We start from the raw sequence: 1,152,320 nt of genomic DNA, 5'->3' as shown, positions 1-1,152,320 counted from the left end.
TATGCATAAGGAGGGGGTATGGTCATTATGCATAAGGAGGGGATACGGTCATTATGCATAAGGAGGGGGTACGGTCATTATACATAAGGAGGGGATACGGTCATTATACATAAGGAGGGGGTACGGTCATTATACATAAGGAGGGGGTACGGTCATTATACATAAGGAGGGGGTACGGTCATTATACATAAGGAGGGGATACGGTCATTATACATAAGGAGGCGATACGGTCATTATACATAAGGAGGGGATACGGTCATTATACATAAGTAGGGGGTACGGTCATTATACATAAGGAGGGGGTACGGTCATTATACATAAGGAGGGGATACGGTCATTATGCATAAGGAGGGGGTACGGTCATTATGCATAAGGAGGGGGTACGGTCATTATGCATAAGGAGGGGATACGGTCATTATGCATAAGGAGGGGGTACGGTCATTATGCATAAGGAGGGGGTACGGTCATTATGCATAAGGAGGGGGTACGGTCATTATGCATAAGGAGGGGGTACGGTCATTATACATAAGGAGGGGATACGGTCATTATACATAAGGAGGGGGTACGTCATTATACATAAGGAGGGGGTACGGTCATTATACATAAGGAGGGGATACGGTCATTATACATAAGGAGGGGATACGGTCATTATACATAAGGAGGCGATACGGTCATTATACATAAGGAGGGGATACGGTCATTATACATAAGTAGGGGGTACGGTCATTATACATAAGGAGGGGGTACGGTCATTATACATAAGGAGGGGATACGGTCATTATGCATAAGGAGGGGATACGGTCATTATGCATAAGGAGGGGGTACGGTCATTATGCATAAGGAGGGGATACGGTCATTATGCATAAGGAGGGGGTACGGTCATTATGCATAAGGAGGGGGTACGGTCATTATGCATAAGGAGGGGGTACGGTCATTATGCATAAGGAGGGGGTACGGTCATTATGCATAAGGAGGGGGTACGGTCATTATACATAAGGAGGGGGTACGGTCATTATACATAAGGAGGGGGTACGGTCATTATAAATAAGGAGGGGGTACGGTCATTATACATAAGGAGGGGGTACGGTCATTATACATAAGGAGGGGGTACGGTCATTATACATAAGGAGGGGGTACGGTCATTATACATAAGGAGGGGGTACGGTCATTATACATAAGGAGGGGGTACGGTCATTATACATAAGGAGGGGGTACGGTCATTATACATAAGGAGGGGGTACGGTCATTATACATAAGGAGGGGATACGGTCATTATGCATAAGGAGGGGATACGGTCATTATGCATAAGGAGGGGATACGGTCATTATGCATAAGGAGGGGATACGGTCATTATGCATAAGGAGGGGGTACGGTCATTATGCATAAGGAGGGGATACGGTCATTATGCATAAGGAGGGGATACGGTCATTATGCATAAGGAGGGGATACGGTCATTATGCATAAGGAGGGGGTACGGTCATTATACATAAGGAGGGGGTACGGTCATTATACATAAGGAGGGGGTACGGTCATTATACATAAGGAGGGGGTACGGTCATTATACATAAGGAGGGGGTACGGTCATTATACATAAGGAGGGGATACGGTCATTATACATAAGGAGGGGATACGGTCATTATACATAAGGAGGGGATACGGTCATTATACATAAGGAGGGGGTACGGTCATTATACATAAGGAGGGGGTACGGTCATTATGCATAAGGAGGGGATACGGTCATTATACATAAGGAGGGGGTACGGTCATTATACATAAGTAGGGCATACGGTCATTATACATAAGGAGGGGGTACGGTCATTATACATAAGGAGGGGGTACGGTCATTATACATAAGGAGGGGATACGGTCATTATACATAAGGAGGGGGTACGGTCATTATAAATAAGGAGGGGGTACGGTCATTATACATAAGGAGGGGGTACGGTCATTATACATAAGGAGGGGGTACGGTCATTATACATAAGGAGGGGGTACGGTCATTATACATAAGGAGGGGGTACGGTCATTATGCATAAGGAGGGGGTACGGTCATTATACATAAGTAGGGCGTACGGTCATTATACATAAGGAGGGGGTACGGTCATTATACATAAGGAGGGGGTACGGTCATTATACATAAGGAGGGGATACGGTCATTATACATAAGGAGGGGGTACGGTCATTATAAATAAGGAGGGGGTACGGTCATTATACATAAGGAGGGGGTACGGTCATTATACATAAGGAGGGGGTACGGTCATTATACATAAGGAGGGGGTACGGTCATTATACATAAGGAGGGGGTACGGTCATTATACATAAGGAGGGGGTACGGTCATTATACATAAGGAGGGGGTACGGTCATTATACATAAGGAGGGGGTACGGTCATTATACATAAGGAGGGGGTACGGTCATTATACATAAGGAGGGGATACGGTCATTATACATAAGGAGGGGATACGGTCATTATGCATAAGGAGGGGATACGGTCATTATGCATAAGGAGGGGATACGGTCATTATGCATAAGGAGGGGGTACGGTCATTATGCATAAGGAGGGGATACGGTCATTATGCATAAGGAGGGGATACGGTCATTATGCATAAGGAGGGGATACGGTCATTATGCATAAGGAGGGGATACGGTCATTATACATAAGGAGGGGGTACGGTCATTATACATAAGGAGGGGGTACGGTCATTATACATAAGGAGGGGGTACGGTCATTATACATAAGGAGGGGGTACGGTCATTATACATAAGGAGGGGGTACGGTCATTATACATAAGGAGGGGATACGGTCATTATACATAAGGAGGGGATACGGTCATTATACATAAGGAGGGGATACGGTCATTATACATAAGGAGGGGGTACGGTCATTATACATAAGGAGGGGGTACGGTCATTATGCATAAGTAGGGCATACGGTCATTATACATAAGGAGGGGGTACGGTCATTATACATAAGTAGGGCATACGGTCATTATACATAAGGAGGGGGTACGGTCATTATACATAAGGAGGGGGTACGGTCATTATACATAAGGAGGGGATACGGTCATTATACATAAGGAGGGGGTACGGTCATTATACATAAGGAGGGGGTACGGTCATTATACATAAGGAGGGGGTACGGTCATTATACATAAGGAGGGGGTACGGTCATTATACATAAGGAGGGGGTACGGTCATTATACATAAGGAGGGGGTACGGTCATTATACATAAGGAGGGGGTACGGTCATTATACATAAGGAGGGGGTACGGTCATTATACATAAGGAGGGGATACGGTCATTATACATAAGGAGGGGATACGGTCATTATACATAAGGAGGGGATACGATCATTATACATAAGGAGGGGATACGGTCATTATACATAAGGAGGGGATACGGTCATTATACATAAGGAGGGGATACGGTCATTATACATAAGGAGGGGGTACGGTCATTATACATAAGGAGGGGGTACGGTCATTATACATAAGGAGGGGGTACGGTCATTATGCATAAGGAGGGGGTACGGTCATTATGCATAAGGAGGGGGTACGGTCATTATACATAAGGAGGGGATACGGTCATTATACATAAGGAGGGGATACTGTCATTATACATAAGGAGGGGGTACGGTCATTATGCATAAGGAGGGGGTACGGTCATTATGCATAAGGAGGGGGTACGGTCATTATGCATAAGGAGGGGGTACGGTCATTATGCAATAAGGAGGGGATACGGTCATTATGCATAAGGAGGGGATACGGTCATTATGCATAAGGAGGGGATACGGTCATTATGCATAAGGAGGGGATACGGTCATTATGCATAAGGAGGGGATACGGTCATTATACATAAGGAGGGGGTACGGTCATTATACATAAGGAGGGGATACGGTCATTATACATAAGGAGGGGGTACGGTCATTATACATAAGGAGGGGATACGGTCATTATACATAAGGAGGGGATAAGGTCATTATACATAAGGAGGGGATACGGTCATTATGCATAAGGAGGGGATACGGTCATTATGCATAAGGAGGGGATACGGTCATTATACATAAGGAGGGGATACGGTCATTATGCATAAGGAGAAGATACGGTTATTATACATAAGGAGGGGATACGGTCATTATACATAAGGAGGGGATACGGTCATTATACATAAGGAGGGGATACGGTCATTATACATAAGGAGGGCATACGGTCATTATACATAAGGAGAAGATACGGTCATTATACATAAGGAGGGGATTTGTTATTAGGTTGACCCTAGTTACAGATGCAGCACCTCCCAGTCAGCCTCAATCATCAGATCCCCTGAGCTGGCGCATGCTGGCGGCTTGGGGCTCCATCTGACGAGGACGCGCAAGCTTCTCACACGCTCACGTGTCCCCATCAGCACGGTGGCATGGAGAGGATTCCTTGCCCGTCTCCACTTCAGGGAGACGGGCAGGGTTAGTTGGGGCTGCCGGCGTTGACAGGGGAGCAGTGGTGAGCTGGTGGAGGGCAGTGGAGGGCTCTAACGAGACGGTGAGCTTGCCCCCTTCCATCAGCTGGTGGCAGCTGATAAATGGCGATTATATCAACCACTGCAGGTTGACAGTAAAAGGTTGACATGCGTTTTTCACTTGCCCTACACCACAGCAAGGAGGGAGAATAAAATAGTGTCACGAGGCACCGTGTCTGAAGCGCAGCGAGCGCAGCCGTCTCCATGGGCCTTATTTTGGTTCATTCTTTCTGACAAAATCCTTCTTAGATGGACAAAACCCTGTGCACTGCAGGGGGGCAGATGTAACATGTGCAGAGAGAATTAGATTTGGGTGAGTTATTTTGTTTCTGTGCAGGGAAAATACTGACTGCTTTATTTTTACACTGCAATATAGATCTCACTTTGAAGTAAAACCCCACCCAAATCTAATTCTCTCTGCACAAGTTACACCTGCCCCACCTGCAGTGCACATGGTTTTGCCCATCTAAGAAGGATTTTGTCAGAAAGAATGAACCAAAATAAGGCCCCATGTCCAGTATGTCGACATTCAGGACAAAAAACTTTAAACACTTATATCGACCTTGTGACTGTGGACCTTCACATTGTCGACCTAATGCTTGTTTCAGCCTTCCAACCCTGCTGACCTTAGCCATGTCAACATATTTCGTGTGTCGACCTAAGTCATGTCAACATATTTCATGTGTCGACCTATCCCATGTCGACCTTCAGTGGTCGACCCAATGCATGTTGATCTATAATGGGTCCCCCCAATGACCCCTACCCATAAGAACACAGACGAAGCATCAGGCGAGGTGCGCATTAGCTTCCCCGCCTCTGATAAATGGCTTCTCAATATGTCACACTAAGCAGTTCAGGGATAATTGCCGCATTCTCCTGTAATGGAATGATCCATATCAGCATTTTCTGCAATCTTGGTGGAATATATAACACTAGCTGCCAGCTGTCAACATGACGGAACAATATAAGAGTCATGTCAGCACCTGTGGCTGCGCGCTCCCAAACACAGCAACATCTGAATTGCTCTGTCTGACGTCACCTAGTGGCCATCACCCAGCACAACACTTCAATTCACATCTGGTAGGTGAGGAGCAGCATTCGCCTTTTATTCTATAGGATTGTACTGCAACAGATGTAGAAAATTAAGATATACTTGGTGCCTGCTTTTGAGTAGAGATTTAAAACGAGGAAGGGAAGGTATTGCCTAACTGCAGATGGAGCCCCTCATTCAGCTCCAGCGCTCGCCAGAATGTCCCCGCTGCCGAAGGCTGGCTGAGAGGGACTCCTACTGACTGGGGCCTTCCAGCGTCTCACAGGCATGTGGGGATCGGAAACCCTGCCCATCGCCACTTCAGGGTGATGGGAAGGGTTAGGGGGGTGCGGGGAGGCGGCGGCGACCGATGGGGGGGAGCTCCATCGGAATGGGGTCCTGGAATGTCTTGTGCGTTTGCGCCTCTGTCCGTCCTGGAATGGATCATGTATAAACCAGGCTAGTTATGAGACACTCTCTAAAGCAGTGGTTTCCAACATTGCATACTTACCTACCCTCCCGGAACGGCTGGGAGGGTCCCAAAAAATTGGGTTCCCCTCCCACATTTAGCAGGGCCCCAGCATCAGCCCCCGCACCATCCTGTAAAGTCAGCCCCCCCCCCACACACACACACACATTGGCGCATGCAGGCAGATAGGCAACATCTCTACCATACCCCCCAACATTGTGTTATGGCTAAGTGGGGCACCCAGGAAAGGGTCTCATCTGAATGCCACATGCACAAGCCACTTCTGTCGTTTACATTATTGCGGGGGGCATCCCCAGCATTCTGTGAGCTGCTGGCCATGCCCCAGACCCTCAGTCTCCTGTTCAAAGCTGTTACATTAGTAACAATATCCATTTACCGCAGAGTGAATGATAGGAAGCCTCCCAACCCCCCCCCCCCCCCCCCTCTCTGACCTGTGGGTGGGCCAGAGGGACAGTCCCCAATAAACAGGACCGTCCGGTGAAACTGGGGATAGTCTGGAGGTACGCTCTGTATAACACAATGTCTGCTTTTATGCTGTACTAGTCACCTTTCCATACACTGCATATATTCTGTCACTGTATTACACAACCTGGCTCTGCAGCTCTGCGTAGTAGAGAATGTCCCTGGAAATACCGCAAGCAGAACAACAGAATATGTCTGGTTAAGCCGCTTATACTTTTTTTATCAGCTTAAACAGGACCTATTTTTACATGTTAAATACAAGGATAATAGTAATAAAGAAGCATAGTGCTTTAATAATGCAAAATATAATAATATCCATTTGTACGAAATGAAAAACTCACAGGCACTGACTCCTGGTTAACAGTCTGCAGAGAATATGCAATTCTATGTTGTGTTACATGGATAAAACTAATATGTGTAACTATATACAGTATATACAGTGTGTGTGTGTGTGTGTGTGTGTGTGTGTGTGCGCACCGGCCACTTTTTTCGCGTTTTGGGTTTTGAGTTCTGATTACCTTCAAGTTTTGGGTTCTACTGGGTTTTGCCAAAACACCCCCTCAACGTTTTGGGTTTTTGGTTCTGATTTTTTTTTTTTTAAAGCATAAAAACACTAAAATCACAGAATTTAGGGTTTTTTTTTTTTTTGCTCTCTCTAGATCTCTCGATAAATCCTATTTGATCCAATGAGATCCTGGTCGCTAATATAGTAACATGACCACAATGAATGTGCGGTTAATGATAAATGGGCCCCTAAGGTGTTATACAATAATGATTCCTATGTGTCTTTAATCAAGCATGGTATAAAGGAGCTAATTCAGGCCTGTTTGAAAGGTCCGAATTTATCCCCGTCCCCGATGGTGGGGTGATTGCGCGATGATGTGCAGACCCCCGCAGCGAGTGGCTTCGGCAAATTTTTCATTCGCCGGGGTGCTCGCTGCCAGATTGGCAGGCGGGGGAATTTCAGAGTGAGGCATTTCATGGCCAATGCCACAAAAACGGTGGGCACACCCGTAGAAATGCTGGGCAGACACACCAAAAGCAGGCGTACCCCTACTTGTGACATGATGTCAGCCCCCGCCCCAAATTTGTCAGAAAGCTAGCCTACTTTTCACAATGAACAAAGGAAAAATCATTTGATGGTGAGTAACCATCAAATGAATTGTCCTCTGTGTGGGCGCATGCGGGCGGATGTGTAAACTTTAAATAGTTTTGAAACTAAAATGGGGGAGGATGAATTAAGCCATTTTCTTTTATTGGCTACATATCTGATTACAAACAAGTTGTGATATGTTTTGATTCTCGTTTTTATTACCACATAATGAGAATATGGGGTAACACTCAGCGGTGGCGCCTAGCTTTTGAGTAGGACGAGGGCTGCCACTGACCATGCTGACGTGTTCTGGAGGAGAGCTGCTGCCGCTGGCTGGGTACCGGGACCATATTCTCAAACTCCTGGCTTCTATGGACTGCATGGGATGCAGCCCATAGAAGCCGATTGGAGCTGACAATCAGGCAGGTACTGGCTTCCTACAGGAAGTCAACTGTCTGCTAATCGCAGCCTGGTCTGGCAGTCCCGGAGTACAGAAACACCTTTCAGTGGGACTGATGTTTCTGAGGGTGAAGAGGAAAGGAAGTATTTCCAAGTCACAGTATCACCAGTGCAAACACAGACTGAAACTGGCTCACTCCCACAATGGTGGATTTTACTTGGGGGCTGCAGTCCATAGGTAAAATCCACCACTGGTCACAATGGTGATCTTCAGAAATATGTACATTTCTGCTCACTGAGATGGGAGTTCTATTTCACATAGGATGTTGCTATGGGTAACCAATCAGAGTCTAATTCCTTTTAATTTAGCACCTTCTAGAAGATAATAGATAGTATCTGATTGGTTGCCCATAGCAACATCCCATGTGAAATAGATCTCCCATCTTAGTAAGTAAATTTCCCCCAGAGAATCAGCCTTCCAGCTCTCTTCTCCTGCCTTCTGCCTGCCTCCTGGCTGGCCCACAGATAGCTGTGTAGTGCCAGGAATCGTGTAATGCCCATGAGGTCCTGATTTGTGGCATGCCCAGGAGCTGTTGCCATTACCCCCTTGTTATGCGCATATGCGCTCATGGAACATGTGTACACTGGACTTTCCTGGGCTGTGAACCAGATTGTCCCTGTACTCAAGTAAACTTGGATAAACAGCAGTCCTGAAGGCCTTTGGATTGGACAATTTTATAAAATGGACACAATTACTGTATACCAACCCAACAGCTCGAGTATCAGTGAACGGCTGGACATCACCGGCGTTCGCGTTAGCCAGGGGGATGAAGCAGGTTTGCCCCCTATCCCCTGCCTTGTTTGCACTGGCAATCGAGCCCCTGACCTGTATCCTAAGATCACATCCGAATATCACGGGCTTCAAAGTAGGGGTTGCTAGAGATATAGTATCCCTGTATTCGGACGATCTATTAATATACTTATCGGACTACGTGACAACCTTACCTTTAGTCTTAAAAATAATCAATGAATTTGGCAAATATTCAGGTGTGAAAATAATCTGGAATAAATCCCATATCCTTTCGGCTAACGAGATAGTGTGCTCCTTCACTCCATCCACTCCCCTTAAAATTGGCGCCCATTTTCAAACACCTGGGAATTTGGATTTCTAAGAATCCAAAGGAGTTTATTCCACTAAATATCCAGCCTCTGATGGAGTATCTGGATAAAAAACTTAAAACCTGGAGTAAATTACCATTAACAGCGATGGGACGCATAAATCTGTTGGAAATGGTTATACTCCCAAAATTCCTATATGAAATTCAGCAATCTCCAATTTTTCTCCCCAATTCACTATTTAGGAAAATTAATAGTGTTCTATCATCCTTTATTTGGAACAATGCAAGACCCAAGGTCCAGCTTACAGCCCTTATGCGGGAAAGGGAAGAGGCGGGACTGGGGATGCCCGACTTCATAATGTACTATACCTCAACTCAATTAGCACAGACAAGGGCCTGGCTGGTCGAGGAACAGCCGCCTTGGTGAGCACATCGACCCCTGGTGTCAATCCACTATGTAGAATCTTACAGGGACACTAGCCTGAGACCCCCCTATAGTAGCACAGGCAATTAAAATATGGAAAGAAGCTAATAAAAACATTAAACATGAATTTATAGACCCTGACAATCCAATAGAGGATAGATGGATGTTAGAGGAGCTAAAGGGATTACAGCTGAGAGAGGTATGGGGGCCGTACTCTATTAATAATCTAAGCAAAGTATACATGGAGGGTAGACTTAAGTCATTTCTTCAATTAATGGAAGAATTTAACCTGCCACAGACACACTTTTTCCGCTATCTTCAGCTGAGAAGTGCCCTTGAAGAGCGGTTCTATAGCTCCCCCCACGATTCGGCGAATCCTGATAAAAAAAAAATGATAAAAATGGCTGATTAGAGAAGATTAGCCTCCAGGATTTATAATCCACCAGGAGGGCGAAACCTAGTGATTATTTAAGAAAACTAAAGGCAAGATGGGAGGAGGATGCGAGGACCCTGAGTGATGAGGAATGGCAGGTCGCCATGGTATCAATGGCCAAGGCCACAAATGCCATACGAGTACAGCAAGTGCAATTGTTTATCCTCCATAGAGTGTATCTTTCAACAAATAGGATGGTAAAAATTTGGTGAGCCACCGAGCCCGAAGTGTGGCGAGCGCAGCGAGCCCCACAAGGGGAGGTGGATACCTTCACAGGTATCCGCCTCCCCTCGCGGGCTTCACAGGTGTCTGCGTCCCCTCGCAGGGCTCCCTGCGCTCGCCACGCTTCGGGCTCAGTGGCTCGCTGCGCTCGCCACACTTTCTATTCTCAACTCCACGCCGACGTGGATAGTGGGGGTATGAAAAGGTCATAGGACACATACCGCCGCCCAGGGGCGGATTCAGGATAAAATGACAGGGGGGGCACCATGATAAAAAAGGGTTTGGGTGGGGGAGGGGCGGTGTTAATGGTGCCAGTGTACATGTTAAGAGAGCGGCAGGAGAGGGTTGGAATGGAATTAAAAATAGGCCCTGGCATTTAAAGTACGGAGGCCCACCATGGCGACAAAAGTGAAGGATGTAGTTGTGCGCGCGCCAAAGGCGCGCTCCAGAAAAGGGTGTGTGGCCACTCAACAGGGGGCGTGTCAACACCATATACAACTTCTACACATTATGCAACAAAATACTAGACCCCATTATACTTGCCCCTTACACATGATGCCAAATGGAATGAGTCAAAATTGACATAATGCCACATGGATTGAGCCAAAATTCAAATAATGCCACATGGATTGTGTCAAAATTCACATAAATTCTTATAATGCCACATGGGTTGAGCCAAAATTCACATAATGCCACACGGATTGAGACAAAATTCACATAATGCCACATGGATTGAGCCAGAATTCACATAATGCCACACAGATTAAGCCAAAATTCACAATACACTTCATAAACAGGGACATTGTCCACCAAAGGCGCTTATTAAACATTTACACCATAATGTCCATTACACGTTAAGTTACACGCCATTATGTCCATTATGTGTTATGCCAAACACCATAATGCCTATTAAAAATTATGCTACATAAGTGCTGCTTCTCTACATGCTCATTGCCAAGGGTTCCATGCTCATTGCCAGAGGTTCCATGCTCGTTGCCATGTGGGATTACATGCTCATTGCCAAGGGGGAATACATGCTCGTGGTAAATGGGGGACAGCCGCCGCCAGGCAGAAGTGATAGCCACTGACAGTGGCAGAGCCTGGCTGTATTCAGAGCACTGCAGGTCCCGGCTATTTGAAATAATACCCCTTTCACACCAGAAAATGCATTCCCAGGTTGGCCCCTTTTACACCAGCCTAGTCCTTGCATTTTCTGGTGTGAGGGGGAGAGAAAACCACCCCTCCCCCCTTTAACCAGTTATCTCATTTAACCGGCTATATCTTTGGAACCAACTGACCCATTTACATGAGACAAGTATTATATTGAAGAACTTTTGAGTTGGCTTTGAATGATTTTGGTCCAGTGAAACTGGAACGTTTGGTTCCAGAGTAATCTGCCCTCAAAATCATGAACAGCCATGAAATTACATTTCAAAAATAAAAAATTCGGTTTACACGCATTATCTCTGGAGCCGATTGACCGATTTGGACCAGCCTGGTATCATATTGAAGGCCCAGCGATTTGAATTGAATGATATCAACCACAAGCTTCTGAGATGCCAGGACGGGAACTGGCAGCCGTCGGAACCGGGTGGGGGTTGGAATTGACGGGTCCCATATTATCCTATAGGGAAAAAACGTTACAGGTTTGCGAGGCAATATCTCCGGTTCCCGGGGGACTAGAGACACGGGGCTGGGCTCGTTGGAAAGCCCTGGTCCTCAGATACAAAATAAATGACAGAGGGGGCACGTGCCCGGGTGCCCCCCCCTGAATCCGCCACTGCCGCCGCCGCTCGCCACGCTTCGGGTTGGCGTGGATAGTGGGTTTTACAAGGTCGACAGCTGTTGCGTCGACTAGTGCCACTGTGGACAGGTTATAATAGTGTACCCCTAGATCCAGCTAAATTTAGATGCTTTAGCGTCTAAATTTAGATGTACCCCTAGTCCCAACTAAATTCAGAGGCTTTAGCGTCTAAGTCCAGAAACCCTGGCTTCTTAGCGGCTAGCAGGTAGTCCGGTTTTCATATGCTAAAGCGTGTAAGTTTTAGCGTCTGCATGGGGGACACGACCCCTTCGTAGCGGCAGGCAGGTAGTCAGGTTTTCAGACGCTTTTGCGTCTAAATTTAGCGTCTGCTTGGGGGACTCCCCCTTTGGTAGCAGTTTAGAAGCCCCGGCACGTCAGCGGTGTGCTCGTGGTGTCCACTTTTACATGCCCCCATTGTCAGCGGTGCGCAGGGCTGCCTATTTCACTGTGGAACTACAAGTACCACAGTGTCCTGTCAGCGCCTGGGCAGTGCGCTCCTGCTCGGCGCTACGCTGATAACGTAGCTGACAATACGTAGCTGACATAGCTAGAGCGGCACGGGCACAGACAGAGCTAGAGCGGCGCGCGCACAGTTAAACAGAGCATCTGGCAGGCTGCCAAGTTTCAGAGACAGAGTGTGCGCGCGGTGGAGCCGTGAAACTACACAAGTACCAAAAAATCATAGTTATAATGACCGAAACCGATATACCCAGAGAAATACGCACCATGAAAAGATGTATTCTTAATATAGCGAGAGATAGGAGAATCAAAACGGATGTTAAAATGTACAGTATATGGTAGGATTATGCTCATTGGCCAAGGTTATAATAGCGAGAACCTGGATAGCAAAAACGGGTCCGGATGTCCACTGCTGGATAGCTTTAGTCAATTATACGGTTGAGCAGGAGAAATGTATACACCTAAGCAGAATCACGATAAGCAAATATGAGGAAATATGGGACAGGTGGAAAGCCTCAAATTACTGGAACCGTTCAGGCACTTCGGGGGAAGGTTAATAAATTGAGAGATAAAAATAAATAAATACAAATAAATAAATAAAAGCACTCAGCCCTTTGGCCGCATTTATAAAGTAACTAAATACATAACAACACAGACATGATAAATTAAATGTATTTAATATCACAACATCTTTATTCTTTTCAACAAATTAACTAAACACAGGTTAGAAATAAACGATAACGTTCTCCTTTTCCTCCCTTTTCTCGACATGGAGCTCTTCGGTAGTGGACAAGCTTGACTAAAAACAAGACCCGCCATTAACAGGAGGTTAAAAATCGCTAGGTGTCCCACATGATATAATCACAGGGTAGACTACTCATACCTAGTGGGGGGACCCGGGAGGGCGCCACTGCAGACTAATGGCTTCTGTGTATATGTGTTTGTCTAAACGGAAACGCAGTCCGCATATGTTACCCTTGCAATACAACATGTTGTTGGGTGGATTGTCGGACCAGTATGTTTTATGTTTGAAAAAGTATTTAAGGAAAAGTTTAATAAAGGTCAATAAAAAAAAAAAACTTGGATAAACAGCAGAAAACAAAAGATCATTGTGGGATCGGAAATGTAGTTGAATGCAACTTGGCCGTAATTGCTCTTACATATAATCGGGTGTAGTGTATGTATAGCTGTAACACATTAAGATTGCTCCATGACCCAGCTTCAACTAGGCGTTGACCCAACTATCTTTTATAAGAGTCCATTGGCATTACGGATGGTGTAATGGTTAGCATTCCTGCCTCACAGTGCTGAGGTCATGGGTTCTATCCCCACCATGTGTTATATATACGGGGCAGTACGGATGGTGTAATGGTTAGCATTACTGCCTCATAGCACTGAGGTCATGGGTTCTATTCCCACCATGTGTTATATATACGGGGCAGTACGGACGGTGTAATGGTTACATTACTGCCTCACAGTACTGAGGTCATGGGCTCTATCCCCACCATGTGTTATATATACAGGGCAGTATGGATGGTGTAATGGTTATAGCATTCCTGCCTCACAGTGCTGAGGTCATGGGTTCTATCCCCACCATGTGTTATATATACGGGGCAGTATGGATGGTTTAATGGTTAGCATTACTGCCTCACAGTGCTGAGGTCATGGGTTCTATCCTCACCATGTGTTATATATACGGGGCAGTACGGATGGTGTAATGGTTACCATTACTGCCTCATAGCACTGAGGTCATGGGTTCTATCCCCACCATGTGTTATATATACGGGGCAGCACGGATGGTGTAATGGTTAGCATTACTGCCTCACAGCACTGAGGTCATGGGTTCTATCCCCACCATGTGTTATATATACGGGGCAGTACGGATGGTGTAATGGTTAGCATTACTGCCTCACAGCACTGAGGTCATGGGTTCTATCCCCACCATGTGTTATATATACGGGGCAGTACGGATGGTGTTATGGTTACATTACTGCCTCACAGCGCTGAGGTCATGGGTTCTATTCCCACCATGTGTTATATATACGGGGCAGCATGAACGGTGTAATGGTTAGCATTACTGCCTCACAGCGCTGAGGTCAAGGGTTCTATCCCCACCATGTGTTATATATACGGGGCAGTATGGATGGTGTAATGGTTAGCATTACTGCCTCACAGCGCTGAGGTCATGGGTTCTATTCCCACCATGTGTTATATATACAGGGCAGTACGGATGGTGTTATGGTTACATTACTGCCTCACTGCGCTGAGGTCATGGGTTCTATTCCCACCATGGCCCTAACTGTGCGGAGTTTGTATATTCTCCTCGTGCTTGTGTGGGTTTCCTCCAGGTGCTCTGGTTTCCTCCCACAATCCAAAAATATACTGATAGGTTGTTTGGCTCCCAACAAATGAACCCTAGAATGTCTGTGTGTGCGTGTACATGTGGTAGGGAATATAGATTGTAAGCTCCACTGGGGCAGGGACTGATGTGAATGTTCAAATTTTCTCTGTAGAGCGCTGCGGAATATGTGTGCGCTATATAAATAACTGATAATAATATTCACTGTAAAGCGCTGCAGAATATGTATGCGCTATATAACAAACTGTTAATAAATAATACTGTATGAGAACTTAATAGAAAGGAAATGTACTTTACTGTATCAAGAAATGCAAATGACGAACTGTTGATCATAAGAACAGATCCATTCTAACTATTATTTAAGGAATATACTTGATGACGCTTTTGTACTTCAAAGTTGATTGGTTGCACACACTATTATATTACTACCATAACTAAGTGATTCTTTCATTTGATGCTATGGGTTACATCACTTAATTCTTGCGCATTAAATGATTGATTTACTCTACTGGGTTACCGTAGGTTACTACCAAACACGTCCTCTGTTTCTAGTATACATTGTATCCTTTGTGTCAGTTGCATAAGATGTATGTTTTACAGAATGTTAATATCAAGCATCTTTGTGGCAAGTGAACTCTCAATAAGATTAACTGGCAAGCGGCATAAATTGTGACCTTCAGCAGTAATAACGCTTGTTATACAGTGTGTGTTACTTGTTCCCCAGCTGCAAGGAACCAATTCCAATCTTCAATGTTACAGCCAGGAAGATCCCAGTGGAATACAATGGTATTTCCACAGCAGAGAACAGTTCACTATGTTACACAGTACTGTGCTGGCTTGTTGTCAATGTTCATGTTAGTGGCATTTTGCACATGTGAGGCTTGATATGTAGTTGAACAAAGATGAGTTTACTACGCACCTGTGTTCCCATGCCTACATGGCTGCAGGTTAAGCCCCACACATAGACCCTCATTTTGATGGCGTGTTTGCATCGAGGACCGATGTTTTAGCGCTGCACATTCTCATATTCACATGTGTAGACATGCTGTGCGGGCGCCTTCAGGGACTTGCTTAGTCTCTGTGGAGCTCGCACAGTGGGGCGGGATGGAGGGGGCCAGAGGACATTTGCATGTGAATGCTCTGCGTTTCCTGGATGTACCCACAAAAACACTGGGGATCCCCATGCAAACATAAGCAGTAACATGTCTGCCGGGGCGGGCGATGGCATACCCTCCAACTGCACCGATTTTGCCGGTACAGTACCGGTTTTTAACGGTCTGTACCGGCTAAAAGAAAGCGTACCGATTGTACCGCTTTCTTGTGGTTTCAGGCAGCTGGGTAGAGAATGGTGCGCCGCAGACCCTTCCACATTCCGGCATGCTCATTTGAAGTTTGCAAACGCTGCCGCCGGTGCCTTTGTATGTGCAGCTCCCCCCTCAGCCGGTGACTTTGGGGCCTGGCAGAGGCTGCTGATGCGGTGAGGCGGGAGATGGGAGGACACGCTGAACAGGAGATTAAGGAACAGCCTGTACCGGTAAGTGATCGGGCCCTGAGGCTTGCCGCCACTCCCCTTATTCTAGCAGCCTCCTCATTTCCCCTCTTGCAGCCTTCTCTCCCTAGCCTGTCCCCATAGTGTAGTGGATAGTAAAGGGGGGCATTGGCCACTCCCCCTTTAAACGTGACCACGCCCTCTATGGCACACACACCTGTACCGGTTTTTTACTCTGAGATGTTGGAGGGTATGCGATGGACGTCCCCGGACGTCTGTGCCCTGCTCAGTTCTCGGAGCAGGACACCACAAGTCTAATGCTGTGTACACACTTGTACAATCTGCATAAGATCCAGATGCGATTACAATTTACACTATCTGCATTCAATTTAGACTATATAGTGCAGATCTGCACTATATAGACAGGGCAGCCAAGACTTTCTGGCTGAGATATGGGAGCACGTATCTTGAACACATCTGGATCGCTTGGGATAAAACCCATACAATCTGCATGAGATCTAGATGAGATTTTGACTATATAGTCAAAATCTCATCTGGATCTTATGCAGATTGTATCAGTGTGTACACAGTGGTCGGCGACCATGCAATGTTATCGGGCGTGCATGCTAGCCTGCAAATGGATGTATATGCAAATCATCCGTTCACAGTACGGTGTGTATATTCGCTGGGGGGCGATACAAGGCCGCTAGCAGTGAGCTACCGCTGCATAGCCTGCCAACCAGAATCAGGGCCCTAACGTAGTAAGTGCAGCCTATAATCTACTGTAGAAATGTGTCCAGAGCAAGGTTACGACATACATGTAGGATGATGCCAACAGTCAGAACTTTGTCAAACCTCAAAGAAAACAGAAGAGAGAAAAAAACTTTCCTGGCTTTAATAGATTGCATCGGATCAGTGGTGTAAGTTTGTCATGGTTGCCTGGAGGCAAGATAAATAGTGGTGCCCCCCCCCCTCCATACAAACACACCACCTTATATAAATATATGTATGTTTGTCTGTATGTATGATATATATATATATATATATATATATATATATATATATATATATATATATTGTTTAAAATAAAGAGTGTGTGACATCTATGGTCCTGCTAGGAGGTGGAGTCAGCCACAGAAGTGCTAATGACGGCTTTCAATTAACTGATTCAAACTTGCAGGGGAGGAGAGGTGCCCCCTTGGGAGCTGGAGACCAGCGGCAGATGACTCCATTGCCTCCCAGAGTTACACCTCTACATAGAATTGTGGCCGCTGATTACATTTCCCTCAGCAGCACAAAAGGGAATAGATTCTATGACCTGAGGTGATGATCTGGGGAATTCAGGTCTGGTTAGACCAAGAAAATGGCCGGGGTAGATCAAGGTAATAACTGCTGGGACAGAAGCGCTGATCATTCCGGCACTCTGTACAGAAAGGGCTACTACTGTACATATACATATATACACATATATTACACAGAGCAGCACTTTAATACTCTGTCACAACAATCATTCCATGTTACACTATGGTTACCAACCTTGTGGCTTTATAAAAATGGTAATCGCCTACAGTACCAATCTCACCTCCTTCCTCTTCATTCATTACCCATATAATCCCCCACTGCACACATTAGGATTTAAATTGAATATGGGATTATTATATTCCTATCCCTGGTGATGATCAGAACTAATCTATGCTGGGTACACATCTATCTATCTATCTATCTATCTATCTATCTATCTATCTATCTATCTATCTATCTATCTATCTATCTATCTATCATCTTCTATCTATCTGTCTGTCTGTCTGTGTCTATCTACAGTATTATCTATCTATCTATCTATCTATCTATCTATCTATCCATCATCTATCTATCTATCTATCTATCTATCTATCTATCTATCTATCTATCTATCTATCTATCTATCTATCTGTCTGTCTGTCTGTGTCTATCTACAGTATTATCTATCTATCTATCTATCTATCTATCTATCTATCTATCTATCTATCTATCTATCTATCTATCTATCTATCTATCATCTTCTATCTGTCTGTCTGTGTCTATCTACAGTATCTATCTATCTATCTATCTATCTATCTATCTATCATCTATCTATCTATCTATCTATCTATCTATCTATCTATCTATCTATCTATCTATCTATCTATCATCTTCTATCTGTCTGTCTGTGTCTATCTACAGTATTATCTATCTATCTATCTATCTATCTATCTATCTATCTATCTATCTATCTATCTACCATTTATCTATCTATCTATCTATCTATCTATCTATCTATCTATCTATCTATCTATCATCTATCTCTCCATCTATCTATCTTACTTTACACCTACATTTAATAGATGAAGGTGGAATGAGAGATCATTCACGCTGCCCAAGTCCAGTAAATGCACTGTATAACATTATTTGGTACTTATGTAGTATCTGGGCTGCCGATTTTTTGATTGTATGCCTTAAGTTAAGGCATACAATCAGATGCGATGCGATGCGATGCGATGACCCGATTTTTCCATAGGATTCAATGTTAAAATGGACTGAGTCCATTTTAACATGGAATTCAATGGGAAAAAGGGGTCCTTTTCATACCCCTACTATCCAAGTGGGCATGGAGTTGGATATAAACCTGTGGCGAGCGTAGCGAGCCACCGAGCCCGAAGCGCGGCGAGCGAAGCGAGCCCCGCGAGGGGACGGTATTCTGCGTCCCCTCGCGGGGCTCGCTACGCTCGCCACGCTTCGGGCTCGGTGGCTCGCTACGCTCGCCACAGGTTTATATCCAACTCCATGCCCACTTGGATAGTAGGGGTATGAAAAGGACCCCTTTTTCCCATTGAATTCCATGTTAAAATGGACTCAGTCCATTTTAACATTGAATCCTATGGAAAAATCGGGTCCATCGCATCGCATCGCATCGCATGCGATATGGTCGGGTGCGATGCGATGCGATGGACCCGATTTCAAAATCGGCAGCCCAGTTACTACATAAGTACCCATTATTTGAATATGAAATGCCTCCGTTTTATTTTTGGACATTTAGGTTCCCCAAAGGAACCTGCTGCGGTGGCCTAGTTTAGCTGCCGGATGACACTGTAGAGGGTAATCAGCGGATGTACACATGTATGAGTGAATGTAGTACAGGAGTAATTGTCACTTTACATTTCTGTTCACGGGGATATGCTGAATAGACTTTGCAATCATCCCTCCATCTGTATATTCTCCCCTCGCACCTCATACAATGTGACAGCTATCCTCTGTTCTTGTCATTGGACATGATTGTTGGTATTTTTACTTCTTTCAATGCTGGGCGCTGCTTAATATGTATAATTAAAGCATAATAAATATATATACAGAATTGTACAATCCCGATCTAGATGGTGGCAGACAGATGGGCCCTGTTCTAAGACCTAATTCTACTATCTGTTCTCTGGTATCCAGATGATAGATCAACACTGCCCCAGGAAACCCCTCCACTCAAGGAGTTAAAACTCAGAGAGAGAGAGAGAGAAAATGTAGAGAGATAAAGTACCGACCAATCAGCTTCTGTCTGTTATTTTTCAAGCTCAGCCCATAAAATGGCAATTAGAAGCTGATTTGGATTGACTTTAGCTATCTCCAAGATTTGACGGATCTCCCTACATCACTGGCTGGGACACTGGCCTTTGGTGTGGATCCCGTATTTGGACACTGCTGCAGTCCCACTGGAGCCGCCACTGCTCACTAAAATATCTGACTATTTGAATTTTTCGAAATACAATGGTAATGTTTTCCCATTGCCCCTAATTCTAATGTGCACCATTATGAACTTTTGGTACTTATGTAGTATCTGGGCTGCCGATTTTGTGATTGTATGCCTTACCTCAAGGCATACAATCAGATGCGATGCGATGCGATGCGATGCGATTTTGCATAGGATTCAATGTTAAGAAGGTCCTGTTCATTTCCCCACTATCTAAGTGGGCATAGAGTTGATTTTATATAGCGTGGCGAGCGCAGCGAGCCACCGAGCCCGAAGCGTGGCGTGCGAAGCGAGCCCTGCGAGGGGACGCATATTTCTTAAAAAGTATTCTGTGTCCCCTCGCGGGGCTCGCTACGCTCGCCACGCTTCGGGCTCGGTGGCTCGCTACGCTCGCCACAGGTTTATATCCAACTCCATGCCCACTTGGATAGTAGGGGTATGAAAAGGACCCTTTTTCCCATTAAATTCCATGTTAAAATGGACTCAGACCATTTTAACATTGAATCCTATGGAAAAATCTTGACCATCGCATCGCATACGATTTGGTCGCATGCGATGCGATGCGATCCGATGCGATCCGATTTCTAAATCGGACGCCCAGATACTACATAAGTACCGAACTTTTCGCTACAGTCTCCAAAATGCTAAATATACCTTACTGAGTTTATTTACACTTAATGGTTCAAATTGTTCCAATGAAATGCAAAAGGCAAATTTTACCAAATGGTAATGTTTTACATCTAGGAAATACTGTATATAATAATAGCAGTGTTGGGGCAGATCTGATGGACTGTGTAATCTAGTAGGATATATTACATCCCACAGACTGCCAGTTATTAACTTTATCAATCAGAGATCCAGTTACGTTCCACTAGTATAATATAGTCATTTAATGAATCATTTAGATTATGTAGTAATCCTGTCTCCAAATACTGGGAAAGGACCTATAGCAAATGTTCACAAAATCAATGTTTTATAGCGGAGCATGCAGTCCAGCGATTGGCCGAGCATCAGACGTAAGATGCGCATCTCAGCAACAGCTGAATATTGCCTATTCCATTTATAAAGCTGTTACACAGGCACATTGGGCAAAATTTGTTTTCAAAATGGGCAAAACCATGTGCATTGCAGGTGGGGCAGATGTAACATGTGAAGAGAGAGTTGTGGGGCATACACATGGGGCCATTACAGCCCTATATCTGATCGATCTGTCTAAATCACTTAGAAATGAAGCACAAATCTCTCCGTGTGTATGTCCCTGGTGACGGTGATGCACGGTACCGTGTGTCACCAGGGCCGTCAATAGGTATGCCGGGGCCTGGTAAAATTTAGGAGGTGCGGCCTAATAATGGGAGGTGTGGCCACCCCCCCCCACCGATTAGGCCACACCCCCAAAAATGTTTAGGAGGGGGTGAAAATACACTCTAAAGTTGAGGGAGGAGTGTTACTGTCGTCACCCCCCCCCCCCCCTCAGCAGTGGCACACACCTACAGCATGTGCTGTGCTGATAGCAGGCTCAGCATGACCTCTCACACTGTCAGTAAGACGCTAATGCTGATCCTGCTGTCAGCACAGCACATGCTGTAGGTGTGTGCTGCTGCTGCCAGGAGGGACGGAGGGGGGAATCGGGGTACCCGGGCCCCTCCAGCAAGCCCAGGCAATTAATACCCCCCCCCCCCCTCTCGGCGGCCCTGTGTGTCGCTATTGCCTGACTAGATTTATACTGCATGCAGTATAAATCTAGTCATCGCCATTGCTTTCTCAATTGGGAACGCTGGCCGTGACAGATCGCTCAGCACACTGCGCTGGTGCAGCGCTTTGTGCTGAGCGATCTGATCGATACTAGATCGCTCAGCACAGAGGCTCAACTCGTTCCGTGTGTACAGGGCATTAGGTGATTCAGGTTCACTAGCAAACCACATTTGGATTGTTAATGGACAAAACCAGATGTAACATGTGCAGAGAGAGTTAGATTTGGGTGGGGTGTGGTCAAACTGAAATCTAAATTGCAGTGTAAAATAAAGCAGCCAGTATTCACCCTGCACAGAAACAAAATAACTCCCCCAAATCTAACTCTCTCTGCACATGTTACATCTGCCCCACCTGCAGTGCACATGGTTTTGTCCATTAGCAAACCAAATGTGCATTGCGAGTGAACCTGAATAAGGCCCTAGATTTGTATCGGGTGTGTTGAAACTGAAATCTAAATTTCCATGTAAAAAAAAGCAGCCAGTATTTACCCTGCACAGAAACAATATAACCCACCCAAATCTTACTCTCTCTGCACATGTTACCTCTGCCCCACCTGCAGTGGACATGGCTTTGCCCATTTCGAGAACAAATTTGTCCTTGATCAGGTCTAAATTAGGCTCATTGTCCCTGTACCAACGTTATAATCAATGGCCCCTCTAATACAATTCTGTGTGGGCTGCCTATTGATCAAAGCGCTAATAGACATCACAATAACCGATTGTCTGTAAGGGCCTTATTTTGGTTCATTCTTTCTGACAAAATCCTTCTTAGATGGACAAAACCATGTGCACTGCAGGGGGGCAGATGTAACATGTGCAGAGAGAATTAGATTTGGGTGAGTAATTTTGTTTCTGTGCAGGGAAAATACTGACTGGTTTATTTTTACACTGCAATATAGATCTCACTTTGAAGTAAAACCCCACCCAAATCTAATTCTCTCTGCACAAGTAACATCTGCCCCAACTGCAGTGCACATGGTTTTGCCCATCTAAGAAGGATTTTGTCAGAAAGAATGAACCAAAATAAGGCCCTAAGAGAGAGATCTATTCATCCAACACAGTAATTACTATGCAGACCTTTAACCACATAACTGCTGATTCTGTTTCTAATTTGTTCCCATGAATGAGGGATAGGGGCCCACCACATGCTTTACCCATAGTATACAATGCAGCTAATTAGTGAATTCGGCTAGGAACATGTATTTAGACTTATCTAAAATGATTTTAGAAACAAATTAAATAATCATAATGTGTTAAAAACAAACAATCCGAAATAAAATACTTTGGGTTTCAAACATCGAGACATCGGATTGCCTTCACCGGATCATTGGTAACATTAGTGACTTCTTGACGATCTGTAATTTAAATTTCCTAGTGACTGCTGATCTGAGCAGCCAGCAGGTCCATACTAGGGGACTGAGGTGCGATGTAGTTGCAATTCCTCAGCGGCTGCTAATGTCTGCAGCTGCTGGGTGCTGGCTCCGGTTCTGCTGACCCATTAGCAGCCTGGCAAACACGGGGCTTTATTCTGGTTCACTCAAGAGGCAAATTCTTTCCCAAATGGACAAAACCATGTGCACTGCAGGTGGGGCAGATGTAACATGTACAGAGAGAATTAGATTTGGGTGGGGTTTTACTTTAAAGTGAGATCTATATTTCAGTGTAGAAATAAAGCAGTCAGTATTTTCCATGCACAGAAACAAAATAACTCACCAAATCTAAAAAATTCTAAGAGTGAACCAGAATAAGTTCCATGGAGAGGAGTTCCCTCAGAGAGAGTCACTTGGGGGAAGAATGACTATGCTATTTATCAACCTAGCAATAGCACATGATCTACAAACGTTTTGTCCCAATATCTTTCACAATAAATATGTTTAGATCTATAAATGCATTAAATGCCCCTTTAGGGTTAACCAATCCCAAAATCGTGATCTGCGGGATCTCAGGATTTGGCCTAAAAAACGCATTGATTTGAATCCCGGGATTGGAGTTTACAATCCCAGGATTTCAGGATTAGCGTGTGCATGTGGAAATCTAATGAGCACCCACTCAGACGCTGCCCGGCTCTGCGGCAGTGCACACTGTGACATGATGTCAGAGGTCAGGTCCTGCTGCTCCGCTCCCACCTGCTGCACTGACCAGCTCCAGTCCAGCTCTTGCCCAACACTGCGGCATACCCAGTTTAAGGGGAGAGGGGGTGGGGGGATTACAGTTGATTATTGCAATGACAAACTCAATCCCTGGTATCCTGAAAATCCTAGGATTGAGCATTTTTCAACCCCGAATTCTGGTATTAAAAAATGCCCCGGGATTGGCATTCCCATGTTCCCTGTTGTCTCAGAACTACATTTTATCGCGGAAGTCACACCGATGGTGGCATGTCCCCAACATACAGCTGTTTTGGTATTTTTAATCCAGAGCTTAATATATTATGATGAACCAATGAAATATTCTATTTTTTAAAGTCTGACAATTCTTCCAGTTGTTCCCTCATTTTATTTTTATACAAAATAAATGGATATATTTATACTATAGTTTATCAATTAATTTATTTCCACAATAAATATTGTGAGGCATGCCTGTGGTAGAGTCTCTTGACCTCATTGTATTATTTAAAGATGAGTATTAAGCCAGGCCTAATGTACACCAATAACAGTGTGACCCTAGAGATGTGGTGGAACAATGTAACAATACCCCTAGGTGTGCCTTAGGGTTACCCCTGCTCACGGACTGGCCGCCATATAATAATAATAATAATAATAATAATAATAATAATAATAATAATAATAATAATAATTGTTACTGACAATAGTGAACACCAACCATGCCGACATACAGTAATACCCCAATTAATAGACATGGAGGGGGGTGGGGGGGTGGGGGGGTTGGTGTATGAAAGCATAGAGAGATTTAAAGTACCAACCAATCAGCCTCTATCTGTCATTTTGAAGCACAGCTTGAAAATTACATTTAGCAGCTTATTAGTCAGCACTTGATATCTCCCTCCCAGCTTTTAACGTATCCCTTCTGGGTACAGCAGCCAGGCTATGGGGGAAGATTTGTTTGTTTTTTTGACCCATGCAGGGTCGTAACTAGAACTTTGTGGCCGCATTGCAAATCTTGATGTCTCACTACAATGCCCCGTAATGAGCTGAAGAGAGGGGGAAGTGAGATAGAAAGAGGGAGAGGAGGGAGTTACAGAGAGAGATAAAGAGTGAGACAGTGTCAGATAGAGAAAAAGAGGAGAGACAGTGTCAGGGAGAGGGAAAAAGAGGAGAGAGAGAGTGTCAGGGAGACAGAAAACGAGGAGAGGAGGCGAGATGTACTTAACCTTGAGAAGTGATAAAATGGAGAGAGAACCACGAATGCTGATTAAGCACTGAGTGAGCATAAACCCCTGATGGTTCCCCAGGTTACGCTGGAAGGTCAGCTGATATGATAATAGGATGGGCACAAGGCCTATCAGAGCTGTGGGAGGAGTATAGGCAGGGAGAAAAGGATCATACTCACAGGAAGTCTTCCTCTGTCTGAAAAAAGCTGCTGCAGGATCAGGCAAGGCTGCTCTGCAGCACTACATATACTGTCCATTCGTAACAAGTGTATCGCTAACAACTATATCTATTTTCTCTCTACTTTAGATCTGTCCCTCTCTCTTTAGATCTGTCCCTGTTTCTAATCTGTCCTCTTCTTCATTACTGTGGCTGAGATGGCTTACAGACCGCGTAGGTCCACCCGCCCGCCTGCCCGCCTCGCCGATTATGCGGAGGCTGCTGGGGAGGCTGCGGGGCCTAGCGGCGTGATCCCTGGTGGTCCTAGTGGCCGGAGGGGGTCGCGGCGGGGTCCGGCGGCTCCCTGGCCGCCCGCGCGGCATGACGCGATGGTCGCGGCGCCGGCTGATGACGCGGCCCGGCGCCGGACCTCGCGTACCGCCAGTACAGGCCGCGGCGCGAGCGGGGACTGCCGCATCACCCGGGGGGGGTCGGGCAGGGGTAGAGCCCGTGCCGCAATTAATCGTGTGAGAGGGCTAGGCCCCCGCGCGCAGGCACAGGAGACCGCCAGGCCTGGATCGCGGCCTTCTGCCCGGTCCAGCGCCAGACGCGGTAGGCCCCAAGCCAGGCAACCCCCCACTAACTACCAGGACATAGCTGGGCAGCCATACATGGCGCGCCCCTCATCCATCCCCATCCTGGCCTCAAGGCTATCCCAGAGGGGTTCCCCCTCCGGGGCTCCCCCTCCCACAAGTAATAGAAGGGGTAGGGGCCGCAGAGGGGCCAGGGGTGGGAGTCAAGGGCCAAATAGGGCTCAGATGGTGACACCAGCCCTTATGGACACGCCTAGGGTAGTGAGGCCCCTGGGTATGAGATCCTCACTGCATATGGCAAGGAGGCAGCTCCTTAGAAGGGCCAGATTACTTCCTGTGCGCAGTGCTCAGGCCCCTGTGCCTGCTGCGCAGGCCCCCGTGGCCCCCACACTACCTGCGGCTGCAGATGGGGGGGTACAGCAGTTTCTGTCACTACTATCTGATTTTATGAGACAGTCACCTGCCTCAGGGGGGGTGGCCCCAACCCACAGTCAGGACCCTTCGGCCTTATCAGGGACCCCTGTCCCGGCCCCGACAGTTAGGGCCCCCCTGGCTACAACAGCAACACCTACGGCCCCCCTCAGTTCAAGGGATATCGTCGCTTCTGGAACCCCCCCAGTGGGTTTGGTGGAGGATCCCTCACAGATGAGCCTCGTGCCAGTGGAGGGTACTGCAGGTGGGTCCAAGCGCAAGCGACGCAAACGTAGGGCCGCGCATACCTCCTCTTCCTCCGGTGGATCCGACTCGGGATCGTCAGAGGAGGATGGGGGCCGAAAATCCCGCAGGCGGCGCAGGCATAGGCGCCGTAGGCACTCTAGTTCCAGCGGCAGCTCAGGGTCTCCATTGTTCCCTAGGGGACAAGTTGTCCAGTGCGAGAACACAGCAGTGCTCAGAGGGCTTAGGCGCAGCGTCCAGGAACGCATAAAGGACGGTAAATACGTCAGCTTCTTCACCATGACGGCGCAGGCGGAGAAAGAATATCGCGCGGCGAAGAGGCGAGGGGGTATAGGGGAGGAGGCCTACTGCACCTATCACCGGTGGCAGGCGGGCATGTTCATGTTCGCGGCCTGTTACCTAGAAACAAGACCTCAGGAGCACATGAACATGGTGCGTTACATGCACATGATTCATCAGATGTTCCTGTCTGAGGCCGACTCCTCATGGCGCTCATATGATGAGAATTTTCGCCGCAAGCAGTCAGGGCTGGCCATTATGGCTTTAGGGTGCAAAGACGTGGAGATCTGGATGGGGCCTAAGCCGGCGGCTGCTCCGGCAGTTGCTGCTGTGGCCACGCCAGCCCCCAGCCCCGCCCCTCGCAAGCAACAACAACCCTTTCGCGGTAGGGCGGGGGGGGCCCCCGCCGGGCGTTGCTTCGCATTTAACGGGGCCGGCTGCGCCCTGGGAGCCTCGTGCAAGTTCAAGCACGCATGCTCAAAATGCTGGGGCAATCACCCTTTTAGAGACTGCAGGAAGGGCAAGCAGGGAGGCACCTCCCAGGCTTCCACAGCCGGGGGCACACCTCAGTAAGGCCCCTTCTCCTGTGCGGGTTGACCGCTTGGCCGGCTGGCTGGGACAGTACCCGTGTAGGGAGGAGGCAAAATTCCTAGAGGAAGGCTTCCTCATGGGCTTCCGCTTACCAATCCAAGGGGAGGTGGTTGCACGTGCCCCCCGTAATTTGAAGTCCGCAATACAGATGCCCGGGATAGTGTTGGAAAAGGTAGACAAAGAAGTGAGCTTGGGGAGAATGGTGGGCCCTTTTCCATCACCCCCTATAGAGAACCTGGTTCTCTCCCCGGTGGGGGTAGTCCCCAAAAAAGCTAGCGGCAAGTTTAGGCTTATCCAACACTTGTCCCACCCACCTGGCGGCTCTGTTAATGACGCCATCCCTGAACACTTGTGTCGCGTGCGATACCAGTCGTTTGAACAGGCCCTTGATATAGTGCGCAGCCACGGACACGGGGCCCTGCTGGCCAAGGTGGACATTGAGTCAGCCTTTCGCCTTCTCCCTCTACATCCGGAATCGTTCCGGTTCATGGGTTTTCGCCTGCCCACGGGTTTTTACGTGGACAGGTGCTTACCGATGGGCTGCTCGATTTCCTGCGCCTACTTCGAGAGGTTTAGCAGTTTCTTGCATTGGTGCGTAGAAGAGGGTTCAGGAGAAACTAGTGTGGCCCACTACTTGGATGACTTCCTGTGTGTGGGCCCTGCCGACTCCCAGCGATGCAAGCTTCTGCTGACTTACCTGCAGAATCTGTTCAGGGAGTTTGGGGTCCCCATTGCGGAGGACAAAACGGAGGGCCCAGTGCAGCGCCTGTCCTTCTTGGGGATAGAAATTGACACAATGGCGGCCTGTTGCCGCCTCCCACAGGACAAGCTGTCTCGGCTACGCGGAGCCATTAGCCTGGCATTGGCCACGGGCAAGCTTCAGTTGCGCCAGCTTCAGTCTCTCCTTGGGCTGCTTCACTTTGCTTGCAGGGTCATACCCATGGGTAGAGTTTTTTGTAGGAAGTTGGAAAGATCCATGTCAGGCGTCAGGCACCCACTCCACTACGTACGTCTCTCGGCAGAGATAAAGAGGGATTTACGCACTTGGCTCTCCTTCCTGGAGCAGTTCAACGGGGTCCTGATTTGGCCTGCCAGCCCGCGCACCAATGCGCAGTTGCAATTGTATACTGACGCAGCGGGCGGGGTGGGTTTCGGAGCCTTCCTGCACGGGTCATGGTGCGCTGCGCCTTGGCCAGTGGAATGGGTAGCGGAAGGACTTACAAAAAACTTACTGCTGTTGGAGCTGTTCCCCATTGTGGTGGCGCTAGAGCTATGGGCAGACAGGCTACGCGACTCCAGCATCATATTTTGGTGCGATAATTTGGGAGTGGTGCACTCTATCAACAGGCAAGGCTCAGCTTCCATGCCTGTAGTTCGCCTGCTTGCGCGGTTGGTGCTGCGATGCCTGCTGTTCAACATACAGTTTGTGGCACAACATGTTCCCGGAGCAGAGAACTCTGTGGCAGATGCATTGTCCAGGGCCGATTGGGAGAAATTTCGGGCCCTGGCTCCTGATGCATCGATTGTTGGTGAATGCTGTCCCTCTTATATTTGGCAGATGATCAGGCCGGAATGGAGGGGCTAGCCATGCAGGCTATCGCACCACGGACGCTCCACTGCTATCAGGTGGGATGGCAGGAGTGGGAGCAGTTCAGACTGTCTGCTCCTCAAGCAGGTAAGACACCTGAAGAGGCCATGGTGGCTTTTGTTTGGAGTGCATACTCCATTGGTCGCTCTGTCGCCTCCGTGCGCAGGGTCTTGGCAGGGGTGTCGTTTTTCTCCGCATTGCAGGGTAGGGCGGACCCGTCCCGGTCATTTCTGGTGTCTAGGGCGCTGCGTGGTTGGCGGCGGGCTACACCTGCCCCCACGGACTGTAGGCGTCCCATTGACATGTCGTTGCTTCCAGCACTGCTGGACGCCCTGGGGGACATCTGCTGGCCTCACTATGAGGTACTCTTGTTCCGCACGGCGTACGTGATGGCATACCACGGGGCCTTCAGGATTGGGGAGCTGGTGGCACCGTCAAAACGAGCGCCCTCGCCTTTGACTGTGGACGACCTGGTGGTCCAAGCTGACTCGGTGCTATGTCACCTGCGACGATCCAAGACGGACCAGGCTGGGAGGGGGCGGTGGCTGTCCTTGCTGCCGTGCACGGTGGAAAGGGCGTGCCCTGTGACGTTGGTCTCGGCCTTCGCCCAGGTGCGCCCGGACCTTCCAGGTGCATGGTTGATGCACGAGGATGGGTCACCGCTCACTAAATACCAGTTTTGTCATGTCTTGGGACGGGCGCTGGAGGCCACGGGTCTCGATCCTAAGGAATTTGGGTCTCATTCCTTTCGGATTGGGGCTGCTACCTCGGCGGCTGCGGAGGGCCGCTCCGACGCAGAGATTCAATCTCTGGGTCGATGGCGCTCGGCAGCTTTCCGGAGGTACATTCGGCCAGCCTTATCTGTCACTTTCAACCTTGGTCAACTGGACGCATAAGCGCTCGCCAACTTCCAGTGGGGGCCTTGAGGTGTGTTTTCACATCCGTCTGGGGGCACAATTCGGCTATAATTACAATCTGGCATGGCGTACTTGTTAGTTTACTCCAGACGGTGTGTTTTGTGCCTCAAGAGCTGGTCGGCCTCGGTCCTTCTCATTCCTCTCTCTAACAAGTGTGGTGGATGCTTGGTATGCAAGTTTGTCGACAGCCTTCTAACCTCTTTATAAATATTTCAGGTCGACAGGACGTTAAGTCCATTTGGATGATTGGACATTCGTTTGTCTATTGGGCTTCCAGGGCAAGCATAGCATCTGATGCCAGATTACTTCCTGTGCGCAGTGCTCAGGCCCCTGTGCCTGCTGCGCAGGCCCCCGTGGCCCCCACACTACCTGCGGCTGCAGATGGGGGGGTACAGCAGTTTCTGTCACTACTATCTGATTTTATGAGACAGTCACCTGCCTCAGGGGGGGTGGCCCCAACCCACAGTCAGGACCCTTCGGCCTTATCAGGGACCCCTGTCCCGGCCCCGACAGTTAGGGCCCCCCTGGCTACAACAGCAACACCTACGGCCCCCCTCAGTTCAAGGGATATCGTCGCTTCTGGAACCCCCCCAGTGGGTTTGGTGGAGGATCCCTCACAGATGAGCCTCGTGCCAGTGGAGGGTACTGCAGGTGGGTCCAAGCGCAAGCGACGCAAACGTAGGGCCGCGCATACCTCCTCTTCCTCCGGTGGATCCGACTCGGGATCGTCAGAGGAGGATGGGGGCCGAATATCCCGCAGGCGGCGCAGGCATAGGTGCCGTAGGCACTCTAGTTCCAGCGGCAGCTCAGGGTCTCCATTGTTCCCTAGGGGACAAGTTGTCCAGTGCGAGAACACAGCAGTGCTCAGAGGGCTTAGGCGCAGCGTCCAGGAACGCATAAAGGACGGTAAATACGTCAGCTTCTTCACCATGACGGCGCAGGCGGAGAAAGAATATCGCGCGGCGAAGAGGCGAGGGGGTATAGGGGAGGAGGCCTACTGCACCTATCACCGGTGGCAGGCGGGCATGTTCATGTTCGCGGCCTGTTACCTAGAAACAAGACCTCAGGAGCACATGAACATGGTGCGTTACATGCACATGATTCATCAGATGTTCCTGTCTGAGGCCGACTCCTCATGGCGCTCATATGATGAGAATTTTCGCCGCAAGCAGTCAGGGCTGGCCATTATGGCTTTAGGGTGCAAAGACGTGGAGATCTGGATGGGGCCTAAGCCGGCGGCTGCTCCGGCAGTTGCTGCTGTGGCCACGCCAGCCCCCAGCCCCGCCCCTCGCAAGCAACAACAACCCTTTCGCGGTAGGGCGGGGGGGGCCCCCGCCGGGCGTTGCTTCGCATTTAACGGGGCCGGCTGCGCCCTGGGAGCCTCGTGCAAGTTCAAGCACGCATGCTCAAAATGCTGGGGCAATCACCCTTTTAGAGACTGCAGGAAGGGCAAGCAGGGAGGCACCTCCCAGGCTTCCACAGCCGGGGGCACACCTCAGTAAGGCCCCTTCTCCTGTGCGGGTTGACCGCTTGGCCGGCTGGCTGGGACGGTACCCGTGTAGGGAGGAGGCAAAATTCCTAGAGGAAGGCTTCCTCATGGGCTTCCGCTTACCAATCCAAGGGGAGGTGGTTGCACGTGCCCCCCGTAATTTGAAGTCCGCAATACAGATGCCCGGGATAGTGTTGGAAAAGGTAGACAAAGAAGTGAGCTTGGGGAGAATGGTGGGCCCTTTTCCATCACCCCCTATAGAGAACCTGGTTCTCTCCCCGGTGGGGGTAGTCCCCAAAAAAGCTAGCGGCAAGTTTAGGCTTATCCAACACTTGTCCCACCCACCTGGCGGCTCTGTTAATGACGCCATCCCTGAACACTTGTGTCGCGTGCGATACCAGTCGTTTGAACAGGCCCTTGATATAGTGCGCAGCCACGGACACGGGGCCCTGCTGGCCAAGGTGGACATTGAGTCAGCCTTTCGCCTTCTCCCTCTACATCCGGAATCGTTCCGGTTCATGGGTTTTCGCCTGCCCACGGGTTTTTACGTGGACAGGTGCTTACCGATGGGCTGCTCGATTTCCTGCGCCTACTTCGAGAGGTTTAGCAGTTTCTTGCATTGGTGCGTAGAAGAGGGTTCAGGAGAAACTAGTGTGGCCCACTACTTGGATGACTTCCTGTGTGTGGGCCCTGCCGACTCCCAGCGATGCAAGCTTCTGCTGACTTACCTGCAGAATCTGTTCAGGGAGTTTGGGGTCCCCATTGCGGAGGACAAAACGGAGGGCCCAGTGCAGCGCCTGTCCTTCTTGGGGATAGAAATTGACACAATGGCGGCCTGTTGCCGCCTCCCACAGGACAAGCTGTCTCGGCTACGCGGAGCCATTAGCCTGGCATTGGCCACGGGCAAGCTTCAGTTGCGCCAGCTTCAGTCTCTCCTGGGGCTGCTTCACTTTGCTTGCAGGGTCATACCCATGGGTAGAGTTTTTTGTAGGAAGTTGGAAAGATCCATGTCAGGCGTCAGGCACCCACTCCACTACGTACGTCTCTCGGCAGAGATAAAGAGGGATTTAGGCACTTGGCTCTCCTTCCTGGAGCAGTTCAACGGGGTCCTGATTTGGCCTGCCAGCCCGCGCACCAATGCGCAGTTGCAATTGTATACTGACGCAGCGGGCGGGGTGGGTTTCAGAGCCTTCCTGCACGGGTCATGGTGCGCTGCGTCTTGGCCAGTGGAATGGGTAGCGGAAGGACTTACAAAAAACTTACTGCTGTTGGAGCTGTTCCCCATTGTGGTGGCGCTAGAGCTATGGGCAGACAGGCTACGCAACTCCAGCATCATATTTTGGTGCGATAATTTGGGAGTGGTGCACTCTATCAACAGGCAAGGCTCAGCTTCCATGCCTGTAGTTCGCCTGCTTGCGCGGTTGGTGCTGCGATGCCTGCTGTTCAACATACAGTTTGTGGCACAACATGTTCCCGGAGCAGAGAACTCTGTGGCAGATGCATTGTCCAGGGCCGATTGGGAGAAATTTCGGGCCCTGGCTCCTGATGCATCGATTGTTGGTGAATGCTGTCCCTCTTATATTTGGCAGATGATCAGGCCGGAATGGAGGGGCTAGCCATGCAGGCTATCGCACCACGGACGCTCCACTGCTATCAGGCGGGATGGCAGGAGTGGGAGCAGTTCAGACTGTCTGCTCCTCAAGCAGGTAAGACACCTGAAGAGGCCATGGTGGCTTTTGTTTGGAGTGCATACTCCATTGGTCGCTCTGTCGCCTCCGTGCGCAGGGTCTTGGCAGGGGTGTCGTTTTTCTCCGCATTGCAGGGTAGGGCGGACCCGTCCCGGTCATTTCTGGTGTCTAGGGCGCTGCGTGGTTGGCGGCGGGCTACACCTGCCCCCACGGACTGTAGGCGTCCCATTGACATGTCGTTGCTTCCAGCACTGCTGGACGCCCTGGGGGACATCTGCTGGCCTCACTATGAGGTACTCTTGTTCCGCACGGCGTACGTGATGGCATACCACGGGGCCTTCAGGATTGGGGAGCTGGTGGCACCGTCAAAACGAGCGCCCTCGCCTTTGACTGTGGACGACCTGGTGGTCCAAGCTGACTCGGTGCTATGTCACCTGCGACGATCCAAGACGGACCAGGCTGGGAGGGGGCGGTGGCTGTCCTTGCTGCCGTGCACGGTGGAAAGGGCGTGCCCTGTGACGTTGGTCTCGGCCTTCGCCCAGGTGCGCCCGGACCTTCCAGGTGCATGGTTGATGCACGAGGATGGGTCACCGCTCACTAAATACCAGTTTTGTCACGTCTTGGGACGGGCGCTGGAGGCCACGGGTCTCGATCCTAAGGAATTTGGGTCTCATTCCTTTCGGATTGGGGCTGCTACCTCGGCGGCTGCGGAGGGCCGCTCCGACGCAGAGATTCAATCTCTGGGTCGATGGCGCTCGGCAGCTTTCCGGAGGTACATTCGGCCAGCCTTATCTGTCACTTTCAACCTTGGTCAACTGGACGCATAAGCGCTCGCCAACTTCCAGTGGGGGCCTTGAGGTGTGTTTTCACATCCGTCTGGGGGCACAATTCGGCTATAATTACAATCTGGCATGGCGTACTTGTTAGTTTACTCCAGACGGTGTGTTTTGTGCCTCAAGAGCTGGTCGGCCTCGGTCCTTCTCATTCCTCTCTCTAACAAGTGTGGTGGATGCTTGGTATGCAAGTTTGTCGACAGCCTTCTAACCTCTTTATAAATATTTCAGGTCGACAGGACGTTAAGTCCATTTGGATGATTGGACATTCGTTTGTCTATTGGGCTTCCAGGGCAAGCATAGCATCTGATGTACGCGTGTTTAGTCGAGCTGGGGAGGTTAGGTGGCTGGGTGAGAGAGGTATGCTGTGGAAAGGGCTGCAGGCTGGGCTGATTCGAGCCCTGAGAAATTTTGGGGTCCCGAGGGTCATTATTTTCCACCTGGGTGGTAATGATTTAGGGCGGGTGACCGCTCTCGAGCTACGCTCGGTGATTGTGCGGGACCTCTATTTTATTTCTCTGTATTTGCCTGCATGTAAGTTGGTGTGGTCCTCCATTACATCACGGATAGTGTGGAGAAATACGATATCCTGCCCCCGCCTGGAGCGTTCACGGAAGACGGTGAACGCTGCAGTTGAGAAATATCTGCTGACCAATGGCGGGGGTGTTATTCGCCATGACGCCATCAGCTTTCAGCGGAGTGCGCTGTATAGGAGCGATGGTGTTCATCTGAGCCCGGAGGGCGTGGCTCTGTTTTTGGGCGATGTCTTTAGTTGGTTAGATACACAGTGCTGAGCGTTTTTTCCTACCTGGTGGCGGTGCTGCGGCTTAGGGCCTAGCTTTGGCGGTAAAGAACGGTCATCCTTGTAAGATCTTGATGTGTGTGTGTAGATAGTGGGGTGTCGCTCTCCCCTGACATCGATGGTCATCGGCCATGCTCCCGCCCGGGGTGGTGGTCACCACTAGCACGAGTGGATGACCGGGGAGAGCGATCACCAGCGATGGTGTGTATGGTAACATCTTTAACCCCACTTTCCTATAATGACCGTTCTTTGGTGCCGCCACCATTATATATATATATATATAGTTAGTTTAATTGTCAAAATAAATTGACATTCATTTTGAAACGCCAGCACTTGTGTCTGTGTCTTTTTTATTATATAAGTTAGTGTTAAGGTTTAGGTTAAGTTTATGGTGAGATGGAAAGGTGTGGACCTGGGGATACCTGATGGGGAGTTTATTATAAAACACCCAAACAATCAGCTCCCTTCTTTTATTTTTCAAACACAGTCTGTGACGGCAGTTAGGAGCTGATAGGCTAGCTGTTTATGACTCTCCATTTTATCACATTTCAAGCTTAGAACATCTGGCCAGAGAGAAAAAGAGGAGAGAGAGAGAGAAAGAGAGAGAGAGAGAGAGAGAGAGAGAGAGAGAGAGAGAGTGTCAGGGAGAGAGAACAAGAGGAGAGAGAGAGTGTTAGGTAGAGAAAGGGAGAAGAAGAGGGCAGGAGAGACTCTACTTTATAACAGGACAGGGGTGGAGGCATAGAAGGACAGATGAGCAGGTGGGGGATATGGAAATTTGGGGGCTTGAGGAGAAAGATGGATGGACAGAACACTCTGTGGGGCATAGACAGACGTTGGCGGCATTGATTGACACACAGAGCACCAAGAAGGGGCATAGACAGATAGACAGATTAAAGTGGGCATAAATTGACAGATGCATGAACAATAGGGGGTAAAGATGGACAGATGGGTAGAAGAGATGGGGCATAGATGGGAGGGGCATAGGACAGACAGGAGCGGCATAGATGAATGGATGGGAGAGGGCATAGATGGACAGACAAAAGAGCGCAACATATGCTGGTATAGATGGATGGACGAGAACATAGATGGACAAACAGATGGGAGGTGGCATAGATGGACAGACTGATGGGTGGGTGTATAGACGGACGGATGGGTGGGGGCTTGGACAGATGATGGGTTGGGGCCTAGGTGGAGGGATGAGTGGGGGGTTGGACAGATGGTGGGTACATAGATGGACATACATTAGGGGACATAGACGGATTACGACTGGTAGAGAATCTGGAAGTTAACAGCGGTACTACTAGCCTCCAGATTCTGAACAATAAAGCTATTCAATTTTAGACAAAATGGACTCAAAAATTGTCCTTATTTCCCAAAATGTAAATAGGTCTCATAACCTTTAATCAATAAAAAAAAATTTTTTTTTGGATACCTACTGTATAAGTCATGTTAGAGTATCATCAACTTATTGTTCAAGTAAAAAGAAATAAGCCACACAGTAAAAGTATATACAGTATTTGATTGTGGTCTTCCACCTTGGTGCTATTTTTAATAGAAGATCGCCATCTTCTGGTCATAATGCAAAATAACTTGTTATAGAAGAATGGACATTGCCCCTATTTTGCTATTAACTCTTATTTGATATTTAATTTATTAAACATCTATAGCTTTGTCTATTTTTTAATAAAACAATGTAGCAGATTTTTGGAGCATAAGGAGGTAAAATTGTAGTAATAAGAGAATTAAAAGCAGTCAGTTGCCAAATACTTTTTATTTGCAAGTTAGAATAAAACTTTCGTTCCCCGCTACATTCTTACACACTTGTGAGTCACATGCATTGCCAATTTGATAATTAGGGTAATAAGAACCCGCTTCTGTCCCCTATTGACACCACTGTGTATATGCAGAATATAACTTTTACAGGGTTTAAAAAAAGAACTCCGTTTTCTAGTTGCCATTTTAGCATTATATTCAAGATTGTCATAATTACGCTAACACAGTGTGCAAAGAAATAAAATGCAGGCATACACTCAGGTGTGGACCATTACGTCCACCTGTCGACAAGGTCAAGAGGTTGACCTTGAAAAGGTAGCCACCTAAAAAGGTTGACACAGTTAAAAGGCTGACATACACGGAGACACAAAAAGGTTGACTACCAGCGAGTCCTAGTTATGAATCACTGGCAGTGAGTGTGGATCCCCTATTTGAATTTTGGACTGTGCTGTTGCCCCACCTCTAGAGCCGCCACTGCAGTTAGTTTACCTCTTTGCACGCCATGCTTCGAAGGGCCCGGGCAGCTCATTTTGCCCACTGCAACCCCCCTCCCGACTGACATAGAATAACCCCCAATGTTTTTTGTGGTGACCAAATAATTTTCCAATATTAATGTGGGAATTGAATAGACGGTTATAACAAACATACACAGTGTTGGTGTAATGAAATTGGTCCCTCACATGTTTATGGTATTTAGCATATTCTTTGTCATCACCGACTTCCTAAATGTTAGACGCTTCCTCTCTAGATAATATGTTTACATTACTGGTATGTGAGATCTGTCATCTGTTACTGTGTAACGGGAAGGACAAAGTTCCATTAGGAGCAGACATGTTTGCACCCTGCCCTGGGATTAATGATGGCATATACATTAAGCTCTGCAGAGTTTTCCACACTTAGCCTAAAGGGAGTCGAATAATACTTGTAAGATTTCACACAACAACTTCTATTTAATAGCTTATATTTTTTTATATTTTTTTTTATTAAATATATATTCATGTGCTTACAGCACATGAATAAAAATAGCATACCCCTTCACAGAATAAAATTCCTGATTTTTTTACACCAAATCTAAAATAAACAAAACACTTTATTTTAAAAGTTCACATTCCACTTCACCATAAAAAGATAGCGATTGCTACTCGGTGAATCATGGAGATAAAAACCTCGAAATGTATTCGCCATCTGGTCATTGAATAGATTGATTCACCGTTTTAGTCAGAAATTCGCCTTACAGCACAAAATCGCCATAAAAACCTGGCGAATCAGCCTCATTGAATACTGCACATAGGGGCAGATTTATTAAGCTTGGAGAAGAGATAAACTGGAGATAAAGCGGAGAAAAGGTAAAAGGAGATAAAGCACCAGCCAATCAGCTGTGTTTGAAAAAGACAGTTGGGAGCTGATTGGCTGGTGCTTTATCTCCTTTTACCTTTTCTCCGCTTTATCTCCAGTTTATCTCTTCTCCAAGCTTAATAAATCTGCCCCTATTGTATAACTGCCATTGTGACGAGATACAGAATGCATTCAAATACTGACGTGTTTACATGGTGGTAACTCAGTAACCCTAAGACTTTTAGTAAATCACTGCGCTGTGCAATGGCCTTTATGTACTGTACACTATTTAGAAAATGTTCTATCTATGAAAGTGTAACAATAAAAGACATAGAATAGTCGAGGTCACATTTTTAGGAAATCTAAAAACTCATCAAACACAAGTTTTGTAAGTGAGGTCAGAAGCATGTCAGGGATATACAGTATTTTATGATACTTGCTGTAAAAACAAGTTGCAATATTTGGAATTCACAGTTGACCAAACTTAAAGGAGAGTAGAACAATCTGCTTCTGTAATTTGCATGTAGTTCTCAGAGTACCGTATATACTCGAGTATAAGCCGACTTTTTCAGCACATTTTTTATGCTGGAAAAGCCCCCTCGGCTTATACTCGAGTGAGAGTCCCACTTACCTGTTCTCCGGTGCAGTGCGGGTGTGATCCGGTCTCTCCCGCTCATCTGCGGGTGCCTCTGCCTCTGTGGGTGGTCCGATGACTGCTGATATCACCGCCAGCAGCCTCTGTGGGTGGTCCGCTGACTGCTGATATCACAGCCAGCAGCCTCTGTGGGTGGTCCGATGACAGCTGATATCACTGCCAGCAGCCTCTGTGGCTGGTCCGCTGACTGCTGATATCACAGCCAGCAGCCTCTGTGGGTGGTCCGATGACTGCTGATATCACTGCCAGCAGCCTCTGTGGCTGGTCCGATGACTGCTGATATCACCGCCAGCAGCCTCTGTGGCTGGTCCGATGACTGCTGATATCACTGCCAGCAGCCTCTGTGGGTGGTCCGATGACTGCTGATATCACTGCCAGCAGCCTCTGTGGCTGGTCCGCTGACTGCTGATATCACCACCAGCAGCCTCTGTGGGTGGTCCAATGACTGCTTATATCACCGCTCTTCTTTTCTCCTGCCCACCGGCAGCCACTGTGTTGTCTGTGCTGTACTGGGCAAGAACCTGTTCGCTTGTGTGTGCAACCTACTATTTTTATTTTTTACATTTACCAGTAGCTGCTGCATTTCTCACCCTAGGCTTGTAGTCGAGTCAATAATTTTCCCCAGTTTTTTTTGTGGTAAAATTAGGTGCCTCGGCTATATTCGGGTCGGCATATACTAGACCTGGGGTAGCCAACCCTAGTCCTCGAGAGCTACCAACAGTGCATGTTTTGCAGGTCTCCTCACAGAATCACAAGTGAGCTAATTAGCTCCATCTGTGGATCTTTTAAAATGTGTCAGTGATTAATGAGTGCAGCTGTGCAGCAGCTAGGTTGTCTGGAATATGTGAACTGTTTGTAGCTCTCGAGGGCTAGGGTTGGCTACCACTGTACTAGAGTATATACGCAGGGTTGGCTCTACCATTAGTCATCTGCCTAGGGTGCTGGGATCTGGGGGGGGGGGCACCAAGTCTGCCTATCATTAAATCAAGGCTGTCTGTGAGGATTCTAGTTCTTAATGCAGGTGACTGCTGTGGAATGTTTAAGACCTCACTCCCATACTTTCCCTTGTGGCATACTACCCTACTTTTTTGCTCCCTCCTCCTTGTACTCTGTTGTAGGTGGCAAAGGGAGGCCTCCAGGAAAAGCAGGGGACCCCCTGATTTGTTGAGCCTCCCTGCCATTCTGGAATGTTATGCAAGAATGCCTAAAGGGGTTGGAAAGTGGGTATTGGCGGTATGGCAGGGGGTGGGGTGGTGGCAGTAGGTTGAAGTTTTGCCGAGGGTGCTGAGAAGCCATACACCTGCCCTGTATGTACGCTATGTAAGGAAAGGTAAAGAGCATGTGACTGAATGGCTTACACATCATAGAATTACATATCATAGTGCTTCGTTTGCTGTTATCTATGTGTTTTAAAACTTTTAACGTACATAAATAAGTTATTTATGGCCCATACACACAGGGCGACTTCAGGGCCCTGCTGAGCGATGTAGCTTAGCACAGTTCGATCAGCACACATCACTGACGCACATGCTATGCACCAGCAGTGTGTGCTGAGCATCTGTGCTGACCAGTGTTCCCTGGTGAGAACACTTGCAATTTGCAATATGCAGTGAAGATCTAGTGAGGCAATGGCGACGCGCGAGTCCATGCTTCGCTATTTCTCAGATACATACATATGGATCCGTGTGTAATTTCTAAGCAATCTAGACAGAACACTGAGAAAACAGCCCAAAATCCTATGGATAAGTCGGACCAAATTCCCCTTGAGCTCCCTCGGAAGCTCCCCGGGAGGGCTCACTTACGATTTGGCATTTTTACATGCGATAAATTGCATGCAAGTTATTTCATATAAAGACTCCCTGGGCGCTGCATTAGCGGTAGTGGGGGGCAGGAGAATTAAAAAATAAACTGTCAAAAGACTGGCTGCCCACTGATTGGCTGAGAGATCTCTGCGGTCTGCGCAGAGGCCTGCGATCAGATAACCGCCACCGCCCGCCAGCGTGAATTCCCTAACTGTGAAAGCCATCGAATGGCTGGCAAAAAAATCACAGATCTGTGAATAAATGCAAATCCATTCGCAACTCACTCACCTGAATAACCCCCATAGTTTGGCCACAGTAACTATTTACCAAACTAGCTATGTCATTTATCATAATTGTACTCTAGATCTCTTGTTATTTCTTGTCACTTTCACCAAACTCTGTGTCCAACCTTTATTATGACAAGTTGGGCGCCAGAATTCTGCTCTGGAGAGCCCTGGAGATGAATGGAGAGTCTCACTGTCATTTTCTATAAACACATTCTTTTAGCCCATTTTATCATTTGAATTGTTCTTTAAAGTATATCCTTTAGCTGGCTCTCAGTCCAGGCTTCCCCTACTTGATCCCAAATCACAGCAGCTATAATACCAGTGACACCATGTCACTCTGCTACATAACTTAAGGGGCATACACACGTAGAGATCTGTGCTAAGCAATTTTGCTGTTGTCAAGATCTTCCATGGAGAGCACATACACACGATGATTTGTGCAAAGCAATTTTGCTAAGCAATTTTGCTTAAGCAAAAAATATCCGATGAGATGAGTATCTCTTTCTATACACATAAAAAGATTTGCAGTAGCAATCTTAGATTTGCTAAGCAATCTAACTAGATTTTGACTGCATGCACTGACTTAGTTAGCAAGAGATATTTAATCTCTCGGAGCATACACACGGAGAGATCTGTGCTTACTTTCTAAGCAATCTAGTCAGATTGCTTAGAAAATAGCACAAATTTGCACCTTGTGTACACCCCTTTACATTCACATACAGATGTGTGTGAACTACGTTTGTATCCAGTCCCTATATTGTTAGAAACACAAAGCATATTGTTTGTATCCTTCCAGCAAACTACGAGAGCATTGTCCGGAGAATAACTTCTAATTAAGTGGTTAATGTTCTTAAACAGAATTTAAAAGGAAATGGGGAATAAGCCAAATATATTCTCTTCAGTTTGTCCATTGTTAATGTTAAGATCCTTTATACGTTTTCTGTAATTTAAAAAGCAGACTCTTTGAAGTGGTTTTGTCATAATGCTCTTCACGGTTATTAAACAATTAGCTAATTAGTAATGGAATATTTTAGGAAATTACATCCTTATTGTGCTTTATATTCATCATACAGTATTTATGTGCACGGTACTAACCAAAACTTTGTGGGCCCCTTGGCATCTAATTGAAGGGCCTCCCCCCAATGCTCCAGACAGACTCTTCTGTCCGCATCTGTCTGTTGCGTTCGCTATGCCATTAAAGTCAATGGGAGCAAGCTGCAATGTGGAGGAGTGCTATAGTAAGCTGCTGCAGCATCAATGTGGAGGAGCGCTATAGTAAGCTGCTACGGTATATGCAGCAGCAATGTGGAGGAGCGCTATAGTAAGCTGCTACAGTATATGCAGCAACAATGACGCAGGACAGATGTAATAGTTCCCTAGGTTACATGATGTCACATTGTAGGGCTGCCAGTACATACAATGATACACACAGTATCCCCAATTCACATCAGGACATACAGTGTCCCCAGTTCATATTATGACACATTACACTGTCAACTGTTCATACTGTGCCACATTAGAGTACAGCTTCACATTGTTTACACGTTTTCAATCATTCCCTTAGATCAATAAGGTGGGGATTATAGACTATCCAAGTGCGGCAGGATAGTTGGTGGGGGTTCGTGGGTGACTGAATTTCTCAGATTACTCAGTAAAAGGGAGTTGGAATGGTGGATGTGTGTGTGTGTGTGTGTGTATGTGTGATGGTGGTGGGGGAGGGGGGGCAGAGAGCTCATTCCCCTCAAACCCAAGAGAGGTGCCAGAACTGCCAAATGCTGCTGCACTGCCCGCTGTGTAATGTAATAGGAGCAGTGCCTCCTTCATGCTATTATCGGCCACCTACATATTCTCCACCCCCTTCCCCCCACCTCATCTTCTGCAGTGTTTGAGCTCTACAGAGACATGTAGCCAGTAATAACAGAGGTAAGCAGCATAGGGGGATGGGAAGGGAAGAGAGGAATGAGGAGGAGGAGACACTCTAGCAGGTATAATGTGTACAAGGGGCTCTACCAGACATAATATGTACGAGGGGTTCTACCTGGCATAATGTGTAATAGTGGCTCTATCTGGCGTAATTTGAGTAATAGGGAAAAAAAGAAAAGAACCACAGGCATGGCCAAAGCTGCTGTACAGGGACTGTGTAATTCTCCCAATTATATAAAAGCAAAAGAAATAGGTGGGTGTACAGCGCTAGGTTTAAATCTGAAAAAGTATACACTACCACATGTGAATATTCTTATAACATTTATTATTACAAAAAATATAATTTAATGAGAGCTCTCATAATAAACCATAAACAATAAAAGTGTATATTAAAAACAATTAATATAATAGGACAGAGGCTCTCTGATGTAAATGAGCTCCACAATACAGTATATTGCACCAGCACGTAATATTTACCAGAGGGAGACTGGAAGATATTGGAATGTCTCCTTAATGATATAGCTGCATAGGTTGTGTCCTAATGCGGATAAATGCCCAGTGGGTCCAGGTAATCAAAGCAGGTTTGTTGGAGGCAGTCCTTTTGGTATATGCATACCTTGCATGACACTGCTAGTAACAGCTGAACTGTTTCGACTGTTTTGACGCTGGCTCGCATCTTCATCAGGAGCTTGATGATCACCCCAAGCTCCTGATGAAGACGCGAGCTAGCGTCGAAACACGTTGAGCAACATCCAGCATCTCTCCACCGCACCTAATTGCCAGGACTGCACTATACTCTGCACTTTACTCCGGACCAGTTTTACCATTGCTCCCAGGACTTCTCCATTTCAGCAGTTACTAGCAGTGTCATGCAAGGCAGTGGCGTAACTATAGCACCGCAGCCCCCTCGGGTCTTGGGGGGGGCGCTGTGCATATGGGGGCGCCGGGGGGGCTGTGGTGCTATAGTAATCCCCCTGCCCCCCATGCCCCGCATGCTTACCTGTCCGCGCGTCCCGGCACCCCTCCTGGCTTCAATCAATGCTATGGAGACGGACCACGATAAAATGGCCGCCCCATAAAGCAGACTCTGAAACTGCCTGCGGTATGGGGGCGGCCATTTTATCATGGTCCGTCTGCATAGAATTTATTGAAGCCAGGAGGGGAGCCGGGACGCGCGGACAGGTAAGCATGCGGCAATGGGGGGAGGGGGGCCGGCCGGCCGGAAGGGCGGGCGGGGAGGGGGCGGGGCGCCCACCCATTAACGGCGGGGGGCGCCCCAAACAAAGCTATGCCGCTGATGCAAGGTATGCATCACGCGAGCGTCTCACATGCACATGCTTCCTAGTCAGGGAGACTGGCTTGATTGGGGGGGGGGGTTTGCGGGTAGGCAGCAACGACTGCCGGTTACCGGCGGGGGGGGGGGCGCAGAGCCCGATGGGGAGCTCCATTGGAACAGGGCATGCGAACATCTCGTGCGCGCGCCGCCTTCCGGCTGCTGGCGGCTGACGTTACCATTGCCAGCCCCAGCCTGAATGTCGGGCTCCATCTGTACTTGAAAGACAACTTTTTTATAAAGTTTTCATGTTGTGGAACATAGACAACTTAAGGTTCACACACATTGGGCAATTTTGCCCAGCGTGTATGGATAACAATGATGGGGATAATCGCTGGGCTTACAAATGCTCATTGCATACACACTGATCATTTTTTGCCCATTTCAGCAATTTTCCCCAGAAGAGTAGAAAGACCCCCCCCCCCTCGCTCATCTGCTGGTAACACCGCATCACCACTCACCGATCATCGCTGCCCTGTACACACTGGGAGGCTTTCAGGCTGAAAGTCCCTCAGTGTATAATATTGGGCTTTAACCTTAATGTACACATAGAAAAATAAAATCTATTACATTATCTATCTTGTCACATGACAGCAGCAGCCTCTTTACTGCTCATATTGGAACAGGAATCAGGAGAGCTAGTGATCCACTGCACCCTCAACACCCCCTGGCTACAGTACCTATTGCCTGCCCACCTATATTTTGGAACCCTTTGCAACGTGCATGCTCAGGAAAATGTGGAACTGTGCAGCTTGAACAAAGTCAGATGCATCTTTATAAACATTCTTTGGATACTTTATCCATCACACACAACTCACTCACAAGTAGGTACGCAATGGAGGCTACTCCTTGTTAGAGGCATCTATAATAAAGAAGCAAAAGGCCAGAACTAGGGTTGAGCATTATCTTTTCCCACACAGTGTTATAATAATCTGGGGTGAACTCGGGGTTAACCCTTGCTCTGACTGGCAGGTCAAGATGTTGATTACAGCCTGATTTGTGCTTCTGTGGCCAAGGCGGTAAAGCCACAGCAGCACCAGAGCCTGACCCCGACTCTATTACTAAACCCCAAATTGTCTGGCACCTGCACAGGTGTTAGACCAATAATAGCCGCCTTTCCAGGGCAGACTAGCTCCACCCTGTACTCGGGTGCCACCTGGTCTTCTGCGGTGACACAGTCCCAACGAGTCAGGGTACTAGTGAGAGGATAAACTGACTAGACAACACAAAGATAAATGAACATGGACTAGAATATGGAACCTCACAGATCAGGACTGAACACAGGATTAGCGGCTTTTACCGCCATAATGTGAATCCGTCGCAATAACCAAAACAACTATAACCAAGGCATTTCGGATAGGTTTGCAGCCGAACCGCCTAAGCGGCACTGTTGCCAGGCTAGACCAATGCCGCTGGTATCTGCCGTGAGACAAGAAAACAAGAAACATGCACAAGACAAGTCGGTATGTGATTAGGACACTATCTGTGGCTCCAGCTGGCGCTGTGAGATTACCAGCAGCAGATTGTAATGAAAGGTGCGACGTCCACCACAATCCACTCACAGAAGCTGGACACAGACAAGACCTCACACACTGGAAGCAGGGGTTCGCTGACACAGGCAAGATCTAACAGGACACCTGGCAGGAGTGCTTGCTGGAATACTTAGACACAGGCAGGATCTAACAGGACACCTGGCAGGAGTGCTTGCTGGAATACTTAGACACAGGCAGGATCTAACAGGACACATGGCAGGAGTGCTTGCTGCAATACTTAGACACAGGCAGGATCTAACAGAACACCTGGCAGGAGTGCTTGCTGGAATACTTAGACACAGGCAGGATCTAACAGGACACCTGGCAGGAGTGCTTCCTGGAATACTTAGACACAGGCAGGATCTAACAGGACACCTGGCAGGAGTGCTTGCTGGAATACTTAGACACAGGCAGGATCTAACAGGACACCTGGCAGGAGTGCTTGCTGGAATACTTAGACACAGGCAGGATCTAACAGGACACCTGGCAGGAGTGCTTGCTGGAATACTTAGACGCAGACACGATCTATCAAGACACCTGGCAGGAATTCTTGCTGCAATACTTAGACAGAGGCAGGATCTAACAGAACACCTGGCAGGAGTGCTTGCTGGAATACTTAGACACAGGCAGGATCTAACAGGACACCTGGCAGGAGTGCTTGCTGGAATACTTAGACACAGGCAGGATCTAACAGGACACCTGGCAGGAGTGCTTGCTGGAATACTTAGACACAGGCATGATCTAAAAGGACGGATTCAGTTCAAAATCCCGACGCCGGAATCCCGACCGCCGAAATTCCGACAAGGGGGGGACGTGGATCGCCCCCCCCCCCCCTTGCGGGCTCGCTGCGCTCGCCACGCAGCGGGCCCGGTGCCTCGCTACGCTCGGCACGCTAATTTTTTCTCCCTCCAGGGGTGTTGTGGACACCCACGGAGGGAGAAAGTGTTGGGATTTCAGCGGTCGGGATTCCGACCGCCGGGATTTTAACTGCATCCCAAAAGGACACCTGGCAGGAGTGCTTGCTGGAATACTTAGACACAGGCAAGATCTAACAGGACACCTGGCTGGAGTGCTTGCTGGAATACTTAGACACAGGCAAGATCTAACAGGACACCTGGCAGGAGTGCTTGCTGGAATACTTAGACACAGGCAAGATCTAACAGGACACCTGGCAGGAGTGCTTGCTGGAATACTTAGACACAGGCAAGATCTAACAGGACACCTGGCAGGAGTGCTTGCTGGAATACTTAGACACAGGCTGGAATAAACTGAACTCCGGAGTAATCTCAGACAGGAGTTAGCTAGGAACCTCTGAGAATCTCTGGGAACATAGAAATCACCAGGAACAAAGAATATAATAAGAGTATCACAGGAATATAACCGTCAGGCTCTGAATGCTGAAAGCATACTGTATGTACCTATATATACCAAGTGGCTTATGAGGCAGCCACACCCAAAAAATGAGGTATGCATGGAAACAAGGCAAGATGGATCAGCCAAAACCTGGAGCAATGATCGAGAAGCACAAAACCCACACGGAGCATGAACAACAGTGACTGCCCATGACACACAGTGCACAAGACCACAGGGGTGGCACAGTCACTGCCCCAATAGCATCTTGGTGGGACTGCCATGCTATTACTGGTGCCTGTCCTTGTGTTTCCCTCCTATATCCCTATAGATTTTAAACTTGCAGCAGGGCCCTCCTACCTCCAAGTCTGTCTGTTGTTACCCAGTTACCCTAACGAAGGGGGGGTGACCAAAACTTAGCTATGCCACTGACTGTAACGGAATCTGCTGCGCTATATAAGACACTGTAACGGAATCTGCTGCGCTATATAAGACACTGTAACGGAATCTGCTGCGCTATATAAGACACTGTAACGGAATCTGCTGTGCTATATAAGACGCTGTAACAGAATCTGCTGCGCTATATAAAACACTGTAACGGAATCTGCTGCGCTATATAAGACACTGTAACGGAATCTGCTGCGCTATATAAGACACTGTAACGGAATCTGCTGTGCTATATAAGACGCTGTAACGGAATCTGCTGCGCTATATAAGATACTGTAACGGAATATGCTGTGCTATATAAGATGCTGTACCGGAATCTGCTGCTCTATATAAGACACTGTAATGGAATATGCTGCGCTATATAAGACACTGTAACAGAATCTGCTGCGCTATATAAGACACTGTAACAGAATCTGCTGCGCTATATAAGACACTGTAACGGAATCTGCTGCACTATATAAGACACTGTAACGGAATCTGCTGCGCTATATAAGACACTGTAACGGAATCTGCTGCGCTATATAAGACACTGTAACAGAATCTGCTGCGCTATATAAGACACTGTAACGGAATCTGCTGCACTATATAAGACACTGTAACGGAATCTGCTGCGCTATATAAGACACTGTAACAGAATCTGCTGCGCTATATAAGACACTGTAACGGAATCTGCTGCGCTATATAAGACGCTGTAACGGAACATGCTGCGCTATATAAGACACTGTAACGGAATCTGCTGCGCTATATAAGACGCTGTAACGGAATCTGCTGCGCTATATAAGACGCTGTAACGGAATATGCTGCGCTATATAAGACACTGTAACGGAATCTGCTGCGCTATATAAGACGCTGTAACGGAATATGCTGCGCTATATAAGACACTGTAACGGAATCTGCTGCGCTATATAAGACACTGTAACGAAATCTGCTGCGCTATATAAGACACTGTAATGGAATCTGCTGCGCTTTATAAAATACACTGTAACGTAATCTGCTGCGCTATATAAGACACTGTAACGGAATCTGCTGCGCTATATAAGACGCTGTAACGGAATATGCTGCGCTATATAAGACACTGTAACGGAATCTGCTGCGCTATATAAGACGCTGTAACGGAATATGCTGCGCTATATAAGACGCTGTAACGGAATCTGCTGCGCTATATAAGACACTGTAACGGAATCTGCTGCGCTATATAAGACACTGTAATGGAATCTGCTGCGCTTTATAAAATACACTGTAACGTAATCTGCTGCGCTATATAAGACACTGTAACGGAATCTGCTGCGCTATATAAGACATTGTAACGGAATCTGCTGCGCTATATAAGACCCTGTAACGGAATCTGCTGCGCTATATAAGACACTGTAACGGAATCTGCTGCGCTATATAAGACACTGTAACGGAATCTGCTGCGCTTTATAAAAGACACTGTAACGTAATCTGCTGCGCTATATAAGTCCCTGTAACAGAATCTGCTGCGCTATATAAGAAGCTGTAATGGAATCTTCTGCGCTATATAAGACACTGTAACGGAATCTGCTGCGCTATATAAGTCCCTGTAACAGAATCTGCTGCGCTATATAAGAAGCTGTAATGGAATCTTCTGCGCTATATAAGACACTGTAAATAAATAATAAATAAATAAATCTTTATTTGCTTGTTAGGTACCAGGAATGGCACATTGGCCCTATGTGTCATTAGGAAGTGTCAGAGACATTCCGCTTCTCATCCTAAACTCGTCTGTGACACCTGACCATGACCTAACGTGCAGGTGGTGGTAGTGGTGGTGGTGGTGGTGGGGGGGCAGAGGGGTAGGCTCATGGTACACAAGTTGCATATACTAATATCAGGGAGAATCCATTGTTTTGTACAATGACACAACGCGACACTTCTTTATTTCTTTATATCTCTTGATATTGGCATCAATGAACAAGAGATGATCACAAACACAAGCTAAATTGGCTTATCAGACACAACCGATGATTGAGACATATGTTTGATGGTTTTATTTGAGTGATTTTGTCGCCTCTAGAAGAACATCCACACATGGCAGGTAATCAATATCTGTCATCCTGACAGAATCATCTGTGATAATAACACAATTTATGTTCAAACAGAGATTCCTTTGTCCCTCATCAGATAACCAGACATGTGTCGCTGGTAGACCCTAGGGGGTACATTGTCAAAAAGCAAGGCTACATTACGCCGCGCATCTATACCTTCACTCACAGCGGCTTTTATATCAGAGAAAACCAGATAGAAGATGCCCTGACTGTGCGTGTGATGTGTGGAAGAATAGAACGCTGCAATGCATCAACCGCACAAATGAAAATGTTACACCTACAGATGAGTCCTCATCAATGTTTCCTTTGTGCACCATATGGTGTGAGATGGAGAGTTGGACCTAGATGCTCCGCCACAGGTAGCCCACAGGTAACCCACAGGTAGCCCACAGGTAGCCCACAGGTAGCCCACAGGTAGCCCATATTTTCATCCTTTTTACTGAATTTTTTATTTTATGCTACATACAATGGTATTGGTTATTCTGGTTGATTATTGGTTATTCTGGTTGATTCACAAGGGCGCCACCCATTCACAAGGGCAATTAGTTCGCAGGGCCTGTGAATGGATGTCACATAGTAACATCCATTCGCAGCCTTGTGGGATCCGCCCACATCATTCGATGGTCGGTGACCATCGAATGATGGCGAAGGTGGACGCAAATAAAAGTGACTCTGAAGCATATATATGCGGGGACGCTCCGGGGAAGTGGGCGGGCAGCTGACACCCGGTGATGTCAGCTGCCTGCCCCCCCGCACCCACGTCATGGCCTCATTAGCATAAGAAAGCCCAGCGTTCTCATGGGAATGCCCATGAAATGCTTTGGAGTTCCCATATGCTAATGGCACCACACACCGCCCCACGCCCCTCTCCGCCCTCCTTGCTTTCCTGGGTGCATGCACCAGTCAAAGTCTGTTCACTGAGGGGTGCACACACCCTTCGTATACACATGCTCAGAATGGAAACTTCGGTCTGCATGCGAATGCAGCCCTACTGCGAATCATCCAGAATGACCCCTACAGTGTGCTTGACATTCAGTAAGTTCTTGTGTTGCAGCCAAGTTTCAATATGGTTGACTATGAACCTCCACAGGTCTGTTTTGGAATAAAAGAATCCATTGCTCTTTCTATAATTACAGCAAAAAATTGAGTAGGGTTCTCCTGTATCAAAGGAACCAGCGTTGGACTCTTGGACTCGTCCTGTTTCCAGGAACATTAGTGTTATATAAAATTGGGACTATTTTCTGGGAACTGTCCCTGTTATTAAGAATAAGGAGACAATTTTTTTCTTGTAAGCTATTCCCCCCCTAACCATCAGTGGTGCAATATTCCCATGCCCTAGGCCACTGCAGCTCTAGAGAAGCACACCCCTGCTCCCACTGGAAATGGTCACCCTATAACAGGCCCTCCAGCTGTTGGGAAACTACAAGTCCCATCATGCCTTGCCACAGTTTTGCAGTTTTTTTAGGGAATGCTAAAACTATGGCAAGGCATGCTGGGTTGTGTAGTTTCACAACAGCTGGGAGGCCACAGTTTGGACATGCTTGCCCTATAGGAATTTCCAAACCAAGAACTTTGAATGAACACAGAGCTCATTACAAATCTACCAATAAAAGCTGCAACTGGCCAGTATCTGGAATTGTATGTGCACAAAAAATTCTGCAGGTTGTTCAGAACTGGAACGTCACAATGACAGACAAAGACAGGTATGAGTTTCTTCAGAACAGCGGGTGTCCAATACATGATAATCCCGCATTTCTGCCAGCTGGTGGACACGGGTGACCTTAGTGCAGGAACACTCTTCTATATGGACAAACGCCAACAGCACGGATCATCTACAGTATATACTATGTTCAGTAACTCTAAATATGGATCTTTATGATTTACTCGTCTACAGTACATAGAAAAGTCATACTATTGTACCTTGGAACACTGACAGGTCTGCACAGTGGGCCTCTAGGCATCTGTCTCATTGCAGACACTATTAAAATGGGATACGGTTAATTTGCCGGCGGTCGGGATCCCGGCGGTCGGAATCCCGACACTGGAATCCCGACCGCCGAAATCCCGAAACTTTCTCCCTCCGTGGGTGTCCACGACACCCATAGAGGGAGAATAAAATAGTGTGCCGAGCGTAGCGAGGCACCGGGCCCGCTGCGTGGCGAGCGCAGCGAGCCCGCAAGGGGGGGCGATCCATGTCCCCCCCTTGTCGGGATTCCAGTGTCGGGATTCCGACCGCCGGGATCCCGACCGCCGGGAAATCGTATCGGATCCATTAAAATAGCTCCTGCTGGTTCCTGTTGGAGAGAGAAGGCTCCACCGCAGTCTATGCATTTCCTACCTACCGCCTGGACTTTTCCACTCAGGCAGTGTGATAACCATTGACAGTACAATTCAAGCAGGTGCGGTGAGGACAATGCTGAGTCGGACAGGTGTGTCCAAGATGATAGGGGATGTCTTTATATTTATTTTTGAAGGTACAAATAATTATCTGGACGAAAAAATGCTATAATTTGATCATGAAAATTAGGATATAACAGGGCTGCCATCAGAAATGTTGGGGCCCGGGACTTATTTCCAGTCCCACCTCACTTGACTGCCCGTAACCCACCTCCTGCTGCCATATCTCCTCTTCCACTGAGCTGCAGCATGGAGTTCCCGGAGTGCAGGCTTCTTCAACTCAGAATGCTGGCGGACAAATAAAATACAGCACCGGCTGGTAAGCCAATCAGAGCTCATGTAGCGGCAACTGCTCTGATTGGCTGCCGGTATACGAGATCTGATTGACTCAAAAGCCGGTGCAGCATTTTAATTGGGTTGTATAAGCCTGCGCTCCTGGACCTGCTTTGTTCAGTGCAATTAGCGCAGTGGAGGCAGTCCGGGGGGGGGGGGGGTGGGTTGGCGGACATCACAGAACAACAGCCGCCTGTCCCGGCTTCGACCCGGCAGCCATATATTGTCAGTTGAGACTGACTCTTATTTGAAAAGGCAGGAGAAATAATTTGATGGTGCGCTGCTTAGCAAATCAATCAGAATCACCCCTTTTAGGGACTGCCGTGATTCATTACATATTTTAATGTACAGCACTGAGATATATAAATTTCACTATAGAATTATGAGAATAATGGAATCTATTTAATAACAGCCGTATTCCAGAATACAGACAGTATGTGATATTGTACTGCAGAAATAATCCACTAGAGGGTCCCACTGAACTGTTATATCAATATAGCCAATCGTCTGCAATCAGATACAATGTTCATCAACGTTCATGACGTTATAAATAGCTGTTATGGTAACTGACAATTGTCATGTTACAACTTTTATTATTTTTCATCTTTTAAATCAGCATTTCATAAAACTAGTTACAATTGTGTTAATGTTACCAATAAAATAAACAGGAAAATTCAAAGTGTCTGGAGAAAAATAGAAAATATATCATTAGACATAAAAATATTATGACTGGGTTACCAACAGGCAGACTAACATGCTTATACACATAAAAGCCATCGACCATTGCAACAGATTCATTCAGATCCGATCTGACAATGGCATCCAATGTGTGACATTTGCTTAATAAACGAGGGTCCACCTCTTCTCTTTAATTACCCATGCAAAAGTTGCCTCTTTGCCACCTGTAGGGACTTCCTAGCAGTGGCAGTGACTTCCCATTGGAAGCACTCTATGCTAATCACATTTAGACAGTCCATGCTGGGGGAGGTGTTTTTGCCTCCTGGGACTTCCAAGCTGCCTGTTAAAGCAGAGAGCACTTCCTTACGTAAACCCCTCCCTTATTAACACGACAGCCCTCCCTCCCATCCATTCTACAGGCTGCAGCTGATGCAGTCCGTAAACGCCAGGTTGTTTCCTAGCTGTGCCAGATTTAAGCCTCACTCCACTAATGAAGTCATTTATCATTCATTGGTAGAACAGGTACGTTTCCAATTGCTTAATTAGTCAGTAATTTCTCACCTTCCAAACCGTTGACTTCTTGTCCCAATGCCGAGTGCCGGTTTTCAGCCGCAGCGGTGAGAATATGGGGGAAATTTACTAATATGGATTCGTATTAAAATTCGTATTCGTATTTGTATGTTGATGTGTTACGCATGTGTACGCATGCTGTTTTCGTAGACGTATTCGTATTCCGGAATGGAATTTACTATTATGTCGTATTTAGAAAAGTCGTATTTTCCGATGTCGTAGCCATTCGTATGTTGTTTTACGTATGTAAAACAACATACGTACGTTGTTGTTTTACGTGCGTGAAAATCGTACATTGAATTACGAATGGCGTAACAAGTTTAGTTTGAAACCTTAGTTATTTTACGAATTTTCGTAGATTACATTACGAAAAGTCGTAAACAGTTTTACATACGTGAAGACGTAAACGGAAGCTGACCTGTGATTGGTGTATTGTGTTTACACATGGGAGGGCTCACACAGGCCTATATAAGTCCTGTTTGACCCACTAATGCTTGTGGGTGTAGGTTGGAGTGTGGAGAGAGGAGCAGAGGTGGCTTGTTAGGTGTGGTGAGTATTTGGATCAGTGTGAATTCTGACTGTGTATTGTTGCTGAAAGGTGTCTTGTGTTATTGTTTGTCTTTGTATTGTCAAAGTTTTGTATTTATTTTTTGTTGTTTAAGTGGGTGTTGTGTGTGTGTGTGTGTGTGTGTGTTAGAGTGAAGGAGCTGGAGTGTGTTTAGTGTGTTTAGTGTTGTTTGTGTTTATATTTCTGTGTGTTTGGCTTTTGAATTTAGCATCATGTCTGAGAGTGGGGATAGCATAATGGATTTGGGTGAGGTAGAGGAGGTGTTGGTGGGTGATGATTTGCTTGAGGAGGAGGAGGAGGAATATATGCCAGAGTAAGGTGTGGATGATGATGATGATGTGTCTGATGCCACCCCTGCTGCCTCAAAAAAGGGCAACAAAAACCCTGCCAAGAAGATGCCTATGTTCACGGCTGGTGAAAGCACTGCCCTTGTGAACACTATAATGAAATACAAGGCACCCCTGTTTCTGCAAGCAGTTTCTGCTGGACGAAAGGCAGCTATATGGAGGAAGGTAGTAGAAGTGGTCAATGCCCACGGGTCTATTCAGCGTGACTTTGCCAGCTGTAAGAAGCGCTTCTATGACATTCGCCGCCGTGTAAAGGCTAAGATGACCAAGGAGGAGAAACATGTGCGCAAGTATGGGGCCAATGTGCCCTCCCGCATTGAGTGGAAGACCTATGAGCGGGCAATGGCGACTCTGATACCCAAGGTAGTCATCAGTCCACCAGGTGTCATTGATTCTGATGCCCGTCATGCTGGTGAGTATAACTTTTGGGGAAGGGATTCATATTGCTGTGTATTTTTCTGTGCAGAGTTATTTAGCTGACATAGTTTAATCAGCAATGAGGCACCCTCAATAATTAGTGTAATTGTGCAGGTCACATGATACATGGCGCACATGTTTTTTCTGATTGCCAGTAATTTTGTATGGACACATTCCGTCAACACAACCACTATGTTGACATGTGTTTGTAAGGCCATGTAATGGGGACATGTATAGTGTGTGTTGTTGTTGTATTGCTCACCGTTTTAGCACTGCTTTGGTTATTGTCATTTTCAGGAAACATCAGTACCGTGTGCCTTATTTAATTCCATGTATGGTACTTTTCATTTAACTGTTCTCTTTTAGATGTTTCAAACTTGCATGTGTACATGTTGTATATTTGTAGTAAAAATTACAGCATACAAATGTGTGTGCTTTGTTTGTGTTGTGGGCCCATTGTGGTAGAAACTTCAAAATGTACATATGGTTTATGTATTGTATTGTATTACTGAGTTGCCACTCTGCCAAGCCCTACACACACCAATATAGTATGAGGTTGAGTGTCCCCCAGAATAACGCATTATTTTTGTGTAGTTCTGTTGTGTTATGCATGTGTCACCGACTGCTGAGATGGTTGGGTTAAATCAAGTTACTTGGTTTTTCTGGTATATTTTGTGTAGTACACGCCACTGTTTTGTCGTTTATATTGTGTAAATGTGATGTTGTTATTTGTTGTTCTTTGTGCATGTAATCACAGCTGCCCGTGCTAAAAAAGACCGCACCTCATCCCCCTCTGGATCTTCTGTGTCCGGACACAAACATGGGTCTAGCCAAAAGCAACACCATCGTGGTCCCCACACTACTGGTGTGTCTAGTCGTCATGCTGCAAGACTTCAAAAGGCACACTGTGGTTCAGTTGCATTGCAAGATGTGCAATTTTCAGATGATGACACAGGTGTGTATTGTTATAAAGTGCGTCCTCAAAATATTATATGAGTCCACAATCATAGAAGCGCCTAAGTGACACCATGGGGATTGACCAACAGGAAGGCCCTCTGCAGCTGTGACTGAGACTGTGGTGTGTACATTACAGCCATGCAGAGATTGTCTGTGTCCTTTTGTTTGATATTTTTTGTGGCAAATTACACTCATTATGCACACTTTTCTCTCTCTCTCTCTCTCTCTCTCTCTCTCTCTCTCTCTCTCTCTCTCTTTTAGTAGTGTTGGCTAAGTTTCCTTTGTTGTGTCTTCTCCATACAGCATCCCAGGTGCCATCACGGTCGGTTCCGGCACAGTCACGCAGGACATCTGCAGCATCCTCCACTGAGCAGGGGCAAGGCGGGTTGTTTGATGTGGAGACTGGTATGTGTTTTCTCACTAATACAAACACACCATGTAGTCTTTCTTTCTGTATGGCTCTCTCTCTCTCTCTCTCTCTCTCTCTCTCTCTCTCTCTCTCTCTCTCTCTCTCTCTTTTAGTAGTGTTGGCTAAGTTTCCTTTGTTGTGTCTTCTCCATACAGCATCCCAGGTGCCATCACGGTCGGTTCCGGCACAGTCACGCAGGACATCTGCAGCATCCTCCACTGAGCAGGGGCAAGGCGGGTTGTTTGATGTGGAGACTGGTATGTGTTTTCTCACTAATACAAACACACCATGTAGTCTTTCTTTCTGTATGGCTCTCTCTCTCTCTCTCTCTCTCTCTCTCTCTCTCTCTCTCTCTCTCTCTCTCTGTATGGTTTGTTAAATTTAATACTCACTTCTCTCTACCATACAGCATTGTGCACAGCAGCACACACTGTCCCATCAAGGCCACACAGGTCATCAGCAGCATCATCCACTGACCCTGCCCATGGCCATTCTGATGTCGGGAGAGGTTAATATGTCTTCACAGCGTCAGCTGCAGCATAAACTCTGTCTGTATGTGTTTCCCATTCTCTCTGTTTGGCTTACATTTTGAATTTCTACCTTTACACATCCATACAGCCCCCCGTCCTGCAACGCACACTGACCCCTCAAGGGCACACAGGACAACAGGCTCATTCCCAATTGACCATGGCCAAGGGGATGTATCGGATGGTGGGAGAGGTGTGTTACAATTTATCCTCATCCTTGCCTGTGTGTGTGTGTATCTGTATGGTGTTGTGGGAATAATATTTTATGTTCCTATCTCCATACAGTAATACGTCCTGCACCGGCCTATGTCCACACAAGGAGCCATGGCACACCACTCTCCAGTGTGTACAATGTTCCCCTTGGGGACTTTTTCGATATAGAAATGGGTAATCCTATGTTTCAATGTATGTTTGTTTTTTTTTTTTTGTTTTTTTTTTTTATTTGGTGTGTCTCTCTCTCTCTCTCTCTCACTCTCTCACTCTCACACTCTCTTTCTCTCTCCTTTTTTGCCATGGCCAATAATGAATGGTTTTGTGGTTTTTGGTGTACAAATCGTAGTACCAGTATATTGTTTGCAGTATGTACATAAATGTTCCCATGTAGGTTTTTTTCAACGGCTAAATATGTTTCCAGGGGTTGGGATCATTTGGTCTATTGCATTATGGTCGAAAGTCATTAGGTCAAATCCATTAGGTCGACATGCTAAAAGGTCGACATGACTCTAGGTCGACATTGACAAGGTCGACATTGGGTTTTTCACTGTTTTTTTACCTGAATGTCAACACAGTTGACATGGACACAGTTTAAAGCTACGCTCGGCACACTATTTTATTCTCCCACCACGCCCTAGTGGATGGTAGGGCATGAAATACCGCCTGTCGGCACATGTTGGCTCCAAAAACAATTAAAAACTCCATGTTGACCTTGTGAATGTCGACATAGACAATGTCGAGCTAATGCCCTTGTCGAACTAATGACCTTTTGAACTAGAATCATGTCGACCTTTTCCCATGTCGACCTTGAGTCATGTCGACCTTTTAGCATGTCGACCTAATGGATTCGACCTAATGACTGTCGACCATAATGCAGTAGACCAAATGACCGCATCCCGTTTCCAGATATGTACCTTTGTTGACTGAAGTGTTGTTGGTACTGTGCTTATATATTGTTGTGTTAACTGCAGCGCCAAGCCCTTCTGCTGGTCCAGCTCGTGTGCGCAAGTCAGCCCCTACAGCAACGGTCTCGGTGGCCCCTCAAGCCACTGATGATGACCTTGATATAGGTAAATTGTTCCCACATTCTATTGTCAGGTTTTGAGTAAAGCAATTTCCAGGATGTTCATCATCTACATTTGATCCTGCATTTATTTCACAATTGGTGCAAAGCATGCTGGTACATGTCTGTGATCCACATCAGGTGTAGCACAATGTGTCATTGTGAAATTTGTGTGCACAGTATTGCCATGAACCTTGAAGGTTTAATTTTGATTGTTGACACTTGTCATTTATCTCAGTTTTTTCAGCACAAGATTCGCAAACAGAAACTTCCCAACCACTTGGACCAATGGTGATTCTACCACCTGTGCTTACCCCACAACGCCACACCACTCAGCAGCAACAAACAGACAACCGTAAGTTATGATCATGTGACACATAACACACACCATGACCATAACCAGGTGCAATGGACACCCTCATCCCTGTAGTGTACATAAATGTACGTTTACACCTGTGCTTATGTGCAAAATATCTGCTCATGCTCATCAGCACAGGTGTGGTTAATCAGAGTTCAATCGATGTGTCAATGAGCCAATAATTAGCACACTCCTGTAGTTGCTAATGTTATTTTGTGTGTGGTGAGTTTGTTTAGTAGGGCTAATCTACCCCAAATAACACTGATCCACCACACACACAGAAATTAAAAAGAGCTGTATGTTGTGCAAATGTACATTGACACGGACATGAAATTTGGGATACTAGATTAGTCAGAACAAACGCCTAATGCAAGACACACATCAGACCAACTTCCCTCCAAACAAGTAGTTGTTTGGGGAAAAATAAAAACCTGGTACTGGATGGGTGCAAAGTCCAATCAGAAAAGAGTTTTAAAACCCATGATATTGCTCTAAATAATGCTGACAAAATAATTAAATGTAACCGGTTCAACTAGAGTACCATGTTTGCATGTCAGTTTTTGTTGTTGTTAAGATGTAGCCCACATAAAAACCACATTAAAAAAAACATTAGCTCCCATCCAGTACCACCTTTTAAACAATCCAAACAACCAGATGGCTGGTTGATTGGAAGTTGGTGTGATGTCTGCCCAGCAGAACAGAGGTCAGATGGAAATTAGTGCACACTATGGCATATTTCAAAGCCACAGCATCCGTGAGCCTGAGTGTGTCCTTCTTACAACCAGAATAAGTGGATTGTGGGCCTAACCAAATTAAACATCTAACTCATAAAATGCCTTACCTAACTCACTCATCATCTTTGTTAATGGTTTGGGTGTGTTGGACTGCAAACATTTCCATGCCAATTTCACTAACACACTTCCCAGACAATCAAACTAATTAATGTGGAGATGCAACTAATTAAACACAACCTTTTTTGGTCAGATCATCAGTGCAGCAGCTGACACCAATGTTTCAGTTTACATCACATACTCTACATTAGAGTGAAGCTGCTTGCAATTAGGCAACACACATTATTTGCCAGTAACCTTTAACACCTTAAAGCTATATTTCGCATTCCATTACATGTGGTTAGCAAACAGTATTGTGGCTGTGGAAGAGTTAAGCCTTTCATGGTGACAGCACCAATAATGATTGTGTGATTGCATTAGCTGCATTTATTAGGCTCCAGCCTTATTAGTCATTACACAGGGGAATTGACCAGGAATCACAGTACTATGTTAATGTGCACATACAGCAGTTAACAAACACATGGTATAGTGCAGCCATCCTCTACATTTGGCCCTCCAGCTGTTGTGAAACTACAAGTCCCATCATGGGCTGCCAGAGTTTGGCTACTACCACATGCTAAAACTTGGCCAAGTCACGCTGGGATGTGTAGTGTCACAACAGCTGGTTTGAGGATGAGGATGCCTGGTATAGTGCCAATTCTGTTCAACAAATGGTTATAGTTGTATGAACATTTGTCAGGTTAGATGCATTTCTAAGCTAACGCACATCATGTGTTTGCAACCATACCAACGCTTCCAACAAGCACACACAGAATAATGTTCAGCAGCCTCTACAGTGTCCATACTGTCATTGTAATCAGTGGTATGAAAGTATAATACCCATATAGGCATGTTCATTTCAGGAAAAGATGACTGAGCAATAATAACATAATGCTTGGTAGATATGTTTTTATTTACATCATATGGTCACTTTCCATTGTCACATATCTAACAGAAGTACTCACTTGCAAAACTAATTCTGTTGTGTCAAATTAAGCAATAAGGCAATGTTAGTGTGATAGCATAAATAGTATGACAAAATATTCATCATAACCTTTCATTAGGTGGAACGAGGGCTGTATAAGCCCAAGTGTATTTAAGAGACTGCGAATTTGGGCTTAATAAAGTTTATTGAAAGTGACCAGGCAGAGAAGGAGGGGTTAATGCAGGGCGGGAAGCCCCCGCCAATGGGTAGCCAGGGGGTAGCACCATAGGTCAGGGGTATATAACTGAGGTCATAGGGGTTGCTCTGCCTCTTTGAGTTTTTGATCTCCAGGGATCAGTGTCATTGAGATAAGTGCAGCGCTGCGCATTTAGTGTCTTACCTTATAAGCCATTATGTCCAGCAGGCCCAGGAGGAATGCTCCACCGCCGCGCTGGCTGGCGGACGCCGCGCGCCCACTCAGCCATGTCCCTGGTCGCGGGGATGTGATCTCTGGGCGGTCCGTGGTGATGGTAGCTGAAGGCGGCGGGTCGCGGCCTGCATCTCCCACCGCTCATGGCAGCGGCGAGGCAGGCGGGCGGGCCCCCCCTCCCGCCCCCACTGTGTGCGCCGACAGGGTACCCGGACCTGGGGAGGCTGCGGCGGCGGGGGGCGGCGAACGCGGCTCGGCTGGGCCTTCTGGTGCGCCACCGAGGGGCGGGGAGCCAGGCGGCGCGCATTCCCCACTAGCGCTCACTCCCGGCCTAGTTAATACGCTGGGGGAAGATGGCGGCGGTCCGGCAGTGTCCCCCGCTCAGTTCAATGCAGCAGGGGTGCAGACGTCACTAACGGACAGAGACCGCGCGGCTCCCTGCGCGGTCTCTGGATCACAGCCGGGAGGCGGGGGGACGGCAGCGCCCCCTGCTGACTCCCAAGAGCAATTACAAGGCAGGGGAGCCGATGCGCCATCTGCTGGCGAGGCCAGGCAGACGGCGCAGGCTCTGGCTCAGGGAATGGAGGCTGTAGATATGGGGAGCGCAGGTTTAGGCTCCCCAGGTGGCAGCAACGGGCAGGGAATAATTGATGGGAGAGAGGGCCGCCCGGGCAGAAGGACGAGCCCCATGATGGTCATCACGGGGGGCCCAGCGACAGGGCAAGATATGGAAGGGGGGGCTCGCCTATGGCGCATGCAACCCCCGGTAGCGGGAGGGCCCTATGGGCATGGGGCAGCTCGCCCCCCGGCTGGGGAGCGAGTTTATGAAGACCACGGGCTGGGCGCTGGGGGTCAGCCACCTCAGGGAATTTTTGCACCTGGGGCACAAGGGTATGGGCCCCAACCCCAACACAGCTATGCACCAGGCCCACAATTTATTCGGACACCTGGGGGCTCGACACATCACCTCCCCCAACAGTACGTATTAGGGCAACAGGGGCTCGGTCAGTGGCCCAATCAGTATCAGGCATTTGGGGGTTACGGCGGGCCTCAGTTCCCGTACTGGGGTTCTGGGCCCGGCCACTCCTTTAATTTCGGCATGCCGACATACAACCCCTTCATCCAGCAAGGCGGGTATGGTTTCCCTGGCTATCAGATGCAACCATATGGGGGCTGGGCGGCGCCGCCAAGAGGCCATTTTACGGCGGGCCCCGACCTTCACCTCAGGCAAAGCGAAGCAGTGGTAGACAGGCCTAGACCTAGCTCTCGCGCGGCGACCTTGCAAGCAGAACTAGGAGGCGCTGAAGTTGGCGAACTTGCACCGGCTTCGGCCAGTCGTTCAATTATTGACGCTCCTTCTATTGCAGCCCCAGAACCGCGATCAGCTACACCGGTGCCTTCGTTGGAGTCGGTGTCTCGGGAGAGGTCGGCAGCTGCACCAACACCGCGGTCGACGCAAGGGGAGAGCGCATCAGCTGTCCAGCCATCCAAGAAGGTGGGAGAGACTTCGGCCGCGAAGGAAGGCCCCGTGCAAGAGGCGGTGGAAGAAGCTGACGAAAATGCGTCGCAAGAGGGAGATGGCGAAGAGGAGGCATCTTCTTCGGGTGAGTCAGGGTCGTCAGCATCTTCAGATGATAGCGGGGAGTCAGGTGCTGCGAAGCGTCCGCGCAAGCTGGCGAAGCTAGTTGCTAAACAAGTGGCGAAAGCAGTGCGGGGGAAAAAGCGCAAGAGGCACTCTAGCCCGGTAGTAGCAGCTGCAGTTGCAGGGGACGCATCACACTGCTCAAACACGGCGGTAGCTAGGGGACTCAGGAAGGGAGTCAGGGAGAAAATTAAGAAAGGGAAATTCATTGACATGTTTACAATTACAACCGAAATGAAGAAGGATTTTGAGAAGGCTAAGAAAGCTTCACCCAACGGTGAGGCTGCCTTCAAGGGTTTTCACAATTGGCTGAGGGGTTTCTTAGCATTTTCATCGTGCTACCTGTCACTCAGACCTACTGAATATTTAAATGTTCTTAGGTACTTACACCTCATTAATGAGACATTTATAAACTATAAAGGGCCTGCGTGGAGGGAGTACGATGAAAAATTTCGCCTTTGCCATGAGGGTTCCCCCACCATGCCTATGGGGTCTAAGCATGTTGAAATTTGGTGGGAAGTCATAGGGAGAAGCCAGCCCATGACAGAGGCCGCCGGTAAGAAGTCCTTTCAGGGGGGCAAGGCATCGGGGAAGTCAGGGGGGAAAGGGCGATGTTTCGCCTACAATGACGGCAAATGCGACAGGGGTGCAAAGTGCCGTTTTAAGCACGAATGTAAATTGTGCGGGGCTGGCCACCCGGCCAAATCCTGCAAAGGGGGCAGCAAATCAGGAGAAGCAGGAGAGGGCACTGCTAGCTCCAAATAAAGCTGAATCCCCCATAGTTGTACAGCAGTTGGCTCGTTATTTGAAAGGGTACCCCAATAGGTTAGATGCTGAGTTTTTGTTAGAGGGTTTTTCTCATGGTTTTCGCCTACCCATTCCCCCGGATTTTTACACTTCAACGAACAAGAACCTAAAGTCAGCCAGGGAGTTGCCGGACGTTGTTAAGACTAAGGTGTTAAATGAGGTCAAGTTGGGCAGGATGGAGGGACCTTTCGAGGTGGTGCCTATACCAGGTCTGTGTATATCACCGCTAGGAGTTGTGCCCAAAAAAACGCCAGGCAAATTCCGCCTGATACAGCACCTGTCTTATCCGCCCGGCAATTCCGTTAACGATGCCATTCCTGAGGAGTTGGCAAGCGTGCGTTACCAGTTGTTCGATGAAGTTTTGAGTTTGGTTAAGAGTTTCGGTCCAGGGGCGCTTATGGCCAAATTGGACATAGAATCGGCCTTCAGGTTACTTCCACTACACCCCGAGTCTTTTAGGTTTATGGGTTTTAAGTTAGAAGGGGCGTTTTACATAGACAAGTGTCTCCCCATGGGTTGTTCGATTTCCTGTTCGTTTTTTGAAAGGTTTAGCACATTTCTCCAGTGGTGCATTCAAAAGGAAGCAGACTCCAGGGGAGTAGCCCACTATCTCGATGACTTCCTTATAGTGGGTCCGGAGGGTCGGGCGACATGTGGGGAGACACTGATAGCCGCGTTGCGGGTGTTCAAGATTTTAGGAGTTCCCATAGCCCACGATAAAACGGAAGGACCGGTAACTGTCCTTTCGTACTTGGGTATTGAAATCGATACTGGGGAAGGTTGCTGTAGGCTGCCAGCGGACAAGGTGCACAGGCTGCAGGGACTTATTCACGATTGCATAGCAAGAAAACGGGTTCAGCTAAGGACCATCCAGTCCTTGCTGGGTTCTTTCAATTTTGCTTGTAGGGTAATACCCATGGGCAGGGTTTTTTGTAGGAAACTAGAAAGGGCCACTGCCGGGGTTAAAGATCCGCACCATACAATCCGTTTGGGGAAGGAAATCAAGGATGATTTAAGGACATGGTCCGAATTCTTGATTCATTTTAATCGTAGTCTCATATGGCAAGCCGAGGCAGCATCAAACATGGAACTTCAGCTGTTCACAGACGCCGCGGGGTCCTTGGGTTTTGGCGCTTTCTTTCAAGGGGAATGGTGTTGCGGGAAGTGGCCGCAATCCTGGATTGACAGAGGGTTCACAGTTAACATGTTGCTTCTAGAACTTTTCCCCATCATAGTTGCAGTGGAGATTTGGGCGGGGCAGTTAGCAAACAGAAATATAGTCTTCTGGTGCGACAATCTAGGGGTTGTTCACGCTGTTAATAACCAAAGGGCGACATCACCAGAAGCATTGAGATTGCTGAGGCATCTGGTCCTTATTTGCTTAAAAAACAATATCACCTTCAGGGCTAAACACGTACCAGGCGTGGAGAACGAGATCGCAGACGCTTTGTCGAGATTTCAGTTTGATAGATTCCGTGAACTGGCGCCGGCAGCAGCGGGGACCGGCCTAAGTTGTCCAAAATCTGTCTGGCAGGTAGTAGAGCTGGCATGACAGAATTGGCATTTCGGTCTCTGGCGCCAGCTACCCGTAGGGCATATGGAAAAGCCTGGGAGGACTGGAATAGATATCAGCAGCAGCCGGAGTCCAGGGGTAAGTCCATAGACGACTGCCTCTTGGCTTTTGTATGGGGCAATTATAATAGTGGCCGGTCCAAGTCGGCTATGGCGGCGACATTGGCGGGAATAGCTTTTCACTGCAGGCTATTAGGCATCGCGGATCCGACTAAGTCTTTCATTCTTAGCAAAGCAATGAGGGGTTGGTCGCGTGTTCAGCCGGGGCAACCGGATTCTAGGCGCCCAATAGACGAAGCTAGGTTGGGTGAGCTCTTGCAGGTATTGGTATCAGTGGCGGATAATAGCTCGGAACTAGCGCTTTTTAGAGTCGCTTTCGCATGGGCTTTTCACGGCGCCTTTAGAGTTAGCGAGCTAACAGCGCGCAATAAAAGGGTTAACTCGGGCATCCTTTGGGAAGACGTGGTGGTTGGCAGGGAGCAGGTGCTATGCAGGCTGAGGAGGTCTAAAACGGACCAGCAAGGCAGGGGCGCCTGGATCACGCTCAAACCACACACTAACAAGAGCATTTGCCCAGTTAAGCTGACTTGCGATTATGTAGCATTAAGGCATTGCGCGGCTGCGCAATTTCTTGTGCATGGGGACGGGTCTCCACTAACCAAATTTCAGTTTGCTGCGGTCATGAAGAAGGGAGTAGCGGCTTTAGGGCTTAGGCCCGAGGACTTCGGAACGCATTCGTTCCGGATTGGCGCAGCTACTTCAGCGGCGGCGGCAGGCTTGCCACAGAGCGCAATAAAAGCAAAGGGGAGGTGGAAATCCGATAGTTTTAAGAAATACGTTAGAATTGACATGATTTAAGTGTATTGCTAAGTATAAGTTAGAATTAGTTAAGTATAGTATGCGCCTGTTGCGCGGGTCCAAAAACATTATGTTTACAAACGGTTGTGCAACGATTAGCGTTCCGCAATCGTCGGTGTGGAGCGAATTTTTTAATTTTCCTCTTAGAGGTGCTTAATTCAATCTGGCCCCACACTCAGAAGCCCTCTCGAGGTTTTTAAGTTTTTCACCTCCACTTGGATCCTAGTCAAATTACCATAATTGTTACCTTAGAGCATAAGTAGAGATACTAACGAATAGGTTTTGCTTCCTTTTCAGCCCCTCCCCCTCCCGTTGGCCCCACAGGGGTGGTTTGGTTTGTAGGTCATTCCTACGTTTTTTGGGCGGAAAGGCACAATTTAGCTAGAAACTCGCCCGTGCTGGCAAGCGCAAGATCAGTGCGATGGTTAGGGGTTAGGGGCATGTTGTGGAAGGACCTTCTTGGATTTTTAGAAAAGAAGGCTTGTGGATTTGGCAGGCCAGATATACTGGTCATACACCTGGGTGGAAACGACTTGGCTAAGTCGACAGGCATAGCCTTAAGGATTAAAATGGAGAAAGATCTGGTGGCTTTGTTACATAGATGGAGCGGATTGAGGCTGGTGTGGTCAGACATCGTCCCGCGTTTTTGTTGGAGAGGCGCTAAAAACGTAGAGGCAATTGAGAGGGCTAGGAGGAAGTTGAACCACGCCTTAACCAGGTTCGTGGTGAAGCAAGGGGGAGTGACCGTTAGACACCCAGAGATTGCGAGGGAGAACCCAGGCATGTACAGGCCAGATGGGGTGCACCTCTCAGAGGAGGGCATGGAGGTGTTTCTAAGGGATATTTTTAAACATTTAGCTTAGTTTTAGGTTGGTTCAGTTTTTTAGGGGATGGCGGGGCATTGGTACTAGGTGTCCATGACAGCCGAGGGTACCATTGCTGTGGCGGGACAGCACCCTCGACCAGGATTCTAGAAGGTTGTCAGGTGGTCCCTGCGTGGTATTACCCCTCTCCTTGCCAGGAGGGCGGACGGGCCTCGACTCAGCGCGGTGGGGCGACGAACATTTAGGCGGATATGTTCGCGTCAGGCCTTAGAGGCGGGGGGATGTCCACGCAGGGCGGGCTGTGCCTTGGTAAGGGGTGTTTAGGAGATTGGGAACGACCTGGTCGTTGCCCTGGGCAACACCCCTGAACGGTCTCTGGTCTCAGGTGCCTGGTCTTTGCCATCCCCTTTTACCAGGGGTCATACCAGTTCTTAAATAAATAAGTATGACAGTTTAAACTAAGCTATCGGTGTCGCGTCTTCATTTTAGATAAGTGTGTCCGTGTGAGTTTATTTCTAGGCCGGTTTATTAGAGAATCATAGTGACAAGCAACATAATTCGCTAGGCTGCTTAGGTGGAACGAGGGCTGTATAAGCCCAAGTGTATTTAAGAGACTGCGAATTTGGGCTTAATAAAGTTTATTGAAAGTGACCAGGCAGAGAAGGAGGGGTTAATGCAGGGCGGGAAGCCCCCGCCAATGGGTAGCCAGGGGGTAGCACCATAGGTCAGGGGTATATAACTGAGGTCATAGGGGTTGCTCTGCCTCTTTGAGTTTTTGATCCCCACCCTCCCTTTCCCTTCTCCATTAAGGCTCTCGCCTTATTTCAAATTCGATACAATTGGCTATATTTTAATTGGCGGGACAGCACCCTCGACCAGGATTCTAGAAGGTTGTCAGGTGGTCCCTGCGTGGTATTACCCCTCTCCTTGCCAGGAGGGCGGACGGGCCTCGACTCAGCGCGGTGGGGCGACGAACATTTAGGCGGATATGTTCGCGTCAGGCCTTAGAGGCGGGGGGATGTCCACGCAGGGCGGGCTGTGCCTTGGTAAGGGGTGTTTAGGAGATTGGGAACGACCTGGTCGTTGCCCTGGGCAACACCCCTGAACGGTCTCTGGTCTCAGGTGCCTGGTCTTTGCCATCCCCTTTTACCAGGGGTCATACCAGTTCTTAAATAAATAAGTATGACAGTTTAAACTAAGCTATCGGTGTCGCGTCTTCATTTTAGATAAGTGTGTCCGTGTGAGTTTATTTCTAGGCCGGTTTATTAGAGAATCATAGTGACAAGCAACATAATTCGCTAGGCTGCTTATAACAGGTGTGGAGATACCAGAGGACAATGCACCTGCAGCAGCAGAACAGAAGGATGACTACTTGGCCCATTTCAGCGACACAAACCCATCACCTCCACCCAGACAAATTCCACAGCGGCCACAATTGCCAATATGTCCACCACAGGAAGCTTGTGGTCCAGGTGCGGAATTCACATCATCCTGGGCAGCACAACAAGAGCGTGGCGAAGCCGCATTGCAGCGACAAGCCCAGAACATGGACAAAATCCATTTGGAGATTTCGCGCATTGGGAAAACCCTCACTCTCCTGCACAAGGACAACCGGACCCTTTTAAAGTGCATGACAGAGATGCGTGTAGAAAATATCACCTTCCAAAATCGCATGCTAACAATTATGGAATCCCTTATCCAGCAGCAGAGTACACACAGCAGGCTGTTGGAAGATATTTCTGTGTCGTTTAAGGAACGAAATCTGCTGGCAGCCGCACACAGCCCAGCCTCCCAGAGCAGCAGTGGCACGGGTCAAACACCACCACTCCCATCCCCCACACGCCGCACAACCAGACACACGCAAAAAGACACACAACCTGCAAAGGGGTCTAGGGCGTCAAAGCGTGGGGGTAAATGAATATTGCTTAATAAAAATGTGTCCAAGGCAATGATGTTATGTTGCCACTGATGTGCTTAGTAAAGTAATGTTTGAACAACACATTTGTGTCGTCACTTTCCATTGATGCAACAACACAGCACTGATGCTATTAGAATGTCACTTTCAAAGCAAAAACACACCTGTGGTAAGTGGGTTTAAATGTCTACCTGACAGAACGGAGTTATGTGACAGGCAAAATACACAGGCCACACACGCACAGTACAGAATATTGAAAATGTAGAATGTTGTCCAAAATAGGAAGTATATGGTGATTGATTAGTCCAACTCCAGCATTGGTGAACATCACATATCTGCAAAGAAAAATATGATTAGGCAACTTGGACAACACATACATACACCTATAAAGAGAGGGACCACTTACTTACACACAGTACAGAGGCAGGCAATACATCTCAATATCAACCACACAATGAAGTATCTGTGCATTGTCCACACACATCTGTACCAGCAGCACTGTTTGAGAGCAGAAAACACAGGTTGGTGTTACATGCTGCATACTTCATAGCTTTACACACACATAAGGGGCGCAACATTATGGATATGATGTGACCCTTGCAAAACCCCCTGCACTAACACATTCCCTAAACCATTCACATAGATGAATGACATCTTGAAGACCTTGTAAACCCATGAGACTCACCATGCAGATTGGCAAAAGGGGCAACTTAGACACACATCAACCATGGCAAGGGCAGCACACACAACAACACCTGAGAAAGGTGTATGAGGAAGGGCTGGTGGCTGCATGAGAGAAACAGGTTTTCAGTGTAAAATTTGTACACCAATTATTACGTGCACAATCCCAAACATTTAACTAACTCGACCACAAATTATAAAAATAACTAAAACACTTACAGACCATCGACAGCCCAACCACAGACATCCAGGTACAAGACCGCACAGGTGTTCAAGGCCCACACACATCTGTGCATATTGCACACACATTCAGCCTACAAAGGCAAATGTGTAAAGTTATGGTAGTCATTTTACATTTAAGATGAATGTAGCCTTTTTGTCATTTTGACCATTTTTAATGCAAAACCAGTTAATGCAATCATGTTAAGCATTGTATCCAAGGGACAGCAGACTTAAGGTGCCCATACACGTTACAATTATTGTATACAATATTGTATACAATATCACTTCTCATAGCATATTGGTTTTGCAATGAGATGAGATCTAGTACAAAAAGTATGTGCTACACGTACTTTTTGTACTAGATCTCATCTCATCTGAACTCATTGCAAAACCGAGATGCGATGAGATGCCATATTGTATACAATAATTGTAACGTGTATGGCCACCTTTAGCCGTCAGAACCGTACAATGGTTACCTACAAAATCATAATGGTGCACAGGTGATGGTACATTTAAGTGGCAGACACCCAGACACATGTAGCAAGACCACAGCCATATAGCATGGACGGTATGAACAACACATAACATAGATACTCACCACTAAAGTATGCCTCAATCAGTTCCTGCCGAATCTGCCGCCCAGACACTGAGCTCCATCTATCACCAGATGTATCATTCTCCAAATCAGCCTCGCTGTCTTCTCCGCCCTCAATGACTGGTAGATCTTGATCCAGACAGAGGTTGTGAAGAAAACAGCAAGCCATCACAATTTTCGAAACCTTTTCGGGGCTGTACAGCAACAAACCACCAGACTTGTCCAGACAGCGGAAGCGAGATTTTAACACTCCGAAACATCTCTCTATCACACATCTGGTGGCCTGATGCGCACGTTGAAAATTGTGATCTGATTCAGAAAGGGGGGAAGACAGTGGAGTCAGGAGCCAGGATAAACAGGGGAACCCCCTATCCCCTGCAAAACAGTAATATAAACACAAGAGCAACACGTGAGTAAATGTTTGGGAACAAACACACATTAGGACATGTATAGAGGCAAACAACTGATATTGTAGACACATTTGAGACTGAAAATGATGAGGAGATTTTCACTCACCCAGCAGCCAGCCCTCTGGCATTAATCCGGCTTGAAATTCATCAAAGAGGACTGACTGAGCGAGGATATAGGAGTCATGACATGAGCCAGGGTAGCCTGCAAACACACTCATGATCTTAAGATTTGCATCACAGACCACCTGCACGTTGGTACTTGTGCTTCCATGACGATTGTAATAGGAACGGGCAGTATCCCGAGGTGGTCTCAGCTGAATGTGGGTGCAGTCAATTGCACCAAGCACATTTGGCATGCGTGCAATCCGATGGAATGCTACCCTAACATCATGCCACTCTGTCTCCTGGCTTGGGAAGCAGATTGAGGCATCTATATGTGGCTGAAGGGCTTGAAGCACCTGGGTCAGGTACCTGGACAGTGTGGGCTGAGATATTCCAATGCCATGACCAGTGACATGCTGAAAACTGCCAGACGCAAGAAAGTACAACACAGCCAGCAGTTTATGCAGGCCTGAGACAGCGCAAGAGCGTCCTGTCACAGGATCTAGCTCCAGTCTAATGAGGCCATACAGACGGAGAATGTTTGCACGATTAAGCCGGAACATCTGTATAACGACATCATCCGGCAATGCGTCCAAACTTAAACGCGGTCTAAATAAACGCGGCCTACGCAGCCTCTGGGATACCTGCTGAAACTGCTGAACATGCTCAATTTCATGATGCTGGCGTCTTCTGCGCTGGCACTGCCAAGACATTAGCGCTCTGCAAGCCCACACTGAAGCAGTACTATACATATAAAAGTCTGCCATGGTCAGAGTCAGGTAGTGTTTGTAGGTGGTGTTGAGGCTTTTATAAGGCACCAATTATTCATTAGAAATGTCTGTGAGTTATTAAGCTAATGATAACAGATGTGTCCCATTGGTGCTGAACAAACATACTTCAAAATACACCTTCCTAAGGCAGGTCTATTTTGAAATACGATTCCAAACACGAATATTACAACTTCACGCATACGACTTTACGCATTCACGAATACGACTTGTAAGTAAATTTGTGAATACGCATAGCACATTGAAAAAACAGGCGTATTCTTTCGATGGTGTAGTCTTTTCGTAGACATGCGTAGTCGTATTTGCAAATACGACTACGACCTCAATATGACAGGATTACGACAAAACACATTTCACGATTCTACGATTTTTGCACTTGATAAATGACCATTTCACGAATACGACATAATTTCACTACGACATAATTTTTTTCACTACGAATACGACTTTTTTCTACTTTAAAATACGAATCCATATTAGTAAATTTCCCCCTATGTGTGTGTAAATGTGTATGAGTGTCTGCTAGTGATGCCCGCTAAGATTGAATAACCCTTAGTAACCCCCTGGAGCTGGTTGCTGGGAGAACTACATCTTCCAGCAGCACCTGGGACTCCCAGCATCCCGCTCCTCATTCACAAACCCCTGCAATTTCAAAATTGTAAGCGAAGTAAGGAAGGTTTTTTTTTTTTACCTTGTTACCTTCACTCCCAATCGAATCTCTCTCTCTTGGTGTATTAAAGTACTTCCCAAGGAAATAATACACCTGACATACCCAATTCTTGTACCATGTGCGATTCTTCCCTCCACAAACACTGCAGTCTCAGATTATGAGCAGATTCATGGTTCATTTGTTGTATCGGAATTTCTGGCATCCATAAGGGTTTAATGTGTTACTCAGAGGGTTATTGTGTTTCTGAGCACTACTGTACTGCACTGTACTGTACTGTACTGTACTTTAGTTTAATCAATTAATAGCTGTAACAAATACTTACAACACATTAACCTTGATATATTATACAGTACAAATATCGTTCACAACACAAGTGGTCGGAGCTGCAGATTCTTTCCTGCTTATATATCTGCATTATTTCCCCTACTCATATTGTAGGAGTAAACGTTCTCGCTGAACAATAGCACTTGTTTCTCCCCAGAGATTTCTGCAGGCAACGCTACTGAAATGACATTGGGAAAGTTACTTAGGACCTTATTCTGGTTGACTCTCAAGGCTGCAAATTGTGCAGCCTTGTGAGTCCCCCAGACCCTGCCCGCACAGCAGAACCCCCCTGTCCCCTTCACATGCTGCGATCCTCCTCAGGCACGCGAATGCATGATTTGCAGAATAATCTATTTGCAGCAGTGGGTTCGGGGGAGAAATCATGTGATAGTCGGCGACCATGGAATGATATCTCCAGGTCTCGCAGATCTGAGATACCTCTGTGGTGTCTCAGATCTCCAAGTGCCCCGTGTGGGAAGCGGGCAGCAGCTGACATCCGCTGACACCCTGAAACGCTGGGTATTCCCATGGGCTGCCCCCACCCCCACCCACGCTACTAGTTGCGAGCGGTACAGCAAACATGCAGTCCGTGGTGCTCGCTCAAACCAAGAGTCTGCACATGGGCATGCACAGATGCTAAATATCGGTCCCCCCCCCCCGTTTCATGATTTAGACCTAGACCATTTTTGGCTCTTGAAATTTTATATTACACAGTAAAATAGGTTTCTCATGCATTTTAGAGTCTATGAACACAAGCCGTAAAAATGCAATTGTAGCTTAAAGCTGTGTTTTATAAGTACACAAAGGGGGTATTCAATATGGTCGAAATTTCCCGACAAGGGAAAAATCTGCACACACCTGTTCAATGTTGCCATTAACAACAGCATTGAAGGCTTTTTTAAAGTCGGATATGATTTGTCGGAAACGACCGCGGATTGTTGAATTTGTGGCAGTTTTTTGACAATCCGCATCCTTTTTCACCGATCCATGAACTTTCCGACACTAGACAAACGGAACATTGAAGTCCAGCTGTTGAGTTACTGTCAGATCAGATGAAAATGGCGCAGGATTCCGACTGTCGGGATGTTCCCACAGCCGGAATCCCATAATGAATACCCCTGCTAAATGTTTATGTGAATAGGTTATTGCATTGGTTGTTTTTAATGCAGACTGATAAATACTTAGGGGTACATTTACTAAGATGGGATGTAGTTAATTTCAAACAATCAGATTATAGGGGTATGCAATCCCGGATCACCACTGTTGGTTCGTCCTGAGAGCCGTTATCCTAACTCATTTGTGTATTGCTTGACAGCAAGTAGGCAGATGGGTTTCAATGTCCCACATGCCGATTGGCGTATAAGGGGCATATACCATGTGTCTTTCCCATTTCACCAACCTACAGTATTGTTAAGAACTTCATATGTTAATGGAAAATATTTTAAATGTCAACAATAATAAAAACAGTGTCTGTAATCTATCTGCATCAGACACCTACTCTATCTAAGATCTGTCCATTTCTGCTACCTGAGGCTATGTACAGTATTAGAACAATGTCTTCACTCCTTAAACAGCTGCACCTACTAGTACTGTGTGTGGAATCTGCTGTGTGAGCCACCCCCCCGGCTTAATGAGTATACGCATAGGCAAACGCAAGGGGGGGGGGGTCTGGTTGCCCGGAAACCCCCCTCCTCTTGGTAAGTGCCTTAAATTATGACAGCAATAGCACTGGTATATAATATGATCAGATGAGCTGCCACCACATCATGCAGTGTAAGGGACAGAGCGGAGCTGCTGCACATGCCCAGTGTACCAGCTTCTTCTTGCACATTTACTGTATGTGTGGATCTGAGCCCTCAAACATCGCAATGGACCAGAGAGCAGCTGCCAAGAGGAAGAGACAGGAGCCACAACATGAGGTGGGAGAATGTGAGCTTAGAGCTTGCAGTACTGGGTCTATTATGTTTGTTTGTTTATTTATTATGATAGGTTTAAGCTTTTCCTGACCACTTATCTTATTTAAATGTTTGAAAGAGCCTATACTATAGACCAGGCATGTCCAAACTATGGCATTCCAGCTGTTGTGAAACTACACATCCCAGCATGCCTTGCCATAGTTTTAGCATTCCCAAATAGCAAAACTGTGGCAAGGCATGATGGGACTTGTAGTTTCACAACAGCTGGAGGGCCATAGTTTGGACATGCCTGGTCTATAGTATAGGCTCTTTCAAACATGTAAATAGACCATCTGCACTGTTAAATGGTAATACTGTGTCCAGTGTATAAAAAGAGCAATTTTCAGGGATGTTATGCTCTCCCAGACTCCTGTACTTACACCAATGTGCTGCAAAGTGGGAGATTTTAGATTACATTGGGAAATCCCCTCTAAATTTCCTGCGTTTGCCACTGGGAGGCCTAGTCCGGCCACCCGGGGACAGTGAGTGACACACTGTCTCTCACTTTTAGAATGGCACCTGTGGCATAAAGGACTGGGTAGTGACTGCTGTGAGGTCCTGTGACTTGAGAAGAGGACATGATAGGAGTCCAACTCGGGAGGAACGGGAGTCACTTCAGTCCTACCTGCTGCTGTCTGTCTCCTGGATGCTAAGAAAATATGTGTTCTGTTCTTCCATCTGGAAAACTCTGACGGAGGATGAGTCAAGTGAATGTTTATATTCTCATTATCTTAGGAAAATAATAGAATAACATTTTTATTGATCAACTCAATCCCAGGTATCCCGGGAATCCAGAGATTGCAAAAAATGAATCGAGATTGCCTCCTTAATTTTGAACAAATAAGACATTCAGTACTACCACAATAGTGTCATTCAATAAGACATTCAGCCCTGGTCTATTTGTCATAAACAAAATTCACTTTTTTTGGCCTCGAGAGGTAGAGTCTTGCAGAAAGAGCTGCAGATATCAGAGGTCTCACCAGACACACCGGCGGTTCGAGATGGGAGGTGGAACTGCCTATTGTGTATTTCTCGGGTCCCACAATTTCTGATGGCAGCACTGCTCCTCGGGCATCATTGCTCCTCCTCATCTGCACTCATCTGAACATGTATACTTACATAAATCCAGGCATGACAATGGGATCACAATCTTTGTATCAGACTTGCCTATTTTTGGTCTAGTTGCAAGAGATCCAAGTTGTAAGTGAATGGGGAAAGGCATTGGATAATCATGGCCTTGCAACCCTTATGCATAGTGTTAATTGTCAGCACTAACAGATCATTCCTGACAATGGCAATTAGCATGACTATAAAATATATCGCATTAACAGTCATAAGAGATCTGGAACGTAGAACTCACATACTGTGGACAGGCATGACTTTGAAGTATTCACATTTGTAGAAGTAATACACTCAGCTGCATTTCAGAGTTCAAACAGGGTGAACAACAGTCTTTAAAGAAAAGTATATCAATAAAGATGTTTTACCAATACCCCCCCCCCCCCAGTGTATGCCAATGGATGATTCTTCAATGGTACTGTCAGAGAAATCTGAAGCACTGTACCACATTACCCATTTTAAAATGCATTGAAGCTTGTCAAGTCTCCAGACTACTGATTTGTCATTGCTGCCTGTAGAGTCAGCCGGTAGTCATCTTCCAACTTGCCGGATTAATAGGCAATGGACTTTTACAATTAAACTACTTTACTTATACCCCTTTTCCATTAGCAAAAATATGTGCAGGGACATGCATCGACCCAGGTTTTTTGTTAGTGGAAAACGCGTTCCAAAGAAAAATCCTGGGTTGACTGCCCTGACAAACTAGGGTAATTACTTGGGTTGGACTCGGTATACTCCCTGGTCCAGCGGCAGTGGAAACGGGTATTCCAGGTCAATGCAACCCGGATTCCATTCATTGCAATGTAAATGCTGCCCGGCCCCACCTCCTAATGATGTCACCCGCCTGGCATTGGGAAAGGGTTTGCAAGCTGCGTCGTACCCAATATTTAGGATGTGACCCGGCTTATCTAGTGGAAAAGGGATATAAGTGGATTTTTTTTTCTACCGCTACTCTTTGCAATTTAGGTGTAACAATTAACATCTCCTCCAGTCATATATGACACTCAAATACAGTTTAAAATGATGACATGATCTATGTCAAACAATAACTTAACCAATAAGATTCAGCCATATATATCTAGCCTATAAATAAAAAATCTGACTGGTTGCAGAACAAACTTTGCATCAATTGTATGAATAGTCTAATTGTTAATGTGCCGTTGATGCTGCATTATAATTGCCAAACATCTACTGTACAATTTATATAATCTTGAAAGAATAACAAGCAATTTTAGAATTCATTTAAACTTGCATATGTAAACAATGGGTAATCTTGTTAATTAATTGACTGAATCCTGAAATGGTAGATTTCTGAAATAGTCAACATGCATTACAATATTTAGGGGATCATAAATCATCAGATCAATATTGTACTAGGAAATATGTGCAAGTACATTAATCTATAATCCAATTAGCAAACTAATGGATTTTTTGGCCTAATCAGTAAATCGATCATAAAATGTATGTCCATAACTGTCTATTTAACACCACAATTTATTGTTGGTATTTGAGTCTACTGCACAAACATTTACATTGCAGTGTCTGAGGACAGTTGACTTATAAGGGTCATATCCAATTAGCCGCAGGATCTTTGAAGCGTAATGAACACAATCATTACTGTACGTCCAATTTCTGATAACCGCAGTTATGTGCGTTCACTATTCCCCCGGTTTCCGATTGGTAAAAATTGGTTGTGATCTTTTTCTCTGCCAAAGCCCATGTTAAATGTTTAAGATGATGATGATACTAATAATAATAATAATAATAATAATAATAATAATAATAATAATAATATTTATAATAATAATAATAATAATAATAATAATAATAATAATAATAATAATAATAATAAGGTCAAATCAGCCTGCACCCTAAAAAACAGGCAAACTAAAATTAGTTAACATTACAGATATATATTACTGTCCCATAACAAAATGTTTGGTGGTTTAAATAATTTTAAATGGCTGATTTTTAATAAAATAAAATAAAAAAAAACAAGTGATAAATATGTTAAACAATGACCAAATTGTATCTTATTTAAAGGGTGCATACCAATACACGTTAGCTGCGTTTTATAGTCATTTAACCCTTTGAGTGCCGAGTGAATTTGTCAAACTAGGTGTGAAAATTGCCAAGCAAACTTTTTTATTCATCATAACGACCTGTAATGTTTAACTTATACAGGAAATATAATCTTTTTTTTACACAATATTTTTTATTTGAATTTATATAACAAATGTGAGTGACACTGGCATTTTCAGCAGATGTACATCCCTCAAAGAGATGATGGCACTCAAAACGGTTAAAGCAACTTAACATTTTTTATTGAGATAAACACCTGTAACTTCCAGCACTGTAAATAAAACCTTCCCACCCATAAAACACCCTCATTTACCAGCCTCACATCTTTTAAACCTTTTTCTGCTTTTTGTTGAATTTCACCCCAATAATGACATGTAATTATGACATAAATGAAGCTATATAATACTTCTAATTGCCTAATCATTAGAAGGGGGAAGCAGAGTACTAGGGTTTTGAAATAAGAAAAACCTCAGGGTTGCTTCTCCTCATGTCCCAAACTCTGAGGAACGCTCCTGCTGGGATATATCTGATTCTGACAATGGGTATGGATTGTTTCATCGACGTAAAGATGGTCAACAGTCATTAGGTTTATACCACTGGGTCGACATACTGCATGGTCCTCAGGGGTCTAGGTCGACAGTCAAAAGGTCGATATAGGGTTTTTCAATGTTTTTGACCCGAATGTCGACACTGTCGACATGGACACAGTTTTAAGTGCACTGTGTCTCCTCACATGGCTCGCTGTGCTCGGCACATTATTTTATTCTCCCACCATGCCCTAGTGGATGGTAGGGCATGAAATACCGGCTGTCCGCACAAGTTGGTTAAAAAAACAGTGAAAAAACCCCTTTCGAGTGAAGGTGGCACACATACGTTGTCCATGTCAACTAATGTCGTCATAGACAACAAAAACATGAAAAAATCATGTAGACCTTTTCACCATGTTGACCTAATGCAAGTCGAACTTTTTCATCTCAACCTTTTGATTGTTGACCAATAGTGGTCGACCTATTGACTGTCAACCTAATTACTGTTGACCTTGTGACCCATACCCGAGAAAATCTGTTATAGTTGTGGGAGATGTCTTGAGTTAAAGGACGCTCACTGTTGGCTTCTGTGACCTGCTGCTGCGTCTGTAGACAGCGGCGGATCATTTGCATGACCATCGGATTTCCCGCAGGAGCCATTCAATCTGCATTGGAAAAAACTCTGGTCATGGCACCCCTCCAGACATGGGGCTGACCTGTACATGTTCTGTAAATGGCTCCCCATCACTGCTTCACCCCTGCATCACCCAGTTTGCCAATCAGATGGCAGCACCCCAGGAAAAATTAAATGTACACGTCTACAAAAATCTAAATCTACAAGTCTACATGGCATCTGTGCATGTTCTGATATGAAGCCATCGGAGATGTGCACCAACATAGAGTTAACGTAAATCTCTGAATCAGGCCCAAAGTCGAATGCTGCCATGACCTCATCTACCTAGTCACTTAAGGCAGTGGTTGCAAACCTGAGGTACCCATACCCCTAGGGGTACTCTGCAGACTAGTTTGGGGTACTTGAAAATATTATTAGTAATGGTGGAAGAAGAATAAGAAGTCCCCTGATGGCGTGAGAAAGCTTTCATAGCCTTGGAGATGAACCATGTTGGGTCAATTCCAGTTCTATCTGCAGCATCATCAGCATCACCTTGTGCTTTTTCCTGACCAGTAATCCACTAGACTTGGATTGCGCTGACCACAGACATCAGCGGTCATCTGCTCCTTGCTGACACGGGTGGAGGAAGCAGCGGCATTAATCCTACAGGCAGAGACAGTACACAGCCAGCGGCCAGAAACAGTGGTACCCGATTCCTGACTACACTACGCCTCTGATGCTCCTCAATAAAAAGGACATGCATAAAACACGCAGACCGATTACTTCCACTCTACTCGGAAGTACTGTCAATATTTCAAACTGAGAGGAGGCGGTACTCATAAATGAAAAGCCTAATCAAGGGGTACAGGAGAGCAAAAGGTTGGGAACTGCTGACTTAAGGAAACAGATTCCTCCTTCATCCAAAAAACAAATCTGATTACACGTACTGTAGAAAAGCATTAGATGAATAATCAATACAATAGGTCATTTAAACTAACCTTATTTGTATAGAAAATTGTTGTTTGAGCTATTTTGGATGATAGAATTTTAAATAGGTCTTTTGGCAGCTTCTCCAGTTTTGTAATTGTTGCCAGAAATTGTTATGCGATTGTATTCCATGTAATTTGGTGTAATTGTGAACGTCTATACAACTGTACCATTTGGTTAATAAAAACACAACAAAATTGTAATTAACTATAATTTTAAAAATGTAAATGTGATTTGTAAATGTATTTTAAAAATGTAAATTTATGTGTATAAATAGTTTAGACAACTGTCTCGCTGTGGAAGCGGGGCTTGGTAAACATCTGTGAGGCTTGTGGTGGAGAAGGCTGAATCGGTTCTCCCCTCCACCCAAATTAGCATGACAAAAATTGCCTTGTGAATTTGTCATTCAAATAATCTGCAGTGAACAAAATGTTGCAAAATTCATGGTTTATGTATAACGTAAATGCAAGAATTTTGATTGAGTAGAGTATGTCATCTATTTTTGGATAGGATTCACTTGTGATTGAGTAGAGTATGTCATCTATTTTTGGATAGGATTCACTTGTGAGACGTGACATCTGTGTAGCTTGAAGGCATTTTAATTTCTAAATTTGTCTTTATTTAATTGTGTGTAATACAGAAAAACAGTTTGATGAAATACTGCACTGCAGACTGTGAAACTCGGGATTGTCAACACTTGGGCTGCTTTTTATTTAATTGTATAAGCTTGGAAACTACATTTTTACCTCTACTCAACAATCAATCTTTTCTGTTTTTGGCATCCAATCTAGAAGATCCCACAGTAATGAGGCCTACACATGGGGCAATTTCATAGCATTTTCTAAGCAATCTCACTAGATCCATACAGTGATGGATCTAGTGAGATTGCTTAGACTTGTATTTGGCAAAGTTGAGAACAATTACCATATATCCTCGAGTATAAGCCTACTTTCTCAGAACATTTTTTATGCTGAAAAAGCCCCCCCTCGGCTTATACTCGAGTGAGGGTCCCACTTGAGTCAATACGTTTTCCCAGTTTGTTTGTCGTAAAATTAGGTGCCTCGGCTTAAATTCGGGTCGACTTATACTCGAGTATATATGGCAGGGCTATTTTTCAGCAGGCTCCAGCAGAAACTGAGGCCCTTATTCTAGTTCACTCTTCCTGACAAAATATTTCTTAGATGGACAAAACCATGTGCACTGCAGGTGAGGCAGGTGTTACTTGTGCAGAGATAATTAGATTTGGGTGGGGTTTTACACCTGCCTCACCTGCAGTGCACATGGGCCCTTATTCTGATTGACGCGTACTTCACCGCATACTTTTGGATGGCGTCTTTACGGCGTCTGCGCATGCGTGGAGAACGCAACGCGCATGTGCCAGGCCTTGACTCCGTACCAGTTCGGCCAAATCCCGTCCCAAACTGTTCCCCGCAATCAGTCGGGAAATATGGGCGTATTATGGGCGTCATGCGGAATGACACATGGGCGTAGTTTCAAAGTGGGCAAAACGGGGCGGAAACATGGGCGGACACGGGGGAGTACACTTATGTTGGGGGGCGTACATTCGGATACCACTCTGAATGCACGCGATCAAAAAGGGAAGAAATGTGCGGTGTCCACAAGTGTACTATTGCTTTGCGGACACCACTCGTTCATGCGGTAGGCGAACGTACGCCTAATGACTACAAGCATTAACACCTGAACCCAATAGAATCGACTCCTTTACTCATTACTCACTAATAGGACGCTTGTCAGTGCTTTAATAGAAACCATTGCACTTCAATTGCTGTAAGGGTTAATGTGTGCAATGCATGTGTTAGGCATGCTTGTAAGGATATATTGGCATCTAATTGATTCCAATTCCAAATAAGAAGTTTTTTATGAGGATAGGTAATTGAATAAGTGGGTCATGTGATGTATTGCAGAAGATACATAATAGTGGGTTGTTTGGCGTAAATACTCCGCTTACGGGCGGTAGCACCGCTTGGCTCCCGTTCGGATGCGGTATTCCCGAGCATAATCTGTAATACTCTGTAATACCGTGCAGAATCTGAGTGTTTCTCCCGCACACGCATGGTTTGTATGTCGTCCGTAAACACGCCCTGTTCTTAAAGAGTGAGTCCGTCCGAATGCGGAGGACCCGTGGGCGTTTCTACGGACGATGGCCGCACGCGGCAGAACACCGTGGCGTGCGGACCGCTCCGTAAGAATGCGGGAATATCCGCACCGATCAGAATAAGGGCCATGGTTATGTCCATCTAAGAAATATTTTGTCAGAAAGCGTGAACTAGAATAAGGGCCTCAGTTCCTGCTGGAGCCTGCTGAAAAATAGCCCTGATATACGGTATTTATTTTATATTTGTAGCAATGATCACTTTTTTTTTTAATTAAAGATTTAGCGAAAATATATCAAATACTGTATCTATTAGAAACAGAATACATAAACGTAAAAATATACTAACGTTTTTTTACCTGACCTTCATCTGTTTCACAGTTTAGGAGTTTTTTCTATAACATGCGGTTCCTTGGGACGGAGATGGTAAAAGCAGATAATTTTACGGAGTAATCGTCTAAGTTGTATAAAGAATGGGGAAGTAAAATTTATGAGATATCTGTCCGGTTTATGTAACGTATAAATGTTAGCGCTTGTCTACATAAACTATACACAAGCTCACTGTTTATTTAACAGACCTTAAACCTGGGCCACTTTCTACTTGGAGATCTACCGCTGCCAGGAAATGAGGAGACTGAAAATGTAGCTGATTTACATGTTTGGCTGAAGTTCACCGTCAAAAGTGAAATCATATAATAAAGAATTGCGCAAACGGATTTATGTGTTTGTGCGACTATACGGATTTTGCGGGTCCGCTGTGAGGGGGCGGGGCTAAAATGATGCAAATAGCGTAATTTCACATCATTTTAGCCTTTCCCCATCCGTGGACCCATACTTTGCAGCGTTTGACTGGCATGGGGGTGGGGCTCGGTGATGACAGTCTCCTCCTCACCCCCCTGACATGTAGTATCTGGTCTCCACAAGTAGGCAAGTATGCATACCAATAACTCAGAATTCAGACCTGTACGGCTGCAAATTCGCTCAACGGCTGATTATCTCTACATTACGCATTTCACAGGATGCATGTGCATGGCTGTCCTGGGATAAACTCCTGCAACTAGTCTGGTTTGCTGGGCGTTCGCAAGGTGATTGAAAGTGAGCGGGTGTGTGGGGGTGGAAAATGCAGGAGTGGTTTGCGGGTTTGTGAAGTCAGCGCGGATGTGCCTGTTTTTTATCGCAGTTCCGAGTAAGTCTGAGGCTACACGGCACCTGCAATGACTTGTGCCCTATGTAAAAATCATTTGATGCTGAGCCTGTTACGAAGGATTTCGGACATATTCGCATGGTACATACTTATGCGTACCCATACAACTCCATTCGCACAGCGAGCACATTACTAAACAAGGCGGGATTTCATTGGGGTAGGGCAGTGGTTTAACTGATTGCTGAATTACCTCCATAATTAGCAAAATTGTGAAAGGGAAAAACTGTGTAGAGTGGGCAATCAGAGGTAAATCTATGAAAGTTGCTAAAAATGAAATGAGGTGATGTTAGATTCTGTCTAACTTTTTTTTAGGATACACTAGAGAAATGATAGACAGATCTGATAGGTTGCTATTGGCAACGTCGCCGTCACCGTGGTAGTAAAATAACCTAAGAAATATAAGATAAATATTCCCGTAGTTAATTCTCAACTGTTTAGTTTAACCTCCTCATGCAGTAACAGAATGTTCTTTCTACCCCCCAACATCGCAGTTCATGTTTAGTACAGAGTCATCCTGTTATTCCACTAGATCTTCACCTTGATACGGTTACTGGATACATTTTGTGTCAATCAATTTGCTTTCATTAGGGCGTCCATAATGTTATTGCGATAAATGTTTAAACTATAATATACTTTAAACTAACGGTACTTCCTCATCTTTGCTTATGCTGCGGAACTTATGTGCTGTACGGCGAGCCGCAAGGGTTATTTTTGGCGAGGATCACCGAAAAAAAGCAATTACAGTGTGTCACCCTGGGTCCATGCCCCCACCCTGGGTCCACACCACCCTCCTGTGTCCACGCCACCATCTATTACCTTTAGTAAAGTTGTGGCGAGCGTAGCGGGGCGTAGTGAGCCACCAAGCCCGAAGCGTGGCGAGTAAAGCAAGCCCGCGAGTGGACAATGGTGCTGCTAAGCTTCATCGTCCCCACGCAGGCTCGCAGCCCATCCAAACATCCATTTGAAGCCCATCCAAACAGCGTTAAACAACTCATGTGCATGGTACGCTGTGCGCATTCGCACGGTCCCCACTGCATACAGACTTTGTGAAGGGTAGCCTTTGCTGGCCAGGCGGGGACGGTCCAGGGTGGACCCCTAGTGTCTCATGGGCATGCCCACAAAAGCGGTGTGGGGGTTGGTGCTTTAGGCGGGCTGGCGTTGGCAGTGAATACGGTATAAGCAGCCTAGCGAGTAGGTTTGAATTGGGTCCTAAGTTCAAACTAATACAGACAGCTTTAAAAATCAATTGAGTATCTGCTTTGTTACCATGTGCCAAGGGGGTGATTCAGGTTGGTTTGCAAAAGCAAGCTCCATCTTTAATTGACAAAACCGTGGGCACTGCAGGTGGGGCAGATGTAACATGTGCAGAGAAAGTTAGATTTGGGTGAGTTATTTAGTTCCTGTGCAGGGTAAATACTGGCTGTTTTATTCTTACACTACAATTTTAGTTTTCAGTTTGAACACATCCCAGCCAGGAGGAGGCCAGAGAGTACTGAGCGGGAATCTGCACAGTTTTCATGTTAACTGGATTGTGGGAAGGAAGTAGAGGGGAGGAGCTAGTACACCCCGTCAAAGAGCTTCTATGTGCCTGTCTCCTGCGGATGCCTCTCTTCTCACATACGTTCTGACGAATCCCCAAAATCCCATACGGACTCCAAGAAAAGGATTTACCGTGGCAGAGGCAGACCGGAAGCAATGGGAGGATGTTATTCCATCTGAGCAGAAGCCTTTTTCTACTTCCAACTTCATCCACATGGCGGACACCGCACCCTGGACCACCTTGGTGGCTACAGTCCAACATAGACCAGCAAAGTAAAAGGATACCCCTTACTGCGGAAGCCTACCTCTCTTTTCCTCCAATGGTAAATACAGTGCCGTAACAACTAGTGAGGACTACCATCTTCCCAGTGGCGTAGCTTGGTTTGGGGCGCCCCCCGCCGTAAATGGGGGCGCTTCCCCCCCTCCCCACCGGCCTCCCCCCCACGGCCGCCGGTGCCCCCCATCGCCGCAGGCTTACCTGTCTGCACGTCCAGGCTCCCCTCCTGGCTTCACTTAATAATTCTATGCAGACGGACCACAATAAAATGGCCGCCCCCATACCGCAGACAGTTTCAGCGAACTGTCTGCTTTATGGGGCGGCCATTTTTCCGTGGTCCGTCTCCATAGAATTGATTGAAGCCAGGAGGTGAGCCGGGACGTGCAGACAGGTAAGCCTGTAGGGGATGGGGGGCGGGGGCATTACTATAGCACCGCTGCCCCCCGGCGCCCCCACATGCACGGCGCCCCCCCCCCCCGCGCGACCGCGGGGGGCTGCGGTGCTATAATTACGCCCCTGCATCTTCCCTATTAAGTGGAACTCATTGAACCACAAGGTCACCTACTAAAACCGGTAAAGTGCTCTTACCTGTGACCCATTGTCTCTCTTACCATTCTCTCCCCCTTGGGCCCTCCACACTCCATCCACCATCCTGTGGCGTGATTATTATTATTAATATCAATGTTTTTATTTATTGTGTATTTTCATTGTAATTGTTTCCACATTTTTTTTTTATTGATTTTTTTTATTGCTATTTTGTACCAAACACTTGCTATTTTCTTTTAGCGCTGCTCACATGCCTTGTGAGTGATTGGTGTTGTGTGCTTTTCTTCATGTGGGATTGACCACCCCCCTATTTTGAGCAGCTACTTCCATCTAGAATTACAGCTACTGTCATAGCTCCTGATTTTTCCTTGTGAATTTTCCTTTCCCCACCCAAATATAACTCTCTCTGCACATGTTACCTCTACCCCACCTGCAGTGCAGCATGGCTTTGTCCATTAAAAAAGGAGCTTGCTTTTGCAAACCAACAAGCATCCCCCCCCCCCAAGTACACATATAATTAAAAAGTGTAAATATATCGCAGACCCAACTTAATAATAGTGGGAAAATTCCAGATCTATATTTTTTTTTTTAGAATAGATTCTAATAATAACATGGTATTTCTTAGGAAGCGTGATGCTTAAAAGGGTTTCCTTTATACATGCCTTTTCTGTAATCTTTTATTTAGCTCTCTGGGTATCCAAAACTGAACACGACTTTAAACAAAGGATGCCAGTTGTTTACATAAAAAGAACAGAGACAAACTACGTTCCATTACTCTTATGTTCCCTATTGCATCCTCCAATGCATATTCTCTAGGGAACCCTCTACCTGAAGTCCCGTCACTGATTCTCGTAAACAGTTGTTTGTCTACTATTGTCTTATGTGTTTTCCTTTCATGTGTTTTTCTATCTTACATCCCATGGTTCGGAAATGTGCATTAGTTCCCCATTGATTGCTTAGTATTATTATTTTTCTGGTAAATAAAAAACATAAACATAAATACATTTTCTTTTTGCCGATGATCTGTTCAAAATGGAGATCATTTACAAAGATTAGCAATAATTACAGTGCAGCGGACTTTTTATGAATAAATTGCCTTATTTTTGTAATTGGACATTTAGGGGGGTATGCAATCCATCGCCGCTATTCCCGACAAAGGAAATAGCGGCAGGGCCCTATTCAATGCTGTCTTTCATGACAGCATTAAACAGGGATCTCGGCAGAAAGGACCCGACTTTAGAAGCAGTCCGGCCCGTTTTGCTGAGAACGCCTGTGGATTGTCGATCTCCCGGCCACAGCTTGGCTATCTTGGCTATCTTGCGGCCACGCCCCCTTTTCGGCATTCGGCAGATGGGACATTGAATCCCTCCCGGCCGAGAAAGAGACAGGGTCGCCCCTGTCAGGCCACCCTGACAGTCGTCACCTGGGATTGAATATCCCCCTAAGGGGGAAATTTACTAAGATTCTATTTCAGATGGGGTGTTGCTACTGTATGTGCAACCAATACTATCATATACTGTTCTCAAAATGGGTAAAACCATGGTTCACTGCAGGTGGGGCAGATGTAACTTGTGCCCCCAAATGCCGGCTTCCTGTCAATGAACTTGCAAACGGCCAACGAAAAAATGTAGGATTTTGTTGCAGGACAGCCTCCTGCATGAGTACTACAGGATGTATGCATGTGCACTCTAACGATAATCACCCGGCTTGCAGGTCTGAATTAGACCCTATGTAAAGTGACAATAACTATTTTGTAAGGTATATGTCGGGATCCCAGAGCTTGGGATGGTGGCAGTCAGAAGCCCAACAGAGGCATCCCATGGTTTTTTATGGTTAGGATCCTAACACCTAACTCGGTACTTGTGTATTTTGGCGGCGCCCCCGATCTCCATCGCGCAATGTTTTAATCGCATCGCATGCCATGCACCCGATGCCATGCGATGCGATGCAAAGCGATTTTTGCCCCCTATGCGATGAAAGATTGTATAAGCACCCTAAAGGGTGCTTTTAAGCACCCTAATGGGTGCTTACAATGTTAAATGCACCCCCACGCCACCCCCCCACTATAAATGTGAGCCCGAAGCATGGCGAGCGCAGCGCACCCGCGAGGGGCGGCGATACACGTCCTCCAACCTTTTCATACCCCCACTATCCACGTCGGCGTGGAGTTGAGAATAGAAAGTGTGTCGAGCGCAGCGAGCCACCGAGCCCGAAGCGTGGCGAGCGCACGCGGATACCTTCACAGGTATCGGAGTCCCCTCGCGGCCTTCACAGGTATCCGCGTCCCCTCGTGGGGCTCGCCACGCTTCGGGCTCGGTGGCTCGCTGCGCTCACCACACTTTCTATTCTCAACTCCACGCCGACGTGGATAGTGGGGGTATGAAAAGGTCGGAGGACGCGTACCGCCACCCCTCGCGGGCTCGCTGCGCTCGTCACGCTTCGGGTTCACGTTTATAGTGGGGGGGTGGCGGGGGGGTGCATTTAACATTGTAAGCACCCATTAGGGTTCTCATACAATGTTTAATCGCATCGCATTGTATGGCATTGTATGCCATATACAATGTCATACAATTTTTAAATTGTATGGCATTGTACAATATCGCGCGATATCGCGTCGCATCGTATACCATCGTATGCCTTATGGTATGCGATGCGATGGGCGCCGCCAAACTACACAAGTACCCCTAACTCTAACTACCGGCATCCCGATTGCCTGTATGCTAAGCGGACCACACATGTGTGATGTAATGTCACATTTATCACCACTGCACATCGCACACAAAATATTTCTTGTTGTATCAGAATTCTTTGTAAAAATACACTTTATTTTTTATTCCTAAATTTGCTGCCTCATACATTGAAACTTTTCGTTTTTTAATAAAACTTTTAATGGCTCAGTAAAGAGTATATGCTTTGTTTTCCTGAAAGCGCTGAACACTATTTATAGCATAATAAATACAAGCATAGAACTATAAAGCATTAAACACAAAATCAATTACAGTTAAACCAGATAGTGAATTCTAAATGAACAATACTGTCTGAAGTACAGATATGTTGATAATTGTGCGACGAACATTTCATTGGATCATATATAATGGTATTTTATAGATAAAATCTAAGGCTTTTTACTACTGTATAGATTTTTTTTTTTGTTCATCTGAATGTTTGTAGAAACCGATTAAGGTGACTTGAAATCTCTATTACTTTATACTGCATTAAATACATGTTGTAAATGCAATATCGGCTTTGGAGTGCAGTTCATTGTACTACTATACTGTTTATTGGCTTTGCACTCTTCTATTATATAGTTATAATAATACATGATATTTACATTGTTACCAAAGTTTTATAGATGATCACAGATAAACTGTCATCCAGATGGCTACAAGACAGAGCCTGATTCAGGACTGCTTGCTAGGCTGCGTATATCCACTGCCTAAGTAAATGCATACAGTACCTGCCTACTCTTTATAACTCCTCTCAGGGAGAAGCCCGGAGAAGAGTGAAAGGGGGACGAGACGAGGCTGATGTCACCAAGCCCCGCCTCCAAGACTGCGTTAAATCACTGGTCCGCGGATAGGGGGAGGGGCTAGGATGACAATAAATTACGCAATTTGTGTCATTTTAGCCCCGCCCTCTAACCACTGAATTTTATACAGCAGGGAAGGGGGAAACGGGGGCTGCGGCGTTGATGTGGGAGACCAGATTTTGGGGGGGACCCTCCCGGCCGCTCTGGGAGGGTAAGCAAGTATGGGTAAACGCTGCCTCACATACTGCACGTCCCTCCGACGGTCAATCACCACCAAATGATTGTCCTCTGTTTAGTATGAATACTTTTCATATTTCCACTTTCCACCAAATTGGGGGTGGGCGCTGATGTCAACGTTTCTATGGGCACGCCCACTGTTTTTGTGGGTGGACCCCTGAGACCACCCCTTGCCTGTCCACTGTGTGAACAGCCCGGCAACTGTGAAACTCGTAGAAGACGTTCACTCCGGGGGTTTGCAAATGCTTATGAGCAGACCCCCACCATCGGGGACGGGCCGAATTTGTACGTGTGCGAACAAGTCTGAATGAGCCCCACAATGTCTAGGTCAATAGTCAATAGGTCAACTATGATCAACATACATTTGGCTGACTTAGTCAAAATGTCGACATATGTAATTTGTTGACATGGCAATTGTTGACATCTAGTCGACTTGAGTTTTTCAAGATTTATTTTCAATTTTTGACTTTTTCAGACATCACCATTCTTTACTATTAATGGGAATAATAATGTGGCCTGAAGCATGCAGAGCGAAGCGGACATGGCACACTAATCCGCGATCTCAGGTGCCGACACAGTCCGTGTGCTCAGGTGCCGTCACAGACACCAAAAAAGGATGAAAAACTCATGTCACCATTTCATGGGTTGACCTTTTCTGTGTCAACCTTTTGCTTTGTGACAATATTTTTCCAATGTCACCCTCGTGCATGTCCACCTTTGGGGGTGGACCGATTGACTTGACCAATGTGTTCTCTGTGTGCTATTCCACACAAATTTACCTACAGTATACAGTAGCTCCAGTTGACCAATAGTTTGATTAAACACATATTTGTTTCTAGTATTCTTTTTATCTGTGTTAAATGAATTAGGCTTCAATCTATTATATTTTCATGTGATTACATATTTCTTACTATGTCAAACCCCCTTCTTGGATAGCATATTTATTATCAGTATTTAAAGGGAATTGCGACTTCAATCCCCTGGCTTGCTGTCATCGCTTTTTCGCAGACCGGATACGCCAATCGGCATGCAGCAAGGAGTGATCCATTGGAGGATTGGGATATTTATGCATGTTTAATATCCCCTATGCCCCAGGAGAACAGACATGAAATTTACCCGAGGCACGGTAGGGTAGGGTTGGCGGGCGGTGTGGTCCGGGAGCAGGGCAGGCTCATGCGCAGTCTAATCCTAAAATCCCTGGATTGAAAACGCCAATGCCGGGATTGAAATACTGGCAATTTTGGGGCCAAAACCTGGGATCCCGCTGATCCCAGGACTGGTCACCCTAATGCCAACTCACTGTGATACATCTGCATCAGCTGAGGTTCTGATCCCTATCTGCCTTAACTCTTCAGGTTTAAGTTTTTCTATGCTTTGTACAGGTATATAGGGGCAGATGTATTAAGCTTTAACAAGAGATAAATCCAAGGGTGATAAGGAGAGATAAACGTCCAGCCAATCACCTGCTAACTGCCATGTTACAGCCTGTGTGTGAAAAAAGTCAGTAAGGAGCTGATTGGCTGGACATTTATCTCTCCTTATCACCCTTGCATTTATCTCTTGTTACGGCTTAATACATCTCCCCATTACTTCTAATGCAATGATGCATTCTGCATCCTGGTGGCATCCTAAGTGCTGCTGTTTACACCTAACAATAAGAGAATAAAGGGTGTTTTTGACAGGCAGAAGGCCTAGGGGTCTTACACAATTGTACTGTAGTTCCCTAACATTAAGTCTATGTACAATAATTAGAACAATTCTGTATTAATACAAATATCATGATTCCAAGTCATTTACTTATAGGATAAAAAGTTTAATTGGTACTTGTGTATTAACACGGCGCCCATCACATCGCATCGCATACCACTAATTAAGGCATGCGATGGCATGCGATGGACCCGATTTCAGTCTTTTCCCGGGCTGAGTATACAATTTAAAAATCGGGTCACATCGTATGTCATTACAATGGCATGCGATGCGATGCGATTTCACATTGAGTCCCATGTTAAATGGCATCCCCAGACCAGATTTTTAATTGTATACCCACCCTGATGGGTAATAAATATGTAAAATGCCCCCACATTTTTAAAAGCCCCCCACTATCAACGCCAACACAAAGCGTGGCGAATCAGCAAGCCCGCGAGGGGCGGCGGTACGCGTCCTCCGACCTTTTCATACCCCTACTATCCACGTTGGCGTGGAGTTGACTTCATAAAGTGTGGCGAGCGCAGCGAGCCACCGAGCCCCAAGAATTGCGAGCGCAGCGAGCCCCGTGATGGGACGCGCATTACTTTACAGGTATACGCGTCCCCTCGCGGGGATCGCTGGACTCGCTACGCTTCGAGCGCGGTGGCTCGCTGCGCTCGCCACACTTTATAAAATCAACTCCACGCCGACATGGATAGTGGGGGTATCAAAAGGTCGGAGGACGCGTACCACCGCCCCCCGCGGGCTCGCTGCGCTCGCCACGCTTCGGGTTGGCGTTCATAGTGGAGTGGCGTTAACAATGGGGGGGGGGGGGGGGGGGGGCATTTCACATACTCATGACCCATGAGGGTTGGTATACAATTAAAAATTGGGTCTGGGGGAGCATTTAAAATGGTAATAAGGCATCTGGGTGCCTGCACAATTAAAAATTGGGTAAAAACGCATCAAATCGCATCGCATGCGATCATATCGCATGCGATGCTATGTGACGCGATTTTTCATCGTACAATGCCCTGCGATGGAAATCCGGTGCGCTGTGATAATACACAAGTACCGTTTAATTCTTAGAGAGAGATTATACACTGTGTTATTACCATGGTACAGTAGTAAGAAACACTATAATAATAATAATAACAACAACATCATCTAGGCTACTAATACCCCTTTCACATCGCACTTTTAAAACGGTAAATTGCCGATTTTTTGTCATTTTAAAACGTTTAAGCCTGCACTGTGAATGCACCAGAGCCGATTTACTGTTTAAAGTTAACTGGTATTTCGAACCGTGTAAAAAGCAGAGTCCTACACGGATCCTTGCCGTTTTTTGAGCAATGTGAATGTGTACAATGTGTCTGAAACGGTATTTCAGGCAAACAACACAAGCTACAGAGCAGTGATAGGCTGTCCCCTTTAAAATGACAGCCAATGTTGACACTCTGGCTTGAAACGTGTTCGGGTTGAAACGGTTTGACTGCTATGTTGAATGAGACTTAACCGGTATTTAAAACGGTAATCTGCGGCAATGTTAAGGCTCTGACCCGTTTTAATTACCGTTTTAAAATACTGGTTTTTAAAACGTGTCGGCGATGTGAAAGGGGTAATAGAGACACATAAGTCCAAGTAAGGTTCCTGTTTTCTGCTATATGACTGACAGCAATAAAGTCTGTTTTCAGTGGCGTAACTACCTAATTTTCGCCCCCCTACCGCAAATTTTTCAGCGCCCCCCTCCATACTTGCCTACTTTTGAAAACTAGTTTCAGGGAGATTATAGTTGGTAATACAATTTTGCACTGTGCCCTATGGAGGGGGCGTGTCATGCTCCTCTCAAAGGGCGTGTCTAGTTCCATAAATGGAGAGAATGTGAAAAGAGATTGTGAACGTGGCACCTAGAAGCATGGGTGGGTGCTGCTACATCTGAGAGGAATCTTTTAAAATTACTTATATCCAGGGCCGGCACCACCACTAGGCAAATCTAGTATTTCGCCCCCCCTTGCCGCCCGGGTACCTGTCCTGTGGCGTATATGTGCGTAAAAGCTGGCGGCGGGGTCCCTGCAGTCAATAAGAAATAACGAGCGCTATCCGCCGGGCTATGCGGAAGCACTTCTGTTTTGGAAACACTGGCCACACGCTGATGGCTGAGATTCAGCGTGCGCCGTGCGGCCAGTGTTTTCAAAACAGAAGCGCTTCCGCATAGCTCGGCGGATAGCGCTCGTTATTTCTTATTGACTGCAGGGAACCCCGCTGCCACCACCGCCTCCAGCTTTACAGCACCGCAGGACAGGTACCCGGGCGGCAGACACCGGGGCGCCCCCACCCTGATTTGCCTGGGGCGCTCTGGTGCCTTGCACCGGCCCTGCTTATATCCAAATGTAGATGATCCCCAAAGCAGTTACTAATAGTTACTATACTTGGTACAGTGCTGGGAAATGGTGCAGATGATTCAATGTAAATGTACCTGTCTCTCATTCCTTTTTCCCCAAAAAATGTAACAGTGTAATGTGGGCTAGGTGACATGAGGGAGATTGGTAGACTAATGAGGGAGAGAGGGAGAGGGAGTCTCCTGCAAAATGCAGGAGGGTAGGCAGCTATGCCCCCCTCCCCTATACTCGGTGCCCCCCCCCCCCCTTCATGCCCGTACCTGCCCAGCCACATCTGCAGTCCCGATCCCATCTCTCCCGGCGCCGGCTCCTGCTGCTATAATAAAAACTGACTCTTAGAAAATGGCAGCCATTTTCTAAGTGTCAGTTTTCATTATAGCAGCAGGAGCCGGCGCCGGGAGAGACGGGACCGTGACGGCAGGCCACCAGACAGCAACGGGTAAGTGACAACTATAGCCCCGCAGACCCCCGGCGCCCACATGTTCTATGCACCTCACCGCCACCACAGGGGCTGCGGAGCTATAGCTACGCCACTGTCTGTTTTATATGTCACCACGAAAACCATCATTATTATCTTACTTTCCAAAGAGGGGTAAATCCAATTAAAGAAAGACAAAACTAGAAGAGAAATATTGCCAATTAACTTAATGACTGCATTCATTTTGGTAGCACCCAGCACAAGAAAAACTACAACGTAATTGCATAGATGCTGGAGGAATGGACATATCTATATGAAAAATTAATTATACAAACCAGTGATCAGCTTAATGGAACAATAGGGAAAAAAATGTGACCAAGTGTCCAGACAAATGAATAAAATGTGAGAAATGGGGAAATATCTGCACTCTCTGTGCTGTGTAATGTACCTCTGTTTACATCTGCAATAAGCATCTCAATAGAATACATCTGCAGGTTCAGGTCTAATCTCCCCCATAGCAAATTTAAAAAAATAATATATTTTTTAAACTGGTCATGTTGAGCTCATCTATAAATTGAATTAAAAAAAATGATAGTCGCATTTCTTATTGAATTTGTTTTTGTGATACTACACACAAACATTTTATTTTCTACTACGACACAGCATAATAAAATACTGTAAAGGAGCCCATACACAGGTCTGATTTGTACTAAGGACAAATCGGACCAGTTTGCCCTTGAGAGCCCCCTGGCAGCTTCCCGGGAGTTAACATGCAATCTGGTGGGCATCTCATAGTGGCGGGCAGTGGGGTCCTTCCGAGCAGCAGCGGCAGCTGGGAGCTGCTTTGTAGTGGCATTTTGCCGGGCTTCCCAGTGGGATGCGGCTGACATAGGCGAATCTAGGGGGTGGCCCGGGGGTGCACAGGACCACCCATTAGCCCCCTGGGAACCGGAGATACTGCCAGGCAAAACTGGAACATTTTCCCTATAGGATAACATGGGACCCGCTAATTCCGACCCCCACCCAGTTCAACGGCTGCCAGTTCCCCCTTTGGCATCACTGAAGCTCAAGGTTGATCTCAGTTGAACCCAAATCGCTGGGCCTTCAATCTGATACCAGGCTGGATCCATATGGGTTAATTGGTTCCAGGGATATTGAGGTTAAACCGTTTTTTTTTTTTCATTTCTTAAATGTAATTTCATCTGTTTATGTTCTTTGAGGGCAGATTTATCTGGAACCAAACAGCCCAGTTTCGCGGGACCAAAATCATTTGAAGCCAACTCAAAAGTTCTTCAATATGATACTGGTCTCATGTAAATGGGTCAGTTGGTTCCGAAGATATAGCTGGTTGGTTAAAGTGGGGTAGGGAGAGTGGTTGTCTCTCCCCCTCACACCAGAAAATGCAGGGACTAGGCTGGTGTATAAGAGGTCAGCCTGGGAATGTCCCTGCATGATCCTGGGATAATATTCCCGGGTAAATCCCTGCATTTTCTGTTGTGAAAGGGGTATTATTTCAAACAGCCGTGACCTGCAGTGCTCTGAATATAGCCAGGCAGCCTCCTGCTCTCTGCCCAGCTGTCAATGACTGTCACCCCTGCAGCTTCCGCTCCAATTCTTCTCCCCGCTTTCACCTCAGCCCGCCCCCCCTTTTAATCATGTGGTGCCAGCGCCCGGCGTGCTCCCCCGACGTCACGCACAACAACAGCGCGCACAATATTTCAAATGTCCACTCGGTTAGAGGGGACTCCAGGAGGGGAGTGGGAGCATGCTCTGCGCTTCGCTCTGCTCCTCTCCCCATAGAAGCAGCTGCACCGCTCTCCATCTCTCCCTGCAGCAGCAGCGAAGGCTCATATAAAAATTTACAGTAAGTGGCACTTTTGGGGGCATTGCTTAAGGAACGCTACAAGTGGCGGTATGTGGGGGCATTACGGATAATGTGTGGCTTAATGTGTAAGGGGCATTACAGTGTGCAGCATTATGTGTGCAACATCATGTGTAAGGGACATTGGGCCTTATTCTGATCGTAGCGGCCAAACGTGCGTACGTTCGCTATTAACGTACGCTATCCGTACGCGGCCGTTGGGGTTAAGTCCACCCACAACTCAGCCGCATTCGTACGGCCAGAAACATCGGCAAAGGGGAGTGGCGTACAATTGAGCGTACGCCAACGTACACGGACGGGCCAGCCCTTACACTCCGACAACTGGCGTACAATTGAGCGTACACCACCGTTTACGGACGTCTCTCGGCCGTCTTCCCACCGACTTCTTGCGGCTATCTGAGCGTACGCCAGCTTGCACGGACGGGTCCCTATTGTTTTCAATAGAAAATTCAGCTTATGTCACCGCTCGTGAGAGTGAGCGTACGTCCGTGTACGCTGACATACCCTTCACATATATGGACCTGCAAATCTTGCCTTTCAACTATAATTATGAAAATTAATTAATTGATTGAATTAATTAATGTGCAAAATAGTGGCCATGGGCTTAAAACATTGCTGAAACATCCGTTGTAGGTGTTAGATGTGGTTTATGTTATTGTATCATAAATACAAAACCTATGTTTGTATTAGAGTGAACACGTTGACACATGTCGACTTGTGTAGATTGAGTGTGCTACTGTGTAAAGTCTATGAAAGCACGTAGTGAATGTGTCTAACTGTTTAACAAATACCTACCTTAGCATATATAAGCATGTCTTACAAAGATTCTTACCTTAAATTAAACAAACCTTTAAATGTCGAGAAGTATAGAAAGATAAGCTTCCAATGTGTTTGAGTGATGTGTGTGGCTTGCAGGTAGTGAAATCATGGTTTGGACTTAATAGACGGCAGCATTGGTTATTACATTCAGGTGTATGTGTTTGGTAGTAATCAGCGTAAATTAGCTAACCCAGGCGCACGCTGGCATGCGGTATCTGTAGGGGTGGTTTGAGATGGCGGTTGGCGGACGCCTGTTTTGTGTCCGAAATGAACGGTGCCTTAGTCGATCGTGCGGTAGTAGCACCGCTCATTTTTGGTGCACACCCCCGTGTACGCCCATATTTACGCCCATTTTCCCTCATTATTTCGGCCGCTCCCCTCTTCACGCCCCTATGCCGCCCCCAATGCCCGTACACTCGCGTATAGGTTTTTTCGCACGTAGAGGCCCGTCCGTAAGCGTTTTGGAGTGCTCGCGCCTGCGCATTAGCGAATGTACGCATGCGCAGATCATAAAAAATCCCGGGACGTACGCGTACGGCCCGGCCGCTCCAACCAGAATAAGGCCCATTATGTGTGCAGCATCATGTGTAATGTGTACTATGGTGTGCGGCATCATGTGTAATGGGTACTATGGTGTGCGGCATCGTGTGTAATGGGTACTATGGTGTGCGGCATCATGTGTAATGGGTACTATGGTGCCATCAAGCAAGAACCCCCTAGCAATGAGCACGTAGGTAAGCAGCACTTATGTGGCAAATATGTAATGGGCATTATGGTTTGTTATATAGTATGTAATGGGCATCATGATGTGAGGCACAATTTGTAATTGGCATTACGGCGTGTGGCTTTATGTGTAATGGGTATTACGGAGTTTGCTGAAATGTGTAATGGGCATTACTGTGTATGGTCTAAAGTGTAATACCACACCCCTTTTTGTGATGCCACGCCTCCTCCCATGAGGCCACACCCCCTTTTTGCAGCGCGGCTATGCCTCGCAAAGGTCCCCCTACTATTGTGTCTAGATCTGGGACCACCCATTACCATAATTCTAGATTAGCCTATGGCAGCTGATGAATATTTTTAATTGACTGGCCGGATGTCAATTGGCTGAGAGAACTCTCTAAGCCAATTAACGTCCAACCAGTCAATTCAAAATATTCAACAGCCGGATTCCGCTCCTAAGTCAGCCAAAATGGCGCTACAAGGCAGCTCCCAGCCGCCACTGCTTGGATGGTCACGGACCCCGTTGCCCGCCACTAGGAACTGCCTGTCCAAGGTGGCTCACTGCCTGCCCCCGCTGCACAGACCCGCTGCTGGCTGTACATAGATGTGTGCCAGCAGTGCTTCACCACTTCACCACAGCTAAAAAGCACCCGCAATGTGCCACTGATGGGTCCGATTGCAATACTGATGTCCCACAGATGTGACCACAGGGTCCGGTCCGGATCTGGCCATGAAATCAGACCAAATCGTCTGTGCGTGACAAGCCATCAGGTCCGATGCGCGTTCCCGCATGCATCGGACTTGATGACTTGTCACGCACAGCCGTTTTGGTCCGATTTCACGGCCAGATCCATCGGAATTGGCCGAAATCGGACCAAATTGGCTTAGCATATGGGCACCTCAAGACTTAGGGCTTCATTCAGCAAGGCTCACTAAGGAGCGGTTGTTTGCTAGTTATCAAGCCCCAAAACTCCCCCGGCCAAACGTTCACCCCCCTCCTGCCACCAAATCCCCTCTGTAACATGCGAGGGAATGTACACAAACACATCCCCTCGCATGCATCCAGAGTGGAGAGAAATCATTTGATGGTCGGGAGAGTCTAAACTGACTTTTATTTCCCTCGGAGTCCGTCGAAGGGAGGTCGGGTGATGACGTCATGTGACATCAGCCGCCCATCCCCGACAGTCATCTGCGTTCCCAGGGGAACACCCAACATATTCATGGGGCCGCTGGCAGTTCCCGTGCTTCAGCCCCGTTTACGCCCCCATCCGCACCAGGCACCCCTTCCCTGCAATGAACAGCCCGACGAGTGTGTAACTCAGCAAATACATTTGGTGCCGAGGTTTGCACATGTTGGGGCCTAATTTGGATCGCTACAAGTGATCCTGAATCACCCCCTTAATTATTAAAATTCTGATGTGCTTATCTGTAACCCATAACAACCAATAACATTTTTTGTGCTAAAATATTCTATCACCATTTAGTTTTCTAGCACAGTTTAGAAAATTAAAAAAAAAATGTGATTAGAAGGATTGGTGCCCCCCCCCCCCCAAAAAAAAAAAAAAAGCTCAACTGCTAAATACATGTCATAGACAATCTCTTATTAAATGGAATAAAAACAGAGATGAAGTCGGGAACAGAGTGTACACCATTTACAAGATAGATTTATAAAGATAAAAGAGAATTCCACTTAGATAAATCATTTGCAGAACACTATAAAAGAAGCCGCAACAGTATCCAAAGCAATTCGTCTTATATCCCTTTCACACAGAAAAGCAAATTATCGGGTTAAACGTTTCTACCCGTTAATTTGATGTTCAACATGTGTCCTTTTCTTGTGTGAAAGGGTCAACCCGGGTCGTAATTCACCCAAATACGAGCAGGGCTGCCGAGCGGTATGCTAGGCCCCGGTAAAATTTTGTGAGTATTGCCTAATCGTGGGAGGCGATTAGGCCAAGCCCCCAAAATGTTTAGGGGGTTTAAAAAAACCTCTTAAGTCGAGGGAGAGTGTTGTTGTCATCGTCCCCCTCCCCTCAGCAGCAGCACACACCTACAGCATGTGCTGTGCTGACAGCAGGCTCAGCCTGACCTCTCACGCTGTCAGTGAGACTCTCACGCTGAGCCTGCTGTCAGCACAGCACATGCTGTAGGTGTGTGCTGCCACTGCCACCCTGGAGGGATAGAGGGGGAAGGGGGGGCAGAGGGGGGTTGGACCAGGTGCCCCCACTGGGCCCCTCCAGCAAGCCCGTGCCTGGGTAATTAGTATCCGCTCTCCCCTTTCCCAGTGACCCTGAATGCCAGGTAATTGCTGGGATTTAGGGACAGTTCTGTCTGAAAGTGGTATTAGATAAAATCATGCACAGTTCCACTCTAACCATAATATTACAATACGCCATATTGCTCCTTGGATTTCCTGCTTTGCCTTCTTGCGGTAAAGGCAGAACTACTGCCATCATGGACGCAGTGGTGTAGCAATACCACTGCAGACCAAGGGGTGGCTTGGGGGTGCAGGAGCCTGTTTTATGTTGTTCACATTGAATCTGCTGAAACTGGCCCTCCAAACATGTCCGCTGCCTAGGAGATTGATGCTAGTGGTCCCACTGCAAGTGCAGCACATATAGCGTTACCCTGAAGTGCTGGACTCTGGGAAAGTAGCATGTTGGAGAGCATGAAACCTCTGACAATATGCAATAAACTTCTGGAGGTGACCATGAAACCCTTGGCCACAAGCAAGAAACCCCTGGCAATGAGCATGTAGGTAAAAATGATAATGAATGTATGGGGGAGGAGGGGGGCTCCAAATTTTCCGGCTCAGATTCTGACCATCGGGATGCCACTGTCTGACCACAAGCATTCTGACTGTTGGTATCCCGTACCCAACCCATCTCAACATGCTTAAGAGGCAGATTTATTAAGCTTGGAGAAGAGATAAACTGGAGATAAAGCGGAGATAAGGTAAAAGGAGATAAATCACTAGCCATTCAGCTCCCAACTGTCTTTTTCAAACACAGCTGATTGGCTGGTGCTTTATCTCCTTTTACCTTTTCTCCGCTTTATCTCCAGTTTATCTCTTCTCCAAGCTTAATAAATCTGCCCCTATATGTTAAATTGCCATTTCTGTATATTTCATCTGTTGCTGGTGTAAATAGTGGTGGTATCCGAGCATATTGTATATTCAATTCGATATAGATTCTTCAATCAACTGTTACTGAAAACCCAATAAACAGTAGCGAAGAGTTGACAAGCGAATATTATGTTACCGAATCCTTGCTTTTCTCATTTACCAAATTAAATTCCAGTTCAAAAGACCATGCAAGGATGAGTTTACAAAACAAAATGGTATATGGACAATGGGGGGGGGAATTTACTAAGGGGTTGTTCTATTTCAGATGGGATGGGCAACCAATCAGATACTATCTATTATCTTCTAGACCTGGGGTAGCCAACTCCAGTCCTCAAGATCTACCAACAGTTAAAGTTTTCCAGATCTCCTGACAGAATCACAAGTGAAGTAATTACCTCCACCTGTGGATCTTTTAACATGTGTCGGTGCACCCGTGTACCTGTGAGGTGAGCTGTCAACATGAACTGTTGGTAACTTTCGAGGACTGGAGTTGGCTACAACTGTTTTAGAAGGTGCTAAATAAATAATAAATTCTGATTGTTTGCCCCTAAGCAACTTCCCATATGAAATAGAACTCCCATCTTAGTAAATTTCCCCCAATGACTAGGTCACCAATCAATAGGTCGGCGCAGGGCCGGTGCAAGGCACCGGAGCGCCCCAGGCAAGACGGGGTGGGGGCGCCCCGGTGTCTGCCGCCCAGGTACCTGTCCTGCTGCGCTGTGCGTATATAAAGCTGGCAGCGGCGGCGGCAGCGAGGGGTCCCTGCAGTCAATAAGAAATAACGAGCGCTATCCGCCGGGCTATGCAGAAGTGCTTCTGTTTTGGAAACACTTGCCGCACGGCGCACGCTGATTGGCTGAATCTCAGCAAATCAGTGTGCGGCCAGTGTTTCCAAAACAGCAGCGCTTCCGCATAGCCCGGCGGATAGCGCTCGTTATTTCTAATTGACTGCAGGGACCCCCCGCTGCCACCGCTGCCAGCTTTATACACGCACAGCGCAGCAGGACAGGTACCCGGGCGGCAAGGGGGGGGGGGGGGGCGAAATACCGCCCTCCAGTGGCCGGCGCCCTAGGCAAATGCCTAGATTTGCCTAGTGGTGGCGCCGGCTCTGGGTCGGCGCCATATGGTCAACATATATAGGGCCGATATGATTAAGTAGTTGAGACACAAGCAATAGGTCGACATGACATGGCAATGGTCCACACATAACAAGACTGACATGAGTTTTTATCAATTTTTTTAATTTTTTCATACTTTAACATCCATCGCCCGAAGCCTGACGAGGTGATGCAGAACAATAATTCGGGGTCCATGTGCTCAGGTGTCAACACTGACACCCAAAAATCGTGAAAACTTTATTTCATCCTTTTCACGACCTTCTCCGTGTTGTTTTTTTGGGGTCAACTTAATTACTGTCAACCTAGACATTGCCTGTGAGCTAGACCATACAACTTTGTATATAATATCTAGAAATATGCTGCAAAGTAAACATTGTGCGCATCAGCTTTATGTTTTGTTTGTGTTATTTTGTTTGTTTCCCAAAGTCCACGCTGTCTTTTTGTGATTTATTTTTGATGTTTTATTTTTGTATATCCTTTTTGATTGATCTAGAATTAATCCCCCCAAGGCAAGGTGCAGTACTGCTATGAAATTAACTTTAGAAAACCAGAGAGGATACGTACTATGCACAGTCTATGCCGGGAATAAAACAATATATTTGTAGATGAAAGCTGAGGCTGTTTATAAATCATCCTCGTGTCTTTGGCCCACCCCTACACTGGGTGACCTTGTGGAGCAACGTCTTGCCAATTAATGATTGCTGTAACGCGGTGGTGCATAATGCATGAAGCTATAGTATGTTGTTAGCGTTCTATGATCAATCAGACATTATTAAATGATCACTCATCTGCTGGTTGCTGAATTGTAATGCCATGCATGTCATTAATTGCAAAGCCGCTAGAATACAAGGTGATGAGATCTACCGTAGCTCCTGTTTTGTCTGTTCAATTTATCAATATAAATTATATTTATTTTTCTTTCTTTCTTCAACCTGTTGTGTTGGCATGGTTGGACATGTCAACATAACAGTATGTGGTTAACATTCCAGCCATCGGGATGTTGGCAGTCAGAATCCCAATGCCAGAATCTTGACTCATCGTAATCTGGACAACGGAGGCCGGCATTGGAATCCTGTCAACAATGGTGATGCCAATGCCAGAAACCCAATGGATGGCATCTTGACTGTAAATATTCGGGGAAGGTTAGAGTGAGGCTGGGGAGCGGGATTCCAGCATCGGTAATCTGACTGCCAGCATCCTGTCCACCAGGCATCCATATGTTTTCCAATGTAACACCCCCACACCCCATGGTGCAATGATATATAGAGGAACTGGGGCCATGAATATACGATTCACTGTGAACTGTCGCTTTACTACCTCATTATGTGACGTCTGCTAATTGGAAAGCAAAATCACAGACTTATTTTTTAAAGGCGCCCAAATATTCAACATTAGTCATTTTTCTCCATTAAGTGTAAGCTTTGGGTCTTTAACAAAATAATGTCAAAGCAAAAACATCCATAAATGTGGATTCATACATCAAAGGAACACCTTATCTATAATAGTGGGGGTTGCACACCTGCAAAGACTTATCCAGGAAAGATTACAGGCAGGCTGGTTGATCTCCGAAGTTTTTTTTTTTTTTTAAGTATGAAATTGTCCAGCATCCCGCATGACCAGCGATCTTCAATTGCATTATATCCCGCCTTATATCTTTTGAAAATGTACTTCATTAAACTGTTATTGGTTGAGATCTGGAAGATTTAGGGTTTTCATTTCAATTACATTTCTCTTTGCACCCCCTACTTTACTATATACAGTATATGTAGTGTAAATATTCATTTAGCAGTAGCTCACTAGAGCTGAGGCCTCTCCTCCATTCATAGCCCCTGAGTGGTGGCAAGAGACAGATGGAGGGAAGTATCAGGAAGCCCGGGATTCACAGCTTATCCTGCCAATGCTGTTAAATATACAGAAGTGTATCCTCTTATCTGAAAGAGAGAAGGATGGTAAGGGGTAAGGGGGACAAAGATGAGAGAGACCGAGATGAAACAGAGGAAGGGTGGACTGAGAGATACAGAGGGAGTGTTGTAATATATGTGGGTATAGAAAGGAATCTAGGACACAATTTTAGATTAGAAGAAAAAAAGATTTTGTTCATCTAGAAGAAAAAAATTATTTACGGTCAGAGCAGTCAAACTTTGGAACTCTCTTCCTGGAGAAGTGGTGGCAGTAGACACAATAAATACTTTCAAATAAGATTGGAAAAGCATTTATTGGTTAAAAACATCCATGGGTACACCTAAGAAACATAATCAGAACATAATATACAACCAGGGATAAACTATTATTAATCTAGGTTGAACTAGACGGACGCAAGTCTTTATTTATCCTCACCTACTATGTAACTATGTAACTGTACATGGCAGTGGTATGGTGGGGTGTATGTACAAAGCAGCAGATGTCCTGAGACAATGAGCAGCCCAGTACTTAACCAGTGGGGGCATTTATTTGGACAGTATAGCCTTGCTTACAGTTATAACACAGACTGGACGTGGATCAAATCTTGAAAAGAGTGTGGTACAAAGCCTTCTAGTCAGACAGCATGAGGGTAATGGGTACAGGTGCAGTGTCAGAATTAGAAAGCTTATAGGTGACATCAGAGATGTCTACTGCCATCGCTAGTATGTCACAGTACATCTTGAGGATACTTTTCACAAAAATGTGTCTGTTTTCAAGGGATTAATCCAAAAATGACTTTTAACCAGGAAGACAATGAAGTAAAAAGGTCCCTATGGTATAATCTGCAGATATGCAAATCTGATGGGAATATAGGAGAGGTCCATCTTAATGTATGGGCTCAATGGGCAGCTGCCAAAGAGCCCCCAAATTCTATGGGCCTTTGAGCTGGGGCAGATTGGGTTGTGGGCACCTGCCTCCTGAGCTTCTTGGGAGGCAGGAGAGAATGCTGCCTGGTCTCTCTGATTGTCAATCACACACAGACAGAGTGACCAGGCAGCATTCTGTTACTGCTTCTCATCCGGCAGCCAGACAGTGAATGGCTGTCATCATGCTGATTGGTGGATGGCTGAAGCTATCCACCAATCAGATCCAGCATTCTCTACCTGCCTCCCAACTGCAGTCAAAAAGTGAATGACTGTCAGCATGCTGATTGGCTGGAGCCATCCACCAATCATAGTGCTGACAATCATTCACTGTATGGAAGCAAGTGAAGAGATGGCACGGGGCCACAGGAGGGGCCTGTTATTATTTGTATTTGTTTAAATTTTTTTCTCAAAAATGAGTTGGGGGGGAGGGCAAATGCGTTTCTTTGCACAGGGCCTACAATGCTGTTAAGACGGCCTTGATATAGGATGGTTTATGGTATGTCGTGTCTAATGGGCATACAAGGGGCATATAGAGTTGGGTGTGATGGGTATGCAAATGGCATGTATCAGTCTGATGGGCATGTAGGTGGGTCTGATGGGCATGAAAAAGGCTTTGAGGAGGTGTGATGCCAAACATGGGATGATGGGCATTTAAAGGACACGTAGTGTGGTCTGAATCCTTAATTCAGCTCTTCTCACATTATATATTGTCCAGTGTATACTATCTATATGGAAATTAGATTCTACCTGCAGCAGCATATTAAGTAGTTGTCTGTTATTCAGATAATATCAGAATTATGCAGCTGTCATAATTATGTTAAACCTACAGCCTAGATGTATATTTCTCAGATGTTACCCACTATCATTTTCTCCTGCTTCATGGTCATAGACCAGCATGATAAACGACTACAAAATAACTCTTTGCAGTTAAGCTGCTACAGGTTTTATTAATGTTATAAATTCATTTAAAGTGTTTGATTAACTTTCACAGTATTCGTGTTAATTATCAGGCAAATCACAGAACAAAGGTCTCTTAGCAAACAATCTTCTGTTCAATAATGAAGGTCACAAATTTTTAGAACACTTTTGTCCACTCAGTATTCTAATAACAGACTTATACCGAGAGAGGGTCCCGGCTTTGGGTGATATTCTGTATGGACAGGTATGTACAGCATTTATTGCCTATTAATCAGTGTTGAGAGATGACACATAGAATCATAGAGTTTGATAACAGGTAAGAACCACTTGGCCCTTCTAGTCTGCCCATGTACACAGTTGGGTTCATTTCTGGGTGCATTAAAAACTGTCATCAGCCGTGGCTTGCCAGCCGCCAGATCGGGGCGTGCATGCACGAGATGCTCGCATGCCTCGTTCTGATGGAGCCCACCGCCACCCTCCACCACCTCCCTGCTGCTGCCCAAACCCCCCTCACCCTGTCCATCTCCCTGAAGAGGATACGGGCAGGGAGCCCGCCATCTGCCACCAAGTCAAGGCGGCACTCTGATATACTCTGATATACTGTATAATTTTGTAATCCTCATAATAAATGAACAGAAGCGAACTGGACGCAGTGTAAGTAATGTTCCACAATTCAGTTTTTAAAGTAGCATATAATGCGGTTACCACTTGCTGTTATATGGTGTTGCGTTAGTTGGATCGCAATCAGGCGCTTGTGCCGTTGTGGTGCCTGGACACAACACCCACACCCAGGGCCCTGCTCGAAGATGTGCTCACCCACCAAGACTCATAGATGGAGGTAGGTACCTGCAGCATAGCCTGCTCTGGATTGGACTCACTTAAAGCAGCAAAAAGATGTTGCAAATGGCTCTGGGGGCATGAGATGGCTTGGGTGTGCTGGCAACTGGTATCAGACGTTAAATGAACTGAAGTGCCTCTAAGTAAGAATCCTCTAACTGGTTTCCCTCTCTGTGATTATGCTAATTGTTGGTGTGCCGCTCCATGCACCTAGATATAGCAGTAGGTACCCTCAATGCTCAGAGAAGCCTCGATGGATTGCTTGGGGCTTCCCCATATATTTATAACCTAGATCTCCGGATCCTAATATGATATGATATCATTAAGTGCCACGACGACTATGCCAGTCACCCGCACCGAAGATCTGCACATGCGGATATGCTATTATGCACATGAGCAGTGTTTTTACATCGGTCTTTGCAGCGCCGGATTAACAATGGGCCTGATGGAGCTGCAGCTCCAGGCCCATTCTCCAACCGGCTGCCAGTTCCCCATCCGGCATCACAGAAGTTTGAGGTTAATCTCGAACCCAAATCGCTGGGCCTTCAATCTGATACACTGGTCCTTATGGGTTAATTGGTTCCATAGATATTGTGGGTAAACCGATTATTACGTTTCTGAAATGTAATTTCATGGCTGTTTATGCTGTTTGAGGGCAGATTACTCTGGAACCAAATGGCCCAGTTTCACAGGACCAAAATCATTCACAGCCCACTCAAAATTTCTTCAATATGATATTTGTCTCATGTAAATGGGTCTGTTGGTTCCAAAGATATAGCTGGTTAAAGGGGGCAGAGGGGTGGGTTTCTCTCCCCCCTCACACCAGAAAATGCAGGGACTAGGCTGGTATAAAAGGGGCCAGCCCGGGAATGTCGCTGCATGATCCCCTGCATTTTCTGGTGTGAAAGGGGTAATATTTCAAATAGCCGGGACCTGCAGTGAACCAGGCTCTCTGACCGGCTGTCAATGGTTGTCACTTCTGCCCGGCGGTAGCTGTCCCCCAGTTACCATGACACCATGGCAATGAGCATGTAAACCCACATGGCAATGAGCATGGAACCCCTGGAAATGCGCATGGAACCCCTAGCAATGAGCATGTAGGTAAGCAGCACTAATGTAGCATAATCTTTAATACTTTAATAGCTTTCAGTATTTTTTTTATGACTGGAGTGCCACCACACCACACAAGTATCTTAGGATATGGGCATCCTGTGGGTGCTCCTTTGGGCACCCGGCAATATATCTCCCTGCATCCTGTGAGTGTCGGAATAAATATAAATAAATATATATATATATATAGGCGGGGGTGTAGTGCGGCACTCAGGACGGCGTTAGAATAGACAACAGGAGCCAAACTTGACGTTGACGTTTCAGCCTTGCGGCTTTTATCAAAACAGCTAAAAGCCGCAAGGCTGAAACATCAACGTCAAGTTTGGCTCCTGTTGTCTATTCTAACGCCGTCCTGAGTGCCGCGCTACACCCCCGCCTGTATCCAGCGTCCAGCGCAGCTGCCCGCATAGTGAAGGCACCAGGCATTTACCACCGATAGAGGACTGGAGTGTCGGCATCCCTCTGTACATATATGAAAGAATTATTTGATCTTATTATTGATTTTATTATATGGACATTGCTAGAATAGGGCGCTGAAGACACTATTGTTTGGTATAGTGAATATATATATATACATATATATATATTAATATATATATAAATTATGCATTAAACTGCATCAGCACTTTTTCCCTCTTTTGTGTGCCAGGCCCTTGCATATGCCAACCTCTTTGCCATTTTTCACCCTTTACTAAACCCTTTCCTTTTCCAGGCATATATAATTAGTTAAAAGTATTTACACATATAGAGACACACCCATGAGCACGCCACCCAACCACAACACTGGTCCCGTGCCCCACATTATTAGGTGCTGGCCACAACCCCTATTATTGCGCATAATAGGCCCTTGATATTTTTCAGCTCCAGGCCCATTTACATCTTAATCTGGCACTGGGTCTTTGTTGCGAAATCGCTGGGGACCGAGCCAACTAGAATGAGGGCCATTGTATCAGACTGTACCAAGCTTAAGGCACTGGTGCAAGAACCACTGTGTATGAAGACGTAGTCTCTGGCTTTAGTTCGCCGGTTAACATTATGCCACACAGATGTAGCTGTATGTGGGGCCAACCAGTATGTGATGGCTCTGGCTACCCAGTTGTTAATCCAGTTTTGAAACACATCCATACCAGGCCCCTCTCCCTTTGTCCCTGACCTGCTTATAAGGTGTATACGCATGGTACAATATTGATTCAATATCGGCATCTGCCAGAAACCCGGCAGGGTGCTGCGACAGCTGGCAGGGAGGTAAGGATGGTGGGGGGAGAGCGATGGCCATGCTGCATTGAACAGCATGACTCTCCTTTCAATATAGCGCAAATAGACTTGCCTGCACAGTCTGTTTCTGCTTTCAATTTTGATGCTGTGGGGCAGATTGAATGCAGCTTAATACTGTGCAATTATGACTTATTTTCTATTTGATTTTGACTATATAGTAGAGAGTCAGAATCACACCATGTGTACGCAACAATGGCTCTACAGCTGCAATGTAATAGTACGGGGGTCCCCTGAAAGAAGGGTCCCATTACCTCAGTGCTTGCACCTTACCTAGTCTAGCTTTGAAACATCCTAGATATCCTATGTTGGCAATGAAGTGGCACATACTATGATTGTGTAATACATTTGCCTTTAGGAATAATAAAAAATTAGAGGAACCTCACCAATACATAGACAAGTTCAGGGAGCGAATACTGTGCTTACACCCCTGCTAAAAGGATATTCTCTCTGCATATATACCACTCAATATAATGTTTCATGCATTATATACCACTCAATAGAGTGTCCTCTGCATTGTTTTCCACTCAATAGAGTGTTCTCTGCATTGTATACCACTCAATAGAGTGTCCTCTGCATTGTATACCACTCAATAGACTTACATAGTTACATATTTACATAGTAGGTAAGGCTGAAAAAAGACTTGCGTCCATCTAGTTCAACCTGGTATAGATATCTATTGCTGATTTGGTAGGTTCTGGTATTTTACAGACAGATTATATTTCTTATTTGTACCCATGGATGTTTTTCTCCAGTAAATGTTTGTCCAACTTTGCCTTGAACGCATTTAATGAGCCAGCCGTTACCACCTCTCTGGGAAGAGAGTTCCAGAGTTTGACTGTTCTGACCGTAAAGAAATTCTTTCTACTAGCTGAATGAAATCTTTTTTCTTCTAATCTATACTCATGCCCTCGCGTCCTAGATTCCTTTCTAGTAGAAAATAGGGTGTGTGACAGTTCCTTGTATTGGCCCTTGATATACTTGTACATGTTGAGCATGTCCCCCCTTAAACGTCTCTTTTCTAATGTAAATAGTCTCAAATTGCTTAATCTCTCCCCGTAGCTTAAATTCTCCATTCCCCTAATAAGCTTTGTTGCTTGCCTTTGGACTTTTTCTAATTCTATGATGTCCTTTTTATAGTGTGGGGCCCAGAACTGTACTCCGTACTCTAGGTGAGGTCTCACCAATGCTTTATATAGTGGCATAATTACCCTTGAGTCCCTAGTTTCCATTCCCCTCTTCATACATGCCAGAATTTTGTTGGCCTTTTTTGTAGCTACATTACAATGGGCACTACATCCTAGTTTCCTGTCTATTTGGACTCCTAGATCCTTTTCAAGTATGGAATTACCCAGATCATCTCCACTAAGGTTGTAACTTGCACACTGGTTGTGTCTCCCAAGGTGCATAACCTTACATTTATCTACATTGAACCTCATCTTCCATTTTTTTGCCCACTCATCTAGAATTGCAAGATCATTTTGATGCATGGTGACATCTTTAGATGATTTGATGACTTTGCTAAGTTTTGTATCGTCCGCAAAGATGGATACATTGCTGAGTAACCCTATCCCAATATCGTTAATAAAAATGTTAAACAAAATGGGCCCCAAAACCGAACCCTGGGGCACTCCACTTAGTACCGGTATCATATCTGATACGGCACCATTCACAACCACTCTTTGTTTTCTATTACATAGCCAATTCCCTACCCATCTGCAAATATTTTCACCCAATCCTAGGTTCTCCATTTTATTAATCAATCTCTTGTGTGGGACAGTATCAAATGCTTTAGCGAAATCTAGGAAAATCACATCTACAGCATTTCCATTATCGAGGTTTTTGCTGACCTCTTCATAGAACCCTAGTAGATTAGTTTGGCATGAACGATTTTTCACGAACCCATGTTGGTTAGTACTGAGTAGACGGTGATGATCTAAATATTCCTGGATACCATCCCTTAAAAATCCTTCAAATAGTTTACCCACAATTGATGTTAAACTAACGGGTCTGTAATTAGCGGGATCTTCCTTTATTCCTTTTTTGAATATTGGCACTACCTCTGCTATTCTCCAATCTTTTGGTACTATACCTGACGATAGTGACTTGCTAAAGATATAATGTAGGGGGGTAGCTAGTTCATCCCTTAATTCCATTAATACCCTCGGATGAATCCCATCTGGCCCTGGTGATTTATTTGGTTTGAGTTTGCTTAGCCTCAGTATTATTTCCTTCGGCGTAAAATCCACAATGAGATCTGGCTTATTTGTCCCGTTTGTGGTAAATGTTCGTTCCACAGTCTGCTCTCCCTTAGTAAATACTGATGAGAAGAACTCATTTAACAGTTTTGCTTTTCCCTTGTCCTCAGTAACACTTTTTTCACTAGTATCAGTTAGTGGGCCTATGTTTTCCTTAATTAAACGTTTACTATTTATGAATTGAATATCACTCGCTAGAATGGGATTTACAAGAAAAGAACTAAACAGATAATACGACTGATTTCTAATAGGTCCCTACTACTGAATGTTTCAATGTTTTTTTTTTATTTTATTTATCACATATAGGGTGACATTCTATGGGATGTGATAAATGCGCATGTTATTTTAGCGCACCACATCGCCGCTATTCGCCCTTTTTTAAATCGCACTTTTTAGTAATAATTCACATATTTAATGTGATGCGCTTTGGAGGCTGAAAAGTGCGAAGTGGTGCGAGTTGCGGCAAAGTGGTGCGATTTTAAGTAACAAAAAAGTGCGAATTCTTCCGCCGGTCATGTGCGAGTTTTGGACCAACCGGAGTGCGATTTACAAAACTGTCTCCGCATGACTAAGAACCCCCCAACCTATTGGCCCACCTCTCTCCCCTCCATTATGCATCACACCCCCTATATAAAGGGGCACTGGCGCCATTTCACTCTTTGATAGGAAGTAAGGAGCATGGAGAGGAGCAGTGGCAGTGTGAGTAGAGGAAGAGGTGTTGGTGGCAGAGTGAGGAGTGGCAGAGGGAGCAGTGGCAGAGTGAGGAGTGGCAGAGGAAGCAGTGGCAGAGGGAGCAGTGGCAGAGGGAGCAGTGGCAGCAGCCAGCCAAGTGGGAGAGCCAGCAGTGTGGCAGGCAGCATGGCCACAGCAAGGCCAGCCCCAGACCAGGCCCTGGGCATCCAGCCCCAGCAGGAGGAGGTGGAGGATCCGCTGGCATCCCCATCCTATAGCCAAGACCTTGACCATACCCCACAGCAGCTGCAGGAGGGCCACATGTCAGAGGTGGAGGAAGATGGAGGTGAGGAGGAGGAAGACACTGGCATGGAGGAGGAGGGGTACATGGCTGGAGTAGAAAATGAGGAGAAGGAGGTGGAAGCTGGCCGCACAAAAAGTGGCCGAAAGGTCAGATTCTCCTATGAGGAAAATGCTGCACTTGTCCGGGCTATCATGCCTGTGTTTGACCGGTTACTTGGCAAATCTCACCACAAGACCACTGCACAGCGCAAAAGGGCTATGTGGAAGGACATCACCCAGGCGGTGAACGCTATCAGTCAGCACAAGCGCCTGGTCAGAAGTGTCAAGAAGAGGTTCAATGACATCAAAAGGCAGTTGAAAAGTAAAATGGCCATGGAGTTGGTGGAGGCCCCCAAGAATGGAGGAGGAAGCCCCACCACTGTGTGCTACACGTCCTATGAGGTGAAGTTGAAGCGCATCATACTCCCTCCCCCTGAGGTCCTGCCTGGTATGCACGTGGCGGATACCGATAGGCCGCAAACGCCATCCAGAGCTGGTAAGTGTGACCACATGCAATCTTAAATAAACATGGCAATGCTTTCTAACTGTATTCTTCACTTGAATTGTTATGCTAAGTAAAGTGCTGCTGTGGAACTACATAGCCCAGCAAGGTCATGCACAAGAAATTGCCTGCTCCTACTTTCAAATTGCTCATAATGCTGGGCCTTGTAGTTCCACAACTGCTCATATTGATCAACACTGTAACATTCTTTCTAGCAGCCTAACATGTATGTGGCCAAAAACACATTATAATTATTTAATCAACTCAGTGCGCTCTCTTAAATTATCAATATTTTGTTTTCCTTGTTGAATTTGATCATTCTTGTGGGAGCAGCCCAACATTAAATTAAAACTGTGGCTAATCCATAATTATATTAATTAATTTATTCTTTACATTATACATATATTCTTATATTTATCTGAGCCCGATATCCTTTTTTTGTCTTTGTAATCAGCCTGGATTGAGATAAAATCAGACACTATCTATTATCTTCTAGAAGGTGTTAAATAAATAAGAGGTAGATTTTGATTGGTTGCCCATAGAACTCCCATCTTGGTAAATTTTGGCCAAAGTACCAGACAATCTGCTCCTAAACTGTATGTTGTAGGCTTTGTATGAAAAACGACATACTTTATCTCTGTCCAATTTATCCATATCCAAGGCTTAGTAAATATGCATACAGGGCATACAGATCTAGGGGTGGGATGTTCAAACATACGCAGCCAAGCTTCACCCCCCTTTGCTGCCCATTGCATACATAATTATCGCATATGCTCTAACATATGCGATAATTATAGCAAAGGACAGGTCTTGCGTTAAGAACTGTCCTTTGTGGTGAGAGGCAGCGGGTCCCGGCAGGTCCCGGCGGCCCCCACCTCCCTGACTTACCCGGCACCGCTGCTGCGCCGGACTCTCTTCCTCCCTGCACCTGGAAGAGGATCATAGTGCAGGGAGGAGGATGTCACAGGTCCGGACAGCACAGCTCTGTGCTGCCCGGCAACAGGTGAGGGGCGGGGGGGAGGCTGCGGGGCAGCGGGGGTCGGTGCAAAGCGGCGGCGGTGGGTCGCGGTAGAAGCCCATAGGCTTCTATGGGGCATCGCCAGATTTTTAAGCCCCCCATCGCGGTATCCTGGCAGGGGATGCTTAGAGCATCCCAAAATGCAGTAAAACCCCCGATAACGAGGTTTTTACCGCATATTTAGTTTAGAAAATCTCCCCCTAAATCTGATGCTGTTTCCCTATAGTGATGGCACATAAACAGACTGCATCTTAGACTGTCAGACTGGGACATGAAGTGATAGGGGCCCTGTTTAGGGGTGTGGCTAATTTCCAGAGGGGGTGTGACAAGCTGCCACAGAGGTTTGACTAACCCTTAGAGAGTGCAATATCAATGTGTATATACAGATGGAGCACCTGTCATTCTTGTGGGTCCTGGCGATTCTATTGCCAACCACCAGTACCTGACATCAGACGGAAGGGGGTGCACGCACACAAAACGCTCACTGCCCTGTTCTGTCTGAGCCCACCGCTGCCGTCTCCCCGCAGCTCCCCCATCACTGCCCGCAACCCCCTGAACCCTGCCCGTCTCCCTGAAGCAGAGACGGGCGGGGATTCGGCTCCCCGCCGCTGAGTGATGGGGATGCGTGAGCATGTGAGACGCTCGTGTGTCCCCGTCAGATGGACGCCTCTCCGCCAGCTCTTGGTGATTCCCAGCGCCGACTGAGAGGCGCTACATCTGTATAGTAATTACTGCTAGTGGCTGCATGATAATGTACCACAGGCATTCCCAACCACGGTCCTCAAGGCACACCAACAGTGCAGGTTTTGTAGATATCCAGGCTTCAGCACAGGTGACTTAATTAGTACCTGAGGGATTCTGATTAAACCATCTGTGCTGAAGCCTGGATATCACTAAAACCTGCACTGTTGGTGTGCCTTGAGGACTGTGGTTTGGAATGCCTGATGTACCAGATTAATAATGGCAATGCACTGTAGAAAATGCACCATAGCCCTAAGGAGAAGTAGGGCCCACAGGCAGTGGGGCCCACAGTGGGTTTCCCATGTACGCCTGTGGGCCAGTCCACTTAGATGTCACATTTTTAAAGTATACACAAAATATTATTTTAAATGTAATTGACTGCAATTCTTACAGGACTTTTTCAGGAAAAGTTTTTAGAAGTTGACCACAACTTGTTGATGATCCAATATTGATTATTCTGAATATCAAACTAAACCATTGTTTATATTTACTCTGAGCACCGACAGTATTTGAAATGTTTCAAACCTTGAGAAGAGACTATCAACCAATCAGCTTCGGCCATTTACAGGCCGTGTTTAAAATACAACAGTAGCTGATTGGTAATTTGTTTCTCTCCATTTTGTCTGTCTCCAAGGTTGATACATCTCTCCCTAGAAGACTACTTTATGAATATCACAAACACTTCCTGGAACCATCTGTGCAAGGAAGCTTAAATGTAACCTACTTTAAAGCTTATACATAAGGTACAGAAAGAGACATTTTTTTTTTGTATATATACAAGTTGGATATACAGTAAGACCATTTTAGTATTATTTCTGTCTTAGAATCATACTTGCCTAACCTCCTGCATTCTACAGGAGACTCCCTGACATAGCAGCGATCTCCCTCTCTCCCTCATTAGTCTAGCAATCTTCCTCATCTCACCTAGCCCACATTACACTGTTACATCATAGTTACTCCCCTCCTGCATTCTGCAGGAGACTCCCTGACATAGCAGCAATCTCCCTCTCTTCCTCATTAGTCTAGCAATCTCTCTCATGTCACCTAGCCCACATTACACTGTTACATCATAGTTACCTCCCCTCCTGCATTCTGCAGGAGACTTCCTTACATAGCAGCAATCTCCCTCTCTCCCTCATTAGTTTAGCAATCTCCCTCATGTCACCTAGCCCACATTACACTGTTACATCATAGTTACCTCCCCTCCTGCATTCTGCAGGAGACTCCCTGACATAGCAGCAATCTCCCTCTCTCCCTCATTAGTCTAGCAATCTCCCTCATGTCACCTAGCCCACATTACACTGTTACTTTTTTGGGGGAAAAAAGGAATAAGAGATAGATACATTTACATTGAATCATCTGCACCATTTCCCAGCACTTTACCAAGTATAGTATCTCTTACTAACTGCTTTGGGCTCATCTACATTTTCATATAAGTAATTTTAAATGATTCCTTAACAGATGTAGCAGTGCACACCCACGCTTCTAGGTGCCACGTTCACATTCTATTTTCACAATATCTCCATATATGGAACTAGACACGCCCTTTGGGTGGAGCATGACACGCCCCCTCAATGGGGCACTGTGCAAAATTCTTTTACCAACTATAATCTCCTTCAAACTAGTTTTCAAAAGTAGGCAAGTATGCTTACAATAAGCCTGTGCACATGTATTCTTGACACTCATCTGCTGATTTTATAATGTATCCGATGGCGCAGTTAATTATCCCTCACTCGCCTACTCATTTTATGTATACACAAAGAGATAATGCATAGTGGCATACTGTATATAGATGCTCATTAAGGGCCTTATTTTGGTTCATTCTTTCTGACAAAATCCTTCTTAGATGGACAAAACCATGTGCAGTGCAGGGGGGCAGATGTAACATGTGCAGAGAGAGTTAGATTTGGGTGAGTAATTTTGTTTCTGTGCAGGGAAAATACTGACTGCATGATTTTACACTGCAATATAGATCTCACTTTGAAGTAAAACCCCACCCAAATCTAATTCTCTCTGCACAAGTTACATCTGCCCCACCTGCAGTTCACATGGTTTTGCCCATCTAAGAAGGATTTTGTCAGAAAGAATGAACCAGAATAAGGCCCTAAATTATATTCACTTCACATTAGCGATAAATGGGATGTTGTTGAAGCACTTTTTGCCATATATGTTTGATAAATATACATTTTCTTTTTTTTTCAATACAAAGCCTCAAGCGGTTATCAAATGCTATTTAGAAACTCCTGTGGAAATCAGTAGCTGTTGAGCATGTGATTATCAAGCTAGAACTGTCTATGAAGATATATAATCCATTATTCCCTGGAGCGGCAGCCTTGTACACATCCCCTTCCCCACAGAATTTAGGCCCTTATTCTGATTGACGCGGACTTTACCGCATACTTTCGGATCGCGTCTTTACGCCGTCTGCGCATGCGTGGAGAACGCAACGCGCATGTGCCAGGCCTTGACTCCGTACCAGTTCGGCCAAATCCCGTCCCAAACTGTTCCCCGCAATCAGTCGGGAAATATGGGCGTATTATGGGCGTCATGCGGAATGACACATGGGCGTAGTTTCAAAGTGGGCAAAACGGGGCGGAAACATGGGCGGACACGGGGGAGTACACTTATGTTGGGGGGCGTACATTCGGATAGCACTCCGAATGCACGCGATCAAAAAGGGAAGAAATGTGCGGTGTCCACAAGTGTACTATTGCTTTGCGGACACCACTCGTTCATGCGGTAGGCGAACGTACGCCTAATGACTACAAGCATTAACACCTGAACCCAATAGAATCGACTCCTTTACTCATTACTCACTAATAGGACGCTTGTCAGTGCTTTAATTGAAACCATTGCACTTCAATTGCTGTAAGGGTTAATGTGTGCAATGCATGTGTTAGGCATGCTTGTAAGGATATATTGGCATCTAATTGATTCCAATTCCAAATAAGCAGTTTTTTATGAGGATAGGTAATTGAATAAGTGGGTCATGTGATGTATTGCAGAAGATACTTAATAGTGGGTTGTTTGGCGTAAATACTCCGCTTACGGGCGGTAGCACCGCTTGGCTCCCGGTCGGATGCGGTATTTCCGAGCATACTCTGTAATACTCTGTAATACCGTGCAGAATCGGAGTGTTTCTCCCGCACACGCATGGTTTGTATGTCGTCCGTAAACACGCCCTGTTCTTAAAGAGTGAGTCCGTCCGAATGCGGAGGACACGTGGGCGTTTCTACGGACGATGGCCGCATGCGGCAAAACACCGTGGCGTGCGGACCGCTCCGTAAGAATGCGGGAATATCCGCACCGATCAGAATAAGGGCCATAGTTATTAATTCATTACAACCATTAACGGTATTGTTGCTGTCAGAGATTATTACTGATTATATAACTACAGCTGTATTCATGTCTGATGTTCACCACAGGCATCCCCGCACGTACATGTAGAGAAGACTTTATTGAAATATGAAGCCCACACTTTCCAACTGGAGAGCGAGTTACTCCACTTTTGCCAATGAGATGAATGGTTGTAGATGTACAAAAAATAGACCTTTGACCTTTTGGAAGCAAAGTGAGATCCTAAAACATAGTATTATTGGTCACCCTGACAGAGGATAGGGCCCGGGCCCACCCCTGGGACTTCGGAAGAAGATTCTGAAGGCTGCCGTGCATAGGTGCCGATTTACGTGTTTGCTGGTGGGGGCTAAAGCCAAAAATATAGAGGAGTGTCTTCATGGGGAATGGGTGTGGCCACAAAATACTACCAATTTATATTATGGAGCACAGTTGTCTCCAATATACTAATTACGGCAACAGAGTTCCACATACATAAATGGCCCCACAGTGCAGGTACATAAATAACCCCACAGTGCAGGTACATAAATGCCCCCACAGTGCAGGTACTGTACATAAATGCCCCCACAGTGCAGGTACATAAATGCCCCCACAGTGCAGGTACATAAATGCCCCCACAGTGCATGTACATAAATGCCCCCACAGTGCAGGCACAAGTACATAAATGCCCCCACAGTGCAGGTACATAAATGTTCCCACAGTGCAGGTACATAAATGCCCCCATAGTGCAGGTACATAAATGCCCCCAGAGTGCAGGTACATAAACGCCCCCACAGTGCAGGTACATAAATGCCCCCGCAGTGCAGGTACATAAATGCCCCCCACAGTGCAGGTATATAAATGCCCCACAGTGCAGGTACATAAATGGCCCCACAGTGCAGGTACATAAATAACCCCACAGTGCAGGTACATAAATGCCCCCACAGTGCAGGTATATAAATGCCCCCACAGTGCAGGTACTGTACATAAATGCCCCCACAGTGCAGGTACATAAATGCCCCCACAGTGCAGGTACATAAATGCCCCCACAGTGCATGTACATAAATGCCCCCACAGTGCAGGCACAAGTACATAAATGCCCCCACAGTGCAGGTACATAAATGTTCCCACAGTGCAGGTACATAAATGCCCCCATAGTGCAGGTACATAAATGCCCCCAGAGTGCAGGTACATAAACGCCCCCACAGTGCAGGTACATAAATGCCCCCGCAGTGCAGGTACATAAATGCCCCCACAGTGCAGGTATATAAATGCCACCACAGTGCAGGTACTCCGCGGACAGAATACACTCTTCCCGGCATACTGTTTCCCAGGTGGTGGGTCTGGCGATGTGGGTGCTGCAGGCGCAAATTAGCAAAGTAATATGGCGGCCCAGCAGCGGGACTCAGGCCCGTGGGTGCTCATCAATTTCCGTGGGTGCTCGGGCCCTTGAGCACCCACAGAATTGGCACCTATGCTGCCGTGGACGCCAGGGGACGCCGTGGACGCCAGGGGGACCATGTAAGTATGTTAAAACAATATCCAAAAACCAGAAAAATTCCTTAGCCAAAATGCTTGTGGTCCCGGGGATACTCTACCTGTACTATAATATCTTATTGCGAAAACTAATAAAATATAAACATTCCTGTAACTATAGTAAACTGAATGCTGGGAGAGAATTCCCTTTCAATCTTCATTACTGTTATTTTTTGTTAGGAGAATTTGGAACCAAAGACGATGTTATATGATCCTGAATCATGAATAGTGAGCCCAGGAGACGGCAATAGTGAGCCCAGGAGACGGCAGTGCTGGGAATCTGACAGGGGGACAGGAACAATTTATCAGCACTTTTAAATAAAAGCAATTATTTGGCTCTTATGATCCCAATAGCAGAAATATCACTTTGTGAGCTTCATAGTTGGTCATTATATTCATGGAATATACTGCAGCCAAATCCATTCTGGGGGTGATTCTAATGATTCTGCGTGTGCGCAGAGGAGCAATGGAGAGTAACTGCGCATGCATGTATGCTTTTATGCGCCTGTGCAGCCGCTTGGTGCGAGGGGGCGTGGCAAACTGCTTGTTCGACATCCCGTTCACACCTAGCAGTGCAGTGCGTCGGCGATGGGCTGCACTAATAGGAACGCCCAGCATGTTAATGGATCGGTAATGCGGGTGTGGGGAGCGGGCAGCTGCCCTTCCTGTACGGGATCCACGGATGTAAGACACCAGATAGGTCAGCGGCATAACTACATTTTGGGCGCCCCCCCGACGTTAAAGGGAGGGCGCCCAGTCACTTACCCGCCCCTGCGCCCGCCGCCCGCCGCACCAACCCCCACAGTCTTACCTAGGTTCAGTACGCGCTGGTCCCGGCTCCCTTCTTCTGCTATGAGGACCACCACAAAATGTCCGCCCCCATACAGCAGACAGTTTCAGAGAACTGTGTGCTATATAGGGGCGGCCATTTTGTGGTGGTCCTCAGCAGAAGAAGGGAGCCGGGACCAGCGCATACTGAACACAGGTAAAGACTGGTGATGGGGGGGTTTGCGGGGGTTGGTGCACCGGGCGGCGGGCGGCGGGGTGTAACGTATCTATAGCACTGCAGCCCCCGGCGCCCGCACATGCATAGCGCCCCCCCCCCGCGGTTGCGGGCGCTGCGGTGCTATAGTTATGCCACTGAGATAGGTGTCTTACAGCTGCGAGCGCCTGTGAAATCATTCGATGGTCATTAACCATCAAATGATTCTGTCCCTGCAGACAAGGCTGCGAATGAATGTTTCTGCTAAACATCCAATCACAAGCGTGTAGGTATATCGGGGTGCCTGGTGGGGGAAGGCTGTTTGCGCGGGCGGTGGGTGGCATTTAAACGACACGCAGACCTGTGAATTTCACAGCTTTGCATGTGAATCAGGTTCTCTGTGAATTGCGGAGAGGAAGTCTGCTAAATTATCGTTCATTCTGCTTTCTTTAAAAATAAAATGTTCACATTTGCATAAATTTGATTTCCTTGAATAATAACTATTCAGTAAAGATGAATCACACAATGTAACAAAGGACCAGGCAAGCACTGACAAAATAACAAAGCCTAGTGGAATTGTCTGATCCATTGACCTTAACGTTCTAGTGATGAGAATATTTACTGCTCTTCTGAAGATGTAAAGGAACCGGGAGGAAATTACTATTTACAGGTAAACGGCAGCAATGAGATTAAATCAAGGAATAGAAAACATTTCATTTAGGGAAATATGTGTTATTTGGTATTTAAGAAACTTAGGGGCAGATGTATTAAGCCTTAACAAGAGATAAATGCAAGGGTGATAAGGAGAGATAAACATCCAGCCAATCAGCTCCTTACTGACTTTTTTCAAAAACAGCCTGTAACACCTGTCCCACTCAGAGTTTACTGGTTGTATGCCTAGAAATTCGGCTAACCTCATAAATATCACATGCCTCCCACCACACTCCAAACAACTTAAATGTGCCCTATTGAATGCACGCTCGGTTTGCAATAAATTAACAACCATCCATGACCTCTTTATCTCTAACAAATTCAACCTGCTGGCAGTTACAGAAACCTGGCTCACACAATCAGACACGGCCTCGCCTGCCGCACTGTCACATGGTGGTTTCCACTTCACTCACACCCCCAGGCCTGGTAACTGTAAAGGAGGTGGGGTTGGTATATTACTGTCACAAGACTTCACATACTCAGTTCTACCACCAGTTCCTTCACTAACATTTACATCATTTGAAGTTCACTCTATTAGAGTTTTTTCCCCTTTCTCTCTGCGTGTTGCTGCTATCTATCGCCCACCTGGGCTTCCCAAAACTCAATTTCTAGAAGATTTCTCTGCTTGGCTCCCCCATTTCTTATCCCCTGACATCTCCACTGTCATCCTGGGTGACTTCAATATTGCTATTGACAGTCCACCATCTTTGCATGCTTCCAAACTCCTCTCTCTAACCTCCTCTCTCGGCCTCTCCCAGTGGTCTGACTCCTCTACTCATGAGGAAGGCCACTACCTTGACCTTGTTTTCACCAGGCTGTGCTCAGTCTCTGATTTTACTAACACTCCCTTCCCTCTCTCTGATCACAATCTCATTACCCTCTCACTCTCTTCCATTACCCCAAGCTCACTGACACTGAAATCATGCAAGCCTACTCTAACCCGCAGAAATACTAATGCAATTAATTTTCCACAACTTACCACCTCCCTGCAATAACAGCTCTCACTAATTTCTACATTTACCTCTCCTGACTCTGCTGTTTCCCACCTCTACCAGACCCTTGAAACAGCCCTTGATGACGTGGCTCCAGCTACCCATTACACCCCACGTAGGCTTAGATGCCAACCGTGGCACACCAAAACAACAAGACAACTACGAAATCAGTCACGTAAAGTAGAACGCCAATGGTGCAAATCTCGTAGTACGACTGATTTCCTCGCATATAAAACTAGCTACTACTCCTACAGCAATGCTTTGGACACTGCCAAACAAACATACTACCAATCTCTCATCTCTTCTCATGCCACCAACCCTAAGTGACTTTTTAACACCTTTAAGTCTCTTCTGTACCCTCTCCCTCCTCCCCCACCGGCTACCATCAGTGCACAAGAACTAGCCTCCTACTTTAAGGACAAGATTGATAACATCCAAGATGAAATGGTATGCTCTTCCACAACCTCTAACCCTCTTTCTTTACCACCTGAACCCTCTGGCACTTTCTCTTCATTTGAGCCCACAAATGAAAAGGAAGTATCCGCACTCTTCTTATCCTCTTACTCTACTACCTCTCCTCTCGATCCTATACCTGCGCAAGTCATTAAAAATCTATCTCCTGTGATTATTCCAACCTTAACTAAAATCTGCAATCTCTCTCTTACTACTGGTACTTTTCCTTCTCTGCTCAAACATGCAGTGATAACTCCTATTCTAAAAAAACAGAATTCTGACCCTAACTCTCTCTCTAACTATCGTCCTATATCTCAGCTCCCATGCCTCTCCAAGCTACTGGAGAGACTTGTCTACTCTCGCCTCACAAACTTTCTTAACTCTAACACCCTATTAGACCCACTTCAGTCAGGTTTTCACTCTCAACACTCCACTGAGACAGCACTGACTAAAGTGGTGAATGATCTGGTAACGGCTAAGTCTAAAGGCCATTACTCACTACTTATTCTTCTTGATCTTTCTGCTGCATTTGACACCGTCGATCACTCTCTTCTCTTACAAACACTACACTCCCTAGGTCTTAATGATACAGCCCTTTCCTGGTTCACATCTTACCTATCTGATCGCTCTTTCAGTGTTCGCTTCTCTAACTCTACTTCCTCTTCATTACCTCTGTCAGTCGGAGTTCCGCAAGGTTCAGTCTTAGGTCCTCTGCTCTTCTCAATCTATACCTCCTCTCTTGGCAAACTAATCAGCTCTTTCGGATTTCAGTATCACTTGTATGCTGATGATACTCAAATCTATCTATCAACCCCAGAGTTGTCACCAGTGGTTTTGGGTCGAATTTCTGATTGTCTCTCTGCCATCTCATCTTGGATGTCTTGTCGCCAACTCAAACTCAATATTTCCAAAAGGAATTACTTATATTACCGCCAACTAAGAACAGTTACCATCCTGACATCTCCATCGCTGTTGACAACTCGATAATCTACCCTACTCCACAAGCTCGTTGCTTAGGGGTCATCCTCGACTCTGAACTGTCCTTTCTTCCCCACATTCAATCTGTCTCCAAATCATGTTACATGCATCTAAAAAACATATCCAAAATACGACCCTATCTCACACAAGACACTACCAAATCTCTTATCCATGCACTCATTATATCCCGCATTGATTATTGCAATAGTCTCCTAACTGGTCTTCCCAAGAACAGACTCTCACCACTGCAATCAATTTTAAATGCTGCTGCTAGGCTGATCTTCCTTGCAAGACGCTCATCGTCTGCTGATCCGCTCTGCCAGTCCCTCCATTGGTTGCCTGTATATTACCGTATTCAATATAAAACACTTCTACTTGCTTATAAAGCAATTAAGCATACTGCACCAGCATATATCCCTGCACTTATCACAAAATATCTCCCATCTCGACCACTACGCTTTACACAAGATCTGTGTCTTTCTTCTGCACGGATCACTAGCTCCCATTCATTATTACAGGACTTTTATCGGGCTGCTCCCATCCTATGGAATGCCCTTCCACGCACATTAAGACTCTCCACCAGTCTCCAAACTTTCAAGCGTTCCCTGAAAACTCACCTCTTCAGGCAAGCCTATCATATTTAAGTTCTACATGCATAACCCTCCGAGGCACTTACAATATGTATTATATAGCTTCCCTTCTGGACTTGTAACAACTATGCTATTACTAGTGCCTGTCCTTATGTTTCCCCCCTATATCCCTATAGATTGTAAGCTTGCAGCAGGGCCCTCCTACCTTCAAGTCTGTCTGTTGTTACCCAGTTTGTCTTATCACTGTCTACTATTGTAAAGCGCAACGGAATCTGCTGCGCTATATAAGAAACTGTAAATAAATAAATAAATAAATGATAGTTAGCAGGTGATTGGCTGGACATTTATCTCTCCTTATCACCCTTATATTTATCTCTTGTTAAGGCTTAATACATCCTACCAATGGGAGATATTTACTAAGGTGGGAGTTCTATTTCAGATGGGATGTTGCGATGGGTAACTAATCAGGTACTATCTATTATCATCTAGAAGATGCTAAATAAATAAGACGTAGATTCTGATTGGTTACCCAACAATTGGTTCTGTGAAACAGAACTCCCATCTTATTACATTTCCTTGCTTAGGGTCTGATTCACATCACATGGGATGTTGCTACGGGCAACCAATCAAAATCTACTACTTACCTATTTAGCACCCTCTAGAATATAATAGAAAGGATATGATTGGTTGCCTATAGCAACATCACGTGTGAAATATAACTCCCATCTTAGTAAATTTCCGCCTGTGTTTGAAAAACTGTAGAGGGTTTACAGCAGGTATCGCCAATATTTGCAGTGCTCCGCCCATTTTTTATATGCAAATATATCGTCATTGGTTACTTTCTTTGGCCATGTTCCAAGCTTCAATAATCAATTAATCTGCAGCTGTCGCTGCAAACTTCCAATATGTCAAAATCAAGCCTCAATTCTCCCACACAATTCTGCCAAAGACAAAATGATGTATTTTTGAGATTGATAGCAGATATGTACAGTGTGGCTGATTTAGATTAAAGACAGCAAACTAGACAAATATCAGGCTAGGAAAAAAACATTTTGTATCCCAATTGCACACTGAGTGAGAAATATCTACATAATAATCAGATAATACAGAGATCTTGGCTGCATATATCTGCAGATATAGGGCTAAGCCCCCAGGCCGTCGTCAAGGCATCTCTGTCACTGTGGGTCCCTAATACTGGTATGGGTCTGGGGTGTGGGCCCCCAACATGCCGGCACAGGCCGACCACTCCAGCTCAGTCTCTGATTTTACTAACACTCCCTTCCCTCTCTCTGATCACAATCTCATTACCCTCTCACTCTCTTCCATTACCCCAAGCTCACTGACACTGAAATCATGCAAGCCTACTCTAACCCGCAGAAATACTAATGCAATTAATTTTCCACAACTTACCACCTCCCTGCAATAACAGCTCTCACTAATTTCTACATTTACCTCTCCTGACTCTGCTGTTTCCCACCTCTACCAGACCCTTGAAACAGCCCTTGATGACGTGGCTCCAGCTACCCATTACACCCCACGTAGGCTTAGATGCCAACCGTGGCACACCAAAACAACAAGACAACTACGAAATCAGTCACGTAAAGTAGAACGCCAATGGTGCAAATCTCGTAGTACGACTGATTTCCTCGCATATAAAACTAGCTACTACTCCTACAGCAATGCTTTGGACACTGCCAAACAAACATACTACCAATCTCTCATCTCTTCTCATGCCACCAACCCTAAGTGACTTTTTAACACCTTTAAGTCTCTTCTGTACCCTCTCCCTCCTCCCCCACCGGCTACCATCAGTGCACAAGAACTAGCCTCCTACTTTAAGGACAAGATTGATAACATCCAAGATGAAATGGTATGCTCTTCCACAACCTCTAACCCTCTTTCTTTACCACCTGAACCCTCTGGCACTTTCTCTTCATTTGAGCCCACAAATGAAAAGGAAGTATCCGCACTCTTCTTATCCTCTTACTCTACTACCTCTCCTCTCGATCCTATACCTGCGCAAGTCATTAAAAATCTATCTCCTGTGATTATTCCAACCTTAACTAAAATCTGCAATCTCTCTCTTACTACTGGTACTTTTCCTTCTCTGCTCAAACATGCAGTGATAACTCCTATTCTAAAAAAACAGAATTCTGACCCTAACTCTCTCTCTAACTATCGTCCTATATCTCAGCTCCCATGCCTCTCCAAGCTACTGGAGAGACTTGTCTACTCTCGCCTCACAAACTTTCTTAACTCTAACACCCTATTAGACCCACTTCAGTCAGGTTTTCACTCTCAACACTCCACTGAGACAGCACTGACTAAAGTGGTGAATGATCTGGTAACGGCTAAGTCTAAAGGCCATTACTCACTACTTATTCTTCTTGATCTTTCTGCTGCATTTGACACCGTCGATCACTCTCTTCTCTTACAAACACTACACTCCCTAGGTCTTAATGATACAGCCCTTTCCTGGTTCACATCTTACCTATCTGATCGCTCTTTCAGTGTTCGCTTCTCTAACTCTACTTCCTCTTCATTACCTCTGTCAGTCGGAGTTCCGCAAGGTTCAGTCTTAGGTCCTCTGCTCTTCTCAATCTATACCTCCTCTCTTGGCAAACTAATCAGCTCTTTCGGATTTCAGTATCACTTGTATGCTGATGATACTCAAATCTATCTATCAACCCCAGAGTTGTCACCAGTGGTTTTGGGTCGAATTTCTGATTGTCTCTCTGCCATCTCATCTTGGATGTCTTGTCGCCAACTCAAACTCAATATTTCCAAAAGGAATTACTTATATTACCGCCAACTAAGAACAGTTACCATCCTGACATCTCCATCGCTGTTGACAACTCGATAATCTACCCTACTCCACAAGCTCGTTGCTTAGGGGTCATCCTCGACTCTGAACTGTCCTTTCTTCCCCACATTCAATCTGTCTCCAAATCATGTTACATGCATCTAAAAAACATATCCAAAATACGACCCTATCTCACACAAGACACTACCAAATCTCTTATCCATGCACTCATTATATCCCGCATTGATTATTGCAATAGTCTCCTAACTGGTCTTCCCAAGAACAGACTCTCACCACTGCAATCAATTTTAAATGCTGCTGCTAGGCTGATCTTCCTTGCAAGACGCTCATCGTCTGCTGATCCGCTCTGCCAGTCCCTCCATTGGTTGCCTGTATATTACCGTATTCAATATAAAACACTTCTACTTGCTTATAAAGCAATTAAGCATACTGCACCAGCATATATCCCTGCACTTATCACAAAATATCTCCCATCTCGACCACTACGCTTTACACAAGATCTGTGTCTTTCTTCTGCACGGATCACTAGCTCCCATTCATTATTACAGGACTTTTATCGGGCTGCTCCCATCCTATGGAATGCCCTTCCACGCACATTAAGACTCTCCACCAGTCTCCAAACTTTCAAGCGTTCCCTGAAAACTCACCTCTTCAGGCAAGCCTATCATATTTAAGTTCTACATGCATAACCCTCCGAGGCACTTACAATATGTATTATATAGCTTCCCTTCTGGACTTGTAACAACTATGCTATTACTAGTGCCTGTCCTTATGTTTCCCCCCTATATCCCTATAGATTGTAAGCTTGCAGCAGGGCCCTCCTACCTTCAAGTCTGTCTGTTGTTACCCAGTTTGTCTTATCACTGTCTACTATTGTAAAGCGCAACGGAATCTGCTGCGCTATATAAGAAACTGTAAATAAATAAATAAATAAATGATAGTTAGCAGGTGATTGGCTGGACATTTATCTCTCCTTATCACCCTTATATTTATCTCTTGTTAAGGCTTAATACATCCTACCAATGGGAGATATTTACTAAGGTGGGAGTTCTATTTCAGATGGGATGTTGCGATGGGTAACTAATCAGGTACTATCTATTATCATCTAGAAGATGCTAAATAAATAAGACGTAGATTCTGATTGGTTACCCAACAATTGGTTCTGTGAAACAGAACTCCCATCTTATTACATTTCCTTGCTTAGGGTCTGATTCACATCACATGGGATGTTGCTACGGGCAACCAATCAAAATCTACTACTTACCTATTTAGCACCCTCTAGAATATAATAGAAAGGATATGATTGGTTGCCTATAGCAACATCACGTGTGAAATATAACTCCCATCTTAGTAAATTTCCGCCTGTGTTTGAAAAACTGTAGAGGGTTTACAGCAGGTATCGCCAATATTTGCAGTGCTCCGCCCATTTTTTATATGCAAATATATCGTCATTGGTTACTTTCTTTGGCCATGTTCCAAGCTTCAATAATCAATTAATCTGCAGCTGTCGCTGCAAACTTCCAATATGTCAAAATCAAGCCTCAATTCTCCCACACAATTCTGCCAAAGACAAAATGATGTATTTTTGAGATTGATAGCAGATATGTACAGTGTGGCTGATTTAGATTAAAGACAGCAAACTAGACAAATATCAGGCTAGGAAAAAAACATTTTGTATCCCAATTGCACACTGAGTGAGAAATATCTACATAATAATCAGATAATACAGAGATCTTGGCTGCATATATCTGCAGATATAGGGCTAAGCCCCCAGGCCGTCGTCAAGGCATCTCTGTCACTGTGGGTCCCTAATACTGGTATGGGTCTGGGGTGTGGGCCCCCAACATGCCGGCACAGGCCGACCACTCCAGGGCAGCACACAAATAAAAGTTAGCAAGGGTTAAAAAGAAGCACATAGGTGTTATGTAAGGGAGTGAAGGTGTGATTAAAATAATACATACAATGTGATAGGGAAAAACATAAGTGTTAATAAAAAGGTAGGGTGTGCTGACCTGGAGCAGCCCAGTCACACCAACACAGGGGTAGCACACCCCCAAACCCATCCCATAAACAGTAACAAGTATGTCTGGGTCTGATAGCCCAATGTAGACAAATATCAGACCTGACAGCTCACATGATTATTAAAATGGTATTGATGATTTTCAGCTGAAATCTCCAGCGCACAAGTAGAATCTCCAGCGCACAAGTAGAATCTCCAGCGCACAAGTAGAATCTCCAGCACACAAGTAGAATCTCCAGCTCACAAGTAGAATCTCCAGCGCACAAGGAGAATCTCCAGCGCACAAGTAGAATCTCCAGCTCACAAGTAGAATCTCCAGCTAACAAGTAGAATCTCCAGCGCACAAGTACAATCTCCAGCTCACAAGTAAAATCTCCAGCGCACAAGTAGAATCTCCAGCGCACAAGTAGAATCTCCAGCTCACAAGTAGAATCTCCAGCGCACAAATAGAATCTCCAGCGCACAAGTACAATCTCCAGCTCACAAGTAGAATCTCCAGCGCACAAGTAGAATCTCCAGCGCACAAGTAGAATCTCCAGCGCACAAGTAGAATCTCCATCGCACAAGTAGAATCTCCAGCGCACAAGTAGAATCTCCAGCGCACAAGGAGAATCTCCAGCGCACAAGTAGAATCTCCAGCGCACAAGTAGAATCTCCAGCTCACAAGTAGAATCTACAGCGCACAAGTAGAATCTCCAGCACACAAGTAGAATCTCCAGCGCACAAGTACAATCTCCAGCTCACAAGTACAATCTCCAGCTCACAAGTAGAATCTCCAGCGCACAAGTAGAATCTCCAGCGCACAACTAGAATCTCCAGTGCACAAGTAGAATCTCCAGCTAACAAGTAGAATCTCCAGCGCACAAGTAGAATCTCCAGCGCACAAGTAGAATCTCCAGCGCACAAGTAGAATCTCCAGCGCACAAGGAGAATCTCCAGCGCACAAGTAGAATCTCCAGCGCACAAGTAGAATCTCCAGCTCACAAGTAGAATCTCCAGCGCACAAGTAGAATCTCCAGCACACAAGTAGAATCTCCAGCGCACAAGTACAATCTCCAGCTCACAAGTACAATCTCCAGCTCACAAGTAGAATCTCCAGCGCACAAGTAGAATCTCCAGCGCACAAGTAGAATCTCCAGCACACAAGTAGAATCTCCAGCTCACAAGTAGAATCTCCAGCGCACAAGTAGAATCTCCAGCGCACAAGTAGAATCTCCAGCTAACAAGTAGAATCTCCAGCGCACAAGTAGAATCTCCAGCTCACAAGTACAATCTCCAGCTCACAAGTAGAATCTCCAGCGCACAAGTAGAATCTCCAGCTCACAAGGAGAATATCCAGCGCACAAGTAGACAAGGAGAATAGTAATCTCTGCTATTATTATAGTTTTGAATGTTGAAGAGCAGTAATACTTTGACATGGTTTATTTTATTCCCGTCGTCCTTACAAGAATCACCTGCAGGTAACTTGCACTGTTCCCCTGGGAAATCTAGATGCCGGCAGAGCAGACACTGCACTGTTTGCATGCTGGGATGCGTTTGGTAATACAGTTTGATAGACCCATGAGCAGGTGCAAGTCCCATATGACTAACTTATAGTACATGCCACCAGGGCCGCCGATAGGGGGGTGCTGTGGGTACAGCTGCCCCAGGCCCAGGCCTCTGGAAGGGCCCGGGTGGCTCTTTTTGTCCACTGCAAACCCCCTCCCCCGCAGCCAATTATAATGTTGCACTGGCTCTTGAGCCAATCAGAGCTTGTGTACCGTTAGTCAATCAGAGTGGCTGCCGGAACACGAGCTCTGATTGGCTCACAAGACAGTGCTGCATTTTAATTGGCCGCAGGCGTCCTGCATTGGAGAAGCCTGTGCTTTGGGACCTGCTGCGCTCAACAGGAGGGGATGATGGAGCAGGAGTCGGGTGGTAAGTGAAGGAGGGGGGGGCGATGATGGGGGGATCAGAGGGGCGTGAACTGGAAATCAGTCCCAGGCCCCAAAATTCTTAGTGGCAGCCCTGCATGCCACATCCCAAGCATTAGACATGGAAAAACAAAGGAAGTCGGTACTGGGTCTGTATCATCACTGAGGCCATAGGGAAACTTCGATCAATTTGAGCTATCTATTTCATACATTTTTTGGGATATCTAGATGTAGAACTGTAAAAAAATGTAAAACAATAAATGTGGATTATTTACCGCAAAACAAATTACACTTGTTCAATAGAAAACAAAAATCTAATAAGGCTACAACATTAGCGCCCCCCCCCCCCCCCCATACTGCAGCGATTGGAAATCCACGATTTGATGTTTTTGCAATTTTATCCATGATTATACAAATTCCTATTCTTACTTTGTCCGTATACTACAGCTATTTACCAGTCATTTCAGATTTTTGGGGATTTTCCCATTGGATCTTCAAATCTAGAAATACCCATACACTACACAAGCTAATTGTAATCCCTAAAGGTGCCCACACACTAGGAATATCAGTGAACCTTCAAATCTTTTGTCCGCCCTGGAAAAACGATTTCAGGCAAGTGCACATTTTCACCAAAGATTTTTCTTAAGATCCAATGTGCATTCCTATTGATCTTTTGCTAAATCTTTTGATCGTTCATGCAGCTTTTAAGAAGAGAACATTCAACAAAAGATCATGATTGGCAGATAAGCAAAACAAATTGTTCAAGTTTGTGGGCACCTTTAAGCAGTGATTGACAGCAGTGAAAGAATGGTATGATTGTCAAATCAATCAGACTTAAGATCAATTGCCACAATACATTAGCAGTCACAGATTGTCCAACATGATCACAATCATCAACTGGAGAAGCTTATGCATCAATGATGCTTTCAGGCAATCATCAGAGAATTGTGAAATTCCTGCAAACTTTAGCTGATGAATGTGCAGATTATACCTCCTGCTACCATATTGGTGGGCTCTTAAGATGCTTTGAATATCTTAATGTGTTCACTACTTTCCTCAGCTCAACAATGAATCTGAAGCTGGTCATTCACTGTAAGATTATCTGTGCAACCATCCAACTAGTTGGAAGGTTGGAATGAAAATATGGCAGTGTATTGGAGAAAATGACAGTTGACCATTCACTCTCAAAGACCAGAAGACAGGCAACATTTTATCAAATCAGATTGTCCAATTTGTCTGGACAATTGTTCTCGTCCATTTTTCAGTGTTTGGGACCAGATTTTTGTTCCAACCAAGCAACTAGTTGGATGATTGGGCAAATAATCTTAAAATACGTGTGCAGATATTTTGTCAGGTTTCAAGAGGTTTTGTAAATTACAATACAGTATGTATAGAATGGCTGGTGAAGAGGAACAGTTACTGTAGCAGCTGAATGGAATAGCAAAATAAAAGGCATTTAGTAATAGTATGTTAAGGTTCTAGCTAGGTAGGATAAAGTAATAAATAAAAGTTTTTTTTTTTCACCATGACCTCCAGTATTGCTGCCTCGTATCCTCCTATAAAGACATCCAAAGCCCTCATAGGGATATAAAATGAAAAGACAAATGAAAAAAAATAGCACTGCTGAGAAAAGTCTAAAAAAATGGAGATGGATCACTTTAATTGGCAACGTTCTCTTGATCATGGAAATGTACAAAGGAAACAATTGGGTAATTCAGACCTGGTCACTATGCTGCGAGCAGGTAAACGCCACCCCACTAAACGCACACACACCAGCACCACGATGTGAGCGGATTTTGGAAAATATTCCAAATCCATAAAAATCCCTTGTCCGAATTGCTCGTGGTCCCGAGCATTTCGGATAAGGAATACACAACCTGTATATATATTATTAATAATAAAAATAATAATAAATAATAATAATAATAACAACAGTTATAATAACACATAAAAAGATAACTATTCTAATTAAAAGCAACCTGATAACTCCATGATATTGCATAAATATACATAATCTGTTTAAATGTCCTTCTAGTTCACTACACAATACATCAACAACATTCTCTATTGGAAATCGTATTCTACCCCTAGGCAACCATTAATATAATTTGTTTCATATAACAAATGTTTTGACATTGTTGTCACACGTTTCTCGTCTAGAATGCTTATGAATATGAAAGAGAAAAAAACAATTCACCATAACTACGGATATCAGAAGTTTTGAGATGAAAAGACCTTAAGCCTTGGATCCAGTTCTCTTACAAACATAACTACTAATACCATATATACCATTATATGCGTTACCCTGTCAGTAGGTCAATTTATCAGTCTGTCCCAATAAGGCTAATCAAAACAATTAGTGCATTTTTGACTTTGCGGCATTGGATGAAAGCGGTAAGGCTTATGTTTTACGGGATACAGTATGCAGAACCGTTAGTAGGGTCACACAGTGTGACTCACACTGCATGTAGACACAGCAATTTAGACAACCACACAGCTCCACCGGTCCTGATCTTTGGAACTGTTGGAGATGTGTGGTTTTCCAATTTTCTGTGTCTTGACAAAGGACATCTGATTGGCCGAAATGTTGACTACAGATGGAGCACCTTTCGTTCAGCGCCGGGAATCACCAGAATTTCCCTGCTGGCGATCGCCAGAGGAGATGCGCTCCATCTGACTGGGACGCGTGTGCATCTCACACACATTTGCGTCCCAGTTTTTCAGCGGTGGGGGGCGGAAACCATGCCCGCCTCCGCTTCAGGGAGATGGCCAGGGTTAGGGGTTTTATATACTGTAGCAAGATGTATAACTAATAAATATTCAACACATCATCTTTATATACATATATATATATATATATATATATATATATATATATATATATAGTCTGGGGTGTATCCACACCTGCTGCGGTGTGGAAAGTCAGGCACTCGCCTAATAATAAAGTCCAATGGTCAGATAAAGAGTCCAAAGTTTAGTGCAGTTTAATTTCAACTATTACATATAGTCATGGTTTTTTCATACTGTGCCCCGACGTTTCGGTCCAAGTGGACCTTTTTCAAGGAGCCTATAACATTTGTAATAAAGCATTTCAGTAAACAATATAGGACAGCACTAATTAACAAAAGAATCAAATGGAAACATATGGTCAAAAAATCGTCTTACTTTGTAATGAAAGAGACTTGCTGTCAGCGAAGATTAGGGTAGAAAAACGCCCATGGTGCCTGGAGCTGCTGCTGAATAGCACTGCCCGGGCCCGGCTATTTATCCCCCCTGAGATTGAATTAATCAGAGCGTGGGAGTCGCATCCACGCACTGACAGCGCAGCTTCCGGCATTACCGGAGGTGCGGCGCCGGAAGTAGCGTCTATTTGACACGCAGGTGGAACGCAGGGCACTAGCCCTGCGTGCGCATCTTTACTGGAGACACGGAGCTGCGCATAGCAGGTTCCGTGTATTCTAAGTACACATCCTAAATGCTCAAGCGGTAATTTCGCTATTGAAAGGAGGGGAAGCCGGGGTATCAGTATTGGCGGCCAGTAGCATCTAACATTACCTGAAAAAGGTCTACTGGATGCAACCTAAATGCGCACGCATTGCTGCGATGCGTTAGATGTATTAATATTTAATGTATTAATGTATACGATGAAGTTACTTATAGGCTGGCCGTTAATTAATTATGGATCTCAAAGTGGGTGGAGAATTAAAGCTAAAAATTATATAAAAGATGCGTGTGCATGCTAATCATTATGCCAATTCATAAGGAATTTTTTATAGAAAAAAAGGGTATTAATTGGAAAAGTTTTGTAAATGGTCGACACCCTTAGTAGATGTCTATCCAAAGCTCGTCGTAACATATCAAGGAAGCAAGCTGGTTCCACTCCTGCAGCGACACGGCCAAAAACAACTCCAAGGATGATCTATATCAACACATTCAACCATGCTTCGACCGAAATCCAGAAAAGCATTAAAAGACACTGGCCTATTGTAGCCTCTGACCACGCGTTAAAACTACAGAGAACTGGACCACCAATGATGGCGTATAAGAAAGGGCCAAATTTGAAAAAAATCTTGATGAGACCCATGGCAACACCAAACGTTGAACAAAACACCACCTGGTTGCACTCCAGGAGACCAGGTTGCTTTCGGTGCACGGGGTGCACAACGTGTAATGGTCTGATCCAAGGGTCCACCTTCCCACACCCCCACTCAGGCAAGGCGATCAAAATAAGACACCGGCTCCACTGCCAGATGGATCATGTGATCTATTTATTAGTCTGCCCATGCGGTCTTGCTTATGTAGGGATGACCTCCCGCAAATTCCGGGAGCGCATGGCTAACCACAGAAACTCGGTCAGAGTCGCCCTGGAAACAGGAAAAGCAGAACTTCCAATTCCTCGCCATTTTCTACTAGCAGGCCATCAAGTATCATCCCTTCGATGCCGCTTGATAGATTGGATCCCCCCACCCACACGGGGAGGAGACCGGGGACTACTACTAAAAAAGAGGGAAAGCAGGTGGATTCACCAATTAGGAACCTTGGCCCCGAGAGGCCTAAATGAAAACAACCCATATAATATCTTTTTGAAATAAGAACTTTCACCCAATTGGACTCATTTATATACTGCCATCCGGATGTCTTGCAACTTTCTATAAGTGTTTGATAATTCTGTATAACTGCTTATATATTGTCTTGTATATTGCTTTGTCTAGAAAGGAAACATATGGAAGGATTCCATGTTCCATGTTTTGAAAAAATTCCTTTTCTCATATATATGAAATTTTGCTAGATTTATATTTTTATATATACATATACTAATCGGCCCCTTTTTTCCTTAAACCTTATACCTAATATCTAATATGCATAATACCTAGCACCTTTGAGTAATGTGGTGACTCTCATCCTATAAACCAAAAACCTCTGAAGCAAATCTAACACTAAAAAAATCACTTCCCATTCATTAAAACACAGGCATCCCTCTATTCATCTTTTATTACCATTTCATTATTTCATTATCAAACTTCTCTTTTCACGGATAATACCAGTGATTAATTGCACTCCCCTTTATTACTATAATAATAAATATAATAAAAATAGTATAAAATAATCAAGAAAAACCCTAAAAAATTATTGCCGATAAAAGTCGACACAAATGTCGACCATTTACAAAACTTTTCCAATTAATACCCTTTTTTTCTATAAAAAATTCCTTATGAATTGGCATAATGATTAGCATGCACACGCATCTTTTATATAATTTTTAGCTTTAATTCTCCACCCACTTTGAGATCCATAATTAATTAACGGCCAGCCTATAAGTAACTTCATCATATACATTAATACATTAAATATTAATACATCTAACGCATCGCAGCAATGCGTGCGCATTTAGGTTGTATCCAGTAGACCTTTTTCAGGTAATGTTAGATGCTACTGGCCGCCAATACTGATACCCCGGCTTCCCCTCCTTTCAATAGCGAAATTACCGCTTGAGCATTTAGGATGTGTACTTAGAATACACGGAACCTGCTATGCGCAGCTCCGTGTCTCCAGTAAAGATGCGCACGCAGGGCTAGTGCCCTGCGTTCCACCTGCGTGTCAAATAGACGCTACTTCCGGCGCCGCACCTCCGGTAATGCCGGAAGCTGCGCTGTCAGAGCGTGGATGCGACTCCCACGCTCTGATTAATTCAATCTCAGGGGGGATAAATAGCCGGGCCCGGGCAGTGCTATTCAGCAGCAGCTCCAGGCACCATGGGCGTTTTTCTACCCTAATCTTCGCTGATAGCAAGTCTCTTTCATTACAAAGTAAGACGATTTTTTGACCATATGTTTCCATTTGATTCTTTTGTTAATTAGTGCTGTCCTATATTGTTTACTGAAATGCTTTATTACAAATGTTATAGGCTCCTTGAAAAAGGTCCACTTGGACCGAAACGTCGGGGCACAGTATGAAAAAACCATGACTATATGTAATAGTTGAAATTAAACTGCACTAAACTTTGGACTCTTTGGGGGACATTTACCAAAATGGATTCGTAGAAAAAAGGTGTATTCGTAGGGAGAAATACACCTTTTTTTTACGAATTTGTATTTTCGGGATTTACAATCCCAAAAATACAACAATTCGTAGTCCTAAAGATGGAACATTCGTATTTGTAGTTACAAATACGAATGTCTACACCATCGATAGGATACGACAGAAATCACCATTCAAAAGAATGGTGGTTTCTGATTTACTAAGCAGCCGTACTGACAATACGGCTGCTTAGTGGTGTGAAACACCCACGCAAATACGACAGGAAAATAGAACACCATTTTCCTGTTCTATTTGCGTTTTAGCCTGCACGGATCAGTCAGATCCGTGCAGGCTTCAGTGTAAAAAAATAGAAAAAATAAATAAATTAAAAAAAAAAACGGCGTGGGGTCCCCCCCACAGCCGAAACCAGCACCAGGCTGAAGGAGCCGGGGCCGGTAATTAAAAATCAGGGAACCCGACAAATAGGGGTTCCCCGATTTTTAACAACCAGCCCCAGGCTCCAGGTCCGGGGCTGGTTCCCAAAATACGGGGGACAAAATGAGTAGGGGTCCCCCGTATTTTAAGAACCAGCCCCAGGCACAACCAGCCGGCAGGGTAATGTCACAGCCGGGGGACACTTATAATATAAGGTCCCGCGGCCAAAACATTCTCCCTACCGACCAGTCAGCCTGGGCAGGGGCCCTGGGGGAGTGGGGACCCCCCCAATAAAGGGGTCCCCCCCCTCCAGGACTTACCTGACCAGGCTGAAGCCTGGTGCTGTCCCCGGTGACCCTGGAGCGGTGGTCACCGGGCTGATGGTATTGTGTAAAAAATAGATAAACCATTGTTTTTTACTGTGGCACTACAAGTGCCAGCAAGCCTCCCCAGCAAGCTGGGACTTGGAGAACCACAAGTCCCAGCCTGCTGGGCATTAAAGGGCCCGCTGGCACTTGTAGTTCTACAGTTAAAAAAATAGTGCACAAAACACACTGACACACTTTTAAAATAAAACTTTATTACACACAAAGCCCACACATACTAATACTTACCTATCTTCTTTCCGTAGGTAGCCCTGGTCCTGATGTCCTGTGTCGTCTTCGGGATCCATGTCGACGTCCTTCTTCATGTCGACGTCGCTGTCGGCGATGGTGTCCCCGTCCGGATCCGAAGAAATCCATTTGGGAAGCTGTGGAAGGAAACCATACTCACCTGTCCCAGCGCGACGTAGTCCAGGTAAGGGTCTTTGCAAAAAAATAAACCGAAAACCCCGAAACCAAACCGGACTCTGACGGAGACGCACGTGTGTTTATTTACATCGTGCGGCTCCGCCTCCCGAATGCCGCTATTGGCCGCCTTGCGGCCTAGCGGCTCCTGATTGGCCGCTAGGCCGCAAGGCGGCCAATAGCGGCATTCGGGAGGCGGAGCCGCACGATGTAAACACACCGTGTGTCTCCGTCGTGTCCGGTTTGGTTTCGGGGCTGTCGGTTTGTTTTTTTGCAAAGACCCTTACCTGGACTACGTCGCGCTGGGACAGGTGAGTATGGTTTCCTTCCACAGCTTCCCAAATGGATTTCTTCGGATCCGGACGGGGACACCATCGCCGACAGCGACGTCGACATGAAGAAGGACGTCGACATGGATCCCGAAGACGACACAGGACATCAGGGCGACCTATGGGAAGAAGATAGGTAAGTATCAGTATGTGTGGGCTTTGTGTGTAATAAAGTTTTATTTTAAAAGTGTGTCAGTGTGTTTTGTGCACTATTTTTTTAACTGTAGAACTACAAGTGCCAGCGGGCCCTTTAATGCCCAGCAGGCTGGGACTTGTGGTTCTCCAAGTCCCAGCTTGCTGGGGAGGCTTGCTGGCACTTGTAGTGCCACAGTAAAAAACAATGGTTTATCTATTTTTTACACAATACCATCAGCCCGGTGACCACCGCTCCAGGGTCACCGGGGACAGCACCAGGCTTCAGCCTGGTCAGGTAAGTCCTGGAGGGGGGGGACCCCTTTATTGGGGGGGTCCCCACTCCCCCAGGGCCCCTGGCCAGGCTGACTGGTCGGTAGGGAGAATGTTTTGGCCGCGGGACCTTATATTATAAGTGTCCCCCGGCTGTGACATTACCCTGCCGGCTGGTTGTGCCTGGGGCTGGTTCTTAAAATACGGGGGACCCCTACTCATTTTGTCCCCCGTATTTTGGGAACCAGCCCCGGACCTGGAGCCTGGGGCTGGTTGTTAAAAATCGGGGAACCCCTATTTGTCGGGTTCCCTGATTTTTAATTACCGGCCCCGGCTCCTTCAGCCTGGTGCTGGTTTCGGCTGTGGGGGGGACCCCACGCCGTTTTTTTTTTTATTTATTTATTTTTCTATTTTTTTTTACACCTTGCAGCCTGCACGGATCTGACTTGATCCGTGCAGACTGCTAGAAATAATTCGTATTAGCGGCCGTATATACGGCCGCTAATACGAATCATTACACCATCGGAGGGTTACAAAGCAGTCGTATCTGACTGCTTTGTAAATCCCCCTCCGGAACACGACTTTGCATACGACTTAAACAGTCGTATGCAGTCGTAGGGAAACAACCAATACGAAAAACTAGGTTTTTCATATTGGTAAATTTCCCCCTTTATCTGACCATTGGACTTTATTATTAGGCGAGTGCCTGACTTTCCACACCGCAGCAGGTGTGGATACACCCCAGACTATTATTGGGATATCCGCTCACCCCGTTTATCCTCTGTCTGGCACCCCGCAGTTACAAATAAATAAGTGCGAGTGCGGTCCATACACGTACCTATATATATATATATATATATATATATATGAAGCAAATGATGCCCGGCTTAACTGGCTCCCCCTCGGGGATACGGTGCTCTGGTGCCCTCCCGAGGAAATGAATCCATACAGACGGCGAGAATGAATGGGCGTCACTCAGAGGCTTGTAATCGAAGAAACAGTGTATTCGGTACACAAAGTTACATCTACGTTTCGGGGACGTGCTCCCCTTCATCAGGATCCTGACGAAGGGGAGCACGTCCCCGAAACGTAGATGTAACTTTGTGTACCAAATACACTGTTTCTTTGATTACAAGCCTCTGAGTGACGCCCATTCATTTTCGCCGTCTATATATATATATATATATATATATATATATATATATATATATATCTGTCTAGTGTCTGCGAAACACTGCCAACTGTTAGCAGCGAGTAAAACTACATCCCTTTCTATCTCACACATGCACAAACACAGAGGCAATCACAAGGTAGCAGACTAGTTTTCAACGCATTTGCTTCGAGCCGGCTTACTAGTTTCATAATAATTAGTAAATTATGCATCACATATTAATGAACATTTCTTATTTATACTTTAAAAAAACTATGAAGCCTCATTATCAGTATATCGTGAATATATACATTTCACATATATACCTCAATCAATCATTACAAAGTTATTCTTAACATGATTACTGTATATATCCCATTGGACCCAGAGAATAAGAATTGAGGCTTACCAGGGGGATTACAGCTTGAAGACATATATTCAGGTTCACAGTAATCGACATCTGCTTCACCGGTGTTAGCAACAATAAAATTGGATTTGAAGTCATTCTTACACTCAATTTCTCCTAAAGAAAGATTATCCAGTTCGACTCTCACCGCTGACATGGTAGAAATGTTGTAATATTACACTTTTCAAAAAAATAAAATAAAATGCCACTTTTCAAGGCTGTGCAGTGCGCCAAGTGGTAAAGCGCAGCTGTCTGTCAACCACTTTTTTTCTGCACTTCAATCAGATTTTCTTTAATTCCAAATAGATATTTTAGAACTTTTCTAAAAGCGCAGACACCTCATTTCTTTAATTATTAATTCTCCTGCTACACTTCAAGCAGTTGTCTTGGAAAGTGCAGGATCTTGTCTCAGATAATGTCGTTTCTGCTCCAGCCTTGGATATCTGAAGAGTTTCTGAGTAAGTTTCCCTGACAAGTTTGTTAAAGCAATACAATGGGCTAGCTGGGTGGGGCCTTATATGTCAGTCTGGACCACAGATACCTCCACAACGAGCACAGTCCTTGCAGGCATAGTTATTTTATGTTATTAATAGAAGTTTATTACAGTATGTTCACAAGGTTACTGTACTCATGAGACAGAAAGGTTTTTAGTTGCAAATTAAAACATTCATGTGTAACATTAATACAAAAATATTAACAGCATTTTTTTTACATGTAACTCAACTGTTAATATAGTATCTCTAAAGAAAACTGTGTTTCGTCACAGTACAATATTTGCAAAATCAAATGAATTTAGGTAAAATAAAAGAAAAAATAAACGAATGCACTGCAGAGAACTCATAAAAAAAAAAAAAAACTGTACTTGTTTGCAGTTATTGGAGTGCCCCCAAGTGGTTATATTTTAAATTAAATATGACACAAAATTGTTGTGCAGTTCCATGCCTTCTCATTTTACCTAACTATGGCGGTTATTCAGACCTGACACGGACACGAATTCGAAGTACGGGTGATAATTGATAGACTGCGCATGGCTGGTAGTAGGAGGCTGAAGCCGTCCTTCAATAAAATCCTGCTACTTATTTTATCACTGGCTGTATGCAAGTTGACTGATAAAAAGCCGGCGTTTGTGGGTGGTACCTGACCGTTTTCTGGGTGTTTGAGGGGAAGGGGTGTGTCGGCTCCGCCCCCAATCAGCCTGTTTCTATTGCAGGTGCCGAGTGAATCCTGGGCTGCACAAAGAATGCACACACTAAAAAAAAAAAAATTTGATGGTGAGCAGCCATCTTGGGCGCACCACATAATATTACTCTGGGTGGAATAGGTTACGCCTAGAAGAGATGATACAAATGGGGTGATTGCAGCTTCCTAGCACTCAGTGTAGGGTCCCAACAAAAAACTCAGGTCCATGTGTTTTTCATCCCATCCATTTCTATTGGATACTTTTTAACTCATACCCCTTTCACATCGCACTTTTAAAACGGTATATTGCCGTTTTTTTTTTTCCATTTTAAAACGTTTAAGGCTGCAGTGTGAAAGTGACAGAGTTGATTTACCGGTTAAAGTTAACCGGTATTTCAACACGGTTAAAAAGCACAGTCCTACACGTTTTAAAGCCGTTTTTTTTGGCAGTTTGAACTGCTCTATTTCAATGGCTTGAAACGTGTCCCTTGGGGGTTAAACGGGTTGAATGTTTGAATGGTATTAAATGATTTTAAATGAATGGTCCCAAGGCTCAGACCCGTTTTAAAGTCCGATTTAAGAATACCGTGTCATTACCTGTTTCTGCAATGTGAAAGCAGTATTATTTAGCTAAAGTTTGTTTATTTACTAGTTACAGAGCCGGCCTTAGGCATAGGCCAACTAGGCAATTGCCTAGGGCATTTGGAATGCCTGGGGGCAGCAGCAGCTTCTGCTGATTAAAATGATATGCAGCATGCCTATATTCTGTGTGTGAGTGAGGCTGTATCTGCATATGAAATAGTGTATTCATGGAAATCACTGTAACATAGCATTCTGTATGCAGGTACAGCCACAGTCGCTCACAGAATATAGGCATGCCACATATTATTTTAATCATTGGAAGCTCCTTGTGTGTGCTGGTCATAATAATGCAAATAAGACAAATTTTCAGCAAAAAAGGCACCCAACGTTAGCAGAACTGGCCAGGAGCTGCATGGCCTATTGAGGCAAGATGTATGAGGAAACATCTGTATCCAAGCAGAGGTCACAGTGTTAGCGGCTGTGCGAGTGCTGTCTGCGGGTGGGTTGGTTATGCAATAGTGTTCGGCATATGTGTAAGAGGCATTATGTGTGTCATGTATAAATGCGTTAATAATGTGCGACATTTGTAACAGGCATTATGTGTGTCATGTGTATAAGGGCATTAATAATGTGCAGCATATGTGTACGGGGCATTATGTGTGTCATTATGTGTATGAAGGGCATTAATAAAGTTTGGCATAATGTGTAAGGGCATTATTTTTATATGGACATTAATAATGTGTGTCATGTGTAAGGGGCATTACTGTGTGGTATTATCAGGGGTGCCGAGAGAAAGGGGTAGGGGGTACAAATTACCCAGGCCAAAGTCTGATGGAAGGGCCCAGTGGGGGCCTCGGGCCTCCTCCCCTAAGGGTATAATGTGAATAATGTGACGAGTAATGTATATAAGGTAAAGTGGTACTACTGTGTGATGTAACGTGAATAAGGGACACCATCGCATGATATAATGTGAATAAAGTTGCACTACTGCATGGCATAATTTGAATTGGGGGTACTATTGTGTGGCCATGCCCCTTCCCAGCAAGAACACACCCCTGTTTGGGCTGCGCACCGAATGTGTGCACTGTTTCTATTTAAAATATTGTGGGTAGGAGCACCAAAATGATGACTGCTATGATGAGGATTGATGGTGCTGGGAAAGGGGAGCAGGGTCAGAGGTGGAACTAGTGGCGGTGCTAGGGGGTACCAGCCAAAATCTTGCCTAGGGCATCAGTTAGGCTAGGGCCGGCTCTGACTAGTTACCAGCCTGTCAAAATGACGGAACAATATAACTGTGGTGTCAGTGCCGAAGTGCGCAACACTTGAATACCCCCATTGCCCTGTATTTGTTTGCTGTTTGAAGTTAAGCTAAATTAAAAAAAAAGCGATAAAGCAAAGGAGCTAAAGTAGTGTCCATATAAGTAACAAGAACTCAAAGAAAGAGGTGTAATGAGAGACGATTTTAGTGTCCAGGAAAGTTTGCTCAAAGTCAGATGTTAGAATGTCCGACTTTTCCACCCCAACTTGGCCAATCTAATGTCGCGCATCTTGATCGCTTTAAAGGGAATTCGCATTTCACATCTGACGTAATTTTTAAAGCAGAAAGCATCTGATTTTTTTTAAGACCAACCAGCTATGTTTTTTTTTATTAAGTCTTTATTTATAATTTCATAACATTCAACATACAAAAATATCATATAATTCAGTATATATAACATACACTTTTATCTACACAACACAAGACACAACATACACGTTCCTGCAATTCCTCCCTCCCATCCCTAACCATGCCCATTATCCCAAGACTAGTTCCTCTGTCAATTCTCACCCCTATATTACCCCTATCATAATTTACCCTATATTTAACCCATCTTTATACTGATTATATATGCCATTTATTACTAGTAGGACAATAAACTACAGCTCTCATTTTTTTTATAAAAATTAATATAATTCCTTGTATAGCCTTATATACTGTGTACATCTGCATACTGTGCTAGAAAAAAGAAAAAATATACATTATTCTATAGTGTATCCAGCGTTATTAAATATAGTGCTACTTTTAACACTTGTGATTTATTTAAAGTGTTGCATGTTATTTAAAGTTTTACCAACATCTGTATATATTCCAATCAAATTAATTATACAATCCATAATTACGTGAATTTTTTAAAATATAATTGATATAGTTTTCTTTATAGAATTATATACTGTGTACATCTGCATGCCGTGCAAAAACATAAAATAAGTAGATTTTTTTTACCCGACTCTTATTCTAAACAGTGAATATAGGGCCTTATTCTGGTCTGTGCGTACTTTCCCGCACTCTTTCGGATGGCGTTTTTTAGCCATCTGCGCATGCGTGGGCAATGCTATGCGCATGTGCCACGCAAGGTATCTGTGCTTGTTCTCACTAATACCGTACAGAAATGTGCACCTCATTCACTCGGGAAATATGGGCGTAATATGGGCGTCATTCGGAAGTACACAGGGGCGTAGTTTCAAAGTGGGCTAAACTGGGTGTAAACATGGGCGTACACGAGGGAGTGCACTAATTCTGGTACGCGTACATTCGGACAGCACACCGAATGCACACTAACAAAAAGGCAGGAAACTTGCGGTCTTCATAAGCAAGTATTGCTTTGCGGACACCACTCGGTCATGCGCTAGGCATTCGGAACGCCCAATCAGTACGGGGGCGCACCTGAACCAATGTCAGCTGAACACAATACAATCCACTCCTTTACTCATTAATTACACTCTTGTCATTGCTTCAATTGGAACCATTGCAGCTTAAATGGACCATTACTAAACACACAAATATATGCTCAAAGCACGGCTGCATTTTTGACACACATTTACACTGCAAGCAATGGACAGAACTTCCTATCACTAATATAAATATACATGTCACTTGTAATCAGGGCTATTTTTGTGCAGGCTCTAGCAGGAACTGTGGCCCTTATTCTAGCTCACTCTTTCTGACAAAATATTTCTTAGATGGACAAAACCATGTGCACTGCACGTGAGGCAGGTGTAAAACCCCACCCAAATCTAATTATCTCTGCACAAGTAGCACCTGCCTCACCTGCAGTGCTCATGGTTTTGTCCATCTAAGAAATATTTTGTCAGAAAGAGTGAGCTAGAATAAGGGCCACAGTTCCTGCTGGAGCCTGCACAAAAATAGCCCTGCGTGTAATATAATAGAGTCAGATAATAGTGGTGATTTGTGCGGAAATACACCGCATCGGTGCGTACGGGCAGGTTCCCGTCCGTTCTGACGCGGAAAGACCGTGCATACGCTGTAAGGCCGTGCAGAATATGTGTGTGTCCACCGCACACGCAAAGGTTTGGATGTCGTCCGTAAACACGCCCTCTTCTTAAAGAGTGAGTCCGTCCGAATGCGGAGGACCGGTGGGCGTTTTTTCGTACGATGTCCGCACAGCGTGGCGTGCGGACCTCTCCGAAATAAATCGGAAATATACGCACCAACCAGAATAAGGGCCATAATGTTGCTCACAACGTGATTCTAGCTTATCACTATATTTTTTTTATATATATTGCCCCCCATTTATACTTCTTATACTTAATTACCATTCGTCACCTTATAGTAAATTGAGCTGTGCCAATATCCCCATATGTTTTGAAATTTATGTAGATTCCCCCGTGAGGCATATACAAATTTTTCATGATCATGTGTAGAGTTTACTAGGTTAGCCATTCTGCAACCTCTGGTCCTTTAGCTGCCATCCAATATCTAGCAGTAATTACTTTTGCTAAGGTGGATAAGTTCCGAGCCATTTGCGTCATGTCACCTGGCATATTACCCTCCCTCCATACCCCCAACAGTGCATTGATTTCACTTAATTGACTCCTGGGAATTTCTATCCAAACCATGATTTTAATTACCTTATCCCAAAATCTGGCCACCACATGACACCTCCATAGTAGGTGCCAAAATGTAGCCTCTCCTTCCCCACACTTGGGGCACTTATCGGATTTTGCCCCATTGAATCTTTTTAGCTTTACTGGGGTAATATATATCCTATGCAGAATATTGAACTGTATCTGCTGTACCCGCATTGAATTGGTGGCCGATTTATGAACGGATAAGGCCACTCTCCAGCTTAACTCATCCAGCTGAGGAATATCTTCCACCCATTTAGCCCGTACAGACCCCAGTACCTCAGCTTGCATATGTGAATGCAGGAAATTATAAAGTTTGGATAATCGCTTACCCTGTCCCAATTGTTTAAGGAGGTTTTTACATGGAGACTCTTCAATACACACCGGTTCGCCCCTACCATATTGGTTCAGGGCACTCCGTATTTGAAGGTACTGTACCTAAAGAACATTTCTCTTGGAACCTCGTACTCAGTTTGTAGCTGGAGAAAGGATTTCAACGCCCCACCCTGATATAACTGTCCCATTGTTTCTATCCCATAGGTACTCCAGACCCTCCCCCCTGTTGTTCTTTAATGGCCTTTACTGTCTGTATCGAAAGAATAGGAGTGTCTGGATCTAGTCCCTCAAAATTGGTAATTTTACTAGCCCATTTCCATACTTTAACGGCCTGTACTATAATTGGTGGGAGCTTGCGGTGAAGACCTTTCACCATCAGTCTCTGCAAGGGTGTCGACTCCGGGTCCACGGTCTCAATTAGATGTGTCAGTTCCATTGTCGCTTCCTCATGCCGGATCCAAGAGCACAAATGGGCAATCTGTGCAGCCATATAGTATATCCTGAAATCCGGCAGAGCGAGCCTGTCTTTGTCTCTATCCCTGCAGAGAGCCTCCAACCTAACTCTGGGCCTCTTATCTCGCCATATTAGGGACGAAACTAAGCTATTTATTTTCCTAAAATAGTCGTCCCTTATTTACACTGGAGCAGTGGTGCAAGTAGTATTTTTTTCTTGGTGGTACTGATAGCCTCCACCAAAAATGGGCGTGACCATGTGTCATGAGGGGTCGTGGTCACACAAAGCTAGAGGAGTGACTAAATGACAATAGTGGTGTGGCATCAGGAGACAGGGAATAAGAAACAGGGAAGCTGCCCGGCTCTCCCCCAAGCTCTTGCTTGGGGGAGAGCCAGGCAGCTTGTACTTACAATTGTGGAGCCTGCTCTTCATACTTTCAGCACCGCTGATACCTGTCAGTGTGACAGGCTAAATCAGCAGTAGCCGGTAGCTGCATACAGCATCAATCATAATGCAGATGCATTATATTTAGACTTAAAATAAAAATATAATTGACAGTGGGTCAGGGTGTAAGTGGTACTGCGTACCTGCAACATATTTCTTACAGGTACTCCGTACCACGCCGTACCCCCTTACTTGCAACACTGCACTGGAAACTGTTGAATTATGTAAGTGTACTTGGGCAGAATAACCATTTTTACCAGACTAACTCGCCCCATTTGGGAGATGGGCAGCCTAATCCAACAGCGACATTTAGCCCTTAGTTCTTCCATAAATGGTACAATATTATCCTGAATAAAGTCCAATGGCGCTCTAGCAACCCAGATCCCTAGATATTTAAACTTGTCCACTTTCTGCAACTGTACATTATCATAAAGTGCAGCTTGAACATTGTTACCTATTTGCAGAAGGTGGGACTTTGTCCAATTCATAATTAGACCTGAATATTTCCCATACACTCGTATAATCTCAGTTACTACTGGGAGGTTTTTCTGAGGATCTACCAACCCAACCAGGAGATCGTCTGCATACAGTGATACTAAATTGTTCCCCATACCCCCTTCCGAATCTCTCCCAGCCAAGGCATATCTCAGCATACACGCCAGGGGTTCCATCGCCACTGCAAACAGCAGAGGGGAAAGAGGACACCCCTGCCGTGTACCTCTGGTTAGGAGGAATGGGGAAGATGTAAACCCGTTAATAGACATCCGAGCATTCGGATTTTGATATAACCGGGAAACTAGATTAATAAACCCATCTCCTACCCCAAATGCTTTCAATGCACTCCATAAAAACTTCCATTCCACTGAATCAAATGCTTTATGCGCATCGAATGAGGCTATCACTGCATCCATTTTCTTCTGCTCTATGCATTGAATATATGTGAAGACCCTGCGCAGGTTGATCATGGTGGACTTACCCTCCATAAAGCCCGTCTGGTCGGGATGGACAATCTGGCTGATCACCCTGCTCAATCTATTCGCAAGGATCTTCGCATATATTTTTGCATCCGTTGTTATGAGCGAGATTGGTCTAAAAGAATCAACCCGGGTTTGATCTTTACCGCATTTTGGAATCATGATTATTGAAGCCTCTGTCATTGAGGGGGGCATTAACCCTGCTACCGTCATGTCCTGAAAAACCTCCAACAGTTGTGGTCCTAGTGTTTTTATATATTTCTGATAGACTTCTCCAGGGATCCCATCCAACCCTGGCACTTTGCAACCCCTAAGTGTCTTTATAGCTAAGTCCACTTCCTCCTGGACTATAGGTGAATCTAAATACTCCCTTGCTTCTAGGGACATCCGCGGCATATCTATTTTACCCAGGTATTCCTCTATTTCCTCATCCCTACATCTTAATTTAGATTGACACATTTCCTTAAAATATGTCACGAATTCTGCCACTATTTTTGGGGTTTCTGTCAGCGTTTCCCCAGATTCAAGCCTAATTATGGGAATAATATTAGAGGGCTTATCCTGCTTAATTAGGTAGGACATAAATTTCCCCGCCCGGTCGGCTTCTGAATACCATTTATGGGCCCCAATTGCCATCTTGCGGCAGGTCACATCCTGCAGATATTCCACCCATTCGCTTTGTGACGTTAACCATTCAGTCCTAGCATCATCTGATTTACTCGCAAGGAAAACGTTTTCTAGTGCTATCATCCTTCCCTCCAACTCTGACGCCCTCGCTCTATGTGTTTTTTTTTCAAAAAGGCGATCTTTTTTATAAAGACCCCTCGTATGTAAGCTTTACAGGCATCCCAGACATACCCTGCTTTTGTCGAACCCTTGTTATCTTTCATAAAACCTTCTATCATTTTTTTTCCAGCTCTTTCTGTTCTCCCATCTGTGCCAGCCAGAAGGGCTGAAGTTTCCAGTACCGGAAACCTACCGGAGCTACCAGGTCTAATTGGATAACAAGGGGGGAATGATCTGAAATCCCGCGGGGTTTATATTCAACATGGATAATTTTATTGAGAAGTCCATCAGAGACAAGAACCATATCTATTCTGGACAATACTTTGTGTGCAGATGAATAGCAAGATAATTGTTGGAGATCCGGGTTTCTAAGCCGCCAAGGATCCTTCCATCCTACCTCCCTCATAAATTCTGCAAATCTGTTTCCCTCCCTGGAAATATCTTCTTCAGATCTATTCCACCTATCTAATCTAGGTACCAACACTATTAAAATCTCCTAGACATATTACCATATTATCAGGGTACTGTGCCGCAAACTCTACGACCGCTTTTATCAGTTCATAAGAAAATGGGGGGGGGGGGGGGGATATATACAGCCAATAGACATCTACGAGTGTGTTCTATACTACATTACATGAAGATATATCTACCCCCTGTGTCTATCTTAACCATTCCACATTCGAATATCAGAGATCTCTTGACCAAAATTGATACCCCTCTTGAATTTGAGGAGAAGGGAGCATGATATGAGGGACCAGTCCATGGTCCCCCAACCAGCTATGTTTAGTATAAAAGTTGCTGACCAGGAAGTAATAGGAGCAGAGTCAGCAATAAGCATTCAGCAATGATAAACACACAATTACAGCACATTAGTAACAAATAAACGTAAAAATAATTTCTAACATTAAAAATGAATAGTATACATTTATTTGAAAAAATAGTGTACATGGAATATTTCCCCTATATCCCCAATATATACAGCATGCCTATATTTTTTATGTAATTGAGACTGTATCTGTTTCAAAATTGTTCTGCTACAGGGTTTTTCAGTCAAACAGTGTAACCTTATTTATTATGAATATATAGTTGCAAAAATATGGGGCTTGTCTATATTTTGTTTGCAATTGCAACTGTATGCGCATAATAAATAATATATACCACCAAACAAACCAGCTCTAATAATGTCTGATGAGCTGTTTTGTGTCTGACTGTACTGTAGGCCCTTTATGCCCATACTTACAAGAGGTAAGATGGGCTGACAGGGCGTGGCATCCCAATTATGACATTGTCTCCACCCCTGATATACAGCGCTGAATAAGAAGGCACTGTATAGCAAGGCTCCAACCATAGGTGCCGATTTATGTTTTTGCAGGTGGGTGCTCAAGCCAAAAATATTGGGGAGTGGCTTCATGGGAAAGGGGCGTGGCCACAAAATAATACTGATTTATATAACACAGCACAGTTTTCTCCAATATTCAAATTATGGCAACAGTGCCAAATACATAAATGCCCACACAGTACCTGTGTCAAGCACCCACAGAATTGGCACCTATGGCTCCAATGACGCTATTTAGTACAAATCATGTCATTGGGTCCCAATCAGACTGCTTTCTTGTACTCAATTGTGGGTGGCAGAGGAGAGGACCTGGTGGGGAAAGTCAGATACTTCTCGACCTTTTCCCCGATGCCAGGAGTGTCACACTATTTTCTGGCCATTTCCTGGAGGGTAGACAAGTATGTTTATGCCCCAGTCCGGAACGTCCACCTTATTAATGTTAGAGTGAAATATACCTAAAACTGTAGGAATAAAATAAATCCCATATTTTAACTAAACATTTTTCAAACCCCTTACATTCATTCTGATGTAGTTATCGTAAGTAAATCTCAAAGACATTTTGTTTTTGATACATTGTCATCTGTCTACCTAGTTTAAGCCAATTAAAATATATGCCATTTGCTGTGGATGTTGAATTTGTCTTACTAATTAAACAACTTACTGTATTCCAAATAAAAGTGTTGTCAGCTGCAATTGGTAAGAAAAAAACTAAAGAAAAACCCCAAACTGCACAGCTGACCATATTCCATAGGGTGCGTGGGTTTCTTACATTAATATTGTTTATTTGAGGACATTCTGTTCTTTAACAGTAAGAAAATGACACATTCAGCTTAATTTTACTTTAGTTGTGTACTTCTTAGGTAAATATACAGTACACTGCAAGTCATGGTTTAAACAGATTGCAAAGATTTTTAGGTACTTGTGTATTTTATGCGGCGCCCATCGCATCGCATACCATAACGCATGCGATGGTATGCGACGCGATTTCGGTGGTTAGTGTACGATGGCATACAATTTTGAAATTGTTAGCCATTGTACATGGCATACAATGCCATACGATGCGATGCGATTAAACATTGTATAAGCACCCTAATGGGTGCTTATACAATGTTAAGCACCCTAATGGGTGCTTACAATGTTAAATGCACAACCACACCACCCCCCCACTGTAAACGTGAACCCGAAGCGTGGCGAGCGCAGCGAGCCCACGAGGGGCGGCGGTACGCCTCCTACGACCTTTTCATACCCCCACTATCCACGTCGGCGTGGAGTTGAGAATAGATTAGTGTGGCGAGCGCAGCGAGCCACCGAGCCCGAAGCGTGGCGAGCGCAGCGAGCCCCGCGAGGGGACACGGATACCTTCACAGGTAAACGCGTCCCTTCGCGGGCTTCACAGGTATCCGCATCCCCTCGCGGGGCTCGCTGCGCTCGCCACGCTTCGGGCTCGGTGAAGGTGAGGTGAGGCCTGAGGTGAAGGAGCAGCAGCAGGCAGCATTCCTCTCCTGGCCTTGCATCAAGTATGTAACTCTCCCTGGCAATGAGCATGTAAACCCCTGGCAACGAGCATTTAACCCCCCTGGGATGGAGCATGTAACCCCCTAGCAATGAGCATGTAACCGCCTGGCAATGAGCATTTGACCCCAAGCAACAAGCATGTAATCCCCTGTGGCAATGAGCATGCAATTCCTGTCAAGGAGCATGTAACCCCTGACATTGAACAAGAAACTCCTGACAACAAGCTTGTAGGTGAGGGCCACTTAAATTGTGTAATATGTAATAGGCATTATGGTGTGTGGCACAATGTGTAATAGGCATTATGGTGTGTGGCACAATGTGTAATAGGCATTACAGTGTTTGGCACAATGTGTAATAGGCATTACAGTGTGTGGCATAATGTGTAATGAGTATTACGGGTGCGGGGGGCAGGGAGCTGACATCAGCAGATGTCAGCTGCCCACCCTTTTCCCATACAGAGACGCCACAGATCTAAAACACCAGAGCGATGTCTTAGATCTGCGAGCTCGATGGCTGGCGACCATTGAATGTTTTTGCACCCGCACGCAAGGCTGCGAACAAGCATGCAGAGAATCAGCAATCAAGGGGTTGTTCGGCATTCGTGCGGGCACCAGGCAGCATTTATTGGACCCATAAAGCTGCAAATTTGGCAGCTTTGCAGGTCATCCAGAATCACCCCCAATATATGTATGTTTTGGTTTAATTATGACAATAAGTGGATTCATGACTAAGATAGTGCTAGAATAACACTCTGGGTGGGATGTATTAAAATAAATCGACGCCCTTCACCGCCATGCCAGCGCATATGTACTAACATATGTGGCTAACATTGCGGTGCGGTGACGGAGAACCCCCGCGATACCTGTACTGTGTGGTGTGGGGGGGTCTCCATCAACTCCCTGCCACCTGCTTCTCCCCTTACGCCGGGAACAGCTTAGCAGGATGTCCCCAGCGCCTCCTCCTCCCCTTGCAGCCAGAAGGACGTTCGGCTACCTTGCTAGGGGGAAAAGGGGTTTACCTTCCGGGGTCCAGGAGGACCTGAACTAAGTTAAGCCAGAGGGAGGGGGGCAGGGGGGTCGGCGGGTTTGCGGCGGAGGTGTCGGGCGGTGAAATGAAGACCATAGGCTTCTATTGGGTATCGCCACCCAAAGGTGGCGATACCCTACAATGCGGTATTGTGGCGGCGGCGTTTTAATACATAGGAAAATGCGGTAAAATGGGGGTTTTCCCCTTAGTGCATCCCGCCCTCTCATGGTTCTAGACACCCCCACACACAGCTAGAAATGTAAAAAGCTGTGTATGCCTATGTTCAGGGCCGTAACTAGGGGGGGGGGGGGCTGGGGGGTCATGTGCACCGGGCGCTGCATGTGGGGGGCGCTGTCGAGCCGGGCAGCGGGGGTCCGAGAACAGGCAGCGGGCATCCGGGCTATTTGCCTAGGGCGCCAGCACCTGGAGGGCGGCAGTTCGCCCCTCACCCCCAGCATGGAGGGTTAGCGAACTGTGTAAAAAACTTGCGGCGCCGGCATCCCTGCAGTGCTGGAGCGGACAGGGGTGTCCGTACAGCGGGGGTCCCTGCGGCGCTGTCATTGTGTATAAAGCTGGCGGCGGCCGGCGGGGTCCCTGCAGTGAATAGAAAATAACTAGCGCTATGCGCGCTGCGGCGCGGGAAGCGCTAGTTATTTTCTATTCACTGCAAGGACCCAGCCGGCCGCCACCAGCTTTATACACAATGACAGCGCCGCAGGGACCCCCGCGGCACGGACACCCCTGCCCGCTCCAGCACTGCAGGTACCACCCCCTCCCTCCCCACCCCGACTCGCTTGGGGCGCTCCGGTGCCTTGCACCGGCCCTGCCGATAATCAGTACTTTGTGACACACAGAGCCACTCTACCTACATTTGAATAAGCCCCATACTGTACAGTTAATACTAGTACCATTGCACTGATCAGTAAGGACTTTGGGACTGATTCATACAATGATCGTACAACTGTTCATTTGCAAGCCAGGTGATAAGTCATAGACTGCATGCGTGAGATGAAATCCTGCTACATTTTATAATCGCTGGCCGTTTCCATGGTGATAAGCCATAGACTGCATGCGTGAGGGCATCTTGCGATGGAATCCCGTTACATTTTATAATCGCTGGCCGTTTACATGGTGATAAGCCATAGACTGCATGCGTAAGGGCATCTTGCGATGGAATCCTGTTACATTTTATAATCGCTGGCCGTTTACATGGTGATAAGCCATAGACTGCATGCGTAAGGGCATCTTGCGATGAAATCCTGCTACATTTTATAATCGCTGCCCGTTTCCATGGTGATAAGCCATAGACTGCATGCGTGAGGGCATCTTGCGATGGAATCCTGTTACATTTTATAATCGCTGGCCGTTTCCATGGTGATAAGCCATAGACTGCATGCGTGAGGCCATCTTGTGATGAAATCCTGCTACATTTTATAATTGCTGCCCGTTTCCATTGTGATTAACAGAAAGACGGCACATTGGAAAAATCATTTGATGGTGCAAAGGTATTAGCAGGTGAATCCCCATTCCAGCTACTGTTCACTAAGCCATTTTCAGGCTTGTCCGGGGCAAGGTTTTACTCTGGCAGGGAGGCCTATACCTGATCTCTGGGACCCGAAAATTAGCAGCCGTGAGATCAGGTCTGAATCAGACCCTTTGTGAATATGTTGATAAGACTATGAGGTCTCTGAGCAAAAAGAGTTTCAGCACAGGCAGTGGCGTAACTAAAATTTGTGCGCCCCCCCGCCCCCAAAAAGTTCAACGACTCCCCCTCTAGCTGCTAATGGGACCACTGCCATTGCCAGGAAGATCTGCTGGTCCGGCAGGGTCCGGCAGCGGAACAGTAAAACAACTAGGCGGCGGCGGTCCAATTAGCGGACCATGGGGACCCCCTGCGCCCAAACTTACCAAGCGCCTTCATACCATTGCGGGGTCTGCGGAGCTTTTGTTTCGCCACTGAGCACAGGATAAAAGTCACCATGGATATCATTGGAAAACAAAATAACTGAAGGCTGCAGAGAATACAAGTCAATGTAAAGTTTAAAAAGGATTTACCAAATTTTTACCTAATTGTTTCATATTTATATATATTTGTAGTGAATATACTGTAAAGTATATTGCAAGCTTCATTTACATTACCTCTTATAGTACATGGCTTCATTCTAGCTTTCCTTAGCAGTTATATGGTTTTTCATTCATCCCAGTAAAGCTGTAAGGGGATCAGCAAAGCTCTGTGCTATAACTCAGCTGGACCCAACCTCTGAACTTGCCGGGAGGCTGAACATGGAAGGTCATAGGCACTGCTAGTAATATACAGTATTTACCTCTGTTATGTAGTGAATTAGATAACGCTTGCTAGTAATATACAGTATGTACCTCTGTTATGTAGTGAATTAGATAATGCTTGCTAGTAATATACAGTATGTACCTCTGTTATGTAGTGAATTAGATAACGCTTGCTAGTATTTTTACAGTTTCTCCTCTATTGACCACTTGAAGGGGAGATACAGAAAGCCATTGTTTGAGGACAGAATTACCAAATCAAATAATTTGGGCACTGACCTCTTGTCACACCAGGGGTCTGAGTCGACGAGACAGAGACCTCTGGTGGGGACCTGGACCGGTACCTGAACCGGGGAGGTTGGAGAGGACCCTTGCGCATGGGATGCGCGACAGTGCACCCAAAGCCAATAAATAGTCAGTGGTAAAATACAACCGAGTTTATTTAGCAGATGGTTGTATATATAAACAGGCAGTAAAGTATGCAGGAGATGTTATACAGTCTGTACAGATAGCAATACTTTACAGATGGATGATGTGGAATCGATGGTGGAACATCGGATACGGAATGGTAGACTGTGGGTCCGGGATGACGGACGGGAACTGGAGGATGGAGATCCGGAGTATCGGACTTATGGACGATGATGGAACATCGATGGTGAACGATGATGGAACATCGGATAGGAGACTGTGGGTCCGGAATGACGGACGGAAGCTTGGAAGCAGGAGATCCGGAGTATCGGATTTACAGATGATGTCGGAGCATCGATGGTGGGCGATGTTGGAACATCGGAAGGACCAGAGTCCCGGAGCTAGGCTTGATCGCTGGGATGTCGAAGCAGGAACACAGGTGATGGAATAACCTGGACTTCACAGGAGATGGAATGCCTGGAATACACTGCAGCAGAGAAGACAACACCAGCAGGAAATACACTTGCACGGAGACAAGGACAGCTGACCATACACTGGAGACAACTGAAGCACTAGCAATGGTTCTGAGAGCTCCCAGCATACTTATCCCCACTGGGTGGCCAGGATTGGCCGAGGAAGTATGACAGGGAGATCAGAACCAACAGGATTGGACAGCACAGACATGTGACTGGAAAGAACATGGCAGCCCCCATGTCTGCTATGGCGGGAAAGTGTGTTTGTGCACACCATGCTGGATACTGGGAGCAATGGCGGCGGACAGGTGGATTGCCGTGCACTGGGGACTGTCACTGGGAGACAGGAGGCCGGCAGAGATGACGTCTGGACCGCAAGCTGAACCTGTGGAGGCACTTAGCCGGTAAGAAAGTCTGTCTGAGAGCTCGGATCGTGACACCTCTTCAATGTAATGCCACCAAATGTGGCATTAAACCCAGGAGGTGGGGCTATGGTGACCTGATTCGCTAAGATTTATTTTAACCTATTGAGTGTTGGGTTTTTCTGGGGCAGGGCAAACCAATCAGGGCAGGTTTGTGCTGCCCCAGAAAAACCCACCACAGAACTTAGGGGCAGTCCCTCCCCTGTCACCTACCCCTCCCCGCCTGTTCTCACTGCCATCCAGTGCCTCGTTCCCACTCCGGATTGCGTTTTTTTTTCCAGCTGCTGCCCCCGGCGCCATTCACAGCAGTGACTAGGCGGCAGGCTCGGGGATGTTTGGGGTGGCTTGATGGGACTTGGGTGGCCGAACTCCTGAGCACACCCGAGCAGCCCGAACTTTCCCGAGAAGGGCCTGCCGCCGTTGCCTGCTGCTCACTGCTGCATCAGCATGGGAGCCCCAGCGTATGATCGCTGTGGTGGAAGGAGTCAGGACTGGCTGGGGGAGTGCAAGGGGAGTGGGGGAGCGACAGGGGGTGAGGGTGCTCCTAGAGGGTTTTTTTTACTTACATTTGCATAATAACCATATCGGCACACCACTGAAGTGGTTAATCAGGACCAGAATAAGGGCCTAATGGGCCTGGAACTGGTAAGGCCAATGTCATGAAGGCACGTAAAACCCATCAGCTATACGATCCAATGTCTTACTAAATATATAACAGTACAGAAGGAGCCCCTCTCTGCACGGCGCTCACCATGGTGTCCCCACCGGCGACGGGGCACAAGATCGTCTCACGCTCACGCTCATTCCAGTCTCTCAATAGTGGTCAACCTATTAACTTTCAACCTTTTTAGTGCCCCCCCCCCCTGCACCTTTTCAATTCCTTCTATTAAAGCTGTCAGTTGATAATGTTTATAGTCTTCCTCTCATATTAAGTCTCCACAGGTGCCTAGGGGCCCGATTCAGACCTGCAAAGCATTGTATATTTTATATTTGCTGCCTAGTGAGCTGGTAAATGCTGCCCCACTGAATGCATCCCCCCCCCCCCCCCCCGCCGAGCTTATCCCAACACTAGCTTCAAATGATTTTTTTCAGCTTTTGCTCTACCGCTATCCGCCAAATTGGGTGCTGATGTCTTGTGACGTCAACCACCAGCCCCGAAGACACCTGGGCACGCCTACTATCTGCCCATCATTAAGCGAACTTCCCTGCCAGTGGGTAACTCACCAAAGGCATTCACTCGCCCCTAGGAGGAACGTATTTGTATGTATCCAAATCTCTATTACTTTGGTAGCTATCTAGTCTCACTGAAGCCGCTGATCTACCCTTGAAACAATGACGGCATTCGTCACCTATGTCATTATTTAAGGGAGGCAATTGGCTGACAATTTTATGGGCATTGGTTCTAGATGTGAAGTTAGATTACATGTGCATTATGTGAGCTCTAAAACCCATTAAAGCTTTCTATACATTATATACAACGCAGGCATGGAACGGCATTGCTCTTACAATTGTGTTTCTAAATGTAAAACTGAAAGTAGAAAGAGTTATAAACAGTACAGATCGCTCTCCATTATTTATGGCTGGCATGTCAAACATCTGACACAGCAGCGTACATTGGCCTCTATGCCAAATAAAAGTTCTCATTTTCTCTGAGCCGAAGCAATAACAGAAAATTATTTCAATTCCTTCCTGACATTCAGCAGTTTCCCTTGGATTGAAACCATCCTGTGCGTTTGTGTGATGTTATCTCAGGGGTATCTTCAGCATGAATACCACAATTCACTCCTTTGCTGCAGAAATTATCCACAAACACAAGGGGAATGTGGGATAAAGTGATTTCTAAACAACACTGATAGCACAGAGTCGCTCTTGCATGCGACAATCAATTATTTGGACTTAGGCAAAACACGGAAAGATAGCGGGGGGGGGGGGGGCTGCTTGCCTCTCTGGTAACTGTGCGGCGCAGGCAAGGCTATAAAATATGTAAGACACACCATAGCAATTGGGGGGGAGGCTGTGAAATGACTGAGCAATCTCGGTTTTGCTAATTAATTTGAGCTACTGTCTTAACTCTATTTATTTTTGCAAATCATTTGCTAAAATGTTTTTCTGCCACAGCCATAAGGTTACATATACTGTAGCCAGGGCCGGTGCAAGGCACCGGAGCGCCCCAGGCGAGTCGGGGTGTGGACGCCCCGGTGCCGGGGGGGGGGTGTACCTGTCCTGCGGCTGTGTATATAAAGCGGGTCTCTGCAGTCAAGAAATAACGAGCGCTATCCGCCTGGCTACGCGGAAGCGCTTCTGTTGTGAAAACACTGGCCGCACGGCGCACGCTGATTGGCTGAATCTCAGTCAATCAGCGTGCGGCCAGTGTTTCCACAACAGAAGCGCTTCCGCGTAGCCAGGCGGATAGCGCTCGTTATTTCTTGACTGCAGGGACCCGCCGCTGCCGCCGCCGCAAGCTTTATATACACAGCCGCAGGACAGGTACCCCCTCCTGTGGCCGGCGCCCTAGGCAAATGCCTAGATTTGCCTAGTGGTGGCGCCGGCCCTGACTGTAGCTTCCCGCTTCAGATTATTCTTCACATGATCATGATTTCTTGACATTATGTACAATTTCCCATGTATAAATCTGACATGCAGGAACGGTGAATACATCAGGTGTATTCTATAAGCATTTTGTGTCCATTCTCCATGAGAAGCCTAGAAAGGAGACGATCTGCTGCATTTCTGGGGACGGGTAGGAAGAGTCTGGCATCTTTAAGCCCCTCCCCCATTATAGTAAACGGTGGGACTAAAATGGTGTGATTTGCGTCATTGAAGCCCTGCCCCCTCCCCAAAGAGCTCAAATGCTGGAAATTGACCTTCAGAGGAGGGGACTGCAGGGGCTGATGCGCAGGTCCAGCAAAGCATTTTTCCTGGGAGGGGGTGGGGGGTAAAATCCACAAATGTTTGCTACTTTTTAAGTGGATGAATTACATGTTTCTGTGAGGCTGGCTACACCCCATAACCACTGCATTCCATTAATGGTCATGGGGTGCAGCCAGCCAAAAACAATTACCTAGATTCAAGAGGTGTAAAGATGCGTCCTCAGCAGAGGCGACTGCAGCATCGGCAGGGTGAAATCGCAGAGCACATATTTAAATGTTGTCATGCATGTAAAATACATGCTGGGGATCGCCATCGCTACCCGCGAGTCAGCAAAAGCTATTACACTGTTAAGCCCACTCCCCAGCCAATAGGAGTCGGGGGGGGAGGGGCTTAACACTACACTGGTTTCTGCTGATTCCCGGGTGCCATAAGGTGCTCGAAGCAATCAGTGCTGGTGATCCAAAATAACATGCATGTATATACTGTATGTGCTCTGTGATCCCCTCCCCACACTCCATGGTCATCGCTGCAGCTGCCTCTGATTACAAGCATGATAACATGCATGTATATACTGTATGTGCTCTGTGATCCCCTCCCCACACTGCAAGGTCATCGCTGCAGCTGCCTCTGATTACACGCATGATAACATGCATGTATATACTGTATGTGCTCTGTTAGCCAGGACCTGATTAAAGGTACCAGGTGCCCTAGGCTAATACACATGTAACTCCCCTTGTTGCACAGATAAACACACGTGTATGGGTGATCGGGGACTCGTCAGTCATACTACCCATTTGCATGTATGATTTAATGCTTGTGGTTTAGGCTGCCCAGCTGGCACTGTAGCACAATGTACATAAAGTAATGGTTCCATCAGTAAGTTACATTGGTACAGCCATCTGGCAGTGACCTTAAGAACTTTACCCCCCACAATACATCGGGACGGGTGATAGCTAACAAGCATGAGATAAATTAGGCCTTCATTTTATTCCTTGGCTGTCACCTGCAAGTTGAACCCCCCATTCCTGGCACCATAGGCTGCAGCCTAATCAGCCTAAAGTATTTGTTAGTCAGGCACTGCTGTTACCTCCACCGGTCTCCGTGGTTGGTGCTGCAGCCACCTCTGGTCCTCAGTCATCCTTGCTGGGATGTGTTCACATGTGCACACACATCACGGCGACTATTCGCAGTAAAATATATATAGTAATAGGTAAGTATACACAATGCATTCCCTATGAGGTAAGTATACACAATGCATTCCCTATAAGGTAGGTATACACAATGTACTCCCTATGAGGTAAGTATACACAATGCATTCCCTATGAGGTAGGTATACACAATGCATTCCCTATGAGGTAAGTATACACAATGCATTCCCTATGATGTAAGTATACACAATGCCTTCCCAATGAGGTAGGTATACACAATGCATTCCCTATGAGGTAAGTATACACAAGGCATTCCCTATGAGGTAAGTATACACAATGCATTCCCTATGAGGTAAGTATACACAATGCATTCCCTATGAGGTAGGTATACACAATGCATTCCCTATGAGGTAAGTATACACAATGCCTTCCCTATGAGGTAGGTATACACAATGCATTCCCTATGAGGTAAGTATACACAAGGCATTCCCTATGAGGTAAGTATACACAATGCATTCCCTATGAGGTAAGTATACACAATGCATTCCCTATTAGTTGGTAGGTATACACAATGCATTCCCTATGAGGTAAGTATACACAAGGCATTCCCTATGAGGTAAGTATACACAATGCATTCCCTATGAGGTAAGTATACACAATGCCTTTCCTATGAGGTAGGTATACACAATGCATTCCCTATGAGGTAAGTATACACAAGGCATTCCCTATGAGGTAAGTATACACAATGCATTCCCTATAAGGTAAGTATACACAATATATTCCCTATGAGGTAGGTATACACAATGCATTCCCTATGAGGTAAGTATACACAATGCATTCCCTATGATGTAAGTATACATAATGCATTCCCTATGAGGTAAGTATACACAATGCATTCCCTATGAGGTAAGTATACACAATGCATTCCCTATGAGGTAAGTATACACAGTGCATTCCCTATGAGGTAGGTATACACAATGCATTCCCTATGAGGTAAGTATACACAAGGCACTCCCTATGAGGTAAGTATACACAATGCATTCCCTATGAGGTAAGTATACACAATGCCTTCCCTATGAGGTAGGAATACACAATGCATTCCCTATGAGGTAAGTATACACAAGGCATTCCCTATGAGGTAAGTATACACAATGCATTCCCTATAAGGTAAGTATACACAATATATTCCCTATGAGGTAGGTATACACAATGCATTCCCTATGAGGTAAGTATACACAATGCATTCCCTATGATGTAAGTATACACAATGCATTCCCTATGAGGTAAGTATACACAATGCATTCCCTATGAGGTAAGTATACACAATGCATTCCCTATGAGGTAAGTATACACAGTGCATTCCCTATGAGGTAGGTATACACAATGCATTCCCTATGAGGTAGGTATACACAATGCATTCCCTATGAGGTAAGTATACACAATGCATTCCCTATGATGTAAGTATACACAATGCATTCCCTATGAGGTAAGTATACACAATGCATTCCCTATGGAGTGCTCTTGTGTACGCAGCACATATGCCCATTTGCGGGCACACTTATCATGAACACATTGCTGCAAATTGCTTCAAGGATGGGGCCGGACACATCTGTAAGTGTGCTATGATATGTGGATCATTTATATACATTTATAGAAATGTGTAAGTGTTCAAATAGCCAACAGGCAAAGTCTACATTCAGTATTCAGTCACATTACCTTCTACAGAATAATTGTACTTTTGTAAGCAAATTTAACTGAAGTCATGAAAGAAAAGTAGGAATTCATTAAATGTAGGATGCTGAGGCCTCCGAGCGACTTGGAGATGCTAATTGATATGTATTTCCAAGGCTTGGCAAGGGAGATTCTTTCAGTAATTACAGTAGACTAGAACACAAATAGAGTGGAAAGGTCATCGATAGTGGCTGCATTAGTGATAGAAGGATGTAGGACAGAAGAGAAGCGCTGGCCAATCAGTAACATGGTAGAAAGGTTCAGGGGTGACCCAAGGTCGCAGGTCATGACTTTACAGTATTCAATGTCTATAATTCTTATCTGTGAAATTGCTAAGAAAATATAATGTAACTGAAAATATTGCTGGTTTTTATTATAATATAATAATAATAATAATAATAATAATAATAATAATAATAATAAGTATTATTATTATTATTATTATTATTATTATTATTATTATTATTATTATTTGTTTATATTATATTAACTGATATCTCCTGTACAATACTGTAATATATAAGCAAATTCGAATGGAAATTGAACACATTTGATTGATCCAGATGCGCGGCATCTAAATCAAATAGAGAAATAGACTGTGCAGGCAAGACTATATCCAGGTTGAGTATCCAAGATGCATTGCATGAGTTTACAGGAGTGCACCCGCGCAATGCACTCCTGGGACCGCTGGAGATGCTAAGAAGATCCTGAAGGCCGCCGTGACAGTATGTATGAAAAAAGGGGCAGAGGGGAAAAAAATCCGAAATATTCTAAAAAAACACGTTTTTTTAAATATTTTGGATAAGAGATCTCCTGGTACAGGAGACTCGACCTGTAGTACAGAACTGTACTATATAGTCTAAATAGAATGTGTACATTGAAAAAAAAACATACTTACAGTATATCTAAGTATTTGTATAACCCTTAAATATAATGGCAAATTCTGAAATAATGGGACGCCAACACAAACTTGTAAAATAAATGACCATGCTTTACTTTAAAAATAGCTTGATTATATGTATTTGCAAATGCAGACTAAGGCCAGTAATCAATGAGAAAAATTTGCCGTGTTTTATGGCGAGTTTGTGCTATTTTCGCGTTGGAAGGGGCATTTTGCTCTCCAAAAGTGAACCACCCTATTCAATGTGATATTTTCGCCGTCTTTTTAAGTGATTTTCGCCGTGTCTCTCCGTGTAGCAATTCTCCATCTTTTCATGGAGAACTGGAATGTGAACTTTTAAACTAAAAGGTTTTTATTTTTTTATTTTTTTTGGTGTCAAAAAATCTGGATTTTTTTTTCTGTGAAGGGGCATGTTATTTTTATTCATGTGCTTATAGCACATGAATATATATTTAATTTAAAAAAAAACTATTTTTTTTTTTTTTTACACAGAGCAGCCAGCAGGGGGCCGGAGCTCTCGAGCCGCTCATTAGATATTCATATATTCACTGCATCCGATCATTACATATGCACGATCGGGTGCAGTGAATACTGGGTCCCCCGCTGGCTATAGGGGGGGGGCAGCTTGTGCTGCCTGGGTCCCGGGGAGCCCACCTCCCCTCCACATATGTTCTGGGGCAGCCAGGGAGACTTTAATCTCCCTGGCTGCTACCGTCCCCCGGCTCCCTGCCAGCTCCCTGCCGCGGACGCTCGTCCGCTGCAGGGGTTAAGACTCGCCACGAGTGGCAGCGAGTCTTAACCACATTGAATAGTGGGAGCAGGAGTGGCAGCGAGCCCTCCGGAACAGGGCGAGTGCATGGCGAGAGAAAAAATCTCTCGCCATGCACGGAGAATTATTCTCGTCGAATACTGCCCTAAGACAGGAAACATAAAACTGATTGGCTAATACTTTAACAATAATTCTAAATCAAAATGGTAACCAGCCAAAAACCTTGTCCATAAATTATCCAGCACCTCCAGCCCCTTCTCCGTGTATTTGTCTCTTCTTCCTCAACTGCCTAACACTCCCTCTTTCTCTGGAATATTTATACCTTTATTCAATTTTATTATTCAATTCATCTTTTGTATAACATTTTATTGAACAGTTCTGCCTTCAATAATGATGCTGTCATTAATTCCCCAATTACCCATCTTCCTATTGCCAGTGAAGAATAGAGTGGCATAAATGGCCCCGTGGCCCTGGGGTCTCCACATACATACCCCTGTTATCTAGTTGTGTCAGACTAGCTGGCTGCTCTGGTCACTGTAAAGGCCCCCATACACTAGCCGATTTTGGTCAGATTTCGGCCAGATCAGTCGGATCTGGCCGAAATCGGACCAAAATCGGCTAGTTTTGATGTCCCCTCAGATCCGATGCGCGGTCCCGTGCGCATCGGATCTGCGTCGGGTGGTCGGACCTGCTGCACGTCCGACCACCCGACTTGGGACCTAGTGGGGCGGCGCGGCGGTGGAGGGAGCAGGGGGGGCTGGGGACGCTGCGAGGGACACAGGCGGCATAGAGCCGGGCAGGGGGAGCCGGGAGCTGTGTCAGTACTGAATAAAAAAAAAAAGCCCATACAATAAATGGGCGGCCTGTGATTGGCTGAGCGCTCTCTCAGCCAGTCAGCAATTGGCAGAGAGAGCGCTCAGCCAATCATAGGCTGCCCATTCATTGTATAGGCTTTTTTTCTAGCACTGACAGCTCCCGGCTCCCTCTGCCCGGCTCTATGCCGCCTGTGTCCCCCGCAGCGTCCCCAGCCCCCCCTGCTCCCACCAGCATCCCTGCTCTGTAGCCCCCCCCCCCCCTGCTCCCCAGGTTTTTTACATGTGATAAATCGAGACGATTTATCACATGTAAAAAATGGCACATCAAGTGCCAATCTAATCAAGCTCCCCCGGGGAGCAGCCGGGGAAGCTCAGGGGGATGTCGGGGGCGACTTGTCCTAAGGACAATTTGCCCTAGTGTATGGGGGCCTTAACTTCAATATCACATTCCTAAACTTATCAAACTAAAAACAACTTGTATTGGACATTCAGCTATTACAGTAATATTTCAAAGCTTATGCCATTTTAAGTTCATTTTAACTTAGTCATGGTGAAACAAAATGGATTCTGCATAAGATAAACCTTTAGTGAGGGGCCTGTACAACAAGCATTGTCTTCTCCAGTATTAGGATATTAAGGAAACAAATATAGTATAACATAGATTTATTGATGGGTTGCTGGATAAATATTTCTTCAGAAATATTTCTGTTTTATCAACATGGCACCCTGTGTTTCGATCCTGATTCGGTCAGGATCGAATTGGGATTGAATACAAAGTACATTGCACTGTGTGTACACCATTCTAATCTCTACATATAAAGGGGCCTTTAAACCACATTTTATGGTGCGAACAACAGTTAATATTTTTCGAATCAGTTTGAAAAGTTGCCAGTTATGAAAAGTATAATTATTTACCTCTCCTACTAGTAAAGTATCCAAGGGAAATATATATGTAATATATAATCAGGCGCAAGTGGTTAATTAAATAATTAATATAAGAAACAATATATTAAATGGCAGCTCCCAATGGATTCCCAGCAGGGGATCCAATGAAACAAAATCTAGGGGATATAATTATTCTAATCTAATAATTATAGAGAGCGCACTGAATTAAGCACAAATATTTATTAAAAAACAATAATAATAGATGAAAAGCTCATATAAACGATCACAATTATTTAATAAAATATAACAATAAAATCAATATGATATAAAATAGTTATAGACCACTGGGCAATCACTGATGCCCCACACAATGCTATATGAATAATGTCCAGTTGCTCTTACCCACTAAGGATGATGTTATGTCCAATAGCGGGGAACTTGTAATTGAGTTTGATGAGATATGAGAAGACAAAGTCCATCCAGTAAGTTTATGGAAATATGTGATGTTTGAATGGGGGGGAAAAAAATGGAGGGGGATTTGTAGAGATGAAAAGGTGACTCGCAGAGCAGCCTCGCTGTTGGAAATAGATGTAACTGTGCTACAACCGGCAGATGATGGTAATGAGCCGGGAGCACTCCATAGTGAACCAGTGGCGCGGCTAGGTGTATGTTGGAGAAGTCTGTCTCATCTACCACCGTGACGTTCTGGGGAAGAGAGCCAACGGTGGGAGTGACGGGGTACCTGCCGCACTTGGTCTCGGGGTCTGGAGCGAGTCACACCTCTCGGGGGAGCCTGTGGATGGTAAAGTCCGGGATCGCCGCAGGTCACCCTTCTGCTCACAGGTATCGGCCCCGAGGATAGGAAATAAATCTGGTGATTTGAAGCAAAGTGGTGGGTAAAGGTGAGTGTCGGGTGGTCCTCCCGGTCTTAACGCGTTTCTCCGTCGTGGGATCAGACGGTTTCCTCAGAAGATATGTAAAGTATCCAACTATAACCTGGGAATTCCTCATTGGTTTAAGAGAAATATTTAGGTGCATATTCCGGGCAACATCCCATCTATTGAAGATGGGATGTTGCCCGGAACAACCCGTTAGAGTCTACTTCTTATTTGTTTAGCACCTTATAGAAGATTATAGATCAAATAATATGATTGGTTGCTTTGGGCAACATTCTATCTTCCATAGAACTCCCATTTTATTAAATTTACCTCTTGGAATCTGTTCACATATAATAGTAGTACTCTGATTCAGTAAAAGACAACTAACTATCAAGCTTCTATTGGATGGTTCAAGGTCTGAAGACGTCAATCCCTATTCCAGATTCCATGTTCTTTCAAGCGGCGCAATCCCATTTTCCTTAGCCCCTTGGCGATTAATCTAAATCAGCCATGTCAAACTCTCGGACCGCTATTTTTGTGGCCTACAGGCTCATGGGCTTGAATGGCAAAGACCCTATCTGAACGCTGAAGCCAGGAGAGGCTTGAGAAGAAAATGTGCAGCAATACAGCCCATTGTCTTCTGAAGCCTCTTCTGGCTTCAGCGATCCCAGTAGTGCATTGCGCCAGGGCATGGGTGACGTCATCACACACCCGCGCAGTGCAGGGCGGAGGTGCTTGGCGGCGGAGACGGGAAGGCAGGGTAGCAAAAGCATGAAGGCAGGTTAGCTGAGGCGAGCGGCTGCAGTGAGAGGGGCAGAGTGGCCTGCAGTGAGAGGGGCAGAATGGCCTGCAGTGAGAGGGGCAGAATGGCCTGCAGTGAGAGGGGCAGAATGACCTGCAGTGAGAGAGGCAGAGGGGCCTGCAGTGAGAGGGGCAGAGCGGCCTGCAGTGAGTGGGTCAAAATGGCCTGTAGTGAGAGGGGAGAGGGGCCTGCAGTGAGAGGGGCAGAGGGGCCTGCAGTGAGAGGGGCAGAGCGGCCTGCAGTGAGAGGGGCTGAGCGGCCTGCAGTGAGAGGGGCAGAGGGGCCTGCAGTGAGAGGGGCAGAGGGGCTGCAGTGAGAGGGGCAGAGCGGCCTGCAGTGAGAGGGGCAGAGCGGCCTGCAGTGAGAGGGGCTGAGCGACCTGCAGTGAGAGGGGCTGAGCGGCCTGCAGTGAGAGGGGCAGAGCGGCCTGCAGTGAGAGGGGCAGAGGGGCTGCAGTGAGAGGGGCAGAGCGGCCTGCAGTGAGAGGGGCAGAGCGGCCTGCAGTGAGAGGGGCTGAGCGACCTGCAGTGAGAGGGGCTGAGCGGCCTACAGTGAGAGGGGCAGAGCGGCCTGCAGTAAGAGGGTCAGCGAGGTCTGCAGTGGGAGGGTCAGAGCGGCCTGCAGTGAGAGGGGCAGAGCGGCCTGCAGTGAGAGGGGCAGAGCGGCCTGCAGTTTTAAGCCTTATTGTATCCCAACAATCTCCCCTAAAGGGGATTATTTAAAATAAAAATAATTTAATATACTGTAGGGAATGTATTCCAGGTATCTCTTTAAAGAGGTTTAAATGACAGTACAGATGGAGCCGGCCTCTTCTGTCCAGAGGCTGGTGTGCGGATCAACAACCGTCAGTCCTCACCATCCGCCGGAAGGAGACACGCGCGCATCCCCTTCTTACAGAGCCCCCCCCCCGTGTCCCCGCTGCCTCGCCGCTGGCCCCGACTCAAACAGTATGGATGGCCAATGAGGTCATGGTCCATTCTATCAAACATAAATAAAAATGTTTGGTCTTCAAAGGCGTGCTTGAACCTAGTACTGATCTCTCTGACCATATTGGGTACAATACCTGTAGCTAATGGCTATCCCAATCTAAATGACCTCAAATTCCATCAATATACTGGAGGAAGTTTACTAAGATGGGAGTTCTATTTCACATGAGATGTTCCTATGGGAAACCAATCAGATCCTCTGTATTATTATTCTAGAGCAGGCATGTCCAAACTGTGGCCCTCCAGCTGTTGTGAAATTACACATCCCAGCATGCCTTTCCATAGTTTTAGCATTCCCTAATAGCAAAACTGTGGCAAGGCATGTTGGGACTTTTAGTTTCACAACAGCTGGAGGGCCATAGTTTGACATGCCTGTTCTAGAGGGTGCTAAATAAATAAGTCGATTCTGATTGGTTGTCCAGAACTCTCATCTTAGTAAACTTCCCCATCTGTATTTTACAAAGTCTAGTGGTAATAATAAAAGAGTTAAAAAGCTTCTCTACGTGGAGCCTATATTTTCCATCTCCCGAGATTGAATTTGAAGAGTATGTTTTAAGCCTCTCTTTGACAGAGACTGCAAACAACTCACATGGAAAGATTTATCTTGACTTTTTCCCGTTACAAATAGATAGAACACCCTACTGTTTGAGGTTCCGTAATGCTTCTTTCATGTAACTCGCTTTGGTTTTAGTGAACACAAATACATTATCAAATAGATTTCCAAGTCTTATCTTGCAGTATCCCGGTTCTCTTCTGTAACTTTGCAAATATCTGACAGTGGTTGCCTGTTTTCTCAGAAGTTGGTTTTATCTGTATTTGGTAATACTTTAAAATCCCCCTAGAGACTTCGCTTTGTTCCCTAGGTGACAGGAATCATCCAAAATCTTCTGTGTACACTGATTTGATGACCTGCTGCTGTTGAGGTAAAGCGAATAGATGAAATGTGCTGTATCTGAATGAAGCTACACTGAAAATAGCTTTCAAACGTCCAACAATATTTCTATATACGGTATATTGTTGGAGACGATGCATGTGCAGGTGTATGGCAGAAATACTCAATTAATGCAAATTATCAACAGCCCAGTTGCTTTACAGTTATTGACATATAACAGGTACAGCCGTACTCACTGTTACATGTACACTCGTGATGGAGCCGAGTGGAGTTTCATACAGCTCACAAGACAGTCAACGCAGGAACATATTTATAGGTAGTTTATAGCCATTGCTCTGATAGTAGCGAAGTAGAAGATTTTATCTCCCACCATGTCACTCTACACTGTACTGATGGCAAGATGGCACCTGCACATGCTCAGTACTGATCATGATCGCCATCTTGGTATAAAGCATGAAGCCTCCCTGGATAACAGAATAACTGACATCCCTACAGTAGCACAACATATCCAGCATGTCCCCCATTGTTCTAGAGTATTTAGCATCCCAATGTATTATGGGCCAATCAATCACTCACAGGAAAAGATGATCAAAATTGGGGCAAACATCCTACAACACAATCTGATCTATAAAATTCTGCACTATTTATATATGTTACAGGTTTGTACAGACCGGGCCAATTTCTGCTTCCCATTTCCAATGGATGGACAAATTAATTATCCCCCCCTTCGGCCACATGCGAGTGAATGTGTACACATCCCCATGCATGCTAGCAAGGGGATGTAAGCTGTAGGGGGGGCGTGTCTCTCTAACGGCAGCGGCGCTGACCTGTTTGCTAGGCTGCAAATGTACGCTGCTTAGCAAACAGTTCTGAATTAGGCCATTAAGGCCACTTATAATATTTTCTTACCAAATGCAGAAAAGGAAAATTATTTTGCTAAACAAATTTGAAAATATTGATTGTCTATACCCAAAGAGCTGACAGTCAAAAAGCAGTTCTGAGACCCATCAGCAGTTCTGAGATAATCATCCCAGCAATTCGTTGGACAATTTATAATAAACTATACAGCCACTCATTTGTGTAATGTGCAATATACGGTAAAACACCATATGTGTGTGTGGGAATAAACATAAACTTCTAGCTGTTGTTTTATTGAATACACTAAAAAATGTAATCATATTACAGTTGCAGTATAAACTCAACTGCACACAAAGAAAATGCCCTAATGTCTCAATCTATCGATGTATACTTGTGTTTTTTCTCATGCAGTAACAGAACTGGAATTTGAACATGCAATATACATTTAGCACCATGAGATGGCAGTAGAGAGCCTTTTTCCTTATTTCTTACAAAATAACGCAGTAACTTAGTGATCCTGGAGGACAATGCGATCTTTTATTTTTACTACAATGAGTGTTGCAGCAGGCTGATAGTAAACAATGAGAAAGTAACTCAAGTCAGACACAATGCAAGTTAGGTCCGTCAGTTAACAATCAGGTACTCTGTATGCAGCATAGACAAGTATCCTGTCCGGCTTTTTTGTACTGTACAGATGGAACTGCTTCCAGCCTTGCCGCCAGCTCGCCATGGCGATGTTTCTGGTGGAGCTGGCGGCATGGCGGGATGTACGAGCATCTCACTCGCTCGCGCATCCCACTCAGCAAGGCGGCGGGGACAGGGTGCTTTCCTGCCCATCTCCACTTCAGGGAGACAGGCGGGGAGCGGGCAGAGTGAGCAGTGAGCAGGGGTGACGGGCAGGGAGCGGCAGATGGCTGCACGGCTTCGGGAGAATGGGGCACGCGAGTGTCTTGTGCGTGTGTGCCCCATTCTGTCGGACTATGGAGAATTGCCAGGAGCCAATCTAATGACAGCGTCTCCATCTTTATATACAGTAATTGCCTTGAAAGTTGCATCTGGTTGATTAAAGATATTGGCCTTGATTACAACATCGATGATGACTTATCGATAGACATTCATGTGTCATGGCCGAGTCATTGACAAGGAGAGGAAATTGTGGGGAGGTAACAGATTATACAGTGCAGTCTACTATCTGACAGGTGATCGTCCTACTGTCTGGGGGCATTTTCTAGGGAAAACTTATGTCAACCTTTTAAATGTCAACTTTTCCATCGTCAACCTAACACCTTCCAACCCTGTCGGCCTTAGCTATGTCAACCTATTTCATGTGTCGAACTAAGCCCTGTGGACTGTCAGTGGTCGACCCAAAGCAACCTGAAATGACCCATTTTGTCTATGGCATCTACAGTAACTGTGTAGAAATTTTAAACAAGGACTCTACCATTACTGCCCCTAGAGTATTTTGGTGCTAGCCCACCTACATGACATTGGCATGGGTAAAATTAGACACTTCATCAGGAAACATCCAAGGTACCAGTAGAATCCGGCCTGGGACTCTATGGTCTGGGACTCTATGATCTGGGACTCTATGATCTAGGACTCTATGATCTAGGACTCTGGGATTGTTGCTACTAGTAGGTGACTATCTAGTAATGCCTTGTGCCAGATCCTGCTCCAGGTAAGTAGATAGAACTTCATCACTGTATTCCACATGGTGGAAGATCCCTGGTACTAAGTAGAACCACATCAGTGACAGAAGAGCACACGGCTACTGGTCAGGCATTAATCACTAAGAACTCTGCTGTAAACTAACAAGTTAATAGGACAATGGCTACATGGGCATTTGTATAAGGACTTCCATCTATAAAAGGCTAACTATTCATCACCTCTATGAGATGAAGTACCACCAGTGACCACTAGAGGCAAATTACTCCTGTGTGTGCTAAAAGATATCATAACCAGAACGTGAATACAATATTTGCAGGGACACTGATCTGTTTAAACTTCGCTGGATATGGAGAGAGGGAGCTGTAAAGACAGATTGGAGGTAGGAGCAGATAGGGACTGGGGGTGGGGTGGAGAGTTTTTGGGCTAAAAACTGTCCCAGCGCAAAGTGAAAGACAAGTACATTGCAGAAGCCGTCAATTTCACAGACTTTTAACTAGTCATCACAGAATGAAGCTGTGACAGTTATACTGAACCTGGTAACATGTTAGGTTAGATGCACAATGGTACTAAAATAAAAATATTCAAGTACTCAGACTCAAAGTGGCACCATTAGACGGGTGTGGTATAGAGGTCTAACAATAGGGATACAGACAGTCAGTATAACCACATCGGAATCCCGACAAAGAAGACCCTTGCAGGCTCATTGGCTCGCTTCGCTCACCACAGGCTCTATTCTCCCTTTATGGAGGCAGTGGACCCCCACAAGGGAGAATAGACCCTGTCAGTCGGGAGCCTGACTGTTGGGCATTTAAACAGTCGGGATTCTGATATCTCAGTACTGACCGTCGGAATCCCGACTGTCAGCTATTCAGCCGGCACCCTCAGTAGACACCAGCAGTATACTGAGCCATTGAGCTCACTGTAAATGCGGGTTAGCTTTCCCATTGCTATACATCAACTGGGTATAAAATATAGTCTTATTGGGGATGAGACTACCCAGCTGCAATGAATGAATCACATGGGTTTTGTTGTACTGATCCAGACTATCTCCTAAACCGTGCAGGTGACGTTTCTCACTGTCATCAATCAGCTTGAAGGCAAGTTAATAAAGGAGGTTGCACAGGGAATTGAACCAGGGTCTCCACCATGTACCGGCAGAGAAAAGCATAGCTAACAGCCCAATGAGGTAGAAGATACCCAGAGACCAGCAATGAATGGTATTGAAGATAAAAAGCCAAAGAAGGTGCCTCCTAGTGCAATATGTCAGCATAACACCAAGTGGTGCATTCATGTTCCAAATCAATGAAAATGTATCTGAATTTACTAAACCTTCCCTGGACAGTGCTGTAATAAATATACCATGGAAGTGTACCAGTATAATATATCATCTGGGCTATTGGCTGCTGTCCTTATGGATTCAGATAAGCACTTATTCACTTTTTATAATGTGTGCTTAATAAGGTCACGTGGGGCTAGATAAACAATGGTGTGGGTGAATCTGCAGCTCCATGCCTTTACATGAAAATGATTCATCACCATGGCAGCAGAATGATGACCAGCCGCCAGACTGGCCCTATGGTCGGCCATGAATCTTATGCAGGAAAACGGTATTTTCATTTTCCCCACAAATTGATGCAATTCGACTTTCACATATTTAGGAAGACATTGGGGCTGATAGAGGAGTGTAAATGTCCACGTCACTGGTCAGGCCCACACAGCAGAGGTGCTGCATGTACAGTAGCGTAGGATGGGGCTCATCTCCATGGCGACTGCACCTGGCATGATGTATTATGTCTGACACCTTGCATGGCACTACAGTGCATGTGATTATATGGGAAGATCAGCTGCTAAAAGGGTCAGGATACAGAAGCATAACTTATATTGTAAGCCAGGGGTAGCCAAACAGTCCTCGAGATCTACCAGCGGTCCAGGCTTTCCAAATCCCCTAGCTGGTGCACAGATGCAGTAATTACTAACGGTCACATTCCCAGAATCCCCTAGCTGGTGCACAGCTGGAGTAATTACTAACGGTAACATTCCCCGAATCCCCTAGCTGATGCACAGCTGCAGTAATTACTAACTGTCACATTCCCCAAATCCCCTAGCTGGTGCACAGCTGTAGTCATTACTGTTACATTCCCCAAATCCCCTAGCTGGTGCACAGCTGTAGTCATTACTAACTGTCACATTCCCCAAGTCCCCTAGCTGGTGCACAGCTGCAGTAATTACTCAGGCAATTCACTGAGCTGCCTGAGAGGCGCTTTATCTTTAGATCATATTTTGATGCAGAATCTGCCTCTAGAATGGCATTGGTGCAATGGTTGCACTAATTTTCACACCTAAAGACACTGAAAGGGGCTGTGTTAGTCCTTAGACGTGTGGATGCACAGATGTACTGTACGCCAGAGAAGGGAATGCTGCAGGATTAACATACAGTCACATGCGCTACATGGAGAAAAAATGCACACACAGATGCAGTAGCCTTTGTATCCTTAGTGCTAAGACCACCCTTTGTAATGTGATGCACAAGTTTAATATAGGTAAGACCAAATACAAAATTGAATACTCCTAACAGAAAATTCTACTGCTGTACTATTGAGCCTGACAGATGACAGTGATTTATATTTTATATCTGTAATCAACAACTGTCCCATTGTTTTAAACAAACTGTCTTTCAATTATGCGGCAGATTTAAAAATGTCAGAATTTGAATTCAACTGAGGATAGAGCAGGCAGCTGGCTACAGTCACTTTAGTGAGACACTATTTCCTAAAATTATCTTTGGAATTTAGATTGAATTACAGTCAACTGCTTTATTTGCTTCTCTGAGCTTGCACCAGGATGCGACCAACCTACAGTACAGTGCAAGTTGGGTTAAAGGGAAGCAAAGGCAAACTTTAAGCTTCCAGGATATAAAAACATCTCACAAAGGCCCTTATTCTGGTCTGTGCGGCCGGAGCCGAATATGCTGCCAGCACCGTGCGTCCTAAACCCCGCCTTCCAAACGGATCGCCAACTCCGTCCGTACGCGGTAAGAAGCTGTCCGAACGGACCGCACGTGTATTTCTCATGAATACACCTCCTCCATCTCAGGGTACCTCCCCCATCATTCGATGGTCGCAGGCCATCGAATGCAGGACCGAGTGGCCAGGCAGCTCCCGCAACCTCAGACCACACGGGCATTTCTCCGTGCAAAAGCAGGGATCTGGACGGGCAGCTGACATCCGGCAATGTCATATGTCCGCCCCCTACACGTGCGTCACGGCCGCATTACCATACGTACGCCCAGCGTTTGCATGGGAACGCCCATGAAACGCGGGGTGTAAACATATGGTAATGAGCCCAAACAGCCCTTCACGGCCCTCTCCACCCCCTGTTCGTAGTGTACACATTTCATGCGGAATGTGGCCGTGCGTCCCGCTCGCACATGCGCAGAGACGCCTCTGCACATGCGCAGACACAGAACATCGGCGGCACGAACGCACGCGGATATTACCGCACCAACCAGAATAAGGGCCAAAGTATTTACAAAAATAGTCACATTTCTCCCCGTCAGTAAGCAATATGCAGAGAGACATCAAACTTTGTTCTGTTGATACTACAATGTTTTGATGCATTTTATGATAACATTAAAATTGCCTCAGTAGTCATAATAGTAAATCGTAGCGTATTTATATCTTTCTTTATTGATGCATGCACAGAGCCATAGAAAGCTGTAACAAGACCATTTGATGTCTTCAGAAAATATTTCCATATTAATGGTTAGTTCTTTTGTACTGCCGAAATAAATAATGATAAAAAAAGGTATTATTCTGTCTCAGAAGGAGGTCCAATGTGTGATTCTGCTTTTCCGAAAACTAATACAAATGTGGGAAGATGATGAAGCCAGGTGTAGCCTATCACCACTGCACTTACTGCTGGTGTCTGATGTTCAGGGCAGGTGGAAGCCTACAAGGTTCCTTAAGCCTCAGTAGGTTTTGGTGCCACAACGTCCTCTTCTTATTTGTATTTTAAGTACCTTTGTAAGCGCCTAAAACACCCCTTGTAGGTGTCTGCTGTAGATCTCACCGAATGGTCATGTTGGGCTTGACTCTATTGCTCTTTCCCAAGTCCCACACAGGAAATGGCTATTTTAAATGGGCAACAAAAAGACAAAGGTCTTATATAAAGTTGCATAAGGCAGGGTCATTTTTCAATAAGATACCTAAATATCTCCAAATAGCCTATATTTATAATGTAGGACTACTATACTGTATACTTTACTTCCTTATCATGTCAATAAGCACATGCTAAATAGCACAAACTATCGCTTTTATAATTGTGGGGTGTCCAGCATTTTTGAATGTTGGAATCCATATTTTCTAGACTTAATTAAATAAGCGTCATTCTTTGAAATATACAGAGAGCTGAATCCAAGTCCCAGGCACCAAACTGTACCAGCGTCATATTCTTATAGTCCATGGCAGAGGCTGCTTGCAGTATTCCTTCTACTGTCTTGCAGCTTATAGAAACATGTATTGGTGCAATGACCTGAGTTCCGCATTATCAGTGCTTTTGCAGCTTGTCGAGTACGCCAAATTCTGTTCCTAGCATTAGCATCACTTTAATCTGTTTAAATTATTATTACAGTATTATTATTATGTGCAGCTGTCGGTACTTGTTTAGTTTCACGGTGGAAGCGTCTCAGTCGCAGCAGCGTCTGTGTCCCCATGCTCGTCAACTCCATGCCAACGTGGATAGTGGGGGTATGAACTATTCACGTTGGCATGGACTTTATTTTAGAAAGTTTGCCGAGTGCCGAACCCGGAAGTAGCAGCCGGCCATGCTGCCGCCGTGACACTAAACAAGTACCTAGCTGTCTCATCTGCCGGAAGGGGGTGGGGGGTATCAATCACACTAAACCCGCCTCTCCTACTCGATCTGACCTTGGCTGAGTAGTGTTTAATGCACCCCCTCACCAGGGCATGCTCAAATAACTGCAGTGACTCAAAGAATACTTTCTAATGTTATTTTTTGAATAGGGGCATGGACAATGGACACACCTCTTTCATAAGACCGCACCCGCTGTCATTAACGGTGCCTGGGTAAGTTTATTATGGCCCTGCCTATAACATCATTTTACTTTTAGTTGGACTATATATTAATTGAATGCCCCTAAGTACAGTATCAGCGCAAGACCACCTAGATCAATTTCTCACCCTTTGAGTGCCAAGGGAATTTCTCAGGGTTGCCGACCCTCCCGGAATTACCGGGAGTCTCCCGAAAATCGGGTCCCCCCTCCACTGAGCCCCCCGATCGCGGCATTTAAATGCCGCAATCCATGGGTCTCAGAGGAGGGGGCGGAGCTAAAACGACACACTCGTGTCATTTTAGCCCCGCCCCCTCCGAGGAGATCAGCAATTTCGGGTATGTTCCGAAATGGGGGCGGGGCTTAATGACGTCACAGTCAAGCCCCGCCCCCCGAACGGGTAATGAAAGTCTCCTCTTCGGGCTTTTCCCGGAGAGGAGCATTTCAAAGTCGGCAACCCTGGAATTTCTATACTCTTTCAGTGCCAACATTGTTGTGAGAGATCCTCAAAATTCTTGCAGCGACAGTTCTTTTTTTGGCTGCAATATTTAATTAAACTCAATTAATTGACTTGGCTGTTTGTGTATTTATTTATACTAATAGAGCAGTCGCTGTGAGTGGCGCTGGCATGTTTACCGGATATTTTTAGAATCGCTCACAGTAACGTTGGCACTCAAAGAGTTCATTTTAAGTTCAATTTATAATCATAACCATTGATCATCTAAGCCAAATGTTCTAAGGTGAAGAAAGAATCGAAGTGACGGTTATAGGAATGACTTTACTTCAATCTTTACACTGGAGGAGGTTAGTGCATCCTCTTACACGGCCTGTGCAGCACATAATGGTACTGTACAAAAATATACTAGACTCACCAAAGTCAATATAATACACTATTATTTTTTTCTTATTATGATGACAGTGACGTTAAAGTGAATTGAGAAAAGTTTTTTTCCTGAGATGATTGACCTAATATACAGATGGAGTAGGTCCCATTCTTGCCGCCAGGCCGCCATGGCGGAGGTTCTGGCGCTCCGATATTCTTCTTGCGCCGGCGTCCGCCAAGGGGCGTGGGTGCACGCCATGCAATACAATCCGCCACCACTGGGTGGCTAATGCTCCATCAAGCTAGAGTCGGAGTGGTATACTGCAATGTGCCAATAGAAACCCACCATTCGCCGCACGGAGCGCTCTTACAGTATGAGACGCTCGTACGCGATGAGACGCTCATAGGAAATGAGACGCTTGTGCAAATGAGTCGCTCGTGAACATCGGAGCGCGCAAAAGGGCTGTGTAGTGTCATGATCCTATACAAGCATTTACCTTCACGTTCGCCGATGCTGAATATTTTGAACTGTTGGTACTGTGCATAATGTGTATGCAGCTGAAGTCAATCGCCTCCTCCCTTTCCAGGGTTGTAGGGGGTCGACTTGACCTGAAATACGGTACAGTACATTACATCACATTACAGCGCTAATTCATTAATGGACCTATCAGACGCTGCCGGGACTCTGCCGGGGCTCGTCTGTGTTGCGTAGTGTAGTGGGGAGCTGCGCGCGTCTTCATACACTACGCAACACAGTGATGTGAATGGTCGGTAGAGTGCTGATATAATAATCTGTGGCATCCGCAGCCCCAGTGGCGAAACCCGAGTCCCGGCAGCATCTGAGACGGCCCGCCCCTTGGCGAAACCAGCGTCTGAGACGGCCCGCCCCTTCGTGGATTAGCGCTGCAGGAGATGGTGTAGTGTAATATCCTGGAATGTATTTCAGGTCAGTTCAACCCCCCTCCACCCCTGGGGGGAGGGGAGGAGGCGGTTGACTTCAGCTGTATACACATTACTCCCTGGAAGAGACAATAGTGCAATGGTACTGTACTGTAGCCAAATCAAGTCCTCTTACTCTACAGTACCAACACTTCATGAACACCTACAGTAGCTGGGGCACAGGTGTACTCATTACTGACTGACACATTATAAATGATCCACAGGTGGAGCTAATTACTTCCCTTACAGTATGATTCTGTGAGGAGACCTGTAAAACATTAACTGTTTTATTTGTCTAGTTTTGTTAAAACTGTTACATTTTGGGGGAGGGGTTAAAGATGCAAGTCATGTCATTTAGCCCCGCCCCCACCTTAAAGACCTGCAAATTGCAGGATTTGCCATACTTGGGGGCGGGGCTCGATGATGTCTGCATCAGGCCCAGCCCCCCAAAGTGCAGCTGACAGTCACCTCTCCTGGCTTCTACCGGAGAGGAGACTTTAAAAGTAGGCAACCCTGATATAGGTTATGCATTTAACATGTCGTGAGTATTGACAAGGGTCTGTAGAGCTGATAAATCCAGAAATATAAGCTCATGCACCTAATTCACCATAGAAATTTTATGGAACATTGTAAAATACAGAAATAGTTTGATGGACAAGCACATTTGGAACTAATGAAAAGTCTCAGATTAACTAAGGTACTTACGGAAAGTTTCTAGATTTTTTTTTTTTTTTAATGAGTAATGGCAAGATTCTTTGTTCGATACATCCATATTTAATATCACTAATCATTGTAATATTAACAATTATTCTAAGTACAAAAAAAGCCTTTGAGTGCTAGAAACTTGACATTTTTCTACTGTTAATTGTCACATTTTTCTGAGAGGCGCATAAAACACTAACTTCACTGATCTAGAAAAAGAAGAAATGATCTGTAATAGAATAGATTGTCCATTATATTGAGTCAATTTATACGAAGTTGATTTTTTTTTTATATATAAAGTCAGACAGATTCTTGGTTTTATCTATTGTGTTTCATATTTTTCTGGAAGGGGATCAATATGAGGTACGGCCGCATTCCGGAGTTTGGCAATGGCCGCTAATTCTGAAGATGGTCTTCGCTCATTGCGGCTTTGGGCTACATTTGGCAAAAAATAATGAAACCTGCAATTGATCCATGCAGCCTTATTCATATTCATCGAAGGCAGGGCTGGAAAAAAAATGGGGTGGGGGGTTGGGGACTAAGTCCATCCCCTATATGTACTGTATGTTTGTTGAGAACGAGGTGAGCTGGCACTCAATCCCAGAGATGTAGTAGTGCCTCGGTGCCTTCCTTAGGCTGGAGACCTGGCTAATATGGCGTTCAGTTGAAGGCGGCACTCAGCAGGACTTAACTGATTTGGGTAGAGATTCTCTAAAATTCTCCGCCCCCTTCGCCACCCATCGCAATTATAATTATCGCATATGTTCTAACATATGTGATAATTATAGCAGAGGACAGCTCTTGCGTTAAGAGCTGTCCTTTGCGGTGAGAGTCACTGGGTCCCAGCAAGTCCCGGCGGCTCCCCCCTCCCTCCCACACCCGGCGCTGCTGCGCCGGGCTCTCCTCCTCCCTGCACCCGGAAGAGGATCAGTGCAGGGAGGAGGTCACAGGTCTGGGCAGCACAGCTCTGTGCTGCCCGGACACAGGTGAGGGGGGAGGGGGCGATGCGGGGTGGCGGGGGTCCGTGCGGGGCGGCGGGGGTCCGTGCGGGGCGGCGGTGGGTTCCTGTTAGAAGCCCATTGGCTTCTATGGGGCGATAACGGGGTTTTTACCGCATTTTCACCTTAGAGAATCTCCCCCAAGATCTGTAATCACAGGCGACAGGCACCTTTAGTGAGTCAAAATTTCAGTTTATTGAGCAAAACGTTAGTCAGGACAAAGATGTCACTCACCCATCCAGCAGGCCGACCCTTCTCTCACCAGTGTGTCGGGATATCTCTATAAAAGTATCCGCTTGTTTGTTTGTTCATTATGCAGAGCCAGGGCCAGTGGTAGGGGTAATCAACATCAACAAATTGTAATGCTTTTCTGTTAGAACTGCTGTGCAGGGCCAAGGTGGAGGTTGTCCTAGTTCCACGTGGCCATTAGAGGTGGCGGAACTCAGTTCCACCCTGTTGCCCCCCACTTTAACCACTGAGTAACCCCCGATGCCCGTTGACTCAGCTCATACCTGAAAAGCCTTATTTATCTGCGCACATTGTGATCAACTGGGAACTGTACGAACCTACAGTACACAACAATGGTTAAAATTTCTTCTACGCACGAACTGTCTGCAAAACCCACAATTTTCAACCATGAATCCACAAAAGTCAATATCAGCTCCAAAACTACCCACTATTAAGAAAAAAACAGCATACTGTATTTCCACAGCAGCCCTCCAAGATTGTATAGTAACAAAATTCAGACAAATCTAGGTCTGTATAATATTAAATCGAGTTTTCAGTTTGTGGATGCACATGCCAAACCACATAATTATAACGGGCATGTACGTTGAGTAATTTGGACATTAACTGGGCATGTTGTAAAACTGATTTATCTGTTTTGCCTCCAAAGAAAAATTGAAAAGGTTGTAACATCACAACATAACCGCACAGATATAATATTATTTTAACTGAAATGTCATTAATCATGAAGCATTTTGCATCACTATTGTTTTCTCATTGTAAATACTGGCTCAAAAATGTGATTAGAATATTTTGTATGGAACGGTAAAAAATGCACATCACACTTTTATTGGATAACACACATAACGGCAATAATAAATTATCATCCGCGCATCCCTTGCTTCTGCACACTGCTGCCTAGTAGAAGCAGCCAGGGAATTATCTTAGTCTTGGGAGCTATATATTTCTTCATATACTCAAAGCTGAACCTAATTACATTTTAAATAGCACTGAACAAGCTTACTGATAAGGGATTTCTGACCTTAACTACTTCTTGTTTCATCACAGAAATTAATTATACCGAAGAGGTAATACACCTTAGGGGAAATAAGGCATATGTTACCTATAGATATATTTTAAAATGAGTTCTATTTTTTACAAAGAGTCGGTTGCATTAGCATTAATGTTTAATTTATTGCCATTGGTACAGTGCCCCCCCCCAACCCCCCCCCCCCCCCCCCCCCCCCGAAAAATATCTGTTTTTTTGGGGGGGAGGGGGGGGTGATATCCTTCAAATAATAATTGATTATTAAGAATTTTTATTTGATAATATGTGCAATAGCTATATAACAGCCAATAGCGTCTTAGAAGAGATTGCTCTTCATTTTCAGAAAGTGTTTCAGTTATCTGCACCACTTATACCCCTTTCACATCGTAAATGCCTTGTTGAACCCAGTATTTGGACACAAGTCCATCCCACAAGCAACCTGGCATTCGGGAGGTGAAGCTCCCCTCAGCAACCCCTCAACAAGTTGGGTCGCTATCACACTGGAACTCGGCAGAGCGTCATTGGGATGCGGGGGAGAAGGCAATGCCTTGATTTGCAGATTTTGCCAGGATGAATGTGATATTCACCCTGGCAAAATCTGAAAAGGCAAAACTTCTTCTGATTATTTCCCTTTTCCCATGCCAAAGTTAAAAGAAAGTTAAAACATGTGAATTAAGTTTCCTGTCTGTTGATTATGTTAAAACGAGCTGAAAATAAACCCCAAACATTTTTTAGAAGATTACACACAATTATATGAAATTGCTTTGCATTACCCACACCAAATAAACATGTCCTCTGCAAATATTACTATTTTATGCAAACACACATCATCTCCCACCTTATCCTTTCTCGCTGTTTATAAATTTGACGGAGAATAGCACTTAGCAGTAATCTCTTATTTAATTTCCAGCAGTTTCACAAGAAACTATTTAAGCATACTGCCATGTAAGATGTACCATAATTAGAATTGATGTCCTTGTTTATATAGGTAAACTTATCAATCGTGTTGCTGAAGCTTCAATAACTAAAATATCTTAGTGACAGTCTATGTAATGGGCTGATTCAGAGTTGCCATTACAGTTGTTATTTTATATATGTAAATGTAGCAAATACCAGGATTTGTTGTACGATACCACTGGAGGCTACTGAGATCTTCTGCTTTTGTATGAATACACAACCATTTGATGCCCATTGGTTGATAATTGGCATGAGTAACCTTTTTCATGCAGAGCCATCACATGGCATGCAGAGATATCTACTCATGAGCAGCCAGGAAGAGGAGCAGAAGAACACGAGGACATGGACTGACACTAGGGGGAGGAAGGTACAGGTGGGAGACATTCTTAACAGGAAGAGGAGCAGCACGAGGACATGCACTGACACTAAGGGGAGGAAGGTACAGGTGGGGGACATTCTTCACAGGAAGAGGAGCAGCACGAGGATATGCACTGACACTAGGGGGAGTAAGGTACAGGTGGGAGACATTCTTCACAGGAAGAGGAGCAGCAGAACACGAGGACATGCACTGACACTAGGGGGAGAGAGGTACAGGTGGGAGACATTCTTCACAGGAAGAGGAGCAGCACGAGGACATGCACTGACACTAGGGGAGAGAGGTACAGGTGGGAGACATTCTTCACAGGAAGAGGAGCAGAAGAACACGAGGACATGGACTGACACTAGGGGGAGGAAGGTACAGGTGGGAGACATTCTTCACAGGAAGAGGAGCAGCACGAGGACATGCACTGACACTAGGGGGAGGAAGGTACCGGTGGGAGACATTCTTCACAGGAAGAGGAGCAGCACGAGGACATGCACTGACACTAGGGGGAGAGAGGTACAGGTGGGAGACATTCTTCACAGGAAGAGGAGCAGAAGAACACGAGGACATGGACTGACACTAGGGGGAGGAAGGTACAGGTGGGAGACATTCTTCACAGGAAGAGGAGCAGCACGATGACATGCACTGACACTAGGGGGAGAGAGGTACAGGTGGGAGACATTCTTCACAGGAAGAGGAGCAGCAGAACACAAGGACATGGACTGACACTAGAGGGAGGAAGGTACAGGTGGGAGACATCCTTCACAGGAAGAGGAGCAGCAGAACACGAGGACATGCACTGACACTAGGGGGCGGAAGGTACAGGTGGGAGACATCCTTCACAGGTAGAGGAGCAGCAGAACACGAGGACATGGACTGACACTAGGGGGCGGAAGGTACAGGTGGGAGACATCCTTCACAGGAAGAGGAGCAGCAGAACACGAGGACATGGACTGACACTAGGGGGTGGAAGGTACAGGTGGGAGACATCCTTCAAAGGAAAAGGAGCAGCAGAACACGAGGACATGGACTGACACTAGGGGGTGGAAGGTACAGGTGGGAGACATCCTTCACAGGAAGAGGAGCAGCAGAACACGAGGACATGGGCTGACACTAGGGGGCGGAAGGTACAGGTGGGAGACATCCTTCACAGGAAGAGGAGTAGCAGAACACGAGGACTTGGACTGACACTAGGGGGTGGAAGGTACAGGTGGGAGACATCCTTCACAGGAAGAGGAGCAGCAGAACACGAGGACATGCACTGACAGGGGGCGGAAGACTCAAGGGAATGTGAGGAAGAATTACTTCACAGAAAGAGTAGTAGATAAGTGGAATAGCCTCCCATCAGAAGTGGTAGCGGCAAATACCGTAGTACAATTTAAACATGCTTGGGATAGGCATATTGATATCCTTACATAGAAATAAGGATCAAATATGGTTTGAGGTAACATGTTTAAAAAGGGGCAGACTAGATGGGCCAAGTGGTTCTTATCAGCTGTCACATTCTATGTTTCTATGTTAGCTGAAAGCATGCTCATTGGTGGATGACTGGAGCTATCCACCAATCGCAGGGCTGGCAGTAGGGACATGTTATATCTTTAGTTATTTGTTACCGTGAAGGTGTGTAGTAGACCCAGTGCATTTTTTGTCCATGGCCTACAATGCTTTTAAGTCCTGATAGCATGGTCGTTTACGTAAGATGTCAGAACTACTGTATGTTTACTGCATATAAGTTCACAGTCAGAAGATGTGACGTGCCCCTGAAATGGTCCTGAGATATACCTACATTTGAGTTGTCACTCCCGTTACCTCCCACAAATGCTCTCTTACTGTCAATCACTGTCTGTGACCGCCACCACAAGATCATCGCGGCAAATGAGCAGCGCAGATGGACAGTGCATGTTAAGTTGCCCATCATTTTTTTTCCATCTGATTAGCAAATATCCATTTAAAGACACAGTTCAACTCTGCAGTATTTCAAACATCTTACGATGTGCTCATCACTTAATGGAAGTGGTCCCATTGTGGGAAGATTGGGCTGGCTATGGGGCTTATTTACTAAGATGGGAGTTCTTTTGAAGATGTGATGTTGCTATGGGCAACCAATCAGAATCTATTTCTTATTTATTTAGCACCTTCTAGAAGAAAACTGATTGGTTGTCAATAGAAACATCTCATGTTCAAAATAAATCCCACCTTAGTAAATAAACCCCTACATATCCAGTCCACAAATTGGCCCTTATTCTGATTGAGTTGGATGGCTCCGAGTGCGGACGGACAGCCGATTGTTGGTGTTTGCGCATGTGCAGATGAGTTTCTGCGCATGTGTGAATGTCTCGCACATCCAAACACGGCGTGAATTCCGTGCAGAAAAGGATCATACGGACCCATCCAAGCAGGGGGTGGAGAGGGGCGTGAAGGCCTTTTTGGGCTCATTACCATATGCATACGCCCGGGGTTTCATGGGCGTTCCCATGAAAACTACAAAAGTCAGAAGCAAAGTAGCCTCTGACTGAAGAGCGCTTTGATGTGTTTTGCTTACTTATAGCAGCTGCTTAGATGGGGTGGGTCAATCCCCAAGAAAGTCGAGACAAAAAGAAAAAAAGTGTGGTAAGCAGCGCTTAAAATTAATGATGGGTGAATCAAATGGTTAAAAGTAAACACATTTAATAAAATACAAATGAATAAAATAATGGCAATGGTTATAATGTTAAAAACAGTTTGAAATAGTTAATCCAGATCTCACGTGGTTATAAGTCCGCAGTCATAGTCTGTGTAACCTGTGCTGTCCCCACAGTCAGTGATGACAATAAGGGACTCAGTCCAAGATTGGCGACCCTTAGAGGGTAAGTGTGGTGGTTGAGGGAGTGGCTGATGTGGGTGAGGTGGTGCTCATTTATTCTCCAGATCCGTGGTTTATTGGACTTCATCTATACACCTGTCCAAATGCAAGACTTTCCTGTTCTGGACTTCCACAACCCAATCAAAATTGGATACAAATGGCGGTGAGGTAGAAGTTGGGCTCCCACATCAGCCACTCCCTCAACCACCACACTTACCCTCTAAGGGTCGCCAATCTTGAACCGAGTCCCTTATTGTCATCACTGACTGTGGGGACAGCACAGGTTACACAGACTTTGACTGCGGACTTATAACCACGTGAGATCTGGATTAACTATTTCAAACTGTTTTTAACATTATAACCATTGCCATTATTTTATTCATTTGTATTTTATTAAATGTGTTTACTTTTAACCATTTGATTCACCCATCATTAATTTTAAGCGCTGCTTACCACACTTTTTTTCTTTTCGTTCCCATGAAAACACTGGGCGTACGCATGGTAATGTGGCTGTGACGCACGTGTGGGGGGCGGACGGCTAACATAGCCAGATGTCAGCTGCCCGCCCATATGCCTGCTTTCATACGGAAAAATGTCTGAGTGGTCTGGAGCACTCAGTGCTGCCTGACCGCTCGATCCATCATTCGATGGTCGGCAACCATTGGAGGATGGGGGAGGTTCCCTGAGATGGAGGAGGTGTTCAAATGAAACATCCGTACGGTGTGAGCGATCCGTACGGTAAGCGGGGCTAAGAACACTCGGTTTCTGTCTGAAATATGCATCCGGGAGTTTGTGAAAAAAGCGCAAAAAAATGGTTTAAAAAAAATAAAGATAAAGGTGAACGTTATCAATATACTATGTGGAGTGGTACCTGTAAAAAAAAAAAATCAGTGTTAGTGGTAATGTTTACACCCTATTGGGGAAGAATTGTATGGATGGAATGATACTGGTACTGTCCCTGTACTACCCTTACGTGGTTCTGGTGGTGGTAGTGTCTCCATGTGGCAGGGCGCAGTGTCAGAACTGCCGCTTGATGTTTTTGCGGCTGTGTCACTATGCATCCATGACTGCCGGTAGTCGGGAGATTGCCGGAAGTTCGCCGCAGCCGCCGGGCAGAGTTTCAGGGCGGGTGTGGGATCAAGTGCCAGTGTCCTCCTCCTGGGTCCCAGTCACGGACGCGCGCAGTGACACAGCCGCAAAAACATCAAGCGGCAGTTCTGACACTGCGCCCTGCCACACGGAGACACCACCACCACCGGAACCACGTAAGGGTAGTACAGGGACAGTACCAGTATAATTCCATCAATACAATTCTTCCCCAAAAGGGTGTAAACATTACCACCAACACTGAATTTTTTTTTTTGCGCTTTTTTCACAAACTCCCGCATCAACTTATTATAAAAAGCTGCTTAGGTACCATAGCGCAGACCCAATAAACCAAATCTAAATACGCATCCGTCCGATTCAACTAGAATAAGGGCCCTTGTTTTTTTCTTTTTTGCATGTGGGTGGCTGGTACAATTACAATGTAAAATCCATAAGTGTTTTCATTTTATAGATGAATGTTATAAAACAACAAAGAAATTTAACTTTCTATTAGAAATTGCAATTGACTTTCATTAAAAACATTGGGGGGTATATACTAAGAAAGGACTTCTATTACAGATAGGACCTGATTGGTTGCTCATAGCAACATCCCATCTATTATCTTCTAGAAGGTGCTAAATAAATAATAATTAGATTCTGATTGGTTGCCCAAAGCAACATCCCATTTGAAATAGAACTCTCATTCCCCCATTATTTCTCAACGTTCTAGTGCTTTTATATATATATATTTTAGTTTCTTATATATTGATTTTTTTATGATATATTCCTTATTTTTCTATACATACCTGACCTGTTACCATGCTGTACATGTCTTCAGTGGGCTTCATTTACTACTACTTTTACAGAGCAGCATCTGCTCAATAAACATAAGGCTGTATGTACTGTATACACAAAGGAGGTTGTTCCAGCTATAAGACTGTACGACTGACAGATGTTGAAGGCTTCCACTACAGCATGTAAGCCCTACCATACAGTATGTTCTCCTCAGCTATAAATGACCTATTGTCTGTTATATGTGAGCACACCTGGCCAGTACTAGTTAAACAACTTAAACAATATATATAATAATATAAAGATAGAGGCATAAATATGGGGGCAAATGATCAGCTTTATTTTGAAATTAAATAATAAACAAACTAATTAAATAACTGGACATGAAGAAGACATTGATAGCTAAAATATGGTGGTACGGAAAGAATGGCCCAACTAAGCAAGATCACATCTGCACCAGCTTCACATGGATGGAAAATCAACTTCCAACCCATCTTCAGTAACTCAAGGTGTCCACCACCAACTCCAATGGTACAACTAAAAGGTCCATTTAGACCGGTGGAGATACTGAACCTAGTAAAGTAGAATCAGCTTAATCCATGTATTGAGGGGGAGATCAAGATCAAGACAAATAGCAACTGCTACCATTCTTTTCCACCACAGATAAAGCCAACACCGAGGGACATTTAACCAAAAGGAAGGTTGAGAATGTTATATTTCTTTGGACTCCCAGGTTAGTGCAATAACCACTGCAATAGCTTGGGGAGGTATGATGCATTTTTTGGGGAGAATCACTTCATCATAACTACCCGCTATTGCACACTTCTGCAAATCACAGAATTCTGCAGAGGGTGATGAGGCATCATAACAAATTTTACAACACAACTCTTACTGCCCTCTTGATCCTTGAAAGTAGAACTGCAGTGAGAAGTAGGCAAGTACTGTATAATTTAAAAACTGTTTCAGGCTGGACTGCCTCATCTTGGTGTTTCTATGTGGAGGTACTTTTTCTACCAAAGAGGTTCCAAGCAGCATTACGAAATTGGTGGGGCACTTACAGATCCCCTTAACAATATGTTTTTCTAAGCAAGATTGGAATTGGATTATTGAAATAGGGGTGTATTACATATAAATAGACCTTTATAAGAAAAAAGACCCCTCTCCATACTACAAAATGTCAATGTATATAGCCTTAAGATAAATCCAGTTGAGGTGCTCTGGTGACGAGTTGACCTTTCTGACCACCAGAAGATTACGCACTATTGTGGACACTGTTTCAGCATTCAAGAATGTTTGTGGCGAGCAATATTGGAATTACTGATACATGTTAATGGAATTTTCTGTCTGGCAGGATAAGATGCACCTTTAGAGTTCTTACTGTACTGTACTGTATGTTATTTTTATAATCTGTTATTATGAAGTGTCTGCTTCTTAATGTATATTTATTTTGTAGGTGTTTTTTTCATTATTGCTTTTACCAAACTCTTCCATTATAGTCCATGTTTTAAGGATATCCATACTTGAGCACAGAAGACTTAATACCTCATTCAATTTGATTTAATTAACTGAATTCAAGCATAGATATCTTTAAAACTTGGACTGTACCAGTGGAGTCTGAAAAACTTAACACATTTTGCTTACAGAAGGATAATGTCCAATACTAGATGCACTTTCTCGCCCGTTCTTGACTCCTTTATCATACATAGAACACAGAGAAGATAGAACTGCGCACCCAATGTGGAGTTAATACATAATATAATTTAATAAAATACAATTAATAATATTTATCTATTTATTTATTTATTTACAGTGTCTTATATAGTGCAGCAGATTCCGTTGCGCTTTACAATTGGATACAACAGTGATTAAACAAACTTTGTAGATACATTGATACAATAAAAAATATAAAGAAAAAAGAAATAAAAAGGAAAAAAAAAATCTATATACAACCGGTTGTATATAGAAGATTATATATAAAAAACTACATTATTCCTATAACGATGATAGGGTACTTATGTAATGTCTGGGCTCCCGTTTTTCTTAGGAGACCGCGTCCCCTCGCGGGGCTCGCCACGCTTCGGGCACGGTGGCTCGCTGCACTCGCCACACTATATAAAATCAACTCCATGCGTAGTTGGATAGTAGGGGTATGAAAAAATGGGGTGCATTTAACATGGGAGCCCAGATAATACATAAGTACCGATGATAGTTATGCAATTCTTATGGCATCTGTAGTTTAAGCAAGCAATATTAGAAGCAGCTCCTACACATTACCCGGATTAGTTGTTATTAAATGTCTCAGTTTTCTATATCCCGATAGTACTTTATTGTCCTTTTTTTAATGCCTGGCCAGACAGTTATAAATGGTACCTTACAGTTGATCACAGGCTTCTGTGTCCCTGGTCTCCCAGTTGCTGGAGCCGATTAGCCAGATATGCAACTTTATCCGGAGTGATCTCAGGAGAACTGGTTGTGTCAGCTGAGATGGTATAAAGCAAGGCCTCTGCCTCATGCAATGCCAATAGGAAGGATCTCTTACGCGTTTCTCCGCCTGCTCCTGGCTGTCAGCGGCTTCCTCAGAGAGTTTTGTGTAGCACAAAAGATTTCTTGCGTAAGAGATCCTTCCTTATTTAATAAATTACATTACCTATTAACTCACATTGGGTGCGCAGTTCTATCTTCTCTGTGTTCTATGTCTTTTGGTCTGGGATACTGAGCAATCCCAAATAGAACAGCAGCACCAAAATAGCGAGGTCTGTCTGGCTAAAAAATAAATATTCTTGGTCCAGTAATTTACACTGTCTATTAGGAAATTATAAATACTGTATTTGATCGACTTGGTGTACTGCAGGACTTACAGTATAGTGTTTTTTACTGTATCATACATGATTGGATGGAACTAATTCAAGAGCCTCTTACGGGGCTGATTACAATTATTTAGTGTTTGAAGAGCCTTTATTACAAGTGAATAAAGTATTAGCATGCGAGCAAAGAAAGAGTCTGCTTCATATCGAAATAAGGTGATTATGAATATATTTTAATTCGGATTTTTATTTTATATTCGTATTCTAACTACAAAGAGGGGAACTATATATACACCTTTTTATGAGTTAGTGTGTTGGTGGCAGGTACGGATTAAACCCTGCATAGTCCCCTAGGGTGTCATGATCTCTGCCCCCACAGTGGTATGGCATACCGACACTTTTTTTTAGGAACCCGGAAGTGCTTTATTTCCCCATTTAAATATTGTGCAGAGGCAGTGCTGTGCAGCAGGCAGGGAGAATGGCCAGCCTGCTTGATGCTGCTTTGCTGTGGGGTGACGCTGAAGTCTGCTGGGAAACACCATGAGGTGCACCAGGATTACATTACTGCTGCCGCTGGAGCTCCCGCCTGGCGCAAACATGGAGAGCCACTGCTGGAGCCCCTGTGCACCCGGCTCTCATCCTCTCCACCACTGGAGATCTGCCGGGCATCACTGCTGATCCCCTGGTAGTTTTTTGTCCCTGCATCTACCCCTCTTGTCCCTGTATCCCCACATATCCCCCCCACACACATTAATTACATCCAAAAAGAAAAAAAAAAAATATTGAAACCAGATATGACTGTAACCGGTTTATTTTTAATCTTGCCAGTTTATCCACATCCTGAAATACTAAGGGGTAAATTTTACTATAGCTTCTGGTCCCTGCATCTCCCCGGTCCCTTTGTCCCCCCACCCCACCACCATAGTCCCTGTGCCCCCCCCCCCGGTCCCTGCCCCTGTGTGATCCCCCAGGTCCCTGTGTCCACCCCGGTCCCTGTCCATGTGTCACCCCCCATGCTGTGTTCTCTCATTGCGCCCCCATGGTTTGCACACTGTATCTTGGTAATGTATTTGTGATACCCAAATAGGTTTATACAGTAGGCCTATACATGTATATAAATATTATACTTGTCTTTTACATATGTTTTATATATATATATATATATATATATATATATATATATATATAATAAGTTGAAGAGTGTGTGTGCGTGCGTGCGTGCGCGTGTGTGTGCGTGTCCGTTGCATTGCGGACACACCGTGGCACTCAGAGCCACCAAATTCAGCAACAAGATACCTCTGGTGTGCACCTCGAAGCCGTTTTTGGGAAATTTCACTTAGAAATTTAAAAAACACCAAGTTTTAATTTGCCTTCATTGATGATCTGGGAAAAAGATCGACGATCTGGGAAACCGTTGCGAAGGAAAAACTCCACAACAGATTTCATTGCTGTCATTGAGTATGATTGACACATTCTAACATTATGGTGGAGACTTTAAACAATTAGGAATAATTGAGGATATACATAGACCAAGCATTACACAGAAACGTACACATTGTACACGCGCACACATACAGTACACCATATACGCACACATAGTACACAACACACACATATATACGTAGCGAACCTCACACACTTACACTTTGGACAGATACACACAACAAAACACACACATAACACACCACATGCAGTACATCACAAACCCATATACACTACAACACACACCCAAAAACAGTACAACAAACACACAGAACACACATACTTAAACATTGTGCAGATACAGAAACACACAGAACACACACAAACATTGCCAGGATAGGCACAGCACACTACATACACAAAATCCCATCAAATGAGGACCCTCTGTAGGTGTACCAAACACCAATTATGCCCACAATATCCATACCCCCCTCCACCTATAGATTTGTTTCGCAACCCACCCCCATCCAAACAATTATCAGTTTGAATCAAAACTTATTTTTTAATCCTACTTTCATTTCTTGATTGTACTTCTATGTACACTTATATTTTTTCACGATTTATTGATTAAATTGTACACTTTAACATGGAAAATCTTTATCTCAGTCTTATTCTTCAACTTCTTACACTCCAAACCTTATCAATGCACCCATTGATGATTGCAATGGATTGGCCCGGCGGGTGTAGGGAAGAATTCGGCCCATTGCACCCGTTCCCAGTGGTGCATTGCATTGGTGCGGGTAGCCTGCGTCGCGTTATGACGTCATGTGTCCAGGCCGCAGACCTGCTCCCACACTCAGGGGCTGCCCCACTTCTAGAGATGCCCGGTGCATGTGCTTTACAGATCTCCAGACCTCAGAGACTGCTGCAGGCAGGATTGGTGAGGGGAGCGGGAGTGGCAGGGAGCGTTGAATTTTTAATTAATTATGGTGCTTTAAGTAACGCCCACCCCGGTCTCCACGCACTAAGCGCCTGTATTTACACATCCTAGAAACTGTACCATTGAAAGTATAGAAATGGAGGTGTGGCCACATCCCTTTCTGATTTTGTACCGATTTCTGACACTCAGATGTTGGAGGGTATGTCATGGGTGCTAAATCTCAGGAGTGGATGTAGAATTCATCAACACATACAAGTTGTCAACTCAGGATCGTTGTGTTTCAAACAACAACACCACACCTGAATTCATTGCCGTCATTGAGTATCAATACAAACACATTCTAACATTATGGTGGAATCTACAACAAATTACAATCTTAGGTCTTTGGCACAGCATACTGTAAGATTACATTTTTCAGCAATTTTGGAAATAAAAAAAACCCAAGGTTTTCCCGGGCAACGCCGGGCGGGTCAGCTAGTATATTATATATATATAATGTTAATACATGGATCTACCCTGTGTCCCCCCGGCCTCTGCATCCCCCTAGATCCCTGTGTCATGTCCCCCCGGTTGTCCCCCTGGTCCCTGGGCCCCCCCTGTCCCTGCCTCCCCGCAGTCCCTGTGTCCCCAAATCATATATAAAGTTTGTCTCAATCCGTGTGGCAAAATGTGAATTTATTTCTCAATCCATGTGGCGTAACATGAATTTTGGCTCAGTTCGGGTGGCATGATGTGAATTTTGCCTCAGTCCGGGTGGCATGACGTGAATTTTGGCTCAGTCTTGGTGGCATGATGTGAATTTTGCCTCAGTCCGGGTGGCATGACGTGAATTTTGGCTCATTGCTTGTCGCATAATGTTTAAGGGGCAAGTATAAGGGGATCTACTATTGTGTTTCATAATGTGTATAAGAGGTATATGGCGTGGCACACTACACTCAAGGGAACACCCCCTTTTAAGTGACCACACCCCTTTTAAGTGGCCACGCCCCATCTTTTGTGTTGACACTCTTTTCTCGGGAGTGCGCGCCATAGCAACAACCTTCACTTTTCCAAACCCCCACTATGAAATTTTCACTTCGACCACTGACTTGGAATATATGAATAAAGGAATTAACATAATATCAGTTGTAAGTGCATGATTGTATATATATAGTAAAAAAAAATCAATAAATGAAGATTAAGATCAAAGAAGAAGTAAAACTAAAATGCGTGAAGCGGGATTAGAGGTAGAAAAATAAGAAGAGCATGAATTAGAGGGAAATAGTAGGGTAAGGGTGGAATGAGAAGGAGGGGAGGGAGTATGGATCCGGGGTGCTGGATCAGACTCGAGAAAATAGTCAAAATCATGAGTAGCCAAAGTAAAATGCAAGGGTATAATCACCCTTTGCTCAAGATTATTTTTGAGGTAGGGTTAGGACCGTATTTATCTGGTTTGAAATATCTGAGGGTTGTGTGTTTATGTACCTGTTCATTTGACAATAAATGAGTGTGTCTTCCTTTTAGTAGAGATGCTTGTATCCACTCCATTTTGAAAAAATGAAAAAGTTTTTGTTTAAAGAGATGAATGGACGGGGTTGAGGAGATAACCAGTGTTGTAAGTTACCTTTACACGTTAACCCGGACAAGATGGACATAAGCTCTTTTTCATGTGTGTATAAGTGTGTAAATTGTCTGACTATTCCCAATGTAGCCCATTCAGGAGATAGCTGAAAGGAGAAATTTACAAAAGTTTTTATATAATTAATCATTAGAGACCAAAAGTGTTGAATTTTGGGACAATCCCAAAATGTAATGGGTAAACAAGCTTGAGTTGAATTACATTTGTAACATGTGTCTGAATCTTTTATCCCAATAGCATGGGCTCCTGAAGTAGAGATGTAGCCTCTATAAAATATTTTGTAAGTCATTTCTCTGAAGGATCTAGCTGATCAAGTCTTTATATTGTAATTGTGGGTATTGCAATTTCCAGGTGGTGATTCCTGTATGGAATTTATGAGAAAATGTTGGAGTGTATAACAGTAAAAGAGAGAAAGTATTTTGGGGGGGTGGTTAGGAAGGAGAAGGATTGAATCCATAGGATTAGAAAAGTCTATTTTGGATACAGTTTTAATGACCTGGTTAGCATAGTGTTGTGCTTGGAGTAATGCGAACAGATTATTGGCTGTGAAGTCAAAGTTGCTGGATGTGGGTTCAACTTGACATATGGAATACAGCTTATATGTGTTCAATTCAACCAGCTACCTGATATAGGAAATGCCCTGTTTTGACCATGTACGAAAGGGAAAGTTAGAATCGCCATTTTGGAATTGTGGATTTAGCCAAAGGGGTAAATATAAAGATTGCAGTTGGTTTAGTTTTAAGGATAACTTCACCTTTTTTTTAGCCGACATGTGCCGACAGGCAGTATTTCATGCCTACCATCCACTAGGGCGTGGTGGGGAAAAAAATAGTGTGCCGAGAATAGCGATGCCGTGCTACGTTTCAGTGTTCATGTCGACTGTGTCAACATTCAGGACAAAAAAAGTGAAAACCCCCATTTTGACCTTTTGACTGTTGACCTTCCCCATGTTGACCTTATGATTGTGTTGACCTAATAACCCCATCGACCTAACCCATGTGGACCTTCAGTCATGTCAACCTTCCTGCACGCCGACCTAGTGGTGTTGACCTAGTTTATGTCTATCCAATGATCCATACCCGTTTGTAAGTATAGGTCTTTTTTGTGCATACTGAAATGTATTGCACACTTCTGGTATTAACATATGATTACTATTTAAATATACCTCGATATGAATTACATGTCATGATTATACTGTACCTCATTTGTGTGAGTCTGATATATAGAAATGTACTTACTGTACAGTATACACTACATGTATGAATGAGCTGATACAATCCATTACAATTATTTTTATTTTACGTTTGATGCCGCAGGTTAATTTTTCTAATGTTGGAAAGAATTAGTTCCTTAATAATCAGAATCCTAGAACTTTTGAAATGACAAAATCTAGTAGCCCCTGAAGAGTACATACTTGGCGAGTAAAACGTGGAATCTCTGAGAACATTTATCTCTGCACATACTAAGTTCTTTACACATTAAAGTACAAATTGTAAGTGAATTTTAGAAAATGATTTCTTCTATCGAAGAGAATTATGTTACAATTTTCTTTATAGTTTCGAAAATTGCTTAACTGCAATTGTTGCCTGCATAAGGATATTGAATCAATTTAGCACTCTCTAGTAAGATAATAGGTAAAATCACTGTAACATTGCTATCATTTAAAGCTACTGTTTGATTTGCCAGTCAGACGGAAAGGCAAAGTCTGTATTCCATAATGATGAGATGATTTAAATACTACTCTTTCAAAAGCGTTGTATAATAAAAATGCTGCTGAAGCATTTAATATCACTAATTGAAATTATAATAAGGCACCATTAATGTCAGAGCTGAAAGGCTAAAATGCATTCACCTAGGGCTTCATGCCATTTGCAAGTATAATGGAATATTTCTGCATAAAATGTAACTTGAAACCAGGTATTTAACTACATTGTCTACTTCATGTACTGTTTTTTGTACTTTAGTATTGTGCAGTGGCAAACGCAGGATTTTTAGAGGGGGGTTTCCAGATGTAATCCAAAATCTCCCACTCTCCAGCGCATTGGTGTGAGTAAAGCAGTCTGGGGGAGCGGTAACAGCCCTGAAAATTGGTCTTTTTATGCGCTGGATATTGAATGGAATACAGTATTACAATGTAAAAGTACGGATAGTATAGCCTGTTTCAAATATTTAAATTAGAGATGAGAAGTTCGGATTCCACTGCATCCGAACCACTCTGAGCACTGCCTGCCCGACGATGTTCGGAAACCCGAGCGTGGCCAAACGTGGGAAGCTGGCGTTGGATTCTTGCAAGATGTCGAGTCTATAAAAGCTCGGTGCCATTTCACAGTCACGCTTCCTCCTGCGCACAGTTCTGCTGTTCGTGGCAGTGGTGGGCTTCTGGGGCATTGTGCACTGGGGTGTTGTAAACTTTAACTGATGGGTGCTGTGCAGTGCAGAGTCAGACAGAGGTGGTTGTGTGCAGTGCAGAGTCAGACTGCAGAGGGGTTTGGCACTGGGGTGTTTCACTTGAACTTGTCATCATCATCAATCACTCAGAGTCATCATCATTAGTGTGCAGAGGGGTGCTGTGCAGTGCAGATAGAGGGGTGTTGTGCAGTGCAGACAGAGGCGTGTTGTGTGCAGTTCATGCAGACTGCAGAGGGGTTTGGCACTGGGGTGTTTAACTTAAACTTGTACTTGTTGTCATCAATCACTCAGTCATCATTACATTAGTGTGCAGAGGGGTGTTGTGCAGATTGCAGAGGGGGGCTGTGCAGTGCCGACAGAGGGGTGCTGTGCAGTGCCGACAGAGGGGTGCTGTGCAGTGCCGACAGAGGGGTGCTGTGAACTTGTGCAGTGCAGACTATACACCATATATACTGTCAGAAGAAGCAGAACAAGTTCACTGTGTGATTGTTCTGCCTCCACAGTCCATGCAGTGTTATACAAGGGCCGTCCATAAAAAGAAATACAATATAAAAATACATTTTGCTGTTCTTTATTTTTTTGCTGTATACTGCCCCCCAATAGTACAGTATACTCCACAAGTTGGGTGTGTGATTGTTCTGCATCCACAGTCCACGCAGTGTTATCCAAGGGCCATCTATAAAAAAAAAATACAATATAAAAATAAATATTGCCGTTCTTTATTTTTTTTGCTGTATACTGCACCTCATAGTATACACCACAAGTTGCGTGTGTGATTGTTCCGCCTCCACGGTCCACATAGTGTTATCCAAGGCCCATCCATGAAAAAGAAAAACAATATAAAAATAAATTGTGCTGTTCTTTTATTTTTTTTGCTGTATACTGCACCCCAATAGTACCACAAGTTGCATGTATAATTGTTCTGTGTCCAAGCAGCGTCATACAAGCTGCTCATTAAAAAACAATTACATTTTAAAAATCCTAATACATTTTTCTCCTCTTTAATTATTCATTCTTTGTGTGTAGGGCACCCATAGTATATACTGTCAGAAGGTGGGTGTGTGATTGTTCGGCCTCCAAGCAGTGTTGTCCAAGCTGTGCATTATAAAACACATTCAAAAAATCCTAATCAAATTTTCTCATCTTTAATTATTCATTCTTTGTGTGTAGGGCACCCATAGTATATACTGTCAGAAGGTGGGTGTGTGATTGTTCGGCCTCCAAGCAGCATTGTCCAAGCTGTGCATTATAAAACACATTCAAAAAATCCTAATCAATTTTTCTTGTCTTTCTTCATTCTTTGTGTGTAGTGCACCAATAGTATATACTGTCAGGAGGTGGCTGTGTGATTGTTCGGCCTCCAAACAGCGTTGTCCAAGCTACATCCTCAAAAACAAGAAAAAATAAATAAACTGATGCTTTTTGGTGCCTAGTTTTTCAAACTGTCATCCTGTCTGCCGCTGCAGTGCCACTCCTAGATGAGCCACATCTTTGTGCCGCAAACTTGTGTGGCTTAGCATAGTTATCCAGCTACCACAGTGCAACCTTTTGCCCTAAAAACAATATTGTGAGGTGTAAAGTGATCAAAATTGTCTGGATAGGGCTGGAAAAGCTTTTCACCGCCGTTGGACAAAGCCAAATCCAAATCTCGCAGATGAATCCAAATCCAAATCTTCAGCCCCGGCGTTCATCCCTTAATTAAATAGGATAAGTGGTCAGGAAAAGGTTAAACATATAATAAACAAATAAATACACTAACTTAATAGAACCAGTGCAGCACTTTCTAAGCTCACCATCTCCCACTTCATGGTAAGGCTCCTGTCTCTTCCTCCTGGCAGCTGCTCTCTGGTCCATTGTGATGTTTGAGGGCTCAGATCCACACATACAGTAAATGTGGTAGAAGAAGCTGGTACACTGGGAATGTGCAGCAGCTCTGCTCTGTCCCATACACTGCATGATGTGGTGGCAGCTTTATTGATCATATTATATACCAGTGATATTGTCATAATTTAAGGCACTTGCCAAGAGGAGGGGGGTTTCCAGGCAACCAGAAACTCATCCCCCCTGCATTTGTCTATGTTGTGAGACCAAAATTGTATACTGTATTCAAATTCTCAATGTTAATATTGATAGTTATTGTTATTGCACACAAATGTTACACAGTAAATTATAACCTATAGTCCTTTACAGATGGACAATACACACGACAGATATTTATTTTGTATTTACATAGTAGTAAACTGGAGAACTTGGAGCAAACCCAATAGAAACACATGATGAACATACAAGCTCTACACAGGGGGAACCATGGATGGGTTCATGGCCATGATCTCAGTGCTCATATGTGCCGATTCTGTGGGTGCTCAAGGGCCCAAGCACCCACGGAAATTGATGAGCACCCACGGGCCCGAGTCCCACTGCTGGGCCGCCATATTAAGTGTATTCTGTCTGCAGAGTACCTGCACTGTGGGGGCATTTATGTATGTGGAACTCTGTTGCCGTAATTTGAATATTGGAGACAACTGTGCTCCGTAATATAAATTGGTATTATTTTGTGGCCACACCCCTTCCCCATGAAGCCACTCCTCTATATTTTTGGCTTGAGCACCCACCAGCAAATACATAAATCGGCACCTATGTCAGTGCTCATAGGAATATTAATATTCACTGCACCCTGCAGCCAGTAGAACTGCTACAAAGCAGCCCATAGTGTCCACAGAACACTAAATGCATGGCTACTACAGTATATTCTGTATAGTTGCCCTGAATGACCTTAGGATGCTCCAGGCCCATTGGTGTAATTATAAAATGTGCACCTCCCCACACACAAACATTATGGGTGTGGCCCCATAGTTCCTGCTCATTGTTAGCGGACCTTCCATAGAAGTGTATGGGCGGGAACCGGTGGTTCACCTGCTGAGGTGGAGTGGTGGGTGAGGAAGATAAGTCTCACTGCAAAGTTGAGAATAGTTGGAAGATGGGACTGTAGGAGGTCAGTAAGTTGCAATAGTTGAGCTGTGAGATAATCATTGAGTGCATAATACATTTATGCACACTCTATGAGAAGAATGGCCTAATGCAAGTGATGCTGCATAGCTGGAACTGACAGGATTGAGCCAGAGATAGGACATGGTGGGTGAAAGAGATGGAGGAGTCAAAAGTGACACTCAATCAGTGGAGTTGAGGAATAAGGGAGATGATGGTGTGGCCAACAGTGTTAGAGACATTAGGGGGCGATGGACTATAAATGAAGAAAAGATGATGAGTTTTCTTTTGTTCATGTTGACCTTCAGAGAGCTCAGACTTCTAGTAGGATTTGGCAGAGAGGCAGCTGCATACCCGAGTGAGGACAGATGGGGAGAGGTCACGAGAGGAGAGGTATAGTTGCCTATCGATGGCATAGAGGTGGTATTGATGCCTGTCCCCCATCATGATGCTAATACACAGTGGCAAGATCACAATGCAAATGTTCAGATACACTATCGGTGGCCATCTTGTTAAGGGAGTGAAGCATCCCTCTGCCATTTTGTTGGAGATTGCACAGTAAGACTTTCCCCCTTTTTAACCCATGCATGAAATGCCCATGTTCTTATATTTGTATGCAATGCAGGTATTAAAATGTCTGACTTGCATTCAAGTCCCCATGTTTGTTTGTTTTTTGATACAATCTAAAGATAACTAATTAGCACAAAAACATGTTTACTGCATTCTTATTAGTCTAGGTCTATTTATGTTTTATAATAGTTATCAGTCTCAATGAGGTCATTTTGTTTTTGACTCAAAGCTAGATATTTATCCATTAACAAAAATCAATATAATGCTTAGTCGTTCTTGTGATCTTTGCAGGGTTTGGTCTGACATACCCATTTCACGATTCCAAACATCGGCTCGCCCCACGTATTGCAATTGCAAGCTGCAGAATCTGACTGAATCTGCTCACGGAATCAATTTTAATCCACTTACTTCAGATTTAGCGCTGCTTTTTTCTCACTAGAATATAATTGCACCCATAAGGTTTTTCAGCTTAATAATGATGTGACAAAAAGCCCCTACTCTGAAGAAAAGGCAATCATACATCTTGGATATTAGGCAGACTGCGAGTATTAATAAATTACAAGATTGATTGAATTTTTGAAGTGAGAGCTTAGAACACAGACTGCATTTAAAAGGGCTTTTGTGTTTTTATTGCTATAGGCGAGCTCGGCTGGGAAGAATTTTTCATCACTGAGCTGTTTTTTGCCCGCGTGTTGTTGCAGAGGACAAAGGGAAGATGTACTAGATAATTCAGTTTGTGCAAAACTAAATATTGACAAGATGCTTTCATGTGAGTTTGTTGATTCTGTCTATGAATTAAGCCGCCTGAAGAAGGGTTAACTTCTGGCGGCTGCTTTTTTTTTTCAAAGCGAAAGATTCTTTTTAGAAAAACAAGATACGCAGCTCATATCAGACCAGAGATCAGAAAAAGAAAATAAAACAGTATGCTTCTAAAGATTTTTTTAACAACTGAAGTATAGGGTAGGTTCTTGTTAAAAAAAAAATAATAATGTGGGGGCTGAAGTGGGTTGCACTCCAAATCCTGCTGTTTTCTTTCTGGAACTTTCTGTACAAATTTTAAAATTCTGAATTTTGGTAAAAGGAAAAATGAGCGTTATTTTTAGAGATAAGAATTTTTTCAGTGAGTTTAGTGTGGTTTATTTAACAACTATGAACAAAAGCATATGGCACTCAAGGCATTCAATAAAATCAGCCAGACGCTAGTGGAGACTTCAACATATATATATATATATATATATATATATATATATATATATATATATATATATATATATATATATAAATAAATATACAAAAACAAATACAACCGGCAATCACTGGTTCATATGGGGTGTTGTTATTAGCGGGCGTCACTCCAGGGCTTAGTTAAACATGGTAGTGTTACCTGATGCCTACAATGTTTTGGGCCTGGGGTCCATCTTCAGGACACACAATGTGAAATTAAAAGTTTCATTTTCACATTGTGTGTCTTGAAGACGGGCCCCAGGCCCGAAACTACATGTTTTCATCACAATGGGGGCATGGCTATAGCAATATGCACCACAGACCCCTAGCGACCACAAGCCACCTAGCGCACCCAAGCCCCTGCAAGGTCTGCAGTGGCTCTTACTGCACCAATGGCTGAGATCACATTCATACTCACTCCCAATAGTTGTTCAGTTGTACTGTAAACTGCAGGAGTGATGTAGTGGATGGTCCTAATACAAAAAATCCCTTTACTCCAGTCTATGAGAATAAACTTGTGTTTTCTTATTAATATTACACCTTTGTCAAACATGAGATCACCATCACACCCAATGGTATTGTCCTTACTAGAAGTAAACTGATAATATAATTATATCACATCTACAGTTCTCTCACATTATCTCATCTGGAATGTCAAAGACCACGTGGGACAGTGAAGAATACCGAAGCCCATGTGGGACAGTGAAGAATACCGAAGACCATGTGGGACAGTGAAGAATGCCAAAGACCATGTGGGACAGTGGAGAATGCCGAACACCATGTGGGACAGTGAAGAATGCCAAAAACCATGTAGGACAGTGGAGAATGCCGAAGACCATGAAGGACAGTGAAAAATGCCAAAATCATGTGGGAGAGTGAAGAATGCCTACGACCATGTGGAACAGTGGAGAATGGCAAAGATCATGTGGGAGAGTGAAGAATGCCAAAGACCATGTGGGACAGTGGAGAATGGCAAAGACTACTGTATGTAGGATTAATTTTGTTTTCATTGTACATATACCATACTTAAAAATGATAGAAAAGGCACTTCTCAGTAAACCTGATGTCCAGACTTTTTGTAGACAGTATTAAGGTCAATGGATCGACCACTATTGGTGAAAATGGGTCCAGTATGAAAAGCCGGCGGTCGGAATGTCGGCAAGAACCGGCAAGAATCCCAACCGCCGCAATGCCGACAAGAGGGGGTGCTGGATCACACCCCCCCCCTTGCGGGCTCACTGCGCTTGCCACGCAGCAGGCCCAGTGCCTCGTTACGCTCGGCACACTATTTTATTCTCCCTCTATGGGTGTCATGGACACCCATAGAGGGACAAAGTGCCTCTACATGTCAACCTTTTGGGGTCATCCTAGACACTATAGTCATTTTCACTGTTGACCTTATAAACTACATCCATATAACCTTAAGACTCAATAAACACAGTAGCAATGGTTACAACATTTAATTTTTTTACTATTTATCCCAAAAATCCTGGAAAAAGGAAAATTTTATTTTAAGCCCAAAACCCGCTAGTAATACCAAGCTTTCTGCATGAACATTTCATGAGTTTGACGACCATTCAAGGTTTTGGTGTTTGATTGTTCCCATAAAATTAATAACACTCACATACATTATATAATGATATCTTTTTTTTTTTTTTTTAAACTACAGTAGGTACTGTAGATGTATCTAATAGGCCTTTACATCTCATTTCTGTGCCCCACCACATTTTAATTACAGTAGATAGGCTTTAAGTTAATTCTCATTAGATACTGAATATCCCTATCCCTGTTCCTGAGTAATGAATGTAGCCTCTATCTTTTGCTTGATAGTCTCCAGTGCCCTTTGATGTAAAATTCTCTTAAATCACATCAACGGTTATTCTCAATCCTTAAAAGAAATCTTAATTTGAATCATATTTAATGACTTTTTTCTGTAAATTGGAACCAAATCAGGAAACGTGCAGAGACCACACAATATTAGAGGGTAAAGTGGTTGCTGTCTGTACTGAATGATGAACTTAGTCACCGCGGCAGAGGTAAAGTAATTGCATACCTCCAACTGTCCTGCTTTCCAGGGGAACGTCCCGGTTTTTGGGGGCATGTAATTGATACAGAATAGCTTGCTGCAGTTTCATATTCAAAATGTTAAAATTTCTTGTTTGAATACATTGTCCTAATGTTAATGTCTAAAAACAAGGTAGACCTGAGTTCAGGGGTCGACTCAATGAAGGTTGACAAACATTCGGTTGACCACTGAAGGTCGACAGGGCTTATGTTAACACCTGAAATACTGTAGGTCGACATGGCTAAGGTTGACAGGTTCAGGTCGGCACAATCATTAGGTCGACAATGGGAAGGTCAAAAGGTCGACATGAGTTTTTCAAAATTTTTGGTCCCAAATGTCGAGATAGTCAACATGGACATGTCTAAGTGTACCGCGTCCACTCGCCATGCTCTCGGCACACTATTATATACTCCGACCACGCCGTAGTGGATGGAAGCGGATTAAATACTGCAAAGTCAACGAAAAAAACTGTGAAAAGCTCTGTTTGACTGTTTGACCAAATGCTTGTTTCGGCCTTCCCACCCTGTTGACCTTAACCATATTGACCTATTTCAGGTGTCAACCTAGGTGGTTGACCTAATCTCGATTTGCTTTTCATTTCTGTGGTAAAGTACTGAGGGGGAGATGTGGGGGAGATGTACAGTACAAAACCCTGTAGAGTGATGAAGCGGAAAGAGATCAAATAGTAACCGATCAGCTCCTGTCATCTTACATGACGTGTTTTAATAAATTAATATTATATGGAAGTACAGTAGCTTTTCTTGTTGAAGCTCTTACACCTAACATGGGGATGATGCCATAATTCGATTTAGACCTCATGGGCAAGACGTCAGTTTGATGCCTCACTCCTTCAAATAATCCATAGCACTATATTTTTGCCACTGATTGCAGGTGGTGTTGATAGAGTACCTTGGAGTGTGCAAAGTTTACCACCTTGGGGGCATTATTCCAGAATCTTACTTCCAGCAGGGCCAAACCTAGGATTTCCGTCAGCCGGGGCAAGGCAGTAAGTTTTCTCTGCTCTGTTTCCACACTTTCCCTCTGCATACACGTATGGGTATCCCATCCAACATCCAAGGCAAGCAACCTCCTAGCCCCCCCCTTAGTTTTGGCCCTGCTGCCGTATACATTAACTCACATAAGGTGATGCCTCAATGTTTTGATTTACTGTAATATGTTGCTCCAGCTTCTGAATGGTGCGTCTTATATTCTTATTTTATTCTTCATTTAACCTATCAAATGTTGATACCTCATGTGAACCTGATGAATCCCTTTAACAGATATGAAATTCCATCATTATAAAAACTTTAATAGAACGTATTTATAATATCCTATACAGATGGAGCACCTGTCATTCAGCGCCAGCTCTCGCCAGATCCCCTCTGCTGGCCAGAGCCGGTGGACAGGCACTCCATCTGCCGGGGATGCGCGAGCATCTCACACGCATGCGCGTCCCTGTCGCTCGGCGGTGGGTGGCTGAATCCCTGCCTGTCTCCGCTTCAGGGAGACAGGCAGGGTTAGAGAGGGGGTGCGGGGAGTTGCGGGGACAGGCGGAGAGCTCCGTTGGAACAGGGGACCTGAGCATCTCCTGCACACGCACACCCCTTTCCGGGGGCAGGCGGCTGCCGGTTATATCGCCAGCCCCCGGCTGAATGAGCTGCGCGCCATCTGTACTTCTACATAGATATGCATCTTTATTACACGTTTATGCTATTTTTACTGCATACGTCCTTAGTACATTCCTATCAGACAATCATAGTGCTTATTTAAAGTATTTGTAAAGTATCCTGCACACTTGACTGATCCTATTATGCACAACTTTCCATCAATAACTTGAACTTTAGTTAGGTTTAACTGTAGACTAGTCATCCGCAAGTATGTGATTTTGTTCAAATTATGTTTCTATCGTTTATTAATGTTGAGCTAATTAGGTGTAAACATGTCTATGGAAAGCAGTGCATGCTGCGTAACTTATCAGAGACAAAGAAGTACAAGACCATTGTGTTACATTACAAAAAGATGGATGCATTTGAATCCATAGGCCCATATTAAATCCCGGCCCAAATTTTCGCCAGGCAAAAAATGGCCGTATTTTGACCATTTTGGGAGGCAAATTCAATTTGCCTATTCAATACCAGCGCTAATTTCTTTCCTGGGTGAAGAAGCATCAGCGAAATTGCGGCAAATTCACATGGTTTTTTAGCAAATTTGCTACCGCTTTCGCCTGTTTTTCGCCAGTTTCACCCATGCCATTTCGCTCCAACCCCAAAAAAGTGAAAAGGCATGGGTGAAAATGTACTCAACGACCAATGAAAATGCCCGTGACTGAATACTTTACAGGTAAATCTTTGCAGTTTTTTCACCTGGCGAAAATTTCAGCTGGTATTGAATACAGGCCTTAATATACTATCAAATTGTATGGTATAAAATGGTACATATACATATTTGTAGCACAAAAAGAGCATGACTTACAGTGAGTTCAGTATGATGTGGGCATATACAGTACAGTATGATGATTGACATTTGACTAATTATCTTAAGGAAAAAGAACACAAAATGTATCAGCCTAATGTGTAAATAAAGTTTTTTGAATAATCGCAGCTAGCCATTTAGAGCAGCTTTCTCAAGATCTGACTAGGGTGGCCAATCCTGGGATCTGGTTTGGCAGCATCCCGGGATTTAGATTGGAGTTTCCAATCCCAGGATTTCTGGATAGACTGCGCATGCTCAGTGTAATGCCGGGCAGCGTCTGAGCACCTGCTCAGATGCGGCCCGGCTGTTCCCGATGCTCCGCCTGTGGCTCTCAGCAGTGTGACGGTCAGAGGTCACACTGCACAGGCTGAACAATCACTCTGCCTGCCCACAGCTGCACCATACATCTCTCCCCAGCCAAACACCAGCGGCCCGTCCGGCACTCAGATGCGCCTCCAGCAGCACATCATCTCTCCCTGGCCCTTCTCCCAGCCTACCTCACTGCCATCCACCCGCACCCAGCCATGAAGGTAAATATGCATTTTTTTATTAGGAAAGCCAAGACTAAGGGCAGTATTCAATGTGAAATTTCGCCGTGTGCAGCGAATCCTGTTTAGGATTCGCTGCACGCTCGCTGTGTTACGGAGGGCTGGCTGCCACTCGCTCTCTCCGTATTCAATGTCGGAGGGGCGAGTTGCCCCTCGCGGCGAATCTTAACCCCTGCAGCGGACGAGCATCCGTGGCAGGGAGCCGTGGGAAGGTGGCAGGCAAGGAGATTGAAGTCTCCCTGCATGCCCCAGAACGTATGTGGGGGGGAGGTGGGCTCCTCGGGACCCAGGCAGCACAAGCTGCCCCCCCCCCCCCCGAGCCAGCAGGGGACCGGGTATATTCACTGCTCCCGATCATGCATATGTAATGATCGGGTGCAGTGAATATATGAATATCTAATGAGCGGCTCGGCTCCCTGCCCCCTGCTGGCTGCTATGTGTAAAAAAAAAAATAAAAAAAAATATTTTTTAAAAAATTTAAATATATATTCATGTGCTATAAGCACATGAATTAAAATAGCATGCCCCTTCTCAGAATAAAATTCCAGATTTTTTGACACCAAAATTAAAACAAAAAAACTTTTATTTTAATAGTTCACATTCCACTTCTCCATGAAGAGATGGAGAATTGCTACACGGAGAGACACAGCGAAAATCACTTAGAAAGACGGCGAGAAGTGCACATTGAATAGGGTTGCTCGCTTTTTGAGAGCAAAAGTCTCTGTCCAACGTGAGAAAAGCACAAACTCGCCATAAAACACGGCAAATTTTTCTCACTGAATACTGCCCTAAAACCGGGATCCCAGGAATTCCGGGATTGAGAAAATGTCCCGGGATTGGCTTTCCTAGATCTGACGTTCACATTGGGACTCCTCAAGGAGTATTTGTTTTAGGTATGGATGTGTTTTTTCTTTATTATTTCCTTTGAAATTAGACATTTAAGGTGATGACTGAAGATGAGTGGAGTTTTGTTGTAAAGAAAGGATTTTGTGGTACAATAAGCTCAGGAGGCTTCTAGTTTTTGCTGGTGATTCTAGTTTCCTGTGGAAGCCTTCGGTACTAAATAGAATCTTAGTATTTATATATTTCATGTATAATATATTTACAGTTTGTATTTTCTAATAATGGGTCACATTTTTATAATTGGTAATGTACCTGTAAAAAATAGGTGGCAAACTTAAAATAAACCCAGCGTTTGTGTTGCAGCTTTTCCCATATGATGACTCCACACAGCATTAATCTGCTCACCACATCCAAGCTGCTGTCAAGCTGTTCCTTGCTTACAGCCACTCACGTCCCGTACCCAACAGCTCCTGCTAGCTAACGACGGTACTGTTGTGTACGGGGAGCGGCTGGACAGCAGCTTCTCATGAGAAGTGTCATTGATCATGTCTTTGACAAGTGTCTGGGATTATTGTGATTTTTAAATGTTTCAATATTTTTTTTTATTAAAATGTCCATTTAGCCGTTTCTTTGTACTTTGTTGTGTCGTATTGAGGTTTAACCAAGTCTAGCACAATTCACTGACATACATAGTGTATGTGCCTCATTTAGTTGTGAAAGAGATTGATAATGTTCTTTTTATTATCTATATATCTATCTATCTACAGTATATATATATATATAGCAACCAACAGGGGAGGATTGTCCACAGACTTCACAGGAAAGATTCCCGATACGTGAACTTCCTGTGGTCATTTTTGCATATAAAGCAATCTTATTTATTTATTTACAGTGTCTTATATAGCGTAGCAGATTCCGTTACAGTGTCTTATATAGCGCAGCAGATTCCGTTACAGTATCTTATATAGCGCAGCAAATTCCGTTACAGTGTCTTAGATAGCGCAGCAGATTCCGTTAAAGTGTCTTATATAGCGCGGCAGATTCCGTTACAGTGTCTTATATAGCGCGGCAGATTCCGTTACAGTGTCTTATATAGCGCAGCAGATTACGTTACAGTATCTTATATAGCGCAGCAGATTCCGTTACAGTGTCTTAGATAGCGCAGCAGATTCCGTTACAGTGTCTTAGATAGCGCAGCAGATTCCGTTACAGTGTCTTATATAGCGCAGCAGATTCCGTTACAGTGTCTTATATAGCACAGCAGATTCCGTTACAGTGTCTTAGATAGCGCAGCAGATTCCGTTACAGTGTCTTAGCGCAGCAGATTCCGTTACAGTGTCTTATATAGCGCAGCAGATTCCGTTACAGTGTCTTATATAGCACAGCAGATTCCGTTACAGTGTCTTAGATAGCGCAGCAGATTCCGTTACAGTGTCTTATTTAGCGCAGCAGATTCCGTTACAGTGTCTTATATAGCGCAGCAGATTTCGTTACAGTGTCTTATATAGCGCAGCAGATTCCATTACAGTGTCTTATATAGCGCAGCAGATTCCGTTACAGTGTCTTATATAGCACGGCAGATTCCGTTACAGTGTCTTATATAGTGCGGCAGATTCCGTTACAGTGTCTTGTATAACGCAGCAGATTCCGTTACAGTGTCTTACATAGCGCAGCAGATTCCGCTACAGTGTCTTATATAGCGCAGCAGATTCCGTTACAGTGTCTTATATAGCGCAGCAGATTCCGTTACAGCGTCTTATATAGCGCAGCAGATTCCGTTACAGCATCTTATACAGCGCAGCAGATTCCGTTACAGTGTCTTATATAGCGCAGCAGATTCCGTTACAGTGTGTTATATAGCACAGCAGATTCCGTTACAGTGTCTTACATAGCGCAGCAGATTCCGTTACAGTGTCTTATATAGCGCAGCAGATCCCGTTACAGTGTCTTATATAGCGCAACAGATCCCGTTACAGTGTCTTATATAGAGCAGCAGATTACGTTACAGCGTCTTATATAGCGCAGCAGATTCCGTTACAGCATCTTATATAGAGCAGCAGATCCCGTTACAATGTCTTATATAGAGCAGCAGATTACGTTACAGCGTCTTATATAGCGCAGCATATTCCGTTGCGTTTTACAATTGGAAACAATAGGGATTAAACAAACTGGGTAGATACAAACTGACATGGGGGTATGCTCGCAAGCTTACAATCGATAGGGATAATAGGAGGGATACATAAGGATAGGATTCCATAGCATGGCAGTCCCACCAGATTACAGGACAGTCCTGATGGGATGCAGAAACCATCTCATATAGAGGTAGGAGGGCCCTGCTCACAGGCTTACAATATATAGGGATAATAGGAGGGATACATAAGGATAGAATTCCATAGCATGGCAGTCCCATCAGATTACAGACAGTCTACTGGAGGTTATGTGGGGGCTCTGGAATATGATAAGCATCAGGGCCGTCTAGGGGCACTTGAGTCCCATACATTATTGTAATTCCTACACTGGAACCCAACACAATACTGCCATACACATTTTTCCATAGCACCCATAGCCCCCCCCCCCCCCAAAAAAAAAGCAGTAGATTGTGTTTATATATGCTTCTCAGGTTCAGTTGTGTGTTAAAGGGTATGATTTGCTTCTGATTGTACACACATTTTTTGATTGGCAGCCACCAGCACTGGTTTTGTCCAAAGTTAATTGATCATAAATAATTTGAATTGGTCCTAGACCACCAACCCGTGGCACATCTGCAAGTGCGCCGAGGGATTCACTGCCCTACATACTTTGTGAAGCCACACAGTAGTGATATCCACACCCTTCAACTACACTTACACATAAGAGGTAGATAATATTAGTAAACACCCATTAGCGCTATCTCCAGTTTCATACACAAATACACCATACAATCAATCAAGTTTATTCAATGGGGATGGTTGGCAATAAAAACAAAACAATTGGTGCAGTACTTCTTGGAGAAAGTCACAGAATTTATTTAGTAAAATGCACTCACAAATAAGTGATGAATATTGAGCATACAGTATATAAAAACTATATGGCAGTACATCTGGGCTAATCAGATGACTTCAGAGATCCATAAGTAATGATTTGGGTACTTGTTTCCTAGCACGGCACCCAGATTTAATACGTACGCACGCGCACTGAAATCGCATTGCATTGCATCACGTATAGTAGTAGCATGCGATGCGATTTCAGTAAATTAGTTGATAGTTAACACATGTAGTCATTACTGTGTCAGCTGTATGAATTTGAATGTGTGAATGTGTTCCTAAAACACCACCACTATCCACGCTACCCCGAATCGTGGCGAGCAGCGGCAGAACGCGTACTCCGACCTTTTCATACCCCCACTATGCACGTCGGAGTGGAGTTGATTTTATATAGTGTGGTGAGCGCACCGAGCCATGGAGCCCGAAGCGTGGCGAGGGGACGCGGATTACTTTACAGGTATTCCGTGTCCCCTCGCAGGGCTTGCTTTGCTCGCCACGCTTCGGACTCCGTGGCTCGCTGCACTCGCCACACTATATAAAATAAACTCCACACCGACGTGGATAGTGGTGATATGAAAATGTCGGAGGACGTGTTCCGCCACCGCTCGCCACGCTTTGGGGTGGTATTGATACAGGGGTTGACGCTAAACAATGGCATAGGTGCAGGTGCTTATAATTGTGAGCACCCATCGCCTCTCATACTATGCACACATCACATGTCATACCATCACATCTCATTGTAAGCACCCATCACATATCGTGCCATGGGTGCTTGTACAATGAAATATCGCATCGCTTTTGGTGCACTGAGATCGGATTAGATATTTCAGTGTATAAGCACTCCTGATCACTTTATATGGACATCGCATCACATTGCATGCTACTATAATGCGGCATACAATGCGATCAGAGGCGTAGCGAGGGCGGTGCCGGTGGAGCACCAGCTTCAGGCGCAGGAAGCTCTCATGGCGCCGGAGCCGTGCCGGCACCGCCATCACGCCCGCTCAGGTGCCCAAGTCAGTGCGGCTCCCCCGCCGGCTGCCCGCTGCCCGCTGCCCCCAGGAGACGTGGTATATTTAAAAGTCACTCACATCTCCCGCTGGACCGCGCTAGCCAATAGGCGCTCGCGGTCCAGTAGCCACCAGTTGATTGGCTGCTGGACCGCAAGCGCCTATTGGCTAGCGCGGTCCAGCGGGAGATGTGAGTGACTTTTGAATAGCAGCACTGTGCACAGCAGGGAGCCGGGAGCGGGCAAGCCCGGCGACAGGGGGGTGGGGGTGCGCGGAAAGCACCGCTGCTGCTTTGCCGACTGTGGGTGGGGTGGGGTGCACTAATCTCTGCACTATCCTCCAACACCCACCCACCCATGCACTATCCTCACCCACCCACCCTGCTGTGCACTATCCTCACCCACCCACCCACCCACCTGTGCACTATCCTCACCCACCTACCCTGCTGTGTACTATCCTCACTCACCCTGCTGTGCACTATCCTCACCCACCCACCTGTGCACTATCCTCACCCACCCACCCTGCTGTGCACTATCCTCACCCACCCACCCACCCACCTGTGCACTATCCTCACCCACCTACCCTGCTGTGTACTATCCTCACTCACCCTGCTGTGCACTAATCTCACCCACCCACCCTGCTGTGCACTATCCTCACCCACCCACCCACCCTGCTGTGCACTATCCTCACTCACTCACCCACCCACCCACCCTTCTGTGCACTATCACTCCCACCCTCCCTGCTCTGCACTATCATTTACTCACACCTTCCCGCCCTGCGAGCAAATTTCAGTCCCCCTTGGCAACGAGCAATTTCAGTCCCCCTTGGCATCGAGCATGAAGCCCATGGCATCGAGCATGAAGCCCCTGGCATCGAGCATGTAGGTAAGTGGCACTTATGTGTTAAATGTGTAATGGACATTACGATTTGTTAAATAGTGTGCGATGGGCATTGCGGTGTGTTAGTATGCGACGGGCATTACGGTGTGTTCTATAGTATGCAATTGGCATCATGTGTGGCCTTATGTGTAATTTTCATTATGGCATGTGGCTTTATGTGTAATTGGTATTACAAAGTTTGCTTAAATGTGCAAGTGGTATAATGTTGGGCCGTGCCCACTTTTCACGGAGCAGGAGCCTCACCTACTACAAATTGGGGGGGGGGGGCGCAAAACATGCCCTTGCTCCGGGCACCGTGGCACCTAGCTACACCACTGAATGCGATGTAATTTCACTACAGAGAATAGCCCAGTACGCTAAATGCTTACTGGGTGCCGTGCTAGTAACAAGTACCATGATTTGTTAGACCTGAAAATACACAAGATCTCCAAGGCACCCACGAACCTAAGTTTTTAATTTGGGTGTGTTAGAGATCAAAAATGGAAGAACAATTGGTGCAATACTTCCAAATAAGCCACAGGTATTTATTTCTTTTTTTTTTTTTTTTTTTTTAACTTTTTAAATATCTTTATTACAAAATTTTTCATATCAATACAAATCAAACAATGCAAATAATATACATTTAACACATACACTTGACATACATATATATCACAATCGATAGGCACAATCTATAATTACAGTACATTGTATATTTTCGTAGAGATTTTACCCCTTTTTTTTTACATTCATTTTCCTTACTCCAGCTTATCTTATTTTCCCCTCTCTGAGTCCGATATATATATCTATAAAATATAATATATATATAATATTAAATATTATCACTTCCACCCTGGTTATATTAGTTTGACCCTCCGTTCTCCTGCACACCTCTAAAAGTTTCAATGATCCTTTCCTGGAGTGATTGTTCCAGTGTTACTATATAATATGACCATGTCTTAAGAAATTTCTCTCCCTTTCCTTTTTTCTCTAATAGTGCAGTTTGTTTATCAAAATACATAATTTTCATCAACATCAAGTTCAGATTCTCCACCCTTGGTGGTCTGTGGTTTGTCCAATCGTTCAAAATCAGCTTCTTGGCTATAGTTACTACAATAGTAAGAAGTGGAATAATCCCTGTTTGATTCGGCTCAAAAGCCCAATTAGAGAAATCTGCGAAGAGACAAGCTTTCACATCGATTATAGCTTGAATTTTAAACTTTGCTTTAATATAGTTCATCGTCTTATGCCAGAAGCGTTGAATTTTTGGACAATCCCAGAGATTGTGTTTTAAGAGTGCTTTCTGTGCTTTACATTTAGGGCAACTACCCGATTCTTCCTGGACATAGTGCTTTCGTTGACCCTGCGCAATATATGCTCTGTGTATAGTGCGATAGTGCACTTCTTGAAGCATTGCAGACGGCAAAAACTTCATCGTTTTACTCATGTGCTCCAGTGTTTGGGTTACAATATTTTGATTTACCTGATCTTTTTCCCATGTGGTAAAAAGTGAAGACCATATTTTATTATTTTGTGGGGCCATTAATAACCAATAAAGATGTTTTAATTTATATTGTTTTTTTTTTGTGTTCTCTAGTAACGTGCATATAGTTAAATCTTCTCCATATTTTTTTAAAAAGGGATTAATTTCTTGTGCATAGTGTCTTAATTGAAGATACATAAAAAAATGTGTATTATCTACTTTAAATTTATCCACCAGTGTAGAAAACATGTATATATTGCCTCCAGGGTCATAAATGTCTTTAATATCCAGGATTCCCCTTGTCTGCCATTGTTGGAATCGTATATTTGTTAAGGCCGGCAGGAACATTGGGTTGCCACCAATGGAGATATATTTTGATTTAGTGTATGAGGTTTTAAATCTTTTATGTATTTTAATCCATGAGAGATAAGTATGCATAAACCATTTATTGGCTTGGATTTTTGGCGGAATTAATTTCTTTGGAGTATGAAGGAGAGCTCTCAGTGTATATGGGCTAACAAGATCTTCCTCCAATCCAAGGTTGGAGTATATAGAGCACTGATGAAGCCAGTCTCTTATATGTCTAAAGGCTATAGCAAGGGTGTAATTTTCCAAGTTTGGTATTGCTAATCCCCCCTCATTACGTTGGAGTGATAATTTATTTAGGGAGATCCTTGTTTTTTTACCCCTCCAGAGGAATTTTGATGTGGCTCTCTTAAATTTAAGAAGATCCCCTTTTGTTATTGCTATAGGTATCATTTGCAGCGTATAGAGTATACCAGGAATTATCACACTTTTTAAGACTGTTGCCCGCCCTAATAGAGATAATGGAAGATTTTCCCATTCCTTTAGTTTATTTATGGCATGTTTAATCACATTAGCAATATTAAGATTGTATAGATCCTGCGATTTGGGTGTAAATTTTATCCCCAAATATTTCATTGGGCCTGTTAAAATTGGGAACCCTGATATTTTCCCCTGTGTGTTCTGTAATGGATTTTCTTGTCTTAACACAATTATCTCCGATTTTGTCTGATTGACTCTATACCCTGCAAACGACTCAAATTGCTCCAAGACCTTAACAAGGTGGGGAAGAGATAAGTCTGGATTTGAAATGAATAGCAGCGCATCGTCTGCAAACAATGAAATCTTTATCTCTCTTGACCCAATTTGAATACCTTGAATTTTTGTATCCTGTCTAATTGCTATTGCCAATGGTTCTAAAGCAAGGGCAAACAGTAATGGGGAAATCGGGCAACCTTGCCGCGTTCCTCTTTCAATTTTGATATGATCTGATAAGCAACCATTAGCTAAAACTTGCGACGTAGAGTCAGCATATAGGGCTTTTAGTGTGTTTATAAATTTCTCTGGGAATCCAAAATTCCTCAAAGTCTCTGTCAAATGGTCCCATGATAGGATGTCAAAAGCTTTTTCCGCATCTATCCCCAATAAGATTGCGGGTGGTCCTTTTCTTTCCTGTTCTATTTCTTGGATTACCGCTAGGATTTTCCTCATATTGCAAGTGGAATGTCTGCCTTTTATAAATCCTGTCTGGTCGTCTTTCACTAATTCGGGAATTGATTTTTCTATTCTATTCGCTAGAATTTTTGTCATGATTTTATAATCGACATTCAAGAGCGAAATTGGACGGTATGACCCTGGTACTGATGGGTCTTTACCCTTTTTTGCTATTACTCTAATTAGAGCAGCATTAAAGTATCGGGGGATTTTTTGAGTGCTTATGATCGTATTGAGCACTGCTGTGAAAGTTTCTAGAATTAGTGGTAATAGTATCTTGTAAAATTCCCCTGTGAACCCATCAGGGCCAGGGGCTTTGTTGGGTTTTAACTCCAATATCGCTCTTCTAACCTCCAGTGTTGATATTGGCTCATTTATTGTCTCTAAGTGTACTGCTGAAATTTTGGGAATCGGTATTTTTTCCCAGAAGGATTTTTTGATTATTAAATCAGGATTTTCACTTGTATAGATCTTTTCATAATATTCTCTCAATGTTTCCACTATTTGTAAGCTATCTTGCGTATTTTGTCCGTCGGATTTAACCATATTAGTTATCATATTTGCTGGTTGGGAGGACCTAAGGAGATTTGAGAGAATACGACCCGTACGGTTACCCATTTTGTGAAATCGATATTCTTTTTGGTATGTGTATCTATCGCCAATTGACTGTAGAATGTCTTCAAATTGTTGTTTAGCCAATAAATATTTATTTTTGTTATGTAATATTGGATTTTTCTTAAACAATTGGAATAAGGTAGATAATTTTTGTTGCGCTATTTTGAATTTCTCTAGTTTTGTTTTTTTCTTTAGTGACTCATATGCAATGAGTTCTCCCCTTATAACCGCCTTCGCGGTTTGCCAAAAATTTTGTATGTTATCTCCTTTTTCATTTTTATTGGACTGCTCAAAATCATTCCAACTTTGTTTCAATTTTTCCCTAAAAACTGTAGAGCTTGAAAGATATGTTGGGAACCTCCATTGTCTAAAATTACCTCTATCTTGTTTTAGAGCTATTTTTGCCCATACTAGGGCATGATCTGAGACTGTTATAGGCTCTATCTGAGTTGCTATTATTCTGGGGAGGATCATCTCCGAGAAAAGGAGGTAATCCAACCTAGAAAAGGACTTGTGGACCCCTGAATAATAGGTAAATTCTCTTTCCAGTGGGTGGTTAGACCTCCATATATCTGCGGTTTTCAATTGTTCACACATCCATTCTATGCCATATTTTGGGGCCACCACTTGCGCACCATATTTAGAGCTTCTGTCATAGAATCTAGAAGACACTAAGTTGAAATCACCTCCCATCAATAGTATATTGGCGGATGCTGGTCTGAGCATATTCAACAGTTTTAAAAAAAATTTCCTACTATACACATTGGGGGCATATATATTCGCTATCACGTACCTCCTTTTATTTATAAATACGTCTACGATCACATATCTTCCATGTTTATCTATTATTGTAGAATTAACCTCATATTCCATCTGAGATGAGATAAGGATAGCGACCCCTCTGGCCTTCGAATTGAAAGAAGCTGAAGCCATTACTCGCCTGCCCATCATGTTTAGCTTCAGAATCTCTTTTTCGGTCAGGTGAGTTTCCTGAATTAGTGCCAGATCTATACGCAATTTGTTGAGGTATGTAAGAACTTTCTTTCTCTTTGTTGGGGAATTTATCCCTCCGACATTCCATGTCGCAATTTTAATGTTCCTCATACCTCCTCAAATTTGGCCTGTTGGGGGGATGTCTTATCACTAAAACTTATGGATAATCCCAGCGTAGGGGTAATTTAGCCAGTTTAAGAACAGTTAGGGATTGGACTAAAGAAAGCCTAAAGGTAAGTCTCACTTTATGTTTTCTACATCGAATATTGTGCCACTTTCGAAACCTAAACCATCTCACATAAAACAACAAAAACACCACACCCACATACATACCCACATTAACAAAAAATACATATATATGGAACCCTTTGGGCGATGTAAAGGCCCAGGGGGCTCCATATCTTATCATCTCCTTATCACTCTGTGTTTCCTAGGTGTGTAGAGGGATTGGGCGCAGTTCCACAAGCAGGGATTAAATTACCATCAATTCCATTGCATGAGGGGGCGATGGTCTATCGTCCCCTCTGTTATTCACTTTTCCCCTTGCTGGAAGCCCTCCCACCCGCCACACTTTGGAGTTAAAGCTCCTAACCCACCCCTTTTTCCATGTGTTAGTTACTTGTCGGTTTATTCCTGAGCAGGATCTGTTTTTGCGCAGTACACTTTAAATCATTTCACTTCAATCTTGACCATTTTTACTGTACTTTTTCACCATAGATATATTTATAGCCCTATTAATATAATGATAAGGCCATATTTTGCCTTCAATAGCCGAAATAGGATTTAGCTGCGCTTATATCGGTGAAATCTTTGACTGAGTCATTTTCAAAAATCCTCAACCGCGCTGGGAACAATAAAGCAAACTTTTTCCCATCTTTTATCAGTGCAGTACAGATAGGGGTAAATTCTCTCCTGGCTCTTGAGACCTCTTCAGAATAATCCTGAAATATTAAGATTTTATTTCCTTCCCAGGTTATTTCTCTGATCTTCCTTGATGCTTTCCATATTGCTTCTTTATGCAAGAAGTTTAAGCACTTGAAAATAACCGGTCTTGGGCGAATAGAAATTTTACCCTCAGTGTCTCTCATTCTACCCAGCCTATGGGCTCTCTCTATTATTAAGTCTGAACAACTTTCTTGAATATTTAAGAGGGCCGGTAATGAGCTCCGTAGGAAGAGAGTCAGATCAGTCCCTTTAACTGCCTCCGGGAGGCCCACCACTCTCAAGTTATTTCTCCTTGATCTATTTTCGATTTCATCAATTTTTGATCGCATCTGTTGTTGGTTTTTCTGTAATTCAGCAACTTGGGTTTTTAAGGCACCATTCTCTTGGAAGATCGTACCCACTTTTTGTTCAAGGTCTAGGGCCCTATCAGAGATCTGTTTTATTTGGCCCTTTATTTCTTCCACTGCTTGTTTCATGACCTCAGCTTGGTCTTTTAGCAAGGGTTCTAATGTCTGTTTAATTATCTGGGTCATTATTAGCATATCGACCGATGCCCTTGATTTAGAGGGTGAGTTACTTCCTTCCTCCTCTGAAGTACTGATATTTGGGGGAATGTCTGATTTTCTGGAAGGTTTACCCAAGTTTGTCGTGTTTGCTAAGGTGCTACTTGCTGCCCGATCCCGATCTGTCTTTTCCTTTTCTTTTTGAGCTTTTTCTTTCTGGGCTTTGGGAGGCATTGTTGGGGAGAGAAATTTCTCCATATACTGGAGTTGATTCTGCGAAGATTTAATTAGCACAGTCTGTAGACACGTATCTTGTACCCCTGGTCAGGATGATGTTAATCTTTCACAGTGTCTCCTCAATATCTTATCAGGATTACTTATGAGGGCCCTTATCACTCTTCTCCAACCTTATTTTAAGTTCACAGACCCTGTTAATGCGTGGCTTTCTATGGAGAGGGGACAAAGCTTCCCTGCAGCAACTCTTTAAGTGATAGCAAATTACAACCCGCTATCAGGTATAGGTACCTTAATTCTGCTTGCTTCTTCTCCACGGGTAATCCCAGGGTGATAGGGTCGGTGTATCTCCTGACCGATTCTCTCTCCGGGTACTGCCGGCCTTAGGCACGATATGAGGTACGGTACGGCAACCATCCACCTTAGCACGGTCCGCTGGGCGTGTATCTCCGTATTCCCCCGGTGCACACCTCAGGGCACTGTGTATACTACATCTCCTCGCTGAGACCTCTGAAACTCAGTGCTGGGGGGACTGGAGGGGTATACCGATTCGCTGGTCTAGCGCACAGCGAGTTTTTCCACCCCCGCTGCTACACACTCGGCAGATATGTCTTGCGGGATGTTGCAATGTGTTACGGTGGGTGGCACTCCTCCGGGTACAACTTTCACTTGTTTTACAGGGGTCCCGCCTCGCCTCCGCTCTCGTCTGCCTCCGTCACCGGTCCGGTCGGAATCGCGCTGCTGTGAGGAGAGTAACTCCTGCCGGTGTACTCCGCCACACAGTATCTCCCACAGCTTCCGCTCTCTTCGCACTCGGCAGCAGCGTCCCACGAAGCAGTGCAACGGGGAAGTCTCTTCCGGGTGGAACTCTTCCTTGTGTATCAAGGGTTCCGCTTCACCTCTCCTCCCTTCTACCTCCGTCTCTGGTACGGGCACCCCCGCGCTGCTGAGGTGTTCTGGCTTTGCTTGGCTCTGGTAGGTTTTTCCACAAGCGTTCTTTTTTTTTTTTTTTTATTCAGCTTTAGGCATTGTGCTTCATTTATCTGTCTGCTCTTTCATGATACTCTCGGGGTTGGGTAACGGAGCTTGCTCTACCTGCAACCTACTCCATGTTGCAGGAACCGGCAGGTATTTATTTCTTAATTGGTGCAACATAATTACACATAAGAGGTTAAACTTCCTTCCAATCATATTTTAACTATTCATTTTAAAACTAAGCCTGTAACATGGCAGTTAGGAGCTGATTGGCTGATACTTTATAGTCTACAATGTAGTGTAATTTTTGTATATTGATGTACACAGTTCACTAAGACCCTTTTCACATGGAAGCCCTGGCTCCAACCCATGTTCGACCCAGGTTACTGAACTTGGGTTGGAGCCATTGCTTCAGATATACTTTTTCCTTCACACCACCTTGTCATCCCCATGGACCTGTGTCATCGCCACTCACATAGGACATTTGGAGATTACATTATCCCCTAGCACTTCTAAACCAGCCAATTGGAAGCCTTTTAGGCATGTACCAAATCTGCGTTTCATACTGCAGCCAACCTGGGTTGGACCCGGGAATAACCTTGAACTCTGGTTGCAACCCAAGATGTGGACTCGTTTTGGAACTAGAATGCAAGACCCAGGTTGACCCTTTCACACAGAGCTGGGAAATAGATCATGGCGGCTTGTCCTAGCAACAGGGCCGGTGCAAGCCTCCCCCCGCCCCAGGCAAATCCTCCGCCCGCCGCCCGATGCACCCCCCAGCGCGCGCGCTCCGGGGGGGGGGTTGCGGGCGATACTGCGGCGGGCGCACGGAACTGTTTGGCGGGAGATACCGCAGCGGGCACCCGCACTTCGGGGGGGGGGGGGGGGTGTGTGCGGGCGGATACTGCAGTGTCGATACCGTGTCCAGGGGGGAGGAGGGCAGCGTTCATTGATGGGCGGGATGGGGGGGGGGAGAGGGAAGCCCACTGTATTACTGCTCCTTTCACCCAGATTTCCATGGTACCTCTATGGTACTTCTCCTCAGCGGCTCATTACCGCCCTCCAGTGGCCAGCGCCCTAGGCAAATGCCTAGACCTGCCTAGTGGTGGCGCCGGCCCTGCCTAGCAATAACCCAAGTTCCCAGCTCTGTTTAAAAGGTATAAGACACTCAGGCAGAAGCCGCTTTGGCCTCTATGTAAACGTTTTTTTCCTTTTGAATTTTAAAAAGTGTTTTGTGCAAAATTTCCCCGATCATAAATTTTCTCCTCGGAATTCAGCCCCATCAGAGAACGAACTGACTGTTATTTTGCCAACTCAATTTATAAACTGTAAATTCTGGGAAGTGAAGATTTATAGAGTGTGAAATGGCTTCAGAAGAGCAGAGCAAATACGAGACTTAAAGATTGTATCTGTACCCAGGCGTAGGAACGTTCTGCCACGAAATGTGTTTTACAGAAAAGCAAAATTCACTCATCTCCATAAAATAGCCCTAAATATTAAATTGGTTCCAGTTGTTAGGCCGAAAGTCGATGGGTTGACAGGCAAAAGGTTGACATGGTCAAAAGTTCAACAAGCACTAGGTCGGAATTGAGAAAAGGTCAACACAAGCAATAGGTTGACCTGGCAATGGTGGACATGTGAAGAGGTTGACATGATTTTTAAAAATAAAAAAATATTCAGATAACTTGTTCATACTTCACAATCCACATGGACTACAATTGGAAATGATAAATTGCTCGAAGCATAGCGAGAAAAGCGATCCAACTGTCGACACACACATCAAAACCATTGAAACACACATGTTGACTTTTTCCTATGCCAACCATTCCCATGTTGACCTAATGCTTGTCTTGACCTTTAGTTCATGTTGACATAGTGGGGCAGATGTATTAAGCTTTAAAAAGAGATAAATGCAAGGGTGATAAGGAGAGATAAACGTCCAGCCAATCACCTGTTAACTGCCATGTTACAGGCTGTGTTTGAAAAAAGTCAGTAAGGAGCTGATTGGCTGGACGTTTATCTCTCCTTATCACCCTTGCATTTATCAATTGTTAGGGCTTAATATATCTGCCCCAGTGCCTGTTAACCTGATTCATGAATCGACCTGTTCACTGTCGAGCATTCATGGTCAACTTGACCAACTTGACAAAAAAAAAAAAAAATCAAAATGAAGTACGAACACATTATAATTATAATAAATAGTCATGTACAGAACTTTAACACTTGTTATAATTTCCTAACATTCTGCACGGAACATTAATTTGCTGAAGTCTACAAACTGACACCACAAAAACATGTCAACCTTTTCATATGTTGACCACTGACATTTGTTTGTGTCGATATTTGGTCTAGACACTGTCAACCCTTTATACCATAACGACTGTAGCGTGGATTTCTGTCATTGATGCTATGGAGTAAAGATAAACAGAATGGTTCATGTTCTTGTTCACCTCATGTGCAGACTCCGGGCAAGCCCCCTCCTCTCCACACCTGTGCAGGTCTCCAGAAACATGGCACCCGCCATGTTCCGGAGACATATTTCCCTACTGCACAAGATCGGCGGCCATTTTGGCTGCAATTTTCGTTGGATATGCAACAGTACTACAAAAAGGTGAGGGTTAAAACATGGCTGCAGTTTGTGCAATGTGGGGCCCCCTGGATCCATGTGCACTGCCCAAAAAACACCCATCATAGAAATGCTTAACGCCTATTAGTAAGAACACTGCATGATGGGTGTTAGATACAAGTCTATAAATGTGGATCCTGTTGTTGTGGTATTAAAAATCTCTGGAATAAATAAATTGGTGACAAATGATACAACAGTATATGACTTTATTTTTTAGATTTCAGAGCAGTATATTTATTAATAAAGGCCTGATAATTATAATATTCTTTCCTTGCAAGGTGTGAAAATTTATTATTGGGGCGATGTATTGAAAAACACCTGTTCGCGAACTGTAAATAGTGATAGCATATTCAATTGATTTACATTCCGGTTCAGACCTCGCGCTCTTCTGCACCAGCGCAGAAGGATTCAGTATGAAATCCCAGCGGTTGGGATCCCGGCGTTCAAAATCCCGATGCCGGAATCCCGACCGCCGAGATCCCGACAAGGGGAGGACGTGGCTCCCCCCCCCCCCCCCCCTTGCGGGCTCGCTGCACTCGCCACGCAGCGGGCCCGGTGCCTCCCTACGCTCGGCATGCTAATTTATTCTCCCTCCAGGGGTGTCGTGGACACCCACGTAGGAAGAAAGTGTCGGGATTTCGGCGGTCGGGATTCCAGCGTCGGGATTCTGAACGCCGGGATCCCGACCGCCGGGATTTAAACTGCATCCCGCGCAGACCACGTACCTCACAAATGTCTGTCCCAGGGAACAGAGAAGTATAATTCTGATCCCTCTCCGAAGAACCTTTGCAGAGCAGGGGTTCTCAAACTGGGTCCTCAGGACCCCACACAGTTCATGTTTTCCAGGTCACCTGACAGGTGCACTCACTACTGACTGACACATTTTAATACACAGGTGGAGATAATTATGTCACTTGGGCCCTTATTCTGGTCGGTGCGGATATATCCGCGTGCGTTCGGCCCGCCGATGTATTGTGTCTGCGCATGTGCAGAGGCGTCTCTGCGCATGTGCGAGCGGGGCATACGGCCAAATCCCGCATGATATGTGAACACTACGAACAGGGGGTGGAGAGGGGCATGAAGGGCTATTTGGGCTCATTACCATATGCATACGCCCCGCGTTTCATGGGCGTTCCCATGCAAACGCTGGGCGTACGTATGGTAATGCGGCCGTGACGCACGTGTAGGGGGCGGACATATGACATCGCCGGATGTCAGCTGCCCGCCCAGATCCCTGCTTTTGCACGGAAAAATGTCCGTGTGGTCTGAGGTTGCGGGAGCTGGTGGAGCACTCGGTCCTGCATTTGATGGTCTGCGACCATCGAATGATGGGGGAGGTTCCCTGAGATGGAGGAGGCGTATTCCGTGAAAAATACACGTGCGGTCCGTTCGGCCAGCTTCTTACCGCGTACGGACGGAGTTGGCGATCCGTATGGAAGGCGGGGTTTCGCACGCACGGTCCTGGCCGCATAATCGGAACCGGCCGCACCGATCAGAATAAGGGCCCTGATTCTGTGAGGAGGCCTGCAAAACATGCACTGTGTGGGATCCTGAGGACCGACTTTGAGAACCTGTGATGTAGAGCTTATGGGTCCTACACATGGAGCAATTTGAGGGCATTTTCTAAGCGATCTCACTAGATAATTTAGAAAATGCCCCTACATCGCTCTGTGTGTAGGGGGCAATAGCGATAGTGATGTGTGGCCTCGCGCATCGCTATCGCCCAGTGATTAATATGCAGCATACTGGATAAATCTGACACATCAATGTGCACTGAGTGATCTAGCATCGCTCAGAACACTTCAGCATTTCCCCATGTGTAGGCCCCTATATAAACAACAATCACAAGTTGCTCCAATCCAGGTGGAGCACCTGTCAGCCAGCCTGAAGAATCGCAAGACCTCCTGAGCTGGAGGACAGGAGCTCCATCTGACTGGGACACGCAAGCGTCTCACACACTCATGGTCCCAGTCAGTACAGCGGCGGGGAGCGGATTCCCTGCCCATCTCCGCTTCAGGGCAGGGCAGATGAACAGGGCGAGTGGGGGCTGAGAGGTGCTACGGGGAAGATGGGGGAGCAGCAGGGAGCCGGCAGGCTTCGAAAGAACAGTGGTGCCCTACGAGCATCTCGTATGCGCGCACTCCCTTCTATCGGAGGGGGCAGAGCGGCGATTGGCAATTCTATCGCCAGAAACAGCTCCATTGAGAGCTGCTCCATCTGTATTAGTCAGGTGCTTGCTAGGAAGGGGCTAAGTCTAGACAAGACACAACACAGAATTCCCCCAGCACAATATTGGGTCAGCGAATGATAATTACATCCTACTGTAGATCTTTCATCGCCCTGGGCATTTAATATCTGGAGTGTTCTAGACTGCAGATTTCATCCCTTTCATAGTAAAACATATTGCAACAATTCTTATAGCACTTGCACACATTACTTTTCAGAAAGGTAATTAAGACTAGGGGCAGGATGTTCTAACATCCGCGGCCCAGCTCCGCCCCCCTTCGCAGCCCATTGCATACATAATTATCGCATATGCAGTGCACTAACATATGCGATAATTATGGCAAAGGACCGCTCTTGCATTAAAAGCTGTCCTTTGCAGTGAGTCAGCGGGTCCCAGCAGGTCCCGGCGGCTCCCCACTCCCTCCCTTACCCGGCGCTGCTGCTGCTGCTGCACCGGGTTCTCCTCCTCCTTGCACCCGGAAGAGGATCATAGTTCAGGGAGGAGGAGGTCACAGGTCCAGGCAGCACAGAGCTGAGGGGGGGGGGGGTCGGTGCGGGGTGGCGGTGTGCCGGTGCAGGGTGGTGGTGGGTCGTGGTGGAAGCCCATAGGCTTCTATGGGGCATCGCCTGATTTTTCTGGCGATGCCCCCTTTCGCGGTAACCCCATATTGCAACAATAACACATTTCACATTTAACACCAAACAAATTTAAGTTTGCCTAAAGTCCCAGGGGCTTCACTAGATGCCACAACCTGACACGTCAGTGTTACATAAATATATAGAGCACCTCACCAGGCAATAACTGAAACGCACAGCTTGATATAATACATTTTATATGCCTCTTAAGGGATCTGATTTAATGCATTGTTTTCCTACAGTTTATGAATAGCATCCCATGTATCAAGTTGATTTTATTATTAAAAAGATATATAAAACAATATAATACAATATTTCCCACAGTGGACGTAAGTTTTTCTGAACATTATTGTTTTGTATCTATTTACAGGCAGTGTTTGTATTTCTAAGTAACTGCTTTTCATAATTAGTTTAGACTTTGATTTATCTCCACCTTAATATCAACAGCCACTTAATTTATACGTAATCCCTTTGCATTAACAAACAATCGAATTGAATTGCAACCAGGCTCACCTTGTATTTCTGAATTTCGTAGTACTAATGATATATACCCCTATAAAGAATGACCTCCCGATAGCCGGATTCCGACAGTCATTAGTCCAACGTTGACACTCGGCAGGCTGCGGGCTCATTGGCTCACTGTATTTGCCACCTACAGATGGAGGCAGCCTAGTTCTTGCAGGGGCTGGCGAAAGTATCGCCAGCCCTCGCCAGCGGCCAGCTCCTGCCAGGGGCGTGCACATATGCGATGCTCACGTGCCCAGTGGCAATGGAGCTTGCCCCTGGTCCCCGTCACCTCCCCCGCCGACGCCTCTGGTCCCCCTTGCCACCCCGACCCCCCACCCGAACCCTGCCTGTCTACCTGAAGTGGGGACGGGCAGGGAGATGCTGCCCAGTCGCTCTGATACTGGGACGCGTCCAAGTCCCTATAGCTGGTGCTCGCCAAAGGAGAGGATCTAGGGGGCAACGGCAATGAACAACGTCGGCTCTATCTGTATTATATTCTCCCTCTATGGGGGTCGTGGACCCCCATCAGGGAGAATAGCCCAAGGATCCCAACTGTCAGGGTTTTAACAGGTGGGATTTTAATGTCATGTAATGACTGTTGGAATACCGACTACAAAGGGATCCCACTTCATTCAGGCTGGGGCTGGCGATCGAATCGCCAGCTGCCAGCCTCTGTCATATGCCGCCAGGGGGCGCATGCTCATGTTCCAATGGAGTTCCCCGTCAGTCCCCGCCGCCTCCCCACCAGTCACCAGTGGGGTGCCTCCAACCTAAAATATGCCAAATTAAATAATGAGTACACAAACACACGGTACCCCAAAACAAGCATATTCCCACTACCATGGGCCTCTCCACACCTGGAAGAGCTGGACCAAAGGAACTTCAGACAATACTGAACAACAAAGGATTATGGCAGCTAGTCAGAACTTTATAAACAAACAAAGAATAAAACCAGGCTCCACTGGAGCACTTATGTGACCTGGAACAGCCACAGCAGGACCACGGGTCATTGAGCAGCTCAGGATGGTAAAAAGCTGGCTGGGACAGACTGGAGCAGACAGACAGGATTCTGCAGCTGAATGTAAGCAGGCTGGAACTGCCAAAGCCCAGGAAGGCTGCACTGGGCTAAGAGCAGGGAGAAATGGACAAATTACCAGCAGACGGCTGGTAAGCTCCAAACAGAGCAGTATCCAGACAGGTGACCAGCTGTGGACTGGAAATTGCAGCTACCTGCAAAGGGAACAAGAAACTAGAAACTAGGAACCAGGAACTAGAAACTATCACTGGCAGGGCAGTGCTGGAGAGAATGCCCTATAAAGAGCTCAAGTGATTATTCACCTGGGAGAGATCCAGATATCTCCCAAACTGTGATAACAAGCTCCTTACCTCTCAGCCTTGTGCAAAAATCAACTCCCAGAATATTGAGCTGTAAATGCACAGAATCACCACCGGAGGCCACCAGAGAGTCCAATACCAGAAACAGACTGTAATCATCTCACAGAAGAGACATGACAGGACTGAGCCATGAAGCATGGCTCCTGATAACGAGCAGGGTTTCCGATCCGCTCCGCCAAGTAACTGGGACGCGCGTACATGTGAGATGCTCGCGCATCACATTCAGATGGAGTGCCTCTCAGCCTGCACTCACCAGCGGGAACCCTGGAGCTGAATGAGAGGGGCTCCATCTGTAAGTCTAAAGATGAGCAAAACTATTTGGCACTTTTCTGGATGTCCTAACTTTTTGGGTCTGTGCACACATGTGTTATTTAAATCATCCTCTCTCATTTGTTCACATTGATGGTAAGATCTACTAAACCCTAAAATAAAGTGAAGTGGAATTTTCAGGGTTTTTACCATATTTACCATATGTACCAAGCATTAGAATGCAATGCATTCTGGAGCTTGGTCCCCTTGGGTAATAACATCTTTCAGTGTGGGCTTTTATTCACATTTCCATCTGAGATGGATCCAAACAGGTCCCTCCCTGCACCATCTGCAGCATTCACGTACGCCCGAACATGCACAGTTAGAATTCAGAGTCCTATGGCTGGAAGGCAATTTATCGCATAGTACAGCTCTCATAAGGAAGGCTGTCCTTTGTAAATGTATGGTACATACTAACGTTGTTTATGTTAGTATGTACCCAATAAGTGGCGTGATGTACCACATTTTGGATGCAATGTTCAGTCTATCCCGTCCACAATCTTGGAAAATCTGATTGGTAATTTGAGAATAGGCATGGCAGAAGTCCTGGCCTTCCAACAGTGGTATATTAAGAAAGTATGCTCATGTGTGGTCTCTTTCTAGGCTTACTCTTAAATCTATGTCCATTGCACAAAATCTGGACAGAAAATAACTTTTACAAAGAAAAAATATAAAAATATAAAAATTCACCAGATTCAGATATTTTAAATGGTCTTTTTTCACAGATTTACTATACAACATAGCAACGTGAAGGCTATTTTGAAAAAAAAACATTGGTCAATTTTGAGGAAAGATCCAGTGATTGGGAATTCATCACCAGATCTACCAAAGTGCATTTTTAGGAGAGCACCAAATTTCAAATCTAAACGAACTAAAAGGTTATGCCCAAGCTCACCTAAAAGGGATGCTATTTTAACAAAAGTTTTTTTTAGATGTGGGTCCTGTGTAGGATGCAAGTGCATCACAAACAAATTTGGGGCTAAATTAACTGAATTATTAATAAATGGGCAAAAGTGTAATATTAAGGATTTTTTAACATGCCATTTTGTTAATATAATATATGTTATTGAGTGCACATGCGGAAAATTCTACATCGGTCGCACAAGTAGATCATTAAAAAAAGAGTAGGAGAACATCTACGCAACATTAAAAAAGGTTTAGACACACACATGCACTTTCTATGCACTTTAAACAGGAGCATGACTGTGATCCTAAACATATAAAAAAAATTGCAATATTGGAGAGAGAGGCGGTAGCATTTTTACAAAACTGGCTAAAAGTAAAATGAGTATGATTTACCAATACAAAACATTATTACCAAGTGTTTTATATAGAAATTATTTTTATATAAGGATCATTTTTTCATTTCCTCTCTTAAACTACCTTTTTAATTATCCGTTGGTATTTTTTATCTTAAATAGTTTTTATCTAAATTTATCTGTTATTGAATATGTATGCATATAAGTATTTATTTATTAAATATTTTGCCACTGGATGGCATATTAGTTATTGTATTTTACATATTTTATATGTATATGACTTTATTTTTTAGATTTCAGAGCAGTATATTTATTAATAAAGGCCTGATAATTATAATATTCTTTCCTTGCAAGGTGTGAAAATTTATTATTGGGGCGATGTATTGAAAAACACCTGTTCGCGAACTGTAAATAGTGATAGCATATTCAATTGATTTACATTCCGGTTCAGACCTCGCGCTCTTCTGCACCAGCGCAGAAGGATTCAGTATGAAATCCCAGCGGTTGGGATCCCGGCGTTCAAAATCCCGATGCCGGAATCCCGACCGCCGAGATCCCGACAAGGGGAGGACGTGGATCCCCCCCCCCCCCTTGCGGGCTCGCTGCACTCGCCACGCAGCGGGCCCGGTGCCTCCCTACGCTCGGCACGCTAATTTATTCTCCCTCCAGGGGTGTCGTGGACACCCACGTAGGAAGAAAGTGTCGGGATTTCGGCGGTCGGGATTCCAGCGTCGGGATTCTGAACGCCGGGATTCCGACCGCCGGGATTTAAACTGCATCCCGCGCAGACCACGTACCTCACAAATGTCTGTCCCAGGGAACAGAGAAGTATAATTCTGATCCCTCTCCGAAGAACCTTTGCAGAGCAGGGGTTCTCAAACTGGGTCCTCAGGACCCCACACAGTTCATGTTTTCCAGGTCACCTGACAGGTGCACTCACTACTGACTGACACATTTTAATACACAGGTGGAGATAATTATGTCACTTGGGCCCTTATTCTGGTCGGTGCGGATATATCCGCGTGCGTTCGGCCCGCCGATGTATTGTGTCTGCGCATGTGCAGAGGCGTCTCTGCGCATGTGCGAGCGGGGCATACGGCCAAATCCCGCATGATATGTGAACACTACGAACAGGGGGTGGAGAGGGGCATGAAGGGCTATTTGGGCTCATTACCATATGCATACGCCCCGCGTTTCATGGGCGTTCCCATGCAAACGCTGGGCGTACGTATGGTAATGCGGCCGTGACGCACGTGTAGGGGGCGGACATATGACATCGCCGGATGTCAGCTGCCCGCCCAGATCCCTGCTTTTGCACGGAAAAATGTCCGTGTGGTCTGAGGTTGCGGGAGCTGGTGGAGCACTCGGTCCTGCATTTGATGGTCTGCGACCATCGAATGATGGGGGAGGTTCCCTGAGATGGAGGAGGCGTATTCCGTGAAAAATACACGTGCGGTCCGTTCGGCCAGCTTCTTACCGCGTACGGACGGAGTTGGCGATCCGTATGGAAGGCGGGGTTTCGCACGCACGGTCCTGGCCGCATAATCGGAACCGGCCGCACCGATCAGAATAAGGGCCCTGATTCTGTGAGGAGGCCTGCAAAACATGCACTGTGTGGGATCCTGAGGACCGACTTTGAGAACCTGTGATGTAGAGCTTATGGGTCCTACACATGGAGCAATTTGAGGGCATTTTCTAAGCGATCTCACTAGATAATTTAGAAAATGCCCCTACATCGCTCTGTGTGTAGGGGGCAATAGCGATAGTGATGTGTGGCCTCGCGCATCGCTATCGCCCAGTGATTAATATGCAGCATACTGGATAAATCTGACACATCAATGTGCACTGAGTGATCTAGCATCGCTCAGAACACTTCAGCATTTCCCCATGTGTAGGCCCCTATATAAACAACAATCACAAGTTGCTCCAATCCAGGTGGAGCACCTGTCAGCCAGCCTGAAGAATCGCAAGACCTCCTGAGCTGGAGGACAGGAGCTCCATCTGACTGGGACACGCAAGCGTCTCACACACTCATGGTCCCAGTCAGTACAGCGGCGGGGAGCGGATTCCCTGCCCATCTCCGCTTCAGGGCAGGGCAGATGAACAGGGCGAGTGGGGGCTGAGGGGGGCTACGGGGGAGATGCGGGAGCAGCGGGGAGACGGCAGGCTTCGTCAGAACAGTGGGCACGAGCCTCTCGTATGCGCGCACTCCCTTCTATCGGAGGGGGGCAGAGCGGCAATTGGCAATTCTATCGCCAGGAGCAGCTCCCTTGAGAGCTGCTCCATCTGTATTAGTCAGGTGCTTGCTAGGAAGGGGCTAAGTCTAGACAAGACACAACACAGGATTCCCCCAGCACAATATTGGGTCAGCGAATGATAATTACATCCTACTGTAGATCTTTCATCGCCCTGGGCATTTAATATCTGGAGTGTTCTAGACTGCAGAATTCATCCGTTTCATAGTAAAACATATTGCAACAATTCTTATAGCACTTGCACACATTACTTTTCAGAAAGGTAATTAAGACTAGGGGCAGGATGTTCTAACATCCGCGGCCCAGCTCCGCCCCCCTTCGCAGCCCATTGCATACATAATTATCGCATATGCAGTGCACTAACATATGCGATAATTATGGCAAAGGACAGCTCTTGCATTAAAAGCTGTCCTTTGCAGTGAGTCAGCGGGTCCCGGCGGCTCCCTACTCCCTCCCTTACCCGGCGCTGCTGCTGCTGCACCGGGTTCTCCTCCTCCTTGCACCCGGAAGAAGATCATAGTACAGGGAGGAGGAGGTCACAGGTCCAGGCAGCACAGAGCTGAGGGCGGGGGGGGTGGTCGGTGCGGGGTGGCGGTGTTCCGGTACAGGGTGGTGGTGGGTCGTGGTGGAAGCCCATAGGCTTCTATGGGGCATCGCCTGATTTTTCTGGCGATGCCCCCTTTCGCGGTAACCAGGTGGGGGATGCTTAGAGCATCCCAAAATGCAGTAAAAACCCAGATCTCCCCCATTTACTGTGAACTTCACAAATGGCCAATAGTGATAGGTTACGTTTGGTTCAGGGTGGGAATGGGAGGGGCCCACACCGTGCATTTTTCAAATACTTATCCTCCGGAGTCCAGTGGCGATGGCAAGACTGGTGCCGTATGCACAGTAGGGTCTGAGCACGCTAGTCTATACCCTACTGCTCCCGGGGCTCCCTTCACTGCTCCCGGAATACAGGGGGTGTGGCCTGGAGAGGCTGCACACAGGCCTATGGGAGGGGCTGGAAGATGAGAATAATGTTAGGAAAAAGAACTGGGTCATAAATCATCTGCAGTTTATACCCAGTGTATATAATCTATATAATCTAATAAAGGTGTCCTCAAACTTTTTTGCTTTGGGACCACATCAGACAATAAAAATAATGACAGAGCAAGTTAATGCAGAAGGTCATCACATCACATGTGTAGTCAGCAGATGGCACATACAGGGCAGCATTGTGGGGGTACAGAGTGATGGGAGGAGTCTGATATACCATAACCCATCACTTCACACGTGTAGTCAGCACACAGCACATACATGGCAGCATTGTGGGGGCACAGAGTGATGGGAGGAGTCTAATATACCATAACCCATCACATAACAGGTGTAGTCAGCAGACAGCACATACATGGCAGCATTGTGGGGGAACAGAGTGATGGGAGGAGTCTAATATACCATAACCTATCACATCACAGGTGTAGTCAGCAGACAGCACATACATGGCAGCATTGTGGAGGCACAGAGTGATGGGAGGAGTCTAATATAACAGACAATTCAACAGATTTTTTCAGACTCCTTGAATCACTGACTAAGAAAAGTCATCAGCCTGATGGTCAGCAACATGGAGTCATGCTGAGAAGGTCGAGACCCAATTTGGGGTCAGGACCCACAGTTTAAGAACCACTGATCTATTACATCAATTGATGAGTAATGCTTAGCATTACTGCCTCACAGCACTGAGGTCATGGGGGAAATTTACTAAATTTTACTAAAGGAATTTTGTAAAAAAATAGGTGTATTTGTATCCAGAAATACCCTTATTTTTGATATTTACTATCCCGAAAATACGGCAATTCGTATTCGTATTGATGTGCTATCAATACGAATAAAAATTGCCGTATTTTCGGGATATTAAATGTCAAAAATAACTGTATTTCTGGATACAAATACACCTATTTTTTACAAATTTCCTTTAGTAAATTTCCCCCCATGGGTCAATTTCCCATCTCGGCTCTAACTGTGCTGAGTTTGTATATTCTCCCTGTGCTTGCGTGGGTTTACTCTGGGTAGTCCGGTTTCCTCCCACAATCTAAAAATATACTGGTAGGCTAATTGGCTCCCAACAAATTAACCCTAGAATGTCTGTGTGTGTGTGTGTGTGTGTGTGTGTGTGTGTGTGTGTGTGTGTGTGTGTGTGTGTGTGTAGGGAATATATATTGTAAGATCCACTGGGGCAGGGACTAATGTGAATGTTAAAATATTCTCTCTGTACAGCGCTGCGGAATATGTGTGCGCTATATAAAAAACTGTTCATAAATAAATAGTCAATTAAGATCTTTGTTTTACATACATACAAATATGCAAATGTACAAACATAAAATAAAAAATAACTGTCCGTGGGACGTGGGTTAAGATAACATCTCAAGCATCACTGAGATTCTTTTATCTCAGCCCCCACAGTATAAACTGTTAAAAATAATAGGAGCTGGTCCATTAAACTACAGATACTGCAATCAGTAATTACTGTACAAAAACAATTAACATCTTTCAGTAATTGCGATAAATCTACAACAGTTATGAAAAAAAAGTGATTATGACAAATATTACATAAACTTAAACTATTTCATTAAAATGAACTAATCTATCTATCTATCTATCTATCTATCTATCTATCTATCTATCTATCTATCTATCTATCTATCTATCTATCGGGTTGAACAGCTATTTTGGTGCATGTTTGTACATATATGTTGCGTTTTGTTGTGAAAACAATAACAGTTATAATGCCAGTGGCGATTCTAAACGTTTCATCTACACCGCTCTCTCCTGAGCTGTTTGTTTCGTTTATCTATTTCCCCATATTGCAACAATAACACATTTAACACCAAACAAATTTTAGTTTGCCTAAAGTCCCAGTGGGCTTCACTAGATGCCACAACCTGACACGTCAGTGTTACATAAATATATAGAGCACCTCACCAGGCAATAACTGAAACGCACAGCTTGATATAATACATTTTATATGCCTCTTAAGGGATCTGATTTAATGCATTGTTTTCCTACAGTTTATGAATAGCATCCCATGTATCAAGTTGATTTTATTATTAAAAAGATATATAAAACAATATAATACAATATTTCCCACAGTGGACGTACGTTTTTCTGAACATTATTGTTTTGTATCTATTTACAAAAGGCAGTGTTTGTATTTCTAAGTAACTGCTTTTCCTAATTAGTTTAGACTTTGATTTATCTCCACCTTAATATCAACAGCCACTTAATTTATACGTAATCCCTTTGCATTAACAAACAATCGAATTGAATTGCAACCAGGCTCACCTTGTATTTCTCAATTTCGTAGTACTAATGATATATACCCCTATAAAGAATGACCTCCCTATAGCCGGGATTCCGACAGTCATTAGTCCAACGTCGACAAGCACTCTCTGCACTCGGCAGGCTGCGGGCTCATTGGCTCACTGTATTTGCCACCTACAGATGGAGGCAGCCTAGTTGTTGCAGGGGCTGGCGAAAGTATCGCCAGCCCTCGCCAGCGGCCAGCTCCTGCCAGGTGCACGCACGTATACGTTGCTCACGTGCCCAGTGGCAATGGAGCTTGCCCCTGGTCCCCGTCACCTCCCCCGCTGACGCCTCTGGTCCCCCTTGCCACCCCGACCCCCCACCCGAACCCTGCCTGTCTACCTGAAGTGGGGACGGGCAGGGAGATGCTGCCCAGCCGCTCTGATACTGGGACGCGTCCAAGTCCCTATAGCTGGTGCTCGCCAAAGGAGAGGATCTGGGGGGCAACGGCAATGAACAACGTCAGCTCTATCTGTATTATATTCTCCCTCTATGGGGGTCGTGGACACCCATCAGGGAGAATAGCCCCAGGATCCCAACTGTCAGGGTTTTAACAGGTGGGATTTTAATGTCATGTAATGACTGTTGGAATACCGACTATCCAGCATTCATCTGACACCCCTGCAGTTGATGCAAATCTACAGAGGGAGCCCACTTCATTCAGGCTGGGGCTGGCGATCGAATCGCCAGCTGCCAGCCTCTGCCATATGCCGCCAGGGGGCGCATGCTCATGTTCCAATGGAGTTCCCCATCAGTCCCCGCTGCCTCCCCACCAGTCACCAGTGGGGTGCCTCCAACCTAAAACATGCCAAATTAAATAATGAGTACAAAAACACACGGTACCCCAAAACAAGCATATTCCCACTACCATTGGCCTCTCCACACCTGGAAGAGCTGGACCAAAGGAACTTCAGACAATACTGAACAACAAAGGATTATGGCAGCTTGTCAGAACTTTATAAACAAACAAAGAATAAAACCAGGCTCCACTGGAGCACTTATGTGACCTGGAACAGCCACAGCAGGACCACGGGTCATTGAGCAGCTCAGGATGGTAAAGAGCATGCTGGGACAGACTGGATCAGACAGACAGGATTCTGCAACTGAATGTAAGCAGGCTGGAACTGCCAAAGCCCAGGAAGGCTGCACTGGGCTAAGAGCAGGGGGAAATGGACAAATTACCAGCAGACGGCTGGTAAGCTCCAAACAGAGCAGTATCCAGACAGGTGACAAGCTGTAGACTGGAAATTGCAGCTACCTGCAAAGGGAACAAGAAACTAGAAACTATCACTGGCAGGGCAGTGCTGGAGAGAATGCCCTATAAAGAGCTCAAGTGATTATTCACCTGGGAGAGATCCAGATATCTCCCAAACTGTGATAACAAGCTCCTTACCTCTCAGCCTTGTGCATAAATCAAATCCCAGAATATTGAGCTGTAAATGCACAGAATCACCACTGGAGGCCACCAGAGAGTCCAATACCAGAAACAGACTGTAATCATCTCACAGAAGAGACATGACAGGACTGAGCCATGAAGCATGGTTTCTGATAATGAGCAGGGTTTCCGATCCCCTCCGCCGAGTAACTGGGACGCGCGTACATGTGAGATGCTCGCGCATCACATTCAGATGGAGTGCCTCTCAGCCTGCACTCACCAGCATGAACCCTGGAGCTGAATGAGAGGGGCTCCATCTGTAAGTCTAAAGATGAGCAAAACTATTTGGCACTTTTCTGGATGTCCTAACTTTTTGGGTCTGTGCACACATGTGTTATTTAAATCATCCTCTCTCATTTGTTCACATTGATGGTAAGATGTACTAAACCCTAAAATATAGTGAAGTGGAATTTTCAGGGTTTTTACCATATTTTCCATATGTACCAAGCATTAGAATGCAATGCATTCTGAAGCTTCGTCCCCTTGGGTAATAACATCTTTCAGTGTGGGTTTTTATTCACATTTCCATCTGAGATGGATCCAAACAGGTCCCTCCCTGCACCATCTGCGGCATTCACGTACGTCCGAACATGCACAGTTAGAATTCAGAGTCCTATGGCTGGAAGGCAATTTGTCGCATAGTACAGCTCTCATAAGGAAGGCTGTCCTTTGTAAATGTATGGTATATACTAATGTTGTTTATGTTAATATGTACCCAATAAGTGGCGTGATGTACCACATTTTGGATGCAATGTTCAGTCTATCCCATCCACAATCTTGGAAAATCTGATTAGTAATTTGAGAATAGGCATGGCAGAAGTCCTGGCCTTCCAACAGTGGTATATTAAGAAAGTATGCTCATGTGTGGTCTCTTTCTAGGCTTACTCTTCTCTGGCTCCCACTAGTAGAATGTTAGTGATGTGAGTTCTTGTAGACTCTCACGCTGTGTCTAGTGAGCATGTACAGGGAAAATGGTACTGTGCCTATTATCCTGACGATATTTCTGTTGCACATTTGCATTTTCCTGGTGATTGTAATTATCAAAGAAATGGGTGCAAAGTATATGGGGCCTAATTCAGACATAACTTGTGGGCACTGCACACATGTATGCAGTGGAGCCCAAGGGGGAAGGGGCAGGGGGAGCGGTTACTTTTTACCCGGGCCTGTGTCTGATGGAAGGGCCGGGAATCGCTACCCCCTCCCCCATTGCAGATAGTCGGGCAGTTGGAGAGAGAGAGGAGATCCAACAAAAAAGATGACCCTAGCCATGAAGAACATACTGGATAAATTTCATAATAAAGGCACTTTATCAGATAAGTAATTCAAGTTTTTAAATATTGAGGACCCCATTATTTCCACAATTTACGTACTACCTAAAGTGCACAAGAATGCAACTAAGCGGCCAGGAAGACCCATTATTTCGGGGTGGGGGGAATCATTGACAGCCAATTTATCTTTATTCATAGACTCCTTCCTCCAACCCCTGGTAGGCAACAATTGTTCACATCTGAAGGACACCACAGAGGTTTTACAGTTTTAAGAAGAATTAACTTGTGTGAAGACTTATTTATTGACTGCTGATGTTAGTTTGCTCTATACTATTATAGAACATAATCAAGGTATAGAAACCACCAAAAAAGCACTATCTACAGTACCTCAAATTTGGATACTCATTTGCAAGAATTTTTAATTGAAGGAATCCGGTTCATTTTAAATAATATTTATTTGTTTTTAAAGGTGAATTTTTTATTCAGAAGAGGGGCACCGCTATGGGCACCGGATTCACCCCAAGCTATGCAAATCTTTTAATGGGAGTGTAGGATGAGGAGTTCATATACAATAATAACCCATTTGGGGCGGGCCTGGTGTCATGGTATTGCTACATAGATGATATTTTATTTATTTGGAAGGGCGACAAAAATATTTTAAATACATTTTGTACATATTTGAATGTCAAAAATCATAACATCATCTTTACATATGAAATCAATGCACAAAGCATCAGCTTTCTTGATCTGGAGATTTATATAGAGGAGGGCAAAGTAAAAATGAAAAATTTTATCAAACCCACTTACTCCAGATCCTATATTAACAGAGACAGCTGTCATCAGGACAACTGGTTAAACGAAATACCCATGGGACAATTCAAAAAAATTAAAAGGAATTGTACAGAGCCAGAGATTTTCAAAATACAGGCGGAAGAGATGAAAAAGAGTTTTCTTTTCAAGCGGCTATGACAACCAAAAATTAGAAAAATCTATGTCCATTGCACAAAATCTGGACAGAAAATAACTTTTACAAAGAAAAAATATAAAAATTCACCCGATTCAGATGTTTTAAATGGTCTTGTTTCACAGATTTTACTATACAACTTAGCAACGTGAAGGCTATTTAAAAAAAAAAAAAAAAAACATTGGTCTATTTTGAGGAAAGATCCAGTGATTGGGAATTCAATACCAGATCTACCCAAGTGCATTTTTAGGAGAGCACCAAATTTTAAATCTAAACGAACTAAAAGGTTATGCCCAAGCTCACCTAAAAGGGATGTTATTTTAACAAAAGTTTTTTTTAGATGTGGGTCCTGTGTAGGATGCAAGTGCATCACAAACAAATTTGGGGCTAAATTAACTGAATTATTAATAAATGGGCACAAGTGTAATATTAAGGATTTTTTAACATGCCATTCTGTTAATATAATATATGTTATTGAGTGCACATGCAGAAAATTCTACATTGGTCGCACAAGTAGATCATTAAAAAAAGAGTAGGAGAACATCTACGCAACATTAAAAAAGGTTTAGACACACACATGCACTTTCTATGCACTTTAAGCAGGAGCATGACTGTGATCCTAAACATATAAAAAAAAATTGCAATATTAGAGAGAGGCTGTAGCATTTTTACAAAACTGGCTAAAAGTAAAATGAGTATGATTTACCAATACAAAACATTATTACCAAGTGTTTTATATAGAAATTATTTTTATATAAGGATCATTTTTTCATTTCCTCTCTTAAACTACCTTTTTAATTATCCCAGAAAAGAAAAAAAGCAGTGGGGCTGCGCTTTGCAAAATAGTACACAATTTATTAAAACATAAAATAAATATAAAACTTTTATGATACAATTAATGTTGGGTGGCCACTGTGACAGACAAGACAGACACACATATAACAAAAAATGCTCTTTTTCAACATTTGTTAGTATTGATATTATTCTGTATCTATCTTGTTAGTCCATTAGTGAACCGGTTAGTATATTCTCGATTGCTTCACAGCTGTTAAAATATGAATGTCCCCCACTCATGTGCACATGTTTAGTGGTTTATAACTCACTCTCATTGGGAATTAGGTAGCTGACACGTGGGGATCCGGCTCTGGTACCTGGGAGTTGTAGCGACCAGTTTTTCAGCAGTTCACTGCGGTCATTTGTAACGTGCTGTACTCCCCTCAGGCTTGTCTCCAGTCACCACCAGATGTCCCTGTCGCCCTCTACGCGTTTCTCCGCCTTCTCGCATCAGCGGCTTCCTCATGAGAAGGCGGAGAAACGCGTATTCATGTTATTGAATATGTATGCATATAAGTATTTATTTATTAAATATTTTGCCACTGGATGGCATATTAGTAATTGTATTTTACATATTTTCAGTTACATGATGTCATTTGGAGAGAGATTGGACTAATATAAACTGGATCTGCAGGAAAAAAAAGGCACACATTTCTTCCCACATCCACCGCCGCCGGGAAAATGGTGGTGGAACGCAAAGGACTTCCGTCCGGGAGGCAATGGAACGCATGCCACTTCCGGTATTGGACTTCCGGGAGGGGAGACGGCACCACAATTGAGCGGCACCTGAGGAGGGGGCCAGAATTTTCTAAGGACTGGAAACAGAATCCGGTCTCTGCTTGTATTATGTGAAGAATTTTAGTGGTTAGACATCTATGTCTGGAATTAGGCAATACTTTGGGGAATTATCAAAGGGGTATATATTCCCAATATGGGAATGAGTCTCTATGCCTTGATAAAGGACATATTGGTTGAAATGCATTGGCAGAAGGGACTTCTGCCAATGCATGAGCAGTGGATGAATCACCGGGTGGAACATCTATAACAGCATCCAGGGACACCTGAGGTTTTCTATCACACGCTGTTTGTGTCTACATTTCTTGTGGACATTAAATTCCAGTGAGAGTCCATTGTTTACACCCATTTTAAGAATTTCACTGTATTTTAATTTGAATAAAACGTTATTTCACCATTGGAGGCATATCCTTGTTTCACTCCACATGTGGGGAAATTTTTAAGGGGAAAAGGACCGTCTTTTGGAAATCCATTTCTCCCTCCTGATTGAGCCATTGATGTCTACTAATAATTTAGGGTATGGTTCCCATGTTTATAAATGTGTCAGAATAGAATGTGACGGTATTACACCATATATAGTCTCTTCTCTTTTCTTTTTATGTGTACATTAAGAGGTACCAGTGAACCTTTTAAGACTTGATATTGGACATAGAGACAATCAGAAATTTAGGAGCACTTGAAGACTGTCAGTATCCTCCATTTTAGTTGGAGAGAGAGGACAGGCTGTCACTGCAGCACAGCTTCTCCCCCCAACCCAGCACAAGCTAGAGAGAGAGGGAGCTGTATCGGCAACCGGTCCTCTATCTCTGCAGTGGTGGTGTGCTTTCCTCCCCACACCCTCACCGGTGCCTGCCCACACTCATAAACGTAGGTTCTTTCCCACAGGGGTGTGGCCATGCCCCTCCTGTGGCCATGCCCTACAGGATGCCATGCTCCTTCATTTTACCAGGGTTTGGACGACCTGTCGGCTCCCCTGCAAGTATGCCAATGCCCTTCTAATGTACTGGTATTTCGATAGTTGACACAATGTAATACTTTAGAACAAAAAGTTATCAATACAAATTCATGAAAAAATAATGCTGGAGATTGTACAGTAAATAAATACTGCAACACTGTCAGACAGCTATGTAAAAACATTAATACAGAAGCATTCTAGATCATGTATGGACAACTACAGAAGATACCTCCCCGGGTCCCCTATGCTGTCAGCTTGCATTTGTGTGCTTAGGCAACCACACCTGCACAAGAGCACGTCTGACCCCAGATACGGAAAGCAAAGAGAAAACATTAGCGATCCACAAGATGCAACTTTCTACAATATGGACCTTATTCAGGTCTGTTCGCAAGTGCCGCTCCTTCGCATGGGGACCAATGTTTTTTTTATTGTGCATTTCTGCACATGTGCATGTGCTTGTTGCATGTGGCCACAGCAAACAGATTGCTCACTGGGTGTGCGCAAGCAACCTTGCGGTGCAGGTAGCGGAGAGGGGTGGCAGACTGCCCCATTCCCATATGGGAATGCCCAGCGTTTCACGGGCATTCCCATGAGTACGATGGGCGTTCTCATGCTAATGAGGAATGACGGACATGCAGCGGGCAGCTGACATGCCCAGCTGCCCGCCAACTCCCCCCCCCCCCAGCAGACACGTATCTGTAAAGTTGCTCTGAGGCAACCTTACATATGCGTGAGCCTTCGCCATCATTCAATGATCGGCGACCATCAAATGATGGGGGGAGGATCCCACCAGGCTGTGAATGGATGTTACTGTGCATGCAGGCCCTGCATGTGAATTTGCCTTGCAAATGGATGTCCGACAGCCACCATTCACAAGGTGGGGTTTGGTGGACTCACAAGGCTGTGAATTTACAGCCTTGCAAATCAACCAGGATTCCCCATTATGCGTCTAATCAGCTAGATTTAAAGTTAAAATTGCTGAGAGCAAGGGAAAGTGTTTTCCAAAATGTTTTTATTTTTTTATATTTTTTTTTTGTTTAAATCTGCTCTTTTATTTTTAAGGTGATCTAACTGATTTAACAATATTTAATATATTGCCAACACAAGACTCTGATGGGATTTAGGACACCACCTACTGCCCAATGACAGCCAATCAATCATACCGGCAGTCACTCTTGCCATCACCAACTGCTCCAAAGTTCCAGACTGGCTGCACTTCTGCTCCATCAAACTGCTCAGACAAACTATAAATATAATTCTTATATGTCTGTGTTATAAGTTAGACCAATGTAAGAAGATTAGTGATATCTGTGTTTCAGATACAGCACTGAACACATGCTGGGACAATACAGGCCTGACATTACTAGGTTTGTTCCCTGATGGCTTTTATTGACTGTACATGGTTCGTACATGACAGAAAGATCCAAGGCACTTTCATGTTTGACAGCTTAAAGTATCGCTGCTAAACACAGAACACAACAGTTGTGCCCAATCCCACATCCTCAGGTGCAAAACTGTTCCCATCAGTTCAGGAACAAATTCCAAGCTGAAAATGTCCCTGAGACTCTGGCTCTATCAATGATGTCTCACCTTAATGACTTGTTCTAGAAGGGTCTTAAAGTATGTACATGAAGAAAGGTGGTATGTTTGTGGCAGTGTCATATTCAGTTACTGTTGATAATGGAATATTTCACATCAGTGGTGACTTTTATTTTGTTTGTAGTCATCAATCATGAAGGAGTCATGTCTGCATCATGTCTGATTACAAGTTTGCTGGCATACAGATGTGTCCTCACCTAGCGTTTTTGTGCCACATGAATTTTGCATTGTCGCTGCATACAAAGTAACTTAGAGGAACCAAGGAGACTCCTTCAGTACTTTTGTTAAAAGATACTGGTGCAAAGTCACGTTAAGCATAAAAACCATGGTGCGGGTAATGGAGCTCTGCCTTTTGATTCAGCGTTACAAATAGAGGGCCTGATTCAGCAAAAATCACTGCTTACTGACAACTGAAACACCCCCCAACAAAATATGCAAGATACCGTTAAGGTGCCACCAATCGGGACAGCAGCAGTCAAAATACCAGCACGGGAATCGCCGACCACAACTCCGGCCAGGGAATCCTGACCGCCGGTCACAACACCGGCTAGGGAATCCCGACTTCAGTGGATGCACCCAAAGACTTGACATTTCAATTGTAAGTTGAATTGTTGTGTACTGTTATAGTTGGAGCTTTGTGCTCCCAAGCGAGGTGTAATTGTGTCTACTTGGTGCACTAGCTACATCTACATTAAACTCCAGGCCATGACACTTTTTTTTACTTTCCCAGCTCCTCTCTCATCACCCCTGGATACTGCCACATATATTTTGATAACACAAGACTACACCTAGAACCTGTATGGATAAATAAAAGTTAAATTTTAGTATAAATTGCAATATTTTTGGTTGACTGTTTCAAATGTGCTGCACAAGTTGTCCTGTCCATAAAGCAAGCTGACCAGGTATAACAGTAATATTTAGCAATTATGAGGTGCTCATGTAATAATTCTAATCGGCTGTTATACTGTAGAATATTTCCTTGAGAAGAATGAGATGCAGACATTACAACATGTATGTCCTCCTCATAGGGATAGTATATAACTCTTAAGCTAGAATTCTAATAAAAGTGATATATAAAAATACTCTACATATTGGATGCAACATGCAGAAGTTTACCTGCAATATATAAATTACAAGGTTAGCAATGTATGTACCCGAGTTAATGAGAGTCATAAAATGTGATCCAATGAGACCTTTAGTCATCCACCAGTGTCTACTCTTCCATCCAAGGCTACATATGCATGTACTGTACGACTATGTGATCAAAATGAACAATTAAAAGGAATGCTACAACCTACAGTATGTTCAGGTAGTGAATAATTCCATAACAGTGGAGGCAGAGGAAACAGGAGAATAATTATAGTTTACAGTTATACACTATTGGCATCAGGGAATGATGTGGACCAGCCATCTGTTCGCTTTAAAAAACAAGAGTCATGTTCTTGTTAATTAGAGACCCAGCAATAAAGCTTTTAATTGTAATATGAGATGTCTGGATGGAAATTAAATAAATAAAGTTATGTTCTTCAAGGTGTATATTAAAGTTAAAGCAGAGATAGAAACGAATACCCTTTTTTAGCATATGCTGGTTACTCCTATATGTCCCAGCTCTGGAAAGCGATACATTCTGGAGACTGGATCTAGTGGGAAATGTCATCATTAGATGGTATTATCCAATAGCGGTCTATGAGTGTTCTCTCTAAGATGGATCCAATTGGATCATTCACAGCATATTTTCAGCATACGCTAGGTATGTACTATTATGTACAGCGTAATAAGAGTCTTAAACTCCACACAAAAAAATCAATAGCGCCACTTGACCGCTAGCACAATCATAATTAGAGATTTGCAGTTCAGTTTTCTTAAAATATGAACACACCTGAACTTAAGAGAGCTGAGTCAAACCGAGTGCCAACTTTAGGGTTCCGAGTGGCACCATGTCCTGGCTTACAATAAGTCTAGTTATAGTTTGAAATTCATATTTTAAAAGTGAAGACATAGTTTTAACTGTTTTATCAATTCTTATCTTGTTGATTGAGTTTAAAGGGATTCAAACCCGCATCAAATAACTTGAGAGTGGTTTTGCCAAAATCAAAACCAAATTCAAAATACTGTAAGGTGAAGAATTACACAGGTTCTGCACATCTCTAATCATAATTCACTTAGACTTAAACTAACATATGTAAAATAAAAACACAGACAACAGATTGTGGCATTTAAAACTGGTTGCCAATCTTCTCTTCTCCGCCTCCGAACTGGGGGTGCAGTATTCAGAACTCTCCACACCACTTTTTTTGGATCCTTTCTTCCTCCTGAACTGGTCTCGCTTCCCAAGTATGGATAACGTGAGTTGCAACAGGGAAAAAAACACTGTCTTCCTGCTGCTGCCAGGCTGAGGCTCTCCATTCACCTCAGCCTGGAAGCAGCAGGAAGATGGAGGAGAGAGACCAAAGGTGCCCAGGAGAGGCTGAAACGCATTGGAAGGGGGCCAGGGACCTAAATAACATTGGATGAATATTCCATTAAGACCTGGGAGTCAAGGGAGTTGTACCGGAACCTGCTGTGACTGCCTTCATACCGATTGCGATTTCTGAGAGCTGCTTAGTCACAGTTCTCCATCAAAAAGGGTAATTGTCCATCTACCCTCCATGTACTACCTGGCATTACTGCACTGTTTTTATTTGTTGTTTTGAGAATGTCAAATTAAAAAACACTACACTATACACGGAACCATTTGTGTTTCTTTTCTTGTTGCAACTCATATTATCCATATGTGGGAAGCGAGCCCGACGTATGGATAACTATCTATAACTACCACATTCATTGACGTGTGGGGATCCGTCCATAGGCTGCTACATTACATTTGCACAATCATCTGGGAAACTCTGACTTTTTCCTATTTGGTTGCCAATCTTATTTAAAGTTATCATAAATAAACTATAGAAATGTTGGAGACAGATAGACCCTTTTTCAATGGTAAATACATAGGTCTCCAACTCCCCTACCAAATACACTACCAGAAGGGTTAGAAAACTGTCCCCAGTAGGTAATCCACCTAAAAAGAGGATGACATAACAGGGAAAACAAGGAATAAAGGAGGAGAATTCACTGAAAAGATAGAACAATTCCTGGAAATAGAACAAAAGGAATAAGTCCCACCCTCATATAACACCCATAAACCAAAACCATTGGTAAACAGTAAAAGTACAATTAACCCCTTAACAACCTTGCATTAGAAACTCAATGAGTCCCTAGAATAGGGGTTTAGGATGTCCATTCTCATTAAGTTTAGTCATTAATTTACTGATAACATTACTATGATTACTAGGAGAAAGTGATGCGAACAATTGATACTATATGCACTTTATTTGCACGGCCTGAAGAAAAGACCTTTGGGTCTTGAAATGTTGACGATCTATTATGATTATAGAAAGGCACATCAGAATCCTGACACCAGAATGCTGACTGCATCCCAATAATATGGGGACCTCCATTGTCTGAATATGTTGGTCAATAAATCCTGAAAGTAGGAGAGTATATCATTATTCATATGATATTTCTGATCTGATACTCTTCCTGCCACCAGTAGGCAAAATAAAAAAGTGACAAAGAGAGTTGGCAGGGAGGGGGTATCTCCAAGATGAGGCAAACAAGAACAGAGACCTACAGTAATATAGAAAGCCTACATTGCTAACCTACAATTGTAAGGAAAAAGTCAATTGTCTGACATATGTTTAGACCTCAAGCCCCCATCAGTCCGACTGTCCTGCGGTCAGCCATTTACATGTGCCAGCGACCAGACACTCCACAGTAATAAAAGATTTTGTTGTGTAGAGCATCATGGTATTCCTGAATCTAAATATGTCTGAGTAAAGGTGCCCATATGCTTGTCCAATTTGGGCAGATTTAACCTGATCCCAGCAGATTGGCCAGAATCAGAGGTGTTTGAGGTCCCTATCGGGTCTGATGCGCGGTTCCGCACAGTGGACTTGAGCCAGAGGCCAGACCTGCTGCCTATCTGACCTCCGACTTGGCACCCCTCTGGTGGCTGGACCTTCCCGGGCGGCAGGATTGCATGCAACTCCACTATCCGCCACCGGAGGGGGCCAAATCAGAGTTTAGATAGGCAGCAGGTGCTTCATGTCCCCCTTGGGTCCCATGCACGGTCTCGTGCACATCGGACGTGAGCCAGAGGTTGGACCTGCTGCCCATCCAACCTCCGATGCACCCACCCTTCGGAGGTGGATAGCAAACTCGCATGCGATCCTGCCGCCTGGGAATGTCTGGGCCACCTCAAGGGAGTCAGATGGGCACTAGTGTATGGGCACATTTACAGTTTATTGTCACCCATTCTTTCTCTCTCATTCCCTCTCTCCATTTCCTACTTGAACAAGCTCTGCAAGGACACCCACAGTGTTACCTTTCAGCCTTAGCGTCTTGTTGTATAATTATAATGTAGCTAGCTGATATACCATTTATTATAATTTAGCATTCTGTAGAGGTTGGTCCATTTATACTGTATCTGTGATATGTAATTTCTGTCCTCTTTTACAGAACAACTAGCCATTATCTCCACTCTAAAATGCCCTTTCCTTTATTTTCTTTGCTGCCATTAAATGTCATTCAGCTGTTAGCTGTACTGATCCAATAAGTATAGTACAGATTAGAGAGATTATTTATTACAGCTTGTGATCAATTGGTCCAATTTCGCTGCTAGAACAAATCACACCACACTACTGACGAGCTCACCAACTTTCACGGACAACTTTCAAAGTTTCCTGATTAAAGTTTTCGGGAGACTCTAAAATCTTTACAGAGCAATCCGACTTTATTTATTTGCCTATAACTACATGGCTCTCATGCAGAACAGACAGTTAAGGGTATAGAGTTTGGCTTCTTAGAGGAATCATTTTGCACCTTGAATTTAATCTTTATTCAGTGCGACAGTGCCAGCTGGAGTTGACAGAGGATGCAGAGGGAGACAATGCACTTTTGGAAAACACTATAGATTAAAATACAGACATATTTTTAAAGTCACAGAACATTGCTATATATTGCTAGTAACTATATATATATATTTCCAAACAATGGATTATACTGTACAGTGTTACTAAATCAGTTTTTGCTCAAGAGAAAACTATTTTATCTAGACTGACTTAAAAAGCATGTAATGTACAGTAAGTGTTACTATTTGTACATGGTTGTAAGTGACATTAGCAAAATGATTCTTAAAGTTACCATACATTAGTTTGAGAATAATATTATACAATGCAATGCAACAGTGGTGTTGATTCTTTTAGAATATGGTAATTATCCATTGTAACAATCAATTAGATGTATTTATACTATAACACTATAGTGGAAGAGGTGAGACGTGATTATAATACCTCCCTCCCTCCTTCTTTTTGTTTTCCTTGCCCGGCTCTAGTGCTGATTGGTGCCACTGTGCCTTTAGTCTGGTGAACGCAAGCAGTAGCCACACCCTTTGACAAAGTCTTCTGATGAAACGCGTTAGGGCGTGGTATGCGGCGCTCAAAGCTGTCCTCCTGCACCCGGCATCTCCTCCGATACTGTTCTCCCACACGAGTGAGCGCATTCCAGCGAGTACATGTCTCCAGGACCCGTGGTAGGAGTACACTGTTCCGGTGTTGCTGCTATTGCCTAGGTGTTTTTAAAACACGCCTTGTGTTAACCAGCCCACAGTGTCTGTCACTTTCGTACAAGCAATTTTAGTTTGTACTTTTATTCCAATACAAAAATCTCCATTTAATGCACCACGAAGCACTCTTCATTGGCAGTATAAGTTGAAGAAACCAGGCGGCACTCCACAGGCTCATAAATGTGCAAAAATTGGTGATTTATTATAACATATCAACGTTTCAAGGTCTCTAAAACCTTTTTATCAGGATAACAATCAAACCAAATAAGAAACCAGTGCTTACTTATATAGTGCAAAACATCAAGTCATTTGATGCATCTGTCCAAGCAGCTGAATGCTGGAGAGGTAGGTAATTTGCATGGAACCCATAGTACAAAATGCATTGCCCAATACCAATGCCTTGAAAGCAATGACACCTTAGAGAATCAGGCCTAGTGAGGAGTAGGTGGTTCTGATTGTTCTAGAGGCTGGCTGGCAACTTTCAGCCCGGGGGGGGGCAGACACAAGAAAGTGGCCCAGCTATTTTACTAGCAACTAGGCATGGCTAGGGCCGGTGCTAGGGTGTCCGGAACCCTCCTGCAAACCATACATTTTGCGCCCTTTCACATTGCAATTGCAAGAAGGTGCAGCCCGATTGTGGGAGCGTATGCAACATGCGATCCTATGAAGGATCTCGGGTACATGTACATATATGCATACACCATCTCAGTGCTGTGTCCGCAAAATGTTGCAGGCACTAAAGGTGCCTATACACGTTGCGAGAATCGCATACGTTATGGGCTAGATCGCATCGCACGGCATGCATGCAATGTGTGTATGATGCGATCCGAAAGCAGTACAAAAAGTATGTGCAGCACTCGTGACTGAGGGGGAAAGGAGGGGAGAGAAGGAGGATATAGAAGGGGCGGAGTGTTGAGGACTGGCAGTGGCACTGGCACAGCACACTGAGAAGAGGGAAGGAAGGGGAGGCGGCGCTGCTGCCTGTTCGTCATTTGATTGACAGCTGACAGGGGCAGGGAGCAATGGGTAGGGGGCGGAACCGGACATGACATATCATCCAGGCATTTACAGACAGTGCTACATGCCTCAGCGCAAGTGTCCGTGATGAAGAAGGGTCAGGTTGCAGGAGGAGGACAGTGTGTGCGCGGTGCAGGGAGCTGCTCAGCCTCTCCATACTGCCGCCCGCTGTCAGACAGGCGCTGTGGGCAGCGTGCAGGAGGCAGTGACAGTGAGGGCTGATGCAGCTTTAGCAGAGCAGGGAGGGAGACAGCGCCTTTTCAGCATGGCGCTCCCTGCTTTGCAGGAGCTGCTGAGTGGGTAGCGCTGGCCCTGGGCATGGCAATGTCGGAGACATGATTCGCTAGGCTGCATGCAATCACAGCCTAGGTAACAGGTAAACGGCGACTCTACAAACAGAAAATACAAAAACAAAGTGGCAAACGCATGGAGCTGCTAGGCCACATACCATTTTGTGGGTCCAAATTCAGATATATTTTGGAAGGAACACACACACACATACACTATAATTATATAGCTATAACAAAAAACACTATATCGTATTCTGGCTTGCCACATGTATCTATTAAATAAAAATACACACTGATATTTATATAGGAACATAAAAATGAATGGCAGATAATAAACATTTAACCCATGTAGTCTGTCTTAAGTACGCGCACACACTTACACACTTACACACTATGGTAAATGTTTTGCTGGGAGCCAATAAATCTCGCTGCCTGTCAGACACAAACACCAACGAGAACCACAGCACAGAAACGAAAATTGGCAGACATAGGAGAGGATGTAGAGGAGGGCAACACAACAAGAACCAAAAACATCACGACAAACAAGTAGAACAACCACATAATCCCAATGACAATAAAGGCATTTTTAATTTGAGCAGCACAGAACTTACGACACCAGCCAAAAAAGCCCTTCAAAAAGGCCTAAAATTTGCACCAAACCACAAACTAGACAAATTTGAAACATACCTTGACATTAAAGCTTTTACTAGGAAGCTGACACTCAAGAAATACTTTGCTAGAGAAACAGTACAATACACACCCAGAAACACTGAAGACATTTACAAACACACGACTCTCAAAAAACCTTCCAAATTCAATCCAACACACATAAGGGGGCACCTCATCAATACATTCGAGACAATGGTAATTAATGACATGGAAAAAATAGACACCACCAACAAAAATAGAACCAAAATCAACCTCACAAAAGCAGAGAGAGAGGCCATCACAGCATTAAGAGACAATAAAAATCTGACACTGAAACCGGCAGACAAAGGGGGAGGGTTAGTCATCATGGACACAGCTAAATACACAGAGGAGTCACTCAGACTGCTAGGGGACCAGACAACTTACCGCATACTCAAAGAAGACCCAACTTCGAAATACAAATAAGAACTACAATCACTACTCATCAAGGGACACAGTTTAAACATACTGAACAAAAAAGAATTTGAGTACATCAACCCCACCAATCCAGTGATACCTGTTTTCTATCAACTACCCAAAATACATAAAGACACAGTAAACCCACCAGGGAGACCTATAATTTCCGGCATTGATTCCATAACAGCTAATTTATCAAGATACATAGATACATTCTTACAGAAACACGTCAGTACACAAAGATCATACCTTAGGGACACCACTCATACACTGCAAACACTTTCAGAGGTTGAATGGAAGGAGGGAATGTGGCTAGCAACCAGCGATGTCACTTCCCTCTACACCATAATAGAACACACACACGGAATAGAAGCAGCAAAACACTTCCTAGAATCAGACACCACCATACCACAGGAACAAACCACCTTCATCCTTGACTCAATCCACTACATACTCAATCATAATTACACCTGGTTTGACAATCAATTCTACCTACAGACCAAGGGTACTGCGATGGGGACGAGGTTTGCCCCGAGCTATGCCAATCTCTTTATGAGTAAGTGGGAGGAGGAAAACATATGGAGTGGGCATGGCTTCGGGGGAAACCTCGTCCTCTGGCGCAGATTCATCGACGATGTACTTTTCATATGGGAGGGAACAGAAGCAGAATTACTTGAATTTACTAAACACATCAACAACAATAACCTAAATCTCCATTTCACTACACAGTACAGTCAGTCAAAAGTAGAATTCTTGGATCTCGAGATATACATTCACAACAACATCATAGCCACTAAAACATTCCATAAACCAGTAGACGTGAACAGCTACATCCTCTCCACCAGCAGCCATCATCCAAACTGGATAAACAGCATACCCACAGGGCAATTCACACGCATCAGAAGGAATTGCTCCAGATTGGAGGAGTACAAACAACAAGGACAGGAACTCAAACAGAAATTCATTGAAAAAAAGTACAACCCACAGACAGTTGAGGAGGCATACACCAGAGCGCTTACAATAGACAGGTCAACACTAATCAATAAGATTCACACAACAAAGAACCGAAACCAATGAAGGCCCATACTTCATTACTCAATACAATGACTCGGCCAAACAAATAAAACAAATAATAAATAAACACTGGTACATTTTGAAGCAAGATGATACACTAGCAGAAAACTTAACTGAAAAACCAAAGATAGTATACCGCAAAGCACCTGATCTCAAAAAACAATTAATACACAACCACATACCACCCAAAAACCTTACACAGAGCAGACTGGACGGATCAACACACGCACTGGGATTTCACTATTGTGGTACGTGCGCAGCATGTAAAATAACAGACAGGAAAGGACAAAGGAAAGTGACAGATTTTATCTCACACACCACAGGACAGACATACAAAATCAAACAAGAGATGACGTGTCATACCAAAGGGGTGATATACCTTATATCATGCCCATGCAATAAACAATATGTAGGGAGAACCATCAGACCCATAAAAACCAGAATGTATGAACACATTCACAACATCAGAAAGGGATTTGAACAACACAGTCTATCACAACATTTCAATGAGACACACAATAGAGACCCCAAAGGGATGACATTCACCGCCATTTCACTAGTACCACACAACTGGAGAGGGGGTGACTATATCAAGAAAATAAATAAGGAAGAACTTAGGTGGATCTATAAATTACAGACAATGCAACCCAAAGGGCACAATGTCGACTTCAACATAAGCGACATAGTATAGACATGACACACCTTCACCCCCATTCATTTAGGGGTCTTGAAAACAGCCACATCTACAGGTGTCACATCTACACCACATACTGTGCCCAGTACAGGTTTAGCTTATTTTAATCCATTATTTTAATCGAGTTTATACCTTCATCATTTATTTTGCCATAACTTAATTGAAATTAAATCCAGTGCATTTCAAGAGACCCTGATTCCATCTCAATACAATCTAACCTCTCAGCACCATTTTTGCGGTACAGACACCCCAAACCCACACCCCCATGCTCCCACAAACGGAGAAGTTTGACAGCAAAAATACTCAAACTGTAACAATCATAAACTTTGGTGCTTAAACAATAGTAACTCTACACAAATAGCACCCAATCAGTATGTATATGCAAGCCACCTTGCCTGTCAAGCAAAAAAGTTGACATGGTCAACACACATAGATGTGTCTACACATCAAACCAAACAGCCCACAGTCACAAGCTATGTAACGCATATCAGCTTGATGGCACCACTGACAGGCCACAACCCCGCTCACTACAGAACCAACAACCAATGACTGAGCTCCTGGGCGGGTAGAAATACAGGTAGACAAGAGACAGCACTGCATCCTTGATAAAGGCACACTTGTGCCGAAACGCGTTGGACACCAGGACACAAGCCCTGCACCCATACAGCCACCCCAAAGTCTCCTCCGCAAGGAGTCGAGCGCGCGCCGCTGCAGGACCTCCGTCACCCCGGGTAACGCCGTCCAGCCGAACCCGGAAGTGACGCGAACGACTGCATCAGCGGTGCGGACCAGACTGTCGGCTATCGCACCAAGTGAGGACGCCGGTGAAGACTCGTGGAAAGACGCGGCAAGCTCTCCCTGCAAGCAACGGAATCAGGTATCGGGTAAGTGAACGGTGCACCACCGGAGGGTAAGGGACGCCAGCCCACCGGTACCACCGGACACTTTCCTTGACCATCAAAACTTTTGATCAAACAGGAAACTTCCGCTGCCACTCAGCCTTCAAGTGCCCATTCACAGCTGCAAGCAGCCCCCCCCACCACTGTACCCCACCCAGCCCCAATGATTATTCAAACCCTGTGCATTGCCAAAACACAGAGGTTTCTGCCCAAACACAATACCGCAACCCAATCTGCAGAAGACACACAGTGAGATCTGCAAGATTGGAGGTCCTTGTGACTTACCCAATCCCAAACTTACCCAGCTTATTTTCTCCCCTTTTTTTGACAACCACCCAATGTTCAAATGTCAAAATAAAGCATTTTGTTTATTAATTACAAAAGCGTGCATTACATCATTTCCACAAGTTTTGTATAATCACAACTACAACATAAGAGGTCCAACACAGGTATCTACACAGCGAGTGCGCAATTCACTACAATTGCATAAGCCAATAAATCTACCAGTATATTTTTGAAGGAGGAACCCACACGGATATAGACATTCCACACAAATAATGCCACGGTGGGAATCAATCCCAAGACCTCAGTTACACCAGGGGTGGTCAGACTTTGGAGTCAGTCACCTATAACCTACTGTAGCATACTTGCAGAAAAGTGGTGTAACAAAAAAAGATGTGGTAAGAAAAAAAGGAGGGGGGGGGGGGAATCACACATTGCCCCCACAGGGAAAACACACACACACAGTGGCCCTTATTCTGGTGCATTCCTTCTCAAATGGACAAAACCATGAGCACTGCAGGGCGGGGGGGGGGGGGCAGATGTAACATGTGCAGAGAGATTTAGATTTGGGTGAGTTATTTTGTTTCTGTGCAGGTAAAATACTGACTGCTTTATTTTTACACTGCAATATAGATCTCACTTTGATGTAAAACCCCACCCAAATCTAATTCTTTCTGCACATGGTACATCTGCCCCCCTGCAGTGCACATGATTTTGTCAGTTTAAAAATATTTTGCCTTTGCGAGTGAACCAGAATAAGGGCTATTGTGTAGCATTCTCCACCAATACCCAGTGCAGAATCCTCCCATGCAGTGGACTTGCCCGTAAAGTTTGTATATCTCACACTGACATACTGTATATTGTGTAAGAGATAGAGTGAGATAGGGCGGGATGTACTAAAGGGAAAATGCGGTAAAAACACCCGTTTTACCGCATTTTCCTATGTATCAATACCCGTCCACCCCTCTGGGTGGCGATACCCTATAGAAGCCTATCAGGATTCTAAACATTGGGCATTGGGATGGTGCTACTGGCATTCTGACTGCCAGGATTCCAACTACCGGACATTGCTCTTATAGTAAACCCATCTTACTTGTAGCTCGGTCCTTTCAGAATCACCCAACCTGACCTTGCATGCCCCAAACCAATTTACACCCCCCCCCCCCACATAAAAGTAGATGGCATTCTTGGATCCAGTGTGCAGTAAAAAGCACACTAAACAAATGATACCACCTTAGAGATTAAGGATTACAGTAATTTGGGAAGTTAGGTGGTGTCTGATTCGCTGATCCCTCGTTGTATTTCTACTTGTACAGTCTCTTACTACAGCCGAACAAAATAGGCACATCTTTTTTATGTTTCTATAGGCCTGGATGTGCTAATATTTATTTACTCTCAGATAGCACATGATGTAAAATTGAGGGTCCTCATTAAATTTCTTACAAAGTGATTACTGTATGTTGGGGCAAATAATTGGTAATTATGCCTAGGAAAATGATTAATTCATATATTACGTATTTCTAAAACTATAATTAAGGTGTAAATTGACATGGAACATTAAACATAATCTTGATTATAAATCATGTAGAGATTGTAATTTAGAAATAAATCAAACATAAATCAACAGGGTTTTTATAATAAATTCTATAAATTCTGAGTGATAGTATTGTATTCACAATTAGTAATGCTAAGATACAAGAAGTACAAGAAGAAGAACATTGATCATTGATCATTGTGTTGAAACTTATCATCAATTGACTTGTATGTTTTATTCAATGGATGTAAGACCATTGGCACATCGATAATTATTGTTTTGGGCTTTTGTCAATGTAGTTAAATCAGCCAGATGTATGTACAGAATCTGATAGAGCCATCCTCATGTAGCCCTTTAATAGGATTAAGTGAGCCAGAGCTGTTGGACTTAATCCTATGCTAATCCCCTACTGTATTGTTCTATGTTCTGTATTGCAGCTGAGAACAATAGGCCTTGGTGAGCCATGGCTATCCAGAGAAGGCTAGCTGAGGAAGGTTCCATCTGTATTATAACAGTTTTATAACAGGGGCTGGTCCCTTAGTTTATATATCCTGTACTGAGTAGTATTAAGTATCATCAGGACAAAATCACTGCCTTTAAATATTTATTGAACAGATTTATTTTCATATCGCAATCCGATGGTGGCCCCTCCATTGTAACTTCAATCAGTAGCCATGGGGCCCTTCTCCTTCTGACTGCGATAAGCGATAAGTTCAAGTGTTTCTTTTTGTGTGAAGCAATTTCATTAGAAGAAACAAATTGTAACTAGGGATGTGCACCGGCCACTTTTCGGGTTTTGGGTTCTGATTACCTTGAGTTTTGGGTTCTAATGGGTTATGGCAAAACACCTCCTAAGTGTTTTGTGTTCGGATTTTTTGGGTTTTGGGTTCAGATTTTTTTGTTAAAAAAGCATAAAAACTGCTAAAATCGCAGAACTATTTTTTTTTTTTGCTCCTGCGCTATATTAACCTCAATAACATTAGTTTCCACTCATTTCCAGTCTATTCTGAACACCTCACACCTCACAATATTGTTTTTAGGGCAAAAGGTTGCACCGAGGTAGCTGGATAACTGTGCTAAGCCACACAAGTGTGCGGCACAAACACGTGGCTCATGTAAGAGTGGCACTGCAGCGGTAGATACGGCAGTACTAGGCACCAGACAGGTAGATATGGCAGTACTAGGCACCAGACAGGTAGATACGGCAGTATTAGGCAGTGAGCGCCAGACCAGACAGGTAGATATGGCAGTATTAGGCAGTGAGCCCCAGACCAGACGGTAGATACGCCAGTATTAGGCAGTGAGCCCCAAAACAGACGGTAGATACGGCAGTATTAGGCAGTAAGCCCCAGACCAGACAGGTAGATATGCCAGTATTAGGCAGTGAGCCCCAGACCAGACGGTAGATACAGCAGTACTCAGCACCAGACAGGTAGATAAGACAGTACTAGGCACAAGACAGGTAGATATGTCAGCAATACTAGTATTGTGCACCAGCAGAATTTATAATAATTAATTTTATTATTAGGTACTGCTTGGCAGTGGCACTCAGTGACACACGTGCACTAGCAGGATGGAATTATTTTTTACAGTCCCACACAGCACAAGTATTATTTTTTAATTAAATTAGATATAGCAGCCTAGTATGTAGTTGTACTACTAGGTAGGTACACTTAGGCAGTAACACTGCCAGTGGCAACAGTGGACTGAGTAAATAATACTGGCAACCTCTATTCACAGTATTAAGTGCAGGCAGCACCAGTGGACTATATATAATTCAATTAATTAAGTATTAATAATATAGCAGCCTAGTAGGTAGAAAAAATAAAATACTAGGTAGGTAGGCAGGCAGGCAGTAGCACTGCCAGTGGTCACCACAAAAGGTAGTTATATTACACACCACCAGTAGCTTTATGCAGTGCACCAGCAGAATTTATAATAATTGATTTTAATATTCTAATAAAACGTCACTTTTATTAAATTCATTTAAAATAGTTGCGAATATAAAAGGAAAATTGACAAGACATGAGACAACATATAGTGAATTAAAAAAGGAAAAGAATTTCCTTCACCTAGTGGCAGCCCCACTGCCTATTATCCCAATTATGCTTCAAATACTTTGCTGTATGGCTCAAAAAATATTGAGGTTATGTTACCGATTCATGTGGTGTAAATCAAACAGGGTTATTACTGTTAAATATATAATGTTTCAAAATAATCCTGAGGCTCTTTCCAGCAGCCGCTAGCAAGCGCCTGAACACGGATAAAGTACCGCTTCAGCGCTGCTGCTGGCTTGCTGGAGCCAGTAGTACCTCGACCTGCGTTCTCCCACAGAGCTGCGTCTGAGGTGTGCCTGCGTGCACTTCCTCGCTCTGGTGGATTGAGAACAAGCAGGAACACACACGGTTCTGGCGCCAGAGACCGTGCAAATGTGTAGTGTTGGGGACCGTGTCCAACGGAATCCCCAATGCAGCCAACAGATCAAAAAATACAATTTGTAAGTGGGGAGGGGAGAGTGGGGTTTTAGACACACTAGGTGAGCCATACAGCAAAGTATTTGAAGCATAATTGGGATAATAGGCAGTGGGGCTGCCACTAGGTGAAGGAAATTCTTTTCCTTTTTTAATTCACTATATGTTGTCTCATGTCTTGTCAATTTTCCTTTTATATTCGCAACTATTTTAAATGAATTTAATAAAAGTGACGTTTTATTAGAATATTACTCTCCAGGTGCACCAAAAAAAGACACTCTTTTCTTTCCAATAAATATGTCCTTTTCGTGTCTGTGGTAGCACACCCTCACACTCTACTATAATAAATTGATGATAGTATACAAGGAGGGTCCACCCTTGCATAAAAAACAATTTATTTCTGTGCGACTGGCCATACCCTCTTCAAATTCTCTAATAATTGATTTTATTTTTAGGTACTGCTTGGCAGTGATACTCAGTGGCACACGTCAGTGCACCAGCAGCATGGAATTATTTTTTACAGTCCCACACAGCACAAGTATTATTTTTGAATTAAATTAGATATACCTGTAGCAGCCTAGTATGTACTAGGTAGGTACACTAGGTAGGCAGTAGCACTGTCAGTGGCAACAGTGGACTGAGTAACTAAATAATACTGGCAGATTCAGTGCAGGCAGCACCAGTGGACTATATATATATTTATTTATTTAATATAATTAATAAATTATTAATAATATATAATAAATGGCACAGCACAGCACCAGAGGTAGGCCCCAGCACAGAGGAGACAGTAGTACTACAGGCAGGTACACAGTTAAACTGTTCTCCTAAGCAGAGGAGAACATAGTACACAGCAGCACTGAGGGAGACAGCCCCAGCAAATAAAATAATCAATTACAGGCAGCACAGCACACCAGAGGTAGACCGCACAGAGGAGACAGTAGTACTACAAGTACACAGTTAGACTACTACACAGCAGCACTGAAAGACAGCACCAGCGATTGCAAAAGCTCAAGGTCAAGCTCAAGTTTAAGCCCCAGCAGCAGCACCAACACACCCTCTCCCAACCCACTACTTGACTGGAGTGAAGATGGCGGGCGCGGCAGCCGCTTATAAAGCCTTGCGAAATCCGACGCCGGGAGATGACGTTCTAATCACGCGGACGGACCGAGTCAGGCGGAATCTCCGAGCGCTGCTCGGAATCGGGCTCGGAATGATGACGTCCGTGGGGGCTCGGATCTCTGAAATTCGAGCCCGCACATCTCTAATTGTAACACGAGTGCTACTGTATTTTCCTTATCTCCCTTTGTGGGGGCGAAAGAGGCATCAAAACTTGGAGAGAGATAAAGGGGGTGCTTCAGGTTTCGAATTCATTGCCGTTCCGATGGTGGGGAGGGGGTCCGCGCATGCACATATTTGTGCATGTGCAGATCTCCCTGTGCCGAGGAGTCCTCGGGGTGGGGGCGGGTTTGGTTGGCATGGGGTTGGCCAGGGGTCGGCACCAGGGATTAATGGGCAGCCCAATAAAAATGCTTGGCGATAACCACTGAATTAATTACCTCCCCTTCGGCCGGATGCAAGGGAATGTGTTCTTGGACACATTCCCTCGCATAAAAAAAACAGAGGTTGTAAATTGGACCGACCAATTCACATTCCTGGCGCTCCAATATTTAGAATGTTGGACAGTAAATAAGTGATTAAGGTGCTTTGTGATATACACCAATTAAATATATACCCAGCTGCTGCACGTGCTGGATGAGCTAGCCCAGCTCATAAAGGGTAAACAAGGTGTAAAGGGATTTCAACACAATTGCGCTGCTGGGTATAATATAAAGAAAACTCTGAGTTCAGTTAGGTTCGACCAAAAAGGAATGACACTGGACACGCTTATTAATTTGTATTATTTTATAAATGTAAAAAAAGTTAGCACATATACATACACAATAAAACTATAACATGAATATATAAAAACATATAGGGTTAAATCCCAAATAGTAAGGAGTGTATCCAAGGTTAGATGTATAAATCCCACTGATGGGAGTAACTCAGTTCAGATCCTGGTGTCGCCAGAATATATTATTTATAATGAGGTGGATTGGGATAACCTGCAATAGGGTGTTATTAATGCCAGTTTAGCATGTAGGCAAACATGCGCTAGATGGAAGGCAGTTCAAACAGTTAAAATAGGGTAGTTAGATTTTCTCACCCATATGTTGAAGATAACGGGGAGCTTAGTAGATGTTGTTTAGCTCGACCCTGTGGTAGATTTTTATCCCAATAGCAGGTTCAAACAGCCAGGTAATACTGTGGGAATGGAGGTGGTATGATGGGCGCTGGTAGCGCTACAGCAAGTGTCCCCAATATGGTGATCCGGGGGACCGGCCGTATGCTGATGGAGTTCTCCCTTGCCGGAGTAGCAGTGTGTCCCGCCGGCGCCGTGGGAGATGGTGTTGTAGCGGCGGGCACAGAGATTAGCCGGTGGCTGCGTGGAGAGCCGATGTCGGGAGTGCGGCTAACAAAGAGCCGTGCTGTAAGCTGAAGGCGGGACCTTGGAGACACGTCTAGAGGTTTGGATAATTGCGTCAACGCGTTTCGTACCCTCTGTGATTGGGAACTTTTTCAAGACAAAGAAAAAGTTCCCAATCACATATCAAACTTTCTGGAAGGACAATTTTGTTCTGGAATACCTGCTTGTGGCTTCTTCAGATTTGCACACAAATGGAATCAGGCCCATACACTGCCTGGCTGCCTGGATGACAGCCAAGCAGTGATTGCCCCTTTTAAAAAAAAAAAGTCTAATTTCGGCCGAAAACCTTCAGGACCACTAAACTCACCCACTGTTGCATCAGATGAAAATATTATTTCTTTAATTATGTATGTGTGTGTGTGACACTGAACATTTTGTGGACTTTCACCTTCCTTGACATATTGGCCCTTATTCTGATTGAGTCGGATAGCTCCGAGTGCAGACGGACAGCTGATGGTTGGTGTTTGCGCATAAGCAGAGGCGTATCTGCGCATGTGTGAACGTCTCACACGCACAAACACGGAGTGAGGTCCATGCGGAAAATGACCGTACAGAAACATCCAAGCAGGGGGTGGAGAGCGGCGTGAATGCTGTTTGGGCTCATTACCATATGCGTATGCCCTGCGTTTCATGGGCGTTCCCATGGAAACGCTGGGCGTATGTATGGTAATGCGGCCGTGACGCACGTGTGGGGGGCGGACATATGACATAGCCAGATGTCAGCTGCCCGCCCAGATCCCTGCTTTCATACGGAAAAATGTCAGAGGGTTCTGGAGCACTCGGCGCTGTCTGACCGCTCGGTCCATCATTCTATGGTCAGTGACCATCGGAGGATGGGGGAGGTTCCCACAGATGGAGGAGGTGTTCACATGAAACATCCACTCACGGTCCGTTCGGTAGGTGTTTTACCGCATTCAGACGGTGTGAGCGATCCGTACGATAGGCGGGGCTAAGAACACTCGGTGGCCGTCCGAAATACGCATCCATCCGAATCAACGAGAATAAGGGCCATTGTGCAGTTTACTTTGGTGGGGATTCAGCTTCCCGAGCGGTTATATGCCACCTGCTGAGCGTGTGAATGCCCAGCCCCCTGCGCAGAGAGAATGCCTGCAGTCGCTGACATCTATTCGGCTGCGGCCATAAAGGCGAATCCTTCAATGTCGCCAACCATCAAATGATTTTCAGTCTGATCTGACTTCATCTGGCCTTGAGATGGCCGAGCAGTCAGTAGGCCCTGACATCAGCCGCCGGCCCCATGCAGCCTTTGCCACGCCTGCGTTTGTATGGGGATGCCCAGCATTTTTCTGGGCAAACCCACCGTTTTTGTGGGCATACCCAAGAAATGCTGGGTGTCCCCATGAGCCATTCCCCTGCCCATGAGCCTCCGTATGGTGACTGCAATAGTCGCCGAAGGCATTCGTACAGCTGTCCTGCACATGTGCATATTCGCTTATACGCATGGACAGAGCTGACCATCACTCCCTGTCGTGAATATGCTGACGACTAAACCTTACTGAATCAGGCCCTTCGTTTTGTGCTCAGTGCTTCATCTCTACTTTACTTAAAACAGTGTTGCCTCAGTTCAGGGTTGCCTACTTTTAAAGTCTCCTCTTCGGTAGAAGGCCGGAGGAGACTGTCAGCAGCCCTTCGGGGGGCGGGGCCTGATGTAGACATCATTAAGCCCCGCCCCCAGTACTGCAACTCCCACAATTTGCAGGTCTTCATGGAGGGAGCTGGGCTAAATAATGCGATTCGCGTCTTTAGCACCACCCGCTCCCCCAAAAACCTGTGAATCGTGGTCATTTACCACTGCGACCAGGGAGATTCTGGGAGTGCCACTGGTATCAGGGAGATTTGCACACCTTTCCAGGGGCTGGGGGGGACGACCCAATTTTCAGGAGCCTCCTGCCCATTCCGGGAGGGTAGGTAACCCTGCTTCAGTTGTACAGTATATTTACTGTATATACAGTTATTTATTGTACACACTTCTTCCACAGCTCATTACAGAGAACATTTCACTATTCACAGCAGATGGAACGGACAATTTTTAAATGTATTTTCATAAATAGGTCTGTTTGAGATTTTTTCTTCCAATCAGGCCCTTCCAAAGTACTTGCTCACACCACACCCTTACTGTGAAAGTGGTCACTTATGCAGACCCAGTGCCAATAAGCTCATGCTAGCCCCTGTCCTATAGGGGAGATTTATCAAAGCTCGGAAAGAGATAAAATCAGCTCTTAACTGTCATTTTATAGGCTGTGTTTGGAAAAGGACAGTTAGATGCTAATTTATTGGTACTTTATCTATCTTCACCCATCTTATTAAGGTTTATAAATTAGTTTTAGCTATTTAGAACTCGTTATGTGTGATAAATTGTGATACAGCCATTCAGATCCTGTCATTTTATAGTCTGTCTTTGGAAAATGGCAGTTAGGAGCCACTGGCTGGTACTTTATCTTATCTCGTTAAGGTCTCATTTATCAATACGTTTTAGCTATTAAAAACGCATTGTGTATGATAAATGGAGATCCAGCCAATCAGTTCCTAAATATTTTATAGACTGTGTTTGAAAAATGACAGCTAGGAGCTGATTAATTGGTTCTCAATCTTTATTTTATCTCATTTAGGGGTCCATTTATCAATGAGTTTTAGCTATTATTAACTCATTACGTATGAAAATTGCTCTAGCAAATCAGCTCCTAGCGCCTGTCATGTGTTTGAAAAATTATATTTGGGATCTGATTGATTTAAATACCATTTATCATATGCAATGAGTTTTAAATAGCAAAATCTGGTTGATTGATGGGCCCAGAAATCTCTAGTGGGGAGACTGGCACTGTATAAACAAGTTAAATTGATCCCACAGCTTTTTTCATGCATTAGCACAATATGCAGTCACAGCTCATTGGATAGAAAAAGTCTTGCAGAAAGCAAACCTCAGCAGTTCTTAGGACCAGGAAGCAAACATTGTACAGTATAGCATGCATCATAGGATATGAATTGGCTTATACACAATACATAAAACGCACTGGCTGCTCTCCAATGGAATTCTCATTACAATTCTCTCATCCACACAATACATAACCTTTAAACATTCCACCTAAGCCTACCAACACACACTAATCACGTACATTAATACAATCAATTGTGTTTCTACATTTTCCATATACTGTAGATAAAATACATAATGTTCTACTGTTTTTCACTATTTACCTCCATACACCACTCCTATAATAACATAAGTTTATTATCTATGAATTTACCGGAATCGGTACATCTGTCAGACCAGACTTAGGTCCACAGTCATTAGGTCGACCCCGGAAGGTCGACTGGTCCCAAGGTAGACAGGGTTAAAGGTCGACATGGGTCAAGGTCGACATGACTTAAGGTCGCCATGGGCCAAGGTCGACATGGGTTTAGGTTGACAGTTATTAGGTCAACATAAGTTTTTCACTTTTTTTTTACCCGAATGTTGACACAGTGTGGACATGGAGTTGAACTGCAGCCCCTCGCATCGCTCGCTTCGCTCGCAATGCGTCGGGCACACTATTTTATTCTCCCACCACGCATTAGTGGATGGTAGGGCATGAAATACCGCCTGTCGGCACATGTCGGCTCAAAAAACAGTGAAAAACTCATGTCGACCTAATGACTGTCGACCTAAACCCATGTCGACCTTGGCCCATGCCGACCTTAAGTCATGTCGATCTTGACCCAAGTCGACCTTTAACCCTGTCGACCTTGGGGCCAGTTGACCTTCCGGGGTCGACCTAATGACTGTCGACCTAAGTGTGGTCTGACAGGTGACCGTTTCCCGAATTTACCATAATAGCTACCTCCCCACTACTAGATTCAGATTAGTCCTCTGCATCTGACAAAGTCTGGCTTTAGCACCATTGGCGAAAATTGATGCACATGCGTGTAGGCGGCAATGCGCATTTGCGACACCCACCAGCCAATGAAATCCTGCAACATTTACCATTTAGCGCTTTAATAATACGTGTGATACAGAGAAAAAACACAATTTATTATTCAATAAATTTTTTTGATCAAAACACAATAAAGCGGACATCGCAACGAGCAGCTGTTCATCGCCACCACTATCCTTTGGCACCTTGATCCAAAGATGTATGTTAGTGCTTTGAACATTTTATCCCACACCAGTGGGTGGCGGTTTAACTGGGACTGTTTGCAATCAATTTACAGTATTGAAAGGCCTATAAGGAATTATTGAAAGTGGGACTTATCTACGGGCTTACTGACATCTATTGACCGATACGATTACACACACACACACACACCCCGCCAGATACATCAGATATATGCTCAAGAAGATCTCACTTTGTTATTGAACTGACATAACCGATACTTGGAATATCATTAAGTTGCATATTATCTTTTTAAACTTATAAAATGATGCTGATTTAATTTATGTCTGTACCTATTTGTTCTGTCCCTTATTGTGTTTTGATTAATATTTTTTTATTGAATAATAAATTGTGTGTTTTTTACTGTCACTGCTTCACACGTATTATTAAAGCACCGCAGTTTCTTTGTTCTATTCTTGTATTGTGGAGGGTGGCATTCTCCCACTGTGGGGGCAGCTGAGAGACACAGCACACAATCGCGTTGCCTACAGCTGTAGACAGGGCCGGTGAAAGGCACCGGAGCGCCCCAGGCGAGTCGGGGTGGGGTCGCCCCGGTGCCCGGGGGGGGGGGGGGGGTGGTACCTTTGGTGGACGCTGTCGGCGTCCCTGCAGTGCTGGAGGGGGCAGGGGTGTCCGTGCCACGGGGGTATCTGCGGCGCTGTCACTGTATAAAGCTGCTGGCGGCAGCAGGGTCCCTGCAGTGAATAGAGAATAACTAGCGCTATGCTTCTGATTTTGAAAACACTTGCCGCACGCTGATTGGCTGAATCTCACACAGCCGAGCACACAGCGTCGTCCACACGCTGTCAGTGCTGCGGCTGAGGATTACTACAAGAACGCCGCGGGACCTCCGTGCTTCAGAACACAGGTGAGTGGTGCACTGCGGGGGGACGGGACGCCAGCCCCCTGCACCACCCCCTGTGCTTCACTTATCCACTAACTCTCATCTCCCCCTGTCTGCACTTGTGGACGTACTTACCAAGCATCACCTTAACAGCACAGACACCGGTGCTGCCATCACCCCCTCCCTCATCCCCCTTCCCCCTCAGTGACTCATCCCCACAGCAGTGGGATCAGGACTTGCACTCACACTTTATTATCTCCATTATTATTTTTATCAATCAATAAAGCAACGGTGCTTTCTCAAACACTGCCTCCTGACCCATCATTACTCGGTCACTACCCTCCATTACATTAAGCCGACAGCTGTCAGCACGTAGTGTTACACTTGTATACCACGGGGCAGACTTCTGCACACAGGCAGAATTCTGTCAGAAGGAGAGCGCATAGTATATTTTATTTGCTACTATTTCTCTGTGGGTCTTGACAACTCATTACTGTGCAGCCCCTTCGCTCAACAGGTAACTGAGCGCTGGCAAACCCCCTTTCTACACAGCTGAACTTACCCGGTCCTCCGGCATGAAGGCGCCATGTCCGGATTCCGGAAGTGCGTTCCTCCTCTCTGCCTTCCCCCCGGCAACTGAGACCGTCGATCACAGTCCCGGCCGCCCGGAAGTAGCATGTACTGGCAGCAGTGCTGGACTGGGACCAGAAATCGGCCCTGGCATTTTGAGCACACAGGCCCACTTGCAGAAGGTGGGACCCTTATGCGGCAAAGCCACGCTTCGAAAAGGGGGCATGGCCGCATGGAAAGGAGGCATGGCATCAAAAAAAGGAGGCATTACACATTATGGAACACACCGTAACGCCAATTACACATTATGGAACACACCATTATGCTCATTCAAGGCTCTCCATCTACAGATAAAGAATTAAGTTTCTCTATCAATGCCATGCAGGATGAATCTCCACCCTGTGTAATCAACAACTGGGCAAGTGGGTGCAGACTGTAGTGGCTGTCAGGAGCAGCAGGCTGATGAATATACATCTGCATGGATTCTAGTCTGTGTATCCAGCGGCAAAGCCAGTATCACCACAATCAGCCTGTGGGTTTGGGTGAAAGTGCAGCTGCCCAACGTCCTGTCCCCGGCCGCAGCAATGTATACACACTATAGTAGCAGATGGAGACGGTATGTGGGCTTAATAGCAGGCTTTCTGGGTGCTGTCATTATTAATATTGAGTCCACCGGCGGGTCCCGGGACGGAGCACAGGGTAGTCCTGACAAACTCTCTTCTGTACTTGTAAAGGCAGCAGCAGGATGCAGAGTGTGGAGCCGCTAGCATTGCCGGGCACAGCTCATTTTCCAGCGAGCAGGACTCCTCGCGTCCTTACATACTACATGGGATGCAGCTCGCGAGGGGTTACGGGGTGCTGCTGATGACGCTGGAGAGACCAGACATCCTCCACACCCATGCACAAAATTGTCCCACAAGGCCATCGGCCCTTCTGGCATTTGCCAGAAGTGCCAGATGGCCAGTCCGGCCCTGACTGGCAGTAAACACCTCCGTTTTGCAAATGCCTATTAGGCTATCTTGTCATTATGCGCAGTATGTAGTAGTAATGCTGATTATTGTGGGGGCGGATTCTGCTTTGTCTATAAATGTAAATGTGTATCAGTGTAACTTTGTATATCCTTGAAAACGGGTGTCAGCCCGAAACGCCGTCGGATAATAAAGGCTTTTTATTTGCATCAAACAAGACTGAAGAGTGCCGCCCTCATTCCCACGCTACATATTGGACCGAATATCCTGGGGAAGGCACCGCAGCACCACTCCTGTGAGAAAGTGAGTGCCGGACCATATAACCGGATATATATATATATATATATATATATATATATATATTTAGGTACCCTTACAAACTTTTGCTACGGGCCTACAAAAATCTAGTTACGCGTTTGTGTGCAATAATGTCAGAGGAACTGCTGGGTGGCCAGAACACTGAACCGCGAGTAAGCAAGCTTTTGGGACAAAAATACCCAATGAAATATTTTGTTTGTGTAGAATTCTCCTATAATCATGTGTTACAGTCTATCATATGCTTACAGTATGTGCCTATGCACATCCTTGCTGGCGGGTCGCCAGAACGTACGCGCTGGCGACCCGCCAGCAGCCTCGCCAGCGAGGAGACTGAGACGCGCGTGCGTCTCACGCGCACGCGCGTCTCAGTCTCCGTCGCTAGCGTGGCGGAAACCCTGTCCGTCTCCGCCTCAGGGAGACGGACGGGGTTAGGGGGGGGTTAGGGGGGATGCGGGCAGGCGGCGGGGACCCCGGGTTACCGCCGGCAAGCCGGCGGGGACCCGGGGAAACGTTTGGAAGCGCCGTCGGAAGGGGGCGCGCGCGCCTCTCGTGCGCGCGCGTCCCCTTCTCACGATCGCCATGGCGCTGGCGGATGATGGCGGCTGGCGACGCCAGCGCCATCCCCTGCAAAGATGGACCCTGACCCATCTGTATATTCTTCATTTTAAACCTGAAGAATGCTCTGTTTCTTATGTTCAATGGGTTAACAGCAAACACCAATTCCCGCCGTAAGGCTCAGGTTTCTGAATCCTCCCGGTAGAGAAATGGCAGCACTATTTCCAATTATGGGACTTCCTGACTATGAATGATATTGCAATTAGAGAAGTGGGACAGGAATCTATGGATGTGTAATTATTCTGACACAATAGCTTTTCCCAAGATGAATGATGTTACGAAATGAAGATGAAAAATATTAGATCTCTAAGAAAACAGACCTGCAGTACAGGTGGCATGACGGCATATTCCTGCGTACGGTGCAGTTGGATATGGGTCTGGATCGGCAATGACTATGGTGATCAACAGTGGTCAACATACAATACGTCAACACATGAAAATGGTTGACATGGTTAAATGGATGACACAGGAAAAGGTCAACATCTGTACTTGGACCGGTGCTTTTTAATATCTTTATTGGTGATATTGCAAATGAAATTGAGGGTAAAATGTGGCTATTTGCAGATGACACAAAGCTATGCAACAGGGTAGACACACCAGGAGGGTGATGACAAATGATTGAGGATCTAGGTTGATTAGAGGAATGGTCAAGAGCATGGCAACTACAGTTTAATGCCAAAAAATGCAAAATCATGCACTTGGGTCTCAGAAATCCAAAGACTAAATATAGTATAAATGGCACTATAATGGAAACTACTGAGGAAGAGAGGGATCTAGGTGTCACTATTTCAGGGGACTTAAAGGCAGGTAGGCAATGTAACAAAGCAATGAAGAAGGCAAGTCAGATGCTTGGTTGCATAGGGAGAGGTATCAGCAGTAGAAAGAAAGAAGTAATAATGCCACTGTATAGGTCATTGGTACGACCTCACAGTGGGCCTTATTCTGGTTGGAGCGTCCGGGCCGTACGCGTACGTCCCGGGGTTTTTTACGATCTGCGCATGTGCAGATACGCTAATGCGCCGGCGCGAACACTCCACAACGCTTACGGCCGGTGTCACAACGTGCGAAAAAACCTGTACGCGAGCGTACGGGTAATGGGGCGGCATAGGGGCGTGTTGATGGGAGCGGCCGAAATAATGAGGGAAAATGGGCGTAAATATGGGCGTACACGGGGGTGTGCACCCAAAATGAGCGGTGCTACTACCGCACGATCGACTAAGGCACCGTTCGTTTCGGACACCAAACAGGCGGCCGCCAACCGCCAGCTAAAACCACCCCTACAGATACCGCTTGCCAGCGTGCGCCTGAGTTGGCTAATTAACGCTGATTACTACTCAAACACATACACCTGAATGTAATAAGCAATGCTGCAGTCTATTAACTCCAAACCATGATTTCACTGCCTGCAAGCCACACATGCAGCACGCAAACACATTGGAAGCTTATGTTTCTATACTTCTCCACATTTAAAGGTTTGTTTAATTTAAGGTAAGAATCTTTTTATACGCTAAGGTAGGTATTTGCTAAACAGACACATTCACTACCTGCTTTCATAGACTTTACGCAGTAGCACACTCAATATAAACAAGTCGACATGTGTCAACGTGTTCACTCTAATACTAACATAGGTTTTGTATTTAGGATACAATAACATAAACCACATCTAACACCTACAAAGGATGTTTCAGCAATGTTTGAAGCCCATGACCACTATTTTCCACACAATCTTTGTATAGTACCCAAAATTATGACCTGTACCACTATCTCATCTGCTATGATTTGGATTTCATTACACTCTGGATGTAAGATGCCACCAATCACATTATTGCACTCTCATCTCTCTAACAAAGGATTCCTACATCTGCTTATGACACTGTCAAATCATATATATTTTAAAAGTTATGCATGTTTGTTCACAAGCTAATTTATCATGTTTGGCCCATTCACACATCTTTTTTTAGGGAGGACACATATGCATTCCTACACAAATGTACCTTTTCACCCTTGTTTGTCTGCCTCACCCACTCCATGAGGAAAGCATTGTTCTGGACCTGCTTTTACCTACTACTGACACTGTTGACCACCCTCTCCTGCTCAACACCCTCCGCTCCTTTGGCATCACTGGCACGGTCTTCTCCTGGTTCACCTCATACCTCTCCGATCGCTCCTTCTCCGTCTCCACTCCGAGCTCCTCCTCTCCTACTACCCCCCAGCCAGTCGGTGTTCCCCAAGGGTCAGTCCTTGGCCCTCTCCTCTTCTCCCTCTACACCACCTCTCTGGGCACCCTCATCAGCTCCTATGGTTTTCATTACCACCTTTATGCTGATGATACCCTAATCTATCTCTCCTCCCCCGACTTATCCCCATCACTCCTGTCCAAGGTCTCCGAATGCCTCACGGCCATCTCAGCCTGGATGACCCAACGCTTCCTGAAACTAAACATGGCTAAAACTGAACTTCTAATCTTCCATCCCCCGAACATCCCCTCTTCTCCCACTATCTCCATCAGCATTGGTGAAACCGAGATCACCTCCACCGACCAAACGCGCTGCCTCGGTGTCATCATTGACTCCTCCCTCTCTTTCACCCCCCACATTCGTGCTCTCTCACAGTCTTGCCGCTTTTACCTACGCAACATCTCACGCATCAGACCATTCCTCTCCACTGACGCGACCAAAATTCTCATTCACTCTCTTGTCATCTCCCGCCTTGACTACTGCAACATCCTTCTCTCTGGGCTACCTCTCACCCGCCTCGCACCTCTCCAATCCATTCTTAACGCTGCTGCTAGGCTCATCTTCCTCTCCCGCCGCTCTACCTCCGCCTCCCCCCTCTGTTTATCTCTTCACTGGCTCCCCATTCCTTTCAGAGTTCTCTTTAAACTCCTCACCACCACCTACAAGGCTCTCTCCTCCTCCACCGCTCCTTACCTCTCTTCACTGATCTCTATCCACACTCCCTCCCGTCCTCTTCGCTCCATCGCTGACCGCCGACTGACCTCTCACCTAATCACCTCCTCCCACTCCCGTGTCCAAGACTTCTCTCGCGCTGCCCCCCTGCACTGGAACAACCTCCCGCCACCCATCAGGCTATCTGATTCCCTTACCTCCTTCAAGCGCTCCCTCAAAACCCACTTTTTTCGACTAGCCTATCCCTCCTCCTAACCTCTTTTGATCCTCCTATCCTGCCTCCGTTCCCCTCCGTTCCTACTTGTCCTATTGTATTTCGTTCGTCCACCCACCTATTTTTAGTATGTTAACTCTTATGAGCAGGGCCCTCCTTCCTCACGTACTCACCCTACCTCATTACCTCACCTGTGCTCCTGTCCTGTTCTTCCCTTCCTCTACTTCATCTTCAGTCTCCTCGACAATTTTGACACCTACTTCTGAACTGATGCTGATTTTAGTTCGACCAGCTATAACCCTATTTATACTGTATCTTTCAACACACCCTGTACGTTACCTTGTAATTTGTTTTTTTTTGTTTGCTATGTACGGCGCTGCGGACACTTTGCGGCGCCTTATAAATAAACGTACTACTACTACTACTACTACTGTAGGAGCTACCTCACCTGCACACAAACTGCTTTCTCACCTATTAAGTTGCTCTGCACATGTGCTGACACAAACTAATTAGCAGGGAAAAGTTGGATAGGAACATGGGAATGGCCATGGAGAGGGTTACACATGGGAAACTTCCACCACACTTCCACAAATGTTCAAAAATACCCTGGTCAGTAAGTACACATAAATCTAGTATTTGTTTCACACAAGAAATTACACATACCACAATTTTGTTTTAATTTGTAAAATAAATTTATTTGCTGTTCAGCATCACAGCTTGACACTTTAATGTGACAAATCAAATAAACAAATAAAATAGACACACAAATAATAAAACAGCCAGAACAAGAGGTTACATTTCTCCAAACATGTGTTACCCTGCAAATGCAATGGTGAAAGAAATGGGGACACCAGAATACGTACTGCAACAACCAGGGTGAATACTAAGCAAGATACACACCACCAAAAAAAAAAATCCTGCATTTGTAGAGGTCAAAATACGAACTTTCATGCCCATGGCACGCAAATGGATCGATGGGCAACTCAGGAAGCGGATGTCCAGTGCAATTTAAACCTTTGGCCTCCAATCACAGAGGAAGTGAACCAGGTCTCATTTGGGCCCTTTTTTGCCCCTTTTAGATGGGGCCTTGGGGACAGGGGCCTTTGGCTCAGCTGGCTTTCGGCGTCTTCCCCTAGTCGACACAGGAGGGTCAGCCGAGGTGGAAGGTTGGGGAGCAGCTTGGGGTGGGGCAGCAGATGGGGGATTGTCCCTTAGGGACCTGGCGGTGGACAGCTGCTCCGCAATAAGTTCATTCTGGCGGCTGAGGTGTTGGCCAATGCTTAGCATGCCAGCCGCCAGAGTTTCATTAATGCGGTTCAACGCCTCAACCTGCAGCTGGTTTGTGGCCTTCCACTCCGCCAGAAAATCCCCCACCTGCTGCTGACGGATCGCAGCATCCACCCCTTGCTGCTCGATCCTGTCCAGCGTCACCAACAGGCTCTCACTCAATGTCTCCTGTGGCTGGGGCTGGGGGCGACGTCTTGGTGGAGGCTGGACCACCTGCTCCACCTGTGGCTCTGCAGAGGAAGATGCTGCCGGTACATCCTGACTTTCTGCTTCTGCTAGGATAAGAATTGAAAACAATGTCACCATCACATACGCAATAAAAAATATCTTTCTAAATACAATGCATTACTGTGACTTACCATCAAAAGCAGCAGCAAAGACCTCCGCCGGGAGCTCACTGTCCATATTGGAGATCCCCCTGATCTCCCCCACATCGATGACATCACAGGAGTCCAGCTCCAGGAGGGTATACTCCAAATGGTCAGGCATAGGACCGCTCCCGGTGGACATGCTGTGGTTGTACCGGTCAGTCATCTTCCTCTTCAGGGCACTTTTGAAGTCAGTCCACCTACAAGTTTAAAAATACAAATATCACCATGAGATATGTGCACCACTGTGCTACGTGTAGGGTTACCACCTAGTCCCTTTAATTCCGGACACATGTTACTTACACAGGTTCTGTGGCAGTTTAAAATTAGGTGAAGTGGAGTCTTGAAGTCAGCCAGCCACAGAACCTGTGTAATTAATATGTGTCCGGAATTAAAGGGACTAGGTGGTACCCCTAGCTACGTGACATTTCCTAGTGTGGGTGATCTTATGTTTTTTTGCCATGTGTGGCCAAATAATTCTTTGATGGACAAAACCATGTGCACTGCAGGTGAGGCAGGTGTAAAACCCCACCCAAATCGGATTATCTCTGCACAAGTAACACCTGCCTCACCTGCAGTGCACATGGTTTTGTCCATCTAAGAAATATTTGGGCAGAAAGAGTGAACTAGAATAAGGGCCTCAGTTCCTGCTGGAGACTGCTGAAAAATTGCCCTGACAAACACACTAACCTTTTCTTCACCGCGTCCCAAGTTCTGACCACTGGTGACACCTGGTTCACTTCCTCTGTGATCTTGTCCCAAAGGTTTCTCCTTGCACTGGCACCCGGTTTCCTGGTTGCCAATTCAATCCATTCGCGTGCCCTGGGCACTAGAATTCGCATTTCGGCCTCTACAAATGCAGGGTTTCTCCTTCTGGTGGTGGTATCCTGCTCAGTCATCACCCTAGATGTTGCAGCACGTTTTCTGGTGGCCCCAGCTCTCTCACCATGCACCTGCTGGGTCACACCTGTTTGGAGAGATGCAACCTCTTGTTCTGGCTGGTTGCTTGGCCCTTGTGGAGCTGGTGGAGGTTCACCAGGGCCTGTTACTGAGGGGCCCGCTTGATCTTGCAGGCGACTCCTCTCTTGGGCCCTCCTTCTCCGCTCCTGTTCCCTCTTCTGTAATGCTTCAAGCAGGGATTCGGCTTGTGCTCTCTGCAGAGCGTCCTCTGCTGCTGAATCGTCAGAGTCAGACATGTTTGCAGCAATTGTGGGCTGCATCTGACTGAATATTTATATGTTAATCTCCCGCCACGAACAAGGGGGCGTATATTTTTCCCCGCAAGGTAGATGCAAATTTACGCCGATATTTCCCGCCGATAATTGCCGCTTAAATTACGCAGGTCTCAATGCACCTGATCAATCACCCGTATATGTATATACACAGGTTGTGGAGCATTGTGGGCTACATCGTGAAATGTGTGCACCTGTCATTCCAATGATGAGTGTTGTCAGCTGGTATCTGTTGGAGTTCGTGTATGCTTTGTGAGTCACATTTCAAAACATCACGTTATAATGCTTTCCTTACATATGTAATGTGTATGAAATTGTCATACAGCAACATGTTGCATTGTGGCCCTTTAGGCAGCGTAGTTATAAGTAGAGGGTTGCGTGTATTATTTTCCGCCTACTGTATATACAGTACTCCTCTCCATGCATATCGGTGTATCGTGCCCCCTTTAAGCAGCGTAGTTATAAGTAGAGGGTTGCGTGTATTATTTTCCGCCTACTGTATATACAGTACTCCTCTCCATGCATATCGGTGTATCGTGCCCCCTTTAAGCAGCGTAGTTATAAGTAGAGGGTTGCGTTTATTATTTTCCGCACACTGTAAATACAGTACTTCTCTCTTCATTGAATGCATGCTGTTGGTTGTGGTGTGTGTATATCGGAACGGTCCGCGTAAGTTTCTATTCGCATCCAGTTTGTTAATGTAAGAAGGATTAATAAAGTTAATACCAAACAAACAATTTTTTCGACCAATCAGCAAGCACCAAAAGTGATATATGTACCTGCAATTAATAACTGCGCCATTGCCAATATGACTTGTCCAAGAGCTAGGCCCTTTTCCACCTCAGAGCTTTTGGCCCTGGTGGAAGTGATGGACCGTCACCTGGGGCCCAGGGGCCCATATGTCAGTAATGCCGACAAGCGGCGGGCGTATACTGCTGCCCGCCGCCTCATCTTCTCTACGACCGGCGTCCGCAGAAGCCTTGGGGCAGGTTGAGCGGCGCTGGTCAGACCTGCGCCGGCGGCAGCCGGTTTTACTCAGCAGCCTTCGCCGCCATATTGCCCGATGTAAGTTTTGATTACTAGTATGTCAGCGTTTTTTAGCAATGTTTTGTGTACTTTTTATAAATAAGTTCCTGAGTATGGGGATGTATATGGGGTGTATATGGGGGGTATATGGGTGTATATGGGTGTATATGGGGGTATATGGGTGTATATGGGGGGTATATGGGTGTATATGGGTGTATATGGGGGGTATATGGGTATATGGGGGTATATGGGTGTATATGGGTGTATATGGGGGTATATGGGTGTATATGGGGGGTATATGGGTGTATATGGGTGTATATGGGGGGTATATGGGTATATGTGGGTATATGGGTGTATATGGGTGTATATGGGGGGTATATGGGTGTATATGGGGGTATATGGGTGTATATGGGTGTATATGGGGGGTATATGGGTGTATATGGGGGGTATATGGGTATATGGGGGTATATGGGTGTATATGGGTGTATATGGGGGGTATATGGGTGTATATGGGGGGTATATGGGTATATGGGGGTATATGGGTGTATATGGGTGTATATGGGGGGTATATGGGTGTATATGGGGGGTATATGGGTGTATATGGGGGGTATATGGGTATATGGGTGTATATGGGTGTATATGGGTGTATATGGGGGGTATATGGGTGTATATGGGGGGTATATGGGTATATGGGGGTATATGGGTGTATAGGGGGTATATAGGGGGTGTATAGGGGGTGTATAGGGGGGGTTTAAGTAGTTGATCAGTTTTTGGGTGTAGGATATCAAATAGTTTGCATGATAAATGTCTGAAATATCACAGCAATGATAATTTTGAAGGTTATGAGCATGACTAATGTGAATTTTTCTTTCCCCTTTTTTTATGAAACCCAATCTTCGATTTCTATGCCATCAACATGAACATTTCAGCACGGGCAAGGGCACGTATGGAAGCCCGGGAGCAGGCAGCCCGGGACCAGGCAGCCCGGGAACAGGCAGCCCTGGAGGAGGAAGAGGAGGAGGAGGAAGAAGAGGAGGAGGAAGAGGAGGAGGAGGAGGAGAAGAAAGAGGAGGAGGAAGAGGAGGAGGAGGAAGAAGAGGAGGAGGAAGAGGAGGAGGAGGAGAAGAAAGAGGAGGAGGAAGAGGAGGAGGAGGAAGAAGAGGAGGAGGAAGAAGAAGAGTAGGAGGAAGAAGAGGAGACACTGGGTGCAGTTTGGACCCACACCATTTCCCCATCCCCTTCCCCCTCCACAACCCCCACCCCCTCCACAACCCCCACCCCCTCCACAACCCCCACCCCCCCCCCCTCCCCACCCCATTTCCTACCCCCCTACACCTCTCCACCACCCACCCCCAAACCTCTCCACTCCCCACTCACACCCACTACCTCGGGCCAAACTACAGGACCATCCACCTTGCTCCTGCCCCCCCCAACCACTGCACAGCCAACCAGCGGCGCCCAGGATGGCTCAAGTAGCCGTAAGTAAATAATGTGTCTAATGTTGACCTACACATTTCTACACATAAACAATCACAACAACCACATATGTGTATCCAACATCAACATTAGTTGCAACATATCACTGCAGGCCGACCATGAGGTGTGTCCTGTCCTTCTCCAGGAACAAGGCTCCCCTTGGTGGTTTTTTTGAGTGTGGCCATGCCTCACCCCTTGAATAATTGACATAACAGTACATCCAATGAGATATCCGACATTAGTGGTGTGGTAGTTATGTGGCTCCAGGTGTTTGGTAACTCCAGTTCCCAGCATGATGTGCAACACAGGGCCGGATTATAATGGAGGCGCAAGGGGTCAGTGCCCCTGGGCCCCCCTCTAGCTAGGGGCCCCCTGTGGTTGTCATGTATTTTTTAAAAATAAAATGTTTAAGTTATGTTTTGTTTTTTTTAGCTTAATGTTTTGTGCATGGGTGGGGTAGTGCTGCAGCTTGACCTATCTGCCAATGTGACAATGATTTATGGTGCTGAGCATCGGGAGCCAAGGCACACTGATTGCACAAGTGTGCAGTGCATTTCTGGGAGTTGACTAAGTCCCATGACACTTTGCACCAGAGGATAGAGGCTGAGAAGTTTGTGCTGAGCTCTGATTGGTGGAGCTCATTACATGCTTCTCAGGTCCATGGAGAACAGCAGCAGCAGCTTAGTCATAGGAGGGTTTTTAATCAGAGGCAGCACTAGGACTGTGAGGTCTCCTCCAGAGTAAGGGGCAGAGGGACAAACACAGGCTTTTCATGTGGTGTGTGTATATATATATATATATATATATATATATATATGGGGTCTATTATTATTCCGAGTGCCGCCAACCCCCTGTCTATATATATATATATATATATATATATATATATATATATATATATATATATATATATATATATATATATATCCCCTGCAGGTAACCATTGACCAAGTTTATTCTGCCTTTACTCTATGTTTTGACAGTATAATATTCGCCCATGCAGTGTGCGGCCAGTAATGACAAGTGCAAGGGGGCCCCCCGCTCTAAAGTACCCCGGGCCCCCCAAAGGCTTAATCTGCCACTGGTGCAACTTAAATGTAGAGATTGTTTTGGTAATAGTGTGTGAGGCCATGCGGATGCATGCTTTACAAACATAGCTGTAGGCCTATAATTTGTACAGCAATGTCCTAAATTTAAAATAGTAAGGAGTGCTTAAGCCACAACAATGTCATAACCCTTAAATAGCACAGGCTAATTGTGAGGTTAGAGGACAGTCCCCCAAAAACAAAGTACCAATTGGGATACAGCATACATTCATTGATGAAGGAGTAATTGAATTAATGTTATTTACTATGTACAGTATGTGTGTGTTAACATATTTTTTTTTAGTACTGTGTTTACAGCAGACCCATCTTCAATGTAGTTTCTAAATGTATGTGGCCTTCACACATAACTCTGAACTTTTTATTATGTACAAATACAACAAACATTTGTGTATGTTATATATTAATTTTTTGTTTTATCCCTTCATTACAGACACTGAACAGCAGCAGGAGGAGGTGGCAGCAATAATGAGGGAAATAATGCTGACCCTTGTCTACCTCCAGCTCCTTTTTGGGCTTCTGGAGGCCCGCCTTTAATTTTTTATTTATCCCCCCCCCCCTTTTTATTTTTGTATCCAATAAAAGTTTGATTACAGTTCGAAATTGCCTGTGTTTTTACTAATAAATATGTTAGAGGGCGTGTAAGGGTAGGTACATACAGATGTGTACTGTAAGTTATACTTGTAATTTGAGGTGAGGGGTAATGATTGATGTGTGAATGTGTGTGTTTTTGAGTAAAATAACACATAGTGAAAATGCATGAATGTTTAATGTTGTTCGATTAAAACATCACACATAACATCAGGGTAGGTATACATGTTACACATTTTGGACAAAGTAATTACGTACATAATTTAGTACATACACAGAAACACCAACATAACTTGATTTAAAAGTAACAGCAATATGGGGACACATAGATAGTGATTAAAATGCCACATTAGAACATAACAAATATACATGTAATGTGGGTTAAAATGTAGTTTTATTAGGTCTTTATTAAGGTAGACAATTGAGTTAATAGAAAACAATAAGTGAATAACAAATAGATTAATTAATCAATTGTCAGATTAGTAGTTGAGAGGCAAGATTTGCAGGTCCATATATGTGAAGGGTATGCCAGCGTGCACGGACGTACGCTCACTCTCACGAGCGGTGACATAAGCTGAGTTTTCCATTGAAAACTATAGGGACCCGTCCGTGCAAACTGGCGTACGCTCAGATCTCCGCAAGAAGGCGGTGGGGAGACGGAGGAAAGACGGCCGTAGACGGCGCCGTACGCTCAGTTGTACGCCTGTTGTCGGAGTGCAAGGGCTGGCCCGTCCGCGTACGTTGCCGTACGCTCATTTGTACGCCACTCCCCTTCTACGGTATTTCTGGCCGTACGTAAGCGGCTGATTTGTGGGTGGACTTAACCCTAACGGCCGCGTACGGCTAGCGTGCGGTAATGGCGAACGTACGCACGTTTGGCCGCTCCGATCAGAATAACCTCCCTAGAGTATTGTGTTCAGTTATGGAGGCCATATCTTCAGAAGGATATAAATACATTAGAGACTGTACAAAGAAGAGCAACTAAAATGGTGCATGGCCTACATCACAAAACGTACCAGGAAAGACTAAAAGATCTTAATATGTATACTTTAGAGCAGAGAAGGGAAATGGGGGACATGATAGAAACTTTCACATATATCAAGGGCTATAACAAGGTACAGATGGGAGACATTCTTCACAGGAAGAGGAGCAGCAGAACACGAGGACATGCACTGAAACTAGAGGGAGGAAGATTCAGGGGAAATTTGAGGAAGAATTACTTCACAGAAAGAGTAGTAGATAAGTGGAATAGCCTCCCATCAGAGGTGGTAGATGCAAATACAGTAGTACAATGTAAACATGCTTGGGATAAGCATATTGATATCCTTACAAAAAAAAATAAGGATCAAATATGGTTTGAGGTAACATGTTTAAAAAAGGCGCAGACTAGATGGGCCAAGTGGTTCTTATCTGCCGTCAAATTCTAACACAAGTTTTTTCCTTTTTCATGCTAATGTCTACGTATATCGACATAGACCCAATATTAGTGTACCGTGCTCATCGTGCTTCAATGCCTTGCTGTGCTTGGCACACTGTTATATTCTCCCATTATGCCCACTGGGATCATGAAGTAAGTTGGTTTAAAAATAAATAAACTTGTGTCAACCTTTTTCTGTGTCCACCTTTTTATTGTGTTGACCTTTTGTCAATGTCGATCAAGACCATGTCAACTGTTTTTTTTAAGCTATTGCCTGTTGACCAATAGTGGTCGACCTAGACACTGTTGACCAATCGACCGGATACCATTGGGTATAATTGAATGATTTGGAGAATATTACATGAGATTGGCCACTGTTCCCCAAGTGATACATTGTGATATTGCAGAAAACTATGTGATGAACTAATTGATGAGCACATATTCTGGCGTCTTTTTACTAAGACTTGGATGGAGTTGTTATGAAACTCTCTCCCTGGAGAGGTGGTGTCGGCAGACACAATAAATACATTTGAAATAAAGCTGGATAAACATCTATTGGGTAAAAACATCCATGGGTACAACCAGCAATCAGAATTAGTTCAAAGTTAAACCAAGATAGCGATATAAGAAATAGACCAGACCCTATAACCTACGTTTGAACTTGATGGACGTATGTCTTTTTCAGCCTATATTACAATGTAACAATGTGTAAATTTCTCACAAAAGTAAAGCCGCGGGCCCATAGGCTGGTGCCTAATCTGACAAAGGTCGGTGCTTTCACAATTCCTGCTATTCTAACTTCAGAGCCCTGAATTAGATAATATAATGTAAATTCTACTGGAGAGTGGATTAAATATTATATCTGTGAACAATGGGCCTGATTCTGGTTCATTTGCAAAAGCAAATTCTCTCTCTAATGGATAAAACCATGTGCAATGCAGGTGGGGCAGATGTAACATGTGCAGAGAGCATTGGATTTGGGTGAGTTATTTTGTTTCTGTGCATGGAAAATGCTGACTGCTTTATTTTTACACTGCAATGTAGATATCAGTTTGAAGTAAGAACCCACCAAAATCTAACTCTCTCTGCACTGATCGAATCTGCCCCACCTGCAGTGGAACATCATTCTAAAGGCTGACACAGTATGGGATAGTTAAATAACAAGAAGGTGACTAGCGCTCAGGCTATAAGGATCCTATTGAGGTTAGCTGCCACACTCTTTGGACAAGAGGCAGTGACTGAACAGGAGAGTGAGAGTGGGCGCTCTACCTCGGTTGCCGGCTGCTAAGTCTGGTTTGTCCAAACCCAGGGTAAGTTAAATAACAAGAAGGTGACTAGCGCTCAGGCTACAGCATGGGATAGTACATAGTCAGATGATCAGACCCCGTGATGTCAGTACTCCAGATAGGCTTTGAAGTGGAGAGAGGCCTAGTAGGCCGTAAAACACTGAAGCCTAACTCCTAACATGCACAGGGAATGCTGGCTTTCAGATCCGGATACTAAGTGCTGATTTGCAGAGGTAATCAAGGGCTGCACCAATGTTGTAGTAATTACTCATAGAGGAATTCAATGAGAGTTCAGATGGAGAAATGTTGAACTACTGCTAGCAGGGAGCTAAGGGGTTACAGCTGTCAGAACACTGGGCTAGAGTCTCACAGGTGTGTCATTAGGAAAAGCTTACCATAGGCTCACACACAGTGATTGCAGTCTAGGTGCAGGCTGAATGAATCCTGGCAGAACATACTGAAATACCATGTAGAAACTGAGGAACAGAAGAAAAAACTCCCAGGTTTGTGACAGGCTTCTATCGCACCTCCCTGCTTTCAGCAAATGCTGTAATGCATGCGGAAAGTGGCGCGATTCATTACAAGCAAATTGTGACGCTTGCTACATCCCACCAAAAATGATTCAAGTATTTAAAAAGTTGATGTGTGGGTTCTGCAAAGTGCTGCTTGGTGCATGATGATTTTGCAGAATTTCCATTATTTTCATGTATATAATCAGATATACATTTTTAGAATAGTAGTTTGATTATTAAGTCCCACAGTTTACAAACTGAACAACATTTAGTTTGTCACCATAAGACAGTGAAATACATTTTGTGTCTGCTCTCACCTCCTGTTTCCTCGATCATCTCTAATACAAGTGCTTTCATTCAACCTGCCAATTTGCAAGTAATATGATTATAGATGTTAATTATAATATCCAATATCTAGACCAATTTCTTCTTTAGCTCATCCTAGACTCCCAATGGGTATGTCAATCTAGAAGCAATGGATACATATTAAATGTTGCTTCCTAGATCTACTAAACCTATATAGTTAATCTTTAAAACTGTTGAATATTTGGAAGCTAGACAAGGTACAGTGTGTACAGTGTGCTCAAACCCTTCCTATCTCCTACTCCTACGTATGTACGGTGCGCTCAAACCCTTCCTATCTCCTACTCCTACGTATGTACGGTGCGCTCAAACCCTTCCTATCTCCTACGTATGTACGGTGCGCTCAAACCCTTCCTATCTCCTACTCCTACGTTTGTACGGTGCGCTCAAACCCTTCCTATCTCCTACTCCTACGTATGTACGGTGTGCTCAAACCCTTCCTATCTCCTACTCCTACGTATGTACGGTGTGCTCAAACCCTTCCTATCTCCTACTCCTACGTATGTACAGTGTGCTCAAACCCTTCCTATCTCCTACTCCTACGTATGTACGGTGTGCTCAAACCCTTCCTATCTCCTACTCCTACGTATGTACAGTGTGCTCAAACCCTTCCTATCTCCTACTCCTACGTATCTATAAGACATATTGGGGGGGGGAGTTCTATTTCACATGGGATGTTGCTATGGGCAACCAATCAGAATCTACTTATTTATTTAGCACTTTCTAGAAGATAATAGATAGTATCTGATTGGTTGCCCATAGCAACAGCCATCTTCAATAGATGCCTTGCTGTGCTTGGCACACTGTTATATTCTCCCATTATGCCCACTGGGATCATGAAGTAAGTTGGTTTAAAAATAAATAAACTTGTGTCGACCTTTTTCTGTGTCCACCTTTTTATTGTGTTTACCTTTTGTCAATGTCGATCAAGACCATGTCAACTGTTTTTTTTTAGCTATTGCCTGTTGACCAATAGTGGTCGACCTAGACACTGTTGACCAATCGACCGAATACTGTTGGGTATAACTGAATGATTTGGAGAATATTACATGGGATTGGCCACTGTTCCCCAAGTGATACATTGTGATATTGCAGAAAACTATGTGATGAACTAATTGATGACCACATATCCTGGCGTCTTTTTACTAAGACTTGGATGGAGTTGTTATGAAACTCTCTCCCTGGAGAGGTGGTGTCGGCAGACACAATAAATACATTTGAAATAAAGCTGGATAAACATCTATTGGGTAAAAACATCCATGGGTACAACCAGCAATCAGAATTAGTACAAAGTTAAACCAAGATAGCGATATAAGAAATAGACCAGACCCTATAACCTACGTTTGAACTTGATGGACGTATGTCTTTTTCAGCCTATATTACAATGTAACAATATACAATGTCAATGAGGAAAGTCCTGATGCACCACACTATGGGGGCACCTTTCCTCCTACTAGAGAGGACCATTCACCTGTGCGCTCATCAGTCACTGAGCCTTGAGAAGTGGCCATTCCCTTGTATCCATAAGAGACATAGATGTCTAAAGCTGTGTGCATACGGGGGAGATTTCAGCACATATCACTGCAAAAATATTGTCGCTAAGCGATCATATTGCCAGTGATTTCATGTACTGCTAGGAGCGCGCTCCCGCTGCCAGCCCTTCATGGTCGTTGGTCACAGGAGCATGCTCCTCCGAATTATGGCTAAAACTCGCTGGTTGCTGGTGCACAATGCACTGTCATCACCTGACTACACCTGTGCACTACCTGACTACACCTGTGCACCACCTGACTACACCTGTGCACCAGCGACCAGTGATTTCTAGTCAAAATGAGGTAGAGACAGAAAGAGACAGAATAGCTTGCAATTTTCAGCCAAAATCGCTGGTCGCTGATGTAAACAGTACACTGAGCAATATATTGCTGAGTGATTCTAAGCCAAAATCGCTCAGCGACCAAATTGCACCGTGTTTACACAGCTTTAGAATGATGTTCCATTGCTATGAAGAGGTCCCAAGAAGAAGAGTTGTGTCGTGCATTGCCTATTAAGTTTATTATTGAAAACAGTAACGGAATTTGTGGGTGGTGGGACAAGGTGCAAAAATGTAATTTTGGCCCCCCACTTCCCCCACAACAATATGCAACACGGCAGTGGGTGACAGGGAGAGGCAGAGGGTGACAGGGTGAGACAGGGAGGCAGAGTATAACAAGGAAAAACAGTGATTGACTGGAAAAGGGAAACAGGGGCAGCAGTGGGCCCCTTAGTCCTCAGTGGCCCCATGGAATTCACTTGCTGCACCAATGGTAGTTCTGCGTCTGACTGAAACCAATATTAAAATATGTGGTGTGCAGTGGCGGCTCAAGAGGTCAGGATGTAGCACAGTTCAAATTCAAAGGGTAGCCACACCAACTGTCATTCAAAACTGACACACTGACAGTGCGTGTGGCTTCCATATTTTAATATTGGACTGTGCTGCAGCCCCACCCCTGGAGCCACCAATGCTGGTGTACGGTATGTGTGTATGGAGTGGAAAAGTTGTTAATCCATCAACTAGTTTTAAGGATGCTTGTTGATTCTTACAAGGAATGTAATTTGCATGTTATAAATTAAAAGTGTGCTCCATATATTCACCAATGTATTGCATTGCGGGGCTTGGATGTGGTGGGCAATGTCATCTTCAGATCGGCACTGCAATAAAGAAGCCTATGGGCTTTGTCATGGCTATGAGATCTGTGAACCTGGCATATGTGCGAGATCTGTGCGAGTAGGTGGACACAGAGAGGGGAAGAGACAGATCCCGGGCTTCAGCAGAGAGAGACGTATCCTGACTGCTGGAACACCAGGGAGTTGGTTGATAGCAGAATGATGAATGTAGGACTGAACTGTACTGGTTGTCGGTGTTGTATGGACAAGACTGGATATTAAGTAGAACTGGTTCAGACTGGATACTGGATACAACGGAACCGGGCTGAATGCTGGATATGAATAGGACTGGACCAGTTGGATACTGGACCGGACTGGATACAATTGGACCGGGCTGGATATGAACAGGACTAGACCAGACTGGACGTGAACAGGACTGGAAACTGGACTGGGCTGGATGCAAGATAACAGCTCGGAGCTGCTGGATAACAGGAGCAGAGGTTTGTATGAACCAGGTTAGTCCGTATGCCTCACACAGTAGACTCAGACACTAAGCTGTGTGACTTGAGGAACTGACAGCCTTGGAGTCCAAGGACCCTCTATTTATACCTAGTTGATGAATGACTGGAGACAGGTGATTCATAAAGACTCAGGCTGACACAGTATTGGATAGTTCATAGTCAGATGATCAGACCCTGTGATGTCAGTACTCCAGATAGGCTTTGAAGTGGAGAGAGGCCTAGTAGGCCGTAAAACACTGAAGACTAACTCCTAACATGCACAGGGAATGCTGGCTTTCAGATCCAGATACTAAGTGCTGATTTGCAGAGGTAATCAAGGGCTGCACCAATGTTGTAGTAATTACTCATAGAGGAATTCAATGAGAGTTCAGATGGAGAAATGTTGAACTACTGCTAGCAGGGAGCTAAGGGGTTACAGCTGTCAGAACACTGGGCTAGAGTCTCAGGTGTCTAATTAGGAAAAGCTTACCATAGGCTCACACACAGTGATTGCAGTCTAGGTGCCGGCTGAATGAATCCTGGCAGAACATACTGAAATACCATGTAGAAACCGAGGAACAGAAGAAAAAACTCCCAGGTTTGTGACAGTCTTCTATCGCACCTCCCTGTTCTCAGCAAATGCTGTAATGCATGCGGAAAGTGGCGCGATTCATCACAAGCAAATTGTGACGCTTGCTATATCCCACCAAAAATGATTCAAGCATTTAAAAAGTTGATGTGTGGGTTCTGCAAAGTGCTGCTTGGTGCATGATGATTTTGCAGAATTTCCATTATTTTCATGTATATAATCAGATCTACATTTTTAAAATAGTATAGTTTGATTATTAAGTCTCACAGTTTACAAACTGAACAACATTTAGTTTGTCACCATAAGACAGTGGAATACATTTTGTGTCTGCTCTCACCTCCTGTTTCCTCGATCATCTCTAATACAAGTGCTTTCATTCAACCTGCCAATTTGCAAGTAATATGATTATAGATGTTAATTATAATATCCAATATCTAGACCAATTTCTTCTTTAGCTCATCCTAGACTCCCAATGGGTATGTCAATTTAGAAGCAATGAATACATATTAAATGTTGCTTCCTAGATCTACTAAACCTATTTAGTTAATCTTTAAAACTGTTGAATATTTGGAAGCTAGACAAGGTACAGTATGTGCTTAAACCCTTCCTATCTCCTACTCCTACGTATGTATAAGACATTTTGGGGGAAATTGGGGGGGGGGGGGGGAGTTCTATTTCACATGGGATGTTGCTATGGGCAACCAATCAGAATCTACTTATTTATTTAACACTTTCTAGAAGATAATAGATAGTATCTGATTGGTTGCCCATAGCAACAGCCATCTTCAATAGAACTCCTACAGATGGAGCCGGGCTCCCTCTTGCTGGCGAATCACCAGAACGTCACCGCCAGCAGCCCGGCTCTCATCTGACTCAGAGTCCGTGCTTCGCGGCGACGGGGCCATGTCCGTCTCCGCTTCAGGGAGACGGACAGGGTTAGGGGGGGTGTGGGGAGGCGATGGGGACCCCGGCTGACCGCCGACAAGCCGGCGAGGACCCGGGGGAAGACGTCGGAAGGGGACGTGCGTGCATCTCGTGCACGTGCGTCCCCTCTCGCAAATACAGATGGCAGGTGGCGAGGAATGGCGGATGGCATCGCCATCCCCATCCCCTGCAAAGAAGAGCCCGGAAATTTCCCCCTTTCTCCTCACATGTACGAGATCATTTACTGCTCAAAAAACCCTGTTTGGTGATGATCAAAATTGTAGCAAAATTTCCCTCCAATTGAATTCCGAGGTAAAACGTTTAAGGGGGTGAAATATTTTTGCCACACAAATTCCCAGTCAGCCCATCTTCAATGTAGTGTGTATGCAAAACTACGTGTATCACAAAATATGTTTTATCAATGAAGCTTAGACATTGATGGCCAATTCATTCTGGTATCCATAAATGGGACAGGAAGTGATGCAAGGTAGGACAGGGAACACAGGGCCAAATGTAATAGAGTGCAAGAATCAGAAAGTGAGAGATGTTGGGAGAGTTTTCCCGCTTTTTTAAAAGTGGCAATCATTTACACTTAAAAAACTGTTTGATTTTAGCATGTAACTGCGCTTTAAAAAAAAAAAGTGAAAACTCTCCCAAAATTTTTCACTTTCTGATTCTTACACCCTGTAACATTTGGTCTTTAATATCAAAATCCACAGGTGCAGAAGGAGAAGTAACTTGTGTCCTATTGGAAAAAGAGTGCTAATTTATTATTATTATTATTATTATTATTATTATTATTATTATCATCACATTTGTAACAACTGTTTCCGGCATCGTGCAATTGGGGCACCAATATCAGATAAGAGTTTCCTTAGGAGTTCAACTCTAGTCTTGTGCAATTAGCGGTAAGGAAGATATCTCCTATCCATAAATGGGACAGGCAGTGATGCAATAATAGGGTATAGATGTCTCCAGTGGCAGCTCCAGGGGTGGGGTTGAAGCGTAGTTCAAAATTCAAATAAAGGAGCCCCACCAACTGCCAGTGAGTCGATCCCCCTCTGGAGCCACCACTGGGTGTCTCTGTAAAGAGGTGTACACATGGTGCAATTGCCTCTCTATTCGATTGGGATTGAATTGCATAGCAAGGCAAATGCATTCAATTTGGAATATATAGTACATATTTGTACTATATAGTCTTGCCTGCACAATCTATTTGTGGGGCCACGCATCAGGATCGAATCAAAATTTTATATAAAAATAGACCACATCGAAACGTGGGTATGGGGCATAAGGCAGGTATTGTAGGCTTTCTGTTAATATCAGCAATGCAGAAAAATGATGCACAAGTGGATTCAAAAAAGATATCCACAAGTCTATTTTAAGCCATATCACCGCCATGTGCAGAGCAGTAGCAGGTGTCCCCGAAATGGTGAAGCCAGGGACCTCTGGTGAAATGGTGAAGCCAGGGACCTCTGGTGAAATGGGGAAACCAGGGACCTCTGGTGAAATGGTGAAACCAGGGACCTCTGGTGAAATGGTGAAACCAGGGACCTCTGGTGAAATGGTGAAACCAGGGACCTCTGGTGAATTGGTGAAACCAGGGACCTCTAGTGAAATGGTGAAACCAGTGACCTCTGGTGAAATGGTGAAGCTAGGGACCTCTGGTGAAATGGTGAAACCAGGGACCTCTGGTGAAATGGTGAAACCAGGGACCTCTGGTGAAATGGTGAAACCAGGGACCTCTGGTGAAATGGTGAAGCCAGGGACCTCTGGTGAAATGGTGAAACCAGGGACCTCTGGTGTAATGGTGAAACCAGGGACCTCTGGTGAAATGGTGAAACCAGGGACCTCTGGTGAAATGGTGAAACCAGGGACCTCTAGTGTAATGGTGAAACCAGGGACCTCTGGTCAAATGGTGAAACCAGGGACCTCTGGTCAAATGGTGAAACCAGGTTCCAGCTACTGGCACATTCCAATTACCATATATACTCGAGTATAAGCCTACTTTTTCAGAACATTTTTTATGCTGAAAAAGCCCCCCTCGGCTTATACTCAAGTGAGGGTCCCGCTTAAGTCAATACGTTTTCCCAGTTATTTTGTTGCTTATATTCGGGTCGACTTATACTCAAGTATATACGGTATGCTGCTGCTCATAGACCAATTTCTCTATGCTTACTTACTGCCTAACCTTGGTCTCATTAGGCTATAAAACAGTTTGCCTTATTGAATGTTTAGAGTTATTTGTACATATTCAATATCTATTACAGAGACTAGAAGTACCATAGACCAAGTCATTAATATGTTTACATTTACACTAAGTTAACACTTACTTGAAAGGTTGAGCTTATTAAGATTAAAGGATTCTAATTACCAGAAACTGAGCTACTGTAGTACTGTGTGGTTGTAAATCTGGCTATACAAGAGAAGGACCTGCATACGATACAGATAATCGATCGAACGAGTGATCATATGTGCTATAAAACACATACTATCTGATTACGACCGCAAGCCATTTCCGACTGATCATACGTGCAGCGTGTATGATCAGTTGAGCGACTTCTCAACCAACATACCTCACAATATGCACAATAAACAACTCATTATAATTGTACATTCGGGCCTGGTATCGTTCTGATGTATGGCCAGCTTACGTCGACCCGGGATTTTGCCTTGGGATGCGTTTCCACTAACAAAACAACCCGGGACAATGCACGTTCCCGGGCAAAATCCTGGGTTGTTTTTGCTAGTGGAAAAGGGGCAAAGCAAAAAGCAAGCAAAAGGGAAAATCATTACTGCATTGCAGGTGGGGCAGATGTAAAGTGCAGAGAGATTTAGATTTAAGAGTTACATTTGTGTGTAAACTAAAATCTAAATTGCAGTGTAAAAATAAAGCTAACATTTGTGGGCTACATGCAAGAGCAGGCAGTATTTACCCTGCACAGAAACAATATAAAGTAAAATGATTGTGTCCCCTGACATGACAACAATTATTTGACAACAATGATACAAAATTATTTGCTTTTTTGCTTTAGTGAAATTAACATTAATATATTATATGATGTATTTTAATCACCACTGAACAGTGACTTCATAGACCTCCTGGACCACTCACTCATCCAAATTTAAATACATGATTCTCCAACCTCAGTTTTGGAAGACCTGTTGACCTTTGGAATGCTTTGAAAACTCTCTAAGTATATATATCCCTGTCCTTACGTGTCTAGGGTAGTATATGTACTTCTTATTGACTTGTATAACCCTTTTTTATATTAAATGGAATATGACTGTTGTTTACATAAAATGATAGGACAAATGTAAAAAGTTGTAAATAAAAACACATTTATTTCTGTAGGAGACATTCTTTTGTTTCCTTAAAAATGCATGATTCAGCTGCAAAAAAACATCTCCATGAAGGCGAATCATTTCAGATTTTATTTTGCCTTTAAAATGACCTTGTAACCAACTAAATGTAAGTAAAGAAGAAATAAACATTGTTTTAGAGGGGGGGGGGGGGGGGGGAGGGAAAGTAAAAATACTATAAATAAAATCGATTGGGCAATAATAAAATGAGGTGAAAAATAAAAAGTACTATAAAAACTACAATACAATTCATTGGTTTTATACGTGTGCACACCTATCACTAATGCTTTGTAGTCACACATTTGTTTTATTATTTATATTTATTTTAGTATAATATAGTAACAATTTGAATAAATCTCTAGCAAATTTGAATGCTTGTCCATTGTAATTCTATCAATGCACACTAGGCGATATTGTTCACAATTGCAGCTTTCTGAGTAATATTATTTACAAAATCACCTAGAGTGGGATGTATTAAAATACATTGCCACTCCTCGCCGCACCACTGCAGCTATGATTGAGCATATGTACTAACATATGCAGTGAAGAATGCCCCCGTGATACCTGGGATGTGGTGTGTAGGGGGTCTTTATCACCTCCATGGGCTTCATCAACTTGTGGCTGTCCCCGACACCTCCTCCTCCCCCCTGCTGCCGGAAGGACCTCCGTCTGTGACCTGTAAAATATGTCCGTTTGGAGAAAAGTGCTGTATAAAAAAACTATTTATTAATTAAGTTACTCCACAGGTTTACAGTCTGGTCGAGATCCAATCACGGACTGAACCTATCTCATTCAGACGGGGCTGGCGATAGAATCACCAGCAGCCAGCCTCCACCAGTGCCTACCATCCACTGGAAGGGGGCTGTGCACGCATGAGATGCTTGTGCTCCCCATTTCGACAGAGCTCTCCATTAACTCCACGTCATTCTCCGCCAGTCCCTGCCACCTCCCCGCAACCCCCCAACCCTGCCCATCTTCCTAAAGGGGAGATGGGCAGGGATTCCACCACCCACCGCCTAGCGATGGGGACACGCGTGCGTGTGAGTTGCTTGTGCATCCCAATCAGATGGAGTGCTCTCCGCCAGCTCTCGCCAGCAGAGGGAATCTGGCAAAGGCTGGGGCTGTATGAGAGGTGCTCCATTATTTTAAGCAGTATAGGTCATAGGGTCTACAGTAAACAAGTTGATAGGCAATAGGTCAAAAACTATTGGTCAACAGGCCTTAAGTCGACATATGAAAAATATCAACATGCCTTAGGTAAATGGGGTCCAAAAGTCAACACAAGCAATAGGTAGACATGAAAAGGTTATACTATTTACTTATTCATCTAGTGTGAATACACCTGTGCACAGGCCACCCCCAAGCATTATAGTCAGGTAGTTGTAGTTCCTGCCAGAAATTCCTGTAACTACTTTGATATTGCCTATAGTAGATCATTTATTACTGACTTCAAAGTTTAGCACATCCCAGGAGGTGTTTAGAGAGGAGAAGAAGGTGGGTGGGGACAGGAGACATGGTCAGGCTATTTGCATCATTAGCCCCCCATTGTGGGAGAAATGACTGATTGGACCAAATTTGCCGGTGCTTAAATGACACGATTAGCATAGAAATGCGTCCCTCCACCGGATTGCAGGTTTCCTCCCCATTCTGCCCAATTCACTAGGAAGTGGGCACAATACAGGAGGGGTGTCCACACTTCCTGGGGGTAGGGGGCTACCCAAAAATCAGGAGTCTCCTGCAGGGTCTGGGAGTTAGTAAGTATGGATCTTTCCCTGGATGAGTTTTCTCTTTGTCTTGTTATCGACTGTGCAGAAACATTCCAATCTTGGCAATGTCCATTTGTGTCAGATTTTCTCCACTTATTATAATAGTCTCTTTGCAGTGTTCCCTAAAACAAGTAACACAACTGACTGTCATCTGACACCTCGTACTAGTGTACCTGGTACTTTGCGCGAAATCACATTGACCTGGGAACTTATCCTGGATGCCTATGTCATCATGGAGGAAAAAATATGGCACATAAAAATCCATAAGATTATACTTAGGCTGTGATAAATTGAATGACGGACACACTGTTTAGTTTAGTAAAGTTTATAGGAAAATATAGAAATATTAAAACATATGACATTACATATACAATACATTTAATTACATTTAATAAAATAATCAATTCGTCTTGAGAAAGTTCCCAGCTGACTCCGGGTACGAAACGCGTTGACGTTGTTTCATTGCATGCTGCTGACTGGAAGCCCGCCTCAGACCGACCACACAGCTGAAGTGCAGCGTCTTACATCTAACGCTGCCGGCCATCAGCGCCATTACCACCCGACCCTTCTCACTCTGCAGCTTGGACCTACAATCCAGCCCCCTGTCGAACACAGTCATTTAATCTGCCGCCGAGAGTTCAGAGCGCCGCTGTGGTCAGGACGGTGACTCCGTCACTGACTACACACGGACCGGACCGCGTGAATTACATCACCGCTGAAGCAGGCTACTAACAAAGGTGGAGATAAGCTTCTTTGCTACCAAACAACCAACATATGTTCACAAGGATTACCGCTGCAAAAGGGTGAGCATTACATCTGAGTGTGTGGGCACACAATAGAAATGCACCATTGACTGAGTCGGTATACAATATAGTTCTGAGCCGGACTAATACATTATTGTCCTCCTTCCATTGTCTTAATTAACGGACTCCAATTGGAATATATTTCCAAAAGTATTGCAAAAATCTTATTAAGAAATTGGGATCCCAGTTCAGCAGTTTAATTGATTATTTTATTAAATGTAATTAAATGTATTGTATATGTAATGTCATATGTTTTAATATTTCTATATTTTCCTATAAACTTTACTAAACTAAACAGTGTGTCCGTCATTCAATTTATCACAGCCTAAGTATAATCTCATTCATTACCATTTTTTTAAATTGCTACAAATTAATCAGCAGCGCATTACACCTTTTCCCCTGTCTCAGGGTTTTTTTTGTATTGTATTTTGTTCATTGTGGTCTGGACAGACTCATTAAGGTGTTTGCTGCAGCTGTTTATTAGTTAATTATTTTTATTACCAAGCGCCAGGCACTATAGCCCGGAGAGGCCCCCAAAAAAACCTACTCCGGACTATAAATCCATACCTCCTTGTCACATAAAAATCCATGATAATGCCTCCCCCGGATTCAATAACCCATGGTAAATTATATCAACCAACTGAATAACCCCCCATAAAATCTAACACTAATATTCACATTTATCAAAATGTAATATGTTCTAATAAATTTTGAATATCCAAATAACATATTTTGATTTCCACTTTAATCTCAATTCAATGTTACAAGAGACAGTATCCGCAATTCCAAATCTTATGTCAATCAGTTATTTTAGATGCAGATTTTCTTTAACTGTAGCAAATGTTTTCTAACATGAGACAAATCCTTTTGCACACGAATCCACTCCCAAGGACTGTAATTAAATAATTAGCTTCAGCTAGACTGATTGATTGATTATACATACATGTCCCTTAATGTATGAAGCAATTTAACAATGAATTGATTTGATTTGCATTCAGTACTCTTACTGATTACTAAACAGGGAATGGAAATTAAATTAAGAAACCTGCTCCGCAAAGTTGAGGACGTTTGTATCAATTCTAAACATTACTTATTCTGCTCCTAAACAACAATCACCTTTATTTAAATTATATATATAATCCTGGAAATTGTTCATAAAACATTTATAAATTATAATAGCAGAAATTCACATTAGTTAAGGTTTATTTATGTCATCTTTTACACTAAAAACCATGGTTTCATATGTTATTACGATTTTACGAGTTGAACTATTATTGAAATGTTAAGATAGAAAAAGTCAATAAATTTTTTTTGGGTGGAACTTTTTAGGATTTGCTGTATAATTAGTGTTGCTGTATAAATGAACTATAATGAGAAGATTCATTTTCTACAAACATTTTTTGAAGATTTTGCTCTTAACTACTAGTGGCGGATTCTGAGATGGGAGAAAAGCATAAAAAAAGAACAAAAGTAACGGTACACCTGGATAAATCAGGGTAAATTTACTAAGATGGGAGTTTTATTGAAGATAGGATGTTGCCCATAGCAACCAATCAGTTCCTATCTATTATCTTTTACAAGGTGCTAAATATATAAGAAGTAGAATCTGGTTGCTATGGGCAACATCCCATCTTCAATAGAACTCCCATCTTAGTATTTTAACCCAACCATGATGCAATGCAAGTGGGGCAAATACATACATTGTTTTGCATGCAGGGTAAATACTGGTTGCGTTATCATGTAACTCACAGATGCTGGCCAATTTAGATTTGAGTTTAGGCACATCCCTCCCCAGGGCCGGTGTAAGGCTTCTCTGAACCCTAGGCAAACCTATACCCCCCCATGCCCCAAACCCACACTGCCACCAATACCCACAATCAAGCCCCTCAAGAAGTTCCACGGCCACCACCTGCATTAAGTACAACAAGGATTTCTTCATAGACATACTACATTTTGTGATAGGCAAACACAATGGTGCCCTTCCCCCAGATACTGGCACACTAAGCAGCTGTGGGGCAGTTGTGATTTTTGGAACTGTCCCGCTGCCCCACCCTTGTTTGGAGGGGCAGATGGAAGTCCCCCTGTCACTCGCTGCTCAGCCTAGCAGGTCCATTATGAATTTGGCACTGTGCTATGCAGAGGTTCATGGCCAGCAGCTCCCAGAGCATTGGCCATGCCCACATAACGATGACAGGGAGAGGCATGGCTTGCAGGAGCAACTTTGCCATAAATCCATGCCCACTTTTGACGAGGTCATGCCCCCTTTCTAGTGCAGGCAAGGATTTGCTGCGCAAGGGTCCGCCACCAATAGGTCAGATGTTGTGTGGTATGCTAACGCTGTCTAATGATAGAAGTGGCCCTGCCGCTCTCATATATGCACATTTCACACCTACCACTCCCTGCAGTGCAACATGGCTTTGTCAATGTACTTACTCTTTTTGTTTCTGCTTCCCCGATCAGAATCAAGCCCCTAGACTCCACAGCATATTCTACAATCCATACTGGCAGTGAAAGGATTAATAGCTGCTTCTTGATATTTCAGTGCCTTGTATAAGTCAAAATACCCTGGCTAAATACCTTTTAGAGGAGACAGGATTAAGCATCTTAACAGTCCTAACATTCAACCGAACTGCAAAGTGTTTGTCTACAGCTGGGATTTCACATCAAGTACTTAATAATTCCAAAAGATTTTTTTTCTTTGTCAAGAAGACACATTGAGATTCTTCACAGATGTCCCTTAAGAAAAACTGTCTGTTGTTTTATAGTCATGTACAGGTCTAGAATCCTATCCAGACATTAGTATTCTCCTGTAGTACTGACCTCTTGTTAGCCAATTTGCATCCTAAACCTGTTTATCCATAAGCACATAGTGAAACTTTGCAATAGCTTTCACAGTGAAGCCGGCAAACTATTCAGCTCCCACAATTACTAGACATAAAGATGCCAAATGGATTTACTTGATGAGAAAACGAGGTAGATGAGCACAGTCTCTCGATCTCCCATATTAAGCTTGTTTGTTCCTCCTTCACCGACACAAGAATACAGAAATCTCCTTATCTTCAAATATATATTAATCATTGCATGTATTTATGTGCATGGATGCATTAATTAAATATTTCTGAAGTACTATATATACTCGAGTATAAGCCTACTTTTTCAGACCATTTTTTATGCTGAAAAATGCCCCCTCGGCTTATACTCGAGTGAGGGTCCCACTTGAGTCAATACGTTTTCCCAGTTTTTTCTTGTAAAATTAGGTGCCTCGGCTTATATTCGGATCGACTTATACTCGAGTATATACGGTAAGTAATTTTAACATTGTGGGCAACACCGTGCCAAGCTATATATCACATAGCGCTTGCATAATCGTATTATGATGTTTTTTAACTTTTCAATATGAGATCTGGAAACAAATGGTGACATAAGTCTCTATGTCAATCAATTCAAGACAAAGGTAAAATACTGCAAATATGTATTTCACCTAAATCATTGTACTTTCCATAACTTAGATCCTGCTAGAGCAGGGGTGGCCAAACCTGTCCTCAAGATCAACCAACAGTTCATATTTTTCAGGCAACCTGTGGCTCTATAGTAGGAATGAATGCAGCATATTTGAAAATGTGACAGTAATGGCTACAGCTATGCACCAGCTAGGTGATTTGAATTACTGTATGTGGGCCATTGGTATAACTCTAGGATTGGTTTGGCCACCCTTGCGCTAGATTTTGAAGGGCCTATTTGGGAGCTGGACACTGGAGCACCCCCGTGAACCTCTTTTGCTGGTATTGCTCCTGCGACTTCTTGCAAATGCCATTGAGGAACATAAGATGCAACAACCGGCCTTGCACCAGCCTCTTTCTGTCCGCCAGAGTTTGGCCTGTAATGCCTCCACTTAATCTGCTCCATCACATGTTTCTGGGACCATGTGTCTTATTCTCCACTGTGACTCAGATGATGCATAGACTCTAAATGTGTGCACAATGTGTCTTAGACAAGACATCACTCAACTATGTCAACATTAACAGTATGTCCGACTCAGAAAATCAGGTTAAACGTCAAGGGAATTTCTTGAGTGATTGAGGGGATCTAGCAAGTGAAAATTAGTATGAATCATAAACACATTGTGGCCAGAGCCGGACTGACGGGAACCTAGCATTTGGGGGTGGATATTTGCCATTTCTGGGTGTGTCTAAAAACAGGCATTGTTTGAGGAGGTTCTCTGACATCAGCGCTGAACACTTCCAGCCTGTCTCAGTTGCAGAATGGTGGAAGCCTCAGAACTAGTCATATTTGCAAAGATGCCAAAACTCTACAATGGTTTGGGAATTGTGCATGGATTTGTGAGAGGATTGCAATTAGCGATCCATCTGCAATTCTCTCACAAAAGGCCTAAAATATTTATGTCTATTTTTACTAATCCAAAAAAAGTTACTTGATTTTAACAGTATAAAATATTAAGCACTGTATTTATTATTCCTTAAGTAATACAAAAGTAGGGGGAAAAAACTTTGTGTTGGACACGAGAGCTGGGTGGTGGGATCTGATTGGATCCCTCGTCATAACTTCCTATAAGAAGGAGTGGGGGAAAAGGGTAACAAATGCTATCTGGAGATGGAGATATTGGCTGTTGTCAAGCTACGAAAATGTAATATTTTCAGAGCGTGTTGTATTTTGGTCCCTATGCAATAGTATGTGGACAGAAGTCCCAGTCTCTACAATGTATAATAAAAAAACAGTTATATTGTTACTAGTGATATTAACTTATTTTCATTTTTAATAGGAATTGACACAAATTGTTTCCTTTACAAATTATATTAACTACTTTGTGTCATGATCAATGAGACTCATCACAATACAACTTAGAGCACAGCTGAAATACAGTAATATACAGTATCAGGAAGAGAAATATGTATTGAATAACATTCTGAGATGAAGATGACACACTAAAGCTAAGAGGCATTACTGGAATATATTTCAATCAAATTCTATGTCTCAGTGGAACACCTGGTGATACAATGTTGAAGTTCCATCTTCCCTTTCGATTCGGCAGAAGAGCAATTTCCACTATATTTGCACTTTTCATTTTGCAGACTTTGCTTATTGCATGAATGTAGCTGGAAAGAGGGATGAGTAGCAAATTAATTATAGTGTTTGGGGTAGGATTGGGAACCATTTCCAAGCATCGCCTTGAAAAACATGATACATTTTGTTAAGGAATTAGGCACAAACCTTGTCAAACAGTGTTGAATTTTTTTTTTTACAATATATTTAATATTTTCATTGAGATACTGTATGAGGGAATTTATGAAATCTTGGAGAGAGACAAACATGAAAGATATATATATAAGATATCATTGGCCAGAGGTCGACAGATTCACGTGGAGAGCACTTTGAATACGCGTGACTTTAAACTGTCGTGCTTGTCTAACGCGAGCGAGGTAAACAAAAATTACTTGGCTCAAAAAATCGAGCAAAGTTGACTTACATTGAATACTCCATAAAGTACCAACCAAACAAGTAATAACAATTTTAGAGGATATGCTTAACAGCAAGGAGACAAGTGCATGGTAGTTCAACACTTTCCACTGTATATATCTTCAAACTTTGATAAAACACCTCCTACATTCTTTATAGTCCAACAGTAACAACAATTAGATGCATTCTGTTCTACTTTCTTCAGTCTATATTATATTTCAAGATCTTATCCAAGCTATAAACTCTAAATATAAAAGTTCTAATTATGAATTGGGAGAAGAGAAATAAAAAATAATATTGTACCCTGGCAAAGCCAAGGTCCCACAGTTTGCAAATTAGGAATTGATTGAATTGGCTGAAACAAACATGTCCTCATCAAAAGTATATAATCTAGAAAGTCTCTACTTGATAAAATGAATACCCTTGTCGTTAATTATAGCACCCACTGTGAAACATTAGGAGACTGTAATTACGGTTGTGCTTTTCCAGGAAGAACAATTTGTGCTAGAAGTTCTCTGTGAATTGAGCCTTTGATTGTCAGTCTACAAAAGACCATAATAATGATTGAATTAATTAGCCCTTCTTTATTTAATTTAGTTTCTTTATGTATTTTCATGTTTTATTTTACTTTGCATATTTTATGTGAGTAGTATGCCATTTTAGTCAATTTGTAATATGAAAGTGGGTATTGAGTATTCTTAAATATATTTGACTATAATCATTAGTGTACATCGTAATTACTCTAGTGAGCTAATTTTTTTTCATAAAGTTCCATTTTTTTTAACTTCTTTGATACATTTGGTTCAAATTAGTGCATTTTAGAAGTTTGTAATCTAGAAATAGTGTAGTTGGGTGTGAAGTTTTAGGTTGACAGTATCTAGATCAACCGGCAATGGGTCGCCACATGGAAAAGTCATCATGGTCTAGGTCAACAATGACAAAAGGTTGATGCAGGCAAAATGTTGGCATGAAAATGGTCGACACAGCAAAAGGTTGACTTTTTGGGTGTTTTGGTGTCTATGGTGACTTTTGTCGACATTGACACCATATTAGTGTAGCGTGTCCCCTCCCTGTACTCCCCATTCTGTGCTTGGCACATTATTATATTCTCCATTATGCCCACTTGGGCCGTGGAGTAAGTCAGTTAAAAAAAAAATCATGAAAAACTCATGTCAACCTTTTTCATGAGTCAACCATTGACATTTGTACCTTTTGCTTGTATCAACATTTTTTCAATGTAGACCTAGACTATGTTGACTTTTTTCATGCATAGACATTTTGCATGTTGATCAATAGTGGTCAACTTATTGACTTTCACTAAGCACTGTTGACCTATCGTCCGGATACCAGTGTAGTTCATGGAACAAAAGAATGATTTATTTGATAATTGCTTACATGGTTTATTCTAGCCACCATATAAACTTTAATGATGGCATCGTATCCTATATAGTTTGTTTTATTAGCTTTGCTGTGTTTTAGGACTAGGGACTGTGGCTGAGAATGGAACCCACTGCTTCTACAGTTGGTAAATAGTCATGGTGGCTACTGGTGGTGGAGATGAAAAATACAACCATAAAGACTATGCAAAACAGAGAGGGCTAATGTTGGGTTGTGAAAATTGCTCCCTGTATAGCAAGATATAAAAATAGAGAAAATTAACTACATCTGTATTTATAATTAATAGCTACTGTAGTGACTATTCATACAATTTTGAGGTTGATGAGACAAAAGTACTGAACTGTGATCATCGTCAACCGGGGGACTTGAGCTTTCATATGTCCTCTAATCCCAGGTACAGGAACAAAATGATACAAATAGAATCCTAAAAGTCATAAACTTAAACAAATTGAAAGAAAATGAAACATGTGACTTATGTTTATTGCAGAACCTTTATAATGTATAATTATATTACATTGAATGTTTTTTTTTTTTTTTTTTTTTTAAAAACATCTTGCACCATTGTATCAAGCCATGATGCTGGAGATTATCAAAATTGGATTCCATTCAGAAGGAATTTGATAAATTGAAAAATGTGATCTACCCCCACTGCATTGGAGATCAACAGCTCCACACATATTTTTTCTTTCTTTTATTAAAAGTATATTCTACAGTATATATAAAATAATGTTTTATTGCTTAAAAATATGGAAAAAGCAATATTACAAGAATGAAAAGTCACTTTATCAAATGCAATAGAGCACACCAGCCTTGTGTGCTATTCAATTTATATATAAAGCTATTTGCTGCTTTTTATTACATCCTAAACTAAATTCATGAGCGGTGAAAAAAAAGCCTAAATTTGAGTAAGCGAAACAGAAGACAATGCCAGCTACAAAGCAAAAATGACCAGATGGTAACAGCAGTCACTGTATAAGCCTGAATATACTGTAGCAGACTCTGCAGGTTTGATCAACTAAGGTAATTTAATCTTTTTATATACAGTAAATTAAAAATAAATTAAGCTTTTGTCTTTGCTATCTAGATATATTAAATCAGTATTTCGATCTTTGCGTATTGTATCATAAACACATAAATGCAAGTTTTATAAAGTATATTTTATTTACAAAATCATGTGGAAGTTAAGGTGCCCATACGCTAGTGAAGTTTTGGCCAATTTCATCCGATTTCTACCCATGGGGCTAATAAATCTGGTGAAAAGTGGCAAATCACATGTTTTTTACCCCCAGATCCGATCCAATGCGCTGTCCTGTCCCTTGAATATCAGATTAGATCCAGAGATCATATGGCCTGTATTATAGAATTGTCAGGTTCCAGTACACCTTGCAAAAGGACTGCTTAAGATACATATATAGCATGCAATACAGCCGCCGGAGAGCTGCCTGGTTATGTGTTGGGATATTGAATGCGATGCTAGCATACAATTCCTAGCACGAGTGTATGGGAGGCCTTTACCGGTGCTGTTGAGTTGTCCGCAGTGCCTCTAACTACTAATGGTTTCTTTGCATTTAAAACAATGGTGTGAATGTAAATAATGTTTAATGAATGGAAGAGCAATAACTAAAACTAATTAAATATTTTCAATTGTTTAAAAAAAAAACACACAGAAAACAAAATACAATCATAATTATGATCTAAATTGAAATTAGTGAACGTACAGTTTTTCCTTTATGTGATCTTAGATGGTTAATTAGTGCATGGAGGGATGGACAATTAACTCTAAGAAGGTATGACATTTGATGTATGCACCATTAGGTGGGTGAAGTTTGTTAATATACTGTAGTCATTGATTATAAACTGAAGGCTGCAAAACTAAGATTGAGACTATACTATAGGCAATTTTTGAAGCAATAATATGAATGGCATTCCATGTGTTGTTTGTAGATGGCAAGACCGAGACTAGGCTTCAGGTGTAAATGAGGGTAAGACCTATCCTAGGCAATAGGAGCAAACATTTTGTAATTTTGTTGACAGAAGGCTGAAAGTATATTGAAGTCTGTTTTTTTATTTTTTATTTGATATGAATTGTGCATCTATTTACTTTGTAAATGATTAATAAACAGGATTTTTTAAAAATTTAAATTAGCAGCAAGAGCTTCATTTAAACCTGTGAGAGCCAACGCTGCTATCAGAGATATGCAAAATCTCTGCTAAAAATGCCAGCCTCGCTCACAGTGACTGTTTTTTTATTATTATTTTTTTAGGGGAGGGTGCAATATTTAACTAAACTTCAATTAAATGACTTCAGATCATTTGCCAGCAATAACTAAAGTGATTCCTACAGTATTCCTCAACTACGGCCCTGCCATTTTTTTGCCATCTCTCACAGCATCGTTGGCACTCAAAGGGTTTATAAAACTTTTCGTTTACAGCATTCTCTTGCAACTTTAAAAAAAAAATGATTTCTGTCTTATTCTTCATGGTCGATAAGTCGACAGTGTCTAAGTCAACATTCAACAGGTCAACAGCTAATTGACAATATTGACAAGGTAAACACAGACAAAAGGAAATGGTAGACAGAATCAAACTGGTTGCTATTGGCAACATCGCCTCTTTTCATTTTGTAGAAGCTTTAGTAAATTTACTCCTAAATGTTTGGAGTTTGGCAAATTGGAAAAATAGGTTGAGATGACCGTACTAGACTTTAATATTGGTATTCGACATGACTAATAAATGGCTATGTCAGAGGTTCCCAAACTGTGTGCCTAGGCACCCTGGGGTGCCTCAGCACACTTGCAGGGGTGCCTTGGGTTGGTGGACCAGGATCAATTCATATTTGTTATGGTCAATGTACCAGGCAGAACCAGTTCTTGTGGCTGCCAATCATATCATATGTGGACAAACAGAAACAAATCCTGTCCCTCACCAGATAACTGTGACATATAAACACAATGCACTTACTTTAATATTTTTTTCCTGAATTTCTCTATAAGAAGCATTTGGCCTAGGGGTGCCTTGAAAATATTTTGATGCTCTAGGGCGCCATGATTCAAAAAAGTTTGGGAACCCCTGGGCTACGTAGATGTATGGTTGCATTGCTGTTCTACAGAGAATAGACGATACTGGGAGTTGTAAGCATCAATAATCCAAATGGCACTTTATTGCAGTACTGACATGACATAGGAGATGCCTACAAAATAAATAAGCCTCCAGTGAGTCCTTTAGCTTTCTTACAAAAACTAATTATGTGTATTCTGCTGTAATATTGTTAATCCCATCTGTGCAATATAGTAAAAAGGAAGTGGTGTTCCACTATGAGACACACACACACACACACACACACACACACACACACACTGATTTCAAACATGCAAATCAATTTTAAAACAACAATGAAGGATATTTTATGGTTACACCTGTTTAGTTTAAAATTCATTCTCCCGGAATAATTTAAGGGAGAAGGTCAATAGGTTGACTCAAGGTCGACAAGCATTGGGTAGACCACTGAAGGTCCACAGGGCTTAGATTGACACCTGAAATAGGAGAACATGGCTAAGGTCGACAGGGTTGGAAGATTGACTGAAGCATCAGGTCAAATATGGGAAGGTTGACGGTCAAAAGTTTGAAATAATTTTTTTCAATTTTATTTGAGCTGACATGAGCCGACAGGTGGTGTCCCCACTATGGCATGGAGGGAGAATGTAATGGTGTGTTAAGTGCAGAGAGGCACCATACCCCATGCATGGTATGCAGTACACATAGATGGTGTCCATGTCAACTATGTCAACATTCAACACAAAAAGTGATAAACTCATGTTGACCTTTTGAATGTCGGACTTCCAATTGTTGACCTAATGCTTGTGTCAACCTTACAACCTTGTCAACCTGTCTACCTATATCAGGTGTCAACCTAAGCCCTGTCAACCTTCTGTGGTTGACCCAATGTATGTTGACCTTCATTGAGTTGACCATATGACCCATACCCAAATTTAAGACTTACGAAGTGTTTAAACTTTTTTTAATATTTAAAATCATCATACATTTCCCAAAATGGTATATCGTACATTGTTATAATTAAATTATAAAAAATAAGATATTGGCATTCGCCCTACAGTGTAATGTCGCTTGTACTGTATCATAGATGTTTTCTTTCAAAACAAAACTTTCAATGAAGCAAACAGCAATTCAAACAGTACTTGAAAAGAGATTATCGATCTTTATGAGGAGCGAAAGGGCCATTCACATGGATCTTCAATGCAGCAAGAGGGGAACATCAGACAGAGCATAACTGAAAACACACTGTACAAGATAATTATATGTTCTGTCCTACATTCTCTTTGTCTGTCCTATAAATACATGTGAGTAGCTTTTACGATCCTCATAAGAATCAATTTCTTTTGATGTCTTTTTGAGCATCTATTCAGTGTTATGAAGGAACAGAACTCATAATAATAGAACGCAACATGGGGGTGGGGGCAGTGGCAAATGCAGGATTTATAGAATGGGTTTCCAAATGCAGATCAAAATCTCTCACTCTGCAGAACATTGGAGCAAGTGCAGGAGTCTGGGGGAGCATTAGAAGAACCTAGTAGTGATCCTGGGCACTAACGTAAACATTGGACCACACACTGCAAACTTTGCAGAAGAAGCTGCTACCACTGAGCATGAGTATGTGTGGTGACTCATAAAATTTAGTTCTGACAGTGAATGTTGCAGTGCAGTGAATGTGGTGGGGATGGATATGAGAGTTCAGACTCTCATCTTTGTACACTTCAATGTGCAAGTTAGCATAGAATCAGGGCTGTAGAGAGCCGGCCAGGACCCAGATGTTCCTCAAGGGGCATAGCTTAATCACAGGAGGTGTGGTCATACCCCCTAGCTTACAGTAGCATGTGCTGGGTTGAGGAGAAGAGCTGCTTCATTTCCTGCTTACATGTAATGGGTGGAGGACCAGGGTCTCCACTGGGCCCCTCCATCACACCTGGACCCGCATAATTATTACCCCCCTTGGTGCCCCTGGATAGAAATTACCTTATGGTATTAGTAGTTAAACTTCCAGGTATCCAGATGATAGGTCGGCAGTCAAAAGGTCAACAATCAATGGATCGCCCCCATATGGTCAACATTCTTAAGGTTGACATGTATAAAATACCATTTTGCTCAAATGGTCCAAAATGTACATGCTGACAGCTCAACATGGCTATAGTCTATACACATATAGTTGACATCAGTTTTACTTTGAACTTTTTCATCACTTGCCATCCACGTTGACTAGTAACCTGTGCTGTACTGTACCTGGGCGCAGTGGTAGTGGAGCGAGCCATCTCGCCAAAGTGTGGCAAGTTAAGATTTTCACTCATTTGTTTTTTCCATGGCTCAAAATACAAAATAACACCCAAAAATAAAATAATACGATTTTGACAATTTTTCCGTCGATCATGTCCATATTGACCTTCTTTATTGTGCTAACTTTTTGTACATGTTGAACATTTTCCTTTTTACATGACCTGATGACCTTTGACCCTGTTAATCCCATGCATGTTGACCATATGGGGTCGGTTTAATAACTGTCAACTTAGTTGACCTAATAAGCCACACCCAATTCTTCAGTGGGCAGCAAAAACATTCTTAGCAACATTTAAGGTTCCATTTAAATACATGTATAGGGTTGTACAGTACATATACCCAAAGTTGTGTATAGGTGTGGTACTGGCATGCTGTTTACTAGCAACTAAACATTGGAAAAACACATTGAAATATAGTAAAATAAATGTATTACAGCAAATAAAAGGAAAAATGGACTACAGTACTCCAAAAACATAGAAACATTACAGGACTTTCTAATGGTTTACTATGTTGCCATCAGCCACGCAATCTTTCAACTGATTTTGGAACAGTATGGGGTTCAATTACTAAGATGGGAGTTCTATCGAAGATGGGATGTTGCCCATAGCAACCAATCAGTTTCTTCTCCTTATTTATTTAGCACTTTCTAGAAGAGTAGATAAAATCTGATTGGTTGCCCATAGCAACATCCAATCATCAATAGTAAATGGCCTATGACTGCTATGAGGGGAAACAGTGGTCTACCTGCTCTGGCCTGACAGGAAATTAGAATTAAATTATAGAGCATTTCACATGAGGTCTTGTTGCATTACTCATTAAACCACCCTCATATACTGGATCTCCAACAAATATGCCTTCTTACATTTTAAGTATACACATGGTTAACACGACATTTACAAATTTAAAATGAATAGACAAAGATTAATCTCCTAAGTGATTACATGAATAGCAAACAGATCGGACTGTAAATCATTTATCCATAATCTCTGTGTCAACGCCATGTAATTCTTGCCCTTATACAATACCCTATTAATACAATATGATGTATGAGATGATCAGGGGACCATTACTATTTGACTCATTGTCTCTTTGACATTAGAACACCTTGCAAAATGTTAGACTCCATAATTTAGAGATTTCAAAGAGCTGGGTAACCTTTAGTACAGAGGCACTATTCATCCTCATGCAGATGACAATTCAATTTTATTTTTTTGTAGTTGATACAGGCAAGCCATTCAAATGTGATTAACAATTAATAAAGGGGATTCATACAACACATAGCCAATTATACTGGGAAATTAAAGAAGCAGTTTCAAGACACAATTTAACTTATCGGAAAAGGAAATAATCAAGGTTAGGGCATGTTGCACATTTTATCAACTGTCCTACCATGATTCAGATCTTATGGGAGATGGAATTTATATCATGAAAGTTGCCACCCAACAGTCAAAATACTGAAAGATCCCGGTAAGTATTTTACGCCTTACCTTTATTCTACCCTAACCCACTGCTTCCAGGGCTTAACCCAACCCACCCCTCCTGTAGCCTAACCATCTCCTACAACAGCCAAACCCTAACCTCTTTTCCCCTCCTGTCTAACCCTAACCCTACTCCTAGTGACGAAGCCTAACCGTATACCTATTTCTCATATCTCTAATTACTCCAAGGGGTGTAGACTACTTACCAGAAGTAACTTTCAGTGGTCTGGAGAATACTATCCTCGATGTCACAGACGCATTGTAATTATTAAGTCATGTGTATTGTATGTAATATGCATTTAATACATGCCTCTCAGGGCAGATGTTCTGTCTGTCTTCTTATGGTCCTCAGGCCGTGTTCATGGTTATACGATCTCACAAGTTTTCGCTGATGAGTGATTATCAGCTGACTGTTCAACCGTAAAACAAAAATAACCTACCAGAGTCGACATCAATAATGATTAACTCCTATGCTTGTAATGATAGAAAATAAAATCAGATTTATTTTTGTACTACACCAGAGGTTTGGAAAACTTTTTCTTTATTCTAATCACGGCACCCTAAGATATCAGAAATGTTATTGTGGCACCCCAAGGGCAAAAGTTTCTTATTGGGTAATTTAGGGAAAAAATTTTTTTTTAGTCAATTCTGTTTATATTTAATTTTTAGGTTCAGTTATGTGATGAGGGACAGGATTCACTGCTGCTTGTCCACATACAGTTGTGCTCATAAGTTTACATACCCTAGCAAAATGTGTGATTTTCTGGCAATTTGTCAGAGAATATGAATGATAACTCACAAACTTTTCTTTCACTGATGGTTAGTGGTTGGGTGAAGCCATTTATTGTAAAACAACGGTGTTTATTCTTTTGACTCTCATCACAACGGAGCCACGCCGATGGTAGCATACCATCTGACAACACGGCAGAGGTTGCTCCCGGCGCCAGCACTCATTACAACAGAGCCACACCGGTAGCGCCCCAGACCTGCTACCTGCTACAAACCTTACTCCTGTCTGGCCTATGTGACCGGTTCTCCTACATCTGCCACCTACTACCGTCCTCCTAATTGTGGTGCAATCTACTTTCCATCGGGGATACTTGAAACCTGCTACAATTGTTGCAATATAACTCCAAACAACCCAACAATTTGGAAACTAAATAAGTCCATTGGGGATACTTGGATCTGGGACTTAATTGCTAATAACAATCCAACTGTGACAACTATTCATCAGAGACTCCCCATACCAATAATCTAATACATATACGACTCAAGTGGGTAAAAACATGGGGGATTACAATATGTATCTGATAATGTTATGCTAATCCAGACAGGTATGATATTTAGTATGAATTTGTACTGTGTATTTTTCAAATGATCTAATTTTAATTGTGTTTTTTATCTTTAATAATAAAAACCATGTATAGACATATCTAGTGCGCTCTCATCTATATTTTATTTTGTTTAGTTTGTTCTCATTTTTTGGGAGCAGCACATTAGCATTTTATATGCTGTAGTATATTAATTAAAACTCAAATAGCGATTTAAGATTTTTTGTTGCGTCCGATATACCTTTGGTATATTGCTGGTTCTTGGCAAAAAGTCTCCAGTTTCTGTAAATTATTGGGCTGTCTTGCATGAACTGCACGTTTGAGATCTCCCCAGAGTGGCTCAACGATATTGAGGTCTGGAGACTGAGATGGCCACTTCAGAGCCTTCACTTTATTCTACTGTAACCAATGACAGGTCGACTTGGCCTTGTGTTTTGGATCATTGTCATGTTGGAACATCTAAGTACGTCCCATGCGCAGCTTCCAGGCTGATGAGTGCAAATTTTCCTCCAGTATTTTTTGATAACATGCTGCATTCATCTTGCCATCAATTTTGACCAAGTTTCCAGTGCCTTTGAACTGTAGCTCACACATCCCCAAAACATCAGCGATCCACCTCCGTGTTTCACAGTAGGAATGGTGTACCTTTCATCATAGGCCTTGTTGACTCCTCTCCAAATGTAACATTGAAGGTTGTGGCCAAAAAGTTCAATTTTGGTCTCATCACTCCAGATTACTTTGTTCCAGAAGTTTTTAGGCTTGTCTCTGTGCTGTTTGTAAGTGGGATGCTTTTTGGCATTTGCGTAGTAATGGCTTTCTTCTGGTGACTTGACCATGCAGCCCATTGTTCTTCAAATGCCTCCTTATTGTGCATCTTGAAGCAACCACACCACTTTTTTTTAGAAAGTCCTATATTTCAGCTGAAGTTATTTGTGGATTTTTCTTTGCATCTCGACAATTTTCCTGGCAGTTGTGGATGAAATTTTTGTTGGACTACCTGACCGTGATTTGGTTTCCACAGAATTCCTCATTTACCACTTCTTAATTAGAATTTGAACACAGCTGATTGGCATACTCAATTGCTTGGAAATCTTTTTATATCCCTTTTATGTTTTAAACAGTTCAATTACCTTTTCCCGCAGATCCTTTGACAATTATTTTGCTTTCCCCATGACTCAGAATCCAGACACGTCAGTGCAGCACTGTATGAAATATGCAAGTGTCTTTCCGGAGATGCACAAATTTCCAACAATCACTGATTAGCGAGCTTCTGCAATTAACATGGCCTAATGAATTTGCTATTTACTATGGGCGGAATGTAATAGGGTGTGAGAATCAAAATCTAGAGATTTGGGGAGTGTTTTCCCAATTTTTTAAAGCGGCAATCATTTACACTGCAAAATCAGGGTCATTTTGCCATGTACCATAGATGATTGCCGCTTTTAAAAATATGAAAACTATCCAAAAATCTCTCCTTTTCTCAAACTCTATTACATTTGGCCCTATAAGTTAAATTTACCACCAAACGTATATTTTTGTAAATGTAGCCTTTAAAAGCTATCCAGAAATAAGAGTAAATTTAGCTCAATGAAGAAAAGAGGTAGCATATTTAGGAACAATATATCAAAATAATGGTATTTACCCTCTCTGGACAAGTATTGTATTCTCTGTATTTTAAATTGAATAGTTTGCTCTTTTTATTTTTCAATCTGACCAAATCATGTTGTTAATTGTCTTACTCTTTTATGACCCCTTACTATGGGACCTTAGCTTAGATTGCATTTGCTTCCGTTGTAATGATTTTCCTAGTGTTCTGTATTTTACCACTTATGCCACGTATATACTACTTCACAAAGATGGATCATTTTGTTGACTGTAGTTTTCTTTATTTACTTCAAAAAAATAACAGTGTACACCAGGGCTGGGCAATTGCAGCCCTCCAGATGTTGATGAACTACACATCCCAGGATGCTTTGCATTAGTTTTGCTATGTGGCCATGCTGAAACTGATGCAAGGCATGCTGGGATGTGTAGTTCATCAACATCTGGAGGGCCGCAATAGCCCAGCCCTGGTGTACACAGTGCTCACTCTGCGCTCTCCTGAGTGTTTGAAGGTTTTAATAAAGATGTAGACAGTGAGTTAATGTAGGTGACTATATAAATAAATTATTACTAAAGCAAATTTGCCTTTGATCTGAAGGACCTATTGCTTGGCCAGCGCAGTTTCACTTTGCAATGACCCTCCTGGGTTTGAAGGTGTCTATTTGGGACCCCAATTACATAGGTTCCTTACCTGGAACCGATGGTCAAATACAGGTGACTGAAGCAGACTTAAGTGGTTGTGTCTTTGTAGGATAGTCAGTATAATATGGAAGGTGAACTGTATTGGAACTTTATGTTTGATTACTGCCCTGCCACATGTATACACATTGACTTTATTATTGGACATTTATATATATATATATATATATATATATATATATATATATATATATATATATATATATATATATATTATCCAGGGGAAAGAAAACACTGATAAACATCCCAACATCTTATGTGTACCTTTAGCATGTCATATATATACATTCTTAACATAACTAAACCTGAAATAAAGACTCGGAGGCATAGGTTTGGCAGAAATTGTTAACTGATTTATTTGTAGCAACTTTTAAGCTAATTTGATTATTTGGTACTTGTATATTATCTGGGCTCCCATGTTAAATGCACCCCATTTTTTCATACCCCTACTATCCAACTACGCATGGAGTTGATTTTATATAGTGTGGCGAGCGCAGCGAGCCACCGTGCCCGAAGCGTGGCGAGGGGACGCGGTCTCATGAGAAAAACGGGAGCCCATATATTACATAAGTACCGATTATTTAATTTAATTTGATTGATTAATTAATTAATGGTGGCCAAGAAAGAACAGCTACTAATGTAACTCCACCCCAACTCTAACGTAACTGGCCTAAATCAAAAACAGGCGGTATCCAACTCTACCAAACAGCATTGGCTACCCACCCAGCTGGGTGGGGTCGCTGTCCCCGAACGGGTGATCCAGCGAAAGGCCTAAGCCAATGAGAGGTGAGTGCACCGCAAACAAGCCATTAAAAGGTAAACATAAACACATAGTGTGAGCTAATTGATTAAATCTGCCGTTCTTTCCCACCTATCAGCTAACGCGATTAAACCCACCACCCTCGATAAGCAACAGGGAAGGGAGGGCGGGGAATTCTGCAGGAAGAAGAGGAAGTCTCCTCTTCTTCCTGCTATTATCAATCAGTCCACCCATGCCAGCCCTATGCCCTTATTGGATCCCTGAGTCACATGCATCCCAGTGTGACACGCAGATGGGGATGTTTAATTCACTCCATGTCAAGTGGTGGCATTACGTTACTCGTATATCAGCGCTGTACAGCACCCAAAACATCAGCATAACACTTCATTTCTCCTTCTCCGCCCGCCCCCCAGACTCCCATTGGCTAGTTTCACAGTAGTCTGAGGGCGGGCTTAGAAAGAGAAGTGAAGCTTAATGTTGAGTCCCAGGTGCTGCATAACGGCTGAGCCACACAGCGCTGCTGATCCCAAGGGGAACCAACAAGCATATATATTACGGGCGTGGATTATTAGGCTGACAGTAATTAGGCAGACATTCAATAGATTGCCCCTGAATTGGTTGACAGGGAATTGGTCGACACAGGAAAAAGTCAAGATGCATTTTTTTAATCATTTTTTTGTGTCTATGTCTACATCTGTCATCATGGTTACCGTATAAGTGTTCTGTTCCACTCACCGTGCTTCGGGCAGGGTGCCTCGCTGTGCTGGGCACATCATTATAATCTCCCTCTATGCCCACTTGGTTCGTGAAATAAGAACAAGTTAGTTCAAAAAAGGAAGGGAAACTCATGTCAACTTTTTTTCTGTGTCAAGCTAGGTCATGTTGATGTTTTTCATGTGTGAACTTATTGCATGTCGACCAATAGTGGTCGACCTATTGACTGTCGACACATTACATGCAGTGATACCAATCACGGGCATTTTTCAATCCCGGGAGTCAAAAATGCTCAATCCTGGGATGACTGGGTTTGGTTTACCTAATAAACCCCCCCCCCCCCCCCAAAAAAAAAAAAACCTCACCTTGGCGGGTGTGGCTGGGAGCGGGGAGGTGGGCGGTGCGGCCGGGCAGTGAGGGTGACGGCCTGCGCAGTGTGACTCTTACCGCATCATGCTGCAAAGTGCCACACGCCAGGTCAGAAGCAGCCAGGCAGTGTCTGACTGAGACAGTCTAATGCCGGGATTTAAATTTCTGCTAAATCCCGGGATCCCCCCAATCCCTGGATTGACCACCCTAATTACATGGGTACAATAGGAAAAAGAAGGCAGAGATAGCAGTCACTATTGTTTGGCTTAGCATGATGGTACTTTTGTTAATATTACAGTTGTGGCTCAACTTGCCAGTACCGTCAGTAATGATGTGACTTATGAAACAGCTAGCCTTAGCATTTGTCATTTTATTTCTGGAAGTGATAATAAGTCAAACTCAGTCACAACAAGTAATAGTGACAATACGATGATTGATACCATCTCGATTGATACGAATAGGGAGGATGGGATGAGATCAGCAGAGAAAACGTTCTGTCATAGCTGCAGGGAATGTTCTTGAAACAACTTGCATCTTGCAATATTTCAAACAAGAAAGCAAACACGGGAATATATTTCACATAGTAAGGCAAGAACTCCCAGTACAAATCAATGGGAAGTCGTCTATTATAATGCTAAGAAGTGAGCCAGGTTGTGCGAATTCTGTGGTTTGATGCAGAGGCTTTAATGGAATTGTCATTTGCAGTTCAGTATATATATATATATATATATATATATATATATATATATATATATATATATATATATATAGTAGGCTTTGGGATTGTATCACTGGTACTATGAATACTGTATATTAGTATGGATGATTTATATAGATATCTTTGTATACAGTATAGTACCAATAAAAGGAATTGTCTAATTATGGGGGAAAACAATTGTATTTATTTAAGGAATTCTACCAGTGGACAAGACAAATCAGTAACGTCAATTATAATAAACTGTAGCACTTTTTCTTAATGAAACACAATTTGTTGGTGGTGGTGATCATAATGAAGCAGGATACTTGGTATGTTGTAACCAGCCATTATTCCCAAGGTGATCTAGAACCCTCTACAACTGGCCCAGCATTTTGATTGCGTCCAATAAAATCTAGTTGGAACAAAAGGATAGTGCGTAGTAATTGGATTTGGAACGCAGAGGAAATGGTAATATCCAATCTGAGAGGAAGTAGAACATTTTATAACATCCAACACAAAATATATTGTACACTACACTACAATTCTCAAAGGAAAATAAAAAAAACAATGGGAGTATTGGAATGGCAGGGGAAACAAAGAAAAGGAATTTAAAGGAAGCACAAAAGGTTGCATAAACACAATTCAATTTCCGGCATCAGCAGGGCTGGAGTGAGCTGTTCCAGGCCTGGATAATTTTCAGGTGGTATTGGCTAATTGCAGTATGCTTGGCAAAGCTTCCTTATGTAAAACAACAACCACAAAAAAAAAAAACACAGAAAAATGTTTCATAACACTGCAAGTTAAAAAATGAATGGGGGGAATTTCATGGGTCCACCAGTTAGTGGTAAATCCAGGGGGTAGGGTGGTCAGTGTAATTGCCAACCCCCTTCCCACACACACATAGGCAGAGCAGACTCCTTGGCTCAGGCCAGGTAGTCTACTTTCTGCAAAAAGTACCAAAGATTAATTCGCAGTTATCACTGTGGTCTAAAATGGAAGTGAAGCGATTGTATTAGCGATCGCTTCAATTATTGTACACCACAGGGAAGGCTCCTTTCTGGAACCCTGACCCTGGCTTTTTAATACATGCTAGGGATTTGTAACTTTTATGGCCATGAGTAGTGGTGATAGGACATTTTAATGATCAGCTCTAGAACCCGATAATTAATAAATATTCCTAGTAGTCTCATAACACATACTGTACTTAGGGGGAAATTTACTTAGATAGGAGTTCTATTTCACATGGTATATTGCTGTGGGAAACCAATCAGATACTACAGTATCTGTTATCTTCTAGAAGGTGCTAAATACATATGAAGTATATTCTGATTGGTTGTCAATAGCAACATCCCATGTGAAATAGATCATCTTAGTAAATTTCCCCCTTAGAGTGAATTAATGTACACATGAAGAGACCATTTTCAAAATTGGGGCTACAGATTATAGTACAGTATGTACTAAAGAAATTTCAACATTTGCTACTGTCTTAAGTAACTTGAGAGTTAGATGTTACTGAAAAAAAGAAAATAACGAATTACAGTACAAAGCTATTTAGGACAAGTACATGGTAAATAAAGACAGTTGCATCAGGGGACAGGACAATGATGGCAGGGTGGCAGAGATGTATTCTAAGAAACCTTTATATAAGTAGTCCAGTGTTTGGCCTTGTGAGTACGGTATGCAAATAAATGGGTTCAGCATGTCCAATAGAAGGACATGCTGAACCCATGCTGAACCACAGGTTGCTATATCCTTGAGTTCACTACATGAGGTACTAGTTTGCTAAAGATACCTTGATGTGCACATTGTCTACCCTTCCCATTGTAAGTTGGGGTACGCATCTGGTCATATCTTTTATATCCCTAGACATTGGTATATTCGGTACTTGTGTAGTTTCTTGGTGGCAGTTACGTAGTCAGCGGAGTGTTCCTGCGACCCCTGTCAGTATCAGTGTCGTGTTCCCGCAGCCAGCGTAGTCAGTACTTTGTTGGCTAGCCGTGGCTTACGTAGTTAGTGTAGTCAGTCAGTGTTACGCAGTTAGCATGTAGTCAGCATTGTGTCACCACTTATTACATTGTGTCAGTTATGGCTGCCAAACCATTAACCATCTTCAACCTGCCGCAGACGGAGGAGGTCGGTGGAGATTTTACAACGCCACCACTTGCTTCCAGAGACACAGACCTGTGTCAAAGGGCATCCTATGAGGCTCAGTGTAAAGGAAGGTATGTGGTGCTGCCACATAAGAAGCTGTGGGAAGAAAGTCAGTCTCCGGGCTGCACAAGGGTTTTGCGGATGTCACCTGACATTTCTGACCCTTCTGCGGTTCATATTTTCTTGGGCAGAGGAGCTGACAAGTATTAAATTTTGTGAGAACCACCTCATGATTTCAACCAAAACTGCTGTGATATATAACAACCTTATGTGGGAAGCATGTACCCTTGATTTGATGTCGCAGCCCCAATGCTGGATTGGCTGACCTGGCAAAATTGTTGAGCAGGACGAAAGTCTATTTGTCCAGTGCAAGAATCATGTTGGACGCGTCCTACCACAGCAGTGGCTCTTTGGTGACATATCCCGTGAGACAGGTGAATGAATCATAACACCAACCAGTGGCCAACCGTGATGCCAGCACCCTGATGTCCACCATCCAGACGCATATTGAACCGGGTACCACCATACTCAGACTCTATCCTTGAGTGAGTCTAAGGAATTAATTACATGACAACGACGCTCAGTGTCATCAATCAACTGTTTACCTTTTCAATGAGCAAGAAACCCCTGGCAACAAGCAGCAAGCATGTTGGTAAAACAACAAGAATTAATGTATGGGGGTTTTTTGGCATGAGGGGGGCAAAATTTCTAGTAACATCACTGTTTACATGATTTCTTCCTGTTTCTGGACTTACAGTAGGTATGAGATTTAACCCTTTGAGTGCCAAGCAAATTTGTAAAAATAGGTGAGAAAATTGCAAAAAAAGGGGGGAAAGGAGGAGTGTCTCGGTGTGGTGCACCTACAAAGTTTTAATAAAATATAACCTTTAATTGTTATTTTCTAAAAGCTGCGAAATATACAACACAAATACGAATACAAATATGACACGGACAGTGAGATTAAAAGGAATAATCCTCACACCGTGGGGCCCCCAGGATCTGTATCCCTTCTTTTTATCTGGGTTTGTCTGTAGTGGTGCTGTGTCCAGTGGTAGCACACCCCTAATTGACATATGTCTGATTAACCGTCAATGCTTATTTAGGGGGCCGCTTTAAATACTCCTCGATAATTTCTGTGCGACCAGTCACCCCAAAAAAAACCTCTTCTAGGTGAGAAAATTGCCAAGCATACAGTTGTATTCATCATAATGACCTTTGCCTTATATAGGAAATATAATCTTTTTTTTTTTTTTTTACTTGACACAACATTTTTTATTTGAATTTATATAACAAATGTGAGTGATGGTGGGAGCTTTAGTGGATATTTTGCACTCAAAGGGTTATAGATGACACCAAAAAATTTCAGTACTGCGTATAATTCAGAGCCCTCTGATAACTGATAAACAAGCACTGCTAATAATAAACTATATATATATATATATATATATATATATATATATATATATATATATATATATATATATATATATATATATTTAATGACTGCTTTAAGACCCTTAGCACACAGTTTATCAGTAAAAGTAAAATAACATATTTTGAATAAAAAACTGCGGTTGGCCTCTTTAGACAAGCTGACGATCTTGATCTTATGCGCAACTTTACCATAATAAAAAATAAAATATAAAAAGTCGAATATTTTTTCAAAAGATTCATTTTCCTGTTAATTTTATAGTTCTCATTTGCTGTGTGTGACTTTTCCAATTTAAATATATATTGCTTCAAAGACTGTGGTCAGCAAAAACATCTACGCTTTCAATTTATATTAACAACCAAAGTGTAAAGTAGTTTATTCTCTGTTTACAAAGAAGCAGGCAGCTCTCTGATATTGGAACAGGAAATTATTATTAGTAATCCTGCTGTTCTTGTATTATAAACCTTTGTATATTAAATTCTTTGAGTCTCTATGGAATGTTTAAATGTTGAAAGGTTTAGGTTTTGCTGACACAACACAGGAGTTTGTCTTAAATTGTTTAATACACTTCCATTTTAAAGCTGACATTACTACCTGCTGTGCCTGCTGGGTTATATTTAAATAATTAGTCAATTGAAACGGTAGATTAAAACCATACAGGTTTTGTATATACATTATTTATTCAGTGACCACTAAAGATTAATTTGAGATTTGTTTAATTGTCTTTGTTGTGTTTTAAGGGGGTATTCAATTACTGTGGACCTGAACATTTATTTATATTTTTGGAGTGCTAATTTTCTTTCGGTTATTCGATTAGCTTCTAATTTTTATCGTCAGAAAATGTATCACTTTTTTGGGGAAATTTACTAAAGGAAATTTGTAAAAAATAGGTGTATTTGTATCCAGAAATACACTTATTTTTGACATTTACTATCCCGAAAATACGGCAATTCGTATTCGTATTGATGTGCTATCACATTCGTATTCGTATTGATGTACGTCTAAAATATTAGACGTACACACACATACAGGTTTTTTATCTCCTGATTTAAAAGATCCAAATCTCCCCTACGTTCATTTATAATTAATTCCATAAGTTTACACGAGCAATCGAAAAGTGTATGATTCCATGAATGGCAGTACCTGAAAGATATGGCAGTACCTTTCAAAGACCTACCCGATTACAAAGAAAGGGAGGCAAATATTTGTCAAAAAATTGAAAAAAACGAAAATGCCATTATCAATCGTAAATTGAAAAAATTACAAAGAGATACTAAACCCCCCGAGATATTAAATGAACAACCACAATCTAAGCCTATGGGCGTCTTGCATAAATTTAAACCCAAGGTCCTTAATACTACCATTGAGACACCCACAAAAAAAGTGTTTTCCAAAAATAAAACAAAATCGTTCACTCCCAATCCTTATAAGATCAATAATTATAGAAAACCCTACCAAAACCAAAAAGAAAACTGGAGACTAAAAAATAGAGAAGAAAGAGACAATAGAAGGTTTGATAACGATAGGTGGAGGAACAGGTTTGCTGTATTAGATAATATTCATACAGACCCACAGGACACCTATGTACCGAGAACCCATGCTAATCAGCATTTTTTAGAGCAAAGGGGAAACCCCAGGAATTGGAGGTAAAACATAAAAGGGGTACCAGAGGTGGTAAACAGAGTAAAAAGACTTATTCAAAAGAAAAAAGGAAAAATAAAAGAATCAGTAAAAGAAAGATCCCAAACGAAAAGGAAAAATCTGAAAAAGTAAAAATATTTAATCTGAGTGACCACCTATTACTCCAGGAGGAAAGATCCGTCCTGGAAAAGGGATTAAAATTCTGTCCTTCCATTCCTGTCAACCATTTTGAACTTTTTGTTGACCTACAAAAATTTCTACGCAAATTGACTTTGAAAAAGTTTTTTGAAACAAAAACAGGGGATAAATCAGATGAAGTAATTATGGAATCTATATCCCCCTTTAAACCCAAGTCAAAGTTCAACCCCACGTATTTAAGAGGTTGTTTCTTGGAAACCTTCAACACCATGGTTATGGACGATATTAAAAAGTTAGAACCTAGGAATATCAAACACAATTTAACTATAAAAGAAAAAAAGGGTTTAAAAAGTCTAACAGAAGACAAGAACTATATAATCAAACCCTCAGATAAGGGGGGGGGGGTTGTGCTCTTAAATAAAAAGGATTACGAAGAAGAAATAAATAAACAATTATCTGATATTATTACATATAAAAAAATCAGAAATAATCCGACACAAAAAATTAATAGCACAATGAAAATCCTAATTGAAAAATATGAGAAAAATGGGACTTTGACTACAAATGAGTCTAAATTTTTGTATATAGATGAACCTATAGTACCAACCATCTATATCCTCCCAAAAACTCATAAAAATCCCCTCAAACCACCCGGAAGGCCGATAATAGCCGGAGTGGATTCCATAACATCTAATATGTCTATGTTCATCGATTTCCACCTTCAGCCCATAGTTCTTCAAAACAAGTCACATTTAAAAGATACGCTGGATGTGATTAATTTCTTAAATACAATAGAATGGCATGAAAATTGCTATTTAATCACTGCAGACGTGTCCACGTTATATACTATTATTGAACATCAACAGGGAATCAAAGCTGTTAAAAATGCCCTGGGGAAATCAAATGTGGAAAAAAATCTCCAAAATTTTTTGGTGGAGGGTATTGAATTTATTCTTTATAATAATTACTTTTTATTTAAAGTAAGTTAGTTATGCTAACATCTTTATGGGTGAGTGGGAGACCGATACCATCTGGTCCCACCATCTGGTCCCACCACCCATATGGGGCGAACCTGGTATCATGGCGGCGCTACATTGATGACATTTTGTTTTTTTGGAAAGGAGACAAAGACAATTTGGACCAATTTTGTTCTTATTTAAATAATAACAATAGGGGTATCCACCTCACCTTTGATATTAGTCAAACCACAGTAAATTTCCTGGATCTAGTGATTTATATCGAAGGCAATAAAATAAAGACACGTAATTATGTTAAGCCCACCGATTCAAGGGCATACATAAGTAAGGACAGTTGCCACCACCAAAGGTGGTTGGAAACTGTCCCACTTTCCCAATACCAGAGACTACGAAGAAACTGCACTGACCTCCCTGTTTTTCATGAACAGATACAAGAGATGAGTAAAAGTTTTGTCCAGAGCGGATACGACAAGAGAAGCCTGGACAAGACTCTAAATCTGGTAGAAAATAAAACGAGGGAAGAACTATTAATTCCTAAAGATAAAACCCTAAAAAATCAATCAGAACACCACAAATGGTCATTCACTACCAATTACACAGCCCAACATTCTGAAGTAACTAAAATCCTCAAGAAACATTGGGGACTGTTGAGGAAAGATCCTGTTATTGGTACAAAAATCCCTCCAACTCCTAAAATGATCTTCAGACGGGCACCTAACCTAAAAAATAAACTGGTTAACAGCTTGTGTCCATCTTCACCAAACAAACCCTCAATTACCTCTAAGGGCTTCTACAGATGCGGAGGATGTTTGGGGTGTAAAAACATCCCTAATAACTTTGGGATGAAGGTGGACAAAATTGATATTAATGGAAAAATGTTTGTTATACATGATTTCCTTACCTGTCATTCCACCAGTGTAATTTACGCCATACAATGTGAGTGTAATAAATTTTACATTGGCAGAACCAGTCGAGCCTTTAAGGTTAGACTGGGAGAACATTTAAGAAATATAAAAAAAGGTTTAGAAGTACATGCCCTGTCGGATCATTTTAGATTACACCATCAATGCAATGTATCTGGTATAAAGAATTTTTATATTTTACAAAAAATTGTACCTTTTATTAGAGGAGGTGATTTGGCCAAAAAATTAGCTAAGTGCGAAATGTCTACCATTTTTAATTACAACACCTTAGTCCCAAATGGATTGAATAAGGACTTTGAGACAAAATGGTTTTTATAATATGACTTGATTTTTACTTGTTTTTATTATCATCTGCTTTTATATAATATATTATTATCTTGAATTTTTTATCTATAATGCGTCATTATAAATATGTATTATTTTCATAATATTGATTTTATCCATTTATTCCCGAGGATTCTGTGCAATTACATGCATTTGCACTTTAAAGAATGAACAACAATGACGAAAGGAACACTTAATCACCTCCGTTGTTCCACTCGGTGGAGGATTTCACTTCCGTGTTGCGATACCGGAAGTACGAACATTGGAACGCACGCGTCACTTCCGGTGATGACGCCACCACCCGGAAGTCGCGGTAACACTCGTGCAGCAACGCAAATGAAATACAGATGCCGGAGAAGCACCTGGTTTCCAATACATTGAAAATATGGACTGGATTGTGCTATGTTTATACCTATGTTTAATGTGAATGTAGAGGCTAGCTATTCTATGTCTGGAATTAGGACTTTCTTTTGTGAATTCAGCAATGACGTATAAATACCCCTCCCAGTGGCCTTACTTTGTATGCCTTGAAAAAGATATCGCAGGATATCGAAACCGGTCGGCTGGGGCCATTTGGAGGAACAAGAGAAGGGGACCCAGTGGGACTACTAACCAGTTTCCGGATCCAGGGACGCCTGCATTGGAATCTTTAACATCTCATGCTTTTTTGTCTGCACTTTGCCTGTAGACAAAACCATTTGGTGAGAGTCCACCTGTTTCCCTATTCATTGTTCATGTAATTTTAAATTGTTTTATTAAAGTGTGCACATACTACACCATGAAGTCTCTTTTATATATTTGAGACAAATATCGCATACTGCAGAGGAGGAAAGGAGAGGATCCTATCCAGTGTGACGTGTGTCGCCCCCCATATGCGCAGTTGTCTACACCATATGTAGACCACATCTTAGGGTACGAGTCCAGCATCTGATTACTGTTAGAATTGAATTTATGTTAAAACAATATCACACTATTGTAGCATTTCTTCTTTTTTGGGTATATCTTCTGGACTCAATTGGATGTTTGCCTTAGCGCCCAGGAGACCTATTCACAATCTATTGGTATTGTATGTAAAGCAGCAGTGTCCCCCCCACAACCCACTCACCGGAGGGACACTCCATATCGACTGGGATCATAGAGCACATTGTGCGCAGGTGAGAGACGCGCCGCAGTGCGCTATTACCAGTTACTGAATATTTCTAACAAACACACCACAGACGCTGGAGGTCCCACATTACACTTCAGCTAAAGGGACTGTGTCTGGAGGCAAGGGCTATTAGCGCCCCGCAAACGCAAATATTCTTGCAAAATAACTAAGTGTTTCCTTTCCATAAACAAATGGACTGAGTTTCTTTATATATTTCAAGGCTCAAAATCTTTTACTGCATTATTTTTTATTGCATGATTTTTTCATATACAGTATAACAGGAATATTTATCTGCTATTTTATTGTATTATATTGTTATTAAGTTGTAGGTGGCCGCCTATAAAATTGTATTGTTTTTATATATGTTCTTTTTTAAGAAAATAAATATACATAAAATTACCAATCAAAATGTGTGTGTGAAGTGACTTCATCCATGGTGCAATCTTGAACAAAATAATAGTGCAGAGACTCCATTTGTTCCATGCTGGGATGTGTAGTTCAACAACATCTGGAGGGCCGAAGGTTCCCCATCTCTGACTTACAGGATCGGGACCCTATTTTATAAAAAAACTTCCAGTAATAGAGGTACCTATTTAATACATTTTGATTGCATCATCTGTCCTTTCCCTCCACTATGGTGCACGTTAAGCTAATTATTTCCAGATATTTGTATTTTTTATTATTTAGACTATAAACTATTTTAGTAGCCCTTCTCTGAATTGATTCTATGTCAGTAATGTGTTTTTGAAGCTGATGCACCAATAACTATGCATAATACATGAGATAAAGTCTCACTAGCGACCTATAAACTTGCAATTTAATCTCCCCCTATCTGTTATTAATTCTTCTTTTCTTTATAACCAAGAATCCTACTGAGTTTTATTACGGCATTACCACTCTCTTTGCTGACCACAAGTGTTCTATTACGGCAACCGTAGGCTGGGGTCTCAGGCAGTAACTCTTTATGGGGGCAGCAAAGTGCCAAGAATTAATTACAAAATGCTATATTCTAGATGTATATTTATGAATTACCGGTATTACTGCTCGTACAATGGATGTAATAATACAGCTTAAAATAACTATATTGGTCTTGATACAAATCATATACTGTGCATGCAGAAACCCCACTGAGCAAAAATAAAGAAGATTATAATAATATATTGTATATTGCAGTACAAATAAGGTAATGTACAGTAACTATGCCATAAGGGTTTACGTTATAAAAGAAATGGAATATTCCTTAAGCAACATTTTAATACATATATTCCTTTTCCTATCTCTTTGTACTACAATGGGAAATTTGTAATCCATTGAAATAAAATGTTAAAATAAAAAAGAGGGTCATATTAAATTAATTGCGGTAATTTCAGTATTCACTCCATATAGCAAGGGTTAAGCTATTAAGCCTGGAACCGGCAAAGAGGTGGCTGGACAAGGATAGCCTCCTCTCCTCTCCCCCTCCCTACCTCACTCGCTCTTGCCACCCCTTCACCACTCCCCTTGTCACCCCCTCACCTCAACCACCATCACCTGGCTCCATTATGCTATCTTGCCCCCATACCACATTCCCTCTCACAACCCCTTTCACCTCACCTCTCCATTATTCAGGCTTCTGTGTGAAAGGGGTTGACACAGGAAATTCCTGGGTTTTTGTGCTGTGTGAAAGGGGATCAGAGCTTTTAGCTGAGTCTTACATGGGTTTTTGCATCTGGGAAATACTCTGAAAGTATTATAAGTGAATCCTGAAAGATAATAGCATGCTCAAATTGAATAGAAATGCAATTAGCTCTGGGCAATAAATTGTGAAACACGGGGGTGGATCGCTGATGTTTTGGGGATGTGTGAGCTACAAAGGCACTGGAAACTTGGTCAAAATGATAGCAAGATGAATGCAGCATGTTATCAGAAAATACTGGAGGAAAATTTTCACTCATCAGCCCGGAAGCCGCGCATGGGACGTACTTGAACGTTCCAATATGACAATGATCCAAAACACAAGGCCAAGTCGACCTGTCATTAGCTACAGTAGAAAAAATTGAAAGTTCTGGAGTGGCCATCTCAGTCTCCTGACCTCAATATCATTGAGCTACTCTGGGGAGATCTCAAACGTGCAGTTCATGTTAGACAGCCAAATAATTTACAAAAACTGGAGGCTTTTTGCCAAGAAAAATGGGCAGCTTTACCATCTGAGAAAATAAAGAGCCTCATCCACAACTACCACAAAAGATTTCAAGCTGTCATTGATGTTAAAGAAGGCAATACACGGTATTAAGAACTGGGGTATGTAAACTTTTTATCAGGGTCATTTGGGTAGTTTCTGTGGTACTTGTTTCCTACCACGGCCACAATCGCGTGCATCATGTACCTTAAAGTTAAGGTACACGATGCCCGCGATGGACCCGATTTCCTTTGAAATCAGGTCTATTTTGCCGGCAAAGGCAAAATCGCGGGCATCGCGTCAGTCGCGGTCATTAACATGGCCCCCGATGCGACCGACGCGATGGCCGCGATTTTGCCATAGGCTTCAATGTTAAAATATTTTTTAACACTGAAATCGGGAGCATCGCGTCGGTCTTGTGCCATTATAATGGCACAAGATGAGATGGACTTGATTAAGTCCATCTCACATAGGAAACAATGTGAAATGGGCCAATATGACCCATTTCACATTGTATATGGCCCCGTCGTCACCCCATGATTGACGCAAACCCGAAGCGTGGCGAGCGCAGCGAGCCCGCGAGGGGCGTCAGTGCACGTCCTCTGACCTTTTCATACCCCTACTATCCATTGAGAATATAAAGTGTGGCGAGCGCAGCGAGCTACCGAGCCCGAAGCGTGGCGAGCGCAGCGAGCCCCGCGAGGGGCCGCATATAACTTCACAGGTATAAGCGTGCGCTCGCCACGCTTCGGGCTCGGTGGCTCGCTGCGCTCGCCACACTTTATATTCTCAACTCCACGCCAACGTGGACAGTAGGGGTATGAAAAGGTCGGAGGACGCGCTTGCCACGCTTTGGGTTCGCGTCAATCGTTGGGTGGCGTTGAGGGTGTAAAATGGGGGGTCTAAGGAATATTTTACATTGAATCCAATGTAAAATCGGGTCCCAGGGACCCTATTCACATTTGATTCAATTAAAAAATCGGGTCAGTCGTATCGCATGCGATGCGACCGACGCGATTTTTCCGACACGACCACCCCGATGCAAATCGGGGTGGCCGTTCTAGGAAACAAGTACCGTTTCTGTTGTCATTATGATTTAAAAAGAGTAAACACAGTTTTCTAGCAATAAATGGCTTCACCCAACCACTAAACACGAGTGAAAGAAAAGTTTGTGAGTTATCATTCATATTCTCTGACAAATGGCCAGGAAATCACAAATTCTGCTAGGGTATGTCAACTTATGAGCACAACTGTATACAGATAGAACCATCCTCATCTATCCCTTCAGATGAGAACAATAGATGATAATACGCCTTGTTGAGCCACGGCTCATAGGAGAAGGCTGGTTGAAGAAGGCTCTTCAGAGCAGTGTCACTCTCAGGACTCTTTAGAAAAGCACTATGATTTATATGGTTCCCTATACTGTATTTTTAGTAAAGATTTTGTTTTCTGTGTACAGTATGTATTTGTAGTAGTTTTCTCTCCTAATGTATTTTATATTTCTTTATTTGTATAGCTTCATACTGTACATTATGATTGACATGTTATTCCAACATCCACCCTCACAGCCCAGATTTTGGTAATGTTTTGAAACCAGTTTATGCACCAATTGATGCCCCACACACAGTGAGGAGCACCAAAATTTATACTCACCTACCCAAATCATTAGGCTTGGGCTTGTACCAGATTAAAAACAGAAATGCTATTTAAAAAAAATACCGATGTCCTTTGCTTATAATTGTATAAATGAATGTATAATTCAAGTGCACAGATTGGATCCCTAGAGGAAGAGTGGGCCCCTTAGGCAGTGGGGCCCATGGTGGTTTCTCCTGTGTGTCAGTCCAATGCTGCTTGTGTCTGTTGCCACAGAGGAGATAGCAGCAAACACCTCATAGACATGCAGTACAGCTAAATTCTACTCCGATGCTGACATAGAAACCAAGGGTGAGATTTATCAGGATGAGAGATTCAGAAAGTGAGAGATTTGAGAAGAAATCTCCAGTTTTTTAAAGCGGCAATCATTTACACTGCAAAATCAAACTGATTTTGCAGTGTAAATGATTGCCGCTTTAAAAAAACCTGGAGATTTCTTCCCAAATCTCTCACTTTCTGATTCTCTCATCCTATTAAATATCACCCCAAGTATCTTACTTTTTATTAAGGGTTAATAGTATCCCCTCAAATGTAAAAAAAAAAAAGTAAAAACCACAAACATTTGATGAGTCCAGCCTTACTTAATATGAAGCAATACACACGATGAAACGTTTCATTAAGTAAAAAATTAAATTCTAATAGTTGTGGTTTTATTAATATTTCCAAAACATAAAATTACAGTGTCTGGGATTTGTTTTTACTCCTATTACAGACACACAGAGTAATAAAAATCCAATACATAGTTCATTTCTCTTCACAGTAATGTTACAAAAGCAAATGGGCAATAATAAAAATTGGAACATCAAAAATGGTGTAAAAACTATATATATATATATGCAGTTTGGTCCACCATATGCCTGCTGAGCTCTGCATTTGAGGAACCTGTTGATACAATAGGAAACGGTTTGTTTGAATTCTTTCCGGATTTTCCCCTTCTTATAAAAAGGGTCCTATATGGAAATTGATTATGTTTTAGATGCAGTTACGCATCAAGATTAAGATTTTCAGAGGATCTATTCTTATACCCTGTTCATATTGGGTCGAAAAACTTTTTGACATCTGGAGTTAAAAACACTCGCATTCAAGGTTAAATTGCCTACGGATAGTTACCCCTGAGGAAGTCGTTTTCAACGAAACGCGTTATGTTTTTCCTTGCATTGACCGAATTGAATTTATGACTCCACACAGATGAAAAAGTGTTTTATTGTCTTTAAAAAAAAATTGTATTAAATTGTTGTACAGTAATTTGGCTTGGATCAGGGACTTCCAAATGAATGCCTCCTCCTTGCTCACTCTGGACCAGAGTGAGCAAGGAGGAGGCATTCATTTGGAAGTCCCTGATCCAAGCTGGTGACCGATTGATCACCCACCAACAATTGAATATCCAACTTTCTGTAAAAGGTTGGCTATACCCACAATACCATATTGATATATTAAAATCGACTTTAATCGGCAATACTTACTGTATGGATCATCATTCATATGATCATACATCGGTTGTACCCCTGATGAAGTCGTAAAGATGAAACCCCTTTCACCTCACCTCTCCATTATTCAGGCTTCTGTGTGAAAGGGGTTGACACAGGAAATTCCTGGGTTTTTGTGCTGTGTGAAAGGGGATCAGAGCTTTTAGCTGAGTCTTACATGGGTTTTTGCATCTGGGAAATACTCTGAAAGTATTATAAGTGAATCCTGAAAGATAATAGCATGCTCAAATTGAATAGAAATGCAATTAGCTCTGGGCAATAAATTGTGAAACACGGGGGTGGATCGCTGATGTTTTGGGGATGTGTGAGCTACAAAGGCACTGGAAACTTGGTCAAAATGATAGCAAGATGAATGCAGCATGTTATCAGAAAATACTGGAGGAAAATTTTCACTCATCAGCCCGGAAGCCGCGCATGGGACGTACTTGAACGTTCCAATATGACAATGATCCAAAACACAAGGCCAAGTCGACCTGTCATTAGCTACAGTAGAAAAAATTGAAAGTTCTGGAGTGGCCATCTCAGTCTCCTGACCTCAATATCATTGAGCTACTCTGGGGAGATCTCAAACGTGCAGTTCATGTTAGACAGCCAAATAATTTACAAAAACTGGAGGCTTTTTGCCAAGAAAAATGGGCAGCTTTACCATCTGAGAAAATAAAGAGCCTCATCCACAACTACCACAAAAGATTTCAAGCTGTCATTGATGTTAAAGAAGGCAATACACGGTATTAAGAACTGGGGTATGTAAACTTTTTATCAGGGTCATTTGGGTAGTTTCTGTGGTACTTGTTTCCTACCACGGCCACAATCGCGTGCATCATGTACCTTAAAGTTAAGGTACACGATGCCCGCGATGGACCCGATTTCCTTTGAAATCAGGTCTATTTTGCCGGCAAAGGCAAAATCGCGGGCATCGCGTCAGTCGCGGTCATTAACATGGCCCCCGATGCGACCGACGCGATGGCCGCGATTTTGCCATAGGCTTCAATGTTAAAATATTTTTTAACACTGAAATCGGGAGCATCGCGTCGGTCTTGTGCCATTATAATGGCACAAGATGAGATGGACTTGATTAAGTCCATCTCACATAGGAAACAATGTGAAATGGGCCAATATGACCCATTTCACATTGTATATGGCCCCGTCGTCACCCCATGATTGACGCAAACCCGAAGCGTGGCGAGCGCAGCGAGCCCGCGAGGGGCGTCAGTGCACGTCCTCTGACCTTTTCATACCCCTACTATCCAAGTCGGCGTGGAGTTGAGAATATAAAGTGTGGCGAGCGCAGCGAGCTACCGAGCCCGAAGCGTGGCGAGCGGCCGCATATAACTTCACAGGTATAAGCGTGCGCTCGCCACGCTTCGGGCTCGGTGGCTCGCTGCGCTCGCCACACTTTATATTCTCAACTCCACGCCAACGTGGACAGTAGGGGTATGAAAAGGTCGGAGGACGCGCTTGCCACGCTTTGGGTTCGCGTCAATCGTTGGGTGGCGTTGAGGGTGTAAAATGGGGGGTCTAAGGAATATTTTACATTGAATCCAATGTAAAATCGGGTCCCAGGGACCCTATTCACATTTGATTCAATTAAAAAATCGGGTCAGTCGTATCGCATGCGATGCGACCGACGCGATTTTTCCGACACGACCACCCCGATGCAAATCGGGGTGGCCGTTCTAGGAAACAAGTACCGTTTCTGTTGTCATTATGATTTAAAAAGAGTAAACACAGTTTTCTAGCAATAAATGGCTTCACCCAACCACTAAACACGAGTGAAAGAAAAGTTTGTGAGTTATCATTCATATTCTCTGACAAATGGCCAGGAAATCACAAATTCTGCTAGGGTATGTCAACTTATGAGCACAACTGTATACAGATAGAACCATCCTCATCTATCCCTTCAGATGAGAACAATAGATGATAATACGCCTTGTTGAGCCACGGCTCATAGGAGAAGGCTGGTTGAAGAAGGCTCTTCAGAGCAGTGTCACTCTCAGGACTCTTTAGAAAAGCACTATGATTTATATGGTTCCCTATACTGTATTTTTAGTAAAGATTTTGTTTTCTGTGTACAGTATGTATTTGTAGTAGTTTTCTCTCCTAATGTATTTTATATTTCTTTATTTGTATAGCTTCATACTGTACATTATGATTGACATGTTATTCCAACATCCACCCTCACAGCCCAGATTTTGGTAATGTTTTGAAACCAGTTTATGCACCAATTGATGCCCCACACACAGTGAGGAGCACCAAAATTTATACTCACCTACCCAAATCATTAGGCTTGGGCTTGTACCAGATTAAAAACAGAAATGCTATTTAAAAAAAATACCGATGTCCTTTGCTTATAATTGTATAAATGAATGTATAATTCAAGTGCACAGATTGGATCCCTAGAGGAAGAGTGGGCCCCTTAGGCAGTGGGGCCCATGGTGGTTTCTCCTGTGTGTCAGTCCAATGCTGCTTGTGTCTGTTGCCACAGAGGAGATAGCAGCAAACACCTCATAGACATGCAGTACAGCTAAATTCTACTCCGATGCTGACATAGAAACCAAGGGTGAGATTTATCAGGATGAGAGATTCAGAAAGTGAGAGATTTGAGAAGAAATCTCCAGTTTTTTAAAGCGGCAATCATTTACACTGCAAAATCAAACTGATTTTGCAGTGTAAATGATTGCCGCTTTAAAAAAACCTGGAGATTTCTTCCCAAATCTCTCACTTTCTGATTCTCTCATCCTATTAAATATCACCCCAAGTATCTTACTTTTTATTAAGGGTTAATAGTATCCCCTCAAATGTAAAAAAAAAAAAGTAAAAACCACAAACATTTGATGAGTCCAGCCTTACTTAATATGAAGCAATACACACGATGAAACGTTTCATTAAGTAAAAAATTAAATTCTAATAGTTGTGGTTTTATTAATATTTCCAAAACATAAAATTACAGTGTCTGGGATTTGTTTTTACTCCTATTACAGACACACAGAGTAATAAAAATCCAATACATAGTTCATTTCTCTTCACAGTAATGTTACAAAAGCAAATGGGCAATAATAAAAATTGGAACATCAAAAATGGTGTAAAAACTATATATATATATATGCAGTTTGGTCCACCATATGCCTGCTGAGCTCTGCATTTGAGGAACCTGTTGATACAATAGGAAACGGTTTGTTTGAATTCTTTCCGGATTTTCCCCTTCTTATAAAAAGGGTCCTATATGGAAATTGATTATGTTTTAGATGCAGTTACGCATCAAGATTAAGATTTTCAGAGGATCTATTCTTATACCCTGTTCATATTGGGTCGAAAAACTTTTTGACATCTGGAGTTAAAAACACTCGCATTCAAGGTTAAATTGCCTACGGATAGTTACCCCTGAGGAAGTCGTTTTCAACGAAACGCGTTATGTTTTTCCTTGCATTGACCGAATTGAATTTATGACTCCACACAGATGAAAAAGTGTTTTATTGTCTTTAAAAAAAAATTGTATTAAATTGTTGTACAGTAATTTGGCTTGGATCAGGGACTTCCAAATGAATGCCTCCTCCTTGCTCACTCTGGACCAGAGTGAGCAAGGAGGAGGCATTCATTTGGAAGTCCCTGATCCAAGCTGGTGACCGATTGATCACCCACCAACAATTGAATATCCAACTTTCTGTAAAAGGTTGGCTATACCCACAATACCATATTGATATATTAAAATCGACTTTAATCGGCAATACTTACTGTATGGATCATCATTCATATGATCATACATCGGTTGTACCCCTGATGAAGTCGTAAAGATGAAACGCGTCGGGTTGTTTTGAAATAAAAAGATTTTTCAAAAATGAAAATTGCATGATTATTGCGAACATATTCAATATTGGACATACAGAAATCATCTTCAGAAAGGACTTCTGAGTACATTGATTGATTGGATGAACTGGGTGGTACATGATATATATGTGACCATAAGGACATTAGGTTGCGCACTCCAATCACCCCCTTTATATATATATATATTTAAGATCAATAGCCTTAGAAGTGTCACTGTACAACAGTGGTGCTCAACATTTTATGGGCGTCCCAATGAAAATGCTGGCCATTTCCATGGGTATGTGGGTGGGCCAATGCTTGTCAGGGGCAGGCGGCTGTTGTCACATGGGGGCTGGGTGGCTGTTGTCCCAATCTTTGTCAGGGGGTTGCAAATAAGTCAGTTGAGACACATCCCATCACATGTTTCCGTGGAGATTTGGCGGTGAGGTAAGGTGTGTATTTGGCCAGGTGGTGGGTGATGTTTGTAGCTTACTGAGCCAAACTGAATAAGGGCCTCTGTCATCTGTGCATGTGTGTGGAAGGGAGGCCGCTTCTGTCTCCAGCAGGCAGCACAAGGCAAAAGCAGACATGGCTGGTACCACCCCTAGGCGGCCCCACCCAGTGCAGCTGCACAGCCCATAGGGGGGAGGGGGATGAGGCATTTAATGAATGGGGTTGCTCCATCTGCATAAAAAAATGCTTGCCTTCTAAGTAAAATGTCCACTCACCTACACTGGCGATGTCATCTGGCATAATCCCGAGAAGAACCCCTTATCTTTTGTATAACCATTAGGATAATGACTACTTATCAGAGCAGAGTAATCACCCCTGGGTATGTAGCCTCGTACAACCATCTATGTCTGTAGACCAAACAATATTAGTGGCTGAGAAGGACATTTTCAAAAAGGAGCAACTCTATGACCCTTTACTTTGCAGAACTAACCACATCTCTTACTTTAAGTTTTGTTTATTAAAATACTGATATCCAGTTGGCAGGAATTTGAAGAGAGGACGTGTTCTTTTAATATTGAGCTGTTTTTGGTTTGCAGAATTTCTATTTAGCAAGGAACACTAAAGTATGATAAATGTTTATTGTCTACCGTAGCCTCTTATCGGTACCTAATTTCGCTGTTATATGTCATACAAATTACCCTCTTATATCAAAACAGAAAACACTTTATTTTTACTTAGCCTCGTCATTAAGCTTTTGCAAAGAAACTCTCAGCTTAGATGTTGCTGAAGTTCAAAAATAAAACTGAAAAATACATCAGTACATTTTCTTCAGTTTTATAAAGACATTAAAATCTCAATGGTCCCAGGCCTGGCCACATTCATACACAAGTATTCACTAAATAAATAATTGACACAGACAGCAGATTCACCCATTAAACAAATTACGAGCTTTTATTTAATTCAAATAAAAGATATGGTGGCACAGAAGGGACATCCTTTTTAATTTGTATCAAATTATATGAGTAATACAGTATGATTAACTTAAAATAAACCAATATTTTTTTTTTTTATTTTATTTCAGTTTTTTTTTTAAAAAACATTAATACAGACAATAGGGTTACACATTTGCCTGTTAACATTTTTAGACAATACACATACAAATACAATACATAACTTACTTACATACATATCAAGGCGACTTACAATTCTCGAGAGTCAAGTTTTACTGGGTTAATAGCATCTTCAATCTATAATACAGCAGGAGGTAGAGGGATAGGATGATAAGGGCCCTTAAATCTGGACTCCTCTCTAGGTTTCTCTTGATGTCTATCTATATTCTTCCCCAGTGATTATACTAGTATCTGGAACTTCTCCCACTCTCTCCATAGTTTACATATTTTAGAGTTTCCTGGACTGTTCAACGTTTCCATCTTAAAGTTAAACTTTATTTTGTTTATTACCATCTGTAGGGAAGGGGGTTGATCTTGTTTCCATAGCTGAGCTATGGTTGTTATGATGGCACTGAGGATTTGATTCAACAGGTACTTCTTTGCCTGTGCAAAACTAGATACCCCGATGTGTAAGAGAACCATTGGGGCAGTTAGGCACAGTCTCTTTCCCATAAGCTCAAATAAGAAATTTTCCATGTCTGTCCAAAATCCCTCTAATTTCTTGCAGGACCAAAAGATATGTACGAGATCTCCGCATTCCATAGAGCATCTCCAACACACATCCGTTTGCTCCCTAAAGATTCTATGTATCTTAACTGATGTGTAATATGCGTGATAAAATATCTTAAGATACCTTTCCGTGTGGATAGATGTTTTGGACATTCGGTGTATCATTCCGAATAGTTGATCCCACTGCTTCAGTTCAAGGGAAAAGTTTAGGTCTTGTTCCCACCTAATTTGCCAGCTAGTTTTCATTTCCTCTTTTCCTTGAGTTAGGGCCTTATACCAAAAGAAACCAATTATTTCTGATAAAATCACAGGCTGGTAACAAAAGCTTAAGATCCAGCCACCCAATCTGTTTCAACTAAAAAGGGGAAGGAGGGTCAATTGCCGCTCCCCCTTTTGGGCAACTCCTGGTGAAGGATAGCATTCTCCTGCCAACCCCACCCTTCCACAACTTTGAGCGTAGATATGGTCATCTAACCTATGGGAGAAGGGACCCAGAAGAACCAGCAGTGGCCCTATCTCCCGAAAGGCTGCAAACTTCAGACACCCACTCATATGAAGACACCACTCACTCTCCAGGGAAAGAGAACAATGAACACAACTCAGGAGAGCATGGTTCCTTTACGCAATAGCCAGCACCAGCAATTGGGGATGAGAGGGGGGCAAAATCTTCAGAAAAAAAGAAACACCTATCACACAGGCTAATAGTCTTAACACCAAAACAACCCAAGCCAAATAATACAACCTGGCAACGTTGGCTGATCCACCCACCTAACAACATAATTTAACAGATTGTGCACCTGATGATTTGCAGGCCATGCCATGCCATTTTATAACACTCCGCTCATATAAACAGCTCACCAATTTTTCTTCAAAAACAAGAATCAGAATCAGCTTTATTGGCCAAGTATACTTGCGTATACTTGGAATTAGAGTTGGATTGCTGTGCAATAGCCAGTTACTCTTAGGTACAGTTATACAGTGACAGTACAGATATACATAACACATACAGGTATACGCTAGATGTACCCTGGGGGGTTATAGACGTAGGGAACATATATTCGAGACAGTACAGTTATCACACAGGAAACATATATTCATTGAACTGCCAAGCATCTAGGCAGCCATCAGCGGCTCCACTGGCCATTGCAGCAGCCAGGTAGGTAACAAATATGCATAGATTATTGCTGTGCAATGTATGAGACAGAGGAGACACAGGGTTACATATGGATGAGTGGCACAGTTTATACGCTGCCATTTGTGCCGCCATCTTCATTATGAGCTAGCTTTAGTGGTGGTGGGTCAGTAAAGAGGCAGTGAGGCTGGGGGAGAGTTAGTGAGGTGGGGGTTGAGTTCCACAACAGTGTAGCATTGTCAACGATGTGTAGCCATACCTCCTCCCTTGGGGGTCATTGCTGCTGAGTTTCACCCGAAACTGGTGCAGTCTGCTTGGAAGACAGCGGCTGGGTACCTGCAGGCCAGAAATCCAGCGCTGTCACAGCTGGGGGTCTTGTTGTGCCAGGTGAACTCATGGGGGGAGGGGGGGCAGGTCCTTCCAAGAGATGGTGATCACCAGCATCTGATGATGTGGCTGATGTGCCTCCTGTCCTGGCCAGGGAGTCGCCATGTAACATGCCGGGTCCTCCTTGCCACATCCTGGGCCGGGTCCTCCTCGGCACTTCCATTCTTCCCTCTGTTTGCATTGTCTGCCTCCTCCATCCACCTCCACTACCACCTTCGCTTCTCCTTCTGCAGGGGCCAAGGATGGGAGCTCGGAGATGGAGCACGTGGAGCTCGGAGATGGAGCTCTACGTGCAAGCGACCATCCCAGGCCCCCATTGGAAGAGGATGAATAGATTAATACATTTTTAATTTTAAACTGTGAATTAAAGAGTATTTAACAATGACATTGACTACAATATTTATTACATTATTTATTAACAGTTTCTTATATAGCACAGCAAATTTCATTGTGCTTTACAATTGGAAACAATGATAAAAACAAACTGGGTAGTTGCACATAGGAAGATCCTACTTGCAAGTTTACAATCTGTTGTGAAATAGACATTGATGCACAATGATTATTGTGATCAATTACATAATGGTCCACAAGATTGCAAAGGTTCTTGTTAGGTGTATGATATGGTGACCCAGCAATGTTTGCCTCGGGTCTGGAGTATGGGAAAGTGTAGAAAGAGAAAATAATTGAGGATATATGTGGACAATAAAGTGAGGATGTTATTAGATAGAAAAAGGTTGATGAAGGTTATGTTGGTGGTTCTGGAATTCAAAAAGCTGCATGAAGAAGTGAGTTTTAAGGGAACACTTGAAGTTTTGGAGACCAGAGGAGATTTTGCTTTGGAGAGCAATCCACAGTGTGTGCAGCCCAAAGAAATTTAGCAGTCATGGTTGGAAGTGAATATTGAGCGTGGATGAGATATATAGATCTTGTCAAGAGTGAAGAGATCCTTTTACAGTCAATCCCCAGATGCTCTAAAGTTTATTATCTACGGGCATTTAGTGGCACCTTTTTAAAGTAAAAATAATAAAAACATATTAAGGTCAGTGGTCATACTGTGTTTATGAGGAATTGCTTTCAAACCGAAATGGATTTGACCGCCATCATAATATAACTGTTTTGTGCCCTACCATTCTGTGTATCACTGTTCTGAGAGCATAGATGGGATCAGTAGTTGGAAGATCTGCTGATCCTTGTGATGCCACAATGGAAGATCTGAGGGAGCCTCTAGATGAGCTGGCTCTAAATTTAGAAATACATAAATGTATGACCCAAGGTAGGTGATATTACCATGTAGTGTATGACAACCAGAGCAAAGATGCCTTGATGCGTCATCATATGATTGCACATTTATGTAACTAAAATGTATTTCTGCATTGCTATTGTCATGTAGGATGTATGGCTCTTTTGACTGTCATTTATGATGCACAGGGGGAATTTTTTTTCAAGTCTAGATTTAAATAACCATTACATGCACCTGTGGTGGGCCAACTAATTGATTTCAGCTGTTACAATTCTGTGTATACAGGGACTTAACTCCCTGAGACAATTAAGTTACCGGGCTACAATCGCTGAAGGGGCACCTGCATGTACAGCAGCACCTGTGTGGTTCAGAGCCCGAGCCAACTGTGACTGCTGCTCATCTAATGAAGCTCTGCAGTACACCCTACTGCTGTGCAGTTATTTGGCTGTATCCCAGGAGCCCTGCTAACACCTGCAATAGGGGACAGGACAGCTCCCACCTGGTACCACTGCATCCGATGAATCTTGTGAGTTTGACCATGACCCACTGCCCATTGTCACACAGCATAGCTGAAGCCCTGCCAATTCACTGTGGGCTCTGCTCCCTGTAAACTGGATGAGCGTGCTACCTACACAATTCTCTTTTTTTTTTTTTTTTAAGGGGGGCACCAAACTACAACTTGCCTCTGGGTGACTGGGATGAGCTTACGCCTCTGTGTGTGGCATTACCCTTCCAAAGGACATTCTGTAGTGCTATATGCAAACATGTTCAGAGTGAAACTGAATGGTGACAAAGGATGAAAGTAATAATAAAGGGACAAAAGGATCATTGATAAAGTGGTTGATGGATGGAAAAGGAGTGATGACATATGGATGAGATTGTATTGAAAGATCTTGAAGGGTAAAGAGAAGGATGATGATGGAGACAATTATATTATACATGCAGAAGGGGATAACAATGGGGGAAATAGGTTGATGATCATATTATTTTTGTTAAAGTTCATTAATCCCTTTAAATTTCCATATATACAAGTTCTAATTAGTTAAAGTCAAAAAGTTCAAACAAAGTAATTTAACTTTAGCATAATTAAATCAAGTATTTTTAAAAATGAATTAATCAGTAGTTTGAGAAATTAGCCAATCAAAGCAACAACATAAGTCAATATTTTGACTCATCAGAGACAACTGGAGAAAGGGAGAGCAGATTTGAAGAATGAGATTATTTCCACTCATGTCTTTGGAGTTAATTTAAGGAATGCTTTTGATTTATTGTCGCTATCTACAATTACATTTTGACCATATTTGTAAAAAAAAAATGGTTTTTAAACAGCATTTTCTAAAGTCCCTAAATCTAATGAAAATAAAAATATTAATTGTAGTCAGTTATCATCAATAACAATATTTACATTGTTTGTGTTTGCATGGGGTGTGCAGCAAGTCTGGTCGTGAAAAGTTTTATCTGGGGCTTAAAATGTGTTCTAAAAGGAAATATTTGTGTCTAGGTAGGTGTGGCAGAGGGACAGACTGCCCCTTGTACAGAAGCAATTAACCTGCTTCGATTTAGGTGGTGACACTCATAGGTGCCGATTCTGTGAGTGCTTGAGGGCCCGAGCACCCACAGAAATTGATGAGCACCCACCAGCTCAGCAGCGGCCCATTCACCCGTGTCCCACTATACTCCCAATCCCTCGTCTCTGGCACAGGTACTGTGTGGGCATTTATGTACCTGCACTGTGGGGGCATTTATGTATTTGGCACTGTGGAGGCATTTATGTATTTGGCACTGTGGGGGCATTTATGTATTTGGCACTGTGTGGGGGGGGGGGGGGATTTTTGTACCTGCACTGTGGGGGCATTTATGTATTTGGCACTGTGGGGGCATTTATGTATTTGGCAATGTGGGGGGGATTTTTGTACCTGCACTGTGGGGGCATTTATGTATTTGGCACTGTTGCCATAATTTGAATATTGGAGACAACTGTGCTTCGTAATATAAATCAGTATTATTTTGTGGCCACGCCCCTTTCCCCTGAAGCCACTCCCCTATATTTTTGGCCTGAGCACCCACCGGCAAAAACATAAATCGGAAACCTATGGTGACACTACCCCATTCTCACACACCTGGTAGATTTATGGCTTGATCGTTTACTGTAGCTGTGCTTTTTGTGTGATTCGATCGACCTATACCTATGAAACCTCAAGGTGAAATGCTCTAATCCTGATATTTTAAGATTCTGCTATCCTGTGATTCTACGATGGTCATTCTACTGCAGAGTTATTCAGTTACCCGCCATCATTATTGTGGGTAGTTTCTTTGCCCGGGGCTATCGTATTAATGCAGTGGTTTATTAGGAATTTTGTTTCACTTTCCTCAGACAGGTAAAGTGAAATCCCTGATAATTGTCAATTGGCTTTTTGGGGCTGCGATGGCCAAAACACCCAGGTTTCACTTTTTTTTTCAGGAGTTCTAATGGTATACCGTGTAAAAAGATGTAACGTGGAAATAAAGGGCAAAAAACTCCCATTTCCCACTTTTAGCATGGCATTCTGGATGCAAAAGGATCTCACAATTTATAGCAAACTGTGCATGCATTGTAGTTTGCAAGTAATTAAAAGTGCAAGATATGCGGGTCACAGTTATTTCTCACTTGTGGTTGAATGAGAATTATTGAGTTGAATGGGCAGCAATAGAAGTGGGAGTTAGAATGGTATAAAGTAAATAAAATAAAAATACAGATGGAGCCAGCCTCACCTAGCCATCTCTGGATAGCCGTGGTGAGCCATGCTGAGCCAAGGCCTTTTGTTCTGAGCTGCAATACAATACATAGAACAATAGAGTAGGGGATTAACAGAGTAATCCCATTACTCACTTAATCCTATTCAAGGGCTAGATGAGGCTGGCTCCATCTGTAAATAATAAATATAAATAAAACAAAAAATAAAATTAAGTATAAATAAAAGTTAAATAATGGCACAAACGTTTACAGCTTTTTTTGTGAAACGTTTTTGTTTTGGAGAAAACTGCACTTTCCCTACCTCTTTCCAAACAGGCTGTGTGGTAGTGGCTACAGGAGAAGCAGAGACGATAATTTATGTGAAGGTGGGATGTTCGCTGTCCAGTAGGATGTGTTTGAGTGCTTCCTGTCTATTGGGGATGTTCTCGGTTAGGGAACGGCAAATTTTCCAGGTTAAAAATGTTGCTTATCAACGCGGTTCATGCATGTAACTCTCTCTCTGCACATGTTACATCAGCCCCACCTGCAGTGCAAATGTTTTTTTTTTTCCATTAGATTGTGTGAGTGTTCCTTTCCGAGTGAATCAGAATAACCCCCTAAATCCATTGGGCTGCAAAGTTTGTTTTAAAGTTCTTACTCGGTCGCCACCTCTCCAATGTTGATCCAATTTTTGGATTGCATTACTGATGGGTCCTTTTTGTGGACCTCCAAGAAGTGGTTTGATAAGCTATGTGTAGTGAGTCCTCTTTTTGTATTATATAAGTGTTCCGACATTCGTACTTTGAATTTTCTCTTCGTTTGTCACATTGGGTATTCAATAAGCTAAATAAGGTAAATTCCTCCTTCAGTTTCACAAGAAATGTGTTCTTGTATTGCATATTTCTTTTTTGTTTGATGTGATACAAATTATTTGATTGGTTTTGTAGAACTTTTTTGAATTTTTGCATGCTTTACAATCTAAACATGGGAAAAACCTGTTCCCTTTGCACACTTAAGTGCTTAAACACGATATACAGAACAGCACACATTCCACCCACAGCGGCCAGACATCTATACAGCTGACCACCTCAAGCTCAGACGCTGCAAGCTGGGGACGTTGGCCGGAATAGCCGGGAGCCGGCAGCGTTTAGCGGCTGACAGCGTAGCAAATAGGAGATGGAATCCAACACTGAATAATGATGATTCATCTTGAGAAAGTTTCCAGGCATTAGAAGGAAACGAAACGCGTTGACGTAATCATTATTCAGTGTTGGACTCCGTCTCCATGGAGACGCCATCGACACAGCTGTTCCCCTGCTATTTGCGACAGAGCGCTCAAGTTTCACAATTGCAAGTCTCCGGCTGAAGAGACGCTTGACAACTGCCTCTGCTAAAAGGGACGCTGTACGGACCAGCGGCAATTGCCGCCACCAGCGGGATGAGATACAAATTTGTGCACAAACATCTATTCAAAGTGTTGTTGAGACCTACAACTAACAAAAGACAAAACTAACCATCTAACCACTAAATATATCTGGCTCTGTTACTAACATTGAAGCCGTTGTGAGTGTGTAAGTGTATATGCCAAAGAACTGGCCTCAAATATTTAACACCTGTCAATTAACCCATCGCTTTATGAATTTTCTAGTGAATATATTTATGATGGGATTGGGTAAAAACAGGAGTGGAACAGAAATGCAACATCCCAGAATGCTATCCTGGGCCGGCTCCCTGCAGAAACCTCGGCTACTCTGGAGCTTGTAGGGCACAACCCTGCCTGGAAGGTGGGGGGATTGTCCTGTCTGGGGTGTCTATGAAAGCTGACACCTGGGAGACGGGGAGGGAGATTTTACAACCTCCCCATATGGTTTGGAATAGGGTAGAAACATGAAAAGGTCCAGACCATATGGAGAGGCTAAAACCTCTCAGAATCAGAATCAGAATCATCTTTATTGGCCAGGTATACTTGCGTATGCTTGGAATTTTTTGTGGTAACAGTGCAGCATCAATCAGGGAACACAAAGGGGGTGAGAAGAGAGGCATAAACATACATCACATACATTTCACATGTATCTAGAAAAGTTCGAGTTAGTATTTGGTATGTTCAATACGGTTTAGTTGGTGGACAGCTATTGGGAAGAAGCCTTTTGTAGTTCTTGTCGTCTTTGCTGGGATGGACCTAAAACGTCTGCCTGACGGAAGGGGTTCAAACAGGTTGTGGCCAGGGTGTAGCTTGTCCGCCAAGATCTTTCCTGCACGCTTATTGACCCTGGCTAGGTATAGTTCTTGGACAGTGGGGAGCTCCGCCCCAATGATCTTTTCTGCCATCCTCACCACTCTTTGCAACTTTCGTCTGTCATTCTCGTTTGCTCCTCCGAACCAGATTGTGATCGAGGAGCAAAGGACAGACTCTACTATGGCAGTGTAGAAGATGAGCAGCAGCTCCTGCGGGATGTTGAATTTCTTGAGTTGCCTCAGGAAGAACAACCGCTGCTGAGCCTTCTTGACAGTTGTAATGATGTTGGGACCCCATTTGAGGTCGCAGGAAATCTTTGTTCCTAGGAATTTGAAGGAGTCGACCCTCAACACTACTCTGTCAGATATTATGAGTGGGTGCATGGCATTTGGTTTCCTTCTGAAGTCCACCACCATCTCCACCGTTTTGAGGGGGTTGAGGTCAAGGTTGTTTCCGCTACACCATTTAGTTAGCCGATCCATCTCCCGTCTGTATGCCAACTCGTTTCCATCCATGATTAGGCCGATAACCGTTGTGTCGTCTGCAAATTTTATAATTTTTACTGACTGTTCTGCTGAGGTGCAGTCGTTTGTGTAGAGGGAGAAGAGCAGGGGGGAGAGGACACATCCTTGAGGGGCACCGGTGCTAATTGTGCATGTGTTTGAAATGAATGCGCCTGCTTTCACCGCCTGTTTCCTTTCAGTCAGGAAGTCAGTGATCCAGGAGCATGTAGGTTCTGGGACTCCTAGTGAACTGAGTTTTGGCTCCAGGATGTGAGGGATGATAGTGTTGAATGCCGAGCTGAAATCAACAAATAGTATCCTTGCATAGGTGCCTGGACTGTCCAGGTGCTGTAGAATGTGGTGCAGCCCTAGGTTGACTGCATCCTCGACACTTCTGTGGTTCAGCACCATACGTTCAAGCACTTTCATGACCACTGATGTTAGTGCAATCGGCCTGTAGTCATTGAGGTCTTTCGCAGTTGAGCTCTTGGGAACCGGGACAATAATTGAGGCTTTGAAGCAGGTGGGGACCTTGCACATTTCTAGTGAAGTGTTGAAAATCCTGGTAAAGATAGGGGCGAGCTGTGTTGCACAGGTCTTGAGGGCAGATGGAGACACTCCGTCTGGGCCTCCAGCTTTCCTAGGGTTGACCCTCTTGAACATTCCTTCTACCTCTGTTTGGTCCACCTGGAGAGTCTGGGGGTGGCAGTTTTGGAAGGAGGGTGGGCAAGCCATTTTGCCCCGGTCAGGGGTAGGACTGATGCAGGTAGCTTCCTTCTCGAACCTGCAGTAGAAATCGTTCAGCTCGTTCACTAGTTTCTGGTGCATGGTGGAGGGGGTTCGAGAGATCTTGTAGTTGGTTATAGCTTGCATGCCTCTCCAAGCTGACGCGGGGTCGTTGGTTGACAGGTTGTTCGCCAGCTTGTCTGAGAATCTTTTTTTTGCCAGCTTGATTTCCCGTGTTAGGGAGTTCCTGGCCTGTTTGTACAGGACAATATCACCACTGCGATAGGCTTCTTCCTTTGCCCGACGGAGCTTCCTGAGTTGACCGCTGAACCATGGCTTGTTGTTGTTGAAGGTGCGTGCTGTTTTGATTGGCACGCACAGGTCCTCGCAGAAACTGATGTAGGCTGTCACTGTGTCGGTCAGATTGTCTAGGTTTGTAGCGGAGGATTCAAAAACTCCCCAGTCTGTGCATTCGAGACAGGCCTGAAGCTTCATTTTTGCCTCGTTTGTCCAGCTTTTGACTGATCTGAACACTGGTTTAGCTGACCTTAGCTTCTGGGTGTAAGTTGGTAGAAGGTGGACTATGCAATGGTCGGAGAGGCCCAGAGCTGCCCGGGGGATAGCCCGGTAAGTAGACTTGATAGTGGTGTAGCAGTGGTCTAAGGTACGTCCTTCCCTGGTGTGGCATCTGACTTGCTGTCTGTACTTCGGTAGCTCCTGGGACAGGTTGGCACTGTTGAAGTCGCCCATCACTATAAGCAGTGCTTCCGGATGTTTGAGTTCTGTGTCTGTTATCCTGGTGGCCAGTTGGAGTTGGGCTTCTTTCGCATTTCCTTGGGGAGGTATATACACCCCCACCAGGACTATTGAGGCAAATTCCCGGGGGGAGTAGAATGGGTTGCATTTAATGATGAGTGTCTCTAGTTGAGGGCTGCTTGATTTACTCAGAGTTTTTACGTCGGTGCACCACCCTTCATTTATGAAGAAGCAGATACCTCCTCCCTTGGTTTTTCCGGTGAGCTCCTTGTACAGGAGACTGTAGCCCGGCAGCATCACCGAGGAGTCGGCAATGAGTTCATCTAGCCATGTCTCAGTAAAGCATAGGATAGATGAGCCAGCAATGCCTGATCTTGCATCATTTATGAGCAGGGACAGCTCATCCATCTTGTTTACAAGGGATCGGGTGTTCGAGAGTAGGATAGCTGGGAGTGCAGATCTGTGACCTCTGCGTCTCCACTTAACTAGGGCCCCAGCACGGCGGCCCCTCTTGCGAGTCCTGAGCCTCACATATCTTCCTGTCAGCCTAGCTGTTAGGTGTGGGGCCCCTCCAGGCCACTTGGCGGTGGTAGGGGCATGTCTGTTCCTACTGGAGGGAGACAGCGGCCTGGCTGGGTTTGCCCTCATTGTTGTCAGGGGCTCAGTTCTGGCTATCTTCTCAGGTGGGCACTGAGTCACACCACTTCCTTTTTGGGCCCCCATAAGTAGGCCCTGGGGGTTTACTTTTCTGCTACCTCTGTGAATGGTTCTCCATGGTCGCCGGTCCACTCTCCAGCAACTGCCATTCAACTTTGCTGCATCCTTTCTGCACAGGGCAGCAAGGGCAGCATGGACTGTGAGGGCTGCCGATCTGCCCACGTCCCGCTCCGTCAGGCTCATATGGGTGGTCTGCACCAGGGGTGAGCTCCATTTCAGAAGGGCTTCTCTGCTGTGCTTGGTTACCACACTTGGCAGGGTCATCACACTCGGGGACAAGGACAGGGGGAGACAAGGGGAGACATGTAGTTTGGTTGAGCTGCACAGCTCCGATGCAGCCTTCTTCGGCGCCATATTTGTGGTATCCAGTATGATGAAAACACTTTTACTCAAGTCTGTGAGTGCTCCAGGTTATTGCTGTGTTTGGTTGCTTCTTTCTTGTACAAAGATGTATTTTGGACAGATATTCATTAAATAAACTACAAGTAACTTTCCTTTTCAGTTGCTAATTTAGTGATTTAGTGATTTAGTCACACAAGTTATTCAGGAACAAAGCACACATGTCCTCAGTGACAGCGGTCATAGATACCCCCATATCCCAAACAAACGTGGATGACTGGAGGAGAGGACTAGAAGATCCAGAGTGGTCGAGTTTGCTGCAGGGATCCAGTCCGGCCATCCAGGGTCTGTACCTTTCCATTTTTTATATATGAAACAGGAGAAATTCTGCGCTGAGTTTTTTTCAATTAACCATTTGGCTGAATTCACAATACACAATACACAGATATCGATATTTTAAAATTATATTAATTTTTTTAATTTTGAATAGCTAATATGAAAGAAAAAATTTCTCTACATGTATATCACTATAAAATAAGATTAAGAAAATATACAATTAGGTGGCCACCTTAATTCAATACATTTACAAAAACATAATATAAAAAATACAAAGAAATGTTCAATACGTTAAAAATACTTTAGTGTATATTAATACTGGTAGACTGCTTTAGATTTTGCCATACAACCTGTACCAGGATAGATCTCGTATACTTTCCAAATAGGGTCCCAATGAAGAGAGTGTTGTGATTTTGATATTCACAATATATTGTATGTGGTGGTCGACCCGGACACCACTAGCCGGTTTTAATTTGTATCCAGAGTCACAGTAATAAAGGATATATGATATGAGAGTATTGAGCGAACACCACGTCTCTCACCCGCGGTGTACTCACTCTCTTTTCTGTCGAAATGACTGTTGTACTGTCCGCCGCTGTAGACGAGCCGGGTCTATGGATGTTTAGACGGCAGATGGATAGTGCGGCTCTCACCCGCAGTGCCGTCACACTCGATATCCCCCGATCGAAATACTTCCCACGCAAGGGGTGCTGTAGTCGACAGGCTGATGTGGACACAGTGGTAAATGTTACAGTAGCAAAGTAACAATTTGATTGTCCGTGGCTGTGGATGAGCTGGATCTGAGTAGTGCCGGGCAGCAGTTGGAATGTGCGGCTCTCACCCGCAATGCTGTACCCCGCTCTTACCTCTGACCTTGTACTTCCCACTCGTGGGGTGCTCTAATTGACAACTCTATAATGGACACAATGATGAATAATGCGGCAGCGGATTGAATTTGGCAGATCACGCCCGCAATGCCGTTGTGCTCGGTAGTCTGATGCTTGAGTGTTAGACGCTGTTGTCTCCTGCGTCTCTCACCTCAGTGTTGATAGACAGTGTGTCTAATCTCCTCGTGGGGACCCGCCAGATGCAATAGCTGTGGATATAAGCAATCTGGTAAAATAAGATGGGTGCCTTGTATTCCTTAGGTATATGGCCGCAGTTTCCCAATATATAGATAAATGGTGCTGAGCAAGACCTCTAACGCGTTTCGCTCATCTGCTGAGCTTTTTCAAAATTTTTTTATATATGCCTGTAATTCAGAACACAATAACATCAAGGTTGATATCAGCCCTTATATTATAAAGATACCTCTCCCAGAGGGCCAGATTTATCAAGCTTCAAAATGCAATAAAATGGAGAGGGATAAACAACCAGCCACTTAGCTCATAACTGTCATTTTTCAAATCCAGCCTGTAGTGTGACATTTGGGAGCAAAATTGGCTGTGTGTTTTTTTATCACCTTTTGAAGCTTGATACATCTTGCCCAATGCGTGGTCTACTGACGTCTTTTCTTTCAGTTCAATATTTTTTTATTCAATATTCAAATGTTCAATATTTTGTTTTGTTATAGAGCTAACATTTTTTTCAATGAAGAATGTAATAAAACTTGTTTGCCTTTTATTGCCTCAGCATTTGTGCTTTGCCGAAAAATCACTGTACCATTCCACTACCTCATAACATTATCACATTAACATTTGCTTTGCACCTAACCCGCCTGAAGAATCTGATAAGAAAAGGTTGAGTACGAGCTAAATTGCTTTTTTCCCTGTAGCAAGCAATGATTTGTTTTTATTAACAGGGAACGGTTGTCTTTATTTCAATTAAAAGATACAATTTGCCGATTTCATGCTGAGAAGTAAAATTTAAATCTTTTCCTTTAATACGAGAATAAAATGCAGTTGCTATGGTGATGAGGGACTGAAGTCTCAATTCTTATTTAGTTTGTTATTTTGTATGTAAAAAAACGATCAATGGCAGCATGTGCAAGTGTATTTAAGGCATGATTCACTGAATGTAATGTACGGTAAAGGCAATCCGTATCAAACACAATTCTGTATTTTAAGGAAAATAATGGAAAAGTTGGTACACTATGTTTAACACTTGCACTTGCACTTAAAAATATGACCGCAAACTAAGGGACGGACAATGCAGGTGTGTGTGTGGGGGGGGTGAGTGGTGGTATGGCAACTGTGCGATGTCACATGCAGCTGCTGCAACCCAAAATATGGCAGCTCAATGACACAGCTACATAGGTAGGCTGTGCAGCAGGGGGGCTACCCTTAATGTTCAAGTGCTTTGTTATGCAGCTAAGTGCTCGCACAATAAGTGCATTCGCAACATTTTGCAAATATTTCACAGGAAGAATCCAGGTTGCGGGGGGAAGCCTTGCCCTTGACTGGGTCCCCACCCCCCTGCAAGCTACTGCCGGCAGTTGTAGTTTTATTAACATTTGAAAACCTACAATTGAAGCAAAATTAGGACCACAGTGAGGCTTTTTCAACAAAACGAGTGACCAATTGAATTAACACGATGGTGGCTTCAAAATGCAGGAGTGTTGAGACAGATTCAAGGGCACATCTGAGCATGCAAATTGTATGTAGTTATAAAGGCTCCAGCTATTTGTGGGTTGGCATTACTAATGTGTGACCAATGGTGCACCTTTGCAAGTAAAGTAAGTGGTGGGACAAACAGTGAAAGATCCATGAACATTCTACAGGGTGGACTTGTTGTCACATTGCATCACACCTATAGATGTGTACGATTGGCCTAGATGTGGCCTATTTTCCTATAAACTCTAAGCTTGCTAGCGAACCACTTATACCTGTTTGTCTGTTACTACGCACTCTTGTTTTATGACTTGTTTGCAAAACTCAATGGGTAGCACCATATGAAGTCTCAGAAGTGCACAGTGTTGACACCAGCAACAGGAAGTGCCATGAGCATTCAGAAGACACTCCAAGTGGTGGAACAGACTGTGCCAGGTGGCACTGGTGCAATATTTCCGGCTACAGGGATCTGAGGCAGACACCCTGCTAATCAGAAGCAAGGGTCATGGGGAAGCAATGGTATTAGTGACAGTAAATATATAAATAATTCTGGTCTAATTGGGTAGGGTGCACTCAATAAGAAATGTAGTAACAAACCCTGTTTATTTTTTTATTTTTTTTTAATACCACAGTTCCGAATGCACTAAAGCGTCTTCGCTGGGGCTCTCGTGCGAACGGTAATGCCAGATGTATCTGGTATAACTAAATAGAAGCCTATAGGCCTCCCTCCGCAGTGCTGTATGAGCGATCTGACTTGGATTCCTTCACATTTCCCTTAAAGCAATGTAGAGGTTTATGAGTGCGGCCAGTGCTGCCGACACAGGTTCCACCAGGTATTCACGTGTCTGAGAAAGGAAAGGGGTTCCCTGTCTACTCTGTCAGTCTCAGACCCCACAATTGCTGTTGGCTGCCCTGTATGTGAATAGTATCAATGTGATGTCCACGCGATGTGTGGCGGAATGCACTGGAGAGACTTAGGGTATATTCAATCCTCCACCGCTATTTCCTCCATCGGAAATATCGTCGGTAGCCTATTCTATGCTGTCTTCCCCGACAGCATGGAGGAACAGGCTTCTCAGCAAAACAAGCCCGACTGTAAAAGCAGTCAGGCTTGTTTTGTCAAGACCGGCCATGGATTGTCGAGCTCCCAGCTGCAGTTCGATGATCCACTGCCATATCTTGCAGCCACACCCCCTTCTTGGTGATCAGCAGGCGGGACATTGAATCCCACCTGCCAATTCGAGACGGAAAAGAATGGGCCAGCCAGACAGTCGTGACCCTAGATTGAATACCCCCTTAGTGCATTCTGCTCCTTTTCTTAGGTGAGACTCTAAGAAGGGCAATTCACATTGTTCTGTGCACTGAGTTTTATTTCTATTTAAGATACAAATATATATATATATATAATTTTTGTAATATTTTTTTCCTTTGGTATTTTAAAAAAAATAAAAAATAAAAAACAAGCAATTTAGGAAGCTTAAAAAAAATCTCCAAATTGAATTTGAAGCATTCCTGTTTCAAGTAGGATTTCTATGAATAATAGTTTAATGGAAAGGCGCCGAGAGCCTCACACATTGATTACTTGTAAAGGGTTTTAAGAGTTTCTTAATATAGAAAATCTTGTTGTTCAAGCAAATTGTCTTTAGGGTAGGAGAAGATACATTAAGTGATATATTTAGTTGGATACTCAAACAGCGTGAGTTTAAAAATAAAATAAAAAATGTCTTGAAAACTGTTTCAAATATTCCATGGAGTACTCATCTCTTTGCTTGATTAATTAAATTTCTTTTATAGCAGCTGTTACTATAACACAAGCATCATGCTCAGAAATAAAGGCACACTTAAAGCTGTACAAGTGTATATGAAACATTTTCTCCCAAGGCGGTCCCAACATCACAGTTTAGCCCACCGGGAAGCAATTTAATGCCATGGTTTTTTCTCTAAATATTTGCATTAAAATATCATGTGATACATATAACAATTTAGCAAAAGTACATCAAATCAAACATAGAACATGCAATAAAACAAAAAACAAATAAAAAACGAGAAGGCAAGAATGCTTATTTTACAAGCACAATAATGTGGTTATATAAACAATCTCATTTGTAGAGGAACCGTGCTCGATTTACATAAAACACACAACTAATATCATAATGTTGAAATAAATAAACTGGGAAAAAATAAGAAACAATAACAACTATCTCACTCCTTGGGTCTCCAAGGAATCCAAACTCAACAAAAGCCATCTGCTCTTTCATAGTTTGGTGGAGTTAAAGATTAATAGGTGGGCAACTGTGTATCAAACAAACAGGAATCTGCTGTCTCATTCCAATGGAAATTGTGGAGATATAAGTCTCATGCATATCCACCCAATCCAATTTGAAAGTAAAAGTAAATCCTGGACTTAAACAAAGGTAAATGAAGAAAATGTGAGAAATTGAGAACTTAATGGTAAGAAGTAATATCCTACCCATTTTCCAAACCCTTATATTGGCAGGTGGAATTGTCAATGTTGCACATTCTGCCATGAGTGAACAACCAAAGGAACATGACAACTGGTCCAAGGCGCGGCCGCATGCGCATTGCACCTGAGCCTGTGGGTTGCACCGGCTGCAGAAGCAATCTGTTGGATTGCTCCCGAGCCAGGCAGGCTTGGCTGAGATCGCATGCAATATATCGCATGCTAAAGGACCATATGCAATATATCGCATATAGTCCTGTAATCCGGACAGGTCCTGGGTAGCTCAATGGTGGATTGCAGGTGACTTCTCTAAGGGGAGAAGTCAACCTAATGTATAGTACGTCCAGCGTAAGTCTGTAATTGTTGTCAGAAGTTTAACATCGTATTTAATATTAATTGGTCAATAGAATTCTAGAAAGAAAAGCCATTGAAAATAGTCCAACAGGGTTTCAGAACACAATTATGGTAAAGGGTATTTACCTGTTTGAAGCTTATGCAAGAGGGGGGGGGGGGGTGTAGGTGCGTGCATGCAATCATTACTCCTCACAAAATATGGGGGTTATTTTGGTTGGTTTGGAAAATCAAACTCCTTCTTTAATGGACAAAACCATGTGCACATGCAGGTGGGGCAGATGTAACATGTGCAGAGAGAGTTACATTTGGGTGGGGTGTGTTCAAATTGAAATCTCAATTGCAGTGTAAGAATAAAGCAGCCAGTATTTACTCTGCACAGAAACGAAATAACTCACCCAAATCTAATTCTCTCTGCACATGTTACATCTCCCCCACCTGCAGTGCACCATGATTTTGTCCACTAAAGAATGAGTTTGCTTTTGAAACCAACCAGAATAACTCTTTATATATTGTATGTTACATTTTATTATATTTATTTTTCATATCAGTGTTTGTTAGTATATATCTGGCCAAAGATATGAACATGCCTACCAACTTTGAGGTCACCTCTGTCGAGAAGGTCCCTATCACTTTGGGGTTCAAACACAGGGCGCGGGTCACCCCCAAACCAGTCCATCAATTCTTTGTTTGCAGCATAATAGCTGCTCCTTAATAATAATATACACATTGATAAAATGTAACTTCTTTTACAAAGTTACTTCGGGATAAATCTTTTTGTAAACTTTTGTAAAAAACTGAAAATAAACTCTATTTACAAAAGTAGAACATTTTCTGGTTAATTAGACCCAAAAGACCTGATAACGCAAGTTTCTAAAGGAATAATACCTGTGGTGGGGTTCTATATTTCTATGGAAAGGCTATTATCCATATTTAATCTGTTTTATTGATCAGAATAATATATTTTCCACTTGTTCAATATCTTAGTAACAGGGTTGTAGAAAATTGAATTCTCTGTCTATTGCAGAGCAGGGAATCAAAATTCTTGAAATGCAATTCTTATATCTCTTGTGTAGGCCATAATTTTTAATACATTAGAAAACAAACCTTTGTTCTTTTCTGTGAAGATCAGATACTGTAGGAACAACTCAAGCGGCGTTTCTCTATAGTGACTGTATGTATGCAAAGTTGTATCTGATTTTTTCCCTCCATGCCATATTTTTTGCATGAATGCTTTGGAAACACAAAACTGTTTGAAGATCTGATATTTACAATTTGGCTAGACTGGAAAATAAGAAATTTTAAGCTTATGCACAGTACACTCTGACCACCTACCACATTAATACAGTAATACTTCCTCTAGGTTTTCCAAGGACAAAAACAGTTACACATACAGTACAACCGCACAACTTTGTAATAGCAAGCATTGCATAACTCCAGAATACCCCTATACAACCCCATAAAAGTAATACACCCACCACACAGCTCCCCAGTTAACAGTAACACATCCCTAGGTGATAGAAATATATAGTACACCTTTCACATAACATGAAGCAATCCAACTCCTCCACAGCTTAATACCTACGCCTGCATGTCTGTGGTATCATTCCGCTGTACACCATGCAGGTGAGGATAGGGCAACAAGCAGAGAATAGAAAGGGCTGGGGCCTCGGGGAGAAGGGACTTGAAGAAAGCAGCACAATGGTGGCTGGTCGTCCTAGGGGAGGGTTGTGGCCAGTAAGCAGAGAGGGAAGGGGATGGGTGTCCGCTGTCCTGCACTGACTGCTGGTACCCACTCACTGCCTAATGGAAGCACAGACTCTGCGGACAGGGCAGCAAAGCTGGGCAGAGCAGGGAGCGGGCGTGGGAGGGAGCGGGGAAGCGGGATGCCCGGCTCCAGCGCCCTTTGACCTCTCGGCGCCCAGAGCTTGTGCTCCGCCGGCTCCACCCTCCCTACACCCCTGATTGCACCCACTGCTGGTGTTTGACAAAACGGACCTATGCTGCCAGTTTCCCTGTTATAATGTGTAATAGTTGTTAAATGACAGGCTGGAAGAGACCGTAAACTGATTTGGTCTGTAGTGTAGACAGGACCACAAATGGGGAAAGGGGGGTGTTGCATCCCCTGGGCGCTGGATATGATACCCATACATGCATACAGATGGGGAGTTGGAGCCAATTTACTGCCCGGGTGACAAAAAGGCCTTGTTTTAGCCCTGGTGTAGAGTACAATTGTACTGCTACTATTATTTCTGTACTCTTTCTATCATCTTATCTCGCTTAGACTGCTACTCTGAATTTACATTTTTTTCCTGGTCATGTCAAAAATCTAATAATTATTAAATCCCCTGCAGTGAGTCATGTTTTACAGCGCGCTCATTTGTTGACATCTTTCAACCGCTAATTGTTAGTCACGAAACTGAATGAAAGTACATTGTGAAAATCAATAAATCTGACACTGCCAACACCCTGTATACTACACAAATTAGACAGAAAAAGGCTGGAAATTGGTAGATCAGCAGATACATGTAATATTGCTTGTTTTATATTTGTATACAGCATTGGGCTTTAAATGCTTCAATAAACCTATGTTTATGTCAACTGCATTCAGAATTCCTGCCAATCAATGACATGGCATTTACCAAGATTACAAGAGCACTTGACTTCTAAAACTGTCTATTGAGGCGCACACATAATGTGTAAGCCTTCTCAGAGAACAATCAGTACAGCAAGATACAGCCATAAACATATTTTCTACATTTCTAAAAACTGGCATACTGTACATATACATAGTGTTCATTTCCGAGGTGTCTTTATAGTATAAATATAGTTTAACATGTAATATTAGGATAAAGGAGGGGGGTCACCAGCAGTAATGCCCCCAGACGAGGGTTTGCAGCACAGTTCTAAATTCAAATTGGGAATAAGGTCAGATGATGATCCTCTAGAACCCCAGACTCTCAGAAGAACAAATGGAGATCTCTTGAAACATGTGCAGAAAGTTCTTGAATTTTGAGAGCATAGTGAAGGCCTTGGGAAGCTGACCAGCGTTGGTTGACCCTAGTGGCGGATGAACTTCCTGCAGTGGAATGACCTTCTGCTATGGTTATAACTTTACAATACTTTGCACGTGTCTTCTTGTCCTAAGATCCTCACACTGTCACTATGCTGCCTGTTTGTATATGTGATACAGCAATTATAATAGCATAATCTGCTTTCATATTGTACTACCTGTGTTTTGCAAATTTAGTCATTGATGCTAATTGGAACCATACTAGGCTGGTGTCTGCTTAGATAAATACAGGGTAACTCTACAACATTAAAATTTACTTCACTGCAAGCCATAGCCTAATCATACACAAAACACTGCAAAAACTCGAATCCATGCTCGCATCATCTCACCCATAGATTATTGCAATGGTCTCCTTATTGGCCTTCCCCAATACAGACTCTCACCACTACAGTCCATCACAAATGCAGCTGCGAGGCTAATCTTCCTAGCCAGATGTTCATTGTCTGTAAAGATACTCTGTCAGTCAAATCATTGGTTACCTGTATTCTACCATATGCAATCAGAAAAGGTACTTGTGTAGTTTCACAGCGGCAGCCTAAGCTATGTTGTCAGCATAGCCCAATGGCTGCCCAGCATAGTCAGCGTAATGTCTCCGTCAGGCAGCTAGTCACCATACTGTCCCCGGGAGCTGCAGGTCTGTCCCCGGCACCCCTGGCAAGCCTAGAGAGCACCTCTTACACAGCACAGGTAACCGCCAGATCCCCTGCACTGGCGGACGCCGGTGGAGAGGCGATCATGTGGGCATCGGCAGAGAGGCGCTCCATCAGTGATTATTGTGGCAGGGTATGGCAACCCTGCCCGTATCCACTTTAGGGAGATGGGGGTTAGGGGTTCGGTAGCACGTGTGTCTCGTGCTCAAAGGGGGGTGAGGATGCAAGTGAGTCTCATGCACAATAAAGGATGCATTTGCCAATGCTCCACGTTACATACTGCCAAATGGCTCCTTTTTAAACCCCCACTATCCACACCAGCATGAAGCGTTGACAGGCACACGCGTTACGCATTCTCACGACCTGTTCATACCCCCACTTTCCACGTCGGTCTGGAATTGATTTTATAAAGTGTGGCGAGCATATCGAGCCACCGAGCCCGAAGCATGGCGAGGGGATGTGGATTACTTGACGTGTATTCCGCGTCATCTCGCTACGCTTTGGGCTCGGTGGCTCATTACGCTTGCCACGTTTTATAAATCAACTCCACTCCTACGTGGATAGTGGGGGTATGAACAGGTCGGGAGGACAATAAAGAAGAAAGAAAACAATGAACAATGTTTATTAATATCAAATAACAAGTACAAAAAACTATAAAAACAGTCATTCTTCACTTTCCACATTCCCTTCAAATGCAGCTGATGTTGACGCAGCTGATTTGTCGGCCATTGGGACCAAAATGCGCAGTAAAGAATTCTCTGCACCAAGGGTTTTGTGCCAAATAAACTTCTGCATGTACCAGTCAAGCTATTGGTGCACAGTGCCCCTCTGTTTCTTGTTCTTCCACTTGCATGTCCCCCAGAGCCTGTCAATGTTTTGGGTATGAAACCCAGTGTCTGGGTCCATGAAATTGTAGTGGTGTTTTACGCGCGCATGATGGTACCCCGCCTGCTCAAGTTGTTGAGTGTTGTATGCCCGCCAGCAGTCAGAGTATATGGTGGTACCCGGTTCAATATGCGTTTGGCTGGCGGACATCAGGGGGCTGGCATCACAGCTGGCTAAAGGTGTTACGAAACATTCACCTGTCTCACGGGATATGCCACCAAACAGCCACTGCTGAGGCAGGACAAGTCCAATATGATTTTTTCCTGGACAAATAAACTTTCATCCCCCTCAACATTTTTGCTGGGCCCACCAATCCGGTGTTGGGGCTGTGACATCAAATCCAGGGTACACGCCTCCCGCATAAGGCTGTTATAAATCACAGTGGTTTTTTTGGAAATCATGAGGTGGCGCTCACAAAATGTAATGCTTGTCAGCTCCTCCGCCCAAGAAAAAATGAAGAGTAGAAGGGTCATAAATGTCAGGTGACATCCGCAAAACCATTGTGCCGCCCAGAGACTGACCTTCTTGCCACAGCTTCTTATGTGGCAGCGCCACATATGCTCCTTTACATTAAGCCTCATAGGTGTCTCTGGCAGCAAGTGGTGGCATTGTAAAAACTCCATTGACTCCTCCTCCGTCTGTGGGAGGTTAAAGATGGTTAATGCTTTGGCAGCCATAACTGACACAATGAAATTAGTGGTGACAGAATGCTGATTGACTACGCTAACCGAGTAAAACTGACTGACTACGCTAACTACATAAGCTCTGGCTAACCGCACTGTGGTACGCTAATTCTGACAGGGAAGCTGACTACGCTAACTACTCTGACTACACTAACTACGCTGGCCGCAAGAACACTACGCTGATTCTGACAGGGACGATACGCTGACTACATAACTGCCACCGTGAAAGTACACAAGTACCTAAAAAATCTTTTAATTACACACAAAGCCATAAACCACCAAACTACACCAACATACACCTCTTCTTTTATCTCAAAGTATCTTCCAACCCATCCTCTTCCCTACTAAAAAGATCCATGTCTCATTACTCGCTCCCATTCTTGTCTTTCTGTGTGCTGCACCCACTCTGTGGAATGCTCTTCCAGTCTCCAAACCTACAAGCGTTCCCTGAAAATTCCCCTCTTCATCCAAACTTATCAAATTCCAGAACCAGCCACCTAACCTTCATATACCTTTTCTATTTATTTATTATTAACAGTTTCTTATATAGTGCACACATATACCGCAGCGCTTTACAGAGTATAGTTGAACATTCACATTAGTCCCTGCCCCAGCGGAGCTTGCAATCTATATTCCCTACCACGTGTACATGCACACACAGACATTCTAGGGTTAATTTTGTTGGGAGCCAATTAGCCTACCAGTATATTTTTGAATTGTGGGAGGAAACCAGAGTACCCGGAGGAAACCCACACAAGCACGGTGAGAATATACAAACTCCACACAGTTAGAGCCATGGTGGGGATCAAACCTATGACCTTGCTGTGAGGCAGTGATGCTAACCATTACACCATCCGTACTGCCCCAATCTAATTACATCATCACTGTACAGTACACATATATCCACTCTCTTTATTTTTCACATTTTCCATCCTCTTGACCTCTGGCACAACTGCTGGTTTACCATATAATACAGCACGCCAGGAACTTTTGCCTTCTGGTGGAATTTATGCAATAGAGAATATCTATCCTTGCGTATGAATGCTTATTTCCCTATATATTGTTAGCTTGTGAGCAGGGCCCTCATACCTTTGACTGTCTGTAAATACCCAGATTGTTGTATCACTGCCTCCTATTGTAAAGCGCAATGCAATTTCCTGCTCTATATAAAAAACTGTTAATAAATAAAATTAAAGTCCCCCCAGCACCGTCATTGTGCCGCCAATATTGCGATGAGGCTTTGCTAACATAACACACGGACACACCAAGACTCCCACATTTTTGCAAAGGACTACTACTACTTCCGCTGGGGAATAATCCGGAACCATACCTATAGGTTTATATGCCAACCATCTCTCCTATTCCATCCATGAGAGTTATTACCTGACTTTTCCCCATCTGCAGCTTTCCCTGATATATGCTGCTTTGCATGCCATCCACTTTCCTCATCAGGAACCATTGTGCCCAATAATGTCGTATTAACATGTATGTGCACATATAATTTTTGTTGTTTTTAATTGATGGTTTTTTATTTATTTTTCATATAGTTTATATGTTATGTGTAGAATAAAATATTTTATAATTGTATCATTCAGAGAAACTGAGCACTGACCACATCTCCTTTTTCCTTTTCACTTATTGAGAGACGTTACACACCCCTCGTGAAAAGCAGCTAAGTGTCAGAGCCAAAAGATCTACTTGTTTGTATTTAAAGACCAATAGCTGAATGTTTCAATAAATAAAATGACCCAACCATTGTAAATGCATTCAATCTAAATAGTTGAGGCCGTGTGTAAAGGTTGGATAACTGCGCAGACAGTACTTACAGTACAATATTAATCAATTTATGTAGCATTGTAATTAAACAGGAATAATTATTCAATCAAAATATTTGTAATGTTTAAAGTACATCTCTAGCTCTAGGCATTTATTCACCTTGCACATAATCCCCTTGCACATTATAAAGATCACTTGCTCTACGGCGGATAATCAACACAACTCATGTCAATTAACCTTTGTCCGATTTGTGCTCAACCAGATTCGCAGAACACCCCGGTCATGCAAATTCTCAAGTCATATCTAATATATCTATACCTACATTCAGGCCCATTACTTTCTTTAGAGTCGTATATTGGATTGACCTTATTAAGCCCAAATTTATATTCATGTGGTTATAATTAAATGGATTTGCCATCTTGCTCTTGCTGCTTATGTCATGGTTTGCAAACAAAGTAATTAATACAGAAACTATAAGAAGTAATTACTGGCCAGGAAGCGCTAAAATATAAATGCTATCATTATAAATACTATTTACATGCTAAAAATCGTTCTAGGAAATAAAGACGGAAAGGAATCTATAATGAATGCAAACCAAATTTTCAGAACAGATGTCATTTCAGTACATTCAGTGATTGTTTTTCAGTTATGACCATGTTGACTTACCTGTCCTGTACCAGAACTCTGTCTGCAACAATTATCAAGCTTCTTTTGCCCTAAATCTTCTTACTGATCCTTCATGAAGAACCAAGTCTTTTGGAAAAAATATAGTCAGTATTCAAGTGTTATATCCACCTGATCTCCTATCTAAAATGATCCAAAATTCAATAATACTCGCCGGACATCATAAAACCACTCCCGTAACAGTTAATGTCACAATTTGTGAGCCTACATTGAGGAATTAAAATGATGTAACTTGCATTACTTCAGCCCTTATCCCAAGACCTGCAAATGCCTGTATTTGACCTGTGTATGTCGGGGGGGGGGGGGGGGTCCTGAGGGGTCCAGGGGCATCCAGTAGGCATTCTCTGGAGCCTCCCAGCCAATCCTGGATTGTTGGCAAATACAGTGATGGGCAGGGCCCATCGGAGAATGAAGTTATAGGAGACCAATTTAGTGGCATGGCCAGTCTCCAAACAGGGTATGTCCAGCTCAAGTTTGGCTAGCCATTAGAAAGTAAATACTATAGTCAAGTATAATAAAATCTTCTAGTGCATACACAATAGGTATCAAATATTGTACTGTAGAGAATACACCTTAGTCCGGTGCAATATAATGTAACATATGAGAATCTGGTTACTATATTTGGAGTAAGGCCTACCAGACAGTGGGGTGGGGTTTCCTTTGTGCCCATGTGGGCCAATCCAACACTGGGCAAGTATTTATTTAATTGATATTTTTTGTACTGCGCAGATAATAGATAGAATGTGTTGGTTGCCCATAGCAACATATCATCTTCAATAGAACTCCTATCTTAGTAAATAGACCACTGAGATTTGCAAACCAGGATGGATTTAATTGCTATGAATACAGTACATAGGCCCTTATTCTGATCGGTGCGTACTTTCCCGAATTCTTACGGAGCGGTCCGCACGCCACGCTGTGCGGACATCGTCCGTAGAAACGCCCACCGAGCCTCCGCATTCGGACGGACTCACTCTTTAAGAACAGGGCGTGTGTACGGATGACATACAAACCTTGCGTGTGCGGTGGACACGCACAGATTCGGCACGGTCTTACAGCGTTTGCACGGTCTTACCGCGTCAGAACGTACGGTAACCTGACCGTACGCACCGATGCGGTGTATTTACGCAAAATTCAACACTATTATCTGACCACAGAAATCGATCACATGACCCACTTATGCAATTAGGCAACCTCATTAAAAAGTGCTTGTTTTCTATTGGAATCAATTAAATCCTAATACATACTGAAACACATTACTACTACATTCATTACACACATTAACCCTTACATGATGTGAACATAACATACATCTATATACAGTATGTACATTTTGCTCATTTAAAATAGTATAAACAATTTACACATATACTGTTTAATGTAAACAAAACACACAGACAACTTCAAACTGTAATAAACAATTTATTAAAATAACAACCCAAATTTGGAATGAAAACAAATAACAAAAAATTAAAAACTGAGGTCGATCAGGTGTTGCAAATCGGCCATGACCAGCCGCATGTGGTCCCTCATTCTCAAGAGGGCCCCACGTATACCCTCTTCTGCTTGGGCTGGCTCATCTGTGGACATATTAAAAAGGGTCAAATTACTAATGATATTCATGCATACATTTAACATAGTCATACATAAATTAAATAAATGCAAGGTGACAGGTGTGTGTGTGTGTATATATATATATATATATATATATATATATATATATGTATATAGAGACATATATAACTATATATATGACACATACAGCTATACATACATGCATACATCCTAGATGGAAAGCCTGTTTTTTTCCCTCTACCCTTTACTCTGCAGAACACCTCACAGTCATAGTGCTCCTTCTGAATCCAAACCCACCCATGACTAAGCTCTGAGAAGCATGTCATGAGCTGCACCAATACCAACTCATCAAAAAGCGCTCAGTCTCTGTTATATTATGGAGCATGGCATGGGACTTAGTCAACTCTCAGGAATGCACAGTACATTTGTGCAATCAAGCATGGCTTGCCTGCTGATGGTCTGCTCCATAAATCATTGTCATAATGCCAGTTAGGTGAAGCTGCAGCACTAACCCACTCCCATGCACAAAATCATTACTAAGACCAAATCAACACACAATTATGGTGCCAACAATACATGCAGACCGCAGGGGGTGTTTAGCTAGAGGAGGGCCCAGGGGCACTGACCACTTGTTACTCCATTCTAAGCCACGCCTGTCCATACTCCATTTATGCCATACTTAATCTAGTTTAGAAAGATCAATCACCTGTAAACTCTACTCACCTATATGAGGCTACAGATTGTACGCTTGCAGCAGGGACATGTAACCCTTACATGAGCAAGTCATCCCTTTATTCCAGGATACAGATTAACTACACAGGTTCAGTGGCACTTAAAATCGACCTGAAAGCCATCCTCACAACCTGTGTCATTAATATGTGTCCAGGATGAAAGGGATGGTTTGGGCACCCTATCTAAGTGTGTCTGTTGCTACCCTGTTTGTTATATGAATTTATAGTATTTAAAGACACAATTGAATCACCAGTGCTACATACAGTAGCAAATAGTAGATGAGAAAAGGAATAATGATTCTTTATGTATACATACCAATTTCAGGCGCCTGCACCACCTCACAGGCCTCCTCATCCTCCTCTTCTTCCGGGGCCTCCTCAGCTGGCACCTCCTCCTCCACTGGCACCACCTCCGCCTCCACTGCCCACACCTCCTCCTCCACTTCCTCCCTTTCATCTGGCACCTCCTCCGCCTCCACTTCCTCTGCCACCCCTTCCTCCAACACCACCTCCTCGTCCATCGCTTCTGCGACCTCCTCCTGGGCCTGGGCCGCCTCTGACTCCTCCCGGGCCTGTCTTGCTCGATCCCGTGCTGTGTTTGAGAGAAAAAAAAGTGCCAATTAGGGGTCATTTGGACAGATGTATTAAGCCTTAACAAGCTATAAATCCAAAGGTTATAAGTAGAGATAAATGTACAGCCAATCAGCTCCTTAGTGGCTTTTATAAAACACGGAAGGGTAGGGTCACTAAAAAAGTGGCCCGAGGGGCGCCTGAGCAGAGCTGCTTTGCTGAAGCAGCAGTCTCTAGGTTTGGGAAGTCTAGCCCAAAAAAATAGACAGTGGAAAAGGGGGATTTGAGACTGCGCTTGCTAAATAATGTGCAACAGGTGTCTCTAAAATATTTAATCAATTAAGATATTCACATATATTATCACATGAAATACATTAAAAAATACAATATAAAAGAAATGGTGGATACCACAAATAGATGGAGAGCAGGGATAGTCACCCACAGTCTGGTCGTGATATGTCCTGTATCCGTTCCTATGACACCTCCAGGTGATTGTCCCGTACGGAATGAGGGTGATGAAATGCTGGGAAAGATAAGGTGATCGGACCAGGGAGCTCCTGATGTTGGGGGTGCTCAACCTGGTGGGCTAGATGTTGTTGCCACTTCAATATCCTTAGTAAGAGATGCTGATGTCAAAACCAGGGAGCTCCAGATGTTGGGGGGTGCTCTACCTGGTGGGCTTGATGTTGTTGCCACTTGAATCCCTTTGCAGGGGGGTGTCAGTCTCCTGACCAGGGAGCTCCTGATGGTATGCGGTGCTCTACCTGGTGGGCTTGATGGTTAGCCAAGGAGATGATTCCTGGAGGTTGGTCCGGTTGCAGGACAGTAGATGGATAGTCTGTAGATTTAGGGGTGAGCCTGCTCCCCTACTCCAACGCGTTTCGCTTAGAGCTATGTCAAGGTGATGTCTGTGGTGTTCCCTGACTGGGTTTATATACCCTCAGAGGGAGGGGAAAACAATTTGCACCTGTTGCACATTGATTACATATACCACTAAAATGGGTTGATCTCTAGGTTATTGTGAATAGGAGACAAAGCTAAACCTTCTCATACTTTTTAATTTAAAAAACGAGTGTTTTAACGCAAGTATGATCATAAAGAAAAAGACATTTCATTTACTTACAGAAGTCCGTTTCCGGATATCCGGTGACGTCACTTCCGCTTTGGTGAACCGCATATGCGCTCCACCAATACACTTCCCTCGCAATACAATATACTGGCGACTCTCGCCCTTTTCAAAGATGGCCGGGATTGCACTTCCGGGTATGTTGCCACGCAACTGGCTGCTGTTTCTAACGTGATTGGCGGTGCAAGTCCCTATCAGCCAGAGGACCAGAGTCCACCTAATTAAGGTTCCTACATTTTAATGGAGCATTCGTGGAGCGCACATGTGATTTTACAGTATCCATGGTGATACAGAGTATTTATAAACAATATATAGACAGAATAAATGCATTTAAAAAATTCATTTAAAAAATGTCCAGTAATTATAGCGGATGGGTATATTTATTCTTAGGTGTGTTCGCATGTAGGCAGAGATATATTTTTAGGTAGGACAGATACATTAGGAGAAAGAATAGTGATAATGAATGCTGAAAGCAATATACATATATAAATTATAACTGGTATTGAGTAATAATAGTAATACACAGTGTAAATTAATATGGTAGCTATAAATTGGTATGGTCGACATCGTCGACATACTGGTCTCGTGTAGACACTTGGGTTCCATTTTTTTTTTTATTTTTTTTTTTTTTATTTTTTTTTTTAGAGCAGTTTTTTGATTCCTTGGGGAGTATGTCCCCTGCTTAGTCTTTACATTATGTAATGAGGAGGTATACAGATATTCATATAATTCAAACACTAATTAGGCAGTACATAGAAAACTTTATTGTGATAATAATCAGAAAACCAAATTCTTCTGTGGGTTGGGGATGATACTCCTCAGGACTTTTTTCGTTCCGGGATTTATCAAAAAGGGGGGGGGGGGGGTTGCCTGTCTGGTGGAAAGCCGATGGATGGTATTAAGAAGGGAGGAGAGGAGGGAGAGGATATTTTTTCAACAGTATATGAGTACAATTCAAGAATATATATTTCTACAATAATCTTACAGTAATGTTATTGTAAGATATACACATACGTTCTCCACTTATCAAGTGGATATTAAGGGTAAGTGTTTCAATAACGGTGGTGAGTGGGTTTACATAGTATTGTTTTTCCATGGCCTATTTTTGTGATCTATATCATTAATGTTTAGATCACTGTATTTAGTTCTACAGCTTCGTTTAGCCCCCCTGGATGTATAGAGTCCATTTTGTACATCCAGTACACCTCTTGTCGACATAGAGTTCTATATCTATCTCCCCCGCGTGCAGTTCTTGCTACGTGTTCTAAACCCACCAGCCTAAGGCTCTTGGGGTCTCCCCCGTGGACCTCATGGAAGTGGCGGGAAACACTGTGTGTTTGGGCATGTTTCATTATATTCCTTCTATGCTCAAGGAAGCGGATTTTAACCTTCCTTGTGGTGCGTCCTATATAAATAAGTTCGCACCCACAAGTCAACATGTAGATAGTGTAACTAGTATTACAATTGATGAAGGAATCTATCTTTATGTTAGCACCTTCCTTGTCTTTTATGGAATGGCACGCCCTGAGTTCTATATGTTGACATGTAATACATCTTGTTGACCCGCACCTAAAAAATCCCTTAGGTTGGCCTCCAAGCCAAGTACTCGGGCCTAACTCTTTTGGTGGGGTTATTATTGGTTTCAGGAAGCTAGGGGCTACGGAGTTTTTAATCGATTTGTTTTTCTTAAACACGAACAGAGGTTTGGGAGGGATTACATCCACTAAAAGGTGGTCTTGTTTCAATATTTTATAGTTTTTTCCAATTATTCTTTTAATTTCATTTGAATGGCTATTGTAGGTAGATATGAATGAAATGTGTTGGTTCTTCTCTAAGGACTGTTTAGGTTTATTTTGTAATAATGCTTCTCTATCTAGAGATAATACTTCTTCATATGCTTTTGTAGTGATTTCTTTTGGATATCCTCTCTGTGTAAATGAGTGGAGCATATCTTTAGCTTGTTTTTCAAAAGTATCCTTGTTAGTACAGTTACGGTATAACCTCATTAGTTGGCCTTTTGGGATTCCCTTTTTCCAGGGTGGATAGTGGGCACTGTCATAGTGCAGATAAGCATTTGTGCCCACCTCTTTGATAAAATTGGATGTAATTATATTAGAGCCTTCTGCCTCAATGGTCAGATCCAGGAAGGTAGTCCGTTTCCTGTCCAAGTGATGGGTGAACTGTAAATTATAAGTGTTTGAATTAAGGTGTTCAACAAATGAAAGTGCAGAAGTGTGATCCCCGTCCCAAATGATGAATAAATCGTCAATGTAACGGCCATAGAGGACCAGATTCGCCCCGAACTCGCCCCCCCAGATGTACTGTTGTTCTACCTCCCCCATGTATAGGTTCGCGTAGCTCGGAGCGAACCTGGTCCCCATGGCCGTCCCCATTGTCTGTAAATAAAAAGTGTCGTGAAAAAGAAAATAATTGTGACGTAATATGTATGAAATAGAATCCGTGATAAACCGTTGGTGTCTCTCCCCCAGGTCACCATCCTCAATAAGTCTCCGCGCAATTACCTGTATCCCAATTTCATGCGGAATATTTGAATACAAGCTAGTAACATCTAGCGTTAGGAAGGAGTATGTATCTCTCCATTGTATATCTTTTATAAGTTGTAGGAAATGAATGGTATCTTTTACATGTGACCTGAGGGTAGAGACACGTGGTTGCAGGTGTGAATCAACATAAAATGATAAATTGGATGAGAGTGACTGTATACCGGAGATTATGGGGCGTCCAGGAGGTGAAGTGAGGGTTTTGTGTATTTTGGGGAGGTGATAATAAATAGGTGTGGTGGGGTGTTCGTTGTACAGGAAACGGAGTTCCTCCCTGGAAATGACTCCATCCAATTCAGCCTCCCTGAGTAATTTCAACAGATTAAGTCCGAATTTCTGGGTTGGATTGCCATCCAGGACAGTGTAGAAGCGTTCATCTTTTAATTGGCGAAATGCCTCCTTTACGTACTCTGCCCTGTCCTGGATGACAATTCCGCCCCCTTTGTCAGCCTCCTTGATAACCAAGGAGGTGTCTTTAGTGAGTCTTCTGAGGGCTTGTGTTTCTTTTTTATTCAGATTGGATTTCTTTTTTGGGTTTTGTTGTATTGTTTTATATAGATTCTTAAAATCCTCAAGAGTTGTTTTATAAAATGTCTCTACACTAGAGCCCTTGGATTTTATGGGGAAGAAATCCGATCTTGCACGAAATTTATCTCGTGAGATATCGAACAGCTTCTTTGGTTCAGGGGTTTCTATTTCAAATTCTTCTAGGAGCTCTGTGAGGGCATTAAGGGCTGGTAAGTCCCCTTGGTCTAAAATAATCGCAGCTGCCTCGTCCCTGTTTTTATTAAGGATCTGTCTCGCGAAGTATCTTTTTCGACAAAGACTTCTTATGAAACGGTTAAGCTCCACAAATAAATTGAATATATTAGGAGTAGAGACAGGTGAGTATTTTAGTCCTTTATTTAGGAGTGACATGTCTGAACTAGATAATTCTTTTGAAGATAAATTATATACTGTTTGTTTTATTTCGTTCTGATTTAGCTTTGCATGTTTTCTTAATTTCTTCTGTTTTGTCTTTTTACCCCCTCTTCTTCCTCTGAATCTATGCTTCTCCCCCTTTTTGGTGTCTCGTGGTTCTTTAGATGGCTTATCTTGTACTCTTCCCTTACATAGGGTCTCTTCTCTAAAAAAACCTCCGTATGTCTTGACCCCTGATTCTTATTGTTGGTATGAATGGATGTGTCTCTATCTTTGGGGCGAGCCCCTAGAGATTGCATGTTGGGGTTTGTCTCTGATCTATTATGGTCTCTTTGATTCGGTGAGGGGAAACGGTTCTGCTGTGACCTCTGGACTGGTCGGGAATCAGAGTGGATCCTCTGTCTTCCCTGTCGTCCATAGGTGTTTTCCCTATAGGAATCCCTCCTACCTGGTGCTTCTCTAGATCTTTCACTGGGTTTTCTGTATTCCTTTCTGGGTTTATACTGATTATGTGAATTTGCATATAATTCTTTCTCATTCCTAATATCTTCTTCATTTTTCTTAATCCTGTTTTTGTTTCTGTATGTTCTAACCGTTCCTCTCCTATAATCTTCTGAGTCTCTCTGATATTTTTTGCCCTTCATATCTATCACTGATTGTTCAAATTTACAGATTCTTTCATTAACTGTATTATCTCTCTCTTTGAATTCCGGTGTATTTTTGTGTAGATCTAATTTCTGTTTTAACACTTCTATCTCTGCTTCCGTTTTTTCCGCCTGGACTCTTCTGTACTTAATCACAATTTTCATTAGTCCAGGAGGTGAAGTGAGGGTTTTGTGTATTTTGGGGAGGTGATAATAAATAGGTGTGGTGGGGTGTTCGTTGTACAGGAAACGGAGTTCCTCCCTGGAAATGACTCCATCCAATTCAGCCTCCCTGAGTAATTTCAACAGATTAAGTCCGAATTTCTGGGTTGGATTGCCATCCAGGACAGTGTAGAAGCGTTCATCTTTTAATTCTTAGAGAAGAACCAACACATTTCATTCATATCTACCTACAATAGCCATTCAAATGAAATTAAAAGAATAATTGGAAAAAACTATAAAATATTGAAACAAGACCACCTTTTAGTGGATGTAATCCCTCCCAAACCTCTGTTCGTGTTTAAGAAAAACAAATCGATTAAAAACTCCGTAGCCCCTAGCTTCCTGAAACCAATAATAACCCCACCAAAAGAGTTAGGCCCGAGTACTTGGCTTGGAGGCCAACCTAAGGGATTTTTTAGGTGCGGGTCAACAAGATGTATTACATGTCAACATATAGAACTCAGGGCGTGCCATTCCATAAAAGACAAGGAAGGTGCTAACATAAAGATAGATTCCTTCATCAATTGTAATACTAGTTACACTATCTACATGTTGACTTGTGGGTGCGAACTTATTTATATAGGACGCACCACAAGGAAGGTTAAAATCCGCTTCCTTGAGCATAGAAGGAATATAATGAAACATGCCCAAACACACAGTGTTTCCCGCCACTTCCATGAGGTCCACGGGGGAGACCCCAAGAGCCTTAGGCTGGTGGGTTTAGAACACGTAGCAAGAACTGCACGCGGGGGAGATAGATATAGAACTCTATGTCGACAAGAGGTGTACTGGATGTACAAAATGGACTCTATACATCCAGGGGGGCTAAACGAAGCTGTAGAACTAAATACAGTGATCTAAACATTAATGATATAGATCACAAAAATAGGCCATGGAAAAACAATACTATGTAAACCCACTCACCACCGTTATTGAAACACTTACCCTTAATATCCACTTGATAAGTGGAGAACGTATGTGTATATCTTACAATAACATTACTGTAAGATTATTGTAGAAATATATATTCTTGAATTGTACTCATATACTGTTGAAAAAATATCCTCTCCCTCCTCTCCTCCCTTCTTAATACCATCCATCGGCTTTCCACCAGACAGGCAACCCCCCCCCCCCCCTTTTTGATAAATCCCGGAACGAAAAAAGTCCTGAGGAGTATCATCCCCAACCCACAGAAGAATTTGGTTTTCTGATTATTATCACAATAAAGTTTTCTATGTACTGCCTAATTAGTGTTTGAATTATATGAATATCTGTATACCTCCTCATTACATAATGTAAAGACTAAGCAGGGGACATACTCCCCAAGGAATCAAAAAACTGCTCTAAAAAAAAAAAAATTTAAAAAAAAAAAATAAATTAAAAAAAACTAAAAAAAAAAAAAAAAATGGAACCCAAGTGTCTACACGAGACCAGTATGTCGACGATGTCGACCATACCAATTTATAGCTACCATATTAATGTACACTGTGTATTACTATTATTACTCAATACCAGTTATAATTTATATATGTATATTGCTTTCAGCATTCATTATCACTATTCTTTCTCCTAATGTATCTGTCCTACCTAAAAATATATCTCTGCCTACATGCGAACACACCTAAGAATAAATATACCCATCCGCTATAATTACTGGACATTTTTTAAATGAATTTTTTAAATGCATTTATTCTGTCTATATATTGTTTATAAATACTCTGTATCACCATGGATACTGTAAAATCACATGTGCGCTCCACGAATGCTCCATTAAAATGTAGGAACCTTAATTAGGTGGACTCTGGTCCTCTGGCTGATAGGGACTTGCACCGCCAATCACGTTAGAAACAGCAGCCAGTTGCGTGGCAACATACCCGGAAGTGCAATCCCGGCCATCTTTGAAAAGGGCGAGAGTCGCCAGTATATTGTATTGCGAGGGAAGTGTATTGGTGGAGCGCATATGCGGTTCACCAAAGCGGAAGTGACGTCACCGGATATCCGGAAACGGACTTCTGTAAGTAAATGAAATGTCTTTTTCTTTATGATCATACTTGCGTTAAAACACTCGTTTTTTAAATTAAAAAGTATGAGAAGGTTTAGCTTTGTCTCCTATTCACAATAACCTAGAGATCAACCCATTTTAGTGGTATATGTAATCAATGTGCAACAGGTGCAAATTGTTTTCCCCTCCCTCTGAGGGTATATAAACCCAGTCAGGGAACACCACAGACATCACCTTGACAAAGCTCTAAGCGAAACGCGTTGGTGTAGGGGAGCAGGCTCACCCCTAAATCTACAGACTATCCATCTACTGTCCTGCAACCGGACCAACCTCCAGGAATCATCTCCTTGGCTAACCATCAAGCCCACCAGGTAGAGCACCGCATACCATCAGGAGCTCCCTGGTCAGGAGACTGACACCCCCCTGCAAAGGGATTCAAGTGGCAACAACATCAAGCCCACCAGGTAGAGCACCCCCCAACATCTGGAGCTCCCTGGTTTTGACATCAGCATCTCTTACTAAGGATATTGAAGTGGCAACAACATCTAGCCCACCAGGTTGAGCACCCCCAACATCAGGAGCTCCCTGGTCCGATCACCTTATCTTTCCCAGCATTTCATCACCCTCATTCCGTACGGGACAATCACCTGGAGGTGTCATAGGAACGGATACAGGACATATCACGACCAGACTGTGGGTGACTATCCCTGCTCTCCATCTATTTGTGGTATCCACCATTTCTTTTATATTGTATTTTTTAATGTGTTTCATGTGATAATATATGTGAATATCTTAATTGATTAAATATTTTAGAGACACCTGTTGCACATTATTTAGCAAGCGCAGTCTCAAATCCCCCTTTTCCACCTTTTATAAAACACAGCCTGTAAAATGGCAGTTATGATGTGACATTTGGGCCATTGTAAGCATCACAAACAATAATCCTACACAATTACATATTTTATGACCATTACAGGGTGTCAAACAGGAAGTACCACACATATAGTGTATGCCATGTTTAACTCATGGATCAGGCAGGTTACCTTATTGGTTTAAAAAAGGTCATGTAAGCAATATTGTACAATTAGGCATTTAATGGGTAAACACTTACATCGTGCAATGCTGGCCCATATTAGCTGGAGCTTTTCTGGCTGGCGGCGCCTCAGATCCGACCATCGCCGCTCCAGCTGTGTGATGGTCCTGCGCACCTGGGTGCGCGCGAATATGCGCCTGTGGGCTGCAGCATACGCCTGACGCTTTTGCCTATTAGTGATGAAGGGCCCCGCACGCCCCAGCCTGGTCTCCATACCGGAGACCAGTGTCCTAAGCTCCGCGGGTGAGAAGGGTGCTGCTCTCCCATAGGCCGCCATCTTAGCAATGGCACAATTCAAGCAATCATGTCCTGTCATTGGTTGATCAGAGTGATATTTGGTATTAACTTTATTGTTCATTTTGACAGTAACAGCGTGTATGCGCCACAACAGACGGCTAACCCATTGCATCGCAAACCCACACTTGCTGTACCTTTGCATAGTTGAGCAGACCATGCCATTACTTACTATCTCCTAAACAGACAGTGTAAAATAAGTTGGAAACCCATTATATATAATCTATTACATTCACCAAACATGGGTAAAAGCAACAGGTGAAATAGTCTGCATCACTAGCCAGTTACACCTAACTCTACAAGGTACTAAACTGCTTTATTATAGTGAAAGCTATACAGCAGAAACATAGCAAATAGTGCCAGACCTTTTTCCCAATATTAGGCCATGGTGCCATGTGTACACTTACCTTCTACTGGGCCACACTAGAGATGTTGAATGAAATGAAGCTAGCATTAAGCCTGAATTTGGAGACCTTTCACATGTGATTTGGATGCTAGCACTGATTACTATTGCCTAAGTGGTGGTCTGGATTTACATATAGAATGGTTAGTGTCATTTGTACTACATACCAAACAAGTGCACAGTACAGATGTACATTCACATATACATTTCATGTCTGACCTCAGTTTTATTTGGTCATTGGAGTACAAATCTGCAATAAGCTACTAAATCAGACTTACTATGTTTGCCATGGTTTTTTTTCGCAGGTAGGGGCGTGGCCTATGCGCCGCACGGTCTACGCTCCCGTACGGAACGCAGGGTGTCGCTGATGTACGCCAATTACAGAAATAGGATATAAAGGTATGTTACAAAACTGCAATGTGGTTGCAAACATGGCTGGCTCAGAATCTGAGGAAGACCAGGTGTTGCAGGACCTGTTTGGCCACATGGACTCCAGCACCAGCTATGTCCCCCTCAACCCAGACCAGCCATTGGGAGAACAGCAGCCAGATGGGCCATCTACATCAGGCCAATCGGCAGCTGGCCCATCTTCAGCCTCAGCAGAATCATTGGGAACACAACAGGTGGCTTCCCAACAGAGTAGCCTGGCCAGCACTTCGAGTACAGCGACAGGTGGCCGTGGCAGTGGCAGTGGCCGTGGCGGTGGCAGTGGCCGTGGGCGTGGCCGAAATAGGGCAACAGAGGAACCAAGCAGCAGAAACATGGCATTCGAAGCGCAGGAGCTTGCCATCCTGGTACCCCGCGCACGGGATTGGATCGAGTGTCCACAGGACAGGTTGACACACACAAGGAGATGGAAGATCTGGGAGGACATAACGGCGGAGATTAATGCGGTGGCTCCACAAGTTCGTGAGACGGAGCACGTAAAGAAGAGGCAAGTTCATGTGTGTTACATTTGAGCAGTACAATACCACTAATGTTTACATTAGATGTTAGATGGTGTTGGTCAATGGCCGGTCACGTTGCTTGGAGCCACAGTCATTTAATAAATAGTTATTGTAGGGTGAGTGTGAATGTATCTTCTAAGGGTTGTTTTTATATTTTCATTGAATGTAAGTTGTGTGTAATGAAGCACATGTTGTCATCTGTTGCAGATTGCAATGTGTGCTAGAGCAAACATGAGGAGTGATATGTAGTAATATGTACACTTTGATTGCAGGTGGCACGACTTCAAACCCAACCTCAAGAAGAAATTGACCCAGCGGTGGGAACACAGCCACACCTCTGGGGCTGGTCCCATGCCTGGAAAGCTGAAGCTCACCCCCCTGGAGGAGATGGCAGAGTGCTGCATTGCAGTAGAGGAGGTCCGGGGGGTGAGCACCATCGACAGCGAGTCCCCAGCGGAACTCATGGCTTCTTTTCTTGAAGGTAATTATTTGCCATGCCATAAGTAGCTGGTCCTAATTTTGCATGGAATGTGTTGTAATTGTAATTTTCTCTTTCACCAGCATCCCCACCGCTTGGGCCAGAATCTCTTGAGGTTGAGGAGTCTGTGCCACCTGCCACCAGTACCAGGCCCGTGCAGCAGCAGCAGCCACCGCCCGAGGCTGAATTCGACAGGTGGGTGCAGGTGCTTTCCCATATTCAGCAGCAGGGAGACTCGGCATCAGAGCGGATGCGTAGGACCGAGGAGGTCTTGCAGGGTTAGGTCAGCAGCCAGCAGACTATCGCTGAGAGCCTGCAGGCTATGGCTGCCACCCAGCAATCAATAGCTGCTAGCCTGCAGGTGCTGGCTGATCAAGCCCTGCGGCAAAATGACCTCCTCCTCCACCATAATGAGCTTATGGTGGAGCTAGTTGCCAGCAATAGGGTCCTAATGTCATCCGTTTCTGGTGCATTCCCACCATCAGCACTCCCTGCTGGCAGAGGGGGAACACCATCCCCCCCCCTCACCAGCATCTGCTCCACCTGGCCCATCATCTGGCCGTGGCCATGGCCGAAGAGCTGCTGCACATGGCAAGGAGCCTGCCAGGGGCAAACGTGCCCGCAGATGAACTTGTGTCCGCATTAATCTCCACCCTTATGGCTGGTTTCACACACTCCGGCTGCTGCCGGACGGTGAAATCCCGCACGGCCAGGGAGCCGTGCCGCACTCAGCAGATTACAATGGTGGGGATGGCCACAGCCCGGCAACCCTCCCTTCCAGTGATGGGATCCAGCTGCAGCCGTGCGGCCGGGCCGTGGCCGTCCCGTGTGAATGGACACAATAGTGTCCATTCACAACTAATGTGTGCGGCACGGCTCCCTGGCCGTGCGGGATTTCACCGTCCGGCAGGAGCTTAGTGTGTGAAACCAGCCTAAGTCTTCCCAAATCTTTCATTGAGCTGTGTGTGTCAGCTGTCTGTGTCCAATTCCGTGGCGAGGGTCCCCACATTTCCCCTTGTTTCGAATATCATGTTTGGTTCCCCTGTTGGCCTTTGTTCCTACCATTACTGTCTGCTGTACTTGAAGTGTTGGTGCTATACTTTGGTTGTGAAGCCACCTGATGTGTTCCTAATGATTCTGCTGTGGCTATGTATGTAAAAAAATCATGTCTTTATTATATATTTTTTAATTTTATTCCTGGCATGGTACCTTTTAATTTGTTACGGTTTCCAGTTTATTTTATAAGTTCTGGTAATAAATGTTTTTTTTGTTCCCCAAAATGTGTGGCTTAATTGATACATGTAGAAGTGACATGTGTATTTCTATTATTAATATTAAGTTGTGTCCATTATTTGCAGTGTAAAATTGTGTGAAAAGTGCAGCATATATGTGTGTGTTTAGTAATGTTCCATTTAAGCTGCAATGGTTCCAATTGAAGCAGTGAGAAGCGTGTAATTAATGAGTAATGAGTAAAGGAGTGGATTGTATTGTGTTCAGCTGACATTGGTTGTACTGATTAGGCGTAGCAATTGCCTAGCGCATGAACGAGTGGTGTCCACAAAGCAATACTTGCTTATGGACACCGCATATTTCCTGCCTTTTTGTTCGCGTGCATTCTGTGTGCTGTCCGAATGCACGCCTACCAAAATGAGTGCACTCCCTCGTGTCCGCCCATGTTTCCGCCCAGTTTAGCCCACTTTGAAAGTACGCCCCTGTGTAGTTCCGAATGACGCCCATAATACGCCCATATTTCCCGAGTGATTGCGGTGCACATTTCTGTACGGTATTAGTGAGAACAAGTACGGAGACCATGCGTGGCACATGCGCATAGCATTCCCCACGCATGCGCAGACGGCTAAAAAAACGCCATCCGAAAGTATTCGGAAATGTACGCACCGACCAGAATAAGGCCCATAGTGCAACATGTAGAGCATAAAGGTAATTTACAAAGCTGCGGCACTCTTTATATCTCTTATATATTTAGCTACATCTGTCAATCATTCTGGGAGTGTGTGTATAATGCTGGGCGGAGTCATAGCCTAATAGCCTATCAGAGACTCTTTGATCCCGCCCCCACTCAATCACAGAATGACAGAGAGCACGATAGTGCTCACAGGACTCCATGCGCCACATTAATCACCTGCAGTGGCCGGGGATGTCCTGCTGGCACTACCGGCCTGGACCCGCCACCCCTCCTCATCCCTCGTACCCATCCTGCAGCCTCAGAACATAATGTGGCACAGAGACCCAACGGTGCAGTCCCCGTCACCTCTACGCTAAGCACATCACCGAAATGGACCCGCTCCCTTCCTGCAGGGATCCGCCCACCCCGGCCCCACCCCCTTCCTGCAGCTGGGGCACTGTGGCTTTGTCACACACACCTGCCAGTGCTGCCCCGTCACCCCAAACATGCGGCTGAACACCCTTGTTGATTCAGGTCAGAGCTTTCATGCAAGCTGCTGTGTAGTGTCGTTTAGTTCAGTGCAGAGTAGTCTGAATAACTGTAGCGCAGAGGATTACCTTCCTGTATATGTAGTGTAGTGCAGAGTAGTCTGAATAACTGTAGTGCAGAGTAGTCTGAATAACTGTAGTGCAGGGGATTACCTGCCTGTATATGTAGTGTAGTGCAGAGTAGTCTGAATAACTGTAGTGCAGAGTAGTCTGAATAACTGTAGTGCAGAGGATTACCTGCCTGTATATTTAGTGTAGTGCAGAGTAGTCTGAATAACTGTAGTGCAGAGGAGTTCCTGCCTGTATATGTAGTGTAGTGCAGAGTAGTCTGAATAACTGTAGTGCAGAGGATTACCTGCCTGTATATGTAGTGTAGTGCAGAGTAGTCTGAATAACTGTAGTGCAGAGTAGTCTGAATGACTGTAGTTCAGAGGATTACCTGCCTGTATATGTAGTGTAGTGCAGAGTAGTCTGAATGACTGTAGTGCAGAGGAGTACCTGCCTGTATATGTAGTGTAGTGCAGAGTAGTCTGAATGACTGTAGTGCACAGGAGTACCTGCCTGTATATGTAGTGTAGTGCAGAGTAGTCTGAATAACTGTAGTGCATAGGATTACCTTCCTGTATATGTAGTGTAGTGCAGAGTAGTCTGAATAACTGTAGTGCAGAGTAGTCTGAATAACTGTAGTTCAGAGGATTACCTGCCTGTATATGTAGTGTAGTGCAGAGTAGTCTGAATGACTGTAGTGCAGACAAGTTCCTGCCTTTATATGTGCTGTACTCTAAATACATATAGTGCAGAGCAGTGATCATTTTGACGTGTCATGCAAAGCCGTTTCCTGATGTCAGCTACCTGCCCACTTCCTTCCCAGCCTGCATGCATATGTTAGGTTGCTCAGAGCAACCTTACATATGTGTGCACCTGCCACATCTTTCGATGGTTGGCAACCATTGAAAGACGTGGGAGGTTCCACCTGGCCTGCGAATGGATGCTACTTGTTTAACACCCATTTGCATGCCCTGCGTGCGAATCGCGCTTGCGAATGGGTGGTGCCAGCCAACCATTCACAAGGCAGGGTTTGGTGGACTCGCAAGGCTGCGAATTCGCAGTCTTGCAAATCCACCAGAATAACCCCCAAACACCACAGAATGAATTACGTTTTTATTGTAGTTCGGCAAATTTCCAATTGTACAAAGTAGTGTAGTTAGTTCTCTTGCAGAAATGACCGTAATGTAGAGCATGATCCTGTGTCTCCGCTGACAGTTACTTTACAAGGCGATTCGCTGCAAAGAATTGTTTGTTCCAAATGAATGTAATTAACAGCAATAAAAAAAAAAAAAATATCCAAGAATCCGGCTGCTTATTAAGACTATAGAAGCAGATGTTAATACTTACACATCACTAAAATTCCATTACTGTCGCATTAGTCACGTTTCCTTCCCTAATGAGAATATTAAAAAACACATATCATGATTCCCCCGGACCAGCTCCTAAAATAACCGGTACGTTTTCAGGAGGTGGTTTGGTCTTGGTTAAACAGACGCATTCATTTCTTAGATGGCAGCTACTTAATTTTTTCCCTACCAGAGGCGGAACTGCAATGAATGCTTCTTTATTGAAGATTAAAACCTTTTATACAAAAATAATATACCATTCCATATACATTATAAAATATAATTTTCCATATATTTACAAACATCGATATGTTCCATATCCCCATACCTTCCCACCATCCCCCTACCCCATGTCCCTTTCTTTTTGAAACATTTTCCACCTTTACCTTCAGAATCTAACAATCTTATAAAAAATAAACCTTCCTATTCTACACTTTCTCCTGATCCTGGGTTTCTCCATTTTTTTCCTTTTCCAGAACATTCACCCTGACTCATACTCTCTCATACTCATACCTCCACAAATATCCCTCCTTCCACTCCACTTTATACTTGCCATCATGTTTACCTTATCCTCCCATCCTTCCACCTTCATTCTCACTACATTCATTCCTATCAAACATCCCCTCCACCTTCACCACTATACTCATCACCTTTAGTACATAACACACCCATTACCCTTACCCACGAGATACCTTTCATCTCTACATTTACTCCCCTCAACCACTTTCTCCACCTACATTTATTTTTAAGTGAAGGATCTGGTACTAAAAAAACATGTATGTAAAACATTCTTTTATCTCATATTCCATATTTTCCCTACTTTGCGTGAAAAGAAAAAGAACAGAGTCCCAGTATGTTTCAGGTTCTACTATTTGCCACCTACTAAGGAGGTTTCAACTGGTCCCACAAGCGAGACATGCTGGCATCCAGCTTCTCCTTTTCCATTTCCATCATTACCTTCACCTCATGTAGAATAGGACCCACCACCATCCTAACAGGGAGGATCTTTTGTCACTGTGACACTGTGCATTCCACGTGTGATACCTGACTGCTAAACTAATGTTATAAATTGTGCATAAATCAAAATTCCCATAACCTTTGAATGCCTCATAGACCCACTACGGGTAACTTAGCCCCGAAAGACAAGGGATCCCTAGAGCAATTGACAGCTTGATATATGTTTACATTGAAGGAACATTTAAGAAAGAAATGGCCCATTGTCTCCTCCTCCTCAGGACATTCTGCAGGTGGACAATCACGATTATTGGCACTTCATAACTTACCGTTCCCTCTAACATAAAGTTTCCCTTGAATAGAAAGCCAGGCAATGTCTCTAAACATCAGTGGGATCCTCCGCTCATTAAGCAGTTTCAACCCAGCTGAACAGACATCCCCTGGACAGTCACTCAGAGCCAGTGGAGCATAAAAGTAGGTCTGCAAGATCCTCTTCCACAACTACTTTCTTGAGAAATCTCTCACATCACCCACCTTCAAACTCCACTTGGTGATCATCTTTATGGATTGAATCACGTAAATCAGAAGGTAACTTTGCCTGGTCCAGGGTCTTCCCATCTGACCACCATCTAGCCATGTTTTAGAATAAGGAGACATCCATTCAAGGCCAGCGGGAATTTTCCTGCTGATCTTGAATGGATGATTGATCCAAGGCCATCAAGAATCCCCCCCCCCCACCCCAGCCCTGCACTGCTCCATGGCTTCCCGGACACCAAGGACTGCATTAAAAGTGCTACGCCCTTTCACCGTATAGTGTTGGGAGGGTGAGAGAAGCCTCCCAGAAAACTCCACTATTCTGTTAAAAAATACTTTTGCCAAAATCTTCCTGTCCATATTAAGAAGAGCTATGAGGCGCCAATTCTCAATACGTGCTGGATCCTTTCCTTTGGACAACAAAATAAGAGCCTACCATCTCATGGAAGGAGGCAGCTCTTCCTCCTCCAAACTGGCATTAAACACATCCATGAGATGGGGAGCTAATACATCAGAGAATACTTTATAGAACTCCGATGTTAGACCGTCAGGTCTGGGTAACTTTTTTTAATGTCAAACCATTAATAGCTTCCCTAACTTCCTCTACTCCTATTTTGTTGTCCAAACATTCAAGAGAGTCCCCTGGCTCCATCAGACCTGGTGTCTCCCTCAGAAATGTTTCCATCCTTTCTCTGACAGGTGCCTGCTCAGACAAAATATTAGAATAATAGGCTCTAATGAGTGCCTTCCCTCCTCTCCTGGAGCACACCCCTTCTGTCATATAGGCCACTGACTTCTCTTGCCTCAACGGCTTTTCTACAACTCTAGTAGGTATCTGGTGAGTGGTATGTACCATAATCCCTCTCCAGAATCAAAGATGCCAATCGGTTGTACTGAATTTCTTTCATCTGAGCTTTCACCTGGGAGATTTTCCCATCATCTCCTCTCTATGAGATCAAGAAATCTAATTTTCTTTTAAGAACATAGTAGGCACTCTTATTTTGGTTCTTGTGTGGTTTCACGGTGCCAGCATGGGGCCGTGCTACTTCCGGGTTGTACGCTCGCCAAACTATCTAAAATAAAGTAACTTAACTCCATGCCAACGTGGATAGTTCATACCCCCACTATCCACGTTGGCATGGAGTTGATTTTAGATAGCGTGGTGAGCGTAGCGAGCCACAGAGCCCGCAGCGTGGGCGAGTGAAGCGAGCCCCGCAAGGGGACTCAGACGCACAGTGCCATGAAACTACACAAGTACCCTTATTTTTTTCAATCCTCTGGGTTTTTAATTAGTCTTTTGAAAAAACCTTGGACCTTCTTTTTCATTTCCTCCCACCACTCTGATTTACTTCATCCTGCCTCCAACAGTGACTCATGGATCATGACCTCTGAGGGACTGCTTCACACTCTCTTCTTTTAGGAGCTCTGAGTTCAGCCTCCACAGACCACTCCCTTTCTGGATGGACTGAGAGCCATTCAATGAAAAACTAAGAAAGCAGTGACCTGAAAATTCTACTGGCTCTACCTTGGAAGGTAGAGATTTTAAATTAGTTTTAACAAATAAATCTATCTATTCTTCTTCTATTCTGACCGCTATAAAAAGTGTAACCAGTGAGGTCTGGAGTATGCCTTATATGACCATCCACCAGTCCAGCCTACCTGACCATCTTAATGAAATAATTTGCATCATAGCCCAAGGCTCTACAGCTTTTGGGGATCCCGACAGTCGTTTACCTGACGTCGGGATCCTGACTGTCAAAACGCTGACAGCCGGGTGCCCGATGGCCACCCGCTATTTTCCCTCGTGGGGGTCCACGACCCCCATAGAGGTAGAATAGAATAGGTGGCTCGCGAGGCGAGCCCGCAAGGGGCTTTTTTTCGCTTGCCCCGCTGTCTGACTCCAGGCAGTCGGGATCCCGACGTGAGGATAATGACTGTCGGGATCCCGACTGTTGGAGTCCCATACCACACCCGCTTCTTGTACCTCCTCTATCTTTGGTTCTTACAACGGTGTTAAAATCACCACCAAAAACAACCTGTTGAGCTGTCTATCCCTGACACCCTCTCTCTCACACTCTCTCCATCTCTCTTTCCCTGACACCCTCTCACTCTCATCTCCATCTCTTTATATTCCTTAGAATGTTTACATGCTCTTAATGTCAATTTGTGCCACTTCAACTTGTATTTTTTTTTAGAATGTCATCAAGTCATCCCTGTTGACCCAGGAATGACTACCTGCTCCTGATGGCTGCAACAGATGGCTGTTCCAGGTCCTGGTGACCATGTGAACTTTTCCTTCAGGTATTTCTCCACTATCATAAACCTTAATACCATCCTCTCCCTCTAGTGCAATATCAGATTCTACCAAGTCCCCCCCCCCCTAGTACCCACAGCCTAACCTACCTCTTCCAACCTAACCCTCATGCCTAACATCAACATTTCTGACAATGCTAACATTACATTTCACCTGATGACATATTGAGGATGTTGACACTGTGCACGTTGGAATTTTAACAATGTCGACATCTTAACTGACATTGTGGAGTTGACATTGTTTTTGTCAACATTTTATATACATCACTCTGTTAGAGTTAGAATGAAATTAAATTTCAACAGTGTTGACAAAACATAAGTGTAGACAAGCAAAATGTTGACATGATCTTAATATGAAAATTCTGAATGTTGAATACCACAAAAATACCACAACCCTCTGTATAAACTAATTCATATTTCTGCAATTTCTTTGTGTGGGGTATGTTAAAAGAAGTTGGACATACAGTACATGCAAAGAGTGTAGTAGTAGCAGCAGGCTCTTTGGCGTCAAAAGCCCAGTGGGGGGTTTACAACAATGGTGGTGGTGCACATACCTCTAGAGGGACAGATCAGAGATCCCCGTGAAGTCACACCTCCTTCTTTGTGGGTGGCAGCACCTCTTGCTTGAGTGTGTGTGTGTGTGTGTGTGTGTGGGGGGGGGGGGTTAATGTAGTGGGTGTAAACCAATTGTCACCACACCTGGTGATGCCACTGGTTTGACTGAATGCATGGGAGCTGATGAACTGGAAAAAGGAGGGAGAGAGGGAGAGAGAGATTATTTTTATGGGGTTAAATGTAACAGAATAGAGAAAGGGACAATAACTCATGCTATGGTAGAACAGCCTAAAATATCCATAGATATTTCTGTATATTCTCAACATTCAGTCTTTTTTTATTGAATTGTTAATGATTCAAGAGTGTGTGTGTCAAGTAACAAAATGTGATTACATGTATATGATATTCAATAAATAGCTTCTATGTGAAACTATTGGATTGAAGGTTCTAATTGCATAATTAAAATCCATCATTTGTAAAACTGCCCTGCATTAAATATGCACTAAAGTATTATTTTTGCTCTGTCAAGTAAAATTTTAATGTGTATGAAGCAATTGCTTTTTGTTCAATTTACAATCTAATTAAAAATGATTCGAATGTAATGTGTGTACTTTATCTGTAAATTGATGTTCCTGGGCAGCAATGCAACCATTCATTACTAATAATGATATATTGATGCATGTATATGCATATTTGTGTGTGCAAAGACAGGGGCAGTATGGATTGTGTAATGGTTAGCATTACAGCCTCACAGCACTGAGATCATGGGTTCTATTCCCACCATGTGTTATATATACGGGGAAGTACGGATGGTGTAATGGTTATATTCCTGCCTCACAGCACTGAGGTCATGGGTTCTATTCCCACCATGTGTTATATATACGGGGCAGTACGAATGGTGTAATGGTTACATTACTGCCTCACAGCACTGAGGTCATGGGTTCTATTCCCACCATGTGTTATATATACTGTGCAGTACGTATGGTGTAATGCTTAGCATTATTGCCTCACAGCGCTGGGTTCTATTCCCACCATGTGTTATATATACAGGGCAGTACGTATGGTGTAATGGTTAGCATTATTGCCTCACAGCGCTGGGTTCTATTCCCACCATGTGTTATATATACAGGGCAGTACGTATGGTGTAATGGTTAGCATTACTGCCTCACAGCACTGAGGTCATGGGTATGATTTCCACCATGGCTCTAACTGTGCAGAGTTTGTATATTCTCCCCATGCTTGCGTGTGTTTCCTCCGGGTACTCCGGTTTCCTCACACATTCCAATAATGTACAGGTATGCTAAATGGCTCCCAACATGTGTGTATACATGCATGTGTGTGCATGTATATGTGGTAGGGAGTATAGATTGTAAGCTCCACTGGGGCAGGGACTGTAAAGCACTGCAGAATATGTGTGCGCTATGTAAGAAAATGTTAATGAATAAATCCGTGTTTACATAAGTGTACATGGTTATTTACATGCACGTAACTGTGCTTAGCAGAAAAAATGCATTTGAATGTAATTTCAAGTTTTGGATGGCCAATTACTGGCACATGATCATTAGTTGAAAAAAGTCCTTTTAAAGCTCGGAAGAGGCTCTGTATTCACCTGCTAACATCGGAGTCCCTCAGGATAAGCTACTTCTCTATAATGGGAAAACTATTGATGTATCATGTCTTTTTCTGGCTGAATGTGGAAAAAATACAAAGAACATGTCACACAAACAGTACTGTAGCTGAGAATGGCTCTTTGATTAATACAGACTTATTTATAAAACTGGACTTTTTTTTTAGTTTATTGTATGTTTCCAGTTGCTGACAATGTGATATTCTATGAACTCTTATTAATTTATCTAACACTTCCCGGTGGAAAAACAAGCATCAATATAGACGTCTTTTTGTGATTCCACCTGAAATGTATCAATTCAGTTTGAAAAGGTGTTTGATGAGCAGGAGAGTCTCCTATCCCCCTCCCATCTCTATTCACTGCCATAGAATGGGGAGAGCAGTCAGAACCGTTGCTGTACAAGTTGATACAATATTGCAGCTCTCGGAAAAAAAAGAATCCTAAAATTCAAGTAAACTTTTTTTTAAAATTGGGATCCTAAGTAATAAGGTTTTTAATTCCCTGGTGTAAAAACCAAAATGGTTACAGTATATTAGATACTACAATGTCTACATCTACAGTCAAATGGTCTACCACTATTGGATCAGTCGACCGTCAAAAAAGGTTGACATGGTCAAAATGTCGACATTCAAAGATCAACATGGTCAAAAGGTCGACGTAGAAAAGGTCGACATAAATTTTTTGTGCTTTTTTGGGTGTCTATGTCAACATAGGTCGGTATGGACACTGTGTAAGTGTACTGCATCCATTTGCTTGACTCCGCTATGCTTGCCATGCTTTGGGCACGGTGCCACTATCAGGGAGGTACTGTGGGACCTGGCATCCCAGACCTGAACAGAGAGGGGGCCCAGATGGCAGCAGTGTTTATCAGTGCCACCAGCTGATTGTAGCTGGAGCACCGCATGACATCCAGGCAGAGACAGCACTGGTGGCATTTCAAACACAGAACCAGACTCGTGAGCAAAGCAGAACTTGAGGAATGGTGACCAATCAGGAGCCACCACAGAAGCAGCTCCTGATTGGCTATTGGCTATTGGTCCTCAAGCACTCACTGGCTCAGGGCCAGTTCAAAATGTGAAAAACTGCAGATGCTGTTTTTGCCAAGTTGCCACCGCATGCACCAACTGCGATTATCTGGTGCCACCGATCCATCCCAGGCAAGGGTAGCTCTTCTTAAATTGTCTGTCCTGGGCCCTCCAAAAGAACGCACTGGTAATTTCCATTTTGAGAGTACCTGGATGTCTTGTCTAAGAAACGACATAACTATGCTCTGTACAGCGCTGCGGAATATGTGTGCGCTGTGTAAGAACCTGTTAATAAATAAATAAATAAATGATAAAATTAAATGATAAGAAGAACAATCATCACAATTATCATCACCACAATAATTATAATTATTCTATAAATGTATCACAATTTATCATCTAAAAAAAAAAAAAATCGAATTACTAATGCAAACCACCAAATAATAAAAATGAACTGAATTAAAATATATCTTAGATTATATTGTGAATGTGTATAAGTTACAGAGTGACAAGTGAACTTAGTCAATCAAAGAAATAATACAAATACAATATACAGTATTATATTTGTTAAATTATATATAATCACCACATAGACAATACTACTACTAATAATAATAATTTACCATTGGTAATTGTATCAAATTATCCCTGATGCCAGCACTTATTGGGGATGTAGTTTCACCGGCCTCACACAGGCAAATGCAAATCTGTGATGAGCAGCCTATTTTTTTTGCGATCACGGCAGTGAAAATACATGTCTATGATTTTTTATGGACTCTATGGGCAGTATTCAATGAGAAAAGTTCTCCGTGTTTTATGGAGAATTTGTGCTTTGTTCGCCTTTGACGGAGCATTTTGCTCTCCAAAAGCGAGCAACCCTATTCAATGTGAAATATTCTCCGTCTTTCTAAGTGATTTTCTCCGTCTCTCTCCGTCTCTCTCCGTGTAGCAATTCTCCATCTTTTGATGGAGAGCTGGAATGTGAACTTTTAAACTAAAAGGTTTTTTTTTTAAATTTTGGTGTAAAAAAATCAGGTTTTTTTTTCTGTGAAGGGGCATGTTATTTTTATTCATGTGCTTATAGCACATGAATATATATTTAATTTAAAAAAAAATATATATTTTTTTTTACACAGTGCAGCCAGCAGGGGGCCGGAGCGCTCGAGCCGCTCATTAGATATTCATATATTCACTGCACCCGATCGTTAATATGCACGATCGGGTGCAGTGAATACTGGGTCCCCCGCTGGCTATAGGGGGGGGCAGCCTGTGCTGCCTGGGTCCAGGGGAGCCCACCTCCCCTCCACATTCCTCTGGAGCAGCCATGGAGACTTTAAACTCTCTGGCTGCTTCCGTCCCCCGGCTCCCTGAAAGCTCCCTGCCGTGGACGCTCGTCCGCTGCAGGGGTTAAGACTCGCCGCGAGTGGCGGCGAGCATCAGTCACATTGAATAGTGGGAGCAGGAGGCTCCGGAACACGGAGAATCTCCACTAAAACACGGAGAGTGCATGGAGAGCGAAATAAAACGCTCTCCATGCACGGAGAACTTTCACATTGAATACTGCCCTATGTATTTTTGTATTAACAACTTTTTTTTATTATTCTTTGGCCGTAAAACCGGATAGGTTTGATGAGAAAACAAAAGGGAGAAAAACTTTTTTAGCAAGCAAATAATTTGTTTTGAGCTAATTGTACACTCTCTTAAGCCCCATACACACAGTTAGCAATAACCGCCGGCGACCATATCCTAAGCGACCATATCCCCATGTGTAAGGGGTGACGGCCACCAGGAAAAGGCAGTGTAGATAATGATGATGATTATTATTATCCTTTATATACTGTATGAAGAGCTGGCATACTACACTGCACAGTACTTTGAAGGGGTCATTACACAGCCACATTACAGTGACACGAAACACTAGCTAAAGATTTATTATAGGACTATTTTTCACTGCTGGGAATGGAACACGCCAAGTATAAATGGAAGATAAGATGTGTGCACCTTTTGATGCTTTGCATTAAACTGGCATCAAGGAGGGCAAATACTAAATGTATGTGTGGCGAGAAGACCGATGAGTGCATCGGCTAAATCCCTTTTAAAAGTGATGAATGAATTCTTACAGCCTGACCAGGTCTTTTCACCGTTTATTACTTACACCTGACAACGCCGGCTCAATAATCAATTACTCTGATATTAGAAGGACTACTTATAGAGAAAGCAGTAAATAAATGATATATATATAATGCACTAAAACCTAGTCACCTAGGTAATACATACAGTAGGCACAAACACAAGCATCTTCGCGTTAGAACGCAATTTTGAGCATAAACATGAAGCTTCGACAATTATTTTAATCATTTATTTTGACCCTATTTCACTATCAAACGATGGAATGTTTTTGTGGTTTTACAGACAGTATAAAAATGGTACTTGTGAGTTATCCGGGCTGCCGATTTTGTCCTTAAGTTTGGTTAACTTAAGGACACCCGACCGACGCGATGCCCGCGATTTAGCCCCAAATCGGGGGCATCGCGTTGGTCGATGCCCACGATTTCCCATAGACAGTAATGTTAAAAGACACGATGGACCCGATTTCCCATAGACAGTAATGTTAAAAGACGCGATGGACCCGATTTCCCATAGACAGCAATGTTAAAATAAAATGACCATGTGAAATTGGCCAATATGTTTTTAAAAAAAATGTTTCATGGCCCCCCACCACCGTTAACGCCACCCCGCTATTGACGCCAACCCGAAGCGTGGAGAGCGCAGCGAGCCCGCGAGGGGCGGCGGTACGCGTCCTCCGACCTTTTCATGCCCTACTATCCACTAGGGCGTGGAGTGAGAATAGAATAGTGTGGCGAGCCCGAAGCGTGGCGAGCGCACGCGGACACCTGTGAAGCCCGCAAGGGCACGCGGATACCTGTGAAGGTGTCCGCGTCCCCTCGCGGGGCTCGCTGCGCTCGCCACGCTTCGGGCTCGGTGGCTCGCTGCGCTCGCCACACTATTCTATTCTCACTCCACGCCCTAGTGGATAGTAGGGCATGAAAAGGTCGGAGGACGCGTACCGCCGCCCCTCGCGGGCTCGCTGCGCTCGCCACGCTTCGGGTTGGCGTCAATAGCGGGGTGGCGTTAACGGTGGTGGGGGGCCATGAAACCTTTTTTTTTTAAACATATCCAATGTGAAATGGCCATATTGGCCAAATTCACATGGTCATTTTATTTTAACATTGCTGTCTATGGGAAATCGGGTCCATCGCGTCTTTTAACATTACTGTCTATGGGAAATCGGGTCGGAAATCGGGTCCATCGTGTCTTTTAACATTACTGTCTATGGGAAATCGTGGGCATCGCGTCGCGGCTCCTTATAACGGCCACGACCGACGCGATGCCCACGATTTCGGGCGCGATGAAAAAATCGGCAGCCCGGATAACTCACAAGTACCAAAAATACTTGCACCTTGCAATGTTCTAATATTTGATACTTACTGTGTAGTTATTTCCAGAAACATGAAGATATCATTGAAGTAATTTGTGTTTTGGATCTGTATTGATATTGTGTTCTGGTTATAATTTGGCAAACCCATTATGACATGATTTGGTTTTGGAACAGTATTTACTTTTTAAAATGATACAAAACTGCTAAAATCATGTAATTTGGGCCTCTTTTTGTTCCTACCGTATGATTGACTCAATACCATTAATTTCCAGCCATTGATCTCACAGCTCATAATATTGTTTTCATCAATATTGGCTAAAGGCTGCGATGAGCTTGCTGGTTACTAAGTGACAGAGCAGAGGCACAAACACATGGCAGTTTGTAGTACATTTATTAAACATTGCCACACAACAGTGGCACGAAAGACAAGTGGTGCAAGATGGAGTTGCTCTCTATTGCCTGAAGCATATAAAAGGTGGAATTCTATATTGTTACTACCTCTTGCTGTAGTTGGTGGCACAGCAAATTGGACTGTTGTTGCAGTCACTTTAACTTATGCAATGACTATGCAACCATCTAGGGGTATTTTAAAAGAGGAGGCGGCCTCCAACCAGGCCCCTCCCCTCTGCTGAGATTAGCAGCCTGATCATTAGAGCACTCAGACCCTACTACACATGTGCAGATCACTGGAAAAATGTCAGAGGGGCCATTGTGAATTCCACACAAGCAGCGGTGTGCAGTCTGAGCACTAGAGCTGTAAAACCCTCAGCCTTCATTGAGCATGCTCAGATCATGGTGCGGAGGCCATTATTATTCTGCAGCACTGCTGCGTCCATTGCTGGGCTTCGGAGGATAAGTATTTAACAAATGGGTGCATCATGTGCGGTGTGTGCCTATGTACAATGAACAGTACCCATTATAAATACACCACTGCAGCCATCTTGTTTGTGGCATGCTGCAGGGGTGTTCCATAAACGATCAATGTAACATGTATTTGTTGGTTCTTTTGCTTATATATACTGTATGTGTGTATATATATATATATATATATATATATATATATATATATATCGTGCGATGCAAATGCAAGCAGCGGCACTCCCAGGACTTTTCAAAAAACTTTAATGTGATCCCGACGTTTCGGGGAACTGGGTCCCCGTTTTCAAGGTGTAAAACAACAATCATTGTTGTTGTTTTACACCTTGAAAACGGGGACCCAGTTCCCCGAAACGTCGGGATCACATTAAAGTTTTTTGAAAAGTCCTGGGAGTGCCGCTGCTTGCATTTGCATCGCACGATATACTGTTACTCTGGAGGGCACCCAGGCTGAAGTTATCCCATTCCAGGGAGTGCCAGGCTGAAAACCCACTCTATATATATATATATATATATATATATATATATATATATATATATATATATATATATATATATATATAGTAGAGCACAATGTCGCACACTCACTAATATCAACTTGGAGGTGCTGTGCCACATGGTTAACTTTAATCTTGAAATAAGAAGCCAGCACATTCAGTTCTCTCGTGAGAAAAAGGTATTTTTATATTCCAATAAAAGTTGAACATCTGGACAATCCATGCAGGTAAACAGCAATAGTGCAGTCAAGTATAGAAAATTCCATCATACAATACTTTGAATCCGCGAAAGCACATCATGGACGTCCATAGGTAGCTTATTCATGCCCGACTGTCGTTTCGTGGTGTCTCACCGTCGTCATATATATATATATATATATATATATATATATATATATATGACACAAGCAACCCTGCAAAATTGAACACACCTGCTCACCTGATACACCTGGCTTAGAACATGCCGTCTGCGTTCAACGCAGTGTCCCAGGAGCACATGGATGACATCATGCAGGAGCCGGCTGACGCCATTCACCGCGCGTGTCTCCATAGCAACTGTCTTAGACGCACGCTGTCAGCGTCCACTCATGCCGAAGGAAGCCCACTGGGAAAAAAAACACAGCTAGCGTCCTCTGTCATGGTAACAACTGATCAGCACGATAGTGGGCTGTAGCACAAGTCACACTATAATATAGCGGAGTCAAACCTAAGTCCGAAACCACCATACTAGCGTTGTTAGTGCACTGCCTCTGTTTAACAATCGTGGACTAACGCATATGTAACCGGCCTCAGTCAGAAAACCACTGCGGTCCAATCGATTGATGGCATAAAAAATTAAAGGCATATCGTGCCAATCTACCTTGTGTCGGCAGGAGGTGTGAACAGTACAATTGAGTACAGTATTAAGTCATAGTGCATTCTGGCCATATATATCCTATTGGAAATATCAAAGAACAATTGAAAAAATGAAATACATGACAATAAACAAAATGAAAAACATAAAATACAAATGCGGATATCATAAATAGTTATGAAATGAATGATCCTCATTTAATCCTTTGGGGGAAACACAATCAACCTGGTGAATCCAGTAACATTCTCGTTGTAACAATAAAGTTCCACGGTCTCCACCCCTTCTCAGGGGGGGCATGATCAATCGGTAGGAATCGGAGGTCCTTCATAGTATGTTTTAGACTATGAAAATTTCTTGCCACTGGTGGAGTATTGGCATCAATGGTAACAAGAGCTTTCTTTAGGGATGAACGGTGCATAGATATCCTTTCCTTCAGTGTCCTAAAAGTTTTACCTATATATACTGTATATTAATTTTCAGGAACAGATAATTGCATAAACAACATAAGACTATCACAATCTAGGTGAGGCCTGATGGGATATGACACTAACGTTCTAGGATTCTGAAAGGTACTGGTAGCTAACAAAAACTGACAATTGACGCATTTGGCACATTTAAAACTTCCATTTTTGGGAGACAACCAAGTCTGAGTTTTCACAGGTATTAGGTCTGATTTAGCTACAATATCTGATTTAGCTACAATATCAATAAAGTTTCTACTCCTTTTGTAGCAAAACATGGAAGCATTAACGCAGAACTGACCCATAATGTTGTCCGACTGCAAAATGTGCCAATGTTTTAGCACTGCCTCTCCTACTCTCCTAGATGCTGTAGAATACGTGCTCACAAACGTCATTCTATCTTGTCCATGCTGCCTAGTGGTGGCAGTTAAGGCTTGATCTTGTGGAAGATCTATGCAGCGTTGTATGGCGTCACAAATTTCCTGTTGAGGGTAACCCCTTTCCAGGAATTTGTCACCCATTTGTGTTAAAGCAGCAGGTAGCTCTTCACTTATGGAAGTTATCCGTCTTACTCTCAACAGTTGAGAGAAAGGTAACCCATGTTTGAGGGGAGCAGGGTGAAAGCTATCTGCTGCCAGCAAAGTATTTTTATCAGTGGGCTTTCTGAAGATTCTGATTCTGGTATTGATAGAACCTGCTGAAACACCCACATTCACATCCAGAAAACTAATCTGTGACTCACTATATGCCAAGGTGAATCTGATAGATGTAGGCAAGGCATTCAGGTAATCAACAAAGTCCGTCAGGAGTTTGGTACCCCCAGTCCACACCATGAACAGTTCGTCTATGTAACGTACATAAAAAAATATAAATGTTGAAAAAATGGAATTAGCCATAATGTACTGGTTTTCGTACATATGCATAAAAAGATTGGCATAGGCTGGGGCCATATTAGACCCCATAGCCGTACCCTGGAGCTGTAAATAAAAAGCATTCTCAAAAAGAAAATAATTTTTAGTTAAAACAACCTCCATCAACAACAAAAGAAAATTGACATTCGGACCTGCATAATGTGGACTGGATGTTACCAAACTCCTGACGGCATCCAATCCTTCTTTGTGTACAATATTTGTGTATAAACTCGAAACGTCTAGAGTTACTAGAAGTGCGTTGGTAGGCAAAGTCCCCAACTGTTTCAGTTTTAAAATGAAATCAGTGGTATCGCGTAAATAATAAGTAGTTTTCTGTAAAATGGGTTGCAAACAGATATCAATGAACTGAGACAATGGTTGACAGAAAGATCCACAAGAGGAAATTATTGGTCGACCAGGAGGCTTAATCAAGGTCTTGTGAATTTTTGGTAAGACATATAGGATAGGTAGGCGGGGATGTATTTGGGTTATGAATTCTGCTGTTTTTTCATCCAACCAATCATTAGCTAACCCTATATTTATAATGGAATCGATTTCTTTTTTATATTTGTAGGTGGGGGTCATAGGTCAGGACCTTATAACAAGTGGCATCCTCCAACTGTCTCAGGACTTCTGATACATAATCTGATCTATTGTGAATCACTATTCCGCCCCTTGTCAGCATGGGGGATAGTGATTCTCGTGTTTTCCTTTAGACTTTTAAGTGCCATATTCTGGTCTCTAGTTAGAGTAGAGAAAGAGGTTTTTTGATGGTGCGCGCATATATATATATATATATATATATATATATATATATATTCAATGCAGTATCCGGCACTCCACAACACCAACTGCTATTTACTCCAGTTCCCTCCCAGGGTGTTCACCCAAATACAAAGTCCAAAACTGCTGTCAAAAGCAAGGGCGTCACTCGGAGGTTCAAAGTGCAGAAATGTTTTCAATCATGCAGGTACAATCCAACAATTGTTTCGAGCGTGGTTGCTCGTCCTCATCCCTGAGTGACACCCTTGCTTTTGACAGCAGTTTTGGACTTTATATATACTTGCTGGATCCGGCACTCTTAGTGAAATAACAACGGCCCCGGTTCCTTCGAATGAGGATAGAAAAGGAACACATACAGTGCTGGCGGCACTCAGCAGGGGACTTGATGCAAAAGAGAAAAGCTGACACTGCAAACAGCTAATGGTTCTAACAATTTTGGAATTTATTATTCCTTCATCAGAGTACAAAGAATCACAAAAAAACACTTTCCTATAAAGGCTTCCCACCCCCATGCACACATACAGCAGGTCCAGCGCGGCCAGGCTCCGGCGGACCCCAACTGGATATTATCACTGATCTCTTATGTAGATTTGTAAGGATTATAAGGAGGTCTTTATGCACTTTTTCACAACAGTTTTCGTAGTCATGTTATGTCGGTGTGGAATATATTTAGTTGAACATACCACACAGTAATGAGGCCATTTCGGGGTTTGAACAATTGTCCATACCTTCTTTTTTAGCAATAGGGGTCTCAGGAGCATTTAAAAACATCCTCCGGATGAAGTACTATTTATTTTACTGGACGAAACGCATTGGATGAATCTTCCTGTTTGGCTGTACCAGAGAAAACTATTGGCACCCCAGACATACAGATAAGCTTTTCAAACGTATATGTACCTATGGCTAAGCACTGAATAGACTTGCTCTATATACAGTATCACTTCAATTCATGATATTTCTTCGCACTGCAGACTGCTGTTCCCAAGAATCAGGGTGTGCTATGAATAATATTCAAAAAGCTTTACACCTATGGTACATGAGTATCTACTTATTAAAATCTCTTTATTGCAGAAGCCTTTTATTGCACTAGGAGGTGCTTTTTTGGGTACTTGTTTCCTAGCACGGCGCCCACGATATTCAGTCATATGACATTGTATTCAATTTAAAAATATATACCATTGTATATGGCATACAATGGCATACAATGCAATGTGATGCGCTTTTAAATTGTATAAGCACCCTAATGGGTTTTTTCAATGTTAAATGGTCTCCGTATACTATTTTTAATTGTATAAGCACCTTAATAGGTGCTTATAATGTTAAATGCACCCCCATGCCACCGCCACTATCAATGCCAACCCGAAGCGTGGCGAGCGCAGCGAGCCCGCGAGGGACGGGGGTTCGCGTCATCCGACCTTTTCATACCCCCACTATCCACGTCGGCGTGGAGTTGATCTTATATAGTGTGGCAAGCGTAGAGAGCCACCGAGCCCGAAGCGTGGTGAGTGCAGTGAGCCCCGCGAGGGGACGCGCATTACTTCACATGTATTCCGCGTCTCCTCACGGGGCTCACGGGGCTTGCTGCGCTCACCACGCTTCGGGCTCGGTGGCTCGGTGCGCTCGCCACACTATATAGAATCAACTCCACGCCGACGTGGATAGTGGGGGTATGAAAAGGTCGGAGGACGCGTACCGCCACCCATCGCGGGCTCGCTGTGCTCGCCACGCTTTGGGTTGGCGTTGATAGTACGGGTGGCGTGGGGGTGCTTTTACCATTGTAAGCACCTTATACAATAATTTATCTTTTAGGGGGCACATTTAACATTGAAAACACCCATTAGGGTGCTTATACAATTTAAAATTGTATACAATTGTATATGCCATACATTGGTATACAATTCGATGGTATACAATTTTAAATTGTATAACATCGGTTAACATCGCATCGCATACCATTGTATGCCTTATGGTACGCGATGCGATGGGCGCCGTGCTAGGAAACAAGTACCCTTTTTTGTATTATCATATCATCAAATGTCAGACGATGGAGATTTGCGGCTGAAAAAATAAATCCGGAACATTTGCTGGAGGCGAAATAGGTGTTCATGCAAAGCAATTACCCCAAATCCTTGACCAGCTGTTGTGTGTTACCTTAAATGTTTTTTTTTTTTTTTTTTAAACAATGGATACACATCAGATACATGCAATGGATTCACATCAGATACATACAATGGATACACATCAGATACATACAATAGATATACACATAAGATACATACAATAGATACACATAAGATACATACTGTACAATGGATACACATCAGATACATACAATGGATACACATAAGATACATACAATGGATACACATCAGGCTCTTAGTTGAATACATTATCTTGCTTTAGCAATCCTGTACGTCAGGGTATGCGTTTGATAGGTTGAACACTATTGGTGTACAGGCAAAAGGTCAACACAGGGAAAAGGTGGCTTTTCACACTTAAATATCTATGTGGACAAAGAGGGAGAATATAATAATGTGTCGAGCAAACCATTATACAGTAAAACAACATAAAAAACTCACGTTAACCTGTTTTATGTCAACTTTTTCCATGTCGACCTATTGCTTAAGTCGACATTTTGGCCATGTTCACCTAATGCCTGTTGGCCTTTATCATGTATCGACCTTTGCCTGTCGACTAATAGTGGTCAACCAATTGACTGTCGAACTAATTACTGTTGAAATTTAAAACGTTTTGTAAACAGCTCTGGAAACAAGTAATCAATAAAGCGAATATCATAATATTCAAATAAATATACCCAAAGACAAAATAAAAAACATACTGCACATAACGTATCCATTATAAGAAATATATCTCTATATACAGTACAGTATACTTGGTTCATTTCAAATATCAATGTGGCCTTTTCTTGTGTTAGTAATATAGCAACAAATGTGTAGCAGCTAAAATCACCATTATCCACGATAGCCAATAGTTGGTCAATAGGACGTATGTTAGTATTTAGAAAAACAGTCTCCAAAAGAGCCAACAAGTGGTTAATAAGTAATCTGTTAATATTTAAGAAAGCGGTCTCCAAATGAGTCTGTATGTGGTTAATAAATATTTTTGTCCGATGCAAAGTCTATTTGGTCATCAGCATCAACCTTTATAAATAATAGTAGAGGCATAGTTACCACTTCATGATATAGGGGGACCACGCGGTTGGCCAGTGACCAATGGCACTCCCTACATATAGCCGCAATTTCAGGTATCATCCCGAATGCTCCAGGGGACACAGCAGTTATATGTTGGCACTTACAATAATAGTGCGTCAGTACGAGTGATGGCCAGCTGGTATGCTCAGACTGACACGTTCCCCCACCTTCGTGCATTGGCAGGTTTGTCAAAGATCCCCTAGCTGGTTGACCATTGATCTAATTACTGTTGACCCTATGACTCATACCCATACATGAGTTCGTAAAACTGATATGTAGAATGTATTTTGTTTTGGGAAATGCAACATAATGTAAAGCTGTTCATGACCACATAACAGATATTGTAATTACATGCTAAACTGCAGTACAATGACCTTGCCTTTAATTTATGGTAAAGGTGAAAGAGAGTCTTATAGGAAACTGTATTCTCTTTAATATAAAGTATAGGACAATGACACCTGGTGCCAGTACATGTGTACATAGAGACATATAGCTTTGTACTCTTTGAAGATCTTATCACTGTCAATCAGCCGTGACATTATTTGTTTGGATCCAATCTACTGCTAGGACATAGGATTTGGCTATGCGAGGGGCATATACAGTAGTGGAACAACTATATCTCCGACTTTAAAGTGAAGCTTAAGAAGTGGGCATTTCTCCAAGAGTAAGATTGTTAAGAAGCTCACTGTCATCTAATACACTAGTTCCATTTAGTATCTCTGTCTTTTTAGTCTTTCAGTTTAAAAATATCTTAGAATTTCCTTTAAAGTCTATTTCACGTATCCGAGCTTTCTGAAATGTCTGCATTGTTCTGCATTTTGTTACACCATTCCTTACCCCCCCCCCCCCCCCCGATGCCCTCTCAGTCGTCTTTGTGGTATTTTTCTTTGATTGTCATTTGCTGCTTCATTCTCACTTTTTATACAGTGGAAGTGCTTTCTGCTTTAGTATATTTTCGATAGTGGGTACTCGTGTATTATCACAGAGCCCAAGATTTTGATCGCAGGGCATCTGATCACATGCGATGTGATGCGATGCGATCAGATGCGATGTTTAATTGTATGACATGCGATTTTTAATTGTACATGCACCCTGATGGGTGATTATTATGTTATATGCAACCCCATTGTCAACGCCACCCCACTATCAACGCCAACCCGAAGCGCGGCGAGCCCGCAAGGGGTGGCGGTATGCGTTCTCCGACCTTTTTATACCCCCGCTATCCACGTCGGAGTGGAGAAGATTCTACATAGTGTGGCGAGCGCAGCGAGCCACCAAGTCCGAAGTGTGGTGAGCACAGGGAGCCCCGCGAGGGGACGTGGATTACTTGACATGTATTCCACATCCCCTTGCGGGGCTCGCTGCGCTCACCACACTATCTAGAATCAACTCCACGCCGACGTGGATAGTGGGGGTATGAAAAGGTCGGAGGACGCGTACCGGTTGGCATTGATAATGGGGGTGCATTTAACATAGCAAGCACCCATCAGGGTGCTTGTACAATTAAAAATCGCATCGCATCGCATGCCACTTTGCTGGCATGCGATGCTATGTGATATTTTATTGTACATTGCGGATCTTTTCACCCGAATATCGCATTGCATCGCATCACATACCATCGCATACCACTAATTAAGGTGTGCAATGCGATGTGATGGGCGCTGTGATAATACACAAGTACAGGGCCGGAGCCACCACTAGGCAGCTTTAGGCAGCTGCCTAGGGCGCTGGCCACTGGAGGGCGGCACTGCAGGCTGCCAGTGAATGGCTCCCCTACTATTCGCTCAGCTTAGAGCAGAGATACTGTGGCAGCCGCTTAGTATTATTATCAGCCAGGTCAGCAGCATTACGTGCTGCTGAAATGCTGGCTCCCGTTCTGTACTGTGCTTTGCGCAGTACGCTCACGCTGCCACTTTGCTGCTTTCTTTCCTCTGTCCCCTCACATCCTGCCCTCCGCGAGTCACACCGTGACCGCACAAGTTACCCGCCCCCTCTCCTCCGGGCTTCCTCCTCCAGTCTTCTCCTGCCGCCGCTGCTGCTTTGATGCTGCTTTCCTCTCTGTCCGCAAACCCCCTCCCACCTCCGCGAGTCATACATTACCCACCCCTTCCTCCGTCCTGTCTCCTGCCGCTGCGCCGCTGCTGCCGCCGAGGAGCAGCAGCAGCGGCCCTGAGCAGGGCCAGCAAGTAACTGTGAGCTGAGCCCGCCAGTACAAGTCTGCAGCAGACGCCGTATTTACAGTGTACTGTAGCCGCCTTCAGCCTCACTGCTGTCCCTCCCTGCTATGGTGAGTCCGGAATGAGTATGTGCACCCACTGTGAAATCATGTGTCTAGTTCAGAACAAATGTGTAGATGTAGATCTGTACATGTACAGATAGTGTAGCATGACCCAATATTTTTGTTGCAGGCCCTGCCCACACATGTCTCCCACCCTCAGAATCCCCTTCCCCGGCATGTTCCCGCAATATGCCCATGCACACGTTTGGCTGTGTGGGGAAGGGGGGGGGGGGAGGTTGGTGTGACAGTTTGCCTAGGGTGCCTACAATGCTTGCACCAGCCCTGCACAAGTACCAAATAGTGTACCCCCATCTGTGTCTCTCTCTCATCTCTGCCCCCTCACCCCACATGTCGCTCACTGTCTTTCATCTCTGCACTCCCCTGCTCTTTCCATCATCTCTGTACCCCTTCCAACCCTCTCTTATCTATGCCTCCCCCTCTTCTCTCTCTCTTCCTTCACTTTTGCACATCTTTCATCTGTTCCCCTCATCTCTATCTCACTTATGTCCCCCCTCCCTATCTTCATCCTCTCTCTCCTCTCCATCCCATGTCCCCTCTCTCTCATGCTTCCATATTTCCCCACTACCCTTGTTCCCCCCAATCCTCTCCTATTCAATGTCCATACACTAAAAATGGTTGCAGGATTAACTTGAGAGCTCCATATAACCCATGCTTCATCTCACTGCTGGGGGTACAAACCAAGTTTACTTCTCATTTGACCATTGGTCCAGGATTGTGGAGGTGTCATCTTACCACCGACCAAGGATATGAGGAGGGGAATTTCCAAATCTCCTGCTTTATTTCATTGCTGGTACAGGATTTAAGGAGGATGCAGGACTGAAGAGAAGGAACTTGTTCAGGTCCACTCAATCTGTGGTATTTGTGGGGATTTAGCATTCAACAAAAAAGGGGGACATTTTGTGCTTATCTCTGGATCCTGCTTAGGGGGGTATTCAATATTGCCAATGTGATCTGTGGCATAATAGTGCCTGTTTACACAGAGAATTGATGGAATTCGCATTCCATCTATTAATTGTTTTTCATTTTTTATCCCTGACCTTCATAAACAATTCAAAAAAAGTCTGTTTCTATGAAAGCAGAATCCTGGGCATTTCCCTTGTGCAAACGGCCAAGAATGAATACTCAAATCTTGTAATTTTTTATTTTGAGTTTTACCACACATGCCTGAATGTCATTGTAATGTGATGATCGCATAGTGCATTTGCAGTCTCTCTCTGTGTAGTCTCATAGAAATGCAGGGGCATCCCGGGTTCAGTATGAAAGGTACCGACCCGCGTTGTTCCTGCTTCGAAAGCATGTGTGAATGGGTCCCAACCCGGGAAGGTCCCAGCTTGTCCCTGGAATTTAATTCCCGGGTTTGTCTCTGCATTTGTGGTGTGAAAGGGGTATTAGTTGAAATTGAGGCTACCAATGATTGAGAGAGAAGCTTCCAAAAATATTTTTGCCTAAAACCCCTTTTTTACATGAAGAGCCTCAAACATTCCAGAATAATGTCTTGCTATAAAAAAGGAATAAACCTACATGATTGGTCCATATAAACATTAAATGTAAGTACACCCTTTGACTTTAGGTTGCCTAGCATGGCAACCTGAATCAGGACCGCAGATCAAAGGTATTCTAATAGATATCCTCTTTCATGTACCACTGAAGTTTTTGGCAGGTCTGTTTTGCTGCAGACAGAGGATGATTTACTGGGAGTATATTTAGGAAAGAAGTTGGCCCAAATGTAAACACAGTGGATTTTTAGAAAGGAAACCTTCCCAGAGGACTGAGCGATTAGCTAACGTTTAGTGCTTTTCTATAAATGGTGCAGTATTATTCCTTCAATTATAAATCTTTCCTTGAAGCATATCTCGTTTTGCCTCACTAGGCATTTCACTGTTAGCAATGACGTTCGACCCATAAAATACTTGCTGGAAGAGAAAATTCTGTACAGTGACATTTGAATAAGAAAAAAATCAGCGGACTTCAGCATTTTACAGTACGACAGCTTTGGTTGTACAATAATAAAGTCAAATACATTCAGTGGCGTAAGTTCGTTCCAGTTGCCCGGAGGCAAGATATATATTGGTGCCCCCCCACACACACACACACACACCACACACACACACACATACAACCCTATATAACCCTATATAAAATATATATTTCTGTTTAGATAGATAGATAGATAGATAGATAGATAGAAGGTAGTTAGATAGATAGATAGATAGATAGATAGATAGATAGATAGATAGATAGATAGATAGATAGAGAACACATATATATTTCAGAACTCAGCCATAGAAGCAATATATTGTTGGCTTTTAAATAACTGATTTAAATTTCCAGTTGGTGGAGAGGAGCCCCCTTGGGAGCAGGAGCCCGGCGGCAGATGACTCCAGTGCCTCCCAGAGTTCTGCCTCTGCATACATTCGTTGGTGCAATAATGCAGTGAATGAGTCTGACATGAAATAGTTTTCCTTTAAAGTTTAATTACAAATTTTTTTCATTGGGTTATTATATTTTTACATACTGTATGTATTTTTCCAGCCTCTTTAACTATCTGGGAATGTTCTGGACAATTCTGATATCAGGGCATCTGTTTGTAGTCTGAAGGGTTAGGAACCCCGGTCCGGCAGTTTCCGGAATCACAGTGTCACCCAGCCTCCTGTGCTCTCCCTCTATCCCACTTCCACTGTAACCTGCTCTATGCCACCTGTTCTGCTACTGGGTATGAGTCATAGGGTTTTATATAGCGCAGCAGATTCCGTTACAGTGTCTTATATAGCGCAGCAGATTCCGTTACTGTGTCTTATATAGCGCAGCAGATTCCGTTACAGTGTCTTATATAGCGCAGCAGATTCCGTTACAGCGTCTTATATAGCGCAGCAGATTCCGTTACAGCGTCTTATATAGCGCAGCAGATTCCGTTACAGCTTCTTATATAGCACAGCAGATTCTGTTACAGCGTCTTATATAGTGCAGCAGATTCCGTTACAGTGTCTTATATAGTGCAGCAGATTCCGTTACAGGTTCTTATATAGCGCAGCAGATTCCGTTACAGTGTCTTATATAGCGCAGCAGATTCCGTTACAGTGTCTTATATAGCACAGCAGATTTCGTTACAGCGTCTTATATAGCACAGCAGATTCCGTTACAGTGGCTTATATAGTGCAGCAGGTTCCGTTACAGTGTCTTATATAGCGCAGCAGATTCTGTTTCAGTTTCTTATATAGCGCAGCAGATTCCGTTACAGGTTCTTATATAGTGCAGCAGATTCCGTTACAGTGTCTTATATAGCGCAGCAGGTTCCGTTACAGTGTCTTATATAGCGCAGCAGATTCCGTTGCGCTTTACAATTGTAAACAGTGATAAAACAAACTGGGTAACAACAGACAGACATGGAGGTAGGAGGGCCCTGCTGCAAGCTTACAATCTATAGGGATATAGGACCGAAACACAAGGACAGGCACCAGTAATAGCATATGAACAAGGTATTTTTTTTCGAGAGACAAAGACAAGGGCGCCTGTATAGGAGCTGATCCTCTAAATGAGGATGCTGTTCAATTTAGGGGTAGTCAGACCCTAATAATATTGCACCAAGAAAAAGAACAAGATAAAGAACTGCGCCTCTTCACTACAATGAAATACACACAACCATTGGTTAAAATAAATGTTTATATTAAAATAAAAAACACATAAATTCCATTTTTACAGTAAATATAATTTAAAAAATAATTTAAAAATGATTGATATGCTCACTCCTAGAAGAATTAATGGTGTATACCACTAACTCAGTAATTAAACAAGGGGTGCATGCACATTACCAACGGACTGGATGGTGGGTCACTGTCCTTGAATAGGGAAGGTGGAAAAGGTATCACAAATCCTCTCTAGCAGTGCGGTCTTCAGATGTTAAACCACTGGAGGTGACTGTATATTGGTCCGGAAATTGATTCCCGAGTAGCCCAAGGGTCCTCTCTAGTGATGCGGTGCCCCTGAAGCTGCTTGAGGAAACACAATGGTACCGCAAGGTGATGTACAATGTCCTTGCTTGTGATGGTAGGTGGTGCCCAATTTCACCTGGGGATATCCAGATAGCAATGAAGGATCAGGGGTTGCCTGTGGGTTTGGTGGTGAATCTCCACAAAAGGGATAGTGACCAGATTTGTGCAGAAGGCAGAATGGCAGTCCTTGAACCTGAGATTAGAGTCCAGGAGTGAATCCAGGAGTGAGTGAACCACTGACGCTTTCACTACTGGCTGTAGCTTTATCAAAGGTAATGATCACCTTTGAAAAAGCTACAGCCAGTAGTGAAATGCATCAGGTGTTCACTCACTCCTGGACTCTAATCTCAGGACCTGTGATACCTTTTCCACCTCCCCTATTCATGGACAGTGACCCACCATCCAGTCCGTTGGTAATGTGCATGCACCCCTTGTTTGTTGCAAGTTCAGAAGGGAAGCTATATAATGCAGAAGTGCCTCAAAGGGTTATGTGTTCGGTATAAAAATATGATAGGCTTGCCTGAAGAGGTGAGTTTTCAGGGAACACTTGAAAGTTTGGAGGCTAGTGGAGAGTCTTATTGTGCGTGGAAGGGCATTCCATAGAATGGGAGCAGCCCAATGAAAGTCCTGTAATAGTGAATGGGAGCTAGTGATCCGTGCAGAAGAGAGACGCAGATCACGTGCAGAGCGGAGTGGTCGAGATAGGAGATATTTTGTGATAAGTAAAGAGATATAAGCTGGTGCAGTGTGGTTAATAGCTTTATATGCAAGTAGAAGTGTTTTATATTGAATACGGTAATATACAGGCAACCAATGGAGGGACTGGCAGAGCGGATCAGCAGACGATGAGCGTCTCGCAAGGAAGATCAGCCTAGCAGCAGCATTTAGTATGGATTGCAGTGGTGAGAGTCTGTTCTTGGGAAGACCAGTTAGGAGACTATTGCAATAATCAATGTGGGATATAATGAGCGCATGGATAAGAGATTTAGTAGTGTCTTGTGTGAGATAGGGTCGTATTGTGGATGTTTTTTAGATACATGTAACATGATTTGACATGATTTGAATGTGGGGAAGAAAGGACAGTTCAGAGTCGAGGATGACCATTAGGCAACAAGCTTGTGGGGTAGGGTAGATTGTCAAGTCATTCAAAATCTATCTCCTTTGCTTATTCCAACCTTAACTAAAATCTGCAATCTCTCTCTTGCTACTGGTACTTTTCCTTCTCTGATCAAACATGCAGTGATTACTCCCATTCTAAAAAAAACATAATTCTGACCCTAACTCTCTCTCTAACTATCATCCTATCTCTCAGCTCCCATGCCTCTCCAAGCTACTCGAGAGACTTGTCTACTCTCGCCTCACAAACTTTCTTAAATCTCACACCCTATTAGACATGCTTCAGTCAGGCTTTCAATCTCAACACTCCAATGAGACAGCACTGATTAAAGTGGTGAATGATCTGGTAACTGCTAAGTCTAAAGGCCATTACTCACTACTTATTCTTCTAGATCTTTCTGCTGCGTTAGACACTATGGATCACAGTCTTCTCTTACAAACACTACACTCCCTAGGTCTTAATGATACGGCCCTTTCCTGGTTCACATCTTACCTATCTGATCACTCTTTCAGTGTTCGCTTCCCTGACTCTACTTCCTCTTCACTACCTCTGTCAGTCGGAGTTCTGCAAGGCTCAGTTTTAGGTCCTCTGCTTTTCTCAATCTATACTTCCTCTCTTGGCAATCTAATCAGCTCTTTCGGATTTTAGTATCACTTATATGCGGATGATACTCAAATCTATCTATCAAACCCCAGAGTTGTCACCAGTGGTTTTGGGCCGAGTCTCTGAATGTCTCTCTGCCATCTCATCTTGGATGTCTTCTCGCCACCTCAAACTCAATATTTCCAAAACAGAATTACTTATATTCCCGCCAACTAAGAACAGTTAGAAATACTAATGCTATTAATATTCCACAACTTTCCACCTCCTTGCAAATACAACTCCCCCTAATTTCTACATTTACCTCTCCTGACTCTGCTGTTTCCCACCTCTACCAGACTCTTGAAACAGCCCTTGATGAAGTGGATCCAGCTACCCATTACACCCCACGTAGGCTTAGATGCCAACCGTGGCACTCCAAAACAACAAGGCAACTACGAAATCAGTCATGGAAAGTAGAACGCCGATGGCGCAAATCTCGTAATCTGACTGATTTCCTCACATATAAGACTAGCTACCACTCCTACTGCAATGCTTTGGACACTGCCAAACAAACATACTACCAATCTCTCATCTCCTCTAATGCCACCAACCCTAAGCGACTTTTTAACACATTTAAGTCTCTTCTATACCCTCCCCCATCTCCCCCATTGGCTACTATCAGTGCACAAGAACTTGACTCCTACTTTAAGGGCAAGATTGATAATATCCGAGATGAAATGGTATGCTCTTCCACAACCTCTAACCAACCCTCTTTCTTCCCCACCTGAACCCTCTGGCACTTTCTCTTCATTTGAGCCCACAAATAAAAAGGAATTATCCACACTCTTCCTATCCTCCTACTCTACTACCTCTCCTATTGATCCTATACCTGCACAACACATATAGGAGACAGCCTGCAGTTACACAGACCCACCAGATGTGGCTTGTAACAAGCACAGATTGTTAAATCAAAATAATACAGGTACTAATAATGTCACCTGTGCTCAATCCTGCATATCACTAAAGCCTGTACTGTTAGTGTGCCTTGAGGATTGAGATTGGGAATGCCTGCACTAGAGCGTTTGGGTGTAGGGTTAAGACAGGCATGTCCAAACTAAGGCCCGCTAGCTGTTATGAAACTACAATTCCCATCATGCCTTGCCATAATTTTGCTATTAGGGAATGCTAAAACTATGGCAAGGCATGCTGGGATGTTTAAAACAACTGGAGGGCCACAGTTTGGACATGCCTGGGTTAAGGATTATGGTTAGTGAGAAATACAGTACTTACCAGTATGATAGGAGGTCTCACTCGGTTAGAAATGATCGGCATATGACTGTAAGGACCCGGAAGACACCACTGGAGCGCCAGGTGAAGGTAAGTTCCCGTTGAACCAAAGTAATGATTATTCAACATTCTAAAACGCTAACAATTCATCAATGTCTACATTATGAATGTCGACGAGGTCACCATCATCACTATGATGACATGATGACTGTCTCACTAATGATTTTCAACATATCCTATTTGCTGAGCCATTAACAATAAAAAAGGATGAACATAAAAAAAATCTTTACCAGTGAATGGCTAAAATTACTTTTTAGTTTATTTGGTATCATATTTAAAGAAAACATCTTATAAAAAATACTGTAATGTTCTGTTAAATGAAAAAAAAAAATAACTGTGTAGGAAAGAATACAATCTACATTTATTTTTTGCAGCTGAGAGATTAATTGCAATGGACTCACCTCAATTAGCTGAGTAGTGTTGCATCATGCTTGGAAACGGAACACATTGGTCATCCAAACCTTTAAATAATTTTCTGTTTACATCTACTGCGGGTGATATCACTCTCTGAGGATGAATGTGAGGAATTACAGACATTTATTTGCTTGTATAATTTTTCTAGACAACTGTATGTACCTTTTCAAAGTGAGCATGGATTTTACATGAATGATGCCTTTTGGTGTCCACTCCATGTGGATTGAAGTAAATGCCAGTTGGTGACTTCAGTCAATATAGAGGTTTGCAGCAGGTGTCCTTAGGTGCATACTCCTTATATCCACCGATGTGTTTCACTGATTAATTTCAGCTTTTCAAAGTTTACCTTGGTAGAAAATAACCCCTACACTGCAGGTGAGGAAGATGTTACCTGTGCAGAGAGAGTTAGATTTGGGTGAGATTTTTTGTTTCATTGCCGGCCAAATACTGGCTGCTTTATTTTTACACTGCAATTAAGATTTCAGTTTGAAGACCCCCCACCAAATCAAACTCTTTGTGCACATGTTACATCTGCCCCACCTGCAGCGCAGAATGGTTTTTCCCATTCTGAGAACAAATTTGCATACCTACCAGCATTGAGGTACGAGGAGGGACGCTGTCAAAAGCCTAAGGCACACCCAAAAATTTGGGGGGCGTTACCTAGCCAGGAAAGGAGCACGGTCTGTACTCACAATGCTCTTGCAAGGCCACACCCAACTGCCCCCCCCCCCCCCCTACCCACACTGCAGGACAATGCTGAGCAGGATGCGGGAACGTCCCCAAAAACGGGAGGTATGAATTTGTCCTGTGATGAGCAGCCTACGGCTGCTATTACTCTGGGGCAGATGTATGATTCATTACTCAGGGGAATATGTGCTAACCCATGCGTTATGGCAGGGGATAACGCTTCCCCTGATGTATGACACCTGCGATGAGGGCGCTACGGGAAGGCTTAGCACAGGTACTATATTTTAAAGAGAGCCTGGAACGTATCGGATGTATTATCCGGCAATGTGGGAATTTGTTCCTTATGGAGCTCTGCCGCGGATCTACAGCTTTTTCTGGCACTGTGGGTTTTCAGCTGCTAATGTTCAGCACTGCTTGCTGGTCTCCGGCATCTTGAAATTAAAACAGGGCATGCCCCGTGTATTTAGCACCCCACCATCATAGAAGATTGCATGCCACAGTTGCTGGATGCTATGTCCATACGTGCATGAAGGGTAAGGGGGAGACGGGTGGAGCCAAATTTCTGCCTTTCCACAGGTGATGAAAATCCTAGTTAAGCCCTTAACAATCTGCTCACAGCCTTACCTATGAGCCGGCGGGCACTTAACAAAGGAATAAACAGAGCAGTCTAGTTAAGCAACAAGGTTAATGAAGGCTTTGGTGTCTATTGTTATTCAGCTGTAGGACTGGTTCTGTATCACTCAGTATCTTCTTACAGGTGATCATGAGATGCTTGATCTACAGTGTAGACAGAAATATATCCGTAGCAGTCTTGTTATTGCAACGAGGCTGAGGCAATGGAGTCGCCTTCCTCAGGGCTCAAAGCCCTAACAGGGCACCTGCATATTTAGCTCTGTGGCACTGCTGTTGCAGAGTTAATTGACTCCTTGCCAACACCTGATATAGGGTACAGTATGGCTCCTGCCTGGTACCGCTCAGTCTAAACTGTAACAAGGTGCAACAACCGCTGCTGTTGGATTTTGAGATGCAATGCTGATTCTCGCTGCAGTGTCTGACCAAGACCCACCTGCGGCTGTCACCCTTTTTTTTTTTTTAAGGGGAGGGGCAATAAATTCCAACTTGCCTCCGAGCCACTGGGACGAACTTACGCCTCTGCAACAAGGCTTATTTGGCCAAAGAAATTCCACAAGTTGCAACTTTTATTTTGAGTTACATATTTTGTAGCTAATCTTCTTTTAAAGAATCAATAAAATCACCCATTAGTTTGATTGATGAATTTATTACATATTTGTCCCCAGCAGGGCAGAGGACGATGAGCGCACTGTATACCCGGATGTTTTGCTGTAAGGCATCGTTCATTAAGTATGTATTAAAAAAAAAAAAGGAAAATGAAAGATGTGATTAAAGTGTATGACTTGTGGTGCAGAATAACTGAAGAGAGAAATGTACTTATTATATCTTATCCCCTCCGCTTATTTCCTAAGGAGACTCTGCTGTTTGCTTGTGTTTCACATCTAAGTAGGGATTCTTTATCCATTAATCTTCTCAATGTCTCCAGAATGGCTGTGCTATCAAATATGGCCCAGGATCATGCAGCATAAAAGCACATAAAAGAATTTAGATTAAAAGCATGAAGAAGTTAATGTGTTTGCAGTTAAGCGTAATGATATCACACAAATGCTTAATTCCAATGTTAACCTTTAATATCATGACAAAGCTGCAGTATTAACTTCTGAAAAGGGATTTTTTTCACTGCACTTTTTTGCCTATCTATAGGTGCCTTGAAAGCTAATGGCTGGAGAGAAAGTCCTAAGAGGGGAGAGACAGCGCCCAAGGACGTAACTACTAGCATAGGTGCAGGGAGTTCAGCTGCTATGGGGCTCAGAGCTGAGGGTGGCCTACTGTCAAAGTAACATGTGCTACACACTTTTTTCACCATTGGATGGTACAAAGGGGCTGCTTCAGACCTGGCCGGGAGGATCCTGAAGATCAGGTTCCCTCCCGGGAAGGTGGGCAAGCCTCCCACATGTGCCTGGAGATCTCGCAACCTTCAGGATCCACCAATACAAATGCCGGAATGTGCGGCTCTTCGTGGAGGGGGCGGGACTAAAATGCTTTATTTTAACCCTGCCCCCTGTCTGTGGACCCACGAATCACAGAGTTTGTGTGGAGTGAAGGTGGGGCTTGATGACATCACCTCCCACACCCGATGTGTAGTATCTGGTCTCCGTACAATCAAAGGTAGGCAACTATGGACATATTGGCTAAGTACACACTGCTCAGCATGTACCCAGCTTGAGGCATGGGAAATCCAGGTGACACAAACTGCAGCATGACACAGTGTCATTTTTACTGAGGCCTGGTGTTACATAGGGCCAGATGTATCAGGCTTCAAAAAGTAATAAAATTGAGAGTGATAAACAACCAGCCAATCAGCCAAAACAACATTTGCACAGACAGCGCTGCATACCCTAAGGAAGGGGAGATCAGGGCTCTCTCTCCATTGCCTGCATAACTAAGCTACTTGTTAGTAATGAATGGCCTCCATTGCTCCTCAGTTCTTCTCAGCCGCCCCACTGTCCTGAAACCCACAGCTCCATGATGGGAAGAAAAGTGATCAATCTGTGGACACCAGCCTCCATTCCCCCTAGGCACTGTGTGCTCAAGCTCTGCTCATATCCTCCACATGCAGGCACCAAGCACAACTCCACCCCATGACCACCCACCATAGGAGGACAATGGAGTAAGTGGACAGTGAAAGCCAGGACAATGGATGAAAGGTGGCTACCTTGCATTGTCTCCGACAATCCTGACCCATGTAAGAGGAGGTGACAAGAATGTTCCTGTGTAATTCTGGTGTGCGCTTTGCAATAGTCAGGTAGTTTGATAGACTTACTCCGTTTGTACATCCTTGTGGCTGAACATGCAAGTACTAGGAATCCCACGTTCAGTATAAGTAGAAATAGTAATACTGATGATGTTCATCCGCCACCATCGGTCGCTATGGCAGGTTCAGGTTCTCATTATGACCACGGTCTCCTATGGTTATGACTGTTTGTCTGGCATTCATACACTTGTATTATCCCGCCCCTAGACACTCCCATAACATACCTACCAAATGGACAGATCGTTCTTCAACTAACAGCCCCAGTCACCACCTGGCTAGTTGCAAATAATCATTCAGCTAGGCTGGTGTTGCATGCAGTATACATGCAGCAAAGTATCTGGCCCAGACACTGACTATAATAACTATGGGCCAGATGGACTAAGCTTCAAAAGTGATAAAATGGAGAGTGATAAACAACCAACCAGTAAGCTCCTGCCTGACATTTTTCAAACACAACCTGTGACATGGCAGGTAGGAGCTGATTGGCTGGCTGTTTATCACTCTCCATTGTATCACTTTTGAAGCATAAAGAATCTGGCCCTAAAGGAGGGAATTAAATACCAAGCAGTGTTTGATTCCTTTGTGTAACCACAAAAGCAAGATGTCAAACACTGGCTAAATAGGGGCAAAATCAGTGAGAACTAAGTCTAAATCAGGGCTACAGCATACTCGTCTCCTGTCATGATCCGGGTAACTAGCCACTTATTCTTACATCTAAAGTGTCTCATCAGCCTGTCTCTGCGGCAGGGTTACCTACCTGACCCTCTCCTTCAGGGAGAAAATGCTGTGTTCCGGGACACCCCAGGTAATGCAGGATTGCCAGCACCTGTGGGGAGCTAGGTCATTGATAAGAAAGGTTTTGGCAATCCTACATTACCAGGGAAGTCCAGGAACAGAGCATTTTCTCCCTAAAGGAGAGGGTCAGGTGGGTAACCCTGCTCTGCGCTGTTTGGGTGCAGTACAGATCACAGCATGTCCACAGTCAGTGGCGTAACTATAAATTTTGCTCCCCCCTGCCAAAAAGTGTGTGCCCCCCCACCCCTTCCAGGCTCCTCTCCAGCATTTTTCCCCAGCATGTGATGTGATGATGTCACACGCATAACGGAGAAGCTAAAGCAGGAGAGAGGAAGAGAGACCAGCATACACTGCGGCTTCCCTTGGCTCCGGCGCATCCCAGGCCGCCGTAGCACGCCCATCTGCCCGCCCATCCTGTACACAGTAGCCAATAGCCGGCTCTGTGTACAGTCAATTGAATCATTGGGGGGGATTTGCGGTTGACTTGCCTCTGGTGCTCAGTCAGTGGGCAGCGGCAGGCAGCAGCATGTCAGTGCTTCGAGTAGGTGCCGGCGCCAACACAGACCCTGCTGCTGCTTGCTCCCCCAAGCGGCTGCTGGGGCTGCCTTACAGTAGTTACGCCACTGTCCACAGTCTCTCCTCAATTAAACCAGAACTGATGACATGACAGCTACTCAGCATATCCATCTTATCCTGAAGGATGGTGTTTCCTGCTCGCCGTGGCCTCTGCCTTCACCACAATTATTACAGGACTAAGCATGTTGTTTCTAAACAGACTTTCTCTCCAGAACCCAACATGGTTGCAGCCATGTTTGGTCTAGTCACATGACTCTCTACAGCCATTCTGCTGCAGCTGCATCCTAGCTGGTTGCCCATCCAACCTCCACTGACCTGTGGGTGTGTTTCCTGAACCAGCACTTCCTGGTTGTCCCTGCTATGGTTGTCTAACCCTGTACTGTGGATGTTTCTGCTTTGCTTCCAGGCTCGCCAGCTCCTGAGCATTCCAAACCCTCCTTAAAGAGACCAGCAACTTTTATCCTTCGGTGTCTCCTGACTCCATCGATATCCCAGCATCTCCACTTCGGCCGCTTGCGAGGGGATGTGTTCTTGTACCATACTTACCTACTTTCTGGCTGACCTTTCCAGGAGAGGGCAGCCAGCTCAGGGGGGGCTGGGCCGCAAGGAGTGAAAAGGGGTGAGGAGGAGGCGGAGCAACATATATGGCTACTTGTTTGGGGGCATGGCCAGAGCGATCGTGCCATTTTAGCCACATCCCCTGACGTGCAATGTTGTTTTAAAGGCAATGCGCTGTGTGGGCGAGGCTAAAATGGCACAGGTAATATGACCCATTGACCCCCCGCCGAGGGAGTCGGGTGGCTTTCTGGGAAGGTTGCCCCTCTTTCCAGGGGGCCGGGGAGGGGGACCCGATTTCAGGGATCCTTCCAGCCTTCCGGGAGGGTAGGCAACCCGGTCTTGTACACATCCCCTCGCATGCTAGCAAGGAGATGTGGGAAGTGTGGGCGGGCATTTGGCAGTGCGGAGGGCAGCGCTGACCTGTTCGCTAGGCTGCAAGTGTACGCAGCCTAGTAAACAAATCTGAATCGGGCCCTTTTTTTATTAAAAGATAAAACCAACTTGGTTTTGCCATTGAAAAAATTGCTGCTTTACATTTTACAACAAAATCACTAGAAACTTCCGCAATTATCAGCCTATTACCATCGTCCTCTGTGCGTGAGAAAATGTATAGCGAATGCCCATTCATGTATCTCCTTATACTGTATAGGGCCTGATTCTGGTTCACTTGCAAAAGCAAGTTCTCTCTCTAATGGACAAAACCATGTGCACTGCAGGTGGGGCAGATGTAACATGTGCAGAGAGAGTTAGATTTGGATGGTGTTTGTACTTTAAAATTATATCTACTGTATATTGCAGTATAAAAATAAAGCAGCCAGTATTTGCAGAAACAAAATATTTCACCCAAATCTAACGCTCTCTGCACATGTTACATCTGCCCCACCTGCAGTGCACATGGCTTTGTCCATTAGAGAGTGAATTTGCTTTTGCAAGTGAATCAGAATCGGGACCTTACTGCATTTCTTCTGATCTCACCTGGAAGGGAAATGATGTCTGCAGCCAGTGGCGTAAGTTCGTCCCAGTTGCCCGGAGGCAAGATGTTTATTGCTGCCCCCTCATATACACACACAATCTTATATAAAATATATAGAAAATGTGAGAGAGAGAGAGAACACATGTTTCAGAACACAGCCAGAGATACTATATTAATGGCTTGCAATTAATGAATTTAAACTCACAGGGGAGGAGAGGTGCCCCCTTGGGAGCAGGAGCCCGTCGGCAGATGACTCCATTGCCTCCCAGAGTTCTGCCTCTGTACTCCAGCCCTTTAAAGCAGAATAACTTTGATGTTAATGTGAATTTTTCTTTTTTCAATACATTATTTTTGATGTGCACAGTCTTTGCAGAATGACAGAGCTTTAACTGAAGGGGACGTCAATTTTGTGTAATTGCAGAACTCAGTTTTATTTCTTAGTCGTTGACAGCTGTTTTCAATAAATAAAATTGTAAGTGGTTCAAGTAAAACTATTTGTTACCGAAATTTTTAAATGTAATATGCAGAGGTCATAGAATCCCCATATTTCCTTAGATACCAAATATGGTGAAATATTACCCTAACTATCTAGTTAATTTAGCGTTATCTCTTCTTTGCCCTCCAAATTCCATCTGGATTAACATTATTAAATTTTTTTGACCAAAAAAATAAAAATAAATAAATAAATATAAAGCAGGTTTTAAAGTGGGGATCTGTCACGGGTTATGTTTTCCTGATGGTTCAGTTTGAGGCACCTGCACAAAAAAACTAGGAGCGGGCACTTTTCCTGTTTTGGGTCTGAATCTTCAGCCGTGTTTTTGAAATGGATTCCAAAACACAACATTTTCATGTTTCGTGTTGTGGATCTGGATTAAAAATAAAACTGCTAAAATCGCAGAAATTCTTTTTTTTTTTGCTCCTACGCTATTATTACCTTCAATAACTTTAATTTCCACTAATTTCATGTCTATCCTGAACACCTCACAATGTTGTTTTCAGGGCAAAAGGTTGCACCAAGTTAGCTGGATGACTATGCTAAGTGCCACAAGTGGGTGGCACAGACACGTGGCCCAGCTAGATGGGCTACTGCAGCGTCAGATAGGATAGCAGTTTAAAAACTGTGCCAAAAAATGATCCAAAGAGCACATAATGCAAATAAAATAGGTGCAAGATGGACTTGTCCTTGGTCCTCCCACCTACCCTTATGTTGTATTAACAGGACATGCACAGTTTAACAAACCAATCAATATAGCGACAGGTTATGACACAACTGTGGCTGAAATAATTGGTTTGTTTGGATCTCCACCACGAAAAGAGGTGCAAGATTAAATTGTCCTACATAAACAGGACATGCATTGCTTGACAAACCATTTCAGCGACAGGCTCTGCCATAACTGTGGCTGAAATAATTGGTTTGTTTGGGTCCCCACAAAAAAAAAGAGTTGCTCTGTATGCTGTATAAGCCCAGGGGGGTGCTGCTAAGTCTAGAGTATAAGCCATGGGGTGTTTTGTATTGAAGCAAATGGAGGACAAATAATACAAAATCAGCAAAGCGACACAAGTGAGTGGCACAAACACCTGCCACATCTAGCAGTGGCACTGAAGTGACAGACGGGATGGCCCCGAGCAGTGTGGGGTGGACACTATGAGAGAAGCAGCTTGGAGCGTGTGTGGAGAGCAGGGAGAACCGCATTAACATGCAGTCAGCATCTGCAAAGTGGTAGGATAGGAGTGATTATGTTTTCAGTTAATTTTGTTTTTTCTGACACCATTTATTTGATAGCGGAGGCTAATTTTATTGCATAAAATGACAGGGGCATGTAGGAGATGCTGTTGGTGGCTCAAAAAGGGTGGTCAATCTATTGTAATCAGATCACTGGATTTTGGCCACTGTATTTAATCCCAGGTATTATAAACCTATATCTTTGTTTCTGATGGACACAAATCTGCAGAGGCGCAAAGAGCTGTGGGTGAGAAAATGATCAGCTCAAGCGGAACGTAACATGGCAACATCTCCTTCTTTCATTTCTCCTGCAACTGCTGGAGAAAACTACATTTTCAAAACACACCCGCTACAATGACGGACATGTCTTCTGTTACTTCATATGATGCTGTCTTGAAAGAATGGTCAAGGATTATATTTATTTCTTCAGTGACAGTATCCAAGTAGGCATGTCAGACAGTCAATTTATTATTTACAGTTTTTATATAGCGCAGCATATTCCATTGCACATTACAATTGAAACAAAAGTGACAAAAAACTGGGTAGTACTAGTAACAGACTGATATAGAGGTAGGAGGGCCCTGCTTGCTAGTTTATAGCGGAGTTTGTATATTCTCCCTGTACCTGCATGGGTTTCCTCCGGGTACTCCGGTTTCCTCCCACAATTCCAAAAAATATACTGGTAGGCTAATTGTCTCCCAATAAATTAACCCTAGAATGTCTGTGTATGTCTTTGTCTGTGTGTGCATGTACATGTGGTAGGGAATATATATTGTAAGCTCCACTGGGGCAGGGACTGATGTGAATGTTCAAATACTCTCTGTAAAGCGCTGCAGAATATGTATACGCTATATAAGAGACTGTTAATAAAAAAATAAATAAAATGTAATGCATGAAGAAGATTTCAGTATATATATATATATATATATATATATATATATATATATATATATATATATATATATATATATATATATATATATATATATATATATATATACACTGTGCAGTATATAAAACTGCTTTCATTGATCAAGGTGCATCTCATAAGTTTTGCCAACAGATTATAAATGGATTTACAAGATAATTCAATGGGACTTTTTTGGTCACAGTTTCCATTTTTTTTTTTTTTTTTTTTTTTATGGTAACTAAATGAAATCTCCCTGTGAGCCAGGAGATACAGTAATTTAACAACTATGAACACAGTAAGGAGAAGAAAAGAAAATGTTATAAGATTCAGTCTCGATACCATGGCATAGTGGAATGGTTATGTAGAATGTAATTATCTCTGCTCACTTTGCAGTCAATATGGTATACAGTACATCTGAGGACTGCACTATACAGAGTTCAAAATTCTAGCTCTCAGACAAATTATTAACTCAGTGCCTACAAAGATAAAACTACAAAGACTGACATTTGCAAGTTAAGCTACAAAATGCTTTTATGTGTTTATATTTATTCAACAGAAGAACGTGATAGGTTGGGTGGTAAACAAGAGCTGGGCCTACCTAATGTAAAGAACATTTAAATTACAGATTTATAAATATTTGATACAGTCTGTTACCAGGTCATTCAATCAGAGCAGAACTGTCAAGAAAGGTTCTTTAAGTTTAAATTATTGGGAGGAAGATCTGCTGGGTAACCACCTGACTGGCTTTTCCGACAACTGGAGATAGAGCGGATGATTTGGTAAGCATGCAGAATAATCGATTGGCCGCTCGATATGTTGGGACATACATCACAAGTGTTTCAAATTTGCCCACCTAGTTGTGATGTCAGTGTTGGTGGTCCCTTAAGCTTAGACCGTTAGAAGGTTGCCCGTACACAGAAGCAGGCCCTGGCTGCATGTATGGGCCAAAGAGATATGTTTCTGAACATTGAATAAAATGTAACACTGCGCTACAAGAGAAAAAAACAGCTCAAATGGTAACGTGAAGATGTAGATCGAATATGAGCGCTATTCGGGAAACATGTAAAGGTAGAATTCAATTAAGGAAAAAATAAAGTAAAAGTTAAAATTAATTAAAATAATAAAATGAGTCCAGACTCGTCGGCAACCACCACAAGTCCATTAGCGGGCGGAGTGTCGTCAGAAGCTGATGGAAAGACATGCTGGAAGAGTCCGTACCCGCCAGCAAGAGACATCCAGGGGCAGTGTGTTCTACGTGTTCTGCTCCATCAGGCTGGAAAATGCTGCTGCTAGTTGTTAGAGGTAGGGACAGAGGCAAAATTCCTTTCTCACAGACATATGAAAAAAAAAAAAAAACATTGAAGTTTGAACATTGAACCAAATTCCCCCCCTGACAGTTGCATTATATAAATTTAATTTAAATTTTATTTATTCAATTTCATTTTCTTTTCCTTTTATTATTTGAATTTTAAATCATTTTTACTTTATTTTTTCCTTAATTTAATTCTACCTTTACATGTTTCACTAAGAGCGCTCATATTTAATCGACATGTTAATGAACAGATGTACACACCCGCTGACCTGCTGCCAGTATAAATTGCTTGGCGCTTGAACAATATATTTTCTTGTGTGTACCCAACACTATTCGTAGTGAAGAGCTGTTTTTTAATCTTCAAGGGCACCTATTGGCTGCAGATGGTAGACTAAAACTATAAAGCTCTAAAATCGCTTAACAGTTACCTGACAAGTTAGCCTAAACGTAAGCCAAAATGTGTCACAAGGTACATGTGTTCGCATGTAGGGCCTTATTCAGATCACATCGTCCTGCGTGATGTTGCACGTCTGCACATGCGCAGGCGGGTATCTGCGCATGTGCAGGCGTATGGTGCGTGCACCCACTGCAACCTTTCGGTTCGCTGGGTGCACGCACCCATGGCGGCGTGGGGGGGGGGGGGGGGCGGAGATGGGCGGGGGCGCCGGGCGGCCCCATTACCATATGGGAACGCCCAGCGTCCCATCGGCGTTTCCATGAGAACGCTGGGTGTTCTCATGGTAATGAGGCAGTGACGCCGGTGTGGGGGGCGGGTAGCTGACATCACCGGATGAGTACAAATATTAAAGTAACCCTTAAAAATGAAGCCAGAACATTCTAGAAATTGATAGCTAGGATTTGATTAAACGTTATAGGCAACACCTTCACTTGTCTTTTTTTATAAAGGTTTGATAAATCTTCCACAAAGAGTATAGGGTTATATATCTGGGTGGCACCATTGGTAGGGTACAGGAATCCTTCAAAAGCTGATATGTCACGCACATGGTGGATCATTTTATAACTATCCGCTACCAGCACTCCGATGTTTGGAATTTTGACTGTCGAGGTTCTGGGCCCTACCCATGTATATCTGATCCAGTGCATGTGCAAAAACTGATTTATTAACTTATTTAGCAAAAAGTGCAGTATGCAGATATGTGCAGGATCTACATGCATTTCCAATTGCATATTATTTAGAATCTGGGTTATTTAATGAGTGAGGTGATTGTAAAGTATCAGGTGTTAGAACTATTTATACAGTTTTTATTGTGCATCCTATATCATTTTTCCACATTTCTGCACATCTTTTAGTTTATGTAATATGGGAAAGTAAGTGTGCATCTTGATGGATCCGGTCCCTGGGCCGATAATGACTAGGTCGACAGTCACTAGGTTGTCCTCTATTGGTCAACAGTGACTAGAACGACACCTAAGAATGGTCAATCTACCTTAGGTAGACAATGACCGAAGCTTAAGGTTGAAATTCAGGAAATTGTAGATGATTTGTGACTGATTTGTTGCAGACAAAGGGCACAAAAGAGATAAAAAGAGTTTGTTGGAGAGATATGAATGAGTTTCTTAGGGTTGCTGTAGCAAGAGAGAGGGAGGAAGGGATAGACGAGATGTTAATGAGATTAAGGGGGGTATTCAATGTCGGTCAACCTCCCGCAGCCATCTCCCGACGGGGGAGATGACTGCGGGGCCCTATTCAATGCTGTCTTCCCCGACAGCATTGAACAGGGGTTCTCCGCAGTACGAGCCCGACATTACACGCTGTCGAGCTTGTTCTGCCGAGAAAAGACGGAAATAGGCGAGCTCCCTGCCAGAGCTCGTCTATTTCCGTCCTCAACTCACGGCCATGCCTCCTTCTCGCCGCTCGGCGGCCGGGACATTGAATTCCAACCGCCGAACTCACATCGAGCAAAGTGAGAACGGGACAGGGGCACGGCTGTCGAGCTTGCTCGACAGCCGTGCCCCTGACATTGAATACCCCCCTAAGCATCTTGCCGTAACACTGATGTGAGATGAACTTGTACGACATAGAATAGAATAGAATAGAATCAACTTTATTGGCCATGTATGCTTGCGCACACTAGGAATTTTTTGTGGATTTACAGTGCAGCATCAAGCAGGGATGAAGGGGGGGGGGGAGAAGGCATTACATACATTACATTAAGACATTACATGTGGGGAACACATGCCCACTGAGTTGCACAGCGCCTAGGCAGCCATCAGCAGCGCCACTGGTCACTGCTACAGCCAGGTAGGTAACATTAAGCAGAGACAGTACAGTTATCACACAGGGAACACATACCCACCAAGCTGAACAGTGCCTAGGCAGCCATCAGCGGCGCCACTGGTCACCGAAACAGCCAGGTAGGTAACAATAAAAGCAGAGACAGTACAGTTATCACACAGGGAACATATTTGGCTGAGCTGCACAGCTCCTAGGCAGCCATCAGCGGCGCCATCTTGATCATGCTGCGCAGAGGCATGGATGATGACAGAGCAGTTATGGTATTTATGCCTAAGCTAGGAAATAGAAATTTAAGGAGTTGGGTAGGGAAGAAGATCAATGTAATACAGATATAGGTGAGGTGAGATGAAGGGGAGAAGAAGGAGGTAGCAGGGCTGAGTGTTGGGGTAGAAGGACCATTGTGTGGCAGAGGTGAATACAAGTAGGGTACCAGGAAAGGAGGGAAATGAAGGCAAGGGGCGTGGATGCTCACCATGCAATACAAATCGCCATTGCTGGGTGGCTAATGCTCCACCAATCTATCTGATTGATATACTGTACCAATGGAACCGCCCCCCCCCCCCATTCGCCGAGTGGAGCTCGCTTATTCGTACAGGTTATAAACATCGCTGTGGCTCCAACTGTACTGTACAATACAAGCAAATGCGCTGTGTAGTGTCACGGTCCCATAGGCAAATAGTAAGCTTCACATTCACGTAGCAGATGCTGAATATTGTGAACAGTAAGTGTTGATGAGGTAAATGAAGGGTAGAAAACTGGACACAGTAGTGAAGGTCGTATGAGAGAAACAGAGCAGTGGATTTACATAAATGCAGGTGAAAGTACATTGTTGGTAACTGTAGGCTTAGTGGCAGTAGATTTAGTTTGAAATTATATAAAAGTGTTAGAAATGAGAGGATATAAGTGTATGCAAATAAGCAATGGGAATTCAGAGAGAACATTTACTGTAAGTGCATTGGAACATCTGTGCATTCACAACTGCTCATTGAAGACATTATTTAACATACAGAAACTCCCTGTAAAATCAACTTTTTACAAGTCTGTTCAGTGGGCAGCCAATGAATAAGAATAATAGCCAATGGGCAGCCAATTAATACGTGTGCATATGATATTAATTGGTGGTACAGGTTGAGTATCCCTTATCCGAAATGCTCGGGACCACGGGTCTTGGAATAAAATTGTTTTACGCATACTTACCTGTCCCCTGGTGGTGCCCGGTGGTCCCTCGGCGTCCACGTTGTCCCCTGGAGTCCACAGCAGGCCTTCAGCACTGTCTCCGGTGTCTCCAGCGGTCCCAGGAGTGCTTTGTGCGAGTTCCCAGGCGCGCCAGTGACATCACCGGTGCGCGCGTGCACTCGAGCAAAGCACTCCTAAGACCGCGGCAGATGGCGGAGAGGATGCTGAAGGCCTAGCATAGACACCGGGGGACTTGGTAAGTATTGAAAAAGGGTTAGGGGGAAAAAATTGAATTGTTCAAAAAAACCATGGATACGGGATGCACGGATAGGGGATACTCAACCTGTACTTGCATATCGGGATCCTAAAAGAGTGTCTGTAACATCTTCAAACTACAGTAGAGGATATAGCTGCTGGCTCTGAATAATCCTATGAGCAGTGGTATGGGTGTGGAATAATGCAATGCTTTTAACTGTGGTTATATATTTTTAGGGCCGTATAAACATTGATCAGCTCAGCCAAACAGGATATACAGATGGAGCCGGGCTCCCTCTTGCTGGCGAATCACTAGACTGTCTCCGCTGGCGATCTGCCAGCAGCGAGGCGCTCCATCTGACTGAGTCTCAGTTTTCCGGGCGGCGGGGGGACGGGAACCCTGTCCGTCTCCGCTTCAGGGAGATGGACAGGGTTAGGGGGGGTGCGGGGAGGCGGTGGGTACCCCCCAATCTGGCGGAGACCCGGGGTAAGCAGCGGGGACCGGGGGAAGCGCCGTCGGAAGAGGATGCGTGCGCATCTCGTGCGCGCGCATCCCCTTTCACATATCAGATGGCGGCTGGCGGGGGATGGCGGCTGGCGATTCTGCCGCCATCCCCTGCAAAGACCAGCCTGGCTCCATCTGTATGGTGGGTGTTGGAGCAGGCCATGAATGCAAGATATTATGTGCATGTGTGTGTATATATTTAGAATAAAGAGAATGTGAGGTGCAGGGTTTATCAGACTACTACAGAATTATTTGCTTTCCAATATATGCATTGGGTCCTTGTATGGCTCGCCCCTTACAGTGTAACCTTCGTAGTGCGCCCACCATGGCTGCCTCATCTGGTGCACTTGTGAATGGGATGAAAAATACATGGACCTGAGTATACATTGAAATCATCCATTTTTGGTAATTTAATCCTACGCAGAGCGCCTAAAATGGCTGAAGCACCTAGTACCTTGTCAGGGTGGAGTACACCCCCCTGTAAAACAGTTGGCCAAGCGTCAGTTAGGCCACCCTACTGACAAAGTCTCTGACGAAACGCGTAGGTGCGTGGCCTAACTGACGCAATTCTGAAAGCAGGTGACGCGAGCCGACAAGCCGCTGTGCTTATCGCCGGATTCCTCTGGAAGTGCCGCTAGCGGGGGAGACCTTGCTGTGGTATCCATGAGTGTTCTGCTAAAAAGCACAAATTGTTCCTGCAATATTGCCAGTGTGGATTGTTTTACACCATGAGTGTTTTACATTTACGATTTGTCATTTGGGCAAAGACAAACACATGGTGCAGATACACACTTCATATTATTAATAAATAATAGAGGTTCTTGGTATATGTCCCAGTATGATAGCAACTCATGTAAATAGGGTGTGCTTTCTAAGATCCCCCCCGTTAAGCTAATTTTGTGTACACCTGAAGGTTGGGACTCCTTGAACTTAGAGTAGCACCCCGCCCACCTGATCTGAACATTGGTTCACAAGTTTGGTCCCTGGTGGCCACAGACTGCAAAATGAGGGCACAATGTAGGTAAGACCTAATAATTGACACTAATTGCTAGTCTTGGAGATGGATTTGGGGCCCGGCTCCCCTCAGGTTGGTGTAACCGAGTTGCCCTCGGGGTGGCACACCCTAACATTTATTTAGCACTATTTATTTTCACTAATATTCACTTTTTAACCTCTAGCTTCTGCTTCTTTCTTATTAACACACTTTTATGGCTTAGTTTTTCACTTGTGTGCTGCCCTGGGGTGACTGGCTTATGCTGGCCTTTTTGGGGTTCTGCGCCCCAGATTCAAACTTAGTATTATGGACCCACCAGAAATGAGGTCACCATGAAGCTGGTTGGTGGGCAAATATTTCTTGGCCAATGAATATACCAAGAACCTCTATTATTGATTAATAATATGGAGTGTGCATCTGCACCATGTGTTTTTCTTTGCAGTACTACAAGTCCCAGCATGATAGCACCTCATTTAAATAGGGTGTGCATTCTCAGATCCCCCCCCCCATTTTTTGTTACTTGGGCCAAGATGCACTAAGCCTAGAAAAGTGATAAAATGAAGAGTGATAAACCACAAACCAATCGCATGTAGAAGAACTCCTGGGGAGCTGGCGGGGGAATTCAAGTGAAATCGTATGCGATACATCTCAGATGAATTGGCACAATTTCACTGGATTTCTTAGGCCAAGCCATCAAAATTGGGCCCAAATCGGACAAGTGTATGGGGGACTTTAAAGTTACAGTGTGATGCAACTGAGTATATTAAGTTCAAATATTGTCTTTACGTTATACATTTAGCATTTATATTTGTGAAAGACATATTCCTTAATGTACGTACCACCCTTGTATCTGCCACATACCTTTTAGCGATACGCTAAACAAAATCATGGAAGAAATGATACCATTCACGATTGCAGCTCCCGGCCTCAGAACATTGCCCATTGCTGCATTACCTTATCCTTTCTAAAGTTCTACTCATTGAGATGCTGAGCCACATGCGGATGATAAAACTGACAGATGTCCTGATTGAATCTTAGCTCTGATATTATTTTCTGTCTGTTAATCCACTGATTCTTTTAGAACACAAAGGAATGTGCTTTAGCAAAGAGACCTGCCTAAGGATGATCGATTCACACTCTTGAAATACATTTTAACAAAACGCACTTAAATCAGTGCATTAAATAACACGTAGCAAATTCTAGAACGGCTACATCTCTAAGTAGATTGGAATTAGTGCTTGCTTCACTGAGATATACAGTGACAGCCATCCGTGATTGACTTTTCCAAGAGGAATTGAATACATATTTCACCCTAATTCAAAATGTCAATCACTGTAAAGACTTTCTTGTAAATAACCAAAACTTGTAGTACATTACTATCCGAGAACTCATCTGCAGACAGTTTCAGTGAATTGTGGAGCAATAGACATGGTTTAAGAACAGCAGGTATGAATTTTACTAAACAGATTATTATAAAATATTCAATGCATGACTTTGACACCAAGCCGGAGGTTTCTCTGAAAACTGAGTACAAAAAGTACTGAAAATAAATCTGTATATAATAAAATAATATACGTTGGTTTTCAATTGAAATAGGGTTAGGTAAAGTAAGATGCCAGGTGCCTTTATTCATGCCCTCAACTCTGCTAGTCCAGTGGTTCTTAACCTCGGTCTTCAGGAAACCCAACAGTTCCAGGTCACCCGGCAGGTACACAGGTGCACTTATTATTCACCGACACATTTTAAAAGATCACAGGTGGAGCTAATTATGTCAACTGTGATTCTGTGTGGAGACCTGGAAAACGTGCACAGTTGGGGGGTCCTGGGGACCGAGGTTGAGAACCACTGTGCTAGTCCTTAACATAACTCTCCAGCCTGTGCAATACCCAACTCCAGTCCCCTCTACCGTTTATTGTAGGTGCCCATAGACGGTGCGTGTTGCAGACATGCATTACATCGCTCATCTGCTGGTAATACCAGCAGAAGAACGGCTGAGACCACGATGATGCGGGAACATACATCAGCTCTCACCGCTCATAGCTGCCATGTACACACTGGGCGGCTTTCGAGCTGAAAGTTTATCTGTATGACCAAAATCTAAAAGTGATGCAAAGGACCCTTTGTAATGTAGAGAGCGATGAGTCATGTGCCATCATAATCCCCTTTGTGATAGCCAAGAGAAATTGAAGTATCGGGACCTCCTATTCTCTAACTGCTGATTGATTATATTTATTGCAAAATAGGGTGTAGATGGACAAGATATTGCTGCACTAGGATAGTTTCACACAGGGACATTTGGTTTCCAGTATAAGTGGTTAAAATAGTGCCTCCCATGCACCTAACACATTATATCACATATACAGTAGTAATGCACCTTTCACTTTATGCCACATACTATAATGCTCCTTACAAATTGTATCCTCCCCCCACATTATGCCACACAAAAGTACCACTTTCACATTATGCCACACACCATAATGTCCTTTATAACATAAAGTGCCCCTTAAACGTATGCCCCACACAAAAGTGCCCCTACACCATATTATGCCCCATGCACAATGTTATGCCCCACACAGTAATGCTCTGTGCACAATTTTATGTCCCACACAGCACTGCCCCTTGCACCATAGTACGTCCCATACAGTAATGCCCCTTTCACCCAATTATGCCCCACAATTATGGACCTTGTACCACATTATGCCCCACACAGTAATGCCCCTTACACCATATTATGCCCCACACAGTAATGCTCATTAGAAAGGATACCAAACTACTTGCTTGTTGTCAGGAGTTTCAATGAGGTGATGTGATCCACGTTGCCTCTAGCTGCAGCATCTTGATCCCCCTACCCACAATATGCATGATGATATCGTTAATGATATTGCGGATGTCATTAATGAAAATGTTATAGTGTGTACCCACCTCATCATTAAGCAGCCTACACACTGGGCCTTATTCTGGTTCACTCGCAAATTCACTTTGAAGTAAAACCCCACCCAAATCTAATTCTCTCTGCACAGGTTACATCGGTACTCTTTACCTAGAAGGGCGCCCGTCGTGGTGATCGCGGGTACATGGCTGCGACGCGACCGACGCGATGCCCGCGATTTCCCATTGAAACCCATGTTAAACATGGAAATCGCGTCGGTCGCGTCGCGGCCGGCCATAAATGTACCCGCGATGCCCGCGACGCGATGCACCCGATTTCCCATAGGAATCAATGTTAAATGGCCCGACCGACGCGATTTTACTGTTAAATGCCTCAATGGACCCGATGTGGGCATAGGAAACAATGTTAAATGGGCCACAGAGGCCAAATAGGCAACCTTGACTGGGAAATGGCCCCCCCAATTGTTACCGCCACCCCACGATCAACGTCAACCCGAAGCGTGGCGAGTGCAGCGAGCCCGCGAGGGGCGGCGGTACGCGTCCTCCGACCTTTTCATGCCCTACTATCCACGTCGGCGTGGAGTTGAGAATAGAATAGTGTGGCGAGCGCAGCGAGCCACCGAGCCCGAAGCGTGGTGAGCGCAGCGAGCCCCGCGAGGGGACGCGGATACCTTCACAGGTAAACGCGTCCCCTCGCGGGCTTCACAGGTGTCCGTGGCCACGCGGACACCTGTGAAGTCCGCGAAGGGACGCGTTTACCTGTGAAGGTATCCGCGTCCCCTCGCGGGGCTCGCTGCGCTCACCACGCTTCGGGCTCGGTGGCTCGCTGCGCTCGCCACACTATTCTATTCTCAACTCCACGCCGACGTGGATAGTAGGGCATGAAAAGGTCGGAGGACGCGTACCGCCGCCCCTCGCGGGCTCGCTGCGCTCGCCACGCTTCGGGTTGGCGTGGATCGTGGGGTGGCGTTAAAAATTTGGGGGGACATTTAAGGGTTAATTGTGCCTATTTGGGCTCTGTAGCCCATTTAACATTGATTCCTATGGCCAAATCGCGGGCATTGAGGCATTTTACATGAAAATCGCAGTCAATCAGCCTTTTTAACATTGTTCCCTATAGGAAAATCGCGGTCATCGCGGGCAGCAGATTTTTATGTACCCGCGATTTACCCGCGATGCCCGCGATTTTTACCCCCGACGCCCGCGATTCCAATCGCTGGCGCCCTTCTAGGTAAAGAGTACCGTTACATCTGCCCCCCTGCAGTGCACCTGGTATTGTCCATTTGAGAAGGAATTTGCCTTTGTGAGTGAACCAGAATAAGGGCCACTATGCAATAAAGACCATAGACCCAATGTTCCTCGTTTTTTTGCTTATAGGTTGTGAATACATATGCCATTGTGATTGCTCTTTGGATGGCCCCATAGGCTTCTCTTTTTGGGTAGCAGCTTTACTTGCTAAAATAATGGGTTGTTCAGTAAGAAGCTCAAAATTATGCAATGGACAAAACCATGCTGCACTGCAGGAGGGCAGATGTAACATGTGCAGATAGAGTGAGATTTGGGTGAGTTATTTTGTTTTTGTGCAGGGCAACCCCTATTAGCAGCTCCATAGCATAACGAAGATCACAATTCTGAATCAATTTGCAATACAAACATGAATCAGACCCAATTTCTAAAATCCCTGCTGGATATTTATCTAAGCGGCATTTACCCCTAAGTATCACTTAAGGGTAAATTTATTAAGGTGGGAGTTATATATACCATGGGATGTTGCCCATAGCAACCAATCAGATTCTGCCTCTTATTTAACACCTTCAGGAAGTAATAATAGATATAATTCGCTTGGTTGCTATGGGCAACATCCCATCTTCAATAGAACTCCCATTTTAGTTAATTTAACCCCTTGAATCTAGTCTTTTAATCTAGAAAATATACTGAAAATCTCTTCAATGTTTCGGCTCACTATTCCGTATCCAATCGGAGTCCACTTGAATGGTTAAGTAACTAAGGGGTGAATTTATGAAGCTTGGAGAAGTCTTATCTATCCCCATAAAGAACGTTATGAGCAAGGTGATAATGGTTCAGCCAATCAGCTACAATATGTAAATTGACAGGTAAGAGCTGATTGGCTGAACCATTATCACCTTGCACTTAACGTTCTTTATGGGGATAGATAAGACTTCTCCAAGCTTCATAAATTCACCCCTAACGCTCCCCCAAGAAATAAAAGATAAATAAAATCGAACTTTTCATTTGTCAGCCGTTGCCATGTTGACATTTTCCTTGTGTCTACCGTTTGCCTGTGTCAACCATACGGTATTGACCTAGACACTGTTGAACTATCGATCAGATACCTCCTCACCTATCACCCAATCATCACGTATCTTAAAATGTAACCACATTAATAAGCAAACTAAGGGCCAGATGCACTAAGCTTCAAAAGTGATATAATGGAGAGTGATAAACAGCCAGCCAATCAGCTCCTGCCTGACATTTTTCAAACACAGTCTGTGACATGTCAGGCAGGAGTTGATTGGCTGGCTGTTTATCACTCTCCATTTTATCACTTTTGAAGCTTAGTGCATCTGGCCCTATGGACCTCACTAACACTCGCACTGAGTAAAAATCTGTGGATTGTTACTTACCATCAAGTGATTTCTCCTCCTCTGTCTGTAGCTCGCAGTCACTTGTAGCAACGCAAAATCAGGGCACCAACATCATGCGCCCCCGCCACAAACAGGCAGAAGAGTGCCTGCATTCATTGGAGTCCGCCCAGCGTTTGTATGTGCGCGCCCACCGTTTTTGTAGACATGCCCATGAAATGCCAGGGTTCCACCCAGGAACGCCCTCTGTCTGTCACTCAAGGCAGTCCCATTGGGAGGTGTTCCCTCCCTCCAGGATGCCTCTCTGTGCGCAAATGTGCGGCAGCCCCCAAATCGGGATCTGTGCATACTGCGCATGTGCCGGGCCCGGGAACCGGATTAAGCCTCCGGGGGCAGCTGCATAGACAGCCCATGGAGGCCTGGGCCAGCGCATGCGCAGCATGTATGAAATTACTGTGCATGCGCTGAACCGGCAGCTGGGGCGGTGGGGGCAGAGAACCGGCAGCTGGGGTGGCGGGTGCAGTGCCTGCAGCAGCGGAGGGGGTGGCCCACAATGCGGAAGCCCCCCTCCTCTTGAATGGCAAGAGCCACCACTGGCATTGGCCCACCATCAGCCTGGGTGCGAATTCGGATCTGCTGCGAGAATGTCTGAATCAGCACCTAATTGTGGTAATTATAATGTAGTTATACAGATGGAGCCGGCCTCCCTCTTGCTGGCGAATCGCCAAATTGTCTCCGCTGGCGATCCGCCAGCGGCGAGGCGCTCCATCTGACTGAGATGCGCGTGCGTCTCACACGCACGCGCGTCTCAGTTTCCGGGTGGCGGGGCAACGGGAACCCTGTCCATCTCCACTTCAGGTGGGGGAGAGCGGGAAGGCGGTGGGGACCCCAGGTGACCGCCAGCAAGGCAGTGGGGACCCCGGGTGACCGCCGGCAAGGCGGTGGGGACCCCGGATGACAGCCGGCAAGCCGGCGGTGACCCAGGGGAAGCGCCGTCGGAAGGGTACGAGCGTGCATCTCGTGCGCGCGCGTCCCCTTTCGCAGATCAGATGGCGGCTGGCGGGGGATGACGGCTTGCGATTCTTCGGCCATCCCCTGCAAAGACCAGGCCGGCTCCATCTGTAACTTACAAATCTTGTCAAGATTGCTTTAAAAATCTGCATCTCTGCATTGATAGTTCAGGTGTATAAATAACTGTACTGTAAAATCACACAAACTCCAATCGCCTCCAAAATACTGTATAATATCTGAAATGTGATCTGCACCTATCTCAGTGGATGAGAGCGAAGCTGATCCCTTCTATGAAACTTTGTTTTCCATTTATCTCTTCATACATTAAGGCTTCTTAATTAACTGTCTGTAAAGGGGGTTGGACTGCTAGGTTGCTGCTTGGAAGCACATCAAAGCGCTCCATAGAAGCACACATCCATTTGTATAGTAATTACAGATAATGGTGACTGGCACACCACTTCTACATTAAACCAGGAAACTCATTTAAAGGTCACCTTCCATGGAAAGGTCTCTACTAGTCATTAGCTGACTTGAGAAATGTATCGTATACCATTGTTAATTGTGAAGAACTTGATACAAATGACTTATTGGCTCAAAGGAATTGTGTTGTAACTAAATGTATATTAAACTAAATGAGTTATACATTTTAATATGTTTTGCATTGTAAGTACAGTCAGTGGATAGAAGCATTAATCATTTTTCATTGTAAAATACTGTAATGAATTTTCGCTTGATCAAATAAGAGAAGACTGCGGTCCGCTAACTTCGTATCCGGAGTCTTTCTTAGCAAATATGAACAAATGATATGACATAATGTTAAAAAAATATGTAGGGGTGTTACGAGCCGCGCCAGCGGCTCTCGCTGCCGCCCGTCGGTCTCCCGGCAGCGCGTCCTGACTGTTGCTAAGCAACAGGGATGCCGCTGCGTGACGCCGCCGGCGGGCGGGGTTGAGGCTATCAGCCGCACTAGCGGCTTCCGCCCGAGAATCCCTCAGCAGCGCGTCCCGGCTGTTGCTAGGCAACAGGGACGCCGCTGCATAACGACGCCGGCGGGCGGGGCTAGCAAGGCAGGGAACAGGAGTTCACCACTTCCTCCCCGGCCACAGCGGTTGCCTAGGCGACGGGGGACGCCAGGCGGCCGCGGGGAGGAAGGGGTGTAATTAACAGCTGATCCACAGATTGCTGCAGACAGGCATTGGTTGTCAGGGGTATTTAAACACCCACAAGCCACTAGTCAGACGCCGGATATAGTTCTGACGTCCTGTCCAGAGTGTTCCCGGTTCCAGAGGCCAGTCCTGTCTGTCAGCTGTTTATTACCTGTCCTGCGGGATTTTTCCTCCAGCCCAGATCCTGCCTTGTCCTTGTGCTCAGCAGCATTCCTGTTCACCTACCAGATAAGTGGGAACGTTTCCCATATCTTCCTCTCTTTCCTACGTTCGCTGTTTGCCATCGCAGCCGTGTGTAGTTGAAGGTTGCAGGAGTTGCCGCTGATATTATCATCGATTGTTATATACCACCTCAGAGCATTGTTGCCATTGATTGTTATATACCACCTCAGAGCATTGTTGCCATTGATTGTTATATACCACCTCAGAGCATTGTTGCCATTGACTGTATACGTCCTTATTGCCATCTCGGAAGAGTCACCCCCCTTAGGAGGTTCGGGGCTCCTCGCTTAGCTCCGTACTAGTTAGAGGTTCCCCTTGTTGTCGGCTAGCCTTGGCAGACACGTTGTCACACACAAGACCTGGTGGCATCGGGGTTAGAGCCGGCTTAACTGGCTCTTTCGGACGCGGCTATTATAGGCGAAGCCTAGCACCGCACGTGTCCGCCAACCGCTAGTCCGAGACAACGGAGTTAGGGCCAGCGTGGACGCCCCGAAACCTTAACAAGGGGCCTTGTTGTAGCGCTAAGAACAAACTGAGCTAAAACATATGTATCAAAGTTGAACGCAATGTGAGCTTGCAGATGCATTGCGCGCCTGTGTATGTCTGCAGCCTAGCAGGTAAACGCTACCCGGCCTATTACCCGCACACCCCACACACCCACTCCGCCGCCCCTCTCTGAAGTGCGAGGGGATGTTTTCACTAACACATCCCTTTGCTGAACGGGAAATAATTACTTCGATGGTCATACACCCTCAAATGATTTTTCTCCCCTTCAGTAATAAAGGCCAGGGCTGGGCAGCACCAGATGTTAATGAACTACACATCCCAGCATGCCTTGCATCAGTTTCAGCATGGCCACATAGCAAAACTAATGCAAAGCATCTTGGGATGTGTAGTTCATTAACATCTGGAGGGCCGGTGTTGCCCAGCCCTGGTCTAGACTGACTTATTCCAGATGCTAACTGAAGTCATGCCGACCCCGAACAGGCAGCGCCACGCCTGCGTTCATAGAGGCACGCCAGGCATTTTTACGGGGATGCCTATAAAACACAGGGTGTCCTCCTGCTGAGACAACCCTGCCACCCCCCCACCCGGAGCAAACTTGTCGGCGAAGGGACCCGTTCGACCTTTTGACTGTCGACCCTCCCAATGTTGACCTAATGAATGTGTTGACCTTATGACCTTGTCGATCTTAGCCATTTCGTCCTTTTGTCTGTGTCACCAAAGGTCTGTCTATCTTCACTTGTCGACCCAATGTATGTCAACCTTAGTTCTGTCAACCTAACAACCCTTTCCCATCCAATGGGGCAGATGTATTAAGCTTTAACAAGAGATAAATCCAAGGGTGATCAGGAGAGATAAACTTCCAGCCAATCAGCTCCTTACTGCCATGTTACAGGCTGTGTTTGAAAAAAGTCAGTAAGGAGCTGATTGGCTGGATGTTTATCTCTCTTTATCACCCTTGCCTTTATCTCTGGTTAAGGCTTAATACATCTGCCCCACTGAGATTTCGCAAAAGGTTCTGTATTTACTAAGAATAATTAACTTTTCTTGCATTACTGGATTTCATTTATATTTGTGGTCTACTGGAGGTGTAGTCAGTAAGCTAAGAAGTTTGAATATTACATACCTAAAAAAACGGGATTCTAAATATGTATATATATATATACACACACTTTAAAACGATTGTTTATTACTGACTGTTTTATATACATAAATTGAAGTTGTTACTACTAAATCCTTGATTTTGACTTTACAGTTCATTGTAGTAGAGACTCTACTCTGATTTAGTACTAGTGTACTGTGTATTAACATTTAGCTGGAAAATACAGTACATTCAATTACGTTCCTTCCTTAGATGAGCTGATAGCACATTTACAGTAGGTGTAGAGAGCACAGGCCAAAGGTTCCTCTCTGGGTCATATACAATCATAGGAATGAGAGCTTCATGGCTTTTTTTATATGCCAAGAAATAAAAAAGTTTTATACATTTCTATATATTCAACAGAGTTTCGAAAAGTGCCCCTGCATGAGATACTGTAGGTAATTTATTCTTTTTTTTTATTATTATCTCTGAACAAGAACATATGGTGAAGGATTGCAGTCAAATTCATCTTATACAAAGTAAAATAGTATTTATGCTTAAAATCTTGAAAATTATTAATAGAATAAAAACAATTTACTTGTTCGTAAATTAATTATTCAAAATATTGCACCCCCCCTCCCCCCACCAGCCAAAAGTCGCACAGGTGGCAGGCGGCGTTTAAATGACACGCAAAGCTTTGCGTGTCAACCAGAATATGGTCCCTAGCCTCAATACGCCTCATTTTACATACAAAATCATCTTAGTCACAAAGTACTAGGACACACTAGGAGAATGTGTTGATTTTGATATGTGACACTAGTACATCGATATGCTACTGAGGGGCAGATTTATTAATCTTGGAGAAGAGATAAACTGGAGATAAAGCAGAGAAAAGGTAAAAGGAGATAAAGCACCAGCCAATCAGCTGTGTTTGAAAAAGACAGTTGGGAGTTGATTGGCTGGTGCTTTATCTCCTTTTACCTTTTCTCCTCTTTATCTCCAGTTTATAGAGTCTCTATACCAGGACAGGCCAACCTGTGGCTCTCCAGTTGTTGCAAAACTACAAATTCCAGCATGCCTTGCCACAGTTTTAATACTCCCTTATAGCAAAACTGTGGCAAGGCATGATGGGATTTGTAGTTTGACAACATCTGGAGAGCCACAGGTTGGCCAGGCCTGCTCTATACAGATGTAGCCTGCTGTGATCATACAAATGTAAACTCTATGAGCCACAGGTGCCAATATATGCACATGCACCGCAAACTAGTCATGTGTGCAAATAGTCTCAGCCACAGTGAGGCTGGTTACATCTGTACATATCACAGCGGAACTGGAAAACAGATACAGTATGGCCCCTACATTGTATCACTTTGTATACAAATTTACAAATGCAAACAGAATTACAAGTGTTGCAAATCGAATGAGTCAGCAGTCTCCAGGTGTGGGTGTGGTATGCTGGACCGACAGTCGGGATTGTGACGGTCATATATACAGAATCTTGACTGCCGGTACTCCAGCAGGGGTTGAGTGCAAAGAAGCCTTATGTGTGCTCGCTGTGCTCGCAACGCTGCGGTTTCGGTGGCTCACTCCACTCACCGCAGTTTCTATTCTTCTTCTATGGGGGTTGTGGACACCCACGAGGGAGAGTAGCCGCTGTAAGTTGGGATCCCAACCGCAATTTAGCAGTCGAGATTCTGATATCGGTATCGTGACCGTTGGTATCCCGACTGTTGGAAGGTCATCCGGCAGATATCTGAAAGGCTTATAGTTCTCTTGATTTCTGACTACAAATTAAGCACAGATTGCTCCATGTGTATGACCCCAAGCGATGGTGATATGCCGTCCTGCGCGTCGCCATCGCCTTACTAGATGTTGACTGCTTGCAAGAAAAACCTTAAAACATTGAGTTGAAAGCAAAACTATTATAATCACTAAAGACCAATAATTATCAATTTACAGTAATATGAAATTAGTATTGTAAAAGTATAATAGTTTATGATTTAAAAGCTTTAGAAGATAAGAACAATAAGAACAAGATACTGTACAGTACGTATGACTTTTAGGGATGAATTGTACATCAACATATTAGTAATGTCCGTACCGTTGGCTGTGCACACCTGAATGGGGCACTTTAACCACTTGAGTGGTATTCCCAGAAATTTTCCAGGTTCAGCTGTGCTGCCGCAGCGGGCTGTCCCAGAAACTTTCCGGGCAAACCACTATGCAGTAGGTGCGTGCCAGTGGGGCCTCCAGCTGTGCACCACTGGGGCTCCCCCCCATCCCCCCTCTCTTGTTGCCCCCCCCCCCATCACCTCCGCTCCGGTGTGGAGATAGGTGTGGCCTATGTCCTTTGGTGGGTTTTGCTGGGGCAGGACAAACTTGCCCTTGTAGGTTTGTCCTGCCCCAGCAAAACCCACCACTGAAGGAGTTAAATTGCTCCATCGGGTGCCATCTAGTGACTGCCGGTTCATACACCACTTGAAACTGCTCAAAGAATTAAGGATCAGCCAGAGGCGGAACTACAATGAAGTAGAGAAGTTGCATTGCACCGGGGCCTCTGAGGACTAAGGGGCTAACTTCTGCCCAGACCATTTTGAGCAGAGTTCCTGCAGTATACTGTCACCCTCTGCCTCTCCCTGTCACCCAATGATGAGTGTCAAATTAGGATTAGAGTGGAGGAGGGGGGTCCAAACTATATTATTGCACCTGAGCTCACCGCTTACAAGTGCTGCCACTGGGAGCAGCATAAGCCATTTATTATATAGGATAAATAAAACTCCATTGCATCATCTGCAATTCTGAAGAAACCATTGAGAGATAAAACAAGTCAAGTGGTCTTCCTTATGCAAACCTCTCTGTTGGATGAACATATAACATTTCAACGGTTTGCTCAAGGTTTCTAGTCATTTTACAGCAGTTACATGTGAATAAAATTGGAATGTCTTTTTGCTTCAGAGAATGTCAGAGGTTAGATTGAATGAAAGTGGTCGTGATCTTCCTTACAATCTCATGGTCTGGTACTCTTTATACGTACAGTACTGTATACTTTGGTCTATCTTATGAGTGAATGAACAGCAAGGCCATCGTTTTTTTTTATTCCAAAGTATGACTAACGTAATTAGGCTTAGACTTTCTCTATTGTGGTTTCTTCACAGACTATTATTTATTATTGGAAATCCGATTACCCACAGATCAATATGTGAACTTTATTGAACTGTTCATATGCAATCTTTCTATTGCCTTGAGCTGTTGCATTCGTCATCTCTTTATTACTATCTCCTGCTCAGTGTAATACTTTATATACTTTTGAAATGATTGTTTATGTGAAGTTGGAAATCAGGTGCACATTTTATCTTTATTGACACAATTTGAATTGTGTGGATTTTGAAGTGAGATCTTAATGCCATTCAGTTGTGCATGGGTATATAGAATTTATTGGAGTTTTTTCTAGATTCTGCCTATGTGATTCCTTAAACCTTTCAGTGGCAACATTGCTGTGAGAAATCCTCAAAATATCCACTAAAAGTAAAAATGCCAGTGTCGCTCACAGCAACTGTTCTTTTAGTGTAAATAACTAAAAATACAGTTAAGTTAATTAATTGAAGGTTAGTTAAATATTGCATGCAAAAAAAGGAATGGTCGCTGCAAGAGATGCTGGTGTTTTTAGTGCATATTTTGAGGATCTCTCGCAGCAACATTCACATTCAAAGGGTTAATAAAGCTTCCCTACTTTAAAGTATTTTTTTTTTTTTTTTTTTTAATATAGAGATCTGGTACCAAACAATAGTATGGGGTATATTAAAAAATGTTCAATTGTGGGTTCTTGGTGATTCTGCATTCCATTTTTTATTTGATTTTCATTTAATTTAGCATTTCCATCTAAACCGAAGGCAAAATAGAATGGGAAATTTAATATAAAACTAAATCCCGCTTACAATCGAATGTCAGCAAACCATCAGTACTTTTACATAAACAAATATAAAATCCCCTAATTTACTAACATTCTTATTGAAAATCAAACACAAATTCTAACTATAAATCCCCAAAATAATACACCAATGGCAGACATGCAACTTTCTTTTCCAGACAGCTTTCAATTCCCTAAACCTTCATTGTGATGCCCAGAAAAGTACAGATGATGGATGCTATGCTGACGTTTTTTGCAATTGAGGAAATATTGGTAAATTGCGCATGAATATGCATCACACTGTTTAGGATTCGCTGCACATTCACAGGTTCCGGAGGGCTGGAGCATTCGCTGCCAGCCCTCCCTCTAACCCTGTTCAACGGTGAAAGCAGTTCTCCATCCTAGCATTGAATACACTCTCACAGTGAAAACCCCATTGAAATACACCAGCGACTTGCAGCAAGCATGAAACGGAGAACTGGCCGGCATTCACTGTTTGCTTTCGGTGAACAGTGAACATTGAATAGTGTGAATCAGATTTTCAGTGAAAAACAGTGAAAACAGCCCGATTCGCTGAAAAGAACGGTGAATCGGGAGCATTTAATACTGACCTGAGTCTGTGCCAAAGTATCATAGCGGCACTGCTCATACCGTTACACAGAGTGATTGACAGGCAGGCACCTTTTGTGGGTGTTGAAAACACATACATACCCAAGCATCGGGCCTCGGTCAGTGGTGCCATGCTGCATGGCTGTTGATTTAATCGATCTGATAGTTGATCTGTCCATGGATCTGTGTGTGCACTGGGAATGTGTACATCGGGCCTAATACAGACTTGATCGCTGGGCTGCTAATTTTTTGGTGCCCTGCAATCAAATATAACCACCCCGCCATAGTGAAATCCCGCCCCATGCAAGCCTGCAAATTGCTTGGCAGGGTCTAGCTGCAAACCCATTCGCAAGCCGCTCACCGTCTAATGATTTTTCCCCCATATATAGTCTGTAGCCGAGGACTTTCTCGGCGATGGAATATGTCAGATCGGGACCAGAGCTGACATCACGCGCCTCCCGCTAAAACAACTGGGCAAACCCCTGTTTTCCCTGACACTCCCCTCATGTTACCCCCCCTCCAAGGCAGGTTTCTGCTCAATCACCTTGTGTATGGCCAACAATCAAAAAAGTAGTAGTGATATATTGCAGGTATTATGGACCTCATTCAGAGATGGATGTAGTGCACATCACTTTTGCGCCATTGAAATCCATACACCCACAAAGTGACAGACTATGGCTTAGGGTGCCCTGAGTGTGATGGCGTAGGACCAGTTCTGCACATGCACCGAATGGGTCTTGTAAATTGCAGGCACCCCACCATCAGAAAGCAGAATAAAATGTACCCCAGCAGCTTCTTGCATGTGATTTGTGCTTTGCCCAATAGAAATACATAGGCAAATATTGCATTAAATTTTATATAATTGATTTTATGCTTGATTTTGAAATGTAAACCCTAAACTGAACCCAACATCTCTAGTCAAAATCGAACAACACCAACTTTTTGTTTATTGATTTCAAAATGTTAGTTAATTTGTGATTTGATCATTTAAAAAGACTGCATTTGATTCGATTTCAGGCAATTATTAATCACACTTATAAAACATACAGAAATTCCAACATTAGTAGATATACCACTAGGAATATAAAAGAATACATAAATATAAAGGTCTATCTATCTATCTATCTATCTATCTATCTATCTATCTATCTATCTATCTATCTATCTACTCATTTACTGGAAATGATGACTAAATGGGAGTATTACAAATTAGTACATGATAATATGTAAACCTGTTTTATATCTAGACCTTTGTGGGCCCCATATCAAAATTTTAAAAGCCCCCTCACCCCCAGTAGTCCGCCACAATGGGGGAGGGGGGGTTGGGGTCAACATAGCAGAGGGGAAGGAGTATGGCAGAGTAAAAGGCAGTAGACTGTAGAGGGGGAGGAATGGCCAGTGCTAAGGATATAAGCCCCTCCCCTGCACCCAAACTCAAATTTTGCAAAAACAGGACAATAGGGATAGAACACTGGGTATAGGACAATAGGGACAGGACATTAGGCACAAGCACTGGACACTAGGGACAGGACAATGGGCATAGGACAATATGGGCCGGACAGTAGGCATAAACACTGGACAATAGACAATAGAGGCAGCACAGACAACCATTTTCCTCTTCAAGCACCTAGTAGGAATTCACTTGCATATGACATATCCAGCCTTGCTGGCTTTGCAGAATCATTTTCTCCAGGGACCAGGCAGTGTGGATTGCTTGGGTGCTTTTTCTTTTGGTTGTTTGGTGGGACGGTGAGTGGACATGCAAGAGATAAACGCTGTCAGCAGGGTGAAGGGGGCAGACACCTGCCTCTTTATCCAGCAGGTACAGATGCGGTGACAGGGCTTTGGAGAGCTGCCCTTCAGGCTGCCGGAGCCGCTGACTGTCATACAGCATGACAGGTGAGGGAAGCAGCATCCATTAGCCACACTGCATACCTTCCAGAGAGGAGGTGCGCACTGGCGCCGGCAGAGAGGAGTGGATGCACAGCGCTGGCGATGGCATCCAGAGTTCAGAAGGGGTGGTGTTTGTGGGAGTGGAGGCATCCGCATCTGGTTGGCTCAGTTGCCCCACTGTGTCCCCGCTCACATGCACCGTGCAGGAAGCAGAGGAGGGAAGGCACACTTTTATATAAAAAAAATATATAGCCACCGGGCCCCATAGCAGCTGCAACCCCTGCAACCTCTATAGTTACGCCACTGTGTTTATCTGTTGTAATAATTCCAGTAAAGATTACATTTCTATGTGTGGTTAGATTTTCAAGTGAGAAAATTGTGGCCGAACCAAACTATTGTATTGAGAGATTTGATGTGTTTTGACCCTTACTTCATGTCCTTTAACTACAGTACTTAATTGTTTCCAAATACTGTATCTACTCCACTTTTAAGCCAGCCACTGTAATGGTTATCAAATTAATCAACTGAAAAATACATTTTTGTGCATTCAAACTATTCAATATTCGGGTAAGGGTTCCAATAGTATTTTGGATAACTCCTGAAATAAGTTTTATGCACATAATATATTTAACAATATACAGTCCTTTGCATAAATAATATATTTATTTGTAGTGCATGAGAATAATTTTAAAATCTATTGCGTCATTTTCGATTTTTCACAATATAATAGCCTAAGAGTTTGGCAGCTGTGATCCTGGCAGAGCTCGTTGTTTTTTTGTTTTTTTTTTTTAAAGGGGCAATCAATAACCAGGCATGGTTTGCTTTGTACTGTAAATGATTGCCCCTTTAAAAGAAACCTCTGAGTTTACCCGGCACCACCAAACGAGGGCATAAATTATTAAGATGCAAGTAACCCTTTAATAAAAAGATTTAACAAAAAAAAAGATGCAAGTAACAAAACATTATTTGCCATATACACTTTTAAAACAGGGATGGAAGAAAATAAAAAATGACATGACATATAATATGTAATACAGACTGAGCTCAAAGCCGACCAAACGTGGAACTTTTATTTTAAATTCGAATTATAAACTTTATTTGTGAGATGTCATGAAAACCTACGAAGAGGTTTCATTATAAAAATAAAAAGTATATTTAACATATAACATAGACAACTCTTTTAAAAATGTATATATATTATTAACTTAAAGAGTAATGAAAAGAAGTAAATTAATGAGAAAAGCCAGAAGAAGGGTAGAGGAGGGAAAGAAAGAAAATTGAAAAGAGGGGAGAAGGGGAGCTTGGGAGGAAGGGAAAAGGAACCAACCCGGCTGGAAAATATAATCATCGGAAGGTCAGGCAGGGTAATTACCCAGGTCAATTAGGAAAAAGCCAGTTTGACATTAAAGTAAGTGATCCAGGGATCCAAGACTTTAATGAATTTTGTAGAAAAGCCTTTCAGAATGCTGGTAATGTATTCCATCGAATGGATATGCCAGATCTTGGCAGTGATTTCAGCCAATGTTGATGTCCCGCTATACAGGATCTGGTCACGAGAACCATATGAGTAAACAATTTGTTCTGTTCGCGAGATGCCTCTGGGATATCCATGGAACTTTTTTTTCTTAAAGCGGCAATTATTTACAAGGCATAAGAAAATGGCATCCTATACATCCTGCTGTATGTATTCTAAGAAAGGTGCTGGACACATAGGGATAAATTTACAAAGATGGAATTTCAACCAATCAGATTCTGTGTATTCTCTTATATACATATGTTGCCCATAGCAACCAATCAGATTATGGGCCAAATGTACTAAGCTTAAAAAGTGATAAAATGGAGAGTGATAAATAGCCAGCCAATCAGCTTGTAACTGCCATGTCACAGGCTGTGTTTGAAAAATGACAGGTAGGAGCTGATTGGTTGGTGGTTTATTACTCACCATTTTATCACTTTTCAAGGCTTAGTACATCTCACCCCCTATCTATTATCTTTTACAAGGTGCTAAATAAATAAGAAGAGGAATCAGGTTGCTATGGGCAACATCCTTTCTTCCCTAGAACTCCAACCTTAGCAAATGTACCCCTTAGAGGGAAATCAGCAGGCTGGCAGAGAGAGAATGTGCACCTTAGCATTCTATCAGGCACATTCTTGAGCAACTAAAGATCATTTAGGACCAGATGTACTAAGCTTTTAAAGTGATAAAATGGAGAGTGATAAACCACCAGTCAATCAGCTCCTTACTGCCATGTCACAGGCTGTGTTTGAAAAATGACAGATAGGAGCTGATTGGTTGGTGGTTTATCACTCTCCATTTTATCACTTTTCAAGCTGAGTACATCTGGCCCTTAATCTGCTATAGAGGAAATAATGGAGTCACTTGGTGCTGGACATGGGTAAATAATGATTGTTTTTTTTTTTTTTTTTTGGGGGGGGGGTAATTGTTGTTGTTGTCTATGGTTTGTTATTTGCTTATTATATATACTTGTTCAACTAAAATGTATTTTTTGTATATATGAAATAAAAATTCTGAATAATAAAGATAGTGCTTAGTATAAGGTAATGTCTGATACACAACACAATAATGTCACACTGACTAATTAAATTAATTTACCATGAAATAACTACTGTAGCTGTAAATAGCGAGGGGGTGAAAATTCAACACATAAGTACAGTAGCAATGGACATGGGGATTGGTTCATTAAGTAACAGTAATTCCAGTCTCATCAGTACTGACATTCTATCAGGCCACATATTGCTTGCTCTGACATCTACATGTACAGAAAACAAGAGAAAGTATTTTACAATTGTCTGCAGCACAATATGTCTTTTAAGGTTATAAATTCAGCCTTAAAGATTACAGTATAAGACAAGGTGGAAGTTGTGGGTTGTGGGCCCAGGTGCAACAATATAACTTGGGCCACTCTCCTTTACCCCAACCCAAGTTCACAATATGAAACACTGCAGTGGGTAACAGGGAGAGGCGGGGGGTGCAAAGTGTGACAGGAAAACACAGTGGGTGACAGGAAGAGGGTAACAGGGGCAGCAGTGGGCCCCTTAGTTCTTTGGGGCCCTGGTGTATTGCACCTGCTTCAACAGTAGGGCTACATTTACTAGGAATTGTGTTTGGCCAAGTTAGAATTCACAAGCAGGTTAAGCTTCTAAATGCATTCAAAGCATTTAAACAAGATGGGACAGCCAAATGATTTGCTGCATATAAAGAATGTTATAAGAAATGTAAAACTACAATCAAGATGGCTAAATTAGAGACGGAACGTAAAATAGCCGCAGATAACAAATCTAATTCCAAAAAAATCTAATTCCAAAAAAATCGACAGTTATATAAACGGGAAATGGTGAAGGAAGGAAAATACTGTGCCACTAAAAAATAAGCAGGGTCCCCTGGTAATAGAAGGAAAAGAGAAAGCGGAATTATTCAATTCATTTTTTGCTTCGGTATTTATAAGGGAAGAATCTTCAGAAAATATCCCACAGATTAAATGCTCGGCTCTTGATTGCTCCCAAACTGTATGTTTGAGTGAGGAAATAGTCAAAAATAGATTACGGAACCTAAATAGTAACAAATCTCCTGGCCCGGACGAAATACACCCTAGGATACTAAAATAATTGAGTTCTCTCATAGCACTACCATTATATTTGATATTCGAGGAATCAATAAACTTAGGCATGTATGGATCAGATATCAGCAACTACCATTATAATAACCCAGATTATTTAGCTGAATGGGGTTAAAAGATAAAAATATTTCTAGGATGTACACACACAGCTGCAGAGGAGTGATTGGGAGTTTGTGTGTTTGTAATCATTTCTAGAAAGCAATTGCATATCTGTCAGATGTGACAACTGCTTGTGTTCCTCTTTACATGCCATGATTTCTATGACAAGGAAGAAAAATGAAAGGCATTAATGCACGTACAGTACCTGAATGAGAAATGACTGATAGAACTGGGTCATTATCCATGGATACATTGTGGTGAGAATCCTAATTAGAGATGGGGTAGTCAGGTTGGCAGAATTAAGTCATCCTACATGGAGACATGTCTTTATTTTATTTTGTGACTAATTAGCTACAGACTTTCTTGTTGTTACTTTGCTTAAAACAAGCATGGCCAGCGGCACCATTGTGGGTCTTTGATCGGTATAAACTTTATAAGATAAGTAAAAGTAGATGTTAGTAATTTTACAGAGAAGCAACAAGAACACAGAATACATTTAGCAGAAGTGTAAGCTTTCGTTACAAGAGAGGGTATAACGGGAGACGGTCCCAAGGTCTGACTGTCGGAACACTTTGACAGTCGGAATCCTGCCTCGTTTTCCTCCAGCTCAACAGTTTACGTGCAGGCGGAATTCAATTGTCGGCCTGTCGAGAGGCGAAAAGGGGAGCGTTGGAGAAAATGGCCATGGATGGTCGAGATCCGGCTGTCAACTCGACAATCTATGGCTGTTTCCAACAAAATAGATCCGACTGGTTTAAAAGTCAGATCTGTTTTGTCGAGTTCCACCTTCAATTCTGTTGGAAAGAACAGCATTGAATAGGCGCCCTGTCGGGAATAGCGCCAGGTACGGAATACCCCCCTAAGTGTACCGCTTCCCTCGCACTAACATGGGAGGTTATTCTGATCGGAGCGGCCAAACGTGCGTACGTTCGCCATTACCGCACGCTAGCCGTACGCGGCCGTTAGGGTTAAGTCCACCCACAAATCAGCCGCTTACGTACGGGCAGAAATACCGTAGAAGGGGAGTGGCGTACAAATGAGCGTACGGCAACGTACGCGGACGGCCCAGCCCTTGCACTCCGACAACAGGCGTACAACTGAGCGTACGGCGCCGTTTACGGACGTCTTTCGTCCGTCTTCCCAACGACTTCTTGCGGATATCTGAGCGTACGCCAGCTTGCACGGACGGGTCCCTATTGTTTTCAATGGAAAACTCAGCTTATGTCACCGCTCGTTAGAGTGAGCGTACGTCCGTGCACGCTGGCATACCCTTCACATATATGGACCTGCAAATCTTGCCTCTCAACTACTAATCTGACAATTGATTAATTAATCTATTTGTTATTCAATTATTGTTTTCTATTAACTCAATTGTCTACCTTAATAAAGACCTAATAAAACTACATTTGAACCCACATTACATGTATATTTGTTATGTTCTAATGTGGCATTTTAATCACTATCTATGTGTCCCCATATTGCTGTTACTTTTAAATCAAGTTATGTTGGTGTTTCTGTATATGTACTAAATTATGTCCGTAATTACTTTGTCCAAAATGTGTAACATGTATACCTACCCTGATGTTATGTGTGATGTTTTAATCGAACAACATTAAACATTCATGCATTTTCACTATGTGTTATTTTACTCAAAAACACACACATTCACACATCAATCATTACCCCTCACCTCAAATTACAAGTATAACTTACAGTACACATCTGTATGTACCTACCCTTACAAGCCCTCTAACATATTTATTAGTAAAAACACAGGCAATTTCGAACTGTAATGCAACTTTTATTTTCTACAAAAATAATAAGGGGGGAGGGATAAAAAAAAATTAAAGGCGGGCCTCCAGAAGGCCAAAAAGGAGCTGGAGGTACACGAGGGTGATCATGATCTCCCGCATGAGGTCTGCCACCTCCTCCTGGTGCTGTTCAGTGTCTGTAATGAAGGGATAAAACAAAAAATTAATATATAACATACACAAATGTTTGTTGTATTTGTACATAATAAAAAGTTCAGAGTTATGTGTGAAGGCCACATACATTTAGAAACTACATTGAAGATGGGTCTGCTGTAAACACAGTACTAAAAAAAAATATGTTAACACACACATACTGTAAATAGTAAATAACATTAATTTAATTACTCCTTCATCAATGAATGTATGCTGTATCCCAATTGGTACTTTGGTTTTGGGGGACTGTCCTTTAACCTCACAATTAGCCTGTGCTATTTAAGGGTTATGACATTTTTGTGGCTTAAGCACTCCTTAGTATTTTAAATTTAGGACATTGCTGTACAAATTATAGGCCTACAGCTATGTTTGTAAAGCATGCATCCGCATGGCCTCACACACTATTACCAAAACAATCTCTACATTTAAGTTGCACCAGTGGCAGATTAAGCCTTTGGGGGGCCCGGGGTACTTTAGAGCGGGGGGCCCCCTTGCACTTGTCATTACTGGCCGCACACTGCATGGGCGAATATTATACTGTCAAAACACAGAGTAAAGGCAGAATAAACTTGGTCAATGGTTACCTGCAGGGGATATATATATATATATATATATATATATATATATATACACACACCACATGAAAAGCCTGTGTTTGTCCCTCTGCCCCTTACTCTGGAGGAGACCTCACAGTCCTAGTGCTGCCTCTGATTAAAAACCCTCCTATGACTAAGCTGCTGCTGCTGTTCTCCATGGACCTGAGAAGCATGTAATGAGCTCCACCAATCAGAGCTCAGCACAAACTTCTCAGCCTCTGTCCTCTGGTGCAAAGTGTCATGGGACTTAGTCAACTCCCAGAAATGCACTGCACACTTGTGCAATCAGTGTGCCTTGGCTCCCGATGCTCAGCACCATAAATCATTGTCACATTGGCAGATAGGTGAAGCTGCAGCACTACCCCACCCATGCACAAAACATTTAGCTAAAAAAAAAAAAAACATAACTTAAACATTTTATTTTTAAAAAATACATGACAACCACAGGGGGCCCCTAGCTAGAGGGGGGCCCAGGGGCACTGACCCCTTGCGCCTCCATTATAATCCGGCCCTGTGTTGCACATCATGCTGGGAACTGGAGTTACCCAACACCTGGAGCCACATAACTACCACACCACTAATGTCGGATATCTCATTGGATGTACTGTTATGTCAATTATTCAAGGGGTGAGGCATGGCCACACTCAAAAAAACCACCAAGGGGACCCTTGTTCCTGGAGAAGGACAGGACACACCTCATGGTCGGCCTGCAGTGATATGTTGCAACTAATGTTGATGTTGGATACACATATGTGGTTGTTGTGATTGTTTATGTGTAGAAATGTGTAGGTCAACATTAGACACATTATTTACTTACGGCTACTTGAGCCATCCTGGTCGCCGCTGGTTGGCTGTGCAGTGGTTGGGGGGGTCAGGAGCAAGGGGGATGGTCCTGGAGTTTGGACCGAGGTAGTGGGTGTGAGTGGGGAGTGGAGAGGTTTGGGGGTGGGTGGTGGAGAGGTGTAGGGGGGTAGGAAATGGGGTGGGGAGGGGGGGGTGGGGGTTGTGGAGGGGGTGGGGGTTGTGGAGGGGGAAGGGGATGGGGAAATTGTGTGGGTCCAAGCTGCACCCAGTGTCTCCAGTGTTGGGGAGGGGGAGGGGGTGTGGGTTGGGGAGGGGGTTGTGGAGGGGGTGGGGGTTGTGGAGGGGGTGGGGGTTGTGGAGGGGGAAGGGGATGGGGAAATTGTGTGGGTCCAAACTGCACCCAGTGTCTCCTCTTCTTCCTCCTCCTCTTCTTCCTCCTCCTCTTCTTCCTCCTCCTCCTCTTCCTCCTCCTCTTTCTTCTCCTCCTCCTCCTCCTCTTCCTCCTCCTCTTCTTCCTCCTTCTCCTCTTCCTCCTCCTCTTCTTCCTCCTCCTCCTCTTCCTCCTCCAGGGCTGCCTGGTCCCGGGCTGCCTGCTCCCGGGCTTCCATGCGTGCCCTTGCCCGTGCTGAAATGTTCATGTTGATGGCATAGAAATCGAAGATTGGGTTTCATAAAAAAGGGGGAAAGAAAAATTCACATTAGTCATGCTCATAACCTTCAAAATTATCATTGCTGTGATATTTCAGACATTTATCATGCAAACTATTTGATATCCTACACCCAAAAACTGATCAACTACTTAAACCCCCCCTATACACCCCCTATACACCCCCTATACACCCATATACACCCATATACCCCCCATATACACCCATATACACCCATATACACCTATATACACCCATATACCCCCCATATACACCCATATACACCCCCATACACCCATATACACCCATATACACCCATATACACCCCCATATACACCCCATATACACCCATATACACCCCCATACACCCATATACACCCATATACACCCATATACCCCCCATATACACCCATATACACCCCCATACACCCATATACACCCATATACACCCATATACACCCCCATATACCCCCATATACACCCCATATACCCCCCATATACACCCCCATATACCCCCATATACACCCCATATACCCCCCATATACCCCCCATATACACCCCCATATACCCCCATATACACCCCATATACACCCCATATACCCCCCATATACACCCCCATACACCCATATACACCCATATACACCCATATACACCCCCATATACCCCCATATACACCCCATATACCCCCCATATACCCCCCATATACACCCCATATACCCCCATATACACCCCATATACCCCCCATATACACCCCCATACACCCATATACACCCATATACACCCCCATATACCCCCATATACACCCCATATACCCCCCATATACCCCCCATATACACCCCCATATACCCCCATATACACCCCATATACCCCCCATATACCCCCCATATACACCCCCATATACACCCCCATACTCAGGAACATATTTATAAAAAGTACACAAAACATTGCTAAAAAACGCTGACATACTAGTAATCAAAACTTACATCGGGCAATATGGCGGCGAAGGCTGCTGAGAAAAACCGGCTGCCGCCGGCGCAGGTCTGACCAGCGCTGCTCAACCTGCCCCAGGCTTCTGCGGACGCCGGTCGTAGAGAAGATCAGGCGGCGGGCAGCAGTATACGCCCGCCGCTTGTCGGCATTGCTAACATATGGGCCCCTGGGCCCCAGGTGACGGTCCATAACGTCGACCAGGGCCAACAGCTCAGGGGTGGAAAAGGGCCTAGCACGATTAGACGTCATAGTGGCAATGGCGCAGTTATTAATTGCAGGTACATATATCACTTTTGGTGCTTGCTGATTGGTCGAAAAAATTGTTTGTTTGGTATTAACTTTATTAATCCCTCTTACAGTAACAAACTGGATGCGAATAGAAACTTACGCGGACCGTTCCGATATACACACACCACAACCAACAGCATGCATTCAATGAAGAGAGAAGTACTGTATTTACAGTGTGCGGAAAATAATACACGCAACCCTCTACTTATAACTACGCTGCTTAAAGGGGGCACGATGCACCGATATGCATGGAGAGGAGTACTGTATATACAGTAGGCGGAAAATAATACACGCAACCCTCTACTTATAACTACGCTGCTTAAAGGGGGCACGATGCACCGATATGCATGGAGAGGAGTACTGTATATACAGTAGGCGGAAAATAATACACGCAACCCTCTACTTATAACTACGCTGCTTAAAGGGGGCACGATGCACCGATATGCATGGAGAGGAGTACTGTATATACAGTAGGCGGAAAATAATACACGCAACCCTCTACTTATAACTACGCTGCTTAAAGGGGGCACGATGCACCGATATGCATGGAGAGGAGTACTGTATATACAGTAGGCGGAAAATAATACACGCAACCCTCTACTTATAACTACGCTGCCTAAAGGGCCACAATGCAACATGTTGCTGTATGACAATTTCATACACATTACATATGTAAGGAAAGCATTATAACGTGATGTTTTAAAATGTGACTCACAAAGCATACACGAACTCCAACAGATACCAGCTGACAACACTCGTCATTGGAATGACAGGTGCCCACATTTCACGATGTAGCACAATGCTCCACAACCTGTGTATGTGCATATACAGGTGTTTGATCAGGTGCGTTGAGACCTGCGTAATTTAAGCGGGAATTATCGGCGGGAAATATCGGCGTAAATTTGCATCTTTATTGCATGGAAAAATATACGCCCCCTTGTTCATGGCGGGAAATTAACATATAAATATTCAGTCAGATGCAGGCCACAATTGCTGCAAACATGTCTGACTCTGACGATTCAGCAGCAGAGGACGCTCTGCAGAGAGCTACAGCACAATCCCTGCTTGATGCACTGAACAAGAGGGAACAGGAGCGGAGAAGGAGGGCCCAAGAGAGGAGTAGCCTGCAAGATCAAGCGGGCCCCTCAGTAACAGGCCCTGGTGAACCTCCACCAGCTCCACAAGGGCCAAGCAACCAGCCAGAACAAGAGGTTGCATCTCTCCAAACAGGTGTGACCCAGCAGGTGCATGGTGAGAGAACTGGGGCCACCAGAAAACGTGCTGCAACATCTAGGGTGATGACTGAGCAGGATACCACCACCAGAAAGAGAAACCCTGCATTTGTAGAGGCCGAAATGCGAATTCTAGTGCCCAGGGCACGTGAATGGATTGAATTGGCAACCAGGAAGCCGGGTGCCAGTGCAAGGAGAAACCTTTGGGACAAGATCACAGAGGAAGTGAACCAGGTGGCACCAGTGGTCAGAACTTGGGACGCGGTGAAGAAAAGGTTAGTGTGTTTGTCAGGGCAATTTTTCAGCAGTCTCCAGCAGGAACTGAGGCCCTTATTCTAGTTCACTCTTTCTGCCCAAATATTTATAAGTTGGACAAAACCATGTGCACTGCAGGTGAGGCAGGTGTTACTTGTGCAGAGATAATCAGATTTGGGTGGGGTTTTACACCTGCCTCACCTGCAGTGCACATGGTTTTGTCCATCAAAGAAATATTTGGGCAGAAAGAGTGAACTAGAATAAGGGCCTCAGTTCCTGCTGGAGACTGCTGAAAAATTGCCCTGGTCTTTGTCCCCCTGATAATGTCATATGTGTGTACATATGTTACATGTATGTTTTGAGACTAATAGAAAGGTGTGTTTGTAGATAGTGCTACACTTCAATGTCACATGTGAACACAACCATGTCTAATAACCCACATTGATATATGAAACATGCACCATTGGTGTGATGTGAGGTTATGGGCACAGTTCTGCTCATGTGAAGTATGTGATGGGACAAGAGAAAGTGTGTTTTTGAAAGAGTTGTTGTAACATGTTCCATATGATGCTACTGAAACAAGAATGAGCAAACTGTGCACATGTAGCTGGTGAGAAACTACACATCCCAGTATGCCATTCCATAGTTAAATTACTCCATAATAACCACATTGTCAAGCTATGGTGGAATGTGTAGTTTCACACCAGGTGGAGGTGCCTAATTTGGCCATGGATGATGTCATTTCTGCATAGTGATGTATGTATGTGCATTTAGTGGCCTAATGAATGAGATGAGACACTGAAATGCCTCCTAATTGAGACATGAATGTGTGTGTGGGACACATATGGCAAAAAAACATAAGATCACCCACACTAGGAAATGTCATGTAGCTAGGGGTACCACATAGTCCCTTTAATTCCGGACACATATTAATTACACAGGTTCTGTGGCTGGCTGACTTCAAGACTCCACTTCACCTAATTTTAAACTGCCACAGAACCTGTGTAAGTAACATGTGTCCGGAATTAAAGGGACTAGGTGGTAACCCTACACGTAGCACAGTGGTGCACATATCTCATGGTGATATTTGTATTTTTAAACTTGTAGGTGGACTGACTTCAAAAGTGCACTGAAGAGGAAGATGACTGACCGGTACAACCACAGCATGTCCACCGGGAGAGGTCCTATGCCTGACCATTTGGAGTATACCCCCCTGGAGCTGGACTCCTGTGACGTGATTGATGTGGGGGAGATCAGGGGGATCTCCAATATGGACAGTGAGCTCCCGGCGGAGGTCTTTGCTGCTGCTTTTGATGGTAAGTCACAGTAATGCATTGTATTTAGAAAGATATTTTTTATTGCGTATGTGATGGTGACATTGTTTTCAATTCTTATCCTAGCAGAAGCAGAAAGCCAGGATGTACCGGCAGCATCTTCCTCTGCAGAGCCACAGGTGGAGCAAGTGGTCCAGCCTCCACCAAGACGTCGCCCCCAGCCCCAGCCACAGGAGACATGGAATGAGAGCCTGTTGGTGACGCTGGACAGGATCGAGCAGCAAGGGGTGGATGCTGCGATCCGTCAGCAGCAGGTGGCGGATTTTCTGGCGGAGTGGAAGGCCACAAACCAGCTGCAGGTTGAGGCCTTGAACCGCATTAATGAAACTCTGGCGGCTGGCATAGTAAGCATTGGCCAACACCTCAGCCGCCAGAATGAACTTCTTGCGGAGCAGCTGTCCACCGCCAGGTCCCTAAGGGACAATCCCCCATCTGCTGCCCCACCCCAAGCTGCTCCCCAACCTTCCACCTCGGCTGACCCTCCTGTGTCGACTAGGGGAAGACGCCGAAAGCCAGCTGAGGCAAAGGCCCCTGTCCCCAAGGCCCCATCTAAAAGGGGCAAAAAAGGGCCCAAATGAGACCTGGTTCACTTCCTCTGTGGTTGGAGGCCAAAGGTTTAAATTGCACTGGACATCCGCTTCCTGAGTTGGCCATCGATCCATTTGCGTGCCATGGGCATGAAAGTTCGTATTTTGACCTCTACAAATGCAGGATATTTTTTTTTGGTGGTGTGTATCTTGCTTAGTATTCACCCTGGTTGTTGCAGTACGTATTCTGGTGTCCCCATTTCTTTCACCATTGCATTTGCAGGGTAACACATGTTTGGAGATATGCAACCTCTTGTTCTGGCTGTTTTATTATTTGTGTGTCTATTTTATTTGTTTATTTGATTTCTCACATTAAAGTGTCAAGCTGTGATGCTGAACAGCAAATAAATTTATTTTACAAATTAAATCTAAATTGTGGTATGTGTCATTTCTTGTGTGAAACAAATACTAGATTTATGTGTACTTACTGACCAGGGTATTTTTGAACATTTGTTGAAGTGTGGTCGAAGTTTCCCATGTGTAACCCTCTCCATGGCCATTCCCATGTTCCTATCCAACTTTTCCCTGCTAATTAGTTTGTGTCAGCACATGTGCAGAGCAACTTAATAGGTGAGAAAGCAGTTTGTGTGCAGGTGAGGTAGCTCCTACAGTAGTAGGTAAAAGCAGGTCCAGAACAATGCTTTCCTCATGGAGTGGGTGAGGCAGACAAACAAGGGTGAAAAGGTACATTTGTGTAGGAATGCATATGTGTCCTCCCTAAAAAAAGATGTGTGAATGGGCCAAACATGATAAATTAGCTTGTGAACAAACATGCATAACTTTTTAAATATATATGATTTTACAGTGTCATAAGCAGATGTAGGAATCCTTTGTTAGAGAGATGAGAGTGCAATAATGTGATTGGTGGCATCTTACATCCAGAGTGTAGTCAAATCCAAATCATAGCAGATGAGATAGTGGTACAGGTCATTATTTTGGGTACTATACAAAGATTGTGTGGAAAATAGTGGTCATGGGCTTCAAACATTGCTGAAACATCCTTTGTAGGTGTTAGATGTGGTTTATGTTATTGTATACTAAATACAAAACCTATGTTAGTATTAGAGTGAACACGTTGACACATGTCGACTTGTGTAGATTGAGTGTGCTACTGCGTAAAGTCTATGATAGCACGTAGTGAATGTGTCTAACTGTTTAGCAAATACCTACCTTAGCGTATAAAAAGATTCTTACCTTAAATTAAACAAACCTTTAAATGTGGAGAAGTATAGAAACATAAGCTTCCAATGTGTTTGCGTGCTGTATGTGTGGCTTGCAGGTAGTGAAATCATGGTTTGGACTTAATAGACTGCAGCATTGCTTATTACATTCAGGTGTATGTGTTTGAGTAGTAATCAGCGTTAATTAGCCAACTCAGGCGCACGCTGGCATGCGGTATCTGTAGGGGTGGTTTGAGCTGGCGGTTGGCGGCCGCCTGTTTGGTGTCCGAAATGAACGGTGCCTTAGTCGATCGTGCGGTAGTAGCACCGCTCATTTTTTGTGCACACCCCCGTGTACGCCCATATTTACGCCCATTTTCCCTCATTATTTCGGCCGCTCCCATCAACACGCCCCTATGCCGCCCCATTACCCGTACACTCGCGTACAGGTTTTTTCGCACGTTGAGACACCGGCCGTAAGCGTTGTGGAGTGTTCGCGCCGGCGCATTAGCGTATCTGCACATGCGCAGATCATGAAAAACCCCGGGACGTACGCGTACGGCCCGGCCGCTCCAACCAGAATAAGGCCCATGGTGTTCATGTTGACTTATGTCGACATAGACACAGAAACCGTGAAAATTTGTGTCAACCTTTTGAGTGTAGCCCATGTCAATGTCCTTAAGCTTATGTTGATTTTGGTATGTCGACCATTTGTAGCTGTCAACCTAGTCATTGTCTTCCTAGACACTGTCTACCCACTATACCGTATCCTTGGAGAGTTATGTGTCATTTATACTGTCCTTGTGGATGCTGAATGTACCTCCATCATAGGGAAACACATATACAATTGAATAAGAAGAACATAGAAGAACTCCCATAAATACAAATAAATACACTGTCAAAATATTTTTTTTAACGATACTTTTCTTTTTGTGTCTAGAAATGTAGAGCGCCCCTTCCAGCCTAAAGGTACGGAAAGAGGGCCATGAATAAGGATTAGCAAACAATGGCTCCAGGGTGTAATTAAGCAGAGGTCCCCATTCCTGCTGCATTCCTAGAAACAAATATGAAGCCCATTTGGAATTCATGATAAAACTTTGTATCTGACACTGGAGACAAACACGAAACTTCCTTCTTGCAAGCACTTAAACTGTCCACGGGCTCATTTATTTGATTAACGATAGTATATGTTTAATTGTTTGTTAGTTGCTCCAGGGATTAACTCAAAAGTTTTAAGTAGGAACATTAATATCATTAAAAGGTGCTTAGTAGATTCCTTTTGATTGTGGAGTGCTCATGAGCAAATGCAGGATTTCTACAGAAGGGTTATGATGCCATTCACCACAGTGGGCATAAATAACGCTAGGCAGACACAGTAGCGATCACTTAAATTAGAGCGGCCGATTTAGACGTGCTCGGTGGGCAGCAAATTTATCCCCGTCTTCGATGGTAAAGGAGTGCGCGTGCGCATAGTCACTCATGGGCACAACCTTGGAGCAAACGCACTTGTCTGAGTGTTCGCAGGCAGGGGTCGGTCGTTGGGCTCCACCTGCGAACACAGACGTGGACCTGCTTGTTTGAGGCAGGTGGATGATGTCACATGATGTCAAATTTGTACTAGAACGCCATCATAAAAGTAAGTCCAGGCTTATGTGCGAAGAGAGGAAAAATCATTTGATGATGAGTAAACATCGAATGATTTTTTCTCTGTGCGGCCACATGCAAGCAGATGTGTAAGTATACACATCTGCTCACATCATAGCATGGCGGGGGGGGGTGCATTTGGTGTGGTGGCGTTTAACTGATTGCTAGGCAGCAAATATACGCAGCCTATCGAGCAGGACTGAATTACCCCCAGTGCTTGGCCACTTTTCAACAGCTTTACATTCATCTGGAATATATGGTACTGCTTCAGGCTCTGTTGTTAGGTGCAGTCATCTATCTCTTGCCAAGCAAAGAAGTGTGAGGCGGGATCTACATCATAGATGTCCATGTAGAACGCTCAAGGTCTCCATTCCCCGACCAGCCCTGACATTAGATTAATAACAGCTATAATATAAGCAGCAGCAGGTTGGCTGTGTGCTATAGGAGATTGCAACTATTTAGTCATTTAATATTAATATGATAAAATATAGTGTAACCGGTCTTCTATTCCAGCAGCCGCCTGGTGACGGTAAACTCAACCCGCACAAATATAGCAAACAAACAGAATAGTGTAGACTGCGATGGAATAAACAAAACCTTTACACAATGGTATAGATACCCAATATTTACACAATGGTATAGATACCCGATATTTACACAATGCTATACATACCCGATATTTACACAATGGTATAGATACCCGATATTTACACAATGCTATACATACCCGATATTTACACAATGGTATAGATACCCGATATTTACACAATGGTATACATACCCAATATTTACACAATGGTATAGATACCCGATATTTACACAATGGTATTCATACCTGATATTTACACAATGGTATAGATACCCGATATTTACACAATGGTATAGATACCCGCAATTTACACAATGTTATAGATACCGGATATTTACACAATGGTATAGATACCTGATCTTTACACAATGGTATAGATACCCGATATTTACACAATGGTATAGATACCCACTATTTACACAATGGTATAGATACCCGATATTTACACAATGGTATACATACCCGATATTTACACAATGGTATAGCTGCCCGATACTTACACAATGTTATAGATACCAGATATTTACACAATGGTATAGATACCTGATCTTTATACAATGGTAAAGATACCCGATATTTACTCAATGGTATAGATACCCGATATTTACACAATGGTGTAGATAAACGATATTTACCGGCCATTATACATGTTTACAATAAAACAAACGTTATTAAGTGCACAATATCTAACATTATATATATATATATATCTATATATATATATATCTATATATATATATATTCTCCCCAATAGTGGTGAGGCGCCAATCTGTTGATGTACAGTCCTTATGAAACCAATAATTTTAAAATAATGACGAAAATGTTGTCATTATTTTAACTAATTAGGTCACTGGAGTAGCTGTTGATATGTTTGCGGTTATATATACTGTATATATAATATATATGCAACATTATTAGTAGGTTCGGTCAGTAACTGTAGTTATGCAACAAAGTAGGGATTGCCCACCACCAGCGCTAGATAAAATAACAACACACTGTAACTTCCCTTTCTTTTTCCTGTGTCCTTTAGGTAACGGTATCACTCTCAGCTCATTCCACTCATTACAACATGTAAAGAGAGCATATACATATCATAGTGCATACCATTTTTAATGATCACATACAGGAAAAGGGAACATGTACATCAGGGAATAAATTCACAATGGGGGTACATAAAATCACACACATAAAATCCAATAATAAAGTGCCAAGTGCAATGATGGATAAGGTGCTTAGAATCTAGTTACCAGATGTATAGTGAACCGTAGGGTTTACAGTTCAAAATGCGCATGCAATAAGACCTGGGTCGCCCGGGCACAACCTGGATCAGAAGATGCTGCTGCCGGTCCCTTGATCCTGCACCAAAATCCACCCGCTGGAGGCCGCCGACGCGTTTCGGATCCGGTTCTGGATCCTTTTTCAAGGGTTGTATGTTGTGTGTGATGGAGTCCATTTATATAGTGTCCTTACAGTTAGTCCACAACAAGACGCTGCCGCTACGCATCCCTCTTCCGGGTGCGTCGCGGTTCAGTTGCGTCATCGCGTCAGTCACGTGACGCAGCCAGGACCCGACTTGCTTCCGGGTGCGGCGCGTCATCGTGTTACGCGTCTCCAAGGTTACCTGTTGTTCTCGGCATTTTCTTTTATTCTGCTCCGGTCATGTGACAGGACTTCACCCACATGATCGGCAGAGATAGCCGTTTGTATAGGATCCCTGTGCCGCTTCCGCCCACACAGGCTATTGGCACAGTAAAACCTTAAAAGAGAGGATAAAAAGGACCAATAAATACATAAAAATACCTTATAAAAACCATTTTAATTCGAAGTCAGCATTTATCCCGTGGGGTTTCAATGTACTGTACTTATAAATCATCTGCATTTCTAATTTGGCAAGTTGGACGTCTGTGTCCCTCCTGCGGCAATGCCCTTCCACATATTTTAAACCTAGAAAAATTTTAATGTGGTTAGGGGAGCTGCCATGGTGTTCTTTAAAATGTTGGGACAATGAATGTGTCTCGACTCCTTTTTTGATATTCCTGATGTGCTCCCCAAGACGCACTTTTAGGGGTCGAGACGTCCTTCCTATATAAAATAAATTGCAGGTACACCCCACGAGATAAATGACATTCTTAATATTGCAAGTTATGAATTCTTTAATTTGATGTTCTATACCGTTAATAATCGTTTTTTCTACCTTCTTATCACCTTTTATTGTAATGCATGCACTGCAGGTTCCACATCTGTGGAACCCTTTAGTTCTAATTCCCCTTCTCCCCATACTGGAGGAGTGCATGCTCGAGGTAAGTTGGCTACCCAGATTAGGTGCCCTCCGATATATAAAGGAGGGTTTCTCTGGTAGATCCATCCCTATGATCGGATCTTTTCTTAGTAGGTTCCAATTTTTTTTGAACGATTTTTCCACTTTTTTATGATGGCAATTAAAATCAGAGATAAAGGCAAATTGCTTTATATCTTGCTTCACTCTGCATTTATTGTCCTCAAGTAGAGTTGCACGTGGTATAAGATCTACTTTTTCTTTTTCTTTTTGAATGGTGGCAAGATTGTAACCACTCTCTGTGAATTTTGTTATCATTTTAGAGGTTTGGAGTTTGTATGTATCCTCTTCCGTACAATTTCTCTTTATTCTTTTAAATTGGCCTTGGGGGATGCAGTCTAGCCAATTCTTGTGATGACAGCTATTAACATGAATGTAGCACTGTGAATCAGTTGGCTTGGTGAAGGTTTTTGTTTTTAAACTGCCATTCTCAGAATAAATAGTGATATAGTTAACGGAAATATTACTAATATCAAATGTGAACTCAATGTTAAAATTATTGGTATTAAGATATGCACAGAATTCATCTAAATGCTGTCTTTCTCCTCTCCATACAAATAAAACATCATCTATGTATCGGGACCATGATACCAGGTTCGCCCCATATGGATTGTTCGTCCATATGACATCCTGCTCCCACCTCCCCATGAAAAGGTTGGCGTAGCTTGGGGCGAACCTGGTGCCCATTGCGGTCCCGACCCGCTGTACATAAAAATCTCCATTAAACATAAAATAATTATTATTTAAAATAAATGTCACGCCTTGGATTAAAAATTCTTGAAGGTTTACGTCTAAAGTGCTTTCATTTAAAGTGCTCTTTATGGCCTCTATACCTTGCTGGTGATTAATAATCGTGTATAACGATTTTACATCCGCTGTTACGAGAAAATGGCCTTCCTTCAACTCTAAATCTGGTAATTTTTGTAATAAATCCTTAGTGTCTCGCAAGTGGGAAGGATTTTTGAGGACTAGTGGCTGAAGATAGTAGTCGATGAACTCCGATAAATTCGATGTCACCGACTCTATCCCAGCCACTATCGGGCGTCCTGGCGGTACCAAAGGATTTTTATGTACCTTTGGTAGTGCATATATAACAGGTATGACCGGTTGAGTGATCCATAGAAATTTGGACTCTTTTTCTGTTATTGTCCCATTTTGGTGGTACAGATCCAGTATGATTCTCAGATTATCCATAATTTTTTTAGTTGGGTCTGATCTTAATTTTTGGTACGTTTCTTTATCACCCAACTGTCTAAGAATCTCATTCTCATATCCCACGGTGTCCATCACTATGATGCCCCCGCCTTTATCGGCGGGCTTTATAGTGATCTCTTTATTTTCTTTTAAGCTTTTAAGGGCCTGTCTCTCTTTATAAGTGAGGTTTGCTTTCTTTTCTTTAGTGTCTATATTTTTAATGTCCTCCTGTACCAATTGGCTGAAGGATTCTACCCAGTTCCCCTTAATATGGTCTGGAAAGAAAAGGGACTTGGGTTTGAAAGGTGTGATGGCCTGTACCACATTTTCACTTTCTACATTATTGGATTTAAAGAATTTTTTTAGACAGATCTTTCTGACAAATTTATTTATGTCCACAAAGGTATTGAATTTGTTCAAAGTGGCCGTGGGAGCATATTTCAGCCCCTTATGGAGCACATTTTCCTCTTCTGCAGTTAATTTGTACTGGCTGATATTAAAGATTTTTACTTTTTGTCTCATGGGAGTATCCGGAGTAGTATTAGGGATTCCATCCTTCTGGGATGTATGGGGGTTCCTATTTTTTCTTTTTGAACGTTTTTTTTTTTTATTTTCTTTTATTGGGGTCTTTCTTTTTTCCCCCTCTGGTACCCCTTTTAGTTCTAGCTTTTATCTGGGGCGATATTCCTGATGTTTCCCAAAAAAATGTTGGATTTTTCTTTCCTGGATAAGTGGTCTAAATCTGATGTTTGCAAATCTATCCTCATTGTATTTGTGTTCTCTGTAATCTACAGTATATCCCTATGTCTATGTTCTGAAATGTCAGGATGGGGATAATTTCTCTCCTCCTGTCTTCTATTTGCCTTTCTTCTGAAATAGTCAGCTTCCTTAAAATGGTCATAACTTTCATATCTCTTATGGTTGTTTCTAGGTTGAGGGGCAGGTCTTTCCTGTCTGGTGGGTGTCTTTCTGTTATTTCTATATTTAGTAAAATGTACTTTTGGTTGGTAAGTTTCCCTTCTAGGGTGTTCCCTTATGGGGTATTCCCTTTGGTTTTCTTGCTGTGTATGTTCACTAGTGCTATATTTCCTTGATTTTCTTTGTTTTTTTGGGGTGCTGAGGGGGCAAGTGGTTTCATGTTCCAAATCTGAGGCAGATGTCTCACCATCTTCATCATAACCCTCCTCTTTGGACTCCCTCTTGTCTCTTATAAATTTGCGCATTTTTTTGTCTAGTATCTGTTTCTCATTCTTTTTGATACTATTTTCAATCCTGGCTTCTAGGTTTTTATATTCAGGCATATTTTCAAACGGTGTCATCAATTCCTTGTACTTTTTTATTTCCTTATCAAGGATACTAAGTTCTTTCCTACGTTCTTCTACAATAAGATTCATTAATTGAAAAGAACAATTATTGGTAATTTTTGTCCACTCGTTCTTAAAACTTTCCGACGCTGTGTTAAAGGAGGCCTCTTTCTTAATTTTGAGGCCCCTTGGTATAAGTTGGTGGGCTACATATTGCTCTAAAGTGACCGTTTCCCACCATGACTTATTCTCTTTTAGGAGTACTTGTTCTAACTTCTTCATTATTCCTTCTAGACTTTCGTCTAGAAGTTCTATGTGCTCTCCACCATCCCCAAATTTTTTTTTAAACATAGAGCGTCTTTGATCTTTATACTTGAACATAATGCTGCACCAATGGGAAACACTTGTATGAGAAAACGTGACAATATGCAAATACAGGTTCAAGTGTCTCACCCAGTGCGCACTAGCTGGCTAGGGTATGCGTTCCCCCAGGGTGTTTCTCTAGCACCCCACAGAAGGTCAATGGTAATGCAAAAAAAGTAGGGATTGCCCACCACCAGCGCTAGATAAAATAACAACACACTGTAACTTCCCTTTCTTTTTCCTGTGTCCTTTAGGTAACGGTATCACTCTCAGCTCCTTCCACTCATTACAACATGTAAAGAGAGCATATACATATCATAGTGCATACCGTTTTTAATGATCACATACAGGAAAAGGGAACATGTACATCAGGGAATAAATTCACAATGGGGGTACATAAAATCACACACATAAAATCCAATAATAAAGTGCCAAGTGCAATGATGGATAAGGTGCTTAGAATCTAGTTACCAGATGTATAGTGAACCGTAGGGTTTACAGTTCAAAATGCGCATGCAATAAGACCTGGGTCGCCCGGGCACAACCTGGATCAGAAGATGCTGCTGCCGGTCCCACGATCCTGCACCAAAATCCACCCGCTGGAGGCCGCCGACGCGTTTCGGATCCGGTTCTGGATCCTTTTTCAAGGGTTGTATGTTGTGTGTGATGGAGTCCATTTATATAGTGTCCTTACAGTTAGTCCACAACAAGACGCTGCCGCTACGCATCCCTCTTCCGGGTGCGTCGCGGTTCAGTTGCGTCATCGCGTCAGTCACGTGACGCAGCCAGGACCCGACTTGCTTCCGGGTGCGGCGCGTCATCGTGTTATGCGTCTCCAAGGTTACCTGTTGTTCTCGGCATTCTCTTTTATTCTGCTCCGGTCATGTGACAGGACTTCACCCACATGATCGGCAGAGATAGCCGTTTGTATAGGATCCCTGTACCGCTTCCGCCCGCACACGCTATTGGCACAGTAAAACCTTAAAAGAGAGGATAAAAAGGACCAATAAATACATAAAAATACCTTATAAAAACCATTTTAATTCGAAGTCAGCATTTATCCCGTGGGGTTTCAATGTACTGTACTTATAAATCATCTGCATTTCTAATTTGGCAAGTTGGACGTCTGTGTCCCTCCTGCGGCAATGCCCTTCCACATATTTTAAACCTAGAAAAATTTTAATGTGGTTAGGGGAGCTGCCATGGTGTTCTTTAAAATGTTGGGACAATGAATGTGTCTCGACTCCTTTTTTGATATTCCTGATGTGCTCCCCAAGACGCACTTTTAGGGGTCGAGACGTCCTTCCTATATAAAATAAATTGCAGGTACACCCCACGAGATAAATGACATTCTTAATATTGCAAGTTATGAATTCTTTAATTTGATGTTCTATACCGTTAATAATCGTTTTTTCTACCTTCTTATCACCTTTTATTGTAATGCATGCACTGCAGGTTCCACATCTGTGGAACCCTTTAGTTCTAATTCCCCTTCTCCCCATACTGGAGGAGTGCATGCTCGAGGTAAGTTGGCTACCCAGATTAGGTGCCCTCCGATATATAAAGGAGGGTTTCTCTGGTAGATCCATCCCTATGATCGGATCTTTTCTTAGTAGGTTCCAATTTTTTTTGAATGATTTTTCCACTTTTTTATGATGGCAATTAAAATCAGAGATAAAGGCAAATTGCTTTATATCTGGCTTCACTCTGCATTTATTGTCCTCAAGTAGAGTTGCACGTGGTATAAGATCTACTTTTTCTTTTTCTTTTTGAATGGTGGCAAGATTGTAACCACTCTCTGTGAATTTTGTTATCATTTTATTTTAGAGGTTTGGAGTTTGTATGTATCCTCTTCCGTACAATTTCTCTTTATTCTTTTAAATTGGCCTTGGGGGATGCAGTCTAGCCAATTCTTGTGATGACAGCTATTAACATGAATGTAGCACTGTGAATCAGTTGGCTTGGTGAAGGTTTTTGTTTTTAAACTGCCATTCTCAGAATAAATAGTGATATCTAAAAAGTTAACGGAAATATTACTAATATCAAATGTGAACTCAATGTTAAAATTATTGGTATTAAGATATGCACAGAATTCATCTAAAAGCTGTCTTTCTCCTCTCCATACAAATAAAACATCATCTATGTATCGGGACCATGATACCAGGTTCGCCCCATATGGATTGTTCGTCCATATGACATCCTGCTCCCACCTCCCCATGAAAAGGTTGGCGTAGCTTGGGGCGAACCTGGTGCCCATTGCGGTCCCGACCCGCTGTACATAAAAATCTCCATTAAACATAAAATAATTATTATTTAAAATAAATGTCACGCCTTGGATTAAAAATTCTTGAAGGTTTACGTCTAAAGTGCTTTCATTTAAAGTGCTCTTTATGGCCTCTATACCTTGCTGGTGATTAATAATCGTGTATAACGATTTTACATCCGCTGTTACGAGAAAATGGCCTTCCTTCCACTCTAAATCTGGTAATTTTTGTAATAAATCCTTAGTGTCTCGCAAGTGGGAAGGATTTTTGAGGACTAGTGGCTGAAGATAGTAGTCGATGAACTCCGATAAATTCGATGTCACCGACTCTATCCCAGCCACTATCGGGCGTCCTGGCGGTACCAAAGGATTTTTATGTACCTTTGGTAGTGCATATATAACAGGTATGACCGGTTGAGTGATCCATAGAAATTTGGACTCTTTTTCTGTTATTGTCCCATTTTGGTGGTACAGATCCAGTATGATTCTCAGATTATCCATAATTTTTTTAGTTGGGTCTGATCTTAATTTTTGGTACGTTTCTTTATCACCCAACTGTCTAAGAATCTCATTCTCATATCCCACGGTGTCCATCACTATGATGCCCCCGCCTTTATCGGCGGGCTTTATAGTGATCTCTTTATTTTCTTTTAAGCTTTTAAGGGCCTGTCTCTCTTTATAAGTGAGGTTTGCTTTCTTTTCTTTAGTGTCTATATTTTTAATGTCCTCCTGTACCAATTGGCTGAAGGATTCTACCCAGTTCCCCTTAATATGGTCTGGAAAGAAAAGGGACTTGGGTTTGAAAGGTGTGATGGCCTGTACCACATTTTCACTTTCTACATTATTGGATTTAAAGAATTTTTTTAGACAGATCTTTCTGACAAATTTATTTATGTCCACAAAGGTATTGAATTTGTTCAAAGTGGCCGTGGGAGCATATTTCAGCCCCTTATGGAGCACATTTTCCTCTTCTGCAGTTAATTTGTACTGGCTGATATTAAAGATTTTTACTTTTTGTCTCATGGGAGTATCCGGAGTAGTATTAGGGATTCCATCCTTCTGGGATGTATGGGGGTTCCTATTTTTTCTTTTTGAACGTTTTTTTTTTTTATTTTCTTTTATTGGGGTCTTTCTTTTTTCCCCCTCTGGTACCCCTTTTAGTTCTAGCTTTTATCTGGGGCGATATTCCTGATGTTTCCCAAAAAAATGTTGGATTTTTCTTTCCTGGATAAGTGGTCTAAATCTGATGTTTGCAAATCTATCCTCATTGTATTTGTGTTCTCTGTAATCTACAGTATATCCCTATGTCTATGTTCTGAAATGTCAGGATGGGGATAATTTCTCTCCTCCTGTCTTCTATTTGCCTTTCTTCTGAAATAGTCAGCTTCCTTAAAATGGTCATAACTTTCATATCTCTTATGGTTGTTTCTAGGTTGAGGGGCAGGTCTTTCCTGTCTGGTGGGTGTCTTTCTGTTATTTCTATATTTAGTAAAATGTACTTTTGGTTGGTAAGTTTCCCTTCTAGGGTGTTCCCTTATGGGGTATTCCCTTTGGTTTTCTTGCTGTGTATGTTCACTAGTGCTATATTTCCTTGATTTTCTTTGTTTTTTTGGGGTGCTGAGGGGGCAAGTGGTTTCATGTTCCAAATCTGAGGCAGATGTCTCACCATCTTCATCATAACCCTCCTCTTTGGACTCCCTCTTGTCTCTTATAAATTTGCGCATTTTTTTGTCTAGTATCTGTTTCTCATTCTTTTTGATACTATTTTCAATCCTGGCTTCTAGGTTTTTATATTCAGGCATATTTTCAAACGGTGTCATCAATTCCTTGTACTTTTTTATTTCCTTATCAAGGATACTAAGTTCTTTCCTACGTTCTTCTACAATAAGATTCATTAATTGAAAAGAACAATTATTGGTAATTTTTGTCCACTCGTTCTTAAAACTTTCCGACGCTGTGTTAAAGGAGGCCTCTTTCTTAATTTTGAGGCCCCTTGGTATAAGTTGGTGGGCTACATATTGCTCTAAAGTGACCGTTTCCCACCATGACTTATTCTCTTTTAGGAGTACTTGTTCTAACTTCTTCATTATTCCTTCTAGACTTTCGTCTAGAAGTTCTATGTGCTCTCCACCATCCCCAAATTTTTTTTTAAACATAGAGCGTCTTTGATCTTTATACTTGAACATAATGCTGCACCAATGGGAAACACTTGTATGAGAAAACGTGACAATATGCAAATACAGGTTCAAGTGTCTCACCCAGTGCGCACTAGCTGGCTAGGGTATGCGTTCCCCCAGGGTGTTTCTCTAGCACCCCACAGAAGGTCAATGGTAATGCAAAAAAAGTAGGGATTGCCCACCACCAGCGCTAGATAAAATAACAACACACTGTAACTTCCCTTTCTTTTTCCTGTGTCCTTAGGTAATGGTATCACTCTCAGCTCCTTCGACTCATTACAACATGTAAAGAGAGCATATACATATCATAGTGCATACCGTTTTTAATGATCACATACAGGAAAAGGGAACATGTACATCAGGGAATAAATTCACAATGGGGGTACATAAAATCACACACATAAAATCCAATAATAAAGTGCCAAGTGCAATGATGGATAAGGTGCTTAGAATCTAGTTACCAGATGTATAGTGAACCGTAGGGTTTACAGTTCAAAATGCGCATGCAATAAGACCTGGGTCGCCCGGGCACAACCTGGATCAGAAGATGCTGCTGCCGGTCCCACGATCCTGCACCAAAATCCACCCGCTGGAGGCCGCCGACGCGTTTCGGATCCGGTTCTGGATCCTTTTTCAAGGGTTGTATGTTGTGTGTGATGGAGTCCATTTATATAGTGTCCTTACAGTTAGTCCACAACAAGACGCTGCCGCTACGCATCCCTCTTCCGGGTGCGTCGCGGTTCAGTTGCGTCATCGCGTCAGTCACGTGACGCAGCCAGGACCCGACTTGCTTCCGGGTGCGGCGCGTCATCGTGTTATGCGTCTCCAAGGTTACCTGTTGTTCTCGGCATTCTCTTTTATTCTGCTCCGGTCATGTGACAGGACTTCACCCACATGATCGGCAGAGATAGCCGTTTGTATAGGATCCCTGTGCCGATTCCGCCCGCACACGCTATTGGCACAGTAAAACCTTAAAAGAGAGGATAAAAAGGACCAATAAATACATAAAAATACCTTATAAAAACCATTTTAATTCGAAGTCAGCATTTATCCCGTGGGGTTTCAATGTACTGTACTTATAAATCATCTGCATTTCTAATTTGGCAAGTTGGACGTCTGTGTCCCTCCTGCGGCAATGCCCTTCCACATATTTTAAACCTAGAAAATTTTTAATGTGGTTAGGGGAGCTGCCATGGTGTTCTTTAAAATGTTGGGACAATGAATGTGTCTCGACTCCTTTTTTGATATTCCTGATGTGCTCCCCAAGACGCACTTTTAGGGGTCGAGACGTCCTTCCTATATAAAATAAATTGCAGGTACACCCCACGAGATAAATGACATTCTTAATATTGCAAGTTATGAATTCTTTAATTTGATGTTCTATACCGTTAATAATCGTTTTTTCTACCTTCTTATCACCTTTTATTGTAATGCATGCACTGCAGGTTCCACATCTGTGGAACCCTTTAGTTCTAATTCCCCTTCTCCCCATACTGGAGGAGTGCATGCTCGAGGTAAGTTGGCTACCCAGATTAGGTGCCCTCCGATATATAAAGGAGGGTTTCTCTGGTAGATCCATCCCTATGATCGGATCTTTTCTTAGTAGGTTCCAATTTTTTTTGAATGATTTTTCCACTTTTTTATGATGGCAATTAAAATCAGAGATAAAGGCAAATTGCTTTATATCTGGCTTCACTCTGCATTTATTGTCCTCAAGTAGAGTTGCACGTGGTATAAGATCTACTTTTTCTTTTTCTTTTTGAATGGTGGCAAGATTGTAACCACTCTCTGTGAATTTTGTTATCATTTTATTTTAGAGGTTTGGAGTTTGTATGTATCCTCTTCCGTACAATTTCTCTTTATTCTTTTAAATTGGCCTTGAGGGATGCAGTCTAGCCAATTCTTGTGATGACAGCTATTAACATGAATGTAGCACTGTGAATCAGTTGGCTTGGTGAAGGTTTTTGTTTTTAAACTGCCATTCTCAGAATAAATAGTGATATCTAAAAAGTTAACGGAAATATTACTAATATCAAATGTGAACTCAATGTTAAAATTATTGGTATTAAGATATGCACAGAATTCATCTAAAAGCTGTCTTTCTCCTCTCCATACAAATAAAACATCATCTATGTATCGGGACCATGATACCAGGTTCGCCCCATATGGATTGTTCGTCCATATGACATCCTGCTCCCACCTCCCCATGAAAAGGTTGGCGTAGCTTGGGGCGAACCTGGTGCCCATTGCGGTCCCGACCCGCTGTACATAAAAATCTCCATTAAACATAAAATAATTATAATTTAAAATAAATGTCACGCCTTGGATTAAAAATTCTTGAAGGTTTACGTCTAAAGTGCTTTCATTTAAAGTGCTCTTTATGGCCTCTATACCTTGCTGGTGATTAATAATCGTGTATAACGATTTTACATCCGCTGTTACGAGAAAATGGCCTTCCTTCCACTCTAAATCTGGTAATTTTTGTAATAAATCCTTAGTGTCTCGCAAGTGGGAAGGATTTTTGAGGACTAGTGGCTGAAGATAGTAGTCGATGAACTCCGATAAATTCGATGTCACCGACTCTATCCCAGCCACTATCGGGCGTCCTGGCGGTACCAAAGGATTTTTATGTACCTTTGGTAGTGCATATATAACAGGTATGACCGGTTGAGTGATCCATAGAAATTTGGACTCTTTTTCTGTTATTGTCCCATTTTGGTGGTACAGATCCAGTATGATTCTCAGATTATCCATAATTTTTTTAGTTGGGTCTGATCTTAATTTTTGGTATGTTTCTTTATCACCCAACTGTCTAAGAATCTCATTCTCATATCCCACGGTGTCCATCACTATGATGCCCCCGCCTTTATCGGCGGGCTTTATAGTGATCTCTTTATTTTCTTTTAAGCTTTTAAGGGCCTGTCTCTCTTTATAAGTGAGGTTTGCTTTCTTTTCTTTAGTGTCTATATTTTTAATGTCCTCCTGTACCAATTGGCTGAAGGATTCTACCCAGTTCCCCTTAATATGGGCTGGAAAGAAAAGGGACTTGGGTTTGAAAGGTGTGATGGCCTGTACCACATTTTCACTTTCTACATTATTGGATTTAAAGAATTTTTTTAGACAGATCTTTCTGACAAATTTATTTATGTCCACAAAGGTATTGAATTTGTTCAAAGTGGCCGTGGGAGCATATTTCAGCCCCTTATGGAGCACATTTTCCTCTTCTGCAGTTAATTTGTACTGGCTGATATTAAAGATTTTTACTTTTTGTCTCATGGGAGTATCCGGAGTAGTATTAGGGATTCCATCCTTCTGGGATGTATGGGGGTTCCTATTTTTTCTTTTTGAACGTTTTTTTTTTTTATTTTCTTTTATTGGGGTCTTTCTTTTTTCCCCCTCTGGTACCCCTTTTAGTTCTAGCTTTTATCTGGGGCGATATTCCTGATGTTTCCCAAAAAAATGTTGGATTTTTCTTTCCTGGATAAGTGGTCTAAATCTGATGTTTGCAAATCTATCCTCATTGTATTTGTGTTCTCTGTAATCTACAGTATATCCCTATGTCTATGTTCTGAAATGTCAGGATGGGGATAATTTCTCTCCTCCTGTCTTCTATTTGCCTTTCTTCTGAAATAGTCAGCTTCCTTAAAATGGTCATAACTTTCATATCTCTTATGGTTGTTTCTAGGTTGAGGGGCAGGTCTTTCCTGTCTGGTGGGTGTCTTTCTGTTATTTCTATATTTAGTAAAATGTACTTTTGGTTGGTAAGTTTCCCTTCTAGGGTGTTCCCTTATGGGGTATTCCCTTTGGTTTTCTTGCTGTGTATGTTCACTAGTGCTATATTTCCTTGATTTTCTTTGTTTTTTTGGGGTGCTGAGGGGGCAAGTGGTTTCATGTTCCAAATCTGAGGCAGATGTCTCACCATCTTCATCATAACCCTCCTCTTTGGACTCCCTCTTGTCTCTTATAAATTTGCGCATTTTTTTGTCTAGTATCTGTTTCTCATTCTTTTTGATACTATTTTCAATCCTGGCTTCTAGGTTTTTATATTCAGGCATATTTTCAAACGGTGTCATCAATTCCTTGTACTTTTTTATTTCCTTATCAAGGATACTAAGTTCTTTCCTACGTTCTTCTACAATAAGATTCATTAATTGAAAAGAACAATTATTGGTAATTTTTGTCCACTCGTTCTTAAAACTTTCCGACGCTGTGTTAAAGGAGGCCTCTTTCTTAATTTTGAGGCCCCTTGGTATAAGTTGGTGGGCTACATATTGCTCTAAAGTGACCGTTTCCCACCATGACTTATTCTCTTTTAGGAGTACTTGTTCTAACTTCTTCATTATTCCTTCTAGACTTTCGTCTAGAAGTTCTATGTGCTCTCCACCATCCCCAAATTTTTTTTTAAACATAGAGCGTCTTTGATCTTTATACTTGAACATAATGCTGCACCAATGGGAAACACTTGTATGAGAAAACGTGACAATATGCAAATACAGGTTCAAGTGTCTCACCCAGTGCGCACTAGCTGGCTAGGGTATGCGTTCCCCCAGGGTGTTTCTCTAGCACCCCACAGAAGGTCAATGGTAATGCAAAAAAAGTAGGGATTGCCCACCACCAGCGCTAGATAAAATAACAACACACTGTAACTTCCCTTTCTTTTTCCTGTGTCCTTAGGTAATGGTATCACTCTCAGCTCCTTCCACTCATTACAACATGTAAAGAGAGCATATACATATCATAGTGCATACCGTTTTTAATGATCACATACAGGAAAAGGGAACATGTACATCAGGGAATAAATTCACAATGGGGGTACATAAAATCACACACATAAAATCCAATAATAAAGTGCCAAGTGCAATGATGGATAAGGTGCTTAGAATCTAGTTACCAGATGTATAGTGAACCGTAGGGTTTACAGTTCAAAATGCGCATGCAATAAGACCTGGGTCGCCCGGGCACAACCTGGATCAGAAGATGCTGCTGCCGGTCCCACGATCCTGCACCAAAATCCACCCGCTGGAGGCCGCCGACGCGTTTCGGATCCGGTTCTGGATCCTTTTTCAAGGGTTGTATGTTGTGTGTGATGGAGTCCATTTATATAGTGTCCTTACAGTTAGTCCACAACAAGACGCTGCCGCTACGCATCCCTCTTCCGGGTGCGTCGCGGTTCAGTTGCGTCATCGCGTCAGTCACGTGACGCAGCCAGGACCCGACTTGCTTCCGGGTGCGGCGCGTCATCGTGTTATGCGTCTCCAAGGTTACCTGTTGTTCTCGGCATTCTCTTTTATTCTGCTCCGGTCATGTGACAGGACTTCACCCACATGATCGGCAGAGATAGCCGTTTGTATAGGATCCCTGTGCCGATTCCGCCCGCACACGCTATTGGCACAGTAAAACCTTAAAAGAGAGGATAAAAAGGACCAATAAATACATAAAAATACCTTATAAAAACCATTTTAATTCGAAGTCAGCATTTATCCCGTGGGGTTTCAATGTACTGTACTTATAAATCATCTGCATTTCTAATTTGGCAAGTTGGACGTCTGTGTCCCTCCTGCGGCAATGCCCTTCCACATATTTTAAACCTAGAAAAATTTTAATGTGGTTAGGGGAGCTGCCATGGTGTTCTTTAAAATGTTGGGACAATGAATGTGTCTCGACTCCTTTTTTGATATTCCTGATGTGCTCCCCAAGACGCACTTTTAGGGGTCGAGACGTCCTTCCTATATAAAATAAATTGCAGGTACACCCCACGAGATAAATGACATTCTTAATATTGCAAGTTATGAATTCTTTAATTTGATGTTCTATACCGTTAATAATCGTTTTTTCTACCTTCTTATCACCTTTTATTGTAATGCATGCACTGCAGGTTCCACATCTGTGGAACCCTTTAGTTCTAATTCCCCTTCTCCCCATACTGGAGGAGTGCATGCTCGAGGTAAGTTGGCTACCCAGATTAGGTGCCCTCCGATATATAAAGGAGGGTTTCTCTGGTAGATCCATCCCTATGATCGGATCTTTTCTTAGTAGGTTCCAATTTTTTTTGAATGATTTTTCCACTTTTTTATGATGGCAATTAAAATCAGAGATAAAGGCAAATTGCTTTATATCTGGCTTCACTCTGCATTTATTGTCCTCAAGTAGAGTTGCACGTGGTATAAGATCTACTTTTTCTTTTTCTTTTTGAATGGTGGCAAGATTGTAACCACTCTCTGTGAATTTTGTTATCATTTTATTTTAGAGGTTTGGAGTTTCTATGTATCCTCTTCCGTACAATTTCTCTTTATTCTTTTAAATTGGCCTTGGGGGATGCAGTCTAGCCAATTCTTGTGATGACAGCTATTAACATGAATGTAGCACTGTGAAACAGTTGGCTTGGTGAAGGTTTTTGTTTTTAAACTGCCATTCTCAGAATAAATAGTGATATCTAAAAAGTTAACGGAAATATTACTAATATCAAATGTGAACTCAATGTTAAAATTATTGGTATTAAGATATGCACAGAATTCATCTAAAAGCTGTCTTTCTCCTCTCCATACAAATAAAACATCATCTATGTATCGGGACCATGATACCAGGTTCGCCCCATATGGATTGTTCGTCCATATGACATCCTGCTCCCACCTCCCCATGAAAAGGTTGGCGTAGCTTGGGGCGAACCTGGTGCCCATTGCGGTCCCGACCCGCTGTACATAAAAATCTCCATTAAACATAAAATAATTATTATTTTAAATAAATGTCACGCCTTGGATTAAAAATTCTTGAAGGTTTACGTCTAAAGTGCTTTCATTTAAAGTGCTCTTTATGGCCTCTATACCTTGCTGGTGATTAATAATCGTGTATAACGATTTTACATCCGCTGTTACGAGAAAATGGCCTTCCTTCCACTCTAAATCTGGTAATTTTTGTAATAAATCCTTAGTGTCTCGCAAGTGGGAAGGATTTTTGAGGACTAGTGGCTGAAGATAGTAGTCGATGTACTCCGATAAATTCGAGGTCACCGACTCTATCCCAGCCACTATCGGGCGTCCTGGCGGTACCAAAGGATTTTTATGTACCTTTGGTAGTGCATATATAACAGGTATGACCGGTTGAGTGATCCATAGAAATTTGGACTCTTTTTCTGTTATTGTCCCATTTTGGTGGTACAGATCCAGTATGATTCTCAGATTATCCATAATTTTTTTAGTTGGGACTGATCTTAATTTTTGGTACGTTTCTTTATCACCCAACTGTCTAAGAATCTCATTCTCATATCCCACGGTGTCCATCACTATGATGCCCCCGCCTTTATCGGCGGGCTTTATAGTGATCTCTTTATTTTCTTTTAAGCTTTTAAGGGCCTGTCTCTCTTTATAAGTGAGGTTTGCTTTCTTTTCTTTAGTGTCTATATTTTTAATGTCCTCCTGTACCAATTGGCTGAAGGATTCTACCCAGTTCCCCTTAATATGGGCTGGAAAGAAAAGGGACTTGGGTTTGAAAGGTGTGATGGCCTGTACCACATTTTCACTTTCTACATTATTGGATTTAAAGAATTTTTTTAGACAGATCTTTCTGACAAATTTATTTATGTCCACAAAGGTATTGAATTTGTTCAAAGTGGCCGTGGGAGCATATTTCAGCCCCTTATGGAGCACATTTTCCTCTTCTGCAGTTAATTTGTACTGGCTGATATTAAAGATTTTTACTTTTTGTCTCATGGGAGTATCCGGAGTAGTATTAGGGATTCCATCCTTCTGGGATGTATGGGGGTTCCTATTTTTTCTTTTTGAACGTTTTTTTTTAATTTCTTTTATTGGGGTCTTTCTTTTTTCCCCCTCTGGTACCCCTTTTAGTTCTAGCTTTTATCTGGGGCGATATTCCTGATGTTTCCCAAAAAAACATATTGCTCTAAAGTGACCGTTTCCCACCATGACTTATTCTATTTTAGGAGTACTTGTTCTAACTTCTTCATTATTCCTTCTAGACTTTCGTCTAGAAGTTCTATGTGCTCTCCACCATCCCCAAATTTTTTTTTAAACATAGAGCGTCTTTGATCTTTATACTTAAACATAATGCTGCACCAATGGGAAACACTTGTATGAGAAAACGTGACAATATGCAAATACAGGTTCAAGTGTCTCACCCAGCGCGCACTAGCTGGCTAGGGTATGCGTTCCCCCGGGGTGTTTCTCTAGCACCCCACAGAAGGTCAATGGTAATGCAAAAAAAGTAGGGATTGCCCACCACCAGCGCTAGATAAAATAACAACACACTGTAACTTCCCTTTCTTTTTCCTGTGTCCTTTAGGTAATGGTATCACTCTTAGCTCCTTCCACTCATTACAACATGTAAAGAGAGCATATACATATCATAGTGCATACCGTTTTTAATGATCATATACAGGAAAAGGGAACATGTACATCAGGGAATAAATTCACAATGGGGGTACATAAAATCACACACATAAAATCCAATAATAAAGTGCCAAATGCAATGATGGATAAGGTGCTTAGAATCTAGGGTACTTGTTTCCTATCTGGGCGCCCAGGTTTTCTACGTACGGCACCGTACTGAAATCGGATCGCATCGCATCGTACACATACACGATATTGAACGATGCGATGCGATGCGATCCGATTTCCCATAGGAAACAATGTGAAATGGCTCAATTTAGCCAAATTATCATAGGAACAATAGTAAATGGGCCAAAAACACCCCTGAACATTGAAATGTCCCCCCAAAAGTAGTTGACGCCACCCCGCCATCAACGTGAACCCGAAGCGTGGCGAGCGCAGCGAGCCCGCGAGGGGCGGCGGTACGCGTCCTCCGACCTTTTCATGCCCTACTATCCACTAGGGCGTGGTGTGAGAATATAATAGTGTGGCGAGCGCAGCGAGCCACCGAGCCCGAAGCGTGGCGAGCGCAGCGAGCCCCGCGAGGGGACGCGTATACCTTCACAGTTATACGCGTCCCCTCGCGGGCTTCCCAGGTGTCCATGGCGACGCGGACACCTGGGAAGCCCGCAAAGGGACGCGTTTACCTGTGAAGGTATCCGCGTCCCCTCGCGGGGCTCGCTGCGCTCGCCACGCTTCGGGCTCGGTGGCTCGCTGCGCTCGCCACACTATTCTATTCTCACTCCACGCCCTAGTGGATAGTAGGGCATGAAAAGGTCGGAGGACGCGTACCGCCGCCCCTCGCGGGCTCGCTGCGCTCGCCACGCTTCGGGTTCACGTTGATGGCGGGGAGGCGTCAACTACTTTTGGGGGGACATTTCAATGTTCAGGGGTGTTTTTGGCCCATTTACTATTGTTCCTATGATAATTTGGCTAAATTGAGCCATTTAACATTGTTTCCTATGGGAAATCGAATCGGATCGCATTGCATCGCATCGCATCGTTCAATATCGTGTATGTGTACGATGCGATGCGATCAGATTTCACTACGGAGAATAGCATGGTGCGCAATTAACTTAGTGGGCGCCCAGATAGGAAACAAGTACCGAATCTAGTTACCAGATGTATAGTGAACCGTAGGGTTTACAGTTCAAAATGCGCATGCAATAAGACCTGGGTCGCCCGGGCACAACCTGGATCAGAAGATGCTGCTGCCGGTCCCACGATCCTGCACCAAAATCCACCCGCTGGAGGCCGCCGACGCGTTTCGGATCCGGTTCTGGATCCTTTTTCAAGGGTTGTATGTTGTGTGTGATGGAGTCCATTTATATAGTGTCCTTACAGTTAGTCCACAACAAGACGCTGCCGCTACGCATCCCTCTTCCGGGTGCGTCGCGGTTCAGTTGCGTCATCGCGTCAGTCACGTGACGCAGCCAGGACCCGACTTGCTTCCGGGTGCGGCGCGTCATCGTGTTATGCGTCTCCAAGGTTACCTGTTGTTCTCGGCATTCTCTTTTATTCTGCTCCGGTCATGTGACAGGACTTCACCCACATGATCGGCAGAGATAGCCGTTTGTATAGGATCCCTGTGCCGCTTCCGCCCGCACACGCTATTGGCACAGTAAAACCTTAAAAGAGAGGATAAAAAGGACCAATAAATACATAAAAATACCTTATAAAAACCATTTTAATTCGAAGTCAGCATTTATCCCGTGGGGTTTCAATGTACTGTACTTATAAATCATCTGCATTTCTAATTTGGCAAGTTGGACGTCTGTGTCCCTCCTGCGGCAATGCCCTTCCACATATTTTAAACCTAGAAAAATTTTAATGTGGTTAGGGGAGCTGCCATGGTGTTCTTTAAAATGTTGGGACAATGAATGTGTCTCGACTCCTTTTTTGATATTCCTGATGTGCTCCCCAAGACGCACTTTTAGGGGTCGAGACGTCCTTCCTATATAAAATAAATTGCAGGTACACCCCACGAGATAAATGACATTCTTAATATTGCAAGTTATGAATTCTTTAATTTGATGTTCTATACCGTTAATAATCGTTTTTTCTACCTTCTTATCACCTTTTATTGTAATGCATGCACTGCAGGTTCCACATCTGTGGAACCCTTTAGTTCTAATTCCCCTTCTCCCCATACTGGAGGAGTGCATGCTCGAGGGAAGTTGGCTACCCAGATTAGGTGCCCTCCGATATATAAAGGAGGGTTTCTCTGGTAGATCCATCCCTATGATCGGATCTTTTCTTAGTAGGTTCCAATTTTTTTTGAATGATTTTTCCACTTTTTTATGATGGCAATTAAAATCAGAGATAAAGGCAAATTGCTTTATATCTGGCTTCACTCTGCATTTATTGTCCTCAAGTAGAGTTGCACGTGGTATAAGATCTACTTTTTCTTTTTCTTTTTGAATGGTGGCAAGATTGTAACCACTCTCTGTGAATTTTGTTATCATTTTATTTTAGAGGTTTGGAGTTTGTATGTATCCTCTTCCGTACAATTTCTCTTTATTCTTTTAAATTGGCCTTGGGGGATGCAGTCTAGCCAATTCTTGTGATGACAGCTATTAACATGAATGTAGCACTGTGAATCAGTTGGCTTGGTGAAGGTTTTTGTTTTTAAACTGCCATTCTCAGAATAAATAGTGATATCTAAAAAGTTAACGGAAATATTACTAATATCAAATGTGAACTCAATGTTAAAATTATTGGTATTAAGATATGCACAGAATTCATCTAAAAGCTGTCTTTCTCCTCTCCATACAAATAAAACATCATCTATGTATCGGGACCATGATACCAGGTTCGCCCCATATGGATTGTTCGTCCATATGACATCCTGCTCCCACCTCCCCATGAAAAGGTTGGCGTAGCTTGGGGCGAACCTGGTGCCCATTGCGGTCCTGACCCGCTGTACATAAAAATCTCCATTAAACATAAAATAATTATTATTTTAAATAAATGTCACGCCTTGGATTAAAAATTCTTGAAGGTTTACGTCTAAAGTGCTTTCATTTAAAGTGCTCTTTATGGCCTCTATACCTTGCTGGTGATTAATAATCGTGTATAACGATTTTACATCCGCTGTTACGAGAAAATGGCCTTCCTTCCACTCTAAATCTGGTAATTTTTGTAATAAATCCTTAGTGTCTCGCAAGTGGGAAGGATTTTTGAGGACTAGTGGCTGAAGATAGTAGTCGATGTACTCCGATAAATTCGAGGTCACCGACTCTATCCCAGCCACTATCGGGCGTCCTGGCGGTACCAAAGGATTTTTATGTACCTTTGGTAGTGCATATATAACAGGTATGACCGGTTGAGTGATCCATAGAAATTTGGACTCTTTTTCTGTTATTGTCCCATTTTGGTGGTACAGATCCAGTATGATTCTCAGATTATCCATAATTTTTTTAGTTGGGACTGATCTTAATTTTTGGTACGTTTCTTTATCACCCAACTGTCTAAGAATCTCATTCTCATATCCCACGGTGTCCATCACTATGATGCCCCCGCCTTTATCGGCGGGCTTTATAGTGATCTCTTTATTTTCTTTTAAGCTTTTAAGGGCCTGTCTCTCTTTATAAGTGAGGTTTGCTTTCTTTTCTTTAGTGTCTATATTTTTAATGTCCTCCTGTACCAATTGGCTGAAGGATTCTACCCAGTTCCCCTTAATATGGGCTGGAAAGAAAAGGGACTTGGGTTTGAAAGGTGTGATGGCCTGTACCACATTTTCACTTTCTACATTATTGGATTTAAAGAATTTTTTTAGACAGATCTTTCTGACAAATTTATTTATGTCCACAAAGGTATTGAATTTGTTCAAAGTGGCCGTGGGAGCATATTTCAGCCCCTTATGGAGCACATTTTCCTCTTCTGCAGTTAATTTGTACTGGCTGATATTAAAGATTTTTACTTTTTGTCTCATGGGAGTATCCGGAGTAGTATTAGGGATTCCATCCTTCTGGGATGTATGGGGGTTCCTATTTTTTCTTTTTGAACGTTTTTTTTAATTTCTTTTATTGGGGTCTTTCTTTTTTCCCCCTCTGGTACCCCTTTTAGTTCTAGCTTTTATCTGGGGCGATATTCCTGATGTTTCCCAAAAAAATGTTGGATTTTTCTTTCCTGGATAAGTGGTCTAAATCTGTTGTTTGCAAATCTATCCTCATTGTATTTGTGTTCTCTGTAATCTATATCCCTATGTCTATGTTCTGAAATGTCAGGATGGGGATAATTTCTCTCCTCCTGTCTTCTATTTGCCTTTCTTCTGAAATAGTCAGCTTCCTTAAAATGGTCATAACTTTCATATCTCTTATGGTTGTTTCTAGGTTGAGGGGCAGGTCTTTCCTGTCTGGTGGGTGTCTTTCTGTTATTTCTATATTTAGTAAAATGTACTTTTGGTTGGTAAGTTTCCCTTCTAGGGTGTTCCCTTATGGGGTATTCCCTTTGGTTTTCTTGCTGTGTATGTTCACTAGTGCTATATTTCCTTGATTTTCTTTGTTTTTTTGGGGTGCTGAGGGGGCAAGTGGTTTCATGTTCCAAATCTGAGGCAGATGTCTCACCATCTTCATCATAACCCTCCTCTTTGGACTCCCTCTTGTCTCTTATAAATTTGCGCATTTTTTTGTCTAGTATCTGTTTCTCATTCTTTTTGATACTATTTTCAATCCTGGCTTCTAGGTTTTTATATTTAGGCATATTTTCAAACGGTGTCATCAATTCCTTGTACTTTTTTATTTCCTTATCAAGGATACTAAGTTCTTTCCTACGTTCTTCTACAATAAGATTCATTAATTGAAAAGAACAATTATTGGTAATTTTTGTCCACTCGTTCTTAAAACTTTCCGACGCTGTGTTAAAGGAGGCCTCTTTCTTAATTTTGAGGCCCCTTGGTATAAGTTGGTGGGCTACATATTGCTCTAAAGTGACCGTTTCCCACCATGACTTATTCTATTTTAGGAGTACTTGTTCTAACTTCTTCATTATTCCTTCTAGACTTTCGTCTAGAAGTTCTATGTGCTCTCCACCATCCCCAAATTTTTTTTTAAACATAGAGCGTCTTTGATCTTTATACTTAAACATAATGCTGCACCAATGGGAAACACTTGTATGAGAAAACGTGACAATATGCAAATACAGGTTCAAGTGTCTCACCCAGCGCGCACTAGCTGGCTAGGGTATGCGTTCCCCCGGGGTGTTTCTCTAGCACCCCACAGAAGGTCAATGGTAATGCAAAAAAAGTAGGGATTGCCCACCACCAGCGCTAGATAAAATAACAACACACTGTAACTTCCCTTTCTTTTTCCTGTGTCCTTTAGGTAATGGTATCACTCTTAGCTCCTTCCACTCATTACAACATGTAAAGAGAGCATATACATATCATAGTGCATACCGTTTTTAATGATCATATACAGGAAAAGGGAACATGTACATCAGGGAATAAATTCACAATGGGGGTACATAAAATCACACACATAAAATCCAATAATAAAGTGCCAAGTGCAATGATGGATAAGGTGCTTAGAATCTAGGGTACTTGTTTCCTATCTGGGCGCCCAGGTTTTCTACGTACGGCACCGTACTGAAATCGGATCGCATCGCATCGTACACATACACGATATTGAACGATGCGATGCGATGCGATCCGATTTCCCATAGGAAACAATGTGAAATGGCTCAATTTAGCCAAATTATCATAGGAACAATAGTAAATGGGCCAAAAACACCCCTGAACATTGAAATGTCCCCCCAAAAGTAGTTGACGCCACCCCGCCATCAACGTGAACCCGAAGCGTGGCGAGCGCAGCGAGCCCGCGAGGGGCGGCGGTACGCGTCCTCCGACCTTTTCATGCCCTACTATCCACTAGGGCGTGGTGTGAGAATATAATAGTGTGGCGAGCGCAGCGAGCCACCGAGCCCGAAGCGTGGCGAGCGCAGCGAGCCCCGCGAGGGGACGCGTATACCTTCACAGTTATACGCGTCCCCTCGCGGGCTTCCCAGGTGTCCATGGCGACGCGGACACCTGGGAAGCCCGCAAAGGGACGCGTTTACCTGTGAAGGTATCCGCGTCCCCTCGCGGGGCTCGCTGCGCTCGCCACGCTTCGGGCTCGGTGGCTCGCTGCGCTCGCCACACTATTCTATTCTCACTCCACGCCCTAGTGGATAGTAGGGCATGAAAAGGTCGGAGGACGCGTACCGCCGCCCCTCGCGGGCTCGCTGCGCTCGCCACGCTTCGGGTTCACGTTGATGGCGGGGAGGCGTCAACTACTTTTGGGGGGACATTTCAATGTTCAGGGGTGTTTTTGGCCCATTTACTATTGTTCCTATGATAATTTGGCTAAATTGAGCCATTTAACATTGTTTCCTATGGGAAATCGAATCGGATCGCATTGCATCGCATCGCATCGTTCAATATCGTGTATGTGTACGATGCGATGCGATCAGATTTCACTACGGAGAATAGCATGGTGCGCAATTAACTTAGTGGGCGCCCAGATAGGAAACAAGTACCGAATCTAGTTACCAGATGTATAGTGAACCGTAGGGTTTACAGTTCAAAATGCGCATGCAATAAGACCTGGGTCGCCCGGGCACAACCTGGATCAGAAGATGCTGCTGCCGGTCCCACGATCCTGCACCAAAATCCACCCGCTGGAGGCCGCCGACGCGTTTCGGATCCGGTTCTGGATCCTTTTTCAAGGGTTGTATGTTGTGTGTGATGGAGTCCATTTATATAGTGTCCTTACAGTTAGTCCACAACAAGACGCTGCCGCTACGCATCCCTCTTCCGGGTGCGTCGCGGTTCAGTTGCGTCATCGCGTCAGTCACGTGACGCAGCCAGGACCCGACTTGCTTCCGGGTGCGGCGCGTCATCGTGTTATGCGTCTCCAAGGTTACCTGTTGTTCTCGGCATTCTCTTTTATTCTGCTCCGGTCATGTGACAGGACTTCACCCACATGATCGGCAGAGATAGCCGTTTGTATAGGATCCCTGTGCCGCTTCCGCCCGCACACGCTATTGGCACAGTAAAACCTTAAAAGAGAGGATAAAAAGGACCAATAAATACATAAAAATACCTTATAAAAACCATTTTAATTCGAAGTCAGCATTTATCCCGTGGGGTTTCAATGTACTGTACTTATAAATCATCTGCATTTCTAATTTGGCAAGTTGGACGTCTGTGTCCCTCCTGCGGCAATGCCCTTCCACATATTTTAAACCTAGAAAAATTTTAATGTGGTTAGGGGAGCTGCCATGGTGTTCTTTAAAATGTTGGGACAATGAATGTGTCTCGACTCCTTTTTTGATATTCCTGATGTGCTCCCCAAGACGCACTTTTAGGGGTCGAGACGTCCTTCCTATATAAAATAAATTGCAGGTACACCCCACGAGATAAATGACATTCTTAATATTGCAAGTTATGAATTCTTTAATTTGATGTTCTATACCGTTAATAATCGTTTTTTCTACCTTCTTATCACCTTTTATTGTAATGCATGCACTGCAGGTTCCACATCTGTGGAACCCTTTAGTTCTAATTCCCCTTCTCCCCATACTGGAGGAGTGCATGCTCGAGGTAAGTTGGCTACCCAGATTAGGTGCCCTCCGATATATAAAGGAGGGTTTCTCTGGTAGATCCATCCCTATGATCGGATCTTTTCTTAGTAGGTTCCAATTTTTTTTGAATGATTTTTCCACTTTTTTATGATGGCAATTAAAATCAGAGATAAAGGCAAATTGCTTTATATCTGGCTTCACTCTGCATTTATTGTCCTCAAGTAGAGTTGCACGTGGTATAAGATCTACTTTTTCTTTTTCTTTTTGAATGGTGGCAAGATTGTAACCACTCTCTGTGAATTTTGTTATCATTTTATTTTAGAGGTTTGGAGTTTGTATGTATCCTCTTCCGTACAATTTCTCTTTATTCTTTTAAATTGGCCTTGGGGGATGCAGTCTAGCCAATTCTTGTGATGACAGCTATTAACATGAATGTAGCACTGTGAATCAGTTGGCTTGGTGAAGGTTTTTGTTTTTAAACTGCCATTCTCAGAATAAATAGTGATATCTAAAAAGTTAACGGAAATATTACTAATATCAAATGTGAACTCAATGTTAAAATTATTGGTATTAAGATATGCACAGAATTCATCTAAAAGCTGTCTTTCTCCTCTCCATACAAATAAAACATCATCTATGTATCGGGACCATGATACCAGGTTCGCCCCATATGGATTGTTCGTCCATATGACATCCTGCTCCCACCTCCCCATGAAAAGGTTGGCGTAGCTTGGGGCGAACCTGGTGCCCATTGCGGTCCTGACCCGCTGTACATAAAAATCTCCATTAAACATAAAATAATTATTATTTTAAATAAATGTCACGCCTTGGATTAAAAATTCTTGAAGGTTTACGTCTAAAGTGCTTTCATTTAAAGTGCTCTTTATGGCCTCTATACCTTGCTGGTGATTAATAATCGTGTATAACGATTTTACATCCGCTGTTACGAGAAAATGGCCTTCCTTCCACTCTAAATCTGGTAATTTTTGTAATAAATCCTTAGTGTCTCGCAAGTGGGAAGGATTTTTGAGGACTAGTGGCTGAAGATAGTAGTCGATGTACTCCGATAAATTCGAGGTCACCGACTCTATCCCAGCCACTATCGGGCGTCCTGGCGGTACCAAAGGATTTTTATGTACCTTTGGTAGTGCATATATAACAGGTATGACCGGTTGAGTGATCCATAGAAATTTGGACTCTTTTTCTGTTATTGTCCCATTTTGGTGGTACAGATCCAGTATGATTCTCAGATTATCCATAATTTTTTTAGTTGGGACTGATCTTAATTTTTGGTACGTTTCTTTATCACCCAACTGTCTAAGAATCTCATTCTCATATCCCACGGTGTCCATCACTATGATGCCCCCGCCTTTATCGGCGGGCTTTATAGTGATCTCTTTATTTTCTTTTAAGCTTTTAAGGGCCTGTCTCTCTTTATAAGTGAGGTTTGCTTTCTTTTCTTTAGTGTCTATATTTTTAATGTCCTCCTGTACCAATTGGCTGAAGGATTCTACCCAGTTCCCCTTAATATGGGCTGGAAAGAAAAGGGACTTGGGTTTGAAAGGTGTGATGGCCTGTACCACATTTTCACTTTCTACATTATTGGATTTAAAGAATTTTTTTAGACAGATCTTTCTGACAAATTTATTTATGTCCACAAAGGTATTGAATTTGTTCAAAGTGGCCGTGGGAGCATATTTCAGCCCCTTATGGAGCACATTTTCCTCTTCTGCAGTTAATTTGTACTGGCTGATATTAAAGATTTTTACTTTTTGTCTCATGGGAGTATCCGGAGTAGTATTAGGGATTCCATCCTTCTGGGATGTATGGGGGTTCCTATTTTTTCTTTTTGAACGTTTTTTTTAATTTCTTTTATTGGGGTCTTTCTTTTTTCCCCCTCTGGTACCCCTTTTAGTTCTAGCTTTTATCTGGGGCGATATTCCTGATGTTTCCCAAAAAAATGTTGGATTTTTCTTTCCTGGATAAGTGGTCTAAATCTGTTGTTTGCAAATCTATCCTCATTGTATTTGTGTTCTCTGTAATCTATATCCCTATGTCTATGTTCTGAAATGTCAGGATGGGGATAATTTCTCTCCTCCTGTCTTCTATTTGCCTTTCTTCTGAAATAGTCAGCTTCCTTAAAATGGTCATAACTTTCATATCTCTTATGGTTGTTTCTAGGTTGAGGGGCAGGTCTTTCCTGTCTGGTGGGTGTCTTTCTGTTATTTCTATATTTAGTAAAATGTACTTTTGGTTGGTAAGTTTCCCTTCTAGGGTGTTCCCTTATGGGGTATTCCCTTTGGTTTTCTTGCTGTGTATGTTCACTAGTGCTATATTTCCTTGATTTTCTTTGTTTTTTTGGGGTGCTGAGGGGGCAAGTGGTTTCATGTTCCAAATCTGAGGCAGATGTCTCACCATCTTCATCATAACCCTCCTCTTTGGACTCCCTCTTGTCTCTTATAAATTTGCGCATTTTTTTGTCTAGTATCTGTTTCTCATTCTTTTTGATACTATTTTCAATCCTGGCTTCTAGGTTTTTTATGAAAAGGTTGGCGTAGCTTGGGGCGAACCTGGTGCCCATTGCGGTCCCGACCCGCTGTACATAAAAATCTCCATTAAACATAAAATAATTATTATTTAAAATAAATGTCACGCCTTGGATTAAAAATTCTTGAAGGTTTACGTCTAAAGTGCTTTCATTTAAAGTGCTCTTTATGGCCTCTATACCTTGCTGGTGATTAATAATCGTGTATAACGATTTTACATCCGCTGTTACGAGAAAATGGCCTTCCTTCCACTCTAAATCTGGTAATTTTTGTAATAAATCCTTAGTGTCTCGCAAGTGGGAAGGATTTTTGAGGACTAGTGGCTGAAGATAGTAGTCGATGAACTCCGATAAATTCGATGTCACCGACTCTATCCCAGCCACTATCGGGCGTCCTGGCGGTACCAAAGGATTTTTATGTACCTTTGGTAGTGCATATATAACAGGTATGACCGGTTGAGTGATCCATAGAAATTTGGACTCTTTTTCTGTTATTGTCCCATTTTGGTGGTACAGATCCAGTATGATTCTCAGATTATCCATAATTTTTTTAGTTGGGTCTGATCTTAATTTTTGGTACGTTTCTTTATCACCCAACTGTCTAAGAATCTCATTCTCATATCCCACGGTGTCCATCACTACGATGCCCCCGCCTTTATCGGCGGGCTTTATAGTGATCTCTTTATTTTCTTTTAAGCTTTTAAGGGCCTGTCTCTCTTTATAAGTGAGGTTTGCTTTCTTTTCTTTAGTGTCTATATTTTTAATGTCCTCCTGTACCAATTGGCTGAAGGATTCTACCCAGTTCCCCTTAATATGGGCTGGAAAGAAAAGGGACTTGGGTTTGAAAGGTGTGATGGCCTGTACCACATTTTCACTTTCTACATTATTGGATTTAAAGAATTTTTTTAGACAGATCTTTCTGACAAATTTATTTATGTCCACAAAGGTATTGAATTTGTTCAAAGTGGCCGTGGGAGCATATTTCAGCCCCTTATGGAGCACATTTTCCTCTTCTGCAGTTAATTTGTACTGGCTGATATTAAAGATTTTTACTTTTTGTCTCATGGGAGTATCCCGAGTAGTATTAGGGATTCCATCCTTCTGGGATGTATGGGGGTTCCTATTTTTTTCTTTTTGAACGTTATTCCTGATGTTTCCCAAAAAAATGTTGGATTTTTCTTTCCTGGATAAGTGGTCTAAATCTGTTGTTTGCAAATCTATCCTCGTTGGAAAGAAAAATCCAACATTTTTTTGGGAAACATCAGGAATATCGCCCCAGATAAAAGCTAGAACTAAAAGGGGTACCAGAGGGGGAAAAAAGAAAGACCCCAATAAAAGAAAATAAAAAAAAAACGTTCAAAAAGAAAAAATAGGAACCCCCATACATCCCAGAAGGATGGAATCCCTAATACTACTCCGGATACTCCCATGAGACAAAAAGTAAAAATCTTTAATATCAGCCAGTACAAATTAACTACAGAAGAGGAAAATGTGCTCCATAAGGGGCTGAAATATGCTCCCATGGCCACTTTGAACAAATTCAATACCTTTGTGGACATAAATAAATTTGTCAGAAAGATCTGTCTAAAAAAATTCTTTAAATCCAATAATGTAGAAAGTGAAAATGTGGTACAGGCCATCACACCTTTCAAACCCAAGTCCCTTTTCTTTCCAGCCCATATTAAGGGGAACTGGGTAGAATCCTTCAGCCAATTGGTACAGGAGGACATTAAAAATATAGACACTAAAGAAAAGAAAGCAAACCTCACTTATAAAGAGAGACAGGCCCTTAAAAGCTTAAAAGAAAATAAGGAGATCACTATAAAGCCTGCCGATAAAGGCGGGGGCATCGTAGTGATGGACACCGTGGGATATGAGAATGAGATTCTTAGACAGTTGGGTGATAAAGAAACGTACCAAAAATTAAGATCAGACCCAACTAAAAAAATTATGGATAATCTGAGAATCATACTGGATCTGTACCACCAAAATGGGACAATAACAGAAAAAGAGTCCATAAAAATCCTTTGGTACCGCCAGGGCGCCCGATAGTGGCTGGGATAGAGTCGGTGACCTCGAATTTATCGGAGTTCATCGACTACTATCTTCAGCCACTAGTCCTCAAAAATCCTTCCCACTTGCGAGACACTAAGGATTTATTACAAAAATTACCAGATTTAGAGTGGAAGGAAGGCCATTTTCTCGTAACAGCGGATGTAAAATCGTTATACACGATTATTAATCACCAGCAAGGTATAGAGGCCATAAAGAGCACTTTAAATGAAAGCACTTTAGACGTAAACCTTCAAGAATTTTTAATCCAAGGCGTGACATTTATTTTAAATAATAATTATTTTATGTTTAATGGAGATTTTTATGTACAGCGGGTCGGGACCGCAATGGGCACCAGGTTCGCCCCAAGCTACGCCAACCTTTTCATGGGGAGGTGGGAGCAGGATGTCATATGGACGAACAATCCATATGGGGCGAACCTGGTGTCATGGTCCCGATACATAGATGATGTTTTATTTGTATGGAGAGGAGAAAGACAGCTTTTAGATGAATTCTGTGCATATCTTAATACCAATAATTTTAACATTGAGTTCACATTTGATATTAGTAATATTTCCGTTAACTTTTTAGATATCACTATTTATTCTGAGAATGGCAGTTTAAAAACAAAAACCTTCACCAAGCCAACTGATTCACAGTGCTACATTCATGTTAATAGCTGTCATCACAAGAATTGGCTAGACTGCATCCCCCAAGGCCAATTTAAAAGAATAAAGAGAAATTGTATGGAAGAGGATACATACAAACTCCAAACCCCTAAAATGATAACAAAATTCACAGAGAGTGGTTACAATCTTGCCACCATTCAAAAAGAAAAAGAAAAAGTAGATCTTATACCACGTGCAACTCTACTTGAGGACAATAAATGCAGAGTGAAGCCAGATATAAAGCAATTTGCCTTTATTTCTGATTTTAATTGCCATCATAAAAAAGTGGAAAAATCGTTCAAAAAAAATTGGAACCTACTAAGAAAAGATCCGATCATAGGGATGGATCTACCAGAGAAACCCTCCTTTATATATCGGAGGGCACCTAATCTGGGTAGCCAACTTACCTCGAGCATGCACTCCTCCAGTATGGGGAGAAGGGGAATTAGAACTAAAGGGTTCCACAGATGTGGAACCTGCAGTGCATGCATTACAATAAAAGGTGATAAGAAGGTAGAAAAAACGATTATTAACGGTATAGAACATCATATTAAAGAATTCATAACTTGCAATATTAAGAATGTCATTTATCTCGTGGGGTGTACCTGCAATTTATTTTATATAGGAAGGACGTCTCGACCCCTAAAAGTGCATCTTGGGGAGCACATCAGGAATATTAAAAAAGGAGTCGAGACACATTCATTGTCACAACATTTTAAAGAACACCATGGCAGCTCCCCTAACCACATTAAAATTTTTCTAGGTTTAAAATATGTGGAAGGGCATTGCCGCAGGAGGGACACAGACGTCCAACTTGCCAAATTAGAAATGCAGATGATTTATAAATACAGTACATTGAAACCCCACGGGATAAATGCTGACTTCGAATTAAAATGGTTTTTATAAGGTATTTTTATGTATTTATTGGTCCTTTTTATCCTCTCTTTTAAGGTTTTACTGTGCCAATAGCGTGTGTGGGCGGAAGCGGCACAGGGATCCTATACAAACGGCTATCTCTGCCGATCATGTGGGTGAAGTCCTGTCACATGACCGGAGCAGAATAAAAGAGAATGCCGAGAACAACAGGTAACCTTGGAGACGCGTAACACGATGACGCGCCGCACCCGGAAGCAAGTCGGGTCCTGGCTGCGTCACGTGACTGACGCGATGACGCAACTGAACCGCGACGCACCCGGAAGAGGGATGCGTAGCGGCAGCGTCTTGTTGTGGACTAACTGTAAGGACACTATATAAATGGACTCCATCACACACAACATACAAGCCTTGAAAAAGGATCCAGAACCGGATCCGAAACGCGTCGGCGGCCTCCAGCGGGTGGATTTTGGTGCAGAATCGTGGGACCGGCAGCAGCATCTTCTGATCCAGGTTGTGCCCGGGCGACCCAGGTCTTATTGCATGCGCATTTTGAACTGTAAACCCTACGATTCACTATACATCTGGTAACTAGATTCTAAGCACCTTATCCATCATTGCACTTGGCACTTTATTATTGGATTTTATGTGTGTGATTTTATGTACCCCCATTGTGAATTTATTCCCTGATGTACATGTTCCCTTTTCCTGTATGTGATCATTAAAAACGGTATGCACTATGATATGTATATGCTCTCTTTACATGTTGTAATGAGTGGAAGGAGCTGAGAGTGATACCGTTACCTAAAGGACACAGGAAAAAGAAAGGGAAGTTACAGTGTGTTGTTATTTTATCTAGCGCTGGTGGTGGGCAATCCCTACTTTTTTTGCATTACCATTGACCTTCTGTGGGGTGCTAGAGAAACACCCCTGGGGGGAACGCATACCCTAGCCAGCTAGTGCGCACTGGGTGAGACACTTGAACCTGTATTTGCATATAGTAACTGTAGTTAGTAAATGTATATAAAGTTAAAACTGTCTTCTGGTATTAGTACTAATGCAACCAATTTATCCAGCTGGTTAGAAAGTTGGTTTCCAGTTAGCCCTCTATAGCAGGAGTATTAGTAGACTGTACAGTATATCCATCCACCTTGAATTGGTCACCTCACTCACCTGTATATATGTCCCCCGGCTGGTTATCAATCCATCTGCCTTATCTTGGAGGTGATATACTGTATCTGGTGGCAACAGCTAGTTGGAAGTTATCAAACGCATTTCTCCACCTCATCCAAGCAGCGGTTTCCTCAGAGCTATAATAAAGTACTCTGATTTGTACAGTTGGAGATGGATGGGGGCACACTCATACAACCTTCATGTTTCTGAATTAACAGCATTTCAGCGTACTCTTCAGTGCACTTACCCAACTACCTCCTTATTTAAATGAGTCAGAACGTCCTGGGGATTGTTGTTGAAACAATCGCAGCTGTAATTGGAGCATTTTCCCACAGTGTGTGTAGGACTAGATGGGCAGCTGAGTCTGTAGGACAGGCTTGAGAACAGGGTCCTTTTTACACACTTAGGGGCTGATTCTGGCCCCGATGGGAACGAACCGCTTCGCCATGCCGTTCATTCGAGGAGGGGAGGGAAGGGGGAGGGCAGAGGGCAGCAGCAGGGGAGCACCCAGGGTTTTATGGGCACACACACTGGCATGGTGATGCCTGTTTGGGGGCAGGCAGCTGACATAACATGACATCAACGCCCAGCACCAATTCGGGGGTTAGTGGACAGCTGAAAAGTAAGTATGGACTTACTGTTCAGAGCGAAGGCATACACGTTCCCTTGCATGCTATTGAGGGGATTCAGGAGCCTGATGACGGGCGTTCGGCCCGGGTGGGTGGCGGGCGGAGTTTACCTGTTCGCCAGGCTGAGAACATACACAGCCTAACAAACAGGACTGAATCAGGCCCTTAGTTATTATGGATCGCTCCTCATCAACTTGAGTTGCTGGGAGGGACCAATGGAATATTAAAGCTTGGTGCATCTGGCCCTTAAGTCAACACCTTCCGAATAATGTACCATCCACCTGTCACTGTATAGTGATATACAGAGCCGAATTTCCCATTAGGCACGTGAGGCACCGGCCTAGGGGCGGCACATGTTTGGGGGCGGCACTTGGATGCCTGTGATAGTACTGTCAGCCCAAAATGTACCAATAACTGCAAAATATCCACTGTACTGTACTATATTCCATCTTAAATAGAGTGTAAATGGATAGGACATGCAGATACTGCCCCTATAAACTGTCCTACTTAGTAAACATTATTGTTGTGCCTAGGGGCGCCCTCCTCCCTAAATCCGCCCCTGGTGATATATACTCTATTTCACCTGCATCCTATATCACTATGATATGTCCTGCGTTATATAGGTGGCAAGCTATTATCTTTCATCTGCATCTGCAGCAGTCTTTGGGGTAAATTTACTAGGATTGGAGTTATTTATGTAATGTAATGCCATACAGTCTGCGGCGTGGCATTATCACATTTCTCTCTTTGTCTTATGCGTAATGCAAATCAGAGACTGAGAGTGGGAAGGAGAATACAATGTCCCCACAGTACTGGTTTGGATATTTGCAATTTTATTAAGCTTTTTAGAACTCAACTAGGACATATTAGGATAAGAAAAAAACAGTTTTGACAGAAAATATGCTTTTAGTTGCAAAATTCTTTTAAAACATGGTTATATCTCTGGCTTGTTCCTTTATAAAGAAAAGTGTGTAGGTGACAAGCAAGAAACTGTAACTTGGAAATGTTATAAACTTTTATTTTAATTATTTTTGTAACCAGATGAGAATTATATAATATTTTCCATCCAGCGTCATTACCAGTGTCACCATGTGACTAGGGTTTGCACTTCCTGGGGGGGAGGGGGGGGGGGGGGGGGCACAGCAGACTCGCTTGCATGAGAGCCCTGCTAGGCCGATGGCCAGATAAGGCCGGGTGATTTTTGTTTTGTTGTCCTTTATTTTGTAATTAGAAAGGAAGGAGGGTGCAATGGTCAGTAAATTGCTGTGGTGTTGGTGGAGCCTGAGGAGAAGTCAGGTTAATGATGCTTTGGGAGTGGGAAGGTCTCAACATAAAGGGAGCAGTGACATGATCGGGGGCAGCTGATAATGTTGTACCTAGGGGTGGCTTACCCCTAAATTAGCCCCTGGCCATCACAGACTAAAGTTGGCCATACACTACTGCGAATTCCCGCAGCAGTGTATGGCCAGCAGATCACCCGAGAGCCACCCAGGGCCTTCCCGAGTGGATGGATCTCATGTGACCCCTGCTGCCCGCCACCAGGAGGGAGGTCTGAGGACCTCCATGCCAGTCCAACCTCTGACTCAGGTCAGATGCACACAGGACCATGAATCGGACCTGAGGGAACATCACAATCATCTGATTTGGGCCGATTCCTCAGCCCGTTCTGTCATTATCAACCAGTTGGCTCCTCCTTACCATGTTACCGACTGTAGGGCAGATTTATTAAGCCTTGTGAAGTGATTCATTTGCTGGCACTGGCCAATCAGCTTCTAACTGTCAAGTTACAACCTGGATTTAAAAAAAATTACAGGAGCTGAGTGTCCAGTGATAAAGTACCAGACAATTTATCACTTTGCAAGCTTAAAATAGCTACCTCTCCAAAAAAACAATAGCTTGGAGCCGATTGGTTGGTATTTTATCTCTCTTCGCTTTATCATGCTCCAAGGCTTAGAACCTCTGCCCCATAGTCACTAAACAGAATGATTATTTTATTAGTTGCCAGCTGTTGAATTACCTGCCTGATTACTCATCTTTATTCCTTCAACAGCAAGAGATTAGTTTCCAGAACATCACTGAAATGTCTTCTTTAATACATGTGTCTTCCCATCTTAAAAACCCACCTGCAGACTTGCCGCACAAGTGCTGTTATTTACCAGTATATCACATTTCAGATGGTACTTCTCTCCTTGTGGGACAGTTTATTTGCAGCGTATTTTACTTTATAGGAGAGAACGAGCACTCATTAAATCCCCACTGAAAGTTCATCAGGATTGTTTGTTAGTCTTGAAGTAATGGAGTGGAATAATATGTTGAAAGCATTTTGTTACAGTAATGTGCAAACTTCCACATTTTAATGTTATATTTGCATGACTAAATAAAGGATCGCACAAATCGCTGCGTATCGTGTTATTGTAAATTATAGGAGAAAGCTAAATAAATGATGTATTAAATGCTGAAATGAATATCTGCTATTCACTGTCTCCATGGGAAGATTAAAGCTCATCAACAATCTTTGATATCGTTGACCCATAATACACCCAAAATGGTTTATGAGTAGAAGAACAGCCAGCGGCGTAGCTAGGATTTTTGCGCCCCCCCGCCGTTATAGGAGGCGCCGCCCCCCCTAGGTCTTCCAAGAGTTAAACACCCCCCCCCCCCTTACCCCTCTGCCGCCGCCGCATTCCCGCAGCGCAGATCTCCTCCAGGCTCCGGACCGTCTCCTCCTGATGTACAGTGCTAATGAAATGATACCATCACAAAATGGCTGCCCCCTAATAGCAGACAGATTTTAAGGATGCTAGAGGAGGCCGCCGCCTCCTCTAGCATCCCTACAAAAACTGTCTGCTGTTAGGGGGCAGCCATATTCTGAGGGGCAGTTTTCAATAGCACTGTACGTCAGGAGGAGACTGTCCGGAGCCTGAAGGACTGGAGATCTGCGCTGCGAGAATGTGGCGGCGGTGGCACGAGGAGGGGTAAGGGGGGTGATTAACTGTCCGAGGGTGGGCGGATGGGAGGGCGAGGGGGAGGGGGCCACGCTGTCTGCCCACATGTCCCGGCCAGCCTTACACAGCGTAACATAGCCCCACAGCGGAGACCGGCACCCACAGTTACTCAGCGCCTCCCCGCCATGGCGGGGGCTGCAGGGCTATAGTTACGCCCCTGAGAACAGCATTGGGGGGGGGAGAGAGAATTAACTAGGGTTTTCTTACTCGTATACTTTATATATTATTATATATTATGAGAAGACAGACACAGAGAACATTTTCTCCCAAGCACACCAAGGGGCAATAGCAATAAGATTTGTAAAAGTGCATGGTGGTGGGTAATTCAGAGATCTTAAGGGGCCTGCACACAGAGAGATTTTGCTGAGTGATGCTAGATCGCTGAGCAAGATTTCTCAGCACACAGCGATGCACAGCAAAGTGTCAGCAATGTGTGCTGAGCGATCTGTCAGTTCCGGTGTTCTCCGGTGAGAAAACTAGCCCTGAGTGTCAATTTCCCTAGATTTATCCAGCATGCTGGATATTAAGCGCTGGGCGACAGTGACGCGTGGGGCCGTGCATGCTATCGCTATGGCCCCTACACACGCAGCGACGTAGGGCCATTTTCTAAGCAATCTAGTCAGATTGCTTAGAAAATGCCCTGAAATTTCCCTGTGTGTAGGCCCCATTATGAAGAATATATTTTGCAAAGACAAGGTAAGCCTCCAGGCCACTTCATGGCGCCAATAAACTTGGGAACAGGTGTATACTTGTGTATCTGTTGAATTGCTTTAAAAAAAAACTGGTGTGCATTTAATTATCCAAATTATAAAAATAATTTTAAAAATAATTACAAAAATAATTTTATAAATAATTACAAAAATAATTTTAAAAATAATTTAAGATAAGGGGAAAAACAGCTGTGTCCAGAATAATTGTAAGTATTGGTAACGTCACCTTATTCAGTGCAAAGTCCTTCTTTTTTGGGCCCAAAATAAATAATCTGGGTAAGTGCTGGTGTCCCTTTAATATGCTTCCTTCAGGTGTAGGATGGGGGTGGGGTACCTCCCAACTGCTGGAATATCTGAAGCGATGTTGAGTCCACTTGATGTCAAAAAGGCAGGATTTACAGAGGTGCCTTTCCTCCAAGATGCTGTGCCATGCCTGAGTGGAAACTTGGGGTGAGGGAAATGCTGGGTATGTCCCGTTGGTGACAGATTGCACTGAGGTGGTTTGCAGGTGTTGACTGGAAAAGCAGCGTATAAGTGATAGTGCAGGGTATGCCTGGTACCGACGCATTTCGCTGCTATCAGCAGCGTTTTCAAGGTGGTCTGTTGGCATGTGGCATGGGTATAAATACCCTTAGTAATTAGAGATGTTGCACACCTGTGCGTGTTCAATTAACTATACAGTAAACAGAATTAGCAGTTTAAATACTTTAATAGGAGTAGGAGACAGGCATTTATATTTCATATATAATTATACTAAAAAACAAGCATTAAAAATACATTAAAAAAGGCAATTAGCTTAATCTTTCATCAGCCGGCGTCTCCAGACTTCCAGGTGCGTACTTCCGGTTTCGTGTGGACCGCACATGAACCGCATAGCGCTACTTCCTGACACCAAGCGAAATATTAATCATAATGGTCGGATTGCGCTAGATAACCGGATAGCGTTACTAAAGAGCAGGCGTTATTATTATCTTATATCAGCAGTGTTTACATTAGCGATACTTATATATAAAAATAATTTAGATGTAAAGATATTATGTGTGTGTAACCATTTCCGGATTCCCACACTATGAGGAAACAAGTGCTTCCTATCGGTGTTATGTGTCTATTTCACCTCAGGAAGATATTTGGATTTGGAGCGTTTCAGACAAAGTGGAAGTGGAGATATATTATGTACAAAACATAATAAAAGAGTTACATAAAAAAACATTAATCAGTATAGTATAGTAGTTTAAGGATATAGGTTTCACTATCACCATTAGGTGTTTTTAAGAAGTATATACTGTATGTTGAAGAATGGTAAGGAGGGTCGGAGACTAGGGTTAAATAGCTGTATTTATATAAAGGAATTAATTCAACTGCTTTGTTAAGGCCTTCTGGATGAATTGTGTGCATCTGTAACATCCAGAAGACCTCTTGCTTGCAGAGCTTCTTGAACCTATCACCTCCTTGAAAAGTCTCCGGTATACATTCAAGGCCGAAGAGACTGAGTCCTTTAGGGTCACCAGCGTGAACCTGAGCAACGTGCCTAGATACACTTCACTTCATGGCGCCTCTAATTCTGGAGGTCCCTACACTGCATGATAACGGCACCCACTCTGGGCCATATATTTGTATACTGTAAGGCTACATGATAATAGTACATACATAATATATCTGCATTGAGGTCCAGCTTACCAGGAGACACTATAGAGCAGTGGTTCCCAACCTGGGGTACTAGTACCCCTGGGGGTACTCTGCAGACCAGTTGGGGGTACTTGAAAATAATATTAGTAATGGCGGAAGCTGAAAAAAAGTCTTTTGACGGCAGAAGAAGAAGTCCCATTGCTATGGAGAAGAACCATGTTGTGTCACTTATGGTTCTGTCTTCAGTGTCATCAGCTTCTCATTGTGCTTTTGCCTGACCAGCAATCCAATGGGAGCTACCCGTGCTGCCCTCAGACATCAGCGATCATCTACCCTGCACTGACATGGGTGGAAGAAGCAGCGGCATTAATCCTACAGGTGTAAGTGGGAACCCTGGAGACAATACACAACCAGCGGCCAGACACGGAAGGGCACGATTCCTGTCTGCTACATGCATAAGGACACGCATACCGCTCACTTCCACTCCACTCATAAGTACTGTCTATATTTTAAATCGAGAGGAGGGGGTACTCATCAATGAAAAGCCTAATCAAGGGGTACGGGAGAGAAAAAAGGTTGGGAAACACTGCTATAGAGCCCTGCATGCTCTGTAAATGTCTTCAAATCTTATTGGAAGTGCCCCTTGGTGTGCTGGGGGGAAAACAATTTTTGTGCGTCTTCCTAGTCTAGAACAACCCCTTCCCTTTCAGTACCTGAGGAGCATTACTAATATAATTGAGCAGCTTCCAGTTTTTTTTCCTATACATTATTATATGAAGGTTGTTGGCAATGGTCAGTCAAATGAAAATGATTCCACTTTTATCCCTAAGGGGTTTGAGCAATGCTGCAATTGACATAATAAGGTAATGGATACAGAGATGTTTGTAGGTCAGACATTTAGTTTAAGTAAAAAAATCTATGTCCTCAACTTCCTAAAATACAGTAAATTCCATTTTAACCATTCAAGTTTATATCTTCATGTTGCAAAGAAGTAGGCAGATTTAGGGACCAATTTGTATTCAACAAAATTTGCATTGGATGGTGCAAGTTACAAGACCAGTCTAGAAGCACTGAGTGCATTTACCTGGGGGTCTCAACATGTCCTGGATTGTGCTATGTTGAAGTGTAAGATCCATCCAAATTCACACACAATTGTACAGTGGTGTACTCAGGGAATATTTCTGACTACCTTGCAAAGCCCCACGATGGACCCATATTTTTTTCTTAGATCTAGACAGCTTTAGCTCTGTCCCTACAATGGACATTAGTCTAATCTGCTCTCCGAATTACAGAGCTACGGTACTGTATCTGTTCAATTTACACCTTCCTGTTATCTTTCATCATGGCATCATAGACATCATGGAATCAAGAGTTATATGTCGGGACTGGTGCTAGGATAAGGCATCTTCCATCCTATGGCACAGGGAATGCGACTGAGGCAAGGCAGCTGAATGAAGTATGTTATTGAAAGTAATGTTCTGCATCAGTAGAGGAGAGAGCCCACGTGAGTAGCATCATATGTGAAATAGAACTACGACCTTAATAAATCCTCCCCCCCCCCCCCCCTAGGGTGCTGAATGCTGAAAATGGGCAGCAGTGAGACCCTTAGTCCTCAGGGTCCCTGGTGCAATGAACCTGCTGCACCAATGGCAGTTCCGCCTTTGCTTCTGGCTCAAGGTACTGTACTGTATGACTATTTAAAGCTTTAGAACAAGACTATTTTATTTGGCCTCATTTAAATAAAAAAAAAAAGAAATAATCATTGTTTGTATATACTGAAGGTAATGATTTCATTGTATTTAACATTTCTATGTCATACTGTAGGTTGTATTTTGGTACGGTACTGTTACTTGTCTATGATTCCATTGTGGGAGGCAATGCTTATTGAATACGTCTGTAATGAACCCATTTGTTCCTGTGAAAGGGGGTGTAGGGGAACCCAGTGAATTGCTTTGCACAGAACCTACAATGCCTAAAAAGGTTTTTAAGAAGGCCCTGGAATTGTATACTTTATGTTACGCCCCAACAATTAATTCCGCACTCCTGGTGACTGATGCACCGGCAGCAGACTGACAGGGACATAAATCAGCAAGAGGTAAAATGAGACAGACTCAAGCAGGGAAAAGGCTGTGCAAGTGCTTTCTGATGTCAGGTTATACAAGGAAAATGTTTTTTTTTTTTTATCCTGAACTTAGCTCCTAAAAGTAGTCTGAAATACGGTACAGCATTCCTTAATTTATTCTGCACGTACAGAAGTACAAGTCATTACCAATAGATGTACAGTACAGCAACTCGTTCAACAGCATGCGGTATATATCGAAAGTTATTTTTCAAAAAAGTTTAGAGTTCTAGCAATGCCTGTTGGGCTTTCTCAGTAGGACTATAGATTTCTTTGAAATAAAGAAAAGGTCATTTAGAATTGAGATTTGTTTTACAGACTTTCATGCTCAGGTACAATGAACAGTGAAAGGCGGAATAACATGTACCATCATAATTACATTTATTTATTACTTAGTGTCAGCTTCACTTCAAAGTAATAGATTCTTGTTCTTAAATCATGTTGCGACTCTGGTTTTACAGTTGTTGTTGTTGCAGCATTTATTCCCTTTATAAACATTAAGACATTGGGTCAGGACACTGTCGGACCCTCGTCTTGTACAAATCCATGAAATGCCAAGGTGCAGGTCTTGGATTGCTGGAGGGAATAAACTTAGTGGAGGGAATAAACTTCAATTGATTGTCCTGCCTAATAGATGTGATATGTATCTTTTGTATACAGGGCCGGTGCCAGATACCGGAGCGCCCCAGGCTGGTGGGGGGTGCCAACGCTCACCTGCTCCCCTGGGTACAGGCATTTCGGCGGCAGAACAGCCGCTCCACAGGGGGTAGATCGGCCTCACCGGCGTTCACTTGCTCCCCCGCTCCACACAGGGGGGGTGCCGGGATGCTGCCGCGTCATTCCACGGGGGTTTGTCAGGGGCGAGGGGTGATTGGGGATGCGGCCAGTGCCGCTAAATAACTGCAGGGGTGGGGAGGGGAATGGGTCCACAGGGAGGGGGGGGGGGATGACTTGCGGACGCTGCCGATGCTCACCTCCATCCGGGGGGGGGGGGACCTGCTCCAAATTGACGCCCTCCAGTGGCTGGCGCCCTAGGCTAATGACTAAGGTTGCCTAGTGGTGGCGCCGGCCCTGCTTGTATATTGCTTCTTGTATTGTGAGTAAGAAAGATAACAAAGCCGGCTGATCAGGAGAAGAAAGGAAACATGTGGGATCTATGATCGGATATTGTTGATTTTCTGGGTGGATAATCGGGATACGGTCACTAGGTCTACAACAAGCAATAGGTCGACACCATTAGGTCAACATGCTTCAAGGTTGACATGCAGGAAGGTCGACATTTCACATTTATTTTGAGCCGACATGTGCCGACAGGTGGTAGATCATGCCCTGCCATCCACTAGGGCGTGGTGGGAGAATAAATTAGTGTGCCCGAAGCAGGGGATGCGGTGCTAGGTTTCAGTGTCCACGTCCACTGTGTCGAAATCCGGGACCAAAAAAAGTGTTGACCTTTTGACTGTCAATCTTTCCCAGACTGACACAATGCCTGTGTTGACCTATTTACCCTGTTGACCTAACCCATGTCGACCTTCCTGCATGTCGATCTTAATGCATGTCGACCTAATGGTGTCAACCTAATTCTTGTCAACCACCATGCGGGCTACCCAATGATCCATATCCGTATATTCATTTATAATGTACTTGTACATAGTCTGCTGTGGAAGAAGAATATTTTGTCCATTTAAATGTTTTTCAATATGGTGCTCATTCAAGGTTGTAAGGATTTGTAGCACAATGACCTGTGTAGTACAGAGGATTTTATGTGGGTATTAATAAATAAAGGGACTTGGCCTCTACTGGGTCACCGCACCCACTTAGTGCCATTCCATTCCTATCTCTATCTATCTCATTATAGAAATGTTCCCATTGCCAGACCTCTGGCCCATTGGTGCCTGTGATGGGAGCCAGGATACGCATTGTATGCTTTGTGTAACATGTGGTATGATGTGTATATGTGCAGCGCTGTGTGATGGGAGCCAGGATATGCATTGTATGCTTTGTGTAATATGTGGTATGATGTGTACATGTGCAGCGCTGTGCGATGGGAGCCAGGATACGCATTGTATGCTTTGTGTAATATGTGGTATGATGTGTACATGTGCAGTGCTGTGCGATGGGAGCCAGGATACGCATTGTATGCTTTGTGTATTTTGTGTAACATGTGGTATGATGTGTACATGTGCAGCGCTGTGCGATGGGAGCCAGGATACGCATTGTATGCTTTGTGTATTTTGTGTAACATGTGGTATGATGTGTACATGTGCAGCGCTGTGCGATGGGAGCCAGGATACGCATTGTATGCTTTATGTAACATGTGGTATGATGTGTACATGTGCAGTGCTGTGCGATGGGAGCCAGGATACACATTGTATGCTTTGTGTAACATGTGGTATGATGTGTACATGTGCAGCACTGTGTGATGACAGCCAGGATACACATTGTATGCTTTGTGTAACATGTGGTATGATGTGTACATGTGCAGTGCTGTGCGATGGGAGCCAGGATACGCATTGTATGCTGTGTGTAACATGTGGTATGATGTGTACATGTGCAGTGCCTGCGATGGTAGCCAGGATACACATTGTATGCTTTGTGTAACATTTGGTATGATGTGTACATGTGCAGCGCTGTGTGATGAGAGTCAGGATACGCATTGTATGCTTTGTGTAACATGTGGTACGATGTGTACATGTGCAGTGCTGTGCGATGGGAGCTAGGATACGCATTGTATGCTTTGTGTAACATGTGGTATGATGTGTACATGTGCAGTGCTGTGCGATGGGAGCCATGATACGCACTGTATGCTTTGTGTAACATGTGGTATGATGTGTACATGTGCAGCGCTGTGCGATGGGAGCCAGGATACGCATTGTATGCTTTGTGTAACATGTGGTATGATGTGTACATGTGCAGTGCTGTGCGATGGGAGCCAGGATACACATTGTATGCTTTGTGTAACATGTGGTATGATGTGTACATGTGCAGCACTGTGTGATGACAGCCAGGATACACATTGTATGCTTTGTGTAACATGTGGTATGATGTGTACATGTGCAGTGCTGTGCGATGGGAGCCAGGATACGCATTGTATGCTGTGTGTAACATGTGGTATGATGTGTACATGTGCAGTGCCTGCGATGGTAGCCAGGATACACATTGTATGCTTTGTGTAACATTTGGTATGATGTGTACATGTGCAGCGCTGTGTGATGAGAGTCAGGATACGCATTGTATGCTTTGTGTAACATGTGGTACGATGTGTACATGTGCAGTGCTGTGCGATGGGAGCCAGGATACGCATTGTATGCTTTGTGTAACATGTGGTAGGATGTGTACATGTGCAGTGCTGTGCGATGGGAGCCAGGATACGCATTGTATGCTGTGTGTAACATGTGGTATGATGTGTACATGTGCAGCGCTGTGCGATGGGAGCCAGGATACACATTGTATGCTTTGTGTAACATTTGGTATGATGTGTACATGTGCAGCGCTGTGTGATGAGAGTCAGGATACGCATTGTATGCTTTGTGTAACATGTGGTACGATGTGTACATGTGCAGTGCTGTGCGATGGGAGCTAGGATACGCATTGTATGCTTTGTGTAACATGTGGTATGATGTGTACATGTGCAGCGCTGTGCGATGGTAGCGAGGATACGCATTGTATGCTTTGTGTAACATGTGGTATGATGTGTACATGTGCAGCGCTGTGCGATGGGAGCCAGGATACGCATTGTATGCTGTGTGTAACATTTGGTATGATGTGTACATGTGCAGCGCTGTGTGATGAGAGTCAGGATACGCATTGTATGCTTTGTGTAACATGTGGTACGATGTGTACATGTGCAGTGCTGTGCGATGGGAGCCAGGATACGCATTGTATGCTTTGTGTAACATGTGGTAGGATGTGTACATGTGCAGTGCTGTGCGATGGGAGCCAGGATACGCATTGTATGCTGTGTGTAACATGTGGTATGATGTGTACATGTGCAGCGCTGTGCGATGGGAGCCAGGATACACATTGTATGCTTTGTGTAACATTTGGTATGATGTGTACATGTGCAGCGCTGTGTGATGAGAGTCAGGATACGCATTGTATGCTTTGTGTAACATGTGGTACGATGTGTACATGTGCAGTGCTGTGCGATGGGAGCTAGGATACGCATTGTATGCTTTGTGTAACATGTGGTATGATGTGTACATGTGCAGCGCTGTGCGATGGTAGCGAGGATACGCATTGTATGCTTTGTGTAACATGTGGTATGATGTGTACATGTGCAGCGCTGTGCGATGGGAGCCAGGATACGCATTGTATGCTGTGTGTAACATGTGGTATGATGTGTACATGTGCAGTGCTGTGCGATGGGAGCCAGGATACGCATTGTATGCTTTGTGTAACATGTGGTATGATGTGTACATGTGCAGCGCTGTGCGGTGGGAGCCAGGATACGCACTGTATGCTTTGTGTAACATGTGGTATGATGTGTACATGTGCAGTGCTGTGCCATGGGAGCCAGGTTATGCATTGTATGCTTTGTGTAACATGTGGTATGATGTGTACATGTGCAGCGCTGTGCGATGGGAGCCAGGATATGCATTGTATGCTTTGTGTAACATGTGGTATGATGTGTACATGTGCAGCGCTGTGCGATGGGAGCCAGGATATGCATTGTATGCTTTGTGTAATATGTGGTATGATGTGTACATGTGCAGCGCTGTGCGATGGGAACCAGGATATGCATTGTATGCTTTGTGTAACATGTGGTATGATGTGTACATGTGCAGTGCTGTGCGATGGGAGCCAGGATATGCATTGTATGCTTTGTGTAACATGTGGTATGATGTGTACATGTGCAGCGCTGTGCGATGGGAGCCATGATACGCGCTGTATGCTTTGTCTAACATGTGGTATGATGTGTACATGTGCAGCGCTGTGCGATGGGAGCCAGGATATTCATTGTATGCTTTGTGTAATATGCGGTATGATGTGTACATGTGCAGCGCTGTGCGATGGCCTAATTGTTATCTTTCTTCAGTTTTAGAACAATACATTTTCAGGTTCAGTGGAAAAACAACCTGGTTTTGCCTTGTTAATAACATATAGACATTGGCCAGCTAAATTGATATCTGCAAGTGACAGGCTTACATGTAACCCCAATCCCCCAATTTACCATTCTCTTAAGGCCCATATCTGAGAGAAGTTGTGGACAATGTTGTCTAGTGTGTACACTCCCTGTCATTAACAATGCGCACTCCCGCGTATCATTAACCACCCCCTCCCTCATCAAGGCATGTCCGGACGATGCAGGTCATCGTTAACGGGGGCCATGTTGCAGCTGCAGCACGGCCATCACTCCCCCGCCACCAGCCTGCCGTCGTTCACCTCAGAGCAGGCATTGACAAATGTGTGTGCACTTACCGATGCCTGCCTGTTTGCTGCATCCCGACACCTCCAATATTGATCTCAGGGGACATTGTTATGTGTGTATGGGCCTTTACACGTACGAGATATCAGCTAATGTACGGTATGTGTGCACCTTGTCTTTCAGTTAAATCCCCTCCTGTATTTAAAACAAGCATTTCTCACGATATAACTTACAACATCAACTTCACGCGTTGCAGTCAGACACCTTACACCTGGAGCTGTTGGCTTCTGCATTGGGAGCCTGATAACACTAACTGTAATATATGATGCTTATTGTAATGGTTATTATAAACCATGCAGCCAATGAGATCTGTGTAGCATACAGCCAATCCCCTACATCCACACATAACTGTATATAGATCTCTTTACGTGCAATGGCTTTACCCTGACTCTTGTTTTAACTGAAAATGATACTTATTTTATTTTTATTTACAGTTTCCTATATAGCGTAGCAGATTCCGATGCCACATTAACACATGACACTTTAACGCTTGGTCCCCTCTTGTTTCCTTTCCTTGTCACTGAGATATCCCAGACATTAGCTCTTTCTCACGTGCCTATACACACGCACACACACACACACGCACACACACGCACACACACACAGTGCCATCCCAAGCAATTGATTATATTTTCCCTTTGCCATCCTCTGCCACACATAATAAATTTTTACATTTCTGCCAGTGTTCCATTTTCTCATTGCCATTATGGTCCCCTCTGGCACTTACACATATCACTATTGTTCATGTCCTTGTAAATTTTGCATCTCACTGTGTCATCCTCAGGCAGATATGTGTTTTACAGCGTCAGCCAGTGTCGCACATTTGCATAGCATTGTTTTATATCCTACAATGTATACTTTCCGTTTTGTCACTTTAGTTTCTCTCTATAGAAATTCTCATCTTCTTGCTTTTTCCTGCTGAAAATCAATCTCTTCTGCTTAGGCTTCCCACAGTTTTGTGACTTGGCACTAATTGAATTCACTTCGATGATCAGCGCCCCATATTGTCATTTCCCCGATGCCAACCTTTGACATATATACAAGTATCCTGGAACCTGGAGGTGGAAGATGAGAGCCAGGCTGCAGTATTGTGCTGGCACATCCTGTATCACATTGTGTCATTTTACAAGCATTGCATGAACTGGGCACAGGTGTTACACATGTAAACACTGCCAAGCACCATGGCAGGGTAATGTCCTGGTTGGTGGTATCGATTGCACCACCCTGATTTTGACAGAGCACATATTCTATTTACCTTTCTATCGCACAATAGACGTCACATTCTAAAACGTCTGTTTCATTGTTCAGCATTGTCTTCCTCTGGTTTTATGAAGCTGCCCGATTGTCCAAGATTCTTCAGTAGAGCGACCCCCACTGATGACACAAAGGAAACAAGTCTCTAATGGGAGCAATTTCATTTGTCAGAATCACTGTGATACTTAAGTCCACCATAATGTACTGTACATTATATATATGTCATTTCGGAGTCAACCTCTTAGTTGAATCATACCCTTAGAATGGATTTAGATCATTGATATATACTCACATTGCCCTACACTCTCGTGAATGTTATTCGCTTAAGCGGCTCGCAGAAATGCATTGAGCAGAGATTGTTCGGCATAGTAATTCCACACCACGTGTGCAACACGCGAGAGTGGCAGTGGTGCAGCAACGATGAGCGTGTCTTCACCTGTACGAACATTTGGTGCCACCTATGCTACCATTATTTAAGTCCTTGACTTTTTCACATCATGCTTTACCACCTTCAACAATCAGTACCAGGCCCATAATGTTACAGATAGGCATCTCTGGTACCTGACATCCACACAGATCTCTCAGCCAGCTAGTGCCACTTTCCCTTCTCTATATATAAGCACCTACCACTTTGCAAATACATCGGATTATCTTGTCAGAGATTTTGTTGAACAGTGATTTGTAATATTCCTATGGTGGAAGTCTGCTCATTGTACATAAGCACACATAGCTCTTCTCCCACAAGTGACGGAACCCACGATGAGTTTGCTGATGCATTTTTCTTCTGCAGAGGTTTTTACTAATAACTCCCTTTTAGATAATTTCTGCAAGGGCAGCAATTTGAGCAGAGTTTGCCTCTATAACGTGTTAACAATAAATGTCCAGGACCTAAATTCCAATTGAGGGGAATAGATTTACTGAAAGTCCTTTCTGATTGTACAGTTTAACCACTGACAGTATATCTGGGCTGGATTTACCTATAGGTACTTTGACTTTCGTTCTCTGAGCTATGGAGGAAGCCTTGCTTATACAGTGAGACTCTCTGTGTTAAACAGATCTCCTGGTCACCTCTTGAATTGCGGGTGGTGTAGCAATACACCCCATAGTAGCTTGGAGCTGCTATGGAAGACATTTGGGTACTTGTTTCCTAGAACGGAGCCCACTAAGCAATTTGCTTAGTGGGTTATTCTGTATAGGGAAATCGCATCGCATCGCATGGCCCATTTTAGTGCCATGTGATGTGCGTTGCGATGCAAGTTTTTCATGTAATTTATTCACTGCTATGTGTGCCCCAGGGCATCGCATCGCACCTCCCGCAAAATCGCATGCGATCGCATGCAATTTTATAGGGTGTGCAATGCCATTAGATTAGGGATACAATTATATGATTGTATGTCCTAAGATGTCCGGTTTTACGCACCCCTCCACTATCCACACCACCCCGAAGCATGGCGAGCGAAGCGTGCCACGCGAGGGGTGGCGGAACGCGTCCTCCGACTTTTTCATACCTCCACTATCCACGTCCACATGGACGTCGGACAGAGCAAAAATGGGGCTCGCCCATGGGAATGACAAGTGTTTTATGACCATCCCCATGAAAATGCTGGGTGTTCCCATGGGTATCTGGTCAGGCCGATGCAGGCGGCTGACATCACATGACTTCAGCCACCTGCCCTGTCTTCGTCCTAGCGTTTGTAAATAAAAGTCAGTTGAGACCTTTATTTGCAAAGGCAGGAAAATCGTTTGATGGTCTGAGACCATCGAATGATTTCTCCTGCTAGCGGAGGCAAATACAAATACAACTTTGGGTAGTATACTTTGAATTCTTTTTAGCTAATGATACTCTTATCATTCCAGAAGTGCCAAGGCACTTAGGAAAAATTATGTCGTTTTTTTAAAGACTATTAATTTTTTCTACAGATAAGAAAATCCAAATGCTAATTACTTGTTTCTTTTCTTTTTCTTTCTTTATTATTAGATAACGAAACATTTCAAATTGCAATTAAGCCCTTTTGCTAAATGCGAATTTCAAGAAAGAAATGTGTTGTAGTCCAAAGCCACATCTTCTACTGCTCCTCAACGTGCCTTCATGGTCCTCATGAGTCTACAAGCATGGAGTGAAAATCTTTTTTGATGCTATAAGTAAATTTGCTTTCATTAGATAATAGAGATGGAAACACATTTTTTTTTTTGCAGACGTTTCATGGCTAGCAGATTCAGTTGATTTGGTCACAAATAAAATTAGAGAGACGTGTCCTAAAGAGAGCCATGATAATGGTATCTCCCAGATTTTATTTGGCAAAAATGTTACTAACCTACGTCAAAAACTGTTTATTAACTACAACCAACTTGCAAGTTGGACCATTAGACTTTTCGAGACATGCTACATGGACAAGCCAAGGAAACACTGGAACCACGGATTCAGACGGGGATGAGAAAGGTAACATAATGGACTACAAGAATATCAAACAGAAGATGATGATCCAATAAAAGGACCAAGCAGCAGTGTTGTAGCTTCCGTGTGGCAGACCCCACGGCTGCTTGGGGGAGCAAGCACCAGCTGGGGTCTCTCTCAGGCACCGCTGCTGCTCATCAGGCAAAGAAGCAGGGAGAGTGGCTCCAGTGGCACATTAGCTCCAGGAGCCGATATTGTCACAGGGCGCACTGTGAGACAGTCTCCCAACACCCGCCGAGAGCTGCCTACCCGTGTTGTGCTGCTTTTGTGTTGTGGAAGCGGTGTCTTTCTTCCTGGTCCTTCCACGGTGCCTCCGGGCATTTTTATATGGCCGCAAAGCGAGTGGTATCATGAGATCTCGCTCACCCACGACTTGAACTTCTGCTGGGCACCGTGCGCTCAACTCACCATGCCGGGAGGAGACTTTGTGTAGGATTGTAGGTTGAAATCTCCAACGCGTGTTGGCTATCCTTATCCTTCTTCAGGGAGTCCCTGAAGAGCAGCAGCAAGGACAGCGAGGGACCTGGTAAGAGTGCACCGCAGGGTGGACGGGACGCCAGCCTCCCGTGCCACTTTACCTGCCCAATTCCAACCAGAGACTGAGACTTTGCCTGCCCACCACCCTACCCAAATCTCACCCCATTTGCCACACCCCAGCACTAGTACCTTATCCCAAAAGGAATACCCCACCAAGCCTTATTCCTACCCCGACCCCCATACCTATCCAATTTGAATAAAAGTTAAGTTTTTACCCGAAAAAATGCCTGTGAATTTGACAATCCGCATCCGTTTAAAAAAAAAAAAAAAAAAAGATCCGACTTGTTTTAAAGTTGGATCTGTTTTGTCGGAAACTACCTTCAACTCTGTCGGTAATGGCAGCATTGAATAGGCGGGGAACGCTATTTCTGCTGGAGGAAATAGCGCCCATGATTGAATACTCTCCATAGTTGGATATTAAAAGGTGTAAATGTAAACTTCCTGATGCAGAATAAAGTGTTAGTAATAAGCTCTACGGAAATCACCCTTTACTTAGTGTTTGCAATGGAGAAACCGTTTTAGTTTAATGTCATCATATATTGACTACTAGATAACATGAATTACAGGGTTCATATTTTTTTTAAAGATCTAATAACTAATATCTAATAACAGTTGTTTTTTTTAAATACTTATGGCAGGGGAGCTTCTAGAAAAGAGGAGGCAGTCTCTGCCTGGGTCCCCTCCTCACTAGTCAGTACCTCTATAGACTCTGGGGAATGCTACTGTACAATGCTGTGTGGGCCCCCTAGACCCCAAGGACCTGTGCGGACCACATACACTGCACCCATTATAAATATGCCAGTGGCTTATGGCTGGAAGTACCAAGCATTGTGATGGAAATGCTATACATCCCATCATTTATAGCAGTGTTTTTGCTGTATGCACGCATATATCATTCCAGAAGTGCCAAGGCACTTAGGAAAAATTATGTCGTTTTTTTAAAGACTATTAATTTTTTCTACAGATAAGAAAATCCAAATGCTAATTACTTGTTTCTTTTCTTTTTCTTTCTTTATTATTAGATAACGAAACATTTCAAATTGCAATTAAGCCCTTTTGCTAAATGCGAATTTCAAGAAAGAAATGTGTTGTAGTCCAAAGCCACATCTTCTACTGCTCATCAACGTGCCTTCATGGTCCTCATGAGTCTACAAGCATGGAGTGAAAATCTTTTTTGATGCTATAAGTAAATTTGCTTTCATTAGATAATAGAGATGGAAACACATTTTTTTTTTTGCAGACGTTTCATGGCTAGCAGATTCAGTTGATTTGGTCACAAATAAAATTAGAGAGACGTGTCCTAAAGAGAGCCATGATAATGGTATCTCCCAGATTTTATTTGGCAAAAATGTTACTAACCTACGTCAAAAACTGTTTATTAACTACAACCAACTTGCAAGTTGGACCATTAGACTTTTCGAGACATGCTACATGGACAAGCCAAGGAAACACTGGAACCACGGATTCAGACGGGGATGAGAAAGGTAACATAATGGACTACAAGAATATCAAACAGAAGATGATGATCCAATAAAAGGACCAAGCAGCAGTGTTGTAGCTTCCGTGTGGCAGACCCCACGGCTGCTTGGGGGAGCAAGCACCAGCTGGGGTCTCTCTCAGGCACCGCTGCTGCTCATCAGGCGAAGAAGCAGGGAGAGTGGCTCCAGTGGCACATTAGCTCCAGGAGCCGATATTGTCACAGGGCGCACTGTGAGACAGTCTCCCAACACCCGCCGAGAGCTGCCTACCCGTGTTGTGCTGCTTTTGTGTTGTGGAAGCGGTGTCTTTCTTCCTGGTCCTTCCACGGTGCCTCCGGGCATTTTTATATGGCCGCAAAGCGAGTGGTATCATGAGATCTCGCTCACCCACGACTTGAACTTCTGCTGGGCACCGTGCGCTCAACTCACCATGCCGGGAGGAGACTTTGTGTAGGATTGTAGGTTGAAATCTCCAACGCGTGTTGGCTATCCTTATCCTTCTTCAGGGAGTCCCTGAAGAGCAGCAGCAAGGACAGCGAGGGACCTGGTAAGAGTGCACCGCAGGGTGGACGGGACGCCAGCCTCCCGTGCCACTTTACCTGCCCAATTCCAACCAGAGACTGAGACTTTGCCTGCCCACCACCCTACCCAAATCTCACCCCATTTGCCACACCCCAGCACTAGTACCTTATCCCAAAAGGAATACCCCACCAAGCCTTATTCCTACCCCGACCCCCATACCTATCCAATTTGAATAAAAGTTAAGTTTTTACCCGAAAAAATGCCTGTGAATTTGACAATCCGCATCCGTTTAAAAAAAAAAAAAAAAAAGATCCGACTTGTTTTAAAGTTGGATCTGTTTTGTCGGAAACTACCTTCAACTCTGTCGGCAATGGCAGCATTGAATAGGCGGGGAACGCTATTTCTGCTGGAGGAAATAGCGCCCATGATTGAATACTCTCCATAGTTGGATATTAAAAGGTGTAAATGTAAACTTCCTGATGCAGAATAAAGTGTTAGTAATAAGCTCTACGGAAATCACCCTTTACTTAGTGTTTGCAATGGAGAAACCGTTTTAGTTTAATGTCATCATATATTGACTACTAGATAACATGAATTACAGGGTTCATATTTTTTTTAAAGATCTAATAACTAATATCTAATAACAGTTGTTTTTTTTAAATACTTATGGCAGGGGAGCTTCTAGAAAAGAGGAGGCAGTCTCTGCCTGGGTCCCCTCCTCACTAGTCAGTACCTCTATAGACTCTGGGGAATGCTACTGTACAATGCTGTGTGGGCCCCCTAGACCCCAAGGACCTGTGCGGACCACATACACTGCACCCATTATAAATATGCCAGTGGCTTATGGCTGGAAGTACCAAGCATTGTGATGGAAATGCTATACATCCCATCATTTATAGCAGTGTTTTTGCTGTATGCACGCATATATTAAGGAAAAGGACATCTCTTCCAATAAGAGCTACCCTTTGCCATATCCACATACATCGGCCTGTGCATGGTAAGCCGCGGGAGGCAGAGGGATCCCTTTGGAACCCGATCCTGGTGCTTATCAGATAAAGAAACCCCTATACTTTTATAGGCAATACCATCTACAGTATAGATAGGTTTGTGTATCAGGAACAAGCTCCGAAATCTTCTCTTCGGGATATTACAGCCCCATAGCATTGTATGGAGACTGCAGAGATTGCAGTCAACAGTGAATATCAGACCACTTTTATGCATTTGGAGAATACACCACACCTCCAAAAAACACTTTTCAGAGATTTGACCACATTTTTTAAATCCCGCCCTTATTTACACTGGACAATTTTTCATTGAGCTAATACATTAGTTTAAAAAAAAAAGGATAAATAATACAAGCAGAGTTAGATTACATATAATCTATAATGTTATCAATACTGTATTTTATTTAGTAGGGATAAAAGCTGGATCAATTCTACCAAACCACGAAAGCTACAGATCGACACAGGTGTTATAATTAGAATGAATATATCAGGTATTGTGTACAGACATTGTTACTTGGGAGCTATGTTGTGTTGTTGGCATGATAGCTAGAATTGTTTCCTCGTAATCACTAGCCTCAGAGGCGCTTTAAGAAAGGAGGAGGCTTTGGTCCCCATCCTCTATGCCGGTACCAGCGACACGCTGTAGGAGTCTGAGAACTAGAGTACTCAGATCCTTCTGGGCATGCGGAGATCTTTGGAAAAATGGGGCAAATGGCACAGTGGGAATGACCTGGTATTCGCAGTGTTTAGCCCGCCACAGTGAGCCACCAATAAGCTGGGTCGCTGATGGGGCGGAGCGGCGGATGGCACATCACCGGGGGTAAAGGCAGCACTTGGAGCTGAAGCTGTCTCAAAGCATGGCCTCCTCCATAGTGTGAATGGGACCTGGGTCGCTCGACCCAGCATTAAACCTTCTGTTAACCCGGGTCGGAATGCCGAGTTGCTGGACCCAGGACATTTGAAAAGCCCCTTTCACACTGCACAGTAACCCAGATTATTTATGCAATGTGAAAGGGGTATAATTAGCAATTTCCACACAACTGTAGCTTACAGTGCATCAGAAATGAGGAGCTGACTCCCCTACAAAAACCCAATGAAGAAAATCCGAAGGAGCATTGCTGTGTGGCTAAAAGTGTACTTGCTTAAAAAAAGCATATATTGCAAATAGTCTCAATACATATATTCACAATATAAAAAATACCAAATTGATAATAAATCAACTTCTGGAGAGCAGATGCACAGGTGTAACGCCCGCACCAGTTGCTGACAGTAGTAGCGCTGTGTAAAGCCTGCACCAGTTGCCGACAGTAGTAGCCCTGCATAACACCGACATAAGTTGCTGACCGGATTAGGGCTGCATAACGGTCATGTCAGTTGCCGACAGTAGTAGCACTGCGTAACACCCAGATCAGTTGCTGACAGTAGTAGCTCTGCGTAACAGCCAGACCAGTTGCCGACAGGAGTAGTGCTGTGTTACATCCACATAAGTAGCCGACAGCAGTAGCGCTGCATAACTCCCAGACCAGTTACTGACAGAATAAAACCTCACACTTTATTTACCTTCAAATCTGGCAGGCAGTTCATCTTCTGCTCCTTCCATCAGCCCTGACTCCGTGTAGCTCCACCTCTTTCATCCCGTGTTGCTCCACCATCCATCCCAGGTATCTCCGGCTAATTTTCAGGCCATGCCATTGCCAGCCAGTGCTACCATTCATGCAGTCAAAGGGGAGTTAGGAGCTGGAAGAGAGCTTCCTGATACTGGCACCGATGCCTGTCATCCAGTGAGACACTGACAGGCAGCGGCAGTCAGAAATGGCAGCGGCAGCCAGAGAGGACAGCAGCGGGGACGCAGAGCAGGGAGAGCATCTCTACTGGACGGTGCCTCCTTGCCCTGCTTGCTGTGCGTAGCCGCCGGGATCATGGAAGCATGAAAAGAAAAATTATGTGGGCTAATGGGCCATCTAAAGCCAGACAGATTGTATCAGCTTTTATTTTCTGGAATAATTCTCCGTTTATTTTGATCAACACCCTTGAGGGTGTTGATCAAAATAAACGGATAATTATTCCAGAAAATCAGAAGCTACAAGTGTTTCTCTATTGTATTATATTTTATTATATATTAGAATGGAAATTACATATTGTACATAGGGCGCTAGAAGACACCATTGTAGGTTGTTATATATATATATAAAGATACACAATGACCCCAAGTGCACCACAAAGTGAGCAGCTACTATATAGGTCTCCCCTGTTAGCAGGAGACAAACACGATAGAAACAAAGAGAATTTATAGAGAGCGCTAATACGATCCACCACCTGATAGATATATACTGATTGTTTAAGGACAATAAAGTATAAAGTATATTAAGGACAATAAGGAGTGCCGCCACCTTGGTAATACATATATATATAGTGAGGGTCACAAGGTGGCACACAGACACAGTGGCTCTGGTATGCGGTGCAGGGCTCATGAAGGATAACTTGCCTCCCTGCAGCTGAGGGAAGAAACGAGCCAGCACACACAAGTTTAAACATGCAAAAAAGTGTGTATTAGATATACATTACAAATCACAGCAGGTGGTAGACAGCGGCTGACCCAACAGCAGCCAGCCAGTCTTCATCAGGGGTACTCACTTCAAATAATTCAATACGGAGTCGGCATTAGTGGTCAACGTTTCGGAGCAAAATTATTAATGTAGCTTCTTCATCAGGACAAAAATAGTAACTAAATTGCCAGGTGCCCTCAACAAACAAAAAAGTATGATTTTCCAACAGTCGGGATCCCGGCTGTCAGGATCCCTAAAGCAGGATCCCAGCTGCACTCACCACACTGCTTCCCTTGCCACAAGGTTGCATTTCCCCTGTATGGGGGTTGTGGACTCCCAAGAGAAAGAATAAACCCTTTGCACCAGCAGTAATGTCGGCAGTCAGGATCTTGGCGTCGTCATCCTGACCATCGGGATCCCGACTGTCAGCATATTAACTACATCACCGACATACACAGGTTTTTTGGGCGGCACTCATGGACTCAGTTTCAGAACTTTAGTTCATGCTTTCGGTTTATTCACAACAATCATCAGGAATGATCACAGTTGTGAATAAACCAAAAGCTCTATTAAGCTGGCCATACATCTACAAATGTATTGGCCGATCTGGCTGGTTGAAACAAAAACCTGTCAAGGAATGAAAGTAAATGACAGTTGGCCATTTGCTTCGAAATGCTGGAAACCTGCCAAACTAGTTTAGATACTACCAGGTTTTTGTTCCAACCAGCCAGATCTGATAATAAATCTGTAGATGTATGGCCAGCTTTACGGTACATTCTATAGATACAAATTAACGCTGAGATTTCTTTTATATTGTGGCAAATGTATCCACTAACAAACAACTGATCAGTTGCCGTCACTTCGTATTTCTGGGAAGTAGAGATTTAAGTCTTTCTTTATAACCCAGGCAAAGTAATAATTCATTTAAATAATATTGGAATTATTCATTTTCCTGCATGTAACATTATTATCAATTGTCTACAATCTACAGTGTAAAGGTTCAAACACTTTTGACTGTATAAAATACGACCCAGTAAGACGGCTATTAAATGCTATCAGGTAAGATAAATATTGGACCTTGGTACCGTAGCGAGTACTCCAAAGACTTAAGGTATGTTTGCAGATAGCTTTGTTCCTATGCATATTCATATCAATTACAGCTAAAAAGCCAACTGTAGCAATATAAATATTCATTTACAGTACAAAACAAATTGCGCAGGCATTTTACTGAGAGCCTAGTGGAATCTAAATTTAATGCTCTTTTTCCGTCCATAAAAAATGCATATATGATGCAATAAATTTGTGTAGCATTATAAAAAGGATTCTAATAAAGACAAATCTCTCTATCGCATTAACAATCTTTCTCCAAGCAAATCACTATATGGCTGAACTCGAGTTCCTTTGCCTGAGGGCTTCTTGATTTACATTACTGTATTTAGTAGCAGTCCAATTCTTGACTCACTGTGGGCGGGATGTTATAACATCCGCGGCCCCCCTTCGCCGGACATCGCATTTTTAATAACGGCATATGCTATAACATATGCCGTTATTCATGCAAGGGACAGCTCTTGCGGTAAGAGCTGTCCCTTGCGATGCGGTGCCGGCACTGGACTTCCGGGTCTGTGACCCGGGAGTCCATCTGCGCATGCGCAGACCCCGGCGCCGGCCGCAGGGCACGCTGGGAGGGATCCGTGACGGATCCCTCAAACAGCGCTGCGGTAAGAAGCCCATAGGCTTCTGCAGGGATTCGCCAGCTTTAGCTGGCGATTCCCTCCGCAGCGCTGACACTGCGGAGGCGCCATATAGCATATAGAAATGCGGTAGAAACCCCGAAAACGGGGTTTTTACCGCATTTCTGCTATATAGCATCCCGCCCTGTTTCTGAAGGCACGCACATATCTCACATTGAGGGTGATTCATTATGGCTGAGGATGGAGCTGAATTTGTGCCGCATTGATGGGGGAGGGGGGGCCTGCGCATATGTGTATTTGCGAATGTAAAGACCCCCTGATTGGATGCACAGATAGGGGAGGGAGGCGAACAGGGGGCAGCTGAAGGAAAATTCCCAGCGTCTAACCACTTGAGTGGTATGCCCAGAATTTTTCTGGGCTCAGCTGTGCTGCCGCAGCGGGCTGTCCCGGAAAATTTCCGGGTATAACACCAATATCAAGGTTTGCGCCAGTGGTGCATCACCTATCTGGGAACCCCCACCTCCTCTCCCCTCCCTTCCCGTCGCTACCCCTAATCTCTCCGCTCCGGCGATCATAAGCTGGAGCTCCCCTCGGGGATGTTTTTGGCGCGGCTGGGGGGGAGGGGGTCCGGGCGCCCGAGTCCTTCTGAGCCTCCCCGAACATCATCGAGCCTATTACTCATAGGTGCCGATTTATGTTTTTGCTGGTGGGTGCTCAAGCCAAAAATATAGAGGAGTGGCTTCATGGGGAAGGGGTGCACAGTCTCTAATATTCAAATTCTGGCAACAGAGTTCCACATACATAAATGCCCCCACAGTGCAGGAACATAAATGCCACCACAGTGAAGGTACATAAATGACCCCACAGTGCAGGTACATAAATGCCCCCACAGTGCAGGTACTCCGTGGACAGAATACACTCTTCCCGGCATACTGCTTCCCAGGTGGCGGGTCCGGCAATGTGGGTGCTGCAGCCGCAGATTAGCAAGTTAATATGGCGGCCCAGCAGCGGGACTCGGGCCCGTGGGTGCTCATCAATTTCCGTGGGTGCTCGGGCCCTTGAGCACCCACAGAATCGGCACCTATGCTGCGACTTGTTGTGAATGGTGGCTGAGGCAGCGGCAGGGCCTGGGAGCTCTGGCATATGAACGCCAGAGAGAAGATGAGGGGGAGCTACAGGAGGGGGAGAGGGACAGGGGAAGCTCACCTTTCTGTTGTGGGTTTTGCTGGGGCAGGACAAACCTGCCTTGGTAGGTTTGTCCTGCCCCAGCAAAACCCACCACGCAAGGGATTAATGGGAATACCCATTAAAACGCTGGGCATTCCCCTGGGAACTCAGGTGGGCCGATGCCTTCTCGGGGTAGACGGCTGACATCACATGATGCCAGCACCCGCCCCCTCTTCGGCGGACTCCAATGGAAATAAAAGTCAGTTTAGACTGAATTTTATTTCCGAAGGGGAGAGAAATAATTTGCCGGTCGGCGGCCATCGAATAATTTCCTTCCCCTTCGGCCTCTTGTGAGTGGATGTGTTTGATAAGACCCCCTCGCATGTTACCAAGGGAATTTGAATGCGCGGGGGGAGGAGGGGGGGCACATGCATTCAGACAGGTAGCGTTAAGCCACTCTCTAAGCAGCAAACGACTGCTGCTTAGCGAGCAGTACTGAATTAGACCCATTGACCAGAATGGAATCTTCTCTTTTTTTCAAGATATTTTTTTGGGATGAAATTAGATAAAAGGTGATCGGAATTATTTACTTGGCCGAACATTTTGTGACATTTGATTGCGCCTGCTGCTCATCTCTAAGAAGATCTGCCAAAGCAGCTGGGTTGTTCTGCAGTGCGCCTCGTGTCCTATCATGCAGGGGAAAAGGATCATACAAATAACTGCCTGTAGCCTGCGGTCATATAGAACTTTCTGCCGCCTCATTCTTTCTTAAGTATTATTGACTTAGAGGTTGAATTGGTGCTAAAAACTTTTGTATGATCAGTTGTTGCTCAGCATTGCTACACAAAGCACCCATTTAGCCGTCCGTTCGGTGCTTTTTACACTTTCAAAATAAAAATACTGTATTTGCACAGATAGCGTTCTCTGCCTATTTTATTATATTGCTTTTTGTTTCTGAATAACAAATAATGATGTACTTGTTCTTAGATAGTATAAAAGAAAGTCCCCGAAGCGTGTCTGTCTGTCTGTCTGAATGCGCTAATCTCAAAAATGGCTGGGCAAATTTTTGTGGAGTTTTCATTATTATGTAGTGCAGTTCTTGAGGAGGGTTTAGATATATTAAACATTGACCTATCCCTTATGGGAGTTGAGCAATAACGAATTCAGTGAAACAAGTCAAAGAAATATCAATGTAGCAGGGCCAGGCAATGTGTCTGTGTGAGAAGACTTGGTGTGGGGCGGGGCGGGCAAATGACGTCAGCACACCTGGTCACAGCTTCGGGATGGACTCTCATACTGTGGTTGCTGCCAGTGCTCAGTCTCCAGAATGGGAAGTGGCTCTGCTGCTGGGATAGAGCCTGGAGAGTGGAGGACGCAGCTGATTGACCGGTGTGGATCACATGGCATGTTGGTGTCTCTGACTGCGGTTGGTTGGGCACTCAGGTGTAGATGGCAGCAGTAGAAGTCAGGAGCCAGTGAGGGAAATGGACTGGGCACTGGAGTGGGAAATGGACTGTGAACGGTGTTGACTGTGTCAGCAGGCAGCAGGGGTGAGTACCCCACAAGGCCCTGAAGGTGGTATGGGGACAGTGGCTTATGTGGTGACACATGCCTGAGGGGGTGCCTTATTCTGTGCCTGATACCAAAGGGAGGTATCGGATGACCCACCGAAAGTCAGGATTCCAACTGTCAGGTACACACGCTATTTTCTCTTGAGAGCGTCCACGACCCCCATAGAGCGAGAATAGAATAGGTGGCAAGTTGCGCTTGCCATGCTGCAGGGCTTGATGTCGGAGAAACAACCGCCGGAATCCCGATTGTCGGAGAGTTATACCATCATACCTCCAAATGAGGAGGGGGGACCAAATTTCCTTTGTACTGTCACAGCCAGAATCCTGTTACTGAGGGCCTTATTCTGCTTGGTGCGGTAATTTACGAATTATTTCGGAGGGCGCTTTTTAGCCGCCTGCGCATGCGTAGGCAACGCTATGCGCATGTGCCACGCATGGTCTCCGTACTCGTTCTCACTAATACCGTACAGAAATGTCCACCGAATTGACTGGGGAAATATGGGCGTTTTTGGGCGTCATTCGGACTTACACAAGGGCGTGGTTTCAAAGTGGGAAAAACTGGGCGTAAATATGGGCGTACACGAGGGAGTGCACAAACTTTGGTAGGCGTGCATTCGGACAGCACACCGACTGCAAACGAACCAACACGCATGAAATATGCGGTCTTCATTAGCAAGTTTCACTTTGCGGAGACCACTTGTTCATGTGCTAGGCATTCGGTTCGCCCAATAAGTACGCCCGCACCTGAAGCACTGTCAGCTGAACACAATACAATCCACTCCTCTACTCATTACTCATTAATTACACTCTTTTCATTGCTTCAATTGGAAGCATTGCTGACTAAAGGGACCATTACTTAAAGGGGTAACAGTGATTGAATAGCACTTCACATGATGTAAGGGTTAATGTAAAGTGGTAGTAATGTGTTTAAGTATCAAATAGGATTTAATTGATTACAATTACAAACAATCCCTTTTTTATGAGGTAGCCTAATTGCATAAGTGTGTCATGTGACAGATTTATAAGTTCAGATAATAGTCGTGAGTTTTGCGGAAATACACCGCATTGGTGCGTACGGCCAGCTTCCCGTCCGTTCTGACGCTGTAAGACCGTGCAGAATCTTTGTGTGGCCACCGCACACGCACGGTTTGGATGTTGTCCGAAAACACACCCTCTTCTTAGAGAGCGAGTCTGTCCGAATGCAGAGGACCTGTGGGCGTTTGTTCTTACAATATCCGCACAGCGTGGCGTGCGGTCCACTCCGAAAGAATTCGGAAAGTTACGAACAAACCAGAATAACCTCCTGAGCCTCTACTGTCCCTTACATCATACCACTGATATAGTGTACTATATAAGGGGCGGGTCGCTAGTTGATTATATGCTTTTTTTTTGGGGGGGGGGGGGATCCTAGGCTACAACACTAGATAGCAGCTGTTGGTTGTACTGGGAATGTTGACAAAGTTGAAGTACTGTATAATAAACGCTACTTACTAGTATTACTTGTGAAGATATATTAAAACAACACTGTATCTTGAATTGTCACCAAATTATTATGTTACATAGTTACATAGTTACTAAAAAAGGATCTGCGTCCATCTAGTTCAACCTTGGTTTATTAGCTTAACCCTTGTTTTATGTATTGAATACTGATATTTTAAAGATAGATTGTTTCTCTTATTTGTACCCCTGGATGTTTTTAGCCAATAAATGTTTGTCCAACCTTATTTTAAACATATTTATTGTGTCTGCCGACACCACTTCTTCATCTGCCGCTCCACCTCTCCATCTGCCGACACCAGCTCACCAGGAAGAGAGTTCCATAGTTTGGTTGCCCTGACCGTGAAAAAATGTTTCCTTCTAAGAGAATGAAATCTTTTTTCTTCTATTCTGAACTCGTGTCCTAGAGTCCTTCCTTGTAGTAAGAAGGGCGCCTGACAGTTCCATATATTGGCCCCTGATATATTTGTACATGTTAAGCACGTCCACCTTAAACGTCTCTTTTCTAGCATAAATAATCCCAACTTGTTCAGAAAACATCGGTCCCTGTGCGAACAAGTGGCACCTGAATAAGGTCTATGGTGTGACCCCCCCCCCCCCACTCCTCTATTGGAAATCCTCCCGTCCGGCACCGGAGCACATTGCCGAGGGCAGCTCTTATAGGGATAGCTGCTCTTGCATTACTAATCGCCAGCGATACATTTCTGGTGGCTGGCGCACTGGTGCACATAGATGCGTGAGTGGTTCACATATTGCTGAGAATGGGACGCACAAGGATCTCAGACGCATGCACGCCACATTTGCTAGTGGACCTCAGCTAATAGCGCGCTAGGTGCGCCCAGCTCTATCTGTACATATTCAATTAATATCAGCAAAATGTATGACTGGTGTACAGTGCTTGGTGCATCCCGTACACAGATGCCTTACTCCATAGTGCCATATACAAAGTGCCCACCCGTAGTGTCCTATACATAATGCCACTTACGTAATGCCCGGAGTAGTGCCATTTACACAATTCCTTACCGTAGTGCCAGCCAATCCATGCCTAACGGCCATTTACAGGCTATGTTTAAAAAATGACAATTAGGAGCTAGTACTTTATACATGTTGACTTTATCTCTCACCAATTCCTAGTACATAGAACCCTATAGCTTTCTGATTACATTACTTACTGTACATATGGATGACGGTGGTCAGAATACCGAAGGAGTGAATTGCAACTGGGGTCAGGTAACTATACTTACCCTTCCCCTGCCACCATAACTCTCCTTTCGTGCAGCCTTCTCTTAACCACCTCCCACAGCCTGACCCCAACTCCCCGAGCTAGCGAATAACCCTAACCTCCTTCACCTAACCGTAATCTCCCCATTCCTGAAGTCTAACCCTAACCCCCCCTTCTTATTGGTGCCTAAACCTAACCCACCTCCCCACAGCCTAACCTTAACCTTCCCCTCCCTACAGCCTTAACCTATGTCCCACCACTAGTGCCTAAACTTAACCCACCCATCCCCAGTCTCAAGCTAGCAATCCCCACATACTCACTGATCGAGGTGCTGGCTGATGGTACTCAAGTATCGGCATCCTGATCATTTCAGACATCCAGCGCTGGTCTTCTACAGGCAGTCAGGTTACTGGTTTTGGAATACTGAATGCCATCATCCTGGCCACTGGGATACCTACTAGAATGAGAATTATGGCTTGGAAAGGAAAGGCCACTCTGGCTAATGGAATCATCAGAAAAATTGCTGGTTCTGTGTATTTCTTAGAGCAGAATCTTAAGCCCCATACACACTAGCTGATCCCTGTTGACACTAATATCGGCGGCAATGGGGCCAGCATTGGCAAGTGCATACACACTTAACTACCGGCGTTAATGAGGACCTCCCTCGTCTGAGCATGCAAAACAAGGGAGGGGGCAGTAACGATGCACATTGTTAACGATATGGAGTGTACACTCCATTCTAAGTGATAAGTGGGACTTTAGATTTTTATTTATTTTGATAGCACATCTACACACAGTTCCTTTTAACATGTGTAGGCAAAAGCACATTCCTACATTAGTTCATTTTAAAATAACTGAAATAGAAACTCATTGTTTCAGGTTAATGGTGTAATGACTGAAACTTTGAGCAGGGTCAGTATTCAACTGACCCCCTGAACAGCCACTAAAACAGCAAGGCTGGCGGCTAAATGCAGCGGGCTCCCTGCATTACCCATGAGCCTCGCTGTTTGGGGGTTTCCTCGCTGTCCTCTGACATCGAGGATTTCCCTGGCACATTGAATAGGGTGAGCGGCCAGAGCAGGGATTAAACGGCAAGAATCGCTTGTTTTCGGTGATCCTCGCTGTTTAACCCCCTTGTCTGCCACATTAAATAAGGCTCCTCGTATCCCAGTCGTCCTCAAATGAACTGCTGTGAAAGTGCTCTTGTACTGTAAGTATGTGAAGAAATTCACTTCTTCATTTAAATTGGACAGAGTGACAGTTGAAGCAAGAGTTTCCATTTATGCACCTTGATAGCTGCTAAGGGCGATTGGGCTATGTTATTGCTGGCTGCATCATGACTTACATAATACTGTGACACTGCCCTCAGCGCTGTAGCACTGTTGCTTGTAAAGGGTGAATACATTAATCCAGAGGTGGAACATGGATCGTATTTTGTAATGTGCAGTCTGGTAATGTTTTTAGGCAGTAGCATATTTTTATAAATCATATACTGTAATATATGTATGTATATATATATATATATATATATATATATATATATATATATTTGTCGATAGGTCCTGGCACTCACTAATAAGGGATTTCTGCGTCCGTTGCCTTCCGTTCAAATTAGGAGTATGAGACCTCCACAGGTAGCGATGAAGGACACGGCGGCACTCGGACAATGAAACAGTCAGACACAGAGTATTGCTGCCAACGTTTCAAAGAGGTTTATAGGCCCTGATGAAAAAGAGTAAACCTCTTTGAAACGTTGGCAGCAATACTCTGTGTCTGACTGTTTCATTGTCCGAGTGCCGCCGTGTCCTTCATCGATATATATATATATATATATATAGATAGATGGGTAACAGGACGGCACTCCAATGATGTAGCTTCCGTCGGTGCCAGGTCATAAAATGAAATGCAGTACACTTACCCCCCCGTAGAAGGATGAAGACCAGCACTCAGACGTAGGTGAAGAAAAAACGTGTTTATTCCATGTGCATAGGTATTAGCAACACGGGCTGTCCCGACAGCCGTTTCAACTGGGCATCAACCAGTTGTCATCAGGGGACAACTGGTTGATGCCCAGTTGAAACGGCTGTCGGGACAGCCCGTGTTGCTAATACCTATGCACATGGAATAAACACGTTTTTTCTTCACCTACGTCTGAGTGCTGGTCTTCATCCTTCTACGGGGGGGTAAGTGTACTATATATATATATATATATATATATATATATATATATATATATATATATATATATATATATATATATATAGCAGACAGCAATTGCGTGGCACTCTGGATACTTATTCTCATAAATAAACGGCAGACACTGTAATAGTTTTCAACGTTTCATTTCTTTAAAGAAATTTCGTCAAGAAATGAAACGTTGAAAACTACTACAGTGTCTGCCGTTTATTTATGAGAATAAGTATCCAGAGAGCCAGTATCCAGAGTGCCAGTATCCAGAGTGCCAGTATCCAGAGAGCCACGCAATTGCTGTCTGCTATATATCCCAGTTTGGAAGTGGTAGCACCGGATCAAGTATCTTCTAACTTGCACAGTGCCGGGTCATTGTCTAATATATATATATATATATATATAGATAGATAGATAGATAGATAGATAGATAGATATAGATATATATCTTTATATATATATATATCTATATATATATATAAATAATGGAGATTTAGTTCATGAATTGATCAATGCATTTAAGCCTGCAGCCCCCTTCATGGGACCCCACTTTTCTGCAGGTCCTAACACTATTGCTCAAAATGGCTACAATACACATACTGTAGCTACTGTATCACATCAATGTTTGATTCCAGGCATACTATCTGGTCTAAAGCTCACAGCAGACTGTGCTTTTATAGGTGAGCAGTTACCAACACACCTGTCACTAATCATCTAGGGAAGTGGTTAACATAAGCTATGCACTATAGGTTAAAACAGGGTGCATGAAATAATGTGACCACAATAAGACTAATTAAAAAATGAATCTAATAAACAATATACACTAAACACCTTTTCTAGTTTTGGGGTGCCCTATGGCTTGTGACCACATTGTTTAAACAGAAATTGTAGGGACTATACTTCATAGCTAATGTTAACCATTTCCCTAGAAGTCTTGTGTGGGCCGCAAGAAAAAAAAAGTTCTATATACAATTGTCCTATATACCCATTGTCAGTACTGTACAGTCGCCTCCTCTATATTATATTATATATCAGTGTCTATTTAGCGTTCAAATTCACATTCTGACACAGAGAATAAGCCGAAATTCACATTCTGACACAGAGAATAAGCCGAAATTCACATTCTGACAGAGAATAAGCTGAAATTCACATTCTGACACAGAGAATGAGTAAAAATTCACATTTTGACACAGGGTGCCAGATAACACATATGCCCCCACAGTGCCAGATAGCACATATGCCCCCATAGGATAACACATTTGCCCCCATAGGATAACACAGTTGCCCCCATAAGATAACGCATGTGCCCCCACAGTGCCAGATAACACACATGCCCCCACAGTGCCAGATAACACACATGCCCCCACAGTGCCAGATAACACACATGCCCCCACAGTGCCAGATAACACACATGCCCCCACGGTGCCAGATAACACATATGCCCCCACGGTTCCTCTTCATCACCCCCCCACCCCACTTGTAGTAAGTCCAACACCGCCGTCACCACCGTTGCCTCTTCCCGTCCCTGGCGCCTGTCCTATGATGACAGGTGCCGGGACTGGCAAACATATGTACTGCGCATATGGCCAGCTTCTATGTTCAGCTTTGGCAGCAGCCCATAGAAGTAATCATGGTCCCGGCGCCTGTACAATATAAGTTACAGGCACTGGGACCAGCGCGTGCGCAGTACCTATATAAGTACTGCGCATGCGCATTTGCCGTTTTTGCCCGACAGCCTACAACAAGGTGTCCCAGAGGGAGGTAACACCTCCCAATGGGACAGCCTTTGTGACTGGCAGGTCGGACTTCTAATAGGAAGTCAATGCCATGGGCTGTGCCCATGGGAACGCCCAGCATCTCATGAGTGTTACCATAAAAATGCTGGGCCTTCCCATGCTAATGCGGGCGTGACGCGGGTGGATGTTTATGCTAAACATCCATTCACAGCTGTGTGGGGGAACTCGGTGAGCAAGGGTGGGCGGGCTGCCATGAGGGAGGCGTTTCATCCACACGCAACGCTGCGAATTTCACAGCATTGCATGTGGACCAGAATAAGATCCAATATCTACTGTCTGCCTGTATACTCATATAACAAACAGATGTGTAAGAGCCTTTAGTACATCTAACAGTTCCTTCCCAACTGATCAGAATAACAAGTCCTGCATTACACTTAACCATAAGTAGAGAAAAAGAAGCACCTCCCTTACATTGCAAAAAAAATAAAAGAAATACACTACATGTTTCTCAGATTAAAAGACACATATAAAAATATTCTACACAAGCTTCGAAAGCTAGTCTGCTACTTTCTGTGTTTGTGCATGTGAGAGAGATGTAGTTTCACTCTCTGCCAGCAGATGGCAGTGTTTCAGAGACTCACAGACACTAACATATACTGTATTTCTCTCTCTTTCTCTATATATATATATAGATCATTGGATGCAAAATCATACATATGTTGGGATTCAAACTTGAGTGAACATATAGAGTTTATCACAGTAAACAAGAACCCTTAGGCCCTATTAGAACGCTGGGAATTCTTCTTTGATGTTCAATTCCGGTGGCTGAACATAAATCTTCTCACATGGCCGATCTGTTTTGATAAAAGATGTTCCTTATTTACTGCAAACATAACAAATGTAATCACAGCATGCTTTCTTGCATGAGAGCCCTTCTGGAATGATGGCCAGATGAGGCCGTGGTTTTCTTTATTACTTGTTTTTGTCATTAAGAATTATTTTTATATGCAGGGGGCAATGGTCAGTAAATGGTGGTGTATATTGTGAACCTGGTTTGGGGTGGAGGAGGGGAGCACAAATTTGATTTGTGCAACTGGGCTCACCACCCACAAGCCATTGTACCTAGTCAAAATCCCTTGAGTCAAAATCTTCCACTAACAAAACTTACACCGTGTGTGCATGTCTTAACCCCCAAGTGAATTGGTCAAAATGGTGTCAAAATGATGCCAAGCACACATATTTATTCATCATAATGACCTTGAATGTTTACCTTATGTAGGAAATATCGGGTGACATTAAATAGGATGTGATTTGTGGTTTTTTTATGTGATATTTAGGCAACGAAATGGCGTTTTCGCATTTTTTGCCAAAATCGCTTATTAATAGGGTGCGCTAAGTCCCATAACTCGCACTTTCTAACTTGGCGGTTTTACTTTGCATTTTTATCACTTCCAGATGTTTTCCCATACAAAAGTATACAAATCGCTTATTTATAGGGATGTGCAAAAGGAATTTGCATTTCAAAAGTGTCTAAAACTCGCCAATGTTTCAGACCAGGTCCTGATGGGCGAATTGACCCTGAAGCAACTTTGGTCAAGTGCAGAAATGGTTAATTTTCACACAGGTGTCCTCATTTTTACTCATAAACTAGCCTACATATATACCCCAACATCATTAAAGACACCTGTGAGGGTTTGAGAGATGGAGATTGTGCAGAGTGGTTTGGAGCTGGCTGTTTGTGACTTTGATTGTTTGGAGGAGCTGCGCAGGAGGAGGGAGGAAGCTGCGCACCAGATCCAGGTACCCCGAGTACTGCGTGCTTCATGTACAGTAGGTATTGTTCTAACTAAACAACCAGTTTTAAACAAAAAACCACATCGGGCGCAAACACTATGATAATTCACCCTTGGAATTAGGAAATATATAACGATTTTCACATATGGCTGCTCCCAATTAGCAAATTGGAGGATTTGCAATAGGTAGACACAATAGGGGAAATAGGGAGTGTGTATGACTGATCACACACACCCAGAGAGCGCCAGACAATTGGATAATTATAAATGTAATAAATGTATTTAAATAAACAGCAATAAAAATGTATCACATCAAATGCAACATATAATAAAATGAATAAAAAAAAGGTACATTACACTCCCATGGGATATATAGCAACAGGTGGTAGTCCCGATATTTAGAAATCACCTTTTAGGTGTAAAATATACGTCAGATCCAGCTCAATTATCACAGATGTTGAATTTTTTGTGTAGATAACACATCACATGAAGAATGTAGTAGCTGATATTTAAGGATATGCTCAGTCTATTGAGCAGACTGCTCTAGCTTAACCGCCGGCTGTCGCCGCCTGTTGACGACCAGCCAATTTGTGTGTCGGCGGAGAGCGAGCTGTCTGCCTCCGGCAATCAGCTAAGTTGTTGCACGCTGAATTGCCGGGAGGTTGGAGCGGTCCAATGAATGCTGCAGGTAACTCACCCAGGACTTGTGCCGATGTCCGGCTAGCGTGTTCAGTGCTGGCGGCGCTGGGGAGACCTTAATTTTGCAGGTAATCAGCTGGAAGGGTACCCTTCTGAAGAAACCGCTATATACTGTGACAGCGGAGAAACGCGTCAAGCCAAGCTACAGAGATAAGGTGCACTCCCAATGTGACTGCAGCTCCAGCGTCATTGATTCCAGCTCCTGAAAACGATCGTTCTTCCAGCTGATTACCTGCAAAATTAAGGTATTGTTCTAGGCTGTACCTGGACTCTCTCTCGGATCAACAGGTTGTGGGGATGTTTAGGCTGAACCGCATTAACCTCTTGAACTTATATTAGCAGGTGAGAGATGATTTGGACCCTTACGGGGGTGCCAACTATGCAGTGTCTGGGCTGCAGAAATTAATGTGTGCCCTCTACTTCTTGGCCACAGGCTCCACTCAGTCTGGGATCTCATGGTCATTGGGGGTCTCACAAGCCACTTTCTCTAAGCATTTAACTCAAGTGTTACTTGCATTCAAGAAGTTGTGGTGCACCTATATCAGATTCCCACGTTCTGAGGCTTTCAATCGTCTCTCAGCATTTTCAAATGTGCTGTGAGCCATAGATTGCACCCACATTGGGATTCGGGCAGCGCACGTGAGGGGACACGTCAATAGGTGTGGGCGGCACTCTCTGAACGTGCAGGTGGTATGTGATGCAAACCTAAAAATCTTCAGTGTGGTTGCAGGCTACCCAAGGAACTGCCATGATGCCTATATTCTGCGGCACTCAGCCCTATGGGACCGATTCCAGGACCATGAAATGCGGGAGGGCTGGCTACTTGGTAAGTACATTATAAAATATTGAAATGTGTGTGGAATATGTATAGTGCTCCAATGTGTTCATTTACATACTAACCGATTCTTACACTCCTGTGTAGTGTCCCAATAGTGTGTAAACTATACCCACAACTGAATTAAACCCTCAATACCTTTTAAAGCTGCAGTCAGTCTGCCTAAAATATGGGAATGCTTGTTTGTAAAACCACTAATTACCAACAGTAAGTGTACCCTGTACTATAGTGCCTGTTTTCGAAAATATACAGTGGATCTTTAGTGTGTACTCTCTTCTGATATGTGAAATATATAGGTCCAATCAGTCCCTATCCTTTACCAGAATTCTTTGTATATTGGTGTTGTCCCCCTTGCTCATGTAAGACCAATGGACATATGTTACCATATACCATATACTGCACTGACTGCATCTTTTCTGTGAAGTTGACTCGGGATATGGGTGTCTTCCATGGCTCATGACACCTCTGCGTTCCCCGGAAGGCCCTGCACAGCACCGCTATAACGATTCACATGTTGCCACCCGCAATGTTGTGTAACGCACCTTTGGGGTGCTGAAAAGTCGTTTCAGGTGTTTGGACAGGTCATCAGGTATACTGCTTTACCACCCAGCAAAAGTAGTGATGATTGTCCAGGCTTGCTGCATGTTACATAACATTGCCCTTATTTTATGTGGAGGATGGCAATACAGCAGCCATGCAGGAAGCTGAAACTACCCCACCTACAGTAATTAGGGGTATGCAGGGGGGGATCTGATGCATAGAGAGATCATCAGGTGCTATTTTTCAGGTACAGAAGTTGGAGAAGTTTACACTGCACTCAGAGGAATGTGAACCCTTAGCAGCCTGCACTCATGGGGGGAACAGTCCAGGTCCCCCTAATAAGTGGTTAAGTAGGGTGGTTGGGGGTGGAGTGCTGGCACTCTGGGGTCTATGGTGGTTAGTTAGGTAATGTCTATGCAGAAGGTGAAACGGAAAGGCTGATAATGAAAAACTGGTAGTGATGACTGTTGGCTGGGCTATTTTTCAGGTAATTGCATGTGTAAACTAAAAGGCCCCTTACACTTGTGAGATTTTGTCATAGTTGACCCAATTCAAATGGATTGGGTCAATTTATCTGACATAATCTGATGTGCCTGTCTGACAAAATCTTATGTGCCTGATGTGTAGGACCCAATGCACAATCCCGTGCCATTGGGTATAACCAAGAGATTGCAAGAGAATGATCCTCCTGCACATAGGATAAATCTCGAGTCAATTAGGTCCAACTTGTACAACAAGTTGGACCTGATTGACTTGAGATTTATCCTATATGAAGGAGGATCATTCTCTTGGTTAGACCCAATGCACACAAAATTGTGCATTGGGTCCTACACATCAGGCACGATCAGATTTTGTTAGATAAATTGGCCCAATTCATCAGAATTGGATCAAATCTGACAAAATTTCAAAAGTGAGCCTTAAATCCATTTGATTTAGGAAAAAATAATAATAATAAGGAAGAAGATATTCTGCACATTGCTAAGTGCAAATGGAAAACGCAATTAATTATAAACACAAGATTTCAATTTTTAATTTCAAAATACAAGCTTACAATCTGTAGGGATATAGGAGGGAAACACAAGGACATGCACCAGTAATAGCATAGCTTGTAGGTCCAGAAGGGAAGCTATATAATACATAAGTGCCTCAGAGGGTTATGCTTGTAAAACTTAAATATGATAGGCTTGCCTGAAGAGGTGAGTTTTCTGGGATCGCTTGAAAGTTTGGAGGCTAGTGGAGAGTCTTATTGTGCGTGGAAGGGCATTCCATAGGGTGAGAGCAGCCCAATAAAAGTCATGTAATAGTGAATGGGAGCCTGTGATCTGTGCAGAAGACAGACACAGATCTTGTGCAGAGCGGAGTGGTCGAGATGGGAGATATTTTGAGATAAGTAAGGAGATATATGCTGGTGCAGTGTGGTTAATAGCTTTATATGCTAGTAGAAGTGTTTTATATTGAATATGGTAAGATACAGGCAACCAATGGAGGGACTGGCGAAGTGGATCAGCAGACGATAAGCATCTTGCTAGGAAGATCAGCCTAGCAGCCGCATTTAGAATTGATTGCAGTGACGAGAGTCTGTTCTTGGGATGACCAGTTAGAAGACTATTGCAATAATCAATGCGGGATATAATGAGTGCATGGATAAGAGATTTAGTAGTGTCTTGTGTGAGATACAGTCGTATTTTCGATATGTTTTTTTAGTTGCATGTAACATGATTTTGAGACAGATTGAATGTTGGGAAGAAAGGACAGTTCAGATTCGAGAATGACCCCTAAGCAACGAGCTTGTTGGGTAGGTTGTTGAGTTGACAACAGTGATGGAGATATCAGGATGGTAACTGTTCTTAGCTGGTGGGAATATAAGTAATTCCGTTTTGGAAATATTGAGTTTGAGGTGGCGAGAAAACATCCAAGATGAGATGGCAGAGACTTAGCCCAAAACCACTGGTAACAACTCTGTGGTTAATAGATAGATTTGAGTATCATCCGCATATAAATGATACTGAAATCAGAAAGAGCTGATGAGTTTGCCAAGAGATGAGGTATAGATTGAGAAAGTCTAATTTATAGACACATATACAGAGCTGTTTTCATCAATTGATGGGACTTTACAATTTGGTCCTATTATACATCCCATCATTAATGCTGGATATCATATTTTACTATTGTTTTTAATAGTGTATTCATGTATGGTCCTGTGTATTATTAATTGTTTCTTTTTATATTTATATTCTTTTTATATATAATAAATAGTTGGATCAACACAGTGCGCTATTTTCTTATAGATTGAGAAAAGTAGAGGACCTAAGACGGAAGCGGAACTCCGACTGACAGAGGTAGTGAAGAGGAGGTAGACTCAGAGAAGGGAACACTGAAAGAGCGATCAGATAGGTAATATGTGAACAAGGAAAGGGCTGTATCATTAAGACCTAGGGAATGCAGTGTTTGTATGAGAAGAGTATGATCAACAGTGTCAAATGCAGCAGAAAGATCTAGAAGAATAAGTAGTGAGTAATGGCCTTTAGACTTGGCAGTTACCAGATCACTCACCACTTTAGTCAGTGCTGTCTTAGTGGAGTTTTGGGAACAAAAGTGTAACTGAAGCGGGGCTAATAGATGGTGAGAGTTATGAAGTGTGTGAGGCGAGACAATAGTGAGAATTATGAAGTGTGTGAGGCGAGAGTAGACAAGTCTCTCGAGTAGCTTGGAGAGGCATGGGAGCTGAGAGATAGGACGATAGTTAGAGAGAGAGTTAGGGTCAGAATTGTGTTTTTTTCAGAATGGGAGTAATCACTGCATGTTTGAGCAGAGAAAGAAAAGTACCAGTAGCAAGAGAGAGATTGCAGATTTTAGTTAAGGTTGGAATAAGCACAGGAGATAGATTTTTAATGACTTGTGCAGGTATAGGATCAAGAGGCGAGGTAGTAGAGTAGGAGGATAAGAAGAGTGCGGATACTTCCTTTTCATTTGTGGGCTCCAATGAAGAGAAAGTTCCAGAGGGTTCAGGTGGGGAAGAAAGAGGGTTAGAGGTTGTGGATGAGCATACCATTTCATCTCGGATGTTATCAATCTTGTCCTTAAGGTAGAAGGCAAGTTCTTGTGCACTGATGGTAGCCGGTGGGGAAGGAGGGGGAGGGTACAGAAGAGACTTAAAGGTGTTAAAAAGTCACTTAGGGTTGGTGGCATGAGAGGAGATGAGAGATTGGAAGTATGTTTGTTTGGCAGTGTCCAAAGCATTGCAGTAAGAGTGGTAGATAGACTTATATGTGAGGAAATCAGTCATACTACGAGATTTACGCCATTGGCGTTCTACTTTACGTTACTGAGTTTGTAGTTGTCTTGTTATTTTGGTGTGCCATGGTTGGCATCTAAGCCTACGTGGGGTGTAATGGGAAGCTGGAGCCACTTCATCAAGGGCTGTTTCTAGTGTCTGGTAGAGGTGGGAAACAGCAGAGTCAGGAGAGGTAATTGTAGGAATTAGAGAGAGCTGTTGTTGCAGGGAGGTGGAAAGTTGTGGAAAATTCATAGCATTAGTATTTCTCTGGGATAGAGTAGGCTTACATGATTTCAGTGTCAGTGAGCTTGGAGTACTGGAGGAGAGTGAGAGGGTGATGAGATTGTGATCAGAGAGAGGGAAGGGAGTGTTAGTAAAATCAGAGACTGAGCACAGCCTGGTGAATACAAGGTCAAGGCAGTGGCCTTCCTCATGAGTAGAGGCGTCGGACCACTGGGAGAGGCCGAGAGAGGAGGTTAGAGAGAGGAGTTTGGAAGTCTGCAGAGATTGTGGACTGTCAATAACAATATTGAAGTCACCCAGGATAATGGCGGAGGATAAGAATTGGGGGAGCCAGGCAGATAGCTTGAGCTATCCACCAATCAGAGTGCTGACAGCCATTTATTATATGAATGCAAGTGGAGAGATGGTGCAGGAACACAGAAAGGGCATGTTATGATTTTTATTTTCTCCATGAATGGGTGTGAATGGCATTGCTTTGCCCAGGGCCTAGCTACAATGTTATTAAGATGGCCCTGATACTGGAGCATATAATTCTATTAACATACCTAATAAGAAACAAAACAAAAAACAAACAAACAGCCTTTTATGTGAAAGCAAATACTAAAATTCCTCATTAACCACATTATTGCAGTAAATCCATAAAGAAACCTCTTATGTTCTGAAGTTATTCAATGGAAGAGAAAGAAACGGCTTCACAGAACACACCGGCACCGCTGTAAGCAGCGCTAAAACACTGCGGCACCGCTGTAAGCAGCGCTAAAACACTGCGGCACCGCTGTAAGCAGCTCTAAAACACTGCAGCACCACTCTTATCAGCTCTAAAACACACCGGCACCGCTCTTAGCAGCTCTAAAACACTGCGGCACCGCTCTTAGCAGCTCTAAAACACTGCGGCACCGCTCTTAGTAGCTCTGAAACACAGCGGCACCGCTCTTAGCAGCTCTGAAACACAGCGGCACCGCTCTTAGCAGCTCTAAAACACTGCGGCACCACTCTTAGTAGCTCTAAAACACTGCGGCACCACTCTTAGTAGCTCTAAAACACACCGGCACCGCTCTTAGCAGCTCTAAAACACTGCGGCACCACTCTTAGCAGCTCTGAAACACAGCGGCACCGCTCTTAGCAGCTCTGAAACACAGCGGCACCGCTGTAAGCAGCGCTAAAACACTGCGGCACCGCTCTTAGCAGCTCTGAAACACAGCGGCACCGCTGTAAGCAGCGCTAAAACACTGCGGCACCGCTCTTAGCAGCTCTAAAACACTGCGGCACCGCTCTTAGCAGCTCTAAAACACACCGGCACCGCTCTTAGCAGCTCTAAATCACACCGGCACCGCTCTTAGCAGCGCTAAAACACTGCGGCACCGCTCTTAGCAGCTCTAAAACACAGCGGCACCGCTCTTAGCAGCTCTGAAACACAGCGGCACCGCTCTTAGCAGCTCTAAAACACAGCGGCACCGCTCTTAGCAGCGCTAAAACACTACGGCACCGCTCTTAGCAGCTCTAAAACACACCGGCACCGCTCTTAGCAGCTCTAAAACACTGCGGCACCGCTCTTAGCAGCTCTGAAACACAGCGGCACCGCTCTTAGCAGCTCTGAAACATAGCGGCACCGCTGTAAGCAGCGCTAAAACACTGTGGCACCGCTCTTAGCAGCTCTAAAACACAGCGGCACCGCTCTTAGCAGCTCTAAAACACAGCGGCACCGCTGTAAGCAGCGCTAAAACACTGCGGCACCGCTCTTATCAGCTCTAAAACACACCGGCACCGCTCTTAGCAGCTCTAAAACACTGCGGCACCGCTCTTGGCAGCTCTGAAACACAGCGGCACCGCTCTTATCAGCTCTAAAACACACCGGCACCGCTCTTAGTAGCTCTAAAACACAGCGGCACCACTGTATGCAGCGCTAAAAGTTACATGGAACTAATAATGCCACTGTTTTATTATGTAGTCACAATTAGATACATGTGATGTGATGCAGACAAAAGAGATACTTTTTAAATCATTATATAGTAACACCTCTATTGAAAATCCTTGTGTACGGGAACATGGTGACATGGCACAAAAATAGATATTTTCCACTAAAATGTGACAAGATCAGCATAATATTCAGTTGATTCAGTTTCCATTGCTTAAAGTTCTTATTCCAATTTTCTGTTTTTCTATTGTACATAGGCCCTTATTCTGGTTCATTCGCAGCGGCCGTGAATTCGCACGGGCACCGATGTTTTACGTATGGGCATGCGCAGCAGCATTTCTGCCCACCCAATTCCCTGCGATTCTACATGCATAAGTAAGTTTGGTCGGCAACCAAAAAAAGATGGGGGAGGTTCCCACTGGCATGTGAATGGGTGTTCATGTAAAACGTCCATTCTCAAGCCTTGTGAATCAATCCCGCTTGCAAATGGGTGGCGCCGGCTAACCATTCGCAAAGCAGGGTTAGGGTGACTCGCAAGGATGTGAATTTGCATCCAGTATAAGGGCCATATTCCGAATTCCAGCACACTTTGCACTATTTTTAGTGTTTGCCATTTTATACTGCTGTGGTTTATGCTCTGCAATTTTTCTTCGTTTAAATACAAAAAATCACCCCCAGAGTGTTGAGAAATCAGAATAAGGCCCAAAATATAGAAGGGAAACCACTGCCATAACTAAGTTTGGATGAACGTGCACCGCCCAATGCGCAGAGGTTCTTTGGGCGCACAGTCACCCGCCCCATCGCCCGTACTGAGTTGCAGGGTTCATGGAACAGCACTGTGAAGCCTTAATGCGGCTGTAATCAGGGCCGGTACTAGGCACCGGAGCGCCCCAGGCAGGGGGAGGGGGGGCTCCGGTGCCTAGCACCGGCGCTCAATCGCTCCCCAGGGAGGTCCCCCCGGCACTCACCTGTGTTACTCCACGTGGTGGAGTGGGGGTAGAGCCATGTGATGCAGCACTGGCCACCGCGATGCTCCCCAGGAAGGGGCCCTTGCCGGGTGAAGCGATGCAGCGTGACGCTCCAGGGGGGGGCGTGTGTGCTTGCCGGGTGAAGTAGTGCGGGTCGCCGCGACGCTCCGGGGTGGGTTGGTGGGTGATGCAGCATCCCAGAGTTGCTGCAGGGGGTGGGGGGAGTTGTGACCCCTCACCTCCATCCGAGGGGGCAGTTCCAAACTGCCGTCCTCCAGTGGCCGGCGCCCTAGGCAAATGCCTAAGGCTTCCTAGTGGTGGCACTGGCCCTGGCTGTAATGCTCGCACAGCGGCCCAGAGAATGTCTTAGAGAATGGTTTTTTATTTTAGCTACATACTGTACATTTCAGAAATAAAGGTTTGTTTCTTAGTTGATGTTGTCGATAGGATTTCTTTTTATGACATTGTACTGTCCTGGACAGTGTAAAAATATTACAGTGAGCGTAATTTACAGGAAGACTGTTTCCATGACAACAGATGCTCTTAAAACAAATAGAACTATTTGCATATGGCTCACTTGGTTCGTAGTCCCTGGATTTTATGCTCTTTCAGACAGTTAGACACATAATTAAACTTGGCTTTACATTCACGCAGATAATATTTCAGTCTTCAAACAGTCTTAGGAATTACTGAAGCTTTAAGCTTCCAATGCAATATAATATATTTTTCTATTGCTTTCTGATATAAGAGAAGTATTTGAAGTATTATTGGATTAATTGGAAAAGGGCAAAGATGAATCAGAGAATAGAAGAACAGCTGAAGCATCTTTAGAAAACAAAGAAATTGTTAATGGACATGGGTGTACGTTTAAGTGACCTTTATTAGGTTTAGGCTACACTCAGTGGCGTAACTACTGTAAGGCAGCCCCAGCTGCCGCTTGGGGGAGCAAGCCACAGTGGGGTCTATGTGGGTGCCAGCACCCGCTGGACGCACTGGCATGCTGCTGCCTGCCACTGCCCACTGGTTGAACACCGGAGGCGAGTCAGCCGCAGTGCCGGTGCTGCCATGGCAGAGACGAAAAATCCCCCCCACTGATTCTATTGACTGTACACAGAGCTGGCTATTGGCTGCTATGTACAGGATGGGTGGGCGGATGGGCATTCTGGGGCGGCCTGGGATGCGTCGGAGCCAAGAGAATCGTCAGTGTCTGCTGGTTTCTCTTCCTCTATCGTGCTTCAGCTTCTCCGTTATGCATGTGACTTCATCACTTCACGCTGGGGAAACACTCGTGGGGTGGGGGGAGCAAAATTTATAGTTACGCCACTGGCTACACTCATTGTGCCCCAGCTGCTGGTGCCCGTTTGGCACAGGGTGCCAGATTGCCACCTAATGCATTTCTAATGGGCCACATAAAGTGGCATAAAGTGAGAGTACTGTATGTGCTATGGCAGGGCTGGCCAAACCTGTCCTCAAGATCTACCAACAGTTCATGTTTTTCATGCAACCTGTGGATATGACAGTTAGTAATGACTACAGCTGTGCACCAGCTATGTGATCTGGGCAATGTGACAGTTACTAATGACTACAGCTGTGCACCAGCTAGGTGGTCTGGTATTGTGACAGAAAGTAATGACTACAACTGTGCACCAGCTAGGTGATCTGGGGAATGTGACCGCTAGTAATGACTACAGCTGTGAACCAGCTAGGTGGTCTGGTAATGTGACAGTTAGTAATGACTACAGCTGTGCACCAGTTGGTGATTTGGGGAATGTTACAGTTAGTAATGACTACAGCTGTGCACCAGTTGGTGATTTTGGGAATGTGACAGTTAGTAATGACTACAGCTGTGTACCAGCTAGGTGATCTGGGAAATGTGACAGTTAGTAATGAATACACCTGTGCAACAGCTAGGTGATCTGGGAAATGTGACAGTTAGTAATGATTACACCTGTGCAGCAGCTAGGTGATCTGGGGAATGTGACAGTTAGTAATGACTACAGCTGTGCACCAGCTAGATGGTCTGGTAATGTGACAGTTAGTAATGACTACAGCTGTGCACCAGTTAGTGATTTGGGGAATGTTACAGTTAGTAACGATTACACCTGTTCACCAGTTAGGTGGTCTGGGGAATGTGACAGTAATGATTACAGCTGTCCACCAGCTAGGTGATCTGGGAAATGTGACAGTTAGCAATGACTACAGCTGTGCTCCAGCTAGGTGATCTGGTAATGTGACAGATAGTAATGACTACAGCTGTGCACCAGCTAGGTGATCTGGGACATGTGACAGTAATGACTACAGCTGTGCACCAGCTAGGTGACCTGGGGAATGTGACAGTTAGTAATGACTACAGCTGTGCACCAGATAGGTGATCTGGGGAATGTGACAGTAATGACTACATCTGTGCTCCAGCTAGTTGATCTGGGGAATGTGACAGTTAGTAATGACTACAGCTGTGCACCAGCTAGGTGATCTGGGACATGTGACAGTTAGTAATGACTACATCTGTGCTCCAGCTAGGTGATCCGGGGAATGTGACAGTTAGTAATGACTACAGCTGTGCACCAGCTAGGTGATCTGGGACATGTGACAGTTAGTAATGACTACATCTGTGCTCCAACTAGGTGATTTGGAAAATGTTGGTAGATCTCGAGGACCGGTTTGGCCAGCCCTGTGCTACGGTGAATCCTACATGTGTTTTGCCTACACAAAAGCATTGCAGTTTTTAGTAAATATTTTGGTGTACTATAAGTATTTATATCACCTCTAATTGAATTCACAGTACTTGTGTACTAGCACGGTGCCCATCGCATCGCAGACCATATCGCATGTGATGTGACGCGATATCGGCCCATGTTCTACAATGGCATACAATTTTAAAATTGTATGCCATTGTATATGGCATACAATGCCATACAATGCGATGGGATGCGATTATAAATTTTATAAGCACCCTAGTGCTTAAATGCACCCCCACGCCACCCTCCAAGTATAAACGTGAACCCGAAGCGTGGCGAGCACAGCGAGCCCGCGAGGGACGGCAGTACGCATCCTACGACCTTTTCATACCCCCACTATCCACGTCGGCGCGGAGTTGATTTTATAAAGTGTGGCGAGCGCAGAGAGGGGACGCGGATACCTTCACAGGTATCCGCGTCCCCTCGCGGGCTTCACAGGTATCCGCGTCCCCTCGCAGGGCTCGCTGCGCTTGCCACGCCGACGTGGATAGTGGGGGTATGAAAAGGTCGTAGGACACGTACCGCCATCCCTCGCGGGCTCTCTGCGCTTGCAACGCTTCGGGTTCACGTTTATACTTGGAGGGTGGCATGGGGGTGCATTTAAGCATTAGGGTGCTTATACAATTTAATATCGTATATGGGTCAAAATCGCATCGCATCGCATGCCATCGGGTGTATGGCATGCGATGCGATAAAAAATCGGGCGACTAATTATCGTGGGCGCCGTGCTAGTACACAAGTATCGAATTCACTATTATATTGAGAATACAACTGATGAAGCAGAGGAAGTTTTAAAGAACAAAAGGGTCCATGTGCAGGCTTTGTATGCCCCCCCCCCCTCTCCCCCCCCCCCACACACACCCCTTCCTCTTTCTGGAAGCACAATGACTTTGCGCATGTGCAGACTGGGGTCAATTGTCCACAGGGCTTACATGGAACATACTGGCTTATACATTCACTACACTGCAATGTGCCCATCTATTCTGTTATTCCATCTCCGCAGTACAGTAACTGCGCCATCCTATGTTACTGCTATGGTTACACAGCATCCTATACCTCTGGTGCTGCCCATGTTGGGTCACTTTAAAAAAAAAAATCAGGACCACTTTCAGGTCTCAATCCCCCCCCCCCCCCGTGCAGGTCTCCACAAAAACCACCCTCACTTTCTATTTTACTATACTTCTGTAATACACATGCGCAAATCTGCAGGGAAATTGACATTTACGGGGCTGAAATGCTTAATCCGGTAATCTGCTGAGCAGTGAGAAGAGGGGTTTAAATTCCAGGTAAAGGCCGTGTTGTTTAGAATCCTCAGCCTGAACAAAGTATTTCTGTGTGATTTCTGTCTGTGGCATCAGCCATTGCGGAACTCAAGAGAGGTAAGTATAATTATATGGATGCAGTGTGCGCAGCCTGAGGCTCCCTTTTAATTTTCCATTATTGGATAATACCCAATATCAAGTCCCTTAAATTTATTGTTGTTAACTTTGTAGTCAATGATGAAGAAAAACACTCTATAGGAATGGCAGTTAAGATGACACAAGTTACCAACCTCTATCATCAAGTATCTGCAGGTTGTCCTGCACCAGAGAGATTTACTGTATTATACAAAAATATGGAGCAGATTTATTAAACCTGATGAAGTGATAAAGTGGAAGGTGCTAACACATCAGCCAATCAACTCCTTTCAAGATTGGGTTTGAAAAATGACCCTTTGCTGCGTTAGCCACTTTATCACTTCACCAAGCTTAACAAATCTTCCCCTATGTTCTATTGTGGCCTCTTCCTTTATTATCCTAACTTTAGAAGGGCACCAGATGTAGAACTGGCAATATGGATAGATATGGGGTATTACTACCATGGGAGGGTCCCAAGGGGGGTTGCAGCACAGTTCAAAATTCAAATAGGGGAGGCCCAGCAACTGCCGCCAACTGCCATTCCAAACTGACTCACTTGCAGATGGAGTTTTTCCCCTAGTTGAATTTTGAATTATCCAGTAGCCCCACCTCAGGAGCCGCCACTGATCACCACTATCTCAATTAGAAATACCAGTGAAAGTCAAATTGAGTTATTGAACTGTGGTCAGCAAAATAATGGTTAAACGGACAACTTTATTTAATAATTCATTAAAACAATGTATTCCATTCAGTTCTCCTCTTTAATTGAACACTGCATGAATTATTACTATAGAAATGATAATGTTTCTCATAATTGGGATTAATAGGACATGTTGCAAAAATATTAAAAAGAAAGGAACATCGAAAATGGGCTTTGAGAAAACTTATGATTAAAAATGCTGAGTGTTTATGTTCTAATGCTTTGGTGTCAGTAATGTACAGTGGGGTAGATGTATGAAGCAGTGATAAGGGAGGAGAAGTGATAAAGTGGATGGTACTTTATCACCAGCCAATCAGCTCCTGACTGTTATATTCTGGGTTTACAAAAGAACAGTTAGGAGCTGATTGGTCGGTGATAAAGAACCATACACTTTATCACCTTATCACTGCATCCCCTTCTAGCTTCAGGTTTCCCCCAAACCCATCAGATCAAAGAACCAGAAGATTAATAATTCGAAAGAATAAACATTTGGACCTTCTCAATATAATACACAGAATCTAGTGGTGCTAATGAGCTGTTCATCTGACACTATAACAAAGATGTCACTCCAATTACCCAAATCCTTTAACCACTTGGAGACATGAGGATTCCAAACTGATTTAGGAATTGATGATGCTACTTTGGAAGTTTCTACTATGTTAGAGTTAATGGGGAAAATACAGTATATTGATTATGTGGATTTTGATGATGTTCTGAGCTTGAACAATTGATGTGAGGACTCAATGTTACAATTACTGACTGTAAAATTATTATTTTCCAGAACACACTTATTACAGCCAGCCGGCTAACATATAACAGATGCAGAGCAGGCTAAGGGCTGAGGAGAGGCACAATAAGCGAGTCCTGACTCCTGCACCTCCTCGGCGCCCAGAGCATATGCTCCACTGGCTCCGCCCTCCCTACGCCCCTGCTTATTACAGCCAACCGGCTAACATATAACAGATGCTGAGATCCAAGGCTGCTACTTTATCTATCTCCATTCATTGTTTGCCTTCCATTTATCATTATTTGGCAGATGACAGTAGTTAAGGTCAGGCGTCTACAATAACGGACCAGATTATCTAGGAAATGTGATATTATTATTAGCAGTTATTTATGTAGATCACACATAGAGGTTTATTCTGGTTTATTCGCAAGGCTGCGAATGGTGGCCTGGGCACCACCCATTTGTGGCGTGTGTTCACGCGCACTAGCTGCGAATGGATGTTTTAGACAAACATCCATTCATAGCCTGCAGGGGAACACCCACAACAATGTGGAAGGCACACGCACACCTAAGATTAGCCTGAGGTAACCTTAGATGTGCATGGGCATTCTGATGGAAGTGGGCGGGCAGCGGACATCTGGTGATGTCCGCTGCCCACCCTTGGTGCCCACGTCACCTGGCGATTTTATTCGGAATGCCCAGCGTTTTCTTGGGAATGCCCATGAAATACTGGGCATTCCCATGGGCGTGTCCTATGGGCGCCTCACCCACCCCGCCCACCAGCCACAATATTGGGTGCATGCAATCAGTGAACAATCTGTTTGCTGCGGACGCACATACCCAGCACATGCACGCATGTGAGCGAACAGACCCGAATAAGGTCCATATTCCGCAGAGCTTTACAGAGAATAGTTGAACATTCTCATCAGTCCCTGCACCAGTGGAGCTTACAATCTATATTCCCTACCACATGTACATGCACACACAGACATAGTCAATTAACCTACCAGTATATGGGCCAGATGTACTAAGCTATTTACTATTATATTTAAATATTCTCCCTGTGCTTACGTGGGTTTCCTCCCACACTGTAAATACAGGGCCAGATTACTAAACTTCAAAAGTGATAAAAAGGAGAGTGATAAACAGCCAGCCAATCAGCTCCTGTCTGACACTTTTCAAACACAGTCTGTGACATGGCAGGTAGGAGCAGTGGTATAGTTAGGTGCCATGGCGCCTAGAGCAAGGGCATGTTCCCCCCCCCAATTTGTAGTAGGTGAAAAGTGGGTGTGGCCCAACATTATGCCACAAACTGTAATGCCCATTGCACATTTTAGCGAACACCGTGATGCCCATTACACCGCACACTGTGATGGCAAATACACAATACCCCACACCGTAATGGCCATTACACATATGCCCTCATACTTGTGCAAGACACAGATATGCCCCCATAGTGCCAGACACAGATATGCCCCCACAGTGCCAGACACAGCTATGCCCCCACAATGCCAGACACAGATATGCCCCTACAGTGCCAGGCACAGATATGCCCCCACAGTGCCAGACACAGATATGCCCCCACAGTGCCAGACACAGATATGCCCCCACAGTGCCAGACACAGATATGCCCCCACAGTGCCAGACACAGATATACCCCCACAGTGTTAGACACTGATATGCCCCCATACTAGTGCCAGACACAGATATGCTGCCACAGTGCCAGGCACAGATGTGCCCCCACAGTTCCATATATGCCCCCACAGTGCCAGACACAGATATGCCCCCACAGTGCTGGACACAGGTATGCCCCCACAGTGCCAGACACAGGTATGCCTCCACAGTGCCAGACACAGATATGCTGCCACAGTGCCAGGCACAGATGTGCCCCCACAGTTCCATATATGCCCCCACAGTGCCAGACACAGATATGCCCCCACAGTGCTGGACACAGGTATGCCCCCACAGTGCCAGACACAGGTATGCCTCCACAGTGCCAGACACAGATATGCCCCCACAGTGCTGGACACAGATATGCCCCCACTGTGCCAGACACAGATATGCCCCCACAGTGCCAGATACAGGTATGCCCCCACAGTGCCAGACACAGATATGCCCCTACAGTGCCAGGCACAGATATGCCCCCAAAGTTCCATATATGCCCCCCGCATGGCCAGACACAGATATGCCCCCACAGTGCAAGGCACAGATATGCCCCCACAGTTCCATATATGTCCCCACAGTGCCAGACACAGATATGCCCCCACAGTGCCAGACACAGATATGCCCCCACAGTGCCAGGCACAGATACGCCCCCACAGTGCCATATATGCCCCCCGCAGTGCCAGACACAGATATGCCCCCACAGTGCCAGACACAGATAGGCCCCCACAATGCTAGGCACAGATATGCCCCCACAGTTCCATATATGCCCACATAGTGCCATATATGCCCCCCACAGTGCAGACACAGACAGTCACGGAGTCACTCACTCACCAACACAATAGATGCCCGGGGCACCAGTCCAGGCTTAGGCTCAGCTGGTTAGGACTCCACTCAGGTCGAGTCAGGTCAATTGAACAGGAGGTGGAGTGGAGGACTTGGAGCAGAACTTGAAGACTCACTGAAATGGCGCCGGATTCAATACCCAAACCCGCCCCCCTCTCAGTGACCCCAGTGAGTGACAGGAGTGACAGAGCCTCAGCCTGCACACCCAAGCCGGGTCCCTCCTCCATCCCCTGGGGTGGCCAATCCCCACAGCAGGAGGGGAAGGCACCCGCTCCGGACACTGCCAGGCCAGCCCAGCCTCCCAGTCCCTGGCATGCTCGTAGCCTGGCTGTCAGTCATCCACTGACAGCCAGGGAGCCCGGTGCCATATTAAGCTGTACTGGCAGCAGTGGGTAGCCGGGAGCAGACGGAGGAGAGGGCAGAGGAGCAGACGAGCTGGGGCTGCAGGCACAGCTCCGGCGCCTTGTTATCTTCCGGCACCCGGAGCTTGTGCTCCACCGGCTCCGCCCTCGCTCTGCCCCTGGGTAGGAGCTGATTGGCTGGCTGTTTATCACTCTCCACTTTTTAAACCTTAGTAATCTGGCCCTGTATTTGGAGTGTGGGAGGAAACCGGAGTACCCGGAGGAAACCCACGTAAGCACAGGGAGAATATTCAAATATAATATAAATGAGAAAATCTGACATTTGTCTAAGTATATAGGGCCAGATGCACTAAGCTACAAAAGTGATAAAATGGAGAGTGATAAACAGCCAGCCAATCAGCTCCTGCCTGACATGTCACAGACTGTGTTTGAAAAATGTCAGGCAGCAGCTGATTGGCTGGCTGTTTATCACTCTCCATTTGATCACTTTTGAATCTTAGTGCATATGGCCCCTAGTTCTTATAGATCAATGTCTTTATACCATGTACTTTTTGTAGCAAAAATATGCTTAGAGCGTTTCTGTAACCATGCCTGACCCTAGATATAAGGCACGTGATGTCTTTCTTTACAATAGACTCAGATGTACTGTATTGTAATGAAATGCCAGCAGCCCTCTGTGAACAGGGTGACAGCTCCAATAGTACATGACATGCTGTTTCAGGAGATGCCACTGCTTCTGCCCTATCCCCGCCAAATATATATATATATATATATATATATATATATATATATATATATATATATATATTACTAACTATTCTGATGATGAACAAGCACAGCCTTTGCTTGTCTGAGGTTATGACTGGCAGGTTTAAAAGAGATTCCCAAACACGCCGACACCTCTACGGCATCTCAAACTTTTATTCCTTTTTAATAATGATTATAGAGCTGAGGGATGAAAGTGTTTCTGTAGCCATTGTAAGGAATTTCTACACGAGACCCTCCTGCATGCATTGTTCCGCACTGTTTAGTGCAGCCAGTGACATTGTTCAATGATTGTCAAAGGAAACTGTCGGAAATGTGGAAGAGTGTTATGAAAACTTTGTCTACCAATACTGATGCCATCTGTAACACATGTTTCCAGGGGAGAAGATCTTATATCGGGTGACAAAATAACAAGATAAGGTTGGTACCGATCGGTGGCATAAGTTTGTCCGTCTTCCAAAGTCAAGATAAATGTTAGTGCCCCCCCCCAATAGATAGATTTAGAGAGGGGGGTACATAGATAGATAGAGACACATAGCAACACCCAGCCTGTGCCCCTCCACACACACACACACACACACACACACACACATACACTGAGCAACACCCAGCCTGTGCCCCTCCACAAACACACACGCACACACACACACATTTACAAGTCTCCCGCATTTTCTCCACAGCCCCTGCTCCCCCCTTCCCCGCGGTATAAAAATACGAATTTTGCGGGTCCGCGGGGAGGGGGCGGGGCTAAAATGACGCAATTTGTGTCATTTTGTGTCATTTTGTGTCATTTTTGCCCCTTCCCCATCCAAGGACCCGAAAATTGATGCGGCTGTCTGTCATGGGGGCGAAGCTTGGTGATGTCAGCCTCGCCCCGCCCCCCAAATGAAGCCTCTTCCCGCCCCCCTTTCACTCCTCTCCGGGCTTCTCAGAAAGTGAGAGATTTGGTGAGAAATCTCCAGGTTTTTTTTTAAAGCGGCAATCATTTACACTGCAACACCAGATTGATTCTGAAGAGTAAATGATTAAAAAAACTTTCTGTTTCTCTCATCCTATTACATTTCCCCCCAGATTTTTTTTTACCCTTCTTGATCAAATTTACATATCGGAGATCATGGGGGACAAGTGATAGATTACCACAGAGATCATGGGAATAAAAGGAGCAGACATTGAGGATCATTCAGGGAAGGTTTAGGTAGGACTGGTTGGAGGTAGAGGTTAAAATGATCCTGGAGAGGTGGTGGAACTCATTTACCCTGCCACACCCTTTCTATTATGTGGAGCCAGGGTCTCTGCACCCCACCCCCACAAGTTATGCATATGTGCACTATTTTCCATAGTTGATAAAGGGACAGCGGTCTCAAAAGGAAGGGGCGTGGTCTCACAATAGTACCTCAAATTAAATGATCACAAGCATAATACCACAATATTATTCATGGTAAATTGCATGGAGTGCCCCTGATTCTCATTACACCACCTATTACTGCCCTTTATCTACAGTACATAACAATGCAGATTATTCATCAGAGTATTATGTATTCATGATACATCACTCAGAAGTGCCCCTTATTCACATTATGTCACTCACTACAGTCGCCGTAACTAGGGGGGGGGGGGGGCTGGGATTCAGAGACAGGCAGCGGGGGTCCAGGGACAGGCAGCGGGGGTCCGGGGACTGGTGTAGGCTACACTGTAGCGGCAGCTTTAACTCCGTCTCCTAGCGCTATGTGCCGGGTGGTTGGCGGGAAGCAGATTTTGAAAAGACTTTCCGGACGCTGATTGGCTGAATTCCGCCAATCTGCGTCCAGCAAGTCTTTTCAAAGTCTATCAGCGCTTCCCGCCGCCAGGCAAATAGCACTAGGAGACGGAGTGAAAGCTGCCGCTACACCAGTCCCGGACCCCCGCTGCCTGTCCCCAGACCCCCGCTGGCTGCACACAGGTATGTTGCAGCGGGGGGTCGTCTAGCCTCCGGCTCCAGGGGCAAGGCAGTCATTTGGTTCCACCCCCCCCCCCCTGTCGAAGGAGAGGGGAGTAGGTACTAATTACCCAGGTCCGGGCTTGCTGGAGGGGCCCGGCAAATGGCCCTGGCCCGACCCCCCCCCCCCAATTCCCCCTCCGTCCTTCCTAGGCAACAGCAGCAGCACACACCTACAGCATGTGCTCAGCATGAGTGTCTCTCTGACAATCCCCCCTCGACTCTAAAAAATGTGGGAGGTGTGGCCTAATTGCGGGAGGCGGCCACACAAAATTTTACCCGGGCTCGGCATACCTTTCGGCGGCCCTGCCAACAACTTCACATTCTTAAAACGTTAAACCCCTAAAACCCAAATAATTTGCATAAAGGTTCCACAACCAGCGCAGTCATGTTGTTGATGTAATCCATAAATGTGCAATACAAATCATATTAAATCATTCATGTTTGTTTTTACAGATTCAAATTGGAAATTGAATGTAGCTTTATATAGCAACAGAATAAAAAGGATTTTAGAATCACAACAAGTTAATTGATTTATATTTCATTTCTTTGTGCATCAGTCATAACACAATGATAACATAAACAATAAACACAGGAAACCGAAGCTAAAAAAGGCTTTAATAATGCAAATAGAAACTGCAGGAAACTAAGCTACTTCTAACATTGGGCCTTATTCTGATCGGTGCGGATATTCCCGCATGCGGACGGACCGCCGATGTTGATCGTCTGCGCATGTGCAGAGGTCACTCTGCGCATGTGCAGGCGATTTCGCCGCACGGATTCTTTATACGCCGCACAGGGGGCGTAGAGGGGCGTGAGGGGCTACTTAGCCTCATTACCCTATGCATACGCCCCGCGTTTCATGAGCGTTCCCATGCAAACGCGGGGCGTATGCATGGTAATGAGGCCGTGACGCGTGGGTACGGGGCGGGCATCTGACATCGCCGGATGTCAGCTGCCCGCCCCCATACATGATTTCACACGGACAAGTGTCCGCGTGGTCTTGTGTTGCGGGACCTGGTGGAGCGTGCGGCCCTGCATTCGATGTTCGGCGACCATCGAATGCAGGGGCTGCTCCCAAGACGGAGGAGGCGTATCCCCGTCCAATTTCATGCGGATCGCCACATATCCGCGTACGGACGGCAGGTGGCGATCCGTATGGAAGGCGGGGATTCACCTGCACGGTTGCGGCCGCATATTCTGATCGGGCCGCACCGATCAGAATAAGGCCCATTATACTGAAGGATTTTTAGGATAATATTTGAGACTTTAATGCTGAAAATGTATCAGAACAGAACCTCCTCGGTGATCTGTTTGTTCGAGAACACTGATGGGCAATCATTACAAGGGAAAGGGGGGGTCCAAATAGGAAGTTTAAATATAATGTTAAGCAACGCACACACACAATATTGTCTATTTGTGTTGTCTGAAGGCCCATACACACTAAAAGATTATCTTTCCAATCTGGCTGGTTGGAATGAAAATCTGGAAATTTCTGGTAACAAATTACAATCACCCATTTGCTCCCAAACATAATTATAGTAATCTATTTTTTTTCCAGCATAATAACAGGGAAATGTCTTCTCCATAATCCGTGACATTTTGAGAAATCACTGACACATCTGATCATTGTTTCCTGAACACACAGCCACCCCTAGTAGAATCTGTTGATCTTTATATAAACTGGAGAAGAGATATTTAACCAAGTTTACAGTGACTCATTTGCAGGATGACTGTCTGAGGACATATCTACAGTATATCATGTTATAAAATGTACACAGCTGCTACACCCATTTAAAGATCATTACATAGGCTGTGGCCGAATAGGCTGTGTGCATGGTTTAGCTGTGTGCATAATAGTTTTGAAGTGCATCATTTTTAAAGTGCGGCATAATTTAAATATAACTGTCGCGTTATACTGGCGTTACACTGAAGTGAAACAGAAGGACAGAAACAACAACTGAGAAAACCAAAGACTGCTTTGAGTGAGTTCAATTTATTCTCACAACATACTACTCCTGGCTGCTTAATCTGTCAATTCAACCATAACATCAGCATTTTTACATCTGCAAACAACTTTTACTATCACTGTTAATAATTGTATTTGCACTGTCAGTTTTGAAAATGCCCAGCTGTACCTCTAATGACTTCACCTGTCCTGCTCTTCCATTGATTTTAGGTGTCCCCCAAAATTTTATTCTTGGCCCTCTTCTTCTCTATCTCTATACGTCCTCTCTGGGTGAGCTTATTTGCTCACTCGACTTCCACTATCACCTCTATGCTGATAACACTGAAATCTACCGATCCTTCCCTGATCTCTCTCCCTCTATCCTCACTCATATCTCCAACTGTCTCTCTGCTGTCTACTCTTGGATGACCCAGCTCTTTTTTAGACTTAAAATATCAAGGACTAAGCTGACCTCTTCCGACCCTCCTGCATAAAACCTGACCATCTCTCATCCTAACCTGTTTATGCTCACCTCTTTCCCTTCTGTGTCACCGCTGTCTGTCTAACCCTCCCCTTTAGAATGTAAGCTCTCACGGGCAGGGCCCTCTCTCCTCATGTGCCTTTCTTAGAATATATAAACCTCTGCCACCCTGATAATTGCTTCAGTGTCTTGTCCCCTGATGCAACTATCTGTATTAACCATGTACTTGTCCTAAACTGTCTTGTGCTGTAATTCGTTATCTGTTTTTGCTAATAACTATGCTCTGTAAAGCGCTGCGGAATATGTATGCGCTATATAAGAAACTGTTAATAAATAATAAATAAAATACACCTACAATTACTTTGAAGGGAACTGTTGGACTGTGGGGAAAAAAATCTGTAATTGGCCAACATGATGCTGACAACACAAGAGGCAGATGATGGTAAATAGGCCATCTTGGATGTTCCACACGTTGGAAGTCCAAAAATGGTCTCTTAGGTCGTACCAATGTTTTAAGGATAATGTATAACCAGTGGTGCAAGTAGAATTTTTTTCTTGGTGGTACTGATAGCCTCCACCAAAAATGGGCATGGTCATGTGTCATCAGGGGGCGTGGTCACACAAAGCTAGAGGAGTGACTAAATGACAATAGAGGCGTGGACACAGGAGACAGGGAATGAGAAACTGGGAATGACTGGGGGTGGTTGGCTCTTGCTTGGGGGAGAGCCAGGCAGCTTGTGCTTACAATAGTGGAGCCTGCTCTTCATGCTGTCGGCGCTGCTGATGCCAGTCAGTGTGACAGGCTAAATCAGCAGTAGCCGGTAGCTGCATACAACACCAATCATGACGCTGGGTGGGCGGGCTGCGGATGCATTATATTTAGACTTAAAATGAAAATAGAAATGATAGTGGATCAGGGGTAAGTGGTACTGCGTACCTGCAACATATTTCTTACAGGTACTCCGTACCACGCCGTACCCCCTTACTTGCAACACTGTGTATAACTTAATTGGGTGGCATTTATAGTGTATTTTTTGTACAAACCTCCATTAATTATTATTCTTTTGTCACCTAAATCTACTGCACAAGAGACATACATTTTGTGAAATTATTCCAAGTGTGACAGAAACCGTGACATAACAGTGTTATAAAGTGGCAATTTTTACATACAGAGTGGTGGATTTCCCACTGGGCATGTATTGCACTTGCCTAGGGGTGACACTTGCTAAGCGAGCGGCACAGTCAGAGTCGGGACTAACATTGGTGCAGTGCATCGAGGCCCCTGTGGTCTAAGGGACCCACTGCTGCCTCTGTGACGCTCTTCCGGTCACCCACTATTTTCCCTGTCACACTCTGCCTCCCCCTGCCTATCCTTGTCACCCTCTGCCTCTCCCTGTCACCTACTGCCATGTTGCATGATATGAACTTGGGTTGGAGCGGAGGAATGGAGCCCAAACTATATTTTTGTCCCTGGGACCACAACCCACAAGTTCTGTGAGTGGGTATAGCCTGCTTATGTGCATGAGCTCTGCTAGAATGATGGCCAGATGAAGTTGAGTGTTTATTTATTATTTGTTAATGTCATTAAGACTTATTTTTATATTCTATAACTAGTGATGGAGGGGTCATATTGAGCATATTTATTATACTAATGGGTTTGGGAACACGACAAAAAGGATTTACTGCAAAGCACTGCATGTCAGTTAGCTTTCAGAGTCAACACTTAGCAATGTAATAATCCATCAGGGCTATATAGGACATGCCCGTAAGATTAAGAAGCACTGCAGAGACTGCTTTCCTAAAAGATTATAAGAGGCAGCATGACAAAATTAATTAACTGTAAACTGATGAATTATTTTCCACGCATTAGTAACTCAGAAAGCACCAAGGCGTTCACATACATTAGTGCCAAAACTAATTCTACAGTAAATGTTATTACATAATAGTATATGTGTTTCTCACTGTAGCAAAAAATCTATAATTTTAAAGAGTGATATTGGATAAGTATTGCCAGCGGTTCTTTCCTGTCTCACCTGACCCCTCTTTTAATACCATCCATCCTTAATCCAGTCTGTATTGTTCACCTTCTATATTATCAGCTTCCTGCAGCCTAGTTGAGCTGTGATTTCTGATCCAGTGGAAATGTTGCCAGTCTTAATAATGCTAAGCTTTCTGTAAGACACACACTTTCACCTCGGCTAAAGTAAGAAAGTAAATCTGCTGAATTATTCATGCGGAAATAAAAAAAATAAAAAAAATCTGCTGATAACCTCAGGTGTGTAAAGCTTAGAACTTGGAGCAAAATAGATAAAACTGGCAGGTTGTTAAAAAACATGAAATATAATATCGGTAATCCCTTATCAGGTTTAAAATAAGCAAATTCCGGCAAACAAATTGGATTTTAAATGTTTATTTAACTCTGTGTGTAAGGCAGGTTGATGGCGCTTGTAAATACACAGGGGAGATTTCACTTCCGCTATCAAAGTGAGCGCTGTGATATTAAAATGACTGCACTCTAAGAAGCCATTCCAGCTGGCATGACTAAATATAGCTGTGAAGTGTGACATTGGGGAATATCATGCATATCCCTCTCCTCGTCTCAATAACGCCGGCAAAAGTCAGAGGAATACAATGTCATTACTCTGTCTCGCTTCTCATTCGTTAGTCCATGGACGAGACACAAACATCTCTGAAAGAACACAATGAATCGTATACAGCGGGTGACAGTCGTGTAAGGAAAATAGAAATCTTTTAAGTCCAACCCATTAGAATAATGTCACTGATGGATTATATAATACATTATTTCTGCAATTCTTTGTGCTTGTTTTCTGTGCAGTACTTTGCAAAGGTGAAAGCTGGAGCCGTTTAAACCATATTTATAGCGATGATCACAAATGATGCGTTTGATTAAGAAAAAAAGAGGAATACGTTACTGTGGGAGTTTTGAATTTCGATGGTCATAATGTCGACGGTTCTGTTGTTGACAGGAGAATGCTGATATGGTCTGTGTCATGGAATCACATACACTGGATAAGATGATCTTTATTATGTAGCAGGTATACAGCATGCCAGGAAATCAGAATAAGCCAGGATGATTACAGCATTGCAGCATACAGGTGTCACAGCATAATGCAAACTATTCAGAAGGCCACAGTGGTCCCTACCGTAGTCCACACCCCCCAGGTCTATCCCTTGGCCAGATATTACAACATCAGGAGCAATGACCCTCTTCTCTGGAAACACTTATATCAGGAGAGCACAGGTGCTATTAACCAGCCCAACGCTGATCACATCAGTGTTCCTGCTGCTGCTGCTCTAAATCCTGGTCCGGATCTTACACATTACTTTCATGTCCCGTACACAGGTCATAAGGTCTTTGCCCGATCATGTTGACATTTATAATACACAGAGATGAAATGTTGACATGTTAAAATGTCAGCATTTCTTCCTGGTGAATTGCTTTGTTCTAGCTGCTGCCGTGACTCAAGTGGCATTTTCTGAGTCCTCACTGTTCGTTCCTGGTCAGACCTTTGATCCTTTGGCATTAGGGTAAGTAATTGAACTCTATACTTAAATATAATCCCTACACCTAATCCCCATCACCCTCTAGTCTAGTGCCTAATCCTAACTACCCCAGCTGCAGATTTATACCAGGGTTGCTGACTTTTGAAGCCCGGCAAAGAGACTTTCAGCATGACTTAGGGGGGCTTTAATTGTGATGTCATTAAGCCCCGCCCCCAGGATGGGAAATAACTCGCCTATCTCCGTGGATGGTGCAGTGTTATAATGATGCAATTATGATACTTTAGCCCTGCCCCCTCCACGGAGATGGGCAGATTGGGTTATTTAAACGCCAGGGGCAGGATGGAGGAAGCTTCAATCAGGGGGCTGAGCAGGGGTGCCCAGGATTCCAGGAGGGGTGCCCACCTTTCCGGGGGGCCAGGAGGGGGACCCGATTTTGGGGACCCTACCGGCCATTCCGGGAGGGTAGGCAACCCTGTTTTATACTCAATGCTGACATTCTGACAATGTTGAAATGCCAGCTGCTAACATTCTCAGTGTCAGCATGTGACATTTTAACAATGTCAACATCATAAATGTCGACATTGTGACGGTTTAATGTAATGCTATTGTGAACTACATACTATTCAGGGTTTGATTTAGGGGTGAGGGTGTCCCTAGGCAGAACAATAGTGCTACCCGTCCCCTCCACACACACACACACACACACACACCTATATTTATTATTTTCATTGATCTGGCCCAGGTACAGGAAGCTGGAGAGCTAGTGAGAGGGATGTCACTGGGGCGCTGACGTCCTGTAACTTCATTAGGCTTCAACACGCCTGCGTTCACATGGAGATGCCCAACGTTTTTCTGGACGCACCCTCCATTTTCATGGGCACGCCCAGGAAACACTGGGCATCCCCATGTGACTGCTTTCTGCCCGCTTCAGTGTGCCAACACCTCAGCGACTGTAATAATCACGAAGGCATTCGCACAGCGGCCCTGCACATGCGTATATTCACTGATACACATGTGCAGAGCCACACCGAATTCGGGTTTCAACGTATGAACTTGAATCAGCCCCATTAATACAGGAGATAGAGGAATAACAATCCGGAAATGTGCAGGTCACTATTGTTCGGTAGCAGTATTATCCGCCGGCAATGATTAATAATAACATAGTCACAGGTGACCGACTTTCCTGTGCAGCTGCTGCTGGTATAGAACTGCTGGAACAAGGCTAGACAATGGAAGCAGAGATGTGAAACATGAACCAGTCACTGTAGAAATCCTTAAACAGACTACTGCTGGCAGCCGAAATGTCCTTTATCATTTGTCATAAGGGAGCATCCTTCCTCTGCTGGTTTAAAGTTAGTTTTTGCTTCTCTGCGGCACAGACACTCTTGTGGTTGTCAGTTTGGAGTAACTGTGCATGGCCTGCTCTTTTTCTGTAGTGTCATGCTCGCAGCTGAAAAGACATGTCAATCGGAAGCGGCATTTTACCTGTCCGCAACCGCAGTGCACTAACTGCTGCCGAGGGGCAGGACTGTGTGACTTTGTAAGATCTCAAGACAAGACGAGATAAGCGTTTTCATGGTGTGGTACATACAGTATGGCGATCATTGAAGGTCTGCACGGTTTTTAATGAAAGTGGGCTGTAATTTAATCCCCAATTGCTAGCATGGCACAGACAGAAATTATTGGGTTTCCCACAATAACACCAGCGATGTACAGTATATATATATATATATATATATATATATATATATATATATATATATATAAGTAACGGGCGGCACTCGGAGACTTTCAGAATACGTGAAATGGTGAAGCTTTTACTCTTTAATTAAGCTGATTAAAAGCTTCACCATTTCACGTATTCTGAAAGTCTCCGAGTGCCGCCCGTTACTTTGTTTATATCTGCAAGGAGGTGCTACCTTCCCGGGAAGGCAACGGGGCAGGAAACCCCCAAGGTGGGGGCATTAGGAGTGCCGGGGACCGCTATATATATATATATATATATATATATATATATATATATATATATATATGTACATCCAGAGTACTGTGTTCAGTTCTGGAGGCCATATCTCCAGAAGGATATGAATACATTAGAGACTGTACAAAGAAGGGCAACTAAAATGGTGCATGGCCTACATCACAAAAGAGAAGACATCCTTGATTGTTGTAATTACCCTGCACGATTTTGCGTCATCAGCAAAGATTGAAACGTTTGTCACGACCCTAGTCGGCGATTCCCCAGATACGACAATCTGAGCATCGCGGCCACGTGACACTTCTACTGAGTATCCCAAGCGTGTGCGTATTTCACCACGATTCTGCTTGCCACCAATCAAAGTAAGCTTTTTGGACTTAGTCCGCGACAGCTTTGATTCTGCCGACACACCAAATTATGATTTACACGGTAGCGCTCTGGCGAATTCGTCAGAGGCTTGGGCTGGAAAACAGCAGATACCAGAACTAATTATTAATTTTAATTAAGTGAAAACACTACAAGGCTTACAGTATATTACAGAAAAAATAAGTTACAAGATATATGATTAATAGGTAAGTCAAACGTAAAAACAGTTTCGAATAAAACAAAAATGGGAATACCGAAAACAGTCCGTTTCAAGAACACACAGCATGAAGCGGGTTTGGAGTGGAAACCTCTCCGGATACTGGATCATTTCAGAGACAGGTATCGGACCCATCCCATTCCCAAGAAAATGAACAACATGTCTTGTGAGACACACACTTTTAAGATTTGCAAAACACACACAATCACAGCCCCCACCTCAGGAATCTCCCTGTCCAGGGGTTTCCTTAGGAAATACCCAGGGGCTGGCTAATTGACTTCCCTTTTGAAGATGAGCAATTTAGCCATTCAATCACCCACCTGGGGCCTCCTAATTCTTATCTCAAATAAGGTGTCATTGTAGAGGTCTAAGGGAATTGCTTTTCTGACATCTCTTCTGGTCTGGGAAGACATTTGCCAGAGACCCTGGACTTCAGTACAAGTTTTATAGATGCAGGGGGGAAGGAGATAACCTCTGCTTTCCTGTTGAGTTTTCAAACAGATGGGCAAGGGTTGTTGGAATAACCTTTTTACCCACCATTTCTTCATAAAAATACAGGATACATGCAGGTCAATTATCAATAACATTGTAGGTACAGTTAGGCCCATTCCGGCATCAGAATGGCGCTTAATCATGACACCTCCCCCTTTAAAGATCAGCATGGGAGCAGTGGCCAAACCAGCCACAATCTCCCATGCTGAGCCCTGACACTTGTCAGTGCCCTGTCCGACAGACTGCTGCAGTTTCCAGGTTAGGACCAGCGCTATGGGCGAAGTCCCCGAACTACAGGATTCTTGTATCACCCCTAGGCTCTGCATCTCACCCACCTCCCACCTTATTATCTGTAACAACTCCCGAGGTGTTCGGTGACCTGAGTCTACCTGGTGGGTGCCTAGGTGCATTTTCCCTGGTCTCCCTGCGAAGCAGGTTTGGTAAGGGTGCAGAGGGTCTGACCACTGAAGCTGCTGCATTCCTACTAACACATTCCGATAATTGGCATCTGTCAGGATTCCACCTGACACCTCAGCCATGGCTAGGGCGGGCCAGGGGCCTGATTCCAGCTCCTCTTCCAGGAGACAGCAAGCTATGGGCAAACAGGTGTCCCTGCCCAAGTCATCTGTGGACACACTGATACAGTGGAAGCTGTGTCTGCTTGTGCCATCCTTACAGGCAAGGACACAGCCCACCCCAGCTGTGCGTTGGACTCCTGGGCATAGATTTTCACCTGCCGCCGGCAGTTCCGTTTGCCATCCTGAGGTCAGAACCAACCTCTTCTGCCACACCCCACACTGGCATTCCCCTGAGGTGTAGGCATTCCAGAGCCTCTGCTTGGCTTGGGCAGCCTTAAGAGGACTGTGGGACAATGCTATCAGGTGTTGTAAAGTACCTTTACACGACATGAGGTTAACAACAATAAATATGATACAAATCATATGGGCTGGGGCCTTTCCTGTGTTTACCCAGCACTACATACCATGGGACAGGTAATCCTGTCACCTTCCAAGAATCTCTTGTCCTGCTCTCTTGCCTGAGCTGATTGACCCTCCCTCCCTTTCACTGGGGGGAAGGTACACTCCCTCAAAGCCTTTGTGTGTGTGAATTGTGAAGGGGGGCAGGTTTCTGCAGGGGGGAAAACCAACAGGTCATTGTCCCCTGTGTTGGAAACATCCAAGTCCAGCCTTTCAGAGGTTAATGGAGCTGAGTTTATCTGTGCTCCGTGGGCCCTCAGACACTTCTGGTTACACACAGCAGCTTCACGACCTGCCACTGGCTCTATTACTGAAGCAACCCTCTCACTATAACCATGTGTATCTTTCACACTTCCCAGGTACGAGGCAGCCGCAGTGGGAGGCGGCTCACCAGTCATCTGCAGGCTTGCAGCCTCCATGGCGGTGGTTTGGTCACAGAATCTCTCCGTGTTTGGAGGGGACCCCTGCTGGGTTCCTGTGTTCGTCAATATCTCCTTGGGGAACCATACCCGGGAGAATATGGGGACAAGGACATCGGCCACTTTGTCGGCCCTAATGGATAAAAGGGCTACAGCTTCTGGGTAACTGGTGGCGTAATCTACCCCTATTGAAATGTACTCTGTTCTGGAGCTACTGGGCACGGCAAGGGGCCCTACCATATCTACAGCCACCCGCTCAAAGGGTTCTGATACCACGGGGAAAGAAATGAGGGGGGTATTGCCCACATCCCCAGGCTTCCCCACTATCTGACAGGTATGGCAGGTCCGACAGTACCGGTCCACCTCTTTCATCATACCTGGCCAGTGGAACTTAGGAAGGTGAGCCCCGGTCTTTTTAACCGTAAGGTGTCCAGAGAGGGGAATTTCATGAGCTACCTTAAGCAGTCCCTCCCTATACCTTTGGGGTATGACCAGGTGACGTTCCGTAACTTGCCCTGGTGGGGTGTTGTGGACTCCATACTCTCTATACAAACCACCATTCTCCCAGTACAGCCTGGGAGTACCCTGGGAGCCACCTGACCCCTGAGCTGCTGCTGCAGCCCTGAGACTCGTCGTTATCAATTCGGCTTTGAAATATCCACTTTCTATTGAGCCCTCAGGGTGTGCAGGGACCTCCTGCTGTGTGACTGTGTCCTGACAAGAAGAAGGGGGGTCTGCGGGGAAAGCTGCAGTAAGGGACGCTCTCTCCCTATCTGACAGTTCTGCAGTGCACACAGGACCCCCCAGGTCACTGATTATACCTGGTACCACATTTCCCACAGTAGCGCAAGACATCACATTATCAACAGTAACATCAATATCATAACCTGGGGAGACATCCTGCAATACCTGCAAATTAGCCTGTGCATCTTCCACAATACATGGGGCCCATCCTGCTGGCTTACAATTGCACCGTGGCAAAACCACTATATCTGGATCCCATTGTCTCTGAGCAGGAATGGGGTTATCTGAGCATGTTGTCACCATTAACTTATTGGCAGGTACATGCGCTGCCTGCAACCAACTCAGATCTGTCCCATTTGTGCAGTTAGCGTCCCCTGGCCCCATGTCACAATCAGACATCACTGGAAGAACAGGGTTAACTTCTAGCACAGCAACCTGAATGACATCACCAGCAGCACTCCTACCATTGGTGAGTGAGGGTGTCTCATTCCCAACTAGATTAGGGCATTCGTTAACCCCACAAACTGGCAAGGATTACCCACTATACCTGTCTTTAACTCACCCTCCACCTCTACAGAAGGTACGGCACTATCACAGATCATCCCAGGAGTTTCACAAGAAATCACAACATTACAATGTTCAGCATGGTTACATACTACCTGAGATGCATCATATGGTTCAGAAGAGTTAGCGACAGTGGGGACAACATTGACAGATATGTGTGGAGTGAATAAAAGTCCCACATCAGTAGTCCCACACACATTTGTGTGCATACAGTCAGAAAGTCCCATTCCTCTTTCCGACATTGTCTCTTCCCTGCATACTTTCACTATGCATTTAGCCTCTTCCGGCAACAAATCTGGAGCAACGGATGGGAACATGCTGCTCACATCTTCCAGCAGTTAAAACTAGGCCTTGTGATGTGAGGTCTCCTGAGCAGGTTCCATGACGACTGTAGTAGGCAGAGTCACCTTGTCCTGGTAGGGCATTCCTGGTGAGAGCAAGCTGCTGACATCCTCAGCTTCTGCCTCTCCCAGCAGTTTAAACTGGGACTTTGCTTCCAGAGCTGGTAACAGCAGCTGTTATAGGCGGTGCCACTCCGCATCTACCCGGCGGTACCCACCATTTCTTCATAAAAATACAGGATACATGCAGGTCAATTATCAATAACATTGTAGGTACAGTTAGGCCCATTCCGGCATCAGAATGGCGCTTAATCATGACAGTCCCACCACTATATCGTTGATGAATATGTTGAAAAAAGTGCCCTAACACAGAACCCTGTGGCACCCCATTTAGTACAGGTATCATATTCAATACTGCACCATTTACAGATGGAACGTCTGTCAGCCAGCCTGCAGGATCGCCAGATGTCCTGAGCTGGTGCAGGCTGGTGGACAGGTGCTCCATCTGACAGGGACGCGAGAGCGTCTCACATGCTCGTGCTTCCTGGTCAGCAAGGTGGCGTCTTCCCTGCCCATCTCTGCATCAGGGAGAGGAGCAGGGAGTGGGGGCAGCTGGTGGGGGCAGCAGGGGAGCCGCAGGGAGTTGCAGGGGACCGGCAGCAGGCGGAGAAAGGCTCAGACGGAATGCGGAATGTGGTAGTGCATCTCGTGCGCGCATGCCCGCTTCTCTCGGCTGGTGCGAGGCAGCAATTGGCGACTCTATCGCCAGGAACAGCTCCATTGAGAGCTGCTCCATCTGTACAACCACTCTTTGTTCTCTATTCCGCAACCATTTTCCTACCCATCTACAATGCTTTACCCCTAGTCCCAAATCCTCCATTTTATTTAGCAACCTCTTATGTGTAGCAGTATAAAAATCCTTAGCAAATTCCAGGAAGACCAAGTCTACAGCATCTCCACTGTCTCTGTGGTTGCTGACTTCCTCATAAAAGCATATTTAGGGGCAGATTTATTAAGCATGGAGAAGAGATAAACTGGAGATAAAGCGGAAAAAAGGTAAAAGGAGATAAATCACCAGCCAATCAGCTGTGTTTGAAAAAGACAGTTGGGAGCTGATTGGCTGGTGCTTTATCTCCTTTTACCTTTTCTTCGCTTTATCTCCAGTTTAGTTCGTTTGGCACAACCACCCCAAGTTGATTAATGTTAATACTGATTATACTGTGTATCTCTAAATGTTTTTGGATACCATCCCTTAAAATTCCCTCAAATTGACAGATAGTCATCATCCTCATCATCATAACGTTCTAAAAAATAAATAACTGCCAACCACCCTTTCAGTAAAGGGTGGGTACATTTACTAATGCTTCCAAAAATGAAAAGAGGTATTTCCTATAGCAACCAATTATATTCTCTCTATCCATTTGTAGGAGGCAAATGAGAAATGAAAGACATAATCTAATTGGTTGCTATGACAACATCACCTCTTTTCATTTGTAGAAGCATTAGCAATTTACCCCAATGTATGTATTTCCTAACCTTTGACAATTCTATAATTGTAACTGAGAGAAGTGGTAGAAGAATCCTGAGAGTGGATGGGAAGAAAGACACGTACAAGGTAAGTTTATATACTGCTTCAGAATAACATCCCTGTAATTTATCTTGTGAATAAAGACATACAACGAAAACAGCTCCATTCATTTAAACAACTGTCTTCCACATTACCCACAGGAAGATTTATTATAGTAGAGAGGTGAGAGGAATAAAAGCATCTACAACATAATGGTGCTTGTTTCATAGAGTCTGGTATACACTGTACATATGAAGGGCACTAAATGCAATAGATAATATACTGTACAGTGCATCCGGAAAGTATTCACGTCGCTTCACTTTTTCCACATTTCGTTATGTTACAGCCTTATTCCAAAATGGAATAAATTCATTTTTTTCTCTCAAAATTGTACACACAATACTCCATAATGACAATGTGAAAAAACTTTTTGGAAGATTTTTGCACATTTATCACAAATTAAAAACAAAGAAATCACATTCACAGTCTTTGCGCAGTACTTTGTTAATGCACCTTTGGCAGCAATTACAGCCTCAAGTCTTTTTGAATATGATGCCACAAGCTTCTATCTATCTTTGGGCAGTTTCGCCCATTCCTCCTTGCAACACCTCCCAAGCACATTTTCAGATATCTCCAGAGATGTTCAATCGGATTCATGTCTGGGCTCTGGCTGGGCCACTCAAGAACATTCACAAAGTTGTCCCGAAGCCACACCTTTGATATCTTGGCTGTTTGCTTAGGGTCGTTGTCTTGCTGGAAGATGAACCGTCTCCTCAATCTGAGGTAAAGGGCAAACTGTAGCAGGATTTGATCCATGATGTCTCTGTATATTGCTGCATTCATCTTTAACTCTATCCTGACTAGTCTCCCAGTTCCTGACACTGAAAAACATCCCCACAGCATGATGCTGCCACCACCATGCTTTATAGTAGGGATGGTGTTGGCCTGGTGATGAGCGGTGCCTGGTTTCCTCCAAACTGTCAGGTCTGGGGTCTGTTGTGTTCCCGGCCCTGACCGTGGTGGACCAGTGGAGGGCGCTGTGTATCGGAAGGCTGGAGGCCTGATGAATGACATGCACAGAGCCAAAGCCTTGCGTACCAGAGTGTTGGCGGAGACCGTAAACAGAGGCGCGGAGTCTAACCTGCCAGCGGTATTCACCAGGGACCCCCGCAAGGGGATATGGACTTTGCTGCGTCTGACAGGCAGGTCGCGGCCCTCTGCCCTGGCCTTTTGGACGTAGGCTGTGAGTGGTAATGACACTGGAGACACGGGTAGGTGGAATAGTCTCTGGGAGGCACAGTGTGAAAGTGTCAACACTGATGTCGACAGCTGGGTCGGTGAGATCACTCAACTGCACGATGGTAATAGCAGGAGGCTTCTGGAGATGGTATGCCAGGTGAGGATGGTAACAGGAGTAATCACTCGACTGCAGAGTGGAATGGCAGGAGTCTTCTAGAAATGACAAACCAGGTAGTAACGGCAGAATCTGCGAGAGGTACACGGGGAGACCGGATAACCAGGAGCCTTTGGAAACAGCTGAACACAGGAGGTACTGAGGTCAGATGAACACATATTCAAGGCGATGACTGAGAGTTAGAGGCCGGAATATATCCCCCTCGCTGAGTACTGATTGGCTAGCTGCAGCAGCACCAATCAGTACAGGAAAAGAGTGAGCATACCTGAGAGGTATGCAGGTGTGTGGGTCAGAGGTTACCCAGGCTGAGCAGCGGGATTGGACCCCCTGGTCAGCTGAGTGCAAGTGTCATGGCGGCGCCCATGACGCGCGGAGTCCTCCATGCCGGCATGTCGATTACACGGGTCAGCGCCAGCCACACATGGGACATCTTGCCAGACACTGACAGCAACCAGAGGCCTTACTCTCAACGCTGACCACCGGGAAGGTAATGGACGTGGTCTCAGACGGGGCTGAGACCCACGGTTTGTGACAGTACCCCCCCCTTTTAGGGTGGGCACCGAACACCCTTTAGGCTTGGACGGGTTCTCTTCATGGAACACTTTGAGTAAACGGGGGGCATGCACATCTTCTGCATTGGCCCAACTCCTCTCCTCAGGACCATATCCTCTCCAATCAATGAGGTACTGGCGGCGCCCATATCGCCGACGAGAATCAATAATCTTGTTGATCTCGAATTCCACTCCCCTGCTGGTTCGAACTTTGGGTAGTGATGGTGAAGAAGTATGGAAGCGATTCAGGATGAGAGGGCGTAACAAAGAGATGTGGAATGAGTTGGGGATGCGTAAAGATTTGGGTAACTTCAACTTATAAGCCACAGGATTGATCTTTTGAAGAACAGTGTAAGGACCAATGAATCTGGGAGCAAATTTCATAGAAGGGACCCTTAGTCTGAGATTTCGGGTAGAAAGCCAAACTCTATCCCCTGGACGCAACTCAGGAACAGCTCTTCTCTTGCGATCTGCAAAGAATTTGTACCTTGTTGAAGCTTTCTTGATGTTGGAATGAACCTCTCGCCAGATTTGAGAAAAGTGTTTAACGGCTGCTGCGGCTGCAGGTACTTCTATCGCAGGTAAAGCTTCAAAATTGGGGGCACGGGGATTTTGTCCATAGACTATAAAAAAAGGGGAATGACCAGTGGTAGTGTGGTACCTGAAGTTATGAGCAAATTCTGCCCATGGGAGGAGTCTCGACCAGTCATCTTGAGAGGATGATATATAAAGACGTAGGAAAGTCTCCAGATCCTGGTTCACCCTTTCTGTCTGACCGTTGGACTGGGGATGATAGCCTGAAGAAAACTTTAATTTGATTTGGAATGCATCAGACAGGGCTCTCCAAAACCGTGCTACAAATTGTACCCCACGATCGGACACAATTTCATTAGGCAAGCCATGACTTTTGAAGATATGTTGTACAAACAGCTGAGCCAAACTGGGGGCGGACGGTAGCCCGGGTAATGGAATGAATCGGGCCATCTTGGAAAATCTGTCAACTATGGTGTTATACTCTTGAGATTTGGGTAAGTCGCAGATAAAGTCCATTGAAATGTGAGTCCAGGGACGAGATGGAATGGACAGAGGATGGAGCTGGCCGGCTGGAGCTTGTCGGGACACTTTGTGCTGTGCACACTCTGGACATGAAGCCACAAACTCCTTCACCTCCTTGCCAATCTGCGGCCACCAATAGGATCTCTGAAGAATCTTTAATGTCCCCTGGGCGCCAGGATGCCCAGAGAATAATGACTTGTGTGCCCAGGAGAGAAGCTTCTGACGCAGTTCAGTGGGAACGAAGATTTTACCAGGAGGAGGCACAGGCGACACTTGCGTGGGAGCAAAGGCGATGGGGTCAAGAATGGGCCGATTCTCCTGTAGGTCAGAATCCTCTTGCATGGAACGAGATAAGGCATCAGCTTTCACATTCTGAGTACCTGGACGGTATAACAACTTGAAAGAGAAACGAGAGAAAAACAAGGACCAACGAGCCTGTCGAGGATTCATACATTGGGCAGACTGGAGGTATAACAGGTTTTTATGATCTGTGAAGATCGTCACGGGGAACTTGGCACCTTCTAAAAGATATCTCCATTCTTCGAGGGATAATTTGATGGCCAGTAATTCTTGGTCTCCAATGGAGTAATTTCTTTCTGCTGGAAGAAACTTGCGAGAGAAGAACCCACAGGGGTGGAGTTTTTCATCACTGTTCTTTTGGGATAATACAGCACCGACTCCTATGTGAGAGGCATCTACCTCAAGAAAAAAGGGTTTGTTGACATCAGGCTGGGACAGGATAGGAGCAGTGACAAAGGCTTGTTTTAAAAACTGGAAAGCTGCGACGGCTTCTGGAGGCCAGCTGGCTGGATTAGCCCCCTTTTTGGTGAGTGCGGTGATGGGTGCAATCAACGTGGAGAAGCCTCGAATGAATTTCCTGTAGTAGTTGGAAAACCCTATAAAGCGTTGGACTGCTTTGAGGGAAGTGGGTTGTGACCACCCGTTAATAGCCTCCAACTTCTCTGGATCCATACGTAAGTCAAAACCAGAAATGATGTAACCCAGGAAGGGCACGGAAGGAACTTCGAAGGTACATTTGGAAATCTTGCCGTACAGTTTGTTTCGGCGAAGACGAGACAATACTTCCTTGACCTGAGTTCGATGAGAGGATAAGTCTTTGGAAAAGATGAGGATGTCATCGAGGTATACCACAAGACAAACATAGAGCATGTCCCTGAAAACCTCATTCACAAATTGCTGGAATACTGCTGGGGCATTACAGAGGCCGAAAGGCATTACCAGGTACTCGTAATGACCATCCCGGGTGTTAAATGCGGTCTTCCACTCGTCACCTTCACGAATTCTTATCAAGTTGTATGCCCCTCGGAGGTCCAATTTGGTGAAGACTCGGGCACCTCTCACTCGGTCGAAAAGTTCGGTAATTAAAGGAAGCGGGTAGCTGTTCTTGACTGTGATGTTGTTTAAACCTTGGTAATCGATGCATGGGCGAAGGCCTCCATCTTTTTTCTTTACAAAAAAGAAACCTGCGCCTGCTGGGGAACTGGAGGACCGGATGAAGCCTTTCTGAAGATTCTCCTGTATGTATACAGACATGGCTTGAGTCTCAGGAACGGACAATGGATAAGTTCGACCTTTAGGAGGGAATTTCCCTGGGAGGAGATCAATTTTACAGTCCCAATCACGATGAGGAGGAAGAGTATCAGCAGACTGCTCGCAGAACACATCAACGAATTCACTGTAGACTTCGGGGAGCCCAGGAAGAATTTTTACATTGGCTGAACGAGTGGGTACCACTGACTTGATACACTGCTGTTGGCAATGAGAACTCCATTGCTCGATCTGAAGCGTCTTCCAATTGATGTTGGGATTATGGAGACGAAACCAGGGAAGACCGAGGACGATTTCATAAGAAGATTTGGGAATGACAAGAAATTTGATCTGCTCCTGATGCAGCATGCCGACTCTAAGGGTGAGGAGGCTGGTACAGAAACGAACCTCACTGCCTGGGATTCTGCTGCCGTCAACTGCTGTAACCGCTAGATGGGGAACTAATGGTTCCATAGGGATCTTCAGTTTGGTAACCAGATCTTGAGAGATAAAATTCCCGGCTGACCCGGAATCTGCCAAGGCAGTGCTAGCATGGGCACCGGCAGGGGTATCCAAAGATACGGGCAAAACAAAGTCATTTTCTGGAGGAGATTTCACCACTTGACCCAACCTGACTCCTCCCTTACAGGTTAGGCCCGGTCGTTTCCCGAACGCTCGGGACAATTGTTAATGAAATGACTAGGAGCAGCACAATATATGCACAGACGATTGCGCTGCCTACGGGTACGTTCTTCGGGAGTCAGTCGTGATCTACCCACTTGCATTGGTTCTTCACGCATAGGAGACTCAGAACGAACCTTGGGAGAAACTTTGGGAATTAACTTCTTGTGTTTTTCTAGTCCTCTCTCACGAAGACGTAGATCAATCTTGATACATAGAGATATAAGATCTTCCAATTGGTCAGGAAGATCGCGAGACGCCAGCTCATCTTTGATCCGGTCAGAGACTCCTAACCAGAAGGCAGCTGTGAGGGCTTCATTGTTCCACTGTAATTCAGACACAAGAGTTTGAAAGTGGATTACATACTGCCCCATGGGGCGGGACCCTTGCTTAATCTGGAGGATGTCGGTAGCTGCTGACACGGGTCGACCTGGCAAGTCGAATATGCGGCAGAAGGTCTGGATGAATTGATCATAGTCTGCCAGCAGAGGATCTGCTCTTTCCCATAAGGGTGATACCCACTTCAGGGCAGAACCAGTCAATAACGACACCATGTATGCAATTTTAATTCTGGCCGTAGGAAAGTTCTGAGGGATCAATTCGACCTGAATTTGGCACTGGTTGATAAACCCTCTGCAGGTCTTGGGGTCACCATCGTATTTGGTGGGTGCTGGCAGGTGGAGACGAGAAGGTAGGGCTGGTGTTGCTGATCGTACGGGAGAGATTGACACAGAAGTCGACAGGGACTGTTGCAGGGTGTCCAACCGGCTGGACACATCCTGTAAGAATTTGATCACCTGCTGCTGGGTGGCTTCTTGGGTCTCCATTCTGGCAGCAACATTTTGAAGAACCGCTGGTCCCACACTTGGGTCTTGAGCCGAGTCCATCGGCCTTGAATATACTGTCAGGTCTGGGGTCTGTTGTGTTCCCGGCCCTGACCGTGGTGGACCAGTGGAGGGCGTTGTGTATCGGAAGGCTGGAGGCCTGATGAATGACATGAGGCGCGGAGTCTAACCTGCCAGCGGTATTCACCAGGGACCCCCGCAAGGGGATATGGACTTCGCTGCGTCTGACAGGCAGGTCGCGGCCCTCTGCCCTGGCCCTCTGGACGTAGGCTGTGAGTGGTAATGACACTGGAGACACGGGTAGGTGGAATAGTCTCTGGGAGGCACAGTGTGAAAGTGTCAACACTGATGTCGACAGCTGGGTCGGTGACATCACTCAACTGCACGATGGTAATAGCAGGAGGCTTCTGGAGATGGTATGCCAGGTGAGGATGGTAACAGGAGTAATCACTCGACTGCAGAGTGGAATGGCAGGAGTCTTCTGGAGATGACAAACCAGGTAGTAACGGCAGAATCTGCGAGAGGTACACGGGGAGACCGGATAACCAGGAGCCTTTGGAAACAGCTGAACACAGGAGGTACTGAGGTCAGATGAACACATATTCAAGGCGATGACTGAGAGTTAGAGGCCAGAATATATCCCCCTCGCTGAGTACTGATTGGCTAGCTGCAGCAGCACCAATCAGTACAGGAAAAGAGTGAGCATACCTGAGAGGTATGCAGGTGTGTGGGTCAGAGGTTACCCAGGCTGAGCAGCGGGATTGGACCCCCTGGTCAGCTGAGTGCAAGTGTCATGGCGGCGCCCATGACGCGCGGAGTCCACCATGCCGGCATGTCGATTACACGGGTCAGCGCCAGCCACACATGGGACATCTTGCCAGACACTGACAGCAACCAGAGGCCTTACTCTCAACGCTGACCACCGGGAAGGTAATGGACGTGGTCTCAGACGGGGCTGAGACCCACGGTTTGTGACACAAACATGACGCCTATCATTCACACCAAAGGGTTTAATCTTTGTCTCATCAGACCAGAGAATTTTGTTACTCATTTTCCAAGAGTCTTTCAGGTACATTTTGGCGCTCCAGGCAGGCTGCCATTTGGTTTTTACTAAGGAATGGCTTCTGTCTGGCTCTCTACCATACAGTCCTAATTGTTGGATTGCTGCTGAAAATATGGTAGTCTCGCTTGAAGGTTCCCCTTGCTCCACAGAGGAATGCTGTAGCCCTGACAGAGTGACCATCGGGTTCTTGTTCACCTCCGTGACTAGGACCCGTATCGCTCAGTTTAGACTGCTGGCCAGCTCCAGGAAAAGTCCTGGTGGTTCTAGGACCTTCAAAGTAGTAGATATTTTTCTGTACCCTTCACAAGATTTGTGCAAGACAATCCTGTCTCGAAGGTCTACAGACAATTCCTTGAACATAATGCTTGGTTTGTACTCTGACATGCACTGTCAAGTCTGGGGCCTTATATTGATAGGTGTGCCCCGTTCCAAATCATGTAAAATCAACTTTTTTACCACAGGTGGACTCCAATTAAGCTGTAGGAACATCTCAAGGATTATCACTGGAAACAGGATACTCCTGAGCTCAATTTTCAGCTTATTGGCAAAGGCTGTGAATACTTATGTATGTGATTTCTTAGTTTTTTAATTTAATACATTTGCACAAATCTCCAAAAACCTGTTACAGTATCTATATACTTTGTCTCTGTCTGTTATAGAAATATTTTGAATGTTTCTTGAGAGGCAGTCCTAGATACATATTGCCCTAGTTCACTTTATGAACCATAGTAGATTCCTAGTTAATATTATGTCCCACGTATTGAACTAGTTTATTTTTATAAACCATAGTTCCATAGTTTACATGATGTCACATTGTAGTGCTTCCAGTACACATGATGTCACACAGTATCCTCAATTTACCTTACAACATACAGCGTCCCAAGGGATCACTTTGACCAGTGGTCAGACTGGGGAACAAAGAGCTCACAAGAGTAATGCAGTGGAATGGGACCATACAGTGTAGGTGTGGCCAGTGTACAGGGGGCCAACCACCAGAGCATATTTTGTCACATTACAGTGCTCCCTGCTCATTAGAGTGCCCTCCAGTTCAAATAGTGCCACTTTACATTCCCTTAGTTCATTTTATGCCATACAGTAGTGCCTACATTTCATATTGTGCCTCCTTGCAGTGATCCAACTCCTATTATGTAATATTATAGTGCCCGTGACAACAAGCAGATCAGATCATGACACTTTTGCCCCCTTACCATTATAACATCTGCTACACACCTCTCACTGAAATGTAATGTCACATAAAGGCCTTTGAAAAAGCTGGGGGATACCCAGCAAAATGCGTTAGGCTACAGAACCCCAACCATCTCCTTCCTAGTGCGGTTGTGGATTGAAGTCCAACCTTCCACAAGGATACCTGAACCAGGACCCGAAAAGCGGACTCTGCCATCCATTGGGGCTTCTCAAGGAATAACAAGCAAGGACAGTGTATCGTTCTCACGGGGACCACTTCCTACTACAACACGGAGCAGTGGCAGATTTCCCAGATATGTGAGGTCACAAAACTGTTCTCTCCCCTAAATAACTTTGCCCATTTGGAGTCCAAAATAGGAACAGGATCCGCATTTGAAGGACTAGTGGGGTGCTTTCCCACAATACCCCTATCCAACGCAAGGAGTGACTTTTCAAGGCTTGCACCATTTACATGCTCATAATAGTGCAATTCAAGTGTATTATGCACCACAATTATTCATAAATGAGTTTTTTTTTATGTATTGTAATCCATTTTTAATAAATTGGTTGTAATTATTGTGTAAAATCATCAAAAGGCGCAGTTTTCTTTTTCATAGTCATGACCCTAGTGAATATATAAAAGCGATGTGCAGCCCAACATAATGTACCTTTGGAAGGCAGACTGAAAATGACAATGGGGGCTTGTAGTACTGGCAAAAGTTGCAGTGCGTGTTGATGAGCAATACAATGTATCACATATCCAGCATGAAATTGGTAACAGTAGATTCTACATTAATAGTCAAAAGTGTACTCTAGGCATAAAATGATGCTTTGCACTTTTAGAATTTCAGAATGTACAGTACTGTCGTCCATCTTGCAATATTATTGTATTAAAAGTGAGCGCTATTTACTGCCGTGCACTTGTCAGTACCTGTATGTAGTGCCATATCCATCGGCAGCTACTCAGCACTGTACTGTCATTTTTGTTAGTGGAGCATTTGCCGCTCAGCAGTGAAGCGGTGGAATTACATACTGTGGATCCTCTTCCTCCTTAGTACGTCTTAGTGCGCCTTAAAGCGCCATTCTTATGATGACTAGGATACGTGTAGACATGACTGCATTAACAATGACGTACAACTAAGTATGGGTATAACCACTTACTAACACGTCCTCATCCAATGAACTAGAATTAGTATATACAGCTACAATTAAGTGTTTAAAGTGTGAAACATTTAGTGAATGAGGATTAAGGGGGTCATTCTGGTTCACTCGTACTACAACAAGTTCTATAGTACTTCGTCTATTATGCACATGTGCTGCTCCTCTTTGAGAATGGCTTCTGCGACTTGCATAGTCGCCAAGCCAATGCCAAGAATTAAGACAGGGGCAGATGGTGGCAGGGATGGGGAATACCCATGGGAACACCCAATGTTCTATGGGCATCCCCATGGAAACACTGGGCGATCCCATGGGTACGCGGGCGCGCCTGCCGGTGCCAATGCCTGCCGGGGGCTTGCGGCTGACTGACTTTTATTTGCAAAGGCAGGAGAAATGATAACGGAGGCATGCGAGGGGATGTGTTTTGCATGTTAACAAGGGGTATCGGCAGGGCCGGCGCCACCACTAGGCAGGTCTAGGCATTTGCCTAGGGCGCCGGCCACTGGAGGGCGGCAGTTCGCCCCTCGCCCCCCGTGCAAAGGGGGTCCATGCCGGCTTCTGACAGAAGCCTGCAGTGGTGTCCTTGCCGCGCGGTTACCTCCTGCGGCGCTGAGTATAAAGCTTAAGCTGGCGGCGGTGGGGGGTCCCTTCAGTGAATAAGAAATAACTAGCGCTATGCGGCGGCGCACGAAGCGCTTCTGTTTGAAAACACTGGCCGCACGGTGCACGCTGATTGGCTGAATCTCAGCCAATCAGCGCGCGCCATGCGGCCAGTGTTTTCAAAACAGAAGTGCTTCCCGCACCGCCGCATAGCGCTAGTTATTTCTTATTTACTGAAGGGACCCCCCACCGCCGCCAGCTTTATACTCAGCGCCGCAGGAGGTACACGTGCGGCAAGGACACCACTGCAGGGCTGACTCCTGTCAGACGCCAGCCTGGACCCCCCTGCCTGCTCCCCAGACGGCGCAACAGGTACCCCGGCACCGGGGCGCCCCTACCCCGACTCGCCTGGGGCGCTCCGGTGCCTTGCACCGGCCCTGGGTATCGGCAGCGGTGGGGGTGGCGCTCATACGGGCGGCTTCTTTTGAGCGCGGTAAGCTGCGATACCGAGCAAACCAGAATAAGGGCCTAAATTCTCTGTGATGTGCTGCTGGGATTTCTAGATGCGCTACGGAAAATAACGAATCTTCAAGGTGCAAGAAAAACCACAGTCTAAATAAGCATTTTGATTTCTTTGGTTGTACCTATGAATTCTACAGAATACTAGAAATAAGTAAAGTTAAGTGACCTGGAATATCTGCAGAATAAGTTCTTAAGGTAACAAATGTTGGCTTTCTAAATCGTCTAGTTGGCAATCAGGACATTTCTGAGAGAAAACAGGTGACAGGGGTATAATATAGAACTAACTTATTCTCAAAGACAATGCCTTCCAGAAAACAAATGCGCAGTATAACCACATTTACCGTCACACTGCTTCATTTAACACAACCTATAATGAAGACAGTCACTGAGAGTCTCTCTCCAGAACAATTGGTGCTGATGCTTCGGAATGCTTGCAGAGGGCAGATGCTTCTTCCGCTCAGCAGAATAATTTGTTGTGGGCAGCCTACGGCTTTATGGCTTGTGATCACTCAGTAGAAAATGTGGACTTTGGCACCGAGAAGCGAGACGCTCCTAAAGCTCATTTCAAACAAAGTAAAAACTCCACACAGGAGCGGGCAATGTTTTTGCATCCTGATAGGCAAATGTTATTCTGTCACAAAGTGCACATGAAATGACTCAGTTTTAACGATCTGCCATTTAACTTTTTTCTACTGAACAAAATGTAGAATTTAGGAGTTTTGCAATTGTTCCTAAAAATAGATTCAAATAACTTAGCAGCTATTAGGAGAGTTGCTTAGGAAAGGGTACGGTACATACATTGTACTGTGTCCTTAACACCAGGGTCATAGACTGACAGCAAAATGTACTATTTAACCCTTTGAGTGCCGACAGTGCTATGAGATATATGTGCAAAATATCCACAAAAATGCCAGCGTCGTTCACATTGACTGTTCTTTTCTTGGCGTAATGTTTAACAAAATTTAAAATGCAGATGGACCTGCGTCCCAGTCTCTCGGCGGCTTAGCTCCGCTTCAGGGAGATGGGCAGGGTTAGGGGGGGGGGGGTCGGGGAGGCGATGGGGACCGTCGATGTCAGTGGGGGAGGTGACGGACGGCGGCGGGGAGCTAAGTTGACGAGCGATGTACGAGCATCGCATTATCGCGCCCCCTGGCACCAGCCCCTCCATCTGTAATTGACTTCAGATCATTTGCCGGCAATAACTAAAGTGATTCACATTCCTCGACTACTATCCTGAAAATATGGTGATGTGTATTCGTATTCATGGTGTATACATGGCGTATTCGTATTTTTGAATATGAAGATTACGCCTATTTTTAACATGAAAACAACGTACTTTAGTCATTTGCTAACAATTCGTATTCGTAAAAAATACGAATCGTAAACACATACGAATCGTAAAAAAAAATACGTAAAAAAAATACACCTTGATTTGGAAGTATATTTCACATCTTAGAATTTTACAGGAGGAAAAAAAATCAGAAAATAACCCCCAGCTGATCAAAATCACAAACGTGTGACTTATAAAAGGCCACTAAGCACACATACACACTTCTCAGCTTCACACATGGCACAAGGTTGCATTCACAGACCATTTCAGCGTGGGCTATGAGATACCTGGGCCGAGATTTAATGGAATGGGGAAAAAATAGCATTTTCTGAAATCGCACCACATCGCACTTTTTAAAATTGCATTTTCTCTGCTAATTTGCATATTTAATGAGATGTGAATTTGTAGCAAAAGAGTGCGATATGGTACGGTTTTAGTCATGAAATTGTGCGATTTTTAGTCCTGAAAATGTGCGAATTTGAGGACATGTGGGATTTTGTGTAAAAAAAAGGTTATAATGAAAATGTTTTTTCCGCTAACTTGCATATTTAATGAGATGTGAATTTGTAGCAAAAGAGTGCGATATGGTACGGTTTTTAGTCATGAAATTGTGTGATTTTTAGTCCTGAAAATGTGCGAATTTGAGGACATGTGGGATTTTGTGTAAAAAAAAGGTTATAATGAAAATGGTGTGGGGTCCCCCCTGCTGAGCATAACCAGCTCCGGGCTTATTCAGCTGGTCCTGGTTCCAAAAATACCGGGGACAAAAATTGTAGGGGTTCCCCGTATTTCGGGAACCATGCCCGGCCCTGGGGCCTAATGGTTGGTTTTAAAAAATCAGTGGAGCCCTATTTAAATGGTTTTCTGATTTTTTTTAAACCAGGCCCGGCTCTTTGAGCCTGGAGCTGGTTATGCCCATGGGGGGGGGGGGGGGGGAGGAGGACCCTTCGCCATTTTTTAAATTATTTAATTATTTTTACATTTTTTTTACACTGCAGGCTAAAACCAATACGAATTTGTATTTAAAAATACGAATTTGTATCGGAAAAAAACACAAATCAATACGCCTACAATAATATGAATTAGTCAAATACGACTGATTAGTAAATTATTCTCCGGAATATAAATGAAAATATGACTACACCAGTCGTATTCATTCGTATTAAGAATAAGAATACAATTTTTTGTATTTGTATTCTTAGTAAATTTCCCCCAGTGTGTTTTGTTATTAAATGAATAAAGTTTTAAAAATTTTGAAACCAAGGCCTCAACACATCTACATGTGACCTAGACGACATTCTACAATTAGAGGGGAATAAGAGGGGAATTCAATTGTCGGTGAATTGTTTGTTCATTCAAAAAATTGCAATACCTGCTGCACTTTATTGCATACCCCCATAGGGTGGCAAGCGCTTTTGTGTGAATCAAGGTACAAATTGGCTGGGTAAAGTTTGGGAGACAAGGTACCAAGGCTATCATTGAAACATTATAGCAATGGCTACTCACAATCGTTGATTGAATGATCTCCTAGGACAACTTTTAAGAAGAAGACCACATAAATTGGAATTAATGGATTTCGGGGATGATTCGGACCCCATCGTTCAGGTCCCGTTTTCAATCATGAGGGTCTGCCCATGAGCATTTGCGAATATGCGTATGTGCAGAACCCCTTGTGCGAATACCTGAGGCGCTCACACTGTGAGGGGATGGAAGGGGGCGGACAGAGTGCTGGAACAGGGAAATGCCCAGTGTTGCATGGGCGCCCCAGTAGAAGAGCTGGGCATTCCCCTGAGAATGCAGGTGCGTCAATAACTGTTCGGGGCAGGCGGCTTAGTTTACATGATGTGAGCGCCTGCCCCCAATTCAGCGATCTGCGGGAATCTGAAAAGCAAGTATTGACTTCCTTCCAAAATTTATGCTGCTCTAATTGGGATGTGTGACGTCACATAAAGGGGGTGTGGCTTCATGGGAATGATGTACCAGTGAACCACGCCTCTTGCATCACTTTTGGGGGCATGGTCAGCACTCTGCGAGCTACTGCCATGCCCCCAGCCCCTCTATTTCTGTGAATAGATGCACAGCATCTGTTCACTGCTGCTCTGCAAAGCAAAGCAGCGCAGCGAGTGACAGAGGGATTCCCAACTGCCCTCCACTGTTCTCCACCATGGGACACTGCTGCCTGCAGGTAGGACTGTTCCAAAAAAAATTACTGTTCCATGAAAATTGGGACAGTCGGGATCAGTGGCAGAAACCAGGTGCAAAAGTTTAACTTGGGCCTCTTTCCGCCCCTCCAATCCAAGTTCACAATATGCAAGACAGGAGTGGGTGACAGGGCGAGGCAGAGGGTGACAGGGAGAGGCAGGGAGAGGCAGTGGATGACAGAAAGAGGGTGACAGGGACAGCAGTGGCAGGGCCGGATTTAGGTGCCAGGCCATCCCCAGGCACAATAATTTTGGCTGCCCCCTGTACCCAGAGGGAGGATATGGAGGATCAGCTCAGCTGTCCCTGCCCTTGCATGCCCATTCTATACACAGCAGCCAATAGTCTGTGTGTATTCTAATGGGCGCCAGGCGACAATGGCTCAGTGAGCCGAGTGGTGGAGTTTCCGGTCTGGGAGGACTGCAAATACCAGACCGCAAACCCTTTTTGCCACGTGAATATCCCTCTTCCTCTGATGAAGAAATTGGGAGGAAAGCCATTTGGTTATCGGAGTTTGGCAGTATTTTTTTTTATAAGTAATAGGAACCTGATAAATGTTATTTTTGGATTTGCAAATTTTGAATATATGAATATATGAAATTATTTATATAGGAAAAATATCCATGTTCTATATTTTGCAAATCTAAAATTATCTTTTTTTAACTGCGCTGACTTCTTGCAATATTTACAGTATATTTAATCATTTATATATGATAATTTTGGAGAACTATTCTGTGTCAGTTGAATATTAATTTTGTGTATGCAATATTACATTTTCTGTACCATTAAAATAGTCCTGTGACTTCCTCCATTTACCTATAAATAATGTAGTGATTATTATAACTATGTACTGTTACAGTTCTACTTTTTTTTTTAATCGTCTTACAAAGTGTTTTCAGATCAGGCTGTGGATGAGAAGATGTCATTAGAAATGTTACAATATGCTAATGATAGGATTAGTTTGATCCATAGGATTCTATTGGGACCGGTGCCTCTGCCAAATGTCTTATGCTCATTCCAGTACTTGTGTTGAATCTTTGGTTTTGATGCTTTGACAAATGGTTATGTTAAAGATTTTAATATTGCAGAGTTAATGTCACATTCTGTTCTGACTTTGCTCGTAGAATGTTATTTTGCATTAGATGCATTTTTGTAATTAGAGACTGTAACTTTTTGATTTTTTTTGGAACTTTATTCTTAAGAAACATTTCCTTGGTACCCTTTAAATGGGAACATAGAAATATTTTTTTTTTCACTTATGTTACGATTTTATAGAAATTGATTTCAGGTGTCAGTATAGTGAATAAAGAGGTCATTTTAGACGCGTTAATAGGGAGCCAATTCGACCTTTTGCCGATGTTTTGGGATTGCCTTTGGCGAGTTTCACACTCACCGTGGCCGTTTGCTTCAGAGGGGGCAGGTGGGGGCGGACAGGAGGCTGGAGCAGGGGAACACTTAGCGTTTTATGGGCATCCCCATAAAAATGCTGCCCATCACCCTGGGCGGGTGGCTAACGTCACATGACTTCACCGAAAAGGATGAAAATAGACAGATATATTGCATGCACGTTAAATACGGGCAGCTTCAATCTGTAGTCCATAAATCATACCTACCAACATTTTAGTATTGGAGAAAATGGGAAAAGGGGGCTTGGCCTATACCGTGTGGTTTAACGGGATGCTGCACTCGCGAGCCCATGCCCCAATTGGCCTCTTTTTGAATAGATGCTGTGCGCATGTGATGAGCAGAGAAGCAATGGACAGGAGACTCACATCTGCCCTCTCAGCCTGCGGGTGGGACAGCGGGACAGTCCAAAAATAAATGGAACTGTCTTGCTAAAATCGAAACAGTTGGGAGGTATGCATAAATACTCGACACGTTTATTTTTACACTCCAGTTTAAATTTTAGTTTGGCTATGCCCCTCATATAATCTCTCTGCTAGAGGTGGAACTACCATTGGTGCAGCAGGTGCATTGCACAAGGGGTCTACGGGGCCCACTGCTGCCAGACCAGAAATAAGTTATACGTTGGGCCACAGCACAGCCATTTTGAACAAATTTGTATGACTGTCTCATCGAAGGGAGCAGGGTAGTTAGTTTGCCATCTGAGCTAGTCTGATAGGGGAGTCCTGCCGCCTGTCAGTGTTGATGATCCTGCCTCTAGTTCACAGAGCTGTGTATTATATCTAAAATAGTTGGTGCTGCCAAAGCCTGCTTGACTAAATGCCAAACTGAGGAAGCCTCCTCTCACCGACAAAGCAATGACTGCTGTGATCCTCCTGTTGGATATTCTTATGCATGTGTTGATATTGCAGAGATATATAGGCACACACCAGTGGGTGGTTTAGACTATGCACAGCCCATTTACTCAAGCAGGGGTGTTACATGTACACTGGTAAGAAGATCAGGGTTTCCTACCGCTCACCAGATGACAAGTGTACACTGTTTTATGGCAGGAGTTAACCAGATCTCTCAGATGATCTAAATAGAAGACTTCTGTCTTCCACCATGTCACTACATAGTCTTATATAGTACAGTAAAGAAATAGATGGCCCTTGCCCAGTGTTAATATTAAACTTGATGGCCATCTTGGGACAATGCATGAGTCTCCCCGGAGAACAGTGAGATTAGAGATTGTGCAGTTCCACACTTTTTACAACACCCACCGCCACCAAGGTAATCCTTCCTGGTTTCCAAACAGCACAGGACTGTGTGCCAAACTGTGTGATAGTACTGTCACCCTTGTCCATGTCACCCACTGCCTCTCCCTGTTACCTCCCTTTGCTTCTCCCTTCATCTACTGGCATCTGGTATATTATAAACTTGGGATGCATCAGTTTAGGGGGGCCCAAAGTTTATTTTTACGCCTGGGCCCACCACTCACAAGTTCCGCCACTGCTCTCTCCAGATTTGAAGTCTGCCCCGCTGAAGTGCAATTTTGTTTTACAATGTGCAGACATACTCTACTCTTTCTCGCCTTACATTCAACTTAGAATCATGCTCAAAGTGCCTAATTGTATGTTATGAAAAATACGCAAGATCCAAGTTTTCTAGTAAAATTACATCATGAATCTTCTTCAGCTTGGAACTTTTTGGTAAGAACCCAGTCGTACTCTAGTTTCTATTGTCAGACCTGTTCAATGAACTTCTGCTGTCAAAAAGCGACTAAGATGCGCATAAATACAATAAGTGTGAGACCTCAGTGTAGAAAAAGAAATATGTTCACAGAACTAAGGCTTGAAATGATGTTAGCAAGGGTTGTCATTTTATGTCATGTCTTTTGATAAGTTGTAGCATTTCATCATTGCGCCACTGCTCTGCTGTCAACCAGAATTATGCAATGTGACTAGACTTGTATCACACACTAGGGGCTTGGAAGTACGCTCAGTATTGATCTGGGAAACAGATCAGCAATGACAGACAAGAAATAGGATTCCTTTCCATCTGTGTGTTAAGCCTTAAATAGTAAGCACTGTGATTGCAGCTTTCCTCTTCCAGTTGAATAAGAAAGATTAAAGTGTGGCTGTGGGGCTAGTCTTTTTGCTGGACACTTGTCAGGAGATAGCAAAAAGGCAAAGAATGGATCATTTTCAGATGCTGTTTCTTTGGAATGTCCTGTCTGTTCCTCTGTCTGGATGCTGCTGTATAGAGCCCCCCCTGGTATTGCACAATCCATTCAATAACTTCAAATCCTATGTTCCTTAGGAAGGCATATATATACTATAGAACAGGGCCTTAGACTGAGTGTGAATCATTACCCCAAATTTAAAAAAAAAAATCTCAACGCCATCTTACAATTCAGAAGCCATGTGCAGGTGTGATTTGCTTAGTGTGGGCATCGTATTATATTGATTTGGAAGATATGGTTTTCATTCATCTCGACTGCAACTTGACAGTCGAAATTCAATGTTCCGACTGTCCAAAGTTTGTCAAAAAATGGCAGAGAATTCGACAATCTTTTGGTCTTTTCCAACGAAACAGAGATTACTTTTTTTAAGTCGGGTAGGCAATGGCCAGTATTTCTGCCAGTGGAAATAGTGGCCAGGACTGAATACCCCCTTACATTAAAAATGTACAGTATTATACGTTTCCATACAAGTAAAAAATCAAATAGGCAAGATAATTTTCATAGGAATTATCATCCGTATATACCAGATTAGGATAAAGGATAAGCTAATCAAAGTTTGTACATCCGTCATGCCAGTCACCAATATCATGATTATTACAATACTAACAAAACATCTTCTGTAAGTGCTGATTTCCCTATTTCTTCTGAGAGTTCCCAAATGTATAATATGCTTATGATTCAATACCAGGAGGTGTTTGCTTCCATATATATGTATACAAGATAATAAAAAACAAAAAACTTGTACAGTCTCATCCTCACTTTCAGTGTTAAAGCAACATTGCAGTTATCTGTTTGGTCAATCAGCTTTCATATTAATATTATCCATATTATAACACTCTCTGCTGATTCTCATTAGTAGTCTACAAGTATATGCATTCCAATCAAAATTTTCTTATTTTAATTACAAATAAGATTTAAAATGACGTATTACAAATAAATTTGCAAATGTGCAGGGGATCAGAATAAAATCTGACACCACATCAGATCAGGGTTTAACTAAGGTTTTATATTGCTAGTTATTCTTTAACATGTTTAACATCCCTTCCTCTCTCATTTCTTGCTTATATAGTAGGTCTCAGCCTATAGATGCTACACCTAAGAAAATTATTCCAAATATAATATATTGTATATTTCCAGAGAAAACATTAGTAACATTTTATCCGAACCACCCAAAAGGGTCGCACCCTACAAATTACCTATATTTATTTCTATAATACCTGAACTTTATTAAGATGCACAACTGCCTCTGACTTATTATCTACATATGTACAACATTTTTGACCTTCAGTGGTACAATCGGTCCAGTGTCATTGTATTTTATAAAGCTACTTTTTGAAATTTGTCAAGGCTTCCACTGTTTGGTCCTACCATGTGGTCCACTAGAGTTAGCAAAGGTTGAGAATCCCTTATTCGAAATGCTCGGGACCACGAGCATTCGGTCGCGCGGGGGGGGGGGGGGGGGGCTGCTGTGCATATGGGGGCGCCGGGGGGTTGCGGTGCTATAGTAATCCCCCCGCCCCCATCCCCCGCATGCTTACCTGTCCGCGCGTCCCAGCTCCCCTCCTAGCTTCAATCAATGCTATGGAGATGGACCACGATAAAATGGCCGCCCCATAAAGCAGACTGTTCTCTAAAACTGTCTGCGGTATGGGGGCGGCCATTTTATCGTGGTCCGTCTGCATAGAATTTATTGAAGCCAGGAGGGGAGCCGGGACGCGCGGACAGGTAAGCATGCGGCAATGGGGGGAGGGCAGGGAGGGGGCCCCCCCCCATAACGGCGGGGGGGGGCGCCCCAAACAAAGCAACACCGCTGTGTCCCCTGATGGTGCCCGGTGGTCCCTCGGCATCCACGTTGTCCCCCAGAGTCCACAGCAGGCCTTCAGCACTGTCCCCGGAGTCTCCAGCGGTCCCAGGAGTTCCTAGGCGTGCCGGTGACGTCACCGCAAAGCACTCCTGGGACTGCTGGAGACTCTGGAGATGGTGCTGAAGGCCTGCCGTGGACACCGGGGGACTTGGTAAGTATAAAAAAAGGGTTAGGGGGGGGGGGGATTTGAATTGTTCCAAAAAAACACGTTTTTTGGAATAATTTGGATACGGGATCTACGGATACGGGATACTCAACCTGTACTTCAGAAGTCAACTTTTCTATCATGAAAATAATAGATAATGTAAAAAGAACTCCAGTAGTACACTCATCATGTGAGAATCTAAATGATATATTGGGGTGTTTTTTCACTTACCAGGTGAAAGCCAGCCTTTTTAGAATATTTATTTGTTCTTTTCAGATAATCAAGCACATTTATCCTGGAGCTTCCATCTCCAGGTACCCAGTCTCTGAAGATCAACAAGTTTCACTGTTCTCTTTGCAAACTGGCATTTTTCTCTGGCCCCTCCCCATCCTCCATCAAACTCCTCCTCCCCCTAGCATATGTCACAGCCGGATGTCCTCCCGACTGCAAGGGGGAGTAGGAGGCACCGAGAGAGCTGCGCTGAGCCGGGGATGTGACGGAGACATCCTGGGGGCACACCACATCACAGGTATCGTGGGGGGCCTTGGTCACCGCACTGCGATGCTAGTTGCGTATGTTAATACATATGTGCTAGCATTGCTGAGGCAGTGCGGCGAGGAGCGGTGATGTATTTTAATACATCCCGCCCTAAGAAACCATCTCCAGTTGTGGTCCTAAGTCACTCAGGAATGTTTGGTTGAGAAATAGCGGATTCCAAGTTTGGGGGCTGTTCAGACCTGATCACTAGGCTGATCAAGATTTGCAGAGCCCTGTGATCAGCTATTCAATTTTTTATTAATTCATTAAAAATAGCCGTGTAAGTGAACAAAGCAGTTGAGTATTGTCACTTTAAGAAGAATGGTTAATTTAGGAAAACGACAATGGGGTAAATTTACTAACTTGGGAATTCTATTGAAGATGGGATGTTGCCCTTAGCAACCATTCAGAAAATGCTTCTTATTTATGTAGCACCTTCTAGAAGGTAATAGATATAGGGTGAGTTTTAATAGGATGAGAGATTCAGAAAGTGAGAGATTTGGGAAGAAATCTCCAGTTTTTTTTAAAGCGGCTATCATTTACACTGCAAAATCAAACTGGTTTTGCTGTGTAAATGATTGCCGCTTTAAAAAAACTAGAGATTTCTTCCCAAATCTCTCACTTTCTGAATCTCTCATCCTATTAAGGGGGAAATTTACTAACGAAAATTTGTAAAAAATAGGTGTATTTGTATCCAGAAATACACTTATTTTTTACATTTACTATCCCGAAAATACGGCAATTCGTATTCGTATTGATAGCACATCAATACGAATACAAATTGCCGTATTTTCGGGATAGTAAATGTCAAAAATAAGTGTATTTCTGGATACAAATACACCTATTGTTTTACAAATTTCCTTTAGTAAATTTCCCCCTAAATCTCACCTATAATCTGATTGGTTGCTAAATTTGTAGTATTTTCCCAGCTTTGTTTTTCCTTCTGTGTTGCATTCCAAAGAAAATGAAATGACCAATAACTGCCTGCATCTTAAGGAAGCTTTGTAAACATGTTGTTGCTGCCCCCCCCCCCCCCCCATTACAGTAGCAGTCACAGTAGCGTTGATGCCTGGGATGATCTTTGCATCATTTGTTCCCAGTACTTCTCTTCTTTAATCTGGTACTGATTCATTGTTCTCTTTTTTACTAAGTGTGCTCAACTAAATATTCTCCATCATCAGTACACAGTTTGGTGTGTCATCCGTGTGAGCAAGAGTATTATAATTAGACCCCCTTTATTATCATCTCTCTCCTTGCTATTCAACATAGAGTTATGAGATCTGTGATGTCATTGTATAACCCCATTGTCATTGCATTATAGAATTCAATAGTCAATGTCTTTTTCTCTACTCTGTGTTCCCCAGGCCTCTTTTCAATAGCTATTATCATTATTGCTGGAAGAATAGCTTTCAATGAGAACCATTGTTTTAACAGGCATTGTCTGTGCAACATAGGCTGGAAGGGGAACATCACTAAGGCCCTTATTCTAATCGGATCGGTACGGCCCGCGTGCGGCCGTACCGCCGATGTTTTTACTCTGCACATGCGCAGAGGTCAATCTGCGCATGTGCAGCCCCCTTCGCCGCAGACGGATTTCGTCCGCCGCAAAGGGGGCGTATAGGGGCGTGAGAGGCATCATGCCCTCATTTCCCTATGTGTACGCCCCGCGTTTCATGGGCGTTCCCATGCAAACGCGGGGCGTACGCATGGTAATGAGGCCATGACGCAACTCATGGGGGCGGAAAGCTGACGTCGCCGGATGTCAGCTTTCAGCCCCCATACAAGCTACCACACGGACGATTGTCCGTGTGGTCTCAGCTTGCGGGAGCTGCCGCGGCGTGCGGACCTGCCTTCGATGGTCGACGACCATCGAATGCAGGGGGCAGCTCCCACCATGGTGGAGGCGTAGCCTCCACCATTTTTATGCGGATCGCCAGCCGTCCGTGTACGGACGGCCGTGGCGATCCGTAGGGTGGGCGGGGATTCGTCTGGTGCGGTCGCAGCCGCATATGCGGCTCGACCGCACCAACCAGAATAAGGGCCTAAATGCTTATAACCATAACATATGTCATTTTCACTCATCAGGATTTTCCTCTAATTCATCTCTTCATCCATTCCATTTATTTGTACATCAAAAGCTGAAAGTCTGAGAAATTTTAGTCACTCTTCCATGCCACTTGTTGGACTGCTGCACACAGGGCTGCAAATAGGGGGGTGCTGTGGGTACAGCTGTCCCAGGCCCCACTACAACCCCCCCCCCCCCCACAACTGCCTCCACTGCACTGCGCTCAGTGCGCTGAACAAAGCAGGTCCCGGATCACAGACTTATTCAACCGAGGACACCAATGGCCACTTTAAATGCTGCACCGGCTTTTGAGCTAATCAGAGCACGCGTACCGGCAGCCAATCAGAGTGACTACTTGTATGCAAGCTCTGATTGGCTCACCAGCCGCTGCTGAATTTGAATTGGCCGCCGGCATCCTGAGTTGAAGAAGCCTGTGCTCCGGGATCTCCAGGCTGCAGCTCAGCGGAAGAGAAGATGGGGGAGCAGGAGCCGGGTTTACAGTAAGTCAAGTGAGGAGGGGGGGGCCCGGACTGGAAATGAGTTCGGGCGCCCCCGAATTCCTGATGGCAGCCCTGGCTGTGCAGGTTCTCTAACATTAGAAATTCTTCACCTAAAGATATTCCTTCTCCCATTATAAAGGCTTATCTTTATTTTCAGTCCAGCCTTCAGTATCCAATACAATGTTAAGGTTCTCTCTCCTAATAAAGGAAATGTACTTCTCCTTTTGGGACACTTTATAACTTCATCAAGTAAGACAGCCCTTTACAAACAATCGTGTTCCTCTCTCTAATTATCTCAACCTTCCCTCACTACAATGGATTAGCACCTAAAGAATAACTTTCATTTGTTATATAAAGCTCTGCAATTCCTAACTGGAGAGGAAATTAATTGTTGAAGCCATTGACACCACAGGAATCCTAAAGAGCTCCCTGCCAATTATACAGAAGGGTAAAGGGCTCTAACATAGGTGGATTGGGATGGAAAAACCAGGCCATGAAACTTGTCGAAGTAGTCCTCATGGAGATGGGGTCTTTTGAAGGGGCAGGATCCCTCCACCTCGAGCTTAATTCGAGTTGCACACAGCCAAAATTGTATTTTCCTGCAATTGTGTCTGTGACTGTATGCAAATACCACTACATTGTCATTGCCATGGGAAGATTGGGAATTGAAAGTCACCATGGAAAAATTTCCCTAAATGTGGCACCCTTACATCACTAGCCTGCCACTCTCTACCCCCTAACGCACTCCCACCACTTCTCTTTCACATTCTACGCTCTACAGGCGTCCCAACAGTCACGTCAGCCCACCGGGAATCTTCCCTCTGGCTTTGATTGCCAATCAGCCCCAAGCTCTAAGCAACATAATTGTAAGCCAGGTGAGGGCAAGCAGCTGACCTGCCCCTAACTGATTAGGCCCCACGACACCTGCTCTCTTCATTACCATGGTAGATCATTGTGTCACACGGCAGAGCACGGCGGGCACATTACTCACCCTTCCGCGTCCGCTGCCGGCTATTGTGTTGCGGGCTCCGGCGTCTGGGTAGCGGGCAGCGGCGGCCTAGTGTGGGGACGGCAGCAGGGGAATCCCGGGAGGCACAGCCGGCTTGTGTCATTGGCGGCGCCGGGAGGCCGGCGTCGCCACCTTGCTTCAGGGCAGCAGCAGATTGGCCCAGGTCCGAGGTCTCCGCCCATACTGCTCTGACAGCCAATAGCAGCCGCCCTCTTGTGATATAGGGGATCTGCGTAGGGCTGTTCAGTGTCAGTACAATGAGTCTTTAGAGTCGTTCACAGCTCCCAGCTGACTCCAGAATCCTGACTCTTCTCTCCTGACTTTGGTGCCTTGCTCTCTGTGCTCTGCTACTGGGAAAGTCACCCTCCTGACACCAATGCTGCAAGTCCTGCCTAGCTCCAGTATCTGCTCGTATCCCTGAGCTACCCGGCACAGCATTCCTCTGGCTCTCTCCATCCAGTGTTTCATCTCCATCATCTTTCAGTCTTCAGGATCCATTTCTTCTGCCACCAATATCAGTCTCTTTCCGGATCATTATCTTCTTCTATGTCCTCACAGAACTGCCTGCTCCTTTTCAAGTACCGTGCTGGACTCTATTATTGTTTTCCCCTAACTGCCACTTAAAGAAAGTATTTGAGTGAAGTTGTTTATCATTTATGAAATCTATTATTAAACCTGCACGTTTCAACCCTTCTCCTTCTGGTCCGCCTCCGGCTCCTGTGCACCACACGATTTCATCCAGCCCATCACCCGTGACACATTGTTTGTAGTCATTCATCTTAAAAAGTAAATTGGACATTTTTGCAAGAGTAAAGGGGTTTCCCTTCGTATAACCCTACCTATGAGATCCCTTTGTTCTTTTGCCATAACACTTATAGATCCTTTTGCCAAACAACACACACAAAAATCAAATACACTCAGCCTTTAAGGGGGATACACATGGTGCGATTGCATTCCGATTAGATCCTGATTAGATCGTTGGGATCAAATCGGGATTATGGTCTGCACATGCACGCCTATAAGGACGGCGAACACGTTAGTTCGGATCCACATACAAAGGGGAGTGGCGTGTAATGCACGTACGCTACCATGTTCATACTGATCTTAGCCTGTCCACTTGGACTTCCAGCGTGCGGCCGAGCGAACGGCCGAGCGAACAGGCTCTGCTGGTGTTTAACACGCCACAGCACGAATCCGCACGGAAGTAATGTTCAAACCATTAACCAATTACCCAAAGTGTATGTTGTTTATTGCATTCCATTAACTAATTGCCTTCCCCAATTACACTACAAATTAACCCTTATTACATGTGTATTTCTTGTGTTCTGAATGTGGCACTTTCCTCAGTACCTCTCAGAGTTGACACATGTCGACTTCTTGTAATTGTGTGTACTATTGTCCTAACATGACAGACACACTTGTGTGTTAAGGGTGCAGTTTCAAAAATGGCACCTAATAGCAGCTAAGAATACTGCTGCATTTGTGGGTAAAAATAATAAAATAAATCAGAGATACTGTACGAAGGCAGACAAGTGTAAATGTTACAAGTGCAAATGTGCACTTCCTGTGTGACTGGCTTGTAGTTATTTAATTGGTTAATGAGAGAAACTTGAATGCTGCATGGGTGAGTATTGGGTGCAGGTGGAAGTATGTTAGCTACTGTGTGTGTTGACTGTCTGAGCGAATGTGGGCCCACTAAGGCCTGTGAGGTGTGAGATTAGCTTTTTTCGAATGAGTGAAAATGAGCTGAAATGGTCCAAGCGAGGCCGCCGCCCAGCACTTGTTGTCATCACCGATGAATATGCCCTCGTTGCCGCCCAGTTTTGTTACCACGCCCTTCGACACATACATTTTGCCCAAGCATACACATGATATTTCTGTTCGCTGGGTCACGAGCATGCACAGGTGACAGAACCTGCACATGCGCATAGCGAATAGTACGCATGCGCAGTAGGCTAAGAAACGCACTCTGAACTAGTTTGTATCTGAGCAAGCAAATCAGAATAAGGGCCATAGTACAGATCCGTACTATATAGTTTTGCCTGCACAATCTACTTTTCTATTTGATATAGAGTAAATAGGAGCGTGCATCGGGATCGAAATGGCATCGAATGTGGCTGAAACCCGTTAGATTTCAATTCAATTTTGATTCGATTTTGCCAATCCAGGTTGAGTATCCCTTATCCAATATGCTCGGGACCAGAAACATTTTGGATAACGGATTAGTCTGTATTTCAGAATATTTTTCTATTTCAATGAAGTATCTTGAGGTATTTATGTTGTATAAACACATCAAATCTATGAAATAGACACAAATATATCTTATTTGTACATGACACAAAGTTTGTGTACAAACTTAGGCATGGAATTTGAAATCTAAGCAATCATTTTATTGCACATGTTTAGTGCCAGTTACATACCATGATCTCAGTATTGCCAGTTACATATCATGTCCCCAGTAGTGTCAGTTACATATCATGTCCCCAGTAGTGCCAGTTACATATCATGTCCCAAATAGTGCCAGTTATATATCATGTCCCCAGTAGTGCCAGTTACATATCATGTCCCAAGTAGTGCCAATTACATATCATGTCCCCAGTAGTGCCAGTTACATATCATGTCCCCAGTAATGCTGTTACATATCATGTCCATATTAGTGCCAGTTACATATCATGTCCCCAGTAGTGTCAGTTGCATATCATGTCCACAGTAGTGCAAGTTACATATCATATTCCCAGTAGTGCCAGTTACATATCATGTCCCCAGTAGTGCCAGTTACATTTCATGGTGTCAGTAGTTGCAGTTACATAGCATGGTCTCAGTAGTGCCAGTTACATATCATATACCCAGTAGTGCCAGTTAAATATCATGTCCCCAGTAGTGCCAGTTACATATCATGGTGTCAGTAGTGGCAGTTACATATCATGGTCTCAGTAGTGCCAGTTACATATCATGTCCCCAGTAGTGCCAGTTACATATCATGGTGTCAGTAGTGCCAGTTACATATCATGGTTTTAGTAGTGCCAGTTACATATCATGGTTTTAGTAGTGCCAGTTACATATCATGTCCCCAGTAGTGCCAGTTACATATCATGATCTCAGTAGTGCCAGTTACATATCATGTCCCCATTAGTATCAGTTACATATCATGTCCCCATTAGTACCAGTTACAAATCATGTCCCCAGTAGTGCCTGTTACATATCATGTCCCCAGTAGTGCTGTTATATATCATGTTCCCATTAGTACCGGTTACATATCATGTCCCCAGTAGTGTCAGTTACATATCATGTCCCCAGTAGTGCCAGTTACATATCATGTCCCCAGTAGTGCCAGTTACATATCATTTCCCCAGTAGTGCCAGTTACATATCTTGCACTCAGTAGTACCAGTTACATATCATGTCCCCAGTAGTGCCAGTTACATATCATGTCCCCAGTAGTGCCAGATACATGTCATGTCCCCATTAGTGCCAGTTACATATCATGTCCCAAGTAGTGCCAGATACATATCATGGTCTCAGTAGTGCCAGTTATATATCATGTCCCCAGTAGTGCCAGTTACATATCATATCCCCAGTAGTGCCTGTTACATGTATGTCATGTCCCCAGTAGTGCCTGTTACATGTCATGTCCCCAGTAGTGCCAGATACATATCATGTCCTCAGTAGTGCCAGTTACATATCATGTCCCCAGTAGTGCCAGATACATATCATGGTCTCAGTAGTGCCAGTTACATATCATATCCCCAGTAGTGCCTGTTACATGTCATGTCCCCAGTAGTGCCTTTTACATGTCATGTCCCCAGTAGTGCCAGATACATATCATGTCCTCAGTAGTGCCAGTTACATATCATGTCCCCAGTAGTGCCAGATACATATCATGGTCTCAGTAGTGCCAGTTACATATCATATCCCCAGTAGTGCCTGTTACATGTCATGTCCCCAGTAGTGCCTGTTACATGTCATGTCCCCAGTAGTGCCAGATACATATCATGTCCTCAGTAGTGCCAGTTACATATCATGTTCCCAGTAGTGCCAGTTACATATCATGTCCCCAGTAGTGCCAGTTACATATCATGTCCCCAGTAGTGCCAGTTACATATCATGTCCCCAGTAGTGCCTGTTACATATCATATCCCCAGTAGTGCCTGTTACATATCATGTCCCCAGTAGTGCCAGATACATATCATGGTCTCAGTAGTGCCAGTTACATATAATATCCCCATTAGCTTTAAGCCAAAAAAAAAAGGACATTTGAGAAGCTATCATTTTTGGAATTATTTGGAAAATGGATATCTGGATAATGGATATTTAAACTGTATAAGCAAAATCAAATAGAAAAATAGACTAAATCGAACCGTGTGTACACCCTATTACAGTGTTATAATTTATGTTCAGGCTAATGCATGGACGCTGATACATATAGAGGAATAGATAGATCTGAAATCAATATAAAGGCCACTTCTAATTAAAAGAACATAAGAGTGTATTATTTAAATGGAAATACAATGGATTTTCAATAAAAGTCTGTTTCTGCTTAGGAAAGCCTTACTATTACAGTATGGCTGTGCTGTCCAGTTAGCAGCCAGTATCAGTGCCTTGCTGACTCAGTCTTATCTGAAAAATGATTTTAATAAAACGCTTTGGGATTTACAGTAGGAATACAGTATGTGCACACTTGCTGATGTAACCATGTTGGATTCCTATTGTGCTCACAAATGCACTTACTATATGCGGATAAAACAGGATAATGCACAGGAACGTGATACATTACTATGAACCATCTGGAATTGAGCAGCGTATTCCCTGAGTAATAGACTATATAGTAATTCCCTTCATATACCATGGGATAGAACTTATTTCTACATTGCCTGCAGAGAACATATTGTATTGTATATTGGATTAAACAGTACTTTAAGCATCTCAAAGGACAATAATTCCTAAAAAGGAAAATAAATCATATATTCAATATGTCGGCTGGATTATTGCCTTCCCGCTGTGGCTTTCTTATTATGTAACATGGCAAACAAAACGCATTACCAGCAACTGAAATAAGGCGCCACTGCTAGAGACTGCAACGGGGATATGGGGCCTTATTCTAGTTCACTCTTTCTGACAAAATCCTTCTTAGATGGACAAAACCATGTGCACTGCAGGGGGGCAGATGTAAAATGTGCAGAGAGAATTAGATTTGAGTGAGTTATTATTATTTTTTTTTTGTGCAGGGTAAATACCGGCTGCTTTATTTTTACACTGCAATATAGAGGTTACTTTGAAGTAAAACCCCACCCAAATCTAATTCTCTCTGCACAAGTTACATCTGCCCCACCTGCAGTGCACATGGTTTTGTCCATCTAAGAAGGATTTTACATCTGCCCCACCTGCAGTGCACATGGTTTTGTCCATCTAAGAAGGATTTTGTCAGAAAGAGTAAACTAGAATCAGGCCCATGGTCACTGGGTTGACCCTATTTAGATTGACATGCATTGTGTCGACTACTGAAGGTTGACAGACCTTGGGTCTATGAATGAAATATGTTGGGATGGCTAAGGTCAACAGGGTTGAACACAAGCATTAGGTCGACAATGGCAAGGTTGACATGATTTTTTTTCCATTTTATTGAGCCGACATGTGCCAACAGGCGGTATTTCATGCCCTACTATCCACTATGGCATGGAGGGAGAATAGAATTGTGTGCCGAGCGCATCAAGTGGAGCATTACATTTTTATGTTGACTATGTCGACATTCAGGACAAAAAAAACATGAAAAACCCATGTCAAACTATAGACTGTTGACCTTGCTATTGTCGACCTAATGCGTGTGTTGACCTTCCAACCCTGTCAACCTTAACCATGTCGACCTATTTCAGATGCTGACTTGAGGTTTGTCGCCCTTCATTGGTTGACCCAATGCATGTTGAGCTAAATTGGGTCGACTCAAGGACCCGTGCAATGAACAAATATGATATCATGCCCCTTACAAATATGGTGGCATACTACAGTATTATATTTACCTAGAGATGGAGCCTTCCTCAGCCGACCTTCTCCGGAGAGCCAAGGCTCACCAAGGCCTATTGTTCTCAGCTGCAATACAATGCATAGAACAATACAGTAGGGGATTAAGTCCGACAGCTCTGGCTCACTTAATCCTATTAAAGGGCTGGATGAGGATGGCTTTATCTGTACATAACAGACATCAAATAATACATTGAAAAGAGATGAGTGTTGATATACTGACAACAGTTCCTATGGCAAAACACACAATTAGACTAAAAACATAGCAGTGACGTGCGGTGGTGGCTGTGAACGGAGAGGCACTGTTACAGCCACCACCGCACCGCAAACCCCCCCCCCCCCGGCTGCCGCCGACACCCGCTGCCCCCCTCCTCCAGCAGCAGCCAGCACCCATCCCCTGCCGCAAACCTCCGTCCCCGCCTGCTGTAACACCCCCCCCCCCCCACGCACCTGACCGCCGACACCGGCGCACGCTGCAGCCGTCCTCTGCTGCCACCTCCATCCCCGCCCGTTTGACTCCCCCCCCCCCGAAAACAAAATGATACTCACTGGGCAGGGGAGAGGGGAGCAGCAGCCACAGAGGCAGGGAGCCGGCACAGGTCACAGCAGCAGAGAAGGGAGCAAACGCGGCACTTTCAGAAGCTTACTGTACAGGACAGGGGCTGCTGTGATTGGCCAGCAGCTGGATCTGCTGGCCAATCACAGCAGCCCCTGTCAATTAGGCACTTCTAGAAGTGCCGCTTTTAGTGTTATTTTTAATGGGCTTTTTAGCCCACTGCTTAGCCCTGCTCCAAGCCCCGCCCCCCGCTTCGTCCCCTTGCAGTTCTGTTTGGGAGGCACGCTTATCGTTGCCTCCCAAACTACGTTAATTCATTCAAACCAGTAAAATAATATAAAGAAAATACTTATGACACAGAATATGTGTCATAGGTATATTCTTTGTATTATTTTAAAACAAATTGACAGGGGAAGCACTGCCTCCCCTGACTGCACGTCCCTGGTACATAGTGCCCAGCGATATAGGGCAGAGGCGGGAACCCGGTAACTGCACACTTGCTGATGACAGCAGTGATGAGTGATGGCAGGGGGCATGAGGGGAGGTTAAGAGGGGTTTAGCGATGTCCTCATTAGACTGAACATGCAAAATGACAAGGGACATTGTCAACGACACCCATGAGCGTTTTTTGTTTTTGATATAATACATACACACTAGACAATGTGCACAGTAATATTGTTAATTATATTGTTATTGCGCCTATCAGTAACTGTTAATGTCTTCCAACCTGACTTCCTCTGCACGGTGTGTGTATGTACAAGTGCAGAGGAAGCCAGGTTGGAAGAAATAAGCAACATTTCACCAGAGCCGGCCTTAGGCATAGGCAAACTAGGCAATTGCTTAGGGCATTTGTAATGCCCAGGGGCATTAGCAGCTTCTGCTGATTAAAATGATATGCATCATGCCTATATTCTGTGTGTGAGTGAGGCTGTATCTGCATATGAAATAGTGTATTCATGGAAATCACTGTAACATAGCATTCCGTATGCAGGTACAGCCACAGTCGCTCACAGAATATAGGCATGCCACATATTTTAATCATTGGAAGCTCCTTGTGTGTGCTGGTCATAACAATGCAAATAAGATGAATTGATATAATGTGAATAAAGTTGCACTACTGTGTGGCATAATTTGAATTGGGGGGTACTATTGTGTGGCCATGCCCCTTCCCAGCAAGAACACATCCCTGTTTGGGCTGCGCACTAAATGTGTGTTCTGTTTCTATTAAAAATATTGCGGGTAGGAGCACCAAAATGATGACTGCTATGATGAGGGTTGAAGTTGCTGGGAAAGGGGAGCAGGATCAGAGGCGGAACTAGTGGCGGTGCTAGGGGGCACCAGCCAAAATCTTGCCTAGGGCGTCATTTAGGCTAGGGCCGGCTCTGCATTTCACAGTTCTGTGCCGTATTTCCATGACTCCATATTCAGTAGTAATCTGCTACTTTTTGCAGTGTAACTCAGCCCTACTTGTCTGCAGTCCTATCATCCCAGCCACACTACACGGCAGAATGAATTGATCGTCCCAGCTGTTTTCTTAGACCATAAATTCCACAAATGCAAATGTACAGATACGGGGCAGAACGGCATTTAGCAGAATGGTGCCTGGCGATTCCATACCGGGAACTTTGCAGCTCTGCAAAACGGAAGATTAGTGCTAAATTTGGAAGCAATTTTATTCCTCATTACTGCATCGTTATATACTTACCTGCATAGCAGCCTTCAGTGTCAGCTCTGGTTCATTAAATAGCAAGAACAGAAAATATTTAAGCTTGAACCAGCCAAGAAAAAGTAGTCTAAAATCTCAGAACCAGCTCAGAATATTAGCAGCAGAATCTGTGATAGATATAAACAAATCTGATGCCCTTTTTACATTGATCAGATATTGCTGGGAGAACCCAGCTCCTGGCCTGCTGTAAAAGAGTCAACCCAGGTTGTGAGTCATTGTTCTTCGACCCTGGTTGACCATGGCTGAACCTGGGACCTGTCTGTATATAATGAGGTCTTAAAGATACCTGGGTTATTTGACTCAAGTTACCTTTCCAAGCTGCTGATTAGTTGTGATTCCCGAGCCCTATCTCATGGTAATGACATGACAGACACAGGTTCAACATCAGAATCAGATTCCGCTTTATTGGCCAGGTATACTTCTATATATGTGGGCAAAACCAAAAGGCCTTTGAAAGTGCGAGTACTGGAACACATTGGCTCAGTACGCAACGCAAAGAAAGATACAGACAACTTCAAAAAACTGACCCCTATAGCCAGACATTTTATGCGCCACCATGAGAGTGATCCCAGTGGCCTACGAGTGTTTGGCATGCGGCACATACAGCTCGGCATCAGAGGGGGAGACCTTGATGCTGAACTCCTGAAAAATGAAACTAAACTCATCTTCCTGATGGACTGTCTCCAACCAAAAGGACTCAATGAATTTAACAGTTACCTACCTTTTCTTTAGTTCTTCCATCCAACTATTCTCATAACAAACCCAAAATCTTCAGACAAAATCTCCAGACAAGGATACATAATAACAGATCCAAATGGGTCAACCATTTATAAACTCACAACACTATTGGTTACAGTAACACCCAAATCACAGTATTCACCCCAATTTCACCAGTATCTATCTCCTCACTTTGAATACTCATAAGAATCATTTTTCACTAACAACACCAGCAGCAATTACATCTCACATTACCCACCAGTGGGATAAATGTAACAACACCAACGCACATAATAATAATAAAAAAACAAAAAAGAAAAAATATATAACTATTAATACACAACCATCACACTTTTCCACGTTGCATGTGTCACCGAGTTTTTAGTTCCAGCATGAATTTCACCCTTTTTACACCTTTCATCACAAGTTCCCAACCAACATCATCGGTCATATTTAGGAACCGATACACAAATATCACTATGTAAATGCTAATATATTAAATTATTCTCTGCACAGCTTACTAGTCTTTATGAAGTACAAATCATTCTACCCTCCTTTATTCTATAATTATCACCATTATATCCACCGCCCCATGGGCCATGTATAAACAGTAGGGTACCATACATCCAGCATCGCATACTAGACAATGATGTCAGGTACCAGCATCCAGCCAGATAATAACTAACCCTATGCATACAGAGTACAGGGCAGACCCTGCATCAGGCTTAAAAGCAGAAAAATAGTATAAATACGTAACCACCTTGAATCTTAACAGCACATAGGATGAACCCAGGTGGTACACGCCACACGGGGCACAAAGAACAGTACAAAAATTAGTCAAAAGCAAATACGTGAATTGCATTACAAGTATAAAAACCAGGAATGTTATTAGACATACAGAGTCCAGGGCGCAGTCTAGAACATGCAGATGTACGGGCGGCAACTCCATCACTGCCGTGATAGGCTCCAACCGCCCATGTGACTCAGTGCGCGTCAGGACCAAGCGATAACGTGGTCCGCGTCCTGACGTCACAGCAGACGCCGCCAGTATCCGCCAGAAGATGGGCGGAAGCGCTCAGTAAGCGAGGCTGGATAATCAGCCAGATGATTGGCTGAACACTCCAGCTGACCACCAACGGAGCCAGCGATAGGCTGGATATATGAATATAGCCCAGGACATGGGTGTCAATCGCTTGGCTTGTTTGAGAAAGCTTTGATGCGAAACACGTGTCACAACCCCGTGTTTGGCAGATTATAGGATATACTGATGTTAGCTAATGTGATTTAATGTGATTTACTGTGTTTGGTCCACCACACGTGCCAGATAGGGTCACTGCACCCATAGCGATCTCACTTCCCAACACACAGGTGTGGGAAGAATTCTGTCCAGCATTGAATAGGTTCCTTTGCAAATAAACTGTGGTCACTCCACATGGTATTCATGGAAGGTTCATCAACCTTATATAACGTTTATGCTAGTAATTAGCAATATACCACCTTCATCCAGCAGAGGTCCCCATAAGCCAGACCAACTAAGGGCTTAACCAGTCCATTTAAACAGCAGACAAATCCACATATAACATAGTAGCAATTCTTGCAGAGTGTGTGATTACCATATGTATATGATACTGTAGGACTGTATCCATTTAATATAACACTGTTTACCAGCAGAGAAGCTGGTGTAACAAGGAAATTTGTACATTGGGCTGGACAGTAGACGCTCCATACGGAATCCTGCACAAATCTTTATTTATATTGTGTATCAAAAATGAGTGTAAACCCTGTGTAATGCAAACCCCCAGGAATCCTGCACAAATCTTTATTTATATTGTGTATCAAAAATAGGTCAGTGTACACTTCGCAGAACGGAGCTTCATCAGGACCAGGTCCTGATGAAGCTCCGTTCTGCGAAGTGTACACTGACCTAGAAAATCAGTGTGTTTGACTCCCTTTTCCCCTCCCCACTTACATTGTTATATTTACCTGTGTCTTGGCTGCCGATACCGGGGCGAGCGTACGCCAGTTTCCACTGGGATCGCACGCCCGCCTGAAGCTGCGGTGTAAAGACGTCTGCACCGCCGCTTTCCTTATCACACAGCTAGCGTGAGACAGACGGCGCTGCTATCCACACGCCGCTGCCCGCGTAGCTCTGTGTTACATCTCAGGAGCAGACGGGAGACAGACAGCGGTGTTATTCACACGCTGCCTGCCTGCACAGTTCCGTTCTGCTCAGCCGCTGCCTCCATACAGACCTCCCGGCTGCAGTGAGAGATTGGCACAGGAGTGGCAGTTCTGGCCAACTCTCACTTACCGGGTAGGCGCCCAGCCCCCACACACATTATTAAATTGAGTGGTCACAGCGATATTCATATTGGTGTTACCAAACATTATACCACTCACGTAATTTGATTGTGCTGTCCTCCCCTCAGCAGGATCAGGGAGTGATACCAATATCACATCCCGATTCACCAGATTCTGGTGGGATTCGAGGAGCACCACTTTACTTTTGGGCTGAGCAATAAACCATTATATATGGGACAGCAGCGGACAAGCCAGTAAGGACACCAATAGTGGCTGACAGACTTTGGAAACAGAAGTGTCGAGCACTCTTTTATTCAATTGTCCATTTGTCTGCCAGCAGTGCCACAGCAGCACCCAAATACATCTATAAGGGGTCAGTAGGGGAATTGGGCCACACTGTATAAGGATAAAACATTTATCCTTTTTTATCACACTGTCCGTGTTTTATGTCTGTTACTTGTTGTCAATATTTCGCACCGTTGTTTGTTTTTTATATAAATGAAATAAAGGCTATATTTTAAATAAATTTGTATCTTGAGGTGCACCACATAGAGACATTTCCTTTCCTTTTCTCGATTTAGCAAATGCAGATATACAAAGAGATATAATAATCCAGAGAAGGACGAACAAAGACATAATGTAATAGTCTGTCCAAGGACAGGAACATTGGTATTGATATAAACCATATTGATTATTGCGAGCTGACTGTAAGTAATAGACGTTACAGCAAAACAAGATATCAGACCAAGGGGGAGATTCTCTAAAGCAGAAATGTGGTAAAAACCCAGTTACCCGTCACGGATCCCTCCCAGCATGCCCTGCGGAAGGCTCCGTGCTCTGCAAATGCGCAGATGGACTCCAGGGTCTCAGACCCGGAAGTCCAGCACCAGCGCCGCATCGCAAGGGACAGCTATTATAGCAAGAGCTGTCCCTTGCGTTAATGATCGCATATGTTAGAGTGGCCGGCGAAGGGGGGCGAAACAGGGCTGCGGGTGTTAGAACATCGCGCCCTGACACCTTTTCATTTATTCCTGCAGCTGTCTGATGTTGGGAGGACTCTGCATACACTGGTGCTGCAATGTCCATGTGATGTGATGTGATGCTCTGGCCATTCGGGATGGGGAGGACTCTGTATACACTGGTGCTGCAATGTCCATGTGATGTGATTCTCTGGCCATTCGGGATGGGGAGGACTCTGTATACACTGGTGCTGCAATGTCCATGTGATGTGATGCTCTGGCCATTCGGGATGGGGAGGACTCTCCATTTGTGCTCTCTCACAGTCTTGCCGCTTTCACCTACGCAACATCTCACGCATCAGACCATTCCTCTCCACTGACGCGACCAAAATTCTCATTCACTCTCTTGTCATCTCCCGCCTTGACTACTGCAACATCCTTCTCTCTGGGCTACCTCTCAGCCGCCTCGCACCTCTCCAAACCATTCTTAACGCTGCCGCTAGGCTCATCTTCCTCTCCCGCCGCTCTACCTCCGCCTCCCCCCTCTGTCTATCTCTTCACTGGCTCCCCATTCCTTTCCGGGTTCTCTTTAAACTCCTCACCACCACCTACAAGGCTCTCTCCTCCTCCACCGCTCCCTACCTCTCTTCACTGATCTCTATTCACACTCCCTCCCGTCCTCTTCACTCCATCGCTGACCGCCGACTGACCTCTCACCTAATCACCTCCTCCCACTCCCGTGTCCAAGACTTCTCTCGCGCTGCCCCCTGCACTGGAACAACCTCCCGCCACCCATCAGGCTTTCTGATTCCCTTACCTCCTTCAAACGCTCCCTCAAAACCCACTTTTTTCGACTAGCCTATCCCTCTTTCTAACCTCTTTTGATCCTCCTATCCTGCCTCCGTTCCCCTCCGTTCCTACTTATCCTGTTGTTTTTCGTTCGTCCACCCACCTATTTTTAGTATGTTAACTCTTATGAGTAGGGTCCTCCTGCCTCACGTACTCACCCTACCTCATTACCTCACCAGCGCTCCTGTCCTGTTCTTCCCTTCCTCTACTTCATCTTCAGTCTCCTCGACAATTTTGACACCTACTTCTGAACTGATGCTGATTTTATTTCTACCAGCTATACCCCTATTTATACTGTATCTTTCAACACACCCTGTATGTTACCTTGTCATTTGTTTTTTGTTTGCTATGTACGGCGCTGCGGACACTTTGCGGCGCCTTATAAATAAACGTACTACTACTATGTATACACTGTGCTGCAATGTCCATGTGATGTGATGCTCTGGCCATTCGGGATGGGGAGGACTCTGTATACACTGGTGCTGCAATGTCAATGTGATGTGATGCTCTGGCCATTCGGGATGGGGAGGACTCTGTATACACTGGTGCTGCAATGTCCATGTGATGTGATGCTCTGGCCATTCGGGATGGGGAGGACTCTGTATACACTGGTGCTGCAATGTCCATGTGATGTGATGTGATGCTCTGGCCATTCGGGATGGGGAGGACTCTGCATGCACTGTGCTGCAATGTCCATGTGATGTGATGCTCTGGCCATTCGGGATGGTGAGGACTCTGCATGCACTGTGCTGCAATGTCCATGTGATGTGATGCTCTGGCCATTCGGGATGGGGAGGACTCTGTATACACTGGTGCTGCAATGTCCATGTGATGTGATGCTCTGGCCATTCGGGATGGGGAGGACTCTGTATACACTGGTGCTGCAATGTCCATGTGATGTAATGCTCTGGCCATTCAGGATGGGGAGGACTCTGCATACACTGTGCTGCAATGTCCATGTGATGTGATGCTCTGGCCATTCGGGATGGGGAGGACTCTGCATACACTGGTGCTGCAATGTCCATGTGATGTGATGTGATGTGATGCTCTGGCCATTCGGGATGGGGAGGACTCTGCATGCACTGTGCTGCAATGTCCATGTGATGTGATGCAATGGCCATTTGGGATGGGGAGGACTCTGCATACACTGTGCTGCAATGTCCATGTGATGTGATGCTCTGGCCATTCGGGATGGGGAGGACTCTGTATACACTGGTGCTGCAATGTCCATGTGATGTGATGCTCTGGCCATTCGGGATGGGGAGGACTCTGTATACACTGGTGCTGCAATGTCCATGTGATGTGATGCTCTGGCCATTCAGGATGGGGAGGACTCTGCATACACTGTGCTGCAATGTCCATGTGATGTGATGCTCTGGCCATTCGGGATGGGGAGGACTCTGTATACACTGGTGCTGCAATGTCCATGTGATGTGATGCTCTGGCCATTTGGGATGGGGAGGACTCTGTATATACTGGTGCTGCAATGTCCATGTGATGTGATGCTCTGGCCATTTGGGATGGGGAGGACTCTGCATACACTGTGCTGCAATGTCCATGTGATGTGATGCTCTGGCCATTCGGGATGGGGAGGACTCTGCATGCACTGTGCTGCAATGTCCATGTGATGTGATGCAATGGCCATTTGGGATGGGGAGGACTCTGCATACACTGTGCTGCAATGTCCATATGATGTGATGCTCTGGCCATTTGGGATGGGGAGGACTCTGCATACACTGGTGCTGCAATATCCATGTGATGTGATGCTCTGGCCATTTGGGATGTGCAGATTTACTGCCCTCATCAGCTTAGTTTAGTGTCCATTCTGAGTAAGTTTCAGCTAACTCGGATGGCTGATGGTTGCCCAATTGTAATCAGTGGCTGCTCCTGCTATTGGGCTGCAGGACTGCAGCCCCTCCAGTTAAAATCACAACAACAGAGACATAGACAGACAGCACCAGAGCTCCGGTGCTTTCCCCTGCAGGGGTGTGCGCTACCTACAGAGCTCTGGTGCTGGCTGTCTGTGTCTCTAACACGCTGGTAACCTCCTCTCACCAGACTCCATGAAGCAGCAGGGAGGACACAGCAACAGCCCAACCCGGTGGGGAGGAGTTCAGCATGTAGTAGATTCCTATTGGAAGCTGCTACTGCTCATCATATACAGAGCTGGAAACTCCTCCCCCTCTTGGGCTGTCAGTACATGGAGCGATGACAGCAATAGCTTCCAACAGGAAGCCATTCTGTTAGAATCACCAGAGCTACAGTGCTTCCATGGGCTGCTGTCTGTGCAGCCCAGAAGCAAATCCTCTGCAGGAAGCATGCCCAGACTTCAGTGAGTCACTCAGTGTGATGCAGCTGAAGGAAGGTATGAGAGAGGTACCAGAGAGGTACATGGAAGTTTTTTTTATTTTTATAATATTCCTGTGTAGATCTTTATTAAGAGTATCATTGTGTGCACTTTAATTAATATTAAAGTTATTAAAAGTGTGTATTTTGCTCTGTACCTGTGTATGTGTGCATATGAGTACATCATTTATCTCTTATATATTTGGCTACATCTGTCACTCAAAGTGTGTGAGTGTGTGTCTAACAGGAGGGACACATTGTTCTGTTTCTGGACTTCTCCCTTATTAATGATTGCCAGCACCTGTGTTGAAGCACCATTCTAATCAATTAATAACATGTGTGAAACAGGTGATGGCAATCATACATTATGAGGGAAGTCCAGAAACAGAGCAATGTGTCCCTCCTGGAGAGGGTCATGTTGGGAGGTATGTGACTGACTCACATGACAGAGAACCAGCCCAGTGAGCCCACAGTGCCAGACATCCTCTGCCGCCCCATGTTGCCCAGCAAAGACACTGCACCAGGTGAGCGCCCCCCCGCCGCCCCACCAACGATTCGGGGCGCCCTCCTCCCGTAGTTCGCGGCAACCCCCCCCGCGATTCACAGCACCCCCCTGTGACCACCCCCTCCCGTGATTCGCGGCACCACCCCACCCTGTGACCCCCCCGCGATTCCCCGCAAACCCCCCTCCCACAATTCGCGGCAACCCCCGCGACCCACCCCTCCTGCGATTCGCGGCAACCCCCCTGCCCGCGCGCCCCCCCTCCTGCAATTCGCTGCAACCCCCCGCGCCCCCCTCCTGCGATTTGCGGCACCCAACCCCCAACCCCCGTGACCCCCCCTCCCGCAATTCACGGCACCCCCGCGACCCCCCCTCCCGCTATTCGCAACCCCCCTTTGGGCGATTCACGCCCCACTCCTGCGCTTTGCGGACCCCCGCCCCCTCCCGAGATTCACCGTCACCTGGGCCCCCCCTCCAATTCTGCCATCTCCCTCGATTCACGGCACCCCCCGCGCCCCTCCCACAATTCACGGTACCCCTGCTCCCCTCTTTAGTCCCCCGTATGTCCACACACCCCTATCAATACCCAGCTTCCTGCTCTCCTGAACCATAACTTCCACCACTGGGGAGTCGCTGACGCTGTGTTGCCCACATACCCCTATCATGCCTCATAGCCCAGCCTCCTGCTCTCATGCACCTTAACTCCCACCCAGTAGGAGGAGACACTGACTCAGGGCCACCGTCCTGTACTCCTGTACTGCCACGCTGGACCCTCACCCACTGGCAGAAGCTGCACTGTGTCTCCCACCCTCCTCTTTAGTCCCCTTTATTCCCACACACCCCTATCACTACCTAGCCTCCTGTTTTCCTGTGTTGTGACCTCCGCCAGTGGGGAGCCGCTGACTCAAAAACACCCTACTATACTATTGCACACACACACCTAAACAACATGCACACACAGCCCCCCCCCACACCCACAAATGTCACTGTACCATCCACACTATCAATGTACATCTTACTCTGTAACTGCTTTTTATTAAACAAAACAATACACCCCCCTTCCAAATCATATGCTCTCTATTTAACACATTTCACCTATAACTCAAGTTGCAATACAGGCATCTTTCATACAATTCTAACCATATTTTTCACAATACAAACGTTCACAAATTAAGGGGGAGCAGCCCCTTACGACGGTGTGAAGAGCGCCCGTAGGGCGCGATGAATCACCTAGTTTACAGTAAATGCATACAAACACTAGTACAGAGCAAATTAATCTAATAACCTGCACATAATTAATGACTGTTTGCAACGAGCAGTAACCAGGAACTTGCAGCCCCCCTTAAATCTAAAGGCAGGAGCCGCCACTGATTGTAATCCAAAGCTGCATCTTTGGCCACAGCGGATTAGAGGAGCCTGCATTTGGTGTCATTTTTCTTCAGACTTCTTTTGCGGAATTAACACAATTTCGTTACTCATTACTAAGCAACCATCTCTGAATTATGCCCAGACTGCCATGATGAACAGGCTGTTCTAACACCCACTGTCCCTCTCTGCCGGTTACCGCATCCATACTAATCGCATCTGCACTAACATATGCGATCAGTAACACAAAGCACAGCTGTTGCGATAAGAACTGTCCTTTGCCATGCGGCTCCCTCTGTGCATGTAGACACCATCCCGCTATAGTGAAATCTCCAGCCAGGGACTTACTCAGCAGCTGCGATGAATACAGACATATCCAGCCGAGAGCTGTCAAAACACACCCTCCCCTAAAACGCTCGGGCCGAATGTCGTCACAGTCGACATGGACACAGGGTAAAGTGTACCGCGTTAAAGTGCTTGCCATGCTTCGGGCTGGTTGTCTCGCTACGCTCAGCACACTATTTTATTCTCCCATCATGCCCTAGTAGATGTTAGGGCATGAAATACCACCTGTCGGCACATGTTGGCTCACAAAAACAGTGAAAAACGCCATATCGACCTTTTGACTGTCGACCTAGACACATGTCGACCTAAATGCATGTCGACCTAATGACTGTCTAACAATTTTCTGGTGACCCAATGACCGTATCCCGCTATATATATATATAAACAATTCCAGACATTCAATTAGACGTTATACTTTTCATGAAAATTGTGTGCAATTATGCGAAACAACAAAAAAAGAGGTTTTTATGCCCTTGTTCACATTCCAGTTGGGTCATGTTCCCATCTCTGAGATAGGCATCTGCAAGCCACAATCAACCAAGCTGACTTTGCTTTTTAATAGGAGATTTTCCCTATTAATTACAGAAAAATCCATTCAGGCAGTCTTGCTTTAATTGCTACAAATTGTCAGGCCGAGGTCTGGCATAGCTACAAAAAGATTACTGTGCATTAATGCAGCTCACTGTCTTTTTTATTCTTGGCCAGACTGTAAATTTGCTGCTCCGCATTACTAATAGTGAGTGCGTGGACCCGACGCTATCTATCCCCTTAGGCACAATACTAAATTAAAATGGATGTTGAAGTTACATTTTCCAGCTTATACAGACAATGGGTTGCAGTTTAATGGTAGAACTCAATATAGAAACGCAGGAACATTGAATAAGGACAGATAAGGACAGCGCGTGTCGTTAGCGTTATCCGCTGTCTCGGCAAGCAAATGACATCAGGAAATCACTAGTCTGCCCTTATTGTAAGTATATAATAACCTCCAACCTTATTTCATCCTTAGTGGGGTATTCAATCCGGATTATGTCTGTCGGAACATCACAACAGTCGGAATCCCGATCGTTTTCATCTGATCCGACAGTAACTCGACAGACGGAATTCATGATATATATTTATACATATATATATATTTTCATAATCAAGAAGTTAATACTGGGTACACACTAGAGCGATAAAGTGGCTGGCTCTCTGTCAATCCACCCAATATACACTTACCAATTGGTCGCTCGATGTGTCAGTCAGATATGTCAGATATCACAGCTGGGTGGGCATTTGAATTTTCCCACTCAGCTGTGACATCATTATATTTAGTTCCTGTTGCCGGCATATAAGATGGTTGTAGACTTCACTGTACAACTGTGGGGGACACACACCCCTAGCACCCCCAAGGGTGAGGCCGCAGCACAGAGCATTTAAGCAGACAGCATAACTCCAGAATGGCTGAATCAATTTACACAAAACTTTACTACACATATGACTTACACTATGTGAACAAACACTGTGGGGGTAACACAGCCCTAGCACATTTAGGGCTGAGGCAGCAGCACAGAGTTTTTCAGCATACAGCATAACTCTGATATGTCAGTGAGGACAGGGCTGCATGTGACAGGACATTGACATGATGTGAGGAGGGGAATGGAGATAGCACAAACCCACACACTGAGAATAGCAGGGTTCCCCAGCAGCACAGAGTATATCAGGAGATGCATAATGTGCTGCACTTTAACATAAATTAACAAAACAACTAATGTTATTTATTTATACTGTGTTTTTAATATTTAAATAGATTTTTGTTAAAAAAAAATCGTAAACTCCCACACAAGGCCGGTTACTCCAGCTAGCCTGTAAATAAAATAAATATTGTGTTTTAATAAAATGGTTATTATTCAAAGACATTGCTATCATATATGTTTATTGTGCAAAAAATATACACAGGTATAAAAATATATAAAATAAATATGTGCTATTACGTCTTAGTGCACAGGCTGGTTTGTAGCCATACTCATTGTACTTTCGTTAGGGAATACACTGCTTTTTATCTTTAATGGTGTCTAAACATGAGTAGAGTTTAAAATTCTGCCAAGCATCAAGCGATTTGATCTACCGTATGCCAAATCTGGTCAAGCAAGTGACACTTTGCTGAACAGACAGTTCCTATGAGGCACAATTAATGTTTATCGGTCCACTGCAGAAAATATATAAATTATTTTCATGTCCAACCTTGCCCCTCCAATTGTTTTGAAACTACACATCCCAGCATGCCTTGCAATAGTTTTAGCATAACCTAATAGCAAAAAAGTGGCAAGGCATGATGGGACGTGTAGTTTCACAACCAGTGGCGTAACTCCCTGAGGCAATGGAGACATTGGCCGCCGGGCGTTAGCCACTAGGGGGGGCACAGAGGAGCCGACACCAGGAGCCCATAGACTGACTTCTGCAGTGAGCGGTAACCACCCGCTGCTGCAGTTGTCAAAGCAGAGAAGGAGCCAGCACAGCCCACAACTATTAGAAGTCAGGACAAGTATTCTCCAAAGTCCACTTACAAAGCTGAAGCAGCAGCAGCCGGGTCATGGTGACACACTACACTGCAGGAGATGAAACTGAAAGTGAACTCGTACAGCTCCTAGCAGCCCTTGCTGCCAGAGGCTCAGTTTACTTTTAGTTTCTGCAGCAGCCAGATCAGGAAGGAGCTGGAGCTGGTAATCTCAGCTCAGCCCCTTCCCCAGCCTCCCAAAAGTTTCATGAAACAGCCAGTAGCAGGCTCCAAAGAAGAAGTCCGAAAAGGGGGCGGGGCTAAACGGCAGGCCCTTCGGCAGCATGGTGAGTGTAACTGTATCTATGTATATATCTATCTGTGTGTGTGTGTGTGTGTGTGTGTGTGTGTGTGTGTGTGTGTGTGTGTGTGTGTAACTATTATACTGTATAAATGTGTGCATGGGTGTGACTATATGTATGCATACATGTGTTTGACTATGTATATATGTGAGTTAATGTATGCATAGGTGTATGTATGTATGTATGTATGTATGTATGTATGTATGTATGCATGCATGAGTGTGACTGTCATGCTATCCGTGGTGTCTGGGGGTCACAGGTGCTGTCTGTAGGATCTGGGAGCCATCAATACTAACTGTAGTGTATGGGGGGGTAACCCAGGGCCGGTGCTAGGGTGTCCGGCGCCCTCCTGCAAACCATACATTCTGCGCCCTTTCACATTGCCATTGCAACAAGCTGCAGCCTGATTGTGGGAGTGTAAGCAACATGCGATCCTATGGAGGATCTCGGGTGCATGTACATGTAGGCATACACCATCTCAGTGCTGTGTCCGCAAAATGTTGCAGGCACTAAAGGTGCCCATACATGCTAGATCGCATCGCACGGCATGCATGCATGTGTGCGATGCGATGTGATCCGAAAGCAGTACAAAAACTATGTGCAGCACATAATTTTTGTACTGTGCGATGCCCCCAGTAGCGCACATCGCATCACACGCTGCTATTGCAGCACGTATGGCCACCTTTAGGCACATAACCCAGCCCATTATTTAAAAAGTGTCTAAATAAAAAAAAATCTACAATTATTAAAAAATTTGTTATAAACATGTATAATAAAAGACTCACTGTTCTTTTGCTGTTTAACTCTGCAGTCCCTCCTCTTCTATCTGCGTAGGCAGGACGCTGAGGACGCCATTACACCCCTCTCGTGACTGAGGGGAGAGAAGGAGGAGATGGAAGAAGAGGGGAGGAGATAGAGGGGACGGAGTGTTGAGGACTGGCAGCGGCACTGGCACAGCACACTGAGAAGAGGGAAGGAAGGGGTGGCGGCGCTGCTGCCTGTTCGTCATTTGATTGACAGCTGACAGGCACAGGGAGCAATGGGTAGGGGGCGGATCCGGACATGACATGTCATCCAGGCATTCACAGACAGCGCTACATGCCTCAGCGCAAGTGTCTGAGAAGAAGAGGGGGCAGGTTGCAGGAGGAGGACAGTGTGTGCGCGGTGCAGGGAGCTGCTCAGCCTCTCCATACTGCCGCCCGCTGTCAGACAGGCACTGCGGGCGGCATGCAGGCTGTGTGCACTCGCGGTGCAGGGAGCAGCTCTTTATAATGCCATCCACCCGCTGTTAGACAGGCGCTGCGGGCAGCGTGCAGGAGGCACTGACAGTGAGGGCTGAGGCAGCTTTAGCAGAGCAGGGAGGGAGACAGCGCCTTTTCAGCATGGCGCCTCCCTGCTTTGCAGGAGCTGCTGAGTGGGTAGCGCCGGCCCTGGGGTAACCAATGCTATGCTATGTATGTGTAGTTGGGTGTGTGTGTGTGGGGGGGTGCACTAAAATCTTTGTCGCCTCCGGGCGCCTGGTATGAACTTACGCCACTGTTCACAACAGCTGCAGGGCCAAGGTTAGACATGCCTGGATTAAAGTTTGCCTCCACATATGTTACTGCTGCTGCTGCTTTGCCTGCATGTACTGTCAAATTAACAATGGGAAAATGGATGAAAATCTGCTGCTCAATACTTAGACATTCCGGGTTGCCTACCCTCCCAGAAAGGCCGGGAGGCTCCCGGAAATCGTGATTATTATCAGGTACAAATAGCCAGTTTTTTGTTGGTTTTGAGAAGTTGAATTTTTCCTTACTGAATAAGCTGATTTGTAAAATTACACAGTAAATAACCCGAACAGTTAGATCTGCAGCTTATCAGAACCTAAGCTTCCACCAAGTTAAATTTAAATAAAGGGTTAAACTAAATAAAGCTTATAAAAATAAAAAATATGTGATGTTTCCCATAGCAACCAATCAGATTCTGTCTATCATTCCTCTATTGCATTCTAGAAAATAATAGACAGCTTCAGATTGGTTGCTATGAGCAACAAACCAGACTATTTTGATGATCCAGTATTCAATTACGGGTGTTTATTAGTCAAAAAGGCATGGGCAAAAAATGACTAAAAACCTGGTAATAAAAACCACATTCATTTTCACCTGAAAAGAGACACAAACAGGGATTTTCCAATCCACGTGTTTTTTTCTTGTGACTAATTTTTTTCAAGATGAAAATTAGGTAGGGACAGGGCCAGTGGTGGGGTTTTGTGCACTAGAATGCTTCTCTGTGAGAATTACTGTGCAGGGCCAATGTGGAGGTTAAAATGTTCCACCTCACCATCAGAGGTGGTGGAACTCGGTTCCACCCTGTTCCTCCTCACTTTAATCCCTGTGCACATCACTTATCATGTTTCAGGCCAGATGCATTACTGTTCCCAATCATAGTCCATGTGGATGGTATGGTATGAAAAAGTAAACAAATTAAAATAAATCACCAAAAAGTCATGTCGAACTTTGCCTTTGTCAACATTTTTGCCTTGATGCCCATGCATATGTGGACCATATGGTGTCAACCTACAGTATCAGCCATCCAGATACCGAACATTATTATATAAATATGTTACCTTTTATAAAACGAAGGAATAGTTTAAAAGAAAGCCAAAAAACAACTTGTAAAAAACATGTATTTGTAATAAGCAAAAAGGGAAAACATTCGAATACAACATATTTTAAAATATCAACTGTCTTACAAAGCATTTCTTCAAACATCCAGTTCTATTTCATTATTGCTAAAAACTATTAACAAATGTATTGTATTTTTATTGATTTTCTTTAGAACACTATTATACTGTACACACAACCATAATTTAGTGAAAATAAAACAACATGCTTTAGAAATGTAAAACATCTCCATGCTTTTTTGAGTCCAAAAGAAGATGAAGATGAATGGAAATTAAAAACTTTTTGTAATTATTTTACAGCGATTTTTCTTCTGTCATGTTCTTATTTTCATTACTCATCTTTTGCTCTACGGCTGAAGTATTTACTTCTGATTTGATCCAAGGAGGTCCATGTAATTGCTGGAATAAAAAAAAAAAGAAGATATTTATCATAAAAATATTACAGATAAAGACTAATACCATGTTCTCGGATTTTTGGCAGGGCACAGAGCTTCTCAGTTCAACAGACCCCCTTCACACTGCACCTCAGACCTGGGAATTTCCTGTGTCTGCCACTTTCACACTGCTTTCCATGGTCTGCCTTCCAACAAGTGTGTGGAATTTGATTGGGTGTTAGGAAATTTGTAGAAATTGCTGTGATTGGCTGTTTAAAAAACAGCTTTTATTGGCTGGCTGTCACATATCACATGATTACATCCCCCAATGAGCTTGTTTTTTGGCATAATGCTTGAAAAACACGGGTCTGTGCTGTTCACACTGGCGTACACCCGTGTATTACCCAGAAAAAAACCTGCAAAAAACCTGTGTCTAATTCCCGGGGCATAACACCCGGGAATTTCACAAAGACCCTTTCACACTGAGACAGGACACGGGAAATTACTGCTTGCCCTGGCAAATACCCGGGTTTTTGCAGCAGTGAGAACGGGGTATAAGGGGTCTATTTAATTAAAGCCAAAAACTGTTGTTTGTCGTAAAACAGCAGTTTTTGACTTCTTTTAGTTGAATTCATGATTCAACCTATTCAATTTTTTTGATTGCTGGAGCCATGGTTGGTGGAAGACACTTTCCATTCGGATGGGAATCCCCCCGGGCCAGGCTCCTCTCACCCGGAAGCGCTCCCCGGCCGGCAGGCGGCTACAGGCTAAGTTCAGCTCCCTCCAGCACCTCCCTGTGATATCACACACAGGGATCTGCTGACAGAAGCAACAAGATGGGACACCAGGAAAGGCCAAATTTGACAGTTGGATTTGGACGCTCATTGAATAGGGCTTGTCGGATCCATTCCGACAAATGCATGTCGGAATGGATCCGACTAATTGAATAGACGCCTCTGAAATATCAAAATGAAAAATGTATACAAAGGGTGAGATTGCGCTTAAATTGATGACAGATTAAGGTCAAATATAAAGCACTTTAATTATACAATAACACTCTAAAATAGACACAAATAAAATGCAAAAAGGATATAAAATGTAGCACAACGTTGTGCGGATCAATGGGAAGGGGTGTGACAGAGGTTGATAGCTGCAGCCAGTTATTGTGGTATCACCTTAAAGAGTCCACGGTTGGATGTGTAGCCAGGAGATTTGAATTGGTAATTGTCCTCCAGAATAGACCGTAGCAGAAACCAAGTACTACTTCCTCCAAATATATGATGGGGGTAGCGATCCTCCCAGTTGGATTGTAAGGAGAGTAGATGGGTGGTCAGTAGGGTGACCCAGGGTGGGTAGTTAGATAGGCGGCTTGCCTTCAGAAGGTTTGCACCTCACTCTGGTCAGGGTCCTGGTGGTCAATATGGATCTGGATCTCCAAAACAAGCTTTCAGGTGGTCTTGGGTGATGGCTGGAAATGCAGTGTAGTGGGTAAAATGGGGCTGAGTGCCTGGTCCAACGCGTTTCGCTGCTGGGAGCAGCTTTTTCAAGGTAGCTTTGACAGGCATGGGGTAGGGGTATTTATACCTTAGATAATAGGTGAATCATGCGCACCTGTGTGCAGGTAATCAATTTGACATCATTAAAAAACATGATAAGATATACCTTAGAATAAGCAGGAGACATAACTTGAGTGGTAGCAAATAAAAAAATATAAAAACGAGTATTGCAAAGTGTTTAAAAGCAACTATCTTTGTAGAAACACAGAAGCCGGCGTCATCACGCTTCCGGCTATAAACTTCCGGTGGGCAGATGGAACGCATGTGGAACGCATAGCGCTATTTGTATAGCGCTATGCGGATACAAATGTACATAACTCTAGACAATAATAGTCATCTTGTTAGTAGAGGCATACATGTGATTATCTCCATAGCAATTTAAATTGGTACTAATGATCAATGGAGATCGTAGAATATTTTCATCTGCCTTGCGTAACCGGCAATTGGCTACCTGTTGTAAGGAACACAAGTCCTCATATCAAAAGGGCCCATGTAATTTATTGTGATCGTTCCGGCTATTAAACACATATGGTCCACTCGAGAGCGGATCAGAGATGAAAATAAATGTGGAACAGATAATGGCCAGCACATACAATGTGCTTGATAATATTCTACATTGTTGATGGTGAAATATGTGGGTAACAGGCAAGATACAGGACATAATTTATAATTAATATATTTCATATGGTGAAAGATACAAATAAATGGATAAATACAGAAAATAAATAAATAAATAAATAAATATATATATATATATATATATATATATATATATATATATATATGGATAAAAAATATATATATATGAATATATATATATATATATATATATATAAATGACATATATATATATATATATATATATATATATATATATATATATATATATATATATATGAAAAATGATGATATTAATAAACAGATATTTTTGGTTTGGTTTATGTTAGACAGACAATGCATTACAATACATATCAATGAATATGAATGCATAGGGAATAATGAATAGTAAATCAATAATAGGTTTATTGGAGAATGTGGATAAAGTGATAAAAATCAAATCAAGTTGGGAATGGATATATGGAGGAATAGATGTAAATACAAATTGGAATAGATGAAAACTAAAACAAGTGAGGAATAATCTAACAGTGAATTGAGTGAATGGAATAGTAATAAGGGTGTAGATGGTCGCCAACGGGCAAGTTGGCAGCTAAAGTCAGAGAAAAATAAATAAATTAGACAAAAGTAGACTGAGCTAGGAGAGACTAAGGGGTATAATGGTTTACGTGTTTGTAATGCAGATGGATACAACACATATTGATCAATGGCCTGAGCATGGTTAGTGTAAACTAGTTAGAAGGAAGAAACTGTGGGTAAGAGCACCGTAGCAAAAAGTAAAGCCGGATCAGTGGGGGATATTCAAAGTACAGAGTTCAGCTCGACTGCCTCATTGAGGCCGTCGGGGTGAATTGTGTGCATCTGAAACATCCAAAACACTTCTTGTTTACTTAATTTTTTGAATCGGTCACCGCCACGATGGGTTTTGGGTACAGACTCTAAGCCGATTATGCTGTGTCCCTTGGGATTTCCTGCATGGACTTCGGTGAAGTGTCGAGAAACACTGTGTATTGGTATCCATTTGTTATTGTTTCTACGGTGCTCCAGGAAGCGTGTTTTAAGGGCTCGGGTGGTTCGGCCTACGTATCCTAGACCACAAGGACATTGTAGTAGATATATTACGTATTTTGTGTTGCAATTAATAAAGGTATTAATTTTATATTGTTTACCTTCTTTATTGAGTATGTCATAGTTTGATTTTTTTCGGGATGTGGTCACAAGTTATGCATCTATTGGCCCCACATTTATGAAAGCCTTTTGGTTTTTGCCCTAACCAAGTAGTTATGGGTGCTTCGGTGTCCTTAATGGGTTTTAGGAAACTGGGGGCCAGCAAGTTCTTTAGTGAATGATTCTTTTTAAACACAAAATGGGGATTGGTAGGTAGCAAATCTACCAGGAGTGGGTCTTGTTTTAGGATGCTAAAGTTTTTATCTACAATTTTGCGTATTTTGTTGGAGTGTGTGTTGAACGTAGAGATATACATTACTTGGTTCTGATTATAATTAGTATTTCCATCTTTCTGATTCTTATTTTGATATTTTAAGAGGTTCTCTCTGTTCATAGAGGTCACCTCAGAGAGAGCTTGATGGATAAGAGCCTTTGGGTATCCCCTCTGTAAAAAGGACATTTTCATGTCCTCGGCTTGTGGGCCGAAGGATTTCGCGTCGGAACAGTTCCTATACATTCTGAGGAGCTGCCCCTTTTTCCATGGGGGATAGTGGGTACTGCTGTAGTGCAGATATGCGATAGCTCCAACTTCCTTGGTGAAGTTGGAGGTAACAATCCTCTCGCTCTCAGCTACTAGGGTCACAATTATTTATTTTATTTAAAAAAAAAAATTCTGTATTTATCCATTTATTTGTATCTTTCACCATATGAAATGTATTAATTATAAATGATGTCCTGTATCTTGCCTGTTACCCACATATTTCACCATCAACAATGTAGAATATTATCAAGCACATTGTATAAGCTGGCCATTATCTGTTCCACATTTATTTTCATCTCTGATCCGCTCTCGAGTGGACCATATGTGTTTAATAGCCGGAACGTTCACAATAAATTACATGGGCCCTTTTGATATGAGGACTTGTGTTCCTTACAACAGGGAGCCAATTGCCGGTTACACAAGGCAGATGAAAATATTCTACGATCTCCATTGATCATTAGTACCAATTTAAATAGCTATGGAGATAATCACATGTATGCCTCTACTAACAAGATGGCTATTATTGTCTAGAGTTATGTACATTTGTATCCGCATAGCGCTATACAAATAGCGCTATGCGTTCCACATGCGTTCCATCTGCCCACCGGAAGTTTATAGCCGGAAGCGTGATGACGCCGGCTTCTGTGTTTCTACAAAGATAGTTGCTTTTAAACACTTTGCAATACTCGTTTTTATATTTATTTATTTGCTACCACTCAAGTTATGTCTCCTGCTTATTCTAAGGTATATCTTATCATGTTTTTTAATGATGTCAAATTGATTACCTGCACACAGGTGCGCATGATTCACCTATTATCTAAGGTATAAATACCCCTACCCCATGCCTATCAAAGCTACCTTGAAAACGCTGCTCCCAGCAGCGAAACGCGTTGGCCCAGGCACTCATCCCCATTTTACCCACCACACTGCATTTCCAGCCATCACCTAAGACCACCTGAAAGCTTGTTTTGGAGATCCAGATCCATATTGACCACCAGGACCCTGACCAGAGTGAGGTGCAAACCTTCTGAAGGCAAGCCGCCTATCTAACTACCCACCCTGGGTCACCCTACTGACCACCCATCTACTCTCCTTACAATCCAACTGGGAGGATCGCTACCCCCATCAAATATTTGGAGGAAGTAGTACTTGGTTTCTGCTACGGTCTAATCTGGAGGACAATTACCAATTCAAATCTCTTGGCTACACATCCAACCGTGGACTCTTTAAGGTGATACCACAATAACTGGCTGCAGCTATCAGCCTCTGTCACACCCCTTCCCATTGATCCGCACAACGTTGTGCTACATTTTATATCCTTATTGCATTTTATTTGTGTCTATTTTAGTGTTTTTGTATAATTAAAGTGCTTTATATTTGACCTTAATCTGTTATCAATTTAAGCGCAATCTCACCCTTTGTATACATTTTTCTATTTGATAGGGATTGACAACCCCTTTTTTTTAATTGCTGCTGGCAAAGGCAACTTACACAGGCGCCCCACGGTTACTCCGGTAACTGTCCTTGCCTCTGAAACATACGCTGACTACAATCAGGATGCATATTAAAGGTGTGTCAAGTAACTATACTTCACTAACTTGAGAGCTTTTAAGTCTCAGAAAAGTTGTTGCCATAGCAATGAAAGAGCATCTGTAATTATAGTTTCTAGCAATTATTTTTTGATTGGTCCTCTAATTGGTTCCTGATATAACCATGTATCTTCAAGAAATGGGCACCTGACTTTTTATTAAAGTAATTGGTGATATTTTAGGTTCACATTGTTTTCTATAGTTTTTATTTTTGAGGCATATTGGGTCTGATTCTGATGTGCTAGGAGTTGCTTTTAAGGAAGCAGCAGTGATACAGTAGCGCTGTATGGAAATGTAGCAGAAAATATCTATTCCAAGCAGATGCCTCAGGCTGCAGTTAGATTTGTGTGAGTTATTTTGTTTCCATGCAGGGTAAATACTGGCTGCTATATTGTTACAATTTACTATTTTTTTTTTTATTTTTAGCCCCCATCCACTTTCCTATGACATTCATTGATTTTCTACTCCTAGTTGCAAACATAGGCTTGTCCAGTCATAGTTTAATATGATGGATGACTCAAATTCACCACATTGTCTTTCAAGCCAATCAGAACACCAGAATAGAGAAGGGACCCTTTCAATTGATTACACTGCAGCATGAGTAACTGTTCAAAGAAATAAAGGCTCCTTGCAACTTATTACTCCCTCCTCACATCATGGCTTGAGATAGTTTGCCATCAATGGAAGTTGTATTTGCAATAGATGGTGGGGATGCAATGGTTCTCCACCATCAACGGAAGAGCGAGATCTACAGATGGAGCGCCTCTCGTCAGGGGCGAATTTAGGGGTCAGGCCGCCCCTAGGCACAACAGTTTGGGCCGCCCCCCTCCATATATATGTATGTATATGTGCACGTGTGTGTGTGTGTGTGTGTGTGTGTGTGTGTGTGTGTATGTATGTATGTATGTATGTATGTATGTATATATATATATATATATATATATATATATGCCATAGTTAAAAATAAAAAAACACCAGCACTCAGTCACCAACAACATATGTAGCACCTAGTGTACACACTTGAAGGCACACACGTTTATCATAACACTTTATTAGCACTTACTGTTATAGACAGGATGCAAACAGTTAAGTGCTCCAGACACTTTCTGCTCCGTGCAGCATGAAGAGAGGAGAGGAGGGAGGGCTCGTAACCTGAGTGCAGGCAGTGGCAGACGGACGGACTCCGGAGTTTCACGTTGTCAGCGTGTGAGCAGGGCACATGCCCTGCTCGGAAGAAGGGAGGGACGGGTCTCTGTAGCTTCAGGCTGCAGTGCGGGCGCTGCTGCCCAGAGTTGGACAGGTACAGCGACAGGCAAAGAACGGCAGCAGCAGCGCTGCTGAGCACACTGGCATAGCTGTGCAGAGGCAGAGAGGCTAGAGAGCTCGTCCCTGCACTGAGGAGCGGCGGAGTGTCAGACTGACAAACTGGGCGACAGCAGGTGCCTGCCAGCTGCCGCCCATAACAGGTGCCGCCCCTAGGCCCGTGCCTCTCAAATCCGGCCCTGCCTCTCGTTCAGCGTTGGGTCTCACCAGAATGCCCACGCTGGCGAGCCGGCGCTCCATCTGACTGGGACGTGCAAGCGTCCCACACGCGCGCGCGTCCCAGTTACTGTGCGGGCCGGGACGCGAACTCTGCCCGTCTCCGCTTCAGGGAGACGGGCAGGGTTAAGGGGGGGGGACAGTGTTGGGAACAATGCGGCAGGGACTCAGGGGGGGGGGCCTCCAGTTAAAGGGGATGCACGTGCATCTCATGCACGCACATACCCTTCCAACGGCTGGCGGGAGCTGGTGGCTGGCAATCCGACTGCAAAGATTAGAGGCGCTACATCTGTACAATGTTTATTTCTCTCCCCCAGCAACGGTATCACAAAGCTGAGCTCTGCCCCTGAAGTGACAACAAGTCCCACCCTATTCCCTGATTGTCCTGTCTCTGTCTGCCGCCACTGATGTCATGTGATGTACTGTAATTAACCATCTATGGTTTCCTCTCATTTATGGGGCATCTGTTGATGACCATCATAACCTTAGTCATAGTATCAGACCCTGTAACATACAGCCCTGTCATAACAGAGTCACATGAGCTAGAACACAATGTGATTGGCTATCAGTTATTCTGCACCTGCCAACTTCAGAATCGGGGAAAAACAAACATCACAGAAATATTCCAAAAAAAAAAAGTATAACCTTAACATGTAGACTGGAAAAATATTTTCTTGCCATATCAATTGTCTTTTATCTATTTTGTTTTTAGCAATTAGGGAAGGGTCGATCAGTCATTTTAACACGCTACATAAAAACTTTTATTGTTGTTCTGTACCTGAGATCTTGGTTCTAATTCAGCACTCTTGTTTAACAGAGTTGAGTTGCTGTGATGCAATCTGCAGATTTTACCATCCTAGACAAAAAAAAAGAAGAGAAATATGAAAGCACCGGCAATAGCATAAATAGCATCAGGTGGAAAGGACTAATACAAACAGTGAGGGGTATTAGTGGATGAATTGACCTCACACCATACAGAATAAAAGTGATGGAATTAGAATTAGGTCTTTAGAATGCAGCTAAAGCAAAGCAAACTTTCCTACTGTTAGAAATCACAGTCTAGAACATATCCTGATGGGTGAGGCTAATAGTTCATCTGCCTCAAAGATCACCTGGAAAGGATGACTACGTATGAGCAGATGCCAATTGTCACAATCCAGATACATGCTGTTCTCTACAAACAATTACACCAAGAGTAATATAATATAATAAAGTGGTGCAGAGAAAAGTAATTATGTTCAGAGTTTGATTCAAATTAATTGTGACATTATTCAGTATTTTCTGTAGTTCATAGAATTTTAACTAAATGTTAATTTTCTTCCCTACTAAAAAAATGGTGACCTCTAGCATCCCCATTTCTAGCAGCATATATAAAAATGATACATTTTCTTTTCATGTTTAAGTCGAAATAAAAAGAAATACCAACAGTTACTAAGAATCAGTTTTGTAGGTGCTTTCAAGATGAGAGGATCCATAATAAATTGAAGGCCAGGAGGTCAGGACCACGGGACACTAGAAGTTGCTAAGACCTAAAGCTAGAACCCTGCGTTGATGGATCCAAATGTCAGTAATGTGGCATGCATTCCTGGGATTTGTGTAGCACTTTTATTATATACAGTAGTAACCAATACTGGTGCTGGCACTCTAACTGGTAGCTGCAAAATCATGGGGATAAAAATCATTGGGTCCTCCAACATTGTGATAACCAGCAGTACAGTACGTTTTACTGGGGATACGGTCATTGGCTCACCAACAAGTAGGTTGACCAGCATTAAGTTGACACCCCTAGGTTGACATGCAGATAGCAGATAGGTCGACATGACTTTAGGTCAACATGACTTTAGGTCAACATTAGTTTAGCTCGACATGCAGTAAGGTCAACATGACTTTAGGTCGACGTGGGTTAGGTCAACAAGGTCATTGGGTTGACATGGGTTAGGTCGACTGGGTCATTAGGTTAACAGTGAAAAGGTCGACATGTTTTTTTTTTTTTACTGTTTTTTGAGCTGACATGTGACGACAGGCGGTACTTCATGCCCTACCATACACTAGGACGTGGTGGGAGAATACAATAGTGCCCAATGCATGACGAGTGTAGCGAGCCATGAGAGGGGACATGGTGGTACGTTTTAGTGTTTGTGTTGACTGTGTAAAAAAAAAAAATACATGTTGACTATTTCACTGTCGACCTTACCCATGTCAATCTAATGACCCTGTCGTCCTTACCCAATGTCGACCTAATTACCCTGTCGACCTAATGACCCTGTTGACATAATGGCCCTGTCGACCTAAAGCATGTCGACATATAGTCATGTCAACCTTTGTGAATGTCTACCTTAATTAATGTCGACCTTAAGCCATGTGGACCTAGTGGTGTTGACCTAATGCTTGTCTACCAACTTGTTGTAGACCAAATAACCCATACTCGCTTTACTGCAGTCAGAATGAACGTGTATGGTATAACTTACCGACAATCGGTCGTTTCTCCAACATAGGAATCCCGACTGTCATGAGTCCGGCAGGGGGGAGTGCTAATTCAAGCCCCTTGCGTACTTGCGGCACTCCTCAATCTGTGGTCTTGGTATTCTATTCTCCCTCTATGGGGGGTCGTAAACCATCATAAGTGAACATAGCCCATGTAGGTTGGGATTCCAATGTCAGAGAAACGACTCCCGAGATCCCGACTGTTGGTGAGTCATCCGGCACCCGAGGGATAATATGTGATAATCATCAGAGAAATATTCTATGCACCATAATGTAGGGTGTTCTTATGTAACAGTCAGTCACTCCGATATATACTACAGAAATGCACGGCCAGGACACAGAAAGAGGAATCCAAATAAGCGCCTCAACCGTTCCATTGCTGGGGAGAAGTATTCAGTTCCTATTTGCTGTATATGGACTGAGAACTAGGGGTAAATTTACTAAGATGGGAGTTCTAGTAAAGACGGGATGTTGCCAGAGCAACCAATCAGATTCTACTACTTATTTATTTAGCCCATTCTAGAAGATAATACATATAATCTTAACATAACTCCCATCTTAGCAAATGTACCCTCTAGTGTCTTATGGCAGTTATTGCTAATCTGTCAATTTCACTACAAATCCTGTGTTGAGCCTCATTATTCCCTCTCTAGAAGAATTATTGTCACCAATATACAGTAGTCACATATTTATACATAGTGATACAACTGTTATATTTGCCCCACCTGCAGTGCACATGGTTTTTCTTATAGAGTTTGTCTTTTAAATCCATTCTGAATCAGGCCCATAGTCGCACAGATTGGAGTCAATGGGGTAAATTCAATGCATGTTGAAACTGCCATCTTGCCAAAAAGGCGTCAGTTTTCGACATGAATAGATCGGAATGGGTTCCGATCTATTCAATGCTATCTGGTTTTTTTTGGGCAGGTCAAAATGTTTCACCAGGTGGCTTGACGGAATAGTCGCTAATCCACCTGCTTTTGACATAAAAAGATGCAGGATGGAGGCATGGGGGACAGTGCCGGGTCTGTAGCTTGCACAGCGCTGTCCTCCTGTCTGCCACCACCTGCACCCTCCCACCACCACCCGCACCCGCCGACTCCCGTATCCACCGCAGCCGGGCCTGGTGAGAGCAGCACACCCGGCCCCATCCCGGCTCCCACTGCATCCCGCTGCCGCGCTCCCCCGGTCTGGGTGAGCATCAATCAGCAGCCAAATCCAACATCGGATTTGGCTGCTGCATTGAATAATGGGTGCCGGATCCATTCCGGCAAAAGAATTTCAGAATGGATTCAGCATCAAGTGAATATATACCAATGTGTACCCTGATTCTCTTCTCTGCAATTATGGAAGTTTAGTTAAGGATTGCATTACTTCTCGTAGATAAACCAAATGCAGTGTGAGATTATCTTACATTTACACATTTAATAATGTTGCCAATATATCATCCGATGATATCATAACCATCGCCTATTTACTGCCCTCAGCAGTGGAGATGTGGCAACCATTCTGAGTAACCATTGGGCAACTTAGATGACCGGTGTTCATGGAGATGATCCATTGCCACATCTGCAGATGCAGCAGCTGATCGGAGATGTGAGCAGGAGGCGTCTATTTCCACAGGACACCTGTATGTACAGAGACGCAGGTCCCATCTCCAACCAAGACCCTGTGTCAATCACAAAGGTGATATATATTTTGTTGGTAATAGTGGTAGAAATTACTATAACGGATACATTTACTAAAACTTCTTAAAATAAAAAGATAGAAGGTTCCCCATAGTGACCGATTCTGTCTATCATTTCTCGATTGCCTCCTGGAAAATTATAGGCAGAATCTCATTGGTTGCTTTTTTCATTTGTAGAAGGTTTAGTAACTTTACCCCTAAGTACTTTACAGTGCACATATAGAAAGTTATAAAATCAAAATGCTGTTTCAATTGAGCCGCCGGGCCAAGGTATAAAAAATGAGGCATGGCTACTGTGAGGGGCATGGCCATGTCCCTGTAAAATAATTAGCAAGTGTGGGCCGCTGCAGCTGTCTCTCTCCCCAGCTCAGCACACAGTACTGAGCAGCTTGTGCTGAGCTGGGGAGAGAGGCTGTTCTGCGACGACAATAGGAAGAAAGAATGTACAATCTAATTACAATTTTAACACTGAGTCAATATAATATAGGCAACTAGGGTGTCACAAATATTGGAATTTAAATAAAAATACATTTAATTACATATAATATAAAAAACAATCGAGATAATGGGTAAATTTGTAGGTGCTCCCTCTAATTCTTGGGAAAGGGGGGAAGGAAAAGTGGCAGTGCAGATAAGGTAGTGTAGGCTGGTCCAGTCTCCCAAATTGTTTCCAATAAACTGGTAGGGTTTAGTGCTGGGCAGCAGTATCCCCTCTCATTCCACCAACGCATTTCGCCTATACAGTGACTATTTCCATACCTTATGGGTGTGACAACCCTATACTAGTATACAGCAGCTTGGCAAAGCGACCTATACTTTTGTGCCCTACCTGATAACTAGTTATCAGGTTCTGCGACGACAGCCTGTGATCTCTCTCCCCACTGTCTGGCTCCCTGAAACGGGGGAGCGGCAACCGAGCACATCTAGAAGACCCAGGAAAAAAGTACCCCACCCCCACTCTCGAAGCAAATGACTGTAGGAACATCATTAATTGGTTTCATATTCTCAAACCAATTCAATAAATGTTGTCCAGGCTAAATCTTATGCAGAATGATGCCTATATATTTACATTCTTAAGTATATTTACATAGATTGGATATCAATGTTTCTTACTCCCTGCCAAATGTTATAATGCTCCAAACATAAATCTTTGTAATGCGAACTGTTTTGCCATTTACAATATGTCATTCATGAAATAATAACCACATTGTGTTGCTGGCCAGAGATTTATAGCACCAGCTGTTTTGTAAACTATGAAATAATTCAATGATTTTTCATACAAGATGGATTCAGACCAAACTGGCGCTGACTTCAGTAATCACGATGATATCACACTTAATGAATGTTTGTTTTTGTATCGTATGATGATAATAAGCATTTTCTAGTGAACTTGAATGATGGATTTCATTTTGTATAAACTGATAGAAATTAGATAAGCAGAGAATGTATATTTGTCTCGCTCCATCTGTGTTTTTTGATAGCTAGCTAGACCTATCATACTACATGTCTATGCAATCCAGTGGGAAGCTAATATCACATCCACGCATATCATTCTTATTGTCCATCATCCATATGACCTGTATGTATACTAGCAGTACTATTATCCTGCATCGAACTTGACAGCTGCACATAAAACATTATTAAATATTAAGCAGCAAGTGGCAGTAAGTAGACAGCAAGTGTATCACAGGTGTTGGCATTTTAATATACAAAAGAGAATATTTTTTACACTTGTTAGAAACATTAGAAGTAGGGCTGGTAAAGGGAGGGATGCTGATGCTTAAAGGACATTGTATAAAAATACACTTCTATTAAAAATACTAAGGGCCCAATCCACATATTTATATGGAGGCGAGGAATTAAGCTTGCCCAAGCATGCAAAGTGAAAGTTTATATTGTCACTGGAATTTAGCATTATGCTCTGGCTGGTAGATAGGGCTCTAAAATAAAAGCAAAGAGTTGAAAAAAAAGTGGTTGCTTATGCTATAAGTCTATATGGATCCTGATCAGTAGAGAAGAGCAGGAGCATCAACCAAATACTAGTGCTATGGCTACTGCCAGATGTGATAGTACTAAAACCACTACTAAAGGTTGTCAAGGCAGGGCTGAAATTAAGTTTTCTGTCATTGAGGATGCTAGTGTCGAAGTGGAACAGGATGAGGTGGGATATTTGTGTACTATCTGATGCTGATGAGGATAAAAGTGGAAGAAACAGAAAAGAGTTGTCCGCACTCAATTAAACCCATTATACAAAACAGGAACACTTTTGCTATCAGCGTTATCAATAATATTCTGCAAATCTGATTGTACGGTGCAAATAACATAGAGGGGGTTTTGTTATATTTTGATCAAAACATTTCAGCTTGCAACCCACATCAATGGACTCTACACTAGCCTATATGCCCAGCACACCATTACTTGGCAGTTACATGTACTCACCTCCTAGATACAGAAGGGAGTGTCTATACAGTGCTAACTTGTGAGCCTTTGCTAACTAGGCCTTGTATTGAAACCTGTCAAGATAACTCCAGACAAACATTTTTTAAAGAAAATAGAAAATAAATATTCCCACGTTTGGTTTTACCCATATAATTCATGGCACCAGCTGCTGCAAAGCAATATTAATGCAATATCGTTTCTAGTTTTTAATTAATCATGTATACGAATGTCACCTTGCAGTGCAATTTAGAAAGCCACCTAGCCAGCAATTCATGTATTTTACTAAACTGGATAAAGCAATGTACGGCCAATATATTGGACCATGGACTATCTGGCCAACGTGCCGCTGGGCTGTCCAGTAGTAGCATGGCAAATATAGGGAATGGGAACCAGGAAGAAGATGGGACAGTAGGTCCCTCTGAGATTAGCAGCTACTGGAAGATTATTTTCCATCAGCCGTCCAGTGGGCATTTCTGACTGGTGGCATGAGATGCGACACACATTTGATTGGACCACACCAGGCAGTGGTTAAACCACTGGAAAACAAATCCAACCATTTTGGGGGTAAAATTGCATTTGATGTATAGTAGTTTCGAAACCACCCAATATCAATCTTCTTGATAAATCTCCATCAACATGCAATTGCAAACAAAACTGGGATTCTTTTTTCTTCTTGGACTTCACATTATGCCAATATCATGTCACTATTAATGGTCTTACAGCTGAGCTCAGCGTCCTGAGTTTTCCCTATTTTTCAGCCTTCAACCATTGTCAGGACTTGGGTCAGCTGTATTCTGGCTGTGTGTTTACATTCCATTTGTCATCAAATTCTATCCTCCGACAGTTTCCACAACTATGGAGATTTATTTCAATGCACTTTGCTATAACAACTTTGTAGTTGCATCCTGGAAATCTAGGCTTTTAGGTATTTTATATAATGCTATATATCACACCAGACAATTGGAAACAGACAAAAGTAGTTTGCCCATAAATGACCTCCAAAGTCATTGATATAAGAGAAATATTGAAGGAGAAAGAAAAGCCATATAAAACTGTCAAAATAACCTCCAGTTGCTTTTCTTCCAAAGTATCTCAATTCCAAGCATCCTCTTATTTATTGTGCCCTGTGTGCATGCCAACAATAAGATAACATGGAGGAAACAGTCGGGCACCACATTCAATTTATAGCGATTTAAATTGTTTTTGTTTTTTTGGAAGGGGGGGATGGGGGGGGGGGGGTTTCTGGTTCTTTTAAACTAGTGTGCAGGAAAGTTCTTCTTAGAAAACGACAAATATACAAGTAATCGGATCCTAAATATGTAATATTTAGAATAAAAATGTTCTTAAGATTTGCACTAAAATTAGAAGTTATTTCTTCCTGATGATTTTGTTCAATTAATTTCTCTCAGTTCGTTATTAATCAGTTGTATTGATTTTCCAATGAGCTATTGTTGAAAATCATATTTAAACTCATCTCATTTTTGGCAGCAAGGGTTACTCAGGGCTGAAACTAGGATTTCAATTACCCAGGGAAAGGGAGTAAATTAGCTCCGCTTCACCCCCCCCCCCCCCCCACATTCACATTAAGGTATCACATCCAGCACCCGGGGCATACAACCCCTAGGCCCCCTCTCGTAGTTGCCCAGGGTTACTCTTTATTGTTCCTTTCCAGGGATTGGCTTTGATTGGCTGTCCTATCTATGGATGTGCAAAATGGTGTAAAAAATAAAAAGTAGCCAGTATTTAGCCTGCACAGAAACAAAATAACTCACCTAAACCTAACTCTCTCTGTGCATGTTATATCTGCTCCACCTGCAGTGCATCATGGTTTTGTCCATTTTGAGAACAAATGTGTCTTGCGATCAGGTCTGAATTAGGCCCCAAGTCCCTAACCACAGCTATTGGAATCGAAGGAGATGAACAACTTGGGACCAAATTGTGTTATTAATGAAAGCAGTAAACCATTTTGAGTTTCTCTGTCTGAATCGCCCCAATGTTCCCATAAATATTGTGTCCCACAAATTTGCAGATCTACCTGGATCCATGTAGATGTGTTTGATTTAGAAATACGGTAGATTTAAAGACAGTGTTGTTCGCTTTAACTAATCACATATTGTAGTTTGTCTAAGAATGACATTAATTATCAATTCAGATACTTCTGTTGCTAAGAGACATTTATTTTTCTCCTCTATTGCTCCCAATCCAGGTTTTTAGAAAACATTAATCAGTGTTCAAGAATGGAAACATTAATATTAATTGGCAACTTGTCTCAAAGATGTAACCGTTCCTTCGCTCCTCTTGTTTTTAACAATTCTACAGTAATTCACCTGTATTACAAAACTCTGCCCGTGGCTTTATCTTCTTCATCAAAATAATAAGCAGTGTTCCACTGTGTAAATGTAGGAGAAAGAACTACAGTATGTAATTATGTCTGCCAGTATGGCAAAGAAGCCTAAAGCCTCGTACATACTAGGTTTTTGCCCAGCATGTATGAGGATCGATGATCTAAAAATCAATGGATGTAAAAACGCTCAGTGTATGCACACTGAGCGATTTTTGCATGTCCCAGTGATTCTCTCCAGTTGGAGACTGTGGAAAGTGGTTCACTCAAATGGTCAAACAGCGTGATTGACGAGGGATGGTTGGCGATGAATCATGGGAAAAGAAAAAGATTGAGCAGCACTGATTGAATTAAAAAAGCGGATTGGTTGATCTATCACAATAGATTTTATTAATAAACTATTAAAAATTATTTTTGTGTAGCCAGCAAACACACATTTGAAAAACAATTGTAGTATGACACTGAATAAAATGAGTTTGTGTGGTTCCTCACCAACCAATATGTATAGGTGTCCTGGAGAGTCCTGTGTTATGGGCCCATAAATGATGTTATAAGTTCCCAAATGGTCATCCAGAGGGAGAACAGGTGATGCAGATCTTTTGCGTGGAGTGGCTCAGATTGGCACAAAAAAACAACTCCTGCTGCAAGCTTCTTGTAGTTAATGGTAAATTCTCAACCTTCAATGGATGAAGACATGGATCCGTAATTTGCATCCAATTTGGAATGGGGCAATCATCAATCCAGATGGAAATGATCAGGACTGCAATCCAGAAACACCGGGTGGGGAGGCTGCAATATTCTGCTTACGCGTTTCACTACGCCAGGTAGCTTTATCAAAGGATAAACATTGCGGAGATAGGGCTGGCTTTATATACCCTAGCTACATGGGTCATGTGACCAATTAAACCTAATTAAGACAATCCATAAGATTAAATAATATAATTGCGTTTGAGTAGGAGGCATAGAATTAAATTGAACAATCTTAATACATATACTGAAAGCTATAGACATTTTTATTAATAGATGCAGTTATAAACAAACAAGTATTATGATAAAGGTTGTTGCATTGACCTCAACTTCCGGGTCATACATGTCACATATGTTTAGACCCGGTCTCTGGGTTTATTTTAGTGCTGCCCATAGTATTCTTAAATTAGATGGCTTCTGCCATGACTATTAACACACCAAGCCTGATAGCAGCATTCATTGGTTTTAATAGTTTACCTGATTGATGTTATTTGTAGCAATTCATTGCGTGGAACTTTCACGGGGGGGGGGGGGGGGGGGGGCGCGCATCAACGTTCATCGCTGAGCCATACACACTTGTGGATATTGAGATACAGTAAAAGTAGCTCAAAATACCAAAAGTGAGCTACTTTCAGCTCAAAATCGCCTAGTGTGTATGGGCCTTTGGTGTAAAATGTAATACACTTTTAGATGTGTTTGAGTAGATTACAGATTGGCAACTTGGCACCAGGAGATTAGGAAAGAGCAGTGGTAGACCTTGAAGGGAGCTGCTGAGCAATAACAGATTTCTCTCCACAAGCTCTCTATACGTAAATCCGTACCCACATACATTTTGTGGATCCAAACCGAACCAAAGCCATATCCGGATCACCCTGATCTGAAACCGAGTATCAATTTGGATCTTCCTACAGTTTGAAGTTCTGATTAAAAGTTTTGAATTGATGGAAATTACATGATTTTAGCTGTTGTTTTTTTATACAATAAAGAAATCCAAAACCCCTGGAGCTATCACTCTTTAACGCCCGGCGTTGGGAGCTGAAGATCTGGAGCTGCTGCTCAGGGGGAGGACTGGCGCCGGAGAACATGGAGCTGTGGCTCAGCCGGTGCCAGGGGTTGGAAGACCTGGAAGTGCCAGCACCTGGGAACGTGATAACCGCAGCTGCTGGTGCCTGCATAACCAACCCTGTTCTCACTTTCCTTTTATCTCGCCCCCTCCCCATCTCCCAGCTCTCTCTACCCAGCACTCCTCTCTCTCGCCCACCCTGTCTTCTCAACTCCGTCTCCAACCCCTCTATCTTGCCCTCCCTGTCTCTCTATTCCCATCCCTCTCTCCCCAGAAAATCTATCTTGTGTCCCCTCTCTCTCCTACTACCAGTCTCTACTCTCCCCCTTGACCTTGCCTCTCTCCCCTACCTCCCTTTTTTCCTAGTCCCCCCTATCTCCCTATCCCTCTCTCTTGCCCTCCCCATCCCTGTCTCCCGAGCTCACCTCTCTCCCCATTCCTCTCATTCCTCCCCAGCAGCTCCAATGCCATAAGCAAAGTAAGGGCCTCAGTAAGGCTTACTTTCTTAAACAAACAAGGCTGTGTGATACTGTACATGTATTTAGGGGCCCCCCGCTGCACTACTTTGCTCAGGGGGACCATAATGCTGTTAAGATGGCTCTGGGTCCCTGTTCCCCTTGCGCGCTGTGTCAGTTATCAGCGCACCTTGTTATATAAGTGTCAGCACGACTTTGGCTGAGGGAAGCCCACGCGCCCAGTATAGAGTGTGTCCCACGTTGTGAGGAGAGAGGACGGCGCAACAATCCGCAGTGCCTCCTGACCCCAGGCAGCTAGTCCCACCGGGAGCTGCCCAGTTAGTCACCGCCTCAAAGAGAGTTTCTAAAGATAGCGCTCCCAGACCATGAGCTCCTATTGGCTTGCTGTCCAGCGTAGAAGAGCCGCTGACAGGACGGGCTGACAGCGCACAGCGGTAGCCAGGAGGTGAGCAGTGCAGGGTGGCATTAAAGAGGCAGCGCACCCGACCTGTACCTCTGGGCGCACCCGCACGGAGGGACCGATCTAATTCTCTCTGCAGCTGTTACATCTGCCCCACCTGCAGTGCACATGGTTTTGTCCATTTGAGAAGGAATTTGAACCCGAATAAAGGCCAATGTCCTTTGGTGCTACATGGCAAATCACATCAGCTCTATGTTCACATATGAAAAACAGCCTTTATAGAAAAGAACACCATACTCACTTTAGAACATAGAGGAGGCTCTGTTTTGTTTTGGGGATGTTTTGATGTATCTGACACAGTGGGCCTTGAATCTGTACAAGGCCCAATGTAATCTCTAGACTCTTTAGTCATTCTGGAGTAAAACATACTGCTCCATGTAAGCTCTGTCTCAGGTCATGGGTCCTCCAACAGTATAGTGACATAAAACACACGGATACAAGATTGGATCAGAGCAATACATTGGACTATCCCAAATAAACACTACTCTGACTTTGACTTTAATTTGTCTAATTGAGCTGCCCCTGTGTCATGCGTGTCTTGTTCTCTATATTCTTGAGTACTAGGTAACATTGATGTGCCTTGTAGTAAATAATACTAATAATACTAATGCTAATAATAATAATAATAATAATAATAATAATAATAATAATAATAATAATAAAAAGAAGAAGAAGAAATCACTACAGGATATGTAATAATGAAATGATGATGGAAAACCAAAGTCAGGTCCCTGACCCAAAGAGCTTACAACCTATAAGGTTTGTTGAGACATATAGCAATAGAAAGGAAGAAAAAAAAAGTTAAATGTAAAAAAAAAGAAAAAGCAATCATTGATAGTGAATATACATAAAGTATAATCATGACTGGGCTTGGTTTAATACCTATTTGCAACACTGTTTTTCACCATATTTGCCAAATTATATTTAATTTGTTTTCTAATCGATTCCTGACATTTTATCCCAACCTTTGCCTTTACGCTGTATACTGCCCATGAGAACCTTTAGATACAGTACGTACTGTAGTAAAGTGTGAACTGTACTGTCTGCTATAGCCTTAAATGTCAGGAAAGCTTTGTTTACTCAGACTATGGTGTATAAACTCCTACTATACACAAAAGTCTTTTCATAAAAACTATCCCTTTTGTTGTAAAATATAAACTGGAGAAAGTCTTCTGTTACTAATATTCTAACCCCTGGTAACACAGGCGGAACATTGCCTGCCAGGGGAAGGCAGCTGACATCCCATGACGTCAGCTCCTACCACCACTTGGGCGGACACCGTCAGAAATAAAAGTCAGTTTAGCCTGATATTTATTTCCGAATAGGAGAAAAATCAGTCGATGGTCAGCGACCATCGAATTATTTCTCTCCCCTTTGGCCGCATGCAAGGAGGGGATGCTTTCGCCTATCGAGGTGATTTGGTGTGGGGGCTAAGCAGCGAACAACTGCTGCTTAGTAAGTGATACTGAATCAGGCCCTTAATGTGTACATTGTGAATGTGGAATCTTGGACCACCTATTTGCCTTGGCCACTCCGGAGATATAATCCTATCTACTACTAAATCTAGCAGTCAACTCAGTTAAATGAATCGCTGAGAAGCTGACCCATACATAATGGTGGCTCACAAATACAGGCTTTATGATTTGGGAACGTCTCACTTACGCCTCACATCAATCATTTATTTTCCCGAAATTTATATGGCATATCCTAAAATCTTCTTTATCACCATCAATCTTTCGAGCCTTGAATAATGTCATCTACTTTCTGCATTACCTGCTTGTCCTCTTTCCTACAACCCATCATCATTGGATGTTTTATCGTCTGCTCCTCAAGTCCACGTTAGAACATCATGAACATAAACTATATCAGAATGTTCTCAGTATACACTACAATATTTATGGAGTACAAGAAGAATCAAGCCCGTTCACAAGACAAAACATGTAACATGTCAGGTACATAAGAATGTAATTTAATTTCCCTGAGGCTCTACCAATACAGATATATCCGTTTCCTTCCCGTCACACACATATACATCTAGTCTGTCGATTTCACAAGTATGCTGAGTACAAAGGTAAAAGCTTTAGATATTCTTTGAAGCAGCAGAGGTATAGATCTGTGGTCTGTTGGCACAATGTTTGCCTAGACCTGTATTAAAGTAATTGATGGATCTTTCTGTAATGAGTTTACAGGAATACATCCAGGGGACCGTGATTCAGGATGTCAATATTTGCATTGTGGTTTTGTGACGTCAAATAAATGACTTTCTTAAAAGGACATTTTCGCTCCGAGAAAGTTATTTTTTCCTAAAAAAACAATTGAAAGAACTGACTCCTGAAAGGAAAACCAAAATAGAGTATAAATGAAAGTATTCTTTAATACACACTGTTCTAATACAATGCCCTTTAACTTTTTCAAGCACTTTAAATGAACAGTGTTTTCTTTTAAACTGCTATACTGTTAACAACGCAAAGCCTACAAAAGGCACAGTCAGACGCTGACAGTGGGAGATGCAGAGAAAATTGAGGTTTCTGGGAAGAAATTACATGGCAGAATTGCCTTTTGCAACACTTAATACACATAGCTGACTGTGCCCTTTACTCTTCTATTTCTACCGTGGTGCATTAATTATAGAAATAAACAAGTCGATTTATAAAATGTTAGAAGTAGAGTTTGTACTGTAAAATGTTGACGATAACAATATAACAATTAGCCAAAAAATAGACATTTATTAGAACAGACTTGTTAAAAATGAAGCATAATTATAAGACCAAGAACATCATTTGCTTTTTATTGCGTACCAATGAGATAGGGTCTGCAGGGCATAAATATGTTACTAACCTCAACTGAGGTAACTCATTAATTATACTTCTTCGATAGAGAAGAAAATAGGATTTTTTTTATTAGCCAGGGCATAATTTTTGTGCTTTGCGGAAGAGCTGGTCTCACATGAGCCTGCCCATGTGCCCCTGTGTTTCACTTGGCCTCTCGTAAAAATAATACATAATAGTCAATAAATGCAAAATATATAGGGGTAAATGTAATAGGGTGCGAGAGAAGCCGGTGGGGTGTGAGTTTTCTAAGAAGGGCCATTTTTTTAAAGTGTCAACCATTTGCCACATTTGCAACATCGTATGTGATTGCTGCTTTAAAAATATAGCCCTTCTAGGAGAATCGTCTTGTCCATCAGCTTCTCGCACCTTATTACATTGACTTTTTAGTCTTCATAGTCTACATAAAAGGAAAATCTGCTTGCCTAGGTCAATAAAATATATTACAAAACAAAGTAATCTAATTTAATCACTCTGCATGCGTAGATATCACCTAAAATGTGCTGGGATTAGGACAAAGTTCCCCTCCCTGCCCCCAGAAAATGTGCTACAGAATACTGGGTGCATGGCATTCTGGTGCACGATTCCGGAACTGATGTCATTTGTCAGAGACAACCACATCACTCCAGAGGTTGGGAGACCTAGAGGAGATCCGTTCTTCACTTGTTCAGAATGGATCTTGTCTTCCACACAATGGTTGACATGGCAAGCAGAGCATCGCATGTGGTACAGTCTTGTCAGGTAAGTCATTTTAAACAGCCATTCTGAGCCATTTCCACTGCCTGGAATATGAATGGCAATAGCAAGAATGCACTGGAAAATAGGACTTTGTTGATGGGACAGATGCTTGTAACATTTTTTTTTTAATTCATAATTTTTGGGTTTCAATGTATAGCTTTATCATGTAAGACAATGTAATTTTTTGAAGCTTTGGAAAATAACGAATTGTGTGAACAAGCTTGATTATCAATGGCAACAAAGGATTGCTTCTATTTCAAATTTTTTATCAATACTCTCAGACAGTTAGATCACCATATGTGGAACATTAAACAGTGGGGTTTGGATTAATAAAAATGAAAAAAAAATTACCTTTTATGTGTTGACCCTTGTCATTTCAACCTTTTGGTGTCGACATTCAACTGTCTATATAGACCAATGATTTTCAACCTTTTTACCTTGCTGAACACTAAATAAGATTTAAAAATTGCCAAGGCACACCATGAGATCCCGACAGGTAAAAAAAACAATCACACTGCTCACTGCAGGTAACAAAAATAAAATACATTGGCCCACTACATGAAAAGAAGAGCCAGTAAATAGCAGTTGAACTGTTAGTGGCTGTAAACTGGTTTGGGCATCTCTAGATCTGGGGGCACACTTGAGAACAGCTCAATGCACACTAGTGTGCCATGGCACAGTGGTAGAAAAACACTGATATAGACAGTTGATATGTCTATTTGTTTTATATATCAAGCTGGCACATAAAGTGGGCATGGCATGCGGTTCCAACAGTCGGGAATCCGATGGTAATTGTACTGACATTGGAATCCCGACCGCCAGTACTCCAACATTGGGGCGAGTGCAGAGATGCCCCTTGCAAGCTCCCTGTAAGTCAGGATCTTGACTGTTGGACATTTTACAGTCCGGATTCTGTAGTCGGTGTACTGACAGCCAGAGTCCTGACTGTCGTAGCGTCCTTCAGCACCTCATATAGTCTACTGTTTTCTCATGTAGTAAAATGGGTGCATATGTTACTGTATATTTGGAAAGATGATCAGCAAACTGAGCAAATCCATTTTATAACTTATTGTATGACTGCGTTTAGTGTGTCTAACATTAGCCCCATAACATTCATATTTATTTCTGCCATTTCCTGTACGTTAAAGCTATAAGAGAGACAGGAAATTGGAGGATTGTGCAACTCAATTTTAGATGTACCTTCAGTTTATGATGTTTACCTGACAGATATAAATAAAGGTCAAACAAACTAGGACTTGCCTTGGGCACATTGACTTCAGATACGTTTTGTATTAGTCAATGTGGTTTACCTTTCTTTGTATTTCATGTTTTGTATTTTTGTATTATTTTGATGTAGCGAATACATACTTGACCCCTATCTGTGCTGTAGTTTCTGAGATCACAATGGTTATCAGATAGTAACCTAGCAGATAAAGCAAATTGCCATTTCTAGAGATTTAGGATAATCGTGTTACATTATCTGGGCTATGACAATCTCTTATGTAATTGCATTGATCTTGAAAGTTAAATGTGTGTTTGTGGATACTGATAAATCCCTGTTGTAGCTAGAGGGGCACGTACACCATTCAGACAGAGAATTATACAAATCCCCTTAGCTATTCAAACTCCAATCACAATTATAGAAAGCAGTAAAATTAAAGCATGTACTGTATAAGAAAAAAAACGTATTGCCTAGTTACAGTAACCTGCGGAAAGACCAGTACCTCTATGCTAGCTGCCGTAATTAAAAAGTTTATTTCACCTAACATTGATCCTATCTCCTTTCTAGATTGCCTAATATTAATATTATCCAGGTTTTCATTCACATTATAAACACAATTTATAATTGAGATTGGGATGGCGGATCTACTTAGACTGTTGATAAGACTGTTGATAAGAAGAATTGGGATATTAGTACAGTTCGTTGAACCTGCATTCCCACATGGTCACAATGCACTATGAAGTATTGTAACAGTGTTGGTTTTGGAAGCTTAAATATGATGGTATGGTATGATGTTTAAGAAGCATGCCGATATTCAAAAGTCCTACCCTGGCATCCCGATATGGAGAGAGATCTAACCCTCCCCCTCTACCCACCTTACCCTAACTCTCCCTAGCCACAGCCTAACCTTACCCCTGCAGCCTGACCGAACCCTCCCTGCTAGTGCTTAATCCTACCTTCCCTCCCCACAGCGTAACCCTAACCTTGTAAGTGGCAAAATCTAACTCCACCCCCCTACACAGCCTAACCCTAATTCCCTCCAGTAGCGCTTAAACAGAACTCTCCTTCCCTGGCCACATGCTAGCACACCCTGCATACTTACCAATCGGGGTGCCGGCTGTTGGTATTCTGGTGTCGGCATCCTGATCCTCTGAAGGTTTTGGCGCTGGTCTTCTGAAGGCAATCAGGATGTCATTATCAGTATATTAAATGCTGGTATCCTGACCGTCGGGATGATAACCACATTTCACTTTTTCTTGTTGACATTCTAGCTGTCAATCTGTCTTGCAGATGCAATAATAAATTTTTGTTGTAAAGTAAGTTGTATTTTTTTGCTGTACAATTATATCATGTTTATGTAGTCCCTTAATATATGACCAATTGGGTCCTGAATGTAAAGTTCTATGATTGCAGCCATTGATGGGATTGCCTGTTTTTAAATATTCCTTTTCCCCTTTGTCCCATTGACCTCTAAAGATGACATTGTATTCTGTAGTAGTCCACTATGGACTGAGCCGTACTGTATGTTGTGCAATGATAGTATAGCAGATATTGATTGTTTTATACTGCTAGGGAGCAGACAGATGCCAGAACTCAAGAACTGCTTTAATGACTGTAAGTATGAAAACTAAAGGTCCCCATACACTAGCCGATTTTGGTCAGATTTCGGCCAGATCAGTCGGATCTGGCCGAAATCGGACCAAAATCGGCTAGTTTTGATGTCCCTTCAGATCCGATGCGCGGTCCCGTGCACATCGGATCTGCGTCGGGTGGTCGGACCTGCTGCACGTCCGACCACCCGACTTGGGACCTAGTGGGGCGGCGCGGCAGTGGAGGGAGCAGGGGGGGCTAGGGACGCTGAGGGGGACACAGGCGGCATAGAGCCGGGCAGGGGGAGCCGGGAGCTGTCAGTACTGAATAAAAAAAAAAGCCCATACAATGAATGGGCGGCCTGTGATTGGCTGAGCGCTCTCTCAGCCAGTCAGCAATTGGCTGAGAGAGCGCTCAGCCATTCACAAGCTGCCCATTCATTGTATAGGCTTTTTTTTCTAGCACTGACAGCTCCCGGCTCCCTCTGCCCGGCTCTATGCCGCCTGTGTCCCCCGCAGCATCCCCAGCCCCCCCTGCTCCCACCAGCAGCCCTGCTCTGTAGCCCCCCCCCTGCTCCCCAGGTTTTTTACATGTGATAAATCGAGACGATTTATCACATGTAAAAAATGGCACATCAAGTGCCAATCTGATCAAGCTCCCCCGGGGAGCAGCCAGGGAAGCTCAGGGGGAAGTCGGGGGCGACTTGTCCTAAGGACAAGTCGCCCTAGTGTATGGGGGCCTTTACAGTCAGTACCAGAGGCAAACCACAGACTGCATAGGGTTCATCACAATATTACAATAAGGGAACTATCTGAGTTAAGTACAGTAAAGGTACTGTAGTGGGGACCAGTTTGGTTCCAGAAGTGTGGCTGTAGCACAGTCCAATATTTAGATTGAGGAGCCATGCTGATTGCCAGTGATTGCCAGTGTGTTCTGGGTGGTGATGTTTGGCAGATTGGGGTTGTAATTGGCGTGACTTTCCTATTTTGGACTATGCGGAATCACGCACCACTTCTGGAGCCGCCACTGGTGGGGACTATAATAACCATTTTTTGGGATGTGAAGCCTGTTAGAATGAAGTAGTTGTTGCCATATTGTTCTCCCTGTTAGACTGTATCAGTAAATTGGAAACACAATGATCCAGTATACCAAATTATGATGGAAAAATGTTATAACAATTGCCATACTGTATCTGGCGCCTCCTATGTGTCTGTTCTTGTTTTAAGCAGCCAGAATTGTACGACATGTGTCATTTTTACCCAGGGATTAAAGGAGCACATTTATTTCTTATTAAATTGACAATATCAAATTAATAAGAAAATGATCTCCAATTTATATTGAGGATCTTTGCTGCAGCCTCTAAGGAAGAACAGTAGAAAAGTCAAGAAGAAAAATAAGTCACCATATTTTTAATTTAGTTTCGAATTAGAGATAAGCAAATTAATTAAGCAACATTGGACATGTTCCAAAATTCATCTGACACCGCGTATCACAATGGAAGCTCAAATGTCTCTTATTGTGAGTTTCAAATGCAACACATCGTTTCTGACTGTCATGTAATATATATATCTGATCAGAAGCTTTCATGTGTAACTTTTCTTTACTGTTCTTTTGCTAAATTAACACTTTTTCTTTTAGTGCCAAAGGAATTTGTCGAAATAGGTGTGAAAATTGCAAAGCAAACCCAAGCATTTTTAGCAGATCTTTTGACGATCGTTCATAGCAAAGGTTTAAGGTGCATACAAACTAAGCAATAATTTAAACAATATAGCTCCTTTTGGCTCTTCTGAGCAACATTGTTTAAAATATCCTCCAGTGTGTGCACTAGGAATGATGAACGATGCGCGCTCCCACAGGTCGTTAATGAAACACACACAAACTCCCCACCCCGTTGTCTGTGCATGCAGCTCAATCTGGCTATATTGTCAATGATTGCATGTATGGAGTGGAGCGGGATACCGATGACATCACTGAACAACATCATTAACAATATCACTCATTCACCCGGTATTCCCAAAGATATCTAGAACTGTATTGCTCAGTGAGCGATTACGTAGTGTGTACGCATCTTTAGTGTTTTTATGACATACTGTATATGCACTTATGCAGGGGACACAGGTTTTTTTTTACATTTTACCATGAGAGAGCATCTGTAAACATTGCTTGGGAAACTATCACAATTTCTGGTTACATGTACTAAATTCTGCGAGCTCTATTATTTACTGGTGTAAAACAGCACACACAGAATCAATACAGCAGCATGGAAGTTTTATCAAGAGTTTTGTCCAATAAAAATAAATCATATGTCTCAAAAGCACTACAGACAGGGTAATAGTTATTGTATCCACCTCACAGCACTAAGGTCATAGGTTTTATTCCAGCCATGGCCCTAACAGTGTGCTTTGTACTGTATATACTCCCTGTGCTTGCATGGGTGTTCTCTGGGTACTCCAATTTCCTACCACATTCTACAAATATACTGGTAGGTTAATTGGCTCCCACAAAAAAATAACCCTAGCATGTTTGTGTGTGCGTGTATATGTGGTAGGGAATATAGATACTGTAGTAAGCTCCACTGGGGCAGTGATTGATGTGATGTGTGTGTGTATATGTAGTAGGGAATATAGATTGTAAGCTCCACTGGGGCAGTGACTGATGTGACTGCTCAACAATTCTGTGTATAAATGGATTCTCTATATAAATAACTGGTAATAAATACATAATAAAAATACTGAATCACATAGATAATAGGTCTCTGCAAGCAGCATTCAGTCTTACAGAGAGGCTGGGTCATTTAATAATAATGATACTGAATTTGAATATTTATTTGAAGCCCTAATTTAATGATTTCCAACTTAATATAATAATAAAAGAGCAGTTATATTTTTATTTATACATACAAATGTATTAAATAGGACCACTTAAAATGAAATTCTCTTCATGGAAACTCTTTAAGATAATGAACGGTACAATAAAGTAGTATTATTTAGTAGTTATTGGTATATTTCGGACTGACTGTACTAAAGTATGCATCAACCAATGACGTCCCTAGACATGTGCCTCCGTGCCTAACCGTATTCAACACTACAAGTACAAGTCAAGTACACTACAAGTACAAGTCATTAGAAATAATAGCCAGATACTTGTGCAACATCTTTTAAATCAACAGCTACAGTGAAAGCAATATTAGTTTTTATTGTCTATTTATCGGATTTGTGTGTGATTTGTATAATTGTATTGTTAATATTAAATATTTGTAATTTGAGCACCCGAGTCAGTGCTGTCTTTAACTTCTATTTGCTTTTTAGATACTTATATGACTAGAGGAAATGTAGTTGTGTTAAACGAGCACACACCAGAAAGAATTTTATTACATTATTTGGTTAAGTTAAAACTGTACTTTGATTATGTTCCTGTAAAACATGTATTCCCTTTGTTTCTTTCTTATGCCAGAACTATCCAGGTAAACAAAGGACTTCATTGGTGAAATTTAGAGGTTAAAAAGATATTGACAAATACAACACATAAACATGAAAATGGTGTTTAGGAAAGATTACAATGCTTTAAAATCACTGACAATGTGTCTGTTATGTTTCACTTTTTATTGTATTTCATAAGTTCTTATAGTGGGGTTAATTAAATTCTAAAAATCTTATTTTTCACAACAGAAGTAGAGAGTTGAGTTAGGGTCAGGTCAACATGCATTAGTTTGACAGTGACAAAAGTTTGCAACTTATATAATGTCAACAGTGGCGTAGCTTGGTTTGGGGTGCCCCCCCACCGTTAATGGGGGGGTGCCTCCCCCCCTCCCGCCGGCCCCCCCTCCCCCGCCCCCCCCTCCCCTCATTTTCATGTGCTGACCTTTTTCATGTTGACATACAGTGGCATAACTATAGCAAAATGAGGTTTTCATGAGGTTTGTTGTGTTAATTTCAACAACTGAGCACATGGAACCCCAAATAGTGTAGCACTTCACTCGCCATGCTTCCAGGTGCCTCGCTTCGCTGTGCTCAGCACACTTTGTTGTTCACATGGATGGTAAAGCATGAAAAATTCTCCCAAAAAAGAAAAAAATTGTGAAAAATTAATGTTGACCTTTTTATGTGTCGACCTTTTTAAAGTCAACTTTTTTCTCGTATCGAACTTTTGTCACTGTTGAACTAGTACACGTCAAACTTGTGTCAATGTCTAACTAATGCATGTTGACTTATTGACTGTCTAGGCCACAGTTTGTAAAACTCGATCCTCAGGACCCCACACAGTGCATGTTTTGCAGGTCTCCTCACAGAATCACAACTGAAATAATTAATTCCACTGGTAGATCTTTTAAAATGTTTCAATGAGTAATGAATGCACTTTTACGCCTGCAGGGTGACCTGGAAAACGTGAACAGTGCGGGGTACTGAGGACCGAGTTTGAGAACCCCTGGTCTAGACATTGTCAGTCATCCATCTGGATTCCAGCATGATAGAGCACAGGAGGGAGGTCACCTACTGCCGGCAGGAAAGTGGGAGGGCACGTGACAGAAAATATTTAGGAGGAGCCGTCGAGTGGGCGGAGTTAGTGTGATGTACCTGTGAGAAAGAGGATCTGTGCACATCTCTCACAGAGAAGTTGGCACTCAAATGGTTTAACAAAAAAGTTACTTTATATCATTTTATTATTTTTAATTAAAAAATCTAAAAATCAGGGAATGGAAAAAAAATGTAAAAATGGTCAGAATATCCACAATTATTTTTGGTAATTATATTTTGTGGCTATTTTTGATGTCCCATTGTACCTTTCTTCAGTCTTTCTCTATAAAAAAACAAACAGTGTCATTCAATATTTTGTATGGCGCTTATACTAGTGTATGCTGACGATAGTGCGCTAAAAGTTTAATCTGGTTTAACCCTTTCAAGTCCAACATCTGGTCAGGCTCAACAGCCCTAGCACTAGTAGCAGATCAAATGGTGAGTCACTTTAAAATAAGAAAATTAACATACTGACAGACTGAATTGCAAAAAAAAAATTGGACTGCAAAGGGTTAACACACCAACAAACTCACATTTCACGCAAACTAGTTGATCAGACAGGTCAAAGTTTAATACCTTCTATACAGCATACAAAGCAATAAGTCAAAACATAGGGTTTTTTTGTTTGTTGTACATAAAATTGTTGGTCGCAGACCACAAAGACCAGATTCATTTTATATTTACATTTAATAGAAAAAAACAGTATAGTTTGTACAGTACAGAAAAAAGTTATTTAAATTACATACAGATATTATTCACACATTTACAAAATAAAATGCTAATAAGCAGCCTGTTTTAACTTTCATTATGTGTACTGCAAGTGGAAGGCATTTAATTAGAAAAAAATAAGGGTGGACTGATACAGTATCTTGAAAAATAGTAGTAAATCCAACATTCTCGAACGCTTTTTATCCTGCAGCTGCTGTACCTCCAATGGATAATTTAACCTTATATTATCACATAGAACAAAACATACTGTATAGAGGTTAACTGCTGCACTGGAACAAATATATTTGAGATTGTATGGGACTAGAAGGAAGTTCCTTATATGATGTTAGTCCAGAAAAATATAATCCATTTTACAAGTCCTTCCTTAAAATATACACAGTCTCTTTATTAAGAATAAAACATAAAAAATAAAAAAATAAAAAAATCCACAAGGAAATTTCTTCAAAAAAGTCTTAAATAGAAAGAATCCTTAATTGCAGGGAAAACAATGTATAAGTTTAAATAGCTCACCGGACCTTTTGGAGATGTTCTACCCAATTCACAATTACATTGGTCTCTCTCTGGCAGGGCCAAACATCTATTTCCTAAAGGTCCGAATAATACAGGGAACGTTTGAGGGAAAGGAAGAATAACCATAGTGGCAGTGTGGTTTCCACCCAAAAGTACCTGTTATAGCAGCAGTGGCCCTGCAAGAGAGAGACCTAAGTAATTGTGAATCGGGAAAGCTATTTAAACATATACATTGTTTTCCCTGCAACTGAGGATTCTTTCTATTTAAGACTATGGTTTTTTTTTTGTTTATATTATTCTTAATAAAGACACTGTGTATGGAGTACACAGTCTCTTGTGTGTGTACTGATTTTTTTTTTTGGACTAACATCAAATAAGCAGCTTCCTTCTAGTCCCATACAATCTCGAATATATTTATTCCAGGTCTGCAGTTAACCTCTGTATGTTTTGATGATACAGTATCTTAAAACCTCCAAGTTCATTACTGCAGATAAAAAAAAATGACATTCATTTCTTTTAAATGGGTTGACCGTTAACATTTCCAAATGCGGCTAGCTAGGTCTGATTTAGGTTTTGTTGCAATTCAACCTAAATCTCAATGTTGACTTTCAGAATTTAACTAAGGTGTAATGTTGATTTATTAGGTATTCACGATATGATTTCATAGATGTCTATTTTATTTTCAGCAGTTTGTCCTGAATATGGGCATACTTTTAAACTGGCAATACATTACCAGGTTGGTTTTGCCTTGTACATGATTGCCACTTTAAAAATGTGTAATTCAATAGGTCATTCTTGAACTCCCACACATTTGGCTTATCGGACCTTATTACATTTACCCCTTTTGGGGTGACTTTTTATACAACAGTAGGAATAATTGAGTCATTCTGTCACAGCTTTCCAGGTATTAAAGTATGTGCCACCTGTACTATAAGTGTAAAAAGGACCATTTCTGGTCAGCAGAAGACAATGCCCTCCCTTTTACCTACTGTCTACTTCCCAGACACTGTGATATGTATGCTATTCTAAGGCAGAATTTATTTATTTTTTGCTATGGTGCTTACAAGTTAAAGTATATACAACATTAACAGGATAAACTGACAACATGTTTTATAAAAACAAAGTAAAATAATCTCTTAGAATAATGAATTTCCCATTACTGAGATAAAATAAATGAAAGGTAAAAGTTACCAAAAATAGCACATCGTGTACAATAATTTTTAATCTATTAATTTCCTTGGTCTAACATCCTTCAATTAAACAAATCTAAGAATTAAGGGACCCATTCATCGGCAACATTTTTGGATTAGTCCCTATTCCGTCAATGCCTGGATCAGAGAATCAGGGAAATACAACATGTTGGAATTTCTCGATGTGCCAAACCCAAACCAAAAATGATCATGGCCACCGACATGAATTTTTAACGTGCCAGATTTTGCTGATTGCCCAAGAGATTGATGATAATCGAAGTTGAATTCGTGCCAGGTAATCACTCGGCTGTTGTATGGCCTGCATCACTCTCTTGTTATTTATTTTTTAAAGCTTGCCATAATTCTGATAACATTTCAATTTAAATTAATAAAAAAATTCTATTTAGCTAGATATTTTGTGGACTAATCTAGGTATAAATCACACATCAAAGGCCAATAGTTCGACACCAAAAGGTCAACATGCGCTAGTTTGACATTGACAAAAAGATCTACACAATTAAAAGGTTGACACGGAAAAGGTCGTTAGATGAAAAGGTTGATATGAGCTTTTCACGTTTTTTTGGTGTCAATATCGACACCTGAGTGACTGGACCCCTAACGGCTCACTTCTGCACACCATGCTTCAGGAATCTTTCCACTGCGCTCAGCACATTTTACCATTCTTAATTAGAGTCCACATGGATGGAAAAGCAGGAAAAAGACTAAAAAATTTAAGAAATCGTGAATAACTCATGTCAAACTTTTCAAGTGTTGACCATTGTCATGTCGATCTTTTGCTTGTGTCAACCTTTTGTCAATGTCAACCTATTACATGTTAACCTTTTGTTAATGCCGAACTAGCACATGTTGTTTTTTTTGTCAATGCCAACCTATTGCAGGTTGAACTTTTGCTATCGACCTTTTGACATTCAACCTATACAATAATTACCTTGAATACGGATCCCTACTTTATTTTTCATTTTTAAGCTTCACTATCACAGACACTGTATAACCCTTCTTTAACTTTAATTATAAATGTATCATTTCGTTTATTAATATCATTTAGATTATACATACAGCATTACTTAAATAGTAGTATAAACTGTATATATTAAGGTAACTGTCATTATCACTTTCTCCCTCACCCTTCATGTCATCACTTAGATCATAGCCTTGTCTATACTCGACTAAATACTGTACAGGGTTCTTTCAGAGACGCAGTGGAGACATTCTAGGTCATGAGAGAAAACTAGACATTTTGGGGCAAATATACTAAGATGGGAGTTATATTTAAGATGTTGCCCATAACAACCAATCAGATTCTATCTATTATTTTCTAGAAGGTGTTAAATAAATAAGAAGTATGCTATAGACATCATCCCATCTTCAATAGAACTCCCATTTTAGTAAATTTACCCCTTTGGGTTTTGTGTGGCACTGGTCTCGATTACAAAAGATTACAAAAACACCCTTAAATGCCCTTTGGGGATTTACTTACACTGTAGACTTTCCTGAATGGTTTTTGAGAATTGTTGTCTCAAAATAAAGGATCACCATTAATCTACAAAATCTAGATTTTCTTAGATCACCATTAATTTCAATACTAACAAACACTTCTAATTTATCCTTAATAATGTTATTTGTATACCCTTGGCAAAAGACAACAAAATACATACAGCACCCAACAGTATACAATCCCAGCAACAGTTGATTTAGGGAAATCTTAAAGTTTTATTTAATTAAAGCCACAATTTAGGTAGTTTAAAATAAACATAACAAACAATCTAAATTGAATATACTTATTACACAAAAGTACCTGCCCCAAGGCTTACACTATAAGGTGAGTTAAAAAGATACAATATCAAAATCCTATACACTGTACAAGTTCAAGTTGGTTTTAACATAGTAAGAATCATATATACATAGTATTATGTACACAGTACATATTAAATTCAGGGGTATTATTTTAATATCATTAAAAATAATACTTTAAAGAAAACAAATTTTCATGTCGTTGATAGTTTTATGTGCTTATTATAATATTACTAGTTTAAAGTCAGTCAAAATGATGGCTCCTCAAACTCTCTACCCCACCCCCAGTCATTATCTGCACCTACTTCCAAACTCTGTCTTCACAGCTCCCTCCCCATATCCAGCAAGTTTTGCACTAATCAGTGTCCTGCAAAAATGTCTTTCATTTAGTAATTTGGTCCATCTGGCGGTACTTCACCTCATAGAGGTGAGGAGTAGTTAGCTATATATATATATATATATATATATATATATATATATATATATATATATATATATATATATATATATATACTTCGGGCATCATTTTATATATACAAGCAAAGTCTATATATTGATATATATATATATATATATATATATATATATAGACTTTGCTTGTCACAGTTACATAGTGCATTGTGACAGAAGGTGTATAATATTCAGTCCTTGTGTGACAAATATAATATGGTATTACTTTTTACTGGGTCTCAGTATTCTAAAATGTCCATGCACAGCCTATGAGCATTTGTTATGCAAACAAACATCGCTGAACTGTGTGGACAAAATGAATTGATGAAGTTCACAAGAAGCAAGCCATATGGACACTGGATGCACCACAGTGGCGTAATTATAGCTCCGCAGCCCCCGCGGTGGTGGGGTGGCGCAGAGAAAGTTTAGGCGCCGGGGGTCTGCGGGGCTATAGTTACCTGCTGCTGTCTGCCGGTGGAGGGGGAGTGGGAGGGGGGCCTTAAAAAATTTGCGGCGGGGGGGCGCAAAATAGGTAGTTACGCCACTGATGCACCACTAGCATAACAAGATAATGCCCCTTCTACAAAGGCACATAATCATATGCTGACTAATAAATGTAACATTTTTGACAGTGGGTTCAACCTTGTAGTAATGTAATAATACCATACTGAGCTGGAGACAACTGTGTATGGCTCATTGGGGAGCGACGGACTAAGATTCTTCTAACCTGTTTTTGTGTGCTGCTTTTGAAAAATAGAGCAGAGACATGAGTCCCAAAGAAAGTATTAGTAAGCTAGGGCTCTTAATTAGTTTTGTACTTGTGTACCAGGGCGCCCGATGTAATGTAAATCGTATACGATATCGCATCCGATTTATCGGCCGATTTGCGGGCGATTTTTGATCGATTCGATCCGCGATGCGATTTAGCGTCCGATTTGCGTCTGATTTTCGGCAAATTTTTTGCAGATTTTCGGCCATTTCCTGCCGATTTGCATGCTATTCCATCCTTGCACACCCCCAGGTAGTATGCGATGGTATGCGATGGTATGCAATGCGATTTTCGGGAAAATGCCCTGATTGTACAATTAAATATCGCATAGCATTGTATGCCAGCAAGTGGCATGCGATGCGATTCACAATGTTAAATGTACCCCCATTGTCAACGCCACCCCCATTATCAATGCCATTGTCAACGCCACCCCCACTATTAACGCCTACCCGAAGCGTGGCGAGTGCAGCGAGCCCGCGAGGGGCGGAGGTATGCATCCTCCGACCTTTTCATACCCCACTATCCACGTCGGCGTAAAGTTGATTTTAGATAGTGTGGCGAGCGCAGCAAGCCCCGCGAGGGAACACGTATTACTTTACATGTATTCCGCGTCCCCTCGCATCGTTTCGGGCTCGGTGGGTCGCTGCGCTCGCCACACTATCTAGAATCAACTCCACGCCGACGTGTATAGTGGGGGTATAAAAAGGTCAGAGGACGCGTATTGCCGCCCCTCACGCCATACTTCAGGTTGGCGTTGATAGTGGGGGTGGTGTTGACAATGGGGGTGCATTTAACATTGTAAGCACCCATCAGGGTGCTTGTACAATTTAAAATCGAATCCCATCACATGCATCGCATGCCACTATATTGCATGCGATGCGATGAACTACGATGGAAATCTGGGGTGTGCAAGGTGTGCAATGATGGAACAGCATGCAAAACGACCAGAAAACGCAAAAAAATCGTCCGAAAATCGGCCGCAAAATCGCATCCAATTTTTGCATGCGATTTTCGGCAGATTTTCGGCCGATTTACACAAGTACCTTAGTTTTTGCTACCATGATGAAGAATACACACTTGGAGATTCAAACAACCACAGCTCAACTTGTGATGGGTATGTAAAGATCTGCCAGACTCTAATTTCCGTTTAGTTGGGAATAAGGATATATATTATACCAAAAGTAATGAAAGTCAAAACCTCTGGCATGTCATTCCCATTCAGACTACACAAATCAGGACTGTTGGCAATTGTGGCAAAGTGTCGACATATTGACATATTAAACTAGGGAACTAGATGTTGACTAAAGACAATTTTTGACTGTTTTAAAATTCATAAATTTGTCTAGTAGAGAACCCATTAGTTTGCACAATATAAAAACACAGCAAATCCAAATTTATGGCTCAGCATTTGTGGCAAAATGACATATGCTTACATTGCGAGGAGAGTCACAGTTCTTGTCATGTTGGAATTCTTTTATTGTCTCTTTACTGGAACCTGAGCCTGTATTTGATGATGCAGCTATTTGGCTCTATAAAAAAAGCAGAAAAAAAATCAATATGTTTAAAAATAATCACCGTTGACACTGAAGCAGTCAGGAGAATTTACTGTTATACAGTGGAGAAAATATTCATAGAGAATCTGCACAAAATGGCTGCCTCCACAGTAGGTGACATGCTCACTGTAACTAAGCTTAAAGAAACAGTAATGATTTGCAATGAACCATCAGCATTAACTGTAGATACTGTATATTTATACAAAACCTAAATTCCGGGAAAAAAATCCAAGCTATGAATAACATTTTACGATTGGAAATTAGCGTAGAATATAAGATCATTTTATTTATTTATTGGTACGTACAATATACGGTATACATACCTAGCAACATACAGCAACTTACTTTAAAGTAAGGCTTACTTGTACTATACTAACTGCAAATTGAACAAAAATACATCTTATTTCTATACATATTTACATGTATTAATATAAAGGTAGCTGGAGATACAAAATAGCCACATTTTTGTTTCTAGGTTAAAAACCCTAGAGATGGAGCAGGGCTCTTCATTGCAGGGGCTGGCGAATCCATCGCCAGCCCCCACCAGATGCCAGCCCCCACCGGCCGTCAGAAGGGGACGCGCGGGCACGAGATGCTCATGCACCCCATTTCAACGTAGCACTCCGCCGCCTCCCCCGCCACCAATGCCGGTCCCCACTGCCTCACCGAACCCCCCCCCCCCCTAACCTTGCCCGTCTCCCTGAAGTGGAGATGGGCAGGGTCACGCCGTGACTGGGATGCACATGCGAGTGAGACACACACGCGTCCCAGTCTGATGGAGTCCCTCTCCACCAGGTATCACCAGCGGGGAGGTTCTGGCGAGCACTGAGAGTCAATGAGAGGGGCTCCTTCTGTAGTTATGATATTCCTGTATTGGGTACGGTAGATTGTCTCTTAGAATACCGATGGTAACATGGTTGACAGCGATATCATGATACCTAGAATCCTGACACCGGGTGGGTAAGTATTCTATTATTATTTTTTTTATAAGGTGCATCAAGCAGTTTGCGGTGCCATACAAATTGCACACATTAGAACAATACACATAACTAAACATGACAGATATGTTGCGTAGACACTGTGAGATTTTACTTTCTCTTTGACCTCTATCACACCTGGGTGTGGATATGGTTTGGTTACAGTGTTCACAATCGATTTTGACTATGTATGACAAATCTCTACTATATATTGTTGCCTGCCACACTACACGGGATCGTGCATTGGGACTGAATTTGCATCAAGTGTAGAAAAGCATTCAATGCCCATTCGATTTTCTATTCTTATAGAAGCAAAATCGAATAGAAAAATAGGGCATATCTCACCAAAGGTAACAATTAGCAACACAAGTCCCAGTACACAATACAGCTGATAAGTAGGGAAACAAGTAGTTCTTAGCTGAGTGAGAGAGCTGAAATTGAAGTGCAAAAGACAAGAGCTGTGAGAACAGGAGGGTAGACGACTTTGTTCCACAGAGCTTATAGTCTAGAGGAAGGGGTTCTAATTATCCCAGCCCCAACCATCCTTTTCCACAGCCTAACCCTAACTTTCATGCCCCCCTTCAAGACTAACCATGACCCTCCATTCTTGCAGGCTAACCCTAACACCCCACCTAATTCCCCCACCCCTGAACCTATTCCTAAACCTCCCCAGCATTCTATCATTCAGGATGTTGGGAGTCTGACGTTGAGTTTCTGAGGGGTGTCGGGATTTAGTCGCTGGTCTACTAAATACCAGCATCCCGTCCACTGAATCCTAATATTCCCATGGTTTGTTATTTCAACCAATCAATGAGCTGTTAGGGGGTGGAGTTAGGATTTGGGAGTCTATAGTAAGGTGGTTTGTGATGACACAGGACTGTTTACAGAAGAACCCCCTCTCCCTGGCTTTTTTTTTTGCAATAGTGGCGGAATGGGTCTGGCAGATCACAAAAATATGATGGCAATGCAACAAAGTAACATTTCAGCTAATAGCCTCTTTTCTGGGAGTCAGAAACTCCATTTTCCCAGATGGGTTATAATGTTTGCTTGTTTACGGAAGGTGGGATCTCCTGAATACAAGGGCATAAATGAGTCAATTTACTAAGATGGGAGTTCTATTGTAGATGGGATGTCACCCATAGCAATTAATCAGATTCTGCTTCTTATTTAAATTGCACCCTTTAGGAAATAATAGATACAGTGGAATCTGATTGGTTGCAATGGGCACATCCCATCTCCAATAGAACACCTTGTCTTAGTAAATGTACCACTGAGTGACAAGACCTTAATGTTATATAATGATCTCCAGGCCCGTCTGCTCTAATTTGGATTGTTATTAAATAATAATAATAATAAACACATTTTAAAAGCAATTTTATTGTGTGAACATTTACTTAGCAATGTTATGTGTAGTAAGTTAATAGTTTCTCTAGCATAAGCCCCTGTCAAACACAGGAGGATATGCAATTGTGCTATGGTGTGTGGTATATTATACAAAGCAGACTAGAAAATTATTACAGAAAGATTTAGACAAAATGTCAAACTGGGTCTCGATAAAGCAGATTAGATTTAATGTGGATAAATGGAAGATTATGCACGTAGACTATAGTAATAACTATGTACTTTATACTTTAAATGGAATATAGGCAGGAAAACTGAGATGGAAAGGGACTTAAGAATTGTAGTTGACATAAAGCTGATTAGCAGCACAAAGGCAAATAAAATCCTAGGATATTATAAGGCGGATAAATGCATATATTTTAAATAAAATATCACCATTGTATTAATCATCAGTTAAACTACATCTTAAACACATGTACAGTGTCCGTCATCTTACAAAGGGATCGTATTCATGGGTGTAGAGAAATATTAATACATAATATATATATATATATATATATATATATATAGAGAGAGAGAGAGAGAGAGAGAGAGAGAGAGAGAGAGAGAGAGAGAGAGAGATAGATACTGCTCAAAATAATAGGGAACACTAACTTAACACATCCTAGATATGAATGAAATATTCTTATTAAATACTTTGTTCTTTACATAGTTGAATGTGCTGACAACAAAATCAAACAAAAATGATTAATTGAAAAACACACTACAGGCTGATCCAACTTTGATGTAATGTCATTAAAATAAGTCAAAATGAGACTCAGTAGTGTGTGTGGCCTCCACATGTCTGTATGACCTCCCTACAACGCCTGGGCATGCTCCTGATGAGGTGGTGAATGATCTCCTGAGGGAACTCCTCTCAGACCTGGACTAAAGCATCCGCCAACTCCTGGACAGTCTGTGGTGCAACGTGGCATTGGTGGATGGAGCGAGACATTATGTCCCAGATGTGCTCAGTTGGATTCAGGTCTGGGTAATGGGCGGCCAGTCCATAGCATCAATGCCTTCATCTTGCAGGAACTGCTGACACATTCCAGCCACATGAGGTCTAGCATTGTCTTGCATTAGGAGGAACCCAGGGCCAGCCACACCAGTATATGGTCTCAGAAGGGGTCTGAGGATCTCAACTCGGTACCTAATGGCAGTCAGGCTACCTCTGGCGAGCACATGGAGGGCTGTGCGCCCCCCCACCATTACTGACCAACTGCCAAACCGGTCATGCGGGGGGATGTTGCAGGCAGCAGAACGTTCTCCTTGGCACCTCCAGACTCGGCCACATCTGTCACTTGCTCAATGTGAACCTGCTTTCATCTGTAAAGAGCACAGGGTGCCCGTGGCAAATTTGCCAATCTTGGTGTTCTCTAGCAAATGCCAAATGTCCTGCACGGTGTTGGGCTGTAAGCACAAACCCACCTGTGGATGTCGGGCCCTCATACCACCCTCATGGTGTCTTTCTGACCATTTGAGTAGAAACATGCACATTTGTGGTCTGCTGGAGGTCGTTTTGTAGGGCTCTGGCAGTGCTCCTCCTGTTCCTCATTGGACAAAGGTGAAGGTAGCGTTGCTGTTGCTGGGTTGTTGCACTCCTACTGCCTCCTCCATGTCTCCTGATGTACTGGCCTGTATCCTGGTAGCACCTCCATGCTCTGGACACTACGCTGACCGACACAGCAAACTTTCTTGCCACAGCTTGCATTGATGTGCCATCCTGGATGAGCTGCACTACCTGAGCCACTTATGTGGGTTGTAGACTCCGTCTCATGCTACCACCAGAGTGAAAGCACCGCCAGCTTTCAAAAATTACAAAAACATTAGCCAGAAAGCATAGGAGCATAGAAGTGGTCTGTGGTCACCACCTGCAGAACAACTCCTTTATTTGGGGGTCTTGCTAGTTGCCTATAATTTCCACCTGTTGTCTATTCCATTTGCACAACAGCATGTGAAATTGATTGTCAATCAGTGTTGCTTCCTAAGTGGACAGTTTGATTTCACAGAAGTGTGATTGACTTGGAGTTACATTGTGTTGTTTAAGTGTTCCCTTTATTTTTTTGAACAGTGTATACACACACACACAGTGTTTTGCAAAAGTATTCACCCCCTTGCCATTTTTCATGTTTTGTTGCCTCACAACCTAGAATTAAAATGGATTGTTTGAAGGTTTGCACCATTTCATTCATAGAACATGTCTACAACTTTGAAGAAGCAATCAACAAATACGACAAAATAACAGAAAACTTCAGTGTGCATAAGCATTCACCCCCTCAAGTCAGTACTTTGTAGAGCCACCTTTTGCGGCAATTACAGCTGCAAGCCGCTTTGGATAAGTCTCCATGAGCTTGCCACTGGAATTTTTCCCATTCCTCAATGCAAAACTGCTCATGTTGGATGGCTTCCGCTTGTGAACAGCAATCTTCGAATTTGACCACATCCATCTTTCTCTCAAGTCCAATCATTTCACAGTACCTGCTGCTGAAAAACATCCCCACAGCATGATGCTTCCACCACCATGTTTCTCTGTGGGGATGGTATTCTTGGGGTGATGGAATGTGTTGGGTTTGTGCCAGACATAGTGTTTTCCTTGGTGGCCAAAAAGTTGTCTCATCTCACCAGAGCACCTTCATCCATACATTTTGGGAGACCCCCACATGCCTTTTGGCAAACTCATCATGTGCCTTCTTATTTTTAACACTAAGTAATGGCTTTTTTTTTGCCACTCTTCCATAATGCCCAGCTCTATGGAATGTACAGCTTATTGTGGTCCTATACATAGATATACCAGTCTCTGCTGTGGAACTCTGCAGCTTCTTCAGGGTTACCTTTAGTCTCTGTGTTAATGCCCTCCTTTCCCGGTCTGTGAGATTTGGTGGACGGCCCTCTCCTGGCAGGTTTGTTGTGATACCATTTTCTTTCCATTTGAAGATGATGTATTTGACGGTGCTCTGGGGATCATCAAAGAGTTGGATTTTTTTTTTTTTTATTACCAAACCCTGTCTTGTACTTTTCAACAAATTTATCTCTGACCTGTTTGGAGAGTTCCTTGGTCTTCATGGTGTGATGCCTCTTGCTTAGTGTTGTTGCAGCCTCTGAGTTTTTTTTTAAAAAAGTGTGTTTATACTGACAGATCATTTGACACTTAGATAGCACACAGGTGGACTTCATTTCACTAATTACATAACTTCTGAAGGTAATTGGTTGCTCCAGAACTTTTAAAGGGCTTCATAGGACGTTAATACATATGCACATGGCAATTTTCAGATTCATATTTAAAAAAAAATATTTTTTATAAAAAAAATTCTCATTTCATTTCACCAACTTAGATTATTTTTTGCAGGCGGCCTCCTCTAGCATCCAAAAATATGGTCTGCTATAAGGGGGCGGACATTTTGTGAGGGCGATTTTTCATAATAGCAGGAGCTGAGCCAGTAGAAGCGCCGGGACCGGTCATCGCAGAGAAGTAGATCTGCTTGTCCCGGTTAGAGGCGGTGGTGGCGGCAAGCGGCAACTGGGGTAAGGCAGGAGCGGAACTCTGGCGCCCATACTTTACTCAGGGTCTGCGGGGCTATTGTTATACCACTGTGTATGGGCCTTTAGAGGAGAGTGATGGGGATATACTGACACTAGGGAGAGCCAGAGAGTGAGGAAGTGGGCGATGGAGAGACATAATGGGAGACAAAAAGTCAGTGGGTGACAAGGAGTGGTAGTGGGTGACACCATGTATTGAGCGACAGTGGGAGGCAGTAGGTGAATTCAGGGAATGGGTGAAAATCAAAGGTAGGCAGTATGTAAAAAATCAAGGTACTTCTTTAAAATCCAAACATGAATCTGACTTTAAAACCAAAATCAGTTGACATGAAGGATTTGAATAGAAAAAAAAAATTCCTGATAAACACATTATCTTCCTGCTGGCAAACAGCTCTCCAGAGGTGCGCCCTGGTCATAATAATGTACATTATATTTAAAGGATTTTATTATCTTCAAAAATACATATCATATTGTATACAGAGTTTCTTGATTTGATTTTTAATATGTTCTAGAAAATAGCTATCGAATGTGGCACAGAGTCTTTGTGGCGGAAAGACCACAGAGCTCTACAGATTATCGCAATTACTGAACGCTTGGAAACAAAACTTGAATACGGCACAAAAATGCTTTGAAACTCTAAAACTTTAAACACCTAAAATAGCTAATAAATATACAATGAGCTGAAAAGATATCCTACATCGGTATTTCAGATGTGTGCACCATACTGTCTTACTATTGAGAGAATTGTAAGTGCCTCTCACAAAGTGAAATACTGCAGATTACATTCATTTTCATCTATAGAGCATTTGTAAAGACCTTTACTCATGACAAAAAAACACTTTTATACTTTAAAAATATTTTCTTTGTGCTGCAAAATGCAAATTGCTCCACTTATAAGACATGTTTTCATGCGGTCAGGTGGAAAAATGTGAATACTGATTTTATATATGGTTTTTTTTGCTCGTAAACAGGGAGTTCTCTTAGGTCAAAGTTCTAGAGACAACAATCTTCAGTTGTTGGGTACAAGCAAAAAAAAGAACAACATCAAAGATACTACAATGATCTGACTCCTGTTATTAGCTATTATGTTGTAATAATGGGGCTGATTCAGACCAAAAGAGTCCGAGGCTGCTTCATCTACATTTCTACCAGTGGCTGTACATTTCTGCTGCCGCCGGATGGAGGGTTCAACCGGGGTGCCTGATCAGTAGTGAACGGCTGCATGGGGGTCACTGGGGCATAGCACAAGGATGAAGAGTGGCTGGGAATGGGTGTTTCTCACTGACTGCATCAGATGCTATAATGTCATGGAAGCCCAACTCGGAATGTTTGCATCTGATGCACCCAAACCCACGAGTGGTTAAGAACTGCTAGAAATAAAGAGTTAACGGTTCCTTATGAATAAAACGATCTTCCAATCTCAGGCCAGTTTATATTATTAGTATTATTGCACAAAATTATGAAAAAATGATTCAATATTTTTAGACTATTGATCAAACTTGCTCTAGCTTAACTTTTTATTATCTCATTTTATTGGGGTATCGGTCATAGGGTTGACAATATGAAAGTCGACATACATTAAGTTGACCACTAAAGATTGGCAGGACATACAGTAGGTCGACACATGAAATAGGTTGACATGCCTAAGGATAAAAGGTCAGAAGGTCGACACAATCATTAGGCCGACAATGGGAAGGTTATCAGTCAAAATCGACATGAGTTTTTCACATTTTTGTGTGCAGAATGTTGACCTAAGTTGACATGGACACCGTATCCATGTCGCTACACTCAACATGCTATGGGAGAATGGTGCCTTGCTGTGTTGGCACACTATTCTATTCTCCCTCCATGCTCTATTGGATGGTAGGGAATGAAATACCACTCTGGGGGGGAAGGGGGGGTGAAAAACTCATGTCGAACTTTTGACTGTCAACTTTCCCATTCCCAAGAGATAGTGTGCAAACTAAAATGAATGTTTAGTGGAAGAAGTGTGTGCTAATAACAGGAGACCGGTGAGCGCGCTCCATTGCACGAGGCAGAAGACGCAGAGTGTAACTACTGTAGGTTCTAAAACAATTAAGTGGAACTTGGCACAGACACCAAATATTACATAGCGAATTGAAGTGCAGCAGTGTAACTTGAAATTAAATGGTCAAAACGAGATCTAATTCAGTCAGCATTTAAAGTAAGAGACGCTCATCACAGCGGGAGCACTGCGGGACAAACGGCATGAGATACCGACAATTGGTTTCTAATGAACGCTGCATGAACCACAAAGTATCTTATACAATTTACAAATGCCGGTGAAGGTGTTAAGGTACTTGTGTAGAATCACGGCTCCCACGATGTCCATCGCATATGCGATTTTTAACAGAAAAGCATCCAAATGCATTGAAATTAGTATCAAACATGTTCAATGGCCCCCAAATGTCATTTTTGAGGCTGCACCACCCCCACTATCAACGCGAACCAGAAGCGTGGCGAGCGCAGCGGTACGCGTCCTACGACCTTTTCATACCCCCACTATCCACGTCGGCCTGGAGTTGAGAATAGAAAGTGTGGCGAGCGCAGCGAGCCACCGAGCCCGAAGCGTGGCGAGCGCAGCGCGCCCCGCGAGGGGACACGGATACCTTCACAGGTATCCGCGTCCCCTCGCGGGCTTCACAGGTGTCCGCGTTCGCTCGCCACGCTTCGGGCTCGGTGGCTCGCTGCTCTCGCCACACTTTCTATTCTCAACTCCACGCCGACGTGGATAGTGGGGGTATGAAAAGGTCGTAGGACGCGTACTGCCGCCCCTCGTGGGCTCGCTGCACTCTTGCCACGCTTTGGGTTTGCGTTGATAGTGGGGGTGGCACAGCCTGAAAATGACATTTGGGGGCCATTGAACATGTTTGATACTAATTTCAATGCATTTGGATGCATTTCTGTAAAAAAATCGCATGCGATCGCATGTGATGCGATCGCATGCGAAGTGATCACATTCGATTTTTTTAAAAATTGCTTAAAAACTGCAAAAATCGCATCCCATCGCATGCCATCTCATTCCACTACATATGGCATGCGATGGCATGCGATGGCATGCGATGGCATGCGATGGGAGCCGTGATACTACACAAGGACCGGTGTTAACAAACCAAGTGTAGCTAGCACATACACCGGCGCCAGTATAAAGTGTAATAAGCGCAATACAACGCGCATTACAAGTACACGAGAGACTCTGTGGGAGCGATTGTATAAATACTGCTGAATTCACATGTGAAGGTGAAACAAAATAAAATCAACCTTTTCACTGCACCATATGCCTGAATAGAGGGGTGCGTGTGAAAACATTGCCAGATTCACATATAAAGGCACAGCCACATGAAACAAATGAATACACTGCACACACGCTGAAGTAAATTGGGGCGCCTGTGGGAATAGAGGCGAGTAGGACTGTCTGTTGCAGTTAAGATACTGAGGCTCTCATTAAAACTAAATAAAAAGTACACCACAGTATCCAACATATTACAAATATTAAAAATACGCAACTGAACAAGGGAGTCAAGCGGTACATATGTGACGGATACAGAAAGTACTCAATGGTGGTGATTATTTGAGTATTGCCGAAATTATGGGCAAAGGTGTATTGAAACAAAGTGTATTCACTTATTGTACCATTAGTTCATACAAGAGGGGAGCCTGTGGTAATTAAGGCAAATAGCTCTACCTGCCACAGTAATAATATTGTGACACCCACAGTGCCAAGTATAGGCACAATTAATTTACAGTAAATATCACACAGAAATGAACGACGGTGGGCCCATACTTATATAAAGGTGCACTATAGGATATGACATAGGTGCCGACTGCAACAGGAGGACAACAGACCCCCACATGCCATACCAGCATCACCAATAAATATAAAATCAAGCATAAATAAAAGAGTCTATGTTATAACTCACACACCTCTAATATTGACTATAAAAACTGTATTGCACACTATCTGCAAGGAAAATAATTGCAGCAACAAAAATAGCAGAGAATCAACTGCATTCCTCTATTCTATTAAAGTGCACAACACTGCCCTAATCCAATATAGGAGGGTAATTTTGTTGCCATTTCTTTGGGGAGTACTAACAAAAATCAGATCACTGATACATTGTATAAATATAGACAACTTGTTTAAAAAAGAAAAGACAATGGCCCTTATTCTGGTTGGTGCGGTAATATCCGCGTGAGTTCGTGCCGCCGATGTTTTGTGTCTGCGTATGTGCAGAGGCGTCTCTGCGCATGTGCGAGCGGGGCGTACAGCCAAATCCCGCATGAAATGTGAACACTCCGAACAGGGGGTGGAGAGGGGCGTGAAGGGCTATTTGGGCTCATTACCATATGCATACGCCCCGCGTTTAATGGGCGTTCCCATGCAAACGCTGGGCGTACGTATGGTAATGCGGCCGTGACGCACGTGTAGGGGGCGGACATATGACATTGCCGGATGTCAGCTGCCCGCCCAGATCCCTGCTTTTGCACTGAAAAATGTCCGTGTGGTCTGAGGTTGCGGGAGCTGCCTGGCCGCTCGGTCCTGCATTCGATGGTCTGCGACCATCGAATGATGGGGGAGGTTCCCTGAGATGGAGGAGGCGTATTCCATGAAAAATACACGTGCGGTCCGTTCGGCCAGCTTCTTACCGCGTACGGACGGAGTTGGCGATCCGTATGGAAGGCGGGGTTTCGCACGCATGGTCCTGGCCGCATATTCGGATCCGGCCGCACCGATCAGAATAAGGGCCAATGTGTTGTGTCAGTGGATGTGAGAACATTTAAAAGCCAGAAAGATATTGAGGAAATTACTGCAATACCTTGGAAAAACAGGGGGCAATAAATATAGCGGATAAGACTGCACAACCTAGTATCCACATCTTGGTTTTAATCACAATTTCTTTTTTCTTTTTTTCTGCACATTGTTACTATTGTCTTATTGAAGATGGTGTAATTAGAACACCTCTTTTTTTAAAATTGCCTCAATAAAAGTTACATTTTAGAAATTGTGAAATTATCAGTTGGACGCCCTTCAGGCATATTTCGGAGTGCACCCCAAAATTCTCCAACTTCTCTTCTTCTTTTCATTGTAAACCAGTATACAGGAGAGGGGTAGCACCACATTCTCATGGATATATGAAAATATCATGATACCAAAATAATAAAGAAAATGGAAATAACCACAGGAGGACAAACAAAAGAGAGTATGGAATTAAAAACCTTTTTCTCTAATCCATTGTAGACCTAATACTTGTGTCGACATTCTGACCCTGTCCATCTAAGACTTGTTGACCTTTACTGGTCAACGTACAGATGGGGCAGGCCTCTTCTTTGCTGGCGGATCGTCAGAACTTCACCACTGGCGATCCACCAGCAGCCTGGCTCACCGTCTCACTGAGACGCGTGTGCGTCTCACGCGCACGCGCGTCTCAATCTCCGTCAGCGAGTTGACGGGAACCCTGTCCGTCTCCGCTTAAGGGAGACGGACAGGGTTAGGGGGGGTGCGGGCAGGCGGCGGTGACCCGGGGGAAGCGCTGGAAGCACCGTCGGAAGGGGACGCGCGCGCCTCTCATGCGCGTGTGTCCCCTTCTCCCTATAGAGATGGCGCTGAAGCTGGCGCTGTAATGTATGTTGACCTCCATACTGTCTACCTAGTGACCGTTTATTTACTGTGTTATTGTGAATGTCTGCTACATTTCTGTATTTTACAAAGCTGTTTAAGACAACTTTCCATTGTACTATATATTAGTACAATGAGGCTCCCAGAGAGATCATAGTTTTCAGTTCATTTGTGGATTATGATTTTGTTTTGCACAAATAACGGCTCAGATGAGATGAGGCACATTTACAAACACCACTTGATAGGTGTGCAAAGTGCTTACAATACCGGCAATGGTCTCTCTGCTGAGCATTGAGAGTTGTTGCAGAGAGTCTGGAAGCTATTTGGAAAGAATTATGAAATGTTTAAATTGCACCACTTCAGCTGCAAGGCCAAAGATATTGGTGTGTAAATCAACTGAACGTATATGAGTCTGTGTTTCAAGACCTCAACTAGACACGTACATAGCTACCAACATTATAAAATACTTTCCAGGGACACTCTACTGCAAGCTGGTACCCATGAACACATTACAGTATACACAATTCTTTCTCTGGATCCTGGAGAACTGCAAAATAAAGTTATTTATATTATGCCAACATATTTTACAATGTTTCATAGAGAATATTTAATACCCCAATTGCCAACTGAATTTGTCAAAATAGGTGTGAAAATTGCCAAGCAAACATTTTTATTCATCATAATGACCTGTAATGATTACTTTTTATAGGAAATATTATCTTTTGTTACAGAAAAGTTTTGATTTGAATTTATATAACAAATGTGAGCGGTGCCGGCATTTTTTTTTTTTGCAGATATTTTGAACATCTCTCACCGAGATGTTGGCAGTCAAAGGGTTAATATCGCAGCTCCAGATCCAAATGCCTTACTTATAAAAGTCTTAGCTGCATTAAGCAGGTCATCTGGCATTCTGCTTTTTTTTATATATAAGCCTAATGAATGGGATATGGTCATTGGTCACCAGCATGATGGTAGACAAGCATTAGATCGACACCATTAGGTCGACATGTGTTTATGTCGACAAGCAGGAAGGTCGACATGGGTTAGGTCAACAGGGTCATTAGGTCGACATGGGTAAGGTCAACAGGGTTATTAGTTCGACGTGGTTTTTTTTTACTGTTTTTTTTTTTTTTTGAGACAAAATGTGCCGACAGGCGGTATGTCATGCCCTACCATCCACTAGGGTGTGGTGGGAGAATAGAATAGTGTGCCCGACGCATGGCGAGCGGAGCACCTATACACCTGCCAGGTGACCTGGAAAATATAAACCTGAGTTTGAGAACCATTGTTCTAGAAGGTGTTAAATAAATAGGAAGAATATTCTGATTGGTCCCACTAACAACACCCCATGTGAAATAGAACTCCCATCTTAGTAAATTTGGTACTTGTTTCCTAGCAGGGTGCCTACTAAGCTATTTGCTTAGTGGGCTAATCTGTGAAATCGCATCGCACATCGCATCACATGGCTTTTTGTGCCTTGCGATGCGTGCGATGCGATCTCAGTAGTTAATTTAGTTAATTTATTCACTGCACCCTGAGTGAAATAGAATCGCAAATGAGATAAGATCAGATGAGATGAGATGTGAGATCAGATCAGATGAGATCTCAGTAGTTCATATGGTAAAACACCTAAAACAGCACCTCTCCACGTCACCCCGAAGCGTGGCGAGCGCAGCGGAACGCATCCTCCGACCTTTTCATACCCCCATTATCCACGTAGGCGTGGAGATGATTTTATATAGTGTCGTGAGCGCAGCGAACCACCGAGCCCGAAGCGTGGCAAGCGTAGCGAGCTACTTGAGGGTACTCGGATTACTTTACATGTATTCCGCATCCGCTCGCCACGCTTCGGGCTCAGTGGCTCGCTGCTATCGCCACACTATATATAATCAGCTCCATGCCGACGTGTATAGTGGGGGTATGAAAAGGTCGGAGGATGCGTTCAGCCGCCCCTCCCGGGGCTCGCCACGCTTCGGGGGTGACGTGGAGAGTGTTGATGTTTTAGGTGTTTTACCATATGAACTACTGAGATCTCATCTCACACCACAAAAAAGGGCCATACGATGCGATTTCACTCAGGGTGCATTGTCTAAACATTCCAATTTAAAGTAATAGAGGTAAAAGATGTCAACTATCTCTTCATCTGATAGCTTAAGGTGCCCATAAACTAGTAAGATTTATCTTCCGATCTGGCATGGTTGTTACAAAAACATGGTTATGGATGAGTGACAGTTTGTCAATTTTCCAGCATTTCTAAGCAAATGGTCAACTGTCATTTGCTCTAATCCATAACCATGTTTTTGTTCCAACCAGACAGATCGGAAGATAAATCTGGGTGTGTATGGCCACCTTAACTCTTCCCACAGGGTTGATGAGTGTGGTATCTTGTTCCATAAAAAATACCTTGTTTTGAAATTGATCTGGCCTATCAAACCTACTGGTAAAGGTGATTTGGGCAGTTGAGATGAAATAGTTTAATTTTACCCTACAATAGTCTATTCAAAACCACCCTTTTCTCCACAAATTTCTGAAGGTGATGATTGAGAAGATTGTCTTTGGCTGAGGACTTTATACCTTCATATGGGATGATCACAAGAGAGATTTGACTATTAAATTCTGAACTATCCCAGTGTCTGGCATTTAAACATTGTGGCAACAGCCATGACTTCCATACCTTGGATATCTCCAATTTCCCCAACTGTTAAGGAATGTTAGATGAGATTAGAGTTTTCTAGATCAATGGATGTCCTCCAGTTATTTGCTGCCAACAATTTTAGTATTGTTTCATTTAGTGGAATTCAGAAAATCTGAGAACTATGCATGAATCTGCAGTGGGACTTAATGACCTGTCTTCTCTATTCCACTGGGGCTTCCATGTAATGGTAAAACTGCATTTGAATGTCTCCAAATATCACCTATAAATTGGTACCCAAAAGCATCTACTGTATATTTTACCCCATTTACCCTGCTTTTATTGGTTTTGATTTATTGAATACTAGTGACACAAAGTACATGTTCTACACACATGGGTATAATTTAGCTGAATCATACATACTTATATTATTATGTCTCTTTAAATAAACTCCCTTACTAGGTTACAGGTGGTACAGTAGATACAATATATGGAATCCTTGTGTTTTTGTATTTTAGTTATGGAATTCTTCTACATGCTTTACACTCCTATTTATTGTATGTATGCCATTGTAATCTATTTCTTGTATCTAAAAAAAAGAAAAAGTCTGAAAAACAGACTGTACAAAAAGAATTCTTCTAAAAATGATGAGATGATGTTGTCCATAGCCAGGGCTTCCAATAGGGGGGTGCTGTGGGTACAGCTGGCCCAGGTCCCTGCCTCTGGAAGGGCCCGGTTAGCTCAGTTTGCCCACCGTGACACCCCACTATCCACTACTGAAGTCTCTTAAATCTCATGCCTTAGAACAAAATCTATTTTTTTCTCACCAGAGCTACTCAAGGTACATTAATGATACTCCCAACTCCTTCCATTGGTAATAATACAATGTTATACCCCCACAGATGCTGCTGACAATGCAAACCTCTTATAACAGAACCAGGTACTCATACAACTGGCATAAGCACTGCAGGATGTGCACACATTTGACGCTTTCAGAAATCCTTATATTGGGACAAAATGCTTAAATAGAGTCACTTATGTATACAGTATGTGCCTTTGATGCACAACCAAGCTTGCCACAAAGTAACGTTTGTATATTTGCACTGAAATAAATCACTCATACGCCATGCTGATATACATAAAAGCTCTGTTATTTGATGCATGACCTCAAATTTCTTCTGTGTTTCTCTTTTCAAGAGTGTTGAATGAGAAACACATTTCAAGGAAAACCTTTAATTATACAGCTCAGGATTATGTAGCGCATATACAGTAGTGACACAAATAGGATCCTACCTACCAGGAATGTATATAATTCATTAGGGTTCATTAAGCTGAAAGAAAAAGCAATTTGCAGATACAGTATGAATGCTTGGATATGAACAATATAAAGCTGATTGTATGCTCTACATTATGTGCTGTAATAGATGTTCCTTTATTTAATACATGGTATATAAGCCCATGCATTCTTAGGTGTATGTTTAAAAATGCTTTGCAGTGTTTCTCGCTGAGAGATTCACAGGGATATACCGTATTGGTAAACATAAAACAAAGAGCGTTGTGCATATAATACTATAAAATTCCCTTTTAAAATCCATGATGGCTCTGAAGAGCATCTATTTAGCAAATACACCCTTCAATCTCCTGAAATGTAGAAGGAGGTGTCAGATACCTCCGTGCTGCACTGACGATTCCAGTGCTGCCACTGAGGTCGAAGACTGGAATCAACATGGTGACTAATCGTCTCAATGATTCCCATAGATGGCCAGCTGGGTAAGCCTCAGCTTAACATTCATCAAGAAAAGAAAAGCTTCTCGCTTTGTAGTGCACCATAAAGATGGTGCACTACAAAGCGACAAGCTTTTCTTTTCTTGATGAATGTTTTCCCTATTTTTGTCCAGTGGTAGCAAACGCCTATAATCTTCAATATAAGAAATAAAGATTAATAATAGAAATAAATAGGGGGCCCTTATACAAACATTAAAATGTAATAACTCGTTGCTCGTGTGCGACCAACCAACCACCCCGAAATATTAGCCTCAGCTTATTCAGGTTGGCCATCACAGGACGGTTACGGTATAAATGGTATACGATGTCTGGGTCGACATTCACTATTTCCTAGTCCTCATGGTTCCGGAGATTTTGTGAAGAGTTAATCAGATGTATTTGGCTTTTATACATGTAACTAAATACTGTAGCTTGAGTGCCAATATCTGTGAGAGATATGCAAAATATCAGCTAAAAAATTCCAGCGTTGCTCACATTTGTTTTATAAATTCAAATAAAAAAATGTTTTGCAAAAAAAAGATTATATTTACTATGTAAGGAAACAGTACAGGCCATTATGATGAATAAAAATGTTTTCTTGCCAATTTTCACACCTATTTTGACAAATTTACTTGGCACTCAATTGGTTAATTGGCATATTAGTATTGATTTGGCTGAACAATGTTTACAACAAAATATACAGTATTTGGATCCAAAAGATATCTAAAGTAAATAAAAATGCTGTAGGTAAATTTGATAAATTTATAAGATACATCTTTACTATCACCCAACAGTAAAAAACAACAACCTAAAATTGTTTTTAAATCCTTACAAATCCCCTTTCAGTTATCGAGCCTGGCGCTTATTTCTCCTGTATAAATGCGTTTTCTCACATCCTGTACAAAGCTGTTGTTATTTTCCTCTGTCGACTTAAAACATCTTTAGCACAATCTACTTTTCCATCCACTTTTCTATAATCTATTTCCCTTTGCTCCATTACTTTCCCTCTGGCTGTTAGTTTTAAAAAATAACCCGCGGTCAGATACATAATGCACTGAAGATTCTGGAAGTGATTCTTAGAATGATCTATAAAATATAATATCAGCGCATTGTACTGTGTATATCTGCCCATCTTATCCATTAAATTGGATGACAATTAATAACAGAAAGCCGTAAGAAATAATAAAAAAGGATTGGGAGAGATTGGTGGTTATTTATTCATTTGAGTGCCAAGTGAATTTGTCAAAATAGGTGTGAATATTGGCAAGCAAACATTTTTATTCATCATAATGATCTGTAACGTTTACTTACTGCTTATAGTGATGGGCGACTTCAACAGTGCCAACCTGTCCCAAGATCTACCGAAGTACAGACAGCAAGTCAGATGCCACACCAGGGAAGGACGTACCTTAGAGCACTGCTACACCACTATCAAGTCTACTTACCGGGCTATCCCCCGGGCAGCTCTGGCCTCTCTGACCATTGCATAGTCCACCATCTACCAACTTACACACAGAAGCTAAGGTCAGCTAAACCAGTGGTCAGATCAGTCAAAAGCTGGACAAACGAGGCAAAAATTAAGCTTCAGGCCTGTCTCGAATGCACAGACTGGGGAGTCTTTGAATGCTCCGCTACAATCCTAGACGATCTGACCGACACAGTGACAGCCTACATCAGCTTCTGCGAGGACCTGTGAGTGCCAATCAAAACAGCACGCACCTTCATCAACAACAACAAGCCATGGTTCAGCGGTCAACTCCGGAAGCTCCGTCGGGCAAAGGAAGAAGCCTATCACAGTGGTGATATTGTCCTGTACAAACAGGCCAGGAACTCCCTAACATGGGAAATCAAGCTGGCAAAAAAAAGATTCTCAGACAAGCTGGCGAACAACCTGTCAACCAACGACCCCGCGTCAGTTTGGAGAGGCATGCAAGCTATAACCAACTACAAGATCTCTCGAACCCCCTCCACAAGGCACCAGAAACTAGTGAACGAGCTGAACGATTTCTACTGCAGGTTCGAGAAGGAAGCTACCTGCATCAGTCCTACCCCTGACCGGGGCAAAACGGCTTGCCCACCCTCCTTCCAAAACTGCAACCCAAGACTCTCCGGGTGGACCAAACAGAGGTAGAAGGAATGTTCAAGAGGGTCAACCCTAGGAAAGCTGGAGGCCCAGACGGAGTGTCTCCATCTGCCCTCAAGACCTGTGCAACACAGCTCGCCCCTATCTTTACCAGGATTTTCAACACTTCACTAGAAATGTGCACGGTCCCCACCTGCTTCAAAGGCTCAATTATCGCCCTGGTTCCCAAGAGCTCAACTGCGAAAGACCTCAATGACTACAGGCCGATTGCACTAACACCGGTGGTCATGAAAGTGCTTGAACGTATGGTGCTGAACCACCTGAGAGTTGATACAAATGCTCACCTCGAACACTGCAGTTTGCCTACCGAGCAAACAGAAGTGTAGAGAATGCAGTCAACCTAGGGCTGCACCACATTCTACAGCACATGGACAGTCCAGGCACCTATGCAAGGATTCTATTTGTTGATTTCAGCTCGGCATTCAACACTATCATCCCTCACATCCTGGAGCCAAAACTCCGTTCACTAGGAGTCCCAGAACCTACATGCTCCTGGATCACTGACTGAAAGGAAACAGGCGGTGAAAGCAGGCGCATTCATGTCAAACACATGCACAATTAGCACCGGTGCCCCTCAAGGATGTGTCCTCTCCCCCCTGCTCTTCTCCATCTACACAAACGACTGCACCTCAGCAGAACAGTCAGTAAAAATTATACAATTTGCAGACGACACAACGGTTATCGGCCTAATCATGGATGGAAACAAGTTGGCATACAGACGGGAGGTGGATCGGCTAACTAAATGGTGTAGCGGAAACAACCTTGACCTCAACCCCCTCAAAACGATGGAGATGGTGGTGGACTTCAGAAGGAAACCAAATGCCATGCACCCACTCATAATATCTGACAGAGTAGAGTCGAGGGTCGACTCCTTCAAATTCCTAGGAACAAAGATTTCCTGCAACCTCAAATGGGGTCCCAACATCATTACAACTGTCAAGAAGGCTCAGCTGCGGTTGTTCTTCCTGAGGCAACTCAAGAAATTCAACATCCCGCAGGAGCTGCTGCTCATCTTCTACACTGCCATAGTAGAGTCTGTCCTTTGCTCCTCGATCACAATCTGGTTCGGAGGAGCAAACGAGAATGACAGACGAAGGTTGCAAAGAGTGGTGAGGATAGCAGAAAAGATCATTGGGGCTGAGCTCTCCACTGTCCAAGAACTATACCTAGCCAGGGTCAATAAGAGTGCAGGAAAGATCTTGGCGGAAAAGCTACACCCTGGCCACAACCTGTTTGAACCCCTTCCGTCAGGCAGACGTTTTAGGTCCATCCCAGCAAAGATGACAAGAACTACAAAAGGCTTCTTCCCAATAGCTGTCCACCAACTAAACCGTATTGAACGTACCAAATACTAAATACTAACTCAAACTGCCTCTCTTCCCACCCCCTTTGTGTTCCCTGATTGATGCTGCACTGTTACCACAAAAAATTCCAAGCATACACAAGTATACCTGGCCAATAAAGATGATCCTGATCCTGATTTATATGGGAAATTTCATCTTTTTTTTAACACAACATTTTTATTTGAATTTATATAACAAATGTGAACGACGCTGGCATTTTTGGTGGATATTTTGCCCATCTCTCACAGAGATGTTGGCCAATCGGATGCTGTCATCATGGTGCAAAAATTATTGCAAAAATGAAGCCTGAAAATGTTTCCACTAACATCCAACTGTGCAGAGGCGGGGCTTTCTGATTGTTGGGTAACTACACATGGGCAGGACCCATTTTGCACATGTGACAACAGGTCCTGAGATTGCACTTGCCTCTGCCTGTCAAATGCGAGAGGGACAGAGGCAGAGGGCATTCGGGGTCCCTGGCGCAGTGAGGCCAAGGACTGCATTGCAAATGTATTATTTATTATTAACATTTTCTTATATTGTACACATATTCTGCTGCGCTTTACAGAGTATTGTATATTTGAACATTCACATCAGTTCCTGCTACAGTGGAGCTTACAATCTATATTCTGTACCACATGTACACGCACACACAGACATTATAGGGTTAATTTGTTGTGAGCCAATTAACCTACCAGTATATTTTTGGATTGTTGAAGGAAACTGGAGTACCCAGAGTAAACCCACGCAAGCACAGGGAGAATATACAAACCCCACACAGGGCCATGGTGGGAATAGAACCCATGACCTCAGTGCTGTGAGGCAGTAATGCTAACCATTACACCGTCTGTACTGCCCCGTATATATAACACATGGTGGGGATAGAAACCATGACCTCAGCGCTGGGAGGCAGTAATGCTAACCATTACCCCATCCATACTGCTCTGCACACATACTCCGCACAGTTATAGCCATGGTGGGGATAGAACCCATTACCTCAGCATAGTGATTTAGTAATGCTAACCATTACACCATCCGTACTGCCCTGCACACATATTCCGCACAGTTAGGGCCATGGTGGGAATAGAAGCTATTACCTCAGTGCTGTGAGGCAGTAATGCTAACCATTACACTGTCTGTACTGCCCCGTATATATAACACATGGTGGGAATAGAACCCATGACCTCAGCGCTGTGAGGCAGTAATGCTAACCATTACACCATCCGTACTGCCCCATATATATAACACATGGTGGGAATGGAACCCCTGACCTCAGTGCTGTGAGGCAGTAAGGCTCACCATTACACCATCTGTACTGCCCAATACAGTTTCCATGGCTGTGCCTTGCCTCCTCTGACTACAAGTCTCAGTAAGGTCAAACTTACCCAGACTTCATCCAATATTGGGATGTACTGTAATTTTTTTTTCCAGTATTGGTTTATTATTTTCATTTGCTGATGGGAAATGCATTGCAGAAATACCTACTAGAGTTTGCTCACCTGTTAGCAGGATAACACCCAAAGCCTTCAGGACCAGGAGACATAGGATCTTACCTGTCAGCAACGGTCCTGTGTAGAAGGTGGAGCATCAGTACAATCTAACAGCCCAGATGATGTACAACAAGGACTTCCTATGGGGAGCATTTGTATTACTAAATGGGAGGTGGAGCATAGCGGAGCGATTTAAGAACTCCACAATGGAAAATGATTACAGTACATCATATGCTGGATTGACCTAAGTACTTTACCATATTTGGAGCAAGTTAAAGAGAACTTTGTCATTAAAATCACAGTGGCCATTTGGACCTCACATTATTGCTAAAAGGGCGTCACTGTTACAGAAGATACATTAATCTTCTAAAGCAGGGGTGGCCAACCCGCGGCTCTCGAGCCGTATGTGACTCTCCTCCTGTTTAAGTGCGTCTCCGGCTCCCACTCCCCTCTCATAAGGTGCCTCGGCCAGCCGTCGGCTACTTGTGTGGATGTAACACAGCACTACTTCTGTCGGCAACTGGTCTGGGTGTTTCGCAGAGCTACTACTGTCAGCAACTGATCTGGGTTTTACGCAGTGCTACTACTGTTGGCAACTGACATGACCGTTATGCAGCCCAAATCCGTTCAGCAACTTATGTCGGTGTTATGCAGGGCTACTACTGTCGGCAACTGGTGCAGGCTTTCCACAGCGCTACTACTGTCAGCAACTGGTGCGGGCATTACACAGCACTACTACAGTCAGCAACTATTGCAGGTGTTATGCTGTGCTACTACTGTCGGCAACTTGAGCGGGTGTTATGTTGCGCTACTAGTCGGCAACTAGTGCAGGCTTTAAGCATTGCTACTACTGTCGGCAACTGGTGCGGGCTTTATGCAGTGCTGCTACTGTCGGCGGCACTCCCCGGCGTTTTTTTATAATAAGCACACTGTCACAGCAGCACATGAATTATCAACTAAGTAACTAAGTGCAGGTGGTAGGTAAGCCGTGTCTGATTAAAGGTTCCAGGTGCTCTAGGCTAATACAAATGTAGCTCCTATGGTAATGTTGCTAACACATGGGCGCTCAGGGACTCACTAGTCATACTGCCCATGTACATGTAACGAAGGTTATATAACTGGCATGTAGGATATAATGCTTGAGGTGTGTGAAGGAGACTTTGGCTTTAGGCTGCCCGGCTGATGCTGTAGTACAATATACATAAAGTAATGGTGGCATCAGTAAGGTACATTGGCACAGCCATCTGCCAGTCACCTTAAGAACTTTACCCCCACAGAACATCGGCACAGGTGACAGCTTACAAGCATGGAATAAATTAGGCCTTCATATTATTCTTCGACAGTCACCTACAAGGCGACCCCCTAGTCCTGGCGCCATAGGCTGTAGCCTAGTCAGCCTATCGGTTAATCAGGCACTGCAGCTATGGAACTTCTAAGATGCCAACTCCACACTTTCATTTAAGCGTCTGGAAAGTGGGTATTGGTGGCAGTGTGGGGTTGGATGGAAGCAGTAGGGTGCCGAAAAGTCTTATACCAGACTAGGGATGCCAATCCCAGGAATTGAAAAATGCTCAATCCTGGAATTCTTAGGATCCTAAGATTGGCATCCCTAAATTTAAAAAAAACATGTCCACCCCCCCCCCCCCCCCAACTGACTGCCGTGCAAAATTACCTTTGTGGTTGTTCCAGCAGATGGGGCGGTGCGGTTTGGGAGCAGGGCAGTTAATGCAGCTGGGGAGCAGTCCGGAGATGCAGCACTGAGCGGGCATAGCGGGGCAGATGATGCAGCTGGGGACTCGGAGTGGTCTGGAGGTGCCATATTGGCATATTGGCAGGCAGGTGGAGCGAGTGGTGCCGGTGTGTGGCCTGTGCAGCGTGACTTGTGACATCACATCACGCTGTGCAGAGCTGCACACGGGGACGGGAACAACCGGTCAGCATCTGAGCAAGTGCTCAGATGCTGCCCGGCATTAGACTGGGCATGCACAGTCTAATCCCAAAATCCCGGTATTGGAAACTCATATCCCAGGATTTAAATCCTGATGATGTTGGGGCCAAAACTCAGGATCCCGCCGATACCGATCCTGGCCACCCTACACCAGACCGATAGTCCTATACATAAATTGGTTGTTAAAAAAAAAAAAATGTTATCTACCCACAAAAGACCACATGATAATTAACTCTAGAGAATATGTACTTTTCCTTATTAAAATTGGCAGAATTTCCGGTATAGTCTTCATTAAACAGACATAACCTGGATTTGAGTTATACATTTTTAGAGCATCTCTGTAACTTTCTTTGTGAGAATTGGCGTCTTCTTCCCACACCGGCCTTATAACAAACCTTATTCTATTATAGGTTTACTATCAGAGAGACATATAAAAGAAATCACCCACACAAAACAACAAAAGTGTCCTGGAGAAGATTATATTTAGAGGAAGGAGAATCTCTTTCACTCTGGCTGTAAAGTTGATTAGATACGTACCTAAACTCAATGCGCTGGGATATGCTTGTTGATTTATTGCATTACCCGAGACGTAACACTATAGACCATTTTGTTTTGAGAAACTGACAGCGTAAATGAATTCCCTCTCTCTAAATCTGTTCTCTGTATATTTTATTTCTTTTCTGACAAATAAAAGAAGATTAGGTAATTCTGAAAATTAAATAGGAGTTTGCAGCTGTGGTGAAAAGTCTTGGATGTTAAATTCCCAATGACAGGTTTAAAACTTGTAAAACCAGACATGCAGGAATCTCACCAGGAATCTCACCAGGAATCTCACCAAGAATCTCACCAGGAATCTCACCAGGAATCTCACCAAGAATCTCACCAGGAATCTCACCAGGAATCTCACCAGGAATCTCACCAAGAATCTCACCAGGAATCTCAGCAGGAATCTCACCAAGAATCTCACCAAGAATCTGACCAGGAATCTCACCAGGAAGTAGGGAATAGATTTACTACAAGAGATTAGCAAATGCACAACAGAGGAAATGATAGCTGACATCAAATGCTTGTTTATTTATTTTATTCAGTATCTGCCACCACCAGTAAAATCATATCATTCAGATTTAATATCTCATGTTTATTTGGGTTTATTTGGGTGTGGAAAAAAGGGTCAAGAGTCACTATGTCAACTGTGAATAGATCAAAGGTTTACATGGGAAATGGGTCAACAGGCACTAGTCCGACATAACAATGGTCAGCACATGGACCCCGGAAGCACATGGACCGCCTCCTCTTTATTTGGGTGTGGATTAAAAGATTGCCAGTGATTAAGTCAACATTGTATAGGTGAAACATGAATGGTCCACAGACACAAGGTCAACATGGGGAAAAGGTCAGCATGCACTAGGTTGACACACTAAAAATGTCAACACAATCAAAAAGTCAACATGACAATGGCTGGCACATAGATCCCCAAATAGTGTAATGCATACCCTTGCTTGGCTCGCTTTGCTTGCCATTCTTTGGGCATAGTGCCTTCCTTCGTTGGCACTTTGCTTGGCACACTTTGCTGTTCCCTAGTGAAGTCATGGAAAAGTCCAAAGAGAAAAAACAAATATGAAAAAGTTATGTCGACATTGTAAAGTGTCAACATTTTGATCATGTCGACCTTTTGCCAACATCGACCCAGTACATGTCGAAATTTTTTCCCATGTTGACCTTGTGCCTGTAGACCAATAATGGCCAACCTATTGACACTGTTGACCTACAGTATCAACCGGAGCCAGTTTATTTCTCAACTACTACTGTTAATAATAATATACACAATTTTAAAAATACAAAAACAAATAATATTTTGCTCATGCACTTTCCAATGCTCTGGAGAACTCAAATATTGATTTTCAACAGAGGCAAAGGGTCAAGGTCCCAAACCTTTACTTAAAACATAGTAGTGCATGTATGAGTGGTAGATTCGGTTGCACTACATATCATAGCATGTCCTGTCCCAGTTTTGCTGTTTAACATTGTGGCAGGGCATGTTGGGATCAAGGCCACCTTTAAGTATTTATCAAGAAGTCTAATAACTTTTTTCGTTTGTTATTCAATCCGGGATTTCGACTGTCCGTTGGTCTCAACAGTTGGAATCCCGGGCCGTATTAATTTCTTCAGACTGTCACTGGACAGTCGGAATTCAATGTTCCGGCTGCCGAGTGTCGGAAAATCCGTAGATTGGCAAAAACTTTTTATATTGTCAAGAAAGCATTATTAATAACACATGATGGTTAAAAAAAATGACACAATGATAATTGTAAATATGTATTAATGATTATGAATGTTCTCCATATAATAGTTTGTGCTATTGCATTGACCACTAAGACAATCTAAGAGATTAAAGCTTTGTTATGATCAATATTTGAGCAAGGTCATAGACAAGAGAAGCTCTAAACAAATAATGGAAAGTAGTTTCTAAACAAGACTTTACAACCATTGTGGAAATGTTGTTAAATCGATCATGTACAACAAATAATGATATTAAAGCATCCATTTTGAAAACAGGTGACTGGTAATCGATTATATATTCCCACAGATAAAGAAGTACTATAAAAGGGAAGATCTTTACACACTTTCGGACAGATTACTAGACAAGTGTCTTTCCTAGTTTTTGGAGGACTGCCCTACCCATCTGCACCAGTTTTTTTTTTTTTTTTGGGGCGGGGGGGGGGGGGGGTTGGTGATTCTATATATTATCTTCTAGAAGGTGCTAAATAGATAAGAATTATTAGAAAATCTTCTTACTCCTGTTATTCTCTTTAATAGAAGGGGAATGTAAGGGAATACACCCAATCCGGGTTCCAGTCAATGAAAAGACAGTGGTAAATTGACTATAATGGGATATCTAATGAACATGGGATTTTGCCAATCCCAACCAATCAGATTCTATCTATTATCTTCTAGAATGTGCTAAATAAATAAGAAGTAGAATCTGGTTGCTAGGGGCAACATCACATCTTCAATAGAACTCCCATCTTAGTAAATTTACCCCTTTAAGTGCTGTTTGCAACTTTTCCAAAATTCCACTGGCTGTGGGTTCCGATCACCACATTTAGTGTTTCAAAGAGTTTCTCCTACTGTAAATGTACTTTCCGCATATAATGAATGTAAACCATTAAACTAGGCAATAAGCCTCTTAACATGCCAATAGTGTAGTCGTGGTTGCTGGTCATCCGAAGAGGAAACCTTCATTAGAACTTTATTCCCTGTAAACCTGTTAATAGTTTTGTTAAGTTAATTAGCGGGTGTCTCCCGCTGTTTCACCTGGTTCTGAGTTCTTGTAGGGCTAATCTTGTTCAATTTAAGTTTATGGCACTTTCAGAATGAGTTGCCATTCTAATTAAACAGTTAATGAAAGCTTATGACACACTCAACCCTTACTTTATACTGCTCTGATTTTAACAATTTTGTGGCACAGCATGAGCCTGCTTTTATAAAGCTTGAAGCTCAGGCAGAACAATTACACAGGTAAATATATCTACTTCTGCTAATTTGGAGACAAAATTTATACTTACAACAATTGAGTGAAATATTTCAAAAGTATTTTACCTGGAAGAAATACAATAATAGATTTCATATATTAAATTATTGTGGTATATTAAATTCCAGGGGCGATTTGTGACAGCAAAACAGGGCTGCCTGCTCGCTACCACAGCCCGCCCTGTCTGTATTCAACTGACCCCCCTGCATACGCCGATTCCTCCTCACTCACGTTTTTGGAGCGAGGGGGAATCGGCGTATGCGGCGGCAGAAGCAGCGAGAATCACGGCTAAATGCAGCGGGCTCCCTGCATTAGCCGCAAGCCTCGCTGTTTGGGGGAATCCTCGCTGTCCTGTGACAGTGAGGAGTTCCCGGAACATAGAATTGGGTAAATGTGGCCGGCGAGGGGGTTAAACATCGAGGATCACTGGTTTTCTGCAATCTCCACCGTTTATCCCCCTCACCGGCTGCATTGAATACATGCCATAATGTAAAATGATGCCTAAACATTTAGGGGGATGTTTATAAAAAAATTTATACACACTCTATATGGCAGTTAAAAGCTAATTAGTTTGTACTTTATCTCTTTATCTCTCGAAACGTGTTGGAAGCACTGGTCAATCTATGCACTGCACTAACCGGAAGTCGACCCGCCCGAACTTCCGGTCATGTATGGCCCCTTCGCAGATGAACAGGACGCAAGTCACCTGCAGCAGTCAGAAGGACAGAGGTACTAGGTAAGATTAGGGAAAGATAGGCAACTAGGGAACCTCAAAATAGTGCCGTATTCATGCTGCCGCCCTGATCCGCAGACCCCCACAAATTGCTCAAGAGGGCTGTAAATATTGGCTTTACTATATTGCTTTAATGAATTTGTATTTTCTTTATGGCCATGCACATGTAACATTTTATATATACACATACATAATCAAGCGCTTGGTTTTTACACTTTTTATGTACTGTATCCCCGGTTATATCATTCTGCAGTGCTTAATAATCGTGTGTTCCTCCATAAATAAGACAAACCCATAGGAGTTCATGAACATGATTTGTGGTTTATTTTCATTATTGTAAAGAGCCAATAATTTACATATCAAAACCAGGTTGATTTTGCCATGTACTGTAATTGCAGTTTAAAAAAAATGTCAATAATCTCCCAAAAAATCACTCACTTTGATTCTCACACCCTATTGCATTTTGCCCAATCTTTTAGGCACAGTATATTGCTCAAAGTTCCTGTGTAGTATCAAATGGGCACCAGCGGTTTTAAATTTACAGAGAACTTATGGCTGTTAGCAATGATTTCAGCTGGATCTAAATTTGAGTTGGTTGTCCAGGCTTATGGACTTTTACACTAATCACTAAAGCCAGAGACTAGCGCACCTGTACCAAATAGGAAAGAGATTATCCATATATCTATCTACAGTATATATATACAGTTATGCCCAGGTACATCGTGGTTTACAACGCGCTTTTGAGGGCTCTGACTCGCGAGTTGCAGATCGCGTTATGTCCTGCGTTATGTACCACGCCATGCAATACATAGTTTAACCACTGGGTGACTAATGCTCCACGTTAAGACTTTACGCTACGGATTTTAGCTAACCAGCCACTTTTCACTAGGATTTTGTCCTTACTTTACGGACAGAGTGTTTTGTATTTATTCGCAGAAGCAGCTACGTACGGTCATTTATGTAATTGGTACAGAAGCCATGCTAACCTTTGCTATTGCTGGATGACTACTTAAAACATTATTTGAGGACCTACAGTATCATACTGTACTTTACACTACAGATTTTGTCCTTACTTTACGGACAGAGTTATTTTATTTTATTTTATTCGCAGCCGCAGTGACGTATGGTAATTTATGTAATTGGTGCAGAAGCCATGGTAACCTTTGCTATTGCTGGATGACTACAGTACTTCAAACATTATTTGAAGACCTACAGTATCATACGGAGCATGTCATACAGTACGTTCAGTACTATACTTTATGGGGCATGTCTTGTATTGGACGTTGCTGTACAGTATATCATACACCAAGGGAGCACAGTTAATCACAGGCAACAGTGGCCTAGAGGGTAGAGGCACAACTTCACCATGTCAGTATCAGTAGTTCGATCCTCAGTTGGTTACAATATATTTTTATTTTTTAAACGTTCTTTTTTTTTTTTTTAAACCAATACAGGTACTGTAGTTACAGTAGTTGGTGCTTATCAAATTCTTTCGGACTTTTCCACAAACAAAAATTCACAATGGCAGGCCTCCATGTACACGATAGTTAATACCCATACTGTACATACTGCGCTACAGAGAACGTTTGTTTTCGCAAAATAGATTTAGCTTTTCAGGTAAAACTCCTTGCCTTGAGGACCGTGTTTAGGGATAAAATTCGCTAACCTTTGCTAACCAGCCACTTTTCACTACGGATCTTGTCCTTACTTTACGGACAGTTTGTACAGTATTTATTCGCAGAAGCAGCTACGTACGGTCATTTATGTAATTGGTACAGAAGCCATGCTAACCTTTGCTATTGCTGGATGACTACTTAAAACATTATTTGAGGACCTACAGTATCATACTGTACTTTACACTACGGATTTTGTCCTTACTTTACGGACAGAGTTATTTTCTTTTATTCGCAGCCGCAGTGACGTACTGGATGGTCATGAACTGTATTTGATTGGTGCAGAAGCCATGGTAACCATCTGCCAGCAGTAAAATCACAGGCAATAGTGGCCTAGCGGGTAGAGGCACGCCTTCACTATCTCAGTATCAGTAGTTCGATCCTCAGTTGGTTACTTTATATTTTTATTTTTTAAACGTTCTTTTTTTTTTTTTAAACCAATACAGGTACTGTAGTTACAGTAGTTGGTGCTTATCAAATTCTTTCGGACTTTTCCACAAACAAAAATTCACAATGGCAGGCATCCATGTACACGATAGTTAATACCCATACTGTACTGCGCTGCAGAGAACGTTTTTTTTTCGCAACAATAGATTTCTCCAAACTCAGACACAGACCGACACCTCAGACAATAAGATGTTGATTGCAGTCATATGTTAATTGCAGTCTGCCTTTTTGTTTCGCTGGTAATTGTACATAATTCAAATGCACCTATCAGCTTCATGAAGGATTTCCTTTGTCTCTGCCAGCATAAATTCAGCTACAGATACTAAAATTGTCAAACTACTGTATCCAGTTTGTTTTTCTGCATCTAAACCGTGTAGAATTGCTACGGATCGTCTCTTCATCTCTTGCCTGTATACAAGCACGAGATTGTACCTGTACACCTGGACTATTCATTCTGCTGAATCCAAAGTCAAGTTGTTGCTGCGTTCCTGTTCTACCAAGCTTTACCATCATACTGCCTTCTCTAAAAAAACTAGCAGCAGACAAAAGTGAAGGCTGGCTAGACAAACTTAAAAACCAAGTAGAATCATATCACCAAGAACTGGTTTTATTCAAGCGTAAAAAACTTGAAACAGTCAACAACGATTACAAAAATCATCAAGTATATCGTTGGCTCCTGGGTGATTCGTTTGATCGACGTGGTAGTCGACGGCCCCCTAGATATAGACAGCAGAGAGATCACAAGTACACCGATTACTCCTCTGTTGCATCATCCTCAGAAAGTGAACATTCTGATCACCGAAGTAATAGGAGTGATTTTTTAGATCCTGGCCTTCCTCCTACCCACAGAGGAAGAGGCAGAGGAAACATACGTGATGGGGGAGGGGGAAGAAAGGTAGGCAGACCGCGGAAATATCAAATATGATATTTAACCTATCATCACACACCCTCTCGGAAGCTGAGTCATCTGTGCTGTCACTTGGATTGTCATTTGTCCCTACATGTCGACATGATACATTTGACTGGACGGTTGATAACTATAAATTCTGTAGAAAACTTAGATTTGGTGAGCATTTTCCTCCAGAGACCTCAGCTGAGGTTACTGCACAGAGTAAATGTGTCAAAAAGAGCACTTTTGACCCAGGCTCTCGAAATGAGAGCATAAAAACATTCTCTCGGATGCTTAATGCCGACATGAATCGACTGACTGAGTCTAGACCACAATTCTACAACCTTACCAACCCACAAAGGGAGGCCCTAACCGAACTTAGAAACAATCGGCAGATTGTAATACGCCCTGCTGATAAGGGCGGAGCCGTAGTAGTCCAAGACTGGTCAGATTACAACGCAGAAATCATTAAACAACTTTCTGACACCAGTACATATGTTAAGTTGACATGTAACCCCACAGTGACCATCAAGAAGACCATAGATCTGATAGTCCAGACTGCTAAGACATGTAACATGATTGATGAAAAAACTGCGGATTTCTTGACAGTGGATCATCCCTCCACACCCATCATTTACACCTTACCCAAAATACACAAGCGACTGGAGAGCCCACCAGGTCGACCGATTATATCGGCACGTGGGTCGGTTCTCCAGCCGCTTGCGGTATATGTTGACCAATTTTTGCAACCGTTGGTGTGTAAGATCCCTAGTTACATACGGGACACTGGGGACTTTTTGTCAAAAATTAAAGATATACAAGCCATCCACCCTGATACCTGGTTGGCAACCATGGACGTCCAGTCCCTATATACTATCATCCCCCATACAGCTGGGATGGACGAAATTCGTAGAAGTTTAGTGGCGTCCTCGCATACTCAGCCACCCATAGACTTTTTATTATCCCTGATCAACATTATCTTGACAAAAAATTATTTTGTTTACAGTAACCATTATTATGGTCAATGCAACGGGACCGCGATGGGTAGCAATATCGCGCCGGCATACGCCAATATTTATATGGCGGCATTTGAGAACAAATTTATCTATACCACCTATGGTGACAAAATACAAAAATTCTTCAGGTATATAGACAACATATTTATTGTGTGGTCAGGCACCAAGGCAGAGTTTGAGTCTATGATAGGATGTCTTAATTCCTTAAATGAACCAGTCAAATTCACGTTTATTATTGACAGAACAAGGATTAACTTTCTCGATGTGACCTTATACATCGAGAAAGACTGGGGACAACTCTATATAAAAAAGAGACTGATCGCAACACCCTTCTTAGAGCGACTAGCCAGCATCCCACGACCCTCAAGGAGAGCCTCCCTGTGTCCCAATTCCTAAGGGTCCTCAGGATTAACTCCTCTCCAGAACAAGCTACAGTACAAATAAGTGAAATGAGGGACCGATTCCTCCAGAGAGGGTACACCACCACAACAGTCGACAGATGTATCAACAAGGCATACACTCGACATGCAGAGAGTCACCGACCCGAACAACACCAGCGAAAGAAGGAAAGGATGACCTATGTGAGCACGTATGACCACACTTCTAACACTGCCAATAAAGTCATCAAGAAATATTGGCCTTTATTGACCACAGATCCAGCACTTAAATTGGAGCGGACACCACCACCGATGAGTGCATATAGGAGGGGACCCAATCTGCGACAACTACTGATGCGCCCTCTTGTACAACCATCTCCTACCACCGATACTTGGCTCCGAAGCAATAAAGTTGGGTGCTTTAAATGTACATCATGCATCACATGCAGAGCGATGCTTACTGGATCATTCTTTCCCCACCCACATTCGGGCAAAAAAATCAAAATCAAACATAAACTCACATGTACGATGGACCATGTGATCTATATGCTCACATGTCCCTGTGGACTTTATTACATTGGACTTACGACCCGTAACTTTCGTGATCGGATGGCGAACCACAGATTGTCTATAAGATCTGCCATCGAAACTGGTAACTCTGACAAACCTGTCGCCCGCCATTTCCTCAAACTTAAGCACCAGACGTCATCTCTTCGGTGCATGTTAATTGATCATGTGCCTAAATTACCTAGAGGTGGCAACAGAGAATTAATCCTCAAAAAGAAGGAAGCACGATGGATCTTTACACTCAACACCATCGACCCTAATGGGTTGAATGAGAATAACCCCCTTAATGTGTTTTTGCAATAGTTAGTCTAATTGGTAGGCAACTGGTCTGTAGACATATCACACATGACCCCCTATCATTTGCCACGGCTCTTCCAGTGGCATGTGGGGGGCCATGTGGGATTTTTAATATATACATGTGATGCATTATCTTGTATAGCACTTCTATTATTGGTGTGATATCTGTATATACTGCCATAGTGCACCTATCATTACCTGGCATAGTTGAATGATTATAGCTGCCCCTATACTATATGCCCCATCCTAAACCCCGTGGGTGAATCTATGCAACCCCTCCTGTGCCATTTTTTCTTATTATGCGTGCTGTCTATGTCCTACAATATCCAGTGCTGATCTGTTTTGTTCAATTGAGCGATGCACTCACCTCTGGCCATATATATGTTATATGTTGTATGTTTTTACTTTATAAGTATGTCTTGATCTGAACACCCCTGGATGACTATTGGCCTCTATTATGCTTTTATTGACTCTGTAGTATTGACACAGTGATTCAACATATTAACCGTTCGTGGTCTGAATCCAGACATATTATAGTCAAACAATATATGTTACATGTTGTGTGTTTTTTCTTTATAAGTACGTCCAGTTTTTGAAATAATAACAAACTTGCTGATGTCCATTGAGGCTGACGCCGCTGACACGCAAATGGACCGCAAGCTCTAACACTGGGTGGACGGACATCATGTGACTGAACCCAGCTGACTTCACTACCCAATCCGCCGTCCGGGACGGGTGGAACGCAGCTGACACGCACACTTCCGGGTCCGGGTGCCGTGTGTGACTGCGTGCGGCCCTGGACGCTGATGGTGCTGCGGCAGAGTGCGTATCTACACGATCTCGGAGGTCATGGTAGTATACACTTATACTAAGCTTCTCTTGTGTTTTGCTGTATGTGAGATGACTGGTTGCTATTATTATCTTATGGCTAGAAGGTGGTTGGTTGCTGATTCACGTCACAGGCGCAGTCTGATGACTGTGGCCTATTAGAGTCGCTGTATGCACCTGATGAATAATTAACTAGTGGGGGTTCCTTTCCCTGATTGGCTATGGTATATATGGGGCACCTTGGAAGACTCAGTGTATGCTTGGCTTACCTGGGTGAAACTTTGAAAAGCATATCCTGTCTTGACAACGACCCTTCGGGGGTCGAAACGTCGACCATGACTCTACGATCCTAATAAAAGCATCTATTTTATCTGCAAATTGGTGAGTGCCCTCTCTGGTTTACAAATCAGGACTTTCGAATATATATATATATATATATATATATATATATATATATACACGTAGAAATGCCTGGCACCCTCCTAAAATAAACAGCTGGTCCGGTGCTCCCAATCCTTTGCAGGAAAATATATGTATTTTTGTAGAAGGGGCACTCATGACATTTTTAATGATTGCAGCAGCAAAAGATAGCACACACAGGTAAGTGCTAAGTCAACGTTTCGGGTGATTATACCCTTTATCAAGACATCTTGTCACTCTTGCTGATAGGGTTGGCGAAATCACAAAAAAGTTTTCAAAAATACAATATTCCAATGTGGTCTACAAGACTAAGAAACCTCTGGAAGCCATTGAATGCCTAGGTAGTCTGTATATAGAGGTACAAGTGACAGCAGGGCCACTGCGATCAGAGCATACAGGTGCATGAAGAACAAGAAGAACCAGCATGCCTGTATCTAACAGTAAATCACACTCATATCCTATAAAAGTACTATGATAGAAATAAGAACTCCCTTATTCCCTCTTAACCATCTTTATTTTACTACGAAATCCTTTGGGAATTGTTTTTCTTTCCCCAGATGTAATCTGATGGTTAGAATCGATGATGCAGAGCTTAATGGAGCCTAGCTGCAATGAGAATGAAAGCAGAGGGGCCTATCCGCAAACAGTGAGAACAGCTTGCCTCTGATTAGGCTTTACAAACTGTTTCATCTAGTTATCGCTTTTTCCAAAGCCAGAAGTGCAGAACATAACATTTTAAAAACGATTATAATCATCTCTGTATTGTTGTATTACATAATATTATCATGTTTATTAAGCGCTGACATACTTTATGGTACTGTATATAAAGGTAAGTCACATTTAAATGGGAAAATTTACTAAAAAAAATTTGTGAAATTTTTTTTTGGGGGGGGAGTATACGTATTTTTGGCATTTACTATGCCAAAAATACGAATTTTCGTATTCTTATTGATGAGACATTCGTATTTGTATTTACAAATACGAATGAATACACCATCGATAGAATACAAAAAAGGAAGTTCAGGATGGTCCGCGCCCACAGACTGCAGCACTATAAACGCCAGGGATTACCGGTCCCAGAACACACGATCCAAGAAGTACAAAAGGGCGAATGCACTTGCGCTGTCTGAATCTAATAATCTATCGATTCCCAGATAGAGGTGGGTAAATATTTCTCCACCAATGAAATAACCAGAAAAAGGGCAGAGGCAGAAGGTCAATAAAATGATATCAACGGGGGTATCGCCCCCTGCAACTGACCTCTCTGCCGTGCCCTATAGGCATATAAAGGTATCTTTCATCCAATGTATCCAGCCTTTAATTTTCAATTAGATCAGAGCTCACCTTATATAGGTGCCCCATCTTGTGGACACTCACCTTCTTCTCTAACCCGGGTGAGGTAGAGGTGATCGGACCGAGCTCCATTGGACCCCATCAGTACCTTTTTTAACCTTTTTAACTTTTTATTGTTATTACCTGTCGTGTGGAATATTCGTGATTGGAATAAAGTGCCTTTTTCATTGACCTGTGACTGGCGGTGATTGGGACACTTCCGAATAGAGGGACAGGAAAAGAAACCTTTCCATGCCCATAGGGCACCTATATAAGGTGAGCTCTGATCTAATTGAAAATTAAAGGCTGGATACATTGGATGAAAGATACCTTTATATGCCTATAGGGCACGGCAGAGAGGTCAGTTGCACTGGGCGATACCCCCGTTGATATCATTTTATTGACCTTCTGCCTCTGCCCTTTTTCTGGTTATTTCATTGGTGGATAAATATTTACCCACCTCTATCTGGGAATAGATAGATTATTAGATTCAGACAGCGCAAGTGCATTCGCCCTTTTGTACTTCTTGCATCGATAGAATATGACAGAAATCACCATTCAAAAGAATGGTGGTTCCTGGCGTGAAACGGCTGTGAATGGCCGGGAAAAACAAACTATTGTTTAAAACTGTGAAACTAGGAGTCCCAGCAAGCCTCCCCCGCATGCTGGGACTTGGAGAACCACAAGTCCCAGCATGCGGGGCATTAAAGAGCCCGCTGGCACTTCTAGTTCCACAGTAATAAAAACAGTCAAACAAACACACACACAGACACAATAAAAATAAAACTGTAATACATCCAAAGCCCACACATACTGATACTTACCTATCTTGAGCCCGTCGGTAGGTCCCTGGGTCCAGGGTCCAGTGCTCTTGAGTCCGGGCCTCCAGCGTCCAGGTCCGGGGTCCGGTACTCCAAGGTCCGGGGCTCAGGGTCCGGGGTCTGGTGCCTTGGTTCCTGGGTCCGGGGCTGGTCCGGGGCTCCATGGCTGAAGAGTCCGGGGTCCTGGATCCGAAGAAATCCATGGGGGACCTGTGGAAGGAAATCCAACTCACCAAGCTCCTCCTGCGAAGATCTGTCCTCTTCGTTCTGAAGTAGTCCAGGTCTTCTTCCAAATGCCGGCGAATACGGCAGCTCCCCGGCATCGGACTGAGGAGAGACGCAGAGATGTTTCTCCTCTGCATGATTCTGTTGGCCGCCTAGCGGCCAATCAGGAGCCAACTTTCTCGGCTACCAGATATGTTTCATTTCTGGTAGAGTTGAATGCAGTAGATATTGACATATAACTCTATGGATGGTGGTGTTCCATGGAGCATTTACATGTTCTCTGATGCAGCCCTGTCTCACACGCCTTACACAGAGCCAGGATACTTCTTAGACATATCATATGCAGTTATAATTTAGCATATTTGCCAATCTTACATTACATATTTAATACAAGACTTGTATTCTGTCTAAGCCAGTTACTAAATCCAAATCTTTTGCTAAGCTGCAAAATAGAACATGATATAATGCGACAAAGTGAATTCCTTTTGGGATGACGCTAGCTACGTGTGTAAGTGGTATGACTCTAGGCAAAGTCATTTTAAAATGACTTTGTGCAATATGTAATAATCTGTACTTTCCATTGATACATTTCAAATTCATCTCAAGTACAAACACGGTAAAATATTCCTTGTCTGTGATTTAGTTCTCCAACACAGACTTACGACGTTGGAGTCCTCAGACAAAATGTCGCAAGTATATATATCACTTGTACCTCTTAAATAATTAACTCCCAAAGCCCTCCAGACGTCTAATTAAATTCATACATAGAATACATGCATAAATAAGTAAACATGGGATTTATTTACAAACAGTGTTATTGAAATACCAAGGACAAGATGATGAACAAAGGAAATTACATAGTAGGATTTGAAGTCTGACACTTATAATTGTGTTATTAACAAGTAGTTCACAACTGGAACTGGATTTATTATACTACAGTGCAGTCAATTTAGACTCTATTATTTCAATATTCAATACTAAATTTTAAGAGATAAATTTTACTAGAAATGCTGAGAGCCGATGAGTTAGGGAGGTAAGGCACATGAGACGTTCTGTTTGTGAGGGCTATAATAAAAGAGCTACAGTATGATAAAATAATGTTCCCGTTTTTAGTGTTGTTACATACACACAGCACCTTTGGTGGTCTTACAGCTGCGTTACAATCTTTTACATACACACAAAACAATGGGGGTTATTCTTGTTCACTCGCAAAGGCACAATTACTGTACTCTCTAATGGACAAAACCATGTGCTCTGCTGGTGGGGCAGATGTAACATGTGCAGAGAGACTTATATTTTGGTGTTTTATTGTTTCTCTGCAGGGTAAATACTGGCTGCTTTGTTTTTACACTGCAATATAGATATCAATTTGAAGTACATCCCCCCACCCAAATCTAACTCTCTCAGCACATGGCCTGGGCTCCGTCTAATGGGGGAGGGGGATCAGTGGCAGGAGAAATGTGTTCCACCACCTCTCCAGGACCACTTTAAGCCCTGGCCAGCACAAATATGTGAGTTTAGCACATGTGCAAGCCATGAGTGGGGCAAGTTCTAATTATCCTGCCAGTGTTAAACACCCTCATTTCAAGGGTAAGTTAATTGGGTACTTGTGTAGTTTCATGGCGCCAGTCTTTGTTTATTAATCCAGACAGCTGTGTTTACTGTTTCTGTGAAAATTGTCAGCTTGCCAGGGTCCACGGCCTGAGTTTGTGTTTACTTTAACTGTGAAACTTGCCAGGTTTCCAGACCCCTTCACTGTACTAGGCTACCGCACGCTCACTCTGTGCTTAATCTGTGTAACTTTACTAAGCTACGTTATCGGTGAAATAGCGTTTTTATTTTTGCGCTCAAGTAGCGTCACAGTTGCAAACAGCGTCTAGTTGACCGCAGTCAGAAGTAGAGTCCCAGTCACAGTTGCGTCCCAGTCACAAACACACTATCAACGCCACCCCAAAGCGTGGCGAGGGGACGCGGTACACATCCGACCAACCTTTTCATACCCCCACTATCCTCATCGAGCCTGAAGCGAGATGAGTGCAGCGAGCCCCGTGAGGGGACACGGATTACTTCACATGTATTCCGCGTCCCCTCACGGGGCTCACTGCGCTCACCACACTTCGGGCTTGGTGGCTCGCTTCGCTCACCACACTATATAAAATCAGAAGTTCATGCTGCTCTTGATAAAAGCGCAACAAGATCCTCCTGTTGTTTGTTATAAAAGACCTGAGTGCTGCCGTTATTGCTAAATAGATTTGGCTGCTGCATAGATGGTGTGCCTCATGGAAGGCACCAGGCAAGTCACTGTTTATCCGGAGTGCCGGGGATACCCTCCGGACAAACTGCTGTGTTTTCATTCGAGTGCCGCCGCCACCTCATCGTCATATGTTTCTGGCCCCACAGCCAGTTCGGAGGGCACCGGCTTGCATTTCTATCGGCTGCACCATTCAGCGGGGAGTGCCGTTCCAGGACTCTATATATATATATATATATATATATATATATATATATATATATATAGTATATATAAAATTTTGGTAAAGAATTCAGCGATCAGTAATCAGCGATGACGCGTTTCCCCGCCTCCTTTCCGGTATCAGCGGCTTCCTCAGATTGTTAGGTTAATGATCTGAGGAAGCCGCTGATACCGGAAGGAGGCGGGGAAACGCGGCATCGCTGATTACCGATCGCTGAATGCTTAACTAAAGGTCCGTCTGATAAAATATTTCTGGAATATAAGGAGGCTCTCTTAGGCACCTGGTTATACAAGGAGGAGCCATTACCAGCCTGCTCCCCCAGCCTTCCAAACAGCAAAGTGCAGCTACAACTGAATATATTTAACTGGGGTTTGGAAACTAACAGGACTCATTTTTTAACCCCCTTTTAAACCTCTTTTTACTAACATGCCAACAGTTATTAACATGCCAACAGTCATTAACAGGCCAACAGTCGTTAACATGCCAACAGTCGATAACATGCCAACAGTAGTTAACATGCATGCTCTTCTGCAAAGAAATGGTTAATTAACACCTTCTGCAAAATTATTATAACAATAACATCTTAGCTGCATACTGTTAAGTTTTCTGTTTTTAGGTAATTTTTTGGCTATATCAATGTACTGTTAACTATCACTTTTTTATTTTATTTTATTTAATATTCGCTGGCCAGTGATCCGTACTTAGACAATAAATCTTACTATAATAAGGCAGTCCCCAGCTCAGTTTTTTTTATGTGGTTTGTTACATAACAGCTAGGATCTGATTTGCTGGAGCAACATTTATAATATGCAATGAAACTCATTGCATATAATAAAACACGTTAATAAATCAGAACTATACATGTGCACACGTAAGTGTGCATGTGATAACATTCTTTTTTTCACCCTTTGGTTTTATACATACCTGTATGCTCATATAAGAATTTATTTATTTTTGCTATACAGTATGTTATAAGCAGACAGATGACGTAAGAGTCTTTAAAAAGAGAGCACTGAAATAGTTGGGCCGGCGGGAAGCCAACACTTCAAAGATAATTTATCTCAAATGAATGGCTCAAAACTCCCTACTGGTTGCAACTTTCAATAATGTAAATGTTCTGTTGCTTAGAAACACTTTTTAGAACCCAGACCTTCAGATGAATCATAATTATTGGTACTGTATGTTTTTTTTTTATTGCTGTGAAGTTTAGGTGACTGTTCTTTCCGAAGGTGATATCTAAAGCCTTCATTATCTGATAAAATGCATTCAAAATAAAATAAAGAAATAAAAAACGTTAGCGCTTAAGAAAAACTCTGGGAATGTTGTGCTTATGGAAAACTAGATGTTTTCATGTGCAGCCTATAGTCAAGCTGCAGCAAACATAGGGCCTTATTGAGACATGTTTGCTAGGCTGCGTATGTCCACGACCATTGGAGACGTGGCTGATTTCGGTCTGTAGCGATCTGAATCAGCCCCATAGTAATAACATTATTTGTGGTCAAATAACAATACTTTTATAACACTTACACATTGTTATTCTAGAGCAGTGGTAGCCAACTCCAGTCTTCGAGAGCTACCAACAGTTGACATTTTCCAGACAACCTAGCTACTGCAAAGGTGCACTCATTACTCACTAACACATGATAAAAGATCCACAGGTGGAGCTAATTACTTCACTTGTGATTCTGTGAGGAGATCTGGAAACATTAACTGTTGGTAGCTCTCGAGGACTGGAGTTGGCCACCCCAGCTCTAGAGGTACACAGAGTACAATTTATAAATTCAAGTATTTAATTTAATGTGATAATGCCTGGGTGAATCCATTATGGTTTTATATTTTCAGTTCTTTTACATTATCGAGAGTTTGAGGTAGAGAAGAGGGTGGATAAACCAAGTTCAAATTTGAAACTTACAGTTAGAATACAATTGAGTGAGAAATTTGAAATCTTGAAGTCTGATTTTTATAAGTACCTCCAAATCAGACACTGGTTAGAGTCCTTCCCCCAAAGATCCCTTGGCGCTGGGGTGTATGCCAGAAAAGATCTTTAATCATTTGAATGTCATGGGGAAGAAAGACGGTATCTCATTAATTTATAAAGAAAGTCAGGATATAAAATGCCTAGAAAAGACCAAATGGCAAAACATTTGGAAGAGGGACCTGGACTTCTCTTTGGAAAAGGAAGGTTGGGTGCAGATGTTTGATCTGACTCATAAAACCTTTAGATCCTCCACATATATAGAAAGACATGCCAAAATTTTTTATCATCTGTATTGGACTCCCGCCAAGATAAAAAGAGTATGGCCGAACTCAATTGATTTGTGTTGGAGATGTAGGGAAGAGGTGGGTGATATGTTCCACATGTTCTGGGCCTGTCCAAAGTTAAGTTGTTTCTGGGATGAAGTGGAGGTTTTGATTTATCAGGTTTGTGGTGTAGGGGTTAAACTTACACCACAGCTGGTGTTCCTTCATTTGTTCCAGCTAGATCTCACAAATCCTCAGAAATTCACAATCTTACATACAGTATGCTAATGGCTGCAAAAACTTCTATAGCTCAATTATGGAAGCAAGAGCAAACTCCGGGTATTCATCTGGTTATTTATAAGGCAAACTATTGTTAAAAAACGGAGAATGCAAGTCACAAAATCGGGGCAATTAAAAATCGGTATTTATGGGCCCTATTTAGAGGGAATCGGTACATCTGTCAGAATGAACTTAGGTCTACAGTCATTAGGTCGACCCCATTAGGTCGACTGGCTGGAAGGTCGACCTGATTTAAGGTCGACATGGGCCAAGGTCGACATGACTTAAGGTCGAATTTGCATAAAGGTCGACATGAGGAAGGTCGACTGGTCATAAGGTCAACATGGGTTTTTCACTGTTTTTTTATCCGAATGTCGACACAGTCGACATGGACACAGTTGGCGATGAGAATCGGACCCTCGCATCGCTCGCTTCGCTCGCAATGCATCGGGCACGGTGGCTCGCTTCGCTCGCCACAGCTTTAATAACCTCCTCCACGCCCTAGTGGATGGTAGGGCATGAAATACCGCCTGTCGGCACATGTCGGCTCAAAAAACAGTGAAAAACCTCATGTCGACATTATGACCAGTCGACCTTCATCATGTCGACCTTTATGCAAATTCGACCTTAAGTCATGTCGACCTTGGCCCATGTCGACCTTAAGTCAGGTCGACCTTCCTGCCAGTCGACCGAGTGGGGTCGACCTAATGACTGTAGACCTAAGTACATTCTAATAGATGACCGCTTCCCATTTAGAGATATCTGAGTTCTGATATAGTCTTTTCGAGTCCACTATTGAGAATAGGTAATCGGTGATAATGCATATAAAACCCCTCAATCTAAAGATCACTTGAGATGTACAAAAGGTGTTAGCCAGGATCTCGGTGGTTAGGTCCTCGTGGTACGCTTTGGATATTTTGTGTAAGTTGTATTGTTAATTGTTCTTATCTATTAGAAATGTTTTTGGATTTTTTTTTTTTGAGAGGTTATAATAACATATGTCTTCTCTTTCTGTGATGTCTTTTGTATATGTAAAATGAATAAATAAATAAAAATACATTTTAAAAACATTTAGGGCCAGAGGTACTAAGCTTGAAAAGTAATAAAATGGATAACCAGCCAATCAGCACTTAACTGCCATGTCACAGGCTATGTTTGAAAAATGTAAACTGTCGGTACTTTTTTTTTGTATGTTTGAAAAATGATAGGTAAGAGCTGACTGGTTGGAGGTTCATCACTCTCCATTTTATCACTTCTCAAGACTTAATACATCCCACCCATAATATATTGCCTGTACTGGCTGATAAAGCTTAATTTGCTATGCTGTTTAATGTTTTTAAACTTTTTGTTTAAAGTAAAACAATTGAATTTAATATAATTATATCACAATTCACTGAATTCCCTGTTTCCATGGTTAAATATTAAAATCCTATACAAAGTGGCAATTTAAGCTCAAACAAGTTTGATCATGTTCAAACGAGGTCAAACATGGTCGAACCTGTTAACCTTGGTTGAGTTTAGCTCAAGTTGTTAAGTCTACTGTACTGTAGTTACTGTGCTGTTATTAAAGTTTAAGCTTTTTTTTTTTTTTTTTTTTGAACCAGATAAATAACTACATTGACCCGTACACTGGTTGACATGGGATGGGTGCATTCTCCACCTCTTGTAGAGCAGCTAAAAATCCCACAATGCTGAATAAAGAGCCAAATGTAATACCCTGCAATTTGTGTCAGGAATTAGCCATGAGAATTAAAGCAGCAAGTCCTTCAGAGGCAAAATCAACCTGTTCTAGGTTATTGATCACACTTCTGCACTCAGCATCAGTACATACAGTAATACCCATTGTTAAATTCCACTGATATAAACCCCTGCATTTCCTCTGTGTTCCTGCATTTCCCCGTTACCAATAAAACCCTCAATTTGGTTAAGGACTCTCTGTGTTCTGTTACCTTCACATATGTTATGCACCTGTTATGCACACATCCCAATAGGCTACATGTAGGGATGTTAATCCCAGGACATTTATTTAATTGCCGGGATTTAGGATTGAAACATGCTTGATCCCGAGATTCTCAGGACCCCAGGATTTGCCTCCCTAATAAAAAAAAATATCCTTCCAGCCCCCCCCCCCCCCCTTCCCCCCCCCCCCACACACACACAAATGTACTCATGTGGCAGGCAGGCAGTGTGGAGTGTGGTCCGAGAGCAGTGTGGCGAGTGCTTGGGTGTGGCCAGCGGGCTGTTAAGTATTAAGTATAAATTGGCACCAGGCACAGGGTTTACAGCAAACTAAGATATCAGAATGCTCTAACAAGTCTAGAAGGTAGATACAGTACAAGTAGATTCTGAACAGACTAATAAAATGAATAAATACTTAAGTACAGTACTGCACAGAGTCTTAGACTACAGTTGATTAACACAAGGGCCCAGATTATAAATGGAACAGAAGATCAAAGCCTTAGACAGGACAAACCAGCGAAGAATGCACAAAGGCACAGAATAAAAAGAATAAATAGAGAAAGTATATTCTTATGAGAAACAGAATTAGCTAGAGACAAGAACTATGTCATAAATTTCATCAGTAAGGCTCCAGAGTAAAAGCAAGCCTAGTACAGGCAGGAGACCAGCTGCAAATGAAATACAACAGACATCGCTAGTAGAAAATAAATTCAAACTACAGAATAACAAATGGATTAAAGAAAACAAGTCTATTGAGAACATTTCAAAGCAACAATCGTAATTATAAAAGTGGGAACAGAGGCATGCCAAAGCTCCTGCTTCAGTAGCACTGAATTTAAAAAGTAGACAGTGGTATATATGCTCTGGGCCAAATTCAAGACAAAGAAGTTACAATATGGGGATGACAGATGGTGTAATGGTTAGCATTACTGCCTCACAGTGCTGAGGTCATGGGTTCTATTCCCACCATGTGTTATATATACGGGGCAGTACGGACAGTGTAATGGTCAGCATTACTGCCTCACAGTGCTGAGGTCATGGGTTCTATCCCCACCATGTGTTATATATACGGGGCAGTACGGACGGTGTAATGGTTATATTACTGACTGTGTAATGGTTACATTACTGCCTCACAGCACTGAGGGCATGGGTTCTATCCCCACCATGTGTTATATATACGGGGCAGTACGGATGGTGTAATGGTTACATTACTGCCTCACAGCGCTGAGATCATGGGTTCTATCCCCACCATGTGTTATATATACGGGGCAGTACGGATGGTGTAATGGTTAGCAATACTACCTCACAGCGCTGAGATCATGGGTTCGATACCCAACATGGCCCTAACTTTGCAGCGTTTGTATATTCCCCCGTGTTTGCGTGGGCTTACTTTGGGTACTCCCACATTCCAAAAAATATACTGGTAGGTCAATTGGCTTCCAACAAAAATGAACCATAGAATGTTTACATGTGGTAGGGAATATAGATAGTAAGCTCCACTGGGGCAGGGACTGATGTGAATGTTCAACTATATGTAAAGTGCTGCAGAATATGTGTGCGCTATATAAGAAACTGTTAATAAATAAATAAATAAATAAATTAATGCAATACATGTTTATTAATATAGGGGGTTATTCAGACCTGGTCACTGCAGAGCCCAGCGATCAGATACTTGCCACTCAGACAGGGTATAACCCGCCCTGTGCAAGTCACAATGATTTCCGAAAATGTCGCTGGCCAGTTGCAACTCACTCACCACCGAGGGATTTTCCCAGTCTGTGCAAGTGTGCACAACTCTGACCCTTCCACAACTCTGCGACAGAGACAGACTGATCGAGTCTGGAGCTGCCATCATGCACCCTCACTGAAAACTTTTGGGTAAGCCGGCATTTTTCTTGACATTCCCAGAAAACACCCACAAATTCTGGCTTCCTGCCAGTCAAGGTGCAAGCAGATTGAAAAGAAAGTAATGGCTAATTTCTGTTGCTGTTTGGCCTTGCGCATGCTCACTAAGATCCAAATGTATGCACAGTTGCTCGATAATCGACAGTCTTGCCAATTTGCACAATAGTGATCAGGACTTAGGGCGGGATGCACTAAGCAAAAAATGCGGTAAAAAAACAGTTATTCAAAAATATCAACGGACATTGCAACAACACATACAGGTTACATTGAAGCGGGGTAGTTAATGACCCTTTCAGAATTACTCACCATAAGACCATCTTTGACTGTTAATAACTTTGTTTTGACTTAGATCATTGGTTTATTCGTTCTTATATTTAGAAAGACCGACAAAACCAGATTATCTCCTCGCAAACTGTTATAAATTCAGCATCTGATAAATTCCCAATGTTAATGTCATATAAAGCAGAACCATCTCTGACTGTGGAAACCTTACAGTCTGCTCGCTGGCTCAGCTCTGATGAAACCAGTGTGAACCATTTGGGAGACCTTGTCTTCCTCCTTCACAACATCTGGTATAAATAATGTTAGAGTTACTGTAGCATGGAGTCACGGAAAAGTGACTGTGGTGCTTAAAATGTTTAAAAGACTAAATAATAATAAAACAATGCAGAAATCCCAGACATCAGCAAGTTTGCTAAATGAAACTTGCCCTTATTGAAATATTCCTACTAGTGTATCGCACTGCATCGGATGGCATGTTTTCGTGCCGTGCGATGTGATGTCACTCGTTATTTTTATTCACTGAACCCTGGCCGCGGATCGCATTGCGATCGCATGAGATTTTGCGTGCGATGTGATTTAGCACAACACCCCAGTATACACGTCTATGCGATGCAATGGGATTTAGCAAACCCCCACTATCCACATCACCCTGGAGCGTGGAGAGCGCAGCGAGCCCCATGAGGGGACGCGGAACACATCCTTCCAACCTTTTCATACCCCCACTATCTATGTCAGCGTGGAATTGATTTTATAAATGTGGTGAGTGCAGCGAGCCACCGAGCTCGAAGCGTGGCGAGCGGACATGGGACACATGTAAAGTAATCCGCGTCACCTCGCTGCGCTCGCCACGCTTCGGGCTCGGTGGCTTAGTGTGCTCGCCACATTTTATAATAATCAGCTCCACGCCGATGTGGATAGTGGGGGTATGAAAAGGTCGGGAGGGCGCGTTCCACGTCCGCTCACCACACTTCGAGGTGACGTGGATAGTGGGGTTGTGCTAAATCCCATTGCATCACATAGACGTGTATACTGGGGGTGTTGTGCTAAATTGCATCGCATGCAAAATCGCATGTGATCGCATGCAATTTTGCGTGTAATGCGATCCACGGCCAGAGTGCAGTGAATAAATTAACTAGTGAGATCGCATCGCACGGCACGAAAACGTACCATGCGATGCAATGCAATTTAAGTAAATAGCTTAGTGGGCGCCCTGCAAATACACAAGTACTGAATAATCAGATCACTTTAACATCTGAAATTAAAGACAACCAGAGAGTAAGGTACAGAATTTGTATTTAAAGTATTCCACCTTGCCAGTAGTAAAGTAATATTAAAAAATAATATTAAAAGAAAAATTGCATTTTGAAGTTTTACTATATTCAACCACAAGGTTCCTTAAAGCAAAAATTAATTTGAATGAACCGAATGTAAACGCTACATTTCACAGAAAGAACCTTTTGCGGCTGGATCAGGAGTACTTTGATGTAATGAAATGTATGTGTTAAGTGCAAGTTCTGGTCCCTGTTTTTGTGTCTTATGAAAAAAGACAGCATTCATGAGCAAAGATGAGAGATCTTCCACTGGGTATAAAAAATAAAAAATAAATCACACAAACAAATGAATGCCTTATGGTAGGAAATTAGAAACTTAATTTAGGTACATGTAATGTAGCTGCAAATGAAAAAATTAACTATTATTCCAATATATTATTGATTTATTTTTTATATCTCTTCATGAAAGTGATAGTTGTGTGATGCACAGGTAGTTGACTATATGGGATATTTATAACAGTAATAAGGGTACTCTTTACCTAGAACGAGGTAAAAAATCGCGGCCATCGCATGCACATAAAAAACCGTGTGCGACGCGATGCCCGCGATTTTCCCATAGGGATCAATGTTAAAAGTGAGATTGGACGCGATTTTAGTGTTAAATGCCTCAATGCCCGCGATTTTTACATAGGAAACAATGTTAAATGGGCCACAGAGCCCTAATAGTCCCCCTGAAGTCTTAAATGGCCCCCACAATTTTTAACGCCACTCCACGATCAACGTGAACCCGAAGCGTGGCGAGCGCAGCGAGCCCGCGAGGGGTGGCGGTACGCGTCCTCCGACCTTTTCATACCCCCACTATCCACGTCGGCGTGGAGTTGAGAATAGAATAGTGTGGCGAGCGCAGCGAGCCACCGAGCCCGAAGCGTGGTGAGCGCATCGAGCCCCGCGAGGGGACGCGGATACCTGTGAAGCCCGCGAAGGGACGCGTTTACCTGTGAAGGTATCCGCGTCCCCTCGCCGGGCTCGATGTGCTCGCCACGCTTCGGGCTCGGTGGCTCGCTGCGCTCGCCACACTATTCTATTCTCAACTCCACGCCGACGTGGATAGTGGGGGTATGAAAAGGTCGGAGGACGCGTACCGCCGCCCCTCGCGGGCTCGCTGCGCTCACCACGCTTCGGGTTGACGTTGATTGTGGGGTGGCGTTAACAATTGTGGGGGCCATTTCAGACTTTAGGGTGACTATTTGGGCTCTGTGGCCCATTTAACATTGTTTCCTATGGAAAAATTGCGGGCATTGAGGCATTGAACACTAAAATCGCGTCCAATCTCACTTTTAACATTGATCCCTATGGGAAATCGTGGCCATCGTGGGCATCGCATCGCACCCGTTTTTTAGTGCATACGATGGTTGCGATGGGCGCCGTTCTAGGTAAAGAGTACCGTAATAAGGTATTAGGTGGAGTGACTGCAGGGCAGGTGACAGGGGGGGTCAAGGGGGACACTCGTACTGGGGCCCGAATGGTTGAGGGTCCACAAAGCTTTGAGGGACTCAGGGGCTGCAAGCATGGCTGACTAGTTACCTGTCTGGCTACCCATACTAATGAGTTTAGTGACATCATGCAATGCACCAAACCACACCACGCACAATGCTGTGCCCTCCCATCTGCCCTTCCCTATTATATTGCATAGTGAATATTAATTATCTGTTTATTTCTAATAATAAAAAAATACATTAAATATGCAATGTAATGAAAATCCACATGCTGTGTTGGGGGGACCCAGAGATATCTGTGTTCCGGGCCCCAAGATTTCTATTGCCAGCCCTGAGTGACTGAATAGGTACAAGGAGTGACTATGTACAGTATAAGTTGCTCCTCATGAACTCTATCGTGCCTCCATGTACCCCAGTCCACCATCCAACTGCTTACCTCCATACCTTAGTATGTAAGTTATTATAGATCCCTGATCCATTTGTTCTCCCTCTATCATAGGCAGCAAGTGCTCCACTTCCTTGTCTCCTTCTCCACTCCACTTACGCTGACCCTTTAGGACACCTATGATTTACACATGGCTCACTAAAACCAGGCTTGAATTAAGAAACCAACCTAGGAGCTTAATGTTTTCATTGATAGAAACAGGACATTTAGGACAGGAATCTTCTGTGGCAGAGCAAGAAATAACTATCAATGTTCTGTGCCCCAAATTAACTGGGATGGTGTGGTATAAAATCAATAACTGATCTTGCTTTAAACCTAATCAACGCAATCATTTGTAAGATTTCTGGAATAATACCTTTAAAGCTTTACTCTTGACCAACCTATTCAGTAAGAAATCAGAAGGTACTCTTTACCTAGAACGGCGCCCACGATGTCCATCGCGGGTAAAAAATCGCGGGCATCGCATGCACTAAAAAAACGGGTGCGACGCGATGCCCGCGATTTTCCCATAGGGATCAATGTTAAAAGTGTGATTGGACGCGATTTTAGTGTTAAATGCCTCAATGCCCGCGATTTTTCCATAGGAAACAATGTTAAATGGGCCACAGAGCCCTAATAGTCCCCCTGAAGTCTTAAATGGCCCCCACAATTTTTAACGCCACCCCACGATCAACGTGAACCCGAAGCGTGGCGAGCGTGGCGAGCGCAGGAAGGCGTCCTCAGACCTTTTCATACCCCCACTATCCACGTCGGCGTGGAGTTGAGAATAGAATAGTGTGGCGAGCGCAGCAAGCCACCGAGCCCGAAGCGTGGCGAGCGCAGCGAGCCCCGCGAGGGGACGCGGATACCTGTGAAGCCCGCGAAGGGACGCGTTTACCTGTGAAGGTATCCGTGTCCCCTCGCCACGCTTCGGGCTCGGTGGCTCGCTGCGCTCGCCACACTATTCTATTCTCAACTCCACGCCGACGTGGATAGTGGGGGTATGAAAAGGTCGGAGGACGCGTACCGACGCCCCTCGCGGGCTCGCTGTGCTCGCCATGCTTCGGGTTGACGTTGATCGTGGGGTGGCGTTAACAATTGTGGGGGCCATTTCTGACTTTAGGGTGACTATTTGGGCTCTGTGGCCCATTTAACATTGTTTCCTATGGAAAAATCGCGGCCATTGAGCAATTGAACACTAAAATCGCGTCCAATCACACTTTTAACATTTATCCCTATGGGAAATCGCGGCCATCGCAGCCATCGCATCGCACCCGTTTTTTAATGCATGCGATGGTCGCGATGGTCGCGATGGGCGCCGTTCTAGGTAAAGAGTACCAATCAGAAAATCAGAATCAGTATGCAAGAAATGTTGTTGATATATTGTATATAAAGGTGAAAACTATATATTTTTCCTTTGCGATGTCTCTTGGGCCCCATACATCAGCAATCACAATTAATGGTTTTCCAGATCCAGTAATTTTTTGGCCAGATAAATGGTTTCTACAATCTATTTGACTTGCCCACACATTACAGATTTATTTCAGTGATCGACAGATTTTTCCCATCTAAAGATTGCACCTTCATATCTGGATATTGCCCATACATCACCTCAATCGATTGTCATTTCAGATGTTACTTCTTTTCATAATGTAAATAGAAGAAGAAGACGAAACGGGAATGCTCACACATATAAAAAACAACCGCAGATAATACCAGATTATTAAACATGTTTAAAAATCTGATTCAGCAATCGATTGGCCATCCCGATCAATTTTTGATCTGGATCGCCAAAAGACGGAGCCCACACATTAAAGATTAATTGTGACAATCATCTCCAGATCTGAGGATTGTCACAATTAATTGATGATGTATGGGGCCCATTAGAATGCAAGAAAAATCAACAAAAATATATTTTAAAATTATAATGTCAAAGAAGCTGGACTAAACTGAGACTCTATCACAACCTTTATTAGTGACCAGATCTAGGCATTAATCCAGTCAAATATTTAACAGGAAAAAAGTATTATTTGAAATATTTTATATTTTTCAAAGTGCTTAATCTTTACAGAATAAAGATTGAATTTCCTTCAGGGAATTGTTTAGGCTGTTTCGATTGAGGACACACTATACCTGTATGCTTAACTTTACTTATGGAAATAAATGGAACAGTACCACAAAATTTAGTTCCAACTATAACAATTCAGCTCATGCTATCCAGTGTACATGAAAATGAATATTAATACTAATTGTGTCATTTATATTTAGAATAATGGTCCTGGCTTTTAATATATCAACTACTAGAAGTTTAAGACATTTTTTTGCCACATGAATACTTTTAGAAAACAAAAACAGAACAATATTAAAAGGTATGCAAAATTACAAAATCATCTTAAATCGTGTTAACTTAAAAACTTTGACGTATATAAATTTAAATGCAAAACAAAATTTACTGATGACTTATTACTGTAATATCAAACAGCTTCAAATTACTTTAATTATATGGATTCCTAGACTAGATCATCAAGTCTTAAAACAAATATTTCTATGAAAATTCTTAATGTCCAATATCTAGATCAAAACTTGAAATTTGTCAAAAGCAAGGTTCAAACAACACATAAATATAAGCAAAGTTTGGCATTTCAATAGCTGAAAAAGCTACAAGAAATTGACATTTTAGAAAAAATCTAATCACACAACTAAAAAATTGTGCTCTAGAACTTCATAAAACTGAATTAGATCCAATGTCTGGCTGTTAATTAAATTGAGGGGACAAATATTGAATGATAGTTGAACAAGGTTAGATAGTAATAATACTATAAATATTCTCTGTGATAACATGATTTTAAATGTTGTAATCAAGTGTAAGAAATCAAGAAACATTTAAGGATTTGCTTACATCTCTAATAAAAAGGAACTAAAACATGTGGCTCACTGTGGTTGTAGGAATTATGGGCTTTATTCTGGATATCTGGATATGCGCAGTGGAGTCTAAGCACTTTAGTGCTCAGACTCCACAAAGCTGCAATGCAGAAATTGATGAAAAAATGGAATATCGATTTGATTTGAATTCAGTTTAATTTAATACCCGTTTAAAATTGAATACAAAATTGAAAATTAGTAAATTTAACCCTAGAACTTCTTGTGATCTTTGCCAAGAGTAAATTCTGTACATCAAATCAACACTGAGATTGAAACCATCTTATTCATCATGGTTTTTTGTGAAGTGATAAAGTGGGTGATGATAACGCACAAGCCAATCAGTTCCTAACTGTAAAAATACTGTACAAGCTGGATTTGATAAATGATAGTGTTAGGAGTCATCACCTATGACTCCTATCTTTCTGCCTGGCATGGGATTATTCCAGCCTGTGTGTGTGTGTGTTACTCGCTGGTGGCCTCCAGTGGTCAGCCTGGGCCATTGCAGCTCACTCCCAGTGGTGTGTTATTAGGACTCAGGTGTGTCTTAATTAGGCTGCTAGCTTGCAGAGCTCACCTGCAGGCAATGTGTGATTATCACCTCCTTGTGCTCACTATATAAACCCTCTGGTCCCTCACTCCCTTGCCAGTTATACTGTCTTGTCAAGCCGTGTGCAAGCCTGTAGTTCAGAGCTCCCAGCCAGAGTCCTGTTTGCTACCTTTGCTGTCCCAGATTGGTGGACCCTGCGCAGCAGCCCTTGGCGTTCCTGGTTCCTGAATCCTCCAGTGTCTCGCAGTGTTGGTTCCTGCATCCTGCCCTGCTGCAGATAAGTGTCCATTGGACTTTTGCATTGGATTCCTCCTGTCTCCTGGTTTCCCTAACACCAGCCTGGGTGTCTGCATTGTGGGGCTTGTCCCTCGCAGTGCAGGATACTACAGTTGAGGATTATTATTATTGCATACTATCTTCTGAGCATTGTTGCCATTGTTTATTATTGTTTATTCATACCATCTTCTGAGCATTGTTGCCATTGTGTATATATACCACCGTCACGCATTGTTGCGTCCAGCCATAGATTACCTTGTCTTGTCACCTGTGGGAGCATTCCCAATCTCCCTGTATAGTCACCCCCTTGGTCGTCCGGGGGGCCCTTGCCTTGTGTGGGCTTTAGTTAGCTGTCCCCTTGCTCTCCTCTGGCCTTGGTGGTCGTGTTGTCTCTCTCAAGACCAGGTGGCATCGGGGTTGGAGCTGGACTAACCGGCTCCTTTGGATGCGGCTATTACTGGTGAAGCCTAGTTACGCACACGTCCGCCAACCCCAGCTCGAGGCAACGGAGGTAGGGCAGTCGAGGTTGCCCCCCGGATCCTTACAGATAGGTGCATATTAGCTGCTGCATTATCACTGGCCATTTTATCACTTCACCAGGTGTAATAAATCGGACCCTGAGTTCCTAATCAACACCTGGTAAGATCTGTCAATGATGCACCCATATCTGGGTTTTGAAGCAAAGCACATTGATAATGGCACTGTTTGAGATGATTGATATTTTGAAACCAGGTTTCTTTTTAGGTTCATACCCAATGTTTGATTAAACAGAAAATGTCAGTCTCACTCACTTGCTTTATATTAACAGTAAAGGCAATGTTCTCTTTTCTTACTGTCACGGCACAGGAATAAGAAAGACATGTCTGAGGCAGCGTTGAACTTGGCTTTCATGCTTTAGTTACCGAATCAACACGTTCGTGTTCTGTCTGGAATCTCTTACAATTTTATATTACCTCTGGCACTGCTCTTTTATCAATTGAGTTTCAAAAACAATAAAGAACATAAATAACTTCAATAGTAATCACCGATGCTCCCTAACAACTGGTTTTCAAAAAAATCAAGGGTAAAATATTACTCTTCTCTAAATCAAAGTATAATACATCTTAAAAAGTTGTTACATGATTTAACACAGGATTTAAAAAAAAATGTGAACTGAAATTTTTTCACTACTGAAGGGTTTATTTAGTAAGGTCAATTTTTATCATAATCGATGTTGGGTTTCCAGGGCTAAAATATATGTTTACTAACAGATGATTTTTCTTTTACAAAAATTTTCAACATCGATTATGATAGATTTAAATCGTTCTAACATTGATCAAAATCAACCCTTGGTAAATGTCCCCATTAGGGAGGAATGCAATTAGCCATGGTAATTTACCATGGCTAATTGATCTACTGGGCTAAGGTCCCAAACAGGATCTCCAGCAAGTGTCTTTTTTTGCGTCCATGGTCACGAAAACAATTACATCCAGTAATTTATTCCTGATCTTATGTGTTTTCACACAAAATAATTGTGTTAACAAATTTGCTGTGAACTCCCATTTTTAATGAACAAAAAATTAGTTACTGTGGGCCAATTGAAGTCTCCTCTTAATGTAAAAATAACTCAGGTTAAAGATAACAAGATCTACTACCCCACTAGCGTTATCTGTGCAATGAATAGAAAAACATATTTTTAAGATGAGCGTAACCATTGTCATTACACTCTTTTGTCTCCAATTTTTGATCAGCTCCTCCTTAGTGTGTCCACAATTTTCAAAGAATTGAACTAACTTATTAGGGTGCCCCATTGATGCTGAGTCTGCCGGCCTGTTGGAGTGGTCCAGGCCAGTTGCTAATTAGAGGGTGTAGTGCACAGTGTTTTTTTTATCGGACTTACTGTATCTGCACTTGCGTAATTTTACCATGCTCCCTCAGTACATGGGCTCAGTGAATATCTAAATAAACCTGGGGGAGGGAGCCATTAGTAAAAAAAACAATAAAGGGTACTTGTTTCCTAGAATGGCGCCCATCGCGGGCATCGCATGTACATCGCATGCCATTATAATGGCATGCGATGCGACCGATGCGATGTCCGCGATTTTACATAGAAATGCATATGTAAATTGCGTCGGTCACATCGCATGCGGCCAAAAAATCGCATGCGATGCGACAAACGCGATTACAGATTTTACATAGGGAACAATGTTAAATGGCCCAATTGACCCGATTTTACATAGGGAACAATGTTAAATGGCCCACAGACCCCAAATAGCCACCCTGAAGTGTGAAATGGCCCCCCCAATTGTTAACACCACCCCACGATCAACGTCAACCCGAAGCGTGGCGAGCGCAGCGAGCCCGCGAGGGGCGGTTGTATGCGTCCTCAGACCTTTTCATACCCCCACTATCCACGTCGGCGTGGAGTTGAGAATAGAAAGTGTGGCGAGCGCAGCGAGCCACCGAGCCCGAAGCGTGGCGAGCGTAACGAGCCCCGCAAGGGGACGCGGAATACGAGCCCGAAGCGTGGCGAGCGCACGCGAAATACATGTTAAGTAATCCGTGTCCGCTCGCCACGCTTCGGGAGCGTGTTACGCGTCCCCTCGCGGGCCTTGCTACGCTCGCCACGCTTCGGGCTTGGTGGCTCGCTGCGCTCGCCACACTTTATATTCTCAACTCCACGCCGACGTGGATAGTGGGGGTATGAAAAGGTTGGAGGACGCGTACCGTATTCTGTCTCCTTCATTACTGTACATCCAACTACTGGAATAGGAAAATAACTGAGGTCAATCTGCACCATCCAACAAAACACTGCAGAGGTTGTAGTTCAACTGACTATGGAGCTACATGTTGCTGAACCCCAATCCAGTTGTTTTTGACAATGTACAATTTATATTTCTAAAACTGTATACAAAAAATAAATCGTACCTCTGTGTTAGAGTTCTCCAATGTCACTCTAGAAGACATCGGCATCTCTCTTCTCTTCGATGAGATTACATTTACAGCAGGTGGTTGATTGTGTAATACTGAAGTTAGGCAGAGTTGCACAGTCTCTTTCAGAGCTTTCAATTGAGATTCCTGGTGTAAAGCAAAGTTCAGTTATTTTTTGTTAGATGTAGCAAAAGATAAGGTGAGATTACTGCATTAAAGTGGGTGGCAGAAATTGTACACCGCTACCTCGTATATTGGTAAACAAGTGGACTTTTACCCATTGGGATGTCTTAGTCAACTTACATGTGATATTGCATATATTTAAAAAGTTTTGGGATTTGTATTGTCAAAATGCAAGAAAATTACATATTTTATTTTGATGTGTCCCTGGGAAATTTTGGAGGTTCAAACTTCTTTACTTTATTATAAAGAATAGATTTTGAAGCATGGGAAAAAGTGTGCCTACTACAAGTCATTTTAATAGATTGCAAGACTTTTACAACTCCCCAAGTCGGAAAGCAGGTATTGGTGTCAGGAAGGGTGTTGTCTAGGGTGCCGGGAAACCATACAGTGGTCCTAAGAGCAAGTGTGCCCTGATAATGATGCCAGCTATAACGTCAAGTATTGATAAATGCAATTGTGCATTTGGTAAAGTCGCAACATCATACCCGCTTACTCTCCTGGATCCTGCAGGAGACACCCAATTTTTAGGGCATTCCCTCACAGCCTTGTATCCCACCCTCTTCCTACTCAAGTGTGCAGAATCTGGAGATGAATAGAGGAAACCAGGGGTTCCCAAAGAGGGGGGTGGACTTACGGTAGTGCATTTGTATGAAAATACATTATTGTGGCCCAGCTGCTATGCAAATACTGTACGTGGCAATCATGGAAAATTTCCCTAGTTAGTGAGTGGGGTCTAGTGATACAGCTAGCCGGCTTTATCCCCATCACCTCCTATCTGCATCTCCACCCCGGCTTCCTACAAGATAATGTATAAGAGCAGCCAACTTGACATGATGTCATCTCTTTGAGTGCCAGGTAAATTTGTCGAAATAGGTGTGTAAATGGCCAAGCAAACATTTTTATTCATCATAATGACCTGTAATGTTTACCTTACATAAGAAATATAATGTTTTTTTTTTACACAACATTTTTTATTTGAATTTATATAACACATGTGATTGACGCTGGCAGACATTTTGCACAACTCTCACAGAGATGTTGGCATTCAAATGGTTAAACACACAAACTTAAGTTGGTAATATCAGTAAAATATATATACATATAGTAATATCAAGCCCTTACATTATCAAGTGATGCCTTTTCCATTTCTTTTTTTGCCACGGTTAACTTCTGCTCCAGGTCTGTTAGCTGTTGTGCCTGCAAAACACAAGTGGAGGAGAACCTGAGACAAGCTCAATGTCAGGAGACAGAAACGGAATTAGATATCATTGGACTGTAATGCAAATGGCTGTGCAACTCGTAAACATGTATAGCCGTTTATAATGTGCTATTTAATTAACTAATTAGGAACTCACAGATGGTGGCTCAAAATCATGCCTGCTTCTTTCTCTAGGAAAGTCTATTAAAATGATTTGTATTCTCATAAGTAAACATCTTAAAGCTTCGCATTTCCAACTATACACACATCATCTTCAGGGAGAACCTGCTCACATAGATGCTGCATTGTCAGGGACACACAATATGAAGATCATTCATGTTTTATTCATTCATAGTTCTTCAGCAATGTATATGTATGTGTCATTTTATTTATACACCGTTAACAATTGATGAAGAGTTTCCAAAGTGGGTGGAATTGAAGAAATTGTCTGGAAAAGAAATATTGTTTACAAGCAGAATTTGTCTATGAATTGTTACAAAATAAACAGAAATAAATTATTTTGTGGAGTTAATGTGTCGTCTGAACATAAAGCTTTCCAGACAGTAACGGTGACAGTTCCGCCACCGGTTTAAAATATACAGTATATATATATATATATATATATATATATATATATATATATATAAATATAACTATATACAGACAGCAACTATGACAGCGCCATACAGAATAATGGGGCAGATGTATTAAGCCTGGTGAAGTGAAGTGAAAAGTGGAAGGCGATAACGCACCAGCCTGTTAAGATACATACTGGGTTTGACAGTTAGGAGCTGATTTGCTGCTGCATTACTTTCCACTTTATCACTTCACCAGGCTCAATTGGCGTCATGTGGGCGGCACCAAAAGAAATGTAGGCAGGGCCAACACCAAAATAGGCAAGATTAATCCATATATCTGTGTGGTAGCTGTTGGATTCAATGCACTCTGCAGTTTAACAGCCCCAGACCTTTAAACTGCTGTGACAAACCTTCACATTTCAAATAATACACCACCTCCCCCCCCCACACTGAGACAAATAGATCATAAACATAATCCCCCTCCCCCAGTGCAGCCCAGAAACACCACATAAATTGGTACACCGCAAGATAGCACCCAATGCCCCTTTAACAGATGTCACAATGAATATAGATTGGCACCAGACTTAGATGAGTACTTGCAATGTTGGGAACTTTGTAAACAAGCAAAGGTTGCTTGTGTGGGAGACAGAAGGGGGACACGGCCAAAACTCTTGATAGGTGGCCTCATAGGTGTGTCGGACTCCCAGGAAACTTCACTGTAAGGTTTATGGCCCATTCACCCCTGCTTAATACATCTGCCCCAATATGATCTATTGTCTTCTAAATGTAGACTTATAGACCTGATTCTGATCCTGGCACAGTGGCTCAATGTAAGCAATGGACTGATGTGCTGGATCGGAACTGTACTGTATGTACAGTATGGTCCGGTGTCTTCAAGCACTGTATAGCTGCAGACATCTGCTGGGGGTCCCCTATATGACCCCTGAAGCATTCGGGAACTTTGGGAGCACCATCTAATAATTATCCCCCTGCAAGTTTGCAGGAGAATCTTCCTATATTGTTCCATATATGATCCCTGGAGCATTTGGGAACTTTGGGAGCACCATCTTCTAATTATCCCCCTGCACGTTTGGAGGAGAATCTTCCTATATTGTTTGATATTACTATATGAGTGTGGCCATGCTCTGGGGAAAATACCAGAGCTATTTTTCTATGCTGCATGGGGAATGGCTGTGCCCCCTGGGAGGGCTTCATCAGAGATCATCACTTTTGCTTAGTCTTTACCCATAAAAAGGAATGGAACCCAGTGCAACCCCCACCCCCTTCCCCCATTGTCAACACTGTATATATATATGTGTCCACAGTTTTAGGCTAGTTTTGGTTATTTGAGTTACTATTTTCTCCCTCTTAATTTAAACAAATTTGTCCATTCTCCTCTATCCTTGGTCTCAAAAATAAATAAACCTCTTGACTATTTGTAGATGCGCTCTGAATTGTGTTGTTGAAATGTGATGGCTGATAATAGCTTTAGAGTTAAAAAATAATATTCAACCATATATTATTGAGCATGATACGTAATATAAGTCCTTCATAGAGACAAGCTAAGCACTTGTATCATTGCTTACAATTAAGGATAAGAACTTGTCAATTCTAAAAATATCTTCAAAATATTTACCTCTTTCAAAATGTGTATCGAATGCTTACAAAAGGGGGTTATCGGAGTGCGCTAGAGTGAGTACCACTTAGCCAATACAATCTGATGTACCTGTCTGCAGAGGAGAATAGTGACTGTTACTGGGGATATCCAGCAGCATTAGAGCATCTGCCGGCAGTTTGTTTAGGACATATCTATTGTGGGATCGTGGTTGATATATGTTAAGACACTGGTGGACTAAACCAGTTTGACCTTATCTTTTGAGTAGGTGAAATACACCCAAGGACTTTTCTTAGCCATGGTTATCACTACTTACAAATCCTAAAGATATTTTTTCTAAGTGGATACCCGTAAAGGGCTAATTATACACACACGGAAGAAAGTCTGTAGATATTTTACAGTGTAAAAACACTGACCCTACATCTACCTGTTGAGATTTTATGTATACTTTATTGCTTTACCCCTGACGAAGTCCTGTGCGACGAAACGCGTTGGTTTTTATGAATAAAGGATCGTATTTCCTAAAAGGAGTTTCCTTCTCATTTCAAAAACGGATGAAAGAACTGTTCTGTAAAAAGTCTGAAAAGAATTCCAACTATTTGGACTAATTGTGTATTGGCTAAGTGGTACTCACTCTAGCGCACTCCGATAACCCCCTTTTGTATCTCTGTACACCCCAGGCTCTCACTAACAGGAGAACTTTATCGGAGGAGCTGCTGTCTTTCCAATATTAGCGCACTACGGAGGTTAACCCATTTTTTATATATATATATATATATATATATATATATATATATATATATATATATATACACATATTGTGGGAACCTCATAATGAAGAAAACAAAAGAAAAAAGAAACTCGGGTGGGGAGCATGCTAGTACCCCAATCTATTTATAGTTTTTAATGGATCTTCAGTTAGTTTTTCTTTTGATTTGCGGTATAACCATCAATCACTAGACAGCTAAAGGACCTAGGGGTCAGGATTACATAGTGATGTAAAATAGAGAATTCATCTATAATAATAGTCAGTTATGACCCCATCTTTCATAAAAAAAGAAATAAAAAAATAATATTTTAATAGTGCATATTCCCCTCAACAAAAACTTTTTTCTCTGTGAACCTCGTTATGCCCAGTTGCACTGGAAACTCAATGCATTCAACACAAACCATGTTTGTATAGATGGAGTTGGGTATGGTCAGCGGATGGCTCCAATGTGTCCTGGAGAATCGCCATCATTTAAAAAAACAACAGACTGTATAGTAGCGCTCAAATGGTATTAAAGAGTGGTGCTCTACATGTACATGGGTATCACATTGATAGATGTGCAATAAAAAAATAGACTAAAGGTCAAACCCAACTGATCAACATATAAATGGTCAACAAATTTAAAAGGTCAAGATAGAAAAAGTAGACTGTACAATAAGGTCCACAGGTTCCATAAGTGGTCAATACGCATTTTTACATTTTTTATTATTTTTTAACTAAAGGTCGAGTCTCCCATATCCGGAGATCTCGTATCCACAATATTCCAAAAAACGTGTTTTTTTAGAGTATTTTAGATTTTGTTTTACCCCCTCCTGCCCCCTTTTTCATACTTACCTAGTCCCCCGATGTCCACAGCAGCCTTCAGGAGCTTCTTAGCTGTCTTCAGCGGTCCCAGGAGTGCATTGCGTGGTTGCGCGGTCGTGCCGGTGACGTCACTGGTGTGCCTGCAAATTTGCACAATCCACTACTGGGATCGCTAAAGAAGATCCTGAAGGCTGCCATGGATGCCGTGGGATGCAGAGGACACCAGGGGATGCCATGATACCATTGCGGTACCAGGTAAGTATGTAAAAAAAAATCCCAAAACCGTAAAAATCCCTTACCTGGAATGCTGATGGTCCTGAGCATTTCAGATAAGGGATACTCAACCTGTAATAATTTTGTACAGATATTATGAAAAATACAAAATGTCTACCTTTTCCATGACAACCTTATGACCCTGTTGACCTTTTTAACCCATACTCAATTTCCAAACCATTGAACAGTTTTTGCCACCTGTGCAAATGTCAGTAGGTCTGAGGCTTCCACTAATTTACAAATGAGACAGACTGGAAGTGGTCATTGCTGACGTCACAGGCCTTCCTCAAAAACACCTAGGCACACACGCATTTTTCCAACCACGTCAGGGTTCCACCCCCAAACGCCGGCTTCCTGTCTGTAAAACTGCACAGAGATTACGTTTACGATCCAAACCCATTTTCTGTTGCTAATTCCCCTTGTGCATGCGCGATGCGTACAGTACGCATGCACAGTTGTTCAACAATCGCTTGAGTTACAAATTCTCTAATTAGTTATAGGATCTGAATCAGGCACAATATCAACAATTCATGCGTTCCATTTATTCATATTCTACATAAATATTTTTTGCTTGAACCAGTGCTAAAATAATTTCTCGTTTTTCATTAACTGAAAGTGAACATGTTTATCGTATGAGTGCAATAATCGCAAATATCAAACAAATAAGCAGGCATCCCGCTGTAGCTTACTTAAAAATGCATATTGCATTTGCAAAGTCATAAACACGCACAGTAAGCTGTCTTATCAGAACAGTCACTACTACAGAACTGTTATTAAAAATGGATTATACACCGAAAGCATGTTTGTCGATTTAATGGTGACAAGCGGCAGTGACACATTTCTTTCTTACATTACCTTTGGGGTAAGTGAAGGACAAAAGTACAAGGATATTGGACCAGATGGTTATCTGTTTTTAATCTAAAATTAAAATGAAGACTGTGCAATATATGCAAATGAAGGGTTGTATAGTATTGTAACACATCATTCTTGGAGAACACAATGCTTAGGGGCTAAAAAATTTTTTTTATCATTATTATTTTCCAACCAACATTCTCTTTTCTCTCTGCTTGTGCTGTGAAATAAAATACTGACATAATGCATAATTTAGATGCAGTTTGAATGGTTTGGCATAACATAAGATATTCCTGCTATACAATGTACTATAAATATGCAATGACAAAATTATCTGGATCAGGTGGGGACTGGGTAGGGTGAAAATAGAGAGAGAGAGAGCACTTTGTTCTATTGTCTGTTGTGCATCATTCAAAATGTACTAATTAAACAGTTTTATTCTAATCGTGCAGTATGGGGGTAATTCAGACCGCCAAACGCATGCCCCCGCCACCTAAGTCCCTGCACTTCCATGCAAGCGGATGTCTACTCACTTGCGGCTGCATAGAGGAAAAATTATTTGAGGTTCGCTCAACATCGAATGATTTTTCCTCTGTTTGTAAGCCAGGACTTATTTTTCAGATGAACGCTTTCAGACGAATTAGGGGCGGGCGCTGATTCTAAGGGGCCATCCCAGTGTTTATATGAAAGCACCCACTGTTTTTGTGGGCAAGCCCACGAAATGCTGGGTGTGCCCTTTGGAACGAACCCTGCCTCCCAACCAAGCATTAAGTACCCAGACCAATGAAAAATTTGCCCAAGGCGCTCGCTGAGGGGGTTTGAACATGTGCAGAACCACGCATGCACAGACCCCCAACTTTGGGGATGAGACAGAATTCGGACCTGTGCAAACAGGTCTGATTTGGGCACCTATGTACACATAGCCAGCAGTCACAGCTATTTCTGGTTCCGTATGAAGAACAATTAATGCGGTAATAAGTGAAATACCTTAGGGTGATATCACAAATTAACTTTTAATGTTCTTCTGACTGCGAAGGGATAGTGTTTATGGTGCTCTATCGCTTCGCTGTTGCTTGCATCGACTTCAGGACTTAAGGCGGCACTCCTGGTAAATTGTTCTGGAACGGAGCTGCTGCCTTCCCTACATGAAGAAGCCCTAGAACAAGGTGTATGGTGCAAAGGTCCCTTCGTCCAGGGGGAATCGCACTGCACAATCTGCACCCATATTCTTCAATACTTACCTCTCCTGGAGGACACTACTTGGGGTTCCACTTGCTCAGGTCTTGACATTGAAGAAAACAACTCATACTGACTTTTTCATGTTGACCTTTTGCTTGTATCATTCTTTTGTCAATGTCATCATTGTGCATCTCATTCTATTGGTGTTGACCTATTCACTGTCAAACTAGGAGTCCACATAGCTTGCTGCAGGACTGCAATCTGCTTTTTTGCCAATTTGGACCCTTACCTTGGTGGCTTTATTTTGGAGTGCCGCCTTCAGGAACTATATATATATATATATATATATATATATATATATATATATATATATATATATATATATATATATATCAAAGCTTTCCAGATCTTGGGGGTTTATTTAGACAATTATAGATTGACTGTGTGAGGCTGTCCTGTGATAAAATCCTCCAAATGTTTTTATTACTGGCCATACACACGTTGATTAGCAGGAAGTCAGCATTTGTGGATGGTAACCGGATGTTTTCTGGGAGTGTCAGGGAACGTGCAGGTGTGCCCAGACATTGAAGGGGAAGCCATGTGATGTCAGCTCCGCCACTGATAAGCCTGATTCTATCACAGCCGTCAAGTAAGTCCTGGGCTACACAAAGACTGCGCACACTGGGAAAATCTTTGATGGCGAGCGGCTTACAAAATGGACTTGCTGCTAATTGCCGATCCAGCTACTTTTTTCAAGCCGTGATAAAAAATTTGCAAGGACTGGGACAGGACTTCAGACTGGGCAACGGCTATCTAATTGCAAGGTAATTGTATGGCACTGCTAAATTGGGCCATAGCGATCAGGTCTGAAATAGGCACCTTGGTCCTGAAAGCTAATGCCATCGCTTGATCCAAAGGATGCCTTTCCGTTACTTAATGCTAGAGCATCATTGCCATTCATACAGATTTCAGCTGCCAGTTTAGAAGTGGAATGATACATGTCATTCAATGAACCCATGTAACACATCATCATTATTATTAATATTATTATTGCTACAGTACATACAAGAGTACAGCTTAGGTAGTGAGTGACTGCGATGTGAAGAAGAAAGGGTCCTAGGTTCAGCTAAAGACATGTGATTGGAGGGCACATTTGAAGGCAGGGAGGCTGGGGGAGTGTCTGGTGTGTGTGAAGGCATTCCAGAGCATAGGGGCAGCATGAGAGAAATCCTGGAATTATACATACAACATTACAAGTATACCCAAACAGTTTACATTAACTTTCCCACATTTCCACCCTTTTTGGTAAAAAATAAGATTTGCAAACATATCCATGTTTTTTTTTCTCCTGATTATCGCTGTGAACAAACTTTGTAAATTTATTTCTGAATTAATTTATACAAACCCCACAAAACTTCCAAAGTTACATCAATGATGTTATTGTTTTTTCATTTGTAAAACATCTCTCCATGGACAGTGCGACAGTATAAAGCAGTACAATGAATGAAAAGATAAACACTAGTCCCCCTGACTGGGAATGAATGCATTGTTGAAAACTGTTTCTTTAATTATAGATCACAAATATTAAACGGTCTATTACACAGTTGAAGTACAACGGAAATATTCATACAGAGAGCACCTTCAGCGGTAAACATCTTAGAAAGGAAGTTAGCAGTGTAATTATTTCGCTTTATAATGACAAATTGCCGCATTAGACAGACCAAACAACAGTTGTGACTGTGAGGTGCACTGGGAATAGTAATGAAAGGTATATTCAACCTTTTTAGTGCACAGGGCCTGTGTATTACAGCACCCTCCTTACTGTCACCTATCAAGGTCGGCAACATTTGAATGCCTTGCATGTTACTGCATAATTAGAAATAAGATCCACATTGAACTTTAGTTCAAGGATAATGCTGCTACAACTGTCTATCCAATCATAGTGCCAGTGTCTGTTTAAAAGGTTTACAACACCAGAAGCGAAGAAATGTATGGCAAATGGAGGACAAAGTAAAAATAAAAGTTGAGAACGACTGTTCCTGTAATTAGGTTTGCAGGCTGCTAGCTATTGCAGATAATGTTAGGTTAGGTCGGTAATAGTAATATAATTGCTAGTACTACTGCATTATCAAGTACAACCACAATTTGTGAAACATTAATCAGATCTAATGAAATACAGTAAATGAGAGAAATTTTTTTTCCACTGGTGTTATTCAAGGTTTATCTATGATACAGCAAATACACATGATCCTGAAAGTACAGTATGACTAAAGCACATGGCAACACACAGAGGAGGATCCATAACAAACTGACAGGGGGGGCACGGCCTGGGTGCCCCCACCCAAATCCGCCACTGGGAACACACAGTAGGGAGATTCAGTCCAGTTACAGCAATTATCTGGTACATTAATATTATAAAAATAGAAGGCATACCTCGCAGCTGTCCCGATTTTTGAGAGAGAGTTCCTATTTTTTTTATTATCCAATGTTCCACACGCGGGCAGCAGAATCCCATGGCGGGGAGGCAGTTGGGAGTCCCCCTGTCACTTTCTGTTGGCCATACCCTCACAGTGATGGAAATGAGGGCATGACTAGTGGGAGAATCATTCTGGCAAGGCCACAACCATTTAAATAGGCCACACCTTAGTCTTTCTTAGACTGGCTTGGTTTCACCACACCTGTGTCCCGACGTCCAACTTACAGAAGTTGGCAGGTATGTACAAGGTGTGATATGGCTCACAGTCAATGCCCTAGACCAACAGTCATTAGGTCAACAGCAAAAGGTGGACATGCACGAAATAAAAATTTACAAAAGGTCAAGACAAACAAAATGATGACATGGTGTCAATGTCGACACCTGAACATGTAGACCCACACACTTTACTGCTCCTAATCGGAGTCCATGTGGATGGTAAAGTATGAAAAAGTTCCCAAAATAATTCCAAAAACTAATGTCTACCTTCTCATGTGTTGACCTTTTCCGTGCCAGCTTTCTTCTTCTGTCGACCTTTTGACAGTGTCAACCTTGTGCATGTTGACCTTTTGGTGTCAACCTAGACATATTCTGCTTGCCATCCAGATACTAAACATACAGGCTATAGTGCTGTATGTACTGATCAAGAGCCTCCAGTGATGTTTCATAATTCATTGAAACTAGACTGGTTAACAAATAATGCCGACCAGAGTGGGGGACAATTCAAAATGTCATCATTTATGGAACATACTGTAAAGAGTAAGCCTCAACCAATGTCGTATGTGTATCGCCCTGTACAAGGAGCCACCTAAACTCTTATTGTATGCCAGGAAAAGGTTTTTGGATGCTGTGACCTTCGTCATTAGTAGTGTAGGCTACTGTACTGTGGGTCTGATTCAGCACCGCTTGCTAAGCAGCAGTTGTTTGCTTAACGGCTTAATGCCATCAGCCCCCCCCCCCCCCCCCCCCGAAACGAAATCCCCTTGGTGCCATGCAAGGGCATATACACAAATGCACACCCTCGCATACGGCCAAAGGGGAGATAAATCATTTGATGGTCTAAACTGACTTTTATTCCCATCGGAGTCCACCGAAAGGGTGTGTCCTGTGATGTAAGCCACCCGCCCAAAGCAGGCATCGGCCTGCCTGCCTTCCCAGGGGAACACTCAACATTTTCATGGGGAAGCCCATTAAATGCTGGGCATTCCTCTGCTCCGTGTCGATGTCTGCCCCCTTCCGACCCCCTCCCCTACCCATGCAAACACCTAGGCAATTGTCATACTCATGGAAGACGTTCACACAGGGACCTGCACATGCGCAGACCCCCCATCATCACTTCAGAATCACCCCCTGTATGCGTGTGCACTGTATGTGATACATACTTTAGCAGCAGAACCACAGATTAGCTTGCTTACTGTATGTTATTGTTTCACTTTTTTTATTCTTACATGTGCTTCCTCCCTGCTACAGCACAATGACAGCTGCAGTTCTACAGATAGTCATTGTGATGTCAACAGATATATTTATATTAATTATCATTGCTAACAAAGAGAGGCACGTTATTGCTGCATCGAGAACAAAGTCAATATTTGCACAAACTCTTCAGTAATTCATACAGTAGTAATATCCCCCTCATGTCAGTAGCTACAAGCGTAATAATAACATTTAACAAACTGCCACTAATAATTCTTCCCAGGGAAAGAGAAGATCTTTTAGTGGATCCAAATATTATACAGAAAGGAAAATGTGACAACAGATGCCCAATTGTCCTTCTACCTGTATATAAAGTGCTGGTAGAGTGTCTAAAATTATAATATATGCAATCAGATCATTTTCTTGTCTATGTTGGTGTATTGTTATATATACATTATAGTGATAGAACACTGATAAAGATTACAGATGGTCTATGTGGAACATACAACCAACCCCCCCCCCCCCCCCCCGTCTATACTGCCACAAAACTCACTTTGCTACCCCTCAAGGCCTAGAAGTCTGGAATGGAGACTTCCATAAATCGGGTGGTCCTCTCAGCCCCCCCTGGGAAGGTGGGCACAGCCCCTGCTTTCCCTGAAGGCAGCCTAGGAGGGGACAGGAAAAAAGGTAAGTATGCCTCATGGGTAAGTATAAAGGTGAGGTTTTAGAAGTTCCACCGCTACCACCTGAATTAAATACAAGAGTCCTAAGACATCCTTGATTTTCTGATAGGCAGACTTGGTGGCGTCCCCACCCAGATCCCAGCACCCTAGGCAGCTAACTAATGCTGCCTACTGGTAGAGCCAGCCCTGGTCCCAGGTTTGTATCTTATGGCCTTTAAACCCTAGAGAAATTGTAAAGTATAATGGACAAACTTGGATCTACTTGTAGTAAGAGCTGGTTTAAAGGTTCTCTGGAGTGAATGGAGATTGAGGGCAGGATTAATGTTTTTGAACTGCAGGCCATCCAGTGAGATAACAGGCTAATTATCCGCTGATACAATACAACTAGGTGGGATTACTCAGTGTAGTTTATGTCCCTGGAGAGAACTTTATCAAGAACTACCTAGCGCAAAGGTTCCTAATTTGGCCAGGATGGCTTGACCATGGTGAGTGGGTACTAGTTTGAGTGTAATCTTAGGGAAGGGCATGACCATGCTCCTCAGCATTTTGTGACAAATGCCCAATTTTAGAGTGTGCACTTCATCTTCACCATCTTCACCACTAGCTAAAGACAAGCATACTGTACACAGGTCTCCAAAAAAATGGTAGCTCTGGACTCCATAGGAGAATATACAATTAAATGGGTGCAGTCTGTGGAACCAGCTACCCGTGTACACTGCCCAGCTTGCACCCTTTATAGATCTGTCAATGGCTCTGGTCAGTAACAAACATAGAACATACCTACAGTATTAATGTCAAGTTTTAGCTTTACTTTGGTTTTTAAGATTTTTTTTATTAAAATTTTGTTCTACTATAACAGTTCTATAGAATTAAGCTGACCATCTTGTATATGTCTTAATAATTATTTTCTTTAAACCTTAATCTTTAATATATGCCCCTCTCTGTACTTGTAAAGCATTTTGACAATCCATTGTACTGTATTAATGTCACACACCACGCATTCCATTTAAATTGACTTTTCTTCAAATATTTCATGCTGTCTACTATCCTAAATAACCCAAGCATGATACTGTACTCGGTACTTTAAGTGCACCAAGGGAGTATCAAATGTACAACACTTCCCTTATGACCCAGCTTAGTATATAACAACTTGTAGTCTCTTCACAGAAAGTTGCCTCCTAACACAATACAATAAACATACAAATATAGTAGATGTCAGAACTTAAATAATTAATATATATATTCAGAACAGAAGAAGCATACCGTTGCATGAAAACATTCTGTTGAATTTAATTTAAGTAATATTTAAGAGGTATATTAAGAAGATAAAGAACTTCATTAAAAATTACAACTACTGTGTCTTCCTGACTTTAGTATTGTATTCAATGAGGTCAGTGCTGTCAACAGCTTTAGACGCCCTGGACACAACTTTACACTGGGGCCCCTACCCATTCACAGGAACCAATTCAAATAAAATAATAAATTAATACAATTCATGCAGTCCTCTCCACATGCTTCCATAGTGTATGCACTCAGCACTGTGGTAAATGCAGGGGCGGATTGGCCGTAGAGACTACAGGGAAGAATCCCAGTAGGCCAATACAACTGTGAGGCCACCGGTCAGCCAGTGACTTTAATTTTTAAAGATGTGGCCCCATCCAGAGTAGTGGCCCTGTACCTATCTCCAACACAAACAACCGTTGATGGTTCACTGAGCACCCATTGCTGCAAATTTTGATTTAAGGCAGGCACCCATATCTATACATTGTGAAAAAAAAAAATTTTTTAAAGGAGTCGGTGCTATCTGGGGGTGTAACTATTTCTGGGATGTTTTTAGAGTCCACTGGAGGAGGGTGGAGATATTTCCGATATTTAGGGAATTATGGTAATGAGTTTTTTTCTGATTGATGGATAATTTGGGTTCTGTGTTCGACCTCAGTAGGGGGAGGTGGGGTATTATGTGAAACATTGAGCTTTGTGGTTTGTGACAGCAGCTTAAACATCTGGCAAGTATATTGAAAGCAACGGCTTATTAATACCGCCTATTTTGGTGTTGGTTCCACCTACATTTGATTTTGTTCCACTCATGTGAGGCCACTACTAGAAATTTTTCCAGAGCCACTTTTTATTTATTGCAGCTCTAAATGAGGAGGTACGGACCCTCTGTAAAATTTAGACCAAGTCAAAAAAAGGAGCACTATCTGTTCAATACCCTGGTTCGCTTTAATATGGATAGTGCTCTTTTATTTGCATTGTTCTAGCTTGGGGGCTAAATTTACCAAGATGGAAGTTCTATTGAAGATGGTATGTTGCTATGGGAACAGGGCCGGCGCCACCACTAGGCAAATCTAGGCATTTGCCTAGGGCGCCGGCCACTGGAGGGCGGCATTTTGCCCCCCGTGCTGCGGGGGTACCTGTCCTGCGGCGCTGTGTAGTTAGAGCTGGCGGCACGCTGATTGGCTGTGCGGGCAGTGTTTTCACAACAGAAGCACTTCCGCATAGCCTGGCGGATAGCGCTGGTTATTTCTTCTTATTGACGGCAGGGACCCCCCGCTGCCGCCGCTGCCAGCTTTAACTACACAGCGCCGCAGGACAGGTACCCCCCCCACCTCCCCCGGCACCGGGGCGCCCCCACCCCGACTCGCCTGGGGCGCTCCGGTGCCTTGCGCCGGCCCTGTATGGGAATCAGAATCTACTTCTTTTTTATTTAGCACCTTCTAGAAAATAATAGATATAATCTGATTGGTTGCAATGGACAACATCCCCTCTACAATAGAACTCCCATCTTAGTAAATTTAGCCCGTAATATTTATTTGCTCAATATGGGAGCCATTTTACTATATTTTTTAATACCCACACAAATATAATATATATATATTTTTTTAACGTATACTTCCTTTACTGCAGTGTTTTTGAACCACTGTGCCGTGGTACACTAGTGTGCCTTGAGCTGTTCTCAAGTGTGCCCCCAGATCTAGAGATGCCCAAACCAGTTTCCAGCCACCACCAGTTCAACTGTTATTTACTGGTCTCTTCTTTTCATGTAAAGGTCCAATGTATTTTATTTTTGTTATCTGTGGGGACCAGTGTGAATGCTCTTTATATGGGGGTCAATAGATTATTTTTTTCCTGTGGGAGCCAATGGGGGAAAATTACTAAGAATACGAATATGATTATTTCGATTTCTATTCTTAATACAAATGAATATGAATGAAACAGCCGTATGTAAATTCATGTTCCGGAGGGTAATTTACAAAGCATTCAAATATGACTGATTAATACAACTGATTCTATGGGCCGCCTAGCCATATATGCCGCTAGGCAGCCAGTAGAGTCATTCGGAGGAGAGGCGCTGAAGACGAAACTTCAGCATCTCTCCGGTTAGTTTGTGAAAGGGTACCGATCGGGTCATACGTGTTTTTTATTTTATTTTAAGAAGACCTGGACTACGTCGGAAAGAAGAGGATGTGATCTTCGCCGGAGGACCTTGGTGAGTAGGATTTTCTTCCACAGGTATCCCTATGGTTTTCTTCGGACCCTGAAGCCCTGGAGCCCCGACCCTGCAGCCACAGACCCAGGACCCCAGACCCAGGGACTTACCTACGGGCTCAAGAAAGGTAAGTTTCAGTATGTACAGTATGTGTAATGTATGTATTAAAGTTTTATTTTTCAATGGTGTCATAGAAACATAGAGTTTGACGGCAGATAAGAACCATTTGGCCCATCTAGTCTGCCCCTTTTTTTACCCTTCAGGTAATCTCAACCCTTGTGTTTATTTTATTATTTTTTTGCTGCGGAAGTACAAGTGCAAGCGTGCCCTTTAATGCCCCACATGCTGGGACTTGTGGTTCTCCAAGTCCCAGCATGCGGGGGGAGGCTTGCTGGGACTCATAGTTACACAGTATAAGACATTAGTTTTTTTATTCTATTTTTTTTACACTTCAATCAGCTCTATGCCCACCACCCAGGGGCATTGAGGACAGCACCAGGCTTCAGCCTGGCCAAGTAAGTCCTGTTGGGAGGGACCCCTTTATTTGGGGGGTCCCCACTTCCCCAGGACTCCTGGCCAGGCTGACTGGTTGGTAGGCTTAATGCTTTGGCCGGGGGGCCAATATATAAAGTCTCCCCCCGGCTGCGGCATTACCCTGCTGGCTGGTTGGGCATGGGGCTGGTTGTTAAAATATGGGGGACCCCTAGTCATTTTGTCCCCCGTATTTTGGGAACCAGCCCAGGCCCTGGAGCCTGGGGCTGGTTTTAAAAAATCAGTGAAGCACTATCTGGATGGTTTCATGACAGCCCCGACTCTTTAAGCCTGGTGCTGGTTACCGCCATGGGGGCCACCCCACGCCATTTTTTAAATTTATTTATTTTGTTTTCTATTTTGACACACTGAAGCCTGCACAGATCTGACTGATCTGTGCAGGATGAAGCCAAATACGCCAGGAAAATGAAGTGTATTTTCCTGGCATATTTGGCCGGCAATTAGCGGGCGTAACTTGCTAATTACCGGCCGTATTGAAAACATGGTCGGTTAGTAAATTAGGAATCATCATTCTTTTGAATGGTGATTCCTGTCGTATTCATTAGATGGTGTATTCATTCCTATTTGTAAATACAAATATGAATGTCCCATCAATACGAATACGAACAATTTTATTTTTGGCATAGTAAATGTCAAAAATACGAATACGCCCCCAAAAATCGTATTTTTCTATGAAAATACGATTTTTGTTTTACAAATTTAGCTTAATAAATTTCCCCCAATGTCTTTTGCCCTGTAGGGATCTCATGGTGAGCCTTGGCAATTTTAAAAATGTATTTAGTGTGCTGCAAGGTAAAAAAGGTTGAAAATCACTGCTTTACTGTATCAGTGTACAAACTTTCTTTTTATCTCTGTTTATTTGTGATCATAGCATAGTACTGAAATAGTTAAATGTATATGTCTTTTTTGCCAAGCGGTACAAAACCTAATTTAAATTAATGACGTTATTCCTCATCAACACTTTGCCCATATTAAAGTTAATTTGTTTCCATAAAGTAACAGTGTGATCTAACTGCCTTATAAATCAGCTGTTGTAGAATATACGTTAGGCATCCAATTCCCTCTCACAGGTATCCTAGGGGAGGATTCATTGCTTTCAGCTTAGACACAAGTCATTTTAGTTTGCTTTTCACAATCTACAGCCTTCTCCATCCACTATAAAAAGAGCTGCTACATCTGCTTTTGTATTTCCATTTAATTATGTCCCTGCCTGGTATTTCACACTTTCATATTAAACTCATGTTTTTCAGCAGCTATAATTATTGTAATCATCAAGAACACTCTTCTTTACTATCACAGTTTTTCTTTGACCTTCATCAAAGCATTCTTGGATTTTATTCTTAACTTTTTTTACAGTATTTAATTTTTTTAATCAGTTTTTACAACAAAATCGAGTATTTACTATCTGGGTGAAATGTAATAGGGTGAGAGAATCAGACAGTGAGAGATTTGGTAAGCGGCTTTCATTTACACTGTAAAAACCAGTTTGATTGCCGCTTAAAAAAAAAAACCTGGAGATTTCTTACCAAATTTCTCACTTTCTGATTCTCTCACCCTATTACATTTCACCCTCTGTCTTTTTCCACAGTTAATTGATGAAGTCTATTTACATTTCATGATAGATTTTATAAGTTTTACTTTTTAAATTTTTCTTTTTTTATTTACTCTGGGGGATGTACAGGTTTAGTATCCTTTTTTTCTGAAATGTTCGGTACCAAGAGCATTTAGGATAAGGGATTATTCCGGATTTTTGAATATTTTTATACTCACCTGGTTCAGAGACGTCCTCAGGCATCCAATGCATCCCCTGGCATTCACAGCACTTCACCCCCCCCCCCGGCGCCCACAATGTCCTCCAGCATCCATCTCCTGAACATTCCCGTTCCCAATGAAGCAATGCGTGGGTGACATCATGAAATCACCTGTGCAATGCTTTACTGGGACAGTGAATACTGGGGCAGTGGGCTAAAGTAAGGGGGTGAGTGGCACTTGTGGTCAGAGCATTCAGGCAGGTGGTGCTTGTGGGCGGGGTCTGCGGCGATCAGTGGGTAAAATTTTAAAACGTGGAGGACAATCTGAAAACCATGATTTTCTGAATATTTCAAATAAGGGCTATACGTATAAGGGATACACAACCTGTATCAATTATAGCAAATAATTTGTGATACATACAGCCCACAATCACCTGTATATACTTGCATTTTTCTTCACCAGTATATTGTAGGACTTACCCATCAGGACTGTTCTTTTGATATACAGTAGAGCTGGCCAGTGATGAAGATACTTCCAGGTGAATGACCACATGGTATGGAGATCAGTGTTCATTTGAGAACAGTAACCCATTGGCGTCTATGGATGGTGATGCCTAACGGACACATGGTCAGAAAGTTATGATCTTTGGAGTTATGATCTTTTACATTGTAAAACCATAGATTCCGATGGGATATCTCTGATATCTGCTGTGTTCCCCCTCCTTACATATGGGGATCATCCCAATTTATTTATTTATTTATTTAACAATTTGTTTCTGGTGGTCAAATAATTAGCAGCCATCTGAATTGTCAATCACAAATCAAAAATTTGCTTTCAGTCTATATTACAAGTCAGTATTTCTGCAACCAACTATGTAAAATGAATTGTTTTGTCCTTTAATGTATTTAGTATAATTTACAAACAGGCATGTACAATGCTGGGAATAAGTATGTACACTTCAAGCTTTATAATGCCATACTCACTGTTATAAACACTGGTAGATGGAACATAAAATGCACAGCGTAAGGTGTCATATCGCTCACCAGCCAGTGAGTGTATGTACAGTAGGTCCTGAGGAGTGATAAATGATGCTGGGACAACATCTAAAATAGCAGGTCAGACTGCAGTAGCTCTGGAATAAGCTCCATCTTGGGGGCTGTACCGATCCCGGTCACCTCTCTTACTCATGATATGAGCTCCGGGAGTAACAGTGGACTGCCACTGCAGACGAAGAGAGCCATTCATGCTATGGTGAGTGGGTGGCAGAGCCAGGGAGTTGACTTGTCCGTTCCTGTGCGTTGCAGCACGTTTGCCAGCCCCATGAGGCTTCTGTGTGTGCCTGCGGTCACTGTACACAACACAGCATGTCCTCACTAGAGGCTGGCTGGGTGCTGAGATGGGACCCACGACAGGAGTAAGAGAAGCCCAGTTGCTTGCTGAGAGAGAGAAGGTTAACCCTGGGGAAGATGGAGGAGAAGGGGGAGGACAACAGCCATTCTGTGCCTGCAGAAGCATCAAATGAAGTGAGGTACAGGAAGGGGGAATAGAGTCAGTATCCTACCTGGAGATAGAGGTATAAAAAAAACCTCTCCCCCTAAAAGGGGGGAAAAGTGAACTGTAATATCAAAACTGTCACAATACCCAACAGAGGGACAGCCAGCTGACTCACCCATATGGGAGCCACCAATACAATAATAATGGCACTGACACCAATTTCGCCTGCCGGAGACTATTTGTGACTATTTAAGTAGTCTCACACCACCCATGTCCACATATCAGTTTAAATCTTAGCCCTATATTGATTCCCAGTGGATCTCAATATTTAATATTAGAGCAAAAGAACCCCTGTAAGTACTCATTATGATATTGGGAAAACCTAAATAAGCCATACTTTTGGTTTACTGGGAGTATTCTATATAGAAAAAAGGGAAAAAAAAACACTTGATTCGAGATGGCCCCAGGGAAAAAAGCCAAAGCAGACATCCCTATATCAGTGGCAACCACAGGTCAGAAGACACCTTGAGTTTCAACAGGTCACCTAAATGTAACCCCCCAACTCAGTTAAATACACCAGGAACAGCTATTATCAAGACACCTAAAGTTTTGGGCCTGGGTTCATTGATAGCGGATGCTGGGGTGGATATGGACTCCGGGGCATCTCTTACAATTAAGACTTTATGTCAAGTGCTGACGGTGTTCAAAACGGAGCTCACTCATGACCTCACCTCTACAATAGGTGAAATCCAGGCAGAGGTTGCCACATTGGGTTCACGAATAGACCAGTTGGAAAGACAGCTAGAGGAGCTCCCTAAGTCTCACAGTGAACTAAAGAACACCCAAGAATGCCAGAAACAAGAGCAGACCACATTGACAACTCAAATGAACGATATGGAAGATCGATCTAGAAGAAATAATATTTTATATAAAATAATGATTTCTCAGCAGCTACAATGGCAAAGAGAAGACAACTGGCACCAATAACTGCAGCCATAAGACACCAGGAGATACGATACAGATGGGGGTTCCCGGTTAAGATTATGATATCACATGTCCAGTATAGTATAGAAGGGTTTACCAATCTGGTTTGTAACCTATTTAGAAAATTACACAATAAATTTACTATTCAGTATAAAAATAAGTTGATTAAAGTTAATTAACGATATATAGAATGAGCACTAAATGTTTTTATATTTTAAAATTTAGTATATGAGAAAAAAAAGTGGACCTCTCAAGGTTTTAAAGTTTGAAGGTATAAAGGAACTAGGTAGCCTGATGAAAAGTTTAGATATTGGCCTTGGGGAAATGGGAGAAAATATTCAAAGCAGGATATATAATTGACCAACAAAATCTGCTTAGGAGAAAATTAAAACATGCTTAAAAGAAGGCATGGTTAGATAGAAAAGGCAATAGGACCAGAGCCAGCTTAAGGTCTAAATGGGCCTGGAGCTGAAAATGATCAAGGGCCTATTATGCGCAATAATAGGGGTTGTGGCCAGCACCTAATAATGTGGGGGGCGTGACCAGTGTTCTGGTTGGGTGGTCTGCTCATGGGTGTGTCTGTATTTGTTTAAATACTTTCAACTAATTACATATGCCTGGAAATGGCAGGGGGCTGGCATAGGAAAAATGCAGGATGCCGATGTCCTAAAATACTTGCGGAGTGAGGCGGCATTCCAGTCATAAAAAAAATACTGAAAGCCGAAACTTGGTAGACAACATTTCAGCACCTTTTATGTTGTCACCTAAGTTTTCCACACCATATACTCCTTATACAAATCATGCAACACAATAGTAACCCCCTTATACTGTACTTGCCTCTTACACATTATGCCACATGGAATGAGCCAAAATTCACACCGATTGAGCCAAAATTCACATTATGTCACATGGATTAAGGCAAAATTCACATTTTGCCACATGGATTGAGCCAAAATACACACTATACCAGGCATGTCCAAACAGTGGCCCTCCTGCTGTTGTGAAACTACACGTCCCAGCATGCCTTGACATAGTTTTAGCATTCCCTAATAGCAAAATTGCGGCAATGCATGATGAGAATTGTAGTTTCACAACAGCTGGAGGGCCATAGTTTGGACATGCCTGCACTATACCAAACAGATTGAGCAATAATTCACAATATGCTTCATAAATAGGGGCATTGCGCGTCAAAGCGGCACATTAAATATTTACACCATAATGCCCATTACATGATAAGCCTCACACCATAATCTCCATTACGTATTATGTCAAACACCATAATGCCTATTAAAAATTATGCTACATAAGTGTTGCTTATCTACATGTTCATTGCCAGGGGTTCCATGCACATTACCAGGGGTTCCATGCTCGTTGCCATGTGGGATTACATGCTCATTGCCAAGGGGAATACATGCTCGTGGTAACTGGGGTTCAGCCGCTGCCGGGCAGAAATGGTATCCATTGACAGCCGGGCAGAGAGAAAGGGGCTGCCCAGCTGTATTCAGAGCACTGCATGTCCCGGCTATTTGAAATAATACCCCTTTCACACCAGAAAATGCAGGGACTTACCCGGGAATATGGTCCCAGGATCATGCAGGGACATTCCCGGACTGGCCCCTTTTGCACCAGCCTAGTCCCTGCATTTTCTGGTGTGAGGGGGAGAGAAAACCACCCCCGGCCCCTTTTAAACAACCAGCTATATCTTCGGAACCAACTGACCCATTTACATGTACAGATGGAACAGGTCCCATCTTGGCAGGGGATGGCGATGGCTACGCCAGCCGCCATCCCCCGCCAGCGCCATATCCATAGTGAGAAGGGGATGCGCGTGCACGAGAGGCGCGCGCGTCCCCTTCTGACGGCGCTTCCAGCCGCTCCCACGGGTCACCGCCGGCTTGTCGGCGGTAACCCAGGGTCCCCGCCGCCTGCCCGCACCCCCCCCCCCTAACCCTGTCCATCTCCCTGAGGCTTATTCAATGTTTGGAGAGTAATGTACCCCACAGGACAGGAATATACGTATCACTCCTTGGTTCATAATACATATTCTCGTATAGACCTACTGGTAACAGATAAATGGTCACTACAACAATCACATGCCCTAGATATACTGCCGATCACGTTAGTATGGACATGGAATATCACTAAATGATAAACATCTATCCGTCCATGGAGGCTCTCTCCACATCTTCTGAAAGATGTAATAGCAAACTCCCACATAGAGTAAAACATTAAGTCATACTATGCAACAAACTCGCCGGGAGACACATCTATAACAACATATTGATGTGCTTTCAAAGCTGTGGTACGGGGAGCAGCAATACACGCAGGTGCCCGATATAAACGACAATATATGCAGAAACAAAAAGATCTAGAGGCTAAAATTAAAGAATTGGATAGTAGGAATAAGAAACGCCCATCTAGGGAACTTGGTAAAGAACTAATGGGGTAAGAAGCCAACATCAAAGCATCTACTAGTTAGAACACAGGCTATGTTAAGGAATCTAAGACAGACATTTTATTTAATGGGAAACAGAACTGGGTGAATGTTGGCTCGGAAAATTAGGACACAGTAGAATAGAACATAGAATTAAATACATTCATTCACCTAATAACACAAAAATAATAGACCCAGCGAAGAAATCTCAACAGTTTGCTCTGTTTTATTCACAGCTGTATAATCTGGATAAGGACCCAGAAACCTCAGCACCTTCTACCCAATTAATATTTAGTATTTTCTAACACATATTAAATGCCCATCAGTATCTGCAGACCAGCTAGCGGAATTGAATTCCCCATCGATGTTAACTAAAATAACGAGGATAGTGGAATCTCTCCCAAAATGAGAGGCACCAGGACCAGATGAACTGATTAATAATGATATTTATGTGACATTAAAAGATCTAGTGTCACCAAAATTACTTGAATTATACCATTTAGCCTCCGATCAAGGTGCATTCCCCACTGAGATTTTAGAATCACAGATAGTGACAATCCTGAAACCAGGGAAAAATCCAACACTTTGTAATAATTATAGACCTATTGCACACCTAAATGGAGATGTGAAGATATATGCTAGGTTGATAGCCTTACGTTTAGCCCCCTTACTGTCTTCATTGATCCATAGAGACCAAGTAGGGTTTATATCGGGCAGATAGGTGTCAGATAACACCAGAAGGGTATTTGATGTGTTGATTTTGCTTTCTCTGGATGCAGAGAAAGCATTTGATAGATTAAATTGGCTCTACATGAAGGCAGTTCTGGAAAAATTTGGGCTAACAGAGCGTATTCTAACATCTATTATGGCTCTATACAGTACTCTCTCAGCCAGGGTTTTCAGTAATGGATTTCTATCAGAAATATTCCCTACAACCAAAGGGACCCGTCAAGGGTGTCCCCTCTCGCCACTTATATTTATTTTAGCCATTGAACCGTTGGCTAATAAAATAAGATCAGATCATACTATACATGGTTTACAGATAGGATAAAGTAGCAATAAACTATGTCTCTTTGTGGATGACATACTACTTTCTGTAACAAATCCTCTTATTTCTTTACCAAAGATACATAATATCTTAGATGATTATAGTAAGGTGTCATTCTATAAGTTAAATACGACCAAAACAGATGCACTATCTATTAATCTGACAGACCATCTGCTATGCGTTTTAAAGGGGATATACCCATACCATTGGAGGACTACTTCCATCCCGTACATAGGGGTTAATATTCCTGTACCTCTAAGCTAGTGTTTGTAGAAAATTGGCCAAAAATTATCGAAAATCTTACATCCCTCACTAACTCATGGTTAGCATATGAAGTATCTTGGTTAGATAGGCTGCCTGCATTTAAAATTATGATTCTCCCAAAACTTATGTATCTATACCATACAATTCCGTACTCCATCCCATGTCAATTTATAGCTTAATGTCAAACCCTAACAAGGAAATATATATGGAAAAATAATCCACCAAGGTTAACAAAAAAAAAGTTGGTATTATCAAAACGGGATGCAGTTAATATCCCGGCGGTCGGGATCCCGGCGTTCAGAATCCCGACGCCGTAATCCCGACCGCCCGAAATACTGACATATTCTCCCTCCGTGGGTGTCCACGACACCCCTGGAGGGAGAATAAATTAGTGTGCCGAGTGTAGCGAGGCACCGGGCCCGCTGCGTGGCGAGCGCAGCGAGCCCGCAAGGGGGGGCGATCCACGTCCCCCCCTTGTCGGCATTTCGGCTGTCGGGATTCCGGCGTCGGGATTCTGAACGCCGGGATCCCGACCGCCGGGATTCAGTACTGAATCCTATCAAAACATATCAAACAACTTTACCAGATTTAGACCGCTATAGGGAGGCATGTGTGTTAACATGTGTGTTAGCTCAGAAGCAGGATTGGTTTAAAGAGCCCCCTATATCAAGGTGGGTGGCGATTAAACAAGGCAGCTGAGTGGGATTTTACCCAAGGGACCTCTAGTGGGTTCCATAGATAATGAGACCAAGTAAGAAACAGCTCTTACCCACTATTATTGATACGTTAAAAACTTGGGACAAAATTAGATTGAAAATCCCCTCATTTACCCTCCCTTCATTAGATATGTCGGTACTTATATGTTGGGCGCACATTTATTTGCTTAGTTTTCCGCGTCCCCTCGCCACGCTTTGGGGTCGGTGGCTCGCCGCACTCGCCACACTATATAAAATTAACTCCATGCCGACATGGATAGTGGGGGTATGAGCGTACTAACTATAGTGGGCGCCCAACTAACATGTAAGTACTGACAGGCCCTTAAGAATACTAAGTACTCTTATTCCCAACTTGGTTCTAAATGGACCACCCTGGGATTGATAACCTTAGGAGATATCTCAGAGGGAGGAAGACTGTCACCTTTTATAGAATTACAGAAAAGATTTGGTATACCTGAGACTGAGTTCCTACATTATATGCAAATAGAAAACTGGGTACGGAAGGCAAAAGGCACAATAGACACCTTAAGTTGTGCACCAACTGCACTCCTGACCCAGTTGAATAAAGTAGGAACAAGGGGGAGGTTGGCCACATATACCACGTGTTCTGGTCATGTCCAAGATACAGCAATATTGGAGGGAGATCTTTGACCTAATAAACAAGATATTGGGAACCTTAATCTCTCCCTCCCCACAAATAGCTCTTATATCCAGCGGAGGTACCAGGGAGGTACCAGGGAACCAGCGCTATGTAATGGGACATATTTGTATAGCAGCACAAGCAGCGTTGGCCCAATACTGGAAGCAAACAACCCTCCATACAACCCAGAAAGTGATCTCTAAGGTTCAGTTTCACTTCTTAATGGAAACAGAGACCTCACTATGGGCCTTATTCTAGTTCACTCTTTCTGACAAATTCCTTAAAAAAAATACAGATGGAGCCAGCCGCCTCTTTCATGTAGGGGTTGGCGTGTGAGTCACACGCACGTCCCAGTTCAGTGTAGCCCCTGTCCGCCGGTGCTTGCCAGAGGGGAGAGTCTGGCGAGCCCCGGCCAAGGATGGCAGGGGCTACATCTGTAGCAGATCATTTCAGGTGTAACTGGGATAAAATGGAAAACTAGTGTCTTTCACTGTGAAATGCTAACACAGTACCAAGATGGCTCCACACATGCTCAGTAGTAGCCTCAGTGACCATTTTGGTACAGAGAATTACGCTTCCATGAGTTATACCGTAGCAACATGGGACGCACACTCAACTTTCAAGATGTAGAATTTGTCTGAAGATAGATTTTAAATGACATGTTTAAAGTATTTTGAAATCTAAAACATGCCTAAAGTTACATGTTATTTACATTTGGTTGACTGAAATATTAGATTAATCTTTTATCAAGAAACTTACTGCATACGGAATTTGGAGCTATTCTATAGAATACTGTTTTTTCTTCATGCATTATCCTTTCTCACTTTATTGCGGTCATGGTTAGGGTTAACAGAGAACTATGATTATGTCCTAGGATTTCTGGAAAGTCCTTGAACAGAAGAGGCTCTAGGAGAAGCAGAACATTGCAACTGCTAATTGTTCTAATAAGTAGCTGCTGAGCTTCTTCTGTTGACGCATAGACATACGTAGAAAGATGATTTGTACGTCTTCTCTTATCGTCCTTGAATGTGCTTATACTGTATGAAGTAATGCTTTTGTTTTCTTGTTCATGCCATACGAGATTTTTTTCTCTGTATACAGTATACTATAACTCTATATCACCAAGTGACTTTCATTGGTTTTCATGCCGGGAGCCAAAACCGTATTTTGGGTTTAAAAGGACCAAAAGGTGTCATGTTGGCCAGCATTAAAATGACAGATATGGCTCATAGGGTCAAGGTTGACAGTAAATAGATCGACACCAAAATGTCAATATGCACAATGTCAGTACTGGAAAAAGGTCAATGCAAGCAAAAGGTTGACACATGAAAAGATTGAGAAGGGTTTTTCATGTTTTTTGGTGTCGGTGTCGACACCTGAGCCTGCGGACTTCACTACCTCTGTGCTTTGTACACTTTGCCAATCATAGTCCATGTGGATGGAAAAGTATAAAAAGTTGAAAAAATTAAGAAAAAAACAAGATGTTGACCTTTTTTGTGTTGACCTTAGCAATGTTTACATTTTGCTTGTGTTGACCTTGTACATGTCAAACATATGGTGCTAACCTATTGACTGTTGTCCTAGACCAGGGATGGGGAACCTTCGGCTCTTCAGATGCTGTTGAACTACACATCCCAACATGCCCTGCAACAGTTTTAGGATTGTCAAATAGCAAAACTGTAGCAAGGCATGCTGGGGTATGTAGTTCAACAACAGCTGGAGGGCCGAAGGTTCCCCACCCCTGTCCTAGACACTGTCAACCTTTCGAATCCCAAAATGACTATCAATCAGAGGGCCTGTATAATGAAAGAGGGCCGATCAAGACCATAATTTGACAATTGCTTGTGAGAAGATCTGAAACTAGGTGAATATTATAAGATTTCTTTTATTACTGTCTCATGTGTCAATTTCATGAACAAAAGAACAATGGGGCAGATGTATTACAGATGGGGCCGGGCTCATCTTTGCAGGGGATGGCGATGGCGTCGCCATCGCCATTCCCTGCTCCCGCGCCATCTGTGTGTCGGAAGGGGACGCGCGCGCACGAGGTGCGCGCGCGTCCCCTTCCGACGGTGCTGCCCTCGGTCGCCCGGTGCCCACACCGGGCGCCCGCACCCCCCCACAGCCTCCTCGGGTCCCCCCAGCCCCCCTCGAGCGGGAGGCGGACAGTATTGCGTCCGCCTCGCCGGCCGGCCGCCCGGATACTGAGACGCGCGTGCGTGGGGGACGCACGCGCGTCTCAGTCAGATGGCGCGCCGTGTTGCTGGCGGATCGCCAGCAGCATGCTGCTGGCGATTCGCCAGCAAGCATAAGGCCTGCGCTATCTGTAAGTCTGGAGAAGAGATAAACTGGAGATAAAGTGGAAGGTGATAATGCACCAGCCAATGACCTGTGTTTGAAAACGACAGTTGGGAGTTGATGGTGCTCTATCTCCTTTCACTTTATCTCCTTTTATCTCCAGTTTATTACTGCGACTACTGGTAAAGTACGCCATGACATTTTTATGGTACATTAGGCTTCCAGAACATCTCTATTAAAATAAATCACGTTCTTTGTGAAATCATACAATCTTAAGAAACAAGTCAAATGGCTCTGAACCTTAGCTTGCTTCACTGCCCCATGATTTGTCAGGCGGAGGGGTTGACCAGCCTTCTCTGCATCCATGGTGCCCTCACATTAGTGCCACACACTAGTGATCATACCGAAACATTCCAACTTTTTATTTTTAACCTATAGGTAATCAATCTATAATTTGTATACAGAAATAAAAAAAAGTTTTTTTCTGCACCTAAAAATGTTATTCAAAACAGTTTTGTAAAGGTAAGTGGATAAAAAAGCGCTAAATCATTTTATTGCAATACCAATTGATATATAAAAATATCATTAAAAATAATGTTAAAATGTTTAACGCTCTTTTTTATTATATGCTGTTTCTGGGTTCTGTACAGTATGTTTTTTGTCGTTGGTGCAGTAAATATATGGGGTAGCTAGATTTGCCTTACTATTGCAGGGATTTGTACTTCTCCCTTTTAACAAGGCTTTTGCTCCTGGTCTGTTTACGGGGACTTCCGGTCCTGGGAGTCTGTACAGCCGGTTGCCGGTTTCTGCCACCAACGCTGTTTCATGCTGTTGCGGAAAGCTGCACCCAATACATTGGTGTTTCAATACATTTCACAGTGTGTGCTATAATTGTGTCAAATACATATACTTTAACATAAAATGTCCTCTTTGTAGAGGGAGGGCCATTCTGTCTTTCACTAGGCCCCACCTGCCCAAAATGCAGTTAATTACTGTTCCGTTGGTAGGGACTGGACCCTATCCCGTATCCCCTCCATACGGCACTGCAGTTCCCTGTATGACCACCTCAAAATGTCTTCTTCACATAGAAGCTTGCGAGATGCATGAGACTTTTCCATGGTTTTTGGGGGCTACTGCCTGAAAAATCAAGAGCCTACCGCAGCTTGTGAGAAAGTATTCAAGTGTGCAGATACATGTGGGTTTTATAATGCAAGAAAACCCTTTTCTGCTGGAACTTGCATTTGTCACTGTTCTAAGCCGTCCCGCTTTGGTGTACCTAGGTGCTTGGTAATCGTTTGATTCATATCCTATTAAACAGTATCTGGTTGATAAGTTGACAGTGTTTAGGTTAAAAGTCAATATTTTAACACCATACGGTTAACATTGACAAGGTCACAATAGCAAAAAGGTCAACACAGGCAGATGGTCGACATGGCAATGGTCACCACATGCAAAGGGATGACGTGAGTTTCTTCTAATTCATAGCTTTTTTTAAACTTTTTCTTACTTTACCACCCAGCAGCACCTTGCCTGAAGAATGCAAGTGGGTATGGTACAATAATTTGGAGCCCTTGTGATAAACTCTAAACATTGTCCCCAAAAAGACTCATGTTGGCCTTTTCATGTGTTGATCACCGCTATCTTGGTCTTTGGCTTGTGTTGACCTTACCTATCTCGACCATATAAATGTCGCCCATTTGGTGTTGAACTATTGACTGCCAAACTGGACACTGTTTACCCTTGTACCATAACCATATTAAACATTGGTGGACAGAGAGTAGCACTGTGAAGCCACACACACACTAGCCGACTAGCAGCAGTGCTGAAACAGTTAGCGATAACGGCAGTGCCGCTGGTCAAATGCAGACATTCAGGGGCAGATTTATTAATCTTGGAGAAGAAATAAAATGGAGATAAAGCGGAGAAAGCGGAGAAAAGGTAAAAGGAGATAAAGCACCAGCCAATCAGCTGTGTTTGAAAAAGACAGTTGGGAGTTGATTGGCTGGTGCTTTATCTCCTTTTACCTTTTCTCCGCTTTATCTCCAGTTTATCTCTTCTCCAAGCTTAATAAATCTGCCCCTCAGTGACTTAACCAGGTCCATGGCTATGCATGCAGATAAGGGGAGCGCACATTGTTAACGACATTGAGCATACACACTACACCTTTTTGATGGATCTTATTAGCTATATCTTTTAAAAGCTACATTGTACATACTTTTTCCAAAATTCAACAAGACAAAAAAAAGAAAGAACTGTATTTAATACACAACGTAGCAATGAGTAACTGTGGGAGCGCCCATAGAAACGCTAGGCAGGCCCCATGGAACGCAGCCATTTCCCAGCCAAATTGGGGCGGTTGATGACATCACTTGGCGTCAGTGCCCGCCCCCAATTTTTAGCCAAAAATTAAGTCCTAGGCTACCAATCGGCTGCGAACAGAGGAATGAATAGACGTCCAATGGTGATTTTTTTTTTTTATCTGTGCGGGTGCTTGCGAGCAGATGTGTAAGCGCTCACATCCGCTCGCGGCGATGCAAAGGGATTCAGATGGTGAGAGGCGTGTGTTCACCAGGGCGGCATTAACCTACTCCGTTAATTTCCCCCTAAGGGTGTTATGACATGCTAGTGTTTAATTTCATTTAAGTACTATAATATGTCACTTTTTTTTACTTCAGACATCAAAACTGAAGAAAAAATATTTTAAATATGTATGGCACACAATATTAAAGTTGGGTCACAATCAAAATTAACTTCAAAGGTATGTCAAAAATCCTTAAGGCCACTTCATGAGCTTGTGGAAAACTTTTAAATTGGATTTTGCAGTTCATTAAACATGTAATAACAGTTTTATTGCTGAAGGCTGCTTTATGAAACATATGCAACAATTTGCCAGTGGGTTGAGTTACTGAGCATAACAATTATACCCAGGCATTTTAACTGGCTATGCTTCAGCAGGCGAGGCTGGAAAGCACATCACACTAGAACAGTATCGGAGAATATTCTCATTTCAATAAATGATTATGAGATGACTATTACTCTGTTCTATGAAATTAAAAGTAACCAGAACTGTAAAAGGGAAATGATAGTTAAAATAATTTTGTGAGCTGAGAGTAATGGTTCCCAAACTGTGTGCCGTGGCAACCGGGCATGCATCAGGACACAGGTAGGGGTGCCCTGGGTTGGTGGTCCAGGGAAAACTCAAATTATGTTGGGGAGAGGGGAAAGAGGAAGCTAGTAAAGAATTCAAATGGGTCCTGGGGTGAAACTAATCACAATATTAGAGCCATATCTAAAAATAAACATAAATTAAAATGCTTACTGGCTAATGCAAGAAGCTTAGTGAGTAAAATCGGGGAGCTAGAAACGGTGATCAGTAGGGACGACTACAACATCATTGGTATTACAGAAACATGGTGTAATGAGTCGCATGACTGGGCATTAAACATGGAGGGATATACACTCTACAGGAAAGACAGGAAAAATAGAAGGGGCGGGGGTGTGTGCCTATATGTAAATAATAACTTAACATCATGTGAGAAAAATATGAGCACAGACCTGGAAGAAGACAAATCAGAGACAGTGTGGACAGAGATAACCGACAATAATAAAAAAACAAAAAACAAAATTATAATAGGGGTATGCTATAGACCACCAAATATAAACGAAAGGCAAGAGTCTCTTCTTTTAAACCAAATCAAACAAGCATCAAATCAGGGTCAGATATTAATTATGGGGGATTTTAATTTACCCGACATTGATTGGGAAAACGAAACAGATAAATCAGCAAGAAGCAATGGGTTCTTAAGCTTACTTAAAGACCAGTTTATTACACAAACGGTAGAAACTCCAACTCGTGATAAGGCACTCTTGGACTTAGTATTAACAAATAACACAGACTTACTGTAGTTTCAAACACAAAAGTAATTGAACAATTAGGGAACAGTGATCACAATATGGTTTCACTGGAAATCAACTTCAGTAAATTACATCAAAAAGGATCTGCAAAAATACTAAACTTCAGAAAAGCGAACTTTGAATTATTCAGGGAAGCCCTAACAGGAATTGGGTGGGAAACGGTTATGGAGGGAAAAAATGCAAAGGAAATGTGGGATACTCTAAAAAAGGTGCTTGATTCACTAACTATTGAATACATTCCTAAAGTAACTAAAGGTAAATTCAACAAAAAAAAGCCACCATGGTTGGACAAAGAAGTAAGGTCAGCTATCAACAATAAAACCAGAGCCTTTAAATTCTATAAAAATAACTTGAATGAGGAGGCGTTCGCAAAATACAAAGAATCAAACAAAACTTGTAAAGGGGTAATCAAAGCAGCTAAAATATTATATGAAGAGTGCATAGCCACTGAAAGCAAAACCAACCCAAAGAAGTTTTTTAAATACATAAATAATAAACGTTTAATTAAGGAAAACATAGGCCCACTAACTGATACTAGTGAAAAAAGTGTTACTGAGGACAAGGGAAAAGCAAAACTGTTAAATGAGTTCTCCTCATCAGTATTTACTAAGGGAGAGCAGACTGTGGAACGAACATTTACCACAAACGGGACAAATAAGCCAGATCTCATTGTGGATTTCACGCAGAAGGAAATAATACTGAGGCTAAGCAAACTCAAAACAAATAAATCACTAGGGCCAGATGGGATTCACCCGAGGGTATTAATGGAATTAAGGGATGAACTAGATACCCCCCTACATTATATCTTTAGCAAGTCACTATCGTCAGGTATAGTACCAAAAGATTGGAGAATAGCAGAAAATATTCAAAAAAGGAAAAAGGAAGATCCCGCTAATTACAGACCCGTTAGTTTAACATCAATTGTGGGTAAACTATTTGAAGGATTTTTAAGGGATGGTATCCAGGAATATTTAGATCATCACAGTCTACTCAGTACTAACCAACATGGGTTCGTGAAAAATCGTTCATACCAAACTAATCTACTAGGGTTCTATGAAGAGGTTAGCAAAAACCTCGATAATGGAAATGCTGTAGATGTGATTTTCCTAGATTTTGCTAAAGCATTTGATACTGTCTGTGGCCGGAGAGCCCGGCACACGGGGTTAATGGCGGCTACAGCACTGAAGGGGTTAACTCTCCGTGCTTTGCCGTTATTCAGAACAAGGGCACTTGACATGTTTTAAACTATATGAGTAGCACTGAGCTGGGACAGGACCCTTCTGCAGTGCTGATGTAAGTTGTAGCCTGCTGCTGGGCACCAGGCACTGAGCTGGGACAGGACCCCTTCTGCAGTGCTGATGTAAGTTGTAGCCTGCTGCTGGGCACCAGGCACTGAGCTGGGACAGGACCCCTTCTGCAGTGCTGATGTAAGTTGTAGCCTGCTGCTGGGCACCAGGCACAGATTATATGTACTTATGAAATATATGTTTGGCACTGAGCTAGGACTGCATCATATATTGGGTATATTGTATTGAATATTGAGGAATGCATTCTGGACTTACAATGCACTTTGTACATTTCTGGGGGGAAGGAATTTAGCAAATCTTGGTGATAAGGAAACAAATTTATGTACTGTTGTGATGGGTCACTGAACCCAGGCCATCCTGTGTGAGGTGTTGGTAATGCAGACATTTGTGTTTCTTTATGTAAACATGTCCAGGAGATAAATATCTCCGCTGTTCCTGGAGGATATATATCCTAAGGAAATTGGACTCATCCTTTGTAGTATGTAATCTTGGTTCTTTATGCACTAGAAGTAACATGTCAGATTGAGATGCAAATTGTAAATGTATGGGGGAGGATCTGACAATGTCAGTGTGTTTTCTGTCCTTATAAGCAGGGCCTGTGAGCCCAAGTTGTTGTACTTCTGCCTGTATCTGAATGCTGTAACATCACTTGTATGCTGTACCTCTGAAAGGAGAAGGGATCTTTTCAGATCCATTGGCAATAAACCATCTTTTGCCCAAGAAGTCTGCTTCATCTGCGACCAACAGAATTAATTGCAATAATTCCGTTCTCCGGCTGTTCTGGGCATAGCATCCAGCGTCTCCGAGTCTCCGCTCTGCCAGCTACCAAAGCAGAGGCCTGGTCCGTGACCAGTGGGGGACTAGTCGACACCAGCAGTGTGTCGACGCAGGTAGTACTCAGGGCCAGAGGTTGGGCCTGAGGAGGTATCCGTGGTTCCAGACGCCACGTAGTAGGAGTCTGGTGGTGGCAGCGATAACCCCGCCCACTTTGTAGTGGGCGGAGTCAGTAACAGGAGGTTACTGACGGTAACAGGGAATCCCCTATTGGCCAGGTCCCGTGAGACCAGGAACCGCTATCTGTGGACCCGAAGGGCGTAGCCAGAGCTAAGGGCAGGCGTCCGGTCACAGAAATTGGTGGCAAGCCGGTGGGATAACCCAGGCGGCTCTTCAGTCACCCGATTGGAGAAGCCGAGTTACTCAGGGAGGAGTAACTGCAGCCAGGAGAACGCGCAAGATGGCGGACTTCAATGGAATGTCGAAGGATGACCTCGAGATCGTGTGTCGGGAGAAGGGTGTGGATATCCCTTCCAAAGCAACTGTAAACGAAATGAGGGCGGCGCTCAAGCGCTTGGAGGAGTCGAGTCGGGAGGAGGTGCAGCACGCTGATGGTGACCGTGTCCAGGAGGACAGCCACACAGAGGACCTTCATCTGGACCCGGTGAGACTCACAAGCCCCGCCCCCTCTAGCAGCTGCCACGTTTCCCAACATTCCCTAGCAGGGCCAGGATCCCTGCGTCCCAGGGTGGACGGCGCGGATAGCCTAGCGGATCGGCTAGCGGAATTAGGGGAGAGGGCAACGGAACAAGAACGCATGCTCATCATTCGGATGTGGCATGCGGAGCGGGCACCACAGGCTGTGGAACCCCGAGGACCGTTGTCAGCTGCTACCCCCCGAGTGGGACGGATTCAGTTTGCCAAGTTTGCCGACAGCGATGGGGACATTGATGGACATTTGCAAGTTTTTGAGAGGACTTGTAAACTCCATGATTTGCCCAAACAGGAGTGGGTAAGACACCTTGTGCCCACCCTGCATGGAGAGGCCTTGGAGGCCTATCGAGGAGTGGCCAATGAGGACTGTGGGGACTATGATGTTGTCGCCAAGGCCCTCCTCCAACGGTTTTTTGTAACTCCTGAGTCCTACAGGAAAAAGTTTCGGGACTTGCCAAAGAATCCTGGCAGCACCCACGAGCAGTTTGCCACCCAGCTGCGGCAGTACTTGGTGAAGTGGGTGCAGGAATCAAAGGCCACAACCTGGGACACCCTGATTGATGTGATTTGCAGGGAGCAGTTCTACCGCAGGTGTGCCCAGGAAGTGAAGGAGTGGGTGCTAGATCGGGAGCCATCCAACGTAAAGATGGCTGCCCAGCTAGCGGACAAGTATGTGGCAATTCGGTCACAGGGGCTGAAACGCCCAAGTAGCAGCCCACTACAAAGGACTTTACCACCAGGGGGACACCCCTCTTCAGCTCATCGCCCCCCAGAGCAAGCATCTTCCAACCCGGGTGCTCTTGGCCAGCAATCGCCCCGCAGCGTCCCTGCGAGTAATCAGGGATCATCGGAGCCCCACCTGGTCAAGAAGTGCTACAGCTGTGGGAAAATCGGACATCTGAGGATGAACTGTCCCACACTGCCGGCACCCCAGATTCGCGCTACCAATCCGAATGCTGGATCCCGGCTTGCTTGCTTGACCCGTGGAGATGAGCCCACAGAGACTGTGCCCCCTCCAGTCAGTCCGATGGAGTGTGGTGAGAAGCAGGCAGGCTCTGCTGATAGAGTCACCTGCATGGCCATGCGGCCTCTACGGAATATGTGGCGGCACCTGCAGTCGGTCCAAGTGGGGCCCCTGCAGGGGGAAGGCCTGAGAGACTCTGGGGCCTCAAACACTGTGGTGAGCCCCAGACTGATTAATCCTGCTGCAGTATTGCAGGGTCGCACTGCCAAAGTTACAATGGCAGATGGAGCGGAGCGAGAGGTACCCATGGCCAGAGTCTACCTGGATTGGGGGGCTGGACCAGAGTTGCGAGATGTTGCCGTCATGGATGGCCTCCCAACAGATGTAGTCCTGGGGAATGATCTTGGGGGTGGAATCGTTACTACATTTGCTAACGCCATCGCCTGGAGTCAAGCTGCCAGACTACAGTCCTTACCATCGACACCAGCACAGCCCAGCCCAGAGGAAAAGACCACAGCGACCAGACAACTGCCAGCGCAGCCAACCACAGCATCAACCAGCCCAGAGGAAAAGACTACAGCGGCTAGATCAGCGCATCTCCCCAGCATGCCTTTTGCCTCTGGTGTGCCTACATCCCCTAGCAACGCAGAGGATGTGTGTGCCAGCTTGTTGTATCCTGTGAGGGTGCCCAGCGATGCTCCTGTTCCTAGTGGTTTGCCAACTCCAGCGGTGAGTATGAGTGACCACACTGACCTTTACATGACTGACCCAAACCAGAATGACCTTAGACATCCCAACCTAGATACCCCTGTAGAGTGTCCCCCTTTAGGAGAAAGTGAGGGGCACTGGCAGGGGGTTCAGGAGGCTCCGCTCTCTGACCCATCCCTGACAGGCATACGGTGCCAAGCTCGCAGCGGCCTTGATGGGGTGGGGGTAGGGAGTGTACCCGGGCAGGAAGGGTTCAGGCCCAGGGTAGTCAGGAAGGTAGAAGGGGATACACCAGAGAGAGTGGGTTCCCCAAGACGTAGGTCCTTTGAGGAGGACAGGAGGGCAGGTCTGACAGTTGTTGCAGACGGGTGCCCGGGAGAAGTGACAGGGGTGCAGTGCCTGGAGGATAGTGTGGGAGGAGACAGGGGTAGGCCCAGACCAGGGAAGGTAGAGGCGACCAGAGGCTGTCCCCAGCCCACAACCCCCAGACAGGTACTGACCTTAGAAACTGTAAGGCCCTACAGACCAGTTGTCCCTGACTCTAGTTTGGTAGTGACGTCCCTTACAGTAGTGACTAGGAAGGGTCTTCCCAAGACAGTGGACTGTACACCTGCTTGTGAGTTGGCATTCCAGTCGCTGAAGGAGGCTCTGGTACCAGCTCCAGTGCTGATGACGCATATTTATTACCAGGACATTGTGGTACGGACTATTGCGTCACTGCACGGACTGGCAGCAGTACTGAGCCAGGAGGAGCCATGTGGGCAGGAGCACCCTGTGGCTTGTGTGAGCAGAATACTGCTATGGTGGGAGGTGGGGTATGCCACAATTTGGACACACTGGGTGGCAATTGTGTATGCAGCAGACCAGCTTTGGCACAGATGGTGCCACTGGCACCCCACTGGGGTGAAGGAACACCCACCTGATGAAGGTTTGCTCCCTTCATTAGGGGAAACAGACAGACTGTTGTTGTGGGGCCTCGGACTTGGACACTGTGGTGACTGTGTGGACTTTCAGCACCAACCGGATATGGCCCACTGCAGTCTGGAGGAACTGTCTAGGCTGGGGGCCAACACCCCCAGGCACTCCCAGTAACCCCCAAATGGGCTGCGGGACCAGGAGCCAAGTCGTTGGGACATGGCCCTCTGGTTTCCCGCTTGAAGGGGGGGGGAGAAGTGTGGCCGGAGAGCCCGGCACACGGGGTTAATGGCGGCTACAGCACTGAAGGGGTTAACTCTCCGTGCTTTGCCGTTATTCAGAACAAGGGCACTTGACATGTTTTAAACTATATGAGTAGCACTGAGCTGGGACAGGACCCTTCTGCAGTGCTGATGTAAGTTGTAGCCTGCTGCTGGGCACCAGGCACTGAGCTGGGACAGGACCCCTTCTGCAGTGCTGATGTAAGTTGTAGCCTGCTGCTGGGCACCAGGCACTGAGCTGGGACAGGACCCCTTCTGCAGTGCTGATGTAAGTTGTAGCCTGCTGCTGGGCACCAGGCACAGATTATATGTACTTATGAAATATATGTTTGGCACTGAGCTAGGACTGCATCATATATTGGGTATATTGTATTGAATATTGAGGAATGCATTCTGGACTTACAATGCACTTTGTACATTTCTGGGGGGAAGGAATTTAGCAAATCTTGGTGATAAGGAAACAAATTTATGTACTGTTGTGATGGGTCACTGAACCCAGGCCATCCTGTGTGAGGTGTTGGTAATGCAGACATTTGTGTTTCTTTATGTAAACATGTCCAGGAGATAAATATCTCCGCTGTTCCTGGAGGTTATATATCCTAAGGAAATTGGACTCATCCTTTGTAGTATGTAATCTTGGTTCTTTATGCACTAGAAGTAACATGTCAGATTGAGATGCAAATTGTAAATGTATGGGGGAGGATCTGACAATGTCAGTGTGTTTTCTGTCCTTATAAGCAGGGCCTGTGAGCCCAAGTTGTTGTACTTCTGCCTGTATCTGAATGCTGTAACATCACTTGTATGCTGTACCTCTGAAAGGAGAAGGGATCTTTTCAGATCCATTGGCAATAAACCATCTTTTGCCCAAGAAGTCTGCTTCATCTGCGACCAACAGAATTAATTGCAATAATTCCGTTCTCCGGCTGTTCTGGGCATAGCATCCAGCGTCTCCGAGTCTCCGCTCTGCCAGCTACCAAAGCAGAGGCCTGGTCCGTGACCAGTGGGGGACTAGTCGACACCAGCAGTGTGTCGACGCAGGTAGTACTCAGGGCCAGAGGTTGGGCCTGAGGAGGTATCCGTGGTTCCAGACGCCACGTAGTAGGAGTCTGGTGGTGGCAGCGATAACCCCGCCCACTTTGTAGTGGGCGGAGTCAGTAACAGGAGGTTACTGACGGTAACAGGGAATCCCCTATTGGCCAGGTCCCGTGAGACCAGGAACCGCTATCTGTGGACCCGAAGGGCGTAGCCAGAGCTAAGGGCAGGCGTCCGGTCACACTGTCCCACACAAGAGATTGATTAATAAAATGGAGAACCTAGGATTACGTGAAAATATCTGCAGATGGGTAGCGAATTGGCTATGTAATAGAGAACAAAGAGTGGTTGTGAATGGTGATGTATCAGATATGATACCGGTACTAAGTGGAGTGCCCCAGGTTTCGGTTTTGGGGCCCATATTTTTTAACATTTTTATTAATGATATTGGGATAGGGTTACTCAGCAATGTATCCATCTTTGCGGACGATACAAAACTTAGCAAAGTCATCAAATCATCAGAAGATGTCACTATGCTTCAAAATGATCTTGCAATTCTAGATGAGTGGGCAAAAAAATGGAAGATGAGGTTCAATGTAGATAAATGTAAGGTTATGCAACTTGGGAGACACAACCAGTGTGCAAGTTACAACCTTAGCGGAGAGGAACTGGGTAATTCCATACTTGAAAAGGATCTAGGAGTCCAAATAGACAGCAAACTGGGATGTAGTGCCCATTGTAATGTAGCTACAAAAAAGGCCAACAAAATTCTGGCATGTATTAAGAGGGGAATGGAAACTAGGGACTCAAGGGTAATTATGCCACTGTATAAAGCATTGGTGAGACCTCACCTCGAGTACAGAGTGCAGTTCTGGGCCCCACACTATAAAAAGGACATCATAGAATTAGAAAAAGTCCAAAGGCGAGCAACAAAGCTTATTAGGGGAATGGAGAATTTAAGCTACGGGGAGAGATTAAACAATTTGGGACTATTTACATTAGAAAAGAGACGTTTAAGGGGGGACATGCTTAACATGTACAAGTATATCAAGGGCCAATATAAGGAACTGTCACACACCCTCTTTTCTACTAGAAAGGAATCTAGGACACGAGGGCATGAGTATAGATTAGAAGAAAAAAGATTTCATTCAGCTAGTAGAAAGAATTTCTTTACGGTCAGAACAGTCAAACTCTGGAACTCTCTTCCCAGAGAGGTGGTAACAGCTGGCTCATTAAATGCGTTCAAGGCAAAGTTGGACAAACATTTACTGGAGAAAAACATCCATGGGTACAAATAAGAAATATAATTTGTCTGTAAAATACCAGAACCTACCAAATCAGCAATGGATATCTATACCAGGTTGAACTAGATGGACGCAAGTCTTTTTTCAGCCTTACCTACTATGTAACTATGTAACTATGTATGGTCAATGTGATAGGCAAAGCAGATACTTGTGGCTTCCAATCATAATTGATGTGGACAAACAGAAGTGAATCCTGTCCTAAAAATTATGAATAAACACAAAATTACTTAATTTCATTTTTTTATTTTTTTTAAATTTCAATAAAAACTTTTGGCCTAAGGGTGCCATGAAAAAAATCTAGGGTGCCGTGATTCGAAAAAGTTTGGGAACCTATGAGATAGAGTATGTGCAATAAATTATGGGCAGGGCTATCTTGGAATGTTAATCCTGGGTGCAAATACACGTACATTTTCCTGGATTTTTTACCAGTGCATGGTAGCGAAACAATGCAGGTGTAATTTTATTTACACTGGCAAGTTTGGATTAATGGGCCAGATGTATCAAGCTTCAAAAGTGATAAAATCGAGAGTGATAAACAACCAGCCAATGAGCTCCTACTTGTCATATCATAGGTTGGGTTTGAAAAATAACAGGTAGGAGATGATTGGCTGGCTGTTTATCACTCTTCGCTTTATCACTTTTTGAAGCTTGATACATCTGGCCCAATGGGTAATAAAATATATACTGTATATTCAAAATACTCGTTGCAAATGGTCATTAATTATTTGCAGGTAATCAGTTTTATTTGCACTGTACTAGTGTTTGTGTGCTGTTTGTGTGCTCATTTACTGTAAATAAACGATGTACTCATAGGCACACATACCCAGCTTAAGAGCAAAATACACACTTCTAATAACTTAAATAATGATTAAAGTACACAAAATGATAATCTTAATAAAGATCTACACACAAATATTATTAAAATAAAATAAACTTCCATGTACCTCTCTGGTGCAATGCATACCTTCCTTCAGCTGCATCACACTGACTCACTGAAGTCTGGGCATGCTCACTGCAGAGGATTTGCTTCTGGGCTGCACAGACAGCAGCCCATAGAAGCACTGTAGCTCTGGCGATTTGCACAGAATGGCTTCCTGCTGGAATCTATTGCTGTCATCGCTCCATGTACTGACAGCCCAAGATGGGGAGGAGTTTCCAGCTCTGTGTATGATGAGCAGTAGCAGCTTCCAATAGGAATCTACTACATGCTGAACTCCTCCCCACAGGGTTGGGCTGTTGCTGTATCCTCCCTGCTGCTTCATGGAGTCTGGTGAGAGGAGGTTACCAGCGTATCAGAGACGCAGACAGCCAGCAACAGAGCTTCGGAGGTTGGGGAAGGGGGGGGGGAACAGAGCTTCGGAGGTTGGGGAAGGGGGGGGGGGGGCGTAGCTCTGGTGCTATCTGTCTGTGTCTCTGGTTTTGTGATTTTAACTGAAAGGGCTGCAGTTCTGCAGCCCTATAGCAGGAGCCGCCACTGCATAAATCTAAGAAGCATAATCCAATACACCTGCCATCTCTATCTGACTGTAAGGATTCTGGGAGTATCCCCGGTACCCTAACTCCGTTGCCTCTGACTGGAATCGACGGACGTGTGCGGTGCTAGGCTTCACCTGGGCCCGTCTCGGCTGAAGGGCGAATTAGGTCCGCCCCACTCCGCTACAGGCAGGTCTTAGGAAATGACAACACGTCCGCCGAGGCCAGGAGAGAGCAAGGGGAAAAAGCTAACTAAATCCCTATACCGGGGAACTCCCAGAAGCCCAAAAAAGTAATAAGGCTGAGCAGGTGACACTGACTGGTAACAATGCAAGTGAGATGATATACAATGAAATGGCAACAATGCTAATGAGATGTTATATAATGAAATGGCAACAATGCTAATGAGATGTTATATAATGAAATGGCAACAATGCTAATGAGATGTTATATAATGAAATTACTATAATGCCCAGTGACACCGTGTGTCAAAACTGCGTAAGGAGAAAGACAGGGTAACCCCTGACTTATCTGAGAAGATGACGGAGTCCCAGACCACCACTTTCAGATCTCTTGGGCAGACAAGCTGAATCCCAGACACAGCAGGACCAAACCAGGCAGGGCAGGACAGGTGTGGAGCAATAGGAAGGCTCCCGACAGGAACCAGGACCAGGAACACACTCTGACATAGGCTGACCAAACGCTGACTGAAGCTGGACAGAGTGGACTACAACATGAACTGAACAATGCAACTGAATACTATAACCGGCACAGGAGTGTGTGAGCAGAGGGTTTTTATAGTGAGCACAATGTGATGCTGATTACACATTGCCTACAGGTGCGCACTGCAGGCTAGAAGCCTAATTAAGACACACCTGAGTCCTGATGACACACCACTGAAAGTGAGCTGCAATGGCCCAGGCTGACCACTGGAGGCCACCAGCGAGTAAACACACACACCCAGGCTGGGATAAACCCAGGGAGCAGAATCCAGGGAAAACATGAAACTACACACAGAATATGTGAAACTGCGCATAACACAGATCCGCTAGAGGCGGATCCTAACAGTACCCCCCCCCCCTTGAAGAGGGGTCAAGGGACCCCAATACCAGGTTCTCCACTACATGGAGAATACCAAACCCTGGCATGGGGGTAACAACAAACAAACAGGAACAAGCTGCGACTGCAGCTTGTAACAGTGCCCCCCTCTCAAAGGTGGCCTTCGGACACAACAAGACCAGACAAACAGAACAAAGCAAAAGGTCAGTGCAAATACTTCTTTCTCCTTCTCTTAGAATGTTTGGTACGAGAGGATGTCCCTGGTTTTAAACAGGCTTCTTCATAAACCATAGGGCCTGTATACAACGGATACCCATCAATCTCAATTGCAAATTCTGAGTCTGAATCTGAGAAAGCATCAACCCTGGATTCCCGCGCTCTAGGTGGTAAAAATTCAGGAAGACCTCCGTAAGAGGGAGACAGAAAGGCGCACCCAGCGGAAATAGCTATGGGCTGGGCCTTTTGCACTGACTGGCTCGAGTGTTTCACTGGGGTAGTGGCACCAGTAACCTCACATGAGAACCTTGAGGCTGTGACTTTAGGGACCCCCTTAGAGGTTATGGCCTTCAGCATCTCCTGTAGCTCCAAGACCAGTGAGAGCCCCCCTGAAACAGTGGCCTTAGGAACCTCGGCAGAGGCAGTGACTAACTGAGGCTGTGGGCCCCCACTCGGGGCTACAAACTGAGGCTGTGGGCCCCCACTCGGGGCTACAAACTGAGGCTGTGGGCCCCCACTCGGGGCTACAAACTGAGGCTGTGGGCCCCCACTCGGGGCTACAAACTGAGGCTGTGGGCCCCCACTCGGGGCTGCGGCCTCCAGGCCCCCACTCGGGGCTGCGGCCTCCGGGCCCCCACTCGGGGCTGCGGCCTCCGGGCCCCCACTCAGGGCTGCGGCCTCAACACCAGCCTGAACCCCCTTTGGGGCGACACCGGCTTGAACCCCTTCTGGGGCGACGCCAGCTTGAACCCCTTCTGGGGCGACGCCGGCTTGAACCCCTTCTGGGGCGACGCCGGCTTGAACCCCTTCTGGGGCGACGCCGGCTTGAACCCCACTCGGGGCTTCGGCCCTTGGGCCCCCGGCATCTGACCGCCTCGGCGGGCCCCCGGCATCTGACCGGCTCGGCGGGCCCCCGGCATCTGACCGGCTCGGCGGGCCCCCGGCATCTGACCGGCTCGGCGGGCCCCCGGCATCTGACCGGCTCGGTCACAGTGAAGACAGGCATAGATCTGACAACCTGCCCTGACTTGGCCAGAGGAGACACCCTATCACCACCACCAGGCCTGCACAATCCGCAAGCCTGGAGATAGTGGCCTGAATCTCCACAGTACAAGCATAAATTCAGGTTTCTATGCCGCTGACGCTCCTCCAGCGAAAGCTTTGGCCGTAGAACACTTTTATGCTTCTCCTGAACCTCCGGGTTTATGGACTCGCTGCCTAATAACTCCTTAGACAGGGTCTCATTAGGGGCTGAATTAACCTCAGTGACCTCGGGAAGGATCAGAAATATTTCAGTGAGGAGTTTTTGCAGCTGCAGTAGGGACTGCTGCAAAATCTCCAACCGCCCAGATTTAAAGGTATTGAACGCCAGATTTAGGGCCGCTAATGACTCTTGCATGGCCTGCATGATATGGCCGTGCAAGGTTACTGTGCAAAAGACTATGACAATACAACTGAGACAAGGAAAAAATACTGTGACAAGACAAGACTGTGACAAGGCAAAAAAGAACTGTGACAAGGCAAGACTGTGACAAGGCAAGAAAAACTGCTGGACTGAGAGGGCAGAACTCAGCTCCAGAGTTTATCTGTTATGGCCGGTTATAATGTAAGGATTCTGGGAGTATCCCCGGCACCCTAACTCCGTTGCCTCTGACTGGAATCGACGGACGTGTGCGGTGCTAGGCTTCACCTGGGCCCGTCTCGGCTGAAGGGCGAATTAGGTCCGCCCCACTCCGCTACAGGCAGGTCTTAGGAAATGACAACACGTCCGCCGAGGCCAGGAGAGAGCAAGGGGAAAAAGCTAACTAAATCCCTATACCAGGGAACTCCCAGAAGCCCAAAAAAGTAATAAGGCTGAGCAGGTGACACTGACTGGTAACAATGCAAGTGAGATGATATACAATGAAATGGCAACAATGCTAATGAGATGTTATATAATGAAATGGCAACAATGCTAATGAGATGTTATATAATGAAATTACTATAATGCCCAGTGACACCGTGTGTCAAAACTGCGTAAGGAGAAAGACAGGGTAACCCCTGACTTATCTGAGAAGATGACGGAGTCCCAGACCACCACTTTCAGATCTCTTGGGCAGACAAGCTGAATACCAGACACAGCAGGACCAGTGTTGCAAGTAAGGGGGTACGGCGTGGTACGGAGTACCTGTAAGAAATATGTTGCAGGTACGCAGTACCACTTACCCCCTGAGCCACTGTCAATTCTATTTTTATTTTAAGTCTAAATATAATGCATCCACAGCCCACCCAGCGTTATGATTGGTGCTGTATGCAGCTACCGGCTACTGCTGATTTAGCCTGTCACACTGACAGGCATCAGCGGTGCTGACAGCATGAAGAGCAAGCTCCACAATTGTAAGCACAAGCTGCCCGGCTCTCCCCCAAGCAAGAGCCAACCCACCCCCAGGCATTCCCTGCTGTTTCTCATTCCTTGTCTCCTGATGCCATGCTACTATTGTCATTTAGTCACTCCTCTAGCTTTGTGTGACCACACCCCCTCATGACACATAGCCATGCCCATTTTTGGTGGAGGCTATCAGTACCACCAAGAAAAAAATTCTACTTGCACCACTGAGCAGGACCAAACCAGGCAGGGCAGGACAGGTGTGGAGCAATAGGAAGGCTCCCGACAGGAACCAGGACCAGGAACACACTGACATAGGCTGACCAAACGCTGACTGAAGCTGGACAGAGTGGACTACAACATGAACTGAACAATGCAACTGAATACTATAACCGGCACAGGAGTGTGTGAGCAGAGGGTTTTTATAGTGAGCACAATGTGATGCTGATTACACATTGCCTACAGGTGCGCACTGCAGGCTAGAAGCCTAATTAAGACACACCTGAGTCCTGATGACACACCACTGAAAGTGAGCTGCAATGGCCCAGGCTGACCACTGGAGGCCACCAGCGAGTAAACACACACACCCAGGCTGGGATAAACCCAGGGAGCAGAATCCAGGGAAAACATGAAACTACACACAGAATATGTGAAACTGCGCATAACACAGATCCGCTGGAGGCGGATCCTAACAGTACCCCCCCCCCCCTTGAAGAGGGGGTCAAGGGACCCCAATACCAGGTTCTCCACTACATGGAGAATACCAAACCCTGGCATGGGGGTAACAACAAACAAACAGGAACAAGCTGCGACTGCAGCTTGTAACACTGACAAAGCAGAGATTATTTCAGTGACATAAATTCTACACTTTGAGCATTCTAGTGACCGCCATACAATATCGGAATTCAGATTAATATACAGTATGTTCATATTTGCACATATTGTGGAATATTAAACTGTACCCTTAACCACTTAAATGGTAATCCAGAGAATTTTCCGGGCTGTGCCTCAGTGCCCAGTCTGGCAAACCCGGAAAATTCCAGGGATTGCCACTGTTTAGAGCCGGGCACCGTCTCCTCCACTGCACCTCCTCCTCCCCCCTTCCCCCAGCTTTTGTACTAAAGCCTCAGGTGCCAGCTACTGACACGCCACATCACTGGGTGAAGGCCATGGCGCAGGAGCGCAGGGCCAGGCAGTGGCTGGCATGGAGTTCAGTGGTGCTGCCCGGCCCAGGGGGAGAGCTTGGTGGGGCTTTATTGAGGTAGCACTCCCCCCAAAAAAACTTGCCCAGTGGGGAGCGCTACCTTAAAAAAAACACCTTAAACCAGTGTGCCTAACCATTGCTACTCCTGTCTAAATTGTCTACAATAACCTTACAAATGTGACTGCTGGAGCTGGTCAGAGAAATCTTAAAAAAAGTATAATTAATCAATGTAGCAAGTAAAGTTCCACTGTGTTGTAAACCCAGGGCTTCTTATCATGTTTTAGCCCAATATTTAAAAGGGAAAAGCATTTTCTAGTCCGTAACTTGCTAATAAATGCATTGCCCTTTTTAGGGTTCTAAATAAACCCTGTAAAAATCTATATAAATAATACTGAACAAAAACATTAATTTATTTAAATCTTATAAACAATCTACTACATTTACACGGAGGGCCAGATGTACTAAGCTTGAAAAGTGATAAAATGGAGAGTTATAAACCACCAGCCAATCAGCTTCTAACTGCCATGTTACAGGCAGTGTTTGAAAAATGACTGGTAGAAGCCGATTGGAGCTTGTGAGCCTGTCCGAGCCTGCTTTTAAAATCGAGCCTTTACCTTTCATTTGGATACCAAATCTGCACACCAAGGACATAATTCTATCCAATTCCGGACCAGCCAACAAGGAGGACTTATTTCATCTTGTGGACCCCTTGCATAATACCACTATTGAGTTTGTTTGGAAGCGGACTATAAATCTGCCTGGACCCTCCTATCCCCCAGCTGGGTATTAGACTGGACTCGTATGTTGCCCTTTCTCCACCTACAAATATTTGTGTGGAGGTGCAGTATATCAGATAATTGTTAATGAATTTAAGGCTCTTTTTATTTAACATGCATGCTAACAAATTTTAATTTTTATTGTTTATTAATAAAAAAAAATTGTTATACCTAGCTGTGGTATTGTTTTAACCATCGGTATAACATTAGCCCTGTTCTATTTATTTTTCCAGAAGCCGATTGGTTGTTGGTTTATCACTCTCCATTTTATCACTTTTCAAGGCTTAGTATATCTCACCCTAAGAATTTCAGAGATAAACTTGTTCACTTTATATTGTTCAAATTAATAGGATAAGTTAAATAAAAACACTGGGTAAATCTAATCGGGCCCTAGAAGGTAGAGATGCAGGGGTTTGTCCAAGAACCGCCTTATTTTTGAAGCAGCAATGATTTACAAAAAAAATACAGCCATTCTCAGACAAAGTTTTACACCTCCAGCTTCTCTGACCCTATTACATTTATCTCCCATAGTGCGTCCCATTACATTAAAGAGACAGCACCTACTATTTTGTGGTTCCGGGTATTTTCTTATTTAGCATGCAGGCTCCACTTTCTCAAGACTTAAATGTAAGTATTCTGCTTGCGCTACAAAACCACATTCACCACAGAGCATCACAAGGGCTACAACACAAAACATAGGTCGTAGTGTCCACCATACAATTCAACGTACATCAGAGTGGTGGTCATTCAATACAGAGAGCCTTCCATTGATCATCATACAATACAGAGAACCTCACAGTAAACAAAATATAATGTAGAGAACATCACAGTAACTTCCATATAATGCACAGAGCATCAGTGATGCCATAGCATACAGTACATTTAGCAGTCTCATGCTGCAGGAGAGAACAATTGAGTGAGAGTGAGACTGCAGAGAAGCAGAAGAGAGACTGTAAGAGATACCGGGAAGCTGCAACAGATGCTGAGAAACATTATATTGCTATGTAGCATACCTCCTATCATTTGGGGGCATGGCCTAGCAACAGTGGGCATGGCCTATACTTGCACCGCTCCCATTTAGCCACGCCCTCATTTTTGCTGCTTTGGTTGCATGTACATGCCCCCAGCCCCTCTTTCCCCAACAGTGTTGGGCAGGATAGTCTCCCAACTGCCCACCACGGGACACTTCTGGCCCCAGGTGGGACGCAGGACCGTGAAAATCAGAACAGTTGGGAGGTATGTGTAGACTGCGGGTTGGGGGCAGTTAGGTGCTAAAGGGGGAGGGATAAGGTTAGGCTCAGGTAGAGAAGGTTAGGGGACAGACACACACATAATATTACACCACTATCTTTCCTCAAATAGCATAATTTGCCAGGCTCTAGGGCAGAGGAGCACGCATCTGTCTCTCCCACAGTGTCCATGAGTACTCTTCCCTCCGCATCTCCCACCCCACCTGCAATACTCACATTACTTAGATCCCCGGGAACCACCAGTTGACTTCTCCCAGTGCAGTGCCTTTCCATGAGCAGCATGGCAACTGGGAAGAGGAACTATGATGATGCCCCGTTGGTCCCACCTGGGTAGAAGAAGATAAGTAGCAGGAGTCTGGACAGAGCATGGAGCCAGCCAAGTCGGGTCATCCTCATTCCCACCAGTGTACTACAAGCCATTGCTTATGTACAAGCTATGAGCTGCAGGCCAGGCACTGGGAGGGATCAGTCCATGCAGTGTGCACTGCTCCCGGGACCGGCCACAGCAGCATTTCCAGAAGTTCCTCCTGTGGCCGTTTCAGCGTGTCAGGGGTAGAGCTGCCACCGAGTCCATCCTCCTAACAGAACAGGTTGGCGGATATTTTAAATGGGGCTTCACCTGTAAGAATTCGCCTCTCCCTGATTGGTTGCTGGTTCGCAAACTCTGATTGGCTTGCATTCTTCACTACTTTTGAAATACTATTAGCTGCACTTCCCGCAGACCCCACCGGCGCTTGCTCCCCCAAGCTACCGCATAGTCTGTGGCACTATTGTTTGCCATTGTGTAGGTGCTTCTCAACTGAGATTAAATGGATATTGGATATGACATCCATCAGCTGTGATACTAATACCATACTGATGATTATACCCTCTCAGCTCTTGGTGAACTACAAGCACAAGTATACCAGATCTTGTTGTTCCTAGAAACAGCTGCAGAGCCACAAGTTTCTCAATGTTGCTCTAAGTGATATGAATCGCAGGTAGGATATCTAAATGACTCTCCCACAGTACACTTCCTAATGGGATTCATGGAAATCTATCATGTAACTGTATACCCACACAGCTTAAATTAACCAGCAATTTCCAAATGAAAGGAAGCGGTGTACAAGCTGAAGAACTCTTCAGTGCATCCCAAGGCAACAAAAAGACAGCTTTATAATGAGATTCAGGAGCTTATTAGAGATGCAGATGTAATTCTTCATGCATCTTGATGGTTATTAGAAAAAAGAAGCAGGGAGAGAGCCTCTAAGCAACACTTACATAGCACAGCATGTATGTGGGCTTATCTGGAATGTCACAGGTATTAATCATCTAGTCATCTCCATCAGTGAATGGGAAAAACAAGTGAACACACTTGAGACTCTGTCAAAGAGCAATGAAATATTAGTAAAATCAGAATAAACAATATAATCACTAAGAGGTTATTGGCTGTCCATGGGATACATTAGTAATCCTATTTAATAAACCAGTGGTGTTAAAATTTGTGCCCCCACCAACCAAAGAACAAATGTTCAACGCCCCCTCCTCTTACCACTGCATCTGCCACCACTGCCTGGACCAGCAGATCTTACTGTCTGTGGTCCCAGCGCTCCTTATGATACAATGAAAATGGCCCTTGCAAAATGGCCGCCACCATTACAGCAGACAGTTATTAAGGATGCAAGAGGAGGTTTCTTCAGCATCCTCATTAACCGTCTGCTGTGAAGGGGCGCCATTCTGTGAGGGGTATTTATGATGGAAACAGGAAGAGCGTCGGGGTGGCAGACAAGAAGATCTGCCGTCAGCAACAGATCCAGCAGACTGGTTAGCGCAGCAGCAATAGCTTCCGCGGATCTATTGTTTGGCCACAAATAAATGGCTAACATTGCTCTTCACCTCTATGGGGGGGAATACATGTGATGTGCACACTGGAGGCTACTGGATAGAACCCAACAGCGGAATTCAAAGTTTCTCCTTTTGGATACACATACAGTAGGGAGTTATTATTACCTGATTGCAACTGATCAATTATCGATTGACTGCCCATGCATCTGGGCCACAAGGGGTGTGTGCACAGAGCATCAAAAATTAGCTTTTTTTTTTTACAACCTTGCCACGGCTTTATTGACAGGAAGTTGCCTGGGGTGTCTGGAAAAATGCAGATGTGCCCAAGTGTTTTTAGGGAGGGTTGCGACATCAGCTCTGGCCTCAATCACCCTGTATCTGTCTCAGAGTTGTGGAAGGGTCAGAGTTACTCATTCTTGTACAAACTGGGAAATTCATTGGCCGGTGAGTGAGATGCGAATGGATTTGCAGCTGGTTGATGAGCTGCGATACTTTCACAAACCATTTGCAAACTTGTAGGGGTGGAGTTTCACTGCAATTTCACATGCAGCGATCAGGACTGAATAACCCCTATAGTCACTAAGAAAGGGTATACAGGATATGCAATTTCATTGGCGAAGTCACAAACCACATAAACATATAGAAGGCATTGGCCACATTCTGCTGTGATTGGTACATACTTACAGTACCTACTCTCCCACAAGTTGCAGTCCTCCGCACCCATGGAAGAGTAGCTGAATCTCTGGCATCCTGCCTACTTTCTAGTGAAGAAGGCTGGATATGTAGATTATACCGGGGATTCTGACTCTGTATAGAGGGGCTAAATTACAACAATTTGGGTAATTTAATCCAGCTCCCTCCCCACAGACCCACAAATTGCACCATTTTGCCATGGCAGGGGTGGAGCTTAGCAACAAGAGAAAACCTGGCCCCACCCCCAAACTGTCCCACATTGTTCCCTCTCTGGGCTTCTCCTAGAGAACAGACCATAAAAGTAGGTAATTTGCAAAGCTTACTCAAACTAACTGTTGGAACTATTCTGCCAGGTCCAAAAAGCCTGCATTCAACAATGAAACCCTTGTCTCAGCATGCACACACACACAAAACAGGGGTAACATATGAGATTCACCGCTTGTATACACAGGCACACATTGGTTGCACCATCAGACCTCTAAGTAAGCCTATGGACTGAATGTGGAACAGCCTAGATTAGCAGAACAGGAAATTGGATCGTAGATCTTACTTTAAGTATTTAAATACTTAAATGTAAACTTATTGTCAGGTCACTGACATCACATGGGGTGGGGTGGGGCGGAACAGTGGCCCATCATTGGAGGTTGCGGAGGACTCAGCGCTTGGAGATGACTATATCTCCAAGCACTGCCCCTTCATAGTGTGAACGGGACCAAGGTCACTTGACATCCACCCAAAGTTTCTTGCTCCACATCATGAAATCCTCTCTGCCCCTATGACATGCTTGCTTTTTCAGTTCTCCTTTCTGGGTAGAACCTGTAAAGAAGACATTGATCTGCATTTCGGGGTACAGGGCAGATGCTTACGCCATTAAGTCAAATGCCATGATTACTGGCTCTATTGAGAAGGGGTCGGGTTAAAATGATGTGAAATTATGCAATTTTTGGCATTTTAGCTACGTCTCCTCTCCAAACGGCTGCGGATCAGGGATCCAATGGCAGACACAATTTTCTTGGTTTCTTCCAGACATTCCAGGGAGAGGGGGTAAGCAAGTATGTCCTATGACAAGCCAAGCTCCTCCCCACTACTGTGCCAATCTGTCTGCCCTAGCCATAAGCCCCGTACACACGGGTGAGATATATTGCTCAGTTTCTCCTTTTCATCAGCGACCAGAGATGGTCGCTGATGAAAAGGAACCTCTGCCGGGGGAGCAGCAGAGGTAATCAGCACACTTCCATCACTGGCAATATGGTCTCCAGCGACCATATTACCAGCGATATCAGCCCCTATCGCCCCTGTGTGTACACAGCTATAAAGTAATTATGCTGTAGGGCTCCTAGTAATGGGGAATTGATGTTCTGCTAGTATGAGGGGAAACTTTAAAAGTGGAGTTGGACTAACAAACAATTAAAAACATAACACCAAAGCAATCAGACATGGCAGTAAGCTAATTAAACATTATGTATTGTTATAATTAATCATCTATCTCTACTTTTATATTGTATAACCTGAAAGAATGAGCAAACTTTGATTGGAAATTGTTTTTTTACTTCAGCAACTATGGGGTGACATTGGTCAGTTCTAGGATTTTCCATCAACACCAATGCTATTAGAATGTTTTATGTGGTTATATTTGCCTTTGTTTTAGCATTATATCACACTCTTTACATTTAGTTTCCCTAGTGGCTTGACATTTCAAGTAGAAGGACATTTAATTCTTACTTTCCCCAAAATATTAACTTTCTCATCTTCTGGCAGTCTAAGAAATGTTACCAAGTCTATGCTATTCATATTACAACCCTTGAGTTATTCTTCCCTTTATCTTTTAATGGGAGTTTTAAAAAAGCAGCATTTTATCATCAGAAAGAAATGACGGCTACAGATGCCATTTAGTATGCAGTACAAAGATGATAATAGGTTTACAAAAAATAATGTTCCTTTACTCCCAGACATCCTCAGACGTTTGACCTTACAAAGATGACTTATGTAGTCCACTTGAAATTAAATAAAGAATTTGTGTTTAGTTACAATGTAAGCCACAGTATGGGTCGAAAAAAACTTTTCCAAATAAGAAATTTTAAAGCACCACAATCAAGATTGGTGAATTATTCTACTCCAACGCAGGATTTTTAGAGGGAGGGTTTACAAGTATAATCCAAAATCTCCCACTCTGCATTGGAGTAAGTATGGGGGTCTGAGGGAATGGTCACAGCCCTGAAAATTAGTCTTTTTATACACTGGATACTGTGTGGGATACAGTATTAACCCCTTCCTGACAGAGCCAGTTTTTGCGTTCCTGACAGAGCCCTTTTTTTCAAATCTGACATGTATCACTTAAGTGGGGATAACTTTTTTTTGCTTTTACTTATCCCAGTGATTTTGAGATTGTTTTTTCGTGACACATTGTACTTCAAATTAGTGGTAAATTTGGGTCGATACAGTCTGTGTTTTTTTGTGAAAAATACCAAAATGTCGTAAAAAAATGGAAAATTTAGCAATTTGCAAAATGTTAAATTTTCTGCTTGTGAGACAAATAATCATACCACTCAAAATAGTTAATAACTAACATAGACCATATGTCTACTTTATGTTTCCATCATTATTTCAACTTCCTTTTAATTTTTTTGGACACTAGGAGGCTTACAATATGAATAGCAAATTCTCAAATTTTCAAGAAAATTTCAAACACTGATTTTTTTAGGGACCAGTTCAGTTCTGATGTGACTTTGAGGGACTTGTATGTGAGACACCCCCATAAATGATACCATTTCAAAAACTGCACCCCTCACAGTATTCAAAACAGCATTTTGGAAGTTTGTTAACCCTTTAGGTGTTTCACAGGAATTAAAACAAAGTGTAGGTGAAATTTCAAAATTTCATTTTTTTTGCAGATTTGCAATTTTAATACATTTTTCTAAGGAACACAGTACATTTTACTAGAGAAATGTGACTAAAAATTGATTCCCCCAATTCTTTTGTTTTCATAAATATCCTATATGTGGCCCTAGTGTGCATGTTGACCAAACCACAGGCTTCATAATAGAAGGAGCACCTACTTGATTTTGGAGCCTCCTTTTTATGAGATTATTTTTTAGGCACCATGTAGGTTTCTAGGCACCATAAGATGCTAAAATTTAGGAACCCCCCCACAAGTGACCCCATTTTGCAAACTACACCCCTCAGGGAATTCATCTAGGGGTATAGTGTACATTTCAAACCCCCAGGGGTTTCACCAATTGTGGTACAACTGGGCAGTGAAAATGAAAAATTTATTTTTTTACACAAAAATGCAGTTCTGGCTCCAAATTTTTCATTTTCACAAGGAATGAATGAGAAAAAGCACCCCAAAATCTGTGCCCCAATTTCTCCCGAGTACGGCAATGCCTCACATGTGACCAAAAAATACCATTTGGGTGCATGGCAGGACTCAGAAGGGAAGGAGTGATTTTTGGATTTTGCAGCTCAGATTCTGGTGGAATGTTGGTGGGTGCTATGTTGCATTAGCAAGACCCCCCAAGCACCAATACAGTGGAACCCCCCCACAAGTGACCCCATTTTGCAAACTACACCCCTCAGGGAATTCATCTAGGGGTATAGTGTACATTTTAAACCCCCAGGGGTTTCACCAATTTTGATACAACTGGGCAGTGAAAATGAAAAATTACATTTTTTTACACAAAAATGCAGTTCTGGCTCAAAATTTTTCATTTTCATAAGGTATGAAGGAGAAAAAGCACCCCAAAATCTGTGCCCCAATTTCTCCCGAGTATGGCAATGCCTCATATGTGACCAAAAAATACCAGTTGGGTGCATGGCAGGACTCAGAAGGGAAGGAGTGATTTTTGGTGGTGGAATGTTGGTGGGTGCTATGTCGCATTAGCAAGACCCCCAAAGCACCAATACAGTGGAACCCCCCCACAAGTGACCCCATTTTGCAAACTACACCCCTCAGGTAATTCATCTAGGGGTATAGTGTATATTTCAAACCCCCAGGGGTTTCACCAATTTTGATACAACTGGGCAGTGAAAATGAAAAATTACATTTTTTTACACAAAAATGCAGTTCTGGCTCAAAATTTTTCATTTTCAGAAGGTAAGAAGGAGAAAAAGCACCCCAAAATCTGTGCCCCAATTTCTCCCGAGTACGGCAATGCCTCACATGTGACCAAAAAATACCATTTGGGTGCATGGCAGGACTCAGAAGGGAAGGAGTGATTTTTGGATTTTGCAGCTCAGATTCTGGTGGAATTTTGGTGGGTGCTATGTCGCATTAGCAAGACCCCCCAAGCACCAATACAGTGGAACCCCCCCACAAGTGACCCCATTTTGCAAACTACACCCCTCAGGGAATTCATCTAGGGGTATAGTGTACATTTCAAACCCCCAGGGGTTTCACCAATTTTGATACAACTGGGCAGTGAAAATGAAAAATTACATTTTTTACACAAAAATGCAGTTCTGGCTCAACATTTTTCATTTTCAGAAGGTAAGAAGGAGAAAAAGCACCCCAAAATCTGTGCCCCAATTTCTCCCGAGTACGGCAATGCCTCACATGTGACCAAAAAATACCATTTGGGTGCATGGCAGGACTCAGAAGGGAAGGAGTGATTTTTGGATTTTGCAGCTCAGATTCTGGTGGAATGTTGGTGGGTGCTATGTTGCATTAGCAAGACCCCCCAAGCACCAATACAGTGGAACCCCCCCACAAGTGACCCCATTTTGCAAACTACACCCCTCAGGGAATTCATTAAGGGGTATAGTGTACATTTCAAACCCCCAGGGGTTTCACCAATTTTGATACAACTGGGCAGTGAAAATGAAAAATTACATTTTTTTACACAAAAATGCAGTTCTGGCTCAAAATTTTTCATTTTCATAAGGTATGAAGGAGAAAAAGCACCACAAAATCTGTGCCCCAATTTCTCCCGAGTATGGCAATGCCTCATATGTGACCAAAAAATACCAGTTGGGTGCATGGCAGGACTCAGAAGAAAAGGAGTGATTTTTGGTGGTGGAATGTTGGTGGGTGCTATGTCGCATTAGCAAGACCCCCAAAGCACCAATACAGTGGAACCCCCCCACAATTGACCCCATTTTGCAAACTACACCCCTCAGGGAATTCATCTAGGGGTATAGTGTATATTTCAAATCCCCAGGGGTTTCACCAATTTTGATACAACTGGGCAGTGAAAATGAAAAATTACATTTTTTTACACAAAAATGCAGTTCTGGCTCAAAATTTTTCATTTTCAGAAGGTAAGAAGGAGAAAAAGCACCCCAAAATCTGTGCCCCAATTTCTCCCGAGTACGGCAATGCCTCACATGTGACCAAAAAATACCATTTGGGTGCATGGCAGGACTCAGAAGGGAAGGAGTGATTTTTGGATTTTGCAGCTCAGATTCTGGTGGAATTTTGGTGGGTGCTATGTCGCATTAGCAAGACCCCCCAAGCACCAATACAGTGGAACCCCCCCACAAGTGACCCCATTTTGCAAACTAAACCCCTCAGGGAATTCATCTAGGGGTATAGTGTACATTTCAAACCCCCAGGGGTTTCACCAATTTTGATACAACTGGGCTGTGCAAATGAAAAATTACATTTTTTACACAAAAATGCAGTTCTGGCTCAAAATTTTTCATTTTCACAAGGAATGAAGGAGACAAAGCACCCCAAAATCTGTGCCCCAATTTCTCCCGAGTACGGCAATGCCTCACATGTGACCAAAAAATACCATTTGGGTGCATGGCAGGACTCAGAAAGGAAGGAGTGATTTTTGGATTTTGCAGCTCAGATTCTGGTGGAATGTTGGTGGGTGCTATGTTGCATTAGCAAGACCCCCCAAGCACCAATACAGTGTACCCCCCCACAAGTGACCCCATTTTGCAAACTACACCCCTCAGGGAATTCATCTAGGGGTATAGTGTACATTTCAAACCCCCAGGGGTTTCACCAATTTTGATACAACTGGGCAGTGAAAATGAAAAATTACATTTTTTTACACAAAAATGCAGTTCTGGCTCAAAATTTTTCATTTTCATAAGGTATGAAGGAGAAAAAGCACCCCAAAATCTGTGCCCCAATTTCTCCCGAGTATGGCAATGCCTCATATGTGACCAAAAAATACCAGTTGGGTGCATGGCAGGACTCAGAAGGGAAGGAGTGATTTTTGGTGGTGGAATGTTGGTGGGTGCTATGTCGCATTAGCAAGACCCCCAAAGCACCAATACAGTGGAACCACCCCACAAGTGACCCCATTTTGCAAACTACACCCCTCAGGGAATTCATCTAGGGGTATAGTGTACATTTCAAACCCCCAGGGGTTTCACCAATTTTGATACAACTGGGCAGTGAAAATGAAAAATTACATTTTTTACACAAAAATGCAGTTCTGGCTCAAAATTTTTCATTTTCAGAAGGTATGAAGGAGAAAAAGCACCCCAAAATCTGTGCCCCAATTTCTCCCGAGTATGGCAATGCCTCATATGTGACCAAAAAATACCAGTTGGGTGCATGGCAGGACTCAGAAGGGAAGGAGTGATTTTTGGATTTTGCAGCTCAGATTCTGGTGGAATGTTGGTGGGTGCTATGTGGCATTAGCAAGACCCCCGAAGTACGGTGAAATGATGAACCTAATAATCCATAGATGTGTGGTATATTTTAAAACACTCCTTTATACATAGGCCGGGTTTGTCGGGGCAAGTTTCACAGTGGAAAATAGTTTCCTTTCTTATTCCCTTTTTATAGCAAACTTTGCACCTTTTTTGTGTCCTGCCCTTTCTTGCAGTGGAGGGGATTTCGTTCGGAAAATGCTGCCCTGGTACAATACGGGGGCCAGTACTAGAAGTACTGGGGCCCTCTGCCTGCTGGTTCCCAAATACTAGGCCCTTTATGACTTCCTCTTGAAAGTGCATAAATGTCCCCCTCTGGCCGGTAGAACGGAATAGCACGTAAGCGTTATACAGTGCCATCTGGATGATATACACGGCCAGCTTCTTGTACCAAATTTTTGTTTTCCGCAGGGCACTGTACGGCTTCAGTACCTGATCTGAAAGATCCACTCCGCCCATGTACCTATTGTAATCCAGGATACAATTAGGTTTTGAGGTGTGGGTACTGGTACCTCGTACAGGGACGGAGGTGGTACTGTCTCCGTGAATTGTTGTCAGTATAAGGACATCCCTCTTGTCCTTATATTTGACCAACAACATATTTTCGGTGCATATTCCCCTGCTTTCACCCCTTCTCATTACTTGGGCAATGTGCGTTTTTGGGAGGCCTCTTTGGTTCTTGCGCACAGTACCGCAAGCTGCTGTACCTCTTGAACCAAGGGCCTTAAACAGGGGGATGCTAGTGTAAAAGTTATCCACATAGAGGTGATAACCTTTATCCAGGAAGGGGTGCACTAAATCCCAGACAATTTTTCCACTAACACCTATGAGGGAGGGGGGGCATTCTGGCGGTTCAATTCTTGAATCCTTCCCTTCATATACCCTAAACATGTGGGTGTACCCTGAGGTGCTTTCACACAGCTTATACATTTTTATGCCATACCTTGCCCTCTTACTGGGAAGGTACTGGCGGAATTTAACCCTTCCTTTAAAATGTATAAGGGACTCGTCTATGCAAATGAATTTATCTGGGATGTACATCTCTGCAAATTTGGCACTGAAATGATCAATGACCGGCCTGACTTTGAATAGCCGGTCAAAGGTGGGATCATCTCTGGGTGGGCACTGTGCATTATCGTTGTTATGCAAAAATTTAAGGATCGTCTCAAATCGAGCCCGGGGCATGGCCATACGGTAAAATGGGGTGCTGTACAGAACATCTGTACTCCAATATTGCCTAATTTCTGGCTTTTTTACTATGCCCATATGAAACACCAGACCCCAAAACGTCATCATCTCTACTGCATCTACAGGGGTCCACCTAGCAAATGATGACGTGGGGTTTTGAGCAATAAACTGCTGGGCATATAAATTAGTTTGGTCCACCATTAAATTTATAAAATCATCAGAGAAAAATAATTTGAAAAAGTCAATTTCTCTGAGACCTGTGGAATCAAATTGGATTCCTGGCATGGCCAAAAACTCAGGAACCTGGGGCTCAAAATTGTCTGGTGGTGGGGTCCATACGAGATCAATTATTGGGGGGTGGGTCTCAGCTGCTCTACGGGGGCGTCTTTGAGGGGGTCCCTCATCACCAGAGGAGGAAGAGGAGCTTAAGACGAATCCTTCAAATTCCCCGCTTGCCTCACTGGCTGTGTCAGAGTCAGAGGCAAGCATGGCATATGCCTCCTCCACTAAATACATTCTTCTGGATGACTGGGATGACATTTGGGATGACATTTGGGATGACATTTGGGATGCCATTTTTATTTTTGTGTTACTGGTAGTGAAATGTTTCAACACGTGTATAGTGTAGGGGGGGGGTACAAACTTTATTTCAACCCGGGGGGTATGTAGTGTGTAGTGTGTATGTAGTGCAGAAAAAAAAAATACTTTATACAAAAAAAAAAATTGAAGGGGTTAAAAAAAAAAAAAAAATTGAAGGGGTTAAAAAAAAAAAATTGAAGGGGTTAAAAAAAAAAAAAAAAGGTCCTGCGCCAAAAATTGAGCACAGATGTTGGTCAGTAACGTCCGTCACTGAAAAGCGCTCAAAGGCAACAGGAATTTGATAAAAAAAAAAAAAAAATAGATCAACCCTGTGCCGAAAAAGCTGATCAGTGATGTACGTCACTGATCAGCGCACAGTGGCCACAGGACACCCACAAAATCACAGTGTGTGTAAAAAAAAAATTAAAAAAAGACCCCACAGCACCCACAAAAAAAAAAAGGTGATCAGTGATGCGACACTGATTACCAGTGAGGGGCAGCAGGTGCACAACCTTTGGTGCAACTGACAGTGCAACTGGCAGCAACTGACAGGTATATATTAAAAAAAAAACCTCTGCACCCCCAAAAAGTTGCTGATCACCTCAGATATAGTGATCAGCACAAGAGGCGGGGGCAGCAGACACAAAATTTAGCACTCTCTATCACTCTCTGTCACTATCTCTCTCTATCTCTCTATCTCTCACTATCTATCACTCTATGACACTGCAGCAGCAGCACTGACAGTTATATATATGAAAAATAACCCCTGCACCCCCAAAAAGTTGCTGGGGGTGCACAAAAGGGGGGCAGCAGACACAAAATATAGCAGTCTCTATCACTCTCTGTCACTATCTCTCTCTCTATCTCTCTATCTCTCTATCTCTCACTCTATGACACTGCAGCAGCAGCACTGACAGGTATATATATCTAAAAAAAAAACCTGCGCCCCCAAAAAGTTGCTGATCAGTTAATTTATACTGATCAGCACAAAAGGGGGGGCAGCAGTCAGTTATATAAAAAATATATAGCACAATCTGTCACTATCTCTCTATCTCTCTCTATCTCTCTCTCTCTATCTCTCTCTATCTCTCTCTATCTATAGCTCTATCACACTGCAGCAGCACAAAATATAGCACTCTCTGTCACTAGGCCTCTCTATCTCTCTCTATCTCTCTCTCTCTATCTCTCTATCTAATAACTCGCAGCAGCACAACACAGCACAGGATGTCACAGGATGTCACAAGAATAAGCAAGATCCAGGCAGTGATCAGGTAAGTATTTAGAGGGGTTCTGGTCAGTATATCGCGGCAGCTGGGTACGGTGACCGCACTGCACGCAATTCCAGACCGGAATGGCGTCTGCAGTGCAGTCACCGTTAGTTTAAACCCCCCTCCATGGCTGTGATTGGTCCGTCGGTCCGACGAACCAATCACGGCCTTTGGGGGCGGGCGGGGTGAGGTGGGGTGACACCAGTGTCACCCTTACACCCCGCGGTGATTGGTGCTGTACTTTACAGCACCAATCACCTCCGATCCCTGTGTCACCGGCGAACGTTATTCGCCGGTGACACAGAAAACGCTGTGAATGGCTGTTCACACTGAACAGCCAATCACAGCGATCGCCGACGGGGGGGCGGCATCGCAGCCCCCCCTGGGCATGCAGGGACATGTCTGCTGTCAGGGACAGCAGACATCGTCCCTCTGTCACTGCGTCTCTAGACGCAGTGACAGTTAGAAGCCATGACGTATATATACGTCATGTGTCGGGAAGTACTTCCCGGCCATGACGTATATATACGTCAAATGTCGGGAAGGGGTTAATATTTAACAGTACAGATGGTCTATAGCAGGGGTGGCCAAACCAGTCCTCGAGATGTACCAACGGTCCACGTTTTCCAGGTCACCTAGCTGGTGCACAGCTGCAGTTATTACTAACTGTCACATTTTAAAACATGCTGCATTCATTCCTACTATAGATCCCCAGGTTGCCTGGAAAACATGCACTGTTGGTAGATCTTGAGGACAGGTTTGGCCACCCCTGGTCTATAGTATAGGCTGTTTCAAACATTTAAATAAGATAAGTGGTCTGGAAATGTTTAAACATATAATACATAAATACACAAACATAATAGAACCAGTACTGCACTTTGTAAGCTCACAATCCCCATTTTATTATAAGGCTCCTGTCTCTTCCTCCTGGCCGCTGCTCTCTGGTCCATTGCAATGTTTAAGGGCTCAGGTCCACACATACAGTAAATGTGGTAGAAGAAGCAGGTACACTCGGCATGTGCAGCAGCTCTGCTCTGGCCCTTACACTGCATGATGTGGTGGCAGCCCTATTGATCCTATTATACTGTATAGCAGTGTTATTGTCATAATTTAACGCACTTGCCAAGAGAAGGTTGGTTTCCAGGCAACCATGAACCACCCCCCCTGCATTTTCCTATGAGTGTATAGACTAAACTACAGTATTTAATACTACCAGGGATGACAACCATGGGAGAATGAGGGTAGGTACTAATTACCCAGGATTTAATTTGTCTGAGAACATGAGCCTTGGAGGTGGAGAAAAGACTTCCGTTGACATGCATCATTGAATGGTTTTATGAGTTGACATGGTCACGTCCTTCTGCTGTGCCACCAAACTCTTGACACCTTCTGCAAAAGGTGTCAATGTCCTTTATACTTTACAACTGTATTATCTGGGCTTTTTCTTTGATGGTCTCAGCGTTACAGTATGCAGTACTGGCACTTTTATTTCAGATAATTCAAAAATCAGTGAAATTATTGTATTAATAACAAAATAAGCACCTGGAGTCTTCTGTGAAGAAAAGACGCCACTATAAATGTTGTGGAAAGAGAGGTTTCACATGTCAAGATTCCGGTTACAAAACAAACTCTCACTCAAGTGTCTGGTCAGACTCTCACTCCAAGTCTGGACATCATCAGCGCTGTTTGCATTCAGTGCGCAGTGCAGCATTCCCACGGTCACCTGGCGCCACTGTTGGCTATATAGCATTCTCATCCCATCATACCCGACTGTCAATATCAACTCCCTGTGGCTTCCACACCACCACCATTACTACAAGGCTGCAAGCATGTGTAGAACAAACAGGTTTTCCCTCCAAATCCAAACATGGGAGCAGCCATGTTTGGTCCAGTCACTTGTGGCTCCTGAATAAATCCCTTGTGACCTGTCTACAGTTGATTGCTCCAGCCATTCTGGCTCCTATAAGGATTATAGGTAAGAACTCCCAAATTGCCAGTGCTATGATTGTCTCACCCTATATGGTTGTCATCTCCTAGCAGCTTCCATGTTTTCCAGCTCTTGTGATTCCACTGCTAGAGTCCTGCTTATTCCAGCTTGCAGTGTGCCTGGCTGCATTGGCGTTCTACCATTAATATCCAGATCCAGCAGTGTTCCACCATTGGGTAATAGAGGACATTTTACTATGATAATTTAAACATACAGTAGATATGACAGTCCAAATTTTTTTCAGTGATCAAAAGTGACACCTTGAAATAGGTTGTTGTCTTGCTTAAAATGAGTGGGATATGTGTTTAGGGGTGTGATTTAAGAAGATCAGACTTTGGTTTAATGTAATGTGTCCCAATCTCCATATGGAATGTTAGGCTGGTTATATAAAATAATCTGATATTGCATCACTGTACAATGTTCTGTTCAGTATTCTATAAAACAAATAGTCAAAGTCACAATGAACAAACCCCTCACTGGGCGGTATTCAATGTGAATACCGGCGAGGTGCAGCGAATCCTGTTTAGGATTCGCTGCACATTCGCCACGTTCCGGAGCCTCGCCGGCTCCGGTATTCAACGAGTCAGGGGCTCGCTGCTGACCGGCGAATATGAGCTCCTGCGGCGAACGCTGCAGGGAGCCTGAGGACGGTGGCAGGCAGGGAGATGGAAGTCTCTCTGCCTGCCCCAGAGCATATGTGGGGGGGAGGTGGGCTCCCCGGGTGCCAGGCAGCACAGGCTGCCCCCCGGGGGTGCCAGCAGGGGAACGGTATATTCACTACACCCGATCGTGCATATGTAGCAATCGGGTGCAGTGAATATATGAATATCTAATGAGCGGCTCGGTCTCCGGCACCCCCTGCTGGCTGCTGTGTAAAAATATATATATATATATATTTTTTTTTAATTAAATATATATTCATGTGCTTACAGCACATGAATAAAAATAGCATGCCCCTCCTCAGAATAAAATTCCTGATTTTTTGACACCAAATGTAAAAAACAAAACACTTTATTTTAAAAGTTCACATTCCACTTCTCCATAAAAAGATAGCGATTGCTACTCGGTGAATCATGGCGAAAAAAACCTTCAAATGTATTCGCCATCTGGTCATTGAATAGGGTGATTCACCGTTTTAGTCAAAAATTCACCAAACAGCACAAATTCGCCATAAAAACATGGCAAATCAGGCTCATTGAATACCGCCCTCTGTGTATCTACTACCGTATATTCTTAAATAACATAGCATCTACGATATTCCTATTTATTTTATTCACAACAATGAAACGCATATGACACCAAGGTGCATGCCACGCAATAAAAAAGACATAACAGCTGAAAATAAATCTAGCACTGTAAAAAAACACATTTCATACTCTCAGACATCCAGCAAATTAGATGGCAGCATTTTTTTTTATAGATAAAAGTTATCTGGGAAACATCATCCAGCAATGAAATATTCAGTGGGAGATGGGATCTAATTACTGTTCCTATATAAATTCTTTAGCAAATAACTGCATTCCCAAAGGGATACTGCGGACTATAACTTTGTAATAAAACCGCTTGTGCTAACATGTTATAGGTCTATATAAGAAAAAAGCAGGCATCTGTCAAAGAATACTCCAAGGTAGAAACAAAACAAATACCAAAATAATAATGTATAACCTTACACACAACATCACAACTGCATGTACACTACACTAAGGTTAGATGATTGCATAACAAAAATATATTAGCACACGTGGAGTCCTCAGCAGGGTAACATAGATTATATGTTTAATGCATGTCCTTTGCTTACCCAAGTTTCATCCAGAGCAGTTATCTTAGTACAAGCAGCTTATCGTTTAGACTGGACCTTTTATGTAGCTTCTGTAACACAAATCTTTTGCAGTAGTAGATTTCTTTTTTTAGTTTTGGGTGTTTTTTAAATGTCTTTCCGGTACTCTTTACCTAGATGGGCGCCCGTCGCGGTCATCGCGGGTACATTTATGTCTGCCCGCGACGCGACCGACGCGATGCCCGCGATTTCCCATTGAAACCCATGTTAAACATGGAAATCGTGTCAGTCGCGTAGCGGCCTGCCATAAATGTACCCGCGATGCCCGCGACGCGATGCTCCCGATTTACCATAGGAATCAATGTTAAAAGGCGCGATGGACCCGATTTTACTGTTAAATGGCTCAATGGACCCGATTTGTCCATAGGAATCAATGTTAAATGGGCCACAGAGCCCATTAACCCTTAAATGTCCCCCCCAATTTTTAACGCCACCCCACGATCCACGCCAACCCGAAGCGTGGCGAGCGCAGCGAGCCCGCGAGGGGCGGCAGTACGCGTCCTCCGACCTTTTCATGCCCTACTATCCACTAGGGCGTGGAGTGAGAATATAATAGTGTGGCGAGCGCAGCGAGCCACCGAGCCCGAAGCGTCTCGAAGCGAGCCCGAAGCGTCCCCTCGCGGGCTTCACAGGTGTCCGTGGCGACGCCGACACCTGTGAAGCCCGCGAGGGGACGCGTCTACCTGTGAAGGTATCCGCGTCCCCTCGCGGGGCTCGGTGGCTCGCTGCGCTCGCCACACTATTATATTCTCACTCCACGCCCTAGTGGATAGTAGGGCATGAAAAGGTCGGAGGACGCGTACCGCCGCCCCTCGCGGGCTCGCTGCGCTCGCCACACTTCGGGTTGGCGTGGATCGTGGGGTGGCGTTAAAAATTGGGGGGGACATTTAAGGGTCAATTGTGCCTATTTGGGCTCTGTGGCCCATTTAACATTGATTCCTAGGGCCAAATCGGGTCCATTGAGGCATTTAACAGTAAAATCGCGGTCAATCAGCCTTTTTAACATTGTTCCCTATGGGAAAATTGCGGTCATCGCGGTCATCGCGGGCATCCTGATTTACCCGCGATGCCCGCGATGCCCGCGATTTTTACCCCCGACGACCGCGATTTCAATCGCTGGCGCCCAACTAAGTAAAGAGTACCGTCTTTCCTTTTACCATTGCTGCATATTACCCACTGGCCAAATTATCATCCTGCTCATCAGAATTCCAACAGTCATTACACTGACAATGAAATCCCGACTGCTGGGAGTCTGACAGGAAGATGAGCGCAACAAAGCCCCTTGCGGGCTCTGTGGCTCTATGCACTTGCCACCTACTCTATTCCCCCTCTATGGGGGTCACGGATCCCCATGATGGAGAATAGACCATGTCAATCGGGATCCTCACTGTTGAATCTTTTAAAGAGTCATGATTCTGATGTTGATTTAATGACCGTTGGAGTCTCAACTCTCGAGAGGCCATCTGGCACCCAAATTGTCTGTAGATAACAAAATATCAACCTTAACGTTCCCTGACTGAATATTCTCAATAAACAGTTTAACTACTGCTAATTTATTCTCTAAATTGCAAGACAATTTCCTTTCTTTTTGCATTGTCAGTATTGACTTACATATAATCTTAACATTTCATTTGAATATTGGTTGCCTTCTTCTCTTGGGCTGTATCTGGGCCCATAACCTTTATATTCATGAAATAGAGCAGGCCTGGTCAACCTATGACTCTTCAACTGTTGTAAAACTATGCACATCCCAGCATGCAATGCTACAGTTTTAGTATTCTCTAATAGCAAAATGGTGGCTGGGACTTGTAGTTACACAACAGATGGAGACCACAGGTTGGCCTTGAAATAGAAGATTAACAAGATGATTCAGAAAGAGAGTACACTACCACAACAAATAAAGACTACATATTGAGAAATTATGATACAGCGCCACCTATAGCTGTTTTTGTGTTACAACAGGACATCTGTTTTATTGCAGTTTGCATGCAACTTTCAAACTCTGAACTTTCGTACTGTACATTTATCAACAACCAAACGTCTAATCTATACAGTACAGTATAATGACAATTATTTCTCAAGTTAGGGGTACTGTTTTAATCAAATGAATTTATAAATGCATTGCCCGGAAAAGCAGATTAGAACATATTGTTCAAGAATGTAGGAGATATTTTGATGTCATACAATCATGAAATAAACTGTAGGTTTGTTTTTCTAATCTGTCAATGCCTTTTGTCTCTTTATTAGGTGCCGGAGAATGAACACGCATAGCATTGTAGACTTGTAAAGAGCAAAGTGTGGGCGAATAGGCACGCAGCAGCCTACAGAGGATGTAATTTAATGAACCGTACCAAAAAAGCATTAATAGGATCTCCCCAAACTGTTTCGTCAGAGCAAAAGTGAGCAATATTAGTCCGAGTAATTAACTGAGGATTCAATTAGAGCAGCGCATATACTAATTTGTATGTATGAGGCAGCACTTTGTAGCTTTAGCTAAACCAGAGCTGTATCATTTACTGGTTTCAGGTGACATTTAAGTTCTGTAACAGAATTACCAGGCTGCAACTAGCCACTGCCCCATATATTCTTATGGTGGTCATAGTCCGCAGGCCCTACGAGCTTTCCCGCGACTTGGACACTCTATAGCATAGCTAGATCTTTGTGTTGAACCACATGTTGCCAAACTACCTAGACTCTGTAACTCTACACATGTACATTAAATAGGGAATAAAGTGCTTGTACTGTATGTATGAACCTTGATTTATACAGAGACACATTTCCCCTTATCAATTTGACAGGCGCCTCACTTCACCAATCTTTGCTGCTGGGGGACTCTGCTCGTTCAGCAATCTAGCATTCAGTCTGTGGCTTCACATGTTCACACTTCCTCTGTCCTTCTGAGAGAACAGGTCACTGACTCCCACGAGATCAGTACATTTATCTTTTGAAATATTCTTAACTGCTGAAAGTTTTCTGCCCTCTTCAAAATGTTACACATGGATGAGCAAGTCAAGAGCAAAAGGTGCTCTAACCACAGTAAAAACATATACTGTACCTTAAAATATATTATAATTGTTCTTAGGAAAATACAATACAATACAGGTTGAGTATCCCGTATCCGAGTATCCGTTATCCGAATTATTCCGAAAACCATACATTCCAGAAAGTGAAAATTTTTTTTTTTTTGCTAAAAACTCACTGGGGACATTTGTAACATCACTACTGGTGACATGATATGTAACTGGCACTATATATGTGCAAGAAAATGATTGCTTGGCATTCAAATTCAATATCTGAGATAATACACAAATTTTGTTTCATGTTTTGAAACCTTGTTTTTTGAACAAATAAAATATATTTGTGTGTATTTTATGTGGTAATAAAATATATTTGTGTGTATTTTATGTGTTTATACAGCATACATGCAAGATACTTCAAAATACATCATTGAAATATTAAAATATTCCGAAATACGGAATAATCCGTTATCCAAAATTCTCCTGGTCCCGAGCATTTTGGATACGGGATACTCAACCTGTACCTCCAAAAGTTCTTAAGTCTATTCAGTTTCTAAAATAATAGTTTCAGTAACATATTGGTTGGCCCCATTAACAAGTTCCTGAAATTATCAGAATTAAACCAATGCCGCTACTTCTGCCTGGTATAACCGCCGGTGTACATAATACTAAAGGACATGCATGATGACACACAGATATTTATGAAAATGCAAACTACTGTATATACCTTGTATTATCATGTACTGAATTGGTTAGCTGTGGAGATGATAAAATTATGTTAACTATGACCTTACCACCCTTCTTTAATAGTTGAAGGTACCATTTGTATCTCCTGTTTGTTAATAAAAGCCATTTGTATGAAACTACAGTCTGGGAGACTCTTAAATACAGAAAATTGTATAAATGGCCAGATTCAATTAGCTGCAGTAAGTAACCATGGTTAGTATGTCTAACAAGGCTATTCAGTTACAGCCTGCAGGCTGCACTTAAAATGCATATCTGTTGGGGTCTGAGGGAGGCTTGGAAAGTAATATGGTGTAAGTACCCTCATTGCAGGTTCTATGAATGTGGTAGAGTCCTGGGTACTTATGCCAGAACCTCTTATGGGTCGAGTGATAGCAGCTAATTTAACATGCAAGAATAATGGGCTCTAAAAGAATACCTAAGGTGTGAAAGCCTGAGTCTATCATTATTTTCCACATGCAGTAAATTACTGTGGCTAATTGAATCCAAATTGAGTTTTTATAATCATTCATTGTCCTTTTTTCTACTCTATGGCTCTGTTGCTTTAGTACATACTGTACTGTTTACTTAAGGGTCCTCATTGCATCTCTTTATTGGGTTTGTATATGGTTGTCCCACATAGTACTGGGCCTCGTTGTGATTGAATGTGTGGAGATGGTGACAGGTTATATGGTCAATGAGCCAAAATTCATGACTCAGTCTACAGACTACTGAGGAACTTTACTTTACAGAGACACTGGGGTTGATGTATCAAGGAGTAGAGAAGTGGACCAGTGGAAGAGTTGCAATGAGCAACTAATTAACTTTGGCCAAGAATTCATCAAGTACACTATAAAATTGTAGGTATATACTAATTAGTTGCTTTGATAAAGTAAAAGTGAACAGAGACCAATCATCTTGTAAATTGATAGTTAATCTGTCCAAATTTTGATTAATCTCCTCATTTGTGTTTTCTGTGCTTGACTATAGAGGTGGATTAGTGGTGTCTCTTGTTGAATGGCTAGGTTCACCATTGGCATCTACAACTAGTTTGCCCTCAACTCTCCTCTGAGGTGCAGCAGGAGAGGTGATGACTGTCAATCGGACAGGAAACACTTTCAACTGAAACAAAGGAGCAAGGGCTAGGCCTCCAATCATAAATTAACAACACATCTTGGTTTATCATGACCAAGTGCATTAGAGGACTACTAGTCTCCATTTGATTTCCATAATAGCCTTGTCGCATGATGCATTATAGATAAGGCAAGTCATGCCAGTTTCTGATATTTTACTGTTACTATTTTACTGTTCCAAAAAAAACCTTACAAATAATTCAATGCCTGAGGATGAATGAATATACCATACTATAAACAGAGACTCAGAGGCAGAATCAGAAATGCCCTCCTGAGAGGTACATATGCATTTGACCATGTTTGGGTGTAACCAACAAAGTGACTCTTGTGCTTCATTCAAATGTGCAACATCATAAACAGTGCTAGGATACCAAGGGATAAAATCAGTAATAACGACATCTCTAATAAACAATGTCGTACACGGTGCAGAAATACTAGCAAAATTCCAGTGCTACCCTCATCGGGTTAAATTTACTAGGATGGGAGTTGCTATGGGCATCCGATCAGATTCTATCTATTGTCTTCTAGAAGGTGCTAAATAAATAGGAAGTAGAATCTGATTGGTTTCTATGGTCAACGTCCCATCTTCAATAGAACTCCCATCTTAGTAAATTTACCCCATCATGCTCATCCACAGACTGTAGTGAGGGGTCACTGTAATTCCAATGTACTTCATTTTGGCCATTGCTAGGGTCTGTTATAACACAAAATCCACAAATACGAGACTAGGTAGAGAAAGTCAATTTAATTGGAAATGCCAACAGAGGGTTGCAATTCCGTGAAGTCCACTACTTGGACTTGATTTCAGATTGTTACATTTTGGGAGGCTAGAATTCTTGTCTTTTTACAAGTCATTATTCTCTGGGCTAGTGATAGTGAAAATTGAAAAAAAAAAGAAGAAACAATTGTTTTTGGACCAAATGACATAAGCTGTGTACACACGGGGGCGATAGGGGCTGAAATAGCTGGAAATATGGTCACAGGTGACCATATTGCCAGTGATGGATGTGTGCCCCAGCGATAAATCGCCGGATGCGCGCTCCCGTTTTCTGCCCCATTCTAATCGCTGGTCGCAGGAGCTTGCTCCTGCAACCAGCTGATTACCTCTACGGCACCGCTGATGAAAAGGGGACACTGAGCAATATATTGCTCAGTAATATATTGCTAGCAATATATTGCTGAGCAATATATCTCCACCCGTGTGTACGGGGCTATAGAAGAATAAAGATATGGGAATTAACTAAAATTGAGAAAATACACAATCTAATTGGACCCAAGGTCACAATAAACAGCAAAAGGTTAAGTAATTAGGATATCACTATAACAAGCACACATACAGTAGATAATAAGTGGAAAACAATATTAGAAAAGTCAAAGGTGAGGCCACTAATAAGTCACAGCTCACATTGCAAGTATCAATTAAAAAATAACAACATTTATAGATCTTTCGCCTGAAACAATCCAGGAAAAATGGGACAAATCTTTTCTTTTTGAACCGTGGACAGGAAAATATTATTTTTGTTCGGCCAATTTCATAAAAATCTATTCAATTTGGGCCTAATTAACATCTTACTGTACAAGATTTCACCAGGAGTATGAAAATAATTTGGTACGTGAAGTCAATACATTGTGTATCAACTCTTTAAGTTTGTACTAACTTGTTAAAAGTGACTATTGAAAAAATAATGGAAAGTGCATATGATTTTTTTATATTGTTTTTATGCAATGTTTATAAAAAAAATAAAAAAACTCTGACCCTATCCCGATGCTTCCAGAAAAATGTTGGTGAAATGCCAACAGTTTTGTTCTGCATATGAGAAAACTGTTTCCTGAGCAGTCTACCCAGCATTGAGTTATACTCAAACCATTGGGTTTTCGTACATACAGATAGAGCCCCTCTAATTCAGGCAGAGGCTGGCGGTAGATTCGCAGAGACACACGCAAATCCCCTTCAACCGGAGCTCCCCCCCGGGTCCCCGCCACCTCATCACCATCTCCCTTTGTTGCCCCCACCTCTCCCCTCCCCAAACCCTGACCATCTCCCTGAAGCAGAGACGGTCAGGGTTTCCGTCCCCCACCGACGGGAAACTGGGATGCGCGTCCCAGTCAGATGTAGCGTCCGTTTGCCAGTGGGGGTGGTCTAGCAAGCCCCAGCACTGGATTAGCGGCGCTACATCTGTATCTAAATCAGACCATATGCCACCATGATAAAGTATTACAATTCTGAATAAAATATTGTGGCAATTACTAAGGTACAGTGAATAAATCAATTTCTTGAGTCTTGCTGTAAGCAACATATGGCGATACTGTTAAATGTGTTCTGGTCCCATAGGTCTGAAACATCAACAGTCACGAAGGGGTTAAGTAAATGCAATAGAATTCAAATATGGACTTACCTTAGAAACTAAATCTTTCTTTCCATACCGAAGCTCTTTCAGCTGGGCTTGTATGCGTTTTGACTGCAATACAAACAAACCAAACCTGAATAATAAACTAAATTTATTATAACCTTAACATTAGATTTCCTAGCTCTTGCCATGCAGTACAGTACATCAAGAGGTCAAGCTTTTAAGTGACCTCTTGATAAGCAATCAAATGCAGTCATCTGGGTGGAATGAATTTCTGAAAACTCCAATACAGCAAACCATGACAATAAGACCTCTGAGCATTAGGAATTCATGTACATACAGCTGAATTGTTACACATAGAGAAATATCAAACTCTGTTGTCAATACCATAATGTAATATTGTGTATACATTTTGTTTTCTATAAGAGATGTGTACTGAACAAAGAATTGTCAACCATCATATTGTGGTGTCAATAAGTTCAGAATGATTTACCTATACGCGACAGTCAAAATATCAACCACCATTGACCGATGGTCATTTAAAATGTCGACAGGTTGAAAAGTAGACATGATTTTTACAAAATTTTGGGGGTATCTATGTCAAAATGGGCAATTTGACCGAGACGAGAGAGTTCACTTTTCGCTCTTCCCTACATACATTCAAAATACAAACAGTATTTTGAAAGTGTCAGTATTTTGATCATTGGTCAATAGTGGTCGGTATTTTGAACGCCGAGATTTTGACTGTAGGTAAATTGACTGCATCCCATGTAAATGAACAAGCTAAAGAGTAAAAATAATATACATGGTGTACAGAGGTGTATTAGTAGATAAATAAACAGGCAGCGGTACTCACAGGAATTTCAAAGTTGTATTAAAAAAACGTGACCAAACCAACGTTTCGGGGACGGTACCGTTTGCACCTTGTTCTACCTGCACCTTGACAAAGGGGCTAGTCCCCGAAACGTTGGTTTGGTCACGTTTTTTGAACACAACTTTGAAATTCCTGTGAGTGCAGCTGCCTGTTTATTTATCTACATATATATATATATATATATATATATATATATATATATATATATATATATATATATATATATAAAATATATGGTAACATTTGTAATTTATCTAGCTCTAAATTAAAGTAAAGCTGAATATGTCAATATACAAAGCTCTTGGCAGAAGTCTTTGTTTTTTAAATCAAAAGTGCTTACGCTTTCATACTGTATATTGCTTTACAATATCAAATCACCAAGTGGTGTTCTGTACACGGCATACTATGAATATGCTCATTTATAAACCTTTTACTTAAACCTAGTTGCCTTGACAATAAAACACGCATCACTGAGATTTTATGTGTAAGTCAGAGGCATGCACTAAATAAGAATTAGCTTCCAGCCATCACAAGAGCGGAAACTCAGATTACTCACCTCCTCAGCACGGAGACCACAAAGCTTGTTTCCAGATAATAGTTTTGTTTTCAAGCTTTTGTTCTGGAAATTATATAAAAAAGAATCTATTTAGTTGCATATCTAAAATTAAGGCAATCCTTATGAATGTTTTATGAAATTAAAATCTCAAAATGAAAATATATAATTTGTGCAAATGTGTTATCGGAAACAAGATTACCTATCATGAATTTAGAGAGCAACTTCAACATTAAATTATTGTATCTCACATTTATAGTAATAATCAACAAGACAGAAAGAGCTACATTATGTTATTATTACATAGTAACATGCAGATTAAAGTGGTCCTGGAGAGGTTTTAGAACTCATTTCCTTTGGCACTCACCCCCCCCCCCCCATTAGGTGAGCAGATTAGGCAACCCCCTGCAAACTATACATTTGTGCCTGCCCTGCCTCACAAAGGGATGGTAGTCAATTTAAATGACTCCTGTAGCATAAGCTCATTCACATTACACCGAATGTAGTGCCCCTGATTCATATTACAATACATAGTAGTGTCCCTTACTCACGTTTGGACACACAATAGTGGCTCTTATTCACAGTACATCACTCATACGTGCCCCTTATGCATTTTACACTGCACAGTAGTACACTTTATACATTGTGTAAAAGCAACAGTAGCAACTTGTACACAATGCCCACAGCAGTAGTGCCCCATACACATAACACCTAGAGCAATATTACTTCGTGACAGCTTCACACCACATACGCCATGCCAGAAAAGGAACAGCATTTTGTGTTGGAATTATTGTGCAAGACTTTGGTGGAGGGGGAACCAGTTCCTCCTACTATTAGACATGGTGGAACTCAGTTCCAACCATTTCCCCCCACTTTAAGCCCTGGTAACATGTGACATATGGCTCTATTCTGTCTGACAGCTTTGCGTCAGAACAGGATGCTATCTACAGTACTTGCTTTTACTCGTGTGGTGTACAGAGCTGTAGCAAAAGAGATAAAGTGGATAGTTTTCCATTAGCCAAACAAAAAACAATACCAAGAGACCTTGGCGCAGATACATTTTTCTTTTCCCTTTTTCCTTTTGTTTCCACAAAATTGTGCCTCAAAAGAAAGGGAAAGAGCAGATCCAAATAGCGTATTACAGTTTTACAACACCAACAGAATATTTTTCCCGAAATCCAAAATCCACAAAGATCCCATACAACCACCCGGCAGGCCAATCATTGCAGGGATAGATTCCGTTAGTTCCAATCTATCAATGTTTATAAATGCACATTTACAGCCTTTAGTGCAAAAGAATGTTTCGCACTTGAAAGATACAACTGATGTGGTCAATTTTCCTAAAATTGTGGTATTACAAGATAGCCTATTTCTGGTGACGGCAGTTGTAGGTTCACTCTATACTATAATAAACCATACAACGGAGAGGCACCACCATGGGCACGAGGTTTGCCCCTAGCTATGCTAATATCTTTATGGGTGAGTAGGAGACCGAGGACATCTGGTCCCACCACCCATATCGGGCAAACCTGGTGTCCTGGCTGGCGATGCTATATTGATGACATCTTGTTTATTTGGAGAATAATGATAGGGGTATAAAATTTACGTGCAACATCAATCAAGAAAGTGTACATTTCTTGGACCTAGTGAAAACAAGTCTGTGAAAACAAAATATTATATAAAACCAACCGAGTCACAGTCTTATATTAATCGTAACAGCTGCCATCAAGGCAGGTGGCTTGAATCAATACCGATGGGTCAGTTTGCGAAGAAATTTCACAGACGATGCAATTTTTTCAGACCCAAAGATCCATACCCCCAAATACAGCAGAGGAGCATAATTGTTTCATTTTAAAAGTATAGGACATTGAGCTTGCCATGTACCCTGCACGGCTTCAAATGTATGTTTTGAATAAATATCCATTTGCAGCCTTGGGTGCGGGGGCGAAATCATTCGATGATCACTGACCATCGAATCATTTGGAGCAAACACACAAAACAAAGACACTCTCAGGTGCCTTCATTTTTTATCCGCCCTGTATGGAAACATTTTCATGGGAATACCAACCACCCACACCCCATGCCCCCCTCCTGCACTGGTTTGTGCGAACGGGAGAAACTTGCAGTTCTCCATGTCCGGTCGCATTCAGGGCAAACACATACACAGAAATGCGCCTGCGCATTAGGAAAACAGTGGTCCCCCATGCGAATGCATGGTGGACCAAGCAAATTAGAATCAGGCCCTTAATCTCAGTCCACAGTATACAACAGAATACATTGCAAGATCACTATTCTAAATTATTCCACTTCATCCTCTGCAATCTTCTGTTCCTCCTTAAACACTTAGTGGAAATCTAGACACAATTGTGCTAGCTAAGGCTAGCAGTCGGTCTGCAGATGTGCATAGAGGACATTTAGACCTTGAATGACTCACATTTTTGTTTGTTGAGGCATATCAATTGGCACATTGATACATTGTAAGAACTTACTTGATCATTACCGTATTATGCTTAAAGTAAAAAAACAATATATAAGAATATATTTAATTTCTTGGATACAAACTTTGGGCTTGTGTGTAAGTTTGTAGATGATAGAGGTACTGTCTGGTCTTAGATTAACTATATTGTTAATAAATTAAAGTTATATAATTTTGCAGATGGAATGAGATGTATCATGTAATTAGTTCTCAGCAATTCATACCATTTATGTTTATGGGTACTTCTAATCAGAACTGTCACCAGAAATTAAGGGACATGGGACAAAAAAATGTAGGCAGGGCTCCCTAGCCTGGGAAGGATCAGCACCACCTGTTAATTGCCACAGGAGCACTGGGTGACAGCCAGGTAGACACAGTGCAGCCAGCATTTTACATATGGAGCCGGCTGTAAGCCAATAGGAACTCGTGGACCAACAGCAAAGCAGGAGCAGCCAGGGTGCGGGACTCATTTCCAGTCAGCCCCCCCTCCTCCTCACCTAATCCCCCACCTCCTCTTCCACTGAGCTGCAGCCTGGATTTCCCGGAGCGCAGGCTTCATCAACTCAGGATGCCGGCGGCAAATTAAATTTAGGCACCGGCTGATTGGCTGCCGGTAAGCAAGCTCTGATTGGCTTAAAAGCCTGTGCAGCATATTAATTGTCCTAAGCTCCGGGACCTGCTTTGTTCAGCACACTAGGTGCAGCGGAGGCATTTGGGGGATTTACGGTGGGCAAACTGAGTTGTCCGGGCCCTTCCAGAGGTAGGGACCCAGGACAGCTGTACCCACAGCACCCAGCTATTGGTGGCCATGGGAGCAGCTGCTATTGTGGCTCCTAATTGGCTGCAGCAGGTCTAACTGGCTTATGACTGACTCTATGTTTAAATTGCCACCGGCCTGGCTGCCATCTGATATTCCAACAGGAATCAGCTGGCAGCATTGATTTACATCACTGACACCTGCCCCCCCTCCCCCTCCCCCCTCAGTTCAGGCACAGGCTACCTTGATTTTGGGGCTACTTCTAATAAGGGTCTTTGTAAGTCATATGGTCAGAAATAGCCCTATTTTATATTGATATACAGTACTAATATAGTTCTTCAATACAACAGACAACACTTGAAGACACAAGATAATGCTCTGCAGCAAAGGGTGGATCTATCGCATGGATATAGCAGCACAGCTCTGTACAAAAACCGTGTGCACTACTGTATACCACTACTAGATTTTTTTTTATTACAATATTTGTTGTTGGATTGAATGATGTGTATCCATTTTTAAATGCCTTAACAATGAGACAAGGAGAAAAATCTGTATCTTGTGATTAATAAAGTCAAGGAAAACAGTTACTATTTTATCTATTTCAAAATCTGTTAATTGTTGACAATGACTATACTGTATGGAATACATTATGTAGCAATTTCATGTAAAGTCCCAGGTCTGCCTCTGAATTTGTAGTCAACTACTGTATGAATAATATGCAAATCAATTTACCAAAAACATGCAAATATTGATGCTAAAGCTGGCAATACACTACTGTGATCTCTCGCCAGCCAATCTCCCCGCGAGCTGCACCGGGATGGTCGCATGCGATACATCTAGAGATGGGCCGTTCTCGAACGAACCGGATCTTTTGAACGGATCCCATTCAAAAAGGTGATCCGTTTCAGTTTAGTTTTCCATTACAATGCATTTTCCTGATCTCAGTGCTGCCACCTGTGGCAGCTGGGATGTACTACCTCTGGAAACTGAGTACAGTGCTGTGACTACAAGTGATAGAAAGATTAGCTGCTGCTGCCAGGGATGGCCATCGGTGCAGACGCCATCGATGGTTGGCATTGATGGTGATTCTGCACCCAGCCATCGATCAGTGTTTTCACTCTGTCATGTATACCCCCCCCTTTTTTGAAGTGAGCCGGGTTCCGTCTAAAAGATCTGTATCTTTTTTTTTTTTCCGCTGAGTAGATCCGGCGGATCCAGGCTCAGCTTAATGATCCATTTGGGCCATCTCTAGATACATCACTAAAGCATCACTAAAGTACTTTCACATGTGATGGATTGCATGCAACCCATGTTTCCCGACACCGGGACAAAAGTCTGAGGTCGGACCGTCCCATCGGACCTCTGACTCGGGACATCACACAAACTTAATTTGGCCCGATTTCTCTGCCTATTCCCTCGGGAACAGGTGAAATTGGCCCAAATTGCGGTAAGGTATGGCCTTAGTCTTAGGGGTAAATTTACTAAACTGGGAGTTTTTTAAAACTGGAATATTGCCAATAGCAACCAATCAGATTATATTCCTTATTTATTTTGCACCTTCTAGTGGATAATAGATATAATCTGAATGGTTGCTATGGGCAACATTCCAGCTTCAATAAAACTCCCATTTTAGTACTTTTACCTAGAGATGGCTATCAACCATTGATAATTTCAAATCATCGATGGTTTATGGGCGATGTCAAATACTTTTGCCATCGATGGGGGAGATCCAGATGGTTTCCCTCCATCAATGGTAGAGCGAAACTATGTATTGCTTTTTTCCCCAAAGTGGGGACACAGAGCATAGCCCCTCCCCTGACACTCACGAAACCCCGCCCCCATGTTTTGATTGGCCCACAGGCCAATCAGTGAAACACAATGGATGACGATCGATATGTTAATATATTGATGATCCACCATTGCCTAGTTTAGCACTATCGATGGCCAGGTGCACTATTGCCATCATTGGCAACCATCGATGGCAATTGCAACAATGGCCATCCCCACTTTTACCCCTTAGAATAATAGAATATGCACACATTAGTTAGTATAGGTTTGTTCATTTTGATTTCAAAGACAGCATATGGTAAACGTTCATATAAAAATTAATTTCAAAAACTCATAAACTACAAACCATCATTTTAGAATGTTTTTTTTTTTTGGTTGATATGCTTCCACAGATGATGCATTTCAAACCCATTTGCCATATGCTAACTATAAACTCAGCATACACAAACACAAACTATTTGGTTAATGAAGAGTTTGTTCCTACTCATATTGACTTTTAGTTTTCAAGTTAAAGTATCCTACATCAAACATCTTCATATTATAAATGTGTCCTCTTACACCAGGGTGCCGGACGGGGTCCCGACAGTCGGGATCCCGACAGTCATTATCCCGACGTCGGGATCCCGACTGTTAAAACACCGACGGCCGGGTTACTGATGGCCGTCGGCTATTTTCCCTCGTGGGGGTCCACAACCACCATAGAGGGAGAATAGAATAGGTGGCGAGCGTAGCTCGCCACCGTGCCCGCAGCGTGGCGAGCGCAGCGAGCCCGCAAGGGGCTTTGTTGTGCTGGCCACGCTGTCTGACTCTGGCCAGTCGGGATAATGACTGTCGGGATCCCGACTGTCGGTGAAACATACCACACCCTTACACCAATATGCCAAGTGGTGCAGGATAATCAGAAAAAACACAGAGGCTTTTCTATGGCACAAACAGGCTCGGACTGGCCTGGCGGGGGACCGGGAGATTCCCCGGTGGGCCCCATCGGTTCAGGACTCCTCCCACTTTTAAAGGGGGGCGGAGCCTGCGCCTGCCGCCAGCCCGGGCCGTCAGCCGTCAGCAGTTCCCCACCGCACAAACCATCCCCAGGCCCCAGCCCACCGCCCACTCGCCTGTCAGCGCTGCAGCTGGCTCCAGGCTTGTGCACGGTCGCGCAGGGCGCCGCCATATTGGAGCCTGGAGCCAGCCAGCGTGTGCTCTGTGCGGCGTCTGACGTCAGATGGAGACGTCCGCACCGCTATGTAAAATTCATTCATAGCTCCCGCTGGACCGCTAGCCAATAGGCGCTCGCGGTCCAGCAGCCACCAGTTGATTGGCTGCTGGACCGCAAGCGCCCATTGGCTAGCGGTCCAGCGGGAGATATGAATGAATTTACATAGCAGCAGCACGTCTCTCTCTCCCGGGGGGAGCGGGGGCACAGGGCATTACAGGCAGCAGCAGAGGCAGGGGGAGGTGGATCAGGACGCAGCACAAGCAGGGGGGTGAGTAAGGTCAGGTGTACTCCCACCCTGCTGTTCCCCACCCTCGCACCCACCCTGCTGCACACTAGTCTCAAATCCACCCTGCACTTACCCTCCCACAACCACCCTACTGCACCCACCCACCCTGCTGCACACTACTGCACCCACCCACCCTGCTGCACACTACTGCACCCACCCACCCTGCTGCACACTACTGCACCCACCCACCCTGCTGCACACCACTGCTCCCACCCTCCCTCCCTGCTGCACACCACCGCTCCCACCCTCCCTCCCTGCTGCACACCACCGGCGGTGCATTGAATTGAAAATAGCGTCCGGGAGCAGGCCGCTGCACAGTTCTGTCCCCCTTGGCAACGAACAAATTCAGTCCCCCTTGGAATTGAGCATGAAGCCCCTTGACATCGAGCACGAAGCCCTTTGGCATCGAGCATGAAGCCCCTGGCATTGAGCATGTAGGTAAGTGGCACTTATGTGTCAAATGTGTAATGGGCATTATGGTGTGTTATATAGTATGCAATGGGCATTGCGGAGTGTTATATAGTATGTCGTGGGCATTGCGGAGTGTTATATAGTATGTCGTGGGCATCATGTGTGGACTTCTGTGTAATTGTAATTACAAAGTTCCCTAATGTGCAATGGGCATTACGGTGTGAGGGGGCGCGAAACATGTGTGTGTGTGTGTGTAGTATGTATGAATGAGAACGACAGTGTGTGTAGTATGTATGAATGAGAGCGGCAGTGGGTGTAGTATGTATGAATGAGAGCGGCAGTGGGTGTAGTATGTATGAATGAGAGCGGCAGTGGGTGTAGTATGTATGTATGTATGTATGAATGAGGGCGACAGTGTGTGTAGGATGTATGAATGAGGGTGGCAGTGTGTGTAGTATGTATGTATGTATGTATGTATGACGGCGTCAGTGTGTGTAGTTTGTATAAATGACGGCGGCAGTGTGTGTGTGTGTAGTATGTATGAATGAGGGCGGCATTGTGTGGAGTATGTATAAATGATGGTGGCAGTGTGTGTAGAATGGATGAATGAGGGCGGCAGTAGATGTAGTATGTATGAATGTAGAAGATGCTGGTACCTGGTAGAAGATGCTGCTATTGGGTCCTAGGGGAGAGGGAATGTAAAATGAAGGTAGATTCTACCTCCATTTTACATTTTAATTTGATTTAATTTGATTTGATTGCTCTGCATCGGATTAAACATTCCAAAGTACACTAGTGGAGGGGGGCCTTTACACTTGAAAAGAGACCCCCTCCCACCTCATAACATTTTGCATCATTCAGTGAGGAGCATACAGCGAGGAGCCCTAGAAGACAGAAGGAGAAGAAAAGAGAAGAAAAGAGAAGAAAGACAGAAGGAGAAGAAAAGAGAAAGACAGAAGGAGAAGAAAGAAGACCAAGAACATGGTAAGTAAAAGAAAGATCATTATCTTGGCAGTCAGTGGTTGTTTTAGGGTAGGGCAGTGCACCAACACCTGTCATTAAACACTAGTTAAAAACATAATAATGTGTATGGGTGGAGGCAGAAGCAGCCTGATCTGTGTCCCACACAGGGACGTAACTATCTGTGTGCCAGTTGTGCCTTGCCCACAGTGCATTTGCACTGTATAATGGACTCATTATACATAGGCCACACACCGTGATGACCATTATACATTTGCCACACACAATGATGCTCAATATACATATGTGGCTCTCTCTGTGTCCTCGCTGTCACTCTCTGTCTGCTGTCACTCTCTCTGTCCTTGCCGGGGACATAGCCAGCAGCTCAGAGCCACTAGCCATGCCCCACAGCGGCAAAAAATGGGGGCGTGGTCTCATTGAAATAGGCCACACCCCATATTACTAGGCCACGCCCCCAAAAAAAATCGGGCGCGCCTGCGGCGCGCAACACGCCCCTTGGTGGGCCCCTGTGAGTGATTTCCCTGGTGGGCCCTTCATGCCCCAGTCCGACACTGGGCACAAACGTAACAAACTGTATACAATTTGTAACAATGTAATTACTTAAAATGAAAGATACAATTACCAACATATTTTCATTGAAATAAAATAATGCAACTCTGCATCAATAGTTATAACAACAGTATAATAACAAATATAAAAGTGTGACTATATAATAGTAGATCTGAGTCCTTCTTGAGAAAACTGCCAATAGCAAAGAAACCCATAGAAGCCTCATGCTCTTTGAAGCTACTCTCTAGCTATACTGTATCTACAACTGTCTCCACATCTATCCTCTACGCTTCTACATTGGAGCAGAGTGAATTGAAAGCACAGCACCATTGCCATTTCCCCAAAGAGCACCAACATCGGTTGGAGGGTGACATACCTGTCTGCACCATCGGCCCCCGGTAGGTTCCTTAGGAGATCATTATTGCTGGCTAAATTAAGCTAAATTCCAGCAGCCTATTTATCGCAGCTTGTTCTATTACAATGTTATATACTGTATGTGTATAGCACCCAGATACTCTTAGAGAAGGCTCATAACAGAGAACTCAGCTGAGTGACAAAGAGACTGGCAGAGCTACATTTAGAGTCTCCACATGCTTAAACTATATGCCTTCCACTGTTGGTACTTTTATTGGGTATGATATAACTTACTGACAGTAGGGATTCTGATGCTCATTTCTCTGACATCAGAATCCTAACTGTCAGGATCATGACGGGGTGTGGGTGAATTCAAGCCTCATGTGGGATTGCTGTGATCACCATGCTGTGGGATCGGTGGTGAGCACCTATTCTGGACAACCATGAGGGAAAAAAGCCAGTGTAAGTTGGGATTGTGAATGTCGGGCTACTTAGAGTCAGGATTCTGATGTTGGAGATACAACCATCATAATTCCAATTTTCGGTGACTCATTTGGCACCAACTTTTATTATTGGTGGTGGCTCCAGATGAGGGGCTGCAGGAAAGTCCAAAATTCAAGTAGGGGTGCCACATCAGCCAGTAAATCATTTTGGTATGGCAGTTAGTGGGACTCCCCTATTTAAGCTGCTATTTGATGAGTATATTCGGGTTTGTTAAAACAGTGCCTCTGAGATCCACTATTATATAGTCTTTAACTTTTATATTTGTATTTTATATTCATATAGAAATGGACCATGCAGCTGGGTTTATAGTCTGAGCCTAGTCAATTACTTTCCAGTTTCCTTGAGTGGGTCAGCCTGCAGCTTACTTGAGTTAACTCATAACTCGCTGGTGAAGTGGGCCCCAGAGGGTGCCATAAACATGGATTTTGCTTTGCAGCTCTAGAAGCTCAAAAACTGCGAGAAAACAATTATCTTTAAGTGCATACTCTGTGGCCTACTGTTCATGGTAGTGGATATTTATTAAATGGCTTAAGGCAGAGGTGCAGGCATGTACTTTGTCCCATGGCTAAATGAATCTACTATTATCATCATAGTAGTGTGTGGCAGCCTCACTTTCTTTTTATTAGATTCAAGGTGAAGAACCTCTAATGTTGAACTAAAGAAAGATGCAATTGTGTTACTGGTTGTGTCAATCATGTTCTATTGGTTGTGTTAATCACATTTATGTCTATAAAAGTATTTTTTTTCTTTGAACACTAAAAAATGATCAATGAAGTTCAACAATTTAGTACTACCACAACAGTTGACTCAAACTGGATGTATCTTCTTTTCAGGACCAAGTAATACCCTTGGTGAATTATTCTGTAAGAACACCATCAATGGTATGGCATTGCATAGTTTCATACCATCAATAGCTCTTATTGGGTTTCCCATCAATGGACAACAAACTGATGTCCATCCCCTGTACAAGCCCAGAACAGGAAAATCAGATTACACCATACAGTAGCAGCACATCCCATAGCTGCTGCATGACATTCCAAGCACAATACTATACAAACCTACAAAATCCTATAGAATAAAAGGCTAATGCTAGGTACACACCAGAATGAAGCAGGTCCCGAGCAGATCATAAGATGATCGTACAATCGTTTCACGGTCTGTCTAAGCATACGATCTGTATACAATCTGCATACGATCCGATCCCAATCCATACCCAGTTGAAGGGGTAATTTTCATATCCTACATGCTGCAGGTTGAATCTGATAAATGACCAAATGACCAGTGGGGACGCATCGGATCGGAATCGGATCAGAAATGGCCCAAAACCTGCCCAATTTCCATATAGTCAGTCACGATTGTATCGAAATCAGGTGAATTGAGGCCAAATGGTTCTGTGTGTACCCTGCATAACACAACACTGCTCTTCACCTCTATGGGAGGAATTCAATTGTTTGCATGTTGGTAAGTGTTGCTTTATTCACATCGGCGCTAACATTACTGTTACATATGTTATTTCATCATTTTGAAGTACTGACAACTAGTATGGGCATATGTATTCTTTCCAAGGGATTAAAAATAAACTATTGTGGAAATTGCAATGAATCTTAAATAATTTGTATACTGAGATTAGCAACCTAACTTTGTAATAAATACATACCGTAAATTTTATTTTTTAAAGCAAAGAGATAGATAGAGAATGTTTTGCCTTTTTTTTCTCTACATCCTTCCTTCCCACATTCCTCTTCCCCAATCTCCCCATCTCTCTTCCATTTCTCCCCTACTGTATCTCTGGGGTTTATTTACTAAGATGGGAGCTCTATTGAAGATGAAAGGTTGCTATGTTTTACCAGTAACATTCTATTTGTTATCTTTTAGAAGGTGCTAAATAAAGAAGTAGTAGATACTGATTGGTTGCTATGGGCAACATCACATCTTCAATAGAAGTTAAATAAACAAGACAAACAAGGCAAAATAAAGCGCTTGGATTTGAGGGATAAATTAAAGCCAGTTTCTGGTATTAATTAGGACATTTAAAGATACAGAAACAAATTTAGTAACAATATTAATATAATTGAATAATCAATTTCATAGGTACTGGCCAATACCAGACATATACAGATAACAATAACAATACATAATGAAAATAAAAATTCAGGATTGGCCTGAGAAATAATTAAATATGTTTAAATATATTATATGTTGCAGAGGGGAAGAAAAAAGACCCCCTTATTTTTTAAATAAAACAGGATTTTGCCAGCCTCAAGCTCGTGGAGGGTAAGTCTTTGTTAATAATGGTGGTACATAGGCAGTACGATATTGTTAGTAAGGTAAGTAGTCAAATACTAGAATATATTTAGAATATATTTTTACAAAAGATAACAATGGTTCAAAAATAAAACAAAATATATAAACAGTTTGTACAGTATCACCCAGTTTTAACTTTCCCAATAGGTAAGGTACGGTGTGACAGAGGGTGCTTTGTACAAATATATTCCAAGACTCATGCACACATTGTGCAAGGTGCAGATGCAATGGGCCCGGCCCCATTGATGTGCATCATGCAACACATGACCAGAGTCTTGGAATATCTGCGCCACAGGCACCGTCATATGGCTCCATACCAACTGGGAAAGCAAAAAATGTGCAATACTTGCTTATACAGTAGGTCTTTGGATTTAGGAGACTACTGGTCTCACTCCGAATAATGCCATACACAGGTGGCAGCATATAAAAAGGTACATAAATAAATAAAACTCTTTCAACATTTTGTATCAGCCATTTTAACTTTCCAAATAGCTATTGAACGGTGTGACAGAGGTTGCTTTGGACGCAGATATTCCAAGGCTCAGGCACTCATGCTGCAAGGTGCAGATGCAATGGATCCGGCCCCATTGATGTGCTCCGTGCACCACGTGGGCATGAGCCTTCAAATATCTGCTCAAGAGACACCATCTGTAATACGGCTCCATACCTACTGGGAAAGGAAAAAATGTGCAATACTTGCTTATAGGTCTTCAAAAAGAGGAGAATCCTGGTCTTCCTCCACAAATGACGCATACAGGTGGCTGAAGCTGGCTGATTGAGGTGGTTGTGAGGAGGGTGCTGGGACAGGTGTTGGTGGATATGGGCATGAGGAAGGGGATGGTAAGGGGGAGTAGGCTCTGGTGTTTTGGGTAAAGGAGAAAGCCCAATAATTTGGCTGTCGATTTTCAGGCACCCTAAATGCACTTGAAACAAGAGCTCGCTGCTTAATCTTAAGAATGCCAGTTGCTGGTTTGGAGACAGCTGGCATAAACCATTGGCCAAATATTTTGCTAAGTTATTATTATTATTATCATTATTATTATTATTATTATTATTATTATTATTATTATTATTATTATTATTATTTATTATGTTGCACTTTACAAAGGAGACAGAGATACATTCTGGGTAATTACAAACATTCAAAGCAATGAGAGCCCTGCTCGCAAGCTTACAATCTATAGGGAAATAGGCATTGATACACAAGGATAGATATTATTTATTGCAGTCCACCAGAATGCAAAGGTTCCTGGTGTGCTGTAAGATACAGTGACCCAGCAGTTTGGGTACTGGTCAGTAGGATGGAAAATGTGAAGAAAAGAGTGGATATCTGTGGACTGTATAATGGGGATGTGATTAATTAGGAATGGTATATGAAGGTTAAGTGGATGGTTCTGGAATTTGATATGCTTGCCTTAAAGGGGAGTTTTCAGGGAACGCTTATAGGTTTGAGACTGGAGGAGAGTCTTATTGTGCTTGGGAGGGCATTCCACAGAGTGGGTGCAGCCCGAAAAAAGTCCTGCAGTCGGGAATGGGAGCGAGTAATGAGTGTGGATGAGAGACGCAGATTTTGTGAGGAGCATAGAGGTCGGGTTGGAAAATATTTTGAGATAAGAGAAGAGATATATGTTGGTGTAGTTTGGTTTATGGCTTTGTGTGTAACTAAAAGATTTTGTATTGAATATGATAGAATACAGGTAACCAATGAAGTGGCTGACAGAGTAGCTTTGCAGATGATCTGGATAGGAAGATTAGCCTCGCAGCTGCATTCATGATGGACTGTAGTGGTGAGAGTCTGTATTGGGGAAGGCCAATAAGGAGATTATTGCAATAATCAATACGTGAGATGATGATAGCATGGATTAGAGTTTTTGCAGTGTTTTGTGTAAGGCAAGGACAAATTTTGAATATGTTTTTTTAGCTGCATGTGGCATGATTTTGAGAAAGATTGAATGTGGGGAACAGAGGAAAGTTCTTTATTTGGCAAAGCAGACACCAGCCTAATATGGCTCCAATTAGCAAGGCATCAGTGTCTAAATGTTCAAACACAGGTACAATATAAATGCAGATTATATTATTACAATTGCTGTATCACATACACAAACAGGCAGCATAGTGACCTTGTGAGGATATTGGTATGCAAGCTACAGTAGGTACATACGTTCAAATATAGAGGTTATTGCAAAAGGGTGGAAGGCATGTAGTTATTGGTACTTTATTAGGCTTGAAGATGTTTTTCGTGATGGTTTCCATCTGTTTTCATCCTGTTTATGTCCTGAATAAGTCCTGAATTTGTGGTTTCATTATATCACATTATACCAGCAAATGCATCATTTCGGTCGGCCCAAGACAGTGTCGCTGGATGGTGATATCAGTGCCCTGAGTCAAAGTGAGGCACCCACCAACCAACAGCGCATTGCCAAGGCAACCCGTATACAAAAAGTGTGCAACAAAACAAAACCATAAAAAAGTATATACACAGGAAATCCGAACACATATACACACACACACAATATCAATAACGATCGGGCCCTGATATTAACAACTTATTATTTATTTAGAGACTATAAGTGGCCACAATTAATATTTAAAATTTAGAATAGCACCACAGTTGCATAGCAACACAGCGTACACCCTCACTGTGCAGAGATACACTGCGTAGGGTCACTGTACAATGTATCAGGATAATCAACCCTCAAGATAAAAATTTGGTGTTGATGTTAGCAATTTAGTATTTACTTAGAAACTATACATAGCCACAATCAATATTAGGAATAACAGCAACACAGTTATATGGCAACATAGTGTATAGCATCACTGTACAACAATATAACAACATGATATATAGCATTCATGTGCAGCGATGAAAATACATAGATTTAAACCAACTCCAGAAAGTATACCTTCACCTTCGCTAATGAGAGCAAGATAAAGGGATGTTCTCATTGAGGCCCAATGGCGATATTACTTTAAGCCGATGTATCCAGAATGCTTGTCTGCGTAACAATACAGTTCCTCTATGGCCACCCCTCATAGAAGGAGCGATCCAGGTGATCATGCGTTATTTGATGGAATGTAGATTGTGGCAGCATTCCACCAAGTGACGAGCCACTAATTGTTCATTTGTGCCAACCTCAATCATTGTCCTAATTACTTACCAATGTATTACATGTATTACATTTACATGTAATGGGATCAAATATACTATTAAACTTCAGCTCACATGTGAAACTTTACATGTAGTATACCAGATTATATGCCCCTGCGTTCTGGCCTATATTGCCATGACCGTTCATATATTTACAGAAAGAAAGACCATTGGTCAGCAATACATCAGTGACATCAGTGGGCATCAAGGGCACAGGAAAGCATGTATTGGAGCATTGTGGAGACATAACACATGGATTGGGATTGGATGGGATCCAGGAGAGCAGAAGGCAGTCCCACTTTTGCGCCAGCACTGTTCACGAGGGGGGGGGAGGTTTGTGTGTGTCAAGAAATGTTACTCAAATAGGCTGGATCGCACAACAGTCGCACAACGGTCATACGCAAAAAACACAAATTATGTGCATGCATGCGATGGACACCCATTCGGAGTCAGATCGAGGGATCCTGACTGTAGCAGGTAGGATCCGCAAAGTGTAACGAAAAAGGGACTTTCACTGCGCTCTGGTTTAGCTTCTTGATAGGGAGGGGATTTACACAAAATATGCTGGGTTTTATCAAGCACTTGTATCTAAGCTAATATGTGGGCTGTGCATGCCGAGCAAAAAATGAGAAAAAAATAAAAAATATAAAATGAAAGTAAATAAAAATAATTTGAAATTAAATATAAAATACAATTGTATCAGCACAATTGGCAAAGCAATCACTTTGGATGTTTACAGCCCCTTCTGGAGCAAGTGGAGTTTTTTTCCTGTGGGTTTACTCGTGGATCGCACTCAGATGAAATAACGGGGTTTGTGACCCGGAAGTTGCCCTAGGTAGTAGATGGTATTCGGGAGGTTTGCGGAGGCCCTGTCTATCCCTAATCTTACCTCTCCTTTGGATGTTCTTCAGGTATCGGCGTTTCTCTCCTTCCCCGTCTCCTTGTGCCGTTAGCACGCTGCTTTACCGAAACCGGAAGTCGCAGTCCGTGCTTCCGGTGTGGCGGGTGTGCTGGTCTCACGTTTCCCTCTCTCCAACGCGTTTCAAGGCAGTAGCCTCTTTGTCAAGGATGATGGCTGTCTGTATGAGCCTTTGATTTTATAGCGTTGTAGCTATGAAAAAACTTTTGTTTCTTTTGTTCATTAAAAAACTTTATTTGTCAAAAACGGAAGTAAGTCTCACTTTTCCGCAAAGTGACCTAAATGACCAGCTGGGACAAGCATCGGACCACAATTGAATCTAAAACATGTCAAAACATGCCCAATGAACATACAGTACATCGGTCGTAATTGCATCAGAATTGACTGGATTGAGGCCAAATCGCTTGCGTGTGTATCCGGAATAAAGAACATATCCAACCTTTAAAATAAGCTAAATTTTGCAGCTATTTTTGAACAAATGCAATTATTTATGGAAGATTTTTGAAAATGTCCATCCTTTATACACTAGATAACTTTACAGCATTGCATTGGGAAAACATTTCAATTACAGTATGCTACCAGCTTGCACTATGATAAAAAAAGGATTATTTGGTCCAATGTAACAATATGTGGAGTTTCAGAAAGAAATACTTTTGGTTGCATAAAAAAATATGAAACTAATCATGATGATAAAAACAGATGGCAATCAATAAATTAATGTGAAGTATTATGTATTTGTTTTAATTGAATTTCAATACCAATTACACAAGAATAAAAAAGGCAAAAGGGAGCATCTGTTTTTCTATTGCTAAATTGATTTGTTTTGCTTTTTTAACCCAACATTTAAATCAAAATTCTTACATGGTTAACTTTACATTTTATACTCACATGCAATACATACCAATGAAGTCTATTAGTATTATGATTATAAAATAAATTTGGAGACTTTATTATAGATATACAGGCACATTTACACTTTTATTTCTGTGCATGTAATACCACAGTCGATTTGAACTTGAGATGCAGATAATAGGGAAAACACAGTAGATGCATATTTCAATAGCAACAAAAGGTAGGCTCTTTTTAAGAGGTGAGATTTTAGATAGCATGTAGATATTTGATTTGTTTGAGAGGCTGTAAGAAGTTGTTATCAGAAATTTAATAAATGCATAGTGTTGTAGGAGAAGTCTTCGTGGGGTTAGTAAAAGGTGGGGATCACAGGAAAGGTACAATAAAGTTCAGAAAAAGGTCAAGGAAGGAATAAGTGAGATTATTTTTAGATGAAAGTGGTGGTTGCAGCATAGGAGGAATTAGTGGGAGGATTGTTTTAAAAGAGTCAAAAGCAATTGTAAGGAGGAGTTGGAGAGTAGACCAGTCGGGAGCCCATAGCAAACTTTGAGGTTGCATTTATCAAATGCTTTGTATAAAATAATAGGTAGATGCTGATTGGTTGCAACTTCTCCACTGGTCCAGCACCATTAATCTAATTACAGCAAAGTCTAATTGTACAAGGTACGAAATGAGTAAGATATGGGTGAAGTGATAAAGCTGGTTGAACACCTGAAAGAATTAAGAAAGAAGAAATTGTTGGAAGGAGGTGCAAATGCCCTCAGTCCTGCTGGAGAAACAACATTATATAAATAAAATCATTATACTTTAATTATTAAGTCAATAGATGTTTTCCTGAGTATTGGACAGATAAGTACAAGTTAAAATCAGGAAGTAAATCTGCCACTGGAAAAGGACTGGTTGATACAAGTAGTAGTAAGACTGCATGGAACAGTTGTCATGATTAAGGGGGGTATTCAATTTCAGGGGCACGGCTGTCGAGCTAGCGCGACAGCCGTGCCCCTGTCCCATACTCGTTTTGCTCGCCTGGAGCTCGGCAGTCGGGATTCAATGTCCCGGCCTCCGAGCGATGAGAAGGGGGCATGGCCACAAGTTGAGGATGGAAATAGACGAGCTCCGGCCGGGAGCTCGCCTATTTCCGGCTTTTATCGGCAGAACGAGCCCGACAGCTTGTGATGTCGGGCTCGTTCTGCAGAGAACCCCTGTTCAATGCTGTCGGGGAAGACAGCATTGAATAGGGCCCCGCAGCCATCTCCCCCATCGGGAGATGGCTGCGGTAGCATGACCAACATTGCATACCCCCCTTAATGTGATCAAATGGCTGACTGCCTTGCTAGTTAGAATATGAACCATATACCTCAACAGCAGTTCTATTACGTACTGTAGGTCTATGTTTTCCCCCAAGATGTCATTGGGACACTTGATTGAATGTTTGCACTCATTGACTATGGCCTAAAAGTGAAAAGCCCCAGTAGTATTGTAAATAAAGGCAGAAAATCATAATGACACAGATTCCATTTGGTATATTGCCTCACTGACTTGATGTATATACAGCACTAGCCACATACTGTACTAGGAAACTTGGTACTGAGATGAGGAAATGTTCTGTTCATAAGGCCATAAGTTATTTCTCCATTCTGCAGTGGATACTCTGAAGGACCCATGCTTGCAGCACAGTTGAATGGGATGATACATGTTGAGGGAACACTATACATTATTGTGCTACTGGCAAACATAGTTCAATATTAAAATATACATGAATTAAATTGCTGAGTCTGGGTACTTCATGTGTCTTGTATTCTGATCTCCAGCTTTGACCCCTGTAAATATTTTCCTGTAATGCAATAGAACACTTATTATTTGTCATAACCTTTTTAAGTATCCTTGATTACTCGTTTCTTTCTATGGCTCTTTCAAATGTCTTTGTCCTTGTCTGCAGTGACTCATCTGTCCTTTCACAAAACCAATTAAAATGCAAAGAACCCTTATATGTACATGAACATTTTCATTGTGCAATTAACATCATCAACACAATGGTGTTCTTGAAGTACTTTGTTCTCACCCTTAATCAGAATTTATCAGTATAAACCCTGTAAGTAAAATACACGGATATTTTTCAAATGTTGAATTCATTTACACACCCTGATGAGTCGCCTCCTCCAGATATGGGGAGGATTGATACAACAGTCACAAGATAAAGTCAGTGGCACACATATTGGGGTGCATTAAAAGATGGGGCATCAGTACCTTGGTTATAGATATTGGGAAGAATTAAATTGGAGTGGTGATGGACACGAAAGAACAATATAATGAGAGTGCATGATATGGGAGAAATAGGGGTGAATACATTATTTGTAGAGCATCAATAAAAGGTCCAATGTGTAAATGATGACGTGTATAAATGATGACGTGTATAAATGATGACGTGTATGAAAGCCAATATATGGGACTCAGAAATGGTCTTGTGTCAGTATAGGTACAATAACATGATTTGGGGGGCAAAGTATAAGGGGGGCGGACCAGTGTCTGAAGAGCAGAGATGTTCTACTCTCTGTAGTGTACACTATATAAGGCACGTCTCTAGAAAATTATGTGTATTCCCTAGAATACTCTCTGTATTGATCGATGGGTGCAAGTACAGATGTTTCCACATACACTTTTCCTAAAATGTAGCCATATGGCTCAATTTGGCGCATTGACTGCAACTTAACCACAAATGTGATTTTGCACAATATTTGGTACATTAATATACTATTTAATACAATATATATATATATATATATATATATATATATATATATATATATATATATATTACCAGGGGACTGGGAGTCTCTCTGTATTATATGTGAGACTCTAGTATGTGCTCTGTATCATCAAGATTTCACTAGTATGGTGGTCACTAGTATGCTCTAGTGGTGGATTAAAGAAGGGGCGATAGGGGTGGTCACATCAGGGGGCCCGCCCATTCGCCCATGCCCCCCTCCTGCCACGGCCGCCTTACCCCTCCGCTTAGCAGGGACCCGCACATCTTCTCTGCGGTGCGGTGGGGTCCAGGCTCCCCCCTTGCCTACAGCTGCTTTGGAAATGGACTATCATAAAATGTCCGCCCCATACAGCAGACAGTTCTGTGAAACGGTCTGCTGTACGGGGGGGCAGACATTTTGTGATGGACCATTTACATAGCAGAAGCAGGAGGGGAGCACCAGGGAGGCATGGGCTGACTGGGGGAGGGTAGCTAGCTAACTGAGCGGGGGGGGGGCATCGTCGCCATGGTCTGTGGGGGGCCCCCACAAATTTGTTGTCCAGGGCCCCCACAGACCTTAATCCGGCCCTGGTATGCTCTATGGTATACTGTACACTATCCATATTTTAAGATGGCCATCATGATATTCTCTACATACTATCAGTATTTTATACATACACATTACATCATAAATATATACTCATAAAACAATAAGCTAAATAACTAACTTTTATTTCCAAGGTTTATGCTAACTTTTTTATTTAATTTTACAGGAATTATATTCCACTAACTTAGAAAATGCTGCATACAGTATACTGCAGAATCTTATAAATCTAATAAATCCAACACATTCAAGTTTTATTTATACATGTGGGCTCGGATCTTAAAGCAAAGGCATAAAGTCATTTTCAGGTGATGTTGGAATCCCATGATCTTTGGTCTCCGATTGTTTATATGGCATATATCACTCCTTCATGATGGCAGTCAGTGTTTTCATTTTTTTGTGAGCAGAAGACTAAAGAATATATAGCAATAGAGAGATCAGAGTGAAACGTTAAATTTGAAATGAATATTGACTGATGATGATGATGATGATTTTTGTTATTTAACAATGTTTGTTTTTAAATTAAGAACATCTTTCTAAAAATTCTAAAAAATGCTTAGATTTTGGAAATATGTTCCCCTGTGGTATTAACCCCACTAGTCATAGTTGTAGTAACGGAACCCTAGTGGATAATAATCAAATACCAAAAATGTTACTGAAGTTAAATCATTAGATCATTGACTGATTTATTTCCATACAATATTTAAAATCTATTTAATAATGGAAACTTAAAAAAATGACTGAAGTTGAACTGCTAATAACATTAATATATATATGAATTTACAAATATATTGGACAGATACACTTTTATTGAGAATATTGATTGATTGATTTTATTGAGACTATCGATTAATTTGCAAGCAAAAAGTATAATAAATAATCATACAGCCAAAACTTTCTACAGTTGAACCACATTTAGATCCCCTTTAGAATGTAAGTTCTTACGAGCAGGACCCTCTTCCCTAGTGAGCCCTCCTTTTACCTAAACCATCTCCATACTTCCCTCGATGGCATTTAATCCCTCGGTTTTATGCCACCCTAATACTTATTTTAGTATCATCTGCTGATGCAGAAATGTTAATATACTCTGGACTTCACTGTTTTCTAGTTTTGTTTATGAACTCTGTAGCTGGGCGTTGTGGATCCCTTCTGGCACTATATAAATAAATGCTAATAATAATTATTATTTATATTAATAACGAAAAATAAAATGTAACAGCACTCTCTTCTCTAGTATCAATGCAATGTGCAGGGCCGGTGGTAGGGTGTCCAGCACCCTCCTGCAAACTCTATATATTTGCGTCTTCCATCACATATTTGATAAAGGGACAGCACACATGAATAAAGGGTGTGTAGAGGGGGGACAAATGTAGGGAGAGGGGGACAGTTGCTGGGCAGAGAGGTATAGGGTGAAAAGATGATTGGCAGGAAAAGGGAGGGGGGGAAAGATGGGCAGAGAGAGGGGGACAGATGCTGGTCCAACAGAGGGAGTAGATATGATGGACAGGGAGAGGGGGCAGATGATGGGCAGGGAGAGGGGGATGGTTGTTGGGCAGGAGGGGGGACAGGGCAGATGCTGGGCAGGGAGAGGGGGACAGATGGTGGGCAGGAGAGGGGACAGGACAGATGCTAAGCAGGGAGAGAAAGGCAGATACTGGACAGGGATGTGGTGGTTCAAATGATGGGCAGGAAGAGGGACAGATGATGGGCAGGGAGAGGGAGACAGATCGTAGGCAGGGAGAGGGGACAGGTAAGGTGCTGGGCAGCAATAGGAAGGCATATACTGGGCAGGGAGGGGGTGGGACAGATGATGGGCATGGAGAGGGGGGGAATGGTGAACAGGGGGGACAGGTGCTAGGCAGGGAGAGTGTGAAAATACAGGGCAGGGAGAGGGGAGAGATGATGGGAAGGACAGATGCTGGGCAGCAAGAGGAAGGCAGGGATTGGGCAGAGAGAGGGTGGGACAGATGATAGGCAGGGAGAGAGGGGAATGGTGAACATGAGGGGGGGGGCAGGTGCTAGAAAGGAGAGGGGGCAAATACAGGGTGGGTAGAGGGGAGAGATGTGGGAAGGACAGATGCTGGGCAGGGAGAGGGGTCAGATACAGACAGGGAGGGGGTGGGACAGATGATGGGCAGAGAAAGAGGGAGAATCTGCAGGGAGAGGTAGGAGCTACAGAGAAGGCAGCGTGTATACTCACAGATTAAGCCATGGCATGCTGTGAGATCCATTCCTCTGTGTTTCAGGGATCAAAGTAGCATGTGATATGCTCCTCCAATCAGGGGCTCCTTTAATCAGCATGTGCCGAGCTTCTCCAATCACAGCTCGGCACATGCTATGCTGACTACTGATGCTGAGATGAAGTGGAGGGTCTCGGCACCGTAGTAAGGGAGGTCCTGCACCTCCCCTGCTGCTGCTTTCTACCAGCTCAGAATCCGATGTAAGTCCTCTCTCTCTCTCCCTTCTGCTGCCAGAGCTGCTTAGTGTCATACACTGACAGCGGCAGCTGCACACAGTGGCAGAGTCGCAGAGCAGAGAGAGCACAGCGCCTACATGGTCTGGCGCCTACCTGCTTTGCAGGCTCTGCTGAGTGGGTAGCACCGGCCCTGGCAATGTGAATCAGTATGCATTACAAATAATGTATCAGTTCTATAGTAGTGTACGCACGGTGCAATGTACTTTCTTTTCTATCTTGATCGAATCGCATGGCGCTGTGTACACGTTACATTTAGTTTATATATTACAGATCTATACTATATAGTCTTGCCTGCGCAGTCTATTTTTCTATTCGACTTTGATGACACTGGGCCGTGCATTGAAATGAAATCGACATTGAATGTGTTTGATTTCATTTTAATTTTGATTTGGATTCCATTTTGCTTATATAAGCAAAATTGACTACCGTGTGTACACCCTATAAGTCTGAGCCAAGTGCAATGCTGATGTTTGCAGAGTTGGGGAATTTTTTGTTACCGTGCAAGCATTAAAATCCCTGAAACCTCTTACTGTACATGAGTCCACAAACAAAAAGTGCTGTTTTGATTGGGACAGGAATTGTCTTAAAAATAATCTGGTGTTCCTGGGCAGTGTCTGTGTAGTGTCTATATAGGTGCACGAAGATGGCTTATCTTATAGGCATGTTACAGGATTGTCACTCAGGACACCATACTTAGATGGAAAATGTACACCGCGTATCCTGAAGAATCCTCATATTAGGAGTGAAACGCGTAGGTAGAAGAACCAGTCTGCTAAAAAGGAAACAATTGAGTAAGCGTAGCACCCCAAGGTTTTCTCCCCATAATTACGTACAAACAGACCACTAACCAGATAACGACAACTAAACCAATTAGGTCCATGGAGTAAATGTCAGTTATAGGTGTATTCTATGAGCTGTTTATGCCAATCGTATATTATGGTTTATTTAAACTTTGATGTTCATCATCGCATTCTTATGTTAATATGGTGTATACCGGTATAAGTATTAGCAGATGAGAAAGATTACATTCTATACATTGAATGTATGTCACCCAAATCTAATTCTCTCTGCACAAGTTACATCTGCCCCACCTGCAGTGCACATGGTGCACATTTGAGAAGGAATTTTCCTTTGTGAGTAAACCAGAATAATGGCCATAGTACAATGGTATGCCAGATGAAACTCAAGGCAGTGTCTGATAATCTCTTCGAGTGAGTTTTGTGCCAATAAGATATTCTCTATCCCAGATAATCCTGAGTTATTCAATTCCCAAAAATGATTATTGGAAATACTTGTGTAAACCATCATTTGTGCTCAGATATAGCTTGTATATTGTGTGTCTATTACATCATCAGCTATCCACAATGTATCAAGGATAAAGGCCAAAGAAGCGAATTACGTAATATTGGAAAATATATGTAATAAAAAAACTGCTGCTGTTTACCATGCAGATGGGGATCCTCAATGGAGATGATACATCTTTTTAGCAAAAGACCTTTTACAAGACTAAAGCGACAGAATCATATACAAAACTGTTTTAAGGAACGTCAAATTATTGATTTGTACATCGAAAAGTGTAAAAGTTTAGGAATTTCATTTTAAAGGAATAAAATTTAAATAAAAAATAGAAAATCATTTAGAATGTTAGCTCTCACAAGTACTGTAGGCCCCTCTTTTCCTTCTCTTACTTAAACCATCTATGACGGCACCAAATCCAGTGGTATTCTGCCACCCTAATACTTATGTCAGTGCCCTCTGCTGATGCAGCTATGGTTATGTCCCCTGTACTTGTCCTCTATTGTATTCAATGGTTATACAATGTTTCCGTTATTTGTTTATGCATTCTGTAACTGGGCACTTCTGATCCTTTGTGGCGCAATGTAAATAAAGGATAACAATAATAAAAAAAGAATTATTTTTTTTCAAAGATTTGCATTTAAAAAAAAAATCAAAAGCAATTATCTTTTGTTGATTGAAATGCATTAATTAAATCTGTGGTGCATAATATTAAAAATTTGGGGATAATTTGAGGCCTTTCACATTTTAACCATAAAAATGAATTATTGGCCCAATTGCAAAATTCCAAATGCCTCACTAGTCATTAGGAGGGATTAGCAGGGGCTTCTAAAGCAGGAAGATGTGCACAAAAAAGGCAAATTTTCGCTAAAAAAGCAGTTTGGAATCGGATTGCAAATTTGCTGTGAAAATATCTTGCACAAGCCAAATCACCCTTAATTGGATTTTCCCCAGAGAAAAAAAACAATTCACACTAATTGTTTAAACTTGTACATATGGACAAAATACTTTCTAATAATGTCTTCCAAAGAAGAAATGTTGGGGTTTATTTACTAAGATTCTATTGAGTTCTATTCACTGGCGTAACAATAGCACCGCAGCCCCCGCGGTCACGGGGAGGCGCAGTGTAAGTGCGGGCGCCGGGTGGCTGCGGTGCTATTGTAATGCCTGCCTGCCTGCTCCCCCGCCTCCCCCATATGCACCGCAGCTTTACCTGTCAGCGCTGCGGTGGTCCCGGCTCCCGTCCTGGCTTCATTCTGAGCCTATGGAGACGGACCATTATAAAATGTCCGCCCCCATACAGCGACAGTTCTCTGAAACTGTCTGCTGTATGGGGGCAGACATTTTGTTATGGTCCGTTCTTCATATCAGAATGAAGCCAGGACGGGAGCCGGGACCACCGCAGCGCTGACAGGCATCCCAGCTCCCACCCGCACCGATGACAGCCCGGCTCCCACCCGCTGCCCGCATCGCTGACAGCCGGACTCCTATGTATGTAAGTATGGCTGGTGGGCGAGCGGGCTGGCTGGTGGGCGGGCGGGCGGCCGGGGGGGGGGGGGGCGCAAAGAAACTTTTGGCGGGGGGGCTCAAGATTTGAAGTTATGCCACTGGTTCTATTGTAGCATCGGCTGCAGCCCATAGAAGCTGGCTAGGGCCGCACGATAAGGCAGGGGATGACATGCTATAGGAAGTCAGCTCTCTGCTTGTTGTAGTCCAGACCGGCATGCCCAGATGGAAGAAACACCTCCTAATTGACTGCCTTTATTGCAGGTGACTGACAGGTAGAAGTCACAGTGTAGCCAGTGCAATCTTATGGACGGCATCTCGCTTCACTAAAGCCCCTTTCACATTGCAGTTTTAACACGACATATTGACAATTTTTAACTGCTTTAAAACGGTACCAGCTGCAATATGAATTCTCCACAATCAATTTACCGGTTACAAAAAAAACAGGTATTTTGAAACGTGTTAAAAGCAGGATCCTACACGTTTCAGAGCCGTTTTCCCTGCAGTCTGAACAGCTTAGAAACGTAATTTGCTACAAATGATAACCACACTTGATCCCGCTCCACAAGCAGGTAAAAAAAAAAAAAAAAACATTTAAAATGACATTGTATGGCTTTCTATGGGTGAAACGGGTTGAATATGAAGGTACAAAAATGGTATTGAAACTGCAATATACCTTTACAACATACAATATGAAAGGGGTTTAACTGGCTTGTGACCCGTTTTAGAACACGTTTGCAAAAACGGATTGAAAGTAGGTTTTTGCAATGTGAAACCAGTTTAAGGCTGAGCAGTGGGGTGGATTTTACTGGGGGAGCTGCAGTCCTGTAGTCCATATACTGTATACAATGTACCACTGAAAGAAATACATTACATAGTTATCTACATACTGTATGTACTCAACTAACATAGACCATATGCATTGAGTTTGTTCACTGAGACACAACCATCTTTACAGTAGCAAATTTAAAGAGGAACGGGCAGTGTGTTGACTTCCTATGTAACCCCCTCCTCTCTGGCAAATCAGACTCTAAATTTGTGCCACAGTCTACTGAGCATGTGCAGGTCCCCAAAAACAAGGCCGTTCCCGAAGACATGTCTACAGCACATGTACAACTCATAACAAAAATGGCACTGTGAGGTCAGTATAATTAAAACGAAGAGGTAAGTATTGATATATGGGAGCAAGGTTGGTGGTATAACTCCCCCCCCCCCTTCCTCCCCCCTACACACACTACACCCATTATAGAAACACCAATGTAAGGTAGCCACAGTATTTTACCTTTAACATAAATTCTTATTAAGCAGAACATTTTGATATACAGTAAAAGTCTGATAATAATGCAAAAATAATACATCTAGTCAAGTTATCTTTCAACTGAATGTCATCGCTTACAGCGTATGAATGAATTCGGCATTACACTCCTCCAGCGATGGACTCTCATAAAAAAATGTAGAATATGATAAATAAAATTGTTATCTGGAAGAAGAATTTAATTTGTCAGTACACTTTATACATTATCTTTCCTACAATATTTTGTATATTCCTGTCTAATTTGTACTTTGAAAGATGTAACAACGCCTACTTCCAGACATATTACAAAGTTCCGGGGAAAAATAACTAGCAAAACAAACTCCTTCGAAAGGTCTCGGAAAATGAATTCGGCTTGTGCTTAGTGTTGTGACTTATTAGTAATGTTTCAGTGTATTGCATGGCAAAGTAGATAGTCTTTCTTATTAAAAATGTATAATCTTCTGCTGGTTGGTAATGCTACTGTACATGTTTGAAATATAGTCAGCAAGCAAATGTATCTATGTATTAACCCATAACATTTTGTATATCAACCTTCCTGCTGTGACTATTGCACCTATTAAGAATACGCCAACACTTTCTGGGAGCTATACTAAATCATGTATTCAATGCTCCTATGTCGCCGTAAATAACGGTGAGTGTGCATGTTTTTTGGAGAGTGGTGAACTTTTCTCTCCTATTTTGTGCTTCCCTGTATTCAGCTCTGTTGCTTCTCCAAAAATATTTTGCGAAGCTAACTCAGTTCACCCTGCACTTCTCCCCATTTCTGTTCAATGGGGATTTTAGTGTCTCTCTCCAAAAGTGTATTCAATGCACAAATTGCGAGTCCTGCTGGTTTCTTTTTTTAGAGCAGTTCTCCATTTTTCCCTCGGCATCTTTTTTATGTGAACTGTAAGCTTATCTTTCTTAAAGTTGTTATTTTTTTTTTGTTTTTTATGGCTTATAAATTAAAAAAAATGTACTCTAATGTATTTATTGCAAGTGCCATAATGCTGTACTTCTATATTCATTTATTTGGAATTAATAAGTTATTTTAATGGTAACCAATAAGAAATCATTTTGGAATGCTCCTAGTAATTTCCCATGCTTCCTCTCTTCTTCCTTACCTAACCCCCAAACAGGCTTTTAAACACACTAACAATTATAAAATAAATTAAATAAAAACACAGGGCAAAGAAACAATGCTAAAAGCACAACACAAGGATAAAGGCCAAACAGAACAAAATACACCCGTCTGCACAAACCCAATTAAAATAGTCACACAGCCATTTGTTGTAAAATAAATACTGAACAAAACATTTACCTTTCTAAACCTTTGTAAAAAAATACAAGTCCACAAATGTGAGGAACACGCTGCTGAGAATATCCCAGTCTGACCAGCTCACGTGGAGAGCAGGAGAGATAACAGATGTCTCCAGTTACAGCTCTCCCATTTGAACTCGCATAATTATGCTAAGTTCGCAAAAGGGGCCGGCGAGCTGGCCACACGTTGAATACTGAGGAAGTCAGAAATGAGGAGATAAGAAAAAGTGGTGAGCACTTCAGCGAGATCACAGGGACACAGAACAGTGAGCAGTGAGCCAGACTCTCAAAAAACATTGAATACTCCTCTAAATGTGGACAGCTAGGCCATGCTATTATCCACTAACTAGAAACTTTTGCGCCCCCTGCCAAATAAATATCTGCCCACCCCCATACATGAAAGTACATTTCCAAGGGTTTCATGCTCATTGACAGAAGTTACATGCTCGTTGCCAGGGGTTTCATGATCGTTGCCTGGGGTAGCATGCTCATTGCTATGGGTATCACGCTCATCTCATTGCCAGGGGCTATAGGCTTGTAGCCATAGGTATCATGCTAGTTTCCAGGGGTTTCTAATTCATTGACAGTGTTTTATTGCTTGTTAGCAGTGGTTTACATACTCGCTGTCAGGGACTTACATACCAATTACCAGTGGGTCACATGCTCGTTACCATGGGTTTACATGCTCATTGCCAATAGCCAATATATATATTCCAGGGGCAATCAGGCCGTTTCCGTGTGATTTTTTATGACCGAGTGCCGCCGCAAATATCGTCTATTGTTAGCAGCTCCGTGGCAGGAGTTACTAGTCGGAAGGCACCGGGGACAATTTACGCTATATGCAGTGAGAGCCGGAACCACACCATTGTATATATATATCACATCCTGATGAAGAACCGCTAATAAAAAGGTACGAAACGTTGAATTCTGCCTATGAGAATATTTTTTGGGTGAGTGCCGCCGGCTGGATATATATATATATATATATATATATATATATATGTGTATATACTTTATATATATATATATATATATATATATATATATATATATATTAATAAACCGAAACATCATTATATTCTCCGGATCCTGTTTGGAGTCAGTGATCCTTTGTTTGTGAGTGCCGCCATTACAATATACCTGTGCTATTTTCTGACTGGAAGGCACCGCACTGATGATTGTTTATTGTACCTGAGAATGCCGGCCTCAAACCCAAAGATTATATATATATCACTTCTTGGCATCTTCCGGGTAACAATATACGCTACCCAGTAGGACCTCTAGCGTCTACCCATTTGCGGACATTTTCCGTAGATTCTATAGTGATGACCAGACTCATTGATATCTGCAGAGACTATGTGTCACCACAGCTCTGGATCCCTCAAGCCACAGCTTGGGTTGCAGTGCCATTGTCACACACATGCAGGGGAACGTCCATCGTTTTATGGGTGCCACCATGAAAATGCAGACCATTCCCCTGGGAACACAGGCGGGTCAATGCCTGCTTGAGGAGGGTCGGCTGATGTCACATGACACATGACATCAGCACCAACCCCCTCCGTCAGAAATAAAAGGCAGTCTAGACTGACTCTTATTTGCGAACAGGAAAAAAATAATAAGATGGTCGGCGACCATAGAATGAGTTTTCATTAGTGCGGCCGCATGCGAGAGGATGTGTAAGCGTACTCATCCCCTCACATGCAAATTCTAATTTGTGAATTTGCACGTTTGGGGGGGGGCGACTTGTTCGTTCTGGTGGCGTTTACCTGTTCACTAGGCTGCGAACATATGCAGCCTAGCGAACAGGTCTGAATCAGACCCTTTATCTGTAATGCTTTTCTAACAGTCTTTGGGCCAGATGTACTAAGCTTCAGAAAGTGATAAAATGGAGAGAGATAAACAACCAGCCAATCAGCTCCTGTCTGACATTTTTCAAACACAGGCCCTTATTCTGATCGGTGCGGCCGGAGCCGATTATGCGGCCAGGACCGTGCGTGCGAAACCCCGCCTTCCATACGGATCGCCAACTCCGTCCGTACGCGGTAAGAAGCTGGCCGAACGGACCGCACGTGTATTTTACACGGAATACGCCTCCTCCATCTAAGGGAACCTCCCCCATCATTCGATGGTCGCAGACCATCGAATGCAGGACCGAGTGCTCCACCAGCTCCCGCAACCTCAGACCACACGGACATTTTTCCGTGCAAAAGCAGGGATCTGGGCGGGCAGCTGACATCCGGCGATGTCATATGTCCGCCCCCTACACGTGCGTCACGGCCGCATTACCATACGTACGCCCAGCGTTTTCATGGGAACTCCCATGAAACGCGGGGCGTATGCACATGGTAATGAGCCCAAATAGCCCTTCACGCCCCTCTCCACCCCCTGTTCGGAGTGTTGATATTTCATGCGGGATTTGGCCGTACGCCCCGCTCGCACATGCGCAGAGACGCCTCTGCACATGCGCAGACACAAAACATCGGCGGCCCGAACGCACGCGGATATATCCGCACCGATCAGAATAAGGGCCACAGTCTGTGACATGGCAGGTAGGAGCTGATTGGCTGGCTGTTTCCATTGTATCACTTTCTGAAGCTTAGTGCCTTTTGAGTTAAATGTGCAGCGTTTTTTTTCCTCTCCACCATGGACTTAGCACATGAATTCCTCTCAAGCAAGAAGAATGTTTGACAGTATATAGCTTCCAATTTATCATTCCACGTTTATGTACAAAACACTCATGAGCGCCCTAATTGATTCTTACGACTTGCCTTTTCATGTATGTCCCAAAGGCTTGGGCCTATTCAACAGTGCAATTTGTTCTGTCAAACATAAACTAAGGCACAGCATGGATTTCCTTTATGAGCTGGAATAAACTGCTGACAGCATTAAGAAGAAATCTCGGGGAAAAAATGGAACCGTGATGACTATTATCCCACTAATGCAACACTGAAGAACAAGGTGTCGTAGTGATGTAACTGGATATTGAAGATGACTAGTCTTCTATGGAATGGCACCAGAACAGCTGCTACAGGCTCAGACTGCACAGATCAAGTGATCCAGCTATCTTAACGTGGCCCGTTGAGAATCACAGAACAGGCCGAAAGGAAAAATTAGATATTCCTTCATATTTGTTATGTCATGCTCCTTAGGTCTGGCCCAAGTGCCTTAGGGGTCCTGGACAGTCAGGAGATGTCCCCTTTGTCTATACCCCTCCCCCATTTCTTACATTGGGCTTGATTCAGACCTAGCCCAAAGGTAAATGCCGCAAGGGTGGCCAAAATAACTACAAGATTCTATGCCGTCTCTGTGGGGGTCGTGGACCTTCACAAAGGAGAATAGACCCTATGCGCCAGGATTCCGGCTGGCGGTAATGTCAGCGGTCGGGATTTTGGAGTCAGGATTGTGACTACCGGGATCCGATTGTCTGCATATTAATGACATACCTCATAAAGTAGCTACAGTAATGTATAAGTGTAGTGTAATGTAGAAGCACAGGACGGCTCAGTCTACACTTGATGGTTAATTCCAATGCCAAGTGTTTTGGACTTTAACTAGTGATTCCCTTTAAATACTGTCACACAGATTATAATCCTAAAATATACCAATATAATTAGCACGCATATAATTATATTTTCAGTGAACTGACAGTCTCCTCATTAGTGCCAGGTCAGATTTTAAGCATTTAAAGCATGCCGCCTTTCCTCATTTAGGTATTATTAGATACTTTCTAATTTAGCTGTCAAGCGTCTTTAAAGACAAAAGTATGAAAGGTTGAGCCATTCTGTAGATAGCAATACTTTCACTTTTCAGTCGCAATATACCAGTGATCAACAGCTATGTACACTAAGAGCCTGATTCTGACACGTGTCCGATTTGGGCTGATTTCACCCAATCCCGACGGATACGGGGCGAGATTCTCTAAGCTTCAAAAGTGATAAAATGGTGAGAGATAAACAGCCAGCCAATCAGCTCCTGTCTGACATTTTTCAAACACAGTCTGTGACATGTCAGGTAGGAGCTGATTGGCTGGCTGTTTATCACTCTCCATTTTATCACTTTTGAAGCTTAGAGAATCTGACCCTTGGCCAAGAATTCGGCCTAAAGTGGATGCCTTTGATATATGCCTTTGATGCCGATGTGCAGTCCCGTGCGCATCGGACCTGAGTCAGAGGTCGGACCGGCATACAGGTCTGACCCCCTTCCGGAGAGAACAGGTATCGCATGTGATACATCACACGTGAAAGGACTGCTGCTACAGGGTCTATGTCACCTATGTGAGGGGAAATGTGGGGATCGTAAGCTGCAACAGCATGTCCGCGGCCGCCTGTGTGGACTGCTTCTTGCCAGGGTGCCTTGAGTCCATGTCTGGCTGCACAGAACCACCTCCTCGCCACTAGCCATAGCTCCCTATGGGAACAAGGCTGTGAGCCAGAACAATGCATCCACCTTTGTGGCACAGGGGAGAGGAATAGGAGCCTGGAGCTTTCCATGAAGTGGCAGTGGGAGAGTGTGGCTGTCGCAGCTAGCAATAATGAAGACATGGCGGCCACACCTCCCTGTCTCCTGCCGGAGCTTGCCGGCAACCAGCTGGGGAAGAGTGCGGCTGCTGCAGCCGGCAAGTATGAGGACAGGGTGGCTACATCTCCCTGTCTCCTGTTGGAGCCTGGCCTCAGATGATGAGCCTGGCAAGGGAAAGGCAGATTTGACCTGGAATCACCTCTGGGGATGCATAGGTGCATGTACTCCGGCTGCGAGAAGGTGTATAGCAAGCCCTCACATCTCAAGGCGCATCTGAGGACACACGGGCAATATAGTGATGGTGATGAATGCTTTGGCTTCCTCTTCCACTTCTGGTCCCACTCCCTCTTCTGGTGTGCTGCAGGATGGCTGCGGTGACGAGAGTTTCATGTCGATTCAGCAAACTATTATTAGGTACGACCGCCAATCACTTCTTGATCTGCATGCAACCACGGATCACATATTTTCATGGGTCCCTTGCTTACCTCCTTGTCGACAGAGGAGAACAAAGAGAGGCAGATGTTTTGGCAGTCTGTGCAGGATACGACAGAGGAACAACAAACCCGCCCCACCTAGTATTCTGTTAGCGAATGTCCAGTCACTTGACAACAAACTGAACAAGCTTCATGCATGGATCACCCACCAATGCGACATTAGGAACTGCTGTGTTCTTGTCTTTACCAAGATGTGGTTAGAGACTAATGTACCTGAATGCATGGTTGCAGTGGCGGGGTTTTCTGTCTACCGGCATGATAGAACAACTGTCTACCGGCATGATAGAACAACAGAAAATAATTCTGTTGCCCTCTGTTAGCAACAGCAATTATTATCGCTATCATTTGCACCAGCCCCAAATTTTGTGCATACAGTATGACTCACTCAGTTATACTTAAACAGAAGATAAACAGGTAGGGGTACATTTACTAATATGGGACTTCTATTGAAGATTGGATGTTGCCCATAGCAACCAATATGATTCTATCTATTATCCTCTAGAACAGGGCTGGGCAACACCGGCCCTCCATATGTTAATGAACTACACATCCCAGGATGCTTTGCATTAGTTTTGCTATGTGACCATGCTGAAACTGATGCAAGGCATGCTGGGATGTGTAGTTCCTCAACATCTGGAGGGCCGGTGTTGCCCAGCCCTGCTCTAGAAAGTGCTAAATAAATAAGAAGCAGAATCTGATTGGTTTCTATGGGCAACAGCCCATCTTTAATATAACTCCCATCTTATTAAATTTACCCCATAGTCCATGATGCATGTGTCCATATTATCTGTTCCCAAGTCTAATGGAGGGTCCCAGTGGGTCTCCTGTTATTTGGCAGCAGCAACACCAGCTCTTCTCAACCCAGAATATGCGGCTGTGTGCTGGGCTGACATGTAACCAGGGCTATTTTTTCTGTTATATTTTCTAAGGGTGCATGGCCCTGCCTGCCAAAATGAGGCCATGCACCCTGAAATGTACCTGGGCCCAGCCACACACACTACTGCCCTGACTAGGCCCTTATATCTTCAGTCTGCTGTGTACAGCTTCTTCACAGCCTATCCTGGCTCACAGATGCTTTGTGGCATGTTATCTGTTGACTACTAGCCCTACAGAAAAGACTGGTTACTTTATCCCTCTCTCTCTCTCTCTCTCTCTCTCTAATTTATTTTGAAACGAGGGACACCTTGCTATGTTTGATGGATCTCCCTGCTTGTAGGCATGAATTAACATAATTTAACATTTGTATCTAATAGGATTGTATTCTTGGATCCAAGTTGATAGATCTTCCATGGTTATGCTATGGAGATCAGAAACAAGACAATGCTTTGACACTACGCATGAACTGTCCTATGTAGACTTTCCTCGTAGACATGAGCTGCCCTCTGATAAATTTCCCCTTTCATGCCATACGGAAGTACATTTTCAGCAGTGGGACCTGCAGTTGAGGCAACATAATTGAATCCAATTTTGGAACTCACTCTCCCCTGCATCTTATCATTGACTACCAAAATCTCTCTACACTATTTTGTTCTCTGAAGAGTCTAGAAATTATATTCATCTATTTGAAATCGATGCAGGCTGATCCATTTAATGCTGAAATAAATAAAAATATAGGAGGAGGATTTGTAGTCCAAATTAAACTATATGCCTATCTTGAGTCAAGCTAATTTGTTTTCTCGCAGAAAGACAATATTACAGGACATAACCAAAACTGTACATTTGACTAAAATATACGGTTGCCAAATCCACAAGATTTAAAACTTACACTTCAGAAAAAATAATTAAATTATTAACAAGCAAAAACCTTAAAGGCTTCTGATTATTTTTCTAGCTAGAAAAAATGATTAGTTTGCAACCTATATATAATTTTCGTATGAGGTACAGTACTGATGAATATTAGACTTCAACTCTGATATATACTTTCATCATCTACAAATTGCTTAGTGAGACGTTTTCCAATATCTTTAGCCCTGAAAGATTTTAGGATGAACAACCTTAACACTATAAGGAGGAGTTTAACGAATGCCATTGCTCAGCTGTACCCTACCATCTGGTACGAGGTTACCCTTACACATTTTTTATTGTCTATGTTTTATTATATTGAATACATAGTTTATATACTGCACCATGGGGTACTCTGTTTCTATTCCTCCATATATGGACGTAAACATGAGGACCTAAAAGAAACCGAGATATATTTACATGCCGTTTGCCTCAAGTAAGCCAAAGTGTGAGCACATGTTTCTAATGTAAGAGACCCCCTTTCACGTGGTGTACATTGAGAACATCCCTTCACCAAAAAACCTTCATGGGTTTACAGTATCCTGTATGTACTTCTTTTTGTCTAAGCAACACGTAAGCATCGTTTGCAAATTGCCTCTTTGGGTGAATGAACCATTGGAGAGAGATGTCTGTCTCCTCAAATGGACCACCACCTATAGCGGATATTATCATGTATTTCCAAACACAATGGTACTGATCATTTTTCAAATCCCTTTCTTTTGGGTACTTGGATACACAAGGACATCTGATCACATGGTGATCTTAGGAACATCTTTCTTCTCTGAAAAAAATATCTTTTTGTTGATTCCTACGCAAGACATCATTTACTTTCCTTGTTTAATAAGAATGCCATTGCTCATCCAGAGAATTGAAAGAATACCTACAGTAACTTGGCTTTAAACCTTGATGGCAGTTGCCAATGTCAGTTGGAATGTTAACCATTGAATTAGGAAAGAGGTCCAAATGCAGTATGATTCACAGAAGATACAAAAATGATGTCATATTGCTTTCAGAATAATAATAGTTATATAGTTACATAGTAGTTAAGGCTGAAAAAAGACTTGCGTCCATCTAGTTAAACCTGGTATATATATCCATTGCTGATTTGGTAGGTTCTGATATTTTACAGACAGATTATATTTCTTATTTGTACCCATGGATGTTTTTATCCAGTAAATGATTGTCCAACTTTGCCTTGAACGCATTTAATGAGCAGCCGTTACCACCTCTCTGAGAAGAGAGTTCCAGAGTTTGACTGACCGTAAAGAAATTCTTTCTACTAGCTGAATGAAATCTTTTTTCTTCTAATCTATACTCATGCCCTCGTGTCCTAGATTCCTTTCTAGTAGAAAAGAGGGTGTGTAACAGTTCCTTATATTGGCCCTTGATACACTTGTACATGTTGAGCATGTCCCCCCTTAAACGTCTCTTTTCCAATGTAAATAGTCCCAAATTGCTTAATCTCTCCCCGTAGCTTAAATTCACCATTCCCCTAATAAGCTTTGTTGCTCGCCTTTGGATTTTTTCTAATTCTATGATGTCCTTTTTATAGTGTGGGGCCCAGAACTGCACTCCGTACTCGAGGTGAGGTCTCACCAATGCTTTATACAGTGGCATAATTACCCTTGTGTCCCTAGTTTCCATTCCCCTCTTAATACATGCCAGAATTTTGTTGGCCTTTTTTGTAGCTACATTACAATGGGCACTACATCCCAGTTTGCTGTCTATTTGGACTCCTAGATCCTTTTCAAAGTATGGAATTACCCAGTTCCTCTCCACTAAGGTTGTAACTTGCACACTGGTTGTGTCTCCCAGGGTGCATAACCTTACATTTATCTACATCTAGAATAGCAAGATAATTTTGAAGCATGGTGACATCTGATGATTTAATGACTTTGCTAAGTTTTGTATCGTCCGCAAAGATGGATACATTGCTGAGTAACTCTATCCCAATATCGTTAATAAAAATGTTAAAAAGAATGGGCCCCAAAACCGAACCCTGGGGCACTCCACTTAGTACCGTTATCGTATCTGATACAGCACCATTCACAACCACTCTTTGTTTTCTATTACATAGCCAATTCCCTACCCATCTGCAAATATTTTCACCCAATCCTAGGTTCTCCATTTTATTAATCAATCTCTTGTGTGGGACAGTATCAAATGCTTTAGCGAAATCTAGGAAAATCACATCTACAGCATTTCCATTATCGAGGTTTTTGCTAACCTCTTCATAGAACCCTAGTAGATTAGTTTGGCATGAACGATTTTTCACGAACCCATGTTGATTAGTACTGAGTAGACGGTGATGGTCTAAATATACCTGGATACCATCCCTTAAAAATACTTCAAATAGTTTACCCACAATTGATGTTTAACTAACGGGTCTGTAATTAGCGGGATCGTCCTTTTTCCCTTTTTTGAATATTGGCACTACCTCTGCTATTCTCCAATCTTTTGGTACTATACCTGGCGATAGTGACTTGCTAAAGATATAATGTAGTGGGGTAGCTAGTTTATCCCTTAATTCCATTAATACCCTCGGATGAATCCCATCTGGCCCTGGTGATTTATTTGTTTTGAGTTTGCTTAGCCTCAGTACTATTTCCTTTGGTGTGAAATCCACAATGAGATCTGGCTTATTTGTCCCGTTTGTGGTAAATGTTCGTTCCACAGTCTTAGTAAATACTGATGAGAAGAACTCATTTAACAGTTTTGCTTTTCCCTTGTCCTCAGTAACACTTTATCCACTAGTATCAGTTAGTGGGCCTATGTTTTCCTTAATTAAATGTTTACTATTTATGTATTTAAAAAACTTCTTTGGGTTGGTTTTGCTTTCAGTGGCTATGCGCTCTTCATATAATCTTTTAGCTGCTTTGATTACCCCTTTACAAGTTTTGTTTGATTCTTTGTATTTTGCGAACGCCTCCTCATTCAAGTTATTTTTATAGAATTTAAATGCTCTTGTTTTATTGTTGATAGCTGACCTTAATTTTTTGTCCAACCATGGTGGCTTTTTTTTAATTGAATTTACCTTTATTTACTTTAGGAATGTATTCAATAGTTAGTGAATCAAGCACCTTTTTTAGAGTATCCCACATTTCCTCTGCATTTTTTCCCCTCCATAACTGTTTCCCACCCAAGGACACCGCTTGGTGGTTCCTTGTTCCAGCACCTAAGAGTGAGCAGCTTAGCCTTTGGCTACATTTTAAACCTTGTGGTACCCAGTCCACAGTGCTTTTATTTATGGTACGAGGATTTTACTATTGTCCATTAAAATGGTTTATTAGCTATATTACACCATGAAGCGCCTTCTCTCTGCCTCCTCCTATATCTCTACCTCTCTGTGGATTCCAGAGACAACACCTTATAGAGAGAAGCAGCTGCAGGTTGAAAAAACTAACTTTGGTGCTGGCATTCCCTCAGTTGATTCACTGGGGAATCTTTTCAAATGGTGACTTGTTTGATATACACTTGGCGCAGGGGTTCACGCCTGTTCCATTCATATATATATATATATATATATATATATATATATATATATATATATATAAATATCCTTCTGGAGATATGGACTCAAGAACTGGACACAAATAATTCTAGATGAGGTCATAATAATGACAGACAGTGGCATTAGAACTTTTGTTTTTCTGCTTTTGATTCCTCTCTACTGATTCCTCTCATTATGCAACACCTGACGTACAGTACCTTCCTCATTACTTAGTTGATGTCTACCTTCAAATCACTTGAATAGTGACTCCAAAAACCCTTTCCTCCTCAGCAGTTCCCATTATAGTATATTTGATATTAAATTCAAATAAATAAAATTGGGTTATTGAGACCCAAGTGCATTTTTTAGTGCTAAACTGTTGTTGTTGTTATGTTTTTGACCCTTCCTCGAGTATGCTGTATATCAAAACAAAAAAATTGAATATCCACTAATAACACCACAGGAGAAATGTAATTGGATGAGAGAATCAGAAAGGGACAGATTTGGTAAGAAATCTCCAGTTTTTCTAAATCCGCAATCATTTACACTGCAAAACCAGTTTGATTTTGAAGTGTAAATGATTGCCGCTTTTAAAAGATATATTTGTACATCTCTTAGTTACTGTACATATAGCAAGCGGTTACTATTACTGTATATCAATAATCATCACTATAAATCATTATTACTTTGAGTCTTCTTATGTTCCTAAAGGCCATCTGTTTTGTTTTCACACTAGTCAATGCCTCTTCTGTAAACAACACTAGCTTTCTTTATCTGGGTTTTTCCAATCCCTTTTGATACAAAGGTCTTTTGCACTTTTGAGTTTTTCCCACTTATCCGGCATTCTTTTCAAATTACCGCAAATAAATCACTTAAACCTTTCTCCATTTTTCAACCTTCTAGACAGCCTTCCTGGAATCCAACAGCTTTTGTTTTTGTGTGACATAAGCTACTGAAGACCCTTCGTTTTACTAAACTATACTGCCCGATGGTCACTGGATCCTAGATTCTCGCCCACAAACTGTATACAGTATGTCTGTATATGTGTGATATCCTGTCACCATTAATTCTAATATTGGGTCTTTGCGAGTTGGCTCCCTCACTATTTGTTTGATCGATGCTTCCTGTAAGGTATTTTGAAATGTACCACTTGTACTTGACCTTTTAAAATACCCCTCCCTATTTACATCAGGTAGATTAAAGTTTTCCATGAGTATGACCTCTCCCTTTAAAGCCATTTTAGTTAGTGATGTCCAGCAATAGGGTGCATGGCCAGATCCTGCTCCTGGCCTGGAGGTCTATCGATCACCCCTCTCACCACCCCCTTGGCAATAGTGTCCTTCTCCCCTATTGCTATGGTCACCCAAATGGCCTCAGTTTTTTCTTTAATTTTTTTTGTATTAACCCTTTCAATGCAAAATATCTTCTAAAGTTCAAACATTGTTCACATTTGTTATATAAATTCAATAAAAAATATTATGTAAAAAAATATTATATTTCCTATATACAGTAAGGTAACATTACAGGTCATTATGATGAATACAAATGTTTGCTTGGCAATTTTCACACCTATTTTGACAAATTCACTTGGCACGCAAAGGGTTAAGGCAGAACTTATTCTTTGTTTTTTGCATACATTGTTACTCCTCCTCTGCTTCTTCCTATTCTGTTCTTCCTAAATAATTGTATTTACAGTGATTGCATAGGAATATTAGAACATTCACCATATATTACTCAAAGACAAGCACAGAGTTCCATTATTCCTGGTAGCTTAACAATGTAGATTACAGGCTATGGCAATATAATGCTTCCAGTAGCTGATTAGACTAAAATACAGGTTAGATAGAACGCTGGTAATTATTGGACTCTTTAGCTTGAAAACAAAAAAGATCCCATAATGTGGTATACGCAATAACAGACACACAGGGGGAAATGGTGTAAAATGGAATATCTTACTCTCAGTGCAGTATTTAGTGACAGCTGTTCTGTGCACAGAACGACAAGGGAAATGGAAATAAATGCAATATGTAATGTTACACATATGTGCCCAGACAGACTTTTATCAGGTAATTTACTATATCAACTGCTAAACTGAATGAAGGACTTATAGTAAGATATATGTGACAATGGGATGCTGCATGCCAGGGCAGATATACTTGTACTGTATGTAATAGCAAGAAATGCTGAAGATAACCTGTCCAGATGGAGCGCCTCTCGTTCAGCGCCAGGGCACACCAGAATGCCCCCGTAGATGAGCCGGTGCTCCGTCTGACTGGGAAGCGCGAGCTTTCCAGTTACCGTGCAGGCTGGGATGCAAACCCTGCCTGTCTCTGCTTCAAGTAGATGGGCAGAGTTAGGAGAGGAGCAGGAAGGTGGGGGACGGCATTGGGAACCGGCGATGAGGCGGTGGGGACCCCGGGGGAGTTTCGGTTGAAGGCATTTTGTTTGCACACATCCCCTTCTGGGGGCTGGCGGCTGACGATCCGACCACCAGCCCCTGCAAAGATTAAAAGCACGCCATCTGTGTGAACATCTGTTCTCTAATAAAAATCTATAAGTATAGAAAGAACAAAGAGACTGGAAAACATAATGGTCAACCAGACTACCATTTAAAGTCACCTACTTCATGACAGACCCGAGACGTAAATCTGAGAGACAATGGAGTCATCTGCTGCTGGGGGTATCTCTCCTCCCCTGTGAGTTTGAATCAGTTAATTGAAAGCCATATTTATCACTTGTGTGGCTGTCTCCCCCTCCTAATAATATTTTTGCATCACTCTGTATTAGAACCCATGACCTGTCTTAGTGGAGAAAGACACTTTACTTAGCTATTGGGGGGGAGGGGTGGGGGGGCACACACATATATTTATCTTGCTTCCAGGCAACTGGGATGAACTTATGCAACATAGCTACATAGTTCACTTTCTACTGGGATAAACCAGATGCATTTATCATGAACAAACACAGGGGGAGTTTCCAGTAGACTGGAATACCCCACCTCCTTCCCTCAGCCTAGCCAGCAGCCACTACATGCAGTATAAGGAGTGGAATGGAGCTTCGGCACTTGCTCAGAAGCAGATTGTCCTACCAAGTCTGCTGTGTGTGTGTCTGCTCAATCATCTCACCAGAGTCAGAATCTAGTAAGACACTTATCATAATCATTAGTCCTACAGTACATATATCTGAATTACTGTATTACATGAGCTACCAGTGGGTTCTTTTTACCAGCGCCCAGGTCTTCTGGAGGTTCCTTGATCCCACTCCCCTGTTGCAGGGAGCCGGGGATTGAGGAGAGAGATAAAAAGCATCAGTACAGCCTCTCTCCCCAGTTCAGCACACGCTGATCAGTGCTGTGTGCTGGGCTGGGGAGAGATACAGCTGCAGCAGCAGCCTGTGCTCTCTCCCTCTCATTTAATTTTTCATGGGGGTGTGGTCACACTCACCCCCAGAGGCTCCGACCCCACCAGTGGCCATGCAATTTTCATTTTACAGGGACCCAGCTGACCTGTCGGTGCCACTGTGAACTGCACTTTGTTTGGGGCACCCTACTGCATGTTAAATGCTAATTATGCATCCTTCATAGACTGGTGACAATTGTTTTTAAATCAGATTTGGAAATCCCCCACCCCTTCCTGAAATTGTGCATTTGCCCCTGTTTACTGGTCTCTCCTTGCAGAAACCAAGTATACTGTATAAACTAATATTTAGTCCTTGAGTTTCCAGGTGCATACAACGTTTGATTCTTTTCGCCTAGCATAAAACCGGCGTAACTTGAGATGTGTACAAGTTCCCGATAAATCCAGAAACAAAGGGGGAAATTTACTAAAGGAAATGTGTAAAAAAAAAAGGTGTAAAAATAGGTGTATTTGTATCCAGAAATACACTTATTTTTGACATTTACTATCCCGAAAATATGGCAATTTGTATTGATGTGCTATCAATACGAATTGCCGTATTTTCGGGATAGAAAATGTCAAAAATAAGTGTATTTCTGGATACAAATACACCTATTTTTACACCTATTTTTTACACATTTCCTTTAGTAAATTTCCCCCAAAGTGTATTATGCCCAACAGCTAATTCCAACTGACATCACTAATGATTACAGAAGAGAACTTGTTTTTTTATGTGCTTTATTTAAAAACTATGACTGTTGGATTTTTCTGTCTTAATACAAAGAAGTGTTAGACAATATGGCACTCCATCTGCATGAGAAATCATTTATCTGTAAAAAGCAAATCTATTTTCAAACATCTGTTGTCAGGAAAGGAGAGAAATAATATAACAAACTCACAAATCCACATTTATTAAAATGCTATTAAATATTAAACATTGCAATGATCAAAATTAAACTAATTAAGTTTAATATTTAAACATGAAAGCATTTAAGCATTTTAATAAATCAGACTGGTCTTAATCTAAAGTAGGAGTTTTATTTACAGTATGTGATTTTGATTAATTGATTTTCATTTATTATCATTACTTTCTATTTCAGGGATCTGTTTGTAGATAATTTATGGAATCTCGGGATGTGGTCCATGGATACTAAAAAACCTCTGGTTTATTAATACCCCTTTCAGACATACGGCAAAATCCCGGGATTTTTCACGTGCACGCGCACAATCCCGGGACTAGGGTATGTCTGAAAGGCTCTACCCGGGATTTTAGTCCTCTAAAATCCTGGGTTCTGCGCACCTGCAATGGACCCGGGATTTTTAAAAACCCGGGTTTGAACCGGGTCTGAAATCCTGGGTATTAGTAGTTGTACGTTTATTTATAAGGCACCACAAAGTGTCCGCAGCGCCGTACATAGCAAACAAAAAACAAATTACAAGGTAACGTGCAGGGTGTGTTGATAAAATACAGTATAAATAGGGGTATAGCTGGTAGAACTAAAATCAGCATCAGTTCAGAAGTAGGTGTCGAAATTGTCGAGGAGACTGAAGATGAAGTAGAGGAAGGGAAGAACAGGACAGGAGCACAGGTGAGGTAAAGAGGTAGGGTGAGTACGTGAGGAAGGAGGGCCCTACTCATAAGAGTTAACATACTAAAAGGAGGTGGGTGGACGAACGAAATACAATAGGATAAGTAGGAACGGATGGGAACGGAGGCAGGATAGGAGGTAGTATGTCTGTAAGGGGTATAATATACTTGCTTTGTATTCCCCATCATTTAATCATGTATACACTGCACTTGGAACTAACACACTAAGGAACCGATTCTGGATCCCTCACAGTGACGTGAAATCGGCCCCTGCCCTCATGGTCAGGGTTTGCACCTGTGCATTTCTGCGAATAACAATGGTGATTTGCAATGTAGCCGGGCCATTCGCACAGAGTGGTGCAGGCTGGGGACGTGTGGTGGTGGGCTTGGGTGTCGCCCATGGGATTGCGGGCCTGTCTTTGTCCCGCTGCCCGCAAATATGTCAGTCTCCACAAACATATATTTGCGAAGGCAGAGGAAATCATTTGATGTCACCGACCATCGAATGATTTCTCCTGCTGCGAGCAGATGTGAGGGGATGGTTGCAAGGGGAAATGGCAGAGGGAGTGCGTGCATTTGCCTGGGCGGTGTTACAAAGACTAGATAAGCTGTGATGTTCCGATGTTTGGGGGTCTGTGCATGTGCAGACCCCGGTTACACACTCGCCAGACCGTTCGTTGCAGGAAGGGAGGGAGGTGGGGTGGACGGCAGTAGGGACAGGGAATGCCCATGGAAACTCCCAGCATTTGATGGGCATGCGCATGAAAACGCTGGGCGTTCCCATGGTATAATACATGGGTGGGCCAATGGAAGGGGGCAGGCAGCTGACTTCACAGCGGTTGACTTGGACAAGGTGGACACAGAAAAGTTTGGTATGAACAATAAGCTCACATAGAAATGGTCAACACATGAAAAGGTTGAGATGAGTTTTTTATATTTTTTGGGTGTCACTCTATAGATACCAGCATAGAGATCCCAAATTAATGTACTGTGTCCCTGTGCATGGCTCTCTTCACTTTTCATGCTTTGGACAATGGGGCAGAGACAAAGTGGAGATAAAGAAGAAAGTGATATAGCACCAGCCAATCAGCTGTTTTAAAAATAACAGTTAGGAATTGATTGGCTAGTGAATTATCACCTTCCATTTTAACTCCACATTATCTCTTCATCAGGCTTAATACATCTGCTCCGATGTGCCTTGCTCCAGTACTGCAGTACTTGGTCTACCATTATCAATTGGAGTCCAAGTGGATGGTAATGTATGAAAAAGTTTTAAAATAAAACAAAAACTAATGCCGACCTTTTCATTTGTCAATAATTGCCATGTTGACCATTTTACAATGTCAACAAGTACTGTGTGTGTCCTTTGAAATGCCAGCAGCTGGACACCTGTTTTCACCAATGACTACAAACGTGGACAGTCAACCACAGACAAGAAATTTATTTATTTCCAATAGATCAAAAGCGCTTGACAGATAGAATTAATGTAATGCAGTACAGGAACAATGAAGTACAGAAAAGCTTTTCATAAACTATACTTAAATGAATTATGGGAATGCTTGAGTAACCAGGACAGTATTGAGTTTGTTTTTGAAGGCTTCTAGAGTAGGGGTCTCTCAAACTGTGCAGGGAAGTGAGTTCCATAGAGTCAGATTATCCAATAGGTAAAATGAAGAAATAAGTGTAAAACTAATTAATTTGAAAAAGACCCATTTAAGGTCATGACAGGGTCCAGTTATTAGGGGAACAAATGCTCTCCCGCTTCATAATAGAGCATATACAGTAATATTTTTCATTGATTTTTTCTTTTTCTTTTTTTGGTCATGTCTTTTGACTGGAAATACAGCTGATCGATATTTTATTATTATTATTATTATTATTATTATTATTATTATTATTATGTAAGCTGTCTGTACATTATATATATATATATATATATATATATATATATATATATATATTCACATTAGGGATGAGTTAATGAAATGATGGACCAAATATAACAGGCAAATATTTAAGTTGATTATTTTGTATGGCTGCCGAAAGCTGATATAAATATTTAAATGGCCCTTGGCAGAAAAATGATTCCCCGCTCTTGGTTTACACAGGTTAATAGAAAAAGAAAAATATGATAGATACCCTTAACTAAATATCAGAAGAACAAAAATTCCAAATAAAATAAAAGCGATTTCATGTTTAATGCCCAGAATGAGCCAGGAGAGTATAACTCAATGCCACATTCTGATGTTTCGCCTTCATTATTCCCACCATTCCGAGGTGTTGAAGAAGACATTCTGGATCACGTTGAGCTCAATTTCCAGCAATTCCTGTTATTTCACGTATTTAGACAATATATAAATGTTTGTACACTTGAAGAGTCCTCGGTTTCTTTGTTCTTACAATGATTTTCATTATATGACACAGCATGGCACAGTAGGATTGATATAATGGAAGGCATCCTGAGCTGAACTGTACAGAACTCGAGTTATCTAACACAATCATGTTAGTTCTATATTATCAAATAAAGATAATTAAACGTAAGGTATTGTGGTAATAAATATATTAATGCATACTAATAATTTATTTGTGTTCTACACATTTCATTTTGTTGATGGGAATATAGGGGTAATACATTACCACACGCTAAGCAGCAGTCCTATGCTGCTTAGATAGCGGCTTAACACTGCCTACCACCCATCCAAATGTCCGCGCCCCCCCCGCCACCGAGTCCCATCAGAAAAATGCAAGGCGATATGTCCAAGAACACATCCCCCTGCATTCAGCCGCTAGCAGGAGAAATCATGTCTCATTCATGTCAGAGACCGTACATCTAAATCAGTACCATAACTCCCAACTATTGGGTGGCGGGGCTCACAAAAGGGCGCGTGGCCTTGGGAAAAGGGACATGGCTTCACAGAAATAGCTGTACTCATGAGGCTATGCCCCTGTGTTGTTGCTGGGGGGTATGGCATCTATTCAACGCTGCTCCGCTAGGTACAGTAGAACAGCGACAGGCAGGTGGACTTCTAACTGGGGGACACTGCTGGCCCCAGGTGGGATGTGAGACAGTCCCAAAAAATTCAGTACTGTATGCTTTACAGTACAGTAAAAGTCAGGCACTGACGTCATCTGCCCTGTTACTATGGGTGCTCCCACCAGATTTGTGTGTCATGAAACCCTGGGGGTCCACCAAGGAATGCCTGCCACCTGTCACTTAGATTGCGAGTGCCTCGGCGAAGAAAAAAGAAGCTGAAGGCTCTCGAAGACAGAGGCTGCACATGTGTATACACAGACCCCAACCATAACCAGGCGAGCATGCCTGAATCGTTCCCACAGCGTTGTGGCACACTAGAAGAAAAGCTCAGTCATTTAGAGCTTCATTGACAAGTGAATTGTTGCTTTGTTACTCATTGGAGATATAGCAAAAGCCTTCAGCTATTTGATAATATGACTTTTTCAATTTCCATGTTGAAGAAACATCTTATTCATTGCCGCACTATATTGTACATGATGTTATTCACTGCGCCTACAATCTCCGCTGCTGTACATTTTGGAAACTGAAAAAGTATTTTATTCAAGTACCAGGTTGGGAACAATTAATTTTGGTGACATTTCCCATTTGTTTTCTTGTCTTTGTCTAGCTGCATTACCTCTAGAAATTGTTTCATAGGTGCAACTCTTTAAACGATGCACTATAACAGGCCCCCAAACACCTGATCAGTCAGCAAGATTGAGTCTTCTCTAGCCGTTTTCTTTCTCGTGAATGTAGAACGACTTATAATAGTAATATAAAGTTTGCCTTCCAATTCAGGGAACCTTTGTAGCTATTTTCTAAAACTGAAGATATAAGACAATAGCTGCTGCAAAGCCGTTTGGGGACAATAATGAAAAGTCACTGTAGGTGTTTCAGAGGAGAGTACATTATATAACACGAAAAACCTTCTTCCTGACCTATTTCAGACCCCATCTGACAGGGCAGAATTAGGCTCAGTTTCTGATGGTGGAGATCTGCATATTCGCGAAACACTGTGCGAATGCCTTCAACGAGTATCACGGCTGCCAGTAATTCGCATGGGTGGGGGAGGGAGGGGGAGGGCAGGGGACAGCAGCAAGGGAATGCCATGCATTTAAGGGGGCATCCCCATGAAAGAGCTGGGTGTTCCACCTGGGAACGCAGATGGGTCAATGCCTGACCACACAACGTCATTGCCCACCCCATTTTTGGCCATGTCTGGTGGAAATAAAAGTCAGTTCAGACTGTGCATCTTGAAAAGATTTTATCAACTATTTTCGTTGTTGTTAATACACACTGTATTTGTAATTAACTTTATTTTACAATTGTCACTTAGTATCTAGCAAGACATAATGGTAAGTTAAATGCGTCTTTACAGACATTAACATGGTGCAAAATTAGATGTGTCCTTAATGAAGCACTACAAGGAAAAGATGTTTCAGCTGAGGTCACGCTAATTTGTAAGGTGATTAAACTTAATTTTTAGAAATATTGTAAGCATCCTGCAGTATCCTACCTAATCAGTCATTATTAAATATCTATTTGAAGTTCCGCAGGACTAATTTTTTTTTCTGTCCTTTCATTGCATTACTAAAAACAGTGCAGGAAGCGGTGATTAGCACTAAAAATAAAAGAAGTAAATTTAACTACAACACATAAAATTTCATTAGGAACAAAATAGCTGATGATAAATTATTGGTCTCTATTGGTAATTGCCAAAAAGGATTCTGGCTGGTAAATTATACGCTGAGCATTTTAGTAACAATGAGCACATCATTGCATATATTGTTCATGGCAATAATATTGTTAATTAACTTCTGTACAATTATGAATATTACTGAATGGATATTAATCTCCAATTGCTATAGTGTGTTCCTCTCTTATTACAAAAAGTATAGAGGTTTAGTACCTGGTTATTTCAGGTGAATACAAAAAGCGTAGAAGCATATTCATTCCGCTTATAATTTATACAATACAAAATCATAATATTTAGAGATCTAAATGAACTTTTTGCATTTTCTTTTCTTATTTTTTTCTGCAAACTTAACCGACCACACATCCACTGTTGGGCCACAGCTTGAATGGGCTCAAGGGTCTAGATTGTCTCTTAATACACATCTGTAGCAGAGGCAATGGGCGGTATTCAATGAGCCTGATTTGCCATGTTTTTATGGCGAATTTGTGCTGTTTGGCGAATTTTTGTCTAAAACGGTGAATCACCCTATTCAATGAGCAGATGGTGAATACATTTGAAGGTTTTTTTCGCCATGATTCACCGAGTAGCAATCGCTATCTTTTTATGGAGAAGTGGAATGTGAACTTTTAAAATAAAGTGTTTTGTTTTTTACATTTGGTGTCAAAAAATCAGTAATTTTATTCTGAGGAGGGGCATGCTATTTCTATTCATGTGCTGTAAGCACATAAATATATATTTAATTTAAAAAAAAAAACATTTTTTTTTTTACACAGCAGCCAGCAGGGGGCGCCAGAGCCGAGCCGCTCATTAGATATTCATATATTCACTGCACCCGATCGTTACATATGCACGATCGGGTGTAGTGAATATACCCGGTCCCCTGCTGGCACCCCCGGGGGGCAGCCTGTGCTGCCTGGCACCCGGGAGTCCACCTCCCCCCACATACGCTCTGGGGCAGGCAGAGAGACTTCCATCTCCCTGCCTGCCACTGTCCTCAGGCTCCCTGCGGCGTTCGCCGCAGGAGCTCATATTCGCCGGTCAGGGGCAGCGAGCCCCTGACTCGTTCAATACCGGAGCCGGCGAGGCTCCGGAACGTGGCGAATGTGCAGCGAATCCTAAAAAGGATTCGCTGGACCTCGCCGGTATTCACATTGAATACCGCCCAATGTGTCAAGGAAGGATTTTGTATTGAATGATTTTAGAATATATACAGATTGAGCAGCTCTCATTTGAGCTGCTCCTGGCGTTTCTATCATCAAGCAGCCCTCCGCCACCCTGTGCCGGTCTCCCTGCAGCCCTAGCAGCTCCCCCAGCCTGACTCCAACCCCTGCCTGTCTCTCTGAAGCGGAGATGGGAAGTGAAGCCGCTCCACACCGCCTTGCTGATGAGTGAGATGCTCACGCATCCCCGTCAGCCAGCCTGCACCAGCACATGCAATCTGGTGATCCTGCAGGCTGTCTGACAGGCGCTTCATCTGTAGGAAGGAATTCAATTGGCCTCTGAAAATATTCAGGAGAAAAAAATGGCTTTTAACATAATTTTTTGCCAAATGTTTTTGTGCCTGTTCAATTCAGTCTTCTGAGTTACTGATTATAATTAAAATATATGGTTAAATATATAATTAAATGTATTGTCTTACTGTACTGTTAGTCAGCCCAATAAGAGAAGCTTGAGATATGAGAATTCAAATGACCTTTGAAACTTGCAAAAGGGAGATAAAGTACCATAAGCTAGTGAACAATGAATGTGAATCCAAAATAGTGTACTGTATGTTATTACATTACATAATACATTACATTATAGTAAGAAACAGACAACCGTTCTCATAGAGGACTGACTCTGACCCAAATGTTACTACACATATATTTATTTATTTAATTAACAGTTTCTTATATAGCGCACACATATTCTGCAGCACTTTACAGAGTATAGTTGATCATTCACATCAGTCCCTGCCCCAGTGGAGCTTACAATCTATATTCCCTACCACATGTACATGCACACACAGACATTCTAGGTTAATTTGTTGAAAGCCAATTAGCCTACCAGTATATTTTTAGATTATGGGAGGAAACCGGAGTACCCAGAGGAAACCCACATGGGGAGAATATACAAACTCTGCACAATAAGAGCCATGGTGGTGATAGAACCTATGACCTCAGTGCTGTGAGGCAGTAATGCTAACCATTACACCGTCCGTACTGCACCGTATATATAACACATGGTGGGAATAGAACCCATGACCTCAACGCTGTGAGGCAGTGATGCTAACCAATACACCATCCGTACTGCCCCGTATATATAACACATGGTGGGAATAGAACCCATGACCTCAGTGATGTGAGGCAGTAATGCTAACCATTACACCGTACATGCTGCCCCGTATATATAACACATGAGGGGGATAGAACCCATGACCTCAGTGATGTGAGGCAGTAATGCTAACCATTACACCGTACATGCTGCCCCGTATATAAAATTCATGGTGGGAATAGAACCCATGACCTCAGCGCTGTGAGGCAGTAATGCTAACCATTACACCATCCGTACTGCCCCGTATATATAACACATGGTGGGAATAGAACCCATGACCTCAGTGCTGTGAGGCAGTAATGCTAACCATTACACCAACCGTACTGCCTATATATGTAGAATACATTGGGATGCAGGAAATGTGGATGCTAGTGGGAACACAAAGGTTAGTCATTGACAGTGGCTGCATCTAAAAATGCACAACCGCTCACATTAAGATACACCTATACGTATATGTCAGCGTATTAAAGAATAAGACTTTTTGTCCTAATCTTCTGTTTCGTACAACACTTTTATTGGCAAGCTGCTCAATCAGAGGTCTGTCATTCAGGTGCCAACAGGGAGGGGTAAATCTGGTTAGGAAAAAAAACAGTTTGTATCCCTATTGCACACTGAATGAGAAATATACATATAATAATCAGATAATACAGAGATCTTGGTTGCATATATCTGCAGATATAGGGTTAAGCCCCCAGGCCGTACGTCAAGGCATCTCTGTCACTGGGGGTCCCTAACACTGGGTATGGGTCTGGGGTGTGGGCCCCCAATATGCCGGCACAGGCTGACTACTCCAGGGCAGCACACAAATGAAAGTTAGTAGGTGTTAAATAAGAAGCACATAAGTGCTATGTAAGGAGGTGAAGGTGTGGTTAAAATAATATATACAATGTGATAGGGAAAAACATAAATGTTAATAAAGTGTTAGGGTGTGCTACCCTGGAGCAGACCAGCCATACCAACAAAGAGGGAATCACACTCCCAAACCCATCCCATGCACAATAACAAATTTATGGGCCTAATAGCCCAGTGTAAGGCCACATGATAATGGCTTACAACATCTGAGAGCCAGCTTACCTGGAGATACCCCTTGCTTCTTCAATGGCACTCAGGTGTCAGCAATCCCTCCTAATGCTGACCCATCTGTGCCTCTCTCAACTGCACAACACTTTTATTGGCAAGCTGCTCAATCAGAGGTCTGTCATTCAGGTGCCAACAGGGAGGGGTAAATCTGGTTAGGAAAAAAAAACAGTTTGTATCCCTATTGCACACTGAATGAGAAATATACATATAATAATCAGATAATACAGAGATCTTGGTTGCATATATCTGCAGATATAGGGTTAAGAGAGGCACAGATGGGTCAGCATTAGGAGGGATTGCTGACACCTGAGTGCCATTGGAGAAGCCAGGGGTATCTCAAGGTAAGCTGGCTCTCAGATGTTGTAAGCCATTATCATGTGGCCTTACACTGGGCTATTAGGCCCATAAATTTGTTATTGTGCATGGGATGGGTTTGGGAGTGTGATTCCCTCTTTGTTGGTATGGCTGGTCTGCTCCAGGATAGCGCACCCTAACACTTTATTAACATTTATGTTTTTCCCTATCACATTGTATATATTATTTTAACCACACCTTCACCTCCTTACATAGCACTTATGTGCTTCTTATTTAACACCTACTAACTTTCATTTGTGTGCTGCCCTGGAGTAGTCAGCCTGTGCCGGCATATTGGGGGCCCACACCCCAGACCCATACCCAGTGTTAGGGACCCCCAGTGACAGAAATGCCTTGACGTACGGCCTGGGGGCTTAACCATATATCTGCAGATATATGCAACCAAGATCTCTGTATTATCTGATTATTATATGTATATTTCTCATTCAGTGTGCAATAGGGATACAAACTGTTTTTTTTTCCTAATCTTCTGTTTCGTAGTATATTGATTGAGAACATAAAATTGTTACAAACATATTGTTACAAATAATGATCTATTGCATTTTATAGAAATAATCCAGGCTAATCAATTTTGTACTGTGAATGCTCACATGATCAAAGTAAAATATTCACAGTAATTACATGATTTAATAATAGAATATTGTATCTACTGCTGCCAAGTAATTAGTTATACTATATACTATAGCTACATTCAGCAGTTGATTTCTAGTTGTATCTATTCCACAACTAAGATCATTTACAATTCATTTCCAACCTAATGATAATTCCTGTTATTTGTACTGATTGCAGTTGATATCTACTGCTGATTATTATTTGTAGCAATATTTGTAGCATTGGGAGTGGTAATAGCAGGTTAGCTTGTGTTCGGTGAACAGGTTGCCTAAGGACAATTATATAGTGATAATAATAATAATAATTATAATAATAATAATAATAATAATAATAATAATAATAATAATAATAATAATAATAGCGATGTCACTGAGCTGATGTACAATTTGCATATTTGTTTTTCATCAAGAAAAACCATAAACTGTGCTACTAGCAGGAAGCAGTTCTATCCTATTTACAGGCACATTAATCTATTAGTTCTGATCATTTATACCCCTTTCACATCGCACTATTAAAACGGTATATTGCCGTTTTTTTCCATTTTAAAACGTTTAAGGCTGCAATGTGAAAGTGCCAGAGTTGATTTACCGGTTAAAGTTAACCGGTATTTCAACAGCTCTATTTCAATGGCTTGAAACGTGTCCCTTGGGGGTTAAACGGGTTGAATGTTTGAATGGTATTAAATGATTTTTAAAACGGTTTTCACCTGCAATGTGAAAGGTCTCAAGGCTCAGACCCGTTTTAAAGTCCCATTTAAGAATACCGTGTCATTACCCATTTCTGCAATGTGAAAGCAGTATTAGATGGCCAGTGACATTTAGAACAGATTAAATAAACAAAACATCACCATAAAGGTTTTTTATTATTATTATTATTATTATTATTATTATTTTATATATATATATATATATATATTAATATAGTTTTATTTAAAAAAAAAGTTTCAGAATTACGAATGTTATTTTATCCAATAAAATGTTTTGCATTCATTTGAATTCCTAATTTATTATATTAACATACATTTGATATGTGATCATAACAGACCATAATTTAAATGTCAAATAAATATAGAATGTTTCACAAAATAGATGGAATTTAAGAAAAATAATAGTTTAATAAATTATGTTCTGTCCATTGAAAAACAGAAACTTAACCTAAAGTTAATATGTTCTACCTATATGTTTTATTCCTTGCGAGTCAGTGAAATGTATTCAATATTAATAACATAACAAAACATGATTTTATCCATTCATAAAGTAAACTAAAATTACATGTGAAATGATTAATACAGGATGTAAATATTTCTAATTTATAAAATCCATTTCATTACGATAGAAGAAATATATCTACTACTAAACAATGATTTTTTAAAAATAATTATTATGTTAAAATAATTGAAATTCTCATTACATTTCAAATATTTTTTTCTTGGATAAAAATTAATTAGCCTTTTGAAAAAATGAATCACTAAGATCAGACAAGTGGCTGTATGACTCCTAAATGCAATACAATAGGCTCTATCATGTAGACATATTGCCCTTAAGTGTCCTTTGGTTGTTGTAGTTTTTTCTAATTAGCTAAACTGTGTATTAACACTGATATAATTTTTTTTAATATATTCAGCCAATGGAATGTTGAGATGAACAGAATCCTGAAAAATTAATATAACATTTAGAAGCTGAAAGGAAGTTGATCATAATGGGTGTAGCACAAAATGTTTTCATTTAGAGGGGTAAATTTACTAATACCCCTTTCACATGGCAACTAATTATGGTTACAAGTTGGTTTGACCAGGTAATTAGTGTGATTTGAAAGGGGTTACCGTGTCCTGAAAACGGGTAACAACACGGCAAAGCGAACCGGTTCGTCGTCGTGTTGCTTGGTGGTGTGAATGGGTTAAATGGGTCAAGCAACCCGTTTTCTGTTCACACTATGGAGGAGGCAGTACTTGGAGTAGCGGCAACTCTAAGTGCTGCCTCCTCCTCGCCCCTGATGACGCGACGACTCCCCACCACACCCCTGAGTGACGTCAGTGAACCAGCAATAATTTGCTGTGGGAATGTTAAAACCCCAAAATGCAGGTTCGCGTTGGGACTGACCCATTTCAAATTCCTGGTGCGAACTGGCATATTGCAATGTGAAAGCAGCGTGAGATGGTATTTCTATAGATGTAACTGAAATGCACGAATGCACAACCCACATATAGAATACATGGAAAATGCACTTTACTGGCTATTCACATGAATAACTATTCAACATACTGTAGCTGCTCTCACATAAGGTTCTGTGGATGCAATAGTAATACATTCCACCAATCATTTAGATATTTATTTTATATAGTATATCACATACAGTATGTTACTATTAACATCCTTGCTGGCGGGTCGCCAGAACGTACGCGCTGGCGACCCGCCAGCAGCCTCGCCAGCGAGGAGACTGAGACGCACGTGCGTCTCACGCGCACGCGCGTCTCAGTCTCCGTCGCTGGCGCGACGGAAAACCCTGTCCGTCTCCGCCTCAGGGAGACGGACAGGGTTAGGGGGGGTTAGGGGGGGTGCGAGCAGGCGGCGGGGACCCCGGGTTACCGCCGGCAAGCCGGCGGGGACCCGGGGGAACGGATCGAAGCGCCGTCGGAAGGGGACGCGCGCGCCTCTCGTGCGCGCGCGTCCCCTTCTCACCATCGCCATGGCGCTGGCGGGGGATGGCGGCTGGCGACGCCAGCGCCATCCCCTGCAAAGATGGACCCTGACCCATCTGTATATAAAGCTGTGGCTACATGGGCCGATCCGGTGGCCACTGATATTGATTTGATTTCAGCTGCCGCTGGGACCCAGCCTGGTGCCGGCATTGACTGGCAGGGAGCGAGGGATGTTGCGGTGTGGGGAGTGGGGGCCATGCTGCATTGAGCAAAATGGCCGTCCTTTCGATCTAGTGTAAATAGACTGTGCTGCACAGTCTATTTCTACATTCAATTCTGATTTTTGATCGGGTGCTGCATAGTATGGCGCAATTTTGGCTATATACTGTAGTCAAAATCACTTGTGCAAATCGAAACTTAACTCGTTCATAACAGTAAAAAATACAAATCCAGTAAACAGTCACACAATAGTACAGTGGTCCACAACCCTGCACGTTTTCAGCAGGTGCACAGGTGTACTCATTAATCACACACCTTTTAAAAGATCATAGTTGGAGCTAATTATTTCACTTGTGATTTTGTGTGGAGACCTGGAAAACATGCACTGTAGAGGGTGCATGAGGACCAGGGTTGGGAACCTCTGCAATAGTACACACAGGGATAGACTTTGGAAATGTCCAATAAGAGCATTTTCCTTACCCTTAGTAATATATAGAGGACACACATAGTTTACATTTGTGTGACGAGTATGGATTGTTTGCTGTTTTTATTCGTTTAAGAAATATATACTGTTATTGTACCAATATACTATAGACAATGAATATCAAAAACTTATGGTGGAATCTATCACCTGCACATACTTGGTCTTAGACCATGCACAGAGTAAATTCATGTTACACTATGCAAATGAGCATAAACTTAACTCTGGATCATACCCTATCTACTACATAAACCATAGCTTTTATGGACACCAAAGACAAAGGGGTGCCAGAGGACTTGCCATCAGCCGGGATTCCGATAGCCATTGCCCCAATGTTGGAATCCCAACTGCTAAAAACCCGACACATGACCACATGACCCCCATAGAGAGAGAATAAAATTGGTGGTGAGTGAAGTGAACCACTGAGCCCGCAAGGGCTTCCTCACCCTTGCCCCGCTGTCTGAGTCCCCGCAGTCGGGATTCGGAACGTCAGGTGAATGACTGTCGGAATCCCGACTGTCGGTGTGTTATACCACACCCAGGAAAAGATAGTCAGTTCCATTAACTCTTTGATATGATGTCATTAGCAATACTTCAATATCACTATATTATTTGTATTTATCTTAACCATGCAAGCATCCAACATATTTTCCAAAATTGGAAATCACGTCACTAAAGTCTCCAGCTTTTAAAAAACCCTAGTCAAAGAGAAAACATAAATATGCATTAAAAACTAGAATCTACTAAATAATGCATGTGGCCTACATTATGTTGTGCAATAACTCTATTTCCCTAAGAATAGAATTGCAAGTAGGTTGATTTCTCAATATTACATTAGTAAGGGATGTAGTCGAAAGGTCAACAATGACATTCCTAAAATTCACAATGTCAAAACCATAATGGCCACAGTTAAGGTGCTGTCATTGTTATAAATGCCAACCGGCAACGTAACTGGAGCTCGCAGGCGAATACATCAGTAGGACTTAAGTGAAAAACTGAGACCGAGTGATCTATAAATAAAACAGCCCTGTCCCCCAACTTATAGTTGGATTTCTACGTCAACTCATGTATTGATATAACCAATCACTACTTTACTTACAGTTCTACATATTATTAATACATAAATAAAATAAATAAATTAAATATGCTAAATGGTTCTAGTAGTGTTTTACTACACACACACACACACACACACACACACACAAACACACACAAACACACACACAAACACACACACAAGGACAGAGCACCAAAATATTTCTGGCCAAATATGCATATACAGTACCGGTGGCGACAGGTGTTTTTATATGGCACCATCTGTCTCATTGCTATCTAGGATGTCTAATCTGAGGATCTGCCAAAACCATCCATCATGAGAAAACATATGTCATTATTGTGCATGGCCATATTATTTACACATATTTAAATTTTAACTTTGTTTTTAAATGAATCCCTGATTTACTGCAGTCTGCAGAGTCCTAAATTACTCTTATTTAGCTCTGCATACTACAAGTTTCAGCAAATTGTAACTAGAGATATCTATGCTATTTTTGAAATCTCATTATAGAGTATTTACAGTACCTCACAGAGACGTCTTTCACTCATACAAGTCATTTTATTAGTTGAATTTTACTCAAATTTTACCTACAATCAAACCCTGAGCCAAAAATAAGCAAGCTGGTATCATACTAATTAAGGGCCCCATTTAATAAATCTTATTACCAGTGGCATATTTGATTTAGTATTGTAGTGATACTAACAAATATGGTGTTGGCATTTCAAAGTATTAACCCCAAGCAAGGTTAACGACATCCCCCTCCTTGGCAGCCTCCTCCACACTATTGTAGGTGGCCTACTGCTGCCATTGGTGGGCTGTTGTGTCATGCGCATGTGCGATAGACAGTCTACATGTACACATTACACTATCATAGCATGGATGGTGTAATGGTTAGCATTACTGCCTCACAGCACTGAGGTCATGGGTTCTATACCCACCATGTGTTATATATACGGGGCAGTACGGATGGTGTAATGGTTACATTACTGCCTCTCAGCACTGAGGTCATGGGTTCTATCCCCACCATGTGCTATATATACAGGGCAGTACGGACAGTGTAATGGTTAGCATTACTGCCTCACAGCACTGAGGTCATGGGTTCTATCCCCACCATGTGTTATATATACAGGGCAGTACGGATGGTGTAATGGTTAGCATTACTGCCTCACAGCACTGAGGTCATGGGTTCTATCCCCACCATGTGTTATATATACGGGGCAGTACGGATGATGTAATGGTTATAGCATTACTGCCTCACAGCACTGAGGTCATGGGTTCTATCCCCACCATGTGTTATATATACGGGGCAGTACGGATGGTGTAATGGTTAGCATTACTGCATCACAGCGCTGAGGTCATGGGTTCGATTCCCACCATGCTTCTAACTGTGCGGAGTTTGGATATTCTTCCCATACTTTCGTGGGTTTTCTCCGGGTACTCCGGTTTCGTCCCACATTCCAACAATATACTGGTAGGTTATTTGGCTCCTAAAAAAATTAACCCTAGAATGTCTGTGTGTGCATGTACATGTGGTAGGGAATAAAGGTTGTAAGATCCACTGGGGCAGGGACTGATGTGAATGTTCAAATATTCTTTGTACAGTGCTGCGGAATATGTATGCGCTATATAAGAAACTGTTAATAAATAAATAATAAATAAATATCATCTGGTGGGAACTGAGCAATGCCTGGAAAGCTTAGAGAAACCAGACAGGTTGCTTCTGTATCCCCATTGCTGGCAATGAAGGTTGGCATCACTATCACTATTTATAGGTGATGTCAGTGGTGTCATTAGCAGGGGCGGGCTGGGCTGGGGGGCAGGGTGCCATGTGCCCCCCAGGCCGCTCTATTGGTATTGTTGCGGGCCGCCTTACCTCCTTCTCTTCCTCCACTGCCGGTGGCCATGTTCCTGTAGCCCGCGGCGCCGGCTTTCAAAACATGGCTACAGGAACATGGCCGCCGGCCTCCTGCATGAGGACATGTCCAGCCTCCAGGGATACGTGGAGGAGGGCCTCTTCCTCTGATTCCTGGTAGTGACGGACGCCGCCCACCCGTGCTTCTAATGTGGTGGATCTGGCGGGCGGAGGATGAGGACTCAAGGACGGAGCCTGTGGCCTTGGCACAATTAAGCAGGGGGCAGAGGGGAGCCGCAGCACGGACCCGGAGAAACTTCAAAGGCACAGCCTAAGCAGGTGTCGGTGAGCATCTAAATCACAAATGATTTCTGCTGTTTGCAGCCTGTGTTCTTGTTATTGTGCAGGGGAAACAGGCTGTGGTGTCCTGGTTATCATGCATGGGGAGCAGCCTGTGGTGTCCTGGTTATTATGCAGGGGGAGCAGCCTGTGTTGTCCTGGTTGTCATGCACGGGGAGCAGCCTGTGGTGTCCTGGTTATTATGCAAGGGGAGCAGCCTGTGGTGTCCTGGATATTATTATACAGGGGGAGCAGTCTGTGGTGTCCTGATATTATTATACAGGGGGAGCAGCCTGTGGTGTCTTATTATTATTATTATACTGGGGAAGCTGCGTGTGGTGCCCTGCTATTATTATACAGGAGAAGCAGCCTGTAGTGTTATTATAAAGGGGGAAAAGGGGGTTTCCTCAGCCCCACACCCCACCTAACCTCTGATGGAGCAAATGTTTTCCTTTTTTTCCCCCAGTACTTGTTTCCTAGCATGGCGCCCCATCGCATACCATTACATAAGGTATGCGATGGTATGATAAGGTATGCGATGGTATGCGATGCAATGCGATAATCAGGTAAATGAGCCGGATTGTACAATTAAATATCGCACAGCATCGCATGCCAGCAAATGGCATGCGATGCGATTTTTAATTGTACAACCCTGATGGGTGCTTACAATGTTAAATGTACCCCCATTGTCAACGCCACCCCCACTATCAACGCCAACCCGAAGCGTGGCGAATGCAGCGAGCCTGCAAGGGGCGGCAGTACGTGTCCTCCGACCTTTTCATACCTCCACTATCCATGTCGGCGTTTAGTTGATTTTAGATAGTGTGGCGAGTGTAGCGAGCCACCGAGCCCGAAGCGTGGCGAGTGAACGCGGAATACATGTTAAGTCATCCGCGTCCCCTCACCACGCCTTTGGCTCGGTGGCGCGCTGCGCTCGCCACACTATCTAAAATCAACTCCACGCCTATGTCTATAGTGAGTTATGAAAAGGTCGGAGGATGCATACTGCCACCCCTCGCGGGCCCGCTACGCTCGCCACACTTCGGGTTGGCGCTGATAGTGGGGGTGGCGTTCACAATGGGGTGCATTTAACATTGTAAGCACCCATCTGGTTGCTTGTACAATTAAAAATCTCATGCATCGCATGCATCGCATGCCACTATATTGTATGCGATGCAATGAGATGTATAAGCTGCTGTAAGATTAAAATCGTGGGCGCCGTGCTAGGAAACAGGTACCTTTTTTTCTCTCTGATTGCGGGTCGCAATCGTAGCTCCGTCCTCTTACTGAATTATTCTCCACCCATTTGCGGCAATATTTTATATTTCCGGTTGGGCGGATGGATCTCCAGGAATCAACAATGCGCTGTTACTTATGGGCAAGTGCTCTGGACTTGCCCCCTAGGCTAAAAGTTGTCAGCCAGCCCCTGGTCATTAGCGCCTGAAACCCATGTGACAACACTCCAATCCACAAGGCACAAGGTCACACAACCTGTCCCTGCATGCAACTTTACTGCGTCGACTAAAAAATGCCCATAGTAGGTGTCCACACAGATATAGATGCTGCTGGATGATGTAAGAGGTACAGAGACAATCAGTGGAAAGCTAATTGTACTGCTAAAAGTAGGTTCCAACCAACTCTAATGTCTACAGCAGGGATGGCCAAACTGGACCTTGAGATTTTCCAACGGTCTACGTTTTCCATATCACCTAGCTGGTGTGCAACTGTCATTATTGTCACATTATCAAACCTGCTGCATACATTTCTACTATAGCAGGGGTGGGGAACCTAGCAGGTCTGATTGGCCCTCCCACCCACCTGGCAACTTTGCCGGAAATCAAGTACCAGGGAATTCTCGCAATAGGTTGGTAGTTCTCACGAGATTCCTATTAATCAACAGCAGCCGGACACTGTCCGTCCTAATCAGTGGAAGCCGCCGGAGTGTGGGACGACTGCAGCAGGACAATTTGTAAGAGAAATTTTTAAATATGGCCCTGAAGGATTTTGTCCCCATACAAATGGCCCTTGGCACAAAAAAGGTTCCCAACCCCTGTACTAGATACACATGTTGCCTGAAACACATGAACTGTTGGGAGATCTTTAGGACAGGTTTGGCCACCCCTGGTCTACAGCAACTGGTGCAAACTGCCAATAGGAATATTATCACAATTACAAACCCTTGGGTTACAGTTTTAGACATTAAATATTTTTTGTAAAAAAATAAGACCAAACACCGTTTGTCATAAAAGTACCAACATTTTCAAAATGGTTTCAGGAATTGTTTCCCTGGCCCTTATTCTGATTGATGCGTACTTTTCCGCATACTTTCGGATAGCGTCTTTACGTCGTCTGCGCATGCGTGGAGAACGCAACGCGCATGTGCCATGCATTGACTCCGTACCTGTTCGGCCAAATCCCGTACAAAACTGTGCACCGCAATCAGTCTGGAAATATGGGCGTATTATGGGCGTCATGCGGAATGACACATGGGCGTAGTTTCAAAGTGGGCAAAACTGGGAGGAAACATGGGCGGACACGGGGGAGTACACTTATGTTGGGGGGCGTGCATTCGGATAGCACTCCGAATGCACGCGAACAAAACCGATAGAAATGTGCGGTGTCCATAAGTCAAGTATTGCTTTGCGGAAACCACTCGGTCTTGCGGTAGGCGAACGGAACGCCTAATGACTACAAGCATTAACACCTGAACCCAATACAATCGACTCCTTTACTCATTACTCACTAATAGGACGCTTGTCAGTGCTTTAATTGAAACCATTGCACTTCAATTGCTGTAAGGGTTAATGTGTGCAATGCATGTGTTAGGCATGGTTGTAAGGATATATTGGCATATAATTGATTCCAATTCCAAATAAACATTTTTTTATGAGGATAGGTAATTGAATAAGTGGGTCATGTGATGTATTGCAGAATAGACATAATAGTGGGTAGTTTTGCGTAAATACACCGCTTCCGTGCGGACGGACCGCTTGCCATCCGTTCGGATGCGGTATTCCCGTGCATACTCTGTAATACCGTGCAGAATCTGAGTGTTTCCCCCGCACACGCATGGTTTGTATGTCGTCCGTAAACACGCCCTGTTCTTAAAGAGTGAGCCCGTCCGAATGCGGAGGACACGTGGGCGTTTCTACGGACGATGGCCGCACGCGGCAGCACAGCGTGGCGTGCGGACCGCACCGTAAGAATTCGGGAATATCCGCATCAATCAGAATAAGGGCCCCTATGTATACATTTTTCTCAAAGATGTGGCTCTTTTTAAACTGCAGAATTTTGGCATCTATGTGTTCCTAATTCAATGTCAACACCACCACACAACAGTATGAACTGATGTCATCCTATCTCTATTCACGTTAGAATGCAGATGCACCATGAAAATATAAAATCAAAGCCATTATATCACATTAAAATACCAATAATGATCAATTAGTTATCACAGTGGGGTTGATAGCATACTGTGTAAATGAATCATCCGTGTCATTTGTGGAAATGATACATTGTGGGAGTACATGAGTGCAAGGTGCCCATTTAATTCTTGCTTTTTTTTTTTTTTTTTACAACATTGACAGTTGAGAAATGTATCTGGCGATAGGTGCAAAATGGGTTAAAAACAATGGTAACATATTCATGGTAAACTAATGTATTTATATAATATACTTCTCAAAATAGGACTCAAAGTTCCCTTGCATATTTAAAACAAATAGTCTAAAATAATTGTAATTTGATTATTAACAGAAAGCAATATATATATATATATATATATATATATATATATATATATATATATATATATATATATATATATATCCAAAAGGTCTCCCTTTTGCTTACTTTATTTAATATACGATATTTATATGAATTTATCAATATGTACCCTTATCCTTTATCTTATATTTATAATAACAGTATTTAGAACAATATTATTAGTCATAAATACAAATATGGAGTATTCAACTAGTCCCAAAAATATGTAACCTTGAAACCAGTTTTTTTTCCAAATGTAATTTAAGTTACGATTTTTTTTACCCAATAGCGGCAATGGCATGTGGGTCAAACCGTAACACAGCTGGCTTATGGTGAGTTCAGAGAGGACACAAACCTCTAGTGGAGCATAAAGGCAGACAGCCATTTTCTTAACCCCTGATACATTACAGTAAGATCCACAGAAAAACAGGGACCTATGTATTTTTACAGAATTTATTATGGATCTGTTTTCAATTGCCTGAGGCACTGGGAGAAATACCGTCAGTGGGGCTAATAGAATAGCCCTACTAGAATCCATTAGCCATGATAAATTGCTGTGGTTAATTGGATACCTCCCATATAAATTGCAATGTTACATTTATTTCAGCTGGAAGTTTATACTCATCAAAATTGCAAATGTCTATAGTTATTGCCATAGTACAATCATCCAGAATGTATTTTATAGATGTATCATTCCATTGCATTAAAAAGTTATACACAATATTAAACTTTACTGTGGATGAACTTCTCTGTACAGTTATATGATGCCTGCAGTCATGAATTAGGGCCCGGGCCAGACAAACTGACATATATAAAGGAAACCTTATGTTATACTGGAGATGTATTCTTCAAGACAGTGGCGTAAGTTCACCCCAGTCGCCCGGAGGCAAGATATATATTGGTGCCCCCCCCCCCCCCCATACACACACACACGCAGCCAAAAAATATAAAAACTCCCCCCTGCTGCAAAAATTTCACACAAAAAAACACATACCCTCACCCCAAAAATAACACACACACACACACAGACACACACACAACCCATTTGTATAACCTTATATAAATAACGTTATATAAAATATATATTTCTGTTCAGAAATATAGAAAGATAGAGAACACATATATTTCAGAACTCGGCCACAGAAGCAATATCATTGGCTTTTAAATAACTGATTTAAACTTCCAGGGGGAGGAGAGGGTGCCCCCTTGGGAGCAGGAGCCCGGCGGCAGATGACTCCATTGCCTCCTAGAGTTCTGCCTCTGCTTCAAGAGATTTATGCTGATCATATTTGTGGGATGACTTGAGATTTACCAATACAGAACAGAAGACATGGTAAAAGAAGGACGCCGCATCATTCTTTATTTAGTGTTTTATTTAGTGTCAATTGTGTAATATTATTTTAACAAAGATGTTTGCTGTCATTATATGTTGACCTTTTGACTGTCGACTTTGGCATTGTCGACCTAATGCTTGTGTCAACCTTCCAACCATGTGGAGCTTAGCAAGGCCTTCAGAACCGCCAGATCTGCTGAGTTGGTGCAGGCTGGCGGACAGGAGCTCCACCTGACAGGGACGCGTCTCACACGCTCGCGTGTCCCAATTAGCACGGCGGCAGGGAGCAGATTCCCTGCCCGTCTCCACTTCCGGGAGATGGGCAGGGTAAGTGGGGGTGCGGTCCGGGGGGGGGGGCTATGGGGAGGACAGGGGCTTGCAAGCATCTTGTGTGCCCGTGCCCTCTTCTGGCAGGTAGCGCCGGCTGGCGACTGGTGATAGAATCATCAGGAGCAGATCCAATGTGAGCTGCTCCATGTATTTAATGTGTCAACCTTATCCGTGTCAACCTTCAGTGGTTGACCCAATGCATGTCGACCTAATATTGGTCCACCTAATGGCCCTATCCCTTAAGTAGTCCTGATTGACACCAATAAGTAATAATAAATCTGTGTACCAAACAGATGATAAGTAACAGCGGGCCTTATTCTAGTTCACTCTTTCTGACAAAATCCTTCTTAGATGGACAAAACCATGTGCACTGTGTTGGCAATTGAGTTTTACCCACGCAGTCAGGATCACCTTTTGTATCAAGTTTCATTCAGTAGACACACACTGGAAAGGTCTTTGTGGTATGATTGGTTTTATATAAACTGGAACTGGTCATAACATGAACTTGTAATGAGAACAAGGTAACTGTACATGAATAACTTTTCACTGCATGCTGCATCTGTCTTTCTCCTTCATGTAACCTTCAGACACAGGAAACAACAACAAACAAGTATATACATACATCACAGACTGTAAGACACACAAACACAAATGTGACAGCACCGCCTGCTGTCCCTCCAGTGTAATTGCAGCTTAAGTCTCATCTGATGTATTTATTCTCAACACCCCTTCTCAACAGATGAGGCTTGATCCACGAGACCCATCTTTCTGGATAGTCTGTGATGTCTTTCTCCAACCAATGGCTTGGTGAGAATGTCTGCAGTCATCTCTTCTGTTGGGCAATATTCCAAGTTAAGAAGACCTTGTTCCTGTAGATCCTTCAAGAAATGGTATTTCACATCGATGTGCTTGGTCCTTGGATTTACCCGTTCTGTTTGAGCTAATGCGAGACATCCTTGATTATCTTCAAAGATTTTTGTAGATTCTACTTGTTTCTGTCCCAAATCAGCTAACAATTGTCTTAGCCATATTAGCTCTTGACTTGCTTGAGCTGCTGAAACATACTCTGCTTCTGTTGAAGAAAGTGCAACGCATGATTGCTTCCTACTTGTCCAACTGATCGGTCCTTCACCAAGTAGAAATATGTGTCCACTTGTAGACTTTCTGTCATTAGAGTCTCCAGCCCAATCTGCATCCACGTATCCAATCAGATCACAATTTCTGCTTGCTGGAAGATTAAGCACTAAGTTAATGGTTCCCTTTAAATAACGTATTACCCTTTTCACAGCATTCCAGTCCATCTGACTTGGCTTGGAGACCTTTCTGCTTAGAGTTGATACTGCTGTAGCGATGTCAGGTCTGGTAATAGTGGCAATGTACAGCAATTTTCCTATTGCCTTTCTGTATTGGTGATTATCTGCTAATGATGTACCTTCATTGTACATTTCCTTTATGTAGTTGGTCTCCATGGGAGTACTTGCCGGTTTTGCATCTTGCATCCCAAACTCTTCAATGGCTTCCTGTATCTTTTGTTTCTGGTTTAAGGTAAAGTCGCCGTTTTCTTCTCTTGATATTTGAATACCTAAATAGTGTGTTATATTTCCTAGGTCTTTTGTTTCAAATTCCTTATTCAGGATCTGCAGTAATTCCACTTTATCCCCTTCTTGCTCGAAACATACTAGAAGATCGTCCACATAGATTAACAGGTAGATCCACCTGTCAGTTATCTTCTTGACATATAGGCAGGGATCTGCTTTGCTTCTCACGAAGTCTTCCTGTATGAGGATTTCGTTTAATTTTGTGTTCCAGGCTCTTGCCGCCTGCTTCAGACCATATATACTTTTCTGGAGCTTGCACACTAGGTCTGGACTTTCAGGGTCTTTGAAACCCGGTGGCTGTTCCATGTAAATATCCTCTTTAAGCTCGCCATGTAAGAACGCTGTCTTTACATCGAAGTGTCTTACTTGCATATCCTTTGCGGCTGCTACTGTAAGCAATGTCCTGATGGTTGTGTGCTTTACTACTGGAGCAAATGTCTCATCATAGTCCTCTCCATATTTTTGTGAGTATCCTTTGGCTACTAGTCTGGCCTTGTATCGCTCCACTTTTACATCTGTGTTGTATTTAACTTTGAATGTCCATTTGCTGCCTATGGTTTTCCTTCCTGATGGCAGTTCTGTTAGTATCCATGTCTGATTGTCATGCATGGATTTAATTTCTTCTTTTGCTGCTTCTATCCATTTTTCAGCTTCCCTTTCTGGTAAGTTAGATATTTCTTTCCAGGATGTGGGTTCATATATACTAGTGGTACTAGCTTTATATGAGAGATGCACTGGTGCTTTGCCTTTGTTCTCTCTGCTCGAGCGCCTTACTTCACCTGTTGTACACTCTTCCATACCTTTGGTAATTGGTTCCAGACCGACTTCAACCTCTTTGATGGTATCTGTTGTGATGGTGTCACTAGAGTCAGCGTTGTCTTCTTTATCCAGATCGGCTGGAATCATTACTTCATTTCTTAGTTCCTCCACAAAGGTCACGCTGTTGCTTATGGTTATCTTATCTGTCTTTGGGTTCAGAATTCTGTATCCTTTGGAACATTCACTGTATCCAACGAAGATTCCTTTTACTGCGCGATTCTGCAATTTACTTCGTTTTTCTGCTGGAATGTACATAAATGCTTTACATCCGAAGACTCTTATATGTTTCACATTTGGTTTCTTGCCATGCCACAACTCATATGGTGTTTTCTCCACTGTTCTTGAGAATAATCTGTTTTGTAAGTACGTGGCTGTCATTACGGCTTCACCCCAGTATTTGTCAGGTAGTCCTGAATCTGTTAACATGCATCTGATCATTTCTGTCAGAGTCCTATTCTTCCTTTCAGCTACCCCATTCTGTTCCGGTGAATAGGGTACGGTCTTGTGGTGCTCTATACCGAGCTGTCTCAGGAAGTGTTCTATTCTGTGACCTGTGAATTCACCTCCATTGTCGCTACGAAACACTAGTGGATTTCTTTGAAATTTATTTGTAGCCATTGTTATATAATCCTTTAACTTGTCCAGTACTTCATCTTTGCTTTTGATGAGATAAGTAACTGTGTATCTGGAGTAGTCATCAGTGAAAGTCACTATATATCTGTTACCGCTTGGTGTATGTACTTGCATTGGGCCACACACGTCGCTGTGTATGAGATCTAGAGGTCTCTGGGCTCTGTTCTCACTTTGTTTTGGAACTGTCATTCTTGTGGCTTTGGCTTTTATACAGCATTCACACCTCATGGTTGTTGAACAGTCTGATACTGTGAGATCCTTCGTTAGACCTCTCTTTTGTAGTTCCTTAATGCTGTCTGGATGCCTATGTCCTAGTCGTCTGTGCCACATGTGAATACAGTCGTTGTGTTCGTGTGTGCTTAATCTCACCTGTTGTACTGTCGTGTCTAGGCGATACAGGTGTTTCTCTGCTTTGGCTGTGGCTACGGTTTCTGTTCCATTCTGGATAAGACACATCTTGTCTTGGAATTTAACAGTAAGTCCTTTATCCGTTAAGCACTTTACAGATATTAATCCGCCTTCCAATCTGGGAACATATAGTACATCTTTAATTGGTATTGTTTTGTCACTTTCATTAGTACTGGAGCATATGAGCATACCATGCCCTTTACCTTCTGCAGTGATATTGGTACCATCTGCAAGATAGATTGCTTCTCTATGACTTGTGTCAATCTCGGTGAAGAAATCTCTGTCGCTTGTCATGTGACTTGTTGCTCCTGAATCTATGAACCAACTAAAGTTTGTATGTGTTACTGTCGCTTTAAAAGTTCCATTCCACTTATCTGTGCATATATCTGTGAGTGCAGCTTTCACTTTCTGCTTGGACCCTTTTAAAAGTAGTTTCTGCTGTTGTTCTTTCCATATGGAACACTGTCTTTTGAAATGCCCGATTTTCTTACATCTAAAACATGCTCTTGTTTCTTTGTTATGCACCCTGATGTCTGTAACTTTGAGAGATTTTTCAGAGTCACTGTCCATACAATCCTGTGTGATTTCTTTCCTGCGCTGATATTCATCTATAAGCCTATTTTTCACAAAGTCTAGTGTGAGTTCTGTTTCAGGTCTTGTTTCCAAGGCATTTATCAGTGCACTGAGTATGTGTCTGGAAGACTGCACAGGAGTATGGCTACTATGTGACTGCATTTCAGCTCTTCTCCTATAGATCTGAGCTTTGCTACCATTTCCAGCAATTTACTTATATGCTCTTGCATAGTCTGCCCTTTGCTAAGTCTCATCTGGTACAGTTTTCTTAGCAGGAATAATTTGCTGTTTAAACTGCTTCTTTCATGTAGCTTCTGCAATGTCTCCCACATGCCCTTTGCAGTGTTTTCTCCATTTAAATGGACTAATTGATCATCCTCAACTAATAAGCCTATAGTTGCACGTGCTTGTCTGTTCTTCTTGTCCCATTCCTGGTAATTATCACTTGGTCTGTCTGTAGTTATGACTTCCCACAAATCATCTTTAGTCAGCAGCATTTCAACTTTAAATTTCCACAGTTGGTAGTTATCATTAGACAGCTTGGTTACTGCAAGTCTAAGATCTGTGCTGCTTGCCATCTCTTCTGCTTATCTGCTATTCCCCTTGAGTTATACTGTAATACTGGGTTTACTCACAGTTGCTTTGCAGATCTCTCAGAGATGTTTCTGGTGCCTTAATCATTGTAAGCTTTACTCCTGGTAACTGGGATCCTCTTGTCTGTGTCTGGGCCCATAACCTGTTGGCAATTGAGTTTTACCCACGCAGTCAGGATCACCTTCTGTATCAAGCTTCATTCAGTAGACACACACTGGAAAGGTCTTTGTGGTATGATTGGTTTTATATAAACTGGAACTGGTCATAACATGAACTTGTAATGAGAACAAGGTAACTGTACATGAATAACTTTTCACTGCATGCTGCATCTGTCTTTCTCCTTCATGTAACCTTCAGACACAGGAAACAACAACAAACAAGTATATACATACATCACAGACTGTAAGACACACAAACACAAATGTGACAGCACCACCTGCTGTCCCTCCAGTGTAATTGCAGCTTAAGTCTCATCTGATGTATTTATTCTCAACACACTGCAGGTGGGGCAGATGTAAAATGTGCAGAGAGAATTAGATTTGGGTGGGTTATTTTGTTTCTGTGCAGGGTAAATACTGGCTGCTTTATTTTTACACTGCAATATAGATCTCACTTTGAAGTACAAACCCCACCCAAATCTAATTATCTCTGCACAAGTAACATCTGCCCAGGGGCGTAACTAAGCCTCCGCAGCCCCCGCCATGGCGGGGAGGCGCAGAGTAACTATGGGCGCCTGGGGGGCTGCGGTGCTATAGTTACCCGCTGCGCTGCTGCCCGGCCGCATCTGCGGTCACTGTCCCGTCACTCGCTCCCGGCGCCGGCTCCTGCTTATAATGAAAAGTGACACTTAGAAAATGGCTGCCCCCGTATTGCAGACAGTTTTGGCAGCCATTTTCTAAGAGTCACTTTTCATTATCAGCAGGAGCCGGCGCCGGGAGCGAGTGACAGGACAGTGACGCAGATGCGGCCGGGCAGCAGCGCAGCGGTGACTGAGGGAGACTGGACGGGACAGTGACCATCAGGTAAGAGTATGGGGGGGGGGGGGGGCGCCGAAAAAATTTGGCGGGGGGGCGCAAAATATATAGTTACGCCACTGCATCTGCCCCACCTGCAGTGCACATGGTTTTGTCCATCTAAGAAGGAATTTGTCAGAAAGAGTGAACTAGAATAACCCCCAGCATCAGTAAAGGGTTCTTTCTTTCTATAATGTCCCCATCCAGGACTGCAAGTTAAACCCCCTCTGCTTCATCCAATGTGTTACCTCAGTCCAGTGTGTTTCTTTATTGTAAAAGTATTTACTCCAAAAAAAAATATACATAGGAAACAATATACTGTACAAAATAAGAAAATGTGCTTATTTGTAGTCCAAATAGTGGTGGTCAGCATCAAGGTCCAATGGCGGTTCCTCAATTGTCGCTCATAACAAAGGCAGTTTAAGGTAAGAAGTTACCCATGTGTTTGACTAAGTTGAAGCTTCTTCAGGGGTAATAATAAAGAGAGTGCCATAGTGTTCTTATCTAACACCCATATATATGAGGGTGTGGCTTTATATACGTGTGTGTGTGTGTGTGTGATTAAATGAAATAAGATTACAAAAGACTGAATCGTGCATATTGTCCTTACAGCCAATTGTAGGTAGACAATCACGTCGCATATCGGCTTTGTACTTGCATATGGAAAGAGATCCATATTGCTTGATAATGTAAGTGGTGATTTCCAAATCCAGATGTCCAATATCTACTATAATAATTGCTTATTCTGAATTGTTCTTTTTTAGTTACATTGTCATGGCAATTGCTTTTGTTGAAAGACGCCCCTTAGATTTATAGGGAGACAAAGTTGATAACCTGATTATAAACCTTACAAAAAGAAAAACACAAAGGAATCTGCTGCTTATAAAAAAAACGGAGAGAGTTATTGTTTCTTTTATAAAACAAAAGTATTTCAAGTCCACCCTCTGCTGCCGTTCACTGGGACATTGCCAAGTCTCTGATATAAAACATAAAACACAAAACGAAAAACAGCGCTGGATAGAAGCAAGGACTGTAAAAAAAAAGTAGTATTCAATTATAGCAGAGAAAAAGCAATATAAGGAATGGACCCAGGCAAGCAACATAGTTTAATACAAAATTAAAAAACAACAATAAACCCATCAAGGACTTTTTTGACCCAGTTGTCACCATTTACTTCTTACAATAACTTAAGGACATGTTTTGTGTACAACATTTTCACTTTTTTTATGTATCTACAAATCCATCATTGGATTGGCTGTCTCAAGAATGTTTGGATGATTTGTTGCACTTTCTTAGAAATAATATGTATAAATCTATCTGTCTAAAGATTTTCTCCATCATGACATGGCAAACAAATGTGTTCTGTGTAGGGGAAGTTTGCTCCTCTTTGGAGTCACCAATGAAATATTACACAAATCCATACAAGGGGGTAGTTTATACACAGGCATATATGTGACTGCTGTCCATCCTTAATTTCTATATAGTATTAAAATAATATATAGAATTAGGTACACCCAGAAATATAACATAAACCTGAACAAAAGAAAGTATTCCCATTATTCGGCAGCATTGAGTCTAAGGCAGGCATGTCCAAACTATGGCCCTCCAGCTGTTGTGAAACTACAAGTCCCATCATGCCTTGCCAGAGTTTTAATAGTAGGGAATGCTAAAACTATGGCAAGGCATGCTGGGATGTGTAGTTTCACAACAGCTGGAGGGCCACAGTTTAGACATGCCTGGTCTAAGGTGTATATCAAGATGGGAGTTCTATTGAAGATAGGATGTTACCCAGAACAACCAATAAGATGCTACTTCTATTTTATTTAGCACATTCTAGAAGTTTATAAATAGAATTCAATAGGTTACTACGGGCAACATCCAATCTTCAATAAAACTCCCATCTTAGTCAATCTACATCTAAAATACTTGATACATAATAACTTTCTGGACTCTGGTTTATATACCCAATTATAAGAGTTACAATTAGATACATTTGGAAACCTCAGATGTCTAATTAGTTAATCACAGTACTGGACACAATATTCTAATGTATTAAAAAAAGTAGACACCATGGGTGAGATTTAATAGGATGAGAGATTCAGAAAGTGAGAGATTTGGTAAGAAATCTCCAGTTTTTTTAAAGCGGCAATCATTTACACTGCAAAATCAAACTGGTTTTGCAGTATAAATGATTGCCGCTTTAAAAAAACTGGAGATTTCTCAAGAAATCTCTCACTTTCTGAATCTCTCATCCTATTAAATCTCACCCCATGTGCGTAAACATCTGACTGTATGCATTTATGGTCAACATAAATATAATTACGACAATTATGTCGGATGAATAAAGATAAAACAGTAAGCTTAGTATGATAATTCAATTTATTTAACAAATAATTCACTGGCTTTTAAATGTATATAATAAAATATTAAACTGAATTATTAGTGGTCACCTAAAAAAAGTTGTGTATTTATGTAAATTAAAGTGATAGTTAGTCCTTGTGTGCCCGAATATTTTTAGTCTACCAACAAAATATTACAGTAACGCCTTCAAAGATTTAAATACATCCAACTTCCAATACAAGCAGTACATCCATGAGCAGGTCCCTCATCCTCACCTACAGTACACCTCTTTCACAGTAAGTACACTCTACATCTCCTCCTTGTACTTTATGTCCCTGGACTCCAACTCTTAGTAGTTTGCATTCCTTCAGATGACCTAGAGCCTTATGTGCACCCACACTAGTAGGTACAGGTTTAATTTCACACTGAATATTTCCATTGTACCACTTACCTCTGTGGCCATGTTGATCATTGTAGTGCTATTACTGTTATTTGCTTACTGTACTGTATTGTGCTTTACTATTTGCCTGTTCTGTCTTTTGACCTTGGCATGGAGCTGTGGACCACTTGTGGTGCCCTACAAATAAAGTTCATTATTACTCTTATTCTTATTGTTATTATTAATAATAATAATAACAATAAGAATAATAATAAGTAAAAATGTTACATTGACCAATAGGAATACGTTTCCCAAGCACAGAGAAAATACTTTTGTTGATTATGCAACCACTTGTCTGAAATGTAAGAGAGATAATTTCTTTTTTCACCACAATTTTTGGAAATATAGAAAACTAGATGGACTAAACTTATATTTTTCATTATTGCATTTAGAAGGTTCCAATTACAAATAAGGTCCAATACCAACGTTTTGTTGGAACTTTGGACACTGTTTGGTGCTAAAGCAATTTTTAAGGGTATTTTAACAACCAGAATGTTATACTTTGAAAATGGGTTTCTGCCCCCATGAGATTAACACTATAGCCAGTGAGTCTTCAATTGCGAACATTAAGAAGGGAGACAAAAACATTATAAAAAATTGATTATTTATATTGTATCACTGAATGTAAAGACAGATTCGCTATCATGAAACTCTTCTAATCAACCCTATATGGACAACTATAGTTGGGTGGTTGTTATTGTATGTCACTCAATATATTTCTCTACACAAAGGGGTGCTGATGGTTTATGTTTATGTTATTTTTGTGTCCTGATTTTCATACCTATTTGCCCCCTCCCCCCCCCCCCCTAACTTAATATTTTTTTTTTAAATATTTGTTAAAAAGTCTTATTAGGGATAAATGCTACCCGTAGTGCTGTTTTGCTCTTTTTGTTAAACATTTGGACACAATGGAGCAGATGCATTAATCCTGCTAAAGTGATAAAGTGATAACGCACCAGCCAATCAGCTGTGTTTAAAAAATTGACAGGAGTTGATTGGCTGGTGCGTTATCACCTTCCACTTTGTCACTGCTTTGTCACCACTTTATCACTTTACCTGGCTTAGTACATCTGCCCCATGGTTCTCTAGATTTGGTTTACAGCCACAATATGCACCTTTTATGGTGTGAATTACTTTTATCATGCATTACTTGGTTCTTTGTTGCATAATACAATAATGTACAGAAACAGGAATTGTTTCTTTGTAATGGGTTATTACTGTTCTCTAGAAGTTCTGACTGGCCTGGCCCTATACCATTTGATTCTTGTGCTGTTCTGTTGTACTGGATAGTCTTATGTAGGGTACACACCAGGACGACCCGCTCACGATGTACATCGTGAGCGGGTCGTCAGTGTCTCGTCCGACCTGCTCACGGTGACGCGGGGGGCACGACCCGCTCACGATGTGCACCGTGAGCGGGTCCGATCCGATGGCGACCCGCACCCGGCTGTATGGTCATCATTGAGATCCTACCTGCAGCAGGTAGGATCTCAATAACGACCGACCGACCCGCGGGACCGCGCATCGGATCGGTATCGGTCCACACCATGACAGAAAAGGGCCCAATCACCACACAATCTACATCCAATTGGTCGGAATTGGATCTAGATTGAGGGGATCGGGCCCTAGTAGTCCTGGTGTGTACCCAGCATCACACTTACTATCAGAGGCTCTGATCCCAGCATTCCCAGTGAGGTATTGGATGCTACTGCTAATTACTGTCATTTACAGGTCTATATACAGTACAGTATCTCACAGTTTGAATTTTCCCCAATGACTATACTTTAGGTTAATTATATTGAATTGCTTATTCAGTGTATAATAATAATAATAATAATAATAATAATAATAATACATATTGGACCTTATGGTCCGCTTGCATGGCCGCGGCCGTTTGCATGGGGCCGATGTCTTTACTTCTGCGCATGTGTATGTAAGTTACTCAGAGCTCGGCAACCATCAAAAGATGTGGGAGGTTCCCACTGACATGCAAATGGAGGGCGGCGTACCACCAGTCGCAAGGCGGGGTTTGGTGGACTCACAGCTTTGCAAATCAACCAGAATACCCCTCATTGTATCTCTACATTAAAAATGTAATGCGAATTGAGAAAATTAGACATTTTGTGGATATGTTAAAAACCCTTTGAGTGCTGAGTGAATTTGGCATAACGACCTGTAATGTTTATACCTTACATAGGAAATATAATCTTTTAATAAACAACTTTTTTTAATTTGAATTTATATAACAAATGTGAGCGACACTGGCATTTTTAGTGGATATTTCGAACATCTCTCACAAAGATGTTGGCACTCAAAGGGGGGTATTCATTCCGAGATTATGACTGTGGCAACGTCTAGACAGTCAGAATCCCGCGGTACAGATCGAATACCCCTAAAGGGTTAATAAACAAATGAAAAAATGTTACGGTAAGTTTGTGACAACATTAGCAAAACATAAACAATATTAGGTTAGCAATTTGTATCTGGAAATCTCCCGTACTTTCCATGGGTAAGTAAGTTGTAACGACACTATAAATCATTTTATGAAATTTGACAAATATATTGTCCGATGTGTATTCATAAGTTATGTGCATTTCGTGCGCTGGTTTTTTAGATGGGTGTTATCTGTGGTTGTTGAAATGGTACAGCATACGGTGGTAAATTATTCTGTCACTACTTTTCCTATACTGCGTCGTCTAAATTTCCATTCTGACCGCTGGCTATCTGCCGTAGCTGAATTCTCCTTTAAGTCTTTTTTTTTTAGATTTAGTAAAGTTATTGTCAGGAGATTTACAGTAAATTAGTTTTATATATGCGATTTAGTATTTTGAAACCGTTTCAGGGTTTAGAACATGGAGTACAATATATCACTTTATCAGCCACCCAAGGGGTAACTCAGGCAGTGTCCTCCTTATGTCTGTGAGACATAAAGAAACTTCACTGTGCCCTGGTGGGAACAGAGATAACCTTAACAGCTGCCTGCTGGGCAGGGATTTCTTGGCTCGTGTTGAATGATGTAGAAACGGTTTATCGTCTATTTTTAAAGAAAGTGCAGTAAAAGTTGAGGCTATTGGAACTCATAGCCCAGAGGACTAATCTATAACTGTCCTGTATAGTAGATATCTTTTGCAGTTTTATCCCTGATTGCATGAACGTAATCCATGCATCGTTTCAGCAATAGACATCATAATGCAATTAAATTGCAATAGCACATCCTTAAATTACTGCGAGACTATCAAGACAATGTGCACTAACCCAGTTAGATCGGAGGCTGCAAGCTGCTGCTCTTCATTATACAAATAAATATTACAGATAGATTATATATAATGTACACAAGCCACTAAACAGTTTACAATTGAGTTTAAACTATAGTCTCTCCCTGAACTGTCTCATAAAGCAATTATACACCTTGGACCTGCTGCATTTTGAGCAGGAGTGAAGGGAAGATGCATTGCCGACCATTACTCTGTAAACATTATTAAAGCATCTTAATAAATTGTATCTAGGCCGATCAATGCTATAGAGGCTGCAAAAGCTAATTGACATTTTAAATGTTAATCTTTGGAAATGCATTGTGAGTCATCGGGGAGCGTTTGCCAATGCTGACCGGATACTTTGTTTTCAGAAAGAATTGTATTTTTGTTCTATAGCTGCAAGTCCCGTCTTATTCTGGCTTTTATACAGTAGCTGCCAGTTTTTGTGGTCCCTTGGTCTAATTCCGACCTGATTACATGGCTGCAAATATGCACGGCAGCGGATTTCCGATACACTGCTCATGCGTACAGTTCGCGGAACGCATGTGCGAGGTCGTACTGCAATTAAATTGGATACAGTCATTAGGTCTACAGCAACTAGGTCGACAAGCATTAGGTCGACACCACTAGATCGATAGGCAGTAAGGTCAACATGGGTCTAGGTCGACATGGGTCAGGATCGACATGGGTCTAGGTCAACCTGTGTTTAAGTCGACAGGTCATTAGGCCGACACAAGCATTAGGTAAACATGGACAAGGTCGACAGTCAAAAGGTTGACATGGGGTTTTTCACTGTTTGTACACAGTATTGGAAACATTGCTTAGAGATTACGGTCCACATTGACGTGATACCATGATGAAGTTGACATAGACAGGGGTTAAAGTGGTGGTGAACAGGGTGGAGGGGGTACTGAAAATCCTAACTGGCTCTGCCTAATGGGGGGGTAATAAAGTGACAGAGGGAAATCTGTTCCACCACCTCTTCAGGACCACCTTAAGCCCTGGCTATAGACATGATTGCTATGCAATGCAATGGCTGCAATATATTCTTTTTATGCGGGGTAAACATTGGCCTATTTTGCAGGTATGAGAAAGACAACCAAATTGGGCATCATCTAGTGGCCACCGGCACGCAAAACACTTTCATTACCCCCATAGAGTTGAGGAGCAGCGTTGGCCTTTTATTGTATAGGATACTCTGCATGTGACAGAAATTGAGATTCATAAAAATAAAATATTAAAATACTAATTAAAAGATCTTCAATAGGACAGCTGCTGCAATGTACTTTCACTTTGAGATGTGACGGTTTTTACTTGCACTTTGAGCTGTGACAGTTTTTAGCCCACAATATCTGTCTTCACAGCTTCCTTTCTCCATGGGGGTTATTCTGATTGACACGCAAAGGCACAATCACCCTCCTATGGACAAAACCATGGACAAAACCATGTGCACTGCAGGTGGGGCAGATGTAACATGTGCAGAGAGTTAGATTTGGGTGTTTTATTGTTTCTGTGCAGGGTAAATACTGGCTGCTTTAATTTTACACTGCAATATAGATATCAGTTTGAAGTACACCCCCACCCAAATCTAACTCTCTCTGCACATGTTACATCAGCCCCACCTGCAGTGCACATGGTTTTGTCCATTAGAGAGTGATTTTGCCTTTCCGAGTGAATAAGAATAACCCCCCCATATCAAGCAAGTTTGAAACAGATTGTGTCCCTGCAAAAATTGCTTTCACTTTCTGTTATGATATCTTTTTAGCACATAAAGGAGTACTGGGGACTGTCGAGTGGCCTCTTGTGGTCACTGGTGGTACTTCACCTAGCAGAGGTGAGGAGTAGTTTACATATATATATATATATATATATATATATATATATACATATATATATATATATATATATATATGTGTATGTATATATATATATGTATGTATATATATATATATATATATATATATATATATATATATATATACTGTAGGTTACATTTACAGTTAGATGATAATAATGAAAGCAATCGTTAGACCATTATAATTCCATTCCTTTTGTTCTTACATTATGCACTGAATTCACTGTAGCCCGCATTAGATAAAAGGATGCCTTTCTTAGATTAGGTGACAGATTCTACTTAAACTATTACACTTCAGCTATTTCCCTGTAAATAAAAATATTCTTTGTTGAACACAGCAGGAAAAATAATTTCAGACACAAAACATTTTGGAAACTGTAATCAATTTTCCACTTCATTTTTACTTTAGATCTTCTAAATTGTACCCAAAGTGCATTAGATTTACATTTCCTTACACAGCGACGCCAGGGAGGGGAAAGAATTTTATCAGATGTTGTTCTCCATAATACCAGCTGCGTTCTTGTACTGTACAGAGGTTATACAGCACCTGGGAACAGCGATCTGATCACATAACCCAAGACTGAATAATGAGCTAAGATACTGAAATCTCATTCAAAGTAATGCGTCGAGATATTGATCCTATCACAAAACAAACATATGTTGTTATCTACATGCTGTTTTATGTAATTGTCAATATTTGTGTTGGAAAACAGTAGAATGAATTCATTAGCAAATTAGCAGTGTACAGTTTGGTCTCCAGAAATCCGAAGCCACACAAATTTTGTTGCTCTGAACCAAAACCCGGTCTGGGTCTACCAAAGAGATCCGACCCAAACCAAGTTCGGGTGCATCTCTTCCCATAGTTTAGAATGGGGTTTGCACAGATTACATGATATTAGCTGTTTTTATAGATTTCTGTAGACTTTTCTCAATAATTATCAAATTGAATTGATTAGTAAAAAAGAGGGGGGGGGTGAACAATCGCACTGGCAGTATTTATAAGGTAACCCCTTGTTTTCAATCAATATTCATAGACTTTATTATGTGGGGTGTGCTGTCACTTCAACAGTAATTTGAGCAATAACAAAGGGAGAGAAGAAAGACTGTTATGTGCGTGACGCACTGTTAGGACAAGAAAAATTAATAAAATGTAACCTTTAATTGTTTATTTTAAGATTTGCGACATATAAAAACAATTGCCAAAGAGGCAAAGAGGAAGAAACAAAGTGTTTTTAAAAGAGGGGATATAGATCCTCTCAAATTGAACCCCAATGTTCTGTTCCCAGTATAATTGCTAGATTAGGTGCGTGTTGCTGTAAATCTTACAGTGTGTACCCACTCATAAAATGAACAGATCTGTTACAATTTTCACTTCACGTGTGTCTGGTCAACGCGCGTGTCGCCACCAGCTTCATCTGGTCCTGATGAAGCTGGTGGTGACACGCGCGTTGACCAGACACACTTAGTGTGTGAAATATCCCCATGTCCCTTTCCCCCATGAAATGTATTTTGATTGATATATAGGGCGTTACAGTATCCACTCACAGAGGGCGCATCTAATAGGAACCGTGGGGTCAGAACCTGACCACGGTCTCCCAAGACTCAGATGTGATTACAGCACGCCAGTGCAAATACAGCACCCGGCCGGTGCGTCCCTCTGTTAGGCGCAGTGTCAGTGATGGAGCGCGACACGGGTCTGCGAGTTGGAGAATCACAGCCCCACCATTGACTGTGATCTCCCCGCAGACACCGACGCGCTACCAGCACAGCCGGAAACAGTGGCATACATACAAGCGGAACGTAGAGGAACTACACAAACGGCGGAGAACACTAACAGCCAATTTGTGTTCCCAATATCAGATCTAACGGGTACACTTCAGATGTGAAACAAGGCGTGTGTGCTACCAGCCGGCCCTGTATTCTGTGATTATTTAAGACTGTGCTACACACTGCGCACTATCTGTGCAGATACTAGGCGGCACCCCATTTTCTGATGTTTAAAAGGACCTAACAGACATATTTACTTCGCTGTCCTAATTTATCTGCACAGTTCTTGGGAGTAATCTGTGTTATAAACTAATATTAAACAAAAGTAACTTATTTAAGTGAAAATTGTAACAGATCTGTTCATTTTATGAGTGGGTACACACTGTAAGATTTACAGAAACACGCACCTAATCTAGCAATTATACTGGGAACAGGACATTGGGGTTCAATTTGAGAGGATCTATATCCCCTCTTTTAAAAACACTTTGTTTCTTCCTTTTTGCCTCTTTGGCAATAGTTTTTATATGTCGCAAATCTTAAAATAAACATTTAAAGGTTACATTTTATTAATTTTTCTTGTCCTAACAGTGCGTCACGCACATAACAGTCTCTCTTCTCTTCCTTTGTTATTGAATTGATTAGGTATCTAAACAAAAACTGAATCCAAAACAAAAAACAAGGCTGGCATTAGAGGCAAAACCATAACATATCTCATTCAATTTATATAGTAACAGCACTCAATGGGTAAGGATACTGCCCAGATGTAATACTGTACTTCATCTGCTCAAACGATGAGGGAGTCCAGCCCCACATAAAGTACTAAAGATATGTTTATGCTCCAAGTATTAGTTCTAAAGGTCTAATAATGTACAGCACATACAGTATGCTTGTGCTGTATACAGTGCCGTCTTTCCCATTGGGCTTAATGGGCAGTTGTCCAGGGTCCACCCCAATGAAGTAGATTGCACTGCCCCGGAGAGCTGCTGCGGCGGTGTGTGGAGGGCATCGGTGATCCGGGCAGTGGCGGTTGGAAGCTTGTATCGCCATTTGGCGGGCAGGAAGTGCTGCTGATTTTCAAAAGACTGGCCGGATGCTGATTGGCCGGACACTCAGCCAGTCTTCGTCTGACCAGTCTTTTCAAAATCAGCAGCGCTTCCTGCCCCACCACCCGACAAATAACATTACAAGCTCCCAGCCACCGCTGTCCGGATCTCCACTGCCTGGATGACGCTGCTGCACCTAAGCGTGTGGGGGGGGGGTCCCCGAATTATTTTGCACAGGGGCCTGCTCTAATGTTAATACAGCCCTGGCTGTATATTCCTTTTATGATACATTGGGGCAGATTTATTAAGCTTGGAGAAGAGATAAACTGGAGATAAAGCGGAGAAAAGGTAAAAGGAGATAAAGCACCAGCCAATCAACTCCCACCTGTCTTTTTCAAACACAGCTGATTGGCTGGTGCTTTATCTCCTTTTACCTTTTCTCCGCTTTATCTCCAGTTTATCTCTTCTCCAAGCTTAATAAATCTGCCCCATTGTGTTCCAATTTGAATGAAACAGTCATGAACTTGACTTACTGTACAACTCCCATGTTTTACTAGTTTCTTTTATGACTTACCTCTGCCCCTGTGATACAGGTCAGGATATCCTGCTACTGTATGTCGAGATTCTTGCCTGGGAAGTCTGGAAGGCTGTAACACCTTAAGTTTGGGCATGAGTTTGTTATATTAACTGAGGCTTCTCCTTCCAGACTGGTTACTCACCTGCCAGTTCTTCTGTGTGTGCAGTCTGCAGGTTCCTGATTGCTGCTGTGTTATCATCCCAATTAGTAGTGCTTGATCTGAACTGCAGAGATCAAGAGGGTAAATTCTCTCTCTCAGCCAACCAATTAGCTCCGGCCTGACATTTTTCAAACACAGTCTGTGACATGTCAGGCAGGACCTGATTTGCTGGCTGTTTATCACTCTCCATTTTATCACTTTTTAAGCTTAGTGCAGATGTATGAAGCAGTGATAAGGGAGAAGTGATACAGTACCTGGTACTTTATTACCAGCCAATCAGCTCCTACCTGTCCCTCTTTAAACCCAGCCTGTAACTTAACAGTCAGGAGCTGATTGGCCGGTGATAAAGTACCAGGCACTTCTCCTGTCTGATCACTGCTTCATACATCTACCCCTCAGTCTTTAAGAGTCTGCTGCTGACAAAGAGCTACTCAGTCTCCACTGCAAGCGCCTCATCGGTGTTCCCTACATCTCAGCTATGATGCCAGTGATCAGCTGACTGCTATTCCTCCAACCACAAGCAGTCACAAGTTAACAAGTGGGATAAATTGAGAGCCTTTGGCTCCATCAAGCTGCCCAGAACAATATTGCTTTCCAGAGTAATGATCCTAGGCTTCTGTGCTCTGCTGCAGCTCTGGTCCTCAGTTCCTATGCTAACTACTAGTTTCAATTTGCACCTGTTTCCTGCCATATCCAGCAAGTATATCCTGAAACTATACCATCTGGTTCACTTACACACTACTCTGGCACTTTCCTCTGCAAGTGCGTCCTGCTTGCTGGGTTTAGCCCAATTTGTCAGTTCCAAGTGTATCCTGCTAGATGAGTTTAGCCAAGCCCCTCAATCCCAAATACACCTCTCCCAGAGACTCATAGCCTGTCACATTTGGCCCAGATCTCTAGTACCTAATGTGCAAGCCCCCAAGAGTCCGGGTGAATTTTCTGACATAATAGAAACACCCTAAGCCAACTTCATCTATCACTCAATGGCGGCCGCCCAAGTGTCATCAAGCGACTGGTGTATACGACTGAATCACTGGCACAGACTGGTAGACTGCACGACTGCGAATGCATGTTTTGGCAAAACATCCATTCACAGCCTATGGGGTGACACCCACATTATTCGATGATCGCCAACCATTGTATGATATGGAAGGTACAGGCATATCTAAGTGATCTCAGGTCCCTTAGATTTGCGTGCACCCTTGACAGGAACAGGGCGAGCAGCTGTGCCGTCTGCCCCCCCCACACCAGCATCACCCGCCAATTTGCATGGGAACACCGAGCATTTTCAGTGGAACGCCCATGAAACGCTAGGCATTCCCATGGGTGAATTCCTTGGCCCGCCGCCCCACGCCCACAGTCTTGGGTGAGTGTGCCTGACAAACACTCCTATTTTGCCATGGCAATGCGCACCCTGTGCATGCACATGTGCACAAATGAAACACTGGCCCTGAAGACCCAATTGAACCAGAATAACCCCCTATATGGAGAATGTGGAAATTCCAGGCTCATTGTAAAGAGCAAGACAAAATTACAGATGGAGCAGCTTTTAATAGAGCGGCTTCTATTGACAATCGCCGCCTTTCGCCATCCGCCAGAATGACAGAGCCCACCACCGCCCTCCGCCACTTCCCCTCTGCTCCCCCCATCCTCCCCGTAGCTGCCCGTACTCCCTCCTAACCCTGCCTGTCTCCCTGAAGGGATTCTGCTCCCCATTGCCGAGTGACTGGGAAGACGCCTGAGCTGGCGGAGAGGCACTCCATCTGGGCAAGTATACTTATCTTATCTTGTCTACATTTTAATTAAGTATTGAATTAGGTCAAATTTTTCATACTGTAAAATAAGTTACCCACTTCAGAGGGCTCTGAATAAAGTTCTATTGTTCCGAATGAGACACAATTTTCACTACAGATAACTCAGATGATGCGCTAGTTATTTGTTAAATAAACACATGTAGTACAAAAAATCCCCAAGAGGTGGCGCTTAAACACATCCGGTATACATCGCCATGTTCTGGATTTTTGGGCAGGCTCCCACACTCAGCGCTAAAAGCTATGGTTTTGCGATTAGAGCACCTTGTTCTTACTGAAAGGGGACACTAAACAAGCATATTCAACATTAACGTGCAGTTTATTGGACATTACAATGTATAAGCCCATTTATTTGTGTGCTTAACCCTTTGATTGCTAAGTGAATTTGTCAAAACAGGTGTGAAAATTGCCAAGCAAACCTTTTTGTTCATCATAATGACCTGTAATGTTTACTTTATATATGAAATATAATCTTTTTTACGCAACTTTTTTAATTTGAATTTATATAACAAATTTGAGCGATGCTGGGGTAGATATTTGGCACATGTCTCACAAAGATGTTGTCAGTCAAAGGGTTAAGCATCACCATTCGATGAATTCATGATATAAACTTTTTTATTTAACAAATGACGGTACTTGTGTATTATCACGGCTCCCACGATTTCCATCTTATGGGATCTTATACAATTTAAAATTGTATACCATTGTATATGGCATACGATGAGATGAGATTTTAAATTGCATAAGCACACTAATGGGTGCTTTCAAGGTCAATTGGCCCCCCTATAAGATTTTTAATTGTATAAGCACCCTAATGGGTGCTTACAATGTTAAATGCACCCCCACGCCACCCCCACTATCAACGCCAACCCGAAGCGTGGCGAGGGGCGGTGGTATGCGTCCTCCGACCTTTTCATACCCCCCCTATCCATGTCGGCGTGGAGTTGATTTTATACAGTGTGGCGAGCGCAGCGAGCCCCGCGAGGGGACGTGTAATACTTTACATGTATTACGCGTCCCCTCGCGGGGCACGGTGGCTCGCTGCGCTCGCCACACTATATAAAATCAACTCCACGTCGACATGGATAGTGGGGGTATGAAAAGGTCGGAGGACGCGTACCGCCGCCCCTCGCGGGCTCGCTGCGCTCGCCACGCTTCGGGTTGGCGTTGATAGTGGGGGTGGCGTGGGGGTGCATTTAACATTGTAAGCACCCATTATGGTGCTTATACAATTAAAAATCTTATAGGGGGGCCAATTGACCTTGAAAGCACCCATTAGTGTGCTTATACAATTTAAAATCTCATCTCATCTCAACTCATCGTATGCCATATACAATGGTATACAATTTTAAATTATATAAGATTGGGTCCCATCGCAGCACATCTCATCTCATTGCATACCATCTTAAGCCTTATGGTATGCAATGAGATGGGATGAGATGGGAGCCGTGATAGTACACAAGTACCCAAATGACTAGTGCATCGCTTGTATTATCCGTGGTTTAAATGTTGTCTCATTCGGAGCAGTAAATTGCACTCCAGAGCCCTCTGAAATGGGTAACATTTTTGTTTTTGGGGTTTTTTTGCTAACCCTGTACACTTGGCTTTATAGGAATGTGGAACAGGCTGAAATAAAATTAGTTTAGAAACAACAGTATAATATTTTAAATTTTAATGCAACAAATTGCATAGCTAATGCAGCATACATGACAGAACAAAGAACACGATGCGCATTACAAAATAATTGTAATTATTTAAAAAAAAATGAATTGTATAAATCACAGAATTCTGTTTAGAGTTTGTACTTGAAAACAGAGAAAAGCAAACTCATCTAAGGGAATTGGCTAAAATTGAATTGTAAACCAAGCTGACATTTACGAGTACTGGGTTTACATTGATTTATCAGGATTGATTGCAAAAATGTAAATCATGACAAAATATGCCTCTTCAATATTAAAGTCAGGACTCCAAGATTATATTAGATTTCAATGACCTCAATGTCATTGAGCCCAGTCATGAACTTGATGAATTCATGTTCCGTAAAACAGATGCCTTAATGAACATTTCAGGATGTAGAATTAGAAAACTTATAAAGAGATATTCATAAAAGTCCAGAGAATGGCGTAGCAGACCTGCGTACGTGGAACATAGATATTGCACAGGAATCTTTCTGCTTCATTAATAGTAGAAATGTATTAAATCTTCTAAAAATGAAAAGAGGTGAATTTGCACATAGCAACCAATCAGATTAGGGACTGATTCAGACCTGTTCGTTAGGCTGCATATGTCTGCAGCCTAGCAAACAGGTAAACTCCGCCCGCCGCCCAAGTGAACAAGCGCCCATAAGTGTCCCCAGGCGTCCATAGCAGGCCTTCAGCATCGTCTCCAGCGGTCCCAGGAGTGCATTGCGCGAGTTCCCATGCGCGCTGGAGAGGATGCTGAAGGCCTGCCATGGACGTCGGGGGACTTGGTAAGTATAAAAAAGGGTCGGGGGGGGGGGGGTGTTATTCCAAATAGATCTCTGGATACGGGATAATCAATCTGTACTAGACAGTAGAACATCTGTTCACTGTCTTTAATTCACAAATATAGAAACAACAGATTTACTAAGTGGCGGACCAATGGGGAATAATGATAGGAGAAACATTAAAATATGTACAGGTCGGGTCTCCCTTATCCGTGTATTCTAAAAACCTAAATATTCAGAAAACCGTTGTTTTTCAGAATATTTCAGGGGGGGGTTCATACTTAATATGAATGTGCAGACACAATGCACCCCTGGGACTGGAGATGACACTGAAGAGGATCCTGAAGGCTGCCGTGGAAGCCTGGGGACGCCGTGGACACAGGGGACCAATCGGGGCACCACCTGGGGACCAGGTAAATTTGAAAAAATATATGTTTGCCAAAATCCGAAAAAAATCCCTTATCCAAAATGCTTGTGGTCCCGAGCATTTCGGATTAGGGATACTCAACCTTTACTAGATAGATAAATAAAGAGATAGAGAGGGAGAGAGATACTGTATGGGTACTTGTGTATTTTGGCGGCATCAATCGCATCGCATACCATAACGCATACGATGGTATGCGATGCGACGCAATATCGTACGATAGTGCACGATGGCATACAATTTTGAAATTGTATGCCATTGTACATGGCATACAATGCCAAACGATGCGATGCAATGCGATTAAACATTGTATAAGCACCCTAATGGGTGCTTATACAATGTTAAGCACCCAAATGGGTGCTTACAATGTTAAATGCACCCCCACGCCACCCCCCCACTATAAACGTGAACCCGAACCGTGGCGAGCGCAGCGAACCCGCGTGGGGTGGCGGTACGCGTCCCCTACGACCTTTTCATACCCCCACTATCCACGTCGGCGTGGAGTTGAGAAACGAATAGTGTGGCGAGCGCAGCGAGGGGACGCGGATACCTGTGAAGCCCGCAAAGGGACGCGTTTACCTGTGAAGCCCGCGAAGGGACGCGTTTACCTGTGAAGGTATCCGCGTCCCCTCACGGGGCTCGCTGCGCTCGCCACGCTTCGGGCTCGGTGGTTCGCTGCGCTGGACAGTGGATAGTGGATAGTGGGGTATGAAAAGTTCGTAGGATGCATACCGCCGCCCCTCGCGGGCTCGCTGCGCTCGCCACCCTTTAGGGTGCTTATACGATTTTTGATCGTATAGGGGGTCAAAATCGCGTTGCATCGCATCGTATGCCATCGGGTGTATGGCATGCGATGCAATGTGATCTGTTCGTCGTACGACGGACATCGGGGGCGCCGCCAAAATACACAAGTACCACTGTATGTAATATTCATGCCTATATCTTCCCATTTGGGAAGGCATACTGTATGTACAATAGAGCCTAACTTTATAAATAAATAAATCAATGCAATGGCACTGGAGTTGTTAACACTCGGTGTGGCCATTGACCACCCTGTACACTCTGAAAAGAGTGCTTGACCTCACAGGTAGAGGTCAGGCCTCACAGGAAGTCTACCGCTGACATCATTGCAGGCACATGGCCTTGCAGAAAGTTTCTCGATTACATCAATCCTGGCTAGTTTTGAGACGTCCTCCCTGTGCATCAGCCCACTGTTGTTGCACAGCCTACTACAGCTCTCCAGGTATCAGCAGCTGGAGCCAAGGGTGACAACTCTGTCTGGGCCCAGACTCCATTCAATGAACTACTCCTGATGTTGGCCATGGAGTTACCCCCTATAGACTAGTGTTTGCACTGCTGCCTCCTTCTCAGTGACAGGAGCCAAGTGCTGCAGTATAATGTCACACTGTAGCATATGGCTCAATTTCATTGCAGATGATCCCTTATTTTGGTGTTGCCCACTTTATACTGTATGTGACACCTGTGTGATATCTGCATTCACTTGTGAGGGGTGCCGGACGGGGCCCCGACAGTCGGGATCCCGTCAGTCATTTACCCAACGTTGGCATCCTGACTGTTAAAAGACCAACAGACGGATTCCAGATGACCACTGGCTATTCTCCCTCATGGGGGTCCACGACCCCCATAAGGGAGAATAGAATAGGTGCTGAGTGTAGCGAGCCCCCGTGCCCGCAGTGTGGCGAGCTCACCATGCTTTCCATGCGAGCTCACCATGCTGTCTGAGTCTGGCCAGTCGGGATCCCGACATCGGGCTAATGACTGTCGGGACCCGACTGTCGGAACCCTATAACACACCCCATTGTCTTACTGTATATACAATATGTAAATTTCTAAGGAAACATGAATATAGTTCACTTAAGTTTTTTTTTTATATAATTGCAATACAGGAGCACAGGGCCGGCGCCACCACTAGGCAGCTCTAGGCATTTGCCTAGGGCGCCGGCACCTGGAGGGCGGCAGTTCGCCCCTCACCCCCAACACTGTGGTACCTGTGAAGAATCTTGCATCCCCGGCGTCCCTGCTGAGTGCTGGTGCGTGCAGGGGTGTCCGTGCCGCCGGGGGAACCTGCGGCGCTGTTATTGTGTATAAGCTTGTCGCGGCCAGCGGGGTCCTTACAGTGAATAGAAAATAACTAGCGATATGCGCGAGGCGGCGCGGGAAGCGCTAGTTATTTTCTATTCACTGTAGGGACCCTGTCGGCCGCGGCCAGCTTATACACAATAACAGCGCCGCAGGCTCCCCCGGCGGCACGGACACCCCTGCACGCACCAGCACTCAGCAGGGACGCCGGGGACGCAAGTTTTTTTACACAGGTACCAACCTTCCCCCCCCCCCCCCCCGGCACCGGGGCGCCCCCACCCCGACTCGCCTGGGGCGCTCCGGTGCCTTGCACCGGCCCTGCAGGAGCAACATACACCTGATCTCTTTCCAACTCTCCATTAAGCACCTTGCTATAGTGTTAATGCTAGTGTGTACTGTACAGTGTTGGACTGGCCATCAGAAACACACAGGAGACCCATAATGTAAATTCACCCAGCAAATAGTTTTTCTTTTTTTTTTTTTTACCTCAATTTGCTTTTTATTTTTCATTAACTTTTTAAAATACCCAAACTTGTTTGGTGCATCATTTATGTCTATCTGGCTCACATTAGTCCGTCAAGTTATTTCATCGCGTTAGAAAGAGAAAAGCAGTGCAATAATCAGGAGAAATTCTTCACGACAGCAAACAAGAAAAATGTGCCAAGTATTACAGGGTCAATAGTTATAAAGAGCATTTAATAGCATTTAATAGGATTTCTATACCGTGCTAGCAGTTTCTCATATTGATTTATGCAGAGACAAAAAGGCTAGGGCTTTGGAAAGTTTAGTAATGTAGAACAAACGAAGAGTAGAAGAACATTTAGTGATTTCAGTGCAAATGGTCAGGGACACTGTGTCCTATTTTGTCAATGGATGTGGCACCTGCAGCAGAAGAAGTGCAGTGTGGCACATAATTGTCCCCTGTGCTACTTTCTCTAAATACTGTATTAAAATTGGCTTAAGAGTGGCTGTCAGCATAAGTGGAGTTGAGGGAAGGAAGTTTCACAGTCATAACACCACTGACATGTGAATTGTAGGGGTGTGGTATAGCACGCTGACAGTCAGGATTCCAACAGTCATTAGTCCGATGTCATAATCCCTACTGTCAGGACTCAGACAGCGGGGCGAGTGCAACAAAGGTTCTTCCGGACTTGCTGTGCTTGCTACACTGCTGCCAGGCAGCTCGCTGGACTCGCAACCTATTCTATTCTCCCTCTATGGGGGTCGTGGACTCCCACGAGGGAGGAAAGCCCCAGTGGCGTAGCTATAGCACCGCAGCCCCCGCGGTCGCGGGGGGCGCTGTGCATATGGGGGCGCCGGGGGGGCTGCGTTGCTATAGTTATCCCCCCGCCCCCCATCCCCCGCATGCTTACCTGTCCGCGCGTCCAGGCTCCCCTCCTGGCTTCAATCAATGCTATGGAGACGGACCACGATAAAATGGCCGCCCCATAAAGCAGACTGTTCTCTGAAACTGTCTGCGGTAAGGGGGGCGGCCATTTTATCGTGGTCCGTCTACATAGAATTAAATGAAGCCAGGAGGGGAGCCGGGACGCGCGGACAGGTAAGCATGCGGCAATGAGGGGAGGGGGCACGGGGTGGCACGGGCAGCCGGGGGGGGTGGAAGAGGGGGGGCGCCCCCCCATTAATGGCGGGGGGCGCCCCAAACAAAGCTACGCCACTGGATAGCCCCTGTCATTTGGAATCCAGACTGCTAGGGTTTTAACAATCGGGATTATGGCGCTGGTGTAATGACTGTCGGAATCCTGACAGTTGGGAGGTCATCCAGCACCCTAATTGTAGACAGCCAGAAAAAGTGAGGCTGATTGTCATTAGAATGTACATGTAAACAAGTTCTCAAATTTTTATGTACGATCATATGCATAACATTTTACATGTCATGAATCAGGTTCTTTATCACTTTGAAAAGTAAAATGTGTCTATTAATGAAAAGAGGGGTAATTCAAAGGAGTATGTGTCATTAGGTCTACCACTGTTGGTGGACAGCCAAATTATCAACACAATAAGGTCAACATGCGATTGGTCAGCACAAGTTAAACATTGGGTCTACGATTAGCCAGCAAGGAGCCACATGATAATGGCTCCTTACTTGATATAACCAAACTAAGAGCTACCTACCTTGGAGCAACCCCAGACTACTCCATGTGGCATATCAGGACCCACATCTCCTCCTAATATGGGCTCCCTTCTGCCTCTAACAACATACATACAGATAGTGGTAGATGCTCAATTAGTTTAGTAATATTACTCAGGTGCATGAGCTTTGGATTCCTATCACTAATTATTAACACTTAGTATCTCACTGGCATGCCGCACTGGGCTTCCTAGCTTATGATAGTTTTTTGGGGTGCCGCACCCTGCACCTAGATATAGCGCTAGGGACCCCCAATATACAGAGAAGCCTTGACGTGACTTTGGGGCATATCATACACCTGCGCAGGTATATGTTACCAACATCTCTGAATTCTATTACCATGTAGTGTTCAAGATTAGTTACTAATACTACTCAGTGTGCTGGAGGAACCAATGTCTTGTTTACTTACTCAGTATTAACCCCTAAAAAAAAAGAAAAGAAAACCCTCATGCACCTAAGTAATGTTACTGAACTAATTGAGCATCTACCACTATCTGTATGTATGTTGTTAGAGGCAGAAGGGAGCCCATATTAGGAGGAGATGTGGGCCCTGATATGCCACATGGAGTAGTCTTGGGTTGCTCCAAGGTAGGTAGCTCTTAGTTTGGATATATCAAGTAAGGAGCCATTATCATGTGGCTCCTTGCTGGTTAATCGTAGACCCAATTTAGGGTAATGGTGGTGTGGGGTGCGGTGCTCCTGGACTGGATGGGCTGGGTGGCTTTAGTGCGGCATTGCCCTTACATTCTATTAACACTTTTCCCTCACTAACACTATCTCATTTAATTACATTTCATTGTATCTCTCTCTCTCTCTCTTTATATATAGCTTCGGCTTCCTATCACTAATTATTAACACTATAGTATCACTGGCGTGCCGCACTGGGCTTCCTAGCTTATGATAGTTTTTTGGGGTGCCGCACCCTGCACCTAGATATAGCGCTAGGGACCCCCAATATACAGAGAGGCCTTGATGTGGCTTGGGGGCATATCATACACCTGCGCAGGTATATGTAACCAATATCTCTGAATTCTATCATCATGTAGTGTTCAAGATTGGTTACTAATACTACTCAGTGTGCTGGGGGAACCAATGTCTTGTTTACTTACTCAGTATTAACCCCTAAAAAAGAAAATAAACCCTCATGCACCTGAGTAATATCACTGAACTAATTGAGCATCTACCACTATGTATGAACTTTTAGTTAAGTTGCAATCTCTTTCTCAATAACCTCTCCAACATAATCAAGGCCATATACTGGTCTGTATTTGGTAATGTACTGTAGTTGGGGTCCAAATAGATTTTGTAAGAGTGGTTTTATAATTGCTTTCTTTAAGGGTTCAGAAAAACCTCCTGGGTGAAATGTAATAGGATGAGAGATTCAGAAAGTGAGAGATTTGGTAAGAAATCTCCAGGTTTTTTAGAGCGGCAATCATTTACACTGCAAAATCAAACTGGTTTTGCAGTGTAAATGATTGCCGCTTTAAAAAACCTGGAGATTTCTTACCAAATCTCTCACTTTCTGAATCTCTCATCCTATTACATTTCACCCCCTGTCTGCAAAGAGCATAGAACCATTTTTGCAAATATGGGGCATATTATGTCTATACACCATAATAGAGGCTTGGTTGAGACAGGGTGCAGATCATAGGTGTGGGATGGAACAATGTCTTGTCCTTCCATTTGGTCAAAGCTGTTCCATGAGGAGGCTTTCACTGGCAGGCTTGGCAGATTGTATCCTCAACCCAAATTGAGGATACTCTCCTCAAGTATGTTGCAAGCTCATTTCTTCTTCTTCTTCTTCTTCTTCTTCTTCTTCTTCTTCTTCTTCTTCTTCTTCTTCTTCTCCTTCTCCTCCTCCTTCTTCTTCGTTTGGTTTCATTAGGCTGCAGGCATGCTGGTTTGCAATGCATCTCCACTGTAAGTGTACCCCTCTTACAGAATACAAAGTGATGTCAAACGTATAAACGTATCTTTAAAGGGTCATCTGACCCAAAATTCCTTCCATCATTGGTTTAGTCATATAAGAATAAGAAAAAAGTACAGTCAGTACTTGTAAAAAATAACAGACTTTTATTATTAAAAGATATTTTTTAAAACAATATAATTCATAAAATGGGGAATGCGGTCAAATAACTTTCTGCATCATAAGATGGAAACACTTATTTTGTTTCAGAGGATCAGGTCCGGACTGATACCCCTGAATCTGTAGTGAAATACGTGCAGCAGTTAGTTGTCCTCAGGAACCCCACAACTCTCCACCAATTCGTTTCAACCTATACAGGCCTTCCTCAGGGTGTCGAATCCAAGACTGTATTAATGGCTATACAGTGGAAGCCATTCCTTTGCCAGCACACATCTTTGATGTACTATTTCCAGAAAGTTGGAGCACTCATTCAACATTGCAGACAATGGAGAAGTGCAATCTTCAATGTCAGCCTGCTATGGCTGATATATGGGGGCCCTGGTGTTCTAAACACATTCTCAATGTACAGTATATTGTGTAGTATGGGGCTACTCATTGCATTACACACTCTGTGCCCGATTTGCTTATAAGCCACTGAGGGGGTGAGCTATCAAGCCTTAAAAAGAGAGATGGAGAAGTTGACCATAATAACTTATCAGCTTCTTCAGGGCTCAGCTCAGGCTTGGATTGGCTGCAAGGGTCTCCATGGAAACACATAGAGCCAATCAGGGCTAAGCAGAGTCCCCAATATGGAGGTCAGTGGGAATTCCTGTGACCATTCCATTGGAGGAACGTAGATAGGGTGTGCTCGACATGTTGTGTTTAAATCCTAATACCAAACATTGGGTCTTATTCAGTGGTGTATAGAGTGCTGATGTTTTTTCAGTATGCATACTTAGCATGGACATTCTAAGCAACCATATGGTGGTATTTAGGGGCTGCAACATATGATTGCTCAAAGGTCTGGCGTTGAAACAGATGTGCTGCCAACATTGCATCTGTGTGCACATACAGCGAATCAGAGCCAACGTCATTGGGCTTCTCAGCACTTATCTCTGAGGAAGCACCAATAGCATATATTTGCAGATACACTGAGCGCGAATAACTCAGTCTCAAATGCAACTGGGTTGACCACTCAATTAGTCCCACTGGGAGGACCAATATTTCTGACTTGACTGAATAGATTGACATGTTAGAGGCATATTCGACTATAGCAATTACTGTGCCTCAGCGATTAAATTAGCAGGGACTACCCTGAGGGTCAATATCCAAGGGTGGACTTTTTTTTGCTGCTTCTGGTGCTGCGAGATAAAATCTGTGGATTGAAGTTACCATTGGGGGTTAAATGTTCGGCAAACCATTTGATTCCACACTTCTTGTGAAATCAGTGGGTTAACGCGCAATTTATCGATTTACCATGCAGAAAAGTCAATTAAATTAAGTAGCTTTTCCCGCTGCAGTGCGCTAATTGAGTATGCTCCAAAATGTTCTTCTTGAAGTGATGTCTCCTCTAGTAACACTGCTTATAGGGTAACTCCTCGCCCATGTCTTAAAATGCTTTTTTTTTATGATCCAACCATAAAAATGTTATTATGATTCTACTCTAAAAAAGCATTCCAGGAACAGTATATTGTAGAGTCCTACATTTGCATCCCATGCATGCCGCTAGGGCCAATAACATATAGAATAAGTCTTGATTATTGTTGCAGATTTTACTGTGATGATGTCATTCTTTTCTACAATATCCTTTGTAAGAAAATGTGTTAGAAACTTTTTCTTTGACTTTCCTTTTATTTCTCAAAGTTGAAGCCATATTTTATCTGTGAGCAGCTTTACAGATTACAATTTGACATAAAGTGATTGCTGTCATCATAGAGAGTCACTCACGAACTTGAGAAAAGTACAGTACATGTTTCTACCCTAAGCCAGATCAAAACTAAAATGCCATAATAAGCATCTGTCATAGGTGCATATTAGCTTGAAAAATGCCAGACTTATCTATGCTTGAAGGTATTTGGGCTTAATTAAATTGTCACGGTATTCATAGTAAAAGGTATTGCAAAAGTAATGTCAGTAATACTGTATGTCTACTGGAAGCAGTGAACATACACTAAAACATAGGATCTAAATATATTTACAATGATCATACTTGAGAGTTAATTTGGTACTCTTTACCTAGAAGGGCGCCCACGATTTTGATCTTGGGCATCGTAAGGTAAAAAATTGCGTCGGTCGCATCGCATGCAACCAAAAAAAAATCGCATGCGATGCGACCGACGCGATTACCGCGATTTCCCATAGGGAACAATGTGAAATGTCCCAATGGACCCGATTTTCCATAGGGAACAATGTTACGGCCAAATAGGCACCCTGAAGTGTGAAATGGCCGCCCCCAATTGTTAACGCCACCCCACGATCAACATGAACCCGAAGCGTGGCGAGCGCAGCGAGCCCGCGAGGGGCGGCGGTACGCGTCCTACGACCTTTTCATACCCCCACTATCCACGTCGGCGTGGAGTTGAGAATAGAAAGTGTGGCGAGCGCAGTGAGCCACCGAGCCCGAAGCAGGGCTCGCTGCGCTCGCCACCCTTCGGGCTCGGTGGCTCGCTGCGCTCGCCACACTTTCTATTCTCAACTCCACGCCGACGTGGATAGTGGGGGTATGAAAAGGTCGTAGGACGCGTACCACCGCCCCTTGCGGGCTCGCTGCGCTCGCCACGCTTCGGGTTCACGTTGATCGTGGGGTGGCGTTAACAATTGGGGGGGCCATTTCACATTTCAGGGTGCCTATTTGGCCTCTGTGGGCTATGGGAAATCGCGGTAATCGCGTCGGTCGCATCGCATGCGATTTTTTGGTCGCATACGATGCGACCGACGCGATTTACATTTTAACATGTATTTTTATGTAAAATCGCGGGCATCGCATCGGTCGCATCGCATGCCATTATAATGGCATGCGATGTACATGCAATGCCCGCGATGGGTGCCCTTCTAGGTAGAGAGTACCGTTAATTTATATAATCTAGACATGAATGTTAATGTACAAAAATATTAAGGCATGCGGAATGTTTTGCAGTAGTTTTTACATGTGATTTCTACTCTCTACCTCTAGAATTCTCTCCCTCTCCGTATCAAACTCTCCACCTCTCTACAAAACATTTACCAAGTTTTGTCAAGACCCACTTCTTTATTGAATCCTGCCATCTACCATCCTAACCCGCTGTCCATACTCACTGTTTACTTCATCTGTTGTCAGTAATGTCTGACCCTACCCTTTACAATGTAAGATCACACGAGTAGGGCCCTCGCCCCCATGTGCTTTTTGCTTCCCTTATTTACTGATGGAGCACCACTCATGCAGCACCAGGGCTCGCCAGAATGCCCCCACTGGCGAGTGCTGGCGGAGAGGTGCTCCATCTCACTGGGACACGTAGGTGTATTACACACCTGCGTGTCCCAGTCACTCGGTGGCGGGGAGCGGAAACCCTGCCCATCTCTGCTTCATGGAGATTGGTTGGGTTAGCCGGGGAATTGGCGGGGACCGATGGGGAGGTTACGGGAGGCAGTGGAGAGCTCCCTTGGAATGGGGCGTGCGATCATGCCCCCTTCTGGCAGTTGGCAGGGGCTGGCGGATGGCAATTCTATCACCAGCCGCCGGCTGAATGAGCATCTGCATACTATCATCAGCTCCATGTTCCCTACAAAGACATCTAACTCTTAGTTTCTGCTGCTGCTTGGCCTTGAGTTCTACTTATGACCACTGACGATTGTTTATAAAACATGTACTTGTCCTTCAATGTTTTGTACTGTAACTATCTGTTTCTTGTGTGCCTATTTGTTTATATACTTTGTTAGGTACTGCGGAACCCTTGTGGCATTTTATATACTATATACAGTATCAGAAAATAATAATAATTTCTCTGTTCATGTATTACAGTCATATTCATTGTTAATAAATGAGGTGAAGTGTATGTTTAGCATAGCGAGCACCACCCCGGCGAGCACACGATTGCACATTTGCGTGCAAGCGTCCGCAGAGAGGAAAGATAAATTGCTGGTTGCTTACCATCGAATGCCTTTTCCTTTGTTTACAGCCGAAAAGTAGCCCAGGACATAGTTGTGCGATTTTGGGGCGGGCACTGACATCAAGTGAGGTCATCCGCCTGAGCAGGCAGGCGAATACCTGCATTTCCTGGGGCCGGCCCGTGTTTCTATGGGCATGCCAGTGAAACACTGGGTGTCCACCCCAGAAAGCCCCCTTGACTGTCAATCAGACATCAAACGCCCTGGAAAATTTTATTTTCCCCGAAGTCGCTTTCTGCGGGGATCTGCACATATGCTTAGCGCCTATGCGCATGCACGGTCCCCCACCATCGGGGATGAAGACGAATTTGGATTTGTGCAAGTAGGTCTGATTTGGCCCCATAATGTGAAAAGAGGCTTTAAATAGTAGACACCATCATCTGATTTTAAGAAAAGTCAAACCAATTTTAGGTTGAAATCAATGCGATGAAATGAAATAGGTAGGTACCAAAGGCATCATTCCCAAAAACATTGGAGGCATTGGCTATCGGACTGCAGCTGTCGAAGGGGTCCAAAGAAAGGCTGCTAAACTAGGACAGATCTCTCTCCATTAATTTCATAAAGATTTTCTACAGTCACTGCTGACTCATACTGTTTATGCCCTTCGCAGCACCTATGAGCTGAATAGTCTTGGAATGTGAGGTAGGGTTACCTCTGCTACTGTGCCACAAAGGAGAGCAGAGGTTGTGTTAAGGAAATACAGTACCCTAATTATTATACAAAAACTTTTAAGAGTTTTTTAAGGCTTCGAGAGATAAAATTGTGAAAGATAATGTACTAATCAATCAGCTCCTTACTGTCATTTTTCAAACACAGCTTTTAACATGTAAGGCAGAAGCTGATTAGAACCGATTTAGAACTTCAGTAAAAGAATATGCGCATGCTGCAGTTATGCCCACTGCACCACATTATGACTCACACAGTAATGCCCACTGCACCACATTATGACTCACACAGTAATGCCCGCTGCACCACATTATGACCCACACAGTAATGCCCGCTGCACCACATTATGACTCACAAAGTAATGCCCACTGCACCACATTATGACTCACACAGTAATGCCCACTGAACCACATTATGACTCACACAGTAATGCTGCTGTACCACATTATGACTCACACAGTAATGCCTATTGCACCACATTACACTCTGCACAGTAATGCCCATTACATCACATTACGCCCCCACAGTAATGTCCATTGTGATTAACTATGCTCCTCACAGTAATGCCCACTTCGCCCCAAACAATAAAGCTCCTTGCAGCAAGTACCTCTGTAGATGGGAGAGCCAATCACAGCTGCAGAATACATCCATTGCTTAATAGCATGCTTCCAGATCACACCCCTCCATGTAATGCCACACCCCTTTTCAGGCACACGCCTGTAACAATTTCAGAAACTCGGATAATGGGAGGTATTCATATACTGTACACTGACTATACCACAGCAGACGGACTGCAGGAAGCAACACCAGATGTTTGGAGAAATTTAAGTTTTATATTTTATATTTTCATTTTATATTAAATTAAATTAATCTCATATCATCGTTTCCACTTCCTGCAAGATTTGTAAATATGGGATTATCCCAGGTTTTGAAATGTGTGTGACTGCGTGTGATAGACAGATGGATAGAACTGCCTGTACATTCTCTAAAATCAAAATCTCTTTGTATTTAGTAAATACAAATTTTCAAATTTACAAATTTAGTAAAAAGCAGCCTAATTAATCTGAAGTGTCTCCTAGAATTTTAGTTTTTACTAGAAGAAAATTAGCTTTAAATAAGAATTACAGAACAATGGGCCTAATTCAACTTGTATCGCTATTCAGCGAATTTGCAAATTGAGCGATTATTGAATGACCGTGCGTGTGTTTCATAGGCCTGGTGCATGCGCGAGGGCAATTAGCGAAATAAAATGCATATGGATCAAAATCGCACTGTCGCCAGTGACTGACAGGAAGCCGGTGTTTTGGGGTGGAAACCTGACGTTTTCTGTGGGAGTATAAAAGAACACAAGCGTGCCCAGGTGTTTATAAGGAGGGTTTGTGACTCGGCACTGACCACTTCCACTCTGTCTCAGTCGCAGGTTAGTGGAAGGGTCAGAGCAACTCACAACTGCACAAACAGCAAAATCTTTAGATGTGTAGGAATTGTGTATGTATTTGTGAGTCAATGTCAATTAGCGATCCATTCGCAATTCATTTGCAAATTTACACATAACGGTTTTCTGCAATTTTGCAGATTAGCAATCCATGCCCAATTATCCCCAATATCTCTAATAGTTGCTATAAATACATATGGAATAAAGATAGATGTTTACCAAAACATGCGTCACTTACAGTACCTCATTCTGTAGATCCCTGATCATTTTACTTTTACGTTCCATTTCAGTTTTCAGGAAATTTATCTAGAAAAATATACAAAAGACATTGCGTTAATTCCAAAATGCAATGTAGTATACCAATTTCTATTCCTAAGGGAAGGTATTGGCATACAAGTTTTTGGGACATTGATGGTCAGAAGACCGACAGCGGCATTTAGAATCCTGACACACCTTCTAGGTAGGTATGCTAACCCTCTGACCCTACCCCCCCTAATCTAACCCTAAACCCCCTTAGTGCCTAACCCTAACTCTCCCCCTCTGCCTAATCCTCATACCTTCTTAATGCCTAACCCTATACTTCCCTCCCAAAACCTTATCCTAACCTCTCTCCGGAGTCTATCCTTAACCGCCCCTATGCCTAAACCTAATAATCCTCAGCATGGCCTAGCCCTAACCAGAATCAACATACTGTACTTTTATATGAGATGCCCACTGTTGTGGTGTTGGAGATCCAGAGATGGTCTTCTGATAAATATCAGGATTCTGGCTCCGTAATCCAACTGCCAGCATCCTGGACGCCGGTATGCCAAACCAATCCCATTTCAAAAACAAATATGTCATTCACTCAAAGTGCGAGTAGCCATTTTGGAGGATTGGATTGTAAATGTTTAAGGGCCTATACTGAGAAGGGGAGGACATACAGTATGATCAGTGTTGTGTGGTTATGGCCAGAGCCATGGACTCTTTAAATTCACAAAAAAACTAAAGTTTAAAATATTTTTTTGCAAAAAAAAATGCAGTACAATTATAATGACTATGATTTATAGTCAACTGTGGGGCCAGCTGGGCGGGTGGTCATCATTATGTGGTCTTGAAGATGTGCCTATTTTTATGTGGTGGCCAGGATCTGTAACTCTATCCAGCCCCTTATGACTATAGCCATGGTGGCCTGGACTAATGCATGAGGCTACAACCAATCAATTATCTAAGATTCATTGACATCACAAATGCAGTACATTTTATATTTCCATTGCTGAATCTTTCCAATGCTGAATTAATGATAGGATGGTTTATCGTGAATGTTTTCCGTCCAACTTTAAATGAAACATTTACTTAGTTTTTTATTATTATTTACGTTTATAGAATATACTGTATATTCGAATGATAGATTTTCAAATTTCAAATATTTCAACCCCCCCCATGCACACCCACCCACCCACCCACCCACACACACACACACACACAAAAAAATTCTATAAATTTCAAATTCCTTATTACCTTGTAGCTTTCGGCTGTTGCACAAAAAGCCGGACCATTATCAAAAAATAAGCTTTAATGTAACTTCAAAACCCTTCTACTTCACTTTAACATCCAACAAAGGCACAGCGACTCTACACACAGATCACAAACAGCAAAAATAAAAATGGAAGGAAAGACGTAATTGGAGGGTCACACGATACAAACACTTACAGTAGCCTGCTGCTTTTCAGCCTTTTCTGTTGCCTCATTAAGTTGCTTTGTGAATGCTTCCTGCAGGGATTTCATCTCTTCCCTAGTTTATGAAAAAAAAGTGCAAGATACATTTAGAAAGACATTTTTTTTATTTTTCGTATTACATTTTTTACAGATTTATTTGAAACTGCAAATGGGCCAGAACTACACAAAAATAAATAAATAAATAAACAATAATATATTAATGTTTTAGTACACTTTAAACCATAGTTGATAAAGTGTAATTCGTATATTGGAATGTTTTTGCAAAAATACAAAGTAACAGGAGAAGATAAACAAATGGACTTTTATCAAACACTAGTTAAAAGCGCGTCAAATATATTTTGACTTTGAGTTGTGAATATTTTTACTTTCACTTTGAGCTGTGACAGTTTTTAGTTCACAAACTATCCACCCCACCCACTGCTCCTACCTCCAATCTCTGTTTTCACAACTCCCTCTCTCCAAATCCAGCATGATTGAATCAGTGTCCCTAAAATGCTTTTACTTTAAAAAAGAAGAAATTTGGTAGGTCAAGTGGCCTCAGAACTTTACCTAATGGAGGTAAGAAGTAGTTGGCCTTTGATAGATAGATAGATAGATAGATAGATAGATAGATAGATAGATAGATAGATAGATAGATAGATAGATAGATAGATACTGAATCTTAAAATTTGATTGATTGATTGATGCCATGGTACAAGTGACCAATAGTTGTAGAATCTCTAAGACATGAATAAATGAAAACAAAAATTGTACTAATAACACAAAAAAGAAATGATAAATGTACTATTCCCTGGTAGAATTTGAGAGTTTTTGATATTGTATTTGCATGAGCTGCCAAGTGAAAGCTGGTATTAACTGTTATCCATCCGAGAAAGATGCTAGAATTAGGGGGGTATTCATTCCTGGACGTGGTCCCGCAGCCATCTCCTGACAGGGGAGATGGCTGCGGGGCCCTATTCAATGCTGTCTGCCCCGACAGCATTGAACAGGGGTTCTCCGCAGGGCCGGCTCTACCATTAGGCAGCTTTAGGCAGCTGCCTAGGGCGCCAGGATTTGGGGGGCGCCACCAAGTCTGCCTATCAAAAAATTAAGAATGTCTATGAGGATCCTTGTTGTACTTAATGCAGGTGGCGGCTGTGGAACTTCTAAGACCTTGCCCCCATACTTTGCCTTGAGGCATACTGTCCTACTTGCTGCCACCTCCTCCTTGTACTCTGTTGTGGGTGGCAAAGGTGTGGGGGCCTCCATGAAAAGCAGGGGACTTGCACACCTCACCAGGGGGCTGGGAGGACCTCACAATTATTTTGCCTCCCTACCATTTCGGAAGGTAAGACAGGTATGCCTTAAGGGATTGGAAAGTGGGTATTGGTGGCCGTATGGGGGGGGGAGTTGTTTAAAGTTTTGCCTAGGGTGCCAAGAAGCCTTACACCAGCCATGGTTCTCCACAGAACGAGCCCAACATCACAAGCTGTCGGGCTCGTTCTGCCGAGAAAAGCCGGAAATAGGCGAGCTCCCGGCCGGAGCTCGTCTATTTCCGTCCTCAACTCGCGGCCACGCCCCTTTCTCGCCGCTCGGTGGCCGGGACATTGAATCCCGACCGCCGAGCTCCAGTCGACCAAAGCGAGAACAGGACAGGCACACGGCTGTCGAGCTTGCTCGACAGCCGTTCCCCTGACATTGAATCCCCCCCCCAAGTTCAGATAATAAATATTGCATTTGTAGATAAGAAGTCTGATATGTGTAGAAAAATAACTGCCATACAATAATTTCTATATTTATATATTTATATTCGCAATAATACAGACCATTTTAAGCAAAGTAACTACTCTGATAAGATCATTTTAGGCTGCTTTTCCGGAGCTAGAAAAGGTTTGTTGAAAGACTAGAAATCCACATAAGAACAAGATGGCTTTTGTCAGCACATTAAATTATATGTCAACCAATGTTAAAGAAACAATTAGAAAGAACTGGCATGTGGTTGCATCAGATCTAACGTTTATGTCTAATCTGTACAATTGCACCATAATGACTTTGCTGTGGGCTGAATTTAAAGCAATTACTAATGCATATAACATGTGAGCTGCTATACTTACTGTTTCTTTGTGTGTAATACCCCTTTCACATGGCACCTAATTACCGGGTACTTGCTGGCTCGACCCGGTTATTAGTGCATTGTGAAAGGGTTTATCGGTTACAGCTAACTGGTAGCAACACGGCAATCTGAACCGGGTAAAAAGAGTTCTTACCGGTTCGTTACCATGTTGCTGTGCAGTGTGAATGGTTTAAACGGGTCGAGCGACCCATTTCCTGATCACACTATGGAGGAGGCAGCGCTTGGTGTAGCACCAGCTCTAAGTGCTGCCTGATCCCCCGACCCCGATGACCCGACGAAGCTCCGATGTGCCCTCAATAATGCCAGTTCGATGCTGCCATCTGAACAGAACGCACATGCAGGGTCGCACCGGGACTGAACCATTTAAAAGTCCTGGTGTGACCCTGCATTTGCGGTCTGAAAGAAGTATAAGTGATGTCCAGACCTTTGGAAACTGTTTTCATCATGGGAGGTTTGGCTATTTAAGGAAGCCCTAGACAAGGTGATTTACTGTAATACTATACTACAATGCCTTATGCAGTTGAGGGTTTTAAACATTTGTCTCAAGATGCTGTGGTAAGTGCCCCTTTTACTGTTTTTCTACATTTCTCTAGGCTCTTTGGGGTAAGTTTATTAAGATAGACGTTCGATTGAAGATGGGATTCTGCCTATACCAGCCAATCAGATTTAACTTCTTATTTATTTAGAACCTTTTAGAAGATAATAGAAACTGACTTGTCGATATGGGCAACATTCCATCTGCAATAGAACTCCCGTCTTAGTCAATTTAACCCTTTGTGGGCACAGCTGGGAACACCCCGGATGAACATGTGAGAGCAGACTCTTTTCTCTATTATACACACACACACACACATACACACACACATACACATGTTTTTTTTTTATATACAATGGTCATCTAAAATGTTTAAATTGTAACATTTTTACTTTGTTTGAAAATATTCTCTCTTTTTGTCTTAGGCTTTTGAGACAGAAATAAAAACTGATTTATTGAGATCTTCAATATTCACTGCTCAAGTAGAAAGAGATTAATTTGAAATTCAGAAAAAAACGATGAGTGTGCAGTGCTTTGTATTTCAGTAAAGTCAGATCGCAGAAGAAATAAGCCCATAGAAATGGTAAAGAATTACAAAGGAATGCTATAAATTTTCAGTCCCTTTTCTCCAGTGTTTTGAAACAAATGCTTTATGATGTTGACATTTTTGTCTTACGGTGATGCACTTTTAAAGCTTCAATACCTCATTACAATTTAATGTAGTAAGGATCAAACTGACTTTCTAGACGGGTGTGGTATAATTACCCGACAGTCGGGATTCCGACAGTCATTACTCAGACGTCGGAAACCCGACTACACAGTGTGGGGAGCGCAATGAAGCCCCTTGCGGGCTTGCTGCGCTCGCCATGCTGCGGGCACGGTGGCGAGCTGCGCTTGCCACCTATTTTATTCTCCCTCTATGGTGGTCGTGGACCCCCACGAGGGAGCAGTCGGGATTCCGACGTCGGAGTATTGACTGTCGGAATCCCGACTATCGGGGAGCCGTCCGACACCCTTCTAGACCTGAAGGGGTAGATTGTATTAACATGAGGTGTATTAGAAATATTACCTACAGTTTATAGAGTTTTTTTCTTTTTATTCTACATGATGAAGTTATAGCTTCCTAACTAATTTGTGTGTATGTGTCAATGTTGAGAATGATTGTACATTCTCTCCCTTTACTTGCAGATGAGTAAAGTGTTTATACATCTGCATATTTCCATATTAGACTCTCTTGGCGGTATTCAATTGTTTATGCCAATAAGCACGCTAACATTATATAAGATCACTTCCCCCAGAGGTGATGCCCAAAAATGTGTGATGGGACTTTTTGGGTCGCGCCCATTAGTTTGGGCAACATGACCTGTGACATCACAAAACTTTATCGCTGACTGTAGGCGCATGATTAGCACTGGCCCGGGACAAACTACAATTAATTTCTACATAATAAGTAAATATATTTATAACTTTTTTATACTAAATACATAGAATTAATATCTGTATCAGTGGCATAACAATAGCCCCGCTATGGCAGGGAGGTGGTGGCAGGGAGGTGCTGTGTAAGTGTGGGCTCCGGGGGTCTGCAGGGACTATCGCTCCACTCCTGTCTGCCTTACCCCCTGTTACCACTTGTCACCGCATCTGTAACCGGGACACGCAGATCTACTTGTCTGCGGGTACAGATGCGGCGGCAATGGGTGTATGGCAGGGTGGTGGGGGGGTTACATTTCTTCGGGGGCAGCCAAAAATGACCAGTGGGGGGCGCTATTTTTGTAATTAAGCCACTTTATTTATCACCAAAATTTACCATTTATAAGTGAACCCAAATTTTGAAACCTTTTTTCTTGCCTTCAATTTCTTATTAATATTACGGAATTAATTTCATTAAAGTATAAAATAAACTTTTTTTAAACAAAAAACAGGGTTTTAAAACTTATTTAAACCATTTGTTATTAATGTTTTGAACCCTGCTTAGTATTTAAATACTGAGAAACCCTGCTTTGTTTTAAAATCCTTGATCAACCATGGTTTAATGTTTTCTAACAATAACAATCTAAAATGACCAGGCTTTGCTACGATTGTACATCTTTCAATCAACCGCTTAATAACTGCTTATTATTCCTTTTGCTGTACATCTGAATATATGTAGATAGACTAAACATATTGGCACATACTGTATAAACTACATTTAGAGACATATTTATAGGACTGAAGGTTTTGAATTGAAATAATCATGAAGGGGATTAAACCAATTAATGTGTTGGAGTTTTTTACCCTTTAAGCGTGAGAATATTAGTTGTGCGTTTCTCCTGCTGTCCTATAGGATTGTTTGCGGAGTCATTGCTGACGCTGGGCAGATTTAATACCTCTCTGATCTAGTCAACGTTCCACCCTTCTTACTGTATACATTATCTCTATTGAATTTTCTGCATTGGTTCACCTTACTCATGCAACCAAAATGTGGAATTATTAGAGATGTGCAGGTTCTGATTTACTCTGATTTACTCTGATTTCAAAGCAGGATCTTATTGGCTATCCCAAATCACATGACAGTTGTTGAAAGTTGATAGGCAATAAGATCCTGCTTTGAAATCAGAGTAAATCAGAGTAAATCAGAGCCTGCACATCTCTAGGAATTATACCATAAAATATACTCTTTTTAGGACATCATGGTGTTGTTCCAGTAGTCACAGCATAATAAAAGAAAAGCAGAGTGCTTTGGTCTCAAACCAAGGTGGTTCAACCCAGCCAATCCCATATTAACTATCCCCTACATTGCTTTAAAAATTATAAAAAAATTCTAAAATTATACAGGTTGAGTATCCGGTATCCGGACATCCCTTATCCGAATTATTCCAAAAACCGTGGTTTTTGGAATCATTCGATTTTTTTTTTTTTTCTTAACCCCTAACCCTCTTTTCATACTTACCAAGTCCCCGGGCGTCCAAGGCAGGCCTCCGGCATCTTCTCCAGGGTCTCCAGCGGTCCCAGGAATGCATTGCGCGAGTGTGCGCGCGCGCCGGTGACGTCACCGGTGCGCGCGCACACTCGCGCAATGCATTCCTGGGACCGCTGGAGACCAGGAGAAGATGCCGGAGGCCTGCTGTGGACGCCCGGGGACTGCGCGGACGCCGAGGGACGCCCGGGGACCATCAGGGGACAGGTAAGTATGGCTGCAAAAAAAAAATTCTAAAAACCGGAAAATTCCCCTATCCGAAATGCTCGCGGTCCCGAGCATTTCGGATAGGGGATACTCAACCTGTATAGAAATACAAAGCTAATTCTGCAGCTTTGTCTAGTCCTCTACATAATGCACAACTTGCAGATGCAAAAACTATTCCTGAAGATACCTAAAAAAGATGAAACGTGTCCAAAAGTTTCCTCTGAACCACAATATTTTATATCTTTATAGATTTTTTAAACATTTTAAGTGTTTTAAGAACACTCTTTGCTGTACAGACCTTGTTGTGGGTCTAGTCTCAGTATGCACATCATGTAATTGTATTTTATAACTATTTTGTGCATTTACATTGTGTACTATGATGCCCTTCTCTTCTTTTTGTATCACCTGTAGTCACGTCCCTGATTAAGTCATTTTAATGAAAAATGCGTTGGGTTGGTTTTAAATAAAGAACTACTTGTTTGAACAAAGCCTATATTTTATTCCAAAAAATGGACAAGAGAACTTCTATATAAAACTTGATAGCTATATCATGTCAATATATTAATTGTACTGGTTGGCTACGTGGTAATAGATTGAGCGCACTCCGATAACCCCCATCCTTGTACACACACATATATATATATATATATATATATATATATATATATATATATAACCACACAACAAAAAAGATGGCACTCACCAGGGCTTATTAATCTTTCCAAACGTGCTGCTTTAATCTTTAGCAAAACAAACATCAATACAAACAGATCAGGTCGACGTTTCGACGACGGAGCATGGCCTTACTCATGACCACATCAAGAGACAGACAAACAGATCCCTAACCACAGGGCCACCTCTTAAGCCCGCAACTGGCAACTCCCTCACAAAGCCAACAAATCAGCAAGTATATAACAAATGACCCTAAGGTCAACTAACACATGTGGCAAAACCACGTAGTAATAGCGCTCAAACTTATGTACACTTACATCGCTAGTATATCAGCGTGCAGCTCAGCCGCCTTCCATGAGTCCATTTCTTCCGGTGTGCGGTCCATATGACTGGAAGGCATCATTATGCGCTTCAACTAGTGCTACTTCCGCCTTGTTAGGCTTTCCAATTCTCGGCTGCTGTGGAATGCACAGCCATCTTACTACCACATAGCACTAACGTTTAACCCAGTGGTTCCCAAACTGTGTGCCGTGGCACCCTGGGGTGCCTTGGGGGACTGGCAGGAGTGCCCTGGATTGGTGGTCCAGGACCAATTCAAGTTTTTTATGTCCATTATAATAGTCATATTGTAGACAAACAGAAGTGAATCCTGTCCATTACCACATAACTGATCCTAAGGATGAGATATAAACACAATTTATTTAACTTAATATTTGTTTATGACTTTCTCAATGAGAAACCTTAAGCCTAAGGGTGCCGTGAAAACATTTCTGATGCATTGGGGGTGCCGTAATTCAAAAACTTTAAGAACCCCTGGTTTAACCTATGAATTGTGTAGAGATATTCGGGGAAATTTACTAAAGGAAATTTTTAAAAATTGGTGTATTTGTATCCAGAAATACACTTATTTTTGACATTTACTATCCCGAAAATACGGAAATTCGTATTCGTATTGATAGCACATCAATACGAATACGAATTGCCATATTTTCGGGATAGTAAATGTCAAAAATAAGTGTATTTCTGGATACAAATACACCTATTTTTATACATATTTTTTACAAATTTCCTTTAGTAAATTTCCCCCATTGTGTAGAGATTTTATTGATATTCCATTATAACAGGATTTTATTTATTTCCTTTGTTTCTTTGTATTACTTTACCTTTGTTTTTCTTCTAACGCCAAAAGTTTTTTCACATCATCCTTGGAACTTGCTTCATTGCTTTTAAAAGACTAGAAAATAAAATTATCATTTATACGTTTTGCATATACTGTACTGTAGTTTATTTTTTAACAGAAATAGCTGAAATGTGTAACATACAAACATAAACAACTCAACCTCATAAACTACAAAATTCTATTAGCTGTCAGTAATTAAAAAGCTTAAAGTATATCACTAGAACAACACTGCCAATTCTAGAAAAATATGAATTAATGTGTTAAGATCCGCACTAATTAATAATATAGAATGCTTTTAGTTTACAGTGTTTCTTTTTTAATTATTAATACATTTTACTGCCTTACAGAGTTGAATACTGTACATATGGCTTTGCAAGCCATTGGGAACTATAAAGCTGGGTACACACTGAGTGATATGCCATCTGGTCAGACTGATAGGACTTGCAAATCATCTTTATTGCTCAGTGTGTACTGGCGATATGCGCGCTTCCATGTTCGCATGCGGCAACGTTAGGTTTAATGTACTGCACATCAAGCATAGCAACATTGCTAGCGACCTAAAGCATGATAGTGAAGGATAGAACGGTGACTGTTACGTCCGTCATTAACATCGTACCTGTGTGTACTGGCAATCTGAACTGATGGGATTTGCTTCAGTGTGGACCCAACTTAATGCCAATAAAATAAAAATAATCAAAGAAGACTAGTAAATTATAAATAACCAAACAAACCATTGTTTTAATGGTCATTGCTATACTATATATTATATACTATATTAAACAAAACAAAAAAATTAATAAGCGATAGAACAGTGTTTGCTAATACAGTGACTCAATCTGTAGCCCTGTACACATGCATCGATTTTTCCCGATTTTCGATTTGATATTGCTTATAGAAGCAAAATCAAACCGAATCCTAAACTAAATCAAATGTTTTTTGGGTCACTTTCGATCTACATTCGATTTGATGCGAGCTCCCGTTTTCACAAAATCGAACAAAAAATTCTACTGTGCAGCCAAGGAAATATCGAACTCGATCTTGTAAATCGAATGTGTACAATGTACCATGAATGTATATCGAATTCGATATCTAATCCCAAATCAAATGGAAAGATCTAATGCCAGATCTAATAGAAAATCGAATCTAACATCAAATCAAAAGCAAATCAAGGTGTGTGTACAGGGCTTTAAGCTGTGTACACATGCTCAGATTTTTCCCTGTTTTCGATTCGATTTTGCTTATAGAAGCAAAATCGAATCCACATCGAATGGTTTTTAAGACACTTTCGATCTGCATTCGATTCGATGCGCACTCCCGTTTTCTCAAAATCAATTAGAAAAATCTACTGTGCAGCCAAGGAAATCTCGGATTCGATCCAGTAAATCGAATGAGTACATTGTGCCTACATTATGAAATCGAAATCGAACCGAATGCAAAAGTACAGATCTAATGCCAAATCGAATGGGATGATCTAATGCCAGATCTAATAGAAAATCAAATCTAACATCAAATCTAAAGCAAATCTAAGCGTGTGTACAGGGCTTAACTCTTTTAAAAATGGAGGCTATTTATAGTACCTAACGTGTTGCTATGAATAAAGTTGGATTAGCACATACTAATAGAGAAGTGTGCAATTTGTCTAATCTATTTGAGAAAATGAAAGTATTTGATTGGCTGCAATAGCCAACGCCATTTATTCTTCGATTCAGTTTAAAAAAATAATAATTATGTATGCTGTAGTATACGCCAATGCTCGCCTGGAACAAAGCATTCAGCAAGTGCAATACCTTAAAAATGTGTCCTTCTATAACATTGCAGCAATGGGTAGGCATTGTGGTGCCACTTTAATAGGCTGCTACAGTATTTGCAGCACAGACATCAGTATACCATGCTTTCTCCTGAATCGGATACCTCGATACCTCGCATTGGAGAGATGTAACAAGCATATGGCGCCTAGTTATAGCTGCCGTGTAACTACTGTATCACCCTGCCATCAGCTGCTGCAGAACCTCTTCTTTTACAAGCTGTTATCGCCAGCACTGTTGTGTGGATTAACATCAAGCACCGCAGCTCTCTCTGCTAACACAGTTTACATGCACATGTGGCTCTAAGTTGAGGTAACATCTGCATGGCCTCTGAGATGTATGCTGGTCTCCGGTAATTTTTTGGGGGGCGTGACCTAATCGCAGGAGGTGTAGCCACCTCCAATGATTAGGTCACGCCCCCAAAATGTTTAGGGTGGTGGAAAAACACACTAAAGTTGAGGGGGGAGTGTTATTGTCCCCCCCTCAGCAGCAGCACATGTACAGCATGTGCTGTGCTGACAGCCGGCTCAGCATGACCTCTCAGGCTGTCAGTGAGATGCTCATACTGAGCCTGCTGTCAGCACTGCATATGCTGTACGTGTGCTGCTGCTACTGTCCGGGAGGGGCGGAGGGGGAAGGCAAGGCCGGAGGGGTTTGCGGACCAGGGCCCCTCCAGCAAGCCCGGGTAATTAGTACCCGCTCCCCCTGGCCCTGATCATTTGTATATTATCTGTTTGTCTGAGAGGCAGATAAGATCACCAAAAATTTCAAGTTTCTGCTTATTATAAATATCTCCTTTCTTATCCGCTTTCTTTTTTTCATAAACCTGTCCCCTAATTTTGTATTATATTTTTCCCCGGCATGTGTTTAGTTAAATACTCGTTTCTATGATGGAAAATGCTTTTGATTTGCCATTTACATTAAAAAAAAAATGTTCTGACCTGAAGATTTCCTTTGATGCCGTCCAGTTCCCGGGATTTTTTTGAAAGCTGCCGGAGGATACTGCTCCTCTCCATAAACACTTCTTTCAGTTGTTTTTCCAGATCGTCGTAGCCCTGTCTAGCAAAGAAAAGACACGAGTCAGTTATGTATCCTTCATGGTGACTAATTCACCAATTATACGGTAAATAGAAACTGCAGTCTCCAAAAAACATGAAAAGGTTATATTTGTTATGCTAACATCAATCTGTCATCCTGCTCACAGTACATATACATACTGCGAGGAATACAAAGTTCACCCTCTGCCATAAATCACCCATTGTTTCTAATCATTTTATCATTGCTTATGCACAAATTGCAAAGTTAACAAAGAAGAAATCAAGCACAAATCACAACAATGTACAACAATCCACTACATGAGACCTTTCAACTGTATCCACCAGGATATTAAAACCACAGTCAACATCAATATGCAATCTATACTCGCAGCGTAGTGAACAGGTCAGCGCCACCTGCCACCCACCCCCCACCAAACGCCCACCACCACCCACGCCATCTGCATCACCTCGTTAGCATATGAGGGGATGTGTCTGCCACCGCCTGTCAGTGCGAAGGCCTCAGCTAGTGTGATACTCACCGAAGGCATTCGCACAGGGGGTCAGCACATGAGCACAAAGTCACTTTTATATGCGTGCACCTCCCACATCTTTCGATGGTCAGTGACCGTCGAAATGCATACCATCTTTCCGGGTGCCCCACACAGTGTGAGCACTCCAATCCTGTCACTCCCCCTCCGCTTCGGTGATCTTACGCCGGAGCTCCCCTGCTGCCCCTGCAGTTGCACTGAGCAGGATAATGAACTATAGTGTATCAGTAATAAATTGATCAGCCATTTTGGGTCATCAGGGATTCCAGTTTATAACATACAGATGGAGATCCTGTCATTCATGCTGGGGCTGCCATCCACCGCGATCGGCCACCAGCCGCCGCAAGGGGGCACGAGACACTCACGCGACACGTTCCGATGGAGCTTCCAGCTGTTCCCAGCCGCCTCACCGCTGGTCCCTGTCGGTTGCTGCCACCTCCCCCACACCCCCCTCACTAACCCGATCCCCGCGTGTGAGACACTCGCGCATCCGTTAGATGGAGTCCCTCTCAGTAAGTGCTCTTTAGCGGGGACATTCTTCGAGCGCTGGAGCTGAATGTATAGAAAGTAACCTCATCCTGGTCATTACACTGGATCATAGAGTTATATTTAACTTGATGGACTAAAGTATTGTTTCAACCTCAACTACTATGTAACGATGAAACTACAGTACATGAGTCTGCGACCTCTTTGGTTTTTTACTGTGCAATTTTTTCACCACTTTACCAGATTACGCACTTTATGGACTCATTAAAAAACCTTTTCTCTGTGAAAAAGGTGAATAATTGTCTAAGCATTATGAAAAGTGGTGTTATCAGACACGGTCAGTGGTGCTCAATGTGCACACATAACATGCACCTAGCACACAGTAGGGAGCAAATATGCCCATTTGCTTCAGATGGCAAGGTGCATAATAAAAGTACTTGAAATAAAGTAAGCTGATCATCACGCGTAAATGAACCGTGGATTAAGCAGGGCTTTTACAGAAACTAGGCAAAGTTTAATATTAGCAAGATCCATATCTGTAACTTGGACTTTTTCAGTTTACAACTTCTTACAAAGCAGAACTACAAATCACAATATGCAGTGGGCCCTCCAAAATGTCAAAGTGGTGCAATAACTCAAAGGAAGACAATGGAGCTAAATGCCAGTAACTCTTGCGCTTATAGGTAACTCATGCGCTTGCCAGTAACTCATGCCCTTGCCAGTAACTCATGCGCTTATAGGTAACTCATGCGCTTGCCAGTAACTCATGCCCTTGCCAGTAACTCATGCACTTATAGGTAACTCATGCGCTTGCCAGTAACTCATGCCCTTGCCAGTAACTCTTGCGCTTATAGGTAACTCATGCGCTTATAGGTAACTCATGCGCTTATAGGTAACTCATGCGCTTGCCAGTAACTCATGCCCTTGCCAGTAACTCATGCACTTATAGGTAACTCATGCGCTTATAGGTAACTCATGCGCTTGCCATTAACTCATGCGCTAGCCAGTAACTCATGCACTGATAGGTAACTCATGCGCTTGCCAGTAACTCATGCGCTTGCCATTAACTCATGCGCTTGCCATTAACTCATGCACTTATAGGTAACTCATGCGCTTGCCAGTAACTCATGCGCTTATAGGTAACTCATGCGCTTGCCAGTAACTCATGCCCTTGCCAGTAACTCATGCACTTATAGTTAACTCATGCGCTTATAGGTAACTCATGCACTTGCCATCAACTCATGCGCTTGCCAGTAACTCATGCGCTTGCCAGTAACTCATGCACTTATAGGTAACTCATGCGCTTATAGGTAACTCATGCGCTTGCCAGTAACTCAGGCGCTTATAGGTAACTCGTGCTCTTATAGGTAACTCATGCGCTTGCCAGTAACTCATGCGCTTATAGGTAACTCGTGCTCTTATAGGTAACTCATGCGCTTGCCAGTAACTCATGCGCTTGCCAGTAACTCATGCGCTTGCCAGTAACTCAAGCGCTTATAGGTAACTCATGCGCTTGCCAGTAACTCATGCGCTTGCAAGTAACTCATGCGCTTATAGGTAACTCATACGCTTATAGGTAAGCCAGCATGACCATTGCACAGAAAACATATTACAATGGGCACATCCATGGGCACTTATTCCCCTCATATTCTGCAATATTTTCTACAGCATGTGCAACAGGTTGCTAGGAAGGGGGAAAGGACACAGAACATCAAAAACAATATTTAAACACCTCTATTAAAAACTAATAATTGAAATGAGAGAACCTCAGAGGAAATCAATGTAACACTGAACCACACTCTATTTAACACATTTGTACAAATTGTGTTGTTAAAAAATACATACAATATATCCTGGAAACCCGGCTCATAAAACAGCGTGGGCTCACAGAACATTCCTACAAGTTTATTTTCAAGTAGTATTCAGGATCTATGAGATCTTCGGAGATTCAAGAAGGTAACATTGCTGATTGAAAATAAAAGATGATAAAACCAAATATGGGGATGAATTATAGATTTTCTAAATGATCTTTATAGAACTACTGTATTTAGGGACCAATATACGTAGAGACATAAAACCAAAAAACTTCTGGACATGTAACTATTTTTGTATCAGTTCTTCCATTAAATGAACATCATTTTCCATGTAGCCAAATCTTACCCTCTTTAGTGCCTATCCCTAAACGTACACACTTAGGGGGAAATTTACTAAGATGCGAGTTTTATTTAATATGTTGCTATGGGCAACCAATCAGAATCGACTTTTTATTTAATTAGCACCTTCTAGAAGATAATGGATATTATCTGATTGGTTGCCCGTAGCAACATCCCCTGTGAAATAGAACCCCTGTCTTAGTAAATTTCCCCCTTAGTGTCTAATCCTTCCTTCTTAGTGCCTAACCCTAATCCTAACCCCACAGTCTAAACCTAATGCCCTCTGTACTGTTTAAATCCCCCCCCCCCCCCAAGCCCCCCTAGTCCTTGGCCTAACCCCAACCAGCCCCAGCATACATACATTCAGGTAATGCCAACAGTTCCAATTCCACATTCTGGCACCAACATTGTGAGCATGATCTGAGTTTTGAGGCCAGTCTCTTGACCAGTGTCTGGATTCTGGCATTGGATTTCTGATTGCCGGCATCCTGCCATTCCTTTCAAAAATACCGGCATTGCCACCCAAAGTCCCGCACATCAGGCAACTTGGGCGCTATTACATTAACCCCTAAATGCTAAAAGTAGAACTCAACATAAACAAAGTATGAATATCATAAATTGTGATGAAATTAGCAGTATGGGCAATATTTGAACAATGTAAATATAGTAGACGAAAAGTTAGAAAGACAAATTCACTAGTATACCAGAGTAAAAGAATGCCAGACCGCAGTTCCATTAACGATCTCTATATCAGGAATCATGGGCCAAATGTAAATGCCCATAAGATTGACAAAAGTTCAGAATGTTCAACGATCTAACTGCAAGATTTAAAAGTGGCAATTTCTTTAAAAGCAAAACCAACTTGGCTTAGACATAAAAAAAGAAATAAATAAATGACCTTTTTTATCTCACATTTACGTTGCCGGAGCACAGAATTCTTAATTTCTGTAACCCAGAGGCTATTACGTTTGGCTTAAGGTCTCCAATGTTAGTGTCAAGAGTCTCAAAAGTAAAGAAAACAATTGTGTGTGCGTCTATCTTATTTTCTGTGTGTGTGCACATGGGCCCTTATTCTGGTTGGTGCGGAAATTCCCGCTTGCGTACGGGCCGCCGATGTTTATCTTCTGCGCATGTGCAGAGGTCACTCTGCGCATGTGCAGGCGATTTCGCCGCAAGGATTCTCTATACGCCGCACAGGGGGCGTAGAGGGGCGTGAGGGTCTACTTATCCTCATTACCCTATGCATACGCCCAGCGTTTCATGGGCGTTCCCATGCAAACGCGGGGCGTATGCATGGTAATGAGGCCGTGACGCGTGGGTACGGGGCGGGCATCTGACATCGCCGGATGTCAGCTGCCCGCCCCTATACAAGATTTCACACGGACAAGTGTCCGTGTGGTCTTGTGTTGCGGGACCTGGTGGAGCGTGCGGCCCTGCATTCGATGTTCGGCGACCATCGAATGCAGGGGCTGCTCCCACCATGGAGGAGGCGTATCCCCGTCCAATTTCATGCGGATCGCCACATATCCGCGTACGGACGGCCGTGGCGATCCGTATGGAAGGCGGGGATTCGCCTGGTGCGTTGGAGCCGCATATGCGGCTCCGGCCGCACCAACCAGAATAAGGGCCATGGTTATCTGATATAATGCTCAATAGGTATAATAAACTTTTATATCAATATTGGTGGTATCCAGAAGACTTTGTCATGTCCGGCTATATTCTGAATGAGAACTTGCACTATTTTAATGCAAGACTTGCATGCACTATTTTTATCCATTAAAATATATAAAGGTCCATACACACTGGGCGACTATGCCGAGCGTGTATGGACAGCGATGATAGTGTTCATTGCTGCAGGGAAAGCCGCTCAGTGCATACACACTGAGCGGCTTTCCCCCTGCCCGGCGCTGACGGAGGGGGGGGGGGGGGGGGGGCAGCGTTGCATAACCAGCAGATTAATTGCTTTCCCGCTGATGTTGCGGGAGCCGCTCATTGCCAGTCCATACACACTGGGCGGATTTGGGCTTAAAGCCACTCCAACCTGCTGTTTTGAGCAACTTTCAGCTCAAAGTTTCCCAGTGTGTATGGGCCTTAACACACAGCATACAATTATATGTTTTGGGGTAAGTCAAATATAATGATCTGTATATTGCACAATAGGTCTAAAATGTGCTCATCTATGCATGTGTTCAAGAAAATATAAATACAGTACATACTATACTATACAAATAAATATACATATAAATATAGTACATATAGATATACATACATGCATGCATACATACATACATACATACATACATACATATATACATACATACATGCATACATATATACATACATACATGCATACATACATACATACATACATACATACATGCATGCATGCATGCATACATACATACATACATACATACATACATACATACATACATGCATACAAACATACATACATACATACATACATACATACATACATGCATGCATGCATACATAAATACATACATACATGCATACATACATACATACATACATATGGATTCAGTACTGAATCCCAGCGGTCGGGATCCCGGCGTTCAGAATCCCGACGCCGGAATCCCGACAACCAAAATCCCGACAAGGGGGGGACGTGGATCGCTGCGCTCGCCACGCAACGGGCCCGGTGCCTCGCTATGCTCGGCACACTAATTTATTCTCCCTCCAGGGGTGTCGTGGACACCCCAGGAGGGAGAATGTGTCGGGATTTCGGCGGTCGGGATTCCGGCGTCGGGATTCTGAACGCCGGGATCCCGACCGCCGGGATTTTAACTGCATCCCATACATACATACATACACCCAACATCCATTACAATAAAACCATGGCATTAAAAACAATGACATAGATGCACTAAGCTTCAAAAGTGATAAAATGGAGAGTGATAAACAGCCAGCCAATCAGCTTCTACCTGCCTTGTCACAGACTGTGTTTGAAAAAGGCTTGTGCCCCACCCAGGGAGACCTCTGTATATCCTCTCTTGGATATACTCTTTTCCATATGTGTTTTAAAAATGTCAGGCAGGAGCTGATTGGTTGGTTGTTTATCACTCTCCATTTTATCACTTTGGAAGCTTAGTGCATCTGGCCCAATGAATGCTGCCTTGTGTTATTTATCTCTGTTTGCATTTTTAATGATTGTTAGATAATCTGCAGTATATCCTTCTGCACAATACAACTATTATTATTATTATTATTATTATTATTATTATTATTATTATTATTATTATTATTATTATTATTATTTCTAAATGAGTGACCTGTTGACAGCACATCCTGACATCTATTTCTGCATCTGTTACAGCCAGTGGTGCAGTGATGACAGGAGGGGGAGGATCACCCTCTCTAAAGTGTCCCCTGTCCCCAGAAGGCTTTACCTGGCCCTCTTCCCAGAACCTGAAGTGGACACAGCGTAGGAGCTTGCAGAGGGCTCCTCTCCAGATGCTTCACCGGGCTGTGGTGACAGCAAATGCGCACTATAGAATGACACCCCACCTCCACTACACCGGTGGTGCGACTGATGAAAGGGGGCATGGCCTAATTGACAGGAAATTCACTCTGGGTGTGTGTGTGTGTGCGGGGGCAATATACAGATGTAGCGCCGCTCATTCACCGGGGGTCTGGCAGTCGGTTCTCCAACCGCTGGAAGGGGACGCGCACACACAAAACCCTTGGGGGTCCCCTTCCAACAGAGCTCACCCACCGCTTCCCCACCAGTCCCTGTTAATCGCTGCTGCCTCCCCGTCCCCCCCTCCTCCAACCCTGCCCGTCTCCCTGAAGCAGAGACGGGCAGGGTTCGCGTCCCCCCGCAGCCTGTAAACTGGGGCACGCGTGCGTGAGAGAAGCTCGCCCTCCCATTTAGATGAAGTGCCTTTCCGCCGGCTATCACCAGAGGGGGCATTCTGTAGAACCCCGGTACTGGCTAATGCTAGGTACACACCAGGACGACTAGGGCACGATTCTGTCAATTTAGATCCGATTCCGACCGGTTGTATGCAGATTGTGTGTACTATCGTGTGTTTTTGCCATTTATTTGATCCGATTCCGATCCAATGCGCGTTCACGCCGCTCGTTTGGTCGCATCTTTGGTCCTACGTGCTGCAGGTAGGATCCGTCAATCCCAGGCCGACCGACCGTCAATCGTATGCAGATCGTGAGTGTTTTTTGCCGCCTCCGTCGTCCGTCCGTCGGTGCGTCCGTCGTTTGATCCAGCCTATTTGAGTGGCATTTCCTAAACACTCCCCCGGCGCCATGTTTTTCCACATAGCAAACAGCGCTGGCGCAGCAGTTGGACTCTCCTTCTTGTCTCATCTCCCAGAACAACAACCTGGTATGTTTGCACTCCCAATGCTCTTCTATGCATGCCCACTGTTGCCACCAATGTATATAGTGTGTATAAAGCACTGGTTTGGCAACCGTGCACCCGACCATGTCACTTTTGTTTTTTTGGGTGGGCCCCATGTGTGTGTGTATACATATAACCAATGGCCACCATTGCAGTATTCCAAGCACTCCTCTCTGCTAGGCCCCATTCACCTGTGTGTGTGTGTTTGTGTATATATAGATATATATACATAAACCATTGTCCACCATTGCAGTATTCCATGCACTCCTCTCTGCTAGGCCCCATTCACCTGTGTGTGTGTGTTTGTGTATATATAGATATATATACATAAACCATTGTCCACCATTGCAGTATTCCATGCACTCCTCTCTGCTAGGCCCCATTCACCTGTGTGTGTGTGTTTGTGTATATATAGATATATATACATAAACCATTGTCCACCATTGCAGTATTACATGCACTCCTCTCTGCTAGGCCCCATTCACCTGTGTGTGTGTGTTTGTGTATATATAGATATATATACATAAACCATTGTCCACCATTGCAGTATTCCATGCACTCCTCTCTGCTAGGCCCCATTCACCTGTGTGTGTGTGTTTGTGTATATATAGATATATATACATAAACCATTGTCCACCATTGCAGTATTCCATGCACTCCTCTCTGCTAGGCCCCATTCACCTGTGTGTGTGTGTTTGTGTATATATAGATATATATACATAAACCATTGTCCACCATTGCAGTATTCCATGCACTCCTCTCTGCTAGGCCCCATTCACCTGTGTGTGTGTGTTTGTGTATATATAGATATATATACATAAACCATTGTCCACCATTGCAGTATTCCATGCACTCCTCTCTGCTAGGCCCCATTCACCTGTGTGTGTGAATAGCAATCTGCACAATAAAATGTATAGTGGTTTTCATAAAAGTTTATTAACATTTTAAATACTTAAAACATAAGAACTAGGTAACTGGTGTAACTATAAAAATTTAAATATGAAACAAAACATGGGTATAACTATAACTATAAAAATTTAAATATGAAACAAAACAAACAACTAAAATGGTTTTATCTTTTTACAGTCCCAATGTCCAACGCAAAGGAACAAGAGTTTTTGGAAGGGTTTATTGAAAAATATCGTACACACGAATGCCTGTGGAGAACCAAATCCAAGGAGTATTCAAACAAAATGAAAAGAAACCAAGCCTTGGAGGAGTTGGCACGCTACAGTCTTCCATTTCATCCAGAGGCCAATGTTGAATGGGTGAGGAAACGCATCCAGAATATGCGCACGGTGTTCTTAAAGGAACACAAGAAGATGGAGGCTGCAAAGAAGTCTGGTGCTGGAGTCGACGAGATGTATCAAACATCGCTCTGGTACTATGACCGGTTGACATTCACCCTCAGCCAGGAGTCGATGAGGACAGGAGTAGTCCTTATGGTAGAACATGAAAACCAAGAAGTCACGGCGCAGGAGGAGGAGGAGAATTCGCAGTCTGCATCGGTGAGTCTATTTTTTTGGCTATCTAATTGATTCCTCCTGCCAATCCACAGCGCCCTCCCCATTAAAGTAGGCCATGTACTCTTCCCTCACCTGTTTGGCTCGTGCACTCCCTGTGTAGCGTTGTGTTGGGGTTTGCAAGGAGGATATCTGCACTACCTCCTCTGGCAGTTCTTGGTCTTCTTGGAGTGCTGTGCCTGTAGCCCTTTGCTGTGTGGCTTTTCTGCGGAGCAAATTGTGCAGGACACAGCACGCCGTGACAACCCAGTCAATTTTGTCCACCCTCAGGTTAATGGCAGTGTGGAAAATGCGAAACCGGCTTGCCAGGATGCCAAAAGCATTTTCCACAACACGCCGTGCCCTGGATAGCCTGTAGTTAAAGATCCTTTTGTCATGGTTCAACCCCCTTTGCGCATATGGCTTCATGACATGCTCGTGCAGGCCAAAAGCCTCGTCAGCCACAAAAACAAAGTTAAGCCCCTGTTTAGTTTCCTGGACAGACGGCAAGTGAAGGGTGTTCGCTATGAGCCTTTCGTAGAACTTTGTGTCCTTGAAAGTGCCACCATCCGATGCACGGCCATTCCTTCCTACATCCAGGAAGATAAACTCATAGTTCGCATTAACAACAGCCATTAGTACAATGCTAAAATAGCCCTTGTAATTAAAATAGTAGGAACCACTATTGATAGGCTGGGCTATGCGGACATGTTTGCCATCAATGGCTCCACCGCAATTTGGGAAGTTCCATCGCTGTTCAAACTCCTCTGCGATGACTTTCCATTCATTCACGCTGGTAGGGAACTGAAATTAGAAGTAAATAGAATTGATTAGTAAACATGTTCAATTTTTTTACAGCTTGGTGACTACCCACCTGCAACCCCAGACCTATCTGTCCTATCTGAGAATGCATGCACATCGAACGAAGTTCCTACTCCGGCACGCACTCCGCCACCCACCCTGGAACCCACTCCACCACTCCCCCGTGCCAAAAAAATGCGTGGCAAAGGAAAAAAAGGAGAAGCAGCGGCACATGAAGAATTTATGATGCGGGCACATCAAGTCCTGCAAAGAAACCCGGACAAACATGACAACTACTTCACTTATGTGGCAGAGTGTGTTCGCAACATGGCTCCTAACCAGCAACTTACTTTTGAAAAGTTATGCATGGAGTTGGTGTATAATGGCAGTTTAGGGTATCTCAACAGTGGCACTAAAATAGTTGGCATTGGTAGTGCACCAGACACACCACTGTCATTAGAATCACCAGTGCCTACTCCGCCTGCCACCGTAGCAGGCCAGTCGAGCACAATTCCAACACATACCCAGTCAACACCTACACAGCCTTCTCAACCCCCCCAGTACCGTCAATTCTACAGTTCTTTACTGATAGAAGATCCAGAGTGTCCTGTTTTTGAGGATCTGTCTTAAAAAATAGGCTACTTTATCATTTACCATCGACATGGTCTCAGCTGCAGGTATGTGATGGCCACTGCTCACATGGCGTATGGCGCACATCAATGGGGCCGGGACCATTGCATCTGCGCCATGCGCCATGTGGGCCGCAGCCTTTACATATCTGCAGCAGACATCCTCTGCCACACAAGGGCCACAGTGTGTATTTTTGTTTATTTATATGCTGCTACCTGTACCTGCATTACCAGAGGGAGAACAGGATTCTCCTCAATCTGGATAGCAAACTCCATTTATTGTCCTTTTGTCTTTGCCAATAGTATGGGGTACTGTGCGGCAGACATGGTCTCAGCTGCAGGTATGTGATGGCCACTGCTCACATGGCGTATGGCGCACATCAATGGGGCCGGGACCATTGCATCTGCGCCATGCGCCATGTGGGCCGCAGCCTTTACATATCTGCAGCAGACATCCTCTGCCGCACAGTACCTATCCCTACTGTTGTAAGGGCATGTTCCAGAAGTTACCAGAGTGTGTTTTTTTTGTTTATTTATATGCTGCTACCTGTACCTGCATTACCAGAGGGAGAACAGAATTCTCCTCAATCTGGATAGCAAACTCCATTTATTGCCCTTTTGTCTTTGCCAATAGTATGGGGTACTGTGCGGCAGACATGGTCTCAGCTGCAGGTATGTGATGGCCACTGCTCACATGGCGTATGGCGCACATCAATGGGGCCGGGACCATTGCATCTGCGCCATGCGCCATGTGGGCCGCAGCCTTTACATATCTGCAGCAGACATCCTCTGCCACACAGTACCTTATCCCTACTGTTGTAAGGGCCTGTTTCAGAAGTTACCAGAGTGTCTTTTTTTTCTTTTTATATGCTGCTACCTGTACCTGCATTACCAGAGGGAGAACAGGATTCTCCTCAATCTGGATAGCAAACTCCATTTATTACCCTTTTGTCTTTGCCAATAGTATGGGGTACTGTGCGGCAGACATGGTCTCAGCTGCAGGTATGTGATGGCCACTGCTCACATGGCGTATGGCGCACATCAATGGGGCCGGGACCATTGCATCTGCGCCATGCGCTATGTGGGCCGCAGCCTTTACTTATCTGCGGCAGACATCCTCTGCCACACAGTAGCCCGTACTTAGTGGGAAAGTTTAAACTGGGTCATACATACTTAAATCTTTATATATAGTGTGTGTTTTTGTACAATATCTTTTATATATGGTATTATAATATATTTGTGTTGACACAAGGCCTAAAAAACCTGTTTCTGTCCTAGGCCTAAATTATAAATAAAAATATTTTGTTTGCACAATAAAGTGTACAGTGTATATTTCATCTTACCTTGCAATACTGGTACTGCAGCACCTTCACAATGGCTTTGCAGGTCTCCGGGATGATGAGGCCCAAAGCTTGCGGGGAGATGAGGGATCCAAACTTTAGGTCAGCAAGAGACCGTCCTGTCGCCAGAAACCTCAGGGTCACCACCAGCCGTTCCTCAGCAGGGATAGCCATGCGATACTTGGTATCCTGCTTCTCGATGTGGGGAGTCACCAGACGCAGCAATTCCTGGAATGTGGCATCATCCATCCTCAAGAAGTTACGAAAATCGTCTGGGTTATTCTCCCTGATGTCCCTGAGCAGTGGCATGTGCGAACGAGTCTGACGCTGAAGTAGCCACTGCTTTGTCCAGCATGATCTTTCTCTCCTGCGCTGGGCTCTCTGACGCCTGAGCTTCAAAACTGCATAATAGAGCAGGTACTGTTGCTGGTGACTACCCATCACTGCATTCTCCATAGTGCAGGGTTAAAAGACACTTTGTAATGGCAGGCAAAACAAAGTAATGTGTAAATAGCTATGTCCAGCGTTCAGCAGGTATAAACCAAGCCTCACTAGTAACAAAGCAGAAATACACTGGTTTAAAATGGCTGCTGCTATTCCTATCCCCCTCTGCTAGTCCTCCCCCCTCTGCTAGTCCAGCCCCGTCATTCAAATTTCAAAGGCCCATCTGACGACGGTCGCATGTGTTCTTGCAAAAAAACAAAAACCAGCGATCCGACCGTCTTAACGACCATCGCGGGCGCATCGGGATCGGATCTAGATCGTTCCGCAAAAAAACACAATTTTTGCTAATCGTTTGCTGGGGACTGCCTGGGAGCTCCCGGGAAGTCCAAGGGAAATCGTTCCATGGTCGTCTATCGGTCGTGAACGACGGTGGTCGTCCTGGTGTGTACCCTACATAAGAGGCACTCCATCTGTACATCTTGCCTCTGAGCAACTGAGACAAACTTACGCCGCTGATGTTATAACACTGCCTGGAAGGGAGATAATTTACATTGTAAATAAATTCCATTTATAAATGATAAAATATCAAATTTAAACCAGTTTATATTATGTCAGACTGAGTTGATATGCTGTGGTCTCAAATGTGTTCAGGCATGTATCAATCTCAATAGTAACATGTCTTAATAATGTAGACGCATGTTATGAAAACTTCGCTAGTGTATATACTGTATACAATGTATTCCGTAGCAGCAGAATTTATTGAGTTGGCTTCTACAGTATTTATCACTTGGTGAATTACGCATAATATACTGTAATTATATTGGCAAGATCTCAACATTTAGCCTTTGGAATCTATTTAGTGGGATTAAGTCAAATTAGTTTTCCTCTATCTTCATACAAACATGCAGTCTCAATATGTTATGTTGATGTTATCAACTATTACACCGTTGCTAGGTGCTACAATTTGATACATATTAAAAGTAGCAATTATGTAAATAGCTTGTATGTTCTTTATTTAACCTATAATATATTGTTGAATATCAGGAGCAAGGTGGGGGGTGGGGTCTAAATTTAACCCTTCAAGTGCCATGTGGATTTGTCAAAATAGGTGTGAAAATTGGCAAGTAAACCTTTTCTTTCATCATTATGACCTGTAATACTTATCTTATATTGGACATATAGGGTGAGATTCTATGGGATGCGCTAAATGCGCATGTTTTATTCGCGCACAACATCGCCGCAAATCGCCTTTTTCAAAATCGCACTTTTCAGCCAAAATTCGATTATTTAATGTGATGCGCATTGGAGGCTGAAAAGTGCGAAGAGGGGCGATTTGCGGCGAAGTGGTGCGCTGTATTTAGTCCTGAAAATGTGCGATTTTCATGTCTGAAAATCGCACATTTGCAGGACAGCGCAAAGTTTAAAAAAAAAAACGAGCGCGGGGTCCCCCGCCCGAGTATAATTAGCCCCGGGCTTACTAAGCCGGTGCTGGTGACATAAAATCAGGGTCCCCGACAAATAGGGGTCCCCTTGATTTCATGAAACCAGCACCAGGCTCAAGGTCCGGCGCTGGTTCCCAAAATACGGGGGACAAAGTGACTAGGGGTCCCCCGTATTTTAAGAACCAGCACCGGACACAACCAGCCAGCAGGGTAATGCCACAGCCGGGGGAAACTTATTATATAAGCTCCCGCGGCCAAAGCATTAACCCCCTGGCTGGTCAGCATGGGCAGGGGTCCTGGGGAAGTGGGGACCCCCCCAATGAAGGGGTCCCCCCCCTCCAGGACTTACCAGCCCATGCTGATAGTCCGGGGCTGTCCCCGATGCCCCTGGGCGGTGGGCATCGGGCTGATGGCTTGTGTAAAAAAAGAAGTAAAACTATTGTTTTATACTGGCGAACTATGAGTCCCAGCAAGCCTACCCGCATGCTGGGACTTGGAGAACCACAAGTCCCAGCATGCAGGGCATTAAAGGGCCGCTGGCACTTGTAGTTCAGCAGTACAAAAAATAGTTAACAAAATCACACTGACACACTGTAAAATAAAAGTTTAATACATACAAAACACACACACACTGATACTTACCTACCTTGAGCCCGTAGGTCGGTCCCTGGGTCCTGGGTCCGGGCTCCGGGGCTCCAGGGCAGAAGAGTCCGGTTCCGGGGCCTTGGTCCTGGTTCCGGGGCTGGTCCTGGGGTTCCGGGGCTCCTGGGCTGCAGAATCCGGGGTCCGGGATTAGAGGTAGTCCCCAGGGGTACCTAAGGAAGCAAATCCAACTCACCTGGTCCCCGGCGACGACCTCGGAATCCTCTCCGGTGACAGCGCTGCTCCAATCTGGTATCCGGCTCGCAGGACTTTGACAGGCGCTGAGATGTTTCCTCCTCGGCGTCTCTGCACAGAATGATTTCTTGGCCAATCAGGAGCCGAGAAAGTCGGCTCCTGATTGGCCAGAAATCATTCTGAATACAGACGCCGAGGAAGTAACATCTCAGCGCATCTAGAGCAGAGATGTTTCCTCCTTGGCGTCTCTAGTTAGAATGATTTCTGGCCAATCAGGAGCCGACTTTCTCGGCTCCTGATTGGCCAAGAAATCATTCTGTGCAGAGACGCCGAGGAGGAAACATCTCAGCGCCTGTCAAAGTCCTGCGAGCCGGATACCAGTTGGAGCAGCGCTGTCACCGGAGAGGATTCCGAGGTCGTCGCCGGGGACCAGGTGAGTTGGATTTGCTTCCTTAGGTACCCCTGGGGACTACCTCGGATCCCGGACCCCGGATTCTGCAGCCCAGGAGCCCCGGAACCCCAGGACCAGCCCCGGAACCAGGATCAAGGCCCCGGAACCGGACTCTTCTGCCCTGGAGCCCCGGAGCCCGGACCCAGGACCCAGGGATCGACCTACGGGCTCAAGGTAGGTAAGTATCAGTGTGTGTGTGTTTTGTATGTATTAAACTTTTATTTTACAGTGTGTCAGTGTGATTTTGTTAACTATTTTTTGTACTGCTGAACTACAAGTGCCAGCGGGCCCTTTAATGCCCGCATGCTGGGACTTGTGGTTCTCCAAGTCCCAGCATGCGGGGTAGGCTTGCTGGGACTCATAGTTCGCCAGTATAAAACAATAGTTTTACTTCTTTTTTTACACAAGCCATCAGCCCGATGCCCACCGCCCAGGGGCATCGGGGACAGCCCCGGACTATCAGCATGGCTGGTAAGTCCTGGAGGGGGGGGACCCCTTCATTGGGGGGGTCCCCACTTCCCCAGGACCCCTGCCCATGCTGACCAGCCAGGGGGTTAATGCTTTGGCCGCGGGAGCTTATATAATAAGTTTCCCCCGGCTGTGGCATTACCCTGCTGGCTGGTTGTGTCCGGTGCTGGTTCTTAAAATACGGGGGACCCCTAGTCACTTTGTCCCCCGTATTTTTGGAACCAGCGCCGGACCTTGAGCCTGGTGCTGGTTTCATGAAATCAAGGGGACCCCTATTTGTCGGGGACCCTGATTTTATGTCACCAGCACCGGCTCAGTGAGCCCGGGGCTGGTTATACTCTGGCGGGGGACCCCGCGCTCGTTTTTTTTTTATTTTAACCCTTTATTTTATTTTTTACAGCAGAACCCTGCACAGAACATTGCGATCTGTGCAGGGTTCTGCCTAATTCGCCAAACAGACCCTGGTCTGAAATAAGTGCGAGAATTAGGCACCTAAAAAATGCGATGTGCAAATGCGCATTGCATTAAATAAGCGACTTGTATACTTTTCTATACGAAAACATCTGGATGCGATAAAAATGCGAATTAATCTCGCAATTTTTATCAGCATACCTTAACGCATATAATATGCGATTTCAGTCCCTTAGCGCATCACATTAAATTTGCGATTTCAATGAAAAATGCGATATCGCCATTTTGTGGTCTAATTACCGCAAAAAAAGCAAAATCGCATCCCATAGAATGTCACCCGTAGGGTAAAATCTGATAGGGTGAGAGAATCAGAAAGTGAGAGATTTGGTAAGAAATCTCCTGTTTTTTTAAAGCGGCAATCATTTACACTGCAACACGAGTTTGATTTTGCAGTGCAAATGATGCTCTCTGTTCTATCTGTTCTTGTGTACTGATCAAGCACTCGTATTCCCATCCATAGCAGACTAAATGCTGTTGACATTGGGCCAATGTAGCATGCCCTTACATATGGGCCCCTACCACTGCATCCTGGTGGGTCCTTCATACCCCAGTCTGAAACTAATTGGACATTGTGTAGATATCTGAATACTGTGTACATTGTGGCTTGATGCTGTGGCTGCATGGGGTCTGTAATTCTTTATGAGTGAATGTCATTACGGTGGATGCCTATTATGTTATTCATATTTAGGAGCAATCTTTACACTTAAGAGCAGCGGGCTACAGGAACAGATTCATTACAGAGAAACTTTACTCCCTTCCCATGTTTGCTTTAGAACACACCCATAAATGTTTACAGATTTTACGAATTTTGTGTTTTCAAAAGGGTAATTGTGGGTGGTGAGCCAATTACCATGAATGTAAGAAGTGGGAAGCGAGAGGGTTAGGCTTGGGGGAGGGGGTATAGGCTGCAGGCCTGGGGGTTAGGTTTAGAGGGCAGTTTTTCGGGGATAAGGGTTAGGCACTAGCAAGGAGGCTGTGGAGGTTTAGCACCCATCATTGTAGCGAGGGCTGGCAATAAAATCGCCGGCCCTTGCCAGCCTCCAGGCCCCGCCATTCATCAGGGGGCATGCACAGGCCCCATTCAGACAGAACTTCCTGCTGCCATCTGCCACCTCCCCGTATACCGCCTCCCATGCCGCCGTCGCCGGTCCCCACCGTCTCCCCGCACCCCCCCTAACCCTTCCCGTCTCCCTGAAGCACAGATGGGCAGGGTTTCCACCGCCCAGCCACTGAGTGACTGGGACACAGGTGCGTGTGAGACACTTGCGCGTCCCAGTCTGATGGAGTCCCTCTCAGCCAGCGCTCACCAGCCGGGACATTCTGGCGGGAGCTGGGAATGAATGAGAGGGGCTTTATCTGTAGTTGGCAGTTTCCACGGAATGGGATTAGACACTAGCAGGTGGAACGTAAATATTCCTCAATTGCCGCCAATCAACCGTAGGCATCCCAGCATTACTACTGTCTCATAAAAGTATTCTATCCATCTTACTACATTTTCCTTCTGTTCCTTTAGACCTCATCAAACATTGAAGCTTAGACCAACTGACTGGCATATAACAACTGAAATGAATGATAAAAATATGTCTGGAGAATTTGGAAACAATTTTTCTTTTTGCCTGAAAGCATTTGATAGAAAACCATCGCTTAAAGCTGCATGATAAACATAAAAAAAAAAAACCAATAACGCAGTATAATTTAATTTTTCAGACCCATGTGGGTAGTTTTTCTGTTCAATTTCTTTGACCAATTTGTTTGAAAGACATTTCCATTGAACCCAGTGTCCTGGACGAAAGATGTTGATCAAAGATATTGGCGACAGACGAACGACGAATGATGATGCGCATACCCGCCAGTTGTTCATCAAGATTGTTCGTCAACTGTGCATGCAGCTCAATTTGGATATCTTTTAACTAGCTAGATCTTTCGTCTTTCATCTGTCGTCAATACCTTTCATCAACATCTTTCATCCAGCACACTGGGTTCAATGGAAATGTCTTTCAACCAAATTGGTCAAAAAAAATGTACAGTGTGTATGCTACTGTACAAGCTACAAAATATAGCTTCCTGCAATGGATCAAAAAATAGAATCCGATTTGAAAATATTTACTTTTGCTTGAGATGTTTCTACTTTTTCCATAGAAATCTATAACATGTATTGTACCAGCAGTGTTACCTATGTGAAATACAGTTTTTGCTTCCATTAGACAAATATTTAAAGATGAGCAGAAATCTCTGAGTATCGGATATTCAATTTAATGTTTCCTTTCGATTGTTCATTGTAAGAATAAATCAGGTCCTTGAATCCTACATACTGTACTTACAATGTGGAGCCTTTTGGGTCAAAGCAAAATAATAACTTTACAAATAGAAGTCATAAAGCTCCTACAGTATAATAAAAACGCTTCTTTCAATTGCTATCATTTCGCTAAAACATTTTTTTTCCTTACATAAAGAAGATAAAGAAGGTCTGATGGAGGGATCGTTTAGTAACAGTCATTTTCTGGTACATTTGTTTGTCTAGCTACATCTTATAAATGAGAACTTCTGGGGTTTTCTTGTTTGTCAGATTGTGATGCATATCGATGGCCATCCATTTTCTCTGATTGAGTGGCCTGTGGGCCAATCAAAATTCGGGGGCGGGGCTTCGTGGGTGTGGCTATGCTCCGTGTCCCGGCACTGTAGGGAAAAAGCAAAACCGAAACTATTCGTTTAAGCTTTATATCGATGGTAGGAAACCATCTGGTTCTCCCCCATCGATGGCAAAACTATTCGACATCGGCCATAAACCATCGATGATTTCAAATGTCACGTGACATCAGCACCCGCCCACTTTTTGGCCATCTCCATATGAAAAAAAAGTCAGTTTTTACTGACTTTTGTTTCTAAAGGGGAGAGAAATCATTTGACGATCAGCGACCATCGAATGAGTTCTGTCCCCTTCAGCTGCATGCAAGGGGGTGTGTTCTCATGGACTCATGTTCTAGTACACATCCCCTTGCATGCTAGCATTCGGCGGGTAGGCTGGCGGCCTATAATGTCACATACGTAATAAATAAAAAAATTCTCTTGCACTCAAGAAATAAAGACAACAATGTATACAAATATAAAATAGCTCAAAATAATGGTTCTTTGGTTTTTATTTCAAAATTATGAATTACTATACACTATGTTTTTGAGACAGTAACAGATTTATTATAAAGAATGTTAAATCTAATTTGTTTTATATTGAGGTTAAGTACACAGCAGATCTGAAAACATATTTAGGTCCATTTATTTCAGGCCTTTACAAATTGTAAATGTGTTGCTCAAGATGAAGTTTGGTTATAGATAAAATTCCATTACTAATTCATTCTACAGAAACCATTTCTTGGATGAAACATGTCAATTACCACCTACTGTAATGTGATGAGAAATTCTACCGCTCAACCACATTTGCATTGTTGTGTCTCTTTCAATGCCGATGGTGAAACTTGCCTGGTTGATTTACCCTTGTGAGTCAACCAGAACCCGCCCTGCGAATGTTGGTGCACCTGCCCCCCCTTCGCACGCCGGGTTAATTCACCCTGCATGCCAATGGATGTTTTACATAAGCTGACATCCGGTGATGTTAGCCACCTGCCCCCGGCGTTCAGGTCACCGGGTGATTACCATGGGCATTCCCATGGGCGAATACCCATGGGCCAGCCGCCCACCCCCCCTCACAACCACCTACTGTACAATGTTGGGAGTTCGCCGTGGGCACAGAAATGTGGCTGCTCATGTGCATACGCCAAACATCGGTCGAACGAACGGCCACTGTGAATGGACCTGAATAAGGTCCTAAATGTTGCAATATGACAACCCCTAATAAATCCAAGAAAGCTAATCATCAATCAAAGTTTCTTAAAGTGGTCAGCCCAACCTTGGGGCTTACAATGGTCCCAAAACTTAAATTCAGTCTTAGGCTTCAACTTACCCATTGCTGTCTGTATCCTGTATCCTTGGTGCAAAACGTTTGTTAGCTAATTCTTTGCATTAAGCTGGCCATAAATCTACAGATCGATTGTCAGATTGGCCTGGTTGAAACAAAAATCTGGTAAAAACTGAATGACAGCTTTTGGCAGTTTTCCAGCATTTCAAAGCAAATGGTCAATTGTCATTTGCTCTCGCCCATTACCAGGATTTTGTTCCAACCAGCCCAATCTGACAATCGATCTGTAGATGTATGGCCAGCTTTAAGGTGGCCATACTATACATCTACGGAACGATTGTCAGATTGGGCTGGGCTTAATCAGGGTCACCATTCCTCCCGGAATGGCTGGGAAGCTCCTTAATATCAGTTCCCCCTGGAAAGGTGGACAAGTCCACTGAAATGGTGGCAGCCGCCTGCAACCCCTTGGGTGTCAGCAGCGACGAGATGATGTGGGCCGCATCATTGTGAACAAGCTCCCTGCTGTGCAATACCTGCAATACCACCATTACACCGCGAGAGGCGAGGACACGATCATACAACCGCAATGGCCATGCCCCTCACATGGTCCTTTGGATATCCCCACCACTGGCCCTGCCCCCTATCTCCTGGATAGGGCAGCGCCAAAGTTGGCAACCCTGTGCTAAATATGAATATGAATACATTATTTTATATTAGAGGCTTTCACTGTTGTTTTTACCGCCTTCTTTCCTGAAATGGGTGCTGGATGACTCCCTGACAGTCGGGATTCCAAAGTCAGTACTCTGACTTCAGAATCCTGACTGTTTAAATGCCTGACAGTCAGGATCCTGCCTAACAGGGGCTATTTTCCCTTGTGGGGGTCCACGACCCCCACAGAGGGAGAAGTGAACCTGTGGCAAGCAAAGCTTGTTTTTCTTCTAACTTGATACTTAGAAATAACTTAAAACTTGACTGTTGAGTCTTGCCTAATAATGTAATGATCACTGCATGCCATTATACGGCACTCATGTAATGTTGACATATTTGTCATCCTAATAATATAGCCCTGTACCACAAGCACCTACAGTATTTCCTCTTCAGTGCATTCCGGTTCCTATCTTTATTGAAGGAATTGACTCGGTTGAAGTACAATGATGCAGGAATGATACGCCAGCACCAGTCTATCCAATATCAGCTATTTGGCACATGGATGGCGATAAACTGTTGGAAAATGCATTTTATTGTCCATAACTGGCCTATGTTCTGTGCTCTTTTTTTATTGCACTACATTGTAAATACATATTTCAAAGAATTTATAGTTTCTGAGTAGATCTGGAAAGGCTACAGTCACTTTCTTGCGCTGTGCGATTTTTCTAGGGGTAGAACTGGGAACCAACAATATTTTGGCAACAAAATATGTAAAATTTAGCTGTCAAAGGCACAAATACTTTGTGGAACGGTTTTGAAAATGTAGCTTATCTCCACAATATAGGATTAGTTTGCAGTACACAGCAAAGGAACTTATTTAAAAGAGAATTATGTAACATCCTTTCAATAGGAGTTTATTTTGCAAGGGAAAGAAGAAGATTATAAATAAAATTCTCTGTTAAGGAAGCTTGAGGCCTGATAGCTGGAACATAAAACACATACAAAGCATTTCAACTTTGCGCGTTTCATCTAAAGAAACAATGGAGTGCATTAGAAAACAGAGTCATAACACATTTGTGTATTTTGTATTCGTTTAAGTGACTAGACTATCCATGTGTGTACATGCGGCAAACTACAGGGGAGAATTCCATTGCATATTGTTAGCGGGGATGGTATAACTCACGACAGCCAGCAAAGTCGGGATTCCGACAGCCGTTTCTCCAAAATACCCGGAATATAGGCTCGCCACCTATTCTATTCTCCCTCTATGGAGGTTGTGGACCCAGCTGAAGACTTTATTTCTATAGCTCAGATGAAGTATTTATAGTTATTGGAGCGTATCAGCCAATATAAGGGCGAAACATCCTTCATTCTTGAATATCGCTAGAAATTATTTGAGACAAATCATTTTCCTGGAAAACATCCAGGCTCAGTTGGCTTGAGATGATTGGGGTGATTAAAAACCTGCACCTAGAATTAATTTAGCTTCCAGTAGTATATCAATTTATTATATGTCCTAAAAACATATACGGTGCAAAATGTAAACACCACAATGCTGACTTGGTGGAAATGTCAACATTGACAGAATGGTGGCATGACATAATGTCAATAACGTAAATGTCAGCAGATGGTTTGTAGAGCTAGGCTGCGATCAGGGTTAGCGTTAAGCAAACCCGAATTCTATTTTATAAACTTACATTAGCAGATATAGGACCATGCGGCATTGCTTTCTTCGGGGAACTTTAGTACTTTAGTAGTGTGTAAGAGACAATTTAAAAAAAAACAATTGTTACTTAAAGCAGATTTTTTTTTCTTCTATTGGATGCAAATGTATTTCTACCAATGCTGGACGTTTTGTAAAACATTGATATTATACAAGTTTTACCAAAGAAAATCATTAAACCAGAAGGGCATTGGGTTAATCACACATTTATGCAAATGGCAGAACTGTAGAAAAACAGACCATTAGCTGTTGTTTGTGTGAACGTGTGCTGAGATGCTACAGTGATGGAAGATATAACTAGGATTTACCGGAGCGCTATCTCTTGCGTATTTTTATTATTTCTCTGTTTACATCCCCGCTTGTGATGGCTCGACATGACATATGTGTAGAAGCCGTATGTATCGAAATGTAAAACTGGAAGAGTTGTTGTATAATGAGGCCTCACATTGTACAATATGACAGAGAAGAGCTTGTTTAAAATGGAAAATAATACAACCAAATGTATCTTCTTTTATGCCCCTTAAAATAATTTATTTACCAACCTCTGCTTTAGGCAGTAACTGAGAATAGGGCCTAATTCAGAGATTCTGATTCAGCATCTTTATATGAAGCAGCTGTGCTGAAATATGCTAATGCCATAGGAAGTGTCTTCTGTAAGTAGATTCCTCCTGCTGGCTTCTGGAATCCGCTGCTTGGTCGAAGATGCAGCCTCTGATCACTCTGTGTGAACATCGGCCATGAGTAACCCTCGTATTAATCAGGGGTGCTGATATTTTTGCACATCTGGTGGCAACTTGGTGCTGTTTCTTTCGCCGCCTCTTTCCTAAAACTACACAGAATAATACCCATGTTGCACTGTAGGGGGCACTGTGATCATTTTTGCAGAGAGTTCTGCACATGCTTAGTATACATCCTGCGCAGGTCTGAAAATCGGATCTGTAGGGAAATCATGGGGCTTTCGTGCAGCAATTTGTCCCTTTTACGGTGCACATAAACAAAAAACAAAAAAAAAACATAAACAAAAAAAAATCTAACATTTGTGATTAGGTATCTTGCACTGTACAGTGTGTTAGTGTACATGGCCATCCGTGTTCTTAAGAGACCTGGGTCCATAGTTGTCACACCCTTGTTAGTGTATGGATGCACGGAGAACTCACTGATTGCTCATTTCATGAAATAATGTAGAGGAAGTTTTGACTTGGGGAACCAGGAAAGAACATGGATGGAAACAATGACCATGCCTTTAATAATGTCCTGTCCGGTGTAAATTAACATAACAGCCATCACTGTTGCATTGCTGAGGTTCTTGTTCCTAATAATTATGTTAACAACATTCAATAATATTATGTGTTTTGGATACTTAACTAGGTTAAGAAATAAATGTGGCCCAGTGTATGGACTCACTCACAACAATACACAACATACATATAGTTAGCTGCCTATTAGGTCTACAGGGTGCAGGATCCTCCACCACAGCAGTGAAAAAAGTGTCTGGAGCCCAGTAGGGACCTGCAAGTATCAGGACTACACCTTGGAGAGGAGGTAAGAACAAGGCCAAAGGGTAAATGTAACAAACTTTGGGTAGAGACAGAGTGGAGAACTTCCCCAAAGCAACCAATCAGCTTTTCACTGTTATTTAACTAGAACAGGGGTCTATGTATTAAGACTTGGAGAGATAGATAAAGTGGTCAGAGATAAAGTTCAAACCAACCAGCTTTCAACTGTCCTATTTCAAACACAGCCATGGCACTTAAGAACCTATTACCTGGTACATTATCTCCATTCACTTTGCCTCTCTCCAAACTTAGTAGAACATACTCTATACTCCAGTCTTTAAAATGACAGGAGCTGGATTGTCTCTCTTAGCCGGATACTTCCTACCTGAAGTGGGTTATAGAGTGAATGAATGATTGACAGTGTCTAGATTGACAGTCACTAGGTCAACCAGTAATGGTCGGCAGACAAAAGGTCAAAACATGAAAAATATTGACATGCATTGAGTCAACATGGTCAAAAGGTCAACATGGAATAAGGTTGCCATAAGTTTTTTTATGATTTTTGTCTTTGTTGACATAATAAGACAATGACACCGTCTTAGTGTTCTGCATCGTCTTGCTTGGCTCGCTGCGCTTGCCATGCTTAGAGCACGGTGCCTTGCTGCACCTGACACACTATTATAATCTAACTCTATGCCCGCTGGTTTGGTAATGTATGAACAATTCAGTTATTTAAGAAATCATGAAAAACTCATGTCAGCCTTTGACCATATTGACCTAATGTCCGGATACCCATTTGTTTGGTTGCATAGCTCCTGGGAGATACTCAAGAGATTTCAGGGAGGATTTGGCTAAGCCAGCTAGATGCACAGGACTAAGCTTTATGGGAAGCTAGGTTTATTATTTTATTGTGTGTTTATTTTTGTACATAAAGCATTTTTTATGCTGGAAATCTGTCTGACTATGCAGTATACCATTAATGGCACCCAAACACTGCGCTACTGTCTAAGCCGGTATCAGAGCTCATTACTTACAACAATATTTCTATTTACAGAAACAGAACCAATGACATTGCTTTAGAAAGAAAACAGAATAAAAGTATTTGTCCTTACAAAAGGTTTCAGAGATGACAGTCATCAGAAAAAAACAAAAACATTTTCTTGTTAGAACATGCCATCAGTCTATTTTTATATACAGATGTTCCCATTCCGAGTACATTCCTCAGCATCCCACCAGGAGATTTGGAAATTGTCAGCTACAATGTTTTCTATTTATATATTTGGACGGGTGTTTTACCAGATTTACAGTAAAAAGTTAATAAATAGGTTGACCCCAACTGGCCAACAGGTTCAAAAGGTCGAGAAGGTCAAAAGGTCAGAATGAAAATGGTGGATGCAAAAATGGCCGACACTGGGTTTTTTGTGTGTTTGTGTCATTTTGTATTTTTCATCATACAGCTAAATTAGTGGTGATGTGTACTCTCACAGGCTCGCTTTGTTCACCACTCTTCAGGCAAGATAACCCATGTGCTCTGCACAGGTTCATATTCTCAGTCCTAGTCCATGTGGATGGTAAATGATGACAAAGTAAAAAAAAAAAGAAAAAAGAAAAAGATCCTTGAGACGAGCATATGTGTGTCGAAGTTTAAAAACCTTTGGCACTGTCTATTTTTTAACTTTTGACTATGTCCATGTCCATTTTTTGACCATGTTGACTTGATGCATGATGAGCATTTGGGTTCGACATTGATTGTCTACAGATAGAGCATGCCTCTTCCAGCGGGGGTCTGGCAGTCCGATTGCCAACCGCCAGCCCCCACCTGCCGCCGGAAGGGGTCACGTGCGCACAAGAAGCACCCACGTAGCATTCCAATTAAGCTTCCAGCCGGTCCCCGCCGTCTCGCCGCCGGTCCCCGCCGAGTGCCCCCACTTCCTTGCACCCTCCCCCCAACCCTGCCCATCTCCCTGAAGCGTAAACGGGACGGGTTCTCATCCCCTGCCCTCCAGAAACTGGGACGTGCATGTTTGTGGGGCGCTCACATGTGCCAGTCAGATGGAGCACCATCTCATCAGCGAGGCATTCTGGAGAGTACCCCGGCACTGGCTGAGAGGCGCTCCATCTGTATCTTCTTACTGTAGATCTATAAACCAGATACCATTTGGACTGATTTGGACGGTGTTCAAACTAAAAATAGGGGTAAGCCAGGTTAACTAGACTGAAAGCTTTAAAGATTATGAAAATTATCATATTTTCAGAAATCTCTTACACAATTGTAAGTACAAGACTTCAAAAAATGTGGAACTGTTGAGAGTTTGGAGAAACAAAGGAATCTGTAGGAACATGGGTTATCACTATGAAAAACACTTCAAAATATTAGCCACCAGGATGCAATATGTTTATTGGTGTTAAAGGTTTTTGTTATACAAATTAGAGACTCTCCAACTGACTAAAGTCAGGAATATTATAAAACTTAAAAAAATCACCCTCTTACTTTTAAACCAGCCACTGTCACTTAAATACAGAACTGTCTCCCACTGAAAAGCCTAATTCTGCACTTCACAAATACACGTAAACAGGAATAACTACTATAAGAATGTGTCAGCAAAACAATAGAAATCTTCATATATGCCAAATAACAAATCTTATGCAATAACCACAGCAGGAATGTCCTTAGTCTCACCCATCATTAACTGAAACTGCAAAAGAAGCTAAACGTAAGGTGCGTACACACCTAGCAATTCCCGCAACCACCAACATCAGTAGCTGCGGGGACCTGGTGGGGTTCTATCCTCAGCAAGTGCATACCCAATTACCAATGCCGATGGGAGACGCCGGCGGGGGGCCATGCTGCATTCTGCATGCCTCTCATTAACTATCCGCTCCATGTTCTGTGCATGCATAGACAATGGAGGGGGTCAATAACGACCCCTGGGAGCTCATATCTGGCATTGTGTGCATCGGGCAGATAAATGGGCAAATGTATCAAGCTTCAAAAGTGACAAAATGGAGAGTGAGAATTAGCGAGCCAATCAGCTCCTACCTGCCATGTTACAGACTGGGTTAGAAAAATGACAGGTAGGAGCTGATTGACTGTTTTTTTGTCACTCTCCATTTTATCACACTGAAGCTTGATACATCTGGGCCAAAATGAGCAATAAAATTAGCGATATCACTCAGAAGGGCTAAAATTAGCAATATTGCTTATTTTATCACCTAGTGTGTACAGGACTTAAAAAATTGTGCGGCAAATTGTTACTTGTGCTCTGTTGTAGTTTCTCGGGGGCAGATGTCATAAGCCTGGTGAAGTGATAAAGTGGTGATACAGTGAAAGATGATAATGCACCAGCTGATTGGCTGGTATGTTATCACCTTCCCTTTTATCACCGCTTTATCACTTCACCAGGCTTAGTACATCTGCCCTTATGTTACTGTAATGTTTAGTTCTCTGTACCCTGTATTGTTCTAATGTGTGCCCTATGTACAGTGCTGCAAATCACGTGACACCTTATAAATAAAATTACAATGCTGAGAATACAAATCACAGCTCTCATGTCTATCACTGTATGGTTATGCCCAGTGCTCTGTGAGCTGCTGACCATGCCCCCTTACCCTTGGAGCACAGCCTCTATCCACCGCTGCACAGCCGTGTGAATGTTTACTCACTATAATAAATATCCATGAATAAACAATGCACCGATCATGTTCAACAGGCAATGCGCCGCTTTTATTGTTCTATGCGTTATGTCTAAAATGAGCTTTTATTGGGATTTTAAAAACATAGCCGCAATAGTAACTCCATATTTGTCACATTTTATGTGCCAGACAAAATAATAGTATTTATAGGATATACCACGGTAACATTAATATATAACAGTTTGTCCTTTGTGAGTAATTCATCTTAACCAAATTAATTCTTTGAAGGGGAAAAAGAAAGCGTGCGGGGATGATTTGATTTTTTCAGTGGGAAATTTAAAAATTATGCAAATATGACATTCATAAAACAGTAAATAAACAAGTCATGAGGCTGAATACATTACACATAACGCTCACTCGGTGGTTTCTGTAGAACGGTTCACGGCACAATCACTAGAACTGTGTTCCTCCTCTTCATTGCTGACATTAGTCAGTGGTGCATGTAATATTAAACTATTAATCACTTTAGCAGCCTTATACTATAGATCACTATTAAAGTACTAGTAAGACTGCTCAAAGCAAATGCTTCGAAAGCTACTCTGCTACCTTGTGATTGCCTCTGTGTTTGTGCATGTGTGAGAGAGAAATAGATGTAGTTTCACTTGCTACCAACAGATGGCAGTGTTTCGGAGACACACAAACGGACATTAGACATATGTATAGATGATGGACTCTCATCTACTAGAAAGTCATTATTATTAACCTCGTAGAGATATAGAAATGCCCACATTTCTTCTTATAAACCAGTGGTCCATATATGATGCTTAATCATTACTTATTATTTACCTTTATTAAACGCGAAGATAAATAATTGGTCACTGTCTCTGCTGAGTTTTTCTCATTGTCATCAAAATTGGAGTAATTAATATCTGGGCAGATTTGGCTATAACACAACAGTATGCTCTCTACTCCCCATGGTCAAGAATAATGCCCGTACACACGGTTCAGTTTGGTCTATTTTTCTTTTTCGATTTTGCTTATATAAGCAAAATTTAATCGAAATAGAATCAAAATCGAATGGACCTCGAACAGTTTTCAACAGCATTCAATGGCGATTCGATCCCGTTGTGCAGCCCCACGGCATCAAAATTGAATAGAAAAATAGACTGTGCAGGCAAGACTATATAGTCTAAATCGAATGCGTTTTGTTTGGCATTTGATTCGATACTGATTCAATTCTCATTCATTCAAGGTCAAATTGCAAGCAAAATCGCACTGTGCGTACACCCCTTAAGGCTCAGTGAGATTGAATAAAACTGAAGGAGCTCAATTTCATATCTATCCCAGGCAAGGCATGTCTCCGTTTAGTTATAGACATGCAATTACGTAGCTGTTATATACACTAGTCATATTTTTTAATAACATCGCACAGTTAACGATTAACATCGCACAATAACATCAATATCGTTAACGATGAGCGTTCCCACACATTGTTAACGAACCCCTCCAGTTTACTGAACATGAAGGCCAATTTTGGCTATATAGCCAATGACCCACATGTTCAGCGGTCCCGCTGATGTCATTAAATGATTTGTGCTGTGTAAATAGAGGGAAATGTGTATCCGTTTGAAACTACAATTCGAGACAGCCGGCAGAGTTTCTCTGTTTGAACTTCCCAGGAATAGCTGTACTTGAGAGAAGGCATTCTATAAAAGAGGCTGGGATCAATGGAAGGTGAGAAGGAGCCTGGGACAAGGAGGCATCTAATAAGGTAATTGTATGAGGTTGTATGAAGTGATTATTTATGGGGGGAGTTCTGTGAGGTGATTATTGAAGAGGCAATTTTGTTAGAGGTAGACATTTGGACCCTGTTGGATGTTGCCCTATTGTTACTGGTTGCCAATAACAGTTCAGGCTTGAGGGCCCCTAATGTAAAGGCCCCCTTACATTATGCGATTTGGGCACGATTTTGCCCGATTCGGATGAATCGGGCCGTGAAATCGTCCCAAATCGCATATGGTGACATCCCCTCCGACCCGATGCGCGGCCCCGTGCGCATCGGATCGGAGATGGGAGGTCGGACGGGCTGCACATAAGATTTGCTAAATCTTATGTGCTGCTCCGTGTGCTCACCTCTGAATTAGGCACTCTGTCTCTCTTCACCCCTCTCTACTGTACAGCATACAGTATCCTCTACGCTCAAGACTTTATTGTTACCTATTGTATTTATTGTTACCTAGTATACTGTACTGTATCAGCAAGCTCAAATTTTGGTGCAATTTTTTTTACAGACCTGCAATACCCAGAGGTGCCAAAGGAGGACAGTATGGACACCTGCAGTATGGACACCTGGAGCTGTTCATCCCCGGAGCCCCAGGAAAATTGGAGCTACTGTTCCTGCCGCTCGGAGGAAGAAAGCGAGGTGGCAGCAGCGCTTCCTCCTGCATCCAGCAGAACTCCCCCAGGGTGTAAGTACTGTACTCATGGCCAGCAACAGCAATCCTGGGGCCCCATAAATTGATCTCTCTGGGGCCCCTTCCCCATCAAGCATAGTAGTGGTGTGGAGCAGGGGGGGAGTAATAGTGTGGAGAAGGGAGGGAGGGAGGGAGTAATAATGCAGAGCAGGAGGGAGGGTGGGAGTAATAGTGCGGAGCAGGGAGGGAGGGAGGATAGGAGTAGTAGTGTGGAGCAGGGAGGGAAGGTGGGAGTAATGGTGTGGAGCATTGAGGGAGTTGTGGAGTCCACCTGTAAAGCCATATACAGTACAGTACTGTACTGTACTGTACCTGTGCACTACAAAATTCCCTCAATATTGCCATTCTGTATACTGTACAGAATGACCCATACTGTATGAAGAATGCCCCCCTTTAGTGCCTACAGTAATTACAGTATGCATTCAACCCCCCCCCCCCCCATCACCTAATGCACAATGCCCCCTGACTTGTGTAATGCCTTCATTCATCAACACTCACTGCTGCAACTGCTTCTGCTGCATTGAATACTGGCCTACAGTATGGATAGCTGTCCTGAGATTCTGTCTCCAGGAGCAGCTGAAATGGGAGCTGCTCCATCTGTACATTACCGTACACAGAAAGTTGTGCTCCACTATGACAATTCTTATGACTTTATTGGTGTTCATACAGTACTGTACAGTACACTAGTGTACAGTACTGTATGTGCTGCAGTATGAGACACTATTGTTCAGTACTGTACAGTAAAGTACTGTATTTGTACTGTACTGTACAGTACCGTATGTACTGTACAATATGCTGTACTGTATTACTATTGTTACAGAAAATGATCAAACATTTCTTTTTCCACAGTGCATTCCCCTTGGCTACCTTGGCAGTACGAACAAACTCCTCCCCAACCATGTAAGTAGTAGTAGTAGCAGTACGTTTATTTATTAGGCGCCACCAGTGGCGCCGGAAGGGGGGGGGCGAGGGGGCAGCTTGCCCCCCCCAAAATTACTGAGGCGCTAAAGCAGCTGTGCGGGCGGCTGATTAATCAGTAATATAGGCGGGCGGGCGGTGGGCTGATTAAGCTTGATCCAGCCTCCCGCCCGTCCGCCTACAGTATATTACTGATTAATCGCAGCCGCCCGCCCGCACAGCTGCTTTAGCGCCTCAGCAAGAATCCGATTCCTATTCGCAGCCGTCCGCCCACATGGATGACTTCTGCGGGGAGATGTTGAGAACCAGCGCCCGCCAATCACAGTGGCTGTGATGCGTCCACAGTGATTGGCGGGCGTGATGCGGGCCGTAGGGAGGGAGACTGGTCGCGTGGATCAGTGCATGGGCGGGAGCCGCGGGAGCATCCTACAACAGCCGCAGCAGCAGCCATCACGCTGTGCTGCCACAACTAAAACTTAAAGGTAAATGCTGCTCCTCTCACCCTCCCTTCCCCAGTGACTGACAGATCCAGGGGTTGTCATTTACCCCTGGATTCACACCCAAACAGGTTTATGTAATTATGTCTGATTATCATAATCAGACATAATCACATAAATCTGTTTGGGGGTGACAGTGCCACTTTTTCCACTTTTTACGAGTAAATGACAACCCCTGGATTAATGTCAGTCCTGGTGTCTCTGGCCACATGTACTGTATATGCCGCTGCCCGGTGTATAATGCCCACGTGTACAGAATATGCCGCTGCCCTGTGTATAATGCCCATGCGTAAATGCCGCTGCCTAGTGTATAATGCCCACGCATATACAGTATGCCGCTGCCCTGTGTATAATGCCCACGTGTACAGTATATGCCGCTGCCAGTGTGTATAGTGCCCGGGGGTAACATATAGCAATTTAGGGTGCGCCAAAATGAGATTATATCTTGCCCCCCCCCCCAACCTAAAAACGTTCCAGCGCCCCTGGGCGCCACAAAGTGTCCACAGCGCCGTACATACAGTACTGTAGCAAACAAAAAAGCAAATTACAAGGTAACGTACTGTACAGGGTGTGTTGAAAATTACAGCATACTGTAAATAGGGGTACAGTATACTGTAGCTGGTAGAACTAAAATCAGCATCAGTTCAGAAGTACTGTACTGTAGGTGTTGAAATGAAGTACAGTACAGTAGATGAAGGGAACAACAGGAGAGGAGCACAGGTGAGGTAAAGAGGTACTGTAGGGTGAGTACTGGAGGAAGGAGGGCCCTACTCATAAGAGTTAACAGACTACAGTAAAAGGAGGACGAACGAAAAACAATAGGATACTGTACTGTAAGTACTGTAGGAACAGATGGGAACGGAGGCATGATAGGAGGATCAAAAGAGGTTAGGAGGAGGGATAGGCTAGTCGAAAAAAGTGGGTTTTGAGGGAGCGCTTGAAGGAGGTAAGGGAATCAGAAAGCCTGATACAGTAGGTGGCGGGAGGTTGTTCCAGGAGGCAGAGGTAGAGTGGCGGGAGAGGAAGATGAGCCTAGCAGCAGCGTTAATAATGGATTGGAGTGGTGCAAGGCGTGTTCGAGGTAACCCAGAGAGAAGGATGTTGCAGTAGTCAAGGCGGGAGATGACAAGAGAGTGAATGAGAATTTTGGTCGTGTCAGTGGAGAGGAATGGTCTGATGCGTGAGATGTTGCGTAGGTTAAAACGGCAAGACTTGGAGAGAGCACGAATGTGGGGGGTGAAAGAGAGGGAGGAGTCAATGATGACACCAAGGCCGCGCGTTTGGTCGGTGGAGGTGATCTCGGTTTCACCAATGCTGATGAAGATACTGTAGTGGGAAAAAGGGTACTGTACAGTATGTTCGGGGGATGGAAGATTAGAAGTTTAGTTTTAAACTAGTAGTAAACTGACAGTGCTTTTTTTTTTACAGCAACTCCTGCACCATCAATTCAGGATGAAGACCAACAAGGTACAGTACAGTTTTGTACTTCTTAATACTGTAACTTACAGTACAGGTGTTTTTAAACCTTTTTTTTTTACAGTAATTAAGGCTTTCACCACTGTCTCTCAACTTAATTCCCCACACGGTGCCTTGTAACTGTAAAGTACTCAACTTGTATTACTGTTCTAAAACTGTTAATTTTTTTTTATTTTCACAGATGCCATACGAAGTGAAATCGGGAGACTGATTGCGACCGAAAATGAAGTTTTTAATTATATTTTAAAAAATATATAAATAATTTATTTTGTTTTAAATGTGCAGTGCTATTTATTTGTGTTACTACAGTATCCATCTTAGTAGTAGACTACTTTTTTTTTTGTGGTTGATCACCCCGCCCATGGAAACGGAGCCACCAGGGCAATCCCTGGCCCGCCAGCCGGCCGACCCCAGCGCGCAGCATGTCACTTGCCATCTCCCCAGCACTGGCACAGTGGGGGTTGAGGTGAGCGAGCTGGCTGCCTCACTAATCCACTGTCCCTTTGCAGCATTGGGCATCTGGCAGCGGGTACTGTATACTGGGATTTACAGTAAGATTGGACTCCATGCAAAGCAGCAGAGATTTGGAGACAGGGAAGTTATAAAACAAGTCCCATTCTACCCACCCCCCCACCCCCCCTTAATGGAATTACTGCGGTGAATTACAAGGTGAGCAGGAGCCGGACAGCCAACACAATAATCTCCCCTGGTCTCCTTCACGCTGCCGGACAGCCTCTGCACTAATCCCCGCTGGTCTTCCACGCAGCCACACATCCCAGAGCATGGGCTCTGCCGACCTGCAGCAGCGGCAACGCTGCTCTCTCCCCCCGGCTGCTGAAGCTCACGCTCCACTGGAAGCACCCTCCCCCTTCACCTCTCCCGTGGTCATCTTCTTCCTCCCGGGTTCCATTGGCAGCACAAAGAAGAAGGCTGGCTCTATACCTAGCAGCTACAGTAACTGCGGAACACAACAGACACAGGTACTCCCACTCCCCTGCTCTCTCTCACACTGTGCATCTACAGTATACAGTACCCTGCTCTCTCTCACACTGTGCATCTATCCCCTGCTCTCTCTCACACTGTACACCTATCCCCTGTTCTCTCTCCCACTGTCTCCCTATCCCCTGCTCTCTCTCCCACTGTCTCTCTATGGCCCCCATTTATCATTGATTGCATTTACAATGCGATCTGGGCGGAATATTACAGTACCTCCAGGATCGCATTGTAAAATGCGATCATACAGTATCACCGGGATGTACTGTATCACCTGCTGTGCGCAGGGACAGGGCTACGAAAGGGGGGCTGATACATCGGGCAGCTTCGCATCCCCCATAGAAACCTATGGGGGATGCGGCCGGCGGTGCTGCAGGGGGGGATCGCAGCAGGGATCGGAGATTCCTGCTGCGGTCCACCTTAATACTGTACATTTCAGTGCTACAGTACTTAATATTTGTGCATCTGTATCCCCTGCTCTCTCTCCCACTGTCTCTCTATATCCCCTGCTCTCTCTCTCTCACACTCTCTCCCCAATGAACCCCGCCCCCCCAGCATTATACACACACACACACACACACACACACACACAAAAGCCAAATACTGTACTACAGTATATGCACCCGCACCCCCTGACACACTTCCCAGGTCACAGCACAGACACACAGGTGTACTCATTACTCACTGACACACTTCTGCAGAGTGCGCACAATGCCTGCTACCCTCTCCAGCCGCGACCTCCAAGCTACAACTCCCCTCACAGCCGCAAAGCCGCCTACTACCTCCGCAGTGCCGCTACCCTGACACCCACCACTGCACTCAACTCTCCGCCGCTGCCTGCTACAGTACTTCAGCACCTGCAAGGACTACCGGTACTTTATTGACAAAACACAGCATTGACCAAAAATATTGTACAGTACATTACAGCACTTCATTTTTCTTAAAACATACAGTACAGTACAATACAGTGCAGGAGAAGTGTTATTTACAGTATGCATGTAATGTACATTACATTACATTTCATTCAATGACGTCAGGCAAGACCCTGTACAGATGGTTTGCAGTTTGTCTGGGGACTTAACGTAGAATACGGTATAATAATAAAAAAGTACAGTAATTCAATCAGTCCTAACACAGTATTTTAAGTAAAGTACAGTATTTTACAGTAGGTGACAAGAAAGCTTTTTCCAAGGCAGTGGGTGTCTCTTTTGTCCCAAACACGCTTGATTTTGCTCATGGTAGAGTGGTATGGGGAGAGAAGAAAAAAAGAATAGCGTTAGTACTGAATGGTCACAAGGATTTCAGGGGGGGGGGGGGGGAGACACATGTTGGCAGGGGAAGAGGAGGGGATAGAGGGAGAGAGATACAGTAATGTTCAGTAAGTTCATGGGTGACATTTACAGTATTAGAGATCGATGGTGGGTTTTTGGCGATTTTTATCGCCAAAACGGCCGTTTTTTCATTGTTTTCCCAAATCCATTTTTTTAATGGGTGGCGATTTGCGGCATACTGTAAATCGCACTTTTCTAAAAGTGCGATTATTTTTAACTCCGGAATTCGCATTCGTGTGCTTTATTTTAACATTCTTTTTACAGGTGGGCTACTAGTCCCAGTGGGCCTATTAATGCCCCGCATGCTGGGACTTGTGGTTCCCCAAGTCCCAGCCTGCTTGGGGAGGTCTGCTGGCACTTGCAGTTCTCCTGTATTAAGCAATGCTAGGAATGACAATTTAACCCTATCAGGCCGGCGTCCAATGGCCAGGGACGCCGGTGACAGCCCCGGGCTTCAGCCCTGGACGGGTGAAGGCTGGGGGGGGGGACCCCTTTATTGGGGGGGTCCCCACTCCTCCAGGTACCACTTTTCATGCCGGAATACACACCTCATTAAATATTCTAGTTCTGGAAAAAAAAGCGATTTAAAAAAACGGCGATAAAGGGCGATTTGAGCAAAAATCGCATTTTCGGAAAAACGGTAAACACAATAAATCTCGCCCCATAAACTTACTTTTTTCCATTTCATTGCCTGTCCTTTGCTCTCTGTCCCAAACACGCTTGATTTTGCTCATACTGTAGTATAGTGGCATGTGGTGGATAAGGGGAGAAGAAAAAAGAATAGCGTTAGTACTGAATGGTCACAAGGGTTTCGGGGGGGGGGGGGAGACACATGTTGGCAGGGGAAGGGGATGGGAGAGAGGGAGAGAGATATAGTAATGTACAGTAAGATCATAAACGTACTTTTTTTCCATTTCATTGCCAGTCCTTTGTTCACTGTCCCAAACTCGCTTGATTTTGCTCATGGTAGAGTGGCATGTGGTGGATACAGTAAGGGGAGAAGAAAAAAGAATAGCGTTAGTACTGAATGGTCACAAGGGTTTCGGGGGGGGGGGGGAGACACATGTTGGCAGGGGAAGGGGATGGGAGAGAGGGAGAGAGATATAGTAATGTACAGTAAGATCATAAACGTACTTTTTTTCCATTTCATTGCCAGTCCTTTGTTCACTGTCCCAAACTCGCTTGATTTTGCTCATGGTAGAGTGGCATGTGGTGGATACAGTAAGGGGAGAAGAAAAAAGAATAGCGTTAGTACTGAATGGTCACAAGGGTTTCGGGGGGGGGGGGGGGGAGACACATGTTGGCAGGGGAAGGGGATGGGAGAGAGGGAGAGAGATACAGTAATGTACAGTAAGATCATAAACGTACTTTTTTCCATTTCATTGCCAGTCCTTTGTTCACTGTCCCAAACTCGCTTGATTTTGCTCATGGTAGAGTGGCATGTGGTGGATACAGTAAGGGGAGAAGAAAAAAGAATAGCGTTAGTACTGAATGGTCACAAGGGTTTCGGGGGGGGGGGGACATGTTGGCAGGGGAAGGGGATGGGAGAGAGGGAGAGAGATAATGTACAGTAAGATCATAAACTTACTTTTTTTCCATTTCATTGCCAGTCCTTTGTTCTCTGGCCCAAACACGCTTGATTTTGCTCATGGTAGAGTAGAAAAAATAATAGCGAGGGAGAGATACAGTACACATGACAATCTGTAAGAGTGTTGTACAGTAAGATCATAAACTTACTGTACTTTTTTCAGGCCAGTGGTTCTTCCTTGTTCTCTGACCCAAGCAAACTGCAATGTGTAGTACATGTCAAGTAAACATTGAAGGGAGGGAAATACAGTAAGTTGTGAGGTGGACAGCGAGTAAAAGGAGAGGTACTGTACTGTACAGTACAGTATACTGTACTGTAAGAGACTGCTGCGAGGGGTTCATTTTTACAGGTACAGTACTTTATACTGTATTATACAGTACTGGAGAATCTACTTAGCAGTTGCATGCCCATTTCGCTCAATGACGACAGGCAAGACGGTGTCCAGATGGTTTATGTACTTAATACACTGGACACGTGTCAGTTTTTTTTCCCAAAAAGTCCTGATCCCATCCAAAAGTTCTTGTTTATTTTTCGGTTTCACTTCATTCCTGATGAACTTCTTCATTTGTGCCCAGACCATTTCAATTGGGTTCATGTCCGGTGACCTAAAGTATACGTAGTACAGTACATACAAAAGTTAAGTACTACTGTATTAACATACTGTACAGTACAGTAGTAATAAAATCACGACTGTACAATAAGTAGTGTACTGTAGTTCAGTAAATGCTGTTCGAATAATACTCACTCTGGTGGTGTGCGTTGCCAAATTATTCCTCTCTCTTCCATGTATTTTGCAGAAGCAGAATGTTTTGGGTCATTATCTTGGAATACTCTGTGTCCAGATGGATAGTATTTTCTGATAAATGGCACCAAAACACGATCGACTATTTGTTCTTGGAAGAAGATCTTATCCATAATCCCTACAGAGATACAGTACAGTAAGATGCCATTAACATGTACACATTTCAGGGTTCTGAGTTGTTTAAAACTACAGTACAGTAGAAATGTACAGTACAGTACCTTCAAAAACTAACATAGGTCCAGCACCCCTGCGAGATATACCTCCCCATACGTGGACTTTTAATGGAAACTTTGCTCGTGGTTTCAATGAGATAAAGGTAGGTTTGCAGAAGGACATTCTTGAGAACCTCTCCATAGAAACAGAAGTTTCATCTGTGAAAAGTACATCATTAAATTTTTCGGCACTGTCAATCCACTGTTGAGCTTGTATCACTCTCTTTTCTTTATTGACATCTCTTATCATGGGATGCAGCCTAGAGGTACAGTAAGTAAAGAAAAATTAGGACCATTGAGGCATTAAATGCTTATGACTTGCAGTATACAGTATTGTAAAATTAAGGTTGATGTACTGTACAGTACAGTATTTTACATTACCTTGTGCGACAATATCTCCATCCCATTGTTCTTCGCATCCGTTTCACACTGGAAACTGAAACGTCCATATCATAGTCCGAATGAAGAATGTTTTTTATTTTTCCAGCAGTACGCTCATCATCACCACAAGTTAATTCTTCTACAATCTTTTGGACTTTCCTATAGTACAGTATAACACAGACAAAAATGATTGTACAGCATACTGTACAGTACAGCAGGCATGCCCAAACTGTGGACCTCCAGCTGTTGTGAAACTACACATCTGTATCTTTCTCTAATAGCAAATCGATGGCACAGCATGATGGCAATTGTACAGTAGTTTCACAACGGCTGGAGGGCCACAGCTTGAAGCCGCCTGGTACAGTACAGTATACAGTAGTAATGTACAGTACAGTAATTATAGAATCTGCTAATACTGTATAGAGTACTGTACTTACAATGTGCAGTGAGAAGAAGTTCTGTATCTGGGGCGCATCCTCATAGAAGCATGATTGCGCACAGTCTGTAAATGAACTTCAGTACCACTTTCTTTCAGCCAAGCCTGGATCTCTCGTGTTGTCTTGTTATCTTGCTTCATCTTGACGATGATCTGGCTCATTTCTTTGGTGATTTTTGGCGGCATGTTTAATCTCAGGAACTGTGGAGACAAGATACTGTACAGTAATGTACCGTAAATACAGTACTGACCAGTAATGGAAATTTTGGTACTTCGGCAACAAGTCGACTGGCTGTCAGCCGGGCAGGCAGGAGTGAAGTTGGGGCCGGACGTGCTGCCAGTAGGGTTGCCTTCCCTTAATTAGTGGTATGCGATGCGATGATAATAGACAAGTACCAAATACAGTACAGTCTCCAGGATTAAAGGGATGAGGTGGCAACCCTAGCGGCCGGTAATGTGTGGCTCATAACAACACAGAGCAGGGGGAAGGAGCAGGGACAGGAGAAGGGGAGGCGCAGAGGCGGTCCGCAAGTTGAAAGCACGCGCGGTGTACACACACACACAGCGATGATGGATGAAAAATTATCCATCATCGCTGGCATGCTGGTCAAATCAGCAGACGGGAGACTTTGCTAGTGTTGTGTCTCCCATTGGTGGCCTACACTATACACACTTGGAGATTTACTGTAGATCTGAAAATTGGCAAAAAGTAGCATGATTAAAAAAAAATGGGGTACTTGTGTATTATCAAGGCGCCCACCATTTCCATCGCAGGGCATTGTACAACCAAAAATCGCATCGCATGTGATATGAAGCGATAGGACCGATTTGTAATTGTACAGGCAACCAGATGAGTACCCTGATGGGTAATGACTATTTTAAATGCACCACCATTGTTAACGAGACCCCATTATCAACACCAACCCGAAGCGTGGCGAGCGCAGCCAGCCCGCGAGGGGCGGCGGTACGCGTCCTCTGACCTTTTTATACCCCCACTACACACGTCGGCGTGGAGTTTGGAGTTGATTTTACAGTACAGTATATAGAGCGCAGCGAGCCACTGAACCTGAAGCGTGACGAGCGCAGCAAGACCCGTGAGGGGACGCGTAATACTTGTGAAGTAATGCGCGTGCCCTCGCGGGGCTCGCTGCGCGCGCCACGCTACAGTGTATACTGTACTGTACAGTAAGATCAACTTCACGCCGACGTGGATAGTGTGGGTATGAAAAGGTCAGAGGATGCGTACTGCCGCCCCTCGTACTTACAATACGAACACCCACAGCTAGGGGATTTTGTACACAGCTAGGGTATTTTTTTACACAAATACAGTACAGTATGAGTGCAAAATAGCGAAAAAATACGTTATTTACAGTATTACACCAATTGTATTACGGAGAGAACTAGTATTTAGCAGCCTAAAGTAGCCCACCCTAATAGAGTACTGTCATCGCTAGTCGGGGATCTGCGGCCCATACACACCAGGCAATTTTAACACATTGTACAATATTCTCAATGGCGCTATCTCTACTGCACTGCACTGAACGTGTAAGGCATCAAAAATCACGATATCACTACCACTGTAGATACTGTATACAGTAAGTCTGCGAAACAGACTCTAGTATTTATGGACAGTGGGGCAGGTGTATTAAGCTTTAACAAGAGGTACTGTAAATCCAAGGGTGATAAGGAGAGATAAACATCCAGCCAATCACCTCCTAACTGCCATGTTACAGGCTGTGTTTGAAAAAAGTCAGAAAGGAGATGATTGGCTGGACGTTTATCTCTCCTTATCACCCTTGGATTGAATCTCTTGTTAACGCTTAATACTGTACATCTGCCCCAATACTCATAGCGGCAGCCTGCAGTATCTGAATACAGTATACACAGCAAGCGATGGTATACAGTATTCTGCACCGGGTGCATTTGAACAGTAGGAAAAGAAGGGAAACAGCTTCATTCAGGGAAGGGTGGGAACCGAGCGCTTCCGCGCAGGGACCGTTTTGTAGTGCTGCTTACTGTATACTGTAATGCAGCAATCAGTGAAATGTACAAAAGACTGTACTACTGTACTGTATAGTGTACTTACTGTACTGCTCCAGCGAGAAGATACAGTAGTGTTCTTGCGGAAGGAAGGCAGTATGATGGTAAAACGGTAGAAACACGAAAGCAGCAACAACTTGACTTTGGATTCAGCAGAATGAATAGTCCAGGTGTACAGGTAGAATCTCGTGCTTGTATACAGGCAAGAGATGAAGAGACGATCCGTAGCAATTCTACACGGTTTAGATGCAGAAAAAAAAACTGGATTGTTTGACAATTTTAATGTAGCTGAATTTATGCTGGCAGAGACAAAGGAAATCCTTCATGAAGCTGATAGGTGCATTTGAATTATGTACAATTACCAGCGAAACAAAAAGGCAGACTGAAATTAACATATGACTGCAATCAACATCTTATTGTCTGAGGTGTCGGTCTGTGTCTGAGTTTGGAGAAATCTACTGTATTGTTGCTGAAAAAAAACGTTCTCTGTAGCGCAGTACAGTATGTACAGTATGGGTATTAACTATCGTTTTTGTTTGTGGAAAAGTCCGAAAGATTTTGATAAGCACCAACTACTGTAACTGTATTAGTTTAAAAAAAAAAAAAAAAAGAACGTTTAAAAAATAAAAATATAATGTAACCAACTGAGGATCGAACTACTGATACTGAGATAGTGAAGCCGTGCCTCTACCCGCTAGGCCACTATTGCCTGTGATTTTACTGCTGGCAGATGGTTAGCATGGCTTCTGCACCAATCAAATACAGTTCATGACCATCCAGTACGTCACTGCGGCTGCGAATAAAAGAAAAGAACTCTGTCCGTAAAGTAAGGACAAAATCCGTAGTGTAAAGTACCTGTACTGTATGATACTGTAGGTCCTCAAATAATGTTTTAAGTAGTCATCCAGCAATAGCAAAGGTTAGCATGGCTTCTGTACCAATTACATAAATGACCGTACGTAGCTGCTTCTGCGAATAAATACAAAACAATCTGTCCGTAAAGTAAGGACAAAATCCGTAGTGAAAAGTGGCTGGTTAGCAATGGTTAGCGAATTTAATCCCGAAACACGGTCCTCAAGGCAAGGAGTTTTACCTGAAAAGCTAAATCTATTTTGCGAAAAAAAACGTTTAAAAAATAAAAATATAATGTAATCAACTGAGGATCGAACTACTGATACTGAGATAGTGAAGCCGTGCCTCTACCCGCTAGGCCACTATTGCCTGTGACTTCATTCCTGGCAGATGGTTAACATGGCTTCTGCACCAATCAAATACAGTTCATGACCATCCAGTACGTCACTGCGGCTGCGAATAAAAGAAAAGAACTCTGTCCGTAAAGTAAGGACAAAATCCGTAGTGTAAAGTATGATACTGTAGGTCCTCAAATAATGTTTTAAGTAGTCATCCAGCAATAGCAAAGGTTAGCATGGCTTCTGTACCAATTACATAAATGACCGTACGTAGCTGCTTCTGCGAATAAATACAAAACAATCTGTCCGTAAAGTAAGGACAAAATCCGTAGTGAAAAGTGGCTGGTTAGCAATGGTTAGCGAATTTAATCCCGAAACACGGTCCTCAAGGCAAGGAGTTTTACCTGAAAAGCTAAATCTATTTTGCGAAAAAAAACGTTTAAAAAATAAAAATATAATGTAATCAACTGAGGATCGAACTACTGATACTGAGATAGTGAAGCCGTGCCTCTACCCGCTAGGCCACTATTGCCTGTGACTTCATTCCTGGCAGATGGTTAACATGGCTTCTGCACCAATCAAATACAGTTCATGACCATCCAGTACGTCACTGCGGCTGCGAATAAAAGAAAAGAACTCTGTCCGTAAACTAAGGACAAAATCCGTAGTGTAAAGTATGATACTGTAGGTCCTCAAATAAAGTTTTAAGTAGTCATCCAGCAATAGCAAAGGTTAGCATGTCTTCTGTACCAATTACATAAATGACCGTACGTAGCTGCTTCTGCGAATAAATACAAAACAATCTGTCCGTAAAGTAAGGACAAAATCCGTAGTGAAAAGTGGTTAGCAAAAATCCGTAGCGTAAAGTCTTAACGTGGAGCATTAGTCACCCAGTGGTTAAACTATGTATTGCATGGCGTGGTACATAACGCAGGACATAACGTGATCTGCAACTCGCGAGTCAGAGCCCTCAATGGCGCGTTGTAAACCACGATGTACCAGGCCAGAACTGTATATCTCATAAATGGGATCAGGGGGGTGCTCCACAAGATGAATTAACATCAAAGTATATCGTAGGTAGAATGGGCACTCACCAAGGTCAAGATTAACAAAATATCAATTTATTTGCATCATATAGACATACCATCTGACATAACGAGACGTTTCGGTCTAAACAAGACCATCATCAGGAATTGTACAACAAAAAGCAAATATCCAACAGATAAGCAACCTGGCATCCATTCCTGAAGAGGGATGTAACTGTACTGCCTCATCGGGTCAGCCTTTTACCCACAGACAGGAAGTGACATCACTGCCTGTCCGCAACCCACATTGATCCCAATTTCTGTGTTAGAACACATATACAGTTACAACAAACATATACTCACATAACCCTAGCACTGGCGTATAGTATAAATGAAAAGACAGTCTAATATCAGCCAAGAATAGGTGGAATTGTGCAAACAGCATCAATCGCCTGGCCGGCAACGCATCATGCGTTCCACTGGCCAAGGCGGAAATGATGTATGCATTCCATAGGTCTAGTGAAAGACGTCGGACGTATTGCCGCGTCTATAGATTCAAACAGGGGGTGTGATTAGCATTAACGGAAGCGCATCATGAGTTCCACGGTTAGCCACAAGATGGCTCATGCGTTCCACAGACCCGGAACTAAATATAAAATGGACCTATCATTAGTATGTGTCTAGCGGCTATCTAGGATATAATAACCCCAACGTTGTTGTGAGGTAGTATGTACATGGAGCAAAGTGGGTTAGGTATAGAGGCCGCAATAAACATTACATACTGTAACATGTAAAATTACATCTATAAAAAAATAACATAACCACTTCATTTAGAGAACATGCTAAGACAATAAAATTGTCTATTTAATTTTTCATTTTTAAGTTATTTTTGCCTATTTTTATAGTTAATTTTTAGAAACAATTGAAATTTTTATGAGATTTTTATACTTTATAAAGTGATCTATACAAAAGGCTAATAAAAGTGCAAATGTACTGTATATATAGATGGAGACCCTCTCATTCACTGTCAGCGCTCGCCAGAATGTCCCCGCTAGCGAGCACTGATGGAGAGGGACTCCATTAGACTGGGAGGTGCAAGCATCTCACAAGCACAAGCGTCCCAGTCACTCAGCTTCTGGGCGGCGTGACCCTGCCCATCTCCTTGCTCCACTTCAAGATGGGTAGGGTTAGGGGGATGCGGGGAGGTGGTGGGGACTGGCAATCGGTAACGAGGAGGTGATGGAAGGCAGCAGGGAGCTCCGTCAGAACGGGGTGCATGAGCATCTCGTACACGAGCGCCCCCTTATGATGGCTGGGGGGGCTGGCGATTCTTTCGCCAGCCTCTGCAAACATGAGAGGGGCTCCATCTGTATATCACAACCCGCAAATTGTGGGATTTTACTAGTGGGGTAGAAAGGTGTGCGGGGACTTGGGGCATGCGGGAGGCTTTCCCATTCTTCTGGAGCCTCCCAGCCATTCTGCGAGGGTAGGCAAGTATGGCTAAGCCCCCAGGCAGTAGAACCCATTGGGGTTTCCTCTGTACCCCCGTGGGCCAGTCCAGCCTTGCTGTGTGCTTAATTGGGAAAAAAGGTACAATAAGAAATGTATAGAGCACTTATCAAGGCTGATTTCTCAAACAGACCAGCTGCAAATTGGACTAGTCAGGTCCGTGATAGATAATGTGAGCAAAAATATTAATGCAGCGCTCAATTATTAATGATTGTACCCAATAGTATTAAAATAGATTTAATAAATGAATAATGTTTAAGGTACAATATAGCACTTAAAAAAACACACAATCAGTTAAAAACAATAAACAAGGGAAAACTGCCGATGGTGAATGATGTTAAACCTGCTCCGGTTTTCCGTTTCCCAGTAGGGTTCCTTTGTGGGGGAAAGGGGGTTATCCAGTGGATGACTGGAGTCCAATTGCATTCCAAAGTGACGCTGGAGGTGTCCCCCCAATGGGGGATGGGAAGGGACAATGTCCAGATGAAAGAGCAGGTGGGGGGATGAAGTCCAAAGCAGGTTCCCAGGAGTTCACCAACGCGTTTCGCTGTCACTCGCAGGACAGCTTTTTCAAGGTTTCAAGGTTTTTTTGGGACCACAATTTTCTTGGAGCAACATTCATCTCTCCCAAGTTAAAACGCTTTTCAGAGAGGATTCCCACAAGCCAGCAGTCCACCACAGGTCACTTTGGAATGCAATTGGACTCCAGTCATCCACTGGATAACCCCCTTTCCCCCACAAAGGAACCCCACTGGGAAACGGACAACCGGAGCAGGTTTAACATCATTTACCAGCGTCAGGTTTCCCTTGTTTATTGTTTTTAACTGATTGTGTGTTTTTTTAAGTGTTATATTGTACCTTAAACATTATTAATTTATTAAATCTATTTTAATACTATTGGGTACAATCATTGATAATTGAGCGCTGCATTATTCTTTCTGCTGTGTGCTTAAGGCTGGTCATCAAAAAAATTGAATAGGTGCCATTTAATTTAAAAAAAAAAGATCACTCAAAGGTATGCTTAAACATACCTCCCAACATGACCCATGGCAGGAGGGACAAACTACTCTACTCCTGGACATTCCTCTTTCTTTATGATTGCTGTCATCTGTGTTGAACAGGTTACCTAATAAGAAAGTTGTTTCACCACAGGTGCTGGTAATCATACATTAGGAGGGAAGACCAGGAACAGAGCATTGTGCCCTCCTGGAGAGGGTCATGTTGGGAGGTATGGCTTAAATGTAACAGGATTAAGCTTGTGCTGTATCACTGACATACTGTACTGTACAAAATCAGAAACTGCCCAATCATTCAAATTAAACATTACTAATGGAATCATCTACAAACGTAGGTGCATGAAGAGTGTGTAATACATGTGCATCAGTCCAGTGTGCAAAGGAAAACAAATGAAGGGGACTTTCGATACTATATCTGTTTAATAAATTGACTACCCAGAGTGTAAAATTTGGGCTTTCTTGTAAAATCCCATAAAAAGTAGATCTGCGGGTATATAACATATATTTTTAATTTCTAAAAATTCAAATACATAAAAATGGGCTTTGCTTTTCATTGGGCCAAGATCGCACTCACGAAGTCTTGATTACGTCCACATTTGATTTGTTGCTATAATCTGATCATTTGTATATTTTTATAGTTGATTTAATATTCTATGCTTTACCGCAATGTGGATGTCACGTTGATATCTTGTTGGCGTGTAGGTTGGATAAACAAGAAAATATCTTTGTGAACCATAATTGCGGCCCCAACCTTAGTGCCATTTATATATAGCATCTAATTATAATGCTTTAATTATATAATGGAAAGTTAATTCTTGAATATATTAATGTACATTTTCAGGAACTAAAATTTGTCTATTCATTTTCATGTTAATTTTCCCTACGAATGTTATTTTATTACAGTTTGCGGTGGGTGCTGACTCTTTCCATATGCACAGTAACAAAGCTTCAAGCTATCATTTAGAAAAGTGTTAAGCTTCAGTAACACAAATTCCAGTTTCAACACTTAAAAAAAAATATGGGTGGACACAAAGGTAGACATGGAAATGGTCGACACAGGAAAAAGTTGACCTGAGTTTTTCACTTTTTTGGGTGTCTATGTTGAAATCTGCTGACGTGGGCACCCTACAGGTACATTGCATCTCCTCGTATGGCTTGTGCGCTCGACACTCTATTAAAATGTAAAACTCAGGTGTATGGCCAGCTTTACTCAGCACAAAACTAGATATAACTAGATTGCTTAGAACAAGCCCCTACATCGCTCTGTGTGTAGGGGCCATAGTGATAGCGATGCACAGCCCCGTGTGATGCTATCGCCTGGTGATTAATATCCGGCATTGCCATCAGGGCCAGTGTTCTCACCGCAGAACACTAGCCCTGAGAGATCGCTCAGCACACAGGGCCTTATTCTGATTGGTGCGGTCTGTTCCGAATTCTTTCGGACGGCGATTTATAGCTACCTGCACACGCGCAAGCAACGCGATGCGCATGTGCAATGCAGTGTCTTCGCACTCGTTCTCAGCAATACTGTCTACAAATGTGCACCGAACTCCCTCGGGAAATGTGGGCGTAATATGGGCGTACACAAGGGCGCGGTTTCAAAGTGGGCAAAACTGGGCGTAAATCTGGACATACATGGGAGTGCACGAACAGTGGTAGGCGTGCATTGGGACCGGACACCGTGTGGAAGCGAATCAACACGGCAGAAATCTTCGGTGTCAATAAGCAGCTTTCACTACTCGGTAGGCAATGGTTCATGCGCTAGGCATTCGGATCGCCCAATTAGTACGGCCGCACCTTAAACACTCGCAGCTGACCACAATACAATCCAGTCCTCTAGTCATTAGTGATTAATTAAACTCTTTTCACAGGTTCAACTGTAGGTATTTGACATTTATTATGTTTAAATCACAATTTGACCTTTTAGAATGATTGCATTTGCCTTGCAATTAAATAATAGTATGCATACATAAAACACAGGTAAAGGGGCAACAATGAAGTTTTACAACTTAACATGATGTAAGGGTTAATCTAAAGTGCAAGTAATGTGTTTAAGTGTCATTTAGGAAGTAATTGATTTAATGAAAAATAAATATATATGTTATGAGGTACCCTAATTGGATAAATGTGTCATGCTGCTGAAGCATGACTTCTGAATAGATTACTGAGGTTTGCGCACATACACCAACTCGGTGCGTACAGTCAGCTTCCCGTCCGTTCGGACGTAGTAAGACCGTGCAGAATCTTTGAGTTCCCACCGCACACGCATGTTTGGATGCAGTTTGAAGACACTCCCTCTTCTTAGAGATTCCATCCGAACAGATGCGGACAACCTGTGGGCGTGTGTTCTTAGAATGTCCGCCGTGATGCGCGGACATTTCGAAAGAACGCGCTCCCAACCAGAATAAGGCCCACAGTGCTGACACATCACTGTGTGCTGAGCGATCCTGCTAAACGTTCTGAGCAATCTAACAGACTTAAGGCCCCCTTACATTTGTCCGACTTGTCATAACGACAAGTCGGACCCGATTGTCCCAGCAGCTCCCCGGGAGGGATCACATGCGATGGCACTTCATGTGCCAAGTTTTGCATGTGATAAATCGCATGCGATTTATCACATGCCACTCCCGGGGAGCTGCAGGGACAATGGGAGCGGGGGACAGCAGCAGGAATATGCCCGCAAACAGAGAGTGGGCAGGGGGGGGGTTGGGGTGCAGGGAGCCGGGCAGGAAGCCGCTGCGCAGGGAGCAGGGGGGGGCGGCGGCGCAGAGTACCAGGGAGCCGGGCAGGAGAACACGATGCAGCAGCACTTCCAAAAAAAAAGAAAAACCCCATACAAACGAATAGGAAGCCATTCATTGGCTGAGACCTGAGAGGTCTCAGCCAATGAATGGCTTCCTATGCGTTTGTATGGCCCTTTTTTTTTGAAGTGCTGCTGCTGCAGCGTCTTCTCCTGCCCGGCTCCCTGGTACTCTGCGCCGCCCCCCCTGCTCCCGCTGATGCTGCCCGGCTCCCTGCGCCTGACTCTGGTAGGTCCCCTGTTGTGGGGGAGCACGGCTCATTAAGATTAAAGATAACAGCTTGCCAGCATATCATAATAAAGAGCGGGTCATCATCTCACACAAAACCACCGTAGCCGCAGAGCTCCCAGCGTCTCGTCGGTCCGATTTCCCGGCTCCACCAATGTGTCACAGCAGTAACTCGCCCAACCGGTTTCGTCGCTTATTGGACTTCGTCAGGGGGTGTTACGAAGTCCAATAAGCGACGAAACCGGTTGGGCGAGTTATTGCTGTGACACATTGATGGAGCCGGGAAATCGGACCGACAAGACGCTGGGGGCTCTGCGGCTACGGTGGTTTTGTGTGAGATGACGACCCGCTCTTTATTATGATATGCTGGCAAGCTGTTATCTTTAAACTTACATGTACGTGAGCTGATATATTTTATAAAAGTGAATTGAATTTTACCGCTCATTGTGCGCTTGTCTCCTGTTTCTTTGCATGTACCTTGTGACCGTGGAATCGGTCATTTTGGAGGAGAGCTGCACCGTACTAAAAACTTGAAAGAAGTGATTTACTAAGGACTAGCGCAGCCTGCTTGTTTTCCTATATATATATATATATATATATATATATATATATATATATATATATATATATACATACCACATTAAAAGCCTGTATTTGTCCCTCTGCACCTTACTCTGTAGTACTGTAGGAGACCTCACAGGATCAGCGCTGCATCTGGTTAAAAACCCTCCCATGACTAGGCTGCTGCTGCTGACCTCCATGGGCCTGACAAGAGTATAATGAGTTCCACCAATCAGAGAGCACAAACCTCTCAACCTCTGCCCTCTTGTGCAAAGTGTCATGGCACTTAGTCAACTCCCAGTAATGCAGTGCCCACTTGTGCAGACATTGTGCCTTGGCTCCCGATGCTCAGCACCATTAATCATTGTCACATTGGCAGATAGGTGAAGCTGCAGCACTACCCCACTCCCATGCACAAATCCTTTAGCTAAACATTTTTTTAAATACATGCCAACCACAGGGGGCACCTAGCTAGAGGGGTGCCCAGGGGTATTGACCTCCTTGGCCCCCTCTTTATTCCAGCCCTGGGAAGCAGCCATCCAGGACTACATCTCCCAGGGTGCACTGCCGGGATGGGGGTGTGGGGGTTGGCCCAACTCCCCAAGCTCAGGCATAGTCTGTGTTGGGGTTGACATCAGGGCAGGCTGTAGGAAGACTACAAGTCCCGGCATGCTGTGTGGGGCCAATCAGCAGAGACTGATAGGACTTGATTAATCGGGATACTTACGTAGTGGATAGTAAAGTGGGCATCACCATGCCCCCTTTACACATGGCCATGCCCCTCTATCTATTCCCACAGCCATACCTCCCAATTTTGGTAGAAGTGAAACAGGGACATTGCCCAGAATTTTGGGGACATGGCCTTGCGGCTCTGCCGTGTTTTTGCCACTGCAAGGTCATGGCTAGTGGCTCTGTGTGCTGCTGACAATGCCCCCAGCATTGGAATAAATGCTTCGTGCATGTGCACAGCGACTTTTCATGTGTGACAGGGGAGGGACCTCCCAACTCCCAATCCCCCCCCCCCCGTGGGACATTGATGGCCCCAGGCAGGATGCAGGAAAATGTCAAACATCTGGGACAGTGGGGAGGTACAAACACCCTCTGTACCGGTTTTTACCTTGGAGATGTTGGAGGGTATAGTAGTGTTGAGGGGTAGGGAGGGGGCAAAGGGCTGCGTTCCCAGAATTGGGAGTGTATTGCCTTCCTTTCTTGCAGAAAAAAGGCAAGGGTTACAGTCTGGACTCTCTGGACCCCCTGCTACTGTTAGTCATCTGAGATATCTCCAGCGCGGTCATCTGAGATATCTCCAGCACGGTCATTTGAGACATCTCCAGCGCAGCGTGGTCATCTGAGATATCTCCAGCGCGGTCATCTTCGAAATCGGATGGAAATTCAGTGCTACTTGCATGGGGCATTGAATTTCTGTCCATCTCGGAATCAGGCCCAGAATTCAATGCCCTTGTGTTGCTAAATTAATATAGGTATGACTTTGTACCATGGAACACTTGGTATAACAAAGAGCATTTGGATGTTTTACCCAAAATTGAGGATGAACAAATAATTATCATTTCAAAAGGCTAAGCATATTCACATCTGCTGTACCTTCCTTGTGTGCAAAAGACTGAGACCTGTTGGTGATGTTCTACAAATTGGTACCCCAAATACAACTAGAGGCTTTCCTTTCTGTTTCTATCTTGATACAAGGTAATAACATTTGAAATGATCTATGTGGCTCCTGTCTAGGAATCAAGACCTGTTATAGTGAGCTGAAATAGTCACCCATTACTGATTACTGTTGGTCAGTTGATACTATAGCCATTGATCTACTGTACTTCTGAACATAAGTCACATTTTGCTCACACTTGATGGACAGAGTTATTAATTGACTGACCTTTATTATATCAAATTCATGATCTTGCTTCTTTAAAAAAAATCTTTATCTTATGTAAAATGATTCTATTGCAACATCAAACACATTAACTTTTCTGAAACTTTGGTTCCATTTTTTACCAAGTGATACTGGGCCAGATGTATTAAGTCTTAAAAAGTCTTAAAAAGTGATAAAATGGAGAGCGATAAACCTCCACCCAATTAACTTCTACCTGTCATTTTTGAAACACAGCCTGTGGTATGGCAGTTATGAGCTGATTGGTTGGTTGTTTATCACTTTTCAAGCCTAATACATCTGTCCTACTGTGTGATGCTGGTGAACAGCTGTCCTGAATGCTAAATGCAAACACCTGCTATGTCTTCTCTCATAGACCAAGGTATGTCAGTGATATACCCCGTATACCCCGTATACTCATACGTCACGCATCCCAAAGCTTGCTGAGATGACGCTGTCACCGGCTGTCACTAGCTGTCACCGGCTGTCAAAAATAATTTACTCTTCAATATCACTCTCCCCTTTATCACTGTTCAAGGATTAGTACACCTGGCCCTTAGGGGGTTATTCTGGTTCACTTTTTCTGACAAATTCCTTCTTAGATGGACAAAACCATGTGCACTGCAGGGGGACAAATGTAAAATGTGCAGAGAGAATTAGATTTGGGTGAGTTATTTTGTTTCTGTGCAGGGTAAATACTGACTGCTTTATTCTTACACTGCATTATAGATCTCACTTGAAGTAAAACCCCACCCAAATCGAATTCTCTCTGCACAAGTAACATCTGCCCCACCTGCAGTGCACATGGTTTTGTCCATCTAAGAAGGAATTTGTCAGACAGAGTGAACCAAAATAACCCCCTTAGTGACAGGAGCGGCTTTCACTCACTTTAATGGACTCAGTGGTGGCTTGCTCCCTTAGGCAACCGACTACAGTTTCCTAATGGTGGTGCTAGCCCTGTGCTTGGTTTAACGACTTTACAATACGCAAGATATTTGTGATATGAGACGTAAAGGCTGCGGAAGCAGGGCTGTAATTAAGGGTACAATCGGTGCTTTCAGCATTGCTGGGACCTGGGGGGTGGCACTGCCACTGCCCCACTACATGTGGCAATATAAGATGCTCTGGGCAGGTATTCTGCAGCATGTGGATCTGTCTGGAGTGTCTTTAAAATGCTCCTGAAAAAGCTCTACTTCCTAGTGCCGGCTGTCCCGCCCCATAATGTTGGCATAATGATGTCACAGGTTTCGGGGCACTGGTGACACAGGTTGACTGTCATCCTGTTTGATGTGGGAAAGAGATCATATCTGTCAAACAATTTCAGATCAGATAATGGAGAATACAAGCAGACTGACATAATTACTAGGAGGATACTATGATTATTGCAATATCTAACATACTGTATGTGTTTTGTTCTATTGAACAATACATTTAATAACGCCCAGAATAGATATAAATACTGCACACAGTATACAGATGTAAGAGCACCGCACTCACATATGAGTACTATGGAGTATGGCATTAGCGCTGTGTCATCCTGTAGATCCTCATCTTCACAACAGGAAGCACCGAATAGCAAAGCCGCTCTTGGAAAGTTTCCTCCACCGGTATATACATTTATTCATTGTGTCTATGAAACTCTCAGCTTAGACGGCACACAGAGAGCTCTGGCAAGATTGAACTTTGTATTCAGAGAAACATTTTTTTTCCTGCAATAAAAATGTACAAAGAGCAAGACATGAAAAATTATGCTACCCACAGTAATGCCCTTTACTTATCCAACAATCCTGTCAACCCTAAGGATAGAATATGGTTACCAGAAATTCCTCTTTTTATCCTGCTGAATGTACTGTATAATGTAATACTTTTTCTATGAATAGCAAACAGAAGGACGGCCTTTATGTTTTGTTTGTATATTGGATACACTGTATGACATCTTTTTTACAAAGTTTTTCAAAAGTAACTTTTTGCAGAAACCTGAATCCGAGGATGACACTTCTCCTGGCATGACCGAGTCTTTTTATGCCATGCAATGTTTCTTACACATCCCCTCGCATGGTACCTAGGTGATATGTCGGTGGGGGTTTGCGCATTCGGCTGGGTGTTGGGCTGTGATTATGGGCTCACAGGCAGCGAATATACGTTGCCTAGCGAGCCAAACAGAATCAGGCATTAGCAACCGCCATCAACCCTGCATCTATGTCTCAATCAGGCTCCTTAGCTCAACAAGTTCACAGCAATTTATATACTGTATATATATCATTGGGGTTCAGTAAATCTCTGATTTCGCCATGTCCTACGGTTCCTTATAATATATTCTGGAGAAATGGCACTGACCCTTTTTTAAGCAAAAATGACAGAAGCATGAACTATCAACACTTCATACCCCTTCATGTAACTATTTTTATTGTGTTTAGGTCTTTATACAGTATAACCCATACTGTACTTACCTCTTCTCCAGCAAGTGCTCAGAGATTTTTCTAGTGAAGCGGGCAGGATGAAGAGATCATACGGGGAATAGTATGGAGGGTTGGGCACATGGCTCTACCAGTGGACAAGTGAATGGCGCGAAGCCTTAAACGGCTGCTATATTATGAAAAACGGTGGTGGCGATGCAATGTTGGGTTGTCAGATACACAGATTTAGGTGGGTGCATTCCGGACAAGAAAGGTGTTCTCAGGGTGGCTGTGCCTAGGATGAAGGCCACCTTAGTTGTGGGAGTGCATTTTAGCAATGTGTTTGCAAAATTTTGCAATCACATCACAAGGAGGGACCAGTATGGTGGATGATGGCCTTGCCCTGTGCTGGGCAGTCACCAGCATATTATAGGGGACAGTAGTTTTTTGGCGGGGAGGGGAAGGGGGTTCCACAAAACTACACTGAAACTGAGTCAGGCCCATAGTGTGAAAGAAGGGAATTATCACATCAAACTTTCTGTTCTTCTCTGTTTAACCATACCTCCCAACATTTTCCATAGGACAGTCAGGTCCTCCCTCATGCAGAAGGTGAGCATTCCTGGAATGGGGATGTGGCCTCAGAAAAATGGGGGTAGCCTCATGCCGAGATCACAAGCAATGCACCCATATAAAATCAATGTGCGTATGCCCAGCACTCTGAGCCACTGGCATCCCTCCAGCCCCTCTGTCTCCTGTTTTCTGTCTTCTGTGTTAAACCGTAACTCACAACATCTTGAATGGGAAAGTCAGGGCCTCACTCATGACGAAGGCGAGCATTTCTGGAGAGGGGGTGTGGCCAAAAAAGGGGTGTGGTCTCATAGTGATGCAGAGACTGCAAGCAACAAACCTAATATTAAATCACTATGGGGGCAGGCCCAGCACTCTGTGAGGTGCTGGCATTCCCCCAACCCCCTATTTCCAGCTGGGGACAGTTGGGAATATGGTGTAAATGTACAGAGACATGATACCTGCAAAGTGGGGAAGCCCCCTCCCCTAGAATATTAATGCATCTGGTTAGATAAAGACATTTAAGACTTATTTTCTTCAACTGCCGTTATCTTTCCCAATAAGCATTGTCCCGCCATACAGGAGGTTAAGCAGCCAATTTGTTTGAAAAGACAATTTTTTTTTCCATCCATTTTGAAGCTTAAGAAAATCACAAATTTGCAATGTTCCTGTGTTTCTGTACAAGAAGTATATTTTGTAAGTTTTTGCTTATTTATTTCTTTGTATACTACATTTGCAAAAGAAATCTGTACCATGCTCTGCTTTCCCTTTTATTTTAGATGTAAAGACAACAAGAAAGGAGAAACACAGCAGCTAAAAAGCAGAAAACACAGAAGCAGAGCAAATAGCATAAAGGGGAGCAATGGGAAAAAGCGAACAACACAAAATACCAAACTTTTGTGTCCAAGCTCAAAGAAAAAGCTATATCAAAGCGTGAAAAGCTTGTTGTGCCAATTTCTGTTCTATGCCACATTTCTACACAGATCAAAGCCTTTCATAAAGTTTTATTGAAAAAAAAAAAAATCACATTCACACAATTAGTTCTGCCTATAAAGAATAGAAAAAAAAATCATATTTAACACAACAAAAATGAAATGGAATCAATTAAACATTAGAAATATTCCAATGTCGGACTTCAGGCAGCAGAAATGGAATATGTTCATGTTATAGTTAAAGGACATTCATCTGTATAAATAATCTATTATTTTGACATTTATGTCCAAATGAACTGTTTCGGTAATAGACATTCTGAGCTCTAAAGTTCAGTGTTAGCTTCCGAATTACATATATCTATTTACTACTCAATGTGTCATCATAATCCTGATGGTTTGTGAAGTGTTTTCCCAAAAGGTAGGCATGCATGAATACATCACTAATATAAATATATGTTTATGTCTCTTTTGTGTCAGAATGAATCTTACACTTCATTGTGTGCTGTTAGACTGAATCCAAATCTTGATTTTATCTAGATAGTCTAATTTCTAGAAGGACTGGCCGAGAAAACCTCCCCTAATGTTGCTTTACTGATTATTTACTATCGTTTGTACTCAAGCTTTTGGAGTTTCATTTGTAGGCTGTAATAAATGAGAAGTGCTACATAGTTTAGCACCAAAGTACTTCATTACACATTACTTCGGCACTAAATTATTTATATGTAAAGAAAAATGTGTATTAATTCCACAAAGCAGCTTTGAAAATGTTGCTCATCGCACAAAAGGTATTTGCAAGAAAAATTGCTTTAATGATTCAGAGTCCAGACTGCCCCACTGCTACGAAGCTGTGCCGGGAGATGAAGTGAGATGCAGAATGCATAAATGAGTGCCCTGAAACGCCAGAAAACTAAAGCAATGCTGTAAGAAGAAGGAGCTACAATTCTTAAATACAAGGGAGTAGACCTAGAATCTCATACAGAAATCATTTTCTGCTAACTGTGGGTCTAGAACAGGCATGGTCAACCAGTGGCCCTCCAGCTGTTGTGAAACTACAACTCCCATCATGCCTTGCCACAGTTTTGCTATTAGGGAATTCTAAAACTATGGCAAGGCATGCTGGGATGTGTAGTTTCTCAAACGCTGGAGGACCGCAGGTTGGATATGCCTGATCTAGAAATTGTTCAGGTCAACAGTGTGATATATTGCTTCTCTAGAACGAGGGAGGAAAACCTGCTGTATACTTGTTGTGTTGGTCTTTTGCTTGTGTATATCTTTTGTCAATGTCAATCTTGAGCATGTTGACCTTTTATTGTTGACCTATTGACTGTCAACTTAGACATTGTCTGTCAGCCATCCAGATACCCCATTTCAGAATCCATTTCAAGCTTCTCACACTCACTTACAAAGCTCTCTCCCACTTCTCCCCCATTTACATCCTTGACTTTATCTCCCTTTACACTCTCGCCTAACCGCTTCGCTCCGCTAGTGCATGCCGCTTCTCCTGCCTACTGATTGCCTCCAGTGGCTTTAGAATGGCACTGCAGCCCAAGCGGTGGCTTGGGGGAGCCAGAGCTGCGGGGACACATATTACGTGCAGATCCCAATGGGTTTGGTTGTCCGTATGTAACTTCCGGTAGTGTAGATTGCTACCTGGAAGTTACAAGTTTTAGGTAGCAAAATATATTTATATTGCCCCTGGCAATGAGCATGTAAACCCATGTCAATGAGCATGTAACCCTCTGGCAATGGGCATGTAATACCCTGGCAATGAGCATGTAACCCACTTGTGACAAGCAACAAAACCCTGGCAATGAATAAGAAACCATTGACAATGAGCATGAAACCCCTGACTATGAGCATGTAACCCCTGGCAACGAGCATTTAGGTAAAAAAAAACATATAATAAATGTATGGGGGGATGTGCAAAATTTCTAGTTACGCCACTGATTACCTCCTCCGACTCTTAAGGTGTGTACACACAGCAGATCCTGCTGTGAGATGCGAGTCCCGATGTGATCAGATCGCATCGGGACTCGCATCTCACGGCATGCTAAAGGGGCCCAATTTAGACTATATAGTGCATATCTGCACTATATAGTATTACCTGCCCTCTCTATCTGGCTGCCGATTAGCGCTCACTTGGGAGCGCACATCGGCAGCGCATCTGGCTCGCAAGCCCTAAAAAAGCATGCGATTTGCATGCGATGTGGCTTCCGATTTTCACTATATCGGGAACATCGGAAGCCAAATCTTACCATTACAGTACAGGTACCTCCAAGATTTTGCACATGCTGCTCCCTTTCTCTGGAATTCTCTACCTCTACCCATCAAACTCTCCACCTCTGTACAAAACTTCAAATGGGCTCTCAACATCTACTTCTTCATCATACGCAACCATCTCTCATCCTGGCCTCTGCCTGTCTACGGTTCTCCTTTACAATGTAAGCTTTAATGAGCAGGGTTCTCTTCCCTCTGGTGCCCTTCCTTCTCTTACTTAAACCATATTCTACTCCATACTCCACCCTAGACCCCGTCTAATCCATCCATTTTCTGCCACCCAGATACTTATTTCAGTGTCATTTGCCAATGTTGCTAAGTTTATATACCCTGTACTTGTGCAACATTGTCTTAAACTGTAAATTGTTTTCTTGTTTTTATGACTTGTTTATGTATTCTGTAATTGGGTGCTGCGTATCCCTTGTGGCACCACATAAATAAAGGATAATAATAACAGAAACACATGCAGCCTCCATTCACAGAACTACAGAGGGTCTCACAAAGGACTGCCTTCAGGGAGGGGGGGGGGGGGGCACTACAGGGACATCATGAAAAGATTGGAACTTGGCAGGAGATCGAGGGTAGGCTGGCATGGAGAAATAGAGGCAGCATTGCAAATTTAGTGCTACAGTGACCCAATCACAGGTTGCGGACAACCAGCCAATCCGGGGCTGCTGCAGCTACTCCCTCAAGTACATGGATGGTGGTGCTGCCGTAGATGGGTCAGATGGATATTGGCAGCTCCAGAGGAGGAGCTGCAGTGATTTAAAATTCAAATAGAGGAGCCCCACCAACTGCCAGTGAGTCAGTTTAGAATGCCAGTCAGTGGCAGTTGCTTGACCTCCCCTATTTAAATATTGAACTGCGCTTCAGCCCACCCTCTGGAGCCTCCCCTGATATTGATGTTTATTGTTTATTGATATAGCCACTGCGTATTTACCTCCGAATCAGGCCCAACGTGTGGCGTTTATGACAGCATAATAAGCACAGAAATAATACCATGTACTTCTTAACTATGCTAGAAAAAAGTTGTCCTTCATATGACATTTCTATAATGAAAAATAACCGATATATTTTATTGCACCGTCTATAGTAAAATAAAAGTATGCTTCTCTAGAGTTTTGATACTTCAGCACAGCTTTAACGCCACAGCCACGTTCCTTTCACTTCCAGACACCTGTGGTTCCATTCACTGTTCTCGAGTGAATGCTCCACAAAGTCCCAGAACAGCTTCAGTGATGGAAGTTTAATAGGTAAAGATCAAGCACATGTTACCTTTCTGCAGTACCTTCTGAAGTCTTGCTAAAGTGTTACTAAGATGTTGTCCCTGGGGTGGTCTTTTGGCTGCCAAGTCTCCAGGGGAATTGTGTAGGAGTTTTCAATGTTCTAACGTTTTCTCTTTTTTTTTTTTTTTGAGCTGCCAGAGTTATTGTTTTTCAGACATTGAATGGAAGAGCACCAATTATAGAGAAGGGTAACTCGGTACTTTTCTAAAGCTGCATATTCTTTAATAACGTACTAAGAATGATAGAAATTCATGGAAATACTGTATATAGAGACAAAAGTATTTCTAAAGTCCAAAACTCTAAGGTTAATATATGCAAATTACGGCTTAAAGTGTTAAGGCTCACAACAACACACACCTTCACACTTTTTGTCTTTCTCGGCCAAAGACTTGGACATATTCTACACATCTTGAGATTCATTTAGCTCAGCCCCATGGAAATACATGTACTCATTGAGTATATATTCCACCCATGCAGATTACTGGAGGATTGTACATTGGAGGCTGTAGCCCAACGGTAAAATCCACCACTGCCTAACATTAACCCAAACATTGACGGTAACCCGAAGACTGAACCTAAGGCAATCATCAAAATGATGGCAATATTGTCTTTCGGTGTCGACATTAATGTAGTCAACATTTTAACCATATTAACTTCATAAAATGCCAACTTTCTACTATCAAGATGATAAATGTGGACATTGTCCCTGTCAAATTCAGGACTGCATCCCCCTGTGTGCCTTTAAATTGTCATCTATCTACCCACTGATTCTGTACTGATAAGTCATGTTTCCTTTTTTTTTAAGTATTACAGAAATTACTTTCTATGTATCGATTTAGGTAAATCTATAGAGGCCTTGCTGCACACAGGCCAGGTCTGTAGTGGTGAACCACAGCAGCCTGAATCATATGCCATAACCTCTGCACAACTTTCCTGGGAATTGCGTGTAAAGAGGGGTGACGCCCCCTGACCAATTGGAAGCAAGTAGAGCAGAAATTCTGTCTCCCTCTGGCTGCACCTCAGCCTCTATCATTATCTACACTTGACCTCATACGCTATCAGGATAGAAATAGCAGTTGCTCATTTTATATTCATTTATGTAAAACTGTGCTTCTCAGTAGGCCAATCACATGACCCCAGGGCAAGCCTGAATAGTCCAGACAAAGTCCTTACCCAACTGCTTTGCAATGTGGGTTCCATAATAGTTCAGTACATATTCATAACACTCCATAAAAGGTTAAACAGCACTAGAATCACGTATATATGTTACATCCGTCATTTCAGCTTGTTTTCAAATATTTACACAGTAAGGGCTCTCTTCAAGATCCGTCTGTTTATTAACACCCACATTTGTCATACAGCGCTTTATATACTCCTAATGATAAGGAACTGCATATTATGCTGGGACTATATAAAGACATTTTTCAATAAATATTATGTTCAAATTATCAAGGGAATGTTAAAAACTTTAATAGTAAAACATTATGCTCAGGATGCTGAGGAGGCGATGCTAGACATTGACCCTTGAGCGCCAACGTTACTGTAAACGATCCTAAAATTCTTCGCTAAAAATGCCAGCGCCGCTCACAGCGAATTTTCTTTTAGTATACTGTAAATAAATACAAATACAATCTCTCCAATTCCCCCCCCCCCCCCTATCATTAAATACAAATACAGCCAAGTCAATTAATTGGAGTTTAGTTAAATATTGCACGCAAAAAAAAGTACGGTCGCTGTGAGCGACGTTGGAACGCAAAGGGTTAAAACACATTTTAAATGGACAGTACATGCGGTAAGACAGTTGCACAGTAGACTGAAGTTGCCGTACTAAGCAAATATGTTGTTTGATGTTTCCTTCCTCCTAGAACTGTAATGTTTCTATACGATAGACACGAGACAGGTCCAGCACAGAGTGGTCCCATAACACCATACTTGCCTAATTTTGAAAAGTAGTTTCAGGGAGATTATAGTTTGTATTTTAGAATTTTGCAGAGTGCCCCATTAAGGGGGCGTGTCATGCTCCACCCAAAGGGCGTGTCTAGTTCCATATATGGAGAGATTGTGAAGAGATATTGTGAATGTGGCACCTAGAAGCGTGGGTGTGTACTGCTACATCAGAGAGGAATCTTGTAAAATTACTTATATCCATATGTAGATGAGCCCCAAATCAGTTAGTAAGAGCTACTTTACTTGGTAAAGTGCTGGGAAATGGCGCTGATGATTTTCCCCCAAAATGTAACAGTGTAATGTGGGCTACAGTAGGTGACATGAGGGAGATTGTTAGACTAATGAGGGAGAGAGGGAGATTGCTGCTATGTCAGGGAGTCTCCTGCAGAATGCAGGAGGGGAGGTAACTATGATGTAACAGTGTAATGTGGGCTAGGGGACATGAGGGAGATTGCTAGACTAATGAGGGAGAGAGGGAGATTGCTGCTATGTCAGGAAGTCTCCTGCAGAATGCAGGAGGGGAGGTAACTATGATATAAGTGTAATGTGGGCTAGGTGACAATAGGGAGATTGCTAGACTAATGAGGGAGAGAGGGAGATTGCTGCTATGTCAGGGAGTCTCCTGCAGAATGCAGGAGGGGAGGTAACTGTGATGTAATAGTGTAATGTGGGCTAGGTGACATGAGGGAGATTGCTAGACTAATGAGGGAGAGAGGGAGATTGCTGCTATGTCAGGGAGTCTCCTGCAGGATGCAGCATGGGAGGTAACTATGATGTAACAGTGTAATGTGGGCTAGGTGACATGAGGGAGATTGCTAGACTAATGAGGGAGAGAGGGAGTTTGCTGCTATGTCAGGGAGTCTCCTGCAGAATGCAGGACGGGAGGTAACTATGATGTAACAGTGTAATGTGGGCTAGGTGACATAAGGGAGATTGCTAGACTAATGAGGGAGATTGCTGCTATGTCAGGGAGTCTCCTGCAGAATGCAGGAGGGGAGGTAACTAGGATGTAACAGGGTAATGTGGGCTAGGTGACATGAGGGAGATTGCTAGACTAATGAGGGAGAGAGGGAGATTGCTGCTATGTCAGGGAGTCTCCTGCAGAATGCAGGAGGGGAGGTAACTATGATGTAACAGTGTAATGTGGGCTAGGGGACATGAGGGAGATTGCTAGACTAATGAGGGAGAGAGGGAGATTGCTGCTATGTCAGGGAGTCTCCTGCAGAATGCAGGAGGGGGGGTAACTATGATATAAGTGTAATGTGGGCTAGGTGACATTAGGGAGCTTGCTAGACTAATGAGGGAGAGAGGGAGATTGCTGCTATGTCAGGAAATCTCCTACAGAATGCAGGAGGGGAGGTAACTATGATATACTGTAAGTGTAATGTGGGCTAGGTGACATGAGGGAGAGAGGGAGATTGCTGCTATGTCAGGGAGTCTCCTGCAGAATGCAGGAGGGTAGGTAACTATGATGTAACAGTGTAATGTGGGCTAGGTGACATGAGGGAGATTGGTAGACTAATGAGAGAGATTGCTGCTATGTCAGGGAGTCTCCTGCAGAATGCAGGAGGGGAGGTAACTAGGATGTAACAGGGTAATGTGGGCTAGGTTACATGAGGGAGATTGCTAGACTAATGAGGGAGAGAGGGAGATTGCTGCTATGTCAGGGAGTCTCCTGCAGAATGCAGGAGGGGAGGTAACTATGATGTAACAGTGTAATGTGGGCTAGGTGACATGAGGGAGATTGCTAGACTAATGAGGGAGAGAGGGAGATTGCTGCTATGTCAGGGAGTCTCCTGCAGAATGCAGGAGGGGAGGTAACTATGATGTAACAGTGTAATGTGGGCTAGGTGACATAAGGGAGATTGCTGCTATGTCAGGCAGTCTCCTGCAGAATGCTGGAGGGGAGGTAACTATGATGTAACAGTGTAATGTGGGCTAGGTGACATGAGGGAGATTGCTAGACTAATGAGGGAGAGAGGGAGATTGCTGCTATGTCAGGGAGTCTCCTGCAGAATGCAGGAGGGGAGGTAACTATGCATACACATAACTTATAAAACGGTCCATCTACAATCATCCACCTCCATCTACATCGGCACACGGTCACTGCTCAGGAACAGGTTCAGTACGTTTAACTGACATTCAAAATGACATTAAAAATCCTGACCGTCAAAATACCAACAAGCATTGGCAGAAAGTCAAAATAGTGACATGTTCACAATGCAGACATTCATTATGCCGAGACGGTTAAATTTAAAATATCGATATGTCAAAAAGGTTACATTTCAAAGGTGTCTATGTCGGCATAGGTTGAGATGGACACAGTATAAGTGTACCGCGTCTCCTCGTATGTCTCGCCATGCTTCTGGCACGATGCCTCGATGCGCTTGGCATATCATTATAATGTAACTCTATGCCCGCTTGGATCGAGAAGTAAGAACAAGTTGGTTTTAAAGAAAGAAATCATGAAAAACTAATGTCGACTTCTTGACATGTTGACATTTTAAATGTTGGAATGTTGGTATTTTGAACGTGTCAGCAATTTGACTGTCTGCGAAAGGTTGTCAATATTTTGACTGTCCTTCTGGAACACCTACTGTGAGTACATGTATCGGTACTTGTGGGCAATCACGGCTCCCACAATGTGCATCGTATAGCAAAATCGCATCGCATGCGATCGCATGCTTTTTTTAACAGAAAAGCATCCAAATGCATTGAAATTAGTATCAAACATGTTCTATAGCCCCAAAATGTCATTTTTGAGGCTGTACCACCCCCACTATCAACGCGAACCCAAAGCGTGGCGAGCGGCGGCGGTACGTGTCCTACGACCTTTTCATACCCCCCACTATCCACGTCAGCGTGGAGCTGAGAATAGAAAGTGTGGCGAGGGCAGCGAGCCACCGAGCCCGGAGCGCAGCGAGCCCCGCGAGGGGACACGGATACCTTCATAGGTATACGCGTCCCCTCGCGGGCTTCACAGGTGTCCGCGTCCCCTCGCATGCGATTTTGTAAAAAAATTGTTAAAAACTGCAAAAATCGTATCCAATCGCATGCCATTATATATGGCATGCGATGGCATGCGATGGGAGCCGTGATACTCCACAAGTACCCATGTATCTACTGTATAATCACAATTGTAACTCTGTACAAACACAGTTGGGATCCATCATATGTAAGGTACAACTTAGATACTGTACATAAATATAAAAGGCGTAACTACGTCCAAGAAAGACACAGCCTAAGTCATCCCCTACTTGGTCCCAACCACTCCACACAGCAAAGCAATGACCTTCGTCTTCTAATCTATTGGAGGCTGGCTGGCCACACCTCCCCTGCAGGATGGACACACCCATAGGCATGGGCCCCTATCTCTTCATTCTCCTGGTGGGCCCTTCATGTGCTTTCTGGCACTGGATCTCTCTTATTTGGGATCAGAAACTCAAAACTGAAGTTCTGGATAACATCATACAGTATTTACTATGATTATAGGGACATGAGATAATGCACCACCTCATATTGGGGGAGATTCTCTAAGAATCTCCGCCCCCCTTCGCCGCCCATCGCAAATTTAATTATCGCATATGATGTAACATATGCGATAATTAAGGCAAAGGACAGCTCTTGCGTTAAGAGCTGTCCTTTGCCGTGAGAGTCGCCGGGTCCCAGCAGGTCCCGGCGGCTCCCCCCTCCCTCCCACACCTGGCGCTGCTGCTGCTGCTGCTGCTGCTGCGCCGGGCTCCCCTCCTCCCTGCACCCGGAAGAGGATCAGTGCAGGGAGGAGGTCACAGGTCCGGGCAGCACAGCTCTGTGCTGCCCGGACACAGGTGAGGGGGGAGGGGGCGATGCGGGGCGGCGGGGGGTCGGCGCGGGGCGGTGGAGGGTTGCGATAGAAGCCCATTGGCTTCTATGGGGCATTGCCAGATTTTTCGGTAACGGGGTTTTTACCGCATTTTTAGCTTAGAGAATCCCGCCCATAATGATTATAGAAGCCAGCATGGAGTTCCATGATGAGGTTTAAGGCCACAGGAAAATTGCTGTTATATAGGACATAGACCTCTGAGTGACGTCTAATTACCTTGCATTTACAGCCCTAATAAGTAGCTATCCACAGTAAACAAGGATTACCATTATGTTATGGTCTGCTCACTGTTTCTGTTTATTTTCATTTTCTAGCTGTCAGATTTACGCTGTGCGAGAGCTTCTAACTCTGTGTCGTACAGTATGTGGCTGGCAGGGATTGGGGGAGGGGAAGCGCTAATAATGTTTATTGAAACCGCCTATTAAATAGAGGAATGAGAAAAAGAACAAGTGGCCTGGAGTAATGCTGAATAAATGCTGGTATGGGTTAGATTGGGTCCCTCTCAGAGCACCATGCAGGAAGAAGCCCACAGGCTTCTATAGGGTAACGCTAACAACAGCTGGCATTACGCTCTGCACCGGGCTTAGTACATATGGGAAATGTGGTAAAAACCATGAAAACTGTGTTTTTATAGCATTTTCTCTTTAGTAGATATTGACCATAATGATTTATTTTTTAATTACAGTATATACTGTACAGGTATTTCTGCATTGTATGTAACACAATTATTATTACCTGGCACCTCATTGCAGAAGACAGTGATGTGCAGAATATGCTTTATTTGTTGGGGAATACTGTATTGTTTCCCAGCACCCAATATTAAGCCCTGTACACACGAGACGACGGAGCCTCTATGTTGAGTGAGGTGCTTATCCACAGAACGCGCAGCATACGTCGCAGGACAAAACGCTGCAATCCAGCAGGATAGACAGCGCAGGGACTGTCAATCTCTGTGGGCGATGGTGACGCGCAGGACTGCTCATCCCCACCGCTATGGGGCATACACAGCCATCTGTATTTTATATGTAAGCAATCTAGATAGATCACTTAGCAATGGGGCAATTGCCCTGTGTATATGCCCCATTACTTCAGTACAGCGTACAGGTAGAACAATTATACTGTGTAGCTCTATTACCATTTCTCCCAACATTGTCACTTTAGAAATCGGGATTAAAAGCCACGACCGTAGGCCATGCCCCCTTTTTCCATCACTACGGGGCATGGCCAGCGCTACAGATGGCGCACCTCTCGTTCAGCGCATGGAGATCGCTCGAATGTCCCCGATGGCAATCGGCGGCGGATAGGCACTCCATCTGAGTGGGACTCAGACTCATGCGCGTCCCAGTTTTCCGATGGCGGGACATGGGAGCCCTCCCCGCTTCAAGGAGATGGCCAGGGTTAGGGGAGGTGCGGGGAGGCAGCGAGGACCATCAGGGAATGGCGAGGAGGAGTTCAGGATGCACAAGCAACTCATGCATGTGTCCCCTTCTGGCAGCTGGCAGGGGCTGGTGGTTGGCGATCCAACTGGCAGACCCCCGCTGAACAAGAGCCACTCCATCTGTATTTAAACTGCTGGCCAAGTCCCCAGCCCCTCTTCCTCTCAGAATAGAAGCTGTGCGCATATGCACAACATCTATTCCCCGCTCTGCAGTGCTGGGCAGGGGAGACTCCCAACTGCCCCCCCACAAGACACTGCCAGCCCATGCAGGACGTGGGACCGTCCCCCAAAAAATGGGACATTCCAGCAAAAAAGTGGGATGGTTGGGATGTAAGCTACAGTATTACTATCACAGTCCCTGGCTCGGTAATAAAATTAGCATTTACTATCAGCCTGCCGTGAATGCCACCAGCTCATTAAATTGTGGTAGAAATAACACGGGGAAGAGAAAATCTAGGGAACTGAGGGGCAGATTTATTAAGCTTGGAGAATATATAAACTGGAGATAAACTGGAGAAGGCAAAAGGAGATAAAGCATCAGCCAATCAACTCCCAACTGTCATTTTCAAACACAGTTCATTGGTTGGCACTTTATCTCCTTTTGCCTTATCTCCAGTTTATCTCTTCTCCAAGCTTAATAAATCTGCCCCTGAGTAACTTGTTCATGTCCGGCCTATCTGCTCTCTCTGTTATATAATAGTCTTCCTACACCTCCTGTATACCTCGGCTATAACACCATTACTTCTGCCGTGTGTCTAAATAAGGAATTAAACTTTCTTCACCTACTTTTTGACTGTGTTTGCTGATATCTCACCTTCTGCGACCTAAGTTACTATCCTATTCCACTACATTAAATGAGAAAAACTCTCTAGAACTAATGTAATTCCTTAAGCCTATAGCTCTCTGCAAACAATAAGAAAAAACCCTTCTGTGTCATGTTTCCGAGGAATGGACCAGAATTAAAGCATATTTGAATGGGCCTTTTTTTCTGTAACATTTTTCGTTAGGATTTAGTGCTTATACAAAAAGTCAGATCAATAGCAGCGCAATGTAAAATCCATTTATCTGGAATGACGGTAAAGAATAACAAGCTTCTGTGCACATCTCCGACTCCTTACTCCTTACTGATCCGGTCTCCCTAATCCTGCTGGCAAGGACAGTAATTCACTCATCCCTCACCTGTTTATCCATGTTTGTTTACTGGTTATGTAAACCCAGGTAAGACTAGAAAACCGCTCAAAGGATTGCTGATCAAACATTGAAAAATATTATTATTGTTCATTGATATTGTGCCAATAATTTTGCACCACTGTACAGGGGAAACACATTGGTCCATATCCCATTGGAGTTTATTGTCCAGGAACGAGATATATTTATTTATTTTAATTTATTAACCGTTTCTTATATAGCACATACATATTCCGCAGCGCTTTATAGCGAGATATAGTATTAAAGCACATGGTGCCTGATTCAGACTCAATCGCTGGGCTGCAATTGCCGAATGATGAGCATGTGCACAGTGAATGAAGGCAGGTGATACGCCAGGTGATTGACAGCTGGCATCTGTTCTCTGAGAATGCCCGGCCATTGCAAGGGAGGGCTGCTGATGTAAGCAGAGGCCTCCTTCTCCTCATGGCCATCACAGCGGCCCTGTGAGTATAGAGGAAACCCAGTCAATGGCAAGTGCAAATGGTTTGCCCCCTGTGTGCACGGCTGGGAATGCATTATCAGCCGCGCACAGAGACGTGGAGGCGTTTACCTTGTTCCGAACATTCGCATCGTCATACTGCCATAGCGATGGGCCTATGTGCTCTGGATGCCTGGATCTGTAGTTCCATCTGCTCTATTGTTGGTCTGAGCAAGGAGAAATATATCTTTCCAAAAAACATTTACAATTTTGCAGTCATTTATAAAAAAAAAAGCAGCTTACAATAGAAACCTGTGAAACTTAACACAATCTACTATTTTGCAAGTGCTTTTGTTGCTCCGGTTAAACCCCCCGCTGTTCTTTTAGCTGTTTCCTGTCTAAACTTGTTTTATTTGTTTTTCCTCATTAGCTGCCCCCTCACATCCAGATGGATCGACTGCGCCCCTCAGACTTTTATTTCATGACTGGAAAATGACTTTTTGTTTCACACATAAAGCCGGAATACAATTTATTTGTCTAGCAGATCTCATGCAGAAATGAAATGAGCGGCGTAATCATCCCTTCCAGTGGTATCGCATCTGTGGCCCTGCTCCTGAGAGCAGGTGTTCCCGCTTTGAACTTCATCACACAAAAGAATCCGAGTTGCTTGTTTTGCACTCAGCGAAACACGAGTGCGCTGCCTAATTGAATAGAAAAGGCAGAAATATCTACAGCAGGAGCGTGTTGTCAGCATCCCAAACAGATTGTATCCCCTGATTCCCTAATCAACATAAATTCCCATAAAGCAGGAGCATTGACCAAAAAGAAACCGTGCCCAGACTTTAATCCTAATTGACTGTCATTCAAGGTTCAGTCCCTTCTTGAACTAGAAAAGAGATTCTGCAACATGTGCGAGGAATAAGTGGTGACAATAACTGCTGCTAATGAGAATTCATTGGTGTCTCTTCATTTGTGGCACGCTATTTGTATGCAGCAGGGATGCAATTACAGAAGGTTAAATTAGCGAAAGGAAGCAGAATGACATTCACATACCCAGCAAATATGGGATTTTGGAGCCAGCAGCTCTCTCGATTTCAGTAGAGGCCGTAATAATGAACAGAGGGAGTCATTTTGGATGTATGTTCTTACAGACCATTAAACGAACATTATAATAAAAAAATCATGTATGTGTATACAATATATGCTGGGTTCAGCTCTTCCAGTTTGCTGAGACTTTTCAATATAGTTTCTCTCAAAGTTTACTAATTGTTCTGGCTTTGCCTGGAACCGCACGTCATCGTTGCACATTGTGGAGGCAGCCATTTTGTGAGGTGAGCCAATTTTCATGAGGAAGCAGCCTTCCGTTTCCTAGGCCAGTCATTCCCAAACTTTTTAAGGTACTTATATGTTAGTTGGGCGCCCACTATAGTTAGTACGCTCATATCCCCACTATCCATGTCGGAAGGACACGGAAAACTAAGCAAATAGCTTAGTGGGCGCCCAACTAACATATAAGTTTCCTTTTTAAAACCAAGATGCTCTAGGTATCAGAATGTTTTTTTATTTTTTAACAGCGTTCCGGAGGTCTTTCTTATTGAAAGTAAATTGTGTTTCTACGTCATGCTTACGTTCTGTCATGCGGTGAGGGACAAGATTCAATTCTGTGACCACCAACCCAGGGTACCCCTCTAAGTTCCCCGAGGCACCCAGGTTGCCAGGGCACCACCTTTGAGAACCACTGCACTAGGCACAAGGGGCATCATTGGTACTTATGTAGTATCTGGGCTGCCGATTTCTAAATCGGGTACATCGCATCGCATCGCATGCGACCATCGGATGCGATGCGATGCGATGCGATGCGATGACCCGATTTTTCCATAGGAATCAATGTTAAAATGGACTGAGTCCATTTTAACATGGAATTCAATGGGAAAAAGGGGTCCTTTTCATACCCCTACTATCCAAGTGGGCATGGAGTTGGATATAAACCTGTGGCGAGCGTAGCGAGCCACCGAGCCCGAAGCGTGGCGAGCGTAGCGAGCCCCGCGAGGGGACACAGAATACCGTCCCCTCGCGGGGCTCGCTTCGATCGCCACGCTTCGGGCTCGGTGGCTCGCTGCGCTCGCCACAGGTTTATATCCAACTCCATGCCCACTTGGATAGTAGGGGTATGAAAAGGACCCCTTTTTCCCATTGAATTCCATGTTAAAATGGACTCAGTCCATTTTAACATTGATTCCTATGGAAAAATCGGGTCATCGCATCCGATGGTCGCATGCGATGCGATGCGATGCGATATCGCATCGCATCGCATCTGATTGTATGCCTTAACTTAAGGCATACAATCAAAAAATCGGCAGCCCAGATACTACATAAGTACCGCATCATTTTGTGCCCAGGTAATGTTGCTGGCTCCTAGAAAGCTGATAGTTGTTTCAATTAATACTAGTTTTATTATCCGTTTAATGTTTGGGTAGGTGACGTGCATTTTAACGGCTTGAATCAATGACATATATCACCTGTCATACCCCAGTGTTTTGACTATAAATTGATTAGAATACTACAAAGAAGATATAGCAAGATAAAGCAAGTAGTCCGTCCACACTACCATCACTGGCCACCTGCTTCTCCTTAATGGGCTACTCCCAGAGAGGGCATTATGGAAGTAGGCCATTCTTACCACCTATTGGGCCTTATTTTGGTTCATTCTTTCTGACAAAATCCTTCTTAGATGGGCAAAACCATGTGCACTGCAGGTGGGGCAGGTGTTACTTGCGCAGAGAGAATTAGATTTGGGTGGGGTTTTACTTCAAAGTGAGATCTATATTGCAGTGTAATAATAAAGCAGCCAGTATTTACCCTGCACAGAAACAAAATTACTCACCCAAATCTAATTCTCTCTGCACGTTACATCTGCCCCCCCTGCAGTGCACATGGTTTTGTCCATCTAAGAAGGATTTTGTCAGAAAGAATGAACCAAAATAAGGCCCTTTGTACTTTACTTTTCTCCTCTCCAGGAAAAACACAGAGAGGAGACTCTTCCAGGGGCGGGGCCAGAGCTTGATGTAATCAAACGTTTTTTGGCTCTTCGGGGGGGGGGGGGGGGGGGGCGGAGTGAAAATGACACAAGATAGTAGTTGCGGGGGGGAGGCGATGGTTTTCATAGACATTTCATGGACTCAATTTTTATGAGCCTCCTCCATTCCGGCAAGGTAGGCAAGTATGAAGTAGAAAAAAACTAAACAATAAGAGAGCGCACTGTATTGGTCTAATTAAAATGTATTCAATTAAAACATATATATATATATATATATATATATATATATATATATATATATATGCAGAATGGGACGAATCCCAATAAGGGCACTCACCAGGGTTTCACGTATTTGACAGCTTCTTTATTGGTTATCCAACCAGAGTATCCTGACCTCTGTGCTGTGTGGATGTCATTGTTGCAGTGTCTTGAGAAAGGCCCTCTAGTGGCCGAAACGTAGACCTACAGATATATAACTCTGGTTGGATAACCAATAAAGAAGCTGTCAAATACGTGAAACCCTGGTGAGTGCCCTTATTGGGATTCGTCCCATTCTGCATATTAGTGGGACACACTGTGTTACTATAAAGGAGCACCCCCTCATTCTATACAGTTGGCCGTGAGTGCATAATCTACAAGATTTATATATATATATATATATATATATATATATATATATATATATATATATATATATATATAATAAACACCTACTTAAAGGCATACAAATGAAGGTATCACCAGTTAATAAACCAATATAAGTATGAACTAGGCCAGTGACACAACATGCTGCAAATGCTGGTCCGGAAGTGTTTTTGTCGGTTGCAGTTACAACTTTTTTTAAAACAAGTACTGTATACAAGTCTGATGAAGCCACTGAGATCTAATAGGAGGCAGAGAAACGCGTCATATGACATATGCTCACTCACACCATCCTTTCTGGAACTTTATAAGTGGATCCCCTATGTCTACCTGAAAAGCAAGTACTATTTTCAAAAATTATATGCCAGTACCCTAAGCATGCGATTTGATGCGATTTTCCCTTGAAATTACCTTGAAGAGAAAATCGCGTTGCATTATATGCTATTGTATTGCATGCGATGCGATTTGCCGCAATTTTAATATGTGAAGGCACCCAGATGCCTGTTTCATATGTGACATGGCCCCCCAGACCCCATTTTTAATTGTATACCCACCCTGATGGCTAAATGCCCCCATTGTTAACGCCACCCCACTATCAACGCCAACCCGAAGCGTGGCGAGCGCAGCGAGCCCGTGAGGGGCAACGGTACGCGTCCTTCAACCTTTTCATACCCTAACTATCCACGTCGGCGTGCGTGGCGAGCGCAGCGAGCCCCGCAAGGGGACGTGGATACCTTCACAGCTATACGCGTCCCCTCGCGGGCTTTACAGGTATCCGCGTCCCCTCGCCACGCTTCGGGCTCGCCACACTATATAAAATCAACTCCACGCCGAGGTGGATAGTGGGGGTATGAAAAGGTCGGAGGACGCGTACCGCCGCCGCTCGCCACGCTTCGGGTTGGCGTTGATAGTGGGGTGGCGTTAACAATGGGGGGCATTTAGCCATCAGGGTGGGTATACAATTAAAAATGGGGTCTGGGGGGCCATGTCACATATGAAACAGGCATCTGGGTGCCTTCACTTATTAAAATTGCGGCAAATCGCGGCAAATCGCATCGCATGCAATCTGATTGTATGCGATGCGATTTGACAAGATTTTTAGGTGCGATGAAGAAAATCGCGCGCCCAGATAAGTCACAAGTACCGAAATTAGTTTCCTCACCTCTGCATGACTACTTTAAGCCCTAAATATTGCACATTAAAGTGGCAATGAAACGTTGTCTCACAATGTCATATTGAAGAGTCGTTTTTTCCAAGACGTCAGGAGATCCCCCCCCCCAATAAATATATATATATATATATTGTAAAGGGCATGGACCTATGCGCCAAGTGTGATCAAAATAACGTCCACCAGTATGCAATACCCTTGTATAGCAACAAGGGGAGGGGGCACCAAAGTCACTTATGGACCTGCAGCTGCTTCACTCTCAGGAGGGAACTCTGGAATCCACAGAGACAGGCAAATCTAGAAGAGGGCAGAGAGAAGGCGCTTCATGGTGCAATATAATTTTAAAAGATTTATTGGACAGATAACAAATCCAGGCAAGACAAAATGAAGACTCGTACCACAAGTGAAAGCACTGTGGACTGAGTACCACACGATTTAAAACAATAGCCACAGGCTAAACTGCTCACACATCTGCGCAGGAGCTGGATCCACCAGAAAAACCGCTATGCTGGCTTGCAGGGAGGTAGACAGGGGAAATCCACGGACCCAAACAGCTGATGTGAGGAGAGAGGGAGCGTCGTAGGCCACGCCCTGACGCGTTTCGTCACATAGACTTCGTCAGAGGTCTATGTGACGAAACGGGTCAGGGCGTGGCCTACGACGCTCCCTCTCTCCTCACATCAGCTGTTTGGGTCCGTGGATTTCCCCTGTCTACCTCCCTGCAAGCCAGCATAGCGGTTTTTCTGGTGGATCCAGCTCCTGCGCAGATGTGTGAGCAGTTTAGCCTGTGGCTATTGTTTTAAATCGTGTGGTACTCAGTCCACAGTGCTTTCACTTGTGGTACGAGTCTTCATTTTGTCTTGCCTGGATTTGTTATCTGTCCAATAAATCTTTTAAAATTATATTGCACCATGAAGCGCCTTCTCTCTGCCCTCTTCTAGATATATATATATATATATATATATATATATATATATATATATATATATATATATATCAAACTAAAATCTTTACAAAGAAGGTACATCCAACACCTATTATTTTTGGCATATGAAATGTTAAAATACCTATTCATTTTAAAGCATGTGACCACCTAACCGAAACGGCACAGACTTTCCTGTATGTTTGCTACTCTAGAGAGAAATATTTGAGCAGATGGAATAACTGATGGAGGCCATTTGTGAACTAAGAGACTGAATTCTGTTATTGCGGGAGGTAATATGATCAAATAGAGCATGTCAGACAATAATTGCAGACAGTTACAACGGTTTGAACATCGCATACTTGATTTTTTTTAAGTGCAATGTCAAGTTTCTCTTTATAAAGCTTTGTTTATCTACAGTCTGCCTTGAAGGTCAGCGGGACATAGAGAAGAACTACGTGAAGGACTTTAATGGGTAAGTACAGATCTCTTAAGCTGGCACATAAGGGAAAGATGCAGATTGCTGCACACATCACATCTTAAGTATAACAAAGAGCAATTTCAGCCGCAGCACAATTTAATCAATCGTAATTATGTGTAAAACTCAAAATATTATGAACGAATTTTCAATTGCTGCTTATTAAAGTAGTGGCAGATAATGTTGTTCATAAGCAAATGAATGTATTTGTTTCACTGCTTGTATTGCAAAACAGTATGGGAGAGACCATTGCTAAGCGGCTTTATGATTTTCTTTAACGTATGACTATGATTTTATGCCGTACGTGTTCTATTTCCTATGGAATTTATGGAGCAATTGTCGGCTACAAATAGCCACCAGCCACATTGCAGCATGCAGGGCCTGATTAACCAATAGGCTGCAGCCTGGAGCACTGGGTGCTGGGGGTGGGGGGGGCAGTGCCAGCACAATAGATTACCCTGGTGCCACTGGAGTTGGGGCCTGGCAAGGTCTTGTTAGATCTCCCCCGGGAACCATGGGAGAAGCGGTGGCACCGAGGCAGAAATGCTGGGAAGAGGAGATCATGAGAGAGCAGCGGCTGGCTCCGCCGCCAAGGCTGTTATTGATGCCACTTGCGCCTTGACAGCACTGCTAGGGTGGTAATTGGCAATATGAATGGAGCTTGTTACAGATTATTAGCTGAAAATGAGCAAAATAAATTGGTGGCGGGGAAGGGGGGGCTGGTGGTGGCCTTTTTTTTGTAGCTAGAACCCTTAAGCAGGCCCTGGCAGCATGCCACATTGCAGCAACAATGACCAGGGATACGTGTGTGTGTGTGTGTGTGTGTGTGTGTTTGTGTGTGTGTAAATAAATGGACTTTGAGATCCAGGTCCGATGCATCCAAAGTCAAGGACACTGCACACCTACTCTGATAAGTATTCGGCTTTTAACCCCCATACACACACCCACACCTTTTTGTTTTTCCTCTTTTGACCTAATTAACTGCTGCTGACCTAAAATGATTATCTTTTTACCAATAACTATTTTAATCTCCATGACACTGCAGGTCAATGAGTGACCTGTATATACACCCATTGAGAATTGCTACATTTTGTATTTAGTACTCAATCTTGATATATTTCAGATTTCCTGAAGCCTCTCATTGTGTGGGATCTCGCTGTACTCTGCGCTGGTTTCCCAATATGATTAGACCATTTACACAACAGCAGATACCCTATAACTGCACTTTATTTCTGTCATCTCTAAACCAGTTTTCCTGCACTCTCATCCACCTGTTCACTGTATATTATAAACTCAGGTCGGAAGCAGAAGAAGGTTGTGATTCATATGAGTCTGTTATCTAAAACTATCTGTTAAGGATCCATACATCGCAACCTTTCCTAATTCTGAAGCAGGACAAATGGGCGCGCCTACGGCCATTTCAGACCACACCCAAAAGGAGTGGGCATGGCCATGTATTTAGGGTGCCTGGTATACAATTGCATCAATTTCTGCGAGGTCATCCCCCCATTTCTGCCACTGTGGGGGCATAGTCAGAACTGAGAGTTGCTGGCCATGTCCCCTGTCCCTTTCTTCCAGTGAAAAGAGTCATGCACACAGCAACTATTCACTCCTACTCTGCTAAGCATTGCAGCGAGTGACAGGGGCCCTTTCAACTGCCCTCCACCCCCACCCCACATCGGGACACTGCCGCCCATGGGTGGAACATGGATTAGTTACAAAAACTCTTGACTGTTCAATGATAATCGGGGTGATTGAGAGGTATGTGGAGCTACCAGCTACCAGTTAGCAAGTTTTGGATATTTACATTGATACTTTTATATACTATTCTATTATCTACGATAGTGGTGGTGTAGTTGGATCCTGGGCATGCGCCATGCATGGTAGGTTCGATGTGCACGTGCCACAGCCACAATAAGATTATTACACAAACGTGCACTATGACCTAATTTGGCTCAGGCATTGTGCAAAGAAAATAAAGTGGTATTTTGTTTTTGTCTGTGACAAAGCCAAGGCTGTATTCACTGTAACGATCGATCATATCAGCCTTAAAAGGAGCAGTCAATGGATGTTTTTCTGGAATCATTTGCTCTCCCCTCCCCCGTAGTTGTTCTATAAACCACAAAAGTCAAATTGACTGAATTTATCATCTCTCATACCAAAGCTGTCTCATAGTAAATTAAACAGCTCGGTTGACTGTACGCTCATCGCTATACAATATATCTTGCTGTCTGAATATGTGAACAATTGTTGACACATTTTCTCGATTGTTGATGAGCTGTGATATCCAATACACATAGGACTTTACTCAGGTCCATTTGCAGGGCCACGTTCGTCCCCACGGGGGCCAATGTTTGTTGTTTAGGCGTGCACATTTCTGCACCCTGCACGCACCCAACCTTGCGGACTGGAAGCAGGGGGGCGGGGGCGGTGGTGCAGCTCATTAGCATATGGGAACACCCATTGTTTCATGTGCGTTCCACCGAGAACTCTGGGTGTTCTTATGCTTAAGGGCAGATGATTCGGGTGTGGGGGGCGGCACCGGTTGTCAGCTGCCCGCCCACTTTCTGCAGAATTTGCTCTGAGCAACCTTAGATCTGCGTGCTCGCTCCACATAGTTCGATGGTCGGCAACCATCGAATGATGTGGGTGTTCCCATGGAGGCTACGATGTAAAACATCCATTCGCATGCCATAGGAACATACCCGCAGTGCGAATGGTGAGCCGGCGTACCGCCATTCGCAGGGCACGATCTGGTTGACTCGCAAGGATGCGAATTTGCATCCGAGTAAATCAACCAGAATAACCACCATAGGAAGGCTGTTCTACCTTTCAGTGCATTCACAGATTGATATGGTCACTAGGTCGACACGCATTAGGTTGACCACTGGAGGTTGACACGGCTTAGTGAACACCTAAAATTGGTTGACCTGGCTAAGGTCGACACAGTTGGAAGATAGACACAAGCACTAGGTCGACAATGGCAAGGTCAACAGTCAAAAGGTTGACGTGAGATTTTGCATGCTTTTTTAAGCGACAAGTGCTGACAGGCGGTATTTCATGCCCCACCATCCACTTGGGCGCGGTGGGAGAATACAGTAGTGTGCCGAGCGCAGAGAACCATGCGAGGGGACGCTGCACTCTTTGACAGTGTAGGCAACCCTGAATTTACTTAAGCTTCTCAAAATAAAGAGAGATATTGTGCCCATAGAAAACAAGCGGAAGACCAGATGCACTAAGCTTCAAAAGTGCTAAAATGGAGAGTGATAAACAGCAAGCCAATCAGCTCCTGCCTGACATGTCACAGATTGTGTTAGAAAAATGTCAGGTAGGAGCTGATTGGCTGGTGGTTTATCACTCTCCATTTTATCACTTTTGACGCTTAGTGCATCTGGCCCTATATTTGTATATCATATGATTATTGCATCCTAGAAAATGAGTGTCAGAATCTGATTGGTTGCTATTGGCAACATCCTCTATTCATTTTTAGAAGCTTTAGTAAATGTGCCACTAAATCTGATGGGTCTATGTATTATTATTATCCATATTGTAATGAATATTTATGTAATTTTGTATGTACTGCAGTCACATCCAGTGCAAGCAATAACCGCTACCCTTATATTTATTCCCCAGTTACGGAGGAGCCTTTCACTTTCACTTTTCGGGGTTTGGTACATGGGGTCAGACAATAGTCCCCATTAATAATAATTGGGACTGCAATCTGCATTCACTTTGCATTGGTACATAGCAATAATTTACTAATGTATACAGAAACTGCTGTTTCTACATAACGTAATGAAGAAAAAACAAAAACATTTGATAGCTCTGCCCCTAACTACCTTATGTGATTCCCCGGGAGATGCCGGTATGATCACAATCCAGCTTGTTGCAGCAGTCACATTTTAAAACAGCCAAACTAGATTGGATTTCTATTACAAAAGGCCCTAGACTGGATGTATTCCATACTGTAAGTCGGCCATCCCAGTTTGTAAAGTACTATGGGGGTCATTCTGGTTGACTTGCGAATTTTGCAGTTTTGCGAATAAACTAAACACCGCCCGCAGCCAGCACGAATGCCAGCTTGCCGTATACACCGACTTTCCCTGGGACAGAAATCAGTTGATAGTCCCTGATCATCAAATGATTTCTAAAGCGCTCACAACTCTGTCACTCTCTTAGATTTAAGGCGCACTTGTGCGGGAAGATGGCGGGCAGCTGACATCCGGAGACGTCACAGCACAACTGTGATGAAGGCATCATTTCAAGTAAGTCCTAATACTTTATAAATGTCAGTTTTCTTGGGGTAATTGTCTGGTTGCGGGGCCCCATTGGGCTTGTCTGGCTGGACCACTTCATCATCATTTTTTCTATGTATGTCTTGTTGGTACTTATGTAATATCTGGGCTCCCGTTTTTCTTATGAGACCACGGACCCTTGCGGGGCTCGCTGCGCTCGCCACACTATATAAAATCAACTCCATGCGTAGTTGGATAGTAGGGGTATGAAAAAATGGGGTGCATTTAACATGGTAGCCCAGATAGTACATAAGTACCGTCTTGTTTATACAGTATGTATTTTTTCACATATATTTTTTCACAATTGTTTACTTTTGACACACCCTTTATCACTATTAGTTGCTTACACATACCCTACATTCAATGACACTTTGCACTCTATTACAATTCACAGCTATATTTTATTTATGTGATGCCCTGGGGTGGTTTTGGGGGTCCCCTGCACCCCAGGCATGAACCCCATAGTGCTAGGGACCTGCTCTAAAGAGGTGACCTTAACGTGGTGGGCAGGTACAGTACATATCTTTGGCCAAATGTATGCTAACAACCTCATAAATGAAATATAAAAGGAATATATGTTAGCAGTAATGAGTGCATAGTGCACCTGCAAACCCCCTCTGTCCTGCATATAGCTAACAGATCTCAGGAGGCAGCACCTCTCATTACCGGGGGTGCAGTCTAGGGCCCCTATGTCCTGCATATAGCTAACAGATCTCAGCAAGGCAGCACCTCTCATTACAGGGGGTGCAGTCTAGGGCCCCTCTGTCCTGCATAAAGCTACAGATCTCAGCACGGTAGCGCCTCTCATTACTGGGGGTGCAGTCTAGGGCCGCCCTCTGTCCTGCATATAGCTACAGATCTCAGCAAGGTAGCGCCTCTCATTACCGGGGTGCAGTCTAGGGTCCCCCTCTGTCCTGCATATAGCTACAGATCTCAGCAAGGTAGCGCCTCTCATTACCGGGGGTGCAGACTAGGACCCCCCTCTGTGCAGCATATAGCTACAGATCTCAGCAAGGTAGCGCCTCTCATTACCGGGGGTGCAGACTAGGGCCCCCCTCTGTCCTGCATATAGCTACAGATCTCAGCAAGGTAGCGCCTCTTATTACAGGGGTGCAGTCTAGGACCCCCCTCTGTCCTGCATATAGCTACAGATCTTAGCAAGGTAGCGCCTCTCATTACAGGGGGTGCAGTCTAGGGCCCCTCTGTCCTGCATATAGCTACAGATCTCAGCAAGGTAGTGCCTCTCATTACAGGGGTGCAGTCTAGGACCCCCCTCTGTCCTGCATATTAGCTACAGATCTCAGCAAGGTAGCGCCTCTCATTACAGGGGGTGCAGTCTAGGGCCCCCCTCTGTCCTGCATCTAGCTACAGATCTCAGCAAGGTAGCGCCTCTCATTACAGGGGTGCAGTCTAGGACCCCCCCTCTGTCCTGCATATAGCTTCAGATCTCAGCAAGGCAGCGCCTCTCATTACAGGGGGTGCAGTCTAGGGCCCCCCTCTGTCCTGCATATAGCTACAGATCTCAGCAAGGTAGCGCCTCTCATTACAGGGGTGCAGTCTAGGACCCCCCTCTGTCCTGCATATAGCTACAGATCTCAGGAGGCAGCACCTCTCATTACAGGGGTGCAGTCTAGGACCCCCCTCTGTCCTGCATATAGCTACAGATCTCAGCAAGGTAGCTCCTCTCATTACAGGGTGTGCAGTCTAGGGCCCCTCTGTCCTGCATATAGCTACAGATCTCAGCAAGGTAGCGCCTCTCATTACAGGGGGTGCAGTCTAGGGCCCCTCTGTCCTGCATATAGCTACAGATCTCAGCAAGGTAGTGCCTCTTATTACAGGGGGTGCAGTCTAAGGCCGCCCTCTGTCCTGCATATAGCTACAGATCTCAGCAAGGTAGTGCCTCTCATTACAGGGTGTGCAGTCTAGGACCCCCCCTCTGTCCTGCATATAGCTACAGATCTCAGCAAGGTAGTGCCTCTCATTACAGGGGGTGCAGTCTAGGACCCCCCTCTGTCCTGCATATAGCTACAGATCTCAGCAAGGTAGTGCCTCTCATTACCGGGGGTGCAGTCTAGGGCCCCCCTCTGTCCTGCATATAGCTACAGATCTCAGCAAGGTAGCGCCTCTCATTACAGGGGTGCAGTCTAGGACCCCCCTCTGTGCTGCATATAGCTACAGATCTCAGCAAGGTAGTGCCTCTCATTACAGGGGTGCAGTCTAGGGCCCCCCTCTGTCCTGCATATAGCTACAGATCTCAGCAAGGTAGCGCCTCTCATTACAGGGGTGCAGTCTAGGGCCCCCCTCTGTCCTGCATATAGCTACAGATCTCAGCAAGGTAGCGCCTCTCATTACCGGGGGTGCAGACTAGGGCCCCCCTCTGTGCTGCATATAGCTACAGATCTCAGCAAGGTAGAGCCTCTCATTACAGGGTTGCAGTCTAGGGCCCCCCTCTGTGCTGCATATAGCTACAGATCTCAGCAAGGTAGCGCCTCTCATTACAGGGGTGCAGTCTAGGACCCCCCTCTGTGCTGCATATAGCTACAGATCTCAGCAAGGTAGCGCCTCTCATTACTGGGGGTGCAGTCTAGGGCCCCCCTCTGTCCTACATACAGCTACAGATCTCAGCAAGGTAGCACCTCTAATTACAGGGTGTGCAGTCTAGGACCCCCTCTGTCCTGCATATAGCTACAGATCTCAGCAAGGCAGCGCCTCTCATTACAGGGGGTGCAGTCTAGGACCCCCCTCTGTGCTGCATATAGCTACAGATCTCAGCAAGGTAGTGCCTCTCATTACAGGGGTGCAGTCTAGGGCCCCCCTCTGTCCTGCATATAGCTACAGATCTCAGCAAGGTAGCGCCTCTCATTACAGGGTGTGCAGTCTAGGACCCCCCTCTGTGCTGCATATAGCTACAGATCTCAGCAAGGTAGCGCCTCTCATTACAGGGGTGCAGTCTAGGACCCCCCTCTGTCCTGCATATAGCTACAGATCTCAGCAAGGTAGCGCCTCTCATTACAGGGGTGCAGTCTAGGACCCCTCTCTTCATATCATGGCTTAATTACCATGGGAACATCCAACATTTTCATGGGAACACTCATGACACGCTGACTGTTCCCATGGGCGGGAACTGTGCCTGCCACGCCCCCGCCCACACTGCTCCATGCGAACGGGCTGGCGACTATAAAAGTCACTGCATCCGTTCGCAAAAAGGGGCCTGCACATGGGCTTAGCTGCTTATGCACATGTGCAGATGCTAAACATCGCTCCCCACAATGACCTACTATATCCAATCCTTTATTAAAGTGTATTATAATTAGGTCTGGGAATCTTAGGACCAGATTCTGGTTCACTTGCAAAAGCAAACTCCTTCTTTAATGGACAAAATCATGCTGCACTGCAGGTGGGGCAGATGTACCATTTAGGGCGAGATGTATTAAAATACATCGCCGCCCTTCGCCCCCCCCCCCCCCCCCCCCCCCGCGATGCCAGCACATATGTACTAACATATGCTTCTGGGATCGCAGTGCGGTGATGGAGCCCCCCCCCCGCGATACCTGTACTCTGGTGTGCGGGGGGTCTCCATCACCTCCCTGCCGCCTGGCTCTCTCCCTGTTAACAGCAACTTATATAATCGACACCTTTAAGGTGCCGACATGCTGGCAAGTGCGGCACTTACATCCCGCCTTTGGACTAATGCCTGTGCTTTAAAGCACGGAGCCTATACAAACAGGTCTATGCATGAAAATCCTTGAAGTATTAAATACATCTATAAATGTGTTCCCAATGAGATATGGAAAAAGGGCGACATTGCTCTGCTCTGTGTTGATATGGTCTCTCGGAGCTCAGTACCGATGTATGCACTTTGGGTCTCCTTAAGGCTGAGCCTGTATTGCCTTATTCATTTTATGTGTGTAAACAGATTTTATGTATGGTGTCCGTGTTTTGGGAACTTTTTTGGTAGAGAAAAAGTTTTTATAATGCACAACCTGCACGTAATTTTCTCCATATGTATGGTGTATGTAAATATGGGCCAACCACACTGTCTGTGCATGCCCACCTAAAGTGTCAACAAACTCCTATTGGTCACACTTTCTTGTCATAAACCCGGAGCTGTTAGTCGCCAGCCACGCCCTCTGACGAAGTTTTTATACGAAACACGTTAGGGCGGGGCTTGGTGACGTCAGCTCTCTGCACACCGGGTCTCCCCTGCTTCCTCTGTTCCTGCCTGGACCTTCGGCACGCCGTTTCCCACAGATTGTGAGCTCCGGCGGGTGTTCGTACGAGTCCACAGTGCCCCGGATGGTGGTAGGAGATGTGCCTGGCTATTGTTGTTTAACACCTTGTGGTATCCAGCCCACACCTGTTTTATTTGCGGTACGAGTCCTTGAAGGATTTACCGAAGCATTGTTTTGCTTATCAAAATTTGTCAGTTTTACACTATGGAGCGCTCCTCTGTTATTGTATTTCTATATATGCTGTATGTGTATTACAGCATGGAGAACCTTCCCCCATCTCAAGCTGGCTGCCGCACTATGCCAGCCACTAAGGGGTTTTTACATAGCATCAGTGAATCTGAAGCACAGCAGATCTTGTTTGATGACACAGAGGATGATCTGACCCCGGATGTTACATTAGACGACATTATGCACCAAATGTTTCAGCTAAAAAAAGGGAGGTGGATTACCTCTTGCACGGTTCATCACTTTCTAAATATTTTCGGCAGCACATGATCCCTCGTGGATTTCGGATTAGAAATATTCCGACCATCGGCAGGTTTAACCCCGATTTTTGTGCTAAATGGATCGGAGTTCTAAACAAATGTAGTTTGGATCTTATGCTTTTAGTGATTGATGAGTCCAAGAGAGAACTCACATTGGTGAAAGAAAAAATTGACAAACTGGAATCGCTGCATCAAGTACCCAGTATACAATTATCTAACCCTGACTGGCAACGTAATTTGACCACTAAAGTTGAGAATTACAGAAAGGAGCTTCTCAAGTTTAAGGCCAACAAGTACACCACGGTCTCTAGGGACTACGAAGATAACAAGGTGTACAGGTGGCTCATGGGTGGCGAACCAGGACCACAAAATTACAACAAGCAGGGCCCGTACGGGTATCGTCGGAGAAGAGAAAACCGTGCAAGGGAGACGGCCACCTCTAATTCTGACAGCGATTTCAGAGTACAAGAATCTGATGAAACATCTCGCAGAACTGACATCCCTTTAGATCAAGCCGGACCATCAAACCTAAAAGCAAAGCCACCCGCCGGAGCGGCCAAAATCAGAGGTCAAAGAGAGCTAAAGGCTCTACTGAGGAGTTAATATACAATCTCTCCTCACACGTCTTAAAACCTGCTGAAGTAGCTGTGCTCCAAAAAGGCTTATCATTTATTCCAACTAACGTCCATAATGAGCTGCAATGGCAGATTGACCGACATAGATTCGACCGTCACCTCCGTCTGAAAGAACATTTTCAGTTTTCCGAGTCCGCAGAGGTCACCAATCCTGTGCAACAGTTTATCAGATCTAGAAGCAGTTCCAAATTCGACCCGGTCTCTTTAAACACCTCAATTCCCACTTTTTCCAGGTTGGTGGACGCTTCAGTAACGAAATATAATTCAGCATCATCCATCACCCATTACAACTTATCCCGGGAGGAGCGATTGGCTCTGAATGACCTAGCTGGATACCGCCATATAGTAATACGGGCAGCAGATAAAAGGGGGAGCAATAGTCGTTCAAGATTTGAACGACTACAAAGCTGAAATCGATCATCAGCTGAGCGACAATTCGGTGTATGATAAACTGCCGGCAGATCCTACCCACAGCTACAAGCAAGAATTGGACTCTTTGCTGACAGATGCTGTCCAAAGACAACTTATCTCCAAAGATCTGGCCAAAGCCCTCACTCAGCATTTTCCGGTAACCCCTGTTATTTACACCGTTCCCAAACTCCACAAAAATTCCATCAAACCCCCGGGCCGGCCCATTATTTCGGCCAACAACTCGCTTTTCCAACCAGTTTCAAAATTCCTGGACACCCTGCTTCAACCCCATGTGCAACAGCAACCTACTTACGTAAAAGATACCACTTATTTCCTCTTACGGTTACAAAAAATTACTCACATCCCAGAAGATGCAGTACTTGTAACCCTGGACGTTTGCAGTTTATACACGGCCATTCCCCAGTCATCCGGAGTGGCAGCCGCCGTGAGGTTTCTCAGATCACAAAATATCAGTGAAATCGACCATCAACTTTTTGAGAAGTTGCTGACTCTGACACTTGAACATAATTATTTCCTGTTTAATGGGGCTTTTTATCAGCAAAAAGTGGGGTGTGCTATGGGGAGCCCAGTGGCCCCCAGCCTGGCCAACATTTTTATGTTTGCGGAGGAGGAGGATAAATTTTTGAGTATGGAACATATCGCTTGTCATATGTTATTGTATTGTCGTTTTATCGACGATCTATTCTGTTTATGGTCAGGACCCATTGCAATACTTGAGGACCATATCCAGGCAATTAATGCGAGTACAAGTCCCATCAAGTACACTTATAACATACAGCGAGAATCCATTGAGTATTTGGATGTAAGAGTGTCCTTACAGAACGGTAAATTATCCACTACGGTTTATGCCAAACCAACGGACCGTAACACCCTGCTGTTAGGCTCTAGCCACCATCCCAAGCCGCTCAAACGGGGGCTTCCAAAATCCCAACTTATGCGTGCAGCCAGGATTTCCAGCACATACCAAGCAGCTGTAGAAAGTACGGACGTGGTCGTGGACAAATTCGTGACCCGTGGATACAATCTTAAACAACTACAGGTCCTTCAAAAAGAGGTCTTGGCAATACCCAGGGCTGAGTTGTTAAAACCCAAAGTTCGTCAGCAGGAAAATGTGCTCCCCTGGAAACAAGAATTTACCACGTCCAGCCCAGTGGTACAAAGGGCAACTACAGCCCTGTGGCCTATATTTAAAACGGATGCAGCCCTCCCCATATTACATAACAAGAGACCCATGGCTTGTTACACCCGTGGTCGGAACATCAAAGACCGGGTGGTTCATACCGACATCACGGGGTTTGATGTGCCATCCCAACCCCAGAATTTTTTGACTAAACCCCCGGGTTGCTATAGGTGTTTAAGTTGTACCACTTGTCGCAATTTAGTGGTGTGTAAATCATTTCTGCACCCCATTACTAAAAAAAGTATCCCTATCAGACATGTTCTCACGTGTCTGACAACACACGTCATTTATTTATTATACTGCCCTTGTCATCTACATTATGTAGGCAAGACCATCCGCACTATTCGTGACAGGATGGCCTTGCATCGCTCAGCCATATCCAATGCCATCAGGTCACAAACAGCAGATCAGCCGGTGGCCCGTCACTTTTTGGAAGCGGGTCATACTATCAGTGATTTGAAATTTATTCTCATCGACCATGTCCCCCCCTTTCGTAGAGGGGGTGATCGAGATGGAGTACTCCTTAAAACGGAGGCCCGTTGGATTTACAAGTTGCAGACATGTAAACCATTGGGACTAAATGAACGTTTTAATTGGAGCGTCCTTTATTAATGCAATTTCTAGGCTGTTGCACACTGTTATGTCCGTGATCATTTCGTTCATAGTTGTGTTGTCATCTCATTATTTGCATGCTATCAGCATTTGTGCCTGACAGTTCTGCGGCACAGTATTTCATTGTATTGTTCACTTTGTATCCTCCAGACTGCACTGTAATTGCGGGATGACGTCCGGCGGCTGGGGACGTTAGCATCAGGTGTCTCCCAGGCAACGGGAGCAGGACGCTGACGTCAGTACTCCGGGACTCCTCGTAGTGGGGGCGTGACGGCGTGCACCCAGCCGCCGGGCGGACCGCCCTTGGTAAGTGCTTATTTAAGATGTTTGTATCAGTATATTCTGTGTATGCACCCTACATGTCTTGTCTTGAGAAAAATGTCCTAGCGACATTGAAACGTCGACTTTGTGACATGATGGTGTAGACGTTGTTTTGCATATATATCTAAAAAAGTTTTTTTTCTGACTACAAGCCCTCAGAGTGACGCCGTTTCTTTGCACATATATATATATATTATATATATATATATATATATATATATATGGGTTGCTTGTTGGGAACGCACACCATTCCTATAATGAGCTTGAGTGCCAGGTCAGAAATAGATACAGTCTCATAAACAAGTGCAGCAAACCAGGGCTCAGTGCACCCGAACAGACCAGCACATCCAACACTTCCAATAATGCAAAAGAAGAAGTTTTTAATATTAAAGGGTCATGGTACTTATCACACTGGCGGACAGCAGCTAAATTTCATCCACATATTCAAGTGGTAGCAGCACAGTGAATCAGTAACCACTGATCACAAGCACAAGAGACCCTTAAAACACAGTGGCATGTACCACTACTTACCAAGTATGGGGCGATCATTCCACACTCTCCCACCGCGCTCCCACCATATCTGCGCCGCGTCCCACAGCCGCGTCATCGCCCCTCACTCCGGAACCAAAGAACCTGAAGTGGAGCAGCATTCACGGGCGCACAGATAGGAAGTGTGCAGAAAGCGTCACCATTACTATGGCAGCGCGGTACTCCCATATGCTTTCTAATTACCCAAATACAAATAGCAAAGTGTTATCTACCCATACATCAAAAATATATACATATTTCACATGATGCCTCCCCGGCCAGCTGGCAAACATTTGGGCACATGTAAGACACAAAATGAATAAAACAACAAAGCAAAGGTTAATGTAATGAGATAAGGTGGAGATGGACACAGAATCACTCCAGAGGGACTATTCATTTTCTCTAGTTTTATAGCACTGCACCACTATTGATAATAGTGTGTAAAGTGCTTTTTAATTAAAGACTATTAGTGAAGCCAACAGTCCACCTAACCACACTACATATTAAACCAGAAAACAAAAGATTAATCACAAGATACAGTAAATAATGAATAAGTATAAGGTCATTGGTCAAGATTTGACCAAATATGTCCGATCAGGAACACCCCACTTTACTTAGCTAAATGAATATAGACATATTAATCTCCCCATTCAGCCCTTGGGGAGCCAAGGATTGAAGGTTATAAATCCATTGACTCTCACGTTGGAGTAAACGCCTATGTCTGTCCCCCCCTCTTCTCAGTGGGGGTATGTGGTCGATGGGCATGAATTTAAACTCATTCATCTTATGTCCACAATAAGCAAAATGTCTGGCAACTGGGGGTGTAGTATTATCAACTTTTAGCAACGCTTTCTTGACGGAAGATCAGTGGGCTGCTATTCTCTCTTTCAGATAGCGGACTGTCTTGCCCACGTATATTTTGTGGCATGGGCAGATCACCATATACACCACAAATTTGGTGTCACAGTCCATACGATGCCTTATTTCAAATTTTTGACCCGTCTGTGCATGCTGCCAGCTGCTGCCAGTGATTATATGTCCACAATTGACACACCCTGAGCATCTGAATGAGCCCTTTCTTGTGCTTAACCATGTGCTGGGTCTATCCACTCTCGGGCTGATGTCTGAATAGACTACACGTTGTCTGATGCTCTGACTCCTCTTGTAACAGAACATTGGAGGTAATTTGCACATCCCACCTATCAGAGGATCCGTCTGTAGGATATGCCCATGTTTCATCATCACTGCCCTAAGCTTGCCAGACATAATAGAATAGGTATTGGAGAACATCATCCTCTCTTCTTTAGTCCTATTCTGTGTAGTCATACTGAGAAGCTCATCATGGTTGAGTGCTAAACATCTCCGTCTAGCACTTTCAATCTCATTGGCTTCATAACCCCTCTGTAGGAAGCACTTGCCCATCTCTTTAAGGGTACTGTCAAGATCTTCTGGTTTGGAGGTAATCCTCACCGCCCTCAGTAGTTGAGCATATGGCAACCCTGCTTTGAGGGGTTGAGGATGAAAGCTTGATGCCAGAAGCAAACTATTCCTATCCGTGGGTTTCTTAAAGAGCTTGGTTACAAACTTGCCATCGACTATCGACACTGCAATGTCCAGGAAATCAATTGAATCATAGCTAGCTATGTGGGTGAACCTGATCGAACCAGGGAGGGTGTTAAGCTGCGTGACAAACTCCTCCAAAAGCTCCACACCACCTGTCCAAATAAAAAACAAATCATCGATGTATCGAACGTACATCGAAATAAATTTGGAAAAATTAACATCTGACATAATAAACTTATTCTCGAAATCATACATAAAAAGGTTTGCATACGATGGGGCCATGTTGGTCCCCATCGCAGTCCCCTTTACTTGCAAATAAAAACTATTATCAAAAAGAAAATAATTTTTATGCAAAATAACTTCGATCAACAAAATCAAAAACTCAGTAGCCGGACCGGTGTAGTGTATGCTGGAGGAGATAGTTTGTCTGATGGCAGCCACTCCCTCCTCATGACCTATATTTGTATATAGGCTGGTGACATCCATGGTCACCAGCATGCTGTTGGGTGGTGGCCTGTCAAGCTTCATACGTTTTTTGAGGAAATGGGTGGTGTCTCATAGCCAAAACTGAGTATTTTGTACTACTGACTGGAGATGATAATCCACATACTGAGAAATGGGCAGACATAGAGACCCTTTGGAGGAGATGATGGGTCTCCTGGGTGGCAAAATCATGGATTTTAGGTAATATATAGATGAGGGGAATCCGCGGATATTCCTGTGTTAAAAACTCGGAAATCCCCTCATCTATCCACCCATTGGATAATCCCAGGCCAATGATGGAATCAATTTCAGTTTTATATTTTGAGGTAGGGTCAAAACACAGTTGTACATGTAGCATCCATTAACTGCCGTTGGACCTCTTCAACATATTTATCTCGGTCCAACACCACTATGCGGCGCTGTGTGATCTGGCGGCGGGGTCCCTGCAGTGATGCGCGCTATCCGGCAGCCAGGCAGCGGCGCGGGAAGCACTGCTGGGTTTGAAAACATTCCGCATGCTGATTGGCTGAGATTCAGCCAATCAGCGTGCGGCGAGTTTTCAAACCCATCAGCGCTTCCCGCACCACCGCCTGGCTGCCGGATAGCGCACATCACTGCAGGGACCCCGCCGCCAGATCACACAGCGCCGCAGGTACCCCCCCCCCCCCGTAGGCACGGGGGCACCCCACCCCCCTCGCCTGGGGCGCTCCGGTCTTTGCTCTGGATTGTCCTCATATGTTTGCTCAGTCAATTTATAGAGACCTAGGACTAAATCTGAGAATTTCAATAAGGATTCTCTGGATGAATGTTCAAATGACTGGATTACAGAAAATACCACTTATAGCCCAGCACAGGAAAACCATGAAAGCATTTAGGATTGCTGTTCTGGAAAATATGGTGCAGTGGAGCATAAAGTAAGTGCAGTGATATGTTTCCATCAGTAAAAAGACATTATTACTGAGTTTAAAAAATGCTGTTAAACGTTTAGCCCATTGCTGTTAAGAAATAATGAAGTTCATTAATTTTTGAACAGTGAAGCAAATATAAGTTTAAGGAGGACCATTAGGAATAGAATACAGAACAGATAATATGCTTTTATTATGAGGCCAGGAATAACACATTTATTCAAAACATAAAAAGACAAATTCATTTTTCTCCAAATTTTAAGCTGCAAGAAAATTATGCAAGTAGAACAGCAGATCTCAACCTGTGGGTCCTGACCTCAAAGTGGTTTCTTATCATCACAGCATGGGGTCACAACTCCATGTTGCTGACAGTTAGTGACTTCTCTCATCTCTCAGTCAGTGATCCAAGGGAGTGAATGTACTAAGACAGAAGTTCTATTGAAGATGTGATGTTGCCCAAAGCAACCAATAAGATCCTACTTCTTATTTATTTAGCAACTTTTAGAACATAGGTGGCCAAACTGGTCTTTGAGATCATCCAACGGTTCACATTTACCAAATCACCTAACTCGTGCACAGCTTTAGTCATTTCCAAGGCCGCTGATAAGGGAGGGGTGCCGTGGGTACAGCTGTCCCGAGCCCAGGCCTCTGGAAGGGCCCGGGTAGCTCATTTTGCCCACAGCAACCCCCCCCCCTCCTCTTTTGTCTTCTCTGTGCTGTCTGCGCTGCGCTCTGTGCACTGCGCTCTGTGCACTGAACGGCGGCCAATTAAAATGCTGCACCAGACTTTGAGCCAATCAGAGCTCATGTACCATTAGCCATCAGAGTGGCTGCTGGTACACGAGCTCGGATTGGCTCACCAGCCGGTGCTGCATTTTAATTGGCCGCTGGCATCCTGCAATGAAGAAGCCTGTGCTTCAGGACCTGCAGGGGATGAAGGAATAGGAATCAGGCAGTAAGTGAAGGGAGGTGGGTGGAGATGGGAAGGGCGGATAGGGGGGAGATAGGGGTGGGGCTCGAACTGGAAATCAGTCCTGGGCCCGAAAATTCCTAGTGGCAGCCCTGCTTAGCCATTACTAACAATCACATTTTCAAACATGCTGCATTCATTCCTACTATAGGTTGCCCGAAAAACATGAACTGTTTAGATCATGAGCACGGGTTTGCCAGCCCTGTTACAGAAGATAATAGATAGATCTTTCCTTCCTGCTGCAGTTAGATTGTATAACCGTCATGGTCTCTAGTAGATCTTCCTGCTGCAGTTAGATTGTATAACCGTCATAGTCTCTATTAGATCTTCCTGCTGCAGTAAGATTGTATAACCGTCATGGTCTCTAGTAGATCTTCCTGCTGCAGTTAGATTGTATAACAGTCATGGTCTCTAGTAGATCTTCCTGCTGCAGTTAGATTGTATAACTGTCATGGTCTCTAGTAGATCTTGCTGCAGTTAGATTGTATAACCATCATGGTCTCTAGTAGATCTTCCTGTTGCAGTTAGATTGTATAACCGTCATGGTCTCTAGTAGATCTTTCTGCTGCAGTTAGATTGTATAACCGTCATGGTCTATAGTAGATCTTCCTGCTGCAGTTAGATTTTATAACTGTCATGGTCTCTAGTAGATCTTGCTGCAGTTAGATTGTATAACCATCATGGTCTCTAGTAGATCTTCCTGTTGCAGTTAGATTGTATAACCGTCATGGTCTCTAGTAGATCTTCCTGCTGCAGTTAGATTGTATAACCGTCATGGTCTATAGTAGAGCTTCTTGCTTCTTAAATTTTATGTTACGCTAAAGCTTGTGTAATGTATACTCTGTTTACTAATTTATCATGGTTGTGTATCTTGCCTGGATTTCTTACCATGTGTGTTCTTATTATGTTATTTCACTCTTATCTGCACTATGAACTTTTCTTTAACAATGCAAATGTCTCCATTGTGAGACCAATAAAGGAATCATATTCTGTTCTATTCTATGTAAGATGATTGGTTTCTATGGGCAACAGCCTTATCATTCTTGGTAACTTGTTGGGGTCCTGTAATAATTGTCTTGTCTGATGGGGTTCTAGAGCAGCCTGTCCCCATTTGTTGCAATTATTGAACAAAAATTACTATGCATGTTGCAGTGTAATTAATACAGCATTCTGGACATAGAAAAATGCCAGTTTATTGTGGTGAGTTTAAAATAGCCACCAAAATCGGTCTCCATTGATTTTCCCCTGAGTAGTGTAATGGGTACTGTACCTCTTTTCTAAAGACAGCAATGGAACAGTAATCCACAACAGATTATACTGACAATTAAGAGAGTGCTATCTATCCTCCAGATTAGCCCGGCTCTTATCCAAAGGAGTTAATTTTACTAGAAAAAAAATTGAATTAGATTTCTAGGAGTTGTTCCAACATACTGTATCCCAGATGCTGAAACTGAATCAGTATTACAGCACTTGCTGAGCATATCTGCCTTTCCACCTGTTCGTTATACAGTGTTAAAATGAATGAGGAACGAGTATGAACAGAAATTATTTGAAGGAACATAGAGATTTAAAAAAAATGGCAAGATTCAACATGTACAGTAAAATATGAGATGCTACTGTATATATCACTATATGTCAGCTGAAGGGCAATGTCCTAACATCCACCGCCCATCTTCCCTCTCCACGGGGTACTGCATTCTTACATATGCGATTTGTAACACAAAGGACAGCACTTGCGATAAGAGCCGTACCTGGATTTCTGGGTCTGAGACCCGGGAGTCCCTGTGTGGATGTGCAGAGTGATGGCCTGGCCACGGAGCATGCTGGGAGGTATCCGCGATGGATACCACACACAGTGCTGCAGAGAGAAGCCCAGAGGCTTCTACAGGGTTTTACCAGTCAGAGCTGGCGATACCCTCCACAGCGCTGCCTCGGCATGTGGGCTTTAGAGCATGCAAAAATGAGTTAAAAACCCGATAATGGGTTTTTACCATTTTTTTGCTTTGGAGTATCTCCCCTTTGTGCAATAAGCTGCTTATGTGTACTGTCAGACAGACTGCCAACCTCAGGCTGGCTTTTATAAGCCAACCTCTGGTGGCAAGGAGGTGACGAGGCGATGACGCAGCAAGCCATGATTGGTTTGCGGCAATAATCATGTATTGCAAAAATGGTTCTGTGGCACCATTTTTGATGATGCTCACTGCTGCTAAAGTCCCACCACCTACTCCAAATGCCCGCTACTGCCGACATCCCCTGATGCCCGCCAGCATTACTGTCCCTCAGCCTGCCCAATCACATCGGAGTGCTTTCATATGGGCTGAAGGCACATCCTTGTCACTGAGGCACTTGAATAGGTGCTACTACAGTATACATATTTTTTTCAATGGGCTTTTACAGCTCTCTGCTTGGCCCCGCCCCCCAGCTTCTAACATTTATAAATAGCGGTGGGAGGCACCGCTCTTGGTGCCTCCAAAATCAATATACAGTAAACAAGGTTTTTCAGTGGCCATTATTAGATTAACATAAAGAAGATACTTACAATACAAAATATGTGCCATAAGTATCTCATTAATAAGAGGGGAGGTGCTACTTCTGCTGCCCCCCTGACTGCATGTCCCTATGTCTCTGATCCCCTTTATATCTGAGGGCAGCCCTGCTCCTTTGAACCAAACCCAAGTATGGCAACCTTGGCTATAGTCATCTCTGCCAACATCGCAAATGGAACTTGCTGGACTAGGAACCAGGATCAGTATGGAAGTAATAGATTCAACTGCTGCGGATTATCTAGCAAGCTTTACAGTAATTACAATTATATATATATATATATATACACTGTATATACTCCAGTATAAGTCAACCCAAATATAAGCCGAGGCACCTAATTTTACAACAAAAAAAAACGGAAAACTTATTGACTCAAGCGGGACCCTTACTCGAGTAAAAGTCGAGGGGGGCTTTTTCAGCATAAAAAATGTTCTGAAAAAGTAGGCTTTTACTCGAGTATATATGGTATATATTATAATAAAAATAATTCTGGGCATACCTATTAAACTTTACCGTATTTACAATAATTCAGTATCTGTCATTTAATTTAAAAAGTTCTTTGGGCTTTAAGCTTGAGGCAAGTTCAGCATGGGTATGGCGGATCTTCTGAATGCCACATAAACCCAAATGTTCTTTTAATAATGAAAGAGGAGGGATAGTTAATAGAAATACATCTGAGGTGGCAATTGCCATGTTAGTTCTAGTTCCACTTCCTAGTAACTCAAACATTGCAACGGCTTGACTTCATTGTGTAATGCTCTACGAGGTTCACAGTGATAATACATTTCCTGACAAAGGAAACATTATTTTATTGCGTTTACATAAAAGTTAAAAATGTTCTTATATTCTATGACATCCGTACATTTTCAAGCAACTCGCAACCAATCAATGTGACAATGACTGCTTATTCTCAGAATCCTGTTTTCTGCATCTCACTTTTTGTTACTTGAACCAGCAACAGCGGAAAATGGGGGGAAAAAATAAAATTAGAGCTGGATTAAAAAAAAAAAAAAAAAATAATAACATCAAAGACTGACCACATTTGTCACAGTCTGTTACAGCTCCTGAGCCCCTTCTTTATATTTTATTATATACTGCTTAAAAAATACTGAATGAAGGCATCAAACAAACGCTGAGGCCTCAAGGCATTTTCTTAAGAACTACACAGGTTCGGAGGCTCATCATGGGAACAGTCTATGGAAATGAGATTACTATTACATTGGACTTCAGCGCATATGCCCTTCAGTAGGTTCACCTTCACTTTCTTACATATCCTCTGTGGATTTCTTTCAACTTTTAATCAGTCAACAAAACTTTTCATCAGCTATTTAATATGCTGCAGAGTTGTCTTACTCTTGAATTCCAAAAAATATGGGCAAGTTTTCAAAATATTAAGTTTCCCACTGTTAGTACTTCACGTTGCTGTCCCTTATCCACCATGATGGAGTGTTCTAATTCCCTGTTCTCTTTCTGTCCTATTATTTCTGTCATCCTTAGGTCAACATGAAAAAGAAAAACCAGAGTACGGAAGACAAAGGACGATCGATCAATAAGTCTTCCAGATGATTGTAGCGGGATGCATCATATTGGAACAAAGTAATTGAACATTTAAAGGGCATATTATAAATAATATTAATAATAGTTGGATAATAATAATTAAAAATAATAATAATAATATTAATAATAATAATAATAATAATAAGTACAGGTCAGGTCTCCCTTATCAGTGTTTTTTTAGAATATTTTTCCACCCCTTTTTTTCATACTTACCTCGTCCCCGATGTCCACGGCGGCCTCTGGGGTCCTCTTCAGCGGCATCTCCGGTCCCAGGGGTGCATTGCGTGAGTGCGCATTTGCGCAGTGCACCCATGTGACCTAGGGGACCAGGTAAGTATGGCAAAAATCCCTTATCCAAAATGCTCGTGATCCCGAGGATTTTGGATAAGACATACTCAACCTGTATAATAATAATAATAAAAATAATAATAATAATAATAATAAGCGATATTTCACCAGCTGGACTCAAGGCACAGAACACATATTTACTGACATATACAGTATATATATATATATATATATATATATATATATATATATATATATATTACTATGGGAAAAAATATATTTGTTTATAAATGTATCTTTTAGGAGATTGGTGTTGTTGAAAACTGAACACACCCAAACTTTGTTGTTCCAAGTAGATTTAAAAACTGAATCTCAGATTTTGGATTGCATGTAACTCCCTCCATCATTATCACAGGTGTCAGTTTACTCAGGAGAGTGTATGGTGATGAGGTGGGCAAAAGTGACTGGAAATTAATGTTATTGATGTTAATAATATTATAGGAACAACAACAATTTAATTTACTTGATGTAAGCTCTTTTATTAAAACAAAATGCAATCATAAATCAATATGTTGTTGTAATGTTCTTTCCCTTTTGCAGATATATGATGTAAGTTAAGAATGAGGTCATTTTATGTTTTTTTTCTGACATTGACCCAATAGTTGTGTTTTGTCGATCTCTTTGAATTGATGAGGGTACGAATGAAGCTCGCTAATATTCCCTTGCTTAAATCATTGTGTCTAATTAGTTCACACTCAGAACACAAAGTGGTTGCCACACCGTTTTATGTAGACAGTAGCTGTATATAAACTAGAGATGTACGGTTCAGTTCTAAACAAATTCAAATCTAGCCAAATATTGTGGATCCGAGCCAAAACAAAACCCAGTGCGAATCTCCTGAGGAGATCTGAACCAAGTCATGGTTCGGAATTCGGATTTTAATTCCAAATTTCGTAATTTGATTGCTGAAATAAAGTTTTTTTCATCTATTTTTATTCATTGTTTCAATTATCAATTTGTTATCAATAATTTTTTTTTACCTGGACCAAAACTAAATCTGAACCATAACACAGTGCACATCTCTAATATTAACATTATGCGCGCCTGTTTGTCAGTTGCAGGCAATGCAAATACAATTCTGGAATCATACAAAGAACAGAACGCAATAGGAATGCCAATAATGTATTATTCTGAGTCCTAAGTATAAATGTGATCATTTCTCCATGTGTCATTAGTTATATCAGCACTCACTCTTACCTCACGCTAGGAACCCATGCCACCACTATTTAACCGTTCCATTACATGAATTCGCCCCAGTGCCACCCATTAAGGGTGGGGCGGCGGAATTCTCTCCCTGGGACCAGATGTATCAAGCTTCATAAAGTGATAACATTGAGAGTGATAAACAGCCAGCCAATCAGCTCCTACCTGCCATGTCACAGGCTGGGTTTGGAAAATGTCAGGCAGGAGCTGATTGGCTGGTTATTTATCACTCTCCTTTTTCTCACTTTTGAAGCTTGATAAATCTGGGCCAGGACTACCTGTCTGGTCTTTGATTAGCATTTCCATTGGGAAGCCAATGACAGAGAAGACACAGAAGAAGGGTGAATTTACTGGGATGGGAATTGTAATTTAGATTGGATGTTGCTATGGGCAACCAATCAGATTCTTTATATTATAGTCTAGATTCAGAATTTTCTAAATAAATAAGTAGATTCTAATTGGTTGCTATGGGCAACATCCCATCTTCAATAAAGCTACCAAATTACTAAATAAACCCCCTGTGTACAGATGCAGGGATTAACTTTACTGGGAGCAATGGATTTTACTGGGGGGGGGGGGGGATGTAAAATTTGCCTCTGGATTTGGGCCATTTGGGCCTGATTCTGGTTCACTTGCAAAACAAATTCTGTCTTTAATGGACAAAACCATGTGCACTGCTGGTGGGGAAGATGTAACCTGTACAGAGAGAGTTAGATCTGGGTGAGGTTTGTGCTTCAAACTGATATAGATATTGAAGTGTAAAAATAAATCAGCCAGTATTTCCTTAGGATGTTGAAAAAACATCAACTGTCACATCGTATATTGCTAAATTTTTACCGATGTGCAGTTGAGAGCATCTTGACCAGCTGCATTTCTGTTTGGTATGGAAATTGTACCACTGCAGAAAGGAAACTTATACAGAGGGTGATTAAATCGGCCCAACGTATAATGGGTACTACACTCCCGTCTGCTGAGGAGATTCAGAGTAAACGCTGCTTACGAAGAGCACACAATATTTTAAAAGACATAACTCATCCGGCAAACGGATTATTTGCGCTATTACCGTCAGGTAGGCGGTTTAGGTGCCTACGGAATAGGACGTCTAGGTTGAAGAATAGCTTCTTTCCAAGGGCTATTGTTAAATTAAATAGGGAATGTAGCTTGGGTGGGGGGTTAATGGGTTTTTAGTATTCATTGTATAATTGTAAACTGTATGGACTTCTGGTTTTTTATAATATGCATGTGTATGGATGGATGCTAAATTGAATTTTGTTGTCCTAAATTAGGATAATGACAATAAAGTTGTATCTATCTATCTATTTACGCTGCACAGAAACAAAATAACTCACCCAAATCTAATAGTGCTGCATGGTTTTGTCCTTTAGAAAGAATTTGCTTTTGCCTTTGAAGTGAACCAGAATCAGGCCCAATGTGTGTGGTCTACAGAGGTAAAATAATCTGAAAATGTTCCTAAAATGTCCTTGAGTGAGTGATCATGCAATCTAATACCAGATTTTAGTTAAAAAGTCTATATTTTTTATTTTAGTCCTAGTAAGAAGATCTTCTGCACTTTCTCAAGGAAATATGAGGTTTTATAGTCATTCTCTGTTCTGTTCTGAAAGGGTCATTTTCTACATTAATGGGATATGATGTTTCAGTCAGAGAAAAGAAATGACTACGTAATGTGTATTCTATAAAGTGATGTTTTTTATGTCATTAACTAAAGCCTAAGAGCATCGGAAGAGGTAGAAATGACATTAAACAAGGACAACATAGCTTTGTGGCATATAAATGTAAGAAAAGGTAATCTTGTCGTACAGTACTGTGAGATGAAAGAGTCTGTTATAAGAATAATTATCTAATGCTGACAAGTATTATTCATTGTCCACGTGTGTCCTATAAAACCTTTTACAGAAGACAATCTTTTGTGGAGTGAAATTACATTTATTATTTTATTAACAGTTTCTTATATAACGCATACAGAGAACATTTGAGCATTCACATCAGTCCATGCCCCAGTGGAGCTTGCAATCTATATCCCGACATGTACAGTATTCACAAAGAAATTCTAGGGTTAATTTGTTGGGAGAAAATTAGCCTAACCGTATATTTTTGGATTGTGGGAGGAAACCGGAGTACCCGGAGGAAACCCACGCAAGTACGGGGAGAATATACAAACTCCGCACAGTTAGATCCATGGTGGGAATCAAACCCATGACCTCAGTGCTGTGAGGCAGTAATGCTATAACCATTACACCGTCCGTACTGCCCATATATATATAACACATGGTGGGGATAGAACCCATGACCTCAGTGCTGTGAGGCAGTAATGTAACCATTACACCGTCCGTACTGCTCCGTATATATAACACATGGTGGGAATCAAACCCATGACCTCAGTGCTGTGAGGCAGTAATGCTAACCATTACACCATCCGTACTGCCCTGTATATATAACACATGGTGGGAATAGAACCCATGACCTCAGTGCTGTGAGGCAGTAATGCTAACCATTACACCATCCGTACTGCCCTGTATATATAACACATGGTGGGAATAGAACCCATGACCTCAGTGCTGTGAGGCAGTAATGCTAACCATAATACCATCCGTACTGCTCCGTAGACCACTTCATACAATACTTCAAATCACCATTAACCCTTAAGGACCGGGGGTCAACATGACTTTTATTACAGCCGCTATCTGACTGAATTCGGGGTGGGCATTGACATCATGTGATGTAAGCTGCCCATCCCCCGAGCAGGCATTGCCACGTCTGCATTTGTAGGGAAGGCCCAGCATTTTTGGGGGAACACAAATAAAAACTGAGTGTTCCCCTGTTGCTGCCCCCTACCCACCCCCAGCCCTCCCTTCCCGGAGCGACGGGCTCGGCGAATGTTAAACTTGCCAAAGTCGTTCGCTTCCATGTTTTGCACATGCACATAATTGTGCCTGGGCAAACCCCGAACATCGGGGACGGAGAAAAATCCAGACCCATAAGAAGAAGTCTGAAGGCCGCCAGATCTGCCCGTTTCCTTATTGTTCAATAATATTTAAAAGATCTGCGAATAAGCATTTTATACAAGTGGACCTGCTAAATGTTGCAGAAATTGCTACTGTATATATTATTATTAAACATAAAGAATTTTTTAAAACTTGATTTTTTTACCAATTTTTATTTAAGTATATTCTCACAATAAACTGGTCCTTAAATCATATCTTGAACATGTTGTTCTTGCTAAGGATATGACAATTATATGTGAAGAGCAGGTGTGGTAAGCCTGCTACTGACAGTGGTGTGTAACTTCATAAATCTCATTCTGTTACTTAATTCGTATAATCATTTCTAATTCTCTCCTACAAGACCCTTTAACAGTTTTATGGAGACAATGAGTAGCCTGGAGCAATCTTTCTTCATAAAATTAAAAACTGGGATCTAACGTATGCCAAGCAACAAGTGTAATCATCTGAGGCATTGAAGTTCACACACTGTGACGCTGTGAGACATCTCTATACCAGGAACCTCGGGAAACTGCTATGTTCAGCCAGAGGTTCAATATACTGGTTCTATAAAACTGTCGGGCCAGGACTGGCAAATTAGGCAAGGCCTCCTTCCCTTATTGAACCCCTAGCGTCAGGGCCGACATCAGCAACTGTGTGGCCTGGGAAAAATTTACAAAATAGTCAATAAGTTCATCTCTATATACTATATTTAACAATGATAAGACTGCATTCCTGGCAGTTCCCTCCTAATGGTGGCCCTGCACGGCATTCTTGGTGACAGTGGCATAACTACAATTGGGGCACCCCCCCCACCACTAAGATGTGGGCCTTCCACCCACTCACATCCACTCACACCCCCTTCCTGCTGCATCTTCCGCCGTGCTGAAAATCCGTTGCGGTTCCGGGATCCTGGACCTGCTGTCTGTAGTCCCGGCACTCCTGCTCCTCTTGTTAGAATGTCACATACAAAATGGATGCCCCTTTACAGCATCCCATTATTTAGGATGCAAGAGGAGGTCACCGCCACCTCTATCATCCTTAATAACTGTCTGCCATGAAGGGGGCGACCATTTTACAAATGACATTCTAACAGGAGGAGCAGGAGCACCAGGACTCAGAGAGTCGGCGCCGGCGGCCCCATTAACAATAGTTTCCGCAGACCCCGTGGTGCCCAAACTTACCTAGCACCTCCAAGCGACCATGGGGTCTGCGGAGCTATGTTACGTCACTGCCTGGTGAGACCTCCAAGGTCCACAGCACTGGCCACCCTACTCTATCTCTATTTTGCTTCACAGGAAATGTAAACTTTATTTATGACAAAGTATACTTGATAGACTCTGGTTCCAGGCCCCTTTCCTCTCCGGGCCCAGGACTGAAGTTCCGGCAGTTCACCCTCCAATGGTGGCTCAATCAAACACTAGACAATAAACTTAGTCCCTATCTACAAACACGATTTATTTTCAGCGCTTTCTGCACATAATACATTTTAATACCCCAAATATTTATTGTCCTTTTTTTCTATTGTTCAGTTTTGCTAATAAAAATTCTAAATTGTAGAATTTTTACTTTTAGTTCTAAGACCCAACCCTTTAAGGAAGGCTGCAATGCAGAATATTAATGTCTCTTAAGCATGCAACAGTTTTGATGAAAAGTCTATTTCAATGGAATAATAGTATAAGAATATTATTCATGTATACGGCAAAAAAAAAAAAAAAAACATGGACAAATCAAACAAATGTAGGTAACACTCCCTGGCCTGGCTTGCCAAATCTGAAATGCGATGGATATATAATTTGAAAGCACTGGCACCTAATGGACTCAATCATGAGTTTGAACTGAAATGGTTCCTGTAATGTCCCTTCTCTAGACAACCCTTTTTTAAATTTTAATAGTCATTATCAATGAGTTTAGAAGTTCCAATCCTATGTATGTTCTGTAGTTATATAATTTTGATTCAGTCACACTTGAACACACAAAGTGCCTTGAGTCCTGTTGGCGCTATATAAATTAAACTTACGTTTTGGTCTTCATTCCATGTTGGCAGATAATTTATTCACTCCATTCACTTACATAGCGTTACATGTTAATAATGTATGAACAATTTGCATCTCTTTAATAACGAGTACTATGTGGCTGTAAATACAGCCACAGTATAAAAGAAAAGAGGGAATGGTTAACCTGGTTTAGCGCCTCCCTTGTTTGGACACCACGTGATCAAAAGTGAAAATAAAGAAAAATACTTCCTTTCTATGGGTGATCTGATGTTATATAGTCCTTCTACTATTGTTGTTGGGTCCTCGATAATTCAGGGTTCTGGATGACCTTGTTGACTTTCAGGTCTTCGAGAGATGGATACAAAGACATTGTAAGTGCTCCTCGCTGACTCGCAGGACAGGTAATGGCAGCACCGTTACTTCTGGTAGGAATGGCCGCACATGCTTGGATCCAAGGGAGGTGCTAAGCAGGTTAACCATTCCCCCTTTTCTTATATCAGTTAAACAAAGTCTTAAAGGTTAGACTTTACAGGTATACCTGCAAGCATCCCCCCTTTTGGAGCGCATGAGAAATATTCCACCTCACGAAAACCACATTTGAAGCCACGGTATATAGACTAGGGATCTTGAAAAACTTCTTTAGCGCTATCTCCCTCACATAACATAGATCTAGATAGTGAGAGACAGCAGTTGAATCGCATGTATGCTTTCCGGAAACCGGAAGACCACAGCATTGTACACTAGATACTGGTGCTCATTGAGAGGGAAGCTTGCATTACTAAAGTGAAGCTTGATTACTTAAGTGAGTTGGAAACTGAAGCAGGTGAGTTAGAATACTGAAAAAGGTGAGTTTGAACACAGTCTAAATTTTCATATTCTGTTTTATTGTAATTTATTCATCTTCTTTCTATCCTATTGTATCTATATTTTTCCAACATTGTATGTCATTTTTACTCATTCACTATTATTTTCTCTTATCTTTGCCACACATTTATCGCACCCTGTTTCCCTCTTCACGCCTGCTCATATTTGCCTCACTTCTGACCTTCTCTGTTCCCTTCATCCTCTCACTTGTTGTTGTTTCATACTTAATTGGATTACTCAATCAACCTGATTTTACCCACTGGTCTCCTCTCTGACAGTAGTTCCTTGCCTGTTACCTTCTCTCTCACTCTGTTTTCTACCAGATTTACTACAGACGCTGTCTGTCCTCCCAAATCCCTCTGTCTGCTTTCACTAACCTACCCTCTCACCTTCGGTTCCTCATGGTTGTTAATCTCTCAACTTCACTTTCTCCAACTGCTCCTCCCCCCTCCCATCCCATACCTATCCTGACCACTCGCCCCCGCACCCCCACCCTCCCAATGACCCCCCCTCGCTTCTGCAATCCCAAAAACCTTATCCACATAAATACACAACCCACCCCCCCTCTTTCCTGTGCACTATGGAACGCCAGATCCATCTGCAACAAACTCCCTGCCATCCATGACCTATTCATCTCTAGAGCATTCCACCTCCTTGCTATCACCGAGACCTGGCTCTCCACCTCTGATTCTGGCTCTCCAGCTGCTCTCTCCCACGGTGGCCTCTCTTTCTCTCACACTCCCAGGCCTGACGGTCGCCAAGGTGGCGGTGTGGGTTTTCTCCTCTCAGCCTCATGCACTCACAGTGTCATTCACCCTGAACCCTCTCTCCTTTTCTCCTCCTTTGAGTCTCACTCTATCCGTCTATACTACCCCTACCACCTCCGTGTCGCTGTAATCTACCGCCCCCCTGGCCCTATCTCCCAATTTCTTGACAACTTCGCCGCCTGGCTTCCACACTTCCTCTCCTCTGACCTGCCATCTGTCATTCTTGGTGACTTTAACATCCCCTTGGATAACCCCGCTGATCCTGGCACCTCCAAACTACTCTCTCTCTGCTCCTCTCTTGGCCTATCTCAGTGGACTACCTCTCCCACCCACATCCAAGGACACTCCCTCGATCTCGTCTTCTCTCGCTCTTGTTCCCTTACTGACTACACTACCTCAGCTTTTCCTCTTTCTGACCATCACCTCATCTCCTTCTCCCTCACTGCTTCCCCCTCTCCCACCCCCCCTCCCAAGCGCATTGTCTCACGGCATAACGTCAACACACTTGATCTTGCTGCCTTCTCAAACACGCTGTGTCCTCTTCTCGCCCCAATCGCCCTCATGTCCTACCCGAACCTCGCTGCCTCCCTCTATAATGACACCCTATCTTCGGCATTGGACTCTGCCTGCCCTCCCTCCTCTATCCCCCTTCGATGCTCCAACCCCCAACCGTGGCACTCACCTATCACCCGATTCCTTAAAAAGTGCTCTCGCACTGCTGAGCGCTTCTGGAAGAAATCACGCTCCCTTGCGGATTATCTCCATTTCAAATTCATTCTTTCCTCCTTCAGCTCTGCCCTTGCTCTGGCCAAGGAATCCTACTTTAAGTCCCTCATCCTTTCCCAATCATCCAATCCCCGCAGGCTCTTCGCCACCTTCAACTCCTTGCTCTCCCCCCCTCCTCCAGCTCTTCCGTCCTCCATCGTAGCCGCTGATTTTGCTACCTACTTTTCAACCAAAATCTCCTCTCTCAGGACTGCCATCACTGCTGCCATGACCTCACCCTCTCCCTCCTCCCCTCCTACATCTCCACTCCCCTCCTTCCAACCCCTGTCCTCATTTTACCCCACCACTGCTGCTGAAGTCCACTCTATCCTTCAATCCGCTTCTCCCTCCACCTGCCCGCTTGATCCTATCCCCTCCAATATTATCCGTCGTCTCAGTCCATCAGTCTGCTCTCACCTGGCTCACCTCTTTAATCTTTCCCTATCCTCTGGGATCTTCCCTTCCTCCTTCAAACACGCTCTTGTCTCCCCAATTCTCAAAAAAACAAATCTGGACCCCAACTCTCCATCCAACTACAGGCCCATCTCCCTCCTCCCTTTTGCCTCCAAACTCCTAGAACGTCTGACCTATAATCGTCTCCTAAGCCACCTTACTGCTAACTCCATTCTAGACCCCCTCCAATCCGGGTTCCGCCCTTTACATTCCACTGAAACTGCCCTGACCAAAGTCACTAACGATCTACTATCGGCTAAATCCAAAGGCCTCTTCTCTATCCTCATCCAGCTTGATCTGTCGGCTGCCTTTGACACTGTTGACCACCCTCTCCTGCTCAACACCCTCCGCTCCTTTGGCATCACTGGCACGGTCTTCTCCTGGTTCACCTCATACCTCTCCGATCGCTCCTTCTCCGTCTCCACTCCGAGCTCCTCCTCTCCTACTACCCCCCAGCCAGTCGGTGTTCCCCAAGGGTCAGTCCTTGGCCCTCTCCTCTTCTCCCTCTACACCACCTCTCTGGGCACCCTCATCAGCTCCTATGGTTTTCATTACCACCTTTATGCTGATGATACCCTAATCTATCTCTCCTCCCCCGACTTATCCCCATCACTTCTGTCCAAGGTCTCCGAATGCCTCACGGCCATCTCAGCCTGGATGACCCAACGCTTCCTGAAACTAAACATGGCTAAAACTGAACTTCTAATCTTCCATCCCCCGAACATCCCCTCTTCTCCCACTATCTCCATCAGCATTGGTGAAACCGAGATCACGTCCACCGACCAAACGCGATGCCTCGGTGTCATCATTGACTCCTCCCTCTCTTTCACCCCCCACATTCGTGCTCTCTCACAGTCTTGCCGCTTTCACCTACGCAACATCTCACGCATCAGACCATTCCTCTCCACTGACGCGACCAAAATTCTCATTCACTCTCTTGTCATCTCCCGCCTTGACTACTGCAACATCCTTCTCTCTGGGCTACCTCTCACCCGCCTCGCACCTCTCCAATCCATTCTTAACGCTGCTGCTAGGCTCATCTTCCTCTCCCGCCGCTCTACCTCCGCCTCCCCCCTCTGTTTATCTCTTCACTGGCTCCCCATTCCTTTCCGAGTTCTCTTTAAACTCCTCACCACCACCTACAAGGCTCTCTCCTCCTCCACAGCTCCCTACCTCTCTTCACTGATCTCTATCCACACTCCCTCCCGTCCTCTTCGCTCCATCGCTGACCGCCGACTGACCTCTCACCTAATCACCTCCTCCCACTCCCGTGTCCAAGATTTCTCTCGCGCTGCCCCCCTGCACTGGAACAACCTCCCGCCACCCATCAGGCTATCTGATTCCCTTACCTCCTTCAAGCGCTCCCTCAAAACCCACTTTTTTCGACTAGCCTATCCCTCCTCCTAACCTCTTTTGATCCTCCTATCCTGCCTCCGTTCCCCCCCGTTCCTACTTATCCTATTGTATTTCGTTCGTCCACCCACCTATTTTTAGTATGTTAACTCTTATGAGCAGGGCCCTCCTTCCTCACGTACTCACCCTACCTCTTTACCTCACCTGTGCTCCTGTCCTGTTCTTCCCTTCCTCTACTTCATCTTCGGTCTCCTTGACTATTTTGACACCTACTTCTGAACTGATGCTGATTTTAGTTCTACCAGCTATACCCCTATTTATACTGTATCTTTCTACACACCCTGTACGTTACCTTGTAATTTTTTTTTGTTGTTGTTTGCTATGTACGGCGCTGCGGACACTTTGTGGCGCCTTATAAATAAACGTACTACTACTACTACTACTGGAAGAAAGTATGACAATTGCAGTGCACTGATGCTGGGAACGTAACTTCCGTGCGTTCCACAGGCCGGAAGGCCATACCCGATAACCTACGGAGATCTAATTAAAATCATCTCTAGATTCCCTCCATGCGGGCACCACTTTTAAATAATATATGGAAGGCAAACAAGGTACATTATTAATTTGATAAGAAATCCTTAGCTATAGAACGGGTCTGTTACGTCCAAACAGGAAGTGAACCGGATTGACCCGGAAGTCACCAGCCGGACATGATATCAATACATCTGTTGTGTCAGTCACTCTGCAGCCTTGAAAAAGACAGCACATGTATGTTGCAACTCATTGACCTACAGAGTGACTGATCCTTTTTATTCTTATCCTGGGTAGACATCCTTGGAAGCCCCGGCCTCTCCTCAGTTATTTTGTTTTAATATTTTTATACTTATTTTTATTTTTTGTTTCATCCAACTGTTTTGAATTCACTTTGTTATCAGAATTATTATACCTGCTACAGTAAGTTCAGTTTCTCCTTTTTTCTGCTACCAGAGAAAATCCTCAAATCACAGATACAGAATATAGAGCCGTCACAAGTTTTTAAAGAAATCATTATAGGATTCCACTTATTGATATTGCTGTGAGTGCGGTACGCAGCTGCATGTACATATTTTCTCAATCAACACTGGAGGTGTATCCTTAAAAGATACCTTTATGTATGACATCTCACATCTAAGATACGCAGTCACCCCTTTTGCTTTGTTCCTCTCACATCATATATTTTCAATATTCTCACACTTTGTTTACTGTTATTATTTTTTATGAATATCACTTCAAACACCTGAACAACATTCAACATCACCTTTATGAGCAAGGAGTCAAGTGCCATCAACACTGTTCTTTTCCAGTTGCACTATCCAAAAAGAAGGCCTTTTCAGTAACCTCTTCCTCTATCTAGTGGCCCCCTGTGGTCTGCATGTATTTTGGGGTAGTGCTGCAGCTTCACCTATCTGCCAATGTGACAATGATTAATGGTGCTGAGCATTGGGAGCCAAGGCACACTGACTTACTAGGCATGACACTTTGCACAAAAGGGCAGAGGCTGAGAGGTTTGTGCTGAGTTCTGTTTGGTGGAACTCATCACATGCTTCTCAGGCCCATGGAGGACAGCAGCAGCAGCCTCGTCATAAGAGGGTTTTTAATCAGAGGCAGTGCTGAGCCTGTGAGGTCTCCTACAGTCCTTCAGAGTAAGGTACAGAGGGACAAACACAGGCTTTTCATGTGGTATATATATATATATATATATATGTATAAAACCCCCCCCCCTGCAGTTACCCATTGACCAAGTTTATACTGCCTTTACTCTGTGTTTTGACAGTGTAATATTCCCCCGTGCAGTTTGCAGACAGTAATGACAAGTGCAAGGGGGCCCCCCTGTTTAAAGTGACCCAGCCCCCTCCCCCCCCCCCCCCCCCCAAGTCTTAATCCGGCCCTGGCGTGAGTACAACAACAATAAAGTGAATTAGGGAATATATATCTACAGTATATTAATATAAAACTCCTAATCCCATTTATGATTGCATAAAGATATGTTACAGATGTGCATTTATTTTATAAAGGTCTTCAGCCACACCAGATAACCCTCTCTGCACGCCAAGTCACATGTGACTGTAACCTCATATGTATTAGCTCTCTTGCTTTAAATGTGTATTTTATTCTCATAAATAATACAGCTGGGAGCTGCAATATTGCTCTGCTAGCGTACACTGATTGGATGTGTGACATTTGTATATCAGCGTGTATCTGTACAAATATGTCTCCTAGGCTAGCAGCTGCAGCGTTTTCTCATACCGGCTCCTGTTGTGCTTCATGTGTACAGATTATTTTTTCCACATACAGTAGGCCCAGATGTGTCTAAGCATGCGTTTCTATGGTACTTCCTATCACAGAAGGAATCCGTGACAAGTGCCCGAAGACAATACATGACAACTTGATGACCTTCACAACTGGTTGCAAAATACTTTCCACCCAGGTGCTTCTATAATGGTCCAGTAAGATGGAAATCACTCAGTGCCAGGTTGGGGCTGTAGGACTGTCAGGATCTTGGATTATCTTGAACGTCTGTCCTGCCATTATCAAAGGCAGCACACCAAACCTGTTTCCATGACATAACGTTATCACCTACTGACTTCAATGTCTGCCCATGTTTCCAGAAGCCCTGCCAGCTTACACTTGACTATAACCCCCAACATTGATTCCTGGTTCGAATACATTGAGGACCTTTGAGGTGGATTTATGCAATCAGAGCATACCTGCCTACCCTCCCCGAAAGGTCAGGAGGCTCCTGAAAATCGGGTCTCCCTCCCAGCCACCCGGAAGGGTGGGCAAGCCTCCTATTTTCCCCCAGACCCCCACATTCCTCCCCTTCCCCCGACAGCCTCCTACCCTGCCAGTTAAATACTGACGCAAGTGTACGTGGAGTGGGCGGGGCAAAAAAGATGTAAAGCATGCCATTTTAGCTGCGTCCCCGCCGCATGCTCCCACAAATCTTGACATTTTTAAGGATGGCGGTGGGACTGGATGACTTCAGGCTCTGACTTCGCCCCCCATATGCACTGCAGAAAGTCTCCTCTTGGAGCTTCTTCCGGAGAAGAGAAACAAAAACTCAGCAAGTACAGTATGAAACAGGTGATTTGAAATAACCAAACTGTCTTACACGAGGTTCAAATTAAATGATAAGTACTGTTAACAAAATAATTAAATATAACAGTCAAAACAAGAATGTTATAACTTGGTATTACACTATGGCGGTGATTCTGGTTGGTTTGCAAAAGAAAACTCCTTTAATGGTCAAAATCATGGTGCACTGCAGGTGGGGCAGATGTAACATGGGCAGAGAGCTACATTTGAGTGAGTTATTTCGTTTCTGTACAGGGTAAATACTGGCTGCTTTATTCTTACACTGCAACTTACATTTCAGTTTGAACACACCCCACCCAAATCTAACTCTCTCTGTACATGTTACATCAGCCCCACCTGCAGTGCACATGGTTTTGTCCATTAAAGAAGAACAAGAATCACCCCCTAAATCCTATAAATAATAAGATAATAAAACCATTAAAACAATAAAGTTGTAGAACAAGATAAACTCAACAAGAAAAGACTTTTCATTATCATGTCCCTTTATCATTATCAGCGTCCCTTCAGACGGCATCACATCTTATTTTAATGGATATTCCCGCTGGTACAGTTATCATACTGTACAAAACAATTTACATAAGCATCAAAAAATATTCATAAATGTTGCAGTATAGTTGTAATACAAAATCACATGTGGCCAAGAGATGTTATTCATGTCAAATGGTATTACATTAATCAAACGATTTCTGGGAGACTATACCACTCACTGAATCAAGCTGCTGCGCATTTCCTCTGTAATAAGGAACATACGCAGTAGAGCCAATCAGGATAGTGCATGTGCTCGTTTCCACCAATAAGACAACGTCAAGACTAAACATTGCTGCTACCAATTTTTTTGATGTAAACTATTATACATTCGGTGGCAGACAAGAAAAGATTAAGGGCTTCTACACAAACAGCCTGCCCCAAACCCTTATTATAAAGCCACCTGCATGGTTGGTCATGCTAATGTCATGTCAGCCTATTACCGGATTACTTGGTGAGCTGGACAAACAGTATAGAGGCTGATGCAGAATACTTAAGACGTTGCATATACCGTAAGCATTCCATGCAACTGTGAATCAGGCCCCTATTTCTAGGTGTGGTCTCACACATGGGCACAAAGGCCCTTATTCTGGTCCGTTCGCAGCAGGGCTGCGTGTGCACGGGGGACCAAGGTTTTTGTACTGTGCAAATGCAGGGTGCGTGCACCCATGGCAAACAGACTGTTTGCCAGGTGCACGCGCCCGGGACAGTGGGCCGGGGGTGGAGTGCGGCTCCATTAGCATATGGGTTGGGGTGATTACAGCTAACTTGTATTTGACTCTGTATCTGCTGGATGCGACACCCCAACTATTATTTGTGGCATTGTCATTCATAGTTGTATTTTGTTACTTACAGTACACATAGAGGTAGTTTTCAAGGACGTAACTACCCTTGCACCTATACAAGGGGTGCAGCTGCTATGGGGCCCAGAGCTGAAGGGGGCCCATCTTTACTGTCTAAGTAATATGTTTTACATACAGTTATCACCATCAGTTGCTAAATAGGGGGCCTTAACAAACTTTTGCTATGGGGCCCATGAATATCTAGGTGCGCTTCTGGCTAGTTTAAAGCTCCATATACAGGATTAATGAAAAAATCTCCTTGCCTGCAACCTATTTTTTTTCTTCTATATCATCGGATATTTACTTGTACGGGAAAGTGTACGAAACCAATAGTTTACATACTGTACATCTTAGGTGATCTGCCCATACATATGACATGTACTGTAATATGTGCAGATCTGTTCTGCATAGAAAATTGACATGCTGCACCCATGGGCCCAGTGGCTGTATCCTTTGACTCAGCCTCACTGGCCCTGGCATTGTAAACACTTGTACTCCTACTGTAAGTAACCTGAGGGTCGATGTTGATGCAGAAGATATGATACCGCAACTTTGAAAGCAGCAGAGGATCAGAGAAGCATTCATCCTCCTGCAGCATTAACACAAGAGGGCTGATTCAGACCCCGCATAATAGAACAACCGCGCATTGGCATGATACGCTGTGTGCATGCACGAGCCGCCCGTCTGAAGGTAGTAAGCTAGCCTCTGTTCACTGAACAAAAGGTAATTGACACCCTGCAGGCATTTGGGGGCATGCCACCAATGTCCTGGCATTCAGTGGACATCAGGAGGGAGGGCCGCTGACGTCACCATCGGCCTCCTTCTCATCACGGTCCTCACAGAGCCGTATGAGTCCTGGCTCAATCAGCACTGTGAGCAGGGGAAAACATTTTTTGATGGTGAATGATTTGCCCCCTGTGTGCACGGCAGCGTACGCTGCGCTCCGAACACCCACAGCGCAGCGAGCTGGTCTGAATCAGGCCCAGAGTACAATCTTGCAGTGGCTGTGAAATAGCGTCCATCTCTGAATCAGCCCATAGACAACATGGCTGAAATGCCAGGGGACAATCCCAGATAGAAATGTCCTAATTAGCTCCCATTGTCTTCTGTTGAATGCCGGTCTCAGCCATAACCCTTTTGGTGCTTATTAAAATCTGCGTATCAATTTACCCAGAGCAAAGGATACAACGTTAGACGCAGCGATGCACACATAGATCCATACTGACAAACGCGCCCCCCTCTTTCACCCCTTCGCTGATTCTCAGTTATTAGCTGGGGAGAGAAGAAGCAGCAGGTGGAAATAGCTGCGGGGGGAACGCCAGGGCGGCGGAGAAGTTATTTATTATTATACAAAAAAAAAAGATAAAAATAGAAAACTAAATGAACATTTTACTGCAAAACATATTGATTGCTGGTAAACAACATATTTTATGTAACTATGGATGCGCCTTGCATACACCAATAGGAACTGTGCACTGACTTTCAGCCGGACAAAGTTTTTAAACTGCAGCAGAAAATTGGTTTCTTTTTCTATTAAGACAGGCTGAACATATGTAGTGGAGGGAGGGACGGCGATATTAGAATGATTTCACTCCTTTTCGGCCACATGCGAGGGGATGCAAGCGGTGGTGGGGGCTGGGGAGGGGGGGGGGGGGCGGCGGGCCAGCAAGTGGTGCTGACCTGTTTGCTAGGCTGCGAGTATACGCAGCCTAGCAAACAGGTCTGAATGAGGCCTTTAGTGAAATGCACCAATACATTTATTACGACCAACATTATTTTGTTATTAAAGAACTATTTAAAAGCATTTCATCAGCGCACAGAAAATAACACAAGAGCTTATGTGTATACACCATCTACTAAGCGTTCCATGGAGATAAAGGAGACCTAATGGTGCCCACACACACGCACCGATTTCAGTGCTATGCGTTTTTGGCTGTACAATGGTTCTTTACAATTTTCCTGCCAGAATTAAGCATGACCCGATGTGATGGTTATTTTGCTGTCTGCGATGCGATGCTGTGCGATTTAAGCACATTTTTTCACTGGCTTTTTATGACCTTTATTTTGTTCGTGTTCACATGTTTTAAACCTGCAATAAAGTTGTTGATAACAATTTGTATGTAATTATTTCCCCCCCAAAAAAAAAACCCGTCGTATAGCATCGGCTCGTATGCCTGTATAATGCTGAGCCCGATGCTATGCGATAATGTCCAAAAAAGTACCTGCTGCACATACTTTTTTGGACATCTAAAATCGGCCCCCGGGAACGCGCATAGCACAGCATCGCGTCGCACACGCCGCACTAATACACCCCGATAATTGTACGCACGATGCGTTTTGTACTTTAAAAGTACAAAACCCGTTCTAAAATCGATGCGTGTGTGGGCTGCATTAGACACAGACCTAAGACACATCGCGAGTAGAAATCACCATCGAATGATTTTCTCCCCGCGGGCAAGCTGCAAAAGGATGTTTAAGCTAAAGAACCATTTGCATGCCTGCAGGGGATTGCAGCGTGTGAGGGGGGAGGGGCGGGCGGCCGTGCAGGTGGTGTTTGGTGGACTCGCAAGGCTGCAATATTCGCAGCCCAGCGATTAGGTAAATGCCACCCGGCATATACAAAATTCCATGTGCAAGGCTGTGAGCTTTAGTGATATCAAACAGTCGCAATGAAACAGGATGGTGCCTTATATAACTATGATAAAACAATTGCCGACTCTATAGCAACGGTTCTCAAACTGTGGGTCCTGACCCCAAAGTGGGTCCCGGTCTTCTCAGCATGGTGCCTTATATAAATATGATAAAACAATTGCTGACTCTATAGAATGGAACGATAAATATTTGTGAATTGATTGCACTGTAACCGGTTTCTTCAGCGTGATTGTATCTAATGACAGTGTCAGAAAGGTTCCTGAATGTGTTTGTGGCTTAGCCGGCAGTCGCTCAGCTAGTGGTATGTATCAAAGAAAGTGATACATTTGCTGTAATGATCTAACCGGCTGCCATCTGCTTTCCGCACAATTATACTACACAAAGATTACATGTTCTGGCAGCATGATTGGGTCGCTGAAACCTCTCTGGTGCCCTGCGGTGTTGATGAGGACCTGAACTGTAGATTTTAACCAGTTTGCTATGCAGCAATTTGTGTGTTTATGTGAAGACAACATTACTCTGCTAGAAATGTAAAATCTGTATTCTGCCGACCTGTTGTCACAGTTTATACATTTCACTAAATCTTAGATAATAACATCAGATCAGTATGCAGCCATTCAGTGATTCAGGGATGACCTTGGAATAAACACACAGAGCAGGGCCGGTCAGATGCCAAGACAACTCTAATGTCCATCCTTACTCACCAGGAGACGGTCCCCACATATTCTGTATTCAGTGTAGCAAGGGCGTAACTCACGGAGGCAATCGAGACTCTTGCCTCTGGGCTCCGAGCCCTAAAGGGGCACCTGCTGGCTCAAAGTGAGATCCAAGTGTGACCGCTGCACTTCCAATGGAGCTTTGCAGCACATCTGCGACAAGCTGTGGAGTTATGGGCAGATTTATTAAGCAGAGGGAAGTGATAAAGCGTTTGGGTATAATGCAGCAGCCAATCAGCTTCTGTAATTTTATTTAAATCTACTGTAGCTTGTCACATGACAGTTAGGACTTGTATGGCTGGTGCGTTATCATTGGACACATTAAGCTTCAAAGTGATAAAATGGAAAGTGATAAACACCAACCAATCAGCTCCTGCCTGACATTTTTCAAACACAGCCTGTGACATGGCAGGTGGGAGCTGATTGGCTGGCTGTTTATCACTCTCCATTTTATCACTTTTGAAGCTTAGTGCATCTGGCCCTTTATCACTTCACAAGGCTTAATGAATCTGCCACTCAATCAGGAGTCCTGCTTACAGTATACCTTCACTAGGGAAAACAACAGCTCCTGTCCTGAGCTGCTGCTGGTCCTGGACCCACCAATGAATGCTGAATCGTGTCAGTCTGACCCAGACAGGGGGGCACCAAATGTCAACTTGCCTCTGGGCGACTGGGATGCACTTATGCCCCTGCAGCATAGTCCTAGGGCAGGGATGGGGAACATTTTTTGTGCCAAGGGCCGTTTGTATGGGGAAAAAGTCCTTCGGGGGCCATATGTAAAAAAAAATTCTTACAAATTGTCCCGCTGCAGCCGTCCCATGCTCCGGTGGCTGCCTGTGAATAGGACTGAGAGTCTCTGGCTGGTGTTGATTAAGAGGAATCTCGCGAGAACTACCGACCTCTCGCGAGAATTCCCCTGTACTTGACTCCCGGCAATGCCGCCAGGTGGATGGGAGGGACACTCAGACTGGCTACGGGGGCCGCATACGGCCCCAGGGCCTGAGGTTCCACACCGCTGTCCTAGGGTCTCTTTTTTAGCAGGTGGGACAGTTTGAAAACAAAGAGGGGTATTATCACCAGTCAATAAAGGTTTTTTTTTTTTTTTTTAACACACAGGGGGGAATTTACTAAGATGTGAGTTCTACATTACCTGGAACGTTGCTATGGGCAAAAAAACAGAATCTGCTTCTTATTTATTAAGCATCTTATAGAAGATAATAAATAGTGGGGAAGATTCTCTAAGAATCTCCGCCCCCCTTCGCCGCCCATCGCAATTATAATTATCGCATATGTTCTAACATATGCGATAATTATGGCAAAGGACAGCTCTTGCATTAAGAGCTGTCCTTTGCAGTGAGAGTCGCCGGGTCCCAGCAGGTCCCGGCGGCTCCCTCCCACACCCGGCGCTGCTGCGCCGGGCTCTCCTCCTCCCTGCACCCGGAAGAGGATCAGTGCAGGGAGGAGGTCACAGGTCCAGGCAGCACAGCTCTGTGATGGCCGGACACAGTTGAGGGGGCGATGCGGGGCGGCGGGGGTCCGTGCAGGGCGGCGGTGGGTTCGCGTTAGAAGCCCACAGGCTTCTATGGGGCATCGCCAGATTTTTCTGGTGATGCCCCCCGCCACGGTAACCTGGCGGGGGATGCTTAGTGCATCCCAAAATGCGGTAAAAACCCGATAACATCTTAGTCCACGTGTATCATAAACCATGAAAAAGTACAAAAAAAAAGAAAAAAATTATGAAAACTCGTGTCAACCTTTCCATGTATTGAACATATAGACCTTTTGCTTGTATCAACTTTATATTAATGCCAACCTAGTGCATATCGACCTGTGCCTGTTGACTATTAGTGGTATGCCGATTAACTGTTGACCTCTATCAACTGGAACCACCCCACCGTGTGTATCCGTAGCGTAACCCTACTTTAAGTTTTTATTTTATTTTATAACCAGTCAAAAGATAAAATGTTAACTGGAAAGTCTCCTAAATAAAAAGATAATTCTAAATTGCATTTAATAACTTAATTGGGGATGGATTTACAATGAAGCACATTTGCACATATAATGATATTTTATAGACATATTTTACCTTCTTCTTTCTATTCTATTTTTCAATTGAATGTTTCATAATAATTGTGGAGCATCACAAACTACCTGCAATTAAGTTCCTGCTGGCAGTTTCCATAAGAGATGTTTAGTCCTTTGTTATGCTTTTCTGTATTATGTTATTATTATTATTATTATTATTATTATTATTAGTTGTGGCTAAAAAGTTTTCACAAAATTCCTCAGTTGGTAACAATAGCTTGTTTTTCATCACATTAATTTGTTCTTTTTTCACTTCTATTTCAAGTACCAAAATGTTAATTTGGGAAAACAGCCGCGGTTGCTCCAACCTTATTGAAGGAGGGGGGGCTGCCGCTGGCCACACTGCACCCCCGTTGTTCCCCTGGCCTGCCGCAATCCCGGCTCCTATACAAATTATGACACCGGCTCCAGCACATACGCAGTATCACTCTCCTTACTGTGCATGCACATACCCCCAGCTTCTATGGGCTGCTTTGGCTGCAGCCCATAGAGGCCGAATCATGGTCCCAGAATCTGTACAATGCAGGTGACAGGCACCGGGACTAGCGCATGCACAGTATTGACCTCGGTAATGCGCATTTGCATACCCCGGGTTCTATGGGCTGCTTCAGCTGCAGCCCATAGGAGCCAAAGAGGCAGCCATGGAGGAGGGAACATCTCCCAATGGGACTGCCTTGGCCAATCACCGTGAGTCTCGGTAGTCTCACCGACTGCATCTGGCTTCACTACAGATTTTATCTGGGGCTGCAGTCCTTCAGCTCATACTGTAGATATAAACCACCACTGGGAAACAGACACGTTTATAATGTGTAATAAATGTAAGATACCTTAAGATACCTCATTGAAATATAAAAATATTCCAAACTACGGAATAATCCATTATCCAAAATTCTTCTGTTCCCGAGCATTTTGGATAAGGGATTCCTAACCTGTATATAATTGTGCTAGTACTGTATATACTTTTGAACAAATAACTTCTCAAATAGGACTGCATTTTGATTCAAATATTGATACAGGACCTCAGCGAAAGATGAATTGAACCATTACAGCCCTCTGTTCTCCAATTTAAATAACATTAGCTATAAATAGGTAAACGAGAGGATGAAGATATTGCAGGGATTCAAGCAATGTAAATAAGATGCTGGCACCAAGCACTGGGCTTTGGCAAGAACAGTAACATGGTAATTACAAATGTTCCTTCTAGTTTTGTTCTAAAGCACAGTCTAGTAGGCAAATTATTATTGGACGACTTCAATGGGATTTGCATACAGCAGGTACAGTGCTGTACTACAAAGAAGAAAGCAGTACGATTGCAACGGAGTAAATAAATTCAGGTACAGATACAGTATATCACATTCTGTATTCCATTCATAAACACATAAAATCATAGAAGTTTTATCTTCGACTATAATAAAGATATTTATTTTCAAATACTGTTCCCACTGCTCATTTTATTTCTCAATTTTCTCTTTTAGTGCTTCATAATTTTTCAACCCTCCCCCTGAAGTTTAGAAGTCGTATTATATTGGTACAGACGGCACGCTACAAGAGGATGGTTGTTGGGTTGTCTTTGACTACTAAACTCTTGTATACCGCATCAATAATGTTTTTGTTACAGTATAAATCCTTGTGAATATGACAAGCATCTCATATCTAGTTCTAGTAGTTCTGGAAGCTTGCAATGACCTAGAAAAGTACTTAGATTACTAAACACTTGTTAATTAAAAAAAGTATACACTCACATACTGTACTACATTCCTATATTATTTATGTGTAGCATTCACATGCTCAAACTAATGGCAGACATCTGTACTCAATAAGGAACTTCTCACATATGAACGTGTGAAGAGCTGGGTCGGACTGGGCCCCACTGCCTGGAGACCCACCACCATCATCCACACACATGAATTATAAATTGTAACTCTATAAGAAGGTCAGTTACCTGGTGTCCCAGGACTATGAAAAAAAGGCCTGATTAGTGGCTATGGGGGCCTCATTGCAATCTAAAGGCCCCATACATTACTGCAACTTCTCTGAGGAGGGAAGTAGCAGCCGATCCAACTTCCACCTCCTGGGATCTTCCCAGGCGGCATGACTGCATGTGATATATTGCACGTGGTCCTTCTGCATGTGATTTATCGCATGCAATCCCATTCCCTGACTCCGGGAGGCTGTCTGAGTTGGCAGTCGGATGTGTGAGCTAGTCAGCTAGTCAAATCTCTAGTGAGCTAGTCAGCTAGTCAAAGAGCTAGTGTGAGCTAGTCAAATCTCTGATTTGATACGCACAGGACCACGCATCAGATCTTAGACCCTATTCTGGTCCATTTGCTCTCCTGAGTGTTTTCGCAAGGGAGCGATGGTGTGCGACTGCGCATGTGCATAAACTGTTATGCGCATGTGCAGCAGTGGCCACGTCAAATTGAATATTCGCCGGCCGCTCGCACACAGCACTGCGGGTGGGGGCATGGGGCGGTGGCAAATGGTTGTACCCTTAGGAACACCCAGCATTTCATGGGCGTTCCCATGAAAATGCTGGGTGTTCCCAAGGAAATTCGGTGATGACGTGGGTGCGGGGGACGGGCAGCTGATGTCAGTGGATGTCAGCTGGCCGCCGATTTTCCGCACAGAGCGCACGCAGACCGAAGACCCCACAGAGGTGTCTTAAGTCTGTTAGTGCTGTAGAAATCAACGGCCATCAAATGATTTCCTCCGCGCATGTCTGCGGGGGATCGTGGTTTGCTGGGGGGGGGGGAGGCTGTGCGGGCGGTGTTTGGTGGACTCGCAAGGCTGCGAAATTCAACCAGAATAAAGTCCCTTATGTCAAACGCATGCAATTCACCCAATCCATTGAAATCGTGTCAAAAGTGGTCAAATTGTCAAAGTATGGCCAGCAGAAGTATTTGGGACATGAACCGATAAAATGACCCCCCACCTTACTCATCTTCAAAATGGCCACAGGGCATGCCCCCTTCCCACAGTGCCACTCAGGTACTCATGTCTGTCCTCCCATGGCAACATGCAGGGCAGTACAGCTCCCGACTCCCCTCATTAATGACATGGATGTGATGAGTCATGTGCCACTGATGAGAGGACTTAGGATCTACGCTCTACTTTATGCCCTGGTGACAGTTGTACTTTAATATATACAACTCATACATTGTACCAATAATGTTATTGGTTCCTTGACATGAAAATCGGATCACCCCACCAACCTGCGGCCACCGCTCTGTGACCACTAAAAGAAGAACAATGTAAAACATCACTGAGAGATTAAACTTCTTCAAAGAAACATCATGTTCTCAGAAGGTGCCCTTTACTAAAAAATACTTTTGAAGATGTTGCTCATCATTAATCTATGAAGACTCTCTAAGCACGTGCTGGTCTCAAGTTAATTTTATGTTTTTCTCTAAACGACCTTCCGGTACCCTCCCCGCTCATTGTGATCATAGGTTTTTATCTAGAATGACTCAATAACACTCATTAAAAATGCACAACAACCTTATGTGTATTCGCTGAGAACTACTTGCTAATAAATCACATTGAACTATTTAAAAAATCTTAAAGAACAAATCAATTAATGGTAACATTACAATGATCTTGAACGGGAAAGGGACATATGTGAGACAAAAGGGACAAAAATTCATCAGGAAGAGACATTCCAGTTACAAGTGATGTCTCAAATGATCTGTAAAAAGAAAACAGATATTAATGAACTGCAATAATTCCTCATAAAAGCTCGGATTTTGACATAAGGTATTACAACACATTAAGACAGTTTCCCTTTTAAATCGTCTTAATAAAGGTCATATAGCAATACAGATGTCTTTTTTTTCCTTTGCTTTTCGATGAATGTCAGAGTAGGGCTGTTTAGGATTTAAGGTGGAACTGTCAGGTTGGATGCATTTTTCTATGAACAATTATATATATATAGCACATACATATTCCACATTACATTAAAGATCTTATTACTGTCACTAGTCCATGCCCCAGTAGGGCTTACAATCTATGGGGCATAGGTATCAAAGCTTGGAGAAAGATACATCGGAAAGAGATAAAATACTAAGCAATCAGCTCCTTTAGACTGACAGTTAGGAGCTGATTTTTTTGGGGTACTTTATTATCTCCACTTTTTTTATCTCTGTAAACTTTGATACATACGTTTTTTATTCCCTATACAATAGACACCAAAATACCAGGGTTCGTTTTGTGTCAGAAGACATTTTATCTACCAATATACTATTGGAAATTGTAATACTGGGAGTAAAACCACTAAAACATGGGGAGAACATACAAACTACACATAAAATAACAATAACTGGGAATTCAACTGTAGACCTGAGTGCTGAGAGGCATTAACGATAACCACTACCACTAAGTTACCTTACACCTACTACTCTATGTTTGTTTGGTTGGCCCGGCCCTCACTTCGGACCAATGACAGAACTTGGGGGTTGTGGGCCCAGGTGCATAGATTTCATTTATACCGCCTCCACCAGCATTTCTGGTTTGGACAGCAGTGTGTCCCTTAGTCCTAAGGGGCCCTGGTGCAATGCAAAAGCTGCACCAATGGTAGTTCCACATCTACTTCAAACCATACTTGCCTGGTCTATGAAAAAGTTTGGAAATCTGTGATTTTTTATTAACCCCATGAACTACCGAAGAGTAGGTAATCCGCTTGCACCCATCCAACTTGCGATATATGGTACATGTGGCACAATGACTTAAAAATGACATCATATTGGCCTGCTCATTGTCCATGGACTCACTATTAAAAGCATTATGCTACAAGAGTGAGGGGCCTAATGATAGACAGCACCATGAAACCTTTTACTACCAGTAGATCAGCTGCATACTGTAAACTCTTCAAAAACTCCCCCCAGAGTGGATGTTTTCAAAGTTGGAAAGTGTAAACATGTATGAGCTACCTACATTAAGTGCAATGCCAAAAGTTAATTCTTCTGATGCTTCTATTACCTAGGGGGTTCTCTGTACTCATCGTTTAGTCTTGTAGGGCAATGTATAACCTGTTTTGGTTCCGCAAAATATTGTACCTGGTTTCTAATTTTTGCTATCATATTTTGTTTTTAGATATATCGATCCTACTCCCAACTAATCTCATCCTAACTCTATTAATAAACTACTGTACAAGGTTTTACAAATACAGCACAGAATGGATTTTGGTGCAGCTGGGAGTTTGTATTCCTAGAGCGTTACATACAAAGCAAAAGGCCTGTTGTGCTGCAAACTCTCTCAGCAACTTCTCTAATACATTGGTTTACATCAGCTCTGCAAGCCCCAGCTTTACTGTACAATGTGTGAGTGACATGCTCTACTATTGGGGGTAATAAAAGATTTCTGTTCTTCACACTTGTCTTCCAACTGAGATCACCTGAGAAAATTATCTGGAGTTAATTCAGGGTTGCTGACTTTTAAAAGCTCCTCTCCGGGAGAAGACCGGAGAGGAGATTTTCAGCAGGAGCTCGGGCGGCGGGGCATAAACGTGACATCATTAAGCCCCGCCCCATAAAGGAAAGTTACTTCATTTGCCTATCTCCGTGGAGGGGGGCGGGGCTAAATGATGCGATTATGACACTTTAGCCCCTCCCCGGAGATCTGCAGACATAAGGTCATTTAAATGCCACGGTCAGGGGGGGAAGGGGCGCAATCAGAGGGGGGGGGAGCAGGGGTCCCCCAGAATCCATTCCGGGAGGGTAGGCAACCCTGAGTTAATTACCTTAGTTAACAAATTCAATTCAAATTCTAATAGGAAAATTAGTGTTAAAAGCAGAAAGCAAATGTTTTCTCAATGTTGAACAAAGGAAATAAAAGAGTTCGATTTCACATGAGATGTTGCTATGGGCAACCAATCAGAATCTACCTATTTATTTAGCACATTCTAGAAGATAATAGATAGATTCTGATTGGTTGCCCATAACAACAGTCTATGTAAAATAGATCTCCTACAGTATTTTAGTAAATTTCCCCCAAGGAGACTCGTCTAGATAAAGTGACTTGGGATGGACAATAAAATCTGTAGTTTGGCATAAAGTCAACAAAAAGTTTTTTTAATATTTGACGTAACAGTGCTAACATGAAATATATGATATTAAAATGATCCTTTTAATAGAAAATGTTTACATTTTGGCCTACATTCCACTGACACTATAAAGGGCATATTTATTATAATTTACTTTAAAGACCTAAATATTAGCATTCCTCATTGCCACATATCATGTGTTCAATCAGTGATTACTGGAGGGGAAGTGAAGACAGCATTGACATTGAAAAGAGCAGATACAGTAAGTACTAATGATACAGAAAGACACAAGTCTACTGCTCTTCGACCGCACAGAGGGACAGATCTACTAAGTTCCAGAAAATGATAAAGTGGGTCTAAAAATTACAGTTGGGAGCTGGTTGGCTGGTAGCTTCTCACTCTCCACTTTATTACTTTTTGAAGCTTCGTACATCTGGCCCAGCTGTTCTAACTTGCCAGTAGTGCTAAACACTTTTATTAATGCTGTAGGTATTGTAAATATAGAATATTTTTGTGAGACCTACTTTAGTAAAATGTATTAAGTGGCCCTTAAAACTTTTTTTTTTTTTAATAATTTGATTTGAGTAATGGCGTTGATAGGTGTGAGACTGGAATATAATTATGGGACCAGAGAAGGTCTGGAACTCCCCAGTAGAAGTGATACCAACCACCAACACAACAGGCAGCAAATTATATCCTTGTTGTTATATAAATGAAATCCCCTTTTCCGCTATGGCTGCTGCTGCTAATCACCCCCATCAAACACAATAAAAAAAGTTGAAATTTACATTTTTATGATATAAGTACGCAAAATTATGTATTTGGGCAGCTTAATATGATGGACACGGTTTATGGTTCATTGGCCAGATTATTTTTATTCAGAAAAAGTAGTATAATATTAATAACTTCGGTCAATGTGGCTTTGTGGCCTTTGTATAATGTGGAAGGTTGGTACATTGTATAGATTTATTATTAGCAATACAGTATATGCCTTAAATCTTTTTCTCGGGTGTTTCTGAATTGAGCACAAAGCCCCAAAAATAGCTATTTACTTTGCGCCTTGGCAATGCTATCTTGAACTGCAGGTGATGAAGACTTAAAATGTGCAGGTACCTGTGGATTTAAATGTATGAGTGGTGGCTTCAAACTCAAAGCTAAGGAGGTCATTCTGGTCGGTTTGCTCTCCTGCGCGTTTACACGGGGGAGGGATTGTTTTTTCTTTGTGTGAATAAACGTTTACGTGCATGTGCCGGCTCTCTGGGCGAACTGATTATACGCTGGGCTGTTCACACGGAGCAGTGCGGGCGTGGGGCAGTGGGTATAGGTCGCGCCCATGGAAACGCCCAGCATTTTATGCGCATCTCCTTTAAAACTCTGGCCATTCCCATGGTAATTCGCACATTATGCAGGGTGCCATGGGCCAGCGGTTGATGTCACATGACGTCAGCCTCCCACCCTGCCTTCGGCAAAATGGCCGCAAATATAATTCAGTCTGACTTATATTTGTGTGGCCTGTAGAAATCATTTGATGGTCGGCAACTATCGAATGAATTCAGCCCCACACGGAAGGCTAAAGTTGGTGAGCGGCAGGTGAATGGGCGTTCGTGAGGGTGGCGAGCGGTGTATAGTTGGCTTGCAAAGCCACAAAATTTGCAGCTTTGCGAGTCAGCCTGAATGACCTATTAAATTCATTGTAATTTTGAAGTTGTCCAAAATCTATAGGCTACATGCAAACAGAGCCAGTATTTATCCTGCATTCAAATAAATGTATTTGTTCCCCTTGCATTGCAATATGGTTTAGCCCAGTTACAAAGTTACATGCTTAATTTTACTCCCAAATAAGAAACAGCCCCTCTTGTTTTTTTTTCCCCCATTCTCTGCTGTGGATTCTTCCTTTTTGCCATATCTTTTCTCTCTGTCATAATCAGTTTTCTCATTGTGCTGTCCATTCACTTCCTCTTTCTTTTGATGGACTACACATCAAGAGGACAGAAAAATAGAAAAAATGTATGTGTGCTTCCAACATGTTTGATTCACAGCACTCTTTTCCTTTGAAGGCTATCTAAGCCTGAACTTTAATTCTGTTATATCAGCAAAATCAATATTATATTAGAATAGAAAGTATCCAAAAAGTTTTGAAAGTGAGAAATCTGTTTACTTAGAATGAGTCTGATGGTGATGGAAGATTGTATGCAATAGTATCCTGTCTATACTAGTACTGAGGTTTAATCAGAGACCAAATTATGACGGAAAGTAGCGATCAACATCTACGTTCTAAATCTTCTATTCTATTTGTCTTTTATTTAGCCTGTCCTGCTATTCTGATGTTAACATTTTTTTTAAACTGCATCTAAAAAATAACAAATGAAAGCAAAGATGGGGGGTGAAATTTAATAGGATGAGAGATTCAGAAAGTGAGAGATTTGGTAAGAAATCTCCAGTTGTTTTTAAAGCGGCAATCATTTACACTGCAAAACCAGTTTGATTTTGCAGTTTAAATGATTGCCGCTTTAAAAAAACTGGAGATTTCTTACCCACTCCCCTCCCACTCTCCTTTCCATATTGTTATTTCATATTTTTTTCTTGATTTGACTTGGATGCACTATGTTTCTTTTTCTCTAATCCCTAATTATTTTTTTCCCCTTTTCTTATTTATCACGGAAAAGCACATAACAATATGCACACTAATATAAATAGGCTGACCACTTTATATGTAGGAAATATTTGACTTAATTAAGTATCACTTCACACTTCACAGTAAAGCTACTAGACACTCCACAGTAAATCAATATCACAGTAAGTATATTATTTAAATAAGTAACTTAACACACCCCTCCCCCCACTTATATATAGATTAACCTTTAAAATAACCATAAATAAAGGATGCAATTTGACATAAAAGGCACTCTTAAAATAGAAACATAAATTGGAAATAGTAATAATAAATATATAAAGGACTAGATACAAGTAAATAGAGAAAGGAAGGAAAATGAAAATATTCCCTATCCGAAATGATAGCAATATCGGAGGAGTATTTTAGTATTAAGCCATCGAAGATATTTGAGAAAGGTAAATCCTAGTTTAATGATAAGCATTAAACTATGTGTACAGTATATGTAAGTATATTTATGAAATACAAGGATAGAAAATGGAGGTCGATGAAATAATAATAACAATTTATGCATATTGTAATTCCATATAAGTAAAAAATTAATACAATGAAATAATTATGAGCCATAAACTGTAATTGTTCATTCTATGTTTGTATTAGAAAAAAATAAGAAAATACTAAATAAATTGTTATTGAAAAAAAAAAAAAGATTATCTCTCCAATCCTCCTGGTTGGACTGAAATCTGGTACAGTTTAGGTGCAACTGACAATTTACTTTTTACTCCAGATCGTTGGAAAACAGACAAAAATGAATGTTCGGGCAAATTGGTGAAATCCATTTCATTTAACCAATTTTATCTTCACAACCAGCTTTGCCTATTTTCCTGATTTTGTGAGCAAATGGGTGATTGTCATTTGCTCCTTTAAAAAACTTTCGCTCCAACCCAAAATATTAGACAGATAATCGCATTGTATTCATTAAGAATAAAGGTGTTGCAAGAGCATGGGTACTAGTATATATATTACCTATATCTTTATTAAAATATGTTTTTTTTCTATTAGATAAAATTACAGTATACAGTATGTTTGTGGCTTTTCTAATAGCACAGTTAAAAAATTTTAAACATCAGACTCTAAATACTATACCTAATATTACCCCTTGCTTTATACCCGATTCAAGCATTATTATTTTTTTATCCAGAAAGTGACACGTCATAATAGACAAGATCTCTGACTCAGGGAAAACACAGACGAGCGCTGTTCTAGTTCATAGTAAAAATGAAGAGAACGGCTGTTTACAACTCAGTTCCTGTCTTCCCGCTGTGTGCGTGAGCATTTAGCAGGAATGATGAGTTACAATGCGATACGTTTTAAAACCTAGAATTATTTTTTTTGTGAGTTTCTGCACTTCCCGGTAAATCTATACAGCAATCTTACATAAGACTCCGGGAATTCCTGCAGAGAGCTATCAATACCAAAACGTCAACTAAATAAGTCTTTGATGGAGAAATGTCAACACTGGCCACCTGCGTTATTGATGATTTTGACAGATAATTGTAATGGTTATTGGTTGTCTCTACTATTTATCACTGCATAAATTATAGTTTCATAGCTACAATATTCCAAACAGCAGTAGATGATACTGAAAGCCAATGTACACAGTGTTTTCTTAATCAGTAACACTTATTCTATTAGCAAGTAGGTCGACAAGCATTCGGTCTACACCACTAGGTTGACATGGCTTAAAGTCGACATGACTTCAGGACGACATGCAGAATGGTCGATATGACTAAATGTCAACGTGGGTTAGGCCGACATGATCATTAGGTCGACAGGGTCAATAGGTCGACATGGTTAAGGTTGCTAGGGTCATTAGGTTGACACAGTCATTAGGTCGACCTGGGTAAGGTCCACAGTGAAAAAGTCTACATGTTTTTTTTTACCCAAATGTTGACACAGCTAACATAAACACTAATACATAGCACTGCATTCCCTCGCATGGGTCGCTACGCTTGGCACAATATTTTATTCTCCCACCGCGCCCTAGTGGATGGTATGGCATGAACTACCACATGTCAGCAAATGTTGTGTCGACATGGACACCAAAACATACCACCGCGTCACCATCAGGCAGTGTGCGGCACCCATAATGACGTGCAAGTTATCCATTGCAAAGGCCAGGAAATTTCCATCCAACAAATATCCTTGACCTCCCCCTAAATGGTGGCGATACCAAAAGAAGGCTATTGCTGTCCACTCCTTAGCCTCCAAACAGCATCAGACTGTCAATCACTGAAAGTCTAAGGCCACTCTGCTTGATACATCTCACAGTCCTTTTTTGAATATGCAGAACAGGTAATCCACATGTGCACAGTATCAAACTGTGTTACAGATGGAGCCTTCTTCAGCTGGCCTTGTCTGGGTGGCCATGGTGAGCCAAGGCCTATTGTTCTCATCTGCAACACAATACATAGAAGAATACAGTAAAGGATTACCATATAATTAAGTCAGACAGCTCTGGCTCACTTGATCCTATTTAAGTGCTAGATGAGGATGGCTCTATCTGTACTTTGTGCATCAGATTGCAGGTCCAACGGGATCTGATTGAAGTCTGTTGTACCACGTGCAATATATGTATTATTGCAGTGTTGAGCTGGCCCACCAGGATATCTTTGCCTACCACAGTGACTGCTCAATATACATCTGGGATAGGATAATGGACAGCAGGGTCAGAGGATCCAAGTGAGATACTGTAGGGACTGTAAATCAGTCTTTCTGTTCCTGTTCTGCTCAGCATCAGCACAGGGTAAACCGGGCTGAGCAAGCATCCAGTTGCCCAGTCCTCATGCCCTATTGAAATCAAATGACTTTGGTCAGCAAAAAACGAACCTTAAGCTGGTTTCCAGCACTGATTCTTCTCTGACATACTGTATTAATGGATGGCATCCAAGTCATGATGTATATACAAACTCACCCTCCCTGCTTTCAAACACCTGATCTGTCATACCAGCCTGTCCAGCTACCCTGCCTCCCCCAATATTGTTCCACTACCCTTTACCCTTTACTTGTACTGCAAACATAAAAATGTACACTAAATCTTATGGTACTCCCCACATGCATCTAAGCCAATAGTACAATCCAAATTTGCAAAAGTTAAAAGTGAGGAAGCTTTACCAAAATTGAACATTGCATTTGCTCATCAATCATGGCTTATCAGGGTGTGGCTAATGTTACCATCAGGAAAATGGATAAGTACGGGAGTTATTATTTATTATAACTGTTGCCAAGAAAAATGTTTGTCAACCTTAGTAAACAAATTAAAAGAAATAACATCAGATGCTTGATTATAGTTTTTAAACTGTACTAGAAACATAACAAGGTCCAATTAGTTGCTCTGGACAACACCACCTGCTGTCTTTGCACCATGCCTCAAACATCCACCAATAGGTTGTATTAATACCATAAGTCAATTCAGTGTGTGGACCTCTAAAATACTATTGGCAACCTAATTTTTATATAACTCGGCACTCATCATTCTTATCATGTTTACAACAAAGATGGTTGTACAAAGAAATAGAAAACTCTTTGGGTATGACCTATGACCTATAGTATATATAGCCAATTTGATGGCATACTTAGGGTTCATAAAAACTGGCTGATTTTTTGACCAATATATTTCCATTTGGCCCTTCAGAACATTATTGGTCAAAATATTGTTTTTTTGTGGATGCGATGAAGGATGAACGGCGATGTGCGGTCCCGCTGCTCAATCAAGGTCATTCGTCGTCTGTGCAGGCAGGTCAATTTTGGATGTGTCACTCAAAAAGCTATAGACACGAGCTAGATCGTTAATCATTCATCGTTCGTCATATCGTTCAATGTGTATGCACAAAATCGATCATCCAGGACACCGAGAAAGTTCAAGAGAATATGTTCACCGATATATTTCACTATATTAATCATCTAGTGTGTACGCACCCTTAGATAAGCCTAACTGCAAGATCACCATCTATATAAATAAATAAATAAATAAAATAATCTCTTATATATTTGGCTACATCTGTCACTCAAAGTGTGTCTGGAGCTGTAACGCTGGGTTGTGGACTTCCATCTTAATTTATGATTGTCATCACCTGTTTTAAACAGGGTAATTGATAAGAAAGGTGTTTAAGCACAGGTGATGGTAATCCATAAATTAAGAAGAAAGTCCAGAAACAGAGCAATGTGCCCCTCCTGGAGAGGGTCATGTTGGGAGGTATGCACCTCCCTCCCTCCCCCCCCCCCATTCACGGCATCCCCACGATTAAATGGCACATGCAAAACACTGACATGGCTATGGTCGACAATGAAAAAGGTTGACAAGATTTATTTTTCACTTTTTCAATGTTTTCATATTCATTCTCATGTGTCGAAATGGACACCAATGAAGTGCCACACTTATGTCAACATTTACATGTGTTGACCTTTCTGTGTTGATTTTTTCTTGTGGCGATTCGCGGCACCCCCTGCGACCCCCCTCCCGCGATTTGCAGCACACCCCCCGCAATTCACGGCACCCCCGGTGACTCCCGGCCCCACCCCGTGACACACACCCCCTCCTGCGATTCGCGGCACCCCGCGACCCCCCCTCCCACAATTCGCGCCAACCCCTCGGGCCCCCCTCCCGCGGTTCACGGTGTCCCCCACGACCCCCCCTACCGCGATTCCCCACCCCTGACCCCCCCCTCCTGTCATTGCGGCAACCCCCCGCCCCCGCGACCCACCCTCCCGCGATTCACTGCAACCCCCCGCGCCCACCCCTCCCACAATTCGCGGCACCCCCCCCCCCGCGACCCCCCCTCCCGCAATTCACGGCATCCACCCATGACCCCTCCTCCCGTGATTCGCGGACACCCCTCACCTCCTCCCTCCCTCCCCCCCTACCCCCGCGCGCGATTCACGGCAACCCCAGGATTAAATGGCATATGCAAAACACTGGCACAGCTATGGTCGACAATGAAAAAGGTTGACATGAGTTTTTGAAGATTTATTTTTCTTTTTTTGAATGTTTTCATATTCATTCTCATGTGTCAACATGGACACTTATGTCAACATTTACATGTGTAGAACCTTCTGTGTTGATTTTTTCTTGTGGCGATTCGCGGCACCCCCCGCGACCCCCCACCCGCGATTTGCAGCACCCCCCCCCGCACCCCCAGTGACTCCCGCGATTCGCGGCCCCACCCCGTGACACCCCCCCTCCCGCGGTTCACGGTGCCCCCCACGACCCCCCTACCGCGATTCCCCACCCCTGACCCCCCCTCCTGTCATTGCGGCAACCACCCGCCCCCGCGACCCACCCTCCCGCGATTCACTGCAACCCCCCGTGCCCCCCCCCTCCCACAATTCGCGGCACCCACACCCCCCCCCCCGCGACCCCCCCCTCCCGCAATTCACGGCATCCACCCACGACCCCTCCTCCCGTGATTAGCGGACACCCCCGCGCCCCTCCCGCAATTCACGGCACCCCTAAGCCCCTCTTTAGTCCCCCATATACTCACACACCCCTATCACTACCCAGCTTCCTGCTCTCCTGAACCGTAACTTCCACCACTGGGGAGTCGCTGACGCTGTTTTGCCCACATGCCCCTATCATGCCTCATAGCCCAGCCTCCTGCTCTCATGCACCCGAACTCCCACCCAGTAGGAGGAGACACTGACTCAGGGCCACCATCCTGTACTCCTGTACTGCCACACTGGACCCTCACCCACTGGCAGAAGCTGCACAGTATCTCCCACCCTCCTCTTTAGTCCCCCTTATGCCCACACACCCCTATCACTACCCAGCCTCCTGTTTTCCTGTGTTGTGACCTCCGCCAGTGGGGAGCCGCTGACTCAGAAACACCCTACTATACTATTGCACACACACACCTAAACAACATGCACACACAGCCCCCCCACACCCACAAATGTCACTGTACCATCCACACTATCAATGTACATCTTACTCTGTAACCGCTTTTTAATTAAACAAAACAATACACACCCCCTTCCACATCATATGCTCTCTATTTAACACATTTCACCTATAACTCAAGTTGCAATACAGGCCATCTTTCATACAATTCTAACCATCTTTCTCATATACAAACAGTCACAAATTAAGGGGGCGCAGCCCCTTACGACGGTGTGAAGAGCGCCCTTAGGGCGCGATGAATCACCTAGTAATATATATATATATGTATATATATATATATATATATATATATATATATATATATATATATATATATATATATATATATATACATATATATATACATATATATATATTATTATTTTATTTATTTATTTATTTATTTCAATGTCAATACTTATTTGTCTATCATGCACCTAATTATACATGTAACAAGTATATTTCTTGTATAGCTTTATGTTTATTATTTGGTGGCCCTTTAAAACAATAGTGCTCATTGATTTTTTTCCAGAAATGCATGTGCTTTAAGTCTATTTTTGCTTGGAATTGTCTAGTTAGTTTGCTTGGCTTATTAGAACTCTTGATGGTTTCAGTATAAAACTGGAAGGCTACTTGTTTATGCATCATCTGACACAGTTTTCCTTAGACTTCATCATCATACCACCATCATCACTTATACTTATTCTCAGCTCTTTGCAGACTCATTTGTACTCAGTGCCAGAAATAGCTGTCCTGTCAGCAGCAGTTGTCTCTGCACGGTTTCAGGCAAACACCCAATGCAGCATTTCTGTGCCTCTGTTTGTACAGAAGTTGGACCAGATGTGTCTTGAATTTAGTATAGGCGATATCTGACAACTAGGTAGTTGGTAATCATTCAACAAGTTAGGTTATTGCTAACAAAAACAAGACCTAATATAACTTATAACGTCCCCAATGTACATCAAGGACAAAGAATCCTAATAGTCTACGTACCCCTTATCTTGCCACGGCAGTACCAATGTCTAGAAATGACTTTTAATGCAAAGTGGCAAAATGTGGCTTACCTTCATATTACTGCATTGGCAGTACTCTCTAGCTCAAGTACAAATCTGTTACAACATAGCTTTAGGTCACATCTAAAAATCACACTTGACGACTTTCACCTTGACCATGGAAAAAATAAGTACCGCAACACAGTTATTAAAATGCTTGGTTTACTTTCCATTTTGTGGCTACATGCATTATATTACATACATGCAAAAAATTGTTTAAAACCTGCAACTTTTTGAAATTGAATAGCTACAGTACGACATTATCGCCCAAGTTGCTAAAAGATACGTTGTTGTTCCGCTTCTGGGTTTGCAGGCGACGGAGCTCATGTGCTGAGCTCCGCTCTCTCTAAACCCTAACGCCGCCGTTACAAGACTCCTGGAGTCTCTAAAAGCACACAAAGGCTTCATCAGCACTCCCTGAGCACGACCCGTCACCCGACATGGAGCGCTCCCCAGCATCCCAGCAGACGCAGCAGACGCCCCAGCAGCAAAGAACAGACAGGCGCCGCGGGGCAGAAAACATGGCGCCCGGAGACGCTGAATCTCCTGCACTCCCTGCGTGTAAGAAGGCAGCGGCAGAAGGTACTTCCATGGGGGGACTGGCACAGAGGGGTTTAGAAACTCCGGTGACCTATCGTGAAGTCGTGGAGGCAATTAACGCCACCATGTCCCCACTTCTAACAAGGGCTGTCGATGACATCACTTCCCAGATCCAGAAGCTATCACAGAGAGTGAATGTGGTAGAAAACCAGCTAGGAATCACCTCACATGATATTGCCAAAACCCAGGTAGATGTGATCAGACTCACTAGAGAGAACAACCAGTTATGGAACAAAGTGGACGAACTTGAAAACAGGTCACGCAGATGTAATATTAGATTGGTCGGGCTACCCGAATCTGTGAAGGGCCCTGCTTTGACCCAATTTGTCAGCAACACTCTCCCCTCACTCCTAGGCATTACAGACGCTTGCCAGGACATGGTTATAGAGAGGGTGCACAGGGTAGGCCCGCCACCGACCCCTAACAGACCACGTCCAAGAGTCACACTTTTCAAGTGTCTTAACTATCTACATAAGGTAGAGATCTGGTCTGCGTCCAGAAAAGTGAAAAACCTCACCTGGGAAGGCAATAAATTACACATCTTCCAAGATTTTTCAGCTGAACTGTCGAAAATTCGGAAAACATTTTCTCCTATTTGCTCAGCCCTGGCCTCTGAAGGCAGAAAATTTGGTCTCCTTTACCCCGCAAAACTACGCATATACGATGGCACCGCATTCAAAGATTTTAATGACCCTGCCGATGCTTCAGCCTATCTTAAGGAACTCTCCAGGTCAGCCAATGATGACATCTCTGATACCTGATCTGAACTAGACATCATTGATTCACAGCCTTCTCTCCAAATATCTCTCCAGCAATCGGGACAGTTCTCATCAGCATTTTATAATTTGTCCCAATGCCAACAACACAAAATCTCATTCCCTTCCCCCCCCCACCCCAGCTGCTTTAAAAAAACTCGACCGGACACTAGTTACTGGAAATAAATGCTTCTCCTGTACCAAGTTTAGTCCCGCCGGAATATAACGGGTGGATATGGAAGCTACACACTGGGCTCAGCTGACGTCAATACTGAACTCTCCAAGCTACGCCCCAGCATGTTGAGAAGTTCGAAATATTATGTACATGTACAGTTATAAGGTTATTTAATAAAATGTGCTCCCCTTGTCTGTCCACCCCTACCCCCCTCCCCCCCCCACCTCCTCTACAGATGCAAGGTCTTTATAGTCAAATATGCTCCCCCCCCCCCTTGTCTGTCTATCCCAACCCCCCCCCTCCCCCCCCTTATCAAAGTTACGTTATACACTTGTGTAATTTAAAATTTATATAGGAAATGTGTGTGTAAAAAAAAAAAAAAAAAAAAAATTACCACACTTATAGATTTAAGGCGGTCCAGGGTTGGTGAGGACCTCAAAATCACCGGTAATTTCTCATTGTACTAGATACAAATTTATATGCCCTACCTTATAGGAAGTCAAGTCCCAGGCTCTTTTGCCTGTGGTCTATTTCTAATGCTGTTATCCCCCCCTAGTTCTTCTTCTTTTACCCCCCAATCTTCATCCAACCCTCATTTTTATCAAGTACCCGAGAATGTCCAGATAGGTGATATGTTCCTAGACTTATCCCATATAAAATATCACGATCAGAGTATTCTTGCTCCCAGCAGGACCATCATGGGGAGCTGTCTCTCGAAGCAAATTGCTCACCTGTTCCACTGGTACACACCGTGAATCCCACTATTAAAATCTCCACCTGGAATGTAGGTGGCATAAATTCGCCTATTAAACGCCGAAGACTAATGGTGTATTTAAACAAAACCCACACAGAAATTGCCTTCCTGCAAGAAACGCATCTTCTTCCATCTCAGGTACTGAAATTGCAAATGATGGGATGGTGTGTTATAACCTCTTCCTCTTTCACATCCAGGGCACGTGGAGTCGTCACTTTGGCTCGGGGATCTCTCGCACTGGAGGTGACGCACACGGACACAGATGAGCACGGAAGATACGCAGTTGCACAGGTGAAATACCAAGGTAAAACATATACCTTAGCCAACATATACGCACCCCCGCCCTATTCAAAAGCCTTCTATCGTTCTATCATAACCCTCCTTACACCATATAGAGACATTAATCTTATCATTGGAGGAGATTTTAATATGGTTTCTTCACAGTCCTTAAATAGGTCTAACACCAGAAGATCATCCCCGCACTTGCCAAAAATTGGTTTAAATTTAATAATTCAGTCCCTACAGGTGGTAGATGTTTGGAGGGCACTATACCCCACAAGCAGAGAATACACCTGTTTATCCGCCGCACATGGTTCCTTTTCTCGAATAGATTTTCTTCTAGTATCCCACTCTCTATTCCCACACATATCAAACTCAAATATAGCTCCCATTATTATCTCAGATCATGCACTGGTCTCCTTAGACATATGTCTGACTCAGGAATCTCCTCCTACCCGTGTATGGAGATTTCCTACCAGATTCATGTCCTCAAAAAAATTCAAGTCCTACCTGGAAGAGACAATGCGAGACTATTTCCAAAATAACATGGAATATAGACAATCAAACCCCACGTTGTTCTGGATGACACTGAAAGCAGTGTTGAGAGGATCTATTTTGTCCTTCACGGCTGCCGCCAATAGGAACTACACCAAACAATACCTATCACTACAATCAGCCCTTACCACTGCGTACACCACATTTCAGAGAAACCCTACAACTTCTAATAAACAACATTATATCCTGACAAAAACACACATGGAAAATTATATATCAGAAACAGGAGACAGACAACTATTTTCGGTTAATTACAAATTCCATAAAATTTGGTAACAAAACAGGCAGGCTGCTGTCCAATCTTTTGAAAGGCACAAGGAAACCTGCAATTGTACACCCGCTACGCACATCACAAGACACTATGACAACATCTAACATCGAAATAGCACAAGGGATGCAATCATTTTATAAAGATCTCTACTCCACGCCCAATTCTGACCCCCAATCCCAAACAACGTCTCTCACTGGTCCCCTCGAGTACACAACGCATCCTTCCCCCCTATGGAACACTATAAGCTTTCCTGTAATCTCACCAAATTGCTCTTCCCTCCTTACCTGCCCTATAACCGCCAAAGAGGTGGAGACAGTAATTAAACAATTAAAACCCAATAAAGCCCCAGGCCCAGACGGCTATTGTGGATCATTTTATAAAGCTATGGCCCCCCAAGTAATCCCAATTCTTGTTGATGTTTTTAACTCCATTCTTACTTCAGACACCCCGCCACACCACTTCAATTCTGCAATTATTAAAATCCTCCCTAAACCCGGTAGAGACCTCTCACAACCAAGCTCCTATCGCCCAATATCTTTACTAAATTTTGATTATAAAATCCTTACCAAGATCATTGCAGACCGCCTTAAATTAATCCTTCCCTCCATAATACACCCGGACCAGACCGGTTTTATTTCAGGACGCCACTCTAACACTAATGTACGTAAAATTATTGCCTCCCTAGCCCAGATAGAATCCCCTTCTCCCCCACTAGATCACCTCATCCTTTCCTTAGATGCTGAGAAAGCTTTTGATCTCGTAGAATAGCCACATCTATACCACACACTCCACTGTTTCGGCTTTCCCCCAGCTTTCATCAAATTACTCCAGACAATCTATCATAATCCTCACTCCCAAGTCTCATGTAACGGGCTGCTTTCTGATTCCTTCAAAATAGAGAGAGGTACGAGGCAGGGATGCCCCTTATCTCCCCTACTATTTGCAATATCATTAGAACCCCTTGCAATGTCCCTCCGCTCCTCCCCCATATACAAAGGGATTCCAATAGGTCAAGGCGAACTTAAGGTCTCCCTCTTTGCAGACGACATGTTACTATTTATAGCAAATCCCATAATCTCAATAAAAGAAATCCTTCGGCTTATTCAGGAATTTGGCTCTACCTCAGGATATAAAATAAATCCCTCCAAATCTGAATTACTCCCAATCCTACCTTCAAACTCTCCCACGCCAGCCCCTCTGTTATCCCTCCCTTTCAAACTAAATAGATCACACTTTAAATATTTAGGACTACAGATCCCCAATAATGTCAACAAACTTTAAGAATTAAACTTTACCACCACTATAAACAAGATCATAACTCAATTACAGGGCTGGCAGGACCTCCCGATCTCCCTACTTGGCAGAATTGCGGTTATAAAGTCAATCATTTTCCCCAAACTGTTATATGTAATGCAACTATTGCCATTCTGTCTTTCCCCATCGGATGAGGGGAGACTCAGGAAGGCGATCACTCACTTTATATGGCAAGGGAAAAAAACAAAAATCTCATTTCTGAAACTGACAATTGATAAGATAAATGGGGGTGTCCATGTCCCTAACTTTAACCTATATTCTATGTCAATCTTGGCAAGGTGTGCTATAGATTGGATACTAAACAAAAACATATTCACGGACATCACCCTGGAGTCAGAGATCTTTCGTCCATTTTCACTCAATGCCTTACTTCACACCAAAAAGGCTCTCATACCTCCACACGTACTCTCACACCCTCTGTTTCACAATATATACCTAAATTGGGTCAAAATACATAAGAAGATGAAGACAGACCATACAACATCTCCATATGTATCTCTATGGGGTAACCCATCTTTCTCTCCGTCTCTTTCAAACTCTTTTTTCCTCCAGTGGAAAGCAAAGGGACTATGTGCGGCGAACCAAATGTTTGACCCGGGAGGAACATTATTAACATTTAATAATCTAAAGGAAAAGTACGACCTTCCTAACTCTCAATTCTACATGTTCCTTCAGGCAAGACATTACGTTTCCTCCTTACACATACAAACACTCACAGCCCTTCCCTCATCGCAGCTTATGGGACTATGTCAGAAATGGATATCAAAACCATGCAAATTGAAACATATATATGACATACTGATAACCCCGCCCTACAAATCGTTTCTAAACACTCTATTGCTATCTTGGAAAGCTGATATCCCCACTATCACAACAACAGACACTCTTCTACACAAATTCCCAATGATACAAAGAATACTAGGCTCGGTATATCTCCAAGAAGTACATATCAAAACTATACACAGAGCGTATATGCCTCCATCTGTCCGTGCTCGCTTTGATCCATCTATTGACGCGTCGTGCCTCCGGTGTGGGAGATCGAGAGCAGACTTCTTCCACTGCTTCTGGGATTGTCCAAAAATAAGACGTTTTTGGCACAAGGTATATCTTTTTATCAACTCCAATTTCTCATTGACATTGACCCCATCTCCTACTGCGAGCCTGTGTCTAGATTTTTCTGAATGGTTTAGCTCTCCAAAAACGAAACCTCTGTTTTACATGTTCACAATGTTGTTTACGATAGCCAAAAAGCTTATCCTAAAGCATTGGACGGTGAAAACTGCTCCTTCTATGTTACAGCTACATAATATGATGCTTCAACACTTGTATTATGATCGAAAAGCCTGGCTAACGAGGGCAGTAAATGCCTCACATACTTTTGACCTCAAATGGAACCCATATATATCCACACTCAGTGCTGAACTCAAAGATAAGATTATTACCTCTTTTGACATACGAGACTGGTCAACCCTGTCCAGCTCACATATTACTGTGTAGTTTGTCCCTTTGGCTCAAGTTAGACACTCATGAGCTTCGAGAGCATAACTCCCCATACACCCAAACTTATACAATGTTTAAAATATAACTGTAAAATGGTAAGATGCTTGGAAGATAGTATATATGAACTGCATATATGTACTTTCTACATTACTTAACCTGGTACGTCCTCAAATACTTCATGTCCCCCCCCCCCTCTCTTCTTCTCCTTCTTTCCTCCTTTCTCCCTACTACCCTTTCTGTAAAAATAGATCTGTAGACACACCACGAATCGCACAGACACAGTTGGAAAACCTCATACATCCATATGGCCTCCTGTTTTGTATAAAAGATCATGATGTTTTGTTAAAAGGTCCCAATAGGGCCAAGGTTAGCATGATCAATACTGTTGAACATTGTTATAAGCATACTGTGTCTATTAATGTATAAAAATCATTTCTTTGAAAAATCAATAAAATGTTATTCAAAAAAAAAAAAAAAAAGATACGTTGTTAATTGTCAGTAAAGTTTTACAATTTTCACAAATATGGGCAACAATGTATGTAGCTGATACTGAGGCACATGCAAAAAGGCCGTAGTGGAAACTTGTGCCACACAACAGTTTTACGATGGCAGCTGCAACCGCCTCCATTAGTAATGTATCTGCATTTGCACTAGCCCAAGAGATTAGTCAGAAACATATTCAATTCCCCATATACATGAATCAGAATCACAAGGAGCTATATTATTTATTACCAGTTTCTTATATAGCGCACACATATTCCGCAGTGCTTTACAGAGATTATTTGAACATTCACATCAGTCACTGCCCCAGTGGAGCTTACACTCTATATTCCCTACCACATATACACGCACACATACATTCTAGTGTTAATTTGTTGGGAGCCAATCAGCCTGCCAGTATATTTTTGGATTGTGGGAGGAAACCGGAGTACCCGGAGGAAACCCACGCAAGTATGGGGAGAATATACAAACTCCGCACTGTTAGGGCCATGATGGGAATGAAACCCATGAGCCCATGAAGCCCCGCATATATAACACATGGTGGGGATAGAACCCATGACCTCAGTGCTGTGAGGCAGTAATACTAACCATTACACCATCCGTACTGCCCCGTATATATAACACATGGTGGGAATAGAACCCATGACCTCAGCGCTGTGAGGCAGTAATGCTAACCATTACACCATCCGTGCTGCCCCGTATATATAACACATGGTGGAGATAGAACCCATGACCTCAGCGCTGTGAGGCAGTAATGCTAACCATTACACCATCCGTGCTGCCCCGTATATATAACACATGGTGGGGATAGAACCCATGACCTCAGTGCTGTGAGGCAGTAATGCTAACCATTACACCATCCGTACTGCCCCGTATATATAACACATGGTGGAGATAGAACCCATGACCTCAGCGCTGTGAGGCAGTAATGTAAACATTACACCATCCGTACTGCCCTGTATATATAACACATGGTGGGGATGGAACCCATGACCTCAGTGCTGTGAGGCAGTAATGTAACCATTACACCATCAGTACTGCCCTGTATATATAACACATGGTGGGGATAGAACCCATGACCTCTGTGCTGTGAGGCAGTAATGCTAACCATTACACCGTCCGTACTGCCCTGTATATATAACACATGGTGGGGATAGAACCCGTTACCTCAGTGCTGTGAGACAGTATTGCTAACCATTACACCATGCATACTGCCCTGTATATATAACACATGGTGGGAATAGAACCCATGACCTCAGTGCTGTGAGGCAGTAATACTAACCATTACACCGTCCGTACTGCCCCGTATATATAACACATGGTGGGAATAGAACCCATGACCTCAGTGCTGTGAGGCAGTAATGCTAACCATTACACCGTCCGTACTGCCCCGTATATATAACACATGGTGGGAATAGAACCCATGACCTCAGCGCTGTGAGGCAGTAATGCTAACCATTACACCGTCCGTACTGTCCCGTATATATAACACATGGTGGGAATAGAACCCATGACCTCAGTGCTGTGAGGGAGTAATGCTAATCATTACACCATCCGTACTGCCCCGTATATATAACACATGGTGGGAATAGAACCCATGACCTCAGTGCTGTGAGGCAGTAATGCTAATCATTACACCGTCCGTACTGCCCCGTATATATTACACATGGTGGGGATAGAACCCATGACCTCAGCGCTGTGAGGCAGTAATGCTATAACCATTACACTGTCCGTACTGCCCCGTATATATAACACATGGTGGGAATAGAACCCATGACCTCAATGCTGTGAGGCAGTAATGCTAATCATTACACCGTCCGTACTGCACCGTATATATAACACATGGTGGGGATAGAACCCATGACCTCGGCCCTGTGAGGCAGTAATGTAACCATTACACCATCCGTACTGCCCCGTATATATAACACATGATGGGGATAGAACCCATGATCTCAGTGCTGTGAGGCAGTAATGTAACCATTACACCGTCCGTACTGCCCCGTATATATAACACATGGTGGGGATAGAACCCATGACCTCAGTGCTGTGAGGCAGTAATGCTAATCATTATACCGTCCGTACTGCCCTCTTACACATCCATGACAGTCTTATGATACTCCCACAAGTCAACGTGGTTGCATACACAAAAATCTATACTTCAATATGTAAGCTGTATACAAAAACTCACCATTTGCATCCAGGAAGAGAGATCTGAGTAACTCATAATGACATTTTATATGTGTAATGTATACAAATATGGATTTTGATAACGAAAAACATAATCTGTCAATTTGGTTATTGACACATTTGGTTCTCTTTATCCAGACATAGTTACTGCTGGCCAATGTTACAAAGGAGTTAATACTACACATTGCATTAGGCGGTACAGCTGTTCTACCATCCATAAGATGAAGATTTATAAATAAAATGTACTAGACTGGCATTGACAGACGCAACAGAGTCCCCTGTAATCACACTAATGTCTTCTTGTGACCTAGAACAGATTACTTTGGGTCTGTGAACAGGATCAACAAATCCAATTCTCTTCTCTTCAATGTTTGCCAGCAAAACAAAGATATCTGTTTGGAGGTATTTCAGGCAACATGTCAGCATGTCAACAATCAAAATTTCAACCTCCGAACGTTAACTTGTGCTTAATGTCTATGTTCACATGTTTAAAATGTAGATGGCTAACTTATTGTGAGTTACACATGTGGACACATACAAATAGGGTCAGGGTTATTAACTGGTTACTAAGCAATTAGGGTTAGATTAAAATTAAGGTTAGTGTTACAGTTATTTTTAGTTTTAAGGTAAAATATTACCGAAAATATTTTGTAAAAATGTCAACATTCTGGCTGTGAATGTGAACATGTCATCTGTTGATATTTTGGACACATAAATGCTTAATGTCCACATTCTGAACATTATGGTGTTGACACTTTGTATGCCGACATATCATATCCAAAAGGGGTAAAAGAAAAAGCTTGCTTGATTTTCACTATGAATACTGACAGTAAAAGTGGGGCATCGTGATTCTTCTGAATTTTTGGGGTTTTAAGTAGGGAATGTGCAGTACACACACTAATCTTTCCATAGTAAATGATTGAACAGGAAGGGGGTAAGTACACGGTCCACTTTCCCAATCCCTATAATATCATGATCTTAGTAAGGGAGACATGTAAATTCCTCTGCCATCTGTCAATCTGGAGCATTATTATTTATATAAGGTCATTATCTGCCCAATTCACATAAGAAAAAGAGATTTGGGGTAAGACATGAACTATTAAGGCCAATGCCTACAAAGCCTTTGACTTACTGTGTCCATGTCTTTAAAAGCTTAATTGCATTCCTGAGATACTGTAGGACATTAGGGAGGATATTCAATGTCCGCCGCTGTGTCCGACTGTGGAAATATTGGCAGTTCAATGTCGGTCTCGACTCGCCATCCCAGCCGAGACTTGCCTGCTACAGACCCACCTCCACGTGGAGTCTTTATTGTCTGAAACGGCCTAGGATTGTCAAATCCGTGGCTGTTTTTCAACAAAACTGCCACGTTTTCGCCAATCCACAGACGTTCTGACACTCTACAGCCAGAAGAACCAAGAACAGACCGGTATTCCGACTGTTGGGACTTTTTGACAGTCAGGATCCCAGATTGAATACCCGCCTAGATCTGGTAAATTATATATACAGTGTTGTGCATAACTGTATGTATTCTACTGTATATAAAGTCAATAAATATTACTGCACATGAACACAAACATTTTGAAATAAATAAATAAGTACTGAAGTACATTTTGTTTGTAATTCTTATCCAGAAGAGTTAACAGAACATCACAAAAGTTAGTTATAAAAAAAAATTCAAATTTAGTTTTTACTAATAAACTATTCTAACAGTATGTCCCAATTTTAAAATCTGTATATAATAGATACATTAATTAAATTTTTGAGGAACTTAAAAAATTGTTGGTATTACAGATGCTACAACACCTTCAAATAATTTGTTTTACATTAGATTTTTCGTTTGGTTTAGTTCCAGTTTCATTTTGGTTTACTTGTAAAGAAAACAGTCACAAATAAAGAAGTAAAAAGACTTAAAACAACCCTTAGGCTCTTCTCAACCTTTAGCTCCTTAACCATACGCAACTAATGATCGCAAGGTCCATTTATATGCAAATTCATTTACACAGAGAAAGTGTCTTTTTTTTCCGATTTCTTAGTTTATACCTGAATGTCGTATTCCATTGAAAGCATAGAGCAAGGTTTCCTAAACTCCACCAATACAGTTCAGGTTTTATGGATATCCAATATTGATCTTCTATTTAATAATTCGCACCAATTTGATGTAATAATTTTGGCGCAAACATGGATATCCTTAAAACCTAGACGTTAATGGAAGAGTTTGGGAAACATTGAGATTAGGTATTTACACCTAAATGTGTCAGTTACCTTGGCAGATGCCTACAGATATGTCTGCGCTCATTCATACCACCAATGGGTTGTGGGTACAGGTTTGATGCAATTACAGTATTTGCATAAGTTAGTGGAAGAGCGCCCACCGTGTTACGTGTGTGTAGTTTCGGAGAATGTTTGTAGGCACCCTATTCAAGTCAAATGGCCATTACTAGCAGGTAAGCTGAGCCTGGACACACCCATAGATGACATTTGGGGGCTGCTTCAGGATCACTCACAGTTATCTAAATTCAGCCGCTGCTTCCATGATTAGGATTTGCGCAAGCACATTTCTGCGCATGTGCAAACAGCGACAGTGAATGGGTGCGGCAAGTTACAAACTCACCAGGCAGTTAAAGCGGGGAGGAGGGCCGGGGGTTGAGTGGGGGCAGTGACGGCGCTGGACCATGGAAACACCAAGTGTTTTATGTGCGTCCCCATGAAAATGCTGGGCGTTCCCAAGGGTAAGCGGGTAGCCAATGCCTGCCCCCGTCTCTCACAAATAAAAGTCAGTTGAGAATTTGCAACGGCAGGACCAATCATTCGATGGTCGGCAATCATTGAATGATTTCTCCTATTAGCAGGTACCAAGGGGCTTCAGCGGCAAGGGGGCGGGTATTTGGCGGGGCGGCATCTCAAATGTTCGCAGCTTACCGAGAAAACCAGAATCAGGCCCTTGATTTTTTACTACAGTAATTGTGACACATTTCTATACCCCAGTATTGCAGTATGAATTGTACTGAGACCGTATACTGAAGAGTAATGTACTAGTTAGCTGACATCTCTATCGCAATGCCTGTGCAGTAATGTAGAACACAACATTCCAGTCCTACGAAGGGAAACCCACATCTCCGAGATGAAGCTTTAAGGATTTTGAATCGGAGACTACAGGAGCCTGTATTGCGGTGTCAGCAGAAACTGCTCCAATTAAAGACTAGATAACAATTACATCACTTATGGGCCATTTATTTTTATATGAAATTGTTAATAGTGTACAGACCGCAGTTACTAGAGACACTGAGTTAGCATTTAAGACTCAATGCAATATAATCAAATATCTGTTAATGACTGTAATTACAGCGTATACAGGAGGAACACTACGGCTTACCAATGTGTCATGACGCAGCCCTTGAGAACCAGTGCGATGGTTGCCACACTATCCAACAAGAATCAAAGACTTATCATATTTTGTAACATTCCTCATAGAAGTTCAGTAAGATGAATCAATGGTTAATTTGATACACAGACCATGTTCCTGCAATAAAATCCACAAAGCATGAACTTTGTTTATCGACAACCTGTCTTGGAAAGCTGTGCACTGAAGGGCTATAAAGCTCTCCGTTGCACACATAAAGAATGGAGTTTAGAGTGTTAGAGGTAGTTGAATGGAAATATAGCCCATTTATTGCAGGCAGCTGAACTTTTAATAGGGCAAGTTTAAGGGAAACAGGTGTAACAGAGGAAGGCCATGCCTAAAGCCAGACCGGATAGCAAGCATGGTGATACGTGGTAACAGGCTCATTTATACCGTAGCTTGGTAAGTCGAAACACCGGCTTTATGTTCTATTTGTTTCTAGATCTTTAAGATCTTATTTGTATAATGGTCACAAAATAAAAAGTACAAATACTTCAAGTGCACTTTGGGCTCTTATCAACCTTTGGTCAAACGTTAAGCAGCTATTCCATTCAATCTGTCTCCAAATCATGTTACATGCATCTAAAAAACATATCCAAAATACGAACGTATCTCACACAAGACACTACTAAATCTCTTATCCATGCAGTCATTATATCCCGCATTGATTATTCAAATAGTCTCCTAACTGGTCTTCCCAAGAACAGACTCTCACCAATGCAATCCATTCTAAATGCTGCTGCTAGGCTGATCTTCCTAGCAAGACACTCATCGTTTCCTAATCCGCTCTGCCAATCCCTCCATTGGGTGCCTGTATTTTACCATATTGAATATAAAATACTTCTACTCTACATATAAAGCTATTAACCTACTGCACCAGCTTATATCTCTTAATATCTCTGCGCAAGATCTGCGTATCTCTTCTGCATGGTTCACTAGCTCCCATTCACTATTACAGGACTTTCAGCGGGCTGCTCCCACCCTATGGAATGCCCTTCCACCCACAATAAAACTCTACTAGCCTCCAAACTTTCACGTGTACCCTGAAAACTCAGCTCTGCAGGCAAGCCTATAATATTTAAGTTCTACACGCATAACCCTCTGAGGCACTTATGTATTATATAGCTTCCCTTCTGGACTTGTAACTTGGTGGGACTGCTATGCTATTACTGGTGCCTGTCCTTGTGTTTCCCTCCTATTTCCCTATAGATTGTAAGATTGCAGCAGGGCCCTCCTACTTTCAAGTCTGTCTGTTGTTAGCCAGTTTGTTTTTGTGAAACATATATGGGGAAAAGGGTACAAAATAGAAAAATGGAAGGGTGGGACAGTGGGGAATAGGGATACAATTGCATAATTACAGTTACAAGGTATTGTCATGAAACATAAAGGCAACACTACTGTACTGTATATAAAGCACCAAGACAATATATGAGGGAGTGTCTTCAAGGTCATTTACATATGGATACGGGTACAAGAAACATTAGGCTGTTGTATTATAAAAGGATAACTAGCGAGGTCATAAGTCAGCTAGGCACTCACGTCGTAGGGAATCTCAGGATGGCTGTTCTTGGGGCTCATTTTAACGGGTGAAGGGATCTATGTTCGTGCCAGGTAGACCAGCGGAGAGCCTGGTTGGGAGGGCTGCCAGATAAGAGTAGACCTGTTGTTTCATATTCGTAATGGGATCGGACTGCGTGTTCGACTGCTGATAAAGTGGGGACTTGGAGGGTGCTCCAGTTTTGAGCGATAAGTGACCTGGTTGCTACTAATATATGACCCATCATGTACCCATCGGATGGGGGAGAGCCCCAAAATAAATATGTAGAAATGCGAGTTTCGGCAAGGGGTTTATATAGTAACCTAGAACATCAGTTATGAGGGTGAAAACCGCCGTCCATAGAGGGGCGAGGAGAGGGCAGGACCAGAAGACATGAATAAGTGTACCAATGCCACCACAATTATGCCAGCTAACCAGTTTGTTTTATAATTTTCTACAATTGTAAGGTGCAACGGAATCTGCTGGGCTATATAAGAAACTGTAAATAAATAAAAATATTCCAGGAAAAAAATCCAAATGACAAATGAAACAAATTCATGAGGTAAATTACTGTGGTGAAGTTACAAAGTAAAACCTGTTTCTGGATAGCACAAAGCTGTTAAAGTGAAAGTTTATCACCAACATCTATTGAATTTTAAAATTAAAAATGTATTATAAAATTTGTTGTAAAGAAAAAATTATCAGTAACTCACTACTCACCAAAATGTGTAAAGCAGGCCATTTGGACATAGAGAAATGTATTTGTTCTTGTTGAATGAATTGCCCTTATTAACTTTACTGTTCAATCTTCAAATGTAAACAAAGTTGCATAATCATGGTCAAATAAGGAAAGTGTTTCAAGAATAATTCAGACTTCTATGAAACAGACTCTGTGCCCCATACTATGGCCCTTATTCTGATCTGTGCGGAAATTCCCGCATTCTTACGGAGCGGTCGGCACGCCACGGTGTTTTCCCGCATGCGGCCATCGTCCGTAGAAACGCCCACGTGTCCTCCGCATTCGGACGGACTCACTCTTTAAGAACAGGGCGTGTTTACGGACGACATACAAAGCATGCGTGTGCGGGAGAAACACTCCGATTCGGCACGGTATTACAGAGTATTACAGAGTATGCTCGGGAATACCGCATCCGAACGGGAGCCAAGCGGTGCTACCGCACGTAAGCGGAGTATTTACGCCAAACAACCCACTATGAAGTATCTTCTGCAATACATCACATGACCCACTTATTCAATTACCTATCCTCATAAAAAACTGCTTATTTGGACTTGGAATCAATTAGATTCTATTGGTTTCAGGTGTTAATGGTTGTAGTCATTAGGCGTACGTTCGCCTACCGCATGAACGAGTGGTGTCCGCAAAGCAATAGTACACTTGTGGACACCGCACATTTCTGCCCTTTTTGATCGCGTGCATTCGGAGTGGTTTCCGAATGTACGCCCCCCAACATAAGTGTACTCCCCCGTGTCCGCCCATGTTTCCGCCCCGTTTTGCCCACTTTGAAACTACGCCCATGTGTCATTCCGCATGACGCCCATAATACGCCCCTATTTCCCGAATGATAGCGGTGAACAGTTCTGGACGGGATTTGGCCGAACTGGTACCGAGTCAATGCGTGGCACATGCGCGTTGCGTTCTCCACGCATGCGCAGACGCCGTAAAGACGCGATCCGAAAGTATGCGGTAAAGTCCGCGTCAATCAGAATAAGGGCCTATATCTTAATTGTGTTCTTTCTGTCTCCCAGCTTTTCTAGAAAAGCTGGGAGACACTTGTAAGCAAGCATGCCAAGCCAGTCTGTACCATGAATGCAAAGTAAAGTCTGCTCTTTATTGTACTCTTTGTGTCTCCCCAGAAAAGTCTAAAAATACTTCCTTTGCCGAATTGAAAAGGATTTTATTGGATATTATCCAATTTCCTTCTGCCAAAACCACGTAACAAGTAAAAAATATAAAAAATAAACAGAACTGTCAATGGGACTGCTACCAATAACTACATATAAATACATATAAGTGGTTAAGGAGAAAATTGCCCTTAAAAGAAGCGACAAAGTGAATATTTTGGATTTTTGGAGTGAACTTATATAAGAAATAAAGTGCTATAATTTGGTGGAATGTATTGGTTTTCAGAGATACTGTATGACATATAGGGGGACATTTACCAAAATGGATTCGTAGAAAAAAGGTGTATTCGTAGGGAGAAATACACCTTTTTTTTACGAATTTGTATTTTCGGGATTTACAATCCCAAAAATACAACAATTCGTAGTCCTAAAGATGGGACATTCGTATTTGTAGTTACAAATACGAATGTCCTACACCATCGATAGGATTCGACAGAAATCACCATTCAAAAGAATGGTGGTTCCTGATTTACTAAGCAGCCGTATGGATAATACGGCTGCTAAGTGGTGTGAAACACCCACGCAAATATGACAGGAAAATAGAACACCATTTTCCTGTTCTATTTGCTTTAGGCCTGCACGGATCAGTCAGATCCGTGCAGGCTGCAGTGTAAAAAAATAGAAAAAAAAAAAAATATTAAAAAAAAAAACGGCGTGGGGTCCCCCCCACAGCCGAAACCAGCACCAGGCTGAAGGAGCCGGGGCCGGTAATTAAAAATCAGGGAACCCGACAAATAGGGGCTCCCCGATTTTTAACAACCAGCCCCAGGCTCCAGGTCCGGGGCTGGTTCCCAAAATACGGGGGACAAAATGACTAGGGGTCCCCCGTATTTTAAGAATCAGCCCCAGGCCAAACCAGCCAGCAGGGTAATGTCACAGCCGGGGGACACTTATGATATAAGGTCCCGCGGCCAAAACATTAACCCTACCGACCAGCCAGCATGGCCAGTGGTCCTTGGGGGAGTGGGGACCCCCCCAATAAAGGGGTCCCCCCCCTCCAGGACTTACCTGACCAGGCTGAAGCCTGGTGCTGTCCTCGATGCCCCTGGACGGTGGGCATCGAGCTGATAGTGGTGTAAAAAAATAGATTAAACTACTGTTTTTTACTGTGGCACTACAAGTGCCAGCAAGCTGGGACTTGGAGAACCACAAGTCCCAGCCTGCTGGGCATTAAAGGGCCCGCTGGCACTTGTAGTTCCACAGTTAAAAAAATAGTACACAAAACACACTGACACACTTTTAAAATAAAACTTTAATACATACAAAGCCCACACATACTGATACTTACCTATCTTCTTTCCGTAGGTAGCCCTGATGTCCTGGTCCTGTGTCGTCGTCTTCTGGTCCTGTGTCGTCTTCTGCCTCCATGTCGACGTCGCTGACGGCGATGGCGTCCGGATCCGACGAAATCCATGTGGAAGCTGTGGAAGGAAACCATACTCACCTGTCCCAGCGCGACGTAGTCCAGGTAAGTGTCTTGGCAAAAAAACAAACCGACACCCCGAAACCAGACCGGACTCTGAGGGAGCCGCACGGTGTTTGTTTACATCGTGCGGCTCCGCCCCCGAATGCCGCTATTGGCCGCCTTGCGGCCTAGCGGCCAATAGCGGCATTCGGGGGCAGAGCCCACGCCGTTTTTTTTTTTTATTTATTTATTTTTCTATTTTTTTTTACACACTGCAGCCTGCACGGATCTGACTGATCCGTGCAGACTGCTAGAAATAATTCGTATTAGCGGCCATATATATGGCCAGCTAATACGAATGGTTACACCATCGGTGGGTTACAAAGCAGTCATATCTGACTGCTTTGTAATTTCCCCTCCGGAACACGACTTTGCATATGACTTAAACAGTCGTATGCAACCGTAGGGGAAATACCAATACGAAAAACTAGGTTTTTCATATTGGTAAATTTCCCCCATAATAACTAGGAAAAATCAAATATCAGATTTACATTTATTTCCAATTGAAAAGGATACTGGTTAGCCAGATGTTATTAAATCAATTCTTTTCATGTTATATACAAAAAATATCCATTTGGTTCTATAATTTGTATTCAAGGGATTGTGCAAGCATTTGGCATTTATATAAAACTGTGTAATATTTTCACCAACGTGTACCCAAACTTGATACTTAATAAGGCTCATGCAGCCAGCACTGTAGCCCCACCATCAGCCCAAATATACTGTCTGACATTAACGAGGCTATCTGTGTTCTGCAAATCTACAGCAAAGAAAGGAAAAGGAGAAAGGGAAAGGTACTGTAGGTCCATGAAGGATATCTCACATCCACACCTTCAAATCAGAGACATTTTACATTTGCACATTTTCACTCTTCTTTTGCAGAATTTTTGCCTCATTTGTTATTTTGATTGAAATTTTAAACTTCCATTAAAATGTAACTGTTTGTAACAATTACTTTTGATCTGCTCTTGTCCCAAAGGTTATCACTGTACGAAATTCATGAACCATCCTTTTCCAGTCAACAGACTCCAGATATACTATCATGCAGTATGCCTATGGCGAGATGTAAGTCCAGGTTTGCTGGAAGTGAGGAATGCCGGCCAAACTCGGACATTTAAAGCAGCAACAATACCATGCCTTGTAAATTACTGTCACTTTTTAAAAAACACCCAAGCTCAACTGGCATCCTGCACCTCTGGAGAACTTGGACTGTATTATATCCCACTGCTAGTGTCTATATGCCATACAGTGCATGATGCCGGGTGTGATTGAGACAATGAGGGGTGTAGCGTACAGTATTAAAAAAATAAAAAAACCTTCACATTTAAGAGTTTTTAGTCATAACTGATGCCACAAGGTTTAACTACACATCTTTACAAATTTACAATACCAAAGCTGAGTAGTTTCTGCATACAAGGGCAAAGTTAAAGTGGAACTCAAACACGTTATGGAAAAATTTGAACCTCTGAAACAGCTACTGTACTGTAATTTACATTCATACTCCATGGCATCTAATTTACTCTTACATTACATTTCAGTCTAAAGGCCAGATGTATCAAGCTTAAAAAAAAAATGGAGAGTGATAAGCAACAGCAGAATGGCTGGTTGTTTATAACTCTCCATTTTCTCACATTTTGAAGCTTGAATCATCCGGCCCTAATTTTGCTTATCTACATTACAGAACAATATGGAATCTTTATTTGAAAAGCTATAGGAGACACCCATTTAATTCACAATCAGTTGAAGTGATAAAATTGCATAAGGTGGTCCTCCTGCAGCTCTGGAAATAGTAATACCCCAATCCAGTGTCATATTCAGAACAACTTACGTGGCCACCTTTCGACCTGACTCCCGATGGCTAATCAAAATATACATTAGGTGTATTGCCCTTTAGGTGTCTTTTCAGTACTTTTTTAAACAACCTCCTCAATAAGACGGACAAAGGCAAATAATATCTTCGTATACTCATGTTATTCTTAGAATCGATTTTCATCTTATAAGAAGAACTTCCACAAGGTACAGTAAATCCCCCATACAGAATGTGACTTCTCTGAGGAGAGCTTCCCAGGTGGCAGGATCACATACAATCCGTCCTATGTGGTCCTTTGTCATACAATATATTGTATGCGTTCCAATTTCATGCTGCCAGGAGGCTGTCCGAGTCAGAGGCCAGACCTGCAGCAGATCTCCTACTCCAATCTGATGTGCACAGGACCGTGCATTGGATCAGATTGGATGTGAAACACATGCGACTTGGCCAATGTTCATCCAATTTCTCATTCCCATCAGTTGGGTGAAAAGTGGCCAAATCACACTAGTGTATGGCGAGTTTAAGTATAGTGGGACAAATGTGAAGACACGGGCAGAGATGGGGACGAGGCAGGGATGAAATGCTGCTGTTACCCCGGCCTGCTGTAAGAAGCCCCAGTTCTAGACCCAGTTTTCCACAGATAAAATTAGGGGAAGATAACAGGTTGGAGGTGTAGCAATGGGCAAATAAGAATGTTAGGAGATTTACAGTAACATGAATATGTCATTCTCATCCTGTTTTTTTATTTAACAAACCATTTATGTTTATAATGATCAAATATGAAAATGCTTCATTAAATATCATGCTTTTGGAAATGGAAGGGCGTATAGAGATGCAACTAATTATCCCAAAATCATGCCATGGCACTACTAGTTTCTGAAAACATACAGCTAGAGCCTTCCCCATCTAGCCCTTTAATGGGGTTAAGTGAGACAGAGCTGTTGGACTTAATCCCCGACTGTATAGTTCTATGCATAGTATTGCAGCTGAGAACAATAGGCCGTGGCTCACCAAGGCTATCCAGATAAGGCCAGCTAAAGAAGGCTCCATTTGTATGCTATATCGAAAAATTATTTATGAGCTACAACAAGTTCACTGTCTATTTCCCCCATTATTTAGAATGGGATGATGATGATGTTGATGATGATGATGATTGATGAGCAATGATTGATGATGGATGATGATGGCACCCTTTCTCAGAATGTAATAATTGGGTATAGGTTATTAAAAAAAAAACATAAACATACTACACTAAATCATACAGCAATACGCAATACGTTGGTTACGCGTTTACAATCAAATAGAAGTTAATGAAAAGAGCTCATTAAAATATGTAAATACCTCTTTGACAACAAGCACTGAATTATTTATCAGCCGTTTCCCAAAATTTCTAAACATGCAAATTATCTTTATTGCTCAGCTAATTTTCACTTTTACATTTGTAGGCGAATGTGTGTTGCTTCCTCACAGCATGGATGCTAATGTTTAATTAGAAATTGATGAACACTAAGTTTTGCTAATTAAATCAACTGAAGTAGATTTAGATTGACATCATGGCGGGTATTTAAATTAAACAACTGTCCCATTGCATTTAATGCTAAACATTTATCAATTATAAAGTAAAAGACCATTTATTTATGACAGCCAACCGAGGGACAAAACAAATTATTACAGTGCATGATGGGTACGCAGCTGTGTGGAAGCTAATTAACTAAATATGCAACACAATTTTAAAGTTTGACAAAATAATATAGAATTGGTAAAAATATTTTCTTAATTTCAGACCGGACAACAAACTGGCAATTATAGGTAGTAATTGGGCTAAATTGAGGAGAGTTCAATGTCTAGAATTCTCAGACAAAGTACTAGAGAAAATATTAACAGAAATGCTATTGTGTCCTAAAGCTTTTGTCATGTCAATATCCTGATGGGTGTAATGATATTTGGTCATGTAGATATTCATACAGGAAATACTTTATCTAGAAATACAGAATATATAAAAGTAGTATTAGGCATAAGTTACTAGTGTTGGGATCATATGGTGGTTTTGGGGTCGTTGTTAGTTTTATTTTTTATTTCCTTACTGTAGATATACAGGATTAGGTTCATGGATAAACCTATGGTAGAGTAGAAGGGTTGTTTAACAGTTATATAACGGAGCGGCAGGTTATGTAACTCCCTCTTTTCTTCAGGATCCCCAGCCTACCTTGACCTACATTGGTTTTTATTTGTACATTGTTGTCGTTTGTGGTGGTTAAGGAACAACCCAATGGGAAAACATTACTTTTTTAACAGCTTTAGGGGATGCTAGTAGGGAGGTTAATCCCAGGATTAAGAATGTCAGAAACCTAATATTTTGGCCTAAAACTGGTTGTCCAATGATTGGGTTGTCCAATTACAGGTTTTGGGATTAGTTAGGGTATGTGCAATTTATTTATTTTTCAATGCCGAGTGGTGCTGAGCACCTGCAGTATATGGTTCAGATACCGCCAGCTTCTTTCACCAGCTGTGTGGTAGTGAAGTGACAATGGATCTGCTGCACAGCCTATGGCACCCACCATGCCACTCCCACCTGCAGCACAGCTGCCACTTGCCACACCAGTCCTGTCAGTTGCGCTGCATTTAAGAAGAAGATTGCTGGTGGAGGGAGTCATGCTGCTGCCTGCCACAGTACCACCACCACCCAACCCTACACTAAGTGTGAGTGGAGCTGTATTTTCATTGACAAATTCATTTATGGGTATCCAAGCAATCTCAGTATTGAGTGTTTTTAAAAAAAATCCCTTGAATTATAGGGTTCTTTCTAAACTGCTGTCCCTTTTTCTGTCACATCATTGTATTGACAACATTTGTATAAGGATGGCTGAAGGACAATGTCTAGGTCGACACTCAACAGATCACCGCCATATGGTCAACATACCTGTAGATATGGTTGACAATCAAAAGGTTGTTTGGCACATAAAAAAGTGAATTTGCCAACATTTTGTTCTTACCAATAAATGATTATTTATTATTGCTAAAGGTAATGATCATGTTTGTTTATGATTAGTTAGATCTAGCACAGGAGGTCACAATGGGTCGTTAACATGTACATGTTCTTAAAGAATAGAGAGGGCCACCCAGAGTGGTCACAGGCCTACTGTACACTACAATCATTGTATTAGTTACTCTGCATTATTCCAGTGGTTTTCAGAAGGAAAATATGGCTTAGGCTCTATATTTTCAAAGATATTGCTGGAAATACATAACATGCCTAGTAGATACCAAAAAATAGTGGTGAGATTTAATAGGATGAGAGATTTAGAAAGTGAGAGATTTGGTAAGAAATCATTTACACTGTAAAATCGAACTGGTTTTGCAGTGTAAATGATTGCCGCTTTAAAAACCCTGGAGATTTCTTACCAAATCTCTCACTTTCTGAATCTCTCATCCTATTAAATCTCACCCTAGAAGTGTAGGATGCTTGTTCTCTTCTTGCAGATACACCGCCATTTTTTCTAGGGACAGGGGGGCTATGGAGAGTTGCATATTAACCGCTCTTGTCTGAAAATGCCCCTGCAATCTAGACTTTCATTGTATGTAAAAGTTAGTAGACTTCACTGGACAAGAGTACTGCTGTTTAGTAATCTTCACAAAGCTTGATTACTTACTGTTTGGTATCATTTTTATCAAACTGCATATTTTCTGTGTTTCATCAGATTTACACCTACAGTAATTATTAATGATGACACCCACAGAGCATAAACTACAACGTTTTGCTTTACAAGGTGTACATAAAACTCAGACATCTACACCCTGAGGAAGAACTAACAAGGTTCGAAACGCGTTGGTGTTTGCTTAGGATTTTATCCAGGACTCCAAGACACCCATCCTTGTAACATCTGTGGACTTACCGCCTCTGACTGGCCCCCATTCCGGATGAGGGTTTCTGACGTGGCTGTATCTGGTTATTTTTGGAGTATCCTGTTTTAAACAATAAATGTGACCTGTTTTATCTTGAACAAGTCGTGTATCCCGGTGCATACTTCCATCGACTAAAGAAACCTTTTGATGTACATAGGGGTTTGTCCCTAGGGGAGTCTATTTCCGATTGTGCCTATTTATCTGATGTTCCATTGAAAGAAACCTTTATGTGAACCTCTCCTAGCTGGTCTAGGTGAGTTTGAGTGGTGACTGATTAGGTCACCTTATTATTACCACAAACTGACAGTAATCAGGAGACTGTTCTCTCTTTTTTCCGGTGTCCCGAAAAATAAACCTCGGATGCTAAAGGCCGAAAGAAAAGAAAATTTACTGAGAAAAGATCCTGTGAATTAGCGCTGTGGGGATCCACTCCTTGTCGTGTTGTTTATGTTTATTTGGGTTTGGTAGCCCTAATTTGTGTGATCCTCTAGCTGCTTGTTCCGTGTGAGTGCAGGTTGTTATCCATAAAACTTCTGTATCCTAACAACATAATTACTGTTGTGCCACCTTTAGGAATGGAAGATGTTACATCCTCATTTTGTTAGACATAACTGGAAATTAAAAAATGGTTCTTGCTAGGAAAAAATATTATACAATATAACACAATTTACAACTGAACAAATAAAAAAAAAGTTTAAAAATGCTGTTTTCTTATTTAACCCTTTGAGTGCCAACATCTCTGTGAGTGATGTCCACGATATCCGCTAAAAATGCCGGCGTCGCTCACATTTGTTATATAAAGTAAAACTAAAAAAGTTGTGTAAAAACAGATTATATTTCCTATATAATGTAACCATTACAGGTCATTATGACAAATATAAATGTTTGCTTGGCAAATTTCACACCTAATTTGACAAATGCACTCGGCACTCAAAGGGTTAAAGAAATGAAATGACAAAATATCGAACTTGGTATGGTCAAAAATACTATTTTTTATTTTTTATATACAAATTATAGTGTGGCCTAATCAGACATTTACAGTATTACATTCCGATCCAATGGTGAAACTAATTATTTGTAGGCCCAATTGCAACATGTTTTCCTATATATCACTCAATGGTGAAAAATATATATAGCACATGTTACTTTGACTATGATTTTGACCCCGTTCAGCTGTGGGCCTTATAGCAGCTGCACTCCCTGCACTTATCGAAGTTGCACCCATGTTCCAATCAGTCCATGGACCAAAAGATCCTAGCATTGAGACACACACCTATCGTTGTGCCTGATTCATAACCACTTGCAGGGCTCCGAATTTGCAGTCCTGATGATTATCGGACTAAAACACTTGCGAACGGTGTGTTAGAAAGGGTACGGAGAAAGGGATAGCTAGCCATCACTGGCCAATCGCAAGCTGATTGACTGTAGGCAGCAGCTTATAGGTGGCACCCTGGTGTTTACAGTGAGTACTGCCACCGAATATAAGTGGAACCCAGTCTTCGGGAGCGAGGGACACTGATGTCATCAGCAGCTCCGATCTCCACACAGCTATCGCAGCACCGAGGTGAGTCTTGGCTTACACAGCACAGCACATGGAGGGGAATCCATTTCATGGTGAATGGATACAAATGGATTTCCCCCTTTTTGCACGGCTGTGATCATATTTGCAGCCATACACAGGAGTGGGTTTTTCTTTTGATGGAGCGATGGCTACCTGATTGCTGGGTTTCGAAGAGTTGCAGCCTTTTTTCCTGTCATTTATAATCTTAACTAGTGAGACGAGAAGACAATGGACCCGCCCCATAATGATGGTAACCAAGGAAACAGAATAAATCCTTTTCCTGAAGGGTCACTCGATTTGCCCTGAAGAAGCTGGGACCCTGGCGAAATGTACATAGGCACATGATTTATGAATACTCTATGTTGCTTAGAATGTAAAATATTGTAATTGTACCCAGACATGGCCATACGGGTGTAAGCTAGCACTACACACCCCTGATAGTACATGGCAGAGATGCCACACACTGGTGAAAGGGGAGATAGCGTGTCCTAGCTACACAGGCTGAAATATAGATGCCGGTATCAGCAGGAAAAAGTACACTGCCCAACTAAGCATTATAAAACACAGTGGACCCCAATAAATACAGTAGCAGGGGTACATAAATAAAACAAGAATATTTAATATCTATTTTGAGCTGTGTATGCTGTGCAATGGCTAGAACCAATACATAAGAAATAATAAAAAGCACAAAATGTATAGGCATGATGCAGAATAAATGATTTAATTACATGCCAAACATATGTATCATACAAGTGCTGAAGCAGGTGCATCTATGAGGGCAACAGATATACGCAGATGAAGAAATAAATCCTGTACCCTAAAGAGCATATATATATATATTGCTGGCTGGACTCCTAGGAGCACACATGGGACATACATAGAACTGGAACCATCTCCAAAGCGTTGTATTCATATAAAAACAGAATTTCGCACGTGTAACATTATTTGAGTGGGATTAGATCTTTTTCGACCACACTATAGGAGACCGCCTACCTTGATTAGAGGCATTTTTTTTATAAAGGCTCCATTCTATACTAAATAATTTAAGGTCACTGAACGTCATCATTGGAGATATTCTTTGTTCACCATCCCATTCCCAACGGAATCAAAAATCAAACATCAGTCTTTGAAAGATTTTAGAGATTTTGTTGCGTATATATATATATATATATATATATATATATATATATATATGCACTACTAATGTAGATTACTATATAATATAAGCAGGCTCCGTCCCTGCCCTAATACGGATAAAGGGACAGAAATCCCAATATAAGGGAGAACAGAGTCTATTCCCCCCACAGTGCTGGATGATACATTAGGAAAACTCAGTGACTGATTCACATATTAACTCCAATTTGACATTGCTCCCATGCAGAGTAACACCATAGACATATATGTATAGTAATAATCTGGGACTGATACAGTAACATTTAAAATAGAAAAGAACAGTATACATTATGTAAAAAATCTCCAAATAAAAAATTGGGGGGGGGGAGATTCTCTAAGAATCTCCGCCCCCCTTCGCCGCCCATCGCATATTTAATTATCGCATATGCTGTAACATATGCGATAATTAAGGCAAAGGACAGTTCTTGCGTTAAGAGCTGTCCTTTGCGGTGAGAGTCGCCGGGTCCCAGCAGGTCCCGGCGGCTCTCCCCTCCCTCCCACACCCGGCGCTGCTGCTGCTGCGCCGGGCTCTCCTCCTCCCTGCACCCGGAAGAGGATCAGTGCAGGGAGGAGGTCACAGGTCCGGGCAGCACTGCGCTGTGCTGCCCAGACACAGGTGAGGGGGAGGGGGCGATGCGGGGCGGCGGGGGGTCGCGATAGAAGCCCATTGGCTTCTATGGGGCATCGCCAGATTTTTCTGGCGATGCCCCCCGCCGCGGTAACCCGGCGGGGGATGCTTACAGCATCCCAAAATGCGGTAAAAACCCCGATAACGGGGTTTTTACCGCATTTTTAGCTTAGAGAATCTCCCCCTGGATGTGGGAGAATAATTATTTATTACAGATGAATCATCAAAGGAGTTAACCTGTAAAAATCTATTTTATTCTCCCACCAAGCCTAAGCTGATGGTAGGGCATAAAATACCTCCTGTCGGCACATGTTGGCTCAAAAAAAAGTAAAAAAAAAACATGTCGAACTAATAATCCTGTCGACCTAACCCATGTCGACCTTAAGTCACGTCGACCTAAATGCATGTCGACCAAATGGTGTCCATGTAATGCTTTTCGACCATCATATTGGTGACCCAATGACCGCATCCCCTTTAAAGCTTGTATGGTTTATGTTTGATTAGACTTAAACTCTACAACACACCTCTCCTACCAGTTCTCTTTTTTTTGTCTTTCACAAAAGATCAGAAACTCAAGCTGCTGCATAAAATCTATTTCTTGCTTCCTGATTGTATCACAGGACATTTTACCTACACTTCTATCTTACTCCGAGTGACATAATTCCATAACGTAACACAATCAGATGGAATTGCTCAGAAGCAGAGATTTAGGGGGAAATTTACTAAGATGTGTATTCTACTTCACATATGATGTTGCTAAGAACAACCAATCAGATCCTGTGTACTATCTTCTAGAGCAGGGCTGGGCAACACCGGCCCTCCAGATGTTAATGAACTACACATCCCAGGATGCTTTGCATTAGTTTTGCTATGTGGCCATGCTGAAACTGATGCAAGGCATGCTGGGATGTGTAGTTCATCAACATCTGGAGGGCCGGTGTTGCCCAGCCCTGTTCTAGAGGGTGCTAAATAAATAAGAAGTAGATTCCGATTGGTTGCCCATAGCAACATCACATGTGAAGTAGAATACACATCTTAGTAAATTTCCCCCTTAATGGCCTTTATTCTGATCGGTGCGGCTGGATCCGAATATGCGGCCAGCACCGTGCGTCCTAAACCCCGCCTTCCATACGGATCGCCAACTCCGTCCGTACGCGGTAAGAAGCTGGCCGAACGGACCGCACGTGTATTTCTCAAGAATACACCTCCTCCATCTCAGGGAACCTCCCCCATCATTCGATGGTCACAGACCATCGAATGCAGGGCCGAGTGGCCAGGCAGCTCCCGCAACCTCAGACCACACGGGCATTTCTCCGTGCAAAAGCAGGGATCTGGGCGGGCAGCTGACATCCGGCAATGTCATATGTCCGTCCCCTACACGTGCGTCACGGCCGCATTACCATACGTACGGCCAGCGTTGGAACGCCCATGAAACGCGGGGTGTAAACATATGGTAATGAGCCCAAACAGCCCTTCACGCCCCTCTCCACCCAATGTTCGTAGTGTACACATTTCATGCGGAATGTGGCCGTGCGTCCCGCTCGCACATGCGCAGAGACGCCTCTGCACATGCGCAGACACAAAACATCGGCGGCACGAACGCACGCGGATATTACCGCACCAACCAGAATAAGGGCCAATGTGAGAACCTAACACATACATCAGCATACAGGGAAGGAAGACTGAACCCCTCCAATACTGCGGAGAGATAAAACATTGCATTCTGTCTGAGGCATGAAAGGAAAGCACCTGGTTGCTGATTTCCAAATTAATAAACCAAATGTTTTTCCTTTTAATTGCTATTACATAATTATTCAATACAGGTGCACGATTAGTGGAAGAGTCAGTGTTCAGTGCTAACAATGAGGTGATCTTAGGATGTTGCCTAGGGTGCTTATGTTTAGTGGGGCCTAAAACACTAAGGGCCTCATTCAGAACATTCCCTGCCTAGTGAAATATAAACCAGCGATTCCTGGCATTTGCATGCGGCGGATGAGTGCGCTTACACGTACACTCGCATGCGGCCACATGGTCTAAAAGTCGTTTACCATCGAATGATTTTTTTCCCGTTCGCTAGTAAAAGTCAGTATAGACTATCTATTATTATGGCCGCAGAATTAGGGGTGGGCGCTGGCGTCATGTGATGTCATCAGCCCGCCCCAAGCAGGCATTTTTACACCTGAGTGTGCAGGGGTACGCCCAGCATTTTTATGGGCACTCCCCTGCTTCAGCGAGCCATGCACGGGTACTCGTAACAATAATTGGGGGTCTATCTTAACAGTTATCGACATTGACACCCCCAAAAATTTACACTAATCATAGCTTTCAATAAACTGTCTGTTCTGTAAAATTAGCGACACATGTCTACCTTTTAATGTGTTTACCTTTTTCCATGTCAAAATTTTTACTTGTTGACCTATTGCATGCCTATCTATTGCATATCAAACTTTTGACCCTGTCGACATATTACATGTTGACTTTTTGGGGTAGACCTGTTGATTGTCTATTGAGAGACACTTTCTGTGTCTAATAATCCGCAACCAGGTGACTGATGCGATCAGAATATAGATGGTATAATTACAGAACAGACATAGTGACTACACTGACATAGTGTAGATTAATAAGGGGGTGTGGTCTAATGACAAGAGGCGTGGCCATGCACCCTTAGAATAAAATACAGAAAAAAATTGTACTTTAAGCTCCTCCCTGGCCAGTCAGTTGCCCAGCGCACAGCAGCATGTGCTGGGTTGAGAGCTCCTGCAGCTTCTGTTGTCAGGTAACAGGACCCCACTGGGCCTCTCCATCAGACTTGGGCCTGGGGAATTAGTACACCTCCCCCCTCATGGACATTCTAAAAACCTGGACTGTTGGGGTGCCTTGTGGACTGCGTCTCAGAACCACTGAACTATGCTTTAGTTTTCATTTTATTATATTCATTATATTCAGGGCAGCCATTATGGACCAGATGTATCAAGCTTCAAAAAGTTCAATAATGGAGAGCCAATCAGCTCCTAACTGTCACGATACAGGCTGGTTTAAAAAAAAGGTGGGGTGGGAGCTGATTGGCTGGTTTTTTATCACTCTCCACTTTATCATTTTTTGAAGCTTAATACATCTGGCCATATGGGTGGTAGCAGCCCTGTGTAACCAGCATTAAAGCATGAGGTTCAGTGGCGTAAGTTCATCGTAGTTACCCGGATGCAACATAAATATTTCCCCCCCACACACACAAACACACACACACACACACACACACAGCCCTTATAAAATATATGTATGTAGTATGAATGTATATTATGTTTAAAATAAGGGGGAGTCAGCCGTAGAAGCAATATCAATGGCTTTCAATGAAATGATTCAAACTTGCAGGGGAGGAGAGGTGCCCCCTTGGGAACAGGAGCCCAGCAGCAGATGACTCCATTGCCTCTGATGAGATTTGTCTTAAATGTTTCTATACCTATTGGTGTATCTATTATAAAGCATGTGTCTAGCTGCAGCTACTAGCATGATACAAAAATAATTAGCTATAAAAATACTAGTGTAGCTGGCTCTGCTCCGGAGTGGTAACGTGTAACTGCAGCCGTGGTGGGCACAGTTTGGTCAAGCAGTGGGAACCTGGACACTTTGTTATTCGCCGCTGTGAACAGCAAGCGGTGAAAGTTTACACATGAGTTAGAGATCTCGCAGAGAAAACCTTTCATCAAAGACACAGTCCCAGCACGACTTTAATGATAATTACAAGAAACATCTCTTGTCAGTGCAAAAACCATCCATAGGAGATGCTATACTGGGAAAGACGCAGTGATCTATGATAAGCCCCTATGCCCACAGGACGCTGAGGTGGGAAAGGATGAGCTTGAGCCAGATGGTTAACTATAAAACAGGTGATACGGATAAAACACAGCGTAACCTCAGCAATCCTTATTTAGTAAACCGCATCCATTAGACACCAGTCATTGCCTTCAAGTGCAAATTATGATCTGTCAGGATACTAGGATCTGCTCATTTGCAGCCAGTAGAGTGGAACAGATTTCAGGCCTCTTCACAGCGGCAGGGATGCAAGTTTTAATAATATGATCTGCGTGCCCTAAAGACCTTTTCTCCTCTTCTCAAAACTGACTCCTGCTCTTATTTTGCAATGCAGCGACTTACCTGCTTTCTGTGTCCAGTGGCAATGACAAAGATCCCAGTCTTAGAGGACATACCCCAGCGGCGTAACTATAGCACCGCAGCCCCCGCCACCGCGGGGGGGGGGGCACTGTGCATGTGGGGGCGCCGGGGGCTGCGGTGCTATAGTTACACCTCCCCAATCCCCCGCAGACTTACCTATCTCGCTGGTCCCGGCGGCTCCGTTCTTCTGCTGAGGACCACCACAAAATGGCCGCCCCCATATAGCACACAGTTCTCTGAAACTGGCTGCTGTATGGGGGCGGCCATTTTGTGGTGGTCCTCAGCAGAAGAAGAACGGAGCCGCCGGGACCAGCGCGATAGGTAAGGCTGCAGGGGATTGGGGGGGGTTTGCATGGGCGGCGGGGGATTGGGGGTGCTTGGCGGGGCGGCGGGGGGGCGCCCCCCCCCTAACGGCGGGGGGGCGCCCAAAACTTAGTTACGCCACTGACATACCCAACAGGAAAGAATGTTGAAACACACACACAGGGCCCAAATCAGCAACGATCGCTCCCAGGCGTATTCGCACCAGGGTCCGATGTTTTTGCTCTGTGCATGCGTATATGTTAATATACACATGTGCTGGGTTGGCTGTGCGGATGCCTTCGGTGACTTCCACAGTCACCGAGGCCATTGTACAGTGGGGGGATGGAGGCGATCAGGGGGATAGCACATGGGAACTACCAGCGTTTTCTGGGCATCCCCATGGGTACGCGGGTGGGCCGTTGCTGACATAACATGACGTCAGCCGCCCGCTATGTTCTCAAAGCCGCACACCGCAAATAAATGGTCAGTCAATACTGACCATCCATTCGCAATGCAGCGGGGGTGGGGGGTTGTGTGCAGGCATTCACTCACCCGACAGGCAGCATTAGATGGATCGCTAAACAGCTAGTTTCCGCTGCTTAGCAAGTCATCATGAATAAGGCCCACAGTACAGCTGTAGCTATGAATTCCTTTGCAAACCAATAACATAACCAGATTAATTTGAAGCACAAGATATTAAGTATGCTTTGTAGCAAATTACCAGGCTTAATGCAGCAATTACAAGCTGTTTGTAGAGTTGCTGAGGAAAGGAAAACAAACTCATTGATAACATGTGTGAGTGTAAAGCCACAGTAAGTGCATACACCATGTGCAAACAGAAATAAATGCAGATGTTCTGGTTGCTGTGGCTGACACGTGGATCAGGACCATCAGATTACTCCGGTATGTCTTGCTTAGGACACAGGCTGGTTCTGAGTTGGACAGAGCTCTTTGAATGGACGCAGATAACGACTTTCAGTCTATATAGAAAGGAATCTGCACATTTTTTCATATTACCATCCTGTTCTTAGTCTTATGGATCTTGGCAGGTGTGAGAAATGGACATGGTGGGGAGGGCAGATAGGTGGGCAGGAGATATGGTCACTCTCTATTACCATATTCAATCCCTTAGTCTTAAAGTTTAGTAACCCCCTTCCTTCCCTCGCTGAAGTCCTTGGGTCAACAGAATTAATAGACAACTATGCAAAGTGTATTATTATGTCTTCTATTTATAATGATGCATGGCGGTGTAGTGTATAGATCTCCCTTATACATCGTTTCCCAAAGCCGGAACTAGTTTTTGAAGCTCAGTGCCAGTAAAAGAATTGGCGCCCCCGCCACCTTCCCAGGTTCAACATTTTCCCAATACTGACACAAGGTGCACACCCTTGTGGGGTAGGGGCATGATAAGACCCAGGGGCTGCAGCCGCCTCTGGACATATACTGTATACACATTTCTAGAAAACTGCAATAAATCAGATATGGAAACAAATCCTCTTTATACCACATTCATACACTTGACTACAGTGCAAGGTACTGGGTTCAAATCCCTGAAATGTAATAAAGGACAATGTAACTGAATAACAAAAAGCTCTCAAGTTAAGTTCATGAGTGTTGTATAGGTATTAGTGGTGGAAAGAGTAGGGGAAGGAGATAGGTGCGCTAGTCTGTGGTGCACTAAACCGAGCTATTTGGAGAGTTTGGAGAACAGGTGTACATGGACAGTTGGACACATCTATAAATCACCAGCAACATGCTGCTCTGTCTACTTGCTGTATACCACTGGTTTAAAATCTTCCCCTTCCTGTCTGCCTGTTTAACTGACTTAGGGCGAGATTCACCAAACACAAAAATGCCGTAAAAAAAAACAATTTTCTTGGTTTTTACCGCATTTTTATATGCAGCAAAGCCCCGCCGCCGGGGCTTCACTGCGGGGGGTTATGCCAGTTCTTGAGAATTGGTCAAGAGAATGGCAACTACAGTTTAATGCTAAAAAATGCAAAATTATGCACTTCGGACTCAAAAACCCAAAGGCTCAATATAGTATCAAGGGTACTATAATGGAAACTACTGAGGAGGAAAGAGATCTAGGAGTCACTATTTCAAGTGACTTAAAGGCAGGGAGGCAATGTAACAAAGCAATGAGGAAGGCTAGTCAGATGCTTGGTTGCATAGGGAGAGGAATCAGTAGCAGAAAAAAAGACGTAATAATGCCACTTTATAGGTCATTGGTACGACCTCACCTAGAGTATTGTGTTCAGTTCTGGAGGCCATATCTTCAGAAGGATATAAATACATTGGAGAGTGTACAAAGAAGGGCAACTAAAACGGTGCATGGCCTACATCACAAAACTTACCTGGATAGACTAAAACATCTTAACATGTATAGTTTGGAGCAGAGAAGGGAAAGGGGGGACATGATAGAAATATTCAAATATATCAAGGGTTTTAACATAGTACAGGTGGGAAATTTTCTTCAAAGGAAAACAAGTAATAAAACACGAGGACATGCACTGAAACTGGAGGGAGGTAGGCTCAGGGGAAATGTTAGAAAGAATTACTTCACAGAAAGGGTAGTGGATAATTGGAATAGCCTCCCATCAGAGGTGGTAGAGGCTAAGACAGTAGAACAATTTAAACATGCTTGGGATAGGCATATGAATATCCTTACAAAGAAATAAGGATTAAAAAGGGTTGAGTTTACCTGAAGGGTAAAAAAAGGGGCAGACTAGATGGGCCAAATGGTTCTTATCTGCCGTCAAATTTTATGTTTCTATGTTTCTATATGGCGTAACCCCATGGAAGCCTATGGGCTTCCCTTCGTGTCCCCCCGCGCCCCCCCCCCCCCCCCCCCGCCGATCTGCGATGCCCTCCCTCACCAGTGATCTCCTCCTGCCTGCACCGCTTCCGGGTGCAGGGAGGAAGAAGAGGAGCCGTCACACAGCCGGCTGAGGGTGCAGGGAGGGAGGGGGGACCCGCAGCACATCGCCGGTCATCGCCTTGGCGTTAATAATCACATATGTTACTGCATATGCGATTATTAACAACGCGAGTGCCGGCGATGTGCTGCGGGGGTTGTTCGAGAATCCCGCCCTTAGGGCGGGATGAATTAAAATACATCGCCGCCCGCCCGCCGCGATGCCAGCGCATATGTACTAACATAAGCGGCTGGCATCGCGGTGCAGTGACGGAGACCCCACGCGATACCTGTACTGTGGTGTGCGGGGGGTCTCCATCATCTCCCTGCCGCATGGTTCTCCCCTCATGCCGGGGACAGCTAAGCAGGCTGTCCCCAGCGCCTCCTCCTCCCCCCTGCAGCCGGAAGGATGTCCGGCTGCTTCACTAGGGGGAACAGGGGTTTACCTTTCCGGGGTCCAGCAGGACCTTTCAGGAAGGTAAGCCAGAGGGAGGTCGGCGAGGTGGCGGGTTTGTGTCGGAGGCGGCAAAAAGAAGCCCATAGGCTTCTATAGGGTATCACCACCCAAAGGTGGCGATACCCTTCAATGCGGTATCGGTGCGGCCGGGTTTTGATACATAGGAAAATGCGGTAAAACCGGGGTTTTACCGCATTTTCAGTTTAATACATCTCGCCCTTAAGCCATACTGCCCAACTACGGGCTTCAGCAAAGAGGCCAGAATTTTTTGGGTATGGCCTAGCGACAAAGGGGCGTGATGTATTCCGCATGGCCATGACTCATTTTCACCAGTGTGTGCAGCTCTATGGGCTGCAGGAATAGATGTCTATTAATGGATGACAGGGTGGGACTCCCAACTGCGTCCCCACCCCCCCACCACCGCGGGACACTGCCGGCCCCCCAAAAAACAGGATGTTGCTGCAATTGGGAGGTATGTTTAAGCCAGGCAGGGGATATTTATAAATAATAAACAAATAGATGCATTCTGTACATGTAACAATCATTTCTCTTTTAGTTTAAAGCCATCAAAATAATAATAATAATAATAATAATAATAATAATAATAATAATTATAAAAAACTGCTTTTAAAAAGGCTTTATTTCAAGCAATCATTTTTGGGTGGTTCTGTTCTGGGTCTGGAATCTTGCTGATGCAGGCTATTACATATATCCCTATACATTATTTAAATCCCCTTTTTACCTCTGGGCTTCCACTAATTGACCAATGCTGCATGTATGCACCCAGACTAGAATTTGCCAGCCAGCCTTCTATGTTAGCCCCTGGCCCAGCACAATGTTGACTTTAAAAAAAAACATGAAATGATATAAAACAAATTATTTTTTTGCTTATTAAATATACTGTATGTGTTAAATTGACAATTAAATTGTTTTATCTTTTGTAATTAACAGAATATGACATTTCAAACAGTTCCCGGTTGATTGGTACTGTATATACTTGTTATATTTTATGCAGCTACAATATTATGCACATTCAATATGGGCCCCAATGACTAATGTGCGCCTTACATCTGAGCCCCAATTCCAAGATCCACCATTCGCAGACATCAGTGATTGGAGATCCATCAGGGGGAAAAGTCCAACACTCACCAAACCTAATCATTGTTTGGTCAGAAGAGGTCAATCTAGGATTTCCAGCATGTTGGATTTCATTGACACCCTGACCTCTGACCCCTTGACCCATGAACTAGCAGAACGGGAATTGCACCAATAGCTGGCTGATGTTTAGGGCCCAGTACATTTGTGAAATGTTTTATTTAGGTATTGTACAATGTCTTTTACAGGCGAGGTGACAACTACTGAGATAATATAAGAAATGATTTATAGACTGTTCTCAGCGGTGGATCTCTATTGGGTGCCAGGTGTGTTGTGCCCATGGGCTCCACACCACACACCCTGCACACATTTTTTTGAATACAGTACATATATATTGTACCCCTTCTGAGTCCTGTCTCATTGGCAGCAGTGCTGCACAAATCCCCGGGGAAATGGTGACCGATTTCCAGGCGTATAGTACGTGAAGCAGGAATCACTGGGGAAATGATCGCACACTAGTTTCTGGCACATCATGATGATCTCCTAGTGACCCTCGTGTTTAGAAATAACTGCGCTCCTGGCCAGAGAGGGTGGGGCCCAGATGGAGACTGCACACGCCCCCTCCTCTATTAATACGCCCCGGACTTTGGAGTCTATTTATAAAGCAACCAATCAGCTTTGAAGTAACAATTATCAAGTTTATTATATAAAATTATATGTAGCAGCTGATTGTTTGCCATCGCAACTTCTCCACTGATATCTCTGCTTTGTGAATAGACAACCTTCACCTGATTGTCCTTAAAATTCAGTACAAGTAATGCTCATCAGTGATTCATTTAAATTCATTAAAACGCTGCATAATTTCTTCCTTGTCTCAAAAATGAGAGAATTCACAAATACAATTAAAACAAGCTAATATTTGCATAGCATTTTCTCCTTAATGAATATATGTATGTATCCCTCTGTTGGAGCAACAAATCGCTGAGGGAAAATAGCAAAGTGCAAATAGAAAATTGTACACATTAATTAAACCGTGGGAGATAATTTAACAAAATGCTACCTAAAGATATATGGATGCAGTTATATACACATTTATGCGCATATGAATTTATTACGCTGAAATAATATGTGGAACGGAAACGGCGACGTCTATTTTCTTTACTCAGAAATATTTGTATGTCGCTACGGGGACTATTTTTCTTTGTTGACTAATGGGCAACAGAAACTATCATTAATATCAATGTGATAAACCTTATGTCGTCCTTTTGACTGTTGACCTTCCTATTGTCCACCTAATGCTTGTGTCAACTTAACGACCATGTTGATCTTAGCCATGCCGACCTGTTTCAGTTGTAAGCCCTGTTGACCTTCAGTGGTTAAACGAATGTATTTTGATCTAGTGACCATATCCCTAACAATATGAGACACTGGTTTTCATTCAATATGGGTCCCACAATACATACGTTGTCCCCATAGAGTGACGATTTATGTTTTTGCTGGTGGGTTCTCAAGCCAAAAATATAGAGGAGTGGCTTCATGGGGAAGAGACACAAAATAATACCAATTTATAATATTACGCAGCACAGTTGTCTCCAATATTCAAATTATGGCAACAGTTCCACATACATAAATGCCCCCACAGTGTAGGTACATAAATGCTCCCACAGTGCAGGTACATAAATGCCCTCACAGTGCAGGCACATCAATGCCCCCACAGTGCAGGTACATAAATGCCCCGGCAGTGCAGGTACATAAATGCCCCCACAGTGCAGGTACATAAATGCCCTCACAGTGCAGGTACATCAATGCCCCCACAGTGCAGGTACATAAATGCCCTGGCAGTGCAGGTACATAAATGCCCCCACAGTGCAGGTACATAAATGCCCCGGCAGTGCAGGTACTCCGCGGACAGAATACACGGTACTTGTTTCCTAGCACGGCCACAATCGTAACTAATCGTGTCCCTTAATTAAGGGACACGATTAGCCCGATGGACCCGATTTCCTTTGAAATCAGGTCCATTTTGCCGGCTAGGAAACAAAAATCGGGGGCATCGCGTCGGTCGGGACCATTAACATTGGTCCCGACGCGACCGACGCGATGCCCCCGATATTTGCATTGACTTCAATGTTAAAAAAATTTTTAACATTGAAATCTTGTCGGGAACTGTAAAATATCGGGGGCATCGCGTCGGTCGGGACCATTAACATTGGTCCCGACGCGATGCGACGCGATGCACCCGATTTTTACATAGGATTCAATGTTAAAAAATTTTTTAACATTGAAATGGTGTAAAAATGTTAAAAAATGTGAAATGGGTCAATATGACCCATTTCACATTAAAAATGTCCCCGTCGTCGCCCCACGATAGACGGCAACCCGAAGCGTGGCGAGCGCAGCGAGCCCGCGAGGGGCGGCGGTACGCGTCCTCCGACCTTTTCATGCCCTACTATCCACTAGGGCGTGGAGTGAGAATAGAATAGTGTGGCGAGCGCAGCGAGCCACCGAGCCCGAAGCGTGGCGAGCGCAGCGAGCCCCGCGAGGGGACGCGGATACCTTCACAGGTAAACGCGTCCCTTCGCGGGCTTCACAGGTGTCCGTGGCGACGCCGACAACTGTGAAGCCCGCGAAGGGACGCGATTACCTGTGAAGGTATCCGCGTCCCCTCGCGGGGCTCGCTGCGCTCGCCACGCTTCGGGCTCGGTGGCTCGCTGCGCTCGCCACACTATTCTATTCTCACTCCACGCCCTAGTGGATAGTAGGGCATGAAAAGGTCGGAGGACGCGTACCGCCGCCCCTCGCGGGCTCGCTGCGCTCGCCACGCTTCGGGTTGCCGTCTATCGTGGGGCGCTGTGTACACGCTTCAATTTGGGGGGGTTTGGAATTTTTTTCATTCAATCCAATGTAAAATTGGGTCCCAGGGACCCAATTTACATTGGATTGAATGAAAAAATCGGGTCAAAAATCGGTCGGATCGGTCGATCGCATCGCATGCGACCAAATCGCATGCGATGCGATCGACCGATTTTTTCCAGCACGACCACCCCGATCTTAATCGGTGTGGCCGTGCTAGGAAACAAGTACCGAATACACTCTTCCCGGCATACTGTTTCCCAGGTAGCGGGTCCGGCAATGTGGGTGCTGCAGCCACAAATTAGCAAATTAATATGGCGACCCAGCAGTGGGACTCGGGCCTGTGGGTGCTCATCAATTTCCGTGGGTGCTCGGGCCCTTGAGCACCCACAGAATCGGCACCTATGGTTGTCCCTACTTTTTTACACTCTCTCCACTAATTATCTATTAATTTGAGAAAGTACTAAGTGAGCTAATTGTCTTATGAATGCTTGGACCCCATGTTAATGATCCTCATAGAGTATTTAATACATCTTTATGAGTCGAGTGCAGCGGTCTTAATGGTGGCCGCTGAGCTGTATCGCAACTCAACAAAGATGATTGGGATAATTTTTGCAATGCACTGATCCCTCACAAAATGAACTCCCTGTTTGACCTGCCTATTATGGTAATTCATCATTCAGACACATATATATTTATATATAGACATATTTTTCTCTGCATAAATTTACCAAAGGAATGGAAGCATGAGAGAGAACGCCAACGTCTGCTTTTGAAGGCAGCAGCAAAATATCATGGGAATGTTGAGAGAAATTATCTGCCGCACAAATGACCTCAGTGGACCTTCTACAAATGACTCACCTTTTCTTTTCAGTCTCACAATATACTTGGTCACCTTGCAAATCATTGTATCATAATCACAGCGATGTATGTGATCGTGTTCCTAAAGGACTCATGTTCATTATACTGTATATAGAAAACAGACCAAAGAGACCTACAGCAGATAAGTTGTGCTATCACTTTTTGATTTACGTTTTTGGTGACATTTGACCTTTCTACACTAGTACGCGCTGAGTTTCCGGTTTCTCTTTTTTTGCTATTTTAAGAGTTACAAAGATACAAATTAACATGATTTTCCAGTTTGAAATGCCAGGTACACACTACAACGGCGGCCAAGAAATGGTCATGTCCGGCCTATTGGGTTTGACCGTACACATACTGTATGAAAGATGGAAAAATGTATTGTTTCTTCCTTTTATATACACGAGAGATGATCGCTAGCGATATCTTCCAGTGGGAGAGATCACTATCGATTGTGGGAGCACTCAAATCGCCCCACACGCAACAGGATACAGAACATTTGTTGATATGAAACTGCAAATTCTCCCAACTTGGCTGCACTCTGGTGCTGTGGCAGTACTGTCTATGTAAAAGCTGTGGGTTACTGTATGTCTGTGAAACTAGCCAAGATTTATTAGCCCATTATTGCAAATAATAATGCAGTGAAATAAACTATGGAAGTGTTCCCCATGTAGGTAAAGTGAGCAGTAAGCTACAGTAATGCTACTTAATACATTCTGACATAATTGTTGTAAAAATACCATTTCTCGATCTCCGTTAAATGATAATTAATATTTGGTACCACATACTGTACTTGGAACTGTCAGCGTAGCCACTGCAGATGGTTTGTGACTATTCTACTATCAACTCATAGCCCAATAAAATGAGTCAATTCTATGAAAGATAAATACATTTACCATCATTCTGATACAAAGCAATCATGCGCCACCTTGTATATTCATGATTTGATCCCGCATACAGTTGTACATTAAGTGGGAAGATTCATTTTAAAATGCGCCGTGGAAGTCTTTGTCTCTATGCAAATGACTGAAAACTAATTTTGAAAATATACTAAAGAGCACATACTATTCAATCATTCCATTTCTGGAGGACAGATAATGTATTAAAGTTCCCTTTATTTCAGTGATCATAGCTGCAAAATCTTTTCTTCTATTTTGAATTTCTGGAGTTTAAAAGGAACTGAAAGTAATTTTATCAGACTTTATGGCAGAAGAATTCCAAGTGGCCTCCGTCATTTCATAAACTCACCATTGGGTATCCTTTATGCATACATTTTAATATACTTAAAACCTTAATAACTTAATCACTAAAAGTAAGACACGGACACAAGTGCTGGCGTTTCAAATGAATGTCAAATTTATGGATTGACAGCTTGACTATTAGATCTGACTATAGATGGTGGTGGCACTAAAGGGTAGCATAAACACGCACACATACCGAACAGCCGCTGGTGAACAACTCTCCAACTGGCAACCCACCCGTGCAGGTAATGTAACACATCTCCAATCGGGGACGATGGGTTAATGGCATATCCATGTCGGGAGAAAGCACCCACTTTTTTTTATATATATCTGGTGGGCCCCCCTAACACCGCCCCCTTGAGCAAAACATTTTTAGTATACTGCATATTGAATGTGTTTTTTTTTTATTGTTACAATATTTCACTAATACCGGAGGAGGGTCCGAGTAAGTACCCTTACAGGAACCAGGGGGGTGCCTTTATAAACCATTGCTAGGCACTGCACTGCCGAAGCTATGCTAGCAGCCCCTGAGCACCTCAGAACCTTGGGGCCCCTAACAAGCTTGAGGCCAGGGACAGGTGTCCCCTTTGACCCCCCCTGTCGCCTGCCCTGCACACATAGAGGGAAGATAGGGAGTGGGGGGGGGGATTTTTTTCTTTTCTTTCTGGGTAGCCATGCACATAGTATTATGCTGAAAACTTATAAAATCATTGCTTATTTATGATGAATTGGGTTGTAGGGAGGGTTTAATAGATCAAGTTAGATGAAAACCTGTTAGTCTTTTTGGATTTATTATGTTGATCTATTATCTTATTTATTGGAAATATACATACTTGGAATACGTCCAAAAAGGAAGACGGGAAGAGCCATCGGCTTTCTTTTACATCTACAATCTATATTCCCTACCACACACACACACACACACATTCACTCCTGGGTTAATTTTGCTGGGCGCCAATTAACCTACCAGTATATTTTTGGATTGTGGGAGGAAACCGGATACCCGGGGGAAACCCACGCAAGCACGGGGAGAATATACAAATTCCATACAGTTAGGGCCATTGTGGGACTCGAACCCATGACCTCAGCACTGTGAGGCAGTAATGCTAACGATTACACCGTCCATACTGCCCCGTATATATAACACATGGTGGGGATAGAACCCATGACCTCAGTGCTGTGAGGCAGTAATGCTAACCATTACACCGTCCGTACTGCCCCGTATATATAACACATGGTGGGGATAGAACCCATGACCTCAGCGCTGTGAGGCAGTAATGTAACCATTACACCATCCGTACTGCCCTGTATGTATAACACATGGTGGGGATAGAACCCATGACCTCAGTGCTGTGAGGCAGTAATGCTAACCTTTACACCGTCCGTACTGCCCCGTATATATAACACATGGTGGGGATAGAACCCATGACCTCAGTGCTGTGAGGCAGTAATGCTAACCATTACACCATCCGTACTGCCCCGTATATATAACACATGGTGGGGATAGAACCCATGACCTCAGTGCTGTGAGGCAGTAATGCTAACCATTACACCGTCCTTGCTGCACACATGCCTAAGAAGTGGGCATGCCCATCCTGGGTAGGGGGCAAATTAATAAATGAAAGTAGAGTAATTAAAAAAAAGAATCAAACGACATAAAACAAGTATAACGGAGAACCTGTGACAGCCAGCAGTTCACTTGCACTAAACACTTATATATAGGGTTTGCTGACTCAGAATAAAAAAGCCATGGATATGAGTTTACTAGGCTCATGTCTCCTGGGTGACACATGACCAGATTGCCGATCTGACAGTTGTATTATGTTAGATTAGTGCCAACTTGGAAATTATTATCTGTATTCTGATAGCTGAGGCATGTAGCGCTGTCTGTGAATTCCTGGATGACATGTCATGTCCGGATCCGCCCCCTACCCATTGCTCCCTGCGCTTGTCAGCTGTCAATCAAATGACGAACAGGCAGCAGCGCCGCCTCCCCTTCCTTCCCTCTTCTCAGTGTGCTGTGCCAGTGCCACTGCCAGTCCTCAACACTCCGCCCCCTCTATCTCCTCCCCTCTTCTTCCATCTCCTCCTCCTCTCCCCTCCTTTCCCCCTCAGTCACGAGAGGGGTGTAATGGCGTCCTCAGCGTCCTGTCTACGCAGATAGAAGAGGAGGGACTGCACAAGAGTTAAACAGCAAAAGAACAGTGAGTCTTTTATTATACATGTTTATAACAAATTTTTTAATAATTGTAGATTTTTGTTATATTAATTTAGATACTTTTTATAATGGGCTGGGTTATGTGCCTAAAGGTGGCCATACACGCTGCCATAGCAGCGTGCGATGTGATGTGAGCTCCTGCGGGCATCGCATCGCACAGTACAAAAAGTATGTGCTGCACATACTTTTTGTACTGCTTTCAGATCGCATCGCACACACATTGCATGCATGCCGTGCGATGCGATCTAGCCCATAACATATGTGTGGCAATCCACTCTGAGTGCCCCTGTGCCCTCAAAAAGGTTTAATGGCAGCCAATGCTGCTATTAGGAAAGACTGCAGCTTCATAGACACTGCAGGGATGTGAGGGGTTAACAGACCCAGCTCACATCCACGTGTAGAGAACCTGACACCCCCCTGATTAGCTGGCTGAGGGAGCGTGAAGAGGAGGTCAGAGGTCAGCTGTGCAGGAACTGATGAGAGAGAGAAGTCTGCAGCAGCGTGAGAGGAGAGATACACGTGCTGCCAGAGAGGAGACACTATGTAGTGTGTGTCCAGTAGCCAGAGCTGGGCAGCGTGAAGTGCAGCAGCCAGGAGAGACTAAGAGAGGAGCTGCAGCACACAGCCACAGACCCAAGGCAGTGATTGATAGCCGGTGCCCGGCTGGAAGTGGAAGAGAGAGAGAGACAAGCATCAAAGCAGAGCAGTGACCCCACAGACCCTGGATGCTAGAGACAGCTGCTGAGAGGAAGCAATCGTTACTGGCTGGAGCCAGCATCAGCAGCAGTAATCACAGGTACCCAGTCCCCCTTGGCTGACCCACCCATGTGCCAACCTGCGTAGAACCCAGCTGAGGCCCAGTTCCAGGGACACCCCTACCCAGCACCTGGAGAGGAGGCCCCTTGAGAGACTCCCTTGGCGAAAGCTCCCTATTTTGCATAGAGCTTCCAAAGCCTGTTGTTACCTGAGTACAGGAGGTTACCCCAGGAAACGGGAATCTGCCTGCCCCTCTTTCATGGGGATTGTTTTGTGAGTTACCCTGTTGTGGGTCTATGTAGATAAGTGTGCACACTGTTAGGGCCTAATTCAGAGTGAGGATTTGACTTCGTGGGACCTTGTACTCTATCTGGGACTATCGTGTAGTATGCATATATAAGGTGCCTGGCGCCATCTTGTGGACATTCTTTATTACACCGGTAAAGTCATCTTGTTTTGAAATACCAGTCTTTGAAGTAAATCTCTTTACCCTTGTCTTTATTATAATATTTTTGCTGACTGTCATTTTATGTAGAACTGTCATTTATTGCACCAGTGTTTAGTGTTACGGTACCGTAGGTAGGAATGCTCATGACCAGTACAGTCTGACCCTTGAAACGGACTGAGGTGGTCAATGGTTACTAGTTAGCGATGCAGAGATATTCATTCATTCACCCATTCATACAGTCATTATTGTAAGTGTGGTGTTTACGCAGTTATGTGAGGAAAGAGCAGCAGGATTGCACTACGTATTCTTTAAATAAAATTCAGTTGCTGCTAAATGTTTAGCGTTGTCTTCTGTGAGTCCCTTGGGTTGTGCCGTTCCCTGCCACAGGTTCCCCAGCAGAAGCCGCGAAGAATCCAGAAGCCGCCGCCGTCACCAGCTCCAGATTAAGGTACGCCATCTTGCACCACACCGTACAGGGGCACTGTCACATATGCGATTCTTGCAGCGTGTATGGGCACCTTTAGTGCCTGCAACGGTACTCTTTACTTAGCACGGCGCCCACGATTCTGATCGTGGTCATCAGGGGTAAAAAATCGCGGGCATCGCGGCCATCGCATGCACTAAAAAATCGGGTGCGACGCGACCGACGCGATGCCCGCGATTTCCCATAGGGAACAATGTTAAAAGTCTCAATGGACGCGATTTTAGTGTTCAATGCCTCAATGGACCCGATTTTTCCATAGGAAACAATGTTAAATGGGCCACAGAGCCCAAATAGGCCACCTGAAGTGTGAAATGGGCCCCACAATTGTTAACGCCACCCCACCATCAACGTGAACCCGAAGCGTCGGCGTGGAGTTGAGAATAAAATAGTGTGGCGAGCGCAGCGAGCCACCGAGCCCGAAGCGTGGCGAGCGGATGCGGATACCTGTGGAGCCCGCGAAGGGACGCGTTTACCTGTGAAGGTATCCGCGTCCCCTCGCGGGGCTCGCTACGCTCGCCACGCTTCGGGCTCGGTGGCTCGCTGCGCTCGCCACACTATTCTATTCTCAGCTCCACGCCGACGTGGATAGTGGGGGTATGAAAAGGTCGGAGGACGCGTACCGCCGCCCCTCGCGGGCTCGCTGCGCTCGCCTCTCAGCACCCTAGGCAAAACTTCAACCAACCCCCCCCACCCCCAATTTTTTTTTTTTTTTTAGATCATGTGGTCATCCAATCCTAGTGGTCATCCAATCCTAGCAATGTAGGAAGTATGACTCAAGGGAAAGTATAGAGGTGAGGTCTTAGAAGTTCCACAGCTGCCACCTGCATTAAGTACCTCATAGACATCCTTGATTTTTTGATTTGGTGGCGCCCCCCCAGATCCTGGCGCCCTAGGCAGCTGCCTAAAGCTGCCTAGTGGTAGAGCCGGCCCTGGATGTTTTAGTTGTCATTCTGAATATCGGGATCTGTGGGCTGGGAAACCAGCTGTAATCCTGACAATTAAATCTAAGACTAAACCTTATGTTTATGTATAAACACAGCGTATATTACAGCAATGACATAGTATCTCTGCCTTCTGGCTTGTGTGTTATACAGAAAACAGAAGAGAATGACATAGAATTGTAGCTTATAATTGGTGGATTACTGAGCGACCTCTCCTGTTCTGAAGAGCACTTCAGCTGGAAATCTACCTTTTGGCATAAACATATTTATGTATTTTCCTCAACATCTTACATTTAGAAATGAAAAATTGTGCAAACGTTCTGATGAATGGTCTTTCCCCATAGACACGGTACAAGGTTACTAGGTTGAACCTATAAAGGTCGACATACATTAGGTCGACAGGACTTAGGTCGACACCTGAAATTGGTCGACATGGCTGTCGACAGTGAAAAGGTTGGACAATGGAAGGGTCGACAGTCAAAGGTTGTTTTTCACTTTTTTTTCGCCGTTTTATGCCAACAGGCGGTATATTATACCCTACCATCCACTACAGCATGGCAGGAGAATATAATAGTGTGCCAAGCACAGCGAGGCACCGTGCCCGAAGCAGGGCGAGCGCAGCGAGGCACCGTGCCCGAAGCAGGGCGAGCGCAGCAAGGCACTGTGCCCGAAGCAGGGAGAGCGCAGCGAGGCACCGTGTCCGAAGCAGGGCGAGCGCAGCGAGGCACCATGTACGAAGCAGGGAGAGCGCAGCGAGGCACCGTGCCCGAAGCACAGCGAGCACAGCGAGGCACCGTGCCCGAAGCAGGGCGAGCGCAGCAAGGCACTGTGCCCGAAGCAGGGAGAGCGCAGCGAGGTACTGTGCCTGAGGCAGGGCGAGCACAGCGAGGCACCGTGCCCGAATCAGGGCGAGCACAGCGAGGCACCGTGCCCGAAGCACGGCGAGCGCAGCGAGGCACCGTGTCCGAAGCAGGGCGAGCGCAGCGAGGCACCATGTACGAAGCAGGGAGAGCGCAGCGAGGCACCGTGCCCGAAGCACAGCGAGCTCAGCGAGGCACTGTGTTCGAAGCAGGGTGAGTGCAGCGAGGCACCGTGCCCGAAGCAGGGAGAGCGCAGCGAGGCACCGTGCCTGAAGTACAGCGAGCACAGCGAGGCACTGTGTCCGAAGCAGGGAGAGTGCAGCGAGGCACCGTGCCCGAAGCAGGGAGAGTGCAGCGAGCTATGTGAGGGGACACGATACACTTAGACGGTGTCCATGACAACTTTGTCAACATTCAAGACATAAAAAGTGAAACACTCTTGTCGACCTTTTGACTGTTGACCTTCTCATTGTCGACCTAATGCTCGTGTCCACCTTCGAACCCTGTCAACCTAAGCTATGTCGATGTAGAGGCGAAGATGTGCTCTTATTGGGGAAGATTGCTACATTTAAGCAGAATATTCTATTATTAAAATAAAGAAGCCGATAAATCAGTATAAAGACAAGCGCGTTCTAAAGATCTAATGAGCAAATCAAAGGAGAAAACAGATAAATATATAAAATACAGTACCGCACGTCTCCAATATATACAGTAACGCATGTCTCTAATATATACAGTACCGCAGGTCTCTAATATATACAGTACCGCACGTCTCTAATATAAACAGTACCGAACGTCTCTAATATATACAGTATCGCATGTCTCCAATATATACAGTACCGCAGGTCTCTAATATATACAGTAGCGCAGGTCTCTAATATATACAGTACCGCAGGTCTCTAATATACACAGTACCGCACATCTCAAATATACACAGTACCGCACGTCTTTAATATATACAGTACCACAGGTCTCTAATATATACAGTACCGCAGGTCTCTAATATACACAGTACCGCACGTCTCTAATATACACAGTACCGCACGTCTCTAATATACACAGTACCGCACGTCTCTAATATACACAGTACCGCACAACTCGAATATACACAGTACCGCACTTCTCTAATATACACAGTACCGCACGTCTCTAATATATACAGTACCGCACGTCTCTAATATATACAGTACCGCACGTCTCTAATATATACAGTACCACAGGTCTCTAATATATACAGTACCGCAGGTCTCTAATATACACAGTACCACATGTCTCTAATATACACAGTACCGCAGGTCTCTAATATATACAGTGCCGCAGGTCTCTAATATATACAGTACCGCACGTCTCTAATATATACAGTACCTTACGTCTGTAATATATACAGTACCGCACGTCTCTAATATATACAGTACCGCACGTCTCTAATATATACAGTACCGCACGTCTCTAATATATACAGTACAGTACCGCAGGTCTCTGCAGAGCTAATGATACTGTCCTCCTCCATCTGTTACTGTTCTCTATGAATCCAAAGTTCTAGTATGCGGAATGTTCTCAGAGATATACTGAATAGTTCATTGTACAGATTATATGCTGATTACTGTAAAGCGTGGGGTGTCCCACTAGTGGAGAGTGTATGAAATGTCTCAGCCTTACAGGTAGGTGTAGTACAGCAGAGTATGATCGTCCTGTGTTAGTCTGGGTCCTCCTTCAGACTCATGACTGCGCCATGTGTTCTACTGTGTAGCAGACAATAACGGGTACAGTACGTGCAGTAAAGGTTCTCCTCTCCATTCCTGATCCCAGTGTCCGTCCCACATTCAGAGCATGATTCAGTGGTGTCAGCATGTGCGTTCTAACCTCTGGAAACCGTTCATAAACCCGGGACCAGTGTCTTGGTCTACTGTCAATAGGTTAATGAGCGGTCAACAGGCACAAGATTGGCACCATGCTTACAGTGTGCAGAGATGCTAGGACTGGGCAACGGTCACCTTATCTGGTCTTGACAGCCTACATACTAGTGTATTGGGAAGCTGGGCATGTCTCCTGGTTTTAGAGTGCTTTAAGGGCTGCAGATTTTATAAGCCTGTCGAAGTGATAAAGTTGTAGTTGATAACACGCCATTCAATCAGATCCTAACTGTCAAGTTACAGGCTGGTTGTGAAAAATTACAGGAGCTGATTGGCTACTGCGTTATCACCTTACACTTTATCACTTCTCCAGGCTTAATAAATCTGCCCCTATGTTTTGGAAAACCCTGGATCGCATAATGAGACACTGCACAACAAACAACACACTATTTATTCTAGCCACAAATAAGGAGCCAAGCAGCAGAATTGGCACCAATGCACGCGTCTGCCCGTTTATGTAACATATACAATAAAATAGGAAATGTGCGTATTGCTTCCATTAACCTACACAACTCTATACATGTTTATACAGCCGTTGGGGAGCTCTCATAGTGAAGGACAAAACGATGAACTGCGTACGATACAAAAGGGTCTCAAACCAAACTTCAATAAAGATGCCGTGAACTGCATTAATCAGAAAACTGGAAAGCCAAAGAGTTATAATAAAATACCGGCAAGAAAAAGACACTCTTGAGTTTTATACAAGCACAAATGTGATTTTAGCCAAAGCAGCTTATTTTAGCTCCCGTCAGTTCTGTGCAATTCCTCTGCCCTAAATGACTTGGAAAAACATCTCAGCGGACGGTAAGAGGCATGAAACACAAAAGTTCATCTTGGAGACAACTAATCATTACTAATGAATGGCTTTAAAACCACATTAATGCAGCATGGAACACAAAGGCTCAGAAATTCACCCCTCCCAATAGTGACAATAGTAATACTTTACCAGCAGCAGTGTTTGGAATAAAAAAGATCTCTGACTTAATATTTAATTATTTCCAGAGGCATGTTGTATAAATGTATAAATCATTTTGCAATGTATGCTGGGAATTCTAGTTTCACTGTCTATACCAGGGTTGCCTACCTGCCCCTCTCCTTCAGGGACACAATGGTCTGTTCCTGGGCTTCCCTGGTAATGTATGATTGCCAGCACCTGTGGTGACACCTGTCTTATCAGTTACCTAGCTCCCCAAAGGTGATGGCAGTCATACATTACCAGGGACATCCAGGAACAGAGCATTGTGTCCTCCTGGAGAGGGTCAGGTAGGTGACCATGGTCTATACCCAACTGTCCTTAGTCCCTAATGAAGGCTTATCCCAACAGGGGTTATTCACAGTTGACACGCACATACGTACGGATTGTAGCACACTTGTGCATGACCAAATAACAACAAAAACTTAGAAGAATCTAATAGCAATCCCCTTGCAAATCTACTGACAGGAAGCTGCCATTTATGGGCGGCAACCTGCTGTTTTGTAGATGTGTCAAAAAAATACAGGTGTGCCGAGGAGTTTTCAGGAATGTTAGCTTCGGCCTCGTTCAGCCTGTCTCAGACGCAAAGTTGTGGAAGGGTCAGAGTCCCACACATTTGCAAATGGTTTTGTAGCTGGACGACAATTGGCGCAATCCATTCCCAGACTTGAACAGGGCAGGTTTTCAACCTATCTGGGTGGTGACTAGCTGACAGCAGGGCTCTGGAATATCGCACAGCAGCAATCAGGTCTGAATTACCCCTTTTCAAATATTACAGAAAATATAGCAGCCGTATTAATCAGCTTTGGTACTGTGAAATGTGTCCTTTCTTCCCATTGGCTCTTATTTAGGTTGGAGGTACCAGAACAGCTAGGATGTTTGGTAATGTGGGAAATGTATCAAACCTTCTAAAGCAACATTCTTCATCCACTGTGCCGGGGCACACCAGTGTACTCTGAGTTGTTCTCTTGTTTACAACCACCACCAGTTCAACTGTTATTCACTGATTTGATTCTGGTTCTGGTTCATCCGCCCTGTTGCAAATTCACAATGAGGACCAATGTTTACATCCAGGGCCATCCACAGGGGGTGCCAGGGGTACAGCTGTCCTGGGCCCCGGCCTCTGGAGGGGCCCTGGCAGCTGCCTACAGTGGCACGGCACCCCCCCCCCCCCCCAGGCACGCACAATGCACAGTGCAGCCTGCAGAGTGACGAGCCTAGGATACAGATGGGCTCCGCGCTCTGCAGGCTGCACTGTGCATTGAGTGCTCCGAGTCCCGACTCCCGGAGGGAGAAGATGAAGATGATGCGCTGCAGCCTGCCGCCGCCACCGCTGGTAAGTAATAGTAATTGGGGGGTGGTAGGGGGAGGCAGGGTGCCGGTGCGTGTGAGGGGGGTGCCGGTGCGCACGAGTGGGGGGGGGGTGTGCCACTGGGGCCCGGGCTAAAGGTCAGTCCCAGGCCCAAGCATTACTAGTGGCGGCCCTGTTTACGCTCTGCTATGCGCATGTACAGGTCTTCAATGTGGGCAGCCGCAGAGACTTGCATAGACTCCAAGGTGCATGTAGCAGGGGGATGTTCAGGAGACGGCTAGGGGGCGTTGGCATGGGAATACCCTGCATTTCCTGGGCATACCCACAAAAACGCTGAGCGGTGGTGGACACTTGCCTTCCGGGGGCGGGTGGCTGAAGTCACCGGATATCAGCTGACCGCTCTGTTTTTGGAGCACCAGAGTGACTTAGATTAGCGAGTGCTATAGAAATCATTCAATGGTCGGCGATCATCGAATGATTTCGGGTCCCCCATGCAAGCCTGAGAATGGATGTTTATACAAAACATCCATTCACAGTGCTGTGGGCAAATTTGGCGACTATTGGGGGGCGGCGGTGGAAGTAACATAACTCGTAAAGCAGAAATCTAATGCTGCTTTGTGCGTCAACCAGTATCTGGTCCTTGTTTTTATGTGAGGGCCAATGTATTTTATTTTTATTACCTCTGGGGACCAGTTTGATTGTTTTTTCATATTGGGGCCATTAGGTTTGATTTTTTTCCTGTGGGGACCAACGTATTTTTCCTGTGGGAGTCTGACGGTGTGCCTTGGCAATTTTGCTTGGTGTGCCACGAGTTGTAAATGGTTGGAAATCACTGTTCTAAGAGCCGAGAAGCTGCCCATAGCACCGTTAGATTTAAGCTAGCATTTATCATGTATATTCTATAAAACCAATAGGTAGAAGCTGATTGGTTGGTACAGAACAAGAAACTTCTCCAGATTTACTACATCTCCCCCATATATACTGCTCACTGAGCCATTGTACACCAGGCAGTGAGGAATGGGGGCTATAGTCACCTGACACCGTGTACAGATGCTTTGCATACCCTGTATCAGTCACTGAGACCAAATCCAAAAACATTCAAAAATAAATATCTCCATCTGATGACATAAATGCCATTGGTTGTAGGGAAGAAAAAAAAAAGAAAAACAGAACATTACCCTGAGGTTTCTGTATTACAGTCAGTGCCGGGAAGCAGGTACGGTAATAAGGGAGTACCATGGTCCTCATCCTGCCTGAGTGCCCAAAATCATGTCCTCTTTGCGACCACACTGCTTCTCAATGTGGCTTCCTATGTCCAGCCTTTATCATATCTATAACTCTTAGTTTCTACCCACAGGGCCATCTTTCCCACTGGGCTGGGTGGGTTACTGCCTGAGGGCACCACAAGCTTAAAGCGGGGCAAACCAAAAATAAAATGTTGCTTACATGAATACCGTTAGCGCTGCCCAGTGTTGGCCAGTGGAATGTCAGGCGTGATGTCATAACGCCCAACGTTATCAGTGAGGAGTGCAGAGAGACGTGAGGTTGTGTAGGTAGAGGCCCCACTGCACTGCTTTGTTTGGGGGCCCATAACATTACGATGACCCTGCCTACCTATCCTCAACAAACTGTACAACTCGTAGCAAAGGCATCATTAGACAAAAGCATACAAAATACATATGGAGATATGGGGACTTACTGTAGAGCAGCTGCACCGCCCATCTAGTATTATGAATATTACCCTCTTGTTCCGCTATAATTCAGCAAAGTTTCTTTATAGTTTTACAGGGATATTCCTGGAGATCCAAAATCTATCCAGTGCATCCTATACAGGGCCGTTGCAAGCCTAGGCAACATTCCACCCACCGCCCATGCTTTCTCCAACTAATAATATGCCACACATAAGTGTCCCAAATTCATAATATACTATATAAAAATGTCCTAACTAATATGACATACACACAAACAAAACACAAAGACGCAAACGGGACACATACATTGCCAGTGTTAATTAACACATACCATAGGCTGGGTCAGTAGCGTAACTTCAAATATTGCGCCCCCCCCCCCCGCCGGGTTTCTGATGCCGCCCCCCCCCCCCGCCACCCGCCACCCATATACTTACTTAGCAGAGTCCAGCTGTCAGCGATGCGGGTGGGAGCCGGGATGTGATCGTGCAGGTGGAAGCTGGGATGTTTGTCAGCGCTGCGGTGGTCCCGGCTCCAGTCCTGGCTTCATTCTGATATGAAGAACGGACCATCACAAAATGTCCGCCCCCATACAGCAGACAGTTTCAGAGAACTGTTTGCTATATGGGGGCGGACATTTTATGATGGTCCGTCTCCATAGGCTGAGGCTCAGAATGAAGTCAGGACGGGAGCCGGGACCACCGCAGCGCTGACAGGTAAAGCTGCGGGGCATGGAGGGGCGGGGGGGAGGCATTACAATAGCACCGCAGCCCCCCGGCGCCCGCACTTACACTGCGCCTCCCCGCGACCGCGGGGGCTGCGGTGCTATTGTTACGCCACTGGGACGGGTACACATCAGATAGATGTAGATGTCCAATAGGAAGTCACCACCGGTTACAGTGAAGCCAGTGCAGTCATGAACTGTATCTGGCTCACTGACACGAGTGTGGTGGAATTTACTTGGGGGGAGGGGGGAGGGGGTGCTGCATTGGTAAAATCAGCCATTGCTCGTAACTTTCAGCTCCTAACTGCCATTGGTTAAAGTACCATTTAAGAATAGTAACTAGTGATAATTGGAATATCGGTTGTTATTAAGCAGAAGACAGATAAAAGGCAGCAATTTCTGAGCACTGTGCACTAAATTCAAAAAACCCTATATATTTTTAGACTGTATAGTAGTTTAATTTAAAAATAGGTATCTGAATTAGTGGCATGTTAAGGCTTGTCAGGGTAGTGTTCTTTGCATAGAATCCCTCTCGCATTATTCAGGTTCCTACAGTCCACTTGCAAATAAGCCTCATTGTATATACCTAACTGTAAATGGGTTGCACTATTTTTATCTGTTCTATTAGACTGTATAAATAGTAAAGATTTGTCGCACAGCGGTGGATGTATCCTGAGAATTGCGCAGCTTCATCCTACCCTGTTATGCCGTTATAGACAGAGAGCGCTGCACTTTAATTAATACAACTGTCTTAACTTTGCCTGGCAGGTTATTTCACAGTCTAACAGTTCTAACAATGCAACAGCTTCAGCTGATGTCCTATCCTCTGTACTGCAAACTCTGAACAGAAAATGTTCATCATTGGCAAATACAGTTTCAAACCCCTAAGGAATCGCCACAAAACATTACATTGAACAATGGCCAAAGACTCCATAGAACACAGCATAACCTGTCTCTTTTGTTGAGTAATTATAGGCACCTACTGTGATAACTTTTATGTTTATGTCCAAGGTTTGTTCAGATCAGTCTGATCAAACACACACACACACACACACACACGGCATAATTAAAATCCCAGGTGCTAATAAACATGTACTATAGCTCCCCTTGTAGTGCTGCAAAAAACACACATGTATGGGCACCCAGACAGTGGCGTGACAAGATACATGTGGGCCCCATAGCAAAAGTTTGTAAGGGCTCCTATTTAGCACCTAATGCTGAAAAGTGTATACAGCACATGATACTTCGACAGACAAAGTGGGTCCCTCTCAGCTCTGGGCCCCATAGCAGCTGTACCCTTGCACCTATGGTAGCTACGCCCTTGCGCCCAGGGACTCGTAAGTCATACTGCCCATGTGCATGTAACGAAGGTTCTACAACTGGCATGTACTGTAGGATCTAATGCTTGTGGCGTGTAAAGAAGACTTTGGCTTTAGTCATACCGTACTTGCCTACTTTAAGTGGCTTCTCCCAGAGAGGAAACTCTCTGCAGTTTTTCTGGGGGGCGGGGCTTGCCATCATTAAGCCCAGCCCTCAATCCTGAAAATGCAGTGATTCGCGGTTCTTCGGGGAGGGAGTAGTACTAACTGCTATGCTATTACTGGTGCCTGTCCTTGTGTTTCCCCTCTATATCCCTATAGATTGTAAGCTTGCAGCAGGGCCCTCCTACCTCCAAGTCTGTCTGTTGTTGTCCAGTTTGTCTTATCACTGTCTACTATTGTAAAGCGCAACGGAATCTGCTGCGCTATATAAGAAACTGTAACGGAATCTGCTGCGCTATATAAGAAACTGTAAATAAATAAATAAATAAAGTGAATGGCAGAATTTGACCGGCAGAAGGAGGGGCGGCGTGATGTGGGGGCCCGTTTAATGCGGGAGGCTTGCCCCCCCCCCCCAGTACATCGGGATGGGTGATAGCTAACTAGCTAGTGTAGCATGGACTAAATTAGACTCAGACTAAATTTTATTCTTCGGATGTCACCTGCAATGCCCCCCAATCTTGCAGCCTATTGGTTAATCGGGCACTGTACAAGTCTACACGAAGGCACACATGGAAACTTTAAATTGTGGAATAAATGAAACATATTTAATTTTCTATTTTCTGCATTCAATACAAGCGCTAAATGGAAAAATGAGAATTCTGAGAAGAGATGATCATTATGGGCAGAAAGTGGCCAAATTTGACATTCAAGATTATAGTCTCGATCAATAGGGGCAGCCCCTTGGAGGACAGAGGAAATAGTATACTCATTGCAAGTAGATTACTGCTACTCTGAACAACTAATAGGCCTTTATAGAAATAGCTAGTAATATTCAGCCATCATCATTTGGACTTTTCTAAGTGGGGTCAGGCATTGCAGAACTAGATTTCTAATCCTTGAATCTCTGCAGTTTATCTTGGTTAAAGTTCTGCAGCTGTCTATTATTTTGCATTATTTGAAGCATAATGGGTGGGATTCTCTAATCTAAATATGCAGAAAAAAACCCTGTTATCATTTTGATATGCAGAAAAACCTGCACGGCGGGTTTTCGCTGCAGGCGATACCCCATAGAAGCCTTTGGGCTTCTTAACGCACCCACGCCGCCCCAAAGGGACCCCTGCCGCCTCGCACCGATCCCCCACCTCCTACCTCCTTATCTGTGTCCGGGTAGCACAGTGTTGTGCTGCCTGGACCTGTGACCCCCTCCTCCCTGCACTGAAAATCCTCTTCTGGGTGCAGGGAGGAGGAGGAGAGCCCAGCCAGCCCGCCGGCAGCAGCAGCAAAATAGCCGGGTAAGGGAGGGAGGGGGGAGCTGCAGGGACCCGCTGGGACCAGCCGCACATTGCTGGCTCACTGCAAAGGGCAGCTCTCTTTGCAAGACATGACACACAACCACACAACCACACACACAGACACACACACACACACACACACGACCAAACACATACACACAGACACACACACAACCACACACACAACCACACACAGACAACCACACACCCACCCACACACACAGACAACCACACCCGCACACACATACATAATGCAGGAAGAGGGAGTACTGATTGCTTCTGCTTTTCTTTCCCGTCAAGCACACAGCCATGGGTATGCAGTCAGTAGGCCGACAGTCAAATGGTTGACACGTGAAAAAGGTTGACATACATTAGGTTGACATGGTTTTTCATGATTTTGTATTTTTATACCGACTTGTTCATACTTCACCTTCCTAGTGGACATAGAGGGAGGCGCTGTGCCCGAATCAAGGTAAGTGCAGCGAGACATGCGAGGGGGACGCGGTACATTTATACGGTGTCCATGGGGACCTTTGTCAACATAGACACCCCAAAAAAAGTGAAAACCCATGTTGACCTTTTCCCATGTCGACCTTTTTTTATGACGACCGTTTGCTTGTGTCGAACTTTGTACCATATTGACGTAATGTATGTCAACCTTTTACATGTGTCAACCTTTTCACTGTCGATCCATTGACTTTTTGACAGTCGACATAGACAGTGTCAACCTTATGACCCATGCCCCAGCCAGGTGTGTCCCATTCCCTGGTGAAGGTTGGATGATCCAGTTCACAGGGCATAGAACCTTCATCTTCCTCGTGTGACATTTACAGATGGAGAGTTGGGTGTGATATGAGTTTAGCAGCATTTAGTCATTTGCGGGTTTTTTTTAAAACCGGACAACACAGGTGATTGTTATGTTGTTCACATCAAATGCATAAAGCTCCATACACAAGGGGTGACCGGCACTTTTGCTGCAGGGCATACACACGGATGGATCCGTGCTCCATTTCTAGTCAGATCTAGTCAGAAGGCTTAGAGAAGGGGCTTAAATCCCCCCGTGTGTATGCACTGAAATAGAGAAAGGTACAATGCCAGTTAAACACATATACAATGTAAATATGGATGGTCTCATTTGGTGAAGTGATTTTCCTTTTGACAAACATTTACATGTTTTCTCTTGAGCTACAGTAAATACACATCTTAAATGCAGAATTTTAATGTACGTTAGTTCGTAGCCTGAGGAAAGAGACTTTTTTTTGTTTGTTTCCAAACATATTTCACTACCGCCCCGCATCTGAAGTACAATTCACCAGAATGAATCTCTCTCAGCGAAGACAAAACAGTCCCCAGATAAGAACATCTTCCCAGCAGGTGTGCATTGAAAGGCAGAATACAGCTGTCTACAATCACTTTCCTCAATAGCTATTCACCGACTATAAACTTCTACTAAACGTTCTGCACAAATACTTTTTATTCTGTTAACGTCCAAATTGCTCTGCTTTCTTAGGGCCTGATTCTGGTTCCATTGGGGGACCAATGGTACGGCCCTGGGCATGTGCATATTCTCATATGAGCCATAGTTGCCTACCCTCCTGCATTCTGCAGGAGACTCCCTGACATAACAGCAATCTCCCTCTCTCCCTCATTAGTCTAGCAATCTTCCTCATGTCACCTAGCCCACATTACACTGTTACATCATAGTTATCTCCCCTCCTGCATTCTGCAGGAGACTCCCTGACATAGCAGCGATCTCCCTCTCTCCCTCATTAGTCTAGCAATCTCCCTCACGTCACCTAGCCCACATTACATTGTTACATCATAGTTACCTCCCCTCCTGCATTCTGCAGGAGACTCCCTGACATAGCAGCAATCTCCCTCTCTCCCTCATTAGTCTAGCAATCTCCCTCATGTCACCTAGCTCACATTACACTGTTACATCATAGTTATCTCCCCTCCTGCATTCTGCAGGAGACTCCCTGACATAGCAGCGATCTCCCTCTCTCCCTCATTAGTCTAGCAATCTCCCTCATGTCACCTAGCCCACATTACATTGTTACATCATAGTTACCTCCCCTCCTGCATTCTGCAGGAGACTCCCTGACATAGCAGCAATCTCCCTCTCTCCCTCATTAGTCTAGCAATCTCCCTCATGTCACCTAGCCCACATTACACTGTTACACCATAGTTACCTCCCCTCCTGCATTCTGCAGGAGACTCCCTGACATAGCAGCGATCTCCCTCTCTCCCTCATTAGTCTAGCAATCTCCCTCACGTCACCTAGCCCACATTACATTGTTACATCATAGTTACCTCCCCTCCTGCATTCTGCAGGAGACTCCCTGACATAGCAGCAATCTCCCTCTCTCCCTCATTAGTCTAGCAATCTCCCTCATGTCACCTAGCCCACATTACACTGTTACACCATAGTTACCTCCCCTCCTGCATTCTGCAGGAGACTCCCTGACATAGCAGCGATCTCCCTCTCTCCCTCATTAGTCTAGCAATCTCCCTCACGTCACCTAGCCCACATTACATTGTTACATCATAGTTACCTCCCCTCCTGCATTCTGCAGGAGACTCCCTGACATAGCAGCAATCTCCCTCTCTCCCTCATTAGTCTAGCAATCTCCCTCATGTCACCTAGCCCACATTACACTGTTACATCATAGTTACCTCCCCTCCTGCATTCTGCAGGAGACTCCCTGACATAGCAGCAATCTCCCTCTCTCCCTCATTAGTCTAGCAATCTCCCTCATGTCACCTAGCCCACATTACACTGTTACATCATAGTTACCTCCCCTCCTGCATTCTGCAGGAGACTCCCTGACATAGCAGCAATCTCCCTCTCTCCCTCATTAGTCTAGCAATCTCCCTCATGTCACCTAGCCCACATTACACTGTTACATTTTTGGGGAAAAAAGGAATGAGAGATAGATACATTTACATTGAATCCTCAGCACCATTTCCCAGCACTTTACCAAGTATAGTAGCTCTTAATTTCTGCTCTGGGGATCATCTACATTTGGATAAAGTCATTTTCAAAAGATTCCTCTCAGATGTAGCAGTACACCCTAATGCTCAATGGGACACTGTGCAAAATTCTACTACCAACTATAATCTCTGTGAAACTAGTTTTCAAGCGTAAGCAAGTATATGAGCATGTACAAGACTTCTATGCGGCACCTTTACCGACCTTCACAGTTGTCGTGGCGCTCTCAAAGTGGGGTGGAGGTGATGGGGTGTGGGAATGCCCAGGGTTTCATGGGCATCCCCATGAAAACGCTTGACATTCCCATGCAAATGCGTTCGGGATGAAGTGTGTTGGGGGTGGGGAGATTGGCTGACATCATATATATATATATATATATATATATATATATATATATATATATATATATATATATATATATATACATATATATATATGTCAGCCTCCCGTCTTAGTTCCCCTGTCTGCAAATATTAGTCTCCACTGACTTAAATTTGCGAGCCCTGGAGAAATGATTTGATGGTCGCGGACGATCGAATGACTTCTCCTGCTGAGGGCACATGCAAGGGGATAGGGGAGCAAGAGAGCGGGGTTTCAATCGGGCCGTCTGCATACCCATAGAAACAACCAGGGTTCTAATAGGGATGCCCATAAAATGCTGCTGTCTGACAATGGGCCTGCCCGGATCCTTGGGAATGACTCAGAGACTATGCAAGTTGCCAAAGCCATTCGCAAAGGGGACCTGCACATGTGCATAATGTACCATGCGAAGACCCCAAACATCGGAATGGCGGCAAATTCGCCCCGTTCCAAGGGAACTAGATTCACCCCCTTGGTCAGAGCACCTACAAAAAAAACAGATCTTGTGAGGGGTTTCTAGCATGCAGTGGTTAGTGGTCCCAGGAAGGAGAGGTGGTAAACTGGTGCAGCCCGGAGTTAATGCTGCTATGACGGATAGGTGTCAGACACACAGTACATTGCAGCTTGCTGTGTATAGGACGGCATAGCGATAGACCGGTCATAGTGCCCATGGTGACCCAAGTACATTGCAGCTCGCTGTGTATAGGACGGCATAGCGATAGACCGGTCATAGTGCCCATGGTGACCCAAGTACATTGCAGCTCGCTGTGTATAGGACGGCATAGCGATAGACCGGTCATGGTGCCCATGGTGACCCAAGTGCATTGCAGCTTGCTGTGTATAGGATGGCATAGCGATAGACCAGTCACGGTGCCTATGGTGACCCAAGTACATTGCAGCTTGCTGTGTATAGGACGACATAGCGATAGACCGGTCATGGTGCCCATGGTGACCCAAGTACACTGCAGCTTGCTGTGTATAGGACGGCATAGCGATAGACCGGTCATGGTGCCCATGGTGACCCAAGTACATTGCAGCTTGCTGTGTATAGGACGGCATAGCGATAGACCGGTCATAGTGCCCATGGTGACCCAAGTACATTGCAGCTTGCTGTGTATAGGACGGCATAGCGATAGACCGGTCATAGTGCCCGTGGTGACCCAAGTACATTGCAGCTTGCTGTGTATAGGACGGCATAGCGATAGACCGGTCATAGTGCCCGTGGTGACCCAAGTACATTGCAGCTTGCTGTGTATAGGACGGCATAGCGATAGACCGGTCATGGTGCCCATGGTGACCCAAGTACACTGCAGCTTGCTGTGTATAGGACGGCATAGCGATAGACCGGTCATGGTGCCCATGGTGACCCAAGTACATTGCAGCTTGCTGTGTATAGGACGGCATAGCGATAGACCGGTCATAGTGCCCATGGTGACCCAAGTACATTGCAGCTTGCTGTGTATAGGACGGCATAGCGATAGACCGGTCATAGTGCCCGTGGTGACCCAAGTACATTGCAGCTTGCTGTGTATAGGACGGCATAGCGATAGACCGGTCATAGTGCCCGTGGTGACCCAAGTACATTGCAGCTTGCTGTGTATAGGACGGCATAGCGATAGACCGGTCATAGTGCCCATGGTGACCCAAGTACATTGCAGCTTGCTGTGTATAGGACGGCATAGCTATAGACCGGTCATAGTGCCCATGGTGACCCAAGTACATTGCAGCTTGCTGTGTATAGGACGGCATAGCGATAGACCGGTCATAGTGCCCATGGTGACCCAAGTACATTGCAGCTTGCTGTGTATAGGACGGCATAGCGATAGACCGGTCATAGTGCCCATGGTGACCTAAGTACATTGCAGCTTGCTGTGTATAGGACGGCATAGCGATAGACCGGTCATAGTGCCCATGGTGACCCAAGTACATTGCAGCTTGCTGTGTATAGGACGGCATAGCGATAGACCGGTCATGGTGCCCATGGTGACCCAAGTACATTGCAGCTTGCTGTGTATAGGACGGCATAGCGATAGACCGGTCATAGTGCCCATGGTGACCCAAGTACATTGCAGCTTGCTGTGTATAGGACGGCATAGCGATAGACCGGTCATAGTGCCCATGGTGACCCAAGTACATTGCAGCTTGCTGTGTATAGGACGGCATAGCTATAGACCGGTCATGGTGCCCATGGTGACCCAAGTACATTGCAGCTTGCTGTGTATAGGACGGCATAGCGATAGACCGGTCATAGTGCCCATGGTGACCCCAGTACATTGCAGCTTGCTGTGTATAGGACGGCATAGCGATAGACCGGTCATAGTGCCCATGGTGACCCAAGTACATTGCAGCTTGCTGTGTATAGGACGGCATAGCTATAGACCGGTCATAGTGCCCATGGTGACCCAAGTACATTGCAGCTTGCTGTGTATAGGACGGCATAGCGATAGACCGGTCATAGTGCCCATGGTGACCCAAGTACATTGCAGCTTGCTGTGTATAGGACGGCATAGCGATAGACCGGTCATGGTGCCCATGGTGACCCAAGTACATTGCAGCTTGCTGTGTATAGGACGGCATAGCGATGGACCGGTCATAGTGCCCATGGTGACCCAAGTACACTGCAGCTTGCTGTGTATAGGACGGCATAGCGATAGACCGGTCATAATGCCCATGGTGACCCAAGTACATTACAGCTTGCTGTGTATAGGACGGCATAGCGATAGACCGGTCATAGTGCCCATGGTGACCGAAGTACATTGCAGCTTGCTGTGTATAGGACGGCATAGCGATAGACCGGTCATAGTGCCCATGGTGACCCAAGTACATTGCAGCTTGCTGTGTATAGGACGGCATAGCAATAGACCGGTCATAGTGCCCATGGTGACCCAAGTACATTGCAGCTTGCTGTGTATAGGATGGCATAGCGATAGACCGGTCATAGTGCCCATGGTGACCAAAGTACATTGCAGCTTACTGTGTATAGAAAACAAAACAGAAAAAGTACATATAACGCGCTAGAAACAATGTATGAAACAATATAAAAATAATTATTAATTACACTAAATATCACTGCCCAGTGAAAGCATTACACAATTAAAATACATACATGATAGAACAATTGATATAAGTGCTAATCTGCATCAAAACATATATGAAGAAAGCCTATGGGCCAGTATTGTATGTCCATTTCTAGTTTTTGTGTATAGGGATCATTTTCTTTTTTATAGGAAAAGGTGGTATTTCAAATCCCCTATATGTAGGACATGAAGTATTTTCTGGCCAGAAAAAAACTTCTTTTTGAAAAGTAAAAAAAAAAATGTTTTTGTTTGGGAGCGTCCTCCCTGTAACTCCTTTTTCTGCACAGTTTGCAGGCAGTGTAAATGAGTTTGCAGGTGGTGTAAATGGTCTGACCCAGTTCGTGAGACCCAGCAAGCCCTCAGGGTTGAACAACCTGGATCGCAGTGCAGTGTAAACGGGTAACCCAGGTTGATGCAACTCGAGACCTGGTCACTGCAATGGAAAAGCCGGCACTGAGAGATACCCAGCTTATGCCCCGCCTCCGATAATGTCACCCGCCCGGCATTATGCTGAAACGGGACGCCGATCTAAAAGGTGTTGCTCCGGCTTGGACCTGGCTGGTATAAAAGTGATACTAGTTACTTCCCTGCATTAAACAATGTTTCCGCACTTTAATCAGCACTAGGTACATGAATAACATGCCTGATGTGACTTATTTAAATATGTTCGTAGCCTGTTTTATTATTCAAAAGATATTTCCAAACTCAATTCCTACAGATGTTTGCAATAAAGCAGTACATAATTCTGCAACTTCATTTTGAAGGTTTAATTTTCCATTGCAGCGCGATATAAGCAGGTATGCAAACAGTTGTATTTCTATAGTCCATAAGAACACACATGAGAAATGAATTTAAATTCCAATAAACCAGGATACAAAGCCAGCCAATTTGTGTCAGATGCGCTCAGCGGGAGTCACACGTAACGCTTGCACAGCAGTTATGGAAGATAAATGAAGTCCACTGAGGTTTTCAGAAGTATTTTTTTCTTAGACTCACCACTGAACGTTGCCCCATTAACATTGTGATATTTCATAAACGGGATCAATTTTACCAAATTAAATAATTCTCAGAGCACAAAACCCAATAAAATAATCCATAATGGTCATGCGTGAACCTTTTTTTGGTTGACGTTAGCAGAATAAACCTCCGCAGCTTTTCATAATGCATTACAGTATTATTGGTATTATTTAAAGGCCATATTTTAAAACCCTTTGTAGTGTTCTGTCACCAATGTGGCTTGTAGCGTTTAATATTATAATTGTCTGGAGGAGTCTGGAAAGGATCTTTGGAATAGGGACGTTTGTTCGCTATAAGGTGAACAGAAGACAATTAATAATAATAATAATAATAATAATAATAATATGGCTGTTGCATAACAAGTGCCCATTGGAAAAGGACCACAAGATGGGGATTCGGGAATTAGCCCATTCTTCTCATCTTTTGTATTAATTACTCAAATAAACTGTAGTCAAGTAAAAAATGTGATCTATTGGGACTAGATTTATATGTTTGTTTTTTATTTCACATAAACTAAAGCTCATATATAATTTTAGAAAAAGACTCAGACATCTCTGGGGTTCTTCTGGTTGATTCGCAAGGCTGCAAATTTGCAGCTGTGCTAGTCCACCAGATGTTGGTACCATGCCTCCCCCCCCCCCCATACACATGCCACATGGTAGCCAACCATCAAGTGATGTAGAAGGCACACGCACATCTAAGATTACTCTCAGGTAACCTTACATATGCGTGGATGTTTGGCAGAAAGTGGGCGGGCAGCTGACATCCGGTGATGTCAGCTGCCCGGCCCCGGCACCCACGTCACTGGGAGATTTCCATGGGAATGTCCACCATTTTCAACACTCGGCATTCCCATGGGCAGGACTATCCGGCACCGCCCCCCACCCGCAGTCTTGGATGCGCATTCCCATGGGCGGTACTATCCGGCACCGCCCCCCACCCGCAGTCGTGGGTGCGTGCACCTGGCAAACAGTCTGTTCACCGTGGCTGCAGGCACCCGGCATATGCACATGCACAGAAATGTGGCTGCGCATATGCATACGCCAAACATCAGCCCCCCTGCGAATGAACGGTCCATGCGAAGGGACCAGAATAACCCCCCCTTATATGCTCCTTCTAATATTTAAATTATTCCATTATCGAAGCACCGACCATATTTGACTCATGTTTACTGTGTGATCGTGGCCATTGTAAAACAAGGGAAAAAATACATACACAATAAGACTTGCTACCAAGCTGAGTCTTTCAGGAGCCAACTTCAGATCTGTTCCTTAGGGTCCAAAATTAGCGCCATTTTAGATAGAGGGGTCTGCGCATGAGCGAATATGCACAAAATTTTTGTGAGGACGACTTGATGAAGTATTACATGCGCTGAGGCATTCACACAGTGAGGGGAGGGAAGGGGACGGGCAGTGGCTGGAGCAGTGGAAGCCCAGAGATTTATGGGCGAGCCCATAAAATGTTGGGTGTTCCCCTGTGAACACCCTATTCAAATCATTTCAGGGGCATACCCAACACTCCATAAGCAGATGGGCAGCCCCAGGCTCCACCACCGCACTGATTTCAGTGATCCCCAGCGGTGATCGCCAACGCCCCCAACCTAAACCCTCCTCACTCGTGGAACACCGGTCTGAGACCCATAGGAGGGACAGCGGGACAGTCTGCAATTAGTCTTGCTGCAATCTTGGTAGTTGGGGGGTATGATAAAGGCAGTGATCTCATTTATACAGGTAAATAAACGGCACTAACATCATTTATTAAAATATTTAATCACTTTCAGTGTACTTCCACTCCCATAGTAGTACTTAGGGGGATGTTTTATCCCGGATCACAACTGTCGGGCCGGCCCGACAGCCATGACCCGTTCCCATTCTCGGATGAGTCAACTGCAGCTCGGCAGTTGGAATTCAATGTCCCACCTGCCGAGCAGCAAAAAGGGGGCGTGGCCAAGAGATACATAAATTGTTGAGCTGTGGCCGGGAGCTCCACATTTCCCGTCCGTTCTCGGCAGAACGCGCTGGAAGTCGGGCCCATTCTGCTGAAATCCCCGTTCAATGCTGTCGGGGAACAGCATTGACTTGGGCCCCCGTCGGGGATAGCATGGATATTGAATACCCCAATATATTGTTTAATACAACTGAGCATTTTATTAGCTATAAGGAACATGTTCTCAATACTGAGGCAGCTACAGAATTCCCCTACGATAACGATGGTGACTGTTTTGTACAAGAGCTTATTTTGCTTATTACTTTGGAATACAGCGCTAATAGCTTGAAGAACTTAGCAGCTATTAAGATTAATGCACCAAAACTTTCAGCATTCACACATATTATAATTCTGTAATTTGTAGTTGTTAAAACATTTACTGTTCAAATAATGTAGTAGCTATAGTGATTATTTATTCAGTGCTTAAGCTGATATAGAGCCGATTGCACGGATACTCTCGCAGCTGGAGACAGTAATGCTGTATATAATTCTCACGTAACCCTGTTGACAGGTCAGCCAGGCCCTGGTAAAATGGAGGAGGCAGGGCCAATGGGCAGGGGCGGGGCTTCTGGGAGTCACACCCCTGTGAAAAAAATGAGCAGTGTGTGCTGAGCTGGGGTGAGAGGCTGTGCTGCCTGTCCTCTCTCTCCCCACTGTCTGGCTCTCTTACAAGGGGGAACGGGACCCAGGTTCCTCCTGGGTAAAAAGTACCCTCCCCTCCTCTCGACGCCACTGCATGTAATCTCACCCTGGCAAATGTCTCAGGTATAGAAGCACACATAGTTTTTACACAAAGCATTATGTTACAAATTAGTATGACACTGTAGGCCTTATTCTAGTTCACTCTTTCTGACAAAATCTTTCTTAGATGGACAAAACCATGTGCACTGCAGGTGGGGCAGATGTTACATGTGCAGAGAGAGTTAGATTTGGGTGGGGTTTTACTTCAAAGTGAGATGTATATTGCAGTGTAAAAATAAAGCAGTCAGTATTTACCCTGCACAGAAACAAAATAACACACCCAATTCTAATTCTCTCTGCACATGTTACATCTGCCCCACCTGTAGTGCACATGGTTTTGTCCATGTAAGAAGGATTTTGTCAGAAAGAGTGAACTAGAATAAGGCCCTATATACACTTATCAGCCATGACACCAAAAACCACTGACAGGTAAAGTGAATAACAATGATTGTCTTGTTATAATAGCACTTGTCAAGGGGTGGGATATTCTGTATTAGGCAGCAAGTGAACACTCAGTTCTTGTAGATTATGTTTTGGAAGCAGAAAAATAAGGTTCTGCGTGACAAAGACCAAATGGTGGTGGCTAGATGACTGGGTTAGAGCATCTATCAAAAAAAGTCTTGTGGAGACGCTGAGCCAACTGTAATAGGGTGTGAGAATCAAAAAGTGGCAGATTTTGGGTGAGATGTACTAAAGAGAAAATGCGGTAAAACCCCCGTTTTACCGCATTTTCCTATGTACTATTATCCGGCCCCCACGTCACCGCAGTGTAGGGTGGCGATACCCTATAGAAGCCTATGGGCTTCTTTTCGCCGCCCGACGCCTTTGGGTGGAGATACCCTATAGAAGCCTATGGGCTTCTTTTCGCCGCCCGACGCCTCCGCCGAAAAACCCGCCGACCCCCCTCTCCCCCTCCCTCTCTTACCTGGTCTAGGTCCTCCTGGACCCGGAAGGTAACACCTTCCTCCCCCTAGTGACGTAGCCGGACGTCCTTCCGGCTGCAGGGGGGAGGAGGAGGTGCCGGGGACAACTTGCTTAGCTGTCCCCGGCGTGAGGGATGCAGGAGGGGGCAGAGAGGTGACGGAGACCCCCCACACACCACATTCCAGGTATCGCGGGGGTCTCCGTCACCGCATCGCGATGCCAGCCGCATATGTTAGTACATATGCGGCGGCATCGCGGCGGGGGGGGGGGGGCGCGAAGGGCGGCGATGTATTTTAATACATCCCGCCCTTTAGGAGAGTTTTCCCTTTTTATTTTTTGTTTTAAAGCGACAATCATTCACACTGAAAAACCAGGTTGATATTGCCATGTAATTGATTGGCGCTTTAAAAAAATGGGGAATCTCTCCCAAAATGTCTTTCTGATTCTCACAAACTATTACATTTGGCCCTATGCCTTGATGGATCAATTCTGTGTAGGTGGAATGAGGAAGACTTGCACAAGATTACCTAGGCAGTTTAAATGTTTGGGGTGATAGGAATAGATCGATAGATACTGATAGGGGCAGTGGCATAAGTTCGCCCCAGTTGCCCGGAGGTAAGAGAAATATTGCCCCCCCACACACACACACACGCAGCAAGCACATTATATAAATATACAGTATGTATGCATGTGTGTAAGTATGTATGTTATGTTTAAAATAAAGAGAGTGTGACGTCTATGGTCCTACTAGGAGGGGAAGTCACAAACTGATTTAAATTTGCAGGGGAAAAGAAGCCCTTGGGAGCAGGAGCCCGGAAGCAGATGACTCCATTGCCTCCCAGAGTTACACCTCTATTTCAGATGGGATTATGCTTGTCAACCTAAAATTATGTCGACCTTGTCCCATGTCGACCTAGACACCTTTCGACCTTCATCCATGTCGACCTAGAACCCTGACGACCTTGTTGCCTGTCGACCCAATGGTGTCGACCTAATGACTGTCGACATAAGTCAGGTCGACAATACGACCGTATCCCCTTCATTGATGATCTGGAAAAAGATTGACAATCTGGGAAACTGATGACTAAGGAACAACTCCACACCTGATTTCATTGCTGTCATTGAGTAGTAAACAGTCTAACATTATGGTGAAGGCTTTAAACAATAAGGAATAATTGAGGATATACATATACCACACATCACACACACGTACACATTGTACACATACACACATAGCAGGCAACATATATATATGTAGTGCACCTCACACAGTTACACATTGTACAGATACACACAACAAAACACACACACACATAACACACCACATGCTGTACAACACAAACCCACATACACTACAACCAGTGGTGGCTCTTACACTTTTTCGCTCCCTGCACCTGCCAATCCCCTGAACATGCGCAGTAACTTCAAACATACTGCAGGCCCTAGCCTCCATGTGCTGCCCTTCTAGGGTCCGGTGCATGCGCAGTATCATCCGCGGTACTGTGCATGCGCAGAACCCAATTTAGAAGCTGCAGCGCATTTGCACACAGAGAGGCATCCCAGAGGGAGGGAACATCCCCCAATAGGACTGCCTTGGGTGACTGGCAGGTCGGACTTCCAATAGGATGTCCCTGCCAGTCACATTGAAGCCAGAGCAGTCTCACACACTGCCTCTGGCTTCACTTAGGCAGAGACAGTGGTGGACAGATACACACAACACAACACACACACACACATAACACACCACTCACAGTACAACACACACCCACATTCACTACAACACACACCCAAAAACAGTACAACACACAGAACACACAAACTGAAACATTGCACAGATACACACAGCACACTACACACACATATTCACGTAGCACACCTTACGCACTTAAACATTGGACAGATACACACAATACACACACAAACCATACCTCTAACAGTACAACACACACCCACATTCACTACACACACCCAAAAACAGTACAACACACACAAAACACACACTTAAACATTGCACAGATACACAATGACACAACACACACATACACATACACTACAACACACACACAAAAACAGTACAGTACACACAGAACACATAAAAATAATTACATCATAGCATACCCTCCAACCGTAACGAAATTTGCAATTTTTTAACAGTCTGTACCGGCAAATAAAAACTACTGAATATATAGTTTTTTCGGTACTTATGTATTATCTGGGCTCCCATTAAATGCACCCCATTTTTTCATACCCCTACTATCCAACTACGCATGGAGTTGATTTTATATAGTGTGGCGAGCGCAGCAAGCCACCGTGCCTGAAGCGTGGTGAGCGCAGCGAGGGGTGGCGGTCTCATAAGAAAAACAGGAGCCCAGATATTACATAAATACCGTTTTTTCTTTCTTTTCCATATCCGTCTCTCTAGTCCTCCAGGCTGTCACTGTTCTCCCTGACCGATGGCACTGAGAAATCTTTGTCCTCGCCAATGCACCCATTGATCAATAAAAAGTGGGTACGCTGCACTCACTCTGTTAGTTGGATGTTAGGCGCTGCTCTGCTTTAAGGGTGTCCCAGACCATTTTGGTTCATAGATAATGTTTGGTCAATGGGCATGAGCACTGCCTGTATTTATTTAAATCTTATGAGTGTAAGAAGTTGAAGAATAAGACTAAGAAGAGATAAAGATTTGTCACAATAAAGTGTACAATTTACTCAATTAATCATGACAAAATATAGGTGTACATAGAAATACAATCAAGAAATAAAAGTAAGATTAAAAAATAAGTTCTGATTCAAAATGATTATTGTTTGGATGGCGGTGGGTTGCAAAACAAATCTATATAGTTGAGGGTGTATGGATATTGTGGGCTTAATTGGTGACCCTGTAGTGAAAATTTCCCATCAATTGGGGACCCCCTGTAGGTGTACCAAACACCAATTAAGCCCACAATATCCACACCCCCATCTATAGATTTGTTTCACAAACCCTCCCCATCCAAAAAATTATCAATTTGAATCAGAACTTATTTTTAATCCTACTTTCATTTCTTGATTGTATTTCCATGTACACCTAGATCTTTTTTTTACGATTTATTGATTACATTGTACACTTTAACGTGGCAAATCTTCATCTCAGTCTTATTCTTCAACTTCTTACACTTACAGTATAACATTCAAACAAATACAGGCAGCGCTCATGACCATCGACCAACCATTATCAATGCACCCGTTGATGCTTGCGATGGCTGGATCAGTGGATTTGTCTGGTGGGTGTAGGGAATAATTTGGCCCATTGCACCCATTCCCAGTGGTCCGGATAGCATGCGTCACGTCATGACATCACGTGGCCGGGACCGCAGACCGGCTCCCGCACTCAGGGGCTGCCCCACTGTTTTGTAGAGACGCCAGACATCAGAGACTGCTGCAGCAACTATGTGGCGGGAGTGGTGAAGTGAGCCGCAGTGGCAGGGAGCAGTGAATTTTTCATTAATTATGGCACGGTAAGTAACACCCACCCGGTCTCCATGCACTCAGTGCCTGTACTTACATACCCAAGAAACGGTACCATTGTGTAGGTGTGACCACCACCCTTTTCCATGGCCACACCCCTTTCTGATTTTATACCGATTTCTGACCTCAGATGTTGGAAGGTATGTCATAGGTGCTAAATCTCAGGATTGGATGTGGAATTCATCAACACATACAGGCTATCAAGTCAGGAGCGGTGTGTTTTAAACAACAACACCACACCTGATTTCATTGCTGTCATTGAGTATCAATGCAAACACATTCTAACATTATGGCGGAGGCGTTAACTAATTACAATCTTAGGTCTTTGGCACAGCATAAGATTACATTTTACAGCAATTTTGGAAATAAAAAAAAAGTTTTTCCCAGGCAACGCCAAGCAGGTCAGCTAGGAGAGAGAGAGAGAGAGAGAGAGAGAGAGAGAGAGAGAGAGAGAGAGATATGGTATCTATAGATTTGTAGATAGAAAACACTGATTAACACTGTGTAGTGATAAATCATTTTCCATCTTTTCTGAGTCATTGTCAGTCTGAGGAGTTTAATTATCTGCTGCAATGACTTTACTCCAAATACTTTCAAATCACTGTACAGTAAGTCAACTGAATCGGCAGGAAAGTATGAATCATAATTCTGCCGACTGCTAGGTCATAAAAGCTTCTAATATGTTTGACTAAAAATATATCTGAAAGGACCGAAATATTACATGATTATAAACATCATAATACAAGGCAATTCATAGACATTTCTACCCAAGACTGATTTTTCAAATGAAAGATTGTTGTACTTTAGCAGAACAGAAGACATGGAAGACAGTACAAGTTTATATTTATACGCCGTCACTGGCTGCAAGCATGACCCCCAAATTGGCCCTTGGTGTACAGTATGATTGTGGCACTACTACATTCAGCAGGCACATTGGTGTAAAACTGTAAATGCATGTGGAACACTTAAAGTTCAATACATTAAGTGTTCCACACAGGGCAGCCGATGGGGGGGGGGGGGGAGTGGGTACTAATTACCAGGGTCCGGGCTTGCTAGAGGGGCCCAGCGGGGGCCCTGGTCCGATCCCCTCCCCTTCCATCCCTCCCAGGCGGCACCACACACGTACAGCATGTGGTGTGCTGACAGCAAGCTCAGGCAGTAGGTGTGTGCTGCTGCTGATGATGAAGGGGTGGGGGGGAAAACACTCCTCCCCTCGACTTTAGAAGGTTTTTTTCACACTCCCTGTAATAATTTTGGGGGTGTAACCTAATCTTACCTAGGCCACACCCCCAATTTTACCAGGGCCCAGCATACCTCTTGGCAGCCCTGGTTCCACACACTACACTTTAAATATCTTTCATTCTATAGGGTTTCCAGTCATGCATATCGTTCATTACATCTAACTTTGGCTTTGTATTTGCCCCAATTAATTTGCACGTGAAATATTTCGGCCTCAACCTTTGTGGCTCAACCTTTCTGAAATTTATTTGGCACTCTATTACTCCTTTCACATTGCACCTCGGAACCTTGTTATTGTTGGGTTGGTGATGCATGGACCTCGGTCAAGATGCTGTGTGAAAGCACCATAGTTTATAACCCGGGTTGACCATCCTAGCAATTTGACCTGGGTTGTAAGAAGGGTCAAACCCGTTGCGCCCTGTGTATAATAGGCGAGCCAGGTTTAGTGTGGAAGTGCTGGAATTGGGTAGGAGCCAGGTTAGACCCAGGATCTCAATACCGGGTCCGACCCGGCATAGCGATGTGAAAGGGGTATATAAAGGTCATTTGAATTACTTTGTAACAAAAATGTTAAAACATTCCACACTCTTCCCACTACTGGATTTGGTGCATTAGAAAAAGAGAAAATAGAAATGATGGATATTCTTGCCAAGGCTGTGTCTGATACAAAAGGCATTACACTGTCATCAATATTCTGAACAATGAACTACCTAGATACAGCTTATTTATTTTAGAAGGCCAACAGCGGGGTAGAATCCATACACCTGCTAGGTAAGTATTCAACACCCCCCCCCCCCCCCCCCACTAACCTGGACTCTTCATACCTGCTGCTTAACTCTACACCTACACCCCCTCCCCCACATCCTAACACCCTTTAGTGCTTAACCATAACCCTCCCTTCTTAGTGCCTAACCCTATACTGTACCTCCCTCTCCCGCACCCCAACCTCAATCGCCCCTCCCCCCAAAGCCTAATTTTAACCTCCGCTATACTGTCTAAGCCAGGCATGTCCAAACTATGACCCTCCAGCTGTTGTGAAACTACAAGTCCCATCATTCTTTTCCACAGTTTTGCTATTAGGGGATGCTAAAATTATGGCAAGGCATGATGGGATGTATAGTTTCACAACAGCTGGAGGGTCATAGTTTTGACATGCCTGGTCTAAACCTAACCCCACCCCATCTGTGGCCTAATCCTAACCAGCCCTGGCAAATTTATGAACAGTATACCAACAGTCAAGATTCCGGCACCATCATTGTGAGCAGTGTTGGCGTTCCAGCCCCGGTCTTCTGAGTGTTAGAATTCTAGCATCAATATTCCAACCACCTGCACCCAGAACGCCGTTAGGTGGAACACATCCCCATGCAATAGCCAAAATTCAAGTGGTTTAGCAAAACTGCTGTATTTTCTTTGCAGTTTTAAAAATGACATACATTGTGACTTTTCCATCCAGGCCACCATACATTTTTGAGTAAAAAAAATAATCAAATTGCCAATGTTGATCAATGACACAAATGTAGTGATTTTAGAACCCCTAAATTTCATGATGTTTACCTGAAACCACATGAAGTTTTGTGAAACTACCATTAACAATGTACAAAACGTTCCCTCCCCTCCATAATGGCTCCAGCATTAATCCCGCTCCTCTAATAGGGAAATGATTTAACATGGAGATCTTGCATTGATTTTGCAGCATTTTTTCCCTTTTCTTATGTTCGGTGGTCAGAAGCGGTGAAATCACAAAACTGTAGCGTAATAGATCTCCCCCCAAGACTTGTCCTATATTGGTTATTATGTTGAACATTACTTTCTCCCCATTTTCTAAAATATTCAGCAGTTGCCAGCATGCCAAGCTATCTGGCTTTACACAAATCCATTGCAAGCAGAAAACTCCTGTGGCTGTAATCAAGAAAGCTCTGCAATACAGAAATATACTTTCATTTGTTACAAATAGCATCTCAAGTATTTTCCCCATAATAGCAATTCTGTTTACAAGAAATACATTTGTCTGCAGATAGCAGTAATAAAGTACACTGTATTTTGCTACATTCAATAACTTTGGCAGGAATACAGAATTTAGAGGCACAAAACAGCATTGGTCCACACAGTCGTCAAATTTTATTGTGTCCTTTTTTTAATTAAATATTTATCTCTTCTGGAAAACAAATATAAAATTTGCTTTGTAAGATATAAAAAGTAAAAATGTAATTCCCAGCATAATTAATCATTAATGTGCAAAAAATATTCTAATGGTGTAAGACCATCCATGCAAATTCCGGTTATTTACTTATGTTCCACCCTTCATTGTGATATATAATTACCTTACTATTTACAGGGCTGGGCAACACCGGCCCTCCAGATGTTAATGAACTACACATCCCAGGATGCTTTGCATTAGTTTTGCTATGTGGCCATGCTGAAACTGATGCAAGGCATGCTGGGATGTGTAGTTCATCAACATCTGGAGGGCCGGTGTTGCCCAGCCCTCATTTACATAATAAATTAATGAATCAGGTATAGTAAAAAAAAAAAAACCTCTACCTTTGGAGGGTATTCAATGTAGAGTCATGACTGTCAGGCTGGCCCTACAGCCATGACCCTGTCCCGTTCTCGGCTGGCTCGAAAATGATTTTGCAGGTGGGATTCAAAGTCCCGCCTGCTGAGCACCGAGAAGGGGGCGTGGCCGTGAGAAGCGGCCAGAAATCGGCGAGCTGCGGTCAAGAGCTTGTCAATTTCTGCCCGTTCTCGGTAGAACCTGCCCAACAACTTGTGAAGTCGGGCACGTTCTGCCGAAATCTCTGTTCAGTGCTGTTGGGGAAGACAGAATTGAATAGGGCCCTGCCTCTATTTCCCCCATTGGGAATAGCGGCAGGAGATTAAATATCCCCCTTAGAGTGCCAAGGTTGCTGTGAGAGATACTTAAAATATCCATTTAAAACGCTGACGCTGCTCACAGCGACTGCTTTTTTTTTTTGGGTGCAATATTTAACAAAGTTTAACTAAACTTCAGTTAACTGACTTTGCTGTACAGGTTGAGTATCCTGTATCCGAATATCCGTTATCCGAATTATTCCGAAAACCATACTTTCCAGAAAGTGGAAAAAATTTTTTTTTTTTAGCTTAAAACTCACTGGGGACATATGTAACAGCATTACTGAGGACATGATATGTAACTGGCACTATATATATATACAAGAAAATGATTGCTTGCCATTCAAATTCAATATCTGAGATAGTACACAAATTTTGTTTCATGTTTTGAAACCTTGTTTTTTGAACAAATAAAATATATTTGTGGGTATTTTATGTGGTAATAAAATATATTTGTGTTTATTTTATGTGTTTATACAGCATAAATGCAAGATACTTCAAAATACATAATTGAAATATTAAAATATTCCGAAATACAGAATAATCCGTTATCCAAAATTCTCCTGGTCCCGAGCATTTTGGATACGGGATACTCAACCTGTATTTGTATTTATCCTAAAAGTATAGTCGCCAATAATTTGAGGAACGCTCACAGCAACGTTGCCACTCAAAGAGTTAATAGACTCCAGTTAATTAACACATATTTTTTGTCATGTAATTTTATTAGCGCAATCAAATATCTGCAATATTACAGTTTACTTAAACGTGTTTCTATAATCTATAATATAATCTATATATAATCTATAATTTATCTAATCAGTTTCCACTCTGTATGCGCCAGTCTTCTGCTAACATAAAATAAATTCTGGACCAGGTTCACAGATGGATGGAAGTTCAATACCACATGCAAGAAGCATTGATTTTCTGCCCGATCTCTAGAAGAGGCTTGTACAGTAGGAGATGTCTCAGAAGAAGAAGAGATTCCTCCTGCATGGATCTGCATTCCCACCAATGTGACCAACATCGCAAACCGGGGGTCCCACATTGTTATGTTCACGCAGAAGCTCAGCTGAGTAAATCACAAGGGTGCTGCAAAGCCAGTAAGTATGTGTGGCGACAAACAGAACCTTGTTTCTCCCTATCTAGACAATGGGTGACACGCCCCAATTTTTAGAAACACAGCCCTCCCTCCACCCCTCAGTGCTGCAGTTAGAAGAGGGGGATAATGGCCATCAACACAAGGACTGATCTGAGCATGTGCACAACATACCATACACAACTGCAGATTCTCAATAATCATAAAAAATCAACCAATCAGATTTTACTTCTTTTAGCATCTTCTAGAAGATAATAAGTAGAATCCCGCTGACGAAGTCCAACTAGCGATGAAACCGGTTGGGCGTGTTTCTTCTGTGACGCATTGGTGGAGCCGGGAGTCTGACCGATGGGGCGCTGGGAGCTCTGCGGCTACGGTGTTGTGTAAGAGACGACCACCCGCTCCTTGTATTTTATATGCTGGCAAGCTGTTCTTCGTAAACTTATATGTACGTGAGCTGCTATATTTTTATAAAGTTAATTGAATTTTACCGCTCATTGTGCGCCTGTCTCCTGTTTCTTCACATGTACTTTGGGACCGTGGAATCGGTCATTTCGGAGGAAAGCTGCACCATACTTTTATGGGCTAATTGAAAGAAACTGCCATACTAAGGACTAGCGCAGCCTGCTTGTTTATATATATATATATATATATATATATATATATATATATATATTGTATATAGTGTGTGTGCATGTTATATATATTGTATATAGTGTGTACAGCTACACCAGTTGCTCACTGCAGGGCCCGCTGAGAGGTATGTGGGGGTACAGTAAATTTGGGGGCATGGCCTAATCGGGGAAGGTGTGGCTTCCTTTCGTGATTAGGCAATTCTTCCAAAATTATTATGGGGAGAGTAAAAAAAACCCTCTAAAGTCGAGGGGGAGTGTTCTTCAGCAGCAGCACACACCTATAACTTGTGCTGTGCTGACAGCAGGCTCAGCATAGGCTCTCACACTGTCAGTTCATGCTGAGCCTGCTGTCAGTGCAGCACAAGCTGTAGGTGTGTGCTGCTGCTGCCGCCCGGGAGGGATGGAAGGGGAGAGGGTCGGACCAGGGCCCCCGTCTGGCCCCTCCAGCAAGCCCAGGCCCGGGTAATTAGTACCCCTCCCGGTGGCCCTGGCTCCCTGATGAACAAACAGTAATTGATAGCAGGAACAATTTCTTCCCCTCCTGTTGTTTCTTGTATACATTTTCCACTTGTTACAAGCACTAAATGATAGAAGAAAATACACAATGCATTTTTGCAGGAAAGTTCCCATAATCTCCTTGTTGACGCACTGATAAAGCACATGTGATTGATTTACCAAGTGGATGAAACTGCTTGCAGGATCTACTAAAGCCTCTCTCTGTCTGCTGGGCCCAGTTATCAATGTCCAAAAAAAAAAGTATCTTCTTGATAATGAGACCCCACAGAATAAGTTAGAAGCAAGAGAGCATTTTCAGGTTGCTAGTTGTCTAAATTGCATTTCGCTGCTTCCTCTAAAAAGAGCTTAAAGGAAAACACCAGCTAAAATGGACATATGTATATGTATATCCTTGTGTAACTACTGAGTTTATATACTGTACAAAGCTCTATGGAAATTGTCAGTAAGCAAAGCCATAGCTGCATTGCAATTAATCTGCATATCCAGGAGAAGATACAGTATGTAGCACCACTGACAGATATTTAGCGTGACTGCAATAATAGTGTATGAGGATACATTTGTATATTGAGTAAAAGAGCACAGCTAAACATACAATACAAAAACACATACAATACAATAATATACTGTACTGGGCAAATCTATATACTGTGTATATATATACAGTATATATATATATATATACACACACATATATATATATATATATATATATATAGTACACTTACCCCCCACTGCGGAAGGAGTCCAAACTGGCACACGAGTAGTGAAGAAAAAAGATGTGGTTTATTCCATAAGTACAAGAGTTATAACAGCGGTCCCGACAGCTGTTTCAACTGGGTCCTACAAGTCTTCATCAGGGGCCCAGTTGAAACAGCTGTCGGGACCGCTGTTATAACTCTTGTACTTATGGAATAAACCACATCTTTTTTCTTCACTACTCGTGTGCGGGTTTGGACTCCTTCCGCAGTGGGGGGGGTAAGTGTACTGTATTACTATTATGGACCAGGCACCGAATTCTACTGTTTAAATGATTGGAGTGTCGCCCTGTTACCCAATCCCTCATATATATATATATCCAGAAATGGAATGAATCCGTCCGTGTATCAGGATCAACATGCAGTGCAGCTGTGCTCCGTTTGGTGTTTCACAAAACACCACAGTAGGTAAACATGTAGGAAAAAAACAGAAAGCGCACCAATGAGCTAGAATGAAAGTACAAATTTACAATAATAAAAAGCTCACATACATGTAAGTTTGAATAAGCAGGTATGCTATCATATAAAAACCAGCACAGCAGTAGTGGTCCACACTAAGACACTCAGCGGCACGGCGGCTCGACTTCTGCGGCTAGTATCGGAGGAACCGGAGACGTCACAACGTCAGTGAATTGTCATTAGCGTCATATATATATATATATATATATATATATATATATATATATGTCTAGTGTCTGCGTGACTCCGAAACACTGCCATCTGTTGGCAGCAAGTGAGGCTACATCTACTAGCTTTCAAAGCATTGCTTCGAGCTTGCTTACTTGTATATATATACAGTATATATATATATAGAGGTGTTGATCGGTCTAAAAAACTTGAGGCACGCTGGATTTTTAAACTGAATGTAATAGCACTCTTAATGAGAATCTTTCATTCTCAGTGTTTAAATGAATCCTGGTATAATCTCTATAAGTTGTTTTGCTAAAGATGCTACTGCTATGTGTTTTGAGTTTCTTAATGTACATGTAACCATAGGCGAATCTAGAATTATGGTAATGGTTGGTCCCAGATCTAGACATAATAGTAGGGGGAACTTTGCGCGGCGCAGCCGCGCGCCAAAAGGGGGTGTGGCCTCATGGGAAGGAGGCGTGGCATCACAAAAAGGGGTGTGGTATTACACTTTAGACCATACACAGTAATGTCCATTACACATTTTAGCAAACTCCGTAATACCCATTACACATAAAGCCACACGCCGTAATGCCAATTACACATAAGGCCACACACCATAATGCCCATTACACATTGTGCCACATATCATGATGCCCATTACATACTATATAACAAACCGTAATGCCCATTACATATTTGCCACAAAGGTGCTGCTTACCTACGTGCTCATTGCTAGGGGGTTCTTGCTTGATGGCACCATAGTACCCATTACACATGATGCCGCACACCATAGTACCCATTACACATGATGCCGTGCACCATAGTACCCATTACACATGATGCTGCACACATAATGTCCCTTACACATGATGCTGCACACATAATGCCCCTTACACATGATGCTGCACACATAATGCCGCTTACACATGATGCTGCACACCGTAATGCCCCTTTGAAATAATACCCCTTTCACAACAGAAAATGCAGGGATTTACCCGGGAATATGGTCCCAGGATAATGCGGGGACATTCCCAGGCTGACCCTTTATACACCAGCCTAGTCCCTGCATTTTCTGGTGTGAGGGGGAGAGACAACCACTCTCCTCTCCCTACCCCCCTTTAACAAACCAGCTATATCTTTGGAACCAACTGACCCATTTACATGAGACCAGTATCATATTGAAGAACTTTTGAGTTGGCTTCGAATGATTTTGGTCCCGTGACACTGGGCTGTTTGGTTCCAGAGAAATCTGCCCTCAAAGAACATAAAAAGTCATGAAATGACATTAAAAAACGGTTTAACCTCAATATCCCTGGAACCAATTAACCCATATAGATCCAGCCTGGTATCAGATTGAAGGCCCAGCGATTTGGGTTTGACTGAGATCAACCTTGAGCTTCAGTGATGCCGAAGGGGGAACTGGCAGCCGTTAAACTGGGTGGGGGTCCCATGTTATCCTATAGGGAAAACGTTCCAGCTTTGCCTGGCCGTATCTCCGGTTCCCAGAGGGCTAGAGACACGGGACTGGGCTCGTTGGAAAGCCCCATCCCTCAGCTACAAAATGGGTGGTCCTGTGCACCCCCGGACCACCCCCTAGATTCGCCTATGATGATGTAACTCGTTGTCATGGTGATTGTTTCCAGTTGTCGGGTTGCGCCGTAGGGCTGCGGGCACAGCCAGATGACGTCACTCCTCTCCGGCGTGTGGACGGGTGCGTGGTCCCGTTCCTGCACGCTCACATCTTCTATGGTGTACACTATAAAGGTATGTTCTGTCTGTATGCATTTATATCCTGAAGACAAATTTAAATATTTGAAACGTTGATATTACACTGCGTCGTTGCGTGTTTCTTTGCCAAGATCATACAGGTTGGAGTGCCGCACCCTCTGCTTCTTTTATTCCTCTTTGTGAGGGCACCCGCCGTGGCTATATTTGTGTTGTTGGGAGTGCCTTTTCCCTCCAAAGTGTATCTCTCTCTTTCTCTCTCTCTCTCTCTCTCTCTCTCTCTCTCTCTCTCTCTCTCTATATATATATATATATATATATATGTATATATATATATATATATATATATATATATATATATATATATGCAAAGAAGGGGGGTTGTCCAGAGTGCGCTCTAGTGGTACCACCTAGCCAGGAAGGGTATAAAGTCCCAAATTGGTGTGATCCTGCAGTCACTTATATTCAGACGGAGTGTTCATATACTTCAAAATAACACCGAAGACTTTGAATATGAAGCCCTTCGGGCTTCTAATAAAGAACTGCTTTTCATATTCGAAGTCTTCGGTGTTATTTTGAAGTATATGAACACTCCGTCTGAATATAAGTGACTGCAGGATCACACCAATTTGGGACTTTATACCCTTCCTGGCTAGGTGGTACCACTAGAGCGCACTCTGGACAACCCCCCTTCTTTGCATTCTATCCTTGTCTCTCACTAACAGGAGAGTCGTTCCAGAGGTGCAGCTGGTCGAAAGACCCACTTTGAGCGCAATTCCTGACCACATTGTATGTTTTTTTTATATATATATATATATATATATATATATATATATATATATATATATAAACTTGCTGGATATGGTGAGAGTTGGGAAGGCAGAAATTGGAGGTAGGAGCAGAGATAGGTATATAATTATCCAACAGGAGATCCAACAATTCTTATAACATGATTCAACATGAATCATTCTTCTAAAAACACTGGGACCTGAATTATTTTAGGAGGAGCTTGCCATGGTCCATAGTTGGTTGTACTGTGAAGTGTGTTCAAATATCTAAACCAGGTTCCTGCTTGGCTAAGTTTATAGTGGTAGATAGCAGATAGGGCCTTATTCTAGTTCACTCTTTCTGACAAAATCCTTCTTAGATGGACAAAACCATGTGCACTGCGGGTGGGGAAGATGTAACATGTGCAGAGAGAATTAGATTTGGGTGGAGGTTTACTTTAAAGTGAGATCTATATTGCAGTGTAAAAATAGAGCAACCAGTATTATTTACCCTGCACAGAAACAAAATAACTCACTCAAATCTAATTCTCTCTGCACATTTTACATCTGCCCCACCTGCAGTGCACATGGTTTTGTCCATCTAAGAAGGATTTTGTCAGAAAGAGTGAACTAGAACAAGGCCCATAGTTTCAAGATAGATAGGAGGCATATAATTATTCAACAGAAACTAAACATCCTTATAACATGATTCAACATGAACCGTTCTTCTAAAATAATTATCATTTTATATGAGAGGTTTCAATAAAAATTGGAGCAGATTTGCTTAAGGCTGGCCCATGAGGTTCCAAGTCATAGCCAGTTAAATGCTCATGATATTGATACATGTTGGAACTGTTCTCCAAATCTGATATGGCACATTAAATAAATCTTGTACCAAGCAAATAACGTGCAAATAATGTAATTACTGTATATTAAAGTCATGCGTTCTACATATACTTTTTGTCAATTTGGTGCTGCTAACTTTATCTACTGTATTTTCTCTAAAGAACGTGAGGGTCAATTTGTTTTTAGACTATAATAATACTAAGTATATCTTGCATGATAAATAGTAACTATTTTGGATTTCTTCTTCAAATCATTTATAACATTCTGTCCATTTCCTGAATACATTATCATAAGTGTTATAATGGAAGTTTACCAAAGATCCTTTCTGAAAACAAAACAAACAAAAAAAAATGGCCGCTTGACCTCTACATTGCTTTAATGGAAAAGCGAACGGTACTTGTTACCTAGAACGGCGCCGACGATTTTGATCCTAGGCATCGCAAGGAAACAAATCGCGTCGGTCGCATCGCATGCGGCCCAAAAATCTCATGCGATGTGACCGACGCGATTACTGCGATTTTACATAGGGAACAATGTAAAATGGCACAATTGACCCGATTTCACATAGGGAACAATGTTAAATGGCCCACAGACCCCAAATAGCCACCCTGAAGTGTGAAATGCCCCCCCCCCCCCCCCCAATTGTACGCGTCCTCCGACCTTTTCATACCCCCACTATCCACGTCGGCGTGGAGTTGAGAATAGAAAGTGTGGCGAGCCCGAAGCGTGGCAAGCGCAGCGAGCCCCGCGAGGGGACGCGGATACCTTCACAGGTATCCGCGTCCCCTTGCAGGCTTCACAGGCATCCGCATCCCCTCGCGGGGCACGCTGCGCTCGCCACGCTTCGGGCTCGGTGGCTCGTTTCACTCGCCACACTTTCTATTCTCAACTCCACGCCGACGTGGATAGTGGGGGTATAAAAAGGTCGGAGGACGCCTACCGCCGCCCCTCGCGGGCTCGCTGCACTCGCCACACTTCGGGTTGACGTTGATCGTGGGGTGGCGTTAACAATTGGAGGGGCCATTTCACACTTCAGGGTGGCTATTTGGGGTCTGTGGGCCATTTAACATTGTTCCCTATGTAAAATCGGGTCAATTGGGCCATTTAACATTGTTCCCTATGTAAATCGCGGTAATCGCGTCGGTCGCATCGCATGCGTTTTTTTTTGGGCTGCATGCAATGTGACCGACGCGATTTACATTTACCATTCATTTCTATGTAAAATCGCGGGAATCGCATCGGTAGCATAGCATGCCATTATAATGGCATGCGATGTACATGCGATGCCCGCGATGGGCGCCGTTCTAGGTAACAAGTACCAAGCGAACTTTGTTGATGACAAATTATACTTGATAGACTACAGTCCTGGACCCCCTTTCTTTCTAGGCCCGGGATTAGATTTCCGACAGTGCCCTACAGTAAATAAGTAACTAAAGGTATATAATTAATGTAATGATATCTACCGCTATAAGGAAGAATTTGCATTGTGTTGCATTTTTAATATGTTGTAATATTCAAATAGTGCCAGTGTACTGTATACTGTGCATTTGTTGGAGTGATGTTACGGAAGTAGCTAAATCCTGGACAGTCTGATGGCAAGTCTGACTTACAGTAGGTGTCACAGAATGTACGTTGTTCAATATCTTTTCATAATGCAGCTTTAAACTGATACAAAGTACTGGCAATTTCAACACTGAGCCAAATCACTCCTCAAGTCTATTTCCATCTTATATACAAAAAAGAATTTGCCGGAATCTGGAAAATGCATGTCAGAAATTCAACAAAAATAGGAATAAAGGAAGCAATCAAACTAGCTTTGATTTTCTAAGCAGATACGTTGTCTTAAAAGCGGTAAAAAATGGAAAAAAAATTACTGCATAAATGTCACAAAGGAGAATTCCACTAGTTATGGAGCTTTCTTTAGACTTTTATGATTGTGTTAATGTACTGAATCTAGCTTTCTGAAACTGTCAAAAGTTAAGTCATACATTTCTACTTTATAAAATAAATATACTGTCTTCTGTTAGGGTTAAAGTATTGGTTGACTGGTGTAAGAGTGACCTTGTATCATTCATAATAGCTCCAGTATTTACAGTTGTGCTCATAAGGTTACAGACCCTAGGAGAATATGTGATTTTTTTTTTGGCCATTTGTCAGAGAATATGAATGATATGGGTGAAGCCATTTATTATCAAACAACTGTGTTTACGCTTTTTAAATCATAATGACAACAGACACTACCCAAACGACCCTGATCAAAAGTTTACATACCCGGGAGATTTTGGTCTGATAACAGGTACACAAGTTCACACAAATGGTTTGAATGGCTACTAAAGGTAACCATCCTCGCCTGGTAAGGAAACCATCCTCACCTGTGATCTGTTTGCTTGTAATCAGTGTGTGTGTGTGTGTGTGTGTGTGTGTGTATCTAAAGGTCAGTGAGTTTCTGGTCTCCTCAAAGACCCTTGCATCTTTCATACAGTGCTGCACTGACGTTTCTGGATTCTGAGTCATGGGGAAAGCACAAGATTTGTCAAAGAATCTGCGGGCAAAGGTAATTGAACTGTATAAAACAGGAAAGGGATATAAAAAGATATCTAAGCAACTGAGAATGTCAATCAGCAGTGTTCAAACTCTAATGAAGAAGTGGAAAATGATGGATTCTGTGGAAACCAAATCACGGTCAGGTAGACCAACAAAAATTTCAGCCACAACTGCCAGGAAAGTTGTTCAGGATGCAAAGAAATATCCACAAATAACTTCAGCTAAAATACAGGTGGTGTGGTTGTGTCAAGATGCACAATAAGGATGCATTTGAAGAAAAATGGGATACATGGTCGAGTTACCATTAGAAAGCCATTACTACGCAAATGCCACAAATCATCCCACTTACAATACTCCAAACAGCACAGAGATAAGCCTCAAAACTTCTGGAACAAAGTCATTTGGAGTGATGAGACCAAAATGTAACTTTTTGGCCGCAACCATAAATGTTACATTTGGACAGTCAACAAGGCCTATGATGAAAGGTACACCATTACTTCTGTGAAACACGTAGGTGGATTGCTGATGTTTTGGGGATGTGTGAGCTACAAAGGCACTGGTAACTTGGTCAAAATTGATGGCAAGATGAATGCAGCATGTTATCAGGAAATACTGGAGGAAAATTTGCACTCATCAGCCCGGAAGCTGCGCATGGGACGTACTTGGACGTTCCAACATGACAATGATCCAAAACACAAGGCCAAGTTGACCTGTCATTGGCTACAGCAGAATAAAGTGAAGGTTCTGAATTGGCCTTCACAGTCTCCTGACCTCAATATCATTGAGCCTCTCTGGGGAGATCTCAAACTTGCAGTTCATGCAAGACAGGCCAAGAATTTACAGGAACTGGAGGCTTTTGCCAAGAAGAATGGGCGGCTTTACCATCTGAGAAAATAAAGAGCCTCAATCACAACTACCACAAAAGACTTCAAACTGTCAATGAAGTTAAAGGGAGCAATTCACAATATTAATAACTGGGGTATGTAAACCTTTGATCAGGGTCATTTGGGTAGTTTCTGATGTCATTATGATTTAATAAGAGTAAACACAGTTGTTTGACAATAAATGGCTTCACCCAACCACTAACCATGAGTGAAAGAAAAGTTTTTGAGTTACAGTATCATTCATATTCGCAGACAAATGGCCAGGAAATCACAATAGTGGATGTAAACTTATGAGCACAACTGTATATAAAAGGCTAACTACTCCTCACCTTTATGAGGTGAAATACCACCAGTGACCACTAGAGGCCAATGGACCAAAGTAAGAGCAATTTTTGCAGGGACACGGATCTGTTTCAGAATTCCTGGATATGGAGAGGGGGAGCTGTGTGTACAGATATTGGAGGTAAAAGCAGATAGGGACTGGGTTTAGGGAGAAGAGTGTGTCGGGTAAAAACTGTCACAGCTCAAAGTAAACGTACATTGCAGAAGCTGTGATTTTGATGGGCTTTTAACTAGTTTAGGTAAAAAAAAAACACTTCTCATATTCTATTACAAAATGCTGTAGCGATTCATAAATAGTTACGCAATAATAACTACTATACATAGCAACGAAATAAATATAAAACACAAGGGTAACAAATAAATGGTCATAAAACCGAACCTACATTAAGGCTGAACTAATTCATACACACTGATGTATTGCATACAAGTCAGTCTGATAGTGTGTGTGTGTGTGTGTGTGTGTGTGTGTGTTTGCGCGTGTGAGACATAAGGAGGTAAGACTGTCCAATACTCCCATACTACAACAGTTTATTTATTCTGGAGCAGTCCCACCATCATGATTTTGTGCCATGCCTGGTTACATCAGTCATATTATATTAAATTGTGTGACCAACACAGGCTTCAAGGATTCATGTTCTGAATGCTAACAACTTTTTTGTGTGGCAGCAAATGACATTCTCTTATATCTGTTTTGTTTTGATTGTGCCTTCAAAATTGGATGCATAGCATATTGTTTTTATGTTGTTTTATATGAAGACTACTCTATTTATAGTTTTCTGTTCCTTTTTTGTTCTTGTGTATTGTACCGTAATGCAGCATTCCTCATTATGTGTATTCATGCTGTTGGAGGCTGCAGGGATGCAATAATATGCGGTAACAGTATAATTAGTTCCGTATGCCAAAATCACACACACACAACTGCAGTCATTCCGTTACATATAGCTATTATACCTAATTATTAGTCCAGGCTAATTAGTCATAGCTTTCAAAGTTCACCAAGGTGGCTTTTGCAATCTTTATTATTTTTTTATGTAAAAAAAATTAAATGAAGAAACGAGAAGGGAATTTGTGGCCTCATTAAATGTTGGACGCGGTCAGCCCTTTGAAGTATTAATTTAAAGACTGCCACCACAACAGATTATTATCTATTGCATTAAATCAGCTTAAAATCAGGGTTGCCGACTTTAGAAAGCTCCTCTCCGGGAGAAGCCCGGAGAGGAGACTTTCAGCAGGCGTTCGGGGGCGGGGCTTAAACGTGACATCATTAAGCCCCGCCCCATGAAGGAAAGTGCCTCAATTTGAAGATCTCCGCGGAGGGGGCGGGGCTAAACAACGCACGTATGACACTTTGGCCCCGCCCCCTCTCCGGAGATCATCAGAAAAGGTCATTTAAACGCTGCGGCCGGGGTGGGGGAAGCTGCTATCGGGGCAGGGGGGGGGATCCCCCATAATCCAGGAGGGTTGCCCACCTTTCCGGGGGGTAGGCAACCCTGCTTAAAATGGGGAAAAAAATGCATATACTCAGCTAAGGTCAATGAGTTGCAGCCACTGATATAGGCTAGAGCAGGGCTGGGCAACACCGGCCCTCCAGATGTTAATGAACTACACATCCCAGGATGCTTTGCATTAGTTTTGCTATGTGGCCATGCTGAAACTGATGCAAGGCATGCTGGGATGTGTAGTTCATTAACATCTGGAGGGCTGGTGTTGCCCAGCCCTGGCAAGAGGCTTTTATTTATAGGAAGAAAAAAAAAATCTATTTAACGCGTGTAAAATGTATTTAGCTCATAAGGACTCACAATTCAGACAAAAAAGGAAACATACAGCAATCTAGTGTATAGGTAAATAATGAGGGCACTCACCAATCCAATAAAACGAAAACGGATTGTATTCTTACAAAGTCCAAGGTATATTGTCGACGTTTCGATCTTATTTCAGATTTTTTTCAAGACAAGAACATCAGGCAAATACTGTAGGTCCATTTATATTAAGCAACATACTATAGTACAGTATATAGTGTTCTCTAACATCTTAAAGAACAATAACTGTATAAGCTGCAGAACATCGATTAGCCTATTAGAAGCCAGGGTGTAGTGGTAGTGTAGATTAGGTCATTTGACATATGTGGACATTAATAAGATACAGTACTTTAATTGTTCATTTAGCTAATCCACCAAATATATCAACTATTCTATGTAAGAAGCAATGTTCAAAATGTCACCATACACAAAGAAAATATACCGTTCTTATTAACCACCCTTATATGGATATATGTGGCACACTTGGATGGTTGAAGAATGAGCTCCTGCACGATGGACCAGAAATATTGTGAGTGCTTCCCAGTCAGATCGCCAGCAATTCTGGCGATTCCCGGTGCTGCATGAGAGGCGCTCATTTTACTGTATACAATATCACATGAATTATCTATACAGTATATCAAACCGAATAATTGCTAATTAAACTACTTTCCTATTTCCAATCAGAAATGTAAACATTCACTGAACGCTTTACATACTGTTATTATTATAAACTGTACATCTAAGATTTACAAAGTCAGGCTACAGTATGACTGAGCTTCACAATAGGTGTCGGTTAATGGCCGTATAGAGCGAAAACACTGGAGGTTTCCAATTTGCAAAAACAGAGAAGAAGCTCAATATACCCAAAAACTTGTTCAATCAAAAAACAAGTAAGACAATGAAATACAGAAATAAATCAGGATATATCCAAAGTGGAAATGTACGTTTAAATAAGTTACTCGGACACCTTGGTGGATTCTGGTGAAGGTTATCAAAATCACCGTAAAGATACCTTTATGAGCTTCTGACACACACACTTTTTGTGAGTGTGGTATGTCCTATTTTAGTCTCACTTTTATGTTCATTAAACGAAATTTATAAATCCTGCACATTTAATCCTTCTCTTTGTTTCACATATATACCATCTGTGAGAACGGGAGAAGTAGAAAACTCAGACACAGACAGCGCTTTGGATTTCTGGGTTAATGGCCGTAGTTTAATGTGTTTCATGCCAGGACAGCTTATGGCAACTTGATTTTGGAAATATTTTAAAAAGAAAGATTAATACTGAATTGTTTTTCTTAGCAATGCAGCCACTTTCTTCAGATTATGCTTGGATAAATACAGGGCCGGTGTAAGGCTTCACAGCACCCTAGGCAAAACTTCAACTTACTGCACCCCACGATACTGCCACCAATACCCACTTTCCAACCCCTTCAGGCATACTTGACAAACATTCTGGAATGGCAGGGAGGCTCTCAAAAAACTGGGTGGGCCTCCTAGCCCCACCTCAGGAAGGTGGGCAAGTCCCCTGCTTTACCTGGATACCCCCCTTTGCCACCCACAACAGAGTACAAGGATGAGGGGCAGTAAAGTAAGGAAGTATGCCTCAAGGGAAAGTATGGAGGTGAGTTCTTACAAGTTCAGCCACCTGCATTAAGTACAACAAGGATCCTCATAAACATCCTTAAATTTTGATAGACAGACTTGGTGGCACCCCCCAGAGCCTGGCGCCCTAGGCAGCTGCCTAATGGTAGAGCCGGCCCTGGATAGATACACTACAGCTGGGTGCTTTAGTAATAATGAAATAAAAGTCTTGCAATGCTTAGATGGTAACTTACACACATGCATGCAGTCTATTGCTGTCATTTCCAACATGTGGTTTCTATAGCAACAGCTGAGAAAGCATTATATTCGAATTTGTGCTTTATTAATGTCACATTTTTCTTGGTCAGTTGCCAAGTCCCAAAACGGAAATATTTTTAGTAATATATATGTTTGAAAGAAAAGTACAGTATAATACATGTGCTTTGGCAGGTGGCCTTTTACGCCTTAAATTCTGCACCAGTTCAAAATCAGCCACACAATAGCTTCTACTACGCACATAAAAGTGAAATAAGCCATATGCAAAGATATCTAAACCCTTAAAAACAATCATTCTATTGGAAAGGGACATTTATGAAAAGTGTTGCACAGGAAAAGGTTGGCTCGCTAAGCAGCAAAATTCACTGCTTAGCGAGCCTGCTAGCGCTGTCCGCTGGGCGTGCAAATGCTGCCCCCCCCCGCCATGGTCCGTACATCCCTGTCGCTTTGCAAATTAATGTTTTGCATTAAATACCATTCACAGGGCAGCGTACGGGGGAAAAATGGACCATCAAATGATTTTTTTCCCCTGCTCACAAATTTAAGTCAGTCTGGGCTGACTTAGACTTGCGGTGTCTTGGTTTGAAAAACCGGGTGGGCGGCTGGCCCCCCAGTAGGCAAGAGCCCATCAGCGTTTACATGGGGATGTCCAGCATTTTCCCGGGTGCACCCATCGTTTTTGTGAGTACGCTTAAGAAACGATTGGCGTTCCCATGCTATCGCCCCCTGCCCACTTCCATCCTGTGCAAGTGCCATGACGACTATGCAAATTGCCGAAGGCACCAGCACAGAAGCCCTGCACATGCGCATATGCGAACGTGAGCAGGGCAGAAACTTCAGTCCATGGTGCAGAAATGCCAGGGACCGAAGGATTTAGAATGAGGGCCTACATTCAAACCAATGAGGCCTTTCCATTCAATTTTGTAAATTCAACTAACGTAATCAAAGAATCCTAATGGTTGGCACAGGTTCTAGGACCTTTGTGTTCCATAAACTAATTCTCAAAAAATGAACGCATTCTTTACTGAAAAAGCAATCTTATCATTTGAACCAAATCTGCTTCTTTAATTTTTCAAATTGAGTTATGATTAAAGTTCATATTCCACTTTTAGAACAGGTTTTGGGAATCAGATAAGGGTCAGCTGAACATGTTAAGGCCATTAAGCTTGGCTGGAGGTTTGCACCCAAGTCGGTTCCTACCTGCGCTGATACAATATCTAGGCTTACCACATCATACAAGTCCGACTCTAGAGCAAGCATGGAGGCAAAGGGAAAGTAGCATGTCCAATCACAACTGGGCTTCATGTCACACATGCTTAAGGATCCAACACCGGTTCCAGTCAAAATGTTATTTATTTGGTGCCAGGGCCGGCGCCACCACTAGGCAAATCTAGGCATTTGCATAGGGCGCCAGCCACTGGAGAGCGGCACTTCGCCCCTCGCCTCTCGCATGGAGGCTGTAGGGGTGTCCGTACCGGGTACCTGCCGAACTGTGTGATCTGGCGGCTGGGTCCCTGCAGTGATGCGCGCTATCCGGCAGCCAGGCGGCGGCGCGGGAAGCGCTGCTGGGTTTGAAAACATTCTGCATGCTGATTGGCTGAGATTCAGCCAATCAGCGTGCAGCGAGTTTTCAAACCCATCAGCGCTTCCCGCGCCGCCTGGCTGCCGGATTGCGCCCATCACTGCAGGGACCCCGCCGCCAGATCACACAGTGCCGCAGGTACCCCCCCGTAGGCACCGGGGCGCCCCACCCCCCCCTCGCCTTGTACCGGCCCTGTTTGGTGCATAGCCTCTTAGTCCTATCTAAGCTGTTTATTCATTTATTTCATTTGACAATTGATTCCCTGAATATATATAGATGAAGAAAGTTTGCATAAAGTTTATATTAATAAGAACGACAACATATTAATGCTCAGTGAGTTTCGGTAAATTTAAACATGAAATGTAAAATATGGTGAATTGTGGAATTTGTTGAATTAGTGGAGGTGCATCAGGAGCAAGTGAGTTATTCCAATAAAATGCTAATAGAATCTGCACTTCGATGTTGATGTGACATTATGACGTATTTCTGCCTCTAGCTGACAGGTAATTGCCTTAGGGTTTTATAAAAAATAGAAATCTGCTGCCAAAATTTTTTAAATAGACCAATTTGAAAGCAAAAAGAACCCCTAATTAGAAAACCTTGTACAAGACAGACTGAAACACAGTTACCAATATACAGTTGTGCTCATAAGTTTACATACCCTAGCACAGTGGTAGCCAACCCTAGCCCTCGAGAGCTACCAACAGTTCACATTTTCCAGACAACCTAGCTGCTGCACAGCTGCACTCATTAATCACTGACACATTTTAAAAGATCCACAGATGGAGCTAATTAGCTCACTTGTGATTCTGTGAGGAGACCTGCAAAACATGCACTGTTGGTAGCTCTCGAGGACTAGGGTTGGCTACCCCAGCCCTAGCAGAATTTGTGATTTTCTGGCCATTTGTCGGAGAATATGATTGATAACTCACAAACTTGTCTGTTACTCATGGTTAGTGGTTGGGTGAAGCCATGTATTGTCAAACAACTGTGTTTACTCTTTTTACATCATAATGTTAATTCAGACATTGGATTCACTCTGGAGAGGCTGCGATATTGGGTTTAACCCCCTAATTGTGTTATCTGACACCTGAGATTGTCCAATTCCAAAGAGCGCTGGAATAAATCTCCGATCCAGCATAATATAAAAGTGAGGACACTAAACATCTGTCCATTAATACTTTTGATCCCTACGGTTGACGTAGTGGTAACGGCACCCCTAATGAAGTCTTTTATGACGAAACGCGTCGGGTCTCTTTCCACCATGAAATAAGAAAATGGAATGCCATGTCTGATCTGTGTATTTATATTTTAATAAAAGTTTTACATTTGAATTAAAATTGTGTAAGATTTACACTTTGAAGGTGGTGGCTACTTAGCGCACTCTATATCTATTTCTATCCATATATATATATATATATATATATATATATATATATATATATACATACATATATATATATATATATATATATATATGTATACTATTTCTTGTGACGGCACTCCCACTGTGCAGACAAAGGTGGTGGATCCAAATTTAAGTTGGGCCCTCCTAGCGGCAGATGGTGTGCTAACATAGACAGAAGTGATAGTAAGCCCACTCAAAGCAAATGTTTTGAAAGCTAGTAAGGCAGCAAATTAGACATAGAATTAGTTACAAATGGACATATTTCACACAATGACAGAAAAAGATGTAGATTCACTAGCCTCTCTGAGAGGAAGAGAGATAGTTTCACAGATGGCCGTGTTTCGGAGACACACACACACCAACATATATGTACATACACACACACACATTGCACTGTAAGTCCAAAAGGGGGCATAGTCTCATGGGGAGGGGCATGGCTTCGTGGCCTGGACACTGTTATCATCTTACCATCATTCCTGGGGTCTGTGATAAGCTGGGTTGCAGGAGCTGAGTGCTACACACATTGGCCAGTATTCAATGCTCCCATTTCGCTATTTCCCCCTATTTTTTGCCCTATTCAACGTTCCTGGTTTGCCAAATATAAACAGAGAGCTTTGACCTGTTCGCCGCTTGGCCATCGCTGTATTTTGAAGTTGTTTTCTTATGGGCAATTTTGTGTACAATGTTTTTTATTGTTTTTTTATGTATAAAAGTCTATTTTTTATTATTTGAAGGATCTACAGTATATTATTTTTCTTTCTTGAGAAGTGCTACATGTTTTTTTTCCCCCATGATGCATTTTTTCTCACTGATTATTCTACCCATGATTCACTTCAGTTATTTCCCATGATTCACCTCTTCTTCCTCACTCCATCGTTTGGACTGAGGAGATACACAGCTTTTCACACATCAGCTGTTTTGGAATCCTTTTTTTTCGTCTAATTTGCGTTTTTCTGCATATCTCTGCTATATTTGAACACTACCTAAATATGGAGCCATTACCTCCTCCTACACCGCATCGGTCAATACAATGAGGGTAAGCAGGAGGCATGGCGAGGGGTAGAAAAAATGGAGAATGCACAGCAAACGAAAAATGGTGAATGCTGTGCTGTGTTTGCCAGAGCATTGAATACACCTCTGTGGGGCAGATGTACTAAGCTTTGCACAGAGATAAATTTGACAGAGAAGTACCAACATACAAGCTCATAACTGTCATTTTTCAAAAACATCTGTAGCATGACAGTTGGGGGCTGATGGTTTGGTAGATTATTTTCATCAACTTTGTCACACTCCAAGGCTTAGGTACATCTTAGTACATAAACACCTTTAATGTTACAGTGCCTGTCACTGAGTAGTAACATAGAAACATAGAATTTGACGGCAGATAAGAACCATTTGGCCCATCTAGTCTGCCCCTTGTTTTACCCTTCTGAGTAGTAGTTGGCATTTTGATGTCACCCATAGGGCAGTATTCAATGATAAATTACGCGATGTGCAGTGAATCCTGTTTAGGATTAGCTGCACATTTGCAGGGTTCTGGAGGGCTGTAGCATTCACCCTATTCAACGCCGCAGGGGGTCGCTGCCCCTGTCAGTGAATTTTAACCCCTGCGGCGAACGTCGCAGGGTGCCAGGGGATGGTGGCAGGCTGGGAGATGGAAGCCATCTCCCTGCCTGCCCCAGAATGTGTGGGGGAGAAGGAGGGCTCCCGGGTACCAGGCAGCAGAAGCTGCCCCCCTGGGAGAGCTGGCAGGGGACATGGGAAGGGAGCCACTGCACTGCTCCCGCTCCTGCATATGTAATGAGCGGGAGCAGTGTGAAGTAAATATATGAATATTTAATGAGCGGCTCTCTGCAAATGTGTAAAATAAAAAAAATTTTATTTTTTTAAAATGAAATATATATTCATGTGCTTGAAGCACATGAATAAAAATAGCATGCCCCTTCACAAAAAAAAAATCCGATTTTTTTACACCAAAAAAAAAAAAAATACTTTATTTTAAAAGATCACTTTCCAGTTCACCTTTGAAAGATGTTGAATGCAAAACGGTGAATCATGGCGAAAATCATGCTGAAAGCAGTTCTCCATCCTAGTATTGAATACACTCTCAGCGAATCCCAGTGAAAACCCCATTGAAATACACCAGCGAATTGCAGCGAGTATGAAACGGAGAACTGGCCGGCATTCGTTGGTCACTTTTGGCGAACAGTGAACATTGAATCGGGTGAATCAGATTTTCAGTGAAAAGGATTCACCACAAGGAGTGAAAACAGCCCGATTCGCCGGAAAAAAACGGTGAATCGAGAGCATTGAATACTGCCCATTACCATTATTTTTTTCCAATGACAACCCAAAACCATGCAGCTTTCCCCTTTTCCAACAGGGCGTGCTGTAAACTTTAATTGTGTAAAGCAGTTGTTCGGTACTTGGTGTTTTGACTTATAAAACACTGCTGCAGAAGTTTAACCACTTGCCTGAAAGTACATGGAAAATAAAAGTTGTCATGGTCACAATGTTTTTCGAAACTCCGATGTTCCGATGGTGATGATCCAATGTTCTGATATTAGAATATATATATTTTTTAAATAAAATCATTTTGGATACGTTTAAATACATGTCCTCTATCTAATTTATTCATGAAATAAGACATGAATCTTTGGTTTTCCCCCCTAAAAAAATTGCTAGTTAAGCAGTTAAAGATATTTACAGAAATGGGTGTGTTTGTGATCTTGTTTTCCAATCGAATAAGGCAGTTTTTGTCATCATTTTTGGTGAGTTGCATTGAAGCATTTTGCACAGAAATGTCTGATTTATTGATGGCTATTTGTAGTAATTTGTCTTTTACCAATTCAGCGTTCTCTTCCCGTTGTGGCTGCGAAGCAGAAACCGAAATATATGCGCATATTTGTTCCTGTATAATTTCTTCAAAGATGTTACTTTCCCAAATCGTCGTACAGTGTGTGATAAAAATGTAAAAATGCCCACATCAAGGCTTTTAACATTTGATCATATATCAGATTTAACCAGTAGCGGTTTTTACCTATGGGCTGCAGGACTGCAGCCCCTCCAGGTAAAATCTGCCTCTATACTCAGCCTTATTAAAGCCAAATACAGTCCGTGAGACTGCATTGGCTTCACTGTAACTGGCAGTGACTTCATATTGAAAGTCCGACCTGCCACTCCTCCGCTGTAAGACAGACCCATTGGCAGGTGTTACCTCGCTCTGGGACTGCCAGCCCCGGCTGCTATAGGCAGAGGGCTGGCTTCCCATAGAAAGCAATGGGGTCTGAAAAATCATATGTGGCAGATTTATACCGCTTTCAGACCGCAAATGCAGGGTCGCACCGGGACTTTTAAACGGTTCAGTCCTGGTGCGACTCTGCGTGTGCGTTCTGTTCAGCTCACAGCGCGACATCGGGGGGCAGGTGAGGGGGCAGTGCTTAGAGCTGGCGCTGCTCCAAGCGCTGCCTCCTCCATAGTGTGGTGCTCCAAGCTCTGCCTCCTCCATAGTGTGAATGGGAAACTGGTCGCTGGACCTGTTTAACCCATTAAACCCGTTTACACTGCACAGCAAAACGTCAACGAACCGATAAGAACTCTTTTTTTTTACCCAGTTCGGATTGCTGTGCTGTTACCAGTTAGCTGTAACCAGTAACCCCTTTCACATCGTACTAATTATCGGGTCGAACGGGCAAGAAACCGGCTTGTACCCGGTAATTAGCTGCATTGTGAAAGGGGTATTATTAAAACCAGTGAAGAGATCAAGTGGAGAAAAAGTGCAGATAAAGAGGAATGAGATAACGCACCAGCCAATCAACTCTCTACTGCCATTTTTCAAACACAGTTGATTGGCTGGTGCGTTATCTCGTTCCACTGTATCTCCACTTTTTCTCCACTTCATCTCTTCACCAGGCTTAATACATCTGCCCCTATGTCTGTGCTGAAAAACTAGTTGCACCACTGAAGTACTTTATGCATGATTGTGCTTACTACAGGATTTCTCCACCTCAAAGCATTGCACTTACTGTACATTTTTTGATAGAACTTTTTACATTTTTCTCTTCTGTTTCTTTCCGACAAAGTTAGCACAACTTAGCACAAGAATGAAGCCATCTGTTATGAAATGTAAAACAGCTGTTGTCTGATTATGCTTTGCTTCACTGAAGCCAAATTATTAAACTTACAATCCGTAAATACTTTTTTTTATAATACTTTTTTCTAATTAAAATAATGCTTGGTTACTTAGTTTTTACACAGCAATTGTGCACATGTTTGCAGCAGCCAGAAAATTATTACAGCTCTACGAGATTCAAGACCTGTACAAATATAGCTGGAATGCATTCATTATCTAGAACAGTTTAAAGATACATTCCCCAAAAAATGGCACGCTGTTATGGGATTGTTGCAATAAATCTGTAATGTGATATAATTCCCCATTTAGTAATGATGGACCTGGAGAGGATTGATAGATTTACAGTGCAGGAGAACAGTGAACTACTTGCTGCATGGTCATCAAAATGTGTCCAGTTAAAAGCTGCTATCAATATACATATTCAATCTAATGTACTCATTGCTGCCTTTCAGCCTTACTCTATTGGCTTTGGGCCCTTATTCTGGTTGACTTAGTAAGGTGCGAATCTGGCAGCTTTCCGAGTCCCAGAGAGCACTCCCCGCCACGCACCCCCCCCCCCCCTCCCGCAGTCATATCCCCCTTCCCCCACAATCATGCAAGGGGGTGTGTCACAAAGACACAGTTAGGATCTGATTGGCTAGGTCATTATTACCTTGCACATAAGGTTCTTTATGGGGATAGATAACAATCCTCCAAGATTGGTACATTTATCCCACTGCTTGTAACAGGTTGATTGTATGGCAATTTATCTCCACCTACTTTATCTTTCTCCGGGGCTTAGTACTATGAGCGAGCAGCACATCAAAGTCCTGCCTTTTAAATAAATCGGAAACTAGAATTAGTACACCAGTTTCCCAATAAGCCCTGGCCGTATCTGGTAAGTAGCATACTCATTCACACAAAGGTACAGTATACTCACTTTCCAATGGCCCCATCCCAATTAGGATCGAAGACGATTGAATAAGAATTACTCTGAACTATCAGAAAAGTACAGATGTGTCTAAGGCCTATTCATGATCACCCAAATGAATGGGAAAAAAATAATCTTTATGAAATTGTCCTCAAACCAGAGAAGATACCACAAATACACTCTGCCCACGCCTTGATTCTTATTTTTATAGTTTGTCCCACAAAAAAATGAAACATCAATTTTGTGTGAAGAGATACATATGCCACATCCGCTAATAATGAGATAGCATTGCACCCCTGTCAAGTTCGGCCAATGAGAATAGTCTATACTTTTCACAATTCTGTAGCAATTAAGAACGCCAACATGACAGATCTACAATGTCTACATAGACATTCAATGTGGACACTATATTATTGTATATTAGGTTGGCAAATAAAAAGTTGGCATTGCTTAAAATTGTTCAAAATGTTGACAGGACAACGATCGTTGCAAAAATTGTTACCATATAATTTTTGTGTTTTTCACATGTTTTACCAACATTTACAATCTACATGACCATCTATTAGGAACTTGTGGAGAGCATAGCGGATTGAGCCGCCGAGCATGAAGAGTGGCGAGAGAAGAGAGCTTGTAATGATATACGTTTGTACTGATGGTGAACATCAGATCATGGAATATATAAGGTGTGACTTTAAATGCCCAAAAACTTTGTCAACCATTTTTGCGTCACCATTGTCAACCGTTTTTACCATGTTGACCTATTGTACCTGTTGACCCTAACCAATGTTGACCTTTTATCTGCTTACCTTTTCTACCTGTTGACTTTTTGGATCTGTCAATCTAATTATGTGGACTCTATGTTGTCGAACTACTGACTGTCTATCTAGATATTCTAAATCTATTATACCACCCCCTTCCGAGGGCAGGTACCCAATCCCCACCTGCATCTCTTCTTGCCTTACCTATGCAAACAAAACTTTTGCCTTCTGATAAAAAGTTGATTTTGATTTGTTAGTAGAACACAATTTGTGATCTAGGTCCTGTGGTATCCAGGCAAAAATACCTGGTGAACATGTTCATTTGCAGAATTATTATTTATACAGATATATCTTGTAGCCACACTCATCATTGCTGAACCACAGCCGCTCATTCGTGTTTGTCGCACCCGCAATGTGAAATCGCTAATCTACTCCATCACTTCTCAGTGCATTTCTATAAGTTGCGGGAGCAAACTTAGTGACGGATCACGTCAATCGTGGCGATTGGCACGGCAACGATGTCACAAGTGGCGAATGGCACAGCAACGATGAGCATGGCTAAATCAATATATTACATTCCATTGTTAATTTTCCACAATAGGAATTACACTAGTCCAATACTAGTTAGCAGCAGGGCCGGTGTAACCTCTTTCAGTGCCCCAGGCGCCCGTCCCGTCCCCCGCCCCCCTCCTCTCTGACCCGGTCCCGGGGGGGGGGGGATGCGCCCTCAGTCTACCTTCTCCATGGCAGCTCTCCCTACACTCCCTCCTACTCCCCGCAGCGCATCCAGACCTGGTCACAGGCATTTGCAGTGATCCACGGGGGGGGGGGGGGGGGGGGGAGCACGCGTGCGGCACTCTCCAGTCTTCTCCCTACACTCCCCCCTCCTCCCGCAGCACGTCCAGACCGGGTTAGATATGGGAGAAGCTGCTTCCACTGTGCAGCTTCTTCTGCCTCTGATCCGGTCTGGACAGGCGGGGGGGCGGAACAGGGGACAGGGGAACACTCACCTGCCTCCTTCGGGGATGCATCGGCCGCCGCTTCCATACGGTACTACAAAGTACCACCCTCCAGAGGCCGGCGCCCTAGGCAAATGCCTAGAGCTGCCTAGTGGTGGCGCCGGCCCTGGTTAGCAGTAGCCAAATCTGTCCCTGTTACTGAAACTGGATATAAATGATAAATCTATCATATAGTTATATAGCGAAGGGATCCATAAAAAAGACATTTGTAAAGTCCACATAAAGACAATGGTACAAGGGGAGCAGTATATTGTTAACCCTTTGAGTGTCATTGTGAGAGATCCTCAAAATATCAGTTACAAATGGCAGCGCCGCTCAAATCGATTGTTCTTTTTTTGGGTGCAATATTTAACTAAACTTCAATTAATTGACTTGGCTGAACTTGTATTAATCCGTACTAAAAGAACAGTCGCTGCGAACGACGCTGGCATCATTAGTGGATATTTTGAGGATCACTCACCGCAACATTGGCACTCAGAGGGTTAAACACTGTCACGCACCGTACGCTGCTTCCTGTTGTGAGATTACATTCCATATCGTTTTAAGATGCGAATGTAATGGATTGTCAATATTATCCCCCATCCGAGAGCAATTTAGCCGGAAGCAAGATTTTTTTTTTTTTAATCCACTTTACTTGTTTGGGTTATAAGGCGACATTCATTGTCATCCGCATCAATTTAATTGTCAGTTGTATTTTAATGATTACTACTTATCCCTGGTTACTCTTCTGCTGCATAGCCAAGCTTATATTATTGTACATGCCGCCACTGGAAGCAAGACAACAGATTGACTCTTAAGTCTTCTCATAAGATTTGTTGTCTGTTTGCCTGCTCATTAATGGCCAAAACAAATATCTGCTCCAGTAACGCCAAGAAAAGCATCGGCACACAATTATCTAACAAGTAACTTTTGGAATTTCCGGCACATGCAGCTCTTCTATCAAAAGCTAATTAAGAGTTGATAAAAGCTCTCTAAATGTATATGTCAGTTAAAAAGCTTGTTACACTCTTATTATACCCCCCTGGGCAATCACTGTAATGTTCTTTGATGTTACAAGGACAAGATATATCAATTTGGAGTTCTACGTAGCAATGCGAATGGCTTGAAATAAATGATGGTAGTGATCGGAATCAGATCGCATGCAGATCGCACAGGTTTTTTTACCTTGCGATCCCGATGCGCGCTCCCGTGGCAGCACAAATCGAAACCCAGATAGACAGATCAGCAATGACTATATAGTGCAGATCTAATGCAGATTGTATGAATTGTATGTAACTAGTACAGAGTTAGCAAAGATTGTACAGCACTCAAATCTTAAAGGTGCCCATACACGCACCGATCCCGGCATGCGTTCTGGGCCAAAATAGCATTGCATCGCATTGCATGCCTTGTGCATGCGTTGTGCATACAATGTGATGCGATGCGATGAAGAGCAAGTACAAAAAGTGCAGCACATACTTTTTGTACTGTGCAATGAGATGCCGCGGGAGCGCCCCCCCTCAAAGCACAGATCGCATCGCCTGGATCGGAGTGTGTATGGGCACCTTAAGTCGAATAGCAAGGTAATCTCACCGTGTGTACACACCATTAAGATACGAGTGCTATACAATCTTTGCTAACTCTGTACTATTTACATACAATTCATACAATCTGCATTAGATTTGCACTATATAGTCATTGCTGCCCTATCTATCTGGGTTTCAATTTGTGCTGTCACAGGAGCGCGATCTGTTTGCGATTTTGACTATGGCCGATATGTAATAGGGTGTGATTTTTAGACTTTTGCGATTTTTGGTCAAAATTGACCAAAATCGCATTTTTTCTAAAAATCGCACATGTAATAGGATGCGAGTCGCGGTAAAAATCGCATTTTTTACCGCGAAATCGCACATTTTAAAGATGCGATTTTCAGGCACGCTGAAAATCGCATCCAGATGTTTTCCCATAGTAAACTATAGAACTCGCATATGTAATAGGATGCGAGTTCTAAAGTCGCATATGGGAGCTTCAAAAAAATCGCAAAAAAAATAGACCAGCTTCTGACTGGCGATTTAGGCAGAAACATGCACAGATCATTGAGATCTGTGCATGCTTCTGCTGTAAAAAAAATAGTTAAAAAATAAATTTAAATAAAAAAACTGGCGTGCGGTCCCCCTCCTAAGCATTACCAGCCCCGGGCTCAAAAAGCCGGTGCCGGTATCATAAAATTAGAGGGACAAACAAATAGGGGTCCCCTTGATTTAATGAAACCAGCACCAGGCTCAAGGTCCGGCGCTGGTTCCCAAAATACGGGGGACAAAATGACTAGGGGTCCCCCGTATTTAAAGAACCAGCACTGGACCCAAACAGCCAGCAGGGTAATGCCACAGCCGGGGGGAGACTTTTTATACAAGTCCCCCCGGCCAAAGCATTCAGCCCTGTGGCTGGTCAGCATGGGCAGGGGTCCTGGGGAAGTGGGGACCCCCCCAAAGAAGGGGTCCCCCCCCTCCAGAACTTACCTGCCCATGCTGAAGCCCGGGGCTGTCCTCCATGCCCCTGGGCTGTGGGCATGGAGATGATTTTGTGTAAAATCAAGTTAAATCTATTGTTTTTAACAGTGGTACTACAAGTGCCAGCAAGCCTCCCCTGCAAGCTGGGACTTGGAGAACCACAAGTCCCAGCCTGCAGGGCATTAAAGGGCCCGTTGTAACTTGTAGTTCTACTGTTAAAAAAATAGTACACAAAACACACACTGACACACATTTTAAATAAAAGTTTAATACACACATCACACACACACTCATACTTACCTATCTTTATCCCGTCGGTAGGTCGCTGGCTCTGGTGTCGGCGGCTCCGTGTCGGCGGCTCTGTGTCGGCGGCTCCGGGCTCGGCGTCCTGTCCGACGATAATCCATGTTGGACCTGTGGAAGTAAATCCTACTCACCAGGTCCACCATGGATGGTCTTCTGTCTTCTCTTCTCTCTTCTCTCTTCTCTCTTCTTCTTTATCTTCAAGCTCTTGCGGCTCTGGCAGCTCCATTCGGCAATATGATTAAAGGCGCTGGAGATGTTTGATCTTCAGCGCCTAACATCAGAATGATTCTATTGGCTGCTCAGCAGCCAATGAGAAGCGCCGCTGGGAGCAGCCAATAGAATCATTCTAAGCACCGGCGTTGAAGAGGCAACATCTCTGCGGAGACATGTTGCCTCTTCAACGCCGGTACTTAGAATGATTCTATTGGCTGCTCCCAGCGGCGCTTCTCATTGGCTGCTGAGCAGCCAATAGAATCATTCTGGGTACTCTTTACCTAGAACGGCGCCCATCGGGGTGATCGCGGGATCGCGGGCAGTACATAAACGGCCGCGACGCGATGCCCGCGATCACCGCGATTTTCCCATAGGGAACAATGTTAAAAAGCCAGATTGACCGCGATTTTGCATTCAATGCCTCAATGCCCGCGATTTTCCCATAGGAATCAATGTTAAATGGGCTACAGAGCCCAAATAGGCTCAATTAACCCTTAAATGTCACCCCAATTTTTTGACGCCACCCCACGATCCACGCCAACCCGAAGCGTGGCGAGCGCAGCGAGCCCGCGAGGGGCGGCGGTACGCGTCCTCCGACCTTTTCATGCCCTACTATCCACGTCGGCGTGGAGTTGAGAATAGAATAGTGTGGCGAGCGCAGCGAGCCACCGAGCCCGAAGCGTGGCGAGCGAAGCGAGCCCCGCGAGGGGACGCGGATACCTTCACAGTTATACGCGTCCCCTCGCGGACTTCACAGGTGTCCGTGGCGACGCCGACACCTGTGAAGCCCGCGAAGGGACGCGTTTACCTGTGAAGGTATCCGCGTCCCCTCGCGGGGCTCGCTGCGCTCGCCACGCTTCGGGCTCGGTGGCTCGCTGCGCTCGCCACACTATTCTATTCTCAACTCCACGCCGACGTGGATAGTAGGGCATGAAAAGGTCGGAGGACGCGTACCGCCGCCCCTCGCGGGCTCGCTGCGCTCGCCACGCTTCGGGTTGGCGTGGATCGTGGGGTGGCGTAAAAAAATTGGGGTGACATTTAAGGGTTAATTGGGTCTATTTGGGCTCTGTAGCCCATTTAACATTGATTCCTATGGGAAAATCGCGGGCATTGAGGCATTTTACATTAAAATCGCGGTCAATTAGGCTTTTTAACATTGTTCCCTATGGGAAAATCGCGGTAATCGCGGGTACACGATTTTGATGTACCCGCGATTTACCCGCGATGCCCGCGATGACCGCGATTTTTTACCCCCGACGCCCGCGATTCTGATCGCGGGCGCCGTTCTAGGTAAAGAGTACCTCATTCTGATGTTAGGCGCTGAAGATCAAACATCTCCAGCGCCTTTAATCATATTGCCGAATGGAGCTGCCGGAGCCACAAGAGCTTGAAGATAAAGAAGAAGAGAGAAGAGAGAAGAGAAGACAGAAGACCATCCATGGTGGACCTGGTGAGTAGGATTTACGGTACTTATGTATTATCTGGACTCCCATGTTAAATGCACCCCATTTTTTCATACCCCTACTATCCAACTACGCATGGAGTTGATTTTATATAGTGTGGCGAGCGCAGCGAGCCACCGTGCCCGAAGCGTGGTGAGCGCAGCGAGCCCCGCGAGGGGACGCGGTCTCATAAGAAAAACGGGAGTCCAGATATTACATAAGTACCGGATTTACTTCCACAGGTCCAACATGGATTATCGTCGGACAGGACGCCGAGCCCGGAGCCGCCGACACGGAGCCGCCGACACGGAGCCGCCGACACCAGAGCCAGCGACCTACCGACGGGATAAAGATAGGTAAGTATGAGTGTGTGTGTGATGTGTGTATTAAACTTTTATTTAAAATGTGTGTCAGTGTGTGTTTTGTGTACTATTTTTTTAACAGTAGAACTACAAGTTACAGCGGGCCCTTTAATGCCCTGCAGGCTGGGACTTGTGGTTCTCCAAGTCCCAGCTTGCAGGGGAGGCTTGCTGGCACTTGTAGTACCACTGTTAAAAACAATAGATTTAACTTGATTTTACACAAAATCAGCTCCATGCCCACAGCCCAGGGGCATGGAGGACAGCCCCAGGCTTCAGCATGGGCAGGTAAGTTCTGGAGGGGGGGGACCCCTTCTTTGGGGGGTCCCCACTTCCCCAGGACCCCTGCCCATGCTGACCAGCCACAGGGCTAAATGCTTTGGCCGGGGGGACTTGTATAAAAAGTCTCCCCCCGGCTGTGGCATTACCCTGCTGGCTGTTTGGGTCCGGTGCTGGTTCTTTAAATACGGGGGACCCCTAGTCATTTTGTCCCCCGTATTTTGGGAACCAGCACCGGACCTTGAGCCTGGTGCTGGTTTCATTAAATCAAGGGGACCCCTATTTGTTTGTCCCTCTGATTTTATGATACCAGCACCGGCTTTTTGAGCCCGGGGCTGGTTATGATCGGGAGGGGGACCGCACGCCGTTTTTTTTTTTTTTTTCAATCGCACATTTGAAAATGCGCACATTTTCATGACTGAAAATGCGCACATTTTCATTACTAAAACTCGCCCGAAATCGCACCACATCGCACTTTTTTACCGTGAATTCGCATCTCATTACATATGCGAATTTGCTGCAAAAAATGCGATTTGGAAAGGTGCGAATTTGTGCGATATGGTGCGATTTTTGGACTAGTCCAAAAATCGCACCCTATTACATATCGGCCTATATATTCAAAATCTCATGCTGGATTGTACCGTGTGTACACAGCATTAATTGCATAACCAATTTGTCCAAAATACATTTTACTCAAGAGACAGTTTACAAATGAGTTTTTTGTATTATTAAATATTGCTGTTACCGGGTCTGCCCCTCATCCAGTTGATCATTAACCATTTGCCAAATGTACCTCACTGGCATTTTTGTACTATTTCAGCTGCTAGGCAATAAACAAATCATTTGAGACAAACGGATAGAAATGGTTACCCAAATTCAAATAACAGTTGGTTTATTTTGGGTACCAAGCAAGGTATAGAGCTGGGGTAGCCAAACCTAGTCCTCTAGAGCTACCAACAGTGCATGTTTTGCAGGTCTCACAGAATCACAAGTGAGCTAATTAGCTCCATCTGTGTATCTTTTGAAATGTGTCAGTGATTAATGATTGCAGCTGTGCAGCAGCTAGGTTGTCTGGAAAATGTGCACTGTTGGTAGCTCTCGAGGGCTAGGGTTGGCTACCACTGGTATAGAGTAACGGGAACCTTATTTCTACTTAATAAGCTACTACATACCAATGATTTTAATATATTATAGTAGTTGTTGAAAAAGCTCCAAGATTAATAATCAAGATTAATTATCATAGAAGTTGTCTGATAGGATACAGTAGACACAATATTGTTTTGTTACGTGTGTAAACCCAGCTCAATTGGTGTTATAGTAGTCTAGTTAAAGGCCGACGCCTTCTGAAATGTACTTTCAAATTTAAGCTCTGACTGTTTTTACTTTCACTTTGAGCTGTGACAGATTTTAGCCTACAGACTCTCCACCCCACCCCAGTCCCCTTCTGCTTCTACCTCCAGTCTCTGTCTTCACAGCTCTCTCTCCATATCCAGCAAGTATGAACCAGATCAGTATCCATGCAAAAATAGCTTTCACTTTCTTTTATGACATCTTTTAGCACACAAAGGAGCAATTTTATCAGTTGAGTGGCCTCTAGTACTTTCCCTTATAGAGGTGAGGAGAAGTTTGGTATATATATATATATATATATATATATATATATATATATATATATATATATATTATATATATATATATATATATATATATATATATATATATATATCCATTTCTGCAATTTACATGGGTACATGCCCAGGGTTGAAATTGCTGGGGGAAGGTGGTTTGGTGGCACTGCATGATCGCTTGCATGAGAGCCATGCTAGGCTGATGGCTAGATGAATCTTTTGTTTTTGACATTACAACAAGTTTTTGTTTTCTAACTCTTTCTCCAATAGGACTCAAGGTGCTTAACAGATAGAATAAATGTAATACAGTACAGGAACAATGAAGTACAGAAAAGCTTTTCATAAACAATACTTAAAGGAATGAAGGAAATGTTTGAGTAAACAGGAAAGTATTGAGTCTTTTTTTGCGGCATTCTAGAGAGGGGGCCTCTCGAACTGTGCGGGAAAGTGAGCTCCATAGAGTCGGAGCTGAATGGCTAAAAACTCAACCCCCAGATGAATTACAGGAGATCCTAGGTACTGCTAAAAGTTTTTCATCTACAGATCACATTAATCGGGTTGGGCAGTATGGAATCAGAAGCGGATTCAGGTACCTTGGGTCTCAGTCATATAGGGCTCTGAAACTCAGTAAGTTGATTTTGAAAATAATTTGCCATTTTATGGGCAGCCAGTGAAGGGAGTAGATAAGGGGGGATATGTGGTTAAAACGGGGCTGGCTGGTTAACAGCCTGGCAGTGGTGTTTTGTACCAGCTGGTCAGCAAGTAGGTGTGGAGCAACCCCTACTCCTCCTACTAGGAGTGTTTGGTTAATGTTGCTTTAGCAGTCAGGAGACTCTAACAGGAAGGTGGCAGAGATATAATGGGAGGTGACTTATAATGTTTTGCCCAGAGTCAGTTTGATCCCTAAATTTTCTCCTGCTTATGGACAAAACTTATGCCCGTATATTGAGCTTAATACCACATAGAATTGCTCCCACTTGCCCTTGGACACAAGGGTCGTGAGCACAAGTGCAGTAGAGTAGGATCATAGAGATGTAAGTCAACTACACACCTTAGAGCTTCCAATTTTGACTTGATAGAGGTATACACTGTATTGAATTGTATGTTTAGATGTTTCTTTTATGAAGCATATTTGAAGCACCCCTGTAATCTGGTGGAAGGTCCCCAGGGGATGATAATGATGCCCACCTCGTTGGGCAGTTGCTCTAGAATTCTGTCTAGAGCCGCAGAATCCTCAGTGTGCATCCAATGCTTTTTTATATGCATACAAGTATTGCGTTTTTACATTCAACTCTAAATTCTGGAGATATTGATAGGAAAAGTGCCTTACAGTTTTAGTCAGGTTCTTGTGCGATGGGCATAGGCTGCTTTAATTCCGATATGGTTATTCTGTGCCAATAACCATGGTTGGCACAGAATGCATTGTTGCCCGTAGCCATATAACAGTTTGTAGTTTCACTCCCAGGGCCAGATCTATCCAGCTTCAAAAAGTTATAAAGTGGAGAGTCAACAACCAGCCAATCAGCTCCAACCTGTTATTTCTCAAACCCAGCCTGTAACCTGGCAGTTAGGAGCTGATTGGCTGACCATTTATCACTTTTTGAAGCTTGAAACATCAGGCCCCAAGTGTGTTTCTGGCCCTGAACCATCACCCTGTTCAAATATAATAATTCTATCATAGAAAAAAGATGTTCTAGGCAGACTCATTTTTGTGCACGTTTACTGCCTCGTTTGAAATAAACGGGTTACATTTTATTGAACCTACTGTTTTCTTCTGGATAGATGCTGATGTTCTTGTTGTCTTCGTGCTCAAATTCCTAAGACAGGCTCAGTGTGTTGTGCCTCGGCTATAAAGCCAGCCTAAATGGGCTAGATATGTACTAGAAAGTACAAAGTGATTTACTTTCCACCTAGGTTTTACTGTTTCCATTAATCTGTTCAGCAATCTCGGGCCAGAGAGTAATGCATGGCTAGAATAATATTTCTTCCACAAAGTTTAAGTTCAGTATCTTGCTGAATCAGGTGTAAGAAGCAGCCAGGTTATGCTATTTACTTAGAAGCGCCTGCATATATTGGGTTTCTTTTTACTCGATTCTGCAGTTTAGTTGCCAAAGCACATATAAATAAGAACTCGCTCCCTCTTCATCTGCATGTTTATTGACTTGCTTGGGAAATTATAAAGCTGTTGCATAAATTTCTGCGATTATGGGGGAGATGTGAATATTCCTCTCCGTATGTGACACAAATTGCCTGCGCGATGCTAGGTTTAATGTTAGATATCATCGGCTTTTCCACCTTTAGCTTAAAAGACATTTTTTTTCTTGTAAGTTTACAGTACACAGTGTACCTGGAATATGAGCATCTCTACGGAAGTGCAGCCGGAATGTGCAATGTGCACTCCACTAACAGCATAATGAGACATCATCGCCCCCAGCTGAGAACAAGTGCAAAATTCAAGTGTTTCTGTGGAGTGAAAATGACTGTGTGCCCTTCTACATAGCAGGGAATGATCCTAAAAACGATCCATCTTCACTGCATTCTCTCATTGTTATTATCTTGCTCTGCAAATGTTTTAATGCTCAGCAAAAATAGCTGCTGGTGTGCCTACTCCATATACAGATGGAGCCGCCATCGGCAGGCCCGATGGGTCGCCAGATTGCATGTGCTGGCGGACTGGCTGACTGGGATGCACAAGCGTCTCACTCGCACGCGCATCCCCGTTAGTGGCTTCCCTGCCCGTTTCTGTTTCAGTGAGATGCGCAAGGAACGAGTGGAGGCTGCTGCAGACGGGCAGGGAGCGGGGGAGACGGATGGTGTGCTCCGCCAAAACAGGGCGTGCGAGCATCTCGTGCGTGCATGCCCCCTTCTGTCAGAGGTTGGTGGCTGGCGGAGGGCGGTGGTTGAAGATAGAATCGCCAGGAACAACTCAAGAGAGCTGCTCCATCTGTACATTCTTTCCAACTGTCCTGATTTTCACGGGACAGTTTCATTGTTTTGGGACGGGATTGGGATCAAAGGGTTGACAGTGTCCAGGTTGATAGGCAATATTGACCCCAAGAGGTTAAAAGGCACAAGGCCCACATCGACAAAAGGTCATCATAGAAAAGGTCGATATAGGCAAAAGATCGACTCAAGCAAAAGGACAAAAGGAAAACAGTGGACACCTGAAAAGGTTGTCGTGAATTTTTCATGTTTTTTTGTGTGTCCATGTTGACATGTGTTGACATGGAACTCCAATTAGTGTAACACATACCCTGGCATGACTCGATTTGCTCAGTTGACCATCCCAAATTGTAGCCTTTGTGGACCATACAAGAGACCAAGTCCAACAAACGACAAAAAAATCATGTTATCCTTTCAATATGTATAAAATTGTCGTGTAGACCCTTTCCTGTGTCAAACTTTTGTCATGGTCGACCGAATGATTGTTGACCGATTGATTGTTGACCTAAACACTGTCGACCTATAATCCGGACACCTTTTCTATCAACCAATGCCAACCTTTTCTATCAACCAATGCCAACCTCTGCACATCTCTGCCAGATAAAATTCATCTTGGTCCTTCTTGGCATCAAAACTGATTTTGCATGTTATTCTTTAGTCCACAACCCTCACAGAGGGAGAATAGAACTTGTGGTGAACAATGTGAGCCACCAAGCCCACAAGGGACTACTCTGTTCTTGCCCCCATTGTCGTAGTACCGGTAGTCAGGATTCCAATGTCAGTATACTGACCGTCAGAATCCTGACTGTCGGCCCACCATACCCCACCCATAACAGCTCTATGTTTCCGCTAACAATTAGTAATGAGCAAAACTATGTACTCATTGTTCCATTTGAGGGACAGCCCATTTCAGAGAAGTATACATTTCTGACTATGCTATACTTCCACCTTCACTTCCCATTTCCAGGAAATTACACTGGATGTTCATATTTGCATTTAACTAATTTTAAAGTCTACGGGTTTTATGTACTAATCCCAAAATGTTGTTAAAATGCAGAAAACTGATGTTCTTAGAGATTTGACTACAACCTCCACAAGCTCCAGAAAGAAAACTCATACAGTAAAATAGGTTCGCAATAGGCAATGTCCTCTATAGGTCGTGCTGCTTTATAGATGCCTACAGGTTCTGCATAAATCCCGAAGAATATTGGATATGGTTCCTCTTAGTGTCATCAGCGCATTACACATGTAATGCCCAATGACCACACAAGTGCAGAAGGTCTTCCAGGTCATAAACCGGGAAGTTTCCTCATCAAGAAGGACAGCTTATATTATAACAGATGTCCTTTGCGTAAATAATCACAAATCTTCATGCATATGTTGTTAATAAACACTACTATGCCCGCTGTAAGTGTGAGGCTATATTGCATTCAAAATGTGATATTTTATACATCCTGCCCTATCAAGTTGGGACACTGAAGGTCTTTGTATTCTGCCGTATGATGTGGGGTTGTTTTGGTGACAGTTATGACATTATTTCACCCATAAGATTATGTGGAATTTCAAAGGCACACAAGAAATTATTAGGTGAATATTTAGTAGAAACATGCACAGAACCTTGAGTTTTGATTTTGCACAAACCACCCTCAGTGTTTTGTTTATTAGTTTAACAAATGACCATCAAGTTTTTTCTGTTTTTCATTTAAAAAATAGCTCTAAAGGACATCATTTTTGTTTTTATCAATTTTCAAGAATTCCTGAATTTGAAATTTGGATTTAAAATCCAAATTCCGAACTGGACTAATACTAATATGGACAATATATATATATATATATATATATATATATATATATATATATATATACAGTATATATATATATATATACATATATATATATATATATATATAAATATATACGCACGCACACACACACACACACACACACACACACACACACACACACACACACACACACACAGGTTTATGAAAGAGGTATTCACACATCTTTGTAAGGCATTGTCCTCCTCTATTCCTGGACTTTTGATACAGGAGATGTAATAAGCTGACATAGCTGAACTGTACTTCAAATGGACTGTGCTGAACTTCATGTCTAACATGTTGAGTCTGCTCCGATTACTGGAACTCTATATTTTAAGACTTTTGTCTTGTCACTAATGTCACAATTCGGCCATGTCGCACTGTGAAATACTAAAGTATATTAAAGGAATGTCAGTGTCAACCTTCTAAGTCATATTACAGCAGATCTGAGAATTCATAGTCACCGGAAGACTATGTAGCGTTACCATTACACATGAACTCACTGTATAGGAATGTGTTGTCACATTGTAACGGCAGGCTAGCCAGTGTTATACAAAGTATTAAAATAATTGATGCATCATTAAGCTATCATTTCTTATCTATCACAGAAATGATCTAAGGGAATTCAAGAAACAAACTGTTGCGGGGACATTGGATTCCTTTTGAGAAACGGTATTTGGGTTCTACAGTATAGGGCTGGGTAGCCAACTCCAGTCCTCGCGAGCTACCAACAGTTAATGTTTTCCAGATCTTCTGACAGAATCACAAGTGAAGTAATTAGCTCCACCTGTGGCTCTTTGAAAATGTGTCAGCTAGTAACGAGTGCACCTGTGCAGCAGCTAGGTTGTCTGGAAAATGTGAACTGTTGGTAGCTCTTGAGGACCGTGGTTGGCTACCACTGGTATAGGGGTAAATTTACTAAGATGGGAGCTGTATTGAAGATGGGATGTTGCCCATAGCAACAGGTTTGATTCTATTATCTTCTAGATGGTGCTAAATAAACAAGAAGTGGAATCTAATTGGCTGATATGGGAACATAGCATCTTCAATAGAACTCCCTTAGTAAATTTATCCCATAGTGATTACTTCCAGCTCCAATGGTCTATTAAAATAATTAAGGATGACCAATAACAGCAGCAAATGGTAATTAGAGGCTTTCACTTGCTGCTTGGCCCCGGTGGCTGCAGCAGGGGATCATCCTAGTGCCAACGTTCCACTCCGTGTATGGAACTAACAGCTCAGACTTCTTTGGATGGATGGTCAGCAGTGACTTCAAAATTGACATTTTGTGATTTGCTTTAGCATGTGCCTTCATTATGTCAAAGCTAGAAAATTATAGATTTTTACTATTTTCTCTTACCAAACAGATTGAGCCAAATGTAATAGGATGTGATAACCAGAAAGTGAGAGATTTTGTGAAAGATTTCCCTTTTTTTAATTCGGCAATCATTTACATGGCAAAATCAACCTGCTTTATCAGTGTAAATGATTGCCGCTTTAAAAGAATGGGAAAATTCTCCGAATAATCTCTCACTTTCTGATTCGTACACCCTATTGCATTTGGACTTTGTCTTCCTACTATAATGATATATGATTGAATTTTTGTTTGCACTCTAAGTATTCAATCTGGGATTGGAATCCCGGGCCGTTTTCGGTTCATCTGACAGTATCTCGACAGTCGAAATTCAATGTTCCAGCTATCAAGTGACGGAGTCTGTGGATTGGTAAAAACGGCCATGTTGGGAAATATAGGCACATATTGAATACCCCCTTAAGATGTAAAATTGGACAAATGTATGGCCAGCTTTACTATAAACACACAGCATACTTGTTCCCCACCTCCCCACCCAAGATTTGGGGTTTTATTGCAGAAAAAGTAAGTAGGCAAAAGTTCTGTTTAAAACTTACAGTTATGATTTATTCTTTGTTTAGCCCTTAGGAAAAGTCTCTCTTGCCTCTCCCTGATTTGAATTCATTATATTTTTGCACAGTCCAAATACGATTTTAAATGATTAAATCTACTTATGAATTTAGTAGATATTTATACATATCATAGATATGTCAAGGGAAAAAATGCTAATTTCCAGAAGACACCTGAATTTAATATAGATGTGCAAAAATACTGACTAATGTGCCAATCATAGGAGAGCATATTTAAATTAAGCTTAAAAAAAGAAATAACAATTCAGTATGAAATAGTTTTTTAGATAACATATAATACATAAAAATGAAAAAAAAAACTGTCACCCAGCAGACAAAACAGGGAATCCAATTAAAATATTGATATGTCGTTGTCTGAGAGCCCTGTCACTCAACTGCTATTGAAAATAAAGAATAGGAAAACTAAAAATGACAGAATTCCAAGATAATTTGTCCTGATTTCATGAGAGCACAGTAGACGCTGGGTCCGATGGCGTACATCACACTACGGAGGAGATATTATCACTGTCATAGGAGAATCAATAGCTATCACATCTGAAAATCTTTGGAAGAGAATTTACCTTGTTCAAAGAAAGGTGTTTTCCTTTTAAGATGCTGTGTTATCGATCCCACCGACAATTATCAATAGCACCTGTATGCTTTTAGCTACACTAAGTAGCCTTTTGAAGGAGTATCATCTTTATAAGGAATCTGACTCTTCAAACCTTTCCCTCTGCAGCCCTTGTCTGCACACCATGAACTATTAAAGACTATAAAATAATAGCACACTGCAGCAACAGATTAAAGTTTAATCCCTTATCTTTAAATGTCACGCTGCGCTTGTGGTGTTTGTTACCAATCTGCCATTTTTAAGCTTTGCAGATCGTTAAAAGTTCAGCCAAACTTACAGTTCAAGCATAAGGACCTATACAGAAAAAAAGTTTATTTTAAACATAGAATTTGACGATAGATAAGAACCACCGAGTCTGCTCTAAACACATCTACATTCACACATTTGGGGGCTGTTTTTTATTTTTGTCCAGAACCTGTTTAGCTACCAGTATGTTTTTGGATTGTGGGATTAATTCAGAGGGGTACATTTAATAAGATGGGAGTTCTAGTGAAGGAGGATTGTTCCTCATACGACCAATCAGATGCTATATATTATCTTCTAGAACAGGGGTGGCCAAACCTGTCCTCAAGATCTTCCATGTTTTTCAGGTAACCTGTGAATCTATAATAGGAATGAATGCAGCATGTTTGAAAAATGTGACAGTTAGTAATGACTACAGCTGTGAACCAGCTAGGGGATCTGGGGAATGTGACAGTTAGTAATGACTACAGCTGTGCACCAGCTAGGTGGTCTGGGGAATGTGACAGTTAGTAATGACTACAGATGTGCACCAGCTAGGGGATCTGGGGAATGTGACAGTTAGTAATGACTACAGCTGTGCCCAAGCTAGGTGGTCTGGGAAATGTGACAGTTAGTAATGACTACAGCTGTGCACCAGCTAGGTGATTTAGGGAATGTGACAGTTAGTAATGACTACAGCTGTGCACCAGCTAGGTGAACTGGGGAATGTGACAGTTAGTAATGACTACAGCTGTGCAATAGCTAGGGGATATGGGGAATGTGACAGTTAGTAATGACTACACCTGTGCACCAGCTAGGTGGTCTGGGGAATGTGACAGTTAGTGATGACTACACCTGTGCCCCAGCTAGGTGGTCTGGGGAATGTGACAGTTAGTGATGACTACAGCTGTGCACCAGCTAGGTGAACTGGGGAATGTGACAGTTAGTAATGACTACACCTGTGCACCAGCTAGGTGGTCTGGGGAATGTGACAGTTAGTGATGACTACAGCTGTGCCCCAGCTAGGGGATATGGGGAATGTGACAGTTAGTAATGACTACAGCTGTGCACCAGCAAGGTGATCTGTGGAATGTGACAGTTAGTAATGACTACAGCTGTGCACCAGCTAGGGGATTTCGAAAATGTGGACAGTTGGTAAATCTCGAGAACAGTTTTGGCCACCTCTGTTCTGGGAGGCGCAAAATAAATATGAAGTATGATCTGCTTGGTTGCTATGGGCAACATCCCATCGTCAATAGAAATCCCATCTTTTATTTAACCCAAAGTGTCCTCAGGAATCCAATGCAATCATGGGGAGAATATACAAACTCCACATAGTTAGGGCCATGGAGAAAATCAAACGCATGACCTCAGTGTTGTGCGGCAGTAATGCTAACCATTACACCATTCCTGATGCCCTTTTTTTGTTAAGAAAAATAATCTGTTAAATGGGCTATGCACCTTTCTGCAACTGCTCCATACTAGAGCACTGTACTCATGTTCCCAAATGTTTGTTGTATAGCAGTTGATCACCGACATACTGTAGATGGACCACAGCAATTGGAGGTGTCAAATAGTGTTAGGTAAACAACAAAAGCTACAAGCTGAACTGATGACATTATAATAGGGAAACTACTGGAAACAGGGGTCTCGCTGTCAACATATATGGCAGAGGACCATTCTGGTCACCACCGGGCTGGATTCCCAAGGAAATCAGGCCCATATAAAATGTGCTCCCTTCCAGGGCAATAAACAGCCATGTGTTGATTAAACTAGGAATCTATTCAACATCTTGTGACCATTGAGTGTTAGGGTACTAAAGAATGAAATGGAAAAACTAGTATTTTTGTAATGTGGCACTACTAGTTCCAGCAAACCCTGGCAAGCCCAAGCTTGGGTATGATAACTCTTGAAATGACCTGTCGTCAATGTTGTTCAATGTGGTTAGACGTTACTAACCAACCAGTGTCACTTTCTTACACTCTAAACAAGTGTTTACCAACCTCAGTCCTCAAGGCACACAAATAGTCCACGTGTTACATGTATCCATGCTTGGGTGCAGGTTGATAAATCAAAATAACTGGGTTATGAAGTATGAATTATAAGTTATAGTCATATCCAAAATCCTGGCAGTCATAATTCGACAGCTTCAGACTTATGGTCAAAATCCTGATGGATCCCATTCAGCTTACCCCTACCCCATACCTAACTTCCCCTCCCACAACCTCATCCTAACTGTCCCCTTCTGCAATCTAGCCCTAATCATCTCCCCCAGCAGCCTAACCTTCAACATCCCCACACTGCGTAACCCTAACCATATTCCCGGTACTTACTGTACCATCGGGAACCATCAGTATTTCAACTGTTATGTGCTGCTATCATTATTGGAGGTGTCGGGATCCAGACTACTGAGATCCTGACTGCATCCCCACAGCCACACACACCTACATACATACTCAGTCCCACACAGACACATTTCAACAACTAGACTACCATGCCCATGCAAAGTCACTGCCCACTATTTGCAGTGGCATCTGCCACCTAGAACCAGCCATGCACAGAAGGGCTGACAGGATGTTCTTTATATTAAATTATGCCACACAGTTGGAGCAAATTATACCGGGAGTCAGCTTTTCTGGGGAAAGTGGCCACTGCAGGCTTGTGAATAGGATCTCATTGTTGATTAACATTACAGGGCATCGGGAAACTCTACAGTGAACCTGGAATGTCGATAAGTATGACGGAAGTTAGGCAACTGTCATGAGAAACTAATATTCCCTGTTATTAATACAGAGTATAGATTGTGATACTGGAAAAGTTTCAATTAGTGTTACGAATATTTTAGGGTCCTATGTTTTTATTTATAAGACACAATGCAAACCTTCTTGGCTGCAAATTTATCTGATCATTAAGGAAAAAAAATCTGGACCACATAAATTGGAATTTGTTTAATTCCCTGGATGAAATACCTCAATAATGTAATCAATTTGATATCCGGATGCCACCGGATGGTGATGAGGAGGTGCATGGGGAAGTTGTAGAGATGTCTGCACGTCTTTGTCTGATCTGGCTGAGTTCCTGACAAGGTGGGAACTGATAGACGGAGAGCAGAAACAGGAAAAAAACTGAAAAATGCATCACTTAATGTATTATTAATGCAGCAGGGCTGGTTGCCAGATCTGTTAGCGATAGAGAGGAGAAAGTATGGTTCACAAGGAAGTGGCACTTGTTGTTATTTAAGAAAGAGAGCCAATCAGAAGAGAGTCAATCAGAAGAGGATAAAGAATATAAAGATAGGCTAATAATAGACCAAACATACAATACGTCCAGCTATCCAATGAAGAAAATAAAATATGTTTTTCTGGCATTTTAACAGCAGTAAAAGCATTTTCTCTGTCATTGCTGTTTTTATCTCTCAGTAAGGCCCCATAATTAGTTGCAAGATATCAACCACAAAAGGTTAAAAGTCAGCACAAACATTTAGAAAAAGCATTTAAAGGCAGTTTTCTATGTACACGCAACTCATATTCTGCATTAAAAAATGAAATACCATCTAGGAAAATATTTTTTTGACATGACCTCTGCCCCTAACCCCATGGGGTATATTTATTGTAGTGTGGGTTTTAAGAAGTGGAAATGTTGCCAAATCAGATTCTACTGTAACTATTATCTTCTAGAAGGTACTAAACAAATAGGGCCCTCATCTGTATTTCTAAAAGGATAACTACTCCTCACCTCTATGAGGTGAAGTACCATCACTGACCACTAGAGGCAATGCAACAGACCATATAGCTCCTTTTGCAAAAAAGATACCCATAACAGAAAGTTAAAGCAATTTTTGCAGGGACACTGATCTGTTTCGAACTTCCAACTGGATATGGAGAGATGGAGCTGTGAAAACATAAATTGGAGGTAAAAGCAGATAGGGACTGGAGGTGGGGTGGAGAGTTTTGGGGCTAAAAACTGTCACTGCTCAAAGTGAAAGTAAAAAAGGTGTCAGCTCAAAGTAAAAGAACATTGCAGAAGCTGTCAATGTGATGGGATTTTAACTTTGAACAATATACATGATATATATATATATATATATATATATATATATATATATATATATATATATATATATATATATATAGGTGATAAAGAAATAGCGGCACTCGGAGTCTGGGTGAAGAATTAACTTGTCTTTATAAAAGCATCTCACGTGCAAAAAGTGACCGACGTTTCGGGGACAAGCCCCGTTTTCAAGGTGCAGAATGTACAACAACGTTGTTGTACATTCTGCACCTTGAAAACGGGACTTGTCCCCGAAACGTCGGTCACTTTTTGCACGTGAGATGCTTTTATAAAGACAAGTTAATTCTTCACCCAGACTCCGAGTGCCGCTATTTCTTTATCACCTATCAATCCAAGTATTGGAGGGCACCGCAGCAAATACATTAAGCAAGGAAACGAGTGCCGGTCCGCTTTTGCACAGTATATATATATATATATATATATATATATATATATATATATATATATTTATATATATATATATATATATATATATATACATTTATTAGGGCCAGACAGTCAGTTTTTTCTCTGGGGCAGATGCTTTATAGTGGCTGGGAATCGGTAATCATCAGATCGCACTCGCCACGCATCCATCCATTCAAATAAAACTGAAATTCATCTATAGCTACTATGAATTAGACAAATTAGCAGGGATTGAAGACATTCATCCTTTTGGGGTTTTAATAATGGCAGCACGGTTGGTGTAATGGTTAGCATTGAGGTCTTGGCTTCACTTCTCCCCAGTGCAATAACTGTTTTGAGTTTGTATTACTCCCTGTGTTTGCGTGGGCTATAGCCCTCCTGTCTCATCTATTTAAGATAAGCTACCCTCCTTTCTCTTTTTGCACCTTAACTATTGTTTTTAGGATTCTTTTAGTATAGAACGTTTTTTAAATAGTAATTATTAAATTGTCTGTTTTTTATTGAAAAAATATTTTTCTACCTTGTTCAAATAAATGTATATATTTTTTATACCTACCTTTTGATATTTTGATCATACCTATAGTGAAGTATACACCGTGTTCCAAGTCCACTTTTTAAGAACTTTTTTATGGTTTGTCACATGTGCGGACCAGCACACTCAGCATAGACTATTCTAGAGCAATTAGTCGCCGCATCTTCATTCATTGAACTCACATTTTTTCCTAAGTAACTTACCATTACTTTTACTATTTGAAGATTGGCTGACACCCCGTAACTAGAAGGGGGATATTGCCTAGTATACCTGGTATCTGGACTGAGGTTTTCACAGGTGGCGCCACACATCCTCTTGTTTTCATATATATATATATATATATATATATATATATATATATATATATATATATTATATATATATATATATATATATATATATATATTTATATATATATATATATATATATATATATATATATATATATATATATATATATATATATATATATATATATATATATATATTTATATTGCTGGCTGGACTCCAAGGAGTACACACAGACACACACTTTAGTGGAATTATTTCCTGACTTTATATACCTATAACAACTGGAAGGTGTTTTTTTTAAGCTGTATAGGATTGACAGTTTATATTCATAATATAGGAGATTTTCTGAAACACCTTGAGAATTAGAGGCTTTTTCTCCTGTCTATCTATTAAAAGGTCAAAAAACCATACACAAATTTACCACCAGAGGGATTCATCCCACACCTTCAGATACCCAAAGTAAAATAAGGAAAAGGCAAAAATACTTACTAGATCAAAAAAGCCCCTGATGAAGTTCCTAACCGGAACGAAACGCGTTGGGTATTGATCAATCGAAACAAACAGGAATTTATTCCAGAAAATCAGAAGCTACAAGCATCTATATTGTTTTATATATTTTTATATAATTTGTATTCATTGAACGGACATTACATATTGCACTTAGGGCGCTGGAGACACTATTGTGGTTAGTTCATATATATATATATATATATATATATATATATATATATATATATATATATATATATATATATATATATATATATATATGCAATATTGTTGAGGAGGCACTCCCAAATAAGATGTTGGTAGCAGTGGATGCTGAGTAGGAATACAACTCCGGTGCCCTCCTAGAGATGATCCAGCAACAGCTGGCAATGTACAATGCAGTGGATGCAACACCAAGTTCGTGATTTACCTTATCAGTTGCCCCTAGGGAAACATTACGTAGGGAAAACTGATAGGTCTTTTAAAGAAAGGGCCGCGGCCCACCGGCCGGCCATAAAAGCAGCTATTCAGACTGGACATCACGAACAACACGTGGCCCGTCATTTTGCCGAGGCCAAACACAACCTAGCCTCCCTACGGTACCGAGTAATTGATCATGTACCCCCTCCCAAAAGAGGGGGTGATAGATCGCTCCGACTCCTCCGGTTGGAGAGTCGGTGGATCTTAATTTTGGAGACTCTCAGCCCTAAAGGTCTCAACGAGAATTTTGGATTATCTTGCTTTTTGTAGCATATATAACACTAACAATTATTGAAAAAGGTACTCTTTACCTAGCACGGCGCCCACGATTTTGATCGTGGGCATCGCAGGTAAAAAAATCACGGGCATCGCGGGCATTGAATGCACTAAAAATCGGGTGCGATGCGACCGACGCGATGCCCGCGATTTCCCATAGGGAACAATGTTAAATGTCTCAATTGACCCGATTTTCCTGTTCAATGCCTCAATTGACCCGATTTTCCATAGGAAACAATGTTAAATGGCCCACAGAGGCCAAATAGCCACCCTGAAGTGTAAAATGGCCCCCACAATTGTTAACGCCACCCCACGATCAACGTGAACCCGAAGCGTGGCGAGCGCAGCGAGCCCGCGTGGGGGGCGGTACGCGTCCTACGACCTTTTCATACCCCCACTATCCACGTTGGCGTGGAGTTGAGAATAGAATAGTGTGGCGAGCGTAGCGAGCCACCGAGCCCGAAGCGTGGCGAGCGCAGCGAGCCCCGCGAGGGGAAGCGGATACCTTCTCAGGTAAACGCGTCCCTTCGCGGGCTTTACAGGTATCCGCGTCCGCTCGCCACGCTTCGGGCTCGGTGGCTCGCTGCGCTCGCCACACTATTCTATTCTCAACTCCACACCGACGTGGATAGTGGGGGTATGAAAAGGTCATAGGACGCGTACCGCCGCCCCTCGCGGGCTCGCTGCGCTCGCCACGCTTCGGGTTCACGTTGATCGTGGGGTGGCGTTAACAATTGTGGGGGCCATTTCACACTTCCGGGTGCCTATTTGGCCTCTGTGGGCCATTTAACATTGTTTCCTATGGAAAATCGGGTCAATTGAGGCATTGAACAGGAAAATCAGGTCAATTGAGAAATATAACATTGTTCCCTATGGGAAATCGCGGGCATCGCGTCGGTTGCATCGCACCCGATTTTTTAGTGCATTCAATGCCCGCGATGGCCGCGATGGGCGCCGTGCTAGGTAAAGAGTACCTTGAAAAATATTATGGTGTGGAAATTTTGTAGACTGAGTTGTGATCGTTATGTTCTCTAAAATAATATCTATTTTCTATGTGGTTTGGGCTACAATATCTGTTGGTTCAATTGATCGTTCTGCTTTTAATACCCATTTAGGGTTCATGCCGTAACATAAAGAAATAGGCATGTATGTATGTTTCTTCAGGAATCAAAACATACAGTGTTTAAATTTTATGTATAATCAACATCAGTGCAGATCAATGTGATTACAGCCACACTCTCATTCCAGTTTGTAATGTTTTGATATTTATTGGTACATTATTCACGTTTTATGTTTGGTAATGGTTTTCATGTTTCTATTTTCAGAGCGTTGCCGGGATACCGCATTTATTGCCGCGTCTCCCTGGCAACACTCAGCATACGTGGTCTTTCCGTGCGTCCCGCCCAGAACTGTGATGTCATCTTCAGACACCGGATCGGGAGGAGGCGACGGGCAGTACGGAAGATCAGGTAAGGTATATATATGTTCATTGTCTGTATCACCTTTGTTCCTGCACCTTGATAAAAGTGCCGCTGAGCACAGAAACCCTGTGTGGTGTCGTTTATTCCAAGTGCCGCCAACACCCTGTATATATATATATATATATATATATATATATATATAGACGGCAGAAAGCCACGGCACTCCAGGCTATACGATAGTGCAAAAATCTTCTTTATTGAAGCACAGCAGTAAAAAACAGCAACGTTTCGATACTGTATGTATTGTCTTCAGGCTAATTAAACACAGTGAACACACTAATATTTAACATACTGATACACCAATGGAATTCAGTGAATCTCCCGCCGGGAGCGTGGGGCGTGCCACGGGTGTCCCATGATGTCATCATCCGTCGACCCCGGAGTTCCCGGGGCGACCGTACTATACGTCACAGGATTACCATAGCAACCGGTATAACAAACACAGACTGACAGAAAAGTGCAATGTGCATAGCAAATGTACATACAACGTATTACCAATCTACACATATAAAGAAATAAGACAAGCTAACAATCTGTAAATATACAGGTGTATAAACGATGTGAGAAGCGCCCAGGTAAAGCTGGATGCCACTAATCATGTAAGAAAAACTGGTATAAAATACAAGTGGATAACGACAGAAATGAAATAACATGGATCCGTAGCAGGAGGTACTTTACAGTAGAATCGGTGTATCTAAACCTAAGAAAATGAAATGAATTGCATGAATATCCACAAGAACAACAGGTAAGTATTGGTAGGCATAATTAAGCTAATATTATCATAGGATTATAGCAACACATTTAGCCCTGAGTGCTCATTCATCCCATATGGTGCCAAGGTCCCCAATCTGGCAATCCAGCGTGCCTCACAGCGCAACAATTGGAGGGATCTATTACCACCTCGTATGGATGTAGGGATGCAATCAATCATCCGATATTTGATTGAGGATACGCTATGCTTGGTGTTAATAAAATGGCGGGGGACAGGCTGGTCACTGGTACCACTGATGGGGGCATTGCGTATGGCCGACCGGTGGGTGGTCATGCGTGTCTTAAATGCAGTTTCGGTTTTCCCGATGTAGGATAAACCACACGGGCATAAAATTTGATATACCACGTGTGTGGAATTGCATGTCAGGGTATGTCTAATCTGTATAGCCTTACCAGTATGTGGGTGGTTGAATGAGCATCCCGGGATCATAAATCTGCAGGTCGTACATGTACATCTCACACAGCCTAGTGGTCTGTGTTGCGGTTTGGCTGTATTAGGTGAGGCATCTGACTTGACAAGAACATCTCTAATACTTTTAGAACGTTTAAAACTAGTGAGTAGTCTAGTATCAGATAAACCTAATGCCTCATCTGATTGTACAATAGGCCAATATTTGCGAACATTCCTGACAATATCCGGGCTATGTTGGTTATAGGTGGTAACTCAGGGTATTTGATTACCCAGTTGTTTGGGATTATGCTTAGCTACAATAAGGGAGCCTCTATCAATGCCAGCAATTTTATCTTTAGTGCCATCCAAAAGGGGATGGGGATAGCCCCGGGCTGAAAACCTATTAATCATAGCCTGCATCTGGCGCTCAGCTGTCGGGGGGGGGGTCCGATACTATTCTTTTAACCCTAAGAAGTTGCGAATAAGGCAAACTACGTACCATGGGTCTAGGGTGACAACTGGAAAATTCAAGCACATTATTTTTATCTGTCGGTTTTATAAACAGATCAGTTACAATGTTACCATCAACGATCTGGATTGTAACGTCCAGAAAGTGTATGGAAACATTACTATGCGTATAGGTAAATGTGATAGGGCTTAGAGAGGCATTATGTACATCAATGTAGTTACAGAGATCGATGGGGCGCCCACGCCAAAATAACAAGATATCGTCGATGTATCAATAGTAATGTATGATACGATCGGCGATATCTGTGTTCTGGAAAAATAGAGATTGTTCGAACTCGAACATGAAGGTGTTCGCATATGAGGGAGCTACCGCCGCCCCCATAGCACACCCCGTGGCCTGCAAATAAAATTGGCCATCATATACAAAGAAATTCTTAGTTAGAATAAGGTTCATCATCTCTAAGATGAAATTAACATCGGGGCCCATATAGTTCTCATTATCAGTCAGAAAATGTTGCAAGGCAGAGAGACCCATAGTGTGCGGAATAGAGGTATACAATGCACAAACATCGATATGAATGTCACCATCGAAGTGTGGAAATTGGTCCAATTTTTGCAGCAGACTGGTGGTATCCAATAAGTAACGGGGATGTTTACAAATGCAAGGTTGTAGCAAACTATCTATGTAGATAGATGCTGGTTGCATTAGTGACCCAAGTGCCGCTACAATGGGGCGGCCAGGCGGGTCACTAATAGACTTGTGTACCTTAGGTGTACAGTAAAATTGTGGCACTAAAGGAAAAGCCGGGAGTAGGGCTGACATGAGAGTGGTAGGAATAATTTGCATGTTTACAGCACTTTGTAAAATGTCCCGTAACTCAGTCACATATCTACCTGTCGGGTCACCCCCGAGACGTATATATGTGGACGAGTCATTAAGGTGTACCATCACCTGATCATGATAACGATCCATGTCCATTATAACAAATGCACCCCCTTTATCCGCAGGGTGGAATACTAAGGATCTATTAGACCCCAAGTCTCTCAATGCTAATTGCTCTTGTCTACTGAGATTATTATATACAGGGGGGTGAGCACGCACAGATGCCTGCACATCCACGTTAGACATTCTAGTAAAAGAGCGTATAGAGGCATTTTGAGACTGGGGATCAAATTTAGACTTAGGTAACACTTTACGTAAAGCCGTCTATATACACCAAAGCCGTCTATATATATATATATATATATATATATATATATATATATATATATATATATATATATATATATATATATATAGTCCGTACGGCCAAGCACACTAATAACTTTCAAAAGCTGTCCCTGTGCTCACCAAAGACCATCAACGGTCATATCCAGGTAGTCTATCTCACAGCGGAGAAGGCGGCACACGGTAGATAAATCATAGTACAGTAGAGTCAGGAACGTCATGCATGACGTTCCTGACTCTACTATGATTTATCTACCGTGTGCCGCCTTCTCCGCTGTGAGATAGAGTACCTATATATATTTATATATATATATATATATATATATATATATATATATATATATATATATATATATATATAGACAGAATTGGGGTACCCTTTCAATACGCTTGTAAGAGATTTGGGCTGCAACTCAATTTGTCCCCCCTGTTAGTGGCAGAAAAGTAGAAATGGATAGAAAGCAGAAACTCAGTGCCCCACTATTGTATACTTCCACCACCAAATGTATGAAACTGTAGTGATTACAGACACAAATAACAATTTGAGGATTTAATATAGACTCATAAAAACAATAAAAACGTATTCATTTGTTTGAGCTTTGTGTGGAGTTTGTATATTCTCCCCATACTTGAGTGGGTTTACTCCGGGTACTCCCGCTTCCTCCCGCAATCCAACAATATACTGGTAGGCTAATTGGCTCCCAACAAATTAACCATAGAATGTCTGTGTGTGCGTGTACATGTGGTAGGGAATATAGATTGTAAGCTCCACTGGGGCAGGGACTAATGTGAATGTTCAAATATCCTCTGCAAAGCGCTGCGGAATATGTGTGCGCTATATAAGAAACTGTTAATAGATAAATAAAGTATTATACTAAATTAAGCTTGGAACAAACAAATGTGAACATCTATCTTGGGTAATATTCCCACAGGGTGTCATTCCTGCGCATTGATGAGCAGTTTTGGAAAGACATTGTTTCCAAAGATGACCTCAATCCACCCTCGATACTACTACACCAACTTTGATTTATTACAAACTGCCTTCTCCATTCATTGAGGAAGATTTTAGGTGCATACACACTATACAATATATCTTCTAAGTAGGAATGACTGCAGCAGGTTTGAAAATGTGACAAGTAGTAATGACTACAGCTATGCACCAGCTAGGGGATTTGGAAAATATACACTAAATAATTTGTCCTGAAGTTCAAGGTGCATCACTAACAATATCGGTCAAGGAGCATAATGTATAGCATGTATCCAGCTTTGGTAGACTCTTATGAACTCCTGAACCTGAGCAAATCCACAATTAACAACTGCACGTCAAATGCATTTACATTTTTCAAATATTAAACGATTGCAAATATATTATTCATTGTTACGCTTGATTGTTTTATGTTTGCAAACTAATTCAAATGATTTATGTTGTGGTGGTTACATATTAACATTGCATCAAACTTTTGTAATATTCAGTGTGAGATAACATCATCAATCACCAAACACACTGTACAGTAGCTACACAGACTCAATACAAATGATCTCAGTAACCTACTCTCTGCTCTCTCTCTCTCGTTGCTGCTCTAGAAATGACAATTGTCAGATCTTAAATCATTATTTCAACAGTATCTCTAGAGGTTAAATATATGATAAATATAGTTCACCTTGAGAGATAGCGGAAAACCAATCATATATTCAGCAAATATGTCTTCCATAGCTACGCCTGGTTGTATTAATTCCCAATATATTGCAAACATTGACCTAGGTCAGGCAAGTTTACAAACTAGGACACAATTTTTTGTCATATCTTCCCCTATATGACAATGTCAGACAGCTGGCCCTGTGAGATGTAAATATATGTTCTTTGTATGGAGGTAAATTTGTCTTGAGAAAAATAATTCATCTTAAGCTCACTGACAGACATATAAATCAACAAGAGCAAACAAAACCTAAACAGAATGTATTATAAAGAGACAGCCGAAGGTACTAAAGCCTAAGGCATTATCGGAGACATCAATAAAGAAGAGGGCGAAATTCTATTTTGCCATTTGGGATTGGCCATAAAATTACATTTGAATTGTTTGTTTTGTGTTTATCAAACTATGAATATAAACAGAATGACTATATTTCTGAAGATCGAAATGCATCATGAATGTCGTTATTGATGATGATGATGACGTATAATTATAGACAATAGATTTAGGGATAATTTTATATCGGTAGGTCTTGGAAATACAAGAATGAACAGCCATTACAGATTTGATCATTTCCAATTATGTTAATTGCATTTGCTATATTTCTAAGGTGTATATACGCACCAAGCAGGCTTAATTGGCTCATTTGACGATTAGATCAATATTTTTCTAGAAGAAAAAATTGATTCCATTTGAATCAGAATTTTTTCCTATTGCAACTTAATCTTTCCTCTTGCATATAAGGGTTAGCATTACTAATAGGTATAATTCTCAACAAGGCCCCAACTGTGTGGAATTTGTAAATTCTCCCCATACTTGCGTGGGTTTCCTCTGGGTACTCTGGTTTATTCCCACAACCCAAAAATATGTTGTTTGGTTCCCCTGTAAAAAAAAAAAAAGTGTGCAAGTACGATTGCATAGGGCAGATTAGAAGGGACAATTTGTTCTTATCTGCTATCAAATTCTACAGTATATTTCTGTGTTTTTGAGGCTTTTTGTAGTTTCTACACTGTCAACTATTACACACAGGAAGGCAGTGGTGTAAGTTCATCCCAGTTGCCCGGAGTCAAGATAAATATTGGTGCCCCCCTCCCACACACACACACACACACACACACACACAGCACCTTATATAAATAAATGTATGCATGTGTGTATGTATGTTATGTACATTTTGTTTAAATAAAGAGTATGATGTTTATGGCCCTGCTAGGAGGTGGAGTCAGAAGTGATATACTGTAGACTGCTTGCAAGGAAATAAAACTTGCAGGGGAGAAGAGGTGCCCCCTTGGGAACAGGAGCCTGGCAGTAGATGACTCCATTGACTCCTAGAGTTACCCCTTAAAATTATTTGTCAATCAAGTACAGCTATAGATGAGCAAAACTGTTCAGGGTTATAGTTCCCTCACTCCGCACTTGGCTGTGACTTTTCATGGCTTAAGTGTCATGCCCCTACCACACCACAAAGAAGAGCACATTTATTGTCATCCCTACCCTATGCTTTCCATAAAATGGAAATGTAGATACTGTATAATATACAAAGTAAAAATGCAACCTCACACCTCTGCAAAAAGTAGCAGAACTTCAACCCCGACCTTCACCTCTGTGCCTCCCTCCTACTACGTTTCTTACGGACTAGTAAAACCAGACAATGATCCAACCAAGAATTGGTGCCCTAGACGGCACTCCCGACATTTCAGCACCACCACTGCTACTGATGGCAGATTAGGTGTACTGAAAATGTCAACAATCTCTACTTATCCATAGGGGCATATATACTAGGCATTGGAGAGTAACAAAGTGGAGAGTGGTAAACTACCAACCACTTACCTCCTTGCTGTCATATTTCAAGCTTTCTACTTTACTTCCCAATGCTTAGTACATCTCCCCATAATAATATTTTTTCAGATAATCTCATATGGATGCACTTTTTGCATATGGCTTTCCATTTACTCATGTCTAAATAGCTTGTCTCATGCTACCCATTCCACCAGACACTAATTAGGTAATACTATCATTACACAGCCCATTCAATGCTCACCACAAAATGCCTCGGCTTTGAGATACAGACTTACTCTTACTTTAAAACACATTAGGTCTAGACTCACATATAGTTTGGCTTAAATAAATCATAAGCGGGGGGACACTGGGAATAGTTTTATTACACTTGTCACTTTTGTCTGTGTGTAAAGATTTCTTATTACTTTTCTATGAGTACATCTTGACATGAGCATTTTGGCCAAAGGCTTTTTGGAGATCAGGGCAACTCTCATACATTTAAAGGGAAGAAATAACATGGTATGCTACTTAAAATCTAAATGTAAAGCAATGTAAAAGGCAGAAAGCTCTGTTCCCAAATCTAGCATCTACTTTAAACTATACAGGTAGCAGCCCGTGCACCCCAGTTCCCCCTGCTGTAATGAAAACATTTCCCAGGCAATGCCAATGCATTTCATTTTATGGTGTGGCTGGGATGTAACTAAATGGCCTGGCAGAGCAACATTAACAGGGGAATTTTGGTTGAACTGAAAAATAGGTTTTAGATCACAGGTCGACAGTCATCATGCAGTGGTGGCTACAGGGGGGGGGGGGGGGGGGGCTGCAGCACAGTTCATATTTCAAAAACACCCACTGCCAGGGAGTCAGTTTGGAATGGCAGTTGGTAACAGTGGGTGTGGCTCCCCTATTTGAATTTTAAAATGTGCACCAGCCCCTGCTCTGGAGCCTCCCTTGCCAACTTGTATTAGGTGGACAGATACAAAAGGTCGATGTGTACCATAAAAGGTAGACAGTGCTTAAGGTCAACAAGTGAAAAGGGTTGACAGGTTCAAAGTGTCGATATGACAATGGTCAACACAAATGTTTTTTTTTTTTATTTAAACTTTTGTCTCTTTCCATCCACATGAACTATAATTGGGAATAGTAACCCGTGTGGAGTACAGCGATTGCAGATCGAGATACACTAATTGGGGTCAAATATGGTTTAAAATGGTAAATGGCACCCATAAAAACAAATGTCATTCTGTGTCGACCTTTGTACCTGAAAAGGTGCCTACTATTTACATGTTGACCATGTTGACCTTTTGACCCTGTCAACCTCTTGCATCTCGACCATATGGTGTTGACCTATTAACGGGTGACCTAATTATGGTGGACCCAGTGACCCACAAGTACAAAAAGGATATAGGGATTTCTGCATTTTAAGGCTAAATGGCAAAAATCTCTCACTTTCTGATTCTGACACCTTTTTTTTTTTTTGGCTCAATATATTTATTGAATATGTCCAGTTGATTTCAGTTCAAACAACAATATATGCTAAATATCCATGGTCATATCCAAACAATAATTTGGAATACAGAACAGTTTGCCCATGTAAGACCAATGCTGGGTACCAGTGGTGGCTCCAGAGGTGGGGCTGTTGGAGGCCAGTCCAAAATTTAAATACAGACCAACTGCCATCCCAAACCCTGCCAAACATCAACAGGGACTCACTGGCAGTTGGTTTGGCTCCTCTATTTGATTTTTTATTTTTTTTTGCTGGGTACACACTGACAGATATACAGTATAATTTCTACAACCGATATGCCTGTGAAGTGAATGATGTCTTTCTATATCGGGACAGCAGTGGAGCATGGAAATGCCTGTGTATATGGAGAACTTGTCAACCAACCCATAGGGTGACTGCAGGAATGGCCAGACAAGATTTTACTAGTGCTTCCTTTGGCCAAGCATGTTGTGCTGCGGATTCGTAAATATATACAAGATCGTTTGTGCATAAGCTTGACCAATCCCTAGGTTGGTCTTAGAGTTTGGGCTGGAACACAGTTCAAAATTCAAATAGGGGAGGAACACCAACTGCCAGGGGTGGAATGGCAGTTGGAATGGCAGTTGGTGGCAGTAGGTGTGGCAGTAGGTGTGGCTCCCCTATTTGAATTTATGAATTATTCGGAACCCCCATCCCTCACTCCTTTGCAGCCACCACTGACCATTACTCATTTCCAATCTGATTAAGCACCATAGAGTTTTTATTGAAGATTTTAATAATGATAATACAGGTTGAGTATCCCCTATCCGAAATGCTCGGTACCACGAGCATTCCTGATAGGGGAATTTTTCGGTTTTTGGAATATTTTTTTTTAGGCATACTTACCTGTCCCCTGATGGTGTCCGGTGGTCCCTCGGCATCCACGCAGTCCCCGGGCAACCACAGCAGGCCTCCGGCATCTTCTCTGGGTCTCCAGCGGTCCCAGGAATGCATTGCGCGAGTGTGCGCGCACCGGTGATGTCACCGGCGCACGCGCACACTCGCGCAATGCATTCCTGGGACCGCTGAAGACCCTGGAGAAGATGCCGGAGGCCTGCTGTGGACGCCCGGGGACTTGGTAAGTATGAAAAGAGGGTTAGGGGGGGTTAAAAAAAATATATATATATTCGAATGATTCCAAAAACCACGGATGTACGGATACAGGATACTCAACCTGTAAAATGTTTGATACTTTTGCATTCACACCCCATCTCTGCTAATTCACACTAACTATCTGTCCTACCAATGCTAGCTTTTGTTTATTTTACCTTTGTGCTTACTCTATGTTGGTATTATGTGAATTGGGCATATTTGTATCTTTATTGCTGTCATATGTCTCATAAGCTTGTATTTGACTGCATTTCGATGTTTACTTCTGCATTATATTGGAAGCTGTCTTAACCAGCAGAGAATCTTATCAATGTTGGATTGTAATTCTGCACATTCCAGTTAATACACCCCCCCCCCCCCCCCCCTTTTTTTTCCCCCTGGTCTATCTTAAGGACATATGTATTCAATAATTTGGCTGCCTTGTGTTCTTTCATGTTTTATGTTTTAGATTTGAAATATAATACTCTATGTATGTATTATCTCTCTCTGCCCCTAAGTCTTTGTGTACTCCAGGATATTCACAGAATAATGCCTGGACTTTGTTTTTTAAGTAAGAAAAATATTTACCATCAGCAGAGAAATTGCTGGTCCCCTGATTCCTAGTCAGCACCCCTCCGCCATCCAGCTCCTACAGTCAGGAGGTCATAGTGACATCATCTCCACGTGGGAAAGGAAGTTAGGAGCAGGGCTGCGACGTGACCAAGGGCCTTGCTCCCGATGTAGCACTTGACACAGGGAAGCAGCAGCTGAAGGCATTACATGTAAGAGGCTGCTGTCTTCTTCTCCTTCATGTCAATGAGCTGCTCTTACTGTGAGGGTGCATAGGACGTTGTAACTGCATAATATGTATTAGGTGCCCCTAAGAGTTGTCACCCTAGGCAACTGCCATGGCTCACCAATTGGTAATGTCTGACTAAATTAGATTAGTTAATGAAGAATAATAATAATAATAATAATAATAATAATAATAATACATCAGCGTTCATCTATATTGTAAGGCTTAGGGGGAAATTTACTAAGATGGTAGTTCTATTCACATGGGAAGTTGCCCATAGCAACCAATCAGAATCTACTTATTCATTTAGTACCTTCTAGAACAGGGCTGGGCAACATCGGCCCTGTTGATGAACTACACATCCCAGCATGCCTTGCATCAGTTTCAGCATGGCCACATAGCAAAACGAATGCAAAGCATCCTGGGATGTGTAGTTCATTAACATTGGGAGGGCCGGTGTTGCCCAGCCCTGTTCTAGAAGATAATAGATAGTATCTGATTGGTTGCCCATAGCAACATACCATGTGAAACAGATCTCCCATCTTAGTAAATTTCCCCCTCACTCTTAATAGTCTGCATATATATATATATATATATATATATATATATATATATATATATATATATATAATAGAGTTAGACCTTCCCCGAACTTGCAGCTCTGTTCAATAATCTCCATGGAAACTACCAGTAACTTAAATTATTGAAACTTTTCTAGTTTACATCTCAGAATTTTGCAAACAACAGACAGTTTAACAGTGAAGAGAAGAAGCCGATGATTTACTTTAACGTGAAGTTTTTAATTTGCTAACTGAAATGTATACAGTACAGCAGAGATCCCCCTGGGCTTTCTGCTGGAGGGATAATTACTTTGCATACACACAACTTGATATGACAGCTCTAAATATTGGTACATTCAGCAAGTGTGCTACTGATTTTGTTTGATTGCACTGTAAATGGCATTTATATAGGCAATCCACAGGAAAACCATTCAGGTCGAAAAGGACTATATGATGGGATGACTTAGAAGGGGGGAGGGGCAGGAGCACCATATTTTATATGTGCATGATAGAATAAGACATACACCCCAAGCCTTTACTATCATACAGCAATGTGTCATAATAAAAGTCACCAGGGATGTCTGCAAGGAGAAGGAAGGACGTCTGCAGTGGGCTTCCCAGTACACTGTACACGTTGCCACCATAAGAGGAAGAGTTCCTGTCACTACTACATTGTCTGTGCATCAGTCAGAGTCAGACCGTCCAATCACACAAAGCGACCTGCCAATCCTGCCTCTAGTTAGGCTTAAACTACCGCAGTAGTTTATGTTGATTTCAGTTGGGTTTAATGAGTCAATGCATGAAGGTCTTCTATGAGTTCTTATACCAAAGGGGGGTTAATAAAAAGGAAATCCTGTGGGCTGTGATTGGAGAGAAGGGCAGAGTGAGGGTACTTTGCTTACTGCAGAAGTGCAACCGTACAGAACAATGGCTGATATTGTTCTGTCCACTGAAACAACTTTTTATGATTCAGACACATAGCCAAGACTTTGTATAACACAGCAACATTGCAGGAAAAGCCACTGAATATCAATGATACAACTACTGCAGCTTTAAGTAAGAGACACATTCACAGGCAAAGGTCAAATATGGAAATAACTGATCAATCAATCAATCAATCAATCATGTGTTCAATGTCTGCTGATAGGAATTCATTGGAACCCTAACTGCAGATTTCTAGCATAAACATGGAAAGTATTAAACAGCCGGATGCACTAATCATAATGCAGCAACATATGGAGAAACTTAGCAGCTCTGCAGACTTAGAAACAGCCTTCTCCTTATACCCAGGTGGGATGATACAACATACAGTGCCAGAATCAGAACAATTGTCAAATAAGCAAGGAAAAGTCACCCCAACAATAAGATCCTGAATGCACATTAGTCTGACAAATAACACAAATGCCCAAAGTTACACTGCAACATTGAGACCATGCAACTTTGCTTCAAGTCTTTCCAGACACCAATACTCATTATGCAAAAACTTGAATCAATCATTCATGTTATTGGTGGTTTAATTGGGGAACATTCAACACAATACAGATCTATAGTACTTTACATGGTAGCTTAAACAGATCATTTATGCTGAATTCCAACATTAATTATCCACAATTCCTACAAAATGTCAATATGTCACCTTTAAAATGTATATATATTTCTTTTTGGATTTCCAATAGTAACTTTTGTTCCTTTAAAGACATCACCTAACCCTCTACAGTGCAGATCTGCAGAATCCAACCTATCCATATCTATCCTGGTCTACCACTTCTTGCAAACAATACAGATACATTAAACACTGGAATGAAAAATGCACAGAGCTGTCTATGCTGTAATATACATCCGCCAGTGCTGAACAGGATCCCACACATCCATACTGATGGGGGGGAAAAACATGCTTTCCCTTCTCACCTGGTGCTGAAAACCATAGCAGGAAGCAGAAGAGACAGCAAGTAGCAGGCAGGGATAGATTTCATGCTGCAGATCCCCTGGTCTCTGCTTGGAATTCTTTCCTCCCTCCGTCTCTTGGTGTAGTAGGATAAAGCCCTTCCTCAAGGCAGGATGCTCCAGTACAAAAGATAACAGATCTGGGGGAAATGCAGAGACAGAACAACACACTGGCTAATGAAAGCAACTCCAAGCTAAGCTAGATGCGAGATCCAAGAGTGATGTCACAGGCAGTGGACCTGCTGCTGCAAGCCTCCTTGCCTGATAGTCTGTGATTATTCAACACTGTGACTCTATTGATGTCCTCAGGGGGTTGTTAATACTAGCGGTTTAAGTGGCAGCCGGGGAGAAAGGGGAGTGTTCTAGGGGGACACTTTAGTCTTTGCTTTAAAAAAAATCTTATTTGCACCCTGGCATGTTCTATCGCCACATCCAAAGCATTCTGATGTCAGTGAGCTTAACCCTTTGCGTTCACACATCTGTGTGTGCGGCGCAAAATATCTGCTAAAAATGCCAGCGTCCCTCACATTTGTTATATAAATTCAAATAATAAAAAAAAACGTGTAAAAGAAAAAAAAATATTTCCTATATAAGGTAAACGTTACAGGTCACTATGATGAATACAAATGTTTGCTTGGCAATTTTCACACCTGTTTCGACAAATTCACTCGGCACTCAAAGGGTTAAGTCAGGTGCTCCCAATTATTATAGAAGACAGTTCATCTTCCTTGTTCACATGATAGTGCATGCAATAGATCATCCTTTAAAATATACATAATATATCCATGAACATGCGATGGGGATTTATAAATAATGCACTGCATTGCACACGGATCAATAGCAGGGTGCTGGCATTCTTTGAAAGTGCAAAGTACGCTGGCTAGAATTCAGCATGCCATATGCTGTATATAAAGGGGATATATGGATTGTGGTGAAATCTATGCTGTGTGATCATAAACATCAAGTCTGAGGTGAGAGCTGCACAAAATCATTTATAAAGTTTCATTTATACAGCATCATTCATTTAGAGCACGCAATGACTGGAGAGTTGATCAGTAACGACATACAGTAAATAGTAAATACATTCTCAATAGACTTCATTGCACCATGCAGCCTTATTGGCAAAAGGTTAATCACAAAGTCATAAAGGTCAGGATTTAAGAAAAAGAAATGTTTTCCAGATCATGTTTTACGACCTGGAAAAGCGCTTCTGCGCTGTAATTTTAGTTTGTCATTTTAAGATATAATGTGTGTAATCAAATCAATTTAATGTATCCTCATTGGTTTTATTGATTAGAAAGCACAGCTTTCTGCATAGGAATCCAGGCAGCACATCACATCACAGCGAAATATAAATTGCAGTACAGTACATTTTCCTAGACGACACAGAGGACGGTTGTGACTATCAGAGGAACAGATGTTTTGTTATTTAACTAGATAAACAAGTCTTTGTGTAACATATCAGGATTTTCAAGATCTGCATAAACTATTACTGCCACAATCACTATTAGGGATTTCATTATGACACATTTATATGCATTGGAAAAATATTTGCTTAAGGTTTTTTCGGGAGTGGGAAGGTAAATGAGCTGTTAGAGAATTCTGGCCCCGGGGGTTTCTGGCTGCAGCTGTCCAATCCGGTGCAGAGTTCCAGTATAAAGAGGTGATCCAGGTTGGCTCGCAATGCACATTTGCAGTGCAGCATGGACAAAACCATGCTGCACTGCAGGTGAGGCAGATGTAATATGTGCAGAGAGAGTTAGATTTGGGGTAGGGTGTGTACTTCAAACTGATATCTATATTGCAGTGTAAAAGAAAAGCAGTCAGTATTTACCCTGAACAGAATCAAAATAATTCCCAAATCTAACTCTCTCTCTATGCACATGTTACATCTGCCCCACCTGCAGTGCACATGGTTTTGTCCATTTGCAAACCAAATGTGCTTTGTGAGCCAACCTGAAATACCCCCATACTGTAGCCGCTTGCAGAAGGCTAATGTGTTGTATCCATTCATGGAACAAAAAGAAAGAAAAATCGATTTTTTGCTGCGCCTTAAAATAATTCTTTAAGTATCGGCGGCTCTGTTAGGGGTGGTAGGATCTATTATAATAATGGAGAAACAAAGCACTCAAAAGAGTTGTAGAGTAGAAGGGAGAAAAGAGGGAAAAGGAAGTATGCAATACCAAAGTAATGATACAATTATTGTAGCCAATGTTTACGCTCTGTTGTAAAAGTGAAAATGTCCTTTCAAAAGCCTTGAGCCTGAGAAACAACTGATGCCGCTACTAACTGACCCTTACTGTGCTTAAGCTAGGATCTTGTAGCCGCGTCTTCTCCCTCTGCCGGAAGGGCCCCGTACGGCGACTTCCGGTAGTGGGGATTGTGATTACGGCTGTAGCGTCTTTGCGGCTTGGATGATAGGATCTTCTTTGCAGTCCTTCCAACGCGTTTCGTGCCTAGGCACTAATCCATGATGGGAGACAGTACACAGCCTGTAGCCAGATACAGAGGGTCCTGATTCCTGACCGCACACTTCCCCTACACCAGTGGTTTTCAACACTGGTCCTCAAGTACCCCCAACAGTGCACGTTTTCCAGGTCACCCAGCAGGTGCACTCATTATTCAGGCACATTTAAAAGATCCACAGGTGAAGCTATTTATGTCATTTGTGATTCTGTGTGGAGACCTGGAAAATGTGCACTGTTGGGGGGTCCTGAGGACCAGGGTTGGGAACCACTGCCCTACACTACTCTAATATAAGGACATGCATAAAGATACACATACCACTCACTTCCACTCCACTCGTAAGTACTGTGGATATTTCAAATTGAGAGGAGGGGTACTCATAAATGAAAAGCCTAATCAAGGGGAACGGGAGAGAAAAAAGGTTGAGAACCGCTGCTGTAGACTATCAACAAGAACCAACTGGTATAAGGTAACAAATAATACACTGAGTCGTATTAGGGAACTTCCTTGTAGTCAAAAAAGGAAACAAAGTGGTGGTACAGCGCTAGTTTGAGGAGGAATAATAACCATGGGATTAAGGATCAGTTTTAATTAAAACACACATAAAATTCATTACATAGAAAATGACATATAAATCAAATAAAATAATCTCACTGTCAGGATGGATGTCAGGGGCACCAAGGGTTGGAAACTGTATTGAGATTCCTATTGGTGGAAACTGTATTGAGATTCCTGTTGGTGGATGGAGGGGGTATTGTCCATGGTTTATTTGTAATCTAATGATGGAGATAATAAAATAAATAAATGAGCGCTAAGGTATGAATGGATATAGAATAGAGTAAAGATAAAAGATAAAGATGGAAAAGCACCTGAAAAATAAAAATGGTTAGTATGTTTGCAGCCCCTTTGGGGCGTCTGTGTAAAAGTCCGTGGGGTACCTGCGGCTGTCCCTACCTCTGTAGAGCACGGGGCGGGAGACAGGAGTCAGACGGAGAACAGAGAGTTGCGTCCTGCTGGTGTTTGGAAAAGCCACTCGTCTTCGTCTGTATGATGACGTCACACGGTGCCGTGAATGCCGTGTGGCCGGCGGTAGTTCTTCTTGCTCCCGCTGGATGGAGGGGACTTGTAGAGGTCAGAGTAGCGTTCTAGCAGGTGTCCACAGACAGGTCTTCAACGTGTTTCGTGCAGTTAAAGCACTTTTTCAAGAATGACAGTTTGATGTCCATATTGGTCCTTTTATTCGTTTTTTTTAATTGAAAAAACTTTATTGAAAAAAATTGAAATGGTAATGAAATGGTGGGAACCTCATGGGGAAACCTATTATATGTAAAAAAAATGAAGATTAAACGGTGCTTATAAAAATAGAAAGAATGAAAGAGAAGAAGAAATGATAATATAAAAGGGGAAATTATATTTATAAAATGCATAATAAATAGTGGATGGAAAAAATAATAATTATTGATAAATGAAGATTATAAAAATATTTATAAAAATGCATTTAGCTCAATATCAATATTTAGTCCTTTTGGCATCAGGGTTTGCATAACATTTATCCACTTTGTTTCGGTTTGTTTGAGTGTTTTAATGAAATCGCCCCCTCTCCAATGTTGGTTAATTTTCTTTATGCCGATGCAGTATAGACCTGAGGGGTTCTTATCATGCACTTGTAGGAAATGGTTGGATAAACTGTGGGTGGTCAGTCCTTTTTTTATATTGTAGATGTGTTCAGAAAACCTGATTTTTAACTGTCTTTTGGTTTGCCCAATATATTGTTTTCCACATGGGCAGCATAGGAGATATATTGCACCTTCTGATTCGCATGAAATATATTCTTTTATATTGTATTCTTTTTTGGTGACATTGGATGCAAACTTTGTAATGGGTTTGGTTGAAATGCTGTTTTGATTTTTGCAAGCTTTACAGTTGAGGCAATGGTGAAAGCCTTTGGTAAGTTTATTGTTTTGTTGTATATTTGGTTTGATAAAGCTTGAAACAAGTTCTTGTCGTAAATTTCTTGCTTTGGCATTTCACCAGTTCAACTGGCTTTTATGACCTTTGATAAAGCCAGTTGAACTGGTGAAATGCGTCAGGTATACTCCTCTACTCTCAGGATTGGAATCAGCCACCTTGCATCACCACCCACTGCCACCAGTGCCACTGGGAATACTCCTCTTTGGACCAGCTTATCAGCACTTGGGACCTATCTCAGAGAACATCTCTCCAGGTGAGCCTTACTACACTGGCCACCCACTGAGACTTTCCATTAACAGGGACTACGGATAGAGGAATTCCTCCGGGTGCAGCTTGTCCATCATAGCCACCTGTTCCAGTCCAGTCCAATCCCCCTGGGCCCCCATTGAGAGGTCCCCTGCCCACCTTACTGCACCCACTCTCTGACATTTTTGGTGGATACTAGACAAGTAAAACAAAAGCAGATCAGCGGATTGAAGCACAATGCGGTCCAATCCCTAGTGACCACGGAGTGACCACAGGACATTGAGACCCCCTTGGATCCAGTTACTACCCACCACATTTATTCCCTCAGACACCCAAAAAGGGACATTTCCTGAACGGAGTTGACACAACTCCCCCTCCATCATCTCCATCATTGGATTACAAATAAACCATGGACAATACCCCCTCCATCCACCAACTGGAATCTCAATACAGTATCCACCAATAGGAATCTCAATACAGTTTCCAACCCTTGGTGCCCCTGACATCCATCCTGACAGTGAGATTATTTGATTTGATTTATATGTCATTTTCTATGTAATTAATTTTTATGTGTGTTTTAATTAAAACTGATCCTTAATCCCATGGTTATTATTCCTCCTCAAACTAGCGCTTTGCCACCACTTTGTTTCCTTTCTTGTTTGTGGGATTAACTACGCCACTTTTGCACAGCAGCTAAGATTTGAACAACCACCAGCGCCTGTTTGTCCCTTAAGGTACCATCTTTCTGCATTCATTGTAGTCAAAAACATAGTCTACAGTATATACTTCATGTTTAAAAAAGGAAGAAAATAAACATTGAGGGGAATATTCAATTAGGAGCACTGGAGAAGCTGTTCATTTTATCCCGAGAGCTATTCAATTATTCTGAATTGAACCAAAGCGCATGGCATGCTAACCCATACATTCTATGCACAGTGCAGGAATTCCTGTATGTTAAATAACTTTTGTTTCAGGGACTGACTGTCCTTTTAACTGTTGCTGTATTAAACAGAGGTCCAAGGGCAAAGTCTCTGAAGAGGCGTTACAGTCTCTAACCCTAATCCATCCCTCTGACCCCCCACACACAGATGGGATCCTAACCGTACCCCACCCCCAAAGTCAAATCCTAGCATCCCCCTGCAGCTTAAACACAACCTTTTGCATAATCAGCATGTCAGCACTTGGTGGCAGTTCAGATGTTGCCTTTCAGATGATGTGTCTGTCCTCAGTTTGAACCGTGTCAACATTGTGAGGTTGAGATTGTGGGGATGACATTATATGAGTGTCAGCCATCTAAACAAATAACATGTACTGCAATTCCATGGATCGACAAATACAAAAATTATTAATTAAATTAGTTTCAATATGTTATGAACCACAGCAGCCACTGACATCAAGTCATGCCAGGAGATTTGCAGATTATTATATCAGTCCTAAATTGAAACCAAAATCACTTGAGAAAATAATGAAATGTATTTTTTAGTTTGAGCCCCTCCCCTTGTGCAGTCTAATGCCGGGCAGGGTCCGAGCACATGCTCAGACGCTGCACGGCTTCTCCCGTCCTCCGCTGTGCAGCTCTACGTAGTGTGATGTAGTCAGAGGTCACGCCAAGCCACACCGCCCGCCTCTCTCCTGGCCTCACCGCCCACCCATATCATTCTCAGCTCCACCGCCCGGCTCCTGGAAGCACCGCCCGCCCTCCCGCCTGCCCTGCCTGGCTCCTGGCCAAACCCAACCATGAAGGTAAATATACGGGGCAGCTGGGTTTTTTTAGGGAAGCCAATCCCGGGATCCTAGGAACCCTAGGATTGAGCATTTTTCAATCCCGAATTCCGGGATTGATAAAATTCCCCAGGATTGGGTTCCCTATACATCTCCCAGTTAAAATACATTTAAATGATCTATAACCATGGCATTCTCTGTCTGCTAAGCCTATAATGTGTACTATTTATAGTTTTAGAAATGTTTTTTGATTACAGTGAACATTATTATGTTTCATGTTGAGTTTCCCACTCACATAGAAACGTGTTAAAAATACTTTATAATGTAGCCATAGCTAGGAAATGCACATGTGGAAACCAGCTTGGACACAGCTGGGACATGGCTGAATCTACTCAAACTGAGACAATTTTTTTTATTCTACCGAAAGTCCAGTAAAGACTGAGTACAACTCTAGTAGACGTACCAACTCCACACAGCATGCAGTCACATAAAGGGATCCGATATGATTTCCCGGCGGTCGGGATCCCGGCGGTCGGAATCCCGACACTGGAATCCCGACCGCCGAAATCCCGACAAGGGGGGGACATGGATCGCCCCCCCCTTGCGGGCTCGCTGCGCTCGCCACGCAGCGGGCCCGGTGCCTCGCTACGCTCGGCACGCTATTTTATTCTCCCTCTATGGGTGTCGTGGACACCCACGGAGGGAGAAAGTTTCGGGATTTTGGCGGTCGGGATTCCAGTGTCAGGATTCCGACCGCCGGGATCCCGACCGCCGGGAAATTAACCGCATCCCACATAAAGAATTACAGCAACAAACTCCGCTGTAAAACAGGACGATATCTGGACTTTCTCGCATTAAAAAGAAAATACATAGTTAAGTAAAAAACAACCCCACAAAACTCTATTTATTTCAGATCTTTTTCATGATTCAGTTTTATTAAACCCCGTTGGCCTTATACCGTTTGTGTTTTTTTATGGTCCAGTAATTCTTCCTCTATTTATTATAATTACATACATGAAGAGTTGGATCCGCCGTGTAGCATGTTACATGTGGCCTTCAGATCACCTCCAATCACTGACATCCCCATCAGGATGTGATCATCAATTTCGATCAATATTAATCTATAAAGTCCCGGGAAGAAGAATACATAAGAATGAACCCTCCACCCCTCACTCCTACCCACTCGCACCCACTCACAATCCCAAAAATACTGGAATCATATTATGCGTTGGTCAATTTAAAAAAAAAAAAAACAGGAACTTTTCAGGATAAAAAATGGGGTGGGGCTGTCTCTGGGAATTAGGGCCAGTTGTCAACTACGTACATTAGCAGATGCTTGATCTGATTTTATAAATCCAATCTATACGAGAAATGATACTGCAGCAGGTGCAATGACTTCAGCGATGTCCCTACTGTCCTAATTATAATAATCGTTTTTTAATCCATTTTCTCTCTTACGTACATTTAGTTCACTGCTGATATATTAAAATGCTCCTCCGAGATCTTTATTCCTTCGGTTCATTGTTTTGCTAAAGTTAAACGTCTAGTTGTGAAAACAAATTATTTACGTACATTCTTTAAAGGTTACAATATGCAATAAACAATAACTACTTGCACTAAACAAATAAATGCTACAGTAATGTACCGTAGCAGGGTGCAGAGGCATTCAGGCAAGTAAATGTCTGACCATTTGTACAGTATATGTAGGGACCAATATATTATTAGCAACCTATCGTCCGATTGTATACTAAAGAGCTTTAAAGGGCAATAGACATGTTTTAAGATTGGTTCTGAGATGAGACAACCTTGTTTTGTACAAGGTAATGCAGTCACTACTAAGGATATTGTTGCTCCAGGGAGTGTAATCCTGTCCTCTACTACTGCCACTGACAATGGATTTTATTAACATTACATAAAGAAAGAGCATTAATATAGAAACTGAAGAACATTCACCCTCTAAAGCAGGAGTGGCCGGACTTTTGTCACCTGGGATCTACGTTTTGTACACTTACTTACTTACCGGTAATCTACCAGCATCTCCCCATGTGCAGAAAATATCTCCCTCCCGGTGCAATATACCCCTTACACATAATGCCACACAGAATGGGCCAAAGTCCACATCAGGGCACAGGGTATGAGCCAAAATCCACATCATGACACAGGGTATAAGCCAAAAATCACACCAGGACACAGGGTATGAGCCAAAATATACATCAGGACACAGGGTATTGGTTAAAATGTATATCAGGACACAAGGTATACATCAGGACACAGGGTATACATCAGGACACAAGGTATACATCAGGACACAGGGTATACATCAGGACACAAGGTATACATCAGGACACAAGGTATACGTCAGGACACAGGGTATACATCAGGACACAGGGTATACATCAGGACACATGGTATACATCAGGACACAGGGTATATGTCAGGACACAGGGTATACATCAGGACACAGGGTATACATCAGGACACAGAGTATACGTCAGGACACAGGGTATACATCAGGACACAGGGTATACATCAGGACACAGGGTATACATCAGGACACAGGGTATACATCAGGACACAAGGTATACATCAGGACACAGGGTACACATCAGGACACAGGGTATACGTCAGGACACAGGGTATACATCAGGACACAGGGTATACATCAGGACACAGGGTATACATCAGGACACAGGGTATATGTCAGGACACAGGGTATACATCAGGACACAGAGTATACGTCAGGACACAGGGTATACATCAGGACACAGAGTATACGTCAGGACACAGGGTATACATCAGGACACAGGGTATACCTCAGGACACAGGGTATATGTCAGGACACAGGGTATACGTCAGGACACAGGGTATACATCAGGACACAGGGTATACATCAGGACACAGGGTATACATCAGGACACAAGGTATACGTCAGGACACAGGGTATACGTCAGGACACAGGGTATACATCAGGACACAGGGTATACGTCAGGACACAGGGTATACGTCAGGACACAAGGTATACGTCAGGACACAGGGTATACGTCAGGACACAGGGTATACGTCAGGACACAGGGTACACGTCAGGACACAGGGTATACATCAGGACACAGGGTATACATCAGGACACACCATTATAAATGACATTAACATCAAGCTGTGCAGAGGCTTTTATTAATGATCATCAGTTATAAACATATGGGGCTCAGCACATCAGACAAATAGCCAAAGAACCAAACTTTGCCCACCGATCTTACACCACTCCTGGGAACGCTGAAGCCAGGGAAGGCTTCAGAAGAATGAGGCAATGGGGGCTTCACACTTCAGAAAATGATCACGATCTACCGGTGAAAGGTCTGCGATCGACCTTTTGGCCACCCCTGATCTAAAGCATCTACTTGACACATTTCAAGTGGAAATTTGAATTGAGAATCGCTGGCATCCAGAAGTGAATTATCACATACAGTATTTCTATCTGAAACCCAGAGACAGATTTCCAGCGAGGCACGCAAGGCACGTGCCTAGGGACGGCACTTTCTTGGGGCGGCACAGCAGCTTCCTTTCCTGCATGGTGCGAGGGGAAGTGCAGCTGGAACGGGTCAATGTAGGGGATCTAAAGGCAGTTTGGGGTTCCAATTCTCACTAAAGGAGGGTTGGGGATCATTATAGTCTATACCGCAGATTCTGAAACTCGGTCCTCAAGTATCTCCAACAGTGCACGTTTTCCAAGTCACCCGGCAGGTGCACAGGTGCACTCATCACTCACTGAGACATTTTAAAAGATCACAGTTGGATTTAATTATTTCACCGAGGACCAAGGTTGAGAACCACTGATTTAGAGCATGCAATGATTGGAGGGTTACGAACCACTGGTCTATACAGGGGGGGGGGCACATTATACTTCATAATATTGGGAATGGGAAAGCACATTATATATTATACTCTAAGGAGGTATTTTAAATGATATGGGGAGGCACAATGGTTGGGGTTTGCGGCTAAAAATATTGTGCATAGGTTGCCAGACTCCTAAATCTGCCTATGCTCATACCACAACTAAATACCTTACTACATACAGAACTGTTCATTGTTTCAGACATTAGCACTTGTGACAAAATATTATCAGGTGAAAAAAGCTTCAACAACCGGCATTCAAATAAATATTTTAGTACCTAACACAAGATATTATTCGACTTAAATTGCAACTTAACTTTTTCCCTGCTCCTCAGTTTCACTGCATATGAGATGGATTTTATTTTCTTAACATATCTCCTTCTTATTTATGTTACATCATGAAAACTTTTACTGGAAATGCTCATTTGCACTTCAAATTGTTCAGCATAAATATTTCATATGCAAAATGTCCAGTAGGGGGGGTTATTGTGCACAGGATTCCAGGCTCCTGCAAATACTAGGTAATCTGTACCACTGATGTATTGCATTTACTGTGAATGTATTCGTGAATAATCAGAAATATTACTGTGATATTCACCTTACAAATAACAACACACACATTCACACAGCGGTTTATGAGGGATGCTGACTGACACGCTCAAAAAGACAGAAGAAAAGGACCATTCTCTCTTGGAAATTTCATTTTAAAATAAGATAAACAAATGATACAACCGCGCACACTCGGAACGGCGTTGTGACAGTCTGGTAGTGATAACCTTGTCATTCTAAGATCTTTCTTGTGGCTAGGTGGGAGGGTGTCATGTAATTGTTCATTTTGTGCACAACTTGTGGATTTTAAAGCAAATGTTTATCTAAATGACTAGACTTGGGACCTTATTCTGGTCCGTTCGCAAGGCTCTGTGCGTTGGCACACGGCCGATATTTTCACTTTCCGCATTTCTGCACATGTGCATGTGCTGAGTGTGTGCGTACATGGCGAACAAACTGTTTGCTGGGTGCACTCACCCATCCTTGGGAATGGAGGGCGGGGGTGCGGCGGGGCGGCACATTGCCATATGGAAATGCCCACCATTTTATGGGCGTTCCCTTAAAAACGTTGAGCGTTCTCATGGAAATGGGCCGATCACACCGGTGCGGGGGGCAGGCAACTGACATCACCGGATGGCAGCTGCCCACCCACTTCCCTCCGAAAGTGTACGCAGATCCGTTGCTCTGAGCAACCGTAGATCTGCGTGCATGTTCCACATCATTCGATAGTTGCCGACCATCAAATGATGTTGCTGTTACCCCGCAGGCCGCGAATGGATGTTTATGTAACACATCCATCCGCAAACCAGTGTGAACGTACGCGCATTGCAAATGGCGGGCCGGCGTTCCACCATTTGCAAGATGGGATCTGGGTGCCAGGGTGCGAATACGCATTGGAGCGAATAAACCAGAATAAGGTCATTGGACAATTACATTTCTGAGCAGTTATACCCCATTCACACTGGCAAACTAACAGGGTGATGCTGATGCTGATAGGGGGGTAAAGATGGGCCCTTAGAGATATCAGTGAGCCACAGTAAATTATATTTTTATTTTCCAAAGAACAGATGGTAAGTTTGATGCATTCACAACAGACAACAAGAGTAACATTGGTTATAACAGGTCATGTGATGCAGAGAATATCAATCGTAATTGTTCTTGTTTGTCGAAAAATTTTCCTCCCAACTCAATGCAAAGGACCAGCAATGAGATGGGACTACTCGTTAAAAAAAATACTGTATACAGAGATCTCAGTTTGCGTATAGTGTGGGAATTGTAATAGGATGAGAGATTCAGAAAATGAGAGATTTGGGAAGAAATCTCCAGGTTTTTTTTAAAGCGGCAATCATTTACACTGCAACACCAGTTTGATTTTGAATGCAAATGATTGCCGCTTTAAAAACACTGGAGATTTCTTACCAAATCTCTCACATTCTGAGTCTCTCATCCTATTACATTTGTGAAGATATGTTTAATCCACAAAGCTCCTTATGCTGATTTTGTAACACACTCTTGGCCAGTGATGGTTGGCTTGTATTGTTATAGGGTGAACTTGCACCATTCCTCAGTTTGTAGTCCCAGCTTCATCAGCTATTTAATAGACTATGATCCAGATATAATAGCATCCTAGTTCAGCGCCATGCGAGATGCCGGCCAAATGTGGACTTTTTTCAAAGGGACGATCATTTACAAGATAAAACCGTGCCTAGAAAATGATTACACTTTTATAAACCCATCTGAATTCTGCCGGCATCCCGCATGGCCGCTAAACTCAGACACTGTTACATCTGCCCCATGGGTTAAAACAAACCCTCTATATTTACAGTAGAGGAGAGCATTTATTACAGATGTACAAAATACGGTCGTCAATAGCAGTCCAGTTCCAGTACGGGGTAAGCTGATTAACAGTCGCCCGATAGTTTCCATCGTTACAGTTATTTGAATCTTTCAAATCTATTTTAATTACATTTCCATAGGGTCAATATAAACCAGCTGGAAATAAAATCAAAGTACAGAATAATAGGTACTTGTTTCCTAGCACGGCCACATATCTTGGCCATCGGGGGTAATTTGATTTTTCCATTGAAATGCATTGAAAACAGTGAAAAATCGCGTCGGTCGCGTCGTGTGCAGCTAAAAATGCTTAAATGGTCCAGACGCGATGCCCCCGATTTCCCCATAGGGAACAATGTTAAATGCCTCAATTTACCCGCGATGACCACGATTTCCCATAGGAAACAATCAGCATAGGAACAATAGTAAATGGGCCAAAAAGACCCCTGAACATTGAAATGTCCCCCCAAAAGTAGTTGACGCCACCCCGCCATCAACGTGAACCCGAAGCGTGGCGAGCGCAGCGAGCCCGCGAGGGGCCGCGGATACCTTCACAGGTAAACGCGTCCCTTCGCGGGCTTCCCAGGTGTCCGCGTCGCCATGGACACCTGGGAAGCCCGCAAGGGGCCGCGTATAACTGTGAAGGTATCCGCGTCCCCTCGCGGGGCTCGCTGCGCTCGTCACGCTTCGGGCTCGGTGGCTCGCTGCGCTCGCCACACTATTCTATTCTCACTCCACGCCCTAGTGGATAGTAGGGCATGAAAAGGTCGGAGGACGCGTACCGCCGCCCCTCGCGGGCTCGCTGCGCTCGCCATGCTTCGGGTTCATGTTGATGGCGGGGTGGCGTCAATAACTTTTGGGGGGACATTTCAATGTTCAGGGGTGGTTTGGGGCCATTTACCATTGTTCCCTATGATAATTTGGCTAAATTGAGCCATTTCACATTGTTTCCTATGGGAAATCGTGGTCATCGCGGGTAAATTGAGGCATTTAACATTGTTCTCTATGGGGAAATCGCGGGCATCACGTCTGGCCATCGCACCCGATTTTTTTAGCGGCCGCGATGCCCGCGATGGCCCCGATTTTACCCCCGATGAGCGCGATTCTGATCGGTGTGGCCATGCTAGGAAACAAGTACCAAATAATATTTTAAGAAGTGGCTAGGCCGGTCTGTCAGACTAGCTTGAGCAATGTACAATCCCATTCTGTATCAGACAATGTGAATAATGTGTTCTCAGCTCCGTGAGAGATTGTGCCAACACAGAACAATAACATTTCTCTCCTGCCGGCCCTCTGTGACATTTTTTTGACAAACTTGTTTTCCAATATATAGTAGAGTATGGGAGATTCCACAAAATTGCACACATAGGTAACATTGACTTTACCGTTAATATTGCTTTCAAAATTTAAGATCTGCTTAATAGAATTTCCAATCAATCCATCCCTTAAACCCATGGACTGAGAATTGTGGGGAGCACCAAGGGAAATCTATCTGTTTTTTGCAGCAAGCGCACTGCTAATAGAAACAATAGCTTCACTGTAGCGAGTGCCATTCTGGTAATATATTGTTTTAGATTCATTGAACCTTCAAAAAATAAATCCTTAAAGCAAATCACAGTTACTAATAGAAACTTTTGTTTCAGAGCTTCTTTAAAAGTTACATTGGTTTCTGTTTAATCCTTCTTGTCAGAAAATACTTGGATTTCTATAAACAGATTATATCAGTGGTTCGCAACTGTGTGCCGTGGCACCCTGGGAGCCTTGGGACACTTGCACGGGAGCCTTTGGTCGAGGGTCCGGAAAACCAAACATTTTCATGGTCAATGTAATAGGAAAAACCAGTACTATTGGCTGCCAATCATAAAATGTGGACACACAGAAGCAAATATTGTTTCTAACCCCATCATTAAACCTAAGGATAATATAGAAACAAAAGATACTTAAGTTTAATATTTATTTCTAAATTTGTCAATAAAAAACCTTTTGGCCTGGGGTCGCCCAAAGAATAAATTCTGATACTCTGTGGTGCCGTAATTCCTACAAGTTTGGGAACCAATGGGCTATATGATAACTTATGCAAATTGAGGAATTGCCGCGTCCATGGGAATACCCAGCATTTCATGGGCGTTCCCATGGAAATACTGGTCATTCCCATGGAATTTCGCTCATGATGCGGGTACAGGGGGCGGGCAGCTGATGTCATCGGAGGTCATTTGCTTGCCCGCTTCCCGCACATGGTTGGGAATAGTAACCTGTGACAAATGAGATGGTAACGAAATGAGATGACAAGGGTACATGTTTACACTAATCATGCTCACAGGTGATGAAATATACAAAATGGCACCCAACAAAATTGTGTCGCCCATTTCAATGTCATCCTTTTGTACCTGTCAACATATTTTACTGTCTACCTTTTGTATATGAACTTTTTGACCTTTTATTCTAGAGAGAAGCACAAGTACCTGCAGGAAGCTTCTTATGGGCCTTCTGATAACTATACCTACTGTATCTTATATAGTACCTGTGAAATACATATTAAAGACAGACCAAACTTTTAATATTTTATTATACAGCATCATTACCTGTGGAACTTAAAGGGGTAAATTTACTAAGATGAGAGTTCTGTTGAAGATGGGATGTTGCTATACAAACCAATCAGATTCTACTTCTCATTAACTTAGCACCTTCTAAAAGTAAATAGAATTATCATCTTAGTAAATTTACCCCAAAGTACTTGGACTGTGTCAACAATGGATCAATACCCCATTGTTCTGCTAATCAGAGAAGCGAGTGACAGCCCCCCCCCCCTTCCCCCAACTGCTCTCTCACCGTGGAGCCAGTTGAGAGGTATGCTAACAAACAGGCTCAGTGAAGGGGTGAGAGGGCGCTCAGTGGTGAACAGGGCATAGGGTCAGTTGTACTAAGCTTGAAAAGTGATACAATGGAGAGTGATAAAGCACCAGCCAATCAGCTCCTACCTGCCATGTCACAGGCTGTGTTTGAAAAATGACAGGTAGGAGCTGATTGGTTGATGGTTTATCAGTGTTATCACTCTCGATTTTACCACTTTTCAAGGCTTAGTAAAGTGGTCATGCAGAGGTGGGGGGACCTAATTTCTCTATGCCACCTAATTACCCCCCTCCCGTTCCCCCATTAGGCAGAGACAGGGCCAGTGGTAGGGTTTTTGGCATCTCCCTGCAAAGTAGAATGCTTCTCTGTGAGAATTACTGTGCAGGGCCAATGTGGAGGTTAAAATGTTCCACCCCGTTCCTCCTCACTTTAACCCCTGGAGGTGAAAGATCAAAGTATAAAATGTACAATTAGAAAATAAAGACTCTACCTATCTATTTTATACAATGCTCTCTGAATGGATTCCACAGTAAACATGTCTCTTTCAGAAGACATGTCTAGAATGTTACATTCATTGAAGAAGACTTTTTAAGCTTGAGCCCTAAGTACAGGTGATCCTTCCAGTTTATTCGCTGTCATAGCAACAGACGCATGCAAATAACATTCCGTGAATGCCAAATGTAAACCTAATGTTAAAAAAAACACACACAAAACTTTCTACATTTTAGTGATAGAGTGCCAAGGCATAAGTACATAGAGTACCGGGGATGTTACACAATGTGCAACATTGTATTAACAGATGACACCGCAGCTTGCAATTATACAGCCAAAAAACATGAGAATGTAATGTATAATACTGAAATGTACTCATCGAAGTGACACTGTGCAAAATCTTATCAATTACAATAGGACATACTGTACCTACACCTACCTGTAAACCTGAACTGTCTGATTGCAGCTTATCCAGGGGTCCATTTTCCTTACACATTTGCTGCTATTCCCCTGAAAACATCTGTTACATAACAGAAGATAATTTACTTTTTTTCTGTTCAATGAAACTTTATCAAGGGGACCCGAGTGCAGCCTCCTTGGACAGGCCACCGCCTCCCTGCCGAGAGCAGTAGGGTCTTAGCATCTAGTGCTCTATTTCACATCGGCTGTCGCTATGGGCAACCAATCAGATACTTTATTTTATCTTCTAACTGGTGCTAATTAAATAAGAAGTAGTTTCTGATTCGTTGCCCATTGCAACATCCAATGTGAAATAGATCTCCCTTAGTAAATTTCTCCCCAGTGTACTCACCCTCAGCGCCACCATTAGGTGGGTGCTATGTGGACAACGGTACTTGTTTCCTAGCACGGCCACACCGATTTACATCGGGGTGGTCGTGTCGGAAAAATTGCGTTGATCGCATCGCATGCGATTTGGTCGCATGCGATGCGATCAACGCGACCGACCCGATTTTTTGATTGAATCCAATGTAAATCGGGTCCCTGGGACCCGATTTTACATTGGATTCAATGTAAAATATTCCCTAGACCCCCAAATTTTATGACGTAAACCCCACCCCACGATAGACGCCAACCCGAAGCGTGGCGAGCGCAGCGAGCCCGCTAGGGGCGGCGGTGCGCGTCCTCCGACCTTTTCATTCCCCTACTATCCACGTCGGCGTGGAGTTGAGAATATATAGTGTGGCGAGCGCAGCGAGCCACCAAGCCCGAAGCGTGGCGAGCGGACGCGTATACCTGTGAAGTTATACGCGTCCCCTCGCCACGCTTCGGGCTCGGTGGCTCGCTGCGCTCGCCACACTATATATTCTCGACTCCACGCCGACTCCACGCCGACGGAGGACGCGCACCGCCGCCCCTCGCGGGCTCGCTGCGCTCGCCACGCTTCGGGTTGGCGTCTATCGTGGGGTGACGACGGGGCCATCTATAATGTGAAATGGGTCATATTGGCCCATTTCACATTTTTCACATTTTTTTCAATGTGAGATGGACTTAATCAAGTCCATCTCATCTTGTGCCATTATAATGGCACAAGACCGACGCGATGCTCACGATTTCAATTTTAAAAAATATTTTAACATTGAAGCCTATGGCAAAATCGGGGGGGTCACGTCGGTCGCGTCGGGACCAATGTTAATGGTCCCGACCGACGCGATGCCCCCGATTTTGTACCTTTGCCGGCAAAATGGACCTGATTTCAAAGGAAATCGGGTCCATCGTGGGGATCGTGTACCTTAACTTAAAGGTACACGATCCCCACGATTGTGGCCGTGCTAGGAAACAAGTACCTGGACAACTGTCCCTGACAGAGGGTAGGGCCTGGGCAGCACAGCCGCTGAGCCCCCCCATCCCCTCATTCAACAGTGGAGGCAGGCCGAAGTTAGCATGCAGCCCACCCACTGCACATATAAAGAGCCCATGGTGGCCGGAGCTAGGTGGCTCTGAATTCATTATCATCAGTGCCTGCAGGAACCGGGAGCCTTCCACAGGAAGGCGGATTTTGCCAGTCCTGGGCCCAACACTTTATGAAGGTTGTTTGAAAGTGATGTCATCAATAGCAACACCCCCCTCCCTCCCCCAGTAACAAATATTGACTGTTGACTTTGATCCT

At 43.5% G+C, this 1,152,320-nt stretch overlaps 1 protein-coding gene across 2 annotated transcripts; it reads right to left on the bottom strand.

Moving 5' to 3' along the window:
• Positions 1 to 595,934: 595,934 nt before the first annotated feature.
• Positions 595,935 to 1,134,487, bottom strand: LUZP2 (leucine zipper protein 2). Of its 2 annotated transcripts, none has more exons than XM_083164175.1 (12): positions 1,134,140 to 1,134,487; positions 870,966 to 871,083; positions 868,203 to 868,273; positions 860,530 to 860,611; positions 859,081 to 859,143; positions 760,516 to 760,578; positions 759,134 to 759,196; positions 689,236 to 689,310; positions 687,928 to 688,077; positions 632,813 to 632,908; positions 604,109 to 604,186; positions 595,935 to 596,348 (listed from the first exon to the last, which is right to left on the bottom strand). In XM_083164175.1, exons 1-12 carry the CDS (start codon positions 1,134,202 to 1,134,204, stop codon positions 596,244 to 596,246), a joined length of 1,029 nt encoding a protein of 342 aa, XP_083020301.1. In that variant the 5' UTR covers positions 1,134,205 to 1,134,487; the 3' UTR covers positions 595,935 to 596,243. The 2 variants fall into 2 exon arrangements, with proteins under 2 accessions (XP_083020301.1, XP_083020302.1); XM_083164176.1 differs by having other exon boundaries at positions 870,966 to 871,079.
• Positions 1,134,488 to 1,152,320: the final 17,833 nt, after the last annotated feature.

This window comes from Crinia signifera, chromosome 11, assembly GCF_055691185.1.
Source record: "Crinia signifera chromosome 11, ASM5569118v1, whole genome shotgun sequence".
Lineage (NCBI taxonomy): Eukaryota > Metazoa > Chordata > Amphibia > Anura > Myobatrachidae > Crinia > Crinia signifera.
This window is presented reverse-complemented; position numbering and strand designations above follow the sequence as displayed.

Bases quoted from the DNA above. Each gene is read 5' to 3' on its own strand.
- LUZP2 (XM_083164175.1), bottom strand. From the start codon at position 1,134,204: ATGAAATCTATCCCTGCCTGCTACTTGCTGTCTCTTCTGCTTCCTGCT. The intron at 860,612-868,202 runs GTAAAGTAATAC...TTCATAAACTAG, and splicing joins GCGTTAGAAGAAAAACAAAG to GGAAGAGATGAAATCCCTGC. The intron at 689,311-759,133 runs GTAAGTCCATAT...TGTGTTTTGCAG, and splicing joins AGAAAGATTTAGTTTCTAAG to GCACAACAGCTAACAGACCT.